This window comes from Homo sapiens, chromosome 17, assembly GCF_000001405.40.
Source record: "Homo sapiens chromosome 17, GRCh38.p14 Primary Assembly".
Lineage (NCBI taxonomy): Eukaryota > Metazoa > Chordata > Mammalia > Primates > Hominidae > Homo > Homo sapiens.
In genome coordinates, this window is record NC_000017.11 from 51,348,296 (window position 1) to 52,388,420 (window position 1,040,125).

Below are 1,040,125 nucleotides of genomic sequence, written 5' to 3' on the forward strand. Positions count from 1 at the left end.
CTTACTAGTTGTATCAGCTGTTTACTACCGTATGACAATTGACCACAAGCATAGTAGCTGAAAACAATGCACTTTCGTTATATTACAGTTTCCATGGGTCTGGAATCCAGTAGAGCTGAGCTGAGTCATTGCTTCAGTGTCTCTCATGAGGCTTCAGTCAAGGTGCAGGCCAGGATTGGGCTCTCATCTGAAGTCTCTGCTGGGGAAGGATCTGCTTCCAAACCCATGGGACTGTTGGCAGGACTCAGTTCCCTATGGGCTATTGGCTGGAGATGTGGGCCTTTCCAGCATAACATTCTGCTTCATTAAAGCCAGTGAAGAAGAGAGTGTGCTAGCAAGATGGAAGGCACAATCTCCTGTAGTCTAATCATGGAAGTAACAGCCTGTCTCCTTTGCTATATTCTGTTGGTTAGAAGCAGTCACTAGGCCAGCCTACACTCAAGGAGAGAGACTATGTGGTGGTGTGGATACCCGAAGGTGGGGTCTTCAGAGACCATCTGAGAGCCTGCCTGTCCCACTAGTTGTGTGACTTTGGGCAATTACTGAATTCTTCTCATTTGTAACATTGGTATGATAATAATATCTTTATAAAGTTGTTGTGATTAAATGAGCATATATAAAACAGTGTTTGGCAAATAATAGGCCCTATATAAATATTTGCTTTTATAGTTACCTAGACCGGTGTCTGGCACATAGAGAAAGCACAGTAAACATTGGTTGAATCAATGCAATTGTAGTTCCATTGCAGTTACATGGAACATGCTTTGGGAAGGCTGCCCTACTTAAGAATGCTGCAAGGATTAGATGTGATCAGCTATGTGAAGCATCTAGCACAGTCCCAGGCACATGCTAGGTCCCCAGTCAATGTTAGTTTCCCCTCCTACTTCCAGGTTTGGATGTAGAGCTGAGATTCAAAGCTTAAGAGAGGTCAGGTTCCAGCTTCTCCTTCTGTTCACCTCCTCCTTCTTTCCCTCCTTCTCTCTTTCCTTCTCTTCCTCCTTCCCTCCTACACCAATAGTAATTTTCTCGGTACAGTGCCTGGTTGGTGCCATCAGCAGTTAAATGCTTCATAGTGGCTCTGGATGAGGCTGGCAATGACAATTAAGTGTACTTCAGGGGCCTGGGTGGAGATGGAAATGAGGTGAATGGGGGAAAAGAGAATAAACGGCTAAGAAAGTGGAAAAAAAGACACAGAAAGGACCACTTTGAAGAGCAATGTTATTTTTTCTCTATGTACCTAAGAGTTCTGAGATGCTTTAATAATCACTGTTAGAATCTTAAAAACACTTTTCCACGTTTTTCTTCCTTCTTAGCTTCCCTTAATCACTATATTCAAAGCAGATATTTCTTCCCAGTGTTCTCCTCTGCAAATTGTTGCCTCATGTCTACTTTTAAGTGAATCAAAACTGACCCGATGAGTTAATAAAAACAACTGACATCAGCCTGGTGCTCTGCATTTGCAACTCGCTTTCACATACATTGCATTTGAAACTTGCAACAACCCAGGGAGGTGGGTATTGGAATATTGCTGTTTTCTTCATTTTATGGTGGACAGAAAGCTTGGGGATGCTGAAGTGAAGTGATCTTGAACAGATGTCAGCATCAGGACCTGTACCTCAGCATCTAACACCAAGCCAAGGCATTCTTCCCACTCTATCATTCATAGGCAGTTCATATTAATGGCAGCTTATTAATAAATTGTGAGAAACAAACCCAGGCCATTATATAGCAACATTATTTGTTGGCTGTCAGTTGGGGAACAATGAACATCTTTAGTTTTGAGAAACAGTTATCAAACTCTTCCTACTTAGCCTCCCTGAGTCTTACAAGACACTCTCATATTTTAACTTGTCTTCTTTCAACCAGCAAAGGAATGATTGGAAGCAAGGCTAGGTAAGGGGAGTGGCTGCCTAGAATGACTTGGCTTATCAGGAAGGCTCTTTGGTGTCTTTTGGCTCTATCCCTTATGCTGGCTGTCCTCTATGGAGCAGGCTGGGCACTTGGCTGTGATGCCAGTGACTGGGCACTCAGACCCCTCTTGTTCCATCAGTGCCCAGAAAGGGGCCAACAGCAACAACTTCTGGATGCATTCTTCTTTGCTCTCTTGGAGAGGCCAGTCTTGAGCACAGTTTTCTCTTGGCGATGGGCTGGATCCAAAGACTTGGTTGGCTCCTTCTCCCATGTCCATATTGCTTTTGTCCTGTGGTTCCCAATTAGGCATGATTTTGCTCGTACTTCCTACCTCCTGGGGACATTTGGCAATGTCTGGAGACAGTTTGGATGGTCACAACTGGGTGGGGAGGAGGGAGTTATTGGTATTTGGGGTGGAGGCCAGGGCTGCAGCTAAACTTCCCAAAATGCACAGGACTGCCCCCCACAACAAAGAATTACCCAAGCAAAATGTCAGCAGTGCTGAGGTTGAGAAATCCTACTTAGCCCTATTCTTTTAGGAGGTCCAGTAGGTCTGGAGGTTGAGGCAGAAGAAGAAGGAAACTGGGTGTTTGTCTTTTTACATCTCAGAGTACTCTGTAGGGATGGGCTCAGGCTGCTAAGGAGGTACTTGTCTTCAGGGCACCCCATCACTGCCCCCCACAACCCCTACTTATCTAGCCCTCCTTTATCTGTGTTAATTCTGTTTTAAACCAGTACTGTTTGACAGGCAGAAGCATCTTCCCCCGAGTTCCTATGCCCGGCCTGCTTTTGGCCGTGGCCTTGATGGCTCCGGTTGGGAATCCATGTGTTACTGTTTGGAGAGAGTCATATTTTTTACAGCAACATAACCCATTTTACCTTTATGGTAATTGTTTTGGAATAAGAAGTAATCATCCAGGACTGACCAACTTGCTTTTCTAAGTGCTCCTTTCTCACTCCTGGCAAATTGCTTTGAGAATTGAACAAAGCCCGGCTCAATCATGCAGGATATCCATTCCAAAGGATGCCGGTGAAGTAAATCTCTGTTAAGCCAGCTCAAGCCATGCCTCCTCCTCCCTTTTCCCAGAGATCAAATAGTGAGCGTGTGCTTCATTCCACATGCCCCTTGTCTTGGGGATGGGTGCTTTAAGCCTGGGGCTTGACCAGGGCACTTGCGATGCTCACGGGACTGCATAGGAAACTTGGTGCAATAGACTGTGGTATTAAAGAGCTTTTGGTCCTTGGGGCTGAGGTCGGAGTTAGCACTTTCCACGTGGCTGTTGAAGTTAATTTATGGAAGGCTTTCCTTGACGTATATCCTATGGAATGTTAAATAGGTATTGATTGAAGAAGTAGTCAAATGGGTTGGAGAAACTCATGTTCTTTGCTGCAGGACTTCTCAAGGTCTTTAAATGGTTAATGAGCTGTATGACTTGTCAAGAGGAGGATATAGCTATGTGGTTATTTCCCAAATTTATTTGGTCTTAGAACTCTGTTTTTAATGGAGCATCTCCCAAGGTGAGTGATCTGCTGAAAAGGATGTTATCATATTGGAAAGGGGAAGAATTCGATCTCCTCCACTCTCCCCTCCTCCCCTTCCCTGCCCCTTCCTTCCTTTCCCGTGATATGATACAAGATTTTTGTTCTGGGGGATGTCCTCTTTTCATTCATAAAATGAGGTTTTGTGAGGCAGCGTGGTCTGATGGAAAAATCATAAGCGCTCCCACCTCAAGGATGTTGAAAGTGCTCCTCCCTCTCCCTGTAGGAGCTTCCATCTCATCCCCTTCCCCAAGCTAACTCCTGCTTATTCATTTTCCTGGGCTCAGCTTAAACATCACATTCTTGAAAAAGCTTTTCCTTGGCCTTGGCTCAGGGAATATCTGGGACCGCAGCCCAGTTCAGCTGCTTACTAGCTGCCTGAACTCACTGGTTCAGTTGTCAACATAAGATTGCAAGAGAACTCATGCATATATTTTTGTGTATTCCTGGTGCTTGTATTTGAAGTCCAAGAAGAGGATTTTGATTATTTGTTACTTGTGGGATGATGGCAAGGTTAGGAGTGTTGAAAAAACCAGTTTGTAAGAAGAGCTCTTGCCTGGGTGTGGTGGCTCAAGCCTGTAATCCCAGCACTTTGGGAGGCCAAGGTGGGAGTATTGCTTGAGCCCAGGAGTTTGAGACCAGCCTGGGCAACATAGCTAGACCTCATCTCTACTAAAAATAAAAAAATTAGCCAGGCATATTGGTGCACACCTGTAGTCCCAGCTACTTGGGAGGCTGAGGTGGGAGGATTGCTTGAGCCCAGGGATTTGAGGCTACGGTGAGCCAAGATTGCACCACTGCACTCCAGCCTGGGTGATAGAGTGAGATGCTGCCTCAAAAAAAAAAAAAAAAAAAAAAAAAAAGAGTTCTTGGCCTGAGTGTAGATGGGGTCTTCACTGAGTCCGGTGCTGTATGTAGCTCTGCCTGTACGGCAGCCTCTGCTGCGCTCTGTGGTGGAGGAAAGGAGCACCAAAATGCGAGTTGGGAGCCCAGGGTTCCAGGCTAAATTTCGATTCTACTCCCAAGGCCTGAGGTATGCAGTTATACAAGTGATTGTGCTGTAACATGCTGATCTCTAGAAGTAATTTATTTCTATTTGTGTCATCTCCCCACAAATGCTATTGTGAGAACTGCTGCCATCTTGGTTGTTAATATGTGACTGGGAGTCAAAATGAACAGGTACAACACCAGTGACCATCCCTGCAGCACCAGAAGGCTTATGAATCATGTCTCAGAGCAGCTCTGTGGGCTCGTTGTCTCAGGAGATGCCAAACCACAGCCCTTCTATTCATTCTCTCATTAGTTCAACAGACACTGATTGAGCCTGACCCTGAGCCAGCCTCCATCAGTGCAGGGTGTGGGGGATATAGAATGAATAAGACAGTGTCCTTAACTCAAAGGGATCATCCTCAGTTTCTCCAAACCAGAGGTGCCAACCTTCCCACTGCTGTGTCTCTAGTCTGCAGTCAGGTACAATCCAACTTCTTGAATCCATTCACTTTGCATAGTGGCAGCCATTCCTCTCATTCATCAGTGTTGCCTCTTGCTTCAGGGGTCCAGCCTTTTAGTTTACAGGTCAAGAATTTTAGGGGGATCTTTCTCCTCCTCTCTGCCGACCCCCACCTTGGCCCATGGGGGTGAGAACTTCTGCTTTTACATCTCCCCGCTCAGGGAAGGACTGCCGTGTAAGCTCTGTTCCTCTCTCTGCCCTCCTGTTTCTCTTCATTAGAGGACTGGTTGAGTCATGTTTTGCTGCTGGGCAGGGTTTCTGGTGCCTCAGCAGTGGGAAAGAGGCTCCACTTTATCTTTCTGAGCTGTTTGCCCCAGGACTCAAAGACCTTTGTTCTCACTCCAAGCCTGGCCAGGTGGGGCATCCTCATGGTCTGGTGGGTTCCAAGGTCTAGACCTGGGGCAGGAGTCAGAGGCGTCCACTTTGGCCTGAGTCTAATCTGTGTTTGCCATTCCAGCTTTGTCAGAGGGCTCTACTTTGGGTGGTTTGGGGGTATAAAACTGGCCATTAATAAATCTGAAACTCTAATTCCCCTTGTTGTCTTTGTTAGCTGGTCAGCGAGAGGGGAAGAAGGGTTGGTGCCCGCGTTCTGGCTCCAGCCCTATCCCAGACCTCTAAACTTCAAAGCAGAGATGGTGAGGGACATGCTCAAGGTCCTGAGGACTCTTGGAAGATGTGGGACTTGAATTCATGTCTCCTGACTCTTGGCGCAGTGCTCTTCTCCCGTATCTGTCTCTCCTCAAATGGACAGAACTCACCAGTTGGCTCTCTGCTTGTTGAAAAGAGGGTATGGCTGTGTAGATGCCATGATAAAAATATGGAATCTGGACCCAGAGAAAATTGGGTTTCAACATTTTACATTTTCCCCTACATCTTAATTCCCTCATCTGGAAACAGGGTTAATAAGGGTATTTTCCTCAGTGTTATGACAAGCATGAAAGAATCCACATACCATGCACAACACGGTGTCTGAAACCGAGCAATTGCTCCATAAATGTTAACTATTTTCATGTCATATCAAATGAAACTTCCAGCTAGAAAAATTTTTCCCAAGAAGAGGAAAACAGTATCCAGCCAATGTAAAGTAGCAGGGCGTTTTCTTAATGAACAGTGTATCAGCTAAGTTTTTGAGGAGCAGTAATTCCTGTCTGGAATTTACCTGGGTATTGTAACTCTTCCCTACTGGCCATGTAGCCCAGGCTGAATGCTCTCAGTATATACATCTAGAACACCACAGGCGCCAATATCTATAAATAGGGAGGAAGCCATAAATGAGAGCTCATTAAGTTCTTACTGACTGCTGAAAAGTAAATTAGAAAAAATAAACAGAGCTGAACATTTGTGTAAACCTCAATCTTTTTGATGTTTTTCAATTAGCAGAGCCATTTTTCATGTGAAAAATTAATGGCTGTCATGTGCCACCTGGCTTATAGAATCAAGTGACAATTTGTTTTAATGACCATTTTCTACCTCTGGATTCAGGTGGACATGACCAGTTACAGGCCATTGGCGATGGGAGGAGGCAAAGGGGAGTGGGCCTTTAGGGAGCACTGCCCCCATGCCAGGCACAGTGCCAGGCTTGCAATGCACGTCCTTCCCTGAATTTCCTCCATGGCCCAATGAGGCTGTTGTTATCCTCATTTTATACATGTGGTTCTGAGAGGTGAAGAAATTGCCCAAGGTCACACATAGATGTTCAGGGCAGTCTGATTCTATAATTTGTGTCTATTCCACCAAATCACATTCTGCAGAGGGAGAAAGATTTGGCAGGAAGGAGGGAGGTGCCTGCTGATCTCTGGCAGGCAGCCTGCAACAAGGGTGGGACTGAACCAAGTGGTGGGGGTTGACATGGGCAGAGTCCAGCAACAGGGATCCTGGTGTGGGAGATGCTTAGGGTTCTGTCAGCGCAGAGGTCTCTCTTTGAATAGCAAAGCATTTGTCATCAGACTAGGGCTCAGAGTAGAAGTCCAGTCTCTGGGAGGGAGACTGAGAGTAAGGCAGGAGCCAGGCAGGATGTCTGTTTCAGAAGGGACCCGAGTTAGCAGTTGCTCAGTAAGACCACTGCATAGTTGATGAGGCCAAGAAACTAGAGGCAGACACCACGTCAAAGGCCACCTGTAATGCTGGAGCCACCTCATTAGAGTTGGCACAGTAGCAAGGAAGACTGAGGCAGAGCTGACACATTCTGTCTGGAGCTGCCTTTTGGAGGGAAGTGAGGGGAAGAAACTGCATGTGGAGTCAGAAGCCTCAGCTGTGGGCAGGGCTGGAGCAGCGGAGCAGGCCTGAGAGCCAGGCAGGGGCTGATGACCGTGATGACAGCTTTCACGGATTGTGGGATGGGCCCTTTTATGCATAATCTTTAATCCTGAAATAACTTCAGGGGATAGGCACTACTATCTCTTTTTGTATATGGGGAAGTGGAAGTTCAGAGAGACAGAGGGGTGAGGTCCTTTGCTTACAGGCACACAGTGGCCATCTGGCAAAGCAGAAATGAAAACCCAAAGATCTGTGCATGTTCCTCCCGCTCCCATACTGCCTCCCTGCCATCCCTAATTCAAAACAGATGATTACTTTCTCCATCCACTGCTTCTTCCCTGCCCTGCCTGTAACTGACCAGCGCCAGTCTGCAGAAACAGCAGCAGCCTTGGATTTAATTTTCTGGGCATTATAACCGACACTGCGGAGAACATCTCGGCTCTAGGGACAAATCTGTCTGATGACAGTGCACACGTGAGCTCCTTCCTAGACTGAGGGTGGAGCCGCTGGACCTGACAGTTGCAGCTTATTCTCCCTTTTGGTAATAATGCACGACTAGGCAAGAGAGGAAAAAACCTGCCGAGTAATTCTTTAATTTTAAAGAGTATTTCTCCAAGGCGCAGGAATCAATCAGCCCTTGGGATCCGAGCTTCTGTTCCAGGGGAGGGCGACTTAGGAACAGCTCTGCCTCCCTCAGGCAGGGTAGGGACTCAGTGACCTCAGAAAGATTTCTCGCAGCCGCAGGCTCCTCTTAGGAGTTTTGCTGATTGGTTTGGACTTTACTTTGAACGTGGCAGTAGATAGAAGTGTTAAGATTTTTCATAAGTCTGTCTTTCCATTTTCTTTCCTCTTCTAATTCCTGAGGTTCATAATTATTCTGTTCACCCTTTTGTAGTTGGATAACTGATTTTTGTTGTTGCTGTTGTTGTTGTTGCTATTTCTTTGGGCAGTTTGAATATTCTTCAATGTACATTCCTAGAAGCCTTCCAGAAGCCACGTTCTTCTTCTGGGCAATTCTAGGGAGATGGTGTTTGTTCCAGCCCTGGCCTTGCTGATTGACTGTTTAAAATTTACTCTCCCTGTCTCTGTTCCTCTCTCTTTACAGCATTATTTATCTACCAGTTCATCTACCCACCAATAGTCAATTTATCTATGTAACTATCCATTTGTTCCTCCATGCATGTCATGGTCCTGAATTAGCAAAGATTATGATGCTCGGCTAAGGGACAGCCCTTATAGACTACTCACACTTTCCTATAGCCATAGAAAGCAAAGAGAGTTAAATAAAAAATGAAAAATGCAATTAATCTCAAACCTTGTTGGAATTTATCATTTTTCTAAATGCCCTAAAAGGTTCTCTTCTTTTCTGTGTTGCAGACAGAACAGAAAGAAAATCAGACTTATGTCGATGGGGGTTTTAGACCTTATATCCACAGGTCAGATTTGTAAGGTTGAAGAAAGGAGGTGGGCACCCAAGGGTGAGGACAGCTGCTCACTGATCTCTCCTGATTGCCCACAGGGTAGGTCTTGCACTCTAGATCCCAGGTGAGGGTTTGGGAATCATTGCTTGTCCTTGATCACTTTGTTCTACAGCATCACCCCGAGACATCCATTCACAACTCTGAGATAAGTAACCTTGGAATGGGGAAGTTCTGGTACCTCTTCCAGATGCCTATCTGCTTTCCTTTTATTTTTTCAGAATTAATCCACTTTAATTTTTAAACTTTTTTTTTTTTTTTTTTTTAGGTAGAGTCTCACTCTGTCTCCCAGGTTGGAGTGCAGTGGCGTGATCTCGGCTCACTGCAACCTCTGCCTCCCAGGTTCAAGCCATTCTCCTGCCTCAGCCTCCCGAGTAGCTTAGACTACAGGTGCGCACCACCGTGCCCAGCTAATTTTTGTATTTTTAGTAGAGACAGGGTTTCACTATGTTGGCCAGGCTGGTCTTGAACTCCTGACCTTCAGTGATCCTCCCACCTTAGCCTCCCAAAGAGCTGGGATTACAGGCGTGAGCCACCATGCCTGGCTAATTTGTAAACTTTTAATTGATGAATAATAATCATATATATTTATGGGGTACAATGTGATGTTTCCATACATGTAGGCATTGTAGAATTGATCAAATCAGGCTAATGAACATATCCATCACCTCAATACTTATCTTTTTTTTTGTGATGAGGACTTCTAAAATCTACTCTATGAGTTCAGCTTTTGAAGATTCCATACATGACTGGGCGTGGTGGGTCATGCCTGTAATCCCAGCACTTTGGGAGGCCGAGGCGGGTGGATCACTTGAGGTCAGGAGTTCGAGACCAGCCTGACCAATATGGTGAAACCCCATCTCTACTAAAAATACAAAAATTAGCTGGGTGTGGTGGCAGGTGCCTGTAGTCTCAGCTACCTGGGAGGCTGAGACAGAAGAACTGCTTGAACCCGGGAGTTGGAGGTTGCAATGAGCCGAGATCACGCCACTGCACTCCAGCCTGGGTGACAGAGTGAGACTCCATCTCAAAGAAAAAAAAAAAAGATTCCATATATATGTGAGATCATGTGTAGTATTTGTCTTTCTGAGCCTGGCTTATATCACTGAGCATAGTGTCCTCTAGATTCATCCATGTTGTTGCAAGTGACAGAATTTTCTTCTTTTTCAAGGCTGAATATATTCTGTTGTATATATAGACACCACATTTAAAAAATCAATTTATTCATTGACAGGCACTTAGGTTGTTTCCAGATCTTGGCTATTGTGAATGATGTGGCAATGAACATGGGATGCAGACATCTCCTTGACATACTGATCTCAATTCCTTTGAATAGAAACCCGGAAGTGGGATTGGTGGATCATATGGTAGTTCTGTTTTCAATTTTGTGAGGAACTGCCATATTGTTTTCCACAATGGCTGTGCTCATTTCCATTCCCACCAATGATGTATAGGAATTCCCCTCTCTTCAAATCTTTGGCAGCATTTGTTATCTTTTGATAATAGCCATTCTAACTGGGGTGAAGTGATATCTTATTGTGGCCTTGATTTGCATGTCCCTAATGACTGGCGATGTTGGGCATTTTTTCATCTATCTGTTGGCCATTTATACAGCCTCTCAAGAAATGGCTATTCAGGTCTTTTGCCAATTTTAAAATAGAGTGGGCCAGGTGTGGTGGCTCATGCCTGTTATCCCTGCACTTTGGGAGGCCGAGGTGGCTGGATTGCTTGAGCCCAGGAGTTTGAGACCAGCCTGGGCAAACTGATGAAGTCCTATCTTTATCAAAAACAAAAACAAAAAATTAGCTGAGTATGGTGGCATGCACCTGTCCCTGCTTAAGATTAAGTAGTCCCAGCTACTCAGGAGGCTGAGGTGGGAGGATCGCTTGAGCCCGGGAGGTGGATGTTGCAGTGAGCCAAGATCATGCCACTGCACTCCATCCTGGGCAACAGAGTGAGAGCTTGTCTCAAAAATGAAACAAACAAAAAAAGAATTATTCGTTTTCCTGTTACTGAGTAGTTTGAGTTTCTTATGTATTTTGGGTATTAGCGCCTTATCTGATGCATGATTTGCAAATATTTTCTCCCAATCTGTAGGTTGTCTCTTCACCTGTTGTTTCCTTTGCTGTGCAGAAGCGTTTTAGTTTGATGCAATCCCGTTAGTCTATTTTTGCTTTTGTTGCCAGTGTTTGTGAGGTGAATGATATCCACGGAATACTTTCCCAGACCAATGGGGTAGAGCTTTTCCTGTTTTCTTCTAGTAGTTTTACAGTTCCTTATTCACCTTTCTTCACGGCCATTCACAAAAAAGCCAGGACAAGCTGCTGGTGCTCCAAGGCTATAGTTTCTCTGCTTCTCTTTGTTCTCCTAGGATATTCTGAGTTGAATAACATAGTGTTACTTCATCCTTCTATTTCCATCAACATGTGAGACTAGCTTTTATACAATGGCTATTTTAAAAACTTCTTAGATATTTGAACTCTATTTCAAGCAGTTCTGCTGAATTTAGAGTCCCATATTGACAATTTTTTGATAGTATAATATCAAAAAATGAAGCTTTATCTTGCCATTTTCTGCAGCAAAAAGAAAAAGTATATATCTTTTGTAAATATACTGTCTAAAGTTGTAAACTGTCCTTTCTTGAAAGGGATCATTTTAAGAGTGAGGATCCTGACGTCAGATCCCTTGGGTTCAAATCCTGGCTCCACCACTGATTTTCTGTGTTACCTTAGGCAAATTACTGAACCTTTCCATGCCTCATTTTCCTTATCGGTAAGACATAGAAATGACACTAGTAATTACTACAGATTGGCTAGCAATGCTGTGGATTGGCTTGCTCAATCTCCATTCCACTCTCCTTTTAGGCTGCCTTCCTGTACTATGGAGCCTGGAAAGCAACAATCTCCATTTTCCAGATGCTTTGCAGCTAGGGCTTAGAATAGAATGTAGGGTCTAATTGTAATTAGAACACTTGCCCCGTATTTGGAAGGCCAAGTGAGGCCACGCACAGGCCTTCTTCCTAACCCTTCTGCTGGCAAGCAAGGGAGTGAGAGTAAAAGGTTTTATTGCAGTGTTCTAGTAGTGGTTACAGAGACAGTATTTGGGGGCAGAGAATTCCTCATTCTGGTTTCTGACCTCTGGCTCATAGCACTGGGGCCATGTCATGGACATAGTAGTCTAGTGTCAGCCTTAGAGATAGCATCTCCCCAAATTGACCAGTGCTTATTGTTCTGGAAATCAGTCCTGGCACCTAGGCCAGAGCCTACTCCTCCAGCTCTTCCAGTGATTTTGTAGTGCCTAATTTCTTTTATTAAATCTCTTTCGGCTTAAAATACCCAGAGTTGTCCCAGTTTCTTTCTTTCTCTCTCTCTCTCTTTTTTTTTTAGGTGGAGTCTTGCTCTGTCACCCAGGCTGGAGTGAAATAATGCAATCTCAACTCACTGCAACCTCCACCTCCCAGGTTCAAGTGATTCTCCCGCTTCAGCCTCCTCAGTAGCTGGGATTACAGGTGCATGCCACCATGCCTGACTAATTTTTGTAGTTTTAGTAGTGATGGGGTTTCACTATGTTGGCCAGGCTGGTCTCTAACTCCTGACCTTGTGATCCCCCCACCTTGACCTCCCAAAGTGCTGAGATTACAGGCATGAGCCACCGCCCCTTGTTTCTTGTACTAAACCCCAATTGATACAAGTACCTCCCAAGGTTGTCATGAGTATTCAAGGAGGTCATGAAAGTACTATGCAGCAGTACCTGACACATGGCTAGCACGATCACTGTTTAACAAGCATCTGTTTTTGTCACCATCCATTGCTATTCTCATTATTCCATTCCAAATGTGTCCTTCCTTTCTGGGCCTGGCTTTTGGTGTGAAATGAGGTGGTTTGACCAGAATGCTCCTAAGGCCCCCTCTGGCTGAGTGATTCTAGGATTTTAAGGATGTCTTATTCTGTTCAAGCTGCTATAACAAAATACTGTTACCAGTGGAAGCTATCCCAGTTACCGGCAGTGAATCCATACGGGTCTAGAGCAACCTCAATTCTTGCCTCCTCAGAAGAAAGAATTTGACTGAGGGGCATAAGGCAGAAAAAGAGATGGAGGTGAGTTTCAGAGCAGGAGTGGAAGTTTATTTAAATTGGCTTTAGAACAAGAAAGAAAGAAAAGTATGCTTGGAAGAAACCCAAGTGGGCACCTGAAGGTCAAGTGCGGAGTTTAACTGTGATCCTAGGGCTTTATAGGCTGACCCTTTCCCATGATTCTTCCCTTAGGATGGGCTGCCCATGTGTGCAGTGCCCTTCTTATGCCTGGGAAGTGAGAACATGCAGTGTGCTTAGGAAGCTGTATGCATGCCCATCTGAGGCTCTTCTTCCCTTTTCCAGTGGAGTGCCCCCGGAAAGTCATACTCCACCATTTTGTCTCTTAATGCAGATGCCTAGGAAGTGGCTTCTTCCCAGGCATCTGCATTCAATTAACACTTTATTTTTTATTTTTTGAGACGGAGTTTTGCTCTTTTTGCCCAGGCTGGAGTGCAATGACATGATCTTGGCTCACAGCAACCTCCGCCTCCCGGGTTCAAATCATTCTCCTGCCTCAGCCTCCCGAGTAGCTGAGATTACAGGCATGCACCACCATGCCCAGCTAATTTTGTATTTTTAGTAGAGACAGGGTTTCTCCATGTCAGTCAGGCTGGTCTCAAACTCCCGACCTCAGGTGATCCACCCACTTCGGCCTCCTAAAGTACTGGGATTACAGGCGTGAGCCACCTGCCCTGCTGCAATTAACACTTTAGTGCAACAGGTGTGGCCCTTGAGGAAATGGCCTCTCCCTGGCGCCAGCTGCCAATTTATCACTTTTATTTTATTTTATATTTTTTTGAGACAGGGTCTCCCTTTGTCACCCAGGCTGGAGTGCAGTGGTGCGATCTCGGCTCACCGCAACCTCAGCTTCCCAGGTTCAAGGGATTCTCCTGCCTTAGCCTCCTGAGTAGCCATGATTACAGGCATGCGCTACCATAGCCCCAGCTAAATTTTGTATTTTTAGTAGAGATGGAGTTTTACCATTTTGGTCAGGATGGTCTCAAACTCCCTACCTCAGGTGAACCACCTACCTTGGCCTCCCAAAGTGCTGGGATTATAGACGTGAGCCACGGTGCCCAGCCTTAATTTATCACTTTTAGAGAGGCAATGTCATAACTGCCGAACCATCACCCAGCATTCTTAGTGGGTGTCTAAGTACCGCTCATGCCTGTCCAGCTCCCTGTAACATTACCATAGACGGGTGGCTTAAACAGCAGACATTTATTTCTCACCGCTCTGGAGGCTGGAATTCCAAGATCAAGGTGCCAACATGGTTGAGTTCTGGTGAGGACCCTCCTCCTGGCTTTTGGATGGCCTCCATCTCACAGTAGCCTCCTTCTCACTGTATCCTCACGTGGCAGAGAGAGGGCTCTGGTCTCCTCTTGTTAGGACATGAATCCCATCGTAGGGGCTCCACCCGCATGACCTTATCTAAACCTAATTACCTCCCAAAGGCCCCACCTCCTAATACCATCACATTAGGTGTTAGGGATTTAACGTATGAATTTTGGTGGGGACACCAACATTCGGTCCATGACAAAGGGTCAGGATACAATGTAAGGTGAGGGGAGCCCAGCAGGTTCTCTGTCTGTGCAGCAAAGACACCAGGGCAAAGTCTACAAGTGTGTTTAGGGGAGCACTGTCCAGAGTGGCTGCCTGGCAGGGTTTCTGGGTCTGATTTTTTATGACAAAACGAAACTTTTCTCTTTGTATTGACTTCAATGGAAGGATCCCTGCTGCCACACTCTCGGGTTTCTTTCACATGCTCATAGCTCTATGGCTTGAGAGAACCTCTCACAATCAACCAGCTTGGACTCAATAACCCTGTACAGACAAACGAATGAGGCATCCTCCCAGGAATTCTAGAGTTGGAAAGAGCACCAGGCTGGGAGTCAGAAGTCTCAGGTCCTAGCTCTGTTTTACCTGTGTAACCTTGGACAACCCTTCCTGTCTTTGGGCCTCAGTTCCCTATCTGTAAAATGATTCAGGGTGAGCTCATCGCCCTCTCAGCAGGGGGGATGGGAGATGCTTTCTAAGGCCCCTTTTGCAGGAATGTCTTATAATTCTTCATTCATTCTAAGAGCCATTCTTTGCTTTTCATATTCAAATAGGCTTGTCCTTGCATCTCTTTTCTCTTTTACCCCATCCAGTTGGCATCACTCAAAGTTCCTTTTAAGATTTTATGACTTTTCTGAAATAATTTTCCAAGTCTGAGTAGTTATTTGATCCATCCTTTGAATTTTTTCTTTGGGGTGTGGGTAGAGGAAGCAGTGGGTCACTTAGGGAGAAGCCTTCCTTCTGGGCTGCTGACAGCTGCTGGGGCCACGCGGGGGGGTCACTGCTTCTGTGGACTTGGCACAGGCAGAGTTAGGTTTTGATCCCACTGCTCTGCTCTGAGAGCTGCTGTCTGGCTGCTTATGGTGCAAGGACTGAGTATCTTCGTGTGTCACCCTGCAAAGAATTTTCCCTGCCGCTTTACTCTGGACCCAAAGCTCCTTGAAGGAGTGGTCAGCTGTAGTGCTGTCATGTTGAATGCCGACAAAGGACTGGAAAATCAGAAAATGGGGTACAGGAGATGGGAACCATCTTTGTTGATACCTTGTATTTGTAGGATCTCCCAAATATTAACTCCCTAATCCATGACCCTCACTGGTATTTGCTTCCCAGCATTGCCATAGCAAAGCACCACAAACTGGGTGGCTTCAAACAACAGAAACTGACTGTCAGTTCTGGAGGTTAGATGTCTGAAATCAAGGTGTCGGCAGGGTCACACTCCCTCTGAAACCTGGAGCAGGGAGAGTGCTTCCTTGCTTCTTCTTTGCTTCTGGTGGTGGTGGCAATTCTTGGTGTTCCTTGGCTTGCACCTATGGCATTTCAGTCCCTGCCTCTGTTGTCCCAAAACATTCTCCCCTTGTGTATATGTGTGTTTTTTAATGAGACCAGTTATTTTGGATCAAGGGCCCACCCTATTCCAGGATGACCTTATTTTAACTAATTACATCTGCAATGATCTTATTTCCCAATAAGGTAACATTTTCTGGTACTGGGGTTTAGGAGTCTATCATTTCTTTTTGGGGGACACAATACAAGCCATAACATCACTGTAAGTGAGATGTCGTCATCCTGATTTTTGTAGGTGATAAAACAGACTCAGAGATGTTTGTGACTCCTGAATTTCACATAGATAGCAAGTGGCAGAGTCAGAATTTAGGGTGTAATTCACCTGATTCCAATACCTCTGTGCTTTCGCGATAACAGCTTTTCCATTCACAGCTTCTGGAGCACCTGGGGCAGAAGCACCTGGGGTGGGGAGTGTGTGTTAAACACACCTGAGCCTGGGTATCTGTATTTTAAATGAGCTGCCCAGATGCTTCTGAGGCATGCTAAAACTTGGGAACCCTTGCATTACATCTTGATTCCTGTCTCAGGCTAAGGGAGGTGGGGAGTGGAACAGCTGCTGATTGTTCAGATGGAAAGTGGTGGTGGGTGGGTAGTAAGAGTCTAAACTGGCATCTCTCAAACTTTACTGTGCACATGAATCATCTGGGGATCTTGTTAAAATGCAGATTCCGAGTCTAGGGGACTGAGGAGGGAGCTGTGATTCTGCATTTCTAACAAGTTCCCAGGCGATGTTGAGGCGGAGGCTGTGTGGACCACACTTAGAGTGCAGGTGTCCTCGATAGGACATGATGGGTGACAAATCGAGGATGGATCCTCAATTCTACCTGCACATGAAGACCACCTGGTGGCTTTTTGACACTTGAATCTCCAAGTCCCATCCCTAGAGACGATTGGTATTTTTAAAAATCTCCTCGAGTAATTCCACTGTATGGCCAAGATTAGGAACAACTATTTTTAAGCAAGGTGAGGGATGTCGGGATGCATATGCAGACAGGGTGTCAGCTTTTTTGTAGTCCTGCACTTCTTCCTTTGGAAAGTCTCCGTCCTGCCCCACTGACTTGTTGCTGCTTATCTGGAGGCTGAATTCAGAGCCAAAGAATGAGGTCTGGTTCACTTGGCTGGAGGGGATGGGGCAAGGGCTGTTCCTGTGCCCCACTGTCGTTTATGCCAGAGCCCTGAGTGCTGAGTTTTCCCAGGGGCTCTGAAAATCAGAGTGGGTTGTTGTTTTCTAACTGGGGTTCAGGCCTCCAATTTCCTCCTTTAAAGCGCCGCCTGCCTCGCCCAACAACTTCCTGACTCAAGTCTGCCAGCTCACTTCCTCTACTTATCTACTCCAGCCTTGGGATGGCTTCTCTGATGAGTCCTGCCGCACCCATTGTCAAGTTCATGACTACGCCAAAGGTCATGGTGAGGTCCAGAGGGAGCGGGTGGATGAGCAGAAAGAACACTTGGGGGGTCGTAGGCAGGTGAATTATTTTATTCAGCAGCAGCTCTTACCAACAGCTTTCTCACACTGTCCACCCTGTCTCAGCTGCTTGGTCCGGCGGCCCCCGCACACAGCTGCATGGCCTGCTCTCTCTTGCCTTCAGGGTCAGCAAATTAACCCTTTCTCTCTCTGGGCACCAGCATGAGCTGTGCCGCGGCTCCCCTCTGTCCATCTTGCAGATGGACAGCTTTGGCTCTTTCTCTCTTTCTCTGGGTGCCAGTGCACCTGTGCAGTGTCAACAGGGCAATTATACCTTTTATAGACAATAGTGGTGTAGAGCCAAGCGATGGCCTTCCCATCTAGTGATGGCTACATGGCTATGATAACAAGTGGAGTTTTACACCTGTGCTCTGAACTCGCTGAGACACACAGGGATGTAAACATCTTACCTCGGCCTATCCTTGACCAAAGCACAGCCATGTTCCTTACACCCATGCAGTTCCCATTGGGTAGAAACAGCTCCAATGTGCAGTATGTGGACTGTGCTTATTTAACCCTCCTCCCCAACAGCCCCTCTCCCCACCCCCACATGTTTTACTGGATTTGGCCCCAAAGTTTCTGATTTTAACCATCGTACTGATACAGAGGGCTGGGCTCCCAGCTAAACCCCATTCTTAAGCCTGGAACTGCCCCTTAAGTGAAAACAGCTGACCCCATTTTTCCGTCCAACTGTTGCCTTTTTGGCCTGCCTCACCCATATCCTGTGCCCATAAAAACTTTAGCTGGCAGAACAACACAGGCGGCTGAGCATCGAGGATACAAGTGGCTGAGGAGTGAGCAGAGAAGCAACTGAGCATCAGAGACTATGGATAGGTGTGGCTGACTTCAGACAGTGTGGCTTCAGAGAGGGGCCCGGCCGGAGATGGCTGAACTTCAGGGAAAGATCACCTTCCCATCCCCTTTCCAGCCTTCCTTTCCACTGAGAGCCACCCACTACTCAATAAAGTCTTCCGCACTCATCACCTTTCAAACAGTCCATGTGACCTGATTCTTCTTGGACGCTGGACAAGAACCTGGGTGCTGAGAGGGCAGAGGCTGCCACCCTGACCCCTGAGCTGGTTGGCACTTGGCTGATCCTGATGGCAGAGCTGAAAGAGCGCTGGTTGTAACACGCTTGGACGCTGCTGTGGGGCCCACACAGAGCCTGCTCCCACCAGAGAGGAGTGACCAGCCAGTTCCAGTTCCAGTGTTCGTTCGCTCAGGTTCCTGCATTCGCTCACTCACACTCTCCCTCCTGCGAGGAGTGGCCAGTGGTGGGCTGAGTGAAACGAGACACTCCAGTTCCTGCCCGCAAAGGGGGTCAAGTGAACTATCCCCTCTCAGCATTTTACCAAAACTGTTTATGAGACCCTGTGGTGGTAGTAGTTTAGAGCAGCAGTGGTTGTGGGGGACATTTTACACCTGTGTTTTAGTTTTCTTACCTGTAAAATGGAGCTAATGGTAGCATCTGTCTCATAGCACTGTGAGTGTGTGGGATGAATTGAATGGGATGATTTTTGCAAAGCATTTTCGGGCAGTGCCTGCACGTGAAATGTGTCTTCAAGGCACCGGCCAGCCACAACCTGGGTGAGATGGAGCTTCAGGGCCATCTGCTGCCCAGAACTCAGGACACTGCTTTTCTACATCTGTCCCTAGAAAGGGACAAAATAGACAGGTTGGTAAAGGGGCCTTTGGGTCAACTCATTCCTCACCAAGATCTATCTTTTTCTTTCCATTCTTCTTCCTTCTCTGAGTTTAATTTTTTTAAAGCCAAACTTCTGGAGTAAATTAAATTGTTTAATGAGATAATATGATGTAGTGGTTAGAAGCATGGACTCTGGAATCCACTGACTGGCTGTGCCATTTAGAAGGTGTGCCATCTTGGGCAAATACTTAACCTCTCTGTCTCAGCTTCCTTATCTATAAAACAGGGATCACAATAGTACCTGTCTCCTAGTGGTGTTGAGATAGTGCAGATACAGTGCATAGGGCAGAGCCTGGTGCTTAGAAAGCACTCAGTTTCTATCACCTATTACTGACTGCAAGCCTGGCAGCATCCCTATATTATAGGATTTCACATCTCCTTTAATCCCACAACTGGAAGAGGTATCACCTCTGCTTCACAGTTGAGGAAATGGGGGCTCAGAGGCTTGGAAAATGGGTTAAGATTATATAACTAGTAAGTAGTGGAGCTGAGATTTGAACCTTAGAATTTTAACTAAGAAGCCTGAGGTCTTTCTTTCTTTCCTTTTTTTTTTTTTTTTTTTTTCAAATTATACTTTAAATTCTGGGATACATGTGCAGAATGTGCAGGTTTGTTGCATAGGTATACATGTGCCATGGTGTTTTGCTGCACCCATCAACCCGTCATCTACATTAGGTATTTCTCCTAATGCTATCCCTCCCCTCGCCCCCAACCCCCTGACAAGCCCCAGTGTGTGATGTTCCCCTCCCTGTGTCCATGTGTTCTTATTGTTCAACTCCCACTTATGAGTGAGAACATGCAGTGTTTGGTTTTCTGTTCTTGTGTTAGTTTGCTCAGAATGATGGTTTCCAGCTTCATCCATGTCCCTGCAAAGGAAATGAACTCATCCTTTTTTATGGCTGCATAGTATTCCATGGTGTATATGTGCCACATTTTCTTTATCCAGTCTATCATTGATGGACATTTGGGTTGGTTCCAAGTCTTTGCTATTGTGAATAGTGCTGCAATAAACATATGTGTGCATGAGTCTTTAAAGTAGAATGATTTATGATCTTTTGGGTATATACCCAGTAATGGGATTGCTGGGTCAAATGGTATTTCTGGTTCTAGATCCTTGAGGAATTGCCACACTGTCTTCCACAATGGTTGAACTAATTTACACTCCCACCAACAGTGTAAAAGCATTCCTATTACTCTATGTCCTCTCCAGCATCTGTTCTTTACTGACTTTTTAATGATTGCCATTCTAACTGGCGTGAGATAGTATCTTGTTGTGGTTTTGATTTGCATTTCTCTAATGACCAGTGATGATGAGCTTTTTTTCATATGTTTGTTGGCCGCATAAATGTCTTCTTTTGAGAAGTGTCTGTTCATATCCTTCGCCCACTTTTCGACGGGGTTGTTTTTTACTTGTAAATTTGTTTAAGTTCTTTGTAGATTCTGGATATTAGCCCTTTGTCAGATGGATAGATTGCAAAAATTTTCTCCCATTCTGCAGGTTGCCTGTTCACTCTGATGATAGTTTCTTTTGCTGTGCAGAAGCTCTTTAGTTTAATTAGATCTCATGTGTCAATTTTTAAAAGCCTGAGGTCTTTCTTTTCCAGGGACTCTTAATCTGGGGTCCCTTAACACCTAGTAGATTATTTGTGAGTTTCATTGAGTTTGGGAATCCTTTGAAATTGTTTCAAGAACAGGCGTTTATGTTTTTGGGAAGTCAGGGTCAAGATCACAGTCCATTGTTTTCTTTAGATCCACAGAGTAAGCCACTGCATTATTCCAACTTTCTTATAAGATAGAACAATTATTTAATGAACTCCAAATGTATGAAACTTCCATTGTTGAGATTATGTAAATAATTGGGCTGTAATGCAGCTGGATTCCTAGAATTAATAATTTCCATGTTCATACTCTGTGCTTACCACTCTAGTGCCCCTAATGTCATTTCAGCCCCTGTGTTTCTGGGCAGTCTCAATCAGAAGGATAGCATGCTTCAGAAAGCTTGCAATCACTCTGCAGAGGTAGACTCAGAGTCCTGGGTTTCACTGCTAGCAATGCTTCTAACTCTCGGAGCTTTATCTTCTTTGCGTGTAAAATGTGAGGATTGCCCAGCTGCACTCTGAGTCTCTCTGATGTCTTTCTGATGTGAAATCAAGGTGGAGATCAGGAGTTGCCTTCCTTAAACAAGGGCAGGCATGTTTTGGGTAGACAGAAAAGTGGAAACATAACCAGTCAGTCATTCATCTGCTGCATCTGGGGATGGACCTAAGCTGAGCAGGAGCCTCCCCTATCAGTCCTCTTCTCCTTTCTCCATGCTACGGCCACTACTGAGGACTGTAGAGTCAGAGTTGGAGGAGGCCAAGGAGGCATCTCTTAATTTACCCTGTCATGCTACTGAGCAAACCGAGGCCCAGAGATGGGGAATGCCTTACATAAGGTCACATGGCTAGTGCCTGGATTGGGACTTGAGCCCAAGTTTCCAGAATCCAAATCTGATGTCTACTTACAAAGCCAGCTAGTACACGAAGAGATCTAGAGGCCTTCTCAGGACTACTCAAATGTGACAAATATGTGGTCTGGCAGAATCCTGGGACACATTTCTGGGAATGCTGTTCTCTCTTTCCCAGTGCCTCGTCATGGACATGCCTTTCTGTGGGACGTTCTTACCTGTCCAGGCCTCCATTCACTGCAGGAGGGGAGGGGAGGACAAAAGGAGAATAGCAGCCCCAGGGTGTGTGCCTCTGTCCTGGGCAAGAGGGAGTGTCCATGCCCTTGCTACTTGGCATTCTCCCAAAGGCTGGCTGTTTCTGTGAGCACATTCCCAGCCTGCCAGCCTCTTTTTTTCCCTACAGGTGTATGGGATTCCTAAGGGGAATTGGACATAGCCTTTTATGCCCCATTCTTATGTGGCAGGAACTTTCCTTCCGTCCCTGTGACTCTTCTCAGGGCTCCTTTGACTGCTTTGGGAAACTCTGGGTTTACTCTTCAAATCCTGGATGGGGAAGCCAGAGGGCTGGAAAGCAGGCTGGCCCTGGTGATGGCCAGCTCTGCATCACTTGGCCATCTCACCCACAGTTTGGAGTGGAAAGAGGTCCAGTCACCTGACTGTGGGTTCTGGGGAGTCAGAGCCAGGGCAGGTCCGTGTTCTGCTAGGGGCTGGGAGAAGGCCTGCATCATACACAGTTAGTGGGCAGTACATGAAGGCAGTGAGGAGGTGTGGTATGCCCGCTGCCTTTCACAACTGCAGAAATGGTCACTGATTTCTTTCATCCTCCTCAGTGGCCTTGAAGCCCCTGGACAGAGCAATGCATCGGTGCTGGCTCTCAGAGATTTGTGCCAGCAGCAGGATGGGTTTTCTCTCCTGATTCCGTTTCTCCCTGGTTGGTTATTAGCACACCTTTTTCCTCCTGATTGAGAACAGCTCAAGTGGGAACTGCTACAGCTAGGGGCAGCATCTCTGGTGGCATGCTGGTGGCAGGGGGAAACCAGATGGGGAGGAAGAGCCAGTCAGGAGACATGTGGCTAATCACCTGTGGACCCAGGAGGATTCAGCTACTCAGTTCCTAGCCTCTCCAATTATGGATTCCCTATCCTGTTCTTTTCACAGTTCATACTTTTTTCTTTAAAGTAAAAAGTAACATGCATCACCATCTGTGAAAAGAAGGGGAAAAATAAAACTGAAAAAAGAAGGTAACATGCGACATTAAACATCCTTCTCCTAAAAGTATATCTCGCTATCTGCCCGTTCATCCATCCATCATTAACAGTGGCTGACATGTGAATGTTTACCAAGTGCCAGGCACTGTGCTCTGAGGTTTGCAGAGGAAGTCCCTATAGCCATTCTGTAAGAGATGCCACTGTTGTCCCTGTTTTTAAGGTGAGAACATAAGATACATGGAGGTTAAGGAATTTGCCTAAGGTCACAAATTAGGAAGTGGCAAAGCCAACCAGGAACCCCGGCAGCCGGGCACCAGAGCCCAAGCTCTGAACCGCTACTGGGCCATCTGCTTCTCTGCTTGTCAGTGGCATGGAGAGATGGCTGCAGGGACTTGCCCCGTATACTAATGCTGGTAGTTCAGAGTGGCTGCATTTGGGGTGACTTTTGACTTTAGTCTTTAAATTCTTCAGTCATGTTTCAATTTTTTTTTTTTTTTTTTTTGAGACAGAGTCTGGCTCTGTCGCCCAGGCTGGAGTGCAGTGGCTCAATCTCAGCTCACTGCAACCTCCGCCTCCTGGGTTCAAGCGATTCTCCTGCCTCAGCCTCCTGAGTAGCTGGGACTACATGTGCGCGCCACAACGCCTGGCTAATTTTTTGTATTTTAGTAGAGACGGGGTTTCACCATTTTGGCCAGGATGGTCTCGATCTCCTGACCTTGTGATCCGCCCACCTTGGCCTCCCAAAGTGCTGGGATTACAGGCATGAGCCACTGCACCCGGCCTAAATTTGTAAATGATGGGCATGTATCATTTTTATAATAGCTAAATAAAAAAACCAGTTGCAGAGAATCCCCAAAGCATATGATTTGGGGAATGGTAAACAGAGAGCAGGACGCTTTTTTTTTTTGGTGGTGGGTGGTGGGGGCAGACAAAGGAACTCTGATTTTGACCATCATCTCGTGGTGCTCTTGGGAGGCTCATCATTGGTTGGGTCCTCCCCCATTGCCTTGTTGTCTCTCTGCCACAAGATGGCAATCACAGCACAAGGATGGATGGGCTTGCAGCCTCCAGGAAGGAACACTAAGCGTCTGTCTTCCAGCTACAGAGAAGTCTCCCTAATGCATAGTTGGGGGAAGGGGCTTTTAGAGAGGGATTGAAAAGCTGACATCCCCTGCTGACCCAAACTCCAGGCAGTCCGGCAGTCATAGTCAGACGCTTCCATTTGCAGTAACCCATAGCTCTTCCCAGAACAGAGCTACATTGTGCATTTTGCTTTCTGATGAAAGAGACATAGAGACAAAATGACACAGAGGTTTCCGGGCATAGAATGAGGCCAGTGAGCCTGGAGAATGGGTTATTTGTAATCTGTGGGGTTATTTATTCTGTGATGTGTATAGATTCTTTTTGTTCCTTGAGTAGAAATTGGTGCTGGTCTTCTAGATGCAGAGGCTACAAAACAAATCCCAGGGTAGGCAGCCAGTGGCTTTCTCTGGGGTCTTCCCAGGTGGATATCTGGGTAGGGCAGCTTCCACTGAGGCTCAGCTTTTGGGATGATTCCTAGGAGGAAGACTATCAGGAGAAAGACTGGGGGCTTGGTTCCTGTGGATAGGTGCATACACGAATGGAGAGGAAACTTTGAGTGGGGACCATGGCATTTCTACCACCTGAGATGCCCAGCTGGGCATACCTGGATTGGACTCAGGCAGGGGAAGTGAAGGCAGGACTCCTGTATTAGTTAACACTAGTGGCTATAACAGATAAAACTTAAAATCTCAGTGGCTTACCACAATAGAAGTTCATTTCCTGCTTGTGTAATGTTCAAAATGGCTGATCCCTGATCAGCTAGTGGGTAATTCTTCCTCAAATGGTGATAGAAGCACCCAACCTCCTTCCAACTTGGGACTCTTCCATTTTCAACACGTGGCTTCTACAGATTCTTACAAGAAGTAGAAAGAACATGGAGGAGCACACACGGGAGGCATTCCAGCCAGGCCCAGTGGGGATGGAAACATCACTTCCGCCTTCATTCCATTGGCCAGAAATGAGTCATGTGGCCATCCCTAACTACAAAAGAGGCTGGGAAATGTAGTCTAGCCTGTGCCCGGGAGAATGAGGAAGTAGGTTTTGTGTATAACCAGCCAATTTCTGTCCCAGACTCATTCTTTATATGGATGATAGAGTTTATCCCAAATAAATAATCAGGTTTGCACACACAGATATTCATGCACAAAGATGTTCATTGCTCTGTTATTATAAAAGTAAATGTTTAGAATCAATGTAAATGTTTATCTATAACGTGTTAAAGAACTTATAGTCTATTCACACAAAAGTGTCACACAGAAGTGTTGGAGGCAGACCCCAAAATCATGTGGTAGAAGAACATGTTGGCCCTTCAGACATCACAGTGCTTTGTTAAGTAGCAATCCCAGGAAGCCTCGGGGTTCACGTGAGGCACAAATAAATTCAAATAGGCAATACCTATTTTCATTTAAATGTTCTACGACTTAGAGTCATACACAAAATATTTACTTTAAATATAACCCTTTAAAATATTCTCTCTGTATTTCTAAGAACATATTTCCTCGAAAGCAAAATGTACAATTGAATTATATTGCAGACTTTGTAGGAGACTATTTAATTCACTTTTTATCTCCCTGGTTCAGTCTCTGACTCCCACCTTGAACCACAGCATCACAGGGCAGAGACTGTGTCAGGCTTGTTTACTGCTCCGCACACAGTGAGGCGCCTATAGCAGACATTTGGTAAATATTTATTGACTAAAGTTGAGTTGAATGGGATGATGTCAAATGAAAAAACAGCTGGAGTAAAAACAAGGGAAAACCATGAATGTATGGTATGATGCCAGCTATGTAAATAGAAGTTCATATATGCATATGAAAAGACTGCAAGAGAGCATTTCAGCACAATAGGATTGCCTCTTGTTCTCTCTTTCACTTAGGGTTTCCTTTATTTTCCATTTCTTTTACAGTGAACCATTTGCATAATCATTTACAGCTATCATTTACATAGTCAAGATTAAAATTTAAAAATGTTGCTGTAGGGACCACAAATGTACTTCGGGGAAGGTGTCACAGGGTGAGGGATACAATACTTCCTGGAGGTGATGGACAGGTAGGTGTAGGAGCTACTTACATCATGTATGCTTAGACCCTTGGTCTGGGAACTGGGCCAGAGCCCAGGCTGGATGCAGGGAGCTGGGAGCACTTCTTTGTCGCATCTTCATCCTGACCCCCCTTGACTCTCCCTTTCAAATGTGAGCCTGTCCTTCATCTGTGCTGATGGTAGTGTAGGTTTCACCTTGGGGGAGAGGTGTGGGTAGGCTGTCATCACAGCTTGGGTAGGTGGTTTTGTATCCCTTCTGGAAGGCTCCCCACCCTCCTAGGTTTGCCAGTAAAATACAGGACAAAGGTTGAATTTGAATTTCAGATAAACAATGAACAATATTTTAGTATAAATATGTCCTAAATATTGCACTCTTTGTATAACATCACCAAACTAAAGAGCCTTGTTTTGGTGAAATGCCTGCTTTGTAAACAATGGAGAAATTGCACAAGCCTTGTCGGTGGGTACCCGATGCCCAGTAACGTCAGCTTCTTGACTTCCTCTGCACACTTCCCTTCCCTCTTCTCAGTCTCTACCTTCTTCCCACAGGACTGCCAGCAGCAGCATCTGAACCGAAGGCTGCATTGCCTGTCTCAGGGTATGTGACTTTGGGATGTTTTTCCTGGAGAAGCCCACCTGGGGTGAATCAGGCCCTGAAAACTCCTATGGGTAGCTTTTGAGGGTTCATCCCTTCCTGGACAGCTCCTTTTTTCTGGCCAATTGTGCCCCTTATTGGGTTGCCATCTCCTAGGCCTCTCTTTCCCCAGGTCCTCCTCAATAAGGTTGCAAGTTTCCCAGCTTCTCCTGGAGTCTCTTTTCTCTGAAAGCAGCATCCTGCCTTATTGAAGTTTTCTCAAGACAGCCCACATTTTTAGGGGAATAGACCTGGATAAAAATGACAAACATTTCCATTGTAATACATTTCTGAGACATTTAAAAACATTCACGAAAGCCATCCTGTGGTGTGCTGGCATTGAATGGGGAGTAGGGGGGAAAGAGGGTTTGGGAGGGGGTGTACGGTAAGGAAAAGACACCTTGCAGTAGGAGAAGCCAGGAGTGGAATTGCAGGCTGAGCTCGGAGTCCTGGAAGACTTCACGCTTGCTGGGAAGCAGAGGAAGTGCTAGAGTCCACGAAGGGGAAACAGAAGCAGAGAACAAGATCATCTTGCCAGCAAATGAGGCACATAGGGGTTCCGAGCAGAATATGCAGGGTCTGGCTTTGTTTCAGCAGATGAAGCCTTTGATAGGCGGCTGTGATCCCTCCTGCTGGAGCTGCCGGGGACTGGGCATGATTGAGAGCACGGCCCACTCTTCCTCGGGCCCTTACTTCTCATACTCATCAACTGAAAGCCAAATCAGTCCTTTGTGTTGCTTGTTGGTTTTGAAAAGTAAACTTTCGGAGGAGGGTTGTGAATACATCATCCATGAATATGGAATTTTCCATTTTTCAAAACATTAGTTTGAACCAAACAACATTTCCAAGGCCTAGCTGCTTTGGTCTTAGAAAAACAGCAATTTTAGGTCAGGCATGGTGGCTCACACCTGTAATCCCAGCACTTTGGGTGGCCGAGGTGGGAGGATCACTTGAGGTCAGGAGTTCAAGACCAGCCTGGCCAACATGGCGAAACCGCATTTCTACTAAAAATCCAAAAATTAGCCAAGCATGGTTGTGAGTTCCTGTAATCCCAGTTACTCAGGAGGCTGAGGCACGAGAATCACTTGAAGCCTAGGGGACAGAAGTTGCAGTGAGCCTAGACTGTGCCACTGTACTTCAGCCTGGGCGATAGAGTGAGACTCCATCTCAAAAAAAAAAAAAAAACAAAAAACAACCAGAAACAAAGCAAAACAGCAATTTTATATACCACAATCATAAAACTACACACACACACACACACAGACACACACATGCACATAAACACATATCATCGTGTAAGATAAACTCTTGCTGCCAGAGCTTGGTAACCGGGCTCTGAATGGCCAGCCTTGTCACAGACAACTGCTGTGGCTGACATTGTGACACAAGGTCTCCTGGAGTTTTTTCTCATAATTTTAAATGGAATTGAACAGTTTGCACAACCTCCTCTGCTTAATCAGCACCTTCTTCTGGAGACACTGCTTTGCTTCTGGTTTCTCTGGAAGTTCCCCCTGCCTTGGTGAACTGAGCTCGCTGGCCCACCCCAGGGAGCCAGGGCAGAGTCCTGTTAGGGTTAAGTTCTTTTTGCCATAAATGTCAAATTAGTTTTGGAAACATCAGCCATATCCTGAATTACTTTGTGTATCCCTATTGTTTACCTGTGTATTAGCTATAACTGACAGGCACCTAAACCTTCAGGTTGTCAAAAGACCTCCTGGATTTGGTGTTTTCCAACCATTGTCCTATGCCTGTGACCCTGTGACCTCCTGAGATGTCTGTGATGGGTGAAAAGCAAAACACCCAGCTAGTAAGAGACTAGATGTCCCCAGGAATGTGGGCAGGATGTGGAAACTGCATCCTGGAAGGTAAAGCAGGATCAGGTCCCTTGCCAGTTAAGATAGCAAGAGTCACAGAGTTTCAATGAGACTGATGACAGAATCAACTGGCAAAGCCCAGAAACCAGGGTGGGAGAGTGTTCAGTCTATGAGTAATCATGTGGACAGCAGTCTGTTGAGATGGGTGATTTCTTCTTTAATTGTCCCATCCTGGTTCCTTTATTGAGCCTCAGTTTCCTCATCAGTACATTGAAGGGAGTAATTCCTACCTCGTAGGGTGGCGGTGAGTATCTGAGGAAGCAAGGTGAGTGGAAGCATGTTATAAATGGTGAAGCTGTATGTAAATGTCATGTGTGATGAATAGTGAGAACTTCCTTCCTGGGGGGGCAGTTAAGGGAGGAGGGAGGTAGGAGACTTTGAGAATCTGACCATCAGGGAGTAATTCTAGTAACCTAGTGAAGAAGAATGGACTGCAATTCTGGGTGGGTGGACAGGAATGGAGCAGGGTTGCTAGGAAACCAGCCTCAGTCCTGCTGGAATGAAGGATGTAATGAAGGATGCTAAATGTTCATGATCAATTCAGGCTCTTCTGAGCTTCCAGAGACTGAGGGTTACCCCTGCACTGCTACTGCCATTGTGTGGCTTTGGCCAGCTATTTCCTCAGGGATTTGGAAACACAGAGGCCCCAGGAATGGCTCCCTTACCGACTGTTCTCCAAGGGCTCAGAGATGGTATGTTGTGGTGTCATGTTTCCCAAGCAGTAGTGGTCATAAAACATTTAATTAATTAATAATTAATTTTTTGAAATAGGGTCTCGTTCTGTCACCCAGGCTGGAGTGCAGTGGCATGATCATAGCTCACTGCAGATTCAAACTCCTAGGCTCAAGGGATCCTCCCACCTTAGCCTCCTGAGTAGTTAGGACTACAGGCATGCACCACCATGCCTGGCTAATTTTTAAAATTTTTTTTGTAGAGATGGGGTCTCACTATGTTGCCCAGGCTGGTCTTGAACTCCTGACCTCAAGCGATCCCCCTGCCTTAGCCTCCTAAAGTGTTGGGATTACGGGCATCAGCCACTGTGCTTGGTCTCATAAAGCATTTTGGAAATCATAGTGAAGTGATGTATAGCAACAGCAGTTTGAGTATAAATGTTCACTAATCAATCAATGTTGAAATCCTATATATATATGTAAATTATAGGAAAAAGCACTTCATATAACCTGTGCTCTAATAGATGTGCCTGTTGTGAGCTTCCACGATATCAAGTAAGTCCCCTGTCCTCCTTGCAATGAAAAAAAATCTTAAATACAAGTGATTAAACACAACTCAAACTAGCTTAACACAAAAGCAAGATAATTTCTTGGCTTCATCACTGGAAATGTGAAATATCACTGGACAGCTAATTGTAGGGCTCTGGGTCCCTCTCTCTTTCTCTCTACTTCTTGGACCAGTTGTCTCCACATGATGGGCAAGACGGCCCCAGCATCTCATGCTTAGCAACATCAGTGGAAAGAAGAGTCTTTCTGAATACCAATGGTAGAAAAGTTCCAGGGATATTCTCATTGGTTCACCTTTGGTCAAGTGTCCATTTCCAAACCAATCATTGTGGCCAGGAGGATGGGTCCATTTCCGGACCAATCATTGTGGCTGACTGACCTCTTGGAAAGGGTGGGTAGAACCAGCCTCCTTTATGTATCACAGAGAGAGAATACATTATTTGTTGAAAAGGAGAGTTCTGTTGCTGGAAGAAAGGGAAGAATGTGTGCTGGAGGACAAAAACAAGTACTTTAATGTTACAGCTTGCTAATTGTCCACTCTTGCTCTCCAAGGCAAGGATTCATGTCTATCTTGGCCACCACAGTAATCCCAGCACAGTGCTTGGCAAGTGGCCAATACTATGTATCTATGTTCTCATTAATGAATAAATGGACAAATGAATTAGGTACTTCAGCAAGTTAGTTGGCAAAATGTGCATCTTTATTGGGCCTTCCTGATAGTCATAGGTAGAACAAGCTTTTTTTTTTTTTTTAAGGAAAATCGAGGTGAAATTTACCGAATGTAAAAGTAACCATCTAAAAGTATACAACTCAGTGGTGTTCAGTGCATTCACAATTTTGTACAACCAGCAGTTATATCAAGTTCTAAAAAATTTTCATCACCCCGAAAGAAAACCCCATGCCTATTAAACAGTCACGCCCTACTTCCCCCTGGCAACCGACAATCTGTTTCTATCTCTGTGGACTTACCTATTCTGGATATTTTGTATAACATATTGTTCCTTTCTTTGGTTGTTTTTCTTTTTTTTTTTTTTGAGACGGAGTCTCATTCTGTCACCTCTGGGACCACAGGCGCATGCCACCACACCTGGCTAATTTTTTGTATTTTTAGTAAAGACGGGGTTTCACCGTGTTAGCCAGAATGGTCTCGATCTCCTGACCTCATGATTTGCCCACCTAGGACTCCCAAAGTGCTGGGATTACAGGCGTGAGCCACCGCACCTGGCCCTGTTTCTTAATGAAAACAACTGAGGCCGGGCACAGTGGCTCATTCCCGTAATCCCAGCACTTTGGGAAGCTGAGGTGGGTGGATCACCTGAGGTCAGGAGTTCAAGATCAGCCTGGCTAACGTGGTGAAACATCTATATTCCCAGCTACTCAGGAGGCTGAGGCAGGAGAACCACTTGAACCTGGGAGGTGGAGGTTGCAGTGAGCCGAGATGGTGTCATTGCACTCCAGCCTGGGCAACAGAGCGAGACTCCATCTCAAAGAAAGAAAAAAAAGAAAACATCTGAATGCATTTATGGGGTATTATTCTTACATTTACCAAACTGAAGAAAAATAATATTTCTAATATTTGGTTGCAAACAGCACACACCAGCTTGGGCCGGCTTAACTGAGAGAGTTCCTTCTGGAAGCCATGCCTAGTCAGGGGGTCTGGGGCCAGGGTCTGAAGACTTGCCAGAGTCTTGCACTGTCTTTTGTTTCTGTTTCTTTTTATCTATCAGTTTCTTCTTTTTCTGTTCAGACAGGTTTCCCTTGCTTTTTAGAACACATGGTAGAAGATGCCCTTTCCCCAGCTACCATTTTAATGTCCCTTCTGTTCCAGCCACATTCAGAGGCTATCTGGCTCAGGATCCCACTTCTCAATTTCTAGGAGAGGGAATCAATTGGTCCAGTGTGGACCAGTGTCCCCCCTTGTCCCAAACTGTGGGTCTTGGGGCAGGGCTATCCAGTCAGGTGACAAAGGAGCTTTATAGAGAGCAGAGGGTGACATGAGTCCAAGGCAGCAGAGAGAAGACCAGCAGCCACTCAAAGGCTAGGTTTCTCATCTGGAGACCTGCCTCTTGCTCAAAGCCAAAGGGCTGCTCTGGCCTCCCTCAGCATGGTTGTAATTGATTTTGCTTTAGTAGATTCCAGGACCCTTCTTGAGATAATAAAAAGGACTAACATAAAATTCTCCCAAACAAAATCAATTGCTTTCCTTTTTGCACCAGCATACAGAGGCGGTCTGCCATTCCTCTCACTGAGCAGACTCCAGAAGCATGGAGCCCAGGGCCCAGGGGAGGCGGGCTGCCTGGTGTGGAGGGCATTTGTGCCAGTGCGAGGCAGGTTTCAGGTGGCAGTCTGAATCACATGGGTCTGAGTCTCATGTCCGTCTTAGACCTTCGCCCCATTTCTTGGTGCAGGAGCTTTTCTACTCTCCTGACAGAAGTCTTTGCAGTTGACTGGCTTCCCAGTGCCAGAGGAAAGGGGCTAAGTAATGGTGGTGGCAGGTTAGAGGTAGAGATTCCCAGCTACTCTGTTCACAAAAGGCACCTTCTGGGCATTCAGGAGAATGGCTTCCACATCTTCAGGTGGTCTGTAAGCATCTGGCTGCTGCAGGCTCCCCTGACAGCTAAGCAGAAAGGGTTCTTTTCTGGGAGAGCAAGGACCAGGTGCTCAGCAGCATACCTGGAACTGTACTTCCAAATTCCAGGTGAGTGCCCGCCTCCAGAACAACCCAGCTGAGGTCTCTGTATACTCCACAGGTTGAGGAAGGAGAATGAACATATTTGGGAGCTAAGCCAAACTATATTTGGATTCCGGTTCTGTTGCTTCTTTGTTGTGTGGCCTTGGACAACTCCATCTCAGCGTCCTCATCTATAAAATGAGACTAATCATGTGTGTCTTTTGTTCTATTGATGCAAGGATCATATCAGGCCCAGAGCTTAGCTTGGTGGCACAAAAGAGTTATGCTTACCCTAAAGAAAGAAAAGCGATTGAATATATTATTGCATGGGGAATTAGGAGAAACACGTGCTGCTTTGGTTCATTTAGTGTGTCTCTTTAACAACATCTAAGCTCATATCTTAAATTGCTGATTGTCTCTGGGCAAGGGCCTTCAACTCTTTTGGCCTCAGTTTTCTCATCTGTAAAACGAGGCTATAAGATAAAACCATCCCTGAGGTCCCTCCTGGCAGAAAAGATCAGGTACATGGAGTCCTCCAGGACAGGAGCAAGAGCCTCCCAAATCCTAGCCAAGGCTGACCACTTATAAGACTATTAGACACTGAGGGTGCCTGGCTCTGACTCTAGCAGTCTGGAAAGACATAAATAAGCAGGGAGGGAGTGGTCCTGAAGAGCTGTTTTTTCAATGTATGTGAAGAGAAGAGGCTGCCCTGCCATTAGACTTTCCAGATTTTGTGCTTGGCTAATGTAGCTCAATGTTGCCAGTCCAAGACTTGTAAATTACAAAGTTTTTTTCCATACCAAATGCCAGTTGAATATGATATCAAAGGTGACTTGTTCATCTTGGCAACTTACAATGAGCGTAGAGAATTATCATTTCTATAATGACTTTTCCATGCGGTTTCAGAACAGAAAATCCAATATTGTGGAAGATAGTTGACCAGAGGAGCCCAGAGCAGCAGTATCACCATGATATGGCCATTTCTATGGACATCCATGAACTCTCATTTGTAATATTCAAGAAAAGGTTTGAGTGTGATGCAAGAGCCAATTTATTTGCTCCAAGGACAGCCCTGGCTTTATTTTATTATAGACGACATCCTTCATAAAGCCCAGCCCAGGGCAGTCATTTCCCCTGGGACCACAGGCTTCCTACAGGCCTCCTGGAGTAGACTGTGACATGGTTATAAACTCCTGTGTATGCCAGGTGACTGGTGGGCACTGCTAGGTGCTGAGTGAGGAGGTGGCACAGTGTAGAAAGAGAACATTGGAGCTCCCAGTATTAGTCCTGGCACATCTCTTTGCTGTGTGGTTTTGGGTTTCATCTCTCTGAGCTCTTCTTGGCCTATAACATAGGGAAGTAGCCCTGTGCTCCCTCCATCAAGAGACTGTCAGGAGAAAGATGTGAGATAATGTATGCTGAAAATGCTTTGTAGACTGTATATATATGAGTGGTATTCTGCTTATTGCAACCACGGTTGCTAGCTGATTATTATAGTTACTTGACAGTGGGGATACCAGCAGGCTTTGGGACAAAGAAGGGGATTCTGGGAGGAGTTGTGGGGCACTAGGGAAAGGCTGTTTACTTAGCTACACATTTTATCCGTGGTCACCCAGCTAGGAAGTGGTAGGGTCAGGTCTTAACCTTGCCTACACCCATGCAATCTCAAATTCCCTAGTTGTTTTTTAACTCTGTTCTGTGCAACCCTAGATTGTTCATGGGGACTTCAGGGAGATTCTGCAACTATCTGATTATCACTGTTTTAGGTGCTGGGGGACATAGCAGTGGTATTGTTACTTAATGGTCCCATGACAGGTCATGTACTAACAGGTAGAATTGGAACCCACATCCACCTCTGGCCCAGTGATATCCTTGGTTACTTTAGTTATTCCCAAATACGAACATGTAAAAGTGTCCAAAAATCTCATGCTCAGGGAAAGCCTCCAGACATTTCTGATGATGTAAGGTTCTTCTTCCTTCTCCCTTTTCTGGGGTTTGGTGATCTCCTGAAGAGCACATGTTCAAACATACTGGCTATAACTTCCTTTGGCAATGTGGGAGACCGCTGATTGAGAGCAGAATGCTTGTCCTTGCAAAGTTCAGGAGTAATTAACATGGTGAGAAGGGGAGGAGAGCAATTTGGATTTCATTGCTTGGCAGCTTTGCCCCTTGAGAATACTTTGTGGCTGGAGAAATGACCCTTTAGGCTCACTGTAGCATTTTTCTTTGAATAAATGACAAACATCCATCATGTAATACATCCCTTGCAACATTTCAGCCTGTCACTAATGACCTTATTGTAAAGAACATTTGATTTAAGATTTAAACCTTTCACGACACCCTCTCTTAGCTTGAATACATACATTTGAAATAAAATTAATATGGTTTTAGCCTGCGGTCAAGTAGTAAATTCATGACTTTTCTTGGCTTAAGAATCAGCAGTCTCCTCCCTACCTGCTTCTCCAATTCTTTAAAACAAATGTGCTTAAATCAACCCTTGCTGAGTTCTGGAAATATATTTAGATGGCTTCATCCATTTTTGACCAACTGATGGAATATTCTCTGAGGTGTCAAAGGAATTATTATCTTATTTTAGGAGTCAAGTTTGGAGCAGCAAGTGTCTGTTATTCTCTCTGATAGCTGCACATCAGATTCTAAACTGATGGTCCTGTGGCTGAGGAAAAATGATTTAACTCAGGAGAAAAGACAATGAATATTGTCGTGGTATCTGACAGTGTCTGTAAAGCTGAAGAAATGTTGTTGCTTCTATTAGAAACTTTACTTTTTTTTTGAGATGGAGTCTTGCTCTGTCACCCAGGCTGGAGTGCAGTCGCATGATATCGGCTCACTGCAACCTCCACCTCCTGGGTTCAAGCAATTCTCATGCCTCAACCTCCCTAGTAGCTGTGATTACAGGTGCCCACCACCATGCCCAGCTAATTTTTGTATTTTTAGTAAAGACGGGGTTTCGCCATGTTGGTCAGGCTGGTCTCGAACTCCTGACCTCAGGTGATCCACTTGCCTCGGCCTCCCAAAGTGATTGCAGGCATGAGGCACCACGCCGGGCCTAGAAGCTTTACTTTTCTATACATCCATCTGCAACAACTTAGTCCCTGCATTTTTAACCTATGATGGGAGAGATGTGGCTCTGACCTTGGTATCCTTTGCTTAGGATGTTCTAGTGTGTGTTGTAGTTGCTTCCTAACTAGGCCAGTTTCAGGGTTGCAGGCACATGCATGCAGCTTTCCTTTGCTTTTATTCCTGCCTGCAGAACTGTAGTCACTGAAACTTCTCCTGAGTTCCTGCCAGCTCCTTGAGGAGGTCTTCGGCACTGGATGTCAGTGGGTAGTGCAGGTGTCTTCCCTAGGAAGGAACTTTGTTCCTCACTGAAATGGGGAAAGTGTCTACACTTGCATCATGACTTTCCAAGTCCTGTGCCAGGCACTGTTGCAGGTGCTGGGCATACAACAGCAAACAAGACGGATGTGGCCTGTGGGCTCATAATGGTTCCGTCCAGCAGAGAGGTGGGTAAGCCGACAGGCAAGTGCTAGAGAAAGTTGATAAATGCTGAGAGGGAAGCACAGGATCCTGTGGGAACATACGGCAAGGAGAATTTACCTAGTGTGGGTTACTGGGAGGTCCTCTGGAGGAGGTGGCATTTATGCTGTGTGTGTCACACTGGAGCATGGAACATAAGCTGCAAAGCAAGGGTCTGGCTTCTGCTCACACCACCTTGCAGAGATTGTCATGGGGCTCTTATTCCAGCCAACTCCTCTTTCTGGGACTGTGGTCAGAATCACCCTACCTTCACCAACCTTTCCAGAAACATTCTCTTTCCAAAAGTTTATATATCACATTTTCTCTTAAGTTGACATCCCTACATCCCAGGAGGCCCCTGTTTCCTTTTTGCACACAGAACACTGATTCCTTAGATTTCCCAGATATGCCTAAACTGGCATCCTCTTAGTTGAGCCACTCAGATGGGAACCCCCTACCCCAGATGGAGAAAAGGGTACACACCTGGGAGCTCAGACCGGTTCAACGGTCAGGTTATGGGAAGGAGAAAAGACCAACACAAGCTCATCCGGGTCTAGGGAGGCGCCGAGTGAAGCCTCGGGCAGTGTTAGGGGTCATGGCCGTGCCCATGGACTGGCTGGATCTGAGAGACATGGCCATGACCATGCTGCCCCAGAGCACCAGCTCCTTCAGAGTGTGGACGCTGACCACGTGGTCCCAGGTAGGGAGGCTTTTGCGGAGTTTGGGGTGCGGCGCCTTTTCTGTGTAAAGGAAAACAGCCCAGCCTTTTAGAGTTTACATTTCACCAGAGTTAAATGTTTCCCTTGAGGTGGTTTTAGGGGCTCTGTTTCAGCCCAGAGCTCCTTCATAGACAGGCCATAAAAGGCCCCTGCCTGTGTGCCACTGGCCCGGGGAGTCTTCCCGAGGAGCCTCTTGAAGGGGCTCTCTGCCCGTGGCCTCCTCAGCCTTCCATCCTGCCTGGGGTCTGTTCTTGCTCCCCTCCCTCCGTTGCGGACTCTGGGATGTTGTCTCTTCCCTGGACTTCCAGCTACATTTTCATCCTGGAAACGCAGCCCTCGCTCTGAATCCAGCCCACTCCCATGCCCAGCCCCTTAACCCTGAGCCCCCAGCCCTGTCCTAAGCGTGGGGGTCTTTGCTCTGGAAAACACAGGACAGGCTTCTGGGGGGTGGGGTGTCGAGGAGATGGGGCCTGGAGAGACATTCATTGGTGACAAGAACTCCAGGTGAAAGTAAGGACCTGCGGTGAAAACCCAGATTGGAGTGAGATGGGTATGTGGGGTGGGGAAAGGGGGCTGGGCCACCAGAGAGTGCTGCTGCTGCGTAGTAAGCTGGACAGGGGCTCAGGCTCTGGAGCATCCAACGGGAGCTGAAGGGACGACCCCTGCATCCCTCGTGCCTTCCAAGATTGGGTGGAGAACAGATCCCCAGATCCGAGAAGCTGCAGCGCTGACCCAGATCCGAGAAGCTGCAGCGCTGACCCAGATCACTGGCGGGATCCATCCGCCATCCTTCCCCTCACATGGGCTCCTCTAGGCCCGCTCCCGCATCCCTTTCTGTCCCCTCCCACAACCACAGCGACTCTTCCCATAAACAACCGTGACCTGGTCATGCCGCCTCAGCCGCCTCCAGCATGGCCCGAGTCACCGTCACTCGCCCCTAGAGCTGGGGCAGTCCCCTGCAAATCTTCACCCGTTCACTCTGCCTTCTTCACGTCATTCTCCACACAACTGGAGTTTAATTCACGTTTCTTCTTCTTTTTTTTTTTTTTGAGACTGAGTTTCACTCTTGTCGCCCAGGCTGGAGTGCAGTGCTGCGATCTCGGCTTACGACAACCTCCACCTCCCGGGTTCAAGCGATTCTCCTGCCTCAGCCTCCCGAGTAGCTGGGATTACAGGCGCCTGCCACCACGCCTGGCTAATTTTTATATTTTTAGTGGAGACGGCGTTTCCCCATGTTGGTCAGGCTGGTCTTGAACTCCTGACCTCAGGTGATCCGCCCGCCTTGGCCTTCCAAAGTGCTGGGATTACAGGTGTGAGCTCCTGCACCCAGCCTAATTCCCATTTTAAAATGGAAATCTGCTTGTGCCACTGACAGTAGAATATAAACTCCCAGGCTGGCCAAGAGGCCCTGACAATGTGGTTTTGCCCACCTGCGCAGCCTCATCTCCTGGTCCTTGTCTTCCCTCAAGCCTGGGCCTGCAGATACCCTGGCCTCGGGTCCCACCGTTGTTTCCTGGCTTTGTTGCTGCCCCCTTTTCCTGAGAGGACTTCTCCATCTGAATGAGGAGCCACAGTGATGCTCTCCCTTACCAGCCTGTCTGTCCTTCATGGTACCATGCATGGGAACCATGAGTGTCTGTGTCACCCACTTAGCCCCATACTCTGTGAGGAAAGGGACTAGGCATGACTTATTCAATCTCCTTGAACAGGGCCTCACCCCAGTAGGCCCCCACATTTGTTGAACGACAGACTGATGTAATGGGAGACACTCTATTGCGCTGTCCATTATGGCAGCCGCTAGCCTCACGTGGTTATTGACATTTAAATTCACTAAAATTAAGTGAAGTTAAAAATTCAGGACCTCAGTCACACTATCCATATTTTAAGGGCTCAATAGCCACATGTGTCTAGTGGCTACTACACTGGATAGTGCAGAACATTTCCACCATTCCAGAAAGTTCTACCGGGCTGTGTTGCTAACAGGTGCGAATATCAGTCCGTTTACTTTGGTGGTTAAGAACTGTAACTTCAAGTTCTATGACTGAATTTAATATTTATTGCAAGCCCTTATCGGGCTGGGTGAAGGACACTTAATGAATGGTCTTTTTGGGGTCCTTCTCCCATTTCCTGTGGGGGATGGATTCTGGGATCTCACATAATGCCAAGGTCTTGGTGGTGTCTCCGCTGTCGTTCCCAAGGTGTCCTCCCCTCATCCCAGCATCAGTCCATGAAGGACAAATTGTGCTAAAATTCTTTTAATAAAAACGAGAAACCCTGACCTGCCTATCTCCCACTTCCACTCCTTCTCATTCCCCAGAGGCAACCCTTTCCATTTTAAAAAAAATCTATTTCTCCAGCTTTGTAAATAATATGTGTATAGGGCTTTCTCTTCATTTGCCCACTTTAGACATTCTCTACTTAATTCCTATTATGGTAGAAGAGAATATTTTACCTTTGTTCACCCTCTTCAATGCTCTCATCCCTCTAATCTAGTTGTATTGCAGGTTTTTGTGCATACAAAGTGTTTCATTATTATAACTACACTACTGTTTTTCACTATGGAACAGGCTTTGATCCTATGTCCTTTCTTGAACAACTCTTTTAAAACATTAATAATTGTGACATTTTATTTGCTTTCTTGTTTTTTTTTTGCATTTCTGGCTAAGCCTCCTCCCATCTTCCAATAATTCTATGAAGTAGTCTTTGATACAAATGTCCACGTGGTCAAAACTATTCCCCCTACCTTGGAGTCATCTCTCTTGGAGTCCTCTGTCCTGCTGCCCCAGGCTGTCCTGGGTGCCTCAACCTGCTGCGTACACATCACCCTGGGGTGCCCGTTACTTCTCTCCTGTGTTGGACATTCTGCTTCCTCAATCCCATAGCTCTGTTTATTATGATTTAGTCCTTCATGTGGGTGGAGCAGAGCTGCTGGCAGTTTCCTGAGACAAGGGTGCACTGAGGTATTCTTTTTGAGTCCATGAGCATTTGAAAGTATCTTTTCTTGCATCACACTTGACTGATAATTTGGTGAGGGCAAGAATTTTAGGCTGAAAATAATTTTCAGTCAGAATTTTAAGGTGTTGCTTCATTATCTTCTAGCTTTCAGTGTTGCAGTTGAGAAGTCCTGTACTAGTCCATAGAGCTAGTGACGAGATAGGGAGAGACAGGCAGAGAGAGAAAGAGAGAAGGAGTAAGGTGGAGTGGAGTGTATGAGTCAGGGTTCTCTAGAGGGACAGAACTAGTAGGATAAATGTATACATGACAGGGAGTTTATTAAGGAGAATTGACTCACACGATCACAAGGTAAAGTCCCATGATAGACCGTCTGCAAGTTGAGGAGCAAGGAAGCCAGTAGTGGGTCAGTCCAAGTCCCAAAACCTCAAAAGCAGGGAAGCCGACAGTGCAGCCTTCAGTCTGTGGCCAAAGGCCTGATAGCCCCTGGCAAGCCACTGGTCTAAGTTCAGGACTCCAAAGATGAAGAACTTGGAGTCTGCTGTTTGAGGGCAGGAAAAAATGAGCGCAAGAGAAAGATGAAGACTCAGCAAATCTGCTCCTTCCACCTTCTTCTGCCTGCTTTATTCTAGCAGTGCTGGCAGCTGATTTGATTGTGGCCACCCAGATTGAGGGTGGGTCTGCCTCTCCCAGTCCACTGACTCAAATGTTAATCTCCTTTGGCAACACCCTCACAGACACACCCAGGAACCATACTTTACATCCTTCAATCCAATCAAGATGACACTAGTAACCATAAGAGGAGAGAGAGAGAGAAAGAGAGACAGAGAGACCGAGACCCAGGTGGAAACTGCAGTGTCTTTTATAACCTAATCTTGGAAATGACTTACTGTTGTTTCTGCTGTGGTCACACAAACTGACCCTGGTACAATGTGCAGGAAATAATGCAAATGTGTGAATACCAGAAGATGGGGATTGTTGTGGGTCATCCTAAAGACTGGCCATCACAGGATCTATTGTTTCTTTATGGAGACTCTCAAGAAGCCCCCTGTTTTTAGTGCCCCGCCTTTCAAGCTGTCTGTTGCCTCCAGTCTTTCTGCCTCTCTGAGGGTCTGAGGGGTGAACTGGTTTTCTTCTCGCTGATGATCTCTTCCTCTGGATGCTCAGTTTTGACTTTTCTCTGCCATGCCCTTTTCCATTCCTCCATCCTTCTCTATTTCTATATGTCATGGTTTGATTTTACGGATATTTTGTAGCCTCATTAATTTGGATTTCTGGTATCTTTTTCCCCTTGTTATTTTGAGATAATTTTTTAGAAGGAAAGGGGGTGGAAGGAGTTTTATGTTACCATTTTGGAACCAGAAGTCTTTCCAGGAAATCTCCAGCTAGTCCAGCTTTGCTCTTCTTCATGTTTCTTCTATGCCCCAAACCCACTCAGATTTTAAGATTTTCAGTCAAAAAGCCAAGAATGACTCACTTTTTCTCTCTGTATTTTGCTATGTGATTTCTTCCTTGAAATGGTAACTATAGAATGAATGCTCATATTCATGGATAAAGAAGAGCAAAGTATAAAGGAAATGCATGGAGGTGGGAAATCCTGGTAATTTATCAAAATGTTATTTTATGACTACAGTTAAATATTGAAAAAATTAAAGCTGGGTGCCGATTGCTCATGCCTGTAATCCCAGCACTTTGGCAGGCTGAGGCGGTTGGATGACTTGGGCCTGGGAGTTTGAGACCAGCCTGGGCAACACAGGGAGACCCCATCTCTACAAAAAATAAAAAAAATTAGCTGGTCATGATGGTACATGTCTGTAGACCCAGCTACTTGGAGGCGGAGGTAGGAGGATTGTCTGAGCCTGGGAAGTTGAGGCTGTAGTGAGCCGTGATCGCACCACTGCACTCCAGCCTGGGTGACAGAGTGAGAAAAAAAAATTAAAGATCAGGAAAACTGAAAACATCAGAGAGGAGTTGGGAACCAAGTTATGAGGTATGCTTTCAAATTTAAAATAGCAACAATAAGAAACTTCAACCTGAATGTTGAAAACAAGAAAGAGACCGTGGTAGGTTAACTAGGGAATCTCTAAGAAATCTTGGCATTCCAACAAATTTCTGACTCAGGGAAAACCTAGTTAAAGAGATCACCAGGCAGACCACTCACTTTACAAATGGGGAAACTGAGGCCAGAGAGGAGAAGGCCAGAGACCAAAGTCACCCAGCCAGTTAATAGCAGAGATGGAATCTGAACTTTGGTTTTAACTTTGGTGTTTTTATCTTTACACCATGAAGCTGTCTACATTTTTATAACATCCCTCCTTTTTCATAATTTGGTAAATGTTTTGACAATTATTTCTTCATCTCTTTATTTCTGAAGAGCAAGAACATAATTTTTACTGATATCCAGATGGCCTTCTCTCTGCCATCATTCTTGATCATGGCAGCTCTGTGCAGAGAATAGATAAAGAACTTCAGGAAACACAGTTTGAAGGCAAGAAGTGATCTTCACTGCAGGACTTCACAGAGCCTTTACCTGGTTAGTACACACTGTGTCTCTTCATGGAGACGTTATGGTCAGTGTCCTGGTCAGATCAGCTGCATAAGGTGGTACCACACACTGAGTGGCTTGAGAAATGGGAATTTATTTTCTCACAGTTCTGGAGGCTGAAAGTCTGAGATCAAGGTGTTGGCAGGTTTGGTTTCTCCCAAGGTAATTGCTCCTTAGCTTGCAGATGGCCCTCTTCTCGCTGTGTCCTCACATGATCTTTTCTCTGCATGTACACCTCCTGAATCTCCCAGTCAGATCCCTAAAGGGCTCCTTTTAACTTAATCACCTCTTTAAGGCCTTATTTACAAATACAGTCACACTCTGAGATACTGGGAGTTAGGACATCAATGAATGAATTTAGGAGGGGCACAATTGAGCCCATAACGGGGTTTCCCCATCTTAGTGGATGGTGGAATCCTTTGCCGTGTTGAGGAATTTGTATTTTAGGAAACAGTCTTTGTGGAAAGGTGTTCCAGGGAAGCAAAATAAACAGGCCACAGCTGTGAAGGGCCATGGAGCTGCAGTGATGTCCATGGACTGGTATGAGTGATGTCATGACAGAAATCAGGAGCGTGTGATAGAACGGAGTCTCTGTCTGTCAGTTTCTCTCTCACCGCTATTTCTTTCTGCTGGATTTCATTAAGTTTCATTCCCTTTTCCTTCAGGGGAGCGTTCTCCATGACCCCCAAAGCAAGAGAGTATTCCCTGTCAGCTCCAGTGTAAAAAGACTGTAATGGCCTCAGCTTGGGTCACGTTTGTTGAGGGATATTTGGTTCTTTTATTGGCCCCAGGTTGGGTATAATCCAGGAATGGGAATGAAAGGGCATGGGATGAATAAAGATAACATCCACCGCAGAGAAGATAGAAAATGCCTTTTCATTGCAGCGAGACCAAAGGAGGGACACAGCAGTCCAATCCCAGGGGATGCAGAGCAGATGGAGAAGAAAAGGGTCTTCTAGCATTTATGTTGTGTCAGCCAAGATTTGTCCTGTGTTTTTAATGTAATGGTCAGTTAGGTGTGGCCACGAGAGGAGACACAGGAGAGCCTCAGGAAAACAAAGCTGACTGTACTCTCAGGTCCTAGAAAGGGGAGGCACAGCCTATGGGCTAGTTTAAATAATTTTAGTGGACTACAAGCTTAAGGGTGGAGTTGCTAAGAATGAACTTTGTGTGTGTGCACCAATGGCCCTCAGTTGCCTGGTACCAGTTCTGGGATGATGAAGGCAGAGGAATATTGTCTCCTGGGGATCACAAGCCAGATAGAAGAGGTGCGGCTCTATATTGATTGGTTTGCGTATCTAAGGCACATCCTGGCTGATCCCTTTGCTCTCTGTAAGAATTGGCTAGCTCAGGGAGGGGCAGTCTCTTCCCACTTAGAAATGTTATTAAGATATCTAAACATGGCTGGACATGGTGGCTCATGCCTATAATCCCAGCGCTTTGGATGGCCAAGGCAGACAGATCATTTGAAGTCAGGAGTCGAGACCAGTCTGGCCAACATGGTGAAACCCCATCTCTACTAAAAATATAAAAATTAGCTGGTCGTGGTGGCAGGCACCTGTAATCCCAGCTACTTGGAAGGCTGAGGCTAGAGAATCTCTTGAACCCGGGAGGTGGAGGTTGCAGTGAGCTGAGATTGCACCACTGTGCTCCAACCTGGGTGACAGAGCAAGACTCTGACACACACACACACACACACACACCCCAAAACATCATAACATACAGAAAAAAAAAAGACAATACAAGATTCAATCAGAGAAACGGAACCCTGGGAGATATACACATAGTTACGAGTTTACTCTGTTCTCAATTGTGCAAGTTGGTTAAACAGTCTCTATTAGGCTTTTGTCTTATGCTGAAGCTTGAAGTTCTCGGGGCAGGCAGTCAGGAAGGGAGGATGGATTTCAAGTGGGGGAGAGTAAAGACAAGCTGGAACCCATGAGCATGAGTGAGAACCCACGAGGACAGACTAGAACCTGCAGCATTCTCACTGTCTCCAGCCTGGATGATGTGATCATACTGTGGTGGAGGTAGGAGTCCTTCATCACAGAGCTAAATGCACGCCTGGCCCACGAGTCAGAGAGGGCTAAGGAGGCTCCAGGGGAAAGTGGGACAGTTGCAGACCTGACGCTGCCCCCGTGCCAATGAGGTGAGTCATCAGATAAGTGACAACCTGTGAGCTACAAAAACAGCGATGATTCTGCCCCAACCTGTGGTCAAACCTAATGGGAAGCCACGGGGAAGGAAATTTTGGGAAATCATGTTCAGCCTAGATAAACTGACAGATCACAGAGCCACCTCATTTGTTCAGCTGGAGCATTGGATGGTAGGAGGTGCTAAGAATGAACCGTGTGTGTGTGTGTGTGTGTTTGTGTGTGTGTATTGTGAGTGTGTGTATATCTGGAGCAGGGCAGTGGCTGTGGAGAGAATGGGTAGACAGTGCAGGCAGAAGAGCTGGCAACCACCATCACAAGGTGGAGGGAGCTTGTCCTGAGGCTGACCTGTGGGAGACTCTTGTTCCCTCTGTTCACCCTCCCTGCTGGCCACTGTGAGCTGCCCTTGCCATTGGTTCTGTGGAGTGAAGAGACAGTGGAAAGCAGCATTCTTTACTATTTATTTATTTATTTTTTTACTTTAGACGTTCAAATTCTCCCAAGGGGCTGTGGGCTGGAGGTCCAGAACACTGGGCCGAGGCTGGAGACACTCAAAGACGTTGAGGTACACCGTTTGGGGAAAGGAAGATGACACGTGGACACTCACCAGTGTACAGCCATTTTTCAGGGTAAGGCCAGTCAAGAATCAGCATTTTCAAACACATTTTATCAGCAGCAGTGGTTGTTTTGTGGTTGGTGTATTTGGCCGTAGTCAATTTGGGCACACAGTCTTGAGTTTAAGGGTAAGAGCAAGCCAGTAAGAGGGAAAATAAAGAAGACTACAGATTTCTGGGTATCAGGTCAAAAACATTTTAGGTGCCAAAGCGTGGCTCGTGATGGAGTATTTGCGGCTGAGCTGGGGAGCGCAACAGTATTTTCATCTTTAGGAATTCTGAAGGAATTCCTGCCTTAAGAATTTTCCTGGACACTGTTATACTCAATAGTTCCTGATTTAGAGAACATCGATGGCTGTCTTTCTTTGTGTCTGAGAGTAGAGGGCCTCCACCATTCATCATAGCATACAGAAAAAAAAAAAGACAATACTAGGTTCAATCAGAGAAACGGAACCCTGGGAGATATACACACAGTTACAAGTTTACTCTGTTCTCAATTGTGCAAGTTGGTTAAACAGTCTCTATTAGGCTTTTGTCTTATGCTGAAGCTTGATGTTCTCCAGGTAGGCAGTCAGGAAGGGAGGATGGATTTCAAGTGGGGGAGAGTAAAGATAAGCTGGAACTCATGAGCATGAGTGAGAATCCACAAGGACAGACCAGAGAGATGATTTTCTGAGAGATGATTATGTCTCAGGTTCTATTCTGTGTGAGATCCTGGGATATAGTCCTGAACCTTGGGGGGCTCATGGGCACAGGTTTTGAGTGTGGGGAGGAGGTAGAATCAGCTGGGAAGACAACATATTAAGTTACAGCATGATAAAAGGTGCATAGGGTCAGGTGTGACAAAGCCTAGTGGTTTTGGTCAATGGGGTGTAGATTATTAGCTTCCCTCCTGCTTCCGTGGTCCTTTTCAGACCATTACTCATCCGTCCTCACAAAAAACCCTTTCTCTTCTGAGGTTATCCTCATTCGGCCAATAAAACCAATAGGCTTTAAAGAGAAGGTGTCAATTTGTCTGAGCTCAAAGGATGGGAAGTTCTTCCAGCTGAAAAAGATGAGGGGAGAGGCTAAAGAAGGGTATTAGAAGCAGAGCAAAGAGTAGATCCAATATATCTTTCTCATTTTTTTTTTTTTTTTGAGATGGAGTCTTGCTTTGTTGCCCAGGCTGGAGTGCAGTGGTGCAGTCTCGGCTCACCACAACCTCCGCCTCCTAGGCTCAAGTAATTATCCTGCCTCAGCCTCCTGAGCAGCTGGGACTAGAGGCATGTGCCACTATGCCTGGCTGATTTTTGTATTTTTAGTAGAGACGGGGTTTCACTATGTTGGCCAGGCTGGTTTCGAACTCCTGAACTTGCGATCCGCCCTCTCATTTTAGGCTTCTGGGCACGGCTTTCAGTCTCCCTCAGTTTCCAGTGAGATTACCCTCCTGGCTCCAGAACAGTGCCTTGTTGCCCATCACGTGGGAGAATCTACTATTCTCAGTGTTTTCAATCTACCTTCTAGAGTTAATTCTCCTAGTAACTCTGTTTCTAGGAAATCTCGTCCTTGAAAGCAACAGAGAAAGAAATCAATGAACTGCAAGGCGCCCATTTAGCATTGAGACTGATTTAAAGTAGGAAAGGTACAAAGATAAATGTCTGTGTGCAAATTGGGGTTCTTTTCTACAATTATGTTTGCATAAGTGGCTCATGGCCAAAGATTTCCCCTCGTAGAAGGTTGAGTTTTTTTTTCTTTACCAAGCCCAGAAGTTTAATTGACATGTAGTTTGTAGGCTCACTAAATAATTCAATCCATTTGCCAAACTAGACCTTAAATTAAAAACAAAACAAAACATGGTTTCATACTTTTCCAGCTTTATGGTTGTTGATCATCCATAATTTCAGAAACACTGATATGGTATGCAAAGGAAGAAGCCTTTGATTAGATTTAAACAGACATCTTGAATAGAGCCTGAAATGGGGAAAGAAAGCTGCACTGCCCTTTGATTCTGCAAAAATAAAACCAATTTGCCTTAAAAAAAACTTGTCTCAATTTTTTTCTTTCTTCATATTTGCAAGTTAAATAGGATTAAATCCCAATCAGCCATTCATTATACACTTGCTAAATATGTAGACTTAGACTTGGTTAAGAGTCCAAGTTGAATGTCAGGTGCTTTGATTTACAGGAAACTTCTGGAGTTGCTTGTGGTATCATCTTTTCCTACTCAAAAAATGTATCTTGTCCAGGCACAGTGGCTCACACCTGTAATCCTAGCACTTTGGGAGGCTGAGGCAGGCGGAATGCTTGAGATCAGGAATTCAAAACCAGCCTGGGCAACATGGTGCACCCTTGTCTCTACAAAAAATACAAAAATTAGCTAAGCATCGTGGTGCACACCTGCAGGGCTGAGGTGGGAGGGTCCCTTGAGCCTGGGAGGTGGAGTTTGCAGTTTGCCGAGATCATGCCACTGCACTCCAGCCTGGGCGACAGAGCCAGACCCTATCTCAAAAAAAAAAAAAAAAGTATCTCTTTGTTTTTTTCATAATTTAGAACTCAACCTTCACATCTATAGACAACATATAACTTTTGAAAATCCTGAGCATGGCCAAAGATATTGGAATGCATAACATTAAGGCTGCGTAAAAGAAATCCATACATTCAAAATATCTAAAAATCAATGGCTACTCATAAAGTTCTAATGTTTTATTTTTTGATATTCATTTTAACTTCGATTTCAATTTTGAGGCCCCATAGAATGAGTATTTGGTTTCTTTTTGCCACCATGGAGAAGATATTTTGAAAATGAAGAATCTGTTTTCGTGGAGGCCAAACATCAGTGATAAACGAAGTTCTTTCCGAACATGGTCACCTGGGGACTGAGATGTCAAACCAGATCACTGTTCAAGAGAGGAAATGAGGTTTCATCAGCTACCTGGCTGCCTCCAGAGCATGGTCAGAAGGTGTTTATTGGATGGAAATAAAAATGCCTCTTTTTTTTTTGGCACAAGAATTTCGGCTAAAATAAGACCAGCAGGACCTCTATGCTGAGGCCTTGGTAAAGGGACACACAGGATAAATATATGTACATAGCTGGCTCACCATGCCGGGAACTCTGTATTCATAACCTGTGACTGTCCTAAAGGGACAGATTAAAATTCAAAGCATGCGGATCCTTGGCTGTTTGATTTCAGACACAAAATTGGAAACGGGCTGATAAACATACACAGCATGAATCTCACTCCCATTCCCTGTGTTCCGTTATGCTGGGCTCGGCAGTGAGGCAGAACCCCGCCAACTCTGGCCTAGAAGGATTCCCGTCTCCCCCCATGGGCAGGAGTACCACCGTTTCAATGAAGAGTCTTCTAAACTACCTCCATTTCTCCAGTGTGTTTGAAACAGACGAGGTCTAAGGGGTCCAGATGGGTGCAAGCTCATGCTGATTTGGCTACGTTTCCGTGGACTAGGGGGATGAGAGGAGGCTCACCTACGCAGGGATGTCCTCACATCCTTTTTGGGAGAACAGCCAATGAGGTCCACAAGATCTTAGTTACAAACGACACCAATGATACTTCCAGGGCATGGTGACTCCATCTCCCATTATTGTTGGGTGTGGGCAAGTTGTGGTCTGATCAATGGATCAGATTCTATCTCTTTCTCTGTCTGCCTTCTAATTCTTGGCTTTTTGGAATCAAGACTCAACTCTGTATTTCCTTAAATGGGCAATTTTTGCATTAATCATTGAAAGCTCAGACAGCAGGGCTGGCTTTTCTTGCTGAACAATTGTCTTAGGTCTAACGATAGAGAAAGACATTTCTAAAGTTCCCAAATTAGGCACTGTCATGTATGTTTTGGGCTTTCTGTAGCCTTGGAGGAAATGGACATCTTTGCTTCTAGGGGCAGAGCAGCTGGCAGCATTAGACCCTGGGCCCATTTGGTGCCTTTTACTACACTAGGCTGCCAGCTTCCAGGGCAAGGAAGTGGGAATTTGTGATTAGATATTCATGGAGTTCTCATTCTTAATCATTAGGCAGTTTGTTATTAATGATTCTTGGGTATTCCAAGCACTAATAAAACTAATGGTTGCTTTTGAATATGAGCAGAGTTCTGGATCCCTTTTAGAGATTGGGTGGTTTGTCGGCCATGCATGGTGTCTCACGCCTATAATCCCAGAACTTTGGGAGGCCAAGTTGGGTGGATCACCTGAGGTCAGCAGTTCAAGACTAGCCTGGCCAACATGGCAAAACCCGTCTCTACTAAAAATACAAAAAAAAAAAAAAAAAAAAAAAACAATTAGCTGGGCATGGTGGTACGCTCCTGTAGTCCCAGCTACTCAGGAGGCTGAGGCAGGAGAATCACTTGAACCCAGGAGGCAGAGGTTGCAGTGAGCTGAGATCATGCCACTGCACTCCAGCCTGGGTGACAGAGTGATACTCTGTCTCAAAAAAAAAAAAAAAAAAAAAAGATGGTTGTCAAATATCTGTGCTTTGGAGTGAGTGTCGGCCCAGATTGCCTTTTTTGGAGATTGCTCTCTCTCTCCCAGGTGTGGAGAGAGATATGAGTCTGGGTCTGTCCTCTGCCATCTCAGCCCCTTAACCATAGAGCTGATTGAGCTGGGGCAGACACCTAAGTCAGGGGTATCACCAATGCATTAAGCCAACCAATCTCTATTGATCAACAGAATGAAAGGGTATAGAGACTGACTGGATGGGATGGTGTTGGGCAAGGGACGTTCATGCAATGTTGGGGCCAGAGTTGGAGCCAGGGCCAGCGAGACCCATTGGCAAACTGAAGGTATTAGGGGAGACTCTAGAGCCTTGCCCCAAAGCTGGTCTTTTGAGAGGATTAAGTGGAGAGAAGCAGAGATGTGCCAAGGTCCAGACGGAGAGTTGCAGGAGTTTCCCAGTCCTTTGCGACCCAGTTTCCTGTCTCTGGATGCTTGATTGCTTATTGTAGCCCTACAATGACTCAATCTAGCCCAAGAGAGTTTCTTTTCCTTGAAAGCAAACAACCCCTGACCAGAAGAATGTCACAGATGACGAGAGGTGCCTCATCACAGAATCAGGAACAGTCAGAATCTCAGTGGGAAGCTATGCAGCTTCCAAGTGCAGCTTGATGAGTCAGCTGTGAAGACAGGGTATGGTAAGTATGGCATGAAAGGCAAGGCGCACCTATGCAATGATCCCTCCAGGCACAAGTGTCCCCTGGGGGTCCAGGGGGAGTAGGAAAGGAGGGAAGGTTACCAACGGCCTGTCGGGTTCCAGGCATAGTGTTAGGTGCTTTACATATCTTGTTTTGTTCTTTGGTAATATTGTTGGGTTGAATAATGACCCCTACAAATATGTCCACATCCTAATCCCAGAATCTGTGAGTGATACCTTACACGGCAAAAGGGACTTTGCAGACAGAAGTTAATGATCTTAAGACTGGGCTTATCCTGGATTATCCACATGAGCCTGGTATAATCACAAGGGCCCTTCCTTGTAAGAAGGAGCCGAAAGGGTCAGAGTCAGAGAAGGCAACGTGATAAAGCAGCAGTTGGAGTGATGTACTTTAAAGACGGAGGAAAGGGCCACGAACCAAGAAGCACAAGTGGCTGTTAGAAGCTGAAAAAGCAGGGAAATGAATTCTCCTCTCAGATGCTCTGGAAGGAACCAGCCCTGCTGATATCTTGACTTTAGCCCAGTGAATCTGAATTCAGACTTATGAGCTCTAGAACTGTAAGAGAATAAATCTGTGTTGTGTTAAGCTACTAAGTTTGCAGTGTTTATTATAGCAGCAATAGGAAACTAATACGGTTGTATTTTTATAATCCTCATTTTTACAAATGAGGAAGCTCAGTCAGGTTGAGGAACTTGCCCAAAGACACACAGCTAGCAAGAGATGGAACAAAGGTTTGGTCCTGAACTAGGCTGTCAGACTCAGAGCCTCTGCTTTTCCCACTATCTGATTTTGCTGCCTGAGCAATCTGCTTTCCTGAGCACGTCTGCACACATCAAAGGCTCTGTCTATGTCTGCTGGATGAGTGCACGGTGTTCTGGAGTCAGAAGGATAGGTGGCATGACCTGTCAATAGTCTTCCTTTCAACAACTGTGCAGAAATGCATGCAACCTTCTATGGCCCCAGCAGCTGGGCCCTCCCAGCTAGATCTGGCATCCGCGTCTCTTAGGTGCCTGCTTCTTTCAGGATACAGGAGTGGGTCTGATTTATTATGGTGCATTCCCCAATTTCATGCCAAATGATTCAATTACAGTCACCCTCAGCACTCAGGAGAGGCTTCCTGCTGGCTCACAAAGATGAGACCAGAGGTGGCCCGGAGCATGTAGAAAAATTTCACCTTATTATTTATTGGAGGGGGAAGTGGCATTTCTCCCACTTTGGAGTAGGTTTGTTAATCACAATGTATGAGAGAAGAGGGAGGAAAAATCTTCTCATTTTCAAAGCGAAGTCAGGTTTTAATGAGGAAATATGGTAATGTTTTTACTTTATTTTCCCTGGCTGCCTGTGTCTGTCAGCTCAGGGTTACTCCTGGTCTGTTGAAAGGAACAACTGTTTATTGACTTCCCACTCTCATGCAAACAATGGCTCCCATTTATTAAGTATGTACTGTGTGCCAGGTACTGTGCTGGGCAATTTACAAGTAATCCTTAAACTGAGCCCGGAAAGTGAATGTTAGTATGCTTATCTTCCAAATCAGGAAACAGAGGCTCACATAAATGAAGGAATTTGCCCAGTAACACCCAACTGGTAAGCTATGATTTACACCTAGGCTTTTCTGAATCAGGAGCTTTTATTCTCTCCAGAAGTGATAGCAGGATTCTTTTTCTTTTTTCTTTTTTTTTTTTTTTGAGATGGAGTCTCGCCTTGCCGTCCAGGCTGGAGTGCAGTGGCATGATCTCGGCTCACTGCAACCTCTGCCTCCCAGTTCAAGTGATTCTTTTGCTTCAGCCTCCCAAGTAGCTGGGAATACAGGCGTATGCCACTACGCCCAGCTAATTTTTGTATTTTTAGTAGAGACGGAGTTTCACCACGTTGGCCAGGCTGGATTTGAACTCCTGACCTCAAGTGATCCGCCTGCCTCGGCCTCCCAAAATGTTGGGATTAAAGGTGTGAGCCACCATGCCCAGCTGATAGCAGGATTCTTATTTGGGTATTTTATTGGCCACTCTATACATCCTGCAGGTCTTAGCTAGGATGTGAATTCCTAGCTTCATGTGGCCTCTTATTCCACAAATCTAGGCCTTCCTTAGTGCTGGGTACTCACCCCACTCAGTGCCTCGTGGCCATATTGTAATTGTCTGCTCTTTCTGTGTGTCCCTGCTATGCCGTAGATCCTTGAAGAAAAAACACAGCATGCTGTGTCCAGCACAGAGCAGGCACTGAATAATCGCTTGTGGAATATATAAAAGAATGAATGGCATCCATATTTACACAAATACTGTCACTGAAAATTATCATGAACTTTAGATACCATTTAGGGAAGACACCATAATTTGCAAAGTGCATTCAAATATCCCTTTTAAAAAATACGGAATTCATGAAGAGTGATCCGAATGACTGATTATTATGAGATTTTTGGAACAATTTATTGGTGTTTAGCTAAACCTTAAAGGACTTATTGTACCACGTGCAAGAGAGTTCCCTAAAGTGATCAAATTGGTTTTCTTAATGCTGACATTCCCTGCAGATTGACACAGAAGGGCTGTGAAAACATTGCTTTGCTTCCAGATTGTATTTGGAATTTTATTTTCAAAGCATCTCTTCGGATGGGTCCATCCTATCTCTCCTTTTCTTGCTCAAAATTTATTCCTCTGGGCCCATTTGAATGCAAGCACGTTAAGGGCAGGACTGTGTCTTGTTCACTCCCCTATGCCCCTGGCACCTAGGACAGTTCCTAGCCCATGGGAGCTTCTCAATTAATATGTGTTGATTCATTAGTGGGCTCTTCCTATTTGATATAGTGAAAGGATCAGAGAGGGCAAAAAGGTCTCATGCAGGAGTAGTCGATGGAGATGCAGAACCTGTCAGTATCTCACTCTCTAATGTGCTGCTTATCTGGTACATCCACCACTCCTGGCCCATCAAGCCGGGTGAGACCATCCACACGCATTGCCCCATACCTCTTTGCACCCCCAAACAAGTCCTGAATGCTAGAGGATGTTCTAGGCACTCATGAGGTCTTCCCTTATGACTCATGTTTGTCCCTGACATCCTCTCCCATTTATCTTGTTTATCTCCTTGTTCCAAACTCCTTGACATGGCCTCAAGCTCTATTCCTCAGCGCTGATCCTGGCCCACGGCCTTTCCTTGAAACCAGACCGCCTGGATTTGAATCCCAGCTTCATCCACTGCCTAGCTGTGTGGCCTTGTGCAATTCCTTAACCTCTCTGCTCCTCAGTTTCCTCGTCTATAAAATGGGGATATGAGCTATGCTTGTAAGAGGGCTGTGGAGAAAACTAGATAAATTAATATGCATACAGTGCTTGGACCAGCACCTGATAGGCAGTAAACTCCAAATCCTTATTTGCTGTTACTCTTATTATGTGGTCCTTCTTGGGCTCTCAGTGTGCCACCAGAAAAAGATAGGCAGAGTCTTGGTGTAGGACAAAGCCCTTGGTAATGTCCATGACATCTGGTGGGGTGTGGTTATGTGGACTATTGCCAGAATGAAAGTCTTACCCTCACTCGACCAAGAAAAACACACAAAGTCCAGAGGGTATAAGCCATTTCCTTCCTGCTTCGTTTGACCAACTTTCTGTCCATATCGAACTCCCATTACTAGATGCCTGGGAGGCTGTTTTCTCTCTGACCCCCTTCCTTCTTGTCCGCTTCCCACCCTGGGATCGTCTTGGTCTTTTCAGGCTCTTGCTTCTCCCCACAGAGTCGCAGCTCCACCTTGAAGGGCTTCCGTAGGCCCAACCCTGGGCACTGCAGGTCTTGCCAAGTCTTCTGAGTGAAACCTCCATATGACCAAAAACCCTTGCTTTGTCATTATCTACAGCCTCTTAAAGGAGAACCTGGGGGTGACATTATCCTAACAAAGTGCCTCTTTTTCAGCCTTACCAAAGACCTTGACTCAGGAAGAAGTGAGTGTGGGAAGAAGAGAATGAGGGAGCAGGGAAGGAACCCCATTCTGTTTCATAGAGCTCAGGAAGATCACCTTCTCCCATGGTGGGTCGGGTGGGGTGGGGTGGGTGGTGGTGATGTTGTCAGCCTAGAAGGAGTGAATTGCTTGGGATCTAGCTGCACACCGGGGTATAATTTCAAACCATGCAGCCGGAGCCTGATTCTGCTACTAAAAACCACCTGCTCTCATCAGCATGCAGACCCTGATGGAAAGAGACACTAATTTACAAGAAGGGTGCCAAGTAGCAGACATGTGTCAATACAGGACTTTCAACTCAGGCGAGGAAATAAATCTCCTTTTGGAATTAATGTCATGATTGACTTCAGAGCATATGAACTTGTTATGCAATTGATCTCTGAGTAAAGTGAGCATATGACCAACAGGTACAGCATGTGTCTCCCTCCTATTTTGTTCACTGCCTCCTCTTCCCCATTTCACCGTCCTCTTCTTCCTCTCTGCTGGGGAAGTCTGGCTGAACCAGGGAGATCCAATCTGTTTTTCTTTTTAATGATACCCTGGAGGAAAGATACGCTAAAACAACTTTGACTTCTCAGCCACTGTTTTAACTGTTGTTGTAGTCATAAGGTTATGTCGTAGGTCTGACTTGCATCCCTCATGCTGTACTCTGGGCCTGTTTCTATTAGCTCAGATCACTGTGGAGAGGAACGGCAACAGGCTCTGAAAAGTAAAGACTGTATGGTCTGTGCATCCTCAGATAGCTCCACTGCCAGTTACATCATCCCCACACGCCTCCTACTTGTGCCTTTCTTTGCTTCCACCACGATACTTTCCACTTCCCTTCTTTTTCTTTTTTTCCCTTTTTTTTTTAAAGAGATGGGGTCTTGCTCTGCTGCCCAGGCTGGAGTACAATGGTGCAATCATAGCTCACAGCAGCCTGGAACTCCTGGGCTCAACTGATCCTCCTGCCTCAGCCTCCTGAGTAGCTAGGGTTAGAAGTGCCTACTCCCACACCCAGCCTCCCTTCCTAATTAGACCTGCAAGTGGTGACAGGTTGTGGAAACCTAGGCCCTGGGACCCTGCTGATGGAAAAAGGGTGGAAGCTGAAATGACAAGCACACTGCTAAGTTTTAGGAGGCTGCATGCTCTGGCTTTGAAGCTTGGTCTGATTTATTTATGGGCCGGCCTCTGTCATCCAGAGTAGAGCATTATATCAGCCAGTGTGCTGAAGGTGCCCCCAGTGGTTTATGGCTGTGATAATGGAGTTGTTATGGGCCTTAGTGAGCTGGAATTTATCAAGGCTCAGGTTCTTCTCTGTGTAGCTGGCTCTGAGATGTCACTTAACCTTTGTTAACAACAGCAGCAATAACAATAATAATAATAATAAAAATAGCTCATGCCTGCTAAGCCTTTACCAGGTGCTGGGCACATATGTTAACACTTAATATATGTTATTTCATGCTTCTCAAATAGTCTTGTAAGGTAGACATTATTTTGTCACCAATCTACAAAGGCACAGTGTACAGCTGTGTTGAAGTTAAGCAGTGTTCCCAAGGCCATGTAGTTGGTAGGATTTGAGCTGGGAATTCAAACCCAGAGAGTCTGAATCCAGAGCTCAGATGCTCATTGCTCTCTCAGCAGCCACAGGAAGAAGGGGACTCTCTCACTCTGACATTGACATTGAGGAGCTTCATATTCTTGGCAGACTCTGACGTGTGTGTGTGTGTGTGTGTGTGTGTGTGTGTGTGTGTGTTTGCATGAGTGATTGTAGTCAGTACAGGAGCACCGTGAGCTGTCCCAGTTGATGGCGCTGGGCACTGATGCACCTTGGCCTTTGCCTGCCCAGTCCCACTCCCTTGTTCTCTAGTGTGCGTTTCTGGAGTTCCTTGGAGGGAGAGGCCAGGGATAGAAAACCCAAGGTAATTCCCCGACCCCACTCCATGGTACCTTCTTCCCTGGTGCTAATCCCATCCTCCTGTCGGTTTCTCATATGCAGGCTCAATCAGCGCTTCCCTGGGGACCATGCTTTACAGCACACAGAGGGCTTTAATGTGCACACCTTATTTAGACCCCAGAGCATGCTGTGAGGAAGAATGGCTCAGATAGGAGAGGCAGAGAGCATGACTAATAAAAATAAGGCAAGGGATTAAGAGACTTGAAGGTTCCCAGGACAAGCTATTGTCAAATTGGTGAATATTAATGCAGCTAAAGGAAGAAGGAGTCCAACAGAAGGGGAACTGGGAAAATGAATTATGGCACATACTTGTAATGGGCTATCATGCAACCATTAAATTAATGATCAAGAAGGCAAGATGGCAGCATTAGAAGTTGTTTACCAGCTGGGTGCGGTGCTTCATGCCTGTAATCCCAGCACTTTGGGAGGCTGAGGTGGGTGGATCACTTGAGGTCAGGAGTTCGAGGCCAGCCCGGCCAACATGGTGAAACCCCATCTTTACTATAAATACAAAAATTAGCTGGGTGTGTTTGTGCAGGTCTATAATCCCAGCTACTCAGGAGGCTGAGGCAGGAGAATTGCTTGAACCTAGAAAGCGGAGGCTGCAGTGAGCCGAGATCGTGCCACTGTAATCCAGCCTGGGCAACAGAGTAAGACTCTGTCTCAAAAAAAAAAAAAAAAAGAAAGAAAGAAATTGTTTGCCACATATTATTTAGTGAAGAAAAAAGTGACCAGGAAGCATATACAACACAGTGCCAGTCTTATGAAAGCATATATGTGTATGTGTGTGTGTGTGTGTGTGTGTGTGTGTATATATATATATATATATGCATATATGTACATACTTATGTGTATATATACTACCATGTATAGAAAAAAGGTTGAATGTCTGTATTCCAAAATATTGACCAAGTCTTCAGTCAATTATGTTGAGGTGGTGGATTATGGCTGATTTATAATAATTTTCTTTAGTGTAGTTTTGAAGTTTCCTAAAATGAACTTGTATTTGGAATAAGATAAACACTTATTAAAGAAAGAAAGAATGAGCCATTAAAAGGGAGGTGTTTAGCCATCAAGTTATGCCCTGGGTCTGACTTGCATCTCTCATGCTGCACTCTGGGCCTGTCTCTATTAGTCCAGATCTCTGTGGAGAGGAACAGCAACAGGTCTGAAAAGAAGAGACTGTATGTCTGTCCATCTTCAGATACCTCCACCACCAATGACCAACTTTCCTTCCTGGGAAAATGGGGAGCCAGAGAGAGAACAGAAAGGTGCAGTAGACAGCAATGTCCTGGTCATTGAGACCTGAATTTGGGGCCATGAGGATTCCAGGCCCTGTTATGTCCAGAGATGGAACATGAGCTGGGCCTCACCTTGGCTTCCCATTTCCCCTGGCTGATTCCACACCCACTGGGATTTTAATTTGACCTTTGTGTGTCCTGATATTGGGAAGGGGTGTGCACTGATTTAGGGACTGGAACATTCTAGTTACAAAAAAAGAAGAATGGGATCCACCATGAGAAACAGACACTTTGGCATTCTGATTTATAAAAAGTCTTTTATGAGCTTGGTTAATGGGAGTTTGTCCAAGAGAGACAGGTCAATTAACTCTTCACCTTGCAAGCTGAGGACCAGACCTGGGGAAGTGATGATGACGTTGATGGCCTCTCTGGCCAGAGCTGGTCAGCTAGCTTTTCCCTGGCAGTAGCTCTCTTTGGGGAACAGTATGATATACTGGAAGGGGGTTGAACTTGGAACTAGGTGGATCCACAGTAAAATCCTAGCTCTATCTTTTATTATTATTATTATTTTATTTATTTTTTTTTAGCAATGTGACATTGATATGGTTTGGCTCTGTGTCCCCACCCAAATCTCACCTTGAATTGTAACAATCCTCATGTATCGTGGGAGGGACGTGGTGGGAGGTAATTGAATCATGGGGGCAGGTTTCTCTCCTGCTGTTCTGGTGATAGTGAATAGGTCTCATGAGGTCTGATGGTTTTATAGAGGGAGGTTCCCCTGGACACGCTCTTGCCTGCAGCCATCTAAGACATGCCTCTGCTCTTCCTTTGTCTTCCGTAGTGATTGTGACACCTCCCCAGCCATGTGGAGGGTTAAACCTCTTTTCTTTATAAATTACCCAGTCTTGGGTATGTCTTTATTAGCAGTGTGAGAACAGACTAATACAGACATTGTTTACTTAACCTCTCTGAAACCTGCCTTTCTCATCTGAAAAGTGGATGTGATAATACATCATGGGGTTCCTCTGGGGATTAGATGAAATATGGAGTAGAAAGTCCCTGGCACATGGTTGGCATGTAACAGTAGTCAGTTTTGTCTGCAATATCAGGGATGGCAGGAATAACTGATAACAATATCCCTATTATCCCTGAACTTGGGTCCAGGGAGATTCTATAGTCTTTGCTCATGGTGACACAGTAAAAGCAGACCAGGGATTGGGTCTTCTCCTTGCTGGCTGTGGTTTCCACTCCAATATGGCTTTGGGTCTGTCTAGGGCAGGGTTGGCCAACTGTGGCCCACAGGCTGAATCTGGCCCACTGCCTGTTTTTGTAAGTAAAGTTTTATTGGGAAACAGCCATGCTCATTCATTTACATGTTATCTATGGCTTAACAACAGAACTGAGGAGTTGTGGCAGTCTGCATGGCCCACAAAGCCTAAAATATCTAATCTCTTGACCTTTACAGAAAAAGTTTATTGATTCCTGACATAGAACATCATTGACTTCTAAGGTGGGAGGAATTTCAAAATGAGGAATCATAGAATCAGAAAAGTGAGGAACCCCCAAAAGATTAAGGCAGAGAATTTGTGAGAAAACACTACTTCCCAGGGAAAGGAGCAAGGGGGAATGAAGGGAGAATATAGACCTTCCACAGACCTGGCAATAGCAGCCAGGACATATTGGGAAATGGATACATCTGCTTCTTTTAATTCCTCTGTCTCTGTGGGGGATGCAAAGCCTTTTGCAGAGATTGTAGGAAAATATGTCTTGAAAGGCAAAAGGCCAGCTCTCGAGATGGTCCTTCTGAAAATCTGGCTCATGACAGGGCTCTCCTCTACTATTTATCTTCCCTGGCTCTAGGCTTGGACTTCAAGACTCAGAACTTGATGTTTCTTGGAAATTCATCATCTCTACAGCCAATGGGTCCCCAAGCCTTGTCTACTCAGACTCCTTAAATACATCTCCAGTCTGTCCCTTATTCTCTATCCCCACCGCCACCATTCTAGTTCATGCCTCATCATCTCTCACTAGGATTTCTGTAATAACATCTGCCCGTCCACCCATCCATCTCCAACCACCCACCTGCACTGAGGACCTGCACTGGGCTAAGTCCTGGGACAATGCTGGGCATGATACACTCTTTGCCTTCAAGGCCTCACTAACTAATGGTCTTTAATAACTGAATTTCCACTTTCAGCCCCACTTCCACCCAGGTTTTCCTTCCTCCCTGTTGCAGGGTGATCTTTCAAAAGCACACCTTTGATTTTGCTATTGCCCTAGTCAAAACCTTTAATAACTTCCCATTGATTGTAGGATAAGGCCCAAAGTCCTTAGTGAGGCATTTATGCTCCTTTGCAAATTGATTCCCAAATACCTTTCCAGCCTTTTCTCATACGAATCTAAATTTTAGTGAGCAACTCCTAGTTATTGTTTAAGCTCAAGATAAGGTTTTATATTGTATTAAGGTAAGTAATGCTAGGCTCTGCTGAGGTAACAGATACACTCTGAAATCTCAGTGCCTTAACACAATAAAACTTTATATACTGCTTTTCCTCAGTCTAATGTGACATTCCCGGTTTGGCAGCTTTCCTGGGCAGCTCTCCTCCAAGCAATAACTCAGGGATCCAGGCTTCTTTCATCTCTACAAGTGATTTTAAGTTCACCCTGGAGCCATCCAGCCAGGAGATGAGAGGATAAAGTGTATGGATGAGGCCAGGCGCAGTGACTCATGCTTGTAATCCCAGCACTTTGGGAGGCTGAGGTACACAGATCATTTGAGGCCAGGAGTTTGAGATTGGCCTGGGCAACATGGCAAAACTCCGTCTTTACTAAAAATATAAGAATTAGCCGGGCATGGCGGCACACACCTGAAATCCCAGGTACTCAGGTGGGTGAAGCACAAGAATCGCTTGAACCTGGGAGGCAGAAGTTGCAGTGAGCTGAGCTTGCACCACTGGACTCCATCCTGGGTGGCCGAGGGAGACTGTCAAAAACAAAACAAAACAAAACAAAACAAAACAAACAAACAAAAAAAACATGTATAGGTGGATTCTTAGGAAGTTTTAGGAGCCAGATCTTATATCACTCTGTTCCAATTTTATTGGCTAGAACTCAATTGTGTGGCCCTGATAACTGCATAGGAGGCTGGGAAATGTAGTTGAGTTGTGTGCCCAGGAGGACAAAGAAATGGGTTTGATGGACAAATAGCATTATTTCTGTAGCTCAAATCTTTTTTTTTTTTTTTTTTTTTTTTTGAGATGGAGTCTCATTCTGTAGCCCAAGCTGAAGTGCAGTGGTGTGATCTCGGTTCACTGCAACCTCCACCTCTGGGGCTCAAGCGATTCTCATGCCTCAGCCTCCTGAGTAGCTGGGACTACAGGCATGTGCCACCACTCCTGGCTAATTTTGTGTTTTTTAGTACAGATGGGGTTTCATCATTTTGGTCAGGCTGGTCTCGAACTCCCGACCTCAGGTGATCCTCCCTCCTCAGCTTCCCAAAGTGCTGGGATTATAGGCGCGAGCCACAGCACCTGGCATAGCTCAAATCTTAATGCGTTTGTCTTTGCTATTTCCTCTAAACTCTTCTTCCCTAAACAAAACTCTGAAAGTTTAAGTCTAAATTCTTCTTATCCTGTTTCTCTGGGTGGGTGAACATTTCCTTATCCTTCCAGGCCCAGGCTAAACATCACCAATCCCAGGAAGCCTTTCCTAGCTCTGCATGAGCACCTGTCCCCATGTTTGCTTCCACAGAACTTTGTGCATTGTCAACAGGAATCAGACTTTTCTAGGTGCCAGACCCTGTTCTGGGCTGTTTATTTTAATTTTTTAAATTGTCCATTTCTTTATTATCCTTCAAAGTCTAAAACTTCCTCAATGATAAAACGAATAGCCACTGATTTCTGCCGCTTCGTTTATTGGAACTTCTAGTCTGATGGCAAACATTTTTTTTACATTTGTTTTATTATTAAAGATTCAGAGTCACAATAAATACAATCAGTAACCTCCTCCATCCCCCAAAGCCCCCACAAATACCCTGCACAAGTGTTAACCATCTATTACACTTTCTTTGTTAAGGATTATGAAATTACTGGCTATAAACAGCTCAGTCCAAGTTCTTCAGGCTAACATCATCTGTGGCATAACTCGGCGTCAAAGAGAAACCCTAGGGCAGAGCAGCAAGGACCATCCTTTCCCTTACAGGCACCCCTGCGATGAGACTATTTCTACAGAAAACTCCCCCTGTGGACCAGGCGCGGTGGCTCACGCCTGTAATCCTAGCACTTTGGGAAGCGAGGCGGGCGGATCACGAGGTCAGGAGATAGAGACCATCCTGGCTAACATGGTGAAACCCCGTCTCTACTAAAAATACAAAAAATTAGCCGGGTGTGGTGGTGGGCGCCTGTAATCCCAGCTACTCGGGAGGCTGAGGCAGGAGAATTGCTTGAATCCAGGAGGCAGAGGTTGCAGTGAGCCGCGATTGCGCCACTGCACTCCAGCCTGGGCAACAGAGCAAGACTCCATCTCAAACAAACAAGCAAACAAAAAAAACAACCAAACCAAACCAAACCAAAACAAAACTCCCCCTGTGTCTTCCTGTCCATCTGAGCTCCCTAAATGCGTAACTCTTATGATCCTCACACAAACCCTATAGAGGTAGATACTATTATTATCCCCAGTGCAAATGTGAGGAACCTGAGGCTTATGCAATAAATAAGCTCAAATCTTTTTTTTTTTGTCCAGGGGTTTTATTATTCCATCACAGTCCAATTGTACAGATTTGTTTTCTGGTCTGTTATTCCTATGGAACTATGACATCCTCACAGGCAGGAGCCTGGTTTTATTCATTGTCTATGCCCCCAATGTGGCATGTCTTCAGGAACTATTATTATATGAAGAAATGTTGCCATTCACTATGCCAATGTGCTTATTAATCAGTGAATTTATTCTATACTAATATGTAACCGGGTACACTCAACAAATATTTATTCCATGGTTGATTTAAGGGCTGAATCATCAGCCAGTGATGGATGGCTGTTTTTTGTTTTTTTTTTTTTTTTTGAGGTAGGTTCTTGCTCTGTTACCCAGGCTGGATTGCAGTGGTGCGATCTCAACTCACTGCAACCTCTGCCTTCTGGGTCCAAGCAGTCCTCCCACCTCAGCCCCCCCAAGTAGCTGGGACCCACAGCCATGCACCATCATGCCTGGCTAATTTTTGTATTTTTTTGTAGAGACGGGTTTTTGTTATGTTGCCCAGGATGGTCTCAAGCTCCTGAGCTCAAGTGATTCACCCGCCTTGACCTCCCAAAGTGCTGGGATTACAGGTGTAAGCCACTGCGCCTGGCCTGGATGGCTCATTCTTTTAGAAGGGGTGCATGACCAACTGGACACCACAGTGGTGTCTGCAGGTGCTACAGCAGAAATCTGCTTTTGATGCAGCACTTGCCTTACGAGCTGTTCTTTCTTGCTCATTGAGGGCTTTGTGTGCTGCTCTTCACACAGCTGGGCTCCATTGTGATCTGTCATGTACCAAGTTCAGACATATTTGCTCCTGATCCCAAGACTCAAGACAGATCAGATGTCATAGGCCTTTAGTGTGACCTACAGGAAAGCTTTCATTCCAGCATTTAGTAGGGTGGCCAATAATACTTTTTTGGCTCAGGGAACTAGCAGTGCAGTTCAACAGATCCAAATGAACTGAGCTTGAGTGAGGTGTTGATGGTGTGGAACAGAAGGAGGCATGGAGGGCTCACGCATTGTAAATGCTCATCATCTAGGGCTGGAGGAGGAGAATGAAGGGTCAATAATGCCTACCTGATAAGGTTGCTGTGAGGAGAAAATGAGATAATGTGGGTGAAGCACATAGCATAGTGATGGGCACATTAGTAAGTGCTCAATTAGTATTAGCTGTTATATTATTATGAATGCAGTACAGTATGATGAGTGTTATCTTGGTGACATGAACAAAATAATATAGGAGCCCAGAGTGTCCCATCGTACTTGGAGGATTCAGGGAGATATTCATAGAGGATGTGAGATTTGAACAAGACTTCAATGGATAAGTAGGAATGCTCTGGATAGGTAAGACAATGGTGAGGCTGGGAATGGGTATTAGAGATAGAGGAAAGTAGAGGTATGAACAATTTTCTCTCTGAGAATAACAGGTGGCTTCGGTGAAAAGTGTATAGGGTATTATGGAAGAAAGGTATGGAAATGTAAAAGGTGGTGTGGTAGGCAGAATATGCTTCCTGCCCTCCAAATGTCCACATCCTAATCCCTGGTACCTGTGAAGATGCTACCTTACACGCGAAGAGGAATTAACTTTGTAGATGGGATTAAGGTTGCCAATAAGGTGATCTTAAAATAGGGAGATTATCCTGGATTATCCAGGGGGCCTCAATGTAGTCACAAATGTCCCTGAAAGTAGAAGGATGCAGAGGAAGGAGTCAGAGTAATGCAAGGTGAGAAAGACGCAACTCACTCTGAACTCAACTGGCTTTGAAGATGGAGAAAGAAGTCATAAGCCAAGAAGAGTGGGTGACCTCCAGAAACACTAGAGGCAAGGCAAGGCAGGGCAAGGGATTCTCCCACAGAGCCTTCAGAAAGGAGCATGATCCTGCTGACATCTTGATTTTAGTTCAGTGAGACTTGTGCTGGACTTCCAACCTCTAGAACTGTAAGAGAATACATTTGTGTTGTTGAAGCCATCAAGGTTGTGGTCATTTGTTGAAGCAGCAATAGAAACCTAATACAGACTGGGGAGAGAGGATGTGGGGAAGGAGTCTGAAAAGTAGGCAGAGCCAGGCTATGAAAAGATTTGTAGGTTACATTCTTTTTTCCTACAGGGCAGAGATTCTAAAAAAGTGTTCTGTCCTTTGATATATTCTGCAGAAATAGGGTTTAAAGATGAAATCACTTTGGGTATCACTGAATACTCTTGCCCCCATTTGAAGATTCATAAGGAACATTAATAATTCAAAAACCCCAAGAAATCATGCAGCAAAGAGACCTGTTTAACTTTGTCTGTCAAGTATTTCCTCAATTTATTTGATTATCAGTTTCCTTTTTGTTTTTCTTCACTCAAGACCGGTTAACATCTCAAAGCACTTTAGAAAATTCTGCTATAGGTGATGGGAATGCATCAGAGTTTTAATTTTAAAAAATAAGTTTATTTTTTCAGTTGAAAAGGTAGTTTAACCTCATTATGAAAAATAGACAAAAGAGAAAAATCCATGGTGAATTTTATCACCTCAATCCAACTACTAGTTGGTGTATTTTTATGTCTATCTTTTACACATATCTATTCTTTTGCATATTTTTAGCGTATCTATATATCTTCTATGCCTTTTACTTTTTATATCATAGAATTTTGGAAACTGTAAGTAGTATTTATAGTCATCATAAATGTAATTCTTTAGTCAAGGAAGGAAGATAATGTGATCAGATTGTGATAATATCACCACGAAGATGGAGTGAGGAGGATGGGGAAGATGAGTTAGGGAGCTGTTGATAGAATCCAGACAAGATAAAAAGAAGATCTGAATCAAGGGAATAGCAGTTGTGATAGATAGGAAGAATTGACAAAGACACCTCATGGGTGGAGGGAATGTCGAAGTCAAGGGTAGTGTGACTTCTAGCTTGAACGACTTTGGTAATTGACATGCTATCACCACAGACAGAGGACAAAGGACAAAGAGCAAGTTTTTAACAACTGTGGGTAGATGGAATAAGTTTCATTTTAGATGTAGTCAGCTTGGGGTGCTAGTGGGACTCAGGCGGGTCTGTGAATGGCATTTGTGTGAGAGCCTGGGCTGCTGATATGGGTTAGGCATCATGAATATTTGGATGGATAAGTTTGAATGGGCATTAATTGATACCAAGAAGTGATTTTGAGAGGCCAGGAAGAGAGCATGACAGAAAGTGAAGAACTGGATCCTGGGGAATGCGTTTATTTAAGGCTTGGATAGAGGAAATGGAGTTAGTGAAAAGATGGAGGAGAAATAACCAGAGAAATAGAATAACCAGAGGTGGAGGAGGTAGAGAGAGCTGTCGCAAAAACCAAGGGAGCACAGAATTTTAACAAGGCATTAGTGGCTAATATTAACAAATGCTACAACGATGTCAATTTGGATGAATGCTGGAATGAGGAAGCCACTAGATATGATATGTGGTTGCCAGTGACTTTTGTGAGAATAGTTATAATGGAGTGAGGAGGTCAGACCCAGGCTACATTGGGCTGAAGCATCAATGGGCTGATGGTACAGCAAACAAAATACTATGAAAGGCCTTCATGCTAAATACAATCAACTATAATTTTTAATAATTTTTTTTGAGATAGGGTCTTACTCTGTCACCCAGGCTGGATGACAGAGTGGCAGGATCACGGCTCATTGCAACCTCAGCTTCCTAGGCTCAAGCAATCCTCCCACCTTAGCTTCCTGAGTAGCCGGGACCACAGATGCATGCCATCATGCCTGGCTAATTTTTTGTGCTTTTGGTAGGGGTTGGGTTTGCCATGTTGCCCAAGCTGGTCTCAAACTCCTGAGCTCAGGTGATCCACCCACCTCAGCCTCCCAAAGTGCTGGGATTACAGAATTGAGCCACCATGCCTAGCCTTAATTTTTAATAATTAATTAACATCTTACTTTTGAAAATAAGAGAAATCACCAAGAGGAAGAACAAAACCAAATAAAAATTGTGCATAAATCAGGGAGTTAAACACAGATCAGGAAGGAGGGAGCTGTGAGCAATAAGCAAACTCAAACAGGTGGACTTCTTGGCAGGCAAATATAATATCAGCTCTGCAAATGAGAGATTAGATCTTGGAACCTTGGCAAACGAGAGGAGGTGAAAGGGTCAAGACCCAGTCAGTAGGGTCCCTTGAATCTGACAGGAGTAAACATGTCCTGCCTAGAGGAAAATATTTCCAGTTTAGGCCCTCAGAATTCCCAAGATTAAGTTCTATAAAATATAAGCCTACAGTAAAAACATTACGAAACATACAAGGAAACAAACCACTATGCATGGGAATTAGTAGAATAGAAACAAGAGATTTAGATCTCCAAGGACTTCAAATATTGTAAATATTGGATATAGAATATAAGGCAACTAAGTGTGAAATGCCTACAGATACGAAAGATGAAATGAACTATGAGCAAGAAATAAGAAGTCATAAAAATGTCAGGCAGACTTTAAAAGGTAGAAAATAGACATTTTAGAAATAAAATATAATAGTTGAAATTAAAACCTCAGTGGATGTGTTAAACAATAGACAAGAGGAAGATGAAGACAGAATTAGTGAACTGGAAGATAGGTCTAAAAAACTATAAAGAATGAAGCCTGAAGAGATAAAGATTGAGAAATAGTAAAGAGAGACAAGAGACATTGAGAATCACATGATAATGTGTGACATATGTCTTATCAGGTTCACAAAAGGAGATAACAAAGAAAATGGGAGAGAGGAAATATTTGAAGAAATAATTTCTGTAATTGATAAAAGTTATTCTTAATCAGGAAGCAAAACAAATCTCATCCAGGATAAATAAAAAGAAATCTATTCCTAGGTATATTATAATGAAATTGCAGAGCCCTCAAATGAAGATAAAATCTTGAAAGCAGCTAGAGAAAAAGGACAGATCATGAACAAAGAAGCAGCTATTAGATTGATGGTGGACTTTCTAACAACAGCAAAAGATAGAAGACAATGGAATAATATCTTCAAAGTGCCAAAGGAAAATTACCACCAATTTAGAATTATCTATACAGTAGTGAGACTACAAAATAAAATTTCAGTTTAACAAAAACCAAGAATTTATCACCAGCAGACTTTCACTAAGGAAGCTTCTAAAGGATTGGACTTCAAAAGGAAAATGATCCAGGAAAAAATATCTGAGATGTAAGAAGGAATGGTGAGTGAATAAATCAGAAAACATGTCGGTAAATGTAAATAAGCATTGTCTGTTTATAATGATGAATGGTGATGAAGTTGATGGTGACAATGTCAAATTCGTGAGATAACAAAAAGGACAGAACTAAAATGCTGGATGATAAGAACACATATATTGAGAGGCAGTGATTGAAAATGAAGTATTCTAAGACCCTTGTCTTATTGAAGGGTGGATAGATTTAAGATACTGAATAATTTAGACTTTGTTATGCTAAGTATTTCTGGTAAAATTTTAAGGGTAGCCACTAAAAGAGTAAAAACATATTGTGTGTGTGTATATATATATATATATATATATATATATATATATATATATATATATATAATATATATATATATATATATATATATATATATAATATATATATATATATATTTTTTTTTTTTTTTTGAGATGGAGTCTCCTCTGTCACCCAGGCTGGAGTGCAGTGGTGCGATCTTGGCTCACTGCAACCTCTAACTCTTGGTTCAAGTGATCCTCCCACCTCAGCCTCCCAAGTTGCTTGGATTACAGGTGTGCACCACAATGCCTGGCAAATTTTTTGTATTTTTAGTAGAGACCGAGTTTCACCATTTGGCCATGCTGGTCTTGAACTCTTGACCTCAAGTGATCTGCCTGTCTTGGCCTCCCAAAGTGCTGGGGTTATAGATGTGAACCACTGCACCTGGCCTAAATTTTAAACGAATCGAGGAGAAATGAAACATATTGTGAAATGTTAGAAAATTAGAGGTCTGCCAGCTTTGCTATAATGAATAGAAAAGAAAGATTTGCAATTAACGTAATGTTCGTAATTGGTGCTCCTGAAAAAGTTGGTTTTAAATTATTTGGACAGCATGTGGTAAAATTCTCACTTTTCCTACTCAGTATTCATTCTCTCTTTTTCTAATAACAAAAACACAATCTCCCTCAGTTCCTGACAGTGTAGTGTACAAGAAAAGGAGGAAGCAAAGAAAAAGTAAATTAAAATAAATAGAAAACACAAAGTAAGATGGCAGAAACCCAGTCCACTTATATCAACAACAGTAAATGTGAACGAATTAAACTCACCAGCTATTGATAGTTTGCCAGATTGAATGAAAAAGAGTGAACAGCATGTGAGGAAGTGACAGATAGTAACATCATTTTTTAGGAAATTTGGCTGTGGATGGGACAATCAACACAGAATAGTTCCATGGGTCAGAAACAGCTTTGAGGGAGACATTATTAGAATTAGCAATATTTGAATATCAAGTACTTCCAAAGTCATGTGATGCATAAAGAGTGAGGGGAAGGCTTTATTTGACTGCCCCAAAGGGTGAGAACTGCCTTCCAGAGCTTAGTGTATAATTTCTAGAATTTAAAAATCACTTGATAGTGAGATTGAGATGGAAAAATGGGATGGTTATAAAAGGGTCTTTGCTTTTTTTTTTTTTTTTCTGAGGCAAGAGTCTCACTCTGTCACCCAGGCTGGTGTGCAGTGGCATGATCTCAGCTCACTGCAACCTCTGCCTCCTGGGCTCAAGCGATTCTTGTGCCTCAGCCTCTCGAGTAGCTGGGATTACAGGTGCACATCACCACATTCAGCTAATTTTTGTATTTTTAGTAGAGAGGGGGATTCACCATGTTGGCCAGGCTGGTCTCAAACTTCTAACTTCAAGTGATCCGCCCACCTCAGCCTCCCAAAGTGCTGGGATTACAGGTGTGAGCCACTGTGCCTGGCGGTGAAAGGATCTCTCTGAAACAGAGAGGACAGATCTAGGGAGATTTTGCAGAAGTACATTACCTACTTAGGATGCATTAACCACCCAATGGCATTACTACATATTGTTATTCTGCTGTGGAGGTGAAAGTATTATGTATCTTACAGATATAATAAATGATTTGAAGGCAGCATGGTGTAGTGGAAAAACTTCTGAATTTGTATTAGAACCTCGTTCTGGATCCTAGCTCCATGACTGTGTGGCTGTGAAGTTAGACACTTCTTTTTTTCCAGCTATTTGGCACTTACAATTCTTTGCTGAGAAACAAGAGCATTAGATATAATCTCTACAGTACTTCCTACTTTTCACCTTTTCTGAGAGACTGGGTTCCCTCAGAAGTCTCAGGGAAATGAGGTCATCCTGATTAAATGGGGTCTATTCTTTCCTCTACCCTAACTCCATAGCTTGCCCTGGAAATAGAATGAAGTGTTGGATCCTAAGACAATGTGTTGGAATATCTGGCACATTAGTTGTGCAAATGTCAAGATCGAATAGTTTTTTAAGCAGCATTTACTAAAATATATTTCAGAGGACACTAGTCCTTTGAGACAGTCTGTCAAGTAAGTTTGGGAATGCATTCCCTATTTCCTTTTAGTGATGTCCAGTGTACAGCAGCAAGTCAGAAACTGGTGACCTGGATCAAACAGGGTTATAATTGATTAGCACAAATCCTCAGGAATGAAGTGAACATTCGTGGAGTCACTCATGAGGGACCTCCAAACCCACGTTGTGGGCAAGGGGAGAGGGAAAGTTCATTCTTTACTTTTGCCCCTAAGTGTAGCCATTGCTCTCTAGAGGTAAGGTCCTTGTGAGTATTTTCCAGAAATTAAAAATCATTTGGTAGTGAGGATAGGGTCAGGAGATAGAATGATGGCAAACTGTGAGATGAATAAGAACCTCACCCAGCATAAGACTATCTGGTTTACTAAGGGGGTTGGGCAAAATCCTCTTTCTCAGTTGCAGTGGTTATTGAATTTTTTGGAGCCAAACTTCTGCTAGATGCATTTTGTGTGTGTGTGTGTGTGGCTGGAAAAATACCAAAGTTTAGGTTGAGTAGAAACATTGTCTGATTGAGGAGGGGCTGGGGCAAGTGTATCATCTCTTGGCCAACTTGCTCTTGTGGATTCAAGGAAGTGTTATCTGAAAAGTCTTCCCCTGCTGTGGCCTCATCCAACCATCAGCACACTGCCGACAGTGTACCACTGTAACTGCATGCCCCGATAACTGCTCACATTGTGCCAAGCTCTGTGCTAGCTCTTGTGGAAGTCAAGTGATGAGTAAGACACAGACTTGCTACAAGGACCTCAGAATCCAGGAATTCTAAAAAATCCAGGAAACAGCATAAGAGCTTTGCCTAACATGTACCTTAGCTATTAGAAGGATGAGGTGGGGGCATGTAACATAACCTGGGAGTGTTGCGGAAGGTTTCTTGGGGGAGGTGATGCCTGAGCTGAGTTTTAAAGGTTGTGTAGGCATCAGCCAGATGAAGAGTGTTGGTGGATGAGCAAGGAGAGCCTTATGGGACAGCTGAGGACAACAACATTGGGGGCAAAACAGCAAGTGGGGGACAAGAAGCTGTTCTGTGTTGCTGGAAGGAAATGTGTGAGGTGCGGAGAGGTGCAAGGTAAGCCTGGAGAAGTAAGTAAGCACCAGGTTATAAAGAATCTGATGGCCATGCTAAGGAACTAGGGCTTCTTTAGCCTAAGATTAGTGTTTTGCAAAGTTTGATCCCCATAGTCTTTGCATTAGCACATCCAAAATGCTTGTTAAAAACAAATCAGGGTTTGCACAATCAGAGTCTTTGAAGGAGGGACCCAGAAATCTGCATTTTAAAGAAGCTCCCAGGTGATTCTGGTGTACCCTGAAGTTGAGAACTATTGTGGAAATAGACAAGAGTCATTGAAGAGTTTTAAGTGGTAATGCTGCTGAATCTGTGGTTTAGATAACTCTCTCTGGAGTTAAGTGTAGGGTAGAGCAGAGCAAGGCAGGGAGACCACTTAGGAGTCTCTTGAAATAATCCTGGTGAGAGTTTAGTACGATCTGACCACAGTAGGGGTAGCCAGGATGCAGAGACGCTGATGTGGCCACAGAAGCAAGAGTACCCGAGTAAGCACTGTGATGGCAGTGTCTGAGAATCACTAGCTAGAGGAAGCATGTGCACACGATACCTACTATACGCACAGGTGCACAAAGGGAGCAAAGGCCATTATCTTCAGGTATAAAAGCAAAGATGTTCAATGTTTGTGCAAAAGGCCAGAGACTTCTCTGGGCCTCTGGGTAATTTTTTAAGATCTCAAATTTCCCACGTGCAGAATGGGGGAAAATCAGAATGAACTTAACACAATTGAAAGTGGTGGGATCTGAGTTTTCTTCCCTTGACCCCAAACCCAGTCTTCAGGACTCTGCCATTAATAGTTAGGTGTTTAACATTCCCGATCTTTTTCTACACATGTACACACACACACACACACACACACACACACACACACAAAATATATATATATATATGTAGCAATAGAAATACATAGTTTTATTTTGCATGCTCTTGTGTGTTCTTTTACATGCATGGAATACTGTAGATAAGTTGCAACTGGCTTTTTTTTCTTTTAACAATCTGTTTTGGAGATTCTTCCATGTTAGTTTTTGCAAACTGGAATCATTCTTTCAAGCTACTTTATTGTTTTCCTGGTAGACAGGTGGCACTTTTCTGTTTCACTCTCGAGCTTTCTAAATCCAAATGCAGAACTGCTTCCCTTGCAGCAGGTGTGGACTCTGGGCACCTTTATCCTTCACTCCCCACATCTCTCACTGACGCCAAAGTCAGGGTTTCTCTTCTTGTTCCTCAGCAACTTCATCTCACTGCAGTGAAATCTCTTCCTCTGGCAGCCAGCCAAGCCACATCTTGGAGAGGCTACCTGGCTGTATCTGGTGGGAACAGGAAAGCAGGCTACCTGTGGCCCTGAAGAAAGCCTTCATAGGGAAAGATGTAGGAACCCTACCTGGTACACATTGACTTGTGGAGTGCCCCCCACCAGGCATAGGACTTTCCTTATATAGATTATATTTTGTACATTCTCAACCAAGCTGAGGATTCCTATTTCCATTTATTTATTGTTCACCCCTTTTTATAAGTTCAAGAGTCTGCCAATAGAAGACACTGGAGAAACACTGGAAGAAAAGAAATTACTTGATAAAGAATTTCATGATTCGAAAAACATTTGTAATTTCAACACTTGTAAGAGATGTGAAGGTTATAGCAGATTTGTCCCAACCACATCTCTTCATGCAGACATTGGCACAGGTTACTCATAACAAGGCCAGCCAAGGAGATGTTATTGGCTGAAAATAATTGGATGGTCTAAGTGAACCATGGAGCGAGGGTCGCTGAGACATTGCCGGCTTCTCCACCCACATGCTAATGGAAGAGTTGTGTGGAGTTTATTTAATTGAAGCAGTCAGAGTGAAAACTACTGAAAACCTGCTGCTTCTATTTATTCTCTGGGTTTCTATGGAGAGATGAGTTCCAAGTAATGATACTTTTAAAGAGAAATATATGAGGCAAACAGTGCCCTAGTGGTCAGGGACGGGCATGAGCTTGGTTGAAGTAGGTGACTGTATTGGAGGGGTGATTTGGGGGGTGCTGTATGGTTATTGGAAGGGGAAAAATGGGACTTATGTCCCCTCAAGTTTTATTAATAGTAATTGATATGGTTTGGCTGTGTCCCCACCCAAATCTCATCCTGAATTGTAGCTCCTATAATTCCCATGTGTTGTGGGAGGGGCCCAGTGGGAGGTAATTGAATCATCGGTCTTTCCTGTACTGTTCTCATGATAGTGAATAAGTCTCACGAGATCCAATGATTTTATAAAGAGGAGTTCCCCCGGCCACGCTCTTGCCTGCCGTGATGTAAGATGTGACTTTGCTCCTCATTTGCCTTCCACCATGATTGTGAGGCCTCCCAGCCATGTGGAACTGTGAGTCAATTAAATCTCTTTCCTTTATAAATTACCCAGTCTTAGTATGTCTTTATTAGCAGCGTGAGACCAGACCAATACAGTAATGATAATGGTAAAATAGTAATAGTTCACACACATCTTTTTCGAGCACCTACTGTGTTCTACTCACTGTCTCATTTAATCTGCAGGCATCTATGAGCTGGGTAGAGCAGAATGGTTATCCTTATTTTACCATTGAGGTTCAGAGAGGTTAAATGAATTGCCTGAGGTCACGCAGCTGATAAGGGACAGTGCCTACATTTGAATATAGGTCATGTGATCCTACAATTTTTGCTTTTCACATCTAAATTGTATGGCCACAGATATTGATATCCAAATTGAGGGAGGAGAAAGTGCAGAAGGGCAACAAATTGGCAAGAGAGGAATCAGATTTAATTGATTACAAGATTATCAGCCATTGTTTTAGACTCTAAGACACTGATGGATACGTGTGCCAGAGTCTCACGATCGAAGAGTTCTTTCTAGGGGCTTGCCGTATCACATTCTCTCCCCGCATTTGATATCGTGACCACCCTGGAAGATAATTGATGTGTTGTTCTCAGGGGCCGTGGCTCAGGATTCTTCAGAGTTGTGCACTCTTTCTGAAAGGTCAGGAGGACACCAGAACCAACAGCATCTTGAAAGGGAGTATTTGCCCTTCCTGGATCAGAGGGAGGCCCTCTGTCATGTGGTCTGAGACAGCGCAGCCAGGGCAAGACTTAACTGTGCAGGAGTGGAGACAAGGTCCTACCTGGAAGGCTCAAGTCTGAAGACGGAAGACACCCAGAGTAATGAGGTCACAAGGCTTTGTGATTTGCAGCAGGCTGGGATGTGGGGTAGTGGAACGGGCAGTTTGGAAGTTAGATAGTGGATGTGAAGCATCTGCCTTTGGTAGTACTGGCTGCCGGGCATGGAGGCTGGGATTGCAGTCTTACAGGGCTGAGCAGGTGGGACAGGGCCCAGCACATTCCTTAAACATGGCATTAATTATGGCTGCTATTTGCATGGTGCTTTTCAATTTACAAAATTCTTCCACTTTAGCATGCAATATATTTGCTGCATTAAATGGAATAAAAGGGGATGTCTGTTACAACTTATTTCTTGGAAGTTCACACATATCCATGCATATTATGATAATTTTGAAAGAAGTCACCAAGTCTGATGAGGTTTGGCATATGCCTCAACTTCAGCTTTTGGGTTAGTTTATTACTTTGAAATGAAGTGGCAGCAGGCATATTCCTGTGAGTATTCTGGGAGAAGTCTATGGTCCAGAGAATCATGGAGGAATATACAAAGGTGTCTCACCCTCTTGGTGAGAGATAGTGAGCATGTTAGGCTGAGAATAACCTTTGAAGTAAAAGGGGGCCATGAACGTTCTGGCATAATCAACAGAGGGACAATCTCTGTTACTGGTGGCTCCTCTCATCCCTCTATCTCCACCTGGTTCTTTCTTTTGTGATGCACTGAAGTGAAGTTCCTTGTTTTGGGGCAACCCAGGCCCATTCCTCCTTCTTTTGGTGACAGCACCTAGAATTTCCTTTGGGCTACTCCTTCCTCATGCTTAAGGCCACAGGTGTTAGATCAAGATGGCTCCATTGCTGGCTTTGGGGGTGGATCCTATGGCCACACCTGGCATGTCAGACCACTGAATTTCTCGAGCCACAGTGATTGGTTCAGGGGTGGGCAGGTGACCAGAATTCAGTGGATGCTACAGGAAAGAGAGATAGTCTCTTTCCACTGCCTGGGATCTTGACAGCTCGAGGCTGGGAGGCTCTATTCAGCAGTAGCCACCCTGTTGCCACGAGGGGAGACCTTGCCTGAGCATTGAGCCAATGGGTGTAGCAGAACCTAGAGAAGAAACCAGTTCTTGATGTCATCAGTTGGGGCTCTGCATCAAACTTATGTCAGATTCTCAGCAGGAAACAGATGGAATACTTAAAAGGGCATAACTGAAGAAAGGCTAATGCCAGGGGTATTTGCAGAGGTGTGGAGGAGGATTAGGGGAATGAGAAAGCACAGTGAATCACTCAGGGACTAGCAACAGTGGGAAGCTGTTAGTACCCGTAGTCCTGAAGGCGTGAGGGGAGGGAACAGTGTTACCAGAGCCTGATAGGAGCTGAGCCATGGAAGGGGGGATGGTGGTGGCAGAGGAATGCAGCCATTGGCAGACTGTGATGAGGCAGGGAGGAAGTGGGAATGGGCTGGGGGAGACAAATGCTCTGACGATACCCTCCTGGAGCCTTCTCATCTTCTGCTGGCCCTGCATCGATTGGACACAATCAAAGCCAGAGATTAAGGTCAGCCTTCCAGACACAGAACACAGCAGAGAAGGGCAGAGAATGGATCTGGGTTCGGGGAGGTAAGTGGAAAAAACCAGCACAAAGCTAATGTCTGTTAGATTTGTCAGTTAGGAAAACCAATAATCCTTCTTTTTGCATAAGCCAGTTTTGGGTGCCTGTTCTATCATTTGTACTGTAAGAGTCCTAGGTGATTTATAAACCTTATCAACTAGCTCTTATTGTAGTTATTGGTTATGTCTCATCTTCCCTCCTATATGTGAGCTCTTTGAGGATCAGGACTGACTTTTATGTTTCTGTATTTTCAGTACAGTGTCCAGCGCATAGTAGGTGCTCAATAAATGCTTGCTAAAGTGCATTGAGCTGACTTGGGAATGGCTCACACAAAGACAAAAGGCATGTTCTACCATGGCACTTAGCTGCAAGGTGGGGAGCTGCATATGTACATCCTGAGCTGCTTTGCCACTGCTGTGAAAGCAGAGAAGGGTTGAGTCCCTGGAAAAGGAATTTGGGTAAGTGCATGGGAGGATGGGAGGAAGCAGAGAGATGCCCGTGAGTGTTCCAGGCTGTGGACTTTGATGGGCAGCCAAGATGAGACTTTTCAGGGGCAATGAGACATTTGTTCAGCAAACAAACCTGGGGCAGAACCTCAATGTTAAAAGCTCTGTTAGAAATCATCTGATAGAATTCCCAACATGTGACATCATAGTGTGGGGTTGAGGTGGGAGGGCAGGACGGATGACTGTAAAGCACCAACATAAAGCTGGTGATCCAGTATAACATGCTAATACCTCAGGGGAAAGATAAATTGCAAGACAGGGTGAAAAAATTCAGGGAAGGGCTCTGATTGGCCTGGCTGAGTCCAGTGCCTATCCCTTCTACCAATCACAGGCCAGAGGGTCTCTTGCTTCTTCCTGTACCAGTTACTAGAAGAGGTGGCGGAAAGGTTGCTGGGAAGACAGAAACTATGTGTTTTGATATTTCTAACCATTCCTGTTAGTCTGGAGCCAGTATCTGAATCTTGTTTTTCACAGATGGCATTGCAAAGACAGCATACCTGAGGGATAGTTGAGGGTTCTCAGGGGCCATAAAATGCTACAGGCAAGAAAGATGTGGGCTTTCTTAAACGATTGTCTGAAAAAACAGAGGGAACACAGGGAATGCACAGAATGCATTCTGGGCTTTCTAGCTATTATGCCTTAAGGCAGTGGTTCTCAAAGCATGTTCTGGGGAGCCCTGGGAGATTCTGAGATTTCTTTCAGAGGGTCCTCAAGGTCAAAACTATTTTCATAATAATATTTGCTTATGTTATTTGCTTATGTTACTGTCATTGACTCACCGGTGTACGGTGGAGGAGAATGAAATGTTCCAGGGGATGCCTGGCATGTGACGATGCTACAGATTGAATGCAGAAGCAGGCACGAGAACCCAAGTCTTCTTCGAAGCTAGTCATCAAAGAAGTCTGCAAGAATGGAAAACAGTGCCACTCTTCTCACTATTTTTTTTGGAAAATAGTTATTTTATGTAAAAATAGATATTTATGTTAATATGCAATGAGTTTATTAGTTACTTTAAAGATGAATTAGTGTGTACACTTGTAGAGATTTCTCAATTTTAATTTCTGATATGGCAAGTATTGACAGATGTTACCTACATAAACAAGAGCTCTTTGGGGTCCTCACTCATTTTTAAGACCGTGAAGTCATCCCGGGATTAAACGTTTGAGAATCACTCACTGCCTTAGGGTAATGTTAAGTCCCTGGCAATGAACGGGGGAAGGGAATTTACCTTTTTTCTGCTTGCATCTTCGTTTTAATACTGAAGTTATATTGAATGAATGATAGTACTTCTCATCCTGTGGAGATAGCCCCATGGAGACAGGAGAATGTGCAGCGAATAGTGGAAAGATCATGCATGAAATTTAGTCAGACAGTCCTGTCTTTAACTTAAAGTTCCTCTGGGCAAGTGATTGTGATCAAATTACTTGCTATTTCTGAACTGCAATTTCTCATTGGTAAAATGTAGATGGTAACAGCTACCCAACTCACTGAAATTTTGTGGAGATTAAATGATGTGTTTGCGAAACCATCAAACCTGTTGCCAGGTACGTAACAGGTGCTCCATAAATATTAGCCTCCCTTCCTCCCTCTCAGGGTGCTCCAAGCGCAGTCCTTTTAGAGTCACCAATAGGAATTCTTGTCTGAAGTGGTTCACAAACATAGTTCAACCTGGTCTCTGGCCTATTTATTTATTTATTTATTTATTATTTATTTTGAGATGGAGTCTCTCTCTGTCGCCCAGGCTGGAGTGCAGTGGCTGCGATCTCGGCTCACTGCAGGCTCCGCCTCCCAGGTTCACGCCATTCTCCTGCCTCAGCCTCCTGAGTAGCTGGGACTACAGGCACCTGCCACCACGCCCGGCTAATTTTTGTATTTTTAGTAGAGACAGGATTTCACCGTGTTTGCCAGGATGGTCTCGATCTCCTGACCTCGTGATCTGCCCGCCTCAGCCTCCCAAAGTGCTGGGATTACAGGCGTGAGCCACCATGCCTGGCCCAAGTCTCTGGCCTTTTCTTGTCCCATACGTCTTTTGTTCCTAAAGAATCAGTTCTCTGGCTCATGGATCCCCTTTTTTGCAACATCAGAGCCACTGAATTCCATTTCCTGGGTTTACTTACTCTTGGTGGATATAATGAAAGCACAGGGGAATTTTGTAGATAGATATACCATCAGTGGATTTTTTTTTTTTTTTTTTTTTTTTTACAAACACACTCTTCTTTTCTTTTGGGATCAGAAATGGTTTGAAGGGGAGAGGAAAAGGCCCCAGTCAGAGAGTTACCTAGCAACTGTTGGAACTCAGGTGAAATCTGCTAATTAGATTGATGTGGAGTGTGGTCCGAGAGGAGTTGCCTAGCAACCAGCAGTCTCCTGGACCTCACTGCAGATTTTGGTGGACAGCATCCATACTCCCTTGAGAAGGGCTTCCCCAAAGTTGCTTTCCACATGGAAATTTCCACCCAAATTTATCCAACCTGCTCTTTCTCTCTCTCTTTTTCTCCTCTGCCCCTCTTTGCCCTTTTTCTTTGGATCAATCAATAAACCAGGCAGCTAAAAGAAAGTTGAACTTTTTGGGGACACCACTAGGTCTAGTGGAAAGACCATGAGTTCTGGAGTCAAATAAATCTGGGTTTCAAACCCGTTCTGTCACTTATTGGCTCTATCAGATAAGTTACCTCATCTAAGAGTCAGTTTGTTCATCTATGAAATGGGAGATAATAGAGCCAAGGTCAGAAGGCTATTGTGAGGTTTAAATTAGATAAGACCCAGAGTGCCTGACATATAGCAATACTCATTAAACATTACTTCCTTCTATCCACTCTCTTTGCATATTAGGTATTACAGACTGTAAGGAATCAATCAGAAGGATTAGTATATTAGAAATGGATGCCTAAAACATAAATGTTACAGAGGAATATACTGTAGTTGTTAGTATATAATATCATATTTTATATAAATATATATAAACCACTTTTACTAGTTCTTCAAAACTAGACATTTAGACAATGGAAAAAGAGAATGAAATATGTTTGAATATTGGTGAAGTTTTGTTTTCATCTTGCCCATAGAAGATGCTGTCAGATCGTGAGTGTTTTTACATCAGAAACATAAGGATGCTGTGGTAGACCAAACAGTGGCTCCTCAAAGATGTTCACGTCCCAATTTCCAGAACCTGTGAACATGTTGCTTTACATGGCAGAGGGATTTTGCAGCCTTGATTAAATTAAGGGTCATGAGATGAGATTATTCTGGGTCCTTATTATAGGGTCCTTCTAAGGAAAAAAAGGGGACAGGAGAGGCAGGAGGAGATGTCAGAAGCATGAGATCCAAGAAGAGGGAGATTTGAAGATGTTACACTGTGGGTTCTGAAGAAGAAAGGGGTCACAAGTTAAGGAACACAGGTGGCCTCTGGAAGCTGGGATGGCAAGGGAGCCAATCACTCTTAGAGCCTCCAGAATGAACACAGCCCGGCCAACACCTTGATGTGTTAGCCCAGTGAGATCCATTTTGGACTTCTGATCTCTAGAACTATAAGATAATAAATGCATGTTGTTTTTAAGTTACTAAATTTGTGACAATCCAGGAGTTTGAGACCAGCTTGCCCAACATGGTGAAACCCCATTTCTACTAAAAATACAAAAATCAGCCAGGTGAGGTGGCACGTGCCTGTAATCCCAGCTGCTTGGGAGGCTGAGGCAGGAGAATCACTTGAACCTGGAAGGCAGAGATTGCAGTGAGGTGAGATTGCGTCACTGCACTCCAGCCTGGGCAACGGAGCAAGACTCAAACAAAAACAAAAACAAAACAAAACAAAACAAAAAACCCTCCAAAAATAGTGACAATCTCTCACAGCAGCAACAGGAAACGAATACAGATGACTTTGAGTGTTTTGGTGGGGGCTCAGACGTCTGGAAACTTGACCCCACTGTGCTCCTATTATGCCCTTGACTAGTTGAGGCAATGTTTTTCCACCTGTTCACTGAAGGGATTGGATTAAACTGGCATCTCTGTTGGGCCCCTTCCAGTATAGCCCTCGTATGTTCTATGCTCCAGGACCGCCCAGTGGAGACAGTTGGAGTGAGTAATGAAACAGTGTTGCTAGGTTCTTTGGAGGGCTTGTGTTCATTCAACAAACTGGTACTTAATAGGAACCAGGTGCTGTGCTAATCGCTGGGAATATAAAGACAAATAAGCTGCTTTTGCCCTTGCAGAAATCAGAGTCCAGTGGGAGAGGGAGTGAGAGGGGGTAACGCACTAGTGCCAGGCCAGGGTTTCCAGGGTGGTGGGGGCAGGACTAAGGCTCCTGACTGGTGTGAAGGTGAAACTCCCCAGAAGTAAAGAATAGACAATGTTTAGCAGGAAGGGAGATGAGTGAAGGTGATTTCCCAGGCAGAGCCCGCGCAAAGGCAGGGAGGCACAGGATGTGGGGTGTCTGGGTTACAGCAAAGAGGAAATCAGGCTGATTGAGTGGGGGCGGGAGTAGTGAGTGCAGGCTGGGAGCCAGAACCTGGGGGGGCCTTATCAGCCACTCTGAGGGCAGTGGGGAGCCCCTGAAAGGTTCTCCTTGGGGCATGGCAAGATGCCTTCATGTGCTGTGATTATTTTTCACTTTGATATTTAAAAGCTAGAGAGGCTTTGGGATATAGAGCCTTGCCAGCAAATTACTTACTATTATACTGGCGATATTAAATAATGCAAAGACCTAGAGAAAAATTTGTCAGAGTATTAACTCTGGAGTTAAACTACCTGGCCTTAAATCTTGGTTCTATCACTGGCTAGCTGTACGACCTTGGGCAAACTGCTCAGCCCCTTTAGGTGCCTCAGTTTCCTCATCTATAAAATGAGGATGATTGTAGAATTACCTCAGAGAATTAAATGAATATAATAAAGTGCTTAGAGCACTGCCTAGAACACAGTAAATGTTCTGTAAGTCTTTGCTGTTATAATTTCTGATAAGACCACAAACATTAGGATTTTTTTCTGACATGAGCCTCAGTAGCACACTGTTTGGTGTGACGGAGGTGGTTCTCTTAGACTATGTCCAAGGGGGCTTGTTACTGCATGTGGCCAGGTCACCAAGGTGAACCTTGTTAAAACTCCAATTCTCGTTCAACTCTGGCAGCAAAGACTCCAAGGAGACCATTAAGGTGACACTCTGGGGTATTTCAGGAATGTTCTCTGTATCTTGATGTCCCAGCTGAATAGGCCTGGCAGGTTGCCCATAGCAAAACTTGCACGGAGGCCGAACTTCATCTTTGATTTCCTCTGCTCTCCCTTGACAGGTTCTGCCAGGCTGTTTGACCTTAGGCAAGTCACTCTGCCTTTTGGAGGCTTAGCTTTCTTGCCCATGAACAGGGGCCAATGATAATACCAGTCTTTATCTAACTCAAGGAAGTGTTCACTCACTATATTAGTGGCCTATGGTTGCGTTATTACACCAAAATGTAGTGGCTTAAAACAACAAACATTTTATTATCTCTCAGTTCTGTTGGTCAGGAATCTGGGCACAGCTTAGCTGGGTACTTCTGGCTTTGGGTCTCTCATGAGATTGTAATCAAGCCGTGGGCCAAGACTGCAGTCATCTTAAGGCTCAACTTCAAGTTCACTCGCATACCCTTGGTTCCTGTCTGCTGGGGCTGTAACAAAATACCACAGACTGGGTGGCTTACACCACAGGAATTGATTTTCTCACAGTTCTGGAGCCTGGAAGTCCAAGATTAAGGGGCTGGCTGGGTTGGTCTCTCCTGAGGCCTCTATCCTTGGCTTGCAGATGGCCGCCTTCTTGCTGTGTCCTCACGTGGCCTTTTCTCTGTGCCTGTGCATCCCTGGGATCTCTTCCCATTCTTATAAGGACACCAGTTCTACTGGATTAGACCCCACCCTCATGTTCTCAGTTAACCTTAATTACCTCTTTGAAGGCCCTATCTCCAAATGTAGTCACACTGGGGCCTAGGGCTTCAATGTATGAATTTTGGGGGAACACAACTCGGGCCATAGTAGTTTTTCACCACACAGGCCTCTCTATGAACTGCCTGAGTGTTCTCATGACAGAGGAGCTGGTGATCCATGGGAGAATCTGAAAGCACTCCCAAAAGTCCTTGTATAACCGAATCTTGGAAATGACCTTTATCACGTTGGCTTCCATCACTTCTGCTGTATTCTATTTGTAAGAACAGAGTCACTCAGTTCAGCTTGTACTCAAGGAGGGGAAATACCATAAGGGGATGGGTTCCATAAGGAGAGATCATTGGGGGCCATCCTAGAGGTTGCCTATCACAGCCATTCATTCACACAATGCAAATTTACTGAGTGCCTACTATGTACCCCTGGTGATACAACAGCAAGTAAGGCAGACACAATTCTGTATCTCCCAGAGCTTGCATTCTGGTAGGGGAGATAGGCTACATACATACTGACAGAGCAGGAGCACCGTCATCTCAGATAAACACTGCCACTTTAAGTTCCAGCTCCCTTTCTAGCCTCATGCATTTCAAGGAAATCACTTCTCTTCTAACAACAAGCAACCAGAAAGAGCAGACAGTAAAACACAGATAAGACAGCTCGGGCACAGAGGGAGGTGGGGAGAAAGTCTCTTGGGTAACTGCCAAACTTCACCCTCATACAATGGACCCGAGTAAAACAGTGGGCCTTAATAAGCACATTCCTTTCCCTTCAGGATGCCCTAAGATAGAGAAGCTAAAAGCAGACTCAGGGGTATGCTGCAGCTGCAGAAAGATGTATGAGAACAGACACAACTCTCCTTCCCAGAGAAGCACAACAAAGAGACACAGAAGCAGTCCAAGCCTCTGACAAACTCTCCCACCCTGAATCCTTAGAATCTCTTAGTCTGTAAGAGAGTGTGCTCTGACCTAACTCGGCCAGAAGCCACTCTCAGGTTTGCTTTCTCTAAAATATACCTCTCCTTGACTGTTGAGCCACCTTTCATGTTTCTTTCCTTTTTATTTAATTCTTAACACGTACTGGGTGCTAGATTTATCTAGATAAATAAAAAAAGATATAAATATAGATCTGTGTGTATTTAGGTTCAGGTAGTGATCAGTGCTCTGGACGGATACAGAGCAGGATGGAGGATGGCGTAATGGAGAGAAAGTTGTGTCTATTCAAACAGCCACTGACAGCTTCTCTGATGGGGCCACAGAACCCTGCAGTAAGGGAGGGGAGGGCAGATACCTGGAGGGAAGAAGAGCTTGTGCTGCTTTGTTGTTAGAACAAATCAAAATCACATGCTTGAAAATGCCTTGTATATGGACAAGTGTTATGCAACTGTAAGGTGGTGTTGTTATTGTTGACAGTTTTCGTTGCCCGCCCATCCCATACACCCTTATCCAGCCTGCCTCATCAAGGGATTAGCTGATCAATGCTTAGAAGGTTATTTGTCCAGAGTAATTGTGTTTTTTTCCCCCAAGTAGAGGGAATATCTTTGTTGATTCTTCTGATTATATAGTGATACATGCTCATTGTAAGCAAAATTCAAACAATACAGGCAATTAAAATTTCAAAGGAGATGCTTGCAACTGAGAAAGATCTGACTAAACAAGAGAATTAAAATGTATCACAAGCCATGTCCTGGGGGCTGCTTTGGGTGAAATATCTCAGGTGCCTGTCATCCTCTTGGTTATCCCAGTGGGGGAGGTGGTGCAGGGACTGGCCCAGGCCACAGTGCTGGAATTCAGACCCGGTGGACTCCACCCAAGTACCTGCTGCTTTCTCTACATCGTGCTGCCCTCCATGGATGGATATTCACAGATAAGGGCATGGGCGAAATGTTTTCAGCTTGCAGATAAGCAAGGGACTTGTCAGTGCCCCTCAGCATTGATCTTCTGCCTTCAGCTGGTCCCTGCATTTTGGGAAAGGAGATTGGAGGAAATGGCAATAGGACATTTAGGTTTTACACCTGTTTTCTGGCTCAGATGGCCTAGTGGGTATCATCCCTGTTAAGATGTTTTCTGTTACTGTTCATAGAAAAAGACAGAAGTAAAGTCTCCTAGTGAGGTTGGGGTGCTCACACTACTTGATAAGTGATCTCATCATTAAAGTACAAGACCTTCTAATAGGGAACGAGAGCTTAACTTTACCAAATCACCTGGAGTATAAGCCACAGACTCCTTTCTTTTGAAATAATAATGACTATTAGTTATTGACCCTATACTGTGTACCAGGCCCCATTCTAAACACTTTAAAATAATTAATTAAATCACAAAAACTTAGAAGTAAAATTTCAACCTTATAGGGTAGATGTACATTTAACTTATTAAGAAACTGCCAAACAGTTCTCCAAAGTTGGTTACAACCATTTTACATTCTTACCAATAAGTACGAGAGTTCTGGTTACTCAACATCCTCTTCAATGGTGTCTATCTTTTCCATTACATGATGTCTTTTTCATTTTATCAATTTAAGCAGGTATGTAGTGGTATTTTATCATGGTTTAAATTTCTCTGAAGATTAATGATGTTGAATATTTTCTCATGTGCTCATTATTTACGTAATTTGTTTTAAAATCTTTCTGATAGTTATTAATAAATAATTTAAGACTGAATTTTCCTCTAAGTATGGGTTTAGCCATATCCCAAAGAGTTTGAAAAGAAGTGATCTAATTTTTTTTAGCCCTAAATAATTTTATCTTTCTTGTTTTTTTTCTTTTTAGAGACCAAGGTCTTGCTCTTTTACTTAGGCTGGAGTGCAGTAGTGTGATTATAGCTCACTGCAGCCTTGAACTTCTAGGCTTAAGCTATCCTTACACCTCAATCTACCGAGCACTTGGGACTACAGGCATGCACCACTACATCTGGCTAATTTTTTAATTTTTATTTTTTTAGAGATGGGATCTTACTTTGTTGCCCAGGCTGATCTAAAACTCCTGAGCCCAAGTGATCCTCCTACCTTATCCTCCCAAGTAGCTGGGATTACAGGCTTGAGCCACTGTACCCGGCAATTTTGTCATTTTATTTCTAATAATTAAAAAAATTCCCGAGTTATTTAAAGGATAATTTTCAGGTTTCCCCAATGATTAAAATTTTTTGTTTGCTTATCTGTTAATTATTAGCTTCTGAATTTGCATAATTATAGTCAATTAGCATGACCTGTAAAATACTAACTTTTTAGAAAATAACATATGTGGTTAAGTACATGGTCCCTATTTTTAAGTCTTCTATGGGAATAAAGAATATATTTTATGGGACCTGGCATGGTGGCTCATGCCTGTAATCCCAGCACTTTGGGAGGCCGAGGCAGGGGATAACAAGGTCAGGAGATCGAGACCATCCTGGCTAACATGGTGAAACCCCGTCTCTACTAAAAATACAAAAAAATTAGCTGGGCGTGGTGTGGTGGCAGGCGCCTGTAGTCCCAGTTACTCTGGAGGCTGAGGCAGAAGAATGGCATGAACCTGGGAGGCAGAGCTTGCAGTGAGCCAAGATCGTGCCACTGCACTCCAGCCTGGGCAACAGAGCAAGACTATCTCAAAAAAAAGAAAAAAAAGAATATATTTTCCTTTTTAGTGTACATGGTTCTCTTTCTACATATCTATTAAATCAGGATTGATAATTATGTTGCCAAAATGATGTCTATACTTCTTTTGTCTGTTTAATCTACAAAATTTGAAGAGTGATGTTTTGGATTCTCACTGTGCTTTTTTTTTTTTTTTTTTAAATTGAATTTGCCTTGCATTTCTAAGAGCCTTTGCCTTGTAGATTGTTCACTGCATACATTTCATGACTATAGCTACTTCTTCATGGAGTGCCCTTTTATCATTAAGAATATCCTTTCTTTAAACTGTTTAAATTTTTGGCCTAACATTCTATTCTTAGCCCTTAATATCTCTATCCATGTTTCTTTTTGTTTGCTTTTGTCTGATACATGTTTGCTTATCCAATTGTTTTCACCTTCCCTGTATCATTTTGTTTTAGGTCCATCTCTTATAAATTGCATATAATTGGATTTTTGTTTTTCCAACCCATCCCCAAGGACCTTTATCATTTCACAGTGGAATTTAACCCTCTCACATGAATTTGGCATCCAGGAGGTTTGGTCTCACTCCTGCCATTTAATTTTATGCTTTCTGTTTATTACACTTTCTATTGGTTCCCTCATTTCTGCTTTACTTATTTTTGTTAGGTTGATAAAGTTTATTCCTTTTTCTTCCTCTCCAGTGAATTAGAAGTTCTAATATGAATTCATATTCTACTGTGTTTACATTTAATATACATAGTTAAATATATCTCTCCAACAATTACACAAGTGAAATAGTGATCTTGTCCCTCCAGTTTTGCCAGAATAATTTGGAATTTTAATTGCATGTTAACTTTTTTCTTAGAGCATGCCTCTTATAGTTTAAGAATCCATTTAAACTTCCATTGCAATTTCATGTCCCACTTCTATCATTTAGATTTAATTATTAATAAATGTTTATTCGATTGAATTATATGTGGGCATTTTTGGTCTCTTTGTTTATCTGTTTGAGGACAGGGACCATTAAAAAAAAGTTGTCTATATTCTCCCATAGCCTTACACATGGTAAGCAATTCACTACTATGATGTTGAGGACACAATTTTGACCCTCAAGTTTGACCTATTTTTGCCCCAACTTTGCCCCTTGTTAGTCACCTGAGCTTAACTAACATTACTGACCATCGGCTTCCTTAACTCTGAGATGGGTATTATAACGTTTTGGTGCCACAAAAGAAATAGCACTTGAATGTAAAATTTTCTTTTTAATTCTCAGCAAGGCAACGTATTTCTATAGAAAGGTGAGTCCTTACAGATGGAGCAACGGTGAGCACACACCTGGACAAGGGAGGGAAAGGGCTGTGGCCACTGCTGCTGTGTTGTTCCCCTATTGGCTAGGATTAGACTGCACAGGCTAAATTAATTCTGATTGGCTAATTTAAAGAGCGTGACAGGGCGAGTGGTTTGGTGGGAAAACGTGGTTATGCAGTGAGGAGGATGAGTCAGGGCAGAACAGGTGGCAGATAATTGGAATGTCAGGGTGGAGCAGTAATCGGAATGAGTCAGGGTGGAGCAGGTGATTGAAATGAGGGTGGAGCAGGTAATACAAAAAGGTTGCTTTATGATGAAGTTTAAAAGTAGAAGGCAAAGAATTGAATATACTGACATATTGATTCTTTGAAAAGAAATTTAGAACTCATATCTAATGGCATAACTTGGCAGGCTAGTTAATGAAGTTAAGATCAAATCTGCAAGAATTCTGAGAATCAGCTTGTGCAGCTGAAACTGCTGTTGCAAAATAATGACTGAGACAGTGAAAGAGATCTAACTTAACTGACTCCATCTTGCGTCTAACCTTTAAGCTGCGGTGTTCCTTCTTGGGTGTAGGCTGAACTAACTTAGGGAGGAACTTAGTTTCTAGTTTAAAACAAAGACGATGGCAGCCCTTTCCCAAAACAAACCTCCTTCTTGCCTGGGCACCAGACTGCCTTTGTAAGACTAATAAATTACATAAGATTATAAATTATGGTTTAGGAATCATGTGGCTGGAGGCTACAAGATTCTGAGCCTCCCTAAACTGTTACTAAGATCACTGCTTGAGATATTTTGCAGACCCTGCACTTGATGGATCAGCTGACACCACCCAGATTGATAAACTGGTTCATCTGATCTTGTGGCCGCCACCCAGGAACTGACTCAGCACAAGAGGACAGCTTCAGCTTCCTAAAATTTCATCTCCAACCTAACCAATCAGCACTCCTGGCTCACTGGCTTACCCCCACCCACCAAGTTGTCCTTAAAAACTCTGATCCTTTGAGTAATAATAAAACTCCGGTCTCCCACACAGCAGGCTCTGCAGTGAATTACTCTTTCTCTATTGTAATTCCCCTGTCTTGATATATCAGCTGTGTCTAGGCAGCGGGCAAGGTGAACCCATTGGGCAGTTACGCAGCTGCTGGATGAACAAATAAATGTGTGGAAAATGAAGAAAAACCGAGAGTCAAAGCTTACAGACTCTGCGATGTGTCCTGGATGCAAAGGCCACCTCCTGGAGTTTTTGCTACCTTTGCTTTTCAGCTGAAAGTATTTTGGGTGAGCTCAGCCAAGAGGTGGCTGCAGATTGTAGGTGGAGATGCTGGGGAGTGTGTGGGGTTTTGCGATTTTCCAAGCTCTAGATGTACAGCCAGGGGAGCCCCTATGCAAGACTCAGCCTACTCACCACGTGGGGCGCTGTGCAGTCATGATATTTACCAGCAGTCAATCCGGTAGGGAGCCTCAGAATGGTGAGTTGGACTTGGCAAGGGCATGCTTGGCTTTCAGGGAGTTTGTTTGCACAGTCAGATTGATTTCTGCTCTCCTGTGACCAGAGGACACCGGTGCTTATCTTGGTCCCCTCTCCACCCTTTGTTTGCCTGACCCCTTGGCTCCCTTTTTAATACTTTAAAATTTTAAGGTTTTCCTTTACTAAATATCACAGAATTTTTTTTATTTTTTCTTCTTTTTTTAAATCTGGGAGCTTACCACCCAAGCTGGCCCAGCCTGATGTTTTTTTTTGCTTTGTATTTTCACAAGGATGAGATAAGTCCCCATGATCTCTCCTGGGTTTTTTGCTGGTGCTGCTTGTTAACTCGAGTAACTCTCGGCATTTTCTTTGCTTCCTTTCTCTGGCATTTCTGCCAAAGTGTTTCTGAACGTTCAAGGCCTGAGTGAGGTTGAGCTAGATTGTCTCTTAGATGTGCCTCATCCAAGGCTTCCCTTCACACCCATGCTGGGCTTAGTACCAAGGGGTGGTCCATCCTTTGCCCTATCTGAGATCTCTTCCCCACTTTAATTAACTTTTTAGTTTGAATTTTCAGGAAAGTTGTAAAGATAGTGCAGAATTCCCAAATGTCCTTCATCCAGCTTGCTTTGCTGTTCACCTTTTTTGGTACAATACTATTAATTACAGACTTCAGAATTCACCAGCTTTTCCACGAATGTCTTTTTTTCTGTTCCAGGAACCAATCTGGGATCCCATGTTGTGTGTAGTTGTCAGAGGTCCTTAGCTTCCTCCCATCTGTGACAGTGTCTCAGTGTTTTATTGCTTGTGATGATCTTGAAAATTTTGAAGAGTGCCCCATTTTAATATATGGGAACACAAGCTTTACTGCATTTGGAAAGGAGGAAGAGCAATGTATTAATTCCTTTCTGCCTTCTCAGAGAAAGTCTGCTCTTGTCTAAGCCATTGTTCTGGTAGCAGCATCAACACTCTCAGAAGCGTTTTTGTTTTTCTTTTTTTTTTTTGAGACAGTCTCGCTCTGTTGCCCAGGCTGGAGTGCAGTGGCACGATCTTAGCTCACTGCAAGCTCCGCCTCCTGGGTTCACACCATTCTCCTGCCTCAGCCTCCCGAGTAGCTGGGACTACAGGCGTGCACCACCACTCCTGGCTAATTTTTTTCTTTTTTTTTTTGTATTTTTAGCAGAGTTGGGGTTTTGCCATGTTGGCCTGGCTGGTCTTGAACTCCTGACCTCAGTTGATCCACCTGCCTTGGCCTCCCACAGTACTGGGATTACAGGTATGAGCCACCGTGCCTGGCCTCAGAAGCTTTTTATAAAGCGTTTGGAGCAATGAATTTTCTTCCCCATCCAGAAGTTTGACTAGGTGATATGTAATTTTTTTTTAAATGTTTTATTTCCATAGGTTATTGGGGGAACGGGTGGTGTTTGGTTACATGAGTAAGTTCTTTAGGGGTGATTCGTGAGATTTTGATGCACCCATCACCTGGGCAGTATACACTGCACCCTATTTTGTAGACTTTTATCTGCGTGACCCTGACTTAGTATATAAACAAGGAATGCATGGAGTCGACAGGTTAATGATGCCCCTGGGTAATGTCATATATGGTTGTGCCCACATTCCTTATAGGTACATAGCTGAGCTAGAATTTGCAAAAACTAGCATTTATTAATTTTTTTGGCAGGGGCCACCCCTTTAGCACCTGGGAGCACATATTCCGCCCCACCCGCCACTCCCCTGCTCGCCTCTGTGGGGATGCAAATTCTAAATTAGAGCACTAGCAATGGCAGTCCAGATGTCACAACTCAAAACACCAAGAACAGACAGAGCCATCTTTATCTAAGTGTGACACCTGGATGTGTCTCAGCCGAAAGAACCCCCAGACTCCCCCACATCAGAATACTGGGAAGTCTGGTTACAGTGAATGATGAGGACCCCTTCAGGGATGGGAGGATACAGCAAAGGATCACAGGAGCCTGGGAGGGAGATGGAGAAGGGGAAAGGCACGAGCAACAACTCTTCTCCCTATTCAGAGCCAATGTGTGTGGACAGGTGTCTCGAGGTTGGCTGAACTACCCCTTTCTCTGGTTCTCTGCTTCCCCTAAAGGCATCTCTGGCTGGCTGCTCAGGAAAGGGAGGCTCTAGAGTAGATGACTGACCTGATTTTCCAGACCCCAGAAAGATCTCTGGGACTGCACGGTGGCCTGACTTGGTGTTTGGAATGGGTGGCAACGCTTCTGGATAGGGGGAGATCATTAGTATTTTAGTGGAAGAGGTGCTGATGGGCTGCAGAATCCTTTGTTTGTCCTGGCTCTACCACCAACATGTGGTGCGGCTCTGGTAACCCACCATTTTTAATTTCCTTGTCTGTAAAAAAAAGGGAAGGGGGGAGGCTAGATGAGATAATTCCAAGATTCCTTCAAACTCTAGCACATTAGGATTCTTGTTTAGCTCTGTCACACCCAAGGTAACTTGACTCACCCCCTATTAGAGGACTCACTCTTTTCCTCGTGTGCCGTGATGTGAAAACTCTTGGAAGCCTCGTGGTGCCGGCAAGCATGCCTTGGGGCCCTCTGGCATCCATGTCTCATTCCTAACAGCGCCTTGGTATCCTTTGGGATAATTACCTTTTGTCCAGTGTCTTTAGTCTGGAAGATCTCTGACTTCCAATAAACATGAAGGGGACATGTGACCCAAACCCTGCCAAAGAGATGCTTTTTTCCCTAGAATTTGAACCTTGAGCAAATGCGAGAAGGTTGCAAACGTCATCCATTGGTGATGCCTGGACCTGCCACTCCTGCGGTAGGACCATTTCTGTTCTTCCTGTCTCCAGGAACTGTCTGTGCCCCCTAGCAGCATCCAGGCCTGGGTCCCAGCCTTCCAGTGGATTCCCAGAGCCTCTCCTTCCCTGGTATCCCTTTTTGCTTAAGTTAGGCAAAATCACTTTCTGTTGTTTGCAACCCCATTGTGGCAAGAAATGTGCTCTGTGTTTCAGAAATTTCTGGAAGTGCTGGGAAATGCAGGCCATGCCACCCAGTGACATTCAGGCTCTGGAGTGAAGAGACCTAAGCCAAATTGGATGTGACATCTAGTGGCTCCTTTGCTTATTGGTGTCCTTGGATAGGTCTCCCAAACTCCCTAAGCCTGTTTTCTTTTCTATAAAATGGAGATAATATTGAGCCACACAGAATGGCCATAGAGAATGAAGAAACATACACACAGTCAGTTCTCAATCATCATTGGCTTTGATTGTGATTACAATAATGAAAGCTTGGATAATAGTGCTGTGTTGGATCTCATCTGTCTCTGGGGTCCCCAAATAAGGAGCAGAGACTGAGGATAATAATAATGATGATGACAACAAAAACATGGCACTCTTGTATAGTAGTAAGTATATCCCGGGTACTGTCCTAAGTGCTTTATGTATTAACTCACTCAATCCTCACAACCTCCTTATGTGGTAATGTACTCTTACTACCTCTGCTTAACAAATAGGGCATTGAGGCATAGAGTAGCTAACTTGTTCAAGGCCTCCAGAAGTTATTGGTCTGCTCTGATGTTTTCTATCTGACAGAGAGAAGGCTGAGCAGACAGGCCAACATCACACACACACTGCAGAATTCATGTGCTTATGTGCTTTCTCTGCATGCCTTTCCTGGTCTTGGGGAGGGCCTCATTGCTGCAGTGGGGAAGGGAGATGCTTCATCAGTAGGCATGACTCATAGCCGAGCCTGTGCTCCTGGATTTGTTCTGAAGTGAGATTCTATTGTGTTTATTGCAAACAGACAGGCAGCTCCGTTTCCTGTTGGTTCTGTTTCCTTCCTATTAAATTACTGAACTGTGAGGACTGGGGAGGGCGGGTAGGAAGGGAGATGAAGCAGGGTTAAGAGGATTCTGTTTTCAGCAAGTAGTGAATTCCCCAGAAGCTTTTCCCACTTAGTCCGGATGCATCCATACGATGTGAAGTTGGGCTTAATTGCTTCGTGTTGGTGGCAGAGCTCTGAAGATGAGGACTGGCTTTCCTACTGGAGAGCTGGCCCGTGGACCAGGCATCTATTGCTGAGGCCAGATGAAAATGGGCCAGGGCCTCTGGCCACACGCTGCCACAGCCAAGAGAGATGGAGCAAAGCCATGCAGTGTCAACTTAGGTTTGAGAAAGGGGTCAGGTCAAAGTGCTGGAAGGACTCCCCATCACTGAGTTCCTTGCCATCAACACAACTGCAGAGCAGAGCAGAAGTGACCACACATCCAGAGGCCACTGTGGAGGAAACACAGCATCAGGCCCTTTCAACACTTAGTTAATCCTCATGTTGGCCCCATGGAATTATTTTATTTTCCTACTTTATACACAGGAAGTCGAAGCTTGGAGAGATTCTGTGAATTGGTGAAGGACACAGAGCAAAGCCAGGATTCAGATTCAGACCTGCTTGACTCCAAGATCATTCCAGAAATCTCCCTTTTCCTTTGGACCCTGTGACGTGACAGCTGGGTTCTTTCTGCTCTGATTTCCATGCCTGACAACCATTTAAATGGAATACAAGAATGCAGGTAACTGAAGAAACCCATGGAGAGAGGTGAATGCCTTTGTTTTGGGTGTGGTTGTTAAAGAGGAGGTGGTGGTTGATATGAGGGGGCATTTGTCTCAAGCAAAGGAAGCCTGTACTGAAGGCAGAGTGCCTGGGCTGGAGAAGTCCAAGCAGGTTGGAAGCCCTAAAGAATCAGCTAGGTTAGTTGTTCTCAACTGCGGGGGATTTGGTAATGTCTGGAAATATTTTTGGTTGTCATGGTGGGCGTGGGTGTGTGCTACTAGCCTCTGGTGGGTCGAGGCCAGACTCTAAATATGCATAGAATAGCTTCCTACAATATGGAATCATCTAACCTGAAAGTCAATGGTGCTGAGATTGAGAACGTCTGATCTTGGAAATCCCTTATTTGCAGATATGGAAACAGGGTTCCTAAGAGTTGGATGCCCACCCCTAAGTCACACAGCTCAAGTGAGGCAGAGATGACACCAGAGTGGAGGTTTGCAGCACCCCAGGTGTCTTAGTCTGTTTTCTGTTGCTTACAACAGAATACCTGAAGCTGAGTAACTTGTAAAGAAAAGGAATTTATTTATTACAGTTATGGAGGCTGATAAGTGTAAGGTCAAGGGCTACATCTGGTGAGGGCCTTCTTGCTGGTGGTGACTTTCTGTGGAGTCCTGAGGTAACACAAGGCATTATATGGTGAGGGGGATGAGCGTGCTAACTCAGCTCTCTCTTCCTCTTCTTATAAAGCCACCAGTCCCACTCCCATGTTAACTATGACTCCAGGAATTCACTCATCCATTCATGAGAGCAGAGCCCTCAGGACCCAAGCACCTCTTAAAAGCCCCATCTCTCAATACTGCCACCCTGGGGATTAAGTTTCAACTTATGTTTTAGAGGGGACAAAGATTCAAACCATCGCACCAGCTGAGTGATATTTACCCCATGCAGAGTGGCCTCAGTCAAGTAATGCAGGAATGGGTTTTCTGATAGACGGGCGTTGGTCCAGGGCAGCTCAGCTCAAGTTGCCCAGGCTGGGAAAGGGCCAGACCTCTCTCCTTGATGAAGAGGTGGTTCTGGTCTGCTGATGTGTGCATGGGGCCCAGGGCCCAGAGGAGGAAGGGGCACTGTGGGGACTCCTTGGAGCCAGCATGAGCTGTGAGCTGAGAGACACAGGCAGGAGGTCTCGGCCACTCTTCTCTCCTAACCCTGAGCTTCTACTTCTGCTGCTGGGCCTGCCATGGCCTTCCTGCCCATCCAGTGGGAAGCATAGGAACAATAGCTCCTGACTCCTGAATAACACTTGATAGCACTGTTTTATAGTCTGTCTCTTCATTGACTGTGTGAGCTTCTCTACAACTTGATGAGGTTAGTTAGGTGGGCAGTGGGGATGTGGCTATTCCCATTTTAAAGACCATGGAATGAGGCTGAGGAGGTTAACCACCTGACCACACGTTGCACCAGAGGCCCAGGTGAACCAGCAGCCCTGCCCTCTGATCCACGTCTGGCATTCTTTCATCTACTCTTCCAAATGAGAGTGAGAGCTCTTTTGGTTTGAGTACTGTGCTAGGTGTTGCCTCTTTTGAATCACTTCTCTGTATTCCTGCCATGTGCCATGTTTCTTAAGGGTGTGAATATCTCAGTTTTTACTTTCCAACTAACATATGTGTTCTGTGTTTAATTTTCGCTTAGATAACTGAACCTGCCACTGTGAGGCATGATGCCATAGCAGGGATATGGTGTGGACTGGGGCATAGTACTTCGTCTCTCCATGCTCAGTATAGTAGGAATGGGAGATAGAAAAGACAATGATTGAAGAGTAAACATAGGGTGCCATTGACATACCCCATTCAGGTCTCAGAGAGCTTCTGAACCTGTGTAAACCACTGACCTCACTTTACTGCTTTATAATTTGCATTGTGTAACTCTGTCTCCAGGAGACCTCAGGCTTCTTTAGAGCAGAGGGCATTTCTTTTCGCTTTTGTCTCTCCCGCCCTTAGAAGGTGCTTGGCACATTCTTGGCTCTTTCCTGGATCTGTCACATTCTCTTTGCTAAGCACCAAGAGGCAATTTGTGCTGATAGAGGCAATCTCTATCAGTAGGATAGCTGACCCCATCTTCATCAGTAGGATAGCTGCCTCCAAGTAGGTCTCTACTGGAAACTCTCTGACAGAGGTGGGGGCTGTCCCACTCCCCAGAACCTTGAGTGTCAGAGGCAGAATCCCAAAGGCCTGGTCATGCCACCTTGGGACAGTCTGGGGTGGGCCTCTCTCTGGGAGCCAGCTCACAGTTCCCATGCTGTCTCCAGCAACTGTTCTTTGACACACATATGAGGACAACATTTCTCCTATCTGTTGGAACACAGTCAACATTTAGTGTCTGAGTCCCCGTTTCCCTCTGCATTTCTAGCTACCTGTTTGAATGTTGTTAGGTAGGCAGCCAGCCACAGGGACCGAGGCATTTGAAGCTCCAAGGCAGTTGCTGACTTCTGAAGCAGGGAGTGGGAGACTGACTATCAGTTCCCGCTCCTCTGCTTCAGGGCCCTGCCAGTATTGTAATAACATCTCCAGAACATGTCTAACTACACGTTACAATTATCCTCTCCAGGTCCTGCATTGCATTTCCTTAGAATCTCCCCCGAGCCTGATAGCATGCAGCTTCTACCAGGGAGTCCATTGTACCCCTAATTTCTTTCTTTGCTGCGTCAGCCAGTCTCCTTGGGCTTCTGCCTCAGCAGGTGGGCTGGGTGAGGATTTTCCATCAGTCCAAGCATATCTTTCAACAAAGACTTCAACTTTAAAGAAATCCTGTGTCTCTAGGTGCTGATTCTTCTGAGCAATTTTCAGAGGCCTCCTTTGCCTGCTTTCACCCAAGGGAAATTTCTGGCCCTCAGACCACGCGTACTTGGCTCTCTGACAGTGTACCTGCACCCACCACCCTCATGGTGAGGTTCATCTCAAATGAGTTTTAGAACTTCCTTCTGACTCTTGGGAGATCTTCCTAAGGGGATTTTCCAAACTGTAAGGAGAAAAGGGAGGTGGGTAAACAGTGAGTCTGAGCATGGGAGAGGGATGCATGATACCGTTGAAGATAGGGACATGCCATAGGGACATCCCTCCCAATCCCCCCACGATATAAGCTAACTATGGGGCTCCTGGAATTGGTTGACTAAGCTGAGGCTTCTGGGCACTGAAATAACATTATTTAATGACAGTGTTAGGAAGAAGCTCTTCTGAAGGCAGTGAAACAGGATGGATGTCTCGACAGGAAGAGTTAGAAATTCACCCTTTATTTATTATTTTCTTCCTTTTATTTTTTAAAAATCAGTTTTCTTAGGTTGAAAGAAATTCACCCTTTATCAAGAATTATTTATAGTTCCTCTGGAGTGAGAGAGGAAGACATTACCCACGCAGTGCTCTGTGGAATCATCTGAGCCACCACTTCTGCCTTGGGGACATCATCTGGGGAAGTATCTAGATCCTTTGGCTGAACAACGTGTTTTGAGGTCTTTAATATGTCACCTTAAGGATGAGGCCTAGAGAACATGGCCTTTTGTTGAACAGTTTGTAAGCTCTCAAATGTGAGTAAATGTGAGGAGGGTCTTGAGAGATATAGGAAGCTCAAGAAACCTAGCTAGAGTCTCTAGACTGTTGAGAAAAGTGGTGAGAAGAAATTCCCATTGTGGGGGATGGGAGTGGTGGTTCAGGAGGATTTTTGAGAATGGGGATAGAGAGCCTAGAAATAAGGCCACACACCCATGGCCATCTGATCTTCGACAAAGCAAGCAATGAGTAATGGACTCCTTGTTCAATAAATGGTGCCGGGTTGACTGATTAGCCATATGCAGAAGATTGAAACTGGACTCCTTCCTCACACCATATACAGAAATCAACTCAAGATGGATTAAAGACTTAAATGTAAAACCCAGAACTATAAAAACTCTGGAAGACAACCTAGGCAATACCACCCTGGATATAGGAACGGGCAAAGATTTCATGATGAAGACACTAAAAGCAATTGCAGCAAAAGCAAAAATTGACAAATGTGATCTGATTAAACCTAAGAGCTTCTGCACAGCAAAAGAAATTATCAACAGAGTAAACAGAGTAAACAACCTATAGAATAGGAGAAAATATTTGCAGACTAAGTATCCAACAAAGGTCTCATATCCAGCATCTATAAGGAACTTAAACAAATTTATAAGAAATAACTAACAATTCCAACAAAAAGTGGGCAAAGTATATGAACAGACACTTTGCTAAAGTAGACATATATGTGGCCAACAAGCAAATGAAAAAAAGCTCAATATCATGATCATTAGAGAAATGCAAATCAAAGCCACAATAAGATATATCATCTCACACCAGTCAGAATGGCTATTATTAAAAAGTCAAAAAATAACCGATGGCTGGTAAAGTTGCAGAGAAAAGGAAATACTTATACACTGTTAGTTGGAGTTTAAATTAGTTCAACCATTATGGAAAGCAGTGTGGTGATTCCTCAAAGAGCTAAAAACAGGACTACCATTTGACCCAGCAAACCTATTACTGGGTATATGCCCAGAGGAATAGAAATCATTCTACCATAAAAACATGTGCAACAAATGTTCATTGTAGCACTATCCAAAATAGCAAAGACATGGAATCAACCTAAATGTCCATCAATGACAGATTGGATAAAAAATGTAGTACATAGGTCCCATGGAATACTATGCAACCATAAGAAAGAACAAGATCATGTCTTTTGCAGGAACATGATGGAGCTGGAGGCCATTATCCTTAGCAAACTAATGCAGAAACAGAAAACTAAATAGTGCATGCTCTTACTCATAAGAGGGAGCTAAATGAGGAGACATCATGAATACAAAGAGGGGAACAACAGACACTGGGACCTCTTTGAGGGTGGAGGGTAGGAGGAGGGAGAGGAGCAGAAAAACATTAATCTTGTTGTACAGATTATTTTGTCACCCAGGTACTAAATGTGGTACTATTGGGTACCCTACCACTGTTTTATCAAACAAGTTTCTGTAATAGTATAAATCCTTTGTTGTCATTACAACAATGTTCATGGCATCTTCACCAGGAGTAAATCTCATCTCAAGAAACCACTTTTTTTGCTTATCCATAAGAAGCAACTCCTCATCTATTCAAATTTGATCATGAGATTGCAGCAATCTGGTCACATCTTCAGGTTCACTCTAATTCAAGTTCTCTTGCTGTTTCTACCACATCCACAGTTACTTCCTTCACTGAAATTTTGAACCTGTCAAAATTTGGTACCTTACTGTTGTGTACCAGGTTTAGTACCTGGGTGACAAAATAATCTGTACAACAGACCCCCCGTGATACCAGTTAACCTAGGTAACAAACCTGCACATGTACTCCTGAACCTGAAATAAAAAAAAAAAAAATGGGAATTTTTAGGTTACAAGTTCTTTTTCTGTGAAATAAGTCCCCAGCCATTGCATCAAATACTCAGTAAATCCTTCTAGCAATATGGGAGTGATTTGGGCAAAATCAGAAGAAACCCACAAAAACTCTGTTGCACATCATTGTGCTGAACCTCTATTAATCTCAGTAGGGAAGACACCAGGCTCAAGAGGCCAAAGAAGACACTCAGAGCCAGTAAATGAGACATGGGGTCTTATTAGGGGCTTCCACACAAGGGAGACAGTGCAGCGACAGCGGGCTGGACAAGATAACCACAGGGCCCAGTAGCTGCGGGCTGGAGAGGAAAACCACAACTGCCTGCAAATGTCATGCAGTTTATGTAGCATTTCCACTTACTCCCCTCCCTCCAACAACCTTCACCTGGCAACCTTCATTTAACCCAAAACTCAGGGCCTCAATCCCCTGTACAGCCTGTGTTTCACCAGATGGGCCAGGGACTCAGATGTTTATTGTAGATAAGGAATGAATCTCCAGGTTGGCCACTCCCGGATTCTCTAGCTCAGAACACACATTCAGGTGCATCTGCCATACAGGGTTGTTCTAAGGGTGTGCTTCAATGATGCTATCAGGTGTGTTTACTGTACACACATTAGGATCAGTGAATGCAGAGGAAAGAAGAGGTGGGGAAGGGAATTCAGAAACAAGACCGAATTTGGTAAGACTAGGGATTCAAAGCCCGTGGAGGTCACAAAAATGTATGTCTTTGGGGATTCATAGAAATCTTAGGAAGAGCCTTTGTCTTCTAGGAGGTTGTGGAAGCAATGTTGCCAATTTTATTTGAATCGGAAAGCTTATAAAAACCTTATACAGGGGGATTCCCAGGCCAGATGGCCGAATAGGAACAGCTTCAGTCTGCAGCTCCCAGTGAGACCAACGCAGAAGGTGGGTGATTTCTGCATTTCCAACTGAGGTACCCAGTTCATCTCACTGGGACTGATTAGACAGTGGGTGCAGCCCATGGAGGGTGAGCCAAAGCAGGGTGGAGTGTTGCCTCACCTGGGAAGTGCAAGGGGTCGGGGAACTCCCTCTCCTAGCCAAGGGAAGCCATGAGGGATTGTGCCATGAGGGTTGGTGCATTCTAGCACAAACACTATGCTTTTCCCATGGTCTTCCCAACCTGCAGACCAGGAGATTACCTCCGGTGCCTATGCCACCAGGGCCCTGGGTTTCAAGCACAAAGCTGGGCGGCTGGTTGGGCAGACACCAAGCTAGCCACAGGAGTTTTTTTTAGTACCCCAGTGGCGCCTGGAATGCCAGCGAGACAGAACCATTCACTCCCCTGGAAAGGGGGCTGAAGCCAGGAAGCCAAGTGCTCATGCTCAGCGGATCCCACCCCGATGGAGCCCAACAAGCTAAGATCCACTGGCTTGAAACTCTCACTGCCAGCACAGCAGTCTGGAGTTGACCTGGGATGCTCAAGCTTGGTGGGGGGAGGGGTGTCCACCATTTCTGAGGCTTGAGTAGGCAGTTTTCCCCTCACAGTGTAAACAAAGCCGCTAGAAAGTTTGAACTGGGTGGAACCCACCACAGCACCGCAAAGCCACCATAGCCAGACTGCCTTTCTAGATGCCTACTCTCTGGATGCCTCCTCTCTGGGCAGGGTATCTCTGAAAGAAATGCAGCAGCCCCAGTCAGGGGCTTATAGATAAAACTCCCATCTCCCTGGGGCAGAGCACCTGGGGGAAGGGGTGGCTGTGGGCACAGCTTCAGCAGACTTAAATGTTCCTGCCTGCCAGCTCTGAAGAGAGCAGTGGACCTCCCAGCACAGCACTCAAGCTCTGCTAAGGGACAGACTGCCTCCTCAAGTAGGTCCCTGACCCCCGTGTCTCCTGATGGGGAGACACCTCCCAGCAGGGGTTGACAGACACCTCATAGAGGAGAGCTCCAGCTGGCATCTGGCAGTTGCCCCTTTGGGATGAAGCTTCCAGAGGAAGAAGCAGGCAACAATCTTTGCTGTTCTGCAGCCTCCGCTGGTGATAGGCAAACAGGGTCTGGAGTGGAACTCCAGCAAATGCCAGCAGACCTGCAGCAGGGGAACCTGACAGTTAGAAGGAAAACTAACAAACAGGAAGCAGTAGCATCAACATCAACAAAAAGGATGACCACTCAAAAACCCCATCCAAAAGTCACCAACATCAAAGACCAAAGGTAGACAAATCCATGAAGATGAGGAAAAACCAGTGCAAAAATGCTGAGACTTCCAAAAACCAGAAAGCCTCTTCTCCTCCATAGGATCACAACTCCTCGCCAGCAAGGGAACAAAACTGGATGGAGAATGAGTTTGATGAATTGACAGAAGTAGGCTTCAGAAGGTGGGTAATAACAAACTCCTCCAAGCTAAAGAAGCATGTTGTAACCCAATGCAAGGAAGCTAAGAACTTTGATAAAAGGTTACAGGAACTGCTAACTAGAATAACTAGTTTAGAGAAGAACATAAATGACCTGATGGAGCTGAAAAACACAGCATGAGAACTTTGTGAAGCATAGACAAATATCAATAGCTGAATTGATCAAGCGGAGGAAAGGATAGCAAAGACTGAAGATCAACTTAATGAAATAAAGTGTGAAGACAAGATAAGAGAAAAAAGAATGAAAAGGAACAAACAAAGCCTCCAAGAAATATGGGACTATGTGAAGAGACCAAACCAACATTTGATTGGTGTACCTGAAAGTGATGGGGAGAATGGAAACAAACTGGAAAACACACTTCAGGATATTATCCAGGATCACTTCCCCAACCTAGCAAGACAGGCCAACATTCAAATTCAGGAAATACAGAGAATACTGCAAAGATACTCCTTGAGAAGAGCAACCTCAAGACACATAATCATCAAATTCACCAAGGTAGAAATGAAAGAAAAAATGTTAAGGACAGCCAGCCAGAGAGAAAGGTCGGGTTACCCACATAGGGAAGCCCATCAGACTAACAGCATATCTCTCTGCAGAAACCCCACAAGCCAGAAGAGAGTGGGGGCCAATATTTAACATTCTTAAAGAAAAGAATTTTCAACCCACAGTTTCACATCCAGCCAAACTAAGCTTCATAAGTGAAGGAGAAATAAAACCCTTTGCAGACGAGCAAATGCTAAGGGAATTTGTCACCACCAGGCCTGCCTTACAAGAGCTCCTGAAGGAAGCACTAAATATGGAAAGGTAAAACCAGTACCAGCCACTGCAAAAACATACCAAAATGTAAAGACCATCAACACTATGAAGAAACTGCATCAACGAATGGGCAAAATAACCAGCTAGCATCATAATGACAGGATCAAATTCAAACATAACAATATTAACCTTAAATATAAATAGGCAAACATGCCCCAATTAAAAGATATGGACTGGCAAATTGGATAAAGAGTCAAGATCCATTGGTGTGCTGTATTCAGGAGACCTATCTCGTGGAAAGACACACATAAGCTCAAAATAAAGGGATGGAGGAATATTTACCAAGCAAGTGGAAAGCAAAAACAACAACAACAACAACAACAACAACAACAAAACAAAAACCAGGGGTTGCAAACTTAGTCTCTGATAAAACAGACTTTAAACCAAAAAAGATAAAAAATACAAAGAAGGGCATTACATAATGATAAAGGGATCAATGCAACAAGAAGAGCTAACTACCCTAAATATATATGCACCCAATACAGGAGCACCCAGATTCGTAAAGCAAGTTCTTACAGAACTACAAAGTGACAGACTCCCACACAATAATAGTGGGAGACTTTAACATTCCACTGTCAATATTAGATCAACGAGACAGAAAATTAACAAGGATATTCAGGACTTGAACTCACTAATAGACATCTACAGAACTCTCCATCCCAAATCAACAGAATATACATTCTTCTCTGCACCACATAGCACTTATTCTAAAATTGACCACATAATTGGAAGTAAAACACTCCTCAGCAAATGCAAAAGAACGGAAATCATAACAGTCTCTCAGACCACAGTGCAATCAAATTAGAACTCAGGATTAAGAAACTCACTCAAGACTGCACAATTACATGGAAACTGAACAACCTGCTACTGAATGACTGCTGGGTGAATAATGAAGGCAGAAATAAATAAGTTCTTTGAAACCAGTGAGAACAAAGACACAATGTACCAGAATCTCTGGGATACAGCTAAAGCAGTGTTTAGAGGGAAATTTACAGCACTTAATGCCCACAGGAGAAAGTGGGAAAGATCTAAAATCAACACCCTAACATCACAATTAAAAGAACCAGAGAAGCAAGAGCAAACAAATTCAAATGCTAGCAGAAGACAAGAAGTAACTAAGATTAAAGCAGAACTGAAGGAGATAGAGACATGAAATCCTTTCCAAAAATCAATGAATCCACGTTCTGGTTTTTGAAAGTTTAACAAAATAGACCACTAGCCAGACTAATAAAGAAGAAAAGAGAAGAATCAAATAGACACAATAAAAGATGATAAAGGGGATATCACCACTGATCCCACAGAAATACAAACTAACATCAGAGAATACTATAAACACCTCTATGCAAATAAACTAGAAAACCTAGAAGAAATGGATAAATTCCTGGACACATACACCCTCCCAAGACTAAACCAGGAAGAAGTTGTATCCCTTAATAGACCAATAACAAATTCTGAAATTGAGGCAGTAATTAATAGCCTATCAACCAAGAAAAGCCCAGGAACAGAAGGATTCACAGACGAATTCTACCAGAGGTACAAAGAGAAGGTGGTACCATTCCTTCTGAAACTATTCCAATCAATAGAAAAAAGGTACTTCTCCCTAACTAATTTTATGAGGCCAGCATCATCCTGATACCAAAATCTGGCAGAAACACAAAAACAACAACAACAACAACAAAAAAGAAAATTTCAGGCCAATATCCCTGATGAATACCGATGCAAAAATCCTCAATAAAATACTGGCAAACTGAATCCAGCAGCACATCAAAAAGCTTATGCACTATGATCAAGTTGGCTTCATCTCTGAGATGCAAGGCTGGTTCAACACATGCAAATCAATAAACGTAATCCATTACATAAACAGAACTAATGACAAAAACCACATGATTATCTCAACAGATGCAGAAAAGGCCTTTGACAAAATTCAACACTGCTTCATGCTAAAAACTCTCAATAAACTAGGTATTGATGGAATGTTTCTTAAAATAATAAGAGCTATTTATTGACAAACCCACAGCCAATATCATACTGAATGGGCAAAAGCTGGAAGCATTCCCTTTGAAAACTGGCACAAGACAGGGATGCCTTCTCTTACCACTCCTATTCAACATAGTTATTGGAAGTTCTGGCCAGGGCAATCAGGCAAGAGAAAGAAATAAAGAGTATTCAAATAGGAAGAGAGGAAGTCAAATCATCTCTGTTTGCAGATGACATGATTGTATATTTAGAAAACCCCATTGTCTCAGCCCAAAATCTCCTTAAGCTGATCAGCAACTTCAGCAAAGTCTCAGGAAACAAAATCAATGTGCAAAATCACAAGCATCCTATAAACCAAGAACAGACAGAGTCAAATCATGAGTGAACTCCCATTCACAATTGCTACAAAGAGAATAAAATACCTAGGAATACAACTTACAAAGGATGTGAATGACCTCTTCAATGAGAACTACAAACCACTGCTCAAGGAAATAAGAGCAGGCACAAACACACTGAAAAACATTCCATGCTCATGGATAGGAAGAATCAATATTGTGAAAATGGCCATACTGCCCAAAGTAATTTATAGATTCAATGCTATTCCCATCAAGCTACCATTGACTTTCTTCACAGAATTAGAAAAAACTACTTTAAATTTCATATGGAACCAAAAAAGAGCCTGTATAGCCAAGACAATCCTAAACAAAAAGAATAAAGCTAGAGGCATCAAGCTACCTGACTTCAAACTATACTACAAGGCTACAGTAACCAAAACAGCCTGGTACTGGTACCAAAACAGATATAGACTAATGGAACAGAACAGAGGCCTCAAAAATAACACCACACATCTACACCCATCTGATCTTTGACAAACCTGACAAAAACAAGCAATGAGGAAAGGAGTCCCTATCTAATAAATGGTGTTGGGAAAACTGGCTAGCCATATGCAGAAAACTGAAACTGTACCCCCTTCCTTATATCTTATACAAAAATTAAGATGGATTAAAGATTTAAAGATAAGACTTAAAACTATAAAAACCCTAGAAGAAAACCTAGGCAGTACCATTCAGGACATAGGCATGGGCAAAGACTTCATGACTAAAACACCAAAAGCAATTGCAACAAATGCCAAAATTGACAAACGGGATCTAATTAAACGAAAGAGCTTCTGCACCGCAAAAGAAACTATCATCAGAGTGAACAGGCAACCTACAGAATTGGAGAAAATGTTTGGAATCTACCCATCTAACAAAGGGCTAATATTCAGAATCTACAAGGAAGTTTAACAAATTTACAAGAAAAGACAACCCCATCAAAAAGTGGGTGAAGGATATGAACAGACACTTTTCAAAAGAAGACATTTATGTGACCAAAAAAAATATGAAGAAAAGCTCATCATCACTGGTCATTAGAGAAATGCATATCAAAACCACAATGAGATATCATCTCACACCAGTTAGAATGGCAATCATTCAAAAGTCAGGAAACAACAGATACGGGAGAGGATGTGGAGAAACAGCAATGCTTTTACACTGTTGGTGGGAGTGTCAATTAGTTCAACCATTGTGGAAGGCAGTGTGGCAATTCCTCAAGGATCTAGAACCAGAAATACCATTTGACCCAGTGATCCCATTACTAGGTATATAACCAAAAGATTATAAATCATTCTACTATAAAGATACATGCACACTTATGTTTATTGCAGCACTATTCACAACAGCCAAGACTTGGAACCAACCCAAATGCCCATCAATAATAGACTGGATAAAGAAAATGTGGCACATATACACCATGGAATACTATGCAGCCGTAAAAAAGAATGAGTTCATGTCCTTTGCAGGGATATAGATGAAGCTGGAAACCATCATTCTCAGCAAACTAACACAACAACTATCCCAGATACAGAAAACCAAACACTGCATGTTCTCTCTCATAAGTGGGAGTTGAACAATGAGAACATATGGACACAGGGAGGGGAACATCACACACTGGAGCCTGTCAGGGGGTGTGGGTGAAGGGGAGGGATAGCATTAGGAGAAATACCTAATGTAGATGACGGGTAGATGAGTGCAGCAAACCACCATGGCACATGTATACCTATGCAACAAATCTGCACATTCTGCACATGTATCCCAGAACTTAAGTATAATTAAAAAAAAAAAAAAAAACCACAAGCTGCAGGGCACCAGTTCCCCAAGACCAAAGAAAACCTCAAAAGTTGTATTAGCAATTACCAACAAATATGTATTGATCACCTACTGCATCTGCATACCAGACCAGACACTGCCAACTCTCAGGGCCTGGCATACAGTAGGAGTTCAACCTCTGCAAAGCTAGACTCATGAAGAGGGCAAACCTAAAGTGTAAATTTTCACTGAAATTACCATAAGCAGCAAATGGCCAGGCAGAGTCTATACCTTTGAGGCCTTTTTTTTTTTTTTTTAAGTCAGTCTCTCTTTCTCCTCTCTATCTTTCTTGTACTTGCTTTTGGGCATTTCAAAAAAAAAAAAAAAAACAAACCTTATACAACATTCAAGTATGTTTGAATGCACACAGACACAAAAAAAGGAAAAAAAAGAAAAGTTTAGGAAGTTCACACCTCAAACTGTTTAGCTGCATGTGGGGAATACTACTTGGTGTGAGTTATCAGGAGGTTGAGGGGACTGTTTCCTTTTTTCAGTACATATACTTCAGTATTATTTCAATCAAAAGCACATTAATAAATATATCATTTTATAATTTAAAGACAAAAAGAGATGCAAATGCCCATAATCTCACTGCCCAGATGTAATAACTTTTAACATTTAATATGCATTCTTTCTGATTTTTTCTCTAATTTTAAATTTATTTTTAAATTAACATCTTTCTGACGTTTTTATCCATATGTAAATACATATACATGTATGTGCAAAAAATATCAAAGTATACTGTGGTGTAGCCTGCTTTTAAAGCTTAATGATATATCTTAGACGTCTTTTCATTTTCTCAAAATACGGATATGTAGCATTTTTTTTGAGACAAGTCTTGCTCTGTCACCCAGGCTGGAGGGTGACTGCAAGCCTTGAACTCTTGGACTCAAACGATCCTCCCACCTCAGCCTCCCGAGTAACTGTGACTACAGGTGCATGCCACCGTGCCTGGCTAATTTTTAAAACTTTTTTTTTTAGAGATGGTGGGGGGATCTCACTATATTGCCCAGGCTGGTTTTGAACTCCTGGCCTCAAGCAATCCTCCCACCTTGGCCTCCCAAAGTGCTGGGATTACAGATGTGAGCCACCATACCTGGCCCTATCATCTTTTAATAGCTGCATGATATTCCATTGTATATGTGTCTCATGGTTTATGTAACCGATTCTCTATTAACGGACATTAAGGCTGTTTCTATTTTCTTTGCTACTATAAGCAGCATTGCAATTAGTATCCTTATAGATGCATCTTTTCGCATTTTTTACTTACGTCCATAGAAAACATTCTAAGAGTTGGAATTACTGGATCAAAGGAGAGTTGTGTTAAAAATTTTGATACATAATGTCCTCCAGAAACAACCAATTTCCCCTTCTACCACCAGCTATCAGCGCTCACATATTTTTTGAATGCCTACTGTGTTCTAGACAAATAAGACATTATTTTTGCCCTGAGGGGGTTTACATGCTTGTTAGTTGGTTTGTTAACACATACTCAGACTCCCTATTTATTTAACAAGCTCTTACACAATGCTTAGTACCATGTGCCAGATACTATTCTAAGGAGCTTAAAATATTAAGTCATTTAATCCTCATGACAATCTTATAAGATGGTACTATTATTATTTCCACTTTACAAATGGAGGAGCTAAGCAAAGGAGTTAAGCAACTTGCTCAGGTTCACACAGGTGACAAGTGGTAGAGCTAGTAGTAAAATCTAAGAAATATCCTGGCTCCAGAATTTGTTCTTAATCCTGTGCTGTGGCTCCTCTTGGCACAACAGGTAATGACACTCTCAGCACTGAGATAATAGATTCAGTGACTTGGAAAACCTCCTTTCTATGATGAAAGTGAATAGGGAGATGGGCTTTCAATTGGCCAAGCCCATCCTTTCAGGGCTAGGAGGGAAAGACATGATTTTGTGATTTTCAGCTTGAGCACTTAGGAATCTGCCCTTTCCCTTAACTGAAATGGGTAACCCACAAGGGAGATAGGTTGAGGGTGGGGATGAAAGACAGAGACTTCTGTTTTGGATTTGTTGATTCAAAATGTTGTGAGCTATCCAGATGAAAGGGCCAGACAGCAGAGGGAAATCCATATTTGGTGCTTGGGAGAGGAGACAGGTCCAGAGGAGAGTCCTGAGAGTCACCAGCCTAGGGGAAGACAGTGAGGCCCTGAGAGGGATGTGATCCCACAGGGAGGCCACACAGATGAGGAAGAGCAGAGGTCCAAAGGCTGGGCCTTGAGAAATGCCTCCATTTAAGGGAATGGTGCTCAACCTTGGCTGCATGTTGGGGTCACTTAGAGGTTATAAAAGCTCCTGATGCCTGGGTCTCACCTCCAGATATTCTGATTTCATTGGCCTGAAAGGCAATCTGGCTATCAGAATGGGGTGTGTGTGTGTGTGTGTGTGTGTGTGTGTGTGTATGCTTTAAAAATTATTATTTATTTTTGGTATCTGACTTTTTAAGGCTTCCCAGGTAATAATACTGTGTAGCTGAAGTGAACAGCAATCAGTTAAAGGGGATGACAGAAGAGAAATTCAAGAAGCCATCTCACAGGGCCAGAGAGAGGGTAGAAGTGTTTTCATTTGTTCCATAACATGCATTGAGTACCTAATAATAATAGCTACCACCTAGTGAAGGCTGTGGCCAGGCCCTGTGCTGAGTCATTTGCACACATTATCTCATCTAATGCTCACACCACACAACATTATGAGATATTCTTACCCCCTTTTGCAGATGGAGAAACTAAGAATCAGAGAAGTCAAATAACTTGGCTAAAGTCATACTTCTAAAACTTAGTGGGAGAGTCAGGATTCCAATGTGGTGTAGGATATCTTCCAAACCCTTGGAGTTAATCACTGTGCTATGCTGCCCATCACCTGCCAGATTTTCTGCTTGGAACTGTCAAGGGGCTTGCGGTCTTGTGGGTATAGAAGAGTTACACATAATGAGGTAAGTGCTGCGGTGGAGGAAGGTAAAATATCCCGGTGGAGAAAGCTCATAATAGCCTGGAGGACTCAAGAAAAGCTTTGCCTATGAGCTAATGCCTCGGGAAATATTTTCTATTTATTCCTGCACCCAGAAACAGGCTCCACCTCTTGATAGGAGGGGAACACATGTCTGTAGGGAGAAAAGAGTTGATGGTGGCCATCTTGAAGGTAAACGACTACAGTCTTGATCCTGGGCACTTCTGAGAGAGGCCTGGTAGCTGTTAACTTTCCTTTCAGACCCTTTGGGTTTATGAAGATGACAAAATCTCTCAAGCGAATGGCAGCCAGATTGGTTTCTATCTACTTTCATTTATTTATTTACCTTTATTTTAATTTGAGAGACAGGGTCTTGGTCTGTTGCCCAGGCTGGAGTGCAGTGGCACAATCATAGCTCACTGCTGCCTGAACCTCCTGGGCTCGGGTGATCCTCCACTTCAGCCTCCCAAGCAGCTGGGACTACAGTGCACACCACCACACCTGGCTAAGTTTTAAAATTTTTTGTAGAGACAGGGTTTTGCCATGTTGCCCAGGCCATTCTTCAACTCCTGGCCTCCAGTGATTCTTTCAGCCTCCTAAAGTGCTGGGATTACAGGTGTCAGCCACTGTGCCCGGCCATCTGTCTAGTTTTAAACTACCCTATAGTAAGATCCACAACTACTGGGAAGGGGCTCCTAGCCTTAGTCACACTCTGAAGAATTCTTCAGGAGCGGAGCAGCCAACTGGGCCAGTGATAGTACCCACTGCCTTCAAGAGAAATGCCCTTACATAAAGTTTGATATCTTATTTGGAAAGGTGTCTTCTAAGTCAATGTGAATTTACTGCATTTGGAGGGAGAAAGGGCACATTTCAACTTTCAGAAATGGGAAGCTAAAAGTGGGCATCAGTCAGGGTTGTCATCACCTTATATATCATAACTGAATTTGTGCTGATGTCATCCTTGACTACATGAGTCAGAACATAATAAACTTTAAAATTGCCAGAAGAAAGGCTGCTGCTCATGCTTGTGATTTATGACACAAATCCAAAGCTGCTACATTTTCTGCACTTACCATTTATATTTGCATGAAGTTCAAAGGGGGAACAAGAAGCTTAACTCTTTCTCTGACGTGGTCAACAAGACTGTAGTCTCAGAAGGAACCAGATTTGCTTTGTGCATTTTAACATAGGGTTCTTAGTGTCTGTTTTTGATTGAGAGAGACACCTTTGCATTAACCACACAACTTCACTCTCTGTTCCATCCCTGAGGCTGCTCAAGGGAACCAGCTTATTATAAACAGGTTTAATTGAGGTTCCTTAAAAGTCAGGGAGTTGAGAACTCTTTTATTTGAATGCAATAGCTGTATCAATTTGAGATGCAATTAGTGGCCAAATATATAATTTTATACAAGTGGTCCTCACCAATTTGCAGACTTTTAAAAATTAAATTTACTATTAATGAAATTATTCAGGGGTAAGACATTCAACATTAGGATGGTTAAAAATGGCAAGGAATGTTTATATTGCTTCAGGCTGCTTTAACAAAATACTTTAGACTTTTGGTGGTTTATAAACAACACTTATTTCTCACAGTTCTGGAGGCTAGGAACTCCAAGATCAAGTTGCCAGCAGATTTGGTGTCTGGTGAGGGCCCATTCCTTATAGACAGTGCCTTCTTGAGGTGTCCTCACAGGATGGAAGGTGCCAAAGAGTTCCCTTATAAAAAGACATGAAGGTCGGGTACAGTGGCTCATGCCTGTAGTCCCAGCACTTTGGGAGGCTGAGGCGGGCAGATCACCTGAGGTCAGAAGTTCAAGACCAGCCTGGCCGACACGGTGAAATCTTGTCTCTATAAAAATGCACAAATTAGCCAGGCATGGTGGCAGGCACCTGTAATCCCAGTTTCTCTGGAGGCTGAGGCAGGAGTATCACTTGAACCCGGGAGGCGGAGGTTGCAGTGAGCCAAGATCATGCCACTGCCACTGCACTCCAGCCTGGGCAACAGAGTGAGGCTCAGTCTCAAAACAAAACAAAACAAAACAAAACAAAACAACAACGACAACAAAAACAGACATGTGAGGGCATGCTTTCTTTCCCCCTCTGCTCTTTGCCATGTAAGAGTACAATGAGAAGATGGCCATCTGCAAACCAGGCATCAGCCATCAACCAGACACTGGATCTACTAGCACCTTGATCTTGGACTTCTCAGCTTCCAAAACTGCGAAATAAATTTCTGTTGTTTACACCACCCAGTCTATGGTATTTTGTTACAGCAGCTCAAACTGACTAAGACAGAGGGAAGGATGAAAGAGACTTGAAGACTTGAATGTATTTAAATGTGTAGACGTGAAGGAGGCAAGGTGGGGGTGGGGGGCAGGAGAGAGAGAGAGAGAGAATGAGAATGAAAGAAAGATATTGATTGATTGATTTTAGGTCCAGAGGAGGATGAGAATCATCAACAGGTGGAAGGGACAGCATCCAGTTGATAGGTGAAGAGGTTTGTTAGCAGGATGTTGTTGGTTGCAACCCACCCAGTTGCTTCAAGTAATGGAGTTTATTGACAGTTTGCTGTATGCATGGAAACCCAGGAAAAGTTGAATGGCCAGACTTAGGAAGAGCATGGCCCTAGCAGTGCTGGGTTGCAGATTTTCACCCCAGAGCACCCATTTACAAGATTCAGTAACTCTTGGCTGGGCGTGGTGGCTCATGCCTGTAATCCCAGCACTTTGGGAGGCCGAGGCGGGTGGATCACAAGGTCAGGAGTTCAAGACCAGCCTGGCCAAGATGATGAAACCCCGTCTCTACTAAAAAAATACAAAAATATAAAAATTAGCTGGGCATGGTGGCGGGCACCTGTAATCCCAGCTACACGGGAGGCTGAGGCAGAGAATTGCTTGAACCCAGGAGATGGAGGTTGCAGTGAGCTGAGATCACACCACTGCACTCCAGCTTGGGTGACAGAGGGAGACTCCATCTCAAAAAAAAAAAAAAGAAAAAAAAAAGATTGAGTAACTCCTTTGCCAGCTCTGAGCATAGCAGCTGGTATCTTTTTTTCAGTGCCTCCAGTTCATGTCTTGGGGAAAAATATCTGATTGGCCTAGCCCATTGTTTTCTTTCAGGCCACATCATAGACTACTGGCCAGTCCATGAACTGGTTGTGCTTAAGTCAAGAGGTTCACTTTTGATCCAACCAGTGGCTACCTTTCCTTTTCCTTCCAAAGAACAGATAGATGATTGCTTCCATGGAGAGGAGAAGGCTATATGGGTCAGGGAGGCTTAGTAGAAAGGGGAGTTAGGTCCAGCAAATCTTCCTCTCCCATTTTTCCTTCATTTTAAAAACTATAAAGTAAATAGACACTTACAGATAAACTTGAGTCACCTTTGTTCCTAAACTCACTTTTATTTCCTTTTCTCTCTCTGTCCTTTCCATTCTTTTTCAGAGAGGCAGTCACTGTCATAAACTTACGGATTGCTTTGGAAAAAACAATCTATGTGGAATTGAGTCTTCCTATTTATGAACATGGCATATCTCTGTCTTTAGGTGTTCTTTAGAATTTCCAATAATGTTCTGTAATTTCATTATAAAGTTCTTACACATCTTATTTATTCAGAGGTATATAGAATGCTGCAACAAGGGGTACTTTTTTCCTATTATAATTTCTTACTAATTATTATTGGTATAAAGGAACTCCACTGATTTTAAAATTTTGTTTTTGCAATTGGCAATCCTGATGAATTCTCTTATTCTTATAATTTTTAGATATCTTGAATTTTCTATGTCAGCAATCTGCAAGTCTTTATTTCGAATTCTTATGCATTTTATTTATTTTTATTATGTAAATTCATTGATTAGGGCCTGCTTTACAATGTTGAATAAAAAAGGTGACAGTGAGCAACTAATTCTTGACTTCAATATGCGTACTTCTAAAGTTTTGGTAGCAGCTATAATGTTTGTTGCAGGTTTTTGGTTAAAAAAATCCTTTATCAGGTTAAGAAAGTTTTCTTCTGTTCCTAGATTGTAAAAAAGTTGTAATTTTGAATGTAATGAATTCCATGAGGACATGGGTTTTTATCTCTTTTGTCCCCAGTGGCTAGATTAGTGCCTGTAGGCCATGAGTAAATTATTTATTGAAAGAGCAAATGAATTGATTAATTGGAGCTTATAAAATATTTTACTTTTGACATGCCTATTGATATAATTATATACTTTTCCTTTTTTAAATCATTAATGTGTCTTTTTGCTCATTGACCAATTGCAGCTCATCACATACACATGGGACTCACAACTGGATTTCTCCTTCCCTTGTAGATGTTAAAAAAACTACAAAATTACGGCCATGATTCTTTCATTCATTTATTCATTTGATGCATGTTTATTGAGCATCTACTATGGATCAAGTATTGTGGTAGCTGTTAGAAAGCCAAAGCTAAAGAAGAACCAATCAATTTCATAATTCAGTAATGAATTCATGACATCATATTGTTGGAAGAGATCTTGGATTAGATCTGATCCAACCTTCTTATTTTGCTGAGGAGGAAATGGAAGCTCCACAGGCAGATATGATTAGCTTATGATCTGTCCAATCTGTTTAATTCAGAGGATTCAAGTGACTCTGAGACACGATATGTCAGGAGGGTCTACTCCAGGACAACTATTGAGAAGAAAGAAAGAAGAATCATAAAAATATTAACATCAGTTGTTCATGTATTTTAGGGGAGTAGTATAATTTTCCTTAAGGGAAAAATATTGTTTTATTTAAGAAAGCCTGATAATGGATGTTTGCTTATGAAAAGAGAGACTCAAGGCTAATTCTGGATTTGAGAAGTTGAGACAATGGACTTGAATTTGCTGTAGATAACAAATCAGCAGGACTTTTCAGCTAGCCCTTGTGGATTTGGGGCCTGGAACTCAAAGAAGTGAGAGAATAGGAAAACAGAGCATACGAATATGATGGCAGATCAAGCCTTAAGGACAGAGTCCATAAAGACAGACTATCTGATAAACTTTATCAACACTAATATCTAATATTCAGTTTTGAGCTGTATACCGTTCTGCATGATAATTTTCCTTGGTAATGCCTAAACCTTCCATAAAGTTGTACTGGTGGTGCCATAAAGAATTGACATGAAGGTGTGGACAGACTTAAAGTGACATTAGGTCTTGCTTACACCACGCTCTTCTTGAGGTCAGTCTTGTAGTAGGGCAGCAGCATTGCACCTAAGGAGTTCCAGAGTTCTAGATGGTGACCAATAGCAAAGTAAGTTGGGGAACCCTTGGATCTCATGGTTCAAAACCATGTTATGAGGGAGGGACAGGGCACAGAAAGAAGAGAATCCCCTTTAATCCTAAAATACTAGAGGAAGATTGGTGGTTGTTCACTGTTGTTTGCATATACAGTCTGGTCCCTCATAGGGACTGACCATTTGTGCCAGGTATTGCTACTGCCAAGCTATTGTTTCTTGGATCTAAACCCCCACATCCATACTGTATACTTGGGATCTTGGGGCTGGGACTGTGAACAGTTTTCTTGTTTGCCGGCTGGCCCTGTTAGGCTCTGCCAGTAGGTGGTGCTAGAGAGAGAGAGAGAGACTGCCAGGCTGGAGCTGGGAGAAGGGATGGCTGCCTTCCCGCGGGCTTCCGGTCTGTCTCTGAGCATCACTATAGCGATTCACCCTGGCGGCAGCAGTGCCTCTCTGTAGCAGCCGCTGAATCTACTGTGCAGTTTTTCCAGCACCACAGAACCAGCTGTCTCCTGTATCCCTAGAGACACCGGCACCAACTGGCTGGCATCCCGCCCTCACGGATCTGAGTTTCACCTCCATGGAACACCTCCTGATTCGAGCTTCAACTGTTAATAATTACAATCTCTCTCCTTTATTCCCCCAGCCTTAAGGGATTAGGGGCTCTTCCCTCAGTCGCTACTTCCATGATACCCTAGAATTCTCTTTTGGCATTTCCAGTTACCTAGTGAGCAGTTCTTTACATTCTTTCTTGTTCAAATAACTGGCGTGGTTTCTGTCTCCTGACTGGACCGCACCGGATACACTAGCAATCTCTTTAGGGGAACTTCGGGCTTGATTCTGGCTGTAGCTGGGATCCTCTTGGGCTAGGGCAGGCTGGCCTTCAAGTCTTCCACTCCAGGGTCACTTTGCTGCTTGCCATAGAAATGCCTGGTCAAGCATGCCCACCAAGACTGTCGCCTTCCGTGTATCTCCCTCTCCACTGAGCACGGATACCTTCTGGGTCTTCTCTGTGTCAGGTGCAAGCTGCTAGGGGGGCTTCTGCCCTCTCTTGTCTGGAAATGCTTGCTGCCATCTCTTTATTGTCCTGCCCATGTCTTGTACTATGCATGGCATTGGTAGGACTCTCAATTTCTAATGTTAATCAAGAAAGAGCACAGTAGGGAGCTTGGTGCAGTGGCTCATGCATGTAGTCCCGGTTACTTGGGAAGCTGAGTGGGGAGGATTGCTTGAGTCCAGGAGTTCAAGGCTGCAGTGAGGTATCATCGCACCACTGCGTTCCAACCTGGGCTGGCCTGACTCTTAAGAAAAAGAAATAGCATGTTAGTCCACACATTTACAGATACACCTAAATTTCCAGAGGATTCTCTCATATTTTTCTTTCACTTTCCCTGTTTTTTCCTTGTTACTTGGAGGACCTTGAGCTACTATGCCCTCCCTACATTGCTTTACCTTCCACCATCTCATCTCCTATTTCCAGGCCTTTTTATCTTGCCTTAGGGCAGAGGGAAGAAAAATAAGTTCTCCCAATTCACACATGCCCTCCAGGGATTTTTCTCTCCTGGCCTGTTGTCCACTGTACCTGGCAGTTTGGAACTCACCTTCTTCCACGCCCTCCCCTCCCCGCCTCGCTTTTAAAAGCTTCATTGTAGGAATTTTTCAGAAACATGTAATTTGAGGTCTCATATTGCCGTCTGGCTAAAAGTGAACATGCCATTGATCAATCTGCTTTTATTATATTATGTTCCTAATGGTGGCAAGCAAGACAAGAAGTAGAAAGAAAGATGGTGTAAGCTCAAGAACCCACTAAATCTATCCTATGGCCTGGGTTCACCCAGCCTGCTTTGTGGATTTTGTCTCACTATAACAGAGCTCCCAAGGAGACTGCAGAGTCAGCTCCCTTAAGCACTGTAACTAAAGCCTAACTCTTCCGTTCCACCCAACAATGTCCCCAGCTCATCCTCTTTCCCGAAGTCCCCTTTCTGCCCCAGATGCGAATTGCATTTAACTAATCCTCAAGTGAAATGTCCACACAGAATTCCATTTTAATTAGCATACCATAGTTTTTGTGCAAATTTGCTTTCAGAGGACTCCCATTGCAGCTGCTCAGAGACGCTAATGGCAGGGCCTCTTGATGCTTTCCCGATAGCTTTCAGCTGCAATAGCTCTTAGGCAGAATGCCATGAGCGTCCTGCCCAACTGTATTACTGGGGAACACCTGATTGGCTAGAAGTTGATCCTCCTGTAACTTTTCTGAGTTCTTTACATTTACTCGTGAAACCCAAATATGCCACTTCTTATCAGGATGCCATGAAACGTAAGTGTCTAGGATGAAAAGAAGAATTAGGCTCGAGACTATTTTCTTCCTTCTGTACCATGAAATTTAACTACTAAGATGGATTTTAAAATTGTTTTGTCCAGCTGGCTCATTTTATAACTGGGAAAAGTATGTTTCCCCCCTACTTTTTTTTCTTTTGGCTTGAATTGGTGCTAGAATCTCCAGCTAGTAGTTCTTAATGCTGGATGCACATTAGAATCACTTGGGAACTTAAAAAAAAATACCAATGCCAGGCCCCAACAAGACCAATTCTGGGACTTCAGAATTGCTATTTTTTCAAAGCTGTGTATGGGCTGTATTGTGTCCCCCTCATCTATACGTTGAAGTTAGAATCCCCAGTACTTTAGAATGTGACCGTTTTTGGAGATAGCCCTTTTAAAGATGTAACTGGTCGGGCATGGTGGCTCATGCCTGTAATCCCAGCACTTTGGGAGGCCGAGGCGGGCGGATCACAAGGTCAGGAGATTGAGACCATCCTGGCTAACACGGTGAAACCCCGTCTCTATTAAAAATACAAAAAATTAGCCGGGCATGGTGCTGGGCGCCTGTAGTCCCAGCTACTTGGGAGGCTGAGGCAGGACAATGGTGTGAACCCAGGAGGCGGAGCTTGCAGTGAGCTGAGATTGCGCCACTGCACTCCAGCCTGGGAGACAGAGCAAGACTCTGTCTCAAAAAAAAAAAAAAAAAAAAAAAAGATGTAACTAAGGTAAACTGAGGTTATTTGGGTGGTCCGTAATCCAAAATAACTGATGTCCTTATAAGAAGAGGTGATGGTGGCTGGGCGTGGTGGCTCGTGCCTGTAATCCCAGCACTTTGGGAGGCTGAGGGGGGTGGATCACTTGAGGCCAGGAGTTTGAGACCAGACTGGCCAACATGGCAAAACCCCTACTCTACTAAAAATACAAAAATTAGCCAGGTGTGGTGGCACGTGACTGTAATCCTAGCTACTCAGGAGGCTGAGGCATGAGAATCGCTTGAACCTAGGAGGTGGAGGCTGCAGTGAGCTGAGATCACACCACTGCACTCCCTTCTGGACAACAGAGTGAGACCCTATCTCAAAAAAAAAAAAAAGGTGACAAGGACACGGATGTATACGGGGGAAGACCATGTGAGCACACTGGAAGAATATGGCCATCTACATGTCAAGGAGAACGGCCTCAGAAGACACTAACCCTGTCAACACCTTGATTTCAGACTTTTAGTCTCCAGAACTGTGAGAAAACACATTTCTGTTGTTTAAGCCACCTAGTTTGTGGTACTTTGCTATGTACCTGAGCTGAGCAATACACTGTCATGCCAGACTCCTATTAACTTCAACAGGGATGGCACCATGTTCAAGAGGCTGATGAAGAGACCCAGAGCCAGTGAATGAGACATAGGGTTTATGGAGGAGACTTACATACAGTGTGGTCCAGCAGTGGTGGGCTGGACAGGAGAACCACAACTGCTTACAAAAGCATGCAGTTTATATAGCATTTTCACTTAGCGCCCTCCCCTTAACAACCTCCACCTGGCAAGCTTCATTTAAACCCAAATAAAGGGCCTCAATCCCCCGTATGACCTGTGTTCCATGGGCTGGGTCAGGGCTTCAGATGTTCCTCACAGATAAGGAATGAATCTCTAGGTTGACCACTGCTGGATGCCTTGCCGCGGAACTCTGAGCACACGTTCTTCTTCTGAAGTTTAGCTATTGCTATCACATGTGTCTGACATATATATACTTCCCATGTAATTCTAATGTGTAGCCAAGACTGATTGCCAGTGGGCTAGAACGGAGGCTGGAACTTAGCAGGAGCTGCAGAATCAGATTTTTTGAATAAAGGACTGAGTTTTCTAATTCTTTCTAGTGTTCATGCCACAATACCAAGTCCACAAATATCCAAATCTACTGGAAGAATCTACAAATAGTAATAATTTCCTAGTATGATACCTACTCTCTTCCTGAATTCTCTGCTGAAGCCAAACTGGTTTTCTCACCGTTCCTGAACACTGACCAAGTTTTCGTGCCTCTGGGCATCTTCTCTTTTTCTGATTGGTATGTTCTCTTGGTTTCTCACCTGCTTCTAATGCTAGCCATCCTTCAAGCTTCTCCTATGACCCTAGTCAGAAGCTATGCTTTTCCTCTTCTGGGCTCCTGTAGCCATCCTTGATTGTGAGAGCAACTTGGCATTTATATATGCACACTCCTGATATTTACTCTATTGTCCTCTAGGAAGACCACCAGCTTCCATGACATCTGGAGGCAGGTAGACCAAGCTTTTGCCTTGGCTTTGCCCCTAGCCAGGTAGCTAATTTTGGGTCAGTCACATTCTCTGTCGGGATCTCTTTTCCCTCGCCTGTTACAAAGCTGGGCTGGATGAGTTCCTGTCTAGTTCAAACATCCCCTGGCCTGTGGGTCAATAGTATCCACAGCTCCTCTCTCAGCTTTGTTGGCCACTGCCTGCCACAGAGCTTGGCATTCAGGGGATGCTTAATAAATATGTAATGAATAAATGATTGAATGAATTTGTACGTGTGTCAGATCTGAAAGAGACATAGCATCAGGGCTTGGCAAATAGTGAAAGCTAAAAAAAATCTGAGCAGCTGAATGAGTGAATGAATGAAGGAGGGGAAGTTACAGATCAGTTGGTCCAATCAATTCATTTTATAGATGAGAAAACTAAGATATAAAACATTCTCAGAGGGGAGTTTATGGCTCATCTTTTCATCTGAGTGAATAAACAGAGCCCATTAACACCCCAAACTGAATATGAAGTGCAAACGCTATAAGGCAAAACATCAATTAGCACACATGTTGTCCTTTCATTGAAAAGCTTCTTGAATGCACACATTTGAGGAAGAACTCCCTTAATAGCCCTCTTTGGAGAGTGGAAAGATTGCTGGACCCTGTGAAAGAAGATGTGGCCTCTGCTTATGGCTCTTGAGCCTTCTCTCACATTGATTTATCTTCCTTCTTAAAAACAAAAACAAAACCTGGAAAGTACAGTGGATGATTTAACAAACACTCATAATCTAACAGTCCAGAATTAAAAATGGTTTTGTCCTATTTGCTTTTCATAGGAGATAGAAACTCTTATAAGTAAAGATAAGCCTCATTTTCAGCCCCGTGCACTGACCCAGTCCTTCTCTCCCTACAGGCAGTTACTACCCTCAATTTTATATCCTTCTGCTCCTTTTTTCCTCCTCTTGTTTTTGAATACAGCTTTGTATTTTGTCTCTTTGAATTTTCATATTAATAATGTTTTATTAAGGTACAATTTATATACAGTAAAAGATAAAATCTTAAGTGTACTTAACATACATTTGACATCAAGACAGAACCTATTTCAGCTGGGTGTGGTGGCTCATGTCTGTAATCCCAGTACTTTGGGAGGCTGAGGTAGGCAAATCGTTGAGCTCAGGAGTTCGAGACCAGCCTGGGCAACATGAAGAAACCCTGTCTCTACAAAAAATTACAAAAATTAGTCTGGTGTAGTGGTGTGCACCTGTAGTCCCAGCTACTTGGGAGACTGAGGTGAGAGGATCGCTTGAACCTGGGAAGTCAAGGCTGCAGCGAGCTGTGATTGCTCCACTGTATTCCATCCTGGGCAACAGAGTGAGACCCTGTCTCAAAAAAATAAAAAAATGAAAACTATTTCTCTCACTCCAGAATTTTTCCTTGGGTCCCTTTATTGATAGTATGATCTCCCCTAAGAGTTAGCCTAATTTTTATTACAATAGATAGTTTTGCCTGTTCTTGAACATGGTGTAAATGCAGTCCCATAATATACACTCTTTTGTGTGGCTTCTTTTGTTCAACATCATGATTTTGCAAGTCATCCATATTGATACTTGTCTCAGTAATTTATACCCTTTTATTGATGGATACTATTTCATTGTATGAATATAGGACAATTTGTTTATCCCATAACTATGTATTTTTATATATTTAAAAATATCATTGTAGGACTGTTTTCTGGGCAGTCTAGGACCAACCGAGTTTCCAACCTCATTTCAGTCTTTTGCTTGTAGTTCTCAAGAATAACTGCAGAAGGTGCTGGGAATTCAACATCCTGAGATAAGGAGAAACTGGCCAGAAGAGCCTGGGCTCCTCCAGTCCCTGCTAGAAACAGGATGTCCTTTAGCACTTCAGCGCAATGATCCTGTGACTTCTGGGGTATAGAACCCAGGGTGGGCTGCTTTCTAGGGTGCCCAGCTGTGGTGTAAGCGGGGCATGAGAAGATGAGATGAGACTCCATCTGCATGAGCAGCTTTCCTGAGCCTCGGGGGAACCAGCTTGTCATGAATCCTAGTCTTCTGTTGTCGCTTGCTGTCTGTCTGTAAATAATAAGCCTGCTTCATGTCAGTTGCATGTGTGAGTGTTCCGTCTTCTCACTGAACTCACACAAGTAGCAAAAGTGCAGCCCCAGATGCAGGGGGTTGAACCTGCCTCCTAAGCATGTCCAGCATGTCTGCTTTTATAGTGGAAGTGGGGATTATGTATGTGAACTTTCCTGATTTTCTTTTTCCTTTTCTTTTTTTCTTTTTGAGATGGAGTCTCACTCTCTCCCCAGGATGGGGTGCAGTGGCACGATCTCGGCTCACTGCAACCTCCACTTCCTGAGTTCAAGTGATTCTCCTGCCTCAGCCTCTGGAGTAGCTGGGACTACAGGCACGTGCCACCAAGCCCAGCTAATTTTTGTATATTTAGTAGAGACGGGGTTTCACCATGTTGGCCAGGATGGTCTCGATTTCCTGATCTCGTGATCCACCCGCCTTGGCCTTCCAAAGTGCTGGGATTACAAGCGTGAGCCCGGCCCTTCCTGACGTTCTTAACTCTTAGAAGCATTTGTTTCTTTCTCTGTGAAATGATTTTGCTGAATAAATGTGCCCTGTGAGACATTTCTCGAAAGAAAACATACCAGCAGCCAACACACTTATGGAAACATGCTCAACATCACTAATCATTGGAGAGATGAAAATCAAGGGCCTGGCGCAGTGGCTCACGCCTGTAATCCCAGCACTTTGGGAGGCCAAGGCGGGCGGATCATGAGGTCAGGAGATCGAGACCATGCTGGCTAACACGGTGAAACCCCGTCTCTACTAAAAAAATAGAAAAATTAGCCAGGCATGGTGGCGGGCGCCTGTAGTCCCAGCTACTAGGGAGGCTGAGGTGGGAGAATGGCGTGAACCCGGGAGGCGGAGCTTGCAGTGAGCCGAGATGGCGCCACTGCACTCCAGCCTGGGCGACAGAATGAGACTCCTTCTCAAAAACAAAAGACAAGAAAAGAAAAAACCACAATGAGATACCATCTCACACCAGTCGTAATGGCTACTATTAAAAAGTCAAAAGACAGTGGATGCTGGTGGGAATGTAAATTTGTTCTGCCACTGTGGAAAGCAGTTTGGAGATTTCTCAACAACTTAGAACAGAACTACCATCTGACTCAGCAATCCCATTACCAGTTATATACCCAAAATAAAATAAATTGTTCTACCAAAAACACATATGCGCTTATATGTTCATTGTAGCACTGTTCACAATAGTAAAGACATGGAATCAACCTAGGTGCCCATCAGTGGAGGACTGGATAAAGAAAATATGGTAAATATACACTATGGAATACTATGAAGCCATAAAAAAGAACAGAATAATGTCCTATGCAGCAACATGGATTCAGCTGGAACCTGTTATCCTAAGCAAATTAATGCAGGAAGAGAAAACCAAATACCCCATATTCTCACTAATAAATGGAAGCTAAACATTGGGTACATATGGACATAAAGTTGGGAACAATAAACACTGAGGACAGCTAAAGAGGGAGGGGGGTCAAGGGCTGAAAGACACCTATTGTGTGCCATGTGCACTATCTGGTTGATGGGACCAGTCATACCCAAACTTCAGCATCCTGCAATATGCCCCTTTAACAAACCTGCACATGTACCCCCGAATCTAAAATAAGAGTTGAAATTATGTATTAAAAAATTAAAGTTAGGCCTGTTCCTGTCCCCACTAAATAGATATTAAATAAATATTTAAAGAATATCTACTTGAGGTCAGGTGTGGTGGCTCATGCCTATCATTCTGGCACTTTGGGAGGCCAAGGTGGGTGCATCGCCTGAGTCCAGGAGTTCGAGACCAGCCTGGGCAACATGGTGAAATTCTCTACAAAAAATGAATGAAATTAGCCTGGTATGGTGGCACATACCTACTACTCGAGAGGCTGAGGTGGGAGAATCACCTGAGCCTGGGAAGTCGAGGCTGCAGTGAGCTGTGATCATGCCATTGTACTCCAGCCTGGATGTCGAAGTAAGACCTTGTCTCAAAAAACAAAACAAAACAAAACAACAACCACCTTCCTCCCCCCACCCCCCAAAAAACTACTTGAAATGGCAATAAACTATTAGTCTGTGCAATGTAGTCTCACGTTCCAGGCAGATTCTGTGTAATCCTTGACTAAGCATGTCCAAGCCTCTGAACTAGCATAGCAGCTATAGTTGGAAATGATATAGACATTTAAAATCAATAAAATACTAAGACCCTGAAAAAAATTATGCCCTGTGAAGGGACCATTCCCAGACTGATTCTGGAATAACCTGGAGCCATGTTTTCTGGCCTTCAGAAACGCCCGGGGGGGCTTAAAAGTCATCCTTAAGATTCAGAGTCAGCGGGTTTGGGATGGAGTTCAGGCGTTTTTTTTTTTCAAGTTACACGTGGTTAAAAATTACTGTCTGAAAGTCTCCAATAATTTTAATAGCTCTTGTGAAATTTCAAAAGAAGTACTCAAAGAATTTCCTCTACTGGGGAGGGTGAGGTAGGAGGAGCTCTTGAGCCCAGGAGTTTGAGGGGGCAGTGAGCTATGATCGCCACTGCACTCCAGCTTGGGTGACAGAGTGAGACCCTGTCTCTTAAGAAAAAAAAGCCCCAACAATGCAAGACCTATGGCAAGCAAATAGGTAATAAAGTGGCAGGTATTACCAATCACTAGGAGGAGGAGGGGATGTTTTAAAATCAAACCAAGCTCTTTAGGATGTGTTGGAAAAGTCCCTGGCCTGGCTCTGGGAGATCTGGGTTCTGGCTCCAGCTGTGTGACTTTGGGCAAGTTGCTTACTATCTCTGGGCCTCAGATTCTCCCATTAGAATAAGAAGAGCTGGGGCTAGAAAGTTCCTGAGATTCTCTCCAGCCCCTTTTCTCAGTGCTTCTCAGATACAAGAGGAGGCCTGCATGAAGGAATTTGGCCCAGCACTCATCCTTATTGTGGATAATACCCATGGGAGGGGTGCCTCCTTCCTGCTAGATTAATTTTATTTGTGACAGGCCTATGAAGCAAGGTAAATCCTTTGATTCACATGGATCCTTTGCAAGAAAAAACATGTAGTTTGGAGCAGTGAGAAATATAAAAACACTGCTAAGTCTGTGAGAGGGATTTGCACGCTACTGCAACATTGGTTCATGCCTCTGTACGTGCAAGGGAACAGCTTATGATTTGCCTGCAGGAATCAGAATTGCCCATCCACAGCATGTAACTGCACCGACATGTGTGCCTCATCTAGAATTATAGTCTGCAGAAACTAGCATGGTGTCAGGCACATAGCTGGTGCTCAATAAATACCTGATAACTAAACAATCTATTTGGAGGTACTTTGAGGACTCTCCTTCTTCAGTCTGGGGAGAGACAGTCGTTGATCCCCCTGCTGTCACCACACAATTTATATTTGAGTAATGGACTTCACTGCTTGCTGCTGCTTTACACCCACAGAGGGAGGGTTTGAGGAAATAGGTATGTTTGGGGTGGGTGTAGAGAGTCGGGGGCAGAATTCATACACAAGTTTTCTTGGATCCAAATTACCCTCAATCTGAGAAAGGGGGTGGACATTATGAGAATCCTTTTTGAAAAGCAGCCTCTTCCCCAAAGATATCTAGAGCAAGCAGTTTCATTTAAAAAGGCTTTCTTGATTTTTCTGGTCCTCCCCCGCCTTTGCTTTTGTAGTTAACATTTACATACTAATAAAGTGTGAATATATTGGTACAACAAACACTTGGCATTTGAGAAAACAAAGGTCAGCAGATATTAATCTAAAACAAATACTAGCTAATGGTTTTTTAAACCATTTTTTAAACAGATAAGGAAATTTGGGCAAAAGAGAAAAGAAGTGTCTTCTCATCTAACTACCTGCCAATTGTATGGAGAAAAACCTCAGTCTCCTATAGGAAAAAAAATCGTCTGAATCAATAATGACTGAGGAATAACCATAACTGATTAGAAAGCTTGTGGGTCTCCTTTCATCTTTAAAAAAATTGTGGTAAAAAATCATGTAACATAGGTAGGGTATGGTGGCTCATGCCTGTAATCCCAGTACTTTGTGGCTAAGAGGGGAGGATTGCTTGAGCCTAGGAGTTCGAGATCAGCCTGGGCAACATAGGGGGACCCCATCTCTACAAAAAAATAAAAAAATTAGACTGCCATGGTGGCACCTGCCTGTAGTCCCAGCTACTCGGGAAGCTGAGGTGGGAGGATTGCTTGAGCCCCGGAGGTCAAAGCTGCAGTGAGCCATCATGGTGCCACTGCACTCCAGCCTGGGCGACAGAGTGAGACCCCATCTCTTAAAAAAAAATGGAACAAAAAGTTCTCCATTCCAACCACGATTAAGTGCACAGTTCAGTAGCATTCTGTATTCATGTTGTCATGCAATAGATCTCCAGAACTTTTTCATCTTGTAAAGCAAACTCTGTACTTCTCTTTAACTTTTGAATGCTGGAAAAAAGCAAGATAAACATGTTCTGAAAGGGATGAGTTATGTCTGCATGTTGTGAGAATCTGGCTTTACTCAAGGGATGGAAAGGAGAAAATTAACTAAATTAATATTTATTGAACACTTGCTAGCTAGGTGCCAGTCCCTGTCAGATAACATACTCTGCTCCTCTGCAGTTCTGAGATCCCACATGTCTTGTTTTTGTTGATCTTGTTCACATGAAGATGTTACAGGAGGGTGTAATTCTCCCAAATTTTTTTTTTTTTTTGCTAAACCCTGACTATGCATATGATACATAGAATCTGGAGCACTTGACAGGTTTTTCCAGGACTCTGAGCATCAGTTTTGCTCACCAGTCCTGCTCACCAGACCCACAGAGGAGCCTGGGGCTGGTGGAGGTGGGGCAGGACTCATTGCCTAGTAGCTGTGCTGACATAGGCAGAAGAATTGCTACCGTACTCAGGTCCTGGTTGTGTGGCTTTTCAACTTCTTTATTCCTTGCTCTATTTCAACCAAGCTTGTGGTTGTGGGTTGAGAAACAAATACTACTCAACCATTTAAAGAACTGATAAGGACATTTGAGCGAAGGGGAAGAGAAGGTAGAACATTAGAGTGAAGCTGTGTTTGCCACACAGTCTCTACCCAGCTTTCTGATTCTGGAGATCTAAGTCTAGTTTCTTCTTAAGAGGAGCACCTACTATGTGAGATTTAAATACTCTGAGCTTCAGTTCTCCATTTATAACATGAGAGCTGTTAATTTTTATTTTATTTCTTTTTAGACACAGGGTCTTGCTCTGTCGCCCAGGCCAGAGTGCAGTGGTGTGATCAAGGCTTGCTGCATCCTCAACCTCCTGGGCTCAAGTAATTCTCCTGCCTCAGCCTCCCAAGTAGCTGGGACTACAGGCATGAGCCATCATTTTGGGCTAGAAGGGGACTGTTAAAAGATAAACTTTTACATTCCAATTTTTCTGTATGTAAAAAAATGATGATAAACTTTGGCACATGGAAATTTTAAACAGTTTTTTTAAGCAGACAGTGATTCATGAAACAGGCAAACTAGAAGTGGGTAAGGGCTCTCCCTAAGAGGCATGAGGAGAAGGCTTTTGTAGGGTAACTGCAGAAACACAGCGAAGAAATTATTTGCTTGGTTAAAGTTTGAGCAGTTTCTCTATTTGGACTATCCTGGTGGGAAGTTCAAGACAATATAACTAATCCCAGTTGGCTGTTTGTAAGTTTGCTAGCCTGTTTTGCTTTCTTTTAAATTCTGAGTTTGGTTTTGGTTTGCTTATGTAGGAAGACAGGGTGTCAGAGTACGCAGTCCAGTGGTTTCCCATTTAATTATTTTTAATAGAACCAAACTCTTTACCTCCAAGGGTCATGAGAATTACATTAGAAAGCACTATATAAATAAATTATTGTTATCATAACAGAGATTCCTTTTTTCAACCCAGCTCAGTCAGCATCTGCTAAAAATGAATTATATAGACGAAATTTTTAAGCAAGTGGGCACATTTGCAGCAGTAGGCAATTTCCTTAGCCTTTTTGAATTGTGGATGTTTTTTTCCATCAAGTCATTACAGAATGATCTGCAGAACAGAATTTACAATGTTTTGACAAACTACACACACACAAAAAAACCCCTGAGAGTTAGTTCTAAATATCCAGGTCTCCAGGTATCACTCTTTCAATATTTCCTGAAATTTTTAATGGAAGTTCTCTACATGGTTAGGTAGGGAAGTTTGTGCTTCAGTGGAAATTTATGCATTGTTTAGAGCATACTCTTTCAGGTTATTTTATTCTGATTATATGGGAGCTTTGCACCTGTTATAAATGGAATTCTGTCCCCCCGGAAGTAATATGTTGAAGTCTTAACTCCCAGTATCTCAGAGTATGACCTTGTTTGGAATTAGGGTCTTTGCAGATATAAGATGAGGTTATACTGGAATAGGGTGTTCCCCTAATTCAATATGACTGGTGTTGCTATAAAAAGGGGAATTTGGATGTGAACACACACAAGGAGAATGCTGTCATGTGAAGATGAAGGCACAGATCTGGGTGATGCCTCTATAGCCCAAGGAATATAGCAGATTGCCTGCAAACCAACAGAACTTAGATGGGAGGTATGGAATGGATTCTTTCTCACAGACCTATTGACACCTTGATAGTGGACGCTCAACCTTTAGAACTGTGAGGCAATACATTTCTGCTTTTCAAGCTTCCCCATTTGTGGTACTTTGTTAAGGCAGCCCTAGTAAAGGAATACATTGCCTTTGAGTTATTTTAACCTCAAAATTGTAGGTAACTATTAGCAATGCAAAATAATTATTGTCTATAGACATGCAAATTTTGTCCTCTCCACGTAGAGACTTAACTGGCTTCTTTCCCCTACTGTGAAAGAAGACAGTTTTGCTTTCATTTGCATGTTCATTTCGATATTCTTCATCTATAAACGTGTCTGCTCTTTGGTTTGTCCTTTGAGTTGGTTGTTAACATCTTAGTTGTTCCCTCATTTGGTCATGAATCAAATAAAATCTTGAACACAAGTTTAGTTTATATCTATATGAGTCTCATGATTTTACATTTTTTTGGGGGAAAATTATCTTTTAACAGTTCCTTATTATCGCAGAGTTCTTCCATGTGTTTATTTTATATACTTATTTATTAAAAAAATTTTTCTTTTTCTGTTTTTGATAATAGTGTTCCAATGAGTCAGAGACAGATGCATCTATGCTATATTGATGAAGGGTCATCTGTGGGACACAATAGCTCTCATTATACTTGAAGCTGCTATTATCACTTGAAGGAGGAAGCAGTCATTCCACGTTTCTTCTAGCAGCTGTCAGTTACAGAGAGACAGAATTTGGTTCAACAAGAAGATAAACTTGCTGATCGTCAGAGCTAAGACAAAATTAACTGTCTTGGAAGTGAAAAGTTTTTGTGATTGGGTGGTGCAGGGGGGTTGTCTGCCCTTTTGGTGGGCTGTCGTATCAACGTTTAAAGATCAAAGTGTCGGCTGGAAGTTTTAGGTCCCTCCTGGGCATGAGAATCAATAATCTGAAGATATAAAGACAGACGTTAACATCCTCTCCTCTGCCTCTTCTCTTACTTCCATATCTAGCACTCTCTTGCCTTTGCTAAACAATTCCAAGTCCTTTCTCCCCGATTCTGTAGTCCTGTAACCTCTCAGCCAATCTCTCATTTTCTCTTCAATCTTGAGACATCTTTGGTTTTTTTTTTGGAGGAGGGTACTGCTTTCTCATCATTAGCTTGAGTTCACCAGACTGCCTTCCAGACTGAGTCAGGATGGAACATTTGGAGCCTGTCCTCTGAGCCTGGGCCTGGGGGCTTCTAGTGCAGCAGGTTGTCCGTGACAAAGATGTCACTGATAAGTGGCTAAGAGACACGGTGAATGGGGTGTTACTGCCTGACACACTGTCTGGGGCTGCGATCTAGCAAAAACTTGGAAGGTATAATTAATGCCATACGTGTGTTGTGTAATGCCATAATAAATCTGCCTGTGATGGCTTCTCATGGGCGTTTTCTAACTCTTGGTGTTAAGCTTCATGAGTTCCCATCACTGCTTTCCAGGCATGTCATCATTTCCAGCTTATAATTTGCAAAATGAGAGAGACACCTATTAGCAGGGAGCCAGTTAAGGTTACATCAGTGACTTCATTATACACCACACCTCTTGCAGGTTTATAATTATGCAGTTAAAAAATGAAAAAAAATTGCCAAAGGCAGTTGCTTGACATAAATATATAGATCCAGTCCACAAGAATTATTGATATAATTTTGTTTTGCCTTCTTTTATTAAAAAAAGTAGATTAAAAAAAGCAGTGAGCATCTTTATCTGTGTGCACGGAAATTCCAACGTAGTTTCAATGCATGAAGTTTATGGGTGTAACACGGGTTTTATCTTGGATCTTTTAAAAAACTTAATTTGGGGACGGGTGCAGTGGCTCACGCCTGTAATCCCAGCACTTTGGGAGGCCGAGGCAGGCGGATCACCTGAGGTCAGGAGTTCGACACCAGCCTGGCCAACAAGTGAAACCCCTTATCTACTGAAAATACAAAAATTAGCCGGGTGTGGTGACACGCACTTGTAATCCCAGCTACCCTGGAGGCTGCGGCAGAATTGCTTGAACCCAAGAGGTGGAGGTTGCAGTGAACCGAGATTGTGCCACTGCACTCCAGCCTGGGCAACAGAGCGAGACTCGGTCTCTTAAAAACAAAAAACAAGAAACAAAAACAAAAAACTTAATTTAGCTTTGGCAGGCAGCAAGTCACTCTTGCTGTAATGGAAGGTGAACCCTCTGTCCATTTATTGTTGAGGATCATTATTCTTCCAGGATGCTGCTATTAAAGATTGCGTTGCAGATTCAAAGGGTGATGGTGAGACACAGATTTGACCAAGGGCAGGCAGCTGGTTCTGAGTCCTTACTAGGGGCAAGTATAGGGGCCCTGTTACCTAAACAATGATCTGTAAGCTTGAGTCAAGTAGCATAATGCTGTGATATGCTAGCATGACATCAAATCAACCAGAAAGACAGTAATTCAGCAAGTCCACAGGCAGCTGGCCATCTTTCTTCATCCACGGAGAAGCTCCTTTCCCTTTATTCCCATCTAATGTGAACCCTCACCTCATTAGCCAGAGGTCCACAGTCAGTGCTAGCCATGCAGAGCTCAGTGACCACTGGGGAGTCTGCAGTATTGAGCTCTCAGAGCCAGAGTTCCCTCCTTCCCTCTTTCTGCTGACTCTTTACTGGGAAACTCATGTCTATCAGGTCCAAGTCCTTGGATATCCTCCCTCAATTTACTGGTTATTCCATCATGTCTCATTACACCTCCATTACAATGAGAAGAGTTGCTTAGGGGTTTCTTCTCCTAGGAGAAACGTATTACATCTCTTCATGGGATTTCTGGCTAATCCATTAACTCAAGAAAATTGCTGGCTCCAAGGGTATTCACACTGTAAAACATCTCTTTTTCTTTTCAAATAAGTGTTTAACTTCATAAATCATGTATCCCAAAGAGAATCATTTTCACACCTTATGAAGATCACCAAAGAGAAAATATTATGTCTCCTTTTATTTTTCTTTGCAATTTGAGAATGTATTTATCTCTTTAGGAGTCATGATTATGAAAAACTCAAGGTAAATGGAGTTCTTATAACCTATGTCTTATTTCACCACTAGTTTACATGATCATCTCTGAGCTTAATTTCAGGTTAATTTCTCTCTGATGGTCATTTAGTGAGAGCTCCCAGTGATCTGCTTCCAGGTTTTACAGTCAAGTTGTTAATGATCCATAAACCAGCCCTTTAATTTACTGAAGACTTGGTATTTTTCATGTAAAGACATTTCAAGGCAAAAAGAGTTCTGGAATGCAACGGATCATACCTAGTTTCTATTTTATAAAATCAGATGCATGTCTATTAGTTGTTGTGTAATGGCATGTGGGAAAAACTGGGCGTCAGGAAACCTGGGTTTTAGACCTGACTTTGCTGCTAATATGGAATAGAATCAGTGTCTGACGATATTTGACATAATCCTGATACTCCCATCTTTGTCTATGGCAGACATTGCTAATCAATCAAGATAAGATTTCAAGTGGAGCCCAGAGACAGCCTCAGAATTCTTCTCAAAGTGGCTCTCTAGGCTGCTCCTGCTGATTGATTAGGATTACTAGAGATGAAAACTACTTGCCACTTTAGGGCAAAGCAATTCTCTTTTGTCCAAAATTCTATTGTTGTGTATACATATAATCAATGTTCTTTCTGGGGGAAAAAGATAAATTAATAGAAGAATACTTATTTTTTTTCTACCCGAAGAACTTTGGATTTTCAAAGGTCAGAACTTTGATGGGGTCTTCATGAGATGTGCTGGAAGCTCAGGAACTTGGCTCCTTGGGAGGTGCAGGAGGTCAGGGCTCAGACAGAGGCTGAGGACACTCACCCAGCTGCACTGAATAGATTTGATAAGAGTGGCTTGGAGATACAATAGCCAATGTGGAAATCAAATAGATTTGATAAGAATGGCTTAGAGATCCAATAGCCAATGTTGAAATCAAACAGAGTTGATAAGGGTGTCTTAGAGATCCAATATTCAATGTTGAAATCCCTATTTAAGCTTGTGTTAGCAGGTGTTGGAATTCAGGGAGCCCAGTTTTGGGCAGGAAAGTGGGCATGTAAGCAGAAGATGATAGAGCTTCAAGAGGGTGAGGTGTCCATTTTCACATCTACACATAGCAAGTTCATAACTTGTTTACAGGGGTACAAACAGCAGTGTTCAGCTTCCAGAGAGAGATGGGGGCTGGCAGATCCAAGGCAGGTGTCCAAGTCCTAGCCAAGAGGGTATGCTTGAGTGAGGGCTAGAGTTGAGATGGGGAGCTTGCAAGGAAAAGCTGCTTTATTCAGGGTTTACCCCCAGCACACTCAATACCAGTTTCAGGGCAGAGATGTTATTTACACCTGCCATTAGACCTCAAAGGGAGAGTCTGAGGAAAGCTGGGGTCATTACCGATATTGGCAAGTGTTTAGATTTCACAGCACTCACGTGCTGGGACTTTGTGCACAAATAACCAAGGATCTGTCTGACTTGCAAACAGGTCCTACACTGATGCCAACTCTCTCAGAGTCAGACTTAATAAAAAAGTGTCTGGAGTTCAGGGCGCGGGTGTCTTCCATAGGCTATTTCAGAGCTGCTGGAGGCTGAGGACACATAACTCTTATAAAGCTTATGGGAAAATTTTTTGATTGAATTGGATCTGGAGACTGAGTCCAGTGAGAAGTTTTGATGGCGGGTTTCTTTTCCCAGTTGTCTCTTGATGTGCTGTGGGAACTGAGCTTAATTAAAGACCTCATGCTGGAGATGGAGCTGTCCAGGAAACCTAAGTAGCCTCACATGCTCTTTCATAGTCATTGCCACTTAACACAGAGGAAAATCTGCCCCCACCCCCCACCCCCACCCCTTGGCCTGGATTGGGAATAGGACTCTTTTTCCTTTTTTTTTGCACCCAATTATGTGCTGCCTGCTTTGGGTCTGTTTGTAGTAAGATCTGGATCAGATCAGGTTGCGGCTCCGCTGTGCTCATTTGCTTAGTGCAGGGAATCTCAGTCCTGGCTGCATGTTAGAATCACCAGAGGAGCTTCAGACGGCAATCCTACGCCTGGACCCACCACAAAGATTTTGATTTAATTGGTCTGTGGGCCTGGGTGTTTTTTGTTTGTTTGTTTGTTTGTTTGTTTTTTTAAGTGTCCCAGATTAGTGTAATTCGTATGAGGGTTGAGAGCCTTAGTGAGAATCTCTGGGATAGTAACTAGGCTCTGAAAACAGTGGCTAGTTCAGAAAATGGCTGGAGTTAATTAAACGAGAAAAAGAAGGTTTTAAAAGGGGACATTTAAAAGGGGACAATGCCAGACACAGTGGCTGACACCTGTAATCCTAACACTTTGGGAGGCAGAGCAGGAGGATCGCTTGAGGCCAGGAGTACAAGACCAGCCTGGGCACTATAGCAAGACCCTGACTCTATCAAAAAAAATTTATAAAAAATAAATTAAATACATTATAAAAAGGGGGGCCTACAGTCTGACCATCCTACAGTCTGACCTTACAGTCTGACCACCCTAATGTGCTAAGGGAGTCATTTGAAACAGCCAAACTCATTAGAAAATACAGTTTTATTTGTTCTCCCACCAGTAGGCTGAGTGGTGGGAGAAGAGTTTATGTGTGGCAAAGCCATCTTAGGCCACTCTATAGAGGAGTCCACTTTGATATAGCTAATTTATTCCCAGGTCTCTCTTTCCTGTTCCAAACCAACATTTAATGCTGGTACTGTATTTTTACAGTACTTTATTGAGGAAAAATTTACATACCAAAATGCATACATCTTGAGTGTACAGCTAGGATGAATTTTTATCATGCGGCCACCACCCATATGAAGATTTAGTTATAGAAATAGTTGCCTTGTGCCCCTTTCTAGTTGATAACCTGGCCAGCGTTAACCTCTCCTCTGATAAGAAATTCACTGTCATTTGTCTTGGCTTTCATAGACAAGGTATTGTTTTCTCTGGTTGTTTCAAGGTTTTTTCGTTCTCTTTAGTTTTCACAAGTTTAATTATGATGCATCTTGGAGCAGATTTCTTTGGGTTTATCCTGTTTGAGATATGCTAAGGTTTCTGAATCTGTAGTTTATGTTTCTTGCAAAATCTGGGAAGTTTTCAGCCATTACATTTTCGAGTGCTTTTCCAGCCCCGCCTTCTTTTTCTACTCTTTTCAGGACTCCCATGACATGCAAGTGGGGTCTTTTGTTACAGTCCGATGTCCCCGAGTTTCTGTTCATTTCTTTTTTCAGCCTAGTTTTTCTTTGTTGAGGTTATGTAATTTCTACCTTCTTGTTCACCGATTCTTTTCTCTGTTCTCTCCATTCTGCCATTGAGGCCATCGACTGAGCTTTTTATTTCCGTTATTGTATTCTTCAGTTTTAAAATGTCCCTTTGGGTCTTTTTTATATCTTCTATTTTTTTGCTGAGACTTTCTATTTCTCTGTTAAGACTTTCAACTTTTTTCATTTGTTTCAAGAGTGGATGTAAATGCTTCACTGAAGCACTTTTAAAACCATTTTTATTAAAACAATAAAAAACAAAAGAGATGAAGTCTTGCTATGTTGCCCAGGCTGGTCTCAAACTCCTCCCACCTCCCAAATGTTGGGATTACAGTTATGAGCCATCATATCTGGCTTGTTGAAGTACTTTTTAAAAAATCACGGTTGCATTAAGATCTTTGTTAGATTATTTTAACATCTCTGTTATTTTGGCATTGGAATCTATTGTCTTTTTTTCACATTCAGTTTGAGATGTTCTTGATTCTTAGCATGGAGAGTGATTTTCTATTGAGACCTGATTTTCATATTATATCTTAAAACTCTAGATCCTTTTTAAAACTTCTGTTTTAGTTGGCTTTCTCTGACATTGCTCTGGCTGGGGAAAGGGAAACACCAGCTCATCCTGACAGCTGAAGTTATAATTCTAGTTTCCCTGCTTAACCTCTGTGGACTGCCAGGGTGTGTGGGTGGTTTCTTGTTACCTCTGAGTAGGAGTGCAAGTGTAGGCTCCCTGTGTGGTCTACACTGATCCTGTGGTCAGAGGAGGCTCATTGCGAGTTGTCAGGGATGAAAGTCGTGGTTTCTTGCTTGTCCTTCTCTGACCCTAACCTACCCTGGCAGGGGCATTGGAGTGTTTTGTTGTAGTAAGAGTGGAAGCCCAGACTTTTCATTTGGACTTTACTGATGTGGGTGGAGTATGCTCACAGGTTTTTTTTTTATGGTGTTTGATCGAAGCAAAGTCATTTTTGTCTTTAAGTTTTCTGTCTGCTAGGATGCCCCTTTTCTGCTTTTTTGGCTGCAGCGGTCAGGCTCTTGCCAAGGCTTTTGTTTTTTGTGCCTGTTGGCATTTCTGGATTGCTAGCTTTTTTTGGCTCCAAGTCAGATATAGGAGGCAAAAAGAAAAGCCACAGAACTCACCACTAACTCACTCCTTGGATCCTGGGGTCCTTAGCCAGTCTGCCTTTTATTCATCTTTCTGAATCTTTTTATATTTTACTTATATATAATGTTCAGTGTTTTTAGTTGTACTTAGCAGAAAAAATAGAAAAATGCTGGAGGTGGGAGTTTTATTTTTCCTTTATTTTTGAAGCATACTTTTGCTGGGTATAGAATTTAATGTTGACAGTTTTTTTCCTTTCAAGCATTTAAAATATATAATTCTATTGTTCTCTGGCTTCCACTGTTTCTAAACAGAAGTCACTCATTGTTCTTATTATTCCCCTGAATGCAATATGTGTTTTTTTCTTCTGGCTGCTTTTAAGATTTTCTCTTTATCTTTGCTTTTCAACATTTGGCTGTGATATACTAGGTTTCTTTTTTTTTTTTTTTTTTTTTTTTGCAGTTTTATTTTATTTAATTTATTTATTTTATTTTTTATTTTATTTTTTATTTTTTTTAAGTTTTATTATTATTATTATTTTTTACATTTATTATTATTATTATTATTTTTATTATACTTTAAGTTTTAGGGTACATGTGCACATTGTGCAGGTTAGTTACATATGTATACATGTGCCATGCTGGTGCGCTGCACCCACTAACTCATCATCTAGCATTAGGTATATCTCCCAATGCTATCCCTCCCCACTCCCCCCACCCCACCACAGTCCCCAGAGTGTGATATTCTCCTTCCTGTGTCCTTGTGATCTCATTGTTCAATTCCCACCTATGAGTGAGAATATGCAATGTTTGGTTTTTTGTTCTTGCGATAGTTTACTGAGAATGATGATTTCCAATTTCATCCATGTCCCTACAAAGGACATGAACTCATCATTTTTTATGGCTGCATAGTATTCCATGGTGTATATGTGCCACATTTTCTTAATCCAGTCTATCATTGTTGGACATTTGGGTTGGTTCCAAGTCTTTGCTATTGTGAATAATGCCGCAATAAACATACGTGTGCATGTGTCTTTATAGCAGCATGATTTATAGTCATTCGGGTATATACCCAGTAATGGGATGGCTGGGTCAAATGGTATTTCTAGTTCTAGATCCCTGAGGAATCGCCACACTGACTTCCACAATGGTTGAACTAGTTTACAGTCCCACCAACAGTGTAAAAGTGTTCCTATTTCTCCACATCCTCTCCAGCACCTGTTGTTTCCTGTCTTTTTAATGATTGCCATTCTAACTGGTGTGAGATGGTATCTCATTGTGGTTTTGATTTGCATTTCTCTGATGGCCAGTGATGATGAGCATTTTTTCATGTGTTTTTTGGCTGCATAAATGTCTTCTTTTGAGAAGTGTCTGTTCATGTCCTTCGCCCACTTTTTGATGGGGTTGTTTGTTTTTTTCTTGTAAATTTGTTTGAGTTCATTGTAGATTCTGGATATTAGCCCTTTGTCAGATGAGTAGGTTGCGAAAATTTTCTCCCATTTTGTAGGTTGCCTGTTCACTCTGATGGTAGTTTCTTTTGCTGTGCAGAAGCTCTTTAGTTTAATTAGATCCCATTTGTCAATTTTGTCTTTTGTTGCCATTGCTTTTGGTGTTTTGGACATGAAGTCCTTGCCCATGCCTATGTCCTGAATGGTATTGCCTAGGTTTTCTTCTAGGGTTTTTATGGTTTTAGGTCTAACATTTAAATCTTTAATCCATCTTGAATTGATTTTTGCATAAGGTGTAAGGAAGGGATCCAGTTTCAGCTTTCTCCATATGGCTAGCCAGTTTTCCCAGCACCATTTATTAAATAGGGAATCCTTTCCCCATTGCTTGTTTTTCTCAGGTTTGTCAAAGATCAGATAGTTGTAGATATGCGGTGTTATTTCTGAGGGCTCTGTTCTGTTCCATTGATCTATATCTCTGTTTTGGTACCAGTACCATGCTGTTTTGGTTACTGTAGCCTTGTAGTATAGTTTGAAGTCAGGTAGTGTGATGCCTCCAGCTTTGTTCTTTTGGCTTAGGATTGACTTGGTGATGCGGGCTCTTTTTTGGTTCCATATGAACTTTAAAGTAGTTTTTTCCAATTCTGTGAAGAAAGTCATTGGTAGCTTTATGGGGATGGCATTGAATCTGTAAATTACCTTGGGCATTATGGCCATTTTCATGATATTGATTCTTCCTACCCATGAGCATGGAATGTTTTTCCATTTGTTTGTATCCTCTTTTATTTCCTTGAGCAGTGGTTTGTAGTTCTCCTTGAAGAGGTCGTTCACATCCCTTGTAAGTTGGATTCCTAGGTATTTTATTCTCTTTGAAGCAATTGTGAATGGGAGTTCACTCATGATTTGGCTCTCTGTTTGTCTGTTGTTGGTGTATAAGAATGCTTGTGATTTTTGTACATTGATTTTGTATCCTGAGACTTTGCTGAAGTTGCTTATCAGCTTAAGGAGATTTTGGGCTGAGACAATGGGGTTTTCTAGACATACAATCATGTCGTCTGCAAACAGGGACAATTTGACTTCCTCTTTTCCTAATTGAATACCCTTTATTTCCTTCTCCTGCCTAATTGCCCTGGCCAGAACTTCCAACACTATGTTGAATAGGAGTGGTGAGAGAGGGCATCCCTGTCTTGTGCCAGTTTTCAAAGGGAATGCTTCCAGTTTTTGCCCATTCAGTATGATATTGGCTGTGGGTTTGTCATAGACAGCTCTTATTATTTTGAAATACATCCCATCAATACCTAATTTATTGAGAGTTTTTAGCATGAAGGGTTGTTGAATTTTGTCAAAGGCTTTTTCTGCATCTGTTGAGATAATCATGTGGTTTTTGTCTTTGGCTCTGTTTATATGCTGGATTACATTTATTGATTTGCGTATATTGAACCAGCCTTGCATCCCAGGGATGAAGCCCACTTGATCATGGTGCATAAGCTTTTTGATGTGCTGCTGGATTTGTTTTGCCAGTATTTTATTGAGGATTTTTGCATCAATTCCCTTGTTCTGCATAGAGTTTGTAGAGCCTCCTGAATCTGGAGGTTGATAATTTTAATCACTTTTGGAAAATTCTTGGCTATCATTCAAACATTTCAAACATGAATTGGGACTCCAACTATACATTGGATATTGTCCCAGAGGTCTCTGATGCTTTTTTCTTTGCTTCCCCTATATTACTTTTTTCTCTCTATGCTTCAGTTTGGATAACTTCTACTAACCTGTCTTCAAGTTTATTAATCATTTCTTCTTTTTCTTTTTCTTTTCTCTTTTTTGAGACAGAGTCTTGCTCTGTTGTCCAGGCTGGAGTGCAGTGGTGCAATCTTGGCTCACTGCAACCTCCACCTCCCAGGTTCAAGCGATTCTCATGCCTCAGGCTTCTGAGTGGAGTAGCTAGGATTAGAGGCATGTGCCACCATGCCCAACTAATTTTTGTAATTTTAGTAGAGACAGGTTTCACCATGTTGGCCAGGCTGGTTTTGAACTCCTGACCTCAAGTGATCCTCCCACCTCGGCCTCCCAAAGTGCTGGCATTATACATGTGAGCCACCACACCTGGACAATCATTTCTTCTGATATGTCCAGTCTGTTGTTAAGGCTATCCAGTGATTTCTTCAATTCAGATATTTTATTTTTCAGTTGGTTTTTTCTTGGTTTCCGTTTATCTGTGGAAATTCTCCATCTTTTCACCCAATTTATTGATAGTGTCCTCTAGTTTATTTATCATATGAATAATAATTACTTTAAATATATTTTCTGTGTATTCTAACATCTTGATCATCTGTGAGACTACTTACTTGTGTTAACTACTTTTTCTTCTGGTTACGAGTCACATTATACGTAATAGAATAATAGAGTCTGAAGTAGATACTATTTTCCCCTAAAAGAGATTGTTCTTTCCACCATCAGGTAGCTAGGGCAAGGATTGGTTTCCTTTATCTACTTAGAAGTTGAGCTGGTTTGGGGCTTATTTGTTGCTTAATTTGCTAAAGCACCCCTAGTTTTAAACATCTTGATAGTAATCAAGTCCCTCCCTGTGGCAGAGCTTTGGAATATAAATACTGACATACCTCATAGATATTGCAAGTTTGGTTCCAGACTACTGCAATAAAGTGAATATCACGGAACTGTAATAAGTAGATATTCATCATAAGTGGTTTGAAACACTTTCTTCATTTTCTATTTACGGTAACATTAAGAATCGGAATTTAACAGCAGTGCCTTCTCAACACTCTATGGGTGAGATCTCTCTCCTTGAACTGTTTCCAAGACCCACACAGACCTGGAGAGCAGCCTAGTTCCAGTTCCTTTTATGAGGTGCACACAGAAGAGGGCGAGTCCACCATCAGGCTCTGCCATTGCTGCTGCTTCTTCATGTAACCTGCCTGTTTTATATCTGGTTGGTTGGCAATGATGTCATCCAATTACAGCCTTTCTGTTCTCCTTTTGGGTACCGAGAGTTGGTATGTCTAGATTCTCTAACAGAGACTTTACAAATAAACAAGTTCACAATAGAAAGATTATAGAACTCACAGGCATCCATTGACTTCCCTTTTGTAATTGGTGTGAATTAACAGGTTTTTTGGTCTTCTAGAGAATCTTTACCAAGTCCACAAAGGGTAGAAGTATTGTCATATGGCAGAGAGCCAAGGCTTCATCAAAAGCTCCTGTATTGTGATTAACTAAGTGTTGTCTCGATTCTAACTAGACTTAAATTCCTTGAAGGCAGGGACTGTGTTTAGTTCCCTCTTATATTCCCTGTGCTTGGCCCAGAACAGGGACTCAGTAAATATTTATTAAGTGAATTGGGAAGAGGCTAATTTTACTTTCTAGGAATAGCAATGCATATGAAATACAGGTACCAACAGTTTTGTAAAACACATAAAGTGAAAGGCCCAGACTGAGAGAGCAGCTAAAGGAATGGACCAAGAGGCTTATGCATCCCGCAAGAATTATTGTGCATGGAGATTATTGTGCATGGATTTTCTGACTTGAGGAACTAATTCTATGCACAGACATATTTCAAAAAAGATAAAACTGCCAAGATAATGACTGGTACATTATGGAGACATTTTCTAAGCCATTATATGTTTCTAGGAAATTATCTATAGTAACTAGAGAACCAGACATGAATCTGCACTAATTTGGCCAAAAAGCAGGAAATATCGAGGACACCGTGTTATCCTGGGAGAAATCTTGAGTGTCTGTTTACTAAAATAGTTTTGAATGTATTAGATGCTCTGGATGAAACCAAAAGGCTAAGTGGGATAAATATGTGAAGGCCTAAATTCCTCCTTAAAATGGAATCAAGAATGATACAGCCAGAGAGAGTGTGTTATGGTCTTAACAAGGCAGCTGCTGACTTCATTGCCCCTTTGCAGATGTTGTCAGCCCTGGGTGCACGCCGACTGGGGAGGGGAGTATAGGTGATTACAAAGCTTTAAGCTATTCATTTTTTTCCTGTTTTGTGCTGTAATATTTATTTTATTCATTATTATTTTATTTTATTTTAGATTCAAGGGGTACATGGGCATGTTTGTTACATGGGTATATTGCATAATGTTGGGGATTGGTCATCTAAGTTACCCATATTATTTTTACTTTACTGACATTATTTTATACATAAAAGATTCAATAGAAGAAACTTATTGCTCTCTGAATTTCCCAAGAAATTATTATTTATTTTATTTTATGATTATTACCAAAATAATTCTGTTATAGAGGAGGGGGGTATTATAAAATAATTTGTCCCAGGTGTCAAATATGCTAAGCACGCCCCCTATCAGAGGCCATGGAATTTCTGCCCAAGTTGTGAGAAAATGGTGAAAAGGAGGGCTATTTCTCCGAAGAGAGATGAGAACTTTTGCAGTTCGGTGCGTCTCTGGTAGTTAAGGTTAAGTCCATCACGTTAGAAGATTTTATCTTCCCCAGGTAATAATGTGTGTGTGTGTGTGTACTCAGATGGTTGATGGCCAATATCACAAAAAGGTGTGGTCTTCAAGATGATGAAGAGTTGTGCTGTTTATTTTTTAAGGGTATAACACAAAAAGGAAAAATGAGTAAGTGAATAAATAAAATGACTGAACAGTCACTGTGAATTCTGGGAGCTCTTCAGCGTTGTAAGCCGGGTTGTGTCACCATATGACTCTCTCTGCCTCAAGAGGGAGCTATTTTCAGAGTTCAGTCCAGGCAGGAAGCGAGTCCACCCACGAAGGCACCACCCTGTCACCTGAGTACGTGGAAGGCAATCACGGGCAAGAGTCATTGTCAGCACTGAGTCCTCATGTTAGAGAGACGGAGGGCGGCAACATCACAGACACGGCCGCCGTGTAGCACAGGGGGCTGCGGAAAGCAAAACCTTTTGCAACTGCCGGTGAATAAAAACCTAATACAAGTGATGGTCGAGATGTGTCTTTGCTAGTTAACGTATGTCTCAAGAGCAACAGGAATCCCCACCATTCTAGCAATTACTTTTCCTTGTGAGTATAACTGAAAAATTTAAGTGACTCTTACAAAAATGACTTACTGCTCACCCAATGAGCAATTTTTATTTTACACTGGCTATAAAATGTCCTGAAGCCATTTTACAAATTGCCTTTATTGTTATTATATAGAATGCATAGTGGAGTCTATTAGATTATAGATGCCAAATGTGACATTCCACCCTGAAATGTTTAATTCTCTGATAAGAACCATTACTTTCTGAGACATCTTCACTTTTTCTTCATTTTTATCATCAGCACCAGCAGCTGATTTTCTTTTTGGGAGCCACTTTGCACACAGAAACGAAATTTCAGTTACTTCATAAAACTTATGGTGTACATGGCAACAAGGAGAGAATGACCGATTCATGTCGAAATGCAGATTTGGGAATCCAAGCAGGTTTACTCACTAGTTAAGTTGATAACTTGGCTCAGACCACTGATCTTGTAGAATATAGGATTGAAATTTGTGCCTCAAAAAACAAAACAAAACAAACTGCAAAATAGTAGATGCCCTAGGCCTTCAGTGCCATTCAAGCGTGGTCAAAACTATAAGTGTTAAACCCAAAAGGGCTTGCAGTTTGACAAGTCTTCTGGAACTTAAAAATTGTATGTTGAATGGCTGCAAAGGCAGAGGATAAGTCAAAAGTAGCATTTGCTAAGAGCAACCTAACTATAAACAAAAGGATTTAGGACAGATAAGAACACTTGTGAGTGTGCTGGTGGGGAGTCACCAGGTTTGTACGGTGTGGGAAATGGGTGACTCAGGACGAGAATCCCCCACACATTCTCTGTTGTTTGTTGTGTATTGACAAGCAGAGTAATCCAGATGGTGTCCTTACCATGGAGAAGGAAGGTTGTTGACATTCTTAAGGAATTATTTTGTTGCCTTCATAAAGTTTCAAGGTTACAGAATGTTGGTCAAAAGTACAAAGTTTCGGTTAGGAGGAATAAGTTCTATTGCATGGCATGGGAACTATAGTTAGCAATAATGTATTCTCAGAACGTAAAGTAAAATTTAAAAAAAATATATTTTAAAATTGCTTAAAAAGTAGATTTTAAATGTTTGCGCCAGACCAAAAAAATGTGAAGTGGTAGATATGTTAATTAGCTTGATTTAATCTTTCCACAATGTATATATATATATATATCAAAACATTGCATTGTTCCCCATAGATATATACAATTATTATTTGTCAGTTAAAAATAACATTTAAAAAAGAATGTCTTTAGGTATTCTATGCGGATAGCCAAACTGGATGAATCTGAAATAATTGTTATGGCCAATATTCTGATCCATATCAGGAGCAAGTAAGAGGGTCCTCCTCTTTTTGCAGAATTTGGCTTCAGGGAGGTTTTGTTTTTCCTTTCCTCTCTGGGAGGCCTACCTATTACATACACCCTCCCAGCGGCATGTAGGGTGGAAACACTGAGAATAAGTTCTATTTGCGTACTTGTTTGACTTGCTTCAAGAAATTAAAATATCTGGGGATCTAAAGTTACACTGCAGCTCAGAGATTATTTATATAACAACAGGTTCCTTTAAAAATCATCACTCAGTGTACTTAAATAAGTTTGGGGCCAGGTGCGGTGGCTCACGCCTGTATCCCCAGCGCTTTGGGAGGCAAAAATAGGAGGATTGCTTGAGCCAAGGAGTTTGAGACCAGCCTGGGAAACATGGTGAGACCTCTGTCTCTACAAAAATTAAAAAAAAAAAAATTAGCTGGGCATGGTGGCACATGCCTGCAGTCCCAGCTACTCGGGAGGTTGAGGTCAGAGGATCGCTTGAGCCCAGGAGGCTGAGGTTAGAGTGAGCTATGATGGCGTCACTGCACTTCAGCCTGGTTGAGAGAGTGAGACTCTGTCTCTAAAAAAAAAGTTTTGGCTTATGAAAAATCAATTTTTGAACATCTTTGCAGTGGCCAACGTTGCTTGTAGGGTCTAGCACATGTTTACTCAATGCCTTTCTCTTGCCTGGAATCCTAGGCTGCTGCTCTCTGTCCTCGTTGTGTTCCACATGGGATTAGGCCCTCCATCAACCCTGATGACAGTGATGCCAGCTGCCTCCTCAGTGACTCTTTCCCCCACAGTCTGGTATGGCTCAGGATCCTCAATTTCCCCCTCGCTCTTCAAGAATGAAACCTCATGTGCTCTGTGAACATTTTCCTCCTCCGTGCCCTGGTACCCAGGGAACCACTCTGGGCACTGCTTTCTGCACCTATCTGCTGCATCTGTCCTGCATTTGGGTAGAACCTCTAGACTCGATTTTGTTCTGTCTTCTCTGCCTGCTTTCTTAGACCTGATGATTCAGAAGGTTCCTTGCTTCTGAATGCTCTTTGTCTTTGCACATGCTAGGCTCTGAATGTTTGTGTCTCCCACCAAATTCATACGTTATTAGCCCCCAGTGTGATGGAATTAGGAGGTGAATTAGGACATGAGGATGGAATTAGGTCATGAGGGTGGAGTCCTCATGAATGGGGTTAGTGCCCTTATAAAAGAGGGCCCAGATGGCTGGGCGTGGTGGCTCACGCCTGTAATCCCAGGACTTTGGGAGACCGAGGTGGGGTGTATCACCTGAAGTCAGGAGTTTGAGACCAGCCTGGCCAACAAGTGAAACTCCATCTCTACTAAAAATACAAAAAGTAGCCAGACGTGGAGGCACACACCTGTAATCCGAGCTACTTGGGAAGCTGAGGCGGGAGAATCGCTTGAATCAAGAGGAAGAGGTAGATGTTGCAGTAAGCCGAGATTGAACCATTGCACTCCAGCCTGGGCAACAGAGTGAGACTCTGTCTCAAAAAAAAAAAAAAAAAAAGTGCCCAAAGAAGTCCCTTGCCCCTTCTTCCATGTGAGGACACAGCAGGAAAACAGCTGTCCATGAACTAGTAAGCAGGCCCTCACCAGACACTGAATTTGCTTGCCCTTGGACCTCTCAGCCTCCAGAACTGTGAGGAATACATTTCTGTGGTTTATAAGCCACCCGGTCCGTGGCGTTTTGTTATAGCAGCCCGAATGGACTAAGATGGTACAGTTTTCCATTTCCTTGTGCTATCCATTTCACCATGTGGATCTGCCTTACCGTCACACCCACTTGGCATGCTCCTGAAATCCAGCCTGGGTGGAGCCCCCACTCATCTGGGAGGGAGCTTAGAGACCCTAAGTGGCCCTCCAGATATTTGTGGTTTCCAGTTACATTGACACTCCCCTGGGGTGGGGCCAGGACCATGCAAGAGCACACGGTTGAGGGAAGCAATGCAGCGGCTGCTCGCCTGAATTCTCAGGAGCACTGGCCAGACCCCCGGCAGCACACACCTCACTCTCATTTCCAAATGTGGACACTGCTGGAAACATTAGCATGAGTGGAATTCTGCACCAGGGAGGGACATCCATTCTCATTTCATTCACATACTTAGATATTAGTTGTAAGTAAGTCTTGGTACAATGTCAGCTTCTCAAATTGGGAGTAAGAGAATCTACTACCTATTGTATAGAGTGTGTGTTTGCTTGTGTGTGTATGTGTGTGTGTGCACGTGTATATGTATTCTGGAGTTTTCCTTTTCACATCAGCGATTTCAGATTTGAAGACCATAATGGAATCTGATCTTCTTGGCTGTTAGGGGGCTTTGGAAGGCTCCTGAGAGCAGAGATTGGTGTTTTCTGAGTTGATGGCTAACAGGCTGTGGAAGATCGTCAATTAGAGACTGAGTTGGCCTGCCACGCTGATTACCCTTTAGACTTCATTTCAGGTGAGGTGAAAGGCAAGCCATGCTGTCCTCAGGCCAGTAGAATTCGACCGCTTTTAATTCAGCTATGTTTTGGAACAGGGAGCTGCTAAAAAGACTTTGCTTCCTTTGAATATCAGTTGATACAGAAACTAAAAAGGAAAAAATAGCTTCACTTGAGATCCAACACCCTCAATCTAGTCAAGGGAAACAGTTAATAACTGAATAAATTAGTAAATTGTATAGTGAGCTAGATGGCACTGAGTGTTATGACAGAAAAATAAGCAGAGGTTTGGGGAGTGCTTGGGAAGGGTGAGATATAAAATAGGGTGGTCAGAGCAAGCCACATTTAAGTCTTTGGAAAAAGAGAATGGTGAGCCATGTGGCTATCTGGGGAAAGGTGTTCTGGAGAGAGGGCCCTGCCAGTGCAAAGGCCCTTAGGTGGGAGCATGTCTGGATTTGGGGAACAGCAAAAACAGTGGCTGGGGCATAAGGAGTGAAGGGGGTAGGACATAAGGTCAGAAACTTAATGTTGGGGAGGGACTCATTGAATAAGATGGGCAATCCATTGGAGGGTTTGAGCAGAGGAGTGCAACACCCAGGAGAAGCTGAATGTGACACATGGATTTCCGTTCAGGCCTTTGACTACTCTGGACTTTGCCTCCTAGACACATCAGTTTGGGGGATAGAACTAAGATCATCATTTAGCAATAATGAAACTATATTTCTCTGGTTCTGTCCTGATGTGCTTTGTCAGAATTCCAGCCCATCCTAAAAGGTATTGCAACGAGTTCAGGAAGACTACGGCATCTTCAAGTGTTCACTTACCCAGCCCTCTGAGCTATCATGTTCTGCTGTTTTCCTTTCTGCCTGCTCTGGTTGCTACAAGGGAGTTTCCTCTGGATCTTGACATTTCAATGTTCTCTTGTCCTCTCATAAATCTCCATTCCAGGTTATGCTGGTCTGGCTCACTGTATCAGTCATGGTTCATAGTTGAAAGTAATGAAACCTACCCTAGTTAATTTAAGCAGAAAAGGAATTTGTTAAAGGATACCAGGTTGTTTAAAGAATCATAGAAGAGATCAGAGAATCAGGCTTTGAGCAACACAGCTAGAAACAAAACCCAACTACATGGGCTGACTGCTCACTTCTCCTGCTGTGTAGGGGCAGTGTGGCTCATGATGCCAATGCTGGGCCTGGCACGCTGACTGCTAAGACCTTTGCCATTGCTGCCTTTGAGGGCCAGCTGTAGCCCTGCCATGCTTTCCCATTCTGCCAGAAGGGCTCCCATATGGTGCCTCCTTCTTCACGTCACTTCTCTTCATACTGAAGCCTGTGCTCCATGCCCTGGCTGCAAAGAAGACTGGGGAAGCAAGAATCTGACTTGAGGAGAAAGTAGTACTCTAGTGGAAACTTTCCTAAACTCAGGAAGGCTATTCACACAGTTCTGGATACCAGAAATTATGAAAAACCTCCTTGGTACTCACTGTTCAGGCTGTTGGGCCTGTTCTGTGCTTCAACAATGGCTTTGAAATGGAGATGATGCCTTTCACCCCTCATTAACGTGTTAGGCTCCCATCTTCTTACATAGATTTATTATTGTAATTTTAAAAATTACTAGATGGAGGAAAAAGAGCCTACAAAGAAGTCCTACTCTTTAGAAGAGTATTTTTATTTTTGTTGAAGAAGTACATGCCCGTAATTTAAAAAAGTCAAGTAGTGCTAAAATACTTATTTAAAAAATACCCAGCTTTCCCCCGCTTAACAGCCTTCCTCCATCTTTCCAGAAGTAGTCACTTTTAGCTTTTAATCTTTTTTCTTGTGATATTTACCCTGATATTTCTAACTAATACAGACATGCTGCTCTCTCTTCATTAATCACTTCTAGACAGTGTTTATTATGGGGAGATGAGACTTTCAAATCTCTATTACCACTTGATATCTCCCACCCTCCCAATATAATTAGAAGACTACATAACCATAGTAAAGTCCATATTTACTGTTCTTAGCATATTGTTTGATCTTACTTATTCTGGCTAAGAGTATATTATTTTACTTCCTTCTTGAACAACTTATTTTTCCAAAAATTGATAAGTATCTCATTTATTTTTACTTTTATTTTCTGGAATCTTGGGCTAAATCTTTCCATATCTTGCCACAGTTCTATAAAATTCCACTCAATTCAATTTTCTACATGTGTTACAGGACCAACACCTTTATATGCGTGCTATACAGTAACAGACCAATACGCTGAGACAGCAGGGTTTGAAGCAGAGAGTTTAGTGATTTCAGGGTGTCAAGTGAGGAGATGGTAGGAGACCCTCAAATCCATTTGTCCAAGGAATTCTGGGCTGGGGCTTTTAAGGGGATTATGGAAGGTGAGGGGTTGGAAAATCAGTGTCATTGATTTGTTGGGGTAAAGGGAATGAAATCATCAGGATGTGGAAACTACACTCTTTTGGGTGAGTCAGCTTCTCATGGGGTCCTTCAGACCAGCTGATGTCAGTAATTTCACTGATACACAGGACATGAAAGAATATCTCAAGTGGAAAAATTATCATTTTATAATGTTTAAGTTGTTATCTATAGAGTAGTTCATGGGTACTATAATCTTTTTTTAAATTATTATACTTTAAGTTCTGAGATACAAGTGCAGAACATGCAGGTTTGTTACATAGGTATACACGTGCCATGGTGGTTTGCTGCACCCATCAACCCGTCATCTACGTTAGGTATTTCTCCTAATGGTATCCCTCCCCTAACCCCCCACTCCCTGACAGGCCCCGGTGTGTGATGTTCCGCTTCCTGAGTCCATGTGTTCTCATTGTTCAACTCCCACTTATGAGTGAGAACATGTGGTGTTTGGTTTTCTGTCATTGGAACTATAATCTTGCAACAGGTTCTGAAGCTATAGCAGTGATTCTGAAGCAACAGGCACCAAAAAGACTATGAGAAAGCAGATCAAAGAGCAAGCTGACCTAATGATTAATGCTGAATGTGCTGCAAGCCTGGTTTATTTTAGTGTCTCTTCCTATCCTTCCCTGATGAATTTTATAAAGTTTATAGGGGTAATTTCTTATGTACCTGCCAGACAATGTTAAAATCATTTAACATTTTAACCTTTCTTAGAGGCTAACTTCTCCTAGAGCCTTTCTTCCCTTGCTTCAGTCACAAAGAGTTGTTCCCTGAATGGCTTCCCTGATGTCATCCTGGGTATTCCTTCTGCCTTTCTCCTATCTTGAATCTCCTATTTCCTGGATGCAATGTACTCTTTTTTTTTTTTTCTTGTTTAACTCCATCATTTTAGTGGAGCCCATTTCCTGTAGTTTTCTGAGAAATGGAAGTATGACAGATATATTTTATATTTTATAAGATTCTATCCTTTTTGTTCTACTTTAAAAATTGATTGATTGTTTAAATGGGTATAGAATTTTATGTTGGAAACTATTTTTCTCAGAGTGTGTAAGGTGTTACTCTACCTTCTTCTAGCTTCCGATATTGCTTTTTAAAAATCTGATGCTATTCTCATTCTTCATTTTTTTTGTGACTTGTTTTTTTTCTGGAAACTTTTAAGATCTTTTGAAATCTTTTTATCCATAATGTTCTGAAATTTCACAAATGATGTGCTTTTATTCATTCAGTATGTTACATACTTGGTGTGCTCTTTCAATGTGAATAGTTGTTCAAATGGAAAATTTTCTTTATGGTATTTCTTTGATAACTTTCTTTTCTTTTCTTCTTTTAAGAGACAGGATCTCACTCTGTTGCCCAGGCTGGAGTGGGGTGGTGCAATTATAGCTCATGTAACCTTGCATTCTTGGGCTCAAACAAGCCTCCTGCCTCAGCTTCCTGAATAGCTAGGACTACAGGCATGTGCCACCACACCCAGCTAATTTAATTTTTTTTTGGTAGAATGAGATCTTACTATGTTGCCCAAGCTGGTCTCAAACTTTTCTACTCAAGTTATCCTCCCACATGACCCTCCTAAAGTGCTGGGATTGCAGCCATGTGCCACCCACTCTGCTGAGCCCCATGTTTTTTCTGTTTTTGGAATTCCTATGAGGCAGATATTGTCCACTTGGATTGATTCTCCGTTTCCCTCAGTTTTCCTCTCCTAATGTCCACCTGTATCTTTTTGTTCAATAATTTAAAAAATGTGGATATAATATGTAAATTTCTAAGAGCTTATTCATATTCTCTGACTGTTTTCTTTAGGAAGATAGTAGCCTATCTTTCTTCATCCTCTAAAGTCGTTGGTTATCATTAATTATAATTTTCTTAACATTTTCTCTTGCTTCTTATCTTGTCTCTGTTCTCCCCCCTGTTCTTTTTATCCTGTTTGTTTTAGCCTCTGTCTTTCAAGTTGACAGCTGCCCCCAAAGCCTGGTGCCTATTCATATCTAAGAATGAGGCACTAAAAAACTGATTAGACTTGAGCTGGTCTTGTTTACTTACAGAGTTTCAAGTAGGAAAATTTGTTGGCTAGCCAGATTGCCTCAAATGTCATTATTTATAGGTTTTCCTTTCAATCCTCCACCCTCAGGGTGTTTTATTTTTTAAAATCTTCTTGGAGAATGGAAGGCTAAATGATAATGTTCTGAAGCTGGAACTGTGAAAATAATTGGAGTCTCACATTTCAGGATACAGTATTCAGTTAATTCTCTCTGGTTTGAGTGTGATTCACACGCCCTCCTCTGGGCCTGGTGTCCCTGAGGTGAGGCAAATCTGGTTCAACTCATGTAGAGAATCTGTATCACATCTCCTGATGGGATGTTGAGGGGATAATTTCTTTATAGCATACAGTGATGGTTCTACTCTTGCCTCCTAGGTACCTGGTGACTCCAGTTCCTTAGTTTTTCTTGGATTCTTTAGGGTACGTTAGCCCTCTTCTCTCTGTTAAGGCCCTCTAAAGACACTTCAGTGTTAGTTCAGTCTGCCCTGCTGAGCCATTTACTATTCTTCTATTTGCTTTCTGGATTCATCTCATGTGCTTCTGGGTTACAGATGTCACCTAGTCTTATATGAAAATGGAATTTGTGTTCCTTTTTCTTGTTCTCTTTGTTTTGTAGTAGGAGGCTCCTTTTATGAACACAAGGACATTATATGTTAGAAAAAGAGCGTGTGACTTACCTAGATTTATCCCCAAAATGCCCCTCAGAACCAAGGTGACCATACAACTTCTAGAACACTTCAGAAATAAGCTGGAAGAGGGAACAGGGTTACCTGCTGAGACAACAGGTACAAACTGGGAGTGTCCTGGGAGAACTGGGATATATGATCACTCTGCATAGATCTCAAACTTTCTTTCAATTTATATAGTACCAACTGAATAATATATAATTTTTTTCAAAAAAATAAAGCTCTGTCTTTTAAAAATTATTTTTAATGCAGTGTCCTTTATCTTGGATTCTGGCACACATCCACAGGGACTAGACTAGACAATGAACTGAAAGATGGACATTATGCTATACTCAAAGTTGCCCCTCCCTTCCTGGCCCTCTATTCTGTTTGGTTCAAACTTTCCCCTTCAACTCTTTTTTCCCCTGGGATGGATTATTTCCTAGGGGTCTCCTTAGTGCCTCATGCAAACTGATCCTTGGAAGGCCTGCACCACCAGCCTTCCACTCATGCCCAGATGTGTTTGAATTATAATGAATACAGCTTAGGCTTTAAGTCTGGACCTCTGTGAGTGAATGTGGTCATGCCTGTACTCCTTCCTTGGGGTTTGCAGGAAAACAGGGATTGCAACAAGTTGAATTCAGAAGTCCTCTTGGGAAGTTTATACCAGGCAAGAGACACAAGCTGCAACTCCACCACCATTCCTGCTGCTCCCTGCTCCCTGCTTCCCCAGGTCTTTATCTTGAGACCTTGGAGCTTCTCTTCCACTTTTTGCTTGCAAGCCCTTTTCTCTGTCCCTTAATTTACTACAGTTCAATTTATTTCACCAAAAATACATTGGTGCCTACTGCATGTCAGACACTGGATGAGTCCTGAAGGCAAGGCATCCTTGCTATTAAGGATCTTATAGCCTAGGTGTGCCTAGGCATAAGAGGGTCAATATTTTTGAAAGGTCTTCCTTAGAGGTGATTTTCTTTCATATAGGAATAGGAGGAAGGAATCCCTTCTGGTATGGGGAGAAAGAACTGGGAGTAGAGAGGAGAATCAAAGGGTGGTGGAAGCATCTGGGGAGGTTGGTAGGGGAAAACCCAGTGGCAGGGAACTTCATATTTCTTAAGCCGTAGACTAAGAAAATTTCAAGGCCTTGGGAGATGCTCCAGTTTCACGATGGTGTCTGATATTACAGTGGTTGAGGCCGGATGTAGATTAGACATGGCTGAGGGAAGTTTCCATGAAGCTGGGCCTGAGAGAGTTCTCCAGTGCCTCAGGGTCCATGAACAATGTCCAGGGAGTGAGAGGCTCCCTAGAGCCTCAGTGAGGGCTGTGCACGTGCTAGAGAGGCAAGGAGCTGAGGAGGCCTCATGTTGGAACAGAAAGGCCATAGAGGGTAGGGAATCATAATGAGAGGCCTTGGCTGGGAATACACTCTTATCTGGGAGTCCTTTTTCTTTAATGCTTCCTTCAGTCTAATCTATTACTGTTTGCAGCCTTAAAATAGTAGGATTTTACAATCCTTAGAGGCCCCCGACTCAATCTCTGTTTCTCTCTCTTCCTCCCTCTTCCTTCTTATTAAGAGGAGAAAAAAAATTTGAGCTTTTCTTCAACTTCTTTTCTAGAGCTACAGCCTCAATTGGCACATGCTGTGGCTTCCAAGTTATGCCAGGTGACAAGTGTAATGTTTTGCCATGAAATATCGTAGGTCTCCATCTTTCCACTCTGAGAACAGTTTCCTCTCTGCCTGCCACCTGAGTGCTAAGCCAATGCTGTGTTTAGTTTTTATTATGTCAGTATTCCTCTTCAAGTTACCAACTTCTGTATTAAATAGAATGTCAGCTGTTATAACAATAATCCCCCAAGTCGTAGTGGCTTCTCACAGTAGGAATTGTTTCCCCATGTGAAGTGCAAATGTGTTTTCCTGATCATCAGGCAGTTGTCCCACAGGCAAAGATTCAGGGACCCAGAGAGTCATTCCACTCAGATCCTCCTGCATTTAGCCAGAAAATGAAGAAAGACTATGGGTGGTCATGCCTAGGAGGTGTCTATGGACCAGCCCTGAAAGTGGCACTAATATTTCTGTTCATATGTTATTGGCTGGAAGAGAAAATGGGTTTGGTGAAGAGTGAGCCAGTCTTTGCCAAGCATCTTTATTTAACTGCCATGTGCATATGCTTTAATAGTGTGACATACCCTAGATCCTTTTGGAAACAGGCATGTAAAAAATTAATTTTAAAAGACACATAATTTGCCTCTCTTCTTCCAGAATTTTTCTTCTATAAAATGTAAGGCAGGGAATGATTATTTAATGGTCTGCTCTCAGTTTGAGAAGCCCAGGAATATGGAAGGACACTTGTGGTCCTTTCCTGCCTGTGAGTTGGGTCCCTGCCATTGGTAATGGTCAGACCACAAGAGCCTCCTGAGTACCTAATTCCAGTTTAGAGATTTTCTCCAGCATAAACTTTCTTCTTCGTTTTTAAATGGCCTCATTCTTCTGAGTTTCCCTCATCACTGACCAACCTTTCATCTAGCTTGGTTTGGACTCACGGGTGAGGCTTTGGTTTGTATACTTTTATGATTCAGCACTGGTTTTAAATCTTGTGTTTTTTTTTTTTTTTGTAATTGTAATTTCTTTTTCGACTCACAAGTCACACCTGGTTAGCACTGTTCCTCTGCCCCAACTGGTCCAGGGTAGGAGATTTTAAAGGCCCTGGAGCTCCAAGATGACCTCTCTGGGGCATTGCCCTTGGCAGGTTGAGGACTCTGGGAGGATTGTGGACAGTGAGATCTTTGTTCTTGGCTTGTGTTCTCATTCCACCCCACACCCTGGGCCCCTCCTGGCCTGTCCTCTCCCTTGGCCTGGCTGCCCTTGCAGCAAGCAGGGAGTACCCAACTGCCTCCTGATGGGCCATCTGTAGGCACATTTGCTTTCTGGCAAATTTCTTTGCATAAGCAGCTTTTAAGTGTGATTTGTGTGACCCGTCCAGGTTTCTGATTTTCAAATCACATCCTGAATATTTACTGTACCTCTTTGGCTCACTATTTTCTGCAAAATTGGAACCCTTTCCCTCTCTGCCAATATACTCTTTTGAGCCTTTTACATAATAAAAGGCTTGAGTTTCAGCATTAATCATTGTGATTAATGTGATTCCACTAATAACCTTTTTCTACTTGGGAAGGCTCCAATTATGGCTATATTTTGTGTCTGGCCTTGGGCCAGCTTCTAACCCAATGATCCAGGTTTTTATCAGCTTCATGATTCCTCAGCATGGACATTAACCTCTCCTGTATCCACTTTCTCCTACAGATTTCAGGCAGAGCTAATCCTCCAAACCTTCTGCTGACCCACCCTTGAATAAAATAAGGCTGGCTTCCTGGGGAGGGAAGGTCTGCCTCTCTCTCTCTGTATGCTTGGGCACAAGCCTATTCAGGGATTCTTGATGGTTTCCCCAAAGGTGATGTCAAACCACATCCAGGCTTCATAATTCTTTGGCTTACCACTCACCCTTATAATTAATAATGGAAACTTGCCAGGAACTTTTTTTCTTAAGACCGTTTTTCAAGGAGAACATTCAAAGGACTCTTTGGCTTAAACTGTTCACAAGCTCTGGACTCCCTTCTTTCAGACACAGTAGAGGAAATAGGCTGGCTCTCCAAAGAGGTAATATGAGATAAGGAGAATTACGTGGTCTTTGAGATCAGACAGCATTAGTTGTGTGACCTTGATAAAATTATGTAACTTCTATGAGTCTCCATTTCCTCATTTGTGAAATGGGAGTATGATTATCTATCTTGCATGGTTGGGATGAGGATTAAATGGAGTGGTGCATCTAATGTAACTGCTGGTTCCATTTCCACTAAGATAGGAGTCTAAGTAGTCTGAAAACCTTCCTACTAGAAAATACCTAGAAATGTTCAATAGAATGTAATGAACTTCCTTTTATTTTTTCACCAATAGATTTTATTCTTGCTTTTTACATCTATTCTCATTCATACTGATATGGAAAAAAGACTGTTCAATAGTCACACATTATAGGTAAATTCAAATGTACATTATAACACACTGAGCAACTATGACATAAGATGTTTAGTTGTTTTATACCAACAGAGGCTCACTAGTAGTTTTCAGAAAGGATTAGTTTCCCAATGTTTATTCATAAACATTAGAAATTGTCATAAGTGATAACAAAATTTAACCTGAACAAACATCTTTTCAACTGCCTAGAACCAGAGGGAGCTGAAGACTAGGGCTGATAGTCATGCAGTCTCAGAGGGGCCAGAGTTTATTGTTGCTGGTAAATAATGGACTTGGATTTTTTTTTTTGGCTGAGTATCGTTTTATTTTATTTTAAAAATAGTTTTAGATTCAAGGGATATGTGTGCAGGTTTGTTACATGGATATTTTGCGTAATAGTGAAGTTTGGGCTCTAGTGTACCCATTACCCAAATAGTGAACATTGTACCCAATAGGCCATTTTAAAATATTTTTCTGTATTTTTTTGAGACAGGGTCTCACTCTGTTGCCCAGGCTGGAGTACAATGGTGTGATCATGGCTGACTGCAGCCTCGACCTCCTGTGCTCAAGTGATCCTCCTACCTCAGCCTCCTGTGTAGCTGGTACTACAGGCATGCACCACCAAGCCCAGCTAATTTTTGTATTTTTTGTAGAGATGTGGTTTCACCATGTTTCCCAGGATGGTCTCAAACTCTTGGGCTAAAGTGGGAGTTGAGCTCAAGAAGGCTCAATCTTCCTGCCTTGGCCTCCCAAAATGCTAGGATTACAGATGTGAGCCTCTGTGCCCAGCCCAATAGGTAATTTTTAAAACCCTTACCCTCCTCCCATCCCTCCCCGTTTTGGAGTCCTCAGTGTCTATTATTTCCATCTTTATGTCTGTGAGTTTAGCTCTTACTTATAAGTCAAAACATGCAGTATTTGATTTTCTGTTTCTGAGTTATTTCATTTAGGATAATGGCCTCCAACTCTATCTATGATGCTGAAAAGAACATTATTTCATTCTTTTTTGTGGCTGCATATATTCCATGGTGTGTATATCCCATATTTTCTTTATCTGATCATCTGCTGATGGACACTTAGGTTGATTCCATGACGTAGCTATTGTGAATAGTGCTGTGATAAACATGAGTGCAGGCATCTTTTTTTTTTTTTCCATTTGAGAGCAGGTACTGTTTGTTAACCAACCAGCTTAGAAAAATAATCATGGTAGACACCTTAGTTCAGTCTTCTAGTAAGCCTGTTGATCTGGTCCTCCCTGTTGCCAGCATCTCCACTTCTACAAAATGGGTGGTTTTTTTCTTCATTCTGCCTTGTGGAGAAGATAATTTGAAGGGCCACAGGAAGTTATTTGCTTCTTTGAAGCATTTTCCAACAGTATAGATCTCATGAATAAGATCCTCCATGCAGTTGATGCTATATTTACCAAGAGATCGAGCAATCAAAGTGTTATCTGTCGAAGCAACTCCCTTCTTATTGATTTTGCCATAACCACGCTTGTAAATTAGTTCATTTACTGACTTCAGATTTGGGCACCCCCATGCAATGTATGGCTCTACAATCCTCAGCATGTTAATTGAAGCCTTGTTGAGCTTCACAAAGGTTTCATTGAAGATTTGACAAAGGCGAAGAAGCTGCAACACCTTTCGGATCTTTGGGCTTACACCATTGACACCTCTGATCCTGATGACAAACGCCAATTTGGGTTTTGCAGGTACATAGAAGTTGCCAGCTTTTCTTGCTATCCTTGGCATTTGAATTTCAGTTCTGTACAACTGCCTATATTCCTTGTGATAGTGCTTTGCTTTTTCATAGATAAGCTTCCTCCTTGCCTTTTGAAGCATCTTTTGGGCAAACTTCTTTCTCAGGTGCTTGATCTTCGGCTCTGCGAAATTCCTTCTCTTTTTCTTAAGGGTTTCTGGCACAGCAGGAACCTTCTTCTTCTTCTCTTCTACACCCTCCATGGTTCTAGCCTGAAAAAGAGTGGTATCTTTTTAATATAATAATTTCTTTTCCTTTGGGTAGATGCTCAGTATTGAGATTGCTGGGTCAAATGGTAATTCTATTTTTAGTTCTTCAAGAAATCTCCATACAGTTTTTCATAGAGGTTGTACTAATTTACTTTCCCACCAACAATGTATAAGGCTTCTGGATTTTAAAGCTCAAATGGATATGGGAGATGAGGTCTTGAGCCCTTGAGTGGCAGGAAATTGGAATGGAGATCACTGAAAAAATCTGGGGCGTTGAAAATCTACACCTTTGGAGAAATGGTTAGATAGAAAAAAGCCCACTCACTGGCAGATATACTATAGTGAGATTTATCTGTCTTCTCTTGAGTTCCGAGTGGGGAATAAATTTCCCCTTGAGAATGCATAACAATATTCATTCACAACATACTTTTTTGCACAAGTTTGAGATTCTAATTTATTCTACTTGCAAGATCTTGGGAGCCATTAAGCTGAAAAATGAATATGGCACTGGTTCTAGGCAAGTGATATCCTTGGAATGGCCACAGAAGCAAATACAAAACTACCCTGGAGAGCTGGATAGACCCTTAACTCAGGCTGCTTGGTATTTGCACAGATAGACCTCTACTAGAATTGAACTCAAAAACCAAAATTACAAAACGCACAAGGAAACCAGCTGCCATATCTAAGTGCCACTAGACAAAAGAGACAGCAGGATTGGAGCCCCAAGAGCTTCCAGTAACAGAGCTATTAGTGGAGACCATGAAATGAGTATACTAAGAAAATCATCAAGGTTGTAATAGAAGAAAGTGATAATATTGGGAAAAAATGAAGCAGGAGAGCCAAAGGGACCTTGAAATGAAAAATGCTGTCGTTGAAATTAAAGCTCAGTGGGCAGAGTAAAGAGTGAATTGGCCACAGTGGTGAGAACAGGACTGAACAGAAATGCTTGCAATCAGTAGATGCTCCCAAATTTCTAGCAATCTCTCTTTGGGAAACATTGAGGTGTTAGTTTCTTGGGAGGTGAAGAGGGTTTAGAAGCATCTATGTTCATTTTTAGGTCAGCAAATACATTTTTAAAAAATAATTGACTTTATTTTTTAGAGCAGTTTTGAGTTCACAGGAAAATTGAGGGAAATATACAGAGGGTTTCCATATCCCTCTATCCCTACACATGCACAACCTCTCGCACTATGGACTTGTGGCACCAGAGTGGTACATTTGTTACAATTGATGAACCTACATGGACACATCATTATCACTTAAAATCTACAGTTTACATTAGGATTCACTTTTGATGTTGTACATTATGTGGGTTTTGACAAATACATAATGACGTGTATCCATTAGGGTATCCTACAGATTAGTCTTATTGCCCTAAAAATCCTCTGTGTTCTGTTTATTCATCCTTCTCCTCCCTTAACTCCTGGCAACCATTGATCTTTTTACTGTCTTCATAGTTTTGCCATTTTCAAATGTCATATTTTTGGAATCAAAAATTTTCTGATCGGCTTCTTTCACTTAGAAATATTTAAGCTTCCTCCATGTCTGCCATAGCTTGATAGCTCATTTCTTTCTTTTTTTAAATTTTACTTTAAGTTCCAGGATACATGTGCAGAACTTGCAGGTTTGTTACATAAGTGTATGTGTGCCATGGTGGTTTACTGCACCTGTCTACCCGTCGAAGGTCCCTCAGACTCTTTGGTAATCTTGTTCTAGACTGTGCAATTTACATGGGAAAAGGGCACTTTCTATTCTTCTATTTGCTGTACTCCTTTGTGGATTATTTCCAACAGAGGTCAGGGTTTTCTATTATTAAATATCTAAAGAGCTTAATGGGTGATATAAAGTCATAGAAGCATTCCAAAGCCCAATTTATCAGCTAACCAGAGGCAGCTAATGGAAATCTCCATCCACCAGTAAATTTGATGCAGTGAGAAGGTGGTAGGTGGAGCTGAAAGAGAGAGGAAGAGGGTAAAATTTATTTGGCTTGAACAGGGCTCACCTACAACGGTGTAACTAGTAAGACAGGTTCCCCGATGCAAAGCATAATTGGTCCCTCTTTCATGTAACCAATAGAGCAACCCTCCTTTTCTAGCTGGGACAGTGGGTTTAGCTAAGAAAGGATGAAGTTTCTGGATGGAGGGAGTGGGAAGAAAGTGAATTTTTATTTTTTGGTGGTGTAAATTTGCCAAAGAAAACACTATAGACCTCACAGTGTTATAGATCTGAGCAAGGTTACCTGTATTACCCTAAGATTTTCTTACCTCCCTCTCCTCCCTACTTCCTCCCCTTTTCCCATCCCACTTCCAGCTGTTTTCCTGGCAGTCTGTGTGCAGTGGTGGTGGCAAGTGTTGCTACTGTCTGGAGACATCTGCTGAATGTCTCACCTTTGATGGATCTTCTTATCTTTGACTTCCACAGATGACCTCTTGCCTTGGACACAGGTGTGCTGGTCACACACAGCCCAGGAACCTTGCCGAAGTGGATCATGTACATTATCTTAGAACCACCATTGCCCTTCAACATTCTCTTTATAGGGGATAGAAGAAACTGTTTTTATTTCTTCAAGGCAACATGGTTCCTGAAGCAATACTGCTCTTAGGTTCTGGATAGACTGCTATAGCAGTGTTTCCTTGTCTACCAGGAAAAAAGGGTGGGGCACAGGGTCCAGGAGAGGAGCATAAGAAAACTTTGATATCTACCAGGTAAGGCTCTACAATCAAAGCATAGGGTTTCAGGATTTTTACAATGGCTGCTTTAAGTTCTCTCATTTTACAGATTAGAAATGAAAGTAAATGACTTAGTTGTTCAAGGTCACGGAGCTACTGGCAGAGCCAGAACCCGATCACAGGTCTTTTGATGGGAACTCCTTTGTTTTAATGATAGAGCATGTATGACTTGCCTCTTGAAACCCTAGATTCAATGCTGCATGATGGCTGCCAGAAAAATGCCAGTCCTTCTGGGTGAGTTGAATAGAGAGGGGAGATGGTAACCACTCACCCAATATCTATTTTCTCTTCTTTATTATTAACAAAACTCCAGCTAAAAGATGATGATGCATCCACTAAGAAACTACATTTACCAGTTTTTTGTTTTGTTTTGTTTTGTTTTTTTCAGATGGGATGACCATGTGACACAGTTCTGGGTAATGAGATGTAGGTGACGTTACTGGGTGGAATTGATGAGAAGGTTCCCTTACAGCAGGGAAGAACCAGCTAATATGCTATTTCTCTTTAACCCTCTTCTTTTTGCCTAGAATTTGGATGACATATTAGAGGTAGAATAATCTTCCAGTCACCATTAGGTTAAGAGAATTGCAAGGGTTTGGCTTGAGCTTGAGCCAAAGCTCACACAATTCTCTTAGTCTAATGGTGACTGGAAGACAAAATTGTACTCAGAGCTGCTGAACTAATATCAGCAACTGCCTACTTTCTGAGTTGATTAAGCTACTATAAATTGAGCTCCCTATTGTTTGTCAAACATATTCCTCTCATAGAGCAAAAAAAGTGTGTACATATACTTTGTTCCCCCCATAGCCTTTTACATTATTAAGTAATATTATTTGTGTTAGTAAACTGATTATTAGAGAGTGAGCTTGTTTACATTACCAGAGGATTTTTCCTATTACCAAAAGATTACAGGGATCGCACAAAAGATCTTTCAGTTGCATCTTTTTAAGTGTTTGTTTATTGATCATTTCATATTAACAGAGAAAAAACTAAAAGCGGAGTTGTTTCATGCTATTGCTCATTAAGAATCAATCAGAAACAACAATAAAACAAATCTGAAAGTATAAAGATCAAAAGAAGACATTCATGTTACTAGTTAATTTTTTTTTAAAAACCAGGCAGAAAACTCAAATGTTATGTGCCCTGGTTCAATGCCAGACACCGGACTACCCTAGTACAGTAGACTTGAATACATTTATTTCTCAACATACGTCATTCTTTCTATGAAACCTACTCCAAGAATTTTCTCCCCATTTCTATTAAAAGCTCCTTTATCCTCCTGGACATCCAACTTGAAATTGTCATTGTCCTTTCTCCCCCCTTGGCAATATTCAATCAGTTTCCAAATCTTGGGTGGGTTGGGAACATGGAGAAAAGGATCCAAAAATGGATTTATCCAGTTATTCTCTGTAACCTCAATTTCATATGCTCTTTGGTGTTACCACTCATTAGCTGCTTGCATGGGAAATATAAATTTGTATGATGGTGACATTTGAGGCTTATGTGATTGCTTTGATCTATTAGTTTTGGAGACCAAACACCCCAATTACAGCCAACAGAACACTTTTAATTGGGACACAGAGGTAAAAGGACTTTCTGTTGCCATAGTTTCAGAGGCACATATGTGGTCAGCTGCCTAATGCTGGATTTATTTTCAGACATAAGACATGATTGACGGTGAGCTCTGGTGACTCAGGGACATCTGCTGTTCTGATAGGAGTAGAGTGTGGCCCTGAAGCTCAGCTAAAACCAATCTTAGGCAGAGCACATTCTGTAATGGTGCTGTTTTCAATGCATTTAGTTTTCTATCCTTAGGTTCACTTCTGAAGAGGAAATATTAACCTACCCACTAATGAGGACTTTGCCAATAGACCGTTGTTCTGAGTGGCAGGGAAAAAAAGAAAAGAAAAAAGGCCAGTGGGAATTTCTAAGGAAGTTAGTGACTTCAGCACTGGGATCTAGTTCCTATCATTGCAGAATCTCATGGAAATGGCCAAGGGTATAAAGGAAGGAGAAATCTGCATAGGACGTGAGAGAAGTTTACAGACACATATGCCAGAAACCATAGCCTTTCTGCTAAATATGGATCTAAAGAAGGACTGATTGGATTCATGACTTCTTTTACACTTAAAACCAGTGTGTCTGGGAGGTGAGCAGGAGATATTTTGCCAGAATTCAGACATCTTTCCATTCTGAGGGATGCCAGCTGGAGGCAAGAGTGGGCAGCAGCCAGTCAGAGAGAATTGTCTGGATCTTGCAAGAAGCCCGTTAAGTGTTCTATGCCTGTGTGGTACCTACTTAGACTGTACTTGGCACTGATGTTTCTGCCAGGCGACACATGGGGGCACTCCCCGGCTGACTCTTGACTGCCACTCTAGCATGGCAAATAAATTTGTAAACACAGAGATTAAACCTCTGCAGTAGTGTCATATAGCTTCAGCTTCCTCCCTCGGGCTGCTGGATCTCTGCAATTCTGCAGTTAATTTAAACTGTTCTCTTTCCCCTTCATCAAAATTACACAGGTCACATTCTTTAACTATAATGCTATTAATAAATAAAAGTAGAAATAAAACTGCTACCACTTGAAAATGAAAAACAAAACAAATGCAGAACATTCACCTAAACAATTCTTAGGTCAAGGAGTAATTAAGAAGTACGCTTGGACTTTGGGAGGCCGAGGCAGGGGGATTGCTCAAGGCCAGGAGTTCGAGACCAGCCTGGCCAACATGGTGAAACCCTGTCTCTACTAAAAATACAAAAATTAGTGGGGTGTGGTGGTGCACACCTGTAATCCCAGCTACTTGGAAGGCTGAGGCATGAGAATTGCTTGAACCCGGGAGGTGGAGGTTGTAGTGAGCCGAGATCATGCCACTGCACTTCAGCCTGGATGACAGAGCAAGACTCTGTCTTAGAAAAAAAAAGGTACACTTGGAGTCTAGTTAGACAATAATGGCACTGAGGATGCTAGATATCCAGCGTTATAGGATATGACCAAAATTGGACTCAGGGAAAATGCATGACCTTAAATACCTTTATTTTTAAACAAGGCATAAACTGCATACAAAAATTTAATTCAGTAATTAGAAAAACAAATATGCTTAATGTAAAGCAAATAAAGATTATACAACAGCTTAAAAAATAAAAGAAAGTAATATAATAGACCAGGTGCTAGCAATTCAAATCAAGCAATTCAAATCAAATCAATTGAGAGAAAACATAAGCACACAACATGAGGAATTAGAAAGAGGATATAACAATAGATATTTAAGGGAAGGATAAAATTCTACTACATGATAACAAATTTGAAAATATCAAAGGAATGGATGATTTTCTGAGAGAATATAAATGATCATAATTGATTCAAGAAGTGGAAAGTATGAATAGCCCAGTAACTGGGGAAGGAAATTTAAAAGTCTGTGGTATAGATACAAGGCTTCAGCTCAGCTATTTCAGAGATATCTGGGTTTCAAAGAAGCCTTTTAAAATGTTGTGTTACTAGAAATTCATGGGTAATCTATTGTATGCTTTCATTTGCTGGACATGTGCAGCCAAATGGAACAGTGTTTTCCTTTGTGTCAACTGTTCACTTATTCCCCTGTTTTCCATTTATTCCAAATTGCCGGTGGTGTGCTGGTTGCAAGATACCCCAAACACTCCAGAGATAGAATTGTGGAGTAGGATCTCATGAGTAAGAGAAAATGATGCCACTCTGAAAAGCTGAGTTCTTTTGATTGGCAAAAGATCAACTCATCAAGCCCCCTGCCTCTGCACAAAGACTGTGAATAATCAGATCTCAGTTCTTTAGGATTTTCAGTCATGCTAATTGGAAGAGGGTACAATGGGGGGCCAGGTCAGCATCTCATACCTGTAACCCCAGCACTTTGGGAGGCTGAGGCAGGAGGATCACCTGAGCCCAGGAGTTTGAGACCAGGGCATCACAATGAAATCCTGTCTCTACAAAAATAAAAATAATTAGTTGGGCATGATGGACCCAGCTACTTGGGAAGCTGAGGTGGGAGGATTGGATGAACCCAGGAGTTTGAGGTTACAAGAAGTTATGATTGTGCCATTGCACTCCAGCCTGGGCAACATAGCAAGATCCTGTCTCAAGAAAGAAAGAAAGAAAGAAAGAAAGAAAGAAAGAAAGAAAGAAAGAAAGAAAAGAAAGAAAGAAAGAAAGAAAGAAAGAAAGAAAGAAAGAAAGAAAGAAAGAGAAAAGAAAGAAAGAAAAATGGGAGCAGTGGAGAGGGTGACTCAGGGTATGATGTGAAAGCTCTGATTGGACCTGGGCCCAACTTCTTGGTCCTATAGGGGAGGGTCCCTTAACACCTTGTCCTGCCTCCATCCCCTGCTGTGCACCATGAGTCCAGGTTTGCCTGTCAGGCATTGCCAATGAAAGTCTCTGAGTCCTGTGATGTTTATACACCAACCCACGTACCCCACCTCACAGTGGAAGTGAAACTGGATAAACTCTTAGGTGCTTGGGTCCTGGGAGACTTAAAGTTGAAAGTAGAGTCCTCTAGATAACTAAAAAAGGAGGAAAGAGGGAAACTTACAAGTAGTGAGATTCTTCATCGTGAGAAGGAATAGGCCTGTGTGTAATAATTCTGAATGACAGGGGCTACATTTTAGCCCTTTCCTCACCTGTTTCTTCAAGATCTTGAGCAAGTTGTTGGGCCTGTCTAAGCCTTAGTTTTATTTGCAAAACAAGAATCTCCTGTACCCTGTGACATTTTCTGATTTTTCTGCAAGTTCTGAAGACAAGGACCCTTGCCTACTGTTGACAGGCGAGAGTTGGTGCTCTGTTGTTACATAAAGGCATCTATTTTCCTCTCTGGTTGGTTCTTAGTTCTGGTCTCCTTTCCCTGCTGATGGATTTCTTGTCTCTCTGCTGGAATCCCCTCCTATTAAGTTCCAAACGTACTTTCCTGAAATTTCTACTCTGTCAATACTACCTAGTTTCAATGAAAAGAGAAAGGTTACAAATTTTATATATAAAAGTGGGTATTGAAAAATTCCTCTGGTCAACTCCAGGTCAGCATCCAATTCACAGCACTTTATGAGAGTGATTCTTTCAGAGAGAGACTTTTTTTTTTCAGCCCATGAAGTGACTTTCACGAGCTATGGGGCCAGCTGGGATGACAGCATGAAAACTCTTCTTTGTATAAAAAGCTGATGGGGGTGAGAAGAGGCAGCCAGGTCTGCCTGCGTCTGGCTGGGTTTGGAGGGAGGAAGAGGCTGGTAGTGCTGTGGTCCTATGGACACTCAGGTAGGGACTGCCAGATGCCTGGAGGGAATCCACTTGCTATTCCCTCCTGCGTTCTCTTTAAATGCCAGAAGACAACAAGCCTTCATGAAATCCCTCCTAGCTAATGGTCATACAAACTTCATTTCATTTCATTCATCCAATAACTGTTGAGTATATACTACAAGCCAGGTGAAGGGCACACAGTGGGGATTCGTCTGTGTCGGGAAGCTTAATTTTTTTTTTAATTTTATTTTTCCATAAGTTATTGGGGTACAGGTGGTATTTGGTTATATGAGTAAGTTCTTTAGTGGAGATTTGTGAGAACCGGGTACACCCGTCACCTGAGCAGTATAAACTGCACCATATTTGTTGTCTTTTATCCCTCACCCCCTCCCACTCTTCCCCGCAAGTCTCCAAAGTCCATTGTATCATTCTTACGCCTTTAGGAAGCTTAATTTTTACAACAACCGTATGTTAAATATTATTATCTCTAAGACTTGGATTGTTTCCTTGTTGCAAAGCTTATGAGAACTTGACTTCTGGAGTAAGATGTGCTAGTCTGGGTCCTTCGAGAAGCAAACACCAAGATGAATTAGGCATGCAAGAATTCATCGGGAAAGATGAATTTCCTGATGAGGGAAAATGGGAAGGGAGACAGAGAAGGCTGGGAGAGGCATCAGACTATGCTGCAGGTTTGGCCCCTGAGAGAGAGAGAGATGGAAGGAGGCCATGTAGACAGGAAAGCAGGCAGGAAGGAAAGAAAGAAGAAATGAATGAGGGAAGAACTGCAGAATAGCTTTAAGGAGCCACGCTGTTGGAGAATCTAGAGCCAAATTCATCCGTGAGAAGAGTCTCACATCTCCCCAGAACAGCACCCCTGCTGTGCTCTGTCATTGGCCCAGGGCAGCCCCTGGGACATGTGGCTTTATGTGAGAGCAGCAGTGGATTTCAGAGTGCATCAGGGCTGTGGGCCTGTTATCCTCCCAGCATGGAGGACCTGAGAGGCACTGCCACAGTGCCAATCTCTGTTTCACTGAGGCAGGAGAATAGGGTTTGGAGGCAGAAACATAAGACCGATTCATGCTGATTTCCTAGAACTAAACTGAAAGGAAAACCCCAACTTTCCACACTTCAGTAACAAAAGGATGAGGCTACTCCCTTTGCAAACCACCCCCTTTTCTGTGCGGCAGATGGAAAATTGAAAGTACCTCTGACTGGTTGCTTTCCACAGCCAGACTGGTTGGAGGCCAAGTCTTCCTTTGCATAGGAGTGCAACTTTGTAACTTCACTTTAGCCTCTAATTGTTTGCTTTCCATAACCAATTAGACATTTGCATAGGAGTGTAACCTTTGTAGCTTCACTTCAGCCTCTGATTGCAGGCCACCACTTCATTTGCATGGGGTGTATACCAAGTTGCCAGTGGGAAACCTCTAGTGGGTATTTGGACCCCAGAAGATTCTTTAACTGGAGCCCTTGAGCTGCCACTCGGCCCGCTTCCACCCTGTGGAATGCACTTTCATTTTCAATAAATCTCTGCTTTCTTTGTTTCAGTCTTTCCTTGCACTGTGGTCTGTTTTGTCCAATTCTTTGTTCAAAATGCCAGGAACCCGGACAACTTGCAGTCAAGACCCTCTACAGTAACATTGACATTCACTATCCAGGTGATTGTGGCAAGTTAAGTAATTTCTCTTAGTCTCATTTCCCTCATCTTTAAGATAATTCATCTCTTAATCATGAAATTCAATGAAGGAATGAATGAGATAATGCATCTGAGAAAGATTTGTCCAGTGCTTGGCAATAGTAAGCTCTTGATATATGCTAATTATTACTAGGTTTTGTTATATTGATGGTTCAAGCTTTAATTTGTTCAAATGAAATGTTTCTTAGATCTAAATATAGAAAACAGGTTAGAGTGGAGCTTTCTAGTTGAATGGCAGTGGAAAGCCCTGTCCACTGGGCCTCTCCTGCGCTGCTACCCTAGCCCTTGGGGCATCTCTGAGGAAACCTGGGAATTGGAGAAACATAAGGAGGAATCACATCATACACACATTTAGTGTAGGTGTATTTTTGAATTTTTAGGTTGATGGATTATTTAAAATGAATAGTTTTATTTTATAATAATGCTTTTTTAAAATTATACCTTAAGTTCTGGGATACATGTATAGAACGTGCAGGTTTGTTACATAGGTATACACGTGCCATGGTGGTTTGCTGCACCCATCAACCCATCATCTACATTAGGTATTTCTCCTAATGCTATCCCTCCCCAAGCCCCCCACCCCCTGACAGGCCCTGGTGTGTGATGTTCCCCTTCCTGTGTCCATGTGTTCTCATTGTTCAACTCCCACTTGTGAGTGAGAACATGTGGTGGTTGGTTTTCTGTTGCTGTGTTAGTTTGCTGAGAATGATGGTTTCCAGCTTCATCCATGTCCCTGCAAAGGACATGAACTCATCCTTTTTTATGACTGCATAGTATTCCATGGTGTAAATGTGCCACATTTTCTTTATCCATTCTATCATTGATGGGCATTTGGGTTGGTTCCAAGTCTTTGCTATTGTGAATAGTGCTGCAATAAATAAACATCTGCATGTGTTTTTATAGTAGAATGATTTATAATCATTTGGGTATATACCCAACAATGGGATTGCGGGGTCAAATGGGTATCTCTGGTTCTAGATCCTTGAGGAGTCACCACACTGTCTTCCACAATGGTTGAACTCATTTACACTCTCATCAACGGTGTAAAAGTGTTCATATTTCTCCACCTTCTCTCCATTTTTGCTTTTTAACTTTTATTAAAATTATTAAAAAACAATATAGACTAAAATTGGCTTTTTGAGAGTGCACAGTTCTATGAGTTTTGACATATGCATAGATTTGTTTAACCACCACAACCATGGAAATACAAAAGAGATTCCTCCGTTACCCCTTTTTCATTACACCCTCCCCAACTCTTAACCTCTGGTAAGTACTTCTCTTTTCTCCATCACTATAATTTGTCTTTCTGAGAATGTCCACGAGAAGGAATCATTCAGCCTTTTGGGACTGGCCTCTTTCATTCAGCACAATGCCTTTGAGATCCATCTAAGTTGTGTGTATCAATAGTTGGTTCCCTTTATCCCTGAGTAATATTCCAATGTACGGGTGTACCACAGTGTGCTTATCCATTTTCCTGCTAAATAAACTTTGGGTTGTTTCCAGTTTAAACAATACCTGGCACATAGTTGGGGGCGATCAATAAATGGGAGCTGGTATTATGGAGGCTAAGAATGAAAGCCCACATTTCAGCACCCTCTATGGGGTTCTTCTATGTCTTCTTTCTTTTTAAACCCCACGGTTTGGTTTTCTACTGCAATTATTTTCCTGCTTATAAGTCACTGAATGGAATGAGTCAAAATTCATTTCCTTTGGGCATCAGTGGCTAAGGCAGGGAGGCAGCTACCAGTTAATGTCTTTTCTTTGTCGGTTTCTCGCTCTCTGTCTCTCCCCAAGGTCAGATTCCACCCCTGCCCCACCCACCCCAGGTGATAAGCAATGGCTTCAGGACTAAAGTGTATCATTGATTGTGACTAAATGCACACTTAGCACTGTAGCTTGATTCACTTAACTTTCTCTTCCAGGCTCTTCTACTTTATATTCTTAAGCCACTCATGGACAGCATGCCCTTTTATCCATCCCAGCTGATATTTTTCAAGCATTTTAGCAACTCTGACCTCATTCTTTATTTAGCAACTTCATTATTTCAGTCCCAAGCTGTTAAACATTCATCTTCACTAATATCAACATTATTAGGATTTGTTTGAGTAACGAAGACACAATGCTATTTAAATTGCAACTGGAGTCTGAGGAAAGTAGAGCTGGTTAAATTGAAGACCTTCCATTCTGTCGAGCCTTCCAGGGGTTTGGTCTGGCTATTCAAAGGCAGTCTGGAGCTGGAGAGAGCAGAAAGACTTTGCCTAACTGAGGGAGATGAATTTAGAATTTCCAGGGAGCAATTCAAGAGGGCAAGAGTCAGGAGGAATAAAGGAAGGCAAAGCATGAAAGAAGAGCCTACAGGATGGCACTAGGCTTGGAACCGCATGACTAGGTAGCCAGTGAAACATCCCCATAGGTGGATTTTCTCTACTTTCCTGTGATACAGTATTCACACATTATTATGAGGTTAATGATGTGAACTATCAATTAACCACCTTTCCTTCCCTTGGGCTCTAACTGGTTGAGACTAGATACTTGGATTCAAATGTGATAAGGTCGTTCTCCTAAGAACAAGGCTGTCTGATGTTCAATTTGAAACTGTCCATAGAGTCCTTTTCTATCCCTTCCATCCCTGGACTTCTTAATAATATCAAATACACACCCAAATGGCACCTGAGAATGATTTCATCCTGGAAAACACAAGATCTCTTTCTCATTTCTATGTCTACAGGAAGTGGGGGAGAGAGAGAATCTATGTTGGATGGAGGGAAGATGAATACAATGACTTAATTTTACGAAAGCTGGAGTTTGGAGCCAGAGAGGGGCACTTCTCTACTTGCTCCCACCATTTCTCCACCAAGAACCCACCTCAAGTTGGGAAAGCTTTATGCTCTGTGGGAGATGGGATAAAGGGTGTTATGGGATGAATTCTGTCCTTTCAAAATTTATATGTTGAAGTTCTAACTCCCACTACCTTAGACAAAGCCATTAGAGAGGTATTTAAGGTTAAACAGGGTCATAGTGGTGGGGCTATACTCCAGTAACCCTGGTGTCCTTATAAGAAGAAAAAGAGATGCCTGGATGCACGTACACAGAGAAAAGTCCACGTGAGGACACAGCGAGAAGACAGATGTCTGCAAGTCTAGGGGAGAGGCCTCAGGAGAAACCAACCCTGCTGGCACCTTGGTCTTGGACTTCCAGTCTCCAGAACTGTGAGAAATAAATTTCTGTTGGTTAAGCCAACAAGTCTGTGGTATTTTGTTTTGTTTCTAGGCAGCCCTAGAAAATTAGTACCAGGGATTAGGTGATCTAATCTACATCTCGAGAGGCAGGGAGATCTCAGCTGATGTGTGGGATATCTTTGGTAAGAAATGATGTCTGTGGAAGCAACCTAAATGCCTATCACTGATAGACTGGATAAAGAAAATGTGGTACATATACACCATGGAATACTATGCAGGCATAAAAAGAATGAGATCATGTCCTTTGGAGGGACATGGATGGAGCTGGAAGCTGTTATCCTCAGCAAACTAACACAGGAACAGATAACTGAACACCGCATGTTCTCACTTATAAGTGGGAACTGAATGATGAGAACACATGGACGCATGGGAGGGAACAACACACACTGGGGCCTGTTGGGGTTGGCAAGGGTGGAGGGAGGGAGAGCATCAGGAGGAATAGCTAATGAATGCTGGGCTTAGTACCTAGGCGATGGGATGATCTGTGCAATAAATTACCATGGCACACATTTACTGATGTAACAAACGTGCACATCCTGCACATGTATCCCTGAACTTAAAATAAAAGTTGAAAGAAAAAAAACCACAAAAGCCCCCAAAACAACACACTACCATCTAAATAAAAAAAATGATGTCTGCATCCCATCTTATACAGAGCATGACACAGAGGCAGCTGAAGTATAGGGGCAAAGCATCGAGATATAGAGACAGAAGACCTGGCTACTTCTGGGACAGATAGGTGACAGCAAAAACAAACAAACAAGACAACAAATAATAACAAACCAACCAAAAACAACAAAAAACCCACAAAACCCAAAAAAACCCCAAGACCAAAAACCAACCAACCAAACAAAAAAATGCTGTGTTTGGATTCTCGCCAGCCTGTGACCTTGGACAATGATCTCTGTGAGCCCCACTTTCTTCCAGCAGCAATAGGATACTTGTGAAAATTGTCACAACTGCTTTACTGGCTTTGTAGACACAAAGAGAGTACACAAAAGGTCTTTATTACTTGGAAAGCATGACTGGCTTTTCTTGCCTCATTTGTCTTTTACCCAGGATCTAGTGGAACCATTTGGTTGTTGAACCAGGAATAGTGAAAAGCAAATGACGATTGTTATAAAGATGACGAACTTTAGAAGTACCTCTGTCATCTCTTACAGAAGAAAAAAAAAAGACATCTCCTGAGTGAAGAATGAAAAGCAGAAATCCCTTTTACTTCTAAAATGTGTCAGAAGATACACTGCGTTGTCACTAATAGAGAAAATTCAGTGTTTTTTCTGCTTTCATAAATAACTATGGCTTCTATTGGCAAAAGCTTTTGCAAAAAGAAATTTGGAAAAATGTATCAAGATTCTTAAAAATATATTCATAATCTTTGACACAGTAGCTCCATTGATAATAATTTATCTTAAGGAAATAATTTAAAATGTAGAAAGCCATATGGTTAAGAGATTTCCTATAACTTTATTTACTATGATATAAATTTGGAAATATCCTAAATATTTAAAGTTAGGAGAATAGCTAAATAAGTCATACATCCACACAATGGAAGATAATGTAATCATTAAAAAATACATAAATGTGTATATTTTTAAATGAGAAAGGAAGAAGACAAAATTGGAAGGAAATACAACAAAATGATAGCTGTGTGGTTGGTAGTAGAATTATTTATTTTTATTTAATGCTTTATACTTCTGTTGATACACTTCCATAGTGAAACTGCATTAGTTTTATAATCAGAAAAAAATAAAATATGAAGTGAAGTTCAAATAGAAAGATAAGAGCCAGGCATGGTGGCTCATGCCTGTAATCCCAGCACTTTGGGAGGCCGAGGCGGGTGGATCACTTGAGGTCAGGAGTTGAAGACCAGCCTGGTCAACACAATGAAACCCCGTCTCTACTAAAAATACAAAAATTAGCTAGGTATGGTTGTGTGCACCTGTAGTCCCGGCTAATTGGGAGGCTGAAGCAGGAGAATTGCTTGAATCTGGAAGCAGAGGTTACAGTGAGCTGAGATGGCACCACTGCTCTCCAGCCTGGGTGACAGAGCGAGACTCTGTCTCAAAAAAAGAAAAAAAAAAAAGAAAGAAAAGGGTGACAGTGTATAAATACTCTCCTCCCCTGTGACATAGAGATAATTCTGCCTACCCGAATATCACACATGAAGTGTGAAGTTCAAGTGAAGTATTATATGGAAACATTTGTTCTCATATTCCTCCTTAGCCCGTAAGAGAACAAATGATGCTTTTGCCCAGCCAGCAGGGAAGAAGTGAAAAGAGACCCTCTAGTTCTCCTTCCACCCATTCATTCTTCACCTCTTTCTAATGGAGGGGCAGCGCTAGCCTGACTGGTGAAGCAGGGAAGCTATTGACATCATTAGCCTAGTTTATCTATTGGTGGGTTCGTGTTTCCTTCTGGCCGCTTAGACTCAATTGGAGATTCCTAGCCCTGGCTTCACATTAGAATCAGCTGGAGAACTTTAAAAAAAATTGATGCCTAGGCCCTACCTCCAGATTTCATTGGTCTCAGGTAAGCCCTGGGCAGCAGTGTTTTTTAAAGCTCCCAGGTGATTTTAGTGTGTAGTCATGGCTGAGAATTCTTCCTGGATTGATGGAAGCAGACACTTTGCATGGCTGGTCTTCAGAGAGTACACATACCAGGTAGGACCTGCCTCCTGCTTAACCAGCCGGGTCTTGGCTTTTTCTATTTATTTATTTATTTGTATTTTTATTTTTTTGAGATGGAATTTCACTTTTGTTGCCCAGGCTGGAGTGCAATGGCACAATCTCGGCTCACTGCAACCTCTGCCTCCTGGGTTCAAGCGATTTTCCTGCCTCAGCCTCCCGAGTAGCTGGGATTGCAGGCATGTGCCATCACGCCTGGCTACTTTTGTATTTTTAGTAGAGATGGGGGTTTTTCCATGTTGGTCAGGCTGGTCTCGAACTCCTGACCTCAGGTGATCTGCCCACCTTGGCCTCCCAAAGTGCTGGGATTGCAGGCGTGAGCCACCGCGCCCGACACAGGTCTTGGCTCTTTCTGTTCCAGCTTCTTAGCCTGTGAATGCAGGAGGGGGAGCAGGCCAGCTCTTTCTTAGGGGCTAATTCTCTGCAGCTTGTAAGGCAGAGAGCAGAAAGCACATTTAGGACTTCATTCAAACCGTGTTCTCCAATCTAGTTTTATCATTAATGAGGCTGATTTTATTCTGAGCCTCATTTGATTCCATTCTCTACCAGTTAGAGCCCAGAGGACAGAAGCGGGAGTTAATTGACAGTTTCTATCTCCAACACCATAATAAAGTGTGACTACTGTATCACTGAGAAAATAGAAAAAGTAGTACAAAGCTCTGCATGGGGAAGCAAGTGAAGGATTAGCAAGCTTGGCTGCGGATGGAGCATATAAGTCTACTAGGTCCAGAAGGTAAAGGAGGGAGGATATTTCAGATAGAGATTAATAGACATAAGAAAAACCGAAGACCAAAGTGTTTATTTTTCTATTCCCTCTCACATACTACTCAACACAACATTTCTGACACCAGATTCATGGGGGAGGTTTCCTCACACACCAAGCAAGCAATTTTTCAGTGGACACCAGCTGGGTATCCTCTATTTCAATTCAATTCTGACACTACCTGGAGAGAGTGTCAGATCCCACAGGTTGAGGGCTCAGTCCTGCAAGACTCCTGCCTCCCACCCCAACGTCAGATGCTAATTGCAAACTCAGGGTGTGACCTGTGCTTCTGACCCACGTGCTATAAATTGTGGTTTCTATGACCCCCCTCCTTAGGCTTGATTAAGTTGCCAGGGCAGCTCACAGAACTCAGGGAATGCTTTACTTATACTAAGTCATTTTTTATAAGGGATATGACAAAGATTACAGATGAGTAGCCATATGGGGCAAGTCATGTGGGAAGGGCTGAGGAACTTCCACAGCCTCTCCACCCTCTTAGAACCTCAATATGTTCAGCCATCCAGAAGCTTCCTTAACCTAGTCCGTTTACTTTTTTTTTTTTTTTTTTTTTTAGTACTTTAAGTTCTAGGTTATATGTGCACAACGTACAGGTTTGTTACACAGGTATACATGTGCCACGTTGGTTTGCTGCACCCATCAACTAGACATTTACATTAGGAATTTCTCCTAATGTTATCCCTCCCCCAGCACCCCACCCCCTGACAGGCCTCGGTGTGTAATGTTCCCTGCCCTGTGTCCATGTGTTCTCATTGTTCAACCCTTTTACGTTTTAATGGAGGATTCATTACATAGGCAAAACTGATCAGATCATTGGCCACTGGTGATCAACTCAACCTTCAACCCCTCTTTCCTCCTTGGAGGCTGGGTGTTGGCTGAACGTTACAAACCTCTAATCACATGGTTGGTTCCCAGCTCCCATCTTGGGCTACCCAGGAGCCCCCCAAGAGTCACCTCATTAGAACAAAAGAGGCTCCTATCACCTAGGAAAACCCAAGGGATTTAGGAGCTCTGTGTCATACACTCCTATCACTCAAGCTATTACAAGGGTTTTAGGAGCTCTGTGCCAAGAAGCAGGGATGAAGACCAAATATATAGCTCTGATTTTAAGTTATAATGTCACAGAGAGAAAGTGTGGAGATATAAAAATCCTTAGTGTCCTGAGTTCAGCAGTAAGTCTTGTGATTGAAAGACACAGAGAACGTTTGGGGAATGTCACATGAGACTAGAAATGTATATTGGGGTCTGGAGTGCCATGCTAATGAGTCTGAATTCTGTCCTGAAGAAACTTTATAGCCATGAGAAAAAACCTATGCATAGTCATATCTATAGTTCAGTGGCCAATGTTCGATGTGGGTTTTAAACCTGTTTGCTGTGTGAACCCCAGGTGGGACTGGAACTAGTGTTTTTCATGCGGGATGTCTACTTGAAAATTCTCTTTCATCTCTTAGCCTCTTTCTTCCCTATGTTTTTTTCTGCAGCAATTTGAGAAGTAAATGAGCCATCACAAGCAGAGTTTCTTGCAAGGCTGGCTCCAGGCAAACCTGTTAAGTGGACGTTTCTGGTGGCACCTTCAGTTTTCTCCAGCCTCGTCACACCTGGTGGGCTCCTTCCACTCCTTCATGCAGACACTGCTGTCCCCCTCCATCAACACCTTCCTTCAGGGAAGGAGCTGGATCTCATCTTCACTGGGACAATGGCTGGGTAACAGCTGATAGCCTTGCTGCTTTCTGCTGAATATGTTTTTTTTTTCAAAAGACCAAAAAGAAAAAAAAAAAAGGACTAAACCCCTTAAGGTGGGTAAGTGAAGGCCAGGCATTAGTCATTAGCCAGTAGTAAAGGAAGTGTTATTCAGGCAGGAAGACACTACCACTGTCCCTGAGGCTGCTGTCTATACTGCTGATGGTTGCGTAGTCCCCTCTTAAGGACGTGGGGAGGCAGGTGTATATGTACCTGTAAGTGCACACCTGTCCATCAGCACTGCTTCGAGTCAGAGAACTCTTGTTGAATACAAGGTTTATCTGCCCACAGTGGGCTCGTGAGTTTGTGGTGGTGTTTCAGAACTGCTGAAGAATCATGAGTGAGGAGTCCAAGGGAATTCACTTCCTCCCCTTTTTTTTCTTGACTGGGCAAAGTTTCTTTAAACTGTCACATATGAAGCAAGCACTCTGTAGAAGAGAAGCTTCAACACAAAGTGCCTTTTGCAGTCTTGTTTTAGAAACACATTCTTATAGCTGCTCCTCATGCATAATTCCATTTTGCTGTCAACCCTTACGACTTCAACAAAAACTAGGATGTGTGGAGCACCTACTAAGTTCTGAGAAATGTGCCACGTGCTGAGGATACAAAGGTGAATAATCTTTACACAATTCCTGTCCTCAAGGTGATCTCAGTGTAGTGGAAGAGATAGACACATTAAAGGTTAAATGCATTACTGAGAGATCTAGCACAGGCCCAGGAACATAGAGAAAGGGCATCTTTCAAAAGTCCACGCTTTTGGCAGTCTGGAGGTCATTGGTGACCCAGGAGGAGCAAATTCAATAGGGTGGTTGCAGGAGGCAAAAGCCAGATGTTAGTGGGTTGAAAAAAAAATGGAAAGAGAAAAAGTGTGGAAAGCAACTATAAATTACTATTTTGGGAAATTCGGATGAGCAAGTGAGGAGAAACTGGATATCAGCCGGAGGGTCACATGATAAATGAAGGATTTTTAGGGTTCATTTTTATTCATTAAAAATTTATTGACTCCCTGCTATGTCCCAGACATCCTTGTGCTAAGTACTGATGCAATAATGAACATGGCAGACACCGTTCTTGCTTCCAGGGAACTTATAATCTAATGAGTGACAAAAACAAGTAATGGTCAGGGAAGGAGAGCAGGGAAATGAGGAGACAACTTCAAGGCAAAGAGGGCGATGGGAGAAAAGTGTGTAGAGAAAAAAGCATATAGCAGATGTGCACTTTTATAATTAACTAAAGTCCATACTTGATTCAGATTTTCTTAGTTTTTAATCAGTTCCCTTTTTCTCTTCCAGGTTCCCATCCAGGATCCCACACTACATTTAACTGTCACACCTCCTTAGGCTCCTCTTGGCTGTGACAGTTTCTCAGGCTTTCCTAAGTTTGGATGACCTTAACAGTTTTGAGGAGTCCTGGTCATGCATTTTGTAGAATGTCCCTCTTGGGATTTGTCTGACATTTTTCGCTTATTAAACTGGGGTTATGAGATGTTGAAAGGAAGCCCCAAAGGTCAAGTGCCATTCTCATCACATCATGTCAAGGGGACCTGCTGTCAACATGCCTTATTACTGTTGATGTTGACCTTGATCAACTGGCTTGAAGTAGTGTGTATCAGGTTTCCCTGCTGCAAAGTTATTCCCTTCCCCTCCCCATTTCCATGTTGTATTTTTTGGAAGGAAGTCCACTCTGTTCTACCCACACTCAAGGAGTGGAGAGTTATGCTTTATTTACTTTAAGGTGGGGTGTTTGGTACATAAGTTATTTGGAATTCTTCTATGTAGGAGATTTGCCTATTCTCCCTAATTAATTCATTTGTTCAATGTTTTATTTATATCCATTTGGACTCATAGATAATTATTTTGTACTTTGGGTTATAATCCAATACTACTTTATTTTGTTGTTCAAATTATTCCAGTTTTGGCCATCGGGAGCTCTTTCAGCTGGCTCCTGTGTCCCTTTGACATATCCTTATCATTGTGGTTTTTTAAAAAAAATATTGTTTTCAAAACTTCTTTGCTTTCTTGTACCATAAGCTGTTTCAGGCTCATCTCATTTATTCTCTGCTCCATTCCTAGATGCATCCATTTCTCTAAGGAGCCCTGGTTTATTTTATTATAGAATGGTATTGGAAGCCAAGATATGGGTGCTAGGTATGATCATTGATAATGGAAGGCTGTTGCTTGTAGACCCTTTTAGCCATCAGAGTAAGGAAATACATGTGTGTATACTAACCTGTGTATACATACATGTCTATATTATTGTATGTATTCATCTGTGTGTATATTTAACCAAATATGAGCTTATGCTGATTTCTCTCACATTCATGTAGTATCACATGGATCATTCTAGCTTCCTTTCCTATCTGTAACTTACTGCTAAATAGTGAGAACCTAGCTTCCATCATCTTCCATGTGTTCTATTAATGGTTCAATTCTGTTGTTCATGCATAGTGGTTTCTTTGCCTCTGTGGTACATGACTTTCATCAGAGTACAATGCTTATATGCAATTATTTTGCCTTTAGTCTTACAGATAACACTGATTTCTAAATGTCTTAGTCTGTTTTCTGCTGCATCACAGAATACCACAGATTGAGTAATTTATAAAGGCAAGAAGTTTATTGGCTTATGATTCTGGAGGCTGGGAAGTCTAAGATCAAGGGGCTGCCTCTTGTGAGGGCCTTCTTGCTGTGTCATAACATAGTGGAAGGCAAGGAGGGCAAAAGAGGGTGAGAGCATAGAGCATATGAGACACAGAGAGAATAACGGAGCTGAACTCCCATAACTAACCCATTCCCATGATAACAGCATTAATCCACTCATGAGACAAGCCCTCATGACCTAATCAGTTATTAAAGTTTCTATCTCTTAATATCATCAAAATGGTAATTAAATTTCAACATGAGTTGTGGACAGGATGTCCAAACCATAGCAACAAAGTAATATAGGTCAGCATAGTTCTCTGCACCTCCTTCAGAAAGGTTATTTTATACATTTATAATATAGTCAGATTATTTTGTCACAGTCTGCATTCCACTGTGAAATCTCCTGACCACCCAAATGAATTTTTAAAATGTGCAGATATTAAGGTTTACTTTGTGTTGTAAGGCTCTATAGATTTTGACAAATGCAAAATGCTGTGTATCCACCATTATATTATCATATAGAATAGTTTTACCACCCTAAAAAAACCCTCCTCTCTTCCAACCCCCGATCTGTTTACTGACTTTCTAGTTCTGCTTTTTCCAGAATGTCATATGAGTGAAATTTTTTCAGACTGGCTTCTTTCACTAAGCAATATTCATGAAAGATTCATTCATGACTTTGAGTGGCTTGATAGGTCATTCCTTTTTATGACTGAATAGTATTCCACTGGATGGATATACCACAGTTTATTTACTTATTACCTGTTGCAGGACAACAATCTTGGTTGCTTCTAGTTATTGATGATTATAAACAAAGCTGCTATAAACATTCATGAATAAGTTTTGTCAAAGGAAATTGCACTGGGCAAGTTAAATAGGCAAGGGGGACCTTATTCCAGACTATTAAAGCAGGAGAGAGAGATTGAAATTAACTCCACTGAAAAAAAAAAGAGCTTTTAAGTGTTGGGGTGAGCTAGTGAAAAAGTACTGGAGGATATTAAGGTGAAGCTTGGCTAATGTGATCAGGGCATTTTTGATTACTATTAGCACTTTTGAAGTTAGACTCCTTCCACAGAGTCTGGGAGATAGGGGCACTATATTTATTGATGTTTACATTTCAAAGGGACAGCTCCCAGGTGCTTGAGACATCCCTGGGTGGCAAAACTGGCAAGGGGCTGGAAGAAGATTTCCATCATAAAGGGGCAGAGAAATAATTCACAATTGCAATTTTTCTAAAGTAAATGATCTAAGAAAAGGGAGGTTTAGGGACCTATGGTCAGGGAGAAACCTGTCTAAAGTGTAGACAAGGTGAGGAGAATGTTAGGGCCATTCTTGGTCCATTTTTGTATGGACTTAAGTTTTCAAATCATTTGAGCAAATACCAAAGAGCATGATGGCTGGATTGTATGGCGAGACTATGTTGAACTTCATAAGAAACTGCCAAACTATCTTCCAAAGTGATGCACTATTTTTCCTTCCCACCAGCAATGATGAGAGCTCCTCTTCCTCCACATTCAGCAACTGGCATCATCTATTTTTTAGGTTTTGGCTATTTAAATAGGTGTGCAGTAGGTATTCTTTTAAACAGACACACTCCCTCAGGTCACCAGCTTACCAAGACTTGTGGACATCCCTCTGTCAGCCTTCCTTCTCCACATATGCTACTTTCTTCCAGTTGTCTGGTCTTCCCAGGCTCCACTTCATGGATTCTTTCTCCAACACTCTGCTGTTCTTGAGTCTTGTAACCCACTCCTTCTCTAAGCCCAAGCCCAAGACTAGGTTATTGAATACGTCATTTATATGGAGACTGAAATCTCCTGCTGGGGTAAAGCAGAAAACCGTGAGTAGGTTTCAACATCTTCAGGGAATGAGAGGAAGTTCTAAGAGGTTGCTGGATGGTCAGATGCATAGAGGTTAAGGGCGGATAGAGCCCAGTGGTGTGAGCCCCAGCAGAAGATGAAAAAGATAAGGTCTAGAAAGTGGCAATGGGGATCCAGTTAAGGTCCAACTCAAATTTGGTATAAAGTGGGGTAAAAGTTATCCTCACGTGAGGATCAGATTCCCATTAAGCCTGGGAGTGAGAAAAAGTTCGACAAAGAGGCCAAAGATACAGAATTTTTAACATTAACAATGGAATGAGTTTTTCAGTGGACAGAGCTACAAGATTTTTTTTTTTTTTTTTGCTTCTTTGATTTTTTTTTTGTTTGTTTTAGTAGGCAGGCTCTATTCTGGACTCAAGACTGAAGAAGTGCAAAGCAGCAGTCAGCTAGAATACAAGAGTGATGAGATGGGGAAAAGTCCTTGCCTTTCATTGGGTGACTGAGGATGAGAACTCTGGTAGCAAATGACTTGCCTCAAAGTACTTAATTTTGGCCAAAAGTAGCAGGATATTTGATCCCAGAAATGGCTGAGGGTTCACAAAATATATATTGCTTGGTCTTGAAAAAGTGGTGAGAGCTGCTATGTGGCTTATAGGCAGAGATGGAAAGAATCCAGTTCTGGGTGGACATCATCTCATGGTTTGAGGTGTGTTGGCAAATGCCCAGTTTGGGAAAAGGCTCCCATAAAGATAGAACTGCATGTCTACAGAATGGCCCTTGGAAGGTATGGCAGTAGCAGAAGTATGCCACTCAGACCTCTTTTGAGAGGACCTGCAGCAGGGAGAATAGTTGAGTGACAGTTCCCAGCTGTTGTTCCATGGATTGCAAGGCCACATTCTCCAGGTTGCTTCCAACCAATGCTGGGTGCAGCTGGCTTACTAGCACAGCCCTATTTCTGCCCAGTGCTGGATTTCCCTAATGGGCAACTTTTGCTTGGAGACTCTGTATTGGCCAGGTGAAAATTTTCTCAGAACTGTGTTGCAGTCTGAGGCTCTTCCTACACAATTCTTCCTTCCTTCTCTCCTTTTTCACATGTAAGACTTGCACATACTCCTCTTGCCTATCCCATTCCTTCATCCTTCATCCTTCATGGCCATTTCCCTGATAAATCTTTTGCACATTTAATTCTGTCTTGAGGGCTGCTGCTCAGAGGACCTGAACTGATACAGTATGGGAGTGTCAGAGGACTTTATTCTATGCAGAGCCTATGTCAGTGAGTTCAAAGGGTCTTATTTTTGTTCATCCATTCGTTTTTGTCATCCCCTGACCTCTCATATTTGATACTTGTCATTGCTCCTTTAGCTATGATGGTGACCCCTCTGACTGTATACATTACTTTGGGCAAACCCCTCCTACTGCAACCTGGCGCTGGAATCCTCCTCCTAGTTCAGCATCTTATTTATTGGAGGAGCTCCTTCTAACACATTCCAGCTCATAAGTAGGAATCAGGTGATTTTACTAAATGTGTGTAACTCTTGTAGGCTGAGGATTAAAGTATTCCTATACTAGCTGGAATGTAAACCGGTCCTACAACACACTTCAGGTAGTCCTAGAGCCTGGACCTGTTAGAAGATAGCCACACCTTGGAAGGTGACAGTAAGCTCTCAGGAATAGGCTGGGATTTTTTTTTTTTTTCTCGTTCTTGAATCTTGCGGTTAGGTAGACATACAGACAGTGTCTGCAGCATTCCCAGGAGGGCCCAGGAGGTATAAAACCCCATTGAGAATGGCAAAGAAAGTTTCCCAAAGAATCTCATGGAATGATTATTCCCCCATTCCTATTTCCCCTCCTCTCCTCTCCCCACAGCACTCACAAAAGGCCTGTGGTCTGATACCCCTACGGCAAGAGCAGTTTCCACTGTGAGGTCTGAGGAATAAGATAGGGTCACTGACAAGAAATGAGTCACTAATTCAGAAACCAGGGGTGTTAGGAACAGTGGTGAATGGGGTGGTTCATGTGCAGTTGACCACAGGGGTCTTGAACCTTGTGAAAGTGCCAACGTCTGGTTTTATTGGCTGCCGGCTGCACGGTGTGGTGATGGGCCTGCTGGACGAAAGACTCAGGAAAGGGCAGTTGCTGTGAGGATCAGTGGAGTTGATGGACATTCAGGCACTTTGTAAATGAAAAGGTCATATAGCACTGAGGGCCATAGGTCCTGGCCTGGGTGCTCGTCGGAGTAGGACCTCTTATGAGTCGTGGCATCTCTCTGCTTTGTTTTCCAATCTAAAATCCTGGCCACCCCCGCCCCCCACCTCTCCTTGCAGATTGGCTGAAGGGAGTCAGTGAGGGAGCAGACAGGAACACATTTTTCCTCTGCTCTATCCTGCAAACACAAACTCTGTGCAGATGAGGCGTCTGTTACAGAAACTGTTAAGGCTCGTCAAACAAATCAAGCTATATACGATGTGGCACCTTCCTCCCTGGGCGAGCAGGTGCAGTGTCCAGCATCTCTGGCCCCCGTGGCCTCCCAGAAGGAAGGGAGGGAGCCTTGGCAGTGTGAGCAGAAGAGCAGGCCATGCCATGCTTTGGGGAAGAGAAAAGGGAAAGACATGTGTGTCTGGTGTTTGTTCCCTGCCAACACTTCCTGCTCCTTTGTTCTTCTTTGTCCAGTCATTGTTATTTTTAAAAAAAATTAGACAAAAATAACTATATTATGTTTTCTAAAAATTATGGATTCTAAGCATTGCTGCTGAAAAATTATCAGAATTGATATTGATTGAGCTCATAATCTGTGCCAGGTACTGGGCTAAGCACTTTACATGCACGAGCAACAAGAGAAGGAAGGAACTATTGCTATGCCCATTTTACAGATGAGCAAAGTGTGGCTGAGAAAAGTTAGGTAATTTGCTCAAGACATAAACTAGTATTGTAGGGGATGGAATGGAGGCTTTGCTTTAAAGTCTCTGTCCTCATCAAAATACCTTAATGCCTTTCCATAGGTAGAAATACAGGCTGCTATAAAGAAGAAAGCAATAAAAGCATTCATAATCCTGTCCACCAAATAAAACTGTCGTTAATATTTTGGCATATAACCTTCTGGATATTTTCTAGGCTATTTTACATTTTTTTTGCAATTTTTTTCAATAATGTCCTATGGACATCTTTCCATATCAATAAATATCATTCCAAAGAATGAATTTTTAAATAAATTACTGCATACTGTTTAATTATATGAATGCACCATAATTTTTTAAACCAATCTCTATTTCTTGGGTATTGCCAGTATTTTGCTTTCATAAACAATGCTGTGGTGAACATCCTTGTTAATGCATCTTTGAACACTTGTCCAACATACTCCACAGCATACATTGCTAGAAGTGGAATTGAAGAGTTAAAGTAGCTGTAAACATTTTAAACATGGCACATATTGACAGATTACCTTCCAGAGGGGATACACGGATTCACATTCCCACTGCTAGGATTCTTTCTGAGATAAGTTTGAGAAGTACCATTTAGAATAATCTCTCTCTTTTTTTTTCCTGTCACTCACTAGTACTCACTTTGATGTCTGTCCCTCTTAATTTTTGGATTTACTTCCTGTTTTTGGCTCTTATGGTTTGGAGGCTCTCCAAATGTTCTCCTCATGTTGTTTTAGTTGTTTAAAAATTATTTTATTGATGTAAATTTGGCATATCATATAATTTACCCTTTTGAAATACACAATTCAATGATTTTTTATTAAATTTACCAAGTGGTGCATCCATCACCATAAATCAGATTAGAGTATTCTTATCATCTCGGCTTCTGCACAGCAAAAAAATCAGCAGAGTAAACAGACAATCCATAGAGTGGGAAAAATATTCACAAGCTATGCATCCACCAAAGGACTAACATCCATAATCTACAAGGAAGTCAGACAAATCAGCAAGGAAAAAGCAAATAATCTCATCAAAAAGTGGGCTGAGGACATGAATAGACAATTCTGAAAAGAAGATATACAAATGGCCAACAAACATGAAAACATGCTCAACATCACTAATGATCAGGGAAATGCAAATCAAAACCACAATGTGATACCACCTCACTCTTGCAAGAATGGCCATAATCAAGAAATCAATAAATAATAGATGTTGGTGTGGATGTGGTGAAAAGGGAGCACGTTTACCCTGCTGGTGGGAATGTAAACGAGTACAACCACTAACAGTATGGAGATTCCTTAAAGAACTAAAAGTAGAAATAGCACTCGATCCAGCAATCCCACTCCTGGGTATTTACCCAGAGGAAAAGGAGTAATTATATGAAAAAGACACTTGTACATGCATGTTTATAGCGGTGAAATTTGCAGTTACAAAAATATGGAACCAGCCTAAATGCTCATTAACCAATGAGTGGATAAAGATAATGTGGCATATATACACCATGGAATACTACTCTCCCATCAAAAGGAATGAAACAATAGCATTTGCAGCAACCTGATTGGAGCTGAAGACCATTATTCTAAGTGAAGTAACTCAGGAATGGAGAACCAAACATCGTATGTTCTCATTTATGAGCAGGAGTTAAGCTATGAAGACACAAAGGCAAAAGAATGATATAATGGACTTTGGAGACTCAGGGGGAAGGATGAGAGGAGGGTGAGGGATAAAAGACCACACACTGGGTACAGTGTACACTGCTCGGGTGATGGGTGCACCAGAATCTCAGAAATCACCACTAAAGAACTTTTGCATGCAACTAAACACCACCTATTCCCCCAAAAATATTGAAATAAAAATAAAAAGGAATATTCTTATCATCTTAATATCTCTCAAGCAAGCATATTTACTGCTAATATACATCTTTCCCTCTTCTCTGTTCTTTCCCCAAGTAACCAGTAATCTACCTTCTGTCTCTATAGCTTTGTCATTTCTGAATACTTCATGTACATGGAATCATGCAATATGTGGTCTCTTGTCCCATCATGTTTTTGAGGTTTATCCATGTCATAGCATGTATTGGTCATGCCGACTAGTTTATGTTGTATGTGTGTGTGCCGTATTTGGTCTAGTCATTCATTCACCAGTTGATGGACATTTGGGTTGTTTCCAATTTTTTGATATTACGAACAACACTGCTAAGAATGTCCACGTGCATGTCTGTGTGCAAATATGTTTTCATTTTTCTTGAGTAGGTACCTAAGACTGAAATTGCTGGATCATAAGGAAAACTCATGTTTCACTTTTTAAGAAATTGCCAAACTGTTTTCCAAAGTAGCTGTGCCTTTTTATATTGCTACCAGCAATAAATGAGGGTTTCTGGTTTTCCACATCCTCACCAACATCTATTATTGCCTGTCTTTTTTATTGTAGCCATTAGTGGGTATGAAATGGTATCTCATTGTGGCTTTAATTTGCATTTCCCTAATGACTAATGATATTGGGCATTTTTATGTGCCTTAAATTTTTTTAAATTAAAGATATCCACTGTACAAAATTAAAAATATGCAGAAAAGTCAAAGAAAAATATAAAAATCCCTTGTATTTCCACAATCTAGATATAACCATTGTTACTATTTGAAATGTTTTTTTTTCAGTCGTGTGTGTGTGTGTGTGTGTGTGTGTGTGTGTGTGTGTGTGTGTCTTGTTTACAAATAGGGGTCCTACTATGAATACTGCTTGGAAAATTGTTCTTTCCTTTCATAGTTCCTCATATCATTAGAGATTCTTCCACAACTTTGGTTATAACCTCTTCTTCCTCAATATACTCATTCTAATCAGTCTTACAAATGAAATCTTTTGTGGAATCCCAATAAACAAAATGGAAAGCAGAGCTTCTCTAAATAGAGATTGAATAGTGTGGGTCATGCTAGATCCCTTGGCCTTTTTGTGGCTTCTGAGAGCCAGTTTTTAAGCCTCTCTTGTATATTATTTTTAATGGCTGCAACTAATTCTCTATATTGAACATTGAGATTACATAATGGCTAAGCAGATAGGAACCAGCCTGCTGGGATTTGAATCTCAGCTCTGCCATTTACTAGCAATGTATTCAATGGTGCCCTTGGCCTTGGTTTCCTTGTTTATAAACTGGGAATAGTAATATCACTCACTGCCATAGGAGAGCTATGTGGGCATACATGCAATGATTACAACAATTTTGCCTACCTCAGTGTGAGTTACTTAATTTCACATTTGTATAACATAAAATTTAAAATTAACAGTTTTAAAAAATGTATGTGACAGGCTAACAATCATTGCCTTGGTAGGTCACATGAACTGGTCAATGGAGTATTTCAGAGAGAGGAAGTCAGTTTATACTCTAATTCGCAGTATACAGATATAATAAGAGGTCTTGAAAATTTACCTTTTGTATTGTCACAATTTCTACAAGGTCATTTTTTGGTGATTTTGTGAAATGAGAGATTGCAAGAAAAGGCATTACATTTAAATTTATAAAAGATGTAACTGTTAACTATTGTGTTCAAAATATAAGATTCTGAGGATAATCTGCCCCAGAACACCCTGATGCTTCAGCATTGTTTGCTCAAAAAAGCTTTTCAAGAAAAGGGTTTTCTCCTAAAGAAGATTTCTAATGCCAACGTCTATGGCTTGTTTTGAAGGAGATAGCTTCTACGGTGTTTGCTCATCCTGTTTTACAATATGTATTAATATTTAAACCATATATACACTTTAAATTGCTTCCCTTTTATTTTCCCTAAGGCCTTGATCTTTCAACTAAGGGTCTGTTGACTAAATGAATGACTGATTGTCTCTTATTTAAATCTGCTTGTATGTCCCATAGTAACAATTTATTGCTTATATCATATAAAGCCTGCATGTTTGCTGTATTGCTAGACATTATGCAATTTTTGGTTATCATTACAAAGGAATATTTCCCTCCATTTTCCCATTACATTTCCAACTGGTTATTATTGATATGGTTGATAGGCAAATAAAGCTGAACTGCCACATTTCAGCTGTGGTTTCACAACTGACACAGATTTCAGCAGTGTCACATTTAGCAGAACACAAGGCTGATATTTAAAAGAATTGAAAAACAATTAAAATCTTTCCTGAAGACTCACTAAAGGGTGCAAGGGGAGCATTACATTGCATGGTGCACAGCAAAGCAGGCTAGATGCCTCATCATTGGTCACCCATCCTACCAGCTGTGTATCTCTCTCTCTCTCTCCATTCACCTCTTCCAGATCTATTCTGCTCTTCCTTGGGTAGCACCAAGCTCCTTTAAATGTCACCCCAAACTAGTATTTCTAGGATTATTCCAACTCTGCCTGTCTATCCATTACTGTGATCAGCACCGCCCAAGCTGAGATCCTTGGTCACTTGAGCAACAAAACATTCTCTATTAGTTATTTGTTGCTACATGACAAATTACTGCAACCTTAGCATCTTAAAGCAACATTTATTATCTCACAGTTTCTCTGAGTCAGGAATCTGGGAGCAGCTTAGCTGCATGGTTCTGGTGCAAGATCTCTCATGAGGCTGTGGTCATTTCAAGATTCAATTAGTGGGAGGAGCTGCTTCCAAGCTGCTGGTAAGCCTTAGTTTCTTGCGGCTATGGTTTGAACATTTTGTCCCCTCCACATTCATGTATTGAAGGCTTAATCCCCAATGCAACAGCATTGGGAGGTGGGGCCTAATGGGAGTTGTTTGGGTTACCAGGGCTCTGCCCTCAGGAATGCATTAATGCCACTGTAACAAGGCTTGCAAGGGGCTGGGTGAGTTGGCTGACGTCTGTAATTCCAGCACTTTAGGAGGATCACCTGAGGTCAGGAGTTCGAGACCAGCCTGACCAACATGGAGAAACCCTGTCTCTACTAAAAATACAAAATTACAGGGGCGTGGCGGCGCATGCCTGTAATGCTAGCTACTTGGGAGGCTGAGGCAGGAGAATTGCTTGAACCCGGGAGGCAGAGGTTGCAGTGGGCCAAGATTGCACCATTGTACTCCAGCCTGGGCAACAAGAGCAAAACTCCATCTTGGGGGGTGGTGGGAGAGAAAAAAAAGGCTTGCAGGAGTGGGTTTGCTCTCCTCCTCTTCTGTTACATAAGGATGCATGTTTCTCTCCTCCAGAGGATGTAGCATTCAAGGCACCATCTTGGAAGCAGAGAGATTGGGCCCTAATCTGCCAGCACCTTGATCTTGCACTTTCCAGCTGCCAGAACTGTGAGAAATAAATGTGTGTTCTCTATGCATGACCTAATCTGTGGTATTCTGTTACAGCAGCACAAAATGAACTAAAACACTTGCCATGCGGGGATCTACATAGGCCGAGTGTCTTCATGATATGTTAGCTAGCTTTCCCCAGAAAACACACAGAGAGAAAGTGATGAGAGAGAGACAGAGAGCGAGAGAGAGAGAGAACCCAAGTCAGAAGACTGGGGGAGTGAAATGAAGCCTCACTTCTTGAGAGACATATTAAAGAATTGTGAACATATCTTTAAAACCCTCATGGATTACTTTTTATAGTGAGTTGGGAAAGAGTGTAAATTATTAGGCTTTTTTTTTTAGACTTGGCCTGCATAAAAATGCTATTGATTTCTGTGTTTGCATTTTTTAATTGGCCAGCTTACCAAACTGTTATTAGATCAAAAGTCTTCAGTTAATCCTTTTTGGGTTTCCAGGTAATCACATTTTTCCTTTCCTCCAATATTTATATTGTTTTTTTTCTCTCTCCTTTTCCCAATCACTGGTTAGAATTACCTGAATAACAACAATAAATGATAAAGATAAGTAATGGTGGTGATGATGGACATCCCTGTTTCATTTCTCAGAATGTCTTTAGTATTTCATTGATAAAAATGATGCTGCTGCTCTTGGTTTATTATGTTAAGGAAGCACCTTTTATTGTGCTAATTTACTAAAAATTTTCAACTCGTTCTGGTTTTTGGAAGTTGGTTTTGTTGTAAGGTTTTAAGAACTGCCCATTCTTGGATTTCCTAAAGCTTCAAATGAAGAATTTTAGGCTTTCAGAATCCTAGCATGTGACCAGGCCAGAGCTCATGTCCAAAGGGTTGGACAGGAAGATTCTGACATTTATCTTGAACTTACTACTCCCAAGTTCTTTTCTGTCCCTCCTTTGCAGTCTCCACCAAAGAACTCTTTGTTACATTCCATTTTCTGTCCCCAGAAAGCATATTTTTAAGGGAGGAAGAGAATTATCTGGGCAAAGCTGGGCACAGTGGCTCACACCTGTAATACCAGCACTTTGGGAGGCTGAGGTGGGTGGATCACTTGAGGTCAGGAATTCGAGATCAGCCTGGCCAACATGGTGAAACCTCGTCTCTACTAAAAAAAAATACAAAAGTTAGCCAGGCATGGTGGTGGGCGCCTGTAATTCCAGCTACTCAGAAGGCGGAGGCAGGAGAATCGCTTGAACCCAGGAGACGGAGGGTGCAGTGAGCCAAAATCGTGCCACTGCACTCCAGCCTGGGTGACAGAGCGAGACTCCATCTCAAACAAGCAAACAAGAATTATCTGGGCAAAGGATTGCTCTTACATCGACTGACACAGGAAGATCAGGGTCATCTATGGCTGGGCTCCACCCACCCCTGCCCTTCTCTCGCCCCTGGAGGGAGTCAGGTGATTCTTGTCATCCGTGGAGAGCCTCCAGACCAATGGCTGATTTGTGGTCCTCAGGGTTAATGGTGCGGTACACAGGAGAACCTGTGCAGGTAGCTTTTTCTGCAAATAATTTCTCTAGGAGATTGAATGGTGGGCAACCTGTCAGTATCCTCCCCACTCCATGGACCTTGTTTATAAGTTCCACCCTTGCATTATGGTGATCTCGTATTTTTTGACTCAGGGGAAAACTAGTTTGCTATAACAGTTGGATAAAATAACCCTTGTGACTGGCCCCATTAAAGGATGATGTTTAGCTTTGCTTCTCAAAGTGCCAGTGAGCAACATCAGTGTTCCCTGGGGGCCTGTTAGGAATGCAGACTCTCAGGCCCTATGCAGACCTGCAGAATCAGAAACTGCAGTTTCACAAACCCACAGGTGATTTTCATGCACATTACAGTTTTAGAAGTGCTAAAGCACTTTGGCTGCACATTGAATCATCCGGAGGGCTTTAAAAAACCTACAGTGCTCAGGCCACACCCTAGACTAGTGGGTTTCAACCATGTGGATTTTGCCCTACACTTCCTAATATTTGCCAATGTTTGGAGGTAGTTTTGGTTGTTATAACTGGGTTGCAGGTACTACTGCCATCTAGTGGGTAGAGATCAGGGATGCTAAGCTTCCTTCAGTGTAGAGGACAGCCCTTCAAAAAATTGTTCGGCTCAAAATGTCAATAATATCAAGGTTGAGAAACCCTGCCCAGGATTTCTGAGGGAGGGACCAGGCATCATCAATTTCCCAGTTTTAATTCTCAGACCCCTAGGGGCTGAGTGTGGTGGCTCACACCTGTAATCCCAGCACTTTGGGAGGCCAAGGCAGGAGGATGGTTTGATACCAGCCTGGGTGACATAGTGAGAAGTTGTCTCTACAAAAACTAATTTTTAAAAATTGGCTGAGTGTGGTGGCATGTGCCTGTAGTCTCAGCTACTCAGGAGGCTGAGGCAGGAGAATCACTTGAGACCAGGAGTTCAAGACTGTAGCGAGCGATGATTGAGCCACTGCAATCCAGCCTCAACAATAGAGTAAGACTCTGATCTGTCAAAACAAACAAATAACAAACAACAAAAAACAAAACAAAAAAATTCCCCCCCAACCAACCAACCGAACAAAACAGAATCCCCTGGGGCTGATTATACAGCTCCCCGGACCCTTCTACAGGTGATTCTCAATTAATGGGTCTGGAATGGGGCTGGAATTCACAATTATAACAAGTACCCAGGTGATGCTTATCATCAGGGAAGTTTGGAAACACTAACCCAGGGGCAGGGAACGCATAGAAGCCAGGTGATACGATTTGCATTTGTGTCCCCACCTAAATCTCATGTCTAATTGTCATCCCCAGTGTTGGAGGAGGGGCCTGGTGGGAGGTGATTGGATCATGGGGATGGACAGCCCCCTTGCTATTCTCGCGATAGTGAGTGAGTTCTCATGAGATCTGGTTGTTTAAAGTGTGTAGCACCTACCCCTTTGCTGTCTTCCTCCTGCTCCAGTCATGTAGGACGTGTCTGATTCCCCTTTGCCTTCTGCCATGATTGTGAGTTTCCTGAGGACTTCCCAGCCAGGCTTCCCGTACAGCCTGCAGAACCGTGAGCCAATTAAACCTCTTCTTTATAAGTTACCTGGTCTCAGGTAGTTCTTTATAGCAATGTGAGAATGGACTAATATACCGGGTTATAAGTTAGCTTAGGATATCTATTCCTAAAGATGTGCTGAAGTTGAGTCAGGATGCAGGTATGAGTTGGCACCTAGCGGCACTTTCTCAAAAGCCAGGGTTTGGGAGCCCTGCACACAATGAGTCAGTCCTACTGAACAGCTGCCCTTATCCTGTATACCAGCTCCATCCCAATCTCCACTCTGTGTGTCCCTCAGGCCGAAAGGGAGATGCTGTTATTCTGTCCACTTGAACTAAGGTACCTGCCACAGATTCGCCTTGAAATGGATTCAGAGGCAATGGGTGTGTGACAGAGGAACAAGTAATACAGTGTCTAAGTGCTCATAGCGTTGCCCTCTCCATTGTTTTCTGGGGGGATCCTCAAATCACCTGCGTAGCTCCTGGGCCTTGCTGTGTTGCTTAGGATAAAGAATGGGGAGGATCAAAGAGAAGCTAAAGAATAGTTACTGATTTACCAAGAAAGGGTAGTAGTGAGAGACATAGCGATCAGCAAAATAAAGACTTATTTTTCAGTGTGTGCATCTTTTGAATCTCAGTTTGGAAGTTTCTGGGAATGTAACATTGTAAAATGGCCATGAGGTGGTCTTGTTATACTCACAAGTTAGATGGTTTTGTGAACCAAAACCGGGTCCATTTGGCCTTCTTTTTTTTTTTTGAGACAGAGTCTCACTCTGTTGCCCAGGCTGGAGCACAGTGATGTGATCTTGGCTCACTGCAACCTCTGCCTCCCAGGTTCAAGTGATTCTCCTGTCTCAGCCTCCTGAGTAGCTGGGATTACAGGTGTGTGCCACCATGCTCGGCTAATTTTTGTATTTTTAGTAGAGACAGGGCTTCACCATGTTGGCCAGGCTGGTCTTGAACTCCTGACTTCGTGATCCACCCACCTCGGCCTCCCAAAGTGCTGGGATTACAGGACTGAGCCACTGCGCCCAGCCTGACCTTCTTTCTTTTGGCTCTCTTTCTGCCCTTTGTAATTTTCCTGACCTACATCCTGTTCCCTCTTCCTTTGGCAAGGTATGTGTCATTTCAATTTGCAATTTCAACATGGGATGAGAAATTTTCAAGTAAATCTGGGTTTAGTGAAACAAATTAAAATCCAATTAAGGAAATAAAATAGTGAACGGTGAAGTGTCTATGAGAGTTGTTGAAGGCTGGGGTGGGGATTCGTTTGAGCTCACAAAACAGCTGAAAATTACCCGCAGGGGATGAACTCCACAGTGAAAGCTTAGGCGGCAAAGCTGAAAATAGGGGGTAATTACAGGCAAGAGTCTGTGACCTGCCAGATAGAGATGTGAGGAACAGGTTGCAAGGGAAATGTATTTGATTAAAAAGCAGCTTAACCTCTCCAAGAAGCCTGGATTGAAGAAAAGGAAGAAGAAAATTATAAAACTGGATAAAACTTCACGTGAGGCAAATGAGAGGGTGTGGAAGTAAATATACTTGTTTATATTTCTCGCAGGGACTCTTAGAGGGATTAAAGTGAGTTTGGCAACACTGCTTGAGACCCTGCCCTATTGTAGGTGCTGTGCTAGGGGCCCAGGATACAGACACCAAGGAAGCAGCACAGAGCCTTTCTGTAAGTGCTTGCAGGCTGGTGGGAGAGATGGGCAGGAGCATAGGGAGAGAGACTGTTTTTGCCAGTTCAGGCTGCTGCAGCAAAGCACCATAGACTGGGTGGCTTATAAAAAACAGAAATTTACTTCTTACAGCTCTGGAGGCTGGAAGTCCAAGATCAGGGTGCCAGCATGGTGTAATTCTGATGAGCTTCCTCTTCTAGGTTGCACATGGCTGCCTTCTCATTGTATTTTCACATGGGGTGGGGTAGACATGAGGGAGAGGGAGAGAGGGTCGGGGAGAGGGGGAGAGAGAAAGAAAGCTCTTATGAGGGCACTAATCCTGTTCATGAGGGCTCCACTCTCATGACCTAATCACCTCTTGATACAGTTTAGCTGTGTCCCCACCCAAATCTCATCTTGAATTGTAGCTCCCGTAATCCCCACGTGCCATGGGAGGGACCTGGTGGGAGATAATTGAAATATGGGGGTGGGTCTTTCCCATGCTGTTCTTGTGACAGTGAATAAGTCTCATGAGATCTGCTGGTTTTATAAAGGGGAGTTCCCCTGCACATGTTCTCTGGCCTGCTGCCATGATTGTGAGGCCTCCCCAGCCATGTGGAACTGTGAGTCCATTAAACCTCTTCCTTTATAAATTACCCAGTCTCAGGTATGTCTTTATTAGCAGTGTGAGAACAGACTAATACACCTCCCAAGTCCCCACCTCCTAGTACTTTTACATGGAAAGTTAGAATGTCCACATATGAATTTGTTGTGGTTAGGTACACAAACGTTCAGTTCCTAACAGATGCCCCCACTCCCCTGGTCTCAAAGGTATGAGCCTGGGATGATTGATACTGCTCTCTCTTTGACGACCAGGTGGGTCCTTAATTATCTGTTGGGAGGCATTGCTGCAGGTCTAAGTCGCTGCAGGCTGCTGAGGGTAGAGGGAATGAAATGGAGAAGTAAAGCCTGGACTGAGGTGAGGTGAGTAAGGCACTTGTCTCAGGCCCAAACTTAAAGGGGTGCCCAAGAACTCAGTAATTATATTGTAATGCAGTGGAAAAACAGTTGAAATGCAAATATGAATACAACATATCACAACGAACAAAACATCAACATTTCAAATGAATAAAGGGTCAAGAACAGTGTCATGCCAAGCCATCTTTAAGCCTGAGGCAAAAGGACAATTCAGTAACACTGATCCTATTTTTATTTCAAGTTATGATGTTTTGTTCATCTCGGGATTCTTTGCATTCATTTTGATTTTTAAAAAATGTTGCATTAAAATATTCTTTATCTTGATTGTGAAGTTTTTTGGCACCCCTTTAAAATTGTGCCCAAGGCAAGTCCCAGCCCTGTGAAGAAGAGAGATGGTGTTGTCTCTAGGGTGGCCCCGTGGACCCACTCTGAGCCTTCTGGAATCAGAGAGCTGTCAGTTTGTGGGAAAGGGACTGTTTGCACTAGGATCTCATGGGATTTGGGAAGCAGAGTGGCATCAGGCCTGGTGACAACCTAAGACAGAGCCTTGGGCAAGGGGCATTCTCCTCGTCTCTGAAAGAACCTGGGGTGACTCCGTGCGGTAGGAATTGAAGGGAACACAACATTATGCGGGCCCCAGAGGGTTTGATGGCTGTAGGGTGCCGCCTCCTGGAAGCACGTCCCTTGCACAGTGTGTGCAGTTTGTCTTTGTAGTCCTAGTTCTTAAAACACAGTAGGCACTCTGTGTCCATTGATGAAAGCATGAATGCAATTGGTGACTTGTGCCATCTTGTGGTTAGACTTCCTGGAACCCCAGAAGGAGATGAAAAGATCTAACTGCAAAAATGTTGTATTTCCTGGCCCCTAGAGAACCAAGAATACTTCCCTACTTGAAAAATTGTGATTAAAATACACATAACATTAACCATTTTAACCATTTTTTAAACATTCAGTGGCATTAAGGACATTCACATTGTTGTGCAACTATCACCACCATCCAACTCCAAAAATTTTTCATCTCCATGAACAGAAGCTCCGTAAACAATAACTTCTTATTTCCTCTCCTCCCAGCCCTTGGTAAAGCACTATTCTATTTCCTATCAATCTGATTACTCTAGATAACTCATATAAGTAAAATAATATAATTTCTTTTTTGTAACAAGCTCACATTACTTAGCATAATATCTTAGGTCAATCCATGTTATAGCATACGACAGGATTTCCTTTTTTTTTTTTTTTTTTTTTTTTTTTGAGCTGTAGTCTTGCTCTGTCACCCAGGCTGGAGTGCAGTGGTGCCATCTCTGTGCACCGCAACTTCTACCTCCAGGGTTCAAGTTATTCTTTTGCCTCAGCCTCCTGAGTAGCTGGGATTACAGGCATACGCCACAACACCTGGCTAATTTTTGTATTTTTGGTAGAGATGGGGTTTCATCATGTTGGCCAGGCTGGTCTCAAACTCCTGACCTCAAGTGATCCTCTTGCCTCGGCCTCTCAAAGTGTTGGGAGTACAGGCGTGAGCCCCCATGCCTGGCCAGGGTTTCCTTCCTTTTGAATGTTGCATTGTACATATATAACTACATTTTGTTTATCCATTTGTCCATCAACAGAAACTGGGTTGTGTTCATCCTTTGGCTGTTGTGAGTAATGCTACAAAGAACACATTCTCCTGCCTCTTACTCTAGGAGAGATACAAAGGAGAGGGCCCTGAAGGGCAGTTCCCATTTTGATTCTATTTTACCCTCCATTGTGGGCTCGGCCTCCTGGACAGAGTCAGTGACGTCACTCTAGACCCTCTGAAGACTCATTGTTTTCTTGGCACTGGGTTTGATGTTGCAGATCCAAAATCAACTCAGATGTGCCCTTCCCCTCAAATAGCTCAGTTTAGCATGGGAGGAGGGGGTTCAGGGAGACTGTTGGAGCCGATACATCAGCAAATGATTCTATTTGGGTGTAGGTTTGGTCAGGGAAGCAATTGCTTCTCTTTAATATTTAGATCTTAGTGTAAGCGGGGAACTCCTGCAAGAGGAGAAGATTTTGCGAAAGTGGGTATGATAAGAAATGTGGACTTGATGGAAATTTTGAAGTCTTGATCAATATCCCCTTTTGAATGTACAGACTATTCAAGTTAGGTGGGTACTTTCAATTCTGAGACTAGATAATTCTTGTGTGACCACTGAGCACTTGCTGTTGGGGGGTTTCTGAGCCTGAGCCAGGGAGACAAAGGGGCTGCTGAGGAGGGAACTCCATGCATTACACCCCGTTCTCACTCATAAACACACACACCTGTGTCCTGAACAGAGTCAGGCTTCAGAAAGTCTTTGAAACCAAGAGTCCATTGGGCTGATTTCACAGGAATGCTTCATGGCTGAGAGAGAACCATCCAGCCTATTAAGAGTCATATACCCTCTTTAATGTGGATGATAAAACTTTAATTAAAGTGGTGATTAGAAACAGAATAATAATGACCACTAATAAAGTAGTTTATAGAAATCGACAGCTTTACAAAGAGCAGTTGCTGGTGGCTTGCTGTAGGCAGCCCTGGAGCATGGGCTCTGGGCAGGGCAAAAGGATTAGGGGAAGGGTTTACTGGAATAGAGAGATAACATAAAAGGCAATTTATAATGTGTGACTTCGAGCAATGAGCTAGAGAAAAATGGAAAGCTGTGATGTGGATGGAATTCATTGTACCTTTGCATTATGAATGAACTTTACAAGATTGCAGGCTACAGCCAGGATTTGGTTACTTGTGTACAAATGAGCATTATCTACATTGTTTTTCTTCTGTGTTGTGGTCTGTGTATCTTAGGATGAAGAGGCAGGACAAATGAAACCATGTCTGAGAAAGCCTTTAGCAATTGATGCCTCATTAACAGTAATAATAAAGGCCAAAGTAGTAGTAATAGCAATAATATAATAACACCTACTAAGTGCCTACCACTTTCATGTTTTATTACCTTCCAGGTATATAGTATCTCTTTTTGTTAGATGATGCAGAAGATGTAAACTGAGAAACAGGATTGGAAAGGGAATTCAGGGAAGATTTCCCAGAGGATAAATTTTAAATGTAGGATTAGAAAGGGAGTGAGAGGCTTGCTCCAGCAGGGGGAAGAGGAAGAGGGAATTTTATAGTGGGAAGAATTTCAGGAAGGTTCCATTCACCTTCTCCCATGTCTCCCCACACACTACCTCCCCTTAGAAATGCACCTACAACTACATAATAGATTTTTGTCATCAATATGATCTTAGCATCTTTTTTTATATTATTATACTTTAAGTTCTGGGATACATGTGCAGAATGTGCAGGTTTGTTACATAGGTATACATGTGCCATGGTGGTTTGCTGAAAAAAAATAGAATGTTTTATAATTTTTTTATTGAGAATGCCCAGTTATGCCAAGCATAATAAATAAAGGTCAGTAGCATTTATAAAAGAAATGCAATGTGGGATATTGGAAAATACCTGATAGCTGATATCTGGAATCAGGCAGATGTGAGGTTAGACACCAGCTCTGAGGCTCACTGGCTACTTGACCCTGGAGGAAGCATTTAGGTGCTTTTTTTTTTTTTTTTTTTTTTTTTTTTTGAGACAGTCCTGGTCCATCGCCCAGGCTGAGTTTAGTGGCACGATCTCAGCTCACTACAAGCTCTGCCCCCTGGGTTCAAGCAATTCTTCTGCCTCAGCCTCCCAAGTAGCTGGGATTACAGGCACCTGCCACCATACCCAGCTAATTTTTTGTATTTTTGGTAGAAATGGGGTTTCACCATGTTGGCCAGGCTGGTCTCGAACTCCTGATCTCAGGTGATCCACCTGCCTTGGCTTCCCAAAGTGCTGGGATTACAGGTGTGAGCCATCGCACCTGGCCCACTTAGGCTTTTTAAGTCAGTATTGTCATCAGGAAAATAGGGCTAATATTTACTGCATGGGGTTCTTGTGAGGATTAAACTAGAATTTAATAAGAGAATACTTACAAAGCATCTAGCCGATACAACATGCTTGAGGAATATTGGTTTTGCAAACTATTTTCCACCTTGGCTCCAGCTTCTGTCACCAAGCACTGTGAACAAGGCCAGGGCCACTGGGCTGTGGTGACTGAGGCCTTTATGGCTGGAAGTAGCCTATTTCCTGTTCTGTCACTCCTTGTCATGTCAATGTTTTATTTCTTCATAACACTACTCCTAGAAATTTTCCTAGTTCTATATTTGCATCTTTGTTTATTGTCTGTAACCCTTCTCCACATATTAAGCCTTAGGAATGACCTTGTCATTTGGGGCAGTGTTGACTTAGACTGATAAGTCTTCTTGGTTCCTGTATCCTATCCCTCTCTTGCTTCCTCCAGGACTCTGCTCCAGTGATTATCTCCTTTTCTCTAATAACTGATTTTTCTCTGTGGGCTTGCATCCACTGCACACAGACCATTGTCATTCATCTTTAAAACAAAACAAGATCCGCATCCTCTCTTGACCCCTGTATCTCCCTCCAGCTATTACCTAATTCCTCTGCTTCTCTTCGTAAGAAAACAAGATTGTCTACACTCACTCTCCCCAGTTCCTCACCTCCCATTTTCTTCTAATGGCTCCTCTGTTGGGTGGTCACTCCCACCTGTTCAAGGAAACTCCTCTTAATAAAGGTCATCTGTGACCACATTCGGCTAAAACCAGTGGTCAATCCCAGAAACTGCTTGATTGGCGCTCTCAGCAGCATTTGACAGGGCTAACCTCTCTCTAGGCCTCTGGGAGACCCCTCTCCTGGTTTTCCTCTCCCTTCTCTTTTTCCCTCCCAGACCCCTCAGCTGGCTCCCCTGCCCCAACCAGGCTCTCCAGGCCTGGGACTCTGATCTCAGTGGCCTTCCTCTTCATTTACACTTGGTCTCTAGTGACCTGACCACGCCTCATCCTCCACATGCTGAGGCCTCATCACACACCTCTCCCCAGGCACCAGCCTTCGCTATCCAAGAGCCACTTCCTCCCATCTTCACTTGGATGTTCCATTGTTATGTCAAACAAAATGTGGCCAAATGCAGCATTTGATTTTCTTCCAGCTCCAGCCCTCACTCCACTCTCTCCATCTTTGCAAAGAGTACCCCCATCCACCTCATCCCTCGGGGCCAAAGCCTGAACTTTTTTATTTCCTCTTTCTACACACTCCTAAACGCAATCTGTTAATACAGCCTATGGACTTTGTTTCCAAATTTTTCTGTTACTGCTCCTATCCAGTACAAGGCATTATTTCTTGCTTGACGCTTGCGACAGCTTCCTAATTGATCTCTCTGGCTCTGTTTCTGCCTCCACTCCCCCATCTCCCAGTCTATCTTCCATAGAGCAGCCAGAATGATCTTCCTAAAGTAGAAATCAGATCAGGACACTTTACTGCTTAAGGAATGGTTTCCATTTCATTTAGGAAAACGCCCCCCAACCCTCACAAATCTTGTTCCATGACCTGCAAGGCCCTATAAGTCCCTGGTTACCTCTCTAGTCTTATCTGTCTCTGGCCTTCTTTCTGACCCTCAAACATGCCAAGTTCTTCCCTTCCTTTGTTTATTTATACTCGCTATGCCTCCTCTGGAATACTCTTTCCTCAGAGCTTCTCACAAACTGTTTCTCATTGTTCAGCTCTTAATTCAAATGTCATCTCCATAGAGATGGCTTTCCCATCAACCCTGGCTAACCACCTTGATATGGTTTGGGTTTGTGTCCTTGCTCAAATCTCAAGTCGAATTGTCATCCCCAGTGTTGGAGGAGGGGCCTGGGTGGGAGGTGATAGGGTCATGGGGTCTGACTTTCCCCTTGCTGTTCTTGTGATAGTGAGTTCTCACGAGATCTGGTCTTTTAAAAGTGTGTAGCACCTCCCTGCTGTGCTCTCTCCTCCTTTATCTCTGGCTATGTAAGATGTGCCTGCTCCCCTTTGCCTTCTGCCATGATTGGTAAGTTTCCTGAGGCCTCTTTAACCATGCTTCCTGTACAACCTACAGAACTGTGAGTCAATTAAATGTCTTTTCGTTATAAATTACCCAGTCTCAGGTAGTTCTTTATAGCAATGCAGGAAGGGACTAATACTTAACCCCTCTTTCTCCATCTACTCTTAATCTGATTGCCCCATCTTGTTTTCTTGATTGAACTTTGCACCTGGAAGTATTTCATGTATTCATTTCCACCTGTTTGGCCTCCTTCACTAAAATATGTACTTTTGAGATACTGTATCTCCAGGTTCTGGAATAATTAATACTTTGCACATAGTAGGGGCTTGGTAAATGTTTGTGGAATGAATGAACAAAAGGCTGAAGAGCTTGTTTACCCAGTGAAGCAATATAAAATTCTGATTCCCCTCTAGCTACTCCCCTTCACTCCCCAAGTCTTTCCTCCCTGCTTTTTATTCATTGAATACAAATTTCATAAGGATTTGGACCACAACACAGAAAGACCTGGGAGGAAACACTGCATAATCCAGTGATTTTAAGAGTCCCCAAGTTCTAATTAGTATGGTGCACAGCAATGATGCTAAATGAACTGTTATAGTCTTACCAGGTCAAAACCCAGCTTTGTAGGGCAGCCCAAAATAGAGGCTGTGCTCTTTTTGCCTTTAGCAGGGCAATCTGTGGAGTCTCCAAAGGTGTATTAAGGTTTAATAGACAAATAATGTACTTGGTGGAATTGTGCAAGAGGAGAGAAGCTAGCAAACTCCCTGGGGTGTGGCTTCCGGATATTGAAGTTTCCTGCAGGGGCACTTGGGGCCTGGATGGATGGTTTCAATTAGAATTCAATTAGCGTCAATCAAGGCAAACTCCAGGGGCAGCCAATTCATCCCAAGTGCCCCTACCCCAACTCCCTTCCAAGTTTTCCCTCTTTCAGGGCAGTTCTGAAACCTCTGCATAGGCAAAGGCAAGAGAAGGAATTGCTCTCGACCGAGTTCAGTGTGGAACTAGGAACCTTTAACTATCATGTTCAAACTCACTTGTGGACCAGCTGACCCTGGCCACCCTATCTGACCCCTGACTGGCCCTTTAGGTGGTTGGGTTTGTCCCAGGTTACACAGAGCATATGAAAGTGAACTTCTAGCACTTTCTCACCATTCACAGCATTAGTTCTGAACCACTTGTGACAACACATCATATAACTTGCCGTCAGTCCTCCTGGCCTCTGACTTGAACATTGTCACATTCCTAGCTTGGGCTCAGAAATTGCCTGTTGCTACTTTTGTGACTTAATGCTTCTAGGTTTTTCTTTACGTAATTAACTACAAGTATATATATGTGTGTATACTGTATGAGTGCCATGTGGTTTTGAGAGACAAGCTGAATCCATTTGCTGGAGTGGGAAATTTGGCTCAGTGGTATGTGTTGCCAGGAATACTATTTACCTGGGAATTTCATGGACCTCTTGGGATATTAGAGGGAGAGTATTTTGAAACTGATGGTTAAATTTTGGGAAACCAAAATTAAGTCTCTCGGCTGGGTGCAGTGGCTCACACCTCTAATCCCAGCACTTTGAGAGGCCAAGGCAGATGGATCACTTGAGGTCAGGAGTTTGAGACCAGCCTGGCCAACATGGTGAAACCCCATCTTTACCAAAAATACAAAAATTAGCCAGGTGTGGTAGCGGACACCTGTAATCCCAGCTACTCAGGAGGCTGAGGCAAAAGAATTGCTTGAACCCTGGAGGTAGAAGTTGCAGTGCACCGAGATGACACCACTGCATTCCAGCCTGGGCGACAGAGCGAGACTCTCTCAAAAAAATAAAAAAAAAAAAGTATCCCCAGCTAAGAAAGGAGGATAAACCCTATTACCCACCTCTGCGGGGAAGTTCTTGGCATAGGTTAGAATTTTCCCTTGACGTTGAGTTTCCTTCTGTTTTGAGACACAAATTGATTATTACCAAGGAAAGAGACTTTGGTTATGTCATAGTGACACTGAAATGTTCTCTAAACCAGTTTCAGAGGGGAACGTGTCTTGAAATTGTTAGTGAAGAACAGGCACTCTTTCACTACAAAGGCCCCTTCTTGGGAATATAGTAAAGTAGCCCTAATCCTTAATCCTCCCTCCTCCATCTCCAAGGGAGCACAGGCATCCAGGGTCAACAACCTGGGGAGTCAAGGGATTTCCTGGTGTAAGTACCATCAACAGCAGTTGATTAAAATACCGTTCAGCAGAACACAGAGGGGACACCCCTGGCACAAGGCAGAAAATGTCAGTTGCCAGGAGGGGATGCTATTTTCCTGAAACCTACTAGATGAAAGCATCCTAGAGACTGTACAAGGTGAGGACTTAAGGCCCCACTGAATGACTTTTTTTCCCCCTCTTAATCATAGCTTCTATAGATTTCTTATGTAGGTTTGCATCACTAACTTAAGTTAGTGATATGTTTCTGCCTTCCCCTTGGTTGGGAAACCATGGGTCTACCACAATGCCTGCAAAATTGCTTGTGCATAGAAAGCATCAAAAATGCTTGTTAAACACGATGGATTTAGGCATGAGCTTTCTCCCATTAAATATGGCTTGAGAAAACTCTTGGCATATTAGAATTCAGAGGACCCCCACACGACAGCTCTATGGCTTGAAAAGATGAGTCAGCTTCTCAAAGAGGTAAAAAGCAAGGATTGGCAATTAAAGAGGAAATGTCAAGCCGGGCAGGGCAGCCCCGAGGCATTCTGTGCTCTTAGCAGGTGTAACTGTCCAGATTGGAGCCCTTGCTGCCGGCCTGGCCCAACCATCAGGTGGTGAGGAACAGTGCTCTTGACCTTTCAGCTTTGCAGCAGAGCCCTTTCCCCAAGGAGCTGGCAGACATAATCTGTTCCATGAACTGAAGCAGCAGCAGGCACCTTTGGGGACTGGAATTTCTTTCTCCATGGTGTGAGTACAGCTCACCTTGTGGATGTGTGTTTTCCCTTCTGAAGCCACCCGTGCCTGCAGCCCCAGGGCAGGAGAGTACTGACCTCACTGGGGAGACTTTACACCCCAACCCAGTGCCAAGGGAGTATTTAGTGAGCTCCAGAAGTTTCACTTACTTTGTATCTTTTTTTGTTCTATTTTATTTTATTTTTTGCTTTTTTGAGACAGAGTCTTGCTCTGTCACCCAGGCTGGAGTGCAGTGGTGCAATCTCTGCTCACTGCAACCTCTGCCTCCCGGGTTCAAGCGATTCTCCTGCTTCAGCCTCTCAGTAGTAGCTGGGATTACAGGCGTCCGCCACCACGCCCAGCTGATTTTTGTATTTTTAGTAGAGATGGAGTTTCACCATATTGGTCAGGCTGGTCTCAACTCCTGACCTAGTGATCCACCCGCCTGGGCCTCCCAAAGTGCTGGGATTACAGGCGTGAGCCATCACGCCCAGCCAAAAAAACTTTTAAGTTCAGGGGTGCATGTGAAGGTTTGTTACATAGGTAAACATGTATCACAAGGGTTTGATTATTTCTTCACCCAGATATTAAGCCCAGTATTCAATAGTTATCTTCTCTGTTCCTCTCCCTCCTTCTACCATTAACCCTCAGTAGACCCCAGTGTCTGTTTCCTTCTTTGTGTTCATAAGTTCTTATTTAGCTCCCACTTATAAGTGAGAGCATGCACTGTTTGGTTTTCTGTTCCTGTGTTAGTTTGCTAAGGATAATAGCCTCCAGCTCCATTCATGTTCCTGAAAAAGACTTGATTTCATTCTTTTTTATGGCTGCGTAGTATTTCGTGGTGTAGCTGTACCACATTTTCTTTATCCAATCTGGCATTGATGGTCATTTAGGTTGATTCCATGTCTTTGCTATTGTGACTAGTGCTGCAATGAACATTCGTGTTCGTGTGTCTTTATGGTAGAATTATTTACATTTCTCTGGGTATATACCCAGTAATGGGATTGCTGGGTCGACTCTTATTGGATGACAGCCCAGTGTGTGGTAAGAGCACCAGCTCAAGAGTCAGAGGCTTGGATTTGAATTTTGACTTGTCATAGCTAGATGACTTAGGCACATAAGCACTCTGAGATTCCATTTCCTCCCTTGTAAAAGGGGACAACAGTGTCTGCTGTGAAGTTAGAAAGTGTATCCATCATAGTGGGCGGGGAGGAAGTGTTGTTCCTTTTTCCATCTTATGTGGTTTCCTTATCGTTAACAGAGTAGACTCTTGACCAAATGGCGAGGCTGCCCTCTTGGGAGGCCTCTGCCTCCTTGTTGATAGGTGTTCTCTAGTCTGTTGTTTTCTGCCTATACAGATACCTTCTCTGGCCCTTGGCCTCTTGTCTGGAGTTTTTCTGTCCATTAAACCCTATCAAAGCTAACCCATCATACTGTGCATTCTCTCAGGCCCTTGCTCAAAACAGAAAATTGTCATCTTATATGTCTTATTACATTTTCCTGTAGGGGGCAAGGCCTTCAATCTTTAGGCTAATAGATAAGTGTCATCCATTTAAGACTATTGACTTATGTATGGCTCTGAGCCCACTGACCACTAGGATTTCCTGAGGGACTAGGGATTCATGGCACTGAAAGGGACAACTTTTCCCTAGTCTCAGTGTTACTGCTCATTCTTCATAGCTGTTTCTGCTTGGGATCCCTGTCCATTTCTGTTGTCACACACTGGGGCTGGAGTCTGGTTGTGAATCCGTGTTCTTTAATGGAGACCCTGATCCCCTTCTGGGTCTTGCCAACCTTCCTTCTGGAAGTTGGATTTTCAATCATTCGTAGCCATCAGATGAGACTCGTTGCTTGGCTCTGCATATGGCTGCTGCCTTGTTCCTCCTGCAACCACGTCCCATACTCTAAGTTGGGGTCCTTTGCATTGCAGCTCCAGCCCAGTCAAACCTGAGACCACCACATCCTGCTGGATGATGGGTTTTGGACTGCTGGTTTCCCATTTAGGGACTAGTTCTGATGCTGAGTCATTTCTCTTAGTTTTCGTCCCTTTGATCCTGGCTCTTCCCCTTACTTCTGCTCCCAGGGGGCTAAGGGCCCAGAATTCCTTCTGCTTATGCCTCATGATTAAGCTCAGGAGCTTAATCCTACCAATAGCATTGGTTTAGGACTTGTATTCACTCCCTTTCACACATACTTTCAAAAGTATTTCAGGCAGCTTTTAATAAACAATACTTAAAGTTGGCCTAGACAAACACTGAATCACTAAAGGGAGGAAGGGGGTTAGAGGGACAATGAAAGCCCAGGTTAAGTATATTCTTGTCCTTGAACACTAGGTTTTCAATTGAGTTTTCTAACAGCCAAAGCAAACAAAAACATCAGCTGCATGGCTCCCTTTTCTAGTGAATTGTGGCATACTGAAATCCTGCTGAATGTTACTTAATTTTATACCTTTAGGTTAACGTAGTGCGTTGTTTCAATTAAAAATTTTTTTTTTTTCTTTTGAGACGGAGTCTCACTGTCACCCAGGCCGGAGTGCAGTGGCATGATCTTGGCTCACTGCAACCTCTGCTTCCCAGATTCAAGTGATTCTCCTGCCTCAGCCTCCTGAGTAGCTGGGACTGCAGGCACCCACCTCCACCAGGCCTGGCTAATTTTTGTATTTTTAGTGGAAACGGGATTTCACCATGTTGGTCAGGCTGGTCTTGAACTCCTGACTGCAAGTGATCTGCCCATCTTGGCCTCCCAAAGTGCTGAGACTACAGGCATGAGCCACCACATCCAGCCTAAAATTTCTTGAGTGTGCTTAAGGAAGAAATTGGATAAAAAACACTTTAAGCATCATGATCAATTCAACTCAACCAACATTGGTTTATCTTTTTAATTAAACAAGCATACCAAGTACCTGGTCTGTTAATGTGAAACACTGTTGCATATGCTATGGGAGATAGATACCAAACCTTTCCATGAGTAGTTCACATTGTAGAAAGGGAGAGACACATCATATATCTGAGAAATAAGGTAGGAAGTAGTAAGAGCTATACAAGTGGCACAGACACCATGTTGGGAGAGTCCAGAAGAGGGATCAGGGATCCAAGGGCTCATGAAGCGATGTGATTGAGACAAGTAGGGTCTATGCAAGCAGAGTGGAGAGGACAAGAAAGAAAGGTCTTTTAAAGTTGAAGGAACAATGTGACCCCCAGGCACAGATGTAAACATTGTAGGCTGTGTTTGGGAAAAAGTTGGTGTCAGGGGGTCAATGGCTGGTTGACTAGATTCTAGCACACCTTCTTGAAATATAGGAGAAGTCAAGGAGTATGAAGGCAGTGTGATAGGTTGAGGCACAGAGAGTCTGGAATGCCGTGCCTAGAAGTCAGAGAGCTAATGAGAGTAAGACAGGGAGCTTAGGATCTATGTTTCCTGAACTTGGCTTTGTATCCTGCAACCAAGAGAAGCCAGTAGAAGGTCTTGGGCCAGAAAGGGATATATCCAGAATTGGGCTTGATGAAAATTATTTTGTCAGATGAATGGTGGAAAAATTGAAGCTGGAGATACTTGAGACCAGGGTTGATGCTGCTGCACTAGCTCAGGTAAGAGGTGAAGACAGAATGAGCTGGAGCCTGGGCAGTTAGGATGGAGAGGAGTGGATGGAGGCAAGAGACATCATTGCTCAGTGTCTTTCCCTGGATTCTGAGCTTTTATGCACCCTCATTGCCTTGGCTATGCATGAAGCAGTGTAATTAAGAAGCTGAGTGGGAGTTGGAGTCAGACAGACATGGGTTCAAATCCTACTCCACTTACCTACCACCTACATGATTTTGAACAAATCATTTTCTTTAGCATCTTACTCCTAATGTGAGGGTAAGAATATCACAAGGCCATGTGAAGATTAAATGAGAGAATCAATGTGAAGTGTTTCCTGTGGTGCTTGGCCCAGAAGGTCTCTGCTGCCCAGATGTTCTTCTGAATCCTGGGCCATGGTCAGCTTTGGTGCTTGCCCAGGTGCCTGTAACTTACCTACCTCCTTGACCTTGGACTTTACCTTTTCTGTGTGATATTGTCTACCTCGTCCAGGATCTGCTCTATTTGCTTGACTCTGACCTTTGATAGGGGATTCATTTTTTGCCGGAGACCTGTGCTCTAAATCTACGTGGTAGCTACTAGATACATGGGGCTACTGAGCACTTGAAATATGAGAGATAAGTATAAAATATACAATGGATTTCAAAGATTCAGTATGAAAAACATAAAAAAGCTAATATATTGATGACATATTAACATAATATTCTATTTTGATGATATGGAATTAAATAAAATTTTACTTTAATGCTTCTCTTTTTGAGAGGGTAACAATGAAGCTAAGTTTATTGAGGACTTACTGTGTACTCAGCGCTGTTCTAGATACTTCAGGTGATTTGGGTCATTTAGTCATCACAGGAATGCTATGAGTAACTTTTCTTAGCCTTCTTTTTAGAGTTACTATGAGCCTGATACTTAGAGAGTTTAGGATGATTCCTCAATCACCTGTTTCTTTATGCTTTTTAAAGTGGCTATCAGAAAATTTTAAGTTACATACGTGGCTCACATCATATTTCTATTGGATGGTGCTGTTATAGACCAGAAGTAGGCAAATATACTCCTGTGCCAAATCTGGCCCTCTGCCTGTTTTTGCGTGGCCCACCAGCTAAGAATGGGTTTTACATTTTTATTTTTCAATTTTCAGAGACAGGGTCTCATTCTGTTGCCCAGGCTGGGAGTGCAGTGGTGTGATCATAGCTCACTGCGGCTTCAAACTCCTAGGCTTAACCAATTCTCCCACCCTCAGCCTCCCAGATTAAGACTACAGGCATGCACCATTATGCCTGGCTAGTTTTGGCTTTGGTTTTGGTTTTGGTTTTGGTCTTTTTAAATTTTATTTTATTTTATTTTATTTTTTTGTAGGTATGGAGTCTTGCTATGTTGCCCGGGCTGGTCTCAAACTCCTGGCCTCAAGTGATCCTCTTGCCTTGGCCTCCCAAAGTGCTGAAATTAGGGGAGTGAGGCACCATGCCTGACCTACGTTTTTAAATAGTTGAAGAAAACATCAAGACGAATCTTTCGCGAGAGTTACATGAAATTTGAATTCCAGTGTCTCTAAATAGAGCTTTATTGGGGCACGGCATGCTCATTCACTTATGACTTGCGTGTGGCTGCTTTCATGTCACAGCAGCAGAATTGTGCAGTCACAACAAGGATCTTATAGCCCACAAAGCCTAAAATACTGACTATTTGGCCTTTTACAGAAAGTTTGTTGACTTCTGCTGTAAACATTCTCCTGATTTTGGACCCCTGGATCACTATCTCCTTTTCTGAATTAGTGTCACTTGTCTATTCTAGATTTCTAGACTTACCCAGGAGCCTATAACACGGCTTCTTGGTTCTGTACCCATAACCTGCCTCCTCATATAACTCCCTATGGAAAGGGTGCCATTTCCTTTCTCACTTGTAGCTGCCACACGAGGCTCCCATGGAGGTGACGTATATGTGATTATTGAGCGAGCCGTTCTGCTGGGGCTTGTGTCCTTGATGTTGCATCCTGGTGTTTTGCTTTGTGTGGGTTGGGATTTGCCATAAACCAAGCACAAATGCACTGAAAACACCAGCTTCTGAGGCTCACAAATTGCTACAGGAGACAGACAGACGGCAATGCTGCCACCACGATGGGAATGGCCATCTGCTGTTATCAGTGTGCAGGATGTCACTCAGGGAGTGGAACTCATGGAGTGGAATGAAAACATCTGTTTCCAAGCCTGGATATGATGTCTCCAAAGAACACAAGACAGTGACAGCCGACAAGAGAAGAGGCTCTGGGTCCCAAGACAAACTTTGCAAGAAGTCCCTCCGTCACTCTTATAGCCCACAACCACCACCACCACAAACCCCTCTTTTTTTTTTTTTTTTTTTTTTTTGGAGATGGAGTCTTGCTCTGTCACCAGGCTAGAGTGCAGGGATGCAATCTCGGCTCACTGCAACCTCCGCCTACCGGGTTCAAGTGATTCTCCTGCCTCAGCCTCCCAAGTAGCTGGGGCTACAGGCATGTGCCACCACGCCCAGCTAATCACTTTCTTTGAGAAAATCTTATGATTATTTTTACCATAAAAGAAAGACATATTCACCGTTAAAAAAAAAAATGACATGATTTGGGCAGGGAGGGTCCTGGAACTTGAGTTGTATTTGCAAACAGATCATACTGACTCTCAAATTGTCTCTCTTTTGCAATAATTTAAGGATCCATTCCCAGTACTGACTTTTCTTCCTGGCTCTATTTCTGTAGGAAGAATTCTTTCTCAGGAGGTTTTTTTGGATTCTAATTTAAAAAGCCTTCAGGTGGGTCTTTCCGGCCAGTTCACTTAACTTGTCTGGGCTTATCCGAATCCCAGTGGTAGGCACAATTTAGGTTCAAGATTCTGACAGTCTCGGCTGTGTGCAACTTGAGGTCAGAAACTGTACAGTTTTCAACTTAGTACCCTGCTGCCTAATACAGTGCCTGTCTGTATGGAAGCACCCGTATAGATCTATGTGGTAGCCACTAGATACATAAAGCTATTGAGCACTTGAAATATGAGATATACATATAAAATATACAATGGACTTCAAAGATTCTGCATGAAAAATATGAAATAGCTACTTAATATATAGACTACATATTGAAATAATAGTATTCTATGTTGGTTATACTGAAGTAAATAAATAGGTCTTTCCCCCTCTAGACCTGTTAATCCCCAACCAATAGCCTAGAATTGCCCACATCAGCTTTGCTGTACCTTCCCTAGATTCCTTTCTCCCTTTCTACATTCTTTCCACTCTAATTGTTCATAGCCTTATGTTCTCCTTCCTTCAGGGCGCTCCACTTAAGCACTCCACTGGTACTCAGACCAGTTCCTTTAACTCTTATGCAAATAAACTTACCTCCCCCTTGTCACATTTGTTCAGGGTCAAGGTCTTGGTGAAGGAAATTAAAAAAACTATCAAGAACTAAATTGCTGGTAGCCAAGAAAAGTTACAATGGACACATGTAGCTTCTGATAGGTATCTATCTTCTAGCTTCTGATAGGTAGAATATCTAGGAAAATATCTCCTAGCTTCTGATAGGTAGAAAATAGTCATGGTTCCTATCTCAATGAATCCTTAGATTTCTATTTGACTGTTGTTCATATGTTTAGAACAAACTCCCCTTTACTGGAGCTATTTAAAATGGGTTTGTTCCTTGACACTCAACGTGCCTTGAGCAGAACAACCAACCATTCTTTCAAATAACACACAGTTAATTTCAAAGGTTCCTCTTGTTTTTAGGAGGTTTCATGGGAGTCTATTTCTTTTGGTATGAGGAGCAAATGGTCTTGTTGCTACTACTGTCCAGGTCAAAGAGAAGTCATCTAATGTTTGTGGTATCATCTTTTTAACTCATAGCAAGCACAGGAAACTCCTGTTTCTTCCTTGGAAAAGCATTTTTTTTTCTGTATGACTTTCTGATTATTTCAATTGTTCAGTCATTCAATTAATATCCTCTGATATTATTATGTATAGGAAGATATGACGGGACTAGTGATACCCTGTCAAAAAGGTGCCAATTCACTTGGACATTCTGGTGAATGATGACATGTAATAAGCCACAAGAAAAATATAAGGTAGAAATAAGGCAATACAGAGAATCAAAACAGAGTGATGTAGTTAATAAATGGCTATTTTAGATTATGTCTTTCAGGGAAGGCTACTCTAAGAAGCTGGTGTTTAAGCCAATATCTGAATGTCAAGGAGGAGTCAGCTATTTGGAAGTCGGGGAGTACAAAGGCCCTAAGATGGGATCAAGCATAGTGTGCACAGAGGATGCTTATGCTGAATGGAGAAGTGGAAGATAATAAGAACAGAAATGTGAGTAAGGGGCATGTCACAATAGGGCTTTGTAAGTCAGGGGAGGAAGAGTATTCAAAGTATTATGGATACTCTTGGAGGCCCCCTGTTTAAAAAGTGAGGTATAATCCCAGCACTTTGGGAGGCCAAGGCAGGCGGATCATCTGAGGTCAGGAGTTTGAGACAAGATGGCCAACATGGCAAAACCGAGTCTCTTCTAAAAATACAAAAACAAAAAAAAAATTAGCCAGGTGTGGTGGTGAGCACCTGTAATCCCAGCTACTTGGGAGACTGAGGCAGGAGAATTGCTTCAATCTGGGAAGCAGAGGTTGCAGTGAGCCAAGATTGCATCATTGTACTCCAGCCTGGGTGACAGAGCAAGACTCCATCTCAAAAAAAAAAAAAAAAAAAAATCATAAAATTCACCTATTCAAGTATACAATTAAATGATTTTTAGTAAATTTGCAGAAGTATGTAACAATCACTACAGTTCAGTTTTAGATCATTTTCATCCTCCTCCCCCAAATTCCTCCTGCTCCTTTGCAGTCATTCCTTATTCCCACCCTCAGCTCTTGGCAACTGTTCATCTACTCTGTCTTTGATTACTTCCTATAAAGGAATCATATAATATGTAGTGTTTTGCATTTGACTCCTTTCATGAGGTTTTGAGACTCGTCCATGTTGTGGCCCATGCTTTGTTTCGTTCTTCTGTCTTTTAATGCTGCGTAGCAGTTCATGGCATGGATAGCCCATGTTTTGCTTATTCACCCACCCGTTGATGGCCACAAGGGTTTGTTTCCAGATTTTGGTTATTATAAATAATAACAGCCCTGGAAGGTTTTAAGCAGCAAAATAACTGACATGATCTGACTGTCAGGAAGATTATGGTGGCTAATCTTGAGGGTGTGGAGGGTGGAATGAAGAGATGCAGCGGTGGAAGCAGGAAGAGCAGTTAAACTGTTGCGTTTCCCTAGACAAGTATGATAGTACTTGGAACAGAGGGATAAAGTAGTAGAGATGGAGGGGAGTGTGAGGACTTGGGGTATGTTTTGGAAGAGAGTAAGAAGTGTCCACTGATGGATTAGACATGGTACGAGAAAAGTTTGGTAGATGAGGAACAAACAATTTGAGGCTCTAATCATTTGGAATCATCATTTGATTAGAGCCCTGAGGTTTAGACTTCTCTACAGCCACATGTAATGCTAGAAGACAGTGGAGAAGTATCTATGGAGTCTCTGGAAAAGATGGTTGATCCAGGAATTTATACTCGGCCATGATGTTTTTCAGATATAAAGGCCATAGACACAAGGCAACATATATACATGTTTCAAAGCCTGTGAAAACTCAGATGACAGAGCACTCTCTGTATACCTTTTTAAAAAAGTTTAATTATTTTAACTAAAGATAGTATATATAGCATAGCCTTGTTCTTATTTATCTATTTACCTATTATCTCCTTAGCTGTCTTTCTCTCTGCCTATCCATCCATACTTTTACCTGTATGGGAAATGGGAATTATCATAAATGATAGTCACCAAATAACATTAGTTATTTCTGGTTAATTGGGTTTGGAATAATTTTTAAGCCTTGTTTTTTAATTTCTTTGTATCATTTACATTTTAAAAATAACAAATTGTATTTTTTAATTAAAAAAATATAAGCATTAAGTGCAGCTAAGTTGTGAGCATAAGGAAAGAAACACCAAGTGCAGTGGAGCCATAAGCTGGAATGGGCTTGCATCCTTACTGGCTTTCTTTAGAAGCTGTACCAACCCTAGTCAATTCCCTGTGGACTGCTTGTTACACGAAAGCAATAGACTCTTGGACTGAAACATTAATGTCAGGTCCCTGTTAAATGCAGCTGTTGGCAATACTAACAATATGTAGTTTTATCGGGTATGTTAATTAAACTAATTTTGTGTTTTCCTCTTTTTCTTGCATTGGTTTGGGAGTCCAATTGGATGACTGGTTTCATATTGGCTTTGGGGTGATCAGGTGATAAACTTTGAACTACCTGGAATTGGAGGGAGTGATTGCTGGCAATTTATTCAGGTCACAACTTTTAGTATGTTCAAATTTGTTTTTTCATTGTCTTTGTTACCATATTTCTGTTGTCAAATTGTCAGTGATAATCTATATCCTGTGCTAGCAGGATACCCAAGAGAGTTTGGAACTAGCCCCACTACAGCCTTGTACATTGATGAAGAGTCGTGAGTGTGCAATTAGTATGTTAGCAGGACTCTGGTAATTAGAGGTGGCCTGACAACTCTGCTACTAAGACTTGGTTATTCTTATATGTTTAATTAATGATAAAACTTAGAATCCAACCTCATTACATTACTATGAATCATGAGAACAGAATGAGAAAAAAATGACTTTGGAAGATTTAGGTGGAAAAAAAATTTTAAGAATGTTTAGAAGATCTTGTAAAATCTCCTCAGGCATATTTAAAAAGATGATGACCTGTTACTATTATTATTATTATTATTATTTTTTGCAGTGACTAATTGTTCTTTTGGATAGTGGGGGACATCAAGATGCCCTGTCCCTATCCCTCTGGCCCTGTGTGTGTGGTATATTGGCTCTGACGTGTTAAGAAACAAAATTTTTCAAAGTGGCAAATCAGATTCTTTGCAGAATTCTTGCTCAGGAGCAGCCATTTCTCAGTGAGTTTCTTGGGATCTGAAGCTTTGAATGCAAGCATGCCCATTTCTTATCTCCAGCTGTAGGCACAGGTCAATAGAAAATGCAGGGCTGAAAGCCACGACAGGGGTCAGGGGCTAGCAGAGGGCCAAGAAAAGTGAATATAGAATCAAGTCAAGCTTAACATTAGGGGAAATGGGGTGATATGCGATCTCTCTGTACTATCTTTGCAACTCTTCCATGAATCTAAAATTATTTCAAAATAAAAAGTTTAAAAATGTCAAAGAGGAAGGTAGAAACTGGAAGAGCATGTGATGGGAGCTTCTGGGGAGCAGGTCTTCTGTTTCTTGATCTGTGTGCTGATTACACAGTATGTTCATGTTGCAAGATTTCATCTGGCTGTACGCTTTTGATTAGTGCACTTTTCTGTGTATGTGTTGTACTTGAAAACCAAGTTTACTTAAAAAATGTTGTATCAGCCACAGCAGCCAGGATATGCTTTGAAGCCTTTAAAATTGAGGCAAAACCTGCTTCGAGTTATTTTTTAAATTTGTGAACTCAGTTCATCGCTGGGGTCATGGACCAATCCTGGAGCCCAAGTTTACCCTCTCTCCTGTCAGTTAGGGCAAAGGCTAGGAATGTATTAATGACCACCGCACCATCACTTGGTAGTTCTTGGAATTTTACATTTTCTACGTTGAAGTTCAGTGATACACCTGGAATGCTTCTGAGTCACAGCATTGCCTACTCTGTTAGCCCCAGACTAGACTCTGGCTTATTGACTGCCTGGCTCTCCAGGAACACACTTAAATTTGGCTGTTGTAGGCCTCTTCTGACCTTTAGGACAGTCTCACATGTCTACCAGTTAATGAAGGTGAGCCATGGTTTCTTCAGGGCTGTTTATTGCAATTGGCTTGCACTTTCCCTGCTTGTTCCTGCTTTGGTGCTGTCCCTGCCGAACTCTGAACCCTTGGCACTGCCCCCACAACGTTATTCCTCTGGGCCTTTGACTTCTATATTTGCATTGGTCTCTTTGGCATTGGATTCATGATTCTCTCTAATGGACTTTGGCTTGTAACCTGTCTCAATCTGAACTGCCCTCACTATGCATGACCCTTTGGAAACCAATCTCCGATGATTTCTTCTTGGCTGATGTCCTCCCTCATTGGGTTCCCCAGAGAGGTGGTCAGGAGTGGTATTCCAGTAGCTACGACCTTGATGGTGGATTGAATCATGCTCCTCATTCCCCCAGCCACTAGCTAGGGTCCAATAATGAATAAGTTGATCACTTGAATAATGCAAACCCTTCCCTTGGCTTCATGTAATCTCCACTCTTGAGTTTTGCTATTGTGCTCTTCTGTCAGATTGGACTTGTCAGCGTTGATACTCACCCAGACCAGGCTTGAGCTAACTATACCCTTTGGACATGATATCTTGAATTGATGGGTCCTCTCTGAAGAAGAACCAGCTTCTATAGCCTGGTAAGCTCCTTACCTCACTGATGTCCTCTCAACAACAGCTGGTATTGCTGGCTCCTAGCACATTTTGACCTTGATTCCAGCCATGTTCTTTCCAAGCAGGTTAAAGGCAAGAGTATGTGCTGAGTAGGTAAATTATGTGGTGACTTCTGGAGTGCAGGTGTCTTCTCCTTTCTGTCCCATTTAATAAGCATGGTTCCCTTATCAATGCTTGAAAAACCTGCTCTGGCATTTGTAGATTCTATTTCCAAACCTCCTGTAGGCCCCCTCCCAATCTCCCATTCCACTGCTTCTTGCTCATGGCTTTCTCATGGCTCTGTCTTCCCTTATTTTGATTCTAATTCCCAGTTCTTTTTCCACACCTTGCTTGGCTCCTGGTTTCAGCCACTCTTTTGGCTTTGTCATTGATACCTTTCAAGGAAATGATCTTGATGTTGGTCATCCTGCCCCATGTACGGGGGCTGAGGGTAAGAGGCATCCTGACTGTGTGCCCTACCTTCTTACTAATGGGACTGACCTTACAGCAATGTTTTTCTTGACCTTTGCCTTCCTTGTTCCTTCCTTTCCTTGTTAGGGTAAGTAATTTTATTCATAGATACACTTTGGGGTCTGACTGTTGGAGATATTTTCTACTTTCCCTGAATTTTCTGGGAGAACTTCATAATCAGCACAGGCTTAGTAGATGAGTAGTTTTACCATTCTGCTAAGATGCTTCATTTTGGTAGCCTTTTCTCCTCTAGATAAGGGAGAAATAGGGTGATAATTTGGGAAATTTTAAATGTGGAGGCTGTGTAAGACTTTATTGTTTGGCTAATCCAGTACACACTCCTGTTTTGTTCACCTGCTCTGTAGGGGCTAGAAAAGCTAAATGCTCATTACTCAGCCTTCCTTTCTCCTGGGAATGGTTCCCCCAGTAAAGAGATGAACACAGCTGACATCATCTCAACTTTTTTCCTCCTGAGAACACGTGGATCAAATACCTGGAGGTGAAGCATCCAATTTAGAACTGCATGGGAAAGGCTAAGAAGATTACCAAGAAATTGACCATGCAATCATTGAGCTATCAGTTGTTTACTTTCAGGCTTCTTAGGGGAAAAAGTCTTATTTGTTTAAACTAAATAAAAATCCTTAATTTGCTTAAATTAGTTTAAACAGAAGTGAGTTTTTTTTAAAATTATTTTTCAGCCAAAATCATTCCCATTTGATAGAGATCTGGCTAATAACAAAGGTAACACAGTGAACTGACCTAGAGTGGACACAGATCTGTGCTGCTGTCCTGACATATAAACTACGAGGGGGAAAATTAGGCTTCTTTGCCCAGAACTTTAGGGGAGAGTTCATGATCATCGTGAGAATGTGGGCTGCAGAGCTAAGCAGCTGCCTAACATGCTGCAGATTGATTTATCTTAGACTAATAGGGAAGACAATCTGAGGCAAGTATGATGAGGTCACATTAGCCTCTATTCTCTTAAACCATATAGACTCGTGGAGCTCTGTTAGCATGAGCTTGGGGCATATCACTCTTAATGGTGGTAAAAGCTATCAGCTGTCAGCTTTTTGATCCAATTTAGCAATTTACTGTCTTCTTTCTCATTTACCTGGCCCAAAAAGTGTAACTGTCTCTCTGAAAAAGAGAGACCCTGTGCTTACATCTTGGGTCAGTAGTTCTCAGTGGGGGAAGGTGACATTTCCTCTCCCCACCCAGGGAATATTTGGCAATGTCTGGAGACATTTTTGTTTGTCACAACTTGGAGAGGATGCTCTTGGTTTCTAGTAAGTAGAGGGCAGAGTTGGAACTAAACATCCTCCTGTCCACAGGACGGTCCCCTACAACAGCAGTCCCCAACCTTTTTGGTACCAGGGACCGGTTTTGTAAAAGACAGTTTTTCCATGGACCGGTTTGGAGGTGGGGGTGGGGGAGACGGTTTTGGGATGATTCAAGCACATTACATTTATTGTGTACTTTTATTACATTGTAATATATAATGAAAAGATCATACAATTCACCATAGGTAGAATCAGTGGGAGCCCTGAGCTTGTTTTCCTGCAACTAGATGATCCCATCTGGGGGTGATGGAAGACAGTGACAGATCATCAACCATTAGATTCTCATAGAGCACATGACCTAGATCCCTTGCATGCATAGTTCACAGTAGGGTTTGTGCTCCTATGAGAGTCTAATGCTCCTGCTGATCTGACAGGTGGCGGAGCTCAGGCACTAATGTGAGTGATGGAAAGTGGCTATAAACACAGATGAAGCTTCCCTGGCTTGCCCGCTGCTCACCTCCTGCTGTGTGGCCAAGTTCCTAGCAGGCCATGGACTGGTACCTACAACAATTGGGCCCCTACCCTACAACAACAATTATGCAACCAAGGATATCACTAGTGCTGGATTTAGCTCTGTTTTAGACCCATAAATCAGTTGCATGATTTGGGTTTAAATCCTTGGCTATCTCTTAGCTTCTGTTCAACCTCTCTTCATAGTAACTGTTGACTTTGAGGAATCCCATTGAATCTGTCCCCAGGACTCTGTTTGGTCATTGCCCCCACTAGGTCAGACCTCAAGCCCTGAAAAAGAGATGCAGATAGGAGCGGAGTGTGCCAGAGCAGCACTGTCTTGTTTTCCTAGCAAGGTCTGGGAGAAAGAAGGTAAGACAGAAGCTGTTAGGATAAAGTGTAGGATAGTTTTTTCTGAGCAGTAGAGGTGAAATGGGATCTTGTCTGTGTCGGATAAAACTAAGAGGTCCATTACATGAAGGAATTGGAAGCAGGTGAATGGCTGCTAAAGCTGAACAAGAAAGGGCAATTGATGCAAAGTAGCATGCAAAGAAATCATGTAGGGTGGATTTACAGGAAGCTAAATTAAACTGACATTGCTCAAGATACAACACTGCACAGAAAGTGGAAGGCAGGGCAGAAGGGAGAGCCAAGGAGACTGGGAGAGTCACAGTAGTGGATGGAGCTACCTGTACCCTAAAGCAAGAGGGCTTTGAAATGGACAAAATGTCTGCCCCAGACAGCCTCTCACACTCTACTAGGGTAAGAGAATAATCACTGGCAGTTCAGGGCCTAATTAGTCTCTGATTTAGCTGTAAAGGCTTCTGTCAGGTAGCACTTGGCTGCACCTGCAAGACCAGTAGTTCTTAATAGGATGAAAGGAATTTCTTCTCACCCACCCAGGTCTGCTCTATCATCATCTTAGGGAAATTTTCTGATACACTGCATGTCCCAGAAATCAATTTTTTGGTTAATTGGACACTTTAGTTAATGCAGAATTAACATGAGGCTGTGGAATGGTGGCAAGAGTCCTGGGCTTAGATCAAAGGCATAGCTCTGTTGCTTTCTAGTGAATTACATCAATTATCCAAGCTTCAGGCTTTGAATCTTCTAACTGGGTATCATACGCCTGTCCTGTCTGTTAGTGATAATGCAGGAATCAAATGAGGTGATGTATGTAGGAGTGTTTTGAACATTCTATATTGAAATATACATATTGAAGATATTATATTACATGCTAAGCATGAATTGCTATCTTCAAAGAATGAGAATAAAAGTACACATAAAGTTCAAATTATGCAGAATAGATTTTATTCTCTTATATGATACAGAATATTTTTCAGTATCAGAGGAGATGGCAGAGAAAAAAATGTAGACATTTCAAAGTCGCTGTCCAGAGTTCTGGCCTCTAAAGTGAAAAACATGAAGTTGATCCTTTATTTAGTGAAATACATTAAGATGTTTCAGATTATCCAAAGGAAGACTAGGAGTACAGGTTCTAGAGGTAAACTTGAGAAGAGTTGAGTTTCAGAAGGAGCCAGAGAGTAAAGGGAGCCTAGAAACCGAGGGACAGAGGGTGCTGAGCGCTGTTGTGCTATAAAACTCCTAACTGCTCAGATCTTCAGACACCTGCTACTTCCTCAAATGACTTGAGAGAGTAGTGTCCACTTTAGGGAAGACGGCAAGTGTCACCACAGAAAAGGGGCTGAGTTCCAGATTGGTGAGGGGCAGAGAAAAAAAAGATGCTGTAGGTGTTGGGTGTGAAACCAGAGTAACCAGGACTCAGAACTATAACACAGGGTAACTCTTAAGGACTCCTAGTTTTGGCACTGAAACTTTATATCTCAGGAAACTCCTTAGTCCTAGGCAAATGGGAAGAGTTGGTCACCCTCTAAGTGTGATGCTGGGATGGGAAAAGTCAGAATTTCCAGATATCTTTGGAAAGCCAACGGACCCTCTCACCAGGCATGAATAGAGAAATGAGACAATTAAAAAAAAATCCCTAAGAACAGGATGACATCTTGTTTGATATGTGTACTAGAATATTTAGGTTAATAAAGACATTTGGTTGACATAGAGGTAGAAGAGAGCACAAGTCTTGCTGTTTTCATTGGTTTACATTAGTTTTCCCTAATGCTGGGCTATTGTTTCTTTAATTCACCTTAAAAGAAGAATGTATTCAAGGTTCTTGTATGTGAAATTCAGGGTAAATGAAGCAACATGACTCTACTCATGAATACAAGTAAAAAGCAAAAGCCAAAAAAATCCTCATTTTATTAGAAAATAGACTTTCAGAAAAGCTGCAAGAAATAGTATATAGTTCAAAGACCACCAATATACTTTTTTCCAGATGAGCTATTGTTAACATTTTTAGCCCATTTGCTTTGATTTTTCTTTCTCTACACACACACACACACACACAGACACAGAAACATAGAAATTTTCTGAACCTTTTGATATAAGTTTGTATGCATCATGCTCCTTTATCCCCAAATACTTTAAATATGTATTTCCTAAGAATAGGAATATTCTTATACGTCAACTTCAGTAATTTAACACTAATATGATGCTTTAATCTACCATGCATATTCCAATTTTGTCAATTAACTCAATAATGTCCATTATAGCATTTCTTTTTATCCTTCCAGTACAGAAATAAATGTAGGCTCAAGTATTTAGTTGTCACGTCTCTTTAGTCTCCTTTAATTTGGAGCTTTTTGCGACATTTATCATTTGACATTGATATTTTTGAAGCTACAATCCTGTTTTTGTGTTTAACAGAAAGTTCCTTGTTTTCGGATTTATCTGATGTTTCCTTGTGGTTAGATTCAGGTTATGCATCTTTGCTTGAATGCTGTATAAGCAATTCTATGTCCTTCTCAAGGTATCACATCTGAAGGTGCCCATCTCCATCTGTCCCTCACTGATGTTAATTTTGACCATCCAGTCAAGGAGTTTGTCTGATTATGCACTGTTGAGTTACTGTTTTTCCTCATATTCATTCTTTTTTTCTGTGTTATGTTTTAAGTATATTTTTTCATACATCCTTAATAAATTCTAAATACAGATATTAGCATCTCACCTGATTTCAGACCTGTACTTTGCAACCATGGGCAGGTAAAAAGTGTGACATGTTTTTGTTTCTATTTGCACTACAAGAGAAAGTTGTATTTAAATTTTATATTTTATTTCTGGAACTGAACCAGCCTTGAAGATTGCTTTGTACTTGAGCAGAGAAGTGAAAAATAAAACGAAAAACCAAAAAAAAGAAAAGAAAAAAGGAAACAAATAGCCCAGAATAAAGCAACCCTACCCTAGTTGTTCTGTCTCCTCCACTAGAGGAGATGATTGGGTTTCACGGAGCTAACCATTCTAAGAGCAGATTTCATTTGCTGCCTCTTGATGAGAATTTGACTGGAAGATCCCTGGAAAAATGAGCGGAAACTGGGCTAACACCTTAGTGGTAAAACAACAGAGGAAAAAATAAATTTATCCTAGTTATGAGTTCGTATGACTTGTATCATATTGACACTGATAAGCAGTGATTTCAAGCAAAAAGTGTTGGCCTAATGTTACTTCAAGGGCTAATATAGACCTAGAACATTCTTGCTGGTGTTCAGCATCATAGACTGAGATGTAGAACTGTTCCACTTTTCTACAACTTGTGGCCTTCCTGCTATCTGCATTTTCTATTGTCAAATTTCTCTTCTACCTAATACCTTCACCTACAGTGCCCCGTGGTCACCCTTGGCTTTGATTCCTGGTGTCTTTTTGCGATTGCTTCCTTGTGGTATGCAGTTTTCATGTGAACTGATCACTGGGAATAAGCCCCTTGTTTGGTATAGGCATAAGTTGTTTGATACTTGTGTATTACCCTTATGGGCAGCTCAGCCTGGCCCCATGGGCACCAGATGAAGAAGGGCATGAACTGACAATGCCGGGAGAACTACATTAGATCCTAACTCCTGACACAGTTGACCTTGTGCAGTTCTTCTCTCCCAGTGTGGACGAAGGCAGGAAGGAGACCCCCTACTTAGCCCCCGCATGGGGATCAGGTAGCAGAGAAGCAAATTTGTGCCCCCAAAGTGTGGAGATCCAACAGATCTTAAGTGGGGTAGTTAATGAGAGGACACCAATCTTAGGACCAAGATTTGGAATCAAATGGGGGTCAGAACATGAAGGAAGATTAAAAACAGGTAGAAGCAGGGTAGAATTAGTGAGCAGGATTGTTGCTTGGGCTAATTCTGGAGGTGGGGATCTTAGGTTAAATTTCAGTTTTAGAAAGTCAGACATGTTGGGAAGATCGGGCTGGGTTCATTTAAAGGGACCAGCATGCAATAGACAAGCTATGTGGAGCTACACTGATGTTTTGGCAGTTGTCTAGCGAATTTGAGCAGAGAAGCTCTACATCCAAGGAACAATGTAAAATCAAACTCAGTGGTGAGCTTTACGAGCAAGGTGACTATTTTAAGTGTCTCGCTGATTTTAAGATTTCTCACTTAAGGCCAGGAATGGTGGCTCATGCCTGTAATCCCAGAACTTTGGGAGGCAGTGGTGGGAGGATCACTTCAGGCCAGGAGTTCTAGACCAGCCTGGGCAACATAGGGAGACCTTATCTCTACTAAAACTAAAAAAAATTAGATGGGTGTGGCGGTGCATGCCTATAGTCCCAGCTAATCAGGAGGCTGAGGGTGGGAGGATCACTTGAGCCAAGAAGTTCAAGGTTGTAGTGAGCTATGATTGTGTCACTGCACTCCAGCCTGGGTGACAGAGCAAGACTCTGTCTCAAAAAAAAAAAAAAAAAAAATTCTCACTTAGAATCTTGGAATGTTGGAAAATTGAGAAAGCAAATGCTAGGGAGGAACGTCGTCTAGGTTTTCTCCATACATAGTTGGGAAAGAGACATTTGGAGATATTGGGGCAACAACTTATGAATAAAAATCTACAGGATTTTCCTGGTCGGAGCTGGGAATTTTGATTGTTCTATATACTTTCAGCAGCTCAGGTTACGAGCAGCTATAGTTATATTATTTTGGCACCAGCTTGTGCTATTTTCCTGAGCTTAGTTCTCACAATCCTATGAAATAGGTACTTTTGTTTTCCTCTATTTAAAAATGAGAACATAAGAGACATGAAGTTAAGAAATTTGCTCAAGTGGCCAAGCTGAGGCTTAAATGTAGGGCTGTTAGTCCTGTGTTCTCCTGCAGTGCTTCTTAATCCATCTGAGATCAGGAATCCTTACAGTATAATATGTAAGCTGTGGATGCTGTTTCCAGAAAATTGTACTGTGAGCATTTTATCTACAGCTTCAGGGGGATCAAGACCATCTGGGATTCTTTTGATGGACCTAAAGTTAAGAACTTCTGAATATATATATATATATGTGTGTGTATATACATCTACAAATTTTTTAAAGAAAAAGATATGTGTATATATATACATATATAAATAACTTTTTAGTTTTTACAAAAAAGTATTCTGAGTTTAAAATTGTTCATATAATGTTCATATAAACGTTTAGAATACAACACATTTCTTTTTTTTTTAAATTATACTTTAAGTTTTAGGGTACATGTGTACAATGTGCAGGTTTGTTACATATGTACACATGTGCCATGTTGGTGTGCTGCACCCATTAACTTGTCATTTAACATTAAGTATATCTCCTAATGCTGTCCCTCCCCCATCCCCCCACCCCACAACAGGCCCCGGTGTGTGATGTTCCCCTTCCTGTGTCCATGTGTTCTCATTGTTCAATTCCCACCTATGAGTGAGAACATGTGTTGTTTGGTTTTTTGTCCTTGCAATAGTTTGCTGAGAATGATGGTTTCCAGTTTCATCCATGTCCCTACAAAGGGCATGAACTCATCATTTTTTATGGCTGCATAGTATTCAGTGGTGTATATGTGCCACATTTTCTTAATCCAGTCTATCATTGTTGGACATTTGGGTTGGTTCCAAGTCTTTGCTCTTGTGAATAGTGCAACAATAAACATACATGTGCATGTGTCTTTATAGCAGCATGATTTATAATCCTTTGGGCATATACCCAGTAATGGGATGGCTGGGTCAAATGGTATTTCTAGTTCTAGATCCCTGAGGAATCACTACACTGACTTCCACAATCGTTGAACTAGTTTACAGTCCCACCAACAGTGTAAAAGTGTTCCTATTTCTCCACATCCTCCCCAGCACTTGTTGTTTCCTGACTTTTTAATGATTGCCATTCTAACTGGTGTAAGATGGTATCTCATTGTGGTTTTGATTTGCATTTCTCTGATGAGTGATGATGAGCATTTTTTCATGTGTCTTTTGGCTGCGTAAATGTCTTCTTTCGAGAAGTGTCTGTTCATATCCTTCGCCCACTTTTTGATGGGGTTGTTTTTTTCTTGTAAATTTGTTTGAGTTCATTGTAGATTCTAGATATTAGCCCTTTGTCAGATGAGTAGATTGCAAAAATTTTCTCCCATTCTGTAGGTTTCCTGTTCACTCTGATGGTAGTTTCTTTTGCTGTGCAGAAGCTCTTTAGTTTAATTAGATCCCATTTGTCAATTTTGGCTTTTGTTGCCATTGCTTTTGGTGTTTTAGACATGAAGTCCTTGCCCATGCCTATGTCCTGAATGGTATTGCCTAGGTTTTCTTCTGGGTTTTTATGGTTTTAGGTCTAACGTTTAAGTCCTTAATCCATCTTGAATTAATTTTTGTATAAGGTGTAAGGAAGGGATCCAGTTTCAGCTTTCTACATAAGGCTAGCCAGTTTTCCCAGCACCATTTATTAAATAGGGAATCCTTTCCCTATTCTTTTTTTTGTCAGGTTTGTCAAAGATCAGATAGTTGTAGATATGTGACATTATTTCTGAGGGCTCTGTTCTGTTCCATTGATCTACTGTTTTGGTCCCAGTACCATGCTGTTTTGGTTACTGTAGCCTTGTAGTATAGTTTGAAGTCAGGTAGCATGATGCCTCCAGCTTTGTTCTTTTGGCTTAGGATTGACTTGGCAATGTGGGCTATTTTTGGTACCATATGAACTTTAAAGTAGTTTTTTCCAATTCTGTGAATAAAGTCATTGGTAGCTTGATGTGGATGGCATTGAATCTATAAATTACCTTGGGCATTATGGCCATTTTCACGACATTGATTCTTCCTACCCATGAGCATGGAATGTTCTTCCATTTGTTTGTATCCTCTTTTATTTCATTGTGCAGTGGTTTGTAGTTCTCCTTGAAGGGCAAACTGAATCCAGCAGCACATCAAAAAACTTATCCACCATGAGCAAGTGGGCTTCATCCCTGGGATGCAAAGCTGGTTCAATGTTCGCAAATCAATAAACGTAATCCAGCATATAAACAGAACCAATGACAAAAATCACGTGATTGTCTCAATAGATGCAGAAAAGGCCTTTGACAAAATTCAACAACTCTTCATGCTAAAAACTCTCAATAAATTAGGTATTGATGGGATGTATCTCAAAATAATAAGAGCTATCTATGACAAACCCACAGCCAATATCATACTGAATAGACAAAAACTGGAAGCATTCCCTTTGTAAACCGGCACAAGACAGGGATGCCCTCTCTCATCACTCCTATTCAACATAGTGTTGGAAGTTCTGGCCAGGGCGATCAGGCAGGAGAAGGAAATAAAGGGTATTCAATTAGGAAAAGAGGAAGTCAAATTGTCCCTGTTTGCAGATGACATGATTGTATATCTAGAAAACCCCATCGTCTCAGCCCAAAATCTCCTTAAGCTGATAAGCAACTTCAGCAACGTCTCAGGATACAAAATCAATGTGCAAAAATCACAAGCATTCTTATATACCAATAACAGATAAACAGCCAAATCATGAGTAGAATACAACACATTTCTGAGTTGAGGTTTGCTGGTGTAAAGTTTTGAAGCAAATACTATCCATGCCTCACCTGCATTTTTTTTGGTACTTGTTGTTCTAGCATATTCTGATTAGCCCTACTGTAAGCTCTTAAAATCCTACACTTGAGGGTTTTCTAAATCTGCAGTTGGGGCGACCATAAGTGTTGGGGGTTTAATGATCCTGGGAATAGCAACTGGCCAATGAAATGTGGGAACTGGAGGGTAAATAACCCGGCTTCCTCACCCCTTGAGAGGGACAACTCTGTGGTGGGTTCTGCCTTGCCTCTCAATGTTTCCCAGGTGGATTGAGCTTCGGATTCCACAAGTGGAAACCTCGTTGATAACATACTCTTTATTGATGTTCTTCCCATCTCCATCTCACTTTTTCACTTCCCTAACCATGTTTCTTGGGACCACATTCCAAACAAATTACCTGTACTCAAATCCTTGTCTCAGAGTCTGTTTCTGGGGGAACGTGGCCTCAGGTAAGACTGCATATGGTGACAATTTTTAAATAACACCCTATGCAACACGATGTTAATTTAAGACACTCATAAAATGACAAAGTCTAGCTCTGAATGCTTTTGTCATTATGGTAAAGCCTGGTCTAACCTATTGGAGGATGAGAAATCATATGGAAAAGAATGTTGCCCTCCCAGTCAGTACTTGCAATCAACTGCCAGATGTCAGACAGTGGCCATTGGAAACTATCTGGCCCAGCAAACTACCACTTGACCATAAAAACACAAATGAACTCAGCTGACACCACATGGGGTAAAAAGGAGCCATCCCAGCTGAGCCCTGCCCAAGTTACCAGCCCACAGAATGTCTTTGAATGAAGAGGAGCTGTACCCAAACAACCTTGACTGGAATAGAACATGCTACAGATCATGAAATCATGACTTTGAGCCTAATAGAGTGATTAAAAGAGAACTTGGAAATCTTGGGAGAAGGTGAGTGTATTTCATGTATTTCACATGAATCACTGGGGCCAGAGGGAGGACAGTGGTAGTTTGTTGGAATACTGGCCCCCAATAAATGATGCCTCCTTGTCTTCTCCCTTTGCAATGTGACTTTGTTTTTCCCTTCATCCACACATGGAGTCTATTTCCCTACTTCCTGAATCTGTGCTGCCCTTGTGACTTTCACTAATAGAATGCTACAGAAGTGACATCTGAGACTTCTGAAGCTCAGCCTTAAGAGGCCTGTAATCCCAGCACTTTGGGAGGCTGAGGCAGGCAGATCATGAGGTCAGGAGATCGAGACCATCCTGGCTAACATGGTGAAACCCCGTCTCTGCTAAAAAAAATACAAAAAATTAGCCGGGTGTGGTGGCAGGCACCTGTAGTCCCAGGTACTTGGGAGGCTGAGGCAGGAGAATGGCGTGAACCCGGGAGGCAGAGCTTGTAGTGAGCCAAGATCACACCACTGCACTCCAGCTTGGGTGACAGAGCAAGACTCCGTCTCCAAAAAAAAAAAAAAAAAAAAAAACCTTGCAACTGCTACTGTCATCTTCATGGAATGCCCCTGTCATCATGGAAAAAGCCTGGTCTAATTACTGGAGAAGATGAGTCTTTCAAAGGAGAGGCATGACATACTGGCTGAAAGCCCCAGGTAACTGACAAACATGTGACTGAGTCCATTTGGGTCAGCCAGCCACCAGCTGACCTGAAAACTGACCATAGATGCATGAGTCAGCCCAGCTGTTACCATGTGGAACAGAGATGAGCCATCCTAGCTGAGCCCTACCAAATTGACAACCCAAAGAATTGCTAGAGGGTGAAAAGATAATGTCTACACATAGTTCTTAGTCTTGCTGAGTTTTTATCTTCATGGCCTCTTGACACCAAGCCAGAGAAATAAAGATGGCTCCAACATGAAGGCTGAAGACCCTGCCTTGGCCACTGCCAAGATTACTTTCTCAGGTCCGAACAGTCTCTTCTTGCTTCATATACCTATGACACAGGAGCTGAGGGTCCTTTGAATTAGTTACAATGAAGGACCATTGGGCCTGTCCAATTTTCCCTGGGGTTGAACCAACCACTGAGCTAAAAGAGGTTATGTAAAGCAAACTGACACTGATAAAGGAAAACCCTGAGTAGGACTCAGGATTTTTCATGGATCTGTAAATCTTGGCATCTCCTTGTAAAACTCAGAGTATGTAAGTGAATCATGGCCCTGTTGTACTTTTTTCCTTTGCTTTTCATATTAAACGTCATGGAAAATACTTTATCTTAACTGAGAAGAAAATACAAATGAGAGAAACAGAAGCAAGTGTTCATCAGAAACAGGCAAAAAATGTACCAGTCTCCAAGTAGCAGTGATAATTTAACTTGAAATAGTTTTTTTTTAGGGACACTTAAAGAAAGGTGGTTTTGACATATTTTTCTCCATCCTCTTCTTCTATGTCCATCATGAGATGTTTATATTGGAGCTTCAGGTAGAAGAGCACGTTTTGGGACAGCTGTCCTTACTTTCTGAACATTTATCCTCCTTTTGTGGAGAGGGATTAAAATACTTTGTACATGTGTAATTTCAGATTTCCTGTTCTTCTCACTTTGTTTTCTTCACTTGCCCCCTTTGAGGGTAGAAAATGCTAGAGAAAAATGTTGATTTCAGATGAAAATAATGCAATTATTGATTTTCTAAGCTGTCTCTGAAACTATTCAACTACTGATCAATTTAAGCATATTGTATAGTTCCTCTAAAAATAGTTTTTCAGACTTCAAAAATACAAGTTCATGGAGGTTGTTATGTTAAGTCAAATCAGCCAGGCACAGAAAGACAAATGTTCCATGTTCTCTCTTAGGAGCTAAAAAGTTGATCTCATGGAGGTAGAGAATAGAATGATATGTACCAGAGGCTGGGGAGGGTGTTCAATGGGAGTGGGGGAGGAAGACAGATTGGTTAATGGGTATAAATATACAGTTACATAAAAAGGATAAGTTCTAATGTTCAACAGCAGAGTAGAGCAATTATAGTTAACCACAATGTATTATACGTTTCAAAATAGTCAGAAGAGAGTACTTGAAATATTCCCAACACATAAAAATGACAAATACTCAAGGTGATGGATACCCTAAATGCCCTGATTCGATGATCACACATTCTATGCATGTAGCAAAATATGCGTACTCCCAAAATATGTACAAATATTACGTATCAATAAAAATACAAGGTCATTATATCCTATTACTACATTTAAATTAGAGGAAACTCTGCATTGCTAAAAGTTCTTCTACAAAGTGTGTGTATACTTGAATACTCTTCTGTTTGGTACAGTCCTTCTAGCCTGTTGATCCCAGGCAGCCCTATGGTTAAAAGGGCAGGGACTATATCCAGGGACTATAATGTACACATAAGATCACAGGAAATATAGTGCAGATAGAAAGTCACACTTTAGCCTTCCCATACTTGATAATGAACCAATATAATGGTTAACTAGGAAGTTTTTGCTTATTCATACACCCAAAATCTGTTTCTTTTTTCTGTAGTTATACTTGTGGCAGGCAAGACAAATTATGATTCTATTAGTATCTTTGTAGAATCTTTTCCACTCCAAACCTCTGCTAGGTAAACTTCTGGGTTTTCTGTTTGACTTTTTACCGTCCTTTCATCTGCATTCTTCCCCCTATCCAGCTAAGATTACTTGAGAGAAAAAATAACAATGGCAGGTGGTGAGAAGGAGGAAGGGAAAGGAAGAGTGCAAGGGGTGTTGAGGCAGGCAAGGCTGTTTGTTAGAACCTCCTTGGGAGTGTTTTTAAAATGCCAATGCAAGGACTCCTGGGCAAGATGGCTGAATAGGAACAGCTCCGGTCTGCAGCTCCCAGCAAGATCAATGCGGAAGGCAGTGATTTCTGCATTTCCAACTGCGGGTACCCAGTTCATCTCATTGGGACTGATTAGACAGTGAATGTAGCCCATGGAGGGCCAGCAGAAGCAGAGTGGGGCATTGCCTCACCCACAAAGTGCTAGGGATCTGGGAACTCCCTCATTTAGCCAAAGGAAGCTGTGAGGGACTGTGCCATGAAGGACGGTGCTATCTGGCCCAGATACTATGCTTTTCCCATGGTCTTTGCAACCCGTAGACCAGTAGATTCCCTCAGGTGCCTACATCACCAGGGCCCTGGGTTTCAAGTGCAAAACGGAGTAGCCACTTGGGCAGACACCAAGCTAGATGCAGGAGTTTTTTCTTCATACCACAGTGGCACCTAGAACACCAGTGAGACAGAACTGTTCACTCCACTGGAAAGGGGGCTGAAGCTAGGGAGCCAAGTGGTCTAGCTCAGTGGATCCCACCTCAGTGGAGTCCAACAAGCTAAGATCCACTGGCTTGAAATTTTTGCTGCCAGCACAGCAGTCTGAACTCTACCTGGGATGCTCAAGCTTGGTGGCGGGAGGGGCTCCGCCATCACTGAAGCTTGAGTAGGCAGTTTTCCCTTCACAGAGTAAGCAAAGCCATGGGGAAGCTCAGACTGGGTGGAGCCCACCACAGCACCGCAAACCTGCTGTAGCCAGATTGCCTCTCTAGATTCCTCCTCTCTGGGCAGGACATCTCTGAAAGAAAGGCAGCAGCCCTAGTCAAGGGCTTATAGATAAAACTCCCATCTCCCTGGGAGAGAGCACCTGAGGGAAGGGGCTGCTGTGAGCACAGCCTCATCAGACTTAAACTTTCCTGCCTGCTGGCTCAGAAGAGAGCAGTGAATCTCCCAGCACAGCACAGGAGCTCTGCTAAGGGACAGACTGCCTCCTCAAGTGGATCCCTGACCCCAGTGCCTCCTGATAAGGAGACACCTCCCAGCAGGAGTGGACAGACACCTCATATAGGAGAGTTCCAGCTGGCATCTGGCAGGTGCCCCTCTGGGACAAAGCTTCCAGAGGAAGGAGCAGGCAGCAATCTTTGCTGTTCTGCAGCCTCCGCTGGTGATACCTAGGCAAACAGGGTCTGGAGTGGACCTCTAGCAAACTCCAACAGACCTGCAGAAGAGGGGCCTGTTAGAAGGAAAACTAACAAACAGCAATAGCATCAACATCAAAAAGGACAATCGTGCAAAAATCCCATCCGAAGGTAACCAACATCAAAGACCAAAGGTAGATAAATCCATGAAAATGAGAAAAAAACAGTGCAAAAATGCTGAGACTTCCAAAAACTGGAATGCCTCTTCTCCTGCAAAGGATCACAACTCCTTGCCAGCAAGGGAAAAAAACTGGACAGAGAATGAGTTTGACAAATTGACAGAAGTAGGCTTCAGAAGGTGGGTAATAACAAACTCCTCTGAGCTAAAGGAGCAAGTTCTAACCCAAAGCAAGGAAGCTAAGAACCTTGATAAAAGGTTACAGGAACTGCTAACTAGAATAACCAGTTTAGAGAAGAACATAAATGACCTAACGGAGCTGAAAAACACAGCACGAGTACTTTGTGAAGCATATATAAGTATCAATAGCCAAATCAATCAAGTGGAAGAAAGGATATCAGAGATTGAAGATCAACATAAGGAAATAAAGCCGGAAGACAAGATTAGAGAAAAAAGAATGAAAAGGAATGAACAAACCTCCAAGAAATATGGGACTGTGTGAAAAGACCAAATCTATGTTTGATTGGTGTACCTGGAAGTAAAGGAGAGAATGGAACCAAGTTGGAAGACACACTTCAGGATATCGTCCAGGAGAACTTCCCAAACCTTGCAAGACAGGCCAACATTCAAATTCAGGAAATACACAGAACACCACAAGGATACTCCTCAAGAAGAGCAACCCCAAGACATGTAATTATCAGATTCACCAAGGTTGAAATGAGGGAAAAAATGTTAAAGGCAGCCAGAGAGAAAGGTCGGGTTACCCACAAAGGGAAGCCCATCAGACTAACAGTAGATCTCTCAACAGAAACCCTACCAGCCAGAATAGAGTGGGGGCCAATATTCAACATTCTTAAAGAAAATAATTTTCAACCCAGAGTTTCACATCCAGCCAAACTAAGCTTCATAAGTGAAGGAGAAATAAAATCTTTTACAGACAAGCAAATGCTGAGGGATTTTGTCACCGCCAGGCCTGCCTTACAAGAGCTCCTGAAGAAAGCGCTAAATATGGAAAGGAAAAACTGGTACCAGCCCCTGGAAAAATATACCAAAATATAAAGACCATCGACACTATGAAGAAACTGCATCAACTAATGGGCAAAATAACCAGCTAGCATCATAATGACAGGATCAAATTCATGTATAACTATATTAACCTTAAATGTAAATGGGCTATATGCCCCAATTAAGACAGACTGGCAAATTGGGTAAAGAGTCAAGACCCATCAGTGTGCTGTATTCAGGAGACACATCTCACGTGGAAAGACACACATAGGCTCAAAATAAAGGGATAGAGGAAGATTTACCAAGTAAGTGGAAAGCAAAAAAAAAAAAAAAAAAAAAAAAAGTTGCAATCCTAGTCTCTGATAAAGCAGACTTTAAACCAACAAAGACCAAAAAAGACAAAGAAGGGCATTACATAATGGTAAAGGGATCAATGCAGCAAGAAGAGTGAACTATCCCAAATATATATGCACCCAATACAGGAGCACCCAGATCCATAAAGCAAGTTCTTAAAGACCTATGAAGAGACTTAGACTCCCACACAATAATAGTGGGAGACTTTAACACCCCACTGCCAATATTAGATCAATGAGACAGAAAATTAACAAGAATATTCAGGACTTGAACTCAGCTCTGCATCAAGTGGACCTAATAGACATCTACATACTCTCCACCCCAAATCAACAGAATATACATTCTTCTCAGCACCACATAGCACTTACTCTAAAACTGACCACATAATTGGAAGTAAAACACTCCTCAGCAAATGCAAAAGAATGGAAATCATAACAGTCTCTCAGACCACAGTGCAATCATATTAGAACTCAGGACTAAGAAACTCACTCAAAACTGCACAACTACATGGAAACTGAACAACCTGCTCCTGAATGACTGCTGGGTAAATAATGAAATTAAGGCAGAAATAAGTTCATTGAAACCGATGAGAACAAAGACACAACATACCAGAATCTCTAGGACACAGCTAAAGCAGTGTTTAGAGGGAAATTTATAGCACTAAATGCCCACAAGAGATAGCAGGAAAGATCTAAAATTGACACCCTAACATCACAATGAAAATAACTAGAGAAGCAAGAGCAAAAGCTAGCAGAAGGCAAGAAATAACTAAGATTAGAGCAGAACTGAAGGAGATAGAGACACAAAAAACCCTTCAAAAAACCAATGAATTGTGGAGCTGGTTTTTTGAAAAGATTAACAAAATAGACCGCTAGCCAGACTAATAAAGAAGAAAAGAGAGAAGAATCAAATAGACACAATAAAAATGATAAAGGGGATATCACCACTGATCCCACAGAAATACACACTACCATCAGAGAATATTATAAACATGTCTATGCAAATAAACTAGAAGATGTAGAAGAAATGGATAAATGCCTGGACACATACACCCTCTCAAGTCTAAATCAGGAAGCTGAATCCCTGAATTGACCAATAACAGGTTCTGAAATTGAGGCAGTAATTAATAGTCTACCAACCAAAAAAAGTCCAGGACCAGACGGAATCACAGCCGAATTCTACCAGAGGAACAAAGAGGAGCTGGTACCATTTCTTCTGAAACTATTCCAAACAATAGAAAAAGGGGGACTCCTCCCTAGCTCATTTTATGAGGCCAGCATCATCTTGATACCAAAACCTGGCAGAGACACAACAACAAAAAGAAAATTTCAGGCCAATATCCCTGATGAACATCGATGTGAAAATTCTCAATAAAATACTGGCAAATTGAATCCAGCAGCACTTTAAAAAGCTTATTCATCACAATCAAGTCAGCTTCATCCCTGGGATGCAAGACTGGTTCAACATACGCAAATTAATAAACATACTCCATCACATAAACAGAACCAATGACAAAGACCACATGATTATCTCAATAGATGCAGAAAAGGCCTTCTATAAAATTCAACACCCCTTCATGTTAAAAACTCTCAATAAACTAGGTATTGATGGAATGTATCTCAAAATAATAGCTATTTATGACAAACCCACAGCCAGTATCATACTGAATGGGCAAAAGCTGAAAGCATTCCCTTTGAAAAATGGCACAAGACAAGAATGTCCTCTCTCTCCACTCCTAATCAACATAGTATTGGAAGTTCTGGCCAGGGCAATCAGGCAAGAGAAATGAAGCATATTCAAATAGGAAGAGAGGAAGTCAAATTATCTCTGTTTGCAGATGACATGATTGTATATTTAGAAAACCCCATTGTCTCAGCCCAAAAACTCTTTAAGCTGATAAGCAACTTCGGCAAAATCTCAGGATACAAAATCAATGTGCAAAAATCACAAGCATTCCTGTACACCAATAGTAGCCAAATCGTGAGTGAACTCCCATTCACAATTGCTACAAAGAATAAAATACCTAGGAATACAACTTACAAGGGATGTGAAGGACCTCTTCAGGGAGAATTGTAAACCACTGCTTAAGGAAACAAGAGGTTACCAACAAATGGAAAAAGATTCCATGCTCATGGATAGGAAGAATCAATATCATGAAAATGGCCATACTGCTCAAAGTAATTTATAGATTCAATGCCATTCTCCTCAAACTACCATTGAATTTCTTCACAGAATTAGAAAAAACTACTTTAAATTTCATGTGGAACCAAAAAATAGCCTGTATAGCCAAGACAATCCTAAGCAAAAAGAACAAAGCTGGGGGCATCATGTTACTTGACTTCAAACTATACTACAAGGCTACAGTAACCAAAACAGCATGGTACTGGTACCAAAACAGAGAGATAGACCAACGGAACAGAACAGAGGCCTCAGAAATAACACCACACATCTACAACCACCTGATCTTTGACAAACCTGACACACATAAGTAATGGGGAAAAAAGTCCCTATCTAATAAATGGTGTTGGGAAAACAGGCTAGCCATATGCAGAAAGCTGAGACTGGACCCCTTCCTTACCCCTTATACAAAAATTAACTCAAGATGGATTAAAGACTTAAACATAATACCTAAAACCATAAAAACCCTAGAAGAAAACCTAGGCAATACCATTCAAGACATAGGCATGGGCAAAGACTTGATGACTAAAACACCAAAAGCAACAGCAACAAAAGCCAAAATTGACAAATGAGATCTAATTTAAATTAAAGAGCTTCTGCAAGCAAAAGAAACTATCATCAGAGCGAGTAGGCAACCTACAGAATTGGAGAAAATTTTTGCAATCTACCCATCTAACAAAGGGCTAATATCCAGAATCTACAAAGAACTTTAACAAATTTTCAAGAAAAAAAACCCATCAAAAAGTGGGTGAAGGATATGAACAGACACTTTTCAAAAGAAGACATTTATGCAGCCAACAAACATGAAAAAAAGCTCATCACTGGTCATTAGAGAAATGCAGATCAAAACCACAATGAGATATTATCTCATACCATTAGAATGGTGGTCATTCAAAAGTCAGGAAACAACAGATGCTGGAGAGGATGTAGAGAAATAGGAACACTTTTACACTGTTGGTGAGAGTGTAAATTAGTTCAACCATTGTGGAAGACAGTGTGGCCATTCCTCAAGGATCTAGAACTAGAAATATCATTTGACCCAGCAATCCCATTACTGGGTATATACCCAAAGAATTATAAATCATTCTCAATAAAGACACATGCACACGTATGTTTATTGCAGCACTATTCACAATAGCAAAGACTTAGAACCAACCCAAATGCCCATCAATGATAGACTGGAAAAAGAAAATGTGGCACATATATACCATGGAATACTATGCAGCCGTAAAAAATGAGTTCATATCTTTTGCAGGGATATGGATGAAGCTGGAAACCATCATTCTCAGCAAAATAACACAGGAACAGAAAACCAAACACTGCATGTTCCCACTCATAAGTGGGAGTTGAACAATGAGAACATATGAGCACAGGGAGGGGAACATTACACACCAGGGCCTGTTGGTGGGATGGGAAGCAAGGGGAGGGAAAGCATTAGAAGAAATACATAATTATTTATGTATGTAGATGATGCGTTGATGGGTGCAGCAAACCACCATGGCACATTATACCTATGTAAGAAACCTACACATTCTGCACATGTATCCTAAAACTTAAAGTATAATAATAATAATAATAATAATAATAATAAATGCCAATGCATGGGCCTCTGATTTAACTCATCTAGGGATTGGCATTTTAATAAAACTGCCTTGGTGATTCAACTGAGCATCCGGGGTATAGGGCCATTGAGGTTGAAATTTGATTGGTGAGGGCTTAGAAAGGAGGCAGTTCCAGTGTAGCTTTGGCTTCTGAGAAGACTGGAAACCAAGATGATTAGGAAGAGGATTTGAGGAAGTGTTAAGTAGTAGTGCTGTGGGCGCACTTGGTTTTTCAAGTCGCCTGCTTGGCCCTCTTCCAAGTTGTACTTTCCTTCTTTCCCTTCCTTCCTTTTTTTTTTTTTTTTTTTTTTTTTTTTACTGTTCTAAAGCTTTTTAATAAACTTTCACTCCTGCTCTGAAAAAAAAAGTAGTGCTGTAGATTATAAATTGGATCTTTAATATTTTTTTCTGAGAGATGCATATAGAAATTAAAGTTGCCTTGGTTGCTAATCTGTAGTCTTTGATGACAACATCATGATATTATGGCGAGACTTTTCCTCTTCTGGATTCACCAGTCCTCTTTATAGGATTTAAAATGAGGGGATCTACAGAGCTCTCCATGAATCTGTTAAGACCCCATGGTTCTTACCCTTCAACACCCTATATACAAACTCCCTGCCTCCCCTGACTAAACTGTCCAAGAGACCAGTTCCAAGAAGGACATAACCAGATCTGATTATCCACCTCCTCGTAAGCCAGTGTTTTCCAAATTATAGAGTAGTGGAATCAATTCCATGTCTTGTGACCTGCGTGTTGTCCTTCTAATGAAAACAAAATAAATAGATAAGGAAATAAACAGATTTTAAAAACAAGCTGTGTGACAGATAGTAAAGACAGGTATCATTTGTTAAAATCTTTGTTTCATCATATGTACATTAATGCAGCATTTCTTATATTTTTATGTTTCTTAGTATTTTTAAAATTTAAATTGACAAAAATTTTATATATTTACATTATTTGCTACGGTTTGAATATTTGTGTCTCTCCAACATTCATATGTTGAAATCTAGTTCTCAATATATTGGTATTAAGAGGTGGTGCTTTTGGGAGGTAATTAGTTCATGATGGCAGAGCCCACGTGAATAGGATTAGTGCCCTTATAAAAGAGGTTTGAGGGAATTCTTTTGCCCATCTGCCATGTAATGACTCAGCAACAGGGCACCGTCTATGAAGCGGAGATCTTTCACCAGACATTGAATCTGCTGTTGCCCTGACCTTGAACTTCCCAGCCTCCAGAACTGTTGTTTATAAATTACATGGTCTAAGATATTTTGTTATGGCAGCCCAGATAGACTAAGACAGTATACAACATGGTGTACAATGATTGTATGCACGTGGTGTACAACAGGGTGTGTGTGTGTATATAGACAATATAACAATATATTGTATACTTGAAAATTGCTAGGAGAGTAGATTCTAAATGTTCTCACCACAAAAGAAATGTTAAGTATGTAAGGTAATGGATATATTAATTAGCTTGATATAGCTATTTCATAGCTAAATTATACATTGTAAATGTGTGTGTGTGTATGTGTGTGTGTGTGTGTGTGTAAGTTCAAGATCAGGGCACTGGCAGATTCAGTGTCTGGTGAAAGCTCTCTGCTTCATAGATACTGCCGTGTTGCTGAGTCTTCACTTGGCAGACAGACAAAGGAACTCCCTCAAACCTCAAACCTATATATATGTGTGTGTGTGGGTGGGTGGGTGGGTGGGGGTATACATATCATGTCTAATGTATAACTTAGCTATGAAATAGCTAAATTAAGCTAATTAATATATCTATTACCTTACATACTTAACATTTCCTTTGTGGTGAGAACATTTAGAATCTACTCCCCAAGCAATTTTCAAGTATACAATATATTGTTATTAACTATAGTCAGTAGGTTGTACAATAGATCTCTTGAACTTATTCCTTCTGTGTAACTGAAATTTGGTATATTTTGATCAACATTTCCCACAAACCCCTCACTCTCAGTCTCTGGTAACCACCATTCTACTTTCTGATTTCGAGTTGGACTTTTTCAGATTCCACATATAAGTGAGATCATGTAGTAATTGTCTTTCTGTGCTTGGCTTATTTTACTTAGCATAATGGCCTCCAAGTTTATCCATGTTTTTGAAAATAAGAGGATTTCCTTATTTTTTTTTTTAAGGCTGAACAGTATTCCATTGTGTATATATGCCACATTTAAAAAAAATCCATTGATGGGCACTCAGGTTGATTTCATGGTGGGTTAGTGAATAACACTACATTGAACATGGGAGTTCAGTTATTTCTTTGACATACAGATTTTATTTCTTTTGCATACATACCTAGAAGAGGGATTGCTGGATCATATGGTAGTTCTATTTTGATTTTTTTTTTTTTTTTTTTTGAGACAGAGTCTCACTCTGTTGCCCAGGCTGGAGTGCAGTGGCACCATCTTGGCTCACTGCAACCTCCGCCTCCTGGGTTCAAGCAATTCTCCTGCCTCAGCCTCCCAAGAAGCTGGGACTACAGGCGCCTGCCACCATGTCCAGCTAATTTTTGTATTTTTAGTAGAGATGGAGTTTTGCCATATTGGCTAGGCTGGTCTCGAACTCCTGACCTTGTGATCTGCCCGCCTCAGCCTCCCAAAGTGATGGGATTACAGGTGTGAGCCACCATGCCTGGCCTATTTTAATTTTTTTGAGGAATCTCCACGTTGTTTTACATGATGTCTGTACTTAGTGTTGCTATGAGGTATTTCTTTTGCTGAATTTCAGTCAGAAGTGATTGAAAGCCACTGCCCTAAGTGACCACAAGGACCAGTTGCATCATACCCTTATGTGTGTTACCCCACTTACCAAGACTTTCAAGCTTCTCATTTGACCCATTTTCACCTGGACTGTCATCTACTTAAGGGTCTGTACATCCCCCAGTTTGACCCAATATATCACCCCTTTAACTTCTCAGACCTTTCCACTCTGCCCTTTGGAACTCATTGGTCTGTTAATAGCAAAATTCCCAGCATTCTCAAACTCTCTTTGTAACATTACTTCTTTTTCTTGCTCTATATGAAAACTGACTCTCCCCTGAAGCCACTGATTCCCCTATATCCTCTCATGTGGCTTTTCCTTCCCCCACTTCCTGCCAACTACTGGTCCTGAAGGTACTGTCTGTTCCTCATGCTGACTTCCAGACCATTGTTTCTTCTGCATCCTTAAAGAACCCAGCTCCTTCAGACCATACCATCCACTGCCCGTCATTGTTGCAGTCTTCTTCAGTTCTGATGGTTAAACTTATCCATTGAAAATTAGACCAACTGGCCGGGCGCGGTGGCTCACGCCTGTAATCCCAGCACTTTGGGAGGTCGAGGCGGGCGGATCACAAGGTCAGGAGATTGAGACCATCCTGGCTAACATGGTGAAACCCCGTCTCTACTAAAAATACAAAAATATTAGCCAGGCATGGTGGTGGGTGCCTGTAGTCCCAGCTACTCAGGGGGCTGAGGCAGGAGAATGGTGTGAACCTGAGAGGCGGAGGCTGCAGTGAGCTGAGATCGCGCCACTGCGCTCCAGCCTGGGTGAAAGAGCAAGACTCCATCTCAAAAAATAAAAATAAAAATAAAAAAGAGCAACTGTTTTTGCTTCTTTCTTTCCATACCTAGTCCTACCGTCATTCTTGGTATTTTCAAAATCCACATGGATCACCCATCCAATGTCCTGGCTTCTCAGTTCCTTGGCTACCTCAATTCCAATGATTGTGTCCTTCACCACACTCAGTCAGACATTGTCATGGTCATACACTAGACCTGAGCTGCTCAATACAACAGTAACTACCCACATACAGCTTTCTAAATTTGAAATTAATAAAATACAATAAAGATTAGTCCTTCAGTAGCACCAGCCACATTACGAGTGACCAATTGCCATGTGTGGTTAGTGGCTACCATATTGAACAGCATAGATATAGAATATTTCCATCACTGTAGAAAGCTCCATAGAACAGTGCTGCACTGAGACCTTGTCATTACAGTTTCAAGTATTGTACTTAGACTACCATCTCACATCATTGCAGTTAACTCCCTCACATACCTCACCCTAATAACTCTTTGACTCCACTCAGACCTTCAATCCACTAATCTCAACACTTTCCATTGTCCATTATCTTTCTCATGCCCCCACTTTCCCTGTTACCCAACTTAAATTTCGAGGCCCATATTTGTAGCCCTTTGCATAAAGCTTTTGTTATGGAGCAACTCTCTTGCTCCTATTTCCCCCTGTCTTACTCAGTAAGACAAACACTATCCCAGGTTAACTCTCTCCTCCTACACTGTATCTGCACTCAAGAAGCTGAATGTAGCTGAAGAAAAATTGTAACTGTAATGACTGACCTGAAATTCATGACCACAAAACAAAAATACCAAACACCTAGAAATAAATCTAAAAGACTTTGACAAAACTTGTACCTAGAAGATGAAAAAAATTAAGAAAAAAATGTAAAAACAAATAGATTTAATATGTTCATGCAAGGAAAAACTCAAGATTGTGAAAAGTCAACACTCCCCAAATTGATTATATAAGCAATGCAGTCTCAATACAAGTTAAAACTTTGTTCTTTTCAAATTGACAAGCTGGTTCCAGTGTTCATTTGGAACTGCAAAAGGCCAGGAATAGCCAAGGTGCTTTTGAATAAGAAGAAGGTGGAGGCTTTGTTCAAGACTTAATTTAAAGGATTTAAAAACTCATTCTAGAGCTAAATAATTTACAGTGTTATTATACTAGTTACCAATTTATGACTTTTAGCTCCAAATGCACCGTTCTTTGCTCTGCTTTGTGATAGTAGAGCTGGACCCTGGAAACATTTCAATGCCAGGTGGCGGAATGTTAGCCTTTGTCGGTAGAGGGCACTGGAGGGATACTGCAAGGCATAGCAGGAGGAGGAAGAGGGTGTTTCTTTAGGTTCTAGGATGCTTTTCTTCCTCTGATCGTGTGGCTCTCAGCAGCTTGCAGAAGACTCAGTAGTGCCCACCTTCCAGCTTGTTCTGCCAGCCTCCCACTGGGTACCTTCCAGCTTGCCAGCATTGGACTGTAGCACCATGGCCAGTCACTACTCCCTACTTTTACTATTTCTGTCTTCCTTAGAGTGTTCTTTAAATTCTGTTAGCACAAAACTACCTTTCACTAGTTAATAATTCTTTTTAAAAAACTTTTAATTTCAGGGGTACATAAGCAGGATGTGCAGGTTTGTTACACATGTAAATGTGTATCATGGGGGTTTGTTGTACAGACTTATTTCATCACCCAGGCATTAAGCCTAATATCCATTAGTTATTTTTCCTGATCCTCTCACCCCTTCACCCTCCACCGTCTGATAGGCCCCAGTGTGTGTCGTTCCCCTTGGTGTCTACGTGTTCTCATTTAGTTCCTACTTATAAGTAAGAACATGTGATATTTGGTTGTCTGTTCCTGTGTAAGTTTGCCAAAGATAATGGTCTCTAGTTTCATCCATGTCCCTGCAAACGACATGATCTCATTCTTTTTTATGGATGCATAGTATTCCATGGTGTATATGTACCAGATTTTCTTTATCTAGTCTATCATTGATAGGCATTTAGGTTGATTCCATCACTTTGCTATTGTGAATAGTGCTGCAATGAACTATGAACTTATACATGCATGTGTCTTTATAATAGAATGACTTATATTCCTTTGGGTATATACCCAGTAGTAGGATTACTGGGTTAAATGATATTTCTGTCATTAGGTCTTTGAGGAATTGCCACACTGTTTTTCACAATGGTTGAACTAATTTACACTCCCACCAACAGTGTCTAAGTATTCCTTTTTCTCTACAACCTCACCAGCGTCTGTTGTTTTTTGACTTTTTAGTAATATCCATTCTAACTGGTGTGAGATGTTATCTCATTGTGGTTTTGATTTGCATTTCTCTAATAAGGAGTGATGTTGAGCAGGAGAATGGCGTGAACCCAGGAGGTGGAGCTTGCAGTGAGCTGAGATCGCGCCACTGCACTCCAGCCTGGGGGACAGAGTGAGACTCTGTCTCAGGAAAAAAAAAAAAAAAAAAGAAAGAAAATTAGAGCAACTGTTTTTGCTTCTTTCTTTCCATCCCTAGTCCTGCCATCATTCTTGGTGTTTTCAAAATCCACATGGATGACCCATTCATATGCTTGTTGGCCACATGTATGTCTTCTTTTGAGAAGTGTCTGTTCATGTCATTTGCCCATTTTTTGATAGGGTGGTTAGTTTTTTCTTGTAAATTTGTTTAAGTTTCTTATAGATGCTAGATGTTAGACGTTTGTCAGATTCATAGTCTGTAAAATTTTTTTCCCCATTCTGTAGTTTGTTTACACTGTGTATAGTTTCTTCTGCTGTGCAGAAGCTCTTTAGTTTGATTAGATGCCATTTTTCATTTTTTGCTTTTGTTGCAATGGCAGAGCCTGCCTGGCCTCTGCTGTTTGTTGGACACAGCAAACATGCCTCTGCCTCAGAACTTCTGTGATTGCTTATTCCTTGCTTGGAATGTTCTGTCCCTGGATAGCCGCATGGCTTATTTAGTTCTATGCTCAAATCGCCATTCCTTAAAGGGACTTTCCCTCTAAAAAGAGGAAAATCAAAAATATTATTTCCAGGTGTTCTTTAGCACCTTACATTATTTTATATTTCTTCATAGTACTAATCTTTAAATATTTGTGTGTTTGCTATTGGTTATTTCCCTCTTAAAATGGAAAATCCATCAGGAGACACATTTTGTTTTATTTAATGCTCTATGTCCAGCACTTAGTTTTCAATAAATATTTGTTGAATGAATAAGTAAATGAATGCATGAATGATACTGACACTGAGTCACGTGGGCCCTAGGACTTATCTGGGTTACATGCACATATTCACATATTCTCTAAGCTACTGTTTTAGACTCACTGTAGGGGAAGCTCTGCTGCTTACTGGCATTGGGCTTTTCCTCTAAGGACACCTATTTTAGAGACTGACTTCCATTATATTGAAGATTTTAAAACTTGATAATGAAAATGTAAGTCAGATTATTTCACTTCCATGCTTAACGTCTCAAATAATTTCCAAGTATGGAATAAAATTCAAACTCCTTTCTCTGGCCTAATAGACTTGACCCTATCTGTCCTCTTCCAATCACTTTTCTGACCTCTTCTCCTTGTAATCTTCCTCTCGCTCCTTCTCCTTTAACCACACTTGGTTTCCTCTTCTTTGAACACCAAACTGGCTCATTCCATATTGTCTTTAAACTTATCTTTCCTTCCGTTTAGAACACTATTCCCAGATTTTCATTTGCTTAATCCTTTGTCATTCAGTGCAAACATCACCTTGCCAGAGAGATCTTTATTACCAAGGTAGCTCTCTCCTTTGTACCATCTTGCTTTATTTTTCCAAGGAGCACTTGTCACTCCATAAAAATTATCTGGCTTTTAAAATTGTTGATTCTGTCTTCCGTCTTGGGCAGAACCTTGTTTTGTTTTATTTGCTAGTATATTCCCAGTGCCTAGATAAACAGTGTGTGATACTTAATAGGTGTGCAATAAATATTAGCTGAATAAATACAGATACTCCTTGACTTACAATGGGATTACAACCTAATAAGACTATTGCAAGTCAAAATATCTTAAGTAAAAAATGCAGTTAATACACCTAACCTACTGATCATCATAGCTTAGCCTAGCCTACCTTAAATGTACCCAGAACACTTACATTAGCCTATAGTAGAACAAAATAATAAAATACAAGTTTATTTTATAATAAAGTGTTGAATATCTTATGTAATCTGTTGAATACTGAAAGGGAAAAGCAGAGTGGTTGTTTGGGTACTCTAAGTACGATTTCTACTGAATGCATATTGCATTCACATCACTGTAATGTCAAAGAATCAAAGTTGAACCATTGCAAGCTGGGGACCATCTGTAAATGCTTCATCAGTATCATTCAAGGGATGAAATGCTAGCCTTAGGTGAAACGTAGATGCCCTTAGAAATAATGTGAGCACTTTGGGGAACTTCCTGTTTGCAATAACTTAAAATAAATTGACTTCACACTCGCTCATACTTTCCTACAAAAGCCTTTCTTGGTTAAGAAAGAAGACATTAATTTCTAGTTGCTGATTATAAATAAGGTATGTTTTGTCACTCATATTCTTCCTTTGAAAACTGTTTTTACTATGATCTGCTGCTTATCTGAGTCTTCCCCTTTTGTGATTGCATGTAGGCTAGTATTTGCCTCTCGTCTACAGGGTCTTTGCACTTGGCTTCTGGTTTATCAGAGGCAGGCAGTCCCTGCTGCTGTTAGGAAGAAAACGATTAATCTTATTTATTTATTTTATGTATTATTTATGTCCCACCTGCTTCAAAAGTGAATTTGAGGCGGCTAACTTCTTAATTACTTTTGCCCTTGTCCTTTGAAACTTCTAGGCCCCGTAAGGTTTCTTAGCAGTGCCACTGGGTCTTTGATTTCTTCTTGAAAAGTACAATGTTGGGTGTGTGGATTTGGATAATCTCTGGGATCTTTTATAGTTGTGACATTTTGAACCTCCCTTCACAAAAGAAAGGGAGTTAATGACCAGTCACCTAGGGAGGCTGCATAACTCACCCACTTTTTCTCCTTTTTGGTTACGTCTTTACCACTTTCAGTTATACTTCTTAGGATACTAAGTTTGAAAGGTAATGTGTATATATATTTCCTTTTTTTTTTGAAATTAAAATGTGAACTTTTAAGTTGTTATATGTGAAGCTTATAACACCATTTATTGAGCACCTGCTATTTTCCAGGCAATACTAGTTTTCTTATTTAAGTTATATCATTTAATTTGTACAAAATTCCTATTATGTAGATATTAGTAACCCCCATTCTGCAGAATAGAACAACTAAGGATCAGAAGAGTTAAGTAACTTATGTAAGATAAAATAATATGGGGCAGGACCATGATTTGAATTTGGCTCTAACCAGTCCATAAATCAGATACTCTGAGGCTGGCCTCTGCAGATGTATATACTCCTCTGGGTGTAAATCGTAGAAGGAGAGAAATTCAATCTTAGCATTGGGTTTGGGATGACTAAGGGAAGCAAAACAGCTGTGGATAGAAACACTGCCTTTTTGTTGCCTTTTCTGCTTCTGGGTTATACATATTTGTGAAAATACATATATGATACAACTGTTATGGCAACAATAGGTGGATGGATGGTTAGATGGGATCACATTTGACTGGGGGTCTTAAAGGTTTCAAAAGGACTAGCTCAGTCAACAGAGTGGAGGTTGAGGTAAAGAATTTGCTTTCCAGACAGAACAAATAGCATGTGTGAATCCCTTAAGATGAAGTGCACTTGGAAACGATGACAAGTTTGGTAGAACCAGAGTGTAGACTCTGACTGGCTGCACATTTGAGAAAGGCTTGGAAATGAGCCTGGAAAGATCAGCAGAGGCCAGGTTATGAAGAGCCTTTTGTACTTCACTAAGTATCTTGGCATGGGTCCCATAAGTGGTGGAGGATCATTGAATAATTGAAGAGGAGTGATGTGATCTGGCTTCGCTTTAGAAAGCTGGCTTTCCTTGAGTGTTGTCTCTATCTCTTAGGACCTGACTAGCTATTGTTGGCCAGTTATGAGTATTCCCTTTGGAGAATACCTCATTTTCTTGTGGGCCAGGATTCTCACTGTGTTACCCAGGGCCTGTGTATGGAAGGCGATACATCAAGGACAAGCAATGTCAGAGCCTGAATGGGAATCTGTGGATGGAAGGCCCCAAAACTCAGTCTTGAAAGGCATTTTTCTATTGCTCTTACGATTATAAGGGAGGCTATCTTTGCCTTAAATGTTAAGGTATTCTGTGAGTAAATTTTCTGCTAGACGTGAATCAATGCCAATTTGAATTCATACAATAAACTCTGGAAAACAGAATTCAATTATGGTTCTCTTTCCCTGCATAGCTAAAAGGAGCTGAATACTTTGCCTCATGTTCAGACACCTGGAGGGAAGAGTGGACAGCTTCTGGAGTGAAAAAGAAGGGAACAGAAAAGGGACGGAGACCTTGAGGCAGAGGTTTTGTCTGTAGTTCCTCAATACCCAGACAGGATTCTAACACCAAGCTCAACACTCCCCAGGCAATGCTTTTAAAATGAAAGTGTAACCAACATTTGTTAACTGCTTGTCAATTGGGAAAACATTTTCTAAATACATAGCTTAAGGTGCCTTGCACAGTGCTTGTTGATTATCGGATACTAGAAAGTACGGTTAAAAAATTCTTAAAAAGTTACAAGTTGAGAGTTAAAAAAAATTAATCTTATTTTTCATTTTACGAACTCATTTTAGATTAAAACTGTGAAGTTACTGAATAATAAATTTTTTTTAAGACTCTTTCCCCAGTCTGACAAAACATGCCAATTCTGTTGTAAAAGCTATATGTGACGGGGAGGACGATAGCCCAGTGATTTATGGGCTTTGGAATCAGACAAACATAATTTAGAATTCACCTGAAACTTGAGTGTCAGCTGGGTGTGGTGGCTTATGCCTGTAATCTCAGTGACTTGGGAGGCTGAGGCAGGAGGATTGCTTGAGCCCAGGAGTTTGAGACCAGCCTGGGCAACATAGCAAGACCTCATCTCTACAAAAAATTAAAAAAGATTTACCAGGTCATGGTGGCACCTGCCTGTAGTCTTAGCTACTTGGGAGGCTTAGGTGGGTGGATCGCTTGAGCCCAGGAGTTCGAGGCTGCAGTGAGCTATGACAGCATCACTTCACTCCAGCCTGGGCAACAAAGTGAGACCAAGTCTGGGAAAAAAAAAAAAAACAACCGAAAACAAACCCAAACAGAACCCAAACCCCCAAAACAAAAAAACTTGAGTGTCCTTGGGTCAATCATTTCATCTCTGTAAGTTTTAGTTTCCCATCTAGTCCGTCCCCACTTCTGATACATACTTCTAGTTCTGACACTGACTTGCTCGACCAGAGCTCTCAACATTTATCTTGGACTCCTGATACTTCCATTTTCAGTTTATCTTTCTACCTTGACATTAGTGCTTGTAGACGACTGGTAATAACCCTTTCTCCTTCCATCATCTCCCAACTACCTCCTGCTCTGGCAGGGCCTAAGACCTCCTTCCTTGGAAACTGCCTGTGATTGACAGAATAATGTCCTCCCTTCCTCCCCACAAAGATGTTCATGCTGTCATTTTCAGAAGCTGAGTATCTTATGTTATACGATAAAGGGGAATTAAGGTTGCAAATGGAATTTAGGCTGCCAATCAGCTGACCTTGAATGGGGAGTTTATCCTGGATTATCTGGGTAAGTCCAGTATAATCACAAGTGTCTGTACTAGGGAAAAGGGGGATCAGGGGAGTCAGGGTCAGAGTAATGTATGTGAGAGACTTGAATGGCCAATGCTGGTATTGAAGATAAAAGGGGCTATGGCCCGGAATGTGGGGAACCCACCTCTAGAAGCGGGGAAGGGCAAGAGGACAGAGTCTTCCTGAGCCTCCTGGAAAAACTATTCTGCCAACACTTGGATTTTTGCAGAGTGAGACTCTGTTTAGACCTCTGGCACTGTAAGATAATACATTTCTGTTGTTTCAAACCACTAAATTTGTGGTAATGTGTTAGAGCGGCGATAGGAAACCAACACTCTGCTCTTTTGGGTAGACCATGTGCCTTCTGGTAGATCAGCTCAGACTTAAGAAGACAAGTTAATATGGATTTCAGAATATTTCCAAAAAGACCTGATACACAGGCAATTTAGGACAAATAATACCAATCCAATGCTCACCCCAGCTATCCAGTCCCATTTTGAAGTGGAGAGCAAAAAACCCTTTATGGCTTTTTATTATTCTCTGCTAAATACTTGGGTTAATCTTCCATATTTTGCCTGCTGCTTTTCTCTTTCTCTCTCTTCTTTTTTCTTTCTTTCTCTCTTCCTCTTTTTCTGTTTTTTTCTCTCTCTTTTTCTCTTTCTTTCTCTCTCTGCTTTAGCATTTTACCATAAGCACTACATTTTTATCTTACAAAAATATTTTTAAATGATTTAAAAAAGGATCATGTTATGAAGCATAGAATGCTAAGGGAGGTTTTTAAACTTTTAATCTTCTTAAGTAATGGTCCACTTTATCAACTGAAATGTGATGTGACTACATAATATATATAACAGATGATGGGAAATGGTTCAGGTAGAAATGGATTGATGATGGGGAGGGGAGAAGGTCCCCAGTGTTCAGCCTCATTGTCTGTGGTCCCTGAAGCATCTTGTTGGAGCTCCAGAGAAACTGTTGTTCTAGATCTGAGCTTTCATTTGACAGCTGGGAACACAGTCAGTGCAAGAGCCCATGACCAGGTAATGCCAGGATGGAGTCTTGAACCTGGGCCTCTAGGCCTGGCTCTCAGACTGTGTTCTTTCCACTAAAATACATTAGCCTAAAACCAAATTCTTGCTTTGTTTGATTTTTTTTTTTCCTCACTGATATGGTGAGAGACACAGGTGTTTTCTGGTGGGTAGATGGCAGGGTATTTTTCATCCAGGAAGTTCAGGCTTCATCATGTATCAGCTACTAAAATAATTTCTGAATTCTGCTACAACCATTCTATAGATGAGGAAACTGAGATTCAGAAAGCTGAAGTGACATACCTCCCATCCATTTCCAGCTCAGATCTCAATCAGAAAGTGTCTCTGCTCATTAGAGGTGATGAAAACCCTCCTCTGTCACAGTGGAAGGCTGTGCCACCTCCCTGAGCACTCTGGTTAAAAAAGAAAAAGAGAGAAATATGAGTATTTCTTCCTGATAGGAATGCACACAGCCAATATTTTGTGCTTGTTGGATTACATTAGAGGAAAATGTTGCCTTCTGCGGAAATCAATGAAAAATGACTGAATCCTTAAGGATTTCTCTTTGAGCATGTGGAATTAGTTATGAAGGCCTATAGCAAGAAGCCAACGTGGGAAACAGGTGATCCTCAACATCGAAAGGAAGAAGGATCCATCCTAGGCCAGCACTGAGAGTTATCATCACCTCTTCCTGAAGAGTAAGCATAGACTAGGGTCAGGACTCATGTCTTTTTCTAGTCCACTTAATACACATTCACGTTGTAAGTAGTTTTATTCCAGACTAAGGCTCTAATCACTCTGCACAAATCCACCCTAGGCATTGCTGTGTCTCATATCAGGGCTCATGCTCGCTTAGTACACACCTCTATGCCTTACCAGTAGGCATCTACTCTGACTGGCCAGGGCTGATGCCATAACTGTCATTAGAGATTCTGAATATTATCCATGATGTAAATACCGGGATCAGTCAAGTTTCTAGTACCTATAGCGAGCCGAGCTAGGTAAGCAGGGTCACTTAGAGAATTCCTTCTCAGTAAAATTTATTTTGATGTGGGTGAACTATTAAGCGATGGATCCCGAATTCCAACCCCTTTCTAACCGGCTTCCACGGCCGTACACTTTTCAGCACATAGTACTGCTGCATTTCAGGTGATGAAAAGCATTTTTCAATTTGATGGTTTTCATCTGCATTTTATTAGTCTATTTCTGGAAAACACACTATTTGTACATCACTTTGCTTGCAGACTTGTCTTTATTATTCCTTTCCCCACCTCACGTGGTGGGCCCAGGATCTGATTTTCTCTCAGCTCTTGGCCTATTTCTCATTCTCTCTCGGAGCAATTTACCCTCTGTGACAGTCCATCTGTCTCTCCTGCCCCCACTTATGAATACTCTGCCTTTTCCAATTTTCCTTATTTCCTCTTTAATATCATCTGTGTAGTCTTCCCTGACCTTTTCCAGCTCTTCAGATGGCCCATTTATTCCTTATCGATGCTGTTTGACTGGCGGAATCTTGCAGATTATGTTGACAGTGTTTCTCTCATATCTTGCCCTGTCGTCACTCTTTGTTAACTGTCTTATTGACCTTTTGTAGGGGTTTGTGTTTTTCTCTTATTAAAAATAAAAAAAAAGGAAAATGGCAAACATTAAATGTGCAGCCGTGATCTGAGTGTTACCATTTGAGAGCTCATCTGAGTGTCTGTGTTATCTGCTTCTGGGCTGTGTGCCTGCTGAAGTTAATAGAAGGGACTGTGTGGACTTACGCCCTTCAGTGGCCACCTCTGAAGATTGTGGGGGATTGTTTGATGGTCCTTGTTGATGAGTGTCACCAAAAAGGGAAGTAGATGGTTAAAAAAATCCTTAGCCAAATGAAATTTAATAGTTTAATTGAGCAAAGAACGATTCATGAATCAGGCAGCCTCCTAAGCCAGAGTAGGCTCAGAGAGACTGCAGCACAGCCTTGTGGTAGAAGATTTATAGAAGGAAAAGGAAAGTGATGTATAGAAAATGGAAGGAAGGTATGGAAACAGCTTTATGGGTTACAGCTTGACTTTTGCCTTATTTGGACACAGTTTGAACAGTTGGTCCCCTTTGAATGGAGAAAACCTGGCGATTGGCACCAGTGTGGGTTACAGTCTGTTTACACCTCCATTTAGGTTATTGTTCACTATGTACAGAGAAATCTTTAGGATGAACTTAAAATACGTAAGGAAGGCTGAGGCAGGTGGATTGCTTGAGCCCAGGAGTTTGAGACCAGCCTGGGAAACATGGCAAAACCCTCTTGCTACAAAAAATATAAAAATTAGCTTGGCGTGGTGGTGCATGCCTATAGGCCCAGCTACTTGGGAGGCTGAAGTGGGAGGATTGCTTGAGCCCAGGAGGTTGGGGCTGCAGTGATCTGTGATTGCACCACTGTATTCCAGCCTTGGTGACAGAGTGAGATCCTGTCTTTTTTTTTTTTTTGAGACAGAGTCTCACTCTGTCACCCAGGCTGGAGTGCAGTGGTGTGATCTCAGCTCACTGCAACCTCCACCTCCCGGGTTCAAGTGATTCTCCTTCCTCAGCCTCCTGAGTAGCTGGAATTACAGGCACACGCCACCATGCCTGGCTAATTTTTGTATTTTTTTTTAGTAGAGGTGGGGTTTCACCATGTTGGTCAGGCTGGGACCCTGCCTTTAAAAAAAAAAAAAGGCAGCTTTAGGCTAAACTTCATTTAACAACGTTTACTCGTTTGCATTATGGATCAGCAAACCCTTTCTGTAAAGGGCCTGATGGGAAAGATTTTCAGCTTCTCAGGCTATACAGTTTGTGTTGCTATAGCACAAAAGCAGTCTAAGACAACGTGTAAAGGAATGGGCATGACTGTGTTTCAATACAACTATTCACACAAACAGGCAGTGGGCCAGATTTGGTTGAGGGACCTTTGTTTGGCCTCTGTTTTCATTTTTATTTTATAGCTTTTACTTTTTCTTGGCTATATGTGCTTTTGCCTTTGCTGTATTTAAAAGTGCTTTCTCAGCAATAAGTTAGCATTCCATCCTGGGATACTTTCAGAGGTCACCGTGAGAGGGAGAGAGCAGCAGGGAAAAGGGAGTTTAGTGCAAGGAGATACCACGTGCTGTTTTTGGCATTGACAGAGGGTCCCTCATTCAGGCCCACTGGAAGAAGTCAGATGCGTTGTAAGTTGGAGATAACCTGAGTTGGGAGAGGAATTTTTTTGTTAATTATTATATTTAAGTTCTGAGGTACATGTGCAGAACTTGCAGTTTTGTTTAATAGGTATACACATGCCATGGTGGTTTGCTGCACCCATCAATCCATCACCTACATTAGGTATTTCTCCTAATGCTATCCCTCCCCCTAGCCCCCCCACTCCCTGACAGGCCCCAGTGTGTGATGTTCCCTTCCCTGTGTCCATGTGTTCTCATTGTTCAGCTCCCATTTATGAGTGAGAACATGCGGTATTTTTATTTGGCTGTGATCCTGAATGTCTTGCTCAGGAGCTTAGTAAACTTGAGTAAGTCACTTCATGTTTTTGGATTTTACTGATCTTATTTGTAAAATGGGGTCATTATTATTAATTGTTAAATGTAATATTCTATACTGTTTTATTTCACATCTCTAATTATCAGTTGCTGGCTGGCACAAGGACTTATATCTTGAGAGCATTGTTGTCTTCTAATATCTCAAGGATAATGTGTATGAACTTAATTGAAATATTAGACATTAGAAAATACAGACAAATTTGAAGATAAAAAATGCACAAGACCCATGATAATTGTAATATCACAGTGTATATTTTCTTCTATATTTTTCTGTAATTATATATCGTATATAATGGTGCATATTTTGAAAATGGCTGTTTTTCACTTATTATAAATTTATTATCAATGAATATTCATCTTATCATTTCTAATAGCTAAGATATCCTATTTTTATATACAGAATATTTTATATACTGCATGTGTATTCATTCCTTTTGCTCCATAAAGACAATGACATTGTCTTGCCTACCTGTGAACCAGACTTCAGTTGGAGGCTGTATAGAGTAATAATTTAGAGTAGTGGGCTTTGAATTCAGATAGATCTTGGCATTATTTCTGGATTTACCACTTATAAGTGTTAACCTCATGAAATGGAGAATGATGAAGTTCATTAATTTGGAAAGGAGAGCTTTACTTCTCATAAACGGTTGTAGCTTGCAGGGTGGCCATTCTAACAGGCTGGGAAGCATAGCTTTGGGCTAGAAGCCAGTAACAGGCACTTTGAGGGAGGGGCAAAGGGAATGTGAATTTATGCTGAATGAAGTGGCCAAATATACATATTTAATAAGCTGCAGGAGGAATTATGAATGTTTATGAAATGAGAAACACGTGCACGCACACTGAGCTTCATGTCACTCTCTGGGTCCCACGTGCAAAAATGGGCAGCGTTAGCATGACCTGAGGGTGGAGTTTTCATCCCTCTGACATCAAAGAGTAAAGCAGAGGACACAAGAACCCTTGCTGCATGTCCTCTGTAGACTGGCAAGAATCACTCCATGGTCAGTGGTCTCTTATTAGGAAGGAGTGCTGGTTGGTTGTGTGGAAACCCCAAAATGGTTGGGTAGCATTAGGTTGTTGGTTGATATCAGTGGTGGAGTCTTTCAAAAGAGTCGATTTCTGTTTAACCCTTAGGGAAGAAAGCCTAATGGTGGTTAGCCAGGGAGGAGGTATAACAAGGCATGTCTGATCTCTCATCCTGTTGTGGCTGGGCATTCAACTTCCAAGGTTTCTCTGGGATTGCCTTTATTTTTATTTATCAATTTATACAGTTTGGATATTTGTCCCCACCCAAATATCATGTTGAATTGTAGTCTTCAGTGCTAGAGGTGGGGCCTGGTGGGAGGTCTTTGAATCATGGGGGTGATCCTCATGGCTTGGTGCTGTCTTTGTGATAGTGAGTTCTTGTGAGATCTGGTCATTTAAAAGTCTGTGGCACCTCCACTCCAACTCTCTCTCTCACTTGCTCCTGCTTTTGCTACATGATGTGCCTGCTACTCTTACGTTCTTCCATAATAGTAAACTTCCTAAGGCCTCCCCAGAAGCTGAGCAGATACCAGCACCATGCTTCCTGTAAAGCCCACAGAACCATGAGCCAATTAAACCTTTTTTCCTTATAAATTACCCAGTCTCGGCTATTTCTTTATAGCAATGCAAGAATTGCTGAACACAGAAAATTGGTACTAAAGAGTGAGGCATTCCTCTAAAGATGTCTGAAAATGTGGAAGCAACTTTGGAACTGGGTAACAGGCAGAGGTTGGAAGAGTTTAGAGGGCTCAGAAGAAGTCAGGAAGATGAGGAAAATTTGCAACTTCTTAGAGAACGGGTTAAATGGTTGTGAACAAAATGCTGATAGTGATATAGATGGTGAACTCCAGGCTGATGAGATCTCAGTCAGCAGTGAGGAACTTATTGGAAACTGCAGCAAAGGTCACACATGTTATACCTTAGCAAATAACTTGGCTGCATTCTGTTCATGCCCTAGGGATCTGTAGAAGTTTGAACTAAAGAGTGATAATGTAGGGTATCTGCTGTAAGAAATTTCTAAGCAGCAAAGTGTTCAAGATATGACCTGGCTGCTTCCAACAACCTATGCTAAAATGTGGGACCTATGCTAAAATGTGGGAGCAAGGAAAAGACCTAAAGATGGAACTTACAGTTAAAAGGGGAGCAGAATGAGTTTGGAAAATTTGCAGCCTGACCACATGGCAGAGAAAGAAAACACCTTTTAGGGAGAGGAATTCGAGGAGGTTGAAAGCAACCACTTGCTGGAGAAATTTGCATAACTAAAAAGGAGCCAAGTGTTAATAGCCAAGACAATTGGAAAAAGACCTCAAAGACATTTCAGAGACTTTTGTGGCAGCTCTGCCATTAGAGGCCTAGGAGGGAAGAATGGTTTTGTGGGCCAGGGCCAGAACCCCACTGCCATGTACAGCCTTGGGACATTGCTCCTCACAATCAGCTGCTCTGGCTCCAGTTGTGGCTCAAAAGGGCCCAGGTACAGCTCAGGTTTCTACTTTGGAGAACGCAAGCTGTAAGCCTTGGTGGCTTTCATGTGATGTTAAGCTTACAGGTGCATAGAATGCAAGAGTGAAGAGTGCTTGGCAGCCTCTGCCTAGATCTCACAGAATGTATGAGAAAACCTAAGTGCCCAGGTAGAAACCTGCTGCAAGGGTAGAGTCAAACAGAAATGTGGAGTTGGGGGCCCCACAAAGAGTCCCCAGTGGGGCATTGCCTAGTGGAGTTATGAGAAGGGGGCCACCATTCTCCAGACCCCAGAATGGTAGATCCACTGGCAGCTTGCTCCCTGTCCCTGGAAAAGCCACAGGAACTAAATAACCTGTGACAGCAGGCTTGGAGGCTGAACCCTCCAAAGCCACAAAAATGGAGCTGCTCAAAGCTATGGGAGTCACCCCCTTCCACCAGTGTGTCCTGGACGTAGGACACAGATCCAAAGGAGATTATTTTGAAGCTTTAAGATTTAATGACTGTTCTGCTGGGTTTTGAACTTGCATGGGGCCTGTAGTCCCTTTCTTTTGGCCAACTTCTCCCTTTTGGAATGTAGAAGTTTACCCAATGCCTATACCTCCATTGTTTCTTGGAAGAAGTAACCAACTTGTTTTGGATTTTACAAGTTGTTAAGTGGAAGGGATTTGCCTTGTCTCAGATGAGACTTTGGACTTTTGAATTAATGCTGAAAGGTGTGAAGACTTTGAAGGACTATTGGGAAGGCATGATTGTATTTTGCAATGTGAGAAAGATATGAGATTTGGGAGGAGCTCCTGGCATAATTGTATTTTGCAACATGATATAAAATTCTAAGCACCCCTAACCATCTGAATAGATCCCTGCTGTTGGGCAAGGGCATCCAAAGTTAACTTGAAAAAACAATTTCAGGTCATGATGAGAAGGGGGAGCCAGACATGCATCATTGTACCCACTTTCCTTTTGGAATTACTGATTGAACAGACTCTTTACGCCTGATAAGAAACATTTACGATCTATTCTCTCTGAAGCTTGCTACCTGGAGGCTTCATCTGAATGATAAAACCTTGGTCTCCATAACCCTTATTGTAACTGAGACATTACTTCCTATTGATAATAATTCTTTTAACCAATTGCCAATCAGAAAATCTTTGAACTTATCTACGACTTGGAAGTTCCCACTTTCTGTTGTCCCTTTCCGGACCAAACCAATGTATATCATACATGTGTTGATTAGTGCTTTATGTCTCCCTAAAATGTATAAAACCAAATTGTGACCCAACCACCTTGGGCACATGTTTTCAAGATCTCCTGAGGGCTGTGTCATGGGCCATTAGTCACTGATATTTTGCTCAGAATAAATCTCTTCTAATATTTTAGAGTTTGACTCTTCACCAACAGTGAGAGGACATGAGATTTGGGAGGGACTAGGGGCAGATATCCAAAATAGTTTGGATATTTGTCCCCGCCCAAATATCGTGTTGAATTGTAATCCCCCATGCTGGTGATGGGGCCTGGTGGGAGGTGTTTTGATCATGGGGACAGATACATCATGGTTTGGTGCTGTCCTCATGATAGCGAGTTCTTAGAGGTCTGGTCATTTAAAAGTGTGTGGCACCCACCCTGTCTCCTTCTTGCTTACTCCTGCTTTCATCCTTTGCCTTCTGCTGCAATCAAAAGCTTCCTGGGCCTCCCCAGAAGCTGAGCAGATGCCAGCACCCTGCTTCCTGGAAAGTTTGCAGAACCATGAGCCAATTAAACCTCCTTTCCTTATAAATTACCCAGTCACAGGAATTTCTTTATAGTGATGTTAAGAATGGCCTATACATCAACCTAAATAAAAAGAGAGAGGTTCTCTAAAAGTACATGATATTTATTTGGGAGTAGGGTATTGCAATGTGAATATACATGCCCTAGTATTCAGGGAAGTAAAAGAAGACAAAGGGTTTTAAAGAAAACATGAGGAGAATTACATAACTGTTTTGAGATAATTATCCTTGGCTACAAGGATTAATAACAAGAGTGACACCAGTCTGAGATTGGACAGTCTGTTACTGGGCAGATGTCCTTGCAGAAGTATTTTTTTGTGTAAAGTTACGGCCTTTGTGCAAGGTTGTGTTTTTTTGCAGGCTTTGTGACAGTTTTTGTTATCAGCCATTTATGCATGAGAATTCTCTTTTCATGGCCTTCCACATTTCTATTTGTCAGGGCTATTTGACACAAATGAATGCATTTTTATTCTGACAACTTTCATATAAGCTATATGATTTTAGAGAATTTACTTACTCCCAGTTTCACCAGCTATATAATATATAATAACTCCAACTTCATAGTGTTGTGAGAATTAAATTATAAAGTATGTAATGTTCTTAGTATAGGGCTCAAACACAGAATAGTTCTGCCTTCACTGGTAAGTATAATGACCATTCATTTATTACTGCAATAACATTTACTGAATAGCTATAGAGTTTCAGTCACTATGACAAATTCATACGCTGAAAAATTCGAATATGGCCTCATCCCTACCTTGAAGAAGCTCTAGATAATTAAAAACACAGTTATAGAACAAGGAGATAAGAGCAGCAAAGTTGAGGGATGCACAGGGAGTGGGGAAGGAGATGGTGCATAGCCTTCCTAGGTGACGTGTCATATCAGGGACACAAGTATCATGCACTTTTAGGCTTGTCTTTACTTCCTCTTTTCCTCATGCAGCAGAAATGTAGTATAACAAAAAACACATTTGGTCTTTGTTCCTGGTTCTGGGAAGAGAGCTTCTAAATCTTTGGAATTTTCTGAGTGGTAAGAGTGTCTTTTGTTACTCATAACAAGCACTTTTTGATTATACTTCAGTTTATGCTAATGAGTGATTTCGGGTGGTGAATCCTAAACAGCCTCTGGATAGGTCTGGCTACCAGAAAGACCAGATGGTTAGAGAGTAGACACTTTCGGCTCCACCCACCAACTTTCAGGAAGGAGAATAGAGCTGGAAATAAAGCTTTATAAAAACTCTTGAATGACAAGCTCTGATGAGTTTCCAGGTTGGTGAACACATGGAGGTGACGGGAGGGTGGGTGATGTGCCCAAAGAAGGCATTGAAGGAAGCCCCATGCACCCCTCCACCTCCATACTTTGCCCCATGCATCTCCCATCTGGCTGTTCCTGAGCTGTATCCTTTATAACAAACCTGTAAAAATAAGTATAAAATGTTTCCTTGGGTTTTGTGAACCATTCTAACAAATAATTGAACCCAAGGAGGGGATGGTAGGAAGCCCCAGTTTATAGTCAGTTGGTCGGAAGTATAGGAGGTCAGGACTTACAACTGGCGTCTGAAGTTGGGGCAGTCTTGTGGAGTGAGCCTTCAGCTTGCAGGATCTGATGCTAACTTAAGGTAGTGTCAAAATTAATTAAATTATTGGACGCCCAGTTGGTATCCAGAGAGTTGGAGAATTTCTTGGTATACATTTGGTGTCTGAAGTGTTGTGTGAATGGAGGAAAAACTTTTTACAGAAGAGGAAATCAATTTCTTCTAGCACCACTGGTAAGGATGCCTGTGTCAGCTTCACAAGCATGTCTCCTATGTGGGTGCTCTGTGACTTGGAGTATACCTCCTCTATCCCTAATTTTTATCTGCTGGAGACACATTGTTCAAGGCCAAGAGATTCAGCCTTATGAAACCTGGGCCAGCCCAGGTTGGCCAATGGGCCATGAATGACCTGACACAACAGTGTTCATCAGATAGAAACTTCAGGTTGAGTATCCCTTATCCAAAAGGCATGAAACCAGAAGTGTTTCAGATTTCAGATTTTGGAATATTTGCATGTACATACTGAGATATCATGGGGATGGGACACAAGTCTAAAAATATAATTCAGTTATGTTTCATATATATTTATATATACAAAGGGTAATTTTATATAATATTTTAAATAATTTTGTGCATGAAACAAAGTCTGTATACATTGAAGCATAAGAAAGCAAAGGACTCTATCACATCACCCATGTGGATGATCTGTGGTTGTTTGACATCATTGTCATTCCTGACTGAATTTATATGCTACCATAAACAATAATTTTCTTACATTTACTCACCCGTAAGTACTTAACATTAGAAAACATGACATGCTATTAATAGGGTGAAAAAATAATGTGTTCAGGATAACTAAGCAGCACAGTAGCATTGCCATAATACCTGCATCTACTGTTAGGCATCAGCAGCAGCTGACAAGAGCAGGCTTTCAGTCTCCACCTTCGATGTTGTGTTTTGACTTAAGTTATTGTGCATTGTATTTCATTTTTCTTTGCTGAGAAGAAACATCAGAAGCAGTTGAGGGACCAGGACGTGGGTCACTTGGGATGAGGAGGCATTCTGCTGGATGGGATTTAAAGCTGTTTCCTCCAGAATCACTTGCTTCATGAACAATGGTTTTTATCTTAGAAGACTCTCTTTAGCTTAAACTGACATGCCTCTGTTATGAACACATGCTGCTCTAGTCCTTCAATAAGCCCAGTACATATTTTCTCCATGTTGTCTATGGGCACTTTTTCTGCAGTGTTAACAACGTCATCTTTGTCACTGTTATCTCAATCACCTTGATTTACAATCACTTTTGCTATTTCACCATCGGTCAATGAATGAACAACTGTAACCTTATTATTAATGTTAAAAACTTCTTTGATATCCATTTCTTCCGGCTTACTGATGGACTCCGAAGGTATGTTTTTTGCATATGTAAGGAGGTTAGACATCATGTTTTCCTCACTTGACATACAGAATCCTTCAAAGTCACCACCTTGTTCATCATCATCACTGAATGTAGTTGCAGGCCAGAGCTTGTGCCAGGCGTGCTCAACTGTGTCTTTAGTCACTGTGTTCCAAGTATTCCAAGTATTGGCAACAGCATATATGGCATCCTTCATGCTAAACTCCTTTTGAAAACCTGTCACACCCATGCCTCTCTTCACTGCTGTTAGCGTGCTGTTCAAGAAAGTGTTTTAATATTTACTCTTCATTGATTTAAGTATAACCTGATCACATGGCTGAAGTAATGGAGTCACATTTGGAGGAAAATACATAGCATAAACGTATTTTTGATGGGACTTTCAGCTGGAGGATGAGCATAACAGTTGACAAGAAAGAACAAAATCTTGCAGTCATCATCCAGTCTGGCTTCCCAGTAGTGAGTGTAACAGTAAGAAATCAAACATAACTGACTCCATCTTGTGTCTGACCTCACAGGCTAACTGCCTTTGCTCATTCCTGCATGTAAGCCAAGCCAGCTCTGGGAGGAACTTAGTTTACAGTTTAACTTTAAAAATAAGGATGATAACACACCCTTCCCAAAAATAACTCCCGAGGAGATAAGAGGGTGCGTACACAAGTAACAATGTTATTTTAAACATTTATAAGAGCATTGTGACCTGGCCAAGGACAGAGAAGTTTTGTAAGCCCCTGGAATATTAATCTATAAATTAAGGACTGAGGGATGATGCTTCTTTGGACAGGACCATTCTTAAACATACACCATGTATGTTTTATAGCTGATGTGGCAGAAAGATTTACTCTACTGGGCCAATTTTGGTTTATTCATGTTAGCTACCTGGAGCACTGCATTGACACAGATTCAAGGGCTATGTTCAGGCTCAGTGGGACAGAATGTCACAATTGCTCAGTGAGTCTGTCACAGGCACAGAAAGGGGCAATGCTTGCACCTATTAAAGGATGAGTACAATAAGTAGAGAAGTGTTTGTAGGGATTATATATTATAAAAAATCTTGTATCAGATTTTTTCTCATTCAAGCCCTCTGCTTAAAAAGCAAAAGGGGTGACCAATTAACATATTTAATAGACAAAGGATTATTCCTATTAGTATATAAATAACTCATACAAATCAGTAAGAAAGACAACCTAACCAACCTAACAGAAAAATGGTCAAAGAGTTACAGATAATTTACAGTAGAAAAGAGTGCCAATAAATATTTGAAAAATTGCATACTCCAGTAACCAAGAAAATAAAAATTTAAGTGACAACGAATGAGATGTTTTTTAAACCTATCAGATCAGCAAAAAATTGAAAAGTGAGAAAGTCCAAGATTGGATGGGATTGTGAGAAAATAGGAACAGTCATACACTGTAGATAGATGTACCAATCAGTAGAGTCTTTATCGAGGGTGTTTTGGCTGTACCTATTGAAATTCTAAATGAACGTGCTTTCACCCAGGAATTCCAATTCCAGATTTGTGTTCTACAGAAATACTTATTCATGTGCACAAATATGTACAAGGATACTCATTACAGAATTGTTTGCAATTGTGAAAAATAGTTAACCTAAATGTCCATCAAGTGGAAGTTGATTAAATAATTATATATATGTATATATACATACATACATACACACACACATACACTGTGGAAATTGACAACAGTTTAGAATAATGAGAGATACACATGCCCAGACATGGGAAGATCTCTGAGATATAAAGTAAAAAATTATTTTGCATATTATATATATATATAGCATATAATAAATATAAATATATATGATCTTATTTATTTTAAAAATCCAAACAATACATTAATATGCACACTCTAAATGTGAAAATGCATTTTTAAAAAGTCTACATAGATAGAACCTAAAATGTTATGTGGTTACCTCTAGGGAGGAGGATGATGTTGGGGGTGAGAGATGGAAGACAAAGAGGAACTTTTTTTTCACTCGATGTATTTTTTTATTGTTTAAAATTTTATTCCTGAGAATGTGTTCCCAATTATTTTATAAGAATAAGTCAAGATGTGGGAGCATGTGTCATTCCAGAAAAGTACAGTTGGGGACACATGCTGGGGCCAGATGATGCGAGCCCTGAGTCTCAGGGTCAAGGTTGAACCCACCCTGCAGACAGTGGGGAGCTAGTGAAGGGTCTAAGAAGAGAAGAAAAGGATCAAGCCTACATTTCTGTTGGCCGCCCCTGGCAGTAGCTAGAGAATGGTGGATGCAACAGGGCCACTATGTGTTTATCGAACAGATAGATGGGTAAATGACTGATTGCATATGAGAAAGCCTAAGTGTAAAATCACAAGTGTCACCTCTGGGATGATTTTTCTCTCTTTCCAAATCAATTCAGAGAATGCATTAGCAGCTTTAAAGTCAGCTTGAAAAATGAGGGCCTTGGATTGAGTACAAGTTGTGAGCCATCATCATCTGCTTAGTATGATTATTCTCAATAGCTGGGTCTTGACTCTTTGAAGTTTGTCATAACCAATTTGTTGGTAGTAATGAAGTAACAGTGTTTGCAAATGGTGTACTTAGGAAAAGTGGGAGCAGCCTCGAGATTATGTTTATAAAAGTATTATCCCCCACGTGTGGCATTCTGATATGTTTTCTTCAGTGGAGGGGAAGGGATGGGCACCAGGCAGGGTGCTGGAGGAAATCAGACTTAATGTGTCTTTCCTGTGACATGTATTCGACTGGGAGAAAATTTTAAGAGCCCCTGTTTTGAGGAAAGGATAGTGGCCCCCCTTATATCTGAAGTACTATAGAATTGAGTATGTTGTTTAAAACAGCTTTCCATTCATTCTATTCCCAGGTGAATTTCTAATCGCTGACCCTGATGCTCTGATCGCTACCAAGTTGTTCACTTTGCCATTGGTGTGCTGGTAGACCAGCTCTCCAGGAAGAAGAAAAAAAGCCTGGTTTGTAGTGTTTGCCAATTTCCATGGTGTAAATGCTCCCACCGTGGCTGATTTCAAACCACCAATGGTTTAACAACTAGCATGCAAAATTCTTGAATGTTTTACTGTCAGCTTTCTGTGAGCTGGCATGAGTTGCCACAGTATACCATTGCTCCTTGACCTGAAACTTCATTGCAGTTGAAAACAAAACAAAACAAAATCCTGTGTTCTGGTCTAACTTAGGGAATGGCTTGCCTTTGGTGAAGAGGTATTATTAACCTACATCTCTCCTATCTCTCCTCTACTTTGTCGGGAACTCTTTCTTGAGAGCACAATAACTTAAGGGTTAATAACCCCATTTTATGGAGGAGAAAGCCGAAATTCAGAAAGAAATAACTTGCTCGAGACTCTATTTGTCAGTATACCTGGTTGTAAATTCCCTCCAGAAGAATGGGTCTCCCCCAAGGTCCAATGCGTCAACTCCTGGGCGGCAGACCCTTAGGATCAAATAAGGCAGCTCAGGCATAGTCCTCCGTAGTTACAAGGAAAAGAGCATGACCTAAGTGTTTCTACAGAGATTTAATTCTCACAACACTTTTATCGTTTATGAAAACACTAAGTGGAAAGTGATTTGTTAATTGTAAAGTGTGAGAGAAATACTAGTTAATAACTACTTGTTAGTATTGACAATAATCTCATTAATGCTCACAATGGCCCTATGTCATAGGCAAGATTATCAACAGGCTGGAAGTGAAGATGCCAAGGGTCTGAGGGGTTAATTCAATTACTTGGGGCCTGATAGCCTGTGAGGGGTCAAGCCAAAGGGCCAGATCTGCAACCCATATCTTCCAAAGCCCAGCATGTTCTATCACGTTGCTTCTTTGTACATAATCTTTTCTCCTCTACTGGGTTATGACCCCGTGAGGGCCAAGATTCTCCTTTGTCTTTGATGTCTTTGTTGTTCACCAGCCAAAATGAGTTTTGATTTCCAGGAGGTAGTTTTTGGCCTAGTCTAGGTAACAGGGTTAGCTAATGCAGTCATTCAGCTGATTCTCATACAAATTCCTTAGCTCTCTAAGGGAGAAATCCAGATAGACCTTTTACATCAGGTAAGGCACTTGGGAATTTGCAATTAAGTAAGAAGATGTTGTTGACTGAGTTCTCGCTATCTGTGCAACTGAAAAAGCAGCCCAAGTTTCCTATAAAAAGTGGAGCTGAAGCATCAGCTTTATAAAGAGGGCTGCACATCTGTCTGTTTCTGCCTGGCACTTCTGAGTTCCCAGTCTACCCACAAAGGGTTCACAGCCTCCGTTCCCAACCACTCAGCCGGACCTGCAAACACTTTGCTTTCTTGACTGAATCCAGTTGTTTTGATTTCCTGGCTTCTCCCTCCAAGACTTATTTTCTGCCTTGTGGTCAGTCTTTAATAACCTGCTGGGAAACAGAAGGAAGGCCAGAGTGTAATGAAGGATGGGTAGGGTTGCGGGAGGTGAGCCTGAAGCGAGATATACGGCAATATGCAGTGTGTACTGACTTGCGTTCAGAAACTTTTTCTGGTATGTCAGTCTTTGCAACAGTAGGTTACATTCCTTGCGGACAGGAGCTAATTCCTGTTCCTCAGAGTAAATAGCACAGTGAAAAAGTAAATATTTATTGAGTGAAAACCAGTGAGGAGAGCTAGTGTGGCCTTGGGCAGATCACTTTACTTATCTGTACATCACTTGGATAATCTTAAAGGTAGGAATAAAAACTCTCCAAAGTAGCAAGGTATAAAAAAAGCGATCAGCAAACTGTTCCTATAAAGTTTTAGAGAGCAAATATTTTAGGCTTTTCAGGCCGTATGGTCTCTGTGGGATACTCAACCCTACTATTGTACCACAAAAGCAGGCACAGAACAGTGAGCACAGCTGTGTTCCAATGAAACTTTATTTACACAAACAGGCAGTGGGCTGATGCTGCTGTAGCGGGAAGGGTTTGAGAAATGAGATTAGACCCATGGGGGCTTGACTCCTACCTTGGACACTAACAATTTGACTTTAGGCAAGTTAATTAATCTTTCTGATCCTGAGATTGTTCGGCCATAAAAACCATGATGACTGCAGGGAGGGTTGTGAGAACTGGATGAACATATATGGAGTACATATCCTGGGGCCTGGCACATGTAGTCATTGCTGCTTTCATTATTATTTTCATTATTCCAGCTCTACTATTCAAGGAGTCTCTGAGTCTCAGAATCCTGCTGGTATTTTTAGTTTAGGCTTCTCTGAGACGTAGGCTGACAGCTCCTAGGTGACATTTCCTTTGAGAAACAATAAACAATTTGAGCAGATTCCTTATCCAGGCTTGTGCCCTGGGGATAGATAAAGACAAGCTTTAGGTATAGCATTCTAGGTGGGCTGGTGGAACTTTACTTTTTAAAATGTCAGCCTGGATCAGGCACAGTGGCTCACACCTATAATCCTAGCACTTGGGGAGGTCAAAGCGGGAGGACCACTTGAGGCCAGAAGTTTAAGACCAGCCTGGGCAACATAGCAAGACCCTGTTTCTACCAGAAAAAAAAAAAAATGCCAGCCTGGGCCCCACCTTCTGGCATGTTTTTTCCAGGCAGCCTGTGCCCTTCTGTCCTGAGCTTCAGGGAGGCCCACTTAGGTCTCCTTCATGTGTTATCCTGGCCTTTGCTCCCATTCCTTCCCAAGGCCTTCATCAGAGGATCTCGAATCTGGCCTCCTGGGTCACAGGAAACACAGACCTTCAGGTCAAGTGCAGGGCATTGACTGTCAGGGTTCAGGTGGCATTGTGTAATTCAAGACAAGTATAAGAAATGGAGCCAGGTCTTCGGAGACCTGGGGAGTGGTGAAGAACTGATGACAGTATCCCCAAGTTGGGAGGCTATCGCGTAGGGGTTGAGCAGGCGGCCCTGATGTCAAATTTCCCAGGTGTGAATCCTGGCTCACCACTTGTTACCTTGGGACCCTGGGCAAGTGTTGGTTACCTAATGTGTAAAATGAAGACTATAATTGTACCTATGACATAAGAGTGCAGAAAGGGTTAACTATGGCTCTTTCTTCCATCTAAGTAGCAGCTTGCTGTCCAGCTGCTGAGGGGCTGCTCTGTTCCCTCTCTCCAGAGTGCATACTCATCGGCTTGCACAGGACCCCAAGTGCTGACTTCAGCTCTGGAGTTTACATGACTGTGGCGTTATGTGAATGCATGGTTTGATTTCTTGGTAGCTTTTCTTAGCATTCATTTAGTTATTTCTTTCATTCATTCTTTAAGTTATTTATTTACGTATCTATTCATTCCACATTAATTGGGCATCTACTATGTGCCAGGCATTATGCTTCCTGCTCAGATTACAAATAAGACATAATGCTTGCCTCCAGGGAGTTGCTCATCTAACGGGTAATAGATAAGCAAACAATTAGAGTACAGTACAAAAGTGTCTGCAATACAGATGCATACATAGAGAAAGGGCAGATGGCGAAGTCAGAGGAGGTTCTGGCAGGAAGTGGTACTTAGAATGCTTTTACTATGCAGGTGAGAGGGGTTGGGGAAGGATGTTTCAAGTAGAAAAAGCATATACCAAGGCTTGAAGTACTGTGATTTGTTCGAGGCCTTGCCAGTAATTCGTGTGATGAGAACACAGGGTATAGGACAGAGAGTCTGAGGTCTCAGAGCAGTGGGGAAAGGTGGGGGTCAGATAATAAAAGGCCTTATGGACACTACTAAGTGGATTGAATTTCATTTTTATTCCAAGGGCAATGGGGGAACCTTGAGAGATATAAGCAGGAAGTGAGAGGTCAGATGAGCCCCGGGGGCTGCAGGGGAGCCTTCTGGAGACTTTCTCAACAAATCGGCTCTGTTACCACCGCAGTCAGAGGCCCACAGTGTACAGCAATGTTGTTTTTTCCTTTTTGCATTTTATTTTGGACAAAACCACAAGAAAATGTCATTTACACTCTGAAGAGTGTTTTGCCCAGGGCAGAATTGGATGTCAGGCCCAACCTGCTGAACGGTGACAGGTTGCTGTAGGAAATGAGGTACTTAGTTTGAATAGGTAATGGTCCCAACTATTCTATAGAAAACTCCGAACTTCAGACTTGAACTCCTTCAGGATGCGTTTCCCATCTCCCAGTCCCGGGTAATTGCTCCCTGCACTGTGTGCCCTTTGTGTTCTGTTCAAGTTTTTGGCTGACCTCCACCTGTTTCAGATGCAGGGACTGATAATCCGTCTCCTTTGTCAGAGTCCTAACCTCTCTGGAAGAAGGCATGGGGCTTACATACTCTTGTGTCCTCCATAGCATGCTGTAGAGTTGCTTGCCCATGGTAGATGTTTAATTAAGATGTGTTATTTTAAATCTGATTTTAAAGTCCCCTCCTTTACTGCATGGGTGAGGAATTTAAGAGGGAGGGAGGAAGGGAACAAAGAAGGAAGGGAAGGATAGAAGGAAAGAATGAAGAAAAGAAGGAAGGAAAGAAAAAAATTTCTTTTTTCTGATATTTTTTCTTCTTTTACTGAAGGCTCCCCTCTGGCTGGCACCGCACCTATATTGTTCATTGAGTCCTCAGGAAAGGGATAGTTTCACCCTATTTTCATAGATAAGAAAAATGAGGCTCAGAGAGACTAAATAACCTGCCCATATTTGTGAAACAAATTATTGCCCCGTCTGGGCCTAGACTCGTCTCTTTCTAGCGCATCCCACATCTTCCTGGGACTGAGACTGCAGTGAGGGCCCATGCTGCACTCGATCTATCAGCCTTGGGATCTAGATCCTCCGAAACTTTGACACGTGATGTAGCTGCTCTCTTGGGAAGGCCACCAGGTACCCAGACACACACAGCATAAATGCCTTAGCCAAGGGAACACAGTGGAGACTCGCATCATGGGTAAATGAAACCCGTGGGGCAGAGGGAGGAAGCAGCTGCTCTCTGAGGCCTGTAGCTACAGGAAGGGCCGGTCCCTGGAGCTGTGGCCTTTCACAGACAATCCAGACACTGTCAGCCTGCTGCCTGGGGGAGAGAGCTGTGGGAATAAATACCTCCCCCTCACTCTCTCCCCATCCTCTAGTCTCTTGCTTGTCACAGGACTATTACTGGTCCCAAATGGGAATGAGAGCCAGGGAGCTTGCTAGTGGGTGCCAAGGTCAGTCTCCTGGGGTGCAGAGCAGGATACAGACAAGTGGAAAATGGGTCTGGAAGGGGAAAGGAGACGCTATAGCACCCTGGGGAAATGAGGAAGCTCTGTCCTGGGACTTGTGGATGGAGAGGGCCCAGGACTCAGGTGTCTAAGTGTTTGTGTTTCTGCAGCAACATTCACTTTCACAGGTGGCCCTCCCCTTGTGAGGTGAGTCAAGTCTCCCTCTCCCAGAGTTGCACAGGTAGAAGGGCAGATCAACCAGCTACTGAGTGAAATTGTTACCTCCTGCCTAGGAGGCCCTGCCTTCTCCCAGGACAGACCCCATTGGACCAAGAGCAGCAAATCTTCTCCAGAGCAAGGTGGGCCCTGGCTGGGCTGAGGTACCAGGAGATGGAGTGACTGTGTTTCTTAAGGCAGCAGCGGAGAGGGTAGCACTCCTCCCTGTACTGCCTGTACAGGCCTGTATTGAAAAAAAACAGTGTCTGTATTGCAGACACTTTTGTACTGTACTCTAATTGTTTGCTTATCTATTACCTGCTAGATGAGCAACTCCCTGGAGGCAAGCATTATGTCTTATTTGTAATCTGAGGAGGAAGCATAATGCCTGGCACATAGGAGATGCCCAATTAATGTGGAATGAATAGATAAGTAAATGAATAAATTAAAGAATGAATGAAACAAGTAAATGAATGGTAAGAGGAGCTGCTGAGAAATCAAATCATGCATTCATTCAATGCCACAGTCATGTAAAATCCAGGGCTGAGGCCAGACCGTGTTGGGGGCAATGCCGCATTCTCATAAAATGATTTTGTCTCCATTCTAGTCACACAGGAAGACTACATTTCCAGTTTCTTTTGGATTTAGAGTGGGCCATGTGATAGGATCCTGGCCAATAAGATGTGGCCATAAATGACAGATGACACTTCCCAGTCTGGCCATTAGACCTCATGAGTCATTGTCCACAAACTCGCTGGTTTTTCCTTTTGTGTCACTAGAAGCAAAGGACTCTCTTCTTCAAAATTGATGGTGGTGTCTGTGATGGTTAATTTTAGGGTCCACTTGACTGAATTAAGATATACATAGAGAACTGGTAAAGCATTACTTTTGGGTGTGTCTGCATGGGTGTTTTCAGAGAAGAATGTTGTGTGAATTGATGGACTGAGTGGGGAAGATTAGCCCTCAAGGTGGATAGGCCCACAGCCAATTGGATGGTGCTTGCTAACACTGAGGGCTAATCTTCCCTACTCAGTCCATCTCTCTCTGTCTCTCTTACCCTATCTCCCTTTCTCTCCCTCTTTCTCTCCCCCTCTCCTCCTCTCTCCTTCCCCTTCTCCCGTCCCCCTCCTCTTCTCCCCCCTCTCCCTCATCCCCCCTCTCCCTCTCCCCACTCTCCCCCTCTACTCCTCTACAGACCCCCTCCCTCTCCCCACCTCTCCCTCTCTCCCTCTCTCCCTCCCTCTACCCCCTCTCCCTCCCCCCTCCCTTGCCCCCTCTCCCTCCCCCTCTCCCTCCCCCTCCCTCACCCCCCTCTGCCCCTCTCTCTCCCCTCTCTGCCCCCCTCCCCCTCTCTCCCCCCTCTGTCCCCCTCTCTCTCCCCCTCTCTCTCCTTCTCTCTCCCCCACCCTTTCCCTCTCCCCCTCTCTCTTTCCCTCTCCCCCTCTCTTTCCTTCTCCCTCTCTCTCTTTCCCTCCCCACCACCCTCCTTATCCTATTGGTTCTGTCCCTCTGGAGAATCCTGACTTACACAGTGGCTGTGTTTAATACAGCAGTATCCTAAGTGGGAAAAAGAACTTGGATCCCTGAGTCACCCCCTGCTTGGAGGACAGCTACCGAAGAGAGTTGACATTGATATTGGACTGTAATGTAAGAGAAATAGAAATCTTTATTATGTTAAACTTTTGGGGTTGTTATAGCAGTTAGCTTTAATTAACTTCATTCATTAATATACTCTTCTCTTCCTAGTCTTTAGCTGGACACTGCCTAATTGAGGCTACCTCAAACGTGTGCTTGATGTGCTAAGCCTTTAAATGGAAATATTCAGGGGAAACGTTTCTAGGATGTGGGAGAAAATACCACCTCTATTTTGGCATTTTACTCTTAGATAAAAATGACACTTATCTGATCATCACTCTGTGGCTAATGCTATGCTAGGCACTTAAACAATATGCCAGGCATGTTCACACATGTTAACTCAGTGAATCCTCTCAAACAATCGTGAGAGATTATTTATTATTCATTATCTCTGCTTTGCATAAGAAGAAACTGTGGCTCAAAAAAAATTAAATAACTTTCAATCATTGCACAGCTGGGGAGCCATCAAGTTACTAATAATCCAGAAGGAAGAAGGGACCTTCAGATGAAACAATACAAGAAAGACTTTCAAAAAGGCACGTGAAGAACAAGACATCTGTAATGCAGAAGGTACCAGAGTAAATGAGCTGTCAGAATTCAGAAAGCTTCACCAAGTATTGTGTAAAACACGTACGTGTGTTCTCAGTGAAAAAAGAAAAAGAGAATAGAAAGCAACGCCCTACCCATTTATGTGAGAAAACTGAGGGTCATAGAGGGAAAGTGCCTCATCCATGCCGCCTGGCTAGTAAGACAAAACCCTGGGACTGGAACCCATGTTTAAACCCCACTCTTTTTTTCTTCTATTGGTAATCAGACTTCTCCTAGAAAGTGGCCATTCTCTAATCACAGCTTCCAGAACTGTTCCTACTCAATTTAAAAGTAACCCACCGTGTAGCCACATTTCAACACCAGGGGAACCAAGCTTGGGTGATGGGCCAGTACCTCTGGTGGGTGGGAGCAGCTGGCACATAAAAAGATTCCAGCTTTGGCAAATTTCTTCACCCAAATCAAAGTCTTACCTTTACTTTGCTTCTGCTAATATATATGTACTTTTCGTTATGAATCTAAAAACTATCAATATCAACCTTGACTTTAACTCTATTATTTTCAAAAGTCGTCAATTTTATAGAATGTGCTCAAGGAGAGCCCAACTACCTCTGTCTTTGATCTCAAATGTGGGCCGAAGTGTGGGGGTTTCTTGAGGTTGTAGAGTAGTTACTTCCTGAGGTTTCTGGCACCTAGGGTCACCAAATTTCTCATCTCTTTTTATTAAATTATGCTCTCCTACTAAGCTTTCCTTGGTGTCATCAATTCTTCCCAACTCTGGCTTTTCTGGGAAGCCCGGGTTGTATGCCACTTGAGTGAGGGTTAAGCAGTCTGAATTCCTGGAATTGGGCCACTTGTACCACTTCCTCTTGTCAGTGTCCAGTCTCCTCTTGAAAATATTTATTATCCATTTTTCATTCTCTGCTTCCCTTGGGTGTTTGACAGATCCGTAGTTATTTCCAGATTTGAAGACTGCAGGAAGGAGTCTGGGTTCTCTCTGATGCTGGGTTTCTCTCTATAATTGGTTTGCGTTTTTATCATGCAAACTTCCCTTCTGAATAATTCTGTAACAAGGGTCTAGAAGATGGCCTCAATGGTTTGACAGTTGTTTTAATTCACTGGAAATGAAACAATTGCTCTAAGCCACACTGACTACTTGTCTACCTCTGAATCGGGGAAAAAAATCGGAAGCCGCATGGCCAAGCTGCATGCTATTAGTTAAACTCTGGCAGGCAGGTAACTCCATTGCATGCTGCTGGTGGAAGGGTGAGCTCACTTCTCTTTGCCCAAAGGATGGTAAATAGCTGAGGTGAAAGTGTTGCTGGATGTCTAAGTAGTGATCTCCCTAGTCCCAGAGTAACCCAGGTATGAGGAAGGATTCTGAAGTTTCAGGGACAGAGGAATAGTATAGTAAGGTGTAGTGTTGAACAATCTGAGACACAAGGGCTTGAATCCTGGTTCTGCCACTTTACTAAGATTAGGCTATTGAGCAAGTCCCTTCAACGCTCTGAACCTTTGTTAGGCTCACTGTGCTTAGGGACAACAAGTTTTTTTTTAAATTACAGAATACTATTAAAGGATCAGATAAAATAATGCTGGTAAAGTGCTTAGCATAATGTCTGGCACATGGAAGGTATTCAGTGACTAGCAGGCATTGCTCTTCGCTGTATTTTCCCACCAACCAAGTGATGCAACAAAGTTCAGTTTAAGCAAGGCTGTGTGGGGGGCATGGGCCAGAGGCTGTTTGCAGATTCTATGCCTCCCTGTAATTTCCTCCCCTGTCGAGCAGGTGCTTTCCTCCCTAGCATTGCCTATCCTGGGCTTTGGTTACTTATTATTTTTTAAAAAACTGAGGCAAGGCCAGGCATGGTGGCTCATGCCTGTAATCCCAGCGCTTTGGGAGGCTGAGGTGGGTGGATCACCTGAGGTCAGGAGTTTGAGACCAGCCTGGCCAATGTGGTAAAACCCTGACTCTACTAAAAATACAAAAATTAGCCAGGCATGGTGGCGCACACCTGTAGTCCCAGCTACTCAGGAGGCTGAGGTAGGAGACTCGCTTGAACCTGGGAGACAGAGGTTGCAGTGAGCCAAGATCGTGCCACTGTACTCTAGCCTGGGCAACAGAGCAAGATTCATCTAAAAAATAATAATAAAATTAAAATTGAGGTGACATTCACATAGCGTAAGGTTAACCATTTAGAAGTGAACAATTCAGTGGTATTTAGTACCTTAACAATGTTGTACTACTGCTATCTCTATCTACTTCCAAAACATTTTCATTACCCCAATAGAAAACCACATACCAATTGAGCAGTTGCTCCCTCTTCCCCTCTCTTTCCAACCCCCTGTGACCACCAATCTATCTCTACGGATCTACCTGTTATGGATATTTCACAGAAATGAAAGCATGCAGCATGTGGTCTTTCAGGTCTAGCTGCTTTCACGTAGCATAATGTGCTCAGGTTCATCCGTATTGTGGTGTGTATCAGTACTTCATTCTTTTTTATGGATGAATAATAGTCATTGTAGCATATTTTGCTTATTCATTCATCCATCCATGGGTGTTTGGGCTGTTTCCACCTCTTGGCTATTGTGAGTTGTGCTGCTGTAAACATGCTTGATGTGTACTTGTTTGCATACCTGTTTTCAGTTCCTTGGGGTGTATTCTGGCTACTTATTTTAATTAATCTCTGCTGTGTTTTTTGCCACCACATTTTCTGAGAGGCACCATGACAGCATGATGAGGCATGAGGACTCTGATACCTGGCTCTCTTCTTTGCTACTTACTGGTTGAACCATATTGGTCAAGGGGCTTGGCCTCTCCATACCTCTGTGTTCCCCTCTGTAAAATGGCGTTCATAATGACAGCCCCTATAGGAGGATTGTAATGATCAGATGAATTGATACCTGTAAAGCACATAGTCTGTGTGTAATGAACGTTAGCAATCACTGCTATCCTCTCTTTTCAGTACTTATTTTCTGCAGTCTCCTTTTGGACCCCCGTTTGTATTAGGATCTTTCATCTTTCAAATATCCAGAGCAGCTCTTTCATCAGCTGGTGACTGAAATTTCTTCCTGGGCAAGGCGGTTGAGCCACTGTGTTGTCCCTTTAACATGGGGAGTCCTGGGAACCTGGGGAGTCAGCTCCTCGGGAACAGAAAGAAGACACCCACCAAGTTTAGAGGAGTGGGACTTTGAGCTTATTCCAACCTGACCAGTAGGGATCTAAAGCTGCCTTCTTCCTCCCCTCCACAGGTTCTCTGGATCTATGTCTCAGATATTTTCCCAGATCCCATATGGCTATGCCATATTCTTTCTCATGGCTTGCAATGGCTTCCTATTGTTTGTTATATTAACAAAACCTCTCTGAAACCCCATGAAGTAGGTAGCTCTCTCCCCATTTCATTTTTGTGTATTTTCTTGCAAAGGGGGCAAGGGAGATTCTTCTACTTTCTATGGATGAGGAATATTCAACTGAGAGGTATAACATAATTGTCAAACTTCGTCAGTGTGTGAATTGCAGAGCCCGGACTAGAAGACACGGGCAGACCCAGGAGCACCTGCTACTTCTGGTTTGCACGCTGCCTTCCTTCTCTGACCCCCTGTATCAAGCCCAGCTGAGTTTTCCTTAGTCTACTTTCAACTGATCTGTACTAAGCCAGTGAATTCTCTTCATGCCCAGAACACCTGCCAGGCTCATTCTAGCTTCAGATCTTAGCCCCAGCTGTTCTGTTTGTCTGGATTACCATCCTGCCTCCCACCAATTCCAATCCTGCCACCTGGCAGGCATAATTCAAATCCCTCTTTCTTCACTAAAGCTTCCTACTGAGCTTTTCAATCAAGACCTTGTTCTTCATTTCTGAATTTCCTATCATTTTTCAAGTTGGTGCTCTTTGGCCTTCAGCTAGCACAAGCAGTGTCTTTGTGTGAATTAGAAGAAGGCATTCATTGACCCTAGGCTGATGAATTGTAAAAGGATGTCCTTAGTCGTCTTCTCAGCTGGGCACTTTTGGGCAGTGTGCTGACTGGACAACCATACTTAGCCAACTTGGCTATCTGACAGTTTCAAAATAATTGCTTTCTGAGTGTTAAATGTTACTAAGTCACATAGATTGCAAGAGTTCCACACTCATTTGTTGTGTCCTCCCAATTAGATTTTAAGCTTCTTGAGGGCAATGACCATTACTTGTCCTTCAGTTTTCCCCACTGTGCCTGGTCCAAAGCCAAGTGCTAAGTCTCTAGTGTCCAGCAAATGAAGTGACTTAGAGGAAGTGTGTCAGCCTTGGCTCTGAAGGGACTCAGCAAAACTCTTGCAGGAAAGAGCTGACTGACACCCACAGATGATCTTAGCCACACTGACTGCTTCACTATTTTGGGGGCACACCCACCAACGGCTGTTCCTTCATTTTGAGCTTTATCAGCTGAAATGGCATTCATTAGGGAAGGCTTCTTTCTCAGAAGCCTCTGTTAGAATCAATTTCTTCCTCCTATAATTTCCAAGGTGGCCTTTCTCTTCTAACCCACAATTCTCAGCTCCCAAAAGTATTTCTTAAGATGCAGCTCAAATTTTTACCTTTAAAATCTCTATCAGGGAGGTATATCCCAAAATCCACTGGGGCCACATCTCCCCTTCTACACTAAGTTCTTTTGTGGACAAGGCTTGTGCCTGGCACATAGTAGGCCTTCACTCAATGGCTGTTGAATCTCTGTCCACCAGGTTCCCTGGCTGTGTACATTTTCCAGCAATGCATCTTCATTCACTGCAGCAAAAGTATTTGCATCCCTTCTATTAGCACTATTTGACATTTGTTTAACACTTTCCCCAAGCTTTTTCTCATCTCTTTTCTGGTTTTGTTTTCACAACCTGTTAGGTTATGAGAAAAGAAATTATATCCATTTCTCTCATGAGGCACCTTAACTCCAGGAAGCAGAAGCATCTTATCTCATTGTCTGGTGACAGGGGTGAGGCTGCCACTCACTCAGGTGACCACTCCGGCACAGTGACAGTTTGGCTCTTGTTTCCTCCTCTTAACTCTTGTCTGAAGTTAACCATTCAATATCCTTAAAATTCCCAGAGTCTGACCCCGGAAGTAAAGAGGCCAACTTGGGTGGGAGGGGTGAGTATCCTCATCAACTCTAGAAATCCTACTACAGGTTGAGTATCCCAGATCCAAAAATCTGAAATCCAAGATGCTCTAAAATCCAAAACTTTTTTGAGTGTTGACATGGTGCTCAAAGGAAAGGCTCATTGGAGCATTTTGAATTTTGGATTTTCAGATTTGGGATGCTCAAAAGTAGTATTTATTCTGCAACTATTTCAAAACCTGAAAAAATCAGAAACACTTCGGCATTTCAGATAAGGGATAATCAACCTGTAGTACATCTCACTGAATTCATGTGTCAGAACCTAGCATCCTGGGCCCGTAAAGGAATTGTTCTTTTCTTTCATCCACTCTCCATCCTACCATTCTATCTGAGCATCTGTTCCAGGGCCAGGTAACCTATATGTATTTGGAACTGTTAGGCAAATATCTTTTTTTCCCTTGGAAACTATTTTCTAGAGGAAAGCAAATGTCTCGATATATTTGCAGATAGAAGAATAGAATCACCTGTGACTTAAAAAAAAAACATTAAAAAATCTATTGATGGCATGGACTCAAAAGTCAGAGACTGATTTAATTGGTCTGGGGTTGGGAGCCATTGGCAGAGTTCCTATGCCTTGGGTCCTGTCTTAGTCCATTTTGGCTGTTTAAACAAAATACGGTAAACTGGCTGCATTATAGAAACAGAAATTTATTTCTCACAGTTCTGAAGGCTGGGAAGTCCAAGATTAAGGCAGATTTAGTGTCTGGTGAGGGCCCACTTTCTGTCTTATAGATGGTGCCTTCCTGCTGTGTCCTCACATGGTAAAAGGGGTGAGGCATCTCTCTCAAGCCTCTTTTATAAAGACACTAATCCCGTTCATGAGAGCTCCACCCTTATGACCTAATCACCTCCCAAAAGTCCTACCTCCTAATACATTTGCCTTGGGGGTTAAAATTTCAACATACGAATTTTAGGGAGACAGACATTCAGATTAGGCCAGGCATGGTGGCTCACACCTGTAATTTCAGCACTTTGGGATGCTGAGGCAGGAGGATCACTTGAGCCCAGGAGTTCAAGACCAGCCTGTGCAATATAATGAGACCTTGTTTCTACTAAAAATAATAAAAATTAGCCAGGTGTGGTGACGAACACCTGCAGTCCAGCTACTTGGGAGGGTGGGGTGGGAGGATGGCTTGAGCCCAGGAGATAGAGGCTGCAGTGAGCTATGATTTTGCTACTATACTCCAGCCTGGGAGACAGAGTGAGAACCTGTCTCAGAAACAAAAGCAAAAAAAATTCAGACCGTAACAGATCCAGTATAAAGAATAAGACTAGATGACTGCAGTCCCAAAGAGAAGCACTGTTCCATTCCGGCATCAGCTAAGACATGTTCACCCAAGGCTTCTCTAGCATCAGCTTTTGCTGTAACTTTCTGTTTCCAGTACACACCAGCTATATGATCCTGAGTGTGTATGGATGTCTTTGATAACTTCCTTATCTATAAAATAAGGTCAAGAACTACTTGGCAGAACTGCTAGGAGCACCAAATAAAATAAAGAATGTATGTAAAATAATATGTAAAATAAGCCAGCACTCTGCCTGATACATATTTGATACATAGGTCAACAACTCTGAATTGAAAAGAATCAAATACTATCCTCCATCCCATAGGAAAATTCTATGTAGCAATTTTTTTTTGAATATCTCCTATTCTGCAAAGTATTATATGATTTCTTTCTATTCCTCTTTCTGTGCATAGAAGGGAGAGATACAAAGATGAAAGAAGAGATCATCTCTGTCTTCAGGGAACTTCTAATTGGCATGTGCAGACAGGAAAATATAGAACCACATGAAGTTCTTTGTATATTACATACACATATTTCAAACATAGAACCGAGTGAAGTAAATGTTAATTAGAGATATAATCAATATGCTGTGTGAGCTCAGAGGATGGAAGAAATCATTTCCCCTGAGGAGATGAAAACAGCATTTTAAGCTGAGTGATGACATGGACTATGGTTAGGAGGCTGGAAAGTGTGAGCGGGTGTCTGAATGTCAGCAAAGGGTCTAGGGTAGCTGGCCCCCCAACGTTCATCAGGAGGGCTGAGACATGAATTTTTGGACCTCTGCTGAGAATCCATTAAGAAAGGCTTTGCAAAAGAATTTGATCCTTTAACCTTGAAACAACTGGGAACCATTGAAAGCTTGAGTGTTGGGAGATATGCTCTGGTTGGAAGTTTTCGTTCATTCATCCTAGTGATGAGATGGGAGTGGGCTGGCAAAGTCCAGGTCAGAATATGACTCTCTAACCCTTCCTCCCTACCTGGGCCATGGCTAAGACCTCAGATACCCTGTGAAGAGCAGCTCAGGCAATTCTCCTGAGTCCTGATTCCTATGTCCATTCCAGGTCTGGCATCCAGGTGCTGCCCTCTTGTATTGTGCCTGAAATCTGTTTCTCTACCAAATCAATTTGGAATGCTGCCCTGCTGGATTTTCTGTGTAGCTTTTGGTCTCCTCTCTGGAAAGTGTCTCAGATTGTTTTCTACCTACTCCTCAGCCCAGCCTAAATTTCCTTCAACATTTATTCAGGATGAACTCAGCTTCCCTTTATATGAGAACAGTGTTTGGGTATTTTTACACTCTTGACCCACGGTCTCTCACTTTTCTGGAGACTGGAGGCAGAAGGACCTTCTGGGTAGATATTGTTGTAGTCCAGGCCAAAGAGGATGACGGCTGGGACTAGGCCTTGTCACAGGGCTGAAGGGTTGGGGGAGGGAATGTGGCATGGAAGAGACACTTTGGAGTTAGAACTGTTGGGGCCACAGCTGGCTTATAACTTTTCGTGATGGACCCAGCTTGTTTCTGAACTTCTGGTATCCTGACTCACAGTTTGTTTTCATTGTTTGTAATAGTTTGAGGTCTTGGAAACTTTGCAATCTGAGTTATTAGAAGTGATGACTTGGAGTGGATTTTAGAAGGCTGGTGCCGAGCCAGTATTTCAAATAGCAATGTTTTGAGAGAGAGATTTGTTATTCAAACTCTGGACCTGTTAATTGAAGGAGAAAATTGGGATGGGAAACATTCTGAGACCATCGAAAGTAGTTAACATGCATAGGAATCTGGACCTGATTCTGAAAAGGGAATGGCCATTAGATAACTCTGGTCTCTGGGCTCCGATGGATGCCCGTCAGAGGCGAACCCTCCACTGAGAAGGTCCTTTAGGTAGAGGTGTGATCCCCAAAGTTTGCTGCATGTTGGAATCATCTGCAGATCTTTATAATACACTGAAGCCTGGCTGCTGCTCCCAGACATCCTGATTTAAGTGATATGCAGTACAACTTGGGCACTGGGATTTTTCAAACTTTCTAGGAAATTCTTTTTTAAATTATTACTATATTTTTTATTGAGTTATATTTTTATGATTGACATACAAAATGAATGAATGACATCTATATAATTATGTTTTTATGATTGACATATAAAACTGTTGTATATATTTAATGTATATACATCTTGATGAGTTTGAAGATAAGTATACACCCTTGAAGCCATCACCATAAACAATGCATAAATGTAACCATTATCCTTAAAAGTTTCCTCGTCTTTTGTCATAAGAACACTTAGCATAAGATCTACCCTATTATTTTTATATATACATTTTTAAAATATAAAAGATAGCATTGTTAACTACAGGTATTATGCTCTACAGTAGATCTTTAGGACTTACTCATCCTGAATAACTAAAACGATTTGACTTTTTACCAACACCTCCCTGATTTCTCCTCCCCCAACCTCCTGATAACCACCACCGTACTCTCTGCTTCTATGAGTTTGACTATTTCAGATTCCTAATATAAATGGGGTCATGTAGTATTTGTTCCTCTGAGTCTGGCTTATTTCATTTAGTACTGCCACAACTCAATAGAAAAAAACCCAAATAATCTGATTAAAAAATGGGTAAAAGACCTGAATAGTCATTTCTCCAAAGAAGGACATACAAGTGGCCAATAGGTATATGAAAAGGTGTTCAACATCACTAATCATCAGGGAAATGCAAATCAAAATTACAATGAGATACCACCTCACACCTGTTATGGCTATTATCAAGCAAACCAAAGATAACAATTGTTGGCAAAGATGTGGGGAAAAGGGAACCTTTGTACACTGTTGATGGGAATGTCAATTGGTACAGACTATGGAAAACAGTATGGAGATTCCACAAAAAATTAAATAGACCTACTGTATGATCCGACAATCCCACTTCTGCGTATACACCCAAAAGAATTGAAACCAGGATTGCAAAGAGATATCTGTACTCCCAAGTTCATTGCAACATTACTTACAATAACAAAGACATGGAAGATGTTCTTTGAAACCAACGAGAACAAAGACACAACATACCAGAATGTCTGGGACACATTCAAAGCAGTGTGTAGAGGGAAATTTATAGCACTAAATGACCACAAGAGAAAGCAGGAAAGATCCAAATCTGACACCCTAACATCACAATTAAAAGGACTATAAAAGCAAGAGCAAACACATTCAAAAGCTAGCAGAAGGCAAGAAATAACTAAAATCAGAGCAGAACTGAAGGAAATAGAGACACAAAAAACCCTTCAAAAAATTAATGAATCCAGGAGCTGGTTTTTTGAAAGGATCAACAAAATTGATAGACCACTAGCAAGACTAATAAAGAAGAAAAGAGAGAAGAATCAAATAGATGCAATAAAAAATGATAAAGGGGATATCACCACCGATCCTACAGAAATGCAAACTACCATCAGAGAATACTACGAACACCTCTATGCAAATAAACTAGAAAATCTAGAAGAAATGGATAACTTCCTTGACACATACACCCTCCCAAGACTAAACAAGGAAGAAGTTGAATCTCTGAATAGACCAATAACAGGAGCTGAAATTGTGGCAATAATCAATAGCTTACCAACCAAAAAGAGTCCAGGACCAGATGGATTCACAGCCGAATTCTACCAGAGGTACAAGGAGGAACTGATACCATTCCTTCTGAAACTATTCCAATCAATAGAAAAAGAGGGAATCCTCCCTAACTCATGAGGCCAGCATCATCCTGATACCAAAGCCGGGCAGAGACACAACCAAAAAAGAGAATTTTAGACCAATATCCTTGATGAACATTGATGCAAAAATCCTCAATAAAATACTGGCAAACTGAATCCAGCAGCACATCAAAAAGCTTATCCACCATGATCAAGTGGGCTTCATCCCTGGGATGCAAGGCTGGTTCAATATATGCAAATCAATAAATGTAATCCAGCATATAAACAGAACCAAAGACAAAAACCACATGATTATCTCAATAGATACAGAAAAGGCCTTTGACAAAATTCAACAACCCTTCATGCTAAAAACTCTCAATAAATTAGGTATTGATGGGACGTATCTCAAAATAATAAGAGCTATCTATGACAAACCCACAGCCAATATCATACTGAATGGGCAAAAACTGGAGGCATTCCCTTTGAAAACTGGCACAAGACAGGGATGCCCTCTCTCACCACTCCTATTCAACATAGTGTTGGAAGTTCTGGCCAGGGCAATTAGGCAGGAGAAGGAAATAAAGGGTATTCAATTAGGAAAAGAGGAAGTCAAATTGTCCCTGTTTGCAGATGACATGATTGTATATCTAGAAAACCCCATTGTCTCAGCCCAAAATCTCCTTAAGCTGATAAGCAACTTCAGCAAAGTCTCAGGATACAAAATCAATGTACAAACATCACAAGCATTCTTATACACCAACAACAGACAAACAGAGAGCCAAATCATGAGTGAACTCCCATTCACAATTGCTTCAAAGAGAATAAAATACCTAGGAATCCAACTTACAAGGGATGTGAAGGACCTCTTCAAGGAGAACTATAAACCACTGCTCAATGAAATAAAAGAGGATACAAAGAAATTGAAGAACATTCCATGCTCATGGGTAGGAAGAATCAATATCGTGAAAATGGCCATACTGCCCAAGGTAATTTATAGATTCAATGTCATCCCCATCAAGCTACCAATGACTTTCTTCACAGAATTGGAAAAAACTACTTTAAAGTTCATATGGCACCAAAAAAGAGCCCACATCGCCAAGTCAATCCTAAGCCAAAAGAACAAAGCTGGAAGCATCATGCTACCTGACTTCAAACTATGCTACAAGGCTACAGTAACCAAAACAGCATGGTACTGGTATCAAAACAGTAGATCAATGGAACAGAACAGAGCCCTCAGAAATAATGCCGCATATCTACAACTATCTGATCTTTGACAAACCTGAGAAAAACAAGCAATGGGGAAAGGATTCCCTGTTTAATAAATGGTGCTGGGAAAACTGGCTAGCCATATGGAGAAAGCTGAAACTGGATCCCTTCCTTACACCTTATACAAAAATTAATTCAAGATGGATTAAAGACTTAAACGTTAGACCTAAAACCATAAAAACCCTAGAAGAAAACCTAGGCATTACCATTCAGGACATAGGCATGGACAAGGACTTCATGTCTAAAACACCAAAAGCAATGGCAACAAAAGCCAAAATTGACAAATGGGATCTAATGAAACTAAAGAGCTTCTGCACAGCAAAAGAAACTACCATCGGAGTGAACAGGCAACCCACAAAATGGGAGAAAATTTTCGCAACCTACTCATCTGACAAAGGGCTAATATCCAGAATCTACAATGAACTCAAACAAATTTACAAGAAAACAAACAACCCTATGAAAAAGTGGGCGAAGGACATGAACACACACCTCTCAAAAGAAGACATTTATGCAGCCAGAAAACACATGAAAAAATGCTCACCATCACTGGCCATCAGAGAAATGCAAATCAAAACCACAATGAGATACCATCTCACACCAGTTAGAATGGCAATCATCAAAAAGACAGGAAACAACAGGTGCTGGAGAGGATGTGGAGAAATAGGAACACTTTTACACTGTTGGTGGGACTGTAAACTAGTTCAAGCATTGTGGAAGTCAGTGTGGCGATTCCTCAGGGATCTAGAACTAGAAATACCATTTGACCCAGCCATCCCATTACTGGGTATATACCCAAAGGACTATAAATCATGCTGCTATAAAGACACATGCACACGTATGTTTATTGCAGCGCTATTCACAATAGCAAAGACTTGGAACCAACCCAAATGTCCAACAATGATAGACTGGATTAAGAAAATGTGGCACATATACACCATGGAATAATATGCAGCCATAAAAAATGATGAGTTCATGTCCTTTGTAGGGACATGGATGAAATTGGAAATCATCATTCTCAGTAAACTATCGCAAGAACAAAAAACCAAACACCTCATGTTCTCACTCATAGGTGGGAATTGAACAATGAGAACACATGGACACAGGAAGGGGAGCATCACACTCTGGGGACTGTTGTGGGGTGGGGGGAGGTGGGAGGGATAGCATTAGGAGATATACCTAATGCTAAATGACGAGTTAATGGGTGCAGCACACCAGCATGGCACATGTATACATATGTAACTAACTTGTACATTGTGCACATGTACCCTAAAACTTAAAGTATAATAATAATAATAAAAAGACATGGATAAAAGCTAAATTGTTCACTGACAGATGAACAGGTAAAGAAAATGTGGCATAGACGTACAATGGAATATTAGCCTTAAAAAGAAGGAAATCTTGACATTTGCCACAACGTGGGTGAACTTGGAGGACATTATGCTAAAGAGGTTCTAATATGTAGTAAAGTTTGGGAACCTCTAGAGTAGGAAGTAGTAGGGATGAATATTTGATTTACGGTGATTCTCACGTTGAGTGTGCATCAGAATCATCTAGGGGGCTTGTTAAAACAGATGGCTGGGGCTCACCCTCTGAGTGTCAATCGGTCTGCAGTGGGATCTAAAAATGTGCATATCTAACCAGCTCCTAAGTGATGCTGTTGGCTGGGGCCATGCTTTGAGAACCACTGGCTTAGAAGAGTTGAGTCTGGCATTTCCACCTATGAGCTATGTGATCCTGAGGCTATCACCTGGTCTATAAGAAGTCAATTTCTGCATTTACAACCCAGGGACAGCAGTGGTGATTACTTTGTGGGTCACTGTGTGGGTAAAATGAGATGATATTTGTAAACTGCTTGGCACAGCGCCTGGACCACAGAAAATATGCAACCTATGGCAGACCTTATCAATAATAGTATGTTTTTTTCATCTGGAGTCTTGGCAGATCTTTCCTTATGTTCAGTTGTGCCAGTTGGTGAATAATATTACAGTAAGTTTCTGCTCCTAGGGGTCCTACTTTTAGGATTTCTGGAACAGGAAAATTGAGATACTCTTATGAACTGCAGGTGTTCTGGATTCCAGCAGGACGGGTCCACCCTGGGGGTATGGGCATATGCTAATTGACCCTTGTCAATCATCTTCTTTGGCCTGATGTGTGTGTTATGGGCTGTGGTCAAGGACTGCTTTCCTGTCCAGATTCCATGTGATTCTCTCACTGTCTTGTACCACATTCCAGACACATTTAGTGCAGTGAGTTGTGGTTGTCCTGATGTCACCATGGAAACTTAACTGCTACAGAGGGAGATTGGAACAAGGCTCTAAATGGTCTGGGAAACCATAAAATGTGTCCCCAAGAAGGGGCTAGGGCTGTGGATTTCCACATGATTTTTTTTTTTTTGAGACAGAGTCTTAGTCTGTCACTCAGGCTGGAGTGCAGTGGAGTGATGGATCTTGGCTCACGGCAACCTCCACCTTCTGGGTTCAAGTGATTCTCCTGCCACAGCCTCCCGAGTAATTGGGATTACAGGCATGTGCCACCATGCCCGGCTAATTTTTGTATTTTTAGTGGAGACACGGTTTCACCATACTGACCAGGCTGTTCTCAAACTTCTGACCTCAGGTGATCCACTCACCTCAATGTGTTCTTTTTTTCATTCAATTTGTCCAGATCTCTCTTGGGTGTATATTTACCTCCCTCCCCCATTTCGCAGAGGAGGGAACTGAGGCTTAGCATGTGTTTCCTTGCAGGTTGTAGACTACTTCTCCAAAAGGGAAGGGGTGCCCCTGTCAGCCTGGGCTCCAACAGGCAAAGCTGGCCGATCGGCACACACTGTGGAGCACAGAGACACCACTCCCCTGGAACTTCCTGAGCACCCATGGACTGCAAAATTGATTAATGTATTTTTGTTCCTTGATGTCTTCAACAGGTATGAGGTGGTATCTCATTGTAGTTTTGATTTGCATTTCCCTGATGATTAGTGATGTTGAAGAGATCAAGACCCAGATGAGACCAAAGTCCTAGATGAAGACACCAAAGAACAAGAATACATCAATAGATTTTACAGCCCATGGGTGCTCAGGAAGTCCAGGGGCTCTTTGGTACTTTAAAAACTACCACCTTTTTTTTTTTTTTGAGAGGTACTAATCTAGCTAGTCTTTTTATTACTCCTACATATTGTGAGGGCAAAGTGACTATGTTTTCTTTTTCTAGTTTGGGAAACCTAGTGAGTATGGAGAAAGGGGCATTTAGGACTGGCCCAGAAAGTCAGAGACAGGAGCCAGTTTGCCCCATTTTGAGTCCTGTTTGGTCAAGGTGAAAGTCTGCCTATGCCTAGGGGCCCTAGGGGTGAGAGACTGGGTTTTTCTTTGTTCTCACTGGACTAAAGAACTGAATGAGAGGCACAGTTGGGGAATTAAGAGTGGAAAGGCCAGGGGAGGTCATCTTGTCCAAATCATTTGTCGATAAGGACTCAGCCCCAGGGAGGGGAGTTGACTTGCCCAGTGTCAGAGAGGATGCTGTGATGGGGTGGGGCCTAGAAACCCAGTTGCCTGCCTGCCTTCCTTGCTCATGCTTCTCCTTCTCTTCCTCAACACATCGTAGGCATTTATCTATGTGCAGTCTGCTGGGTATCTATTGCTTTCGTTTGCTGTCACTCTGGTGTCCTTGTTGTGATTGATGCTACCACCACCCTGTAAAGGAAGGCATGGTATGACTCAGATAAACTTTTAATAGGCAGGTCGTACAAATGCTCTACTATTGGTACCATTTATAGAAAGGTCATTGCAGGTATTGTGCAGGCTGCTTTAAGTAACTACATAGTGTTTAAGCCTCATAACTCATGGAGGCAATTATTAACCTCCCCAATGTACAGATAGAGAAGTAAAGCAACTTGCCTAGGGTCACGCAGCAGGCAAGAGGCAGAGTAAAGTTGATTTACCATCCATATTCTTCAGCTGTTATACTATATCGCTGCCTGCCATTGCAGGTTAAGGAAGATTCTACCTCAGAAGCAGCAGCAAGCCATGTAAAGATTGCCACCTGCTTACCCTAAACCTTTGTGAATATTTGGTTCTCTGGAAAAATAAGGTTGCTCAGAAATAGGTCTAGATGCCATCATAGCTAAGGCTGCCGTGTGTCTGACATTGATGCAAAAAGTAAAGTAAAAGATAAAATCCAGTTAAGTATATTATTTTGAATATGAAATAACTGGGTGTTTTGAATTTTTCATTGTCAATCCATCTAGTCACTAGGCTGAAGTTTTTCATATGCTTGGGAATGTTCTCATTTGCACAGACTCTCCTTGCCTGTGCTCTCCCCCTTCCAGGAGAGTGTGACAGAAAGGAGAGATGAAAGTTATTTTTAATTTGGCCACTGAACAAACATCCAAGTGTTCTCTTCCAGGAGCTAAGCCTATATGTTTTCTCAACAGGGTATTAATTACCTGGCTCTGGGAATGGCTAGACAGGCTGTTCTGGATGCCCTGCCAGCCCCGTATGCAATTGCTCCTGCACCCAGCAGGACTCAGAGACTTCAGCAGGGAGCATCCTCTTTCTCAATAAAGTCAGACATGGGTACTGGGTAACTTGTTAAACACATTTATTGATTTCTTGACAGTAACCAAACACAGTGAGTGACCATTATAAACAAGAAAAGAAAGGCATTCGTTTTGTACTTTGTGAGATCTGGCTGCACCTGGAGAGAAAACATACCCCTTTCCCAGGAACTTACAAGGCAAAGTGCATTCCTTCACGGGAGCATCACAGGGGGGCATGGCAGTTTTGAAACGCAAGAAGTCTGTCGCCTGCTATCTCAGGCTGAAGCTCACCTCATGTGAATGATTGAGCCATGGAGTGGAATTAAAGTCATACTTGCTTAGCAAATGCATTCCTGATTGCCACAAACTCAGTAAAAACTGGCTGCAAATGAACAAAACATGTAGATGAAGGAACAAGTGAAATCAAAGAATGCAGTTGCATGGAGCCAGGGCTTAGCCTGTAAGGAAGGAGAACAGACCAAAGCCAGAAAAATGAAATTAACTCGTTAAACACATTTATTGAGCTGGTAACAATAACCAAACACAATGTATGACCTTTGGAAAACAAGAAACAGCAAATGGATCATTTCTGATCTTGGCAAATCCTACTACAGATATGTGACAAAGAGGGAAATAATTCCATTTCCTTATAGTCTGTGGTGATATATATACAATGTGTAGCTCTTCAATGTCTGTCCTTTTTTTCTTTGTAAATTGTTGAGTAAACAGAAGAATCATAATCTAGAAATAAGTGTCCTTGGTCAACTTTGTCCTGCTCACCTGCTACCAGCACCCTCAAAGGATCCTAGGACACTATCTGAAATTACTTGATGCAAAGTCCGTTTGATGCCATCAGAGCTGTATTTTCTCCTCTCTCTTTTGGAAGAATTTTGTATGTACAAAGGCTGAAAAGTCTCATTGGGTAGATTTATTAGTTCAGGAAAACGGTATCAAAATTGAAATCAGGTTAACTGGTTATTTTCTTCTAAGACCTCTTATGAATGAGACTTTTGTTTCTGAAACTTGACTTCCCATGATGGAGGTTGTAAGAGTGTGTGTGTGTGTAGGTATGTTTGCATGTGTTTGTATGTATGTGCAAGTGCTTGTGTGTGTGTTTGTGAGTATGTGTGAGAGATGTATTCCTCTGCCATGGTTTTGCAGACACTTTTCATGAAGAAAGGGCCAATCCCAAGAATGAATGAGGCTTGGGGGAAAGAAGGAGAGAGAAGCAAGAAGGGGGACATTCTAGGTTACGTCAATTCACAGTTGTAGCATTTCACTGAGGTGGGATTCTTCTTGGCTTTGTTCCCTACTTGAGGAGCCATTCATTTACTGCAAAGAGAGAGAAAGAAAAAAAAAATCACACATACAACATAAAACGAGGCATACTCAATTAATTTGCACACAGTTTTAGAGAATTCCTCCAGAGGGGAAGGGACTGTTTTGTAAATGCCTGCTTACTTATATGCATTCCAACTACTCCCTTCCAATTCTCCATGACCTTCTAGGCCTATACTGACCAATATGGTGGCCACTAGCTGCCATATGTGGCTACTATGAATTTAAATTAATTAAAATAAAAAATTAGTTGCATCATTGTACTAGTCACCCATCCAATGTTCAATAGCCACATATGGCTAGTAGCTGCTGTATTGGGCAGTGCAGGATAGTCATCAACCTATCATGAAAACATTCCCATTACCACAGAAAGTTCTAGTGGATGACACTGCTCTAGGCTAGGGATGGAAAAACAACAGTCCACAGATCTAATCCAGCACAATACCTGTTTTTATAAATAAAGTTTTATTGGAACACAGCCATACCCATTCATTTAGATATTATCAATGGCTGATTTCATACTACAATGTCAGAGTGCCATAGAGATTTTATGGCTTCAAAACTTAACATATTTACTCTCTGTCCTTTATAGAAAAAGTGTGTAGACTCCTGTTGTAGACCATATGCTCTGTTTGGATAGGTGTCTTATCTGTCACCCATCACCCAGCTAACTGACACATGGTAGGAACACAATACAGGGGTTTTGACTAAAGAGAAGAAGCAATGAATGAGTTAGGTATTTACTTTTCTGGTAGTTCCGGCTGGAAGGGTGTGGAAAATATGTAGTTTGGGCATGCAAGTGTATCTGAGAGAGAAAAAAGAAGGGAACAAGGGGGAAGTAGGAGGAATGAAGTGGAGGATCAAGGAGTAGTGGTGGAGGCTGCTTCTAAAAGCTGTCTGGTAATAACCACAGCCCTCCTATTTGGGGAGCATGTTATTGCTACAAAGGGCTTCCCTATCCAGGCTCTTGTTTGCTTCCTTTAACAAACTGTGAAGTAGATGGCATAGGAACTGTCACGAAGAAGCCAGGTCTAGGGGGTAAACAATGTGGCTGGGTTTGCACAGCTTGTTAGAACTAGGCCCAGAACTTGGGTGTCCTGATTTCCAGTCCAGGGCTCTCCAAGACCCCATCCTTCCTCCATCTTTCTTTCCACACTGAGTGTTTACCACAATGATTAACAGATGTTTAGTAGTAAGCAGAAGGGAAGAGAGAGAGGGCTGGGTGTGCACCACAGAGTTACAGGAGGCAGATGTCAACTTAAATGTCCCCTTTAGTGGGAATAATAACCATTTCTAGGGACATAGCACTGGGCAAAGATACACTCACAAATTACCCCATTGGATTCTAATGGCCTGCCCTTTAGAGTATTTGTTCATCTTCTAGGGGAAAGCAGGTCTTTCTTCCATATACTTAAAAGCTCTAATGCTTTTCACTGTCCTGTTCTAACAGATAACCTTGGGAACATCAGCCTTTCTGGGCTCTTTTGAAAAATGGCAATAAAAAGCTGTCTTGCCTGATCTACAGGGGTTTTAAAGGTTTGATATATGTGTTTAAAGGTTACATATATATATATCTCACATATATCAAACCTCTACACCTTGCCATCTACCTACCGTCCATCCATCCATCCATCCACTTACTTACCTACCTACCAACCTACCTAGATGCATTCATACAGGTATCTGTATCACATATATCAAAACTTTAGACCTTCATCACCATGCAAATGGAGTGTGATGGCTATTGTCATTTACAGTCATCATTCCTATAATGGAAGATAATGCCAGGCCTTTAAGAACAGGTCTAAGCAGAAAGACTGAGCTCTAGCCTAGATCCTCCACTCTCTGAGCCACCAAACCCACCTCTATACTGAAGCTTCTGGGCTCGGTTGTTTGGACAGTCCTTCCCCTGTAAACTGAAGTTGATATTGGTGCGGATGCAGCGGTTGTTGAGTGGCTGGACAGGCCTGAAGTTGTCACTCATGCTCAGAAAGATCTGAGATGGCTGGTTCTGGCTGAGCAGGCGCAAGGAATGCATCTGAGGAGAGAGAAGTGGCCGTGAGATCCAACCATCCTCTTAAATGCACTAGGGAAGAAATAAGACCACAGAGACTCTGGCCAAGCTAGGTGGTATTGGCTGTATGAGGAAAGGGCTGTATAAGCCCCACAGAGTCCCTTTTTTCCATGGGTTCAGTTGAGCTGAAGGCCCATTATACCTCCACACATGAAGCCAGCCTTTCTTCTAGCTTACTAGCTTGTGTATGCCTCTGAACAAGTCACTTGCGCTCTCTCACCCTCAAATGCAGCATCCAAAAAAGGAGCAAATCTGGTTAGGTTTCTCTAAGGTTCTTTCTTTCTTTGATACTCTTTGGTTCAATAATTCCATGACTCCCACATGGTATTACGTGGATCATAGTGATTGGTCCATGGGTCAGAGCTAAACTAAGCTGGACCAGTTTGGTTTCTTTTCTGTGAGACTATGAGGGCCAGGTGGCTGGACTGTTTGCAGCCATGTTCTGCCACAGGACTGTGAGGCAAAAGAAGACGGTCTCTAGCAGGAGAGAAGAATGAAGTGAATGTGTGGTGAGAAGAGGACAACAGAGAGAAAGCACTTCTGGGGTTCCCATTTCAGTGAATTTCTGATGTCAATTTCTGATTTTAAATTCTCTAAGATGCCCTCGTAGCTCTCAAATAAATGCTTTTTCTAAGCTTAAGTGGGGAGTTACTGTTGCCTGTCACCCAGTGGGTCCCATTCAATACAGATAGGTTAAGGAACTTCAAATTGTTCAAATGGTGGTCAGGTGGGAACACATATCCCGTCAAGGATATTGGCTTCTGCTTCCTTTGCTCATCTCTCCTTTAATTTGTTATAGACTCCCACAGTCGTAGAATGTCAGAGCTGGAGCAAACTCATGTAATTTATCCCCCTCTCAATAAAGAAGAGGAGTGTTCATTTCATAGAGGTGGGTGACAGGCCTGAAGAGCACAATAAGCCGTGTAGCCAAGCTCACACAGGAGGACCCATCTGCCTCCCATCCAGTTCTGATGAGTACTAACTCTGTGAGATGATCCAAAAAAAACACTGCACATTCAAATATGTGTGCAAAATACTACATATCATACCACTTCCTCTTGAAGACTGACACATATATTAGCATTTAAGAAGGACCCCAGAAATCCTTCAACAATGGAATCTATTTAACTTTTTAAAACCCAACTTTTTCAAATGCATAATGACATCTTCCATTTTGCTTGCTTGCTTTCTGAACACTGTAGTTGTAGAATACACTCTGGGAATTAATGGCTATCTTTTCCCACTGAGACAGTTGAGATGCTTCTATAATTAGCTCAGGCTAAGCCTTTTGGATGCTGGCTCTTTAAACCCAGGCATATGGGTTGAATCGTGTACCCCTGAAATTCATAAGCTGAAGGTACTGGTAACCCCTAGTTGCTCAGAATGTGACCTTATTTGGAAATAGTCATTGCAGATGGAATGAGCTAAGACAAGCTTATTGGGGTTAGGCTTTAATGGAATACAGAAGGTGCCTTTATAAAAAGGGGAAATTTGGACACAGAGCCTCAGACACAGGGAGAACACCTTATAAAGATGGAGGTAGAGGCTGGGTGTGGTGGCTCACGCCTGTAATCCCAGCACTTTGGGAGGTCGAGGCAAATGGATTACCTGAGGTCAGGAGTTCAAGACCAGCCTGGCCAACATGATGAAACCCCATCTCTACTAAAAGTATAAAAATTAGCCGGGCGTGGTGGCACGTGTCTGTAATCCCAGCTACTCAGGAGGCTGAGGCACAAGAATCGCTTGAACCCAGGAGGTGGAAGTTGCAGTGAGCCAAGATCACGCCACTGCACTCCAGCCTGGGTGACAAGAGCGAGACTCCATCTCAAAAAAGAAAAAAAAAAAGATGGAGGTAGAGCTTGGGGTGGTGCTTTTAAATGCCAAAGCACGTCAAAGATTGTCAGCAAACCACTAGAAGCTAGGGGAGAGGCATGGAACAGATTCTTCCTCACATTCCGCTGAAGGAAGCAACGCTGCTGACACCTTGATCTTGGACTTCTAGTCTCCAGAACTGTGAGGCGATAAGTTTGTGTTAGTTTAAACTACCCAGTTTGTGGGACTTTGTTATAGTGGTCCTAGTAAACTATTATAATAGGCACTCCACATTTCAGTGATTTTTTTTTAACATCATTCTTCTCCATTAGCTAAATGACCAGAGAGAAACTCACCTGCATCCTGGTTATATAGACAGGTTTGTTCATTATGATCCAACTTGCTGTCTCATAGCAGGGTGGGATAGTCATCGACCCATCGTAAGTGATGAAACTAGAGGTCTCTGGATATAGTTCCTCTATATTAAGCCCCTGTAGTAAATATGCATCATCTAGAGAAGGAAAGAAGACTTAAAAATTAGGTTTCTTGAGAAAGGGATGGTATTGCTGACATACATACATACATACATACATATACATATACATATACATACATATATACACACACAGATATATATGTATTTCTTTTGGAATTCCAGAAGACTCTATCTGTCAGAACAGGCTGCAGTAACAAGCAGTTGTCCCCCAGATCTCGGTTGTTTTAAGCAATAAGAATGTATTTCTTGCTCACACACATGATCATTCCAGGTTGGCTGAGGCTTCCCTCCATGTCATTGTCCATGCTTTGGGACCTAGACTCTTAGAGCAGTAAACACCTGGACCTGTGCGGATCACAGTGACAGAAGCGAAAGCATGGCGAATGTGTGTTGGTTCTTAAAACTTCCATCCCAGAAGTGGCACACATCACTTGTGCTCATGTTTTGGTAGCCAAAGAAGTCACATGGTTAAGGCTGATGTTGGGGATGCGAGGAAGCACATTCCTTCCACAGGATGGGGCCCTGAGCATTGGTGAGCTGTAAGCAATGCGTTCTACCACAGGGATTGTTTGAGGAGTCCTTGATTCTAGTCCCTGAGATCTGGACTCCTAGGCATTACAGGTATCATGAGATGGACAATTAAAGCTTCTAGACCTGTTGAAATTCACCTGGTGACCATTCTCACTTAAAACAACAATAAGAAAATATTTTTGGATAGAAAAGTAAATCAGGCCAAATCCTACCATGAGATTCTATGGTTAAGCTCAACAACTGATTATTTTGTGTGTGTGTGTGTGTGTGTGTGTGTGTGTGTGTGTATTTTTCTCTCTCTCAGGTCTATGCAGATAGCCTTTTCTCTTACACCAATTTGAGGTATTCATACCCATATATCTTCTATTACTAAATACAGTAATTCAATGGTAAAAATGACATAAGTACATCACAGACTATATGGAAAAAAGAAAAAACAATTTCAGTCATCTAAAACTGTTACTATTAGCATTTTGGTGTGTTTCCTGTTAATTTTTTTAGTCAATGTATTGGTTGTATTTTTGATAAAATTGTGTGTATTGGAGTTTTAAAATATCAGTTAATTGCAATGTATCTCTCCTCTTCTCCCCTCTTCATGATCCTTCTTCCTTTCTTTTAGCACGTGATTGTTCTCTTCTGCTGGCTTCAAAAATACCATACTTAGTATTCCCATTTTTCTGGCCATTCTCTCTCAGGTTTTGTTGCTGTCTCCTGATCTTCTACCTGCTTCTCTCAATGATGCAATTCCCCAAAGATCAGTCCAAGGCTCCCTTCTTTTCTTACTCTATCCTCTCATCTGAGAGTAGCTCATCTACATCCATGGCTTCACTTGCCTTCTGCATCCCAGTGATTCCAGATCTATATCTCTAGAGGTATCACATCCCCAGGCATACCATGAGCACCCATCACTGTGGCCAGTCCAGGAGACCTGGAGAACACATGGCAGGGTCCCAAAGCCTGGCTGGCCGAGGGATGAGACTGACTCTCCAGCCCCATGGATGCACACATGTTCTCTCGTCCATGTGTCTAACTCCCAGTGGGAAAGTACTCATTCTTCAGGGGTTGAGGGAACCTCTTCAGTTTAGTATTGTGCACATATATGGTAAAGGAAGACTTTCACATATGGCTGGAACCTCACATTGACTCAATAAAATGAGTCAGGCAGATAGTAACATCCTCCACTGACAAGAAACTAAAGATCAGGGAGGCAAAGTGGGCTGCCCAAGGTCACAGGGCTAGCTGGTGACTGCAAAGTGGAAATTAGAACTCAGCTCTTCCGACCTCCAGACCAAGGTCATTTTTTCATTCAACGATTATTCACTAGAACCTCTTTGTGCTAGGCACAGTGTTAAGCTCTGGGGACAGAGCAATTAACAAGATAGATGCAGTCCTTGACCTTATTCTAGTTGGAGAGATAGATAACAAATGGCAAAATAAAAATAAGTAGGCTATAATGTCACAGTAATAAGTGCACCTTGACCTGCCTGTACTTACCTACTGATTAATGCTGCTAATTTATTTTCCTTGGCAAAGATGCCCTCTCCTCCATTTCTTCCTCTAGAAATTGCTCGTTCAGCCTTCTCCAATAAGAAAGAGTTACCTTTGCCAAGGGAACTTGAATTTCAGTGTTGCTTTGTCAATTAAATTGTGAACAAATCAATGGAGCCAATCGTTTGGAATGATATAAATACAATCACAATTTGCCTACTCCATTCAAAGCTGCCCTTCCTGGCCTCCTACTCCCTTGATGGGGTAAGGGAACCCCTCCAGGGTTCCATCCACCAAAGTCTCTGAGGAAGATAGCTTCACCAAGCTGGATTTGGAGACCAACCCTAGGAGGAAGGACTTTCTTTCACTTTTCATTTAAATGTTTCTACCTTTCCGTCAAAACACCAAGGAACGAGGACATGCTCGAGAGAGACACAGTGATTGGAATATGGCCAGCCTGGGTCTGCACTATGGCCTGTTTGGGCAGATGCTTCCATAACAAAGCCACAGTGCCCAGGGCACACACGACGTGAGGGACCTTGGGGGTTACATCAGGGGCCAACCCAATAAGTTAACATTGGATATCAGCATTTGTCTCTGACTGCCTCTTAAGTCCCTAAGATGTGTCAGGCACTAAGCCAGGTATAGATGAGTAGGAAATAATTAAGTGAATGCAGAAGGCATGACAGAGACAATGACATAAATCTGCATTGGGCCCAGAGAGAGGCTGTGAGTTCTGTCTGGGGCGAGGGTGCGGGGTACTCAGGAAGGAATGAATCGAGGAGTTGACTTGAACTGCATCTTTAACAGCAGGAGGTGATCAGTTTGTAGCTGGGAATCGGGTAGGGTGTCAAGGCCACTGTAGACAGAGCAATGCTAGAAAAAGAGTCAAGGAAGGAGTGGTGTGTACTTGGGGACAGATGGAGTGTGAGGTGCAGGGCGATGTGGAGATGGAAGGGGAGGGAGGGCTGCTGTGAGAAATGTGGCTGGTGGGGTCAGCACAGACCACACCAGAAGGTCTTCCCAGCACTACTGGGAGTTTGGACTTCATCCGGAGGCAATGCGGAACCACCGAAGGGATTGAAGCCAAGGAGTAGCATGATCACATTTGCACTTAATGAGGCTTGCTCTGATGGTGGTTTGGCCTGAAGATTAACATATTGAATAAGAGAAGGAAGCATTCAGCACATTTTTGTTAAAGGTCAATGTGATTTGTTTAACCAAGCTTGCACGAGGAACACATTGGGTACTCTAGCATGCTGTTATTATTGCATTTTATTTTATTCGGGGCGGTGGGGAGGAGTGAAGGGGGAAGTAGAAAGAGAGGCATTCCAGGCATGACTGGAGTAAAGAAAAGGAACATGTTTTGTTTCTTTGAGACTGTAACCAGCCTTTGTGCTGCAGCTATATTTGTGGAAAAGATTGGGGGCCGAGGTATAGTGTAGGCTAGGAGCAAGAGTCAAAGGTTATGCTCAGGGATTTATCACACACAGCAGGTTTCCAAAACACCGTAGTGCTGATACCCCAGACTCCATCCACTGAGGTCCTGCCAGGAGATCCCTCTTTGTCCACTCCCTCTCCAAGATGCAACAGTCATCAGAGGACATAGGCAGCTTCTGCTCTCCTGACATTTTCACTCCCCACTGTGTTCCTTCTGCAAATCTTGTTAATACTTATACTCTACCTTTTGCCCTTTTTATATCCTCACACAGCAGAACTTGGAAAGACCCAGAGTGGAGAGTGTGAGTTTTAGACTCACATCGCAGTTGGAGTGCTGACTTTGCTGCTCACTCTCCGTGTGTCCTTGGACCCACAGGTAACCCTCTGAGCCTCAGTTTCTACATTTGCAATAAGCAGATGGTTGGAGTACTTTGCTCACGGGGTTGTTTGAGGAATAAACAGGATCATGCTTTTCAAGCACCTAGCATAAGGTGTGGTCCAGGTTTGTCACATCCTCCTACCCTGCCCTGGAATAACTACTGCTCCTCTCCTCAAGGACTCCCTGGCTTCCCCAGCTGGGCCAGTGCCCTCCTTTTTTGCTGTATTTACTGAATTAGCTTGTCAATCATTATTTGCCTATTTGACTGTCCCTGCTAAGCTGTGAGCCTTCAGGGGAAGGGTTTGCATCTTGTATCTCTAAGCCCCCAAATGCCAGCATGAGTCCACCACATACTGGGTGTTTAGTAAACACTGCTCGAATGAACAAATGAAATGGTTTCTGCTCAGCAGCTCTACCTGCTGGCAGTGTTGGGCAAAAGCAAGGGAGGAAGAGACGACATCATTTATCAGATGAGGGGAAGCATCTCTGAGGCTCCAGTCAGCATCCTTAGCTTAAATACATGCTGCCTACCATCTCCCCCCTATGTCTCACACCCTAAGACATCAGGGTGAGATTGCCTGCCCTGTTTCCATCTCCATATGCTATTACCATGTTTCCATACCAAAGACTCCTCTACCTTCATATTTACATTGCTGAGTCAGTGCGCATTTAACGTGTAATGTTTGTTTTCATGACTCATCATGCTGCCTCAGAGGCTGCCATTAAATCAGTGTCTATCTTTTAGGTATTGGGATTTGAAAGCCACTGGCTAACTTTCTGCATCTTCTTTTCTCTCTGTTGAAGCTTGCTTTGTATGTTTGATAGGACAGAAGCAGAGGGACCCAAGAAAAGAACATGAGTAAAACAGAAGTTTTCAGCCCTAATGTCAAGGCACACTGGGGTGTTTTCAGGGCTAACTAGGCCAGGAACTAGCTTTTAGTCACAAACTATCTTGTCCTTGCAGCATCCAGCAGAAAACCATTGTTTGGTTCTTGTCAGCGTTATCGTCTGGGCATTATAGACAGAAAGTAGACTGAGGACCAATATACCAGAAGGGAGATTCTCCTCTCTAAACTTCCAAGGCTCTATTCATGAGTAAGGATGGCAAAGATCTAGAGGAGGTCAGAGTTGTTTGTGAACAAAGATGCAAATTTGGGGTGAAGCTCAGAGGCCAGTGGGGGAGTGTTCATGCATGTCTCTGCTTGCTTTAAGGATGTTTATTGGTGGAAGTGAGGACAGATGTTCAAATAAAGTTTCATGAATAGTTTTGCAGAGAGGTTTCTCTACCTATCCCCTCTTTCTCTCTCTCTCTCTCTCAGCTCTCTCTCTCTCTCCTCTCTCTCTCTCTCATATCTCTATCACCTACTTACCTGTCATATGAGAAAATAGCTTATAAAGGGCAAATCCTAGATGTCAAGTCAAGAGTCTTAATTCAAGTCTGAGTTCTAGTGGTAGCTTTGCCAGCAACTCATTCTTCCTTCATGGAAAAGAATGTAACCTCTTACTTGAGGATACCAAACAGTCCTGGAAAATTGCATCTTCAGGTATTAAACATTCTATGGATCCGAAACCATCTTTCAACATAAGCAAGCTTGTTAGCCAAATTTATCTTAGGTAGGTCAAATTTTTATATGAGAGTGTTGTAATTTTGTATGTGTTGGCTGTATCTTTATAGTAAAGGAGGACCCCTTGGATCTTGAATAATCAATAAGTGTAGAATATATGTGTGTATTTTATCACCCAATTTTATTATTTCAAATGACTGCAGAAGTTGACAGCTGAACCTTTGGTTTTTTGACATGTTCTTGATGAACCTGTGATTTATCTTATACTGAGTTCTTAGTCGTGGTTACAACTCCCAAGCTGACTTTTTCTTTTTGTAGGAGACGTACACTATGATAAAATGCCTAGGACCACTTGGGGGAGTCGGGGGAAACTTTCCCTCAGTCTGAACTTTTTTTTTTCAGTCTGCATTTAACAGGCAGCCTCTGTTAAATGCATTGTGCTTACTCATGTGGACCACTGATGAGATTTAATATTGCCCGGCTTCCTGCTTATGAAGTTCCCATTTGAAGAGAACTATTCCAATGAGAACAAGGCACGGTAGTTTCAGAGATCAATACTGGACTTGTTCCTGATCAATATGGAACTATTTGGCAATTTTCTCATATAGAATGACATTTCCTCTTGTAATCTGAGGCAAATTCAACTGAAATGAAAAAAGGCAATTACTAAAGAATGAAGTAATATGATATTTTGTTTTACACAAACAATAAATGATAAAAGGGACCTCTGAGAATTGGATTCGTGGAGGTAAGCTGCTCCTGTTCTGTTCCTTGCTGACGTGAGTAACTACTTAGATTGCAACATGGAAAGTGGTGTGCTGCGTTTTGCATTCTGTGAAAGCATTTCCAAAGCCGTTCCTTTGAAATGAAAGTACAAGTTCAATTAAGCATAGAGAAAGGCACCAGGAGCAATATGCTTAAACTCCTTGGTGATATTTCGTCACATTTAACACCACGTCCCTCTGAGGAGCGGCGCATAAAACACTTCCCAAAGAACTGAGAAGTATAAGGCAGTTCCAAGTTGATCTGTCCTTGCCTACACATGCATCTTTTAGCTGAATAGAAGATCTGGGGGTTGGGGGAAGTAAAGCAAAGTTATAAACAGGTAAGACTGAAAAAGATGCTTTAAAGGGCTTGTGCCACGTGTCAAAGCGCTGAATCTGAAAGCTCTCCTCCAGATGCCTTCAGTGGTGTGGTTTTATTTCCTTAGAGGAAATACATTAGGACAATAGCCATATCTTTTTTTTTCCTTATTTTTTATTTGAGATGGAGTCTTGCTCTGTCGCCCAGGCTGGAGTGCAGTGGCATGATCTTGGCTCACTGTAACCTCCGCCTCCCAAGTTTCAGTGATTGTCCTGCCTCAGCCTCCCGAGTAGCTGGGATTATAGGTGCCCACCACCATGCCCAGCTAATTTTTGTATTTTTGGTACAGACAGGGTTTCACCATGGTGGCCAGGCTCGTCTTGAACTCCTGACTTCAGGTGATCTGCCCATCTCAGCCTCCCAAAGTGCTGGGATTATAAGTGTGAGTCAACACGCCCAGCCACCATACCTTTTTAAATTTGAAATTTGTGATCGTTTGGATTCTTATTGGACTAAATGAATGGGGGCATGCGACACTGAAGGAGAATGAAGCTACCAAAATAATACTGTCCTAAGATGTTAGAGGAAAGTGTTTTATATGCAGTGTTCTAATAACTGTTCCCTCTTACCCACTTAAGAAGCCTCTTTGCACTTCATTGGTCACTAGTTTAGCCACTTGAAAACAGCATAAAATCTCTTTTTAAAAAATAATGCTGGCTTAATGAAATTGGGTAGATAATAAAATAAGAATACTACTTTTTATTTAATTGGGATTCTGTTAATTAATGCCAATTAATTAACACAAGAAAAATGGAGGGATATTAGCCTTATTCCAATACACTACGTTAAAAAATTAAAATACTTCAAGTAAATTACCAATATCTCCTCCAGAAAATCCATTCGGAAAATCTATTTTTCAATGTCATGATTTTAGTCTTAACCCCCAGTCTGTTGAAGGGGAATTTGACTTTAATAAAATGGGTTTTCTTTAGAAGACTTTCTAAATTCAGCCCGAATTTAGTTCAGGCTAGTTTTTTTCATTGTCAGTCCCAGTTAGAGTGTTTTATAAGTTTCACTCAGACATATGAAATCTAAGCTTGCAAGGAAAGTAAAGTAGTAGAATCTCATTAAATCATCACCATCCACTGCATGGATTCAAGCACAGGAGCGGTATTTCATTTAAAACAAGCAAATTCTGTTGACTCTGTGTCCTGTATTGCATTTACCTTCAACATAATTTTTATTTGGCATCATAGCAACCTGCCTCCTCCCCTGAGGGAAGCTGGATTTGATAGCCAGGTACCTTAAGACAACTTAGAAATACACGTTCATTTTACACCTAGTTTATACCACTCATTGTTCAGGCATTTGACTCATTACCTTGTTTGATTCTCATGCCAACCATCTCAACGTCAGCATTAATATCTTCCTCTTACAGATCGGGGAGGTGTTTAGAAGCTTGCTTAAAGTCAGGCAACAAAAGGAAGTGGTAGAGCCAGGATAGGAGCCCAGATCTCTCTTCACTAGAACACACTGCCTCCCATGGGTGTGGTGCCTTTACCAGCATGGCATTTAGCCTCCAAAATTCCCAATCCTCTTGGCGAGATTCTCCCTCTTTCCTCCTTGTATGAATTTCCTGGCATTGATTTTTTTTGTAACTGGCTCAAAAGAATGATTTTGCACAGTTCCCCCCCTTTTTTTTTTTCCTGGTCATTCATTCTGTGCCCAATCCTACAAACCGGGCAAATGGACTGTGTCTCTTCCAGCTGCCATGTTGTGATTTCACCCCGCTGCCTCCATGTGTGCAGCAGCTCCCTGCACCACCTCAGTTTGCTGATGAGGCAGCCACACGGGAGCCTCTTCCAGGGTGGGATTTTAAAGATATCTTTAGAAGTGATTTTCAATCCTAAGTCATGGAGATTTGAGTTGCTCTTTCAAAAGTGAGGACATGTCCCGCCTCTCTTCTCTATTTATTCTTACTCTCAGGATTTCACCAACGTTTAAACGCCATCTGGATGCCAACGTCTTCCACATTTATATCTTCAGTTCTCCCTCCTGAAATCCAGACTCATATATCCAACTGCCTACTCCACACCTCTTCTTGGGTACCTTATAAACATCTCAAGCTGAACATGTTCAAAATTTCTGATTTCCTTCCCACCCACGGATACGCTTCATCCACAGTCTCCCCATCTCAGTGGATGAAAATGTCTTCTTTCCAGTTGCTCAGGCTAAAAGTCTTACAGTCATCCCTCACTCCCCTCTTTCTCTCACATAAAACATCAGATATATTATCAGATATATCAGTACATTTCTTGGCTTTTTTTTTTTTTTTTTTGACAGAATCTTGCTTTGTTGCCCAGGCTGGAGTGCAATGGTACGATCTCAGCTCACTGCCACCTCCGCCTCCCGGGTTCAAGTGATTCTCCTGCCTCAGCCTCCCAAGTAGCTGGAATTACAGGCGCGCGCCACAATCCCAGCTAATTTTTGTATTTTTAGTGGAGATGGGGTCTCACCATGTTGGTCAGGCTGGTCTCGAACTCCTGACCTCGTGATCCACCTGCCTCGGCCTCCCAAAGTGCTGGGATTACAGGTGTGAGCCACTGTGCCCGGCCTCTTGGCTTTTTCTTTAAAATATATCCAATTATTTCTCACCATCTCCCTGCCAATCCCCATCAGCCCGGTCATGGTCAGTGCCATCGTCTCATTATTTGGGTTGCTGCAATCCTCTTCTATTGTGGACTCTGCCCCTTGTAGTCTATTCTCAACCAAGCAATGAGGCGATCCTTTTGTCAACAGATGATGTCACTCTGCTTAAATTCCTAGATTGACTTTTTGTTACAATGACCTTCAAGGGGCAGATTTTCAGAAGACTGACCCCCTCTAGAATTAATCTCTGTGCCTTCTCTGGTGACTATATATGTCAGTAATGGCAATGTCACTGTGTCCCTCTGAATGACTGATTTCCACTGGAGGTACCATGTTCAGGGCCAGGCAGGAGTTGGAGAGAGCTTAGGTCAGGATGTACTTGAACTGCCAAAGTTCCCATCAGTTCTGTGGTTAGTATATGTCCCTTTCAAGTGGAGGCACATGCAAATAGCAAAAAGATGCTTCTTCAAACTGAACCAAAGTTGGAATTAAGAGAAAAACATGCTGACAAGTTTCATGGAATGTGAAAACATCTTCACTGCAATTAGTTTTAAGACCCTGGAGCTAAGCTTTCCTTCCTCCTTAGGGAGAAAGCATGATAGGAAGGAAAAGCAGAGGAAACAGTACCCAGGAAGACCTGTATTTGGATACTTGCTCTTCTACTATGGAAGAATATTTTTCAGGAAATGTTCACTTCTTCCTCATCTTCATCTCCTTGGCAGGATTTTCATGTTGAGCTTGGCCATATGGCTTGCTTTGGCTTGTGGAAGTGGACAGAGTGAGTGTGTGAGTTTCATGACTAGGCCTTAAGTCACATCACTTATTTCTTCCCTCTACCATGAGAACTACTTGCCCTGGATATCATCTTGATCCTAGAACAATGAGAGTCACGTGGAGCTGAGCTGCTTCAGCTCACTTGCAGACCTGTAGCTGGAAGCAGAGCCACCCCTACCAACCCAAGGAGGGAGCAATAAGAAATCAATGCTTATCATTGAATGCTTGTTTATTACGCAGAAGTTGCTGACTGATACAGCCATTAAATGTGTGTCATTGGTCAAATGACTTCACCTCTTGAAGCCTTGATTTTTCCCATCTGTAAACTGGGGATGGCAATCATACCGCTCTGAAGGACTTCGTGAGCACTAGGTAAGGAGCCTGTATGTAAAGCATAGACCTTGGTGTGTGGAAAGTGCTCAGTAAGCATCATCTCCATATTCCTGGGGCTCAGCACGTTGCAGAGTGGATACTGCATCTAAATGAGCAGAGCAAATTGAAGCTATGCTGGGGTGCAGTTCTGGGTAGCAACAGTAGAATGGGCAGGGGTGGAGGTTAGGTGTCCCTCAGTAGCATGGTAGAAATGGTGGGGTGGGGGGTTGATTTCTGTCTCTCGAACATTTAGAAGGACAGAAGCAGGATACCCTGATAGGGCCCCCTGAGTTTTCTTCATCTTAACCTGAATTTATGGGCCAGTGCTGGCCTAACCTGCTGCCTGTTGGAAAGCCTCGGGAGGGACTTCCAGTCTTATGTTTCCCACCCACTGGCTGTGTTCTAGTGAATGACTCCTACTCCAGACTCCCCTGCCTGCCACTGGGCTAACCTTCTGGCTGCCCTAGGGACAAAAGAGAGCTGTGGTTTTCTGCTGCGCAAATCAATTCATTTCTGCCGCAGTGTCCTGGGCAAAGCAGTGTCAGGGTCATTCTCATGAATCGGCCATCATTATTCCTGCAGTGCTGCTCCCTTCAGGTATGTGACAAAGGTCACTACAGAGGACACCTCAATTACTCCCTGCTGAATTATAGGAGCACAAAATTCCTGTTATTAGGGGGCCTAAATCAGCTATCTTTCCCCATGCAGGCCAGGATCTCTTTATCTTGCTTTGGCTCCCCTTTCTTTTCCCTGGGCCCTGAGAGGTGTAGAGTATGGGGGTCAGAAGGAGAGGGTGCTCCTGCTGTCTTCTATTTGCATTTCTAGGAATGTGTCTTCAGAGGTGAAAAGGGTGTTTAAATGTCTGCCTGCCTTCTGCATAAACACCTTAACATGGCTCAAGATCCGGCTCCAGAACATCTTTCTTGCCACTCCCTCTGCCCCGTCACAGCTCCTGAAAGAGGCCATTCATCCTTCTATTCACCCAGGCCATCACCAATGCTTATTGGGCGTGCCTCGTCTTAGGCACTGAGACGAAGAGCTGATGAAGACAGAGTTCCTCCCTCTGAACTCTTCACCGGCCTTCAGTGCTCTCCAGGTTTTGTGCATGTGGCTCCCCACACTTGGAATGCTTTTCCTTCCCTCCCTCCCTTTCTTCCTTTCCTCCCTTCCATCTGTCTTTTCCTTCTTCCCTGCCTCCCCTTCCTCTCCCTCCCCTCTCTTGCTCCTCCCTTGGTGGCACAAGCCACATCACTTAATATTAATCAGACCAGTGCTGGGGGATGGGTGGTGGGGTGGGGAGGAAAGTCCCTCTAATGATTGACTCTGCAACTGGTAATCTGTTAGACTGTGTGTTGGGGCTTAATGTGTGATTTCATGCATTTTCACGGTCTCTAAATTGCAAATCCAAGATTATTTGAAAACATTTTATTTAATTTTCATGCTTTTTTCATCAAAAAAGTTAAAAGAATAATAATCTTTTATGGGCAGTTATAAATGTGCTATTTACACACAAGACAGAAATATCTCCCTTAGCTGAGCAATCTAAGTGTGTGCTTAGAGAGGACTCCATAAGAATACTAATGAGAAAAGGCAGAATATGCTTGGAGACAACCTAATTCATTCTTCTGGGCAATGTCTCTCTAGGTGGAGCGGGATTCTCCAGGTTCATTCCTCAGCCCTACCAGTCTCCCAGCCTCTGCAGATGGGAGGGACTTGGCAGTGAGCACGTGGTAGTTGTAGGGCTGCTGTCTGGGCCATCTTTACATCCCTGGAGCTTCGCTTGGTGCCTGTCATGGGGCAGGCATGCAGGAAATGTTTGTCGAATAAGTGAGTAAACGGCTGAGTGAAGCATTCTCCATACTCTCCCTTGGCAGTCCAATGTGAGAGCTGTACACATTCATTTTTTTTTCTTCACATCACCATTGGAGAGAGAAGCAGCAGACACAGCTGAGCTCCTGGCTTGGTGAAGGGCATGCCAAGGGGATGTGGGTGCTTGGATGTTTGCCAACTGTTTTTCACTTTTGTGAGAATCATTATTTACCTATTGCTTGATTCAGAATCCCAGACCTAGAAGGACTTTAGAAACTTGAAGTTCAACTTTTTTACTTTATAAGATGAATGACAGAGTCAAAGTGAGGAAACTCCTTGATGAAGGACAAAGCCAGGACTTGAATCCCAGTATCCTACTCGCTCCTAATTAGGTAAAGACAATCTTTTTTCCTCATATTATTTCTTTCATCTATGGGTGTGTGCTGTCTCACCCAACTTTTCCCAAATCCTGCACCTTCTGGGATTGCTGGAGATGACAGCAGCATCTTTTTCCTTCCTCCTTCAACTTTGCACTGTTCTCTCTTTTCTGCATAATGAGTCTGGGGATAAAACACTCTGGAAACCCAAGGAAACTGGACAGAGTCCTCTACATCCATGGGCCACACATGTGGCTGAAGAGAGATGCTATCCTGTCTCTGCCTGGAAAGGAGACCCAGCCACACACAGAGAAATGGTCTAGCCGAGGGCTTCTGTAAATGTTGCGATTGGATCCATAGTACCTGATGAGGGCTTTCTCAATCCCGTAATTGGCAAAGCCCCAACTGTGACCAGCTGACACGGTGGAGCGTGTCAGCCAGCAGAGTCCCCTGGCTCATTACCAATCTATGGGATAACGATGACCACCATAGTCATAATCATTATCACCTTAGGCATGGATGACAAAGGCACCCTAGGGACTTCTGCTTGAAATGAGCTGCTTCTTAGCCAAACCCTAATCTCCAGAGTGACTTTCTACAGAACTGCAGGATCATGAAACTGAAAAGGGCCCATGGAGATCATCAGTTCTGGCTTCCCGCCTTCAGGCAGGTCTAACCTTTATAGAATAGTTGCTGTGGAGGAAATTGAACCAAACTTACTTTTATATGTTATTCTTGTGATAGTATCTCTGTTGAGCATTCGATTAAGAAATGGGTTTGATGAATCAGAAACCTGGAGGAGAAAAGAAAATATTAATGACTGGGCATCACTCTTGCAGGACAAACATCTCCCCGTGACATTCACTTATTCATTCATAGTTACTGAGTATCTACCATGAGCCAAACACAATGACAGCTGCAAATTCAGAGAGCAAAGCCAGAGTCCCTATTCTCAAGGACAGCCCAGTCTAGAGAGGAAGACAGGTAAGTGAACAAACTGTTCTCATATAGTGTGAAGAGTGCTATGATTGAGTCATTGGTGTAATGATGTTGGAGGAAGACCAGCCACCACCTGAGAATCTAAGTCATGAGTCTGAGAGGATGGGTAGAAGTTAACAAAGCGTTCTGGTGATAGAGTGTGAAAAGGGATGAAAGGCAAGGAAAAGCATTTCATACAGAAAATCTTTACATACACGGACATGGGGAAGTGAGAACCAGGCATGCTCATGCAAAGACTTCAGTGTACTTGGAGCTGAGGGTATGGGGAAGGATAGGAAGTGAGCCTAGAAAGATTGGCAGGGGCCAGATCATGTCAGGCTTTTAAGCAAGGTAGGGACTGACATGTTAGGAAGGGGAAATTCATCTACGTAGAGGGTGAGACATAAAGAGTACCCAGAATAGAGGTATAAGGAAATGGAAAAAAAAAAAAACTGAAAAGTATCACTGCTCATTATTGCATGAATTGAGTATATCATAAGCCATGTAATTCAATCAACCAACCATCCATCCATCCAGCCAGCCAGTCAGCCAGCCAGCCAGCCAGCCACCCACCCAACAAATAAATATTTGCAGAGGGTCTATTATGGGCCAAACATTGTACCAGATGTTCAGGGATCAGTTCCCATTTTATGCCTATGCCCTTATAGCTTCAAATTCCTCTGTTGGGAGAAGAAACCAGGTTTCCAGGGGCTTCAGCAGGGAACCATCATTGATGAGACTGTGATGTGGCCCTACATAAGAAAAGGGTTTTCTTAAAAACACCTGTTTACTCAGCCTTTTCTGGGGTACCATTGTTCATCCTAGTCATTTCTCTCCTACCTTGCTTAGCTCTGCTCTGTAATTTATGTCTCAGTGGCTAATCGGATGTTGTGACACATCAACATTTTAAATCTGATTTATCTGAGGGTTGGAAAAATTGCAGCAGATGATTATTATTATTAGATAAGCAACAGGTAATTTTAGCTTGGAGAAAGCACAGACTGTTTATTTTCCCTCCATCTGTCTCCCTTTTTGCGGTTTCCTGGCTGTGTTGTGGTGAGACACACACCAAAGGGAGCTTGGTGAGTGACAATGCCCAGTGGAGGTAAAAGTCCATCCCTAAATAGAAAAAGTCCCAAATTGAATACTGCTGCTCCCCTCAGTGCTATATTCAACATCTACTTTGACATCCTCTTCAGCCATTTAAAAGATAGCTTGAAGCCTGCTCCTGGTGCTGATGCACCCCATGAAAGAAAGATGGCTAGGAATATATTGTCGTGGCAGGTAAGGAATCTGTTATGTACCTTACTTCCTGGGTGCCTTGAGCTCCTGGTACCTGGTGAGTCTGGTCAGCCCTTGCGTTGGGAGCAGACCATTTTGAGCTGATTAAAAATAATTGAAAAATTTCCAAAGTGCACACAGATGATTTGTGGGCTCTAGTGTGTTGGCTGCGTGGGTGAGAGGATAAAATATGTACTTGGTATAAGTGAGCTTAAGTGGGAAGTTAATGGTGTGTGATTGAGCAGCAATTACAGCCAAATCTCAGTTCCCTGTGGTCACAGCAAGGGTGGGGGATTTGTGGAGGACAGAGATAAATAAAACTCATAGATAAGCAAGTATCTCCTTTTAGAGAGTAACTCCAGCTTTTCTACGGCTCAGCTTTTAGCCAGGGTGATAACTCTAGGACTAAACTACCAGGATGTGGGGCTTGTCATATCCCACTCCTGCCCACCCTGCTGGGAAGGGAAGGCAGAGAGTTCAGAAGGAGGGGAGGACAACTACAAGAGGCTGTGCACCCTTAGGGACCAAGAGCTTTGTTCATCTTACTTCTGGATACCAGTGCCTAGCAGAGGGCTGGCCTGTAGTACCTCATGCTCCATCAGAGTTTTGAGATGAGTGAATGGTCAGTCACAGCTTAAATAACTCATGGTGGAGTTGATTTTCTGGGAGTTGATTATATGGAGGGAAGACAGAAATGTTGTGGCTTATTTTGAGATCTAGCAAGAAAGTTTCAGGTCTGCTCAGGGAAAGAATGGCTTCATCCCTAGGAGCTAAACTGACCTGAGAAGATGCAGGAGCTAGTTATTATCCCTTCACTGACCTCAGGGTCTACAGCCTAAGTTTCTTTCAACAGCCTGTGGGCAAGCAACTAGGACTTGCAAACCCCAGCTGCTAGTCACCAGCTCGGTAGGAATGAACATTTCTGTAGGAGCTTGTGAAACACACCAGTAATTTGTTGTTGGCTTCCCAGTGTATCCGTCACTCTGTCAGCTGTCATGTGCCTGTGCCTCCAGAATGACAGTCACTGACTCAAGTTTTCAGACACATGAGGTAAAGTCAGGACCAAGGCCGAGACACTCTCCAAAGGACAGGAATTGCTGGGGCAGGCAGGATTTGTGCTGGGAAAGTCATAGGGGGAAGTGAGCTCCTGGACACACATGACAATATTGTGACCTATCTACGGCTTCACAGTGAGTGCAGCCTAGGTTGAATGTACAAATTGGTTATCAATGCCATAATCAGGGCTTGATTAAGAGATACAGGAATTTGCCCTGTGCTTATGAGTAGCATGGGGTTGTGGGGAGTGTGGGAAGAATGTTTTAAAATGTCATGTACTCCCTTCTTGCCCTCACTTGCTCTCTCCCAGCTCTATTGGAGAGGCATAGAATGAGTAAGCCATTCTTTCATGAGTATTAAAGTCAGGGAAGACTTGGATCCTCTCCTGGCTGGGCTGTTATAAGCGACATGAACTTGGGTGAAATCCCAAAGGTTCTCTGAATAATTTTACTCATCTGTAAGATACAACACGAATGTTCAACCTCTGAGTTTATTACTAAACAACAAAATAGATGTAAAATACATATCATAGTGTCTGGCATTCAGAAATCTACTGTTTATTATTCCAGGGTTTGTGATGATGCCAGGAGATACCATTAGAATCTGTGCTGGGACCAGTTTCCTTTGAGATGTCATGTCAAGTATCACAAAGGCATGAAAGCCTAAAAATATGCTTCCCTGGCCAAATGTCCCTTCCTCTCTTTGTTAATGACAAACCAGAGGAGGTTGAGGTTAGTGGCCAGGGATAGCAACATGCCATGGATGCCCCATCCAGCCCCTGCCCAGTGCATAGGTCTGCCCTGATCTGACCAAGGGGAGGGTGAGGAAGTTAGGAGGGGGCATGGCATGGATGACCAGGGAGGGTGAAGTGCCTATGGCACGGGGTAATTCTTTTGTGGGGGCGGGGAGAGGGATCAGTGCCCCAGGTGCCCATTCTTCTGAGTAATAATGATGTCATCATGACAGCCCTGTTAAAATTCCCTGGTGGCAGTTTTGATCTATTGATCATCTCCATCAGATTCCCAATTCCGATTGGGGCACTTTCTCTAATGATCTGGCCAAAACATCCCCAGGGGCTAGCATGGTGACTGCTAATGTTTGGAACTGCCACACATTGCTTTTTTTTAATTTTTATTTTTCTAATTAGAAAAGCAATTTCTTTTTTTATTAAAAAATTTGCATACCTGCTTCTCTCTACATCTGCTAAAATGTTAAAGGTAATTAGTATTTTTTTTTAAACAAATTAGAATGTGATTGGTTGGAGATTTTATGTTGTCGTTGTTGACTGTTAGGGAGATGTGGAGTTTCCTCAAAATGTCATAAAGTCAGTGTGGGTAATCTTATTACCAGGGAGGCTTATGAAGGAACGGGAGAGCGAGAGAGAAAGATGATGCTCAGAGCAATTGTGAGGAAGCTGGAAGGAGCTATTTAGTGCAGTGCCTGGAGGGGAGAGACATCTCACTTCTTCCTATGTTTACAAGGGGCAGCTGAATGGTGAACAGGACTTTAATCCTGTGGGGCATTAGTGAGCCACCCACCCTTCTAGTATTATATCCTTCTGATTTCACTGCATTAGGTGGGTCCTAAAGCCTGTCCCTGGATCTAGCCCCCTTTTTCTTTCTAGGACAGAAGCTGCTTGAATCCTCAGGCCCAGATGCTCTGAAATGGAGATTATCATTTTTGCATCTCACTGCAGGGGGCCTCATTTTTCATAAATCTCATGTATATAAAAGGCACCATCCCATAGTTTTCTTAGGCATGGATAGCACCCCTTTTAATATTTCTAACTCCAACAGAGACCGTAAATTGGTATTCTGATTGAGGTGGGGATGGTGAGAAGAATGAAGGAATGCAAGAGACTTACTTTTATAAATATAGAAACTACCACCAATCCATTTGGACTCTTTGCAGCTTCTGTGACATTCGTATATAGCTCATGGTTATAGTGGATGAGCTGCACCTGGCAGGAGGGAAAAACAAGAATCAGAACAATAATCCAACATTAAAAGGTATGAGGCATAGCACCTGCCCCTACATAAGGGTGAACTGCAAAGTATATTGAGGAACAATTTGGAAGACAATTTTAATTGAAGGGATTTCAGAGGGATGTGTGTGCATATGTGTGTAAAATGCATGTACACGCACACAAAAATACCCATACATATTTGCAAATGTTTTCTGGTAACAAGCATGCTTTTCATAAGCTCAGAGCCCATCTGGCTCTGGCTCCATCCCAGGACATTTCCCCTAAAGCGTGTGTAAAGTGAATTTTCCTTATTAGGAACGGAACTGCCCTGTAGGGGTGGATGTTGTGTCCCTGCTGCACCACCAACAGCTGCCACTGGCAGCCAGTAAATCTTCCTTGCAGCCTCGGAGCAAACAGGGAGCTGTTAGGTCCTGAGTCAGCCATGACTGGGATGAAACTGGCCAGCCTGCAAGATGCAGTAGTAGCTGATGGATCAGGCTTCTGATGCACCAGCCTGTCCCGGTCATCTGGTTGTGTAGGACTTTATTTCCTCCTCATTCAATAAGGATCAGTCCACCTGTTGAGCCTTTTTCCTGTTACTTAATTTTTTTAAATTCATTTTTAAAAATCGTGTATAAACATACATATATGTTCAAACAGATGCTCCAGCAATTTTTAGCCACATGATCAAGTTACCCCACATCACTGGGATCAATTGTTTCCTCTGAAAAATGGATATGATGATCTTTCCTTAAAATTCATCATCTCAGGGCTGTGATTTTAAAACAGTTTTTTCTTAACAGTATGGAAGCCTAATTTTTTTTTTTTTTTTAAGTTGGAGTCTCGCTCTGTCACCCAGGCTGGAGTGCAGTGGCGCGATTTCAGCTCACTGCAACCTCCGCCTCCCAGGTTCAAGTGATTGTCCTGCCTCAGCCTTCCAAGTAGCTAGGACTACAGGCGCATGTCACCACGCCAGGCTAATTTTTTGTATTTTTAGTAGAGACGGGGTTTCACCATGTTACCCAGGATGGTCTCCATCTCCTGACCTCGTGATCCACCCGCCTTGGCCTCCCAAAGTGCTGGGATTACAGGTGTGAGCCACTGCGCCCGGCCAGAAGCATAATTTTTTAACAAATTAAAATATAGAAGTAAAAAACGTGATGCCCCCCCCACCACCTCTTTCTAATTCTAGTCCATGCTATACATACAACTATTAACAGTTTAGTGTACATCCTTGTGGTTACTTGTTTTGTGCTTATAAGTCACACAAACACACATAGCGTATAAAAAATAATAAATTCCCTAGTCCACAGTAACTGTTAAAAAAACAGAAAGGGATGATTAATAATTATGATTCTGAACTTGATTTTTTAAAATTTAAAAGTAGTTTGTAGCTATCTTTCTAAGCCAATGCATATAGATCTCCCCAAGTCTTCCAAATAACTATAGAATTCTCAGTTGCACAAACACCCATAACATATTTAACCATCTTCTCGCTGGCTTTCGTGTTGTTTCCATTTTTTTGTCTCTTATAAACAATGTCACAGCAAGCACATCATATATCTTTCTGTAATGGTGTTAGCATTTTCCACAGGCTGATTTGAGAATCCAATAAGATAGTGCATGTAGAAGTGATTTGTGACTCTGAAAGTGTAAGAGAGTACTCATTATTGCCAATATCTTGAATTGCATTAAAAAAGGTGAAGTTTTAGAAGTTGAGAAATGTGATGATCAAAAAAGATGCTTTTCCTTGAACTTTGAGAAAAAGAAACCATATCTAACCCAGTGGTTTGCTACCTTCACTGTGCATCCAGATCACCTGGGTGCTTTTAAAGCCCACCTGTGCCTGTCTATGCCTTCTCACATTCTGATTTAATTGATTTGGGATGATACTTGTATTCATCAAAAGCTTACCAGCTAGAGGGAAGTTGGACTTCAGAACAAGTGGAACATAATCAATGAACATTAATATCCCATCAATGCCTAGTCAGATGGACAGTACCTTGAATCTGAGAATATCCTGAGCCTCCTGAGGTGTAGAGGAACTTCTCATGAAGAGAGCACATGTTACTGCTGCTCTTGAAATATCCTATTTGCTTATTGCTTTTTCACCTATGAGTTTTGCCAGTGGAGATGGATGACTCTATAGTAGCTACTCTGCCATCAGAAAGGCAACCGCAGGCCAGGCGTTGCTCTGCCTCCGCAGGACTTTTAATCCCCCCTCCCTTGTACCCCCACACAACCAGGACTTTCTGCAGGTGGAGAAATGTTGCCAGGTGGTGGAAGAACCAGGGACTGGGGGGTTCTCACACACTCAGCACACCTCCCTTCCAGTGCTGAGTAAGCTTCTAATGAGAACAAAACACACCCTGCCATCTGCTAACTTCTTCCCACTGATACAGGTGACCAACAAAACTGCCAGGGGATGTGCCAGTGCTTCCAGACATGCCTTGAAGTTAAAGCATGTTCTGAACAGAGGAGGGACATGAAAGGCAATCCAGTGGAGTGATCCTTCTGTCCAGCTTGCAAGGCAGAAAAAGGCAGGAAGAAGTCTCCTGGGCCATGGGCTGCCTCTCAGGGTGGGGTTCTTTTGGGAGCCAGGAACTGTAAGAAAGGAGCTGGCAAGTACAGGGCTGAGGCTGTGCTTTAAGCTTGAGTTAACACATTTAAAACTTTGATCTGAAGTCATGCCTCCTCTCTGTTCCAAGGTGAGTTGGCTAGGATTCTGATATCAGGAGCTTTGGTTTCTATTAGTAGTTGTTGATGGACTGTCTATTGTGTTAGGTTGAACCACATGAAATTGATCTTTTGCTTTACAAAACTGGTGAATTTATAGTTAATACATTCTAGAAATAAAGCTATTTTGAATATGAGTTTTGAGCATTTTCTTTCTGACCCCCAGTCAGATGTTAATAAGATGACAGTGTGCGCTCTAGGGATCAGCAGCAGCCACAGCATCTAGGAGCTTGTTAGAAATGCAGAATCGGGAGCCCCATCCCAGGTCTCCTGAATCAAGATCTGCATTTTCTCAAATTCCTAGTGATTTGGATGCACGCTAAAGTTTCAGAAGTGCTGCTATAGCAGATACTGTTGGCTGGTGAGCAGAGTCCTGTTTTGTCTGGCTGTTTACCCCTTCTCCACTTCAATTTGGGTGGGTTAAGGAGCACATGCATCACCTATGTTGGAAAACAGGCTGAGTCCAGATCATAGGACCCCTGGAATGTCAGCAATAGAAAGGCTTTGAGCAGGGGAATGAGATAATCAGCATGGACTGTAAGAGGGTAGATTGGAGCCAGGAGAAAATAGAGGTGGAGGTTGGGGGGTATTTAATTTCAGATGATGGTTATTAAGGCAGAGATGTGCTCTATAGGCCTTTGCAGTTTACAGAATGTGTATGTTTGTGTGCTGAAGAGGCACCAGGAGATTTCCCCAGGCAACAGAACATCTAGGAGCAACAGAAGAGCACAGGAGACAGCTTGACAGTCACCAGGCTTTTTGTTCTCAGCTGTAAGAACACAGTTTGGGCATCAAAGATAACCTGGGACCTGTATCAGTTCATGCATGAACAGCAGGTCTTAACCATGAAAAAGTGCTGCTTCCTTTCTACTGCCTTCCAGGTCTTTGTTGGTGGTGATCACAGTTCCTGCAGCTGTTGCCTTTGCTCTTCCCTAGCCAGGCACAATAATGCTAACCCAATACCCACTAACCACTCACAATATGCATGGGTCCAGGTGGGTCTGGAGAAAAGCAGGGTTCACTGCTTCTCCTACCATGACTTTGGGCTTGGGGAGCAGCAATGTGCAAACCACATCCTGCTAGGGACAGAGTATCAGATTGGCAGATGGGTTCTGAAAGTGATGCCTGTGGATGGATTTCTTTTTGCCATGTATAGGTAACACTTTTAAATCTCAACCATATAAAGTCTGAATTTTGAATAATTTAGATGGGCCCTAAGCTATACCTTAACTGAGCCCCAACTTTAAGGCTTATGCAGAGTAATCACAGTGTCTGATGTGAAACAGATGATCAATAAGTGATTGTTCAACTGTCTGAGCAAGTGCATGATTTGACTAAGACTGCAGGGACAATGAGAGCAAACTCTTCGGGGGCTAATGATGACATGCTAATTAAACACCAAGTTCAAGTTCAAGAATTTAAGCTATTCATTAAAGAGATGCCTTGAGGGCTTCTGCTAGTTTAGTTGGCATTACCATGTGAAAGGGTTAAACCTGGATTCCTGGAAATTATTTAATAATCTTGATTTTTTAAATTAGTTTTAGGCGAGTATCCTCCTAGAGAAGCTTCCTGGAAATGCAAGACTGAGAAATGGCAGGCAGTCTTCCAGGGAGAATACTACCAGTCTTGTCATGATGCTCCCACATGGCTGGTGCCATGATGCAGTGCATTCTCTATATCTAAGAAGTCCTCCATGATCTGATGTGACTTGACTTCTCATTTCAGAAAGGCCACCTCACCTCAATCCTTTACATGGGCCTGGAATTCATTTGTTCAAAAAATCTTTGAGGGCCAACTATGTGCTGAGGTCAATTGGAATAAGACTGAGAAGGTCTTTGTCCTCCTAGAGATAGTTTCAGATGGTGGCAAAGATAGCTTTGAAGGAAACAAAACAAGATTTTGACTTACTTACAGATTGAAAGGTAGTAGTGGAAAGAATGGGGGCGAGGATGCAGAAGTGGGGGCAACATTCTGTAGTATGGTTGGTGAAAAGTCTTTGGGTAGGCTAACATTTGAGCTGAATCCTGATGACCAGGAGCCAGGTATGGGAAGATCAGAGGGAAGCATATCACTTGTAGAGAACACGGCCAATGCAAAGAGCCTGAGATAGGGACAAGCGGCTAGGAATGGCTGGGAAAGGATGAAGGTGGCTCAAGATGGGACCAGTTCATGCAAGGCTTTGTAGACCATGGTGAGGAGCTTTGATTTTATTCCAAACACAATAGGAAGTCACAGGTGTTAAATAAGAAACCAATTGATCTGATGTGCATTTTTGAAAGATCTCTCTGGTGTGGAGGAGGGCAAAGTGGGGACTGAGGAAGCCTTGCCTACCCTTCTTTACCTCATAGTTCAGCTGGGATTGTGCCCAATTCCTGCGACTATTTGAGTTCACATTCAAGCACATGCTATTTTGCAACTATTCTCTTTGTGTCTTACCTTCTCCAGGACACCTTCCATGAAACACTGTCTCTGAACACCAAGTGCAGCTCCCTTCTGCTCTCATGATGCTCTCACCCAGGAGGCAAATTTGTGATGGTTAATTTTATATGGCAACTTGACTGGGCAAAGGGATGCCCAGACAGCAGGAAAAACATTATTTCTGGGTGTGCCTGTGAGGGTGCTTCTAGAAGATATTAGCATTTGAATCAGTAGGCTGAGTAAAGAAGATCTGGCCTTATCAGCGAGGGTGGGCAACATCCAATCTATTGCAGGTATGAATAGAATAAAAAGGTGGAGGATTCTCTCTTCCTTCAGCTGGGGCATCCCTCTTTCTTTGCCCCTGGACATCAGAGCTCCTGGTTCTTGGGCCTTCAGATTTTAGACTCTGGGACTTACACTAGCGACCACCTCTCTCCCTGTGGTTTGGGATTGGGGATTACACCATCAGCACCTCCTGGTTCTCCAGCTTGCAGACTGCACATTGTGGGACTTCTTGGCTTCCATAATTGTGAGCCAATTCCCACAATAAATCTCCTCTTATATATCTATGTATATAGCCTACTGATTCTGTTTGTCTGGAGAACCCTGACTAATCAAAATTCAAAATACTTTGCAACCAAAATGGGATGGGTACCGGGTGATCAGAACAGATGTAAACCATAGACGCCCAGTACAGTCACATGAGTGCTGAATATCATTGTTAAAGTTAGTCATCATCACCACTTTGGATGATCATTACCAACATTTGTCGAACACCTCTTTGTGTGAGAGACGATGCCAGCAGAAACAACTCATTTAATTCTTGAAAACTTCTATGAGTTAGTGCCATTATTTCCATTTGAGTCATGGGGACACCAAGCCTCTGAGAGATAGTGGCAGAGGTGGGATTGTGCCCAGTTCCTGTGACTATTTGAGTTCATACTCAAGCACATGCTATTTTGAAACTATTCTCTTTGAGTCTGTGTCTACTTTTGGGTAAACATCTCAAGGGCATGGATATCCATCATCACATCCCTGGTGATGGGATTTGGCTCAGAGGAGATGTTGGCAAGCATTTGCTGAATGAATACCAATTCTGCATCTCATAGAATCTTAGAAGGGGTCTTAGAGAAAATCAAGGTCTTAGTTCTCAGCCCATGACTTTTAAAAATGAAGAAAATGAGGATCAAAGAGGAGCTATGTCTTGCCCATGATTATACAGTCATTCATAGATCCAATCATTCAACATGTGTTTATTGAACAACTCCTAAGTAAGGGAGGGTGATATGAGGAGAAATTGTATTGGAAGGCAGGAGAAGACCATGGAGAGCTTGGCAGGCCAAGGTAGGGGGTCTTGATTCCATCCTAAGGGTAACGAAGAATTTCACTTATGTCCTAGAATTTTCTTAGGACCAGAGGCAAAGTTTCTCCTATGCACTTAATTGAAGTGGAAGCCTGAAAACCATTGGCCTTTGGTGACCGGTAACTCAGCTTTCAAGCTAACAGACAAGTACTCCTCTGTGTTAAATAAGCAGACCTGCTGCAAGCAGGCTTCCAAGTTGACACAAGCCACACTTGTCATAGGTTAAGCTGGGAGCAGCTTCAGTTGCACAGGTCTCAGAGTTTTCATTTTGTGGTAGCAAGGTGATGCACTAGTGCATGCCGGGGGCTGCTCACTCACCCCTCATGCCTCAGGAGGGCAACAGGCTGTGTTCTCAGACCTTAGATCACCTTTCTCAGCGTGATGCTCCATTAGCAGAAGCCCTTTTGTGAGCGCAAAAGAGCAGCCTTGGAACAGAAGACCACACGTGGCGTTCACAGTGACAATGCTATCACCTTACCCCTGCTTAAACACCTCAGTGGCTTCCCCTTGCCTGTAACATAAAGATGCACATCTGGGGCCCCTGGCTTTTCTAACCATGTGTCCTTGTTTTCTGTGCTCTGCTCAGTGTCTTTCTTTCAGCCTCCCTTATATACTGGGCTTCCTCCTTTCCTAGAACACATGCTTATTCTGTTTCTTATGCTTCCCTTCCCTTAAACAGAGAAGGGAGGGAATAAACTTCCCTCCCTTCACTGTTTGACTCCTACTTATGAACTCCTTTGTATCTCAGCTCAAGGGTCACCTGTTGAGGGAGATCCCCATGATCCACTGTCATGGCACTCTGTACTTTTCAAAATACATATCACAGTTTTAGCTTGACATTCGTTGTGTGACTGATGAATGCTCACCTCTTTCCCTAGACTGACTTTAGGCTTCATCCAGGCATGGGCTCTATCTTATTGGCCCCTGTGACATCTCCTATACCTGGTACATATTAACTGTATCAAGGCAGAAATAAATAATTGTTAATGAATGAAGCAATGCAGGCTGTCTATTGTACAATGAAGTGTGATGTCCCAAGGGACAGAGAGAACAAGGCGCTTGGCTGAACTGGTTAAAGAACAGTCTGGAATTCCAAAGGTTATCTCTAATGGGAACCAAGACACTGAGTATCACATTGGGCTGCGTGGGTTGCAAAGCCTGGTTTCACCCTTGGGTCCCCTTACATGAGCAAGTCTCTCATCTATAAGAGGGATAGTAATAATTCATAACTAATACTCATAGCACTGTGTGATGATTCTATAAAACCGAATATAAAAAAGCACTTAGCCCAAGGCCTGGCATGCAGTAACCATTCCATAGTAAGCTACTATTGTTGTTGTTATGCAATATTTATTATGCAAGCAATAGATAATACAGCCTTCAGCTTCTGCAGAAATAGGGGTTAGGTATGTGCAGGTCTCCTTTGTGGATCCGACATTGAGTCTGTTCTCCCAAGGAAACTTGAGGAAGGTGTCACCTATTGGGGAGCACCCACTGTGTTCCAGACACTGAATGAGGCGAGAACTTTTAAAGAGAAATGCATTCCGAATGGCTCATACTGTAATTCAGGGGTCAGCAGACTTTTTCCTGTAAAGATTCAGATAGTAAATATATTTTTCTATGCCAACTGTATAGTACCTGTCACAACTACTCAATTCTGCTTTTATAATATGAAAGCAGTCATGGACAAAATATAAAAGAATGGGCGTGGCTGGGTTCCAGTAAAGCTACAGAAACACAGCGTAGGCTAGATTTGGTCTGTGACTGTAGTTTTCTGACCGCTGCTAGTTTAAATTTGGGAGATGAATAAAGAACTTCCAGTCATATATTTTCCAGTAAGTGTTCTATACAGATAGGAAAATACATGTTGAGAGAACCTAAGCATTAAGCTCTCCCTTTCCTTTAAATGATGATGATTACTATTGTTACCTTTATATAGTCCTTTAAACTTTTCAAGGCATATTCAACTCAAATGAGCTGAATTCTAGTCAACGTATAGGTCCCAAATGCCCACCCTATGCCAGATCCCAGAAGTCCAGAGATGAATGCTGTATATTCCATAGCCTAAAACAGCTCACCCATATTACCACATTTGTTCCTAAAATAAATAGGTGAAGTGAAGACATTAAGGCACAGAGAGGTTAAGCACCTCTTCTGAGGTCACACAGACAAAAAGTGACAGTGACTATTCATTTCACATTAGCATATGCAAATAGTTTCTTTCTACAGGAAAGTAAAGAGAAAAGGAAAGGTGTTCTGTATTTGAGGGGAGATCACATTTCAGCAGCTTTTGCTGGAACAACTATAAGCTAGAACTTATTTATAGAAAGTCATTAACAAGTTTGTCTTCATGCATAAGAGCACACACAGTCTGCAGAGAAGAACACAGTTTGATGTTTACCAGCCACCACATTCTCACCCTAAGGTTTGGTAACTATCATGGGTCTGTCCGGTGATGAGATTTTCTGCATTGTAGGCTATGGAATGCAATTATGGCTAAAAATAAAAATAATTTTCCATAGTTTCATTGACAGAAGATCCCCAAATGTGGTCTGGCTATCATACCAACCTAGAAAACCAGCATGGAATGTAATTATTTTCCCCCAAAAGATAACACAACTTGGATTTTAAAGCATGTTTTTCATCAAGTTGTATGGGAGTTTGCACAAATGTAGAGTGATATATTTGGGTGCAGGATCATGCTGGAAAATGCAAGACCTTGAGCCTAGTCAGATACCTCTTCTGTCCAAGTAATGTGGGGCTACTTATCCCCTCTGATTATTTCTTTATGCATAATATAGGGATGCATCTATCTAAGAATTGTCATGAGAGTGAAACAAGATAATGACACAGTCTTTCAGGAACTTGGCAGGGTATAAGTAAACAAGATAAACAGATGAGATAAAACACATAAAGAATCAGGGAAGTTCCGTGATGCTTTTTTTTTTTCCCGGAACTTGGAATGCGTTTCGAGACCACTTTTTCTCGATTCCTTCCCCAGGCCTTCGCATCCTTCAACTTCTTATAAAGGAGCTGCTGAAAGCCAGAGTGGGATGAGCCTCCTGCACGACGTCTAGATCCTCCCAGAAGTGACTTGTAGGCAGTGGCTGCCACCATCCAAGAATGAGAGATGAGGTCTGCAGGTCCTTTTGAAACTTCTGCTGATTTTAGTTAAGCCTATTTCTTCCCCATGCTCCTGCAACCTCAAACTCATCCCAACACAGGGCATGGATGAGGAGAGTTAGGCTCTGGCTCCAAGTCCTGGGTCTTCTGGTCTTCTTTGAACTTCAATTTCTTCACAGGCAAAACTGTGATGACAACATAACCACTCAAATAATCGTGCTGATTAAATGAACCAAAACATGTAAATGAGCTCAGGTGTACATGGGATAAAGGAGGCTTCAAATGCAGTGCCTGGCACAAAGTAAGCCCTCATTAAATGGGAGTTGCAGTGATTATTATTAGAAATGTCTGGCTGCTGGGGCTCTGATAAAGGGAGAGGCCCTAGAATGATGAAGTGACGTGTTAAGTTCCATAGATAACAACAAAGTCAGGCCATTCACACTTTGGGACTGTATTTCTTGACAGTCCATATATCATTCACATTTGCATCTTACTTTATCTTATTGTCAGATGACTACCAAGAAGATTTTGCCAGTCTTTTCTTTCTGTAGCTCGTATTCTTGTATTATGAAAATAGATATACTGAACATGTCTCATACCAAATACCTTTTCTCTTTTAGGATTGTTGCTATTTCTGTGGAAGAGTTTGTCCCATGAGAACCACTGTACTGGTATGTGTAGGGCATTTTTGTTAAATATTAAGTCATTCCAGAGCCCACATAAATAGTATTAATAAAGGCTCGCTTTGTTTTAATTATTGTAGAGATTTAATGTTATGTAGTTCATTTGAGTTAAGGCAAGAATTATTTTTGGTCATCTCCTACGCAAAAAAAAGCGTTGGTCTAGATGGGTTTATAAGTATATTCCAGCAGATATTTGAGGGGAAAATAGGCCAATATCTTTTACGATCATATATGCAAAAAGCCAAAATTAATACTAGCTAGTGGAAAACAGCATTAAAAATAATTTATTACAATCAAGTAGGGCTCATATCAGGAGTTAAGGGTAAATCAATGCTGGAGAAATCTTCCAATGTGATCTAGCACATCAATTGAATGAAGCAGAAAAAAAGGGACATGAACATCTCAATATGGAGTACCTGTATTTAGATAGAGCTAACCAAATTAACATCCATTTTAGTGGAATTACTTCTCACTTAAATGGATGAAGTATACAAAAAAAAAAAAAAAATAGAATCTAATGCTTCAACCTGATGCCTGGGATGTCTTTTGCCTGAGGTCTGAGCTCTGGAGTGAACAAGGAAGACAGCTTCTAGATGATCATGAGACAATTCAGGCCAAAGCATGTCTCTGTGATGCTGAGAAAGGCTCTGAAAGCTTCAGCAATGTGGTGTCCAGAGGGCAATGTGATTGAATGATATTTCGGGAGACCACAATGCGAAGTTTTATCCTCTTATAGTTATTCATAAAAGTTTATAGCTTCACTGGTATAGATATAACTAAATTGGAGAGGAATGTGATTTTTCAAATATCCAGGGGCAATGACTCTCAGTACCTGCAGTAGATGCACACCAAGGGGTTGACGGAGAAGACTTTTCTAGCTCACTTCACAGTTAGTCCCCATCCTGGAGGAAGGAAAGACTGAATCCTCACACACTGCTTGCCAAAGCCATCTTATTCACTCAGGGTTAATTCAGAAGAGTCACTTTAGGTGGCTACTGTCCTAACTGATATATTCATGGAAAATTAGACACATAACATCTATTAGATAACAGAGGAGGGTTTTCTCTCCTCTCATAAATGAAGCTGCGCAGCGATTTGGATAAACTGTTCACAAAACTAGGCTTGGTTTTGTACACATTAATTGCATAAAGTATGATACTTAATAAGCAGAAACACACACTGGTTTATTTCAAAGCCATTAAACCCGCAGTGGATTGACTGTAGGGGATGAATATTAGAAAGAGCACAGGGCTGGGAGTCAAAGGGGCTGAGTTTGAATGACAGCTCTGTCATTCAGTAGGTAGGTGTGCTCGGTGAGTCACTGCTCCCTTTTAGACCTCAGGGTCTTTATCTGGAAAACATGGAGATTTTAAGGACAGGGTTTTGTCATTCTTCTAAAACACTGATGGGAAATATAGGATGTTGCCTCTTGAGTTTCCATCAAAGTCAATTAAGTTATAGTCACATGTTGCTTAAAAACCAGGATGCATTCTGAGAAATGTGTTATTAGGTGATTTTGTCATTGTGTGAACATCATAGAGTGTACTTATATAAACCCAGATGGTATATGGTATAGCCTATTGCTCCTAGGCTACAAATCTGCACAGCATGTTACCGTACTGAATACCATAGGCAATTGTATTGCACACAGTGGTAAGTATTTGTGTATCTAAACGTAGAAAAGGCTCAATCAAAATACGATATTGTAGTCTTAGGGGACCACTGTCACATAGGCAGCCTGTCATTGAAGGAAATCTTGTTAGGTGGTATGTGACTGTATGTAGAATTGAAACCAAATATTTAAACCAAAGTTTCAGTAGGCAGCATGTTTATGCCTGGGGTTGCAAATGGATGACTATGGGACCAGGCTGCTTGTCTCAACAGAGGAGAAGGCTAGGCAAAGGCCATGGCCAAAAAATATGAATGTGCAGCTTAGTCCCAGGGTCTCCTGGCAGCCACTTTGTGACTCCTGGTTTCTTCATTTGATCGTGCTTAGGTCAAATCAAACCAAATCCAAACAAAACAAAATATCTCAAACCTTCACTCATTGATTCTTCCAACAAACCCGTATGTGTTTCCCATGTGCCAGGCACTGTGCTGGGCATGAGGAGATGAAAAGAGGGAAGACCTTAGAGGCAGTAGGAGGCACATATGCAAGTGTCCTGTAGCATCATGGAAGACCATGTGTAAGAGGAAGAGGCTGGAGCCCAGAAGGGAAGGGGAATGAGGTAGGCTGACCCAGGAGAAAAAGGTAAGGACAGACCACATTCATGCTTGGAGACCCTGGTAAGAATATTGTCTATCCTCAGAACAGTGGAAAGTCATCCAAAGTTTGAAGATGGAGAAGGGGGTTGTACGTGCAGGGGTAGGGAATGTTGATGACAGCAGGTTTGTTTCTGACACTCGATTGAAAACTCTAGAGGGAAGTGACCCTTTACTGTAGCGCCTTTTCTCAATGTGGTGTCTGATTCTTCCAGAAATCACATTACCAACTGCCTGCCAACTTTCCCCTATTCCTGCCCTTCCAGAGCCTGCCCAGGTTCTTGGTGAGCCAGGTATTCCTAATCCTGGAATCATATCACTCAAATTTAATAACCTCTCTCATGTGCCAGTACTTGACAAGTTAAAAGTAATTTGAATATCTGAGTATTAATATTTTAACTATACAAGGCACCACAAATTATTTAGTGATTTTTTAAAATAAAAAAGCAAATAAGAAAATGATGTATCAATTCAGATTGCAGGGAATAGGAGATCCCAACACAGGCTTCTGAAAAATTGGGAAAAGCACCCAAGAAGATTATAAAAGATGACTAATGAGCACAAAACAACTTTTGGCAAGCACAGGAAAGTATTAGCTTATTCCAAGAAACAAGACACATTTCATCCAATTATTGGAAAATAAATGGCAAGAAAAACCAAATACCAAGAAAGTACCCACATTTATGTGGAAAAGTATAAAAGCAATGATTCAGGAACTAATTTGAACAATCCAGGGATAGTCATATTGATTCCAGCCCATTGCTGCAATTTGAAATGAAGCCAAATGCCAGAGGACAATGAGATCTGTTTTATGGGCTCTTACATGCCACATAGGAGGGAGGGAGCCACAGGAATGCACCACATTGAAAAAGGAATTGTGACTTCTGATGGGAGGGCTTTTGGGCCAAGTTAAATCTCAGAATCCAGCTCTCCCCCTGCTCCCCAGACAGTGTTGCTAGAGGTCAATGGACAGTGGGGTCTGAGCAAGTCTTCATTGTGTGTGATTGCCCCTTGCTTGCAGGGCCTTTAGAACCTTTGCACCACTCCCACTAACTGCTTGCAGTACTTCCATCATGATGTCAATCCCAAATACCTCCTACCCAGTTTAAAACAGCCCTTGTGGTATATATGTGTGTGTACTGCCCAGATGGAGGGCTGTGGCTAGGAAAGTCAGTTTCCCTATCCGTAAATTGGAAGAATGATTGATAGCTCCTTGTGCTACATATTTCTGCTGAGCAAGCAAAAAAAAAAAAAATGACCTTGGGTTAGAACATCCTTCCTGCTGCACTCTGTGTGGTCATTGAATGTCACTTCTGTGCAGGATGCAGCTGATTCTTTTCTCTCCTAGTGGATTTTGTTTTACAGAGGGATCTTTGGTCCTGTGACTGAAAGGTGAGTTGGGGGTGACAGTGGGGAAAGGAGACAGAAGGAGGGAGAGCCAAATTACTCTCACTGTACTGCAGGGAAGTCCAGATGGTGCCCTTGTCCTAAGCTTCCAAAATATGCTCTGGGAGGGAAACAGAGACAGCATTTTGCTGACAGCACTTGGGAACAGGCGTGTGGGCACTCTATATTAAGACTTCAATATCCATTCCAAGTGTATCTGTGTGTATGTGAGAGCACTGTGGCTTTACTTGGAAACCACCGGTCCCAATCTCTCTGGGGCAGATTCCATTTTTCATTCTTTCCTCCCTATCCTTGTAACCCAGGCCCAACCATTCAGCAAAGGGTCTACCCCCAAATACCATGGCTCCCTCTGGGGCCTCTGTCTTTTGCCAGGGCAAAGGTTGTTTCCAGTAGAACTGGGTCAGCTAGAGGGAAAGGTCTTTATCCCTTGGGTAGCCGGAGTCTGAGGCATTCCCAAGGGCGAGTGGGTACAGTGTGGTTCCCATCCACAGAGTGGTGGCATGCATGCCATGCCAGCTACTGTACCAGGGAGGGGCGATTTCAAGAAGAGACTCAGTCTTGGCCTCAAGCATTTCTCAGTCCAGAGAGAGAGAGAGAAACCCAGCTCTTGCAGGCAGAGCTTTATAAATTACAATGCATCTTCCTGCCCACTTCCTTTCTGAACCCAAACAATAGCCCTTCTGTGAATTAGGCCAGGATGCTTTGAAACTGTCTTTCAGACAGGAGGAGCTGAGGACCCAAAGTCACTCGGTTGTTTATCAACAGATCTAGACTTAAATTCAGGTCTCTGATTCTCAAACACAGTCTAATTTCGATCTGTAGACTTGGTCAAGCTGCTGTTTTGTCCGGTGTACTGTCCTGATATTGAGAGGTGACAATGTGCTAGCAACCCTTGCTCGCTCTCGGGACCTCCTCGGCCTCTGCATCCACTCTGGCCACACTTGAGGAGCCCTTCAGCCCGCTGCTGCACTGTGGGAGCCCCTCTCTGGGCTGGCTGAGGCCAGAGCCAGCTCCCTCTGCTTGTGGGGAGGGGTGGAGAGAGAGGCGCAGGTGTGAACCAGGGCTGTGCCTGCACTCGTGGGCCAGCGCGAGTTCTGGGTGGGCGTGGGCTCAGCGCGCCCACACTTGGAGCGGCCGGCCGGCATCACAGGCCCTGGGCAGTGAGGGGCTTAGCACCTGGGCCAGCAGCTGTGGAGGGGGCGCCAGGTCCCCCAGCACTGCTGGCCTGCCTGCACCAAGCTCGAATTCTCGCTGGGCCTCAGCCACTTCCCTGTGGGGCAGGGCTGGGGACCTGCAGCTTGCCATGCCCAAGACCCTGCAACCTCATCCCCGCCGTGGGCTCCCGCATGGCCTTGTGGTGCCCGGTCCCATCAACTGCCCAAGGGCTGAGGAGTGCAGGCGCGGGACCAGATGGCAGCTCTGCCGGGCGGCCCAGTGTGGGATCCACTAGGCAAAGCCAGCTGGGCTCCTGAGTCGGGTGGGGACTTGGAGAACTTTTATGTCTAGCTGGAGGATTGTATATGTACCAATCAGCACTCTGTGTCTAGCTTGGGGTTTGTGGATGCACCAATCAGTGCTCAGTGTCTAGCTAATCTAGTGGGGACTTGGAGAACTTTTGTGTCCAGCTAAAGGATTGTAAATGCACCAATCAGCACTCTGTCAAAACGGACCAATCAGCAGGATGTGGGTGGGGTCAGATAAGGGAATAGAAGCAGGCCGCCCCAGCCAGCAGTGGCAACCCTCTCGGGTCCCCTTCCACACTGTGGAAGCTTTGTTCTTTCGCTCTTCGTACTAAATCTTGCTGCTGCTCACTCTTTGGGTCCATGCCACTTTTATGAGCTGTAACACTCACCGCGAAGGTCTGCAGCTTCACTCCTGAAGCCAGCGAGACCATGAACCCACCAGGAGGGATGAACAACTCCAGATGCACCACCTTTAAGAACTGTAACACTCACTGCAAAGGCCTGCAGCTTCACTCCTGAAGCCAGTAAGACCACGAACCCACCAGAAGGAAGAAACTCTGGACACCCCATCTTTGAAAACTGTAACACTCACCGTGAGGGTCTGTGGCTTCATTCTTGAAGTCAGCAAGACCAAGAACCCGCCAATTTTGGACACAATATGGTTTGGCTGTGTCCCCACCCAAATCTTATCTTGAATTTTAGCTCCCATAATTCCCACATGTGGGAGGAACCTGGTGGGAGATAATTGAATCACAGGGTGGTTTCCCCCATACTGTTCTCATGGTAGTGAATAAGTCTCATGAGTTCTGATGGTTTTATCAGGGGAAACCCCTTTCACTTGGTTCTCATGCCAGCTGCCATGTAAGATGTTCCCTTTGCTCTTCTTTCATCTTCCACCATGATTGTGAGGCTCCCCTAGCCACGTGGAACTGCGAGTCAATTAAACCTCTTTTCTTTATAAATTACCCAGTCTCAGCAGCATGAAAATGGACCCTTGCCTGACCTTCAATTTAAAAGAATTATAGTAGCTACCATTTAAGGAGAGTTTCCCATGTGCCAGCAGGGTCCTCAATGCCCTACAGAGGTCATCTCATTCAGTTCTTACAACAGGTGTACAGGCAGGGATTACTGTCCCCATTTACCAGATGGGGAAACTGAAGTGGGGGAGGTGAAATAACTTGCTTGAATTCACTCAGTCAGTAAAAGGCAGAGCCACATGTTAGACCTGGTTTGTGGGCTTTCTCACCAAGGATTGTGGGGAGCTTCCCTGATTGATTGGGTCCGCATTCCTTTTTTTTTTTTCCCCCTGGAATCTCTGGGACACCAACTCATGCGTGAATCTGGGGAATTAATCTTCTCTTGTTGGGCCCTGGCTGAGGGGTTCAGTGATCCCTGAGCTCCATTCCAGCTCTTTCTCTGGATTTATCTGTAGCATCCATACTTCCCCAAGTTTCCAGGTGCTTGTCTCTTATATCCACAATGAGTAACACCACCACTAGTGAATTCTAGTGAACATTATTGGGCTATAATGTGAGCCAGGGCTGTGTTAGCCTGTTCTGATGCATTATCTCATTTGATCCTTGCAAAAATCGACGTATGAGAACCTTATCACCTCCAATTTAGAGTTAAGGAAACTGAGCCTTAGAGATGCTAAGTAATGTATCCAGGTCACACAGTTTTTAATAGAACAAGAGCTTGTGTCTGATGCCAAAAACAAAATGTTAAGCACTAAGTTATCTGGCCTCTAATAGACGGAAGTGCTCTGGGACTTGGGATTGTCAATCAGACTTAGGGGGTGGCTAAATAAATGAACCCCTGTGGAATGAAGTCCCCTTGCACTCCTATAGTTAGTGTTTTACTTCATGTCAGCTGTGGAGAAATAGGCACAGCTGGCTTGGTGTATCTGTCAGCTGTTAAGTCTCAGGTTCTGTCTTCTAGGTAGGAGCTACCCCAGGCACAGCACTAACCCTTTCCTGCAGGTTCTGATTGGGGGCCGGCCTTTGGCTCTTCCCGGCTGCTAATGCTATCTCCTTCCCACCTTCAAGGCTCCCTGCCCTGAGCTGTCCCTCAGGGTTCTCCATAGTCCAATCCTGACTTTTCCAGCCTTCTCTCACCTCCTCCTTTACAACATACACCTACTGCTGAAGGGGCTTTTTGATGCCCCCTGAACATGACTCACAGTTTCACACATTTGGGTCATTTTTTTTGTTTTTGTTTTTGTTTTTGAGATGGAATCTCGCTCTGTTGCCCAGGCTGGAGTGCAGTGGTGCGATCTTGGCTCACTGCAAGCTCCACCTCCCGGGTTCACGCCGTTCTCCTGCCTCAGCCTCCTGAGTAGCTGGGACTATAGGTGCCCGCCACCACGCCTGGCTAATTTTTTGTATTTTTAGTAAAGACGTGATTTCACCGTGTTAGCCAGGATGGTGTCGATCTCCTGACTTCATGATCCGCCTGCCTCGGCCTCCAAAAGTGCTGGGATTACAGGCATGAGCCACCACGCCCGGCCACATTTGGGTCTTTATCCATGCGGTTTGTCTCTACCAGGAATGGCCATTGTTTTGGCTGTAATTTCTGTTAGTGGAACGCCCCTCCTAAATTGCTATCTCCTCCATGCTGGCCTTCTGGATTTTCCTGTATGAATTTGCTGTCTTCCTCCTTTTGAAATCTTGTAACATTAAAGTAACATTAAAATATGGGCTTGACTGTGCTTTCAATGATAGCTTCTCTGCTTGTAGCAGTTCCTCCATAGCCTGTAAGTAGTAAGAAGAGTTACAAATCTAACCCTAGCCTTGCCACTTCATAACTGTGACTTAGGGCATTGAGTTAACCTGTCTGAACTTCATCTTTAGGGTAGAGATAATACTGTTTATTTCCCCAGTTGTTGTAAGAATTACATAAGTTAGTGCATGTAAAACACCTAGTATCCACCAGACATGCAATAGGCACTCAAGAATCTTAAGTTACCCATATTCCCACATTTCTTATTACCTCTTCCCCCAAATACACACAGATCGTCACACACAAACAATACTACTGCTGCTACCACCACCACGATGATGGCTCAATGCCCAGTGTGTACAGGATCACAGCATGCTAGCGCTATAAAGTTCCCTAGCAGCCCATGGTTTTAGTCACTGTTTTGCAAACGAGTAACTAGCACCTGGGTTGGGATCAGCTGCCCTAAGTGAGTACAGTATTGCAGCTAACATTTACTGGGTACAACACCAAGGCATTGTACTTGGTGTTTTATAAGCATTATCTTATTTGAGCCTCCCAATGAATCCCCTGTGGGGTTAGGTAATAACATTTTCATCACCCCTATTTTGCAGAGTGGTGGGGGGCCGGGGGACCAAAACTTAGAGGTTAAGTAGTTTACCCAATATCTCACTTTTCTAATAAGTTGAAGAGCTAGAATTTGGACCCCAGGAGCCCAATATCAGATCCTGGCTCTTAACCAGAAGCCAGAATGAAAGTGAACTCCAGATAGCCTGCATTATTTTAAGAGTCCTCTCCAGTGTCTCAGAAAGGGCTTCAGAAATTCAGAAAAAGCTCATTTCTTGATTCCCATGCCAGGGCTATCTGCCCAGGGGAGCTGAATTGAACATAAATGAATTCTACCAGCCCAGATCCCTCACCCTGCCAGTCTCAGTCTTCTCCCGGAAAAGTTAAAATGAGTTCCCTGAGCTCTGGCTGCTTTCTAGTGGGGAGGGAGTTCCAGTGGCTTTGCAGGAGGGGAGACTTGGAAGAACTCCACCAACTTAGTTTATTCCAAGGCATGCCCAAGAAATGGATTTTCTTGACTCTGTCTTGGCTGAGACAAAACACACACCTCTCTTGTTGGTCTTTCTGAGTTGAACAGTCTTGTGGCCTTAATGCCTATCACATTGGATGGTTTCAGGAAAGGGCCATTCTTTGCTTTCTTGGTCCATGAATTCAGAGCTGGGTTGAGCAGTGATGAGAAAATGAACCCCCTAGCCCCAGCCAGCCCTGGATCCTCTCTTGAGTTCATTCTCCTTTGGCATTTGGTAAGCAGGAACCTTGATGTCCCAGATGGTAGAGCCAAGGGATGGCCCCAGGCAATTCATGCAGATACCTCAGCTGGTTGTAGTGAATCATTGTGTCTATGCAAGAAGGACTTATGAGCACTCAGTGGGAATTCTGTACTTCAAATAGCCTATTCCAAGTCAAGCTCATTATCCTGCCACCCTGAACTCTACTCCAAATCTCCTCCTCTTCCTTCATCCCCTCTAACATGGCCATCATCCTCCCAGTGCTATATTTATAGACTTGGGCGCCTACTGAGACTCTTTTGTCTTCCTTATTCATGAGAGCTCATTAGTCATGAAGTTCTGTGAATTTTTGTAATACACTTCATGGTTCTTGCAACTATTGCTGTCCTCTTTATACCCAGTGCTACTGCTTCAGATCAGGGCCTCAAGTACTCTCACCTTATTATTGCATCACTTCCTAACTGGTCTTGCTGCTTCCAACCTTATGTCTCTCGAAGCCAGTCTCTCCATAGCCATTGTGATGGCTCTAGGTCTAAACATTTCACTTCCCTGCAAACGAAATCCTTCAGTGGCACCTTAGTTCCCTATGGGAAATGTCCAGGCTCTTTTATCCGGCCTGAAAGGCCCACCATGACCTCCAGCTTCACCATTCACCTCCCTGCCCAGCCCACATAAGCCGGCCATGCCAAGCCACTGCATGGACCTGACTGTTTGCACATCTGTATCTGTAAACACACCTTCCCCTCCTCCTAGAATGTCCTTCCCCCCCAGGTTCATCTGGAAAACTCTTACTCATCCTTCAAAACCCTGCTCAGGCTTCACCCTCCAGGTAGAGATGCTCATGCATGCCTCTCTGCTACCATCATGCCCACAACATACCTCTATTAAGGCCTCTACTGCTTCATATTGCAATGATTTGTGTACAGCGCATCTCCCAGGTAAAATGAGAGCTGCTTGAGGGCCAGACAGTGGTTTATAGAAATTATTTCCCCAGGACCTAGCACAGCTTCTGACACACCATAAGCACTAAATATACTTTGTTGATATAGATGATTTTTCTGAATTGATCCAACTGATTCCTTTCACAAGCACAACCACTGCAGGGAAGAAAAATAGTCTTCTTACTTAGGAAAAAAATTACTTGACATGTCTTAACTGTAAAACCCTTGAACAAGCACTTTATCCTTCTTCTGTGGTTACTTTTTCTTTTTTATTGTGTCGCTGTGGTCTGGATAAAGTTGTCTGAGTTTTATTCATTTCTTAACTCTGATTGCTATCTTGCAAGGGGGATGGGATGAAATAGCAAACAATATATTCTAGCTTTTTTCTTTCCCAGAGGCATATATAGAACAGCCTCTGAAGAAGTATTAATATTGGAAAAGATGCTATTATCTGCATTATACTAATTAATCCATACATCTACCTGTCATTCTTTCTTTTCTATGGCTTTTCTCACCGCAGTGGTGTGCTCTTCCGCTGCTGGTAAATTGGCACAATAAATCTGGGGGGACCACCTCTATTTCCAGCAGTTCACTTAACATTTTATCACGTGGCCGTGGACTCAGGATTGAAGTCAGTTAAAAAGATTAATACCATTTAATACCACCCAGAAGGAAGATGCCAGAAGTCTGTTTAAGGTCCTGTTATTCATGTCTTCATTTCCTTTGTGCGTGTATTGTGATAAGCATAGCCATCCTTTTTAGGCTGCTGCTAATAACTACTTAAAATGATTAAGGTAACTAGTTATTTCCTGTAAGAAAATTGCGCTGCTGTCATTAACACGAAATTAACATGGCTCCCATTTCATCTTCAGCACACAGCCTGTTGCCCCCCGTTGCCTTAAACAAACAGAACTGTCTCCAGAAGGCTGTGCGCTCCTTTGTAAGAGGCAAGGAGGTAAGAAAGCGTAGTTTTGCAGAGGATGCTGCCCATGGAGGCAGCCGGAGGAGGGAAAAGCATAGTCCCCCAAACTGCCATGAGGTTTGGAGGAGTAATTAGCATAATTGTCATTATTCTGTATGGCCTGAGCAATGTGAATGGGATCCGTGCCCTTTAAAATTCCCAGTTCTCAGTCGGGCATGGTGGCTCATGCCTATAATCCTAGCACTTTGGGAGGCCAAGGCGGGTGGATCACCTGAGGTCAGGAGTTTGAGACCAGCCTGGCCAATATGGCAAAACCCCATCTCTACTAAAAATACAAAAATTAGCTGGGCATGGTGCTGGGTGCCTGTAGTCCCAGCTACTCAGGGGAGAATGGCTTGAACCCAGGAGGCAGAGGTTGCAGTGAGCTGAGATTGCGCCACCGCACTCCAGCCTGGGTGACAGAGTAAGACTCCATCTCAAAAAAAAAAAAAAAAAATTAGCCAGGTGTGGTGGCAGGCACCTGTAATCCCAGCTACTCAGGAGACTGAGGCAGGAGAATTGCTTGAACCCTGGGGGCGGAGGTTGCAGTGAGCCTAGATTGCGCCACTGTACTCCAGCCTGGGCGAAAGAGCAAGGCTGCGTCTCAAAAAAAAAAACAAAAACAAAAAACACACAACAACTCCCAATTCTCTCAATCAGTAGTTCTCTTAGGTTGGTGCAAAAGTACTTGTGGTTTTTGCCATTAGTTTTAAGTTTTAAGAACAAGGACCGCAATTACTTTTGTACCCAACGAATAAGATTTTCTCTTACTTGACACATGCAAGACATTTGCATGTGAGAGACACTCCCATCGGAACACTCTGCTTTTGAGAAGGATCTACACATATCTTGTAGGGACATGAAGCACCGTGATGCTTGTAAGGTCCTAAGTATTAATGGTAAGTCAGCAATGGCTGCTTATTGGGAGTCTTGGCACAAATAAGATTGGCTAGTGCTACTTAAGTGGAGTCTGTGAACATGTGTGTACAAGTTTTAGTTTGAGTACGTGTTTTCAGTTATTTTGGGTATATACCTATGACCGGCATTGCTGGACTCTGTACTTTTATGTTCAACTTTTTGAGGAACCACCAAACTGTTTTCCTATATTTTAAAGTTGAGCACTTATGTGTGCCAGGCCCCGAGTTGAAGAGTTCACGAGATAGTGTACTTGGAGGGTGAACATCTAGAGCCAGGAGGAGACCAGAGGGCCAAAGTAGTTCAAGTCATCTTTGGGAATCTGTCACAGTTGTCCCTCTTGCTCACTTGCTCTTACTCCTCTACCCCACTCTGATTGTCTGCTGTGAGTGGCACCATCAGCACAGCCATCACCTGAGAGCATATTAGACATGCAGAATCTGGGGCCCCACCCAGACCTACTGCACCAGCATTTCTGGGGGTGAGGCCCAGGAATCTGTTTTTAAGAAGCCCTCTAGGTGTTTCTGATGATTACTCAAGACTGAGAAGCTCCGAGATAGATGTAGGTGCAGTGTTACCCTTGTTGCTCTTACATCAGAAACCCTATTGGCTGCAAAGTGAGCGTCAGATACTGCTTTTAGAGATAGCTTTTAGTCTTCTCTAACTTAAATACAGTGAATCATATGCAACACTCCCCACTTTTAGCAGGTTATGTGCACCCACTTCACTTACAACTGCAAAACCCTACCATTCCAGGCAGAGTCACCTCGGTTCCATATCATGTCAGGGGCTCTTAACTTGTCACAGTAGAAATAACCCAGGGTTATCTTAGTAATCCTGAGACTGTGCTCTTCTTTACCACCCAGGCCAGCCTGCAAATGTGATGATGGGTCTACCACAGAGTCCATGGCCACAGAGTAGCCCTCTGTGGCTTCCTGACAGCCAAGAGCAGCCTCGATTTGATATCTGGTGTTTGTTTTAAGCCTTTCCTTTTTCTGCTGTCAGGAAGTGGTAATGTAGTAGTGTGTTGAAAGAGCATACATTTTGTTGTCAAACAGACCAGGGTTTGAATTCTGATTCTGCTACTTGAGCCTGCAAAATGGGTTAATAATATCTACTATGTGGAATAATATTTGTTCAATAAATGGTGGTGATATGGTTTGGGTCTGTGTCCCCACCCAAATCTCATGTTCAATTGTAATACTCAGCGTTGGAGGTGAGGCCTGGTGGGAGGTTACTGGATCATGTGGGCGGAGTTCTCATGAATGGTTTAGCACCATCCACTGTGGGCCGTTCTTGTGATAGTGAGTGAGTTATCATGAGATGTGGTTGTTTAAAAGTGTGTAGTACCTCCTCCCTTGTGCTCTTCCTCCTGCTCCAGCCATATGAAGAGGCACCTGCTCCTGCCATCATTGTAAGTTTCCTGAGGCCCCCCCAGAAGCAGATGCTGCCATGCTTCCTGTACAGCCTGCAGAACCATGAACCAATGAAACCTCTTTTCTTATAATGTACCCAGTCTCAGGCATTTCTTTATAGCAATGCGAGAATGAACTAATAGAAGTGGTTACTGCTGTTATTAATCATTGCTGATAATTAAAAAAAACCAAATATGTACATAAAAAGAGGGAGACAGGGTGGAGTAGAGAGAGAGAGAGAACTGTCATAAATTCCTAAAGACTTTTTGAACTACTGTGGCCCTCTGTCTCCTCTTGGCTCTAGATGTTTGTCATCCAAGTGAACTATTTTGTGAACTCTTCAACTCAGTGCTTGGTACGGGGTAAGCACTCAAAACAATTTGGTACCTCAAAAAGTTAAACATACAATTACCATATAACCCAACAATGCCACTCCTAGGTATACACCCCCCCCCCCACCGGCTGCCAATTGAAAATAGGTACCCAAACTGAAAACTGTACACCCATGTTCACAGCAGCACTATTCACAATACCAAAAGGTAGAAACAACCCAAATGTCCATCAATGAATGAATGGGCAATTTGTGGTATACCCACAAAATGGAATATTATCCTGCCATGAAAAGGAAGAAATGACAATACATGCTACAATGTGGATGAACCTTGGAAACATGCTATGTGAAAGAAAGCAGACCAAAAACTCACATATTGTATAATAATATGTAAAATCTAGAACAGGTAAATCCATAGAGACAGGTTGCCAGAAGCTGGGGAAGGGAGAAATGGGAGTGACTTTAATAGATAATGGGGTTTCCTTTTGGAATGGTGAAAGTGTTTTGGAACTAGATAAATGTGGTTGCATAACATTTTGACTGTGCTAAGTGCCATTAAATTGTTCACTTTAAAATGGTTACTTTTATACTGTTAAAATTAATTAAAAATATATATGTATATATGTTTATAGAACAATAAAGGATGAAAGGCTGAGCCTGAATAACTGATTTACTTATTCGGAAAAGCAAAGCCGTTTAAAAAATATTTTACTTCTGTTGCTTCTGGCTATAACTGAAAATCCCTCAGTCCATGTGGGGAACACAGATGACGAATACGCAGCCCTCCAGCATGTGTATGTGGTCATTAACTTGGCCTTGCTGGTCCAGGGATTTCAGGTAAAAATCAGGAACTATGAAAGTTATTAATAACTCAGTTGCTTCTAAGACAGGTGAACATCTAAGACAGGGCCATAGGAATGGTGTAATGCAGTCAAGAGAAAAATGTGAAGGAGAAGGATGCAGGCAAGTTCTCCTGAGAGACAGATCCAGGAGCATAAAATTGGCATTTTTTCTCCATTAAACAATTTGGGATGATCTGAAGTCTCCTCCAAGTTTCTGTCTCTCTCTTTATCTTAATTAGCAAAGAAAGTCTTAGGTACAGTAAGCCCTCTCCTTCCCTAATGGATTAGCCAGCAAATAGGAAACTAAGCTTTGGGAGAGACTAATAATAGAATGAAGGGAAAGAAGGACAAGGATTGACTGTAGACTTAAGCTTTCTCCGTTCATTCATTCCTTCATGTTCCAAAGCAATTGCATTTCTTATTTGTATGCTACAGTCATTCTCCACCCTCAAAGAGTTTACCATTTATTGGTGGGGGTGGGGGACATGGACACAAACAAGTATACAGTAAACCACAGCATCATATGTCAGACTGTACTGTGCATATGAATCCTTTGGCAATCTTGTTAAAATGCAGATTCTGATTCATTATGTCTGGGGCAGATTCTGATTCATTATGTCTGGGGCAGGGTCTGAGACTGTTTTTCTTTCTCTTTTTTTTTTTTTGGGATGGAGTCTCGCTCTGTCACCCAGGCTGGAGTGCAGTGGCGTGATCTCTGCTCACTGCAAGCTCCGCCTCCCGGGTTCACACCATTCTCCTGCCTCAGCCTCCCTAGTAGCTGGGACTACAAGTGCCCACCACCACGCCCAGCTAATTCCTTTTTTATTTTTAGTAGAGATGGGGTTTCACCGTGTTAGCCAGGATGGTCTTGATCTCCTGACCTCGTGATCTGCCCGCCTTGGCCTCCCAAAGTGCTGGGATTACAGGCATGAGCCACCGTGCCTGGCCTATTTTTTTTTTTTTTTTAAGACAGAGTCTTGCTTTGTCACCAGGCTGGAGTGCAGTGGCGCAATCTCAGCTCACTGCAACCTCCAACCCCTGGGTTGAAGCGATTCTCCTGCCTCAGCCTCCCAAATGGAGACTCCGTATTTCTAAGAGCACAGAGGTGAAGCCTGTGTTCCTGGTCTGAGGGGCTAGAGTGTGATAACCACAATAAAAAGGAGATGCCGTACAGCAGATTCAGCAAACAGCCTGCAGGCCATATCCTATTTTTGTATGGCCCATGAACTAAGGATGGTTATACATTTTTAAATGGTTGGGAAAAAACTCAAACCAAAACAATTGAAGAAGGCTGTTTCACGACAACTGAAAATTATATAAAATTCAACTTTCAGCATCTGTAAACAATGTTTCATTGGAACAGTCACCCCTATTTGTTTGCATATTGTCTGTGACTGCTTTCCCACTACAAAGGCAGAGTTGAGTAGTTGCAACTGAGACCATATGGCCCACGAAGCCTAACATGTTTACTATCTGGCCCTTCACTGGAAAAAAAAATTGTCTATCCCTGGTATAAAGTAATATGGGATTTCAAGAGAGAGGGAAAGATCATTTCCAGTTGTATTCATCAGGGAAGACTTCATGGAGGAAGAGTATATGAGTAGCTTGACCAGTGAGTAGGATCTGAGTGGCAGCCGTTGGGGAGGAAGGAAATCTAGTAAATGCATAGGCTTGGAAATAAGGAAAGCAGGTGGCATGACTACAGATCTCAGTGTCGAAAGCCTTAAGCCAGGTTGCTGTCCAGACTGCCAGCTTCCTTCTGAATGGGAAAGAGAAATGCTCTGACACAAAGAAACTCTGGTTCCCAGCTCTGGAAGATTAAACCAATTGGGCAAGTGTATGGTGGACTACATGTGTATCCGTGAGCAATAATGAAGGCCAGGTATAACAGTGGATTTCTGGGTGAGCATTTGGAAGCCAGTGGTTCTCAAAGTTGGGGAGTGACACTCCCGCACCCTGTTCCCCAGGGAGTGTTTGGAAACATCTCTTTTGGGTTGTCATACTAATTAGGGGACATCTCCTGATACTTACTCCCCAGGAGTCAAGAATGCTAAAGGATTTACAGTGGGATGCAGAAGACTATAGTTCTGGGCAAGGTCACATGTCCTCCCCTGAATGTCAACAGCACCCTCAATAACATGCTCAGTCTGAGGACTCTTCTGTGGTGTAGAATGACCATAGGTTGAGAAATTAAAAGACTTGGATGAAGGGAATGGAACCCACTTGGATAGTGATGAATGGAGACCAAGCAAGAGGGCAGATTGATGCTATTGCTTGGCAGTGAGACCAAAAGACTTCCATTTCCCCCCCAACATTCCCAGAGAGCCAGAATGCCAGGGTAGAGTACAAATCCAAAGAGAATCTATATTGTAGGGAATATTTATGGTGCCTATGAAAGATAAGATTTGCATGATGGGTGAAGGTCAATGACAATTATTTATTCACAACCAGTCTTCCAGCCTTAATCTGCACAGTGGTTAGGTGGCTAGCTTTGCAATCAGAAAGAGCTGGGTATGATTTCAGCTTTGTCTCTTCCTAGCTGGGAAACCTGGATAAGTTATTTTAAATTTTCTTGTTTTCTGATCTGCAAAATGGGTATGGTAATAGATTGTTTTAAGTATTGATTGAGATAATCCGTGGGGCAGGCTTAGCACAATATTGGGGCCCTCAGGGGTGCCCTGTAAATGAGTTTCCATCTCTCTTTGCTTCAATGAACACGAACTGATTTTCTGATGCCATCAGTGCTGCTGTTGGCATCAGAATAGCAGGTGGGAAAATTAGAGGGGAACCAATTTTAGCCATGCATAGCATTGGTTGATATAAGGGATGGCTTCTCAATCTTGGCACTGTTCATATATTGGGCTGGATAGTTCTTTGTTGTGGGGGCTACCTTGTACATTGTAGGATGTCTAGTAGTATCCCTGGCCTCTACCCACTAGAGACGCCAGTAGCACCCCCAGTCATGACAACCCTAACTGTCTCTAGACATTGCCAAATGTCCCCTGAAAGGCAATATGGTCCTCGATCGAGACCACTGGTTTAAGGTAAGAGAAAAATAAGTCGTGGCTGTTTATCTTTTTATACAAATGTAAGGGGTACAATTGCAGTTTTGTCACATGGCTATATTGTGTAGTAGTAAAATATGGGCTTTTAGTGTAACCATCACCCAAATAACATACATTGTAGCCATCAGGTAATTTCTCATCCCTCCCCCTGCCACCCTTCTGCGTCTCCAGTGTCTATAAGTCCATACTCTAGGTCCATGGGTACATATTATTAAGCTTCACTTAGACGTGGGAACATGGGGTATTTGATTTTCTGATCTGTGGCTGTTTGGGGTGAAGGGAGAAATGCAGGATTGCTTTGATTTTTGTCTTAGCAAAAAATCTGACCATAAATCTCCAAGCTCTATGGTCTGTAAATTCAACAACATACCATGTTTTCCCCTAATGCCAGGCACTGCATTCGATCCTGGGGACAGATAGAAATAAGACATGGTCCCTGTTCTCTAGGTAGGGACCACCTTTTTTTGCAGAGCCCCAGCTGAGGAAGAAGACTCTTGAAAACTCTGGCCATGAAGTGGCCATTTGTTTTCCGGGCAGAGTCTGCCATCGGGTTTCTAAAAAACGTGGTTGGGCAGCCACACTGATAAGATGGGAGGCCAGGTGGATTTATGTGGGTGTTTATTCTGAGAGTTGGGCCAAGGCACAAGCTGAAACCGCTGGCAAAATGAAACTTCCCCTGGCCACTGTGAGGAGGCTGAATTTATCTCAGGGGATGTGGTTTGGTTGACAAGACTGATTATATGGGGTTTATTGTTTACATGAGTATAATATACTCAGGGCTCAAGGCAGAAGGTGGGTTTTATAAATCAGCAGGTAAGTAAAATAAATGCGTTGGGCTAGATACTCCTGCTCCCTGGATAAAGGTGAAAGGGGATGGTGAATTACAGTTAACACAGAAAATGAAGAGAATTCAAAAAACCCAGCGGATTCCTTCTTAAGCGACCATTTACTGCCACCACCCAAAGGCTTCATCCCATTTACCCCACCTACCCATGGCCATATATTCTATGAGAACATTCTGAAATTTTGTATATACATTGGAAACAGAAGCTTGTCTCCTTACCATTAATAACCAAATGTAAGGAAATGGAAAGACGGAACACGCCCTGATAAACGTGGGGCAAAGAAGGGAAACCTGACGTTGATGAAGGGCTCCTCTGTAGCAGGCACAGTGGCGGGTGCTTGATACATACATCATTCCATTTAATTCACACAAAAATCCTGTGGGTGGTTATTTCCCAAATTTGCCTGCTTATAAGAACCACCAGGCATGCTTATTATAAATCCAGAGGTCTTTGTCCCTCCCTTGGACCTACTGAATCCTACTGTCTGGGGAAACATGAAAATCTGTATTTTTAACCATCACTTCAGGGGTTTCTAATGATCGGCTAGATTGGAAAACACTTCATTAAACTGTAATTCATCATCCCCAAGTTATATGGATGTGGAAAGTAGCTTTGCCTGACCCTTAATTCTAAACCCTTTTCATGGCTTCATGGTGCCTCCTTAGAAATGACAGGTCCAATTAAGACACAGACAAGATGGGTTTAAAATTTGCCTCTGCTTTGCATATCAGTTCCTTAGAGCTTTGAGAGTCAGTGTGGTGGAGAGGACATGACCGCTGTAACTGGAGTCCAAGGACTGAGTTACAGCTCTGTAATTTATTAGCTCTGTGACCTTAGACAAGTTAGTAAAGCTCTCCTGGTCACAGTTTTTTCTTCTGTAAAATGGTGATTAAAAAAATCTCACTTGCTCCGACTGCTTCCAGATCCATTGTGTGGACCAAATGAGATAATCGACGGGAAAACGTTTTGCAAATGGTAAAGCCGCCTGTGAGGTCTTAATATTATCCATTCCTGATGGAGTTGATACCCCAATTATCTGTGTAACCAGTTTCTTTTTTGTGCAATACGTAAAGCTTTGAACTTTTCTTCTCACTTTTGGGTGACTTCAGACAGCGTGGATGATGTGAAAATAAGGAATTCGCGTTTATTGACAGATGAAATAAAGGATGAAAGGTGCTCTCTGGCAAAGGCTGCTACTAAATGCAAGAAACCCCGGGACAAGCCACCCACTGAAGGCATGTGCACATGTGTTCTCTGAAACTCATGATATGTGGCAGCCAGTGCTCCACTGGATTAACATGGATAAATGAATATTAATAGGACCACCACTCTAGGAAGGATAATTGGGGGTTGCCTAGATCACTCTCTAGTGACTGAGACTGTCAGAGAACCTTCAGACTCCTAAGCCTGGTCCCACCCTGCGGCAGGCTGAATAAATAGGTCTTTAAAGATGTTCATGTTCTAATCCCCAGAACCTGTGAAAATGTTGCCTTACATGGAAAAATAACTTTGCAGATGTGATTAAGTTAAGGGTCTTGAGAAGAAGGGGGAGATTATCCTGGATTATCTAAGTGAGCACAACATAATCACAAGGATCCTTCCAAGTGAATAGTGGAGCAGGGAGAGCACAGAAGATGTAATGTGGGACCAGAGATTGGAGTGTGATGAGTGTGAGAAGGCGTCAACTGGCCATTGCTGGCTTTGAAGATGGATTCTGCCCTACAGCCTCCAGAAAGAATGAAGCCCTACCAACACGTTGATCTTAGCTCAGTGAAACCCACTTTGGGCTTCTGACCTCCAGAACTATAAGATAATAAATGTGTGTGGTTTTGAGCCACTACGTTTGTGGTAGTGTTAGAGTAGCCATAGGAAACCAGTGCACCCCCACCGTTCCCAGTGTTTATCAGTGGGGTGCTATTGTCATGTGAGTGGAGGCTGGTTTCTAGCATAGCAGGGCACCTAGCATCTGATTAAGTACTAAGTGCCAGCCTCCCAAATCATTTAACTACCCAAAACGTGCCATGCCCTGGTTGAAAGGCATAGCTTACATCGCTGACACATCTGGGGACTAAAAGAACATGTGGGAATGGGCTTCAGAGGAGCAGAATTTTAAAAATACATTTAAAGCTTAATGGTTCTCTTTAGTATTAATTTGCTCACTATGAGATTGGAAACTTCTTTATGCCTACATGACCTCTGTACATCCGGATCCACCACCTGGCCCAGAGTTGGTGCTCTCAAAGTGATTGTGAAGAAAATAAATGGATTCTTTGATTATATCTCACTCCTCCAAAGAGAATTTATAATGCCTTAAAATATTAAAAAGTGTAAGCTGAAAATAATGAAATCAAATGCCATTAAAAGAAGCAGAGAAAGAGATACCTAGATGCCTGGGGTGGGTGGTTTGTTTCTTAGCTCCACATTTGGCCTTGAATTCCTGACTGCAAAAATTAGACAGGCATTACCCACTTGAACACCTTCTTAGGTCTCACATGTGGGTCAAAGGCAAATTGTAGGATGTTAGGAGGGACATATGGTTTACCAGATATAGCCATCTGAGGACTCTCATGCTAAAAATACAAATATATGTTTGATCTCCAGAAATATCCCTTACAATTAGGCTAGGGATGGTTGAAAAATACACCCAGCTTGATTAGAGATAGCCAGAGGCATGCTGCTGTGAACGGTTTATTATTGAGATTTTTGGAGGCTATGAATGATGGGGAAGATGGCATGAAGACCCAGATTTGCCGTCTGTAAATCATTTGAGACTCTCTCTGTGTCATCATCAGGACTGGAAGGGAAGTCCCATAGGCTGGGAGTGGGAGATGGGAGGGCTAGAGTGTCTTTGTGTCCTCTGGTAAAGAAAACAAACCCATCTCCAGCCCCTTGTGTCTCCTCCTACCTCTGCAAAGCTGCCAGGTACAACTGCTCTGTGTTATTGATGCTAATGACCCACGTAATGGCCCTGCAAGAAGGATTTCAAATCTGCAAATGATGGCTTTTGCAGGCACCACAAATCACTGAGCCTTGCAATCAAATGCAGAGGGACCCAGATCACTGAAGGACTTGGGATAATGAATGATAAAATGCAGTTTAATGTGGACAAATGTAAAATAATATGTCTTGGAACAAACAATCAGAAGGAGGAACAGCTGCTAAATGAATTGGTTTGCATTACACTGACCAGGGAATAGAAATGGGCCTGAGTGGCAGCCAAACAATCAACAGAGGTGAAGGTTGAAGAGGCTGGTCCCTGTTGTAGGAAAATAACCCCAGAAAAGTCAGAGGGAGGAAAATGATCAAGTTAATTCCTGCCTCACAGGCACCTGATACGCCACAAAGAGGAATACAAATGGCCTGACACCCATTCTGAGCTCAATGCTGGCTGTTGCTGCTTAAGCTCCTTGCCAGCTCCTCTGCTCAACCTCCAAACCTGGGGTGCCCCAGGGATTGGGGGGCTAACACGGTTTGGCTGTGTCCCCACCCAAATCTCACCTTGAATTGTAATAATCCCCATGGGTCAAGGGCAGGGCCAGGTGGAGATAATTGAATCATGGGTCGGGGGGGGCGTCTGTTTCCCCCATACTGTTCTTGTGGTAGTGAATAAGTCTCATGAGATCTGATGGTTTTATAAATGGGAGTAACCCTGCACAAGCTCTCTTGCTTGTCACCGTGTAAGACGTGACTTTGCTCCTCATTCACCTGCCATGATTGTGAGGCCTTCCCAGCTATGTGGACCTGTGAGTCAATTAAACCTCTTTCCTTTATAAATTACCCAGTTACAGGTACATCTTTATTAGCAGCATAAGAACAGACTAATACAGGTGCCCTAGGACTTGGGCCTTGGCTTTCTCTTCTTCAGCCTCACTATCTCACCAAAGTATCTCAATCAGTCCTGTGGCTTTTAAGAATCATCTATACCCTGAAGATACTCAAAGTTACACCTTCAATTGACCTCTCCCTAGCTTAGATCTCTTAGTCAGTGGTCTCAAAGTTTTCTATGTATTAGAATCACCTTGAGGATATTAAAAAAAATCTTAATGTCTACACCCTAGATGAATGAAGTCAAGATCTCTAGGAGTGGGCCCAGGCATTAGTTTTAACTCTACAGGTAATTCCAAGATGCAGTTAAGTTTGAGATTAAGTTGCCCACTTAATCTCTCCACTTGGATGTATACTTAGTGTCTCAAATGTAATATGACCAAATAAACTTCATTATTATCCCTATTTCACACTTGATCATCTCACACTTGATCAGTGGATGGCTTCCCCATCCACTGATCTCTCAAGCCCCAAAAGTAAGCTTGATACTAGTTGTTTATTTTCTCTCACTACCTACAGCTACTCCACCAGCAAAGTCTTCAGTTCCAACTTGAAAACATCCAACGTCATTCTACCATCAAGTCCAACCTGTACCACTGCAAGTTTTAATTAATCTGCTTACTTTTGGCTCTTCTCTACTCACTTCTCCCTCTTGTATCCAAAGTAATCTTAAAACCAGGTCATGTCACACCCCTATTTAAAAACCTCCAGTGGCTTCTATCCCATGTCGTATAAAATCCAAGCTCATTGTCCTGACTTTTGAAACCCTCAATGACTTTCTACATCTTACCTTTATGATCTCATTTTGTATCATTCATCCCTTATCCACCAGGCTCATTCCCATGTTTGAAATTTTGCACCATTTCATTTGTGTAAAATATACTTCCTTTGATCTTCACAGGGCTCACTGGGTCTTGTCATTTAGATGACACCATAAAAATGTCTCCTTCTTAGATCATTCTTAGTCATTCAATATCAATTAGTCATTTATCACCATGTAGTATTTTCTTGTTTGTTACCTACAAGCCCTCACCAGAATGTAAATTCCACGAAACAGGGACCTAGTCTATTTTGTTCACTGCTAAATTCTCAATGCCTAATATAGAGCCTGGCACATACTAGGTGCTCAATAAATATATGTTGAATGAATGAATGAATGAATGAATTCTATCAATGAAAGAAAGCAAGGCCCAGAGAAACTAGCTTAAGATTTTATAGCTTATAGTGGCCATGCTCTATGGTTTGTACCAGTGGTTTCCGGGTCAAGTTTTTGTCAATCCATAGTGAAATGAGAACAAAGACATCACTGTGGTTCTATCAAATAGAAACAACTTGCTTATATTTTGAGATTATTTACTTATTGCTTTTTTGATATTAAAATGTCCTTGCTCTTATAAAATGCTATTGATAATATATGACAAGTTATTTGGGAGTTTATTTTAACTTCCTCAACAAAATAAAAACTGTGATAACCCAATAAAGTTTCTAGTTTTCTAAAAAAGTTATAATTGTGGTATCCAGCCTTCAAGAATACTCCTTAATGATTCTTGCCACCTGATATTCATGCTCCTGTGTGGTTCCCTCTCATGTTGCGTAGAGTTGAACTGTGAAACCAACAGGATATTAAGTAAATGACAGTGTGCGACTTCCAGGGCCACATCATAAAACACCACAGCTTCCTTCTTATGCTCCCTTGGATCACCTGCTTTGGGGGGAGATGGCTGCAATGTCATGTGAACACTCAAGCAGCCCTATGGGAAATGTGTGTGGTGAGGAACTGAGGCCTCCAGCCATCAGCCAGCACTGATTCACCACCCATATGAGTAAGCCACCTTGGAAGTGAATCTTCTACCCCAGTCAAGCCTTCAGATGACTTCTGCCTTGGGTGACATCAGACTACAACCTCTCGGAAGACCCCTAGCCAGAACTACCCAGCTAAGCCACTCCCAGATTCCTGAAACAGTGAGGTAATGTTTTTTAAGTCATTACATTTTGGGATAATGAATTATGCAGCAATGGATAACTAATACATTGATTAATAACATTCCAAAAATCTGGAGACCTGCATTGCTGTAATCTTTTTTGAATTACGGTTTGCACGACTGGCTAGTTTAACCACTAAACATCTCTAAGCTTTAGCTTTCTTGTCTATAACATAGAAATAGTATTCATCCCTACTTCTTAGGTTGCTGTGAGGATTAAGTGAGATGATGTCTGTGTTTGGAACTAATATTATTGAATGTTATTTTTATCATTATTCTTGTTTTATATTATTATGGACTATTTCATGCCTAAATGATTTGCAGTACCATCTTCTATGCCTGAATTGTATCCCTTTCCCCATCTGCCTGCAGAATTACACTTTATTCCAGACCTAGTACAAGTATTTATACTCTTTGATGCCCTTCTTGACCTTAGAAGAGCTGATCCTTTCCTCTTTGTCCCTGTATTCTTTTCTCTATTATAGCACTTATCATGTGTATTACAATTAGTTACTGACATGTCCATCTCTTCTACCATATACAATCCTACCAAGCACTTATTTGGCTGTTATTACAGGCCAGGTGTTGTCCTAACACTTGTATATATTGACTCATGTAATTGTTACAATAACCCTAAGAGGCAAGTTCTATTTTTATCTCTATTTTATATAAGGGGTAACGGAGGCACAGATTTAAGCACGCAGTAGAGCCAAGATTAAAACCTGGGCGTTTCAGCTCCCAATGTGGTGCTCTCAACCATATCATCCCTCAGAGAAAGGGAGCACCCTATGGACAGAGACCTTGGCTCACTTATGTTGGCCTCCCTAGTACCCACTAGAGTTTTTGGAATATGGGAAGCTTGTAATAAAAATAACAGCAATTATTATCTGCTATATAAAATACTATGCTGAGAACTTTACAAAGCAGAGATTTTAAAAATGGCCATTTACAAATGAGAATCCTAAGGCTTAGCGAGGCTAAATAACTTCATGTAAAGCTCCTAGAGGTGGCATAGCAGTCAGGATTCCAGCCCAGGGCCATTTGATTCCAAGGGCCATTCTTTTTTCATGGCATCAAACACGCCCAATGATTTTGAATGAATGAATGATTACATGAATATGTGATGGAATATCATTTGTCATAAATTGGCAAAGGAGAAAGTGAATGATCCGTGTGTACTTATTTCTACTTTGAGATAAATATAATTTGAAATAATAATGGGGTTATTGAGATATAAGGAAATGATGCCACAGAAGGAAGAACATTGATTTTGTGCTGGACAGCTTTCTATTTTATGTGGCCTGCTGATTGCCAGTGACAATTTCCAGTATAGAGACTGACATCCTTTACAATTTGAGCTGTCCCCAGCCTCCATGTGCCCTGTGGTGCAGGCAACATGCCTTTTCTTTCTCTTTTTTCCCTCCCTTTCTTCCTTCCTTTAGCATTTTAAAATTTATTTATATTTTTAACTGACAAATGAAAATTCAATATGTTTATTGTGTGCAATGTGATAATGTTTTGAAATATGTATACATTGTGGATTGACTAAATCTGGCTAATTAACATATGCATTACTTTGTATACTTGTTTGTGGTGAGAACACTTAAAATCTACTCTTACCGATTTTTTTTTTTTTGAGATGGAGTCTCACTCTTTCAGCCAGGCTGGAGTGCAGTGGCATGATCTTGGCTCACTGCAACCACCACCTCCCAGGTTCAAGTGATTCTCCTGCCTCAGTCTCCCAAGTAGCTGGGATTACAGGAACACACCAACACACCCAGCTAATTTTTGTATTTTTAGTAGACATGGGGTTTTACCATGTTGGCCAGGCTGATCTTGAACTCCTGACCTCAGGTGATCCGCCTGCCTTGGCCTCCCAAAGTGCTGGGATTACAGGCGTGAGCCACCATGCCTCGGCCCCTCTCTTAGCAATTTTTAATACCACAATACATTGCTATTAACTATAGTCATCATGTACAGTAGGGCTATTGAAATTATTCTAACTACAATTTTGTATATTTTGACTGACATCTCTCTAATCCCCCAACCTTCCTCCAGCCTCTGGTAGCCAACATTCTTCTCTTCACTTCTATGAGTTTAACTTTTTAAGATTCCATGTGTGATATGGTTTGGCTATGTCCCCACCCAAATCTCATCTTGAATTATCGCTCCCCTATTCCCCATGTGTCATGGGAGAGGCCTGGTGGGAGGTAATCGAATCATGGGGATGGGTATTCCCATGCTGTTCTTGTGATAGTGAATAAGTCTCATGAGATCTGATGGTTTTACAAAGGGCAGTTCCCCTGCACATGCTCTCTTGCCTGCTGCCATGTAAGACATGCCTTTGCTTCTCTTTCACCTTCTACCATGATTGTGAGGCCTTCCCAGCCATATGGAACTGTGAGTCTATTAAACCTCTTTTTCTTTATAAATTACCCAGTCTTGGGTATTTCTTCATAGCAGTATGAAAATGGACTAATACAACATGTAAGTGAGATCTTGTGGTATTTGTGCCTGGCTTATTTCACTTAGCATGTCTTCCAGATTCATCTAGGTTGTCTCAAATGACAGAATTTCCTTCCTTTTTTTTTAAGGCTGAGTAGTATTCCATTGTGTATATCCACTACATTTTCTTTACCATTGCTCCACTGATGGACACTTAGGTTAATTTCATATCTTAGCTATTAGAAATAATGCTGCAACAAATATGGGATGCAGATATCATTTCAATATACTGATTCCATATCCTTTGGGCATATATACAGTACAGGGATTCCTGGATCATATGGTGGTTTTACTTTTTTGAAGAATCTTCATACTGTTTCCGTAATGGCTGTGCTAATTTGCATTCCCATCAACAGTGTTTCAGGGTTCCCTTTTCTTCACATCCTTTGCACATATTCTCCAACACTTGTTATGTTTCATCTTTTTGATAATAGATATTCTAAGTTGTGAGGTAATATCTCACTGTGATTTTCATTTGCATTTGATGATTAGGGATGTTGAACATTTTTTCATATACCTATTGGTCATCGGTATGTCATTTTGAGAACTGTCTGTTCCAATCCTTTGCCCATTTTTAAATCAGGTGTTTTTACTACTATTGAGTTGCTTGAGCTCCTATACATTTTGGATATCAACTTCTTATCAGGTGTATGCTTTACAAATATTAATACTTTCCTTCTGTAGGTTGTCTCTACACTCTGTTGATAATTTCCTTGGCTGCATAAAAGGTTTTCAGTTTGATGTAGTCCCATTTGCTTTTGTTGCTTGTGCTTTTGTGTTCATATATAAAAAAAATCATTGCCTAAACTAATGTCATAGACCAATGTTGCCTTATGTTTTCTTCTAGTAGTTTCATAGTTTCAGGTCTTACATTTAAGTCTTTAATCCACTTTTAGTTGGCTATTGTGGTGCATGGTGTGAGTTAAGGGTCTAATTTCATTCTTTTACATGTGACTATCCAGTTTTCCCAACACCATTTATTGAAGAGACTGTCCTTTCCCCAGTGTGTGTTCTTGACACCTTTGTCACCCTTGCTATCATATTGGCCTGAGTCACTTTCAGATGTTGCTGAGAAAAAAATCCCAACCCATGGGATACTTAAAACATGGCTCTTAAAACTTGATCTAAAAGTGCTTTAGCTAATTGAGATGTATTGTGATTCCATATGAATTTTAGGAATTTTTTCTATTTCTATGAACAATGTCATTGGTATTTTGATAGGGATTGCTTGAATCAGTAGACCATTCTGGGTAGTTCAGATGTTTAACAATATTAATTCTTCCAGCTCATGAGCATGGGATATCTCACTACAGTTTTTTGTTCCTCTTCAATTTCTTTTCTTAGTGTTTTATAGGTTTCCTTGTAGATAGCTTTTACTTCTTTGGTTAATTTATTCTTAGGGTTTTTTTTTTTTTTTTGGTAGCTATTGTAAATGGGATTGATTTCTTGATTCCTTTTTCAGATTGATCACTGTTAACATATAGTAATGCTACAGTTTGTTTTCTATCTACCTACCTATCTACCTATCCATCCTATCTATCTATCTATCTATCTATCTATCTATCTATCTATCTATCTATCTATCTATCTATTTTACCATTTACCATGGGAATGATAGGTTTTTTTAAAACCTAAGATTATCTCATTTGCAGACAAGGATAATTTGATTTCTTCCTTTCCAACTTGGATAATCATTTTCTTTCTTTCTCTTGCTTAATTGCTCATGACCACTCCAGTACTATGTTGCATAAATGCAGTGAAAGTGAACATCCTTGTCTTGTTCCAGCTCTCATTTCTGTTTATCAATGAATAGTATTTCATTGTGTAGATGCACCATGGTTAATCCATTAATTATTGGCCTATTGAAGGGCATGTTGGTGTTTCTAAGTTTTCACAATTATGAATAAAGCTCCTATAAATATTTGTATGCAGGTTTTCATGTGGAAATAAGTTTTTTATTAATTTAAATGAACACCAAGGAGTGTTATTATGAATTGACCAGTTTCAACTGGCCGTGACTGGCTTTGACTGGTTTTGAGCAGCCATCACTGGTTTTGGCTGTCCACGACCAGCTTCAACTTGTTTCCACTGGTTTTGAATGGTCTTGGCTGGTGTTGGCCGGTTTCAACAGGTCTTAGTCAGTTGGTTTCAGCCAGTTTCAGCCAGTTTCATTTGGTTTTGACTGGTTTCAACTAGCTTCTGCGAATTTCCATGGGTTATAACAGATTTTTACTAGTTATAGCCAATTTGGACTAGTTTCAGCCAATTTGGACTAGTTTCAGCAGGGCTCAACTGGTTCCAGCTGGTTTTGACTGGTTTTAGCCAGCTTCAGCCAATGTTGACTGGTTTCATTCAGCTTTGACCAGTTTCAGTTGGCTTCAGCCATCTGTTTTGACTAGTTTCAGCTGGCTTCAACTGGTTTAAAGCAGTGGTAGCCAGTTTTAGCTGGTTTTGGCTGGTTTAGAACAGTTTAGACTCCTCTGGGTAATTATATCTTTTTCTCTTTAAAAAAAAATAATTTTAACATTTTTGACTTGGGGTTATATGTGCAGGTTACCTGGGTATATTGCATGATGCTGAGTTTGGGGTATGATTGTTCCCATCACCAAGGTACTGAGCATAGCACCCAATAGTTTTTCAGCTTTTCACCCCCTATCCACCCCCGACCATCTAGCAGTCCCCAGTGTTTGTGTTTGTCATCTTTATGTCCATGAGTACCCAATGTTTACCTCCTATTTATAAGTGAGAACATGCAGTATTTGGTTTTCTGTTTCTACATTAATTTGCTTAGGATAATGGCCTCCAGCTGCATCCATATTCCTGCAAAAATCATGATTTCATTCTTTTTTTATTTCTGTGTAGCATTTCATGGTGTATATGTACCATATTTTCTTTATTTGATTCACTGCTAATGGGGGGCCCCTAGGTTGATCCACGTCTTTGTTATTGTAAATACTAATGTGATGAATAGAGGAGTGCATGTGTCTTTTTGGTAGAACAATTTATTTTCTTTTGGATATATACCCCATAATGGGATTGTGAGGTTGAATGGTAGTTCTGTTCTAAGTTCTTTAAGAAATTCACCCCCGGCTGGACACAGTGGCTCACACCTGTAATTCCAGCACTTTGGGAGACTAAGGTGAGTGGATCACCTGAGGTTGAGAGTTCGAGACCAGCCTGACCAACATGGAGAAATCCTGTCTCTACTGAAAATACAAAATTAGCTAGGCGTGGTGGTGCATGCCTGCAATCCTGGCTACTTGGGAGGCTGAGGCAGGAGAATCGCTTGAACCCGGGAGGCAGAGGTTGCAGTGAGCTGAGATCATGCCATTGCACTCCAGCCTGGGCAACAAGAGCGAAACTCCGTCTCGGAAAAAAAAAAAAAAGAAATCTCCAAATTGCTTTCCAAGTGGCAGAACTAATTTACATTCCCACCAATAATGTATAAGTGTTTCCTTTTTCTCCACAGCTTGCCAGTATCTGTTGTTTTTTGACTTTTTAATAATAGCCATTCTGACTTGTGTGAGATGGTATCTCTTTGTGGTTTTGATTTGCATTCCTCTGATGATTAGTGATGTGGAACATTTTGTTGTTGTTGTTCACTTGTATATTTTCTTTTGAGAAGTGGCTGTTCATGTCTTTTGCACACTTTTTAATGGGGTTTTTTTTTTTTTTTGCTTCTTCGGTTGTTAAAATTTCTTGTAGGTTCTGGATATCAGAGCTTTGTTGGATGCATAGTTTGTGAATATTTTCTCTAATTCTGTGGGTGGTCTGTTTACTCTGTTGATAGCTTCTTTTGCTGTGTAGAAGATCTTTAGTTTAATTCGGTCCCACTTGTCAATTTTTGTTTTTGTTGCAATTGCTTTTGAGGACTTATTCATAAACTATATCCCAAGGCTAACATCCAGAATGGTGTTTCCTAGGTTTTCTTCTGGGATTCTTGCAGTTTGAGGTCTTACATTTACATCATTAATATATCTTGAGTGAGTTGACTTTTGTATAGGTGAAAGGTAGGGGTCCAGTTTCATTCTTCCGCATATGGCTAGCTGGCTTTTCCAGCACCATTTATTGAATAGGAAGTCCTTTTCTCATTGCTTATTTATTCCCACTTTGTTGCATATCAGTTAGCCATGGGTGTATGGCTTATTTCTAAGTTCTCTATTCTGTCCCATTGTTCTATGTGTCTGTTTTTGTACCAGTACCATACTGTTTTGGTTACTGTGGCCTTATAGCATAGTTTGAAGTTGGGTAATATGATTCCTCCAGCTTTGTTCTTTTTGCTTAGGATTGCTTTGGCTACTCATGTTCTTTTTTGGTTCCATATGAATTTTAGAATAGTTTTTTCTATTTTTGTGAAAAATGATGGTAGCTTGATAAGAATAGCATTGAATCTACAGATTGCTTTGGGCAGTATGGCCATTTTAACAATATTGATTCTTCCAATCCATGAGCATGGAATATTTTTCCATTTGTTTCCTGTATGATTTCTTTCACAGTTTTTGTTTTGTTTTGTTTTTGTTTTTGTAATTCTCCTTGTAGAGATCTTTCTCCTCTTTGGTTAGATGTATTACTATATATGTGGGTGTTTGTGTGTGGCTATTGTAAGAGGGATTGTGTTCTTGATTTGACTCTCAGCTTGAATGTTATCGGTGTATAGAAATGCTATATTTTTGTACATTGATTTTGTATCCTGAAACCTCACTGAAGTCATTTATCAGTGCCAGGAGCTTTTTGACAGAGTCCTTAGGGTTTTCTAGGTATCATATCATCAGCAAAGAGAGATAGTTTGACTCCTTCTTTTCCTATTTGGATGCCTTTTATTTCTTTTTCTTGCCAGATTGCTCTGGCAAGGACTTCCAGTACTGTGTTGAATAGAAGTAGTGAGAATGAGCATCCTTCACTTTTTCCAGTTGTCAAAGGGAATGCTTCCAGCTTTTGCCTATTCAGTATAATGTTGGCTGTGGTTTTGTCATAGATGGCTCCTATTATTTTGAGGTATGTTTCTTTGATGTCTTGTTTCTTGAGGGTTTTTATCACTTAGGGATGTTGGATTTTATTAAAATCTTTTTCTATATCTATTGAGATGATCATATGGTTTTTGTTTTTAATTCTGTTTATGTGGTGAATCACATCTATTGATTCATATATATTGAACCAACCTTGCATCCCAGGAAGGAAGCCTATTTGATCATGGTGAATTAACTTTTTAATGTGCTGCTGGATTTGGTTTGCTAGTATTTCGTTGCAGATTTTTACATCTATGTTCATCAGGGATATTGACCTTTAGTTTTCTTTTTTGTTGTTGTATCTTTGCCAGGGTTTGGTGTCAGGGTGATGCTGGCTTTGTAGAAAGAGTTAGGGAGGAGTCCCGCCTCCTTGATTTTTTGGAATAGTTTCAATAGAGTTGGTACCAGCTATCCTTTGTTTATATGGTAGAATTTGGCTGTGAATCCACCTGATTTGGCCTTTTTTTGGTTATAGGTTTTAAATTACTGATTCAATTTTGGAACTTAATATTGGTCTGTTCAGGGTTTCCGTTTAATCTTGGGAGGTTGCGTGTTTTCAGAAATTTATGTATTTCTGTGGGATTGTTGTAATGTTACCTTCGCAGTTTCTGATTGTGCTTACTTGGATCTTCTCTCTTTTCCTTTGGTAATCTAGCTAGTGGTCTATTGATTTTTATCTTTTCAAAAAGCCACCTTCTAGATTTTTTGATTCTTTGTATGGATTTTTGGGTTGCCAATTTCATTCAGTTCTGCTCAATTTTAGTTATTTCTTCTCTTTTGCTAGCTTTGAGGTTAGTTCGTTCTTGTTTTTCTAGTTCCTCTAGGTGTGATGTTAGATTGTTAATCTGAGATCTTTCTATGTTTTTGAGGCTGGTGTTTAGCACTATAAACTGTCCCCTTAACATAACTTTTGCTGTATCCCACAGATTTTGGCATGTTCTGTCTCTGTGTTTATTTATTTCAATGAATTGTTGGACCTCTTGGATAGAACCACAAAAGCATAGGCAGCAAAAAACAAACATATAGTTGCATCAAACTAAAACGAGTTTGATGCAACTGTATTCTTCTGCACAGCAAAGAAAACAATAGAGTGAAGAGACATCCCATAGATTGATATGTATATACATCTGTGTCTATGTGTTTTGGCTTTGGGAAATCAGTAAACCACAGGACTTTGATTTTAATTTATGTACACAGGTAGGTATCTCCCAGGGGCCTCTTAAGAGGTAATAATGCAACGTAATGAAAAAAAAAAAAAGCACCGTGTTAGAGCTGAACTGTACTAGTACCATCACCTATGTACTATCTCCATGTGGGCAAATTACTTAAACTCTCTGTACCTTTGCCTTCCTATCAGTAAAATGGGAACAGTAACATGTATTTTAGCTTCATGGTGAGGATTAAACATAAAGCTCTACCTGACTTGGGCTTCCCATTCATCTCTGAGCTTATAGCCTAAGATACTCCCCCTACAGCACATTTCTTTCCAGCTACCTTAGTTTCTTAGTCATTCCTCAAATTCACTGGGCAAGTGCCTGCCTCAGGGCCTTTGTACCAGCTCTTCCCTTTGCTCAAACATTTTCTTCTCAGATCCCCAAATGGCTCACCACATCAAGTCTTGGCTCTCATGTCCCCTCCTCCATGAGGCTTGTCCTGACTCTTCTGATTAGTTCTGTATCCTCCTCCTGCCACTCTCAAGACCCTTTGCTTTGCTTTCTCTTCTTTCCATAGCAGTTAACATCTCCTTGTAGATGAGACGTTGTATTTATTAATTAGTATCTATCTCCAACTGCTAGAATGTAAGCCATATGAGGGCCAGGGTCTTCGTGTTTTACACTGGTTTATCCCCAGCAACTAGAACACAGCCTGGCACATAGAAGGCACCCCATAAATATTCACTGAATGAATAAACAAATGAATGCATGAATGAAATCACTCAGTACAGTGCCTGGCATATTGTACACATCTAAGGAATGTAGCTATTATTGTTGTTACCTGGATTTCCCCAGGATACTTCATCCTGGAACTGTGAATAATTTTAATGCCCAATTTCACTACTTGCCAAACCTGCACATCTGCAGGTGTCACCCTCCTTTTTGACTACTACCCTGATGTCTCCTCCAGTCATTTATAATTGGGGCCCAGGTGGCCATCTGATTTTGTTCTTTAGCTCTGGACTTGTGGTGGCATCATGTACTTGAAGTCCTATGGGGGTGGCCCCTCTCTGTCCAGCAGCTGCTGCCCTCTGTGGGATGCTGCTTTCCTGCCTCCCTGCTGGGTCCTGCTGCTTCCTCATCACCTTGCCAGACACAGCAGATGCTGCTGCTGCTACTGTTGCTGCTTCCCATCCTTTCTGATTGCTGTCGCTATGTTCTCCCTAGAAACTCAGAAAATGCTCTGCTCCCTCACCTTCCGTCTGGCTGGCTCATCTGGACCCTGAAGTGAAGCAGCGTGTGCTCCAAGCCTTTCAAGGTCACTGGACGAAACAAGTCTTCTTCAGTTTTCACTTAGGACCAGTATCTGACAAAGAGATGCCATCGTGCCCTTAATGTTCTTGTCTCCCTTCTGTTTTTCTTCCTGCTTTACTGAGGTATAATTGATAGAAGGCAATTGTATATATTTAAGGTATACAGAATGACTTTTTAATATTTGTAGACATTGTGAAATAATCAGTCAAATTAATTAACATATCCATCACCTCACATAGTTACCTTTTCTCTTTTTTCTTTGATAGGAACACTTAAGATCTACCCTCATACAAATTTCAAATACACAATACGGTATTGTTAACTGTTGTCACTTATAGTGCATTAAATCTCCAGAATTTATTAATTTTGTATACTGATACTGTACCCTTTGCCCAGATCTCCTCATTTGCCTCTCCTTCCAACCCCTGGTAACCACCACCTACTCTCTGCTTCTGTGAGCTTGACTATTTTAGATTCCATATATAAGACATCACATAGTATTTGCTTTTCTGTGCCTGGCTTATATCACTTAGCCTAATGTCTTCCAGGTTCATCCATGTTGCAAATGGCAGGATTTCCTTTGTTTTTAAGGCTGGATGATATTCCATTTTCATTACCCATTCATCTGTTCATGAACATTATGTTGTTTCTATATATTGGTTATTATGAATAAGGCTGCAGTGAACACGAGAGTGCCAATATCTGTTCAGGATAAAAATTTTATTTCCTGGGCCGAGTGTGGTGACTCACGCCTGTAATCCCAGCACTTTGGGAGGCCAAGGTGGGTGGATCACCTGAGGTCAGGTGTTTGAGACCAGCCTGGGCAACATGGTGAAACCCCGTCTCTACTAAAAATACAAAAAAATTACCCAGGTATGGTGGCGGGCACTTGTAATCCCAGCTACTTGGGAGGCTGAGGCAGGAGAATCGCTTGAACCCAGGAGGTGGACCTTGCAGTGAGCCGAGATCATGCCATTGCATGCCAGCCTGGGTGACAAGAGCGAAACTCCATCTCAAAAAAAAAAAAAAAATTATTTCCTTTGGGTATATACCCAGAAGTGGGGTTGCTGGATAGTAAGGTGGTTTGAGGAGTCTCCATAGTGCTTTCTAGCTTTCTTTGAACTAACCTCCTCCCCTTCTTGCAACCGGAGACACACACAGCCCCCAGGCCTACTAATTCCTGCAAATGCTTGTCTGCCAGCAGGTGGCTACTGGTCCCTCATGTTCAGTTTTTGCTTAGCTTCAGCGAAGACATCCCTCGAGAGCATAAGAAAAAACAGTCATCATTTTTAAAAATACAGAAAAAATCTATTGCTTTATTGCATGTTGGTAGACTGCTGTTCCCTTTGACAGTCCAGTTCTGCATGACAAGTCTACTTGCATGTCCCGACAGATGGCCCATGGTAACGGGGCATTGCTGATCTTGTTACAATGAAATCTATTCAATGAAAAATTCTCCCCAGCAGATGTGTATACCAGCTTCATCCCCATGTGGGTATCAATCTCTTTATGAGACATTGTTTTGGTGGTATTTATAAGCAGACAGTTGTAGGATAAAGAGAGAGAGGTGACTGCTATTAGTATTAATTATGATCTCTTGCATTTAGTGCTTCATGCTTTTTCAAAAATGTTTCCACAGCTGTTCCTTTATTTGATTCTTGCAACATCCCCATGGGGTAGACATCAGAGATGAAGGGAGAAGGCATGCAAAGTACTTTCCTTCCTTCCTTTCAAGATGTTAGAATAAGTTTGCACCATGGTTGTGGCCATCAGGTGGTAGGCTGCACGATGCTGCAGAGAGAACTAGACTGGGAATCCCAGCTCTGCCTTTGAAATAGGAGAGCATCCTTGGAGAACTGGTGAATGTCCCGGTCAGTGAAGTAGTCTTAGCCGGGTTGCTGCAGTGGCCGCCTAACAGGTCTCACTGCTGTCTTTGTCTTGCTTCCATCTGTCCTCAGTGCAGCAGCCAGAGGGGATGTTTTAAGTCATACTTCAGATAATATCGCTGCACTGCTCACAGACCCTCCCAAAGCTCTCCACCCCACTCAGAGCAAGAGCAGAATCCTGGCAATGGCTGACAAGACCCCTGGGTTTTGTCCGACATCTTCTCTGGCCCCTTCTCCCACCTCCGTTTGCTCATGCTCTGGCCACATTGGCCTCCTTGGTGCTCCTTGAACATGGCACAGTTCCATGGGCCTCCACGGCACCTGCTTCCTCTGCTGCCACATTGTTCCCCACCTGTGCTTGGCTCACCCCCTCATGGCCTTCCATCTGCTCGTCTCACCTTCACGTCTCCGTGAAGCCTGTCCCAATGACTGTATGCTTCCCTTGCCTGCCTAACCTCTCCTTCCTAATCCTTCTCACCTGTTCTCTGGATTGCTTTTCACGACAGCACTTACCGTCGCCTAACATTCCGTAAGTGGTCACGTTCCTGGGCTGTCGGAACACCACAAACTGAGGGACATAGATGGAGCTGGAAGCCATTATCCTTAGCAAACTAACACAGGAACAGAAAACCAAACACTGTATGTTCTCACTCATAAGTGGGAGCTGAACAATGAGAACACATGGACACAGGGAGGGAAACCACACACCCCGGGGCCTATGGGGGTAGGAGTGGAGGGAGCAGGGAGGGAGAGCATCAGGATTAATAGCTAATACATGTGGGGCTTAATACCTAGGTGATGGATGGATAGGTGCAGCAAATCACCATGGCACACGTATACCTATGAAACAACCCTGTATGCCCTGCACATGTATCCCAGAACTTAAAATTTAAAAAAACAATTTTTTTTTCAAAAGTCTGATATCAAGGTGCTGGCAGGGTTGGTTCCTTCTGGAGGCTGGGAAGGGGATCTGTGCTATGCTCTCTCCCAGGTTCTTGTGGTTGCTGGCAATCCTTGGTGTTCCTCGGCGGGCGGCACCATCACTCCGGCCTCTGCCTCTGTTTTCACATGGTTGTCTTCTGTCTGTGTCCCAATTTCCCTCTTCTCATAAGGACACCAGTTGTTGGATCAGGGCCCACCTTAATTCAGTATGACTTAGTCTTAACTTGATTAAGTACATCTGCAAAGACCCTGGCTCCAAATAAGGTCACGTTCAGAGGTTCTGGGGGTTAGGACTGCAACATAGCTTTTTGGAGACTCAGTTCAACCCATAACACTCTCATTTATTTATTTATTTTTTTTATGTTTCTTGTTTGTTTACCTCTGCTCAATAAATTCTGCGAAGATTGGGGCCTTTAATATATGAGCTGGTAGGATCCCATGATACTCACAAATGTCAGCTTCCTTCCCTCAAGTTCTTAATCCTTTTAAATATTATTTATATCCCCAAATGAAAGTCTCATAATAGTTAACTCTCAATTATTCACCCATGTTTGGTAACAGGCCAAGAAAACAATTTCACAGTCATTTGTAATGTATTGCCAGAAAAATCCTATTTTGACAAATTAGACATTCTATCAAACTTTCTAGCTTGCATTCACATTCCATTTACCTAGAGGCTGCCACAGTTCTACAAAAGGTTTTACGACTAGAGACAGAGTTCTGAGACACATTGTCTCCACTCAGAACCTCTTTCTGTGGACCTTGTAGTCACCATGTGTACCTCCGGCCACCCCATCCTGCCCTGGGTCTTGTCCTCAGGTTGGCACCTTACCCAGATGTCACAAATGCTTCTCAGAACCTGCCAACCAGACTACAGAATCAGACCCCTACCATGTGAGAGTCAGAAGGGATCCTAAAAATCATTCATTTGTTCACTTTACAATATATTTCTTGAGTCAGAAGGGATCCTAAAAATCATTCATTTGTTCACTTTACAATATATTTCTTGAGCACCTATTATGTGCCAGGCATTGTGAGTTTCCTATTCTATTCCCTTTGAACCTCACAGCACTGTGCAAGATAGATATTATGGTCTCTGCATTCCAGATGAGAGCACAGAGGCCCAGAGCAGTTGGGAGACTTGCTGTGACTACTCAGCTAGCTGGCGGTAGACCCAGATTCAGATCCAGCATTGCCTGGATCTGGAGCCCTTTATATGACCTTGCCTTGAACTACTGGGCCTCTGCTTTTCAATCACTCTCATCCTTGGTGGCACACAAGATAGCCAATAGAAGGCTGGTGACAGGTCATTCTTATTCTCAGGCTTGTAGAAAATTTTGTATACTAGTTGACATTTTCTCTTTTACAGAGAATCTTTACCTTTATAAATCACTTTCATGAAGGCAGAGGAGGTGCTGTGTGATGGTGGCTTCCACCTGGACCCCAGACTCCCTCTCCGCCTTTCTCTGCCTGGGGAGACCCACTGTGTGCATGGCACTCACTGACTCCCATACCTCTGGCTATCAAAGGTTTCTGCCATGGCCACCCTGGAAGGAAACCAGAGGGAGGTAGACAGGGAGATCAGGTCCCTTCTACTCTGGTTCCTGCTCTGTGAAATTGTCTCAGGCTGGCTGTGTCCAGAGGGTCCCTGGTTCTCTCAGGGATGCCAAATCTACAAGAATCTCTCCTCTTCCAGTTCCTATAACCTCTCCTTCCTTTTGTCTCTTTAGACCTTGGAGTAGTAGCAGCCAGGTTCTTTCTATCTCTGGGTTAGTGCATTATCTCTGGTGGCTCCCTTACCCAGGACTTTGGGAATGGTCTTTTTGTAATACATTCTCCTCAAATAATTCAATTTTGAGTGTTCTGTATGTATCCTGCTGGGAGGTTGTTATATACAAATCACTGTGCCCGTTTAGCAGAGAAGGAGACTGAAGCTCAGGGAGGTTAAGTGTCTTTCTCTAGGTCGTATTGTGGAGAAAGTGGCTGACTGGGGACTTGAATGAGGTCCCTAGTTTCATGCTCGGAGGGCAAAGAGGAATGTCCAATTGGCCTGAGATAAGCCTCTGGTAAAATGTACTGTACATAATAGGTAATCAATAAATGTTGGCTGATGACAAACATGTTTTCTTTGTTCATTAGTTATAGTGATTATGTTCTAAATAACTCCAACAAGGAAGTCAGCACATTTGGAATATCATTATCTTTCCATGATAATATCTTTCCATGGAAAGATAATGATATTCCAAACTGGGAGTGTCCCTAGCAGATCTGAGTCTGTGTATTGGCCCTGGGGTGGGCCAGCCCCTTAGACTCTATGGTCTCATTCTCTTTGTTTACAAAATTGAGATAAGGCCTTATTCTCTCCCCACCCCACCCATCCATATTGTTTTGAGAATAAAATGAGAGGATGTGTGTCAAGGGTGTATTTTGGCAATAGTCTCTGAGCCATTTTCTGAGCACCTCCATACTGTTGACACTCAAGTAATATTTCATCAGCATTCCATTCAGGGTCCTCCCTTAATGAGGTGTGCGATGTACAAGAGTCGTGAGGTGGCAAAGGATGGGCTCCTGAGGAAACACTTAGGAAACTGGGCTTTCTGCCATTAAAAGAGACAAACCTTTGTGGTGACCTAATTAAAGTTTTTAAAATTCAATTTGGAAAGTTAGCAAGCTAGGCTCCTTTCCAGGAAAAATAAGGAGTCAGTGCATGACCTAACCGGTCCCGGGCTGCTTGCCATTCCAAACAACTGCAGTAAGTTTATCACCTTCTTTCAGGGACTGAGGTTTCCAGGCACAGACTTGGATAAGAAGGATGTCCTATGGGGTCACATTGATGCTGTGGCCCAAGAGAGGTTGCCATGACTCGAGAAAGGTTATGAAGTATGGTTTTCACTAAAGGAAAACTGATCTCTTTCGATTGTTTCTATGGAAGCTTGTGGATTATAAAACAGTATCCTTTCAAATCCATCCATCCATGTACTAACCCATCTATCCGTCCATCCATTCATCCATCCATCAATGCATGCATGCATCTATCATTCATTCATTCATCCATCCATCTATCCACCTATTCTTCCGGCCATTTATTTATCCATCCAACATATACTGAGTTGCTACTCCCACCAAACACTGGAGATTCTATACTAAATATGACATAACCAATACTTTGAAAGAGCCCAGGCTTCATGTAAAAGCACACAATTGAAACAATGGTTACAAGCACAAGGCGTTAAGTCAAAAGACCTTGGTTTGAGAGTTGACTTTGTAATTTAAGTGGCCCTGTGGTCTTGGGCAAGTGTTTCTCTCTAGGCCACATTTTTCATCCGTAAAATAATGTAGCTGAACTCAAGGAATGCTCTCTAAGATCTCTTCATGGTCAGATATGCTAAGATTCTCTGTCCAGGCAAATTCAGGGCAAGATGAGATCATCATGTGAGTGCAGACAGTGCAATAATCTAGTCAGTGGTCTCCTCTGTCCACCTTGCCCATCCACTCTATCTTCTACAGTGTAGGCAGAGTCATCTTTTCAAAAGAAAATCTATCACAGCTGGGTGTGATGGCTCACGCCTGTAATCCCAGCACTTTGGGAGGCGACAGTGGTGGATCACCTAAGGTCAGGAGTTCAAGACCAGCCTGGCCAACATGGCAAAACCCCATCTCTGCTAAAAATACAAAAATTAGCCGGGTGTGATGGCATGCACCTGTAATCCCAGCTATCAGGGAGGCTGAGGCAGGAGAATCGCTTGAAGCTGGGAGGTGGAGGTGGAGGTTGCAGTGAGCCAGGATCACGCCATTCCACTCCAGCCTGGGTGACAGAGCGACTCTGTCTAAAAAAAAAAAAAAGAAAAAGAAAAAAGAAAAGAAAATCTATCACATCTTTTTTTTCATTCATCCCTGCAGTGGTGGATTCTATTCCTCTTCGGCTAAAGATCAACATTCTTAAGGAAGGTCTTCGCAGCTCTTCCCAGTTCTCCAGCTCATTTTGTATTAAGCCTTGACTTGCTATCTTTGCTCCTTAAACTTGCTATGTTCCCTCTTATTACAAGGCTTCCGTGTGGCCCACTTGTACCTTTCCCCATCTTCTATCCTGGGAGAACTGCTCATCCTTCAGATAGCAGCCTACTCACCATTTCTTCAGGGACACTTTCTCTCACCTCCCAGGTGAGGCCTGGCTTCTATATATACACATAGATCAATGTTTCTTCCTTTTAGAGCACAAACCCCAACCCTGAACCATAGCAGAGGGGATCCTTAGTTTAACATCTGGCTGCCCCACCAGCTTACCACCCTCTTGGGAGAAGGAACTGGGTCTAGTTTGCTCACTACTGCACTCCCTAAAACAGTGCTTGGCACATACAGGGCCCCCAGCAAGCATTCGTCTGAACAAACATGGAGAATATGGTGAGTGCCCTAGGCTGACAAATATAAATTCCTCATACCCGGAGATGAGGACAGGAAATAGCATCCTTATTGGGGTAATTCACTTGAAAAAAAAAATGCCTCAAAAGAAATCCACCCATATGTTGTAAACTCACTGCTCATAAGAGCAAGGTGCTCTCTAAACCCCATCAGGTAGCCCACAGTGTCTCTCAAACCTTAAGGGGGAGGACCCTTTTGAACCAAAATGGATGCAACAATAGCTGTGAAGCCACTGCTGAGCTGCTGACGGAGGGTAGAGGTGACAGGTAGAGATGGAAAAAACAAAAGGCCAGAGAGACAGAATTTGACCAGGGGTCTCTGCCACTGTGCAAGGTAGGGGTAGTTTTTTTCAGTCTAGAATATTGGTTAAGTAGTTGAAAAAGCCCTAGAGGAAAAAGAACAATCCATAATTGTTCCTGAGTGTGGTTAAAAAGCATTTTGAGTAGGAATCTGTGTAGCGCAGTGGTTGAGGGAATGTCAGACAGGTCTGGTTGAAGTCATAGTTCCAGCACCGAGTAGCTGCGCAGTGCTGGGCAAATCACTTTGCTCTGAGCCTCAATTTCCTTATTTATGGGGATAATGGTATGTTTACCATTGGGCTGTTGGAAGAAGAAACGGAGGATGTAAGCTCATGCTTAACACAAGGCCTGGCCTACACTCAGTGCTCTTAAGTGAAAGCTGTTGTCAGTGAGATGAATTACTTTGTCATAATTCTCTGCTCACCTAACTGTCCATCTGGTCTGCATTTGATTCCTGAGTAAAGCCATTTGCCAGAAATGAGCTCTCATGGAAACTGTACATTTCTGTGGCTCTAAACCTTGACTCCTCTCTTTTTCTCCATAGCATACCAAGTCTAGCAGTAATTTGTGTTGGCTCTCCTTTCAAAATGCATGCAGAATCCAGTTGCTTCTCTCTCCTTTTGCTGCCACTGCCCTGGTTCAAGCTATCAGCATCTCTTTCCCAGAGGACTGTAGTGGCCTCCTAATAGGCCTGCCTGCCGGGGCCTTTGCCCCCTATGGTCTTCTCTTGGCTAACAGCCAGAAAAAACCTGCTAAAAGCTAAATCAGATCATACCACTCCCCTGCTTGAAGATGTCTGATGGCCCCATCACACTTAGAAGAAAATCCATATCCAGATCCAGTCCCCCAAAACCTTCAGGATTCCACATTAGCCAACTTTTTTGATCCTATGCACTCTCTCCTAACACATAGGTTCCAGCTACAGTGGTCTTGCCACACACCAGGCACACTCCTGCCTGAGGGCCGGAAACCTCTCTACCTAGAAACTTGCAAGCTGGCCTTTCCATCTCCTTTAGGTCTTTGTTCATATGTCACATTCTAGCTGAGGCCTTCCCTGACTGCCTTATTTAACACTGCAATCCCCACCCCACACTGGACGCCTTTTCCTATAACTCATCCCCTACTTTATTTTACCCACAGCGCTTGTCACTATTTGATCCTTATATATTTTACATATTTGTCTATTATCTGTCTCTCCCACTAAGTTCCATTACAAAAGAGTTTTTGTTCTTTTTTTGTTCCCTGTTGTTCCTCGGTGCCTAGATTCTCATAGAAGCAATGTGCTAGGTGCTTAATAAATATTTATCATGTGAATGAATGGTCAGCCCACTTCTTGGGGTGAAGCCTTATGTGTATGCTCAGAAACTGTCCTGGCTTATAAGGTTAGTGTGGGCCAGGCTCCCCGAGCATTCTTTTTATAGAGATTCTGCTAAAATCAAATTTCTGAATCCTCTGGACTGCAGAGTCAGTCTGGCACCTTAGATGTCCCTGATACCCAGCCTAAGCTTTAGGCACTGTGACACATACTTTTAAAGGTGGAGAATGAGTCAGAATCTGATAAGGTATAAATATTTGGTTACTCACCTCCTGAAGGTGAATTAGCTCTCACAGGTTGCCAGAAATATCTCTCGGTTCCCTGAAGCTGAAACACACTTGCTGATGTGCATTAATAGCCAAAATGGTAGGAAATGGCAGAGTCTGCCATTATTCATCCACTTACCAGGGGAGGAAAGAAGATAAATTTATTGTATATGAATGAATTAACACAGGCATTGTGCCTGTTGAGCAGGTGTGCAGGGAAGGAAAGTGGATGAATATGTGTGTGTGTGTGTGTGTGTGTGTGTGTGTGTTTCTCATGTTCCTATCCTTAATCAAGAAAATGGAATCCCTTCTGGAAGACCTCATGACCACATTTGAAGCTCTACCATTTTTCTGTTTTGGAGAATAGTGGTTTGGGTTTTATAGAAAAACTGGAGGCAGCTCTGAGTAAGAGAAACATGGTGGTGGTGATTTCCCAGAACTCATCGGGCTTCTCCAAGTTGGGACACATGTTGGTCAAAGGATGAGCTGCTGGCAATTCATGATGAAGACACTGGAGTGGATAAGACACTCATGGAGACACTTAAAGCAGGACACCAACCTAGGAAGGATCTGGAAGTAGAAGTGAGTGGAAGATGGCACTAAAAGTGGAAGAAAATCATGAAAGACGTGATCTGTCCTTGCTGCTTCAGTGATTACAAGTGGGCTCCAGCAGTCCTTCCAATCAGATTCTATTATTGAAGACCAGTGTATTATTTAAATGCTTCTCTCAGGAGCTTCGAAAGGAGGCAGAGCGAATAGAGAGGGAAAGAAAAGAGCTCTCATGCCTCCACTGTGGCTTGGCACTGGGTGGGTAGGGCACAGGTGCTGGATGGCAAAGCATTGGCTTGCTGCTCTGATGGCCATGCTGATGGGACACAGGGAAGGAGAGGCACTGAACACTTAGACTTTCACAGAATTTTCAATATCAATATGCAACTTGTGATAGGTTGTAGTTAAATAAATTTGTTGTTGTTTATTAAAACTTTTTGCATCCTCATGTTGAGGAACTCAAAGTAGAAAATAATGTCTGTAGAGAAAGTATACTTTTCCCCAGGTGTGCTGAGTGGCAGCTCTTATCCAGTGACGTATACTATCAAAAATACCAACTTGGACTCTGTGATGGTTAATGTTGAGTGTCAACTTGATTGCATGGAAGGATGCAAAGTATTTTTCCTGGGCATGGCTGTGAGGGTGTTGCCAAAGGAGATTAACATTTGAGCCAGTGGGAGAAGGAGACCCACCCTCAATATGAGTGGGCTCCATCTAATCAGCTGCCAGTGCAGGTAGAATAAAGCAGGCAGAAGAACGTGGAAGGACTAGACTTGCTGAGTCTTCCGATCCTCATCCTTCTCCTGGGCTAGATGCTTCCTGCCCTTGAACGGCAGACTCCAAGTTCTTCAGCTTTTGGACTCTTGGACCTATACCAGTGGTTTGCCAGGGGCCCTTGGGCCTTCAGCCACAGACTGAAAGCTGCACTCTGTCATCTTCCCAACTTCTGAGATTTGGGGACTGGGACTGGCTTCCCTGCTCCTCAGGTTGCAGACGGTCTATTGTGGGACTTCACCTTGTGATTGTGTGAGTCAGTACTCCTTAATAAACTCTCCTTCATATATACACCTATCCTATTAGTTCTGTCCCTTCAGAGAACCCTGACTAATACAGATTCTGAGGGCAGAAACTCATTCATTCATCTATTCATTCATATATCCATCTATTCATTTACTTGCTCATCTAGCAAATATATTTTGAGCACTTACTATGTATCGGGCAGATGTCCTGATACAGAAGTCAACAAGATGAACAAATCCCTCTCTTGAAGCTTGAATTACAGTGGGGAAGACAATAAATAAAAAATAGAAAAGATAACTTCAGAGAGTGAAGAGTACTGTAGAGATAATAAAATCAGTGAGTGATGTAGAGAGCTCTGGGGGCTTAGAGTTCAGGCTACTTCAGATAAGATGATTAGGGAATGCTTCTCTGGGAAGGGATCTTGGTGCTGAGACCTGAACAATGGGAGGACCCAGCCACATGAAGATTTAAAGTGATGACTCACAACCTTTGAAGTGCATTCATATCACCTGGGAGTTTTTAAAAATAGATGGTGGACCCCACCTCCAGAGGTGGAAATTTAATTGACCTCAAGGTAAGGCTTAAAATTATTCTAATGTGCAGCCAGGGTTGCAAAGCAACCTAGACTAGAAGTGGAACTTACTAGACAGAATAGCATATGCAAATGTCCTCAGGTAGGGAATGGCTTGGAGTGTTCCCCAGGCAGAAAGAAGGTAGGTATGACTGAATTAGATGGAGGTAAGAAACAAATTTGGGGAGGGAGTCAGGGATTATATTCGCTTAGGTGAGCTGGTGAGCATGTCACAGATCTAGAGCTGGGCCCCACAGTACACAGAAGTACACAGAAAACAAGAGCTCCTTGCTGCGTGCAGTGGCATTGTCTTGTGAGGAGCCAGGGAGTTGGAATGGGTGGTAGGGAGAAACCCCATACATTTCACTTCTTCAGTGTCATCACACAGCAAACTAATCTGAACTGCAGAATTTCTCTGGTGATCAGCTGCCTGTTTTCCTGGGGTGATCCATCTATGAAAAGTTTCCAAATTGTGTTAAAACTGCCAGTTTCTCGACAAACAGCACGGAGTGTACTTTCCAGGGAGAAAAGTTCAATAATTAAAATGAGTCAGCACTGAAGAACTGGAGGGCGGTTTGATCTAGTTTAGCAGCCGACGTTTTCTTAGCAGAAAAATGCAATATCCATAATACATAATTTTGTGCTGAACAGAAGTCAACTAGAACAGAATTGTCTCAGGAGGGACCAAAGTCAGCTTGCCAGAAAATCTTTTTGAAGGCAGCAGAAAACCTGGTCTTCAAAAGCTGAAGTTGGGGAGTGGCTGAGGGGCCATGTCTCAGGTGCCTACAGGCTGGAGGAGCTCCCTGAGCTGTTTTGACAGGGACTCCCCTCTTGCTCTCTCCAGAGCAATTTTAAAGGGCAGATAAACACAACACCCAGGTTGTCTGAACACCTGGAGTTCAGAAGCCTGACTTCTCACCACCAGCAGAAAGACCTACTTAATATTGGGCAGCTCTTATTCTAGGGACTAAGTTTGCCTTTGCCTGGGGTGTTACCACAGGAGGTGGGAGTTTGGGGGTAATTTTTTGTTTTTCTGAGAAAAGAAGAGTGATTAAAGGAGAAAATCATTTCCTCTGGGTGGTAAGGGTCCCTGCAAAACATCCCCCGACTGAGCTTCCAGGAAGAGTGAAAACTGCCAAACCTGAAAGTGGTTTGGCTTGGAGTCTAAGTCCCCACCAGAGGTTGCAAGTCCTCCCTGTGCCTGCAGCACAGTCTCTTCCTGGGGCTGGCTCCGCGATTTCAAAAACATAGACAAATTGGCTCTCTTCTGGCCTCCTGAAGTTCATGCAATCATGGGACCAACTAAATTTGTGTTAGATTATGCCAAAGACTGAACAACATTTTGCTTTTTTTTTTTTTTTTTTTTTTTGCTTCACTGACAATAGTCCAAGAGAGGAAGCCTTCAATTAGAGTAGCAGAAAATGCTGATTAGAATCAATCAACACCTCTAGAAGTTTAAACACTTAAGTTAATTAAATGGTTCAGTAAACTTGAAGCGAAACTTGCAAACAGAAAACGCGACGTATAAAAGGATGCTTAGATTTTTAAAAAACAGATAATTATCCAACAAGCTCAACATCAACCTCACCAAAGGCTCTGTGAAAATGATTAGGCAGGCAGCGCATTAATTTTCAATGCAACTCACACTTAGGTTCATATCACTACTCAAAAGCAAAAACTCATGACTCCTATCAGCGGGTGTGTTGTTCTGGTTTCGAGATATACTATTAGGAAACTGGCAATGCACCTGTTGTATTTTAGTAGTCCTGAATATTTTAAGAGATCACTGTTTCCTTACCCTCAGTACAAACAAAATCCTGCAAAGACAGATCTTTCCTGCAAAGCAAAATCTTGCTGGTTTTGTTTAATTTTAGGAGAAGGCCCAATCTGAATGAGTGAAAACATGAAACACAGATTTTTTTTCAGACACTAAAAATTTGTAACTCTTCTGCTGCAAAATAAAGTCAAACTAGATGTCTTCTGTTGGGTTCCTTTAGACACAGCCTGCGATGGAGAGTCTAGTTCAAGTGTTTTCCTGAGGATATGGTCCCCAGAAAAGGGGAAGGAGGAAAGCGGGACAGAGCTGAAACAAATATCTAAGCAAAGCTTTTGATTTGCCTGCAGATTGTTTCAGTCTGAGCCCATAGGAGGGCGCTGGAGTATGAATCTCACAACAAAATTAGTTCCACCTGAGACAAGAAGATCAGCCTCTGATGCCCCTTGGCATGTATCTATTAGTCATGGGCCGTGGGCTTCTGCTGGGGGTGAGGTGGGAATGTGGTAGCCTGTTGAGCAGTTAGCAGAGGGCAGTCCCCCAGGAAAAGCGGTGGCTGTGAGGTGTAATCAGACAAAGTCACAGCTGCTGGGGGAGAGGGGCAGCGGCTACCGATGGGATCTGGGCAGGAGGTCTACATGACTGGACCAAGGAACTTCTGCCTCATAGAGATTGTTGAGTGATCTTAGGCAAGACAAAAGTTGTCTTTGATAAACAAGCCTATTCTAAAGTGAGAGCTACCCCAGGCTCCAGACACTATCTTGTTCACCTCTGAACATAATGGGTCATCAACAAATGTGTGTTAAGTGAATAGCAAACAGATCACTTGCAGTGTCCACTGAATATGATGCAGCTTCCATGCCCTTTCTACGCATTTCACAAACACCCACTGAAGATGAAGCAATAACTTGCTACTTGAGGTTCAGTCCCATCAGAAGACATGGGTTGAGCCCTTGTGTAGTTTTTCATTAGTAATGATGCCTTGTACCTCAGTTGTCCAATCTTTAAAATAGGGAAAAATCACAACATGACAGGGCTTTTGTGAGGATTAGGAGAAATAGCACATGAATATACTTAGTAATTTAGCTTTTTCTCATAAAATGTTTTTCTTTGGAAAAATTTCAGAAAAGCTGAAGTGCAGGAATAGAGACATTTAAAGCTAAAGGATTAGAAGCCTCTGATAATAAAAATTTGCTCTGTAAAGATAAAGCAATACTAGAACTGTGCTGTAAAGTCAATAGGCACCGGGGATTGATATTGATCTACAGAATACACTTGTAGGAATGAAGCTACTCCATAAAGCCAGGCACATTGAGAATGAGCATCTCATTGTTTTATCTCCCAATATAGTGTGCAGGTCAGGCTCTGAACTCTTCTTAACTAGAAAGATAGTGAGTTGCAAATAAAACAGGTGTTGGCCATTAATGAGGTCTCTACGCACAACACTTACTATACTACCTCTCAGACTATGTGGAGTGGTTTCTTCTTTTGGGGGTTTGCCAAAAACAAAGTAACATTGCCTACGACCTTCCTTCCATAAAGGCAGGAGGAGGGTGAGTGTCTTTGTCTGCACAGGACACACAGCTGCAAGAACTCTGTGACTTGGTGTTCCCACTGTCTGATTATCTGTTGTGTCCTCCACAGATCCTCTTTTCTTGCCCCTGCTGGGAAGCTATCTCTGGTTCTAGAGCAGAAGGCCATCACAGAAACTCAGCCAAACAGTAAATTGGAGGTGAGGTTTTCACCAGGACCATGAAGACTTCACTTCTTCAATCGGGTAACTTCCCAAAGAAGTATTTTCCTACTTTAGAGATGTGGAAGGATTGGGAGCTGCTACTCAAGATGATCTTACACATGCACTGAATGGTTTGAGCATCATTCTTATCATTGATTAAGGGGCTGGATCAACGGCTGGACTTCAGGCATGGTCAGAAGGAAAAAGGAGCCTATAATTGGCCATTTCTTGGCTGGGTCATGACCACAGCAAGGGCATAGATGTTTAATAGGCAGTGTAAGGTTACAATTCCAAATATGCATTAACTGAACCCATCAATGATATCTAGCGGGGACAACGGGAGGACTTGAGGACAATTGATGATGGTAAGTCATTTGACAAAAATAGGGCCTGAAAAAATACAAATTTTGGTTCTATATCTTTTGAAAAATATCACTCCTTAGTTGTCACTTAAGCCTAGGACCAAAGGCTAGCTAGCTTCCCTAATCACTAGGCTTACTTACTAGAGCAAAGGGTAGAGTGTGGGTACAGGCATCTGTTGTTATCTTGCCCAGCATATATTTATTTATCCCTCTTCCCTTGGTAACAGCACCCTTCCTTTCCTTTGAATAACTGTGCCTACTGCATTTCCATATGGCCCTGGGGGGCACCAATCCTGGTACCCTGTTCCTGGGTAGGTTCATGACCTTACAGGTTGGCCAGACTCAGTCTCCCAGGAATCTGAATTATAGGTGGAGTGAAATATGAATGGAAGGTGAATGAAGACAAGTCAATTTGATGGCAGTTCTCAGAAAGAATGAATCGGAGATCCCTGGTACTGACCTGATGTTCCTGACCTTCTTGTGGTCCTTGATTCTATGAGTTACTTAGTGTTCTCTCAAATAAACTAATCCTTAAATTAACTAGAGTGGCTTTTCCGTTTCTTATAGTCAAAGAACACTGAGTGCTCCCTGCCATGGTGCCCCTAAGGAGAGAAAGGCCAGTCTCTCTTTCTTTTGCTCTGTCTGTATATGTGTGCATTTGTGCTGGTATAAGCACTGACACCAGTTCCTGAGGCCTCCATAAAAGGTACTTCAGGCCCCTTTTCAATTTGAGAGGCAGGGTGTGATATTATTATATGTTACCATCCATCTCTTTCTTAAAGAGGCAAAGTCTCATAGGGGAACAAGCATAGATTTTGCAATCCAGAAAAAATTGAGTTTGACTGAAAAAACTGAGTTCCGTCATTTGCAATTTATGTAATCTTGGGCAAATTCTGTATCCTTTCACCTTTGTCACCTGTAAAATGGGTACAATAATACCTGTCTTCTCACAGGGGTTTGTGAGATTTAAGGCAGTGTATAAAAAGGGCCAAGTATTGTGACTTGCCCTAGAAAAATAATTTCCTTCCTCCCTCTGGAGCTCTTTGGGAGGTGGGCTGGGGTCCTCATCACTATGGTTATTTTACAAGGTTGGACCTTCTCTAGATACCTGATGAGGCCACATTCAGGTGGGTGGGTAGAGACACACTGGTTTCAAACATGGGAGATATGACTGAGAAGGCGATGATTGCTCTTGCTAAGACAATGGACTTCGGTGGTGATGGGAGAAGCTTAGTTTAGATGCAAGCAAGAATGTGCTCAGATGGAGAGAGAAGAAGGAATTACAGACAAAAGAAATCTGCAGAACACCAATTTTTAAATCTACACCTATGAGGGATGATTTCAGTTTGTGGCCTGAGGAGAGAGTGGGCAGGGAGGAATTGGAAATTACGGCTCTTCCTTCACATTCGTGATTCGGCTAAATGGGTGCTCATTATTCAGAGAATGAAAAAAATAGCAGAGCCTGGTAACACAAGAGCCCTTTTCTCAAATTATCAGTACTTTATAAGAATTCTAGCTTTTCAATAATCATAGTTCTTATAGCTTTATGTTCTCACATTCTAAGTTTGTTGTGGTGAAAAGAACAAAATAAGGGAGGATGATGAGTTCATGTCTTTGTAGGGACACGGATGAAACTGGAAACCATCATTCTCAGCAAACTATTGCAAGGACAAAAAACCAAACACCTCATGTTCTCACTCATAGGTGGGAATTGAACAATGAGAACACATGGACACAGGAAGCGGAACATCACACACCAGGGACTGTTGTGGGGTGGGGGGTGGAGGGAGGGATAGCATTAGGAGATATACCTAATGCTAAATGACGAGTTAATGGGTGCAGCACACCAACATGGCACACGTATACATATGTAAGAAACCTGCACATGTACCCTAAAACTTAAAATATAATAATAATAAAATTTAAAAAAAACCAAAAAACATATTTGGGGAGAAGCTTCCAAGTAATTAAAAAAATTTTTCCTTTTTAAAAATTTTTGTGGGTACATAATGCTTGTATATATTTTTGGGCTACATGAGATGTGTTGATACAGGCATGCAATGTGAAATAATCACAAAACAGGGAATGAGGTATCCATCCCCTCAAGTATTTACCCTTTGTGTTACAAACAATCCAATTACACTCTTTCGGTTATTTTAAAATGTACAATTAAGTTATTTTAAAATGTGCAATTTATTATTGACTACAGTCATCCTATTGTGTGATCAGAGAGTAGTCTTGTTCATTCATTCTTTTTTTTTTCAGACGGAGTCTCGCTCTGTTACCCAGGCTGGAGTACACTGGCTCAATCTCAGCTCACTGCAAACTCTGCCTCCTAGGCTCAAGCAATTCTCCTGCCACAGCCTCTGAGTAGCTGGGATTACAGGCATGTGCCACCACGCCTGGCTAACTTTTGTATTTTTAGTAGAGACGGGGTTTCACCATGTTGGCCAGGCTGGTCTCGAACTCCTGACCTCAGGTGATCCGCCCACCTCGGCCTCCCAAAGTATTGGGATTACAGGCATAAGCCACCGTGCCCGGCCCTCATTCTTTCTAATTATTATTTTTTGAACCCATTAACAATTCCCACCTCCCCTCCAGCCCCCTACTACCCTTCCCAGACTCTGGTAATCATCCTCCAGGTAATTTGATTCAGAATTTTGTGTTTGTTTTCCTAAATCAATAACTACTATACAAAACGCTGTGAAAATGGCTACTATTTTCTTTCTTTTGCTCCCCACCTGGGGACGGTCCCCTGGGTCACCTTACTCAGCAGTTCTCCCTCTAGATTTGATCCAGCAAATGAGATCGAGTGATATATTATAGACTCTTTAATCATTTTCAGGGGAATTGGGTTGGGATGGAAGAGCCCTGGGCCTGGACGTGACTAATCTGAGGGAACTGGATCAGTATTTTTGGGAGAAGCACACCTGAGGCAAGAAACTACCCCCAAATAAAAGGATGTCTAAAATGCTCATGGTTCTCTCCCCTTTTTTGGCCTCGAAAAATGATATTTATTCAGAGAAAAAAAGAAGAGAAAAAATGCCAAGAAGTTCACCCATTGGCTAACTTCTCTGTCCCCTCCTGGTTCTTGCCAGCCCCCCAGGGTTGAGCTCTGGTTGGAGTGGGTAGCAGGGCTGCCCCTAAGGTGATGTCAGTGACATGGTTCAAATACTGTCTCACCACTTACCAAGGTATGAACTTGGGGTTCATTAAGCTGCAGTTCCCTCCATAGCATCTTGTAGGGGAATTATTTAAGCATGTGCCGTGTACCCTAGTGAATTACAGGCCTCAATAAATGTTGAATTAGGTATAAAATCCTTTCCTTTATGCACCCTTCAATCTTAAGACCTATTACTGAACAATGATAGGAAATTGGTTTTTCATTCAACAGAAAGCCCAAGGTTGGTCAAGGTCATGGTAGGGCCAGCATTTGTTCATCAAGTTTATAGTCTTCTGAGCTTTGAAAATGTTGGCAGGGAGATCTTAACTGGGATGAGACACAGAGAGATGAATTATAGTGTTACTTGAGTAATCTATGCAATAGGTTGCTGCCATCTTTGGAACCCTCACTTGTGAAATAATAAGAAATATACATATTGTTCTCTGTCCCCAGTCCCTGGCACAGAGCTCCTAAAACCCTTGTAATTTCCTGAGTGATAGGAGTGCTAGGGGAATTTTTTTGTTCTAATGCTTGGCTTCTGCTGAAGTTCCTGAGAGAGAGCTCCGAATACCCCTGTAGACAGAGGTGCTAGAATTTTTTAGCATTTGGTCCTTGACCCCAATTTTCTGACACAGAGCTCCTAAATCCCTTGGAATTTCCTGGGTGATAGGAGCATCTTTTGTTCTAATGAGATGACTCTTGGTGGGCACCTGGCTAGCCCAACATTGGCCTGTTGGCCAGGAAAATGAACCATGTGATTAAAAGTAGTACTACTATTTGATCCAGCAATCCAGAGGAAAAGAAGTCGTTATTCGAAAAAGATACTTGTGCACGCATATTTCTAGCAGCACAGTTCACAATCGCAAAATCGTGGAACCAACCCAAATGCCCGTCAATCAACAAGTGGATAAAGAAACTGGTATATATATATATATATATATATATATATATAATATTACATAAATATATAAAAATATATATTTGTGTATATATATACATGTATACATGTATATATGCACATATATGCATGTATATATACATATATACGTATATATACATGTATATATGTATATATGTATACATATATGCATGTATATATACATATATACGTATATATACATATATACGTATATATACATGTATATATACGTATATATGTATACATATATGCATGTATATATGTATATGTGTATATATATACACGTATATATATGTGTGTGTATATATATATATATATATATATATATATATATATATATACAGGATAGAATACTCACTCAGCCATAAAAAGGAATGAATTAACAGGATTTGCGACTTGGATGAGATTGGAGACTATTATTTTAAGTGAAGTAACTCAGGAATGGAAAATCATTGTATGTTCTCACGGATATGTGGGAGCTAAGCTCTGAAGACGTAAAGGCATAAGAATGATACAATGGACTTTGGGGACTTGGGGGGAAGAGGAGGAGGGGGACGAGGGACAAAAGACATACAAATATGGTGCAGTGTATACTGCTCAGGTGATGGGAGCACCAAAATCTCACAAATCACCACTAAGGAACTTAGTCATGTAACCAAATACCACCTGTACCCCAATAATTTATGAAAAAAAGATTTAAAATGAAAAAAAGATTTAAAATGAAATAAAAGCCAAAGCAGCTTACAGTAAAAATAAATAGATAAATAAATAAAAATAAAGTATTGGAACTTTCAGCTCCACCTCAACCTCCAGGAAGAAGAGAGAGGCCGAAGGTTGAGCTAATCACCAATGACCAATGACTTAATCAATTGTGCCTAGGTAAGGAAGCCTCCAATAAACACTCAAAAGCACTGAGTTCTAGAGGTTCCTGGAAGGCAGTGGGCTTGGAGAGGGCACAGAAGCTCCTCAACCCTTCCCCATACCTTGCCCTATACAGTTATTCCCCCCGGCTCTTCATTTTTATCTTTTGTAATACCCTTTGTAGTAAACTGGTAAATGTTTCTCTGATTTCTGTGAGCTGCTCTAGCAAATTAATTGAACCCAAAAAAGTGGTCATGGGAACATGGGTTACAACCTGTGCTTATTATTTGGCCTCTGAAGTGGGGGGAAAACTAAGCCCTCCATCTGTGGGGTCTGTTGCTATCTCCAAGTAGATAGTGTCAGAATTGAATTGAATAAGAGAATACCCAGCTGGTGTCTGCTGCAGAATTGATTGCTTGGTTGACCGTGGGAAGAAATCCTCACGTGTTTTGGCAACCAGAGGTCACAGAAGTGTTGATTGTTGAATGAGAGGATAGAAAAAAACACTTTGTTTTTTCTTTTCTCCATATCTCATACTACTGCCCTGAGGATGTCTTCTATACCTCTACTTATAGCACAGCATCACACATGGGAAGCATGGCCAGGTCCAAAATTGGTCACACTTTCCTCTGACCTCACTCCAGCTCTTTATTCCCTTCTGAGAGCTCATCTGAGCATACCACACATCAGCATGTGTGCAAAACTACATTACGGAGAAGAGGGATTTGATGAATCATAAAATCTCACACAGTACTGGAAAAAGTCCAGGATAAATGGGCTTTGAATAAAATAAATGCCACCAGAACCCCCACATAAATGATGCATGACATCGCCTGCAAATTGAGGCATGAAGGCATGAAATTTTAAACTCCCAGATGGCTCCTCCTTGTTCTTTTCAACTTGTCCTCACAAAACTTGTGCAATAGCTACACCTCTCACCACTGAACCTAGGTGACACCTGAGGTTCGCTTGTTGCTGAAAAGTAGACTAGAAAGTTGAGTCATTGGGGAATTGAAGGGAAGATCCATGGTGTATTTCCCCCGTAGCCCAGCATCTAATACAAATTTGGGACACAGCAGGTCTCAGAAAATGTTTTTGGCATGTTTACAAATAGGAAGAAGAGCTGCCTCTGTTCAAGAGAAGTTAAGACCCATCAGATATCTTTCATTCATGATATCCCAGTCTTATGTTGGGGTGATTTAAAAGGTTAAGTATTGGCTGGGTGTGGTGGCTTTGCTTGAAATCCCAGCACTTTGAGAGGCTGAGGTGGGAGAATTACTTGAGGCCAGGAGTTTGAGACAATCCTGGGCAGCATAGTGAGATCGTATCTTTACAAAAAGTAAAAAAAAGTTAGCCAGGCATGGTGGCATGAGCCTGTAATCCCAGCTACTCAGGAAGTTGAGGTGGGGGGTGTATCACAAGCCCAGGAGTTCAAGGCTGGAGTGAGCTGTAATCCCACAACTGCAGCCTGGGTGGCAGAGCCAGGGCCTGTCACAAAAAAACAAAACAAAACAAAAAACTTTTGCAGCCTTTTAAGGAGGCAATGAAGTGGGCTTTGATCCAGATAGGCTGGAGTTTGGTGCTCAACTCTAGAACATAATAGGCATAAAATCTCTGAACCCTGGTTTTCCAGCACTGAAAGGATGATAATAATACTAAGAGTAATAATAATTGTGGTATAATAAGAAATATTATTTGGTTTTTGTCTGTGGTTCTTGCCACAGAATTTCTAAAACTCTTGGGATTTCTGGCCTGGAATATGTAGGCAGGAGGAATCTTAAGTAGGATGGGACATCTAGAATGAATTATTCTATTGAGTAATCTATGCAATAGGTTCCTGCCATCTTTGGAAACCTACTGCAGTGAGGAAGTCTTCTGCACTTCCTTTTATAGCACAGTATTATATACTGGAAGCAGTGGACATGCCTGAATAAGAGTATCTTTTGTTATTCATAATGAACACTTTTAATCATATCTGAGTTTATGCTAATGAGGTGACTTAAGGTGGGGACCCTAGATAGCCTCAGGAAGAGGCTGGTCACCAGAACCAACTCAGTAGAGGGTTGAAACTTCAGTCCCATCCACCAGTCTGAAAACTGGAGATATAAGCTCTATAAAAAGTCTTGAACAACAAATGTCCATCAACACATAAAGAAAATATGGTATATATACACAATGGAATACTATACAGCCTTAAAAAGGAAGGAAATTATGTGTTTTGCAACAACATGGATGGAACTGGAGGACATTATGCTAACTGAAATAAGCCAGGCACAGAATGATGAATACCAACTGATCTCACCTATATGTACAATCTAAAAAGTCAGTGTCATAGAAACAGAGTAGAAAGGTAGTTACCAGAGGTTGGTGGAGAGAGGGAAGGAGAAAGGGTAGAAAATTTCAGGTAGACTGAAGGAATAGGTTTTAGTGATCTATTATGCTCTGCTCTATGGTGACCACAGTTAATAATAATGTATGTATACTTTAAAATTGCTAATAGATTGTTAACATTCTCACCATAAAAAAATGATGTGAGGTGATGGATATGTCAATTAGCTTGATTTACTCTTTCTACAATGTATGCCTAGATCAAAACATCACATTGTATCCCACATATATACACAATTATTATTTGTCAGTTAAACATAAACTTTATTAGGCTGGGCGTGGTGGCTCATGCCTGTAATCCCAGCACTTTGGGAGGCTGAGGTGGACGGATCACCTAAGGTCAGGAGTTTGAGACCAGCCTGGCCAACATGGCGAAACCCCGTCTCTACTAAAAATACAAAAAAATTAGCCTGGCATGGTGGCGCGAGCCTGTGATCCCAGCTACTGGGGAGGCTGAGGCTGGAGAATCACTTGAACCTGGGAGGTGGAGGTTGCGGTGAACTGAGATCATGCCATTGCACTGCAGCCTGGGGGCCAGAGTGAGACTTCATCTCAAAAATAAATAAACTTTATTTTATTTATTTTTGAGACAGAATCTCGTTCTGTCACTCAGGCTAGAGTGCAGTGGCTCACTGCAACCTCTACCTCCTAGGTTCAGGTGATTCTCCTGCCTCAACCTTCCAAGTAACTGGGATTACACAGGCGCCTGCCACCACACCTAGCTAATTTTTCTATTTTTAGTAGAGATGGGTTTCACTTGCTGGCCAGGCTATTCTCGAACTCCTGAGCTCAAGTGATCTGCCCACTTTGGCTTCCCAAAGTGTTGGGATTACAAGCGTGAGCCACCGCACCTGGCCAGTTGAAAATAAACTTTAAGATGTATGAATTAAAAAAAAAAATCCTATCCATCTGGTGAGGGGTCATAATTATTTTTAAAAAAAGTCTTCGCGAGATTTGATGAGCTTCCCGATTGGTGAACATATTGAGGTGCTGAGACGGTGGTGCACCCAAAGAAGGCCTAGAAGCTTCATGCATATTCTGCATATTCCTCGCCCCTGCCCTAGTCCTGCTGCAACCTTACACTGTGTACCTGTTCCATGTCGCTGCTCCTGAGTTGTATCCTTTATAATAAACCAGAGTTATTATGTTTCCTTGAGTTCTGTGAGTCATTCTAGCAAATTATCAAACATGAAGAGGGGTTGTAGGATTTATAGTTGCTTAGTCAGTTTGAGGCCTAGACTTATGATTGGCCTCTGAAGTAGGAGGAGTCTGATGTAACTAAACACTTTAACTCTTGCGATCTGATGTTAACTTTAGGTAGATAAATCTTAGAATTGAATTAAATTGTAGAACCGTCAGCTGGTGTTTGGAGAACTGGAGAATTTGCTGGTGTTAAAAAACATATAATAATAATAATAATGAATTATGCTTTTACAGCATGATTTCAGAGACAGCTGAATTGTCTAATGCACCGAGAGTGACTAGAAGGCAATAGCACTGTATGAATGCTTATTCTCCCTCATGCCTCCCCAGCCACTTCAATGATCTGGCCTAATTCCAGTGGCCCACCTCCTTGCTCCAACATTAAGGTCCATTGCAAATTTGTAGGTGTGTGTGACATTTTACCCTTAAGAAGCATCTTTTCAACAGGACTGATATGGGTATCCTGTAATCTGGTTCTATTTCATGTGTTTTCTAAGTTTTCTTTAATTGAAGAAATGAGAAAGAGGGATATATTTTTGCAGTCACAGCTCATGTAAGTAACTCTGCTAAACAGTAGGTTGTGTGATGGCCTCAGGGCCCCCTGTCCCCTTGCTCCTTTACCAAAATTAACAGTGTGCCATGGACTTTCATACAGTTTCTTATTTGACACTCACATTAGCCTTGGGAGGACATTTCAACTAGACATATTATCACTATTTTCCAAATGAGAGAATGGAATCTCAGAAAGACAGACTACAGTAAAAGAATCAAAGCATATTAAACCTGGAGGGCATTTGGGAGATCATGTGGCAAAATCCCTCCATTTTATGAAGGGAAAATGAAGCCTGGATCAGGAAGTGATTTGCCCAAAGCCACATGGTCACTGGTAGAACTGGGTTAAAAACCCATTTGTCTTCTTACTTTGGTACTTTCTCCTTTGGTTATATCATCTAGGCCCCCAGTGCAGATTTTCTTCATAGCAAATCTAGGGTTTACCATCCCCCGTCCCTGCCAATACCACTGTCTGTAAAATATAGACTCCTCCTCAAGTTAGTTTCCCTCCTGTTGAGGCAAAGATTGGAAAAGTGTAATTAGACCAACAACACTCAGCTTTATTAATGAGCCTTTCAAGATGCTGCCTGCTTCCCATGTGTGGGACTGGACCAAATGGGACAGTTGCCCAATAAGAGCCCAAGGAAAGAAGAATGTGAGGGATGAGTCAATCCTGGGCATGTGCTTACTCAACCTAGACTAGCACATGTAGTTGGTGGGAGAACTTGAACTGTGACAGGGAGGATCAAGGTTACAGCTAAAAATTAGCGCTGAATGTCAAGTTCAAAAGGTGAGGCTAGGGATGAAATTGGAGGATGAATCATGAAGTTGAAGCCAAAAGGTTCAAGAAAAGGATGGATTCCGTATGAGAAACGTGGTTCAGAACCTAGGATGTGAACACTTGGTAAGTGCTACTGGTGCCTGGGATTGGTGCCTGGGATGTGGTGATGGGTACCATGCAGGACAAGACGGCATCTACTGAGTGCTCCCGCAGATATCATCTATGGGAAAGACACACACTTTAGGGAAATAACATTGTATAATATCAAGGAATGACATACATATGGTCTCTGGGGAAGCTTTTTGAAACTCAGTTCATCTTTCCTTTGATGGGGAAAAAGCAGAATTAGACTGAAATCTTTTTTAGCCTACTTGTCATTCAGATAGCATGCTTGCTGACCCTTTTATCTTTGCCGAAATCAGAATCCTTCATGTCTGCTGCATGCGCTGTGCAATGCTATCTGGACTTCAGTGTGAAGCTGTTTTTCCCCTCTGCCCTCTTTTCCATCTGTCCTCACATTTCTGAGTACAGATTAAAAGCCTTGCACTCATTAGCTGGGGCACCACTGCAGCCAGCCAGCCCATGTTTACTGGGTGCCCATGGGGTACCTGGCATTGCCCTGGGCACCTGCGAGAGAAGCCAAGGGCTCTGACATCCCTTGCCCTGGGTTCTGGCTCCCAACGGTGCTGCAGGGCAGATGAACAGGCCTGACAAATAGTAATCAGGAGGATGAGGGGGGACTGGAAGTTTGGAATTTTGAGGGGGCTGGAGAGGAATGAGGTTTTGGATAGAATTAGAAAGTGTGAGATTCAGTAAACAGTTATTTTAAATGAAAGAAAGAACTTCCAGCAAGTGCAGTTTCTATTACTGTCCTTGCAGAGTGGCAGACACACCCATTCTCATGAATTCTGTAATGGATGGAATATGAAATATTGCCAAAATAAGTGACATTCCTTGGTTGGGAGATGTATTGAGGCTATTTGGTTCTGCCTGCTTATTTCCTGCTTAAGGAAACTTTTCCATATATGTGCTTAGGAGGGTCTAGTTGGGATATGCACTTTCAAATAACCTGAATGTTCAGAATGGGCTCACTATAAACACCGGCAGTTGCCAACAAAAGTATAAGATGGGCTAGAATTTCCATGCTTTGGATGAGGTAAAAGAGGCCCAACCACTTCTGAATGAAAAGTTATTCCTCACTCTGTCTTTGCTTAATAAAACTGCACTCACTCTGAACTTCAGAAATCAAAAGCAGCTTTGATTTGTTGGGGTGGAAAACGGTGGGTAAATTTTTCCTTTTTTTAAATTTTGTTTTCTCAGAATATCATTATGATATCTGTGCAATGTGGAAAAACAATTATCTGCTCTCTAAAGAGATGAAGGTTTGCAACTGAAAATACAATGTAAAAGAGAGTATTTCTCTTCCTGACTTGAGAATGAAACTAAACCATGCCTATCCCTGAAGACCCAGGGAAAATTCCATTCCTTCCATGCAATTCCCCTCTTAAATATCTTTGTGCTTCCCCAGGGCGCAGCACATTGGTGTGAGTCTACTGGCCGCTCAGTAAATACCTGAAGATAAAGGGCATAGTAATAGCTAATGTAGTCATAACAGTTTTCACTGTTGAGTGCCTACAAGGAGCCAGCTCTGGTAGGAGCAGTTTTATGGTCCTCAACAGTCACCATATGCATTCCTTATAATGAGCCAGCAAAAAAGGAATTATATCCAATTTCACAAATAGTCAGCCTGAGACTCGAAGAGGTGAAGTCTAAGGCCACACAATCAGTAAATGACAGGACTGTAATCTGATTCCAAAGCCCCTGCTCCATGTAGATATCTCAGTGGCTTCTGCACAGGACAGGACACAAGTTGCTGTGACCAGCTGGTGTGCTTCTCTTTATTTGCACCTGGACAGGCCAAGGATTGATGAGTGGGCCGGAGCCCCTTTGAAAATAGCTTTTGAATAACCCATATGAGAAAGGACCAGTAAGTTGGCTTGGTTTCTTGGTTTTCTCATTGCTGTCGGCTTGAACTTTAATAGAATGCACACCTTCCTCTTTTTTAGTTTCACTAAATGTCAAGGTTACATCAGCGTGAGCCACTTACTTTTCAGGGAGGGAAGTGTGTACCACTAGTGGCCCAGCATATCAACAAGGCAAGGAAAGCTTTCCCAGTAACCCTCTCTGTGGCAGGGCCAGCAGTGCAGCCCTCTTGGGTGTCTCCACACATCCCTAGGATGTGGGAGAGGGCAAAGGGAGGTACCCAGTGGCCACTTGCTGGCTGATTGATAAAGAATGATTTTTGGTTTCTCTCTCCTTCTCCAGCATCCTGGGGGGGTGTGTCAGCTCACTGAGAGAGACCCTTTTTCTCTTGAGATTTCTCTGCCCTTTCTCTGCACCCATCCCACATGCTTGTTTCTCAGGCTTGAGTAGAAGGCAGATGTTCACAGTCAGCTGTAATGGGCCCTGGGCTTGCTCTTTATACATATATGTGTGCACTTGTGCATTCATTATTTATTGAGTGCCTACTCTATGCTGGACACTGTGTTCTAAGCGAGACAGGAACCCTGAACTGTCTTGGGGGTGGGAAGACCCTCTAGGTACAAAAAAATGTGAAGTGTAATGAGAACACACTTACACATTCTGCCAGAGCCCCAAAGAGTCATTCACCTGTCGGGGAGTGAAAGTAGTGATGCTGGTGGGGTTGGAGAAGTCTTCATAGCTCAGGTGCACATTTAAACTGAATCTTGAAAGAGAAGTAGGATTTGATAGGCAAACAGGGCAGGAGGATGGAGCGTTCTGGGCAGATGAATGCCTATGCAAAGGCCTGGATAAACGTGGTTTTCAGAGAAGAAACTGGGAAATACTCATTCTCTGTTTATGTAAATGTGATGCCTCCTTTAAGTCCAGCACGAGTCCCACTTTCTCTGAGAGGCTGATCTACACTATTCCAGGTAACCCCTTGCTCTCCTTTTAAAATAATCCTGATGTTGGTCAAAGGATTCAAAATTTCAGTTTAGATAGGAGGAATAAGTTCAAGAGATCTATTGTATAACACAGTGACTGTAGTTAATAACAACATACTGCACTGTATACTTCAAAGTTGCTGAGCGAGTAGATTTTTAAGTATTCTCACCACAAGAAAACGATAAGTGTGCAAGATGATGTACGTGTTAATTAGACTGATTTAACCCATCCACAAAATAAGCATATTTCAAAACATGTTATACACCAAAAATAAATACATTTTAAATTTGCCAGTTGAAAATTTTTAAAATATATATAAAAAAATCTGTAGCATTATCTGTCTATACTTAATCAACTAGGCCTTGTGTTGTTACTTAACTCTCCAATGGATATCTATTTTTTCCCCTTAACTATACTGGTAGCCTTTGGAAAGCACAGAGCATATTCTATATATATTCTGTTCCCCTACTATGACAAGCATAGAACAGAGTACTTAAAAATATTTAACATGTATCTAGAATGAGCCAGAAAAAGACTTTAGAGATTTTTCAGAGAACTGCCCTCATTTGACAAACAAGAGGCTCAGAAAGGGGAAATGAACTTTAATGAAATCATTTGGTGGCACAGGTGGGATCAGAACTCAGGTCTTCTGATTCTCAGTTAGTGGCCTGCTGGTTTCATCAGCTGCTTCCCTGTTTGTTGTAGGCAGCTGGATAGATGGACATCATGGGTGTGTGATGCATGTCAATTGCAGCCTTGTCTCAATGCCACCCACTCTTCAGCTATTTGCTAAACCTCTTCATCTCTCTCCCTGTTGCCTCCACACCATCTTGGGGGAGGCAAGTTTGTATTTTCAAAAGTGGAGACTCCTCAGCAATGGACTATCTCCTACCAGAGCCTTCTGAGGACACCTTTCACAGAGCAGTTGGCATTTGTCGGGGGTGAGGAGGAAGGGAGTGGAGAGGATGTAATCTCCTGCTTTCACTTTTAATTCTTCAGGAGGAAAGGTCTTCCCCCCATCTCTGATGAGTGTTTTCAGAGTAATAATCACCTGTGGAGTAGGAGGGGTATCCCACACATTTTTAATGAACCCAGATTAATGAGATGTCACCAAGACGATTTTTTTTTTTACTTTAAAATGAAGTTTCTTTTGTCTCAGAGCCTTTGATTCAGAAGATCTTTATGAACAGAGATGGCTCCATGTGAGTGATGCCCAGAAATGCCTTGATCACATACAGTGGCTCATGTGGGTCCTGGGCTAAGCTGTCACTTTTTACAGCTATGCCTCAGGAAGTGGGCAGTCCTTCTCCTATTCTAAAAATCAAAATAGGATAATAATGATATTTCCTTACATTTGTAAATAGCAACTTGCAAAGTACTTTGAGTTTGATAAAGCACTTTAAATGCTTCATTAATTTTTTTAAAGATGCTATCACTGATTTTACTTCATGTCCATCCTATTTATTTATCAAATATTTATTGAGTGCCTATTATGATTCTAAACATTAGGAACACAGCAGTGAAAAAAGACAGACGATGCCCCTGTTATTGCAGAACTTTCTTTTTTAAAAATAAAAGACTTTTGCAGAACTTTTTTTTTTTAAAGACTTAAAAAAATTTTTTTAAGGACGGGGTCTCACTGTCACCTATGCTGGAATGCAGTGGCATGATCATAGTTCACTGCAGCCTTGAACACTTGGGCTCAAGCAATCTTCCCACCTCAGTCCCTTGAGTAGCTGAGACTACAGGTGCATGCCACCACACCCAGCTAATTTTTTGTTGTTGTTGTTTGGTAGAGACAAGGTCTTGCTATGTTACCTAGGCTGGTCTTGAACTCCTGGGCTCAAGTGATCCCTGCCTTAGCCTCCAAAATTTCTGGGATTATAGGTGTAAGCCACTGTGCCAGACCTTTAAATACTTTTTATTTTGAAATAATTTTGATCTGTAGAAGAGTTAAGATAGTACAGGAAGTTTGCATATAACTTTCATCCATCTTCCCTTAACTTTTTTTTTTTATTGAAACTAAGAAGTTAACATTGGCACAACACTATGAACTAAATTAGAGACTATGTTCAGTTTCTACTACTTTTTCTACTACTGTCCTTTTTCTGTTGCAGGATATAATCCAGGATCTCACATACAATTAGTTGTCATCTCTATTCAGTCTCCTCCAATCTGTGATAGATCCTCAGTCTTTCCTTGCTTTTCACGATCTTCACACTTTTGACGGGTACTTATCAGATATTTTGTAGAATGTCCCTCAGTTTATGTTTGTCTGATGCTCTCTTACAATTATTCTGGGCTTATGGATTTTTGGATACATATCACAGGGGAAAGTGCCCTTCTCTTCGCATCAGAGGTACCCAATATCCACAAGACGTCCCTGGTGCAGTTAGCTTTGATCACTTGGCCCAGGTGGTGTCTGCCAGGTTCCTTCTCTGTGAAGATATTATTTTCCATTTGCTTTTCTTTGGAAGGAAGTTACTAAGTCCTGCCCACCACACTGAAGAGGAGGGGAATTAGCAGAGCTTGCTTTTAAGTAAAAGGAGATAGAAAATAATGGAGTAAATAAACATGAAAAATTATCAATGAATGATCAGTTTTGAGCAGAGAATCAAAACTAAGTGATGTGATTGTGAGTGACTGGGTGGTTAGGGACAGTTTCAGCTGATATCCAAATAATAAGGAGTTGGCCATGAAAAGACCAGGGGGAGGAGCATGCTAGAGAGAGGGAACAGCTTCCAGTGCAGGAGCAAACTTGGCATGATCAGACCATGCCTCTCCCCTTTTCAAAACCCTCCAGTGACTCCCGTTCCACCAGAGGGAAAGCCACAGTCCCAACACTGGCCCACACAATCTGCACAATCTGTCCCCCATTTGACCTCTAGCCCCACCCTACACCTTGCTATTCCTCAAACACACCAAGCACACTCCACACTTAGGCCTTGGTGCTGGCAGCTCCTTATGGAGAAACTGTTCTCCTTTTTACGCTCATGGTCATCTCCCTCACTTCTCTAAGGTTTTATTCAATGTCATCTTTTCAGATGCTTAAACTTTTTTGTGTGTGTGTGTGTATCACCACACACACATGCACACACACAAACAAACACACAGTGAGTGAGTAGGTGCCCCAGTCCCTAGAAGTATTGGCACGTGGGTTAGAGGGAAGCCCACTGCATATGGACTTTTCATATGGGCTTGGAAACTTTCTTAAGCTAACTGGGCATGCTTGAAAAGCCAATAGGCAACTGTGACTCTTTAGCACCCATCTCCTTAAGGTTGTTTTTTTCTGACAGTTATCACTGCCAAGTTGACAAGCAATCAATTCCTTTGCTCCACGCTTTAGACACTGCCTAAATTTCAGGTATTAGCAAATTCTTCTGCTCCCTCTTCATTTGCTGGTGACTAAAGAGGCATATGCATCATGCCTCCTACCAGCTGGCATGAGTTATATGATATCATATAGTTTCTACTAAACCTCATACATCTCTGCTTTCTCTAATGAGGTGGATGTGGATATTGAGGTTGCATTTCTTTTCAGAGAAAATAAAAGGCAAGTCAATCCATGTGGTCAGATAAAGGGAAATAAGTCTTGAATAGGAATCTCTCCTAAATGGCCAATGAATCAGCATAGAAAATGCATCAGTGAGGCCTAAGTTAGTACCACAATAATTCTCATTTTACAGATGAGTAAACTGAGGCAGGGAGTGGTAAATAACTTTCCTAAGGCTAGTACCAGGAGCAGAGCCAAGAGTCAAGTCTAAGCAATCTGGATGTACCCACAATCCTCTAGCAGTGGCTCCAGTGTGGAGGACTCCTATTGTAGACAGTGCCTTCTCCTAGCACAACATCAGCAAAGAAAGACTGTAAATATCTCCTTACTAGAATGGAAGCTCCCTGAGGGCAAGAATTATGAATTACTCATAATTGAACCTAGAGATTGGCAAAATAATTCACACAGTAGGAACTCAAATAGGTATCTGTGAGGAATTAATATTATTCATTATACAGAGTTTTGGATTATTCATTATTTTGGATTAGTCATTCTTCTGTTTCTTTGATGAGGAAGGCATCAGAGACACTGGTCAGACTGTAATGTAGGAATCTATTTTCCTTAGTTGGATTCCTTTTCTACACTTTTTGGGCATTATTTCCTCATAGAAATGTTTTGTAAATGTGGCCAGAAAATCAACAGGGACTTAAGGGAGGTTAAAGGAATTAACATGTGTTTGCAATAAAGCGAGTCATGCTATAGCTAAGAAAGTAGTGGTTTTGTAAATTAAACCCTGACCCCAGCTCTGAACTCAAGCAAACATTCTTTTTCCTTTAGAAAAGAAATCAAATACATGCCAGTATGAAAAAAATGCATCTTCCATATTAAAGGTCCACTGTAACTAAACTTTTAATTAAAATGAGCACAAAAATTAAATAATATAACCTGCAATGTTGATGAAGCTTAGCCTCTGTGCAAGAAAGCTATGTGTTTCTAACCTGTTGACATTTTTCAAAACATTAATAATGGGAAAACTATCCCAGTGGGGATATCTCAGACTTAAATATTCAAAAGGTTTTTGGAAAGTGTCCTACATCTGGGACTGTTAAAAAGATAAGTCAACACAGGGATAAAAAAAAAAAAAAGTGCTTGGGTTGTTTTAGTACCTTGGAAAGGACCGATACTAAATAGAGTTGTTATAGACCAATCTCCTTTGCCCGGATAAGACGGTCCCTGACTGGGTGTGGATGACAGGGAGCTAGAAAGATTGGCTGAACATGATGGTGCACACCTAACAGGCTCCATATCAAGAAAGGGAAATGGGGCCAGGCACAGTGGCTTATGCCTGTAATCCCAGCACTTTGGGAGGCCAAGGTGGGTAGATCATGAGGTCAAGAGATGGAGACCATCGTGGCCAACATGGTGAAACCCCATCTCTACTAAAAATACAAAAATTAGCTGGGCATGGTGGCATGTGCCTGTAGTTTCAGCTACTCTGGAGGCTGAGGCAGGAGAATCACTTGAACCCGGGAGGTGGAGGTTGCAGTGAGCCGAGATTGTACCACTGCACTCCAGCCTGGCGACAGGACGAGACTCCGTCTCAAGAAAAAAAGAAAGGGAAATGGATTCTGGTCAATGAGTAATCTGGAACAATATAAACAATTCTTTTTGCTCTGAGTTCTAGAAACTGACAGGGAGACAAGAGATGTGGACATATCTGATGGACAATTATGTTAGAAAACTTCCTTTGGTGGTGGGGGGAGTCCTTGTTTTAACTATTCTGTCCCTATGTTAGACCACATACCTAAAGTCCGCATTTTTAAAATCTATGACATCTCATCAGCCTACTACTGGAAAAGACACAGAGGAAAGGGGCTGGTAAAAAAAAAAAAAAAAAAAAGATTTATTTATTTATTTATTTTGAGACAGGGTCTCACTCTGTTGCCGAGGCTGGAGTATGGTGGCAAGATCTTGGCTTGTTACAACCTCCACCTCCTGGATTCAAGCAATTCTTGTGCCTCAGCCTCCCGAGTAGCTGGGATTACAGACACCCACCACCACACCGGGCTAATTGTATTTTTAGTAGAGACAGGGTTTCAACATGTTGGCCAGGCTGGTCTCGAACTCCTGGCCTCAAGTGATTTGCCTGCCTCAGCCTCCCAAAGTGCTAGCACTCTGTGCCAGATCCAGTGCTAAGGTTATCTCATACTAACTCATTTTATCCCAACAACAGCCCTTTGAGGTTGACATCATTATTATTATTATTACCATTCTTCTCACTCAGGAAGAGCCTAGATAACTTATCAGAAGGCACACAGTAGGTGGTAGAGCTGTCATTCAAATGTGCTTGCTTGAAGCTAATGTTAACGCCTGAGCAACTCATCTGAGCCCACCCTGTGATTTTTACATTGACTGGCAGAAACGAAGGAGAGGGAGAACAATGTTAGCAGCCAGGAAGATGAGTCACATGGCTGTGATGTGCCACTGAGTCCCTGTGATGAGGAAGACTGTTGTGACACTCAATTACAAGATGCTAAATTCTTTGAGTGTACATTATGGATTGCTTATAGTTATTCTTTCTATTAATGGGTGACACTCCTGTTTGTCTGGGATGCTTTTATCCTATTTCAGTTATGTTCATGCTTCTCTTTCAAGATCCGGCTTATGTCAGAAAGCCTTCTCCATCCCCCTAATTTGAGTCGGATGTGTCAACAGCACTTGAGCTTGTGAATTTTGTCAGGCTGATCTGAATAGAACTGTCTATCTTCCCACTGTGGCAGACATCTTTTAGGGTGTCTGCATAACCGACAGTGTCTGCCTTCACCAGATAACTGTTCTCCCCACCATACAGGCAGGTAACCAAGACCTATTTATCTACCTCATCCCACATGGATAGCTGATTGGGTCAGAGAGGACATCAGATCCTCTCGGGGAAAACCAAATTTCTTCTTTGGAGAATGTGGAATTGGGATAAAGAGCCAGACAGCTAGTCAGTACAAGAAGGTCTTGCGCCAAAGGAACATAAACTTGGGAGCTGAAGTGGGACCATTTCTGCCCTCTATATACACAGAAAATAAAAAATAAAAAAAAGACAGCTCATGGGGAGAATTGAGAATAAGGCCGTCATGCAGAGATGGGCAATGGAGTAGGAGTGAGTCCCTGGCTTATAACCTTGTTTCAGTTTTGGCTTCCAGTTCCTTCATTTGTCCAGTTACCCTTGAGTTCTATGACATATCCCAAAGGTATTCTAGTAAATCCCCCTTTTAGTTTAACCCCATTTGAGTGCGTTTCTGTTACTTGCCCCCCAAAGCACTTTACCTAAGATGCCGTCAGGAACTAGAGCCCCCAGAGGACAGTGGCAGGATTTGTTCTTGGGTGCAGCCCTAAGGTAGCACAGTTCCTGGCTTAGTTATATGAATTTTTGTTGAATTTTACTAACTTAATATAGCTTTTCTATGAGATAGCAATAACACTACCTGGTCCTCCCCAAATTGCCACACGCTCCAGGGAATTAGATGAATTAAAGCCAAGGGCTGGCTGGCTCCATTGAAAGCCACGCTTCGCCTCACTGTTGTTCCGTCTCGTTTCCAGTTTGAGAAGGCAGGGAGGCTGGGAAGCTGAAAAGCACTCAGAAGACAGGGAACAGCAGGAGAAAGTGACAAGCGAGACAGGATTTGAAAGGGGCTTGTTTTGAGTGCTTTGGAATCAACTTGTTCTTTAATTAAGGGGGAAATATCACCCTCCAGCTAGTAAAGACACCCCTAAGAAAATTAAAATAATGTAAATCAAGCTAAATGAATACTCCAGAAGCGGCACTAGAGCTTTGTAGGATTGAGTGTTTGGATGCCCCTGAGGTTTTAAAAGCAAAGCTTGCAACTGCTTTTTGGAGCAGAAACATTCTCTCTTTTGTTTGATGGCAAAGGAGGCTAAATGCCGACACCAATAGGATTCACGGAGGAGTTGGAGGTGACAGAATCTTCTTACTGTTTCGGCTCTCTAAAGACCAGAATTGAAACAAAACCTAAGTAGATGATGCTGATAAATTCCTGGGGTTGCTTCCTAGGGGTGTTCAATGCAAAGAAATCATTTAACTTGTAATTAATTCTACAAAGCAAAATGGTTCAAGGGGAACCTAGAGTTTCTAGTAAAATACCTTATTAATCACAGGGGCGTTTTACCTGGGAGGTGCAAAATGACTGAGGTGTGATGGGGTTTGTGTGTGTGAAAGCTACTAGTATGGTAGTGGCAGGAGCAGGAGGTTCAATATTGCGACAAGAAAAGGTCGCAGATCCAAGTGAGCAGAACAATCTGAGCTTTACTTTTTCATCAAATGTCTTAATTTCCCAAGATTTTACCTTAAAGGAGGTATGAGGATGGTTACAAAGTGTGTACTCAATCTTTGGTTGGGGGGGGGGGGTTCCAATGTAACACAAATAATTTATTACACATCAATGTTTCTGACTCTCAAGATAGCATCATGACTCCTTAATCAATGGTTTATACGTGATGGCAAACTTGTGCAAGAAGATTTTACTTCCATAGGCCTCTTGGTGCTGGAAGAGCTACTCTAGTCCTTTCATTTCTGGATGAAGGAAAAGAGATCTAGAGAGATTAAGTGGCTTGCCAAAGGTCACCTAGTCGTAGGGTGAGCATATGATTCATTGTGCAAACTGGAGGACTTTTGAAGGTGAAAGGATGTACTATAATATTACAGTTATACCAGGACTTAACTGGTGTCAGACTGGACTGTTCGGGCAAGGCAGGGCAGGTGATCATCCTATTTAGACAGCTCAGGGCTTTGCTTCAAACTCACAAGGAATGAGGAATATTCTATTTGCGGGTCTTCTTTGCAATAATAAACTGCCATCTGGGGGCAGGGAAGGGCACCACCTGGAGGCCAGGAATGGGAGGGCGATTCCTTGCAGGACCTCAGGCTGATGGGTTTTCTCCACAATTAAGTGTGGTTAGTAGGGGCTTGACTGTCTTCTGCAGGCCTGAGTGAATGTCTTAGTCCATTCATCAGAATATCTGAGATGGGGTAATTTATAAAGAGCAGAAATTTATTTTTCACCGTTCTGGAGGATGGGGAGTCCAAGATCAACACACCAGCAGGCTCAGTTCTCTGGTGGAGGCTGCATCCTCTGGAGGGGAGGAATGCTGTGTCATCCCATGGCGGAAGGCAAAAGGGAAAGAAGGAGGAGGCTTTTTCTCCTGGCAGCCTTACAGCAGGATGCCTTGACACTGATAAGAAAACAGCATTAGAAGGGCCCTTAACCCATCTTCTTAGAATAAGGGTTTCAGGAACCAACTCACAACTGCTCATGTAATTTTTAAGAATTTCACCTTCTGCATGGGTGCTACTCTGGATTCTTGTTAGATATGGATGGAGGATAGAAATGCTGACCCTGTATATATGCAATGTGGAATATTACACAGCCATAAAAAAGAACAGAATCATGTCTTTTGCAGTAACATGGATGCAGCTGGAGGCCATTATCCTAAGTGAATTAATGTAGGAACAGAAAATCAAATACTGCCTGTTCTCACTCATAAGTGGGAGCTAAACGTTGGGTACTCAATGGCACCGACAGACACTGAGGACTACTGGAGGGGCAGGGAGAGAGGGAAGCAAGCGTTGAAGAACTGACTGATGGGTACTATGCTCAGTACCTGGGTGATGGGATCATCTGTATCCCAAACCTCAGCATCGCGAGATATACCCAAGCAACAAACACGAACATGTACCCCCCACCCCGAATCTAAAATAAAAGTTGAAATTATTTGGAAAAAAATGTGAACCACAGATGATGCAGCTTGAAGAAGCATGTCATTGCTAATAAAAACAACCATTTTTGAGCACTCATTCTGTGCAAACAACTATTCTGAGCACTTTTTATACATTGATCCCCTTAATCCATAAAACTACTCTGCAAAGTGAAACTGTTCTGTCTCCTGATTGTGCTGATGGTCATCCAAATCTATATACCTGTTAAACTTCAGAGAACTTTATGCCAAAATAAAAAAGTTAATTCTACTGTATAACTTAAAAAACAAAGTAAAAAAAAAAAGACTATATACTGTATAAGTCCACGGATTGAAATCCAGGAAAGGCAAAACTCTAGTGATTGCAAATCAGTGATTGCCGGGGCTAGGGTAGGAGGGAAGGACTACAGAAGAACACAGAAACTTTTTGGGTTGATGGAAGCGTTCTAGACCATTTTGGTCATGGTTACACAACTATGTATTTGTGAAAAAGCATCATATTGTACAGTTTAAATTCTTAAATTTTTTTTGTATGCAAACCATACCTCAACAAAACTGGGGGAAACCACCCTGTAGAATGGACATCACTCATATTTGTCCCATTAATGAGGAAATTGGGGCACAAGGAGGTTGAATAAATTGCCTAGGGTCACAGCTGATAGAGCCAGGATTCAAACACAGGAATGAATAATTCCATCAATTTTCACTTCCACAATTAACAGCTGCTCATGCAAGTAGGTCATGGCCCTTAACCTGGGTCATGGGAACACATTAGCCCTAGAGAGGCAGCTGCAACAGGTAGAAAATGCTTGACCCCCACAGAGGACTTTACAGAAACAGCAGCTGTTCCGGGATGACCATTTGAGTCCACACACAATTAGTCTTTCCCAAAGCAGACACAATTACTTGATTTGAAAAACTGGTGCCAGGATGCTAAGTCCTGATGCAGATATCTGGTGGCCCCTGGGCCTTCCCCTTTTTCCTGGCTGGGAGTGTGATTTAAAACCTCCTGGCTAAGCTCATTTTGCCAAATAGCTCCTGCAGGATTCATTTCCAAGGCTGAGTCCAGAAATTTCTAGCTCAGCAAATAGATCCAAAGCAAGATGACGAATTCACCCAAGCTACCTCTGAGACTAAGGAATATGGTTTCTTGTGCTTTGCAGAGGCAAACAGATGTGTTTATACACAAATTTACACACATAAAATGCCTTGCTTGTTATAAAGAAGAGAGAAAAAATGTAACTGTACATCTGCATGTACAGTAGCTTCCATCTGGGAACTGTAACTTCCCAGTAGCTGTCCATCTGGGAGGAGAAGGTGAATGAAGGAATGAAGGTCCTCCGCAGGAACACAGAATGATGCTGTGTCATATTTCACACCGCTGCTGTACTACTTGGAGAAATAGGCTCCTGTCTCACTTTACAGCTAGAAACAGTGCAGACTGTTCTTAAGGCTGATGCAGAATTGAGAGGAACTGGAAGATCATCTCAGGTAACACAATCAGGCACTTATGATTAGAAGAATGGACTTACCCAGGATCAAGCAGCTACTTAGTGGCAGAGCCAGAGAGGTAAGGTGACTGTCTAAGGTCACTCAGTGCATAGCTGGAGTCAGAGACCTGGGTTCTCTTCCCTGGACCAACCATGCAACTGAAAGCAGGTTCTTTAACCTCTCGAGGTTTCTGTTCCTTGAATATAAAATGGTGCTAATAAGTGCTAGCTCAAAAGCTTATTGTGAGGACTGGGTGTGATAAGGCCCTAAGCACAATGCCTGAGACACAGTACATGCTCAATAAATTACAGCTGATGGTAGAAGTCATTTTAGTTCACCGTGGTTATGCTAATGTATCTTATCTTCAGTTTGGGCTAGATGAGTTCTAAGGTGAACCTTAGAACTTAGTTATTGGCTAGCCAATAACTAACTGACTTGTACAGCACTTTATGGCTTAAAAAGCCCTATCACAGAAGAGTTTTCTTTGCATTGCACAATTACCCTATAATATATATATAGAACCAGCACAATTAGCTCCATCTCCCAGTTTAAGAGACTCAAAAAGCCAAAGCAGTTTACTGAATTCTGCCTTTTCCAAGATCACACAGCCAATAAGTGGCAGAGAGGAGTGCTGAAGTCAGATCTTCTAAGTCAAAATGTTGCCTTCTGTCTGGTGGCCCAAGTGTCCAACTCTTAGGCCATTGTCCTTCCCTTAGTGTGTTTGTCCCTGCTTCCCTACAGCCCCCCTTCCAGGCCAAGCCAACCATTGCTCTTGGAGTGTGCCTCTCACCAGCAGATCCAATGAATAATCATGACAGTAACCCTACTGTTGCCCTTTTACTGCAGAGATGGGGATAGATTTATAGAGGCTGACTGTGGCTGGTATTTGGGAATGGATAATCACCTTCACTTACTATATCCTAGGCTGCTTCGGCTAAATATTTACTGCCCAGAATTCTGCCCTTTCCAACCAATTCTGAATATGAGCATGGCACAGGCAACTAAGTGGCATAATTCATTTGGGGCAACCATAAATCTAAGGCTTCCACCAGAAATGATGCAAAAAATTAATGGAACATGAAATCAAGTAAATGGAATTGAGTACAGTAATTAGTTCATATTTTAATCCTCAGGTCTGTTTATTATCTGTCAACTGGCGAGCAATTAAGTTGGCACCATTGAAATGATTAGCTTTGTTTCAGCAAAAGTTTATCGATATGTCAGTGCAAATGGATCCGGTGGTTTTAAATGGCCTTATTTTGAATTGTAGAGCAGCACATCCATGGAGCAGCTAGACATCGAATGATTTAATTTAGCAATATTATCTGGATTACTTATATTTAATATTACTGAACTGTTCTGGAGGGTTATGGGGGAATGTGGGCGGGGGAGATTTAAACTGCACAAAAGCATTGCTTCTGTTCTTAGGTTCTTAATGCAATAGTATGATTGCCTTTTCATATTGAGACCAAGGAAGAACATTTAAGACACTATATTTTAGTCTTCCAATCTTTAATTCTCACATTTATCTCAATCAGGCACTATTATGGCTCGCTCTCACATTGGTGGTCTTTTCTCAGGGGTGATTTGGTGATTTCTAGATCCACTTCCTTGTGGATGCTCATCATGGCTTATGTTTTGTGAAATAATCTCCCAATGTCTTTGCTGTTTTGAGGCTGACTCTATAGATGCCCTTGCGATGGGGCTGTGCTCACAAATGCAGGAAATGTGATTCTCAGGCTCTATTTGCTCTATGAGGTGACTAAACCAGGTGACCTAAGAAGGTTTTTTGAATCTTGGGATTTGACAGAATTCTAAATTTTATTTAAAAAGTTAAAAATCCCCAATTAAGAGTCAGGAAACTTGGGTTCTGGTCCTAATTCTGCCGCTAAATCTCTGTGACCTTGGGCAGGTCTCTTGCCCTTTCTGGCATTTGATTTTTCCTTTGTACACACAGGGGGTATGCTGGAAGAGATGGCCTCAAAAGTTCCTCCTCTGACACTGTCACTTTAGATGGACACTTGGAGTAGACTTGTCCTTTCCAAGTCCAGGTCTATGTCTGGAAGTGAGAGATGTGACCTTTCGTGGAACCTCTACAAATTTTCATTGGCCACTGATAGTATCAGAGTCCCAACGAATATAGGTCATTCTTATTTAACACCTCTTTTTCAAATTGATTTTATTCCTGCAGCGTTGGAAATGAGTTAAAAAACACAGCTAGTTCACGGAAATGTTGTGAGCGGTACTCATGCCTGTAACTGCAGTGTCACTGGTTACTAAATAAACGAAGGCCTCATTCAACACTTGTAAAATGATAATAGCCATGGTCTCCATGGTGACAGGTCTGAGGCAGAACCCTGATCAAATTCCAGTTAATGCCTGTCTTTAATATTGTCTTTTGTAATGTAACACCTTCCTCCTTTCTTCCGATGAAGCATCAGCAGGGAGATCAGAGTCAAGTGGAGGAGGATGGTGGCTGTCATATGCCATCCTGGGGGTCCAGGCCAGAGTTATGATGCAGATTAGGCTGGAGTCAATGGGATAATGAGTTGACCGCAGGAGGCTGTCTTCTAATGCAATGCCCTCTCTCTTAGGCTGCACTAGTGACTATCCAATACTGGCAATTCAGGAACTGCTGACTTGATTGGGCTGTGCTTTCCCAGAAGTAATTATAAAAATGTCCAGAGGGAGAACTTCCTCTCCTTAGATCAGAGTCATCATATGCTTGCTGGTATTGCTGTAATGTGCCCTACCACCATCTGAGCTTCTGCCTCTGCTTTGCTTCTCGAAGGCCAGTTTGCTCACTCTGGTGGGACTGGCTCTTAGAATCTAGAAATTTGATGTCTAGCATTGGCAAAGCTCCTTAGTCTGATCCTAGGAGTAATTCCAGGGCTGAAATGAGGAATCTAAATGAATTTTTCTGGTACACAGGTTCTCAATTGTTCCATTATTTCTCCCAGGTACTCCGAATTTACTTACCTTGTATTTGTGAATAATTTAACATAAAAAATTCTAGAACCTCTGTTAATATTGACAACTTTATTAGGTTTGCCATTATGACTATACAATTTAATTCATGATCTATTGGGTATAATCTAGGTACTTTGAAAGCTACATTCTTAAATTATCTTCATTTACTCATTTAATCTCTACTCAGCAATACGTACCCTGTGCCCATTATGTGTATGGGGAGATATTTAAAAACTACAACATACTCTGTGACTGTAGGGAGTTAACAGTCTGATTGGAAAGACAGGATCCTCTACTATACTGTAGGCTCCTTACAGGTAGGCACTATGGCCTATCAGTCTTTGAATTTCCCTACCAAGCTAGGGCCCAGAGCAGATGCGTAATCATTCGTATTGGGTTTATGGATAAATTGTGGGCTATATTAGGCAGTGTTATGAATCAGAAGACCCGAACTAAGTCCAATCTTGGTTATTTATTGCCTGGATGGTCTTGGGCCTTTGTTTCCCCAAGAAGGTGGTAACATTGAGAGCAACCGCCTTGAGGTTTATGATCAAATGGGAGAATTTCTGTCTCTGTGCTTTGGAATTTATTCAGAGTAAAAACCAAAGTCCATACAAAGTGCACATAGAGAGGACCCACGTGGTCTGCAGCAGCCTCTGGCCCTGCTCTGACCTCTCCGACCTCCTTCCCCATCACTCACACATGTGCTCATGCTGCTTCCGCTCTTCCTTGCATGCTCACAGCTCCCTCCCACTTCAAAATCATGGTACTGGCGATTGCCTCTGCCTGGAATGTCCTTCCCCAGACATCTCCCTGGCAACCTCACAAATGTCATCTTCTCACTGAGGCCTATACTGGCCACACTATTTAAACTTGTAGCTCACTCCTTCCACTCCTCATTCTCTGATCTCTCTTGTTTTGCTCTAGTTCTCTCTCCATAGCATTTATCATATTCTAAATTTACATGTAAATTTACTCATTTATTATGTTTATTATTTATTATCTGTCTCCCCCCGCTAGACTATAAGCACCTTACAGGTAGACATTTTTATTTGTTTTATTCACTGTAGCACATAATAGACAATCAATATTTGTTAACTGGATGAATGAATGAAGGTAAACCACAAAGCATGTGAACAGTGGCCAAGTGTTGGCAGTGAGATTCTGCAGCCACCTATGGGCATGACTGGGTGAGCTCTAGATTGTGCTGCACAGTAACTAACTCAAGTCTGTGCCTTGTCCTTCCAGTGGCTCTTAAATCCCTCCAGGGTAGCGCTTAATTGTTCAATCCTTTTGTGTCCTTTACCACATTTGGGATAGGGCTAGGTGGGGTGCCTTCTAAATACATTTTGAATTTCTGAAAGCATATTTCTTTCCCAGAGAAATTCCAGAACATGTCTTAGTAGTAACTGCAAACTGAACCACTCTTCCTCTTTTACAGTTTCTAATGGAATTTAATGCTTTGGGTAGCCTTCATATAAACACTCCATCTTCAAGTTAAATGGGGCTGTATATTTCTGTATAGTGAATGGAGGCAACATACTTTAGAATTTCAGGGAAAAAAATGCCTATAAGATTTTTGTTCCTGGGACACAAATGGTTGACTGAGTTGTTGATTCAGTGGTTTAATGACTCATTCCACAAACACCACTTAAGCACTGACTGTATGTCAGGCACTGTGCTAGGTGCATGGCATGCAAAGATGAATAGGTCTTGTCCTTAAGAGGTTTACCAAGGTCATTTATTCCCTCATTCAGTAAATATTTATTGACTATCCTCAAGTCCAGACAATGTATGAGGTGTTGGGAACACAGCAATGATCAATATAAAATTCCCATCAACAAAGGACTATGGTTCCAATAGAAGTGAGATTAAACAGTTACAAAACCCACAGTGATGGGCAACATAATAGATTGGGGTCAGCTAAAAAGGCCAGGTAGTAAATATTTTGGCTTCTGCAAGCTGCATGTGGTCGGTCAGTTTCTCTCTTTTTAATAGCATCCTTTAAAAATGTAAACCATTCTTAGCTCCTAGGCTGGACTTGGTCCACAGGGTATGGTTTGTAAACCCCTGTAATAGATGAATACACAGGATCCTCTGGAAGTCAAAAGGAGGCAGCACCTTCCTGTCTGGGAGGAGAGAAAGGGGCTTGGGAAGCTATGATGGGGAACTGTGGTGGATGGGGGAAGGGAGATGGGGCTGGCATTCAGAGTAGAGGGAGCAGCTTCACCATGGCATATAAGTAGCACTTCCATATGTATTGTCCATGTACCTGTCCTTATACATCCCAATCCTCATTTCCTCTCAATCTCCAATTGTGTCAATGGAGCATCTCTACCAGGAGGTCGTGGCAGAGCAGCAAAGTGCTAATTACATTGCCTGAGCACTCCTCACAAGCCATTCATTGCCTAATGGGGCCCTGGCTCTCAAGGATGTTCTCCTCAGCACTTTTCATACCCTAGCACACTTCAGGACAATTTGATGTTAGTTGCTTATTCCTACAAATTTGTGTTGCTTTAGTGAAACCAGCCTCTCAAGGATGCAAATAATTGATTCCTGGAAGAGGACAAGGCCTGCATTTTCTGTTGTTTTGTTTCAGTTGTTGGTTCTGAGATAATTGTTTTCTCTTTTCTGATTCAGAGCCACTGAGAGAGAGAGAGAAAGCAAGAGAGAAAGCCCCATATTTTACATATGACTTTAATTCTCCCCTTTTAATGAAACACATCCTATCTATATCACCATAGCAACAGCTATGGACTTTTCCCTCTCTCAGATGTGTTTTGAGCAGGATCAGAGATTCCAGAGGCTGAGAGCTAGCAAGGTCAAGGTGTTTCTATCTTGCTGTCAGAGGGAGCAGCAAGTGGGTCAGGTTGCACAGCTGCTCACCCATTCTTTGCTTAATGCTATCTAGTGAGAGCTATTTCATAATCCCCTTCTGGAATAAGCTTCAAATATAATCCACATTATGTGGTATTATCAATATACATCCCTCAATAGACTTTACACATCTGTGGGCAGAAGCTGCACTCTGGCCCATGCCTAGCTCGGAGCCCACCACATGGCAGAAGCACAAGAGCATGTGAAGAGTGGATGAAATTAACAGGAGGAACTGGCTATAGATCTTGCATGAAGTGGCTGGTACAATTCTCCGTGTACCCTTCTGCCCCCTTGAAAAGAAGAACTTAAGGAAGGATTTTTAAATGAACTTGTCTAATGTATCCCAAATCAGGAAGATTCTTCTTGTCCAGCCCCCACTACTGCAATGGAATCTAAGGCATGTTTCTTTTCAAATATTATTTTTTCCCTGGCTAATGTATTTTCTTCTTTTCATAAATATCCTACTTTATACTGGACATTAATCTAACCATTTAGACATGATTAGCAAGCTAAGGGTCTTACTTATTAAAAACAGTTCATTTTTCCTTCTTAAAGAAATGGAGACATTTGAATCCCTGAATGTGCTCATTTATCACCAATCCCCAACAAGGAATCCAGGAGTTCTCTGTGTAGGACATGAGTAATTTTTATAAAAATGCAGTTGCTGACTATGTCATACATCCATGCAGCTTTATAAAACAAAGCAAATGATTACCATCAATTACAATAACCTCACTAGACAAGACTGCAATTAATCTATAGCTCTTCAGATAACGACTGTTGCACTGTGCCAAGGAAAATGCCTGGCATTAATTGACTTATCACGATCAGCAGTGATAGATAGGGCAGATGGCAATGTGATCATTCACTGTCAACAAAATAAACACATGCTTTCTTGCTAGAAGTGTCTACTTGGGTCCTCTCAAAGGATAGCCAAAAATAGAGGCCAAAGGTGGCTTTGAAGGTAGCACAAAATAAAAATTAAGTTAACCAGATTCGCGCAATCTACCCACATAACAAACCTGCATGTGTACACTTTAATCTATAATAAAAGTTGAAATTCATTTTTTAAAAAGTTAACCTTCAGGGTGAGATATGTTGACTTTTACTGAGGCTAATCCTCAGTAGAATACAATTGAAGGAAATTTCTATAAGAAAATCATGGATTGGTGCAGTGGCTCACGCCTGTAATCTCAGCACTTCGGGAGGCCGAGGTGGGCAGATCACTTGAGGTCAGGAATTCAAGACCAGCCTGGCCAACATAGTGAAACCTCACCTGTACTGAAAAAAATTAGCCAGGTGTGGTGGTGCACACCTGTAATCCCAGCTACTAGAGAGGCTGAGGTAGGAGAATCGCTTGAACCCAGGAGGTGGAGGTTGCAGTGAACCGAGATCATGGCACTGCACTTCAGCCTGGGTGACACAGCGAGACTCCATCTCAAAAAAAAAAAAAAAATTATGGATTGTATAGAATTTCAGCATCAGAAGATACATTAAAACTGACAGTTTCCCCTGCTCATTCGAATGTGAGTCACCTTTATGGAGTCACCAAATTCTGTTCAGTGCTTAATAACTCCAGTAATGGGGCTGAGTGCAGTGGATCACACCTATAATCCTAGCACTTTGTGGGGGGGCCAAGACAAAAGAATTGATTGAGCCCAGGAGTTAGAGGTTACAGTGAACTGTGATGGTGCTACCACTGTACTTCAGCCTGGGTAACAGAGTAAGACCCTTTCTCTCTAAATAAATAAATAAATAAATAAAATAATTCCAGTAATATGAAGTCACAATTTTCAGAGGCAAACTCATTTCATCACTGTATCGTTTTCATCGTTAGAACACATATGCAGCTGAATTCCATCTTTTTGTAGCTACCACCCATTGGCCATAGGTGTCTTCCCTTATGCTACACAGAAGATGCCAAACTCTTCTTGCTTGCTGAAATCCGTAAATGGGATCTCAAAAGTCAACTGCTTATCGCACTACTTTGCATATAGCATTGTTTCGGGGACTCTGAAATTCTGGTCTCTTGCACCTAAACCCATACCAGTTCGTCTATAGACCCCTGACATTGAGAGGCTTGGAAAGAAATGTGATACGATGACTGCATCTACCCAGGGCAAGGTAGATTATACCTATGCTGAGGCCAGTGCTCAAGCCTACATTGGAGCAGTGGATGTGTGTGTGTGACCACCCTACTTGGGAAGCTGTTCTCCAAGTCTCATTAGTCTAGATAGCATCCCAGCCTTGCCATTTCCAGGGGACAATTACCAATGTGTGTGCCTTCCCCCCTTTTTAGCAGTGTGATTTTGTTGATTAAGTCCCCTTTGTTTAGAAAACTGGGATAATTCAGGCGGAGTTTCACCTAAAATTGTCACAGTGGTCGCTAACCAAAATCTCTTGGGGAAAGTTTTACAAATGTACAAACCTGGATCCTATATCCTGAGACTGATTCAGTTGGTTTTGGGAAGGACTGAGAGGAAAATATTTTGACAAGGCTTCCCAGTTCATTGTGATTTGCAACCCTGCTTACATGCTTTCTTCACTCATTGCTTTCTTCACTGGGAACACATAATAATGTACCATTGTGGAAGTGCTTCACAAACCTAATCGTCAGACTCTCCTGGGAACTTTTAAAATGCAAATTCTTTGGTGCACCTGATACCTGTGGTCTGGTGTAGGTCTAGGAAAATTCATACACTAAGAGATCAAATTACTATATGTTTCCCTTAAGGATTTTGGAAGCACTCATTTACTCTAAAATTGTGGTTCACGTATAAGTTACAAAGCACCCTTATCATATACTGAAGAAACAAGTGTCACTAAAGAATAATACAATGTAAAGATTTTAGCCTAGTAAACATCTACATTTTATCAATTATTCATTTAACAAATATTTCTACTCTGAAGCAGTGTTGTGATAGGTGCTGGAATATGACAGAATATGGGGGAGAAAAAGAAATAACAGCAAACAAAAAAATGAGCAAGTAAGTCAACAGATAAAATAATTACAAACCTTAAAATAACTTAAGAGGAAGAATTCATCTAATTTTGAATATTCTCTAATTCAGACCGGCAGTACCCAGTTATGCTCAAATTGTGACTTTCTGTCCTGCTTTCATTACATTTCTTGTTGTACTCTAGTTCAGAATCTGCAACTTGGGAGCCTGGCATTACAATGCCTTTGGCAGACATCCCTAATCAATCCTAGTATTTTTTTTCCCTACAGATCCAGGAGGGAGACCCATACTACAGCTCAACCCTATTGTTTATAGAGTCATGATTAACAGATCACAGATAAAATGCTAGATGAAATCATGCAGCTTCTCTAGCACACACTGCCCTGACATGCCTCGGGGCTTTTGCTCGCACTAGCCCTCATTTCCTGCTTTGTCATTGTTGTTTATCAATCATTGAGTACTTTCAGTGTTTTTACATCTGGAATCCCACTTAATTTTTAAAATGGAGGTGTCTAAACTGTGCCTTAGAAGGCTCAAGTAACATCCCAAGATCACACAGTGTGTATCAAAGCAAGACTACAAAACTCAGGTCACTGGACTCCAAAGCTGATGGTCTTAAAATTGTTCATCATTGCCTCTCTTTACAGCCCAGTTCAAGGGGCACCTTCTCTGTGAAGCTTCTCCTGACCCCTTCAAGCAAAATTTACCACTTCTTCCTTTGAGTTTGCCAGGGCCTTTGTACATCCCCATTACAGCATGACATTATACTTTAATGACTTGAATGTAGCACTCTTTGAGCTCCTCTGTGGTAGGAGCCCTTTTTTTAAATCTCTGTATCCCTGGTAACTAGCTGAGTGCCTAGGCAGGCTCTTAGTGACACATTTTGGATGCACATTAAAATCTGGCTGCTGGACTCATTAAGATTGTGGGTCTGTTTCTTAGTGCTTGGCCTTAACACACTAAAAATAAGGCCAGATTTATACATGATCTTTAAAAAAATAAAAACACCACATGCAATACATATTTTTGTAATTTCAAAGCCTTCCTAACATCAGTTATTGAGGACTCTTAAGCAGAAACCTAGTCACAGGGCATTTAGCCTGTAAGGACCCCTGATCTCTAGTTCATAAACACCCTCCAGTATAACGGGGGTAAAACAGATCAAATTACCTACACCCTACTTGTGAAGTGTCACACCACAGATGACAACTGTTTAAACTGTAGCTCTTGTCCTATAAATGAAACTGTGGTTGGGCTCTCTGCTGTGGCCTGAGTTCTGTCTGGGTTGATGGTGGCACACAGTGACGTTTCCATTTTGCAGAAACTCAGGAAAACTATTGAGTTGCCTGACACTTATTTCACAGTATGTTATAGTTTTATGCAAATATGACTCATTATATTCAAAAGAAAAGTTATGGAATCTGTGCTATCATATGTGACACGTGAGAGGCTGATCGCCCAGATAGGTGTAAGTAAAGATGTATTATATATATAAGGTGAGGATTTGGGGTTGAAATAATGCTCTAGAAATATCACTGGACATGAGTCTCAAGAGAGCTGCAACATTGTCTCAGAAGGAAAGAGCTAGTTTCATTGTAGCCTTCCCTGGAAAATACTAGAAGCTTGTTATTGACTTCGATGTCAATTTGCAAAAGACAGATGGAGAAAGAAGGCATGGGCCTTCTCATTTCATAGATTAGAGCGAATCCCTTTGTTATGTTATCCCATCTTGGACACAAACAGGCACCCAATCTTATAAGTTGACATTTAACCTTAGTACTTTGACAGACTAACATACCTCCCCAGAGAAGGCCTGTCCATTGAGGAGGTGCTCCGACCCTTGGCTGTCCTCACTCCCAAAGTGTAGTCGGATCTCCTCCAGCCGGTGGCTGTATGTCATGGGCCCTCCAGATATGTTGACCAAGTGCTCCTTGTCCAGGCGAAGGGATACGTGTCTTCCAGTGTTGTACATGGTCCCACTGACCTGCAAGGCAATTAGCAACAGGTCAAGCAAGGCCCTCCTTCTTCTATGCCTCCCCAAACCCAGCATGGTGCTTGGATCAACACCTTTTGCTTCCTCTTGATGGGAAGATGGGCTAAATCCACATGTGGAGTAGGGCGTGGCAGCTGCCCCAGAGGGTATATGTGGGATCTATGGTAATTTCTGTGAGGCATAAACCACATGATGGCTTAGGAATTTGAGGTAAGAACTTGAAGGAGACTTTTCATCATTTGTGATTAATATTTTGTGCATTGTATTTTATAAAAAATGAATTTGTCCTTCTTACTATAAGGATTTGGAATGGAAAGATACTGCAAGAGTTCTAAATCTCAGCTGTGAGAAATTGGAGAAAGCAGTTAGCAAGGGGTGAGATATTAAGAAGGCCAAATGAGACAGGGAAGAGAAAATGAGTGACTAGAAGCAGACGCTCATGGGAGATGGAAAGCCTAGGTCTGAATTCTCAAGCGTCCTATCTGGTGTGTCCTGCCCTGCAACCAGACATTGCACAGAATCCTCATAGCTTGTGGGCCTCAAGTGGTAAACTAAAGGGATTCACTCAAACTTCCAATTTCATAGATTCCTAGACTTACTCCTTATTCCTGATTCCATCTTGCTCCAGCCCCTTCAAACTGCTAACATGACTGCTTGGCATTCCTTTTCCTTCTTTTCTTGCTGGGACTTGATGTTCAGCTTCATTTTCCTGACTGTGACCTCAACAACAATTGATTCTAGAACACTCATTCCCATCTGAAACTCTACTTTCTTACTCTCTTGGGTTGACTTAGCTCTGGGAGTAGGATCTAGAGCTTAGGGAGACTTTGAATGAGTCTGGAAGGAGTGTTTCTGGGTTACAGGAGGCTGAACTATTTGGATTTTCTTCCTGCTTACTCTGACTTTGGGCCAAGCCTTCAGCCCTAGTGATTCCTGAAGGGCTTCCTGTACCTTCTGACACCTTCATTAGATGTGGTTTTCATATATGTGCTCTATAGCACTATCTTTTACCTGCCTCTTTTCCACCTTTCTGACACTGGTGTTGTGAATGATTAGCTCTTGAGTTGTTCACTGTGGCAGAGACCATAATGCTCACCAAATATTCCAGTGACTCATTTTGTTTCCTGCCACCTTACTGTAGAATGGAGCCCATGTGACTGATAGGGGCCATGGGTTGGGAGGGGTCATGACAAGTGTCACTTCCAGGTTGAAATAGTGGATTCCCCAGACTCACCTTTCCCTGGTACATCGACCAATGGCATTATATGGAAATGGCAATGTGGTGCAGCGACTGCATGGAGCTCATGTCAGCCTAGGCCCCTAGAGATTATGTGCAGTTTACAAAAATGACAGGAATTCTTCCCCTCCCTATAACTACACTCCCAACAATGTAATTTTGTAACTGCTGTCATCTAGATAAGAGGCTATTTCTCTACGTCGAGTCTGGGCTGGCCTTGTCACTTACTTTGGCCAACAGCATGTGCTGCACACAACATGCTAGTCCTGAGAGTAGACCTTGAGGGCATGCGTGTTTTCTTCACTTCTTCGTGGAGCCGTGAAACTACCATGCAAATGAGCCTGGGCTAGCCTGCTGGAGGATGGGGCCACAGTGAGGAGAGCCATCCCAGGAGAGGCCGTCTAGACGGGCTACTCTGTGGCTGATCCACTAGCTGACTGGCCCAGCTGAGATCAGCTTAGCCTGGCCCAGGTCAGAAATGTCCACTGACCCATAGGCTTGGAGCTAAATGATTATTTAAGTCTCTAAATTTTGGGGTGGTTTGTTATGCAGCAAAAGGGAACTGATAGACACTAAGTCAGTCATCTTCTTTCTCCTGTGAAATCTGGAACTATCAACAGAAACTCTCCGTTGAGTTCCTGAACTGCAAGGTCGCCTGAGTGCCAACCATACTGTTAAGCAGAGAAAGTCAGATCAGAGAGAGAGGACTGAGGCAGATGTCCCAACATTGACAGAGGAGACCACACACTGGGGAACGGGGGAGGGAATGGGGAGAATAACTACTTCGCTTCAGATATCTTTGTGTCTCTTCGTTCTAGTTCCTTCAAGAGGCCTGAACTGTACTTTCTAATATTCTACACCTTACCAATACATTTTTAAACCTCAAGTTATCTATTCCTTGCAACCAAATGATCCATGCCAATGACTTCACTCCTGTTCTCCAGCCTCAAATAAATGTATATTTAGTTAGTGTGAGATAATCAGAACTTTTCATTTCCCATAACTTCCTTTTCAGTACAATAGCTCAAGACAGATTTGTGTTAGACGTGACTTCCATCTCTAAATATAACCTATTTTTTCTAATTATTAAGATAATACATAGGCATTATTATATGGTTCGAAAGATATGGGACAGCAAATCGACCACAATTTCACAATTAAACAGGAATCACCACTAATATTTTGGCATATATATAATTTTCACACTCATACTTATAGACCCATAATTTAATGAGATTTTATATATGTGCATTATAAATATATAATATAGACTTTTCACTTGCATATATGTATATTATATATGACTTTTTATGTTATTCTAACATATAGATATTTCCATGTCATTAACTATTCTTTAGCAATATCACTTTGAAATATCTACATCATATTTCCTTGTAAAAATGTTTAGCTGATTGTTGAATCTTTACAGCCCTTTCACTTTTTCATTATTGTAAAAAAAATCTGTAATAAACATCCTCATGGATAAATCTTTTCACGAATCCAGAGATATTTCATTATGCAAATTCCAGGTCAAATAGTGTACACATTATTACAGCATTTACTATGTATTGCTGCATCCATCTGCTATGGGGAGTAGATCCCACAGAGCAGGGCTGGATCTCTGTAATTCCCTTCAAATGACATTAAGCACAGAACCATGGGATTCAATCTAGTGACATTCTGTGGTATAAAAGGCAACAAAAAACATTGCTCCAAGTTCCTATGACATGCATGCTTTGTGCCATTGGGCAAGTATCTTGGGCTTCCTAACACTTCTAGAAATCCTTTCATCTATGTCTGTCTAATGTTCTCAAGAAAATTATTGCCCATTGAATCAAGGCACTGACTACATTTTATGCTTGTGTGAATTTTCCCAGTACTTGGGAAACACACTGGCACAAGTAGGTGGAAAAATCAGGGGCCCTGGAGTCAAAAGATTCTCAGTCTGCCTCTTGCGACCTAGGGTAGTTTACTGAATTTCTTGAAGCTTCAGTTTTCTTAACCATAGAGGTAACAGAATTTCCTCCATGAAAATGGCAGACAAAAAAGCTATAAGGCATATTGAAACAAATAGCAAAATGACAAAGTCCCTTCTTATCAGTAATTACTTTAAATGTAAATGGATTCCACTTGTATGCTATATCTAAAGTAGCCAAAATCATAGAAACAGAAAGTAGAATCGTGATTGCCAGGGACTGAGGGAGGGAGGAAGAGAGAGTTAGTATTTAATGAGTATAAAGTTTCAGTTTTGCAAAATAAAAAGAGTTCTGGAAACAGATGGTGGTGATGGTTGTACAACAATATGAATGTACTTAACACCATTGAATTGTACACTTAAAATGGTTAAGATGGTAAATTGTATGTCATATGTATTTTACAACAATAAAAAGTTGGTAAAAATTGCCCTCACGAGGTTGTGATAATTAACTAATATATGTGATGGTCACACGTGTTCATTCTCTTCCTTCCCTTACTCTTGGCTATTATGGCATGGGTGCCTAGGTGATATTGAAGGATTCTCGTTGATCTTTCTTCCCCATGTCTTCCCCAATTCCCAGAGCCTGGTGGAATATAATGTTGCTTGCTAAATGTCATAATGAAGAACTGGAGCTAACTTCTGCCTTGTGATGATTCACTGGCCTCTCATTTTGGATTTTAAGGTGCTAGACATGAGGAGAATGCAAGATCATATTGAAGGCCATGAAGCAAACCCCAAACCAGAAGCAGGAATACACCAATGTGCCTTCTAGTTCTTCGATCTCACTTCCAGACCCCTTCTGCATACATGGCTCTGTCTTCATTCATTCATTCGCTTGGCCATTTACTCAGAACAAAACATTCAATGCACCTAACAGTGTGCTAGGAGCTGGGGACAGTATGACTTTGAACAAAGCCAGTCCCTCTCCCTGCCATCATGGAGCTCACACTCCATTATGGAGAGACCTGAATGGGGGCACAAAGTTATGGGCAATCCATAACTGCTATCATTTTCCTATGTGTTCTTACAACGAGATGCAACACCCCCTTTTCCCCACTCTTCCCATAGATACCGAAATAACATTAATTTGTATTAATCAAAAAAAGCTGTGTAGCCAGGGCATGGTTTGTTGCACTTTAATTTAAAAATAAAGGCTTGACAACGTTATGTATGATATCTGAGGGTACATCTGCACCGCAGTAATTAACATTGCAGCAGTGCCATTTTATCTCGAATGCTAATTACTGTGTTTTCAATGAACTATTTGGGTGCGCAGCATGTTGGAAAAAGTTATATTATACAGACCAGGAAACAAAACAGAATGGAGAAGTTGAAGCTGCAGGGGATATCCAGGTTGCCTCTGGCTGCCTCACAGTTCTTTTTGTTTTACCTTAATTCACTGCAAAATAAGGTGTGAGATGGGTGTGATGTCCATTTTACCAGCAAAGGAAGTAAGCGGGGGCTGGTGAAGGTTCAGTAACTTATCCAGAATCACACAGTGGCAGGTGGCAAACCCAGGTCTTCTGATTCCAAGACTAATGATCTCGATGTAAGCAAATGCAAGTGTCCTTGCTCATTTCAGATTAAAAAAAAATACTTTGGGGGGCCAGGTACTTTGGCTCATGCCTGTAATCCTAACATTTTGGGAGGTCGAGGCAGGCGGATCACCTGAGGTCAGGGGCTTGAGACCAGCCTGGCCAACATGGCGAAACCCCGTCTCTACTAAAAATACAATTAGCGGGGTGTGGTAGCAGGCACCTGCAGCTACTCGGAAGGCTGAGGCAGGAGAATCACTTGAACCCAGGAGGCAGAGGTTGCAGTGGCTGAGATCGCGCCACTGCACTGCAGCCTGGGTGACAGAGTGAGACTGCATCTCAAAAATAAATAAATAAATAAATAAAATAAAAAACAAGTAAATAAAAAATATGTTGGGGATTTTCATTTCTTCTCCAGTCTCTATTTGCAGATCTTAGGCAGTTCCAGAAAAAGTGGGATCTTTTTCAGGAAAAGAGAGGACTATAATTGGATGCTAGCCTGCTGAAGTTCATCCCAGGAGGAGGCTTCGAGAAACCTGAAGGTCAAGGAAGTCCCTCAATTTCCTCACCTGCGGAATTCATACTGGTTTGAGACTGGTTGGAGCTACGTATATTGAGGGAAGCAGGTAATAGGTGCTCCACAGATGTGCCTGTCCAGGTTGTATGTCAATCAATATTATCTTGATAACTTGAGACCATCTAGAAGCACTATGTTCTTTTGCAAAGCAAAAATTGTATGCCTGGTGTATTTATTTTGCAAAATTAGATGTCTTTGCATAGCAAACACAGTGCTTTGCAGCAGTCAGTGATTTGGGGCCTCTAATAAATGGGGTCATCTTTTTTCATTCTGGTGACACTATCATGTTTAGAGGGAAATAAATTTGGTCAATGCATTTTTAAGGTAGGAAAAATTTTCATTCTTTGAAATTCAGCCACAATCCTGTTCATAAAGATGGCATCTTGGTTAGAACTTTACTGGGTGCCACAGGGGGTGGCGGTAAATTCTGAACCTGAATTTTCTCTGTTAATCATCACAATTTCTCCCTCACCAAACCCAGCACCATTTGCTTATTCTCAGTGGGAAGATATTAGGCTAAACCCATATGTGGAGGGAAGGCCTCCCACAGGGCATACCTGTCTTACCTGGTTTCTATGGCACTTTCCATAGAAGCAAACTGCCATCAGTCGGGGGCCAGAACTTGACCTCAGCTATCTTTGGCTCTAAAGCCTGTGCTTTTAACCACTGGAAATTATTAGGTTGTGCAGTTTTTGTTTCTGTTTTTTGATACGGAGTCTCACTCTGTCGCCCAGGCTGGAGTGCAGTGGCGTGATCTTGGCTCACTGCAACCTCCACCTCCCGGGTTCAAGTGATTCTCCCTCCACAGCCTCCCAAGTAGCTGGGATTACAGGTACCTGCCATCACGCCCAGCTAATTTTTATATTTTTAGTAGAGACGGGGTTTCACCATGTTGGCCAGGCTGGTCTCGAACTCCTGACCTCAGGTGATCCACCTGCCTCGGCCTCCCAAAGTGCTGGGATTACAGGCATGAGTCACCACTCCCAGCCACAGCTGGTTATTTAACAATGTAATATTACAGCATTTTCTTCAAGAGGTGGGTTGAGAGTGTAGGAGCCTCACAGTAGTTTGGAGCTCAGGATGTTTAGGATTACTTACTGTTTACTCAGGGTTCTCTAGAGAAACAGAATAGTGTGTGTGTGTGTGTGTGTGTGTGTGTGTGTGTGTACATATATATGTATAAAGACGGGTAAAATAAAGAGACAACACATGCGCACACACACATACATACTACTGTGTGTGTGTGATATATATATATATATATATATATATATATATATATATATATATATATCACGTAAAATAAAGAGATTTTAAGAAATTGTCTCATCTAATTATGGACATTGGCAAGTCCAAAAGCCTGCAGGCTGGAGGCAAGAGCTGATGCTGTAGTTTACCTCTGAAGGTACCCTGCAGAATTCCTTTTCATTCAGGGAGGTCAGTCTTTTTGATCTCTTGAGGCCTTCCACTGATTGGATGAGGCCCATCAACCTTATGCAGGGCAATCTGCTTTACTCAAATTCCACTGATTTAAATGTTTATCTCATCCATAGACATTCTCACAGAAATATCCCAATTAATGTTTGACCAAATATTTGAGTGCCATGGCCCAGCCAAGTTAACACATCAATTAACCACTACACTTATTTTCAAATTCTATTTGCCTTCTTTATTACATCAGTTCAAATAGCTCTTAACCAAATAGTTGTTCTGATACCACACATAAAGGGTTATATATATAATACAAATATGCGTGTGTGTATATATACATGCATATATTATATAGCTACATTATCTATATCTGTATATATTATATATACACATATGTATATTATATATGATACAAACACATATGCATTTTATCTATATATTTCCTACATCACATAATTTTAAAAGTCAGCTACACAAAGACTGTTTTCCAAATGTCAGTCACATAGAAGGAGAACCAGTTTGAAAAGATGTACATCTGAATGATAGAACAATTATAAAGAAATAATTTAACTTTTCTTGTTAAAGAACAAGGCAGGTTTATCCTTGAGTATAGATGGGACCATGGAGATTATTTTGATGTAAATCCCCTATTGTTTTGGGTCTTAGATGTTGTATAAACTCATATTTTGAGATAACAAAGAGGAAGAGGTATATCTTTTTATAAAGACCAATTCACAAAATACACATGTCAAAGGTCTTTTGGTTTAATGGAGATAGCGCTTGTAGGGTGGATGTTTACTGCAGAAAGCTAAGCTAGAGGAAATCTTACCTTCAGAAATTCCAAAAGATTCAATAAGTAGCTACTTGCTTGATGTGACACAAAGATTATGTGAGGTTTCCGATATGTTCTCTCTCAAGGCAGTCTGACTCAGATCTCCTCTAATATAGTAAAAAATAATTCTCTACAGCTTAAATGGAAATATAACACTAAAAATGGAGTAGCTGAGAGGAAATAGAATTTCAGTCATGCAGAAGGAAGAGATGGCCTATCTGACGTGTACAGGAGCTACTTGCATTCTTAACCCAGTTAGTTAGGAAAGGAAGGGTGGAGGACACCTACTAATTGGAGGATTTACTATGTGTCAGATGTTGTACCACTTTTTAGATTAGAAAACCAGGTACAGGTCGGCTAAGAATTCTACTCAAAGATACAAAAGGAATAAGTGAGGGGACTAGAATTCAAGTCTTCATGACCCAAGCTCATGCTCTTCCCAGGGTCTCAAGGAGTAGCTTCAAAGTCACTGTAGAGAGGGTGCACTCCCATTTCTCAGTGACCATGTACATTTCAGAAATTTCATAATGTCCTTTTTATTTATTTACTATTCTATATGGAATTGGCACCTGGGCCCTGTTCACTGGTAACATAGAAGAGCCGGCATTCTTGCCTTTGAGATTTGGGATACAGTCTTCTTCAGCAGATTTTTTTTTTTTTTAACCAACAAGAATGAGCTTGAATCAACAGATTTTCTTTTACTATAACTATAAAAATACATAACTATAAACACGCTGGGAGCTGATAGACCACAACATCCACAACAGCGGCTTGACTGTGGTGTACTCTGGGCTGTGTACTCAGTCCCTTTCCATCATCATCTCATTTCACCCTTATGCTGCCCAGGTGAGGAAGGCATTATCCATATTCTGCATATGAGGAGACAGAAGCTCAAAGGGGTTAAAGGATTTTTACTTAAAGCACCACAGTTAGAAATTGGCAGTCCCAGAATTCTAGCCCAGGCCTATTTGACTGCACATTCTATAGCTCTTTAAAAGAGAAGAAGTCAGAAGTTGGTAGGAAGAGTGCTGAGTGCTGGGGAAATGAGGTAGTTGTTTTTTTTTTTTTTTTTGAGTCTTTGCTCTGTCGCCCAGGATGGAGTGCAGTGGCGCCATCTCGGCTCACTGCTGCAAGCTCCGCCTCCCGGGTTCACGCCATTCTCCTGCTTCAGCCTCCGGAGTAGCTGGGACTACAGGCGCCCGCCACCATGCCTGGCTAACTTTTTTTTTTTGTATTTTTTAGTAGAGACGGGGTTTCACCGTGTTAGCCAGGATGGTCTTGATTTCCTGACCTCATGATCCGCCCGTCTTGGCCTCCCAAAGTGTTGGGATTACAGGTGTGAGCCACTGTGCCCAGCCATGAGATGAGGTAGTTTTTAAAAAGCTTCTGGGGTTAGGGATCAATTCTTAATTAAAATATGATGTCTGCATGGATATGCCAGGTTGGGTTTAATGTATCCAGACCTGGTCTAGACCCAGGGTGGCAGGGCAGTTCCAGTCCCCGCTTGCTGGGAGTTGAGAGATGGGTCATACCTGCCTCTCCTAGTGTTGGCTGAGCAACTGGGTGGCTGAGCCCAAAATGTTGGGAGGCCACTCAGTGAAGAAGATTCAACGGCCGTGTCATGAATTAGGTGACCTTTCTTTGCAACCGAAGTTTCCTGTTATATGTCTCTGGCCACTCTGCTGAGGTGTGTAATAGGCTTTCTTTGCAATGTAATTAGTGAGTCTGAGATTTAAGAACACCACTTAGTCTAGTTTTCTGCAAAGTAGCTCAAGAGATCAAAGGGCTGATTTGTAAAGAGTGAATACAAAAAGCCAGTGTGCTGCCTGCTCACATGGGCACTCTGGAAGCATCGACGCAAGAAAAAAAAATTAGTACCAAAAACTGGAGTCAAATCATTGGCTTCAGTGCAGCATAGCAGACACACAGATTAGCAAACTTAGGGGCGTATGGATTCTAAAGCTAAAGGACTTCAGAGATCATCAAGCTCTTATTCAATAAACCAGGAAACTGAGACACAGAGTGGTTGAGTGAGTTGTCCAGGATTATGCAAACAAGTAGCAAACCCAAGATTAGAAATCAACCCACTGAGTGTTTCTTGCTTTATGTAGCACTCTTCCCCCTCCTCTTATTCTCTTGCTTTTCCTTTAAATTATCTTATGCTGAGGGTACCTAAGAATACTGACTCAAAGTTAGAAATGCTAGAGTACTATAATAAGTGTGTGTATACACAACTACCATAGCCTATAGAAAAACAGAAACAATTCAAGTTGACATCTGGACCTGCCATTTACATGACATGTATCTAGATACTGGGCTCTTCTCACTGTTTGTCCAGATGTTTTATGCTATGTAGCTTTCATAGTATTGATTAGAAATGGAAAAGATTAGAGGCTAGATAAGAGCATGGTGGCAGAGGGTGTGGAGCTTTAGGAGTAGGCCTTTTTTTTTTCTTTTGCAATGCATCTTTGAAAGAAAGCAGAAGGGAAATATTTGGAGCTCGTAGGCTGGGGCTGTTAGGAAAAGAGTGGCTTAGATGTAGGTAAATAAGAAAATGGAACCAGACTGGAGCGATCTGCTTCGAGTTACCATTGGTGGGATTGGGTAGGAGAGTTGATGTACTTCTGAGATCTCACCCACTACTCTTAACCCTGCAGGGAAAATAGTGGGTTTTTTTCCCTTAGTAATGCTAAGTTTACGCTGATCTTTCTCTTACCTATCCATCTGAGTCAGCCTGTGTTTCCTCTGTAAAAAGGATAGGATTTTGGCATCTACACTGAAAAACTAGATGAAATGATCACATGCACTGCTTATTATATTAAATCATATTATTATTAAAAGCATTGAATCTGTTTTTGATAATATTGACTCTTCAAATAATACATGATTTATTTGCACACTCTGCAGGGATGCTAGGTAGCACCATTGCAGTGAAGCATCTCTTCAACTTGATTGATCTTGGTAATGACAAAAGACACAGAGAACAGGTGTGAAAGATATTGCTTGGTTCACTAAGGCGTGGGCTAAATCAAGAGAATGCTCCCTTTCCTCCATCCAACCCAAGGATACCATGGGCTCATGGCTGGCATTAGGCTGAACATGTTCTTGCCACACGTAGTCATTGGCGCTGAAGCCCTTCACCTATTTCAGGCTGCCCAGCCTCTGACCAGGAAGGCACACTTCAGAGAGTGGTATCTGGAATGAGTTTTTCCCTCACAATCCTGGTATGTAGGTTTCCGGGGGGTGAGTCCCATGTATTTCTTTCCTACTGAACCACCACTGCCAACCAATGGTTTTATTAGTTTAATATTGTTATTTTAATAATTTAGTATTATAAACAAAATTTAAATTTGTTAATTTGTCTTCTGTGTCTGCTTAGCTGCCTTATGAACATTAAAAATCCTGACACAAAACCTTCGAGGTCAGCATGAGCTTCCCATTTTCCAGTAAGAGGGTGGTGCCACATGCTCAGCTCATATGGCCAGTGGGTTCAAGAGCCAGACTGTGAATGCAAGACTGTCCGATTTCAAAGTCAATCTCCTTATGCTTCACTGTGCTTCTCTTAAGTGTCAACAAGCAGGCCTAATCCGTATGACCCCAGTTCAGTGTGGGTTTCTGGTTTAGTTCTCCAATTCCTTTACCTGGGTTAAAATTCGGCTTTAAACCTTAGCCCACTAGCATGTGGAGAGCCTGGAGAGTTCTTGTCAAGCCCCTCATTGTTGGTTGTCTGGATCAATTTTTTTTTCTTACTTCTTAGTGAGTGGCTGGAGTCTTATGCCAACTGGATAAAGTTATTGGAACCAAGATGGTACCAGCTGATTGATTAGCAGTATGCCCCCAATGGAATTGCCTGTGCTGCTGCTCCTTTCATGAGTTGGGGGCTCACCTTGGCTATCTATGCCAGCCGAAATCAAGATTGGGTTGAGTACACTTCTTTGCTCTGTGTGTGTGTGTGTGTGTGTGTGTGTGTGTGCTTAAAATATATTTTAATATATCAAATATATTTAATATATGTAAATATGTAATATATAAAATATTTAATATTTTATTATATATAATAATCTATATTTAATATATTTATTTTTTTTGGTAAGGATAATATAGGCATGATTGGATGTCTATTTACCAGTCTTGATTCCTGCCATATCTCAGCACCTGAACAATGTTTGGTTTCCATTTGTTGGATGAAAATGGATAAGGTTTTGCTTTGAGCATCATCTGGGTACCTGGTCCAAGCTCCACCCCCCATTCTGCCTCAGTAGGTCTGAGGTGGGACTCAGGAATCTGATGTCTTCCTCTCCTGAGCTTCCTTTGATGTTCATTTGAGCTGAGTCTGACAGTTCTTCAGTGCAGTGGGGAAGGGGTACAGTAATATAGAGTGACTTTTTTTTTATCCTTTCTCCATCCTCCCTTCGTGCCTTAAGGAATTGCTTTGATAATTATAAAGATATAGCACTAAAGCTCTTTCTAAATATATGTAGTGGGTTATACATTGATTCATCTTCAGGCCACTGTTTTTCCCTAAACTACGAAAATTCAAGGTTAGGCTGCTTTAATTAACATACTAAAACTTGCCTTAGAAAGCTTATTTCTAGTTTAATGTCATTTAATTCAATCCCTGATTCACAGGGCTTCAGGCAAATAACTCCCGATCTCCAGTTATTTTATCTCCAAAGAGGAAAATGCCTTTTAAGGGGTGCCTGTGGAACACAGTGGCACACAGGACACTGGCAGGGTCCATAGATCCTTCTTAACATTCCCCGTGTGGTCATCACTGGTCAGATGTCAGAATCCTTGATGCCAGTTTTTCAAAGTAGAAATAGCAAATGTTTGGGGGATAATTAGATAGTAAGTCTTTGCTCATTCGTCATTTCATTGTATGCAAGTTAAGTATGTAACATTTATTTCCCATGGTGTCCTTGCCCCTATAGGCTCTCTCTCACTATGACTGCTGTGCTCTAGGACACACTGAAGACAGCCACAGTGGTCAGCAGACAGGGTAAATCAGTGAGACAGGCCAGGTGTGTGACAGCAGGGAGCGGTGGAGATGGTGGCGGTATGGAGGAGCATCATCTCTCATCTCTTGGATGTCTTTGGGGCAGTATTCAGGACACTGGGAGATGGCCTCTGGAGGAGGAACAGAGAGAAATGCAGGAAAAGGAGGGGATGGGATGCGAGACTTACTTTTCATTTTGTGCTCTTTCATATTGTTTGAATTTTAAAAATAAACAGAATCATTTTTAAAATGAAATGAAAGACTCTGTAGACAATCACATCTGATGGTATAACCTGGGATGTGTGCTACAAGAGTCCTGTCCAATACAGCAGCTATCCAAAAGAAACAGAAGGCAAGCTACATCTGTAATTTTTAAATTTTCTAGTAGCCACATTAATGAAACAAAACAGTGAGATTAACATTAGGAGTTTATTTCATGTAACCCAATATATCCAAAATATTATTTCAACATGTAATCGATATAATAATTATGAATGAGGTGTTTTATATTCATTTTTCATAAATCTTGGAAATTTAATATGTATTTTATACTCAAAACACATTACAATTCGAACTCACCACATTTCAATCGCGGCATGTGGCTAGTGGCTGCCATACTGGAAGTGCAGCCTGGTCGGGTCAGTCTTCCTTCCCAAGCTGCCCTCCCTTATGCGAACACAGCTATATTAAGGAGTGGCCGGCTGGGCAGCTGCTGAGGATACCAGGCTCTGAGGAGGCTTAAACACTCCATGAATAAATTAGGCATCTAATGCCAGTAACTTATATTTGTTTCCTACCCCCAAAACAGACAGATAGCCCTCTATCTGTTGAGGTTTTTTTCTTTTTGAGTGTGTGATTCATATTGCAAGTTTTATGGGCCAACCACCCTGGGAGCAGCCAAGTGACAGTTGCCTGGGTTGGCAGTTAGAATCTATTGATGTTGAAACTCAGTAGTGCATAGCTTAGTGCTATTTACTAGGAATACATAATGTGTCCCATTATCTAAATTATAAACCTCTTAATATCTCTCCTAAGAATTTGGTTGAATCTGAAAATCATTTAAAAAAACTGAAAAGATAAATGACATAAAAGTGGGAAACCTTTTGTTCACAGGTATATTTGTTGGGAGATGATGGAAGAATTCCCAGGGGCTTTCATTTCACTGCTTCTTCCTCCTCCCAAGATTACCTAATCCTTGCTCCCATCTTGAAGGTCAATCATTTATTCTATTCATCAAAGCTCCTAGTTTTGTCAGTTAATGACTATGCATTTGGTATTTCACATTGCTGTCCAGTTTTCAAGTATTTGCATTTCTCAGTGGCTCTGCAAGTGTAATGAACATTTGCTGTGCCGTGGAAGCAAGGCGTAGGGTCCTAAACTGATATATAGACATCATCCACAACCAAAATCCAAACAGGTCTCTACCCTTCAGGCACTTATTATTGGATTTACCACTGATGCTATTTACAACTGAAGCCCTTAACAAGTGAGGTGTGACCATAGAAAAAGACACCAGTTTCTAGAAACTGCATGCATCCTTTCTAGAAGCAAGCAACCAAGGAGACTGCATTTTCTAACTAGAGATCATATCTAGATATACTAATAATAATAATCCATCAATATCACTACCATCTACAGAGCTCTATATGGCTGCAACTATGCATGCATTAGCAACTTGATCCTTGCCACTACCTCATGAAGTGGATATTTTTATTATCACCATTTGATGAAGAAACTGAGGCTCAGTGAGGGTAAATAGGCCACAGATCTGTAAGTGTAATAGATAATACATGTGAAAGAGCCCATGCCTGGTGAGCTGCTGTATTGGCTGTAAGGAGGAGAGATGATTTTTGTCCATGGGTACTGGGGCATTTCCTGGAGGAGTAGGCATTTGAAATGGGTGTTGGAGCATGGGTTATTGGCTCTAAGGAGGAGAGATGATTTGTGTCCAGGGGTACAACAGGCATTTCCCAGAGGAGTGGGCATTTGAAATGTGTCTTTGAGCACGGGTAGGATGTAGGCATCTGGAGATGCCTAGAATAGGGAATAAAATCAGTGAAGACTTGGGAATGGGCAAATATAAGGCACACAAAGGGAGTGGCAATTGTCATGAGTCCAGTGTTCCCAGAGTGATTGGAACAGGAGCAGCTGCGGGGAGGGGTTTGCACAGAAGATCGGTGACAGTAGGTGCCAAACACCCACTGTGTGACAGATTCTTTGCTAGGGCTTCACATAGTTCTATTATTTACTTTCCACCAAAATCTGTATGGTAGGAAGTATTACTATCTCTGAGTCACAAATAAGGAACACCAGACTCTGAGGGGTTAAATAACTTGCTCAGGTCATACACTAGCAAGAAAAGGAGGGAGAATTTGAATGCACATCTGTCCAACCCTTTCCACTGCAAAATGAAACAAATCATGTTTTAAAAAGACACTTTTCCGAGGAAATAATGTCCTGCTTTTATGCTCTGCCCTGTGACACCAATTCTCCAGAGTTGCTACATTTCTATATCGAGGCAAGCCCCCACTCTTGGTGCCTCCTCTGTGATGTGCATCCCCACCTCCACTCCCACCGCACCTCTTTCAATGGTCTTCTCCCTCTTGCCTGGTCTTTGCCTAATAGGAATAAAACATAAAAATCAAAACCCAAGAAAAGCCCAATGTCATGATTATCAAGTAGCTCACAGCACCAGCTAGGATTTTACCTTAGGGGTGAGAAGATTTATATTGCAATAATCAATATCTCAGAAATATGTGGCTCACTTTCTGCAACTGACATTCCATTTCATGGCTTCAAAGCAATGGTTACATCAGCCAGTTTGCGTCTTTAATATAGTGAAATGCCTACTGAGGGAAGTCGGTGGAGCATGTGCTGTGGGGGTGGGGAGTCTTTATTGCCATCTAATGACCCTAAAATCAGCTCTCTGGTTATCCAGCACGGGAAAGCAAATGGAACCTTCCATCTCATCCATGACAAAAGTATTGAGTGGTTCTGAAGTTATTTGTACAATTGATCCAGCTAATATCAGGAAAGCATGTTCACCAGATGAATTAGAGACAATTAAATGCAATTCTGTGCTCCTGTTTTCTATACACAGAAGACAATCATAAACCCAGAGGGTCCAAATGAAATCATCTGACCCATTTTAACACCCTTTCCGTCCCACATTCACCATTCTAGTCCACTGAAAAGCCTCTCAGATTTCCACTCGATGAGGTGATTTCATGGTGCATTTCTGCTATGCAATCCCCCTACCTCTTTTACTGTCAATGAACTTAAATGCTCACAGCAAAACTTATTTTCATGAGTTCCTTTCAGTTGCTTATATACACACACACACTTAGCAGAGTAACCTTTCCTTCTTCTCCTTCTTCACCTCTGACATACACTCATTCAACAATTTAAAGAAATTCCACCTCCTAAAAACCCTCTGTAATCTGCCCATTCTCTCTGTCTCTGCTAATGTATCTTATTCTATCCCTCATCTTATTCTGACCCCTCCTCTCTGTCCCCCAGACATGGCCCAACTTAAGCCCTTATTTTACCATATTTCCTGAAATATGCCATAGGTTGTGAAATATATCCTGATTTTATGAACCACCATGAAAGTAAAAAAAAAAAAACTCTACAAATAAAATAAAATAAAATAAAATATGCCATTGTTTGTAGGAGGCCTCCTAAAGAGATGTTGAAACATGAAAAAAATGTGCATCTTAAATGGATGATACACAGTATCTCTATGAAACTCTTATCATTGTCTCCTGACTGCTCATGCCAACAATCTTGTAGTGGCACAACAGGCCCTTCACAATCAGGCTCTGAGCTGCATCTCCTTTTCCTAGGCTTGCAAAGCCCCTTCTCATTTGTCAAGACCACCTCCTCAAAGTCCTTTGAAACCCCACAGGCTTGGTGATGATGCTTCCCTGAGTTCCTATGACTTCCTTAACTTAAGCGTAATAACACATAAACATAGCTTTGTAATTATCTGCCCCCATGTCCCACTATGAGAAATCCTTGGAGAAAAGGCTATGTGTCTCCTTCACCTCCATATCCCCAGTCCCTGACACAGGACAGGGCAGGTCCTCCTTGAATTGCTGAATGCAATGGACTGTGTGATACATGTAGCTTCTGAACCTAGTCACTAGAGGGCAGTGTGGAACCATCCCATTGCCCACAACTGCGGTTCCCCAAGAATCTAGGTTGCAGAGGTTGTAGGAAGCTGGCCTATGGCTGAGAGCCTAGGAGGCTACATGACTCCAAGGGCCCAGTACCATTCTGCAGAATCGACCCTGAGGATGCTCCTAGCATCTCCGTATTTCTTGCCAGCCTGCCCACTAGGTGCTTTCAAGTGGCTGCCTCAGCACATTTCTTGATTAAGAACCAAATGCTCTTCCTAGCTCTCCACCTATAGGGATGGGGGCAGAGGCCACAGAGAGGGAAATAAACGTCTCCTTAACATCCCCATTCTCATTTCTAATAAAGGCAGGCTTACTGTGAAGGGCCTGCAATATAACTGCTCCACTTTGAAGAACAACAGGTAGCAGCATCAATATTTGATTTTTAAAAGGTTGTGTGAACAGTTTTAAATATTAAAGATAAAGGCAAAGACTTAGATCATCTTTTTATCTCAGCAGTTGAAGATTTTAAATGAAAAATGGTGCTAATGAGCAGAATAAGACTGTTCACCCATCAAATGGTATCTGGTTGCAATAAAGCAAAATCATTTTGGGGTTGGGGGGAGAAGGGGTGGGAAGCAATATCTGTACCAGAGAAGTTTTCTGTTCATTATCTCTGTAATGAGAGAAAAATAAAGCCACTCTGCTGGAGTAACTTTCTTCTATCTCATCGTGGGCTGTTTAGCTCCCTCAATGAGTGGTCTGGGACAGGCTCCGAGAAACCTCATAAATTAACTATCCAACTTCCTGGCTAATGAGCCCAATATGTCAATTTCTAGTGATCAAAATGATGCAATTCAATACAGCACAGTTCATTTTGTAAGGAAATATACTCTTAATAGAGAGAACTGCAGGGTCACCGTCTTCCCAAGATAATTATGGGCCAGAGAATTAGAGGCGTGGAGCTGTACTTACTGTCTGGAGATATCCCATGGGGTTTGTGTGGCAGATATTGTCTTTCAGGGACAATAAATTCCTTCATTATATTTCCATTACTGCATTAATGCAGCGATCTCCATTTTAGTTGTAACCAAGAAGGCTGGTTATTCCTGAAACTTGGCATTTAATGCTAATGAGAGCTTGCAAGGCAGGCAGCTCCCTGTGTGTGTGTGTGTGTGTGTGTGTGTGTGTGTATGTGTGTGTGCATGCATGTGTTTAGGGGGGGTTGGGTATAGACAATCCAGCAGAAATGTCAAGAACTAGAAGGTACCAGGGAGAGTCTGGAGGGCTGAGATGGCTCTGACCAGACAGACAGATGGATATCTGGAAGAGTCAGGGGTAAGTAGTCTGAGAGCCAAGAGTAAATTACAGCTGAAGAGAGAAGCTGAGATCACTACGAGGTAAGCAGTGCCAAGTGTGAAATCCAGCCTGAGAAAGCAGGTGGTCCTGAAGGTGAAACAAACAGATGCAATTCAAAAACAGGAATGCCGGGCAGCAAAAGGGTTCAGGAATGCTCGGAAGTAAGCAATGGTGCTGTAAACTCATCCTAATTCAGGGTTGCCTACGAGGTATGAGAAAAAACCAGGCACTTGGTGGTGGAGCCAAAGGCAGCCCTAGCCAATGATATCTCTTTAAAAGGCTCCAGCTCAAGGTAGACCCTCTAAGAGCAAGGACTCCATGTTCAGGCTTGCTGGAATTGCTTGATTCTATAATCTGCACCCCAAAATAAGGTACTTATTTGGTTTTAAAGTTAGAAGTGGATGAAAATGAATTCCACAAGTCTCCATGTGAGAGCTGATGAAGCTCCAGCATGCTATCTAACCATGCTGGAAGGCTCTGATCTGGCAGGGAGAACCAGGTGGGAAATACTGGTTTCACTAGCATTTTTCAACTTGATTCCAGTGGAGTGGACAGGCAACATAGTAGGAGAAAGGACAGCTCCTGGGGTCAGGTTCAAGTTCTGGCTCCTTTGCTCTTAGCTTCATGGTGTTGGGCAGGTTGCTTAACTTCTCTGAGCTGTGGTTTCCTTAGCTGACATTTAATTTGCTGGGCAATCTATCTATTTGCAGGGAAGTGGGGAGATAAATGAATATGTCAGTTTGCTTATTTTTGCTTATTTTTATTTCTCCAACACCAAAGATAAGAAAAAATAAGTTATAAACAGAATCAGGATTCTTTCCCTTGAAGCAATTCTTATCTAAAATGGACTTTAGTCAGGAAAGTAAGGTTGCTGTTAACTCAAGTAACTTGGGAAAATAATTGTGAAAAGAAAAATTTTCCATGAATCAGAGAGCTCAAAATTATAATATGTTAATTAGGAAGTGTTTACTTAAGGTGAGAAGTGGATTGTGCTAAGTTCAACATCCTGCCAGAGGTCCTCGATAGGCAATGACTGGCAATGCCCGTTAGCTTGCTCCATCCTTGCAATAAAACTCATTGTCCAGAAGTCTTGGGAGGTGCCTTGGTAGAGATCAGTTGCTATTTAAAAAATCTCTAACTGTTGACTTTTACCTTGTCTTGGCCATTGACTAAATCCAACTATTGTGCACTGAGTGTTTACTAACTGCAAGTTCATTTTAAATGTTCTCTCATTTGATCTTTATAATAATTGCATGAGGAGGATTTAATTATGCCTGTATTTAGAGATGAGAAAACTGAGGCTCAGGGAGTTTAGCTTAATCACATGGTTAGCTACTAATAGAAGAAGAGGGGAGTTTCACACTCATACTTCATTCATCATTAGGTGGATTTCATATCTCACATTATTTTTAGTACTCATCCTCAGTGACTCTGGCTTTGAGCCTCTTAAATTTGTAAAACAAACTTGATATTTTGGAATAATTTCAGTAGGTCTGCAGAAAAGTTGCAAAGATAGTACACAGATTTCCATATATCCCTCACCCAGCTTCCCCTAATGTTGACATCTTATGTAATCATTGTACATTTGTTACAACTAATAAGGTAATATTGTTTCACCACTATCAACTAAACCAGTGATCCCCCACCTTTTTGGCATCAGGGACTGGTTTTGTGGAAGACTATTTTTCTAGGGATCTAGGGGTGGGGGGACAGCTTTGGGATGATCGAAGCACATTACATTTATTGTGCACTTTATTTCTATTATTATTACATTGTAACATATAATGAAACAATTACACAACTCATCATAATGTAAAAGCAGTGGGAGCCCCGAGCTTTTTTTTTTTGCAACTAGATGGTCCCATCTGGGGGTGATGGGAGACAGTGACAGATCATCAGTCATTAGATTCTCATAAGGTGGACACAACTCAAATCTCTCACATGCTTAGTTAATAATAGGGTTCATGCTCTTAAGAGAATCTAATGCTGCCACTGATCTGACAGGAGGTAGAGCTCAGGCAGTAATGTGAGCATTGGGGAGTGGTCCATGGCCTGGGGGTTGGGGAGCGCTGAACTAAACTACAGACTTTATTTGGATCTTACCAGTTTTTTCACTTATGTCTGGTTTCTATTCCAGAATCCAAGCCGGGATACTACATTGCATTTAGTGACTCTCAGTTTTAACCTGATTATTTGCCACAATTTCCTTCGGGAAAAGTTCGGGGTAGGGATAAAGGCTAACATTTTTTGTAGCCTGGATCCACATAAAGATGTGCTTTTTTTTTTTTTTTCTTGTTTATCTTTTATTTTGCTTCTGGTAGCAGCAGTTCTTAAAACTCATGGCACACGACACTTTCATTTTGGCCTGGGATCTTGGCCTGCTTGTACAATAGCTGCAAAGGTTTGGGATTGAGATTCAGCTTTCAAAAGCGACTCTCCATCACTGTCTTCTTTCAAGGACAGGAAATTTCAAATCAACTTTGGGCTTTACCATTCAGTGTGCCAAACATTCCTGAAGTTTCTACGATTGCCAATAAATAAGACATTCCATCATCTTTAAGACATCAAATCTTCTGATAAATTGAATTTCATAAAATATTGCTCTATTGATCTTAGTGCTCAACTTTCAATAAGGCAAGCCAGCAAGAGTTGCTGGCTGGTACTTTTTCTGCAATGAGGATGTCATCTGCTTACATGGGGAGAGACATTTATGAGGCCAGGGTTCCTGACTTTAAATTTCAGTTCCTGGCACTATATCAAGTCCACAGTGATGACAGTTACCTTCTCTCCATTGCTGCTGCTTTAACTTTATAGAAAACTTTGCTTATGCTTATTAAACAATGTGGCACAAACCCTGTGAGGCTACACTGCAAGTCATGTAAGCTAGTACTTGGCACATAGTGGGTATGTGATCTCTGTTAAAGCTCTCTTTCCAGCTAGGACAAAGGAAAATCAAACTTGTCTCAAAACTCAATTTTGAGAGTTCATCTCGTTTTCAGAAAGGAAAGGGCCAATGATGAAAACTGATGACATGGCAAGACTGAGAAGAAAAAAACACAGTATTTCTTCTCCACACGGTTTTTCCAGGGCTGCTCTTGAAATTGTCTGCAATGATGTGCATGTATTTTTTTTAATTTTAAAAACAAATAACATTTTTATACTTTTATAATGACAACATGTCTTGAATGCCATCTGTTCTTGCCATTTGTTAAGGCAACTCAATGAGAAAACAGCATTCGGATGACTAATATTTAGCCTGCTCATAGTTTTTAAAATGGATGGACAGATTCCCTTGAGATTACACCCCAGGATCCATGGCAAGCTGGTGGGGTGGGAGAGCTGAAGGTGGAGTTTTTGCCACTACTGGGCACACTGGGTCACTCACCCAGCATTTCTTAAGCAATCACAAGGTGCCAGGCAGTGTGCTAGAACTAGAAATATAATACAAAGATAAAAGAGAGACTCATCTCTCTTGTGGGGACTGAGGAGTAAATACACAATTCTGTACAAAATGGTAAGTGCTAAGACAGAGGTTTGCAAAGGGACGTAGTGAAATATGTAGAGGAAGTTAATGACTCACACCGTGTGTGTGTATTTGGGGGTGATGGGGAGTGGGTTAAAGGGTACTCAGAAACATTTCTGGGAAGGAAATAAAACCCTGACATCAGTCTAGCAGAATTGGTAGACATCAGCTATATGTAAAAGGGGGTGGATTCAGGCTCACATAAATCCTATGAGACCAGCACAGTGCATCAAAGATATATTTCCAGTCATCCTTCTGTTTGAACTAGACCAGAGAAAAAGTGTATTCAATATAGCTAGTGAGTTAAACACTACTTCCTGGGCACTCACCAGTGCATCCTAAAACGGTTGATCAACATGAATTGATTGTTCAGCCCCAGACCAGGTAAAGAGGGGATATAAGAGAAGCCAACGTGGTTGATGATGGGAGGGCAGCCGCAATTCAGCCACAGGCAATGATCAAATAGCAATGTGGGGCAGTGTGTAAATATGGGGGTCCATTTATGCTCAAGAAATGGGTGCATCCTCTGTTACTCTGAGGCCATAAAGTTGCTACTCTGAGTCTTTTTTAGGCCAGTTGCTGGAGGATCTGGTGTAGAAAGGCTAGACAGGAAGGAGATCTAGGAGGCTTCCTCCCAAATCTAAGATTCTATATCTCTGTTGCTCTTTTATAGGACTGAGGTTAAACCTTTTAAAAATAGCCTCTGTAGTTTTTTTTTTTTCCCTAGAGCTATTTGGGTGTGCCTGTCTGTTTTTAATTCATAAGAATGCACAGTAGCTGCACATTGTAAAATGCATTCCTGACACCCTCCCCGCCCCGCCCAGAAATAAAAAGCTTTCCAGGCATGACTTCTACGTTATTCTCTAAATCATAGTTATCTGTGGTGACCAGCAAGTTACCAAATATGGCTATAATATCCTATGTTTTCTCCATATGCTATGGAGAAACAAAGAACCCCTAAACAATGAAAACTAAGGAGACACAAACCCTCCCCCGAGACCCTAGGCTTGGAGGGGCACGAAATAATACCACCATTAATACTAATATTTGCTAAACTGTATTGTGCAAATTTGCTCAACTGTTTCCTCTGTTTCCTATGTGCAAGACCCTGTGCTGAGCACAGTATCTCACTGAGTCATCACAGTAATCCTGTGAGCTGGTACTGATTGTATTAGGCTGTTCTTGCATTGCTATACACAAATACCTGAGGCTGGGTAATTTATAAAGAAAAGAGGTTTAGTTGGCTCATGGTTCTGCAGCTTGCAGAGGAAGTGTAGCACTGTCATCAGCTTGGATTCTGGGGAGGCCTCAGGGGGCCTTTATTCATGGTGGAGGGCAAAGAGGGAGCAGGCATCTCACATGGCCAAGTGGGAGCAAGAGAGAGATAGTGGTGGGGGAGGTGCCACACACTTTTACAAAGACCAGATCTCAGCCGGGCGCAGTGGCTCACGCCTGTATTCACAGCACTTTGGGAGGCTGAGGCAGGCAGATCACGAGGTCAAGAGATCGAGACCATCCTGGCCAACATGGTGAAACCCCATCTCTACTAAAAATACAAAAATTAGCCTGGCGTGGTGGTGCATGTCTGTAGTCCCAGCTACTCAGGAGGCTGAGGCAGGAGAATCGCTTGAACCCAGGAAGCGGAGGTTGCAGTGAGCTGAGATCGTACCACTGCTCTCCAGTCTGGCGACAGAGTAAGACTCCGTCTCAAAAAAAAAAAAAAAAAAAAAAAAAAGACCAGATCTCCTGTGAACCCAGAGTGAGAGCTCACTCTTCACCAAGCCATTCATGAGGGATCCACCCCTATGATCCAAACACCTCCCACTAGGCTCCATCTCCAATACTGGAGATTATATTTCAACGTGAGATTTGGACTGGGACAAATATCCAAACTATATCACTAATGTTACACTTGTTTTATAGATGTGAAAAGGTGCTCCTTATAATGGAGGATGATTGACCTGTCCAAAATCACAGAGCAAGATGGTGATAAAATCAGGTCACCAAGCCAGGCTTGCCCAGTGCTAAGACTTCTCCCTATTATATCACCTCCCAGAATTAAGACAATGGAGTTTTCCCATGCCACACCCAGCATTGCCTACTCTCTGTAATGGCTATGTTGGGTCTGGAGACTCCGATTTTCCATGAAACTCAGTAGTCATACACTTGGAAATCTCAAGTTCTGCCTTTCCCCCTTTTGGCATGGGTGGCTGTCCCACTATGTCTCAGCCTTGCCACTTCTTCCTAAATCTGAGAAAGTGAATGTTAGCCAGCCCTGACTCTTTCCTGTTGACTTAGCAAGCACTGATTGAACTTGTACTTGGAACAATGGTTTCCTAGGTTCTGAGTGGCAGAATGGGGCAGGAGGGGAGGAGACCAGTGAGGCGAGGCTTGACCAATACCAAGCTGGCTAACATCAATATGGCTCTTTACCATTTTACAGAGAGTGTTCACACACTCATTCTCCTATGGTTCCCACACAGGAATCTCTGAAGTAGGAGCAGGCATCCCATCTCACAGGTGAGGACAAAGCCTCTCACAGAGTGTATGTGCCTCATCTGTGGCCACGTGCTCTGCAGAATCAGGGTTCAATTACCATCCCTGTGATGCCTCGTGGAGTGCTCTGCATTGCTGCTGGAATCCTATGTCTCCTCCTACTTACTTTCCTCTATTTCATTCTCATACATAGCTGAACCTCTCTGTGCCTCACTTTCCTCATCTGTATATGGGGAGAACAATAGTGGCTACTGTTTTGTTGTGAAGATTAAATAAGGTAATACATGTAAAGATAGTTGAAAGAGTACATAACACATAATAATTACTTAACAAACATTAGGTACTCATAGTTACTATTAACAATTACTAGTATTACCATTACTGCTGATACTATGATGCACACACAAGTAACAATTATAAAGATATATGCAAATAAATGCAAATGAGTATATGCACTTGCTTATTATTTTACAATGAAAGTGCTGAATGATACGAAGCAAAAAAAAGTGATATAAAATAAGATTTCCTAAACTTGGCTGTTTTTGATATATATATATCCCTAACATTTCATGTTTCAGTAATTAAGGCCATGAAGAGAACTAAAATATTGACTAAATCCTGGAGGAATTTCCAAATGGGAATGATGGAAAGACAGACACAGAGACAGGCCAGCCACCACAGCCACCAGGTTAAAATGAGGGAAGGCCTACAATTGCCATGGGAACAGAGAAGACAAGGAGAGGGAAAAGAGAGAAGCATTTTTTTTTTTTTGAACTAGGCCAGCTAACACAGTTATGTAACTTAATTGTCATAACTGTCATGTGAGATACATGGTATTAGCCTCATTTTACAAATGTGGAAATTGAGACTCAAGTTCAAGTACCTTGTTGAAGTCACAAAATGAAATGGAATTTTAACAGACTTTTACTCTAAAACCCATGCTTTCTCTACCTCTCTACCACCAACAGAAGCTTCTGGGGAGCACCTCGGGAGACAGCCTTTTGATGTCTCCCTTCTCTGGGCTCTTAGAGCACTTAGCATCTCTGTAATTCATGCACACAACACTCACACACAGCATGCATTGCTTTATGTGCACACCAGCAAGTGATCCCTACCACCAGGCCATAAGCTCCTTCAAGACAGAGTCAGCATCTTAGTTGCTTTTCTATTTCCTACCTGACTAACATATTGACTTGTACATGGTAAGTATCTGTTGAGTAACCTAGTAGAGAAGAGAGATTCTATGATATAAAAGACTGAGGAGAATGCAAAAGCTTTCATAATCAAAGGTTGCTCAGTGTGTAGAACATTCTGGAAGCCAGGTTGGAGTGATACATTCCCAACCCTGGTTATAGAGGACTGACTCAAGTATGGATCCTTTACTGCAGCTGAGCTGCTCAGATAATTGTCTTTCTTATTTGGGACTAGGACTAGGGAGATTACATCTGGGGTAGTCTCTTAGAGACAGGGGATGTAAACTGAGGCTTTGTGGGCTAGTCATCTCCTGTCTGAGAAGCAGAGAGAAGGATGAAGTAGACATTCAGTAGGAAGACACCCTCAGAGCCTGGTGGAGAAGTTGCTAGATTTCTGCAGGATTATCATCATGGAAAGGATCTCACTGGGCCTTTGAAGCCAGATTGCTCAGGTCTAAATCTTGGTTCTGCTCCTTATAATCAGTGTGACCACGGGAAAACTGTTTAACCAGCCCATGCCTCAGTTTACCCCTCTGTGAAATAAAGATGAGAATACCTTCCTCAGGGTGCCATGTCATGTGCTTCAGCACAGTGCTGGATGCATAATACAACTTCGATGAACTGTAGCTATCATTTTAATGTTGGGCCTCCATTTGATTCTTTTGTGCTTTCCATCTGAATGTTTCAGGCATCTTGTATACTTTTTCCTTCCTGCTTTCAGAACTCTCAGAAGTCCAATTGCTACTTGCAACACAAAGCAAATCAAGTTGGCTCGGTTGCTGGTAGACAGACCTGTCTCTTCGGTGGTTTCTGCCTGAGCATATTTATCAGCTACTAGCCAGAAACACACACCTGTATTATTATAAGTGGCACCCCAGGTCCCAGCACATTTCAAAGCACAGACTCTTCTCTCCTTCTAAGGAGAAGGGCCTCTGCTTCTTTGTTCTCTTTGATTCTCAGGGCTTCTTATTAATTTGGTATAGGGCTGGGGATATTAATGTCCTCTTGTTGTCAAGAACATTCTCCAAAGTCATGAATAATCACGTTGTCATGCCTGTGTGACTTAAAATACAAAAGGTGCAATTTATGCAAGTTTTAAAGTTACTTTTTCAAAAGAGTTCAACCCATGAAGCTGTCAGGCTGTCAGAATGTAAGCACCAAACTAGAACCTTAGCACTTACTTATGAATTTTCAAAGGACTTTAGCACATTTTTAATTAGCTTCTCCCCCTGCCCGCAAGCCTGCAAAACAATCTGTTTGGCTATTATATTCTGTGAGTGGGGTAGCAATATAATGCTAGATTGGTGGGAGGGGTGAGTGGAAACCTTGCTTCATTTAAGGTCTTTTTTTTTTTTGAGGTGGAGTCTCGCTCTGTTGCCCAAGGTGGAGTGCAGCGGTGCGATCTCAGCTCACTGCAACCTCCACTTCCCAGGTTCAAGCAATTCTCCTGCCTCAGCCTCCCTAGTAGCTGGGACTACAGGCGCACACCACCACATCCGGCTAATTTTTTTTTGTATTTTTAGTAGAGACGGGGTTTCACCGTGTTGCCTAGGCTGGTCTCGAACTCCTGAGATCAGGGAATCCACCTGCCTTGGCCTCCTGAAGTACTGGGATTACAGGCGTGAGCTACTGTGCCCAGCCCACTCAAGGTCATCTTCTAGGCTTCAAGGCCATGGGCCAGAAACCAGTTTTTTCAAGTAATTTTTATTTTTATTAAAAGATAGTTGAGGAAAGAAAGCAGGATGCCAGCCAGCCAGCCAAGATACATGCAGAGGTTTTTAATACATACATCCTATAGTTACGCACCATTTCTCCAAGCACTTATAAGTACCCCAATTCACCTGACCCTCCCAACAGTGCCATTTATTCCCCTCCTCTTACAGATGGGTAAGCAGGTTCCCAGGCCTTGGGAGACCATTGTTCCCCATACCTCCTGACTCATGACAAGGGACTGTTCCCAGAGAAACACTTCTGGACTCTCTGCCCCATTCTCACTCCTCTAAAGGGGGAGGGGCATACTTCTGAGACTGGTGACTTGAGTGAAAGGACTGGGCCTGTGAAGCTCAGTGCCATGCTATCTGCTCTGAAAGGCCTGCTCACAGAGAGGGCACAGTCTGGTTTACTCTCTTGGCTGTGCTGGGACTTCAGTGGTAAAGACCTGTCCTCACTGAGGTCAGCCTGATGGTTTAGGGTAAGTTTAATTTGGGGTGATGGTGTGGACAATGCTCTCAAATTCACTTTGCAGCATATGTTAGCTGGATCCCCTACACAGTTTTCATCATCCATAAAGCTAACGTTTTGGCTTTCACCTGACTCCTGGGTCTTTCTCTTAATTTAAGCCATGCAGGGTACAAGGGGGGTGGGTAGGGAATGTTATTTACTATAGCCATCTCCAACACAAGTAAGAATCTATTGTAAATAGCAAAGCTGTTCTTTTATTTATTCCACACATATTTATTGTGTATCTACTATGTGTCAGGGCCCAGGTTTTAAATAAGAGTCCTCATCAAGTATGTATTTTAGTGGTGGAGAAAGGCATTTAACAATGAAATGCACAATTACATGGCAATAAGGACAAAGCAAAGAAGCGTGGGATGCTGGGAGAATGTCTAACAGGGAGCACGACATAGTCTTGTCTGGAAGTTGAAGGTTGTTTTCTCTGAGCAAGTAATATTTAAACAGGACTCAGGGATTAGCAGGAAGAGGCCAAGCAGAGTATGTATGTGGGGAAGAATGAGGGATGATCTCTTCACGTGGTACTTGGGAACCTGAAGGGAGGCAGGTGTGGCTGAAACAGAGAAACAGAAGGGGAATGGGACATATGGCAAGATGCAGCTGGTAAGGTAGGCCAATTGTGCAGGATCTTGTGGGTCAGATTGAGAATACCCTAGGTGTTTTCTAAGGTCTAGAGAAGATCTTAGAAATGAGAAGCCATTGAAAGCCTTAAAGCAAGAGTGAGATACACTGAGATTTGGCTTTCACAAAGGTCACCCTAGCTGTTGTGTAAAGAATGGATTAGAGCTGAGGCAGGCAGATCACCTGAGGTCAGGAGTTTGATACCAGCCTGACCAACGTGGCAAAAGCCTGTCTCTACTAAAAATACAAAAATTTAGCTGGGCATAGTGGTGCATGAGCCTGACCTGGTGTGAGTAGCCCCAGCTACTCGGGAGGCTGAGGCAGGAGAATCGCTTGAACCTGGGAGATGGAGATTGTAGTGGGTTGAGAATGCGCCACTGCACCCCAGCCTCAGCAACGAGGTGAGACTCTAAGAAAAGATAAATAAATATAAAAAATAAAATTTTATAGTAGCCACATTAACAAAAGAATAAAACAGGTAAAATCAGTTTTAAGAATATAGACCATTTAGCTCAATCTATCCCAAAGATGATCATTTCAACAGGTAGTCAAAATAAAAATTATTAATATTTTACATGCATTTTTAATACAAAGTCTCCAAAATCCAGCACATCTCAACTTGAGTACCAGATTTTCTTATTAGTACTTGATCTGTGTTTAAATTTCATAAAACTTGTAGTTGAAAAAAATATTCATACACTTAGGTCATACTAACAAATTTGAAAGCTTTCCAGTAACTGAACTGAGTATCTGTTTTTCAATTTAAATTAGTCCACATTAAGTAAAGTTAAAATGTCAGTTGTTTGCACTAGCCCCATTTCAAGACCTCAGTAGTCACATGTAGCTAGTACCTACACGTATTGGACAATTCAGTCCTGGAGAATCTCATCTGTGTAGCGGGGCGTGGGAGTCAGGTTTTTCAGACACCAAGGGCCAAGAACCGTTCCTGGCACTCCAGGCCTGCCTGCGATTGGGCAGAGCAGACTCTCACAGCCAGAGGAAGCCAGAGGCAGTTGGTAGTTAGGTAGCCATAGAACCCTGATGAAAATAAAACCCAAAGGGAATAGGGAAGGGATGAATCCACTGCAAGAGAATTCATGTTGGAAACAGTTTATAGACTGAACAAAATGAGAGGAAAAAAGAGAGAGAAATCAAATATGATTTGTAGGTTTCTGGCTTACAATTGTGTGAATAGTAGTAGCATTTACTGCGATAGGAAGGATGGGAGGAGGCCTTGGTTTGGAAATAAGGCCATTGGTTTGATTCTGGACATTTGAGTTTAGAGTTCCTGTGAAAGATCCAAGTGGTGATATTGAGTTGGCTTTGAGATGGGCCAGCTGAGAGATCAAGAAATATTTCAGGACAGTTTAGAGCTTGACTAATAAAAACAACGTATTTCACTTGTACACAGATTTTCTTTAACCAAATGCAGATCAAAAATACAGTATTTGAGGGATATAAAACCCACATATATGGAGGGCCGATTTTTTTGTACAAGAGTTCTGCTGAGCCCACTACAGGACTTGAGTATGAGCAGATTTGGATAGACTTAGAAGTCCTGGAACCAATCCCCTGTGTATACTGAGGGACAACTATAAAGGGAATGATCAGATATGTGTATAGTCATCTTAAATATTATAGCATAGCTCCCAGGCTGGGCACAAGATGAAACAATGGCCAAATTGCAGATATTAATATTTATAGGCCAGGCGCAGGGGTTCACGCCTGTAATCCCAGCACTTCGGGTGGACTGCTTGAGCCTAAGAGCTCAAGACCAGCTTGGGCAACATGGCAAGATCTTGTCTTTACAAAAAGCAAAAATATTTAGCCAGGCGTGGTGGTATGTACCTGTGGTCCCTGCTACTCTGGAGGCTGAGGTGGAAGGATTGCTTGAGCCTGGGAGGTTGAGGCTGTAGTGAGCCATAATTGTGCCACTGCACTCTAGCCTGGGCAACAGAGCAAGACCCTGTCTCTCACTGTCCATAAATATTATATATAGATACAAATAATGTGGTTATTGATGGAGCCTCATCTGTTGTGAGGCAGGATTGGCTCACAGCACTCCCCTCAGTTTAGATAGAAAAGATCCTTCAGGAATGTATGTTCCCCTTTGCTCTCCGAGTCCAAGTACCTTTTGTTGACAAATGATAGTAAAGAGAGCTGTCTTGGGTAAAGGACATAGTCTTCAGAAAGTGCACTCTCATTCTAAATAATAGCAGCCTTCAGATTTATGCTGTCTTCTTCTGGGTGTTTGTTTACCTTGGGTTAGTCTTTTTGGGACCCATCAACTCTGAAGGTCCTGTTTCATGGGACAAAGCCGCTATTGGGCACATGAAAAGCTCTCCCCAGACTCAACTGATGGACTGGAGAAGCACCAGAGGCACAGCTCACAGCCCTTCAGACCCAGCATGCTGTGGAAGTCAAGCTTGGTCAGCTGGCCTTGCCTGTAAGCTTGCTCAGGGGCATAGATCGCTATATGAGTACTCTTCAGATAGCTTTCTAAGGATAAGGCCACCGAATAGGTGATCCAGATGATGAGGTCTTACAGGATTTAACACTTTGCTAGTAGGTTTTGTTCCATTAACTTAGATGGGATTGCAGAAAACACACCTTGACCACATGGTAATAGTCCTGATGGCTGTAAAATCACATCTAACACCTTTACGCAGAGGAAATAATTCAGTGTCAATCATTTGTTCAACTCAAACTGGTAAAGTGCCTACATTTTCCCAGGCCTTGTGCGAGGCATGGGACTCAGAGATGAGCAGGGCACTTTCTGTTTCCGAAACAATCAGAGGAGAGTATGCTAGAAGGTACAACAAATGCAGGGGATCCCAGAAATGGGGCCTCTAGCTCAGGCTGCTCAGGGAGGAGAGGGGTGTTTCCTGGAGAAATAAACTGCTTAGCGGAAACTGCTGAGGAAATAGAAACACTGGAGCCTCGTGTTCTTGGGTCAGAGTTGGACCCAGGAACTCAGGCTTCTACCTCCTGGAAGGTGCTGACCTCCATCAGCCAGCTGAATTAGCACCATTTTATCTACAGCAAGATCAAGAGAGAGTCTGTGGCAGGAAGTACAGAGCCTGGGGACTGCGAAGAAACAGAAAACTATAATAATACTGAAGCCCTCAGAACCAGAGAAGGGGACTTCCAGGGTGCAACAGAACAGGTGTTTGGGAGTTGGCAGGTTATAGGCACTGTTTTCCCTTTCCAAAAATGGGAGAAAGGTAAGTGCCTCGAGAGCCCTGTGGAGGGGCCTGGTGTCTCGGGGCTCCCTGTTTGTTACCCCTGCTCTGCCCTACATCTTCCCAGATGGAATTCTGGCCACAAGTTATCAGGTTGCAGATGAATAGTGAATACTTTTTTTGAATTTCATCATTCTTCCCCCTAGAATGACTCATTACAAATTCTGCGTCCATGTGATGCATTAATATTGATTAAGAAACAGGTGCTCTCAGATTCAATTAGCAAAACTGCAATGATTCACACAGGGTTACGCTGGAAAATTGGGGGAAAATATGCAGGTGTGCAAATGAGCCTAATCTGAAGGTGCTGCAGCAGGTCTTGAAAAATGCATCCCCTCCAGCAAATGCTTTCCTGGAATTACCCTTTGTTTGGGTGACAAATGGACTTGCCATTTCAACCAAACAGTGACCCCAAACCTCTGTGGCTTAGGATCCAGTGGAACTTCACATTTGGAGTCAGACTTCTATGTCGGGATTCCCAAGCTTTCCTGTTGAACCACTGCAGCTGTTTGTGAAACACACAGCTTCCTTGGCCCCAATCTAGGTGATTCAAATTCATGGATTTAGGTGAGGAACCTGAAAATCTGTACCTTGGAAAGTAATTCATGTGCCTCTTGTCATAGACAAGTTAGGGAATGTGCCTCAGGAGAAGGCTGGAAACTTGGGGCTGGGAAGTGCTGCCTGCGGTTGGATGATGGTGGGCACCTCAGCGACATCAGCCACCCCTTTCTGGCTTGGCTTTGCCATATGTAGTATCCAGAGGCTATATCTCTCCCTGTGGATGCTGAGTGAGTAGTGTTCTGATCTAACACACATAAAACAGGAAGGAACATCACGATTTGGCAATTAATACTTTTTAACAGAAAAAAAACTTTAAATAGATTCTAGAGTGTAATCATAGACATTCAACCTGGACTTCTAGAACATTCTTGGGCTTCTTTCTAGCAAAACCTCCTTTGACAACAAAAGAGAGTTTGTGACTTAGATGTCTTCCTGACTGTATTTTAGAGTGCTAAACTTCAGTCATAGACATCAGAGTCTCATAGAATTTTTAGGGCAGGGAGGGACATTTGAGATAATCTAGTTCAATCCTTTCATGGTGCAGAGGAAGGCATGCAGGCTCATCAAGGTGGAGAGACTTGCTCAGTGCTACTTGGGAGGTAAGATGAGAGAACTAAAGATGAGACAGCACATTTTCCGAGTCTTGGCTTCCAGCTCCCAGTGCCTCTTTCTGGCCACCACACTGTTTCTGAGATCCCCTCATTATTTGACCACAGTATGCTAAGAAGCAGGGAAATCAGCAAGGACTTCATTTTCTTTCCATACATATTAAGTGAGAGCCCAATATATTCAAGGAATTGAGTGGCATGATGAGGGGTAAGGATGCAAGGTCACATGGACACCTAAATGAACAACTGCAATAAAATATGACAAATGCAAGAGTAGAAGTACACACGGAGCAGTGGCAACTCAAGAGAGAAAGTGACTAACTCCTCGAAAAATTAGGGACGTCTTCTCAGAGGGTATTGAGTCAAAAGTCAAATCTTATTATGTCCTGGTGAAAGAAATGGCACACCTGGCAGAAAGAACAGTGTGAGCAAGAGCCTGGAGGTTTCGAATTCTAAAGCAAGTGTCAGCAAACATTTTCCGTGAAGAGCAAGGAAGCAAAGATCTTAGGATTTGTGGTCATATGGCTTCAACTCTGTTGTGGTAGCATGACAACATGTAAGTAAATGGGCATGGCAGTGGGCTAATAAAACTATTTACAAAAGGAGGCAGAGAGCCATATTTGGCCAGTGGGCTGCAGTTTGTTGACACTCTCTTCTAAATATGTGTCTATCATAAGTAGTTCAGGATGGTTGGAGCATAGAGCTTGGGGAGGAAGAACTGGGAGGGAAGGCGTGACAAGATGAATCTGATCAGCTTAGTAAGGACGAGATCAAGAAGGGACTCCAATGGTAAAGACATGCTTGGACAAGTCATTTATCATCTCTGAGCCTTACCTTTCTCATCTGTAAAATGGGAATAAAAATAATTCCTGAGAAGGACTGTTGTGGATATTATTATAATATCTGAGATAAATCCAGCACAGTTCTTGACATTTACTGAGTGTTGTAAAATGTTGGCTGCTATTCATGGCACTTTCTCCATAATTGGGATGCATTTGAAGATGGAGATGTGGGATTGTCATGAGTTCGGAAATAGGCTCTAGAAGCAAGGTGTTTTGTTTTTTCCAGCAGGTTAAATAAGGAAAAGAGATGCTATTTGGCCATGAGTCCAGAGGGGAAGTCTTCAATGGAGGCTCTAGATCAAATGGCCTCTTATTATCTGAACTCACTTGCATTAATAATGATGAAAATCTACTTGTTCATTTCCTCCACTGGACTTTGAGTTCCTTGAAAGTGGACCAATTCATTTGTCATCTACAGAACCAGAAACACAATAGGACTCAATGAATGGCTAATAAAGATGTCTTTGTATCTGTTTCTCTGTCTGCATGTGACACCTCCCTTTTCTTTTCCCCTTTAAGTCCCACCTTTATCCCTATGCCATATAGACTTTGCTGTTAGAACAATCATGACATGTAACAGTTTTTGAATTCTTACTATGTGCTAGGCATAATCCTTAACAATATATGTATACCATTTTATGTCTTATATAATGAGGTAGGTATTAGATAACATTGAGATAGGTATTGTTATTATTCCTATTTTGTAGATGAGGAAACAGGGCTCAGAAGATTTGCTCCAAATCTTAACAGCCAGTAAGTGGCAGGACTGGGATTTGACTTATCTGACTCTCAAGCCTGAGTTTGTGCACTGTCTTCCGATGTTCTAATTCATTCCATGTACATTAGTCTCTTTCCCCAATCAGACTGTTTGCTGAATATTTTATTTCTTTCAGTACCCAACCTAATGTGGAAAAGCAGACATTTATTAAATACTCAGAGACTTAATTTGAAAAGACTTTTGCCCCGTGGTCATCTGAATACTCCAAAGAATGTACTACTAACTTGTTCTCACCTTTGGGAATCACCAATCTTTTGTCATATGGGAAAAATGAAAATATTTTTATCTGTTTATATGCTAAGCAGCATTATAACAGCTGCCTGAAAATCTAGGCTTCCCATCCATCACACAAGCACCTGGATGCTGTAATCACAGATGACAAACCAGCTCATCAGTGAGGTCTCTTTGCAGAACAGGTTTGATACTAGGGATCTTCATGGAGAAAACATTTTCTCCATCAAAATGAAATGAAGGCCCACTGGACTAGAATCTTCCTTTTAACAATGGCAGATGGTATCCAGCATTGGTTCATTTCTTTCTGATAAGAAAAGGCCAAGCTTGCTTCTTTCATCTCTTCATTCTCCATGGAGCCAGGAAAACAGAAAGAAAAGTATGATAGATGTGTGTCCATTTTCTGATTGTCCAGCGTCCAACCCCCTTGACCAAGAGGGATGCTGTCTCTCCTCCAGTGTGTATGATCTTGGCAGGAAAGCAATTCTCAATGCCTGTCCTCCACTCTGGAAACTTGGAGCTTAGATCCTTCCAATATTCCTGGTTCAGCAGGGAGGCAGGATGTTGCATCCTGAGTATGTGATAGCAAATGGTGGCTTGGCAGACATCAGCTTGACCCAGCAGTGGTAGAGCAGTGATGGTAGCAGTGACGTATCAGTGTCACTGACAGCCTCCTGACCAGCATGTGGTTGTCTCTGATGCTTGACTTCCCTTGCTCCAAGTCTGCTCTTCTAATTTCCCACCAATCTCCTTCCAGAAAAATCTCCATTTTGCATAAGACAGCCAGAGTTGATTTCTGTTGCTTGCAACCATGAATGCTGAGTGACATAATATGGGAAGTAGACTTTTTATCTACAATCACCCAGCTGACTGTTGTCTAAATAGTCATCTCTTTTCCCTGGAGTTGTTTTACTGGCTGAAGAGAAATGATTTTTTTTTCTTTCCTTCCCATATTTCAGGGACAATGATAAGCAGGGTAATGCCCCCAAAGCAGGAACTACATTGAAAATGAATACTTATTGAATGGCCCATTAGAGAAGTATGAAAGCTCATGTTGCTTTTACTCATTGCTCTATTCTCAAAATGTAGAACAGTGTTTCACACACCCTGGGTACTCTGATTAATGAATTAATTACATGGTACTTATTAATGGCTAAATAAAAACTCAGATTTTCACATTTAGTCTTCACAACAAATATACAAACTAGCAACCACTGTCTACATTATACACATAAAGAAACCAAACCCCAGCAAGGTCAAGTCGCTTTCCCATTATTGCTGATTAATGTTGGAGTTGGAATTCTCAGTAAGGACCACCTAACTCCAATCCAGGCTTTTTCTATTCCCTATACTGAGGCAGGCAAGGAGAATAAGAAAGAAGAAGGAAAAAAAGAACTGAAAAGAAAGAAATAGAGAAAAGAAAAGGAGACAAGAAAAGAAAAGGCAGTGAGGTGAGGTGAAGGTCTGGTTGGTTTAAAGGGGGGTCCTTTTCCTTGGATAAATGAGAATTTCCAGAGTCAGTTCTTTCTCAGATACAAATGGCAGAAGAGGGTGGGCTCTGTTAGGTGCTGAGGTTCTGCAGTGGGACCAGGAGGCTGAGGTTCTGAGGTTCATCCTGGCCCAGAGAGAGCAGGTGTGAGGGGGCCGCTGAGCAGACAGCACAGCAGTTCCCATACACAGCTGTGTAGGAGCAAGGCTGGAGAGCTGGCCTGCTCTCCATCTTTAGAATCTGCCTACTGGGCTCCTTGAAAGAGGAGGGGCCTGCCAGGGAAGTGGAGTGCAGCGGGGATGGTACAGGGAGGGAACTGCTTCACCTAGCAGGCAGCACTGTGTATATGGTACCTGACCCCCCTTCTCTACCTCTCCTTGTCTAGGGGTTAAATATTATTATTCCCATTCTTCAGGCAGGGAAGCAAACCAGACAGCTTCAGTTACCCAAGGCCAAGTGCCCATTGTGAACTCTGGGAGTTCTCAGAGGAGCTGGCTGGACCCCATGGAGCTGGCAAACCCATGTATGTGGAGGTGACATTTATCTTCTCAGCCAGGAAGGAGCACGCCATCCAGCTGCTGCCCAGAGCCCAGGAGAACCCTGCAGCACTGTGATTCTCATTAGCCTCTGAAAGGTGTGAGGGAAACATGGAAGGCAGTTATGCCTGGTTTTGGAAATTAGGGAGGTTTAATTTAAAATATGTCAGTTTAAAACAGCTCTCATCAAAACCTACTATGGAACACTAGGACTTATTCTGTCTGAATGGATTTTTTATCCACTAACCGACCTCTGTTTATCTCTGTCTTCCGCCCCTTCCCAGCCTCTGGTAATTACCATTAGACACTCAACCTCCATGAGAACAACTTTTTCTAGCTCCCACACATTAGTGAGAACATGCCATATTTGTCTTTTAATATAATTTTTTATTTTTAGGTTTTGTGGGTACACAGTAGGTGTATGTATTTATGCAGTACAAGAGATGTTTTGTTACAGGCATGCAATGCATAACAATCACATCATGGAGAACGGAGTATCCATCCCCTCAAGCACTTATCTTTTGTGTTACAAATGATCCAATTATACTCTTTATTTAAAAATGTATACTTCAATTATTATTGACTATGGTCACCCTGTTGTGCTATCAAATACTAGGTCTTATTCTTTCATTCTAGTTTTTTTGTATCCCTTAACCATCTGGACCACCCCGAAGTCCCCCACTATGCTTCCCAGCTTTGGAAAATGATCCTTCTATTCTCTATCTCCATGAATTCAATTGTTTTGATTTTTAGATCCCACAAATAAGTGAGAACATGCAATGTTTGTCTTTCCATGCCTGGCTTATTTCACTTAACATAATGATCTCCAGTTCCACCTGTGTTGTTGCCAGTGACATGATCTCATTCTTTTTTTATGGCTGAATAGCACTCCATTGTGTATATGTACCACATTTTTTATCCATTCATCTGCTGATGGACACTTAGGTTGCTTCCAAATCTTGGCTATTGTGAACAGAGCTGTTACAAACATGAGAGTGTAGATGTCTCTTCGATATACTGATTTCGTGGTTATTAATCCCTTGTCAGAATATATAAAGAGTTCAAATAACTCTATAGGAAAAAATGTAATCCAACTTAAAAATGAGCAAAATATTTGAATAGACATTTCTCAAAAGAAGACATACAAATAGTAAATAGAAATATAAAGAGTTGCTCAACATCACTGATCATCAGAGAAATGCAAATCAAAACTACAGTGAGATATCATCTCACCCCAGTTAAAAATTGCTTATATCCAAAATACAGGCAATAACAAACGCCAGTGAAGATGTAGAGAAAAGGGAACCCTGGTACACTGTTGGGAATGTAAATTAGTACAACTACTATGGAGAACAGTTTGGAGGTTCCTCAATAAAAACCAAAAATAGAGTACCCTTTGTTCTGTTCAACTGGCCTATGTGTCTGTTTTTATGCCAGTACCATGCTGTTTTGGTTACTAGAGCTCAGTAGTATAATTTGATGTTAGGTATTGTGATTCCTCCAGTTTTCTTCTTTTTGCTCAGGAGAGATTTGGCTATTTTGGGTCTTTTATGGTTCCATATAAATTTAAGGATTATTTTTTCTATTTCTGTAAAGAATGCCATTGGTATTTTAATAGGGATCACATTGAATCTGTAGATTGCCTTGGGCAGTATGGACATTGTAACAATATGGAGTCTTCCAATCCATGAACATGGAATATCTTTCCACTTTCCATTTTTTTGGTGTCCTCTTCAGTTTCTTTCATCAGTGTTTTATTGTTTTCGTTATAGAGATCTTTCACTTATTTGGTATTTAAATTCCTAGGTATTTAATTTTATTTGTGGCTATTGTAAATAAGATTACTTTTTTGATTTCTTTTTCAGATTGTTCATTGTTGGCATATAGAAATGCTACTGATTTTTGTATGTTGATTTTGTATCCTTCTACTTTACTGATTTTTTAATGCGTTCTAACATCTTTGTGTGTCTGTGTGTGTGTGTGTGTGTGTGTGTGGTCTTTAGGCTTTTCCAAATATAAGGTCAGGGAGGACGCATTGGCTCGTGGCTGTAATCCCAGCACTTTGGGAGGCTGAGGCAGGCAGATCACTTGAGCTTAGGAGTTCAAGGCCAGCCTAGGCAACACAGTGAAACACTGTCTCTATGAAAAATACAAAAATTAGACAGGCATGGTGATGTTTGACTTTAATCCCAGCTATTTGGGAGGCTGAAGTACAAGAATCACTTGAGTCCGGGAGGCAGAGGTTTTAGTGAGCTGAGATTGTGCCACTGCACTGCAGCCTGCGTGACAGAGTGAGACTCTGTCTCAAAACAACCAACAAACCAAAGATCATATCATCTGCAAACAAGGATAATTTGACTTCTTCCTTTCCAATTTGGATGCCCTTTATATCTTTCTCTTGCCTGATTGCTCTTGCTAGGAATTCCAGTAATATGTTGAGTAAAAACATTGAGTACTAACATATTACTCAACATATTACTGAAAAGTGGGCATTCTTGTTATGTTCCAGTTCTTGGAGGAAGGGCTTTCAGATTTTCCCCATTCAGTATGATACTAGATGTGGGTCTGTCATATATAGCTTTTATTATGGTGAGGTACGTTCTTTCTATACCTAGTTTTTTGAGGATTTTTATCATGAAGGAATGTTGAATTTTATAAAATGTTTTTTCAGCATTTTTGGAAATAATCATATTGTTTTTGTCCTTCATTCTGTTGACATGATGTATTATACTGATTGATTTGGTAGGTTGAACCATCTTTGCATCCCAGGGATAATCTCACTTGGCCATGATGTATGATCTTTCTAATATACTGTTGAATTTGGTTTGCTAATATTTTGTTGAGGATTTTTGCATCAATATTCATTAGGGATATCGGCCTGCAGTTGTCTTTCTTTGATGTGTCTTTGTCTGGTTTTGGTATCAGGGTAATACTGGCCTCATAGAATGAACTTGGAAGTATTCCCTTCTCCATTTTTTGGAATTATTTGAGTAGGATTCAGCAGTGAAGCCAATCAGGTTCCAGGCTTTTACTGGGAGACTTTCAACTATGGCTTTTATCTTATTACTTGTTATTTGTCTTTTCAGCCTTTGAATTTCTTCATGATTCAATGTTGGTAGGTTGTATGTGTTTAGGGATTTTTCCATTTCTCCTAGATTATCCAACTTATTAGCATATAGTTGCTCATAGTAGCTAGTAATAATCCTTTGAATTTCACTGATATCATGGTTTTTTCTATTTTTCTTTTTTTTCCTTTTTTTTTTTGAGACACCCTCCTCTCTGTCACCCAGGCTTGAGTGCAGTGGTACAATCTCAGCTCACTGCAACCTCCACTTCCCAGGCTCAAGTGATTCTCCTGCCTCAGCCTCCCGAGTAGATTGGACTACAGGTGCACACCACCATGCCTGGCTATATTTGTGTGTGTGTATTTTTAGTAGAGATGGGGTTTCACCATGTTGGTCAGGCTGGTCTCGAACTCCTGACCTCAAGTGATCCACCTCTGCCTTCCAAAGTGCTAGGATTACAGGCGTAAGCCACTCCCCCTGGCCTCAGTGGTATCAGTTTTAACGTCTCCTTTTTCATTTCTGATTTTATTCGGATTTTCTTTTTTTCTTAGTCTGCCTAGAAGTTTGTCTATTTTGTTTAACTTTTCAAAAATCCAACTTTTTGTTTCATTGATATTTTGTATTGTTTTCATTTCAATTTCATTTATTTCTGCTCTGTTATTTATTATTTCTTTTCTTCTACTAATTTTAGGGTTGGTTTGCTCTTGCTTTTCTAGTTCTTTAAGATACATGGTTAGGTTGCTTATTTGAAATTTTTCTTCTTTTTTGATGCAGGCACTTGGAGCCATAAACTTCCCTGTTAGTACTCCTTTTGCTGCTTTTGGGTATGTTGTGTTTCCATTATCATTTGCTCCAATATTTTTTTCAATTTCCTTCTGAATTTCTTTATTGATCCTCTGGTCATTCAGAAGCAGATTGTTTAATTTCCATGTATTTGTTTAGTTTCTGAAATTCCTCTTGTTGTTGATTTCTAGTTTTATTCTATTATGACCAGAGAAGATGCTTGATAGTATTTCAAGTTTTTTGAATGTTTTAAGACTTGTTTTGTGTCATAACATATGGTCTACCATTGACAATGGTCCAAGTGCTGAGGAAACAAATGTGTATTCTGCAGCCACTGGGTGAAATGTTCTGTAAATATCTACCATATTTGTCTTTCTGTGCCTAGCTTATTTCATTTAACATGATGACCTCCATCTAAATGTTTGAGGGGGTGGATATCCTAATTACCCTGATTCGATCATTACACATTGGATGCATGTATCAAAATATCACATACACTCCATAAATACGTGCAATTATTATGTATCAGCAAAAATAATCTTTAAAAAACAAACAAACCTACTGTAGAGCATTTCCACAGAGTCCCATATCTCCTCCTTTAGGATGATTTCCCTTGAACACTTCAATGGTTCTTAGAAGGCAAAAGCAGCAGCTTTGGAAGTGAATAGACACAGATTAAAGTCCTGATTCTACACAGAATTATCTGTGATTCTGGGCAAAGTAATTTACTCTTCTGCCTCCCACAAGCCTCAGTTTCCTCCCCTGAAAGATTGGGATAAAAACCTACCTCAATACCTCTAGATAGAATGTACACCTACAGAATAACTAAATAAATCCACTCTTTCTTTCTTCCTTTCCTCTAACATTCAATGGCATGTATAGTGTTTGTCATACAATTTAATTTTCAATTACAGTTTTCTTTCTTTCTTTTTTTGAGATAGAGTCTCTCTCAATCACCCAGGCTGGAGTGCAGTGGCGCGATCTCAGCTTGGATCACTGCAGCCTCTGCCTCCTGGGTTCAAGCAATTCTCCTGCCTCAGCCTCCTGAGTAGCTGGGAACTACAAGCGTGCGCCACCACACCTGGCTAATTTTTGTACTTTTAGTAGAGAGGGGGTTTCACCACGTTGGTCAGGCTGGTCTCGAACTTATGACCTCAGGAGATCCACCCACGCTGGCCTCCCACAGTGCTGGGATTACAGGCGTGAGCCACCGTGCCCGGCCCAATTACAGTTTTCTAATAAGAGACATTTACATCATGGTAATGCTTTGATGCTATATTTATTTGTAATTTATTGTGTACTAACAGATTATAGCTGCAGCTTATAGATGAAAGCTTAGTATTTCATCATGAGTTTCTTCTATGTTCCATCAACAAATCCTGGCAAGTAGCAGCTTCTCCAAGGCCACCTCCTTTGCATGCAACACTCTAGCACATGCTGCATGGTTTACAGCTCCCTGAGCTCACCACCTGCTGCCTCTGAGTGTGTGCTCATGATACTCCCTCAGTTTTGAAGCCTGTTTCTCTGCCCACTCTTGCCTCCACTCCACCTGACTAACATATCCTCCCTTCCTTGGGGAAGCCTTCTCTGACCTCATCCTGTAATGGTTCCCTAAGCCTGTTTCACATGCCAAGTGCTCATACACAGGTGCTCATGACACTCACACTTAGAAACTCATTTTCCATTTTCCATGCATAGGATAGTAGGTCCACCTCACCTTTACCCTTGTAAGGGGCCTGTGAAACCCAGCAAATGACTCTGGTTCTTAGCCTTAGGAGATATTGTGGAGATGGCTCACTAAGGGATGAAGATCGGTGATGTCCCTAGACCTCTTCTCTGTATGAGTCACATTATCTTACATCCCATTACCCTAAGGGCCCTCCCGGGAGTCCACAGGTTGTGCCAGCAGCAGCCAGCTCCAGCCTTGCTCTGCTGGGTGAAGCTGGGTCAGTGTCTAACTTAGTGGCCTCCTTGGTTGCTGGAAATGGGAGGAGCCATCGTGCATCAGATGCTTGGACTAACCAAGTGGGGAGCCAGGACTCACTCTGAGTGGTAGCTTTCTAAATCTGCAAAAACTAGAGTTTCCAGAGCCAGGGACCCTGGTTTAATGTGCTGCTTTGCTGGAGCCCGAGCCTCTGATTTCCCTTGTTCAGCTGGGCCCATGATAACTTGCCTCAATGATGCGAAGAGAAGGGAACTCAGCAGATCTAATGTGCCTGCTGCTGGAACCTGGCTCCTGCGTGAAACAGGATGACATGCCTGTTGTAGCAACTGTCCTCTGAGTTGCAGTTAATAAATCTCTGGCTGAATGGATACGTGGTTGGGATTATACCTCTTGCATTTGGCAAATCCATAATGATTCACCCTCCTGACCTGTCACTTTCCCAGTTCTAGTGAGCATTCTTTTCTCTCTGCTATTTGTCTACCTTGAACACATTTCTTTTCATGAATTCACCAAAAATGAACTGCAATTTATTTGCCTGCAAATGCAAGCAGCTGTGAGTACCTTGAGGGCAGAGATTCCGTCTACTCATCTTTACACTGGGAAAAACAATGGAATAAAAAATATATTGGTGGCCTTAAGTGTGTGTCCAGATAAACTTAGTCTCAAATTCATTCTGTTACCATGACAAGGTAAGATGAGTAGGTGGATCAATTTTAAAGGTTCTACCATCTGTGCATCTCATTCATATTAACATTTGTTAACAATGAACTAAATGCCACTTTAAAGTAATGACCAACATCTGTATAGTGTTTTGCAGTACATCACCACCTTCAATATTATCTCTGTTTTGGGGGCATGGAAACTTATTCAGGAGCCAACTTGCATGGAAGCAGCACAGTATACTGCTTAAGAGGATGCACTTTGAAGTGAGACAGACTGAGGTTTAATTCCAGGCTTCCCCAGCTACATGACATGTGATTTGGGACAAGTTACTTGACTTGATTTAGCCTTAGTTTCTGCATTTGTAAAATGAGAACGAAGATACATACCTCAAAGCACTTTTGGAAAGATAAGTGAGTTTATGTAAGTACCCAGAATATAGTTTGTTCTCTGTGCATGGTAATGGTAATGGTACTCTTGCCACATACCTCCTAGTAAATAGAAGAGCTAGACTAAGGTCTAGGCATTCCAAATTTCATGACTCATCTATTGTACCAGTTTAATATTACCTAATAGAACAGTTCCCCATTTTAAATTTCTATTCAAAACCAATTCATGCAATCAAATGATAATATAACAAGGAATGCTCATATTTCTATCTTCATTTACAAAGTTAAAATTAATATTCCATCTGTATATTCATTTTGATTGGAATGCAGAGTGCCTGGTGCACAGTGGGTGTTCAACTAATGTTTGTTAAATAAAATTCCCTGTGAATTCTCCCCTTGCAAGTGCTAGACTTGGTAACTGATTATAACAGGAGAATATCAACATAATTTTTTTGGATTGCCTGAATCAATTCCATTCTTTCTGGCCCACTTTAGGGAAACTGTCAATGACGAAGACCCTAAGGAAACTCATCTGTGGTCCATAAGGAGATGAATCCCCATGTCTGGGGCATCATGTTCACTGTGGCGCCACCAACTCAGATGACCAGACACAAATGAATTTCTCATGGTACTGTGGTGGAATCAGCTGTTTTGAGTTAACTACCTAAGTGAATGTTCTATTTTTCCCACTTACTATTCATAGAATTCTTTCTTTTAATAGCTTTTGAAGACCCTGTAAATCTTTTCAAATTTTTGGGATTAATCCACTTCCACTGTGTTTCCATGGAACTTTGCTTGAACCTTTATTTTAGAACCTATGTAATTCTGATTTGTATTAAAATTCTTTATGCGTATTTCTGTTCTATTAGATGTTAAGCTCTTGACAATAGACACTTATATAATCTTTGCACAGAGAAACATGCATGATGGGTGGGGCTGGGAAGGAAGGAGACAACAAGTGAGAGAGAAATAAATAAAGAGATGCTATATTGTGTCTACTCCAAGTTCAGGTATTATGCCAGATGCTTTATAGCTATCACAGGTAATTCTCATAGAAGAGAAGGATATTACTTTCTCGGTTTTACCAAAGAGAAAACAGGCATACAGAGGCTAAGCAACTTCCTCCAAGCAATGAAGACAGCAAATGGTGGAGCTAGAAATAGAGACCAATTCTGTTTAGTTTCAAAATCCCTGTTGCTTCTCCATCTCCATCTCAATGTTTTGCACAAGACAGAGGCTCAGTAAGCATTGAAACAAGACCTGATAAACTCACTTGCAAATAGGAGGTATGTGATCATAGCTAAGCATAATCAAATCATTTAACAGCTTCAAAGTACTTGAGCAATAGAAGATTGGTGGCAGCATATGTTTGTCTGAATACCTACATTATGAAAAGGCAATTCAGTTAGATAGAAAGCAAAGACAAAATTAATGAATTAAGCTTCATGTAGAAGCCTAGCCTTAGTTGCTAGATTTGTGCAAAACAATCATCCTAGCATGCTGTTAATTGTTTTAAAAAATAAATGAACCGGTAGCTATTAATTACGCTTTCATACATCTGAAAAAGAAAAGAAAGGAAAATAAGCACCAAGATCAACACAACCAGTAGAGAGGCTGGTCTGCATTATACAGTGAGGAGTCATAAATCATGTGTGAGTAAACTTTAGAGACGATCAATATCTTGTTTAACTCTTATGACAACTATATAGCAATAGAGCAATATTGTTTATACAGCTCTTTGTCATCTTAACATTATCTCAAATTCGCATAAATTTGTATTCTCCAAAAGACTATACGGTATATATTATTGCCTGCATTTCACTGGAGAGGAAGCAGAGGTTCAAGGGTGTAAGCAACTTGCCCAAGGTTGGCCATATTTAATGCAAGAGCAAAGAAGAGAAATGCAGACCGTTAAGGAACTGCTTTTCTTCTAAGAATTTTGATGGTTGTGGTGAGGTCCATGGAGAAAAGTTGATTACTCCAGTCACATTATCCCTGTCTATGCTGTTCCATCTTTCTTCTCTCTCTATGGCCAATGCAGAGGACCCAGGATGCCTCACATGTGAATTCAAGAAATGGAAAATTTCGCTTTATGGTTTAACATAAACTTGGGGTGGAGGGGAATGGGGAGAATGCTGGGCTATGAACTTCTTGCACTGCCTGAATGTCCTGACAACTTCCTTTGTATGAATGGCCATTGGGGGAAAAAATCAAGGAAACAAAAAATAATATGTTATGGAAACCATGTGGTTGCAGTTTCACATGATGGGGGTGGGTTTAGGGTTATTTGCTTGCCCCTATCAGTTAGCCACATGTTGAAAAGGAGGAAGGACCACAGACTGCAACAAACTGAATCAAGACTGGAATGATAATCCCTGACAATCTTTAATTTGCTAAAAACTTATTACATTATCACCCAAGAGGCTGGATACCCCACAGAAACCAGGTTTTGTCCTGTGTTGAAACTGTTGGCTCAGATGGAGGGATAAAACAAAAAGTTTGTTTGGTTAGAGGTTGAGTGCAGAGACATTTGCTGTAGCTTGGTAATAAACTTGTCTCCTGCACAATGGACAGTAGAATCGCTGAACAGCTGTTGATTGGTAAATTAGTATAGAGACCCACATGGTATCTGTAGAGGAGAGACAATTTCTTTTCCCTTGTGTCTTTCAGACAGATGTTTGGTGTTCCTTGTGCTTTCTTTCCTTACCATCTCATTTCTGACCTTTCTTTGTCAACTGTGCATTCAGTGTGGGGTTATCATTTACCTACCTGCTGTGCCTCCATCTGCCTTCCAATGCCTGAGCATGCTCAGATTCTGGACATCCAATGCAGTCTGATGAGGATTTGCTTTTCAGAGTCCTTTTCTCTTTGTACACAACACATCAAATGGCAAATGGTGACTGTGGGACCCACCTCTGCAAAGTCAACAGATGCCAGGTAGGTGTTCGGAAAAAAGCTGAATTGAACTAGGCAGGACAGATATTTGCAAATTAAAACAACTGCTTTCCTGCCAGGGTTTTCGTTGGGTCTCGAAAGGCCCATGGAGAGAAGTTAATTACACCAGTCACCTTGAATTTCTTGAATATCACAAGAGGGAAAGGTGTGTTTTTAGTTGGTTTCTGGTTCCATTGTGAACAACAAAAATGAGCCTGTTAACAGGGCATTATGCTGCCTGCATGCTCCCATGTATAGACAGGGGTGTAAGAACTGGAAAGAAAGCTGCTGGAAGTGCCCCTTCTTCATTCTACCAGTAGAAAACTGAGGTCAGAGAGGCTACATGCTTGGTTGAAGGTCATATAGCTAATTGTGGTTGAGGTGGATGCGGAGACTACGTCATTTTACCCCTGGGTTGGCAGGTGTCACCCCACTATATTGTATTAATTTTAATTTCTCTGTATTGGGCTGTAAGACTCCTCCTCCTAGTCAACTAGGGTTCTATTTTTATTTAAAATTTAATCATATGATATTTACTAAATAACACCAAAGACATAAAACCATATAAGTATCATGTGTTATATATCTATATATACACTACATATAACATTCAACATCATCAATTTCCTTATTCTTTCAACAAATATTTATTTTGGGCCTGTGTGCAAAGCACTGGAATAGAGATTGTCAGAGTTTCAAAGGTAAATATAATAAATCTACAGTGGGGTGAAAAAGTTGAGAAATTAAAAACTAAAGAGTACAACCCAGGAAATGTAGTAATTGCAGTTTAACCAAAGGCATTTCCATGTCTGTAAGGCAAGATACTTGAGGATTTTCAAACATGTGAAATCCTCACTTTAAATAGGGTTTATTGTAAAATCTTAGTTAACTAGAGGGAATTATCTGGGACTCTCAGTTGATCAGAACTGTTTTTGCTAGTTCTGCTTTGGGAGAAAGAGACCACAAAGAATGCAGGATGGCATCAGGAAAGAGGCTGGGTTCACTTCCAGATTTTCCAGAAGTTTTAACTTCTCTATGGCTCAGTTTCATTTACTGAAAAAGGCCAATGTGAAGCTTCATTGTGTGGGTGGGAGGATAAAATGTGTGTAAAGTACCCGGCCCAGAGTCTGACATACAGCCCCTGCTTAGTAAATGCTTATTTTCTTAGATCTCATTTCTAAAAATGCACTTCCTGAGGACCTTCCTGGGCTTGATCCATACTCAAAGCTGTCTCTGGTGCCATCTACACCATAAGATAAAACAGTGAGGACCAACATTCGAAATGATGGCAGCAAGGCCCCAGGAACTGTAGCCATCTAAACACAATTCTGTTCTCACTAATGTGTTCTGATTACCAAAGAGGAGCAATGGAGTTACACATTTTGGAAGAGCTTTTTAGCCAGAGAAAAGGAAACACATTTTTGGAAGGGCTTTTTAGCCAGAGAAAAGGAAACACATTTTTGGAAGGGCTTTTGGCCAGAGAAAAGGAAAAAGTATTTGCCACATAGTCAACCAGAAGATTTAATGACTCAGAATACAGTGGCTACAAGAATTGTGGGTGACTGAGGTTTTGTTTTATATTAACAGAACAAAGGTGCCTTTGGTGCAGGTCTGTGTTTCTTGGCATCACTTCCTCCAGGAGGTAAAGGACCCAAGTGCCTTTACTAAAAATAATTTCTCACAGATCTGTCCAGTGCTGACAGAGCTCAGGGCTGACCCCAGGGAGGCACAAGGTGACCTCTGCATGGCCTTCATCCTCACTCGTGGTGGTCACAGGGCATCAGTGTCCTGGGCAGTTGTAGGAAGGAATAGGTGTGAGTGTCCACATACTAATGCTTCCAAATGTGTCAAATCTCCCTGCTTTCCAAAAATAGATTTTGTGGGTAGATTGAAGTGAGAGAGAATTCAAAGCACAAGAAAATCATGGCATAAAAAAGGCACAGAAAGCAGAGCTATTGATCAGGAGCTTTATTTTATAGAACGGGGCTTGCAGTCTGGAATGAGACAGAGGTTTCTAGTAAATAGCAGCAGTGAGACTGGAACCTGGGGGTGCTGATTTTTCATCCAGTGTTTTTGCTGACATCTCTGTGATGACCTGGTCCTTCACCTTCTTTCCTAACGCCACCCGAGGACCCCTAACATGGAGTTAGATGTTACCGATGGAAAGCATTGTACAGAGTCTGTGTTCCAATCCTGTTCTTTTTTTTTAGAGGCGACCACTGAGGCCCAGAAAAGGGGAAGTGCCTTGTCTGCGATCTCATGGAAGTTAATGAGAAAGCCTGACCTAGATCACCTGCCCTATCATAGACCCAGTGCCATTTCTACTGCAGTGTGCAAAGACTTCAAAGAAGGCCAGTGTGCTCCCCTCACCCCCAGGGATTGCAAGTTCAAGTGTCCTGTCTGCACTGTCCTGAGGCCATTCTAGGCCATTGTGCAGAGAAATCTATATTCTATGGGGTGGGGGAGATAGGGAAGAGATTGAGTCAACAAAACAGATTAGTAGACCTATTACTCCCTAGTCTTAGTACTTTTTTAGGTAATTTGAGTAAAACTCATGAATCCTAGAGCACTTTAACTTTGGGTTAAATGTAAGTCCACAACAATAGTCACAAAATTGTATTGCTCTGGGCTTCTCTACCTATAGTTAGGGTGTCTGGAACTCTTCAAATGAGGGAAGTCATTCTCCTAACTTTAATGTAACATCTGTCATTTCATCCTCTTCCTCTCCAACTCCCTGTAGTCTTGTCCATTGCTAAGCCCGCTTGCATCCATGCAAGGAGCCCTCTACTTTCACACAGACCACCCACAAGGCCTGGAGAGGTCACAGCAAAGCCAGCTCCCACAGCAATTAGAGACATTGGCATTTTCTTCTATAAACTATAGAATAGGTGTCTTTAAAGATGAGGATAATTGTTAGGGTGACCTCCCTAACAATTATTCAGTCATTATTCTCATCTTTAAAGGCCTCCTTTTTACTGCCAGAAGCATCTCATACACACTTAGATTTCTAGCCACAGACCATCTGCCAGCTGTTTCTGCCAGAACAGCTGCCCATCAGAAGGAAGATGGACCAAGAGAGCCTTTGCACAGCTCCAGAGTGCATCTCCAGCATCAGAGAGGCAGGCAGCCTTGTCATGGGTAGCTCCAGCGGTTGGTGGATGACACAGCCAACTTGGACATGAAATAGGCACTGAGGGCATTAAAGCAGCATGAAAAAGGATATCCAGTTGTCCACACAGTACAGTGTGCTGCTGTTTCTGTGGACTTCCCACGGTCAGGCTTCAAACTCTATCTTGTTCTAAATCATAGCACGCAGGCGCATGCGCGCGCACGCACGCGTGCACGCACACACGCACACCCCGCCCTCCACTAACTCATGAGGTGACCTGACCTGAGGATCATTGAATCCAGTCGTTCTTAAACTTGACTATGCCTACTGACCATCTTGGGGGCATTTAGAAATCACAGACTCCCAGGCCCCACCACCCCTGGCATACTGAATCAGAATTATCAAGAGGTAAACCCCTCCACTCCCTTAAAAAGAAAGGAAGAGGCCAGGCGCAGTGGCTCACACCTGTAATCCCAGCACTTTGGGAAGCTGAGGCAGGCGGATCACGAGGTCAGGATTTCGAGACCAGCCTGACCAACATGGTGAAACCCCATCTCTATTAAAAATACAAAAATTAGCCGGGCATGGTGGCATGCGCCTGTAATCCCAGCTACTCAGGCTGAGGCAGGAGAATTACTTGAACCTAGGAGGCAGAGGTTGCAGTGAGCGGAGATTGCGCCACTGCACACCTGCCTGGGTGACAGAGCAAGGCTCCATCTCAAAAAAAAAAAAAAAAAAAAAAAAAGAACGAAATCTATATTTGACAAGAGTAGCTAATCTACCACACATCCACGACTAGCATCTAGGGGCTACTGATCACAGTTCAAATATCCACCCCTCCCTGTAGTTTTTATTGAAGAGGACACAGTGGCTCTGGGAGAGGAAGTGACTTGCCTTAAGCAAAGCCCTGACAGAAATGGGACTACGAGACTAGAAATAAATGCCTTCACCTCTTTTGTTTTGCTCCTTCGCACAATGCACATGCCCTGTCCCTTAATGATGGCCACAGCTTCCTTCCTATTTTTCTATATTCATAATACAACACATGGACATTTGGCTGGGCAAGCACATTTATTGATCAAAAATATGTAATCCTCCTTCCTTATAGAAGCTCAGGTTCCTTCTACGTTATTTAGGTGGGCACCTCAAGGCGCTAGGAAGACCCTAAAGCTTTAGAGATCAGCCTCTGAAAATGTATGAATACTGTTGTGCATGTGCATCTGTGTCTGTTTCAGGCAAGAAATTCTGTAACTTTCATACATGCCCAATGGCATTTATCTACATCCCTAAAATGGCTAAAACTTCTGGTTTACAATATCCCTAATAAGAGGCTACTGGTTTGAAGGAGATGGTTTAGAACACACACAAAAAAAATACAAAAATAATTTTACTTGAGAGATGCAGCTTAAGTTACTCCTTTTTGGCACATCTAACTGTGCCAGGCATAGTGAAAATGATTGATAAAATGTCAAGATAGAAAACACGATCATAAAAGCTAATGCAGCTTGAGAATTTTTTTAAATTGGTTTAAAGTTGCATTGTCACTAGTGGGAAGCACAAGTATGGCCAACCCAAAAGGCCTCAAGGAAAAGGCAAGAGAAGTCAGAGAAGGCTGAAGACGCAGACTTGGAGGGATAATAAAACATTTTATCAGGGCAGGACTTGAGAGGAATATAAAGCAGTAAGTTTTAATTAAAGTTATGCTAGTACACTAATTTGGGCAACCAAGATTCATAATTAAAATTTTATGCCAACTCTGCGCATCACCAAACATTTTTAATGGCTCCAGGAAGAACATGATGTGGGTACAGGATACATTGCAGTGAACATCAAGGGGAGCCAGTCAAATGCACAGGGTGGGGAAACAGTGGGGAGTAGCTAGGAAGTTTTGTCCCACAAACTCTGAAAGCTTTCTTCTGAAAAATGGGCAGTCATAGCTACTTGGTCAAAGGAGTGTCCAAATGTCTTTTGCAACACAGCAAAGTACCACTTGCTGGTACTTTTCTGCTTTCCCCAATTCAATATGGTTCTTGGAAGGCATGAATCACTTCTTTCATCTTTTTATCCTCAGTATTTAAGACACTGTCTTATATCAGTTATTTAGTTCCTTAACAATGCTGCAAAATAAATAACCATAAACCCCCAGTGGCAGATAACAATTTATTTAGTTTATAAGTCTTTGAGGTTCTGGTGATTTTAGCTGGATTTGCTCATGTTTCTGTGGTTATCTGTAAGTCATCTAGGCAGCTCTGCTAAACTCACTTTGTTTGCTCATCTATCTGGGGATTTACTGGCTGTTGGCTGATCTAGCATGGTCTTTGTTGGGATGATGGGGCAACTTGGCTCTCCACCATGAATCTCATCCTCCAACAGACTCCCCTGGGTACAATATCCTAACATTTCCTTGGCCACAGCAAGTCATGTGGCTAAGTTCAGGGTCAAAAGGAGAGAGTGCTACCAAATTATGTGGCAAAGAGTATGAAAATAGAATACAGTAAATAATTAGGGCCTTTGATGAAATAAGTCTCTTACATGACTAGACTAGGGTAAAGGCTCAATAAAAGTTTGTTGCAAAAACTGAGTATATTATCCAAAGAAGATATACAAATGTCTCATAGGCACATAAAAAGAATGGTCACATTAATAATGATCAGGGTAAAGCAAGTTAAACCCACAGTGAGATGCCATTTCATTCCCACTAGGGTGGTTGAAATAAAAAAGTCAGATGATGACAAGTGTTGATGAGGATGCGGAGAAACTGGAAGCCTCATAGACTGCTTGGAGAAATGTATGTTGGTGCAGCCACTTTAGAAAACAGTTTGGAAGTTCCTCAAAAAGTTAAGCATAGAGTTACCTTTTGATACAACACTTCCACTCCTAGGTATATGCCCAAGAGAAATAAAAATGTATGTCCACACAAATGTTCATAACATCATTAGTCATAATAGCCAAAGGGTGAAAACAACCTGGATGTTCATCAACTGATTAGTAGAAAATAAAATGTAGTAGACTCATATAATGAAATATTATTCAGACACAGAAAGGAATGAAGTACCGGTACATGCTACAACATGAATGAACCTTGAAAACATTACGTTAAATGCAGGAAAACAGACACAAACGGCTACGTATGATTCCATTTATGTAAAATGTCTATAATAGGCAATCTATAGAGCTAGAAAGTAGATTAGTGGTTGTCTAAGTCTGGGTGGGTCAGAGGGAAATGGGGGTGACTTCTAATGCATTTCTTAATGGAGTGATTAAAATGTTTGAAAATTGATCATGGTGGTGGTTGCACAACTCTGTGGATGTACAAAAAAAACATTAAATTATACACCTGAAATGGAAGAATTTTATGGTGTCTCAATAAACCTTCTATAAAAAAACAAGAACCAAATGAGATAATTCCTTTAAAGTTACTCAGCACAGTACCTTACAACCTTGGCTAAGTTAACCATACTTCATAAAATCTATGATGCTATAGATTGTAAGAGACACCATTATTTAATATACAACAAGAAAAACATTACCAAGTTAACTATGACAGATCATCAATTATAAGACATATCTTAATTTTGAAGATGTTAAAATATGGAAAATGTATATTAGAATCAATGAATTATGGCATGTGTTGAAGAAATAGCATCTGAAGTTAAATCTATTCAACTGAGTAGATCTTTCTGTCTTCAGATTCCATTTTTAGGCTCAGATATCTTTCCTAGATTAATGGATTTTGGGGGTATCCACCTTTGACTCCCAGCCTTCATCAAATTCGGCAGGTGGGCCCAGAAGAAGTACTTGCCCTCTCTGGTCCTACCTGGTGCTCTGTCATTCCCCTTACAGCTCTATCCTAGGAGTGCCTGGTCTGCCTGAGAATCTCTTGTGTTTTTGTAGGCATGGATCTCTGAGTGTGGAATGGACCTGCCTTTCCCTCAGGGACTGGAGGTCACTTCTGCCTCCCAAACCCTTCAAGCATCTTCTCTCTCTCCTATGATGGGATGTGATGAGGATAAACAAGGAAAGTGCTTTGTCGTGGCAAGAGACATCTGGTCCCCAGTGGCAGCTTCCACAGAGAAGAGAGTGTAAAACCACACACATGTTCACTTTCGTTTGGGTGAGGAGTAGTCAGAGCTGTTGACTAACGGACAATAGGATGCATGAAAGGTCCACCCATCCAACTTGTGGTCGTCAGTAAATCTCCAGTCGCCCTTGGGGACTGGGGAGAATTATTTTCTCCCTCTTGCAATTTACAAGTATCATCTAGGAAAGATAAGACAGTAGCTTCATTGTTGGCAGGCTGTCATGGGCTTTCTTAACAGCGTGAGTGTGCTTTCTAATTTTCACACTAGAGGAAAAAAATTAAAAAAAAACAGGCTCTTCAGTTTTGTCTTCCATATACGTGAATCTTATATGGGCTGTAGAATTGTTCTGTGGGGACAGACAATGAAAAAAAAAAGTGTGATCAGATACCTTCCTCAGAAACGAAATCTAGAAAGAAGAGTAAGCAGTGTGGTAGATGCTGTGTCTACATCACTACAGTTCTCTTCCGCTGGCATTTTGTTCTGGATGATTCCAGGTGTAGAGCAGAACTTCATGAAAATTATAGTGCAGTAAGAAGAAGGCATTCTAGTGCCAGACAACCCATGTTTTATGATAGGGATCTAACCCAGTGACACCAGGAAGTCTTTGATCATGGTGCGTAAGTTGTGTAATTCCCATAGTGGTTCTTGTATTTGACACATGTAAGATTTTCTTTTTGAAGTCTCAATTTCATTACCGAAGACACTGCTCAGAGAACAATTACTGATAGACCCCAACTGAAGAAGCTTCCTGGGAAGGAGGTGCAGGGTGTGGTCTAGATGCCTACAGTTGGGTATCATGACTGAGAGACGGCAAATAGCATTATTCTTCATCTGGGTTCCAAGTGGTGGAAAGTGACTGCTTGGCATACCCTGTGAATGATTCTGAGGCTGCTTTAGAACTTCAGGTGGAAAGCCAACTATTACTGATCATGCCTATCTATGGATTTAGCTAGGGCTTGGGGTAGAGTTGAGTTCTGCCTGTTACACTATGTCTCATTAATTTCCTCTCAGGGAGACAGTATCCTAGCAGGGAATGATTTGGAATCAGGCACACCTGGTTTCCATCCTGGTTCTGTTTTTCATCACATGATAGTGGAGCAATTTATGTAATCTCCCTGAACTTCCATTTTCTCATTTGCCAAGTGGGAAAGAGCTCACTCTGCCATGCACTCTCCAAAAAGGCTTTGTCTAACTCATGTGATCTTCATAAATGCCTGGCAGAGTCAATACCTGGAATCTGTAGAAGAAAGACACTTTTCACATGGGGAAATTCTTTCCCCTCAGGCTAGTGCCTTCAGACCGAGTCTAATGTACTCTGCAGGCTCTGCTTGGATCATTTGTGCCTGATGTCTGAAAAAAAAAAAAAAAAAAAAAAACAACCAGAAGCACTCCCTACATTTGAGAAAAAGGACATCTGGGAATTAATCCTGAAGTTGGGAGGAAGGTTGCTGAGTCTGGATTCAGCCTGAGGGGCAGATGGCTAGGGATGTCCCCAGAGTGTCCCCACCTCCACTTCATGTGCAGATGACACTGACAGCTGTGGTGAGGAAGGGCCTTGCCATGTCCATGCCATACTCATTAAGCCATGATATCTAACAGCCAACAGCTCTGCAACCTGTACCTACTTCCAAGGAGTCAAGCTCTATCTGCTTCCAGGCTCTGCTGAATCTGCCTGTATTTAAGTGCCCCATTTCTTTCCCAGAAGTAATAAAACAGTCATCTCGTTGACATTAAGTGCGGAGTAGCAGACAGCAAGACTCATATTCCAAAATCTCAGGACCCTGCCAGTTATGACAAGACACTCTTCTGGCTACAGAATTAACATGCTACTCCGGGTTTAAATGGGGGGATTAGGCTAACACAGAGCAAACCAGTTTCTTCCTTATTTTCCCTGACATCACTTGAGATCTCCCAGAAAATGGATAGTTTTCAACTCTCTGATTTGTGCGCAACTAGGATCATCTTGCAGGAAGGCTGTTCAAGGAGATGGGTTTGGGGTTTCTGCCTTGAGAAGCTGATAAGGATGGGGTTTTCTGCCTAGCGATTACTGTAGCAGAAGTGGCCCTACCTTCCATCCTCCTGCGATGGGGCCTCCTTTTCCTGAGCCTTTACTGTCCCAAAGTAGCAGCAGGACTGGACAGCTCTGCCCACAGCATCTCCCGCTCCTGCATTCCTACATTCCAGGCCTCAGCTGGAGACTACACTTTCTCCTTACTCCCTCTTCTCTCCAAATCCCGGCTTCTCAGTCTCTCTCCTAGACTTGCAATCTAATATAGCCACCAAAAAAATGTCTGCCTATTTTGAAATCATGGAAAACTGTTGGTTTATTTCTACCTTTTTTGGGTGGTGTGAAGGAATAAGCAAAGAAACACTACATTTTAGGAAAAGGAGAAATGTGTACAATGCTGATTTTTAAGTTCCAGCTTTAGTCAGTTTAGGAGCATAAGGCTATCCTCTACGACTCAGTTTGCTAATTAAGTGGTGATTGGAATATTAAATTTTAAAGTATAATTTAGTCAGACAATAATTACCAGCGAACTAATTAAATTTACTTTTCAATGGTTTTCACTTTCACCGCAGTGAACCTGTAAGTTACTGAGCTGCAAGGAATCGAGCATCTTTCCTTTTGTCAGAGAAGAAAAAGCAGGCAAAGCAATGATAATCAAAGAGTCTTTCTTCTACGTTGTATTTCGTATGAATTGTGTAGTAGTTAAGTGCATAGGCCCAGGAGCTGAGCTATTTGGTTCATGGTATGACTTGGATACTCACTGGCCGTGTGATCTTGACCAAGTTGCTAAACCTCTCTATCCCCCAGTTTCTTCATATTAATTAGTGTCCATCTCATAGAGTCACTGTGCATAATAAATTATTTATTATACAGTTTATAGAATGGTGCCTGGCACATATTTAAATGGTAAATTAGTCCTATCTATGATGATTTTTAACAATCTTTGTGCTTTCTAAACTTATCTCCTTCAATGTCAAGCCTATTAAAAAATACAAATTTCTATAAATTAATCTGGAGGAAAAAAGAGAACAAGAAAAGAAAGTCATTGATAACACCTGCCACACAAAATTAGCCAATCATTCATAAATTTTGACCTATCACTGTCCGCATTTGTTTCCAATGCTTCTCTTTCATCCTCTTCACAGAATGCTGCTCGCTTACTGAGCTCTGAGCAAGTTCCATCCCATCTTGCTTACCTTGCTCTCCCCACAAGATCCTCTCAGACTAGACTCTCCTTTTATTTATTGGGTCTTCTCTTTTGAAACTGCTCCCTGTATCTCATTCATGGTCAACTTTTGACTTCAGGTCAGACATTTTGTTTTCCCCTTATTGAAATAAGTCTCTGTTTCTATTAATATAGACTCCCAGTCTTCACTAAGACTCTGCCTTAGTTTCCATTTTCACTCTTGCAGCTTGAATAGAGCACCAAAGAGAACAAATGAATGTGCTTTTCCAGGAGAAATAAAGTTACACACATCCCACTGAAAATGGAGGAGGGGGCCTGAAAACTTTCTAGCTCATTTTTACTAATTAAATACGTATGTGATGCTATTTATATTTTATTATTTAGTAACTTGTCTTTGTTTTATTACCTTAGAGAATGCAAAATCAACCATAAGGGTTTTAAAGCATAGATTTATAGCACTTTCTTTAACCCTCTTTTTGCCAGAAGGTCTTAAGTTCCTTAATTGCAAATTTTCCCACTTTGAGGGTGGAGAACTAGGGAAGGGAGAGACAGTACTTTTCCTGAACTTTCCATTCCATATTGCTGGGCTCCTCTGTGGGGCACCTGCATTTCCTGAGTCTGAGGTCTTTCCACATTGCCTTGCAGGGTTATGTGACTGTCTTGCTGGGACGCCTGGTCTCAGCGGTCCCTTTCAGCACTGTCTGCATGATTTTCACAGAAACATCTTAGTTCCAGCTACGTTTGCCACTCTGGGCAGTTGTTTGGCAAGCATGCCATGTTAACATGCCATGTTCTTTCATGTTTCTGTGCCTTAGTGAGGGCTTTCCTTCCATCTTCCACTATTCTATTCATTAACTTAATAAACATATTATGCAGCTACTGTGTGCTAGCGATTGGGGATTCAAAGGTGATTGAGTAAAAGTCTCTCCCTTAAGGGAGATTTTATTATAATTCCTGAGAAGGACAAATACTGAGTAAACAATTGAGTAACGAAGACAATTACAGTGCTGTGAAGGCAATAACCAGGGTGACAAGATAAGGCAGTGGTTCTCAGCTGTGGCTATACATCAGAATCCTTTGGAGAACTTCCAAACTTATGGGTGCCTGGGCCCCATTCTCAGATCAATCAAATCAGAATTTCTGGGAATGAGGTCCAAGTTCTAGTATTTTAAAAACTCCCCAAGAACATTTTTAAAAACAGTTTTATTGAAGAATAATTTACATACCATAAAATTCACCCACTGTAAGTGTACAATTCGACAGTTTTTAGTAAATTGCAGAATTGTGCAACCATCTCCATAGTTCAGTTTTAGAACATTTCCATCACCCAAAAAGCTTCCTCCCACCCATTTACAGTAACTCCCCACTCCCACCCCTGGGCAACCACTGATCTTCTTTCTATAGATTTGCCTTTTCTAGACAATTCATTCCCCAGGGAGTTTTTGGTGTAGTCTGGATTGAGGACCTTTATGACTGAGCAAATGAGGAAGACAGTGGTGAAGTTAGATCTGAAGGATGAGAACAAACCAGCTGTGCAAACAGTGTGTAGAAGAGCCCTCTGGCAGAGGGCATAGCAAAGGCTAGGGCTTGGAGGAAGGAAAGAGCTTGGCCCAGGAGCAGAAAGGAGGCCGCTGCACTTAATGAGCAAGGGTGAGAGTAGAGCAAGAGTCAGGGTCCAGAACCTTCAGAGCTTTGTGGTATGGTGAGGAGCTTGAGTTTTCTCCCAGGAGCATTGGGAGATCACTAAGGGGTTTTACATAGCAGTGTGACATACCTCAATCCTCATTTAAAGAATTGAGCAGTTTTGTAGAGACTATATTAGAGGGAGGAGAAAGAGGGAAGCAGGAAGGTCAGTTAGAAGACTAGTTCTATGTGGCTGAATTCAGTTCATTCTTTAAGGCCTGATTAAATGTGACCCATTTTGGGAGGCTTTCTCAGTGTTCCTACTTTTGCTTCCATAGAGCTCAATTTACACTTTCATTAAACCAACAATTATATGCAATCGTTAATAATCTGTTTACATGTCTATCATAGGCTATCAACTCGTTTGGTGGATTGCATGGGGAAAAACATCTCACTGAACAAGTAAATTAATGGGAAATACAATAAACAAATAAAAATGAGAAAGAAAAAAGAATTATATGTTGTTTTTCCTTCTATTTCTAGCACTTGGCACTATGCCTGGTACAGTAACAGGTGTTCAGGAAATAAATGTTTGTTGAATTGAATGATGCATCTCTTCAAGGATCAAGACCATGCTTTATGTTTTGAATCCCCACAACAAGAAGCATAATTTAATGTACAAAATAGGCAATGCATAATTTCATGTTGCATACATGAATCTACCTTGAGACTGAATTCCATCAGCACAAGGAATATAATGTGTGATAATAATGTATAGTATTCAAAGCACTTTCCTTCATTGGGGAAATTGTTGCTGAGCACCTATAAGATAACAGGCATTATGTTATGTGGTGCTGGCTAGTACCTGGTTTAACAAGATAGTAAGAGTTCCCTTGAGAGTGACTGTGGTCTTGTTGAAGGAAGCTAAGGAGCAGGGGATCATGTAACAGGCTTGAAGGGAAGAAAGTCAAATTTCATTATCCCCATTTTACAGATGAGAAAACCAAGGCAGATTAAAGTGCATGTCTAAGGTATTAGTTGAGATGCAAACCTGTGCCTTCTGCTTCCAAGTTCTTTTGTTGGCTAGTGGCTCTTGGAAAGAAATGCCACGTCTGGGACACTTGGGCATTTCCCTGTAGAAAGCAATGGTTGTCTCTAGGAGGCACACCATGGTGAACGCTTCTGAAGCATGGAATTTGCAGCTGGAGGAGACCCTGGAGAGCATTTGCTTTCGCTGCTTTATTTTATAGATAATGAAACTGAGGCCCACAGAAATGAAAGGACTTTCTTTCAGGTTACACAGGTATTTAGTCAGAAGGCCATGCATTCTCAGAGTGAAAAGCCCTTATTCATTTTATTGTTAAGGAAATTTAGAACCAGTGACATGAAATGATTTGTCTAAAATCACACAACTAGGAAATGGCAGAACTCCAACAAGAACTTAGGTCCTCTAGCTCTTAGATCTGTTTTCTCACCACTAATTTGTAGAACACTTAAATGCTTATATCTGTTGTCCACCAAAAGACATAAAAATGTTCATGCCACCTTTTTTAATAATAGCGCAAAATAGAAATAACAAAAACCTTCCTAAGTGGTAGAATGAGTGCTTACATTGCGGTATGGTGACAACATGGAATATTACACAGCAGTGAAAAAGAATGAACTACTGCTTCACAAAACAAACATGGGTAAATCTTAACAGATACAATGATGTGCAAAAGAAGTCAGACAAAAAAAGAGTCCAGACTACATGATTTCACTTATGTGAAATTCAAGAACAGGCAAAATAGTGATTGAGGTCTTAATAGTGCCAGCGGCTATGGCTGATGGGGAACATTAGTGGAACCTTGCAGGGTGCTGGGAATGTTCTGTGTCTGGATCTGGTGGAGGTAACATAGGGGTATCAACATGGATAAAAATCTGCCAATATATCCTCTTAAGATCTGTGTGCATTTCTAAATGCAAGTTATACCTCAATAGATGTAATGAATGAAAAATAAAGTTTCCACTGTCATATCCCATTGTTCTCACTACAGATCTGAGAGGTAAGACCAGGTTTAAGAATATTAGGCTTAGGGAATTTGCTGACCAATCTCACAGCCCAGGGAACATGTCAGCCTAGCCATAAGCTCTGCTTGAAAAAGCTGCTGGTTTTCAGTCAATTGAAGAAAGGTTTTAAAGTTTCTTAGAGAGTTTATAAATGTGTTAATTACAGTCATCAAGATTTTGTATTGCAATAAATGTTTATCTAATGGGTTTAAATTAGGCAATTTACTCAATTTGCTTGTTATTTCCTAATTAACTTCTGAAATCCTCTTTCTCTGACTTTTCAACCTATACCAATAGAGTTTGGATCTAAGAAATTTTATTTTCCTTTTAGCAGTACGTATAGCTTTTTTTCCTTTTTCTTGTTTACCCATCCAAAAGTTCTACAGGCAATTTCAAATGTACATCTGCATCTCTGTTTCTTGAACTTTTGATTTTGTTTTGTTTTAGGGCAAGACTCCTTGTCCCTAGAAAAGCTTACTGCTATTATTTACAATAGAAGCTAATAGAAAGCAAATAAATGACCAATGACAGGAAAGGCTCAAGTGAACTATAATGCATCTGCTAGATGGAATATAATGCAGCCATTAAAATACAACAATAGCTTGGAAAGTGCCTATAATATTGTAAGTGGAAAAAGCGAGCAAAATTGTCCATATAGCATGTCTCAACTAAGCAAAATTACACATGTCTAAAAGTAAAGTATACTAAATGTCAACAATGATTACGTTTAGGTAGGAGAACTAGAGTATATTGTTATTTTCCTACTTTTCTGTATTTCCCAAATTTACTTTAAAGAATATGCACTATATTTATAATTTCAAAAATGACATCTTTGAAGACAAACAAAATTCATTTTCAATATCTTTAAGGCTTCCTTTCTAAATGTATTCTGTTTTTCAAAGCTATTGAGTTTCTCATATTACTAATAACTTTATAGCTTTAAATCAGTAAACTGAAGTTTATTAAGCCCTGACTTGGCATCTAGATCTTCTCATAGCACTATGAGACCTAAATAAAAAAAAAAAATACAATGATGCAAATAAAAGGAACAAAAGTGATAGGGAAAAAATAGAGGCTAATGTAAGAATGAAAACAGTTTATTTTGACCTATTGCTTATTAGACCCTTGAAATCAGTTTTCTCATAAACACTCCCTGATGAAGGTAGATGTGATCATTCCCATTCATTTATTCCACAGACATTTCTAAACACCTATTATGTGTCAGGCACTGTGTTCAATGCTGGGGTTACAAAGATAAGTAACATACCAACATTGTGGCTATATGTCATTTATACCAAAATTATTATACCTAAGAAAAGTATAGCCCTTTATCTCAAGGAAGCTTGCCCACAGAAGAGATGCAAAAAACAGATTCAGAAAGGTTAAATGACTTGTCTCTGTCCCACAGAAGGACAGTGCTAGAGCCAGGATTTAAATTAAGATCTCTTGGGCTTTACTAACATGCTCTTTGTAGCACATCCAGCAGCTTCTCTGCAACATCCTGGTATCGAGGACCATCATATGATACAGACGACGGATGCTGCAGGACTGACAAACTCCTCAGTAGCTGGCAAAGCTTTCCTGAACAATGGAGGACCTCACTGGGCTTTATAGTGGGTAAGATTTAGATATGTGGACATATCGGGGAAGATATTAACAGCAGGCAGGTGAGAATGACCCCATGATCATGGTGCTGGGGTGCAGAAGGGAAGGATGTGCTGGGTTGAGGTTGGGGGTGATTTTCCTTCAGTGAATCACAACTGAGTCCAGTGAATTATGTCAAATATAATGCAGGGGCTGCAATAAGGAATGACAAAGAGCTGGCCTTTGATTCCTCAGATATTCATTAAACATCTATATTTGGTTGGGGGCAAGGAATGAAGTGATACATATAAGCCATCATCCATCTTGGAAGGGAAATGGGTCCATAATCAGATCATGAGGCCAAAACATGGGACAGAATGCTGTCATTTAGCTTTCAGCCTCAAATTGTCACCTCTGCAGAAAGACCCGGTCTGTAGTAGTCATCCAGTCATTTCCCATAGACCCCAATCTTAAATCTATACAGAATATTGATCAACATTGGTTATGTTTCTCAGTTTGTCACTTTTAAACAAAAGTGATTGCTTATCTCTTTTCATTAGAATATAAAATCCAAGAAAGCAGGAACCATGTCTGTCTGATTTCTAGCTGAATTCTTAGATCCTCAAACAAAGCTTGAAAAAGAAAACATTCACTAAATATTTATTGAGTTAATTAAGTGATTTTTTTGGAGCACCAAGAAGGGTTTCTAGCCTGGACAGGAATGGGGCATGGATGTCAGAGAAGGCTTCCTGCAGAAGGTGGCAGTGAGATGGGCCTTAAAGTATGAGCAAGTTCTGTATGGAATCAGGGCAAGAGCGAGAGGGCTGAGGGAAGAGAGGAAGGGCATTCCAAGGCACAGGCAGACAATGGTGGTGAAACGTGCTATGCAGAGGAGCTGGGAAGTGTCAGGCAGGACTTGCCTAAAGATGCAGCTCAAGAAGAAGCCCCGGAAGCTTCCATTTTATTTGAAGGACAAAGGAGATCAATTGGAGAGTTTGTAAGTGGAGATATGACATGATCAAATCAGCATTTAAAAAAATTCAGCAGTATGGAAAGACACATTAGGGTGACACAAGATTGGGGATGAGGTTCCCTGTTGAGAAAAAGTGGCCCCTTACCCTCCAGGAGCTGGGCTGGGACTATCAGCCAGGACTTGATGCTTGCTTGATCAAAATAAATATTTTCTCCAACCACACCAGACAAGGCCACTGCAATTCCAATGGGTCAAGTCAAAAAACAAGATCACCCTATAATAATTTCTGAACACAGGTTGGGCACAGTGGCTTACGCCTGTAATCCCAGCATGGCAGATTACCTGAGGTCAGGAGTTTGAGACCAGCCTGGCCAACATGGCGAAACCACGTCTGTACTGAAAATACAAAAATTAGCCGGGCATGGTGGTGGGTGCCTGTAATCCCAGCTAGTCGGGAGGCTGAGGTCGGAGAATCGCTGGAACCCAGGAGGGAGAGGTTGCAGTGAGCCAAGGTTGTGCCACTGCACTCCAGCCTGGATGACAGACTCCATCTCGAAAAAAAAAAAAAAAAAATTCTGAATGCAAACAAAAAGCATGAACATCATCCACACTATAAAAATGACCAAACAGTCCCCTTTCTTGGCTAATATGAGTGGCTGATTTTTTTATTATACTTTAAGTTCTAGGGTACATGTGCACAACGTGCAGGTTTGATACATAGGTATACATGTGTCATGTTGGTTTGCTGTACCCATCAACTCATCATTTACATTAGGTATTTCTCCTAATGCTATCCCTACTCCAGCCCCCTCCCGACAGGCCCCAGTGTGTGATGTTCCCCACCCTGTGTCCAAGTAATCTCATTGTTCAGTTTCCACCTATGAGTGAGAACATGTGGTGTTTAGTTCTCTGTCCTTGTGATAGCTTGCTGAGAATGATGGTTTCCAGCTTCATTCATGTCCCTGAAAAGGACATGAACTCATCCTTTTGTATGGCTGCATAGTATTCCATGGTGTATATGTGCCACATTTTCTTAATCCAGTCTATCATTGATGGACATTTGGGTTGGTTCCAAGTCTTTGCTATTGTGAATAGTGCCGCAATAAACATATGTGTGCATGTGTCTTTATAGTAGCATGATTTACTATGATTTATTAGTAATGGTTTACTAATTACAGTTTTAACCCTGCTGCATTCTTCCAGCTGTGTAGATAAGATTTACTAGGATATGCAATCTTAGAACTAGCCCCATTTCCTGACAGCACACAGTCCAGAGTGAAGCCCTGCTTCCTTGAACTGTCCTCCAAAGTATCTAAATCTGAATCCTGTAAGTCCCTCCTAGCACCTCTTGCTGATATGCCTCATGATATCTCACACTATGCATTGTCCCTCATAGAAACAGCAATACACTCAACCTGTTCAACAGCAGATGTGTTCCTGCCTTTGTCTGGAAGGCAATGGCACCGCTAAAAGGTTGCTGCAGTCACTAATATGCGGAAGCCCACCTGTACCAGCTCATGCTGATTGCCAAATTTTTAGGAATTTTGCAAGCCAAGTATTAAACCTAGCACTACTACAAATTAAGTTATATAAACTTATAATTGAAGACATTTAAAGATATTAAAAACAACGGTAATACGTTTACTAATTCTTTTCATAATTTTACGTTTTTTTCTGGAGTACATTAGCATTGGTTGCATCTATATGGTAGAGATAGCATAAAATGGTGTCCTACTGTGCATCTGTTTCCAATCCCATGTTTAGTGTCATCATGTTGCTGTGAAATTCACCATAGTGAAAATATTTACACCACTGAAATTGGCAAACACTACAAACCAAGGCTTCTGCTGTGCTTTCTCCAGTTGATTGGTAAACATTTACTAGCACCCCACTGGCTACACTAATCCATGGATGTTGAGGCCTTGAAGAAGATATTGAGAGCAAAGCTGGAGATCTCTGGATGGATTCAAGAAATGTTTAGGTGATAAGGTAATTGATGGAGAAGGAAATTAATTATCTAAACTCTTCTCCTGCCCTCTGGTATAAAAAGTATAAGCATCAGATTTTCTTTGTCTAAGGAGTCCTATCTTTGGGCACTGAGATATCCTTTTGTAATGCTGTCCTGAGTCCCACCTGCTCTCAGGCTGATTGCCTGTCTATGGCTTGAGTACAAGGAAAGGCAAGAAATAGCTCAGGGGAGGATTGCTGACAGCACTCTTGGAGTACTGATGAGAGCCATCAGGATGAGGGGACCTGCTTAACCATCTCCCAAATAGCTCCCCATTTTCAACTAAGAGAACAGTCACAATAGGTGAGCCTTCCTTTTATGTCAGGGTCTGTTTAGAAATACACATGATCAGGTTATTTATTTACTTTAAAAAGTTCAATTGGCATTAAAATTTCACTTGGACTAAATCGGATAATAGAAGAAGCACAGAGTGAACAGAAAAAGCACAAGGTGAATAGAAAAGAGGGTCATAGATAACAGATTAAAAATTATACCACCAGGAGAGGAACAAAAGCACTGTGCTCTGAAGGAAGCAGCTTCCTCTAGTGATGGTATCTGGCACATTAATAGTCCAGGTAATTAATGGTTGTAAAACACTTCAAAAGCATAAAGCACTGCATCAATGCTGAGACATAATTGTGCCATTATATCAGAACGTGGAGCTTCAGTACTGCACACCTACGGTGCAGGTTTTTAAATTGCTGCAGTCTTGGCATAAATCCGTTGGCTTCCATCAGGCGCTGGCCTGCCCCATTCACCCAGGCTGCTGTAAGGGGCCACGCCTGTGCTTACATGTGAAATAAGAAGTGGTCAGCACATGCCCCTCCTCCCCCATGGAGCACTTTCAGATGATCAGGACCTGTTCAGAACTCCAGTAACTCACTCTCAGGTGACCCTAAGGTCAGTGTTATTTTCCATGGTTGTTTGCATGTTTCACCTGAAGGTCTAGGATCATTCCACCTGCTTCTCTTGCCTTCTGTGAAGGGACCTGCCCATGAGAGAGAGCTGGAGCTTTAGTGGATTCTCGATAAAGCTGTGTGCAATTACACAGTGAGGGTGAAAGCTTTCCCCTCCGAATGGCTCCACTCCCACACTAGAATCCTAATGTCCCATAGGATATACCGGCTTTTCCAACCACTCATGGGAAGCAGGTATTATAAAAAAAATTCCTACTTTGTAGATAGGAGAATAAAGGCTCAAAAGGTCAAGTCAAATGCAGAGGGCTCAAGCCTAGCTCTGACCCTAAATCTAGCACTCTTTCTTCAATGTTTCCAAGCTCTCAGGTGGCTTATGCCACTGTTTAATTTTCTACTGCCTTGTTTCCTGCTACAGTCAAAATCATAACCATGCCAAGGACAGAACCCACTGACATTGCAGAGAGTGCTTTTCCAGAGCTCAGAGTGCTTTGGTATTTGTCATTTTAATTAATCTGGTCTGTGACTTCATTTCTAGCTGCATGATCTTCGGCAAGACCTTAACCTCTTGGGGCCTCAGTTACTTCAATTGTCACATTCATTAACTCAACATTGAAGTAAGGTGGGCAAAATTTTATTAGTATTAAATTATTAATAAATATGCATTAATAATGACCTCTTAAACTTTTATAACTCTTCAGAGTTTACAAAGCACTTTCTCAAGTGTCTTCTTAATCTCTTCTTCCAACAGCTCTGGAAGGTCGCTAAGGCAAATGTTACTACTCCAGTGGGAGTGTGAAGAAATTGAGGCCTAGAGGCTCCAGAGGCATTTTATATAAAATGTGTTTTGGGAAAATATTAGTCCCTCAAGATACTCTATGAAGAAATGTACGAGTGGGAAATGCTATGTTGCCTACTTAGAAAAAAGGGCAAGGCAAATTAAAGGCTGTTGTAAGTCCTGCGGTAAGGAAACCTGCTTAATTTTGTTTAAATATGTTTGCTGAAACATATAACCATGAAAGAGAAACTGCTTTCTCTGAACACCTATTAATATTTCATAAAACTAGGTTTTCTGGTGCTCCTGTTCCATGGAACCCTTAGTATAATCAAGACTAAGCAATTTGATCAAGGTCATGTGCCTGGCAAAACCAGTTCTTCTGTTTCTGAGTCAATGTGAAACATTTTACAGCCCTCTGTCCATAACAAATTTAACAACCTTTTTTGTTCAGTTTCCTAGCTGTTTTTGCTCAGTGGAGCTGGGCAACCACTCCAACCCCCATTAAATTCCACTTGTTGCCAATGAAATGCTAAGTTACCTGTACTGAGCAAATTTCACATCACTGTGTAGCTGGCCCAGATTCTCTCTTGTCTCTCTTAAACATCCGGCCAAAGGTACAGGGGTGGGAGTTCAGGGAAAGGTGTAGTGAAATTTCTGGTGTCTTGTTGGCTTTTCTTTCTGAGTTGCGTTGAACATTCCAGAGACAGTACTAAACACCAACAATTAGGTAAAGAGACTAAAACAGCAGTGCTCATCTAGAAGCAGCTCCACCCCCGCCTCCTGCCTGGGGACGTTTGAAAGTATCTGGGGACATTTTTGGCTGTCACCCCAGGTGGGTGCTACTGGCATCTAGTAAGCAGAGGCCAGGGATGATGATGAATGCCCTATGGTACAAGGGAAAGCCTTCTACAACAAAGAATTATCCTGCACAATTATCAAAAGTGCTGATGTGAAGAAACCCTGGACTAAAGGAAGTGAGATGGTTTGGGTTGCGTGTCCAATTATTGAGGCAGCTTGGATTACTGAAGACAGCATTGTTCCGTTGCCTGAGAGTCAGTGTTCAAGCCCTGCTTCACCAGAGTGAGAAAGACTTCTGGGGCTCACTGCCACATAGTTCTCCTCTAATTCCTGGTACAGATAAAATTCATACAGTGAACTCCTCCCTGCCTCTTACCATGGATTGGTAGAGTCCTGTCACTTAGTGCCTGGCAGTGAGCTGCAGGTGAAATGATCAGGCCCCTAAGCCATCCATGAGACCTTCCATCCATGCTCCTTTTTACCATCTGCCGGTAAAATCCAGGGGAGAATTCTGAAATCTGACTGAGATAATGAATCAGGAGTTCTTAAACTTAAGTCCCTAGATCCCCAAGAGGTCAGTGGATACTGGAATTTGAGAGAGAAAAAATGTCCTCTTTAAAAATTTATTTTTAAGTTTTGCAGGTACACAGTGTGTGTGTGTGTGTGTGTATAAAAATATATAAATATAATGGGATACACGAGATGTTTTGATACAGGCTTGCAATGTGAAATAAGCACATCATGGAGAATGGCGTATCCACCTCCTCAAACATTTATCCTTTGTGTTACAAACAACCCAACTACACTCTTGTAGTTATTTTAATGTATACAATTAAATTTTTATTGACCAAAGTTACCCTGTTGTGCTATCAAATAGTAGATCTTGTTCATTCTTTCTAATTTTTTTGTACCCATTAACCATCTCCACCTCCCCCCGGCCCCCTGCTACCCTTTCCAGCTTCTGGTAATCACTCTTTTACTCTCTGAGTTTAATTGTTTTGACTTTTAGATCACACAAATAAGTGAGGACATGCAATGTTTGTCTGTGCCTGACTTATTTCACCTCACATAATGATCTTCCATTCCATCCATGTTGGTGCAATTGACAGGACTGCATTATTTTTCATGGCTGAATAGTACTACACTATGTATGTGTGCCACATTTTCTTTATCCAGTCATCTGCTGATGGACACTTAGGTTGCTCCAAATCTTAGCTATTGTGAACAGTGCTGCAATAGATATGGGAGTCCAGATATTTCTTCAATATACTGACTTCCTTTCTTTTGGGTATATACCCAGCAGTGGGATTGCTGGATCATATGGTAGCTCTGTTTTTAGTTTTTTGGAGGAACCTCCAAACTGCTTTCCATGAAAAATGGCCTCTTTATTGTCACTAACCTCTAATTGAAAGCATTTTTTTCATTATGAATGTAAGCACCAACTATTGTAGTGTTATTGGTATCCACAACTAATTTTCTAATACAAATCAGAAATACTTATTACATCAACTATCTCAAAATATTATTTTTACTCATCACTACTTTGTAATTATAGCAGTTATTGGAGCAGCTGAAAGATCTTGTTTTATAATGCATTGATACAGAAGCACACATATTACCATATTACAAATTTGTTGTATATTTTATTCAATTACAAACATTATTCAGAGAAGGGTCCATAGCCACACCAGACTGTCAAAGAGGACCACGGCACAAAAATATTGAGTTGCTGCTCTTGGTGGAAGGAGCTTGGTTCCTGGATGACTGCATGGAGCAGAGTCCTCCCTTCCACCAAAGTCCTGTCATCCCACATTGGGCTATAGTATAAGCAAGGAATAAGCCTTTCTTGTGTTATCTACTGAGATATTGGAGATGTTTGTTAAAGCCATTAGCCCATCCTGACTGGCTGTAATTAACCTTGCCAAACCCTTTAATTGTTCTGAGCTTTGGCTTCCAAACTTGCTCTTAGAAAGAATCTTATCCACACAGGATGGCTGGGAGGAGTAAATGGGAGAACTGGTATGGAAATGCACAACAGATGAAGGGTTTTTTATGGATCATCAAGTGGGGCTGCTTTTTCCCCAAGCCAGAGGTCAACAAACTACCATCCACATGTTTTTGTAAATAAAGTTTCACTGGAATGCAGCCACACCCATTGGTTTACATATTGTCTGTGCCTGCTTTCATAGCAGAGTTGAGTAGTTGAGACAGAGATCCTATGATCTGCAAGTCTAAAATATTTGTCTCTTTAAGAGAAAGTTTGCCAACCTCTGCCCTAGGCCTTACTTTTCTCCTGTAAGTGATGGTGGGGAGGGATGCATGGCAGACTCTTTATGCAGATAAAAAGCCTGGGAGGATGCTACCCTCCTCAGGCTCAGTGGGATGCCTGAAGCTGGGCACAAGGGAACACACAGCATGCCTGCCACCTACGAACACTGGGCCAACTGAATTTAAAGCCAGAACCTGTAGCCCCTTTGTCACTTGCTTGAACTAGTTAACTGTATCGATGCATACATGGGTTTGTTTCCTTTGATGAGGTAGGCCGACATCCTCAGATCTAGAAGGCATGCATGGGGCAGAAGACCAAAGCTGGTTTGTCCCATATCTTTGCAGTGGTACATCCCTTCATATCGGTAGGTAGCAGTGCAGAAGATATGCTCACGCCCAGTCTACAGATAAGGAAACTGAGTCACAGAGGGGTTAAGGGAATATAGGAAGGAAACTACCATATAAAGACAAGCATAGTCAAAGAATTTGCCCACCGTGGTGTAATTAGTAAGTGGCAGAGCTGGAATTGTAACCTAGCTTGATTCCATGTCCAGCAGTCTATACAACCCAACATTGCTTTCTCCATCATTTTCACTGCTGTTAGTATCATCATCTGACTGCCTTTGTGTAGTGTATGTGTTTGCCAAGTATAGCTGTGACAAGGCTGCTGCCAGAATGGTCTTTCAAGTGATACAAGTCAACCCTTGTTTATCTCTGCTGTTGAATTGCTGTGTGATCCTAAGTAAGTCACTTAACCTCTCTGAGCCTCACTCCATTCAACTGTCACGACAGAATTGTAATCCTTATCTTACCTCACTTTGTAATTGGGAACTCATTTAAATAAGAAAGGAAATAAGTTAGCTGAGTAAATCTTTCTTTTTTAAGTCTGCACTAAAAGAAAGTTATTTTTCTTTGCAATATTCACAAAACTGACAGCTGCCAAAATTAGCATCTGACTCTTTTTATTTAAGTATATCTTATTTGCTTGTATTACCGCAGCACATCGTAGAATGATGTCCTAAATGCCCTTCCAACGCTGGCATTACATCTTTCTAAACCAACCCTTCTTTTAGCTGTTGAAGAAACAAGCATCTAGGGAGGCAAAAGGATTTGCTTTGTGCCTCCTAGGAAGTATGAGCTGAGACTAGAACTCTGATCCTTGGTTCCTAGGGCCCTGTGTTCTCCACACTACTTCACTGACTCCTGAAGGAGGGATCGCTTTCGTGATGATGGTTCTCTGAGTGCAGAAGTCACACCTAATGTGTTCCTTTTCTTTCAGGGTAGATGTGCAACATTAAATTCACCAGCTTTGGCTTCAGAAAGACCTGGGTTTCCATGGTGCCTCTGCCACTGACAAACCATGGGATATTGGGCTCTTTTATTTCCCTCCTGCAGATTCTTAGCTTCTCCATGTGTAAAACAAGAATAATAATAGCCCTTACCTCACGGGTGTCAAGAGGTTAAGTAAGATGATGTGGATAAAGCATGTAATGAAGTCCCTGGCATGTAGTAACACTATAAATGCAGCTGTTATCATAGTTACTGTTTTAGCTGCCCAACATAAGGCTCCCACATCAAAAGCCTCCTTTGTACAATTTACTCATGGGGCAGGAAAGAGGCTGTGATGTATCATCCTGAGGTCCATAAAAAGGATGCTAAAAAAACAAGTCATAAGCAACCATGGCTATCTGCCCAGTTTTATAATTGAGAAAAACAGCATCTTAGAAAATCACTGCTAGTTTAGGTCTCTTGCTTGGAATTACTAAATGTGAATTTAAATATGTATTTATTTTGTGTGCTGGTGTCAGCAAGTGTGGGTACTGAGGAAACCATCCATATACACTTTAAACTTCCTGAGTTAGATCTCTTGTGGATGCCTTCTTTCTGGTCAAGCGTTGGTATTGGCCACTTGATTTAATCTGCACTTGGGGCAGCCTCCTTCCTGGCCACAGAGCTGATCCTCACCTTGGTGGCTCCCGAGATCCATGGCACCACAAACCCTTACTATGAGATGTCTTGAAGCATTAAGCTTTGATGAAATTATGCCCAGGAAACAGGCCTCTTAGCCACTGACAGAGGTCACAGGCTCGCTGGCTTACACAAAACCAAGCTCTTGGCAGAGCCCTGCAGGGATGGGAGCTGTTTGGGGCTAATTAGCCTCATTAAGAAACTGCTGATGAGCTAATGGAACTGAAATGTGGTCACCTTCTGAAGTCACCTAGCAGATTTGCAGCCTAAAAATAAAGTAACTTTCCAGCAGTTTCCCAAGGCCCCAAAGCCTGTGCTCATATTTCTTCTAAGAGGAAGTAGTGCAGGTGGGATTCTCTTTCCAGCTGGGCCAGAGCCTAGAACACGGAGGGGCTTCCAGTCCAGTGAATAACTCTCCCCTCTCTTCCTGTTGCCTCCAGACTCAGCCTCCAGAGCTCTACTCAAATCCTGCTCCCTACTGGGAAATGTATGCTCTCTGTCTCTGTCTTTCTCTCCCTCTGTTTCTCGATTTCTCTGTCTCTGTCTGCCTGTTCCTCTTTGTTTATCCCCCTCTCTGTCTCTCCCTTTGTCTCTGTCTCTGTCTGTCCTTGTTTGAGGGTTTACTCTGTGCTGAGTTCCCATATACATTTTCTCACTTAATCATTATAAGAACCTGATGAGGCTGTTACTGCCATTGTTCCTGTAATGTAGATGAGGCACAGAGAGGTTAAATGACTTGTCCCAAGTTCCACAGCTTGCAAGTTGCCAGAATTTGAACCCAAGAAGTCTGACTCCAGAACATGAACCTGAGCGCCGCCCCCCCCCCCCCAGGTAATACCCCCTTCAACTGTGAGTTCTTAGAATGTTGTTTGCACCTACACAATTTCCCACTCCAATGCGTTCTTTTCTTGTGCATGTACAGTGAACCTCCCCAACTGACACACAGTGGGTATTCAGTCAATGTTTGTCGGATGACTCATGGGGTATAATCTTCTGAAGGCAATGAACTTGTTTTATAAACCTGGGGATTCCCCTACCCCCCCCCCCCCGCCCGCCGATTTTCCTGTACAAAGTTAAGCTCCTAGTTTGAACCTGTTCTCTCTTTCTATCAGATAGTCTTTTTATTGAGAAAGTTCTTTCTCATGTCTAGATGAAATCTCTGACGCACAAACCCATTTCCTGTATTCTGAATCATATTTGAAAATTTCCACTTATACCTGAAGACTACTTAATACCAAGCTACTTTAATAGGGCAGAAAAGCACAGAGCTTAGAGTCAGAAGACCTAAGTTTGACTCCCGATTCTGTTATCTATTGGCTGTGACCTTTGGCAATTGGCTCTAGATTCTTGAGCTTCAATTTTCTCATTTGTAAAATGGGCATACTAGTATCTACTCATTTAGAGCACGTCCCAGAATTAGTGTGAGGGTTATGTTAGATAATACATTGCATCTAACTTGTACATCAGTTATTATTCTTACCACAAACTGGATGCAGAAGTGTTTCTTTTTGGTAGAATAACTGAGCAGTGATTTATTTTGGATAGCAAATCCAGTAGAAATCTTGAGGATTGTTACCCCAGGTGGAACTCCTTAGTAGAAGAGCTGTAGCTGATTAATTTCTTCAAAGATCCATGCTCCCTCCCTCCCTTAATTCCTCCCTCCCTCCCTCCCTCCCTCCCTCCCTCCCTCCCTCTCTCCCTTCCTTCCTCCCTCCCTCCCTCCCTTCCTTCCTTCCTTCCTTTCCTTCCTCCCTTCCCTCCCTCCCTCCCTCCCAATATTTATTGTGCAATGCCAGGTACTAGATGCTAAGTGCTGGATATTCAGGTGCTAGATGCTGGGTAGATGAAACCAAATGAAAAAGCTCCTTCCCTTCATGGGAGCCCACAGTTAAAAAGGAAATAGAGACAGGTGAATCCCTAACCACCTTGAAGTAGGCCAAGTGCCATGGACAGGTGGAAAGAGGGAAAGTCAATATTGAACGACCATCCACTAAACCTTGGAATCATCACTGACTCCTCAGTTTCTCTTATATCTTGCAGTCCATCTATCTGCAAATCATGCCAGCTTTACTCTCAAATACATCATGAATCTGATCATTTGTCGTCTCCCCGCAGCTGCTCCCTTGGTCCAAATGATTACCAGCTCTCCCCAGAACTAATTTGAATAGCCTCCTAATTGGCTTTCCTGCTTTTACATTCACTCCCATCCAGTCTAGTCTACATCCAGGGGTCAGGAAGAACTTGTAAAAACTGAAGTCAGAACATGTCACTCCTCTGCTCAGAGCTCCTCAGTGGCTTCTCATTTCACTCAGTGTAAAATCTGAAGTCCTCACAAGGTTCTGGATAATCTGGTCCTGGATACTCTCTGCTCTCTACCTTCCACTTATACCTGAAGACTACTTAATACCAAGCTACTTTAATAGGGCAGAAAAGCACAGAGCTTAGAGTCAGAAGACCTAAGTTTGACTCCCGATTCTGTTATCTATTGGCTGTGACCTTTGGCAATTGGCTCTAGATTCTTGAGCTTCAATTTTCTCATTTGTAAAATGGGCATACTAGTATGACCTGTGGTCACCCCTTTCCAGCCCAGCCCACACACATCAGCCTCCTTGCTTGGCCCTGATGACTTCCAGCACACACTCACCTGAGAGTTTTTACAGAGACTTTGACACCAATCCTGGCCTAGACTATCCTTTCTACAGATATACACATAGATCATCCCTCACTTTCTTTAGGCCTTTGCTCATATCTCATATTAAAAACCCCATCCTTGGCCAGGTGTGGTGGCTCACACCTGTAATCCAAGCAGTTTGGGAGGCTGAGGCAGGCAGATCACCTGAGGTCACCACAACTAGCCTGGCCAACATTGAAAACTCTGTCTCTACTAATAATACAAAAATTAGCTGGGTGTGGTGGCGTGTGCCTGTAATCCCAGCTACTCAGGAGGCTGAGACACGAGAATAGCTCGAACTGGGAGGGAGAGGTTGCATGAGCCAGGATCCACCACTGCACTCCAGCCTGGGTGACAGAGCAAGACTTTGTCTCAAAAAAACAAAACAAAAACAAAAACAAAAACAAAAAAACAAACAAAAAACAAAAAAACCATCCTTGACCACACTCACTCATTATTACTACCTGCATTCTCCCATTATTACTACTCTCCTGCTTAATTTTTCTGGACATATATAAATTGTTTAGGTGTTTACTGTCCTTCACTCCATTAGAATGGAATCTGGTTTGGTTCAGTATTTCTAGTAACTGTAACAGTGTCTGGCACATAGTAGGTACTCAATAAATGTAAGTAGGAAGAATGTGTAGCATGGTGCACTAGAGACACATAAAAGGGGGCATCTAACTGGACTTGGTCATGGGTCCCTCTTGGAAATCTGCTCTAGGTTTTGAAGAATTGAAAGGTGTTAGGCAGGCAGAAAAGGAGGGAAGAAGGTATTTGATGGGGGGTCCAAATATCATGTGAGAAGACTCAAACGAATGAAAGGTCATGATTCATTTGTGAAATTTTTGGTGCTTCTAGATGGAATGACAGCCAGAATCCTTCTACAATGGCCTAAGGAGGAGACACAGCCTTACTCAACTGCCCTCCCCCACCCACTTTTGCTGCTTAATAATCCACTAGAGGTTTTATCAACAGAGAGATTTTAAACATTTCCCCAAGCCCTGCCTTTTCTAACCTGGGCAGCGCTTTATTTATTTACTTATTTTACTTTTGTTTTCCTTTTTGTGTTTTCTCTGATTTTTAACAGACATCGAAAGTCCAGATGAAGAAGAGGGATCTTTCCTTTCTTTACATGTTGCTGTGCTGAAAGCCAACAGCCAGGAAAGGAGTTAGCGAAATGCCCAGGCGGTCACATCAGAACCTCAGCAAAGGGCCACATGGCTGGGCCAGGACAGATCAGCAGACTCCAGGAAGCCACGGTGGGTGTATGCACTCAAGTCACTGCAGTTCAGAGTAAGGAGCAGCCCTCCAGTTCCAGCCAAGGGCGACGGCTTTGCTGGTGTCCTCTACTCGTGGTTGGACGCTGCTTTGGAAAGGAATCATGTTCACTTTGGATACCAACTGCCAAGGGGCTGCTTTCCAGTTCTGCCCATCATTTTTACTCTCTTCTGCATATCTGGGTTCTCCTCTGTTCTCTCGGGAAGGAACAGGATGAAGCCTAGTTGTGCTCACTGTAGAGGGAGAACAGGGTGGAACTTTTCTGATTACTCCATTTTCCAGGTCTCAGAGCCAGAGACCTTCATGCTCCCACAGCTGAACCAGTGGATGATGACAACTCTTAAGACTTGAACACTGTGTCTGTGCAGTTAGTGCTCTTAGTGGTAGAATTGTTAGAACTGCCCAGAGTTCTGGAGTTTCAGCTTCATAGGTAGCAGCATAGCCATGTCTGTGGGTCCCAACCTGTCATTCCAAACTTTTCTTTTTCTAGCTAGAGCAACATAAATCATTTATTAAGTAATTAGGCTATGTTAGGCATTGTGACACATTAGACATAACTGTCTCACTTATTCCTCTTTATAACCTTTCTCAAAGCTTGTCCTTCTTTCTTACCCCTCTCTGCTGCCATCACTGTCACTCCACCCTGGTTTATTTTTCTTCTAAGCATTTACCATAACTAGGCTACATGATATTTCATATTATTTTTACTGATCATTGCTCTCTCAAACTAAGATGAAAACATCATAACAATAGAGATGTTTTGTTTTGTTAACTTATATTGCCTATGCCTCAATAACATAATAGGTGCTCAATAAATATTTGTTGGTAGATGAATGAACATATGAGTTAGGTTTCATGGCTCTTTTACTGAGAAATAAACCAAACGTTTAAAAAGGAGATAAATTACCCATGGTAACGTATTCAGGATGTGGCTGGGATCAGATCTGAGCCAGGATTTAAGCTTGTGCCAGATGAGTTCAAAGATCTCATTTAATACATCCCTTCAGGTAGTTTACACTCTAGCAGGGCCAGGGATTGGCTGGTGTGGGGAAGAGAGGCACCCATCTCCCTGCACAATTTCAAAAGGCACCAACATTCAATAATCAAAATAAATAACATTGTAATGTACTTAAAATAAATAACTTGCAACGTGCTTAAAATAACTTGTAATGTACTTAAAAATTCAGAAGTTTTAATGCCAAAAACCCTAGGATGAACAAAACTTTAAAACTTTAAATAAAGGCAAGATCAGTCTTATTGATTTTTCCCTTTTGCCTCAGACTTCAATATGGCTCAGACCAGCACTGATCTCATCCTTGTTTAAAACGATAACACCCTGACCCCAGCCCTGCACTCTAATCATAGTTATGCGTTGAATCTTTTATTCTTTGGGCATTTCCTCCCTCCAGGCCTTTGGGCAACTGCTCCTAGACTTTGGGATATCGGCCTCTTGAAATATGTGCACGTTTGTGTGTTTTATCTATATTCTTAAACTATGGTGGACTGATCATATACCACTGTGTGACATCTCTCACTGTTGCTTCATAAATTCTGACTTCCTCACTTTACTAAGCAATGGCCATTTGCAGGCGTGGCCTTGGCAGCGGTGCTGGCTAGCCGCTGGTTCGGTTTGTTAGTACCACTGTCTATACTGCCTGCTGTTTAACTTTCGGATCATTTTGTTGCATTTTCTTTATTATTTAGTGATCATGAGTGGAAAACAAAAATGAAAGAGCTGAATCTAGCAAGAGGAAGCGTAAGTCTGCCAATCTAATCTAATAGGAACAAAAATGGAAATCATTAGCCATGTCAAAACAATGCTTTCTCAGCTCAATCAGAGCCTCGCTGCATTTTCCTGTTGACTGTGTGTCCACATGTGTAAGAAAAGAAGAGGATTAAAGAATGCATAAAACTGCTGAAGGTATATTATCGAAAACTGTGTCAAAAGCTGAAGTTAAATTAGGCTTTGATGCTTTTTTCCTTCTTTTTTTTTTAACTCTGCTGGGACCATCTTTGTAACATTATTAAAATTATTAATGTAGAATATACTCTTTACCAGGCCCTCTTCTCAGCACTGCTCATGAATTAACTTATGTAATCCCATAAGAACCCTATGGGGTGTGAACCTTGTCTGTTTTATATGTGCTGCCTATTATAGATGAAAAAGCAGGCACAGAGAGGTTAAGTAACTTGCCCAAGGTCACACAGCTAGTGAGCATCAGAGCACGGACTTAACCCAGTTAGTCTGACTTCAGAATTCCATCTTTTGAACCAGGAACACCAAACCTGTTACACAACATGTACATCAACTGGACTTCACATATTTCACTTTTGCACGTTTCTGTTTTCAATTGCATACTCATTACATACAAACATAGTGTCTTGCCTATGACTCTCTCCCATTTTTGCTCATCCTAACCTTTGCCTTTTCTAAGGCTCAGATAAAAGCTACCTCTTCCATGATAAAGGAAACACAACAAAATGATTCGAACGTTGCACAACAGGCAGTATAGACGGTGGCTCGGACAGACTGAACCAGTTGCCTTCCCTGATACTCCAAGATAGGACTTCTGTATCAATCTTAGCATGCCCATATGCCCATAGCACTTAATTTCTCAATTTTCTCAGCGTACTTTATTGTTCTTTCACTCTACGCACTTATAATCTGTCTTAATACATTGTGTGTATTTCATCTTTGCATTGTGCAAAATAGCAATGGTAATAACTACTTGCTGAAGTGGGTACAGAGGAATGGGGCCTGCCCAGTAGAATGGCCTTTCAGCTCCTGGGAGGCCTGAGGTTTCTGTGGATTTTCTATGACCTTTTTATACTGCGGATGGAAATTATAAAGTGCTATATACACGTGGAAGAACTGAAGTGTACTATCTACTGGAAAGTGAAGCAGCAAGTGACTAATGACAACGTCCTTTCATGGAGATGACCCTTCTGGGACACCGTCAGCAAAGTTCATCATTGACATGGTGGAAATTGCACCAGGTTGGTTCCGGGAAATTCTGCCTTCAGGTTCCAACGTGACCTTTCCAGCTCCAACGTGAGGAAAGCAGCTTCTTCTTGTGTAAAATATGGATAATTACTCCTGCTCTGTGTACCTCACGGGCTGTTGTGACAGCAAATGAAAGATGATATGAAAGGACTTCATAAGCTATGAAGCAATGAGGCAGTTGGAAGGTGACCAGATTTTCCCTGGGTGGATTTAATCATGCTTAATTCATTTTCCATGCATCCTTCAGAGCCCTGCTTGTGTGGACATTCAGAGTTACCCCTAGCTCCTGCCTCCACTCTTTCCCACCTGTTTCTCCTCTGGGAGGCCGGCCTTTAGGGTCAGCAGTGGCTCCCTTACTCTCAGGCTGCTAGTTGGGTTTGGCCAATGAGGGGCCCTGGCAGGAGACTGGAGTGAGGAAGGAATAAGAAGCCAGGGTATTTATTCTATTGTCCTCTCCCTACTCAGGGTCTCATTGGTCTGGCTATGTCCCTCAACTGAGGTCACTGCTGCCCTCAAGGCAGCCCTCTCTACCTAGCCCTCTCATTCAAATAGCTAAAGGCAGTGACAGCCAGTGCTGGACACTGCATTCTCCCTGTGGTTTCTCTACACCCTGCACACACGTTTGCAAACAGTCCCTCTACCAAACTCGCCTCAAGTTCTCCTAATAAGTGCTATCATTTCCTACTGGGACCCTCATGATTCATCTCCTCAAGGTTTTACTTTCTTTATGAGGCCTTCCTAGCAAACCTGGACCCAGCAGACAGCTACTCCACCTGGCACTGAACTCAAAGCTCTCACCGTTTTTACCAGTTTTGGCAAAGTGAATACCATGGAACATTCAATCTAATGGATAGTAGTGACATAAAAATTATTTTCCAATACCTTTGGGAGACACAAAGTTAAACAGACTATATCACTACCACCCCCTTTTATTTTCAATCTGCAGGACTTCTCAGAGCATTTCATTTGCTTTTGTGCATACTATGCACCACTAGGAGAGAAACACGCACACACACACACACACACACATACACACACACATACACACACACACAATTAAACTGTAAGAAGCCTATTATAAAATGTATCACTAAAGATGTTAAAATGTGAAAAAATGTTGGTCTTAGAATTGATGGAATATGATAACATGTAGACATTACAAGCTTTCTTACTTGAGGAACACTTTTTGGAAAGAAAATCTCACAGAACTAGAGCTTTAGGGACATATTTTGGCAAACTCTTACACCTTTTACTAGCTAACAGCATACACAGTGTCTATATATTTATTTCATGATTGCATTAAAGTAGCTATAGATGATTAATCTCTTGCTGGCAGGTAATCGTTACTAGTCCCATCTTTAGACATAGAGTTAACACATCCTATGGGCTCTGTGAGTACTTGGTGGTTGAGGAGGCTCTGTGGCACAGACTGGCTAGCTCTTTACCAAGCCTGGTTCTGTTTCCTCCTGTACACAAAATGAACTGCATCTCCCAGCTTTCCTTAAACTTAGGTTTGGCCATGGGAGTTCTGGCTAACAGAATGTAGTCAGAAATAATGTGGACCACCTTCAAGCCTGGCCCATAAAACTCTCCCCTTTTTGTTCTCTTCTCTCATATGCTGGCAGGATGTCAACACCCAGGACAAACTTGGAAACCTTGCATTGAAGATGGCAGCCACTTCTTCAGCCTCCATCTCTGAATACATGAACTTCCACTACACCCCTCTTCCCATTGCCACTGTTTGGACTTAGAGTGAGCAAGAAATAAATTTCTACTGTACAAAGTCACTGAGATTGTAGAATTCATCTGTTACTGTGTCTGGTGTTGTACAAACTAACACAGCCTCTTGTGACTAGGGAGTTAGGAGGTCTAAGGGGGTGGCCTATGGCTGGGCACTGCAGACAGTGGTTTTCGTGGAGGTTATATACAGCCTTGGCCTCTTCAAACTCAGAACATCTATCTGCACCCAGTCTTCTCTCTGAAGTCTCCCACATGTCCTAGCTAGTCTGGATATTCTCTTGCCCATTCTTCCTGCTCCTGTGCACATAACTGTATGCAAGCATTTGTTAAATTGCTTTCATTTCTCTGCATACATGTTGATCTTCCTCCTCTGACCATGAGTTTCATGGGGTCAGAGACCTTAATGTATTATTGTCCCTACTCTTAATGTTTTATGTGGGGCTTGGCATTGGGTAGATACTAAAAAAAAAATTTACTGAATGAACGAATTCCTAGGACTTATTATAGCCAAAATAAGGCATCCCAAACTTTTACTTTCCCACATATTTAGACTACCTCCCAGTAAATTCCACCATTGAAACAAATATAAAAACTAACTCAAGACACTCCAAGAGGAATCAAAGCTTCAAGAACAACAAACATGGAAAACAAAACAATTTTTATGCTCAAACTTTCCAGTAGGGTGCTGTCATAGCTAAATGCATTTTGTTCATGGAATAAATCTTTCAAAGATTTACTGGTAAACATTTATGTTGAGTTGCTTCATCTTTTTTGTCTTTTTCTCATTAATAATATGTGAATAATAAAAATACCTCATTGATATGAAGAGTTATGTTAAAATAGTGCATGGCACATAGCCAGGGCTCACTAAATGTTAGCTATTTTCATTACATCACAGGTGAAGAGTTTCATTCCGTGATTTTATTAAGATGTCTGGTTGTTACTTAAGTCAGTAAACCACCCCCCAAGGTCAGTTCCAGCTCATAGCCTGTGTTTGTATGGCCCTGCAAGCTGAGAATGGTTGTCATATTTTTAAGGGATAAAACAAAAAAACAAAGGAGAGCAAAAAAAGAGCATGCCTAAAATATGTACTGTTTGGTTGTTTACAGAAAAACGTTTGCCAATCCTTGCCTAAGGGTAACAGCTCAAAGACTGCCCCCATGGATGTGTCTGGAATCCTCTAAGCAGCCCATTGCAGCTTCCCTGCAGTTTCCTCCTTTAATTTTTAAAATGTTTGAAATCTTTACCAAGTCCGTAGCTTTGGTGGCTGTAAAGATTCATTATACGTATGGATTGTCCAAGCTGTTACAGAAACTGAACAGTGAGGTGCTGAGGCTGTGTTCCATGGGGGTTCAAAAGATTACCCCTGTGACATCTTGCAAAGACAGTGCCATGCAAATGAAGGCAGCCATGAGGAGCTACGTTGAAAAGCTTCATGCTAATACTTAGGAAAAGGAGTCATGAGGGACGTATGCAATTGACAATCAGTACAGCCCTCTAAGCAGAAAGACCACAAAGGGAAAGAGAAGGGAAAGTAGCATTTACTTAGGTACCTAGTATATGCCAGGCATGTGCTAGATGCCTTCTTTAGCATAGCAGCATTTTAATTCTCATACAGTCCAGTGAGGTGCTTATAATTATCACCCCAGTTTTTCAAACAAGGAAACTGGTTTGAGCAAGTTGTTTGCTCAATCAAGGACTCATTCAAACAGGATTGGAGTCCAGGCTAGGCTGATTTATAAGCCCTTGTTCTTTCCTAGAACATAAGGTGTTTCAAACTTTGTTATGAAGTTTAGAAGTAGCCCAACCCACAGAAAGAAAGGGGTCAATATAGACATAAATAGCTCAAAAGGCCGGGCGCGGTGGCTCACGCCTGTAATCCTAGCACTATGGGAGACTGAGGTAGGCAGATCACGAGGTTAAGAGATCGAGACCATTCTGGCCAATATGGTGAAACCCCATCTCTACTAAAAATACAAAAATTAGCCGGGTGTGTTGGCGCATGCCTGTCATCCCAGCTACTTGGGAGGCTGATGCAGGAGAATCGCTTGAACCCGGGAGGCAGAGGTTGCAGTGAGCTGAGATTGCGCCACTGTACTCCAGGCTGGCAACAGAGCAAGACTCCATCTCAAAAAAAAAAAAAAAAAAAAAGAAAAAGAAAAAAAAGAAAAAAGTCAAGAGAGTATTTACACATAGGTGACTGAGCATGAAGAGTGCACTGGGATCCCAGAAAAGTCTCTGAATGTAGGAATGGATAAGATTCCTGCACAGTAGACCAGGGATGCCTTTTTGTTCTCTCTCTCAATCTCTTTTTCTCTCTCTCTCAGATGTACCTGATTTAGAAAAAGTATTGGACTTAAAAAAAAAACAAACAATTTCTGAGATCCATTCCAGCCTTACAATTCTATGCTTCCATGTTTTGTAGTTTCTATTGTTTTTATTCATGAAGAGTTTATGATCAGTTGATGCCAGAAAGTTGCAACTCTTGAATGACTTTAGGAATTCACCTCATTAAATGGCTCTGTCACAACCCTGAGCTTGCAGGGTCAGGGCCCAAGTGTTCCAGGGATAGAAAGCTGGCATTTCTGCTTCAGCAAAGAGGCCAACATGCAGCCTCTCTGCTTACTTAACACCTGACAGAGGGGAGAGAGAGACACGAAACAGAATACTTGACTGACACTGGCTTAAGGAATGATGATGTGTTTGTGTCATCTAGTAGATATTTGCCATTTGTGGCTGCTCCATATCTTCCCCATATTTTAGTTAAATCTCATATTACAAGTCCTCCCTGCTCAAAAACAGGAGACTAGAAAACTGGTATTTTCAGACTCCTTCACAGCTAGACCACAGGCCTGAACTTGGGTTCTATTTTTGCCATTGAAAGTAATGGCAAAAACTGCAGTTACTTTTGCACCAACCTATATCAATCGAATATACCCATGTAAGACTTGGATTCATGAGTGAGCAATGTGAGGGGGTGGCCATGTGTGGGCACTCACTATTCTGAGATTCATCACGGAAGAGGCTGCTACTTCTTCCAAGGAGCCAAGCAGAGCTTCCAGCATTCCAGCACGTGCAGAACTGGAGCTGAGAGCAATAGCTCTGATGGTAATGCTTGCATTGAAACAGTTCCCATGGCATGGTTGGACATTGTTCTTGTCTCTGTAGTTTTAAAGCTTGGCTCTCTCTGGCCCTCATGGAGAGTCTGCAAGTCCCCTAACATCCTTTTAAATTATTGTTTTTTAAAATTTGAACTAGCCACAGTGGAAGCTGTTTGCAGTTCAGATTCCTGACTACAGTGGATGCTGTTGTTTGCAATTCAGATTCTTGTCATGTGACAAGAAGTATGGGGCAGGAATAGGTGATTTCAGGGTTGCTGTGGTGGCTCAAAGTATCAGTAAGGATTCAGCCTCTATCTTCCCATGTTTTGTGAGTTTACTTTTTATCTTAAAGTTGGTTGTCTAAAGGTCACTGTCAATGACCAATAAGACTATCAATGGCTCCAAGTAGCACATCTTTTCAATTTATTTTTCCAAGAAGAAAAGGAAAACAAAAAAGAGGAAGGCATCTTCAAAATGGATTGTTCCAAGGAGAAAAGAAAAAGCAGCAGCAGCAGCAGCAGCAGCAGCAGCAGCAGCAGCAGCAGCAGCAGCAGCAGCAGCAGCAGAAAAAGACCTTCCTTCCACCTTATTTTTCACTGACTGGACAGGGTTATAAGGTCACCGCTAGTTGCAAAAGGATCTGACAAGGAAGAATGTGATAGTCATGGTTAGCTTAGACCAACCATGCTTTATTACAGGGGGCAAAGACATTCAGATTCTACTATTAAGAAAGAAGGGAGGGAAGGGGTTGCTAGATAGGCAACTGATGCCTACCAAAATCCCACTCCAAGCTTGCTCCCTCGTTGACAAGATCTGGCAATGGGACTCCGCTCCTAGAAGAGGGAGATTTCCTAGAAGATTCCCATTCCTGTTTTCCCCAGGCCAACTTCTAGGTGCTTCAGGGCCTTCAGTTGAACCCATTGTCAGAGAGACCTGGGTTTGAATCTGGCTCTTCCACACCCCCAGTGCCACCTGGGCAAGGGTTTCCTCACTTCTCTTTCTTCATCTGTAATGTGGGGATAGCAATAGCCCTGCCTCATGGATTGTTGTGAAGACTGAATGCTATAGTAACACTCAATTCCTGAACATGATAAGCAATAACTATTTTAGAAGGAGGAGGAGGAGGACTAGTGTGGAGTATTCTGATACATAGTCCTTCTAGGGAGGGTGACTGACAACACATGTATATAACCCGGTAATTTTAGAATAGAGGTAGTTGATACCATGTGTAAGGTGAGGGTTTCCTCAGACATGTGCTTACAGGTGTGTTGCAAAACAATGTTATGTGCATCAGCTTATTTAATCTCACATAACACCTTTATACAGGTGATGACTCAAAGGCTTAAAGATGCTCATGATGGATCTGAAGGAAGAATCTGGTAAGTGTTGGGCAGAATCACTCATCCAGTTATACCTGGGCTCTTTGCATTCAACCTCAGTACCTGGAAACTGAACAGGAATGTCAGTAGCAGATTGCCTGATGACCATCGAGGATTTATCTGGAGAAAAACCAGGAGCTTTAAGGTGATTTTCTTTAAGTATCAGCAGCACTGGCTTGTGAAGCAGCAATTTCACATATATGTTTAGTCTCCAGAGATTGAAGATAAGGATCACATTACTGGAGATAAATTTTGAACAACACAAGAAAGGACATGGGGTATAAGCTACGCAACAGTGAAATGAGTGGCCTTGGGGAGAAGTGAGTTTCCTATCACTGGAGGTAATCAAGCAGCACATCACCTATAGAGGTGATCCATGCTTCAAATGGAGGCAGGGAAGTATGGGTGGAGGCTTCTGAGGTTCTTTTCAGTTCTAAGATCCAAAATTCTATGAGAGCTACAGGCAGGTCAGCACCAGCCACACAGGAGTTTCTGGAATGGATGGAGAGGCCCTTCCAGCTGAGAGGGGTGCTGAATTTAAAGAGGCCCTCTGGAACCAAACACAGGTGTAGATTCCTCTGCTCTTCCCTTAGTGCCTCTGCTGGGAGAATGACGATGAAGTCCTCCAGGTATCCAGGCTTCTCCCTTGAGCATTAGTGAGAGTAGCTTGTTCTGAAAGGGGAGCCGGCTGGCCATTCTCACTGATGGATCTCAGGAATGTCACCACCCTGGAGGCCAGGATAAACCAATGCATCCTGTCCTCTTGTCAACATTCTTTCCCTCCAACATGACACAGATTAAGAGCTTATTTTCCAACAGCCTTTGATGCATTTTTAAACATTTACCCTCAGGATTATTCCTCTTGTTCTCCCAACTTCTAGCCAGCTGATTAAAATTCTAGCTCAATTGAAATACTCTTTCAAAGTGGGCCATTCAGAATTAAGCAAAAAGCACTGAACTTACTAGAGGTCTAGCACTTTTGATTAATCTTTAATTAATACTTCACTTTAATTTTCAATGCTACCTTTAAAACACAGAGCTGTGTTCAAACCACAAACTCATTATCTTATCATTTTGAAAGGCAGGACTGTCTGTCAGAGTATAAGAAAAGGGTACTGTGTAGTAGTCTTTTCCTGGAAGTCAGTTTTGTAAAATTTTCATTGATAGACAGTAGTTCTGAAATATGTATATATATATTAGAAAGCAACCATCTTCCAAAAGATCTAAAGAATCAGCTGGGAGAAAATTATGGTAACACAGGGTAAAATAATATTGTGCTGTGTTGACATAAATTCATCTTTGTTATTTATCCTGATGATTTTATCTTTTTATTGGTGTATCACATTGCTGAAAATATGGTTTATAATTTAATTTCCACTGCCAAGTACGGAGAAGCCACTGGAGGCACTGTAATGAGGAAAGAATAGTCATGGTACGACCATGGAAAAGGATGCGAAGATGATTTATGTAACTTTCTTTTCCTATTTACAGTTTATTAAGTCACTGTCTTTTTGCAATGGCCAAGTGAAAATTAAAGCACTTCAGAGAAGAACTTGGGGTTCAGCATCATTAGGGGAAGAGGAATGGATGCCTTGATGAACTTGACTATAGAAATCTATAGAGCACAACTTAATCAGCCTTCAAATTGATCTTGGATGCTCAAAAGCAGGTTTAAGACTGAACAAATCTTTAATGCATATCCTTTCCCTTTGAAAAGCAACATATGATGCATGCATGAGAATGATTTAGAGATTTTTCCCAGACTTCAATTCATAAAGTAACTGCATGTAGCACTTTTTGGGATTTCATGGGAAAACAGGAAAAGAATGGACACTCTTCATGGACCTGCCTCCTTCCTCAGATTCTCTGTTCATGCCCCTGAAAGACATCATCTGTACAATGGCAATTACTTAGAAGAAAGGGAAGTCGCTTGTTGTCCAAATGATCATAATAAAATCGAGCCACTAATGTTCCACTTTCTCTTTAACTGCAGGTTCAGAGATGCCAGCAGACTCCATGCTCCTGGGCTGGCAAGGAGCTGTGAGGATCATGTAGCACATGATCTCCCTTCCCCATGAGGAGCAGAAGCTTCCACATGAGGCAGGTGACAAAGTAATAAGGCTTTAGTGTCACACAAATGTGACTTTGAACCCATACTTCTCCACTTACTGTGAGTCCTTGAGCACGTTGTTGAAATTAGTTGAGCTCCAGATTCCTCAACTGCTAAAAGGTGCCAATTAAACTTACTTTATATGGTTGTCGAGGGAATTAAAGATACTCATTAGTGGGGACTAGAGGTAATGGCAACCATCCTAGTGTCATGCAAAAGCAGACTTTATTGGGCAAATTTATGGGCAGAGGATCAGTATGACAATTCTATTCGGTCCTCTGACAGACAACGGTTCCCAGGAGCTGAGTTGGCCAGATATAGTGTGAGGTTGTGCTCTGGGAATGGGACCAACCCTTCCCTGCTACTCTAGCTGTATATAGGAAGAATATGAGAGAATTCTCAAAAAAGCAGCAAAAGCAATCTGACCTTGTGCCCCGGCTGCTCAATGGTGTTGTAGATAAACATCTTGCAACTGGACATCAGCTTCTCAGGGAGGTATTTATTCCTAGACTGATGTCAGCCCCCATTTGCAGGTAGTCTAAGCCCCTCCCACTGGAAGAGTTAAGAGTTAACCACAGAGAGCGATACATGCTGGGTACACAAGGTGGGGCAGATGCTTTCAGCAGCAGGCAGCAAGGTTGGCATTTTAGTAGAGGCTATGCCTTGGAGTATACGGTTGAGAAGAGAGACCACTTTCCCTTGACCCATATATTTTGTGAGTCAAGATTTACTTTGTGGCACTTCAGCGGTGGAACTGTGGCCTGCTGACAACACAGCTGTACTTCTTAAACATCCCAGCTATCTATGGCTTGCCACTGCCATTCAGCAATCAGGCTTTCCTCCTCTGCTACATGGTGAGTTCAGTATAGGCACTGAAAGCAAACTAGCAGAAGGCAAAATGAAATTAGGTTTCTAAGAAAGGCGTTGTTATCTTTCGATTCAACAAAATAAACATTCACATTGTACCTCCTTGGTGCCAAGAAATGGAGCAATGGGAGGGGGTTTAATACCAGCAACAATAATTCCTAACAGTTATTGAGTTTGTCTGCCTCCAGGCAGTGCTCTAAGTACTTTATGTGTTTTATAAAAAAATAACATATAACACCTGCCTTTGATTTAAGTGGGAAGTCAGCTACTTAACCAACCTAATAGGCAGTGCTAGTGCTCAGTGCCATAAGAGTGTAATAGACAAAATGCTACTGCAGCAGAGAAGGGTTGCAAGGAAGGTCAGAGAAGATGACATTTGAGCTAGAAGGGTAAGAATTAGCCACATAGAAGAGGAATGGAAGGAAGAACATGAATAAAGGCATGAGATGGAATAAAGCCATGATAATGGTGTTGATGATGATGGTGATTAAGACCCAAGGGCAAGGAGAGGAAAGAGAAGGAGGAACAGAAAAAAAAATTAAATAGGATGTAACAGATTTATACTCTCAGCCATCATCAATATACCTGTCAGTGCAGGTTTATGTTTCCATACACACTTTTCATTCATGGACTGGGAAGGGACTGAGAAGCAAACACAAATAGGACTACAACAGTCTTTGTTGACTTGGCCAAAAAGCAAGGCATCCTGTCTATAGGCTAAAGGTTGGTTCTCCATTTCTCACTGCCATTTTAGGTAAACACACTCTTAAGAAAAACTGTCATTACTCCTCTTGTGATCTTTCTTCCAAAGACCCCATGAATCCTTTGTAAATTTGGTGAGGTGCTCTATGTAAAAGCACTTTGAGAAAGGTAGCAGGACCCAACGTGGAGGCAAAGGCAGTCTGGTAAAGAAGTCAGGTTTCTCCTTTGCAGTGAGCTCACAGGATGGAGGCAGCCATGGCCAAGCTGTCTAAGGGCAGAGGTACCACAGCACAGGCACGGGGCACTTGGGTAACCCAGGTCTTTCCCCCACTCGCCTGTGGGGAGCCCCCACCCTTCCCCACCAGGTAGTAAAGGCTCTGAGAGAAGAAAAAGACATGGGTTCATGCATTCGCAAATGCTTAACATTTGTGAAGTGCCGAGGCCAAGTGATTTGGACACCTTTGTTAAGGATCTCTCAGTGTATGAGGAAAAGAGACTTGTAAAAAAATAACCGCATATAACATGTTGAATGTTATAAAACTGTGATGGCACAAAGGAGGGAGGCAATTGATGGGGAGGGGTTTGATAGGGAGGGTGTGGGTACAGTAAATACTCCCCAAAGAGGAATATACTTGAGTATAAGAGAGAGAAAGGAGCTTGTTATGCGTTTTAATTCTTAGTGTATATACTTACCTCTTTCCATTGGAAGGTTTTACTTGGCAGGGCATAAGGAGTAATGAAGGAGGGAAAGGGGGTGTAAGGCTGGGGAGAAAGAAGGATGTGGGAGTGAAATATTGTATGAGCATTTATAATGCCATAAGAAACAATATGTATACATTGATTTGAGTTCAGACAACACACACACACACACACACACACAAACACACATGCACACACATACACACAACTTGGGAAGGTCAGTGAAAAGATTGAGGTTAGTGCTATGTAAGCTCCAAGCCTTCAGGAAGATCCTCCAAGGAAGAGATCCTGAAGGCAAAACTGAGTTAGCGGGCCTTTGCACAGCTTTCCTTTGCAAGTCCGGTGTCCAGAAAATATGAACCTCCTCTTTTAGCATTATCCTGGTACCTGTTATAAAAGTAGGACCTTCTTCTACCAATTACAGTGGGGATGACGTGAGGGCTGACATTTCTGAAGGTCTACCTTTTGGCAAATTAGATGGATGGATTAAGTACATAAAATTTCATGTGATTCTCATGACCACATTACGATATTGGGTATGAAAGGCTAGACCCATTTCACTGATGTCTGGAAATTATGGCTTAGAGTTACGAAATAATTATCTGAAATGACATTGGTGGTACAAGTCAGGATTGGAAACCAGGCCTCCTTTATTCCAAAGCATTTGTCTTTCCCACTATGCAATGTTTCCCTGAAAGCATTAGCTGGAACCACTGCTTCATCAGAGAGTGCCTTTTGTTTGTGCATGATCAAATGTGAAAATGTAAAATATTTTATATATGCCAAGTATACCTATATGAGGGATTATTATAGTTATTTGTCATTATTTCAGTGCTACTGAAAGCTTTCCATTATTTTTAACTTTTAAATTTTATTTTTGAGTCAGGTCCATGGGAGGCTAGATATTTGGAGTTTCAAATCAGTTAATTACCTAATAAAAATGCAATATAACATCTGCTCTTCAAGTTAACATTTCTCCTGGTCAAGGGCAAATTTGGATGATGAAAGCATTTGTACATTCTCAGACTCTGAAATCCTTACAGTGATATTTATCACCACTGATTTAAAAATTGGAGGGCAAGTGTCTTGAAGCCTTTTATCTTTCCAACGTGTAATTAATTACCTTGTTTAAAACTCTTATGAAGTAGGTGGTGCAGGTATTATGATCCTCATCTTACATTCTTCCACTAATTCATTCATTTTACAAATATACATTAACAGATTTAAAAAATCTAAGCCCCAGGGAGATAGCTGATTTACCTCTAAGTCAACAGAAGAAGCAAATGACAGACTGAAATCAAGATTCCTGGCTCTGCGTTCTGAATTTAGGGCATTTCTACTAAACCATCTTGCCTGAGTCTCAGCATTAACCTATGTCTTTTGTATATCTATCCTTGATATCTTAATGTTCTGGCATATTTCATATTTCTATTGTAGAAAAGATCCTGATGGAACCAGTAGCTTCTAAATCAACACACATTTGCCTCCAACCCCCCACCTCCATGAAAATGTGGTTCTTAGGACTGCTGTAGCTTCAGCAATCCTGAGAAATAAATGTATGAAGTGGCTTGTGCACTAACTCAACTACAGGGGATGGGACTGCTTTAATTGCCATGAGGCGCTGAATGCAGTTAACACTCAGAGGAAAAGAGCCTTGTTTCTTGGTTTCTTTGAAGACTGACAATTATTTTATGGAACGACTTCATGCATTATCAAAACTTCCATAGAAATTCAATGAGACACTGCATAGTAAAGCAAGAGCCCTTCCCCTTTACATAGCAAATATCTCTATATACATACCCTGTACTTCTCAAACACAAAGAAGATCGTTGGAAAACACACAGTTATGCTCAAGGGAGCCTGCAGATTAGTTCTCCAGCACCTCCCATGACCCTGCTCCTGCCCTTCTCATCTCCACTTCTCCTATCAAAGATTGAATCACTCCTACTCATCTACCATCATTGTGCCCTTTATAGACTCTATGAATAATAAAGCTATTTTGTTTTCATTTTTTATTTTCTTTCCTACAAAATCGTGTGCTTACCACCAAAGTCAGAGATTGATTTTGTTTTATTTTCATTTGTAGTCTTGATGTCTAACACAGTACCTAGCACAAGGCAGGCACTACACAAAATGTTTGCTGGAAGAGACACAAATGCATAAAATCATGGTTTCCATCCTTAGTCAATTGCATGTTCATTGTTAAGCAAAAGAAGCAACAGGCTTTGAACATATCCAGTGCTTCCCTACCATGTGCAGAATGTTGTGATTAAGAAGGCACTACCTTGGCCGGGCACGGTGGCTCATGCCTGTAATCCCAGCACTTTGGGAGTCCAAGGTGGGCGGATCACGAGGTCAGGAGATCGAGACCTTCCTGGCTAACACGGTGAAACCCCGTCTCTACTTAAAATACAAAAAAATTAGCCGGGCGTGGTGGCATGAGCCTGTAGTCCCAGCTGCTGGGGAGGCTGAGGCAGGAGAATGGCATGAACCTGGGAGGCGGAGCTTGCAGTGAGCCCAGATCGCACCACTGCACTCCAGCCTGGGTGACAGAGCAACAGAGCAAGACTCCTTCTCAAAAAAAAAAAAAAAAAAAAAAAAAAAAAGGAACTACTTTGTAGAAGAGGCAGTTAAAAACAGAAATGAAGTAAAAAATTCATTGATTGATTCCTCAGATATTAGGTAAGTACTCATTCTGCTCCAGGTATGAACTGATAACTAGACATATAAAGTAATGACAGGGGACCCTGGAGGGGCTTATAGCTTGGTAGAGAGATTGGCCTATAATCGACTAACTAAAATAAACCAAAATCCTAAATGGAAAGAAGACTGAAATATAAAATTAGAAAACTTTGGAAGAGATGCAAATATAGCTCTGGCAGAGGAATCCACATGAAAATCAATTCCAGGAATCAGCAACACACTGCTAGTCAATGAGCAATGGGTCTCTAACATTTAGATAAAGTGTTACTCGGTGTCAGACATTGTTGCAAGTTTCTTCCTTCTATTGTATCATTTATTCCTTACACTTACGCTAGAAAGTAAATACTCAACTCCTTTTACAGATAAAAACTCGGGCTCATGTGCATAAAGTAAATAGAGTATAGTGTTTAAGTATACCTGTTTTGGAGTCTAGCATAACTAGATTTGAATATTGGGTCCATAACTTAACTGTGTGACCTTGAACTAATCATGTTACGCCTCAGGATTTTCACCTGGGAAAGTGGATAATGATAGTGCCCACCTCACTGGTGAGGCAGGTGAAGTATTTAATACGGACCCCACTAAGTGCTATTTCTTTAGTTTGAGAGCACACTGCTAGCAAGGATCAAGATAGGGTTTCACACTCAGGCTTTACCACAGAGCTCATGCTGTTTTTACTGAGTTTGTTGCCTTTCTGGGCAAACTGGATAATTGACATGCATTCATTAGATATCTGATGTGGACAAAAAGGCAGAATGCAGTACTTCTGATTGCATTATATTAGGGCATTTCTGTCCCAACAATAGATTTTTGTAATGTACTTGAACTCTGAACTCAATCCCAACCTTTAATACACACACACACACACACACACACACACACACACACACGTACTATAGTTTCTTATATCTATAATAACACAGAGTTGGTAGGTGATAGATAGAGGGAGGGAGAAATTAAGACTCTTTCCTGTGTTTTTGACTCTGGAGAGTAGGTCTTAGCTTGAGGATGGGAAGGATGATGATTTCAGTTTTGAATATATTGAGTCTGAGATTCCCATGGATCATACAAGTACAGAGGAAAGTACAAATGGAGAAGCTATCATCTCTAGGAAACTGACTATGAGCGGAAGGCCAAGAAGTTTTGAGTATGAAAATACGATATCAAAACCACAGTGAAAAAAAGTGTGGCTGTGGCTACAGATATCTTAAACAAAACAGACCAGCATTGAAACCAAAGCAGTAACAGAGGCAGACTTCAGGGAGAACAAACTCACAGTTTATCATTTAAGAAACAGAAAGCAAACCAGAGCTGAGTCCCTTTCATGAGACCCATGTGCTTGCTCAGAAGCAGAGCTGAAGTAATATTCTGGAAGGCTAAGTGATGGGAGTAGGGAGAGATGGTAACGGCCTTCAGTTTTATCAACCAGGTAATCAGGATCCTGCTTTCCTGGAGAGAACCAGTTTCTTATATGCCAAGTCCCTTTTGTTTACCCATAAGAAAGACTAGCTCTTTTGGTTCCTTCCATTCCCTTTCCTACAGCAGTATGTCCAGACCTCACCCTCCCACACCACCCTTAAGCCTTCATTCATAGTTGCCATCTTCAGTCCGCATGTCATTCACAGTTGCCATCTTATGTGACTGTGTGTAGATACATACTGATAGTTAATTTTCATAGTCCCCTTTCCTGGTTTCATGGCCTCCACACACAGCTATGACACTAGTATTGTCTCTAACTCTGGCAGCATCTTCCCCAGTAAACCAGTGTGCAAAAGAGTGCATCTTCTTTGCTAGTGACATTTTACTGACTGGTGCTCATGGCAGTGTTTCTGGTGCACATCTGGCTCCTCCACAGGGGAATTTCCAAGGTAAGTGTGGGAAGACAAACCTGCAAATAAACTCCAATAAATAGGATAAATAGCAGGATGTATGTACAAGGTTTCAAGAGAAATTGGACTAGAGTTCATTTCACTTCAAAGAAACCTTGGTTAGTCTTCAAAATCACCAAGTAAACATGGGCAGAAACTCCCTCCAAGCAAAGCACACAGTATGGGTTGATTTATTATTTTGGCTACTTTTTCAAACCGCTTTGGCAAAAAGAGCAGAAAACCTGGACTTAACCAGCTTAAATTTATGATTTATTGTCTCCCAGAGCAAGGTGTCCACAGGTCAGGAAAGCTCCAGGGAGGGTATATTAGGACCCTGACTCCACTTCACTGTGACCCTGTCTTCCTTTCCAAGTTTTGCTTCATCAGCAGTTCCATGCATCATATCCAGGCATGCCAATGACAAGAGGAAGAGAAGGGGCTGTCTTTTCCTTCTGCCTCTTTTTAAGACCAAGGAACTATTTCCCATAAATGCTCTGACACTTTCTCATTTCACTGGTCTGAACAAGGTCTGTGTGCATAGCTCTAAACCCAGTCACTTATAAGCAGTATGGGATTCCTGTGATAGTCTGAGACTATTTGGAATTTGTCCCCCAAGAGGGATAGGGTCATGTTTTCTGAGAGGGCCTACCTGAACAAAATCAGTACTTCATCAATGAAGAAGAGAAGGTCAGATTTTAAGTATATAGCCAACAGGGTCAGCTACAGTTACTATCTACATATAACACTTATTTTTTTTAAAGAGAAAAAACAAAAACAATCACAAAGGATGCTGTTAGAATAGGATCAGGCTCAAGAAGATACACTGATTCTGGGACAAGGAACTCTGCTTATGGATGGCGTGACACAATTATAGAGAAAATCTGAAGATCTAAAGAACTGGCTGCCTGTGAGCAACAGCTGCAGAAATGTAAAAATATATCCTGTTTATCCATTAAACACTACCGAGATTGAGTTGAGCACTGCACCATGTCAGATAACTCTGTGTTCACTATCAGAATGTGTGCAGTTTTAGAGTGAGCAGTCATTATATGTTACATCATGCGCAGTTTTGAAAAGTCACGGTCACTAGGTTTACTTGTTGGAAACATATCCTTGTAAAAGATAAGGCATCGTTGGCATGAAACTCTCTTTCACATATACACTTACACAGAGAAATATGTATAACTGATCATTTATTTTTCTTTCATATTAAACCTTTTTTTTTTGCTTTTAGTAAGAGTCATATCAATGAAAATGGCAACATTTAGTCTGAGAAAGTTAACAGTATATGGTATGGAACAACACAACCTGACCCCATATCTTCAGCTGGCTTTCAGTTTTCATAAATGAACTTCTGAGAGACAACTAAAAATTCATTTCTGGTGCAGAAAAATGTGCAGAATGGGAACTATGCAGAATGGGTTAATTCCAGAAGTTGAACAAGGGGAATGCACATATGCAGGCTTATTAAGTTATGTGCAAATGATAAGTACAGTGACCATCTCCATTGCTAAAAATTCATTGTGAATGTGTTGAAGTTGGGATTGATGGAGATACTGAAGTGATAGCCAAAATTCACCCAGAAACAAGCTAAAGTGAAGGTTAAAGAAAAACAGCTGCAGAAGAAACAAACTGTGGAGACATCTCCAGCAGTGGAAGCAATCTGTTTTTGAAGACAGCGAGGAACTCCAGGCATCTAGCACATTCTGAATGGGTAAAGTCGGACTGGAGTGGGTTGCTGTGGGAAGGAGCCATTCTCTAAAGAAAGGTAGACAGCTTCTCACGGCTGGGCCTCTAATGTTAGGCTCAGAAAACTTACTAAGTTGACAACTCTCTAATTACACAGCCTTTGAATAAACCGTGACATTTATAAGAAAAGACATCCTGTCATTTATTTTTGTTACACTGGTTTTTGCCTTGCACACTGGTTTAAGACTTCATGGGACTTTTGAAGAACAAATTTTAGACCTCTGCTACAGGGCAGGTTAAAATGGAATCATCCAGTTGCTGGTTGATTTTTTTTCCCCCACGTGAAGTCTCCCTTGGAATCAAGGTACCAGATCTTCTCTTGGTTATCTGAAATGATGTGTGCTCATCTTCAGTGAAGAAGTTCATGACTCAAATAGATCCTAGTAATAGTGTCTAATTATATATGCCAACCTTTCCCTACAGCAATATACTTCCCTTCAAAGTAATTCTAATATTATTACTTTTTTTGGTATTGCATTAAAGAAGATAGAAAGATTTTAATGCTATCTTTAGGAGGATAGAAGCGTAGCTGTAGAAAGAAGAGAAAAATTCAGGGAGTTCTTATTACCTGGTTTTCATGATTAGAGTCTCCACAGTTGCAAAGTTTTACAGAAAAGTAAATTCACAATAGCATGAAAATAGTCATCACTGAATTGACCCCTTAAAAAATCAGTCCCCATTCAAAATCAGTCTCGACTTACCACTGGAATCTTAGTCAACATCATAACTGATCTCTCACCAATTTTTATAAAATAGTCTTATAAAAATGCTCTGTAAATTGATTATAAGGTAAATTTTTAAATTTCCCCCAGAAATGGGAGATTCATGAAGTTTAAAAAAGTGATGTTGAAGAACTGCTGGAATCACACGCAGAATTATTGATATGATGATGTGACAGAAACATTACTAGATCTTATTTGAAGAAGAGGAAATTTTTAAGGATAATGATAGTTTAGGCTTCCAGAAGAGAATGCCATGAATCCCAATAGAATTAGGGAATATTGATAAAATACTTGAAATTTGTAAAATAACCCTTTTTGTGATGTTGAGAAAGTCAAAATTAAGTAAAGAATATGTTGTGAAATCATGTAATTTTTATTAGAAAAATTGTAACAAAAGTTGAAACATGACAATTTATCCTTCAAGAATTAGTGAATAGTTATATTTATTACCTGAAATATTTTTCAAATTTAAGTAAAATATACTAATTTTTAAATAAATTTTCAATGTAAAATCCAAGTCAAAATATTTTCACTCATCTTTAAATGAATTTTGGTTTTCATTTTAAGATAACTCACTTAAAATAGCGTTTTCTAGGTATCCATTGTCATTAAATAACATGGAATGTCTGTAAATATTCTTATCTCTTTTCACTGAGCCATACAACCTCACATGAGACTAGAAAGTCCCAGCATAACAGGTTTCTGGAATGGAAGTGTAACACTGTGCTTGAGGTAGTTTCAAAATATGTCCACAAAAGAGGCAGAGCCTAATTCCCCTCTTCTTGAGTGTGGCCTGGACTTACGACTTAGTGCTAATTAATAAAACAAAACAGAAATGATGGTGGGTAGAGTGGATTGCATAGAAACACCCACACCCACCGCACAAATTTGATGTCCATCAGAACCTCAGAATGTGACCTTATTAAGAAATAGGGTCTTTGCAGATATAATTAGTTAAGATGAGGTCATTATGGCTGGCCCTAATCCAATGACTGGTGCTCTCAGACAAAGAGATACACCGACAGAAGACAGCCATGTGAAGATGGAGGCAGATATTGGAATGATGCATTTACAAGCCAAGGAATGCCAAGGATTGATGGTGGCCACCAGGAATGAGGAAGATGCAAGGAAGGATTCCTCCCCTAGAACCTTCAGAGGGAGCACAGCTCTGCTGACATCTTGATTTTGAATGTTTCACCTCCAGATGTGACAGGGAATACTTTTTTATTGTTTTAAGCCACCAGTTTGTGTCACTTTGCTATGGCAGCCCTAGAACATCAGCACAGGAGATCACTTCAAAGACTGTGATATAAAGGCACTGCGGCTTTCTCTGTGCTCACTCTCTCTTGGATCTCTCACTCCAGTGGAAGTTGGCTGTCAAGTCGTGAAGATATTCTAGCAGCCTGCAGAGAGGCCCCATGGTGAGGAACTGAGCCTTCTGCCATGGCCATGTGAGTGAGCCATCTTGAAAGTAGACCTTACTTTTGTGGAACCTTGAGCCAGAACCCCAGTGAAGCTGCTTCCAAATTCCTGATCCACAGAAACTGTGTGAAACTAAATATTGTTTTAAACCACTGAGCATTGACGTAATTTTTATGCATCAATAAACAACTAGTACAGTCCCCTTTGTTCCCTCAGATCCAATTTCCCCAACTCAAAAGTATACTCAAAATGCACTCAGCATTGAACAGATCCTTCTTCTCCTAAGGCTCTGATAACTTTTTATAACTTTATTTCCACTCCTTGTCCACCTCTTTTCCTGACAGGATAAAAAGTGGGCTTCTTTCTTGCACAGAACGCTCTGTCATATAGGCCCATCATCTCTGATATGTGAAGATTCTAAATAAAGGGCGACTGGCTTCTGTGAATGAGTTTTATTAGTTTTATTACCTTAGATATTTCAAACGTGATCTGAAGTTTCTCATATTCCCTTGAGAAATGCTCATGGACATGAATGCTAACATTGGCATTCTACCCAGTAAGCTTTAGAGGACATTCAAGGGAATTCACATATCTATGTGAACAGCTGGTCTCTGGTCTCCCTGATCCCTCGAGAGCCCAGTGAGGGCAGCTTGCTGCTTTAACAATTTTTCCAGTGAGGAAGGGAGAGGATACCTCACCATGGAGCAGAGAAAATGGAAGCACTTACAGACATACCACAGGTCTGCAAAGGAGGCATTGGCCTTTTGCCTGATTTTACCCAAACTTATCAAGTGCCTGCCATGCACTGGGCACAATAAGTTAAAGGCCCATCATTATCAATCAGGAACCACCTTCCAGGTGACAACTGCATCCATCCAATGTTGAAGAAGGAAAGGTCAGAGCAGGAGAGGAGAAGCAAATCCATTTATACAGCAGCCTCAGAACTGCAGGATCACACCCCTTGGGTGAATAGACAAGCTCTGATGACTGTCTGAGTGTGGAAACCCTGAGCTGGGGCTGCCTATGGTCAGAAATGCCAGCCAATCTTATGTGCCCCTTGTTGCACAATGATCTAAGTGCTTTACAGGTATTAGCCCTGGAAATCCTCATAACAATCTTAACAGGTAGCAACTGTTATTATCCTCATTTCACAAGTGAAGACACTGAGGCATAGTAAGAGGCAAAGCTGAGTTTAAAGCTGGGCAGTCTGGCTTCAGGCCATGCCCCTCCATATTAATCTCTCCATAGTCTTTTGAATGCCAGCAAAAAGGATGTTTTACTCTTTACTACATCTGATTTGGAATTTTGATAAAAATGACATGAGGCAGAATTTCAAGCCTTTTAAGCAAATCATGCAAGTCTAATGCTGTCGCGCTTGCTCTACCGCTGTGGGCTGATTTGTGTCTGTGCTGGGTAGATATGTTTTAGAAAAGTACATGATGGGAGGCAGGCTCAGCTGTTTTGCGATCATGCCCTAAAATGGTTAGGAAGCCAGTGGCTGACAGGGATCAATGTAGCACTGTGAACAAGTCTAAATAAATGTTAATGTAATATTTTGGGATGAAATTAATTAGGTGTGCTGATAGTTGCCTGATGAGGTAGGCAGATCAGTATGATGTGGAATAATATGGACAGTTTAGTGTTATATAATAAACCCAAAACCATCCTATGACGCCCTGGATGACAGCTAGGGAATCTCTGGAGCTCAACATAGATTTTCTTTAAATAGAGGCTGGTAACTAAAAGAGATTCTGAGTCTCACATCAGCTGCACTGCATCAGCCCTCTTTCCTTAATCTGTGGTTCCAAATAATTTTGTAAGTAGATAAAATTCTGAACCCACCCAATAATAATATAACCAGACAACTAATACTGCAATCTTCCCTCTTGCAGGGAAATCGCTCCAGAAGGCAAATGAAGTAGTCTCCTTTTTAAGCATCCTCTGCTTTTCTGTTAAAGTTTGTCTCATTGCAGGAATCACAGCAGCTTTTGACAGCCTGGGGGTGGTGAATGGACTTCTGGATATTTGGAGAATGCCAAAATCCTGTTATGTCTGTTATTGCAGTGTACCCTTGAGTACAGTCTCCCCAACTTTTTTCAATATCATGGTCACTTGGGATATGATAATAACGCATATCATCTAATTCCAAAATGCACTTCTTTGCATGATAAAATCTCTTAAGTTGGGATATATCTTACAATTGTGAGCACCTTACAATTGCTGTCATCTTGGCAGCAGGAACATGGTACATAAAATCATCCTGCTTCTTATAATGGCAGGAATCAGTGGGATATGGTATTTGTGCAGCATGCTGGGGTAAATGCATTAGGCTTCATCTGGTTGGAGGCAGCCTTCCATGGGTCTCTGTAACCAAAGCTTCTAGACAGCACCCCTTGGGGACTGAGAAGCTCAATCTCTCAGGTGCCTCTGTGATTCATCTGTAACAACTCAGGAGTGTGTCCTGAGACTTGTCTCCTCAAGTCTGAGCCACCCTATCTGTGAAACAGAGATCAGAACAGCACTTTCCAGACGAGACCTTTTGGGGACCTTCTGCAACTTTATGTGCACAAAGTACCTTTCATATAATCTGACATCAAGGAATTTCAGTTACTGCTATTGGCTTTACAGAGCCAGGGCTAGGTTAAGGCAATTGAGGCATTCACCTTGGGCACAAAATTTAAGAGGTGCCAAAATCTCAGTGATTGAGATAAGTAATATTTTCATGCAATATTTTTAAAAGCCAAAATCAATGCAAGAAAGGATGAAAAAATAAAAATTTTAAACAGAGACAGGATCCAGCTCTTCATTTGGTTGATGCATCTCATTGACTTATCCTGGTCTTAGTCCATTCAGATTCTGTCTTGAATACTTCAAATATTGCATTAAAATGCTATTTATCTTGATTACTAAGTTTTTTTGGTGTCCCCTTAAATTTTGCACCTGAGGCTTGTGCCTCACTCCTCTCACACTCATGACTCTGGTGATATTTCTGATGCATCTGATGATTGTTTCTAATTGTGCCTAAATTGGTCTGATATTAACTATCTGTTGACTCATATACTCATTCAGCAAGCCTCCAATCTGTTCCAGGTGCTGTGGCAGGCAATGGAGATACACAGCACTGGCCTGTGGAGAATGCACATAAGCAAACAAACATGTGCCATATATTCTTTAGGGCTGTCGTGAATGCATCTATTCATTGATTCACTCCAAAATGTTCAGCAAGCACCTCCTCTGAGTGTGCCCAATATGAGCCTGGGACAACTGGAGTCACAGGAAGAAAATAGTCACTATGTGAGTCAGTGTTTCCTTACAAAACATTTATAGTGGCCGGAGGCAGTCGTGAGAAATCCTTTTGAAACTAAAAAATTGCTGTGGGCAGGGCATGGTGGCTCATGCCTGCAATCCCAGTACTTTGGGAGGGCAAGGCAGGAGAATCACTTGAGTCCAGGAGTTCTTGACCAGCCAGGGCAAAATCGCGAGACCCTGTTTCTAAAATAATAATACAAATAGCTAGACATGGTGGTGCATGCCTGTGGTCTCAGCTACTCAGGACACTGAAGCAGGGGGACTTCTTGAGCCCAGGAGGCCGAGGATGCAGTGAGCTGTGTTTGTACCACTGCATTCCAGCCTGGGTGACAGAATGAGACTGACTGACTGTCTATCTCTGTCTCTCTTTATATGTATTTATGTATATATGTGTATATTTATGTATATATATGTGTGTGTATATATATAAATATAAAAACTTAGTTTTTTATATATATACATATATGTATATATATATACATATATGTATATATATATATACATATATGTATATATATATATACATATATGTGTGTGTATATATATATATATATATATATATATATATAAAACTAAGTTTTTTGGAGTCCTTTTAAATATATGTAGTTGTAGCTAGCTCACATGCATCACCTACCACAGTGCCTAGCACATAAGATACACTTAATAAAATGTTTGTTGAATGACCATTCAAATAAATGGCTTCCTATAAGTAAGATGGAGATGACAAGGTTACACTATGCCCACCTAGAACCCCTTTGAGTGCCTTGGATGCTGGAGGGCTTGGTGCAACGGAAAGATCTGTGATCAGTAGATCTGAACTTGAAACCTGGCTTCACCATTCATTAGCTGTGACGACCTTGGTCAATGTATTTAATCTTTCTGCAACTATTTCCTTTAATAAGGTCAATACTACCAAATGTGCAGGTCTTTAGTGAGATTATAGATCTGCAAAGTGCTTCATAAAGAGTCTGCCTCATAGAAGAAACTTGGTGGATGTGCATTTCTTTCTTTTCTATTTTGTTTCAGAACTTGATGGAAGGAAGTACAGGTCAGAAAGGCTGAGTTAACCCCAGGCAAAAACCACTCGGGAAATGGGCAATGAGATATCACAGCCGCTGTCATGCCGAGGGCTGTGACCACACCAAGAATGAGACCACTCTCTTTCTTTGCATGAATACCCCATAAGCAAGTTGAATATGGGATGTGAATAATTCAAGTCCATTTCCACAAGACAGTCACAGAAGGATTGGCTTCTTCAGGAAAGATGCCAAACTGGGGTCTTTAGAACTAGCTTCCCGAAGACATGCTTCAAGGACAGGGAAATACACATGCTGTAAGCAGGGAAGTCCTGAATGCTATGGCAGAGATGCAAATTGGGGCTGTGTCATGAAAACAAAAGTTAAACCATAAAATGTCACTTTACATGCAGTTTAAGAGAGATCTATGAGAAATAAACTTTAGCAAACTGCTCACATATATCAGTGTATTACAGGTGCCTGGAAAAGCATTTCTATGAAAATATGCAGCATGGCATATGTATAAATCTGTCCTGAGTTTTATGGTTTCATATACAGAATCATAATGTATATAAAGTAGAGGAACACGGAGATCCAGTTTACTGCTTTAACCCATGCTAGTCAAATGGTCTTGGAATAATCCACCGAACTTACAAAGCAGCAAACAAGTACACTCGCCACCTAGAGGAAAGCCAGCAGCAAAGGCAGGTCTGTCTGCAAGCATTTTGTAGAGTGGCAAGTGGGTGGAGAACAGAATGAGATTTCTTGACCACTTGCAAGGGGTGAGGTCTCTGTAATAGGTGAGGTCTCTGCTAAGCACATTACATTCATTCTCTCACTTCAGCCTCCCCATAACTTTATGAGGCAGGTACTACTGTCTCCATTTCACGGATGGGAGGACCGACAGGCAAGCGTTTGAGTTACATGTGGAAGGGCACATAGGCAGCAGATATTGCACTGAAATAGAAGCCTCATGAAAGCAAGGGCCTTGCACACCACTGTATCCTCAGCTCTTAGAACAGCGCCCAACACTTAGTAAGTTCTTGGTGCATGTGTTGAGCAAGTGAGTGAAGTTGGCAAACCTGGATTCAGCTGACTTTTTGTCTGGTTTCTTCCCATAGAATCTTTGCAGTGATGACAGGAATGAAGCAGCTTATTTGTGCAGAAGAGTGAATTCATGGGAGTGCAGGGACAGCTGCAGCCTCTGAGAGGGCAGGTTATGGAGATCCTTTGGGAATTCACAGTTTAAAGGGCAAGCTGCCCCTTCTTCCCAGTGCCTGCCCTGACCATTTCTGCAGACCGCGCTGCCATACTAAATTATCCCTGTGCTCACATAGTAGCTTCTGAGGAGCAAAGCTGCCTAGCATGGAGTCTAGAAAGACCAAGATGCATGGGGGTGGCAGACCCAGTTCCAAGCCTCAGCACTGTCACTTATTAGCTATGTGACTTTGGAGGTATCACCTAACCCTATGAAATGAGTACATTAATGCCCATCTTAATATCTTCTAGGCTGGACAAGCTTCATAGGCTAGATAGTACTCAACTCCACAGCCTGTAACCTACGATGCAAACGGTGGCCCCTGAAGTTGTTCAACACAGCGGCCCTGCTCCTGGATGAGGACATGGGTACAGAGGAGAAAGAAGGCACAAACAGAGCCAGCCAAACCTGCATTCAAACCTCAGCTCTGCCATTCTCAAGCTGTGCCATCTTGCCTCAGTTTCCTCACCCATAAGTGGGAATAAAAGAAATATGTACCTCACGGGTTGTTTTGAGGATGAAATTAATTAATACATGTAAAGCATTTGGAAGGCATGTAGCAGGTGAATGAGAAATATTTTATTGTTATTTTAAATTTATGATATAATTTTACTATTTTTAAAATTCTGTATTGAAGCAACTTATTTTAGGGTCTTTTCCTGAACAGATTTGAAGCTTCTGGAAGTCAAGGGTTGTATCCACTTATCCACATATCACCCTTTGTCTAGTGATGGGCAAATACATGGTCCTTGATAAATATTTGTTGAACTAATCTGAACCATCTGTTGTCAGATAAAATCCCTAGTCTCTTTGGCCATGTTTCCTCATGAATTACTTTCTCCTGCTTCAAACATTGGGAAATTTGAGCCAAACACTTAACTTGTTTTAGTTAAAAGGTTTAGATTTCACTGAACTTCAGATTTTGCTAAACTTTCCTTCCCCACTTTTAGTTCCATCTTAAATCCTCATATTTTGAAAGAAATTAGGAAAAGCTCTCTATGTGGCTGTTAGCCAGAAGTCCACACATAATAAAGACTTCTAGTTGAAAGGGCTTAAAAAAAATCTGCTGCTCTTCTCCTTTGGGTCATACAATTAAGTAGAAGAAATACAAAGGCAACACCTTCCACCCAGGACCCAGCCAGCATCATGCAGCCTTTAAACCTTCCAGGGCCAGTGTTAGAATCAGGGCAGAAGCACCCGGTTTGTCACTTGCAACATTCATTTGTTTGCAAGACAGTATCAGGGTGGATGGACACTCAGTCATGACCACAGCCCAGTTCCGTTCAAAGAGATTTCAGCTGCACCGAGTCAGAGGCGAGGAGATTGGGCTTGTCTGTGTTCTCCACACTATAATGATAAGTGGAGGTGATCAATTGCCAGAGAAACTGCAGACAAAAAAGCCCCCATTAATTTTCTGAAATATTTAGGAATTTGGGTAATAATTCTTGAGTAGTTAATATGTGTCACATATAGTACTATTATAGTACTACTAGGCACTTGCTTATATGTTAAATTTAGTCATCATGGCAGTTAAGGTAGGCATGATGAACCTTCAGATTACAGACTCAGAGAGGTAAAGTAATTTTCCCAAAGTCACACAGCTGAAATTTAAATCCAGGTCTGAATCTAAATGTCCTATGCTGAGTTAAACACTTGGGCTGTGGAATCAGAAGGATCTAGATGTAAATTCTAGGTCTGCCTCTTAAGAGCTGTATTGTTTGGAGGAACCTATTAAACTTTACCAATATCATTTCTACCACATGGTAAAATGAGAATAAGAACTCCACTCACAGTGTTGTTGTCAAGGTTAAGTAACATTTGGCACCTGAGTCTCTCAGCACAATGTTTGCCACAAAGTAAACAATTAATCATGTTCAGATTACTTATTACTACTTTTTAAATTTACTACTCCTACATCATGCTACTTACATAATTCAGATCTCTCCCATTCTCTTAATTCTTAAGAGAAAAATGGCTTTAGAAATGTTTAATTTAGAAACCCTAATTTGTCTAAGCTGTTTTATTTAAATGAAAATGCATTCTATTTAGAAATAGGGGGGCTTTATCATATGTCCTTGGAAAAACTGAAAGGAGACAAGCGGATAGCTAAATAGAGCTTGAGTCCACTGAGAGACATTAAACTGAATGCTAATATATTATTATATATTTGCTAATAAATTATATTTGTTGTTTAATAAAAGAGAGAATATTTTTAAAGTCCCAATGATGATATTTAACTGCATAATAAACCCCACAGAAACTGCTAATCAGGAGTGGGGTGATTAAATACTGCAGTGATCTAATGCTGAAAGCCTTGGCATTGCCACCCGGTGTCCCTGATCCTCAGGCTGTTCTGCATAAGGCTGGACAAGGGCTGGTCTGTGGGGCATGGCCTGGAGCTTGTCTGCTGTCCCTGTGCTGGTCAGGGGCCTTGCTCCATGTGCAGGGAGTTCTGGGTAATTAGAATGTCTGTCCCAGTGATTCCTTTAAGCAGATATGGCCTGCCCATATTGGGAATGCCCCAAACCCCAACAGAGGCACTTGCCCATGATGTTGGACTTAGCCCAGGTCACCTCTTGGTGCATTTACTCCAATCTGTGCTTCTTTCTGCTCTTGGTTCCTCAGTTCTTCAGACTCGTTAGCTCTTTCTGTCCACTGTAGGATGCCCTGGTGATATGGCTTGGCTCTGTGTCCCCACCCAAATCTCATCTCAAATTGTAATCTCCACGTGTCGCGGGAGGGAGGTGAATGGATCATGGGGGCGGTTTCCCCCATGCTGTTCTTGTAATAGTGAGTTCTCATGAGATCTGATGGTTTTATAAGTGTTTGACTGTTCCTCCTTCACATGCTTGCTCTTCTGCTGCCTTGCGAAGAAGGTGTCTGCTTCCCCTTCTGCCATGATTGTAAGTTTCCTAAGGCCTCCCCAGCCATGTGGAACTGTGAGTCAATTAAACCTCTTTCCTTTATAAATTACCCAGTCTCAGGGAAGTTTTTTATAGCAGTGTGAAAACGAATGAATACATCTGGCCTTGGTGACCTGTTATACAGGCATGCTTTATGACTCAGTCTCTGCACCTGCTCTCAGATACACTTCAGATGTTTACCTTCTGGTCCTACACTTGGCCACGGATGAGAGGCACCTTCATCTCGCCAAGATTCTCAGGGAATGATCAGCCAGTTGGCTTGCTCTACGGTTTTCTTTCTCCACCTTCCTCACGAGATTACTCTGGCCAATGAGTGGTCCCTGGTGAGAAACTGAGGCCAAGTCAATAGGTTCACAGGGCAGGGGTGGCAGCAGCTTCACCCCTGCTGGACATTGTTAATGTTCAGTGAGGTCAGGCAGTCTTTGGTCATACAGGAGACCTAGGATTAGGTCTAGGCATTGGGAAGCAATGGCAGAGTTGTGGCTGGGAAATATTTCTCCAGGGAAGAGTGAAATGCATGTCCATGCAATTTGTAAGTTAACAGCAGGCACTCAATCTCTTGACTCTATTACTAGTGGCATGAGTAGTTTTCAGGGACTAGTTTTGTGGGTAGCTCCCCTTTAGTCTGGGAACTTGGATGAAGAGATGAGATGGCCGAGGAGTCACTTCCTAATGAAAGCAGCATCTGAGGAAGGTGAGTTCTGCACAAGTCATCATGCCAGGACTGTGGAGGGTCCCTGGAAGGCAGAGGCATCAAGTCTTGGTTCCCCTTTCTCTCTCCTAGAAGAGGGTATATGGTACAAGGCACTCTAAAGGCTTCTGGCCACGTGGCTTATGACCTAACAGAAGGAACTGGAGCATATTCAAAGCTTACTGTGGTGTCCACAGGGGATTAAGCAAACCAGGGAATAATGTGATCATTCATCTTTCCTTAGCATTTGGTGTGTGTTGGGTCTGGGTCCCAGTGCTTTATCCAGCTCAGCTCGCTTAAACCTCGCAACTACCTTATGCTCTTTTTACCCCAATTTCACAGAGGAGAAAATGGAGGCACAGGGAGATTGAGTAACTGGCTCCAGGTAACTCCAGAGTCAGTGCTCTGATGCTGCCCCTCTTACCATCCATTTGGTTCTGGGGAAGGTTGAGTGCAAAACCTGATAGGAAGAGAGGTGGAAAGAGCACCAGTTTTGGATTTAAATCACCCCGGGTGTGCCTATGGCTCTGTGTCTTTCTGCTTTGTTACACTGGCAAAATTACTTTACTTTGGTTTTCTTATCTATAAAATGGAGGATAACGCCAGCTTGAAGAGTTATGAGGAAGAGGTAAAATAGTTACTGTCTCCCACCAAGCCCACAGTGCCTGGTCCACAATGAGCATTTGATATATGTTGGTTCTTATTACTATACAGAAAAGCACTTTGTAAAATGTGAACTATAATAGACCTTTAAAACTCACAATAGCAAGATTGTAATATGCACCATCCTTTTAAGAAATAAAGTTGAGAATTAAACTATCACACACCATTGACTATAAGACCCATCTCAACTTCAATGATGCTAAATGCAAAATATAGTATAGTCGACCTAGGTGCAAAAAACTCAAAAAGCATTTGAGATCCCCTTCCACCCTAACTCCAGCAAGAAAGGAAAGAAATGCAAAGAAACAAAGACAGAACCAGTTTCTTGAGGAGCACAGTGCCTGAACCATAAAGAAAATGAAAAGCTACACACAGATGTTCATCCAGGCCAGCTTTCTGCTGGTAGGTAATGCATGAAGGCAATTAGGTGCTGGCTCGTCTCTTCAACATTCATGGAGCTGCAGAGTTTAATAACGTTGAAATCTGGTGCTACCTCAAAGTAAAAAGAGGTAATGATGAAAGTTGCAATTAATTCCTTAAATGAATTCTTAAAATGTCAAAATTTGAACTACACAAGTAATCAGTGTACAGAAAGTGGCCACAAGGTATAGAGGAGGAAAGAGTGGGGGACTTGGAGCCTGAAGACTTTTGTCATGGTCTTTGCTTTCCTCCCTAATTGCCAACAGGATCTGAACTGGCTGATTCACCTTTGGACTCAATTACCTTATCTGTCAATGGGGGGCTGAAGGAGCAAACAGTAAGGCTCTTTCAGCTCTGAGCAGGCATGCACCTGTGCCCCGCGCAAATGTGCAAGCCTTAAGCTGAAGAGGGTATTAGGAAAGTGAACTTTCTAATGTTTCTAGCATTCCCGACCTGTCCCCTGGACAATCCTGTCTCTTTGCTGCCAGTGCTTTCTATTTGCAGAAGGACTGACATGCTTGATTAAAATGTCTCAAGCATATCCAATCCTAATGTATTAGATCTTTCTTTCCTCCCATGCAATAGCAGTGGCAGAAACTCTGCATTGCAAACTCATAGTTTGTTTCCCGATGTTAATTCTGGTTATTTAAGGGGTCATCCACATGAAAACTGGTGAGGGAGACATTTCAGTAAAACAACAACAACAACAACAACAACAACAACAACTCCCCTGGTCTCCAAATGCTTTACATGAGACCACAAGGAGTCTAGAAACAATATAAAAGGACAGATAGTTGTAAAGTAAGTGGCCGCCAAGGAGCATAAAAATAATGACAAGGCACGCAAATCACAGATAAACAAGCAGAAAATACAGAGCAGTGACAGGAGTAGCATAAACACCAAACTTCTGCACAAACCAGCGTTTACTTATTTATTTGGTCCACAACGAGGAGGAATACAGAGCTGAATATGCCACAATTCCCATTTCCAGTTGATTCTCACATTCTCATGGGGCAGAAAGACAGCTTCAAGATCCCTTTACTACAAGCTGCTTGTGCAGAGTCCTAGGATGGAGGTATGATGAAAGGTTATCTGGAGGTCTGAGGAACCCCAAGTTGAATCAGGGGGCTTATGAAAGGCTCCAAAGCGGGGGAGGTCAGATGGGGCTCAACAGGCTGATAAAATGGTTCTACATGTAGAGAAAGAAGGAATTGGTATTCTAAATGACTGACATAACATAAAGTCCATGGTTCAGGATAATAGTCCAGAGTGAACGGTGGCTGAATTATGGATTTTACAGATGTCTGTGTGTACATGTGTTACAGGAGACAAACAGGGAGGTTGATCTTATCTTATATGCAGTGCAGAGCAATTCATTTGTTTTGAGGAGGAAAGTGATACCACAATTACATAAATCAAGGATTTAAAACATTATCATCATCCAAACAAATGGAAACCATTGTTTTTTATTTACCAAAGCATATATTCCATGATAATATTTAGTGCCATTTACAAAGTATCTAACATCTCCAGGCATTTTACAATTGTGATGTCCTTGCCAAAACCCTCCTAAATATGTATTATTATCCCGTTTTACAGATGAGGACACTGAGGTTCTGAGAAGTGACATAATCTGCATATCATGGCAGAGCGAAGACTAGAGAAAAGGCTATCCGATTCAAAAGGCTGCTTTACTCCCACCTGCAGTATACGCCTACCACCACATGCTACTGATTTTGGCAGCCAAGAGCATGACTCTGTATTTTAACAGGAAAAGCCAGAGATGAAAAGTACTGTCATTAGCATAGCTCCTCAAGGTTACTCTTAGGAATCCTAAGCACCATACCATGCAGCACTATACAAAAATCTGGTTCAGATAATGATGCTGGCCCAATTTATCTGTCATGATACGGCTGAGACACACACGGCTTCATGCATCAACTTACTATCGCAACAAACTATTAGCAAAAAACTATTATTGGGTTTGGGGAAAGAGCAGCAGTCCTAATGTTCTATTCCCACAGCCATTCTCATAGGAAAGGGTTGGAAATAGAACAGAGTCTATCTTTACGATCTGAATGACATAAGAGACAGTGGATGACACAAGCACAATATTCTGCTTTCATAATTTTATGATTTCCTGTCTAGTCTGCAGGAACAAGTAAAACAACAACCTCTCTGGTTCTGTGATAGCATCTGTCCTTAGAAAACACTCATTTTTAGCACAGTCAGGGTTGAAATTGGATGAGAAATTCAGGGGTTTCTCCTTAGCCTCAGTTGTTCAATCTTCAGAGGCCCACTGTCTGAAATTCAGGGGAAAAGGGGCTCAGTCAACTTCATATTAACTTTTTCTTAATATTTATAACTGTGACATGCAACTATAACTATATTATTATGTAAATTGAGAAACGGAAAGGAGAGAAATGACTCATTATATATCTCTCTGGGAACTTCCATCAAAAATGTAAATCATGTAAGTTTCAGAATTCTAGGTGGGCACCTGGAATCTTCCACTTGTAGTTTTCTTTGGAGAAGATTAAAAATAAAGAAAACCATATGTTCCACTTTAGTGAGCAAGAGTGAAGGGACATCGGTATTAAAAGCAGAAGCAAAATAGGCAGATGAGAGCTTCATTTTATACTGAGAAGGCATGGGTGCAATTTACCTGCAGGCCATTTTCACTGGGACAACGAGGAAAATGTGCCCGTGCAGAGACAAGGAGTCCCCACAGTCTACCCCTTCCACCAATTTTCAGTGTTTTCCTGAACAGATTTCAAGCAACAAAACAGTCAGCTGCTGGGTAATAGCTCCGGTTACAGCTGAAAATGTTAGTCATTTCATTATACACACTCCAAAAGGGGTATATAAAAGTTGTTTACAAGGGCAAAGCCGTAGTTCTGAAAGCTGGCTTTAAGAGCTCCTTCTACCTTGCCATATTTTAATTCTTTGAACGTGCACCAACAATTACATTTTTATAACTGCTAGCACAGGAAGTTATTAAAACACTTGGCTCCTATGTGTCTTGGTCCTTGCCTCTGCTGGAACATTGTAAATTGTTATGGCTAGCACATTTGTGCAAACCTACTGAGAGAAACATCATATGGAAATAATTTCAGTGGCTAGTGAAGGGTAGTTAAGGACAACCTTAACATCTAGGCCATATGATGCAGTGATTAAGAGGAAAGGTGCTAGAGTCAGAGGGACTAAGCTTGAATCCTAGATCTGCCTATTAATCCCTATGGGAGCAGGTCACTTAGCCTATCAAAGTCTCGGTGTTCCCATTTGCAAAATGGGAACAATAAGGGTACCTCCCTATATAGGATGTGGTGGGAATTAAATGAGATATACAAAGCATCTAGTAAGTGCCCAATGTTAGTTAATTATTAATTAATTGTTAGTTAATAATTAACATAAGCTAGTTAATTATAATTAGTTAATAATTAACATTAAATGTTAGTTAATTGTTGGGGTGATATCTTTTTCTCTTCTACATCAGGGCAGAGTTCTTCAATCTGTGGCAGAATGAAATTTCATGACCAAATCCATACAAGAAAGTGTTGTAATCACTTTCTTAAGAGTACTGAAAGTGAACAATGACAAAACTCTACCTTGTGCCTCCTTCAACAAGGGGTTTCAGCCCACAGCAAGATTGACACTGCTGCCTGGCCATGTCTGTAAGTGAGTGACAGCAGGTAAACAATTGTCAGCATCCCAAACTAGTATGTTAATGTCTCCCCAGTGGCCACGTTTGTTATCCTGTTCCCTCATATTGGAATTACTTGGCTCAGGAGATCTGCCAATAATATACTTTTGGCTGGGTTTTGAAATCACCTTGGGATACCCAGTCACACAGTGAGGCTTTGTGGTACATGGTTCTCTGTGCCACGTTTCACACAGGCCACTGAAGGGCTGTCAATATTGGCATCAGGAGAGCTGAGTTCAAGTCCTGGATCTACCTCCTATTGATGATGTGATTTTGGGCACATTATATGAACTCTGAGCCTCTGTTTCCTCATATAAAAAATGAAGAATGGGGATAATATTATTTATTTCACAGGGTTTTTGTGAAGACTAAAAGACGTGATGCAAAAGGGCATTGTAAAGTATAAAGAGCCACATAGATGTTATTATAACTTTTGGTAAACAGGATCATCATTGTTGGATCAGTTGCTTATATTAAGAATTCTGAGGGTTTCTGTGGCTGAAGATTGCCATGATACACATAAGAATAAATGTTATATTTCTTATTTAAAGGTCAGAGTGGTGAGATTGGATAAGGATAAGGTACAATGGTGAGAGGTGAGTGGCTGTTTGTACAGGGCTGTGCCAGGCTACAGGGATGCAGAAAAAGAAGTGTGCAAAGACAGAGCAAGATTTACTTATTCCTGATTTATTAGAACTGAATTTCTTTACATTTTTCTTCCTTCCTTACAGGCATATCCCATTTCATCCTTATGTTCTTTCCAAATCTCATTCCTGGAAACCCTTTCTCCCCTAGTCTCTTGAGACACTTTGGACTTAGCACTCATGAAGCATTAATTTTTAAATGGCATATGCTTTTACAGGATCCAGTGCTGACCCCATGAAATTAGCCCTCCCTATTTAGAACCACCCAATTATGTAGAGACTCAAGCACAATGAGATCTGCAATTCTCTTTGCCTCATAAGTCTTAAGGCTTTATTTTCAGCATTGTCTTGTTTTCTTTCTCCAAAACATCCAGGAAACTGAATGGCTGGAAGTCTGACTGCAAAACAATGGTTAGGATAGTGGCCAAATATGTGATGTTTCTGAATATGGAGGAGGTGGGCCTGACATTCCATGCTGCAGATATGCAAGAATAACTGGAGGAAAGAACCAACTGGTGGGGCATAGTTGGCCCCTGTCCACATTCACTTTTCCTAGACAGTCTTGGAGGATGGATGCTTTTTCCTTAAGTTAGGTTTTCTCCTCCCCTTAGGCTTTTACCTATATAACAGAAACAGACTTCTAATGATATATTTATATATGCCAGTAACATATAATATATAGAGATGATATAGCTGTGTATTAATAGTTGCTCTGCTATGTGTCTATAATAAACACTACATAGCAGTTATTGATTTATCTCTCCCACTAAAATACCTTTAGGGGTATTCAGAATAGACGCCCCTCCAGCAGCCATCTTGATACACTAAGATTTGGGGAAGCAAACAAAAATAGACTGAGAATGGGACAAAGATATTACACTAAGTATTTGACTTAATCCTACTCCCCACAACCTGTGGGCTGTATTGCGCTGACCTCCTATGAAGCCAAGGACAGAAACTGTACTCTCTGAAATCTTAACATAAAATACCTTCCATGCCATTTATGAAGCCACTGTCCCTCAGCTTCAAATCTAACTTTCTGTACTTTGCTTTGAGGTGCTGGGACTAAGGACTAGCAACCTGCGTTTCTGCTTTGCCAGCTGATCCTTGTTAGGTTCTGCCAGTAGGGGGTGCTAAAGGAGACTGCGAGGCCAGAGGACACGGGAGAGATCTGATACTCCTAGTAGTGTCAGCTTAGTGTTTGCTTCAAGCAAAGTGTTGCTGGCCTCGCTTTTTCATTCTGGCAGCAGCAGTTCCTCCCTCTAACAGAAATCTAATTCAGTTTGCAGTTTCTCCAACGTTGCAGAACCAGCCTCATTGTGGAGATTTTCTAAATGCATGAGTTAAAATGGCAAAAGTGGAAAAATAAGGATGAGAGAGAGAGAGAAAAAAGATGTACATACAGCAAGTATAGGATTAGAAAGGCATTAGGAAAAGCTTTACCTGTGAAAAACCCCTTTCCCCCTATTATATTTTAAACCTGCTGAGTTTGATAAAATGAGAACTAGGTCACTATTGCAGATGTGTGTTTTTTTTTTTTTTAATGAGATGATTTGGGTCAACTTTCTATATACCAACTTTATATATAGTTGTTTCAAAGGAGACTCAGCATAGCAAAGAGAGAGCATAGTAAAAAATTCATGGGAAAAAAGCTGCAATCAATGTAGAATGAGTCTTTGAAAATTAGCCAATTAATCTGGCTTTGCTTTGTTTCCCTCATGTCTAGGGACTTGATTTACATAAAATAAATCCAGTGTGAACAATGAATACATACACAGAAAATAAGAGTTGAATAAAAGATTACTTATGTATATGACTAGACACTTCAAAGGCTTATAGTGAAAGATGAATCACCAAAGGCTATATCTGAAAAGAACTCCAGACCCATGATTTTCTTAAAATGAACTATAATGGATTCTGTAAGGCTAGAAAGGGTTCAAGACAGAACTGTAAGACTTCTCATATGGTCCACTATATACAACAGCCACCTGCTTGCTATTGCCATTAATTTCTGCCTTAATTCTCTTACAGATAGAACCAGATACAACAGCCACCCTCTTGCTAATGCCATTAATGTTTGCCTTAATTTTCTCACAGATAAAGTCAAGACCAATTAGTGGAAAACACACAGTGGTAAATTTCAACTCCTTGAAGAAAGTTTCTAATGATCTCATCTGTATGATGAAGGATCAGCTACCTAGGAAGGTAGTTAATTTGCTCCAACTAGTATTAGTGAAGCTTAAGTTGGAGGACTGCTTGAATCTAGAATCAGACGGGAGAGTCCCTTTTGCACTGAGATTCTCAGGATTCTTTAGCAGCCAGTAACAAGAATATGTTACAACAGAAATTAACAGCTCTATTCATTTAGATAAGAGAGGATTTGAGACAGAACCAGCCTTTAACTGGAGTCTTTTTTTTTTTTGGCTTCAACCTTAGCACCTTCTCCCACCTCAAGGTGTGCATTATACTCTAGAGGAGACAGGATGCCTTACAGTAATCATATTTTTCAGAGGCTAAGTTGCTCTTCCCAAAGGAAATACAGTGCCATAATCATGTATAAGAGTTCTGGGTTCAGAAACTATCTTTGCTTGGATCGCCATAACAAAATACCATAGACTGAGTGGTTTAAACAACAGAAATTTATTTCTGTACAGTTATGGAGTCTGGAACTCCAAGATTATAGGGTGCCATTGTGGTTGAGTTCTGGTGAGGGTGCTTTTCCTCTGTTCACATGGCCTTTTTTTTTCTCTGTGTGTTTGTGTGTATGTGTATGGGGCGGGGACGGGGGAAGTTGGGGAGAGAAGAGAACAAACTATCTGATGTCTCTTCTTAAAAGGGCACTAATCCCATCATGAGAGTCCTATCCTCACAACCTCATCTAACCCTAATTATCTACCAAAAGCCCCATATCCAAATATCAATACTCTAGACATTAAGGCTTCAATACATGAATGTGGAGGGGAGGCACAAATATTCACTCTATAACATAAACCAAAGTGTGAAGCAAAGGTGTGGCAACTTACTAGTTGGATGGCTTTGGGTAAATTGTATACACCCTCTAAATCTCATTTACTTCACTGGAAAATATGAACCACAATAACTTCTCGATGAGGTTTTGGGGTACTGCATAAGTCAACAAACAGTAAGCATGTTTCACATAAAAAATAGTCCAAGTAAATGTAGCCACTACTACTGTTGTTGTTATCATCATCGATTCCGATAGGACAAGGATGAATCTGGAAGTTATTCCATACGCTGCTCTTTCTGTCTCCATTACCTAGCCCCTGCCTTGCTTTGCTAATTAGTAGTTATGCTTAAATCCAGCTCAAGTTTTACTTTGTCTAGAAGGCCACCTTTGATTATCCCCATGAGTTAGATGGCACGGACCTTGCTCTTTCATGACATACTAGGATGCATTTGCATGCAAATAGCCTTACCATTGCTGGGTGAATGTGATTTTCTTTCTTTGATTTTGCTAGCTAGACTCTGAGATACTTGAAGAACCACCTGGAGTTAGTCCCAGCTTCACAGTTAAGGGCATAGTTTTCCACAAACTCCTCTCACTTAAGATGCCAGTCACAAGTTTGGAGGTCTCTTGGGCCACTGTCACTTTTGATGAGCTGGATACAAATTCACTGGTCCCCACGGACACCCTCAGGTTTGGTAATTCAATAGAACTCCTCCCAGAACTCAGGATCATGCTATACTTGTGATTAGAATACAAACAGGGACCAACCAAAGTAAGAGATGCATAGAAAGAAGTCTGGGAGGATTCTAAATGTGAAACTCCCACCATCCTCAAGGATATCTTACCCTCTTAGCACATCAATATATGACAATACTTATAGGACTGCCAACCGGGAAAGCTCACCTGAGCTTTGGTGTCCAGAGTTTTTATTGAGGCTTAATTGTGTCCACTGATTGACTGAATCATTGGCCATGATTCACTGGCCATCAATAACCAGTCCCTTTCCTTTCCCCATGGGTTAATATTAGGCAGCTCAAAGCCCCAGCCTTCTAATCACACAGTTGGTCTTTCTAATGCAGCCAGCTCCCATCTTGACTCACCTTATTAGCATAATCTATCTGGGAGCCCACCATGAGTCACCTCATTAGCAAAAACTATCAGGTGTATGTTCCAAGGGGTCCACCATGGAAAACAGAGACATTCCTATCACTTGGGAAATTACAAAAGTTTAGTGGTTACCTCCCAGGAACCGGGGAAAAAGGAAAGCCAATTTTTTTTTATGACATAGGGATAATGATTATGCACCCTAAGTTGCTTAGTAGATCACCCAAAACATGGTAAGTGGTCCATAAATATTTGCTAAATGAATAACAGAGTGAATAATAAAAGTCAAGACAAGGCCATTGTTTTAACCTTATGAAAGGAGAGTTGGCCAATTATCTTTATTTTTCTGGATAGATTTACTTCTGGCATTTGAAGCCCTCACATCTCTTGTTCTATTTCCTTCTCTACTTTCTCCTATTTTCATTGAGTTCATCCCACTATCACCATTTCTTACTACTGTGAAACAGACTTTGAATTTCTACTTAAAACCCTGCTTTTGCCTTTCACACCTTTTCAATGGGATTTTACAGTTCTGAGAGCTGAGGAAGTGAAACAGAAAACACTGTGTAAGAAAATCAAATTCTTCTCTCAGTAACAAAGGTGCCTTGATGCAGGACAGCATTTCAATTATGGTGTTCATTTCCTTCCACATTAATGTCATTTGAGTTGCCACTCCATTACTTATTATTAGTCAAATCAATAAACAACATGCAGGCTCACAACTCACTGCATGTCAAACTGAGGCGTGCAGGTGGAGCTGTTAATGCAAACTGATATTTCAGGTGTCAAAGGGCACATTGGCTCCTGAGCAAGGTTTGAGGAGTGCAGTTTGGTTCAACAAACAATTATTGAGTGCCTTGTATGTGTCAGATGTTGTGCTGGGTGCCAAGAATACCAGTACTAAGAAGGGGCAGCATCTTCCTGAGGAACCTAGTGTCTTAGGGAGAGTGGGGATGGGGACAGGCAGAATGGACTTTCCCTCTGAGGTCCTTTAATTCAAAAAAATTCTTCAGGGTCTCTTCATCACCTTCTGAAGTATGACTGGTATACATCAAATTGCATTTATTCTACTGCACCCTGACACTCCTCATCTCACTTTCCTGCTTTATTTTTCTCCATGGTACTCACCAACCTCTGACACACTATGTAATTTGCCTATTGGTTTATTTGCTTGTCTCTCCCCCAGCTAGAATGTAAGCTCCATGAAGGCAAGTGTTTTTGTCTAGTCATTCATAGCTGCATGTCTAGTTTTAAAATCTGGGTCTGGAACATGGTAGGTGTTCAATAAAAATGTGCTGAATTAATGAACGAATCTACTAAACAGGGGGTTCCTCCTGCTGCCCAAATGTCTAAGACTCCTCTTGGGTAGTGAAAAAGTTGAAAAGACATTTATAGTGCAATGATCCTCCAGAGTGGGCTGGACATGTTCCTTAAGCTGCCAGGCCGCAGGGCAGTGTCCATGGCCTCAGGGAGCCGGTGGGGGGGAACCAATATGCAGTCAAAACCAGACAATATAATGTGTGTTGTCTCATTCAACCCTTGATGTATCCCTGTGAGATAGAAGTTATTCTTCCAATTTCAGAAATGAGAAGATGGGTGGTGAAATAGCTTGCCTACAGCCCCACAGCTCATCAGTGCTAGAGCTAAGCTTTAAATCCATGCCTGAGAGATGCCATGGTTCATGCTTTCCTCATCTATGATGTTAGGCTGCCTCTATATCATATCTTAGTGAATGTGAAAAGTAAGCAAGATGCATTTGCTCCACTAGAAGCACCCACAGCCTAAGCTAGACAAATATTCACAGAGGAAACCACGTTGATTCTGTAAGATGGGACCATGCACCCCTTTGCACCATTCAAAGAAGGCTGAACAGGGCAGATATAAAAATGATGCAGTGAATGAGCTGTTGGCTTCCCTCATCTCCCTATTAACTGTGCCCTGGTGACTTACTCTTAAGAGACATCAAATGAGGAAATAAATGGCTATTGCCAAATAAACAAAGGCAATGTTTTAAAAGTCTCTGTCATGTCCTGATAGTTCCTGACGATGCCACTAAGCCCATTTCAACTGTCATTAATCCTAGTCTGACTCATTCTGGTTAAGGACTACTGCTCCCATGTCTGAGCCAACAATGCCCCAGGAAGGTACTAGGTTAGGAAATATTCCATCCCTTGAGCAGGAAGAAGACTCTGAAAATAGTATATTGTCTCCATGCCTTGCTTAAAGGTGGACTGGAGTTCACATAACAGCTTCTTTAAGTAACCATGCCCTCTGCACTCCCCCTAAACCTCCTTGCCACTTTGTGGCTATTTTTCTTGGCAGCTAGTTTTTACTCCTTTCTTTCCTGTGCTCTTCTCATCTCACTTTTATCAGTGTTTCCCCAAAAGCAGACCATGCTTCCAGTGACTCCTCAGCCATGACAGTAGATTTCTCTGTATCTACAGCTTAAGCAACTAGCTGATGCTAAGACCTCTGCCTCTTAATTGCCCTTGCTCCTTCTGCACCCTGGACATCATTGCTGACCTTCATTGAACTAACACTCAAGATACCCGCTCGACTTTATAATTCCTGGCTTCTCCTTTGGAGGTGACAGGGCTTCCTTACCCTTCATTATACCACTTTTAGGGTGGTTGGCTAGTCAACCACTGAATCAATCCAGATGTCTTCTAACATAGTCACATGGTTTATGATGTTTTATTTTGTAAAGCTTAGCAGAAATGTAGCTCCATATAGTGGTTTTCAAACCCTATAAAATAATACTGAATATTTTAATGCAAGTTAGATAATTATCAATATAAAAATTAAAGGGAAATTTCAAAATAATGGTAAGAACAGTTTCTCAGAAATAGTCTCCTTAATTCAGAAGTTAAAACTCAGAAGTACCTGGATCACACTGAGCTTATGGATCCCCGGTATGAGGAATGAACACAATGGTTTATTTCTGTTTGATTGGCAATGAGATTGACATATTTCTTTGGCTCCCCTGTGCTATTAAAAAAAAAAGAGCCTCTAAATTGAGACTACTGCCCATTTCAGTAAGAAATGAGGCCACATGTCAATAGAATATAGGTAACTACACATTTATAACACTGGGCAGTGATGCAGAATTGATTAGCAAGTGTAATTGCAGTAAGTAAGATGCTTTCTGCTCCTGGTACTGATGACTCGTGGCATATTGAAAGGAAAAAGCATGATTTTCAAGGAAATGAGATTCTCAATATTAAGATGGGGTCTAAAAGTGCCTAAATAGAATTGGAAATAACCTAAGTATTGAATGAGACTGTAGAGTGTAATGGTTAAGAGCATGGGCTTTAGGGGAAGACAGATCTGAATGCAAATATCTGTTTTAACATGTATTAGCTTTGAAGTGCAGCAAGTTCTTTAAATTCTTTAAGTCTCAGTCTCCTCTATAATGAGACGAGATGCTCACAGTGTTTATTCTCTAGGTGGTTGTGAGAATTAAAGCGATGTTGCAGGTAAAGCACAGACTGCACTTGTCACACAGCCAGTGCTAAAACAGACAAACCAACCAACCCCAAGCAAAAAACTATCTATATTGTTTTCATAGTTCACCAGCAATTCCAGTTCCTGGAAGGCAACCAGTCAGTGATCTACTGAAGCTAAGTCAGTCTACGGATGAGGTGCATGTCTGTAATTGATCAGATTCAGACCTAGAGGGAATTGGTAATCTGGTCCCCTCAGGACAGAATGTGGAGTTCTGCCTCATGAACTCAATCTGTAAGTATCAGGAAAAATCTTCCCAGAATGGGAAATGTAAAAAGAAAGTTCCAAACATGCCTAATTATTTCTAACAGATTCTAAAAACCTCTCAAAATGAATTCTGCATAAAATGTAAATCTAAACAGTTTGATGATGATCCACTGTTTCTACATTATTCAGTCTTTAAACATAAATAAGCCTAGGTTTTCTTTAAACAATTCTATCACAGAGTTCAAATAAAGCAGGTGTAACACACACACACACACACACACACACACACACACACACAAAGATATTCTACTTTAGCTCTCTCGTATCTGGAAATCATTCATCTTATCTGCTGCTCGCTCTCCCTCTTTCTTTTTAAGTAAACATTAATCCCCACAGATGGTGAACCACGGTAATCTCTGCTACCAGCTGCAGAGAAGAATTTTTAATGAAATGGGAATTTAAAGGGTTTTACACAAAGCACCAGAATCTATTCCGCTCCTTCTCATAATGCTCAAATTATTTTTACTGCCATGGGTTATAAATGCATGTTTGTATTACTGCTTCTGAGAGAAACTGACCTATTGCTTAGAAGGTGCTTACTGCTTTAAGCGTGCCGTCTCCTGCCTCACCCAGTATAAGGGTGTCAAGTCCCCAGTAAAAGGCACTCAGTGGTTAAGATTACAAGATTTATCCCAGAACTGACCTTATTTTACACTACCAACCCTGCCCAATCTCCACCTGACTTTTGTTGATATGTCTCCTGATCTTCTGGCCTCCCTTTTAATAAACTCCACAGAGTTGTGGCTTTGATTTAGCTACATCTCTAACTGAAAGATTTGATTCCTGTTTTTTTCTCTCCCTAGTCCAGCACTGCTCAGACTAACCACCTGGTATTCTGACATCTCCTGCTTGGCCTTATGACCTTCCTTTACAAATAACACTTATGAGCAGCTCTGTTGGACACCACTCAGTGTTTATAGTCACCAGCTCTCCTCGATTCTTGCCCAAGAGTGTTGATATAGAACACTCATGATCATTCTCAAATCTTTTAAGAAAGAAATTCAAGTTAGCTATGAAGCCAAAAGTTTTTTTGTTTTTTTTTTTTTACAAAAGATGTTATAAAAGGTGACATGCACACACAAGTATAAAAAATGGAAAATCAAGATAATGTCTAATTTAAGTTAAGCTAATTACTTTTGATGAAAACGTATTACTTTAAAAAAGATTTATACACCTCTAAAGCCGTTCAAAATATATCAGCATAGAAAGATTTTGATGCTCATAATAATTTTTATATATAAATTATCAGGGGGGAAAAGTCAAACTCCAATAGAAAAAGGACTATTTTCACAAATTAAGGGTACACATACAAGAAGAAAATATTAATAAGATTAAGAAGTTCATCTCTATTGATGTTATGAAAATTTCAGCCTTGAACACTAACTTATGGCCACAAATCCAATCATAAACCATTTCAAATGGACCAGGAAAAGACCCCAATGTCATGGAAAGAGTAGCTGCTTGAAGGTCAGAAAGCCTAAGAGCTGGTCTTCCTGGTCCTGCCATCAACTCACTTTGTGCTGGGGGCTGAGTTGCTAGGCCTCTTCTAGACTCAGTTTCCTGACGTGAAAGTTTACTCCTGAGGCCTCCCAGGTCTGTTTAATATGGGATCACCAGGAAACAACATAAAACACAGCAGTAAACTTAACAGGAGTCTCCCTGTCAGATCCTTGAACTGATTTCACATGAAGAACATTTAGAAGGCAGGTTTCAGAACCCTGGACAGAGCCATTTTGACTCAGAATGAGGCACGGAGTGAAAGCCATTTAGGCTGGGTATAGTGGCTCATGCTTGTGATCCCAGAACTTTGGGAGGCTGAGGGGAGAGGATCACTTGAGGTCAAGAGCTTGAGACTAGCCTGGGCAATAGAGCAAACCCCCTGTCTCTACAAAAAATAGTAATATAAAAAAGCAGTTTGTCTGCCAGAGTAGGAAAAAAATCAAAGGACAAGAAAATGTCTGAATGTCAATTTTTAGGAAGACTGTCCTCAACTACCCAAAGTGGTGTTTCTTACTACATTATTTGTGCTCCTAAAGCACTGTATAAAGATGTCTATTAGAACCCATGTTAACATCCCTGGCAATATCATGAACTTCTTAAAGCAGGGCTTCTCAAGTTTTAGTGCTTGTCCGAGTCATCACAGCCAATCCTCAGACCTTCCTGCCCAAACCACTCTTTAATTAGTATTTACTAAGGCCAATCTATTGCTGCATGAACTTTTAGGATTCAAGAATCTGACATACAGTTATGATACTCTGTCTTAGCCTCTCCTTATAAGGATGTTGACAGCCAGAAGAATCACATTGAATCAAAGCCAGTGATAGAATTCTGTCAATGACTGATTATACTTATACAGTTAGCAGCCCCTCCTAGGAGATTGCCCTGTTGATCCAAGAATCACCAAGAGCTTTTCCTGAGCCATAGCTTTATAGGGCATGCTATGCTATTTTGCCCATCATGAAAGAGCTGGCAGTCCACAAATAACCTGAGGGCAGGATCACACTCTAAAGTGACTTGAGCAAATGATTTGTGTAAGCTAATGTGAACCTCCTATGGCTGTGCTGTCATCAAAACACTGGGTCAAATCAAATAAGTCCATCAAGGTGCTATAAAATATGCATGCAAAGAGAATGGATGTGATGTTGTTGAGAATAATAAAACAGTCCATAAAAGCTATGAAATAAATCAACTGTTCTTTCAGGCATGGAATACAAAACACCACATACATCCATATATATTATATATGCTGTAAGCACACATTTATTATATATGAGCACTTATTGACATGCTAGAGAAAACAAAGTGATTAAGGTGTTTGCTTCGTGGAAGCAATCGCCATCAAGGAAGCATTGGCACAGGGACTGAAACAATCCTTTGCCCTCTGATCAATGGCTTTGCCAAGGATAATCTCACTGGTGAACACTTCTTGTGGGGAACATGTGTATCCCTAGAAAGGATGAATTACAAATAAGAAATACAGGGGGTGGTGGGATTATTCTTATGCCATGACTCAGGCAGCTAGCTCTAAGATGTTCTAAAGAGATTCTTCGCTTTCCTCTAAAAACATGTTTTTAATATCAGATCATGGGGTGAAAATGTACCCTCACCCTTCAGACAAAACATTGAATGGTAGAGATTTCTTCTCTTTTTCCACCCCTCCCTCCTTCCTTCTTTACTTTCTTCCCACTTTACTTTTTTTTTTTTTTTTTTTTTTTTTTGAGACAGAGTCTTGCTCTGTCACTCAGGGTGGAGTGGAGTGGCATGATCTTGGCTCACTGCAACCTCTGCTTCCTGGGTTCAAGCAATTCTCCTGTCTCAGCCTCCTGAGTAGCTGGGACTACAGGTGTGCCCAACCATGCCTGGCTTGCTTATTTATTTATTTATTTATTTAAGATGGAGTTTCGCTCTTGTTGCCCAGGCTGGAGTGCAATGGCATGATCTCAGCTCACTGCAACCTTCGCCTCCCAGGTTCAAGCGATTCTCCTGCCTCAGCCTCCCGAATAGCTGGGATTACAGGTGCCCACCACCAGGCCTAATTTTTTTTTTTTTTTTTTTTTTTTTAGTAGAGACGGGGCTTCACCATGTTGGCCAGGCTGGTCACGAACTCCTGACCTCAGGTGATCCACCTGCCTTGGCCTCCCAAAGTGTTGGGATTACAGATGTGAGCCATCGCGCCCAGCCACACCTGGGTAATTTTTGTATTTTTAGTTGAGATGGGGTTACGCCATGTTGGTCAGCCTGGTCTTGAACTCCTGACCTCAGGTGATCCACCTGCCTCAGCCTCCCAAAGTGCTGGGATTACAGGTGTGAGCCACCATGCCAGCCCTTCCTTCTTCTTTAAACTTTTTTTTTTTGAGTGTACTTTAATACCAGTTGCTTCTCTACTTGCTATATAAGCAATGTCAGCATTACTTACTGAGCATGTGTATGCGACAGCCCTTTTCTATGTACCAGAGGGTCAGAACCACAGACACAAATGAACTACCACCACTACCCTGAGAGAGTTCATCATGTACCTTCAAAGACTCATGTGTAGGCAACTAATGCAAATGCCAAGAAGAATGAAACATGTACCTTAAAAGATAATATAACCAAAGGAAGAATTACTAATCCCAACTGCAGAGATTTTGGGAAAGGGTCCCAGTGTCCTGTACAAGATGGCATTTGAATTTTGACTGAGGAATAGGATTTTTTTTATTGGTAAAGAAATGGGAAAAGCATACCCAGGTAAGAAACAGCACGTTAAAGACAGAGAGCAGAAAGGCAGTGGCTACACTTGGTCTTTTCTATGGAGAATTTCTGCAGTGCCTGTGCTCCCATAAGTCTCTGGCTAGAATGGAAATACATTTCCTTCCTTTTGATAGCACAAAGAATAGGGTTTATTCCACAGAGTGACTTGGAACCTTAGTCATAGTGTTTTTTCAGCTTTATTACTCACCTACCTGTGATAAGGGCCTCTCCCAGCAAAGTGTCTTGAATCACTAAAAGTTTGTCTCTCCTTCGTAGGGCTCATAGTTGACACAGGGGCCAGAGACCAAGCAAGTTCAAGAGTAGCACCCCAAACCATTGTTTCTTCAGAAATTATCAGCCCCATCCCACCAGATTTATGACAAACCTACGGTGTTCTTCCCCCTTCAGAGACCTCTTTGTATCTCTCTGCTATCTGCCTTCTGTCAAGAGATTTCCAGTGTTTAGACATCTCAATACATGTCAGAACTCCAAATGTAGAAAGGATTCAAGTCTCCTTGTAAGGGTATACTAGGTCCTGAACAAATAGAGACCATTTACAGAGCTGTCTGGAGCTGGCTCATACTAGCTTGCAAGAGCCAATTGTTAAATTTTCAGGAATTTTGCAAACTGGTTAATACCATATTGGTAGCTTGAAATTGGCCATGGTTGGAGAATTTATATCACAGAGACTGGTAAAGGCTACAAATTAGGACTCTTATTTCCAGGGAGCTTATTGTTAGGTTCTTGCCAGTACTGCACCAAGTATGTAACTCTAAATAGCCCTCAAACCTTCCACACCAGTTAGCCAAAAGCACCTAAGTGGCTTTCAGAGGATTACCATCTTACTCCATATGCATGGAATGTTGGTGTCTCAGGGAGTGTTGAGAGATATATATCAACAATGGTGCTGATCAAACACCCACTGTCAAGAGTTCAATGTGCTGTAGGAGAAGAAGAGAAGTGCTGGAGTTTAGTTTCTAAGCATGCTGGCTCTAATCTTTACTAACTGTGGGATTTGAGGGAAGTTATTTAAGTCTCTGCATTGTTTTTTTTCCCTCACCTGCAAAGTGGGGACCATAATACTTATGTAACAGCGTTAAAGATTAAATAAAATAATATTTGAAGGTACTTAGAACAAGGTACAGAACAGAGTAAGTACCCAATAAATGATGACAATGAGGATAGACAACTAGGTTCAAATGCTGGCACTGCTACTTTTCAGTTTGTACCATCTTGTTAAACTTATTTCACTTCTCTGAGCCTCGGTATTTTTCCTATAAAGAATTGGAAAAACATAAACTCCTTCACAGAGTGCAGTGCATTAGGTAGTTGGCACTCAGCAATCGTTCTATCATCCTGATCTCAGTATTACAGGACCTGGGAGGCAAAAAACTACATCTCCCACACTCCCTTGGAGCTAGCATTCATAAGCAAATTAGGTTCCACCAATACAACGTACTTGTTTGAAATGTAGATGCAAGAGAGAGGCCAATTTTTTGCTTTTTGGCTTTCTTTATTGGCAAGCATGGCTGTGGAGATGTTGGGCTTCACTGCAGCACAATTCTAGTGTCCATGACTGGCCATGGGTGTGCTGAGAGGCAATTGTGCTGGCTGGGGTGGGCCTTTGGTTCTGCTCCTTTTGACTGTGGCAGTAGAAGCAGCTCTCCTGGTTTCCACAGTGTTGTTCTGGGAGTCACTCTGAGTGTCCAGCCTAGTGTTTTTCTTCAGCCCACCCAATGATGTAAATACACATTTCACTGCCTAAAATGACCAAAAACGTGTTTGTGTTCTGCAACTAGACCCTGATTGATAAGCAGTGTTTGGGAGGATTACACAAGCACATAGGATAGTGCACCAGACCTGCAACACTTACTATTGTGCCTGGCTTCTATTGTGTGTTCTTAATAAATCTGAGTTCCTTTTCTTCCCAGACTTGTCAACCCTCCTTTGTCAATGGAAGAAAAAGACCCAGTTAACTATGGCTTTTAATCAGCATGACTTGTTTTATGAACTTCCTGTGTAGAGTGTAGGGGAAATGTATATATTTGCTTCCTGAAGAATCCAGACCAATGCTCTAAGTCCATTTTTGTACATATAAATACTTGAAGGATACCAAACAATATTACAAGACTGTGGCTTTCATGGCCAGGACTATGTGGTATATTTTCCTTGAGAGTTAAGAATCAGGTTTGGGTTCATTTATGCCCATTCTTAGTGGAGGTTTTGTCCAACCCCTAATATCATCTTATTAATTCCATTAAAAATTTCTCATCTGAGCATCTACTCTTGGAGTAATTATTAAAAAAAAAAAAAAAAAACAAAAACTGAAAACTCAGCTCTCCTTTATCTGCTCTTTTATTCAAGTCATTTTCAAATTTGTTTCCCAGGCAATAGTAATTGTTTCAGTAATTAAAATGTCAGGAGGCGGGCAGAGTTGATTAGAATAGCCTCTGACCACATGCACCAGGAAAGGCATATGAGAGAGCACCAGGTGACCTCATTATTAACGTGGTCTATTATATTAACCTTGTTACACATGTAAAATGTACTGAAAACATTGATACTCAGCTCTTCCTTGTTTTGTTTCTGATACCTCAAGCAATAGCCCACTATTAGAATTAACCACTGCAAGATTATTACAAAATGAAGGACAGAAAAATGAAATGTAGATATGAGTTGAAATAACTCTAACACCAAATTCAGCATCTATTTCTATTACTCATATAGAGTGTCTGTTTTACCCAAGGCTATTGCAACTTAAACTGGGTCTTTCCTCCTGTTGACATGTCTCCACGCTTACCCTTGGGCATCCTGTATAGGGTAGGGTGAGGGGTAGTGAGTAAGGAAGATGTTTTTCTTCTGTTTTTTTTTCTTTTTTTTCTTTTCTTTTCTTTTCTTTTCTTTTCTTTTCTTAGGGTCTTTCTTTGTTGCCCAGGCTGGAGTGGTTTGATCATGGTTCACTGCAGGCTTGACCTCCTGGGCTCAAGCCATCCTCCCACCTCAACCTCCCAAGTAGCTGGGACTACAGGTGTAAGACACCACCCCCAGCTAATTTCTAAATGTTTTTTAGAGATAGGGTCTCCCTATATTTCCCAGGAACCAGGAGAGCTGCTTATACTCTTATACTGCCCAAGTTAGTCTTGAACTCCTGGGTTCAAGCAATCCTCCCATACTGGCCTTCCAAAGTGCTGGGATTATGGGTATGAGGCACTGTGCCCAGCCTAGAAAGGCAGTTTTGACCTGGATCTAGATCTGTGTTCCTAGACTGATGGAGAACCATGGTATTATTAGAAGGTTACCAAGTCACCGTGATACACTTAACACTTTCAAGAGTCAACACAATGGAACGACAAATACTTTTGAACTTAAAAGTCATTTAAGCTCTGTTTACAGCTCACAGTCCTTCTTCATGTGGAGGCAGCTTTATGCAATGGGGAAGAAGGCTGTTTCTGCAGTCATTCTAATCTGGGTTCTATTCTTTATACTGCACCCCAATCTCTGGGACAGAGACAAGTCTCTCAGCCCTGTTCTTTTGTGTTTTTACTTATTTTTAATTTTTTCAACTTAAAAAGTTATTTATATTACTAAAGTTTATTTTTTGGGGGGGGTATATAGTTAAATGAGTTTTAGTACATGTGGATTATTGTAGCCACTGCCAAAATCAGGATACAGAACAATTCCAACACCCCCAACATTTCCCTCAAGCAGTTTCTTTTAACTTAACTCCCCTTCACCACCCTCTGACACTTCTTACTCCTGGAGACCGCTGATTGTTATCTATTCCTATTTCTTTTTTCCAGAATGTTCTATAAATGGAATAATATAAAACTTTTTGGAGTCAGTTTCCTTGACTTAGCACAATGCCTTTGAGATTCATATATGCTATTGCATTTATCAATAGTTCATTTCTTTTTATTGCTGAGTAGTATCCCATTGCATGGGGACCATGGTTTATCTGTTTAACTATGGAAAGACATGAGAGTTGTCTCCAGTTGTCAGTGATATAGATAATGCAGCTATAAACATTCATGTGTAGGTTTTATGTGAAGATAAAATTTTATTTCTTCTCTCGTTTTTTTTTTTTTTTTTTTTTTTTTGAACAAGGTCTCACCCTGTCACCCAGGCTGGAGTACAGTGGCATGATCTCAGCTCACTGCAGCCTGGACCTCTCAGGCTCAAGCAATCCTCCCACCTCGGCCTCTTGAGTAGCTGGGACTACAGGTGCATGCCACCACACCCAGCTACTTTTTTTTCATCTTTTTTTTTTTTTTTTTGGTAGAGATGAGGTCTCTCTATGTTGCCCAGGCTGGTCTCAAACTCCTGAGCTCAAGTGATCCTCCTGCCTTGGCCTCTCAGAGTGCTGGGATTACAGCATGAGTCAGTGCACCTGGCAGTTTTTATTTCTTTAGTGCAAAATGTCTCCACCTTGAATTTAAAGTGGAATAACCCTTTGTTGTGGGGAATGTCCTGTGCATTGCAGGATGTTTGGCAGCATCCTTGGATCTATCCATTAGGTACCCGTAACAGCCTCTGAACCAGTTGTGAAAACCAAAATGTCTCCTCACATTACCAAATGTTGGGGGGCAAAATTGACTTCAGTGAAGACTTCAGTGAAGAATTCAGTGACTTACTGAAGACTTCAGTAAAAACTCATAAGCAAGATCCTGGTCCATATGGTAGTATATGTTTCACTTTAAATGAAGCTGCCAAGCTATTTTTCAGGGCATCTGTACCATTTTGCATTCCCCCAGCTATGCCTGAGAGCTCCAATTGTTCTGTATCTTTGTGAGTACTTGATATTAGCAGGTTTCTTAAATTTTTTGCCATTCTGTAATTAGGGAGTCCCTTGATTTTAAAATCAGGAACGACACCGTGGCAAATATTAGTGCATGCAGCTCACTAATATTTCTAGTTCTGAAATTCTCCTCACTTGAGAAAGTTTCATTTCCTGCTCCTTTTAGGTTGCATGTGACTATATGAATTGGCTTGGCTAGAGTGAAAGTGGGGTGGGTCACTTCATGGTGGACATGTGTAGGAGCTGTTGCACACTGCTCCATCTTCCCTCCCCCAAGCTTTAGCAACCACCTACAGTCCAGATGGTGGAGATGTCATCAGCCAATGTTGCTGAGTAGAAATGACATGGAAGAGAGTACCCTGCCAAACCTCAAATGGACATGAGGTATGTGTGAGAAATAAAACTTTGTTTAAATCCACTGGTATTTTGAGATTGTTTGCTAGCTTATTTTGACTAAATCAAATTACTATGTGATAGACTCATTGTGAGCATTTATGTGACAAATGTGGGTAATGCATTTAACACAATTCTTGGCTCAAAAGGAGTTCAGAGTGAATGATTGCTACTATTATAACTATTTACTCTTCCCTGACCATCCCGCATCATGATGATTCTCTCTTTGATAAACTCACAGCTTTTACTCTCTGTAATGCATTAGCAGAACTACTTTAGCTTCTTCAATGCACCTTGGCAATAAATCAAATTCAAAGATATGAAGTTAAGTACCCATTTCATTGACCACCTGATCATCAGGTGTGCTGGTACACCATCTAAGGTTCAAGGGGGTAGCATCACTGTATTGGTGCAAACATCTCTAAATGACAATTAGTATTACTAAGTCATTTTAAAACCTGTCTTCTATAGGTCAGTGTATAGAAGGTCTTTCATTAACCAGCAACTTTTTCACATTTTTTGTCTATTTGTCCATTTCCTAAGAATATAAAGAGAGGTAAAGAGGTATAAAAACACAGTGATTCTCGGCTGGGTGTGGTGACTCACACCTGTAATCCCAGCACTTTGGGAGGCCGAGGCAGACGGATCACAAGGTCAGGAGATTGAGACCATCCTGGCTAACATGGTGAAACCCCAACTCTACTAAAAATACAAAAAATTAGCCAGGCATGGTGGCACACGTATGTAGTCCCAGCTACTCGGGAGGCTGAGGCAGGAGAATTGCTTGAACCCAGAAGGCGGAGGTTACAGTGAGCCAAGATCGCACCACTGCACTCCAGCCTGGGTGACAGAGCATGACTCCGTCTCAAAAAAAAAAAAAAAAAAAAAAAAGAAAAAGGAAAAAAGAAAAAAACACAATGATTCACAAAGCTGATAGTGCATCAGAATTACCTCCAGAAAGTTGGGAATTCTGGTTCTAAGATTTAACCACACTGAGGCCTAAGACTTAACATATTTTTTAAAGTTCTCCATATAATTCTGATAAGTAGACAAGTTCAGAAGCCCCTGCATTAGTTGTAGAAATGTAGGAAGTATGACCCTAAGAAACTTGGCAAGACGCAGAAAAACTCCTGCAATTACCCCAGCTATTTAGAGATGTGAAGAGTTTCTATTACCTACCTGGCAGAATCACAATCTGTCATAGGATATTTTTCACATTATTGTTCAAGATTGAAATGTATCCCTGGCTCTGATCTAACTGGCAGACAGACCTGAGGAAGAGAACTCAACTCTGTAGGCACCAGGGTTCATATCTGCAAATTGTGTGAGTTGGGCTTCCACCTATAAAAATCTTTGATCCATTATCTTCTGTGATCCAGGTATTCATTTTAATTACTCAATCAGATTATTGCATGTATTGAGGAATCTTCTACATTTTCCAGGATTTTAATACATAATATGAGCCAAAGAAATGTTTTTCAAGCTTATAACTATTCATTCACTGACAAACAGGGTGCTCTTCCAAGGAACTCTTTTTCAATTTTTTCATGTTCATATATATATATATATATATATATATATATATATATATATATATATATATATATATATATATGGGTGTGTGTGTGTGTGTGTGTATGTGTGTATGTGTGTTTGTGTATATATATATATAATGAACAAATATAACAATAAAATTCTATAATTCCCAAATCTCAAAATAACCACTTTTGGCATTTTAGATTATTGTTTTCATTTTTAAATAAAAACATATACTATATAACTTTGTGACTTTCCTTTTTATTTTCCATTATAACATGAGAATTTCCCCATGATTCAATTTATTCAAAATGGAACTTAAACAACTGAATAGTTTCTTATCAGTTGGTTATCACACTTGTGTAGCCATTTATCTACTGTCAGATATTTCAGGTGGTTTCTAATTATTGTCCACTGAACATGGTGTTACAGTGAATTTTTTCATGTGTAGCTCTATTTCTTTAGGATAAACTACCAGAATTGGAATTACTGGGGAGACAAATACTACAAATAGCTGCATAAGCCTTTAAAATGTCCTATTTTAATTATTTTCTTCTTCTACTCATCTTTCTTACTGCTCCCAAGATTATCTATCTAACCCAGAGATTCTACTCTCTATTCTACTTCATTAAATCTACTATGGGATCCCCATTCAAGACAGTGGAGCTGAGCACACTTATTTGATAACTCCAGACTTCTCAATATTATTAAGATGAACAAAAAGGTCTAAAATAAAGACCTACATCAACGAAAACTCTAGAAAACAGGAGTAGATAGAAACGTTGAGAAACTTCTGAATGATAAAGAGCAAGTAAGATAGGCTTGGCTGAAGTGAGGACCAGAGAACAGAGTGTCCCAAAGCTGACCAATGAAAAGCTCACTGCAGAGAGGTCATTGCTCCCAACAGAATCCTGGAGAAACTGTGAGCATGAGGAGCAGAAATGAAATGCAAAAAGTCCCCTATTAAATTCTTCTTATCCACATTAGGGAGGAGAATTCTTCTAAAAAGAAAAGGAAGTGACATGTGTCCGTGAGTGAACTTCACTGACCAATGGCACTCCTTGAGTGAAGGTGTATTAATCATGTCTTCTATTTTCTGTATGCTTTGATATCTGGGGCCTAGGTGACTCAGGAGGAAGTGCCCCTCCAAGGGTTAGCCAATTCCTAGACATAATGAACAATTTGCCTCTAAGCATGCCTTTCATATGCAAACTGGCCAATCCAGAATCCACACCTCAACTATCTTCTTTATAGGGCTCTCATACTCCAGGCCACTAACCACCTGCTCTAATCACCCCAGAGCCTGCTGAAACTAATAAGCCAGTCCTAACCCTGCTTTCCTTGCCTTACCTCTTCCAGCAGAAACCGTAATAAGGCTCTTCCCCATAGTTCCCTCCTCCCTTTATTCCTCCTGACCAACCCTGGTATGTCCCCGTGTGGTACTGAGTAGATTGGCATGCCCCTTCCTCTTGGGAACTGTCAGCAAAAAAATATTTTTTTTTCTTTTTTTTTGAGGCAGGGTCTTGCTCTGTCACCCAGGCTGGAGTGCAGTGGCATGATCTTGCCTCACTGCAACCCCATTTCCAGGGCTCAAGTGATCCTTCCTCCTCAGCCTAACAAGTAGATGGGACGGCATGTGCCAATGCACCCAGCTAATTTTTGTATCTTTTGTAGAGATGGTGTCTTGCCATGTTGCCCAGGCTTGTCTTGAACTCCTGGGCTCAAGCGATCCTCCTGCCTCAGCCTTTCAAAGTGCTGGGAGTATAGGTGTGAGACATTGTGCCCTGCCACAAAATGTCTTTTCCGTGGCAATTATTTTCTAATCTGTTGGGCTCACTGCACCTCACATTTTTAATACCTTCCCAACTTAACTGTTGACTCCCTGCCAATCTCCTATAGGAAATCTTATTTATTGGCATATCTGGTAAGTTTCAGTAATAAAAAAAAATAAGTAATGAAAGACTTACGTGGAAGCATGAAAAAAACCAATGTTCATAGTGCATTGATAGATGAAGAAAGAAACTAAAAGAGGGAGCACAGAACTTATTTCTACAAATATATGTAGAAATGTAGTTGTATTTCAAATTAGTGGTGATTAGACAATTTATTTAATATATTGAGTAATTAGAAAAAAGTTTTATCGGCCGGGCGCGGGTGGCTCACGCCTGTAATCCCAGCACTTTGGGAGGCCGAGACAGGCGGATCATGAGGTCAGGAGATCGAGACCATCCTGGCTAATACGGTGAAACCCTGTCTCTACTAAAAATTAAAAAAAAAATTAGCCAGGCATGGTGGCTGGCGCCTGTAGTCCCAGCTACTCGGGAGGCTGAGGCAGAAGAATGGCGTGAACCTGGGAGGCGGAGCTTGAAATGAGCCGAGATCACGCCACTGCACTCCAGCCTGGGCGACAGAGCGAGACTCCGTCTCAAGAAAAAAAAAAAAAAAAAAAGTTTTATCCTTTTATCATACAATGAACTCAAAATAATTTTGAGATAGATTACGGATATAAAAAACCATAATGATTAAATTAATAGCATAATGTTTTTATAATCTTATGCTAAAGAAGGATTTATCAATAAAGGACGAAACCCAGGATTCACAAAGATTCATGTATTTTGTATTTTAAAAATGGAAGCTTTGGTACACCAGCAAAAGTCACTATAAACACATTCAAAAGACAAATGATAAAAAAGAAAAAATTTGCAACACCTAAAACATAAGAATGGTTAATATTCATAAAGTATAAAAACATAAAAATCAATATAAAAAAGACAGCCTATCTGATAGAAAAAAAGAACGGGGATATGTATAGGCAATTTACAAACAAATACAAAAGGCAAACATATGAAAAGGTGATGAACCTCACTAACAAGGAGACACAAATTCAGTCAATAATGAGAGGGCATTTTTCCCATATTAAGTTGTCAAAAATTATAAAGACTGGTAATATCCAGGTTTGGCAAAGCTGTGTGGGAGGTGGGTAGGAACGGAACATCTTTCACTGTTAATGACAGGAGAACAGCTTTGGAGAAGACAAATAGGCAGAACCCATCTAAACTACAAGTTAGTGAGTTTTTGGTTTGGCAATTTCACTTCTAGGCACATATCCTATTGGAATGCTTGCTCACATGCATAAAGACACATGCGCAAAATGTTAGAAGCTATATGATTTGTAATAGTAAAAAAGTGGAGGAATGCTAATGGTTCATCAATAGCCCACAGTTGAATATTGTGGAAAACTTCGCAGTGGCAACAAAAAAAAAAAAAAAGAAAAGAAAAGAATAGAGTTACACGGCCTGACTTTAAAATAGATGCGTATGTTATGCTGTTGGCTAAAAAGAAAGAAAAGTTGCAAAATGATATAACATGTACAGTATTCGCTATGTATATATGTGTTTATAAAAATATTTTATAAAAGATAGCTATTTATATATACAAAATATAAGTAATTGATGAAAAACTGTTTCATAAAATTATCGTGTTATATTATCATATCCTTTTTCATTTTTCCCAGTTAATCATTTGAATTCCCATAAGCCTTAGTACAAGAAAATCCAGGATCTCCCACTTGAGATTGCCTATCCCCAGAATTGTCCCAAAACCTCAGCACCTCATTAATGCCAATTGTAAATTGTGTGTGTGTATGGGTGTTGGGGGAGGATGGCAATCCATCTTCCAGATTCAAAAGATGGAACTAAATGGGGCTGGCTTTCTCCAGGTATCACCTGACTACATCGACCTGGCATAGTCAAGTCTATGATGGTAACACTTGACTGTGATAATGCCGCCTGATTTAGGATGTCAAGTACTTGGTACTCATAGGGTGATGCTCCCTATGGCTTTTGGGCTGAGTTCAGCTGTGAGTGTGGCTCTCTGTGCTCAGCTCTCTTGTTCCTACACAAACAACTTCACGGGTCTCTGCCAGCCAGAGCACCGAGTCAAGACTGGAATTTGTCAGCTTACAGACCTAACCTTGCCATCCTCCTTCCCTCTCTAGGGAGCCTACAAAGAGGTCCAGGAAGGTTTTCTTTTTAAAATGTCAGAAGTTGCTATTTGTTCTCCTTTCTCAGAATAGAGTAATAGTTTGGCACTTCTCTCTTGAAAAAAGTTGTGCTCCCAACAGATATAATCCTGGCTGGGTACATCTTGGGTAAGGTACTGGTGGAAAATTTTGTTTGTATGATAGATTTTATGTGTACAGTGCAGGTCTAGAAGAATTCACACTAAACTATTAGTGGTGGGTCATCTCCTTTTGGGAAGGCAGGAAGTAATGGGAGTGAAACTAAGTAACTACTGTCAGTCACATTTACTCCTTAGCACTTTGGAGTAAACTGTGGTTTGATTTTATTTTGACAGGGTTAACAAACTTGGACATACACACACATACATAAACACTCATGCAAATCAACTTAAAAATAATACAATAAATTTTCTTTCTCTCTTCTAATTTTTCGTTTTCTGTTGGATCATTCTTCTCTGTGTATACTCAATGTTCTGTTATTCTTCCCAACTTAAAAAAAATCCCCTCCTGATCACTCTTCCCACTTGTGCTTTTATTACTCCATTTCTTTGAGCTTTTTACATTAAAAGTCCTCAAGAGTTATCCATATTCATTTGTAAATCCTTTCCTCCCATTTTCTCATGAATATATGCTAATGATCCCCCATCCCACTCACTTCTACTGCTCTTGTTAAGGCCACTAATGAATGGCCTCCAAGTTGTTGACTCCGTGGTCATTTTCAGTCTTTACCATACTTGACCCATGAACAGCTCCTTCTGCCTGAGAACCCTTTCTTCTTTCATCTTCCAGGATACCACACTCTTCCAGTTTCCCAGCTCCCTCCCTGGCAGCTCCATCTTAAGTTCCCTTCCTGATTCCACCTCAGCTCCTCCCCATCTTAATGTTAGGTGCTCCAGGGCTCAGTCCTTAAGCCTTTTGTCTAACATGATTTCATTAGCCATGGCTTTAAATATCATCTATGTTAAATACACCTCAAAATTTTTCTTTTAGCTTAACCCTGTCCAGGATTCTAGGTTTATACACTCTACCTCCTATTTGGGGTCTCCACTTGGATGTTTGACAAATATGTCAAACTTGGCATACTCAAAACTGGCTCATCTCATGGTATTCTCTCCCAAATCTGCTTTTCTTATATTTTTCTGCAAAATGATAAAGGATAACTTCAATCCCTTCATGCTCAAGAGAAACCCTTGTAGTCATCCTTGACCCTTCTTTTTTCTTTGCATTCCATATTTAACCTATCAGCAAAATTTGTTGACTCTACCTTCAAATTATATCCAGATTCTGAATACTTCTCACTAGCTCTTCTGTTGCCTCCTTGGGTCAAGACACAGCCACCCTTTCCCTGGATTGTTGTAATGGCCTTTTCACTGGACACCTGGACTCAGTCTTTGAGAACCTTCAGTAATTTTCAACACAGAGTGATGCTGTAAAACTCTAAAACAGATGGCCACTTTGCTCGCAGCCCTACATAAGTTCCTCATTGTACTCAAATTGAAAGCAAAATCCTTGCAATCCCTCTCACCTCATTGCCCTCTACTCCTCCACTCTCCCTCTCCAGCCTCCAAGCTTTCTCTAGAACGGGTTGTCTTGAGATCTTTGCATCTGCTCTTCTCCCTGCTTGGGCTATTCTCCCCTGCAAACACCCAATGGCTTGCAAATTTAACTCATCCAGGTCTTTGACTTTATGTTCTATTCTCATTGAGGCTTTCCATGACTATGGTATTTAAAATAGCACACAGCTTCTCCTACCCTCTCTGTATTTCCGAACCTTTTCAGCATTTTCTTCTTCATAGCACTTAGTACAAAATGATTAGTGTCCTAGTGCTGTGTTACAAATTAGCACAAACTGGGAGGCTTAGCGCAAACTGGGAGGCTTAGCACGACAGAAAAGTATTGCCCCATGAACTGTGAAATCAAGGTGCTGGCATGGTTGGTTCTTTCTGGAGGTTCTGAGGGAGAATCTGTGCTGTGCCTCTGTCCTAGCTTATGGTAGTCACCAGCAATCCTAGGAGTTCCTTTGTTTGTAGACACATCATTCCAATCCCTTTCCTCCATCATCACCTGGCTTTCTTCCTTATTTGTCTGTATTCTTGTATCTTCACATGCCCTTTCTCTATGAGGATATCAGTCATTGAAATTAGTGCCCACCCTAATCCAGTATGACCTCATCTTAGTTCGACTGTATCTGCAGACTATTTCCAAATGAAATCACATTCACAAGTATCAGGGATTAGGGGTTCAACATATATTATTGGGAGAGACAATTCAACCCCTAGCACCATATGACATACAACATATTTTTACTTCATTTTTTGTCTTTCTCTTTATACAAGAATGCAAGCTCTAAGAAAGCCCAGAGTTTTGTCTGATTTTTTTTTCACTGCTATACCTGGGTGGGATGCAACCCATAAAGACTTGTTGAATGACTAAATCCCTCTGCTAGCTCCTCATGACCAAGAGGACGAAGGTCCAAACAATGGATACAGCATTCATGCTGTTAGACAAACTGGGCCTCACTGAAGTTTTCACCCTTAGCTTTCATCACTTCCCTCAGTATCTCCTGTTTCTACTAAGGTGAACTCCTGGATCTTACTCAAACACGTTCACAACTCTCCTTATTTGCTCTTTCTCTCCCCTTCACCCCCATCTACTCCTCTTTTCCTCTACAACACATATTTCTCTGTTAAAATCTTACACATTCTCCTAAGACCAGCTCAGTTCTCACTCTGAAACCTTCCATATGAACAGTTAACAACCTCTTTTTCTGGGTCCCTTTCAGTTAGTTATTATTTTTCTCACTAGAAATTTTATCATCTTAGCACATGAGTGCATTGGTGTAGAATCATGACAACACAAATCTTCTCCATTCAACTGGGAGATCTTTCAGACAGGGGCCAATGCCTTCCTTATCTCTTCATTTTTCCTTCAGTCCAACCCCCAGCATCTATCCAGTGCTTGGACTGTAACAGCTGCATGCTAAACACCTGTTGACCAAATGAAAGAAGTAGGGTAGATTTGCCTTCTTAAGCTTTGAAGTAACAGCAAATATAATTTTGGCCACTGGGCCCCAGGATATATGTACTACATAGTTAGCCAATAAGTAGGTGGGAAAGATGAGGTTTCTAACTAAGGCATTTTGGAAGTTACAATAAACAAAAGCCTTCGAGAAAAGGCCTTAGTCATGGTCAGAGAGTGCAGAGAGATTAGCAAAGGAGAACACAAAATAGACTACTCAGGAGGACAAAAAACTGGACTTAAGCTGTCTAATAGCTAATGCCCATCCAGTAAGTGAAGGGCAGAATCCTCCCACAGCCACCTGCATTATTTTCTAAAGACCATCCCTTAGAGCTGTTTTTAGAGGTATTTTGAGCATTGTGGGTGAATGTGGCAGTGTAGTCTTAGATATAGATGAGAAGGAGTGGCTATAAAAACTGCACCTTCCAACTATAAAAACTTCCTGGAGTAACAATTCCCTCCCACAATGTAATTGAAAAGTGCAATTGATCTTATCTTTAAAGAGTGTTCTACAAAATCTTAGAGTCATTCTGTTAGAATAACTTGAATGCTTTTAAAAAACCTAATTCCTGGGTCTCATCTAAGATGCCCTGGAATCAGATCTTTGCAGTAGTGTACTAGAATTTGCACTGGCAATAAGCTCCCAGGAAAATATGAGAATACTAATATTTAAGGATTCCTACATTAAGGAAATCCATCCCTAAATCCATGTATATGATTTATCATGGTCAGCCATTGTGTTGGTTAATTTTATGTGTCAACATGACTGCACTAACGGATGCCCAGATAACAGGTAAAACATTATTTTTGGGTGTCTGTGTAGGTGTTTCTGGAAGAGATTAGCATTTGAATCAGTAGAACTAGTAAAGAATATTGTCCTCACAGAATGGGCCAGAATTATCCAATCTGTTGAAAGCTCAAATAGAACAAAAAGGCAAAGGAAGAGTGAATTTGTTCTCTGTTTGAGCTTGGATATCCATCTTCTCTCACCCTGGGATTTTGGTACTTCTTGTTCTTGGGCCTTCAAACTAGAACCTGGACTTATGCCATTAGCTCCCCGTGTGCACCCTGCTCCATTCTCACGCCTTACTTATGCCATCAGCTCCCCCTGTGCACCCTGCTCTATTCTCATGCCTTTGGACTTGGGACTGAATCACACCACTGTCTTTCCAGGTTCTCCAGCTTGCATATAGCAGATAATGAAAATTCTTGGCATCCCTAATAATGTAAACCAATTCCTATAATAAACCTCCTCATATATATATCCTATAAGTCTGTTTCAGTAGAGAACTTCGGCTAATACAATCTTATTCTTGAAAATCTGGAAAGGAAAAAAATGAAAAAAAAAAACCCACAAGTCTTTGTATAGATTTGTCTTCAAGTTAGGGTCTTCTTAAATACCCCCTCCAATAGAACTGCTCTTAAAGAATAGACACGCAGAAAGAAGCCTCTAGGCTGAGGCAAGCAGGCCCACAAGGCTGAAACACAGAATGGAGGAGAGCAGCAGTTCTTGAGAGCTTGTTAGCAATCAAACCTGAAGGCAGGCGGGGACTCTGAGATGAGTAGAAACTCTGGGCAGCCATTCAGTATACTTTTCAGCAACCCAGAACTAAATGTAGGCTTCAGATACAGAGTTATATTATGGGAACAGCAAAGTCTTTGGACTAACAAATAACATGGTTGGGATCCTTGCTCTGCCAATTACTTTTGGTTCAGCGAATCTGGGTAAGTTATTTACCTCAGCCTCAGTTTCCACATCTGCACAATGCGAACAACATCACCACTTGGCTGGCTTATTGTGAAGATAAAATAAAATAAAAGTGTGTGTTGGCTGGGCGCAGTGGCTCACACTTGTAACCCCAGCACTTTGGGAGGCTAGCTTGTAATCCCAGCACTTTGGGAGGCCAAGGCAGGTGGATCATGAGGTCAGCAGTTCAAGACCAGCCTGGCCAAGATGGTGAAACCCCTAAACCCCTTCTCTACTAAAAATACAAAAAAAAAAAGAAAAAAAAAAAAGAAAAAAAATTAGTCGGGTGTGGTGGCAGGTGCCTGTAATCCCAGCTACTCAGTAGGCTGAGGCAAAGAATTGCTTGAACCCAGGAGGCAGAGGTTGCAGTAAGCCGAGATTGCGCCACTGCACTCCAGTCTGGGAGACAGAATGAGACTCCATCTCAAGAAAACAAAAACAAAAACAAAACAAAACAAAAAAAACTGTGTGTGATCACTTCACATGATAGTTGAAACTTGGTAAGTCCCTGAAATATGACATCTTCTAGATTTCTTTTCCTTGTCTCCAGTAAGAGATAATCAGAAGGTGGTATTGATTTTTAAAAAAAAGGAGAAGAAAGGAAAGAAGGAAGGGAGAGAGGAAGTAACAAAAGGAGGAAGGAAAAAGAAATAGAAAAAAAGAAAAGATACACAAATAGAAGAAAATTAGCTTGGTTCAGAGTTTTCCAGACAAAATAAGCTACTTTCAAATATCATCTTTTACTGAACATTTACATTAAAATCTTTAAGCGGTACACCATGCCATTGTAGATTTCTCCAAACTAAATAAAAATGGTAACTAAATAGTAGAATAAGGATTACTTTCTATAGCTGAGAATGAAATAATTTGAAGGTAAACATTGGAAAGCTCTTAAAGCATCCTAAATTGTCTTTTCTTCCTTCAAATGTCAAAATACCTATCTCAATAGATATTTTTAAATTGCATTCCTCTTTCAAGATCCTTCTATCCCTTGTGTCTCTTGCTTAGGAATGAAATAAATAACTTAGTTGGAAATGACATAATCTCTGGTAGGATGGGAGAGGAGTTTAAATAAATTCCAATTTGACCGTCTTCTAGATCTTGGTAGATACTGATAATGCTTTGCCACTGAGATTTGTGGAAACTGGAGAGAAAAATAATCTTTGTAGTGTGTTCTGCTGTTCCCATTACCTATTGCTACATAATAAATCATCTTCAAAATTCAGTGGCTTAAAATAGTTATTTATTATTATAACTCATGGTTCCATGGATTGACTGGGATCAGCTGGGTGACTCTCACTTGGGGATCTTTAATATGGTTGTCGTCTGGAGATACATTATGTGAAGGTTCTCTGGGATGGCTGTCTAAGATGGCTCACTTTCAAGGCTGACAGTTGCTCTTAGAAGTTGGCCGGGAGCTCAGCTGGTGCTGCCAATCAGAATAACAACACATGGCCTCTCTAGGCTTTGTCTTCTTGGGCATGGTGGCTGAATTCTGTGAGGGAGAGTCCCACAAGTGGGCATTTCAAGAGACCCAGGTGGAGATTGCAAGGCTTCTTATGACCTAGATGTGGAAGTCATGCAGTGTCACCTCTACCACATTCTGTTACTTATACAGGGCTAGTCAAGAATCAAGCAGGTGGGCAGGTATGGTGGCTCATGCATGTCATCCTAACACTTTGGGAGGCTGGAGAAGGCAGATTGCTTGAGCCCAGGAGCTCAACACTAGCCTGGGCAATGTGGTGAAATCCTGTCTCTACGAAAAATACAAAAAAATTAGCTAGGTGTTGGGGTGAACACCCATAGTCCCAGCTAACCAGGAGGCTGAGGTGGGAGGATCACCCAAACCTGGGAGGTCGAGGCTGCAGTGAACCATGATTGCGCCACTGTGCTCCAGCCTAGATGACAGTGAGGCCCTGTCTCAAAAATAAAATAAAACCAAACCAAACCAAACCAAACAAAACAAAATAAAATAAAAAAGAATCAAGTGCACAAGTACTTGAGTACACAAGGACATCACTACTGGGAAGCATGGTTCATTGGGGGCCACCTTTGGAGACTAGCTGCTAGGCTTGCCTACATTATAATTAAACTTTCCTACCCATAGGAGCATTTCTATCTTTGTCAGATCAATAGTAGCATCACTTACCATTTAACTACAAATTTCTAATGGAAGTTTCACCTGCATGTATGAAAACAAGGTTTCCATCAAAGGTAACAAAACAAATGACCAAAAGTGTTTTTGCTAAAGAATTTGTGAAAGCTTTTTCATTAGCTGAACACCCACTGGAGACATCATGCTTTGAGACTTTCTGACCTCAATCCCTAGACAGAAAAAGAGTTGGTGTCTCCCAGTTTGCAAGCAGTCCTGGGGAAGTAGGTTGGCACCGATGAACCCTTTACATTGATTATCTTAGGCAGCTCAATTCACTTAGTTTTCTTCAGTTGAAGAAAAGGGGGTAGCAACACCGGATAAATTTTAGGGGCACTTCTCTCCTGACATTCCATTAATGTGCCAATGGCTTAGTGTTTTGCAAGGAACTTCACAGAATAGAACAGTTCGGTTAACTTCTGGTTGTTGTAACGCATTTTTACTTAATAATCTCTCTTGTCTGTGTTTCAGGTCATTCATGGGGATAGAGTAGGCAGGGTGTGTAGAATCTTCTTCCATCACAGCATGAAACTGAGTGAAGACTTCAGACCATGACATCTGCAGATGTTGGGCTTCAGTTGTGGGTTCGTAAATTCTCGAGTTTAAGACTTGTTGCCATTTGCTCAATATTTTTGATCCTTGGCTTCCTCATTTGTAAAAAATACCAAACCCATAATTTTGTTGGAAGGAACAAAGGAGCTGAACTTTAAGACCCTACCCTAGGTCTCCCTACTACTGGGCTATTTTGTTGTTTGTTTGTTTTTTTTGCCTTTTAAACCTCGCTTGAATGATTTAATAGTTATGGTGTACCTGTAGCTTTTAGTTACCACACATCTCTTTGAGAAGTAGTCAGGGTATGAATAATACACATAAATAAAAAATGAGTGAACAGTATATTAAAGCAAAGTAAGCCTGTTTGAAAATTTGGACTCAAACCATAGTTTCAAACCCGTAAAAAATATTTATTGGGTCACTAGTATATATAGTGCACTGTGCTAGGCTCTGTAGAGGACTGAATTCATAAAAGCAAAAGCTGCCTTTATTCTACTTATCCAGAGGTTACTGAATTTGGAGCTAGTTGACAGTTATGCCAGGAGAACACACCAGTCTGCCTGCCTGTCAAGGAGAGAATTAAAAACTTGTTTCTGCTCAGTGCACAGCAGACAGCCCGGAAAGAGTCTTATGAACCAAGCACTGCAAACAAGGCCATATCTCCTCCTTTCCAGATTTTTATAAGTAGGTCAACAATAGTTCAGGAAAGATGGAATTCCAGATCTAAGAAAATAATTTTGATTGAAAAAGATGCAAAAGGCAGTAGAGACAAATAAGAGATTCCAATGATTATCAGTGGTATTTAAAACAAAACGAAATAGCCCAAAACAATCACATCTACTACTACGCATTCATTACCACGGAGACACTAAGGATCCACCGGGCCAAGGTGCCATGTGGGGACTGAGGTGGTGTGTGTGATTGGGAGGGGTTGTTGGTAGTGAATAATAGGGCTTTTAGTAATGCACAAAGGGAGAGATGAGACAGATACCCAAATAACTGTAATTCAAGAGAGAAAGTGCTAAGTATTAAAGAAGACTGAAGTTCTAAGGAACGAGAAATAGCACCACTCAGGCAACATGAGGAAAACCTGTTGAATGGGGAAGTCAGACTTCAGCCTGGCCTTGAAACAGAGGTGGTAATAGTTAGCGATTTGGTTTGGATGAATAATAGAGTTTGTGAATGGAAGAAGTGGAAGAAAAGTCTGGAAAGAAGGTTGAGACCAGACTCTAGAGCATCTTCAAGATTGATGTACAGGGTTTACGTTTTACTTGGAAAGTGTTATCACGTAAGAATGCAGCCAGCTGCAATTGATGGAAAAATAGACAGTGGTTTACATGAGAAAGCAGTTGGTTTACTCTATGGAAGAAGAAGTCAGGAGGCAGGCAGGTGAGGGTTGGTATGGTGGCTCAGGAGGCCATGGAAGACTTAGGCTCTTTCCTTTTGCCCCGCCCTGTCATTCTGCACAGGTAGCTTTCACTCTCACGATGGGAATATGACTGCTCCTCTTCCAGCCCCATGTCTGCACTATAAGCAGGAAGAAGGTTTAAGGGTAAAGGGAGGGCCAATCCCCTCCCAAGACTGTCACCTACATCTCACCGGTGAGGAATGTATCATGCCATCCCTACCTACATGGGGGGCTGAGAAATTGAGTATTTTCTATTTTCTGAGTCTTTGGCAAAGAAAGCCCAGGGAAAAGGTAACTATGAGTCCCTTTTGAGTAGCTAGTTCATGGCATTCGCCAGAGAACTATTATGGTTTTTGAGCAGGGGAATAAAACACTGCTTGATGATTAATTTGGCTGTAATGCATGGCTGGACTTGGAGAGAATAGTTACAAAGAGAAAGATGAGAACTCAAGGTGCAGAGACATGAAGTGCCGGATTCATGGTCCTGTATGAGTAAGTGGTGGAACTGGGATTTGAATCCAGGCTAGTTGTTCCCAGCCTTTTTCCACCTATCTCTCAAAGCTACTCAGTAAGGACTTTAACAGAACTATCTCTTATATAGAGCCATCTGCATAAACAACAATGCTAGGAAGCCATTAATTCATTTATTCCTTCAATTCTGCTTTAATTATGTATACTGTTGTTTTATAAACAATCCTGGGAGATAGTATAATAAAAGGAAATAATGAGAATTCAGAGAAAGGTAGAGATAAGTTCAAGTCCAGCCATTTCTCTTGCCAATGGTGTGATTTTGCATGAGTCACATAAATTCTCTGGCTTTCAATATCCTTAGAGGAATAACAATGGCAGAAATGTATAAAATGAGATAATCTTGTTATGGCAAACATATGGCCAATATGGGTTAGTTGGCCCAGCCTCCGTTCCAAATTTATTCTCCCTAGCCAATTCCGGCTAAGGCAGTTGGTGTGTTACTATTCTGGCCAATCAGACATAGGTGGGATCAGCTATAGTCTCAATGATATTTTTACTTTTCTGATTCAGGTTCCTCCATTTTATACTCCTTTCTTCCTGCTGGTGGGCATGATGGCTGGAGTTGATGCAGTCATTTTAGCACAATGGGGAAAAGACCACGTGAGTACTAGAGGCTTCATTATGAATAACATTGAACAACTGGAACAACGCTAGCAGCTGCAAATCCTCAAACTTCTCATTATGTGTCAAAAATAAACTACTTGTATTAGACACTATGGCTTTATTTTTCATTACTTCCAGTTAAAAACACTTAAAATTGATAGTTTATAAAAGCACTTGGTACCTACTTTATGCTTAATAAGTGATGTTTATTATTATTCTTGTCATCATCAGTATTATTGTTATTGTTTTTATAAGTTGCATAATATCAAGTTACAGGCTAACAGATAAAAAGACTATAATCAAAATACATAAACAAATATGTGATATCCTAACGAAAAAATAAAAATAAAGCCACCATGAAGGATTGAGAGTAACATGAAACCACACTGGTTCTGCGTGGGTGGAAATTGTCTGTACGGATGTTGGAAAAATCCACGCTCTAAGTCCGAAGCCAGGGTTATAGTAAAGGGCAATCTTTCCAGATGCAGAAACATAGCAACCATGGCAGGGGATACGGGAAGGGAAGCATTTCTACTGGGGTATTTTGAGTGATGACTGTAAAATTAGTGCTTGGACTATACAAGAGGGATTTTGTCTCTTTGACTTAAATACAGTGTTCAGTGTTTATGGGGATAAAAAGTAGTCAAACTACCAAAGAGAGTCTGGTTTCTGGTAAAGAATTTAGAAATAGGAAAAGCTAAGGTCCATGGAAATGAATTCTCTGACCTTCAGACTTCTCTAGCCAACTACTGAGTGAGATAAACTGATAATCTATAATGTATGCTAAATTTTCAGAATGAAACTAAAGTGCAAAATTGAATTGTACGAACAATAGACACCATGAAGAATTAAAAGGCTTATTTTTTAAAAGTAACTCCAGTGAATAACATAGCCCAGGCATAGATATGCTTGCCAAACAAGCAATTGACCCAGTAAACAACATGGTTATTCAGACAAAATCAGAGATCCTGTATTTGTGAGGTCAATAGATCAAAATTTTTATCAACTTATCTATTGTCTCTATATATTCACGTATACATTTTTGAAAAATATTTGTTACAATTTACAAAAACACATATATGGCAATAGAATAAACAATAAAAAATTTAGAATTCAAGATAGTTGACTATGCATGTCTCCAACCTCATATCCCATTAAATGACATAAGATATTCACAAAGAGGACAAAATTATAACACCACTAGAAAAGTATAGGGAGCTTGTGTTTGGCAGATCTGAATACTGAGGAATTTCTGAAAGCTGTAAGGCAGATAGCAACACATTGACTGAGAATATCAAAAAGCTAAACAATTCATAACACAAAATGGAAGAAAGAAGAGGCTTTCTCAGCAAAATTCTGGGGGACTCCAAGATCAGGGGGCAGAGAAAGGTGAGGGATGACTGAATAAAGAGACCTGAAAGAGCTGTCCCGTTCAAAAGGCTGACCCCACGTTTGTCCCCCAAGCAAAGCTGAAAGAATAGCTTCCTGAATAAACTGGTGAATCATCTGTGAGAGGTTTCCAGAGTGGGCACTAGCATTAAAAAAATTGCAGCACTGAACTCCCAAGTAACTTTGATTACCATAATGGGCTACTAAAGGATAAAGTGTCATACCTCCTAAAGAAAAGACTTCCCAGTGCCCCAATCCCTGAAAGGAGCCAGGGCTTCTGTCTTAAGAATTTATACCCATTGTTGGAGATACAATTTTTTTCATGTAAGGAGAATTACATTTCAGGAACCAATTCTATTTTCTTAGATCCTGATTTATAAATGTAAATAAGTAATTTTATTCCTCCAAAGGAATGCCACCCTGTTGACATCTTGATTTTAGCCCTATGAAATCCATTTCAGATTCTGACCTCTAAAAAATTAAAATAATGAATTTGTGTTGTTTGTAGTCACTAAGTTTGTGGTACTTTGTTACAGCAGCAATAGGAAACTAATACACATGGAGAACAGACTCAATAGACCCAATAACTCTGTAGTGAGAAATCACAAGGAAAGAAAGAGATACAGATGGAGGGTATGATGTAATCAAATAAATAATAGAAAGACTGACTTGAAGCTGGAAAGGGACTTGAGTTTTCAGAGAAGAAAAGGCCAACTGAGTCCCTTATGGCAAAATTGTAAAAAAATTGGAATCCCTAAGGATAAAGAAAAATCTTACAAGCTCCCATTAAAAAATACATTTTTTGGTATAAATGAATTATTATTCTCATCACTGAGCCCATTATTTATTTGAGCTAAGTATTTTACTTTAATCTTCACCACACCAGGACCCTATACCACACTCTTATCTACTTGCATGCGGATATGGAAAAAGAGGATCCCTGAGGTTATGCAGTTCTACAGTTAGTAAGTGGTAGAAATGGAATTAAAAGTCAAGTTCAGAAACATGGGATTCTGAAGACAATTACATTATTTGCTAGCATCAAACTTCTCATTTACAATACAGAAAACAGGAAAACAACAGACCAATGCCTGTAAAAAGTTAAAGAAGTACGTTTTCAAGCTCAAGTCCTATCATTAAAGTATGGGGCAGAGGGGAATGACATTTTTAGACATACAAGAACATAGAAGGCTTACCACCCACATAACCTTTTCTGAAAACAAAGCAACAACAAAATCTTCAGGTTGTACTTCAGCAAGATAAAGTTGAAAAACAGAAATACATAACATACCAATAAAATGAGCAATGATATCAGTAAAACTTATAGTTAATACTAAGTAATGGTTGAAAATATGGCAGTGAAATTTAATGGAATTGTTAAGTAGGTAGTCATAAAACAGAAGAGGCACAAAGTAAAAAATTAACAATCTGGAACCAAAATTCAAGATAATTTTTAACAATATGAAAGAGGTAGTAAGGAAGAAACAAAGGGAAGTTATAAAATACCAATGATACAACCTGTATTTTGTTTAAGCGAGATTGTTGTAGACACTGCTTTATTTTTATTTGGACAGGAAAACAATTTCTGATTTCGGCAAGTTTAAGGATGTTCACTAGCAGAACAAAAATGTAAGGTGAAAATTTCAAACTACTATGAGGTAAACTGTAAATAAAAAATAAGAAATTAAAGAATAAAAACATAAAATAAGAATATATGAGACAATATAATGAATATCAGTTGAATTTTTCTAAACTATTCTAGAAATAGGCAATGTTCCATGTTATTTTTTTAAAAAAATCAACTTCATCAAGGTATTATTTGCATACAATAAAATGCACAGATTTTTATTTATTTATTCTAAGCTTTTATATTGGGTTCAGGGGTACATGTGCAGGTTTGGTATATAGGTAAATTGCATGTCATGGGAGTTTGGTGTACAAATTATTTAATCAGCCAGGTAATAAGCATAGTACCCGGCAGGTAGTTTTCCAGTCCTCATCTTCCTGTCCCCCTCTACCCTCAAGGAGGCCCCAGTGTCTGTTGTTCCCTTCTTTGTGTCCACATATGCTCAATGTTTAGCTGTCACTCATCAGTGAAAACATGTGGTATTTCGTTTTCTATGCCTGAATTAGTTTACTGAGGATAATGAGTTCAGCTCTATCCATGTTACTGCAAAGGACATGATCTCATTCCTTTTATGGCTGTGAACCAAGGTGTATAAGTACCACATTTTCTTTCTCCAGTCTAATGTTGATGGACATTTAGGTTGATTCCATGTCTTTGCTATTGTGAACAGTGCTGTGATGAAGATACGCATGCAAGTGTCTTTATGGCAGCACAATTTATATATCTTTGGTTATATACCCAACAATGGGATTGCTGGGTCAAATGGTAGTTCTGTTTTAAGTTCTCTGAGAAACTGTCAAACTGTTTCCACAGTGGCTGAACTAATTTACACTCCCACCAGCAGTGTATAAGCATTCCCTTTTCTCTGTAACCTCCCCAGCATCTGTTACTTTTTGACTTTTTAATAATAGCCATTCTGACTGATATGAGGTGGTATCTCATTGTGGTTTTGATTTGCATTTCTCTAATGATTAGTGATGTTGAGCATTTTTTCACATGCTTGTTGGCCATGTGTATGTCTTCTTTTGAAAAGTGTCTGTCCATGTCCTTTGCCCACTTTTAAATTTTTTTTTTAATTTGTTTAAGTTGCTTGTAGATGCTGGGAATTAGACCTTTGTCAGATGCATAGTTTGCAAATATTTTCTCCTATTCTGTAGGTTCTCTGTTTACTCTGTTGATAGTTTCTTTTGCTGTTTAGAAGCCCTTTAGTTTAATTATATCTGACTTGTCAATTTTGTTGCTGTTGCAATTACTTTTAGTGTTTTCATCATGAAATTTTTGCCAGAGCCTATGTCCAGAATGGTATTTTGTAGGTTATCTTCTAGGGTTTTTGTGGTTTTAGGTTTTACATTTAAGTCTTTAATCCACCTTGAATTGATTTGATTTTTGTATATAAGTGAGGGGCCCAGTTTCAATCTTCTGCATATGGCTAGCCAGTTATCCCAACACCATTTATTGAATAGAGAGTCCTTTCTCCATTGTTTTTCTCAACTTTGTAGGAGATCAGATGGTTGTAGGTGTGAAGCTTTATTTTGATCTGTCTATTCTGTTCCATTGTTCTGTGTGCCTGTTTTTGTACTTGCACCATGCTGTTTTGGTTACTGTAGCCTTGTAGTATAATTTGAAGTCAGGTAATGTAATGCCTGCAGCTTTGTTCTTTTTGGTTGTGATTGCTTTGCATATTCAGGCTCTTTATTGGTTACATATTAATTTTAAAATGGTTTTTTCTAATTCTGGGAAGAATGTCATTGGTAATTTGACAGGAGTAGCATTGAATCTATAAATTGCTCTGGGCATTATGGCCATTTTAACAAGATGGATTCATCTATACATGAGCATATAATGTGTTCCCATTTGTTTTTGTCATCTCTGATTTCCTTGAGAAGTGTTTTGTAATTCTCATTGTAGAGATCTTTTACCTCCCTGGTTAGCTGTATTCCTAGGTATTTTATTCTTTTTTGTGGCTGTTGTGAATAAGATCATGTTCTAGATTTGACTGTCAGCTTGGATGTTATTGATGTATAGAAATGCTATTGATTTTTGTACATTGATTTTGTATCATGAAACTCTGCTGAAGTTGTTTATCAGATCTAGGAGCTTTTGGGCAAAGTCTATGGGGTTTTCTAGGTATAGAATCATATTGTCTGCAAACAGAGATAGTTGGACTTATGCTCTTCCTATTTGGGTGTCTTTTCTTTCTTTCTCATTCCTGATTGCTCTAGCTGGGACTTCCAGTACTATGTTGAATAGAAGTGGTGAGGCTGGACATCCTTGTCTTGTTCTGCTTCTCAAGGGGAATTCTTCCAGCTTTTGCATTTTCAGTACGATGTTGGCTGTGGGTTTGTCATAAGTGGCTCTTATTATTTTAAAATATGTTTTCACAGTGTCTGGTTTGTTGTTTTTTTAAAATGTTGAATTTTATTGAAAGCCTTTTCTGAATCTATTGAGATGATCATGTAGTTTTTTAGTTCTGCTTATGTGATAAATAACATTTATTGATTTGCCTATGTTGAACCAAACTTGCATCCCAGGGGTAAAACCTACTTTATCATGATGAATTAGTTTTTTGATGTGCTGCTGGGTTTGGTTTGCCAGTATTTTGTTGACGATTTTTGCATCTATTTTCTTCAAGGAGAGTGGCCTGAGGTTTTCCTTTTTTGTTGTGCCTCTTCCTGTTTGTTTGGTCAGAATGATGCTTGCCTCGCAGAATGAGTTAGAGACAAGTCCCTTCTCCTCAGCTTTTAGGAAAAGTTTCAGTAGGAATGGTGCCAGCTCTTTAACACATCTGGTAGAATTTGGCTGTGAATTCATCTGGTCCTGGGCTTTGTCTGGTTGATAGGCTTTTTATTATTGATTCAATTTCAGAACTCATTCTTGGTCTGTTCAGGTATTCAGTTTCTTTCTGGTTCATTCTTAGGAGATTGTACATTTCCAGAAATGTATCCATTTCTTCTAGGTTTTATAGTATGTGTGCATAGAGGTATTCATAGTAGTCTCTGAGGTTTTTTTTAATATTTCTGTGGGGTCAGTGGTAACGTCCCCTTTGCCATTTCTGGTTGTGTTTATTTAGATCTTCTTTTTTTTCTTTATTAGTCTAGCTAGCAGTCTGTCAATCTTATTTGTTCTTTCAAAAAAACCTCCTGGATTTATCTTTTGTATGGTTTTCCCATCTTAATTTCATTTAGTTTAGCTCTGATTTTGTTTTTTTCTTGTCTTCTGCTAGCTTTGGGGTTGGCTGGCTCTTGTTTTTCTTGTTCCTCTAGTTGAGATGTTAGGTTGTTAATTTGAGACCTTTCTAAAGTTTTGATGTGGGCATTTAGCACTATGAATATTTTTCTTAAGTTGGAACTGCTTTAGCTGTATTCCAGAGATTCTGGTATGGTATATCTTTGTTCTCGTTAGTTCAAAGAAAATTTTCAAAGAATTTTTTACCTTGATTTTGTTGTTTAACAAAAGTCATTCATTCAGGAGCAGGTTGTTTAACTTCCATGTAATTGTATGGTTTTATGTAATCTTCTTAGTATTGATTCTTATTTGATTGCACTGGGGTATGAGAGTGTGGTTGGTAACATATATTTTTTTGAATTTGATGATGATATTTTAATGTCAATTTTGTGGTTGATTTTAGAGTGCCATGTGTAGATGAGAAAAATGTATATACTGTTGTTTTTGGGTGGAGTGTTCTGTAGGTCTCTATTATGCCCATTTGGTCAAGTGTCTAGCTCAGGTCCCAAACATATTTGTTAGTTTTCTGCCTCAACGATCTGTCTAATACTGTCAGTGGCATGTTGAAGTCTCCTACTATTGTTGTATGGTAATCTAAGTCTCTTTTAGGTCTCTAAGAACTTGTTTTATGAATCTGGGTGCTTCTATGTTGGGTGCATATATATTCAGGTTAGGTCTTCTTGTTGAATTCAACCCTTAGCCATTATATAATGCCCTTCTTTGTATTTTTTGATTGTTGTTGGTTTAAAGTCTACTTTGTCTGAAATTAATATCAACTCCTGATTTGTTTTCCATTTGCTTGGTAGATTTTTCTACATCCCTTTACTTTGAGACTATGGGTGTCACTGCATGTGAGATGGGTCTCTTGAAGATAGCATATAGTTGGGTTTTACTTCTTTATCCAACTTGCCGCTCTGTGCCTTTTAATTGGAACATTTAGCCTGTTTACATTCAATTTTGATATGTGTAGATTTAATCCTGGCTTTGTGTCACTAGCTAGTTGTTATGCAGACTTGATTGTATAGTGGCTTTATAGTGTCAATATTCTACACATTTGTGTGTTCCTGTGGTGGCCCATAATGGTCTTTCCTTTCCATATTTAGCATTCCCTTAAGGACCTCTTATAAGGCAGGTCTGGAAGTAACAAATTCCCTTAGCATTTACTTGTCTAAAAAGATTCTTATGTTTCCTTTGCTTATGAAGCTTAGTTTGGCAGGATATCAAATTCTTGGTTAGAATTTCCTGTCTTTAAGAATGCTGAATATAGGCCCCCAATCTCTTCTGGGCTAGGGTTCTTGCTGACAGAGCCACTGTTAGCCTGATGGGGTTCTCTTTGTAGGTGACCTGCCCCTTCTCTCTAGCTTACTTTAACATTTGTTTCTTTCATTTCAACCTTGGAGAATCAGATGACTATTTGTCTTGGGGATGGTCATCTTGTATAGTATCTCACAGAGGTTCTCTGTATTTCTCAAATTTGAATGTTGGCCTAACAAGGTTGGAGAAATTTTCATGAACCATATCTTCAAGTATATTTTCCAAGTTCCTTGCCTTCTCGCTCTCTCTTTCAGGGATGCCAGTAAGTAGCAGATTTTATTTCTTTACGTAATTCTATATCCCTTGGTGGTTTTGTTCATTTTTTTCTTTATTTTTGTCTAAGTTATTTTGGAAAAGCAGTGTTCGAGCTCTGCAATTCTTTCCTCAGCTTGGTCAATTCTGCTGTTAATACTTGCAATTGTATTATAAAATTCTCGAAGTCATTTTTCAGCTCTATCAGATCAATTTGATTATTTCTTAAAATATTCATTTTGTCTTTCAGCTCCTGAATCATTTTGTTATATTCCTTAGATTCCTTGGATTGGGTCTCAACTTTCTCCTGTATCTCAATGATCTTTATTCTTATCCATATTCTGAATTTAATGTCTGTCATTTCGGCCATTTCAGCCTGGTTAAAAACCACTGCTGGAGAACCAGTGCAGTTGTTTGGAGCTAAGAAGACATCTTGGCTTTTTGATTTGCCAGAGTTCTTATCCTGGTTCTTTCTTATCTGTATGGGCTGATGTTCCTTTTTATATTTGATGTTACTGTCCTTTGGATGGATTTCATTGCTTTTTTTTCCCTTTGATGCCTGTGGGTGTTTGATTGCGGTATAAAGTGGGTTCAGTCAACTGGCTTCATTTCTGGAATATTTTAGGGGGCAAAGGCTCAGCTTAGTATTTCTGGGCTGTATGCTCTAACTCTGGGGGCCTGGTACCCAGCCCCCAGCTTTGTTCTCTGGTCCCTTGAGGTTAGAAAGCTGCTGTACAAGAGGGGCTGAGGTATTCCCTAGCCACAATACTCCAATAGGGGGTGCCAGCCAAAGTGTTTTGTTGGGGCAGTGGCCATGGGATCTGTGCTCACTCACACATGCCAGCAACTGCAGCAGCATCATGGGGTACACGTGTTGGCTAAAGAAAGGTACCAGTGGGAGTAGGGTGTCAGTGTTCCTGCATGTACTTGCACTGGCAGTGGTGGTGGTGTGGCAGGGATGGGGTACTAGTCTGAATTTTTTAATTTAAAGGACTCTCAGTCTGGAGCTGAGATTGCGCCACTGCACTCTAGTCTGGGTGACAGAGTGAGACTCCATCTCAAAAGAAAACATTAGGTACACCATGGTAATTTTAATAATGATGACAATGTTGTTGTTGATGATAGCAGCAGCTAACATTTATTGATTCCTCATTAGAAATCATTAGGAACAGATTCACCCTCTCATTTTGTCCTCACAACAATCTTACAAAGCTAAGTTATAAAGTTAGTATAAGATAATGTTACCAAGAGTTTAAAATAAAGTGGAGAAATGGAAAAAGCAAGACAGAAAATTTTATCTTTTATAAGGGAAAACAACTTACTGAAAAACCTGGAAAGAAATACAGTATAGTACTAATAGCTGCTGGTTCTCAAAGGTAAAACTATGTGTAGTTTTTCCTTTCATCTTTTCTGTCTTATTTTTCTCTTATAAGCCCTTGTTACAAGGGGAAAATACAAGAAAATGTATTTAAAATAAACAGACGATGTGCAATTTCATTTCTGGAGATGACTAGGCAATGTTTTTTCTCAAAGGATCTTTTGGGGCCTCGAGAAAACCTAGGTTAGATTTTGCTATTCATCAGGTAAAAATGTATTTCCTACCATTCTCTGTTGGAGGCACCATAGCAGAATTCAGCAAAAGAGAAACATGGTTATAGATTGCTCAGAGATAGAAAGATGTCTCTGATGAGTGATAATGTAAAGAAATAAGTCACCTCAGGTGTCATGATGATTTATGCTTTTCTCAGTAAATTTAATTTTATCTTTTTTTCCCCATTTGTGCCTTACAAGAGCCCTGAGAGACTAGGACACCAGGCATTATCAATGCCCATGTTACAGAAAATGAGGGGCAGTGAGCATAGTTACCTGCCAAGGCCACACAATGAGCTAGTAAAAACCTGAACACAGAACACAATCTTAACTCTTAACTCAGTGCTTTCTTCCATGACAACAGCTTATCTGGGAGCCCTGATTCCTCTTGGCAGGAAAGACAAGCCTATCAATATATCAGCTATCTAAGATATTTATGGATGAAGATTCTGTGTAATGTCTGCTGTAAATTCAGTTTACTACAACTCTCAGCAAAATCAAAGGAATACCAGTTGTATCCCACCTTTTACTCTGCCATTCATGCAACACTCATTGATTGCATGCAGAGAACTATGAAAGTGTTAGGCATTCAGTGATGCTTGTCTTCGGGTAGCTTATAGTGGGGAAGCAGTTAATCAAATCTAGAAGTATAACACAATGGAATCAGTAACGTGAAGGAGACATAATGAAGTGTCGTGGCTCTCAGAAGAGGGACACGCTGCTCATCATTCATTGACTCATTCATTCAACAAATAAAAACTGCCTTCTTGTTGCCATGCTTTGTGTTGAATTCCGGGGATGCACAGTTAATACAGACACATGATATTTATCCTCAAGGATTATCATCTAGTGGGAAACTTAAGATTGACCAAATGATTATACAGACGTACATTAAATCAGAAGTGATAAATATGGCAAAGGATAGTTAGTGGTGTAAGAAGCATGTGATCTAGGGTGAGTTTCTTCTGATTCAAGGGTGAGTTTCTTTACAGCCCTCTACTAGAACATGAGAAATTTTGTATTTCCTCCAAGGCTTGGCTATTCAAAGGAGAGTTTGCAGGTGCTGATTGGAAGTGGCTTACTTAATATTGCTTATATCCTTTATTGTAATAATCTGATAGGCTATTTCTTACCACACTGCCGCTTCCTTTTCCTCCTTCACAGCCCTGCATATAGTAGATGGTAATCTTCCTGTTCTCAGTTTATATATGGAGTGTAATGTTGGACTGTTCCTCTTTGCCCAATGAGCCAGGCAAACACTAATGGAGAGAAAACTGCAATCATATCCACAGTGTTCATAGTAAAACATTAGATCCCAACCTGAAGCATCCTCTGCTGAGGGTAGCAGATGGCATCAGGGTGCCTATGTTAGAAGTAATGCAAACCTGATTATACTCTTTCTAATTTTTTCCCCTCCTACATGAAGCATGCTGTAGCCACCTCACAGAATATGGTGATGTGTCAAAACTTAATTAGCCAACACTTGTACCCCATCTACATTATGTCAAAAACTACACTTTCAAGAACAAGAGAAGAGAGCTCCAAAATATTCTGGCAGGCAGAGAATTCTTAGAACACAAAGAAAGAGAATAAGGTAGTAAGCTATTTTCTATTATCAAGGCCTTAATTCTTTCTTGGATAATCAGAAATGGGAGAAAATTTTCTGGGTTCCCTGGATGTACCAGGGTTGCCATATCTTCTATACAAAAATGGAAAAATCTATGACCTGACATGTATGTGGGAAACGTATGGTCTGGTGTGCATGTATGTGGGACTAGAAGCAGGCATGTTTGAAGTAAATACAGTTTCTGTTTATCTGGTATGCATCACAGGGTGACCAACCCACCCTGTTTGCTCAGGATGGAGGGGCTTTCTAGGATGCAAGAATTTCAGTGTTAAAACTGAGAAAGCCCCAGGCAATCTGAGATAACCCTTGATGTATGTAATGTATGGCTCTTAAAAAAAAAAAACTCTTATTATATTCTTAGAAGGTCATGTTGACCAGTACAGTGCTGTCGCCTTTGTTCTCTCCTTTGACCAATGTGGAGGAATGAGGCTGCCTGCTTACAGGAATATCAGAGATCTTTCTAATTCCTAAACTGGCTCATCTATCCAAACCCCTCACCCCTCTCCCACCATTTTTCTTTTCCTCAGGCCCAGCTCCTTGCCTCTTAATGGTCATGCTCACAGCTTTGGGGCTGAATACTCAATTAGCCACTGCAGCGCAAGAAGAGTCCCCCAGCTTCATCCATCCTTTATCCATGAAGAAGGCCCAGAGCTCCTTTTATATTTGCTAGGGATTTTTCACCAGAGTATAGAAAAAAAGTCACGTGATACACTTTTAAGTCATAAAAAGGACAAAAAACTCACAATAAAAATATGCATTTGGAAATCTTATATGCATAAGGAGCAAGTTCTAGCTCAGTTTGTTTATATATTAAGTTCATGCCCAAGAGGGTCAATGCCTTCTCTAATCTATCCCTAAGCCCCTTTACCTCTATTATTTGCAGGCTTGGTGAGGGAGCCTCTATCCTACGCTGCTTCTGCTTCTCATGCCTATCGGAGGCAATGCATGTAATACAAACCCTATGGAATTGGGACCTCTCCAGCTTGTTCAGAGCTGGTTGAAGCTCCTTGCTCTGCCACTTTTTAGTTCAGTATACTTAGATGAATTATTTAATCCTCTAAATCTCAGTTCACTTGTTACATTTTCACAGAGACCTAGAAACATTAAAAAATACTATTTACATGTTCCCAACCTCCTAAGGTGGCTGCTTCGTTTGCTCTCACATTCAGCACGATAGATAATTGTAAGGCATACAAGAATTTCAACCATCAAAGGTGTAAGTAAATTCTCTATATTCTCTTCATGATGACAAAATAAGCAGTTGAATATTTGCCCTAAGATTGGAAATCAAAAAGTTTATCCATCAGTGCTCCATAAATTGCAGTTGACGCTTCCCTGTGGCACTAAGACAGCTGTCAAGGTGGAAAATGGGGCTTAGGCTTGGAGATAGGAGTCTTTGCGCAAAAGGTTTGCACTGCCTCAGGTGGAGTTAATTCTCCCTGACCTCATAGGCCCATTGTAAAGATTAATTGAGAAGTGATCTAAAAGTGTATGACACACAGAGTAAGCTCTTGACTGTTGGTTAAGTTGGGCACACTTCTTTTCTCCTGTTGGCACAAGGCATAGAAGTGCCACATGCTAGTAAGTGGAATTTCTATCATTTTCTGGCTCTCCTCCTTACCTGCTTAGAGTTTATGGCCCATCATCCCTATCAGTCCTTTTTTTTTTTTTTTTTTTTTTTTTACAACTCTACCCTTTGCTGCTGTCTTTCATCAAACAAACTCACCTGTCATTCCTTATAGCTGGTTGGACCTAGCTCTCTGCCTTCTCTGTTCTTATCCCCAGGCTATTTAATGAATCTGGATAAAGATATACAGTTATCATTTCATCTGTAACCATAAATCTCAAGTGTGTTTCACCATTCTCCCACATTACTCTAGTCAACTCACGCTCCCACATTCAGGGCTAGCTATTTTATTATCTGCCTTCCCCATCACCCAAATTTCCAATTCCCGCTCCTCACTCTCAGTTGATGACCTTGATTCTCATTTGAGAATATAAAGCAGGGCTACTTTATCCTCCCACAACCAAACCTACTTCCCCAGCTGTACCCACACAGAAACCCTCCTCTGTCCCTCCAGTTATGGGGGTAAGCTGTCCCTTCACCTGCTGGTGGCCAGCACCTCCTTTCTTGGATAGGATCCTACATTATCTTGCGTGGAGGAGGACTTGACACCTACAGAGACTCTGTCTTTCCTTAGCATCACCAGTGAATTGGATTATTCCCATCAGTACAAGTATATCCTAATATGTCCTGGATTAAAATATATCCTTATTTTGATCCCTATTTCTCTCTAGCTAGCCTACCCCCATTTTGTGCTCCCTTTTATGTCAAAAAATTTTTAAATAGTTTTTTATACTGTCTTCGCTATCTCATTCTATATTCATTTATCAACCTTCCAAGCAGGTTTTTCCCCCCGGTATTCCACTGAAACTGCTCCCATCAATGATTTCTGTCTTGCTAAATCAAATGATCAGCTAATTGCTCTCTCCAGGAAAAAACTTTGTTCTTCTTTTGGCTTTTATGGCACCACACTTTCTGGATGTCCCTCCTTTCTCACCGGATGTGCCATCTCGGTCTCCATTGCTGGTGCCTTCCCTGCCTGCCAATCTCTAAACGTCAGGATACCATAGCACTCAATTCTTAGCCCTCTTTTCTAACTACATTCACTCCCTGGATAGTCTAATGTATGCCCATGGCTTTAAATATTTGTTATATGCCATGGACCAACAAATTTATATCTTCAGCCCCACTTTCTTAGTTTCCAGACATGTATTTTGCCTATTTGACATTTCTATTTGCATGTTTAAAAGGCACCTCAAACTCAGTAACTCCAGATTAGAATTCCTGATCTCCCATCCCTGCCAAAGTCCACTCCTTCCTCAGTCTTCTCTATCTCAATATATCAAAGGGCCATTCACTCAATGACTACTCTCCTTCTCTCACAACCAATGTCCAATCCATCTGCATGTCCTGCTTGCCCTACGTTTGAAACAGATATTGCACTACATCACTTATCTGCACCTTGCATCAACCATGTCTTATGTCTCTTCCAGATGACACAGTGGTTTCCTAGTGTTTTGTTTCCATCCTTACCTTGTACAGTCAGCTTCACACAGCACACAGCAGTTGGAGTGATCTTTCAATAACCTGTACCAAGTCTTTCCAATATCTATTGAAAGCTTTCTAGTGGTTCCCTGTAACATCAGCATTAAAACCAAACTCCTTTCCATAGCCTATGTGGCTCTTGACAATCAGACTTTTGACCATTTTTCTGTAACCTGAATTCGCCCTCTGCTCACTGTCCTCTGTTCATAGTGACCTTCTTCCTGTTTATGGAATGTGCCAAGTCTGTACCACCTGATGGTCTTTGAGCAGCTGTTCTCTTTGGCTCAATAATCAACTTCCTGCTGTTCACTTGCTTACTCCACTTAGGTTGGCTCAAATGTTGGCCATTTGAGGAAGAGGAAGGAAGAGGTTGGCTCCTCTTCCTTCAGTGGGGCCTTCCCGGCTGCCCCATCTAAAATAGCAACCCTGGCCTTTTTTCATTCTGTTTTATTTATTAACTTACCACATTAAAAATATTTTACATATATATGTATATATGTGTGTATATATATCTACGTACTTTATTGGTTTAATATCTGTTCCTGACCAGATCCCTCTTCGAGGCTGAAGGACTTATTCCCCCAACTGCTGGGAGTTCTCAGTGGCCATCTCTTTCCCAGGATTGTCTTTAGCTGATAAGAGCCCCTGTGCAAGATCGCACCTCATTCCCAGTGAGCCCACAGTCAATGACTGACCTATACACCTGTCTAAAGATGAGGGTTCCCTCGCCACAATGGGGGACCATTTTGAAGGGTCATCCCAGTTTCAGAGCTTTCCACGAGGTCAGCTTCAGCCTTTGTTGAGCCTGCTTCACGGTCCATTCCTTCTTTCTTCCTTTTCCCCGCAGGACTTAAGCCCAAGAGCCCTTTCCAATGAACTTCCTGTGCACAATGTCCATGTCAGAGGATGTTTCCTGGGGAACCTGATCTGTAAAACCTTCATGAAAACATAAGGTTCACCAGTGCTTAGACCTCATCTGTCTAATTTTCAGTTATCTTCCCAGAGCCTAAAACAGTGCCTGGCACATAGCAGGTGTTCAATAAATAGTGAGTAAATGAATGAATAAAGTAGAAGGGCTGGGATCAGACCCAGTCCTGTGTGATCTCAAAGGCACTGTGTTCTCTGACCCACAAACACTACCATCCAGGCAATTCCAACTTACAATTAGAAATTCAGTTCCATTTGAAATTCTGCCCTTGCTTCTGCATGCACCTGGTACCAGATGAAACTTGCAGTTAGTTAAGGCACACAGATTAATTGAAAGAACTCATTCCCACAAATGGTGACCCTGGGAGAGCTCATGCATGGCAGTGTAATTACTTTGGTCATATTGACACATCAGGAGAGCCCAGAGTCAGGCTCAGCCTGAGGTTTCCATCTGAACTTTGCATTTCCGTAGGCCTCTCTCCCTTGAAGTCAAATGACATAATTTTAACAAATTTTGAGTGTGTGAATAATTTCTTCTTTTCTTCTGCCCTGGTATGTATACTGATATTAAAGACTAGAATATTTATCATGTTGGCAGTTCCTGCCTGCTAGATTTGATTTTGTTAAGAAGCCGAGTTTTCCTCTGACAGCATTCAACTCCACATCTTCTTATTCTTGACTTCCACTTTAGACACTTTGGTATTAGCTAGCTCTACACCAAAATAAAATGGGAGGGAGCCAATAGGAATAGCTAAGTATACTGACCACATTCATTCCTGACTACTGGGGAAACACAAATCCAGTTACTAAATAAAAAGCCAGTTCAGATAAGGAATGATGCTATATCTTCCAAATGACTCCTGTCGCATTCACTGGATTAAAACCCAGAGCGTCACCACTTATATTCCAGTGATGTATTTAGTACCCTACTTTACCAAATCACTAGGAAAGCCATGGACTGTAACATCTGTCCAAATGCAGAGAGAATCAAACTCTGATTATGCTAATCTGATATCGACACAAAGACATTAGTAAAATAGGCCACTCTCACTGAATAAAATGTCCTTGGCTTTCATAACTGATTTTTTGACGTCATCTGGTTTTCTGCAAAAGCCAGAGATAGAGCTGCTTACATTTCAGGGAAGACTGTACCTCCAGTGAAAACATGCTCCAGCGCACATGATATTTCAAAGCAGCCGTGCTATCTTTCCATAGCCACTATAAATGTGCAGGCACTTCCTCGTCACAGGTGAGATAGAAGGTGAAAGGTGTACTGAGATATCTCTTTCCTAGCCTCTGTTAAAGACAAAAAAACTCATTTTTTCCAGCTAAAGCAATACCAAAGATGACTGGATGTCATCCCTGGTTCTGTAGAATTACACTGAAGGGGGAGCTCAGAGTTCTTTGGAACTGGAGGTCAGGCTTGCAGAATTAGTCACTATTTATCTGAAGACCGAGAATCCAGCTTGTTACCATGATTTCAAGGAACTGAAAGCCACACAAGTCAGGTGAAATTCAGAGGTAAATGCTACAAATTTGAAAAGGGGAAGCTCAGTGTCCTCTGCTCTTTTTTCGAGCTATTTTGAGACATGGGAAGACACTAAAGAAACATGGCAAGTATTAGAAATAAAAAGCAATCCTTTATAAGAACAAAATTACAGTGTTGAGATGAAACGGAACCTGTCAATTTCCAATCATCTATTCAGAGGACAAAGACCCCATTTCAGGGAATCTTCTACAGATGTTCTTTTGATAGCTTTTTATTTAATAGTCAACTGGAGGCTCAGCTTTTTATAATTTAGTTTCCCAGAAAAAGCATCCTATTCTCTTAGATCATTTAGTACCTCTGAGATTTGCAGTATTCACTCTTCCGCAATATTTGCATCTCATCGATGTTAACTGCAGAAAGTAACAAGAATGTCGAGAAAGACTCCTTTCTTCAACAGCCTGCCTGCCATCCCATAACCACCTTCTCTATTTTCACTGCACTGGCTCTTTTAAACTACTGCAAGTTCTTCCACTCTGTAATTGGAAAAATTTTTCGCTTCAATTTTAAAAATTATAGACATGTAATAAAATGTTGCCCTGCACTGCTTGCTTAATCTATCTGCTCCTCCTCTTATCGTCATCGTTTCTTTTCACATCCTGGTGACTGAAGCTGTTTAAACCAGATGCACCATGAGAAGCAGGGTAATAGGAATGAATAACAGAAGGGGAGGCTCATGTCCTTTTGTGGGTTCATCCTGGAAGGTGGGGGGAGGAGAGGCTTAGAGAGGGGCATGGTGAGAGGGCAGCATTAGAGACAATGTACTCAATCCCCCTTGATCCTGCCCTTAAGCTCTTTCAGAAAACTTAATCTCCAAAGATTTAGTTTAATTTTGATTATAAACAAAATATCCTTCTACCAATGGTAACTGATAACAACGAAAGAGCAGGGAAACACACCAGCTGATGTCCCTCTTCTGAATCAGCTGTTCCTGATGGTGCACAGCTTCACTTAATTGTTTTGTTCTTCCTTCTACCCTGCCTCATTCCACAAGAGTTGTTATGGCTTACAGGATAAGAAAAACATATTGTATCTAACATTACGTTTAACAACAAAAACAACAACAAAAATCGAAGCAGATTAAAGACAAATTCAGATAGAATGGCAGGATCTAGAGTAATTCACCAGTTTATAAAGTTCCTCTAACTTTATTACAAGTGAAAATTTGGTTCTGAAGGCCTTGACACTCAAAGGGAAATGGACAACGTAGTTACGCCGTTCTTGCAGAGAGGAAAAATAAAACACATCGATTGTTCAAAGGAAGCAAGGTTTTTCCTAGCAATTAGGGTTAAAGAAATTTCTCATCTGGGGCTTCCTTCAGGAAGACCCAATGACACAATGTCCTTTACAAAATGCCAACAGCAATTCCCCCAAACTGCTCATAAAATTAAGTTTTGCAAAGCAAAATGAATCTTAAATGTGTTTGTCATTGCAGGGAGGGGACACATTTGGTCTGTAAGTTATCGCCTTTCAATTTATCACTTTTGTCAAGTCTGAACTGTTCTATGTTAAATTTTCAAGTAAAAGCCAGTCTCTGCAGTGAAAAGAATGTGGGTGGAAGACATAGGTGATAATGCACCTTGGCTAGTGGAAGAAAAGTGGAGACGGCTGTGGGCCGATTTTGAACCTAAAGCATTATGTGACATTACGTGGTTCCACTTGCCCCTCCAGGCGCTTTTAATCTCAGTCAAGAGGCCATGCTCTAGGTAGCTGCTGCCTCTTCACCCTGGGCCATAGAATACATCTGACCTTGACTTGAAGCTTGAATCAGACCTCCCCCAGCAGACCTGAAGACTCATGAGCAAGAAATACACGCTGATGTTTTATACCACTGAGATTTTTGTGGTGGATAGATAGCGTTATTGCGGCAATAACTTACTAACACCCTGCCTTGACGACTTCATGAAGTTGTGCAGACTAAGTGAGAGAATGCTCTTGGATATTATTCGCATATCCAAATTGAATGAGCAAATGAAGAGTTAGAGAAAATGATTCATTCTGCATAGCATTACCAGATCCATTAGTTGACATGTTATATGGATGCTTCTGTATTGCAATAGGCCCTGGTTGTATTTGGTCTGCCAAGCAGGAATGAAACACTGAGTTGAGACTGCTGGTTGGAATGATACAAAAAGGACAATCGAGAAGTGCAAAAGAATGAGACAGAATAGTAATGAGCTACAGAAGGAGTCTGAAAACCAAAATGGAAGTCTAGTTGGTCTATAATTAGGCACTAATCATCTGATATGATGGAGATACCTCTGCAGAATCTGTAGAATTTTGAATTATCTACTTGTCATTTTCTGGGGAACATCATAGAAGTGATAATGAAATCACTCAAATTTCTGGATATTCTTCAACCTAGCTTGGCCATCCTAGTCCAAAAAAATATAATAAGCATTTATCAAGCACCGACAAACAATTTCAGTGCATATTAATTGGGCACCTACTATGTGCCAAATAATTTGCAGCCTCAGAGATAAGCAAACAGACCATTAGACATGGTTAAATGTATGACAAATTATAATTACATGAGCAATTACTTTAGTAATTCATGTAAATTACTACACTTCATGAAGACTAACAAGTACAGATATCACATTCTATAAAGCCCACAAATCTAGCACCTATTTCACCATGTTATATGTAGCACCGTTACCTCTTTTGTGGACTAAGTAGTATAGCAAACTTGATGGAATAAATAACACCGACTTCAAATCACAAGGGTATTACATGAGTAGCCTCTACTGACATAATTTCAAGGGTCAGCTATTTCTCTGTAAAATTAAAATTAAATTCTGAAAACACTATGTGCTAGGCACAGTAATGGGAGCATTCCAATAAGCTGTAATCCTTACCACCATTTTAAAATATTAGCTCCAGTCTACAAGTCAGGAAGGAGGCTCAAGGAGGTAAAGTAACTTGCTTAGGGACCCCTGGAGTCCAAGTGCATTCCTTGTTTTCATGCATCCTGCCAACTTCATAGTTTATTTACTGTGCTCCATATGGTGCAGTCACTACCAAGCAAATGGCAATGAAAAAGAAAAAAAGAAAAAAACTTGCCTGCCATTTCTCTTCTTCATAGCTAGTGAAAGAGTTTACTAACATCAGTGTCAATGATCATAAAGCTAAAACGTCCTAAGCCTTAAATTTGCTTTTCAAATACCAGTATTTCAGAGGCAGATTACCTGACTCCAATAATATGCCTCAAACCTTGCACTGTGTGTGCAATGAAAGGGAATATTTTCATCCATTATAAGAGGCTGTCAGAGGAAAACATTTTCCTGATATCATACCCAAGAGAACAGCATGTGAAGCAACACTATCATATTCTACCGAACTTTCATATACTCCATGCAGTACAATGTATATTTTATCTTTTGAAAAGCCTTGGTAACAAAAGGATAAAATATCCATCTAAAACTCAAAGTACATTCTAATAATGCTGCATTCACATTAATAGCATTCAAAGAATCTCATAGCCTTCTGCAGGCAGTTCACTTGTCTGTGCTAAGAATCTATCCTTCAGTTACAGGAGGAAAAGCTCAACCCAGTGGCTTTGCCCACTCTTTATAGCTGGGGAAGAGGCAGAAGCTAAGGGGCAGTGTGGAAGGCATCCATTAACTAAGTCTTCCTCCTGAATGGCAGGCTAGTGGGAGGAATTTCTTTCCCGTGCACAGGGAGTTAAGTCGGAGCTGAATTTGCATATCTCTTTAGAATCACAAGGGTATTGATTCTAGCCTCTAAGACATTTACATAAAGGTTTCAGGACACTCTCAGGAAATAGCAAAGGAAACTTTGGAACTGAGAGTGAGAATCCCCAGAAAAGCAGGGGGGAGGAAATGCACCAATTTTTGGCAGTTGAAGAACTGAAGGCAGGGTGAGTCTAAAGACATATATGCCTAGGAGAGACATCTTTGTGTTGGTGACTCAGTCTCTGAGTCTCACCTGGTGCAGTTCACTCAAATGGTATCCTAGCAAGTCTTCAGGGATCCTGTTTTAAATTGTTTGTCTGAGATTTTTGTGAAATTTGGGAAAGCCATGCCATCTTCTGGGAAACTCGAAAGAAGACTAAAGTCCCTTCAAGGTCAGACCTTTCAGGCTTGGGAACAATTTATTTGCTTTGGAGAAATACCACTGTCATGATGGGAGTAGCTGTGTCATGTTTCAGCAGTGCTTGCAAGAGTGGAGTGTTAGAGAAGTCCGAATGACCGCACCTCCCCAAGCACCAGCCTCCAAGGAAACATATGTCTCCCAGGACTGTGCAGAAGGGATGACCCTGGGAGGCTGGGGTAAGCTGGCAGCAACAGTGTTTGGTGGGGATGCTGAGCCAAATACCATTGCAATCAAAGCCTTTGATCATCCTCTTGTTGGTGTGACTTGGGAACTGAGGGTCACCCTTGAATTCCTTTCAGTCTTAACACTGAACTAGGAGAAGCACAAATCTTAAATTTCCATCTATTACCATTATTATTATCCACAGAGAACTGAGGGCAGCCTGAGAAATGAATGGCAGAGATGTGTCAGCTTTGCCCCTGTTAAATTATGCACATCATATGAAATGACTTAAAGGATGACTGCCTAGGAGAAACAGAGACAGGCCATTTACACTGGCCAGTCCTTTGAGGCTCATGACTTTAAAAGTTATTCCTGATCCACTCTGAGCCCTGAGGAACTTGGAAATGTGCCTATTACGGTTTCCAAAGTGCAATCATGCTTTTGGGGTGAACACCCCAGCTGCAAAAACAGTAAGGTCTGTCCTCATTTCACAGTAAGAGACAGAGCCAGGAAGAGAGGCTGCAGAGGAGACAGAGAGAGCACCATTGCCATTTTTTACAGAGAAAAAGCATACATATCGTGACCTAGAAATTAAAACTATGTGTTTTCCCCTGACTCTATGGCTGCCAGAACTGCTTCAGTGATGACAACTATCTTGGGCATTTTATGTGCCATTTTTTTGATGGAACGTGTAAAAAAATTAACTACCCATTCAGAAATGAAATTCACTATGTGATTTGCCACCTTGCCAGGGAAGAGAGCAATGGTCAGATAACAAAACAGACATGTAACACCACTCCTAAGGATAAAATACGTATAGTGCTAGAGCCAAAACAAACAGGCTGCAGAGATGCAATTAATAGGCTGAAATATGGTGGTATCAGAGCACCCACCATCCCTCATGCTCTCAAAACATGGCAAAGAGAAGGAAATTGGCTGAAGGTCAGGGCTCTTCTGACCCATGCTGCCTTCTTCCTAAGCCCTTGATATAGATGGAATGTATTTCTCCCCTGTCTTCAGTTTCAGTGCAATGTTCTGTAAAGGAAACCAGTTTTGGAGTCAGACAACCTAAGATTGAAACTCAGCTCTGTTTCTTGTCATCTCTGTAACTCTGGGTAAATTATTTAACAACTGCACATTTCAGTTTCCTGGTTTGTAAAACTGGCCATCTGAGGTCATTTGGGGAACTAAATGAGATAAAATATGTATGTATAAATGGCAGTAGTAAGTACTCAATATATTTAGTTCCTTTCCCTTTTTTCATCTATATGTAATTCCAGGATCTGGGGTATTTTAGAATTCATCTATTTATTATTTCATTCAATAAACATTTATTGACTGCTTTCTGTATATTACATACTTTGCTGCTAACCAGATGCTGACACAGCCATAAAAATTAGTGGGCCAAAAGGAACCCAGACTGTAGATTGAAAGGGGTCATCTTTATGCACATCTTATGCCTCATATCTGTTGATGTCTCAAGCATCCTACAGGGATGTTACACCATCCACGTAGGAAATACCAGATCTCACGGTAATCGGCAAGGACAATTTGTTCGTCAAAACAGATTTTGTTGCTCCCACTTGAATGCCTCCTTTAGAAGTCTCTGTTATTAATTCACCTCTGAAAGGTGATCAACAAACTCTTACATTCTTCCCTTTGGTTAATAGATTGATTCCGATCTATTAAAAGTCAAATTAAAGTTCTCACCAAGTGTGTAATCCTGGGAGTTTGTGTAACATTCAGCTTTCCCATGTCTTCACAATTCTTTTAATTTTATATTTCTAATCACAGAGGCCAACAACACAGAACAGTTTGACTATATTAATAAAATTACTTATTTATATATTATCTGTGACCACTTCCTTTCCCCCATTACATTCCTCCAAGTGGATAACTTACAGTTATTAACTTTCAGGAGGCCCCTATATATCATAGCATCATACCATTAAGCCTTTTGGAAATTCATCACAAATCAGTATACAGATGACATTGATGTCTTATTGCTATTCATTCCTCCCGGGCCGTTTTTAGCAGTTCATTTTTTATATCCCTGCAGTGCAGAAATATGGCTCACTCCAGTATCTGTCCTTTTTGTAATCGCAAAAGGAAAGCTTGGCAGTTGTCATATATTACACTCTTGAGGAAAATGCTAGTAATACGTCGAATTGATTGAACAGCATGGACCCAAACTGCTTGGCATAGGGCTATTTCCTCACTGCTATTAAGATTTTGGTTAAAAAAAAAAAAACCTTACCTTTTAGATTCAGAAACTGTGAATCATTAAAAGGCAATTTGTAGAATAAAGATCACATACTTGAAGAAGCCTAAAAGCTCCCCTCTATTTCCTCTCTTTAGATTTTGAACGTATTTCCAGCATGCATTCACATTGTTGCATGCTACGCTGCTGGAAACAGTGTCATTGGCCAGAAGCTGGTTGCCACCTGGGTTGTGAAATAGCCCAGGACTTCCCAGGCTCTGGAGGGGTAGAAGCTTAAACTGGTAAAGAAGTTGAGAACATTGTGACTGCAAAGGCATTAGGCAAAAGCCATACCTATATGCCATCCTTATCATTGCAAAGGTGCCACTAGAAGGACTATGGTCTTGGAGGAGGCAAGCAAAGAAAGAAGATTGATATGGTTTGGCTTTGTCCCCACCCAAATCTCACCTGGAATTGTAGCTCCCACAATTCCCATGTGTCATGAGACGGATCTGGTGGGAGGTAATTGAATCACGGGAATGGGTCTTTCCCATGGTATTCTTGTGAGAGTAAGTTTCATGAGATCTGATGGTTTTATAAAAGGGAGTTTCCCTGCACAAATTCTCTTGTCTGCTGCCGTGTGAGACATGCCTTTGACCTTCCACCATGATTGTGAGGCCTCCCCAGCCATGTGGAACTGTAGGTCCATTGAACCTCTTTTCCCTTATAAATTACCCAGCCTTGGGTATATCTTTATCAGCAGTATGAAAGCAGACTAATACAAAGTTGTATTAAAAGAGGAATTAAGATGAAAGTAAGAAAAGTCATAGCTCCATATAATCAAGCCTATGCTCTCCCCTGCCCCTCATCTTTGGAATGAGGTAGTGCCAACTGGGCCTGGGGGACCTGAAATACAGGGCACAGGCAGTTCCGTTGGAATCATTCTTCAGGAGGCCAAACCATGGCCACCGGAGTCCTTTCCGATATGAATATTTGTAACTAATCTGAGGCTTTCTTTCCAACACCAGCTACAATAGTTGGTGATCCACCTGGGTTTACTTTTTAAGGCCACTAGACATGTCCCCCAGTTTCTATTAATTTTGACTGCAATCAACTCACCTTTCTTCTGGGAATTGCCCTTGACCTCTAAGAACAGTGGTGTGCTGTGTGCTGATAAATCTCTATCATCCAGCTCTCCAGATAAAAAAGGGGGCTTATATGTAGCATTTGCAGATTTCTGTGGTGTTAACACCCCTACCATGGTGGATTTCAAGTCACCACCTTGATGGCACCCAATGTGGAGGTGGGAATAGATACACATGATGGGCTCTGAAAGGCAGGATAAGCCAGCTCCTTAAGGATACCACTGTACAGGAGACACCTTGCCTGGGAATACCAGGGAAGAGATGTGCCTTTCAGAAGGTACTGAAGGCTGCCTCCCTAGACCCTAGGAGTGCATGGCAGGATGAGAGCACTTTGGTGTTATTCACGCTTAGGAGGTCCCTGTGTATGTTAAGCTGTTCTTGCATTGTTATACAGAAATAGCCAAGGCTGGGTAATTTATAACGAAAAGAGGTTTAAGTGGCTTACAGTTCTGTAGGCTATATAAGCATGGCACTGGCATCTGCTTAGCTTCTGGGGAAGCCTCGGGGAGTTTTTACTCATGGCAGAAAAAGTGTCAGCAGACAAGTCACATGGCAAAAGCAGGAACAAGAGCCAGTAAGGAAGAAGATGCCACACATTTTTAAACAACTGGACCTAGTGAGAACTCACTCACGAGTACAGCACCAAGAGGATGGCACTCAACCATTCATGGGAAATCCACCCCCATGGTCCAATTACCTCCTGCCAGGCCCTACCTTCAATATTGGGGATTATAATTCAACATGAGATTTGGAGGGCACAATATCCCAACTATATTACTGTGGGATCAGGCTATGGTTGGACTCCAGTTAAACTATCATCTTTGCTGAACTTCTCCCCAGGCCTACTTCCCCCATTCCCTGGCAGCTTTCACGTGAGAAACTTCTTCAGAAAATTATTTGCATAAGAATTCTCATCTCAAGCTCTAAACCTATGCTTAGACAGCATCAGACTCTGGAAGGGTGACACAACACTTATTTTGAACAGATAATTTTGTGAAACTCTTATTCTATTTGAATTTGACAAGCTCAGAATAAATGACGTGAGAGTCAACAAACACTGAATTGATTTCTGTATTCAAACCTACCTAGCAACGATGCATTAAATAGCAACATACTAAGTATAATGTGTATTCATTTTCTCCATCATAGTGCAAGTAATGCATTTTGCTTATACTGAGAATAGTGAAAATAGCTACTTGGCTTAAAAGGAAGCAAGAGTGGCTTTTCCTTAACTTAAAAAAAATAGTTTCTGAATATTTCAGAGGAAAATGCAAATTGAGAAAAATCTCTGCTCCTTAGATGAGATGTGAAAAATATTCTTGATAGGAAGGTGGCAGAAAATATTTTTAGGCAGATGAGATGCTGCTAGTTTGATAGGTTTCTATTAGATATAACGTACCAAACTGTGTGCGTGTATACATTTTCACCCACTGGTAAAAATGAAATCATGTACCTTCATCTTATGATATTGTATGTAAATGTTTCATGTGGGTTAGAGCATGCATGTTTCAGAGCTAAGGGCCAGAATGGACTAACATCCTATCAAGTGTTACATCTGATGAAGATCTGAGTAAAAACACAACACTAATCTGTTCAGAACATCAGGTGGGCAAAGATAACATTAACAAAATAAAACTCTCGCCTTACTGAATAGACACTGGGTTTGCTCTATGAGAAAAACAGATATTAGGCTGAATGGCTTATTTTCACATTATTTGCAGTTTGGATTTTGGCCCTAGCATACTACAGAGCAAGGAACTAAAACATCTAACTTTTTAAAACGTTAAGAATATGAGATACTGGAAAGAGATGGATTATTTTAGTTATTCTTAATCTTTCGTGCAACATTAATAAAGTTGTATCTATATGACATTAAATCTTCATCAGAAAAATTAAGTCTGGGAGCTGCTCAGATGTTCAACTGCCTACGCTGCATAGACTCCTCAAATTGCATTATTTATTCCAGTTTTTCAGTTTTAATTTGGTTCTTTTGTTTCAGAAACCAAGCTTAGAAGAAAATGAGCATTTTCTTAAGTCCTTCAAAAAGAATCTACTATATTTCTTTTCTTTTCTGAGGTAGTAGATATATTATTATTTATTTTTATTTTAATTTTCCAACCAAAGATACCTGGTTTATAGGCAATAATATCCCTTTAATAGGATTCAAAGTGTCTGAGGTTTACATAGAACAACTTTGTGGGTTTATTCAAATGGTCAGGCTTACAAGGAGTAGATCGACCAATTTCAGAGCCTTCTTGGAGAGAATGTACAACTGATACCAGCTTTTTAAGATCAGCATCAAAAGCTTATCTTGGGTGTGTGTGACTGTTTCTGCCGCTGTCCAGGAGATCTACCAGTCTTACCTTTTTAACTAATGTAAAACCATTTGTCTCAGGCTGCTTGACAGGTGGAGCTAGTCTGTAAAACTTAGCTCATGTTTTTTTCTTTTCTCTCCCATGTTTAGATGGATGGTAAGAGAGCTGAGCTGCAAGCAGTATTATGTGAATAACACATTTTGTTGCCTATGTTTAAGAGGCTGGTTGTTTTGTAAAATGCCTGTTAGTTGTTCTCTTTGTTTGATTGTTCGTTTGTTTTTGAGATGGAGTCTCACTTTGTCGCCCAGGTTGGAGTGCAGTGGCACGATCTCTGCTCACTGCAACCTCCACCTCCCTGGTTCAAGCAATTCTCCTGCCTCAGCCTCCCGAGTAGCTGGGACTACAGGTGCGCACCACCACACCTGGCTAATTTTTGTAATTTTTTAGTAGAGACGGGGTTTCACCATATTGGCCAGGCTGGTCTTGAACTCCTGACCCCATGATCTGCCTGCCTTGGCCTGCTAAAGTGCTGGGATTACAGGCGTGAGCCACTGCTCCTGGCCAAATGCCTGTTAGTTTTATCTGTGGGATTATGTAACCAGAAAACTAAAGTGGTATGATGTGATGGCTACTGAACTCATGAGATTCCTGGAAAACATTCTCTCTTGTAGGAATTCATCTGCCTATAAATTAATTAAACATCTCAAGCTAGTCCTTCTATAATTTTTAATAAAAATTATACTCAGTTCTGGGATAACTTGAATTTTCTCTCATTTAAGTACCGTCACTAAAATTGTACAACTGTCAATCTTTCTGTGTTTAGTTAAAATGTTCCATGAAAGTGGAGAACCAATTTCACTCATACAGAAAAGAGAAGGCACATGTTCCTTGGTCATATGTATACAGAACCAGGAGAAAAGAGGAAGTGAAAGGACAGGGAAAGAAGGACAGGGAAAGAGACACAGGGAAATGATGAAAGGGAGGGAGGAGGTTGGAGATAAAGACTGGAGAGAAAAGAAAAGGCTAAGAGAGTAAAAGAGATGAAAAAATGAGAAAAAATGAGAAGAAGTATAGAGAAATAAAGGAACATGATGCAGGAAAGAAGAGTAAAGTCCTTTCTAATACCCACAGGAGGAGTAAAGAATGAGAGAGAATTAGAGACACTTATGAAATACTAAAGCCAACAACCAGGTGTTTCCTTGGGAGATTTGCCTAATGACTCTGCATTGATTTTCTGGATGATGTCAAGAGGTAAACATTACAAAGAACTGCCAAGACAGTGAGCGGCAATCCTCAGCCAAGATCTAAACTCAGCAATGGTGCATGAGAACCTGATACCCACAACAGAATGCTTCTGCACTGAATCCATTTCCCAACTTAAAATACAGCATCTTAGACTTTCACATTTTGCTTATCTTTCATCACTTTTCACTGCTATGCACTGAAATCTTCCGCTCCCTGCAAAAAGCTCTGCTCTGAGTATAAACACAACTACCTTGATCTCATTTTAAAATCTGTAATCAAAATCCTCTTTTATAACATTCATTTTGCTCTGAATCCTTCATTCCAGCTACTCAGAGTACAATATACCAAAGGAGAGAGCCTGTATCCAAAACTTTGAGGAATAATTTTGATAGTGGTTAATAAGAGGACAATGCAAGTTTCTTCCAATGTTAGTGCTTTAAAGGGTGTTTTCCTTTAGGAGGATTTACATCCTAGTTAAATCTTCATTCCAGGATGGCTGCAAGCAAATATATTCCACACGTCCCATCTAACCACTGCTCATACAGAATCAAAGTACATCAAGGTTGGAAGGGGATTCACAGGTCAAGTCAAAGCTCTCATCTGATGCCTCATTGTGTTCTACAATTTCAAGTACCCCTCAGTGCCCATCAGAACTCTTTCTGTGCCACGGGTCTCCATGAAACAGAAGGTCATTCAATTTTCACATAGCTTGAATTCTTATTTTGAATTGAAGTCTGGCCAAAGTTACTTTCAAACAGCAGAGCTAGTTCTCCCCTATGTCTGAGCCTGCACAGAAAAGGTACATTTAAAATCAGCTGTAATGACTTCTTAAAATATTTTCCTTTCCAATAGATGCATAGACAGAGAAAACTGAATATAAAACATTTTGATTTTTCATTACTTTCTTCCTCTTCTTCTGTACTTTACTGTGTCAATGTGTTTTCTATTAGTTAACCTTACTGTCAGCACTAGGGGAACTGATGCTAACATTCCAGATACTGTCTTCTCAGTGAAGGGTATTGCATGACAATGGCCTCACTTGTCATGGATGTAGAACCTCAGGTACTGTGTAATTAGACTGAATTCATCTCTTGGCATTTCCCCTGTGCTATTTACTCAACTGAGCATATTATTCATTAACTTCCTGTACTTTTTCACATGTAGTGTTCTTACAGAATATGTTGCTCGGCCTGAATCTGTGACATTTTATGTAAATATAGTTTGAGAGGAAAGTTTTATCTTTATGCCTTTTGGGTTTGGGGTACTAGCGAGGTGGCTCTGAATTCTTCTTCTGTCTTCCATAGAGTTGAAATCACTTCACCTCTCTCTACATATGCTATGAATTCTAATGCAAACATTAGTTTCTCTGACAAAGAAATTCAACTGGGAGTTATGTTTTCTTGCTGAAAACAAAAACACCTGTGATGGTAGCTAACAGCATGTTCTTCTCTGCCAGTCATTGGCTTGATAACTTGCATTATTACCTGCCTACTAAGTGCATTTTTTCATATAATTCTCTCCACCACCACCCTGCAAGGAAGGTAGAATGATGATGCTCCTTTTACAAATGAGGAAACTGAAGCTTAGAGAAGTTAAGCCAAATAAACCCTTTGTTTAGTAATCAAAGATAATCTTGGTTCATTTTGAATCAACCAGCACCTTCTCACATTTATCTACGATAGTGCTGGCTAGACAGTAGCAATCTAAAATTCAAACTCAGTTCTCACATCTGGTCATCCATGGCCATGTATTCTCTCCCAAATGGAGGTATACATTGTCTTGCTTATCCTGCTTTCCTCTAACCACAACTTTTTAAAGTGCTCCTCATTTTCTGGAAACTTCAACTTGTCCTGGGCTTGATTCTCTGTGAAACCATTGACAAATGATTTCTCCTCTGGTCCTCCTTGGCTCTAAGCCCTTTCTCCTGCATCTCTACATGCCATTTAACAATATTATTTCTCATAAAATTCCCCGTGCTGCCACTTCGATATCTTTAGCTCCTGCCAGTTCCTTTTTCGGTACTATCGTTTGTGATTCTATCACCATAATCTTATTTTTAAGAGCTTCCCAATCCACTAGAGCCATCTTCCATGAAGCAATGAGATCACATCAATTTTAATCATGATATTTTAAAAATCTGCCTTTTGAAGTTTTCATATCCATGTCTGACAATGCCTAGCTTTTTTTCTTTTTTTAACCTTGCTACCATTATTTCTAAGATAACACACCTACTTTTTCCTAGAGTTACTGTCCACTCCACATCACTAAGCCTTTCCTTGTTGGTTAGAATTAAATAACCAGACCCCTATCACTTTCTCCTGGAAAGGATATAATTGATATGTCAATAAAGGAATTTGTCTAACCACAAAATACAGATGAGTAAGAATTGCATCCACTTCTTCAGCAGCTCTTAAAGATCTGCTGTATCCCACAAACATACATAAAATTATACATACCATTTTCATATCAGAGTTTCAGTGTAAAAAGACCTTTGGTGCTTAAAGACAGCTATTGAGTTTTAAATGGGTAAGGATACTTATCCAGGAAAATTTAACATCAGTTATCCAATAAAAACCAGCACCACGGCAACACATTTAGATGACAAAATTGATCGACCTTTTTGTTTTCTTTCCACCTTCTGCATATAGAGTAAGATCATCTGACATTTAAGATCCTCCTGCAAGTTACATTTCTTTCTATCTCCCTTTTCATGCTAGCTCATATCCTACCTCTTCCATAAAGTCTTGTTTGACAAACCCAACTTCTCACTCTATTAAAACATTAATGCCAAGATGATTGATTTGCTAATTAATCATTTCTTAATATCTATACCGCTATTATCTCAAATAGTTATTTAAATCAGTTACTGCCATTTAGCTTCTGTGTGTCTATATTTTCTCCCCAAATATATCGTAAATTTTTTGAAGGAACATAAAAGCCTCAAACATAAGAGGTTTCAGAACATAGCAATGTGGACATGCCGTGAATGGCAATGATTAAATTTTGCAATCAGGTTCAGAGGAAAATTTTAAAATAGAGAAGTGATAAGATTTTAAATACCAAACCAATTCACATTTCTTATTTTTTCAACTTATTTTAATAGTCATAAAAAACATAACTGAAAATTAGTTTTAGTAACAGATTCTGTGGATAGCAAAGTTCTTTTCCCCATGGGCCTTCTCACATTCCCCCCACCTTGGATCGTAGCAACTTTTGGTGAATTCCACCTAAACGCATTTCTTGGTAAGCAAGGGTACTCTTGGTTCCATTCAAATCAGTCAGCGCTGTCATGGATAACCCCAAGGATATAAAATGAAAATATGAAAGCATGTTTATCATAAGGAGCTCTTAATCTAAGGGCTAATATCTATAGTATATTTGTCTTACTATTCCTTACAAGGAAAGCGATATTAATATTACAGGCCAAGGTTCAGATCCTAAAATAAATATAAGTAAGGTGCTTAAGAAGCCAAATAAAGAGAGATTTCACAGTTAGCTAAAGAGATCAAGAGGAATTTAAGAGATAGTATTGGAGCCACAGAGGTTAAAAGCAGGGGTTCGGACTCCTTAGGCAAGTGGGGTGAAGGGTATATTGTGGCCAAAGCACAGATCCCAGGAAAAGGAGAGATGCATTCACTTTGTTTGTTTTGTTTGTTTGTTTTTTAAAGTTTACACTCTCACTGGGAACAAAAGGTATGTACGAAGTATAATGCAAATGTCTGTGGAAAGGAGATTTGGTGCTGTATTACAAGGGCTGTGAATGCCAGGCTGAAGCATTTATACCTGATTTATAAGCAATTAAGAGTTTTATTAGCTCGTATTTATTTCATGGGAAATGTGGAAACTTCCATGTAGATACACCTATAGCTTTGTGTTGGATGTCTTCCGATCGTCCATTTGGATCCATCTTTACCTTGCTTAGGGGCTTGGAGGCTGGCTTGCATGGACTGATTCAACAAGCTCCTTTGGCTTCTGCCTTCTTTCCATAAGAGGGGAGGAAAGGAGTGCAGTCAGAGCCTTGTTCCCCAGCTCCACCCTTAGGGGTTGCCCTGAGCTGGTTGCTTCCCTCACTGAAGGTCAGGTGTTCCTCTCCATGGTTGGTTCATTTGGTCTCCAGGTTCTGGTCCTCACTCCCTCTCCTCACCCCTTCCAGACCTGGGGTGGTTATAAACGGTCCCTCTATGAGGGATCCTCATGACTCAACATGTTCCATGTCTCTTGCTGAGACTCTCCCTGATATAATCCCCAGGTATCCAGAAATCAAAAGGAAATTGGCGACAACAGTAGTTTTAGCCTTTGCTGGGCAAAATTTCAAACAAAAAACCTGAAGATATGGGGAAAAATCAGCTTCTTTGAGATAACCAATGTAGGTCTTCAGTCTGCTGATGGCCAGCTTCTTCTCTTTTTTGCTTCTCTCTCTTTCTCTGTCTCTCTTTTTAAAGATGGGGTCTTATTATGTTGCTCAGGCTGGTCTTGAACTCCTGGCTTCAAGTGATCCTCTTGCTTTAAGCCTTCTGGGGAGCTGGGATTGCAGGTGCAAGCCACTGCACCCTGCTTCTTTTTACTTCTTATATTCCTGACTGTGCCATTAGGCTAAGGTCAATTATTTCTACAACCTATCTCCTTCTCAGAGGTTTCAAGATCTTCTACCCTCTGTATCAGGAACAGGTTGTATTCCAAAAACTTGTACTGGATGTCTGTGAAAGTCTGCCAATTCATTAGGGAAATGTAAATCAAAATCACAGTGAGAGATCACTTCACAACCATTAGGATGGCTATTTCAAAATAAATAACAAAAAAAAAAAAACAACAAGTTTCTGTGAGGATATGGAAAGATTGGAATCCTTGTGTGTTGCTGATGAGAATGTAAAATAGTATAGCCACTGTGTAAAAAAGTGTGACAAACCTCAAAAAGTTAAACATAGATATGCCCCAGTAATTCCACTCCTTGCCATACACCCAGAAAAACTGGAAGCAGGGACTCAAACAGTTCATTGTATACCAATTTTCATTGCAGCCTTATTCACAATAATCAAAAGCTGGATGCAACCCAAATGTCTATCGACAGAAGAACAGACAAACAAAATGTGGTATATACATACAATGGAGTATTATTCAGCCTTAAAAATGAATTAAATTTTGATACATGCTCCAACATGGATGGACCTTGAAAACATTATGCTCAGTGAAATAAGCCAGACATAAAAAAGATAAATATTATGTAATTCTACTTATATGAGGTACCTAGAGCAGGCAAATTCATAGAAACAGAACGTAGGACAGAGGTTACCAGGGGCTGAGGGGGATGGAAAATGGGGAGTTCTTGTTTACTGGGTACAGAGTTTCAAGTTGGGATGATAAAAAAGTTACAAAAATGCATAGTTGTGATGACTGCACAATAGCCTGAATGTACTCAATGTCACTGAACCATCCACTTTAAAATGGTTAAAGAAAAAATGGCTGTCAAATATTCTGCAGCAGAGACCAAACACAGGACCCATATGAAGAACTATCGGTAGTTAAGAACTCCTAGAAATGACAAGATGATACTGAGAGTGGAGAGGAACTTAGACCCCACAGCATTGGACTGGAAGTGTCAGGAGCTGGCTTCCAAAGGTGCTCTCACAAATCTAAGCTGCTATGAATCTGTGATTAGATTCATTTTTATTGTTTCCCTGTTGTACAGGAAAAAGGCTGTTTCTGACTATAATTTTACAAAAATGCCAAAAAGTTTTAAAAATAATTTGTTGATTTGTGGTTAGTAAACCAGTATAATCTTTATGTTCACATCTATTATTTTAGATTCCTTTTGGCACTGCAACAAATTACCCCATAATTAGTGGCTCAAGTGAACTCAAATTTATTATCTTATATTTGGGGAGTTAGAAATCTGAAATCAGTTTTGCTGGGCTAAAATTAAAGTGTCAGTAGGGCTGTATTCCTTCTGGAAGCTCCAAGGAAGAATCTGTTTCTTTGCGCTTTGCAGCTTCCAGAGGCCTCCTTGGCTCATGGCCCTGTGTCACTCCGACCTCTGCTTCCATCCTCACGTCTCTGTTCTGATTCGGACTCTCCTGCTTCTGTCTTTTCCTTTTAAGGACTCTATGGTTACAAGGGGTTTGCCTGGATAGTCCAGGGTAACCTTCCAGTTTTAAAATCCTATATTTAATCATATCTTCAAGATACCTTCTGCTATGTAAAGTGACACATTTAGAAGTCCTGTGGATTAAGATGTGGACATTTTTGGAAGGGGACATTATTCTGTCTACCACATTTATCAACTCCAAATATATTTTCAAATGAAATGGAAAGAGAGGTTAGAACATACGTATTTTTCAGATTACCAAATTAATGCAAGTCTGTTTTAGCAAATCTAGAAACTTTAGAAAAGAAAAAATAAAACAGTATTATCCTTCATCCCAGTCTCTTTTTTAGATCCTACCTTCTATACTTAACATATGATAAGGATTTGTCGTGTCATCAACTACCTTTTATACTTAGATCCTACTTCTTATACTTAACATATGATCCTACCTTTTATACTTAATATATGATAATTATGTTTAGATCCTACCTTTTATACCTAACATATGACAGATCCTACTTTTTATACTTAACATATGATAAGCAATTGTCATGTCCTTAACTACTGAGGTGTCTATTTTATTAAATGAGTTAAAAGATGAGAAAAGATGACGGAACTGAGTTTTGGTTAAAATGATAGAATCGGCAAGTGGGTTTTAGTCTCAGTTTTAATATGTTTTTTCTCCTTTTAGATATTTTAGATCAGCAGATAGGTTTCTATGTGCCATATTTCCTTCCTGAAAGCTAAACTCACGACCTTTCAATACCCACCTATATCAAATCCTCAAAGCAAATATCTATATTCCAAAATAATTGATTGAAGTTATCCATATTTTACTCTGCGGTAACCTTCTCATCCTGTATTTCATTTTCAAATTACCAAGAATCTCACTTATGTGACTATACACTAAAATTAAAACACAAACACACTGCGTACACTCACTTTGGTCTGAGCAAAAAGACATGAAAGGTGAACATTTTTGTGAAATTTTACAAGTTCAATGGCTAACAAGGGTCTCAATCTTTAAAACAGTCAGTGAGGCTTAACTCAGTGTAAAACATCATTTATATCATAATCAAACTTCTTCATATATGGAAACTTTAAGCAACCTGAAACCACAAAGAATTATCTCCCCAACCTCCTCTTTTTGATTAAGTTAATTTAGTAGCTTTAACTAGAATGGATTAATTAGCTCCAAACAATGTAGCAATTGGATGTTAAATTTAACAGGGTCAAAGGGTGGAGATTGGTTCCAAGGTAGGAGTCTTATATCTACATACAACCCAGCCTTAAGGGCGTGCCATTTGTAAAAATACAATTACAGATTTAATATTCATTATGCAAAATGTTTGGGATCATAAGTGCTTCAAATTTTACTAATTTTGGATACTTGCATATATCTAATGAGATTTATTGGGGATGGGATCCAAGTCGAAACAAAAAATTCATGTATGTTTCATATACATTATGTCTTATGTAGATAGCCTGAAGGTAATTATATACAATATTTTAAATAACTTTTTGCATGAAACACAGTTTGAACTGCATTTTGACTGCAACCTGTCACATGAGGCTAAAAGGTGAAATAAATCTCATTTTTAAATAAAAATGAATATTTTCTATTACACTCAAGGCACAGTGCATAGGATGAGAAGGAATAACTATTATTCCTTGCTATTCTTGTACTGAGGTTGAATTTTAGCCTTAAACTATGGTAAGGAAAGCCCTTGTTCCTTCATTTGAGCCCAATGTCAGGTCAAATATGTTAAAATAAACATAGTAACGCAAGTCAGGGGCTTCCAGAGAGCTGCATCACAGTTTTGTGCATAAGATACACTTGAACACCAGAAAGAATAATGCTTGTGGATAAAAATGCGACACAAAACATGTAGTTACTAGGCTGCATTTCACGTACTGACACCCAGCTTGGCTCAGACTTCAAAATGTGACATCTTGCCCAAATTCAACAAAACTTCCCAGTCTTACAGGGTGATTTTCAAATCGATTAAGTTGGGTATTTCTTTAAGGGAAAACAAAAATCAGAGCAGTGATTTGAATTCTCACTTTCAAAACAAGTTTCCAACTCATTAAACATCACCTTCAAAATGTGATACAAACATGATTTACCTATTGCCTAGCAAATTAAGGCATTTCATTACCAATTAGTTTATCACGACCAACTATATTTTATTTTCTACCTTTCACAAATGCAAAAGGAACCATCAGACAGTTCTCAGCTCTTCAAACCACTGACAACAAAAATTGTGCCAGATATAAATATTTACATCATGAAAAGTAAATGTTGCCAAGATTCCAAACTCCAATGCATTTGAAAATTGGTTTGGATCAGGTATACTTTCCTGAATTGGAAAGATACAAAATCATCTGTTCAAAAAATATCTCTAAAACAAAAAAAAACCCAAGTCATAACATGTGAGTGATTTTTAACACTAGACTATCTCCCAATCTCTTCTTTCCCAATAAATTTTAGGGAGAAGCTGTGTTGACATTTTTTTCTTTCACATCAACATTTTTCCTTTAAGACATTCTGATGGAAAGTAAAAATTATATATCCATTGTTTGTGTTAGTTTGACACATTTTCCATCTCAATCCCAATCTGTACTTTATCTAAAACCCCTTCAAATGCTTGCCATAACTCGTAGGCGAAGGATTCAGCTCCCGAACACTGCCTCAGGACCTGCCCTCTGCTGTCCTCTCTAGCCTACCATCTTGCAAGCCTCTCTTCGCTCCCTGTGTTCAGCCTTGCTGGCTACCTTTCAGCTGCATTCTGGAACTCAGGCACCAAACCCCATTCTGTATCTTGGGCTTTTCCACCCCCTGCTTTTCCTTTTGCCTAGAATGCAATTATCCCCTACATCACCCTCTCCAAGAAAGAAAGAATGACTGAATATTTAATCATAACTACAACTTTTCCTTCTTAAATACTGACCAGCGAACTCACACGTGTTCACGACTTTAAATAAATAATTCACCTTTTTAAAGAGAAATGTACTTAGAAGCCATGACAAGCTCCTTGCAGAATTTATAAAAATAAAACTATAAATGGAACAATAATTAGGATAGCATCGTTTTATATGGAATCAGAGCAATAAACTAAATGACCTATATATGACCTTTCCACAAAAATGCTTCTCAAGTCATATTTAAAACAGTACACAAATACTGCATAACTAAATGGTGTCGACCACATGCAATGTCTTTTAAAACCTGCTTTGTGACCTGAGTCAAAGTCACTTACAGCTTTTTGATGAGTCATTAGGGGTGTGTGTATCTGTGACAGTTACATGGTACAAGAAAATATATTTCAATACATCAGAAGGGGAAAAAGTTAACTTACAAACTTCATGGTATTTATGGTGAACAGACTGCACAAAGGAAGAGAGAACAGAGCCCAATGACCCAAACCCTGAAGAATCAGCCGCTGGTATTATCAAAAGTTGTCAATAATTTTAACCTCAATTTTTTGCACACAAATTATTTTCCATTTCTCTTAACAATAGCTAAATTACCTTTGAACACAATTTTCTGCATGTGCATTTTTTTTTTACCTTTAACAACCTACTCAACAGTAAAAGATAGCCAAGTAGACATGAACCAGCAAGAGAAGTGCTAAGATTCCAGTGATGAGAAGACCCAATGGGCACTTGTGCCCTTCCACAAATTAAAGAGGAGCTCGTTATGGGGGGAGGAGAGTGAAGGAGGGATTTAGGTGTGAGAATCACAAAGCCCAGCTCAGCATTTCTGTGCAGGAGCTAGGATTCTTAGCAAGCAAGATGCCCCTAGGAAGATTAATTATTGATTTTCTTATAAATCATCTAAGGTGATTTTTGTCTGTTTTTTTCCTCCCAAGATGATGAACGTCTGATTTTATTTTTGTTAATTGGTTTTCTCACTTCACTGAGGTTAAAAGAAGGCCTAGTAAAGCAGTTTCTTAGAGGAAAGATTTTCCCAGCATGATAGGCAGGGGTGGCCACTATGCTTTCTGTCCTTTATGGGGGTACCAAGGTTGTCTGATAAGACTTCAGGCAACCTCCAGGAGGTACAGAGTAATCAGAAGCACAAAAGTTTGACTAGTTAGGGAGAAAAAGCACAATTTAGACATATTTCTATCTAATGGCGGCAGGTCTGAAGTCTGTGGTATTCCTAGGTGGGAGGACAAACTCATCACAGAGACTGAAGCCTTGAGGATTAGCTTTCAGAATCAAGATGGCCCCATCTTCAACTTTACCATGGAAGCAATATGGTGGCTTACCTTCCTGCCCCCCGTGTTGATGCGAAGAGGTGTCAGAAAGGGGTCGAAGATCATGTGACTGGTCTCTATGTTGACTGGCGACTGCCGTTTCCCCACAGAGCAAAGATTCCAAGCTGAGTTCACCAATCCCCAGAAAGAAGGAACTAGAAACAAAAAGAAATTATAGAATTAGGCTGAGTAGCAGGTTGGGGAAACAACATAAATAAACAGAGCTATGTACAAACGTGGTAAAATGGAAGAGAACCACCAAATGTTCCCACCCATGGAGATCCTTGGGGGTTGCTATGGTATTTTCCTGGTCTGAATCTTGGTCCACTTCTCTAAGTCTTACCTGCATGGTCTCTTGTCATCAGATTTTCTTGTTTGAGGCCCACTCATCCTGCAGTTTCTTTGTTGACTGCAGTCATCATTAACACTTTAATGCTAACATCATTGTTCAGGTCTCATCATCTTTGCAATATGCCTGGGGTAGCACAAATATTTAGCAATTCCCTGGAGTTGATGCTGTGCTTTTCCTATCTGGCAAGAACGATGTGAAAATCAACCTTATCCTATTTGGAAGTTTTTCAAGGAAAGTGTCATTCAGTGTACACAAAGTTTTTCTTTGGGTTGTCAAGACTAAACTGAGGGAGTGACTTATTTTATGAGCCCCCTAATCAATGCCAGACAAGAGCTTAGCAACTTGACTTCATCTTTGTTTAGTTCAACACTGTGTCATTAACCTAATGTACTTGTAGATAAAGAATTGGTGTTCATTTGATAGGCAGAAAAATGACATTAAGAGCTGAGCACAAATACCCAAAGGAAACCGTCCACTCATTTTCAGTGTCACATGAAAACTTCTATTAGAATGTATTTCTGTGGCAATTTCCAGTTCGATTTCTCTCTATTTAAGAAAGTTTTCAGGGCAAGGGTGGGGAGCCAACCTACTAATTTTATATCAGTGAAGATCAAAACTATACTTTCAGCCTTTCCCTGCCCCTTTCAGTACTTCCATCGAGTCTCTGGATCCATGTGTCCTTCAGATTCCCCTGAGATTATATGGCCATTCATTCATCCACCCATAGTACATGCAGTGAACTCCTATTTGGCATCACGCACTGGGTTAGGCTGAATCTCGAGGAAGGCAGGTAAGCACAAGAACAACTAACACACTGGGGAGGCTCACTAGTGTGAGGTCGAGTATGTTATGAGACTCCGGATGAGGGGAAGCCAATCCTGCCATGGTAGAGGGGAGGCAGGGAGTGACTCCTGGAGAAGATGAGCCTAACAATCACATTAGCCTTCTTAAATGGACCTGTCCTCTCAGAAACTCAAGTTTAATTAAACTTAAATTGAATAAAGGCTTTAACTTACAGTAGCCATCATTCTTGCCTATAGCATAGATGGAGAAAACTAAGGCAAAAGAGGAGTTTGGAGACACTTGCCAAAGATACTCAAATTCTTTGACTCTCTTATTTGTTATAGGCAACTGTAACAGACATGGGAGGAGAACTAAAAATAAGTTCCTTGGCCTAGACAAACACTTCAACATCAAAATAAGATGGGTCTCATTTTAAAATATGACAAATATCTAATTTGGTTTCATCCATGCCAATAAGCCTCTGGTAGACCATTTCCTTTAGTTTAAGGAGTTTGAATTGGCTTTTTAGTCATTAATGACTTTCAAAATGGTAGCAATGGCCTGAGTTACAGAGGGAGAAAGAGGAGGAGGAGGAAGAGGAGAAACATTGACACATGTGCATGGGCTTCCTCGGCCCTCTCATTTCTTATCATTTCTTAAAATATGTTATCACTACAAGTTACTCCACCTTTAGAAGGTACCACGTCCTAGCAAGACTACAATATTTAAGAAAGTTCTTGCATTATGAATGCACTTATATTATAAATATAAACTTGTCTTTTCTAAACTACTTTTTTTTAAAAAAAACACTGACTTGATCTTATATTTATTTATCCCTCAATCATCTCAAATTATGAAAATAAAGCCTTCATTAGGGCATCCTCCTAGCAGTCTTTGTCCGTAACGCACACACAAGTGGCAAATGTGAGCATGCCAGGGATATAGTCATGGCACCTCCACAAGTGAACTGAGTGGCCCTTGGTAAGTCATGTGTCCCTTGGACCTTCTTCATGGTTCCTGTGGTAGGCCGAATGGCTCTCCACCAATGATGTTTACTATCCTAATCCTCAGAACATGTGAATATGCTATCTTAGATGGTAAAGGGTATTTTGCAGATGTAATTAAGTTAATCGTTTTGGGATGGAGAGATTATCTAGGATTATCTGGGTGGGCCCAATGTAATCACAGAAGTCTTTATAAGAGAAATGTAGGAGGGTCAGAGATATAAAGATATACAGATGGAAACAGAGGTCAGCCAGGAGAGAAGATAATACTCTGCTGGCTTTGAAGATGGAGGAAGGGGACATGAACCAAGGAATGCAGGTGGCCTCTAGAAGCTGGAAGAGGCAAGACAATGGATTCTCCACCTAGAGCTTCCTGCTGTAAGGAATATAGGCCTGCTGATACCATGATGTTTAACCCCTTGAGAATATATTTGACCTCCAGAAACGTAGGATAATAAATTTCTGCTGTTTTAAGCCATGCAGTTGTGATCATTTGTTATGGCAGTAACGGAAAAGTAATACAGCACCCCTTTACCTTTAAAACTCTGTGAGACAATAACCTCTTTGACAATGAAGACATCTATGATGCTTGCAGGGCTCTCCCTAGAAGGCAGCTGCATGATTAAAGTAGTTACAGCTGGTGCACATTGCATTTCATCTACTCCCATGAAAAGCATTAACAAAAATAATTCCAAGCCCATAAATGGATTATAAGACTGCTATTATGTGGCAACATGGGTGGGCAGCTGCTGCTGTACTTCACTAATAAACGTCATGCCCAAAAAGTACCCCCGCAAAAACACAAACAGGAAAAACTTTATGCGAACATCTGCCTTCTCTTTTATTGGGCATGGAATTCTTTATGACGAACAGTTTCGGGGTTTTATATCCCCACTTCACGATCAAAGCCTGCGTCTCTGATGCTAATCACCTGCTCAGCCAATCGAGGAAGAAGTGAGAAACCTCTCTCCTGCTCAGCTGTGTCCCTCATTGGCTCCAGCCCTGAACTGCTATCTAAGTTTATTTACCCCTGGATGGCTGATTTTAAATCAGCTATGAATTAATAGCTTTTCAGAAATAGAAGCCACCTTAGAGATCGTCTGACTTAAATTCATTACATGGATTTAAGGCCATAGAGGCAGGGAGTAAAGTCCTCCACTCTAGGTCACACAGCCAGGTAGAGGCGAGGAAGGACAGAGTAAAGAACATTACTCAAGATTTCCAGTGCTACTGAGCCTCTGCTGCTCTAAACCCCTTCCTCTCCAGCAGGCTCTATACATGAGCAGATCATTTTAGGAAATTTCAGTTAATTGCTGCCAAGACCCCTGTAAGACTTTTGCTATCATTTCTCTTTTGGTAAATCAAGAATAACATTAGTGCCAATTTTCCAGTTAAAATAAATTTCAAGTGCAAAGGTTTGAATCAAACTGCTTTGAAAGTCAACTATTCTAAATAAACTTAGGATTTTAAAGGAGCCATACAACCATGGAGTAACATACATAGAAGGGCCTGGGTGTGAAAAGACTTCAGTTCAGGCGATGTGTTTGGGTCCCATCTGCAGGCCTCTGAGGAGACCTGATGGGGATGATTGCACACAAAGAGCTGCTCCAGGGATAGTTCCTGGGGTCAGCTGCACCGGGCAAGGTTTTAGTGCAGATAAAAATGAGAAGTCAGTGCTGTTAGGAGCGGTGTTAAGTGTTGGGACAATAATTAAGATATTGAAGCTAGTCTAGGGAACTCAAGTGCCGAATGGACCAGACTAGGTCTGCAAATGTGGTGTAATCTAGATTCTAGGGAAATGGTTTAGGACGAAGGCTGTGAAAACAGGCGTCCATGAAGTGCCTGTGCCTACTGGGGCATGGGAGTCAGATGGCCCACTTTACATGCAGAGCAAGGATGGGCGTATGAATGAAAGCTTCAAGATTTAGAGTGAGAAACTTGCCCTGTGGGTTTGTGCAGAACTGTCAGTTATATCCAAGGTTCTGATACTTAACTACCCTTCATCTACCCTTCATAGTGTTATCTTTCAGGTTTATAGACACCCGTGTCACCTTTTGGAGCAAAAGTGGGTTATATAATGCTGTGGCAGGCACTGCCTCTATTTCCAAGGTAAGAGAAATATTGTTGAATTTTTTTCTCTTAGTTTCCATGGCTATCCTCCAAAATCAGATGTTTAAACTTTTATTTTTAAAGCATCCATTATTATGGCTTATTAGCTAATGCTGTGTCTTTACTTGATCAATACAACTTACTGTTGAGAGAAAATGTAAATAAAGCAAAATAGAGTAAGAATCACTCTAATTAATGGACAACCAGTCTGACGATGTTTGAATTCCATCATCCTTGGCATCCTTTTTGTACAATCTTCTAATTTACATATAAACTAGAACACAAAACAGACCCAAATATTTTTGCAAATTAATTTTCACACAGCCTAAACCATGGAACTTAACTGCTGCATCACAGCGATGTGTTATCTTGCCAAAGTATTTCCCAATGGCACTACTGCCATTCTTACCATAAATTACAAATCCCAAACGTTCTCTTGGCTCTGGGTCCAGTGAGTTTTGAAAGATGCTCAGTGACTCTGTGATTTCAACTGCTTAAATCATGAGCCTTGGCAAACCCAAAGCAAAACTTATCAGCTGCTTGTTCAGACCCATGAAATAAAAAAGCTCCAGCTGTTTAATAACACACCTTGGCAACGTCTGGACAAAAACAACAAAGTTTTCACCAAAAACAAATAGGTCAGAAGAGCAAGGAACCAGAGGAATCAAGTCCGATAAGGAGAGTTAAAACTGGCCTTGACTTCTTTGTCCTAGAGAAGGTGTTCCGAAGTTAGATTGTGCTTTTAGGCATCTTCCTTATTCATTTGTCCTAAGCCAGCAGAATTTGCTGCTGTGGGCAGGATATTAGGCACTTGGAATAAGTTTATACAGCTTATGTGAATTTGCTAAGTCCTATGGCAACAAGATAAATTCAATTCAAAAGCATTTACTGACAGCCTCTGATGTGCCAGGCATTAGGGTTGGCACTGAAAGTTGATGCAACAAATCTTTACTGAGGACCTACTATGTGTCAGGCACTGCCATCAGTTCTGGGAAGTCAATTATGAATGAGAGATATGGTTCCTATTCTCATGAATCTTGCAGGCTAGTGGGAAATATGGGAGATAAACAAGTTTCTATATGTCTATCTGTGTAAAGTTTTTGGTAAGCATGTTGTAGAGACAAGACGGTAATGGATCATAGCTTAAAGCATGTATGGGAGAGAAAACCTAGGTAGCATGGTCAAGGGTGGTCTCTCTGGAAGGGTCAGCTGGTAGACTCTGGAAGGACTGGGAAAGTTGCTTCTAAACAGTGGCAGGAGAAAGGATGTCCAAGGCAGAGCGAAAGTGAGCAGTCTTGGCAGAGAAGAGCTGGATGTGTTCAGGAACAGAGAGGAAGTCAGTCGACTTGAGCCTGATGGACCAGATGAGGAGAAGAGCGAAATGAGATGGGGGCTGGCTGGGTAGACCAGGAACAGATGGCTCAGTGCTCTGCAGGCCACACTAAGGAGTTTGCATTTTACTCCAAGTTAATAGAAAGCCACTGAGAGTTTAGCAGGGAAATACCATGGTCTGATTTTTTAATTAAAGGCAGGTATCTGCCTCAGATGGAACACAGCCAAGAGCAAGCTCGACTATCCTTGAAGTAGTTTGAATGGGAAAAGAATTGGTTCCCAAGCAACAGTTGGGGACATAGGTTTTTAAGTGAATTTAATCCTATTGCTTTTGGTGTGTTTAAATTCTATTTCAAAGGCAGAACTAATTGAATGTTTTAAAATTATTCTCTTCAAAATATGTGCCAATAAAATCGTGTTTTCCTAGGAACTAGTGCTTTACAAGCCATTCTTTGAAGCAAGGAATATTTTCATGAAGACACTCAGCTAAAGCAATCTTTTCTCGTTTTCAAGCAATAAACTAAGTCCCCTACTTTTTGGTCAAGGGAAAGCAAATGAAAGTTGGGAAAATGAACGCTGGCATAAAACATATCTCTAGTGAATTCAATCCTACAGATAAAGCCTTCCACTTCAATATAGCAATCTCTACTTTGGGGTTATAAAGCATATGAATACATTTTAAATAAGAACTCATATCTTTCCCTTGCTCTTTTCCTCACCAATCCTGATTTACTGTCTCTTCCTCTCTTCTCAACTGTAATAAATCTCCACTTTGAGCCATTATTAATGAGCAAGTTTAAAATACCCACTGCTGCAGGCTTTTGGTCTGTTTCTGATTTGATTTATTTCATAGATGGAATTGGCCTTAAAGTTAACCCCTTTGCTGATGATTTCTTCCTCCATTGCAGGGCCTCTGACTCATAGCACATGGAGGGTCTTTAACTAGGGCTGCCCATTGTTAAAGGTAAGTTCTCCCATTGAGAACTAGGGCTGTCACTTGGGAACCTCTAAGGAATTGCATATATCCTATTTAACCCATAATCATTAATTTGTGCATTCATCTAAAAAATTAATGGACTGTATCTGATGAACCAGGGATAGAAAGATAAATCAAAATGCTCCCACTCTTCAGGACACTCAGTATGGTGGGAAGATAGACAAGCTAACAAATAGTTATAACAAAATATGATAGATGTTATAATAAGGGTATGTGTATATTAAGGCTTAAATTAATTCAGAGCAAGAAGCAAGCTGACCTGGCCCTTTTCTCAAGTGCTAAGGTAAGCCTTACTCATAGAGAGTGCATTATTTTAATCCTATTGCTTTAGGTGTGTTTTTAGTCTTGTAACTAGTTAAAACATTGAATCATCTCCTCAAACAGAGATATACTAGTCCTAACAACTAAGATGGATTATCACCGGAATGCCAACTATTATACAGGGAAAATTTAAGCCACTGCATCTTCCATCTTCTCACTTCTCCAATATTTCTCCCATACAGCTATTATTCCATGGGGAAAAGATCATTAGTACCATGTCCTTACCACAGAACCATCAGAAGGTGGCTAAATTACTAGGTGGCTTCATTTCTCTAGCTGTAAAAATGGGGGTGACAGCTACTTCACAGAGCTGTTGGGAAGATTGTGAGAATGTATTTATAAATGGTCTAGCATAATGTTGGCTCTATAATAAGGATTTAAAACATTGGAGAAGGGGTTGAGTGAGGAGGGGGAACAGCATGAACCACAGTGTGATTCCAACACTGTAGCATTCTCAGGGCAGAAACAGTCGAGGGTGAAGGATCCAGGCAGAAGGGTACAGGGAGGCAACTTTCAGATGCCCACCCAACCCAGCCTGGTTTCAGAACAGGGCACTCTGATGGGAGTCTAGGTCAAGGGATTAATTGCTTAATTCCATACTTTCAATGAGCCATGTGCATTTATTTCTTGGATCCATAGGTCTCAATGTCTGGATAAATGAAGGCAGTGAGCAGTGATATGGGTCATCCAATAGGGTTTTTAACTCCAAAGAAAAATCATTTTAATGTAGCTTTTGGGAGTTGTCAGATTACTTATTTGTGCAGCAGCAGCTTCGTCCTTCTTCCTGTTTGTACTTGGTTCCAAGTGGTGACTGGCTGGATCCCCAAAAGCACATCACTAAAGGTAAAGAGAAAGGAGGAAGAGGGAATTCTCTTTTGCTGATCACCCCCTGTTTAACAAGCTCTGTGCTAGGAACTTGACACATCTTATCTTGCTCAATCCTCCTCATTATTATTATTTTACAGGTGAGGAAAATAATACTCAAAGAGGTTAAATGACTTTCTAAGGTCACCTGGCCAGTAGGTTAGGGAACTAGAATTTGAGATCAGTTTCTTTCTTTAAAACAAACAAAGAAAAAAACCAAAGGAAGTAATGTATGTATGGTAACAGGTCAAATGATCCACAGGTGTATAAAGCAAGAGGTAATCATCTCTTCCTCCTTCCAGTAACATCCTGAGGAAACCAGTGTGAAAGTGTATTAGGCATCATTCAACATCTTTCAGTATACTCCTACAAACATACATACAAATATATACACATGTATATATATATTTGAGAGGTTCTTTTCTAAAAAAGAAGTATTTTTATAAAAAGTAACATTATGCCATGGATGTCCCTCCATGTCCATACTAATAGAGCTTCTCTTTCTTGTGTAAAGCTACAGAACTTCTACAGTTTGAATGCACTTCACTTTTCTCAATCATTCCCTAGATGAAAGACATTACAGTTATTTCCATCTTACTTTACCATGAAAATCAATGCTGCAATAAATAGCCTCAGAGATATTCTTTTTCATACTGGTGCTTTCATTTCAGTAGAAAAGATTCCTAAAGGTAGTATTGTTCAGTCAAGGTAGGCACATGCTTTATTTTAATAGATGCTGTCAAATTAGTTTCAAAGATACTGGTAGTGACTATGATGAACATTTACTCTCCTATCGGCAATGTGTGATGCATCCATTTCCCCAAAATCTCCATAGTATTGGATGTTATTTATTATTTATTTTTAGCAATCTACAGGAAGAAATGGTATCTCACTGATTGAATTTGCATTTTCTAGCTACTAGAAATATTTCTAGTATATTCTCATATGCTCATTGATTATTTGCATTTCTCTTCTGATCGTATTCTTCACATATTTTTCTCTGGGTTATTTATGTTTTTCATTTCAACTTCAGCTGTCATGTGAATTATGGAGATATTAACCTTTTGTGACATGGTATAAATATTTTCTTATAGCCTCTTATCTAGCTTTTAAACCTTGTTTTTGATATTTTGCTATATAAGGATTTTACCATTTTGTATGGTTGGATTTGTTGATAATTTTCTTTATAAGGTTTCTGGGTTTTCTCTCTCATTTAAGATGGCCTTTCCAACTACAGGTTATATACGTGTTTTTCTTACATTTTTATAAAATATTTTTATTGTTATACTTTTTACAACTTGATTATTTAAAAATATACCAGTGATTAATATTTGTATATGCTATGAGACAGGGGTCTAATATTTTTTCCCTGATAAAAAGTGAATAATGCCAGCATTATTTATTAAACAAACCATCTTTCACCATCAAACTGAACGCCCCTTTGATCACAGATTAAGTTTCCATATGTATTGGATTTGCTTCTGGTCTTTCTAGATTGTTTCACCTATTTGTGTATTCTTGTGTAAGTGTCATACTGTTTTGAGTGTAGTAACATTTATGGTAATTTATACGACAAAACTTCCTTCCTGATCAAAAAGATGCTGCTCTTCCCCTGCTACCACTACGGGACCGTAAACACCCAAGCTCCACGGAAATCTGGAGTTAGGACTAGTGATCCTAGGAACCCTTAAGCTGTTGGACCATTCTTGGGGGCACAAGACTGTCAGAGGTTATCTGGCTCCTCCTCATGTCTTCAGGTAGTTAGGTACTTCAGTCATACTTGATAGAGGACAGTGTCTGCCCCTTTCCTCAAAAAGCCCTCAAGGGGAAATTTGCTCTTTTAATCACCTTGGAAGTAGACTTTATTATCGCCCTGATTCTCACCAGTCTTAATGGAATCTGAGACATAGAGACGTCAAACTAACTTGTTCAAGATAAACAAAAAAAAAAAAAACACCCTGGCAAGTGGTGAGGTCAAAATTCAAAACTCAGGTTGTTCTGGCTCCAGATTCCTTGTGTTCTTATAACTCCTGTGCTATACTTCCTCCCTAACCTGGTGCCCTGACTTAAGCCAAACATGTTTTCTTCTGAGCCTCAGTCTCCTCCTTTGTAAAATCAGGGTCATAAGAGGACACACTTTGCTGAATATCTTTGTCCACCAAAGTGATAGTGAAAAATCAAAACAATAAAATTAGCAATGATCATCATAGCCAATTCTTTTTATTCACCAAGTCATGGAGTATGCCATTGGTGGGAAATCAGAAAGAAGGTAGATTTACATCAAATTCTACATAATTGCAGTCCCCAAAGATGGGTACTAGTTTTCCCATTTTACAGATAGGAAACTGAGGCTCAAAGAGTTGAGTAATTTATCCAAGGTTATTCAGCCAGTGCACAGCTGAGCTGGTGATTTGAACCCAGGTCTAAAATTCCCACTCTTATTCTGCTCTCATTCATCCCTCAGACCTAGCACAGAATTAAGATGAATTAAGCTGCCATTATGGTTTCCTCCTCAATATTTTGCTTTCTGAGAATTAAGCCTCCTGAATCAGGTGACTCATTCTTGCGAGAATCCACAGGAAGGCATAAAAGACAGTCTGGTTGACGTAGGCATTAAGCTCTTGTGTGCCTGTATCAGGTTTAAGATTTAGTCTAACAGTTGTATTAAGCATTATCAGGTTACATTTGGCTAGCAATTTTTCTTGCCCCATGTAATTACAGGTGCTTCAGATAAAATCTGAAATTAGTTGATAGAAACTGGGAATTAAAACCACAAAGAGAGGAATGTCTCAATGCATGTCAATAAACCAGCCCATTAATTATTTCTACCTACTCAACTCTGAAGAAAACGACCAGGCTGATGCCTCTGGATAATCACATGACCTACTTGATGTTTATACAAAAGCTGAATCTTCTTGGCTTTCAGAAGCAAATACCAGTAATGTTGAAACCAGCAGGGACACAAGAATTAAATGCCAGAAAAAAATAATATGACCACTGAAAATAGGTGATCTTCTTCAGCCTTTGTAAATTCTGAAAGTTCACCAAAACAGTATCAGGTGATGATTTCCCACAAATTCAAACATCTGGTGAAGCACTTCTAAAATCCTGCAAAACATCTGGATATCATGGAATACATATGTATGTATGTATATGTTTAGTATGTAAACATCTCACTGTCCCTCTATCCCTTTAACACTCACTCTCTCTGTACGTACATGCAAAATTATACCCTTACACACATGGCAAAAGTAGGTGAATAATGAAGGGTACAGTAGAATTGCAAACCCTACCACATATTAATAACTGTATATGGAGATCAGTTGAACTTAGCCTTACAGCCCATTGCAGCAGTGGATACCTCAGTTTTTGCAATTTCTCATTGTCTTCACATTTGTGTAATTCTATAGAAACCTCCAGCTGTTCCAGTCTGTCTTGAGGTTTATGTGTATGTAGGGTATTTTCTTTATTATTTACACAAATAACAGGGCTTAGTTATCTTCATGAGACATCAGGAGAAATAATCTTCATGCTGCCACTGAGTCTTGGAACCCAAACACAACACAACTGGTCACCAAAGATGGAACGAAACCACATATATAATCCGTTGGTGTTTTAATGATTTTGCACTAGGATTCATTGTCCAATAAATGTGCAATGTATTTTTTATCGAGGTGCTAGATTTTGCTTCTATGATATAGTGTCTTGACCAACACATTTCACTTGTCCTCTTAACTTTCCTGTTAGACTTTTGTATAATTACACTTCCTATTAGCCAGGAAGGAAATCTTGCAGGCATTATATATATATATATATCTGTCATCTCCCAAATCTTACCATGATCAAATCTGGGTGATAGCTTTGAATGCTTTGAATATTGAACCTAGCTACTAGTAGCCTAATGCAGGTTCCCACTGCCAGGTGCCTTAGTTTTTACTACAGTATCTTACTAAAGTTCCCTTTTACAAATGACATGAGAGCTTGGCAGACAAGGAAGAACCAGGACTAAAAATTGGGCTAGGTCCATGGTCCACAACAGAATTTAGTGCACAGCAATGTAAGGATGATGTTACTCTAGACCTGTGTTCCCTTGCAGCCCTGGAGTTCTGATTTGATGCTACCACCATGTTGCCAGTTTCCATTCCAATACTTGACACAATGTAGATACTCAACAACTACTTATTGAGTGGGTGGATGGATGCATGGATGGATGCATGAGAGAGGGCAGGACCAAGTGTCTGCTTTGCATACCATTTTCTCTCCCGTCCTTGTCATACTATGATCTTACAATATAATTTGTAGAATGAGTGGAGAATTATTCTACTTCATTTCAATACCCCCAATAACACAATATGCTCATGCTTACTTTTGTGCTTTTGCTTTAATTATTCTTTCCACTTTCTACACCCCATAGTCAAATTCTATACCTCTTAGCACCCCTAATTTAAATACTAATCCCTCCATTAAGTCATCCTTTACTATTGAAATCATCACTCTGGATTTCTAGAGAAGCTGGTTAGGTGCTAGAGGATTCCTACTTAATTATGCATGGCTATATTGTTCATTGTCTTAAAAATGCATTTCCTAAATAGATGCAAGTTCTTCAAGATCAGGAACTCTGATATGGCACAAGACCTAATTACAGGGCCTGGGCCTATAAAAGGTGACTGACCAAAAGTAAATATCTCTAAAGGGTTTTTAAAGAAAATCTCTTGTATTCAAAATGACTCTAGCAGGAAAATAGATTTAGTGAATTTCTGGCACTCCTCAACACCTTGTACCCAAATGTATGCCCAGCCTTTCGGGGCTCCTGGCAGTTCCACCAACAAGCCTTTGCCTGCAGTGGCTGCACTGCCTGGAGCATCCTTCCTTACTTTCCTATGCATGGAGTGCTTGTTGCAAGCATGATCTGGGACTCAAACCAGAGACTCTGATTAAATAAGTCTATGGCGGGATCCAGAGATTTGCATTATTTAACAAGCAGCCCAGCTACTTCCCATGCAATTGTCCATAGGTCATGATAATAGGAGAAACCAGCTGATGAAATTAACATTTATTGGAAGAAAGCAGGTTTTTCTCAGCTTTACAAGGTCAGCAACATGACCTTAACAATGACAGGCCTAAAGGGAAAAACACATCGACTAAAGGGTCAATAAGAAAGTATGGAACAGAGAAACAAACATTCAAATGTTGCCTCCTGCCCTGCCCCTTGAGAGAGTTACAGAACAGTATCTCCTGGTGGGGTTAGTAAAATTTCACTGGGACCCACCATTGCTCTCAATTTTCTCCACCTTTTGTTCTAATTCTTCGTCCACCAAACAACCTTTGGATAGAGGTTACCAAGTGTTCTAATCCCAAGAAAGAAAAAGAATGTCTTAGATGGCAGACATGAATAGTTCTGTTATAGAAAGGGGATTTCCCAATTCCCACATTTTAAAATGAACGGTCATAATGGCTTATTCACCATCCTGTGCTATTTTAATGATCACCAGTCAGGCCTAAGGTCCAAATCAGTGAATATACCAGGACTATCCTGTTTCTGGAATTAAGAATATGTTTATCAGACATGGGGCCATGAAGTTTTAACCGGTATGTGGCCTCCAACAGGCACTGCCAGCAACCAGACCCTGCCCCTCAATGGCCTACCTCTGCAGGCTACCCTCACCTTATGGGAAGAGAGTCTGCAACTTATCATCACGTAAGAAACAATAAGCTGCATTTAAAAACCAAAAATGATTTGTGCACAAAGACATTAACAAGAACATAATTTATCATAATGAAACACTGAAAACAATCTAAATGTGCAACAATAATAGGGGAACGGTTTAGTAAATTAGGTATACTCACATAAAGAATATTGGTGCCATCATTAACATAAATTTTAACAATACAGCAAATTTTTATATATAGTCTCAAATATATAAAACAATGTGCACTGGAGGGACAAAAAAATAACCAAAATGTGGATAGATGTTATCTCTGGATAGTGAAATTACAGGTGAATATTAACATACATGTATATTCCAAGCTATTTACAATGAGGAGGTAGTACTTTCAGAGTTAAAACATTTGAAAAATAAGACTGCTTATTTGGGCCAGATTTTAACACTACAGAGAATTATATTCTGTTAAACTGATTAATTTTCTTATCACATCTCTTTTCATTAGCAAGGAAATGATAAAGAGACTCTACTTCTCTGCACCCACTTTCCGAATTTCTGGGTCAACTGGGATGATCCGGGTAGACCCAGGAATAACATGCAGGTGGTACACCCTCCCCTTGTAGGAAAGGAGAGAAAGGGCAGTCACACTTAGCAGTTGTCAGAAAGAAGACCTGGGAGACTTCTCTATATCAAGCAAGAATTCCTCCTTTTCATCCCTGCCCTTGGACAAGAGAAGCTAATAGGGATTTAGTTAATTGGCTGGTTTTCATCCTAATTGGCTGATGAATCCATTCCAATCTCAAGAAAAATTGCAGAGGAAGAAACAAATGAGGGCTCAGCTGCCAATTGATGTTTTAGAGACGGCATTTTATGTGTCATGAGGTCTGAGGTCCTGGAGCTCAGAGTATTAGCTTTCCGGGAGACTGGGGCTCCATCAAGGGTGGGGTAAATATCCTTGCTGGGAGACCACAGGCTTTCCTGTCTCATTGAAGAAAAACCGAAAACGATGGCACACATTCGATTTTGTCATCTAATGCTAAATTCAGATTAAATCAACACGGACTCGTTCTGGGGTAGGGACAGAAAACTCCAGGGGGCTGAGGCTCTTGCATTATGTGGGCCTTCTGAAGGTGCCAGGTAAGCCGATGTCAGCTGAGTTTGCTCCTACTTTTCCCACATCAGTCAGTTCTACCACTTAACAGGGGGATTAGTAATCTCATTTCTTGGGACTGTCATCAAAGTATCAGAATAAAACCACTTAGTAGAGCTAGCCTTCTGCAAAATGTTGAGGTGGGCTAAATTGGTCTTCCACACCTTGTCACCTGCCTTTTAAGCCTCCTTCCCCTCGACTCCCTTATCAGGTAGGCTATTTCCATTTCTCACTCCCTTTCAGTCTAGCTCTCCTGCTCCCCATGCAAGATTACACCTCTCACAGTCACACAGTCTGAACTGCTCATTGGTACTTACGATCAGATATAAACAAAAACACACTTAGGAAAGGTGGGAATGATGATAGAAATTTGTGCTAGCTAAGAAATTCAGGCCAGATGAGGGCTATGACCAAACCATCCTAAAAAGATCACAGGAAATCTTGTCATTTGGGACAACATGGATGAACCTGGGGGGCGGCTTATTAACTAAGCCAGGCCCCGAAAACAAATACTGCATTATCTCACTTACACGTGGATTCTAAAATAGTTGAACTCACAGAAGCAGAGAACAGAATGGTAGTTACCAGGGCTGGGACAAGAGGAGCAATTGGGGAGATGTTAGTCAAAGGATATAAAATTTCAGTTAAGTGGAATAAGTTCCAGAAATCTATTTTATTAACATGGTAATTACAGTTAAAAACAATGCATTGTCTACTTGGAAAGTGCTAAGAACAGATTTTAAGTGTTTTCACCACAAAAAAATAAGTGTGTGAGGTAAGACGTATGTTAATTAACTTGATTTAGTTTAACTACTTCAATCTACTGATCAGATGCTTGTAGTATCTCTGGGGATTAAGAACACTCAATGGCTCCTCATTGCCACTGGTGCACTGAACCTCCTTTAGTCTGGCTTTGACTGCCCTTTGCTGTCTGGCAGCAATCCATCCCGTGGGACCTGTTTTCTGTGGCTCCTCATCTTGGCCTCTGGCTGGATGAGAGTCTGACATTTCCAGTGTGTCCTGGTGCTTTCCTTTCTCCATCACACCATGTCCCTCACCTGGCATGCCTACTCATTCAAATCTTACTCATTTTCCAAGGCTGGACTCAAGTATTGCTTCCTTTGAGGATTTTCCTCAATGCTCCTTACATTAAGTGATACTTTCTTCTTCCTCTAAAATTCTGTTTTATCCAATGTCTCTGCCATTTGTAACATGTCTTATAACAATAGCAGAAAGCATGTTTTTGCGTCTTAATAATCCTTGTAGCTTATAGTATGATAATGAAATATACGTTGTTTGATGAATGAATGAGGAGTGAATTTTTAAGGTATCCTGGGCATAAATTCTGAGTGAATGCTACCACACCACACAGCTGGACCTTTCTCTTATTCTTGTTTACTTGCTCTGGCTCTCATATATTCGCACATTTCTGTCAGCACAATTAGGGTATCTAAATTGAAAAATAAAATATTGATAAGCAGAGAGAAAAACAGTAAAAACAAAAATATGATGAATGCTTCCATTGTCTCAGAAATGACAGACCTTTTTCTACTTGGCCTTTATAATGTAATTATTTAAGTATTTCTGTATGTAGAATCCACCTTGCTCTTTAGAGGCCCTCAGGCACTTTTTACAATGCAACATCTTGATTTTGGAATGCATCTTCATGTGCAAAAAAAAAAAAAAAAAAAAAAAGCCAAAAACCTTGTCTAGACTTTGAGTCACCTTTATTTGTGTACTGTAAAAGACCGGTAGGAGCAGCCCAAATGGCTACAGTGAATGGGAGAGCCTCATAAAATCCGACAAAGGTTCACATACCTGAGGTTTGTAAACACAGCATATGTTCTTGTCAGTGTAGATGTGACCTTGCCGGTCTCTTTGCAGACTATATTAGTGCTGTGCAAATATTTCTACTCAATTGTAAAGGCACATTATACTCAGGGAAATTATTCTCCCAGCAAACAGACAGATGTTTAGCTTCACTTTAATATGACACTATAATCTGAATTCTTAATGTGAGACAGAGGTCCTGTTGGAGCTAGGGTGAAACTACACATGCAAAGTTTTAACAATGCAGCACTTTGTAGCATAGATTAAGTCACTACCTCTTTCTGACTAAAACTTTCTGCTCTTTCTTTCAAGCCCCTCTTGTAGCACCATGTGCAGGGGCCATGGTGCACTTAGCACACCTTGACAATCCTGAGATGATGCAGGAGGTGGCTGTGAGGATATTTATCAGTCTCTCTGAGCACTATCAAACACTTCTGCTTGCAAAGCCCTATAGAATAACATGGAGCAACATATGTCCAGTTGTGAGGTTCCCCTCTTAGGAGAATATGAAACATGCCTATCCTAGAGATATCAGCAAGGCTCAAAAAATTCAAGGAAAAAGAAAAAGTAGCTGGGGATAGACCAAACCCACATATCTAGATTCATTCTTGGGGGCTTTGGCATTCAACAAACAGATCCATCTTCAACTTGCTAGTTGTTGTCAAGGTTAATTATCCTTTAGGACTTCAAGTAAAGGAGGCCAAGGAAACTGAGCTCAACTCAAGTTTAGACACAGTGAAATTTCTTTTACTGCTGGGACTCAGCAACAAGACTGCCACCCCTGTGAGGTTCTCTCCATTTTCAATCCACTTTTCTACACTCCGCCTGTATTGCTGGGGCAGGGGCTCAATAAGCCATATTTCTGCTTTGTCAGCTCATTCCTGCAGGCTCTGCCCATAGGAAATCTAGAGAGACACTGGAAGGCTGGAGCTCTTCCTGTTTGCCTCCTGTTCCGGTTGGCATTATTCCAGCGATGGGTCATTGCCCTGGCACTTGGTTCCACTCTTCAGATTTACCCTCCCATATTCCTAGAACAAGACTCATCATAACCCCTTGGACACACCAACACCAACCAGCTGCAACGCTCCCCAGAGGACTGGGTTCCAGTTCTGCAAGGGCCTCCTCCAAGCTCCAGAGTCCTCAACAGCAGGTGGAGAAAGCCCTGCTATGAGTCTCCAGTTCTGTGCTCTCCGATGCTCAGCTTCTAAATTCTTTTCCCAGTCCCTTCTCCTTATTCTGCCGTCCCTGAAGTGGTAGTTGGTTCCTTTTATTATGACTTTTTTGTGGTGCACCAGGGTCTTTTATGTGTGTGCCTTTCCAGCCCTCTAATATCCAATTAAACAATTATTTTATATGAAATTATCACAGTTGAGATAATTGCATGGTTTCTATTTTCTTCACTGGGCCCTAATTGACATAACTTATTACTTGTAACAGAGTTACACAGATGTTTGCTAAATTGCTGATATTATATATTTTTGAAGGTATATTTACATGCTAAAAATGTATGATTAATCTGCATCTATTAAAAAGAACATGATAGATCACTATTACTGTCCAGAAAGATGTCCATAATATATTGAGTGATAACAGCAGTGATTTTTTATTAGTAAGCATTTGTTTCATATATAAGAAAAATAAATAAAATTATGAAGAAGTTAAAAATAACGGATACTATGATCTCTATGAGAATACTTTGTTATTCCTATTTAAATAACTTTGAGAATATCTTTAGCATAAGTAATTGGGGCAGCAGGATTTTTCTTCTGCCCAATATTTAGTTGGGATTGCAATAACTATCAAACAATTAAGATGCAATTTATGTCTTTGTCACAATTTGAAACCCAAAACATTTATATAATATGTGTAATTCAAAGGCACACATGCTACTGCATCTAAAATTTAACTTTTTAACTAAATATAACTAAAACCAACTCACAGAAAAGTCTACAGCTGGGAAGAAGAATTAGTAAAAACTTTAATTGTGGTCTCATTTACACTTCTATTTTCAAACTCATTCATGAATTAATTTTAACTCTGTGCCTCTGCCTTCAATCAAGCCATAAGTACCTGTCAGAAAATGACAGTGTTTGAATATCTGCACATATGTTGGAAATTTCTACACTTTGATTCCTTTGTCAAAATTTCCACTTAGAGCTGTGTGGGTGAGGCTCTAAGGCACAGGCAAGGAGGTTAGTCTCTCACTGTGGCCAAGATTCCACGCCAAAGAATGTTCATTTAGCGTGTAAGCCAACGCAGAACTCCTTATTAAGACAGTTGGCCCTCAGAGTCTTATAAAGCAGGAGGGGAGTATGATGTATGGAAGCAAATGTTGAGCAGGAACTACAGAAGGTTAGCCTTAAGGGTGATGTTCCATAGAGGAACCTTGGGCTAATCTTAATCTGTGAAGATGGACATTGGACTATAGAGCTTTGTGGCCCCTGTGCAGCCTGCCATTATACAAGATCACTTAACTACAATGTCTTAAAGCAACTCAGTCTAAGGCAGTAGTTGCAAAAATTTTGGATAGTATATCCCTGTTGGGGAAAAAAATTTGCGTGCAATGCCACCATGTGAATATTTATTCATAAATTACATATGGATGCTGTTATACTAATTATTAGTACAATTAGGAACAATTAGTATTGGGTACCCTCCAAGACACTGAATATCAGCCAGCACCCTCTCATTCAGTTGTAGTCACACTGACCTTCTTACTGATCATTAGCCTTGCTAAACATGCCCTGTCTCACCATCCCTGCACTGGATGCCTCTCTGTCCACTAGCCACTTGGTTCATATTCTCACCTACTTCAGGGCTGCTCAAAGGTCAATCTCAGAAGGGCTTCTCTGACTTCCTGTGTTACCTCTGACCCTCTGTCTCCTCTTTACTCTAGAACACTTGTGCTGGGTTCCTCTGTTTACCTTGCAGACACTGCTTTCCCCTTCTCTGTCCTTTTCTGTGCCCTGGGAGGCTGATTTGCATGGATTACATTCAACTGGGCTCCCCTGAATTATGGCTTCTCTTTGGGTTTGGCCAATAGGAGGCACTCGCAGGGAACTGGAGGGTGAGAAGAGAGATGCCTGGACGTTTATTCCATCAGCAACCACCCTTGCAGGGCTATGGATGGGAAATGGCTGTTTTCCTCTCCCAAGGTCACACCTCCTATTGGGTGTCCTTCTCCTACCACCAATCACTGCTTCCTCTTCATTTGGGCCACCGCTTCTTGCCCTGGAGGAGATAGTTCCCTATTATTAGAAGGCCCTAGACGACTTCACCATTCCTTGTTAGTTTCTCTTAAACTCTGCCTAGCTTTCTATAAATAGCTTTTCGTGCACTCTCCTCAGACATTTACTTTGAGCATGCCATCTGTTTCTTCCCAAGACCCTGAATGATACAGCACTTATCACCAATAAATATAGCATATATTTATATTGATAGTCTGATTCCTCCCATTTGAATGGAAAATAGCCGAGCGCAGAGATTTTTCACCTGTTGTTGTTTTCTGCTATGTGCTTAGCTCCTAGGATAGTGCACAGCATTTAGTAGGCACCCAGGTACCTGCCAAATACATAGATGAATAATATTTTCCTCCTAGGTCCCAATGGATTGTCTTGCACATTCCATTTTGGAAATCACCAACTTAAGGAACAAATATATATTATTCTTCACCAGGTTTTACTAAGTGTTGGACTAACCTAGCTTAATTCCTACATAATACATATCCCTGATTATTTTCAAAGCACATGAAATGTAATGTAGCAGGAAACTCTCCTGAAAGTTCTCAGGTTCCTCCTCCAAGATTCTCATAATGAAAGCTCCAACAGATATTGAGCCAATCATGAGAAGGACCTTATTAGTTCACCTTTTCAAGTTGTCTTTAACAGATTTTCTTTCTCCCTCCTGATTTCCGTTTTAAGAACATTTCTTCTTTTCTTTCAATAAGGACCATAAAAACTGCCCAAGGAAGCAAAGCCTTGGCTCACTCACTTTGTCCCTACTTGCAACAGGAGAAAAATCATCAAAATCCTGTTCCCCGGCTCAGTTACTTAATTTGCATATGATGCTCCATTACTTAATTATCTTATAACTCTTAGGGCTTAGTTGCCCAAATCAGACTTAACAATCATCTTTGGTAACAACATCCCTTACAGCAAAGAGCTAACTCAAAAGAAAATGATTTTTTAAAAAAATGACAAACACATACAAATACCTTTTTGTCCTCCATGCAAAAATTTGGGTGATGGATTCTTTATGAATTGCTCTATGCCTATTAAACATGCCCATTACTTTACTATTGGAAAAACCAGATTATTTTTCACATGCCTGAGTTTCCTTTCTTTGTACTAATCAATAACTGCAGATGTACTCTAAGAGTTGCTACCATACTGAACAAAATCTGATCTTCAAGACAACCTCGTGGAACCTGCTGAGGTTGCCTTGGGAGGGAGAACCTAAGTGGTGAGAAACTGCTGAATCCTGTATCCAGGAGGAAACATTCTGTACACACAATAACTTCTATGTGCATGTGGCTACAATTTTTAATGCTGTGCTCATCTCTGGCTATATATAGTGGCATGAGTAAGAGTTTTCTCGTGTGGTTTTGAGTTTCTTGAGCTGTAAATCAAAACATTGTGATGTTCAAACAGTCTTTGGGAAGAAGAGAAAATTAACTGCCAAAATTATTAAAATGGAACTCTACTTTCTATTAGAACCAGAATAGAACAGCTTGCATGAATAGGTAAGTGCAAAGTAAGATATAATTTTCTTTCACTTGAATGGCGTTTGTATTTCCCTCTGCCAGCAGTGGTATGACTCTCCAATGTTGTATTACTTTGCTAAAGCTGCTATAACAAGTATCACACACTGGGTGGTGAAACAACAGAACTTTACTGTCTCACAGTTCTGGAGAGAGTTCTCATTTAACTTGAATAATTATATTTGCAACAACCCTTTTTCCAAGTGAGGTTATATTCTGAGGTACCGGGGGTTAGGACTGCAACTTGTACATTTGGGAAAGGGGATGTAACTGCACACTGGCTCATGCTCAGCTATTTGAGAGGCTGAGGTGGGAAGATCACTTGAGCCCAGGAGTTCAAGCGTTCAAGGCTGCAATAAGCCAGTATCATGCCACTGCATTCCAGCCTGGGTGACAGAGAGGGACCCTGTCTCAAAAAAAAAAAATTAAAACTAAAAGAAGATCAATAAATTTGGGGGAGCACAATTTAACCACAACAAATGGTAAAAATAAAAAATGTTAGGTCTTAAGAAAATACTAAGAAACACTTGGTCCAGCTCTTTTGTTTTTTAGTGATAAATAGAAAGGGAAAATGTCTTATCCAGGGTTACCTGTCAGCAATAGCAACATAGACTCAGAGCACGAGGCACAAGGCTCTGCTCTGGTGCTTTCCAAAGCACACACTGCCTTTATTTCATTCTTCCCAAAGCTGAGACTCACATGCATTTGTGGAGGGGAAGTAGCAGCAGTGACTCATCCTATATGAAAACCCATCCAGAGACTTATGTGACATATCTACAGCAACTTGCTTTGTGGAGGTCATTCAAAATAGGAGAATTAAAAAAGGACTAGGCTGGTCTTGAACTCCTGGCCTCAAGAGATACTCCTGCCTCAGTCTCCTAAAGTATTAGAATTATAGGTGTGAGTCACTGCATGCAGCCTAGATTCAAAGTCTTATACAAACTTTCCTCGTTTAAATCACTGTGTGGTTTGTCTCCTGATTGGACTCAGACTGATGCAGTCTGTTCTAGTACCAGTTTGTTTTTACATTGAAATATTTGCTCCATCAGGAGTTTATCTTGGTATAAGCTGTGAGTATGGATCTAGCTTTATTTTTCACAGATGGCTATCTGGTTGATCCAAACATTTATTGAAAAACTTTTTTCCTAACTCATTTTAAATACCATCTTTATTATATACTCAATTCCCACATGTATTTGGGTTTATTCCAGACTTTAAATTGTATTCCATTACACTCTGTCTTTTCCATCTCCACTACCACATTGTTTGAATATCTGTTTAATATCTGATAGGAATAGTCCCTGGATATTTTTGTTTTTTTTTTTTAATTTGAACTTTGTTATCAGAATGTCTAGATTTCCTGCTGGAAATTTTATTGGGAATTGCAATACGTTTGTAGATTAGGGATATTTGACATCTGAGTCTTCTCAAGAACTAGCCACTTTTTATTAGTTCAAGTCTCTTTTGGTGTTTCTCAACAGTATTAAACATTTTTTAATTCACAAAAGGAGCACTGTGTATATTTATAGTGTACAATATATTTGATATAAATATACCAATAGCATTTTAATTCATATAAATCTTGCATATTATTACTTTTATTCCTAAATATTTGATCATTTTGGTTATTGTGATGGCATCTTTTCTTCCATTATAACTTTTTAACTTGTTGCTCTTAGATATATAAAGGGTACAAATATCAAACATAAAAAGGGAAAGCAAGGTTTCAAAACTGAATTACAAAACTTCAGTGCCAGACACTGTACCTGGCAATTGCTCAGTGCTCCAAGAAAGTTAAACCAACAAATAAAACCAATTTTAATAGTGATAAGTATTACTCTGTTGTGATTAGAGCTTCCACCATAAAGTATTTTCAAGTCCATTATCATTTGTTTTCTGCAAACTCTGAGAGACAAACATTATTCTCATTTGACAGAAAGGAAAACTGAGGTTCAAAGATAAATGACTTTTTAAACTAAAGTGTTACAATTTGACAGAAAGGAAAACTGAGGTTCAAAGATAAGTGACTTTTTAAACTAAAGTGTTACAAGCCAGTTTGACAAAGCTTGTATGCTATTATAATTTCAGATTCAAATTCCAATGCTCCCTCTCCTAAATTTTTATTGTTTTGAGGAAAATTAAACTAAACATTAAAAAAGTTCATTTACTTCCATTTTTATGCCTCCCTTGAAATGCAAATTTAGCACAAGCCAACCATCTCTCTCTAAGCATTTCCAAGCACTTGAGGCATCCACTTCTTTGCACTCAGCAGATGGTCATAAAATATGAACAAATGAAGACAGTTCATCTTTAGACTCTAGGGAGTCACGGAGTCACATAAGCTTAGGATTTGAATGGGCTTAGAGGATTTCTAAATAATGCTCTCTGGTTTATAAATAAAAAAGCTAAGGCACTACGTCCTAGAGCTAGTAAAAAAAACCAGATATCCTCACTCCCAAACCAGTGTTCTGATGCTTGTAAAATCTGGCACTGGTTTAATCAGAGAGTGACCAGCTGGAATAAAGTCCTGATCAGATTGCTTTTATTCTGCTTTCTCTGAAGCCAAGAAAGGTCATCAAAGATGCACAGGAGAGACTGCAAATGAGTACAATACTGTGCAACAGTGATATTCAGAATTATTAAATTGGAAGCCCTGGTGCCCTTTGCAGGCACAAAGCAGCTCCTCTGTAAGGAAATGAAAAGAGGTTGCGTGTCGAGGGATGAGGCTTCTTTCTATAGAGACCCCATTACAGCTCCAGAGGAAAGAACATCAGTTCCTTCCAGGGAGTCTGTGTAACAGATAATGTATGCTTCTTTTCAGGCTGTCAAGATTCACAAAAGAGATAGGAAGTTTGAGGCTCTATTACTGGTGACCTTCCCACAGAATACACTGCATCTCATTTTTAAAAATAGCCCGGCTCTTGGGTGGAGTATTTGATGGCCTTCATAAAGGAACTGAAAACTTTGGGAGAAGTACTGAAAGGAATAGAGTGAAAAAGAGAAAGAAGAAAGCAAGAGGCAAAAAAGAAGAGAAAAACTGGTTTCCTACTGCTCCTTCATCTTTCTGCATCTCGAAGTGGTCACCTTTTTTTATCTCAGAGCCTCATTACCTCTGAGAGGTTTCCTGATGGCCTCAACTCATCTCTACCATCCTTCAGAATGCTAAACAGGTTGGACTTTGTCACCACCCATAGAAACCTTGGTTATTTCCACATTGTAAAGTCCGCATTCCTTAGCATAGCAAGCCAGGTGCTTTTTGGAAATTCAGCTTCCACTCCAGCTTCATTTTCTGCTCCACTTCTCCAGGTAACTCATGCTTTGGCCACCGTGGCAACTTGCCACTCCTCAAACATGCCACTGGCTGCCCACTCTCTTGGGCATGCTTTTACTTTTTTCCCCTTTCTTTCATCAATCAATATTCTCCCTAAGAATCAAGACTCAGATCAGAGGCTCCTGTTTCTGAGAAACCTTCCAGCCAAAATGAATCACTCCCCCACCTAAGCTTTTTCTCTGGTCTCAAAGCCTTCTACTCTAAGCTCTGGTTCTTTTGATTAGACCTAAAGACAAAGCCATTTGTAAACCAATAACAGATCTGATAACTTTTTGGTTCTCACTTATAAGTGGGAGTTGAACAATGAGAACACATGGACAGAGGGAGGGGAACCTCACACACCGGGGCCTATCAGGGGGTAGGGGGAAAGGGGAGGGAGAGCATTAGGACAAATACCTAATGCATGCGGGGCTTAAAACCTAGATGACGGATTGACGGATGCAGCAAACCACCATGGCACGTGTATACCTATGTAACAAACCTGCACATTCTGCACATGTGTCCCAGAACTTAAAATAACAAAAAATCTGGACTAATTTTAGATTTCCAAAAATGTTGCAGAGATAGTATAGACAGTTCCCCACCTAATAATTTTTAGAAGAAATATTTTATAGAAAAGCATAAAGAATGATATTAAAAACACATGTATACTCATTTTCCATCTTTATCAAATCTCAACATTCTGCCATTTGATTCAGATTTTTTTTTAAAGATATAAAACAATACTTGGTTCTCCATGTAAGTCTCCTTGATTCTAAGGAGACTTGATTCTAATTCTTCCTACTCAGAATTAAGCACTCTCCTGATTTGGCATTTATGGTTAATTGGCCTGCTTTTATATATTCACTACACATGTATGTATCCCAGAAGTTATATTTGATTGCCTTGTATGTTGTTGTACACATATGACCTCATTCTATATATAGATCAGCTGTACATATTTTGATTTTCACTCAACAATACATTTGTGATTTTTGCAGATGTAGTTCACTTATTGAATGTTCTATATAGTATTTTATTGTGTGGATACACAAAAATAATTGTCTTCAACAGATAGAAATTTTAGCTTCTCATTTGTTTTTTAATGTAGAGTAAGAGAAACATACAACAGTGCACATTGCAGCACTGCTTGTATTAGCAAAAACAGGAAGTGGATCTGGATTGATCCATTAACTATGAATCTTACCCATCCTTAAACATCATTTAAGCCCTTAGGGTAGAAAAGAAATTATGGGGAAATCAAAATGATACATTTGGCAGTGGTGAGAGGCTTCCTGTTCCTTTTGGTTCAGCAAAAAACTTTTTATTCTTTAGACCTACAAAAAAGCAGAGGCTTTTTTTTTGACCCACACCCAAAGCAGAGGGAAATCAGTCAGCATTTTTAAGGGAACTACACATGCTACAGGGGCCCTTTAGCGTCTGCCAAGCTCTTCCCAGTCTCAAGAATGGAGGTAGGAGATGCTGTTCATGCTATTATACAGAATGGCAGAATTAAGTCCAAATGGCACCTGGAGTCTTACCTCTTTATATCCTAGTTTTCTGTATTCAGTACTGGCCCAGATTGCTTTTATTTTCTGTTGAAATAATAAACTCTTTTACAAAAAATATGATTGTTTTTCCTCAGTTTTAAAATATGCCTATAAATATTCTACAGGAATAGAGGGTAATAGATGAGCTCAAGTATTTTGCGAGTTAATTAAAGTAGAACTTGGATTTATTTCGTAACGATTTTATACAAATTGAAAGGAAAGTAAGAAACGTTATTCCAAGGTGTTCAAGGCAGGCCTTGTACCATCTCACTTCCCACTGGTTCTACTGAAACATTTACATTTATCACTTTTTTTCCTTCTGTTTATTATGAGAGTATCTAATTTCATAGGCATGGTGGTAGAACATTGGGGTGAATAAGATGATGTCTGCTCTTAAGAAGTTACTTGCTACTCCCTGAATATATGAAAACTTTTTTTTTTTTTGTAAAGAGAGAGTGATGGTATGGTTCACTAAGGAAGGCAGGAGATTGAGTAGTTCTGGAGAGTCACATAGGAAGCATGTTCCACATAGAGGGTGGATGCAAGTGAAGGCCAAGTTGTAACCATCTATCACTGCCTCCAAGGAGCACCTGCAATAGCACATCTACTTGGAGTCCAAGTCCTGGTTTTCATAGTTTGGCCAATTCCATCACTGCCCAAACCATGAAGTAAGAAAAATAATACAACTTAGTTCAAGAGAATAAAAACAAAATGGAGTGTGCCACACACCAGCTATATTCAACTATTTTCTGCTCTCCTAGAGTGCCATGCATTTGCAAGCCTCCAAGCCTTTGCAGATACTCCTGCTTTGAATGACATTCCCTGTATTCTGTACTTATCCACTGTGTAATGCAACCTTAAAGCTAATTTTAAGCATTGTCTTTCTAGGAAACCTTTCTCACTCCCCCCGAGAGGGGTGAATCATCCCTCCCTTGTGTATATTCCCAGAGAAGGCTGTTTCTGCCTCTGTAAAATACAGCACTCAGCACAGTCTGACAAATAGTCTCGTAAATTGTGCATGCCTCTGTGTCCTTTACTCTTAGAAGGCAGGGACTCATCTAATTCATCTTTGTCGTGCCTTCAATCTGTGGCACAGTGCTAACATATAGTAAGTGTTCAATGTGAAGTTCATTAAATGACGTATGTAGCTGCAAAGAAAAAAACACGTAGCATTAGGAATTAGAGTAGTCAACAGATAGTGGTAGTAGAATTGCCTCAAATTCCATGTAAGTATGATTCTACTGAAAATAACTGAGTTTTTTTTTTTTTTTTGATAATTGGCATTAATTCCCTTGGCTCTACCAAGAGATCTTAGGTTCAATTCCCTGGGCAAGCAAGCAAATTGTGTATGTTTGAGTGGGTAAGTGAGGCTATTCCACATGAATCTCATTTAGAAATTATGTTCAAAGCAGGCCATTTGCTACTGGATTCATTACCTTTCCTAGATAGCACAGGGTGAAATGTTTGCTTTTATTAAAGTAAATAAATAGCTCATAATTGTGCCTAGGAAGGGAAACTTAAAGGCAAGAAGAAAAACACTAGACAGGGAATATAAAAGTGTATTATTTTTTCCTCAATATTGCGGTTCATTATATTTTTGAAACAGTTGTGAATGGCTTTTCCTTAAGTAATATCTGGGCTCTTTTCTCTAGATAATTTACAGGAAAAGAGAAATATACCTTAGCAAGGCAGGCTAAGGAAAATTATTTTAAAACTCAAACATATCAGGCTAAAATATTCATGATGTAAAAACAAAGCAAACAAAACAAACAGATAAGCAAAAACAAAACGAGAAGAAAACATGAGAATACCAATAGAAGAAAAATATGTAATTTGGTTTGGTTCCAGCTCTGGCTGTGATTAAGCATATACCATCCTCCATTTTCCATTGATTACAAATAAATAAATATAAGGAGTCTATCTGAAAATTCAGAAAAGTAAATAATGACAGGTGAATTGGGGAATGAAATGAAATGGAAAGTAGTATCAATATGGTATTAAGCTTAAAGGTATTTTCAGTTTTCTTCTTAATCCTCCAGCTTGGACTCTAGGACAGCCCAAATCCCAGAACTGCACATCAAGCAGAGACAGGAAATGCTTCAAGGGAAACATATGTACCTGTCTGTATTCTAGAAAAGCCCCAGTCACAAAGCCTTAGACTAGTGAAAGCAGCAGCTATGCATACACCTCAAACTCTGGAAGACATTCTTTTTTTTTTTTTTTTTGAGCAGAGAAACTGGAAAACTAGGTTCCTATTGTTCTCTCTCTCGCTCTCTCTCTCTGTGTGTGTGTGTGTGTGTGTGTGTGTGTGTGTGTGTGTGTGTGAATCGTCATTAATTTTCTCTTTCCAGTCTCTCTCTGGTTGTTTTGCCCTCAAGGGAAGCAAGTCATCATGGGAAGTGTGAAATAGCATAGGGAACCTAAAGCCCTGCCATTTATGACAGAAGACCAGAGAAATAAGCCCCTGGGGACTAGAGAGTGAAGAGAAATCATGGAGGAGAAAGTGGTAGAGAAAAAGTACACCTAATTTTGTGTATGAAGTCTCAGGCTCACCACTAATTGGCGCATGCATTGAAATTAACCAAGGCAGCGTAACAACTGCTTTGATAATTAAACTATGATATAGAACAAAGCTCAGGTTGACCCCTGGGTGGTTGGTATGTGTGTGTGGAGCAGACAAACTAGCTCTACAAAGGAATTGAAAACTAAACTAACACAGAAGCCAGAGTCTAAATAGAGCAGGTTGAGGTTAGACTTATGACAAGAACCATGGGAGACTGATTACCTGCTAAGATGAAAAAAAAAAAAAAAAGGAAAGAAAAGAAAAGAAAAATCTTCTCTAGAGGATTTTAACAGGACCAGAGTCTAATATATAATACTCAAATGACCATAAGGCAATCCCAAATTACTAAAAATAAAAAAGAGCATCTCAAAAGTCAATCAACTGACATCAATCCCCAAGGTGACCCATGATGTTGAAATTATTGGACAAAGATTTTAAAGGAGTTATTGTAACTATCCTCTATGAAAAGAAAAAAATTCTTTTAAAATGGATGGAAAGAAATGTTGTAAAAAATAGAAAATATAAACACGAAGTAAATATTTTAAAAATAAAAAATAACTAAAAAATAAACTGGATGAATGCAATAGCAGAATGGAGATGCCAGAAAAAAAAGAAGAGTCATTGAATTTGAAAAGTAGATCAACAGAAATAATCCTTTATAAATAAGAGAGAAAACACAAATAAAAAAATATGAGCAGAGCCTCAGGGACCTGTGGGACATGTCTTACATTTGTGTTACTAGAATCCCAGAGGGGGCAGGTAAGAGATTGGTGCAGAAAAAAATAGCTAAAAACTTCTCAAATCTGTGGAAAGCCATAAATTTACAGATTTGGGAGGCTGAGAAACACCCCCCACCACCAAAAAAAAAATTTCATGCAAATTCTCATACTTAAAACACTAAAATCCAAAGATAAAGAAAAAATATTGAAAACAACAAGTAAAACAAACACTTTACATATAGAAAAAAATAATTCAAATGACAACGTATTTTAGTGAAAATCATAGAAGCCAGAAAGCAGTATTATAATCTATTTGAAGTATTGACAGTGAACCATTAATTCTAAATTCTATATTAACCAAAAACATTCTTCAGAAAAAAGTGAAATAAAGACCATCTGATCATAGCAAAATTAAACTAGAAATCAAAAACAGATATTTAAAAACCTCTAAATATTGGAAAATTAAATAACTCACTTTCAAATAATCAAAATATGAGAGAGGAAGTCAAAAGAAACATTAGAACATATTCTGAACTAAGTGAAAATGAAAATACCACAAGTGATGGTCAGTTCTGTATTTTCAACTTGGCTAAGAGGTAGTCCTTGTTATTTAATCAAACATGAGTCTAGGTATTCCTGTGAGGTATTTTGTAGACATGATTACTGTATAATTATTTTGCTTTAAGCAAGAAGATTCTGAGTTGAAAGGCGTTAAGAGCAGAACTGAGGCTTCCCTGAAGCAGAAGAAGACATTCTAACTATAGATTGCAGCTTCAGCTCCAACTTATGCCCAAGAGTTCCAGTTTCTAATGGCTTGCCCTATGAATGTTGAACTTGTCTAGCCAGAACCCACGATTGCATTAGCCAATTTCCTGCCCCTACTCTCTCTCTGTATGTACACACAAACACACACACACACACACACACACACACACACACACACAGAGTTTCTTTTGTGGAAACTGACTGATACACCTCATATTAAAATTTCTGTAATGCATTTAAAGCTTTAGAGAAAAAAGTTGTACATTAAATACTGAAAAGTTACAGCACTAAATACTGAATTATAAGTGAAAAATTCAAATCAATAACCTAGGTTTCCATATTAAAATATTAGAAAACAAAAACCAAATTAAGCCAAAACCAAGCAAAGAAAAAGAGAAATGTCAAAGGCAAAAGAAAAAAAATAAATGAAATTTAAAATAGAAAACAACAGATAGAGTCAATGAAATCAAAAGGTGGTTTGTTGAAAAGGTCAATAAAATTTGATAAACTTCTAAGAAGACTGACCAAAGAGAGAAGTAGCAAATTACTATTAGACATGAAAGAAGACATAATACTACAGACCTCACAGGCATTAAAATGATATTAAGAGAAAATTATAGACAACTCTATTCCCCCACATTTGACAACTCAGATTAAATGAATCATTTTATTGAAAGATAAAAACTACCAAAACTGACAAGAAATGGGAGGTAGTGGTCACCTGGATCAGCAGTCTGAGGCACTCAACCCTTACTGTGCGTAGATTCTGGTGCAGCGATGCCCTCTCTGCTCCGTGCCCAAGCAGATCTCCGGGCATTCAAAGCACCGGCTCACCCGGATTGACAGCCTGAGCTGCCTCACCTTTCCTGCACAGAAATCATGGTGCATCCAGGCCCTCTCCACTTCATGCCCAAGCAGATCTCCAGGCAGTCAAAGCACCAAGTCACCTCGATCAGCAGACTGAGCCACCCAACTCCTCCTGTGCAGAGACTGTGGTGAAGCAGGGCCCTCTCTGCCCAATGCCCAGGCATATCTCCAGGCAGTCAGAGCACAACATATTTGCATGGATTATAAGCCTGAACTGCCCCACCCTTTCTGTGCAGAAATTGTGGTGCAGTGGGGCCCTCTACACTCTATGATGAGGCAGATAACCAGGCATCTGGAGCACACACTTTCCTGAATCAGGAGTTTAGGCTGACCTTGCCACTTGTGCAGAGAACTTCAGGCAAAAAAGGTTTCCCAGCCCCTTGCCCAGTCACACCTTTGGGGGCTTGGTGGCCCTTCACTCATTTCTTCCTTGGTGCTGATGCATGTGGCTGACACTGGGGGACCTGTACATGGGCCTGCCCGGTCTGACCTCACCCATCTGGGTCCCCAAACCCCTCAGGACTGAGGAGACAGCTCAGACAACTGTGGGCTCCATGGATGAGCCCATTGCTAGAGGTAGAAGCTAGAGCTTCTACTGGTAAACAAGAATAAAATATATACCCAGGCATGTTGGCCACAACCAGCTCTTACCCATAAGTACCATCTACTGGCTTGTAAGTCAAACCACAGAACTCAATATAAATTTACCAAGAGGAAGTGCATATGGCTATAGAAGCAAAACAAAAAACCATATTCAACATTCTCTATGGTCACACCCCACAGGGAGTGGGGGGAAAGAGAAAGGGAAAGAAAAAACCCGCTAATGATATTATAGGGAAATAAAGAAAAAAGGGAAAAATCCTACACACAGTTAAATAATTATAAAAATTAGAAGTCCTATTATCTCTGGATGAGAAAAAAATGGTGCAAAAATTCTGGCACCATGAAAAATCTGAATGTAGTGATGCCACCAAAGGATCACAGTAGTTCTCCAGCAATGGTCTCCAACCAGAATGGAAATTCAGAAATGACAAAGAATCCAAAGCATGTATTGAGAGGAAGCTCAATGATATCTAAAACAAGGTTAAAAGTCAACACAAATAAACTCCTAAATAAATCAATGAAATGAAGAAAGAGACAAACATCTTAAAAAGAAATCAATCAGAGCTTCTAGAATTGAAAAACTCAAGGAATTGCAAAATATAATTGAAAGCTTTAACAATAGACTGGACTAGAAAGAAGAAATAATTTCAAAGCTTGAAGACTAGTCTTTTGAACTAACCCAGTCAGACAAAAATTAAGAAAAAAAATTTAGAAAAATGAACAAAGTCTTTGAGAAATATGAGATTGTGTAAAGTGAACAAACCAACAAATTATTGGCATTCCTGAGAGAGAAGGAGAAAACATAAGCAACCTTGGAAACATATTTGAGGGGCTAATTCAAGAAAACGTCCCTAATCTTGCTAGAGAGGTAGACATCTAGATACAAGAAATCCAGAGAACACTTGCAGTATCCCATGCAAAATGAACATCACCAAAGCAGTTACCCACCAGACTGTCCAAGATCAACACTAAGAAAAAAATCTCAGAGGTAGCTAGAGAAAAAGATCAGATCATGTACAAAAGGAACCACCTAAGGCTAACAGTGGACTTCTCAGCACAAACCTGACAAGTCAGGAGAGGCTGGGGTCTATTTTTAGCACTTTTAAAGAAAAGAAATTCCAACCAAGAATTCACAACTTGTGAAATTAAGCTTTCTAAGTGAAGGAGAAATAAAATATTTTAAAGACAAACAAGTGCTGAAGGAATTTGTTACTATTAGAACCGGCTTACAAGAGACCCTTAAGGGAATTATAAACATGGAGACAAATTAATGACACCTGCTACCATAAAAATACACCTAAGTGCATATCTCACAGGCCCTATAAAGCAACCAAACAATAGAAACTATAAAGCAACCAGCAAACAACTTCACAATAGGATAAAAATCTTGCATATCAATATTAACCTTCAATGTAAATAGTCTAAACACCCCACTTAAAAGGCATAGAGTTGCTAGTTGGATAAAAAACAAGACTCATCCATCTGTGGTCTTCAAGAGACCCATCTCAAACATAAACACACTCATAGGTTAAAGTAAAGGGCTGGAGAAGGTTCTATAACACAAATAGAAAACAAAAAAGAGCAGTGGTCAGTATTCTTAAATTGCGTAAAACAGACTTTAAACCACCAACATTAAAAAAAGGAAAAAGAGGGGCATCAAATAATGAAAAAAGGTTCAATTCAACAAGAAGCCTTTACTATCCTAAATATATATGCATCCAACATTGGAGCACACAGATACATAAAACAACTTCTAGAACTGTAGAAAAAACTTACACAGCCACACAATAATCATCAGGGACTTCAGTACCCCAATGACAGCATTAGATGGATCATCAACGCAGAAAACTAAAAGAAATTCTGAACTTAGACATTTTGACCAGTTGGACCTAATGGACATCTATATAACACTCCACACAGAAACCACAGAATATACATTCTTCTCAACTGCACATGGAACATACAACAAGATTGACCACATTCTTGGCCATAAAGCAAGTCTCAATAATTTAAAAAAAAATTGAAATTACACCAACCATACTCTCAGACCACAATGGAATAAAAATAGAAATCCACACCAAGAAAATCCCCTGCCCCCAACAGCACAATTACATGGAAATATAACAACTTGCTTCTGAATGTCTTTTGGGTAAAAAACAAATTTAATGCCAAAGTCAAAAAAAAAATCTTTGAAATAAAAGACTCCATATACCAAAGTCTCTGTGATGCAGCAAAAACAGTGCTAAAAGGAAAGTTTAAAGCACTAAATCCCTACCTCAAAAACTTAGATCTCAAATTAGTGATCTATCATTGTACCTAGAGAAACCTGAAAAACAAGAACAAACTGACCCCAAAGCTAGCAATAGAAGAGAAATAACTAAAACAAGACCAGAACTGAAAGAAATTGAGACCCCCCCAAATCCATACAAAGGGTCAACAAAAGGTTCATTGTTTGAAAGGATAAACAATTTCAATAGACCACTACTTAGATTAAAAAATAAACAGAAGAGGTCCAGATAAGCACAATCAGAAACAACAAAAGTGACATTATAACCAATACCATGGAAATGAAAAAGATCCTCAGAGAGTATAATGAACACCTCTTTGCCTGCAAACTAGAAAACCTAGAGGAAATGGATAAATTCCTGGAAATGAACAACCTCCCATGACTGAATCAGGAAGAAATTGAAACCCTGAACAAATCAATAATGAGTTCTGAAATTGAATCAGTCACATAAAAAAGCCCCAAACCAGAGAGATTCACAGCTAAATTCTACCCGACAAAGAAAAGCTAGTATCAATTTTACTGAAACTATTTCAAGAAATCAAGGAGGAAGGACTCTTCCCTGACTCATTCTATGAAACCAGCATCAGCCTAATACTAAAACCTGGTAAAGACAATTAAAAAAAACCTGCAGGCCATAGACACAAAAATCCTTAACAAAATACTAGCAAATCGAATCCAGCAGCACATCAAAAAGTTAATTCACCATGATCAAGTAGGCTTCATTTCTGAGATGCAAGGTTGGTTCAACATACACAAATCAATACATGTAATTCACCACATAAACATAATTAAACCCAAAAATCATACAATTATCTCAATAGATGCATAAAAAGCCTTTTATAAAATTCAGCATCTCTTCATAATAAAAGCCCTCAAGAGACTAAGCATCAAAGGAACATACTCCAAAATAATTAGAGCCATCTATCACAAACCCACAGCCAACATAATACCAAACAGGCAAAAGCTGAAAGCATTTGAAAATGTTTCTTAGAACTGGGATAAAACAAGGATGCCCATTCTCACCACTCCTATTTAACATAGTACTAAAAGTCCTAGCCAGAACAATCAGGCAAGAGAAAAAAATAAAAAGCATCCAAATAGGAAGAAAGGAAGTAAAACTCTTTGTCCACACTGCTGATAATGATTCTATACCTATAAAACCCTAAAGACTCTGTCAAAAGGCTCCTGGAACTGACAAACAACTTCAGTAAAGTTTCATGTTATAAAGTCAACATACAAAAATCAGTACCATTTCTATAGACCAGTAACATTCAAGCTGAGAGCCAAATCAAGAATGTAATCTAATTTGCAATAGCCATACAAAAAACACCTAAAAATATATCTAACCAAGGAGGTGAGAGATCTCTACAACAAGAACTTCAAAACACTGCTCAATGAAATCACAGATGACACAGACGGAAGAACATTCCATACTCACAAATTGGAAGGATCAATATTTTTAAAATGGCCATGCTGCCCAGTGCAATCTACAGATTCAATTTTATTCCTATTATACTACCAATGTTATTTTTCACAGAACCAGAAAAAACAATTCTAAAATTTATATGAAACTCAAAAAGAGCCCAAGTAGCCAAAGCAATTCTATGCAAAAAGCAGCAGCCAGAGGTATCACATTACCTGACTTCAAGCTATACTACAAGCCTACAGTAACCAAAACAGCATGGTACTGGTACAAAAACAGACATATTGATCAATAGAATAGAATAGAGACCCAGATATAAGCCACACACCTATGAACATCTAATTTTCAATAAAGTCAAGAAAAATAAGCAATGGGAAAGGACTCCCTATTCAATAAATAGTCCTGGGATAGCTGGTTAGCTGTATGCAGAAGAATGAAGCTGGACCCCTACCTTTCACCATATATGAACCTTAATTCAGAATGAATTAAAGATTTAAAAGTAAGACCTCCACCTATAAGAATCCCAGAAGGAAACCTAGGAAATACCATTCTGGACAGAAATAAATTCTGCCTTGGGACAGAATTTATGAATAAGTCCTTAAAAGCAACTGCAACAAAAACAAAAATTGGCAAGCAGGACCTAATTAAATAAAAGAGCTTCTGTACAGCGAAAGAAACTATCAACAGACCACACCTACAGAATGGGAGAAAATATTCAGAAACTACACATCTGACGAAGGTCTAATATCTAGAATCTCTAAGAAACTTAAACAACTCAACAAGCCAAAACCAACCCCATTAAAAAGCAGGCAAAAGACATGAACAGCCACTTCTCAAAAGAAGACAACAAACATATGAAAAAATTCTCAGCGTCACTAATCATCAGAGAAATTCAAATCAAAACCACAGAGATACCATCTGATGTGTCAGAATGGCTACTATTAAAAAGCCAAAAAACAATAGATACTGGTGAAGCTACAGAGAAAAGAGAACATTTATACACTGTTGATAGAAATGTAAATTTGTTTAGCCACTGTGAAAGCAGTTTGGAAACTTCTTGAAGAATCTTAGAACTACAATTCAGTCAACAATTCCATTACTGGAGATATATATATATATATATGAATATAAATAATTCTACCAAAAAGACACATGCACTTGTATGTTCATTGTAGCACTATTCACAACAGCAAAGACGTGAAATCAACCTAAGTGTCCCTCAATGGTGGACTGGATAAAGAAAATGTGGTACATCTATACTATGGAATACTATGCAGCTATAAAAATGACTGATATCATGTCCTCTGCAGTAACATAGATGCACCTGGAGGCCATTATCCTGAGCAAATTAATTCAGAAACAGCAATCTAAATACTGCATAGTCTCACTTATAAGTGGGGCCTAAACATTGGGTATTTATTGACATAAAGATGGGAACAATAGAAATGGGGGACTACTACAGGGGAAAGTGAGAGAAGGGGACAAAGAGTTGAAAAACTGTCAGGTCCTACCTTGGTGACAGAATCATTTACATTCTGAACATCAGCATCACGAAGTATACCCATGTAATGAAACTGTACATGTATCCCTGAATCTAAAATAAAAGTTGAAATTATAAAAAAAAAGAAAATAAGGAGATAGAATACGAAAAATGGCCTCCCAATATTTTCCAGCTTAATGCCTGGAACTGTGGGTATGATGAGATATCATTCCTGTGTGTTACCCTATATTGAAAAGGGAGATTATTGAGGTATAAGTAATCTAATCACATGATCCATTTAAAAGCCTAGTGTTGTCTCCAGTTGAGAACAGAGAGGAAAGTCAGAGACATCCCAAGTGTGGTGAGGATACGGAGCAAGAGAAACTCTAACATTGCTGGAGGGAACATAAGATAGTACAGCAACTCTAGTAAACAGTTTGATAATTTGTTATAAAGTTAAACATACATCTTTATAACCCACCTAGGCCACAGCACAGCAGTACCCTACAGAAATGAACACTATGTTAAATCAAAACCTGTATGCAGATATTTATAGCAGCATTCTTCATTATCACCCCAAACTAGAAATACCCTAAATGTCCTTCAACTGGTGAGTGGATAAAGAAACAGTGGTTTTGTTGCTGAGAAGTATTCCATGTTATAGATGAAATACTACTCAGTAATAAAAAGGAATCAATTGCTGATACATGTAACACCATGAATGAATCTCAAATACATTGCACTGAGCAAAAACAAAACAAAAACAAAACAGATTCAAAGGTTGACTATTGTATATTTCCATTTATACGACTTTCTAAAGAAACAGACACTATAGAGACAGACAGGTAGTGGCCAAAGGTTAGGAAATGGGGATTAATATTGACCACAGAGGGGTAATACTAGGGGATCTTGAGGGGTGAGTGAACTGTTCTGTATCCTGATTCTGGTAGTGGTTATGTGACTCAGAACTATACACCACAAAAGAGTGAATTTTATTGTACATAAATAAAAAATAAAAACAGTGAACTGCTTTGATTAGCTTCTACATTGTAATCTAAGATTTTAAACTCAAATTTGTATTTATGTGGCAATGAAGGGCATGATGATACTCACCAAGTAGTTTTAGGAAAAAATGATTTACTCAGTTTAAATATTTACCTTGAAAACAAACCTATAAGGTGAACACAATCTCATTTTTAACCGCATTAAATATTAGTTTTCTTTTGTTTTTAACTTGAACTACATTGAATATCTTTTTTCTAAGCTGCCTTCGTCTAATAGACATTGCTCAGGTCTTAAAGAATCATCAAAGCATGGATTTTTTTCTCTCCACCGAGCTTTGATAAGAAAGAAAACAAAAGCCCACATATATTTGGATAAAGTGCAGCAATCTGTTCCAAATATCATGTAAAATGTCTTCAAAACCTAAATAAGCATGCTTTTTGAGCTTCATCTCCTGCCTAGTTCTCCACTCAACACTCCCACCACGATGAACTAATTAACAACAGTAATATGGTTATTACAAATTATTTACCATCTTCTCTGTGACAGACACTTTGCTAGATGCTTTACATATGCCACCACATTCCAGGTAAAATAATGGTTCCTATTTTACAGACGAGAAAACACACTCATCTAGGTTAAACACTTGCCCAAGTTCACGTATCTGGTAAGTGGACAGAGCTGTAATTTCACTGTGCGTCTGAGTCCAGATGGCTATGCCCTTTCTATTACTACTACACCACACTGATAGTTTTCTTATTTTCCCTTAATAGTTTTTCAAATGTGATGCCTTTTTTCACCTTATTTCTAGCAAACCGACTGACAGTCTTAGAGGAGAACAGTGTCCCCTCTAGAACGTCTTCCCTAATCTGCTATGTTGAATAGAAGAATAGATTGGAACCGTAAGAAACAGCCCAGTTCTTATTTCAACTCAGCTACATATTCATATTTCCACACAGATGGATATTTATTGAGTACCCCCTGTGTGCGAGGGATTGTGTTAAGCAATGGAGATTAGATCAAAAATTTTATAAAAGAAATAAACCATAAGAAACTTTTGTGGGGATCTTATGAGTAGGAAATAAGCAGAAAAGTCCACTCCAGGCAGAGGCAAACAGTACTAACAAAGAAACGGAAAAAAAATAAAATAAAAATTATGCTCTGAGAAACTACCCTTTCTGCCCCTTAAATGCTCTTTGCTTCTCTTCACAGCTGTCTGACAGTGGGAATTGGATGCTCTAACTGCAGTGAAATGACCAAGGCGTATGGAGTTACTGAGTGAGCTGTTTGTAGAGTAATATAAGCTCAAAGAATAGCTAGCTCAAGGAGTGGAAAGGGGAAAGATGGAACGCACACCTCAGGCCAATGTAGATTTTTACTCCAAATAGAATTTTCATAGCCTCTTTAATTAAAAAGATACTATGCAAGGCTGGGCAAAACTTGTCCAATTCTGAGCTACCCAAGCTAAGTCTTTACTTCATTTAAATCCTATTAAAGCACAATCTTCTCAAATATCCTTTTATGACATCTAGAAAGTCTTATTCTTCAATTTAATTTTATGAGAGTGTGGATTAAAAATATATATGAAAAACAAAAGGAATTATCCAAAAAGGCATTTCCTTCAGGAAAGAAAAAAAAAGTCCTCCACAAAGTAAAAGGAATATTTTAGTTTTATTATTTTTTTGTTCCTCTTACACATGAGGAATAAAAAGAGAATGGAAAGTCTAAAAATCGGAATTAAAAGCTACTACTGCAGCGTATTTTAAATTTTATTCTATATAGCTTTCAGAGAGGAAAAGCGATTCTGTTATTACCCTGCATAATTTTTTTATAGCAGAGCATAGATGTGTTGCTAATCCAATGCTAAAATGACTATTTGGCTTATTCAGAATTATTTGAACCATTAACTCGCATGAGATAAGCATGATATGCATTAATCCTTTTGTGATCTAATTCATCAGTCTTTCCAAGTTACTAAAGCTATTCTTCACAGATTCTTTATTCTTCTATCCTGAAAATATTGTGTTTTGTTTATTCTGCTTATCACAAATCACAGAGAAGTTTCATTTGCTTTCTTACTATTTCCTTTTAAAAATAAAGTCACATTTATATTGTCAGGTAAAATACCTACACAGAGGAACCAAGAAGAATCGGCAATAATAAGTGGTTTTGAGACTGGAAAGAGAAGCAGTAGAGAAAGTGGACAAGCAGTGATGAAAATTTACTTGACTACACAATGGATTTGCATGGGAAATATTGCCCTGACCATTCCATATTTGGGTAGGTACTATTTGGTAATTGGTGTTCATTCATTAGTGGGTATGATCTAAATATGGATTTCAAAATACACTATGAAAGAAATTCCAGATCAGACTTTTGACTTGAATGGAATATTTCCATAAGCTAAAGATCTACAGCTGTTCATTAATTTCAGACCAACATTTTTGGAAAGTCTCAAACCACTCCATATTTCCATGAGGAGTGCCTAGAAATGAACCTAGAATAAAACATGCTCATTTTTACAGGCACCTCCGAGCTTACAGTTTCTTATCTGTAAAGGGCAACATTATGCTTACTATCTTCATAGGATTAAGAGCAGAAAAATCATATGGAACTTCTACCCAGAAATTTCTTTCATAAGAAGCACAAAATACTTAGTGAGATTTTGTTTAAGTCTGTCCTTGGGCATGATAAATCAAAACTACATCTGTGTATGAGACATGGATCCTGTATTATAAAGGAAATCTTCAGAAAGTCTAGGCTTTTCTTGTTGAAGGATAAAGCTTAGTTAACATTATTTGGGGATGATCTAGCTAGAGAGCAACCACTATAGAAAATTATTACTTGCTTAATCAGGACTTGTGCTATTTCAGATAACATTAATGTAGGAGTGAAAGTTAATCTTATTTACTGATTTTTTATTAGTAGGCAAACCAGAATTTTAACAAGATATTGGAAATGTTTAAAAATATTAATGCATTTTTGAGCTTTCCATTTCTACCATTTTAAAAAGAACTTGTGTTTTATAGTGTCCTGTGTTAATAAAAAGCTATTCTTACTTATACATAAAATAAAGATGCTAGAGATCTATTTTATTAGCCTAAGCTAGTATAACGTATATTTAAAATAATTTTAAATATTTTTCTTAGAAATTATAAAAGTTAAAATTGAAAATTTAATTGATTTCTTCCCAATTTATAATAATTATTCCTGTATTCTACCAACCAACATTTATTTAGTTTCTATTGATTTATCAGAGTAGTCATTTGATCACACTAGAGTGGGATTAAAAAATAAGCACAATTTTTTTAATTTCAAATATCTTGCAGCCTCGGAGGAAGAAAAAGATATGGGCATATGTAATTATATAACAAAATAGAACCAGAAATTTTAGAAAATGTGATATGTGAGTTATATAAGGGAAGCATGCCATTTGGGGAATCAAAAAAAGAACAAGATTACAGAAGAAATGTGAGATTACTCAGTTCTTTCTTTTTTCTGGTCATGGAAAGGTTCAGACTGAACACTGAAAATTTTTTGGAGACCAGCTGAAAAACCATGCCATGGTCATAATTTGTCATTTTACTTTTTATCCTCACTAATATTCATGAGTCCTCAATCTTTATTTTTAGATTCCATATCTAAAGTTAATACTCAAGATTATCGATGGTATTCTAAACTAAGTTTTGTACAATGCACTTTTCTGAACATCTAAGTTATCTGAAAACAACAGTTGTGACCTTCATTACTGTTATAGATACAGAGATTAATAAGAACTGATATAGAGGTGGGTAAAACCATTGATATAGAGATTCGTAAGACTCCTGGTCTTAGAGGAGGTCCATCCATTAAAGGAAGTGGATTCAAGAACATATAAATCTAATATACTGTAATAGCACAATGTACTGGGTGATCAAAAAGAGGCCCTTGTTTGAAAATATCACACATTTCTGAAAACCATGTCTTAAAACAAAAAGTGAAATATCTAGCATAGTGTGCTAATCTTTTCACCTCTGAAGACAATAGAAAAGATTAAATTAGTAAGTAAAGGAGAGAAGTAATAAAGAAAAAAAAAACAGAAATCTAAAACCAAAAACTTAGTAAGCAGTACTAAAAGAATGTGTCAAAACATGAAGGCCAGCTTATCAAGAGACCATCCAAATGCTACCTATATAAAAATGAGGAAAAATGCAAGCATGGCTATTGGGAATCACAAGGACAGAATTTCACTCATATCACTTCAGGCTGATGTGGTCAAATTGATTAGGAAATGCTGGAAAATGGGTCTGCAGAGTACTAGCCAATTGATGAGGCAGCATTCTACAGGGTCTCAATCTAATTTAGTATTAAATACTAATTAGCATCACCAATTTCAGTTCCTGATATAACAGAGTAATGAATACCAGATCAAACTTCCTGCCATAAACAACTATATGACTAGAAGTTAATATTTTCAGACATGGATAAGAGAGAACACAAGGCTGTGATCTGTGAAAGAAAAACACACCAAGTGAGATCCATACTGATCCTGAATTGTTGCCAGAGGGCACATTTCGAGTCTTGACATATGGAGTGGAGCCCATGCAAGGAGGAGCATTCTCAGCTGGATGAAGGAAACACATTGGACTACAGAGATTGTGAGGGGCAGGAATCTTTCAGCAGGGAAGAGGACAGGAGGACGCTCTGCAGATAAGGAGCTCCAGAAATCTGCCTACGAGTCTCCTAGACTGTAGTGAGTATTACAGTGTACATAAGCAAGGCTAGACTTTGTGAGGTCTAGCAGAGAATAACTTCTGGGGAATTGTGAGCTGAATAGAGTTTCTGAAGCCTGCATAATATGGGGAAATACTGTAGTTCTGACATTCAGAGTGGAGAGACTTTCCTAATGCCTCAAGCATTCAGCTGAAATTTCATAAAAATTGCAAATAAAGAATAGGGATACACGAGCCTTAAAGTAGTCTTTAGACCCATTCTAACAAAGCCAAATCCAAGTCTCCACAGCATAAATCTGATTCTCCAGAAAATTAACTATCCTCTGTTAGAAAGAGACAATGCTTTTTAAAGAAAGACAATAATATTTCAGCTCTAAATATGAAGTGACCACAATGTACATCAGAAAATAAAATAACTACTAGAATGTGAAGCAGGAAAATATGACACATAATTGGGAAGTATAATGTCAACAGATGTGGATAAGACTGATGCTGTAATTAGCAGATAAAGATTATAAAAGTAGCTATCATAAATATGTTCAATTTTTCTCTTCAAAAAGATAAAGTAAGCATATACTTATTTCCTTGATGAGATTATATAATCTCATTAAAGAAAAACTACAAAAAAGAATAGAAATTCTACAACTGAAAACTACAAGATAAATTTTTAAAGAAATTATAGGCTGGGCGCGGTGGCTCACGCCTGTAATCCCAGCACTTTGGGAGGTAGAGGCAGGCAGATCACGAGGTCAGGAGATCGAGACCATCCTGGCCAACATGGTGAAACTCCGTCTCTACTAAAAATACAAAAATTAACTGGGCATGGTGGTGGGAGCCTGTAATCCCAGCTACTTGGGAGGCTGAGGGAGGAGAATCGCTTGAACCCGGGAGGTGGAGGTTGCAGTGAGCCGAGATCACGTCACTGCACTCCAGCCTGGCAACAGAGTGAGACTCCATCTCATTTAAAAAAAAAAAACAAAAACAAAAGGAATTGTATAGCCTTATCAGTAGATGGACAATGCCAAAGTAATATTAGTAAACTCGCAGACAAGAATAAAAGGAGTCATACAAACTAAAACAAAACAAAAAACTGTAACAAAAAAAAAGAAAGAAAAGAGCTTCAATGATCTGTGAGACAATGTCAAATAGTCCAAATAGTCTAATGTATAATTGAAATGCTAGAAGGAGAAGAGAGAGAAAAATTTGGCAAAAATATTATTTGAAGAATTAATGATCCAGCTGCTGAAAACTTATTTTACTATTTTACCGAAAATAAAATTTTAAAAGCTGTCAGAAAAGGTACATTACATACAAGAGAAAAATGATAAGAGTTGTTGCTGACTTATCAGAAACAAGGCAAGTAAGAAGAAAAGGGGACATGATAGGGCTGAAAAAAACTCTTGTTCAGCCCAGACTTCTATACCCAACAAAATATCTTTCAAATATAAAGGTAAAATAAAGACATTTCAGTAAAAAACTAAAATGAGGAGAATTTTAAAGGCAAGAAATGTCATAATATTTTTATGTTAAAGGACGATGGAACACATATCTAGTTGAAAGAATGAATTGCACAAGAAATGGTAAAATGTATAGGTAAATAAAACTTGTGTTTCTTGGAGAGTTAATATTTTGAAGAGAGACTGCAGTAAGTTAAACATGCACATTATAATCTCTAGATTAATAAATAGTAACCTAAAAAGGCATGGCAAAAATGTCAATAAAGGAGAGGAAATAGAATACTAAAGATTATTCAGTTCACCAAAAAGGAGGTAGAAAAGGAGAAGTTGAAGTAACAGAGCAAACAGAACAAATAGAAAGCAAAAATGAAATAACAAAGAGAAAATATAGAAAAGTAGAAAATAAAATCATAGTGTGCTTAATCTAAATTGTAAATAATTACATTAAGTGTCAACAGACTAAATGGCCCACTTAAAAGGCAAAGACTGTCAGATTATATTTAAAAAGCAAGAGTCTGGCTGGGCGAAGTGACTCACGCCTGTAATCCCAGCACTTTGGGAGACCAAGGCAGGCAAATCACCTGAGGCCAGGAGTTCAAGACCAGCCTGGCTAACATGGTGAAACCCCGTCTCTACTAAAAATACAATAACGTAGACAGGCATGGTGGCGAATGCCTGTAATTCCAGCTACTCGAGAGGCTGAGGCAGGAGAATCGTCTGAACCCGGAGGCAGAGGTTGTGATGAGGCGAGATCGCCTCACTGCACTCCAGCCTGGGCGACATTGTGAGACTGTCTCAAAAACAAATGAATGAATAAATAAATAAATACAAAAATTAGCTGGGTGTGGTGGGGTATGCCCATAGTCCCAGCTACTGAGGAGGCTAAGGCACTAAAATCGCTAGATCGTTAGAACCGAGGAGGCGGAGGTTGCAGTGAGCTGAGGTCGCGCCGCTGCACTCCAGCCTGGGTGACAGAGTTAGACTCTGTCTCGGAAAAAAAAAAAAAAAAAAAAAGCAAGAGTCAACTATATGCTGTTTATAAGGAATATTCTTTAAACACAAAGACACAGGTCAAAAGGAAAGGGATGGAGAAAACATCATGAAGATGTTAATCATGTAGAAGCCAATATAGTTATATAGATACCTTACAAATTAGACTTCACCAAGTAATGCATTATCATAGATAATGATGCATATTTTATAATGTTGAAAGTGACAACTCATCAAGAAGACATAAATCTTAAATGTGCATTCATTTCACAGAAAATCTCTCAAACTCTCAAAGTTTCTAAACTAAAGGGAGAATTAGATTTGTTCACAATCGTAGTTAAAAACAGTAACACCAGTCTTTCAGTAATTGTTGGAAGAAATGAACAAAAGTCTGTAAGATATAGCAGTTTTGAATAACATTATAAATCATCTTGACCTAATTAAAACATTACACATAAGAACTGCAGGATACATATTCTTTTCAAGATAGATCATCTACTAGTTTATTTCAGACTATCAATAATCACATAGATTGCATTCTCTGGCCAAACTGTCATACATTAAAAGTTAATCATTATTTTAAGAAAATACGCACATATTTAGAAATTAAACAACACAGTTCTAAAATACTTATGTGTCAGACAAGGAAGCCCAATGGAAATTTTTAAAAATTACTGAACATAAGGAAAATACAAACACTATGTATTAAAATTTGTAGAATGCAGTTAAAGCAGTTCGTCTGGGGGAAATTTATAGTGTTACATGTCTACATTAGAAAGGAAAATAAAAGCTATAAAAGCAATGGTCTAAGATTTCATCTTAAGAAGATAAAATAAAAAACAAATTAAATTGAAAGTAAATGAAAGGGAATGTTAAAAATGAGAGTGAAAAAAAGACAAAAAAAAGGAAATCAACAAGATCAAAATTTGAAGAAAAGATTAGTAAAATTGATTAATAAAACTCATCACGATGAAAAGGTAAAACAAGAATCAGCAGTATCAGAAGCAAAAGAAGGGACCTTTCTACAGACATTATAAAGATGATAAAGAAATATTATATAATTTTATGCTAATTAGTTTTACAATATAGATTAAACGGGCAGATTCCATGAAACAAAACTTAGCAAAACTAATAGAACAGGAAATGGAAAGTGTGACCAACCCTGTATACATTTTAGAAACTTAATTTTAATTAAATAATTCTTAGGCACAAATGGCTTCACTGGTGAATACTATCAAATATTTAAGAGCTGTACAATATCCATTTAGCATATTCTTTTTCAGAGAATAGAGATGGAAATCTTCGCATTTTATTTTATGAAAATAGCATATCTTTGATACCAAATCCAGACAAAGGGGAAAAAAACCCCTCAAAATCCTGACCAATACCTCTCATGAACCCAGACACAAAAATTCTTAACAAAATATTAGTAAACAAAACCCAATAACACATTTTTTTAAAAAAAGGTTCTATATAATGACTAAATGAATTTAGTACAGGAATTCAAGCTTGGCTAAATATACAAAATTAAATTAATGGGATTTACTCCATTAAAATATTAAAGAAAAAAAGCATATAATCATTTAGATTGGCTCAAAAAATCTATTTTTAAAAACTAAACAGTCAATCATGGAAAAATTCTTAGCAAACTAGAAATGGGGGGAAGTCTTCAAACTAATACAATGTATCTGCTAAAAACTTATAGCTAATGACATAAATGATTATAAAATATTCAACACTTTTCTTCTGAGATCTAGAAAAAGACACAGATGTATATTGACAGCATTTCATTTAATATTTTACTAGAGGTCCTAGATAGTTCAGTAAAGTAATAAAAATAAATGGCATAGAGATTGTAAAGAGGTAAAGCCATTGTTGTTTATAGACACTGTGATTGTGAACACATACAGTTCTAAGAAATCCGCAGAAGAAAAATTCCTGTGAAACTAAAGTGAATTCACTAATACTGCAGAATACAATCCAATCTAGAAAAAAATTCGGATTCTATATACCGGCAATAAACATTTGAAAAATAAAAACAAAAATGTCATTCAAAATATTCAAATCATAAAACTTTTAGGGTTAAATTTAATGGGTGGTGTGCAAGAATGCTCTGCTGACACAATTAAAATATTGCTGAGAGAAATTCAAGAAAGTCCAAATAAATGGAATGATATACCATGCTTAGGGTTTGGAAGGCTCAGTATTAATAAAAAGTCTTTTATCTTTAAATAGATCTAAAAATTCAATGTAATTCTTATCAAAGTCTCAGAAGCCTTGTATTTTTAACAGAAACAAATGGATTCTAAAGTTTATATAATAATTCAAATAATCTAAAATGGCCAGAACAATCTAAAGAACAAAGTTGGATAACTTAAAAACTTACCGTAAAGCTTCAGTAATCAAAATAGTGAGGTATTCACATTAATATAAGCAAATAGATCAATGGAACAGAATTAAGAGCCCAGAAATAGATCCATGCTTACATACTCATATCTGTGTGTGTGTCTGTATGTGTGTGTGTGTGTGTGTGTGTGTGTGTGTCTGTGTGTATGCAAAGGTACCAAAGCAATACAATGGGGAAAATAAGCTCTTTCCAACAAATGGTGCTGCTGCAACTAGATATTCATATAGGAAAAAATAAGCAAACTTTAACCTCTACTTCATATCATATCATTTTCAATGAACCAGGATAACTAAAACTATAAAAAGTATACAAAAAATGTACAAAAAGATCTTTTTGGTCTTAAGGTAGGCAATAATATCTGAGGCAGAACACAATAGGCATTAACCATTAATTGAAAAATGAATAAATTATATTTCATCAAAATGAAAAATCTTCTCCTCATTAAAAGGCCTTTGCAATGTAAAGCTATTTGTTGCTCCATGGTTGCCTGAATGCCAGCACCCACCCCCACTTGTTTTGAACTTTTACCTAGTCATTGCCCATCTCTGGGTACTCATCCCTAACATGTATATTTTCAAGCAATAAGTCTCATGATGACTTCACCGTTTTACCCCTTCTTTCCTTTCCATAGTAACTCAGTTACATTCAAATTACCCATAAGAAGGCTTCCTGCATGCCACAGCTACTTCACCCATGACCCTCAGTAAAGCCACTTGCCTAGAGGTCCTTATTCTGTTTCCTCCCTGCCTGCCACAAACGTTTGGCTTTTGGGTGACTTTGCATGGCCCTCTGAGCATGTGGTGTCTCCTTCTCTAGGACCTATGAGTATAATAAATCCTTTAATTTCTTATGCCTCTCCAGATATAATTTCCGTGACCATACTGGAGTGAACCTTAAAGACCCCACAAGGGGTATTTCCTCCCCCACTTATGACACAGCCTTAATGAGAAATAAGCCTGTAACAGATAGAAAAAAGTATTTGCAAAACATATATCTGACAAAGAACTTGTACCCAGAACAAATATCTTAGTAATACAAAATAAACATCTTAATATTTTTTAAACTTTTATTTTATATTTAGGGGTACATGTGAATATTTATTATATAGGTAAATTTGTGTCATTGGGGTTTGTTGTACAGATTATTTCATCACCCAGGTATTAAACCTAGTACCCAATAGCTATCTTTTCTGCTCCTCTCCCTTCTCTTCCCCAATCAAATAGACCCCAGTGCCTGTTGTTTTCTTCTTTGTGTTCATGACTTCTCATCATTTAGCTCCCATTTATAAGTTAGAACACATGGTATTTGGTTTTCTATTCCTGCATTTCATAAGAATGAAAACAGAAATCTCACGAACGTCTCAATAAATCATCTATGTCTAGAATACCCCTTCTCTGTCTCCTGAGTTCAATAATATATTCTACTTAAATAACTGAGAATGGACGGCAGGCCTTATTTGTTTACATGGATTCCATGAAATGCAGGAGCTACATTTTCTGTTACTGCTATTGTTTGTTAGGGATTAGTACCCAGAGATGAGTACCCAGCGCCATCCGCGATCCTGCAAAAGACACGGTCCTGTTTTTTAAGACTGCATAGTATCCCATGGTATATTTGTACCTCATTTTCTTTATCCAATCTGTCATTGATGGGCATTTAGATTGATTCCAAGTCTTTGCTTCTTTGCTATTGTGAATAGTGCTGCAATGAAAGTTCACATGCATGTGTCTTTATGTTAGAATGATCTATATTCTTCTGGGTATATACCCAGTAATGGGATTGCTGGGTTGAATTCTAGTTCTGCTTTTAGCTCTTTGAGGAATCCTCATACTGCTTTCCACAATGGTTGAACTAATTTACACCCCCACCAACAGTGTATAAGTGTTTCCTTTTCTCCACACCCTCGCCAGCATCTGTTATTTTTTGACTTTTTAATAAAAGCCATTCTGACTGGTGTGAGATGGTATTTCATTGTGGTTTTCATTTGCATTTCTCCAGTGATCAGTAATGTTGATCTTTTATTCACATGATTGTTGGCTGTATGTGTGTCTTCTTTTGAAAAGTGTCCCTTCATGTCCTTTGCCCACTTTTTAATGGGGTTGCTTTTCTTTTATACATTTAAGTTCCTTATATATATTGGGTATTAAACCTTTGTCAGACACACAGTTTGCAAATATTTTCCTCCATTCTGTAGGTTGTCTATTTACTGAGAGTTTCTTTTGCTGTGCAGAAGCTCTTAAGTTTAATTAGATCCCATTTGTCAATTTTGCTTTTGTTGCAATTGATTTTGGTGTCTTTGTCACAAAATCTCTGCCTGTTCCTATGTCTAGGATGGTATTGCCTAGGTTGTCTTCCAGGGTTTTTATAGTTTTAGATTTTCAATTGAAGTCTTTAATCTATCTTGAGTTGGTTTTTGTATATGGTATAAGGAAGGGGTCCAGCTTCAATCTTCTGCACATGGCTAGCCAGTTTTCCCAGTGCCATTTATTGAATAGGGAGTCCTTTCCCCATTGCTTGTTTTTGTCAGCTTTGTTGAAGATCAGATAGTTGTAGGTGTGCAGCATCATTTCTCGACTTTCTCTTCCGTTCCATTGACCAGTTACTTCACAAACAGTTATTTACAACTAGACAACATGCACGTGAAAAACTATTCAGCATCATTAGCCATCAGGGAAAATGCACATTAAAAACACAATTGATTATCACTACACACCCAATGGAATAGATAAAATTGAAAACACTGGTGACACCAAATGCTGGTGAGGTGAAACAACTCCAATACCCATACATTGCTGTTGCAAGTATAAAATGGTACTGCCATTTTGGAAGTTCTGATAGTTTCTTAAAAGGTTACAGATATACCTACCATAAGATTCAGCCTTTTCACTGTTAAATATTTACCCAATAAATATTAAAATCTATGTTGACATAAAGACTTGCACACAAATATTCATAGTATCTTTATTGATCATAACCCCAAACTGAAACACCCCAAATGGTCATCAAAAATCAAAAGGAAAATAGATAAACTGTGATAGAATCGTACAGTGAAATGCTGTCTGGAAGTAAAAAGCAAAGATCGATTGACACATGCAACATGCGTGAATCTCAAAAACATGATGTTGAGCAAAAATGTCAAACAGAAAAAGAATACATATTAAAGGACTATATTATATGAAATTCTAGGATAGGTAGAACTGACCTATGGTGAAAGGAATCAGAGCATTGATTCTCTCTGAGAGAGTGGTTGATTGAGAAAGGATCCAAGGAAATTCCCTGGGGTAATGAAAGTGTTATATCTTGGTGGAGGTGTATTACATAGACATTTACACTTGTCAAAATTCACTGAATTTTACAGCTATGGCATATGCATTTCACTGTAAATAAATAATATTTTCATTTCTACAAGACTACCCATGTGATTAGTAATAAAACCTGATACTTGCTTCTGCCTTTCCTAGGAGAGCCATTTAATTTCTTTTCTCCCCCATTACTGGGATGTACAACAAATGATAATCAAAATAGCAGATTTTGACAGTACTGAAATTGGTCAGAACACTGGGAAGATACTGCATAAGACAAAAGAACTCACTTAAATGATAAGAAGAAATGGGCTGAATTCAGAAAACCAGCTGAATTTATTTAATATATTTTTCCCTAACATTTTCTACAGTAAGCCCAACATGATGTAATATATGAGGGTATTAAGAAGTTAAGGCACACTTGGAAAATTGCCATTCAGACTTATAGATTAAACAAATATCAGATGTGGAACTACATTCTTAATCATGAAATTTTAACTTATACTGTCAGACTATACAAATTATTTGGAACATTTCCTCCCTCTTCAAACATTTAGAACTATAGGGGCCAGGTAAACATCAAGGAGAAATTATGCATAAATAATACAGGCACTGTGCTTTCACAGAGTGTTTTTCCTGGTATTTAACATTTGCCAGTGTGTCTACTGTGTGCAACCTTCCCCCTCAGGATTTAGCTGTGGTGGCAATAAAGGCAGTGAAGTTAGGAAGACTCTCATCACTACTATCAACAGCCACATTGTGTTCAGCTTCTTGGTTGACTTAAATTGTGCAATCAGGGTCTATCCACACATTCAGCTATATTCTGTCACTTATGATGGAGCCTTTTGTGTCTATGAGTTAAAGGTGTCCAGGGAGGGAAATGTAATGCCCTGACTCATTCCAACCTTTAAAAACAAAGCATTAAGTCAAGAATATAGTAAAGAACATCCCAGTTTCACATGTTCAAACTTTGGTTGAACTAATTTGTAACTGCAAAGACCATTCCAAACTGTGTCTAGTGGTCAAGACTCCTTTATGTCTCTTTCTCTATTTGGAATGTTTTCTCTCTCTTTTTCCCTGATGGTTAAAGCCCTACTCTGCCCTACTCTTCACTCAAGACTGGCAAATACCACAACCTTTTCCCAATAAATTACATCATCAACTTTAGGTATTTTAAATATATTTGCTCATGTCTCTTTTTTACAGGACTAGGAGCTCATTGAGGGCAGGTATTTTGTAATATTAATCTTTGTCCCTGGGGTCTGGTTCACAGTACATGTCAAATAACTGTTTGATGAGGGACCAATGACCCGTAGAAAGCAGAAATTTTGAAATACCATCACTCCTAAAATTAGATTAGGTGCCAACTTTATAAAGATAATTTCAGCTTAAGATATTCAGTTATGTTTTAGATTATTTTTTCTCGAGTTTTCCTCTACAGTAATATTGCTTTTTATCTCAAGCCTAATCTACTTTCACATCTTTGAGTCTGCTTTCAATTTTTTATAGGAAATTTTTTTTTATATTTCATTTTAAACTCTTTTGTGTTTTATATTTGGTCACCCTTAATAGAGTGTGCCATTTATCCACCATGAAACTAACTCTGTCCAGATTACTCACCATTTTATGTTCCCTGTCAGCTTTCTTCACATCAGCAAACCTGAACACTTTTCAAGCTATATTCCTATCTAGGGCATTCATAACAGAGAGTGGTTTCTGTCATCATGAATAACTTTTCTTTCTTTCCTAAAAACAAATTGGGGATTATTGTACACAATCTCTCTCACATAAGGCTTTCTGATTTGTCTGATTTATTCCAGTATGATATGCAATATCAAAAGTACATTGGAAATCTTAATAAATTATCTGTACCTAGAGTACCTCTTCTGTCTCTTGAATGCAATAATATACTCTACTTAAATAACTCTGAGAATGGATGGCAGGTCTTATTTGTTTTTGTGAATCCCAGTTTACAAAAAAATAAAAAAGGTGTTTTTTTTTCCAGATGACTGCATATGTATTTCACCTTTTATTTGTTTACTTTTTATTGATTTAAAGTCATATACAAAAGCAAAACAAAATAAGACACCATGTCTGGCTGTATATCAAGCATAAAAAACACTATAATTAGGTAAAGTTTCAGCAAACAATCAGCAACAAGATGGTTTAGTTCCTGGACAACAATAATGAAACTCAATGACTTTGTTAGTCCCTCACACTGTCATGATTGGAGATAAAATTTTTAAAATCCTATGCCAACAAATCAAGGACAGTAGTGTCACTGCTTGGGTGGCAGGGGAAGCTTGCCATATAAAAAGGTGAAAGACCTTTTCAACTATTTTGGTAAGAGCACCTCACCTTGATTTCTGTTCTTTTTGGCAAATATTTCCAACACGAAGTCTCTATGCAAGAGTTGACTTTGAATAGTATAACTATCATTACTATTGTATTTGATTATCTTCCCCAAATTATTCTTATTCTAGTGTTTTTCAAGTTTTAATGAATTCTGATTCTATTAGACTACTAATGTAATGAAAGCACTCTACCCTTTCACCAAGAAATGTGCATCTATAATTCTCTATACAATCTCACAGAATAGTATGATGGGAAAAGAGATACAAAACAAACACAAATAAGAAGAAACCATGCAAATACATGGAAATTAAATAACCTGCTCCTTTTGGGTCAAAAACGAAAGCAAGATGGAAATGAAAACATTCTTTGAACTGAACAAAAATAATGACACAACCTACCAAAACCTCTGGAATACAGCAAAGGCGGTACTAAGAGGAAAGTTCATAGCCCTAAATGCCTACATTGAAAAGGCTGAAAGAGCTCAAACTGACATTCTAAGGTCACATCTCAAAAAACTAGAGAAACAAGAACAAACCAAACCCAAACCCAACAGAAAAAAGGAATAACCAAGATCACAGCAGAACTAAATAACATAGAAACAAACAGACAAAAAATACAAAAGATAAATGAAACAAAAAGCTGGTTCTTTGAAAAAATAAATAAAATTGACAGACTATTAGCAAGATTAAGCAAGAAAAGAAGAGAGAAAATCCAAATAACCTCACTAAGAAACAAAACAGTACATATTACAACTGACACCACTGAAATACAAAAGATCATTCAAGGCTACTATGAACACCTTTATGCACATAAACTAGAAAACCTAGATGAGATGAATAAGTTCCTGGAAAAATACAACCTTTCCTGCTTAAATCAGGAAGAATTAGATACCCTGAACAGACTAATAACAAGCAGAGAGATTGAAATGGTAATTTAAAAATTACCAACAAAAAGTCCAAGACCACACGGATTCACAGCAAAATTCTAAGAATTCTAAGACATTCAAAGGAGAGTTGGTACCAATCCTTCTGACACTATTCTACAAGACAGAGAAAGAAGGAAATCTCCATAATTCATTCTATGAAGCCAGCATCACCCTAATACCCAAACCAGGAAAGGACATAACCAAAAAAGAAAACTACGGACTGATATCCTTGATGAACACATATGTTAAAATCCTTAACAAAATACTAGCTAACTGAATCCAACAACATATCAAAAAAATAATCCACCATGATCAAGTGGGTTTCATACCAGGGATGGAGGGATGGTTTAAAATATGCAAGCCAATAAATGTGATACACCACATATGTATAATTAAAAACAAAGACTACATGATCATCTTAATAGATGCAGAAAAAGCATTTGACAAAATCCAGCACTCCATTATGATTAAAACTCTCAACAAAATTGGCATGCAAGGGACATAATGTAATAAAAGTCATCCATGACAAACCCACAGCTAACATAATACAGAATGGCAAAACGTTGAAAGGATTTCCTCTGAGAACTGGAACAAGACAAGGATGCCCACTCTCACCACTCCTCTTCAACATAGCACTGGGAGTCCTAGCCAGAGCAATCAGACAAGAGAAAAAATAAAGGGCATCCAAACTGGTAAAGAGGAAGTCAAACTGTCACTGTTTGCTGATGATATGATTATATACCTAGAAAACCCTAAAGACTCCTCCAAAAAGCTCTTAGAACTGACAAATTCAGCAAATTTCCAGATACAAAATTAATATACACAAATCAGTAGCTGTCCTATACACCAATAACAACCAAGCTGAGAATCAAATCAAGAACTCAACCCCTTTTACAATAGCTATAAAAAAACAAAAATACTTAGGAATATACCTAACAAAGGAGGTGAAAGACCTCTACAAGGAAAACTACAAAACACTGCTGAAAGAAATCACAGATGACCTAAACAAATGAAAACATATCCCATACTCACGGGTGGGTAGAATATTGTGAAAATGACCATACTGCCAAAAGCAATCCACAAATTCAATGCAATTACCATCAAAGTACCACCATCATTCTTTACAGAACTAGAAAAAACAATTCCCAAATTCATAGGGAAGCAAAGAAGAGCCCACATAGCCAAAGCAACACTAAGCAAAAAAGAACAAATATGGAGGCAGGTACCACATTACCTGATTTCAGACTATACTATAAGGCAACAGTCAACAAAACAACATGGTACTGATATAAAAATAGGCACATAGACCAATGGAACAGAATAGAGAACCCAGAAATAAACCCAAATACTTAAAGCCAAATGATCTTTGGCAAAGCAAACAAAAACAAAGTAAAGAAAGAACACCCTATTCAACAAATGGTGCTGAGATATTTGGCAAGCCACATGTAAGAGAATGAAACTGGATCCTCATCTCTCACCTTATACAAAAATCAACTCAAGATGGATTAAGGACTTAAATCTAAGACCTGAAACTGTAAAAATTCCAGAAGATAACATCAGAGAAATCCTTGTAGATGTTGGCTTAGGCAGGGATTTCTTGACCAAGAACCCAAAAGCAAAGGCAAGAAAAGAAAAAAACAATGATAAATAGCTGAGACTTAATTAAACTAAAAAGCTTTTGAATGGCAAAGGGAAGAGTTAGCAGAGCAGACAACCTACAGAGTGGGAGAAAATTTTCACAGTCTATACATTTGACAAAAGAACAATATCCAGAATCTACCACGAACTTCAACAAATTAGCAAGAAAAAAACAAATAATCCCATCACAAAGTCGGCTATGGACATGAGTAGACAATTCTCAAAAGAAGATACACAAATGGCCGACAAACATGAAAAAATACTTAACATGACTAATGATCAGGGAAATGCAAATCAAAACCACAATGCAATACCACCTTACTCCTGCAAGAATGGCCATAATCAAAAAATGAAAAAAAAGTAGATATCGGCATGGATGTGCTGAACAGGGAACACTTCTACACTGCTGGTGGGAATGTAAACTACTACAACCACTATGGAAAACTGTGGAGATTCCTTAAAGAACTAAAAATAGAACTACCATTTGCTCTAGCAATTTCACTACTGGATATCTACCCAGAGGAAAAAAAGTCATTATATGAAAAAGATACTTGCACATGCATGTTTATAGCAGCACAATTAGCAACTGGAGAAATGTGGAACCAACCCAAATGCCCATCAATCAATGAGTGGATAAAGAAACTGTGATACAAATATGTATATGATGGAATACTACTTATGATGGAATACTACTTAGCCATAAAAAGGAATGAATTAATGGTATTCATAGCAACCTGGATGAGATTGGAGACTATTATTCTAAGTGAAGTAACTCAGGAATGGAAAACCAAACATCATATATTCTCACTCATCAGTGGGAGCTAAGCTATGAGGATGCAAAGGCATAAGAATGACTCAGTGGACTTTGAGGACTTGGGGAAAGGGTGGGAAGGGGGCGAGGGATAAAAGACTACAAATAGGGTGCAGTGTACACTGCTCGGGTAATGGGTGCACCAAAATCTCACAAATCACCACTAAAGAACTTACTCATGTAAGCAAACACCACCTGTTCCCCAATAACTTGTGGAAATAAAAAAATTTAAAAAAATGTAGAAAAGATTTTAAAAAAGGATGAGGAAATATTTACTTAATAATCCATTCAACAAATATTTATTCAGAATATTCTATGTGCCAGATAAAAGCAGAAAATAAAAAAAAGACAGAAAAACTGCAGATCTGACTACCAAATCTGATATTTTGTTCTATGGAAAAAAGTAACAGCAATAAATAACAACTCAAAATAGATAAACTATTCACCAAGGCGATTAAGAGAGGGGTACAGTAAAAATACATGAAAATTAAAATTCAAGGGAAAAACAAAATTTGAGGGAATTTGTCATCAGCAGACTTGCCATGCAAAAAATGTGAAAATAAGTTCATCAGAAGAAGGTAAATAATATAGGTCAGAAACTCAGGTCTATATAAGAAAGGAAGAATGTTATAGAAAGAATAAATGGTAAAATAAAATCTTCTCTGCTTCTTATTCTTCAATACTCTAATAGATAAGTTTGTTCAAAATAATAATGTATCTTGTGACTATAATTTATGGGTGGGTGAAATGAATAATAGTAATGTCATAAGGGAAATGAGGGAAGAATTGGGAATATTTTAAGAAACTTGCACTACCTGTGAAGTTGTATAGTTGTATTTGAAATTGAACTTGGATTAGTTGTAAATGTATTTTGCAAACCCCAGGGCAACCACTAAGTTAAAAAAGAAAAAGAAGAAGTCTGGTTAAGAGACAGAAATCGAGTTGGGTTTTAGACACAAACTTTGAGAAACTTATTAAATATGCAAGTATAGTTGGTGGGGAAGATGAAGAGAAATAAGGTAAGAAAATGAAATGAAGCAGTCAGTAAGATAGGAGAAAAACCAAGAGAGGATGGTTTCCAGAATGCCCATGAAGAAAGATCCTCATAAAAGGAGGTTAAAAAGTACATTTAAAAGTATATTATTAGATGTTGAGTACCTATAAAACAGAATTTAAACAGTGGTTGTTTTGGTGTGGTGGTTTTTGTGGGTGATTTAATTTTTTTTCCATTCTGTTTCTACCTTTTAAAACTGTCATGCAGTAAATATGCAACACTGTTGTAATAAGAAATAAAATAAAAATCATTTTTAAAGTATTGGGTCCTTTACTCCTACCTAAGAATAAACATTCTTTATTTTTACCTTTCTACTAGTGTCAGGTTCTAAGTACAATACTTAGAGATACACATATTATAGGGAAATCTGTTGGTAAAAATGTCCTAGGGCACACTGTTCAATAGAGATACAATAGGAGATGCATATATAATTTTAAATTTTCTAGTATGCACATTGAAAAAAATGTGAAATTAATATTTTATTAACTTAGTATATCCAATGTATTATAGTTTCAAAAATATAACCAATATAAAAATATTAATGAGCTATTTCACCTTTTTTTGGATGTCTTTGAAATCCTGTGTGTACTTCACACTTATAGCACATCTCAATTCATATTTAAGTGCTTGACAGTTACATGTGGCTAGTATCTACCATATTGGACAGTGTGTTCTAGATCCTTGTTCTTCAAAATATGGTTCACAGATCAGCTGCATTGGCTTCACCCAGAAAAAAATAAATGCAGAATCTTAATCCTTATCCTGGAGCTACTATATCAGAATCTCTGTTTCTTTTTTTTTTTTTTTTAACTTTTAAGTTCAGCGGTACAAGTACAGGTGGTTTGTTACCTAGGTAAATTTGTGTCATGGCGGTTTGTTCTACAGATTATTTCATCACCCAGGTATTAAGCCTAGTATCCATTAGTTATTTTTCCTGATTCCTTTCCCTTCTCCCATGCTCCACCCTCTGAAAGGCCCCAGTGTGTGTTGTTCCCCTGTAAGTGTCCATGTGTTCTCACCTTTTAGCTTCCACTTATAAGTGAGAACATGTGGTATTTGGTTTTCTGTTCTTGTGTTAGTTTGCCAAAGATAATGGCCTCAAAGGAATATAAATTATTCTACTATAAAGGCACATGCATGAGTATGTTCATTGCAGCACTATTCATGATAGCCAAGACATGAAATCAACCTAAATGTCCATCAGTGAGAGACTGGATAAAGAAAATGTGGTACCTATAACCATAGAATACTATGCAGCTGTAAAAAAGAATGAGATCATGTCCTTTACAGGGACATGGATGGAGTTGGAGGCCATTATCCTTAGCAAACTAACACAGGAACAGAATCTGTTTCTAACAAGCACTCAAATGATACTGTTGCAGCTCGCTTCACAGACCACACTTTGAGTAGCAAGACTAATTATATCCAGCCCAATCATTTTCTAGAAGCTCTTCAGCAGTTCCTTAACCTGTTTTCTGCTGTAATCCTCTCTTCATGTCCATCATTCCTCCAAAAAGCAATTATTATGTGCTGGTTACTGCGTGCTAATGCTTTACAAGTTCTATCATCCACATTTTACAGAAGAGAAAACAGAAGCACTAATAGATTATGTAACTTGCTCAATATCACCCAGCTAGTAATTAGTGGAGTTGGGATTTGAAACCAACTAGCCTGCTTCCAGAATCCAGTGTCTTAACCAACCATTATTTGTTTATATATCTGTCTCTTCTACTTAAGATACATCTAGCTCTTCAAAGATATATAGCTTATACATCTTTTTTCTACAACTATTTAATACAGTAAATGTTTTTGTAAAGAAGGGAGGGAGGGATGGCTTCATTTGTGTTTTCCTGCTAGGACTGCCCTTCCAGGTCCAATTGCCCCAGAATTTCCAGTACTCAAGATCCCTGTTTTATAGGTGCTAGTAGACATATTATTGTGTGGAAGCCATGGTCAGAACACCTGCCAGGTGCTATCACTGTGTCTATCATTTCACATTAATATTAAGAAAACATTTATGAAATTCTATAATATCCAAACAGAATTTTTGCTAAAATGTTTTCCTAATTAAAAAAAAATTAGTATAAATGATAACCTAACAGGTCTGAGTTTTACAAGTAGAAGTTTTGCTAATCAGTGAAATGCCCATAAAGGAAGTAGGAGAGGAGACAGTACAAAACTGAGATAATTCTAAGTCCAAACAACCACTTTCTTGATATCTAGGTGGTAAATTTTATTGTACATCAATTAGTGATCCTCTTTTCAGATTCTCTTTTCATTCTAATCAATCTAATTCCATTTACATTTGCTCAGTTAACATGACTGCTTTTTGGAAAGGGTCCAATTCTTCTTCCTTTGGAAATTTCAACTCTCTATTTCTCATTTGACTGCAATAAAGTGGCTGGGATGTTCTTGAGAGTTATGGGTAGGGAAGTTCTTTGTACCCTTAGGTGGATGCACGCTTTGGCTGTCAACACCTAGTTGCTTTTCGTAGGAGGTGCTGCCAGGTCAGAAAAACCACTTGTATCATAGATGGCCCCAGTCTTTGCCTCAAATAAAACAGATACCAGAAACAGGGAGAAGAATCTGCCCTTTTCTGAGAGGTACAAAGACGACCATGGTGTGCATATACCCTCACCACTTAAGGGCTGTGTGCCCTCGGGCAAGTTACTCAGGCTCTCTGAACGTTATGTTTTTAACTGTGTCAACGTGAACTAGATAAACACTATGAATCTCAGGTTCCATCTGTAATTTGGCATTTTGACTTATCACCTAGGGTTTCTGACAGCAATGAGAAAAATGATGGAAAATGTAGTGCAGAGTCCAGCACCTGACAAATAATAATCCATTAGCATTTTCCTTCAATATATTTCCTACTGAACTACAGGAATTTTGAGGCCTCAACTTGATATTATCCCTATTTTAAACTTTCTAATGGCCAGCTGCAAACACATCCATGTCAACTCCCTCCAAAATGTTATTTGTCCTTTAGATCTATTTCAGATGTATTTCTTGCTGAATAATCTTTGTATGCAATGACCCCTGTATTTACTTACAACTACATCATCAACATCCTAGGACAGGGTCTAGGTTAGTTTCATTTCCCTTCTTGGGCATTTACTACAATGCCAGGAATAAACAGGTGCTTAATAAATGCCTTTTGTTAAGCCAAACGTGGTGGCTCACACCTGTAATCCCAGCACTTTGGGAGGCAGAGGTGGGCGGATCACCAGAGGTCGGGAGTTTGAGACAAGCCTGCCCAACATGAAGAAACCCTGTCTCTACTAAAAACACAAAATTAGCTGGGCGTGGTGGCACATGCCTGTAATCCCAGTTACTTGGGAGGCTGAGGCAGGAGAATCACTTGAACCTGGGAGGAGGAGGTTGGAGTGAGCCGAGATCACGCCACTGCACTCCAGACTGGGCAACAAGAGCGAAACTCCATTTCAAAATAAATAAATAAATGCCTTTTGTTGATGCTAGGCATTCCTAAAGTCTTTGGAAAACTTTCCATAACCACCCCTCCTCTGCCCACTCCAGCTCTGCCCTCTCACCTATCTCTGCGGCCCTCCATCACAGACCTTATTCACTTAACTGCAAATTGGGCACTGTTCCTTTGTTTTTATTACAAAACATTTCTAACATACCAAGAAGTAAAACATCCGTGATTTACTCTACCACTCAATTTTTCATGAATGTTGACATTCGTTATATTATTTTGGTTCTGGTTTTTAAAGATCTATAAATGTTTCTGATATAGCTGTGAACCTTCCAATCCTATTCTCTTCCTCCCTCCTTGGAGGCAACCACTGTCCTGTTGTGTCCATAAGTTTCATTTTTGCTTTACTATAAAAAAAAGGAGTTACAATACCCCTCTTAAAGGGTTATGAGGCTTAAGCAAAATTTATACTGTGACTGACAAAGAGTTAAAACAATAGTAGTCTCTGTCATCCTCATCATCACCATCATTGTTATCCTCACTCTTGACCTTATTATTTTTCTCTGCATATTCATATGTCTCCTCCAGTAGGTCTTTGCTTTTCTGAGATCTGGAACTATTTATTTTCTCTATATGCCTATAGCTTAGCCCAGTTCCTGATATATAGGAAGTACACAAAACTTGTAAAGTAAATACATGCTGTAAAGGCTGGACTGATTACCTTCCATTCTCTGATTTCAGGCATAATCTTAAAGCACATTAGGCATAGTTCTTCACCAGTTCTCTAAAATAGTAACTTGACCAGAATATGCAGGCTAATATCCATTCACCCTCAAAAATCCAGAGTAATGACAATCTCTTTATTCTTTCAAGGGGCCCTGATCACCTGATTGTTAGTATCACATATTCATCTCCAATACCTGACACCAGAAAAACAAAAACAACCAGGACAAAACTAAGGTTCCCAAAGTCCAGAGGCTGAACTAAAAGATAATGGATAGATGAGCACTCAGTCTTCTGGCATCCTCAATACCCTCTCAGCCTTTTAGATTGTTATAACCCAACTTGCTGTTTCCTTTTCAATTATCAAGATTTACAGAATAAAAAAAGGTGAACTTGTCTTTAAAAATTATTCGCGATAAAATTCGATTTTGTTTACTTGATGCTAAATACTGATAGGCAAGGAAGTGGCAGGCAATCTTACTCGGTTTCCCCCATACACTAATTAAACATTTTATGCAGATATCAGCATAATTAAAGAATTAGGAAACAATAAGAAGTGCTTGGGATAATTTGTAATATCAGTGCACTGATGCATTGGGTCCAGATACCAGGATTTGATTGGCAGGACTTTATTAAGTTTTGGCAGCACTTAGGTAGTCTGGGAGCTTTTTTATGAGGCTCGTGCACATTAATCCAAGCTCCTGTTGTCGTTAATACTGATGAGTGAAGGCAGTTAATTGAATTATGTATGAAGCACTGCTGATTAAATAATATTTCACTCCCCACTACAGAATTCGCTCTGCTGGATTAACATCTACTGTTGTCTCTGACACTGAATGTTATACGGACCTCTTCTGAAGCATACACTTTGATTCTTTCCCATCTGTTCAACTGATGCAGCATCTCAGTTGCCACTGGAACCAACTATCCTTCAGCTCTGACATGAGGTCACTTTGGAGAACTGATATAGTTATTTATTAGCATCCGTGTAACCATGAACAGAAATCCTCCCCAGTGCCTCAGGTGTTCTAAGGGCATTATTATTTAAATTCACGGTGGAATGTGAAGAAAAATTCTAATTATTTATCATTGTATTCTGCTTAAGGTGATAGGAAGAGAAAATAACTCAAGGTCTTCCAAATCAGCCTTAAAAATAAGTATTATTTTGAGCTGCATATGTGATTTTGCCTAAATTTATACACCTCCTCTTCTCATGTAATCTGGAGTTGAGGAAACAGAAGTCTCTCCCAGTGGAAGATGCACTCAAGTTTCTTTTTCTCTCTCTTCTACCTCCCTCCTTCCTTTGTTCTTTTATTGATAAATTACTTTTATTGATAAATTACTCTCTTCTTTTATTGATAAATTACTAAGTGCCAGATGCTGTGATGGGTGCTGGCATGCAGAGATAAGGAACCAGTAGTTACTCTTTTAGAGTAGTTCACATCTTAAAGGCAATAAAATAGGTACATATTTAATATCATGTGGCATATAATATATGGCACGTAACAGAGATACACATGGGCAGAAGGGAGAATGACTAACTCTACTTGGAGAAATGGGAAAAACTTTGAAACTGGAGGCAACAAATGGTGAATCTTAAAGAGTGAATAGATATTGTCCAGGTTCCGACTCCATCAGAAAGAAAAAGGGCACAGAGTGTATTCAATTGCATGTAGCCCCATGGTCCATTGAGGTACAAGAGTAGGGATTAGATTGATACATAATCCAAGAGTTTTTTTCCCCCTATGACTTGGATTATTTGTTGAATTGTTTCCTTAGACTTCCAAGGATAATGATGTATTAAGACCCTACATGGTATAATGAAAGGAACATAGATCTGGCAAGAGACCAAATTTGCACGTGACCTTAGTCAAGTCACGTTTCTTTTCTAGGCTTTAATTTTTTCAACTCTAATATAAGGAGTTTTGGGCAGGACACATCCGACTGAAGGTTTGCAGAAGTCCTGAGAGACAGTATGAAATGAGATTGGTCTGTCTTTAGGAGAGGTAGGCTGGAAGGCTACCTTGGTGAATTTACTATAGTTCAGTATCTGGTTTCTAATTTTGGAAGTCCAGAAACTTCTCATCAATGCTACAGAGATCTGGACTTGAGTATCTGATCTACACAGACTAAATTTAGAATAAACTATATACATATAGACCAATTTATTGATTTATAGTAAATACTCTTGTCAGCTTGCCCTAAAATTTATTAAAAATTATAGGGAAATCTACATTTTAATCAAAAGTTACTCAAGTATGGACTTCCAGCAAAAAGAATTGAATGATTTAAATATTTTATGATATTAGACCCTAAAAACACCTACCTCATTATATCCATATCCATGGTAGAGTTTTGTCTGTCAAGGAGAATGGCTTTAATAAGATGGGCCAGAAACCCTTTTCTAAAAACAGTGTTAAAGAATCACCTCTCAGACTTTATTTTCTTCTAGACTTTTACTACTCACCAATTTTCCTTTTCTATAGGTCTTTTTTTCTTTCCTATAGTTTACTACAAAAGATGCGTGAATGGAACTGAATGTGATGGCAACCCAGAGATCAACAAATAGGCGTAGCCATATAAGAAGAAAGAGAATAAAACTGATAAAATATCAAGATTATGGTTGATACACAAAGTTATCACAGAGGAGTAAAACCATGTAATATGATTTATTGCTCACATCTCAAGTTATAAAATATTTGGTACAAACAAAACAACCAAGAGAAATAAAATAAAACCCAACACCCAGCATTTGGATTATTAGAAAAATGTCATTCTTTAATTAAAATTGTTAATTGCTTTTATGTTGTGCTTCACGTACTACAAATAAGTTAAAAAAATAGGGAATAAGATGCTTGAAACACAAATGCTGAATTTTATTTATATGGGGTAGCATTTTTTAAAAAAATATGCAAACAATGATTTAACTAAATAATTGAAATTTGGTCATTAGGAGAAGACATCATTCAACCATTGAGAAAATTTTAAAAACCTCATCAGGCCACTTTAACATTTTCCTGAAAGTTATATTAAATCCTTACATTTGGTGACATTCCCTAAATAAGGGGAATTGGGTCTAACAAAAAGAGGATGTAAACAGAGAAAAGTATAGCCAAGGTTAATTCCAAAATTTCTGTAATATCTGAGAAAGTTATGTGTTCTTTGTGCAAAGGTTCTCTGACTATCCAGGCCTAAGGATGACTCAACTGAGATGGTTGGATTTTCAGAACTGAATTCCTGTGTTATTCTTGCTTTCAAACTTTTCCAGTGGCTGACTTTTAGCAGTGGAACCTAACTGGGCCAGCTTTTGTGTCTCCTCACATATTACATTTCTTCTTCCCCAAGGAGCTGTCATTTTTCTCCTTCTTGAAATAAATTCATCTAAAGAGAATTTCTCTCAATCAACTTCCCATCATTCTCTCTGGAGTCTTCAGAACTCACTATTATACTGTCAAAAGCCTGCCATCCATGCATTCACTCAAACACAACTATTGAAAGCTTAATGATAATAGTAGTTACTACTTAACTGAACTCCTCAGATATGCCTTGTCACCTGTACTGTGGGTTCAGTAATAAATAAAGCATTTTTGTCCTTGAGGAGCTCCCAGTAAACCAAGAGAGGCAAATATGTAAGTAGTTATTCATGTCAGAGGAAGAGCACCAATGAGGAAGCAGCTCATTCAAATGGTGACCCTCCCACATTCCCTATTCATGGTGTCATCATCCATCCTGTCCTCCACACTTCACAATCATACCCCTCTCCTCTTTCACCTTTTTATATTAAATGGTGTTTTCTCCTTCAGAAATAGCTCATATCTCTTCTGTAATGAACTAGGTCCTCCACATCTCTAGCCTAGACAATTACAATCACCTCTTTGCCACTAGTATCTTCCTTCCTTAAATTATTATTATTTTTAAGCGGTGCTGGTTCAAAAATTTCCATTTGGTCTGACTTATTCACAAAAACAAGTTCAATCTCCTCGACATGGCCCATGGTTTAAATCTTCCCAGTGTGGCCCTCTTATATTTCTCCAGCCTAATTTCCTATCTCATATTTCAGGATACACAAAACTTTCCTTAATTCCCTAAACATGCCCTCTTCTTTAAATTATCTGTAGCTCACAGCATGTACTTTTCTCTACTTGGTAAGAATTTCTTCCTGACTCCATCTTCTTCATAAAAATGCTTATTCAGTTGATCAGAAATCATGCCCACTTGGCCTTTTTGACACCCACCTTGTAAAGGGCTAACAGATGGCTACACCCAACCACAGCAGGGTACCCCAAATGAGAGCAAAAACTTACCTTGTAAATAACAGCTGAGGACCCCACTCCAGCCAAACACAAAACAATCACAGGTGATAAAAACGTCACCAAGAGAACTTCTGTAATATGCACAACAATTTCCCCCAGATCTAAAGATGTTAATAAATTTCTGAAAATATCTAACTTTCTCACAGCCAACAGATGTAGGCTAGGGGTTCAGAGCTTCTAGGTGACAGATATTAGATTGTACCTTAAGCTTCATGACTTTCAATCCCTCTGTCTGGTTGGTACCTGCTCAGCCTTTAAGTTTTGGCTTATGTTCAATGTCCTCAAGAGATCTTTCTAGATGTTCAATCCAGATTGATCCCCGCTATCATCTTTCTCATAGAATCTGGTTCTTTTCCTTCATAGTACTTACGCTAATTTACCATTGTAGATCTATTATTTGTTGGCTATATTTTTCTGCACTTGTTCATAAGCTTTGTAATGAGTCATTCATCCATCCATACCTAGCGCTGTTTTGTTCATCCATGCATACCTAGCACTATCCTGGCACAGAGTAAGTCTCAATAAGTATGTGTAGAATAAATATAATTCCATTTTGCATCATGCCAGGTGACATAAAAGTGTAAAAAAGTAGTAGATGGTATGTTCTTAGTTTGGTCCATGGATAATCAATTATTGATGAAAATCTACTTCTATCAGGGTAGCTAAATGGTTTCCAAGAGTTTTGTCTGTATGAGGAACCTATGGATACCTTGAGACAAAGAAGGAAAAAAGTACTTTGAAATTTGCAATCATGCTCAGCAAAGTTCTTCTCACACTCTCCAGGGGATGGAAAACTCATCTGGAGGTAGAAGAGAGTTAAGCTGTCCAAGATTCTTTCATGAAACATGTTGATTTTTGTGTGTGTGTATGTGAGGTGAAAAGAATTTTAGATGTAACACAATGTTGAGACAAATGTTATCTGACTCAAACTGGGAGAAATCATATTTAAAATAGCATGGTCTAAAAAATTAAAAGAACAGGGCAATAGTTTCAGGGATCATCAAAGAAAACTGACACCACTGAGTAAACATCGCACCAGAGTCCCAGTGAAAGAAGCACTCAGAGTAATGGAAGAAAGTCAACATAAGCTGTTGTAACAATGTCAGCCTCCTGTGATAACCCTAAGGTCACTTTCCTAGTGGGAACCAAGAGACAGAAACATATGGGGATCATGGCTATCAAGTGGCAAACTGGAAAGCAGCATATTAACTGTAGTATCTGCCAAGGTAAAAGATAGGTCGCCCTGGACCCAGCCCAGTGCAGACAGACAGAGGAAGGATTGGGATGCTAAGTTGTTCCATTAGGTGGGGACCCAGGTCAAAGCCTATGTTCTTTACAGAACCATGTCCTTTGTTCACCCACCCTAGACTGCTACATACTGGGGATCAAGGATAAAAATGACTTCTCATGGGAGTAAATGAAGGAACAATGAAAGTAGTATAATAATTTTGTGCTTAATTACACATTCAGACTGCAGGTGCTGTAGATAGCTAGTGACAAGAGAATGGCCATCCAGAAAAGAATGGGATACAAGTATTTGCCCTCCTGCAGTTCTTCATGGAGTGTAGTCAGCCAAGAATAAATTTAACTTTACTTTCTTTTAATGCCTGTCCCTGGGAATTTCTTATCCCATAAAACACCAACCTTATAAAATTAGAGCACCATCCCTTTTTCCTCGAGTGGATTTCTCTTCTCATTTTCCTTTTATTAATTAAAAGATAATGCTCTAAACTCTGGCAGTACCCCTTTTCACTGTGGGCTCCCCTGGCCCACTTTCTGCAGTATATCAACTTATTTATATTTATTTGTCCTAATACCTATGTTTTCAATTGGTTTCTATTATGCAACACACCACAGGGAAAGAGTCTAGTATTAAAATCACACTGTGTAGTTTAATTCCACTTTAATGCTAGGACTCTGGTTTTAATCAACTTATTTTGATCACAGAATAATTCTCAGTAATAATCCAGGGGTGTCAGGCAGGCCATCAGCTGAGAGTAATCAAATGAGTCTCTCCACCTCTTCTCTCTCTCTTCCATATAGAATAGTGCATTTCTTCCACTTCACATAAACTGGAGCTAAAGCCAGGTTCCAAATTAGTCTCGTGAAATTGTAACTGACTCTCTATTACCAACTTGTAATGGGAATTAATGGAGTGAATAATCTAAAATCATGGGTGGTTCTGAATTAATGATACTTGTCTTGAGTAACACAATATATGCTTTTTCCCTCCAAAAGATGTACATTTCTTATTAATGATGTTTTCTTGATCTCTAAGTAGACATCAAGAAAAAGAAGATAGTACTTTTTAGAATGCCAAGCAAGCGTTGTTTGGGGTACTTTGTAAACACTGTCTTGTGCAATCACTCCATGAGGAAGGTATTCTTCTAGTTTATGGAGTAGGAAGTTCAGAGCAGCAGAGGATTGTGGGAAAACCTCTGGGCTAAGAGTTAGGGAAAACAGTTCTAGATCATCACACAGGTATTGAAAATGAAGGATATGTGTTGCGGCAATGTAGCTAAGTTGGAATTTTGTTTTTAAAATGTTCTTTTGCTGCAGTTCCGAGTTAGTGTGGGCCACAAGAGACATTTTGTGTGGGACTGGAAGGCAGAAGTAAGGTGTCAGCCATGTTCTTTTTATGTGGGCAAGATTGGTGTTGAGTATGAGGCACTGGTGTAGTGCACAAGCCTTGTCACTTTTCTGCCAGCCTGAGTTGTGAGTGTGGGGCAGTGACTGGGCCTGCAGCACCTTCAGTTCCTGCTGGACATCCTCTGTGTGTTCATATCTGTGAAGAAGGATGCCAGCTCTTCCTGCAGATCATTCCATCATCAAAGTTGAAAGCTGGGTATGGTGAGAGACTGATGTATGTTTCAGCTGTCCTTATAGGTTCCAGCCTGTCCATTCTGTCCTTGTTTCCCTGACTTCACATCTGTCTTTTCTTCTCTACTGCTTTACATGTGGGCTTCAGGCTCTAGCACCAAGACACAGAAGCAGTAGCTTCATATAGACTGTTTATCCAGCACCCACAATTGCGTAACATCCAATCCTTGGAATAATTCTTTACTCTTTACAGCTCCTATCAGGTCTGCTTCTCGGATCAAACTCTGACAATGAGCAATCCTAGGAAATCATTCCTCTCCTCACGTAACTGTTTCTTAATCAATAATTAGTCCCTCTGGCTCTATGGTGAAAATGAAGCATGACACAGAATTGTGCTAAGGGTTTTTTCTTTCTGTTCAGATAATTCACAAAATAGGCAATTTGCATTTTAATAATCATAAGCTAAATTAACAGGTGATGCTGTTGTGAAGGTAAGAATCACTATTGGGAATTATATCTTGGACTTCATGATGTGAGCAACATTTTAAGGAAGTCCTCAAGCCCTGGGCCACTGATGTGACGAAGCCTGTGATGAAGATGAAGGTTGAGAGCAAGACCTATGGTTTCTGAATATCCTGGTTTCATGCAGGTGTAGTGAAAGCAATAAATCCACACATGAGTTTAACACCTTGTTTCTTTCAAGTGCTTTCACAGATAGTGGCCACACTTGTCAAAATGCTTGCCTTATAAACTTGCTGTGAGAAACACATTGATAATGGATCTGGAGACCTCAAGATGAAGCTAGGCACACAGTCATGAATTAATGGTAATTACTATGCTTTACTTTTGTATGTCTCTTTGACTTTCGCTAGCTCTCTTCAGTGGATCTTCAGAGTAATCTTGAAATGCTGTTAACACCCACTTAAGAGGAAATAAGCACAGAGTATAAAAATGGCTTGCTTGAAGGTCATATGGCTGGCAAGTGGTACAACAAGGACCAATAATCAAATTCACTGAAATAATGATAGAGCTGATAAGTATGGAACATATAAGCATGTGTCAGATATTGCCTATGCATATCAGTTCATTTAATCCTCACAAATAAACCTATGAGGGTAATAATAGTATCCCTTTTTTATAGATTAGGGAACTGAGGTTCAAATATTAAGAGAGGTTAAGTTATCTCTATGTTGTATCAAGTTAAACGGTAATGAGGATTAAAATCTCGACTACAGATGATCAAGTGGCTGGGGGGTGGGGGTGGGTATAGTGTTCTAAGCCTCAGCTTATTAACAATGAAACAGTACAGTACTTATCTCAAACTGTTATTCTGAGGACTAACCAAGCTAAGATAAGTAAGCTGCTGATACCATGCCTGACATGTACTGAGCACTCTTTTTGTTGTTAATTGTCTCACTAGGGCTTAGTCTACGAAGACCTGGTGCCTTTATTGCTTAACCAGGGATTAGTTCACTATGGTCCATGGGTCAAATCCAGCCTGAGGCCTGTTTCTGTGTGGCCTATGAGGTAAGAATGTTTTTAAATTTTCAAAGGATTGTAAAAAACAAAGCAGAATATGCAACAGAGGCCTGTGTGGCTTGCAAACCCTAAAATCTTCACTATCTGGTCTTTTATAGAAAAAGTTTGCCAAACCATAGACTATCCATGCTGTTTTTTCAACCTTGTGATGCAGAACTAAAAGAGACAGAAAGCCTATATTGATTTAGTCTAAAAATGCAGAGCTCAACTTAGAGATCTTGGAAGATAGAGGAGTGAATGAAAGAAGTAGAAGAAAACTGTGTTTGGTGTTTTTCAGTGAAGTGAATAAGACTACATGAGATAGTAGATATTCTCTGCCGTTGCTGTTGCACCTTTCTGTAAGCAATTAAAGTATAAGTAACTATAGGGAAGTTTTTTTTTTAATAGGGGATATTGCTCCCTGTCATGCCACGTAATCTCTTACCATTTTTAGGAGACATTCTAGTAAAGATTATTATAAATTTTTGAAAGTGGATTTGTGTTTTCTTTAGGGTGCTGCACTGTATAGAAATAGGCCATGAGGCAGCCCAACTTTATTAGGGTTAGATATGTATCTTCTCAAAACTATCCTGCCTGAAGCAGATTTTAAGTTTCTACCATTCACATCTTTCTATGATAAAAATGGGTGTTTGGGAGACAGCATTTATCTTCATGAAAAATACACATAATAATGTTACAGCGAAGTCATTGTGCTGGAGAGCTCAGGGCAGCCTTCCATTTGGCTGACCCTGAAGGCAACAGTTACCCTGAGGTTCAAGGCTACTAGCCTCCTTTCTAGGTCAAAAATAAGGAGGGGCAAGAAGCACTTAAGACAGATAACCTGATAGCCACTCTGAGATTTATCCTGGTTTTAACAAAAATATGTTAGGAAGAGAGTAAAGAGCCCACACATATTAAAGCAAACAAGTGCTTCCAAGACTCCCATGAAACTTTAATTAATGGCACATGTATACATATGTAACAAACCTGTACATTGTGCACATGTACCCTATAACTTAAAGTATAATTTAAAAAAAAGAAAAGTTATAAATGAAAAAAAAAATAAAAAACATGAATCTCCTGGAAATGTTTCTTGGTTGGCCCACTGCAGAGGTAAGGTGTGTGAGAAAGACAAGCAGTGATCTGTATCAGGGAGAGAGGGGAGGCCAGAGGGCATGTGAGCCAAGCCTACAAATTCATACAGGGCCATAAAAAGTGCAGGTGACTCTGGGACTACATACAGGAGGTGCTACTGCAAAGAAGTGACCAGCCTGGGGTCATCGAACAGAGAATGTAGAGGAGGCAAGATGGATAATTATGGAGTCAAAGAAAAAAAGTCCAATGTCTAAACCAATGGTGAGACTTCAGGGGGTTCTTTAAATGGATGCCTGCACAAAAATAAATAATGAGCATGCACTATATCTACACTTATTTATGGATTATTTTCAATGAATAATTTTATTTTATTCTTAAAATTCATGTAGGGAGAAGGAATCAAGTTCTCCATTTCAGAAATTAGAAAAGTTTCAAAAAGGGAAAGGAAGTATATCCATTAAGCTCCTCTGATGGACATTCAGGGACTCCGTAGACATTTCCACATTCCCTCATATAAGCATCGCAAGAAGCCAGTTTGCTTATTACCATGTATTTAGGTGTTATTGTTGTCTTTTAACATATGAAAAAGTTGTGACTGAGAAGTTTAGTCGAGATCCCACACAATTAGCAAGCTCTAAAGTTGGAATTTGAGCCCTATGTCTGGCTATAACCTTGACCTCTTTCCATTATACAATCCTTCCTTCTCTATGTAGGATTATCCTACCTTCAGAAATAAGGAGACAAAGGTTTGCACAGGAATGAGGTTTGCTGTCTCCAAGTCTCTTGTTCTTTCTAGAGATCAAGCTGCTTCCACTTTTTTCCTCAGGTTATACGATGGGCCTGTCAACAGATTGATCTCCTTATTGATCCCTGAATATAGTCCCATTAACCTGTGGACCACTGTACATGTTGCTCCCCTTGCCACAGATAACCTGACCTGTTATTTACATTTTTCAAGTCAAACTTGAGCATCAGCTCCTCCTGGAAGTCTTCCCTCACCCCTTTTTCACTGTGACAACCATCATGGCTCCCCACGGATGCCCTCCAGTTTATAAAGATGCCTGTCCTGTGGGTTCCCATAATACCTTATCATCTCCCTACAAGCAAATACCACAGTACATTGTAAGAGCCAGATTGCATATGTATTTCTTTTATTTTACCATATATTCTTTGAAGGCAGGGGCTGTGCTCACTGTTTCCCCGGGCTCCAGCATGGTCCCTGACTACTGGTGGTAAGTTAGTATCTGTTAAAAGAATGAGTAGATGAAAGCTTTGTTTACCTTTTTAATAATTTTTAGGCTACAATTTTGAATAGTAGATCAAAGAAATACAAACAGGAATGTTCATTATTTTATTATTTATCCAATGATACTGGAGTAGGAGAAGCTTCAGACAGAGGGATTTGATATGGAACTTGCAACTCAGGTAGGAAACAAAAGTTCACACAAAAGGGAAATGGATACACTTAGTTGCAATGACTTTAAGGAAAAGGCAGAGAAAGAGACCTCCCACCTGTCCTGTTGACTTTTATCAGCTTTTACTTTGTTTTGATACTGAGCTAATCAAATTAGTATCTATTTCCACTTCTATGTGCAAAAAAGCTTATTTCTAAGGGATTAAAACATTTCCTAAAAATATTCAGAATAGATACTTATAGTAAAAACTAAAACAAAAAAAAAAAAACCCTTAACACAACACATAATAAGTATCTGTCTCTTATGAGGACAACCACCAAAAATAACATGCACATCCCAAAGGGCTGCTTCCTCGTTACATTAATACATCAAAATATCTACTTATGATGATTGATTTGTAGATGTTGATGCTGAAAACCCATTTATCATTTGCACTGCAATTTGCCCATCTTTACAGATCATAAAAATTCATTGAATTATGCTTCTTCTTATACTATAATTTAATATCTTGTTTTCAGCACCAGAATAAATCCCCATAAGTAATAATTTCCCTATGTTACCCTTTAGCAGTCAGTCCCAATCAATGCATTTTATATACACACATGCATATGAAAAGTTAATGAAACAAGTTTCTCACTTCATAATTTCTTAACTGGAACCCAAACCAAAAGACACAGAGAGAAGTACCTACCTATTTAGGAATCAGAACAACAAAATTACCCAGTTAATAAGAAAGTCAGCTGCATATTTCTAAAATAAGTATAACATCTTGCTCATTCCACCAAAACTGTAATTTATAACCAACACTGTGGAAAAGACACATGTATGTATTTTCTTAGAAGTTCACAGTAGAGATTTTTAGTACAGCCATTCTACGCCTTAGACACTAACAAGACAATTAATAAAATGATGTAACACTGGAGATCTGGAATAAATGTATGACTTTTGCATTATTAGTACACATGACATTATCTTACCTTATTTTCACATCATTTCTACAAAATGCTCTAAGTATTTTAATAATTAATATGTACTTTTTCAATCTTTTAGAGAAAGTGAGGCATGGAGAAGTTCAGATAATGCCTCAAAAATATGAATGAGATAGTGAAAACGCAAAATGAAAATAAGATAACAGACCAATCCCATCCTCTAATGCAAAACTCTCTATTTTTATTGTAAAATTATGAAAATCCCCAATTATTTTTAGCCTCTGAAGAAATTTGCTAATTGTTCTCAGACATCCAAAGCTAGGTCAAGAACAAGACTCTTTTTCCCCCTCAAGTCATAAACTTGTCTAAAATAAAGTAAAACAAAGACTTAAGAAATAAGACCCTCAAGTACTAAAGTGCTTTTGAACTTCAATCGTATATTAGCAAGTTATTCTGAAGTATATAACCAAGATCCTGGATCTCCAAAAATCTCAAGTTGTGAATACCTCTATAGCACATCATTTCTCCCATAAAATGTAGGAAAATACAAAATAATAATTCAGTGAACCCTTTAGGACCTTAATGATTCTACAAATACATTAATAAAATCATTTAAAAATCTATAAAAATAAATTCTGCTTCCCAAATAAACACAACACCCCATTATGCTTCCACATTACTGTTGTGACATTATTGTGAAGTTACTGGAATCTTTAAAGAAACTTTTAATCTCCATTAATTATTGATCTCTAAACAATGAATAATGGATGACTTCCAAAGCTTATTGAGATGAAGAAGGTGGGCAGTCCACCTGGGCTACTCCCTGGCCAAAGAGATTGGCCAGATCACACTGTGTGTTTCCAGTCTATGCCTCAGTGGTATTATACTCATCACACAATATGACTCTTTAGGGTACTTTGTCAATAGGAAACACCATGAGTGTTGCATACTGCCTGGAAGAGCTCCCTTTAACTGGTTTGGAGAACAGCTGTCAAAGCCATTTCATGGATTGACAATTCTTTACCAGACTTTCATGGTCCAGGGGAGCTATTGGGGTTTTGTCTGCTATGTTGATGTAATGATAAACTTTTCAAAAAGATCCTTTTACATCCTCACAAATTCTGTTTCAGAGAACTTTCTCTAAAATGTATTGATCTCTTGGCTCTATTGACTTATAATAATTAGTCATATGATAAACAACCAGCGGCTGGAGAATGGTGGGCCATAAACCAGATTTGCTTTCAACATCTGGTCATGGAAGGAGAAGAGTGACACTTGAAGAGGTAAGAAAGGTGAGGGTGAGCTGACTTAAAGGTTCAAAGCAAAAAGATGAAAAAAAGACTGCCTTTATGTATAAAAATTTCCATCACACAGAGAGCGTCCTTTGTTCTTAGGGGTGATGCCATATTGCAACTTTTATCCCATGTAATTGGTAAGGTAATGAGATGGCCAAAGAGAGATGATGCTGAAGGCACATACTATAAAATCGCTGATGAACAGAGACCACAGATTTTGGTCTCTGTCTCTGTACAAGGAAGTAGCACCTGATATTATTTCTATTGACTGCTCCAGTATTACACTAGCAGTTCCTACAGAAGGAAGTATGAACTCATGATGGGCAGATTACTCTATTCTGTCCCTTTGTTCCCAACTAGCTATACTGAAAAAAGAAAATGGGGTAGAAAATTATAAAATATTTAAATAAAATTGGGGCTAAATATGGGGCTAAAATTATAAAATATCACAATAAAAATTTCATAAAATTTGGAATATTAAAATGCTAATGCCATGTGCTTCTACTCAGATTTAGCAAATGTTAACACTTACCATTCTTTCAACAAATCTCTCTTTGTGAGAAAAAGGCAAATGTAGTGGAAGATCAATTTTCATCACTTTTAAGCATTTTTTTCCCTCTTTCCCTAGAGGTAATCAAGGTCCCAAAGCTGTTTTATATCCTTTCTGATTGTTGTTTGTATATTTTTATCACCTATCTGCATCTCCACATAACACATAGCATTTGAGTTTTAAAAAGTTTTACATAAATGTAATCATATAGTATTTATGCTGCAATTTGCTTTTTCACACAAGATTGGTTGAGATTTTTCAGTGTTGATAAGGAAAAATCTAGCTCATTCAAGTTCAATAATATATTCCTGTATAAATACATCTTCTAAAAAATGTCATTGTGATTCTTGGACCCTCTTGGAATTTTAATTAGAATATTACTAAGTTGATTAATCTGAGATTAATGTCTTCATTATATTAACTTTAGCCAGTCGTGCACATTGTGATTCTTTCTCTTTCATCCAATCTTTTAGATCCTTGAATTGCACGTTATAATTTTTTGATTGTTGTTAAAGCCATTTTACACATATTATGTACATAGTTAGAGGTTCCTTGTAGTCATTATTATCAATGGAAATTTTTTTCCTATTATATTCTCTATTTTGTTATGGCTGATATGTAAAAACACTCTCAAGTTTTTATATTGATCTGATGTGCAATAAACCTTTTAAACACCCTTCTAACAGTTTGGCTGGAAATTCATTTTCAAATATCTATATAATCATATCATATTCAAATAGTGACAATTTTTTTTCTTCTTTTCCAATCAACCTATAGTTTATATTCTTCTCTTTTCTTTCCAGTAACAAATTTAAGTGCTAGCAGTAGCCTTGAATATCTTATATCTTACTAAATACCTGTCTTTAATGGAAAAATTTCTTACATTTCATCCATAAGTAAGGTGTTTGCTAGAATGTTGGTGGATACTCTTCAATAGATTAAGAGTATTTGATCCTTAGGTCGATAAGAATTTTTATTATGAATAATGCTAAAATTTAGAAATATTTTTTCCTACTTCTATTGAAGTGATTGTGTGATTGTTTTCTTTAATCAATGTACAGAATTATACTGAGAGATTTTTATGAATTTTTATGATAGTGGCCTATGGTCATATTCCTGGAAGAAAAAGACTTAAAAAATAGTTCAATGTATTTATAATACTCTGTTGGATTTAATTTGCTGATGTTTTATTTACAATTTTGTATATATGATCACACATGAGAATAGCTTATACTTTTTTTTCCTCTTCTGTTTTTATCTCCTCTTGATGTTAAGACTATATTAGCCTCATAAAATGAATTGGGTAGCATTCTTTATTTTTCTATTCTCTGAAACAGTTTGGACTATATATGTACCATCACTTACTCATAAATCCATTTATACCTATAGTTTTCTAAGAAAGACATTTTATAATAGCTACTGGTTCGTTTTGGTTTCAAACTAAGTTTTCAAGCAACTTTAATAATTTAATTTATTAAGAAAACTATCCATCTCTTAATATTTTAAATATTTGGTGTAATAAAATGACTGATCAAAATAGTACCATAGTTTTATCTTTCCACTGTATCTACAGTTGCATTATTTTTTCATTACTCATTCAGTCTCTCTTTTTTCTTAATCAGTCTTGCTAATTTATTCTTTAATACAATCAGTTTTATTTTTCAAAGGGCCAGTTTTACTTGTATTGATCATCTCTTCTTTGTTTTCTATTTCATTATTGCTTCTTTCCAGAGGATTCCTTTGCAAACAAAGTTCTAAACCATTTGAGGAAAACTATTACAAAGAAAGTCGATAAAATCAACAATTAAGATTTGACTATACTCCAAATAGAATAAAGATCATAGAGGAAACTGAAAGTAAATTTTAAGTGAGATGGTTCAGAATACATGCCTAGATAAAAACATAAGAACTATTTTTATTGAGAAGATAACGTATTAGACAACAATCACTAGGGAATGGGGTGCGTAAAGTATTTAATGTATAATTGTCTTTTGGAGGGAACAGCATAGGAAAACTAAATAATTTACATATTGGTTAAGTATGTTAATTTAATGGAGTACTCTGCTAGAGCTTTTCTAATTTCAATTTTTTGTTTTTTTCTATTACTGCTATGTGTTTGAATCAGAAGAAGGGCAATGTCATCTTGACAACTTACATATTGTAAGTTATAGATCCTCCAGTATCTTTCTTTTACTTAGGAAACTTTGAAAGATAACCTCAGTCTCAAGTGTCATGTAGATCTTAGATACATAAAGTTCTTTGAACTTGCTCAATTAAAAAAATGGAACTGAAACATGAATGTATTGGGCTTCCTATCCAAGCTTATTTTTTGATCCTGCTTTTGAATACCTTTCCCTCTTTCCAAACAGAAGAGCTGATGCTGCTCTTGAGGGCTTGGCATTTTTCTGCCTTTCTTTGTTTAAGGTTTCACCTTTCCCTCAGTTCCTCACCTAAATACTAGACCATGAGCTTCTAGAGGATAGGAAGTGCTTCTTATCTTTTTGACTTTGGTGCCTAGTACATTGCCTGGCACAGAGTACTGAAGAGTTATTTCTCTAATAGTTACAAGTGCTTCCTTTTGCCATTTATCTTAGTCTATCTCATCTCTATAGATATGAACATAGCCCTTAAAGACACTACAAGTCTAAATCTCACTCCTTCAAGAGTCAGCCTCCCTCTATTGTAAAGCTTTTCTTTATAGTGACAACTGGAAATAATTCAATTTTGAAAGTTTTTTTTTAACGTGTCTCTTTTATGCCACTTATTGTTTTCTATACCATAAGACAGTGATTTATGGACATAGATTTTCTTTTTTACAGGACTGTAAACCCTCTAAGACCAGGATCCATCTAATTTTTGTTCTATACAAAGCAAAACAATTTATAAATATTTGATGAATAAATACTTTATAACATAAAGGAAATGATCATGTTTGAATTTTTCACTTGTTTGCCTTTTAATTAATCATTATTTTCACCAGGCCAGTAAGAAGATTGCTGAACTATGGTGCTGATGTGTCACCTGGAGAGCAGATGTCCTATGGGCATGAAATGTTGCCTTACTTCCTTTTAACAAGAATCAACCCCTCAACGTTGGCTTTGTAGCAAGGCTACATAAAATTACCAGGCTTTTAGAATACCTCTAAAGCAAAGGTCAATTATAATTTGTTGGATAATTTCTCTTCTAAATTTATAATTCTGAGATGTTTAATTTTAGAGTGATAAAAATTATGATTCAAAACTCACATTTTAAATCAGAATGAGCAAATTCAACAAAAACAAAGATAAACAGATGGGACTTAATTAAACTAAAAAGCTTCTGCACAGCAAAAGAAATAAATCAGCAGAGTTAATAGACAACCCACAGAGTGGGAGAAAATCTTCACAATCTATATATCCAACAAAGGACGAGTATCCAAAATCTAAAAAGAACTCAAATCAGCAAGAAAAAATAAAGCAATCCTATCAAAAAGTGGGCTAAGGACATGAATAGACTATTCTCAAAATCAGATATATAAATGGCCAAGAAGCATATGGAAAAATGCTCCACATCACTAAATATCAGGGAAATACAAATCAAAACCACAATGCAATACCACCCCACTCCTGCTAGAATGGCCATAATAAAAAAATTAAAAAATAATAGATGTTGGCATGGATGCTGTGAAAAGGGAACACTTTTACACCGTTGGTGGGAATGTAAACTTGTACAACCACTATGGAAAACAGTGTGGCGATTACTTAAAGAACTAAAAGTAGATCTACTGTTTAATCCATCAATCCCACTTCTCGGTATCTACCTAGAGGAAAAGAGTTATTATAGAAAAAAGATACTTGTGCACACATGTTTACAGCAGCACAATTTGCAATTGCAAAAATATGGAACTAACCCAAATGCCCATCAATCAATGAGTGGATAAAGAAAATGTGCTGTGTGTGTGTATGTGTATGTACATACACATACACCATGGAATACTACTCAGCCATAAAAAGGAATTAAATAATGGCATTCACAGCAACCTGGATGGAAGTGGAGATTATCAATCTAAGGGGAGTAACCTAGGAAAGGAAAACCAAACATAGTATGTTCTCACTCATTTGTGAGAACTAACCTATGAGGACACAAAGGCATAGAAGATACATTGGACTTTGGGGACTGGGGGAAAATGTGGGGGATGGTGAGGGATAAAAGACTGCACATTGGGTACAGTTTACACTACTTGGGTGATGGGTACACCAAAATCCCAGAAATCACCACTAAATAACTTAAAGAATGCCTGGGATTTTTTATATTTTGTTCAACATGAACTTATTAATATTATTTATATTAGAAAAATGCATGTTAGTGCTGTTTCAGTTAGACTCAGAAAAGCTGATGTAATCCAATCAAAAACTTAAATCCATTCTATCAGTAGATGTATCATTAAGGTTTAAATTCAATGAGCAGGGAATGAAGTCAAGTTTCAGCAAATTTACTGTAGAAAATGATGATAAGAAGTGTGCAAAGTGGAATGCTACAAACACACAAGCAGTTGGCGGGGGCGGGGGAGGGGGCACAGAGACGGGATCCTGTCCTGAGTCAGCTAATTACCAACCTGGGGAAGTTACTTAGCCCTTCTGAGCCTTACTTTCTATGCCTAAAAACTGGGAATTGTATTGTGGATTTGAAGAATGTTTGTTAAGAATACTGAAATGTATGTACATATGCTCCTAATACCATATTTGGAGCCTATCATTTATGTTATAATTTATGATCCTTTATCATAATCATTTATTATTATGAGGATGATGATGAAAATTTTCCATAGTCAGCAATCCTGGGCTTCATAGCCCTATGATCAGACTTGCAAATTAGAACTTGAGTTTCTGCTGCGATCAGGTAAATGAAGTTTGTCCTGAGGGTCATGATCATGACAGTATGCTCTGGTGCAAATAATTAGGGCAATTTAAAAAATTACATTCTCAATGGTTTGGGCATTAATCTTTTCTAAATAATCATAATAAAGTGGAATAGTCCATCTTAAGAAGAAGTTATAGCCAAATAATTTTGTTCAATTATATTAACCAATATATAAAACATGAGATGCTTTATTAAAGCAAATGAGAAAAAAAATCTACTTTGCCAAAAGAACATTTGGATTTTTTTCTTTACTATATACCAATGCTCTGTAACATGGGAGAGCTATTTCCTACTTTATAATGAAAATGTATGTGAAATACACATGCAAGACAAGGACGGCATGTATGATAAGTGATATGACCCAGGAAGAACTACAGGAGATCATGATACAAACAAGGGTCTATGAACTGGTGGGGAAGAGAGAGTCATAAAGAAGACAGGGACCAGAAATACATGCTAATGGAGAAATGACTTCAGCATCATAGAAGAAATAAGTAAAAACTCAGAAATGAGAATTGTTTTTCCCAGGTAACTAGTCTCAAGGGTATGGTGGTGAACACAGTTGTGTTTTAATGCAATCCACAGAAAAAATGGCAGAATAGTCTGTGAAGCCAAACAGCAGTGAAGGTGAGTGCAAATCTGGGATGAATAAGGGAGGGATTAGCCAAGGAGACCTTCCACCTGGGACCCCAATATGCCATGAACTGAGCTGGTTATGGTAGCTTGCCATTTATTAGGTTTAATATTAATACTAAGCAATTTACTACAATGTCTCATAATCTTTACAATGATTTTGTAATGATTATCTTGATATTACAGATGAAGAAACTGAGGGGAAAAAGATGTTAACTTTTGCTGATTCTTTCAAAATCTCTAATTCTTACAACAACCTTAGTTCAGCATTATTAACCTTATTTTCAGGTAAGAAACTGAAATTTGGAGACACTGAGTCACTTAACAATGGCCACACAGCTGATAGGTAGGAGAATCAAAGAATGAATATGGATCTGTGAGAAAACACAGAATCACATACATGCATCTATGAGGACTTGAGGTAACACACTGTCTCCTATTATTTGAAATGGTAGAAGCTGAGTCTAGGTCACATGGTTATGGAATATCTATTATATGCAAAGGTCAAAGTTTATAGAATTTTAGAGGTGAAAGGGCCCTTAGATATCTTTTATTGCAATATGCTTACTTTATACATAAGGAAATACTCCAAGAAATGTAAATGGTTCAAAGTTAAACTATGTTCAGTACGTTCAGTGATTATTAATATAAAGAATGGAATCATACACACAGAAGATTCTGCCCCACCTACATGGGTAATTTTGTGATGCCAAATTTAACATTTTCTAATTAATTGTCTACAATTTTTCAATATCAAATAATTCTCTTTGTAAAAGTAGAAAACTGGAGAATGATAAGTTTGAACATAAAAAAGGAAATGGAAATGTGTTAATTATAAAAAAAAAAATGTCCTATTTTAAAGTTAGGTGGCTGTTAGCATTTTTTTTCTGCTCAGGCTTGACCCTGAGAGGGCTTCCTCTGCTGTAGATAGGGAGTTAGGAAAACTATTCCTATCTAAAAATGAAAATACCAATGTAGCTTACTTGCTGGCCAAGGTGTACATATAGACATCAATGTCATGTAACAAATTTTAACTTAAATCCTGCAATGAGTATAAGAAAATCCTAAATTGATAAAGCAACCATTCTCTGGGAACCAGGAAAAGCAAAAACAAAATTGCTCTATAGAAATACTTTTACAACCATCCTCACAAGGAACTTCCACAGAAAAAGAGATATCCATTGAATAACAGATTCCTAACCAAAATTAGAAACAACAGGAGGAAATAAATCAATGTAGGAGTAGTCAGAAGCTAAAATTAAATTGATAATGTATGCTGTAAGAATCAAAAATAATATATACTCTTGAAAAAGACAACATATTTATAATAAAAATGTAACAGAAGAGATAGAAATCACAATCATAATGAAAGAACAAGACCTCCTATGGGAAAAAGAAAAATCAGATTTAAAAAGAAACCAGAATAGACTGATAAAAATGAAAATTATAAGAATAAAATTAAAATGCAGTGGGTGTATTAAACAACAGCTATGATTAGCTAAAGAGGGCATTAGGGAATTGGAAAACAGATGTGAAGAAGCCACATAGAATTCAACACACAGAAACATATAGAAAAATTTAAAAGATGAAGAGATATGGAACATAGAAAGAAATAGATTACCATCCAAGAAACAACTTGTTAGAGTATATACTTGTGGCTTGTTAGTCTTCCCTTATGTCTTCGATGATGGTATTTAATTGACTTCCTGTTTTGTTTTTGTGATGTCTGAGTTACTTACATATTCAGAAGTAGATTACAGTCATCCCACATTATCCACAGGGGACTGGTTTCAGAACCCCACTCTGATACCAAAATCTGTAGTTGCTCAAGTCCTTTATATAAAATAACGTAGTATAGTTGACCCTCCATAGCCATAGTTTCCCCATTCATGGAGCGCTTACTGTGCTACACTGATCCAATTTTGATTCTGTTAATTCGTGTAAGCATAGTACAAGTTTAACTATTTATTAAGTGAATATAAATAGAACTCTAGGAAACTAGAGGAAGCAAAGATAAATCATGACAAACAAAAATATGATAGAAAGTGGTGGAAGTATGACCAAATATACCAGTAATCAGGATGAAAATTGGAATTAAACTTCCATATTAAAAATAATATCAGGTACCATTTAAAAATAACCTTATAATGAAAAATTATAAATTCATATGAATTTATGAATGAAAAATTATAAATTCTTATGAAAGAGGAAAGCACCAAGACAAGTGTAGAAATATAAGGAATGATGACTAATCATGCCAGCTGACATCAGGACCCATACAAGTATAAGTTATAGACAACTAGACCAGTGGCAGAAGGGAAAGCCTAGAATCACATGCATTATGTGCAAAGTTGGAATACGAAGAACGTGGCATTAAAATTAATATGGACTTAAGAATAGGCTATTTAACAAATTTTGGTAATTCAACTGGCTGTGGGAAATAATTGGATCCCTACTTCATATTAATACAATTCAAGAATTTCATACAGATAAAATACCAAAATGTGAAAAGAAAAGTTATAAAATTTAGAGAGAAGTATAATATTTTTATAATCTTAGCACAGAGGAGGATTAAGGAAATAAGGTACAAAATCTATCAGCTATCATGGAAAAGTTAGTTAAGTAGATAAATGTGACATATTAACATTTTAAATCGTCTGTATAAGCAAAGTTAAATGCCTGAGACTGGGAGAAGATATTTGCTGGGCACATAAGTGATATAATATTAGTATCCAGAACTCTGTCACTTTGATAAAAAAATAGGCAAATAATATAAACTAAAAACTCACAGTAGAAGATACCCAAGCAAGTAACTAGATGCTCATTTTCACTTGTGATTCAGAGAAATGCGTATTTGAAAAACAAAGATATCTATTCACATCAGCAAAATCTTGCAATTAATTGGGCAAATATGTCAAAGAAGAAAATGGATGAATAATTGTGGTACATTTATACAATATAATCCTTAAGATCAAATAAATAAACTATACCTACATATATGAACATGAATATATTTCAAAATATAATTAAAAAAGCAGTTTGCAAAGGACACATATAGTATGTGCAATAATTATGAACACATGTATGTACCAAGAGTAAAAGGTGATGTACTAACGTCAGTGTAGTGATCCCTTCTAGTGACCAAGAAAACACAGAACACAAAAAACAAACAACAAACTGGAATGAAGAAGTATATAGACGTATAATGACACTTTTTCTAAGAACAAAACCTCTGAGACAATACTTGATTATTTTTTGTTGCTGCCATTTGTCTTTGGAACTGACATCATGCCGGGGTTGGGTCATGAAGCTGATGACTTGATGTAAGTTGCATGGATGTTGTTAGTTTCCTCTTCAATTGCCTTTTAGCTCCTTAAAAGCAAATGGAATTTGTCCCCAATAGTATATTTTCAATGACTGATACAATTTATAAAATGTGAGTTGTCAACAAGGAGCATGATGAGGAGAACACTGAAAATATGAACAAATCCTAAGAAAGTTAATAGCTAGATCTTGAATGAACTTGAGAGGAAGTTATCCAAATTGAAAACTAAGGCTTAAGGAGGAAGGCAATTGCCAGAGGCCAAGTGACTGATGAGAAGTAAGGATTTACAAGCCACAGGTCTCCAGCTATTTCTTCTAAGCCTGTGGTACATAAAGTTCTTTGTGTCAGAGACTTCCTTGAGAGTCTGAAGGAAGCTTAAAGTCTCAATTTCACCATTTCTTCAAGAAATGAGCACATATTTGCAAAATTTGCATATAATTTCTGAAGCCTAAGGTCTGAAACCTTACCTAAGAACATCCACTGTTAAGAATTTCTGTGGACAAGTCCTAGGCTACATGTTGTTGGCATAGGATCTAATTGGGAATGCTGCTTTTTATTTAAACAAATCAGATATTCTTTCAGGTCAACCACGTTGGATGTGGGGAGGATCATTTTTAGAATGGGAGCTCCTCAGAGATGGTAGTTTCCAGGTGAGTGGAAGTAGACATCAGAGTTCCAGGTGAGTAGAGGTAGACATTGGAGTCTACTTCTGCTCACCTTGGAGTAGACATTGGAGAAGGGTGGGATGGATGGAAAAGGAGAATCCTTTGGGAGAGGCATTGGAGTTTGCTGCCATAGCTTGATCTAAGAGCTTTGACAGGCTGGGGCTTTCAGACACCAGGATTCAAAGCAGCTCAGAGCATCTCCATGCAAAGCATCCAGAGTGCTTTGTAGCCATCCTTTCCCATAATACAGGCAATCTTTCTGTTCTTAATTGCACAATTTGTCCTAAGAAATTAGAAGAAACAAAGAAAAGCCTTACAACTACATGAGAGAGATTAACTTTTTAAGGAAGGACCACACCCACCATTTCATTAACTCTATATTTCCAGTGCATTGCAGATTGCTGGGAATTTCAATCACCACTCGGTAAATGTATTCATTGCATTGATTGCAAAAAGCTAATTTGATTTGCTTTGGATGTTTCTCCTCCTCCAAATCTCATGTTGAAATGTGACCTCCAATGTTGGGGTCTAGTGGGAGGTGTTTGAGTCATGGGGGTGGATCCTCATAAATGTCTTGGTACTGTCCTCAAGGTAATGAGTGAGTTCTCACTCTGAGTGCATGTGAGACCTGACTGTTTAAAAGACCCTGGGGCCAGATGTGGTGGCTCAAACTTGTAATCTCAGAACTTTGAGAGGCTGAGGTGGATAGATCACTTTAGGTCAGAGGTTCAAGACTAGCCTGGCTAACATAGTGAAACCCTGTCTCTACTAAAAATACAAAAATTATCCAAGTGTGGTGGCACATGCCTGTAATCCCAGCTACTCAGGAGGCTGAGGTGGGAGACTTGCTTGAAACCAGTAGGTGGAGGTTGCAGTGAGCCGATACTGTGCCACTGCCCTCCAGCCTAGGTGATAGAATGAGGCTCCATCTCAAAATAAATAAATTAATTAAAATAAAATAACCTGGCACTTTCTTCCTTGCTCTCTTGCTCCCTTTCTCACCATTTGACCAGCTTCTCCTTTGTCTTCCAACATGATTGGAAGATTCTTGAGGCTCTCGCTAGAAGCAGATGCTGGTGAGATGCTTTCTGTACATTCCGCAGAACTGTGAGCAAAATAAACCTCTTTTCTTTATAAATTACCCAATTTCAAATATTCCTTTATAGCCATGCAAAGCAGACTACCACAGAAAATTCATACTGTGGTATGGAGCACTGCTATAAAGATACCTGAAAATGTGGAAGCAGCTTTGGGACTTGGTAACTGACAAATGTTGGAAGAGTTTGAATGTCTCAGAGGAAGGCAGGAAGAAAGATGAAGGAAAGTTTGGAAATTCCTAGAGACTTGTTAAGTGGTTGTGACCAAAATGCTGATAGAAACATTGGCAGTGAAGGCCAGGCTAATTAAGTCTCATATGAAAATGAGGAAGTTATTGGGATCTGGAATAAAGTTTACCCATGTTGTGTGCTAGCAAATAACTTAGCTGCACTGTGTCCATGTCCTAGGGATCCGTGGAAGTTTGAACTTAAGAGGGATGACTTAGGGTATCTGGTAGAAGAAAATTTCTAAGCAGTAGTATTGAAGATGTGGCATGGCTGCTTCTAACAGCCTACAGTTAATTAGACGCACATGCAAAGGCATAACTTAAAGTTTGAATTTACAATAAAAAGGACTGCAGGGTGTAAAAATCTGGAAAATTTACAGCCTGGCCACATAGTAGAGAAGGAAAGACCATTTTCAGGAGAATAGACCAAGCAGGCTGTGGAGCAACCACTTGCTAGAGACATTCACATGACTAAATGGTAGTCATGCACTCGTAGCCAAGACAACGGGATAAAGACCTCAAAGGCATTTCACAAGTTTCTGAGGCAGGTCTCCCACCACAGGCCCAGAGGCTTGGAAAGGAAGAATGGTTTCATGAGCCAGAACTGGGGCATTGCTCCCCACTTCCTGGCTGCGGCTCAAGGCATCCCAGGTACAACTCCAGCCAGATGCTTCAGATAGCACAAGTTGTAAGCCTTTTCAGCTTCCACATAGTGCAAAGCCTTTAGGCCCTCAGAACCCAAGAGTGAAGGAGGCTTGGCAGCTTCCACCCAGATTTCAGAGGATGTATGGGAAAGCCTGGGTACTCAGACAGAAGCCTGCTTCAGAGGAAGAGCCCTCAGAAAGAGCCTTTGCTAGGGCAGTATAGAGGGGAAGTGTGGGGTTGGAGCCCCCATACAAAGTCCCCACCAGCACACTGCCTAGTGGAGCTGTAGGAAGGGTCATGCTGCCCTTCAGACCAAATAATGGTAGAGCCACTGACAGCTTATGCCCTCAGTCTGAAAAAGCCACAGGCAATAGACTCCAACCTGTGAGAGCAGCCGTGGGGGCTGTACCCTGCAAAGCCATAGGGACAGGCCAGCCCAAAGTCTTAGGAGGCCATCCCTCATACCCATGTTCCCAGGATGCAAGAAGCAGAGCCAAAGGAGATTATGGTGGAGATTTAAGATTTAATGTCTGCTCTGCTGTGTTTCAGACTTGCATGGGGCTTGTTACTCCTCTCTTTTGGCCAATTTATCCCTTTTGAAATAGAAATGTTTACTCAATGCCTGTACCACCATTATATCTAGGAAATAAATAACTTATTTTTGATTTGACAATCTCGTAGGTAGAAGAAGCTTGCCTTGAGTGTCAGATGAGACTTTAGACTTTTGAGTGATGCTGGAATGAGTTAAGATTTTGGAGGACTATTGGGAAAGGATGATTGTATTTTGGAATGTGAGATGAACATGAAATTTGGAGGACCAGGGAAGAAGTAATATGGTATGGATATTTTGCCATTTCCAAATCTCATGTTCAAATGTGACTTCCAGTATTACAGGTGGACCTAGTGGGAGGTGTTTGGGTCACGGGGGTAGATCCCTCATGAATGGCTTGGTGCTGTCCCCATGATAATGAGTGAGTTCTCACTCTATGAGTTCACATGATATCTGGTTGTTTAAAAGAGACCGACACTCCTTCCTCTATCTCTTGCTTGCTCTCTCACCATGTGACATGCTTGCTCCCACTTTCCTTCCACCATGATTGGAAGCTTCTGGGGGCCATCACCACAAGGAGATTCTAATGCCATGCTTCCTGTACACCCAGCAGAGCTATGAGACAAATAAACCTCTTTTCTTTATAAATTACAAAATTCCAGGTGTTCCTTTATAGCAGCACAAAACAGACACACATAATTCTAGGTTCTTTTTACAAACACCAAGATTCAGACATTTTAGTGGTTTAAAATTAGGGTAAAGAGTCTCATTGCCATTATTCTCTTTAATGAACAAAACGTTAGTTGTGAAATTATATATTTTAATGAAATATAGTGTAGCCATTTACATTAATTTGTACATTGTAAACATGTTAATGTTTCTCTGTATTGTCTCTTCCACCAAAAATGTTATCTTTGACTGATTCACCCTCTCCGAATACTGGGAGAGAAGGGTTATTTTGGTTTGGTTTTAATTTGTCAATCCCACAAGCAGTTTTCAGCAGATAGAAGGTATTTGGAGATTTTCTTACATGAAACAATCCAAGCATACACTTTATAATTTTTTTTACTATGTTTAAATTGATGTATACAACACATGCAGAAAAGTACACAGATGATAAGTATATAATCTGATTCATTTCTACAAAGTAAATACATCTATGTGTTTGCCACCAAAAATCTAGGTCCTACACTAAAAAATAGAACATTACCAGCATCCCAGAAGCCCCAGATCAAAGTAGGCATATGCAAGAAATATTTTGTAATTTCCAATGTAATTGCTTCTTTGATCCATGGGTTATTTAGAAATACGTTGCCTAATTTTCCAACATTTGGGAATACATTTGGGAATTTCCTAGTTACATTCCTGTTATTTACTTACAGTGTAATATCACTGTGAAGAGATATATATACATATATATATGTATATGTATATATACAATCTGCTTTGTGTTTTCTGGATTAAAAAAAGTTTGTTATATCAGTTGTTGAGAATTGTTACAGTCTCCTACTATAATTATAGATTGCTCTATTCTTCACTTAGTTTTGTCAATTTTTGCTTTACTGAAATTAAGTCTATGATTTAAGGTGAATACAAATTTAGAACTGTTATATCTTTTTAGTGGATTGACCCTTTTATCATTATAAAATATCCTGTTTACCGCTGGTAATATTTTTTGCCTTAAATCTACATTACCTCATATTAAACAATTTGGATGATATATTTTCAGATATTTTTGGCATTTCCTGAACAATGCAAGCTTCTTAGAAGCTTCAAATCCAATGATACCCTCTCCATATTTTATATCATTGTTTTGGGGGGGTGGTATTTTAATTCTGCATAAATTTTAAACTCAAAACAATATTAGTAGCATCATATTTTAATATCACTTTATAGGGTCAATATTAATTTATATGTCTACTTTTTCCTCATTACTTTCTGAATTTTCTTGCTTCAATCTAGGATCATTTTTCTTTGCCTAAAGAATTCACTTGTATTTTGTTTTCTGCAAATCCGTCATTTTTTGTCTAAAAATGTCTTTATTTTGTCTTTACACTGAAAGGATAATTTTACTTGGTATAGAATTTCAAAATTGCTGTAATTTGCTTTAATTCTTAAAAAATGTCACTCCATTTATTCTGCCTTCCATAACTTTTATTCAACTTCTATTTTAGATTCAGGGGGTACATAAGTAGGTTTGTTACATGGATATATTGCATGATGCTGATGTTTGGGGCATGATTGATTCCATCACCCAGGTAGTAAACATAGTACCCAATAAATAGTTTTTCAACCCTTGCCCCATCCTTCTTTACCCCCTCCAGTGTCCCTAGTTCTATTGTTGCCATCTTTATGCCCATGTGTACCTAATGTTTAGCTACCATGTATGTGTACATGTAGTATTTGGGTTTCTGCTTTTGTGTTAGTTTGCTTAGTATAATGGCCTCCAGCATCACTCATTGTTGCTGCAAAAGACAGGATTTTGTTCTTTTTTTATTGGTGTAGAGTTTTACATGGTTTGTATGTACCACATTTTATTTATCCAGTCTACCATTGATGGGTATCGAGGTTGATTCCATATAACAAACCTACTCATGTACCCCCTGAATCTAAAATAAAAGTTGAATAAAAGTTATGGAAGGCAGAATAAATGGAATGGCATTTTTTAAGAATTAAAGCGAATCACAGAAATTTTGAAATTCTACACCAATCATGGGCATTGAGGTTGATTCCATGTCTTTGCCATTTTGAATACCACTCCAATGAACATCTGAGTATAGGTTTCTTTTTGGGAAAAATGATTTATTTTCCTTTGGAGATATACCCAGCAATGGGATTGCTTGGTTGAATAGTAGTTCCATCTTTAGTCCTTTGAGAAATCTTCAAACTGCTTTCCACAGTAGTTGAACTAATTTATATTCCCACCAACAGTGTATAAGCATTCTCTTATCTCTGCAGCCTTGCCAATATCTGTTATTTTTCTTTTTTTAATAGCCATTCTGACTTGAGATGATATCTCATTGTAACTTTGATTTGCATTTCTCTGATAATTAGTAATGTTGTATGTCTTCTTTTCAGAACTGAACAAAATAAAGATCTATACAGGAAAACCAAAGTTTATTTTTTGTAAGGATAAAAAAGATCAATAGACTACTAGCTAGATTAACAAAGGAAAAAAGGGAGAAGATTCAAATAAGCACTATCAGAAACAACAAAGATGACATTACAACCAATCCCACAGAAACACAAAAGTTACTCAGAGATTATTATGAACACCTCTATGCACACAAACAGAAAATCTAGAGAAAATGGATAAATTCCCAGGAATGCACAACCTTCAAATATTCAATCAGGAAGAAATAGAAACCCTGAACAGAACAATAACATGTGCCAGAATTGAATCAGTCATTTTAAAAGACTACCAACCAAAAAAGGCCCAGGACCAGGTGGATTCACAGCCAAATTCTACCAGACATATGAAGAAGAGCTGGTACCAATCCTTACTGAAACTATTCTAGAAAATAAAGGAGGAGGACTGCTTCTCAGCCCTTTGGCTAAGATCAAGTGAAAATCAAGGAGGAGAGACTCCTCCCTAATTCATTTGATGAAATCAGCATCAGCTCAACATTAAAGCCCAGCAAAGACATGATAAAAAAAGAAAACTACAAACTACTATCCCTGAAGAACACAGATATGAAAATCCTCAACAAATACTAGCAAGCTGAAATCCAGCATCACATCAAAGTGTTAATTCACCACAATCAAGCAGGTGTTATTCCTGGGATGCAAGGTTGGTTCAACATCCATAAATCAGTAAATGTGATTCACGACATGAACAGAATTAAAAACATAAATCATATGATCATCTTGATAGACACAGAAAGATTTCAGTAAAATCCAACATCCCTTCATGATAAAAACCCTCAACAAAGTAGGCATTGAAGGAATGTATCTCAAAATTATTGGCACCATCTGTGACAAACCCACAGCCAACACCATAATGAGTGGGTGAAAGCTAGAACAATTCCCCTATTCTCCTTAATAACTAGAACAAGACAAGGATGCCATTCTAACCACTCCTATTCTACTGAGTACTAGAACTCCTAGCCAGACAAATCAGGCAAGAGAAAGAAATAAAATGCATCCAAATAGGAAAAAAAGTCAAATTATCTTTCTTTGCTGATGACATGATTTTATATCTAGACAACCCTAAAGACTCCATTTAAAGGCTCCTAAAACTGATAAACAACTTCAATAAAGTTTCAAGATACAAAATAAAAGTACAAAAATCAGTACTATTTCTATACACTGATAATATTCAACCTGAGAGCCAAATTAAGAACAAAATCCTATTTACAATAGCAACAACAACAAAAAAATACCTAGGAATACATCTAGCCAAGGGGGTGAAAATTTTCTGCAAGGAGAACTACCAAACACTGCTGAAAGAAATCAAAGATGACACAAACAAATGGAGAAACATTCCATGCTCATATATTGGAAGAATCAATATCATTAAAATGAATATACTGCCCAAAGCAATCTACAGATTTGATGTTATTCCTTGCAAACTGCCAATGTCTTTTTTCACAGAATTGGAAATATCAATCCTAAAATTCATATGGAACTTGAAAAGAGCCCAAATGGCTAAACGATCCTAAGCAAAAATAAAAGTCAGACTTCATCACATTACCCAACTTCAAACTATATAACAAGGCTACAGTAACCAAAACAGCAATGGTACCAGTATAAAAACAGGCTCATACACCAATGGAACAAAATAGAGAGCCCAGAAATAAACCCATATCCCTACAACCAATCAACCAACCAACTGATCTTTGACAAAGTCAACAAAAATAAGCAATGAGGAAAGGACTTTCTATTCAATAAATGGTGCTGGGATAACTGGCTGTGCATATGCAGAATGAAACTAAACCTCTATCTTTCACTGTAAACAAAAATAAACTCAAGATGGATTAAAGATTTAAATGTAAGACCTAAAACTATAAAAATCCTAGAAGAAAACCTAAGAAATACCCTAATGGACATGGCCTTAGCAAAGAATTTTGACTAAGTCCTCAAGAACAATTGCAACAAAAAAACCTCCAACATTTACAAATGGGATGTGATTCAACTAATGAGTTTCTGCACAGCAAAAGAAACTGTCAACAAAGTAAACAGACAGCTTACAGAATGGCAAAAAAAAAAACTTGCAAAGTATGCATGCAACAAAGGCCTACTATCCAGAATGTAGACAGAACTTAAACAATCCAACAAGCAAAAAAAATGACCCCATTAAAAAGTGGGCAACAGACATAATTTGTGTTGAATGAAGTCTGCATTTTATGTCTTTTTCTTTAAAGGTTAAATGTCTCTTTTTTCTTCTGTCTATATTTAAAATTTTTACTTTTATCTTTTAACAGTTTTACTATGTTTTACCTATGTGTAGTTTTATTTTATTTTATTCTTGTTGGGGTTTGTCAAGTTTATTGTTTCTGTGGGTTAGTGTTTATCAGTTTTAGAAAATTCTCAACCATTATCTCAGCGAACATGACTCCTACCTTATTCTGCACTTCCCTTCTATCTGGGCTCTTGGCTGCTTAGGGCTTCATAACCTCAGTTACTCTAAAATCCCTTCTGGGATATTTTTAAATCATTTTATGCACATTATCTGGTTCTCTGCAAAAGGATCAATCTGATCTAAGCTAATCCTCCATAGCCAGAAGGAGAACATCCCCGTTTGAGGTGATACTTCTTATACTGTCATAATCCTAGCCATAGACTGAACACATAATATACTTATTTTTACTTAGACATAGTCACATATGTGAAATGTGAGCCAAATTTAAGTTATGTAAAAAGATAATAATGTTGAGCCTATTAAGTAACATTAAGATCTGCAGTCCTAGTCACCAGTTGCCCTAAGTGAGAGTACTAGGGCAATGTGACCTCACTATAAACCCGTGCATGCTTGAGGGGCTGCCAAATCACAAGCTGGAGTCAGTGGGGGGTGGGAGGGGGTAAAGCTACTGCCAGAAATCCCAAGCCAAAGGGAAGCAGAGGAAGGGAGCCAGGTGAAGGAAGTAGCAGCGTGGCATATTGTGTATTGGAAGATATCCAGAAGCACTTTGGGGCCCTCACAGGCTACTTCCTCATCCACAGATGATACCCAGGCCTCCCTCTAAAAGCAGATAACTTTTTGTGTCTAAGCTTCAGATTTCTTAAAATGATAATCATGAATAATTATATTACAGGCTGGTAATGACTGTAAATAATAAATATGCAAAGTGCTTAGAATAGTGTCTTATTCAGGGTAATTGCTTAATAAGTCAGCTATGATAATGGTGATAGTGATAATAATTATTGTGTTTAAGATATTGATGATTGTGATGATGGTCATAAAGTAAAAATGATTATCATTACCATGAAGAAAGAGGATATCATATATATAGTATATGTATATATACACTCCCCCAAAAAGTCAGCTATGACATGACAGAATGCTAGACTTCCCCTTTTACCTTGACCTTAATATACAGTAAGTATGTATGCTTGAACCATCCCAAAACCTTCCCTCCCAACCCCTGGTCCATGGAAAAAAATGTCTTAAATATACATACATACTGTATATTAAGGTCAAGGTAAAAAGGGAAGTCTGATATTTACTGCTTTTAAATATGTTTTCTACTGTAAAGTGGTCATGCTTCTGAGCCTCTATCTGATTGAACTGGCTGAGTTCTATATCAGGGCACCAGTGCCCTAAACAGGGTCTCTGTGACATAGGACATGCCTCCACCTGGGTTCTACTCCACTTTCCCTCATACAAGTAATGTCAAGGAGAGAATAAAGCTAACTTATTGTCATAGAGCTTGAAGAAGGACTTCACACTAGTTTTTATAGCTCAGAGTTTCAGGATGATTAATAAGCAAGGACTCCAAGGAGAAACAGCACATACTTCAGAAGAGACACATTCCTCATTGTGGCTCTTGCTGGAAAATATTGATAATAGAAAGCAATTTTCCCAAGGTTCATTCACATAGGACTAGATGGATTTTTTGCTTCAAGTTCACTGCATTTTTAGAAGGGAATAATTAAAAAAAAATCTAAGTGCCACTTAAACCAAATGGGTAAAGCACCTAGATAGAAAATGATAAAATCAGGACACTGCCATTTCTATTCATGAATGCCTTTTCTGTCTTCATTTAACTTAAGATATTTTTGATTGTAGAGAAGTAAAACATGCATAAAATACCAGCCTTTTCAGCAAGTGATAGGCAACTTTGTTGATACAAATGGATTTGATGATTACTTTTCAAGCTGTAGATAAAGACAGAATTGATGGTGACAGGGAAGAGATGGAACCCATATGGGAAAGGCTGAGGAAATAAACTTGTCCAGGATGTATTTCTATGCTTTTTTATGTACAAAGAAATATACAAACATAGAAATATATATATACACATAGTATATATGTATAATGTGTATATTACATATAAATATATATATCTGTGTGTACACATACATGTACACACAGAAGGAAAATATCTTTTAAATTGAGAGAAGAATAACAGTTTTCCCCTAATCTGGCTGAGGTTAAGATTCTAGCAAATATGGGCTCCCATTCATAAGTAAACTTGTCCCAGTGAAGACAGAGGAAATTGTCTAAGAAAGCCAAAGGGTCTTCCACTGAGGTGGAACAGAGTGACATGGGTTAGGGGCCCCATGCAGCTGAGGATTCTTCATCAAAGTGAGTTGTGCAATAAATGTGCACTAGAGTAAAATTACGTAAGCCTCAAAGTCTCCTCTGAACCACCACTGTCTTTCCAGACTTGAGGAATCTCACTTTCCTCTCTCATACAACTCCCATGGTTCTCTACTCAATAGCATCTACTATGTCCCTTTTTTTCTAGTTTAATCCTCCCAGAGACCTAGAGTTTTCAAAGACAGAGGCAGATGATGGGAGAAAACGTCCTAGAGCAGCGGTTCCCAACTGTATTGGTCTGTTCTCATGCTGCTAACAAAGACATACCCAGGACTGGGTAATTTATAAAGGAAAGAGGTTTCATTGAGTCATAGTTTAGCATGGCTGGGGAGGCCTCAGAAAACTAACAATCATGGCAGAAGGGGAAGCAAACAGATCCTTCTTCATGTGGTAGCAACAAGGAGAAGTGCCAAACAAGAGGGGGAAAAGCCCTTTATAAAACCCTGAGATTTCAAGAGAGCTCACTATTATGAGAACAGCAGCATGGGGGTAACGACCCCTATGATTCAATTACCTCTCATGGGCTCCTTCCCACAACATATGGGGATTATGGGAACTACAATTCAATAGGAGATTTGGGCGGGGACACAGCCAAACCATATCATCAACATTTCTGGCACGAGGAACCAGTTTTGTGGAAGACAATATTTCTGTGGACCTGGGGTGGGGGTTGGGGCAAAGGTTTCAGGATGATTCAAGTGCATCACATTTATTGTGTGCTTGATTTCTATTATTACATTGTAATATTTAAATAATTATACAACCTCACCATAATGTAGAATCAATGGGAGTCCTGAGTTTGTTTTCCTGGAACTAGATGGTCCCATCTAGGGGCGATGGGAGATAGTGACAGGTCATCAGGCATTAGATTATCATAAGGAGCATGCAACCTAGATCCCTCACATGTGCAGTTCACAATAGGGTTTGACCTCCTGTGAGAATCTAATGCAGCTACTGATCAAGAAGAGCCAGAGCTCAGGTGGTAATGTGAGTCATGGGGAGTGGCTGTAAATGCAGATGAAGCTTCCCTCACTCACCTGTTGCTGCTCACTTCCTGCTGTGCGGCCCAGTTCCTAACAGGCCTCTGACTGGTATGGGGGTAGAGGGTGGGGGTGTTGGAGACCCCTCTCCTAGAGGAAAGGAAATGCAACAGACTGGCTTTCTTCTTGGAATCCCCTCATCAGTTCTCAGTTTTCTCATCTATAATAAGAGGAGTTTGAACTATAATTATCTGAAGTCTGCCCCAGCTGGTTACTCTGGGAGTCTAGGATCTAAAATTGGGGAAAGACGACATGCACATAGAAATTACATTTTAAAAATCTATATAGTGTAGGAAAGAAGGAAGCCCTGAGGCTGAAGCAGTGACTATGCAACTCTCCTTACAGAAGCCATGTTCAGGAGACCTCATTCCCTTTTGCAGACCCTCATTCACTTTTTTCCCCTCACCCCTACTCAGAATCAGAGCTAATTTTTCTTAGGAAAGAAACTCTTTCCAGAAGTGAGGCAGATACAATGCTTTGCATTTTTCAGATGAGAAAGCTGTGAGTCACAGTTGAGTAATTTGTCCACAGTGACACAGTGTATCTAATAAGTGGTAGAGAGAAACAAGTAGGAGACAGAGACAGTCATTTGACAGAATCTCCCTTCCCTTGAACCCTTGTGTCAAGAGCTTCTGGGATCCTACTTTCAACACTGGTAGGCTGGACTGCTTTTGGCTGAGGTGAGTTCTCTCTAAAGCCATCTTGCTGACCATCACTTTATATTGGCTGACCTCTCAGTTTCCTCTCTGTAAATACAAGCAGCAATATCTGAGTCCATGCCTCCCAGGGATAGTAAGATAAATGAGATAATAAAGGTGAGAACCAAATGAGCTCCTCTTAATGATGGTGTTAAAAACCCCATGAGGTACTGTGATGTTATTAACAAAATGCAGAGGCTGCAGAGTTACATTTGGCCAAATTCTTACACCTCTCAATTTTTTAGCAAGGAGACATAGATATGAAATCAGTATTCCCAATAGTGAAACTGACTACAAGTGTGTTCTCATTTTTAAACAAACCTATTCTATGCAAATCCAATTAATAGAAAAAGTATACCAATCAAGGATCTATACATATAGCTATCTTTCACAAAACTATTCTAGTTTTCCTTATTAAAAAACTTCAAAACACTTCATGCTTTGTGGCATTTCAGTGAAATTGGAATTGTAAAATAATGATTTACTGAAAACCTTTTAAAGGTACTGATCTGGCATGAAGTGAGGTACGACTGAAGTTTCTAGACAACCATTTGAGATTTTGGCTGTGGAGCCCTCCCAAAAGAAGATTCTACCAGCCAGTTGCATCACTTGCAAATATTGGAGGCCGTTGCTCTGGAAAAGCAACTAAAAATAATACCTGGGTGTGGACAAAATAAGAAGGGAGCCATACTCAGCTATGAGCCAGTGTATTGCAAAGGGCCAGTGCTGGTCAAAAGCAGTGGGGCCATCATCTTGATTTAGACATACTGTCCACTTCTCTAATGCAAACCCACAAAATTGTTGACTCTTAGAGTGCCCACAAAGCTTCTGCTGTGACGATAGGACTTTTAGGGCCATGAAGAAGCTAACACTAACTTTTACATTTCAATTTTTACCTTTTCCCACATAGCTTACGCTAAAACTCTTCCCAACTTGTGGCCTGGAGAATGTATTTTTCTGGCATTACATTCCCTTTCCAACATTATTCCTGTCCCTCAACCTGTTCAGTAATCTTATCTAAAACTACTGGATAATTCCTTTGAGGGTGCTATCATAGCCCAAATATGTCAAGGTCTGTTTTTCACTAGTAAACAGTGAACATCTTCAGTTTTAAATGATAAGTTAATTCTACAACTTAATTGAGCCCATTTATGTTTATTCATTGCTGAAGTTCCTCTTAGATCTTGCCTTCTCTCACATCTTCTCTATAACCCAAGAAGGAACCCACCTAGATCTCCTGGACCCCCTCTTGCCTGATTTAGGTAGATCATCATAGGAGATGAAAAATTATCATCTCAAATTTAAGTTTTCAAGAGATGGTATCAAAACACGCTTTTGTCAACAAGCCCAATCATATTCCCACAACTTTTGAGTGCTCTTCCTGATTCTAGAGCAAACACACTGATTTAGATAGAGCACCATGTTTCTGAACCTTGAATAATCCTGTTCAGATTGAAGCAGGGGTGTATTAATAGAGCGCAGGTCTTGGAGTTAAACCACACCCGCCCTCACCCCCAACCCCACCACCCCACAACAGGCTTAGGAAGGTTGCTCAACCTCTCAAGGCGAAGGCGTTTGCTGTTTCTCATCTGTAAAACACCAAAGATTGCCATCCCCATCACTGTTGTGGAAGATCAGCGAGACATAAAGTGCCTGTCAGGATGTTTGGCCAATAGTGGTACCTGATTCAGTCATTCAGTGACTTTCACAGTCACCTTGAGCTTGACTCTCTCAAGAAAAGAAAAGAAATTAAGAAGCATGTGAGCCATTGAACCTTGACCACAAATATTCTAAGAAACTTATAACTCCTTAGCCATATGTTTCATTTCAAATCCAAGTATGAAAAAAGCTATGTAACTGAACTAAAAAGTGGATCTACTCTATAATTTATTGTATTATAATACATATGTATACATCTCACACACTGTGTATTTATACTTTAAGAGAGAAAGACTTTTATAAGACTTTTTACGTCAAGTGAGGGCATCTGTTCATTTCTGTAGAGCACATACTGCTTTGCTGCAGAGTGCAGAGAGAATGACTTTGCTCTTCATACCCTAAAATTGAGTCCACCAGGGATGAAACATAGGCGTGTAGTAGCAAAGGCTTCTGTCCAGCTGAGCAGTAAATCCTGGCTGCCCCTGATGATCACAGGGACTGGCTCCTGGTAATAATTTTGATGTCATTATCCTCTCCTAGAAATGCATGAATGGTTCTGGCCTTTAAAAACAGATTTAAGAGGATGCATTTATCTTGACCTTATCAGCCTTTTAAAGATCATGCCGTAGGGCCTGTTGACCTTTCTCTCTTAACGATGAGTTGCAAAACAGTGGGATAACATCAATGGATGAAAGGGAGAAAGAGTGTGTAACCAGAAGCAGCACCCATGGAGAGGAGGAGGTGGGACAGGGATGTTCAGGCTGACAAAGGAAACTTGCTTTAGTCCTGTGGGAATTGAAGAATCCCACATAAATGGAAGCACAGGAGGCACAAATGGGATTCCATTTCCATCTCTGCTCTAAATATGCAGTCCTTGGGTACTGTGATGGTTAATTTTAGGTTTCAACTTCACTGGAATAAGCAATACCTAGAAACTTGGTAAAGCATTATTTTTAGGTGTCTGTGAGGGGTTTTTCCAAGGAGATTAGCATGTGGGTCTGAGTAAAATAGGTGGGGAAGATCTGCCTTTGATATGAGGAGGCACCATTCATTCTTCCAAGTCCAGAAAAGGCAAATGTGTCAATCTATCTGCTGAAACTGGGATACACTCTTCCTCTCTTGTTCTTGGACAAAAACTTCAGGCTCCCAGCCTTTGGGCTCCAGAATTTATAGCAGCAACCCCTTTCCCCACCTGAGGCTCTCAGGTCTTTGGTCATGGAATGGGGATTGTCATAAGCTTCCTTAGATCTAAGGCCTTCAGTCTTGGACTGAGCCACACTACTGGCATCCCAGGGTATCCAGCTTGAGGATATCATGGGACTTCTCAGCCTTGATAATTACATGAGCCAATGCTTTTAATAAATCTCTTCTCATTTATCCATACATATTTTATTGATTCTGCCTCTCTGGAGAACCCTAATAGAGGTATACATCAAGGCATAAGTCAAGAAAAATAAGATATTTGGCTTATTAAGTGGTTGGCAATGACTTCAACTCTTTTTTTTTTTTTTGAGATGGAGTCTCACTCTCGTGCAGGCTGGAGTGCAGTGGCATGATCTCAGCTCACTGCTACCTCCGCCTCCTGGGTTCAAGCAATTCTCATGCCTCAGCCTCCCAAGTAGCTGAGACTACAGGCATGCACCACCATGCCTGGCGAATTTTTGTATTTTTAGTAGAGATGGGGTTTTGCATTGTTAGCCAGGCTGGTCTTAAACTCCTGACCTCAAGTGATCCACCCACCTCGGCCTCCCAAAGTGCTGGGATTACAGGTGTGAGCCACTGTGCCTGGCTGTGACTCCAACTCTCCAACGGGTAAAGCACAAACACATTTACTTAACTGCACCCAATCTTGTGAATTTTGACACTTTTAAATTATAGGTAGTGTTCACCAATTCACCACTGTATAATAGGAATAACATGGGATTCTGTGACTGTTCATGTAAAGGATTCATATAAAGCTCTATCATTTTCTAGTAGAGTTTCCCAAAATATTTTTTAAAAATATCAAGGGTTTCTAACATCTCAAGGATTAAAGACAATAATAAGTAAAGAGTTCTTCACACAGTTCTTTGGTGATGCCATGTGTTTAATTAATGCTAATATCTTCTCCCATTCCGCCAAATTTCCCTTTGCAATAAGTTGCTCAATCGATAAATCAAATGATGAAAAAAAGATACAGTTGATAAAAATTAGAAATTGAGAATGTCTGGCTTCCCTGAAAGTTTTGAGATCTAGTTACCGTGACCACATATTTAGGGCAATACAGAATTTTAACAGAGGGACCAAAATTTGAAATTGAAAGCACTCTGAAAAAATACAAGAGCTGCCATGAGCACAGTAAAGATCTCTAATACACACAAATAAAAATCGAGTAAGTTAAAAGCACCGGCTTTTCTGCCCTCTCAACCCAAGGAGGTCATATCAATGCACAAACTAAAATGCACAATTCTATGCTTACCCACTATCACTACAGCCCAGTGAATGCTTTAAATCCCAGACATGGTTAAAAATATAGCTGGTTATGTGATTTTCTATTAAACCTAATATAGTGGGATGAACCATAATACCTTACAGGAGCAGATGAACTAGTATTTCCAAGGCAACCAAAGGATATCAATATCACTTTATTATTATTATTATTATTTTCATTCTGCAAGGAATCTTCCTTGAAGAGCAATTCCTTTTATGCATTGGTCTGCTTGATAGCTTTCTGAATAACTGTAATCCATAAGGCTTTGTACCTCTTTTTGCATGCTGGAAACACTCTGACTTAATCTAATTATCTCATGAAACTTCACTCTTAAATAAAGCTTGAAGTAAAATTAGAAAGCAGCCTCTTTCTTTTCCTTTAGTTACTGTCTTCATGGTACCTTCCTCTTGGCCGGTTGCTCATAAGAAAATGGGCTATGCCTCTGCAGAGAAAGCATTCTTTACACTTCTCTCTGGCAAGGAGAAGTTGGGTTTGGGCCAAGTCGGGCCCCATGAAAAGAGAATAAAATATGACTGGAAACCTTCCTTCTGCATGACAAAGGAGTGGCTGGCTAGAAGCAAACATTTATTGAGCAAATATTGGAAGTCAGGCACGTTGAAAATATCACTGGTCTAAGAGATCTCAGATTTGCCAGGGAGAAAAATGGGCCAACATGGGATGTCAATATACTCCAATAAAGCCTATAAGGGTCAGCATTGATTCATTATCCAAACAGTGTGACATTTGAGAATGAAAGGGGAGCATCAAAAATTCTGCAAGGACAACTGACATAAACATTATCCTAATTAGGATCTAAATGTCTTGAAACACAAAGGAGAACCCTAATTGAAGTATACGTCAAGGCATGAGTCAAGAGAACTAAGATTTTTGGCTTACTAAGTGGTTGGCAATGACTCCAACTACAACATGGATTTGGAGGAAGGTGGGCCACCAGAGGTTTCAGAGAAATTTTTGCGTTGGGTCATGAAGGAAAAATAGATGTTGTTAAGTGGAGAATCAGAAGAATGTTTCATACAAAATGAAAGAGCAAGGACAAAGATATAGAGTAGTAAAATTGGATACTGTGGCTCATACCAATTTGAACCCAGAGAAAACAATTAGAAGATTTCATTTTTCCCCTTCATATTGAAAAAATACAAAAGACTGACAATGCCAAGTACTCATAAAGGCATAGGTTAATACTCCATGTATAGGTAGAACTAATTTGGAGAATATCACCGAAGTGTCTAATAAAATTGAAGATGCATATGCCCTATAATCCGGAAGTCAAATTCCTGATATAAACCCACATGTGTATCCAAGAATAAAAAAGAACATTCATTGCATATTGTTTATCATAGCGAAAAATTAGAAATAAGTTTTCATGAAGTGCAGAATGGAAAAATAAATTGTAGTAAATCCATTTAATAGGGTACTATTCAGCAGTTAAATGAACTAAAACCCAATGGATCTATCAAAATAAATAAGTCTCAACAAACATATTAAGTGGAAAAAGAAAACAAGCTACAGAAAGATATGTTCTATAAGATACCATAACAATAAAGATTAACAGCATGGAAATAGTACTACAAACTGTTTAATGTATACATTAAAAGGCTTGCATGGCTACTGTACATAATGCTGCAATGAACATGCAAGTGAAAATATCTCTTTTGATCAATTATATACAATAGGGTTTGCACTCCTAAGAGATTATTCAGCTTTTAAAAAGAAGAAAATCCTGCCATTTGCCACAACATGAATGATCCTAGAAGACATTATGCTAAGTGAAACAAGCCAGATACAAAAATACAAATATTGCGTGATATCACTTATATGTGAAATCTAAACTAGTCAAACTCATAGAAGCAGAGTGAAATGGTGGTTGACAAAAATTCAGGAAGGGGTAAGTGAGGAGGTATTAGTCAAGGGTACAAAGCACTTTATCCGCACTTGGAATATACAAGTCCTAGAAATCTACAGTACAGGATAGTGCCTATAGTTAACAGTATTGTATTGTATACTTAAATATTTGCTAAGATGGTAGATCTTATGTAAAATTTTCTTATCACACACAAAATAGTAGAAATAATAAAGAGAGCAGAAAGAAACTTCTGGAGGTGATAGGTTTATGGCATAGATTGTGGTGATGGTTTCATGAGTGTGTATTTATCTCTAAACTCATGAAGTTGTATATATTAAATATGTACAGCCTATGTCAATTATATCTCAAAGTTTTTTAAAGCTTGTGTGAGAATGCAAATATAGAGTCTTGGACAGTGGTTTGATCTAGGTAGAAAAGTAAAGAAGAGAATCAATTAAGATGTACATAGTTGCCTTTAACTGTGATTGTATCTTTATTTCTTAAAAGAGAAGAGGGAAATGTGACACAAATTGGCAGGTTTTTAGATCTGATAGAGCTGGGGGATGGTTACATAGGAGTCCCCTCTATTTTATGGGGAGATTAGTAGGGATCTGAAGCCAAGCTGTCTGAGTCCAATCCAGTCCAGCTCAACCACTTCACCAGTGCGTGACACCTTGGGAGAATGATTTTACCTCTCCAAGTGTCAACTCCTTTCCTATAAGATATGGCTAATAACAGTGCTACAATGACTAAATGAGTTAGTGTTTGAAAGCTCTTAGAGACTACAGGAATAAATAAGTGATGGTGAAATAAAAATAAACAATGTATTGCACAGCTCAAGTAGGTAGAGGACAGGAGAGCTGGGATGGGTGATGATAACCTTACTTCAATCTCATTTTTCATGACAAGGAAACTAAGGTTAGGGGAGTAGAATTAACTTTGATTACAAGGTAGAAGCAATCAGAGATATCACACTGGGCTCACAACAAAAGAACTGTATAACTGGAAGGCTCCTTGGTGATCCTACTGATAGGGACAGGAGGCAGAGAAATTCTAGCCAGAAAAGGGTGAGTCTCTGGTGAAGCCCCACCTTCAAGCTGAAAAGCCTGAAACAACAGCCCAAAGTGAGAAATTCTATCGCTGTTTTTCCACTTGAATGTTTCCTTTTCATAAACCACCCATGGCCCCACCATGCCTCATCCTGTGCCTATAAAGACCCCAGAGTCAGCCAGCAGAGAGGAGGAGCAGCTGGATGTCAGAGAGCAGCAGCTTGACTTCAGAGGGATGGCTTGATGGAGTAACTTCAGAGAATAATCTGGCCAGAGATGGCTAGACTTCAAGGGAAGATTACCTACCCTCTCATCCGTCCCCTTTTCAGCTCCCCTTCCCAGTGAGACCCACTTTCATTGGCAATAAAATCTCCTGCATTTACCATTCTTCAATTTGTGTGACCTCACTTTTCCTGGATGCTGTACAAGAGCCCAAGAGCCATGAGTGTAGATACAAAAAGCTGTCACACTGGCCCTTTGCCCTTGCTGGCAGAGGGCAGCTGCCTCACACAAAAAAACAAAAGACTCACTGAGCTGTTAACATTTAAGCCATCCACAGATGGCAGTGCTAAAAGAGCACTGTAACACATCATCTGGGGCTTCAGGGGTCACAGGCACCCCTACCTGGATGCTGCCGTGGGGCCCACATGGAGTTCACTCCTGCTGGTGCCGATGTGTCTAGTCAGTTCCAACACTCATGCACTCCAGTTCCTGCCTCGTTCGCTCATGCACTCTCTCCCATGAGGAGTTGAGGGCGGTGGGCTATGTAAATGAGGCATTCCTGTTGTGAGTCCCATGAAGGGGTCAGGGAAGTATCCTGCTTCACTAGCATTTAGTACAGAAGTTGACAAAACTTTTCCATAGAAAAACAGGCCTTGGGTAGGATTTGGCTCATGGACTCTCAGGCTGTAGTTGGCCAACACCTTGTCTAGGGGTTCTCAAATATTCTATGCATCAGAATCACCTGGAGAGCTAGTTAAACACAGATTGGTGGGCCCCACCCCCAGATTTTCTGATTCGGTAGGGGTGGGGCCTGAGAATTTGCATTTCCCACGAGTTCCCAGAGGATGTTGATGCTGCTGGGCCAGGGGCCACATGTGGGGGTGTCCACCGTTATAATGTAACTTTCTCATTTTATACTTGAATAGAATGAGGCCAAACTGGATCAATGAATAGAATTGATCCAATTTTGTTAAGTGAGATCAGACAGCAAGTAAAAGAATTTAGGCTTCATTCGAAATCTTGTTTATTTTAAAATAACATATAAAGTTACAACTGTATCCTGGGTGCTGTGCTAGGCTCTGGGTATATAAAGATAAATGTGACATGGTCCTTGCCTTCCAGAAGCTTGCAGTATAGTAGAAGAAATGAGATAATAGATGATACAGTATGTAAGACTCCTGGGAGCATAGGAAACATTGGGACCCCAGAGAATTACCTGGTTTCTTGAAGGAGGGGCCACCTGGAGTATCTTGAAGAATAAATAGTCATCCAACAGGAAAAATAGGCAGGTGAGGGGAGGAAATTCCAGGTAAAGGGAACAGATTGTGTAAGGCATAAGAGAAGCAACATGGCATCATGCTTCACAGTAGGAATTCTGGCTCTGCTACTTACTAGCCTGGGTCAGTTATTTAACCTGAAAACCTCAGTGTCTTCTTCCAAACATAGGGATAATAAAAGAACTGACCACCTAGGGTTGATGTGTGAATTACATAAGATAATGAATGTATAGTGTTTTGGCCTAGTGCCTGAAACACAATTAGTCCTTAATAAATATGGGCAATTGTTATTTGTGTTATTATTATAGCCAGTGATGTATCAGAGCATGATACATTCACAGTCATTAATGAACTAAAGTATGAGGTGCAGGTGGAGCTACTGAGGCGGGCAAGGCCAGAAAATGAAGGACTCTAGTCCCTGCCTGACTCAGGGAGGGCAGTGAGCAGAGAGTGGCAGAAGAGTGGCATTCTAAGGTCTCCATTATAATTGAAGGAGGAGAGAATGATTAAGACAAGTGATGTGGTAACCAAGAATTGGGAAAAGATTTTGAAGAAAAGATGATGAGGTCAATTTTGGAAATCAGTGGGATATCGAAATGGAAATGTCTGGAACTCAAAAGAAAGATCTTGGCTACCCAAATTCGAAATCCCTGGGTTGGCAGTTGAATAGATGGAAGTGAAATATCACCCTGCAATATTATGTAGGGAGAAGAGAGTTCACACCAATGCTTAAAAAGTCAGCATTGAGAAGTAGAAAAGAAGTAGAAAAGAAGAATCATGAGACAGCATCCAAGTAGCTAAGAGAGAATAATTTTAAGGAGGAGTTGCAGTCAACAATATAGAATACTCCAGAGATCAAGCAAGATAAAGATCAGTGAGTAACACCTGGATTTAGAACCAGGAGAGGCAACTTAGACCTCTGCTTTATACTAGGTGGAATGCATTGTGTACATTTCATAAAGAAATATATATTTGCATATAAGGTAAAAGGGGATAAGCAGAAATTAAGTCAAAGAGCAATTTTTCTCCCCATAATGAACAAAATACCCTCCTCCTAAAAACCTCAAGAATAAAGATTTGAAAGCTTTACTCTCACCCTCTCCCCAAGGACATTCCAAGCCCTCTGTGATCCCCAGATGACACTAGACCAGCCTCAACTCCTCTGACATTTTTATGAAGATTGTCTTAACTATGCAGAGTCTGTATTTTCCCAATACACACCGTGACTTTTCTAGCCTCTGTGCCTTTGGTCATCCTGCTCCCTCAGTGAAGAATTCCCTTAACTTTTCCTAAAATAAGGAAATAATTCTCTCATACCTTAAAGCTTGATTCTTGTTCCATACCAGACCCTCATTATCTTGCCCACCTACTACTATCCTCTGGCCCAAAACTCTTTATAGCATTTTTTTTTTCACAACCTACACTCCTTTTATTTACCTCCTCAATTCCTCAAGGTGAAAAACTACTCCCTCTCTGTTGGTGTGTATTCTATCCAATTGTTTCGTTGTATCCAAGTGCCTGGTATACAGAAGGCAGTCAATAAACAGTATTGAAAGGATGGAGGAAACAGGTATCATGCTTAAAATGCATTTCTAAATAATTCAGGACAAGCAAAAGAAAATTAATTAAGAAGTTATGCACATAAACTGAACAACTGAGTGGGATACAGAGAACTGAAGTTTACAGAGAGGATGTGGGAGAGGGGACGGCTTACGAAGAAGAGGAAAGTAACCAGGTATCTACTAGGCACACTTGTCAAAAGTAATTTTATCGTCACATAAACTTTAAAATACTGTTATCGTTCCCATTTCAAGAATGAGTGCACAGAAGCTTGGAGAGGCTACCAATTTTTGCCCAAATAGAGCAGCTTATGTCAGTACAAAATTGAATATGATTCTTACAATACTTCAGGATTCTGATACCATGTTGCTTTTTGGAATTAGAATACAGAAGACTAAACTGAATTAAACACTAAAGCAAGATGTAAATAGAGACTTGGCATCCATTAACTGATCTAGTAAATGGCATCTGTACTGCTGAGGCAATAACAGATACGTGTATAAAAAATGGATTTATAAAGGAGAGAAATCAGATCTGTCTCATCTACTTGCCTCATACAATTGTGATGAGAAGCAAGTAAGACAATGTATTTTGCAGGCATTTTGCAAAACTGGAACAACTCTCTGTATCTAAGAGACAATAAGTTATAGGACTCCTGACTTCCTCCCTGCTCTACACTCTTTAAACATTTCTCTTGCCAATTTTTTGCTTATCCTTTCCTTTTTGCCTTAATCATCAAAACATGATTGCAATTAAGACTTGGTGTTTCTCTGGGTCCTGTTTCGAATTATTTTAATAACATGGTATATTTCAAGAAGTATTTCAAATAGTGTCATAGAAATTTTGACTAGGGGTCAGAAGGCCTGTTATTTCTCTTGGCCTCACTTTCTTTACCTGTAAAGTGAGAGAACGGAATTAAATGATTTCTAAAATTTTTCCCAACTCATGCATTTTATAATTATTTACTCTTCTGAAATTCCTGTGATAAGGGAAGTGTAGATTAATTCTCCCCCATCTTGACAATTTGGTTCTTAGGAATCTGAGAATATCTTTATTTTCTTGTTCTTGATATGATTCCAAGAAAGCAAATACGTATTAGACAAATTTCTCTCTGAGTATTATTATTGTAGCACTGAAATCCAGGATGAGTAACTTTTTCCTCTAAATATTAGATTAAGTTCCTATTCTCACTGTTGACAGGGATTAAAAAAATACTTCCATTCCACACAGCACCTTTTGTCAGCTAGAAGCTGATAGAAAATTTCAGGGGAGAAGTGATCATCTTAAACAGCAGGCCCTGGCTTTAATTCAGGGAATGAAAGTTACATTGATTTTTTTTAAAGTGATCTGAAACCAGCAGGAATCTCTATCCAAAGCCCAGACAGATGGCTGAACCAATGGGCTCCCTGTGATCATCTCTGCTACCCATATATCATTTGGGTAGAAAATAAATGGGTTTTAAATTACCTTTAGTTCCAGATAGACCTAGAAATTAAATCTCTACACATTTGAAAAAAGCTAATACCACCTTAAGCTGCATTAATAGAAATCAATTTCTTTGTCATGGGAAGTAATTGACTCATTCACCCTATATTTAAGTTAGAATATTCATTTCTTTTAATCATATGCTAAGTGTAAAAGTAACACATTAGAGTTTGTCCAAAGAATAATGGGTAGTACATTAAGAGGGTCTGAAAGTCATGTTCTCTATAAGACAACAGAGGATTGTAATTCAGATAAAAGACGATTTAAGAGAGACCTCATAATGGTCGTCAATTATTAATATATAATACAGTACATTCTATGTTATTCAGGAGGACATAGCAGATAAACAGGAGGAAGAGATATTTGATTAAATGGTACAGAGAAGATTCCAAAGGATCAAGCAATCCTGAGTTAGAACAGGTCTTCTCAGAAGGTGACACTGACTAGACACACAATGTGTGAAGGAGTGGGCAAATGGCTATCAGTTGGAGATGATATAGCTGGGAAGTAACAAATATTCTTTATAAAATTAAGATCCCCTTTTTCCTTTCTTTTTTTTCTTTTTTTTTTTTTTGGAGTCATTCTCAAGTCACTTTCAAAATCAATAACAGAAAAACCACCATCTCCCCTGGAGGAAAGACATGGGCTCTCATCTTCATCTGTAAACATGGAACCCTGATATCAGGTTCCATAAATATCTGCTCTATTTATGAGTGCTCATGTTTGTTTTCCACTAGTGGTATCATTTTTATTACAGGTATTAGGACCCTCATATCCTTTTCTATGATAGCAATTTGCTCTCTGTTTTTCCTTGAAAGCCTTCTCTGCATTCTAGAGATGTTGAATGTAGGTCTTCAAATAGAGAATCATTAAAGAAACTTTCATTTCAGACCACCATGGAATGACAGGGATGAGATTACCCTCATGCCTTAAACAATTAGATAATTAGTATAGATACATAAAAAGTGGTTTTCAGACATTGGACAGCAGGCTATGCAGGACAATGATCCCTGAAAGAAGAGAAACAAACAAGATGACCCTTATAAATGGCCCAGAGCATCATCTGAAAAAAATGTTTCCAGATCAAAGCACAGAGAGGGAGAACCCAAACCGAATCCAGTAGCCTCACTGAGTGGAGGGGACAGAGTTCAGAGTTCGGAGAGACCAAGGCAGCTAGAAATCATGGTGCAAGTTACTGAAGAGGAAGGAACTATTCCAAGATGGACTGCCAGAAATGTGCAGATGGGTCTTTTGAGTCTTTGGCTGAGGGTGAATGTTAGCATGCTGGAGAGAAGAATACCCAAAGCCAGGGGAGAAAACTGAAAAGAGGTAATCACAACAATTTCTGAAGGTCACAAAGGGCTGGGAAGAGTTTGTATTCCCAACAGGTAAAGGGGCAATACACAGGTAAATAATACACACAACATCAGGTAGAACCCATGAAAGGGCATGGTCTTGGTAGAGGAGCTAAATTAGCCTTAGAATGATTTCTGGAACTACCCTAATGAAGCAAAGCTTCCAAGCCTACAAGAGATTCCAAGTAGCTTAACTGCATACTAGAAGAAAATCCAACACTAGAAAAGGAATATGACAAAATCCAGCAACCCAAAAAGTAAAATTCACAATATCTACCATCAATTCAAAATGGCAAGACATACAAAGAAGCAAGAAAAGATAACCTGTGCCCAGGAGAAAAACCAATCAATGGCAACAAAAGCAGAAACAACACAAATGATACAATTAGAAGACAGAAACATTGAGATTGCTATTATCATGATTTTCCATATGTTCAGGAAGTAGACAAAAGCATGAGCATGATTAGAAGATAAATGGAAGCTTTTTACTCCCCAGCTTTATTAAGGTATAATTGACAAATAAAAATTGTATATATTTAAGGCACACAACATGATGATTTGATACAGGTGTACATTGTGAAATGATTACCACCAAATTGATAAACACATCTATTATCTCACATAATTACATTTTGTGTGAATGTGTGGTGATAACACAAGATCTACTCCTTTCGTGAATTAAAGTATACAATATGATATTAAGTATAGTCACCATGCTGTACATTAGATACTCAGTACTTATTCATCTTGTAATGAAAGTCTGTACTCTTTGACGAACATCTCCCATTTTCACTGTGCTCTGCTCTTTTCCCTTCTCCAGGCTCTGACAATCACCATTTTACCCTCTGCTTCTATGAGTTCTAATTTTTTATTTCACATATAAGTGAGATCATATAGTACTTGTCTTTCTATGTCTGGCTTGTTTCATCTTATATAATGTCCTCCAGGTTCATTCATGTCGTGGCAAGTGACAGGATTTTCTTCTTTTTTACAACTAAATAATATTCCTCTGTGTGTGTCTGTGAGAAAATCACATGTTCTTTATCCATTCATCCATCAATGGACACTTAGATTGTTTCCATCTCTTGGCTATAATGGATAGTGCTCCAATGAACATGACACTGCTGGCATCTTAGAGATACTGATGTCATTTCCTTTGGGTATATACCCAGAAGTGAGACAGCAGGATCATACAGTAGTTCAATTTTAAAGTTTTTTGAGGAATATCCATACTGTTTCCATACTGGCTGTACCAATTTACATTTCCATCAACGGTGTATAAGGGTTCACTTTTCTTCTCATCCTCACCAACGTTTGTTATCTCTTGTCTTTTTCATAATAGCCATCCTAACAGGTATGAAGTGATGCCTTGTGGTTTTAATTTGCATTTCTCTTATGATTAATGATGTTAAATGCCTTTTCATGTACCTGCTGGTCAATTGTATGCCTTTTTTAAAAAAAACATTTATCTAGATCATTTGCACAATTTTAAATTAGGGGTTTTTTTGTTTGGGTTGGTTGCTATTGAATTGTATAAGTTTCTTATATATTTTAGATATTAACCATTTATCAGATGTATAATTTGCAAATATTTTCTCCCATTCTATAGTTTGCCTTTTCATCTTGATTTTTTTCTTTGTTGTTCAGAAGATTTTAGTTTTATGTAGTCCAACTTGTTTATTTTTGTTTGTGTTGCCTGTGCTTTTGATGTCATATTAAAAAAATCTTTGGCAAGACCAATATCAAGGAGCTTTCCCCCTATGTTTACTTCTAGGAGTATTAGTTTCAAATGTCACATTTAAATCTGAATTCATTTCAACTTTTTTTATGTGTATGATGTAAAACAACGGTCTAATTCCATTATTTTGCATGTGAATACCTATTTTTCCCAACATCATTTATTTAAGAAACTATCCTTTCCCTGTTGTGTATTCTTGACACCCTTATCAAAGATGCGTTGAGTGATGTGCATAGGTTTATTTCTGGTCTCTTAGTCTGTTCTATTGGTCTGTTTGTCTGTTTTTATTCTAGTACTATACTCCTTTGATTACCAGAGCTTTGTAATATAGCTTGAAATCAGGAAGTGTGATGCTTCCAGTTTTGTTATTGTAATGCAATTTTGCATTGGATATTCAGAGCTGTTTGTGGTTGTATGTGAAATCTAGGATTGTCTTTCTGCTTCTGTGAAAAAATCCACTGGAATTGTGTTGAATCTGTAGATAACTTTTCGTAGCATGAGCATTTTAACAACGTTAATCCTTCCAATTCATTAACACAGAATATCATTCTATTTATTTGTGTCTTCTTCCATCAGCATCTCACAGTTTGCACTATAGATCTTTTATCTCCTTAGTTAAATTTATTCCTAAGTATTTTATTCTTTTTGGTGCTAGTGTAAATTTGATTGTTTTCTTAATCTCTTTTTTGCATATTTTGTTGCTAATGTACAGAAACAAAATTTTTTGCACATTGATTTTATATACTGCAACTTTACTAAATTTATTAGTTCTAACAGTTTCTTGGTGGAGTTTTAGCATTTCTATAAATAAGATTATGTCATCTGCAGAGAGAGACCATTTAGCTTCTTCCTTTCCAATTTGAATCTTTTATTTCTTTTTCCTAATTGCTCTGGCTAGAACTTCCAGTACTATATTGAATAAAAGTTGTGACAGTGGGCATTCCTCTCTTATTTCTGATCTTAGAGAAAGAGCTTTCAGCTTTTCACTGTTGTGTATAATGTTAGCAGTGGGCTTGTCATACATGGCCTTTATTATGTTGAGGTACATTTCTTCTATACCTAATTTGTTGAGAATTTTTATTATGAAAGGATGTTGATTTTGTCAAATGCTTTTTCCCCATCTATTGAGATAATCATATATTTTTCATAATCCATTCTGTTATGTGGTACATCATGTTTACTGACTTCTGTATGTTAAACCATCCTTACTTTCCAGTGATAAATCCTACTTGATCAGGGTGTATGATTCTATTAATGTGCTGTTGAATTCAATTTGCTAGTATTTTGCTGAGGATTTTTGCATCTATGTTCAGCAGGGATGTTGGCCTGTAATGTTCTGTTCTCTTAGTGTTCTTATTTGGCTTTGATATGAAAATCATGCTGCCATTGTAAAATTAGTTTGGGAGAATTCTGTCCTCTTCAACTTTATCAAAGTGTTTGACAAGGACTGGTATTAATTCGTCTTTAAATGTTTGGTAGAATTCACCCATGATCCATCTGCTCCTGGGTTTGTCTTTGATAAGAGGTTTTTGATTACTGGTTTCATCTCTTTTCTCACTATTGGTCTGTTCAGATTTTCTGTTTCTTCATGGTTAGTCTTGAGAGGTTGTATGTTTCTGGGAATTTATTTTTTATTTTTATTTAAGACAGGGTCTCCCTCTGTTGCCCATGCTGGGGTACAGTTGCATGATCATTGCTCACTGCAGCTTCAACCTCCTGGGCTCAAGCAATCCTCCCACCTCAGCTTCTCAAATAGCTGGGACTATGGGTGCATGCCACCACACCTGACTAATTTTTGCATTTTTTGTAGAAATGGGGTTTTGTCATGTTGCCCAGGCTGGTCTCGGACTCCTGAGCTCAAGCCCTCCACCCACCTCGGCCTCCCAAAGTGCTGCAATTACAGGTGTGAGCCACAGCACCCAGCCTGGGAATTTCTTTAGAGAAATGGAAGCTTTCCAAAATATACAAAGGGAACTTCTAGACATAAAAAATTTAAATATCTGAAATGAAAAAATATACTTCATGAGATTAGTAGCAGATTAAATACTGCAGAAGAAAAGATCTTGAACTAGAAGAAACAGCAACAGAAACTATTAAAGTGCAAAGAGAAATAAAGAAGAAAATTGAACAGAACCTCAACAACTTGTGAAACACTATCAAGCAATCTAAGATATGTATAACTAGAATCCCAGAAGGAATTGAGATTGGAAAGTGGGTGATGGTAACAACTGTGAAGAAATCATGGCCAAATCTTTCCAAATTTTATGAAGACCTATAAATCCAAGAAGCTCAATGAACCATAAAAAATTGAACATAAATAAAACCACAATAAGATGCATCATAACAAAATAAATGAAAACCAGAACAAAGAAAAAATCTTAGAAGTGGGCAAACTAAAAAATATATTACATACAGAGATACAAAGGTAAGAATGCTAGTAAACTTACTTAAAACTACGCAAAACAAAACTAACTGATGCAATATCAAATACAGAAAACCAACCATCAACCTACTTAGATTTTATTATCTAGTAAAAACACATTTTATAAATAAAGGTTAAATAAAGCCCATTTCAGAAAAAAATATATAAAAACATTCATTGCCGAGAGCTCTGCAATATTTCAAAGAACTATTTAAGGAGGTACTAAAATCGTATAGAAAATGATAGCTTTATAGATGGAAATTTGGATCTACACAAGGGAATAAACATAAAAGTTAAATATTTGGATAAATATGAAAGATTTTTCTCATTTTTAATTTCTTCAAAAGATAAATTATGATTTAAAGTGAAAATAACAATTGTAATACAGTATATAACATGAGTAGGAATAAAATATATGACATTAATACCACAGAGCCAAGAGGAGGGCAATGGAACTATACTGTTGTAAGGTTTCCATATGCTAATAAGAGTGCTTCAAAATAAATAAAGAAAAATTGCTAGAACTGAAAGAAGAAATATGCAAATCCACAAGGATAATTGGAGATTTCAACACACCTCATTAAATAATTGACATAACTATGAAAAAATCAGTTAATGTACGGAAGACTTGAAAAACACTTTCAACCAATGGAACCTAAACGACATGTATTTTAAAACTCCACCAAATAACAGCACTATATGCATTCATTTCAAGTGCACGTGGCATGTTTTGCAATTTGATCATACTGTGAGACATAAAACAAGTCTTAAAAAGTTAAGACGTATGACAATCACAACAGAAATGAACTAGATATGAGTAATAGGAATATACCTAGGAAAATTTTAAGATATTTGGCACTCAACTAGTGTATTTTAAATAACTCATGGGTCAAAAATTACAGAGAAATAAGAAAATAGTTTGAACTGAATAAAAATTAAATCACACATACTAAGATTTGTGGGATGTTGCTAATGTAGTACCTACAGGGAAATTTCCAGCACTAAATTCTTATATTAAAAAATAATGCATGCAAGGTTTTTAGCTTTCAGCTTAAAAAACTAGAAAGAGCAGAGAAAACTGAACCTAAAATAAAGAAAAAGACATAATAAAGAAATCAATTAAATGGAAAACAAAGAAAAAAGAAAATCCATGACACCAACCAAGAACTGTTCTTTTGAGAAATTGACAAAATTGGTAAGCTTCTAGTAAAAAAAAAAAGAATTTAATAGGAAAATAATATATAAAAGGTATAAATTATCAACAGTACAAAGGGAAGGAAGGAATTTATCACTAAGATTCTACAGACACCGAAAGTATACTAAAAGGATATAATGAGTAATGTTATGCTAATAAATTTTACAACTTATATGAAAATGACAAATTCCTTGAAAATACTTTCTACCAAAGCTTACTGTAGAAGAAATAATCTGGATAGTCATATAACAATTCAAGATATTGAAGTAGTTATAAATCTTTATAAAAATTGTGTAGGCCTAGATGGTTTCATTGATGCCTTTCTACCAAACATTTAATCTTCTAGAAAATAGAAGATGATGGAACACTTTACAGCTCCTTTCAGAAACCAGACACAGAATCACCTTGACACTAAAACCAGACAAAAACATTATATAGAAAAAAAACTTTTAGACCAATATACCTCTTTAACATAAGTTCAAAAATCTTTAACAAAGTATTAGCAAATGGAATACAACAATATATTAAAGAATAATATATCATAGTCAAGTGCAGTTCATCCCAGAAATAAAAGGTTGGTCCAACATTCAAAAACAAATCATTAATTCACCATTTTAACACACTAAAAATAAAAGACCACACAGCCATTTCCATAGATGCAGCAATTCCTCTCCTAGGTATTTAATCAAGAGAAATGAAAACATATGTTCATACACGGACTTTGCAGATGAATGTTCATAAGTTTTATTTCAGATAAACAAAATCTAGAAGCAACTCAAACTGTTCATCAATATGTGATTGTGATGTATGTATAGAATAAATCACTATTCAGCAATATAAAGGAATGAACTGCTAATACAGTCAACAATATAACATGGATGAACTTTAAAAGCACCATGCTAAGGGAAAGAAATGCTACAAAAGATTATATGCATATGGTTCTCTTAATATGAACCTCTGGGAAATGTAAAATTGTATTGGTTTCCAAGGGTGAAGGGGTCAGAGGAGTTCCTCTACTACAATGAGGCACAAGGGAACATTTTGGGATCATAAAAATATTACATATCCTGCTTTTACAGCACTGTATACACTTGTGAAAACTCACAAAATTGTAAATTTGAAATTAAAGAATTTTACTATAAGTAAATAATATCTCAACAGAATAGATATTTAAAAGACTATAAGGTTTTCACAAGTCTTAAATTTTAGACTATAAACTCTCAACATCTCCCTTTTTCCTAAGTCTTTTAAAATGAAAGTTCAATTTTAAGAAAAGTTTCACACAAAAGTAATTCATGCAAATTATTTTTAAAAATAGAAAATGTAGAAATGTACAAAAAGACAATAACTATCATCCAGAGATAAATACTTATTTTTTGCAGCTTTCCTTCCAGAGTTTTTCTTCTATAGTTATGAGAGAATATAAAAAATTTAATAATACTGTATATGTGATTCAATATCTTGCTTTTATCACTAAAACTACAAAATTAAAACCTAATATATGGAATTTATTTCCCTGATTAGAAAACTCAGAATATCTAGTTCATAAGTATTGCAAAATAACTCTTTCCAACTTAAAAAATTCCAGTTAGAAAATATGTTTTATGGTGAAACAATATTATATTAGTAAAATAAAAGCCTGAAAAAGTTTCATTTGGTCTTATTTAGATGAAAACAAATGAATTTTCAAGACTTGCTTCTCATCTATACACCAATGGCTCCATCCAATCTCCCACACCCACAAAAATTAAAAAAAAAAAAAACATTTGTTTTTGGTTTTATTTTGCTGAAGCATCTGAAAGGCAGTTTGCTGAGAGCCAAACTGGGGGAAAAAATGTCTTGTTTAGAGTTCACCCTATCTGCAAAAGTCTTAACTTTGGAGTCAGTCACTTAACATTCTTGGTTTTAGTATATATTTCAGGAAAAGATGTAATAAATCACTCCAAGATACAAATGCATCTGGGAAGCAGAATCATTCCACTGGAAAGCAAGACAAAGGGGGCAGTGCTCTGCAGGTACTAATCAGATAGAAAGAAGCAGCTGAGAGCGATTTCTTGCATCTGTTTATCAAGTACATAAATACTTTAAGCACCTACTGTTAGCCAGGCACCGTGCAGGCAGTATAGCGGGTGGAAAGATACAAATTACTTGCCCTCTAGGACTTGACAGTCTGTACACACAAATTCCTATAATGTGATGTCTATCGTAAAGAGTACAAAGAAAGTTTAAGAATTCAGAATTGAATTTGATCATTTTCAGCTGAAACATCAAGGAGCCATGAAAGGGGGTAATCTAAAGCTGGCTTGTGTGGAATGAGTCAGATTTCAACAGGCAGGTATAGGAGCCCTCAGGGTGGGGTAGAGTAGGAAAATAATCTGAATATGCTGAGAGGCATGACAAAGCTGCTGAGCTGAGAATGCTGAGGACATACCCAGGGAAGAGTTAATTAGTCCAGGTTGACAGCAGTAGCTACATGCTGGGGAATTGTGACTGATGAGCTTAGAAGTTGAGGCCAAATTGCAGATGGCTTTGGCTACCAGGAGAGATGTGTAGACATTACCCTACAAGAAATGGGAGGTCATTGAAGGTTTTCGATCAAGGGTATAATAGGATGCTGTTGTGCTTTGATTAGTCTTGTTGCAATGACTAAAAAATGATTGAAGAAAATAAAAACAAGGTAGGGGTTTATCACAATATTCTGAAAGCCTGAAACCACAATGGTAGCAGAAGGCATAAAATAAAATGACATATATAAGAATTATTTTGTAGTTAAAAGCTATGAGTTTGAGCAATATTGACTTTAAGTGGTGGGCGTTAGGAAGAATCAAGATCCAGAAGGCTAAACAGGAGCAGAAGTACTTTCATTGCCATCTCACATATTCACTTATGATTGCGAGAGTCTCACTGAATCCAGGTGTGACCACAGGATGCTCAGAATAGTACCATGGCAGAGTACTCAGAATGTGAATTCTGCAGCTGGACTGCCTGGGTTTGAGTCCTGATTCTGCTACTTACTAGCTATGCGGCCTTGAGTAAGTTACTAAACCAGCACATGCCTCCTCTCATAAAATATGGCCAACAATCATAATAATTCCTTTATGTGAAAGTTAGGAGAAATAAACAAGTTAACATTTGCAAAGTGCTTGGAGTCATGCCTGGCACAAAGTAAGTGTTTTACAAGTGTTTGTTAAAACAAACAAAACCTCACTATGTTCACATAGTCCTATATTAATGTGAGTTGCCATTGTGGGTGAAACTTTTGGCATCTCTGCCCATCTCCTAAAGCGTTGTCTTTTCTTTGTTCTTAATCTTTTGTTTGAAAGCTATATTTTCTCTTTAGCCAATTTCATTCACTCAGTGGCTATAAATATCATTTGTATGTTGGCAGGAGACAAATGTGTATGTCCCCTCAGACTTCTCCTGCCAACAAGATGCCTTCTTTTGAAAGTTTCACAAGTGCATCAAAATTAGCATGACTAAAACAGAATACATTTATGTGCTGCATATAGATGTTTCAGTCAGTGGTGGACTGTATATACAACCATAATCCTATAAGATTATACTGGAATACCATATGTTTTACTGGCCCTTTTCTATGTTTAGATATATTTGGATACACAAATACTCGCCATTATGCCACAGTTGCCTACAGTATTCAGGACAGCGATATATTGTGTAGGTTTGTAGCTTAGCAGCAATAGGCTATACCACATAGCCTAGGTGTACAGTAGGCAATGTCACATAGGTTTGTGTAAGTGCACTCTATGGTGTGTTCACATGACAATGAAATAGTCTAGCACATTTCTCAGAACATATCCCCACTGATAAGTGACACATGACTATTTGAATCTCCCCACCCCAAACCTGAATCACCTATAGTTTACCAATTCAGACAATGGCACCATCATTCATGGAGGTGTTGTAAATCCAAACTTAAGATTCATCCTTCGTTGCTTTTTTTTCCCCCATTCAATACATCAGTATGTTCTGTAGACATTGTCTCCAAAACATTTCCAGAGTCAGTCAATTTATCGCTCTCTTTACTCCTGACTCTCCAAGTCTAGTCACTGTTATTTCTCAAAAGCACTTCTGTAATCGACATCTAAGCAGTTTCTCTAATTCCATGCTTGCCCTTTTCTAGTTGATTCTCCCCACAACGGCTAAACAGATTGGTAAACAATGTATATCATGCATGCCACTACTCTGGTTAACACTCTATAATCACTCACTACTGAATAAAGAATTAAACCTCAATATTCTCAAATGGCCTACAAGGCCTCTTCTTCCCAGCTTCTCATTCTCTTTTCATGTCCTTCAATCCCTTCCTTGGCTTTCTCTATCATCTTCCAACATGCCAAGCTCTTTCTCACTTCAAGGACTTCCAAGGTTTGTGCTCCACCTTGTTGCAACTTTCTAAACTTGCTGGTCCACTGAACAAATTCTACTTAACCTTCAGGGCTCCCTTCAAATGACATCTTCCCAGCAAGGCCCCCCAACTCTTATTTCCTTCATAGAATGTGCATACTTTGAAAATACGTATTTATTGTAGACTTGTTTGGTTGATATTTGCCTCATCTCCTAAATTATAAGCTGAGAGGACAAGACCATATTTGTTTTGTTCACTGCTATACACCCAGACCCTGTTTAGTGCCTGGGTTGAAATGTATGTTTTGACAAGAAAGAAAAGAAAAAAAAGGGAAGGAAGGAAGGAAGGAAGGAACGAAGGAAGGAAGGAAGGGAAGGAAAGGAAGGAGGGAGGGAGGGGAAAAATGAAGAATGGAGGAAATGAAGAGTGGGAAGGGAGGAAGGAAGGAAGAAGAAAAGAAAAGAAAAGAAAGGAAGAAATGAGGGAGGGATGAAGAGAGAGAAGAAAAGAAACAAAGGAACAAAGGCACGTAAACCCTGGAAGACAACCTAGGCAATACCATTCAGGACAGACATGGGCAAAGATTTCATGATGAAGACAGGAAAAGCAATTGTAGCAAAAACCAAAATTGACAAATGGGATCTAATTAAACTAAAGAACTTCTGCACAGCAAAAGAAACTATCAACAGAGAAACCAGACAACCTACAGAATGGGAGAAAAATTTTGCAAACTACACATCCTACAAAGGTCTAATATCCAGCATTTATAGATAACTTAAATTCACAAGAAAAAAAAAAAACTCCATGAAGAAGCGGGCAAAGGACATGAACATTTTCGACAGAAGACATATATGCAGCCAACAAGTCTACAAAAAATAGCTCAACATCATTGATCACTAAAGAAATGCAAATCAAAACCACAATGATACCATCTCACACCAATCAGAATGGCTGTTATTAAAAAGTCAAAATATAACATATGCTGACAAGGTTGTGGAGTGCCTATACATGGTTGATGGGAGTGTAAATTAGTTCTACCATTGTGGAAGACAGTGTGGCAATTCCACAAAGATCTAAAGAGAGAAATACCATTCAACTCAGCAGCCCCATTACTGAGTATATACCCAAAAGGACATAAATCATTCTATTATAAAGACACATGCATACATATGTTCACTGTAGAACTAGTCACAATAGCAAAGACACGGAATCAACCTAAATGCCCATCAATGATAGACTGGATGAAGAAAATGTGGTACATATACACCATGGAATACTAGGCGGCCATAAAAAAGAACAAGATCACGTCCTTTGCAAGGACATAAATGGAGCTAGTAGCCATTATCCTTAGCAAACTAACACAGGATCAGAAAATCACATACTTCATATTCTCACTTATAAGTGGGAGCTAAATGATGAAAACACAGGGACACATAGAGGGTAACAATACATACTGGGGCCTTTCAGAGGGTGGAGGGTGGGGGAAGGGAGGAGGGATCAGGAAAAATAAGTAATGGGTACTAGGCTTAATACCCGGGTGATTAAATAATCTGAACAACAACCCCCCATGACATAAGTTTACCTAGGTAACAAACAAACCTGCACTTGTACCCCTGAACTTAAAAGGCTTTTTTTTTTAAAAAAAAAAAAAAAAAGACAGGCATTCACCAACCCTGATGAGTAGCCATTGACTTTTGCCTCTCAGACCTGGCAAGGCATTGAAACAATGGAGTTAAGAAGGATAAACCAGTTTGGTATGAAAAGAGGACTCACTTAGTTTTGGCTTATTATCATTCAGGGCACACATATTTACTGTCTCCTCCATGCATGCTTCCCACATGTTATTACAGAAAAGATATTAGAAAAGAAATGAATACATAACAACTTCAATAAATATGAACAAGTGGTACTTGTAAGACCAGGAATTTTGAGGAGTTTTCAGAAGATATCAAGTGAATAGGATCAGATTTAATAAAATAATAAATAAATAACTAGGACTGAGAATAAGCTCCTTGTAGTATAATAGCTTTTCTTCCTAAATTCTCACTGGCTCCTTAGATAAAGGTTAAACCTGCTGACAAAAGTACTCGGAGCAGAAGCAGCTTACATAGGGCAATAACTAGAGTACAACCTATGAAAGCCTTGGCTGCTTTTCCTTCTCCTCCTTTGCATATTAATGCTAAGTTTGGATATGGCATTTGCTCCCATATTGAAACCGTGTAAAGGGCCTTCCAGTAAAGCAATACAGTGTGTATGAGTATGTGTGTGTGTGAGAGAGAGAGTGTGTGTGAGTGTGAGTGATGTGTGTGTGTGTGGTGGCTTCCTACTATGTGCCTGGGGCCAGAGAGAAGCAGACCAAACCAAGGTAACTTCAGAACCACACAGCTGACACAGAAATGAAAAAATAAGGACAATTCTTTAGAGGACTAAAATGCAACCATACATATCACTTCCTAATGTTTTCCTTACTTTAGAAATAGATTTCACCAACTTGTCTCTTTATCCTCTGCTCCTATATCTTGAAGGAAGATGGTGAAATCAGCATTGTCTCCATTTCTAACCCTCTCATTAAAAGTAGGGGGCTATCATAGGCACAGGTGTAACTGCAGAGGAAATCATACCAGCTTCCAATACCAACTGAGCTCTTTGTTTAAAACAGGAACAAATAGATAAACATAACCAGACATCTGAGGGAAATCAATAGCATGAGAGAGAAGAACCAAGATTAACAAAGAAAGGTAACATAAAAAACAAAAGAAAACTTTTAAAAAGTTCAATCAGTATACTTGCAAGAATTTAGCAAACTAATATGTCTATAAAATAAGAAAATACTCAAACGGATAAATAGAAAAAATGAAAAGTTTTTGGAAATTAAGATATAATTGTCAAAATTTAAGAAGGTAACAGAAGTCCTGTACAAAAGAATGGACATTGCTGAAAGCCAAAGAAGAAATATGGAAGATAAGAAAGGAAATCTAAAAATTAACATAAAAAGGCAGAGATAGAAATTGAGTGCACAGAAAGGATACATGTTGCGGGAAGTCAGGGACCCCGAATGGAGGGACCAGCTGAAGCCATGGCAGAAGAACATAAATTGTGAAGATTTCATGGACATTTATTAGTTCCCCAAATTAATACTTTTATAATTTCTCATGCCCATCTTTACTGCAATCTCTGAACATAAATTGTGAAGATTTCATGGACACTTATCACTTCCCCAATCAATACCCTTGTGATTTCCTATGCCTGTCTTTAATCTCTTAATCCCGTCAGCTTCATAAACTGAGGAGGATGTATGTCACCTCAGGACCCTGTGATGATTGCATTAACTGCACAAATTGTTTGTAGAGCATGTGTGTTTGAACAATATGAAATCTGGGCACCTCGAAAAAAGAACAGGATAACAGCAATGTTCAGGGAACAAGGGAGATAACCTTAAACTCTGGCTGCCTGTGAGCCAGGCGGAACAGAGTCATATTTCTCTTCTTTCAAAAGCAAATAGGAGAAATATCGCTGAATTCTTTTTCTCAGCAAGGAACATCCCTGAGAAAGAGAATGTGTCCCTAAGGGGAGGCCTCTGAAATGGCCACTTTGGGGACAGCTGTCTTTTACGGTCGTACATAAGGGATGAAATAAGCCCCAGTCTCCTGTAGCACTCCCAGGCTTATTAGGATGAGGAAATTCCCGCCTAATAAATTTTGGTAAGACTGGTTGTCTGCTTTCAAACTCTGTCTCCTGATAAGATGTTATCAATGACAATGCGTGCCCGAAACTTCATTAGCAATTTTAATTTCGCCCTGGTCCTGTGGTCCTGTGATCTCACCCTGCCTCCATTTACCTTGTGATATTTTGTTACCTTGTAAAACATGTGATCTCTGTGACCCATACCCTAATTGTACACTCCCTCCCCTTTTGAAAATCACTAACAAAAACTTGCTGGTTTTGCGGCTTGGGGGGCATCACGGAACCTGCCGACATGTGATGTCTCCCCCAGACACCCAGCTTTAAAATTTCTCTCTTTTGTACTCTTTCCCTTATTTCTCAGACTGGCCAACACTTAGGGAAAATAGAAAAGAACTTACGTGAAATATCGGGGGTGAATTTCCCCCGATAGATATGGAAATTATAAATGGAAAGAAAAAAAGGCATTAAAGACCCATGTGTTGCAAAAACTATCCAGAATGAGAGAGTAGGGGTAACAGATGGGAGAAGATAATCAAAGAAATAATAGAAGAAAATTTTTCTAGGAAGTGACTTGAATATTCATTTAGTCGATAAGATTTACTGAGCTCTTACTTTTTGCCAGGCATTGTTCTTAGCATTTACAGATCAGGAAACAAAACAGGAAAAGAAATCTCTGCCTCCCACAAATAATTAACAAACATATACACTTAGATATATCCCAGTGACATTTTTGAACTTCAGGAATAAAGATGATATCCTAAAAAAGCCAGTAAGGCCTGGTCTGGTAGGGAACATTTATCTACAAAAGCATTAGACTTATCTGAGACTCTTTGCAAGCTGGCAATAGAGTAACACCTAGGACTATCTTAAGGAAAGAAGGTAATTTTGACACTAGAATTTTATTACCAGATGAACTGTCAGTAAAGTGTGAGGGTGAAGACAAACCTTTTATTGGACACCTGAGGACTCAGAAAACTCATCACTCATATATCCTTCTGGTGAAAAAAAAAAAAAAAACAAAGCAAAACTTAAATATGGAGTTTCCAAAACTATAAAGTGAATTTAAATATATACCACAATATGTGAGAAAGAATAGAAATAATCTAGGCAGTAAAACAAATTTAGTGTGATATCTGAAAACAAGGTTAGAAAGCCATCAGTTGATATTAGAACAGCATGTTGGAGGCTCCAAGAATGTATTCAAGAAAAAGTAGTTGTCATAACACCAAATTCCTGATTAAAAATCAAGACTGTAAATGTATTGTGAAACTGATATATTATTGTGTGATATATTATAAAAAGTCCTATAATAATATATTACTGATACCGTTTCAGACAGATGAGATGAAGGGTTATTTTCTCCCAATTAGCCATAAAAAGGTAATATTTTCCTAGTAAAAATAAATGCAAGAATGGCAGTGTCTGAATATAAAACTCTTTTAAATGAGGCATAATTCTGGGCAACTGATATAGTGTTAGAAAGATCCTTCAGGGGAAACCCATCATATCTCTAAGAATAAGGCAGATAGCCTCAAATAAAGCATAAAAGTATTTATAATTGATATTAGCTACACCCTGTGAATTTCAGGTGATCACATGGGGAGGTAAAGCTGACCAAATTCTTGGAATATGAGGTTGTAACTGGGAAGTGACTGGAACTAGGGTGGGAGATTTTGTAGTAGTTCACATAAAGCAGGTGACCACTGATGGAAGCTGTGAGAAGAGGAGATGGCAGATGAAGAGGCTCTGGAAGTCTACCTTTTAGGAGGTGACATGAGGAAGAGCAGGCACAGCGGGCTGCAAAGGAACCCTCAAATCTATAAATATGCACTCTTCCAGAAAGGAAGAGGAGGTGTCCAAAATGAGACTCACTGGTGATTGGTGATTGGAAAGGCGACAAGGGCATTTGGCAGGAAGTGATGACCCAATTCTGTTCAGTGAGGGAAGAAGGCAGCTTGCAGGGCAATTTGGAATTGGAATGCAAAAATCATAAGTCACCATGGCGTCTATTCATAAGAAGTCATGAAGCGGGTTGGTGGGGAGAAAGAAGCCCCCTAACCTCAGCCATGATCATCAAAACGGGTCCTTCAACTGAGGCTGGGCTGGGAAAGAGGAGCTGGCTTGCTAGTGTTGTGAAATTTTCAAAGTAAGAGCATCCCATGCTGGATACTTGCTGCATAAAAGCCTTTGCTATATAGTTTATCTTTTTTAAGACTGTTATAGAAACTACATTTTATAAGTGTCCACAGGCATATCCCTGTCATGCTTTTGCAGTTATAAGAAGTAGAATTCCTGGTTGGGAGTTATAGTCTTCCTGTCTTTGATTTTCTTCTGCTTGACAAAAAGGAATAACCTGAGGTTAAAGCATCCTGCTGTGTATTCTGTAAACAATCCCATTATCATACAACCACCCAGTGAGCACTACTTACCCTTACAAAGTATCAACAGATAACTAAACTGCTCTTCAGTAAAGCTATATCTGATTTCAAGTACAAATAAAAGCTCTAAATAGTCACACAGAATGATATAGTTGATGTAATTCAAGCTCTGTTCTTTGTGTTTACAATCATAGTGCTATTGTTTATTTTATATGAACTGCTGAAATTCAGGAATATGTGGTACAACAGCGATTAGAGACACGACTTGGCCTACAGTAGCTCCACCAATCTGGAACCCTTTGAAATGTTCTCTTGGAACAAAACTCATGTAGCTGAATGCCTCTGTGTTGGAGGCTAACTGAATAATTAGAGTTTCCCCCATCAAATTCTATGTAAAATACAGTGCATAGTAGAGAATCAGTAACAAAAACATGCAATTGACCCTTGAACAACATGGGGTGTGAGCTACGTAGGTCGACTTATACACAGATTATTTTCAATAAGTTACACTGAGGGTGCCTGCCCATCCTGCTTCCCCATCTATCTACCTCTTCTGCCTCTGCCACCACTGAAACAGCATAACCAACCCTTCCTCTTTTCCCTCCTCCTCAGCCTACTCAACATGAAGACAAGGATGAAGATCTTTATTATGATCCACTTCCACATAATGAACAGTAAATCTATTTTCTTTTCCTTATGACTTTCTTAATAACATTTTATTTTCTCTAGCTTTGTTTATTGTAAGAATACAGTATTTAATAAATATATAAAATACGTGTTGATGAACTATTTGTTATCAGTAAGGCTTCCGGTCAACCATAGGCTCTTAGTAGTTGAGTTTTGGGGGAGTCAAAGTTATACATGGATTTTTGGCGGCATGGGGGTCAGCATCCCTAATCACCACATTGCTCAAGGGTAAATTGTATTGTTAAAACTCAACAGTAACTACAGCAATTGTTTAGAGCTTAGACCCACAAAAGGTTTTTCGAAGTGGAGTATTTTATCACTGGCATTTTTACAATTTCCAGCACCTGGGGATAATAAAAAGCAGGTCATTTGGTGGGTTTCATTATTATTATTAAATTCTCTCCAGACAATGCACGCTGTTACTGCCTGCACCCAGCATGGAACACTCCCTATGTTCCTTCCTTTGTGCACTTCTGACTGTGTAGATCCTGAAGTTCCAAAGTGTTTCTCAAGAGGTTGATTAGCTAGAACCACTTGTGTTGATTGGCCAGAAATTTCCTGGTGTGACTAGGAAAGCCATGAACCTCTGAGAAGGATTGGTACAAAAGCCTATCCAACAGGAGTACTTCATATTGGATGGCTGCAACGTGACCCAAACCCTCTCAGTGCTGAAATATATATGCAGGTTTATATACACTTACATGAGGTAGTGTCTTTAAGTACAATACGCTGTAGTTGGCACATACTGAAAAGCCTTACACGTGCCTCCCTGGATCAGATGGAACTCAGAAGGATCAGGAACTCAGTAATGGTACAATTGATCAGGTTGCTTTTATACAACTTTAAATAGCCTAAAGCAAAATTATAATAATAAAAATCGTAATATCTTTGTATACTTTCATAGTCTATGATGCAGGACTAACTCTAATACAAAATTTTATTTTTACAAAAATGTTTGAGACACATTTCTCATTGTCTTATTGTCTGTATTTTACAAATGAGTAAACTGAGGCTCTGAGACATTAGGTGATTTTCAAACATTATTGTCCATCAAATGGTTGGAACACAATGGAGTGGGATCCAAAGCATGACCTTCTAAGTCCAGTGGGCTTTCTGCCGTGCAGCTCTGAAGTGTGGTAATAATAGGGACTCTCATAAATGAAATGATAAATAGGACTGCTTACTGGTTACATGAAGTTTTCAATCTGTTATTAAGTAGCAGTTCAGATTTCACTATGTTTAATCCACCAGCAATGATCTTTTCCATCTTGCATACCTGGCAGATGCCTATTCATCTTTTAAGCCCTATGTCAAGAGAAGCCTTCATCTGCAAAGCCTTTTCTGACCCCAAAGGTAGGGTTAGTTGTTTTCTTTTTTCTGCAGCCAATCCACATGTGTGGATCCCACCACTCATGTCTCACATGCCTTATTAGGCTAAACTGTAACTCTTAATTTGCATGTCTGTCTCTAAACTCAACTGCGAGCTCTTAAGATCAGGAGCTGTCATTTATTCTGATTTGTATACCTAGTGTCTAGCAGAGTGTCTGGCACATCAGGCTCTGAGTAAATTTTACACACTATGCATCCCCATTTTTGGGGAAAAGAAATAACAAAGTATTTCTAATTGAGGGTGAGTCAGTGTAACATCACCCTCTCATACTGAGAGAATATATCCATTAAATTCTGCTTGCTTCCTCTTAGAGATGAAAAATCAGAAATCTAGAGAGAGAGACTTGCATCACTGCCTCCACTTACAAACACTGATATTGAGAACATAATAAAATTATCCTGTGGATGAAATCAATATTCTATTCCTTAATGCTGCTAACTATAACTTCCAAACCAATCTTAGCAAGCTCACAAAAAAATATCAGAGCTGGAATGGTTCTTTGGAAACCATGCAGCTCAATACCCTGATTCTATAGGTGAGGAAAACAAGCTCCTGATATGCTAAGTGACTTGCCTAAGATCTCATGTTTGGTCAGTGGAAGACACAAGCCACTGAGCATTTTCCAGAACCCGTTGCTGCATCTATTATCCAAAGGAGGAAGACAATTGATAACAAAAAGTCCGGGGGCACAAAATACTGGTGTGCTCACCCACACACACACTCCCTGCCCAAGAAAATTCAATGGCTGAATTAGAAGATCTATCAAATGTAAATGACAAGTTAACAGGTGCAGCCCACCAACATGGCACATGTATACATATGTATCAAAACTGCACATTGTGCACATGTACCCTAGAACTTAAAGTATAATAAAAAAAAAAGTGCTAAAGAAAAAAAAAAAAGAAAACTCAATGGCTGAAATATGACCTTACACAGTTAATGACTGACTACCTCCAATGGAGAGAGTTATTCAATATGCCACAGGGCTCATTAAAATGCAAGTTTTATTCTTAAGATAACTTGAAACAAAATTCTACTCTCAAACACAAAGGTTTACATACAATTTTGTAGCAAAACAATTGATGTCATAAAGTAAGACATCAGGAGGGGCTTTGGAGTACAGTCCAATTCGAGAAATACTACCTGTTAATGCAAGTGATCTGGTTCTAGGTCCAACTCCATCATTCATTTGTTCTACAACTAAAGATCAATCTCTAGCCTTGTTGAATCTTCCACATTTACTGATTGGTGATAGAAATACGTGTCTTTTTATAAGTTGTCACAAATGAGACAAACACATGTTGATATCACGTACCCTCTGATAGGATGTAATGCAAATGGAACTCTATCTCCAGGGAACCTTTCCCCAAAACTCACAATCCCAGATTAACCAAGAAAAGCATCAAACACACAGAAATTCAGGAATTTTATACAAAGTAGCTCACCAGTATTTCTCAAAACTGTCAGTCATGAAAAATCAAAAGATTCAGAAACTTTCACAGCCCAGAGGAGACGAAAGAGACATGAAGGCTAAATGTAATATGGTATCCTAAATTGGATTATGCAACAGAAACAGGACCTTAGTGGAAAAACTCGGATATTAAAAAAAAATCTGGAGTTTAGTTTACCAGTAATGTATCCAGGTTGGTTTCTTAGTTTTGACAAATGTATTGCTAATGTAAGGCATTAAATTAGGGACCTTGGATAAAGAGTATATGGAAACTCCCTGTATAACTTTTCTGTAAATCTAAAGTCATCCCAAAATAAAAAAATTATTTTGAAAGATGACACCTGGAAAGGCTTTCTAAAATGTAATAAATGATATCCAAATGCTAGATCATGTCTAGAGAGAAGATAGATTTGTGTTGAGTTTTCAGTGGATTAATCTGGCATATAGCCTTTTATTTTTGCCTGTAGTTCATTTTTTTCTAGAAGATAAGCAGAACAGTACTATTGTCTATCCAAGAAGTATCACCTGTTAATCAAATTTATACATATTTGTAGTGGAAAGAGCATTGGATTAGAAATGTGCTTATTTATAAACCTGCTTCTACGTTGACCTGCATTGGAAATTTAGATAGTAACTTTATCTAATTTGCTTTGTTTTCTCATCTGGAAAAAGGGGAGTATGAGTGCAAATTTTGTAAGGGATGAATGAAGTAACATGAGTAAACCAGTACTGACAACTATAAAATCATATGTTCATGTGATGGGTTAATTGTGCTTCCATTAGCTTTGGAGATAATGTAAGTATGAAAAAAAGAATAATGGTCTTCCCAAAATGTCCATATTCTAATCCACCAAACCTGTGAATGTGTTACCTTATATGGCAAAATATATTTTGCAGATATGATTATGTCAAGGATCTTACGATGGGGAGATCATCCTAGATTATCCAGATGGGCCAAATGCAATCACAAACATTCTGAAAAGTGGGAGGCAGAAGGGTCAGAGTTAGAGAAAGATATGTGATAACAGAAGCACAGGCTGGAGCCATGCAAGGAAGGGACCCTGCACTGAGTAATGCAGGTGGCTTCTAGAAGGTGGAGAAGGCAAGGGATTGATTTCTCCTCAGAGCCTCCATAATGCAGGCTGCCCTAGTGACACCTTGATTTTAGTGTGTCCAACTTTTAAAATGGTAAGATAATAAATCTGTTGTTTCTAGCTACTAACTTTAGGGTAATTTGTTATAAGACTGATATGGTTAGCCTTTGTATCCCCACCCAAATCTCATCTTAAATTGTAATTACCAGGTGTTGAGAGACCTAGTGGGAGGTGATTGGATCATGGGGGCAGTTTCCCCACATGTTGTTCTCATGATAGTGAGTTCTCATGAAATCTCATGGTTTTGTAAGTGTTCACTGGTTCCTCTCTTGCTGGCTTCTTCTCTCTCCTTCCTCCATGTGAAGAAGGTGTTTGCTTCCCATTCACCTTCCGCCATGATTGTGAGTTTCTTGAGGCCTCCCCAGGCATGTGGAACTGTGAGTCAATTAAACCTCCTCTGTTTATAAATTACCCAGTCTTGGGTAGTATCCTTATAGCAGTGTGAAAAAGGACTAGCACATGGAGCTATAGGAAACTAATACAATTACTTTAACTATCACTTAATTGGGATGTATTGAAGGATAAACTTACTGGCTTATCAAAGGGAGACTGAATGTGGGTCTCTTGGAAGGGGTGGTCACATACTGAATTTCTGAGGGAGAAAACCTCATAAATTCACTATATGCCGCAAAGCAAAGCTTTCAAGAAGTGGTGTGGCCACTTTTTTTTTTTTTTTTTTTTGAGATGGAGTCATGCTTTGTTGCTCAGGCTGGAGTGCAGTGGCACAATCTTGGCTCACAGCAACCTTCGCCTCCCAGGTTCAAGTGATTCTTATGCCCCAGCCTCCCAAGTAGCTGGGATTACAGGCACCCACCACCATCCCTGGCTAAGGTGTGGCTACTTTTAACAGCTTACAGTAAGATATGGCAGCAAAGGAATTACCTAAAGGTGGAATTTGTAATTAAAAGGAAAGCAGAATATAAAAACATGAAAAATTTACAGTCTAGCAATGTGACAGGAAAGGAAAGAATGTTTTCAGGAGAAAAATCCAGTGGTGCTGAGGGGTAACCACTTGTTAAAGAGATTAAAATGGATAAAAGGGAGTCAGGTGCAAAGAGTCAAAAAAATTGGAAAAAGGTTTTTCAGAAATCTTTGTAGCCCCCTCCCATCATAGGCCCACAGGCCTGGGAAAACAAAATGGTTTCAGGGAACAGGCCCGAGTTACCCCGAAGCCACTTTGATATGCTTTCTCAACATTCAAGCTGCTCCAGCTCCAGGTGAGGCACAAATAACCCCACATACTATTTCAGCTGGTGCTCCAGAGGGTGCAAGCCATAAATCTCAGCAGCATCCACTTGGTGCTAAGTCTGTAGGCTCCTAGAATGCAAGAGCAGTGGAAGCTGCCAAGCCTGTAGATTTCAGAGGATGTATTGGAAAGCCTGGGTGCCCAGGCAGAAGCCTTCTGCAGGGAAGGAGCTCCTACAGGGAGCCTCTACTAGGGCAGTGCCCAGGGGAGCTGTGGGAACAGGAGCACCACACTTCAGACACCAGAATTATATAGCCACTGGCAATGAGCCACACTAGCATGGAAATGCTGCAGGTATTAGATTCCAAACTGTAAAAGCAGCAATGTGGGCTGCACCCAGAAAAACTGTGGGGGCAGGGCTTTCCAAGGACTTGGGAGCCCACTTCTCATATCAGTATGCCCAGGATGCAGGACATGGGTCAAAGAAGATTATTTTGGAGCTTTAAGATTTAATGTCTGCCCTGCTGGGTTTTAGACTTCCATGAAGACTGCTTACCCCTTTCTTTTGGCCAATTTTTGTCTTTGTGAACGAGAATGTTTACCTAATGCCTATACAAACATTGCATATTATAAGTAGATGAATTGCTTTTGATTTCACAGGCTCATAGGTGGAAGGAACTTGCCTTGAGTCTCAGATGAGATTTTGGATTTGGGACTTTTGAGTAGATGCTAGAACAAGTTAAGACTTTCGGGACCATTGGGATAGAATGATTGTATTTTGCAATGTGAGAAGGATGTGAGGCATGGAGAGTCAAGCGTGGAATGCTACAGTTTGAATATCTGACCCTTCAAACCTCATGTTGAAATTTGATTCGCAATGTTGCAGGTGGGGTCTAATGAGAGGTGTTTGGGTCATAGAGGCAGATCCCTTATGAATGGCTTGGTACCACCTTTATAGTAATGAGCAAGTTATTGCTCTATTGGTTCCTGTAAGAGCTTGTTAAAAAGAACCTGGCAATTTCTCTGTATCTCTTGCTTCCTCTCTCACCATGTGATCTTTGTACATGCTGCCTCCCCTTCCACTTGCACTATGAGTAGAAACAGCCTGAGGCCCTCACCAGATGCAGATGCTGGTGCCATGCTTCTTGTACACCAGCCTGTAGAATCATGAGCCAAATGAATCTCTTTATCTCAAAATTCTTTATGAATTATCCAGCCTCAGGTATTCATTTACGGAAACACAAATGGAATAAGACAGCCCCCAACATTCCTACCTCATAGTGTACACACCCTCTAGTATGAGTGAGATTTCTGAGTATAATGGAATTTCACTTCCTTGAGTAGACTGCCATTTCTGGCAAAGATGAACAGATTTTGCAGATGTGAATAACGTTCTTAATCCGTTGACTTTCAGTTAATAAAAAGGCATGTTATACTGAATAGGCTTGACCTTTAAAAGAGAGTCTAGGCCTTCTCAGGATAGGGAGATTTAAAGTAAGTAAGGCACTTTCCTGCCAACCTTGAAGATGCAAACTGTGTTGTGAACTGCTTATTCAGCAGTGGCAGGCCATAGGAGACAAGGGTCTCAGCCCTACAACTGCATGGAATTGAATTCTGCCAAGGACCCACATGAGCTTGACTTCAGATGAGAATGCAGCCAGAATGACACCTTTTTCAGCCTTATGGGACTCAGTAGAGGATCCATTTAAGCCATGTCCAGACTTCTGACCCAAGGAAACTGTGAAATAACAAATGTGTGTCATTTTAAACTACTAAATAAATGGTAATTCTTAAGTAGCAACCAAAAAATCAAGGCAGGTACCACTTACTCCATGAATTAAGGAATGAAGAGCATGCACAGCCCCAGGCTGGCCATCCTGGATCAGCAAGTAACCCTCACCAACCAGCCAGATTTCTTTCCTGGGAGTACTGTGAAGAAAGAAGAGCTTACACTCCTTACCTGTTAATCATGAGACTTTTTTTTTTTTTAAAGTGGACATTTTGATAAACAATTAGACATCAGTGGTAACTTGTAGGTGGTTGGGTATAATTACCTTCCTTGTCCAATAATCTTTAGATTTTAAAACTACCCAAAAAGAAAAGGATGGAAAATAGCAAGCTGGGAGGGTTATTGACCTGGGTAAACCATTTGTACCCAATTTTAAAGAATGCAACAGATGATGCTGTCCTGAGCCAAAGTAGCCTGCTAGGTCCAATGCTGATCAGAAATGGCAGCAATGAGTTCCTCTATTAATCATTCAGAGGAATTCTGTATTATGATTTTAAGCTGCTGAATAAGTGGTGATCTAATTCCTCAGAAATTCCTGCTTCCCAGATCTCAGAGGAAGAGTAAAGTGCTTAAAACTATCTATTGTCCTTTATTTCCAGGATCTCCATCCAAATACTTTATGTGGCCCACAAGGCCCTCTATGAGCTGGCCCCTGACCACCCCAATCTCCAACCATTTTGCACTTGTCACTTTGCACTCTGGCCACAGTGACCTTTGTTCCATTTCTCATACATGTCATGCCCACGCTTGAGGCTCATGCTTCTGCCTTAAACAGCTGGTCTAAGATGACTCTGCACTAGCAACGTCCTTCCTTAGCTTAGCTTCTCCTAGATTACACAAGGAGGCTCTCCTTGATCTCCAGACTATTTCTACTAGGCTTTTTAAAACCTTGAGTACTTTCCATTTATAGCATGTACTACAGATTGTACTGATGTGTTTGTTACTATTATTATTTTATAACTCAATTTAAGGGTTGAGGAACAGCCTTTCACTCTGTCTCCCGAGTCAAGCCTTTGTCTTTTTCTTTAAGGAATATTGCTGTCTATTCTGACCCAAGTTTGTTTGGCAAACATTGAGCCCCTGGTGCATGGAAGGCCTGAGGTATATCCTCGAGGAATAGGTGGTGGGAAGAGATAAGGTCCCTAACTCTAGAAGCTGAACCATCCCTAGGCCCCTCACTGCTCCTATCTTAGCTCATATGGCCCTCTTCTCTGACTTTGAATTCTGTAAGAGTTTCAATCTCTCCTTTGATTCTTTAGGGTAAAATCCAAACTTCTAGTTCCTTTCAGGTAAAATCCAAACTCCCAGTTGGTATGGCCCTCCATAATCAGGCCCCTGCTGCTCTCCAAGGCCTTAATTCCCAGAGCTCTTCTTGCACTAGTGAACATTCTCTTCCAAGCTTCCAGGCTTTTGCCCATTGATATGGTTTGGCTGTGCCCCCAGCCAAATCTCATCTTGAATTGTAGTTCACATAATCCCCATATGTTGTAGGAGGGACCTGGTGGGACATAATTGAATCATGTGGACAGTTACTCCCATGCAGTTCTCTTGACAGTGAGTGAGTTTTCATCGCATCCAGTTGTTCCTTCACTCAGCTCTTCTCCTTCCTGCTGCCCTGTGAAGGTGACTTGCTTCCTCTTCCAACACGATTGTAAGTTTCATGAGGCCTCCCCAGCCATGCTGAACTATGAGTCAATTAAACTTGATATCTTTATAAATTAACCAGTCTCAGGCAGTTCTTTATAGCAGTATGAAAACGGACTAATAGAGTAAATTGGTATCACAGAGAATGGGGTGCTGCTCTAAAGATACCCAAAATGTGAAAGTGACTTTGGAACTGGGTAACAGGCAGAGGTTGGAATGGTTTGGAGGGCTTAGAAGAAGACAGAAAGATGTGGGAACTTCCTAGAGACTTGTTGAATGGCTTTGATCAAAATACTGATAGTGATATGGACAATGAAATACAGCAGGCTAAGGTGGTCTCAGATGGTGATACGGTTTGGCTGGGTCCCCACCCAAATCTCACCTTGAATTGTAATAATCTCCACATGTCAACGGCAGGGCCAGGTGGAGATAATTGAATCATGGGTGCAGTTTCCACCATACTGTTCTTGTAGTGAATGAGTCTCATGAGATCTGATGGTTTTATAGACGGGAGTTCCTCTGCACAAGCTCTTTTGCCTGCTGCCATGTAAGACATGACTTTGCTTCTCCTTCACCTTCAGCCATGATTATGAGACCTTCTCAGTCATGTGGAACTGTGAGTCAATTAAACCTCTTTCCTTTATAAATTACCCAGTCTTGGGTATGTCCTTATTAGCAGCATGAGAACAGATTAACACAGATGAAGATAAAAAAACTTGTTGGAAACGGGTATAAAGGTGACTCTTGCTATGCTTTAGCAAGGAGACTGGTGGCATTTTGCTCCACCCCAGAGATCTGTGGAGCTTTGAACTTAAGAGAAATGATGTAGGGTATCTGGCAGAAGAAATTTCTAAGCAGAAAACCATTCAAGATGTGACTTGGGTGCTCTTAAAAGTATTCAATTTTATACATTCATAAAGAGATGGTTTGATATTGGAACTTATGTTTAAAAGGGAAGCAGAGCATAAAAGTTTGGAAAGTTTGCAGCCTGATGATGTGATAGAAAAGAAAAACCCATTTTCTGAGGAGAAATTCAAGCTGGCTGCAGAGATTTGCATAAGGAGCCAAATTTTAATAGCCAAGACAATGGGGAAAATGTCTCCAGGGCATGTCAAAGGTCTTTACAGCAGCCCTCCCATCACATGCCCAGAGGCCTGGAAGAGAAAGTAGTTTCCTGGGCTGGGCCCAAGGCCTAGCTGCTTTGTGCAGTCTCTGGGCTTGGTGCCCTGCATTCCAGCTGTGGCCAAAAAGGGCCAACATATAGCTCATGCTGTTGCTTCAAAGGGTGCAAGCCCCAGGCCTTGGTGGCTTACATGTGGTGTTGGGCCTGTGGGTGCACAGAAGCCAAGAACTGAAGTTTAGGAACCTCTGCCCAGATTTTGGATGACGTAGGGAAACACCTGAATGTCCAGGCAGAAGTTTGCTGCAGTGGGGAGCCCTCATGGAGAAACTCTGCTAGGGCAGTGTGGAAGGGAAATGCGGGGTGCGAACTCCTACAGAGTCCCCACTGGGGCACTGCCTAGTGGAGCTGTGAGAAAAGGACCAAGATCCTCCTGACCCCAGAATGGTAGATCCACCAATAGCTTGCAACATGCACCTGGCAAAGCTGTGGACACTCAATGCCAGCCTGTGAAAGCAGCTGGGAGGTGGACTGTACCTTGCAAAGCCACAGGGGCAGAGCTACCCACCTCTTGCATCAGCATGACCTGGATGTGATACACAGAGTCAAAGGAGATCATTATGGACCTTTAAGATTTCACTGCCTTGCTGGATTTTGGACTTGCATGGGGCTTGTAGCCCATTTGTTTTGGCCAGTTTCTCCCATTTGGAATGGCTCTATTTACCCAATGCCTGTACCTGCATTGTATCCAGGAAGTAACTAAGTTGCTTTTGATTTTACAGGCTCATAGGCAGAAGGGGCTGGCCTTGTCTTAGATGAGACTTTGGACTGTGGACTTTTGAGTTAATGCTGAAATGAGTTAAGACTTTGCAGGACAGTTGGGTAGGCAGGATTGGTTTTGAAATGTCAGAGACATGAGGATTGGGAGGGACCCAAAGTGGTACGGTAGGTTTAGGCTTTGTGTCCCCACCTAAATCTCATTTTGAATTATAATCCCCATAATATCCACATTTCAAAGGAGAGACCAGGTGAAGTAATTGGATCTTGGGGTGGTTTCTCCCATGCTGTTCTCATGATAGTAAGTTCTTACAAGGTCTGATGGTTTTGTAAGGGGCTCTTCCCCCTTCACTCAGCACTTTTCCTTCCTGCAGCCTTGTAAAGAAGGTATCTTGCTTTCCCTTTGCCTTCTGCCATAATTGTAAGTTTCCTGAGGCCTCCCGGCCATACTTAACTGTGAGTCAATTAAACCTCTTTCCTTTATAAGTTACCCGGTCTCAGGCAGTTCTTTAAAGCAGTATGAAAATGGACTAATACAATCCCTCTTTGCCTGTGCTGTCAAGTATTCCTCACATTACCACCCTTCTCCACTTTGAGTACTCCTGAACCTTGTCAAGACCCAGTTCTAACTTCCTTTCTTCCTTTAGCCTTGTAGTGAGATGCCTGGCCCTGGAAGACTGCTTTAGGCTGCAAGTGACAGAAAGTCTGACTCAAAGTGGCTCAAGCAGTAAGAAGTTTGTTACGTCACTTAACACAATAAGTGGTGAGGCAGTTCCATGGTGAATTCAACCCTTAAGTGAGCCATAGAAGATATGGGTTTTTCTCAACTCTCCATTTTGCCATCTTAGTGTGTCTTTTGTACCCAAGTTTATTCAGAAGGCTTCTCCTTACATGGCATGAATAGAACTGTTTATCACATATGCATGACTATATTAATGTATTACTCTGGGTTCTCCTGAGAAAGAGAATCAACAGAATGGGGTGACAGTGAGAGATTTATTTAAGAAATTGGCTCACATGATGGCTGGCAAGGATGATGTCTACAGCGTAAGCCGATAGGCAGGAGGCCTAGGGAAATGTTGATATTGCTGCTCCTGGCCTAAGGCTTCTGGAGGCAGAACTCCCTTTTTCTTTGGGGACATTGGTCTTTTTCTCTTAAGGCCTTCAACTCATTGGATAAGGCCCACACATATTATACAGATAATCTGCTTTACTCAAAGTTTACTGATGCAAATGTTAATCTGGTCTTAAAAAGTACCTGCCCAACAACATCCAGGCATGTTTGGTCTAATATCTGGGTACGTACCTAGCCAAATGGACACATCAAATTAGCCATCACAATGTCTAAACCAATTACTGAGAAGAAAGAGACCAGAATCACCATTGTTGGTATAAATCTCAGCCAAGAGTAACCCTCTGGGGCTGGTAAGGGGCTCCTTCCCTGAGTATATGATGGTATGGAGGGCGAATGTGCAAGCATAGTCAGGGCTCTGCCTGCAAGACAGACTCTAGTTGTGGGTAAGGTCAGAGGAAGGCATAGGTTTGAGCAGGTAAACAACATCTGTTAAACACTTAGGCAGGCAGAATCCCAATACTGTGTTGCCTCCTTTACATGTATAAACCCTGTTGGAGCCCTTGTTACCCTGAGTCATGGATTTATGGCTTATCTTCCTCTTTAGACTGTAGGCTCACCTTTGAGTAAGAATCATGTGTGAGTTACCTGTTTATTAACCGCCCAAACTTGGTGCTCAGCACAAGGTAGGTACTCCATAAATGCTATTGAACTGACCAAAGTGGGGCATTTGCGTGCTGAATTAACCTTGTACTCACCATTGTTATAGAGCTCATATATTTTTATCCACCACAGCTTTGTTGAAGTCACAGATTCACAACTGTTATGCCAACTGACTATTATTTCTAGACACTTCAGTGAGGAACTTATGGGACGATAAAACTAGTTCAGTCATATCAAGTTCTCTCCTATTTCACACATCCATAACCTGAAAAAAATCTCAGTAACAAATTGAAGAACACTCTTAACTTTATAGTCAAGTAATAAGAGGTAAGGGGTCCATTGTTTGCCACAAGTACCCACTCAGATAAAGTAGGTCATCTGGAGTCAGATGTTAGAGCCCCAGGTTCAGTTGCTTAATCCACAAATTCTCATGACTCTTATCCTTTTCAACAGAGTTGGAGTTCCCAAAAGTTTAGAAAGTGGAATCATCAGATACCAATCTTCTCTACCAGAAAGACAAAAGGCTTTAGACCTGTTAAATTCAGAGGATGAGGAAGTCATCTTTTAGTTGTCCACTGTGTAGAAACCCTTGACCTTATAAATTCAAGCATCCCCCATGTTTCAGGCATCTTGAGAAACCCTTACACACATTATTACACTATCCAGTTTGTAATTGTCTCCCTCAAGCAGATACCAACAACAATTGACATATACTGACTCAACATGCACCAGACATGAACATACACACATTACCTCCATTATGCAATTTAATCCTCAGCAAACCTCACAAGGCTGATTTAGTCCTTATCTCCATTTTACAGATGAAGAACCCAGGGAGCTGAGCTGGGTAGGTAACTTGCTGACAGTCCTACCAACAAGAAACCACAGAACCCAGACTCAAGTCCCATCAACTCTGACTTCAGAGGCCATGATCACACTTGCACACGTTACTGCTTCCCATGTAGTAAGGTTTACATATATTATCTCAATTAAATTTGAGAGTGAGGAAAAGTTATTTTATATCAACATGTAAGGGGACAATAAAAATTATTTCCTGTGGTTGTCTTAGAAGCAACAACCAACTCAAAATAGGGCCTTGAACACTTTAAAGAAAGAATGTGACAACAGAGAAAAAAACATCGAAAAATGTGAGGCAGACACACAACATTTTGCAGTGACCACCCAGTTCTACCCATGGGCATGTCAATCACTACAGAGGATGTTCTCTTTACAGGTTGTACTAACTTAGCAAGACTTCTTATTACCTGGAGAGAATACCCTTTATTTCTCTAATTCCATACTCAAAAGGTACAAGAATATAATTATAAATGTAACTTCTGAGATATCTTGAATATAACAGATTTCCTAGGAAAAAAGTATGTAAACATTCTATTTCTTTAAAAGGGACATCCTCAATTGTAAGTATTGAATGCCATTTGTCAATATTGTTTCACATGAACATAGCTTGTGCCAATGAAATTGTTATATCATTAGAAACCTGGTCATTTCTAGATGAATTAATCAAGTTCGGTTTCTATGTTCACTGGGCCATAGAATAGATGTGCCATAGTAAATTTATGAAGTTAATAATATTCATTTCTGAGGCTATTTGGCAGCCAGTTGGCTTTTTCCTGGGTCACCCACTCTCCCTTACCATGCCTGCTTTCCTCCAACTGCAAAGCCTCACGAGTACTTATAATTGCCCCATCATACAAATGAGAAAAAATGATGCTCAGAGGGGTTTTGTGACTTGCTTAGCTCTGCACAGCTGGTGTAATAGACTCTACAGAAGGACAGGAAAAGAAGACATAGAAGCCAAGAATGAATGAGGTGACCTGGGACTCTGCTCTTTCTATTTGCCACCAACTACAGAGACCTCAACTGACATCTCCAGCCCTCTGCTTTCAGTGCCGGAGTAGAGATTGCACACTGGCTCCTGCTGAGAGCTTTATTTCTTATTCTCACATCTGAGCAGTTAAAAATACTTTGAAATATGTCACCTGCCTTCCCTTCTATCCTTGCCTTTTGCTTGCTTTTTCTCTTGCCTCGCTTTACTAAAGCAGCAAAAGCAAGAGGACCATTAAAAGCAAGAGGACCATAATGAGGGTAAGAGTAGTGGGAGGAGACACAGGGACCCTCCACCTTGCTTCTGAACGAAAGTCATAATATAATCCTTGCTTTAATCTGTATTCAGTTCTCTGTCCTCTGCCCGCATGCTGACAAGATCCACTTTACCTGGTATTTTTAGCTGATACTTGGCGCGATGTGCTAAGTGCTGGCCATGGATGCTGCTAAAGTGACAGCATGTGTTCCAGCAGCTCCATTGCCATGGTCAGTCTTTTCATAGTTCCTGTTTCATTAATGTTAAGAAATGGCTCTTCCTTACTTAACCAAATGTCAGCAGACACAGCTTCGGCCCTTAATCATCCATCCCCCTGCCCCTGAGGGCATCCTATAGATTGAAGGACATTGAGACTGCAGGCTCAGATGGAAAAAAAAGTAATCTAATTGCCTGTTACTTAACAAACTTTGTCTTGATGGAGTATTCATTGCACACATAAATTAGACTGCCTCACCTTTTGCAATGTAAAATCCTGGAAATAATGCTAGCCTTCATTCTAATTGTTTTTAATAAATAAATTAAAGAATTAATGTGTACTTACCTGGAACAAAGCTTCCCTGGACCACCTCCTTGTATGCCCACCAGCCTTCATGGATTTTTGGTGAATTCTGTTGAGCTAAAGGAAAAGCAAAGAAGAGAGATTAAGATGATAGCAGAGAAGCACTGTGTCCCGGCTGTCCGAGTAAGAAGGGTGAATATCCATAAAATAACCCTTTTCTACCCCAAAGTCATACTACAACAGAACCTTCCTTCTCCCTTCCCTTTTTTTTTTCAAATAGATCATTGATCGGTAAATATAAAAACATTTTTATTGAAAGTTCTCTGATATTTTAATTGATGTTAAAGAGATAGTAATTATGTATTTAAGTCCCCTGCTACCTGTCCTCATCATCTTCCCCATACACACACACACACACACACACACACACACACACACACAACACACACACAGTGCTCCTGCTGAAACTGAGGAGACAGTAGGCAGATCCCATCCATGTATGTCCATGGAACCCTTGTTTTGGGAGAGATTGAAGTTTGCTGAGGGAGCCAGTCTGGAAGGCTGAAAGGTATACCCAGCCAGCTTTCCTTAGGTCCCAGGAAAATGAAAACAAGAATATAAATAACTGTGGTGGAGGTTTTTGACATCACAGGCAAAAAGGGCAGAGGGCTCAAGATATTGGAAAATATCGTGGAGATCTGTAAGCTCATGCTGACATGACCTCAGGGAAACCCTTGAATTCATGACAGTTGACAAGTGAATTGGGGCAATGCCATTACACATGCACACAAACCCCAAAGTATACATGATACATAAATTTATGCTTATCCCTTTATTAAACTACATTCATATTTCAATTCCCAGACACATTGGAAGAAAATAAGTGAATCAATCATATTTGTAATTTGGCTACTATTAATGTTAAATCTTAACTTTTTTCTTTTCTTCTTTAAATCTGGTGGGGGTTTTTTTCCAGCCTTCCTCTTCAAAGTTCTAGGGAAAAGACTCATCATTCTGAGTTAGAAAGAATGGGTATAAGACAATGGGTTTGAATGCAAGGCTTTGTATAGAGAGAAGATTTACTAGATTTCTCTAGTTTCCAGATAAGCTTGGACTGTTTAGCTTCAAGTCTCTTCTTATAGTATAGTGAAGATACTTTTTCTTCCTATGATATTAAGAGCCCTGAGGCTTGTATCTTTGTGGTTGAAGGAGATTTTCTGACATAGGATGAGTGAAACTGAAGCCCACTCCTTCTGGAACTGACAGTGGGCTTAGGGGACTTTAAAAACAAATAAAAGAGAGACAAAGAGCTTATTTAAGACTCTGGAAAAAATAACACCTTTAAATTTGCCCAGCACAAATCTCAGGCATGGACACACAAAAGTATCCTGGATTTCCTGGTATTCTTATTGCCCCTGTGGTGTGGATAGAGTTCAGACATTTCCATAGCCCTTGAGGAAGATCCCGAGGTCAGCTGAGTTGGAAGCCAATGCATCTGCTCTGGGACAGCAGGCAAAGGAGGAAGTCACCTCAAAGCAGAAGCCAGAAAGGTTCTGTCCAACCAGGGAGTCAGGCGGAAGATTCAACTGAGACTCTGGGAATTTGCAGCACCAGGGAAAGACAAGGAGATTTGAAGTCAGCCAGGAGGTCTTTAGACCCGACCAAGCCAAGAAACCAAATCAAGGTTTGGATATGGCTGCAAAATTCCCCAAGTGGGTAGACAACATTTCTCTAGAGTTCAGAAAGGGTTCTGATTCTTCCTCTGGGTCTTGGTATTGCCTGACTCACCCTCCTTCTCCCCCAATTCGTTAGACAGTCATCATAGGAGCCAGAGGAGAATCCCAAAGGCTTAGAAACCTGTGAGATCAGATATCTAATGGCCCTCTTATGAAACAACTACTTTGTAATGCTCACCTTGAGTATAATTAAATAAAATTCACGGACAGTACAACCTACTAAAAAACAACAACAAGAAAACCAAACCCCAAACCTGATAATTCTCTAAACTTCAGCCTAGCTCTGCTAGACATGTAAAATGTCTCAAGCCTGGGAAAAATGCATGTTTCTAAGATCTTAAAAGCATTGAACTATAAACATCACCTAACAGTTTTGCATCAGAGATAAGCCAGGACTGGTTTTCCTTACAACAGGCAAAAACTTCAGAGTTTTATAAAAACTCACACCAAGTTTTATCCAGTCAGGATTACTGACTGTCATCAAACAATTTAAACCATAAATCCAGCCTTCTCTCTTTATTCTACGAGACAGTCATTGGGGAAGCTGCATTATCTTGCATGTGTTTCATTACCCCAAATAAATATACACTTAGCACTCAAATTTTGTTACATTAAGCTTTTTACCTAATTATTTTACAAAAAAATTTTTACAGTGTTTACACATCACTTTAAAAATTTAATGTAGTGCTTTAACTATAAATAAAAGAAATGTAATTTATAATAATATATATTTCAATGTGAAAATGCTTGAGTATGATACACTAGAACAGAGATTGGAAAACTTGTGCCTGCTAGCCAAATATGGCCCATTGCCTGTTTCTGTACTGCACAAGAGCTAAAAATGAATTTACATTTTTAAATGGTTGAAAAAAAAGGGTTGAAAAAAATGTTTTGACATGTTAAAATTATATTACATTCAAATTTCAGTGTCCATAATGTTTTATTGCCAAATAGCCAAACATATTTATTTACATAGTCTCTAGAGTTGCTTTCTCACTACAATGGCAGAGTGGAATAGTTATGACAGAGACCATTTGGCCCACAAAGCCTAAAATGTTTCCTCCATGGCTCTTTACTGAAAAAATTTGTTGAGTGCTAATTTACATACATAATTTCAAAAGGAAAAACAATCAATATAATCAATATAGTGCTTTAACTATAATACAAGGGGGAAATACAAGGAACATAATGTAAAACAAAATATTATATATTTCAATATGTAAATACCTGGGCATGGTGCACTAGAAGAAGATAAAATGAAGAAGTTGGATGCTTAATTAACACAGACACAAATAACAACTTCATATTATATTAGAGATTCCAGAATCCACAAGTGGCATTTCTCTCAATGGTATGTGGTTTTCCAAAATAGTGAACTCTTGGGAAAGATTAGAACACAATTAAGTACCACCTTCTCTTGATTTACATGATCTTTGCATTGCTAAAGAACCAGGTATAATAAAACTTTGTAAGACATGCTTTGTGTGTATATGCAAAATGGAGTTTGATTGGAGGGTCAAATAAATAAAACAGTTTTTCCAATCACTTGAATGTCTGTTGGGACATGGGATAATTTATCGTTGTTTCTAACTATCTAATATGTTGCAGAGCATAGCATCTCTGTCCCCCTTTAGTTGTTGCTAATTGCCACTCTTTCATTATAACAATCTTAAGTGCCCTCACCCATTTCCAAAATATTCCCCCAGAAACGGTGACATCCCTATTGACAGTCACTGACCTAAAGGTGCTATTTATAGTACTTACATGTGCTAAAAGAGGATAAAATGAAACATTATGTTGAACACTAGAGGATAGCGCTTTGTCTAAGTAGACAAAAGATACATCTTTCCCCATCTATCTGAATTGTAGTGTCATATGGAATACATTTGCCACCCCATTACCCCATTATATGTTCAAATATTTTTTCTACTCTTTCCTGCCATTTGACCATATCATTAAGAAACTTTCATTTCTACAAGGGATAAAGCAGTAAGGAAAAAAGAGAAAGCATACATGCATGTTGTCAAGACGGCAAAAAAGGGAAAGCTAACTCTAATAAAACCTGAGTAAGATGACTAGGTTCTCAGATTTTTAGATGCATTCCTAGTCCCTCTTTTTATCTCTCTTCTTACATGTGCATATCTTCCACACTCCCCTCTAAGGACAACCTATCAGTCGAACTGAAATATCAATTTAAGAAACATCTATCTAGAAGGAAGAAGAAAGAAGCCCCTGGGTAAGTAAGAGTATTGGCACTGACAAGATTATCACCAAAAGCTTCTGTTCCATCCAGAAAGTTGCAAAACACTTTGCTCTTTCTTCATCTCCAATCATTGCTTCTTTGGCTATCACATCCATTCAGAAGCAGAACTATGTAAGATTTTAGCAGGTAATAAGACAATCAGACCATCTGAATAAAGCCTATTGTAATAGTAGAACTGCAGAGCTCCTGTTAGCTGTCTTTGATGTGCATTGTGAAGAACCAAATTCACCCTCCAAAAATCAATCAGCTGGAAGAGCCCATTTGATGTCTATCAATTACAAAATTTAATGGCTGCAGACTAGAAGAAAATAAAGATGATTTATGTAATGTTTTCAAATTCCCTTGGATGCTCAGGCTGGCCTCATACTGTTTGGTAATTTAGAAAGACAGGATGGCACATTTAAAAAGGTACCTCACTTAAAGTTCTGCCACAGTACTACAAGAAGTTTATTATAGATGGATCTCCTAGAGAAATACAGGATTCTTATTTTAACGCCTCCCACCAGATCCTTGGTAGTCATCTTGTTGTTGTTTACATGTGATTTGAAGTGAGTGAAGAGCTGATTGAGAATTCCTCAGAGCAAACAGGTGAACAGAGAGCCGCCTGAGCTTTTACAGCATTCTATGCTCCTCTTTGCCTAGGTATGGATCAGAATTTTTTAATGTGCAACCAGCCCCTGGGAAAAATCCAGGTGTCTAATTAAAAAAATTGTGTTGACAATAAAAATTGTCATCACTGCCAGAGGAAAAGATATACATAGCAAGGAAAAATCTATTTCAGTTTTATTCTTGGTTTATTTTTCACTGTGGCAGTTTGAGAACTGATGATTTTCCAAAGGAAACTCTGAATCTCAGAATTTTGAGAGACAATGTTCATTGCTCCAATGGCTTCTTATACAAGTGAGCAGAATTATCTTACATAATTCTACTTCTGAATGAATGGGATAGCTGAAGAAGTCATCGTTGGGGATGAAGAAAGAGCAAAGTGTTTTGCAACTTTCTGGATGGAACAGAGGCTTTTGGTGATCCCTTCTTGCACAGAGAAGGGAACCTCACTTGTAAGAGGTTGGGGTCTTAAAACAGAGGTCAGCAAATTTTTTCCATAAAGGGCGACATAATACATGTTTTAGGCTTTGAAGCCCATACTATTTCTGTGCCAACTGCTCCACTTTGCCATTGTAGCACAAAAACAGCTGTATACAATATGCAGGGGTGTAGCTGTGTGCCAGTACAATTTTATTTATGAAAACAAAGAGCTGGATTTGATCTGTAGGCCATAGTTTGCTCAGTTCTGTCTTGGATCTAAAAGATTTTTGTTATCCAGTTCTGTTTCTTACTTAAATGTTCAGAAGTGAGCTACTTTACAAAAAAAAAAAAAAAATCAGAATGTTGAAATATATGGGTTTCTAATTACATGTGCCTGATATCTGATCAGTATGTACTGCAGAAGGTATCTATCATACTAAATCTTTTCCAGATCTGAAATTGGTCACCAGCATCTACATAAAATTGAATATTTCCCTCTCTCCACCCGATTTCCATTGGGCTAAACCACCAAAGCTGGTGGAGCTTTATATAAACAAGGCCTACAACCCATGCTGGGTTTTTCAAACCAGTCAATAAAGACCTGAACAATATCTTGATCCCCTTTTGTTCTTCCCACAAGTCCATAAACTCTCTCAAGCAAGTATGGGCCTGCCAACCAACTTAAAAAATTATGTTCATATACCCACTGACCACAAATACAGGCATCACACCAACAAGTCTTTGGATCCAGACTAAAACTTCCCAAAGATGATGTGATCTGGCCTGTGAGTAGATCCCTATCATTAACAGAGCTTACTGCTCCAAGTCAACTAATTTAACTAACTTAGGTTCAGAGAAAACATAACTGCGAAATACCTCCATTTGGAAATTACAGTGGTCTCTTGACCTGGTGGGAAACAAGACTTAAAAGCAACATCTGAGATAGCACAGTTGAGGTAGGGAAGGAAATGGTGCAATAGGGAACAGAAGAGCCCTCACAAAGGGATCCAGTTGGGGAAGGGATGTTGCTTAATAAAACTCCACCATCAGTCAAAACATACCAAACCATAAGCACATACATTGCAAAAATAAGCTTCCAAGCCCTGGGTCAGTACAATTATACCTGTGCCAAGTGGTCTACAACTAGCAAAGATGAAGCCAGATATAGAGGAGAGGCAGAGTACATACACTGCTATGGTTACTTCATTTTAATGTAATGGTAGAAGCCCTGAATGGTTGTTTCCCTCAGAAATTGCATTTCTCCACTGGAGGAGGTAATTCAAGGAGGAAGGTACCAAGTCTACTGACCAGGAAACAACATAAGTTGGAAGGTAAAAAAGTACTTCTAACATTGGATGCATATCCATGACATCACTTCTTTCCTTGCATGGCCAATTTTGTGTTCTAAGTGGGAAGCAGGAACATTGAGAAGTGCATGGATCGTCAGAAGAAACATAAATGACTGCCCCATTGAGCTGCATGGCACTCACTAGACTAACGGGGATAATGCCCTTCCTCAGGTGCTTGACTTTTACAACACCCGGAAGGTATTTTTCTTCTGTGCACTCTCTGTATTATGTGTGGTCCTACATTCTAACATTTAGATAGTGCCCCACACTATCTGTTTCCATATCATTCATTTCCACCTAACCGTAACCTTCCTGAGGTCAGAGAATATATCTTATTTTAAAATTCCATTATTTGGCCGGGTGTGGTGGCTTACTCCTGTAATCCCAGCACTCTGGGAGGCCGGGGCACGCGGATCACGAGGTCAGGAGATCGAGACCATCCTGGCTCACACGGGGAAACCCCGTCTCTACTAAAAATATAAAAAATTAGCCGGGCGCTGTGGCGGGCACCTGTAGTCCCAGCTACTCGGGAGGCCAAGACAGGAGAATGGCGTGAACCGGGGAGGCGGAGCTTGCAGTGAGCCGAGATTGCACCACTGCACTCCAGCCTGGGCGACAGAGCGAAACTCCGTCTCAAAAAACAAAAACACAAACAAAAATTAGCAGGGTGTGGTAGTACATTCCTGTAATCCCAGCTACTTGGGAGGCTGAGGCAGGAGAATCGCTTCAACCCGGGAGACGGAGGTTGTAGTGAGCAGAGATCACACCACTGCACCCCAGCCTGGGGGACAGAGCGAGACTCCGTCAAAAAAAAAAAAAAAATTCCATTATTTATGCAAAAGCTTAGTACATAATAAGTGCCAGAAAAATATTGGGTGAATGCCTGATAAACGTGGTAGTGAAGTTGTATATTATACCAACTTGCAGTCCAGCTCACACAATCCTTGGGAGGTTTTAGTCTCTATCCAAAGACTTGTGGGTGTGACGCCTATATTTGTGGTCAGTGGGAATGTGGACAAAAGTGGTTTCAAGTTGGTTGACAAGCCCACACGTGCTTGACAGATGGAAGAGTACCAGGAGCTGACACCCTGCCTAGGGAAATCAAAGCCTTAGCAAACCCACTTTTATTTAGCACAATGTGTTTCATTTAAAAGCAAAGGGGAAGATGTGTCATACCTGGAACTATTTACATCTCTGTCTTTCTTTGCTTTTCCTGAATTCGCAAGACAGGATGAAACTCATTTCTATCTCTCCATCCTATGTGAAAACCCCACTTGCCATACAAACTAGACAGGACACTCAGAACATTGAGAATTGAACTGGTTAATGGGTGACAAAGTGACTATTTCCAAAGAGAGAAGATGGGTATGACCTAGAATCACCTTGCGTGTTGGACCAGACCTAAGCAAGCTGACAAAATTATATTTGTGTTGGGAGATAAGAAAAAAATATTGATGGCGGGTAGCCCGTATTACTTTCATCTAAAATGCTTAGCATGATACTATTTTTAAGAAGTTCAAGGCCAGGCGCAGTGGCTCACGCCACTAATCCCAGCACTTTGGGAGGCCAAGGTGGGCGCATCACGAGGTCAGGGGATAGAGACCATCCTGGTTAACACGGCAAAACCCCGTCTCTACCAAAAATACAAAAAATTAGCTGGGCTTGGTGGCCGGCGCCTGTAGTCCCAGCTACTCGGGAGGCTGAGGCAGGAGAATGGCATGAACCAGGGAGGCGGAGCTTGCAGTGAGCCGAGATTGCACCACTGCACTCCAGCCTGGGTGACAGAGCGAGACTCCATCTCAAAAATAAATAAATAAATAAATAAATAAATAAATAAATAAATAAATAAATATTAAAATAAATAGAGAGAAGCTCAAAGGTAACTAGACTTGAAAATCATCAGGAGGAAAGTCCCTATTATGGCTAATTCTCAGCCTAGTATTCTAGAATTTCTGCAATTTGGGTTTACCACACATTTAATATCATTTCTCATAAAATTTACAAGAGTCATTCTTCCTGCTGTCCCCAGGTATACCACGTTTATTACTCTCTCCACACCTTCACTCTGCCCTTTTTCCCCCCGAAATTCCTTCTTTGTCTACTTTTTCTTGACCTGGTCTTACTCAATTCTCAAAGCCTCTCCAATTTACACTCCTTTCAAGAAAGGTGTACTGATCATTCCAACTCTACTGTAATCCCTAACTTCCCTGAATTTCAGAACTTTAGTGTCTATTCCTCATTTGCCATTCCTGTTAATTCAAGAAACATCTAGTGAGTACCTATGATTGTCAGTAAGTATTCTAAGCATTGAGGGTACAAAGTTCCTGTTTTCCATGAAGTTATTAGGTGGGCGCAAAAGTAATTGTGGGTTTTGCTGTTAAGTAATGGCAAAACCATTAACAGCAAAACCCACAATCACTTTTGTGTAAACCTAATACATTCTCCGGGAGGGAGACAGAGAAAAGGAAAGAACTGAATTCAAATATATAAGAAAAATTGGAGAAAAGTACTCTGTGATATAGAGGGTGAGGTAGTAAAGTGACTAGAAGAACATATGAGATTGTATGACAGTGATGGTCTCTGAAATTATGACACTTAATCAGAGATTTAAATAAAAATAATTGGCTTCATGAAGATCAGCAGTGGTAGTATTTCAGGTGGATTCAAAGACTGAAAGTTGGCAGAAATAAGTTTGGCTTCTTTAAGAAAACTAAAAGTGGCCAATAGGTGTGATAATAGTAGATACAGGGGAGAGGCAGGCTAAAAATGAGGCCGGACAATGTAAGTAGCGGCCCAAGAGAAAGGTGGTGGTGGCTTCAACTAGGGCAGTGCTGGTGAAAATAGAACATCATAAGATTTAGATGAAGCGGCCGGGCGCGGTGGCTCACGCCTGTAGTCCCAGCACTTTGGGAGGCCGAGGCGGGCGGATCACGAGGTCAGGAGATCGAGACCATCCCGGCTAAAACGGTGAAACCCCGTCTCTACTAAAAATACAAAAAATTAGCCGGGCGTAGTGGTGGGCGCCTGTAGTCCCAGCTACTTGGGAGGCTGAGGCAGGAGAATGGCGTTAACCTGGGAGGCGGAGCTTGCAGTGAGCCGAGATCCCGCCACTGCACTCCAGCCTGGGCGACAGAGCGAGACTCCGTCTCAAAAAAAAAAAAAAAAAAAAAGATTTAGATGAAGCATGGATAAGACTTGGTAATGAACTGGATGAGAGAAGTTGAAGACTTCTCTCAAGGAAAACTCCCACCCTTTTTAGTCTGAGTGACTAGATGTTGACAGTTACTGAGATGACCAGGGAGACTAAGGGAGTAATTTGGGAGCATCTTCAGTCTCCTCATGGCTGCAACACTTTCTTTGTATATTTTTAACATATATTTTGCTATTACTTCTCTCTCCCTGACTAAATTAAAGCTGTCTCAAGGGTAAAAATGTTGTGCTTTGTCTTCCATAATGCAACACATATCGTAGGTACACTGGCACAGTGTTTGACAAATATTTGCTTAATAAATCTAGGAAAGGGAGAATGACATGTGAACCTCCATTTATAAATGTTATTTACAAGTTTTATAGAAATATTCACTCTGATGACTACCCTCTATGATTTCCTTGGAATAAGTTTAATGATAAAAGGTCCTTAGAATTCAAAGAAGAGTGTAACTCAATAATAGTGGAACACAAAAGAAAAGGGACAAAAAGATTACCTCTAATCTCTGTAATTTTAAGAGGGTAACTATAATTTTGCTTCTTTCACCAAACATTACGTCTTGTTTTTTCATTCTTATTTTTAATGTACAGATACTAGTTATTTTAGTAGCTATGCCATAATTTACCAATTATTCCTTCCCTATTGGTTATCTAGTTGTTTGAATACTGCACTTAACCTTCTCAGGTACAAAGCTTCCCTCACTCATCCTCTTTTAGACCTTTCTTTAGCACAGTGAGCCAAAATCACAGTCAAGGGACAGAAGTATATATGTTGAGTTACTTTGTAAAAAATGTTATAACAATCTGCATTGCCACAAAAGTATAAATTATTATTTCTCAAAGGAAAATTCTGGTGGTACTTTCAGGATAACTACATAATAAAATAATGCTAACCATTTAAATATAATTTTGACTTCTGACAAATAGGCAACTTAAGAAGCATCATTAGTCTAATGAATGAATCTGTTCTGTCATCAGCTCATGAGATGGACATTTCATAGAAATCTATTCCATATTTTTACTATTATTTATCTGTTTGGAATCAGGTATAGATTTATTCTCTGTAAATATTGTAGCTCCTTTTTGTAGTAGAGTGTATTTATGTTTTTAAACAGATGGATGAAACTTCAGATCCCAAGAGTACAAGTCCATGCCTAGGTTCATGCAGCCTCCCATAAATCATAGCAATAAGGAAAATGTGTATGTGCTATATTCAGAATGCTAGGAGCATACTAATAACTCCATTTTTAAACTACAATTGGAAATAAACTACTGGTAATTCCTAAAATCAATGGGTCAGTCAATTGTGGGGTTAATCTCATGTCACATAAAACTTTCTATTACAGCTGAAATCTCTGAATGAGACTAAAATCTCCTTGTATCTCTCTTAAGCTTGAATTCAGCAAGGCTAAATGCAACGAAAAGAAAGAAATCCAGCAGAATTGTTGGTTTGGGAGGCAGTGTGAAATGATGGAAAATACATGGCACCCTGGGGTTAAATCACAAATTTGCTACTAATTGTGTCACTTTGGGCGAATTATTTCATCTCTTTTTAAAAAATGTTTATTTGTATAAATTTAAAAAGTACAAATGCAGTTTTTTAAATACAGATATATTGCTTAGTGGTGAAGTCTAGGCTTTTAGTGTAACCCTCACCTTAATGGGTATATTATACTCCTTAAGGAATTTCCCATCCCTCATCCCCCTCACTCTCCCACCCTTCCAAGTCTCCAATGTCTATTATTCCACTATGTCCATGTGTATACATTTATAGCTTATAGCTCTCACTTATAAGTATTTGTGATATTTGACTTTCTGTTTCTGAGTTATTTCACTTAAGCTAATGGTCTTCAGTTCCATCCATGTTGCTGCAAAAGATGTGATTTCATTCTTTTTTATGGCTGAGTAGTATTCCACGGTATGGATATACCCCATTTTCTTTACGCACTTACCCATTGATAGAGACTTATGTTGATTCCATATCTTTGCTATTGTGAACAGTACTGCTATAAACATATGAATTCAGTTATCTTTCTGATGTAATTATTTCTTTTTTAGAGTAGATACCCAATACTGTGACTGCAGATTGAATGGTAGTCTATTTTTAGTTACCAAGAAAACTCCTCTAAATTGTGAGCCAACTTGTGGAAGAAAAAAGATAGCCCTCCCTGACTGAAAAAAGACTTAAAGAGCCTCTGAGGACATTCGTGCCATTTGTGAGTCAAAGTACAGTCACTGAAGAAACTTGGGGAACAGAATATAAGACTTGCAGCAGGAAAAAAACTGATTCAGGGAACTCATGCAGGAAACATGTGGTCTTCGCTGGGACAAAGCCCAGAGAAAGCCCAATGCCCGGTAGAAAAGTAGGCAAAATGACCTATTAAGTCAATTTGCCATGGTGGGACATAAAGCCACATGCAAACCATAGGAAAAGGCCAGGGCAGATTTATTTTTTATGTATATCATAGCTCAACATAGTTTTGTCCTTCATTCTGATTCTGATCCACACAGCATTTGCTGAGCATGCACTATATGACAGGTGCTGTCACATACTTATAAGTGGTAGAGCCAGTGAATTATGACCATATCTGGGCTTTCCACAAGCCAAACTGGAGTTTCATTATATAAATAACCAAGACCAAACTAAAATTTGGAACTTGAATTGTCTGGAGAGTTGTATCTGAGGAGATTTGAGGACCATCCCTATCTCAGCTACTACTTCAATGAGGATGATTCTCAAATTTATATTCCCCACCTGGATTTTTTATTCCAGTTCCATGCAAGCTTTTCAGCAGCCTACTAATTAGAATACTGCTATTTTCCAGGACCTCATGATCACAACTGTCTTCTGCCCCTGTGGCAAAAATAGTGCTACTAAATCTCCCAATATTTATTTCCCCTTCTTCCTTAACAAGGAAAACTCTGGTTTTAGTAAGACATCACAGAATACAGACTATATTAGCCATATCTCCTTTGTAGGTAGGTGTGGACATGTGAATAAGTTCTGGTTAATGAGATGTTAGAAAATGTATAAGAGTTCCAGGAAGTGCTAAAAGAAAATGCTATGCCTCTCCTCACCTCTTCCAGCAAGCCGGGATGTGGACATCATAGCTAGACTTCAAATAGCCATCCTGAACCATCATGCAAATGCCTTATTTTCAGCATCAAGATAGAAAGAGCTGGGATCCCTGCATGGCCTACATTTATAAGATATAAATAAATCTCCATCTTATTTAGACTTATCCATCACTCATAGCTGAAACTAATCCTAGCTGATACACACTTGCCTTCAATACCCATGGAGTGAAGACATTGACTCTACTTCTGCTATAGCTCTAATCCATTCTTTCCTTCACATTTCTACTGCCTAGACACAGATCCTAGACAAAGGCCCTCAGTGATTACTTAAATGGCCAATTATAGTGGCCTAATAACTGGACTCCTATGTCCATCCATGCTCCCTGCTGTGGTCTTCACACCTCCTGCATGATTATGTTTCCTGTTTACAGCAGCACTGTGTCCATGTCGTCTTTCACTTTTGAGGGGTAGTGAAAGACATGCACAGAGTCTTCCTATGAAGCTCATTTACCAGCTATTTACACAGCCAGGTCCAAACTCATTGACCATCTTTCAAGTCTCTCTGCAAAGCCCTTCAATGACTCCCTATTGGTTACACGATAATGTGCAAGTGTTCCAATGAAACTTTCAACAAACTGTATGGTGTGGTTAACTTATCTGTTTTCCAAAACTCATCCTATCTCCTTTGGGCATCTTTTCTCTGTGCTCTCATGGCATTTATTATATACATTTACTTATAACATATATATTTTTCTTAAATAACCTCTTCATGAGATTGTCCTCCTGTCAGAATAGGTGCCCTGTAAATGTATTTGGACTGAAGTAAATTTAGACATTTGTTTCTCACTGACCAACCCTAGTCAGACTGAACTATCTGCTCTTGGTGATGTTTGCCATGTGTTCACACTATTTACTTTTACTGGAATATCATATTCTTTACTGTATATCCAAAGTAAACCAATATTTCAAGTGTTTGCTCAAACACTACCTTCTAAAAACCTTCCGTGGTTTCTCCAGATAAAAGAAAGCTCTATTATAATCTCTGAAGTTTCTTACCATATTGTATACAATTTATTTCATTTCAGTCCAATTCGATATGATTCAATTCAATCAAATCCAGAAAATATTAATATTTAGAACATACTCATTATGTTTGCATACTCATTCTAGGTCTTTATTTTGGAGTGGTTTACAGTGCAATGAGAAATAAGGGGATGTCTTTAATATATTCTAGGCTAAAGTGTATGCAATATACAAATTAAGATAATGATAGTGTTGACAATGCTAGTTTACCTGCGAGAACAGGCAAACTCTAAAATCTCAATGGCATAGTACAAGTTTATTTCTCATACATATAAATTTCCAAACTGGTTTTCCTGATTGGCATATAGCTCTCCAAGTCAGGGCCCAGGTTTCTTCTGTCCTGTGGCTCTGCTATCTGCAATACAAGACTTCAAAGGCCGCTATGCTGTGTAGGTCAAGCCAGAATGGAAAAAAGCGTGGAGGATTTTTCAAAAGTTGTTTTCCTGGCTTAAACCTAGAAATAATATTCACTACTTCTGCCCACATTTCATTGACTAGAACTTGGCCTCTTTAATACAACTAAATGTAAAAGGAGGCTAGGGAAATGTAGTCCAGCTGTGGACTACACAGTGGTGTTGGATTGGATAGAACTGAGGGAAGTCTTGTAGAATCCCTCACACACAATGACACTGAAGAGAATTTGAAAGTTTTCCACTCCCTTAAAATGGACCAAGAAGAGGAGTAAATATTTTTTGGAGAACATGCAGCCAGAGTGGTTATAACTTCTAATTTGTCTAGAATATTCTATTTGCATTTGTTGTCCCAATATTGTTATAAAATGGGGTCTCAAAGATGTCCCAGTTTAGATGATAAATTATGTGATCATCTCTACACTTAGCAGTCTTTTCCACATGCAGCTTTAGCCATTTTGAAGACTCTGTTGTAGGGCATTTAGGTTTCTACCAGATTATCCACATATTGACCCATATTTTGTCTTGTGTGTTTGTTGCCTAAATGAAATCAAGAATGTGCACCTTCTCTCAATCCTCCTACAACCTATCTCTTTCCCCTGCTTTCTTACTCACCATTTGCCAGCCAATAAGTCAATACAAACAACTCAATTGGCTACAGAAGACACAATTACTAGAAACCTGATGACCCAGATACCTTTTCTTGTAATTAATTAATTAATTAATTTTTGAGACAAAGTCTTGCTTTGTTGCCCAGGCTGGAGGGCAGTGGCCTGATGTCGTCTCACTGCAACCTCCGCCTCCTGGATTCAAGTGATTCTCTTGCCTCAGCCTCCTGAGTAGCTGGGATTATAGGCGTGTGCCACCACACCCGGCTAATTTTTCATATTTTTAGTAGAGACAGAGTTTTGCCATGTTGGCCAGACTGGTCTCAAACTCCTCACCTGAGGTGATCCTCCTGCCTTGGCCTCCCAAAGTGCTGGGGTTACAGATGTGAGCCACCGCACCTGGCCCCTTTCCTTGTATTTAAATGCTAGACAAAAAGAGGCAAATGTCAAGAAAGTAAGATTAGAGAAATTAAAGGTTCAGTGGTAGAAGGTATGGAGAATGGTTCCTTCTTCCCTGAATAACTTTTCTTCAACAGCAAATATTCAACATGACTCCCTATGCTGTCTTCAATTCTGTTCTATACAGTGAGAATAGCTGCCGGAATGAGTTGTATTACAACATATTGAATATAATAAGTTGTAATTATCTTATACAGAAATTATTTAATTACATTTAATTTTCTCCTAAATATGAAACAGCATGTTCAGAAAAATGAAAATACAACATAGAATTATACATGTGAAAGGGAGATTTAAGACAGTGTTTTATGCCCCCCTTATTTATCAGATGGGGAAACAGAGTCCTAGAGGAATAAAAACTTTCAGAAGAGTTAACGGTAGAAGCCAACACTATGAGGTCTCTGGTGACCAAATTGCTGCTCTATCAACTACATACAAAAGGATTTTAAAAGGAGCTGAAGGCCATTATCCTTAGTCATAGGACCAGAACACCAAATACCACATGTTTTCACAAGTGGGAGCTAAATGATGAGAGCACATGGACACATAGCAGGGAACAACATGCACTGGGGCCTATTGGAGGATGGAGGGTGGGGAAAAGGGAGAGGATCAGGAAAAACAACAAATGGGTTCTAGGCTTACCACCTGGGTGATGAAATAATCTGTAAAACAAGCCCTCTTGACACAAGTTTACCTATGTAACAAACCTGCACATGTACCCTTGAACTTAAAAAAAGTTTAAAAAAAAAGTCATAAAAGGAAGAATTAGTTGTCAGCTAAACAGAACATCTGAATTCAGTTATTTAGGATAATTAGTTCAGTAGTCAGCAAACTCCAAAGTTTTTAAATATCACATGCAGTCATTCTACCTAAGAAATGTGTAACAATGAGATTCTGTCTTGTTGGCTTATAGAAAAGTGACTCTAGAGGAGTATGTGCACCCTGTATAGGAAAATTGAGTGGAAGAACAGTTTGGCAAGCTCCTGGGTCACAAGTTACAGTAAGCACCTTTTGTTCTTCCATTATTCACCTCCAGCACTCTACCACATAACCTCAAGATCTACTCACTTTGTACATCAAAGACAGATTATTACAAATGAAAAGAATGAACCAATAGGAACTGCTTTCCTTGAGATCCCCCTCTAAAAGTTAATCTTTCAAGGAACAAAGGAAAATGCACTTCAAAATAGGCATTTTCCCCCTCAAACAATAGGTTTTCTCAAATTTCTGAGAATGCCAAGAACACTGTGTTTTTGTTATAAATGTTACATGCCAGCATATGATTACAAAAGCAAGAAATGAAAAGAAAAAAACCCTTACACTTTTTAAAATCACAGGTGAGGCAGATGCCATTTGTAAGAGCTACAACATCCTTAACTTTCAGAAAAGAAAAAATTACCAAGCACAAAAGTGAAAAATACACTATAGATTATATACAAATCTGTCAATAAAATGCTTTCATCATGGTGGCCAGGTTTCACAGATTATGCTTTGTTTAGAAAGTAAGCAATTCCATCATTAGGCTAATGCTCCACAGTGCTACAATTCTACTTCCTTTGGAACAGGCAGGATCATGTAATCACGAATTTCAAAAGATGGGCAAAACCAGACACAGAAAACGTTCCACATGCTGCTGATGCAAATGTTGTACTCTAATTTTCAAGGTCAAAAAGATAGGATAGGAAGATTACAGAAGTGTGCAAGAAATACACCAATATTGACCTTAACTGAGTTTTTGTGTCACTATGTGTACACTTACTATGGTGTTCAATGAAAAGATGCTGGTCTTGGTGAGTGTACAATGTGTGAAAGTGTCACCACAGGGACCAAGGGTGGGCTGGCATTAGGTCTTGGACTTGAGTTGGATTCCAAGGTTTTCTTAGCAGCCAAAAGTTAGCCAAGAGAAGAAATAAAAATAGCTAACATTTAAATAGCTTTTATAGGAAGGCACTGTTCTAAGCATTTTATATATGTATTGACTCATTAAATTCACATCAACTCTCTTTTGTGTTACAGTATTCCTGCCTTCTCTGCAGGGGATTATGTTCCAAGAACCTCAGTGGATGCCTGAAGTCTCAGATAGCTGGTGACTATTTATACTGTTTTTTTTTTCCCTCTATACGTAGACACTTATGATAAAGTTTAATTTACAAATTAGGCATTGTAAGACATTAACAACAATAGCTAGTAAACAATAGAACAGTGATAATATGAAATGTATATATATTTTATATGACATTTATAATATACATATTTTAAAACTCTCAAAACTATAAATTTTATGCATGCATGCATATGTGGTAAAGTTATAAAACCATGGATACATATTAACTTGGAGAAATTGGTTCTCTATCTTGAGAAGAAGGGAGAGATGGGGAATACAATTTGGAAAGGATACACAGATTACTAAAATTTTATTTATTTGAAAATATCAGAAACAAATATGGCAAAATGTTAATATTTGCTATTTTAGAATGATGAGTTATTAGTATTTCACGTATTCTCAGTAGTTTTTCCAGTATGCTTAAAAGAAGCCATGATTTTAAAATAGGCAAGGAAAAATAGGTATAGTTGTAAACAAACAAGTTATTAAGTAACTGTAAACGTGTTTTTAAAAATTAGCTAGAAAAAAGCAACCTCAGAAGGGAAGAGTAAGATAGATAAATCAGTAAGATAGAGATCAGTGAGAATCTTCATAGTTCAAAAGTGATAGGCCAAGTAGGCGTCAATTCTTAAATAGATGTAGTTTTAATGAAATCCTAATTCAGTAACATTAAGGGATTCTTCAGTAACTTAAAACTGTTTCCAAAATTACATGGAAGAACAAACAAGATTTTTTAAAAAGACTTACTTGCAGAGATATCAAAACTTTATAAAGTTATAATAACTAATATGATGAGGTATTGATAAGTAATTGACAGATCAATTAAACAGCATTGATGATGCTGAAATATTCCCTAGCATATTTTTGTATAAGATATAACGGTGTAAATATCAAAATCTACAGCAAAGAAGTGGACTATTTAACAATTACTAAGAAAATTGGCTAATTGTAACAAAAATTATTATATTTGTCATAATATACATCCTGGATAGATTTAAAAGTTAAATGTAAAATGAAAATTTTAAAATAGGTAAATAGAATATAACTATTTTTTTCTGTAAATACAGCATCTTTAAGTTAATGTAGGTTCCTCTTTGTCCTAAACCTAAGGGTTTTTTATGCATTCTAGGTAGACCAGCAGTCTAACTCTCACAGAACATTCAGAGAAATTAAAATAAATTCTGCCCACACCCCTACATGAGATGAACTGGAACGTGGTGTAAAACTGGGTTACAGATCTATGTAGATTATCTGATGATCTGGGCTTCTTTAAAGGAAAGATAAGTGGATACCCCAGGGAAGTTACCATGAACCAAGGAAGACAAAGATTTATGTAAATAGCTGCTGACTACACACTCTTTTTAGTAAACTTACAAATAACAGGATTTTGAACAATACAGCATTAGCTAAATATATTATGGAACACTCACACTAAGAAATATTAAATAATGTTTTTTGAAGATTATGTAAAGACAGAAAAATCCTCACCAAAAAATACTATCTGAAAAAAATCAGCATATAAAAAAGTATATAAAATATGATCCTAATTTTGAGAAGGAAAAAATATCTGGAAGGAAATACAACCAAATGTTAAGTGAGGTTATTTTCAAGTGTTATGATGATGAAGTGAAGTTAATTTTCTAACCACTATTTTCCAACTTTTTGTAATGTGTATTTTTTATGATTAGGATAAAAATGGTATAAAAATTTTTAAAAAGGCAAAACCTCCCACTGTGTGCTGAGCTTCCCCGAACCAGTGAACTAGATTTCACTGAGGACCCTAACAACTTCTCAGTGGTAAAAATAATGAGTTTTCCCAACATTAAGATTTAATTTTCAGTGGTATAGATGGGAGCAAGAAAGCCCAAAGGACATTGACCGTTTCTGAGCCTAATTTCTCACTCCCGCACATTGGCCACTGTGCTGCTGGCTAAACAATTTCCCCCCATTCTCAGTTACTCGTTTTGCTCATGCATAAAAGATACATGTTAAATCAGAGAAACCACCCTAAGGGTGATTGATGAGGAGGACAGCCTGGAGAGTTACTTCAAGCTCTAAGCTCAGGGAACTTGGTAACACTTTGGACTCAATTTTGATTTGCAGTTGTACAAGACAATGAACATTGCTGTTGGAGGGGGACCTTGCTGTATACACTAGAATTCAATTTAGCAGGAAATGGCAAACACTTTAGGGAACCCAAAGACCATCTCCATGATACAGGGTTTCCTAAGAGGACTTCCTAAGAGGGCTGCACAATGAAACGAATGTGCCCTGGAAAGACCTGCTTTCTGCATAGCCAGTGAGGTTTTATAAGCCATGGGTAAAATGGGATAAATGTTACCTTTGAAAAGTATATGCCGCCTATGCTCTTCACATAGGGCTTCTAAATCACTACACAAACTTCTACATACCGATATATCTTTCTGTGGGAGGGATGAGTTAAAACAACCTGTCTTTCTCTTTCTCTTTCTCCGCCTGTCTGTCTCTGTATTTGTCCCTGTCTCCTTCTGACTCTCTCCTTTGTCTGTTTCTCCCTCTTCGTGTGCATTTCTATGAGTGTCTGTTTGTATTTTTCTCAGTGTCTATCTCTGTCTCATTCTCTGTATAACATTCCTTCTTTCTTGTCCACAGAATTTTTTCTTAAAAGGGAAGGGGACTAATATAGCATTTACTTTTTCTGGCACTATGTTACTTTATATACACTATTTAATTCAAGCCATTCAGCAATCCTAAGAGGAGGAAAAACGTTTTTAAGAAAAAACCAAAAACTTTTCTTATAAATCAGGAAACTGAAGCTTACAGAAGAATTTTGTCCAAAGGCCACCTATTCACAGAAAATGGAAGATGGCTGTTCGGTAATGAGTCCCCGTGGACCCCGGAGTAACACCCTTCTTAGTATGTGGACATGCTTGCAGAGTGCACCTTCTCCGTGATACAAGGCTATTCTTCCTAATCCATGGGCTGGGAAATCCATGGCCTAAGATGCAAACTGACCTAACCCACAGGTATAAAGGCAGCAGAGCAACCAGCCCTCCATCCTTCCCACCTCCATTCCTTTCCTGCCAGCTCTCTTTTTCACTTCCTGCAACCTGATTTTCATTCCTGAGACAAAATAAATGTATCCTTCACAGAGTTTTCTGATGTTGAGGACCCAATGTCCTTCACTCAGTCCTTACTGTACTTGCTCTCTGAGGATTGAATACCATGGAGCTCATCTTCTTAAACTGCTTTTTCCTTAGCTTCTGTAAGATAATATGGCATTTGATTTCTATCTATTCTCTGTAAAAAATAAAAGGTAAAATAATTTGTCTATGTAAGTCCTCACTTAATGTTGTTGATAGGTTCTTAGAAACTGGAACTTTAAGCAAAACAACGTATAGTAGGTCCTTCAATAATATCATTTCCTTCAATGTAATGTTTTATCATGTTGACGAGAAAAAAAATTGGTTTTGTTTATATGTTGTTTCACTTAAAGTCAGTTTCCAAGAATCTACTGGTAATATTAGTGAGGACATACTGTTCATATATGTATATATGTGTAGATACATATGTACACATACATATATCAGGGAAGTAAAGAGGACATAGTTGGGGAAACCAAGCAACATAGAGATGGGCACATACTAGCTGCTTAATATATTAATTTATTGAATTAATGAATTAACCAACTCATAGAATTATCTCCCAATCTTCATCTAAGCAAATCTTTCACTCCAGCCAACTAGAAAAGTGCCCCCTATAAATGCAATGTGTTTTCTTGCTCACATTCATAGACCTCATCTGAGGTTTTTCCCTCTTTGTACAAATGCTATTTACATCCTGACCGAAACCATCACCAACCCATGGAAAATCTCCTTTGTTGCTGTGAATTGAAACAACTCTTCCTCTCTAAATGTTTATGACAATGTTCACCTATTTAGCAATTTATCCTTTGCTTCCCTGTGGGGTTTTTAATCATCACTTAACTTTTGTGTTGTTATTTCACTCCTCTCTTGTTGTCATTGTCTCTTCAACTAAGAGAACCATACTTTTGTGTCTTCATTGTGCCCCTCTAAGAGAAGATGCTAGTATAAATAAATGTTTAATTTATTAATATTTTGAATGCAAGAGACCAGTGCTCCTAAGTATTGCTAGCTTTTATGCAGTAGAATGGAAAAGAGGGCAATAACTAAATTTTCTGAGAGTCTCCTCTGTACTAGATGTTTTGCAAGTATATCTTGTTTCATTCTCACCAGAAATTTATTAGGTAGTTTTTACCTTATTTATACATAAAGACACTGAAGTTCAAAGTTACTTGATCAGGGTCATTCATCTGGTAAGTTGGAAAGCTGGGGCCTGAAAGCAAGATTCAGCTCTAAAGATTACATCCTTAAGATGAGTTCATGTCCTTTGCAGGGACATGGATGAAGCTGGAAACCATCATTCTCAGCAAACTATCACAAGATCAGAAAACCAAACACCGCATGTTCTCACTCATAAGTGGGAGCTGAACAATGAGAACACATGGACACAGGGAGCGGAACATCACACACTGGAGCCTGCGGGGTGTGGGGGCTGGGGGAGGAATAACATTAGGAGAAATACCTAATGTAGGTGACGAGTTGATGGGTGAAAACCACCATGGCACATGTATACCTATGTAAGAAAACTGCACATTCTGCACATGTAACCCATAACTTAAAGTATAATTTAAAAAAAACCTAAATAAATGTATAAAGCAAAAAAAAAAAAGATTATGTCCTTAAAATTGTGTCACACTAAACAATAAAGTTTCTAGAAGAATACATAGGAATGTATCGTCAGGAAACTGGAGTAAGCAAAGGCTTCGTTAGCAGGACACTAGGGGAAACAATTAATTGGACTTCTTTAAAATTAAAAACTTCTGTTCACCTAAAGATATCACAAAAGAGTGAAAATGTAATTCATGAGTTGGGAGAAGATATATACATCCAGGCAAAATTATTGAATTTAGAATATACTGTATCCAAAATATACTCATACGGTATCCAGAAATACTTTAAAACTTAATAGGGAAAAGACGAAGTCTTTTGTTCATTTATGGGCAAGAGACTTGATAGATCCTTGATAAAGGAGAATATCCAAATGGGCAGTAAGCATATATAAACTTGCTCAACACTACTCAAATTTAAACCCCAATGAAATGCCACTACCACCACCAGAATGGCTAAAATTAATACAATGGATAATAGCAAGTATTGGCAGGAATGTGGTGCAACTGGAATTCTCATATACTGCTGGTGGTAATATAAATTAGTATAGCCACTTTGAAAATGTGTTTGGCCTTATCTTCTACAGTTGATAAAAACTACAAATTTCATCTACTCTATGACAATAATTTCACTCCTAGGTATAGATGCAAAAAATATTAGTGCGCATGTCTACTAAAACACATGTACAAGAATGTTTACATCAGCTTTATTTATCATAGCCAAAGACTGAACAACCCATATGTCTACTGACACCAGAACAGAGAAACACATTTTTGTACATTCATACAATGGCCTACAAATTACACATTAAAAGAATCAACAATTCCTACCTTGAACAACATAGGTGAGTCTCAGGTTGTAGAGTGAAAGAAGCCAGACACAAAGAGTACATTCTGCATGATGTTATTTATATGAAGTTTTAAAACAGGCAAAACAAGTTCATAGTTATAAAGGTCAGAATATTTTTTTCCTCTATTGGGTGAGGGCGAAGGGTGTTGGTAATTGACTGGGAAGGGATGGGGGTGAACCTATGGAGTGATGAAAATGTTCCATATTTTGATTGGTGTGATAGTTATGTAGTATATACATGTGTAAAATTAATTCATCTGTACAATTAAGATTTGTGCATTTTATATGTTAATCTCAATTTAAAAAGCAAGTAATCAACCAAACAGCACTCTGTCATGGCAAATGGAAATATATTTGTAACTATACCAGTTTCCTGAATAAGAATTTATATGATCTATCCATTTTATATTAATAATTAAGGTCCAAGGAAAACATTTGTCTCTCCTGACACTCTGGTAAGATTCCCTTTATCAGATAATAAAACCATATATCCTGTCCTGTCTCACCTGTGTCAGGAAGCACACACGAATTCAATACTAAATTAATCATTTTAGCCTGGGTTTTGGTATATTTACTTTCATTCTCTCTTTCTGCTCCTCACTCCCCAAACTCCAGCCTCACTTCCCTTCTGATGAAAATGTTTTACGTATGCCGTTCAGTACCTCAAAACCATGTTGGATGTAGGTAAGGATATAACATGACGTGCTAAATGAACAAGGTGCTTAGCGCAGAAATTGAAAGGTGGTATAAAAGGAGAGTAATATTTGGTGTCAGAAAACTTTAGCTTGAGTCTAGATGTCCTTTTATTACCTGTGAAATCTTGGTTTCAATTTGTTGAACCTTTGCCCCCTCACCTCTAAAAACCAGGCTAGTCCTATTTACTTCCCAGGTATTGTGAATATCTCTTGGGATAATGCATGTGGGGAAAGCACCATGAGCTAGAAAGCATGGGTACTAAGGTTCACCTGGCTGCCAATATAGGGGTACATAGGCTGACATAAAGAAAGCAGCAGGCCTGAGTGTCCACTACAGCTTGATTATCTCATTGCTCTCCATCTGTTGCTTTTTCTCTGACCCACATTTCCTTTCTGGAACTTAGTGGGTGTTCTCACTAATGAACACACACCTTCTACTGTCAGGAAGAAGGAGTCTCAACAAGAAGCCTGTGAGAGTGTCTTAAAAGGCTTGGCTGGATAATGACCAAGGAACTTGAACCACTGGTCTATCTTGTTTTCCCCATCTTTAGAGAAAAAGTTCCTGGACACTCTGGTACATCCGATTACAGAAGAAAGAGATAAGAATTGGCTCTGAGGACAGAGCGAACAATCTTTTATCCCCCATCCTATCAACGGCTATGACAATTGGTATCCTTCAGTTTTTAAGAATTACTACATATCAGATTCCAAGAAGCTCAGGCAATAACATAATAGACACCAATGTCTCAAATATCCTTCTGGAAGAGCCATTGATATTTTGCTAAATGTACTAAGATTTATTTCTTGAAAAAAATAATTACAGATAGGGTTGAAGTTCTACTCTGTATGCTTTCTCTTTCTCTCCCCTCCCTTGAGGCATCTCATTTCTGAGGTTGGTCAAAGCCATTTGCAAATATGCTTTTGGTTTTCTATCCAAAGTCTTCACATAATATGCTATGAGGTATCATTAAAGTTATAGAAAATGCATCTAGCCCTATCTATCCTTTGTAACTTGCTTTTTTCATTTATCATAATGCAGATACAATTCATTCATTTTAACTGCAATGATACAATTCATTCATTTTAACTGCAATGTATAAATGATCATGGATTTGTCCATTTGCTTACAAATAAATAGCTGGATCCACCCCACTTCTGCCATTTTTAGCTATTTTAAATTATGCTGCAATGAATATCCTTGTGTAGATCTCATTGTTTATGAACTAGGATATCCCATTTTTAAAAAATCTAGAATGGATGCTGAGAAGCAGGATTGCTTAATTGTAGAGTATGCCTATCTTGGAACAAATTAGATCTCTCTAAAGTGGTTATAACAATTTAAAACACATCTTTTGGCCACAGTTGGTATAATCACATTTTTAAATGTGTGTCAATAGATGGGTTTGTAATGGTATGCTACTGCAATTTTAATTTCCCCTGAATCCCAGTGAGGCTGAACAAATTTTTCATACATTTATGGCTGTTGGAATTTACCTATAAACAGTCTTGTTTATATATTTTGTACATCAAATGGTTTATTAGACTGTTTGAATAATTCTGGTTCCAGAACATTTTACTTCTCCCAGAAAAGCTCAACCAATTTCTCTTGCACTTCTAATTTTCAGAAGTTTTTTAAAATTGAACCCAAATCTGTATTGTTGATATTTCTATCCAGTACACTGGTTTTGCACTCTGGGTTGACACGGAATAAGTCTGACCTTTCTTTCATATCACTGCCTTACATATCCATTTGTTCATTGACTTATTCATTCATTCATTCACATACTTACTCATTTATTCATTTCAGCAAACACAAATTAAGCACTCACCAAAGTCAGGAATAAAACCTGGGTCAAGTCATCAAGGAGACACAGTTTGATAGAGGAGACAGACATCAAATTAACTAATGATACAACATGGTAAGCCCAGTAATAGTGGTATGCACAAGAAACAAAGGTAGGACAGAATGAGGATGACTTTAACAGATATTCACCCTCTCACCACACCATTTATTAAAATAGACATTTCTATAAAACTTGCCTGCAATAAGTATCCACTGTCATAGTCCTCTTGTGTATCTTTCCCCCGTCACCTGGCCACTCTTCCAGCGGAGGCCCCCCAATATTTCTATATCAACTAAGGGGGTGGCAGGGTGTGGGAGATACACCAGGACCTTATGCCTGTGCTGCAGCTGGCCTGTTTTGATGGGTTGGTGCCCAGAACTGCTGTTACATATTTGACTGTCATATTTGGAAGGAGCTACTTTCACTTGTGTCCTGGTTACAGGTATTCTCACTGTCCCAATCACTCTCTGTCACATCTATCTTTATCCTTCATACATGATAGTGCTCAGAACAATACATAGGTTCATGGAAAAATAGTCTAAGCACAGTGTTTATCAAACCTCAGTGTGTGCATGAAACATCTACATTTTTTGAAAAAATTGTGGATATGACTCAGAAGGCCTGGGCTGGGGCCTGAGATTCTGTATTTCTAACAACTTGCCTGGTGATGCCAATGCTGCTAGTCTGAGGACCATATTTTGAGTAGCAAGGGTATTTGCAGCTTAAAATGTAGTTGAACCAACACCAACATAATTCTGACCCAACAATAACGACCCAGCCCAGTGTCAAATCAGTTATCTGACAACAGTGTCACACTACAGACATGTACTGACCTAAGTCCTGTACTGACCTAAGTCCTCTAAGTCTTTTTAGGAAGAGCAAAAAAGTCAATACTACTTCATCTTCTATTTATGGAGATATGTTTTTGTATACACGTATCTCTTTGCAGCTACACTAGTTTGGAGGCTAGTGACGTCGGGAGGGGCCTGTGATACCTACCTGTTCCTCTACCGGGCCAGTCCATAGAGAAGGTATACCTAGCATGCATCCAACAATGCACCTGAGCTTCTTTAGCTGTACAAGGGCCCATTGCTATATTAAAGAAATCCTCCAGGGAGCTAAGGCTCTAAGACACATCTTTACAATGTTTCATTCATTCCTTCAACAAATAGTGCGTGAGCATTCGTACCTGGTGGTCATTGCTTTAGGTACTGAGACAAAGTGCTTCCTCTCATGGAATTTATATTCTGCTGGGGTCAGATGTGCTCCAAAAATACATGAATAAATAAACAAGAAGAATTTCATATGGTGGTGTTATGCTGAAAATAATAGCAAGAGGTGAGGGTGGCAGGGTGGCTCCTATGGACTGGGCAGTCAGAATGATGTCATTTAAGCTCAGACCTGCATTATTAGCAGGAAGACGCCATGTATAGATAATAAGAAAAAAAAGGGTCACAGGCAGGAAAATAGATGGTACTAGAATTTGAAGCAGGAAAGAGCTTAATATGCTCACAGACTGGGAAGGTCAGTAAACTGCCTGGAGCATAATGAATGGGGGTTGGGATAGAACACACTGACATTGAAAAGGTAGAAAGGGGTTAGATCCTGCTGACCTACATAAGTCAGGGTCAGGAGTATAGATTTTATTCTAAGTGTGATATGTAGCCTTAGTGATCATTGAGGTTTTTGGATTTTAGAGGTAGACTCTGTAAGGCTCCAGATAGAATTACTGGGTAGCTACTTTTTCTGTTTGTTTTTGGCATCAGCAGTCAGTTGGCTGTTGGGGTCACTTACTTGGTTGGGGAAAGTTGTTGTATGGGTGATGTTTGAGGAGAGAACACAAGAGTTTCATTGGATCATGGTAAGTTTCAGATGGCTGCCAGTCATCCACATGTTGGTGGCAAGCTGACTGTTGGAAATAAGAGTCCTGAAGACTCAATGTGCTGTCGGGCAAGAGCAAAAGACCTGGCATATTCAGCAGATGGTTCTTAAGGCATATCCATAGGGAATGTCATACTAACAGATTGATCAGAGGAGGAAAGACCAGCAAAGGAATTTGAGAAGTGGCCAGTTAAGTCAGAGGAAGACTGAAGATATGGAGTCTTGTGAACTCAAAGAAGTGTTTCAAGGAGGCAGGGCCTGACTATATGTGATGCTACTGTAAGGTCATGGTAGACAAGAACAAGGGAAAACCCTCTAGATTTGGCAATACATAGATCAGTGGTGACCTTGATGATAGTGGCCCTAGTGGAGTGGTGGGGAGGAAAGTCTGATCAGATAGGTTAAGAATGTCAGAAAGGACGTAAAAATAATGATTGTAGATAATAAGCTCAAGATTTTATGTGAACGGAGTGAAGAGAGTGGTAGTTGGAAGGAAATAAGAGATCAATTTTTTAATAGGAGAACCAAGAGCGTATTTGTATAATAATGGAAATGGACTAGTTGAAAGGGATAATGTGATGATTCAGGAATAAAGGAAGATATAATTGCAGAAGCAAAGACCTTGAGAAGGTGAAAAGGACCGGGATCCAGACCAAAGCATTAGGATTGATTTCTGATAGGCACAGAGATATCATCTTCATAGAAACAGTACTGAAAGAGACAGGATAGAGATACAGATAGTTTATTTGGGCAGTGAAAAGGTATAGGAGTTTCTGTCTGCCTCAATTTTCTTCTATATTTGAGAAAAAAACATAACCCATTCTCAAGGGCAACAGGACTCTCAAAAAAAACAGACAAGCCAACACCTAGTGGGACCCCACAAACTACAAGTGAAAACAAAAACAAAAGCAAAACTCTACATGAAAGTGGGCAAGAAAGAGGTAAGCAACTTCTGAACAGAGAAATGGGGAGAGGAAATGTGATATCCTCAACAGCATAAAAATGTCTTAAAATTACGGAACTACGTCTTATCCTGTCTCAGTTCTCCCACACCATTTCTGACACTTAAAATGGTGCCATTGACAGCCTTCTCCCCATATCTGGTCTCTCATGCTGGTATGCTGAAACTCTCACTCCTCCTCCAAGGAACATCTCAAATATATCACCCCCATCAAGCCTTTCCTGATATCCATCAGTATCACCCACCATCGATCTTGCCCTACTTTGATTTCTCACAGTTTTATTACATGCTTAGTAAGGTCTTTCTTGTACTGTATTATAGCTTTGGTAGGCTTTTTGGAGGAAATAATGATATCTTCATTGTCTATGATGCCTTCTAAATATTTTTCGCTACTCTGACTTACAGTCCAGATATTAGCTAATCCTTTGCCCAGATAAGGCTTACTCTTTTTTGGTTCTAAGTCAATGTAGTTGCAAAATTCAGACCTTCACATATTCCCCCAAGAATTCTAGTCTCGACAACCCTGAGAATAATGTAAGCTGATGCCACCATTCCCTGCTGGCAGGATTTTTTTGGGTACATGTTGATGGCCTCCAGTAATGAGATGCAAGTGAGAGCTAAGTCCCCTTCTCCCAACCCAGCCACTAGGTGAGATGCTGCAATGAAAACATGTATCTGACTAATTTCTGCAACACATACATCCTTTTATTCATGAGCATGTACACAATTTTTTTTCTCATATGAGATGGCGAAGCACCATCTCTGTTAAGACACTTTCAAAAGGACCCTTGTATGAAAAGATTACTTGAGGCAAATGTGACATCATGTCAGCAGCAGAATTCAGCCAGTATTCCAGTTAAAATCAGCCAAACAAATTCTCTGTTAAGTGGCAGGTCATAAGAATTATTAAATGGATCCCTAAGCGAGGGCCACCACTAGAAAGGAGCATACAGCTTTTGGACTTGCTAGATCCTCATACCTTATTTATTCAAGGGCAGCTGTTCCTGTGTGATGCTTTTGACCAATCCACATGTCTTGAAGACCATCCATTTCACCAATAAAAAATTATAATATTTCTTATGTTAACCAACAAAGTCTCTAGGTAGAGATTTAGGTAAGGAGAGTTGATCACTTGTCTTGGCTGCCATTGAACGGTTGACTACTAATAAGTTTCTCTTCAGTGCTACCCTCTGGGGTGTGTATTCTTCTCAAGGGCACTTCAAATGTTAGCTATTCCTAGGGTATAGATAAAATCAACTTAAACATATATAGCATAGGGTTTAAATAGAAATATTCAAAGGTAAATAATGAACACCTAAATTAATAAATTTCTCCCTCCCTTTTTTCTTTCCTTCCATTTTTTTTCTCTTTCTCTTCTGTTCACTTTTTCCTTGGTCTTCCATACTGAAGAGTGATTGAGTCATTGTAAAGGATATTTTGGAGTGCATATTGTTTCCACTAAAATTTAAAATCCACAGACATTGTTGCTCTCCAAAGTCCCTCCTTAGCCACCCTGACACCAGCAGCTCTGCTTTCCTGAATCCTGTCCCCTCCACTTGTGGAATTTCAAATTACTTTCCCATGTATTCTAACTCCCTATAACACTCTCTCAGCTTTTAACTTGCCAACCTAAACACCAAGATTCTCAGGAAAACAGAGACTCCTCCAGAGAATTCTGGCCGGCCTCCTTAGAAGGCTGTTTGTGGAACATCTTTGTTTACTCAAACATGTCCTTGAGGTCTCTACCTTTTCTCATCTCCTTAGTAAACAACTTTGCTGAGCGATTATTTCAAGCAAATGCAATGTTGTTAAAATAAACTAAAATGGAGACCAGGCATGAAAAATTCTAGAGAAGACAGAGATAGGCCTTGAAAGTGACCTTAAACTTGTTTGAATCGCAACCACAAGTGGAACTTAACTTGAGCTATTTCTTATAAATGCCAACATTAAGAAACATGGAACTTTAACTGAACCAATCAAAAGCTGCCATCTAACACAGAGTTATGTAACTAGAAGCTTTCCAGTAGGACAGACAAAACGAGGCAACTACATAACCCAAACCAATCAGATATCTTCCTTGCCTTGCTTCTGTGTTCACTATAAAAGCCTCCCTCTTGGGCTTCTTCAGTGGAACCCTGAACCACTTGCTGCCTGATTCATGAGTCACTGTTTGCCCGAATAAACTCTATACAATTTTATTGTGCCTCAGTTTATCTTTTAACAGTATTCTTCTCAAGAATGTAAATAAAATTTTCCTCAACCTCATTACTAAGAATGATGTTTCATTCTTAGTGTTTAAACCTTACAAAAGGTCCAAAATTCATGTCATCCCACATATATTCTTATGTACCCTTCACCCTCTACGGAAGTCACTTACTGTTGACATGCATATACATCCTCAAGGGCTTTCATGTATTAGATTTTTTTTTTCCTGCTATGTGCACGCACTTCTCACTTCTTTTTGTTGTCCTTGGGTTTACACTTTTAGAATTGTCTCAGCCTAAGGTAATCATGAGAATAACCTGGAGATTTTGAAACTACAAAGAACGTCACTAGATCTTTTGAATCAGAGTCTGAGGGTTATACCCAGCACCTGTGTTTTGTAAAACCATCTTCCCTGGTAATTTTTGTACACAGCCCTAAGTAAGACTTCTCCACTATTTAGCGCAGGAGGATAGCGTTATTGTTTTCTTTCTTTGGGAACCACCTGTGGTTAGATAATTAAGGCTTTTCAGTGACCACAAGCTCTGGCACTTGCTCCAGGATCAACTCCCTGCCAGTCACTCTCCCAGTCGTCCACAGCACAATCCACAGTGACTTCTAAGGCCAGAGAGGCAAGTTTGCACTTGTTCACACATCATTTTTATACCATTGCTTGTCACCTGAATCTCATTCTTGCTCCCCCACAGGGAGCTGGTCAATCTTGCTGAAGAGTGAGTCTGGGTAAGCTCCCTCCTAATCAGAGCAACTCAGTAGTCTGTGCCTGTGCCCGAGACTGCTGACCCTTAAATTAGGGAAACTCAACATTTGCTAGCTTCCCTACTGGATTAGGTGGCCATGACTGTTTGATGCTGCAGCTAGGATGAACTAGGGTGATTTTGGCATTGACGTTTGTCTTTAGTCACAAAGCTGGGAACTACTGTTGGTGATTCATATACACAAAATGAAGGGTGCAGTTCATCGCATTTCTTCTTCCAAGGCTCTCATTTGTTTCAAGTTCATAGCCCAAGTTTCTCCTTACCGCAAGAGGCAGTCCCCCCAGCACTTGGGTGGTTAGGTGGATGACATGACTTCACACTGGCATGGGCGCTGCCTCACACCTTAGATGTTTCCACATGGGCAGACTGATATAGTGAAGCAAGCTCGGGCTTTGGAGCCAGACTGATCTAGGTTCAAACCCCAGCTCTGCAGAACCTAAAGTTCTGTGGCCTTGGGCCAATGACCATACTTTACTGAGATTCCATTTGCGATCCATAAAATGAGGATAATTAAAAAATTAATAATACCTGCCTCACAAGTCTAATGGACTTAAGATAATATAAGGACATCTGTTAGGCAATCAGCACCTGCTCCTTCCTCCTTTGGCTCCCATACAAAGGAGGGTGGGGTCCCTCATCACACCTCCTGCCTTTTTTTTTTTTTTCTTCTCTGAGACAGTGTCTGGTTCTGGCTCTGTCACCTAGGCTGAAGTGCAGTGGCACAATCTCTGCTCACTGCAACCTTGGCCTCCCGGGTTCAAGCCAACCCTCCTACCTCAGCCTCCCGAGTAGCTAGCTGGGACTACAGGTATGCGTCACCATGCCCAGCTAATTCTTGCATTTATTTGTGGAGACTGGCTTTCGTCATGTTGCCCAGGCTGGTCTTGAATTCCTGAGCTCAAGCAACCCGCCTGCCTCAGCTTCCCAAAATGCTGGCATTATAGGTTTGAGCCACTGTGCCTGGCCCTCCTGCCTTGTTCTTAGCTGTCTTTCTCAAACGAGGGCACAAACAACAATAACTACTGGGAGAACTTTGTCAAAGCATCCATTCTCCCACCCCTAGATCCAACCCTCTTTGAAATCTCCAACCTTACCTCCTTCTCCTCCTCTCTTGGTGCCTTCCTGGAATGTTTCCCAGGTGCTGGACTCCACGGCACAACAAGTGAAGCACTGAGGGTACTGACTTAAAGAGGCATTCACCCTCTCCCAAGTCCTAAGCACTGACTCCTTGAATTGTGGGCCCTGGGTGCCTCTCGCTAGTCTTGGCCCTGCTAGGGCTTTCCGTCGATTCATCATTTGCTGCACGGATGACAACCATTTCTTTTCTCCCAGTAGGTTAGATAAAGCTTAGATTAATTAACAGTAGAGCTTAGGCAACTTTTCTTGCTGGAGTACTTACAAAAAAATAAGGGGTTCCTGAGAGCCACCCAGACTGATGAAAGATCAGCCTAGCTGCACTTTAGACTCACCTGAAGTCTAGACGCTCAGCTTCCAGGGATTCTGGTTCCATTAGGCTGGGGTAGGGCAACATGGGTAATTTTAAAAAGCTTCTCAGGTGATTTGTAAGATGATTAGGGTCCAATCACTGGCCCGGGCTCAGGGAATCTGTATTCAAGCTCCCAGATGATTCCTACATGCATTAAAGCTTCAAAACCCACTGGCTTCCTATTAAACTCTCCAGCTCTGAAATCAGACCCAGGTTCAAATCCTCATGTTTTTTTGTTTTTTTTTTTTGAAATGGAGTCTTGGCTCTGTCGCCCAGGCTGGAGTGCAGTGGCACAATCTCGGCTCAGTGCAAGCTCCGCCTCCCGGGTTCACACAATTGTCCTGCCTCAGCTTCCCGAATAGCTGGGACTACAGGCGCCTGCCACCACACCCGGCTAATTTTTTGTATTTTTTAGTAGAGAGGGGGTTTCACCGTGTTAGCCAGGATGGTCTCAATCTCCTGACCTCGTGATCTGCCCGCCCTGGCCTCCCAAAGTGCGTGAGCCACCACACCTGGCCTCAAATCCTTATTCTTGCACTCACTACCATATTACTTTGAGCAAGGTTCTTACCCGCTTCTTCACCTACAAAATGACAATAATAACAGTACCTTCCACAGAAGTGTTCATGGGGATTAAGTAAGATGGAAATAAGTTAGCATACTGTATGACATACAGCAAGTCCCACTAAGTGATACCTTATTAACATGCTAAAGCATTTATTGAGCCCTTCCTTATTGTGGATTAGCATTTTATGTGTGTGTGTATATGAGACATAGTGACTCATCTCCAGGCCTGTGACTTTGGGCTACTTAACACCTTTGTGCATCAGGAGATTATAAACAGCATAAAAGAAGTAAGTCATGAGGATTCAATGAAATATTGCATGAAAAGTGTTTAGTAGAGCCCTAGTACATAGTAAATGCTCAGTAAATGCCAGCTGTTATAATTGCACATAATAGTCAATTTTCAATAAAAGTTGATAATTCTGGAGTATTCTTAATACATTTCCTGTCCAAGAAAATACCCAGCTTGGCTCCTAAGTAAAGCCAAAGATCTTTCTTGTGCTTATTTCTTAGATTTTGCTATAGGGGCTGGCCCGCATCACGGGTTTAAGGAAAGTTTTCTAAATGCACAAACGAATGGATTACTAGGGAATTTCCACTTGCCTTCACCCTCCACACTGATTTTGCCTGTGACTCAAGATCGTGAAAGTCTTCCTGACCACGGGGCCATTCATTCCGTTTCCAAATGCTGCAACCCGCCCATGGCTCTAATCAAGAGCAGAACTGATTTATGCTGGAAGTGGAGTGAGCCAGGGAGGTGGAATCCTCCACCGCTGATTTGTTTATTGCTGAGTCCTTGAAAATTGAATAGGGAGGAAAAGGGAGGTGTGAGAAATGAGTTAAGAGCTACTCCCCATCACATTTGATAAGAGGTTCTTTCACTCTGGAAGAGTATAGCTTTTCGTTGTTGTTAATATGAAAATGCTATAAGTGCTACAAAAACACATGTCAAGTTCCATGCCTGTCTTCCACCTGATGGCCACCAAGAGCCCTGACAATGATGGAATAGCAAGCTGCCTGGATTTCTAGGGCTTAATTAAGGAACTGTAACAGGCTATGCTACAACTCTGTAATACTCCTTGGTAAATGACTACAGTAGATAAAGAAAAATTGGTTTCCTCCATTTAGCAGATATTGATTACAGGGTTTGTTTTAAAACATTTAGACTAACTTGGTTCTTTGTTTTATTTATTCACTTCCATGCATTAATTGAAAGCCCACGGCTCAGATTGTATTAACTTGATCGCCCTCTACTGGCCACATGCTGGAGTACATGCCTGTTTTTGACCTATCCTACAAAAACTACAGCTATTTTTAGAAAGTATTGGCCTTTTCAAGTCAAACATACTTTTTCAAGGTCAATTATGAGTACGGTGGGGAGACTCCTGTATATAAAACCCCAAATTGTCTACTCTGTTTTTGAATATTCTGCTTCCTGAAAGATCTTTCGATTCCATATATTTGATAATTTAAGAAGAACCATGACCAGGAGCCAGAAGATCTGAGTTCACATGGGCCTACCCTCTCATCTATGAAAGGAGAAGGTTGAGGTAGGACAGGCACAAGGCCCCTTTTTAATCTCTCAAGCTGGGGCGGTAGGGACTGCACCCCATGTTAGAAGCCAGGTGCCCTGCGATCGAGTCCTAATTTGAGATTTAGTTCTGATTCCCTTTTACTCTTGCTATAAAGTGAATAAGGAGGGTATGAAATCTCCAGGGTTCCTTTGAATTCCAATATGTTAGGACTCAATTCATACTAACCTCGAGCACATATAAGTGACAGGGAGGAATTTTCGGAAAGATAATTCCTCTTAAAACCCCTTTAAAAGGTTATTTTTTCTTTTTTCCTATGACAATTTTCTAGAAAACATAGGATTTATTCCTCACAAAGCTCCCCATACTTGTAGCTGAAACTATTGTCTCCACATGAACAGTTTGAATAAACTGTAACATTTTTATTATCTAGAACATAGGAGAGAAAAAAATCCAACACCAGATTCTAGATGGAGATTTATTGCAGATTCTTATAATTTGGGGGGGAAAATAAAATGATGAGGCCCTTCAAGTCCAAGGGAGAAAAGCTGGCTCTGAGTCCCTAAGCAGAAACATTTTTTAAAAGCTGCTCTACTTCCCTCCACAAAGCAGATCTGCAATGTGATCGGCAACCTTTTGCTTCCATCATTTTGGTGGATTACCCAGTCCCTAGACACAGTTCAAAGAAGACATTTGCTCAGGTAGGGTGAGCACAGTGTAATCCTCCATCCTTGCAACAAACATTAAGAGCATTTAAGAAAGTCAGAGCAAGGCAATGCTGGAAGAACTTCTTTTCTACTATGAGAAAAAGCAGAAAATGCCACATACAACAATGTAAAATTGATTGACTTAGCAATAATCTGGCCTAGGGAAAATTTACCAAGTTTCAAGAAAGGAATTTGTTTTTAAAAATAAAACGTCCTTGCATTTAATTAGCCACGCACTTATTCTATTATAAGAATAAGCCAGGCACTATTCTATCAGGCACTTTGAAATGAATAATTGTATTTGCTTTTTAAAAATCAATATTAGGTGTATATATATATTTTTAATATATTTTTATATATATATTTTTTATATATATATATATATATATATATATATATAATATGTATATGATGGAATACTACCCAGCCATAAAAGGAATGAATTAACAGCACTTGCAATAACCTGGATGAGACTGGAGACTATTACTCTAAGTGAAGTAACTCAGGAATCAAAAACCAAACATTGTATGTCCTCACTGATATGTGGGAAATAAGCTGTGAGGATGCAAAGACATAAGAATGATGCCATGGGCCAGGCGCAGTGGCTCACGCCTGTAATCCCAGCACTTCGGAAGGCCAAGGCAGGCGAATCACGAGGTCAGGAGTTCGAGACCAGCCTGACCAACATGCTGAAACCCCGTCTCTACTAAAAATACAAAAAAAATTAGCTGGGCGTGGTGGTGTGTGCCTGTAATCCCAGTTACTTAGGATGCTGAGGCAGGAGAATCGCTTGAACCTGGGAGGTGGAGGTTGCAGTGAGCAAAGATTGAGCCATTGCACTCCAGCCTGGGTGACAGGGGGAGACTCCGTCTCAAAAAAAAAAAAAAAAAAAAAAAAAAAAAGAATGATGCAATGAGATTTGAGGACTTCGGGGGAAGAGTGGGAGGGCGCAAGGGATAAAAGATAACAAATATGGTGCAGTGTATACTGCTCAGTGATGGGTTCACCAAAATCTCACAAATCACCACTAAAGAACTTACCCATGTAATCAAACACCAACTGTACCCCAACAAGTTATGGAGAAATAAAATAAAATACTGAAGTACAAACTTTTTTTAAAAAAAAGTGAAAAACACAGGATCTGTATATTAAATTACAAATTGCTGATGAAAGAAATCAAAGAGACCTCAATAAATGGAGACATCCCTACTAGGTTCATGGATTGGAGGACTCAACATAATAAAGCCATCAATTCTCCCCAAATTAATCTGTAAGTTTATTACAACAGCAACAAAACCAATACTAGGAAGGGAGTCATAGGGGCATTACACTCATGTTGTAGATGATAATTAAGAAGATTATGTATCTTCCCTACAAAGACCAAATCCCACAGATAATAGTACTATTTTCTGATATTTAAAATTTTGCTCTAAGAGATTTTCGGAGAAAACATTCAAGTCCTTCTAAGGATGCTAGGGCTGTATGGATGCATACATGTGTATCTTCTTTTCCGAAGGGACAAAAAACAAAATAAACCACATATTTCCAGGGGAAAACCAAAGCAATAGAGTAGAGAGAAGAAATGTTTGAGTTTGATTCTGCACTAACTTTTCCAAAGCAAGAGTTCTATTCAGTGTGAGTACCTTCCAGAACAAGGCACTGTGTGGGAAACATCGTAGAAGGCTGTAATCTTTCCCCAGATCATTTCCTGGTTGGGGAATAAACTATTGCAGATTAATGCAGATTACATTGTGTTCTCTCTGAGGACTGTAGACAAAATAGTGGCTATTAGTTTCTAGGGACTGGAAATTAATAGAGAGGGAGTTTAATGCAAGTCACATTCAATCCCATGAGCAAGTCTTTAAAATCTATCAGGTCTAGTTCAAAAATAGGTCTCACATTCCATTATTCTCTCCATCTCCACTATTACTATCTTAGATCAGTGGTCCAAAAGATAGGAACAGGAGCATTGACAGTGTGTTTCATGACTTTCAGGCAGTCAATTTCAGAGAAGGCAATAGCAAAGAAGAATCATGTTCCTTTCTGACTTAAAGAATTTGAGACCCTGTTCCTATTATCTCTGGAATCTAGAGGCATCACATCCCATGCATCCTCTGGCATCATGATCACAGAAGTTTTATCTGCAACAGGTGTATGAGGAGCTTATATAACTGTGCATGCTCATACCCTCCTAATCTCATCCGCATGACTATTCTGCAAACACAAAGCATAAAATACCCCAGACTAGACACCGGCATGAGTCCAGCTGAAAAAATTGACAGATCAGCATGGTCTCTGTATAAGCATGTGATAAAATCTCTACAGTCATGTTTTCCAACTGAATGCTAGCTCTCCCTCCCCTGGATCCCCATAACCTTTCTTCCATTCTCTGATAATAGCTTTTCATTTGCTTTCTCTGCCTGTTAAACTGTAAGTTCCTGTGGGTAGGGAGCAGGTATGATCACGTGCCTTACTTAACTCAGACAGCAGGATAAAATGAGTCCTCTGGAGTCTCACAGACCTATCCTGGAAGGCCAACTTTACTAACTGTAGGGCTTTGGGCCCTTAACCTCTCTGAGCCTCAATTCCAATAGGAAAACAGTTATTGTAAGTATCCAATGACATTTATGCAAATGGCTTAGCCAATGCTTGCCCCTAGCAATTGATGTGATAAATAATACCACTGTATCCTAGGTTGGGCTCTCTAGAGTTAATATTTGAGATGGAGATTTGGGTGTCTGCGATTTACCTGAAGGAGAGGTCTCAGAAAGAAAGGAGTTAGGGAAGTAAGACAGAGTCGGGGGAGGAGCTAAGCTGAACTCTAGCTTCAGCCTGATCCCACAGGGAGGTCTGAAGCATAAATTGCACCAAAAGGTTGGTTCCCTCTTGGGATGGGTCCAGCCATTTCTATCCTCCCCCCATTCAAACCCTCCATATCCATTGGTTACTGGCTATAGGCTGCCTTCCTTTGTGGGCACAGAAGGACGTATCCTCCATGGCCAAGCAGCTCCCATGGCCAAGGACAGTTCCACGAAGAATAGGGCAGTTGTGAGCTGACAGTAACCTATACTCACAGCAACCATGTAAGGGAGATCTGGGAAAGGCACCAGAAACACCCACTACACTATTATTATATTTGTATCATTCTATGTCCAAATATGAGCTTTTGACATGACAGGGACTCAATAAATAGTTGAACTAAATTGAAGAATCTAAATTGCATAGACTGTGCAAAGCCAGCATGAATAGCTTTTGTCTCATCCGCATATTCAAAATCTTTGGAGACAGCTGTCACATTCCTCCCCTTCACTGGCCCTCAGAATTGCCAAGACTACACAAGGTTGTAGCACACCCCTAAATTCCCAGGCACACTGATTATGTATGACGCTCACTTAACTGTAAATTTTCTTGCTTCTCTTGTTTCAGAGATTTTCTGGTGCTAATTACACCTACGCTTACATCCAAATATTTCATTGTGATGCAGATTATACTTGTAAGTGCATGAATTATTCTTTGAAGGCAAAAGGAATTAATAATGTTTCACCATTCACTGTGACATGTTTCCAAGCATGTAAGTGACAGGTGCACTTTTAAATAATGTACTTTTTCTTCTCCTTGACAAGCAAGAACCCAGATTTAAAGAGATAGAAGATGTGAAGGATTGTCTTGTGGATCTACTGATGTCATGCTTGGGTTTCCATCTCCATCAGCAAATGAACGAATAAGTAATGTATACAGGTCCCAGTACCTGCTCAGATTAGATTGTATCAGCAGCCTTACACTCTGAAATACCATTAGGACAAATCCCCAGGCACTCAGGGATAGAAAGAGAGAGCTGGGTTGGTCATCAGTAGGAATGGAGGAAAGCTTTTTGTAAATCACAAGGTGATTTATAAAGGTCAATTATTAGTATTAATTATTCTACTATCAACTTTATGTTCAGTGCTCCTGGCTCTACCTACATCTCCTTCTGAATTAATCAGCCCCTTCCAGAGATTTCACATCTGTTCAGGTGACTAGGGACAAATAAAAAGGAGCCTAAACAGGTTGAGGAACCTGCTCTTTTCTTGTACTTTTATCTAATACTCTCTCTACTGGTAGAGACTAAATTGAATTCAGAAAACAAATCTAGCAGGTGGTTCTAGAGCCTTAATTGTGAGTGGCCAATAGATAACATATAAAAGGAAATGGGGATTTTATACATCATCATCACCCTCATGAAGTCAAGGAAATGAATGCCTAAAGACTAGTTGTTGAATTTCAGAAGATTCATGTGTGTAAAACAAGTGGACCTACTGCCCCAATTCACCAGATTTCATTTTAGTTCTATTAGGATCATGAGGTATTTGAGAAAAGAAGAAAAAGAAAAAAAAAAAACTCACAATTTGGTATGGGCAATACAAAAAGTTCTCTCTCACATGTATTAATACATCCACTTTAATGGCAAAAACAGACTTTAATTTTGGAAAGGAATATAGCTGAGCTCTAGATTAGAAGCCCATAAACTATGGACCAAATCTCTCTTCTGCCTGTCTCTGTTAGTAAAGTTTCATTACAACACAGCCATGCCCATTCATTTACATATTGCCTATGCTTCTTTTAGGATAACAACAGTGGAGCTGAATAGGTGGGAAAAAGACCACGCTGGCCACAATGCCAAAAAATAGTTATATTTGGCCCTTTATAGAAAATGTTTGCTGACTCTTGCTCTACAGCCAAACTCCTTGATATTAAATACTGGTTCTATCACTTATTAGCTGTGGTACTTTCAGAAAGTTTCTCAATGTAATCATCGTGAAGAAATGAACACTATCTACCACTTAGGGTTGATAGGAAGATTGAGTAAGTTTAAATATCCAAAGTGCCTAGACCAGCATCTAGCATATATTCAGGATTCAATAACTATTAGCCATTATTATTATAAACAGCAAGAACAAATATCCTTCTCCCCATACGCATTGTTGGCTCTCATGCCAAAAGAACCACCCAGAGGCCCTTCTGCCCTTTCTCATGGATAAGTTTGGAATGTCTCTCCAATGTTCTGAATGCACATAGATACTTTCTAGGTATTCTAGTTATTCTATAGCAGCTGCGCAGAAGGGAAGCCATTTCTTTTCTTTTCCTCTCTTTATTCTTGGAAGATGGCTTCAGTTAAAAAGCTCAAGCAGAGATTTCAAACCTCCTTCTTCTGTCTAAAATATTTAATGGCCAGCCTAACAACCCTGGCAAAACAACTGGTTTGTTTTCACAACTCACAGTGTTTTTTCATCTTTAGAATCAATTAGAGGTTCTAAAGATATTGTAGGATCAAAGATTGGCTTAGAATATAAACCTTGAATTCCTAAGAGAGCTTACAAGTTTGTCCAGATTAGATGCTCAAGATGAACAGAGGGCCCAGCCTCTGTAAGGTAGGAATGTAAAGTGGGGATAAAATTAGTAGAATTTTGAAAAACCCACCTTTTTGAGAAATACAGATGAATAAATAGATTACACTTCTTTCTCTCTCTCTTTCACTTCCTTTCCACCTTTTCCTTACGGCCAGGTTAATAATAAAAAGGTCAGTGTTCTGAGTTCTAAAAAAAAATGTATACTGATACCCATATGCATAAGGCATTGCCCTGGGCACCATGGAGAAATTCAATGTGGTAAAATTCCCATCCTAGGGAGTTAATAATCTGCTTGAGAAAGCAAGACAAGCCCATGAAAAGTTAAATAGCAATTAATGAGTTCAATGACAGTACAAGACAACAGTGGAAAAGATACTGCTATGCAATAAGTAATTAGTTGCTAAATTCAGATAGTTAATATTATAGAAATTTCAGGGGAAAATAAAATCCACATGATGTAAATTTGTTAACCAAAACACAAGAAAATGGCCATCCTACTTCCTCTTACTGAAGGAAGATAAAAACACTAAAGTTAAATATGTATTTACATTTCAAGTGAGTAATTTGAGGTGTTTTCATTTAAAATAAACATTAATTAACTAGCTTCCCAGGCTAACAATGTGTGTTAATCAGTCGCTGAACCTTGTTTTCTAACAACTTCAGCTGTAATGTGTAGGTTAGACCAAAAGATTCAGATGGAAATCAGAACACCAGGAATGGTGAAGTCTTAGAAGAAGGCATGCTCCTGTAGCAAAAACAGGAGGATGGGATGGGGTCCTGAACAGCATCAAAAGGCCCACAAGTTGACAGAACATAGCTGAATATCAGAGTAGCCTCCCCAGAGTCAGTACGAATGAACAGGCATGGCTGAATTCTAAAACATTCTAGAAAGATTAAGCTAAAACATCTACAAGTGAGTCTCCTGAATGAAGCTTCTTTATCATATTCACCAATTCACTGCATCCACCCTTATTTCCTAGATGTTTGGGGAAGAGGCTTATATCCAGATATGCCACCAAATTCAAATTTAACTACACCCTCAGATTTCTGCTCCTTTTGGACCACTAGAGTTCTTATTTTGGAGCTTGATGATCTGCTTGTATAAACTCCGTAAGCATAGCAGTAAAGAATGTGACTCCCAAACTAAACTACCTAGGTTCCAATCCCAATCCCACTGCTGTGATCTGGAGCAAATTGCTTATCCATCCACTGAGCCTCAGTTTGCCCAGTTGTAAATGGGAAGGATACTAGTATTAAACTCATACAGTTGTCATTAGGGCCAAATGTGCTAATACATGTGAAGCTTTTTGAACTATACATAGTAAATTCCTTATAAATATAAGCTGGCATACCCTGTCACTGCTAAGTAAGAGGGCAGAATTAGTAATTCTTTTAATTACTTAACATGCCAGCTATAGAGGCAACCTGCCTCCTTCTCTGGGACCAACACTGGTCCTACAAATGGAGCTATAACAAGTTGGAGTTTATCAATTTGGTAGTCTTCTTTCTGGCCTTGTGTGTATCTTACCCCACTCCTTCCACTAATACGACCTAATTATAATATTATAATTAATTCAAAAATTGTCCTTCTTCCTATCAGGTCCTGGCTCCAGACTACCTGTGTTTCTCTGGAAAGAGCTATTAGTGTTGACCAATGTCAGTGATTCTAAAAACTAAGTCATTGCATCCCAGCCATTCTCCATCCACTGGGGCCCCCTAATGCTATGCTCTGCCACTGATATATGCAGGAGGCAGATAAGGAAGGGTCCCCAGAGAATTTCTGACCTGCCCCACAAGTGTTTACACCAGATGTTTTTGTGCAGATAAGGGAACCTGCACAGGGTCTTTCCTGGGCATGCCCACATGCACTGAAGGAATGGAGTGGAGCCACCAGGAATTCACACCTTATGCAGGGGAGGAGCCTGGCCTCTTCAGCTCCTGTGTGGTGGCCTGGTATTCAATCTGCGAGGTGGGAGCCTATTGGCAGGGCCCCTTCTTTCTTTGCTGAGAGATTTATTTTCGCCTAATACAACCACTTTCCTCACCCTTCAATGTGTCTGTGTGCCTAATTTTTCCTGGTCTTGAGACAAGACCTAGATTTTAGCCAAGCTAAGGAGCAAAAAATCCTGCATCATTTTGGTGGCCCATATGGGGACCTGAGGAAGGGTGAGTAAAATACGGACCTGAATGTTTCTTTCCCTTTTGTTTTGGAGCCTTCTTGTTCTCAGATTTCTTCTAAAGGTAGAAAAAACTGAGACTTGCCTTGTCACTCTTGGGGGTCAGGAATGTTGGCCTCAGTCCAGCCCAGTTTTTTCTATGGCAATTTCCTTCTTTTTATTAGGACTGTAATGGCAGCTATCTTTTCTTTTACATATTGGGGGGTGTTCCACCCCCACCCCAATGGCCACAGGTGCATGCACAGGACAGATGGGTGAGCAGCAGCTCCCCGCCCCCCTCCCCTCTCGGTTGGGGCTGGGGCACATGGCCCAAGGGCCCTGCGTGGCTGGCTGGCCAGCATTCCCTGCCATGCACCGGGAGTCTTCCCCTCTCCTGGCCAAGGGGTCCACCTCAGTCCAACAGCAATTAAAAGTTTCTCTCAGCTGGGCACAGTGGCTCACGCCTGTAATTCCAGCACTTTGGGAGGCCGAGGCAGGCAGATCACAAGGTCAAGAGATCGAGACCATCCTGGCCAACATGATGAAACTCTGTCTCTACTAAAAATACAAAAATTATCTGGGTGTGGTGGTGCATGCCTGTAGTCTCAGCTGCTTGGGAGGCTGAGTCAGGAGAATCACTTGAACCTGGGAGGCGGAGATTGCAGTGAGCTGAGATTGGGCCACTGCACTCCAGCCTGGCAACTCAGCGAGACTCTGTCTCAAAAAAAAAAAAAAAGTTTCTCTCCCTGTTGGAGAAACCCATTTACATAAGAATAAGAGGTTATTCCCCCAGGCATCTTTCCAGTCCTGCACTTAAACTATTATTATTTTCTTCTTTTTTCACCCTATCAGGAGTTAACTTTTGTGTGAGAGATTTTTCCTTTTAGAAGGTGTTTTTACTAGGCCAGGACCCCAATTCACAAGATGCTCTTTTCTCTCCCTTGTTGGAGGGGAACTTGGTTCCACAGCTTTGCCTTAACATTCAGCTTATAAGGAGTCCATGAAACCCCATGAGACACATTTTTGCCCCAAACTCCATTCCAAGCTTTGGAACTTGAAGGCTACTGACAGCAGGCGGGACATGGAGTTCATGGGTAAGAGCAGATAATCCCTCCCTCAGGCCCCCCTATTAACATGGGTGAAAGCCACATTGACACTCATGGGCAGCACCCTGTCATGGCCACTGGGATTCGGGAATAAAAAGATGGAAGAAGGAAAAAGGATGCTTTTTCCTTCTCTCACTCATATAGCCTGGGTATTCACTAAAAAGAGAAAGGGACCAGGGGTGCCTGTTACCCCTTCTAGATGAGTAGCCATTCATCTTTAGTCTAGTTGGCTTGGAGTTGAGCTCAGGGGAAAGGAACCCAGAAGCCTGACATGCTGGCAAAAGGGTAAAAGTTTTTACCAGTTGGGCTTTTGGCTTCCCTCTCCCTGTGCACACCAGTAAGAGGAATGATAAGAATCACTGTTTATATTATCTGTGAAGTTCTGATTAATGAAAAAGGATATATGAGGTTGGTCTTAAGCTGTAGCCAATCTGGTATGCTTTGCGTGTCTTAATTGAGGTTTGTTGGTCCCACTGGTGAGGTTACTTTTGATAAAGTTCAAAAGCTAGATACATCAGCTGCTTGGCATGGCTAAAGTGAACTAATAAGGGATTTAAAAGGATTTTCTTAAAGAGAGCTCAGCTTAATTAGAAGTGTATATCCAAGTTATAGGTATATTTAAAAGGCCTTTATGTTTTTCTCTTCTTGAATCTTATTTTGCTGAAAAAAGGGTTTTCCTCAGTTGACTGAATTATTTTTCTCCATTTTGCCTTGCCACTCTTAATGCATGCATTAGAGCCCCTAAGATAATTTCTGATGGCCTGGGACTCCTTGGGAAAGACAGAAAAGACACCACGGATTCCATTTTGGGAGAAACCTCTGTTTTCCTCATGGAAGCCCAGGAATTAGAAGCGGATAAATCCCTCTCAAAATCTGTTTTTGTCTTCCAGCTATACCTGTTTATTGGGCCCTGGAAACAGCATGCTCTTAAAGGGCTCCATCCTGAGGCAAATAATCCAATTGGGATTGTTGAGATTGGGATTTTTTTTCTTTTTTCTCCACCCTGAGAATTGAGATTGACAAATGAAAAATTTTATAGCTACTGGATCTTCTTCTGTCTGTGTAGTTATATATGTGTTGTGTGTGATGTCTATAAAAAAGAGCTCTAATTAATTGGCTTAAAGAAAAATAAGCACTTAGATCAAACTTAGTCAAACTTTATTGATGCCTAGCACATAATTAAAACAACTTACCAGATTTTACATTACAGTTAAAAATTCCTAAGAGTTACCACTATAACATGTAATTGAGACCACTGAAAATGGATTTACATACAAGGTGTGTAAGAACAGTAAAATGTGTTTTTAGTAAAAGATTATAAGAGGGCATGGAAATGTAAATTTTTGCCTAGGGCTAAAGAATTTTTTAAAATTAGATAAGATAAAGCTAAAGGTTTAAACACATTGTGGAAGGTTTCTAAGAATTAATCTTGTAAAAGAAATTCTGTGTTTGCACATTGACAAAATTCAAAGGGGTATTATATGGTTTTAATTCAAAAGGGTATTATATGGTTTTTCTGCAAATGGAACATTGAAGTAAAAGCACAACAAGGTTTTCTTAAGGCACTAATCTGCTCTTTAGCAAAATTTGTAGAGGGTTATAAAAGGATTATAAGGATCTCACCTGGTGGTTAAACTGGTTAAGATAAGATAGAATTGTCTGTAAAGTTTCATTAGAAAATTGGGATAGACGTTAATAGTAAGGGTAAAATTACTATTAATGTAAGGGTAAAATTTGGCTTTCTCTCCCTTGTACAAGATTTTCACGTACTAGTAAAGGATAATGAGCGATTTTCATTTGCCTTGTGGATAGACTGCCAAGGAAAAGAAAGAGCAGACAAGAGAAAAATTTTTTGGAAAACAAAGTCTTCCCTGTTAATGAGTAAAGATTTTCTGCCTTGTTTTAAAATTCCTAAGTCATCGTTTTGGCAAAATAAATAACTTATGGTAATCTGAAATTCTATTTTATAGCATCAAGTGTTTTAAATTTTTAACATATTTAACAGGCTTCCCTGAATCAAATTTCAGCTTCAGGTTGTCTTTTCTGACCTCAGCTTTTGGATGCTACAGATGGCCCCTGGAGCACCCAAAAGAGAGGTAAACAGGATTATTTGACATGTTGAGGTACATGGGATTGCCAAAATGATGTTTAATCTTCTTCAGGTTATAATTTAGGGAATAATATTAATATATATTCCAAAATTGTATGGGATTTCTAAAATTCTAATGTTTGGGTATATGCTATCAATCATGATTAAGGTTGATATTATGTTAAGTTATTGTAAACCACAGAGATAACCAAATTTCTTTGTCAATCGTGTTTTTGACTGTAACTACCCTAGAATTTTTTTTATTCACAGGCAATTGTTGTCTTGTTTTGATCCTGTTCAAAAGATGGTTTATAATCAGCTATAGAACTTTGACAGGTACTCTCAAATGCAGATTTCTTGTAATTTTGGAGATTGTGACATTGGAATAATGAATTCATGAAGAGCTGAAATGTTCATGAATATCAAATAGAACAAGAGTTAATGGAATGGACTGAACTAATAGAAAACTGAAGTAGCCTTTTTAAATGTTTGCTTAGAACACTGCTGATCCTTGTTTTGTTTTTCAGAGTCAAGGAACCTTATGTTCAGCTATTTATGGCCTTTAATAATTGAATAAAGTACAATTCTGTGACAAAATTTGGAGCATATTTGTTTCTCTTTGCCTGGTTTCTCCAGAATTTGGAAACTAGTCATGAGTATTCATGACTTATGGCAGTATTCATGACTTATGGCAAAGTAGTTATTTGTGTCAGTGCAATAAGAATCCATTTTCTTTTGCAACAGAATGCAAGTGGAGAAACTGGTTGTTTTACCAAAGCTTTGACTGGAAGGGTATGCATCCCGTTAAGGAATCAAGCTTGACTTGCAGAGCTGATAAAAGTCCCTTGGGAAAACTGGCCTCACACCTTGTATTCACAGTCCCTGTACAGGGTTCCTGACCCATGGTAAGTAAAGAATGTTGCTTTCTAACAAGTCCAGGAATCACATGTTCTTGGACCTCAAGAAGAGAGGAGTTTATGCAACTCAGGTATTTGAGGGTACAAACTCATGGCTGGGCTCAGCTTTAAAAAAAAGAAGAAAAAGTCTTATCTCAGATTCCTTGTGGAACAGAGTTCCATCAAAGCCAATCTGAAAGGCCTATGTAAAAATAATTATTTGTGCTGTACTTTATGCAAATAATCAGGCCAAGTATAAGACTAAAGTCTATTTTTCAAACAACTCAGTCCCATCATGATTTCTTTTTGACAAGAATGAGGACTGGAGAGAGATAAATTATGTTCCAAAACTTAGACATTTGTCATTAAATTCTAGACTCATTAGCTGTTTTAATTTTTTTTCCCCCACATTATAAGTTAACTCTGATTATTCCTGTGAACCAACCAGTGATCTCCAACTGCAGCTCAGAAGAAACAAAAGAGATGAGTAATGTAAAAATCTGGATCAAATAGTCTAGTTCTGGGCAATTACCTTGCAAATCCTGGCAGGTGATAGGAGTAAATAGGGTGCCCATCACCCAGAGGTATCCTTTTTGAGAAAATAAGACCAAGGGAGCTAACCAAAGTCAAGCCCCATGCACCCAAATCTTAGCAAGCATAACTATAGCCACCAGTTATCTGTGTGTGCCAGCAGCCTTGGGATTTTTGAGCTGCCCTTACCCATCCCTTTTTGTTTCATTTTGATACATGTTTTCCAATAACCCAGTTTGTCTCTTCTGGCCTTCAGGCCATCAAACTCCAAATACTCCAAATAGTCCTGCCACCGGAGCCTTTGATGATCACCCCTTTTACCAGGGACCCTTATATAGGCCTATGAGGGAGATCTGATTGCTGATTCCCCAAAACAGCACCCCTGTCAGCAGGAAGCAGTTAATATTGGTCTTCATCCTTAACCTTATCCTTATCCTTATCCTTATCCTTATCCTTATCCTTATCCTTATCCTTATCCTTATCCTTATCTTTAACCTAAGGGCATTTAGATGTACTTCTAACCTAAGGGCATTTAGATGTACTTCTTTAGTAGGGGGAATGATAGATGCAGGAGGCAGATAAGGAAGTGTCCCTGGAGAATCTCTGACCTGCCCCACAAGTGTTTATGCCAGATGTCTTTGTGCAGCTGGGGGAACCTGCACAGGGTCTTGCCTGGGCATGCCCACAAGGGACTGGTGGCCCATGTGCACTGGGTCAATGGGGTGGAGCCACCAGGAATTCACGCCTCATGCAGGGGGAGAAGGCTAGCCTCTTCAGCTCATGTGTGGTAGCCTGGTATTCGATCTGTGAGGTGGGATCCTGTTGGCAGGACCCACTCTTTCTTTGCTGAGAGCATTCTTTTCACCTGATAAATCTACCTTTCTCACCCTTCAATGTGTCTGCATATCTAAGTTTTCCTTGTTGTGAGACAAGGACCTGGATTTTAGCTGAACTAAGGAGGAAAGAATCCTGTATCATTACCTTCTGAGAACTTGTTTATGGTAGGACTGCTCAAATGATGACTACATATTAACCTGGATACCTTCCACTGTTCTGTTGAAATCTTCACCCATCACTTCCCTGCCTCCAAGAATCTGACTGGTTTCCATGTCTTTGCCATATGTGGTTTGGTGTCTAATCTACTTAAATGCTGTCAGAGTTTTCCATATAGCAGATAGCCTCAAAAGGCTGAATCACCTCCTCTCTTGCAGACGTTATGGCAAATACGCTAAGAAATCCTTCCAAGCACTCTCAAAGGATTCACCTTCTCTGCCTCATCTCTGGTTAGTTGGTTTGACAAAATGAGAAGACGAGGGTGACATTCAGAACTCCTTGATTCTGCTATTATTGGCAAAACTGTCTCATTAGCATTAAAATAGGGAGAAGACCTAGGTTGGAAGGGATATTGCTTAAAAAAGAAAAAAAAAGACTTCTGCTTAGCATGCAAACTAAAGCCTAATACTTAGTATGTGCTGCAGAACAGAGTTGCTGAATAGTTCTGCCATAAATCATTCTACAATGCTTAGGTATGTGAAGCTGTAAACCCATTCCATAATTTTCATTAGAAAGAGACCTTCATTTCAAAAAAAAAGAATTGCAGCCCCTCAGTAGAGATCCTCTGGAAATCACATAAAATGGAAAAAAATGAGGGAATCTCTATCTATCTCTAAACACACACACACACAGATACACACACACACACACACACACACCAGGGCAAAATATTAACTTCCAATCACTGCTAGAAGGCACTAGGTCAATCACAGCTCAGAACACAGTGAAAATTGTGTTACAAAAGCAAGCCCGTCTCCCAGACAATCCTGCCCCTGCTGCACACCTGTGCTGCCTTCTCATCCAATGGCCTCCAGAAACCTGTAGGCAAGAAGCTGATCATTAGGAGCCTTGACCTACTCACTCGTCCCCAACCTCTGGTGCATCTCTCAGAATGTAGCAATTATTATCCTAGCACCAACAGCAGCAAACTAACATCTCACCCACAAATATACTTCTTACTGCCTTTCATCGTGTAGCAAATATCCTTTTATGCACACCTCAATCAGAATTACCCAAACAGCCATTAACACAGCTTGGAGAGGGAGAAGAGTAAGAAAAAGTTCTAAAACCAGACAAATCAACTGCAAAGTCAAATTTGTATTAAGAACCCACAGATGCTGGGGGCTAGTTGATGGAAGTTAGGCAGGTAAGGCAAAATTTAAGGTGCATTAAAAAGCTCAGTGACTGAGATAGATAAATTATATTCTAATGCAATACATTTTTTAAAATAGAAGTTAATACAGATAAATTCATTGTGAACCAAATATCAAAATTTTAAATAATAAAATTCAGCAGTACCATAATGAGCCATTTTAAAGCCTAAGACAAAAGAGAAAATCAGTGATGCTGATCGTGTTTTCATTAAATATTTGGATATTTCATTCATCATGGATTTTTTTTGCATGAAGTTTGATTTTTTAAAAATGTTTTATTAAAATATTACATATCTTGATTTAGGAGTTTCCTGGTGGCACCCTCTTAAATTTGCACCCAAGGCAAGCTCCTTGCTTATCCCATGCTTATCCCTGCCCTGCTCCAAATTACTGATAATTCTTGTATCACTAGAAAGAACAAGTATTGTCTTCTGATATAGCCTTCCATAATATTGCTACCCATCTTATCTTAAAAAATCAGAGGCCCCGGAATTAGTACAAGTGGAATGGAGGGCAGATCCTACTTAAGCATTCTTAAACAGCTTAAATACGCCTCTTGGGTTCAACTGCTATGGCTTTTATTCAAGAGAAACTGTAATTGGAAAGTCACAAATTTAACATTAACTTTTCCATTTCTGCTGTATGTTGGGTTTAGTTTCACAAACAAGGTCCTTTTAGATCAGTAATTCCCAGGCTTTATACCATCAAAGACTCTTTTTCTCCCCACCTGTAACCAGGGCTTGTGTTTTGAAATACTTTTTTTTTGCCAAACATTTATGAATGAATTTATGCATAAATTCTGTCCACCATTTAATAGGCCAAGATATCTGAATTTGCCAATCATATATTCTGATCAGTGGGAGATCACCTATGATTGCCAGAGGGAACCAGCACAATTGTGATCAAAGGCGGAGATACTTGACCTGCAACTCAGCCTGCCAAGCTTCATCAAGGATGCCACAATTTCATTAGATATTTTGAAATACTGAGTTCTCAAAAATAATTATAATGAAATATTAACTTAAAAGAGTGACATGAAAGAAATGGTAGGTATACCATGTTTTCACCTAGCTTTATAAAACTGTAATGTAAAAAAGTTTGGTATAGTAGTAACAGGATTACATATATATGTGTGTGTGTGTGTGTGTGTGTGTATGTGTGTATATATATGGGGTGTGTGTGTGTGTGTGTGTGTGTGACGTTTTCATTTAAAAGTTGAAAAATAATCCAGATCTCCATTACCAGCTTTCTAGTTCTTTGGGGACCTAAGGACCTCCTATGTAGGAACCATTGTTTTGTTGAAACAAATCAGCTATGGCAAACAACTGAAAGAGATCTGGTAGAGCAATGAGTTTCTGAGCAAGTATGAATGAATACAAGGCTTATAAATGTATGGAAGGAAAGCAGACCAAGGGACCCAAAGCCATTGATCGAAGCCTGACATAATTCATTAAGAAAATAACATTTCCAGAAGTTTTTCAAGATTATCTACTAGAATGTAAGCTCTCTGAGTTGCAGGAACCACCTGTGTGGCCTAATATCCTGCAGCGTTCTCCCTGGACAGACTCAATGCATATTTATTGAATAAATAAATGAATGAGGAGTTCCTTCTTTTATCACCATTGTTTTAACATCCGAATAAACTTTAAAAGGCATCAGGATTAGAAAACCATATTAAGATAGATATGGGCATCCAATAGGAGCAGACCCTTGGGACCCTGTTTAAAAAAAGCATCTTGTCAAGAACAATCATTAAGAGACATTATAAAGCACCTCATTCATTCACACCTGTTGGCTAACAAATCAATGACATGTTCCACAGATGCTTCCTCTTGGATTTGTCCCACTTGAACTCTCCAATATCTTGTTCAAGATAGTATACAACCTTAACCACACTCATTTATTCTTCATTTTCACTATGGTGCTCCATCCTGTATTTCCTGCCTCTCCAACACACTAGTTTACCCTCTCTAGTCCTGCATTTATCCTCTCTCCTTCATCCCATTTCCCACCTACAGAATTTGGTCCAGCATGGGTAATTTCTTGCACACTTTTTGAGTGATTCCTCATAACAATTCTATGAAGAAGGCAATGCAAAACTTATTATTGGTCCCATTCTATGGATGGAGAAATTGAAGGTTAGAGATTTAAGAGTGATGACCTCAGATTTCAGTAAGTGATAGATCTGGGATTCAGAACCAGGTCTCCTTTCCCCAGGATTCTGTTACATTACCAAGGACCTCAACATGGTATACAGCATGCAGTTGCTCAAAGCCTGACAAAATGAATGATATAAGTCATGTAAGAAGGTTCAGATGATACTAGAGAGCTCTATCTTCCTGTGCCTATGGAATAAAAATATAATTCTTTAGCATGATATATAAGATATTCATAATTTGGCTTGTCTGACTTTCCTGCTTTTTTCTCCATGACTGCTCATTATTCCCACAGTACCCAAACCATGCTAACCTGGCAGGATCCCTTGTCCTCCACCTTCATGCCTCTAAGCCTTTGCCTATGCTGTTTCATCCTCAATGCCTCTCCCACCTTGTTCACCTAGCAAGTTCCAACTCATCCTTCTAGAACCTGTTAAGTATGACTTAGGAATCTTTCTCACTGAATGAGGCTTGCTCTCCTCTGTGCCCACAACACTGTTACTTCAGCAGCTTCCACAGCTCTCAGGATAAGGTCCATATCTTTCTACATGGCAGTCAAGGCCCTTCATGATCTAGATCTTGCTTACATCTTCAGTGTTTTCTTCTCCTATACCTACCATGCCCTCTGATGCTATTATCTCTCCATAATGAAATACTTATGGTTTTCACATACACATCACTGTCTGTCTCTCCTCACAGCTTTTGCACACACAGCTCCCTCTGCCTCCCTCATCACTTTTGCTAGGAAAATTTCAACTTGGTGTTTGTGAGGTCTTAGCTGACGTGTCACATTCTTCTGGAAGCCCGCTGAGTCAGCGTTGGTGTCAGTCTTCCTTGCTGCCTGAGTGCTTCCGCCATCGTGGTACCTCCTTGCTAGTGTCTCATTGATAAGTACTTAGTGACTGACTTTTCCAGTGCTACTGTAGTGTGAAGGATCCCCCATCAGGTTACTTAAGGGTGTATATCCACTGCCTGCATCTTGACAGCCGGCTGGTTGGTGAGCTGAGGTCACGGTGACCAGCCAAAGAGCAGGTGTCCCTGAGAACCCAAACATCCCAGAGTATCTAAGAACCTATCAAGGAAAACAGTCCCATCATGCATGCACAGTAGGCCTAAGAGCCAGAGAATTAGCTTAAAAGCAGCTTAGAGGTGGGAAGTGGGGCGGATCTCTAGAGGTGCCTTCCTGCCTGCCATCCAGGAGTACCCTATATGTAAATCTTAACTCATCTGCTTGCCAAGCTGCACTTGTCCAAATCATTCTTCGGTCTCTTGATACCTTCCTAGTTTGGGGATGAAGGTGTTTTTCCCATAACAGTTATCCTTATAGTTTTTTTTCTTCTTTAATATATTTCCTGCCTTTCCCAGAAGAGTCTGTGATCAGTTTCTCCTTTATTTTCCTTATTGTAGATTCATTTCCATCTTTTCAGGTTCCATTCTTCACAGAGTGCTTCCATTGTTTGGGGGTGACTGATGTTTGGGGGTGACTGATTGAGGGTGACTGATGCTATTGTTTGAGGGTGACTGATGTGGTGGAAAGAATGCTGGATGGGGTGCTAGCTCAGGCTCAAGTCCTATCCATTCACTCATTCATTCATTCTTTCAACAGCTATTTACAGAATACTTTCTACCTAAGTGCTAGGTACTATTCTAGGTGATGAAGGGAATAAGCAAAGCCCCTGCCCTCAAAAGGTTTTCCAGTAAGGGAGTTAGACCAGATTAAAAAAAGATAATCACATATACAATGTAATATATACTAGTGGTAAGTGTTATGTGAAAAAACATTGCTATGATATTGCTCATCCTATCCTGGACAAACCTGTTAAAGCTCTCTGAAACTAAATGTTATAAAATAACATTCTAAAATGGTGCTAATAATATCTGCTCTAAATAACTAGCAAGGGTGGCTATGAGGCTCACATATGAAAGAATAGAAATGCATTTTTGAAAACAGATGAAGTATATGCCTTTATTGTTATTATTTTAATTTTGATGTAATGCAGTGTCTATTTGCCCTTTCCAAGAGCCAACACATGAATTTTAAAAAAATATCCATCAGTCATTTAGATGTTTGAAAATGAGCAAATGTCTGGCTGACAGCCTCGGTCTTCATCTGAATGTTTGGTTAACCTATCTGCATGGTTGGAAAAGTCATGCGTTTACTGCTGTGCCCTTGAAAGCATCAATCTCTAGGATTATTATTTTTTTCTTACACTATTGAGATAATGGTAATTTTCCTGTCTAAATATAAATTTTAAATGGGCATTTTCATGCCCACTTTGAAAAACAAGCTAAGCAGGACTGTCCATCTCACATAAATGTTATTTATATTTCTATGTAGCTCGTTTTTATTTGGGGCATATGTGAATTCCAACAATGTGTAGGAGAATATTAAATCATTACCCATGAAACTTAGGAATCAAATTTAATTTTGCAACTGTTTGCAAAATTTCAAAAAATTGCAGCATACTTTATGTAGCTTTATAAAGGATTAATACATAAAAATAAACTAAGCAATGCCTTTTCTATATTACATTTTGCTAAAGAATGTTTTGATGTCAACTTTTTTGAAAGCTGACTAGAAGTGAGGAGAGAATGTAGCAAATAGAGGAGAGCACTGGCCTCTTTACTTATATATTTGTATATTTATTTGCAATTATACAATAAGATGTGAACACATGCTCACAATAATTCAGACAGTAATTAAAAGGCTCAAGTTCCTTTTACCTATTCTGTTCCCTCATCATAACCTTACCCCAACCATGAAGTGATTACTGTTATCAATTTGGTATGTATCCTTCTAGAATTTTTAGTATGTAATCACAAACATATATATGGATTTTACATAAATAGCACGCTATACATATTGTCCAGCAAGTTTGTTTTTGACATATGTCTTGGAGACTTTACCATGTGGGGACATCGAGTTCTAGCATATTCTTTTTCACTGTGGCATAGTATTGTATTACATGGATCCACTACAGTTTACCTACCCCATTTCTGGTGGGTGGGCTTTTGGGCTGTTTCTGATGTACTATGCTGTATATGGTTCCCAGCACACATGCATGCATATTTCTCCAGGGTATACACTGAGAGGTATAATTGTGGCTTCAGAAGTATTCACTTCCTTTCCTCCATTTAAATTTAAATAGACACTGCAGACTTGCCCTCCAATAATGAAGTAACAATGTACACTTCCACCAACAGAATCCACTCCAGTTAAGCATCTCTGTGGTATTCTAGGGAGGTAGTCAGTTGGGCAGAAGAGGCTGGTGTCCTCTAGCTCTCTGAGGGTTATGAACATACATTCAGTAGGTAAATCCCAAGAGGTGAAAGGATCTCAGCTGGCAATGGTTCTCCCCTTTTCATTTCACTAGAGTGAACTCCTTTTTAATGCTTCTTTGTCCTTTCTTATTTCGGTTTTTAGCTGAAATAAGATGTGACATGCTCACAATAATTCAGACAGTACTTAAAAGGCTAGATCTTTGATAACAGATATCCTGTGAACCTGTGTTTCACCTGACCATTAAAATCGTTCTTTGGAATTAATAACAACTACCGTTGATTAACTGACACACACTTTGGATGTACTATCTCAATACATCCTCAAAATACATCCTCAGAATAACTCTGTAAGATAGGTATTGCTTTGATCTACATTTTTCAAATGAGTACACAAAGAGGTATGTAAATCTACCCAGGGACATAAGGGCTATTAAGACATAGAGCAGAAATCTGAATCTGGGCTGGGTGGTTTCCAACCCCAGTTCTGGGGCTATGAGCCACTGGGCTCTACTGCAAGCAATCATTCCCTTCTCTGCTCTCCTAAGCCTGTTTATCTCTGCCTCCCTTGCATCAGGCATTGCTTTCTACCTTTTATTAGTTATTTGTCAATAGGATTTATCTTATCTTTTAGCCTGTTAGCTTCTCAACTGAAAAATGCATGGATGAGTCACCTCTGTCTCCAAGACCATTTCAAAAAATACAGTACCTCAAACACAGTAGGAACTTGATAAATATATCTTGAAAGAAAGATGTACTTACCACTCAGCTTCACAAAACTTCTCCCTTACAATCCAAGATCACTGACTGTCCCCCTGCTGAATCTGACAATGGCCTTCATGGGTCGTCCACTGTGGCATCTTTTCAGGAGGTAATTCTCATATCAGAACTTCTAGATACGAATGGCTTCTAATCCTATCTCTACCACTGAGAACCATTTTCTTTATGGCCCATTCTCACACGACACCACTGATGCAGGATCTGATGTCTTCATGTGAGTTAATTTATCTGATACGTTAATTAGAATTAATTTGCCTTAATTGATCAATTGGAGACATTCATATCTTGCAGCCCTTCACTTCTAAACCCTGTTTTCTAACTTTCCCTCCCAGACCTCTTCTTCTAGCATTTAACCCCAGATTTTAGTCTTTTGGGCATGCCTTTATTCTGCTTTCCAGCTCAGCTGCTGAGGGAAATCCTGATTTGACTGCCTGGCTTCCATGGCAGCTAAACATCTGGATACTATCTTTTGAATCACCTTCCAATTCATGCTCTAATTCCCATGGGTGAATCACACCCTACCCATGACTAAGGCAAATCCTCACTATTTCAGTTAGACCCAGCATCTTGAGTTCCTGTTTATTCGAATGGTAACTGAAATAACATATAACAAACACTGTAACAAGGACTATCAGTGTTCTATTGAAAGAAGTGGCCCTCGTGTAAAGAAGACTAAGCCACCACTTTCTCCTCTACCTCTCTGTAGCCTACTCATCCTGAAAGCCATAGTCCATGTTGCCTTCCTCAACTGTCCCCAACAGTTATTAGGATACTTATTAACTTCTGATATTCATCAACCAAACTAGCATTTAATTATATATGGTCTTATATTGTTTTATGTGATCTATCATCTCCCTTATTAAGCAAAAAGCTTCTTGTAGCAGGGAACAAACATATTGCCATACTCTCCTTTATCATCATTGTCCTCTTCACCATTGCAAATATTTTCTTTAACTTATTGAGTGCAGAATGCTTTACATGAATTAATTCATTTAATCTTCACAAGAACACTATGAGGTAGATGCCATTGCTATCCTCGTTATGGATATGAGAAAACTGAGCACAGAGAGGATAAGTAACTTGCTTAAGATCACATGGATATACTATGTGGTGAATCAGGTATTTGAATCTTGGCAGCCTGGTTCTAGAATCTAAGAGCTTAACCAGTGAGACTTTCTTTCATGTGATCCTTTTATAGTACCAAAAACAGCTGAGAACGTACATAGTACTAAATAGTAATAAATAAGTACAAAGTAAGTACTCATTAGATGCCTAATTTACAGTTTGATGCCCATGGGCTTTTCAGTGTCCTTGAGTCCTCTCTATCATCATCTCAAGACTCAACTGCATATAGTTCAACTACTTAACATAGGCCTGGACACAGGGAAGGGGTCAGACTGGAACAAGATTTGTTGACAATTCTGCACAGAAAAGGAAACAGTCAACAGAATAAAGACAACACCAGTAGAATGGAAGAAAATATATGCAAACCAGATATTTGATAAGGGGTTAATATCCAAAATATACAAGAAACTCAATAGTAATAAAACAACTCACTTTAAAAATAGCCAAAGGACCTGAATAGACGTTTTTCAAAAGAAAGCATATAAAGAGCTAACAGGTATAAGAAAAAATGCTCAACATCACTAATCATTAGTGAAATGAAATAAAAATTTAAACCACAATGAGATATCACCTTATTCATGTTAGAATGTCTCTTAATAAAAAGATGAAAGATAACAAGTGTTGGTGAGGATATGGAGAAAAGGGATCCCTTGTGCACTGTTGGTGAGAATGCAAATTAATACAGCCATTAAGAAAAAAAGTATGGTGGTTCCTCAAAAAATTTAAAATAGTACTAACATATGACCCAGCAATCCCACTTCTAGGTGTATATCCAGAGTATATGGGATCAGAGGTTGAAGAGATATCTACATTCTCATGTTTACTGCAGCACTGTTCACAGTAGCTAAAACATGGAATCCATCTAAATGTCCATCAATTGATGAATGAATAAAGAAATGTGGTATACACACAAATAGAATACTATCCAGCCTTAAAATAGAAGGAAACTCTGTCATTTGCAACACCATGTATAAACCTAGAGAACACTACATTAATTGAAATAAGTCAGAAAAAGACAAATATCGCATTATCTCACTTATATGTGGAACGTAATAAAGTTGAACTCATAGAAGCAGAGAATAGAATGGTGGTTACTAGCGACTAGATGGTGCAGGGTTGGGGAGATGGCGGTCAAAGGATATACATGTCTTTTTTTCTTCTTTCTTTCTTTTTTTTTGAGATGGGGTCTTGCCCTGTTGCCCAGGCTGGAGTTCAGTGGCACTATCATAGTTCACTAAAGCCTCAGACTCTTGGGCTCAAGTGATCCTTCCACCTCAGCCTCCTGAGTAGCTGTGACAACAGGCACACACCACCAAAGGATATAAATTTCAGTTAGACAGCAGGAATCAGTTCAAGAGATCTATTGTACACCATGGTGACTATAGTGAATAACTATGTATTGTATACTCGAAAATTGCTAAAGGAGTAGATTCTAAGTGTTTTTTAAAAATAAGAATGTGAGGTAATACATATGTATAATTAGCTTGATTTATCTATCCCACAATGTATACATAAATCAAAACACAATATTACATATGATAAATATATACTATATTTATTTTTATTTTATTTTTTTTTAGACTATAAACATAAATATTATTGTTTGGCATTACCCCAAAGTTCCCCTTTAAAAAAACAAATAAATGGAAATAATATATATTTGAGTGTTCTGTCTCTACTTTCTTTGAACCAAGGAGGCCTCATACTTTATGAGTTTGTTCCACCCTCTTCTAATATATCTGTCAACAGAGCATGGCAACAGTGTTACAAAATTTAATGTTTTAAAATTTTGAACAAATTAAAAACATGAAATTTATATTTCTCTTACATTTTACTATTCTCTAATGAGGGAAAATGATTTAAATTTTGGACTAAATGCAACCAGCATATAAAATAATTCTCTTCTGAGTGATAGTGAAACAATTACTGAATTACAACTATATGCAGAAAGTATTTTTGCCTAACATGTTTTCCATGTGACTAACATTATAGCTCATTGCAAGTGGTTTATTTGTTTTATAATTAATAAAGAAGTCCAGGTGGAGTTTAACACAAAAACAGAAGATAGAGAGCATTTAATTTTGTAGAGAGCTTTCAGTACTAAAATAGGTAGTCAGAATTTTCTGACTTTAATGGAGTCAGAAACTGGGTAACTTTCATTCTTTTAACTTAAATCAGTTTCTGGATTTAGTTTATCAAAATAGACTATATTGTATGTGTATTGGTGAACTAGAAATAGATCAGCTCTCAAGAAAATGTGGCACATATACACCATGAAATACTATGCAGCCATAAAAAATGATGAGTTCATGTCCTTTGTAGGGATATGGATGAAATTGGAAATCATCATTCTCAGTAAACTATAGCTAGGACAAAAAACCAAACACTGCATGTTCTCACTCATAGATGGGAATTGAAAAATGAGAACACATGGACACAGGAAGGGGAACATCACATTCTGGGGACTGTTGTGGGGTGGGGGAAAGGGGGAGGGATAGCATTAGGAGATATACCTAATGCTAAATGATGAGTTAATGGGTACAGCACACCAGCATAGCACATGTATACATAGCACATGTATACATGTATACATAGGGCACATTATGTACATGTACCCTAAAACTTAAAGTATAATAATAATAAAAAAAGAAATACTATTTTTATTTTTAAATTAAAAAAATTAAAACAGCTTGTCCCCAAGAGCTGTGGAAGCAATGGAGAGGCAGACTCAGAGGAAGACGCTGCAAGAGAGATGGTTTGACTGGAGAGGCACTGAGCATGACAACAACAGGATATGGTCCAGATGTGGCAGACAGTAAAGCACATGGGGGGCTAAGAAAATGGACTTTGAAAGAGGACTGCCTAAACTGGAATCCCAGTGCCACAGAGTGCTACTCATGGAACTGTTGTGAGCTATGTGAGTCAATTCTTCTAAAGTACTAAGCACAGTAAAGGAGAAAGGTGTGCTGTACCTGTTAACTGCTATATTATTCTGAATAATTAGAATGAAGACCAATATCTGACTTCTGGGTTTCTGACTTATATGTGGGGCACAGCAACAGGGAATGAAGGCACAGTGAACATGCAGAATTCAGCATCTTTCCTCAGGCTCTGGCCATCTGAGCACACTTGGTTTTAGTGAAGTTAGCTTATAGGCAGTTCTAGAAACAAATTTAGGGAGGATTTGGGGCCCTAAGCCTAGAGATTCCAAGGTCCTTGTATAGGTTAACACAATAGAAATGCATGTACCAGGTACAGAAGAGAGGGCCCTCATCAGGACTGGGGTACAAACTGGGGACTTGGTCCAGACACAGGTGACATCTCGTGGCTCAACCGAGGCACAGGACCACAGTGAGACAACAGCAAGGGTACCTTGGAGCAGAGCCTAATATATGGGGTGGAATTACAGGGCTTAAATCAGTGCTACCTCTTCTCAGGAGTAGCGCAGAGGACCATGGGCAGGCTGAGTATGCAGATAAGGATTATATGACTCCAAAGGTAAGGAAAAGCTGGGAGTTGGGCTGGACCTAATCCATGTTGCATGGAGCTGCTTCACTGCCCTGTCTGGGCCTCACCTTCTTGGTGAGCAAGCAATCTGGTACCATGCCCTTTGGTGAAATCAGGCATGGAACAGGTGACTGACCTTGGGGAACGAAAGCCAAGCTGCCATTCATCACAGCCCATGGTGCAAACCTCTAAGGTAAGCCTTGGAGCCTCCAGCGCCCCAGCGGTGGGGCATCCGTCCTCTGGGCAGGGAGCTTCAATTCACACAGCAGGAGAGCCATAACATAGCAGGAGACACACAGAAGGCCTTTAAATGTCTATTTTTTAAAGTGGTTAGCAAAGCAGGAGAGAAACTGTCAGAGATCCGCAATGCAGAGTTTAATCTGGAAAGTCAGTGAAGAGGTGGAAGGAAACAGAAAACAGGAGACTGGAAGAAGAGGCTTCAGGATTTGGGGAGAGCAAAGCAAAAAGTGTTAACAAGAAAAAAAAAACAGTTGCATATCAGAAACTGCTCAATTCTCATGTCAACATTTACAGAACACTGTTTTCCATTTTTCCGACTGCTCTATGCATTTGACAAATTTTTACTTGTTCTTAATTCTAGCTCAAAGTTCACCTCCTTTAGACAAAGCCATACCCTCTTCTGGCCTCTGTTTTAATAGATACAATGTTTGTAATAGCATATTTCAAAATATTGTGTAATGAATTGTGACTCTGGATATTATAGCCACTCATCATTTTCTTGAGGATATTTATCCTTATATCCCCAGGACTTAGTAAAGTTCCTGGCACATATTAGCTAATGGTCAATTAATGGTCACTTAATGAATAGAAGATTAATGAATGAAGAAGGAACCAAGGAGGGAAGATGCTTTATGACTGTACAGGGTGCATGCGAGGGGAGGCAGGAAGTGAGATCTATAAAGGTGTCTTAGCATATCATGCTGGTGATGTGAGCCAAGCTAAGCATTGCAGCTTTCATCCACTGGCAAGGTAGCATAATAAAAGGCTGTAAAGCAGAATGTTTCAAAGAGCTGTTCCCCCAGTGCCATCTTCACTCTATACGTTATTAATCTCATTTCTTCCCTACTTCGAACTAATGTGCTCACATTCAAAGATTTGGCATATATAGACCCATTCAAAACAAAATGTTTCAAGTTCTCCAGAAAATAATCCTAAACCTCAACTTCTTCAAGAAATAATCCTAAAATAACCTCCCATCAGCTTCTTTGTTACTCAGTATTTTATTCTTAACTTATTGTAACCTTGTACCTATTTATTTGTCCCTTGGGAGATGATGGTTTTCTTTAAGAGTTATGAGTGTACTTTCTAGTGCCAAACTTGGGTTCAAAGCCTAGCTCATCCACCCACAAGCTTTCTGTCTTTAACTAAATTATTTAATATCACTGAGTCTCAGTCTGTTCACCTCTATAGGCATGATAAATAATGCCTACCCACATGATTTCGGTAAGAATTGAAGGCTATTGTAAAGTTTAAACATGAACTAAACAATCAATACCAGCAGCTAGTAATAGTGGTTCTGCCAATATTAGTTAAAAATAATAATAATAGTAAGTTTGTTCTTATGCCCTGGCATACTCTCTGGGAGAAAGAATCATCTTCTCTTTCTTAGGTTATTATTTCTTTTTCTCTCCCCTCCTACAACTGCACATCTGCCTCTTCCCTTCACAGTATTTTGCAATTCTCTGTGTGACTCAAAGCAGAGCTCAGGTTATGCATGACAGCTGCCTCTTCCACTGTGCCCTGGCACCATGGATGTCACTGCCATCCTCCACCCCATGCATGAGCCAGAACCCTGGGCTCCTTCTGACTCACCATTCTCCCTCACCCCCACCATACACAGTTCATCAGGCTCTGTGAATCCACATCCTGAACGGCTCCTGATGCTGGCCATTGCTCTCCATGTGTGCCATCACCTTCAACAGGTTACCTGCATCTCCAACCCAGACTGCCACCAGAGCCTCCTGACTGCCCTCCTGAGGTCGCCTGTGAGAAATAAAAATGGAATCCTAAGCCCCCCAACTGAATGGACCCTCTATTGGCCAAGGGGACCCCAGATTAACCTTAAAAATTGAGTTCTCAGCCATGACAGGATGAGAGGTCAGACATGCCTCAGTATATCCCTCCCTCGCTAACCATGTTAGGCTTTCCTCCCTAAGGGATAAACAGAAACTAGCTCTTTGGAAAGACTCCACTTTTGATACCAACAAACCACCTGATGCTGCCCCTCCTTTTTTTGCCTGAGAAAAGACCACTGACCATGCAGTGGTTCTGGCCAGTCTATGGAGAATGTGCAGTAAAGGCTTTTGTGTCCTCTGCTTCACCTTTTGACATCAGAGAGCTCAAAACTCCACCCTTGGATCATGCTAATGCTACCATTTTTTTTGTACATGGGACCCACAAATGGGCATGAAGTTCAATTGCACAGGACCACGTTTCTCCTTTCATGAATATTCATGACTCCTCCTATAGCTTATTAAATATGTATATTTGGCCACCTTGCTCAGCGCACGTTCCTATTCCCTTTACCTCTCCCTTGAAGTGTCTGTTTCTAGCTTCTGGCAAGAGGCTATGCTTCCTAGCCTGTGGGAATGGGCACCCTGCAGGCTGCAACACTTTATGAGAAATAAAGCTGTTTTCCCAAATTTATGAATCTTGTCATTCTTCAGTTGATACTTGTCTCCCTCTCTGCTTCTCATTACTGCTCAATTCTCCACTCTGTAGCTGGAGGGGTCTTCTTAAAGCATAACTACGATCATGTGAAACCCCCACCCTAAGGCCCTCTCCTGGCTTCCCCATTGCTCTTAGCATACACATCCAAGTTGTTAAACATGGCTGTTTAATAATCATGCTTATTATCTGTGCTGGAGCCACACTGACTTTATATCAGGTCCCCTCTTTGCATAGGCTGCTATTGTTTCCTCCAATAAGCTCTCCAAATAAATAAGCCTTGCATAATACTGCTTAAAACCAAAGTTAAGTCCTGAACTCTGAACTAGGAAGGTCTCTTTTTAGTTCAGGATACTGTATGTCACTGATATAAAGCACTGTGTGGAGACAAGTCTCAGAGAAAAAGACGAGGCTGGCAGAATATAAGAGAAAGTGACGGATGGAGGAACTGGATGCCTAAAAGCACTTCATTTCACTTTTCTAAATGTGCCCTGTCAAAATGAAGGGAGCAGACCCAGTAAGGCTGAAGTTAGTGGTTGCACAATAAAGTAGAATATTTATCTTCGCTCTGGAGCTGCAGACCATTAGCATTAGAAAACACCACCAAGTCTGTCTCCTAACATGCCTGGGGCCCTCGGAATGGGGAGGATCCTGATTTAATGAGCAAGTTACACCATCTGTCAACAGGACGGCTGAGAGGTAATTCAGCCAACAGCAGCTCCCAGAATTTAAGGAGCAAAACACTTGTGTGCTATTTGTGTAAGACATGGCCCCTAGCTTCACGGTCAAGGAATCCTACGCACCCTAACTACTCAAGCTGGGAGTGAGGGGTGGTATCTGTGTGTCTTGCTCACAGTCCAGCCAGCTTCAGCTTTTTTGTGTGGGTGCTTGATGAGCTTTGCAGAAGGGAGACATCCAGCTAGAAATAGGGTCCTGGAGAGTTCCCTCTGCCCCCCTTTCTGAGCCTAATAATTTCTGGCAAGAGGCTACAACACGTATTAACATAAACAATATCACTGGCCAAAGTATTCACACTGTTATGGATGGAAGGAAGGAGGTGACAGAAGAGAGTATATTTCATGTATATTCCTTGTGAGACACGATTTTGAAATGGAAATAATCTAAGAGAATAAATTTTGCACCTAGATTAGTGAAAGCAACATGGAGTTGCTTTGGAAAATACCTCAGTTGTAAAATAATGTGATCTTTTACTAAATGAACTGGTAATTAATATCAAAATGAGGAATTTTTTCCCTGTAAAAATTAGTCAACTTGGAAATCTATATAAATTCTTCTTCTGTATTTCTATAGCTCATTTTATAATACTTATTAAATTTTGAAGTTTACGGATGTGGGGATTTTTTTTTTTTCACACACACTTGTGAGTCCCTAGGCCAGAGCTTGGCACACAGGGAGGTAGGGTGGCAAAAGTGTATGGACCCAAAAGTCAAATAACAGGAAATTCAAATCCCAGCTCTCTTACCTAGCAGTATGAATTTGGTCATATTTCCTAAGCCTCAGCTTCCTCATCTGCAGAATGGGGAGAACAACTATCCATTTCTCCAGGGTTGATGTGACAATTAAATGAAATAAATAATATAAAATATTACTATTATCTGTAACACACAGGAATCACTCAATAAATATTGACTACTGTTAGATATTCAAGTGAAAATATTCATTTCAGCATAATGCTTTTATGCATAAATTGTTGTGAAATCATCTTGACATCCTAACTCCCATTGTTCAAAACAAACAATATAAATTTGGGTAGGATTTGATATGAAGAGACAACTGAAAATCAGTTAAATATAAGCCTGGTATCTATGAACTTCTTGACTGTCAGCTTTGAGTCTTACTCTCTTATTCTCCTTTGAAGCTATAATATCTTTCACAGTGCTTGGCACTCAGCTCCAGAAGCTATAATATCTTTCACAGTGCTTGGCACTCAGCTCCAGTAAATATTTATTTAATAAATGGAACATTTGTTGAATAAATCACGGGGTGAATAAAGTGGGTGAACAATCTGAACAATCACAAGCAATTTTACTTAGCTTGTTTACCCAACCTAGCTTTAGGAATCTATTAGAATGCTATCAAAAAGTAGAGAGCACTGGATGCGGGAAATATTAATAATTTTTCTAGCTTTCCTTCACCACAGCTGTGGTGGACATTTGTCATGCTCCCTGGACTGTCATCACATTCTGAATACCTATCCTATGTGCATCAGTTTCCCATTGCTGCTGTAACAAATTACTACACATTTAGTAGCTTAAAACAACACAAATGTATTATCTTACAGTTCTGGAGCTCAGAAATCTGAAATGAATCTTAAGGGGCTAAAATCAAGGTGTCAGCAGGCATGTGTTCTTTCTTGAGGCTCCAGGGAAGAATTAATTTCCTTGTCTTTTCCAGCTACTGGGGATCTTTTGCATTTCTGGTAACTCCCTTCCTTCCTCTTCAAAGCACATCAATCCAACCTCAGCTTCTGTTCTCACATCTTCTTTTTCTGACTCTGATCATTCTGCCCCTCTTTTATAATGACTTTTGTGATTACATTTGGCCCACCCAGATAATCTAGGATAATCTCCCAATCTCAAGATCTTTAATCATGAATGCTAAATCCCTTTTACCATGTAAAATAAACATATTCATAGGTTCCTGGCATTAGAATTAGGACACAAACATCTTTGGGAGGCTATTCTTCAGCCAACTCACTATATTTGGAGTATTTCCTGCCTTTTGTATCCAGTCCCACCCAGGTAGAAACCTGTACTTTACTTTGGACAGGATGCAGGCATGTGACTGAACTTAGTCATTCAGATGCCTGAGATTATGGTTCTAAAGTGAACAGCATGAGCAAGCAGGTTTGATATCAAATCCATCTTCTGGTGAGGTTGGTAGCAGCAGTGTCCAGCTTTCTGGATACCAATGGTGTATAGAGCTCAGTCCACACCAGTGATGAGATCTGGCTGTTTCTACACAGCAGTGGCAGGAGTCTTTTTTTAGAGCAATGCCATAATATACCCTTGTAAGTACAATTTCCAATTACTATTTTTTGGCCTACCCTCAGACTCTGTGAGCACCTCAAGTGCTTTAATAAAAAATTTTTTCTGCTTATAGTAGTCCTGAAGGTTTCATTATTTATAACTAAGGAACCCAGTGGACACAGCCTCCTGTGCTAGGTTGTAAGAAGCGCTTGCAGGGAGGCTGACGGAGTGCTCCTAGAAAATTGGAACAGCAGACAATCATTTGGGGCACCATTTAGGTGCCAAGTACTTAGTAAAAAAGGCCCTGAAGAAATGGAATGCAATCATTCAAACTAGGAGTTGGTAAATTGCGCTGTTCTTTATAATACCCGGTGTAGGGGGAGGAGAGAAAGAGAATATCCTATGGAGGTCTGTTCTGAGACTTTGATCTTCATCTCTTCTCAATATGACAGACCAATTCAGATAGAATTCTGTTTGTGAAGGAACAGCAAGAGAGATTTTGATTACTGATTCTGGTCAGCATGGATGCACCCCTCAGTGATTTTCAAAGCACTTTATGGCCTTTAGTTGTTTACATTAAATTAAATAGTCTTGGATATCCATTAGTTTAGAAAGCAAAATTATATCTGGCTTAAAACTGCTTTTTGCCTACTGCCTCATTCGCCTCTGCATTATCTAGAACTTGCTCACATATGGCTCTTACTTTATCCATCTGTAAGACAAGGTGATTTTTTTTTTTTTTTCGAAATAATGCATTTCCATCCCTCTCTGTTCGGTGTCTTTTGCTTGCAGTTTGGAGAGCTTGGTTCAAATCCTAACTCTAGCAGTTAGTAGCTGGGTGACTTGAACTAGTTACTTAACCTCTCTGAGCTTCCTTTTTCTACAAAATGTTGATAATATACTCCCAAACAGACTTGTAGTGAAGATTGAATAAGTATGTGATATGGTGGCTGAGCTCAGACTCTGGATTCAGACAGGTCCACATTCAAATCTTAGCTTACATCTTAACAGCTGTGTGCTCCTCAGTGTTACCTGGGTGCCTGTCTCCTCTCAATAGAATCAGAGATGGATAAGAAGTCCCTCATAGGGTTAGAGATAAAATGAGATAATAAATGGACAGCACTTTGCACAGTGCCTGTTAGGTTCTAATATTATGAACAGTTAAGTGGCTGTTTGGAGTGGGTGTTTGGAGTGAATTAAGGAATTATCAAACGAAAGAATAAAATCAACTTCATGTTTTCAAACACCCCCACCACCACCTTCTCTCAACACGGTCTCTAGTGATCTGAAATCCTTTCTAAATAATTGTTTAAAAGTTGTTACCACTAACAGAGATCAGATCTGTGGTTGCCTGCACAAGGATTGGAGAGGGACTGACTACAAAGAAACATACAGAAATTTGGGGAGTGATAAAAATGTTCCACATCTTAGTTGCGGTGGTGGTTATAGGACTGTCTTTTTTACCCCAAACTCATCAAACCATATAATTAAAATGAGTGCATTTTATGTTTAATGTACTTCAATAAAAGTTTATATTAATTAATGTATTATGCTTCTAGAGCAAGGGTTAGCAAACATTTTTCTGGGAAGGGACAGATAGAAAGTAATTTGAGCTTTGCCGGCCTTAGGCTCTGTTGCAGCTACTCAACTTTGCCCCTACGGTGTAAATGTAGCCATCGAAAATAGATACTAGACAGTACATAAATGAATGAGTGTGGTTGTTTTCAATCAAACACAATTCATGAACCAAAATTTGTTTTCATATAATTTTCATGTGTCATGAAATATATTATTTCCTCTTTTGATTTTTTTCCCCAACTATCTGAAAATGTAACAACCATTCTTAGCCCCTGGGCCTTACAAAGACAAGGCAGTAGGCTGGATTTGGTCAGTGGGCCACTGTTTGTCAGCCCCTGCTCTAGAGTTCCAAAGAGGCTTTGTTACGCAGCGTTATGAAATCTGCTTTAGGGACTTAGTGCAAATACCATGTCTAAGAGGACTGGGAGTCCAGCTCCTGTGAGCCCTGTAGGGTCTTTGCCAGAACCCACTCTCTCTGTGGCCAGCCTAAGCCGCTGCTTCTTGACTTCAATTTTGCCATCTGTGCAGAGAGGACAACAATCATCTCTCAGAGCCTGGTAAAGCTCATTCAGCTTGTTATTTGAGAGAAAATGCTCTACCAAGTGCAGAAGCTGATCATGGCCTGGGTTATGAGTCTGGCCTGTCTCAATCATCAGGGGGAAAGTTTGATTTCTCAGGTTGTCATTCCTAAAATTGCTTGTTCTCCAGGTGATGTTCTTATTTCTGAATATGGTCTGACCTTCATTCCCCAAAGAGAAGGGTTATGTTTTCAAAGAGCTGGCAGAAGAAGAGTACTCAGAAAGCTTGCTCCTTCCCTGCCGAACTGCCATCCCAGCACAAACCATGCCTTAGGGGAGGGTGACTTTCCCCCATAATGTTTACCTGGATGGGACCAGAGCTACTCTAAGCTCCTCTGAGAGCAAAGGGAGCTTTATAAATGCAAACCAGCACAAACTGAGGTTTCTTGTTTTTGGTTTCTGACAGTAGAAGGTGCTTGAAGCATTACTTTGGGGTAGTAAAATGGCCAAGGTATCCACAAAAGTCAAGACAGTTCTGAGGTTCTTGAAGCTTCCGAGCTTTTAAAAATTGACTATTACATGTAAAATTCAATCAATCCCTTACTGAAGAAAAAATCATTATTCAGGTACCCAGTTTATCCTCCTACCTGTTGGAAGCATTTGATTCAACTGTTTCTCAGAAATGTTTTTTTGTAAAGAGGCAGAGAATACATGTTTTAGGCTTTGCAGGCAGTATGGTCTCTGTTGCAACTACTCAATGCTGCTGCTGTGATGTAAAAGAAGCCCTAGACAATACATCAATGAATGAGCATGACTGTGTCCCAGTACAACTTTGTTTTCTAAGTTGTAAACAAACAGGTTGTGGGCTGGATTTAGTCCACAGGCTGTTGTTTGCTGAGCTCTGGTCTGAGTTGTGTTATATCTAGAAGGGACTTGGTGGTTTAGGGAAGAGAAAAAAACCTAAATCAGCAGAGACTACTGGTGAGAATGTGGAAAAACCTATCATTACGGATTGGAGAGTAAAACCCAACCAATGAGCATGTTGCATTAGGAGTAGGATGGGGATACCCTAGATGAATCCTGGCCATGGTGAATTTTCCTGATGAAAGTAGAAAGGCAGCCAGTGGATGGGCAGCACCGGGGACAAGAAGAGCCGATGGGGCATTATGGGGAGATACTGCTGCTGGCTGGACTGCTCATAACAGTGTTCACAAAGAAGCCTCTGGTTGAACATGTGAGAACCTATGAGTAAGCCATGTAGGATTCAGGTGGGTCAAAATAAGGTAAAAACCACAGCATGAGCAAAAGCACAGGTAAGTGTCTGCAAGGTGCCTTCACAGAATCCTGAGTTGGAAATTGGAGCAAAGTTGGAAAGGTCAGTCTATGGCACATCATGGAAGACTTTAAAACATCACTTTCAACAGTGTGAACTCTTCATTTTTAAGAGTCAGTGACAGGTACTGAAGGTTTCTGAGCTTGTAGTACCATATCCCCTACAAAGCAGCTAACTCAAATAGTCTTCCTCCTTTACAAAGAGACTATGGTTGGCTGCATCTCACATGTTATGAATTTGATGCTAATACCAGATCACATTTATTAAGCCATTATTATGTGCCTGATAATACTGTACTAAATGCTTTACTTTCATATGTCATTTAATAATGCTTATAAAAAATCACTGATGGGGTTATTTTTTTTGAAAATACTTGGAAAATGGTTTAATGATGTTTTACAACAGAAATGAACTGTACAGTTATGGTAAGTTTAATATATATATAAAATTACAGCAGACAAATGCATCTACACAAAATCTACCATTTCATTCTGATTCACTGTCACCTACACAATCTTTCCCAAGCCTACAACCCCTGCAGGCAGCCCTAGGAGGGGGAATCATCTAAAGGGCACATTGAGAGAGACAGCACCGCTCATATTCCTCACAACCTCCTCAGGCCTCAGGAGCTGATGGGGTTATTTTTATCTCCATTTTACAGATTAGAAAACTGAGATCCATAAGAAGTTAACTTACCCAAAGCCAACCAGCTTGTAAGAGGCAGAGTGTGGGTTTAAATGCAGCTCTTAATCATTCTCAACTCAAGCTATATGGCATCTCAGTGGATTTAAACATATTTCTGCATTTTAATAGTTAAATAAAATACTTTTAACATCATTTCTAAATTGTTTCTCCAGTGTTCCCTCTCCTCAAAGATCTCCAATACTATAATTACATTTGTCATCCTTTTATCTTCCTATGAATTATTTTTTAAGATCACCAGATTAATAATAAAATATTTGTAAATTTAAATTTTGTTCAAATTTAATACAATCCCAGTGCACTGCTTTAGTATTAAATCTTGATTTCCATCAATGACATATCTATCCATCTATGTATATAATTATTTTCACATTATTTGGGCTATATTTTAGGAGGATGTTGCTTTAATGAACACAAACCATATATTTATCTGACATGAATTTTTGGCCACACACAATAATGTGATATAATTTTAAATAAGTAAAAAATGCTTATATAAGTAAAAGCTTAGAAAGAAACAAACCAGAATATTAATAATAGTTGTATTATGGTTATGTGATTATAAGTGATCTGTTTTTTCTCTTTTTTCCCAATTATTTTAAATTGGATTATGTTAGTGTTAAATTTTTAAAATATAATCATGTGAAAAATGTTCTTTTTAAAAAAAGAGAGGTTATAAAATAATCCAGTGGGAACTAATCAGCAACTAATGAAATAATGCCCAAATGCAAAAAGTGATGATGTTCCATGAAGGTTCCATGTACTTAAAGCTACTGGATCTCATTAAATCACTGGGACCTAAAATCAGGCTGGCTGGGGTGGGTCTACACTCAGCTTCTCTAAGTACAATCAATTTAAGAGAAACAGGAGTAGGGGTTTAGTGGATTAGTCACAGCAGGCCATTAATCTCTGCATTCTCAGTTGTAATCCAGCCTCTACCAACGAGCTTGGAGGAAAAAAATCCCACAAAAAAACCAAACACTGGGAAAAGCTCTAAAGCAGGCTCCCTAGAGACAGACATACTCAGGTCACAGTTTGCTTGTCTTTACTTAACATCAATACAGTATTTATCATCTGTCCTATTTCTTGTTGGTTTCCCTTTTATGCCTTTTGCTGAAATGCTCAGATCAGATATATTTGAAAAGGAACCATACTGCAATCTCAGGAATAGCTCAGCATTTAATTATCATTTAAAGAAATCCTTCTCTCAAGTGAATATGAAACAAATCAAAGCTATGTTTTCATGTTGAGAATAGGTTGAAAAAAACATGGGTAAGGTTACCACAAACACAAATTAGTGCTTGGGGAAGCAGGTAAGTCTGAACAATGAAAAGGGAATAGAGTAGCCAAATTTCAGTAAAAATGAGTGACAGTTTCAAAAATTGCAGGGTAAATAGTGTATCTTTTATCATAAATGGATTAGGCCATAATAATACCTCACTTCTTTATTGCTCTGGCAAATGATCTAGAATTTACTAATGTATTAAGTGGGAAAAAATAATAAGCAAATTCCTGAGCCAGGGTTCTATTTATGCCACTACTGTCAAGGCCGAATATTTATTGGATTATATGAGACCATATGCCTACATTAGAGGTTTTGATAAATTTAAAGTGCAGTTGTAAACTAAAAATATGGGGCATTAATTTCTTAATTTTTAAAAAATTATTAAAGGAACATATGGGCAAGACCCAGTAAACTGTCTCTGAAGATGATGCTATGAAAAGACATGATTATCTCCCTTCTTATTACCTTTAAAATATTCCCCAAACATTCTAGTTTCCCCTAGTGAATCAGATTCAACCAACCTTAACTGATTATGTGCTATGTGCAGACATTGTGCTGAACACTTTCACATGCATTGGCTCATTTAATCCCCATGTTTTACATGATATTGCCAAATTCCTTCCTAATTTTGCTCAACGTGTCTTTTATTCTTTTAGCTTCAGCCATATCGAAAGCAAAAGCCACCATTTATCAAGTGCATTCTATATGCCAAACACCAGGCTCCATTTTTTTTATTTCAAGCCCGCTTAACTCCAAAAATAGGTGTTATTGCCTCCAATTTACAAATGAGGATACTGACACTTAGTTAGAGATATTAAATAACTTCCTAAAGTCACACAATAAGAAACATCAGAGTTGAGGTTAAATAGTAAGATAAGGTATAACGTATAATGTTTTCGATGAATGCTCTTCAATACATCTGTAGCAGTCAATGACGACCCCTAGACTCTTTCCCAGCGTTGCACTAGAGGGTGACAAGGTAATCATTCCACAAATGTTATTTGGGTTATTTTTCTCATAATGCCTTATCATATGATTGCCCATATAGAAAGTCATTTTCCACTTTTTGTTCACTCACAGTCGTGAAAGATCTTCCTATATTTTCATCTTGTTGCCTCAACATTTCAAAAACTGGGGAAGTTTAGCATGAACAGCAAATTTGGACAACTTTCTGTAAAAGTCTCTTAATATACTAAAGTTCCTAAGTTGGAAAGGGATCTAGAAACTACTTAGTCCAATATGCTTAAACTGTTTAAAAGGAGAAAACTGGCCCCAGAATAGTAAAATTAATTCCTCCATGCCACAGAAGTAGTAGTGGCAAAACTAACACTAAACACAACATGTCCTAACTTCCATCCTAGTAATCTCTTGAGCAAATCACCTAATTCTATCTTCCCTATAATGTATAAAAATGTGCTCCAAGAACAATACTTAAGAAGGCTTAAAATTCTAGACCTAGAAAAGGTATTTGTTTATCTTAACCACAGTTTCCTGTCTCTGATCTAACTTGTTATGCAAAATAACATCTTGAATCCCATAGCTATTTAGGTTTGTTTAATAGATTTTGAGGTAAACCATTGCTGAAAGGATGTTTGAAAGATTAGTCACTATTCTACATACTTGCTTACTCTCTCAAGGAATTCAAGCACATTACTAGAGCCTCATAAACAGGTTATACATTACTTTCAGATATAATACAGTAAAATGGTAAGGAACTTCATACTGTTTGACCCAATAATCACAATATTGAGATTATTTTTAAAAAAAATTCGATAAATATCTACTTGGATAAAAACAAATGCCAAAAAATGTCATAAACTAGAAACAACATATATGCTTAAAAACAAGGGAAAGTTAAATATAAATAATGCTATTTTACATGAATAAACTACTATGGAAATATAAGAAAAAAATAATGCATATTGAAGTAGCAGATACTAGCTAATTGTTCGCAAACCATTTTCCCTTTGCTCCTGGCTACAAGGCTAGCCTACAACTCTCTAACTGCTTTAAAATAAGATGTTAACAGGTGCAACACACCAACATGGCACATGTATACATATGTAACAAACCTGCATGTTGTGCACATGTACCCTAGAACTTAAAGTATGATAATAAAAAAAAAATAAGATGTGGCTGGCTGGGCACTTTGGTTCACGCCTGTAATCCCACCACTTTGGGAGGCCAAGGCAGGAGGATCACTTGAGGTTGGGAGTTTTAGACCAGCCTGACCAATGTGGTGAAACACCATGGTAAAAAAATAAAAATAGGCCGGGCGCGGTGGCTCACGCCTGTAATCCCAGCACTTTGGGAGGCTGAGGCGGGCGGATCATGAGGTCAGGAGATAGAGACCATCCTGGCTAACACAGTGAAACCCCGCCTCTACTAAAAATACAAAAAATCAGCCGGCCGTGGTGGCGGGCGCCTGTAGTCCCAGCTACTCGGGAGGCTGAGGCAGGAGAATGGCGTGAACCCAGGAGGCGGAGCTTGCAGTGAGCCGAGATCCCACCGACAGAGCGAGACTCCGTCTCAAAATAAATAAATAAATAAATAAATAAATATAAAAAAATAAAAATAAAAATAAGATGTGGCAATGTGACTGACCAGAAAGGATGCCCACAGCTTTTCTTCTTGGCCCACAAAAACCCCTCCCATGGTCTTCCTCTACACTTTTTTTCCCCATCTGGTGATGTTGATGCCCAGGAAAACTTTGGAAACCATAGGAGGTAGCACAGCCCCCATCAACCTTGTGACTCCCAAGTCACCACTAAATACAGAATTTTTTTTCTTTTATCTCTTTCCTCTCACCAAGCACCTACATGCCCACACACATACATTGACATCTATTGGACAATTAATGCAAAGAAGTAAGCCTCCATTGTGTTATGTCACTGAGATTGTGGGGTGTATGTGTCAGGGTCCAGGATATGCTGAACTGACACAACTAGGAAGCAACATGGAGAAATATTTAAGATATAAAGTTTCTTTTTACAGTACAAATTGGAAAAGTTACAGTTTCAAAATTTAGTAAACAAAAATTTGGTCTATGGGGAATAATTTTTTTCCTAATTTTTTTCATAATATTTTATCATATTTGGCATAAAATACACTCTGATTCCAGGCTTCACTCATGTCTGTGACACTAAAACACTTTGCATATACAGTCCCTGTCTTGCAAGGAGCACTGATCAAGAAAGAACATCTGAGTTGGATACGTAATTGGCCTAAACAACCAAGGCATAAACACAACTCTCATTCATGAAGTTGTTCAACTTGTCTTTGGATGTGGCACATTATATGCCTTTACCTGGCTTAGTCAAGCTCTAATTTAAGCAGTTCTAAAAGCAGATTTAAAAAAAAAAAAAAAGCCTGCACTAACTTATACACTTAAAATTGCATGTGGCTCTCATTCAACCAATAAAACTCAGTGCTAAAACAAACTAAAAGGCCACAAGGAACTTCACCACAGTAGAAAAACAGGAATGAAACTTGTTACAGAAATAAAACATAATGACTTCACTACTTTATATTCCACTCTACAGGGGTTTGAGTCACTGTAACTTAAGAGCCAGTATCATTATGGTGCATTACAAGACTTAGACATCAAGTGACATATTTCTATCACACCCAGGTCATACAATAGAAACTTGATACTCACCGATGTCTCACTTTAAAATCCCCAAACATCCACTGAGAAATTAACAATAGGGCCCCTTTTTTTTCTATAACCCCTTTTTATTTTTTTCTGTAATTAAGATTACAAGCAAACAACAACAAATTATCCAATTGACCATCTCCTCACAGTTGTAAAGATTAACCAGGTGATTACAGGGTGAATTCACAGCCAAGGACAGCAAATCCACTCTGTTCTTTCAATTCCTAGGCTGCCAGCTCTTCTCTGGTAAGAACTAGTCAGCTACACCACAATTCTGTTACAAAAGGCCAGAGGGGAAGTAATGTTTTCTGACACAAGACTGAAAACACCATAGAGACCACAGTAATTTCCTGTATTGCTCTGCATCAAGACTAAAAAGTGGGGTAGGCTATTCTCCCTAAAGCACTCTAGTTCAACACACTAACAAGGGAACAGTGAGCTTTCTAAAGTGTTGTTTTCTCCCAAGTAGGAACTTGGTAAGAAATAGCGTACATGTTCCAAACAATCTCCTCAAGTAGGAACAGAGATGACATGGAGAAAAGAATGACAATGTATCCACTGATCTTTAATTGTCCTAGTTCAAGCCTTTGGTATGGTGTCATAAATACAAAAGGGCCGAAATACATTTTAAACAACTATAAGTGCCCCAAATAAGGATGATTTGTCAAATGGAAATATGAGTCAGAGCAGGACTAGAAAACTATCAAACATATTGCTCATTGGGAAGGTTCCCATTCTCTGTGACTCTGCACACTCAAAAACCTACATGCAGTAGAAGCAAGACAACAGCTGGTAGAGGTGTCTTCTTCATCTCCCCTCCCTCATGGCCTCAGATCTTGTCCCTCAGTCTGCCCTGAATGCAGAAAAGCCACTCTCCATCGCTCCTTATTATTCATTTATGTATTAATTCAGTCATTCATTATTGAGCATTTTCTAAATGCCAGGCACTGGGTTGGGTAATGGGAAAAAAAACACTCACACATTTGTGTGTCACTACACACATTTTATAGGGCAAAGACCATTGCTGTTTTTTTTACTACATTTTATCTTATGCCTGGCCCAGTGCCCACCTCATAGGAGGCATTTGTTAGCATTTGTGCAATAAATTAACAAATACATTTAACACTGGGAAAAAAATCTTCCATATATATTACTTTATTGTTTATTTCAAGAATCCTCTGAGGTATTTATTATTATTCTAACCTTGTGTTGGAGGACAGGCCTATGCTCCCTCAATAATTGCAGCTATCAGAATTGTTTTCCTTGAGGCTAAAAGGTAGCTGTGTGTGTAGTGAGAGAGAGGGGAGCGGAAAGAGAATATGTTGACTCACATCCTTCAGTAAATCTGTTTATTCCAACTCTGGCATTGCTGCCAAATGTGTTGCAAAGCCAGCAAGACTTGGCTCTGGAAAACTCACCTGAAAGTCACAGGCCTCATTTCCTACTGCCAGCCCCTTCAGCCACCAGGCATGAAGTATTGGACAAAGTTAAAGATTAATTCTTCATTTACTGTGACAAAATTACCACTTCTCCCAGATCAGTAGGCAAAGGCATTTGTATGCTGTGTCCTTCATAACCTTTGATAATCTCTCCACTGCCATCCTGATGGCCCAGTAATGCAAATGTAATCAAACCCCACACTGGCTATCCCGTTACCAGCCCAATCTTGCTAATAAACAGCAATTGTGGCTTTGTTATAAAAGTGATCCTAGATCATTTGTCACCACCCAAACCTTCCCACCCCAACCCCTGACTGCTGGAAATCCTTTAAAGGTCTGTTTAAGGTTACATGAAATAAAAACTGCAAAAAAGTTACAGAAAACCTTCACTAATCAATGAGTAAGATGATAATAGATATACCGTAAAATCCATGGTCAACAGGGTCCTGGCTTTTTTTTCCTAGGGTGTAAATATGTGACAATAAACTAAGTAACAAGATGATATAAACTCTGTAATCTATATCTGGGTTATTCCAAAGCTTCTGGGAAGCCATCTGGAACCAGGGACAACAGTGGAAAATGATCAGTGGTCTGGGCCAAGTAGAGCATAGCTGAACAAGAGCCAAAGCTTTAATACTGACTGGTCTCTTCCTAATGAAGGATGCAAACTGCATACTTCCTTGGGCCTTTAAAAGATGCCTTTCATGCACAGAGGGAAAATGGGTGATTTTTACTGACATTATTATATGCAAGGGATTACTGTTATTGAAATTATATACCTTAAATACTCTTCCATCTCAACCTCATCCATCACACTACACTCTTTAGTTGTGACTATGTTCACTTTTTGACCGTCTCCTGAATTAATCATGTCCTATGTCTCATCTAATCTCCCTTCCTTTGCAAATGCTGTTTCATATGATCATCCATCTCTCATCACAACCCTCTTGGTTAAGTAGCCAAAATCTTCCACGACAACTCTTTAACATCCTTGGAGACTCACCCTAAGCATCCTCTATTAACGCTACTTACTCTCCTTCTCTACCCCTCCTACTTTCAGGATGAGTCAGATGTCCCTTCTCTCTTCTCCTCAAACACTTTCTATACCTTTTTATTACAATGCCTATCACATTCTGCTGTGACTACCAATATTTTAAAAATCAGTCTTTTACTAGATGAAGAATTTTTGGAGGAAAAGGTCACTGTCTTACTTATTCTGGTTGGATTCTGAGTACCTGATGTATAATGTATCCTCAATAAATGTTGAATGATTAAGTGGACAATGAAAACCATTTCATTTAGGTCTCTACACTCATTTTATAGTAACTGAACCATAGAGTGGGTAAAATGGATATATCATTTAGTTAACCATGGGTATATTCTGTTAAGTGAATGTGTACTCTATTGGAAATAAGAGTTGAACAGAATGTAGTAAGATAAAACTGCTACACAATGCTTTGTAGTACTTTGAGCATCTGTTTTATGTCAAATAGTGTATCTATTGCTTAACCCATAATTAATCTTCATGACACCAATGCATGTACAGATGATTCATTTCTCTTAGCCTTCATCTAATGCTAAAGACATTGTTATTATTATTCAAGTACAAAATTGAAGATATTTGTATTTGCTTAACCTGAAAATACCAAATCTCAAAGATCAGGATAAATGAGGGTCACGAGAGATTTATAAAAAATGAATTTTTAAAAAAGTGTATCACTTAGAATGTCCCATAATGGGCAAATTGATCTATTAGGTCAGGATTTTTTTTAATGTGTTTTGTGATCAAGAATAAATGTTGACAGAAAAAGAAGACAAGGAGTTGGGTTTCTAAGTAATTTCTTATTACAATCAAAGTAAAAATATTAAGTTGCACACAAACCTGATTACGTCATTTTCCTTAGCTCCCCATTAGCTAGCTCCTCATAAATAAAAGGTAAGGTCTAATCTTATTGTGGTTTACAATCCCCTTCACACTGGCCTAAGGTTATTTTTGTAACCCCTATATCCAGTCGTTTAGTCTAACCTATCCACTCCATATGCCCAATCCACCATACTTTGATATTTTGTTTTTTAAATATCTTCTTGTCTATGAACATACTATTCTTGCCACATGATATGTCTTCTTTCTCCCTGTTCTTTTGAAATCTCATGTGTTCTTCTAGGTCTAGGTCAAATGTTTTCTATAAACATTTTCCCTTCTCCACTTGTATCTACAAACGACAGAGTTAATTGCTCTTCCTTTATACTTCCAGTATACTTTATACACATTTCTATTTTACAACATGTACTCTCTTGTTAAATACTAAGGACCAAATATTGTTCATTTCTGTGATTCCAGTGCCTGGCATAGAGTTTGCTGTCGATACGTCTTTGTTGAACATAGAATAAATGATTAAATAATTAATTGGCATTTACAAAAACTGATCCAAAGTGTCAACAAGTATTGTTATTGATGTCAGTGATGATGATGATGATAATTTTATGGGAGCAACTTCAATTTACTGAATGATTAATACATGTCAGGCAGTATGGCAGATTCTTATGTACATTTTCTATACCTCACATTTTACAGATGAGGAGTTAAGGCACACAGAACTTAAATTACTTATCCAAGACCAAACAGAGAGTGAATCCCAAAGTTAGAATTCACACGTCTGCCTATCTGGGCTCCAAAACCCAGGCTTACTCTCATATGATGTGTATGCATTGGCCAATGGCTACTGTATTCCAGATACCACATTAGCCATTTTACAAATGGTGTTTTTTTATCCTTATAATTACCTTGTAGAAACAACAACCTTGAGAGGTAATTATCATCTCTGTTTTACAGATGAGCAAGCTGAGACCCTACCTCCAGCCCCCTCCAGTTCACCCCCTACGAAAAAATTCCAACTCAACTGTCTACAATCTCAAACAGGCTACAAACTATATAAAGTACAGTGCTAGTTGTAGACATGCAACAGAAATTTAAAATCCAAAGAAATGTTAGAATTTCAAACAAATTTTAACAAAGAATCCATTGAACCGTTGCAAAGATCCTTAATACAAAAACGAAAGTCACAAAGTGAATAACCATATTAGGACACTTCATATTCTCTCAATTCAATAGCTCCCTAAGTGGGCTCATCCCAACTTTCCAGTATCTCCCAAAGTGAATTTTTTGTTTCAGTTGGGACATTCTTTAGCGTACATCCTCTTGTTTCTATTCCTCCTTTTTGATGATGAGGTCCCCTCTGTCTCTTTCATCCAAACCTCCAAAATCAATCTAATATACTCCTTTTCTTTCATGTCTAAACTTCTCCCTTCTATACAATTTATGCCAATTATTAAACAATTAGACATTATTCCTATTCCTTTATATCACAATGCATTTTAGCATTACAACTTTGCATTTATAATAATATCTTAACAAATAAACATTACTCATATTACTTTATATCATTCTAAACTATGTGTATGTATCTCAACTTTGCTTCTATAACTATATCTTAAGTATGGATCATATATAGTAATGACACAGATGCTTTACACTTGCATAATGCAAAAAATATTTATTCAAGAATCACTCTCTGAAGTTTCCCTCAGCAATGCTTTGAAATAGGCAAAGCAAATATAATTTTTATTTTACAGATGAGGATTGAGATTCTGAGAGGTAAAGAAAACTGCCCAAATTTATAAAGGTAATGAAGGTAGAGTCACGTTGAAGGATAGGTCTTCTGATTTCCATACTCTTTCTATAATGGCTTGCTATCATACACATTTATGATACCTAGATCTCTTTTTGACCTTAGTCCCAAGTATGTAATGCTTAATTAAGGTGATAAACTGAGACATTAGTTACTGACTTAGGCTAGTAATCAAACCCCTCTCCCCAGCCAAGGGACTGGGTATTCACATCAACATTTATTTTTTCCCTTGGGATTTCATACAACTCCAAAAGACTTTCTTGACTCACTATCTGGAGAGTTTTATCTATGATGATGGTTATCTGTCAGTAACTGGGCTATATGACATCACATGGGAAACTGGATTTAAAGAAACCACATTGCTAATGAGATCATCAGATAAATAGTCATTGTAAGGGTGGGGCTTTTTATTTGATGGGACATTCTATTTCAAGCCATATTGAAAGCATATGTCGTTTGCCAGTGTTGAGGCACTTTAAAGTTGGGTCTATACTGCATTGTAATATACAACTGAAAGAAAAATTCGCTGATCCCCTGGGTAATAAGTACTACATGGTTTCCAGGTAGTTTAGTAAACTTTCCAAGCCTCAACTCCATATTGGACTCATAGGGATAAAGTGGGTTACAGTTATGACTATGCACCAAAGCTTAATGCTACCAGTCTCATTTGTATGAGAAGGAAAATTAAGAGACTTTTCAAAATTATTTAGCCAAGGCTTCCTGGAAAATAGGGTTTGTGCTCAATGTTATAGATGTGCTTGCTGATGATGGTTTTCTTTTTGCTTTTAAACAAGTTGATATGGAAAAAGGTAAAAGCTCTACTCCACCATGAACCAAGCCTATACAATGTCAGATTTGTAGGAAATAATGACATTATTGCATGCTTACTATGTGGTAGAAACTGTGCTGTGTGAAAATCATTGGACATAATATCTCATTTAGTTGATAGAACAAACATGTGACACGTGTACTGTTATCTCTTTTCTACACATAAGGAAACTGAAGTTATGCCATTTTAATGTTAAGATTAGGAAAACAGTGTAGGAAATATTCCTTGCTTGTAGAGATTGCTGATCCTAAGATGCTAGAGGCATTTGGGTAATAGCCTCATCTGTTTGATTGACAGGGTAATGTACAACTCAAATGCTACCTTAATTCTAGCTCTAAATTGTAATCATCTAAAACTTTTACTTCCAAATTCTCTAAGACTTCAATTCATTTAACCTAATTTATTCTTTCAGAGACATCAAAATAAAAAATATTAAATAAAAATATTTGAAAGGAATCTTGAACCAAAACATAAATGATATACTGAATTTTGACTCAGGTAGACCTGGATGTGAAACCTCTAGTCTGAAGCTCTGTGGGCTTTGGTTGCTATATCTATAAGATTATCCCACAAATTCTAAGAATAGATGAATTAAATATGTGCAATATATGTACAATGTGTGAAAATACCACATAATTCAAATGGTTATTGATGTTATTATTATGAATAAACTGACAAAGAAGTAAAGTTACATAAGGAGGAAGTAGGATGCATTGTAAAAATTAAATCAGGCAGCTCTCGTTTGACCAAGAAATTTCTCTCCTCGTGCTGCTAAGCATACATTCTTGCTGATCTGAGCTGCTTTGGTAGGAAGGGAATGGTGCTCTTGCAGTACACGGAAAAATCATTCTGGTTCTCTCTCTCTCCCTCTCTCTTTCTGTCTCTGATCTCTTCACAGACCCTGGATGCCTTACATTTTCAGAAAAGTGAGATCTGAGTTTAACGGAAAGCCAGAGGAACTCCCAAATCATGCCCTTTAGCCTAGCTATGTTGCATTAAGTAGCCAAAGCTGATGTGATCTCACAAATAAAAGACATACATGCTACTGACCCAGCATCTAGCTAAGCCTGGCCAAACAGTCTCATTTTCCAACAGTTTCATCAAAACCAAATTATTAGTGCAGAACCACCAAATATGCCAAGCCCAGGTGTCTGTACTTTAAGCAATATATCCAAATAGGCCCAAGGAGAAATTTGGGGGTGGGTTAGAGGAAGTGTTGGAACCTTTGGTTAACAAAACACTAAGCTACAAAGCGCCAATGTTTTCCTGAAAGCAAATGCCACCAAATGAAATTCAGTCAATATATCTTCCACATGACAAAGCTACTACCAACATTTTCCTTCTGTAAAGTGTTTAGACTACAGACTTTTACTAGCCTTTTCCAGCCTGGTGTTTCTCAATAATGAAGCCAACTCTATCAATGCTTCAAGTATCAATGTCTGGTAACTCTGTAAGGATTAGCACCCACTTAGTGGTCAGGAAAATTCATTCCAAGATGCTAAAGAGGTGCTTTGTTTTTAATATTTTTAATTTAAGATTTAGTAGATTCTATGATCACAGGGTTATGTTCCTTTCAATAGAGCTCAGTCATGAGTAAATTAAAACTGCAAATCATGGAGACAGAAATGAAAGATCCACTAAACTCTCTCAAAGCCACAAATATTCAACCTTAGTGCATTGCATTTCCTATACATCCTAAGGCTGCCAGATGGAAAAAGAATGGAGTCTGAGTCTCCCAAACTGTAGCAATTGTGAGTCATAATCATATTACTAATAATAATTCTCACATACATGGGCATTACTGAATGAGTGGCTCTGCTTACAGGAGGATGAGGCCACCCTGACCATGGAGAAGAAATGGCCTTTTAAAGTTTATGGATGTGTAAAATAAAGAGTATATGATGTTGCATCCCTGCCTAAATGTCTTCATAAAGTGCAAATTAATGCAGATCCTAACTAGGCATTTGGAACGCTAACCTAGTTTTCTGTGTTTAGCTAATAGCTAGCAATTTTGCTTACACTTTTATCCTCTCATTACATAGCAATAATGATTATTTAGTAAATACATATGAAAGGCCATGTACTCCATAGCACTCCTCCTGAGTTGGAAATCCCCCTCCTAATGCTTCCATTTGAATAATTTAGTTGCTGATACACCAAATCAAATATAGCTGTGACAGGTATCCCACTAATGCTTTTTTTGGAGGCTAAGATCAGACCCTTTCTCAGCCTGTTCCCCTCGGTGATTGCCTGGCGAAATTCAGGGTAAGGGCTGGGGACAGAGAGGATGCTGGAGGAAATCCAGAGCCTTAATCAATGTTAACCCTTTATAAATCTTAAAGGTACTCAGATGGCTTGTCTGATTTGAAAATTATTAATGACACTGGGGAGAAGTAAGGAAAGGCTATTTTATAACTAGTCAAATATTCTGGAACAAGAGAGAGAGTTTGAAATAGACATGTAGAAGAGAAAGATGTAAAATATGGCCTTGTGAGATGCCACCCACTTCATATCTGGACATATGACTGATATAAACCTTTACAAGTCACTTGAGAATTTTCACTCCTAGATGCAGAATGGAATAATAGAAGTCCCACTAGAGGAGTTGGGGTGACCCCAGGGCACATTTTCTTGTCTGCCAGGTACACAACACATCTCACTGATGTATCACAGAGACAAATTTCTTAATAGGGTAGCCAAGCCCCACACAGAATGATTTCGGATAAGAGTCCCATTCCTTCCCTATGAGGAGAAAATTGGAAGCCAGACTGGGATTTGGAACAGAGTCCAGGGTGAGGGCAGAACTAGGGTTGTTTTCTCCTATCCAGAATCAGGTCTGGCTTAAAGGGAGGGGATTGACAGGGCTGAAGGAAGAGGCAGGAAACATGTCTCTCCACCCCAGTGCTGCTTAAATGTGGCTGCTCAAAGGGGCAATATCCTGCTCTCCTCTTCTGATGACTTCATGGGAAGTTGGCCGAGTCCCCACTTCTGCAGAAGAATGCAGGCAGAAGGGAGCACTACAAATGGGCTTTTCCTTGGGTGCTTAAGTGGCAGGTGTGAAGGGAAATGGGGTGGGTGCCTTCAATGGGAGGAGCCACTGAACTGGGGAATACTGCTGGTCCAGGGGCTTTCCCCTTTCCCTCCCAGCTTCCTCCCAACCCCAATTCCCTGCATCAACAAAGACAGTGCTCAAAAACCAGAACTCGTCCTAACACACTCAGGCACAGGTGTCCACAAGCCCAACCTCTTTCACCTCAACACCCTGAAATCCCGTTTGCTCTTAAAAGCACAGACAGGCCCAAGTAGACTGAGAGGTCTGAGCCAGCACATCCTTGCTACTGGGAATTAAAAAACACCGTGATGTAAAGAAAGTGGTATTTGTGACACTGTAGTGCTTTAACAAGAAAATTGGGGGGGTAGAGGAGGGTGTGTCAGCAGGTTTCAAAGCATCACAATCAGTCCTGATGTGTTTGGGTAAGGCATGGAGGACATATCTCTGATCCCTGCTGGTACTCTCCAGTCCCGCATCCTCCCGCAGTCTCTTGAAAGTGGTTAGATACCCGGGCAGGGCCCCGCGTCCATTTTGCCAGCCAGGAACCACCGAGTCTGGGAACTTTGAAAGCCAGGGGATGGGGGTGGTTGTTGCCAAGGCTCGGATTTCGGCGCCAGAGTTCTCAGCCAGGAAAGCAGTTGAAAATCAACACCCATCTGCCTCTTCTTTCTCATCCCCCACCACTTTTTCCTTCACCCTTCTAGGACTGCACACAGATCCTAACCACCCCCCCCCGCAAAACACACACATTCACACACCCTTGGGCTGAGAAGATTTTTGATTCTGAAGGCGGCAAACCCGCAGAACTCAAAGGGTCTCGCCACCCCTCTCTCTGCCCCGCGGCTATATACAATAAAACCCCATACACCCCAGACATCACAACATAATCCAAATCAGCCAGTGACTTCGGCGCGTCCCGTACCTGATATGCAGACGATGAAATTGGCTTGAAGAAGAAAAAGCACCTCCCAGACTATTTCCATCCTCTGATTCTCATTCCAAGTGCATCACTCGACGGGAAAACGGGGGGAAGGGGGGAGCCCGACACGGCACACACACATACACACTCGCACACACTTCCGAGCGAGTGCACACTCGCACTCCCACCCGACAGCCGGCCAGGGACAGTCACCCCCAAGATCAATATCGCAGTTTGAATTGTTCCGGCAAATCTCCCCTCGGGCTCGACGGATGTGCGCCCCAGATGTGCTGACACATGTCCGATGCCTCGCTGCCTTGGAGGTCTCCCCGCTCGCGTGTCTCTTCTCTTCGCACCAGCGGCGGAAACCGCACTAGCAGCGGCGGCGGCGGCGGCGGCGGCAGCAGCCACCTGAAGCCACCAACACTGGGCTCTTCCAGCAAAAACGAGACCCCGATTCGTCTGGCGCCCCAAGAAGACATAGACGATAGCCCCCCGCCGGGCTGCGCCGTGCAATTCCGGGCTCCCGGGAGCGCGTAGCTCGCTGGCTAAGCCCAGGCAGTCCGCGGCAAGTTGCCCTCGAAGTCCGCCCCCCTCACCGGGGCATGGTCGGAGGGTGGCTGCTGCGCTCCGGGGCAGTTCTTCTCCTGCTTCCGGGGGGCGGGGAAGGAGCAGACACAGCAGACACACAGAGAAAGAGAGGCAGGGATTATTGCCCGAAACCGCCAGCCGCCGGCAGCCTCCGCCGACCCTCCCTGCTCCCCAGGTCCGCGCGCAGCCTGCAGCCTCTCAGCCGGGTTCCGGCAGTGCGTCCAGGGCGCCGAGGGGAAGGGCTGGGCCCCGGGGACTGGGGCGCGGTGGGGGCACACAGACTCTCCAGGTCGCGCGCGCCCTTCCTGCTCCTCTGCTATTTTCCTGAACTCCCCAGAACCCCCAGTTGCCTGGCTTCCATCGCCCGCAACTAGCGCCGCTGTCGAGATTTTCCGCAATACAACTGCAGGGGTCGTTATTTCCTCGCCTACGGATCCCTACGCTTCCCAACTCAGAGAGGAGGAGGACAGGTGGGGGCGGGAGGGGGAGGAGGAGAAGGAGGCTTGGCCAGGTGAGCGTCCTCGCCGCCGCCGGGCGTCCCAGCGTCAGCTCCGCAGCCCGGCACCCGGGGGCGGAGGCAGGAGGCCCGGGCGGGGAGGTGAGGCTGAGCGCGGCCATGAGGAGGAGGAGGAGGAGGCTGGGTGTCACAGCTTCAGGCCACCTTGGCCGCCGCCTCGGCCCCAGTCCCTGGCAGCCGCCTCCGCACTCCGCCCCGCCCTGGCTGCCTCTGTTACCCTCCAGGATTTTCGAGTTTCTCTTCTTAAAAAGAACTTCGTGCTGCGGGTTCGGCGCGGGAGACCCAGGCAGGACTCATCCTGGGAGTGCTGTGCTGTGCTCTCCCTCCGCTGCGAAATATTGGAGATTTTTTTGCATAATTCATTCCCTGCCCTCTCCATTTCGTCCCTCTCATGCCCCCCACCCTTTACCCCTTTCCGTGCCAGTGCCAGAACACTACTTACCCCAGAGTTCTTTTCTCTGCAGGTTCCTAGACCAGGTGCAACTCTTGCCTGCAAGTCCCTGCCTCCCTCCTCCCGAAAAGGGGGAACACCGCCTTTCCAAGTCCGGGTGCCAGCAGCGGCTGCTGCCAACTGCGCCTTCGCCCAACTCCAGGAGGATCCGGGACTATTGGAAACCCGGGCTTTAGAGGAACGGGCTTCCCTTCTTGTCTTTCTTTTATTCTGCTTTTCTTTAGGGAAGCTCTAGTGCTTTGGAGGCTTTTGCTGGGCTCCAGGATACTTTCCGCCAACGACACTCAGCAGCTTCCACTGAAGGAGATTTCCCCACCAAACCCGCGCGCGCACACACACACACACCCAGCGCGCGGCTCTCCAGGGCCCCAGGGGAAAGTAGGGGCGGCGCGAGCACCACCCACCCACCCAGGCCGAGGCCAGGGGCAGCCAGTCCGCAGAAGGTCTCGTGGGGAGGCGGGCTGTCTATAACCTAGGAAAGACTTGCACCCGGTTGCAGTGTGGATGCAGGGGAATTGAAGAAAACCCTGTGCTCAGAACTGCTTGCCTAAGAGGGCTGGGAACGAAAGGGGAAAGACAAAATCTCAACAGATTTGTCTGCTTCCATCGCTGCAGTGGTGGTTTGCGAAAGCTCAAACCTACCTCTTTGGGGTTATTGAAGAAGAGGAGGGAGCGTAGAGGGAATCCCTGGGAAGATCCAGGATTTCTCGGCGCGCTTGTCCCGATTGGGAACTGTGACGTTAGGAGATTTTGCACAAGCGCGGATGAACACACACATAACAAACACAAACACACACATACCCCGCGGGGATTTTTTATCCACTTTTAATATTTGATGTTTAGAAGCTATTTCAGTATAAACCTCGGTCTAAGAACTGCACAAAGGGTAGATAAGTGGAGATGGAGGAGGGGAAGGAAAGGGTGCCCGTTCATCCGCACAGAGTCAATCTAGTGAATCTTCCCGTGTTGATCCCAGCACCCAGGCTGTGCGACATCTGAGGGTGCGGAGTGGGAGCTAAAGGAGTTACATTACAGTGCTCCCAGGGTTCTTGAAGGGACTCCAACTGCCCAGGAGTCTGGCGGGTCTTTTTGCTGAGTGGCGGGGAGAAGAGGGAGGAAAAAGAGAGAACGCAGAGCAGATCAGCAGCTCTCTGAGCTGTCTGGGCTGGGCGGCTGCGGGAGCCAGAGCTACGTAGTCCCACCGACTCTAGGGATTCGAAAAAGGAACCGCCGACAGACCTGCCTACTCTTAAAGAAGGAGATGTGGCCGTGAGATCTGTTCTGTGAAACAAAGGCCAAGGACTCTAGGTGGTCAACACATTAAAAATCTAGGCCCAGATGAAATAAATCCAGCATTCTTATGTAGAGAGCTTCCAGGCTCAGCAGGGAAAAGCATGAAACTTCAGAACATTAAAAGAATTCCGGATAGTGAGAATTAGCCCATTTGGGAAATATATGGGGGCATTTGTCTCCGTGCCTTGAAAGTAGACTGCATGAAGAATTATTATTATTTTTTCTTTCTTTCTTTCTTTCTTTCTTTCTTTCTTTCTTTCTTTCTTTCTTTCTCTCTTTTTTCTTTTTTCTTTTTCTTTTTTTGAGGAGAGAGGGAGAAAGAAAAAAAAAAAAGCAGTCTGACAAAGATGAGCAGATTCCAGCCTGGTGAGAGTTCAGAACCGTGGACAGCGACCTACCATCCCTGCTTGGGTGGGGAGATAGGCTGGCAGAAGAGGTCTCTCCTCTGGAAGCAGAAGCATGGTGCCTGAATTTTTATGTCACTACCCACTCATTTACTAATGAATTCTGCAATTATTAAGTGTCTTATATGTGTCAAACACTGTGGCAAGATGCTTGGGCTTTGTAATTGAAAATGCATTATCCTTGCTTTCAAAAAAATCTGCAGACCATATATCCCTCTATATTCTGCTTTAAGAGCCAATGCCAGTAAAATAATACTTTATTTCCACCCTTTCAGTCTGCATACTCACCTCCAGCATTCCCAAAGAATATTTAATCTGTGATCTGCCACTAAGTGCTTTCAGTTTTTAAAAAAGGCAACTCACATGACAGTATTTGTTAGTTTAAAAAAAGTTTGAGTGTATTGATTGTTGTGTGTGAAGTATTATGTGTATTGATTGTTATGTGTGAAGACTATGTGTGAAGATTCTGAATCCCTTACATAAATTATCTCATTTAATCATCATAATGTGATGGTGAGATAAATGTCATTATCACTTCCCTTTTACTGACAATAAAACAATACCAGGGTAGTTATTTGCCCAAGGCTCCACAGCTGCAAATCAGTAGTGTAGAGACCATAGCTGGAAAGTCTAAACTCAGAAGTCATGTCACACCACTTCCTTATATGCTCTGTAAAATGAAAAATATCATCTTGGGGAGGTTATTTTGCACTTAAAGAGAACAGAAGTACACATATGACAGCTGGAAGTTAATCAAAGGTGGTATTAAAATTTAATGGTAGACAATGCAATTTAGAACCCAACTACATTAGTTGGGATAAGGAAAAGATCACTGGGAATCAGAAGTAATCAAAAGCGTTTCTAATGATAGAATTTTGGCACCTGCTAGATGTCAGTTCTGGTTCTGGCACTTGGAATACAGCAGTGAACACAATAGTCCCCAACATATTGATTCCATACTAGCAATTGCTAGAAGAAAGAGCCATACATTTTTGAGTCATTTCTAGGCTACTACATTTCTAGAGTAGGTTGCTATATGTTTTTCTGAGAAATTCACCATCTTAATACAGAAAATAACTCAGTAAAAAAAAATGCATTAAATAGAAGCCTTTAAATTTAAGTAAATTCTGCCTCTCTTTTTTGTTGTTTTTTTAGCCCAAAAAACAAACCAAATAAATGTGGGAAAAAAATTCCATGAAGCTAGAAAATATTCTTAGACGTTTTCATATTTTAATGTGCTTATATGTATATCTAAATAACTACAAAGAATCTCTCCACATCATACCCGCCTTTATCTTTTGTTCCTTTCCTACTCCTCTACATTTCTGCACTACAAATCAAGTGTAAGTATCTTACACATTTAACAGAGAGTCTTGGCCAAGCCCACCCAAGTGTGAGAGATACCAATTGTCCTATAGAAAGCAAGGAATTATATTTCCATTTTCCAAGAGAGAATAATATTAAATTCCTTTGGGTTCTTCCTGTACCTTCTCTTTCACTCAACGCCATAGAAGAAGGGATGACTCAACTGATGATAAACTTTTAAGAGTTTGACTTTCATTAGGGTGCATTTATCAGAGGCCAAGCACACTGTATTAGAAGACAAAGGAAATCTATACCTCTTCCCACTTCTCTATTTTCTTGGTAATGCTACCTTCAGGCACAGTGAGCTCACAATTTTAGTGTGTGTACCTATGCATATTTATTTTGTATGCCACTCTCAAAGAGCAGAGCTAGTAAGGTCTCTGCTTTCTTGCAGTACTTAGCTTTCTGGGGCCAGTCACAATCATGCATGTGGCTGGGAAAGCATATTTAGAGCCTTCTTTGTAGACCCAACCATCCTTATAAGTGATGTTCTAGTTTTGAATTTGGGGTGAATAATTGGAAAATGCCACTTCAAAACACATCAAGCTCTATTTAAGGACTGTCCCATTCCCATTTAGAAAATGTTTCTATTTTTAATTGCTTAGATGCCAGAGGGAAAGAAAAGTTAGTGATGAAGCTACCCCTAACTTCTACCAAAAAGATAAAATTACCCAAATAAATGGAAAGATATACCATGTTCATGAATGAGAAAGCTCAATATTGTTAAAATACCAATTTTCCCCAAACTGATCTATAGAGTCAATATAATCCTAATAAAAATCCCAGCAAATTTTTAAATAGAAATTGTCAAGCTGTTTCTAAAATCCATATAAAAATACTAGGGAACTAAAATAGCCAAAACACTTTGGAAAAAGATAAACAAAGCTGGAATATTTAAATTATGTAACTTCAAGGCTTATAAAGCTATAGTAATCAAGACAATGTAGTACAAGACAATGTAGTAGAATATAGACAAATCAATAGAACAGAGAGAGTCTAAAAATAGTCTGACATATATTGATTGAGTTGATTTTCAACAAAGGTGCACACTCATTTCCTTGGAGGAAGAATAGTCTTTTTAACAAATCGCCTTTTCAATATTTCGATGTCTATTTTTGAGAAAAAATAAAGATGAACTACAATCCATACCTTACACTATATAAAAAAAAGATGAACTCAAAATGGATTATAAACCTAAATGTAAAACCCAAGCCTTTAAAACTACTCAAAATAAATAAAAGAAAATCTTTGTAAGTTTGGGTTAGACAAAGATTTTCTACAGATGACACTAATATCATTATTAATTAAAAAATAATTGAACTTTGTTGGAATTAAGAACTAATATTCTTCAAAAGATAATTTTAAATAATTTTTAAAAGTCATAATCTAAGAGAAAATATTGGGAAATTATATATGGCACAAATGACTTGTAAGCAAAATAGGTAATAATTCTCAAAACTCAATTTATTAAAACAAAAATTTTAAAATGGGCAAATGATTTGAATAGACACTTTACCATAAAGATATAGTAATGGCAATTAAGAATATAGAAAAATGCTCAACGTTATTAGTCATTAGGAAAATAAAAATTAAAACTCCAATGAGATACCAGTATACATATATTAGTTTGGCTAAAACTAAAAACAAAGCAAAACAAAATAAAAAACAATACCAAGAGTTGGTGAGAATGTGGGGCAGCTGGAACTCTCATGCATTGCTGGTCAGGTAAAATTATGCAACGACTTTAGAGAAATGTTTGGCAGTTTTAAAAAATTAAATATTAATATATATAAAGCATATGACGTCGCCATTTTGCTCATAGATATTTATCCTAGAGAAAGAAAAGCTAATGTTTATATGATACTTTTACTCAAATGTTCGTAGTCCTTTATTTGTAATAGACATAACTAAAAACAACCCATACGCCCATCAACGAATCAATAGACAATTGAATTTTGAAATAATTATGCAGCAATACAAAAGTAATGAACTATTGCAACATGGAACAACATGGATTAATCTCAAAATTATTACACTGAGTGAAAGAAGTCAGATAAAATAGAGTGCATATAGTATGATTCCATTTATACGAGATTTTAGAAAGTATAGGCTAATTTACACTGACAGAAAGCAGAATAGTGGTTGCCTGGGGAGGCAGGCCAGAAAATGGGGAGGAATGGGAGGGAGAGACTGGAACAGCGTAAGGAAACTTTTTGGGTTAATGGCTATATTAATTATCTTAATTATGTTGATGGTTTATGGGTGTACACATATGTCAGAAATTATCAAAATATACATTTTAAACACATGCAGTTTGTTTTAGGTCAGTTATACCTGATAATAATCCAGCCAAATGAATGAATTAGTTTTTTGAAAATATAAGGCAGAAACTGTAATTATAAATAGATATTTTTAAAAGTGTGGCTGGACTAGGCTTAGAGAAACTCAACATTACCGAACTGTTGTTTCTCTGCACAAGATGTTACTTACTACTAAATTACTTAAACTTTGAGAAATATTAAAAGGAGTTGTATGTCTCCGCAATTTGTAAGCTCTGGTGTAAAACAAATAGCTCTGATGTTGTAGCTATATCTTTATCTGCTTTACAGGTATTGGATTATTATATTATAAAGTAATTATCCTGTTGGTACCATAGGGTAAAATTCCATTATTAACTGGGCAGATTTCCTTTGGAGACAGTGGAAAATACCCAGGTTTGCCAGACTTGGAGAGAGGCAGATCTTGGGATAGAAATAAAGACTCGAAAGATGAGCCTTAGACTGTGGCTTAGCAACAAATGCTTTGTTCATTGAGCAAGGATGATAGGTTAAAGTGTCTATGTACACTCGCGGGCATGTATAATGGTGCTGGGAAAGCTGAATACTGTGATTGGGTTGTGGGCTGTGAGCTAGTCAGGGAAGAAGGCTTTATAAGACAGAAATGTACACTGAAGTGACCTAATAAAATTGGCAATGTAACTCTGATCTGAGAGTAATCACATCTGGTAACCAGTGACAAGTTAGCCTCAATGTTATTCCTTTCTACCAGCTCTTCAGATAACTATTTATAAACATTGTAACTTATTTTGGAAAAATTCCCTGCAAACGCATGGACTAAAATGATGAGGGGAATTGCCAGAGTTCTGAAACCAATGTGGAGATGGTAGGAGAAGCGGAAACAAACCTTGGTGGTACCTCAAATCATGGAGTAGAATGGACAGCGACACAAAGGGCAGACCTGTGGCAGAACAGAGGTGGGGGATGGTGAAGACACTGGTGATAACAGGGATTATGAACAGATGAATCAACCCCGAAGGGACTCCCCAAGAGTTAGTAGGGATTCCAAACTACCTATCTGACAAGGAATTAATAACCAAAATATATAAGGAGTTCAAACAACTCAATGGAAAAAAATTTAATAATCTGATTTCAAAATGGGCATAAGATCTGAATAGATATTTCTTTAAAGAAGACATACCAGTGGCAAATGGCTATATGAGAAGATGTTCAATATCATTGTTCATCAGAGAAATGCAAATCAAAATTACAATGAGATGTCATCTCATCCCAGTTAAATGGCTTTTATCCAAAAGACAGGCAATAATGAATACTGGTGGGGATATGGAGAAAAGAGAACTTCATATCCTGTTGTTTGGAATGTAAATTGGTATAATAACTATGGAGAACAGTTTGGCGATTCCTCAAAAAATTACCATATTTTTTTTTTAGTTATGCAAGTGATTGCCATTGAAAGTAATGGCAAAACTGCAATTACTTTTGCACTGACCTAACTAGAATCCAGCAATCCCACCCTTAAGGTAATACACCCAAAAGAAAGAAAATCAGTATATAGAAGAGATATCTGCACTCCCATGTTTATAGCAACACTATTTACCATACTGAAGATTTGGAAGCAACCTAAAGGTTCATTAACATAAGAATGGATAAAGAAAGTGTGGTACATATATACAGTAAGTACTATTCAACCATAAAACATATGATAGCTTGTCATTTGACATAACATGGATAAAATCATAGGGTTTTTTTAAATGAAATAAGCCAGCACAGAAAGACAAATGTTAAATGTTCTCACTAATTTGTGGGAGCTAAAAAAGAAAACAATTGAACTTATGAAGATAGAGAGTAGAATGATAGTTGCTAGAGGCTGGGAAGGGCAGTGGGGATGGTTAATGGGCACAAAAATATAATTAGATAGAATAAATAAGATCTAATATTTGATAGCATAGCAGAGTGATTACAGTCAATAATAATTTATTGTACATTTAAAAATAACTTAAAAAGTATAATTGGAGTGTTTGTAAATGATAAATGCTTGAGGTAATGGGTACCCTATGCCCCATTTACTCTGATGTGAGTTTTACACATTGCATGCCTTTGTCAAAATACCTCATGTACTCTTTAAATATATAGACCCATTACATATCCATAAACACTAAAAATAAAAAAATTAAAAGATATTCAGTGTAGACGAAGGTCAGGTGGAAATAAAAACACTGAAGAAAGTGTATGACCATTATATTTTTAAAAAAATTAATAGGGAAATAAGAACTTCAAAAGGAGGACTAGTAATCTGCTATCCAGTGTGAAGATTGGGGCTGTCAAGCTGTGTATTAGCTTCTTATATCTGCTGCAATAAATTATTACATACTTAGTAAAATAACAAAAATGCATTTATTTATTTATTATATATTTATTTGTACTTAAATTTACTGGTTTATCATAAAACATACCAATGAAGCGGTAGATAGGACAAGGTCCAGAAGGGCCCTGAGCCCAGGAGCTTCTCCCATGGAGTTAGGATGTGCCACACTCTCAGCACATGGATGCATTCGCCAACCATAAGGCTCTAAAACAAAAAAATGTATCTTTGACTTCTGAAGGTCAGAAATCTGAAACAAATCGGCAGGGCAGATTCTTTGTGGTGGCTTTCAGGGAGAACATTTTTCCTGCCTTTGCTGTCTTCTAGATACTGTTTATGTTCCTTGGCTCATGGCTGTCTTCCAGAAATGATTTTACTCTACTTTCTGCTTTCATCCTCACCTCTTCTCCTCTGAGTTTCTCTTTTCCTTATAAGGATTCTTATGACTACATTGAACCCAACTGGATATTTCAAAATAGTCTCCATCACAAGAACCTTAATTTAATAACATCTGTCAAATCTTTTTTGCCATGTAAAGTAACACATTCTCATGCTCCAGGGATTAGGATGTTAACATCTTTAGGAGGTCATTATTCTACCTATCACAAGCAGATTGATTTGGGTCACATGAAGAGTGCCAAGTGTAGATCAATGGAGCTTCTCATAAAGTAATTGAAAAAAAAAGCTGCCACTTTTTAATCTATACAGTAATGTACCTTACATTTTTCAATAGTGAGTTCATGTGAGTTATTTGAGGAATTGGTATGAGACCTTGTTCTCTATAAATGAGTCTATCAAGAGGAAATGTTAAGGTATTTGAGTGGATACAGTTCATTTCTCTGGACAAAGAATGTGAGGATGCTGAAATGACACATACCACTAGGAGAATAGATTATTTACCTCTCTTTGATATCGGAATAGATAATAGTTTAATTACCACCAGTGCTCATTATATTTTCAAAATAGGCTTTCTTCTCACCCATACTATAATTTGTGTCCAACGTCAAAGAATTAAAATGCTATACCTTATTTACTATTTATATTTTGGCAGATGGATAAAGAATTTGATGAAATAGTTCACATTAAGATTGTGGCACTTGGGCTAAGGCTTTGGGCATCATTTTGAAAGTTAGTGAAACTCATGTTACACTTTTCTCCTTTTTATTGAATTTCTCTCATATATCCAGTCTCCTTAACTCAAGATCTTAAAAATGGAAGACTTATTTGCAATGAGTACATAGCAGGCATTCTGTAAAAGATTGCTGAAAAATTGAATAGGTTTGTTTATTTGTTTATTCAAATAAATCCACTTTTCTTCCATTTTTTGTAATGAATTTGATGATAAATGTTTCCTAATACATTGTAAGTGCACATTAATATACTTTCAGTCCTAATGTAGTCCAACCCCCTTATTTTTTATGTGGGAAGATGGAGGCTTAAGATTAGGTCAAGTGATGTGTCCGAGTTCAACAAAGGCAAAAGCAGGGGCAGGGCCAGAATTTCAGCCTTCCTAGTTAATTATTAGTTTTTATAAACCTTCCATTCCCATCATTATTTCTTTTGTGACCAAGTAACACAGTGCAACAGCTGAAACATAGATGGCAAATGTATTAGCCAAAACCAGGCATTTTAGTGGGAGACATTTTTCTTAGATTGTCTCTTTCTGTCCAATGCACTTTCAACTCTACCTGACCATTTGTGTGTGTGTATGTGTGCGGGTGTGATGGGGTGGTGTGTGTTTATTTTACATTAAGCAATTTCCAGTGAAGTTTTATACCAACAGGAATGCTTCGCTCTTCTCTGTGAGCCAACTGCCCTATCGGGTAGCAGTTATAGATCAGTATAGAATATTTTAGTTTCATAATGGTTCTTAGGTATAAAGAAAGGCTTAAATTAGCACAACAGTCTGCTTTCACTACAGCTTGCATAATTTTGGAGTTAGCAACTGACACATTAGGTTTTAAAACTATTTGCTGAGATTATTTTTTTACATTGTCTTCCCAATGATTAGCATTAAAATTACAAGTTTTAAGCTTCATTTTGCACTTGAAAGACTCTTTGTAGTTCTCTACTCAGCAATGTCTACATGCTAGATTATAGAGTTATATGTCTCATTTATTTATTAGGAAAATTAACAAATAATGGGTGTGGCAGACATATCCACTATGAAAAGTCAGAGGTATGGGACAAGAGTCTTCCCTCCCCCAAGCCCATGGCCCCTTCCCCTTCTCTTTCTGCTCCTGGCCACTGCTTCCATGGTCAAGTGATTCATGTAGGGTCTTTCATGTTTGTATGAGATATCTCAGGATCAAGTGCCTTAAGACCATGCTTTTACACACATCTCCTTAAAGGGCCATTCTTTGACCACAGGTTCAGTCCTGGGTATGCACTCACCAGCATTGCAGCCTACTTTTGGGGAAAGAGATCCTCCCAGCCCCACCCAACCACCACAAACACACACCTTAACAGTATTAAACATCAAATCCTTGGTGAAATAACATGCCACTTATTCAGAGCATTGAGGAAGTTCAGCAAGGGAGGAATACTGCAACTGGAGGGCTCTGAAAGGAATTCCATTTCCAAATCAACACAGAAGATAAGACCCTGCTACAGAGATCTAGTTAATTTTCTTCTCCTGCAAATGAGATTTCCTGAATTGTATCCAGCTTCAACAACAGATTTTTTTTTCTCATTGGTTCTATTGTGTGGATGTAATAAAGTAAGAGTTGAGTTACCATAGCAGAAAACCCTCAAATTTCTGAATCCGTTCTCTGATTGCTACTAGATAGAGAAGAAAACTAACGAAAACAAAAAGAGCCTCCTGCCCAGCAGGACAGGAGATATTGTGAGTAGCCATAATTTTATGATGGAGTTAACAACAATTGAGATCAAAGGTTGAAAGAGTAGAGTTTTTCCTACAAAAATATAAACATGCCATTGTCAGGTATTGAAAAATATCAAGGTTGTTGTAAATGTCACATAAACATATGACTAAGTAATGGTTCTTATCTCATTAGTTCAAATGCTTTCCTTAATGAATCTTTTGAGACTTGTATGAGTTAATATTACATATAAGATGATATTCCATTTTCATGTTCCATAAATTATTATTTCTTTAGGAAAATAGATTTTTAAATGAATGTGAATGAAATCTTAAATATATTTTAAATGATCAACTATTAAAGTAAAAACTTATATTGTTTTCATCTGTGTTCGCCCAACTTTTCTTATGATAAAATAGCAATTTCTGGTGGCTGTTTCTCATTTTCCTTCCCATGAAATGGGAAACAGACTGGCAACCTGCCCTTTATACTTCAGTCAATTTTTGCTGGAAATAAAATGAGCAGAATAAGCTCTATTTTCTCCTCTTGCATAAGTACATTTCAGATGAAGATGGTAGTAATTTTGGAGATGTTGCCATAATAATGTTTGAGTTATTGGATTCAGCTCAACCAATAATCACTTGAGTTAGCTTGTTGGAAAGTTCTCAATAAACAAAGATAAATAATAGGGCTTTCTATCAAGTAGAAAGTGGGCGCTACTCTAAAATTCTTCTCATTTACCATTAGACGTTTTATAAGATTTTCAAAGAAAAATTGATTTTAATATACTCTAATTACAACGGCTCTTAAGGAGGTGTAGGGGGCCTGGGCATAGTGGCTGATGCCTGCAATCCCAGAGTTTCAAGAGGCTGATGGGGGAGGATCACTTGAGACCAGGAGTTCAAGACCAGCCTGGGCAACATAGTGAGACCTCATTTCTACAAAAATGAAAATAAAAAAATTAGCCAGGTACCATGGTATGTAACTGTGTTCCAGCTACTCAAGAGGCTGAGGTGGGGGGGTTGCTTGAGCCCAGGAGTTTGAGATCACAGCGAGCTGATTGTATCACTACACTCCAGCCTGGGTGACACAGCAAGACCCTGTCTCTAAAATAAAATAAAATAAAAATAAAAAATAAATTTACAAATGAGGTATAGGGGATGAAAGTGTCACAAAATCAAATGGTAAAAAGTTTGAATAAGGGTCATTGGTATAAGGAATAGAGTCTCTATTGGTTCAGGGACTGATTTTATCCAAACAGTTTGGCAGCTGAGCTCTATCAGGATAGCCTCTTTTCACCTCCTGTCTACCAGCTGTCTATTTGCAACCAGCAGGGTGCAACCTTGAGTCAGGCTGGAGATGCTTTGTCCATATGGAAAAGCAATGGCCAAATTTAAAATAAAGGTACCTAGGGGTAAGGGAACTTAAGAATCTCAATCTAACCATTCACACTGAGGGGAAGACATTTCGGGCTACTCTGGTGGAAACCCAAACTAGATAATGCAGATCCAAAAAACCAAGCAGAGCCCTTCCAGGAACACAAACAAGTTATTTTTCAGAGAGAATTTAAAGTAGAGAATTGGTTGAACAGGAACACAAACAACAAGTTATTTTTCAGAGAGAATTTAAAGTAGAGAATTGGTTGAACAGGCATTGGAGGACTAAAAAGCCACCATGAAACACCAAGTTAATGCAGAGAGAATAACTCTAGGAAACAGCTACCACCATTATAACCAGGGAGACAACATAAACAGATTAGGATGATCAGAACCAAGAAGCCTGGAGGAGGGGTCCCTGATGATCTAGGAACTGTACCTCGCAAGAGAGGGTGCATCCCATTGGACTGGCATCTTAGAGCTCAGAGGAGGAGCTGTAACTCAGACCTCTGAGTACAGCCTCCCTCTCAGCTGACACTGAAACCTAGTGGAAGCTGGTTCTGAGACTTTTGGAAGAAACTGGAAAGTGGAAGCAACTGCTTGCTGAAGTGAAGAGCTGTTGCTGGGAGATAATTGCAAAACCAGTATGGAAAACTGAATGAATCAAGTCCTTTCTTTGCACCTCTTGTTTTCTAGGCTCCCTCTAGCACTCCCTGTTGGCAAAAACCTAATAGGGAGCAAATTGACAAAAGAGAAATGTGCTTGGTGGAGATCCAGCAATAGCATCACAGAGTATGGAGGGACTGGGAATGAAAAGAGGTTAGGCCTGGTGTGGTGGCTCACACCTGTGATCCCAGCACTTTGGGAGGCCGAGGCGGGCAGATCACCTGAGGTCAGGAGTTCAAGATCAGCCTGGCCAACATGGTGAAACCCCGTCTTTACTAAAAATACAAAAAAATTAGGTGGGCATCGTGGTGTGCACCTGTAATCCCAGTTACTTGTGGGGGCTGAGGCAGGAGAATCGCTTGAACCTGGGAGGTGGGGGTTGCAGTGAGCTGAGATCATGCCACTGCACTCCAGCCTGGGAAACAAGAATGAAACTCCTTCTCAAAAAAAAAAAAAGATTATAGGTTAATAACTGTCACACCCATTAATTCCGACCAAGACAAGACTTGAGTGACAGAAAAATTAGCCTCTAATGTTGTAGAGCTACATCGGCTGTTATAGTGCAGGGTTTTCAGGATGAAGTTTTGCTCCTCAGAAGCTTTTCACTGTGCTTGATATTGAACCAGTGCACTTCTCTCTCATTCAATAGCAGTTCTGATATCTAACCCACAATTTCATATGTATTTGGCTTTCCAAAAATCTGCTTTTGAGCTAAGCTCTTGCTACCTTATGAAACTAAGCAGCCTACCCCACAGCCTCTTTTCTACCTTCAAATTTGTCATTCCACAGCTTTGGCTTGCTGTCATCACAGTAAATGGCTGAGCCTTCCTTACAATCACAGTGGGGACTAGCCCCCAAATAGCTGATCACACCAAGGATGTTGCCTCACTTCCATGTCCCTAGAACCTACCAGAAGACAATGTTAATGATAAAATTTAAAAAAATATGTTTTCTGATTCAGAAACTTGACCCTGAGGTCATCTGAGTTACAGAAGCATTGCTGCCGATCTGCAGTTTCAGAAACCATTATAGGAACCCAGAAGAGGAATGCCCAATATCAACCATGTATTTGGGCAAATTTTGTTGAAAGAAATGAGTTGCCTTGAACTTAAAGATGTGCCAGCCTCAGGCACTGTGGAGAATACAGTGGATAAAGAGGCACTGCACCCTGAATCAGAAGGCTGATGTTTGAATCTGAAGTCTGCCATTCTCTACCTATGGGATTTTAAAAGACACTTAAGTGCTTGAGCCACAATTTCTTTTGCAAAAACAGAATAAAAACATATTTTATATAGATTGAGACAATGAAATGGAACAGTATAAATAAGAAACATTTAACACATCATAGATAATAATTATTAATTCATCTAATTCTATATGGAATTGTAATTGGAAAATGTAATGTGTGGTTTATGAAACATACCAATCAGGAATTTAAAAAGACATTATTTACCAGATGTTTAATGTATACCAAGTCATGGTTCTCATGCATCTTATTCTATATCCCTTCCCCACTCACCAATATGGCACCATGATCTTTGATTATCTGGATGGGAATGGGGTTTAGGGAAGGTAAAGTAAAATGGAATAGATTATTATTCAAGCAGACATTTCTGTGTAAAGCAAATATTTATTTGGCATTCACTTAACAAGTCTTTCTTCTTGTTCTTATCAGAGAGGAGAAACACCAGAGAGATGAGTTTCCAAGAACTGTAATAGGAATCAAAAGACATGGGTTGATGTCACTGCTCTGCAATTTAGAAGTTATCTGGGAAAGTTACTTAACCTTTTCCAGCCTCCGTCTTGGTTGTTGTTGCTTTGTTTTTTGACTTTGTAATAGGTGAATTACTATCTAACCCATGGCTGTTTAGCAGAATGAATGAGATATTACATGCAAAGTACCTAGTACAGAATAAACCCTAAAATCCCTAGTGGGAGTCATTATTGTCAGCCCCTGAGCATCTAGTGTTTGTGGACTTTGGAATCAGTGAGATAAGGACTTGGGTCTTGGCCTTGCCACTTATTGGCTGTGTGTTACTGGGTAAGTCACTTAAAATCTCCAGGTTTATTTTCCTCATCTTTGGAACAAAGAGAGTAATACTGAGTCTCCTTACCTTACAGAGTTACTCAGTGGTGGATCTGATGAAAAAAATCAGTGCGAAACACTTTATACATGTGTGCTTATGTGTATATGAGTGTACATGTGTATGCTTGTACATATATGTGTGAATTCGTATTTATATGTATATATATTCATATGCATATCTATCTATATACATACATACATATACATATACAAAGGCCTATTTCAGATAGTATCTTAGTATTAGATAATGTAGCTATTATAATCCTGGGACTGGAATTTACTGATTAAGGCAAGGAAAGGGCATCGAAATCCAGGGTCTGCTGTGACAATTGAGGGATGCAAATGTAGCCTCTCATTTGTTTCAAATAAACATTAATGTCTTTATTCCATTCATTAATAATTAATTGCTCCAGGCTCTGATTCTTGTATAATTGTACCTTATGAAAGTCCACAGCAGAGAAATATTGTGCAAAATGCAAAACACCAATTTCATCATGAGTAATAAAAATTCAATTAAGTTCAGAATAAATGTGTGAGTTAGTAACCCCAGCTTAACATAAAGCTATGGAATGTAAATAGATTTTGGAAAACAAAATAACTAGGGTGTGACAATTTATCAAGTGTACTGAAAACCCATCATTGCTTTCTACACGCTGGCAAGAAAAGGCCCACATTACAAGAGAGAATAATTTTTGACATTTTTATTGTGCTTTATAGCTGGAACATTCCAACAAGGAGGTTGAATAGAAAACTTCCTATACAGCATAGCCTAAGAAAAAATAAAAAGTAGACTTCCCAGAGTTATTTTTTCCATGTACCTTTGGTGGGGCCTGGAATTTTGCAGCATTGATTAAGGTCTTCATTCTAGAACAAAGTGATCAGGGTGAGGTGAATAATATGACCACTAACTAGAATCAAGGTTTGAGACCTGGTCTGCACTCAATTAACTATGAACTAAGTAATTCAATATGTCTTATCTTCAATTACCTATCAGCAAAATAGAGACACTAATGATGTTTATTGTTATGAAAGCGTTAAAATGAGATATTTAGTTTAATCACTTTGCATATGTTAGGGAACTTATGAATGTTATGCAAGAGATGAAATTGTAATTTAATTTGATGATTTCAGCATGTTTCTTTTTTATTCATGCAAATCAAAATTTGCAAGTTGAAATAATTTCGCTCTTCAAAGGAGGAACTTCAGAAAAGGATTTTTCCAATTTTATCATTTCTCAAAATAATATGGGAATTCCTATTTGAAAAATGAATTTTAAAAGTCATGTTAAAATGAAGTAGCCATATAACAGTCACAGTGATTTTTTTAAGTATAAAAAAGTATTATCAACAAGCCTTATCACTCACTTTCTTCAGCAATCTTGAATTTGTCAGTAATAAGTATATTCTAAAGAATGAGCCACAGACTTTGAAAGCAGCTTCTAAGAAAGTATTTCATAAATGCTCTGAATAATGATAATGTGAGTAAAATCTTTGTATCAGAGCACCTTGGGACTGGAACAGACAAATCAGACCACTTCCTGCAGCTGTCTATTTTTGTGTTAAACTACTTTCTACAGCCGTGCTTATCAACGGTTGTCCAGGTTATACTTGGACATCTTCAATAATTGTAGACCCTTGATTTCACATTGATGTCCATTCTATTTTTGGTTATTTATGGCTATTAAAGCCATTTCTTTCTTTCTTTCTTTCTTTCTTTCTTTCTTTCTTTCTTTCTTTCTTTCTTTCTTTTTTTTTTTTAAAGACAAGTCTCACACTCTTGTCCCCTAGGCTGGAGTTCAATGGCGTGATCTTGGCTCACTGCAACCTCTGCCTCCCAGGTTCAGGCAATTCTCCTGCCTCAGCCTCTCGAGTAGCTGGGATTACAGGTGCCTGCCACCATGCCTGGCTAATTTTTGTATTTTTAGTAGACACGGGGTTTCACCATGTTGGCTAGGCTGATCTCAAACTCCTGACCTTAGGTGATCCCCCCCGCCTCAGCCTCCCAAAGTGCTGGGATTACAGGCATGAGCCACTGCACCCGGCCTAAAGACCTTTCTTAAAATGAACTTAGAATCTATTTTTCTGTAACTTTTTTTTTTTTTTGATGGAATCTCACTCTGTTGCTGGGCTGGAGTGCAGTGGCACAATCTCCGCTCACTGCAACCTCTGCCTCCCAGGTTCAAGTGATTCCCCTGACTCAGCCTCCGGAGTAGCTGGGACTACAGGTGCCCACCACCATGCCCGGCTAATTTTTTTGTATTTTAGTAGAGATGGGGTTTCACCATGTTGGTCAAGATGGTCTCAATCTCCTGACCTCGTGATCCACCCGCCTCAGCCTCCCAAAGTGCTGGGATTATAGGCATGAGCCACTGTGCTCGGCCTATAACTTTTATTCCAAAATGTTCATATATTCAGGCTCTACCCATGCTCTATTTACTCCTTTTTCAGGTGGTGATATTTTGGTTTTCAAATAATTTTATACTCATTTTTTAAAAGATAAAGAGCCCCGTTAATTCAACCTATTAAAGAGGATGTAGAATTAAATGCAATATTTCTAGTGTGGTCTAACCAAAACAGATTGGATGTGTGTGTGTATGGATGTATGAGTGAGTGCGTGTATATATGCTTTTGCTTTTTCTAGAAAGTGATGTTTATTTATTTATTCAATAAATATTAATTAAGGTCTTTACTATGTGACAGACACTGCTACAGATAGTAAAACATTGGAGATGAACATAATAGACAGTTTTTTTAATTCTCATAAAACTTATATTGTAGTTGGGGAATAGTAAATGTATCATTATATGATTATATATCAGATAGCTAAATGAGAAGATTAAAGTAGAATAAGGTAACAGAGAGTGGTGGGGTGGTGGAGAGCAGGTAGCTCTTTGAGATCAAGTGATAAGAATAGATTTTGCTAAGGAGGTAACATTCAAATTGGGACCTGATCAAAGCAAGGGATGAAGTAGCAGAGTCCAAAGAGCATTTCTGGCAGAGTTAATAGCAAGTACAAAGACCCAGAAGATAGTGAACTTGGTATGAAAAACCACAAGACATTTGTGTAGCTCTCCTAGAATGAACAAGAGGAAGGGTAGTTGGAGGTGAGGTCAGAGAGGTAGACTGGAATCAGATGCTGTCAAACCTTGTAGGCTATGGTAACGTGTTGGATTCTATTCCTACAGGGCTGTAGAAGTCATTTGAGTGTTTGGCTCAAAGGATTTATTGTTTTGAGAAGATTGCTGGCTTTATCTCCAGTGTAGAGAACTGACACAGGTCACAACAAAGAGGAGGACATGGCCTGTGGAAGCAGAGAGATCATCTGAGAGAAGCTACAATTGCAGACTAGGGAAGAGATGTTGGGGTCATAGACTAGAGAAAGCGGTTGGATTTGGAATTTATTTCCAGGGTAGTGTCTACAGGATTTGTTGATGGCTATAGGGGATGGAGGAAAAAGAGGAACTAAAGATTTTATTGTGGAACAAAGACATAATGGTTTTGCAAACAGGCAGAGAATCGGCAGTTTCAAGGAAAAGTTTTATTGTAATGTGAAAAATAATATCCTGACATATCCCACTGATAGCCCAGCATAGCCACCGTGGCACTGGACTAGAACTCAGATACTTTTCTGAGCTTTGCCACTTATAATTTTGCCTTGAGTAGGAAATTTTCCATCTCTAGGTACTCCAGTTTCCTTATATGTAAAAATGAAAGAGTTAAATTAGATTCTCTCTAAAGGTCCATTTATTTCATTTGTACTATGTCTCTAAGGATCAAACAAAATCTTTGTTTGCTAATAGATATTTTGAACTCATTAGTGACATTGCAGCAAACTTTGCTTCATAGGGGCCTGTAAGGCAAATATTTCCCAAGGGGAAAGTGTATAGAATTCCATTAGGAATGTACTCAACAAATTGAAATGTCATTTAAAGCTTACAAAGAGTCCCATTTTGATGACCTGACCTAATAAAACAAAGTGAATAAACAAAAATTTGCCTCACTAATGCCTGGGCAAAGGGAAGGGACTCAATCTAGTTATTATACACTGCTATGTGTTTGACAATGTTTCGAGTTACTTCAGCCAAAAGTTTAATCTAAAAAGTCAGTAAATGTTTGTTCAGTGGGGAAAGAAACGCATGATGATTGAATTACATATTACAGCTTCATTGATTGACAACAAAAGTACTGAGCTATTTGGTCTGGTAAATTGAAACTCTGTTGCATAGGAATAAAACGAAAAGAGGAAACCTTGATTACGTAATCAGAGCATGTTAACACATTGTTATCATTTCAAATGTGTGGCGTTATTTTGTTTCCTTTTGCAAAAAATCAAAAATCAAAAAAAAGCCTTGGTTTGTTTATACAAAAGATCCTATAGGTGAGGATCATGAAGTATAAATAGGAAGGCAGTAATAGCTAAAGATGGGGTAAAGGTAGAAAATGGGAAACATTTGGGCAAAATGAGAGAAAAATCCAGGGCAGGAAAGTGGGCAAATTGAATACTATGCTACCTCTTTTTCTTCAGCTATTATGAGTTAGTAAGAGAGAGGAAATAGGAAATAATCTTTCCATAAATATTGTAAATTTCTCTTAATAACTGCTTAACTCTTCTTGCACAGAGAAAAAGTTAATTTGGAAGCTTTCTATGTAAATCATCCAAATACATAAAAAGTGAATTTATTTTAGTGATGCTTTGTCATTATTTTTTTCAGTCAGTTGTTCTCAAGCTGTAATGACTATGGGAACCACCTGTGGAGCTTGCTAAACATTCAGACGCCAGGACTTTATCCCCCAAAGACGGACTCCATGTGTCTTAGGTGGGGTCTTGCAGCTTACCTTTTAACAAACATCCCAGGTGATTCTGAAGCAGGTGGTCTACAGACTACACTTAATTATCTGTTTTTTTTAGGAGGCAACAGAGTATATAGTCTGGGTCTTCCCTTTTATTGTACCTAAGCTGAAAAGGATACTTTTTATAGTTTAGGGATATTTATCCCCCAGAGATTCTGTAGACAGAGGAAAACTGTCTCTGAAATTACATCCTCAAATTTGCTGACTGGACAGAACGCAATGTGCAATCTGAGAAATGTACCAGGACAATGAAGGCATACGTGAAATTATAATTCAAGGTAAGAAACATTAAGTGGAAAAAAAGCTGCCTTCTTTTTTTTTTTTTTTGGAGACGGAGTCTCGCTCTGCCTCCCAGGCTGGAGTGCAGTGGCGCGATCTCGGCTCACTGCAAGCTCTGCCTCCCGTGTTCACGCCATTCTCCTGCCTCAGCCTCCCAAGTAGCTGGGACTACAGGCACCGGCTAATTTTTTTTTTTTTTTTTTTTTTTTTTTTTTTTTTTTTTTTTTTTTTTTTTGTATTTTTAGTAGAGACAGGGTTTCACCGTGTTAGCCAGGATGGTCTCAATCTCCTGACCTCTTGATCCGCCGGCCTCAGCCTTCTAAAGTGCTGGGATTACAGGCGTGAGCCATCGCGCCTGGCCAAAAACTGCTTATTTTATACTACTAACAGCATAATCTGCAATAAAAGATAACAATTGTAAACATTTATGCACCAATTAATAAAATGTCAAATATATTTTTAAAATGTAACTTTTGAAAATAGAAAAAATTAAAATTGTGGGAGGTTTTAATACACCTTATCAATTGTGTAATTGGAGTACTCTAGCAGCTAATTTCATCCATTTTCTTCTGTATTTATTCTATTAAAGGCAACATAAACCTTTTATTGATTTTAGTAAAAACATAAAAAATACCTATGCTTAGTTAACTTGTATTGAAAAGCAAAGCATAGAATGTGAGCAAAACAATAATAAACTGAAATGATATTTATTTGAAACAAAAGCAAAAAGGAAAAGCCAAAGAATAGTCCAGACTTCAAGTTAATTAATGGCATGTAACAATGATTTAAAGAGAGTAGTTCTCAGCGGCTTATATGCCAGATGTAAAGAGTAGGTTCTAATTGTCTAAATGGGCTTTTGGTGTTTTTCCTTTCCCCTTCCTCCAAATGTAGTCATATTTATATTTATCCACCATAAATTCATGAAATGTGTTTATGTGTGCACTACACTAAATGGAAGAAGAAACTAATATAAATAAAAAACAATGACTAATAAAAATCATTTTTACTTGCTCCAGAAGAGGTCAGTAAGTAAAAAAGCAACATAGTCTTTGATAACTTCCTTGCTTTCTGGTCTGATGAAATGCTACAAGCTCATCTAGTACAATTCCTGTCAACAACTCTCAAAGAGTCCTGATAATTTGAGACCATATTCTGTATGATAGAGGTGTTCAATGCTCCTAGGTTGGCCAAAATTTCTAGGTCTTTACAGTACACAGAATCAGAAAGGGAAATATATCCATACATGTATGTATGTGTGTATATATGTACATGTGTGTCTGTAAACACACATAAGTGCATGTTTATGTTTGAAGATAAAACACATAAGTTTATGGTACTTCAAAATAAGCTTGCTTGGGCTACTAAGTTTTAAATTAGTTTATTTAAGCTTAGATCTATCCTTCATTCTTTCATCAAAAATCTTGGTTCCCAATGTCAGCAACATAAGTATTAATTTTTGAAATTCTAAAATTCATGTCAGTCTCAGAATAACAAGAGTACCACAAATGTAAAGATATGTTTTCCATATATGTAATAGTCTGCTGTCCTTAGCATGTATCTTACTAGAGATATTCAGTATAATAAACATGTTTTGAAAGCACATGAAATAATTCTCCTATGTATAGTGATGCCACCAACTCAATACACAGTTAGGTTCCTTGATTTCATTCTGATTTCTAGTTTTAGGTACTGCTTTTATATTTTTATTTTCTAATTATGTTAAATACATATTTTATCCCAAGATCAAAGGTATAAAACAAGATTTATTTAGACATTTCTAACTTGTAATCTCAGTCCTCTGTATTCTCTTTCTTTCTTCCTGCCCCCACAGGTTACCATTTTAATTTTTTAAATTTTTCTGTGACTCTTTGGAATAAGCAAAGCAAACACACACATCTTTGCATCCCTTTTTTCTAATATTTTTCTTCACCTTGATTTGGTTTTGTTTAATTATAAACCATACAGACCCCTCCCCTCCATAGGAGTATATAGAGGAACTATTGTATTTTTTATACTATTAAAAATTCCTACCTATAGCACAAAGCAATCTCAAAATTAATAAAGTTTTTTAAGTTAAGGACTTTGACCAAATTCCAGGCCCCTAATCTGCAATTAGTAAACAAAACAGCATTTGAGAGACTCCAGGTTTGTACTGAAATTCATACCAAGAAATCCAGTTTTACTGGCACTTCTAGAGATGGACTTTGCTGCTCAGTACATCATCTTATTCATTCATTTATTTATTTTGAACAAACAAATGTTTATTGAGCACTTCCTGCCAGTATCAGGCATGCTAAAATATGCAAGATGCTCTCTGGCTTCAATGGTTATAATGTTAGCAGAGGAAACACACCCATCAGCACCTTGGTTCATGTAATAAGGGCTTGGCATCTGGTGCTGAAGTCCCTCTTTGTCCCTTTCTCTTGGCGACGGCAAAGGGCATGGAGGCAGAGGCAAGATGGAAGACTGCACGTGGTGTCAGCTTGGTCCCTAAAAGTTAGTAAGTGCATGTCCGCAGCTGACTTAAATGTCCAAGAAGAGACAGGGGTAGACATATAATACCTATCAATATTTGTCTTCTCCCCACCCCCTCCCAGGTAATTTCCTTCCTGTAGTGCTGTTTTTCATCTTCTGGCTCACACCTTTGCTGTAACAGTCAGACTCTCTGCAGTAAGTATAACCATCTCGGACTCTCACTCCATTTCTATTAGTTTATCATTTTAAACGTCTCCTTTAAATGCCTCCCCCCTCCCACCACCTTTCCCTTCCTCTGATGCATCTCTTTTATAGCTTTCCAGTCATCCCTGCTGTTTACTCTTTTATTCTGATGTAACCAATCCGGCTCACACAAACCCAATTCATTCCAAAAGGGGACTTAATGTGCCATAAAACTAACAGGGAGATTGCTCTCAAGGTGGGCAATAAGCTGACACAGCACACAGGTAATATTTATAGGGCAATGCTACTTCCTGAAATACCAGCCACTGCACTGCTTGCAAATCACAGGGTAATTATCTGCGTTAGGTCCTTAATCACTGGAGCAAAGCCCTTTGTTAAGTAAACAAATATACTGAATGTGAGCCTGGATGCCAAAGAAAATGAGACAAGGGAAAGACACTGTGCCGGGGTGAGGTGAGAAAGGATGGAGGGGGACCCTCCCTGCAGTTTTATGGGGGCAGTAAAGTACAGTGGTCAATGTGAGGGTCTCTGAATTCAGACAGAGGTTTAAATAATGTAGTGACCTTGGGCCAGTTACTAATCCTGGATGTGCCTTGGTTCTGTTCCACAGAATATGACCCAAATACTCCCATCTCATGAATTTATTTGTTGAGGTGCTACTTAGATAAAGTGCTGACACTTAACTTCAAGGCGTTTCTTCTTCTTACCAATATCATCATCATCTTTATGTTCATCTATCACTACCAAGTTTTTCTTCTTAGAGACCTTTCTTTACTTTGGGAAGACCCAGAAGAAACCACAAATTGAACTGATTGTCACATCTGTTCCTATCCTGTTTCTGCAGAGAAGACCTAGCCACTGAGACTCACCCTTGAAGAAAAGGGTCACAGGAGGCACACTGTCAGTTTGCTGGTGTTATAGACTTACAAATGAAGATTAAGTTCTAATGTTTGGAGAGAAGGAAAAATGATACCTTCACAGAAGCTGCAGTTATGCTCCAGAGTTTACATTGCAAGCATTGGCTCTAGCCTGAATATCACTAGTACTAATGTCAAAGGATTCCTGGCACATTTCAGAGCCTGCTTAACTGTGACTCTCACACCCATCTCCCCCAGCCCCTCTTTTTTTTTTTTTTTTTTGTAGTGTAGAATCACAGGCCTTAATTTTGGATGAGATAAGTTTTTTCTGATGGATCCAAGCATTGCTTAAAATTATATACATGCTTTAAAAGCATACAGAAAAAAACAACTTTGGCTCAATTAAGTTTTATCATCACTGTTACAAGGAAAGCCTCATTGTATGTGCATTCCTGGATTCTTTTCTGCTTTAATTTCAGCTGAATATTGCCATAAGCTGGAAGATTCCAGGCATTTGAGAATAGATTCAAATTTGAGAATGGACCTTGTGACTATTTCAAGGGAGATCCTTCAGTTATTATTATTATTATTTTTAAAAGGAACCTTTGAGTCTTGTAATAATAGCTCACATTTATTAGACATTTGCTGTCTGTCAGGCTGAGCAATAAGAACTTCGTATTAACTCATTAACTCCATCTCATATACTTTCATAATAGCTATTATTATTCTTATGCTACAGATGAGGAAACAGATGCACAAGGAGATTAAGTTATCTTTCCACAGTCATACAGCTACTAAGTAGGAGTCAGGGCATTAAGCCCAGATAGTCTGGGGTAGATAGATCCTGTATATTTGACAACCACACTGTTCTGCCAATTTGCATTTTCTACTCTTCAAGACGTCAGAAAAATAATCTTTCCAAAGATGAGTTGAAAAAAGTAAAATGCAATTGCCAATAGCTAATAGCATAAATTAATATGTTTTTAAATATTAACATAGAGTTATCCCATAGGGTCCTAAATAAATTGGGATTCTCAGTGTAAATGAGATTTCAAAGAACTTTTTGGATTCAATTTCTGACGTGGTTAATCATGTAGACTTCCAGAACTCAAATGGCCTAAGAATATATTTCTACATTTTGCAACTGAGAAAACCTGTGGAGGGAAGTGGCATGGCCAAGGACACTACTGTGACTGAGTGTAGACCAGAGCCCTCCACCTCTGGTCCCTATTGCTTTTCTCTTTTCTTATTCGCTCTGTAGATGGATTTGAATTTTAATAAATCAAGGAATAATGCATCTTGCTTTGATACAGACAAAATAAAATTAAGACAACCTTAATGTGAGGATGATAGTTTCTACATTTATCTTAAGAGGCTACAGTAGACCTGCCATGTCCAGCTAAATAGAATTTGGAGATGCAGAAATGATGATATGTTAGGCAGAGGAGAATAATCTATGGTCATGTACTTCAGTGGCCCAATGTGAAAGTAATTCATTATTCCCAAACTATTGCCCTTGCTTTAAAGGGAGGAAGGACCTAGGCTGTCTCTTCTGTGTATGTCACACTGTGGACCGTAGCTGTCATTGAGAGATAAAGTAATGTGTTTTACTTGTCAGTCAATCTGGGTAGTGAGGGCTATTTTCACTTTGTGCAAATGTTACAAACAACATGCTTAGTTGATTTTTAAGATAGTTGGACTGAGTTGCTTCTTATAAGCATTCACCACTGTGTTTTCCATTTCTGAAACACATTTCCTTGAAATCCTGCTAAAATTATAGTAACAATGTGGTGGGAGGTAGAATAATGGCCTGCCAAAGATGTCCACACCTTTGTCTCTGGAATCTGTGAATAAGTTACCTTACATGGTAAAAGGGACTTTACAGTTGCGATTAAGGAAATAGATTTTGAGATGAGATTATCCTAATGATCGAGGTGGGCCCAATCTTCCATTTCCAAAAAAAAAAAAAGTGGGAGAGAAAAGCAGAAGGATTAATCAGAGATGAAGGATTTCATCAGAGATGAAAGAAGAAAGAGGAGATACTCCAAGTATTAGAGAGACTCAACTTGTCGTTGTTGGCTTTAGTAATGGAAGAAGGGGGCCATGACCAAGGAATGCAGGCAGCCTCTAGAAGCTGGGAATTACTCTCAGCTGAGAGTCAGTAAAGAAATGGAGATCTCAGTTTTATAATCACAAGGAAATGAACTTCGCCAACCACTTGAATGAATAAGGACTTGGAATCTCTCCTAGAGCTTCCAGAAGAAACACAACACTGCCAACACCTTGCTTTTAACCTGCTGAGACCAAATGTCAGATTGACCTACACAACTGAAGGATAAATTTGTGTTGTCTTAAGCCATTAAATTTATGGTTATTTGTTATAGCAGAATAGAAAGCTAATACAAATCCTTATTTGAAGAACATATTTCAACATCTTCAGTAATTTTCAGAACCAGAAGAGAACTTATTCAGACCAGTCTGCCCTCTTAACCAAGGTTTCATTTTTTTTTTCTTTTTACCCACTGTCCTCATTTCATTCCTCTGCCCAACATATATTTTACAAATAGGTATCCTTTCATTATCCACTGGTGATTTCAATGTTACAGATAGTGCCACACATTGAGCTTAATGTCAGTGTTTGTATAGAAATTGATCAGGCCAGGTGCGGTGGCTCACAACTGTAATCCCAGCATTTTGGGAGGCTGAGGTGGGCAGATTACCTGAGGGCAAGAGTTCGAGACCAGCTTGGATAACATGGTAAAACGCTGTTTTTACTAAAAAGTACCAAATTTAGCTGGGCGTGGTGGCACGTGCCTGTAATCCCAGCTACTGGGGAGGCTGAGACAGGAGAATCGCTTGAACCTGGGAGGCAGAGGTTGCAGCCGAGATCACAACATTGCACTCCAGCTTGGGCAACAAAAAATCAATTCAAGATGGATTAAAGATTTAAATGTTAGACCTAAAACCATAAAAACCCTAGAAGAAAATCTAGGCATTACCATTCAGGACACAGGCATGGGCAAGGACTTCATGTCCAAAACACCAAAAGCAATGGCAACAAAAGACAAAATTGACAAATGGGATCTAATTAAACTAAAGAGCTTCTGCACAGCAAAAGAAACTACCATCAGAGTGAACAGGCAACCTACAAAATGGGAGAAAATTTTCACAACCTACTCATCTGACAAAGGGCTAATATCCAGAATCTACAATGAACTCAAACAAATTTACAAGAAAAAAACAAACAACCCCATCAAAAAGTGGGCAAAGGACATGAACAGACACTTCTCAAAAGAAGACATTTATGCAGCCAAAAAACACATGAAAAAATGCTCATCATCACTGGCCATCAGAGAAATGCAAATCAAAACCACAATGAGATACCATCTCACACCAGTTAGAATGGCAATCATTAAAAAGACAGGAAACAGCAGGTGCTGGAGAGGATGTGGAGAAATAGGAACACTTTTACACTGTTGGTGGGACTGTAAACTAGTTCAACCATTGTGGAAGTCAGTGTGGCAATTCCTCAGGGATCTAGAACTAGAAATACCATTTGACCCAGCCATCCCATTACTGGGTATATACCCAAAGGATTATAAATCATGCTGCTATAAAGACACATGCACACGTATGTTTATTGCGGCATTATTCACAATAGCTAAGACTTGGAACCAACCCAAATGTCCAACAATGATAGACTGGATTAAGAAAATGTGGCACATATACACCATGGAATACTATGCAGCCATAAAAAATGATGAGTTCATGTCCTTTGTAGGGACATGGATGAAATTGGAAATCATCATTCTCAGTAAACTATCGCAAGAACAAAAAACCAAACACCGCATATTCTCACTCATAGGTGGGAATTGAACAATGAGATCACATGGACACAGGAAGGGGAATTTCACACTCTGGGGACTGTGGTGGGGTGGGGGGAGGGGGGAGGGATAGCATTGGGAGATATACCTAATGCTAGATGACGAGTTAGTGGGTGCAGCGCACCAGCATGGCACATGTATACATATGTAACTAACATGCATGTTGTGCATATGTACCCTAAAACTTAAAGTACAATAAAAAAAAAAAAAGAGTGAAACTCTGTGTCAAAAAAAAAAAAAGAAAGAAGGAAATTGATCAAAATAATCATAGAGCTACCAAATAAACAAAATGATCACTACCAAGTAATTTCATAGAGACAGGTACATACTCTGTTGCCTACAAAGAATTAAAAAAAAAGAGTTCATTATTCTCCCCCTCTCTCATGATAGAGTTCATCTCATTGTATCGAGGGGGTTAGGATTCATTTATTGGTTTTAGCTATTTAGGGCCCATTGAGCAGGTATGGGGTTAATCCAACCAAATCCACCAGGCTGAGAAGAAAGTGAGTTAGTTTCTCAAAGGAAATTCATGGTCTTGTCCCCAGAAGGAGGGTAAATGGATGCTGAGCTGAAAACACCAGATGTTCAAGAAAGTATATTCCTTGCTATTCAAAATATGCCCACACACCTACATTTTCATACATAAAACTCACTCAAAGGGAAAAAGTTCAAGTCCAGGATTTCTCCTTAACTGATGTGTAGCTTTCTTGGTCGCTTTGGGACGTTGCTCCTCCTCATTTTTTAATATATGCCTAAATTATAAATTTATCTACATCTAACTTAACCAATATGCTGTGGTGTACAGATGGTATAAGACTCCTCTTTGAAGAGGTAGATATTGGTGAATAGTATACAGTGGTTATATATCCATGGCAGTCGTCATATCCTGCATGTCAGAAAGCAGAAATTTTCATCTCTGATAAAGGCAGAAAGTCTTGGTTAGTCAATCTGGTGGCCCAGGTGTTCTCTAATGGATTGTTCTTTTTTCATTGCCCTCTGTGGCCAGATTTAAGAAGGCCATTTTCTGTGTATAGGTTGTACCGCTTTAGCAGCCTATGTAACACAGTGTGAGCTCAGGGACATGGGAGTTTTCTTAAGGATGAAGCGAGTGGCCCCCAACCTTTTTGGCACCAAGGACCAGTTTCATGGAAGACAATTTTTCCATAGATAGGGGCAGGGATGGTTTCTGGATGAAACTCTTCCACCTCAGATCATCAGGCATTAGATTCTCATAAGGAGCATGCAGCCTCGATCCCTCGCATTCATAGTTCACAATAGGGTTTGTGCTCCTATGAGAATCTAATGCCTCAGTAGTGATCTGACAGAAGGTGGAGACCAAGTGATAACACTTGTTTAGGCTACTCACCTCCTGCTGTGTGGCACAGTTCCTAACAGGCCATGGTACCATGGTACCGGTTAGTGGCCCAGGGTTTGGGGACACCTGGGTCAATCAATCATATAACAGTTAGACAAGCTTATGTTTTGTTTTGTTTCCTTTTTTCTTAATACAATTACCTTAAAGGTTAGTAGGTTATTTGTCTATTTGCTTCTTTCAAATCAAATCGGTTGCTGAGCTATAGTCTTTGAGTCTGGAACCTAATATAGGAATTGTGGTTTACAGCAACTGACCTCAGACAGTTTTCTTGCCACTTTTCTAGCCCTCACATTAATAGCTTCCATATTTGACTAAGCTTCTGGACAATTCAAAATAGTGGGTCAGGGAGAAAGAGTCCCCTGATATGGTCCTTGTCACAGATTATATCTCAGCTCCTTCATCACATGGAGATTCAATATGCTTCATGTTCCAGCCTCCCCCAGTGTGCATTCAGGAAACCACTTGCAAATTTCTGTCAGTCTGTCCATTTTTTCCACTTGAAGAAGTTGACCTTTACTCTTTGCCACCAACGGTAGGGGGTGGATATAATGGTGGATGTAGAAAAATCCTGTACAGAGCTTAAATGTCCTTGATTTGAAGTAAAGTGCTCATATAATTTTGAAATACTAATTAAATATGTTTTCATTAGAGCCTTTAAGACTTTAAGAGGGGAAAGGGAGTATTTGTATTCTGTTAGCAGTAAAATGAAAAAAAAAAAGTTCCATCTTCTCATTTGTGTATAATGTATGAATGCATTTATTGTTTTAAAATTCCAATCTCAAAATTTGTCTTCTACCTGATGGTTTTGGAGCACTTTACATTTATTATGACTAATTATGTAATTGGGATTATTGCTACCATCTTAGTTTGTGCTTTCTATTCACCAGGCTTCTCTTTACCTCTTTTTTACCTTCCTTTTTTACCTTCTTGAATTAATTAAGTAGTTTTCATTCCCTTTTTATTTTTCAATTGTTTTAGAAAATACAGATATGTGTATATATAATGCATATGTATATATATGTGTATAAAATGTCTGATTTTTGTGTTACTCTTAAATATAAAATATGCTTAAGTCTAAAAGTAATTAATATTTGTATTCTCCATTTAATCAATACAATAATATTAAAATGCTTTGTCATTTACTTTATATGTTGATTTTGTCCAGTATTTTAATTCCTTCCTGATTTTATACACTCAGCATTATAAATTATTATGAGTTATGTCCCGTTGGATGATTACTCAGTTCATGTTGACTCCTCAACATTTTCATTGGTGAAATGTTCTTTCATGGCCCTTCACTCTGGTCTAGACCACGTGGACTTGCTTTGGCCAATGGGATATTCATAAAGGTTGTGTGAGCGAGCAGAGACTTGATGTGTTTGCACAGTGAGGCTTGCCTTCATGGGTTCCTACCTTTCTTTTCCTTTTTCTTTTTTTTTTAATTTGAGATGTTGAGATATAGTTTATCTACCATAAAATTCATCCTTTCAAAGTGTGCAACTCAGTGGTTTTTAGTGTATTCACCAATTTGTGCAATCATTACACATTAAATTCATGACTATCTAATTTCAGAACATTTTCATCATCTCCAAAAGAAACCCCATGTTCATTAGCAGTCACTCCTCAGTCCTCCCTTCCACCAGCACCTGGAAAACACTAACTCATTTTCCATCTCTATAGATTTCTCTATTGTGGACATTTCATATAAATTATATCATAGAATATGTATGAACTTTTCTTCTGGCTTCTTTTACTTAGCAGGATGATTTCAGGTTTCGTCCATGTTGCAGCATGAACCAGTACTTCATTCGTTCATAAGGATAAATAATGTTTCATTGTATGGATATATCACGTTTTGTTTATCCATTCATAGTTGATGAATATTTTAATTCTACTTTTTGGCTAGAATGAATAATGACTAAGCATTTGTGTACACATATTTGTGTGGACACATGTTTTCAATTCTTTGGGGTATGTACCTAGAGGAAGAATTGCTATATGGTAAATCTGTGCCTAAAGCTTTGAACAACTTCTAAACAGTTTTCCAAAGTGGCTACTCCATTTTACATTCCCTCCAGTAATATACGAGGGTTATAATTTCTTCAAATCCTCACCAATACTGGTTATTTTCCATTTTTAAATTATAACTATCCTAGAGGGTAAGAAGTAATATTTCACTGTGGTATTGATGTGCATTTCCCCAGTGAATAATGCTGCAATTATATATGAATTTTAGGATCAGCTTGTCAATTTCAGCAGAAGAGTGAGCTGAGATTTTGGTAGAGATTGGACTGAACCTACAGATCAATTTGGAGAGTGTTGCAATCTTAGCAATATAAAGCTTTTCAATCCATAAACACAGATATGTTTTCATTTATTTAGCTCTTTAATTATTTCAAGGATGTTTTGTAGTTTTCAATGTGCAAGTTTTACACTTAAAGTTATTCCTGAGTATTTTATTCTTTTTAATGCTATCGTAAATGGAATTGCTTTGTTCATTTCTTTTTTGGATTTTTTTATTGCTAACATGTAGAAATAACATTGTCTTCTGGCTACTCTTGTTGTAATCTTCCTTCCACTAGTGGCCTTCTAGACCTTCTAATCGTCTTTAGTGTGCTGAAATTTTACTGCACATCTATTCATTAACTTTTCAAATTATTCATAAGACTCTGAGTTTAGAAAATCTGAGGATTGTTGTCTTTTATCAGTTGTACTAAATTCTCAGCTATTGTTTTTTCAAACGTTATATTTTCTCTATACTCTCTTTTCTTTTTCTAGTAATCCTACCAGGTATATTGTGAACCTTCCCTCTCCCCTGGTAACCTCCCTTTCATATTTTTTGTTCTTTAATTTCTTTGTTTCATAATGGATAATTTTCTTCTACGTCTTTTTCAGCTCTCTTGCATTGTGTCCAATCTGCCCTTTAACCCATTAGTTATCCTTCAATTTAGATGACAAAAAATTTTTAAAATTACTGAAGTGTTATGTGTTTCTTTCTCAAATATATCTGTTCTTTTTTCACAGATTACTTGCTTACTCTAATTCTTTCTTCGTATTGGTACTCATTTTAAATACAATTTAAATGAGTACTAATGCCTGCATGTGATCTCTTACTCGTGGTTGTTTATTTTTCATGTCTTTTATAATTTTGGATGTGAGAGTTTCCTTAGACTGGCTTTCCCTGTGAAAATCCTGGCTGGCTTAAAAGCATGTTTCTCTAAGGTGGTTTGGAATTTTCTCCTGCCTAGAACTTTCAGGTATTACAAATTGGGATCAATTTTAATATTCTCTTCTCTGTTTAGAAGTCCGTTCTCTATGCAGATGGTATAAATTTGACACCAAATCCATATGTAACATAATTGATAATTATGAATTTTTAAGGGAGGCTTGTCTCCCCAAGCAAAGGCCAAGCAAAAGCAGACAAAGTATCTTTGATATATTTGACTAATCCCACTGTCAAGGTTCTCAGCTTAATGCATGTTTCAGTTCCATATCCCTATTTCCCACTGGCCTGAGGTTTCAACTCCTGTGATAATGAATACAACAATACAAAATACAGATCATAGAGGCTGACAGTATCTCCTAGGGAAGTTGTACCTGCTGCTCACATATTTACATTTGTAGTTTTCAGTGTTCTTTTTATGTCTTGTCCCCAATAATTTCCCTTCTCAGAATTTTACCTATGAGTTTTAAGAGTGTTCAACATATTGTAGACTTCCTAAGTGTTTTAGTGCGGACATTTCCTGATTATCCAGTCTATTATTTTGGCAGAAGTAGAAGTCTGAAACATGTGTGTTGAGGGCTGAATTTTGGCTGCAGGAATAGTGTGGGATCTGGCTAGCTGTCTACAAATGTATTCCGGTTTTTCTCACATGAAAAGAAAGTTTATTGGTTTTCCATCCTTAAGGGCAAATAACTCAAGCTGAAAAACCTGCCATAGATATAGGCTATAAAATGACAATGTCTTACATAAACCCTGATTTTTGTTCTTTTCTCAATATATATCTTAAAACTATATGATAAACTGTTTGAAAATAATTGCTGAATGATTTGTTTGGTCCCTTAAGAAAAGTGAATAAAAGTTAATACAGCTGTGTTTTCTGTTAGCATGAAGGCTGAAGTTCTTGTTTTCTTTGACCACTACCAGTATTTAGGAATCCAGTGTTTCCCAAGAGAGCGTCTGTTCTCATTTATATTCTTCCTCTCCACTTTTCAACAAGCTGGTGGCAATTCTGGTTTGTAGCATCACAAGGAGAAGTCTGTTGAGATTGCTGCCCCTCACAGCTTCAACAGTTTGATTTCTGTCTTTTCACTATAGCACTAGAACTTTATCCTTTCAAATTGTAGCATTTTAGATAATCCTATGTTTATAAATTTTTATGATGTCTGAAGAATAAGAATTATATTGAATCTAGAATAATAATGAAGAAAATAAAAATACCACCTCCAAAACAGTAAAGCGGGATCTTCCACTCAAGATGTACAAATGAATTATATAGGTCTCTTGCTTCATATTTCAAACACATATAAATGCTTGGTGAAAGTGGTGAGATTACAATAACCATTACCATAATATAAATATAGCACCAAAGTAAATGTTTTAAAAGGTATTTTACAACTATTGCACTAGAATGGAAAAAGTAATCCCTGAGGTATGTGAAATGGCATGGTTCATGGGGCAATTACATGGGATATATGCCTTAGGGTTAGTGAATAAACACCTTCACAGAACCTGGCTTCAAAGCCTCAGACCTCTCTCATAGTTGAAATAGGAACTATGGTCTCTTGTTAATTCTGGGAGATAGGAAGGGAGGTCTTTTTAGATAAATTTTTCACCTCCAGTGTGCTTCAGAGAAGTAAGTCATCTCCCCAAAGGCATGGATTCAGAAAGTCAATGTGGGAAATGGAATAAAAAATATTGAGACTTATTTGTCTATGAAGCTTGAATTCATACACTATCCTTATATGCAAAAGCCCTTAGCTAGACACTAGTGTAAAATTGGTATGAAACTGCGTCCTATTAGGCCCTTACGAGGCTGATCATAAAACTACCCCTAGGAGACCCTCCACAACATAGAAACAGTTGCAACTTCCTCAGAATTATTTTCTTAGGACCACTAAAGATCATCCTACAGACAAAAATTACAAAGCACACAAGGAAATACAATGACATGAAAAATAGGCAACTGAACAAATTACAGAAATCATGGACAATGAGTTTCAGAAAATAGAGCACTCTGATATGGATGTTAAATTAACTACACTTAAATGTCCAGAGAGATAAAATAGATGGTATAGAAATTTTGAGAAATAATAGAAAACTATGAAAACAGGCATATTTTTAAAAAGAACTAAATAAAAATAATAAACAATAAAATTTATAAACAAAGAAATACACAAACCAACACCTCAGGAAACAGACCAAAGAATAGACTAAACACAGCTGAAGAGAGAATTAGCGTATTGAAAGAGGAAGATTGATGAGTAAATCTCTCAGACAGTAGAGAGACGAAGGATGAGAATTTGATACTTATGAAGGAAATAATAAAAACACCTCAACATAATTTTAATAACATTTCAAGAAACTGACCCTAGTTTAAATCCTTGGAAAGGGGCAGAACCAGAATTAAAATTTCTGTTCTCTTTAAAGTCTACACTTTTATGCCCCATGTGATATCTTTCTTGGGTGCTGAACAAGTGCGTTAAATTTGGAAAGACAGATTCTCACAGGTCTTGTCATTGTTTCGTGGGGCAAAATGTTTTGGAGATGGCTCTCAAAGAATAACAATGATGATGACAATTCACACATACGCATCTTTAAAATTTATAAAATTTGTCTTATTTTATGCTCAAAAGGACCTGGAAAATCACTTTAAAATCTATTTATCTTTATATTTTTCCCATATAAAACAGAGAGTGTAAGGAAAAAAAACTCTCAAAAGTAACCCAAGTTAATGGTACATTTTTACACCTTTATTGAGTGCTATTTACATGGTATTAATGGTATTTAATGGTCATAATCCTCATTTTACAAATATTCCAAGGCTGATAACCAAATGTTATTTGATTCCCAAAGTTACACTCTCTGAAGCATTTAATCTGGCTTGAATAAAGATCCTCTGATTCCAAATTCTAGGCTGTTTATTATACAACATATGCAATTCCACACAACCTTAACTTTGCTGCCAATTCATGACACTTCTGAAACGGAAGTTGTGATTTTAAAATAACTTTCTGGAAGCCTTGTCCTAATTGGTAGCTCTTCCAACAGATGCTGATGGTGGGATGATAAATGAGGCAATGAGTAAGTCTCAACACCTCCATGTGCTGGTTACTCTCCTGCCTCCCACTCAACTCAAGTTACCCCAGGAGCCTCAGTAATTGATCATCTCTTCATAATCTGACACTGTGGGAACCGGAGTCCATAATTAAATACCGCTTGCAGTATGTACCTGCATCATTAGACCACACTTGAATTACTAGTTAAAATAATAACTGTATTAGCAAAGAAATATTCATCAGTGCATGCACCTGGCCTTGGGAATTCACAACTGGCAACAACTATAAGTCTCCTGTTATATGAAAAAGGCAATGGCTAGATGGTAAAAGATGAGTGCAAGTACTGCTTATTGACACTTTTAAATTCTGGAACCTTTGATTGGTAAATAAATCACTAAGGTTCTGTTTCCTCTTTTATAATAGAGACATCATAATTTTTGCCTGAAATAATTGTTGTGACGGTCAAATATGTTAAGGGACATAAGCTTTGTAAACTGTATGGTGCTATCTTATGCTGTCTAATGTAGTTTTCTGTGACGTGTGCATTAGTTTTGTTTTGCCAGCAAGACTGTAAGACTTTGAGATTATATTTTAAATATGCTTTTGTTTTCACCTCCAAGAATACTGAGTTAGGCTAGGGTCTCACTAAGTACTTGCTAAAATGATAAAATTAAATATTTGTGTTCTCTTATTATTTCATTACATATGTGTTTACTGTCTATCTTTTCCATAAGAATATAAATTTTATGAGGGAGACATTTGTCTTTTTTGTTCTTTGATAAATTACAAGCTTCTAGAGCATTGCCTGATACATATAGATGGTCACTAAATATTTAATAATGAATAAATGAATAATGTTTCCTAAATGAGTAGCTTTTGGGGTGGGAAATTTAATATTATTCTTCATATTTTCAGTGCCAAAATATTTTTCTGGCCTGTTAGGCATTTACCAATTGTTGCTGGATGCATTTTAAAACCCTCACACATTATAAATATTTTGCTGCTTTCCTGTTCGCTCTCACTACCTGCACAACCTTTGTTCAGGTACAAATTACATCACATTCAAACAGTTCTTATAGTTTCTTATGTCCTGTTTTCATTCATTCTTCTGTAATTCATATTGTACTGTAATACCCTAAAAGTCTACCTAAAACACAGATTTCAATTTGTTGTTACCCAGCCTGAAAATCTTTAATGGCTTCATATAACTAAAACACAAATTCTGACATTGAAGACTCTCTACAATAAATACAGCATTTGAATTTTGGTTCCTTTCCCTTATGACTCCTTCCTGTACCTGATACCCCTATGTTGGCTAGCCTGCACACTTTTTCATGAATCTTCAATTTTCTCACTTTTGCTCCCATAATTATATTAGTTACTACATGAAATGTCCTTCCTCCATCTTGAACATGTGTATTACACCCAGTGACCTTTTATGTTTGAATGTTCTGTCTAAATCATATGACACTTATCCCAGAGACCCTTTTGGTTGAGCTTAATTTTTTTAACAAGATAATGGACGATGGCAAAGATATCTTGTAATTTATTTATGTATGTTTTTACTTATGTATTTATAATCATGTACTTTCAAAAAGGAGTTGAATTTCATCCTGAGTCTTATAGAAAGCCATTGAAGTGATTTTAGCAGAAGAGTGGCACGATCTAACTAAAGTTTTAAAGCAGGGTTTCTCAACTTCAGTACTATTGACATTTTGGATCATATAATTCTTTGTTGTGAAGGGATTTCTGTGCACTGTAGGATGTTCAGCAGCATCCATGGCTTCTGCATCTCAGATGCCAGCACCACCACAATCCCCCATTATGACAATCCAAAATGTTCCCTGGCATTGCCAAATGTCTTTTTAAAGGCAAAATCACCCCCAGTCAAGAATAATTGTTTTTAAGGATAACCCTGGCTATGTGGAGAAGAGTATATAAGGGAACAATGGAGAGAAGCAATAGTGCAAACATACCCACTTATATGGTTTGGCTCTGTGTCTCTACCCAAATCTCACCTCGAATTATAATCCCCATAATTCCCATGTGTCAAGGGTGGGACCAGGTGGAGGTAAGTGGATCATGGGAATGGTTTCCCCCATGCTGTTCTCGTGATAGTGAGAGAGCTCTCATGAGATCTGATAGTTTTATAAGTGTCTGGCATTCCCCTGCTTGCACTCACTCCATTCTGCTGCCTTGTGAAGAAGGTGCCTGTTTCTCCTTTGCCTTCTGCTATGATTGTAAGTTTCCTGAGGCCTCCTCAGCAATGTGGAACTTGAGGCAATTAAACCTCTTTCCTTTAGAAATTACCCAGTCTTGGGTATTGGCTATTTCTTCATAGCAGTGTGAGAATGAACTAATACACCCATCAGCTCTATTTTCTCTAAACCTGTATGTGAGGCAGGAAGGAGAGAGAAGAGATGTTCACTAGCCTTATGGCTGAAGCTTTACTGTAAACTGAGCAGATATAAATAATTCAACAATGATTAACTGTTCTCTGATAAACAAGAAAAATATAGCAGGTCCAGACAATATAATTGAAAACTCTCTGCTATTATGTTAGATCTAATTATATACAGATATATTATTATTTGAAAACAGAGAATATATATTTTCACAAGTACTTCTTTTCTAGTTTGAGAATTCATATTTGTCTCTCTCTGGGATCCAGCTGGGGCTTGACAAGCAGGTTTAAAAGTTTAATTCAGAGTAAAGTAACAATAATGTACATCCAAACATGTTTAAAAACCACCACTACCACTGCAATATTCAGAATTTAAAAGAGTTTATTCTTGTTTTTGAAAGATAAAGGTGCTCCCATCTTCTTGAAATCAAGTGCGAATAACAAATTCTAACTAACAGATGATAGGAACATCAGCTCTCACTTCCTGCAGCCTCTGACTGGGCCAGCTATCTCTCTTTAATTCCAGCCTGCAGCCCAGGATGTCTGGACTCCAAAACCAATCCTGGCTCCAGGCAGGGGCGCTAGAAGGAGCTCCATATCATTTACTTTTTGGCTCAGCTTTGAGTGTGTATTGCTTCCAGTTCTAACTCAACTTTGGAATTAGCTTCCCAATGATCTGGCTTCTAATTTGCTTTTTCATCTCCTCTAATGCCTGGATTTAATGAGTTGTAAACCAATTCTCCTCATCTTGTTGAAGTTGTTGCCACTCTTTTTCTGATGGTGGCTTTTGAACTAAGGTATACTTTTTATACCTTGTCCTTTCTTTTGCAATAACAAAAGAGTCTTTGAGTTATTCACTAGAAAACCATTGGATACTTGAACATTTATTACATAAGAACACTGAAAATTTTCAATTACTGGAGTTTTGGATCTGTGCAGACAGCTTCTATCTAATATATAATAATGATAAAGTATTAACATCAGTAATAACAGGAATCAGCAGCAGAAACAAAACTGTAGTAGTACATTGTTTTCTCTATTAATACTTTTCTGCCTAGTCTTATTCCTTCTGTGACTAGAGGTGTTCAGTAAGGAAAAAAAAATGGTGAAATAGAGACTGCATGTATGACAATACATTGAAGTGATGCTATGAGAATAAGTCGACACAGTGTAGAGAAGAGTTTGTTTGTGTTGAATAAGCTTGCCTCTTTAGAAGGACTTACAGTCATGACCCAGGGTGTTAAGTCTGAAAAAAGATCTGTTTCTCTTTCCCCAAGATGGAGCTCTGACCATTGCAAGAGACTAGAGGAGTAGAAAAAGAGGAAAGGATAGAAAGGAGGAGGAAAGAGACAAGAAACTCTGTTCTGTGAACTGATAGATTATTTGATGAGAAAGGTAAAGAAAGCTTTGTTCCACCTCTGGCCTCTGGGAGCTCATGATTGCCTATTAGCGGTTTTTGTATTTATGGTAATGGATTGAATTTACCCTAACTCCTACTGACTAAGAAGGAGTCACCACAACCATCGCAAAAACTAACATTTTCCTTGCCTAATTATTCTGACTAGAACTTCTAGTACTGTGTTAAATAGAAATGACAAGAATGGGCATCCTTGTCTTCTTGTTCCTGATCTCAGAGGAAAATATTTTAATTTTTCAAATAAGTATGGTATTAGCTGTGGGCTTATCATTTATTATATTGAGGTACATTTCTTCTATAGCTAGTTTATTAAGCATATTTATCTTGAAAGTGTTGAATTTTGTCTAGCTTTATTGACATCCATTGAGCTGATAATGTGATTTTCATACTTTATTATGTTAATGTAGTGTATTGAAGCAGCATAGTTGTCTGGAGTAGTATCTGAGGTTTGTTGCCTCATGCCAGGGAAATCAAGGACACAGGCACACACAAGCAGCGACTTTAAGAACAGAGGTTTAATAGGCAAAAGAAAGAGAAAGGAGACTATCTCTCTCCCTTGAGAGAGACAGGGGTCCCCGAGTGGGACTTCTGGCCTATGCCGAGTGCACAGGGTTTTATAGACAGGCTTGAGGAGGCAGTGTCTGATTTATATAAGGCCCAAAGATTGATTGGAGCAGGTGTGATATTTACATAGCTGGTGAGGAAGCTGGCCGCCCCACCCTAATCTTATTATGCAAGTGGGGTCTCTACTTGGCCTACAGCCATGTTGCTTGCTTCTTACTGTGCACATGGTTGACAAGGAAAGGGAAAGATGGAGCCGCCATTTTGAACATGCCTAGTCCCCAGGGAACCCCTTTCCCATTGGCACAGCTGCTGGCATTCACCTGTTCAAGATTCCAGCTTGCTTGTCTACGTCTGCAGCTCAATTTTACAGACGGCTCTTTGATAGAAAACAAAATGATTTGGGGGCTGCTTTTCATTAAAAGGGAAACCTTACCAAGGAACTTCCTTACCCTCACAATCTGCCTAAATAATTTATTCTTAACTTCCATATCAGCATTAGAGATTATTCCCAAAGTATTACAATTACTGATTTGCATATGGTAAACTATTTTTGTACACCAGGGATAAATTCCACTTGATCATTGTGTATGATCCTTTCGGTGTCCTGTTGAAATCAGTTTGCTAGGATTTTGTTGAGAATTTTTGCATCCAGAATGGAAACGAAGAAGTAAAATTATCTTAGTTTGCAGATGATGTGATCGTATAGGTTAAAAAAAAAAAAAAAAACCTGAAAGATTTTACAGAAAAATAACTAGAACTAATAAATAAATTCAGTAAACTTGTAGGCTACAGCATCAACACATAGCGCATTTCCATATACCAACAATGAACCATCCAAAAAGGAAATTAAGAAAACAATCCCATTTACAATAGCATAAAAAAGAATAAAATACTTTGAAATATATTTAGCCAAAGAGGTAAAAGACTTGTACACTGAAAACAAACAAATTAAAAAATTAAAAAATTAAAGGAGATATAAGACTTAACATTGTGAAAATGTCCACACTACCCAAAGCTGTATACAGATTCAGTGCCATCCTTTTCAAAATCCCATGGCATTTTTTTACAGAAAAAGCAAAAACAATCCTAAAATTCATATGGTATCACAAAGACCCAAAATAGTCGGATGATTTTGACAAAGAATAACAAAGATAAAGTCATCATGCTTCCTGATTGCAAAATATATTACAAAACTACAGTTAAAACAAAGATAGACATATAGACCAATGAAACAGAATAGAGAGCCTATAAATAAATCTATGCATATATATTCAACTGATCTTCGACAAGGGTGTCAAAAATACACAATGGGCTGGGCGCAGTGGCTCACGCCTGTAATCCCAGCACTTTAGGAGGCTGAGGTGGGCGGATCATGAGGTCAGGAGATCAAGACCATCCTGACTAACATGGTGAAACCCTGTCTGTACTAAAAATACAAAAAGTTAGCTGGGTGTGGTGGCAGGCACCTGTAGAACCAGCTACTCAGGAGGCTGAGGCAGGAGAATGGCGTGAACCCAGGAGGCAGAGCTTGCAGTGAGCCCAGATTGCGCCACTACACTCCATCCTGGGAGACAGCGAGACTCTGTCTCAAAAAAAAAAGAAAAAAAAATACACAATGGAGAAAGGAGAGTGTCTTTAATAAATGGTAGTGGGAAAACTAAGTATCTACATGCTTTACAAAAAATCAACTCAAAATGGTTTTAAAACTTAAATGTAAGACCTGAAACTATAAATGCGCTAGAAGAATACATAGACAAAACACTTTTTGATATTGGTCTCAGAAATGATGTTTTGATGATATGATGACATCCAAAGCACAAGCAACAAAAGCAAAAATAGACAAGTGGTACTACATATGACTAAAAAAAAACTGCAAATCAACAGAATGAAAAGGCAGCTTACAGAATGGGAGACAATATTTAAAAACCATATACCTGATAAGGGGTTAATGTCCAAAATATGTAAGGAACTCCTACAACTCAGTAGCTAATAATAACAATAATAACCCAGTTAAAAAATCGGCAGAGGAATTGAACAAACATTTCTCCAAAGAGGTCATACAAATAGCCAACAGGTATGAAAAGGTGCTCAATATCACTAATCATCAGTGAAATGCAAATCTAAACTACAAGGAGATATCACCCACACGTGTTAGGACAGCTATTGTTGACAAGGAAAACAAAAAGAAAAGATAACAAGTGGTGGTAAAGATGTAGAAAAATTGGAACCCTTGTATAATATTAGTGGAAATGTAAAATGGCATAGCCACTATGGCTAAACAGTATAGAAGTTTCTAAAATAATTAAACGTGAAACTACCATATGATCCAGCAATCCCATTTCTGGGTATATATCCAAAAGAATTAAAACTGGGATCTCAAAGAGATAACTGCACTCCTATGCTCATTGCAGCATCAATTATTCACAATAGCCAATGTATGGAAATAATGCAAATGAACACAGGCAGATGAATGGATAAAGAAAATGTGGTATACGCATATGATAGAATATTATTCTACCTTAAATAAGAAGGAAATCCTGCCATTTGCTACAATATGGATGAACCTGGAGCACATTATGTTAAGTAAATAGACCAGTTACAGAAGGACAGACATTGCATGATTCCACTTATTTGAGTTATCTATACAGTTGTTGCTTAGGGGATTGGTTTGAGGACCCCAGAAGATATCAAAATCTGTGGATGCTCAACTCCTTTCTATGAAATACCATAGTGTTTACATATAACTTGCATATATCCTCTGTATACTTTAAATCATCTCTAGATTATTTATAATACCTAATACAATATAGTTGTTATAGTGTACTTTTAAATTTATATTATTTAGTATTGTATTGTTTTTGTGTTTTTTTCCAAATATATATGTGTATTTCTTCCAAATACTTTTGATTTATTGTTGGTTGAATCCATAGCTGTGGAACTTGTGGATTGAATATAATAGTCAAACTCATAGAAGCAGAGAATATAAGAGTGTTTCCAGGGGATGGGCGGTGGGGGAAATGGAAATTTGTTGTTTAATGGGTATTCAGCTTCAATTATGCTAAATGAATAAGTTCTAGAGATCTAATTATACAACTTAGTGCTTACAGTTAATATGGTATTACATATATTAAGATTTGTTAAGAGGGTAGATCTCATGTTAAATGTACTTAGCAGAAAAAGTAAAATAAAATAAAATAAAATAAAATAAAATAAAACAAGAACAACAAAATAAAAACAATGGGACACTTTGGAAGGTGTTGAATTTGTCTTTTGCTTTGATTGTGCTGATGGTACCACAGGCGTTTGCATATTTCCAAAGTCATCAAACTATACACAATAAATAGGTTAAGTTATTTGTACATCCATTAAAACCCAGTGAGGCTGTTAAACATGGTTAGATGTGTGGCAGAATAGTAAGCTAAATTGTAATGTCAGCATTTCATCAAGTTGATGAGATTAGAAAAACAATTTTGGAAAAGAAAAATAAGAAATCCTTAAGATTTACTAAAGGCTTGGACATGCCACCACCTTGCTAAGGGGTTGCTAAACCAGGCCTTTCTCTGTGCTTTTACAACATCTGATTTCTTACAGGCTTCCTCCTCAGTGAATTGGAAAAACCAGTGCCAGCTGTGAGTACAGAAATACCTTGGAGGCATTGCTGCCAGGGGAGTTCATGAGCAGGGACCAAAATAGGGCAGACTATTTTTTCCTAGGAGTCTGGCTACCCAGAGGGCTGCCTGCTCTGCATTGAAGCTGCTTTGTTCATTTCTCAGTGACAAGAGCCTGGCGGCTTTCAAGACAAGATCCCTGGAAGCCCAGATCTGAATTAGAAGGCAGCTTCCCCTTTCTAGGCTCTGACTGAATTGTTGCTCTCTGAGGACTGCTCTTGGGCAAGCTCTGAGAGGGGACCACTGGGCTGTGTGATTACCTGGTCTTTGTCACAAGTGCAAAATTTCACTCTGTGGCATACCAGAGTACCGATTAGCTCTAGGGCTAATGACACCTTGAAAACCTGGGTTGCAGATGTTTTCAGCTGGCTCTGGGGGAGCTTCCTCTTCCTGAAATAGCACTGCACATAGTCCTCTTCCCACCCTCCCATCCCCCGCCCTTTACCCATCACCACTAATCACCCCCTTGAAGTGTTATGACTGTACAGTTTCTATTTGGTGAGCTGCATCTGAAGGGAAATAAATCCTCAAAGTGAAGGCAACTTGTCAGTGCAATATGAAAACAAAGTGTGGAGAAGGAACACTTCAGCAAAAGCCAAGCTCACTAACCTTTCAAAAGTAACCGTATTTAATTTGAGCTGAATCAGGAAGACCATTTGGATGTCTTGTGTATTTATAAGCATATGTGCAGGCTTCATTTTACCCCAAAGGCTGCTTGTAATTTTGTCCCCCTGCACATATGTCTTCTCAAGCTGTAAACTGAATTTTCAGTCCTCATTACTGTGTGTAGATTGAGCTCTGGTCACTGAGTTGGCAAAGTACTCAAATAGTAACTTAATCCACCTTAGGGCTATTTCTTGGATATCACTTCCTTCCTCAGTTTTTCTGCCTGTTCCTCAACCCTCACCTTCTCACCCAAAAGGAGACTGGTAGATAAATTTCAGAGATGGGATTTTTAATATAACGTCTTAACTGGTCTTCCTGTCTCCAGTTGCTGTCTCTATTGCTGAAAAGCAATATATACTCTTCTCCACATAGTTGTCAAAGTGATCTTTCAAAAATATATGCCCACAAATCTGCTCTCCCACTTGAAACTTCTATGGCTCCATATTGCCTATAGAAACAAGTCCAAACTACTTCTACTGGAATTCATGGTTGTCCTCTACTTCTACACACAGTCATGCTGTTTCATAGTTTCCATAAGTCTAATTGGAATGCTTCTTCCCCTTAATCTCATGGCTGGAGAAGTCCTATGTGCAAGATGTCATTGGATTTTCACAATAACTTGATTTTCTAGATAGCAGAGGAAGTATCATCCTTGTTTACAGATGAGGAAACTGAAGGTTCCAGAGACCAAGCAACTGGCCCAAGTTTACACAGTAAGTGGCAGCACCAGGACTTGAACTTACATTTTTCTAACTACAAGTCTGGGTACATTTTTATGTGTCTATTATGAATTCAAAGCTGCTTATTTATAATTTGTAATGAAAATTCCATAACTAAAGAATAGGAACTTTTTCTGGTAGTATTCTCCTCAGAATATATTCCCTCATGGCTAAAAACTGGAGGGGACTATATCTGTCCTTCCCTCAAACTCCACTGCTATCCTAAGAAGTGCCATTCATGAGGAGGAGCTTGAGTAGACACTGTTGGTGTCTGGTCACTGTTTCCTAAACTTTCTCACTGTTAACATCTTTGCCTCTCTGCCTAGAGCCTTCTTTGGCTATGGGAACATGCTTTAGTGCACACGCAGGGCAGGCTGGAAGTGTCAGAGAGTTTACAAGCCCAGGGCAGCTCTCATCAATGACTAACAGTTATTGGCAGATAAATATTCCAGACTCCTGTCCCTCCACTGGAAGAGGGTCAATTCTGAGGTCCGTTTGGCACTATCTCTTGGAGTTCTCCAAGGAAACGGGACCTTAATTGCCCACAACAGGAATCTACTTATTAGTGTTCCCTGCATTAACTTTCTTCTGTTCTCTGTCTCAGTTCCTTACTTCCCTGCCATACTTGCTCCCCTCCCAAATAAACTACTTGCACTAAAATTTGAATCTCTGGTCTTGCTTCCAGGGGCAACTAATTTAAGATGTTTCTTCTTAAAGTCTGAGCTTTGATCACAGGCCGATAGAGAATGTTAGAGTTCTCTTCAGTTATCAAATCAGCTTGAAATATGAAAGTAACTAATCTGCACAAACTGATTTCCCATAGACTGAGCACAGAAGAAGATGAGCATCTAATCGAGACAGGCCATTGGTCAAAAACGACTGGAGCAGTTGTAAGTAACTGCTAGATGTATGCTAATTCCAGTTTGATATTTATGTTTGTATTTGTCATCAAATACTGCAATTGCACATATTACTTTCCCACTGTTCTCAGAGGAAGAAGTATGCTTCTTTCTATTATGGCTAATTCTTCCTCCACCCATGCTATCATTTCATCCTGTTTCACCTTCTCAGGGACCCTGCTACATCACTTCTACCCTCTCTTTTGTTCTTGTAGTTACCTCTTTTCACCCTTTACCCATAGCTGAAATTTTTATTGTTCTTTTTCTATTTTCAGTAAAGCTTTTTAAAAAGGATAGACTCCTCTTACTGCCTTCTACTTCCTCACCTCCCACTCAATTCTCTGCCTACTGCAATTTGGCTTCTACACTCCCCATTTGATGGAAATGCCATTTTTTTTGAGGGTTAGATTGGTTTGTGGCAAAATCCAATTGTAAATTTTCAGCCCTTATATTACTTAACATCGTCATGATAATTATGTAACCTCTTCAGATTCACTTGTGGCAAAATCCAATTGTAAATTTTCAGCCCTTGTATTACTTAACCTCTTTATGATCATTGACAGTACAGAGATGAAAAGCAATATTGCATGTAAGTGCTCAATAGTGTCATCTATTATTACTAAGATTATTATTGCCCACTCACTAACTTCTTGAGACCTATTTGGAAGCTTTCTGGAAAGAACTTCTCTCTGTTTGCTTGCTTTTCTCCTCCCCTTCTGGTTTCTCTTACTTCATTCCATTCATTGGATCCCATGCTTTTGCTCACTCTTTAAATGTCTATGTTCCTACAGAGCTCTATTTCCTTCTTCTCTGACTCTACACATGCTCCCAGTGAGATTTTATTTACCTCCATAACTTCAGAAATTGATGTCTCCAGTCCAGAAATATTTGTTGAATTACATCTTTCATTTCTGATTCATTCTGATCTTTCATGTTCTGATAGAACATCCCTATCTGGAGGTTCTAAAAGGCTATTGGACTCAACATATGCAATGTGGAATTTATTTTCCTTTTTATGCCTCTCTACCCCTCTATACTTCTTCTCTAGTATTTTCTATTATAAATGGCACCACCACCTCCTTAGTAGCCCAAGCCAGAAACCTGCGTATAATCCTATATTTTCCTTCTCACATACCAACCACCCCTTCAACTGTGTCCAGTTGTCTACTATAGCCCATAGATTATAATATCTGAATATGTCTCCAATCTGTTTCCTCCTATGCAACCCACAGACATTACTGGAGTTTGTGGTCTCATTATATCTTGCTGGGAAGCTTGCCCCAGCATCCTACTCGCCCCCTGTCTCCAGTCTTGTCTACTTCCAGTTTATTGCCTGATGCCAAAGATGTATTCAAAAATATAATTCTATATATAACATGACCATGTTTGAAATATTTTTATTGATCTTAATCACCCACCTAAATAGAAAAACCCTAGTACCTATAAGAATCTTGATGATCTAGACATGTTTGGCTTTGAAGCCCTATAAATCACCCCACTCCAAATATATCACAGCCATACAGAACTGCTTAGTGGCATGCCCTGTTTTTGTTTCCATGGCTTCCTCCTTCATGCATTCCTCATCCCCACTCCCCCAAAGGAAGAATTAAGATTCCTGTACTGAGATAAACATCCAACCATTATCCCCACTCTATATTATAATTAGAATAACTTGTTTATATGTTTGTCTTTTTTAGTAGCCTGTGAAATCCTTAGAATTGAATTATTTCCTACTATTCCTCTTTAAAACTTCAGGGTTTATCAAAGTGCTTTAGTTCATTCCAGGCTATGAGTTCAGAAATTTCTATCCAATTCCTGTCTGTTATCTTTTAAAGACTGATTCACAGAAGTACTTCGGGGATTATGAAGAACATAATAAATAGGCAAAGTCAAGAGTTTGGTTTCCAATATGAGAAAATTATGATCAGCTGGGAACTGGAGTCAGAGGCTAAGAGTCCAAGTCCTCAATTGTGCCATGTTCTCTTTCTGTGAGTTTGAGCAAGTTACTTTAAACCCTCTGTGCTTAACTTGGCTCATCTTTAAAGCTATGTTTGTAATTCCTGCTTTACCATCCTATTGTACAGATTAAATGAGATAATATATGGCAAAACCCAACTTTGTAAATTGGGAAATGCTAAACAAATGCCAGATTTTATGATCACCACACAGAAGTAGCTTATTAGATTTTGAAAACACAACTGCTCTATCATTTGGAAGGATTTCAATGGCAAGAAACAAAAACCAGAAAAACAGCGGCTTAAACAAATAGAGGCATTTTTTTTTCATTCACTAGAAATATGGAGGCAAGTTGTTGGTTCAGCTGGCTCATTGTGCTACCAGGGCCTCAGGATCTGCTTCTAATTTTACTCCATTATCTTTTGCTTCTTGGCTTTTGTCTTTATACTTGTTGCCTCAAAGGTGGCTGCAATAGTTACAGACATTACATCTGCATCCAAAGTAGAAAGAAAGGAGACAAGGGAAGAAATGCCAGTTTACTTGTTCTTTTTATGAGGAAAGCACATGTGTTTCCAGAAGTCCCCATCAGACTTCTGCTCCTCTCTCATTGCCTGAAACTCACATGGCCATTGTGAGCTGTATGGGAGACTGGACAAGCATTTAGCCTTCTCAGCCTATAGATGAATGTAGGCAAGGAAAAAGGGGCTGGCTGGAGGATGGCTGTTGGCTTTGCCAGCTAACAGTGTTTGCCACACATATCTTCCTGAAATATCTCAGTATTCAATCAATTGATGAACAATAAAGTGTAGCATTGTGTTCTCAAATCTGCTTTCAGTGGGCCTGGGTTAATCATTAAGACTGACTGAGAGTCAGCATGTCTTTTCAGGTGTCTGGTCTTCCCATCAGATATCAATATATTTTTAAATAAAGATCATGGAATTCTGTATTTAATGGAAGAAAAATTCACCCAAGCTTTATGCTTGGACCTCAGAAAAATGCACCCATTAGAAATTGGAGAGTAAATTAAGAGAAGAGACTTCCTTGAGAATTGGCTTTCCAGCACAATTTTCAGTACCATACAGTGTAGAAAGGCAAACAAGAAAGGATTGAAGATAGGTGAAGATTTACAAACAGGAAAGAGGTGCTGGAAGAAAGCAAAAAACGAAATGAACAAACAAAATTAAAATAATTTCATTCCACTTTCTACTCAAGTCCTAACATAGCATTTAATTTATAATGAGCAACACAATTTCCCTCCCTAGTTCCACCTGCTAGCTGGAATAACTGTAGGGAAACCCAGGAATTCTTTAGGATTGCTAGCGAGTTCACTGGGGTTATTTTCATTTTCTAGTTCTGGTATGATTACAAGTAGCTTTTTTCTTTTCATTAGTTATGTCACATAGAAATAGAGGGCACCTCAAACAATATGTTGATTGAAAGCACACAAAGCCATGACTCTGTCTAAGGATCAGTTTGGTCAAGGAGTGTACCTTGTGCTGTGTCTGTTCTGCTGGACTACATGGCACTCTAGAGTAGAACAGCTCTGCAGCCCCAGCAGATGGCCACTTTCTGTTTTTAGAAGAGCCGACTTGGGATGCCTTATGCTTTTAATCTTGTTGAAAGGCGTTCTAAAAACTCAGAGCCTATCAGTTGCTCTTCATCTTTTCCATTCAAGTGAGAGCAAAAATGCATTAAAATTAATTTATTATTTAAAACCATAGGAATGGAATGTATAATGTCCTTCACAGAAATGTAGAAATTAATTCTAGCAATAAACCTGAGACCAGACTGCAAAATCACGATGAACTATTCTAACCATCTGCATTTAACATTATGTGAAAAATTACCTAGTCAAAGCAGTCTATTATGTGCTTCCTTCTAGGTCTTCCCATCCCTTCCCTTTCTTTCTTTCCTTTTTTTTTTTCCTTTCTCTCTTTCACATAGTCCTTAGCTTAGGCCACAAAGGCAGTCAGATAGGTGATTTTGTTACAGCTGTGTACCTGAAGAATTCCACAGACTTTTATTTTAAGGTCTGAAAACACTTTTATTTGCAGTACTAACATTGCAAGTGTCAACTCTTTTGTGAAGGACATGATTACATCTAGTCTCTTTTTTTTTTTTTCACATACATCATCTAATGATATTTTCACGGTTAAAACTAAGACACTGGTTCCTTAAATTGAATTATGTTGAAAATGCATTTCTAGTTGAAGACAAGAATTTGATTTATTTGCTATCTGTATCTATACATTTTCATTGGTTAACAAGGCTTCAAATAGCTTTGAGTTGTCGGCTTCAAATAGCTTTGAGTTGTCAACTTCAAATATCATAATTGCCATGCTCATAAGTTGCACACAAGTGAAGGAAGTTGACTAACTTGTTGAGATATGCAGACAGCTGGATAATTTTTTTAAAGTAAATTTAAAATTATCTTTTTTTTATGATTCCTTTGCAAAAGGTAGTGTTTAAAGTATATAAAGAGAATGACTTCTAAAGGATTGGAGAGACCCTTAAGTTTGGAGAGCTAGAAGATACTCTCAGAGTTTAATTTTTCAAGTTTAGTCCTTCCCCCACTGCTAGTCTTTACTCCCCCACGTTTTTTTTTAAGAACATTTTTCTAGATAAGTGAAAGACTTCCCAAGGTCACATGACTCACTGGCATGAGATCTCACATCTCATTTCTGATCAGTGTTTATTCTGCTAAAACTGCTTTTCAATATGAAAAGCATTTTTAAAGGATTGAACGTACATTGAAATCAGACTCAGGTTGAAGGAAAGAGCTTATGTTTAACTGGTTATATTAAAAACTTCACACAGAAAACTTACATTAAAATGAATTTAAATATTTCTCAGGGAAATGTAGTGCAAGATACACACACTTGGGAGTCAGATGTATCTGGGTTTATATCTCAGCCCTGTGTTATAACCTTGAGAAAGTTATCTACCTCTTCTGAGCATAAGGATACCTATTTTGCACTGTTTTGAAAATCAGTACTGTATTTGAAATACCTAGTGTAGTACCTGGAATATAGTAGGTACTCAAAAAATCATGGCTTTTATCAGGTAACATAAAACCCAACTTTTATATAAGTGATGGTGAGGCTTACATAATCTCAGAAATACTGGGAAAAAAATGTGTACTGTGCTGGTGTCAGTGTAAAGAAAATAGGCTGATAAAAATGAGTCTAGGTAGGTAAATACTAGATGCTCACAATGTTAGTTCCTGCTTCCCTTGACATGAGTCAGCTCAGATGTTGAAGGCATTTCAACTAAAGGTATATATACCTTGCCTAGGTTCTTAGTCAGACCTGAGCAAGGTAGGGGGCAGAGTATCAGAACCAGCCACTCCAGCTGATGGGGCCTGGAACTATTCTTTGTATAGTACAGTACACTAGCCAACTTGCTTGGGAACTCCACCTGTATGGTTTTGGCACTTGGGTTAGTTTGTTCCCATGCTGCTAATACAGACATACCCAAGACCGGGTAAATTATAAAGGAAAGAGGTTTAATGGAATCACAGTTCCACATGGCTGGGGAAGCCCCATAATTATGGCGGCAGTCAAAGGAAGAGCAAAGGGATGTCTTACATGGCAACAGGCAAAACAGTGTGTGCAGGGGAACGCCTCTTTATAAAACCATCAGATCTCATGAGATTTACTCACTATCATGAGAACAGCATGGGAAAGACCTGGCCCTCATTATTCAATTACCTCCCACTGGGCCCATCCCATGACATATGGGGATTATTATAATTCAAGGTGAGATTTGGGCGGGGACACAACAAAACCATATCACCACTTTAAAAAACAAAAACAAAAACAAAACAAAACAAAACAAAAATCATTGGTTTGTGGAGCTTTGGTTCTGAACTGCTACGTTGGTGTCTTGATTCAGATACTGATTCCTCTAGTGAAGCCTGGGACACTTTGCTGAGACACTGACATCTCACCAAGTCCTTAACACCCATCTGTTTTAGAGATAGACACTGTTAACTTATAGCCTTTGATGCTGACTGCGCTCCTGTTCCATGTAGATGTTTCATTTGTAACCAAAATGCTTCCACTGCCTGGACTTGGTATTTCATGCAGCAGGAGAGCACAGGATTAGAATAAGCTCAACCTCACCACATCCTTCTGAATATCGTGATTGTACTGTGGGTTACTGCCATCAAGTACTTATCTTCTATTTAGTTAATTCATCCACCTAGATTTTATTCCAACCCAGTTTGTTTTCTGTCTCTCACTGATGAGCTTCCATAGTTGCTTGTACCAAGTTGTCTTGAGCTAAGAATTTTCTGGAAGATCTGCAGGTAAAAGAAAAGATTAATGTAGATATCATGGTTGAAGCTAATCCGTGCAGGGCATTAATATTGTCATATAACCTGCATTTCTTTTGAGCTACAACTCTTTGAAACTCTGTGTAAAGCCACAGCTAAGTTCTCAGAGACTTATTGTGGAGTTTCAGTGCTACAACTCTCTCCTTCCTAGGAGATTTGATGGAGCATGGAGTCATGTAAATAATGCAGAGTGATTGCTGGAAATCTGCCCTTCTGTCTGATGTTGACCCATGTTTCTTGTACAAAGTTGAGGAACCCTTAACTTTCTTCCCTGTTACTCATTCCACTATACAAAGAGCTTTGCAGATAGGCTTGCAAATGTCTTAAGTGGCAGTAGATAAACTAATTAGAAGCTCCTTTAAGGAAACTTAACATAATAAAAAATAAAGGCTGGGAGTGGTGGCTCACGCCTGTAATCCCAGCACTTTGGGAGGCCGAGGCAGGCAGATCACCTGAGGTCAGGAGTTCGAGATAAGGCTGGCCAACATGGTGAAACCCCATCTCTACTAAAAACACAAAACTTAGCTGGGAGTGGTGGCATGCACCTGTAGTCCCAGCTACTAGGGAGGCTGAGGTGGGAGGATAGCTTGAACCAGGGAAGCAGAGGTTGCAGTGAACAGAGATCGTGTCACTACACTCCAGCCTGGGCAACAGAGCAAGACCCTGTCTCAAAAAAAAAATCAGTTATAATTTTGGTGTTTATTTATGCAAATGATAACAAAACCCTAAAGAGGTCTTGGGTGCAATGTTTGGTCACTGAGGGGCTCTTGTGTGAGAATGAGTGGGACAGAAGGGCTTAGGTTGCTGTGTGCCAGTGCCCTATTTAATAAGTTCTCTTTTAGAGGCAACAGCAATTGCTCTTGCCTCTGTGGAAGGTAAAAGCAGAAACTCTGATGGAGGTCCCTGAATGACAATCATGGACTGTAAATATTAACTTCCACGGATCTATAGTTGCAATTTTTCCTCAACAAGGGCTCCTGACTTTGACTTATTTCAGATTATTCTCTATTATTTTGAAATCAGAAAATGAACTTGGTAGTTCAACATGTTTTTACAATTAGGTATATACAAAGATTATATTATAGACCCAACATGGATAAAATGCATGCTTTTTATTGTTTTTCTAGGAGTAGGGATGGATTTCTGCCCAGAAACTCTTACTATTGCCCTGAGTTCCCATTATGACTAATGACATGGATTGACAGGAGCCAGGAGTATCATCTGCAATCATGAACCAGAAGAAATTATATGGGTTAAAGAACCAGAAGTGCACGAATGGGACATAGATTACTGCAGAGCCACTTGTATTTGTTAAGATTCTTTTGGTCACATGCAGCAAAAATAACCCTGAGAAGCACAGGCACACTAAAGAATATTTTATCGTAGACACAATGTGGTATCTTACAGAAATGAGGGAAGAAATGAGTAACAGCCTCACGAGGGAAAGGAATTAGGACAGCATAGACACCTCCTCGGGAGGAGTTTTGGGCCTTTTGGGGGATGAGTAACAACACATCAGCTTTAATTGTTCCCAGTTTCCAAATGTTATTATTCCAAATTTCAAAATCCCATGGGGTCTTTCAGGGTCCGGCATCTATCCTTGGATTAAACTGTCCTGGTCAGTGGGATAGGGTCACACAGAAAGGGCAAGGCTTCCAGAGCATAATCCTGTCACCTATGAGTCCATCTCAGAGAAGGAGTATTTGTTTTGAGCTAGGCAGCCACTACCAAATTGTCTGCTATACACCTCATATTCCATTATGAATTCTCACAGTTAAAAAATTCCCAAGTACAGGCTGCATGAAAAATAAAAATGAACTACACACACACACACACACACACACACACACACACACCTTGAGTATGAAAAAGGAAATAAAGCAATTTGATGCTTATAGCAAAGATGCTGAATTCTTTCTTTTTTTTTCTGACAAGAAAGTTTATTTTTCAGCTCATAAAATATTGGTTACATGTTGGATTGGGTCTCTCTAAAATTTATATGCTAAAGTCTTAACCTCCTGTACCTCAGGATGCGACCTTATTACCTTATTTGGAGACAGGTTCTGTACAGAGGTAATCAATTTAAAATAAGCAATTTGGATTGGCCCTGACACAATATGACTGGTGTCCTTATTAGAAGGGGAAATTTGGAGATAGACATACATAGCATACAGAGGTATGCTATGGGAACATGAAGGCAGAGATCTAGTGATGCATTTATAAGCCAGGAGCAGTCAAGAATGTCAGCAAACCACTAGATAGTAAATGAGAGGCATGTAACAGAGTCTTTTTCACAGTCCTTAGAAGGAACCAACCTTCTAGACACCTTGATCTCAGATTTCTAGCAACTAGAACTGTAAGGCTACAAATTGTTTTTTAAAACACCCACTTTGTGATACTTTGTTATATCAGCCTTAGAAAACTAGTACAATGTTATGATCAAAATGCAAAAGGGTATTGGTTATACATTTTAAAATGACTTAATGAGAATTTAAGTTTTCAGAGAAAAAGATACTCTCATAAAAATATTTTTATATTAAATTGTTGGGTTACTTTTTCACTGACACTAACTTTCACCTTCATTCCTGTAGTATGACATGTGACTAATTAAATTCTTGAATGTATCACAGACCAAAGAAAATTGGTTAAGTAAGCTGTGAAGTAAATGGGCTAACAGGCACATATAGAGATGTGGCCTAATATTCTTATGTTTTTAGGGAAATCTTCTGATGTTAAGAAATCCTTTCTCAATTTTGTAATAATTAGGACTTAAGCTAAGCAGTCAGTGGAAATTATAAAGGAATAGATTTCGTTGCATTTTTAGGTCAACAGTGGACTTTTTTCTTGGCGATTACTAACATTAGCTCAGCCATCTGTCCTTTTTACCAGTGAACCCGTACATTTCAAAGATTCCAGCTGAGAAAAGCTGGACTATTTCTTTTCTCTTGCAAAATATAATGATTCCCAGTAATTTATAAATGTTTGCAATAGCAAAAAATTTGCAGATACTACAATGGGTTGTGTTGAGGCCACTAACCCTCAAATTCACTGGCAAATACCATAGTTCAAAAAAAACGTAGTTCTGCTACTTAAAAAAAAATAACTCCCACACATATTTGGTGAGAAGGATAATGATGAACTAAATCTGAAATCTTTGTAACTCAGTACCAGTGAGTTCCTGAGGCTATTCAGCATGTTATTGTACAAAGATCAGTAATTATCTGTATTTATCTCTTTTATATATTTAATGTTTATCTCCCCAGTAGATTATAAACTCCATGAGGACCAGAACTACATTTGTCTTGGTCAACATTATGTCCCATAAATCTAGCATAGTACGGGAATTTTAATTCATATTTGTTGAATAAAAGGATGATTAAGTATAAAAAATCAGTGATTAATACAAGGTCTGGGCAAAGTATTACCAGTTTGATACAGAATTTAGACAACTTAGTACTTCCAGAGATCTGTTTCTTTCTTTAATGATATTTAACCTACATTTTTTTTTGTGTTTCCCAACCTGGATATGTCATATCTTTTCTTTTAAATCTTTAGTAGCTCTTCAAGTCCTGTAATACAAAGTTCAAAATCGATAGCAGAACAATTCTCTTTACAATCTAAACTTACTCAACATGCCCAGCCTTATTTCTTTCCATTTCCCCGGTCTTTACTTTCTCTTACCTTTCTCTCCCAATATGTTCTTTATGATCTAGCCACACAGCTATTCTCAAGCCCATATGTTCCACGTACTTTCAGAGCTACTTGGTGGTGTTCTTGCCTAGAATAGCTGTCTCTTTCCCCACTCTCTGTTGAAATTCTATTAATCTTGCAAGACCTACCTCACTGACTTAGTGAAAACTTCCATAAATTCACCTTTTTGTGTGTGCAAAATCAACCACTTCCTCTTCAGTTCCCTCTGAAAAAAAATCCATAGCAAATAAATTGTTTTGCCCTGATTTTCTGTATATTTCTACTGTTTGATTGAGAATCACTTCAGGAAATGCATTTATCCCTCCATCCAAAGAACATAGCTCAGTGTGTAGAACATAGTAGGTAAATAATGTCAAACAATCCTTAATTATTTTTTTCTCTCAGAATTCTTAGTTTTAAATTCACTCTTTCAAAAAAATATGTTGATATCTGGTTCCACTCTTACGTATGTACTTAACCCATCCACCAGAAGTGGCTTGCTCATTTGGCCGGAGCAGACCTAATGTTTTACAGAAGAGTGCACGACTCAGACTATTGAATCTTCAAATCCACTTTTCAGCTAGTTTTAAAATAAAGATATGTACCCCAAGTGGCTCAAAACAGCTTGGTATAGATGGCACATCTCAATGCTGTGGGACTATTCAAATTTTACATTTATTTCTTTCTATTTTTATAAAATAATCAAGTGAGTGAAATAATACAGCTTCTTGTTCCTATTATACCCTTCGTCTAATTGACTTAGATTCTCCAGAGTCAATTAAAACTGAATATGTTATCCCACCCAGTCATGGGAAATGAATGCAGTTATCTATTTTCTTTGTAGTTTTATATAATCTTCTGTGGGAAGTGCTTAAAGCATGTATATCTACAAACAGAGTCAGTTTTGAAAAGAATTTGGCTGAATTTGGGAGGTGGGACGCCTCTGGATCTGTTGGGCGACTGCCTTGCTAATGGCACTGGGAAGCTCCCAACTTGTTCCCAACAGGCTAGTTGGGAATGAACTCAGCAAACCCTTTTGGAATCATGGAGCCTCCACCCCTGGATCTGGTAGGTTCCCAGAGAGGTGTGCAATCAATGAAGAGCATACAGATGGGGAGCTGAGTTTATCTAGCACCTTGTAGCCAAATTTTTATATAGATTGAATGGTTTGGAGTTATTGATCAGGCACAATACCTTCTGTATCTTTGATGGACTCTTAATTGGGAAAATCCTATTTTAAGAATATCCTAACATAAGCAAAGTTGTTATAGGAGAGTGAGAAAAAATTCAACAGTATGGCAAATTATTAGAGCAACAGAACTATTTATTCCTTTGGTGAAACCGGTCCTTCCTCACTGAGCATCCAGAGCAACACAACATAATTTCTGGTTCTGCCAAATAGTATGTTTATAATTTTTAGGGACAATTTTATATTTTCATGTCAAATATTAGCAAATGCTTAAATTACAATAAGAATATTAGGCATTCATATATTGCAGTGCAGTTTACCAAAAGGTTTTCCTCCACATTATATTTTTAGATTCTCATTGGATCCCATGATTTGGATGGCATTTAGTCTGACATAAAAGGTTTTGAAGAATTACATAATTTATTTAAGGTCATGTAACTAGTAAGTGGGATTTCTGGTTGTCAAACCTAGGTCATCTGAGTTCCAAGCTTGTATCTTTTTATTAAATGGTGTGATATAGGGTAAGTAATATGCTGCAAGGGCACACATCCATCTCTGGCTGGGACTTGAGAGAAACTAAAAAAGGCCTATTATAAGATTTTATTTTCTAGTGGCCTTCAAGTGTCATGTACATTTTAACCAGGTAAAAGCATTATGTTATCTTTAGAAAATTCCCAGGATAAGCATCTAAAACAATATTATCAATTCAAGAGATGCTCATTGAGTATGGCCTATGTTCTAGGCACCATATTAGGCATTAGCACTATAAAGATGAATATGGCATGCTTCTTCCCTTGAGTAATTAGTACTAAAGTCAAGACACAGAGTATGCATGAAAACAAAGAAAAGTTCTGAAAAATCAACTGTCATACCAGGCTCCAAAGGAAAGGTAAGTCAACTAACATCGCACTCAAAGTAAAGATCCGAGCCCTTACAATGGCCTCCAGGTCTACATATCCCATCCCTCTAACCTCTCTGATCTCATCTCCAACCAGTCTCTTCCTCCATCATTCACTCCAAGAGCACCGTCCTCTTTATTGTTCCCTGAATTTCCCATTGGCAGTGGCTATTTCTTCTGCCCACAACTCTCTTTTTTCAGATATCAGTTGGCTAACTTTCTAACCCTCTCACTCATCCTCCTCTTTAATACTCCGGCCTACACCTCTCCCATCACCCCCTCCTGCACTCTTGATTCTCCTGTTTATACTTTTTTCCACTTTTTAAAAACATGGCACAAATCACTTATCGCATAGTGTAAACTTTGTTAATTTGTCCGTTGTTTGCTATCTGACTCAACTTTGTTATGTTCATCAATATATTCCAAGCATTCAGAGAAAGAGACCATCACTGTGCTGAGCAAATAAGATTCACAGAGTGCTTGCGTTGTGTCACCGCATTCTTACATGTATTATTTCCATTAACCTTATGTACATCTGGACTATAGCTTTTTACTCTTCATAATTCATAGGTGAAAAAAATGACACCCAAAGAGCTTACATATCCTGACATGACTCCTAAAATTGGTCTGTTGCAGATTCTTTCCAGCACACCATGGTACTTCAAGCGGGCAAGGCAAAGTGTTTGGACCATTGATGCACAAATGTAATAACTAAGTTAAAAAAATAAAGGATACAGATCAGGATAAAGAATACTCAGGTATAGACATTGCCAGTTCTTAGAGGCAGATTGGCAGGGATTGGAGGAATAGATTCAAACATTTGAATCTAGGAGACATAAATGAGGTACTAGAAAAAAGATCAGAAATATCCAAGAGCAGAGTCATGTTATGAAACTACGATGAAGACCATTCCATGTAGGAATCAGGTGGAGTAGGGCTGAAGTAGGTCTCACAGGAAGCCAGAGTAAGGTGGAAACACAGAAGTGGGTCTCAAACTGAAAGGCGAGCTCCTTAAGGCCTTCAGTAGATGAATCTTTGTGATAGTGTCCCCTCCTCACCTCAACCTGGCATGTATGCCAGGCCTTTTTTTTTTTTGTCTCGTCTCACTCTTGTTGCTCAGGCTGGAGTGGTGCAGTGGTGCAATCTTGGCTCACTGCAACCTTCACCTCCCGTGTTCAAGCGACTCTCATGCCTCAGCCTCCCAAGTAGCTGGGATTATAGGCATGTGCCACCACATCCAGCTACACACACACACACACACACACACACACACACATATGTACTTGTAGTAGTGATGGGGTTTCACCATGTTGGCCAGGCTGGTCTCAAACTTCTGGCCTCAAGTGACCAGCCCACCTCAACCTCTCAAAGTGCTGGGATTGCAGGCACGAGCCAATTCACATGACCATTTTCTTAAAATTAGTATTCATTCTGTATATTGTCTTCTTTCTAAAGCATACTTCTCTGTGTCTCTGTCTGATAATTTAATCAATCTCCCTTGCCAATTTTAATTCTTTAAAAAATTTCTCAGGAGATCGAGATCATCCTGGCTAACACGGTGAAACCCTGTCTCTACTAAAAACACAAAAACTTAGCCTTGCATGGTGGTGGGTGCCTGTAGTCCCAGCTACTTAGGAGGCTGAGACAGGAGAATGGTGTGAACCCAGGAGATGGAGCTTGCAGTGAGCCGACATCGCGCCACTGCACTCCAGCCTGGGTGATGGAGCGAGACTCCGTCTCAAAAAAAAAAAAAAAAAAAAAAATGTCTACCAGTGTGTCCTGGCAGAAACAGGCATTTGGAAGGAAGTGGTGTGGTAAAGAGATCACGCAGACTCAGGCTCATCTATTCTAAACCCTAGCCTTGTCACTTGCTGTCTAACCTGGGACAGGTTGCTTCTGTACCTTCGTCTCAGTTTCCTAACTTGAGAAATGGGTTTGATAATACTAAATTGTAGGCTGTTATGAAGATTGAATATATATAACAAATTTGCTTCAAGGGCCCTTGTGGTGGCTGGCAAATAATAAGTGCTGAACAAATGCTGGCTATTTTTTACTTTTTTTGTCGCTTAAAAGCACATTGCTGGGATTTAGCCTTCCTGTTCTATTCCAGAAATGAACTTCAGGGTAATCCAGGAAACTTAGCCACCTTGCTGGGGGCTTAAAGAGTAACCATAATTGGGAGCAGTGGGAGGGAGTGGGGGAAAAAACTCTTAAAGAAAAACTCTGCCCTTTACTTTTACCATTTACATAATCAAGATGTTTGGAATTTTAATGTTTGGAATTTAAATGAGAAAGACATTTAAAATTTGGCTACAGGTGTTCAAACTGCAATTAAAAAGATTTAGAATTCTGACCAAAGAGAAAAGAAGTACCATTAAAATGGAGACCCTTCATAACTTCAAATGAATCAGGTAGTACTCAGATTTCTACGGAGCCAAAGTAAGATGCACTTTTTCTAGTTTTATCCCCTTTATCCTAAACTACACACATTCAATGAGCCCCCAAATGGTATCTGAACAGATGGATATTTGCATAATGAAAAAAATACCGTACTAAATGTCACAGTTGACCTAGTGTTCCCTCTGGGGTCCTGTGGTCCTTAGGATAAAATGATCAAAATTAGCAGAAGAATCCTTTCCTGATTCAGGTGAAAAGTACAGGTCAGAATCAGAGGAGGAAAAAGTATAAACTGATTCCAGTTTAAGTTTTAGTTCAGGTGCTCAGAGGTAGATTTTTTAAAAGAAATTAATGTACTACACCATTCATCCATTTAACATTTACTGAGCTACTGAGCACCTGTTATGTACCAGGCACTGTGCTAGACCTTGGGGAGTCAGTAGTGAATAAGACAGGCATGACCTTGCCCTTAAAGGACTTGCAGTCTTGCTGGGGAAAGACAACTTTTTAAAAAAATCTCAGAAGTGTTGCTCATGTTCTGAGAAATGTGTGTGTAAAATAAATTTGTGACTCTATATATATGGTTTTCAATTTTCCCTGAAGATAATTGTCAGGAACAGGATTCATAGTATGAGCTTAGTTTCAAAAACTCAAGAGGTATTCCGTGTGTGGATGAAGACAAGAAGGGCATTTTGAGCAGAGGGAGATGTTTGAGCAGGATGCATTCCAATGACCTGCAGTTTACTGGATGTGAATAGAGCATAGGATTCATGTGGAGGTCCGGGAAGTGAGAGGAAAGTGATGGGGCTGTAGGAGTCGGAAGGGCAAGGTCTTGGAGGGCTTTGTGTGCCCTGCTAAAGACCAAGACCTTATCCTGGAGGCTTAGGGGCTTATGGAAGATATAAATAGCCATGTGATGCATCAGATTTCACATTCAGAGAGATGACTGGCAGATAGTGATGGTTTGGAAAGGCCTAAACCTAGTGGCAGGGAACTTTATCAGATATTCTTGGAAGAGTTGTAGGGGAGAAAAAAAAATCCCTCTACCCTTCTGAGTCTTTACCTGGGACCCCCTGTAATAAAAGATGGATTGAGGACCGGGCGTGGTGGCTCACACCTGTAATCCCAGCGCTTTGGGAGGCCAAGGCGGGCAAATCGCCTGAGGTCAGGAGTTCGAGACCAGCCTGGCCAACATGAGGAAACCCTGTCTCTACTGAAAATATAAAAATTAGCCGGGCATGTTGGCATGTGCCTGTAGTTCCAACTATTCGGGAGGCTGAGGCAGGAGAATCGCTTGAACCCGGGAGGTGGAGGTTGCAGTGAACCGAAATTGTGACACTGCACTCTTGCCTGGGTGAATAAGTGAGACTCTGTTTCAAAAAAAAAAAAAAGACAAATTGAGAAAAGAAAAAGCAAACAGGAGTTCGTTAACATTTATATCTCCTATATACAAGGGAGATACCCAGGGAATGAGTAAATCTCAAAAAGGTAGCTTATAACTTCAGCTTATATAGCTTCTTCCACAAACAAGAGCAAATTTTTAGAGAAGTGACAAGACAAAGAAAAAGGTCTCAGAGTTCCTAGGGACAGCAAACTGTGGGAAAGCAAATAAATGGTAGATAAAGGCTAGTCAGTACATCTTGCTATGCTGGTGCTGAAAAGGTCCTAAAAGTTTGTCCTTCACAGTAGAGAGCAGAGGGGCTGTTTTTGGGCAAATAAGGGGAGGGCAGAGAGCTTTTCTTGTGTCCCCTTCTCCTCAGTTACTTTTAGCTTAAAATAATCTTTATGCCAAAGTGGCATATTTGGGGGTGGCATATTCTGCCACCCTTCAGAATCCAGAAATTCAGATAACTCGGTATCAAGTATTCAGGTATTCAGATATCTAGGTATTCAGGTATTCTGAGCTAAAGCTCTTCTTTTGGAATTGTTTTTCAAAATCCTACTAGTTTTTTTTTTTTTTTTTAGATATCATCTGGCATGTGGACCACTCCCCAGCTGTCTCTACTTTCTTCTGAACAAACTACATGGAAGGTGCGTACGAAGCAGAAGATATATTTTGTCCGTGTTGCCAGAACAGAACAGTTACACAGAAACTCACTTCCAGATCCTCCAGCCCTCAGAACAAGGAATCTGAGGAAGTATGGAGAGAAGAAAGACAGTGCGATTAGGTTTCCATTAGTTGGGGTCTAGAGAAACAGCTGAGACTAGAGGTAATGTCCTATTGGTGAATCAAATGAGAAATAAGGAGCTAGAGAAGAAAGAAAGGAAAGAAAGTGCTGAGGAATCCAGACGCGTGACCCTTACAAACCTTGGCATATGAGTGAGAGTGAGACAGGAGCTGAGAGAAGAGTGGGGTTTAAAATCCTCACTTTTATTTTAGCAAAGCTAAAATGGTCTGGTGAGAGACACCAGAAAAAAAAAAAGTGCAATTGTTCTGCTGAGAAAAACAGGAACACTCAAGTAGAACAAATTTATGACCCCCACCCCCTGCCCCCTTTCTCTTTTTGGAAAAGAGATTGCAGTGAGGGCACTTACATTAGTTCTGCTGGGTGTCTGTGAAATTAAGAAAAAAATAAAAATAAAGAAGAATGAGGAAATGAGTGAAAGCAACTATATTAGAAACAATGAGAAGTCTCTGGCTCCGTGCTTATGACATTGTCACCCTGCAGAGCATGAGGAGGTCTGATGATGAGTAAAACGTCCTGGAAATAGACCTGTTCAGTTAAGTAGAGAGCCACAGAGGCATCTCCAAAGATGAAAGGATTTCATTAAAACACCTAAGGCCTGATTCCCTGTGGCTTACACAGTATGTGACTTGAGTTTCCAATTTCTTGCCCCCCATGACTCCCTCTGCACAAGTTCACATATTTTATTGAAAAGATATTATGACATGCACACTGGGTAGTGTCTAGAACAAAAGATATACTGTACAATGTGCTTGAGAGGAGAAAGCCCTAGCAGATCTTATAGATAACATGTAGCCATGGTAAATTTACTGTACTAAAAATAAACAAAATGCCGAAGTAGATTTAACAACTCACATTTTAAAAGGCAGTGTATTTCAAGTGTTTGTGTGGGGTGGATCAGTTATGATCTAGGATATTTTAAAGAGTTTTATGCTGAAGTCTTGTGATCTTACCAGTGATTTGAAGAGAATGTGAGATACTTGGTATTTAAAAGCCAATAGCACTGGGTTTTGAGTCTTTTTTATTTCCATTAACCATTAAAGGTTTTGACCCTTAATTATCTCGTTGCATTTGAAGTTGTATCTTCTCTTATAAACCTGAAAACATTAGAAGTAAAAAGACCCTTGGAGATTATCTGAGTGGTCTCTGTAAACAAGGCAACAGAGGCCTAGAGAGACATGTTTAATTTCAGGGTTTAATATCTGTCCTGGTAAGGAGAATGTATACTGAATCCAGAGTCTGTATTATCATAGGGTTGGGATTCTGGAGATGAGGAGCTGATATATTTTTCCTAGTGCCTCTTCTTAATTTGGTGACATGATAGCCCATGCAGCCCTCTAAAGCAGCAGGTTAGAAGAAAATGCTGGATTATAAAATTTTGCCTGATTATCAGAATAAGAAATGTAGCCATAAACAGCAAAACAACTGTGTAGGTTAATCGGCCTGCTCAAAACCTTGGGACAGTGTTTTCCAAGTTCAAAAAGAATGTAATCTTGCTTTCTTACACACATCCATGAAAAGTATATAAGCAGCTGATATTTTATCTCATACAGACAAAGAGGCCAGAATGGTGATACTTAAGGGATAAGACTATGTCTGTTATGATTATAGAAATTAAACAATGCAACCAAAATTCTAAACAAACAAAAAAATTAGAACGACAAGGGATGAAAATGAAATCTTTCAAGATCTCTCATGCTGTAGTTTTCACAATAAAATATGGAGGAGGATAAATTATGCAGTATTTTTGCTTTCTCCTCACTCTCTTAACATGTAGTATTACTGCTGAAATGTACCTAATTTCAGCACATGATTTTATAAAGGTAGTGAAACCATTCACATTCTAAGTTAAATTGTTCCTGCTATTGACATGCAACTTAATGAAATTCCATCTAGTCATTGATGAAACCCATTACCACCCTGATCGCCTGCTTCACTCACACTCTCAATATCATCTTCTTGCTTGCCATGTACTGATTTGGTTCTTTGCTAAAATTTTGTGAATTCTGGCTCATCTATGCAGTCTGATATTAGTAATCAGTTACATGCCTTTTACATGGATAAGGTAAGATAAAGGAGAGGCATCTTTTAAAAAAACGTACATGTTTGATCGTGTCTTGTCTGTGTCATTCACTTATTTAACAAATATTTACGGAGCCTACTGTGTGCCAGAATTACTCTCCCATTTGTTCAGACATATTATCCTCCCCTGTGCTGTCACTGGATGATACTCCAAAAGCACAAATATGTTTGTTACCAGAAAGGGGTCCCAATCTAGACCCCAAGAGAGGGTTATTGGATCTCATACAAGAAAGAACTTGAAGCAAACCCATAAAGTGAATGCAAGTTTATTAAGAAAGTAAAGGAATAAGAGAATGGCTACTCCATAGGCAGAACAGTGGCATGGGCTGCTCCGCTGAGTATACGTATGGTTATTTCTTGATTATATGCTAAACAAGGGGTGGATTATTCATGAGTTTTTCTGGAAAAGGGTTGGCAATTCCCGGAACTGAGGCTTCCTCCCCTTTTTAGACCATATAGGGTAACTTCCTGACATTGCCATGGTATTTGTAAACTGTCGTGGCACAGGTGGGAGTGTCTTTTAGCATGCGCATGCATTATAATTAGTGTATAATAAGCAGTGAGGATGACCAGAGGTCACTTTCAGCACCATCTTGCTTTTTGTGGGTTTTGATCGGTTTATTTACTATGTCCTCTTTTATCAGCAAGGTCTTTGTGACTTGTATCTTGTATTGACCTCCTCTCTCATCCTGTGACTAAGAATGCCAAACCTGCTGGAAATGCAGCCCAGCAGTTCTCAGCCTTATTTTACCGAGCTCCTATTCAAGATGGAGTTGCTTTGGTTCAAATGCCTCTGACATGTTCTTACCATTTTCTTGCTTAAAATGCCTCCATGTCTCTTCATTGCCTATAGGAAAAACAAAACAAAGCAGAAAACTCTAGAGTCCTTAGCATAGCTTACTAGGATTTGATCCCTATCTAAGTCTTCAATGTCCCTTTCTACCAATTCGACTTTGTATTTCCTGGTCTTTTATTACACCAGCATATTGGCTACTCCCACTGATTTTTCTGTCCTTGTCCATCTAGGGAATCTCATCTCATACTTGAGACCAAAATCAAAGATCTTACCTTCTATGCAGACTTTTCTTATCCACCCCATCAAAGCTGACTTTTCCTCTCATCTGAGCACAAAAAAGATATCTTTTCACTGCTGTCTCCTCAACACCTAGCCTGTAGCCTTGCCTGAAATAGATGCTTGAAAATTGTTTCCAAATGAGTATTAATTGCCTCTTACCTCTTATCACAGCTGAGATCCATGACCACATGGGCGCAAATGCTTAGTTGACTGACTGATGGTAGAAGATTTACTGTCTTCTGCTAGGGGTTTCTCCAACTGCAGCTTAAGCTGTCCAAGAGTCTGCAGTTCAGCCTCTGCAAGCACATGTGCAGTTGGTGATTGCAAGAAATTTGTATTCCTAATTTATATGTCACTGGGCCTTACACAGGCATCATAGCATGAGAAGCAGAGAAAGGCCATTATTTTGGCATTCACAAAACTCCTTGCCTTTCTCTTCCTGGAGGACTCAGAGAGAGACTCCTCTGCTCTCTGACCTTTCATTATGTGCTGCTTGTAAGCAAAGGACAGCATTATTATCACTGGCACAGTCTCCCACACCTTTTGTTCCTGGTACCTGGTAGAGAGGCCCTGGGATCCCTCCTCCTGGCTGAGATACATTTACAAAGTAAAACTGGTATTTTATCATACCTGGAAATAAGAAACTATAATCACTAATGAGATTTATAAAATTATGGCCCAAGCCGACTTCGACTTTCATAATAAAACATACCTCGCCTTAGCCTGCCCTCATCTATTGTCATAGTGAAAAACCTCTGGAGGCTGCAAGATGTCCTCTTTGAATTATGGATTGATTAAAAGGAGCACAACACATTATTTGAAGGTTGTGTGAAGGCTAAATAATCCCATCTGTGTGAGACAGGATACAATATTTTATACTGTCTGTGGAGATTCCTCCAATTATGTTTTACGGTCTGCATTCAAAAAGATTCCAGCTTCTTATCTTATTTAACTCTGCAGGCAAGTGTTCAGCAGAATATCCACTCCCTCTGGGATAGAGGAGATGGGTGAAACTGGGATCTGGAGTTTTGATTTAGCTTCAGACCTAGATTGTTTTATGGCAATGGGAGATCCATTTGAATTTTTCCACTGTACCAAACAAGAAGGAGACAGATGGCCCCAGACCCTGATCTCATCCTGGGGTTATGAAGGGAAATCCTCTCCTTATTGTGGCATAAAATACCTAATTCAGGCTCTGGTGCACAAACTTGCACAAAGGTCTGGTAGTGAGCTTTGTGGTTGATTATATCCTTCTGTTTTCAGGACCCCACGAAGTCTGGTGTCGGGTGAGGCTTTTACCTCTCAGAATTGCCTGCAATTGCCCTTCTCTCTGCCACCTGATGATTCCTTTGGCCATTATTTCCAGAGATTTCAACTCATTTATGTCCTATATTCATTAGGCTAGGATTTGGTTATTTCCTAATAGAAAGTTCACACTCATAACCTATCATCAAACACTTGAATTAAATAAGGCCTGATTTTCACAAATTTATTTTATGTCCTTGTTCAAGAAAACAAAGAAAAGATGAGGAGGGCATAGAATTGTCCTATTAGTTATCCCCAGCAAAGCACTCTTCCTTTAAGGAGCCTAAACTTTATCTATGGGAAGATAAAAAGAATGTTTCTTGATAATATGAGTTCCAAGGAGCAGAATAAATATCAGACTTTCCAAAATGCTCTAGTCAGCCTTCTGGAACAAGTGATGTTCTCTGTTTCAAATGTAACTTGTTGAATAAATAATTAAATGTGAGTTACTACTTTCTTAGATATCCTGTTCTCTGCCATAAATTAGTGGACCCAAAGTTGGGGACCTCAGCCAAGGTAGGCCAATCTGTGGGCTTCTTTTGAATTTGGGAGCACAGAGCAAATCCCAGCCACTCTTGGGAGGTGAAGTTGAGCGATGAGAAGTTAAGAATTTGTCCATGTTCAAGTTCTCCAACTTGTGGAGAAATCTGTAAAATACAGAAACCGGCCTACAATGAAAGTGAGCGAGTGAGTGACAGAGAGAGAGAGAGAGGTGATTCAACTCCCCCCTCTTTTTTTTTTTTTTTTGAGACAGAGTCTCCGTCTGTTGCCCAGGCTGTAGTGCAGTGGCGAGATCTTGGCTCACTGTAACCTCTGCCTCCCAGGTTCAAGCGATTGTCCTTCCCTTTTTCTTGACTGCCTTCTTATCCTTGACCTTTCTATGTGTGTATGAACCACAAAATCTCCTTTTGCCTAAACTTACCGGAGTCTAGTTCTGTCATTTGCAAGTCCAAACTGTCATAAACAGCATCAAAATGGAATCTTTTGCAATTCTTAGCAAAGATTCTTCCAATTGCTCATTTATAAAGCACTTCTGTAGTTTTTTATTAATCTTCCATTTCTTTGTCTGAAGTTAATAGCTGTCTTTATCTGAAGGAGGATGTCCCAAATGATTTATTTCATATCTAGAAGTAGCCACTTTTTTTTTAGTGCTTGATCTAAACCTGCTAAACACATCTTCCTAACTGTTTCCATGTAGGCAGTCATATTCAGTGGTCACTAAGACAGACTCTTATTAAAATTACCTAGGATAATTGCATCTTATTAAAATTATCTAGGATAATTACCTTTTATCATTGCTACAGGTATATGTTGAGTCCTGGGCTAAGCTTCTGAAATATAGACCCCGGAATATAGTTACTCAAGCATAATGGTGTTTTATTATTATTATTTTTTCTCTCTCTCTTTTATAACAATCCAGAGGTTTAAGGGTTGTTAGAAGGGGAACAAGTGGGTAGCTTCACTCCGTGAGAAGCCCAAATTCCTTCTCTCTTGTTTCTCTACCATTCCTTAGAGTTCTGGTTGAGTTGGTTCACCAGCAAATATGATTTCCAGGTTATGGGGAAAGGGCAGGGGATTTTTACTTAAGAGGAGTGTGAAAGCAGCCCACATTATTTCTACTCCATTGATGAGAATTAGTATATGGGATGCTGTGTAAGGGTGGCTGGGATGTGTAATATTCAGCTGTGGAAGGAACTTATTACTTAAAGGAAGAAGGAGAGAATGGGTATTGTGGGACAGTTATCAGTTTCTGCCATGGGTTTGTAGACTGATATTGTAGAGAAATAAGTGCGCTTTATCCTTGGCTAATAGGACACTCACATTTCCCATGTGCCAAATAAATAGTTTTAGTCTGCTATACCCTCAAGCTACTGCCCCCTTTTCATTTCATTTATGACCAAAGTTCTAAAAAACAGTAATTTACTCTTAGTACACAAACTTCCCTATCACACATGTACTTATTTTGTAACTCATTGCAATCTGACTTGTTTTCATAGGTCTGTTATGAAAAAGCTTGCTCATGGGTCATAACTAAGTCCCCTCTTGTCAACTCAATCACTTCACCATGTTGCCTGCATTAGTTGCTATTGAACATTTGTTTCCCTCTAGAAATGTTCTCATTAATTTCTGTGACTCAGCACTATCCTATTTCTTTTTCTAATTCTTTAACCCTGACTCTTCTTTCTTTTTCTTTGCACATCTTGTTCCTCTTATATTATAAATGTGGCATCCCCTGAAGGTATAAATTCTTCAATTCTTCTCTACCCAGCCCTTGATAGTTTCACCAGTGGCTTTAGCTAATACCTAAATTGATCTCAATTCTACCCATACTCCCTTTGCCTTATATGTACAGTTCACCTTATCACCCCAAAATAATGCTTCAAGAAGGATATTGATACAAACCTAAGCACAGTTCCCTGTTAGCTTCCAATGACAAAGTTGTGTTGGGTGACTTCTCTGTTGTATCAGAGCTCTTTTGATTCCAAGGAACAAAAGCTGCCTGTCTACTTTAAATAAAAGACGATGATTCAGTGGCATTTGGGGGAAGTATTCAAAAGTTGGCTGACATCAGCAACAGACTGAAGAGAGGGGTCAGAGCTCCTAGAAGAATCAAACACGATCATTTCTCTTGCTGCTACTATGCTTTTTCCTGTTTTTGTCTCATTTTTCTTCTGGGAGATTGAAAAATTGTGGTAGGACCTAGATATCAACAGCCTCCAAAGTTACTTTGTCTCAATTTCAGCCATCTACAGTGAGGCTTACTTTCCCTCTCCTCTGTTTCTAGAATTCGTGGAGACATTTCAAGTGGAGGTGGGAGAAAGTAAGTGCTCAGAAGAAAGAAGAGGAATGGCTTCCATAGAAGACATTTTAGGGAAGCTACCTTAAAAAGTATCTATCCCATGAAGTTAGCCATCTCATAAATGCAAGTACTCTCTCTATGAAAGCTATAACTGTGAAAAGAACATCAGACTTGGTGTTAAGAAATCTGTATGTGGCTTCCAGGCTTGCCATTGTTTTAGCTGCATGATTTGTCAAGTTTATGAGTGCCAATATTTTCATCACAGTGATCCTTATGTCCAGTCATTATTGTGATAACTGAATGACATTACACATATGAAACTGTCTAGTTTAGCACCGGTGTATGTTAGACATTCTGTAAATGTTAGCTGGATCTAGTTGGCCAAGAAGTCCCTAAGGGAAAAAAAAGAGGTTGGTCTGGTGAATTTGGGTAACCCACTTCCCTCCAGGCTAGAAAATAACACAAAAGATCCTTTTCCTGATAATCTCCATTTATAAAAGACACAGTATCAATGTGTTCTATCTGTTCTTCAGTGGGTTAGTTGGCTATGGATATTCTATGCAGTGCTTAATCAACCTTGCCAGTTCATTAGGATCTGTGGAGCAGCGTCACAGCCTTCCAAAGGAAGATGGATGGTGGCTGGCTTGCTCACACAATAGGAAGCTGCACATCAGCTGAAAAGTGTACAAAGCAAAGTTTCCCGGCTTTGCCTGGGCAGGAGGAATATTTTGGTTCAATTCAAAGCAGACTTGAAGCCTCATTGCAGTATTAGGCTGGAGATAATTCTGCGGGGGACTCTGTAAGACTGGGGGGATGCAAGAAAGATGATATCCTCAAATCTGGTGGTATTGATTATGTCTGTCTGAGAATGAATAGAATCACAACCTATTAGTTGGGAGTTTTGTTTTTTGTTTCTGAATCTTTGCATTGACAAAGGAATGGTTATTTGGACTCTTCAATTCTTAATTTCTCCTAAATACTGCCTCTAAGCCCTGTTGAAGGCTTGGTATGAATGGGAATGAAACAGATCTGACAATATGCAAGGTGGGGAGAATCAAAAAAAGACAAGCTGCATGCTTCCACAAAGCTGGTGGGAGTTTCTAGTACTCTTAGAAAAATATAAAATTCTTACAGATTCCTGGTTTGTTATGCTGAGGGGATTGCAGGCCAGGACCTGGTTAATCACTAGACTCATTAAGTGTTTCCATTTCACAGTATTTGTCAGATAAAGCAGGCTGAGACCGTCTAGCACATAGAGGTACAGGAAAATCTGGTATATTTTTCATGAGTATCTTTTTAGACCTACAGAAGAGCAAAGTCATGTACTTGAATGACACACACAGAGTCACGTATATATACACACAGACATATGCATGTGTGCATATATATACACAATATTTTTACACAAAATTAATAAAAGCATATACTTTGCTATGTAAAAAAGAAGGTATATCAGGCTCAACCAAAGAAGTATCACTAGTAAGATATATAAACTACTATACATACACATGTATCCACCAAACATACATATAAACATATGTATATCTGCCTAGGAATATTCATATAAACGTATGTATATCTGCCTAGGAAAATCCAAACTCCATATGACAGGCCATTAAGAAGCACAGGCTGGAATTCTCAGGGAGAAGCTAAAGCTGCAGTCCAGAGGCAGAATTTCTTCTTTCTTTGGTTAGTCTCAGCTCTGCTTTTAAGGGCTTGCAACTGATTGAATCAAGTACACCTAGGTTATCTAGGATACTTTCCTTTACTTAAAGTGAACTGATTGTGGACTTTTTATCACATCTACAAAATACCTTCATGAGATTAGCGTTTGATTAAATAACCAAGGACTATAGTCTAGCTAAGTTGACACATCAAACCATCACAGAAATTTAATTAGTAAATAAACTGAAAAAGAAATGTCTGTTCCACTTAATCCTATCATAACTTCATTAATATTGACATGCAATGTTCAAATTACACAGTATTTTGTTTAACAAAACAAATTATCCATATCCTAGTTGGGAAACATTTAGCCATTATGTTTATGAATATATTTAAATAATTAAAAATGATACAACTCTATCTTATGGACCAAATATTTGTCTCTTTTCAAAATCCGTATTTTGAAATTCTAACCTCTAATGTGATAGTATTTAAAAGCTGGGCCTTTTGGGAGGTAATTAGGTCATGAAGGTGGAACTGTCATAAATGGAATTAATGCTCTTATAAAAGGGATTCCAGAGCGCTCACTCTATCTTTTCTGCCATGTGAGGGTACAATAAGAAGATGGTAGTATACAACCTGGGAAAGGGCCCTCACCAGCACCCGACCATGCTGGCACCCTGATCTCAGACTTCCAGACTCCATCACTGTGAGAAATAAATTTATGTTGCTTACAAGCCACACAGTTTATGGTACTTTGTTTTAATAGCCTGAAATGACTAAGACACTATGTTATATATTTCAGACAATTTTTTTACCCTTATTCTGTTTGAATTAGCTGTGTGTATAATCCTGTATATTGTTTGGCAAGTGACTTTTTTATGAAGAAAGCAAAAATTAATAGATTTTTTGGAGGTATTATATATTATCTAATACTCACCCAAATCCTGTGAAATGAGACTTATTGTATCTATTTTGTAGTTGAAGAAATTGAAGATCGGAGAGGTTAAATTGTCTGTGATCAGGGAATAAACAAGTGGGTGTTTTCCAGATTGAAATGGGGCCCATTTCACAGTATTTGTCAGATAAAGCAGGCTGAGACCCTCTAGCACATAGAGGTACAGGAAAATCTGGTATATTTTTCATGAGGATCTTTTTAGACTTACCAAACAGCAAAGTCATGTAGTTGAATGACACACACAGAGACACATATATATACACAAGGCTTGTGTTTACCCCAATGGGCTGTCTTTGCCCGTGACCATCACCCACTGATGAACACAGGCTCTACATAACCAGGAATTGTAGCAAATGACCACATCTAACATTGATTGTTCCTCTTTGCTTTTTAATTATCCATCTAATCTAATTTTAGAATTAGACTGAGTTAATAAAACAGAATCAGCAGATGCTAAAGGAAAGTTCATCTCCCATCCCCCCGAGTCAGTTAACTGTTCTCAGGGAGGGATGGGGAGAAGGGAAGTGATTGGAAGCTAACCACAGATCAAATGCAGGGAAGGAGAGGATGGACAGTGATAATTTAGGAGCAGTTGCATGTAAGAAGACTTAGGTATTCACCCTGGGGGGCTGTTACCAAATATGCTTGTCAAATGTACTGGTATCCTAAAGGAATAGTGACTTTAAGAAGCAGAGGCCTGTGATTGTCCTATTTCTGAATTTGTTCCTGATTATTTAAGTGACATTGGGCAAATCATTTTACCTCTCATTGTTTTCATGTCTTCTCTTAAAAAATACTGTGAATTTTATGAAACTTGCTCTGAACTGTCTCCAAGGGAAGGTGTGTGGATAAAATAAACTGCGAGTTGTGAAAACGCTGCAGAAAATGTCATTTAAAGTGCTATGCAAATACAGTGATGCAGAGTGTGAATGTAGATGGAGGGCACTGCCTTCATTTCTTCTGGGTTGAATCATTTTTGGTCAAAACACCTGACTGTACTTCTTCGGTGACCCTACAGTCTGTCCATGACTTGACTTGAGTCTTGGAGCTTTCTAGTATCCTTGAGGTTAGCACAGCATCTCTTTTCGCTTGAAGCTTCTGGCTAGGGTAAATTCATCAGCAACTCCCTTGAAACTAGAGCTTGGTGCTCACTGTGTAAAATTTTTTTTATCAAACCATCTAGGACAGAACATATGCACCATGGGGATACAATATATAGTGCTTTTCTTTCCTGAAGAAGAATTGTAGTTTTCAAAAGAAATGCCTTCAGATTCCCTCTCTTCACTTCCTCCAGCCTGGTGCTCTCTGTTGCACTATTAGAATCAGCTAATCAGACAAAACATTTGATGAGCTGTACCTCCTTTCTTCCACTTGTTTATTATTCTTATAATCCTCCCAACAAGGTCAGCTTAACCTTGATCTATTTGAACCAAAGATTTTGTGCTTATATTTACTGACTCCCAATTACCTATTGAAACAAACACTTTGGACATGTGGCTTGATTCCTACTATTTCCCAGTTGCAGAAAATCCTACATTGTTGCACTTTGATTCTGAAGTGTATTCATGGATTTTTCTCTATTCAGTACTTTGTACTGATATTCAGTGTAGGATAATGCAACAAGAAGTGTTTATTCCCAAACTACACACCAGTGGTACTGTAGGGTGGATTCTTGCAACCTGAATTTTAAATGTCCCAGATTGTTGACAAGCACTAGATTACAGATTTTTCAAATTTATAATGGCTTATTGAGATCCTAGGTGAAACATATCCTAAACTGCTGACTAATGAAAGGCTCACTAACTTGAAAAACAGAAAAATAGAAAAAGGCATGAAAAGTAAAACATGTACTTGCTTGATTGAGAAGCCATGAGTCTGTGCACAGAAGGACCTACCATCAAACCAGGATTTTCACGAGAAATAATTTTCAGATATGCTTCAGCACTTGGCTGAAACTGTAGTTTTATGGATTCTTTTTGCATCTGTCTTGAAACTGTGGTTGAAGTCACTGTGTGTTGTCATTCAAAATCTCCTACAAAATACTCCAAAGAAACATATCATAGACCAAGGCTAGAATAGTTTTAGCAAGGAATTTAGCAGGAAATGGCAGTCACCCCCTATGACCTGTCATTTCATTAGTTACATATACACAATGCTAAGGTATTGAATATGAGCTATTAATTCACTTTTATCCAATTCTCTTTCCAACTTTTTGGAAAAAATTCCCTTGTTCTGCTGCACTCTGTACCATTCATTAACTGTGACCACAAAAATCCTGAGTGGAGCAAAGAATTCATGACAATGAGGCAGCCATAAAAATACATGCCTGGGCAATGAATGACTGTACATACAAGGTATCCTCAGAGTATGTAATAATAGTAAGGGCCAGAATGCCTCTTAAGACAACAGGCTGGCAGAAACTCAACCATAGCTTAAACAATGATATTACATCAAAAGAGAAATATGTGTCAAATAAGGAGGTAGAGGTTGTGATCAACTGCAAAAATACTATTGTTGAAGCTTCTATGCATCCATGACTTTTGCAGTATAACTTTAGAACTCCTCTTCAAGGTAGGAGTCCTTGAATATAAACTAAACTTTTCATCCCCTTTGGCTGATAAAATGCAATAGAATTCATGGTGTTGTTAAAAGATAAATGGAGATACATTAAAATTTTAAGGAGTATATTTCAGCAGGTAACATATTGTGAATTAGGCAGACCAAAGAGAGTTTTGGGGCTCTGCCAAAGGGCATAAGGGGAAGCTTTTATAGGGTCAACTCAGAAGCAAGGCAAAGAAAATATTTGCATGGTTAAAGTGGAGCAGTAGCTTTATTTGGATCATTCCAGGGCAAAGTCCCTAGTTAGAGACTGGTTGGCAGTTTCTTATTGGTTAAGCTTAAGTTTTGTTTTTCTATTTACACTGAGTTGGGTTTTGGCTGACTTACATAGGGAACACTGTGTCTTGAGTCTTAGGAGAGTTTGTTACGCAGCAATAGATAGTGAGACAGAGGTCATAATCTTAAAAAAACGACTTAAGAGAGATTAATATTATTGATATGAATATAACCTTGTCCAAAAATGAAATCTGGAATATAAAAACAGTCTAGTTACTTGGGCTTTCCCAGAGTTTAAGTGAGGCACCCCTGAATTCTGACTCCTCGCCAGACTGGCAATGTGAGCATTTCATGTTCCAAGAAGTTAAGATCCTATTGTTAATTTACATTTGTATTTTGGATTTCTATCCTTCAACCTAATGTGAATTTGTCTGATCATCTCAGACAGGCTGTGATGCAAATGTGAAGTTTCCCTTCACACTGAAACTTGCCTAAGAGGACATCCCTGTCTAGCATCAACATTCTCCTTGGTACCAAGCACAGGGTTCTACTAATCAATACAGACTCATCAAATGTTAGAGATATTCTGCAATGGAAATGCTTTACTTTTTAAAGTAATGGTGTGCCCATATGTCAATAGCAATGGGTATTACACCAGAAATATTTGTCCTGTGGATATTAGCTCAATACATAGAAGAACATTTAGTCTTTTAGTTCAGTATAGTGAGAAAATACAGGGCTCAATTCACTTTAACACAAATATAAATTTTGAAATAGGGAAGAGAGTTTAAACTGTGTCTTTGTAGAGTATTAAAATGCCATCTTCTATTGATGGATCATTTCTAGTTTTGGCAGTTATTAGAGTACAGATTTTGAAGAAATGGTAATAAACATTACTAGTTGGTAATAAACAGCACATGCTAAGTTCTTTGGTTTCTATGTATGAAATCAAAGACTGATGAAAGTCAAAGAAAACTATAGTCTCATGTGGCTTTGGATAGATTTGTCCATAAAGTAAAAAAGAGAATAGTAGTTTTCAGTATCACTGTGGTTATGCCTAGAAATCTTCACTACACGAAATGATGAGGTTTACATGAGCAGCTGGGGAGGAATTCCCAAATGAGTGACATTCACGTTGGTTACTGAAGTATGAATAGGAGTCTGACAGGTCCAGAAAAGAGGGAGGAGTCTCAGGAAGAGGTATCAGCATATGCCAAGAACAGAAACATACAAGATAATGCTTAATTGAACCAAAAGCTACAGTATTGTGAACACAGACTACTTTGTGCATATATTTATATAAAGAAAAAATACCAGTAGGGACAAACACAGCAGGGAAGATCAATTAGAAATTTTGTGAATCAGGATTTTGTTTAAAAAGAAAAATTAGATTACTTTAATGAAGCAAATAGACATATTAACTTTATCAGTCAGGGGCTCCAACTTCTGTGTACGGCTTTGGACAGAGCCCCCAAGCGCCCTGGGTATGGTAAATAACTAGGAGTATGAACCAAAGCACTCATTGCCAGGTATTACTTTTCACTCTCTTTAAGGAATCAGATATATTATTAGATCAGAGGGTGCTGACGCTTTATTATTAGTATTTAATGGTGTGACTTACGGGAATTTAATTCCCTCACTTTGAGTGACCATATATTATTATTCTACTTGTGATTGGGCATTCACAATCTGACCTTATTAGCTGCAAACAGATGCCAGACTCAGCTCAGTTGTGCTTCCCTGGGGAATGGCAAACAGCCCATTACAGGCCCTGCCTTACAATGGTTGAACACATGGAATCAGGCAATAGGTCTCCAGTCAGGGAAAGCCAGAAAATAGAAAGCAAACTGTTTTTCTTACTTCTCATTAAACTTCTTACTTCACACTGTCGTAAGCCTGAGTCAGACTCAGCTCTTGGTCAGGGGCCTATAATTGGCTTATTGTAATTGGCTCCCTGTTTTGCCTGCCCTAGCTGTAGACTGAAAATGACCTGAAATGCTGGCAGAGTCTTCTGGGTTTTGACATTTCCTGTGTGGGATCTCCATATATTATTGCCCATCAGTCAAGCAGGAAAAAAAGGTATGAAAGTATAGTAAAATCAGTTGAAATTCCATAACTGGTCATAGTCAGTTTCCTGTTTCCTAGGGGGAAGACTGGGTAGGGTAAGTCCAGGTAGTTTGAGTCATTTGGGGGCTACATTTGGGAGAAGGAGGGTACAAGTGTCATTTGACAAAAAGGGACAAAACCTTTAGGCATGTCAAAACGTAAACTTTAGCATTGAGTTGGAGAGGGAAGTCTAAAACTGTGTCAAAAGCCAATGGTGCTTGAAGAAAAAAACAAAGTGGGATGCAGAGATAGGAAAGAGAACAGAGTAATCGATGGGCTACATGAGGTAGAAGTTGTCTCAATATATAAACTGGTGACAAAGGCAGGATCCTGACATGCAATTCCCACATTTTTGCACACCTCAATTAATTTAAATAATAGGATAGATAGAATGTTATAAATAATAAATTAAACATTTGAATAACCCTATTATCTACTTTTTTTTTTTTTTGACAGGGTATCATTCTATCACCAAGAGTGGAGGGCAGTGCCATGATCTCGGGTCACTGCAGCCTCAACCTCCTGGGCTCAAGCAATCCTTCCAGCTCAGCCTCCCAAGTACCTGGGACTATAGGCACTCTCCATTACACCTGGCTAATTTTTTGGTATTTTTTTGTAGAGATGGGGTCTCATCACATTGCCCAGGCTGGTTCTGACCTCCTGGGCTCAAGTGATCCACCCACTTCAGCCTCCCAAAGTGCTGGGATTACAGGCGTGAGCCATCATTCTGGGCCTAAGTAACCCTATCATCTAAATATGCCTCTTAGGAAATTGCATCATAGTCTTCAAGTGGAAGAGGCACGTTATTTAGAGTATATTGACTAAGAGTGCATTTTCTGGCCTCAGGAAAAAAAAAAGGTTTAAATCCTGGTGTTATCAATGATTAGCCATGGGACCTTGTTCGAGTGCTTAGTAATTCTGAGCCTTATTTTTTTCCCATCTGTTAAGTGGGGAATAAAAATAGTATCTCCCCTATAAGTTTGTTGTATTCATTGAGATAAATTATATAAAATATTCAGCAAAGTGTCTAGCATGTTGTGAATGCTGCATATTTATTAACTGCTATTATGATTTGGTGGGTGATGATGATGTTGATAAAGAAAAATTAGTATTTTCTGGAAACAAATTAGACTGAGAGAACTTGTACAGCTAAGTTAAAGCATCCAGCTATAGTTTAAAATCCTGAGATATGAATTTACCTGGTGCTAGACCTTTAATTTCTTGTACGGCAGATTTGGTTCTCATAGCATAATTATTCTTACAAATGAGCCAGTGCTCTAGGTCTTTTTCTGTGGGTTTGAAGTCAATCAGCAAAGGCCTAAGTGGTTTGTAGTTAGAGTGTTAGTCAGAGTGTTTTCCACGGTATCTCATTAGCAGATTGTGTAACCCCAAGGCCGAGTGGAGACTGGCTCTGCTGGGCGATTGTGCCGATGCTGTGCATTTTCAGGCTCTTGTCTGTACATACAGCAGGTTGGATACACATTTCCTCTTCTTGTGCTTTAGTAGATACGTGGCCAAGTTTCAAAGACAGTTTTCTGTTCAAACATTGTCACTATTTCTTCTTAGAGAAAGAAGTTGATGTGAGGCAGATGGAGGGCAAGTAGGGAGAGACAGTGGTTCATGAATAATTCCTTGACAGCTTTGAGCATAAATGTAGGTATTTAGGAAGATGAGTATCAACTTGCAACTCTCACTTTTTGCAGACGCATTGTTCCTAAACATCCCTAATGCTGATCATAGCTCCAGGGCTAGCTCAATGCAGCTATGTTAAAAAATGAGCATTTGAACTGTTATAACATTTGCAATGTAAATTTTTTTTCTAGTTCATTTTGGTCTCAGGCTGCCTGCTAATAAGACAGGTGTATCTACTCATTTGTGTGCAAACATTTCTTTGAGGTAAACCAGGTCCTGGTGCATTCATCAAACTTCCAAATATGGCAAAGAGATCTTTGTCTCCTTATGAGCCTCGTTCCTTGAATAATGGTCCTCTGCAACAAATTGGATCTACATTGTCTTTAGTCTTTAGCTTTCTCTCTTATTCTCCCGATACACAAACCCTCTCTTTGAACCAGACTCAGTTTCCTTTGCCTGCAGCAGGTGGATTTACTGAGACTTGAGCTACAGGTTCAGGGCTGACCCATTCCTGAATGAGTCCTGACCAGGATAAAGAGAGTGTCTGGAGCCTTATCTCTGTTTACAGGTGAGTAGAGTCCAGGTGTTGTCTTGCTTCCCCAGGTTCAGAGTCTGACTATCTGCAGAGTTAGTTGGGCTCCCACATTTCATTCAGCTGTAGCCTAACCACTACCATGTTTATTTTGTCCAGACCCCAAAAGATTTTTCTTGCCTCACATGGTTAATTAGCATAATATTGTTTGAACATCCAAGTGAATTGCCAACATTTAAAACTTGGAGTCCTCAGAAAAAAAAATATGCAGATTTACAGCTGAGATCTAGCAAGGCCCTTGCCTTCATTCTTGGCAATGAAGAATATATGAGCTTATCACCCCTGAGCAGCCCTTATAATTCATATTTAGTCCACATACTGGTTCTGGACCCCTGCTCAAAACCTCAGCCTGTTTAACTGGAGCACTGGCTACTTGCTGAGCTCTTTTAGATCCTCTCCTCCCGGGCCAGGAGAGGTTTCTATCCCCTGGACCCCCAACCGCTGTTGTAGTCTGTCTCACTCTAGAAAGATAGACTGCATTGAATAATGAGAAACTGTAACCACCTGGGTCAGCAGATAGCTGTCTAAGCCCCCTTTAATTCTACTTTAAACACTGCTTAAGACTCTCTTGGATATCGATATTGTCCAAATACGTAAAACTGTCTCTGCACTCTCTCATTAGATTTTTGGACAATGCCTTCAAGACTCTATCCTACAGATTGATCAATTTCCTACCCCAGTTAAGCCCATTCCTACTTTCCTTCCCTTGTTGACTAGCCCACTACTAAAATCCCAGCATGATGACCTTGCATCAGGTGAAATGATTTTAGCTTTAACCACAAACACTCAAGTAGCTTAAACAATAATCAGATTTTCTTCTCATATGAGAAGATAAACATAGATATGATAGCCTCCAGGCTTAATACTTCAGTGATCCAGCTCCACTTTCCTGAAAATTTCTTGGCTCTGATATCTGCTTGTTGGTTTCATCCTCAGGTTGGCTGAAAGATGACTGTAGCATTCCAGACAGTAAATCCATATATCCAGATCATCTGGATGAAAAAGTAGAATGCCGGCTCTCCCCATGTGTCTCTTTCACCGGCTAATAACTTTTTCACAGGTTCTTCCCTGTGGGATGTCCTTTCACATTTTCTTGGCCAGGATTGGGTTTTCTAACCCTTCCTGCACCAATCACTGGCAGGACAGGGGAATGAATAACCTTGATTGGCTTAGAACAGGGAGCAGCACACTTTTTCTGTAAAGAGCACGAAAGTAAATGTTTTCAGGGTTGTGGCCCATAAGGCCTCTGTTGTAATCGCTTAATTTTGTTGTTGTAATGCAAAAGTAACCATAGACAATATGCTCATTTATGAGTGTGTCTGTGTCCAGTAAAATTTTATTTATAAAAACACACATTCAGTTTGACCCTCAGGCCATGGTTTGCTGATCTTTCGCTTGCACTAATTAGGACTTGCCCATGGAGAGAGGGACCATATAATTTTTAGTACACATCAGGACACTTTTGAAAGTGAAAGGGAATGCTGTTATTTATACTTAAATAATAGGCATAAATTAAAATTGTACTAGAGTCATCCTATGGATCATGTGAAGGAGGGATACAAACCTGAACAAAATTGAATTCTAACAGAAGAAGGAAATGGAGTATATTGCTGCCGAGATAACCAATAGTATGTGTAACAAATGGTAATAGTGAGACAGGAATCCTAAGACGTGGAAGCAGAGCACAGGCTGAGGGCAGATGGACGTGATGTGGAATGAGTATGCAGATAACAGAGAGAGGCCCCTGTGCTGGACTATAGTGAATGAGGAAGAAAGCATTATGAGTTCAGAGGAGGCACTCTCCAGACCACAGAGGACCTTCAGGCCATGGTAAGAAAATTAGAATTTATTCTAAGCGCAATAGGAAGCTGCTGGTTGTTTAAGTGGAGGTGTAGCATCTGTTTTATGTTAGGAAGATGCTCTTGTTGTTGTGTGGAGAATGGATTGGAAGGTGGCAAAAGTGGAGGCAGAGAGACCAGTTAGGACACAATTATAGCCCTGCAAGCAAGAGATGGCAGTGACTTGAAAAATTTAGCAGTGGAAATAGAGGAAAAGAAACTGATTAACGGAATGTTTTTTGAGGAATAGCAAAAGAACTTCTGGAAAGATTATGTGCGTGTGTGGGTGCGAGGGGGGCTGTTGTAGGTGGGCTGGGTAAGAGAAAGAAAGCAATGCAGAATAATAATATTTACACAGCATTTATTATATGCCAGTCTTTTGCATATAGGAATTCATTGGGTTGATTTAACCATTCTGTATGTTAACGATCTTCATTTTTGAAATGAAGAACTGGGACAAGGAGAGGTCAAGTAACATGTCCAAAGGCACATAGCTGATAAACGACAGAGTCATGATCTGAACTTAGGCATCTGAATCTACACTTTTATTTTTTATGCTCTTCCAACTCTTGTGGTGCTATACTGTGCTGCTTCTCACAACACTCCCGTGACCCAAGGCTGTGGGCTGGAGTTGCCAGGTAGATGGAGCTGCAATCTGCCACAGGGAGTTTCCCCTTCTTTAGAATCTATCCAGTAAATCAGAATGATGCATTTGTCAGTGTCACCGAATAATGACATTTCTTTATTCTTGTTTATCTGTGGTTATTTGCTCACAATTTAATTTATAGTTGCTTATTTTATCACATCATTTTAAGTCTTCGCTGGTTCACTGGACTGAAAGCTGACTGAGAAAAGAAACTGTATCGTCTTCATTTTGTATCACCCATATTATGTAGCTCTATTATTTGCATGCAGTAGATACTCAGTATATATTATTTCATTTGAGTTGGAAAGCCCTGGACTACTTATTTTCTAACCATCTAATTATTTAATTTAAAACTTGTTAAAATTCTCCACAATGATTTTTAATTGGAGCCCAGGGGCAAAACAGCACTGATTTGAAAGGCTTGTCTGAATGTTAGAATGCTCTTAAGAAATGTGATTTTATTTTTTCCCGGTGTTTTACTTTTTTTAACACTCAAGTTTTTAAAGTGTTTTTAAATTTTAACTTTTTATTTTGAAACAATTTTTGATTTCCGTTATACATCCCAAAAATAGTCCAAGCAAGAAATTCCCTTGTACTCCTCACCAAGACTTCCCAAAGGCTAACGTTTTACATAACCACAGTACAATTATGAAAATCAGGAAATTAACATTGATGCAGTACTGCTATTCTCATCTACAAATCTTACTACTCTTTTGGCAATTGTCCCACTAAGGTCCTTTTTCTGGCCAGGATCAATACAGGATCATATGCTGCATTTAGTTGTCATGTCTCCTTATGTCTCCTTTAGTCTGAGATGGGTCTCTAGCCTTTCTTTATCTTTTGTCTCTAGCCTTTCTTTATCTTTCTTATCCTCGACACTTGTAAAGAGGATTTGGCCAGTTATTCGGTAGACTGCCCTTGTTTGAAGTTTGTCTAATATTTCATTATGATTATATTCAGGTTGTAGATTTTTGGTAAGAATATCACAAAAGTGGCATTGTGTCCTTCTCAGCGTGCCATTTTAGGAGGCACAAGTTGTCAATATGACTGTTACTGCTTAGGTTAATGTTGATTATTTTCCATGTAAAGGTCACTGCACACTTCCTGTGATATTTCTACTTGTAACCAATATACACTGTGGGTTTTTTTTCACTCAGGTATAATATGGAGGTTCAGTGTTCTCTAATTATTGTTGCTTCTACCATCTCATTGAATATATTAATATTTTTAGTTGATGGAATAAGCCCAAGACAGAGATATTCCTCCCTATTTTACCTAAGAGAAAAGTAAAACTTTCATTTACTTTAAAAGTTCAGCTACTTGTTCCGAACTTTGTAAGAGACCTAAATTTAAATACTGGTATGGCTGATGCCAAAGTTCCCTCTTTCTGTTATACCATGTACCCTCTTTAGTTTTGTAATATAAAAAAAAAGGCACTGTTGACAAGAAATTCTTTTTAAATTTTGAAATTTTGTATTTTTCTGTCTTTAAGCATGCCTTCAAAATTCTAATAAATCTAGAAGAAATAGTGATTTAGATGGAAGGAGGCAAATGAGTGCTTTTGCTGATTAACTTGGCATGCAGGACACATTCAGCAAACAATAAATTAAGAATGGTTTTCAGCTTTTCCACATCTGCAAGTGCTTCCCAACAGTCTGTCTTTGAAGACATCTCTGTGTTGAATAATTTTTCTACATGGCAAATAGCTAAGAAAAAAACCCACAGAATGCAGAGTCATTGTCTAACGAGTGGAAAGGCTGCTGAGTTCTCTCCAAGGGACCATGGACCTACGTACAGTGTTCCAGATTCCAGACAATTACTACTTGACAATTCACCTGTGAATTTCTGTGCTCTGTCAAGTCAATACATTCTTAATATGTTCTCCATCTGCCTGATTCCCTAGGCTTCTGTTGCCCAGGGTATTCACCTAAGTTTGAGGAAAGTTTGTGTGAAGTGATTTCCTTTACAACTGTGCAAACCTGAATGGAAACGTGATGGGCCTAACAGTTATGGGTGTAAGAACACCTGGGGGATTTCTGAGAATTCATGTTAACTTCTCTGGGTCCCAGTTCCTTGTCCTGATAGATGGAGTAGATGACTGTTAAATCATACTGAATATATAGGTGTCATATATATCTAGCATATATATCATATTGAGTTCACGTACAATTAAATATCTTCACATTTTCAATTATTCTTGTTAGATGCCAACCAATTAAAACATGTTTCACCTCACTTTTATTCTAGCTTGATGCTAAAATCCTGTGACAAGCCCATTCGTGATTTGTTCATATGTGTCAGTACCCAACACCATTTTTTTCCATGAAGCAGGCATTCAAGAGGTTTGTGAAGAATGAAAGAATGGTAAGCATTCATCTCATAACTCGGTGTCTGAGTTGTCTCATTTGACAACTCAGGATGCTGCTTTGAAGTGGTCTTTTTGTGTTTGACCCTTCCATTAAAACTGCTTTATAGCTGTAAGGAAAATAATTATACAAACTTGGATACCTTCCGTGACTCTTCATTACCCATAGGAAATATTTTAAGTTAATTACCCTAGTATAAAAATGTTGTCTATTATCTCGGGTACCTTTCCCATTTCCTCTCATCACTTTTCACCACAAACTCTGCATGTGAGCAACATCAAACTGATTTTCTTTCTCTCTTCCTTCTAACCTTTACTTCACACACTCGAGGAGTGCCCTGTAACTTGGGAGTAGAGGTCTTCTTTGATGCCCATTGCTGCTTCTAAAATGTACATTTTGTCGACTTTGTAACTCACCCAAGTGTGTATTAATGTCAGTTTCTACAGTCTGCTATCTTTTCTGGTTGCTATAAAGGGATTGCCAATTACTTGCTCTCATGTGTTGTTAATGGGCATCTGACTCACTGTTTTTACTTTTTGCTTTTTAAAATTCCTGCTACTGTGACCATCCTTGGTCATAGTATAGAACAAGATACTTTTTAAAAGTATGTTACCAACAACTAGTGGGGAAAGAAATGATTAACAGTAAAATATTAGTATTTCATCAACCACAAGGATGATGCATCAACCTTGTCCTCTCAGGTCTTTAACAGCCTGTCTTTCAATATTTTCCTTCACCCTATCTCATCTGTCTTCATCAATGACTACCTACTTGAATTTTCATCACTGTTTCTGAACGACCCCTGAGCTCTTGACCTCAGGCATCTAATTCTCTCATCAAAAATTGTATCCTTTCAGCTATTTATTTCATTACTACTAATGGGATCAATTCTTAAATATCATGGAGTTGTTTCTTCCATGGGCCCTGTTATTTTCTCAGTATTAACCATTTTCTTCTTTCCTTACTCATGATATATTTTACGGTGCATCATTACATACTCCTACAGCCACCTTTCTTTCTCTCTATATCTTTTTCTCTTTTGTTGCACTTGCCTGGGAAAATTCCAAACCCGGTGAAATCCAACTTTCCACTTAGTCTGTGTGAGAACCTAAGCAGCAACTTAATGTTTGCTAGACAAACACATACACGTACATACCAGGGGTTGATTGTGTGCCCACCACCCTTTTGAAAACATACTTTTCAAGGTCAATAATATTCTTGCCAAATTGATGCTCAATTTTCTGGCCCTTCTTACCAGTTATCTCAGAAGCCTCTGACTGAGCTTATGGCTCCTTCCTCTGAAAATGCTGCTGGTATTGCGTTCATTATTTTTCACTCTTGTTTTTCCTCCTGTTTCACAGGATGCTTCTTCTCCGACTCTTTGGCAGGTTGCTTTCCTATCCTTTAGCTTCTTGAAGCTTCTCAGGGTGCCGTCCTAATTCCTCTCCTCCAGTCCCATGATACTCACTCTCTTGGTGACATCATCCAGGCTCATATTTTTAAATATAATTTATTCTGAAAAATTATAAAATTATATCTATAGTTCTGGCATCTCCTCTGAGCTCCAGGTTCCTATATCAGACCGACTACTTGCCATTTCCACCAGGTTGCCTAATAGACATCTCATACTTAATATACCCAAATAAAACACTGGAATTCTTCCCTCACAGCCCCCAAAACTCTACCTTTCCAGTATTCCCCATTGTATTAAATGACACCACCATTCGCTGTATTACTTAGGCCCTAAACCTCTGCTTAAATGTACATACTTCAAGAGATCTTTCCTGACTACCAAATTTGGATATTTAGACACCTTTATTTCAAGGTGACTAGGATATTGATGTCATGGGTAGAAGAACTTTGTTTATCTTGCCCAGTGCTTAACAAACTGCCGGCCATACAGTAGGATTGCAATAGTGTTGGGAAATGAATGGTTAATGAATAACCATGCATTTGGCAAAATGAAATTCAATAAATATTTCTTATAAATCTTAGATGGAAGATTTTTTATTTTAGCAGGTTAGCTCTGAACATAATGTCCTGAACAAATATATATATTAGTTGTAAATCATTTAAAAATGCATATGTATTTAATGTAACATATGAAACTTGCTTATTCTCTTCGATAAATATATAGCATTGATACTTTCCTAAGATGCAATGAATTGTATTATCTTAAGGTAATAAAAAAATACAGTGTTACCACAACTAATGGAAAAGCAAATGCTTAATGGTAAAACATTAGAAACTACAATGAAAAAATGATGACCACTAAAATCATTGTTATGCAACATTTTGCTGGAATTTCTTGTAAATGCAATAATACATGAAGAATTTTATATATATAATACATAAATATGTATTTTATAAATGAATATATATTTACTTGTATATTTACACATATACATTGTATATGTAAAATATAAACATATGAAGTAAATATATGTCAAAATTTTTTTTGCAAATTCTAAGTCTAGAAATATAAAAAAACTAGTTGATAAACTCATCATTAGTGAAAGAGTTCAGGTAATACATATATAGAAAATGAGAATAAATCTGTAGATTCTACACATTAATTTGTTAAATTAATGTGTAGAATCAATAGACATTTTTTATTACAGAGGACAAATAACTATACATTTTAGTAATGGTCCCTCATGAAACTGGAGTTTAAAAAATGTAATGAGGATACCAGCTAATGGCATATGCCCTGATATGGTTTAGATATGTGTCCCCACCCAAATCTCATGTTGACTTGTAATCCCCAATGTCAAAAGTAGGACCTGGTGGGAGGTGACTGGGTCATGGAGGTGTTGCTCACGAATGGTTTAGTACAATCCTCTTAGTGCTGGTCTCATGATAGTGAGGGAGTTCTCATCAGATCTGTTTTTTAAAAGTGCCTGTTACCACCCCCAGCACTCTCTTTCTCTCCAGCTGTGTGAGGTGTCTGCTCCCCCTTTGCCTTCTCCATGATTGTCAGTTTCCCAAGGCCTCCCCAGAAGCTGAGCCGATGACAGCATCATGTTTCTGTACAGCCTGCAGAACTGTGAGCCAATGAAACCATTTTTCTTTATCAATTACACACTCTCAGGTATTTCATTATAGGAGTGAAAGAATGGCCTAATACACGCTCACAAGGTAAAAGACCATGGGAGATATTTTGGAAATAGATAAGCAGATAAGAGACTGGTACCTCACTTATTACCAAACCTGAGAAATGTGATTCTAAGCTGCCAGTGGGGAAAACATAAGCAAGCTAATGTATACTGTGGGCTTATCAAAGGCTCAGGAACGAGTGGCAGTAGGTACATGAGGATGGTCAAGTAGTGGGTGATTACGGAGCTTAAAAGAGAGCGAGTGATTGACAGCCTGGCAGGGCTGTCAATGGTGGCTCACACCTGTAATCCCAGAACTTTGGGAGGCCGAGGCAGCCACCCTCACTTGAGGTCAGGAGTTCGAGACCAGCCTGGCCAACATGGTGAAGCCCATCTTTACTAAAAAGTACAAAAATTAGCTGGGCGTGGTGGCGCATGCCTGTAATCCCAGCTACTCAGGAGGCTGAGGCAGGAGAATCACTTGAACCCAGGAGGTGGAGGTTGCGGTAAGTACAGGAGGTTGCACCACGGCACTCCAGCCCGGGTGACAGAGTGGGACTCCATCTCAAAAAAAAAAAAAAGAAAAAGCCTACGTAGACTCCTAGATTCTGTCCCCAACTTCACCCATGTGAGTGACTGCCCTTTCCTATGGTGGTAGCAGAAAATCGGAGGATACTAGGGGGAAGATAACAGCAGGAACCTCCAGGCTCAGTTAAGAGTGCTAGTACTAAAAGAAGGAAATAAATACATGTTTATTCACTGACTACTGAGATCCTCAGCCTTCTTTTTTAGTGGCTCTTGGAAGGCTAAGAATCCATTTGTGCCCTTTAGTCAGGAGATCTTAAACACCTTTTCTGGTTAATGTGACCAGTCCAGGATAAATGACTAAATACTATAACACTGTATTTGTGTGTGGGGGGGCAGGAGGCAACCAAAGTATATGGTTCAGTGAGATCATTCTACTGTGCAACAGGTTCTGCTACTTTACACAGTGTTTCTAATTAACTTTTTAGTTCTTCTTTCTGAATTATGAGAAAACATGAAAGATCAAGGCCAACACAATAGACATTAATGAAACCTGGAAAAAACAGACAATTCCAAGAGATATTAAAAAAAATTAAAAACAGGAGAAAAATAAGATATGTAAAGGACAAAATAGAGGTTTAGGAAATGAAAACTACAATTTCAGTAAAGCAGAATTTAAAAGAAGTATTGACAAATGTCAGAGAGATGAAAAATAGAAGAGAAAAAAGAGAATGTTAAAGGAATTGTCTAAGAAGTACAATGGCAGAGAAGAGTTCCAGAAAAAGACGAAAGAGAAAATGTATAAAGGGACAAAATATGAAGTAATTCCAGAATGAAAAGGTTCATGAGGGACTCAGGTTTCCTGATTTGGAGGGCCCACTGAGTGCCCAGCCAAATGGATGAAAGTCAACCCACACCACCCATGCTGAGAAATTTCAGAACACATTAGAGAAAAAGAACATCCTAAAACCTTCCAGAGGGAATAAAGCAGGTACATGTAAAGGACCAACAGTCTGAATGGCAAAGTGTTTCTCAACAAAGACACTGGAAACTGGAAGCTGTTGTGGAGCTGCCTTTACACTTTTGAGTGAAAATAATTTTCATCTTAAAATTCTATACTCAGGGACATTATCAATGAAATGTGAGGGCAGAATAAAGGCATTTGTAGACATGCAAGGTATACACACAAAAAATTGCCTCCCATGCACTATTTTTAAGGGAGCTACTGAAAGATATGCTCTGCCAAAATACAGTAGTGAAGCATGAAAGGGAAGAAATGGAATCTTGTAAACCATGGATCCAACACAAGAGAAAGATTGCCAACATTAGAGAAAGCTCAAGGGAATAACTGAATTGAGGGAGACCCCACTTCAAGTAGGCCTAAAGTGTACACATCTCCATGGAAAACTCCTACAAGATGAATGTGATAGAACACTTAGTATTTTTTAATGTCTTGAGAGGATTTTGCACCACTGGGAAAGAATATGAAGATGAATTAGAGAGTAGTACATAGAAAGCTATGCCCTGCCTCCTTTCCCTCCCAAAATTCCACCCAAACAAGTACATAAAAACAAGATAATTACAATGTCAGGGAAAATAAAAAGTTCATAAGGAAAGTTAAACTACTCCTCTGCTGTCAATAATATTTACATAAAAATAATGTAAATATTGATTATTGATTAAATAAAAAATAAGATATTGGAAGGATGAGTGGGGAGACTGCAAAGTAAATCTTGGTTTGTACTTTCTACGGGAGAAAAATCAATAGATAATCCTTAAAAATGAAAGTCAATAAATAGTTATATAAGCAGATTACTTAGAAATGTGGGAGTAAATACCGAAAGGATCAGCTCAAAGTGTTGAAGGTGGTTTTGCTCCTGGAAATCAGGAAAGGTAGATGGGGTGTTGATGGTAATGGACTTCTCTTGGTTGTAAAAGCTTTGTAGAGCTATTTGATGATTTATTATCTGTATGTGTATTAAATTTTGATAAAAATACAAATTTAATAACAGAGACAAATAATTATTGAAGAGAAATAACACTTCATAGTAACAACAGAAACAAAAATACCTAGAGATAACCATGAAGAAGAATATGTTGTTGTCATGTGAAGAAAATGGCAACATTTTATGAAAAGAATAAAAATATACAAATTAATGAAGAAATATATCATCTTCCTGGATAGAAAGACTAAATATCTATTTTTAACTTTACTTATAGTTTTAAGACAGTATCAATTGAAATATTAGAAGTTTGGAGACTTTAGTGAAATGATATTAATTTATGGAAAATATAGGATAATTTTGAAAAAGTAAAATAATGGGGGAATCTGCCTTTTCAAATATTGAGTTATTCTAAAGTTCAACCAGAGTGAAATTGACACATTAACCAAGAGACAACTCAATGGAAAATAATAAATAACTGAAAAAAAATCAATTGTTTATATAAAAACTTACGTAAGTATTTAAAGCACCAAAAATAATGTTCAGAAGGTTGATGTTTGAAGTATTAGGGTAGATTGTAGGACATTTTAGAAAATATGTTCTCAAGGAATTAAAGGGTTTAAAATGTTTAAAACTGAAAATATCTTTGAAAAGATAAGCAATATTTAAATTGATTACATGGATAGGATTGATTTTTTTAACAATAAAAGCCAATGGAATGAACTCCAACACAAAGATTATTAGTAGGTTGCACTATATAAAAATAGAAATTTTTGAATGTCAAAAAAAAAAAAAAACAGACAAAAAACAACTCACCCTGTGCTTGCTCAGTCTATTGGGGCTGACTTTAGGGCATGCAGTTGGGGGCTGGCTACTTTGGTGTTGACCCCACATCCCCAACCAGTGATGTGCACTTTACTCTGGCTTATAAGACCCCCTCTCTAGGCTCACTCCTCCACCCAGAGCTAGGCTTCTCTAGCTCCCTCAATTAACACACTGAATTTCTTTAAATAGGTTTATTTCTGTTTTTGTTTGTTTGTTTGCCTGTACATCAGCACCAGACTGTCTTTTACTGTAGACAGGCATGGAGCAGGGACTAGGGGTGGCTATCAGGGGTCTTCCATGAACAGACTTAGCCTTCTCCTTCATTTCCATCATTCACCTCTTCCTCAGGATCCTTCCTGAAGGTCTCCTGGGCAGACGAGATTGTCTTCTGCTTAACTTCTCTCTTGCTTTTCTAGGCTGTGGTTTCCTCTAGTTTGTTTCAATTATCAATATGCCTCCATCTATTTTTGATATCCAAAAATCTGCTGAAGTCTCTACTCTGCTAATGCTCCCCTTGTGTTCTTTTTGTTCTGATTTTATTCCCCCTTTTACTTCTGTATCATCATTTTAATGGGAACTCACAAGAGAGGGAGAAAAACATTGTGTGCTCAGTCTATCACCTGGAGCCAGTAGTCTTTTAACCAGTATTGTGCGAATATTTGATTTAATGAAAAACTACTCTATAATATGTAATATAAAATGCCAAATAATAAAATAATCCTAACAAAATTAACATTTCATTAAGATATTTTTGATAAATCAGTATAAGAAACACTAGTGATTCACTGAACAAAAAGTAAGCTAAAGAAATTCAAATAACCAATAGCTATATGGGAATATTTTTAACTTTGCTAGTAATTAAATTAATGCAAGTACATGTAACAATAAAGTATTCTTTTTTATGTATTAAATAGACTTTTTAAAATTTTTATATTAATACTACGGTGAGTACTGTGAGGTGGCCACTCTGTAGACTTCTACTGGGCATGTGTGCTTGAAATGCTTTGAGAAGCACTTTAGCAAAATGTATCAAAGGTACCTAAATTTCTTCTTCAATACCACTTCTAGGTATCTATCTTACAAATATAATAAAAAGGGTGGATAAATTATTGCAACATTACTAGTTTAATAAAAAATGGAAACAATACAATCAACAATAACAGAATTTTAAAAATAAACCATAAGCTTACATATTAATTATTACATAGCTATTAAAATAATAGTTTAAAGAATATGTACTCTCACAAGAAAATGTGCATAAGTTAGATTTTTAAAACTTACTCCAGAATTCAAATAATATATACAATTATGGTTTTCACTTTTGGAAAAAAAATGTAGATAAACTTCCCTGTATCAATAAGATGGAATTCCCTGCCTTTATGTTTCCTTAGCTTCGTATATTTAGAGCTGGTTACATTTTTCATCATAGCATGTTTAGCTTGGTTGACCATGAGGTATTTGATAGAAGGGATACATTACATTATTCTTTATATTTGTGATTTTCATCAAGGGGCCTGGCGCATAATAGATGTTCCATAAATATTTGTTGAATTGTTAAATGAAGGGAAAAATGATTGATTGAATCAACGAATAAAAGTGAATGAATACTATACCTCTAGACATGGGGAGTTGGTCCTGGTGGGTTGTTTACTGCAGGTAGAATACAGAGGTGAAAAGAAATAGAAATGGAAGAAATACAGGTAAAGTTATTTCTTTGGCCAGAGGAGCAATGCAGTAATATTCAATTAAACAGGGTTATACAAAGAAATAAAGGGAATGAGACCAAGGAAGGATAATAAAGATTCATCATAGTACTATTGAAAATTCACTGGCTTTTACATCAGAAACATTTGGAGTTAAATCTTAGACTCTTCTTGTATTGTCTATGTGATCTTAAACATGCAGTAGAAATAGACATAACAGTTCTTTCTCAGTGGAGATGAAATGAGATAATACGAAAGTTTCTTGGTACTTGGTAGGCCAATAATGAGATAAAGTAAAAAAAAAATGGACAAACTCAAGGAGAGACAGAAAGATAAAGAAAACTAGTTTTTGATAACATGCAACATCAATGCAAAGTATTGGAAGTATAAAGTACTGTCTTAGGGGAGAGTCAGATGTGAAAGCCACTATCTTGAATAATAAGGAAGCATGCATTTTTACCACTGGTCATCTTATAATTTTCTTGCTAGCAGTGAATCTAAATTATATTAGCAAATAGGTAAAAATAACCTTAACAATGTGCCAAGTCTATTAAAAAATATTTTAATACCAGGTCCAATTGAGTGTCACAGTATTTACATGACTTATATCCCATTAGAGTTCAGCAAAAATACTAAAAATAATTATTTATGGTCTTTTTTTTTTTTTTTTTTGAGACAGGGTTCCACTTCTGTTGCCCAGGCTGGAGTACAATGGCACAATCTTGGCTTACTGCAACCTCTGCCTCCTGGGCTCAAGCCATCCTCCCACCTCAGCCTCCCAAGTAGCTGGGGCTATAGGCAAGTGCCACTAATTTTTTACTTTTTGTAGAGACAGGGTTTCACCTTGTTGCCCTGGCTTGTCTTGAACTCCTGAGCTCAAGCAATCCGCCTCCCTTGGCCTCCCAAATTGCTGGGATTACAGGCCTGACCAACTGAGTACCCAGCCTTTTTTATTGATGAGCGTAGGGAAACAGCATTTTTTCATTGGTGTGAGAGGCGGTGGAATAGAGAGGTTCACAATAGTTTTGTTTTCAAGACCCAGCCAAGTGTTAAAGAATATATTTTGGGTTCACCCACATTTTTGTCCATTAGATAATTTGGTTGAGCCTGGACTTTGAAGATAGATGGACCTGGGTTCAAATCTCAGTTTTAATACCTACAAGCTCGGTGATCTTGGAACTAACTGTTAATTAAACTGTGGGAGTCCATTGTTCTCATTTGGAAAGGAAATTAATGGAGTGATTTTCTAGGGTATTGTAACAGTTAATAATAATATATGCAATGTGCCTAATACATTTTTTGGCTTTAGTGAGAATTCAAAATTTCAAAAATTCTTTGAAAGTTGGAGTGGCTAACAGGCACTTGAACAGAAATTGCTTAAAAATGCTTATCCCTATACCATTGCAATTGATGCGTTTCTTAGATTCTGATATAGATTTTTCTAGGCAAGCCTGCAAGGGATTTTTGTCTACTCCCTCGGGGTTTTATGATGACTGTTTTGCTTGTTCTCTATTTGTGCCAGAAATGGTCAGGAAATATTTCACCAGTGTAGAAAGATGCGCCTCTAATTCTGACAACCAGCAATTCTCTTCTTGCAGCACATCTTTTGGACATAAAAGTGAAGAGTTAGAGAAGTACATATACCTCATTCATCACAGCTTCAGAGAAGCAGATGCTATCATTCTAGAATCAAAAATGAGCCTTCGACTTGAGGAGAAAGAGAGAATCAATTATACTGGTGGCATTAAAGCATCATAACAAAGAAACAGAGAAACTCAGAATGAGATCTTATATTTTCTTTAAGTTAAAGAAGTCAAGCTTCCATTCTTTATCCTTGGAAAGAACATCAATGAGATTGATTAAGAAAAGCCAGTTGAATGTTAAAATTATACAGCATTTTTGCAGCTCAGCTGTAATTCATGCACACAGTGGGCGATTACCTAGGCATTGTTCTACAGAAGAAAAAATACATTAATTGCTTCTTCCCTTCCCTCCTTCCTAAAAGCCTAATTAGTGATTTATCCTTAAACTTACTGCTATAAGTAGTTTCATTATTACTTTTTATTTTCATTTTTTTATTTTTTATTTTTTTCTAGAGAGAGTGAGATACAAATTTAAAGTTCTTATTAGTTATGGCAGCCAGTGATAAATTAGTATGACTCATACCAAAACTTTCTCTGGACAGTCTTTGGGGGTTCAGATTTTCCAGAGAGCAAACTAGTTACCTGTGTGGCCCAATATTTATAATAACAAAGAGGTAATTAGGCTTAAAATTTTTCATCTCAATTTTTATTGTTCTATAGCTGTAGCTGATATATACCCATCAAGGGAAGTTTATTTTTGCCAATACTGGAGAAAGGCTTGGCACTTTGCTTTGGCATATCTTACGGCAAACCTCTTTTGAAAGATTTTAGAAATTAACCGAACCAACAAGCATCTATTGAGAATCTATATTCAATGTACTTTTCAAAGGCTCTGTGCCAGTATGTCATGCTGGTCAAAGACTTCACTCTTTATTATAGCCCCAAGAATTTAAGCTTCTCTGTGGATAGCCCTGATCTCAACCACAGAAGAAGCAACAGAAAAATCTGAAGGATCTACCCTCAGGCAGACCCATGCTCAAATGCTGGCACATAAACTTGCTACTGTGTTATGTATTATTAGTGGAAAATAGGAAATGTATCAACTCTCTGGCAAGTATGACTTTTAATTAGAGTCTGAATTAAGTGTTCCTCCTTTGTATTCCCTTAGAAACTTATAAATTGCTTTATCATATGCACTTATGGCTTTTTAAGTTGTTAATTTACAAGTCTAGCTCCATTAAATCATGAGATCCTTGAGGTTTTGGTTTGTGCCTTATTCATCTTTGTAACCTGAGCACTTAGTGCAGGGATGTGTACCTCCTAGGCCCTGAAATGCTTTCAAAATTGAATGTCAAATGTAAATCAGGTTACTGGAATTCAGAACTAGGAAGTATTAGTGCTGGAAATGACTGGTAGTCCATTGTTGCTATGCATTTAATACAATAAAATCTTTAAATAGTTTCCGACTGGTGCATATTTATGTTTTCTGTTAAATTTTCACCATTATGGATAATACTGCATTGATTACATATGTGTTCATATTTTTGCAAACCTATGTGATCATCTCCTTAAGATACTTTTTTTTTTCCCTGGGGCAGTGTCATTTTTAGGTCTGTAGGTTTGCAGTTTAAGATGTTGCTGCATATTGCTATGCTGTCCTCCGGAAAAGTGGCACACTGTCATTAGCAGCACAGACTGTCCATTTCTCCCTGTTTTGTAATCAACATTGGATATTTTAAGTCTTTGAAAATACCTTTCCAAACTGATAAACACAAATTACCACTTTTTTCGGTTTGTATTTTCTGATAGTTAATAGGGTTGCCTAATTTTTCATATATTTATGGGCACTGACATTCCTTCATACATGTATGTCCTTTACTTAGTTTTCTTTTTAACAATTGTTATGACGCTTTATGTAACATAGTTTGTACGCCTTTACCTAAATGTTTTATGAAAATGAATATTGTATCTGACTTGAGGGTATTTCTCCTACCTAGTACTCATTTGGCTCTGATGACTGGAGGAACACCAGGGTCCTTGGTCTCCTGCTGGTTTGAATAAAACAACACAAGACACATGTGGAGTGATTTTAAGGAGTGGAGAATTTAATAGGCAAGAAAGAAGGAAGAGGCTCACCCTGTACAGAGACAGAGGAAGCGGGGCTCCAAGCTGAAAGAGGGAATCCCCAGTGTGGCAGAAAACAGCCAGTTATCTGAGGAGACTGGAGGAGGTGGTGTCTGATTTGCACAGGGCCCAGGGGATTGATTTGACCAGGTATGTCATTCAAGTAGCCCGCAGAAAAACTGGCCTCCCCACCTTAAGGGAGGAGACCACCCCTCATATTGTCTTATGCCCAATTTCTGCCTCCAAAGAAAGAAGTAAAAACTAAAAGGCAGAAATGAAATCCACAGGCAGACAGCCTGGTGCGGCACCCTGGGCCTGGTTAAAGATCGACCCCTGACCTAACTGGTTATGTTATTTATAGATTCCAGACATTGTATGGAAAGCATTGTGAAAATCCCTGTCCTGTTCTGTTCCGTTCTGATTACCGGTGCATGCAGCCCCCAGTCCTATACCCTCTGCTTGCTCAATCAATCACGACCCCCTCACGTGGACCCCCTTAAGAGTTGTAAGCCCCTTAAAAGGGACAGGAATTGCTCACTCAGGGAGCTCTGTTGTTGGAGACGTGAGTCTTGCCAAAGCTCCCGGCCGAATAAAGTCCTTCCTTCTTTAACTCAGTGTCTGAGGGGTTTTGTCTGCGGCTTGTTCTGCTACAACCCTAGGCTTTGAATATGCAAGTGCAGGACGCCATGATGTTCTACACATGTGGGGATATGTGGTGGCGGCCATGTTGCCAGGCGCACATGTGGGGACAAGAAGAAGATGAGGGGAATCGCTATGTTTGGGTGGACCCAGTCTCTAATGGCCAGCATTTGCATATTAAAGCTTGCCAGCGGGGCTTTAAGAGTCAGGGCTTTTCTGCTAGACAAGAAACATTTCTAGAGCTGCTTTAAAAGAAAAAAAAAATTACAAAAACCCCTTTTCCTATCTGCCTAAAATAATTTATTAATAACTCCTATAACAGTACTATAAAACAGAAGACATGTAAATCCACCCTTTGAGCAATATTACAATGTTAAGTGGACATGCTAAATGGGAACTAGTAAGATTGCCTGGCCCACATAGTGTAGAGTGGAAGACGGAGTGCTGGTAAGGACGAATTCTCCACTTGGTAGACCTTTATGGACCATTTACAGGGGCTTAGGTCAAAAGCCTGTGAGCACCTCACAATGACAAATACTGAGACTTTGGACAAGAGAATTTCTACTTCAGAGGTATTTACTGCCTTGCTATGTGATGTTAACTGAAGCTACCCTAATGGAAATGGGGTGCCCAAAAGAGTCCCATGTTAAAATGGAAACAGTTTATAATGGATTTGGCCTCCTGGGGAATGCAAGGAGGAGATACTTATGGCAGGAAGCCTCTTTTTTCCCTAGGACTGTTTCTGGAACTGTGTGAAGAGCTGCCGGATTCTATAGTGCCCAATAAATAGCTCTCGCCTGACTGGCAAAGAATTGAGTGGCTTGTAAATGGCAGTTCCAAGGTGAACAAACTACATTCTGTTTGGAAGACTGCAATTCTGATTGAAGATGAGTCAAGAAAAACTTTTTATTTTGAGCTATTTATATCTTACAAAAATTAAGTAAAGTATATTTTTGTGAGCAAAATTTACTATTCTCTTTACCTAAGTTCCAAAATTTGGAAACTATTTGTGAGTCTTCTTATTTTATATCAATACATTTATTTGCATAAGCTCAGCCAGAATATGTTTTCCTTTGTTACGGGACACAAGTGGAGACATTGGTTATTTTACCAAGGCTTTCACTGAAATGACATATTTTCAGATATGACCAGATTTTGTGGAGAAATTGAGGTTGACTTTATACAGCTGATAAAAAGCCCCTTGGAAAGACTGGCCTGTTACATTGTCTCAATGGTTCCCTTCAAGATTTCTGACGTGTATGTTAAGTAAAGATTATCACTTTCTAACAGGCCCTGGAGCTTCAAGATATTTGGGGACATTGAGAAGAGGGGAATTTGTACGGGTGTTATAAGCACAGTCTAATGGTGGATACTTGGGTTGGCTTCTGGCCTCAAGACTTTTAAAAGTCAAATCTCAAATTCCTTCTAAAAGTTCTAATAAAGCCACCTTAAAAGGAGCCTATATGGCTGACTACTATTCTTGCTATACCTGATGCAAATTATAATGATACTAAAATTTATTTTGCAAATAAATTGGTCCTACTATGATTTATTCTTGGTAGAAATGGGGAACCTGAAGGGAGAAAAATTTAGAATCTAGCTCTGCCCATTGTTTTGAGTTTTGATTATTTGCCCACAATTTGGGCTAACCCTGAATTATTGCTTGGCTACAGGTAGTCTCTAAAAAAGAAACAGGTTTTAATTTTCTTCATGATAATTTCAGTTGGTTCCTTAATGGAATAGGTTCTTTGTTGTTGTTGTTCTGGCATACAAATTTTCTTTTGATTGTAATCCTTGTGTACATTATTTTTCTGCTATTCAAATTGTTCATGTTATGTGACTCTCATTGTTTTACTTCTGTGAAAACCAAAGTCATGATATTGTGAAGACTAGAGATGATTCAACAGCCTGTAAATCTACTGCATTTGGAATTTCACTGGCCTGATTGGTTTTCCATTGCCAGTGCACTGCTGCTTAACCTCTACCATATCAAGCACCCTTCCTAAAGGCTCAGGGACCATCACAGAAGAGGAGGGCATGTGAGATTGAAAGAACCAAATTGGAGTGTGGGTGGAGGTGGAGCGTAGAAGCCAAAGGGACTCCAACTTGGATGCTAACCCAACAGATTGTCTTTGGATTAACCCTAGCTCTGGGAATACCTCTAAGATTTCCAGATTATCTATTATTCCTTGTGTAAGAGCACATACTTACCATAAATCCTGCCCTTAGTGCAAATTCATACCCATTCCCTCTGAAGCCCCTGTACCCCTCCTGTACAGTCTATATCTGTGGTCTGAGGGGGTAATGGTGTGAAGATCCACCATCTTGTCTTGCTGCTGATCAAGACACAGACATGGCTTCTATTCCTAAGTCCCCAGTAAATGTTTCTTTCTAAGGAAAAAAAATAAAATAAATGTTATGTTTATCTTTTTCTTACTGATTTGACATATAAATGGAATCATACAATATGTAGCATTTTTGGTTTAGCTTCTTTTACTTATCAAAATGCATTTGAGGTTCATTCATGTTGTTTTGTAAATCAACATTTTTTTTGTTTGTTTGAATTTTCAGTGGATAAGAACTACTCCTTTGTATCATAATTTGGTCATGCATTTACCAGTGGAAGGACATGGGTATTGTTTCCAAGCTTTGCTAGTGGTAATAGAGCTGCTATAATATAAACCTTTGTGTGCACATTTTGTGTGAATGTAAGTTTTCATTTATTTTGGGCAAATACCTAGGTGTGTGTTAGCTGGATCACCTGGTGAGTGTATTTAACTTTATAAGAAACTGCCAAATGTTTTTTCAGAAGGTTGTACCAATTTACATTTCTACCAGTAATGCATGAGAGTTCCAGTACCTTTGCCTAGGTATTGTCATTTTGTTTTTTAGTCATTGTAAGTGGTGTCAGTGGTATCTCAATGATGTTTTAACTTAATTTTCTCTGATGACTAATACTATTGAGTATCTTGTCCTATATATTTTGAGAATCTTTTCATATATTGTTTGCTATCTATTTGGGTAAAGTTTCTATTGACAAAATTTGCCTATTTTTAAACTTGGGCTTTTTTATTTTTTATTTTTCAGTTTTGAGAGTCCTTTATTCAGAATACAAGTTATTTGTAAGAAACAGGATTTACAAATATTTTCTTTTAGTCTGTGGCTTGTCTTCTCATTCTCTGAACTGTGTCTTTTGCCCAGCCAAAGTTACTAATTTTAATTATTGTTTTATTAATTAATGTATTTTATTTGTAAAAATTTAGTGGCTATAAGCACAGTTTTGTTACATGGCTATGTTGTGTAGTGGTGAAGTCTGAGCTTTTAATGTAAACAACACCTGAAGAGTGTACATTGTACCCATTAAGTAATTTCTCATTCCTCACCACCCCACTCTCTTACCCTTCCAAGTCTCCAGTGTCTAATATTCCACTCTCTATCTCCATGTGTACACACTATTTAACTCCCACTTACAAGTGAAAACCTGTGGTATTTGACGTTCTGTTTCTGAATAGTTTCACATAAGATAACGGCCTCCAGTTCCATCCATGTTGCTGCAAAATACATGATTTTATTATTTTCTACAAATGAATAGTATTCCATGATGTATATATATTTTAGACATATATATCATATCATATGATATATCACATCATATGATATATGAGGTTCAATTGATTCACAGTTCAGCATGGGTGGGGAGGCCTCAGGAAACTTACAATTATGGCAGAAGGTGAAAGGGAAGCAGGGCACCTTCTTCACAGGGTGGTAGGAAGAAGTGCTCCATATCATATCATATGATATATATGTCTAAAATATATATACACCATGGAATACTACATAACATAAAATATATATACACCTATAATATGTATTTTATATATTAAGCATAGTATATAAAATATATATATAATATGTGGACATAAAGATATATATTTATGTGTATATGTTAAATATACATTATATATACACATAAATAAATATTACATGTGTATATATTTACATGTGTATATATAATATATTTTATATTATATCTCATATATATTTAATATGTAATATATACTATTATATATATAATATATACTATATAATTTGTATATGTAATATGTAAATATGTATATATTTATATGTGTATATTATATATTATATACACATCTAAGATATATATGTGTATATTATATATTATATACACATCTAAGATATATATGTATATAATACATAATATATTTATATATAATTATATATAATAATACATATATACTATGTATGCATATAATATATAATACATGCATATAATATATCAAATATAATATATGCATATAATATATCAAATATATGTCATAAATATATATTTTATAATATATAAATATAAATAATATATGATATATGTGTATACATATATACCTAACATAACTCTTCTAGATACTGACTGTTTTGTAGGTATATACACACTGTGTAAAAAAAAAAAAAGTCAATATCTACAAGTGTTTTTTAGGTATGTGTTAGGTATACATACCCTGGTATATCTATTCATTCACGTTTTGTGATATGTATCCAGTCATCCCTTAATGGAGTCAGGTTCCATAGTTTTGCTATTGTGAATAGTGCTGCTATAAACACACAAATGCAGCCATCTTTTTGATGTAACGATTTCTTAATTATTTCTTTTCCTTTGTGTAGATACCCAGTAGTTAGATTGCTGGGTTGAATGTTAATTCTATGTTTAGTTCTTTGAGAAATCTCCATTCTGTTTTTCATAGATGTACAAATTTAAATTCCCATCCACAGCATAAGAGCATTCCCTTTTCTCCATATCTTCACCAACAACTCTTATTTTTGACTTTTTAAAATAGACACTTTAAGTGGTGTAATTAAAATGGTGATAGCACATTGCCGTTTTAATTTTCATTTCTCTGAATTAGTGACGTTGAGCATTTTTTATATGTTTTTTGGCCATTTGTAGGTATTATTTTAAGAAATATCTGTTTCTGCCCTTTGCCTACTTTTAAATAGGGTTGTTTCTTTTGTTTTTTGTTGTTGTTGGGTTACTTGAGTTTCTTGCAGGTTCTGGATATTAGTCCTTTGAAGGATGCATAGTTTGCAAATATTTTCTCTCATTCTGTGAGTTGTCTATTCACTCTGTTGATTATTTATTTTGCTGTGCAGAATCTTTTTAGTTTAATTAAGTCCCATTTGTCTATTTTTTATTGCATTTGCTTTTGAAGTCTTAGTCATGAATCATTTTCCTAGGTCAATATCTAGAATAGTTTGTGTATTACTCTGTCTTCATACTGCTACAAAGAACTGCCTGACATTGGGTAATTTATAAAGGAGGAGGTTTAATTGATTCACAGTTCAGCATGAGTGAGGAGATTTCAGGAAACTTATAATTATGACAGAAGGTGAAAGGGAAGCAAGGTACCTTCTTCACAGGGCGGTAGGAAGAAGTGCTGAGCAAAGGAGGAAAAATCCCTTATAAAACCATCAGATATCCTGAGAACTCACTCACTATCATGAGAACATCATGGGGGAAACCACCCCTATGATTCAATTACCTCTACCTGGTCTCTCCCTTGACACGTGTAGGGATTATGGGATTATGGGGATTACAATCCAAGATGAGATTTGGGTGCGGTTACAAAGCCTAATCATATCAGTTTGTATAGGTTTTCTTCTAATATTTTCATAATTTCAGGTTTTACATTTAAATATTTAATCTATCTTGAGTTAATTTTGTATAAGGTGAGAGATAGGAATTCAGTTTCATTTTTCTGCATATGGCAATCCAATTTTCCCAGCACCATTTATTGAATAGGTCTTTCCCCAGTGTATGTTTTTGTTGACTTTATCAAATATCAGATCCATGTAGTCAATAAGTATGTGCCTTTATTTCTGGGTTCTCTATTCTGTTCCATGCATCTATGTGTCTATTTTTATACCAGTACCATGATATTTTGGTTACTATAGCTTTGAAGTATAATTTGAAATCAGGTAATGTGATGCCTTCAGATTTGTTCTTTTTCATAGGATTGCTTTAGCTATTTACCCTCTTTTTTTGGTTCCATGTGAATAGTTGAATTGTAATTTCTAATTCTGTGAAAAAATGTCATTGGCATTTTGACAGAAATTGCATTGAATCTGTAGATTCCTTTGGGAGGTATGGTCATTTTAATAACATTAATTATTCCAATCCATGAGCATAGGTTGTTTTTCCATTTGTATGTGTTCCCTATAATTTCTTTCATCAGTGGTTTTTGTTCGTTTGTTTGTTTTTTCTTGTAGAGATTGTTCACTTCTTTGGTTAAGTTTATTCCTAGGTATTTTTTATAGCTATCGTAAATGAGATTGACTTCTTGATTTAGTTCTCAGCTTGATCGTTATTGGTGTATAACAATGCTACTGACTTTTGTACATTAATATTGTATCCTGAAACTGTGCTGAATTTATTTATCAACTCTAGGAGATTTTTGGATAAATCTTTAGGGTGTTCTAGGTATTAGATCATATAATCAGCAATGAGGGACAATTTGACTTCCCTTCCAATTTGGATACCATTTATTTTTTTTTCTCTTGCCTGATTGCTCTTGCTAGGACTTCCAGGACTATGTTGAATGAGTGTGGAAAGTAGGCATCCTTCTGTTGTTCCAGATCTTAGAGGGAATGCTTTCAGCTTTCCCCTGTAAAGTATGATGTTGGCTGGGGGTTTGTTGTATATGACTTTTATTGTTTTGAAGTATGTTGCTTCTATACATACTTTGTTGAGGGTTTCATGAAGGGATGCTGAATTTTATCAAATGCTTTTTCCATATCTATTGAGATGATCATGTGGTTTCTGCCTCTATTGAGATGATCATATGGTTTTTGTTTTTAATTCTGTTTAAATGGTGAATCACATTTATTGATTTATGTAGGTTGAACCATCCTTGCATCCTTGGGATAAAACCCACTTGATTTTGTTATATTATCTTTTTATGTACTGTTGGATTTGTTTTGCTATTTTTTTTGAGGATTTTTGCATATATGTTCATCAGGGATATTTGTCTGTAGTTTTCTTTTCTTGTTTTGTCCTTGCTTGGTATTAGGGTAATCATTTGGTGTTAGGCTGATACTGGCTTTAAGGAAAAGTTAGGAAGGATTCTCTCCTCCATTTTTTGAAAGCGTTTAAGGAGGATTGGTGCCAATTCTTTTTTGTATGTTTTGTAGAATTTAGCTGTGAATCCACCTGGTCCTGGGCTTTTGTGTGTGTGTGTGTTTGGAGATTTTTTATTACTGATTCAGTCTTGCCACTCATTGTTGGTCTGTTCAGGTTTTCCATTTCTTCCTGGTTCAGTCATGAGAGGTTGCATGTTTCCAGGAACTTATCTATTTCCTGTAGGTTTCTCATGTGTTAGTGTATAGTTATTCATAAGATCTCTGATGATATTTTGTATTTCTGTGGTATAAGTTATAATGTCTCCATTTTTATTTTTTATTTTGTTTACTTGGGTCTTGTTATTTTAGCTAGTGATTATCAATTTTGTTTATCTTTTCAAACAACCAACTTCTTGTTTTGTTGATGATTTTTATTTTTATTTTGGTTTTTATTTCACTTAGTTCTGATACAAGGTTTGTTATTTATTTTCTTGTGTCTTTTTTCTGTAGTTGGTATTCTCATTCATTGGTTTATCTATCATTGCACAAATACCTGTGTAGTTATTTTTAATTGCTCCCTTTCCTACTAGATGTTAAATTGGTAAACTCAAATTTCTTTTGCTCATTATGTCAGTATTAGCACTTAGGACAATGTCACAGAATGAAGTTAATATTTTCTAAATACATAAAGTAATTAAACCTTCGATTATAAAAATAGACACGTTTCACATTTACATTTTTGGTTTATCTTGTTATTCTCTAAGGAGCATTATCCAGCTTTACCTTTTTCTAAGTGGCTATTTGCCTTGACACCATATGCCAAATAATCTATCTTTTCCTCCAGTAATTTGAAATGTCATTGTCAATAAAAGATGGGGTATACTAAATGCCCCTTTTGTCTTGGGTCTATGTTTAGACTATATTCTCTCTATTGGTCTTTAACAGGAGAAATTTTAAATTCAAAGTAGTATAAACTGTAGAGTCTAATGTTAACATTTTTTAGCACTAAAAAATCTAAGCAACTAATACTTTCATGTTTAATGAAAAAATATAATGTGTAAATACAGAAAAATGGATTGTATTTATTTACTCTCCATTAATTGTTGGCAGAAATGATTTACTTGCAAGTTTGCAAATAACTTGTTACTATAGCCTGAAGGACTAATTAAATGAAAAACTTCAAAATCTTCAAAATGAAAAACTTCAAAATGCATCTCATTACCAAATATTAGTCTAACAACATTATTTTAAGCAAAATTATTAAATATTGTCAAAAAATAAAGTTTCAACTAAAATACTGCTATGATTTGCATAAAATTGTGAGTATTTAGCATGATATTAAAAATATTTATTGGTCTGTTTTGTGTTTATGTGCCTTTGTAAGCAGGTATAATACCTATTGTGTTTAATTTGTGTGCTTCAGGAACTAAGGGGAAAAGTATGAATGTGTAATTAGAAGACTTACATTTTAGCATCTTGTCTTAGTTTACAAATGGGTGAAATAATAAAATCTTCTCTGCCTCTTTCACAGGGTATGTGAACATGCTTGTTAAAAAGAGTCCCATTTAATTATAACCTATAGCTACTACCTGGGCATTTTGAGCTCCTGTGTCCAGCAAGAAACAAACAAGAAAACTCTCTTTTCTGTAATAAAGATACCACAGCTGGCATTGTCACTGTGATTGGAGATACTATTTGATTGCGCTTGCAGTAGTCTGTAATCGTCATTGAGATTGCATCTGGTTTCTGCAGCATCCACACTAGAGAATCAAATGGAGACATGATGGGGACCTCTGCCTCTGCCTCCTTTAGATCTTTAATGGTGGCACCAATCTTTGCCATTCTCTGCTTGCCAGGATGCTATATTGCTTTGAGTTCACTATTTTGCCTTGGGATGGTCATGTTTCAAGGTTTCCACTAGACCTCCACATGATAGTTTTTTTCCCACAGACCATGATTCCACTGTGGGGGGTATGCTAATTTTCAATGATACTAATTCCAATTTTACATACATGAACTGGTGAAATGACCACTGTAAACTGGATATTGTCTAGGACTCCATTTATTACCCGAGTCCTATGTGTCTTCACTTTAATTTTGTGGCCATGATGATGTTTCAGGTCTCAGAGTCTCAATGTCAACTCATATCCTGTGTCCAAGAATTTTTAAAATGTTTATGCATGTTGCACCATCTCTTGGGATCCTTGCCAGCTGTCAGATTCTTTATATCAGGAGAATGCTTCAAAATCAATGAACTCTCTCTTATCAAATTGCATGTTCTTAGCACCTTTGTTTAAGTATCCTGAGGATCCTGTTCCATAAGCACTTGCAAGCCAGGTTGTGCAGCTCCTTAGGCATATAGACTCTTTCCTGCCATATTAGACCCAGCATGTTTCCAGTTTGGTTATGCTATGATTTAACCTTTAGGTACAGGCCTACAGGTAGAGGAAAAGTCTGGAGGAATGCATCTGTTCCCTTGTGAGAGAGATGCCTGGCATTGTCTTCCCACTTGGAGGGATGTAGTGCCCACTCTTATTGGGGAAAGCTGAAGCACTTCTGCAAACACAGAAGACTCAGAAGAGTCTGGGCAGATAAAATTTTTAGAGGCCTCCACCATGATATTTTCATTTAGGTTTTTCTGATCTAGGTCCTGACCTTGGCATAACAGACCTGACTTAATTGTGTTTAACTTTCTTTGAAATTCAGACACTGGCCTTATTAAGTCTTAACTTAGATTTATCCATACTCCCATTGCAGATGAGAGCTCAATTGCGTGAAAACAAAGAGACCCACTGGCATTTGCCAGTGACTTTCAATTGCTTGTTATTGGCCATCATCAGTTCGTTATATTTCTGGAGCACATCAATCATGCTTCGCAATAATATTCAATATTGTTATTTTTAGAGCTCCTAATTTCTTAATGTCTTTTAATGGACAGCTAATTATATTCTTCCACAAATGCACCATTTCCATTTAGCGCTGGTGAAAATTTTAAAAATTGGACCATCACTTTGTGCTAAAGGCTGCCTGTGCTTTACCTGCTACCAGCAATGGAGGTGGGGGGGGGTCCTCATTATCAGCCAGGTGTGAGCAATTTGCCTCCAAAATCCCATCTTACCACCATTTTAGGTGGTTACTCGTAGTAATGACTGCTGTAGGTTGGGTTCAAAGGAAACAGCCACTAGAATTTTGGGTGCAAATGCTTATTATGGATTAACGCCTGTGAAAGAAAAAGTGGGGTTTGGTAGAGGGAAAAGTCAAATTGTGATGCCGGCTTGACAAAAACAAACCCAACGGGAAGCTCTAGAGTTGACATTTATACTTTTGCTTCACTCAGTCATCATATGCTGGGTTGACCCAGCAAGAATATGATCTTGGCAGGATGGCTTTCTGCAGGTAAGGCAGATCATTGAGGTGCTTACAGGTGGAAGCTGTCTGTTGACTGTACTCCCCACAGCTGTCAAACAAATTTTTCCCTGAAGGGAACTAGATGGCGCATCTCTGTGTCTCAATATGTTCACATACAAGCAGAGCAGGCCATTACTAGACAATCTCTCTAGCACATTTCATGGTCAGTATTAAAGTGACAGAACTTGGTTTTGCCAATTTTCACCTTTGGTGAAATACTCATGGTACCACTAGACCTCAGATTTTCTTTTTGTTTGATGGTTTGTATATTTGTTTGCTTTTTATCTTTAAAATGGTAGTGCTTTCTGGCCAACACATATCCTGATGAGTGACTATGATAATCAGAGGAATAAAGCTAATTTTAAACACACACACACACACACACACACACATTGTAAATGACAAAGCCCTATACCAAAGTAACATGTTAGTGCTAATGGCTGTTTTCCTTTTACTGATTTCTAGGGCTAGGTATCTAGAGCCTTTTTCTTCCCCTAACGTTCTTGTTTGATGTCTTGCTCTCTGATTTGGAACCAAAGTTAGACCTGAGAAATCAAGTTGGGCCTGACAGGGCAGATTATAAGGTCTTTATCATCCTATCAGATGGTCCTTTTCATGAACAAGAGAACATATTCCCTTGAAACTGAATATTGGGTAAAACTATTCATATTTCCCAAAATGAGATATATAGGAAGTAATGGTGGGGCCAGCCAGTCCATCTCCATAACTCAGAAACACCTGGCACAGTTAGCATAATCCATTTGTGCCAATAAAATCCAGTGTGTCCTGACACAGAATTCTTCCAGCTGTCATAAAGGGACTTGGGTACCTTTGGATACCATATGCTGGCAATAAGTCTAGCCTAATAGCCAAGTTCATGGTCCCCTCATTGCTTTTAAGTCATTCCTAAGCATCACAAGGACCCCCTCAAAACTACCATTTAGCTGTCACACATGTCAGCAGAGGCAAGCTAAGGGATGATGAATAACAGGACCACCAAAAATAACACGGGCCAATATGTTCCCTACCAACTCTTTTTCTCTGAAAATGCAGATCTTACACAGCATTAAGTGGTGAAGATAAAGGCAGTACTGCCAGTGAAATGTCACCATTAGATGTGTTTTCTTATCCAAGATACCCACCTACTTGGGTCACAAGCCCAGGGATGCTAGTCTTCCTGAAGAGGCAGGTGACAGGAAAGATTTAGGAAAGAACAGCCTGTCAGTGAGTGAAGTTAGTGAAGAGAAGCCAGACTCTCCTATACAACCCCTTACTCCTACAAGAGATTTTAAATGGCGTGATGTGGGCCTACTGCCCTTGCTGGTGGCAGTATAACATGACAGATTGGCTTGATATTCCTACTCATGTCCTACATTTAATGCAGGCGGGGGTGCTTTGTGACTTTTTTTTTTAACCTAAAATGCATTTTCTCCATTTCTTCAACCTCATGATCTCCCCAACATCCCTCTGACCACATCTTCTACCATTCAATTCCAGCCACCCTAGCCTCTTGGTTAATCCTCAAATCTACCAACCTGCTCCTCTTCCTGGGTCTTCAGTGTTATTGCTCCCTCTTGTTTAAATGCTTTTCTCCTAGATATTTGCAAGACTTGCTCTCTCCTTGGCCTGTTAATGTATCAGAAATGCTGCCTCCTCTTCCATTCCTTTCTCTGTTTTATTTTTCTCCATAGCAGTTATCGCCACTTGATTAGTATGTATTTATTATTAACTTATCTGTTCATCCCCTCTTTGTCACTAGCCCTCTGTTTGAGATGAAAGCTCCATGAGAACAGGGGTTATGTCTATTTTTGCACTGCTGTCACAGAACAACAACTCAAATATTGTTGAATATTGAAGGCTATGCAACTTCTTCCTCATGCCCAGTTAAAATGTCTTTATTTTCCCTTAAGCCATCTCTCATCTCCAACCTCTATCCTGGTCTTCTCATGTCTTTCATTGGTTCTATAATAATTTCTTAAGACATTTGACACTTCTTCCTAGATCATGTGATTGTAATAAATATCAAAGCTATTGACATTTCATCTTATTATACTATAAGCCCCTCAAAGTGTGGGCTGTTTAATGTAATTCTGAATCCTCTCTAGTACATTGATCTGTGCTTATTAAGTATTTGGAAGATAGGTGAATGTCTGTAGTGTTAATAATTTAATTCGTTTGTTCATTTACTCATTTGCTTAATAAAAGACTGGCAATCATTGCGCTAAATGCTGCTTCTGTAGTGAATGAAGCAGAAACCAAACCAAACCAAACCAAACAAGACCATCAGTAGGCCATCATGTAATAAGTACATATGTTTTACCAAGTATTTTTCATAGGTCATTGTTACATATATTTAATCCTTATGATAGTTCAAAATGATATTATTATTCCCCATTTAAAGGATGGGCAAAATAGAAACACAAAGATGTTGAGGGTTTTTTTTTTTCCTCTTGGATTTTTATCTCTATCTCTCCACTATCAAATATGTCTTAAGCAATGTGCCATGTATTCTGGCTTTGTACAAAACCTGATGTCTAAGAATAATAACCGCTTTAGGATATTTGATGATTATGTTTGCATGACACTGACACAAATCTGTTGTGGGCAGAGGATGATTGCTGATAATGGGATAAATGTCTCTGTAAACTCTCTCTCAGAGCCTGTGTAAAGAGGTCCAGCACTGTGGCTCAAAGGCAGGGGGGCTCCTTGATTGAACACTCAATGTTTGTCCCAAAACAGATCTTTCCTACTGTTTTCGGCACCTGTCTTGGCTTCTGTGGCTTTTGACGTCGATGACCTATACCAGTGGCTCCACCTTGGAGGCCACTCTCAGGCTACTGGAACCACTTTGTCCCTCAAGTATAAAAAGTGGGCAGTGCCTGGGAATTTATACCTCACCCTACTCATTTCTAAGGGTGATCCTTAGCCAATGAATACCTATGGGTGAGGAGGTTTAAAAGCCCAGCTCTTTGCCTTAGGTTGCAATAGTGCTGAGACATAATTTATACTTCCATACTTCCAGGGTCTCTCTGTTAGATCAGATTGAGTTTCAGCTCTGAAAGCTTTGTGTGAAATTGCACTGTTGCTTCCTTTTGCTTTTTGCTTTCCTTACTTACTAGTTTTTCCTCAAACTTATTTAATAAATCACTTGCATACAAATCCTTATCTCAGGGTCTCCTTTTGAGGAATCCAACTGAAGATCGTTGCCTAGTAGGAAGCATTAGTTAAAATGTTCTTCATGGGAAAGGAATTGTGCCTTCTATATGAAAGCTACTCTGCCCTTTTGGAGGAAGCTGCTTGCCTCTGGGTTAGAGCTGGTCCTTCAGGGTATTTCATGGCTATCTCTTAGACAGATAGTGGTTCTACTCTAACCTAGATTGGAAATAAAACAAATGGAAACTGTTTCTTTAGACTGTATATTGTATGTGGTTGCCCAAAACACACAGGCACACAGACATACACACACACTCATGATCAAATGAAATGAAATCAGGCTGGGCGTGGTGGCTCATGCCTGTAATCCCAGCACTGTGAGAGGCTGAGGCAGGTGGATCACAAGGTCGGGAGATCAAGACCATCCTGACTAACATGGTGAAATCCTGTCTCTACTAAAAATACAAAAATTAGCCAGGTGTGGTGCATGCCTGTAGTCTCAGCTACTCAGGAAGCTGAGGCAGGAGAATCGCTTGAACCCAGGAGATGGAGGTTGCAGTGAGCCAAGATCACGCCACCGCACTCCAGCCAGGGCAAGAGAGCAAGACTCCATCTCAAAAAATAAATAAATAAATAAATAAATAAATAAATAAATAAATAAAATCAATAAGTATAGAGAAATTTATTTGAACTCTATTCATTACTGGACATTCATCACTTTCCACGGATTCTACTAAAGACCTAGGATATAAAAGTAACATAATTTCTACCTTTGGGAAACTAACAATGTGTGGGGCAAAATAGGGACGTGATCAATAAAAACACAGGACAGCTGGGTAAGTGCTACAGTAAAGGCTGGTATCAGGTGCTGAGGGACCAGAAAAGGGAGCTATGCATTTGGGTAGGGAGAAAAAACTAGGACAGTTTCACTGAAAAGGAGATATTTGAGCTGGTTTCTGAAGGAGAGAAAAAATTACCACAAATAAAGGAGAGTATTGCCCTGATAGAATACTGAGAGTGAAGAAGCATAATTTATTGAGGAATTCATTTATATCTTATTTATGTTTTGTACCTCACCCCCCACAACAATTGTTTCTATTTCTAATAAATCAAGCAATCAATCAACCTACAGGGAAGTTGGAGGTCTGCAAACCTCCTTGGCTTGGATAATGAGCACATCAACAGAGACTAGCAGTGACCAGTATGGAGGACATTAGAGGAGTCTCTCTGAATGCTCTGCTTAACATAAAATTTTAAAGAACTGCAGGAGGAGGAGTTGGGTGGAGTGACAGCCCACAATGACTGAGTGAATTTGCCTTCAACCTGGCAACATGGGTGCAAAGTCAGATTTATTTTAATTTAAAGAGCACAAAGAAGAAGGATATTTCTTCTGTATCTGAGCTTGCGAAGTAAAATAATTATTGCTGGTCTGTTGAACGTGGGAAACTATGAGTAGTTTCCTTGCTCAAGTGTAGGATGCAAGGGGAGAGGAGAGCCGAGGCCAGGATGAGAAGCTGAGATGTGCACTGATTGAGAGCCATTAAATATCTTTAACTAGAACAATAACAGGATCATGCTGCTGCTTGGGAGGGAGTAAAGATTGAGTGGAAGGCCCCTACCTGTGGGTTGCAGTGATAGGCACTAATAATGAAGAAGGCAGCGGTCTATCCTTGCTCAAGGGTTTCCCATTCCTCTGGAGAAATGAGACTTGCTCTAAAAAAGTATTAATAGCTAGTTGCACAACTAATGCTATAGGAAAAAGTGGTTGTCAGAGGCTACTCACTTAGCTCCTGTTTTGTTTTCTACCCTTTTGTTCCACTGAGTCGGAAGATCAATTAAGATCGTCAGCCTTGACGGCTCAGACTGAGCTGTTTGGTAAGGACTTGAATAGAGTCACATTTTCCACTTCTTGATCTTTCTAGACATTTGATGGCAAAACCATTACCTGTTGAATTCCATATGCTTTTCCATTCCCTCATGATTTGCCAGAATCTATTACTGACAACCTGACCAGACAGCACAGTTGAATAAGTCATGAATAGACACTTGGCTCCCACCCAGTCACATTTCCTGCCTCCTAGGTCAGGTCAGTCCTATAGACTGGATCTTTACCTCTCCATGTCCATAGACTGTTATATTTTCTAGAGTAGTTTTCCAGTTTTCTAGAGTTGGGGTTCACAACATAACCTCCAAATACTTGGTTGGCATTCTAATGCCCACCTTAACCCCCACCTGACTGCTAGATTCTGTATTCTGTGTTCTTAGCATGTTTCCCAGTATCCTGACACAAGTGGCAAATCACTCATAAGACACACTAATCAGGATACTTGACTCCTAAATTTGTGAGGCTGCCTTGATCTTTGGACTGTCCTCTTGATATAATGTCTCAGTACTGACCTCCTCTGGCATCCTGAGACCGCCATACTGCCATACTCACTTTCCCTAGATCCATGTCCCAAAGCCTCCTCTATAACTGAGAAGACTTCTTAGACCCTGATAGTTTCAAATCTTGTTTATTGCCCCTCCAACAACTTAAGAATGTGGAAAGGATCTAAGTAGTAACTGGTGAGGTACATGACTGGGATTATGGAGAAGGAATCAAAAGAAAAAGATGGAGAGAAGAGATCACCTAGACATCACTGCACAGTTGAGATTCCCAGTCACTATTCACTGATTTTTGATTTTCATTTGATCTCAGCACATACACACAACAAGACTCTAGCCTTCCCAGGAGATGAGGTTCTGAAAGCTTTGACAAAGTTCTCTTTATGTGATAGGAGATGGCTCTGCTGTGGGACTCTCACATTTCATGGTGACAGGATGAAAAGTGGCACTTGCGAGGGTGGATGCTGAGCAAGAGAATGATTTAGAGCATCTCTGTGATGATGTTTTGCCATTTTAAAATAGTTTAATGCTGGTTCTTTAGAGCAGTAATTTTCTAACCTCTTAAAAATTCTGCATTGAACCTCTTCTGTCAAAGGAAATCTTATGTAGAAAACTAATACAGAAAACATACAAAACAGAACTGCTCAGAGTGAAGCAGTTGTGTCATGCCTGAACCCTGGCCAAAGGCTTTTATTCCCAACTCTCCAGCTATGGTGCACCCAAGGCTTGCAAAGCCTTCAGTATGATAGCCACAGAGCAGAGGAGACAAGCTGGCATCCTAAAAACTGGATCTTAAAAACATAAATGTGTGTGGTTTGGATCCTAGAACATTTTACAAAGACTGGAGTCAATATTTAATCAATGACCTAATTCATATTAAAATTTCAATTTTCTATCTTGTGTTGCATATTTTAAAGTTCATTCAATATAAAGTGTGAATTCTCATGTAATAATATTATTTCAGAAAAGAATTGCAGTATATAAGTCAGATGTGTTAGTGAGGTTCATTAGGGAAACAGAATCAACAGAATATATTGTTTGTTCTCAGATCACTTTGTTAAGATAGTGTGTATATAGATATACACATAATTTATATATAATATATTTAATTTTTATACATATATGAATAATATATTTTCATATATATTCTCTCTCTATATTACATATATGTATATATATATTATATATATATGTACAGAGAGAGAGAGAGAATATATATATAGAGAGAGAGAGAAAGAGAGAAGGGAGGAGGGAGAGACAAAGAGAGAGAGTTGCAGTTTGAGTTTGATGGCAGTCTACTGGCAGAATTCTCCCCGCCTCATCTGGGTTGGTCAGTCTTTTCTCTATTAAAGCCCTTAACAGATTGAACAAAGCCCAACCACATTATAGGGTAATCTGCTTAACTTAAAGTTTACTGACTTAAGGCTAATCTTATCTAAAACATGCCTTCACAGACATATCTAGGATAATGTTTGACTAAATATCTGAGTACCATGACCTAATCAAGTTGATACATGAAATTTACAATCACAGACAGCCATCCCTTTAATTTAGTTATTTTAAAAAGCATGTTATTGACTTAAAAAATCTCTCTTTGGTTTTTTAAGTATTGTGATAATTATAAATATACAGAAAACCTGGAAGTACAGTACAAAGAATTTTATTCTCTCTGAATGAATATAGAATAGGCTGCCAAGTTGATGTCCCATTTCTCTTAAATACTTTGGGAGGCATTTTGTGCAAACAAGGCCATTCTCCTACAGGGTCTCAACCCAACTATCAGAATCAGAAAATTATATTATCATGTTATATCCAACCCTCAGACCTCATTCACATTTGGCAAATATCTCCATTATGTTCTATATGGTAGAGGAATCCTGTTCAGAATGAGGCACTGCATTCAATTGTTGTGTCTCTTTAGTCCAGGGTCTGGAACAGTTTTTCTTACTCTTTCCTTAATTATTGTAACCTTGACACTTTTGAAGATTACAGGCAGATTATTTTATAGAATATCCCTTAATTTGGGTTTGTCCAGTGTTTCAAATGGTTAGATTTAGTTCACACATTTTTGGTAGGCTTATTCCTTTCATTGCACCCTTTAAAGTAGTGCTCAATTTTTGTTTGTCCTATTACTGTTAATGTTAAATTAGATCAGTTAGTTAAGGTAGTACCTTCTGGGCTGCTCCAATGTAAATTCACTCTTTTCCAATTTATAATTACTAAGGAGTTTATAGGGAGACACTTTGAAATTATGTAAATATCTTGTTCTTCATCGAACTTTCAACTTATTAACTATTTATAGACTTATTTCATATTTTATTAAATTGGATATAATCCAATACTATCATTATTCATTCTTACATCATCCTCTCTTAGGCCAGCTGGCCTTCATGTCCTTTTGACATGTTCCCATTACTTCTTAAACACTTCCCTGAATTTCTGGTACAAAACAATACTCTGTGTTTATCATGTACTTACTCTACTCCAGTGCTGGAATCATCTATTGTTTAAGGTGTTCTTGTTCCATTTAGAGAAGAAACCACAATCTTGAATTAGGTGTACTCACTGCTATTGAATTATCATTTTTCCCAGGCCCTGTCAGTGGATAGAGGTAGAGAATGAATAAATAAGCAACTTACACACACGTATTTCTCTATCTCTATATATTTAAAACCATGGGCAAACACCAACGTTGCCATTTATTTTTTTCATTTTTTTTTTTTTTTTTTTGAGACAGAATCTCAGTCTGTTGCCCAGGCTGTAGTGCAATAGTGCAATCTCGTCTCACTGCAACCTCCGCCTCCTGGGTTCAAGCAATTCCTGTGCCTCAGTTTTTGAGTAGCTGAGATTACAGGTGTGCGCCATCACATCTGGCTAATTGTTTTTGTATTTTTAGTAGAGACAGGGTTTCACTATGTTGGCCAGTCTGGTCTTGAACTCCTGACCTCAGGTGATCTGCCCACTTCGGCCTCCCAAAGTGCTGAGATTACAGGCATGAGCCACCACCACGCCTGGCCTAATGTCACTATTTCTAATTCACCCCCATAGGATGCATTATAGTTTGCCCATCTTTCATATTTGTACCACAACTACACCATGACTTTGAAATACTATCAAACAAACTCCACTGATGTTCAAGACAGCGTGCATTCTGCCACAGTCTCAGTGGATGTCTAGAGCTCTTTTTTTTTTTTGATCAGTAAATACAATAGTCAAAATAAGGCTTCTTTAGGGAGGTCAGGAGTAATTCCTGGGCATTAAGTTTAAGAAATGTTTAATTTGGTAGTTCCAGGTTACTATTATTGTATGAAATAAAGCAGTGACCAGCTAGTTGAAAAGAGCTCATGTTTCAAACAAATACATGTCAATACTGTCTAATGGTACTGGGAACAAAAACAATAATAATACTACATATTTTAATACACTATCTACAATGTGTCAGATACTAAGTGCTTTATAAAGATTTTCATATTTGATCCTGATAATAAACTTGAGAGAGAGATATTATTATTCCAATTTACAGAAAAGGAACTAAAAGTCAGAGGAAAGAGATAAAATATATGACTTCTATTGCATTTTATTTATCTTATTAAAAACATCCTTATTAATCTTATTAAACATATCTATTGCATTTATTATCTTATTTAATAAAATGCATAAACTGCTTCTTTGTCTACTTAAAGCTTCTAGAAAGAGTCGGTTACTCAGAGGATCTAGCACTGGGAATCAATTAACTCACAAAACATAATGGTTCCTAAAAATACCTTTGAAGACAGATACAAATGGGTTCAAAATTTGGTTTTACCACTTGTCAGCTATAAGTAGACAAGGAAGCAACTGATTATGCCACAATTAATGGCAATTCAGGAATCTGTAAAATTGACCAAGAGGAGACTGGCCTTCTCTAACCCGGATGTGTGTGTGTATGTGTTTGTGCATTTCTATCAGCCACCAGGAAAAGTGAATCAATGGGGATTCAGACATTCATTTATGACTATAGTGACCACTGAGTCAGTAGATCTCTTTTACACATCACCCACCCCATTATAAAGTTTAATTCTCTGTTAGTGACATTAAATCCTTCTTGATCTCTCTTCTCTCTTGTGGTCTCAAGGAGAAATTTTCAGTCTCTTAATCTTTTTCAATTTTGCACTCAAAAACACATGTTGCTGAGACATGATCTTTTATTTCTACTGTTTCAATATTACAATATGATATACTATATCATGGACAGAACCATCAAGGGACATTTCCTACACATATTTAGGACCTAACAATTCCTCCTTATAGCCTAGTAGTTGAGATGTGGACCCTGGAATTGGATTGCCAGGTTTTGACTTTTTCTACCCTACTTTCTAGCTTGGGCAAGTTATTAACCTGTCTATTCCTCATTTTTTTCAACTTTAAAATGGGGGAAATATCTGTCACTTAGAATTAATATGATTAATTAAATGAATTACTATTCCAAATAACTTAGAACACTCCCAGGCTCTGAATAAATGTAACTATATTATTTTTACTATTAAATCCAACAGCAACAGTAAATATCATTATTGTTTATTTCAAATAATAAAGTTCCCTCCTTGTTAGAAGTCCTCTCTGTGTTGGGATTTTAATTCTAAGAGGAAGGATTTTGTTCCAATTAAAACCATTTTTTGAAATCCTCAAGAAATTGTTCATTGGACATCTGCATTTATTTCAAATCTGTTCTATCAATATATTCTGAATAATTCATGTAATCGAATAATAAAGGCATACGTTGATTCATGTATACTAAAAATCAAGGATCAATATTTATAATTTGAACTTTTTTGGTTTGTTCCACTTTAGTTGTAGAGTTCAAATAATTTTGAGCTTTGTTACAAAATTTGTTTCCAAAGCTAGCTTCCAACATATTTAAAATATGTTTTTTGTATGCATACACATGCTCATTTCAATTGCATCCAACTGAATTAAATGGCACTAACAGTTGCATAGTGCTCACAATATATCAGGCACTGCACCAATCATTCCATATTTGTTATCTTATTTAGTCCTAGTCACAACTGAAAGAGATGTTTATAAATATCTTCATTTCGTGGATGAGGATATTGAGATTCCGAGTAGTTAAGTAACTTGCTTGATGCCATATGGCTGGTAAGAGGAGCAACGGGCATTTAAAGCTCAGTCCTCTTTACTCAGGCTTGCGCTCTTGAACCACAGCACACTAGCTCAAATCTCTAAATATGCAACTCCAGGTAGCAGCCTGTAGGTGGGAGAGTTCATTCTTGGGATGGAGAGCCATTCTCCTGACACTGAAATTGTGACATCAAAGTCTATCACCTATTTTAGTTACAGACAAAGCTTCTACCCTGACCACTTGGTGGATGAAGGAGAAAAAGAAGATTGCTATGGGGACTTTAGGAGTTTCAAAATGTGAGAAGGATAGGATGGTGAAGTTATTTATTTTCAGCTTTGATAGAAACACAGGAAGGATGATGATGGAGAGAAGAATTATGATAACACAAACTATCTTTTCCTCAAACTTGGTGGTGTCACTGATATTCATTCTTGCCATTATTTTGAAAAATAACATAATTTTAGGGAAAAAGGAAACACTGAAATATGCATATTGACTGTAACAAGCATCATGATTTCAGAAATATTAAAGTGTGAATTCTAGAATGCAGTGATTAATAAAAATCTCCCGGTTTTTCCTTAATACTTTACAAGGTCATTGGGGATAAGGATAATGATGATCAAATGAATTCACTGACTGTAGATCTGTGACATTACTAGAGGTCATTTAGCTATGCTTTTGTTAAGAACTGGTTCCCAGCCAGGCATAGTGGCTCATCCCTGTAACCCCAGCACTTTAAGGGGCTGAGGCAGATGGAACACTTGAGGTCAGGAGTTCGGGACCAGCCTGACCAACATGGAAAAACACTGTCTCTACTAAAAACACAAAAATTAGCCAGGTGTGTTGGTGCACGACTGTAATTCCAGCTACTTGGGAGGCTGAGGCACGAGAATTGCTTGAACCCAGGAAGCGGAGTTTGTAGTGAGCCAAGATCACGCCACTGCACTCCGGCCTGGGTGACAAAGTAAGACCCTGTCTCAAAAACAAAAACAAACAAAAAAACTGGTTCCCAAGTTCTGTTTGGTTGAGGATCTTATGAAAAATGCTTTTGCACTTATTTTACCATTGAATACAAAGACAACTAAGGAGATCACATCTAAGAATGTCATGGAAGTACAAATATTTGCAATCACTGAATCCGCCATTATCTCCTACACATAAAGCAATACTATATGAATTTTACTCACTGCTTAAAAATTCCTTCTCCATCAGACTCCCAAAACTATTTAGAGCAGTGTGAAAAGTTTTACAAACTGATCCATAATACATAACAGCCTCACACATTCTCCAGGAAGACAGCATGTGTGTGGAGAAAGAAGGCTTTCTTTAGATTCAGAGAGGATCACGTTTAAAATATAGCTTCTCCTCTTACTAGCCATCAACCTTTGGAACCTTCAGGGTCTTAAGTTCTCTAAGCTTCTAGGTCTAGAATAGGAGAAAAAAAAACCTCAAGGATTACTTCAAAGAATAAAGAAAATTATGTATGTAAAGCTCTTTATCTGTATTAGGTATTTAACAAAATAATAATAATAAATTATTACATACTGCTTACCATGGCAAAGACAATTTTCTAAGCACTTTACATGTTAACTTATTTGCCTTTCATAAAACGTTGTGAAGGGAAAATTGTCATTCCCATTTTAAATTCTTATATTTCTTTTTCTTTTTTTCTTTCTTTTTTCTTTTTCTTTTTTTTTTTTTTTTTTTTGAGGTACAGTCTCCGTCGCCAGGCTGGAGTGCAGTGGAGCGATCTCGGCTCACTGTGACCTCCGACTCCCTGGTTCAAGCGATTCTCCTGCCTCAGCCTCTCTAGTAGCTGGTATTACAGGCATGATCCACCACGCCCAGCTAATTTTTGTATTTTTAGTAGAAAGGGGGTTTCACCATGTTGGCCAGGATGGTCTCCATCTCCTGACCTCATGATCTGCCTGCGTCGGCCTCTCAAAGTGTTGGAATTACAGGCGTGAGCCACCGCACCCGGCCCATTCTTATGTTTCTTTAAAGCCTTTTACTTCAAAATAATTTTACATTTACAGAAAAGTGGAAAGGATAGTACATAGAATTCTCACATACCATTTACCCAGCTTCCCTCATGTTACCATCTTACATAACAATGATGCATTTATGACAACTAAGAAATTAATGTTGATACAATGCTGTTAATTAAAATGCAAACTTTATTTGGATCTTCCTAGTTGTTATGCTTATGTTCTTTTCTGTCTCAGGATTCAATTGAGGATACCACATTGCATTCTGTTTTCATGTCTCTTTAGTCTTATATTTGTGATGTGTCTTGGTCTCTCCTTGCCCTTCATGATCTTGGCACTTTCGGAGTAATGGTCAGATATTTTATTGAATGTCCCTCAATTTGAGTTCCTCTCATGTTATCTCATGATTTTGGATTGGGAGGAAGAAAATCACAGAGGCGATGTGCCTTTCCTGTTACATTGTAAATATATATCCATGCATCCTTACTTTAATAAATAAATGATTAAATGAATAAGCTACTGGGAAAGAAGTGACAAATCTTCTGTATGGAATAATTCCAATTAATAAATTTATAAGGAATGAGAGAAATAGAAGTCACCATTATAACACTACAGTAATAATTGCTGCATGTTAGATCTATTGATGCATGCTAAAATTAGTGTGCAAAGCTTTAAGGAAAAACAGAGATATTTGCATAGCCTCAAAGTATCTCCCAGATATAGTTTGAGTTTATGTCCCCACAAAATCTGAGGTTGCACTGTAATCCCCAATGTTGGAGGTGAGGCCTGAGGGGAGGAGTTTGGGTCATGGGGGAGGATCCCTCATGGATTGGTGCTGTCCTTAGTGAGTTTAGATAGTGACTTTTCACTCAGATAGTGAGTTCTCCCAAGATCTGGTTGTTGTAAAGTGTGGCACTCCTTCCCACTCTCTCTCTTGCTCCTGCTTATGCCATGTGACATGCAAGCTCCTGCTTTGCCTTCCTAAGCAAAAACTTCCTAAGGCCTCCCCAGAAACAGATGCCGGTGCTATGCCTCCTGTACAAACTGCAGAACTATGAGCCAATTAAACCTCTTGTAAATTAACCAGTCTAAGGCATTTCCTTATATCATTGCAAGGAACAGCCTAATACATGCCCCAAAATATTAATTCCTGTGATGGTTTTAATATATTCTGACAGATCATTTATAGTCTTTTTTTTTTTCTAGGGAATGGTAATTTTCCTACCTTTAAATGTGGGCTAGACTGGCGACTCTCTTCTTCTTCTTCTTTTTTTTTTTTTTTGAGATGGAGTCTCGCTCTGTCACCCAGGCTGAAGTGCAGTGGCATGATCTTGGCTCACTGCAAGCTCCCAGGTTCATGCCATTCTCCTGCCTCAGCCTCCTGAGTAGCTGGGACTACAGGTGCCCACGACCACACCCGTCTAATTTTTGGTATTTTTAGTAGAGACGGGGTTTCACCGTGTTAGCCAGGATGGCAACTCTCTTCTTATGACTAGAGTATGGAAAGGCAAAATTAGTGATTTTATAGTGAAGAAATCTTGCAGACACCACCGTAAGCAATATCACCAATGATAGTCATAGTGAGACTACATATAGTTAGTTCTGCTGTAATAAGACACAGGCATTTCTTAAAATGACCATGCTACACAAAATCACATAGTAAAAACCACAGGGCTTGCGGAAAAAATGGAATCGAGGCACAACACCCAAAAATTTCATAGGTGACACATGAAAACAAAAGCTAGGAAACTAATAAAAATCGTAGCATCATTGTTCACATGTTAAATGGTTAAGAAATGCATAAATGCTACAATAATTAGGGTACTTTCCTTAAAGAAGATCTGAAGTTTGCCCATAGAAATGGACGTTAGAAGAGCTGCAGCTCCTGAATTATTTTGAAGTGGTGGAACAAGTGTTAACTGAAATAAGACAGAAAGTTGTAAGACCAGATGTGGATGGATATGGCTCATAACACAAGATGAACTGAAGCAGGTGTAGATATTTGAGATCTGTGTGTATGTGTTTTGTGTATTTTTCCTTGGCTAGGTTCAACCAGGTGGAGGTTTCTGCCTTCACTTAATATTTGTCCCATAGAAAATCATGCATAAGCAAATATAACATTTTCAGTTTGCTTAAATTATTTCCTAATACATCATTTGCATTGGAACAAATTCATGTTTTCACAACAAGTGTTATAGCAAATCTGATTACAAGTTGAATCTGAATGAATCTGCCTTACTTTATTTTGATAATATAACATCTATTTTTCTTGATAAAGATTTGGAAAAAAGAGAATCTTAGAGTGTCACTGGAATCAGCCAAAATACTTCAAAGAGTACAATAATGTCCATCAACAGGGAAGAATCATGATATTAGTTGATATGTCCACTACCATATTTGTCTTAGCACTTTTGCTGAACATTATTCTTATCATTACTATATTTTAGACACAGGGTCTTGCTCTGTTGCTCAGGTTGGAGTGCAGTGGTGCAATCACAGCTCACTGCAGCCTTGAACTCCTAGGCTCATGCAATCCTGTCACTTCAGCCTCCCTGCCCTGAGTGGCTGGGATTATGGGTGCAGGCCATCACATGTGGGTAATTAAATTTATTTTTGTAGATGCAGGATTTCTTCATTTTGCCTAGGCATTTTATGCCCACAGTTACTCTTTCAGGGCTATCAACTGAACATGCAGAGAAATGGTAGCAGAGTAATCTTTCTCTGCAACATGGTACAGTCTGTTTGATAAATATCTACCAGGAAAAGTGAATATTTCTGCCTGAGAAAAATGAAAGAAAAGAGGAAAAATATTACTGAATTTGTACCTAAAAGAACATGCAATGTATAAATGGAGTTTTGTGAAGAATTTATGTGATAGAGTGTGTAAGATGATTCACTGTTATGTAGTTAAGAGTCATTAATACAGACACTGCAGGCTAGCACATTAATTTTCAAAACTGTCTAGAAATAGAATTTTATTAAATACAAAGGAAAGCAGTAGACATTTAACCTTTTTTAAGTTTTGATTTCTGTACCAGACCTCTGAGAGATTCCTTTCTCTCTCTTCTAGCTGATTTCAATAGTCCTGTCTTTTCTCTGGGCTTTTGACAAGTGATGAGACCCACTATTCTTGACAGTCCTCAAGCTTGGATTTTACTGAACAAAGTAAGGTTTTAGCCAAACAAGTGGATTTCATATTTAGAACTACCTCTGGTAGTGATAGAACTTTAAGGAACAGAGAGTATAATTGTGCTTCTAGCACCCTATATCCATCCCTTTAATACTTCAGAATTCCTCTGAAAACAAAAAAGGGGAAAAAAAGAAGAAAACATATTTCCTTCCAGCTTTAAGTCACAGCCCATCTTTGCATTGACTGGATAGCATTTTTTTTTTTAAAGCATGTGACTTCTCTCTTAGGGAGAGAGACAGCGAGAGTTATCAGCATCTTGGACAAAAGGTGTGATTTCAAAGAACAGGCTAAATGGAGAGAGGCACAGACCTGCTGTCTCATTCCACAATTTGAACTGTACCATGAAAAAGATCACTGGACAAGTATGCTCATTAAAACATTATTCGTTATAGAAAAAAAGTCTCATAAAATCTGGAAGCAAATGAATGTCAATTAAGAGATTATTTTTATCGAATGGAAATATGAATCAGCTTAAAATTGTGCATTTCGTTACACAGAAAGAACTTTGTAACATATTATGGAAGGAAGAAAGGGGACACAGAAGAGTCTTCAGATCAATAGGCATGTGTGTGCACGCACATGTATGTACACATAAATGCTTGAACAGTTTTTCACTAAACTATTGATGGGAGCTAATTCTGATTGGTGGTATTTCTAGTAATCTATTTTGATTTACTGTAGTATATTTTGACTTCCTTTTTAAAAGGAAATACACATATTTCTAGAATAAGAATAAAATAGAATTTTCTTAGAGGATACAAAAGACATTCATGTACTGGTCTTCATGAAAGCATACTAAATACATGATAGAAAATATATTAAGGAATAAAAGTTTATTGGCAATGATAACAAGAAGCAGCTAAAACCAGAGGTCCTAAGCTATGAAAAATAGCTGCAATACAGTGACTTTTCTCTTCAATAAGGCGGATGGCAAAAGTGTATTCAGACCTCTTCAGATTTCAAACAAGATGCATACAGCTCTGAAAGTAAAACTTTCCTGGGAGGTCAAATGGGTAAGTATCTTCTGGAAATAATGTAGGGTGCAAGCAGCCCGTGAATTTTCAAGAGTATGCCAGACACTGTTCTAGTGTTTTTTGCATATTAGTGAATTTAATCCTTGTCCAGCCCAATAAGGCTTATACTACTAGTGCACCCATTTTACAGGTGAAATAACATCTGTGAGGCACAGTAGAGTGAGACAACTTGCTCATGGGACATATGTGAAACTACAATCAACTGAGGCAGTCTGGTTCCTCATAATCATAATATGAACCTCAGATCATCATAATAAGTAGGGAATACCTTTTGGGAGGCTAAAACCACATTTCAGACTGCTGGAGAGGCAGGGTTTCACGAGGGGTTTTGTAGGATGGCACCTTTGTTTTATCAGAAGTGGATTTATTGTACAAAAGATGAGAGATGGCCATACTATTGGTAGCTCCTGAATGGTGGTAACTGAGCAGAAGTAAATAGGCATTGTAGCATTAAAAATTCTCATGAGTGGCCGGGCGCAGTGGCTCATGCCTGTAATCCCAGCACTTTGGGAGGCCGAGGCGGGCGGATCACGGGGTCAGGAGATCGAGACCATCCTGGCTTACACGGTGAAACCCAGTCTCTACTAAAAATACAAAAAAAAATTAGCCAGGTGTGGTGGCGGGAGCCTCTAGTCCCAGCTACTCGGGAGGCTAAGGCAGGAGAATGGCGTGAACCCAGGAGGCGGAGCTTGCAGTGAGCAGTGATCGCGCCTCTGCACTCCAGCCTGGGCGACAGAGCAAGACTCCGTCTCAAAAAAAAAAAAAAAAAAAAAAAAAAAAAAAAAAAAATTCTCATGAGCTACAGAAATTCACTAATTCATCTCCTCCGTGACTGATATGATGATTAAAATATCCTTTTCCTGATTGATATGATAACCCCCAAAGAAGGAATTCAACACTGAGAGGGAGTGTGCTCACACCAGAGACAGCATTTGTTTGGGTAGGGTAGTATTTTAAGACAAGAAATCAGAAATGAGGGGCTACCCGTCCTGATAAACCTTAGTGTCCCCTACTCTTGAGAAAAACTGGCAGGTCATGAATAAACTACTCTCATTCAGAAAACAAAAAATCCCAGCTTGGGATTGTACTTGGATGAGAGAAAACAAACACACCATCAAAAGCTAAATAACGTCATAAAGATGAGAACTAAAACTTAAAAGAGAAATAAAAAAATACATTTAAAAATAATTATTTAATTAATAAAATGATATTTTATTTTATTTTTTAAGAGTTGGGGCCTCACTCAGCCCAGGCTTAAGTGTAGTGGCATTATCATAGCTCACTGCAACTTCAAATTTATAGGCTCCAGCAGTCCTCCTGCCTGTCTCCCAAGTAGCTAAGACTAGAGGTGCATGCTACCACACCCAGCTAATTTTACTTATTTATTTATTTATTTTGTAGAGAAGATGTCTTACTATGTTGACCAGGCTGGGCTTGAACTCTTGGCCTCAACCAGTCTCCTGCCTTGGCCTCCCAAAGTGCCAGGATTGTAGGGGTGAGCCACTATACCTGGCTACAAAAGAATATTTTAGATAACCACTCTCTTATGCTCTCAAGCAATTAAAGGAATATAAACTTTTCAAGAATTATAAACAATCACAGAAAAGTTAATATAGCTACAGAAAGAGAATAAAAGTGAGATGACAAATGTCAGAAAAGACAGAAATGTACATATATGACAACCACACAATAATGCAGAAGGAACTTGAATAGATATTAATAAAACACGGGCGTGGTGAATTGGATTGTTAAAGTTATTCAGATCAGAGGGTAAGGATAACAGCAATTAGAGAGAAGCAGAAATATTTGGAGGCTACAAAGAATACATCCAGTATATGCATAATTGGCATCCTCTGATTAAATAGAGGAAATAACACAACACATACATTTCATATGGAACAGAAAAAATAGTCAGAAATACAACACAAGGAAATTTTCCTAAAATGAAGAAAGCCATAAATACATAGATTGAAAGAACACTACCTGAATACAAGGGAAAAACTGCTAAAGAATATATCTACCACTGCTAAAGAAGTATGTCCTTTGCAGGGACATGGATGAAGCTGGAAACCATCACTCTCAGCAAACTAACACAGCAACAGAAAGCCAAACACCACATGTTCTCACTCATAAGTGGGAGTTGAACAATGAGAACACATGGACACAGGGAGGGGAACATCACACACCGGGGCCTGTCGGGGGGTTGGGGGGCTAAGGGAGGGATAGCATTAGGAGAAATACCTAATGTAGATGACGGGTTGATGGGTGCAGCAAACCACCATGGCACGTGTATACCTATGTAACAAACCTGCCCGTTCTGCACATGTAGAATTTAAAGTATAATTTTTTTAAGAAAGAAGTATCATTGTAACATCACCCTGATGAAATTACTATAATTTCATCACATAAAAATTAACAATATTGTTATCTAGGCAGAAAAGAAATATATGAAAAAAAGCATTGATTTCCCAATTATCCTCAACAATACTGCAACAGCAGAGTACATTAGAACTGTATTTCATAATTATGAGAAGAAAGTGAATACATAAGGTTCCTACCCAGCTAAGTTATTGTTCTTATAAGATGTATAGAAAAGTAATGTCTGTAACTTCAGAACTTAGAGAAAAATTGGCCGGGCGCGGTGGCTCATGCCTGTAATCCCAGCACTTTGGGAGGCTTAGGCAAGCAGATCACGAGGTCAGGAGATCGAGACCACGGTGAAACCCGGTCTCTACTAAAAATACAAAAAATTAGCTGGGCGTGGTGGCGGGCGCCTGTAGTCCCAGCTACTTGGGAGGCTGAGGCAGGAGAATGGCATGAACCTGGAAGGCGGAGCTTGCAGTGAGCCGAGATCGCGCCACTGCACTCCAGCCTGGGGGACAGAGCCAGACTTCGTCAAAAAAAAAAAAAAAAAAAAAAAAAGAACTTAGAGAAAAATTGCACTCAAATGGATTGATTGGATAAATATTTTATTGATATCTAGCCAATTAGAAGTGGGAGAAAGAGAAAGATGTGGAGGAGATGGAAGAGGAGGAGCAGGAGAAAGAGTAAAAGAAGAAACAAAATGAAAACTCAGAAATTTCGAAGCTGAACTATAAAAGAAGTAGTAGAGGTCACTGAAAGCAAGTAAATAAAGAAATTAGAATTCAAATCTATATTAAATGGTTTATAGAATATAATGCAAATGATATAAAATTTGACAATGTAATATTACTACAACTAATCAATATCAAAGACAGAAATATATAAGGAGAAGACATTTGAAGTATAATAACGTTTTTATTTTTAGGGCAAAATATCAGTAGATGTTGAAGTTGTTAAATTCATAAATCGAATTTAGGTTTGTTATTTTGAAGTTATAAGGTGTTAAAATGTGGCCACTGGAAGGGCTTTAATTTCAATTCACAATGTTGGAATTACCAAAAGGGGGAAAAAGCAGAATACAGCAAAAAAGAAACACAGATCATAAAGCAAACATTTAAAGCCAAAGACACATAAAAAGAAAAAGTAAGTAACTGAAAATTAAATGGAAAAGTATTTTTCTCAATATGTCTTGAGGTCGAGTGAATCAAAATTTTTTTAAACATTCAGGACCTTAAATACTTACATTACCGTAATGGATTTTGTCAGTGATAGACCCAGGATTCTCCCTTCTTATTAGAAACTAACTTTTTCTCAAGTATTTACCCCTCAGACCCACAGTTCTGTTTCTCAGAACAAGCTAAAGATTGGCCTGATGGATCCAATGAAACTCTCACCTTCTTGCCAGTGACTGATTGAGGAATAGCTATTAAACTAATTTGGGCTAACAATATGGCAGGCGGAGGCATAACAGACTTCTGAGAAAGTTCTGCCTTCTTGAGTGAGCCAAAGAATACCAGTTGTGAATGAGGAAACGTGGAGCTCTAATTGCTACTGACACAGGGGAATCTCCTTAGAATATAGTCTTTGCTAGGCCGGGCGCGGTGGCTCACGCCTATAATCCCAGCACTTTGGGAGGCCGAGACGGACGGATCACGAGGTCAGGAGATGGAGACCGTCCTGGCTAACACGGTGAAACCCCGTCTCTACTAAAAAAATACAAAAAAATTAGCCAGGCGTGGTGGCAGGCGCCTGTAGTCCCAGCTACTCCGGAGACTGAGAAACGAGAATGGCGGGAACCCGGGAGGCAGAGGTTGCAGTGAGCGGAGATCGCACCACTGCACTCCAGCCTGGGCGACAGAGTGAGACTCCGTCTCAAAAAAAAAAAAAAAAGAAAAAAAAAGAATACAGCCTCTGCTAGAGATCACAGCCTGGAGATACGTGACAAACCTAGGGCCTTGAAAACATTACGGAGCTCCCAATAAATCAACCTTGACGTCCATCCTACCTATAAACTTCCTCTTAGGTGAGCTAATACAGCTTCTTTTCAATTAGTGGTGGTTTTCATTTGTTCGTTTTTACATATAGCTTTGTGCATCTGATTGATAGAATTAGTAAACGAGAAAGAATAACATACATTCATTAGGCAATTCAATCGTTCTCCAAACATTTACTGAATACTCACTATGTGCTATGCATGGAAATAGGTTAGGTTAGTAAATATGCACCAAATGTATACACGTACACATATACAAACATTTAAATGACATAAGTACACACACATACATAGAAATACAGAGGCGAGGTAAGAGACAAGAAGAAAGATAGGAAAGATTTCAAAGGAGAGATGTCAAAACGCTGACAATGTGTAACATTTCATACCGATTGAATTCTTTACAAGCATGTATTACTTTAACAACAAAATGATCTTAAAAATTTTTAAAGATTAAAAAAATCTATTTTCATTTTGGCAACAAAGAAATTCCTGCTGTCTTCAGTATGTGCCCTTACAAAAAATGTCAACATTGTGTCTTTGGCTATAATCCACTGGTGAGAAGACCTCAGCAGGAATACAGCAGATTTCTGTAGTCTTGCTGGGGTTAGATTTCCTATTTCATCATCTGAAAAAAATCATAGAACAAAATGCTTCAATAGCCCAGGCTTTCTGGAACATTCATATATGCAGAATAAAGAGACTAAGCCTTATTTTAAAAAAGAAAAAGAAAAAGCCCATCCAAAGATGCACATTCTGCCGAGCTATAGCTCTATAGGCACACACATTGTACCGGTATAAAATAAAGATCTTGCTTGTCAAGGACAACACATTTTAATGGCTTGGGAATTAAAATCTGGTTTCAGCAACCCCTTTGCCCCATTGTAGTAAATTAAATTTAATGCTGACAGGAGTAATGCACATTAGACTCCAGAGCATAAATTTAAGCACCAAATTAATGCAACTGGACTGAAATGAAGGGTCCTGGAAGAACATTAGGGGAAGAACAGACTCCTTTAATGATTGTTCTTTTCAAAATGGGGAAAGTCGGTTCTAAGAAGCAGAAAGGCAAAACTATCTGCAGTCTCAGAAGCCTCTGGGATTACTGGCGCTGGTTTGTATGTCTCTGTTGAGCTTCTATTAGCAGTATTTCATCCACTCACTCTCCTCTCATTTCATGAATATCTCATCAGTTCTTTTGGCTGTAGCAACACCATTTTAGGAGAAGAGTAAACTATTAATGAAAGGGCAGTGAGAACTTGTATTGAAAGGTTAAAGGGAAAGTGGAAGGAAAATATATCCTTAATGAAATTGAACGTATTCACTTTTGGCCGGGCGCAGTGGCTCACGCCTATAGTCCCAGCACTTTGGGAGGCCGAGGCAGGTGGATGACCTGAGGTCAAGAGTTTGAGCCTAGCCTGGCCAACGTGGTGAAATCTTGTCTCTACTAAAAATACAAAAAAAAGAGAAAAAAAAAATTAGCCTGGTGTCGTGGGGGGTGCCTATAGTCCCAGCTACTCGGGGAGGCTGAGGCAGGAGAAATGCTTGAACCCAGGAGGCGGAGGTTGCTGTGAGCTAAGATCGCGCCGCTGCTCTCCAGCCTGGGTGACAGAGGGAGAGTCTATCTCAAAAAGAAAAAAAGAAAGAAAGTACTCACTTTCTTTTTCTGTATTACAAATATAAGCAGTTTTTATAATGACTGATTTAATTTTCAGAACAAATGCAGATCCCAGATTTGTAGGAGTTAAAAACTCTACCAAAATTTTTTTTTGTTTTGAGACACAGTCTCGCTCTGTCACCCAGGCTGTAGTGCAGTGGTGCCATCTCGGCTCACTGCAACCTCCGCCTCCTGGGTTCAAGTGATTCTCCTGCCTCAGCCTCCCGAGTAGCTGGGGATACAGCCACCACGCCCAGCTAATTTTGTTTTTTTTTTTTGTTTTTTTTTTTAGTAGAGATGGGGTTTCACCATGTTGGCCAGGCTTGTCTCCATCTTTTGACCTCATGATCCACCCACCTCGGCCTCCCAAAGTGCTAGGATTACAGGCGTGAGCCACGGCTCGAAGCCTCTACAAAAACTTCTAGTTAATAATCACAGTAGTCAGAAGTGGAAATGATTTTTTCCTATCCTATTGCAAGATTGCCTCCATTTTATAGTTGATATTCTTCTGATAGCAATTTATTTCTTTTTCTTTACTAGTAGGAACCCAATTTGTTTAGGTAACTATCTCTCTTGTTTTCCGGAGTAGGTGAGCCAGTGTCTCAGAAACAACTAAACTATATTTGTGTAAGCTGATAACAATGGTCCTGTTCCCCCCAGCCAGTGATTGGTTTAGATATGAGCAGGAAACTTAATTCTGGTCAACAACTTGCAAGATGAAGTGTGCTGAAGAGCTTACGGAAAAGGTTGTCGTACTCCTTAGAAATAAACAGGAAGAAGTATCTATTGTTGAATATTGCAGCCTCTGCACATAGTGCTTAGAATTCTGGTGCCTGTCCAGGGACCATGAAGAGGAGTAGTCCAGAGTCCCTGTACTTGATAATAATGTTGGCATGCTGCTAGAACTGCTGTCCTCCAGACTCCCTGATATGAAAGATAAAACATCCCCGTGTTGTTTAAATGTTTTTAAGTTTTATTGTTTTTTCCTGATACTTGGAGCCAAAATAATCCTAATCAATAAACTGAATCATGGACCAGAGCTTTATTCAGTCACTTAGCCAACCATTTTGATTTCCTTCTATGTGTCAGCTGGTATGTTTGGTGCTAGGAATATAATAGCGCCAGGGACACAAGACGGATATGGTCTCTCCCTCACAAAGCCTATGGCTTAGTGAGGATTCAAGACTTCAAAAAAATAATCAGTTGATAGATGCACTGAAGGCCCTGACTTCACCACAATGCAATATATCAACGTAGGAAAATTGCACTTGTGTCCCATGAATATATATAAGTGGTCATTAGAGAAATGAAAATCAAAACCGCAATGAGATACATCTCACACCAGCTGGAATGGCAATCATTAAAAAGTCAGGAAACAACAGATGCTGGAGAAGATGTGGAGAAATAGGAATGCTTTTACACTGTTTTTGGGAGTGTAAATTAATTCAACCGTTGTGGAAGACAGTGTGGTGATTCCTCAAGGATCTAGAACCACAAATACCATTTGACCCAGCAATCCCATTACTGGTTATATACCCAAAGGATTATAAATCATTCTACTATGAAAACACATGCACCTATATGTTTATTGCAGCACTATTCACAATAGCAAAGACTTGGAACCAACCCAAATGCCCATCAATGATAGAATGGATAAAGAAAATGTGGCCCATATACACCATGGAATACTATGCAGCCATAAAAAAGGATGAGTTCATATCCTTTGCAGGAACACGGATGAAGATCGAAACCATCATTCTCGGCAAACTAACACAGCAACAGAAAACCAACCACCACATGTTCTCACTCATAAGTGGAGGTTGAATAATGAAAACACATGGACACAGGGAGGGGAACATCACACACCAGGGCCTGTTAGGGTGTGGGGGGCTAGGGGAGGGATAGCATTAGGAGAAATATCTAATGTAGATGACGGGTTGATGGGTGCAGCAAACCACTATGGCACGTGTATACCTGTGTAACAAACCTGCACGTTCTGCACATGTATTCCAGAACTTAAAGTATAATTTAAAAAAGGTAAAAAAAATTAGTTAAAGAGTAAGTATAAGAAATAAAAGGAAAAGCCAATGTCTCTCTCTGTATCTCTCTCTCTTTCTCTTCTTGGAGACAGAATCTCACTCTGTTGCCCAGGCTGGAGTGCAGCAGTACAACCATGGCTCACTGCAGTCTCAACCTCCTAGGCTCAAGTGATCCTCCCACCTCAGACCCCCAAGTAGCTGGAACTACAGGCATGCACCACCATTCCTGGCTAATTTAATTTTTTTTTTTTTTTTTTGTAGAGACAGGGTCTCACTGTGTTGCCCAGGTTAATCTTGAACTCCTGGGCTCAAGCAATCCTCCCACCCTGACTTCCAAAGTATATATCATTTTTAAAGTAAGTAAATATAGAATTGGTGAACAGATTAGTTATTCCCAAGGATTACAGGTAAGGTTTTGGTAGGCATAGCTATAAAGGAATAACACGGAGGAATTCTTGTGATGATGGAACAATTTTTTATGTTGATTGTGGTAAGAGTTACATGAATCTACATACATAATAAAATTACACAGAACTACACACACACACATGCATGTACACATACATACATACAAATGATAACATGCAATTCTGGGGCTATATAAGCTCTGTGGATTGTACCATGTCAAACCCCTAATATTCTTTAGCACAGGATATTGTACTAGCTATGCAAGGTGTTACCATTAAAGATAAGGGGCCAAAGGTACATGAGACCTTCCTGCACATTTTTTACAACTTCCTATGAATCCAGAATTATTTCAAAAATGAAATTTAGAAAGTTAATAATAATAATAAGGAATTTATTGTTAGAATAGCAAATTGAACAAATACATCTAATTTCTAATTTCTAATCTTCCAAAAGCCACCACTAAAACTACCGGAAAGATTATTATTATTTTTTTTTTTTGAGACACAGTCTTGCTCTTGTCACTCAGGCTGGAGTGCAGTGGCGTGATCCTGGCTCACTGCAACCTCTGTCTCCTGGGTTCAAGCAATTCTCCTACCTCAGCCTCCCGAGTAGCTGGGATTACAGGTGCCTGCCACCACACGCCACTAATTTTTGCATTTTTAGTAGAGATGGGGTTTCACCACATTGGCCAGGCTGGTCTTGAACTCCTGACCTCAGGTGATCCACCCACCTGGGCCTCCCAAAGTGCTAGGATTACAGGCATGAGCCACCGCACCCAGCCACTACTGGAAAGATTTTTATCCCCCCTTGAGACTTTAAAAAAGTACAGCAAAAACAAGAGAGAAGACACAACACATTGACGGTATTTTTGAACCTGGAAAGCAAACAAACCAGTTAAAATGGGCTAAATATACCAAAGAAAGCCAAATTCTGAGCCAGCAGTACAGCTGGGAAACAACCCAATTAATACTGCAAAGTCACTAAAAGACTTGGGTTCTGGAAATACCAGGAATTTCTAGAAGTAGGGGGAAAGGGTAAGGAAGAAAGCCAAAATATGCTTTATTGGGTGAAATATTTTTGAGCACTAGTTAGAAATCTAGATCTTCTCCCCCATTTCATGATGCTGAGTGACTATACATCTTCCTCCCTGGCAGAAAAATGGATATTTATTTTCTGGCAAGATTTATTCTCACCAGGATTGGCTGGCACACTTGAGACCACGGGTCTCATCTGAAAAGCAGGGAAGTTACCTGACTGTACACATACTGAAAGCTGAGGTCCTCTAACACTTTTTTCCAGTTAGTTCTCAGAATGCAGACTGCCATACTTTGAGTTCCAGGCAAGGGGTTTGAAATACTTCTCTCTGAGAAACCTGACAAGTCTAATGATATTGACTCAATAATCTAGTGCTCTCTAATAAACCACTGAAAAACTCAGGGGCTTAATATAACAACTTATTATTCATCATAATTCTGTATGTGGACAGAAGAGTTCTTTAGCCCCTCTTGGCATTGACTCGGGTACTGGATGGATGGAATCATGTGAAGCCTCAGCTGAGGCTGTGAGTTAAAGGTCTCAGTTCTTCTCCACGTAGCTCTGTCTGCATGACTGCCTCGGCTGCCTTACATCATGGAGACTAACTTCCAAGTAATGTTTCAATAGGCAGGAGTTCAAAAGGGAAGATCAGGACTGGCACAGTATCACTGCCACCATATTTCATTGATTAAATGAGGCAGAAGCCCAGCCCACAGTCAGTGTAAATATTCATGAATTCTGAGAGGCATAAGGCATTGGAGGTCACCAATGCAGCAGTCCACCCTGTTCACTGACATCGAGGGCTCACCGCAAAGAACCCATCACATTATCCTTAAGGAAACTCAAACTGGAAAAGCCCCATCCACATCCTTAGAGATGCCAATCAAGTTTTTATTTGCCTACTCTGAATTATGTTTAGACAAATCACAATCTACTGATATCTGAAACAACTGAGGAAATCCTCTAACACAGAAGAGACCAAAATAAGAAAAGAGAGATGGCGGGGTGGGGGGCGGGGGCATAAATTAGAGAAACTAGAAACTATTCAGAGAGTAAGAAACTTAAAATATATATATTAAACTTAAATAATATATAAATAATATCTTCAGAGAAATAAAAAACTGTATTAAAAAACATGACATATATACATGTATAGATAGATGGATAGAAAGATTCAAGAGCAATAAAAAAAGCTTTAAAACATTAAAAGTCTAATTGAAAGAGTTGGAAGATAAAGTTGGAGATGTCTCACAGAAAGTAGCGCAAAAAAACAAAATGGGAGGAAATTTAAAGAAAAAAGGTGTATACAAATTCCAGGGTATCTGAATAATAGGCATTTCAGAAGAAACAACTGAGAAAATGGAATAGAGTTGATCACTATAATAATTCTAATAAGTCTCCAGTATGGAATTTCCAGAATGAAAGGGATCAGTGAGTGCCCAGAACAACGTAGGAAAATATACCTACACGAAGGGAAAGCACTGTAAAATTTTAGAATAGTGAGCCCAGAGAGAAAGTTCTACAAGCTTTCAGAACGTGGAGGTACAAGAATTGTTACATAACAAAACAAAATGATGATTTCACACTTAAAATTTTACTTAGCCAAAATAATAATAAAAATAGCAGTTAAATTTATTGGTAGAATAATGACATATTCCAACATTTTAGTAAATAATCTTCCAATACTCTTTTCTCTGGAAACTACTGGAGAATAACTTCCACACAGGGTATAAACAATAACGAAAAAGATATCGGATATGGGAGAGTTCCAACAGGCATCACAGGATGACAGTGCAGAGAGAGTTCAAGAGGAAAACTGTGAACCAGGCATAGAGGGTGATCACTCCAGTCTAGAGAACTTGACTCAAGAGCGGAGGGCTCTTGTCACAGTCTTCTCTGTCATTGTACTATCTTTTAAACTTGAGAAATGTACTGGAAAAAGTACTCCATGAATAAAATAAAATGAATCCTAAAAGAACAACAACAAAAAAATTAATCCAGGAGACAGGGAATGAAACCCAGGAGGTAGACAAAAGAAACTCAAGAATAACAGCAGAAGGAAAACCTAGGATAACAGCTGTGCAACAGTCCTGGAGAGCGACCAGCCCAGATGGAAGAATGAATGTCTACCTGAGGGATGTCTCCAAGAAAAATAAAACTCAGCTGTTAGAGCCTCTGTCTGGATGGAGTTCATGGAAAATTATAGTGAAAGGTTATTGAAAGGGATGGAAACATTTACAAGAAGTACAAAGAAACTTAAAGTGAAAAAACCACAAGGGACCATTATTTTAAAAATAAAAAAAAAGGAAAATCTAGTCATGGTACCCAACAATGTTCAGCTGTGAAATGCTTTACTCTAGCCATAGGAATATAAACACTGCATATGCTGTAACAGAAAAGTATCATATAACTGTATCAAGATGATGAAAGGGTTGAAGAGGAAATGGCAATGGAAAAGAGTGAATTATTCATTTCTCATACTAGAAAGCTAATAGATAATAGAGAAACATAAGACTATTATTTAGAAATAACCGTCTGCTCTTATTATTTTGATAGGATAAAATTAATTTAAAATAATTGATGTTAAGAAAAAAAGTATGATGTTCTTAAGAAAAGTATGTGGTGTGTAGTTGAGCTAAAGGACCTGGGGCAGTTTTCCTAAGGAAATATTCAAGATAAGACTAAGCCAGCGAGCAGAAATTTATAAATCCAAATTGAGAAAGCAGGGAAGGGGGACAGAAATGGGGGAAGCATTCCAGGCGGTAGGATCAACAAATATAAGAAACTTCATAGGAAAAAAGCCTGGTAGCATCAAGATACTGAAGAAAACCTTTGCGGCTTAGCAGTTAAGACATGAGTGACATGCAATTAAGTTGAAGAAACAATCAGTAGCCAAAGCATATAGAGTCTTGTGGACATATGAAGCATTGTGAACTCAACCCTTAAGTCAACAGGTTTTAGGCAGAGAGGAAACTGACTTTTATTTATTTTTAATCTTATTAATTATTTAGTATTTTAGAGATAGGGTCTCATTCTGTCACTCATGCTGAAGTACAGTGGTGCCATTATAGCTTACAATGAACTTTGATCTCTGAGCTCAAGATATTTGTCAGCCCCAGTCTCCCAAGTAGCTGGGACCTCAGGTCTGTGCCACCACACCTGGCTAATTTTTAATTTTATTTTTTTAGAGACAGGGTCTCACTATGTTGCTCACGCTGGTCTCAAACTCCTGGCCTCAAGAGATCCTCCCACCTCAGTCTCCCAAAGTGCTGGGATTGTAGGCATGAGCTATCACACCCGGCCCAGGAACTGACTTTTAAAACACTAGTTTGGCAGCTCCAAAACCAGTTTTGGAGACTGGTTTGGTGGAGGCAAGGGGAATGCAGAGACAATAATTATGAAGATTGCTCAGTAGTTAAGGAAGGAGATGATGAGGAAAATAATAGCTGAAAGTCAAAACATGTAACATGCAGAGAGCCACATCTACAACCAAGACATGTGAATTGAAGTCCAGTGTTTGACCTCTACACTGCATGGCAAGATGACAGTTTAGCATTAATGTGATCATAAGAATAAAATTTTTAAAAGGTGGTTTCATTTCAATAGAAGTAAGTAGGTGGAAGTGTCTATTTTAACCTGGAAAAAGAGAAACTGTGCTTTTTAGCTCATGTCACTTCCTAGAGTTGCCCATTCATTTGTTCATCCATTCAGCAAGTATTTTTTAGCACCAGCTGTATGCCAGACACTATTCCCAGGAGCGCAGCTAAGAAGAAAAAAGGTCTCTGATGTCTTTCATCATACAGCTTTCATTCTACCTGGGTAGACAACAAAGACTATATTTATAAAAAACCCGCCACAACAAAACAAATTAGAGAGATAGAGAATGCCAGGGTGGAGAGGTAAAGTGGTCAGGGAGACTCTCTCAAAAAGTTATATTTGATAGGATGCCTGTGTGAATTGGGGGTAGCCAGTTAGTGATCTGGGAGAAGAGAATTCCTTAGAGGAGAATAACTTTCCTCTATAGCTTTCCACTTCTAGGCAGAAGTGATGGGCAAAGGTCTTGTTTTGAGAGTTGTACTTGATCTGTTAAAGATATAGCAAGCCTGGAGTGGAGAAAGCAAAAAGAATAGTAAAAGATGAGGCTGGAGAAGTAGCCAGGACAAAATAAAATAAGGCTCTGCCCATACTCAGTCTCAATAAATTAAAGATTAAAAGGTATATATCAAAGCCAGTATTTCTAAGCCTGGGCTGTGGTAATAGCCTCCTGGTTGATTTTCCTGCCTCTACTCTCTCTGTTCAGTCATCATGTACAAGATTGCCAGATAAATCTTCCTAAAGCACAGAATTTTATCACATATCTCTCCTCTCCTCAATAACTTTTACTAGCTTTGCTGGATCAAAAGGAAATTCCTCAAGCTTGACCGGTTACCTGCAAACCCTTTCCTAGCCAGCCTTTCCTTTCCTATATACACTTGTCTCTCAACATGCCCCCAAATGGGTTCCTTGTTTCAGTATTTCTGTGCCCCTCACCATTCACTACCAGCATTCTGTGATTCTTACTTCCATATCCTTCAATACTCAAGTCAATTCACCTTGGTTGTAGATGTCCAATTCCTATTTTCAGAGTGCTTAAAATAAGTAAGGAGAAGATACCAATCACTGTGATGCAATGGTAGAAATGAGATGTACTATTGAAAAGGAGCAATTTTTGCTATGGAATGTTTCAAAACAGGAGATAACTTTCAGCTGAAGTGCTCCTGGAGAACTTAGTGCCTTGACGATTTTTACTATCTTGAACTATTGGGTACCCTTATAGAATGCTTTGGATTTATTCTCTTTCTCTTGTGTGTTTGTCCTCTAGAACTAGACTCTAGCCCCTCTAGAGTGAGAGATATTGTCTTCTGTTAATTTCCAGTGGCTGTCAAGACTTCCCACAGGGTCTAGCATAGACCAGGAAGTCTCTAAATGCAGATGCAGTGAAAATTGATTGCATTTGAATCCAAATGCCATTATTGCACAATTGTACTATTACGTGATCCTGCTGAGCAACCTTTCTACGCCATAGTCACCACCCAGTGGACTAACTGGGAATAGGAGTTTACAACCTTATTAATAAAGAATATGTCAGCACCAGATATATATGGTCTTTTGGTTTGGACTGACAGCTCATCTGCAATTCTTCTATTAAATTAAAATGAATGATTTCTAATTCATTATGGTACCAGTGGTGGGTATGTTAGAGTCGAAAGGATATTTTCTGTATGAGTGATAAGACTATCAGAACACAGCTGGTGATATAGTTAGGCGTTGTGTCCTCACACAAATTTCATCTTGAATTGTAATGCCCATATGTCAAGGGAGAGACCAGGTGGAGGTAATTGAATCATGAGGGCGGTTTCCCCCAGGCTGTTCTCGTGATAAGTGAGTGAGTTCTCACGAGATCTGATGGTTTTATAAGGGGCTCTTCTCCTTCCCGCCACCGTGAAAGAAGATGCCTTGCTTCCTCTTCCACCGTGATTCTGTTTCCTGAGGCCTCCCCAGCCATGCTGAACTGTGAGTCAATTAAATCTCTTATCTTTATAAATTACCCAGTCTCAGGCAGTTCTTTATAGCAGTATGAAAACAGACTAATACAGCTGGTATGTTGGAATCGATTATGAGAACTGTGTGATGTTATGGATAACATACTAGAAATTTTGAACAACTCATGCTTTTTAAAAAACCTATTTTTGTTCTTATATTATCTAATATCAAGATAGCATATGATTTTGCCATTATGGGAGAAAATTGATAATCCATAGTCTAAATCATCCTTTAAAGATCAGGAGATTTAAGCCTGGGGAGTGAAAATCACTTATCTGAAATGACACAATTATTTAGTAAGAAATCTAGAGTTAGAGCCTGGGTCATCTGCTCTTGTCCCAGCTCTTTCTGTTTTGTGGCACAGTCTCCTCAAAGGGGCAGATCCTCAGCAAAATTCTTATTACTTTTGTTCCCAGTTGCTGCCAGTTTTCCTATCAGTGGGCACCACCAGGAAAAATAAGGCAGCAGGGCAGCCTCGTGTACAAGGTTTTTCTATTTTACCAACAGATTGCTCTCATGCTTTTGGGGAAAGAGTAACCTTAAAATGATGAATGCTTGTCCTATTAAAAGCTCTTCCAGCACAGGCATTATTGATAGTGTGCAAAAAGGACATCCATTTTAGTGCAAATGAAAATTGAAATGGAGAGAACATCATGTCTTTTTTTTCGAATATATGATGCTGGCTCACGTACAGTGTGATTGGTGTGAGCTGAAAACAGCTGTCCAGAGTCCTTACGACCTTTGCCTACCTCCCACTGGTGATAACAAGGACAGCTGATCAGTAAGAAAGCTAGTTTCCTAACATCTATATAATAAATGTACAGCCTTAGCAGGGCACTCAAGCACCCTCATGATCTAGTATCAACTTACCTCAGATTTGTTTTCCATTATTTTTTTTGTCTCAAAACCAATGTGCTAGTTATCTGAGGTTATTCTCATTATGATTTCCAGATCATTTTCTGTTTTTCTGAGCTCCTTCCTGCATAGACTGTTTCCTCTGCTTTACAATCCTTTCCCTTCTTTTCTGCAAGGCTAAATAATTCTTTTCCTTCATAGTTCAGCTCAGTTTCACCACTGGAGTCTTTTCCACCCCTTCTATTTGTCAAGTTGCCTGAACTATTGCATCATCAGGAGACCTCTAACGCCTTTGAATTTACTAAGGATATTCACGTTACATGGAATTATGGTCAGATATATGTTTGTCTTCTCATCTAGAGGGTGTGCTTCCTGAGAGCAGAGAGCTTGTGCATCTTTGCATCTCCAGTGTCTAGCACAATGCTTAGGAGATAGCACACAATTAAATATTTGGTTAAAGACGGGAACTATAAATGAGTGGTGAGTGAATGAGGAACACATGTGAGACCAGAAAGCTTCATGCTCTTGGTTACTTCTTATTTAGAAAGACTTTCTCAGCCATAGACTCAATTTTAGCCACAGTCAGTCCCAATTATCAGAAATTTGGAGAATCTGCCTGGGCAATCATCCCAGTTGCCAAGGTTTGTGTCATCTGTATATCACCTAGTAATGATTTTCCAGTGAGTAATATGGAGCTCACCTGAAAGAGGTTTGTCTATTAAAATCCATCTTTTTCAGTGACATGACAGAGCACTTGGAACCCTCCATGCTGGATAATTAACATTCATGCATTAATCTTTCTGCTTTGTCATTGGGTTTGAACCCTGTGCCAGTGATCATTATCTCATGATATGAGAATTTCAAAGTAAACTGGCAGTTAATTTAACAGCATTTAAAAGTAATGAAAGAGTAAAGATGTCAGAATGAAATACACATTTCTTTGAAAACCCAGACAACTATTGCAACTATTTTGAAATCCGGTTAAGCATACAAACCTTTAAAAGGGCAGGATAAAAGAACAGCTGAATTGTGATTTAGTTCAGACAGGGAACCATTAGGGAGGCAGTATGGAAAAATGAAAAAAGGATTAGGCTTAGAGCCAGGAGGCCTGGATTTAAAATCCTAGCTTCACCTGTTCTTCGCTGTGTCCTCTTAGCTAAATTCCTGTTTCTTTTGTCCATAAACTGCATATTAATTTCTACATTGCAGCATTACTAAAGGTAGAATGCAATAACATATATGTAAGCCCAAGATCTGACACGAAGTTGGTGCTCAAGAAATATGCCTTAATTTCTTCTTCAAAAAAAGAACATCGTGACAGAGCATGTGTTATATCTCCGTGCCCTTTGTGAACATAGAAAAAACAGCTGATTCGGAAATGGGGATTTAGTGGAATCAAATATGCATAAGGAGCTAAGATCACTCAGGAGCTTAGTACAGCACTTCAGACTTATTTCAAATTGAGAGAAATCAGCGGGCCTACTCAATCTTACTGCCCCACTGGAACAGCAGCTAAAACCTCTGGGTAGCTAAAACAAATAAGACATGTCTAATACCAAGCCTAGACTCTTAACTCATAACTGAAACTCATAATAGTAGAAAGAGCAGAAGCTTTTGGAGCCAACAAGAACTAAGTTCAAATCCTAGTTCAGCTGCTTCTAAATCCCATGGCACTAAGAGTCATGTAATTCCTGATGACTGACCCCTCTGAGTTGCAGTTATTTTGTAGGTAAAATGGGAGTAAAGTACCTCCTCCACAGGATGGTTCTGAATATTAAATTTGATAATCCATATAAGCACTAACATAGTACCTGAACACACAGTGGGTGCCTCACAATGTTAGCTTTCTTTCCAACTTGGATCTTAGTATTGGTTTTCCCTTACAGACTAACTATTAATCACAAACCATAAAGTGTGACAGCTGAACAGGTCCATGGGAATCATCTCCAGGATTTAAGGTTATATTACATGGATCCCTAGGATTTCTGAGTTGTACCCCATGCCACATGAGGAATTAAGGGGGTTAACTAGGGCAGAGTTCTCTAACCTCTTCTTTGTTTAAAAGAAATGGATGACTGTACCAACAGATCCAATATTGGCATGACAAATGCCTGCGAACCAGTGATCTATTCTCAACCCCTTATTTCATATTTGAGTAAACTTGAGCCAGTTAAGAGTAAGGACTTGCCAGAAATCATTCTGCCTGGGAAATAGGTAAAGGCACATTCAATACGTAACATAGAGTTGGGACATGTTGTTCCAATATCTACGATGTCAGGTAAGATAAATTAGTAGAAACTCTCACAAGAGAATATCATCTCCTACTTTTTGTGTGTGTTTTCCTAAAGGCCCCTCTCCCCTCCACCCAAAATAACCTCATAATTTTGCCCCAAACTAGCTCTGTTTACAAAGAAATTTGCATAAGAGATATATAACTATTTCTATTCTGTAAATAAATTTATAAAGGAAAGTGATTATGTGTCATGAATGATATATTAGAAAGGTGGGAATAGGCACTGGGATTTGGGATGAAGGTGGAGAGATAATAAACTAGAGAGCAAACTTCCCTACCTATAAAATGAGATACTTGAGCAGATATTTTGGTCATCTCTTCCAGTTCTACTACTTTTTATAGTTGAAAATTTTATCAATCTTCTCCCACCTTACATTTCTCATATGCCAAAAGCAGAGAAGTTTTGTTATAGAGGATGTCTCTTGGGTTTACTCAGCCCTACACTTTTCTCAAGTCACTTCTATTCAAGTACTTGACTCTGTTGCTGGGACACTGGTTCATTAGAGGACACTGTCGTCTGTCCCTGGTCCTGTCCCATGTGGCAATGGCAGCACTGAAGTGTGTCAATCAGACAAGAAAGATATTTCACCAAATTTGCTTTGGTCTGCACTTGGTCACTGAATGTCAGCTTCATTTCTTCCTTCTGCAGCCTTAGCTTTTGTTTTGAGATCCATCAAACTTTCTTTCCCAGGCTGAATTAAATGTTCTTATTCCTACCACCAGCCTCTGTAGCCTGCAACTCAGCAAAGCTTATTCTTGAGCACTTTGGAACATTACAAGCAAAGCAGTCCACACAAAGTCACCCATACCAGTTAGAAATGCTCAATACCATTACTGTTTCCATTATATATTTATTTGGATGATTATAAGATTAATGTTATGTTAATTTATTATCTAATGATTTTTAATTTGACATTTTGTTCAGTGCCATACACTTTAAACAATGTTTTTTGTATCTACTCTAGCTGGGATAGTGGTAAGGTAATCTGGCGTACAGTGGAGAAATAATTGCTTGGAAGAATTAGATGTTTTACACACAGGGGCAGGCTTGCATGGAATAGATACTGCTTTAGAGGCTGATAATGTATCTTAGATAATTTTTATTTACAGATGACATTTATTTTACTTCCTGTTTGTGGGAAGTGAGAAGAACATAGACAAAGGACCAACACTTTCCTGCTTTATGGATATTTAAAATTATTCATTAAAAACCTGCGAGAGATCAAATCTCATTTAAAAAATCCAGTCTAAAGATGTGGGCCACTGGATTTGCGACTTACCATTTCCTTTAACAAAGTACGCTTTGATTCCTTTAATGAGATCTGAAAGATTCTAAATTATCTGACTCTTTCTTCTTTCTGCATTGTGCCTGTAGTCTCTCTCCTCTCACACAGACTGGCTTCGTCTCTTCCAAATGAAGGTTTTTGCACAGGACATTTCGTGTCCCTGGAGTGTGTCTCTTCGCTCACCTGTGATATCTTATCTGGCCAACTTCTAACCTCAGTCTCAGCTTATGTGCTACTTTCTCAAAGAATCCTTATCCTCCCCAAATATGGGTCCACTATACCTCTTTTCCTCTCTCATATCACCATATAGCTTACCTTCATATCGCTTACCCTATAATTTTCATACAATTGTTTAAAATATATCTTACCTCTTTCAATATGATACAAACCATGATGTCAGGGGTCATGCATATTTTATCTATATTTCCCATGCCTAGAACATAATGAACACTCAACAAATGTCATGGTATGAGTGAATGTTTTTCATTCTATTCCTTGTTTCTTCAATTCTGGACTCAGCCTGATAAAACTACTGTACATCTTTGGGCCTGGTGGGTACCAAAGTTATTATAAGAAAGGCAACAGATGAAAATTTTAATTTTATAATAAACTGATCAAATTAATTTACATCAACATAATGCTCACTACTTACATTTCAGATGAATATTACTAATCCTCATTTAGGGATGATTTGGTAGTAAAAATAAGAAATTCACTCAATAATGCCAAATATAAACGTTATATTTTAGGAATACCGGAAAATTCCTTAGAACCAAATGCAGAATAAAGACTTTTACTTCATAGGACTGAAAAGTCCTCAGGCAATCTTACTTTCTTATTCTTTTTTGGAATTAAAAAGTATATATTTGCCCTTCCTGATCATGTCATGACTTTGTTTCATAACTGTTTCCTCAGTGAGCCTTTTTTTTTGAGACGGAGTCTCACTCTGTCACGCAGGCTGAAGTGCAGTGGTACCATGTCAGCTCACTGCAACCTCCGCCCTTCAGTGAGATTTTAATTACTTCCTCTCATAATTGTGACTTGCATAGGCAATGGCTTGTCATGAGCCTGACTCTGTCCCTAAGTCTGTGTGACCTTGCAACTCCAGGGCCTTGCATTTTTCACTCAATTGCCGTTTTCCTGGCTGACTTCAAACTCTTAAGAGGCAGATACTGCCATCGGTTGCTGTCTATTCAGAAGTTTGGCTAATTAGAATCTAGGTAAAGAAACTCTTTGTAAAGAACTGCAATGTGGCAACAGAGTCCAGAAACAAAGATTCATGCTCCAGATATTGCTTTGAATAAGAAAACAGCAGTAAAGAAAACAATCTAGACATAATCCTATCAAAGTATTTTATGGAATAATTTTGGTGTTGATTTTGGAATTATATGTTTATCTGGTTGTTCTTCTATGGGGAATAATTTATTACTCAATGACTATAGGGTGGTGTTGAGTCATAAGTATCATGATGATATTCTAAAACCGGGGGCAGAGGCAAGTCTCAGGTTTGACTTTGTTTCCTAAGGGCAGGGGCAGTGTCTATGAATCAATAGCTGCCATGAGTGTTTCTGTACACTCTGTAGGTGCTCAGTAAATTTTTGGGTGGCTGGCCACTCAGAGAAGTTTGGAAGCTCCTGTATTCAGTGTGGGTTGTTTGAGTGGTTCCCATAGTTCAGAATGTGGAGTGTGGGTCATGCTAATAGAAACTTAAGTATGAGGGTTTTAAAGAGTGAAGATGCTGATAAATGCTATGCTTGTTCTCTCTGAGGCCTGAATCAATTTAAATAGACAAAAGATTACCAAAGAAAAAGAAAATACTTTGGTTTTATTACTTCTTAAAGCAGAGTGGAGAACAAGATGGGCTTCCTAATACTCTCACCTCCTTCTCCTGCTCCTCCTCTGCACCTTGTTGAAGTCTAGGCCTATTGTGAAAATTGGATTAATGAAAGCACTAGCTCCAAACTGAAAACTTCAAGGAATAGGTAACTTCTATCTTACTCAAGTAGCTCTAGAGACAAACAAAAATAATGAAAAGCTATCCGACTTATTTTACGATGGTAGTATAATCTTGATACTAAAACCAGAGGAAAATGTGAGTAAAACAAATCTGCAATTTCATGTTCTAAAATAAATAATAATGTCTTAGTATTTAGCAAGCAGAATTTTGTTGTTCATACACCTGCAGAGGTGAATTTACTATGAAAATGTGACATTTAAGCCTCAGCATCCTTCAGTTAGAAGGACAGAGTCTCAGCATTCCTTCTAAGTCATATTACCATATTTGGATTTGGGATTTTTGGAATCCTTTCTTAAAGAAAGATCCCAAATTTTACCTTTCAGATTCTATAGAATGTGGTTTATCTCCTTACATTTGCATATGCACAAAAGTATACACACAAATATAAACATACCATGACCAATTAGTATTTACACAAGGAATGCAATAATCTATTAATATAATTTGCCACAATAATAGAAAAAAGATATAGAAATATATGATCATATTAAAAATGGAGGAAAAAACAGCTTTAGATAAATTTCATTACCCATTCTTGACAATGGAAAGAAGTTTACATAATCTGTTAAAGAGTTACTATGAATAACCTCCACTAATCATTGTGCTTCATTATGAAATGTTAGAAGTATTGGTTTGAAAGGACAAGAAAAGGATACCCACTCTTGCAGCTCCTATTCTGTGCAACCCTTAGGGTCATAGTCAACCCAGTAAGATAATAATAGTCAACCCAGTAAAACAATATAAACAAATAGTATAGGAGTGAAAATAAAACATAAAACAGACTTTATTTGAAGAGCTATAATTGTATATATGGAAATATTCAAAAGGATCTAATGACAAACAGAATTAATAAAAAGGATACAGCAAATTTACCTGACACAAAATTAACATGTCAAAATCAAAGATGTTCTGATGCACAAGGAAAAACCAATTAGAAAATTTAATAATAATAAAGTATTTATGAAATAAAATGTTATAAATTAATGCATACAGTACAATTGCAATTGAAATTACATTATGGATTGTGAAACTAAAAACATTCATGTGGATGAAATGAGAAGAGCCAAAACAAGAAAAATAATGAGACAGTGGTAGTCACTCTATGAGATATTATAAAGCTCTAGTAATTAAAACCATTTGATACTTGTACAAAAATAGATGAGTAGACTAATGGGACAGAATAGAAAGTCTAAACAGAGGACTACATAGATAGGAGATGTTGGTATATGAGACGTATAGCTGCATAAATCAATGAGAATATCAGGGACTGAGTGATTAAAGGTGCTGGATAATTGGGTAAATATGTGGGAAAACATGTTCAATGGCTTTCTCTCATAAGACAAAGTCAATTTCAGATAGAGTAAAAACACAAATATAAACAGCAAAACTTAAAACTTTTTGAAAAAATTATAGGAAAATTTTATTATGTCTTGAGCATGGAGAAAGATTTCATAAATCACACAAAGAATAAGACATAAAGGAAAAGATTTAAAAATCCAACAGAATCAGAATGTAGAACTTTTATACACCAAAAGACATGAAACAGTTAAAAGATGAGTCACTGCCAATAAATAGATATTTACATCACTTATAGGCAACACATGATTAGTGAATATGATGGTTAATATTGAATGTCAGCTTGATCGAATTGAAGGATGCACAGTATTGTTCCCAGGTGTGTCTGGGAGGGTGTTGCCAAAGGAGATTAACATTTGAGTCAGTGGACTGGGAGAGGCAGACCCACACTCAATCTGAGTGGGCACCATCTAATTAGCTGCCAGTGTGGATAGGATAAAGCAGGCAGAAGTTGGAAGGAGCAGACTTGCTGAGTCTTCCAGGCTTCATCTTTCTCCTGTGCTGGATTCTTCCTGCCCTTGAACATCAGACTCCAAGTTCTTCAGCTTTTGGACTCTTAGACTTACACCAGTGGTTTGCCAGGGCCCCTGGGGCCTTCAGTCACAGACTGAAGGCTGCACTGTTGGCTTCCCTACTTGAGGTTTTGGGACTCAGACTGGCTTCCTCCTTCCTCAGCTTGCAGATGGTCTATTGTGGGATTTCACCTTGTGATTGTGTGAGTCAATTCTCCTTAATAAACTTCCTTTTGTATATATACATATGTCCTATTAGTTCTGTCCCTCTAGAGCACCCTGACTAATACAGTGAGGTAGACATTAACCATGCCCGTCATGTTTTGCACACTTCCTGATATTTAGGGAATTCCCCATTGTGTGATTTCTGCTTCTTCAAGGAAGAAATCAGGTAAGGCATGGGCAGGGGCCTAGGTTTCAGTGATTGATGCATGCAGAAAAGACTTTGAACAGGAATAAAGCTCTTGGTTTTAGGGGACTGCAAAAGGTGTGTCCACCTTCAGGTTCCACTTCTGTTAGTGGTACATGAAGTATTTGGGCCCAGCTGTGAAGCAGTGAGGTCTTTGTTGGGACAATCCTGCAGTGTGATTTGGGAGAACCACAGGGCCTTGAGTCTGACTCTTTACCCCTTCTGGAGATTCTATTATATTAGCTGTCCAGTATCCTTTTAACATACAACATTTCTGCTTAAACTGGCTACAGTATATTCCTCTGCTTGCAAGAACAATGACTAATACAATTTTTACTCAGGCTATATAAAGAACCCTCACCAAATCAATAAGATAAAAGAACTTAAAAAATGAACAGGCAATTCAGAGGAGAAAACCTGAACTGAATTGCTAACTAGTATGTGAAAAGATGCTCAATAGCACTAGTAATCAGGAGAATGCAAATTAAACAACAATGAGGCAATGCTTCACACTCATCAGATAGGCCCACATTAAAAATATATTAAGATCAACTGAAGGGGAGGATGTGCTAAAAGATAAACTGTCGCTTACTGTTAGAGGAATGGTAAATTGGTTGCAACCATATGGGAAGATACACATTACATAAAGTGAAAGCTGTGCATACCTAGGACACAAGTATGAACTCCGGATAAATCTTTTCCCATATACTCAAGGCATGTACAAAGATGTTCACCAGAGTTTATTGTAATATGGAATATTTAACAAAACCCAGAAATTGTAATAGGAGGACATACATAAATAAATTACACTCTTCGTATTCAGTGAAATTCCATGTAAATATTAAAATGAATTGATAAAATAAACATGTACCAGGGATAAACATCAAAACAATGTTGAATGGCCAAAAAATCATATTGAGTATTGAACAGTGTCATACCATGTTTGTATTTTTTTCAATAAAAAGTAGTTCACAAAATACAGTTTAGGGATTTATACATATGTAGTGCAAATTTTAAAGTTATATGCATCAATAGTCTTCACCAATTTTGAGATGATGTTTAACTCTGCAGGAAAAAGGGTGGGGGTGAGATTAAAGGAGAAAGCTTCCAATTATTTCCATTGAGGGTTACTTTTAAAATATATTATTGAGGTATGTGTAATACAATGATTAAATGTTAGATTATGTGGTGAATATATGTGTGTCTTTTACATTACTCCCATTCTTACATATATATTTGAAATATTTCCTATTTATATTTATAATTGATAACTTTATGGATATTTAAGGAAAGGAAGACAAACAGAAGAATGAAATGGAGATGACTGATGTTCAAACAAGAACAGCAGTATGGTCCATGTCTTGGGAAGTTTTAGCCTAATACAGCATAAAAATGTGCAGCAACAATGCTTTTCAGCCTCTACTTACTAGTCTTTCCAGGGCATGGGTGTGAATCCCCCTTCTTAAACTCCAGATCAGTTACACTGACATTCAGTGTGGTATTTCACACAAGAAAAATGAGTTTTGCAAGTCTGTATTCCCCTGAACGAGCATATAGGAGATATTAATTAATGCTGGTTCACTGCTTAAATCAAGGAATTACTATCAAGGCCATTATCCTTAGCAAACTAAAGCAGGAACAAAAAACCAAATACTGCATGTTCTCACTTATAAGTGGGAGCCAAATGATGAGAACACATGGATATATATAGAGGGGAACAACACACACTGGAGCCTACCAAAAGGTGGAGGGTGGGAGGAGGGAGAATATCAGGAAAAATAACTAATGGGTACTAGGATTAATACCTGGTTTATGAAATAATCTGTACACAACAAACCCTCATGATACAAGTTTACCTATTTAACAAACCTGCACATGTGCCCCTGAACTTAAAAGTTAAAAAAGATAACCACAATAGTAGTAGCAAATATACTACATGGTAGGGTTGCAAACTTAAGAGTCAAAATATAAAGTGATTTTAAAGTGAAAATGAAAGGTAGCTAAAATTGCTCTTGAATATCCTGTTGCAAAACTTCAAGTTGTGGGAAGTTAGTTTCAAAGAGGTTTAATATAGCACTTCCCACCTGCCTTGGGATAATTTTTTTCAGTTAAAAAGTAGTATAAAAGTATAAAAAATAGTTGTCTTGCATTTATGGGTGAAGTTGTGCTAAAAATATAGTATCATAAGCACACACAGGGAGAAGAGAAGGCTATGCTGTCAGAAACATAAGGAACCTGGGCTTAAGAGAATGGCTCTGCCTCTCCCATGTCAAGGTTGCTTTTGGCTGCACGCTAGTGAATGGATTATCAGGTCAGATCATGTGCTAAGTCATTGTTTATTCCTCCTTTGTTATTATAGACCAAGCTGGTGCAATTGAATTTACATAAGTTAATTGAGAATATGATGTGATTCAACCTTAAATAGAATTGTTTCATTATTACCAAAATAATAATAATCAGTTAAAGCATGCCGGAAACCTGCTGTTTTACCAATGCAACATCATCCTAACATGCTCACATTAATGTTTTTGGCTAATTTGTTTATTTTGGATCAATTCACAAGAGGACAACTTCCAAAAGCTTCCCCACTATGCTTCATTTCTACAAATTGCTGTACCCGTGCCTGAAAAATTCACAGTTCATCTTAATTTTCCACTACGTGTGTGCTGGCCATGTGACATATCCCAAAATGTCAACACAGGAACAAGCATTTCTAAGACCATGATATTGGCTGTTGTCTATAGCCCTGATCTCTTCAAGAGTGGTTCCCAGTTGCTGGTAAATTTCCCTCAGGGAACATCTGGCAATATCTGAAGATATTTTTGATTGTCACAACTTGGGGATGAGACGACCACGTATCTAGTAGGTACAGGCCAAGGATGCTGCTAAACAATCTACAATGCACAAGATAGCTCTTTGTTGTCCTAACCTGTAAAGAATTAATCTAGCTTAAAATGTCAATAGTTCAGAAGTTGAGAACCCCTGGCTTGAATGAGAGAATTAAAATGTGGAGATAAAAAGGTCACAAAGGACCATTGAGAAACCAGACATGCACTGCCCTAGCAGAGGTTCTCCATGAGGGCTCCACCCCTGTAGCAAACTTTTGTCTGGGCATCCAGGCTTTCTTATACATCTTCTGAAATTCAGGTGGAGGTTCCCAAACCTCAATTCTTGACTTCTGTGCACCCACAGGCTCAATGCCATGTGGAAGCTGCCAAGGCTTGGGGCTCCCACCCTCGGAAGCCACAGCCCAAGCTCTACGTTGGCCCCTTTCATCCATGGCTGGAGTGGCTGGGACACAGGGCAGCAAGTCCCGAGGTTGCAAACAGCACGAGGACCCTGGGCCTGGCCCACAAAACCACTTTTTCCTCCTGGGCCTCCAGACCTGTGATGGGAGGGGCTGCCATGAAGGTCTCTGACATGGTCTGGAAACACTTTCTTCATAGTCTTGGGTATTAACATTAGGCTCCTTGCTATTTATGGAAATTTCTGAAGCTGGCTTGAATTTCTTCTCAAAAAATGGGTGTTTCTTTTCTCCTGAATCGTTATGCTGCACATTTTCTGAATTTTTCTGCTCTGTTTCCCTTTTAAAATGGAATTCCTTTAACGCTACCTAAGTCACCTTTTGAATGCTTCGCTGCTTAGAAATTTCTTCTGCTAGATACCCTACATCTTCTCTCTCAAGGTCAGAGTTCCACAAATCTCTAGGGCAGGGCAAAATGCCACCAGTTCTTTTGCTTAAACATAACAAGAGTCACCTTTGTTCCAGTTCCCAACAAGTTCCTCACCTCCATCTGAGACCACCTCACCCCAGACCTTATTTTTCATATCACTGTCAGCATTTTTGTCAAAGCCATTCAACAAAACTCTAGGAGGTTCCAAGCTTTCCCACATTTTGCTGTCTTCTTCTGAGCCCTCCAAACTGTTCCAACCTCAGACCTGTTACCCAGTTCCAAAGTCTTTTCCACATTTTTGGGTATCTTTTCACCAATGCACCACTCTACTGGTACCAATTTACTGTATTAGTCCATTTTCACGCTGCTGATAAAGATATACCTGAGACTGGGAAGAAAAGAAGGTTTAATTGGACTTACAGTTCACGTGGCTGAAGAGGCCTCAGAATCATGGCGAGAGGCAAAAGTCACTTCTTACATGGTGGCAGCAAAAGAAAATGAAGAAGCAACAATAGAAACCCCTGATAAACCTATCAGATCTCATGAGACTTATTCACTATCACGAGAATAGCACAGGAAAGACCAGTCCCCGTGATTCAATTGCCTCCCCCTAGGTCCATCCCACAAGGTGTGGGAATTCTGGGAGATACAATTCCAGTTGAGATTTGGGTGGGAACACAGCCAAAGCATATCATGGTTTGTTTGGGACCTTATAAGAAAACAAACATTTTGATGGGAAGAAATGAGCCCAAATCCAGGGGAGTACTATGTACTCTAATGATGCTAGTAATTTAGGCATATTAATAAGCCACAATTTGGAGATATCATACAATTGAATTTCAATGTAAATCCTTTTTGGTGAATGAATTAGTACTTCCAAATATGGCTAAAAGTATGGTGTTTCAAGTATATATTGCAGTGCAACAAACTAGCCCCAAACCTAGTTGCTTAAATTTGTTACTTTTCACAATGTTGTAGCATAGGAATTTGGATAGGGTTCTGTTGGGTGATTTTCCTGCTCCAAGTTGTGCCAGTTGAGGTCATTCACTCATTCAGTTTCATTAAGCTGACACCTGATATAGGCCAGAAGGTCTAATAAGTCTTCAATGTACCTGTCTGGTTTCTCAATGGTCTTTTATATGACCTTTTTCTCTCCATATTTTAATTCTCTTATCATTCAGGGTTTCTCAACTTCTGAACTATTGACATTTTAGGCTAGATTAATTCTTTACAGGATAGGACAACAGAGGGCTATCTTGTGCATTGTAGGATGTTTAGCAGCATCTTTGGCCTGTACCCACTAGATATGTGGTCGCCTCATCCCCAAGTTGTGATAATCAAAAATATCTTCAGATACTGCCAGATGTTTCCTGAGGGAAATTTACCACCAACTGGGAACCACTGGTATAACCCTAAACTTTTAAAGCATGGCACCTGGCTTTCCAGAGAGGGAAAGAGGAAGCTCCTAATCATCTCAAGACTGGGGCACAGAAATCCCAGGTTGTTACTTTTGCCACATTCTTGCAGTCAAAGCAAGTCATATGTCATCCCAGACTGAAGAGAAGGAAAAAATGACTCTACTTCCTAAGGGAGGAGAAGCAAAGAATTTGGTGCTGACCTTAATCCATCACATATAGCTTCTTTTTTGCTCTTATGTGAAGTCTTCTTTCCTGTTCTACAATCTCTTTTCTGTGTCCCATTCTATTTTTATGCTTTCCAAGACTGTTCTATGTAAACACAGAAAGTCCATATTGGTAAAGAGTCAGTCAATGCTCTAAGTCGGGCAGACCTGGGCTGAAATCCCAGCTCTGACATGACTGGTTGTGTGACTTTTTCAAATTTTAAAACAACTATGCATCCATTTCTTCATATTTTACCTGCATCTTCAGATTACTACCCCTTAGGGCTGTTGTGACTATTAAATGGAATAATGAATACAAAGCTCTGAACATAGTTCCTGGTGCTTAATAAATGTTCAATCAATGTTTATTATTTTTCATAGAGTAATTGAGATTTTGTCCTCAGTTTTTACCTCTGAATTTACACAAAGTTAATTTTAAGAATGGCCCTTATGAAGTGATTTCTAAGGCACCTAATGCTACTGCCAGTTATGTGTTAATCTGGAAAGGCTTCTCTCTTTGTATGTACAATTTGCTATCTCTGTTTTCCAAATGGAATGCATATGGTGTCCCAAACTGGTGTTATTTGTACTGCTGTGGTACAGAGTAATTTTGGTAGGAAAAATTACTTTCCAGTTTGAATCTAAACTGAAATCGAACATTTTCCATTGAGTATAAGTATGATAGTCATATTATTTACCCATAACATCAGTAAACATCTTGTTTTGACTGTAACAGTTTGAGATTTGACAATTTAACTACTTTGCTTCTATTGTTCTATTAAAAACATTGTAGGCAGAGCACGGTGGCTCACGCCTATAATCCCAACACTTTGGGAGGCCGAGGTGGGTGGATCATCTGAGGCCAAGAGTTCGAGACCAGCCTGGCCAACATAGTGAAAACCCCATCTCTACTAAAAATACAACAATTAGCCAGGTGTGGTGGCAGATGCCTGTATTCCCAGCTACTTTGGAGGCTGAGGTAGGAGGTGGAGTTTGCAGTAAGCCAAGATTGCACCACTGCACTCCAGCATATGTGACAACAGTGAAACTCCATCTCAAAACAAAAACAAAAGCATTGTATAAAAATTTTATGGGGGGGATTTATTCTTAAATAAAATTTAAATAAAATTAACATTTAAAGATTAATATAAAAATTAAATTACCTTAAATACAGAAATACTATTATTTTAATATGTATATATATGTATTTCTCAGTGTTTTTTCAATCATGTCAGGACTATTTAGAAATAAATGCATAGAGAAAGAATTGTATTAACTCCAAGATAAATATAATTTTATAAGGCATGAAAATTATGCAAACAAATTTAATGTCAATGATTTATAAGAGGCAGTCCTTAACACATGTGCAAGGGAGTCATTAACATTCACTTGAACTTGAACAATAAAATTCAAGTAAAATACCAAATAAGTATCCAGGTGAAATCAGGTTTCTGTTCTGTTGGAAACTCCCACCTGCACACTAGGCTTTCAGTCTCTCCTCAGATACGTGGAATAGGAACCTTGACTAAAACAAAGCAGAGAGAAGAGACAGAATTCAGTGTAGGGACTATGACAAGGTTGAAGAGCTGGCCAGAGGCCTGGAAATGTGATTTTCACAAGAATGATAAGAACAAAGACACGATTATAGCAAGTCCCTCAAAGACATCTTAGATGAGGCAAAATCTGGGATTAAAATGAATGGATTTGTTTAGCTGCATCAAGCATAAGATATCTTCCCACACAGATAAAATTGGAAGATGAAAAACAAAGTTGCCAACCTGTTCCTGGATAGATGAGAGAATATAATGACTAAAAGGCAACAAAGTCATTTTCATGTAGCGTGTGCTAAATAAATTTAACAGGAAGACAGCAGAAGTTAGAAGGTACCATGTGGGTCAATCTAAATTGGGAAGAATCAAGGTGAGTAAAACAGCAACAAAATGAAAAGGCAGCCAGCAGATTTGGAGGAAATATTTGCAAACCATATATCTTATAGGGGGTTAATACCCATAATGCATAAGGAACTTGTACAACTCAGTAAAAAAAAAAATAATAATCTGACTAAAAATGGGCAAAGGACCTGAATACACATTTTCCCAAAGAAGGCAGGTAAATGGCCAACAGTTATATGAAGAGGTGTTCAACATCAGTAATTATCAGGAAAATGCAAATTAAAGCTGCAATCAGATATCACCTCCCACCTGTTAGGATGGCTATTATCAAAACACAAGCGATCACAAGTATTGGTAATGGGGTGGAATAAAGGGAACCTCTGTACCCTGTTGGTGAGAATATAAATTGGTAGAGCCACTATGGAAAACAGTGTGGAGGTTTCTCAAAAAAAAAAAAAAAATAGAAGTACCATATGACCCAGAGATCTGTCTGCTGAGTATATACTCAACGGAAATAAAATCAAAATCTTGTAGAGGTATCTGTTCTCCCATGTTCATTGCTGCATATTCACAATAACTAAGATACAAAAACAACTTAAGTGATCATCAATAAATGAAAGGATAAGGAAATTGTGGGGTATGTGTGTGGGTGTGTTCATGATAGAATATTACTCAGCCTTAAAAAGGAGGTGAATTGTGTCATTTGTGACAACATGGATGAACCTAGAGGACATTATGCCAAGTGAAATGAGCCAGACATAGAAAAATACTGCATGATCTCATTTATGTATGGAGTCTATATATCCTAAAATATATAGAACAGAGAGTAGAAAGGTAGTTATAAAAGAAGATGAGGAAGTGGATATAGCCAGGTCAAGTGGTACAAACTAGCAGTTATGTAGAATGAATATGTCTAGTGATCTAAGGTATAGCATGAAGACTATAGTTAATAATATTTTATTGTAAATTGAAAATTTGCCAAGAGGGTAGATTTTAGGTGCCCTTACCCCCTCAACACACACATACACACTCATAATAGTTAACTTTGTGAGTTGATGCATGCATTCATTTTTCAAGCCATTTTTAATAACAGCATTTCACAAGCTAGTTATTGTGGATACAACAATAGAGACCCAATGTATGTTCACACTTAGCTCTCAGGATACACCCTTTACTTTATGTTGGAATAATAGCTTCTCAGTCTCTTAGACTTCTCTTGCATAATCATGCTTATTCCTAGGGCAGAAAAGAAAAGAAATTCCTCCCAAGATAATGATGGTTTATGAGAAGTAAAAAGACAAGTTAAGGCCAAGTTTAAAAGAATAATAACAGTAATTATTATTACTGCTAATATTTGATCTGTGTGTACTATGATTCAGGCTCTTTCCTGAGTGTTTCACATACATTGTTTGATTTAAGTAAGCTGAAGTTCAAATACTGGGTTGAATAAAGCTTTGAAAATCAGATGAAATCAAAATCAAGGTCAATAAGCCAGATCTGAAATGCCAGGGGAGATGGAATCAAGAGAAAGAAAATGAAGCAATGGTAGGGGGATTACCTCAGAAACCATCTCATACATATGAGGTAAAAGGAGCATCCTACATGAATAGGTCAGGCTTGCTTAGAGGGTGAGATGCAGATATAAACACAGTGCATGCTGTGCCCATCACACAAATGTCCTTCCCCTTCTCTTTGCTATACACAAAACTTTCAGGTTTCCCTATCCTGTTTAAACAAACTTCTTTCTCTTTCCTTTACCAATTCTCATCAATGTGACTTCAGACCCCACCTCTCAACTGAAACTATGGTCTTTACTATCACTGAGAACACATTGTTTGAAAAACCCAGTGTCCTTTCCTAATCTTCACTATCCTCAATAATTTTAAAGCACTAGATGCTGTTGATTAGCCATTGTTTCTTTAAACCACTTCCTCTCTGAAATTTTTTGTTTCGTTATCTTCGACTGTTTCTTTTTCCTATTACTTTACTGAATTTCCATCCATGCCCCGTGTTTTATGCTTTTATTTCTGTTCATTCACTCTCTCTGAAAGCTTACCCACTGCTGCTTTTTAAACTATTCCAACCAGGTAGGCAAATTCCAGTTCTCATTTTCAAAGTATAAATCTAATTATCTACATTCCAACACTGTCTATGTCTGCCAAGATGGTGCATCTATTTCAGTCAGGACAGGACAAGTTCTACTTCACAAAAAATAAGCCTGAAAAATTAGTGATAATAAAAAAAGTATTTCTACTCATGCTACACCCAATGTACAGCAACTTGTTCTCTTCCAAACTGGCTCAGGGATCCAGATGTGATGTAAACGTGGAAATGGCATATATTCTTTCCAACCACATTCTGTTGGCTGGAACCTAGCTGCATGATCCCAACTTAACTTTGAGGGAGTCTCATAAATGTAGCCTTCATAGCCTTCACGTGAACACTAGAGGGAACAAATAAAATAGAATTTGATAAACACTATTTTCCCTACATATTCCCACTCAAGCTGCTTATTAAGTCTCAAATCTACATCATAGTCTTCCTCTCCAAACTGTAATTAGCTAACTTTAACAATTTCCAATAGTCATTCATTGTTTTTTCTTGAATATCTCAAGCTTAAAAGAAATATTTTAAACAAGTATTTACACATTATTATATAAATTTGACAGTTACAACCTATTCTTTTAAAATATCACTTACGCATTTTCAGTATAGCCATATGCCATGTAACATTTCAGTCAATGTCAGACCACATATACGACGGTGGTCCCATAAAGTATTTTAACTGTGCCTTTTCTATGTTTAGATATCTTTAGATACACAACTTCTTACCATAGTGTTACAATTGCCTATTGAGTTAAATACAAAAAAAAAATATGCTGTACAGTGTTTGTAGCTAAGGAGCAATGGGCTATGTCACATAGCTTAGGTGTTTGGTGCGGCTCTACCATCTAGGTTTGTGTAAGTACACTCTACTATGTTCACACAATGCCAAAATCACCTAATAATATAGTTCTCAGAATGCACCCCATTGATAAGTGATGCATGACTACATTAATACCTTAGACTAGACATTTATAAACTACGGCCTGCGTTACTTCAAACATCTCTCATTATATTATCTTCCTTCTCAGTTTTTCTCTATCATTATTCTGAAATTATTTTTTTAAAACGATGTTTCCTTTATGGCTCTTCCCTGCTTAAGTGACTTCCTATTTTTCTCAGCATCAAGTGCAAACACTCAAAAATCTCATGGCCTTGCATATTCTGGTACCAAAACCACCCAGAAGGTTTGATACTCCATTGCTCTCTAACATGTTCCCCATTGCTTCCAGTGTTCCCTGGGACATTCCTCTCATAATCTCCTCACCATCCCCCGCTACCTTCCATACATATAGGTCAAACTATTTCATGTCTTAGTGATCAGGGATCTTTTCCTAGCCTAAAATACACAAACTCTTTTATTCATTGATCCAAATTCTATTTATTCTTTAAGACCCAACTTCAATTCCACTTCTTCTGTCAAGCTTTGTCTATTTCAAATAATGCTAATCCCTTTGTTCACTGTTCTTAGTTCAGCACTTTATTGCTTTTTTTTCCCCCCTATTTCATGTTGGATTTTTCTCCTAAGCTAGCATGTAACAATTAAGGACTCAAAGCTTTCTCATGACTGCAGAACTTAACTCTGTGTGCTCCTTTGTGGCCTATATTTCTCTTAATACAGCACCTAAGAGAGTAATAGGCATATAGTCAATTCTAAAGAAAATGAAAATGCTGCAAGGTTAAGAAAAATGCAATTATAATACACCAAGAATAATTGTTTATTTTTGTAGCACATCTTTCCATAGATATTTTCATAAATTCTACCAGGTTGTTGTTTTCTTGGTCTATTGTGAGTAGCATATAAAATTTTTATAGAACTCCAAAAAAGCTTCAATATTGTGTAAGTACTCTTGACATAAACCTATATTGATACCTTTAAGTAATACAAAATACTACATACAACATTTATTGAATATGAAGTATATGGAATACATATGTGTAGATATATGTGTGTATATGTATATATATAGAGAAACAGTATATATGTGTATGTGTATATATATGTACACATATAAATAGACAAAGAAAAAGAAAAAGATATCTGGGCAACTTCCATCTCGAAACCTACGTGCAGAATTTGAAGTTTGTGCATTAATGTTTTCCTGAAGATTTAGGTCTCCTCTGGACATACTCAGCTGTTCTTTTGGGTGTTTGTGCTTTGATCATGTTTGATTATGGGCTTTCAGGATTTGGTGACTCGTATCATGAGTGCAGGATGCTTACATGTCTTTTCTTCAACTTGCAGCCCCCTATCAATGAGTTCTTGATTTCCTAAAAGGAGTGTCAAGGATCAAGCCTACTTTGCCGAGTTACCATATTTCTCTCTTCCTTTAAATCCTCTCTGGGGAATTACTTTCGGTGTCCATCAGTTTTTCCATGAGGTCCTCTTCCCTTTGGTGCCAGCTTCCTCTTTAGTACATTCCTATAAAAAATTCTGTAATTGTCATTTCACTCTCAAATAGATACGTGACTATAAAAACTTAAATCGCCCCTGCCTATATGTATGCTCACCTAAAATTAGTTGACTCACAGCAAAATTATTCAAGATATTTACAAATGCCACCTTTCTTTGCTCTTTCAGTTTGTTCCACACCTGTTAGTTAATTCAGTGGGGTCTCTGGCTTCTCTTTTGTTGGCATTATCCTGCGTGTATCCCATGAAGCCCCAGAATGATGTGGGGACATGTAAGAGAGCCCCTTTTCTGTAAGAATATTGCTATCCTGTGAGTGTTTCAGTGGAAAAGGCACTTGAGGAAAACCCTGTTTTTACAGTCTGATTTAAATATCCGCAAGTATCTAAAGAGGCAGGAAACGAAGAATCCAGTCCCAGCTCTGCCACTGACTGCCTGCGTGACCATGGGCAAGCCAATGAATCTCTCTACAACTCAGGTTTCTCATTTGCAAAGTGACAGAGTTGGACCAGATGATTTCTGAGGCCCATTTGCAATCTTCTATGCGGTAATTTTTTTTTCATCATTGATATTCATTGTGATTTGCAAAGAGATGAGAATTTTGAGCAAAGCTTTTGATTTAAAGTCTGTGCTCAGAAGTACTGCTTACCAGGTACAGTGAATATGAATGAGGGGATTTAGATGTTTCATAGGATGAACTTCAATGGCCACCAAAACCTTCCTTCTCCTGAGCTCCACATCCAAGAATATTCTTTTTCACACCTACTGTTAATCCCTCCGGGTAAATAGGCATGACAATAATAATGAAATACTTTTTTTCTGAGAAATGTTAAACACACTATTGACCAGTCTTGCAAATACAAGCCACATATTTACCAGCCCACCAAGAATGTTTCCAACAATCTTTCTACCAGACCCTGCCTAGAAAGAACAATTAGCTTACTTGTGACTTGTCTTGAAAATAAAAAATATGGCAAGAATGACCTGAGTATCTACTAGAATATAGGAAAATCCTGTTCCTGACCCTGATAAAGTCCCACTCAAGTTCTATCATTATGAAGCCTCATTTCTGTTTCTAAGTGGGTTTCTCTATCTCTCAAGCTTCAGTGAACTTAAAAATCTCCTGAGAGATTTGTTAAAACACAAACTTTTGGCTGCCAATCTCAGCCATTCTGATTCAATATGCTAGGAGTGCCACATGATTTTTGCATAAATGTTCAGGTGATGCTGCTGCTGATCTGATGAGTATATTTTGAGTAGTCTTACTCCAAAGTATTACTGCATTATTTGTCTTAATTTTGCACACAAACGATACCCAGCAAATATTCGTTAACTTAATTAGATATGCATTAAACATAAATAAAATGTTTTCTATAATCAATGATTAATTTTTGAAGCTGATTCTCAAGTTTCTAATTTCTAAAATGATGGAAATTATAAATAATAACCACCATCTCTTGTGGTTTTTATGAGAATGGAGTGAGATAATTTATGTGCAAGCACTTTGTAAATTTAGCAGTTTTATTAAAATGTGAGATGTGGTAGTAATTTTAGCACTAATGGCAATAGAACCCACTGAGATTTGAGAGTACTGTAAATTTGACTGTTGAATTTGGAAGTGAATTCTAAATCCTGCACCAGGGCTTAGCAGGTTTCTGTAGGCTAGACTGGGAACCTAACTCCCATGTATAAATTGGGCAGTATGCTACAATTGTTTCTTTCTATGAGAAAATGCATCCCAAATTCTAAACTTAATTTTTAGAAGACACTTATTTATAAATTGGAGGGATATAATGATTAAAAACACCTTGGCTTTCACTGTCAAAGAAAGGATTTACAAATAAGAATGAGGAGAAAGCTAGAATAATCCCTTTGTTACTGGATTATAGTCAGAGATGTTCATATGAACTTGTGTTTGTAGATAAATATAGATAGATATAGATATATGTGTAAACATAGATTAGCATATATACATATATTTTGTAGATCTGTCTCCTGCAAGAGCCTAGAAGTAGTGACACTTAAATAGAAACATGCATATCTAGTATCCAGATGTTAGTTTCTAAACACCATTTTTCCATCAAAGAAGTTAGAGCTTCTTGAAGAAATGGCTGATACTAGTGCTAAGGCATGGAAAACACAGAATGAGCCTAGAGCATCTTGTACTGCTCAAAAGTTAAAAATGATATACTAAATATATATACATAGATGTGAAATATAATTCACTAGGTTTTATATACATATATGTGTGTGTGTATATATATATATGTAAAATAGATATATAGATGCATATAAAAAAAACAAAACTATCCTGAACGACCTCCTAATGTCCAAAGCTGAAACAGTGTGTAACAGAATAATGACAATATTGAGTTTCAACCCAAATAAAAAAATAAGTGAAACTGAAAATAAATTAAAAAATAAAAAAAAACTAGTTATTAATCCCCTAAGCACCTCTCCAAGACTCCAGTGAAAGGCAACTTTTAATGTTATATAAAAGATAGAGGATTTGAAGTTAGAAACTTTTATTTAAAATTTGGTTCTGATACTTATTGTATGTCTTTAGCAAGTGGTTTAACCCAAGCCTTAATTTCCCAGTTTGCTATCCTCCTTTTCTGAGTCGTTAAAAGCAACACACAAGATAATATCCTTTGAAACTATAAAGTGATAGAAAATTTAGTTATTATTTACCATCTTTATTAGCCTACTGCAGTGGTTTTCAAAGGCATGGTCTGGAGACCCCAAATTCTTTATCAAGGTATATGAAGCCAAATTATTTCCATAATAATTCTAACATGATATTTGTTCTCTTCACTCTAATTGTCTCAGGAGTATACAGTAGAGTTTTCCAGAGGCTACATGGTGTGTGATGGCACCATCATTCTAATGTACGATGAAACGCATATTGTTTTTCTTGAGTTTTAACAACTTCTCAGTTTTAATTTCTAATATGGTACATGGCAATAGACACAAACCACATAAACAAAAACTTCTGGGGACTTCAAATAGTTTTAATAATATAAAGTGCTTTTGACACAAATAAGTTTAAGAGCCACTACTTTAATTGTTTATTATATACTCTACAATGATAATTAAAGCAAATTTAAAAATCTGTAATCAGGCATTTGAGGGCAGGCTTTTCCTTAGTTAGCTGAATTATTACTAAACTACTCTAAATTTGAGAAATTTCTTCACTCAGTGAAAAGGGGATAAAGCCATATGTGTCTGGGATATTGAGATGAAAATGTGATCAGAACCTCCAACCCTGTGTCAAGTGAAGGCTTACAGAAGCACAAATGAACAGTTCTAATACAATATAGTAAATCTTGAATACATTTGTATGCAGAGGAATCCCTGAGGTAGAGATTAGAAATATTTATCAGGGCAGGAAACATTTGAAATTGAGTCTCAAGGAAGAGAAGAATGGGGAAACCAGAAATTAGGTTTTTATTCCAGAATTTCACACATTCTAGGAATCAGAAATTATGATAGCAAAGGAATGGCAGCCTGGAAGAGCAAGGCATGCTTAATAACAGCTGGAAATTTGTTATGATTTATTTTCCTACCAAATATAGGTCTCGATTGCTAGGTTTCCTATCATTTTTAAAGGGTTCCTACTGATGTTAAAACAGCAGTTTCCTGGGTGATATGTGAGTAGAAGTCAAAACAGCAAGAGTCTTTTGGGATAGAAAGAAGGATTTTTTTTTTAGGCAAGAGGAGAAAGGAAGAAATAATAAGGGGTCTTGGTTTTCATGGTAAGTACATATTATTATTATTTATTATACTAAAAGTTCTCATGGCCAGTTAAATTAGCCATGAGAACTTTTGCCTGCTTTCCTGATCTCAAATTATATGACACTGAAGCCTCAAAGCTCCTCTTCATTATTTCTCTCTTAAGAACTTCTTGAAGACTGAAGGGTTCAGTCTATTGCACAGGCACAATCTGATGTGCATTTTACATATATCATCTTGCATTGAAAGAAAGAAGTAAACTATCTTTGGTGGGCAGCTGACTGCATAAATATTTGAAAAACAATGTTTTTCTCCTTTTCACACATTGTGTAAGTGCAGTTATCTTTCTAAAAACCCCCACATTTTTGTTCTCTGGGGTTTGATCATCATTCACTGTTATCAATGGTACTTTTGACTTAAATATGCCATTGCCCTCTGGAAACCAGCTTTTATTTTGTCATTCAGGTGTTCAGATTTATAATATAAATAATAATTTTAATCCTTCAAAAATTCAACTATTTTGTAAGGCATTTTGCTTATGAATTTCAACTGTTTTAAAAGTTGTAAGTTGATAAAGAGAAAGATGACACTCAGCACTTCAGCAACTTTAATTTTCATAAATATCTGTTTTATAGATTTGGACAAATCTTATAGCATTTAATGCAGGCCAATTTGCTAGCTTTTTAAAAATATTTTATGTTCTTAGTTCCAGATTAGACTGTAACTTATGACACTATACATTTCAAATAGTAAAAATAGTTTCCAACTTATTTAGATAACTATAGACACAACCCCATACAGGGTAATGGGCAATATCAGGATCTAATTTCAGGAGTTTCAGTTTTCTTCCCTTTTCAGATTGATCATCTGCCTAAAAGCATAGTTACGGAACACAGCTCCAGTGAGAAAACCAACGACCTATATGAGATCCTTGATCCTGAAAAATGCAACTCATTAATTTACAGATTGCTGTTGACAATTCAAAAACAAATGCTTTAATAAAGCAAGTTGTTTTTGAATGTTAACATAATAACCATGATAGGCAGCTTTTTATAATCAGAGGCTAATCATTATTAATTTCTTTGACATTCAGTGCAGTGACATTAATTATAATAAGCTCTTTCAGTAAACATTAAATGCATACCAGAGCTCTATGGCAAATGTGTTGCCATTTGGAATTCATTGTTGTACAGTTACTGTGAAGTGTCGCTGTATTATCTAGTTTTCAGCAGTTATTAATCAAAATAAATACCTGACTTTTCTGTAGATTTAAAAATTCCTGAAATCCCGTGTTTGAGATGTTTCATGAGTTAGATTTTAAAAGTTTGAAATTTTGTTTGACCTTAAGAAATTATCTATTTTCCATAGCTAGATTTTCTTCCCTTAAATCTCTACATATGGTTTTTGTTTTTGTTTTTATTTCCATATGTTATTGGGGAACAGGTGGTGTTTGGTTATATGAGTAAGTTCTTTAGCGGTTATTTGTGAGATTTTGGTGCACCCATCACCTGGGTAGTATACACTTTACCTTATTCATAGTATTTTCTCCCTCACCCCCTTGCCACCCTTTCCCCTTGAGTACGCAAAGTCCATTGTGTCATTATTATGTCTTTGCATCCTCATGCAAATGGACACCAAATGCGAGCAGGAGTAGCTATTCTTATATCAGACCAAACTTTAAAGCAACAGCAATTAAAAAAGACAGAGACATTATATAATGATAAAAGGCCTTGTCCAAAAGGAAAATATCACAATCCTAAACAAATAGCACCTAACACTGTAGCTTGCACCTAACACTGTAGCTTTCAAATTTATAAAACAATTAATAATACACCTAAGAAATGAGATAGACAGCAACATGATAATAGTGGGGGACTTCAGTACTCCACTGACAGCACTAGACAGGTCATTGAGACAGAAAGTCAACAAAGAAGCAATGGATTTAAACTATATCCTAGAACAAATGGACTTAGATATATACAGAACATTTCATCCAACAGCTGCAGAATATACATTCTATTCAACAGCTCATGGAACTTTTTCCAAGATAGACCATATGAGAGGCCACAAAATGAGCCTTAATAAATTTATGAAAATACAAATTATATCAAGCACTCTCTCAGACCACAGTGGAATAAAACTGGAAATCAACTCCAAAAGGAACCTTCAAAACCATGCAAATACATGGAAATTAAATTACCTGTTACTGATCATTGGTTCAAGAATAAAATCAAAATGGAAATTAAAAATTTATTTGAACTGAATGACAATAGTGACACAACTTATCAAAACCTCTGTTACACAGCAAAGGCAGTGCTAAGAGGAAAGTTCATAGCCCTAAATACCTACATCAGAAAGTATGAAAGAGCACAAACAGACAATCTAAGATCACACCTCAAGGAACTAGAGAAACAAGAGCAAACCAAACCCAAACCCAGCAGAAGAAAGGAAATAACCAAGATCAGAGCTGTATTATTCTGTTTTCATGCTGCTGATAAAGACATACCTGAGACTGGGCAATTGATAACAGAAAGAGATTCAATGGACTCACAGTTCCATGTGGCTGGGGAGGGCTCACAATCCAGGCGGAAGGTGAAAGTCACATATCACATGGTGGCAGACAAGAGAAGAGAGATTGTGCAGAGAGACTCCTGTTTTTAAAATCATCAGATCTTGTGGACTTATTCATTACGATGATAACAGCGTTGGAAAGACCTGCCCCCATGATTCAGTTACCTCCCACTGGGTCCCTTTCATGACACGTGGGAATTAAAGTTGAGATTTGGGTGGGGACACAGCCAAACAGCATCATTCTGCCCCTGACCCTTCCCAAATCTCATGTCCTCACATTTCAAAACCAATCATGCCTTCCCAACAGTCCCCAAAAGTCTTAACTCATTTAATCATTAACTCAAAAGTCCACAGTCCGAAGTCTCATCAGAGATAAGGCAAGTCTCTTCCACCTTATCAGCCTGTAAAATCAAAAGCTAGTTAGTTGCTTCCTAGATACAATGGGAATACAGGCATTGGGTAAATACAGCCATTCCAAATGGGAAAAATTGGCCAAAACAATTGGCCATGCAAGTCTGAAATCCAGCGGGGCAGTCAAATCTTAAAGCTCTAAAATGATCTCCTTTGACTCCAGTTCTCACACCCAGGTCACACTGATGCAAGAGGTGGGCTTTCACAGCCTTGGGCAGCTCCACCCCTGTGGCTTTGCAGGGTATAGCCCCCATCCTGGCTGCTTTTATGGGCTGGCAATGAGTGTCTGCAGCTTTTCCAGGCACACAGTGCAAGCTGTCAGTGGATCTACCATTCTGGGCTCTGGAGGATGATGGCCCTCTTCTCATAGCTCCACTAGGCAGTGCCCCAGTAAGGGCCCTGTGTGGGGGCTCCAACCACACATTTCCCTTCTGCACTGCCTTATCAGAGGTTCTCCATGAGGGCCCCACCCCTGCAGCAAATATCTGCCTGGGCATCCACGTGTTTCCATCCTCTGAAATCTAGGTGGAAGTACTTAAACTCCAATTCTTGACTTCTGTGCACTTGCAGGCTCAACACCACATGGAAGCTGCCAAGGCTTGGGGCTTGCACCCTCTGAAGCAACAGCCCAAGCTGTATGTTGGCCCCTTTCAGACCCGGCTAGAGTGGCTGGGACACAGGGCACCAAATCTCTAGGCTGCACAAAGCTCAGGGACCCTGGGCCCAGCCCACCAAACCATTTTTTCTTGCTAAACCTCCAGGCCTGTGATGGGAGGGGCTGCTGCAAAGGTCTCTGACATGCTCTGGAGACATTTTCCCGATTGTCTTGGTGGTTACCATTTGGCTCCTCCTTACTTATGTAAATTTCCTCAGCTAGCTGAATTTCTCCTCAGAAAAGGGGACTTTCTTTTCTATCGCATTTTCAGGCTGCAAATTTCCCAAACTTTTATGCTCTTTTTCCTTTTTAAAACAGAATGCCTTTAACAGCACCCATGTCACCTCTTGTATTCTTTGCTGCTTATAAATTTATTTCACCAGATACCCTAAGTCATCTCTCTCAAGTTCAAAGTTCCAAAAATCTCTACAGCAGGGGCAAAATGCTGCCATTTGCTAAAATGCCGTCTCTTTGCTAAAACACAACAAGAGTCACCTTTGTTCCAGTTCCCAACAAGTTCTTCATCTCCATCCGAGACCACGTCAACCTGGATTTCATTGTTCATATCATTATCAGAATTTTGGCCAAAGCCATTCAGCAAGTCTCTAGCAGGTTCCAAACATTCCCACATTTTCCTGACTTCTTCTGAGCCCTACAAACTGTTCCAACCTCTGCCTGTTACCCAGTTCCAAAGTCACTTCCACATTTTCTGGTATCTTTTCAGCAGTGCCCCATTCTACTGCTACCAATTTACTGTATTAGTCCATTTTCATGCTGCTGATAAAGACATCTCCAAGACTGGGCAAGGTGCAAAAGAAAGAGATTTCATAGAGTCACTGTTTCATGTGGCTGGGGAGGCCTCACAATCATAGTAGAAAGTGAAAGGCACGTCTCACATGGCAGCGGAGAAAATAAGAGAGCTTTTGCAGGGAGATTCCCATTTTTAAAACCATCAGATCTTGTGAGACTTATTCACTAACATGAGAACAGCACAGGAAAGACCTGCCCCCATGATTCAAGTACCTCCCACTGGGTCCCTCCCACAACACATGGAAATTCAAAATGAGATTTGTGTGGAGACACAGTCAAACCATATGAAGAGCAATACTAAAATTGGAGCAAAAAAAAAAAAAAAAAAAGATAAATGAAACAAAAAGCTGGTTCTTTGAAAAGATAAATAAAATTGATAGACCATTAACAAGATTAACCAAGAAAAGAGAGAAAATCCAAATAAGTTTAATAAAAACAAAACAGGAGATATTACAACTGACATCACAGAAATACAAAAGATCATTCAAGGCTAGTATGAACACCTTTACGTGCATAAACTAGAAAACCTAGAAGAGATGGATAAATTCCTAGAAAGATACAACCCTCCCAGCTTAAATCAGGAAAAGTTAGATATCCTGAACAGACCAATAACAAGCAGCAAGATTGAACTGGTAATTTTAAAATTACTAACAAAAAAAAAGTCAAGTACCAGACAGATTCATGGCAGAATTCTACCAGACATTCAAAGAAGAATTGGTACCATTCCTAATGACACTATTCCACAAGATAGACAAAGAGGCAACCCTCCCTGTAAATCATTGTATGAGGCCAGTATTACCCTAATACCAAAACCAGGAAAGGACATAACCAAAAAAAACTACAGACCAATATGCCTGATGAACACAGATGCTAAAATCTTTAACAAAATACTAGCTAACCAAATCCAGCAACATATCAAAAAGATAATCCACCATGATCAAGTGGGTTTCATACCAGGGACGCAGGAATGGTTTAACATAGGAAAGTCAATAAATGTGATACACCACATAAACAGGATTAAATACATAAATCACATGATCATCTCAATAGATGCAGAAAAAGCATTCAGTGAAATCCAGCATTCCTTTTTGATTAAAACTCAGCAAAATCAGTATAAGGGGACATACCTCAATATAATAAAAGCCATCTATGACAAATTCACAGCCAACATGAAATCTCTACATTTGATTTTTGCACATTCTCTCTGTTTCTCTTATTTCCTGATTCATAAAAACTTTTTAAAAAGAAATATTACATTCATAACCTGTGTTTAATAAACTGAGTGGAGAGCAACTATTATTTCATTACCTTTGAAGTTTAATTATAGAGAAAAATAATCATCCCATGAAAATCTGAATACTCTAAATTAGTGCTAATTTATTTTGTCTAAGGCATATAGATTTTGTTACCTCACTGTGCTTTTGTTATTTTTTTAACTAATTGTTAGTAGTGTCTTTTTATTCTATCTGATCAGTTTCATCATATAGTAGTGTCATATCTTGAGGACAGTGATAGAGAAGGTGTGAAGGCTTTGGAGTCAGAGAGCTCTATTTTTACTGCATGATTCTGAGAAAAGGACTGTGTTCAATCTAATGGGAGAATGAATTTTGTAAGGCTTAGCTGTAATGTAGCTCAAAGCACATGATAGATGTTCTATTCAAGATGAGTATTCAGAGCTAGCATTTAATGGCCAATTTGTGTTAAGCAATGTGCAGCTTACAAGTGTCATTTTACCTAATCATTAGAACAACTTAGCAAGGCAAATAAACTTATTATCCTCATTTTAAAGATAAAGCAACTAAGACTCACAGATGTTTAATATTTTGCCCTAGACTGTATAACTGATACCTGATGATATAATTAGTGAATTGAGGATTTGAACTCAGAAAGTCTGATCCTTCAGCCTGTGGTTTTAATCTGTTACCTTTTCTATATTTTGTTATCTAGCTATTACTCTTATTATTAGATAATTTTATGCAAGAAAACCTAGGCTTTAGATCACAAATTCTCTTTTAATAATTCTGAAACAGGATAAAAATATTGTTCTAGGCATGTTCTCTACCTCCCAGTTTTGAGTATATTTTTGCCAGCAATAAGTTCTCTTTTAAGAATTCTGAAACAGGATAAAAATATTGTTCTAAGAATGTTCCCTACCTCCAAGTTTTCAGTAATTTTTGGCCAGAATTCTTCCAAATCCTCTGCATAAATAATTTGTATTTTTCCCCTCTTCCCCCTCTTCTTCCTCCTCCTTTTCTCCTTCTTGTCCTTGTTCTTCCTCCTCCTTTTCTCCTTCTCATCCTTGTTCTTCCTCTTTCTCTCCATCTCTCTGACTGTGTCTCATTCTCCTTATACTCTCCCTCCTTCTTCCTCACTTTCCCATTCTTGTCAGAACTATATGCCTGTCTTTAGTGTATTTAGCCACAAGCTATGATTCTAGACTGTGCAGAGCTACCTGGAGTAGAGGCATTTGTTCTTGCTGAGCTCTAGATTATGTTCATAACTACCTCCATCACTCTGATACTTCCTATTCCCCAGCATAAACAGTAGAAATATGCACATTTAATACACACACACACACACACACAAACACACACACACACGCAAGCAGAATCATGAAAGAAACAGTTCTGAGGATGAATTAGAGCCACTGATTTAAACGTGGAATTACTGAAAACAGGAGACACCCTAAGTCAGCTACTTATACAAAGCAGGGGTATTTCTAACAGGACAGTCGGTAAAAGTTGCCTTCTCCCCTTGCTCCTTTTCTTTTTGCCTTCCTCAACTTCTCCAGGTGATTTTTTTTTTTCCCTTAAAGAAGCTCAATTCTTCCCTAGAGGTTACCACACTCTATGCCATTGGTTTCCCCAGCTGGTTGATTAAAATAATCCTTTTTCAATTTCCCCAACAAAAAGAGTTAGCTCTCCTCCACCTTACCCTTGAGGTCAAAGAATAGGTGGCCGGTGCAGTTTGAAAAAGTTTCATAGCGTTTCTAAGTAATTGCAGCTCTCAATGGCCGAGCGCGGTGGCTCACGCCTGTAATCCCAGTACTTTGGGAGGCCGAGGTGGGTGGATCACAAGGTCAGGAGATCGAGACCATTCTGGCTAACACAGTGAAACCTCGTCTCTACTAAAAATACAAAAAAATTAGCCAGGTGTGGTGGCGGGCACCTGTAGTCCCAGCTACTCAGGAGGCTGAGACAGGAGAATGGCGTGAACCCGGGAGGCGGAGCTTGCAGTGAGCGGAGATCGCGCCACTGCACTCCAGCCTGGGCGACAGAGAGAGACTCTGTCTCAAAAAAAAAGAAAAAGAAAAAGAAAAAGAAATTGCAACTCTCCTTCTTGCTGCCCCAGTCACTTGAATCACAGTTATACATTTTAAAAAAGAAAACTTTTTTTCACTTTATTTCTTGATAAAAGAATCTAACATGGCACTGTCTTGAATCAGCACCCTACTAGTGATTGTACAGAAATAAATGAAGGAAGAAAATCTGTAGGGCCTTGGGAACATTCTTTGGTTCTTGGACAAAATAATTCTTGTGCAAATGGTTACACTAAAGATTTCTTCTATTTAGGATCCTAGAAAGTTAAGAGTTAGAAAAAACATGATATCATTTAGCTCGATGAATCCATTTTAGAGATTAGCAAATGAAGTTCCAGCCAAAGGAAATAACTTGTTTTACCGTGTGCCAGATATGACTGGTGACTAAGACAGGGCAAGAGTCCAGTTTTTCTAGTTCAAAAACAATTTTGTACAGGTCAGAGGAGTCTTTCTGAGAAATATGCTGGTATATCAGCAAGTTGCTAGTATCTTTCCCTGCTCACTTCTCTTTTTGAAGTGTTGGGAAGACTTATTTTGGCACTAGGGCCTGAGAGCATCATCTTCTCATCCAATATTGCTCTGTTCACCTGTAACTCAGGTTTCAGAAAATATGATCCTCATGTTTTTCCTGTACTTGTATTAACTGCATCATACTTTATATCCTAAAGTAAAATAAGTCTTCACTTTGATAATTGGTTGACTACTTGAGATATTTAATCCCAAAAGTCTCCTAAAGGTTTTTGCCTGTTCTGAATAGCAACATGCAACACCTCCTTATAATAATCCTAAGGCAATAAGAGTCCGACCAAGTACAGGAAAGAAGAGGGTGCAGTCATAGAGAGTCTGAAGACAAATTATAAGATAAAATCTTGTGCATCTCACTGTTTAGTCTCAATGTTTAGACTCCATTAAATTAATATGCAGGAACATCGAAGGGGCATCAATTGTAGATGGAAAGTTAAAGGACCAGACAAATGACTGTGTGTATGCACATGAGAATATTACAGGTTTAGTTTTGAAGCCTGGCTTTGTCCTTGGGCTGCTGTAGGACCTTGGGCAAGGATCTTAAGCTCCCCAGGTAAGAAATAAATGTTAGCACTTATTACTATAATAATAATTATTAAATAATTTGTACTCAAGAAAGACAGATTGAGAGGTTTTCTGACTTCGGTTTAAATCCTAAATCTTTACTGTTTGATGTCATTGTAGTTAAGTAGATGGTTTCCAGGTGTGTGTGTGTGTGTGCATGTGTGTGTGTGTGCATGTGTGTGTGTGTTTTAACCAAAGCTTTGCTTTGTAATGAATGACAGCGTGCTCCTTGTTTACATTGTTTAGAATGGTGCTAATATTTATTTTAGTGCCTTTAATATTATTTTGTTCAATCATTTCCTGAATTAATATTTGTTTACAAGGACTGATAATTTTATACCTTTGTTCAGAACGACAGAAATCTCAAAAGTTTTACAACATCTATACCTACAGGATGTCAGATTATCCACCCTTAGATATAAATACATACACATACCTGGGTAGGTATTTCCAGGTGTGAAAGCACAAGTGGAGCATTTTGGAAATCTAGTTGACTTGGTCAGGCTATTAGGACTGCCATTCAACCCGGAACAAAGACTCAACAATTGGTATTTAGTACACATTAAAGAATGCATGAAAAATGATCACCTTTATCTTTGATTCTCCCTTTTCACCTAAATGACTACAATACCCAACTTTATCCAGTGCTATATGTCTCTCATACAGACAAGTCTAGCCATGATTTGACACTGGATTTGGACTACAGGACCTGTGACTTTCTAGGCATTGTACAAATACTGAACTAGATTTGTACATCTACAGATTGAAAGCCAGGATGTGATAAAGTTCTGGTTACAAATTTACAGAATGGCGAAGATACAAAGAATAGAAGAAGTCAAAACAAAACAAAACGAAATGAAAAAGACCATCTATCTCCTTCAGGGATTTCAGCCTTCAGATGTAGAAATTCAAGCTTTGAACGATGAACAGGGAATGCTGGAGAAGCCTGAAAGGGCTGAGTCTTCTATTGATAAGACGGATAACTAATAAGTATAACTTTACTTGGTGGTCCACATAAGACATTCATGAAACTCACTATTCCTTACTCCAGGTGATATCAACAGCACAGCAGAAATACATTCCTATTCTTGGAGCCATAGAGGGAGAGGATGCCTTCTTATTGCTCTTTTCTGCCTACTTAGAGGTTCTTGTAGTCTTCCTGAGAATCTGACACCTTTGAGATTCTAACAGAAGCAGCTTTCCAAGGCTGTTTCCAGAGGTCAACCATAATTCAGTGCCAGCCTTTTGCTTTGCAATTATATTAAGCCTCAAAAAATGAAAGTTGGGCTATTTTACCCTCCTGTCCAGTCTTTGCAAATTCTTCCAGTGGCTCCCCTATTGTCCAACTCCTTGTATGGCTGTCAAAGCCTTTCACATCTTTCTTTTGCTCATCTCTTATATATTTGGTGGCATTCTTTATTGACCCTGCACTCAACCACTCTCAGCCTCTTGCAGTTCTGTCAACTCATGATTTCATACCTGTTTTGTGCTGTTTCTCTCTCTCTTTTTTATTTTAAGTTCTAGGGTACATGTGCACAACGTGCAGGTTTGTTACATATGTATACATGTGCCATGTTGTATTGACCCTGCACTCAACCACTCTCAGCCTCTTGCAGTTCTGTCAACTCATGATTTCATACCTGTTTTGTGCTGTTTCTTTTTTTTTTTTTTAATTTTACTTTGAGTTCTAGGGTACACGTGTACAACGTGCAGGTTTGTTATATATGTATACATGTGCCATGTTGGTGTGCTGTACCCATTAACTCATCATTTACATTAGGTATATCTCCTAATGCTATCCCTCCCCCCTCCCCTCACCCCACAACAGAACCCGGTATGTGATGTTCCCCACCTTGTGTCCAAGTGTTCTCATTGTTCAATTCCCACCTATGAGTGACAACATGCGGTGTTTGGTTTTTTGTCCTTGCGATAGTTTGCTGAGAATAATGGTTTCCAGCTTCATCCATGTCCCTACATGAACTCATCCTTTTTTATGGCTTCATAGTATTCCATGGTGTATATGTGCCACATTTTCTTAATCCGGTCTATCATTGATGGACATTTTGGTTGGTTCCAAGTCTTTGCTATTGTGAATAGTGCCACAATAAACATACGTGTGCATGTGTCTTTATAGCAGCATGATTTATAATCCTTTGGGTATATACCCAGTAATGGGATTGCTGGGTCAAATGGTATTTCTAGTTCTAGATCCTTGAGGAATCGCCACACTGTCTTCCACAGTGGTTGAGCCAGTTTACGGTGCCACCAACAGTGTAAAAGTGTTCCTATTTCTCCACATCCTCTCCAGCACCTGTTGTTTCCTGACTTTTTAATGATTGCCATTCTAACTGGTGTGAAATGGTATCTCATTGTGGTTTTGATTTGCATTTCTCTGATGGCCAGTGATGATGAGCATTTTTAAATATGTCTGTTGGCTGCATAAGTGTCTTCTTTTGAGAAGTGTCTGTTCATATCCTTCGCCCACTTGTTGATGGGGTTGTTGTTTTCTTGTAAATTTGTTTGAGTTCTTTGTAGATTCTGGATTTTAGCCATTTGCTAAATGAGTAGATTGCAAAAATTTTCTCCGATTCTGAAGATTGCCTGTTGACTCTGATGATAGTTTCTTTTGCTGTGCAGAAGCTCTTTAGTTTAATTAGATCCCATTTGTCAATTTTGGCTTTTGTTGCCATTGCTTTTGGTGTTTTAGTCATGAAGTCCTTGCCCATGCCTATGTCCTGAATGGTATTGCCTAGGTTTTCTTCTAGGGTTTTTATGGTTTTAGGTCTAACATTTAAGTCTTTAATCCATCTTGAATTAATTTTGGTATAAGGTGTAAGGAAGGGATCCAGTTTCAGCTTTCTACATATGGCTAGCCAGTTTTCCCAGCACCATTTATCAAATAGGGAATCCTTTCCCCATTTCTTGTTTTTGTCAAGTTTGTCAAAGATCAGATGGTTGCAGATGTGTGGTATTATTTCTGAGGGCTCTGTTCTGTTCCATTGGTCTATCTTTCTGTTTTGATACCAGTACCATGCTGTTTTGGTTACTGTAGCCTTGTAGTATAGTTTGAAATCAGGTAGCATGATGCCTCCAGCTTTGTTCTTTTGGCTTAGGATTGACTTGGCAATGCGGGCTCTTTTTTGGTTCCATATGAACTTTAAAGTAGTTTTTTCCAATTCTGTGAAGAAAGTCATTGGTAGCTTGATGGGGATGGCATTGAATCTATAAATTACCTTGGGCAGTATGGCCATTTTCACGATATTTATTCTTCCTATCCATGAGCATGGAATGTTCTTCCATTTGTTTGTGTCCTCTTTTATTTCGTTGAGGAAGTTCTGGCCAGGGCAATCAGGCAGGAGAAAGAAATAAAGGGTATTCAATTAGGAAAAGAGGAAGTCAAATTGTCCCTGTTTGCAGATGACATGATTGCGTATTTGGAAAACCCCATTGTCTCAGCCCAAAATCTCCTTAAGCTGATAAGCAACTTCAGCAAAGTCTCAGAATACAAAATCAATGTGCAAAAATCACAAGCATTCTTATACACCAATAACAGACAAACAGAGAGCCAAATCATGAGTGAACTCCCATTCACAATTGCTTCAAAGAGAATAAAATACCTAGGAATCCAACTTACAAGGGATGTGAAGGACCTCTTCAAGGAGAACTACAAACCACTGTTTGTGCTGTTTCTCTTTAGAAATTCTTTCCCACCCATGTTCATCAACTTCTAGTCATTTCTTACTCTCAGTGTTAGTGTGATCTTCCCCAGTAAGTCCTTCCCGCAGAAGGAAATGAGTAGTCCCTCTTTTGGTTCTCTTATGGTCCCAAAACATAGAACCATCGCAGCCCCTACAATTGTTAACCATATCATCTTTGTTTATATGTTTGTCTTCCCTACTATGCTGTACCTTTCTTGAGTGAAAGACTAAATCTATATCCTTTTATAGTAGAGTCCGCAGACAACATGAATCAAATTTCTTCAGTTCCGCCCCAAACTTATTATAAATCAAGTTATGTGGAGAGGTTGAAGAAAATCTCAGAATCTGCGTTATAACAATTACCAGATAATTTTAATGCAAACGAGTTAGAGCAACACTGAACTATATTGTTTATTTCTCTACTCAGTTTGTCTAGCATAGTGCTTGCAATACTTGTTTGAATGAATGTTAAATGAAAGAGAAGATGAATGGATAAGACATCTCAAGTATATTCATATGTAATCCCTATGTGATGTGGAGGACTCCCTGTCCCTTTGTAAAATTCCCTAATTAAAATCAGATCTAACTACAGGTTTCCTGCTCCGTAGAAGTCTAAAGACCTTGCCTGTAGTAACAATTCTTGAGGGCCTCTGCTCTTACAGTCTCTAATGATTAATTTATGTGTCAACTTGACTAGATTAAGGGACTCTTTTAGATGGTAAAGCATTATTTCTGGATGTGGCTGTGAGCATGTTTCCAGAAAAGATTGGCACTAGAGTCAGTGGACTGAGTAAAGAAGATCTGTCCTCTCCCAATGTGGACAGGTACAGTAAAGTCAGCTGAAGGCCCACATAGAACAAAACAACAGAATGAAAGGCCAGTTCTTGTTTGTTTGCTTTCTTTCTCTCTTTCTCTCTCTCTTTCTTTTTCTTTCTTTCTTTCTTTTTCTTTCTTTCTTTTTTCTTTCTTTCTTTCCTTTCTTTTTCTTTTCTTTTCCTTTCTTTCTTTCTTTCTCTTTCTTTCTTTCTTTTTCTCTCTTTCTCTTTCTTTCTCTTTCCCTCTCTCTCTCTTTCTCTTTCTCCCTCTCCCCTCTCTCTCTCCCCTCTCCCCTCTCTCTCCTGGATTTGGGTCACTGATATTCTCCTGCTCTTGGGCATCGGAACTCCAGATTCTCAGGCCTTCAGCCTCAGACTGAAAGCTACACAGTTGCCTTCCCTGGTTCTGAGGCCGAGCCATGCTATTGGCTAGGCTGGTTCTCCAGCTTGCAGACTATCACAGGACTTCTCGGCCTCCATAATTATGTGAGCCAATTCCTCTAATGAATCCCTGCTCATATATCTACATCGATGTAATGTATATCTCTATATTTGTATCTGTATCTATAGCTGCATCTATATCTATATCTATCCATATCCTATTGGCTCTGTCTCTTTAGAGACATGGTCCCTGATGCTTCCCACTCTGTTGTTGGTACAAGTACATTCTGTTTTGCTCCACATCATCTCAGACACAAAAAATCAATTATTCTATCAGTTTCTATGAGAAATACATTTACATGTAGCATTTTGTGTTTAGTAGATTTGCTGAACATTATGGATGTTATGGGAAAGGAGTCACACCATGGAAATCTTTTAATTTCTTCTCTCCTGACAAGATTTTATCCTTATTAAGCATAGCTTTTATCCTTATTAAGCATAGCTTTTAATCTCTCTTCAGTACTCACCTTGAAACATACCCAGTTAAACTCACCTAACCAATGTCAACTCTAGTTGCTCAGTAAACAACATAGGCTGTTTCATTGATCCCCCATCCTAAGGTAATTGAAAGTTCATTTTTTGTTACAGACTTAATTCTTTCTTTCACACTTCTACACCCCCTGCAGGAATGATAGAGAGAACTTTCTTTGAATCACGTGGCTTAATTTTCCATGATGCCCTAGAGTAAACAGAAGGGGTGGTTCAGCAGGTAAAGAGTTAAACTTTGCAAGATTCACATATGGAGCAGCTTAGCCAAAAGTCCAAGCTTGGGTTCTTTGTTGGTAGGAAGAATGAGGGGGAAAAAGACAGGAACATAGCAAATCCATGTCTTGTCTAACAGGATGCTGAGCCTTCTGTTCTATTTCCAACTCTCATTTCTTGCACACTCCTCAATTGAATTCTTGTCAGGTTTTCCTTGCATTTGGCTGAACCCGGAAATCCAGATATGCACATCATAAGTTGATGAGTCCAGACGTTTAGTGGAAATTAGTTTACTCGTCGCTTTGACTGACTCTGTTTAATTCACAAGGCCAGTAAGCCCTGGAGTGCCCCAGACACAGAGGTAATTTGAAACACATAAAGGAAAGCTAGCCTTGGGTTGGATTGGTTGTCATGGTGATATTGTGGGCCACTGAGATACCTGCACTTGACCATACTATAGGGAAAAACTATTTTCAAAGCTTAAAGCTAAACTTTTTATCATTCTGTATTACTGTTATTATTGTTACTTTATTCAATGAGGCATAAGAAAACACATTAGGCAGTTATACAGACTGGAGTTTAAATCCATTTCTGCTACTCACTAATCTGTGACTCTGGCAAACTAACCTACCTATGCCTCAGTTTTTGCATTTTACAAAGATGATAACAATAACATCTAGATTATTAGATTTAACGAGGGTTTAATAAGATAAATGCATAAAAAGCACATGGCGGGTTGCTAATAAATAACTGACTCCTGTTCCTCTCCATTGTCCTTGTCCTCTTTAGTTCTGAGATTATTTTATCAATTAGGCCCATCATTCATCTATGAAAGTTTATGCTCAGGCATAGAGATATCTAAGGAGGAGGAGTACACATGTATGTGTGTGTGTGTATGTACATAAACATATATACAGGAAGCAGAGGGATTACCTTTTCCTTTGTTTCAAAACATATTTGAACACAATAGAATAATGGTGGTTAGGTGGTCAGTTTTATTTATTGTACTGTGTGTTGTTTATAGTTTTCAAAATGATTTCATGGCTAGTATTTCATTGATTTTACAATAACTCTCCAAATTAGGTAATGTAGTTGTTTCTGTTTTATAGAAGGAGAACAGAGGGTCTCAATGGCTTTCCCAAGTTCATTCTTCAAGGAAGGGATAGAAAGAACTCAATGTATTTCTAACCAGTGACACTTACTCACACTTGGATGCGAGTTGTGATATTTTTTATTTAGTTTAGATTAAACCTAGTTCAGTTCTCCTTCCACCAAGGTTGGCAGGCAGTACAGCAACAGTCATCTTTCAAGGTTGCTTTCCCTTTCTTTGGATAAAACAAAGACTCCTGAGATAGGGTCATGACATTTTGCCATAGTGGTCACTAATGCCATTGCCAGTTGCCCAGGCTTCGTGATCTTGAGGGCAGGAAGCTCCCTTGGTACACCATTCCCTCCTGCATTAGTTCAGACATGGGAACTGTTTGCCTGATCTCTCGAGGCCTTTCCTCAGTGGCCACTATCACAGACTTCCACATAGGTTATCTATTGCTGTCAAACAAACTACCCCAAAACTTGCTTCTGCTGAGATGACTCAAATGGCTGGAGTTGGAACAATGGGGGGCCTGGCTGGGCCTCTCTCTCTGTCCGTCTCTTTTTTCCTGTCTCTATCTGACTTCTTCCTTACATAGCTGTATTGGGCTTTCACACAGCAGAAGCAGCTTCCAGGTAATCAGGGCTCTGGGTTCCAAATATGTTCCAAGAACAGGTGGTAGAACATGTTTCTAAAGTATGAACCTAAAATTTGAGACATCACTTTCTGTTGGTCAAAGCAGCCCCACAACTTGCCCAGATTCAAGAGAAGAAGTCATAGATCATACCACTAGGTGGGAGGAGTGTCCAAAAATTTGCATCAGTCTTTAATTTGCTATACCATGTTTCTGAGATTCTCTGACCTATAGGAAATTACATTCCACTTTGCTTAGATGTCTACTCACCATAAATGAGGTATCTTTGAAGCACATTTATCTTTGAAGAATAATGCCTTCATTTTAACACCTCATCCTTTGTCTCATGGTGAATGAGATTTAACCTCTTATTAGGAAGTAGCTGATAATCACATAGCTAGGTGTCATTTCCTAAAACTGCAAAAGGTTCTCTCACTTCTCTGTGTTGGGGCTGTCAGCAGGAGATGTTTTTATGTGTTGTGATAAGTAAAATGATTCTTCTAAATTAGGCTCCCATGCCTCAGCCCAGCAAGACTTAATCATCTGAGTTTTTATATTGTGATAATTTTTGTTTTAAATCCTCTTGTTAGATGTAAGTATTATGAGTACTGACTGAATGAATGGGTAAATGAATGAATGAGAGTAAGCAGTGCTGAAGGGATGCACATCTGTCTTTTCTAACAAGAATAGCATTAATTTACAGTGTTAGGTACTAAGTCTCTTGTCTATGTCAACATGGACCTCACCCTGTCCTCAAGCTGCTTATATTTTCATAGTTTACTAATGTAAAACACGTAAAATCAGGTGTGAGGTTCTCAATGCAGACTTCCAAGAAATGGCAGCTGGCTTTGTTTTCTCTCCTGTAATAAGACTTTAACTGCCAACTCACTGTGATAATGAAGTCATTGTTAATTCTTAGATGGTAATCCCTCAGGCAAATCTGTTTAAAGCACTAATTTCTGAGATAGCTCAAAACAGACAACAAATTCTACTTTTCATAAAAATTCAATGGAACACTGAGCCAAAGGCAGGACAGATGTTGCCCTTATGAAATGATCAGTGGAAGACTTGCTAAAAGTTCATTTATAGGTACCTTATTTTGTGTAACATGCTTGTTAGTAATGCTCGGAATGTCTCACTAATGAGCTGTTTCAGTTGTTTCTAGATCTTGAGTGGAACCGTGAAATCTGCATTCTTAACAAGCTCCTTAGAGGATTCTGTTGCACACGAATGTTTGAGACAGTATATTGAACATGCACACTCATCCACATATATATTAAATTGGTGCAAAAGTAATTGCTGTTTTGCCATCACTTTCAATGGCATCACTTTCAGTCAGGCACCAACCTAATACATATATAGTTGCACAAATAAATAGATGCCAGTGTTTTCCAAAAACATAGAAAGGGGCCAAGGGAAGGTGAAGTGGGATAGTGAAAGGCTGATGGAGGAAAGAATAATATCTAACTAACCTGATCTTCTGACTTTAATTTTATCCTCTCTCTATTCCATTTTCCTTTATGCCAGGATACTTTTTTAAACTGCAAATCTAGTCACACACTTTTGCACAGAATCTTCAATAGTGACAGTTTCTTATTACATGTGGAAGGAAGTCTAAATAACCGATCATGTTTATTTATTGGGACACTTCCCACCTTCTGAGACCCATTTTTAAAATTTTTTATTTTAATTTTTGTGGGTACATAGTAGGTACATAGTACATACATATTTTAATTTATGTGGGTACATAGTATTAAAATAAAAATTATTTTAATTTTTGTGGGTACATATATATATATGGGGTCCATGAAATGTTTTGATACAGGCATGCAATGAACAATAATCACATAATAGAAAATGGGGTAGCCATCTCCTCAAGCACTTATCCTTTATATTACAAACAATCCAATTATACTATTTTAGTTAAATGTACAATTAAGTTACCATTGACTACAGTCACCCTATTGTGCTATATAATAGTAGGTCTTATTCTTTCTACGTTTTTCGTACCCATTAACCATCCCCATCCCCACCTCCCCAGCCCCCGACTACCCTTTCCAGCCTCTAGTAACCATCCTTCTGCTCTCTATGTTCAATTGTTTTGATTTTTAGATTCCACAAATAAATGAGAGCATGTGATATTTGTCATGGTGTATTTAACTTAATGTAATGATCTCCAGTTTCATCCATGTTGTTTGCAAATGACAGGATCTCATTCTTTTTTATGGCCGAATAGTACTTCATTGTGTATGTACCACATTTTCTTTATCCATTCATCTGGTGATGGATACTTAGGTTGCTTCTAAATCTTAGCTATTGTAAACAGTGCTTCAAAGGCAGGACAAAAATAGGAGAGCACATATGTCTCTGACATACTAATTTCCTTTTTTGGGGTACATACCCAGAAGTGGGATTGCTGGATTATATGGTAGCTCTATTTTTATTTTTTTGAGGAACCTTTAAACTGTTCTCCATAGTGGTTGTACTAGCAGCTTACATTCCCACCAACAATGTACAAGGCTTCCCTTTTCTCCACATCCTTGCTAACTTTTGTTATTGCCTATCTTTTGCATGTAAGCCATTTTAACTGAGGTGAGATGATATCTCACTGTAGTTCTGATTCACTCTGATGATCAATGATGTTGAGCACCTCTTAATATGTCTGTTTACCATTTGTATGTCTTCTTTTGAGAAGTGTTTATTCAGATCTTTTGCCCGTTTTAGATCAGATTATTGTATTTTTTCCTATAGAGTTATTTGAGCTCCTTATATATTCTGGCTATTAATCCCTTGTCAGATGGGTAGTTTCAAATATGTTCTCTCATTCTATGGATTGTCACTTCACTTTGTTGATTGTTTCCTTTGCTGTGCAGAAGTTTTGGATGTGATCCAATTTGTCCATTTTTACTTTGGTCACCTGTGCTTGTGGGGTATTACTCAGGACATTTTTGCCCAGAAAAATGTCCTGCAGATTTTGTCTAATGTTTTCTTGTAGTAGTTTCAGAGTCTGTGGTCTTAGACTTAGTTATTTAATCCATTTTTTGATTTTTGTATGTGGTGAGATAAAGGAGTCTATCTGCATATGGATATCCAGTTGTCCCAGCGCCATTTATTGAAGAGACCATCCTATCCCCAGTGTATATTCATGCTACCTTTGTCAAAAGTGAGTTCACTGTAGGTGTGTGGATTTGTTTCTGGGTTCTCTATTCTGTTCCATTGGTGTATGTGTCTGTTTTTATGCCAGTACCATACTGTTTTTGTTGCCATAGCCCTGTAGTATAATTTGAAGTCAGGTAATATGATTCCTCCAGGTTTGTTCTTTTTTCTTAGCACAGCTTTGGCTATTCTGGGTCTTTTGTGGTTCCATAGAAATTTTAGGATTGCTTTTTCTATTTCTGTGAAGAATTTCATTGGTATTTTGATAGAAACTGCATAGAATCTATAGATTGCTTTGTGTAATATGAACATTTTAACAACATTGATTCTTCTAATCAATATGGGATATTTTCATATTTTTTGGTGTCCTCTTCAATTTCTTTCATGAGTGTTTTATAGTTCACATTACAGAGATCTTTCACTTATTTGAATAAAATTATTTGATATTTAATTTAATTTGTGGCTATTACAAATTAGATTACTTTTTTATTACTTTTCCAGATTGTTTATATTTTTAATACAGAAATGCTACTGATTTTTGTATGTTGATTTTTTTTTTATTTTATTATTATTATACTTTAAGTTTTAGGGTACATGTACACAATGTGCAGGTTAGGTACATATGTATACATGTGCCATGCTGGTGTGCTGCACCCATTAACTCGTCATTTAGCATTAGGTATATCTCCTAATGCTATCCCCCCTCCCCCCACCCCACAACAGTCCCCAGAGTGTGATATTCCCCTTCCTGTGTCCATGTGTTCTCACTGTTCAATTCCCACCTATGAGTGAGAACATGCGGTGTTTGGTTTTTTGTCCTTGTGGTAGTTTACTGAGAATGATGATTTCCAATTTCATCCATGTCCCTACAAAGGACATGAACTCATCATTTTTTATGGCTGCATAGTATTCCATGGTGTATGTTGATTTTGTATCCTGCAACTTTACTGAATTTGTTTGAGTTCTAATAGTTCGTCTGTATAATCTTTAGGATTTTTCAAATATAAGATCATATCATCTGTACACAAGGATAATTTGACTTCTTTTATTCTAATATGGATGCCCTTTATATCTTTCTCTTGTCTGATTGCTCTAGCCAAGACTTTAAGTACTATTTTGAATAACAGTGGTAACAGTGGGCATGTTCCAGATCTTAGAGGAAAGGCTTTCATTTCCTCCCTATACAGTATGATACTAGCTGTAGGTCTGTCATATATGGCTTTTATTATATTGAGGTATGTTCCCTCTATAACCACTTTTTTAGTATTTTTATTAGGAAGGGATATTGAATTTTACCAAATGTTTTTTCTTCATTGATTGAAATGATCACATAGTTTCTGTCCTTCATTCTGTTGATGTAATGTATCACATTGATTGATTTGCATATGTTGAAGTATCCTTGCATCTCAGGGATAAATCCCACTTTGTCACGATAAATGAGCAAATGTATTGTTGGATTCACTATTGAGGATTTTTGCATCAATAGTCTTCAGAGATATTGGCCTGTAGTTTTCTTTTTTTCTTTTTTGTTTTGATGTGTCTTTGATTTTGGTATCAGGGTAATACTGGCCTCATATAATTAGTTTGGAAGTATTCCCTCCTTCTCTATTTTTTGGAATAGTTTGAGTAGGATTTGCATTAGTTCTTATTTAAATGTTTGGTAGAATTCAGGAATGAAGCCTCTGGATCCCAGGCTTTTTTTTACAGGAAAACTTTTTATTATGGCTTCAATCTCATTACTTGTTAATGGTCAGTTCAAGATGCATCATAAGATGGTTTACTTGATGGGCACTTATAGGTATTCATTTTTTTTCTTAATTATTTTATTTTATTTTATTAAACTTTAAGTTCTGGGATACATGTGCAGAACATGTAGGTTTGTTACATACGTATACATGTGCCATGGTGGTTTGCTGCACCCATTAACCCGTCATCTACATTAGGTAGTTCTCCTAATGCTATCGCTGCCCTAGCCCCCACCCCGTGACAGGCCCAGGTGTGTGATGTTTCCCTCCCTGTGTCCATGTGTTCTCATTGTTCAACTCCCACTTATGAGTGAGAACATGCAGTGTTTGGTTGTCTGTTCTTGTGTTAGTTTGCTGAGAATGATGGTTTCCGGTTTCATCCATGTCCCTGCAAAGGACATGCAAAAGGATGAACTCATCCTTTTTTATGGCTGCATAGTATTCCATGGTGTATATGTGCCACATTTTCTTTATCCAGTCTATCATTGATGGGCATTTGGGTTGATTCCAAGTCTTTGCTATTGTGAATAGTGCTGCAGTAAACATATGTGTGCATGTGTCTTTATAGTAGTATGATTTAGAATCCTTTGGGTATATACCTAGTAATGGGATTGCTGGGTCAAATGACATTTTTGGTTGTAGATCCTTAAGGAATCGCCACACTGTCTTCCACAATGGTTGAACTAATTTACACTCCCACCAACAGTGTAAAAACATTCCTATTTCTCCACATCTTCTCCAGCATCTGTTTCCTGACTTTTGTTTGTTTGTTTTTGGTTTTTGGTTTTTTTTTTTTTTTGAGACAGAGTCTCGCTCTGTCGCCCAGGCTGGAGTGCAGTGATGCAATCTCGGTTCACTGCAACCTCTGCCTCCTGGGGTTCACGCCATTCTCCTGCCTCAGCCTCCCAAGTAGCTGGGACTACAGGCACCTGCCACCATGCCTGGCTAATTTTTTTTTTTTTTTGTATTATTAGTACAGATGGGGTTTCACCGTGTTAACCAGGATGGTCTCGATCTCCTGACCTCATGATCTGCCTGCCTTGGCCTCCCAAAGTGCTGGGATTACAGGCTTGAGCCACTGCACCTGACCGTTTCCTGACTTTTTAATGATCGCCATTCTAACTGGTGTGAGATGGTATCTCATTGTGGTTTTGATTTGCATTTCTCTAACGACCAGTGATGATGAGCCTTTTTTGTCATGTTTGTTGGCCACATAAATGTCTTCTTTTGAGAGGTGTGTGTTCATATCCTTCACCCACTTTTTGATGGGCTTGTTTTTTTTCTTGTACATTTGTTTAAGTTCTTTGTAGGTTCTGGATAATAGCCCTTTGTCCGACGAATAGATTGCAAAAATTTTCTCCCATTCTGTAGGTTCCCTTTTCACTCTGATGATAGTTTCTTTTGCTGTACAGAAGCTCTTTACCTCTTTTGCTCTATCTCACAGGTTTTGGTATGTTGTGTTTCCATTATCATTTGTTTTAAGAAATTGTTCAATTTCTTTCTTAATTTCTTCATTGACTCACTGGTCATTCAGGAATGTATTGTTTAATTTCCATGTATTTACATAGTTTCCAAAATTCCTCTTATTACTGATTTTGAGTTTTATTCCACTGTGGTCAGAGAAGGTGCTTGATATTACTTCAGTTTTTTTCATTGTTTGAAGACTTGTTTTGTGACCTAACATATGGCCTATCCATGAGAATAACTCATGTGCTGAGGAAAAGAATGTGTATTCTGCAGTTGTTAGATGAAATGCTCTGTAAATATCTAGTAGATCCATTCGGTATACAGTGCAGATTAAATCTGATTTTTTTGTTGTTGTTGATCTTTTGTTGGGAAGATCTGTCCAGTGCTGAAAGTGAGGTGCTGAAGTCTCCAACTATTATTGTATTGGGGCCTATCTCTCCCTTTAGCTCTAATAATATTTGCTTTATATATTTGGGCACAACTGTTTTGGGTGCATATATATTTAAAATTATTATATCATCTTCATTAATTGACTCATTTTTCATTACATAGTGACCTTCTTTGTCTCTTCCTATAGTTTTTGTCTTGTAATCTATTTTGTCTGATATAAATGTAGCTACTCCTGCTCCTTTTTTGATTTCTGTTGCCATGGAATATATTTTTCCATTTCTTTGTTTTCAGTCTATGTGTGTACTTACATGTGAAGTGTGTTTCTTGTAGACAACAGATCAATGGGCCTTGTTTTTTAAATCCATTCACTCAGTCTGTTTCTTTTGATTGGAGAGATTAGTCCATTTATATTCAATGTTATTGTTGGTAAGTAAGGACTTACTCTTGCCATTTCAATATTTATTTTCTGGTTGTTTTGTGGTCCCCTCTTCCTTCTTCCTTTCTTTTCTGTCTTCCTTTAGTGAATGTAATTTTCTCTGGTGATACAATTTAGTTTGCTTTTTAGTTTTTGTGTTGTATGGTTTTTGATTTGAGGTTACTACGAACCTTGCAGGTATCATCTTATAATCCATTATTTTAAGTTGATAATAAATGAACACTGTATAAACAAACACACAAAAACAAACCCAATAAAAACTCTGTCTTAACTTTGTTCCCCTGCTTTTCAACTTTTTGTTGTTTCTATTTATATCTTATGGTACTGTCTGTGTCTTAAAAAGTTGTAGATATTATTTTTGGTCCGTTCATCATTTAGCTTTTCTATTTATAAGAAGAGTAGTTTACATACCACAGTTACAGGGCTATAGTATTTTGGGTTTTTCTGTGTATCCAGCACAGTACTGGGTCTCATCCAAGGCCTGATATAACCACTCCCTATTACCAGTGAGTGTTTTACCTTCAGGTGATTACTTATTGCTCTTTAGTGTCTTTTCTTTAGCATTTCTTGTAGCACAAGTCAAGTGTTGATGAAATTCCTCAGCTTTTATCTGGGAATGTCTTTATTTCTCCTTCATGTTTGAAGGATATACAGTTCTAGGGTAAAATATTTTTCCTTCAGCACCTTAAATACGTCATGCCTCTCTCTCGGCCTGTAAGGTTTCCACTGAAAAGTCTGCTGCCAGAAGTATTGGAGTTCCATTGTATGTTATTTGTTTCTTTTCTCTTGCTGCTTTTGGGATCCTTTCTTTATTCTTGACCTTTGGTAATTTGATTATTAAATGAGTTGAGGTAGTCTTCTTTGGGTTAAATCTGCTGGCCATTCTATAACCTTCTTGTATTTGGATATCAATATCTTTCTTTAGGTTTGAAAAATTCTTTGTTATTATCTCTTTCAATAAGCTTTCTACCCCCATCTCTTTTTCTATCTCCTCTTTAAGGCCAATAACTCTTAGATTTGCCCATCTGAGGCTATTTTCTAGATGTAGGCATGCTTCATTTTTTTTTTTTTTACTCTTTTTTCATTTGTCTCCTCTGACTGTGTATTTTCAAATAGTCTGTCTTCAGGCTCACTAATTCTTTCTTGTTTGATCAATTCTGCTATTAAAATATTTTGATGCTTTACTCAATATGCCAATTGCACTTTTCAGCTCCAGAATTTCTGCTGATTTTTTAAACTTATTTCAATCTCTTTGGTAAATTTATGTGATAGAATTGTGACTTATTTCTCTGTGCTATCTTGAATTCCTTTGAGTTTCCTGAACATTACTATTTTGGATTCCTGAACATTACTATATTTGGACAATTTATTAGGGCCCTAGGGCACTTTAGCCTACAGTGGTGAGGTTTGCACAAACTCAAGCTCCAACCACTGGGATCTCAGTTTCCTGTCTGGCTAGGGCTGGCTGAAATGCTCCCTCTGTGTGCAAGGTGGGTGGGGGGTGACAGCTGAGTTTGGTCCGGTTTTCCTTTCTGCTATGACAGGACAGCACTGAGTTTAATGCTTCACTATTGCTGTGTGCGCCCTCTGCCAGCCACAGAAATTCTCCCTGCACCATGTCACCACTCCGGGGGGTCATGAGGGGTGGCATAAGTGATTCAAGATTGTATTTTTCTGCCTCTTCAGTGCCTGTTTCAGTGATATGAAGTTAATACCAGAACTGTGAGTGCTCACCAGATTTTTATTTCTTATGAAGGTCCTTGTCTTGTGTAGATAGTCTTTAAATTGGTGTCCTTGGGCAGGAGGAGGGGGAACTATCTGTGGAGACTTCTATTCCACCATCTTGCTCTGTGTTTCCAGACCCATTTATTAATTTCTCCCTTCATCTTCTACTCTGGCCATACTTGTCTGCTTGCCATTTGCTAACCAACCCTCATATTTCTACATTTCTGTGCTTTGCTTTGAGCTTTCTTCCTGGAATGCTCTTCTTTCACTCTAGATTAAGAAATATTTATACTTCAGTACTAAGCTAAATTTTGTTATTTACTGACACTACCTAACATTTTAAGAGATAAACTTAAAAAAATCTACTCACAGGTCTATATGCAGTTTTGGGGGATAAATTTTGATGCTCACTCGTTATGCTAGGAGATTACTAGAAGACAATGTCATTGGAAACTATATGGCCTAGGAGAGTTGCACTGGGATTCCTTAGCCATCAAATTTGCTCATGGTTAATATCTATTTTAAGTAAATGTAAGACAGAGCTTTTTCATTTTTGCTTTATAATATAGACTTTAAGAGCCTCAGATTGTGCATTTAAATTTTAAACAGGTAAATCTTCAATTTTTTTTTTCTGGAAACAACGTTGCTTTTCATTCACACAAACCACTTCAATGCATTTTCATTGCATTGATAATCAGGAATTTCTATTATTTTTCCTCAATATATCATTATAAAAATTGTGGAACATCTTGAAAAGTTGAAATAATTATACAGTGGACACCCATACACTTACCATGTAAATGTTACAAATGTTAACATTTTGTTACATTTGCTTTGTCTCGTATTCATCCTTCTATCTTCCCATCTGCCCATCTACTGATCCATCGTAATTTTCAAGCATCTCAAAGCAAGTTACAAATATCAGTATGCTTTAGTTCCTTTTCCTTCTTTTAAAAATAATGTATTTTTAATTAACAAATAATAATTACATATATATATGCAGCACAATGTGATGTTTTGATCTATGTATACATTGTAGAAATATTCAGTCAAGCTAATTAGTATATCCATCACCTCAACAACTTCTCCACGTCCTCACCAGCACTTGTTATCGTTTGTTTTTTTTGATGATAACTGTTCTAACAGGTGTAAAATAATATTCTGTTGTGGTCTGTATTAGTCTGTTCTCATGCTGCTAATAAAGACATACCTTACACTGGGTAATTTGTAAAGGAAAGAATTTAATTGACTCACAGTTCCACATGGCTGAGGAGGCCTAATGATCATGGTGGAAGTACAAGAGATGTCTTACATGGCAGCAGGCCAGAAAGAGCTTGTGCAGGGGTACTATGCTTTATAAAGCCATCAAATCTCATGAGACTTATTCACTATCAAAAGAACAGCACGGGAACCACCTGCCCCCATGATTCAATTACCTCCCATTGGGTCCCGCCCACAACATGTAGGAATTGTGGGAGCTACAATTCAAGATGAGATTTGGGTGGGGACAGAGCCAAACCATATTATGGTCTTAAATTTGCATTTTTCTGATGATTGGAGATGTTGAATATCTCTTGGTCATTCATATCTCTTCTGTTGAGAAATGTCTTTTCAGACCATTTGCCCAGTATTAATCTTGGTTATTTGTTTTCTTGCTTTTGAGTTGTGTGAGTTTCTTATTTGTGATATTAATCCCTTATCAGATACATGGTTTGAAAATATTTTCTTCCAACCGGTGTTCTGTCTCTTTACCCTGTTATTTATTTCCTTTACTATGCAGACACTTTTTGGTTTGATACAATCCTATACGTATATTTTTGCTTTTGTTGCCTGTGCTTTTGGAGTTCTATGCAATAAATCACATGGTAGGCAACAAAAGACTTTCCTTTCTTAAAACAGAATGTTAAGCCTTCAATCTGAAAGCTTGGCCATTTAAGCACATACATTTCTTTTCAGTATTCAAGCATGTAATATCTAAACTATAATCTTAAAGTGCACATGGTTTGTTTCCTGTCAAAAGCATGGTTAAGCCGAATAACATTTGAGTGAGCTCACCTATTTCTCTGGTTTCTCACAAAATTCTCCTATCAGGTCACATCATCAGAAAGCAAAGCATTTTTAATATTGCTAGCTTAGGTATCATAGAAATTATACAAGAAAAGTGATTTGATACTATGCCATTACTATTTATATGAGGCCAATAGAAAAAACTTTCTGGGTAACCTGTGTTTTTCAGTTTTTGTATAACAATTAAAGACAGTTTCTTTAACATGACTTATTACCCTTAACCTAAGAGTCAAGAGATGCTGTCTGGCTTGAATGAATAAGTAACTGATGCTTGGAGAGATAATTTTTAGAGTTGGAGAGTTGCTCAGTGGAGGAGTGAGAATAGTGACACAGAAGTGGAGGAAAAGAAGGTGGGGGTAAAGTATGTAAGTTGATAATACATATTAGAATGTTATTTAGCACTTTGAAATGAACAACCAGAAGCAATCAATATAAAAATAGTTAAAACATATAGGAATTTCCTGGGAGCTAGACAGGACAGGAGAGGTTTGTGGCAGGAAACTTGATTTTTACTACAAGTCTTCCTTTAATAATAGTAGTAATCATCATTTTCATCATCATCATGACACTCATAGTGCTTATTACATGCCAAGCACTATTCTAAGCTCTTTATATTTGTATTACATTTTTTCTCAAATTTTGCGTTACATTCATTTAATTTCCATTTAATCTTTTTTTTTTTTTTTGATTTTTTGGAGATGGAGTCTCGCTTTGTCGCCCGGGCTGGAATACAGTGGTGCAATCTCAGCTCACTGCAACCTCTGCCTGCCAGATTCAAGCAATTCTCCTGCCTCAGCCTCCTGAGTAGCTGGGACTACAGGTGCGTGCCACCACGCCTGGCTAATTTTTTTATTTTTTTTAATTTTTATTAGTAACTGGGTTTCACCATGTTGGTCAGGCTGGTCTTGTGCTCCTGACCTGATGATCCACCAGCCTTGGCCTCCCAAAGTGCTGGGATTACAGGTGTGAGCCGCCACACCCGGCCTATTTTCCATTTAATCTTTATAGAGGCTCTATGTGGTAGATGTTTTTACCACCATATAACAGATGTGAAAACTGAGTCTCAGAGCAAGATTGGAGTCTTTTAACTCAAGAAGTGTATTCTGAAGCTCATGCTCTTCACTGTCACATCTTGATAATTCCTTGCTAAAGGAAAAATGTTTCCATAAGATAATTTAATTTTAGTCTTTAGTGCCAGCAAAACTTTCTTCTAAAGGTTTTATAAGCTTTCTTTTATCAGACAGGAAAACTTGTGTACATTATTATGTAAAGCCCCCTTTCCTGTTTTGCTTTGGGAACCTAGGCTTCAATATATTGCTCAAATATTATAATTTTTTTTTCCCCTGAGATGGAGTCTCGCTCTGTCACCCAGGCTGGAGTGCAGTGGTGCGATCTCAGTTCACTGCAATCTCCACCTTCCAGGTTCAAGTGATTCTCCTGCCTCAGCCTCCTGAGTAGCTGGGACTACAGGCGCGAACCACCATGCCTGGCTAATTTTTGTATTTTTAGTAGAGACAGGGTTTCACTATGTTGGCCAAGCTGGTCTTGAACTCCTGACCTCGTGATCCGCCCGCCTCAGCCTCCCAAAGTGCTGGGATTACAGGCGATAGCCACCACACCTGGCCTGTAATTATTTTTCTCTTGTTTTCATTTCTGATCTTAGTTTTAGCTTTACCTTTACCTCTGTTCATGTATTCAAAATATTCAAGGTAAATAAACAAGTAAACAGACAAATGTGACAATACATTATTCCTTTGCTCACTTGTTTGCTTCTACTCTGATGATTTTATTTTAAACTCTGTACCTGTCATAATTTCTGGCATTGTTATGACTTCTGTAAGAATGCTCCCTGAGTGTTCTTAATATTCCAAATAGCTATAAAGCTATTCACTAATAAAAATTCATGTGGTGTTGAGGATGCAAAGTGAAAATCTTTTTTTTATTATACTTTAAGTTCTAGGGTACACGTGCACAACGTGCAGGTTTGTTACATAGGTATACATGTGCCATGTTGGTTTGCTGCACCCATTAACTCGTCATTTACATTAGGTGTTTCTCCTAATGCTATCCATCCCCCTGCCCGTCACCCCATGACAGGCCCCTGTGTGTGATGTTCCCTGCCCTGTGTCCAAGTGTTCTCATTGTTCAATTCCCACCTATGAGCGAGAACATGTTTGGTTTTCTGTCCTTGTGATAGTTTGCTCAGAGTGATGGTTTCCAGCTTCATCCATGTCCTGCAAAGAATATGAACTCATCCATTTTTATGGCTTCATAGTATTCCATGGTGTATATGTGCCACATTTTCTTAATCCAGTCTAGCATTGATGGACATTTAGGTTGGTTCCAAGTTTTTGCTATTGTGAATAGTGCTGCAATAAACATACGTGTGCATGTGTCTTTATTGTAGCATGATTTATAATCCTTTGGGCATATACCCAGTAATGGGATTGCTAGGTCAAATGGTATTTCTAGTTCTAGATCCTTGAGGAATCACCACACTGTCTTCCACAATTGTTGAACTAGTTTACACTCCCACCAACAGTGTAAAAGCATTCTTATTTTTCCACATCCTCTCCAGCACCTGTTGTTTCCTGACTTTTTAATGATCACCATTCTACCTGGTGTGAGATGGTATCTCATTGTGGTTTTGATTTGCATTTCTCTGATGACCAGTGATGATGAGCATTTTTTCATGTTTCTGTTGGCTGCATAAATGTCTTCTTTTGAGAAGTGTCTGTTCATATCCTTTGCCCACTTTTTGATGGGGTTGTTTGCTTTTTACTTGTAAATTTGTTTGAGTTCTTTGTAGATTCTGGATATTAGCCCTTTGTTAAATGAGTAGATTGCAAAAATTTTCTCCCATTCTGTAGGTTGCCTGTTCACTCTGATAGTAGTTTCTTTTGCTGTGCAGAAGCTCTTTAGTTTAATTAGATCCCATTTGTCAATTTTGGCTTTTGTTGCCATTGCTTTTGGTGTTTTAGTCATGAAGTCCTTGCCTATGCGTATGTCCTGAATGGTATTACCTAGGTTTTCTTCTAGGGTTTTTATGGTTTTAGGTCTAACATTTAAGTCCTTAACCCATCTTGAATTAATTTTTGTATAAGGTAAAAGGAAGGGATCCAGTTTCAGCTTTCTGCATATGGCTAGCCAGTTTTCCCAGCACCATTTATCAAATAGAGAATCCTTTCCCCATTTCTTGTTTTTGTCAGGTTTGTCAAAGTTCAGATGGTTGTAGATGTGTCATGTTATTTCTGAGGCCTCTGTTCTGTTCAATTGGTCTATCTGTCTGTTTTGATACCAGTACCATGCTGTTTTGGTTACTGTAGCCTTGTCGTATAGTTTGAAGTCAGGTAGCGTGATGCCTCCAGTTTTGTTCTTTTGGCTTAGGATTGTCCTGGCAATGTCGTCTCTTTTTTGGTTCCATATGAACTTTAAAGTAGTTTTTTCCAATTCTGTGAAGAAAGTCATAGGTAGCTTGATGGGGATGGCATTGAATCTATAAATTACCTTGGGCAGTATGGCCATTTTCACGATATTAATTCTTCCTATCCATGAGCATGGAATGTTCTTCCATTTGTTTGTGTCCTCTTTTATTTCGTTGAGCAGCGGTTTGTAGTTCTTCTTGAAGAGGTCCTTCACATCCCTTGTAAGTTGGATTCTTAGGCATTTTATTCTCTTTGAGGCAATTGTGAATGGGAGTTCACTCATGATTTGGCTCTCTGTTTGTCTGTTATTGGTATATAGGAATGCTTGTGATTTTTGCACATTGATTTTGTATCCTGAGACTTTGCTGAAGTTGCTTATCAGCTTAAGGAGATTTTGGGCTGAGACGATGGGGTTTTCTAAATATACAATCATGTCATCTGCAAACAGGGACAATTTGACTTCCTCTTTTCCTAATTGAATACCCTTTATTTCTTTCTCCTGCCTGATTGCCCTGGCCAGAACTTCCAACACTATGTTGAATAGGAGTGGTGAGAGAGGGCGTCCCTGTCTTGTGCCACTTTTCAAAGGGAATGCTGCATAAATAACTCTTATTATTTTGAGATACGTTCCATCAATACCTAATTTATTGAGAGTTTTTAGCATGAAGCGCTGTTGAATTTTGTCCAAGGCCTTTTCTGCATCTATTGAGATATCATGTGGTTTTTGTCTTTGGTTCTGTTTAGGTCACAGATTACGTTTAGTGGTTTGTGTATGTTGAACCAGACTTGCATCCCAGGGATGAAGCCGACTTGATCCTGGTGGATAAGCTTTTTGATGTGCTGCTGGATTTGGTTTGCCAGTATTTTACCGAGGATTTTCTCATTGATATTCATCAGTGATATTGGTCTAAAATTCTCTTTTTTTGTTGTGTCTCTGCCAGGCTTTGGTATCAGGATTATGCTGGCCTCATAAAATGAGTTAGGGAGGATTCCCTCTTTTTCTATTTATTGGAATACTTTCAGAAGGAATGGTACCAGCTCCTCTTTGTACCTCTAGTAGAATTTGGCTGCGAATCTGTCTGGTCCTGGACTTTTTTGTTGTTGTTAGGCTATTAATTATTGCATCAATTTCAGAGCCTGTTATTCGTCTATTCAGAGATTCAACTTCTTCCTGGTTTAGTCTTGGGAGGGTGTATGTGTCCAGGAATTTATCCATTTCTTCTAGATTTTCTAGTTTATTTGTGTAGAGGTATTTATAGTATTCTCTGATGGTAGTTTGTATTTCTGTGAGATAGGTGGTGATATTCCCTTTATCATTTTTTATTGCATCTATTTGATTCTTCTCTCTTTTCTTCTTTATTAATCTTGCTAGCAGTCTATCAATTTTGTTGATCATTTCAAAAAATCGGCTCCTGGATTCATTGATTTTTTGAAGTGTTTTTTATGTCTCTATCTCCTTCAGTTCTGCTCTGGTTTAGTTATTTCTTGCCTTCCGCTAGGTTTTGAATTTGTTTGCTCTTGCTTCTCTAGTTCTTTTAATTGTGATGTTAGGTGTCAATTTTAGATCTTTCCTGCTTTCTCTTGTGGGCATTTAGTGCTATAAATTTCCCTCTACACACTGCTTTAAATGTGTCCCAGATATTGTGGTACAGTGTGTCTTTGCTCTCATTGGTTTCAAATAACATCTTTATTTCTGCCTTCATTTCGTTATTTACCCAGTAGTCATTCAGGAGCACGTTGTTTACTTTCCATGTAGTTGTGTGGTTTTGAGTGAGTTACTTAATCCTGAGTTCTAATTTGATTGCACTGTGGTCTGACAGACAGTTTGTTGTGATTTCTGTTCTTTTATATTTGCTGAGGAGTGCTTTACTTCCAACTACGTGGTCAATTTTGGAATAAGTGCAATGTGGTGCTGAGAAGACTGTATATTCTGTTGATTTGGGGTGGAGAGTTCTGTAGATGTCTATTAGGTCCGCTTGGTGCAGAGCTGAGTTCAAGTCCTGGATATCGTTTTTAACCTTCTGTCTCATTGATCTGTGTAATATTGACAGTGGGCTGTTAAAGTCTACCATTATTACTATGTGGGAGTCTAAGTCTCTTTGTAGGTCTCTAAGGACCTGCTTTATGAATCTGGGTGCTCCTGTATTGGGTGCCTATATATTTAGGATAGTTAGCTCTTCTTGTTGAATTGATCCCTTTACTATTATGTAATGGCCTTCTTTGTCCCTTTTGATCTTTGTTGGTTTAAAATCTGTTTTATCAGAGACGAGGATTGCAACCACTGCCTTTTTTACTTTCCATTTTCTTTGTAGATCTTCCTCTATCCCTTTATTTTGAGCCTATGTGTGTCTCTGCACGTGAGATGGGTTTCCTGAATACAGCACACTGATGGGTCTTGACTCTTTATCCAATTTGCCAGTCTGTGTCTTTTAATTGGGGCATTTAGCCCATTTACATTTAAGGTTAATATTGTTATGTGTGAATTTGATCCTGTCATTATGATGTTAGCTGGTTATTTTGCCCATTAGTTGATGGAGTTTCTTCCTAGCATCGATGGTCTTTACAATTTGGCATGTTTTTGCAGTGGCTGGTACCGGTTGTTCCTTTCCATGTTTAGTGCTTCCTTCAGGAGCTCTTGTAAGGCAGGCCTGGTGGTGACAAAATCTCTCAGCATTTGCTTGTCTGTAAAGTATTTTATTTCTCCTTCACTTATGAAGCCTAGTTTGGCTGGATATGAAATTCTGGATTGAAAATTATTTTCTTTAAGAATGCTGAATATTGGTCCCCACTCTCTTCTGGCTTGTAGTGTTTCTGCTGAGAGATCTGCTGTTAGTCTGATGGGCTTCCCTTCATGGGTAACCAGACCTTTCTCTCTGGCTGCCTTTAACATTTTTTCCTTCATTTCAACCTTGGTGAATCTGACAATTATGGGTCTTGGGGTTGTTCTTCTTGAGGAGTATCTTTGTGGTGTTCTCTGTATGTCCTGAATTTGAATGTTGGCCTGCCTTGCTAGGTTGGGGAAGTTCTCCTGGATAATATCCTGAAGTGTTTTCCAGCTTGGTTCCATTCTCCCTGTCACTTTCAGGTACACCAAACAAACATAGATTTGGTCTTTTCATACAGTCCCACATTTCTTGGCAGCTTTGCTCTTTCTTTTTACTCTTTTTTCTCTAAACTTCTCTTTTCACTTTATTTCATTAATTTGATCTTTAATCACTGATACCCTTTCTTCCACTTGACTGAGTTGGCTATTGAAGCTTGTACACGCGTCACGTAGTTCTTGTGCCATGGTTTTCAGCTCCATCAGGTCATTTAAGATCTTCTCTATGCTGTTTATTCTAGTTAGCCATTCTTCTAGTCTTTTTTCAAGGTTTTTAGCTTCCTTGCGATGGGTTCGAACATCCTCCTTTAGCTCAGAGAAGTTTGTTATTACCGACCTTCTGAAGCCTACTTCTGTCAGTTTGTCAAAGTCATTCTCCATCCAGCTTTGTTTCGTTGCTAGCGAGGAGCTGTGATCTTTTGGAGGAGAAGAAGCGCTCTGGTTTTCAGAGTTTTCAGCTTTTCTGCTCTGGTTTCTCCCCATCTTTGTGGTTTTTTCTACATTTGGTCTTTGATGCTGGTGACCTACCCATGGGGTTTTGGTGTGGATGTCCTTTTTGTTGAAGTTGATGCTATTCCTTTCTTTCTGTTTGTTAGTTTTCCTTCTAAGAGTCAGGTCCCTCAGCTGCAGGTCTGTTGGAGTTTGCTGGAGTTCCACTCCAGACCCTGTTTGCCTGGGTGTCACCAGCGGAGGCTGCAGAACAGCAAATATTGCAGAACAGCAAATATTGCTGCCTGATCCTTCCTCTGGAAGCTTCGTCCCGGAGGGGCACCCACCTGTATGAGGTGTCAGTCAGCTCCTCCTGGGAGGTGTCTCCTAGTTAGGCTACACAGGGGTCAGGGACCCACTTGAGGAGGCAGTCTGTCTGTCCTCAGAGCTCAAACACTGTGCTGGGAGAACCACTGCTCTCTTCAGAGCTGTCAGACAGGGACGTTTAAGTCTGCAGAAGTTTCTGCTGCCTTTTCTTCAGCTATGCCCTGCCCCCAGGGCGTGGGGTCTACAGAGGCAGCAGGCCTTGCAGAGCTTTACAAAAAAATACAGAAGTTATCCAGGAGTGGTGGTATATGCCTGTAGGCCAGCTACTTGGAAGGCTGAGGTGGGAGGATCACTTAAGCCCTAGAGGTCAAGGCTGCAGTGAGCCACGATCATGCCACTGTACTACACCCCAGGTGACACAGTAAAACCCTGTCTCAAAAATTAAAAAAAGAAATCATTTTATTAAAAAAGGTTTTACAAATTCTTCTTAAGGAGTATATTTTGCCTTAAAGTATGGTCTCTTCCCCCTGTCCCTGAGGATTGATGAATATTTTAGTCTCTGGACAAAGGCTATGAAAATGATTATATTCAAGCCAAGAAAACCAAAAGCTGCTGAACATATAGTGCAGCCACAATTTATCTCAAACAATCAAAAGAGAAGTCTCCTGTTCTTGCTGCAGTACCAGTTCCCAGTGGAGTTGAAATATGAGATGTGAGCAACTATGCCCGATGTCATAGGGTGTTTGTACCATAGCTAGTAATATCATGCTGCTGTCTCTAGCATATTAAAAGGAAAAAACCTCAGAACTGAAAATATAAAATAAAAAAAAGTTTAAGCTGAGATTATTGTTAAAGCAATTAGTTACTTTAAGAAAGCAATGCTGGTTGGTAAAATTAACCAATTGAGCATAATTTAGGCTATAAAATTAAATGGCCATGACTAAGCTATAGAAAAGTTTAGTTTTGGCTTGTGTGTTATAAGGAGAGGGGAATAAAAGGAACTGACTTTGGTTAAATTTCTACTCCAAGTTTCTCTTTTGCAATTTATTTCCTTTTAACTTAAACACACTTTTGTAAAATATATGTTGATTATTCCCACTTTATAGTTTAAGAGACCAACAAAGAGAAGTGAAATAACTAAGTATGTTCAGAAAGGGAGTGGTAGAACCAAGATTCTATCTGAAGTGTCATTCTGAAGCCAAACATCTTCCATCTATATTAAGCATATGAGTAGGACTAGTTTAGCCCTAAAATGATTATATATAAATCTTATATAATTGGCTTGCCCAGACTAGCAATTATAAAAATAAAATACTATAAACAACCTGGTGAACATGATGTAGACATGAGATTGAAAACATTTCTATTAACTTTATAAACTTAACCAGGGAAGAAGAGAGGTAAGAATTGAAAATAAATTGCCGATTCAGCACATTCAGCAATAATCATTAGGTCAGCTTGCTCTGATTCACTTTTTCATAGCTATTTGCTGCCAATTATGTAGACCTTGTCACAAGATTATAGTTCCCCTTAACTCCTCTGTAGACAACAGCATTATGAAATGTTATGCCTTCCATCTGAGATATTCGTTCAGGTCCTGTATACTAGCAAAACTACTGATGTCAGCTGGTCTGAAGTATCCAACAAGGAGCTGACTCACTAAAGAATGAAGTTTCTATATCCTGATGATTTAATCCCTTTTACCCTGACCAATAAATGACCCGTTGTCCAGCCCCTCATCCACATTCCCCCTAAAAACGTCAGCTCTGGACTCCTCAGGTCTAAGGATATGAGGGCCTTTTCCTGTCTCTCTGCTTGGTTACCCTGAGATCATTAAACTTATTCTCTGCTGCAAACCCTGCTGTCTCAGTGTATTGGTATGTCACTGTGCAGCAGGCATATGAACCTGTTGGTTCTATAACAAGCTGCTGATTGAAGTAGTGATTATGTTGGTTTAAGCACTTGGTTTACCAACTCCAACAATGGAGAAAATGGCTATCATGTACTAACCTATGTTTTGTAGATGAAGGGCCAAGAGGCATTAGTTTTTGTGGGTTCCTATAGAATAAGAAATTTAGATTTTATTCTAAAGTCAAAGGAATTTCAGAGCCTTGGAAATTAATCAATCAATGAATTTAAGTTTATTAAGTGTTAAAATATAGAATAAATAATATTTGAGTTATATTTAAAAGAATAAAAAAGGCTCAATTTGGCTATAGTGTAGAGAAGATATAGATACGGTGGGGCAAGAATAGAAGCAGAGTGATGAGTTATGTGGTTATTGCCATAGACCAAATTTCAGGTGGTAATGGGGTACATTATGGTAGAAGGAGTAAAACTGGAGAGAAATATGTATTTTTGGTATATATTGTGGACATGTAGAATGAAAAAATGAATTAATTATAGGGGTGATGGAATGATAGCAAAAGGAAAGAGTTAGAGATTAACTTTTCTATTTTTGTTTTGCAGTTCACTGAGATGGAAAACTTGGGATTGGAACAAATTTGGGGATATAAACTGGGACTTTAATTTTGGATGCAATGAATACACTATTGATTCCCAAGTGACATATAAAAAATAACTTGAGCTAGTTAAACAAATGTAAAGGACAATAAAATTTCATTGTCTCATACATGTACAAACATGTCCAAGCCAGTGCCAGAAAATTCATGAATTAAAGTTTCCACTGAAATGTCTATGAGCAGTTCTTATGTTTTAAGTTAAATATGATGCTCTGATTAACTTTGCAAGCATCAGAAAGTGGTTACTCCTTGGAAAACTTCATGTTTCACCTTACAGTTAAGAAGAAAGCATTTTTATTAAAGTAGATTTTTAAATTTTTCATTCATTTATTATTACTTCACCCCATGGGGTCTATAAAGTGGATTTTTTTAAACATAAATAATTTTATTTGCTCCTAAAAGAAAAAATAATTCAGGAATTTCTCAATGCATGGGATATAAATTGCATCTACAATGGAACTAATTTTTCTCCACCTGTATAAAACATTATTTATTGCAGTGGCTTAAATGTATTTGTTGAATGAATGGCCATTTGCATATCAGGTCTTTTCAATTAGGCTGTAAGCTTTTGATAATAGAAACAATTCATGTCTTATGCTTCTTGAAATCCACCCAGTTACTAGGAACATGGCATAATAAAAAGAATTGAGATTTGGGATTACAGAAGATATGGATGTGAATTACAGTACTACTGCTTATTTTTGTTTGAATTTGAGCAAGGTAACCTTGATACATTTATATTTTTTTCACCTGTAAACCATAATAATACCTATTTTCATACTGTTGCCATGAGGATTAAATCACGTTTAGAAAAAGCCTAACAGTTCTTGGCATATATTGGAGTCTCCAGTAAATGTTAGTCTCCCTTCCCTAAGCATGGTTTTATGGAAAGACTCAGTAAATATTTCTCAAGTAAATGAATGACATTTTCTTTGGAATATCATTTACCATTAATTCCTAATGAATTCTGCATTTTGGGTCAAAAGGACACTCTATCAACCCATTCCTATTTGGTGTTAACAGCCATAGAGTGTCACAGATCACAAAACCATACTTAATGTTTGTTGCTATTCTCAATCAGTACAGCTGAACCCACACCTACAGAACATAATTGAGTCAGATTAATTTTAATAACTGAAATGTGAACATTAGCATTCTTGGAAATGGGAATAAAATTCTTTCCATCACAAGTTAAATTACTACTGCGTTCATAAATTTTAAAACAGCTGACCCTGAATTTCCACCAGCATCTTTTAAAATGATGTTTCTATCTTCGCATTATTCATTTAATAAATGCTTAGGCAGACTTTCATGTAAGCGTGTACTTAGAAGAATGAAGTACAATTAGAAGTCAGCTGAGAGAAAATAGTAAATAGTTCTCATAGTACTATTTACACTAATAATACTTGAATTGGAAGTGAGAAATCAGAGGAGCTCAACATCTTGTTTGCCTTAAATACTGTCTTTGACACTATTTTGTATAATTATTCTCCCCTTGAAGTACTAATTTATAGGAACCTTTGTTACTAAGTACTATAACATAATGTTCATATCATTTAAACTCTAGACAATGAGCAAGAATTTGAGAATTTTCTGTTAATAAATACATAGATTTTAAAAATTTACAACTATTGTTGAGCATTTCAAGATCTTTCTCAGTAATAAAATAAGTAAAGTATTTTAAAAATAGAAGTTTTCAATAATCAACAATTCGATCTCGTTGATATCTATAGAATGCTCTAATTAATGGAGAATGTAATAATATACATTATTTTCAAGTACTAGTCAAACCCTGACCAAGACAGGCCACATTCAAGGCCATAAAACACATCTCAATAATTACAAAAAACAGAAATAATGCATACTATGTTCTTTGATCATAATATAGCTAAAATAAAAATGAATAGAAAATTATCTGCAAAAAAATCCCAAATATTTGAAAATTTAAACAACTTCCTTTTAAATAGGTCATAGGACAACACACACACATGCACACACACATGAAAATTTAGACAATGTTTTGAATTGATAAAAAATGATAACAATATATAAAAATCTGTGGGATCCAGCTAAAATAGTGTTTAGAGAACTGTTGTATAGCATCAAATGCTTATATTAGACAAGAAAAATGGTCTTGAATAAGTGACTGAACTAGGCTTCCAATTTAAGAAACTAGAAAAAAATAAGCAAAATGAAACAAATGGTAATAATAATAAATAACATAATTCAACAAAATAGAAACCAGAAAAAGAAAATCAATAGAATCAAATGTTGCTTCTTCGAAAAATATCAACATAATTGACAGAACTTCAGCTAGATTGATGAGGAACAGAAGACAGGTATTATTTAACTATATAAAAGACAAAGGACATAACTGCAGACTCTACAGACATTAAAATAATAAAGATTTATTATAAACTTTATGCCAATAAATCAACAACTTTGAGCAACTGTAGAAATTCTGTAAAAGACAAAAATTATCAAAATGCATTAAAGAAGAGTTAGATAACCTGAAGGGGCACATGTATTTGAGAAATTGATTTTGTAGTTAAAACTTTTCTACCAAGATAATTCCAGATACAGGTGGCTTTACTGGTGAATATTAGCAAGTATTTTAGGAAGAAGGGGTCCTAGTTTTGCATGAAAATCTTCCAGAGTATAGCAGAGGAACAAACTGTAACTAACTCATTTTGTGAGTCCAGACCAGGCAAAGAATTTACAACAAAAATCACCTCTACAGAGCCCTCTTGATGACAGGTGCAAAAATCCTCCACAGAATGTTAGCACTTCAAACTTAGCAATACATATTATATTGAAAAAGAATCATCATGACCATGTGAAGTTTATCTTGGGAATGCAAGACTAATTTAATGTTTTAAAATCATTCAATATAATTCACAATATTAACAGACTAAAGAAGAAACAATACATGGTCATCTCAATAGTTACAGAAAAACATTTGATAAAAGTTGATATACATTCATGACAAAAATTCTCAGTAAACTAGAAATAGGGAAAAGTTATTCAACCTAATAAAGGGCATCTAGGTCCTATACAGTGCAATAAGGCAATTTAAAAACTCAGGGTAAGAATATGCAGTATTGGCACAAAAATATATAGATGAATGGACATGGATAGAAAATCCATTAATGGACCCAAACTAATATGGCGAGTTGATTTTCAGAAAAAAACACTAAGGCAATTGAATGTGGAAAGGATGACAGTTCAATAAATTATGTGAGCTAAATTTTTAAAACGTCAGGTTTAGACAAAGGTATCTTAAGTAGGAAACAAAAAGTGTAAACATAAATACTCAATTTTTTATCATCAAAATTAAAATCTTTGCTCTTTAAAATATTGTTAAGGAAATGAAAATACAAGCTATAGCCTGGGAGAAAATAATTTTTGAAAGCTATATTTGATTAAGAGCTTGTATCCAGGACATATGAAGAACTCTCACAATTAAATAATGAGACAAAATCCCAAATGAGGGAAAGGGTTTGAATAGGTACTTCAAAAAGAAGATACATACATAGCAAATAAGACCATAAAAATATGGTGAACAACATTAGTCATTAGGAAGATAGAAATTGAAACCACTACACATTCCCTAGAATGACTAAAATTACCAACACTGACAATCCTGTGTCTTAGTAAAGATCGAAAGCAACTGTGACTTTCATTTATTGTTGATGATAAAAATGGTGAGATGCTTTTAGGAAACCATTTGGCAATTTCTTCTAAAGGTAATTATACACTTATCATATGACCCAGCAATCCTGCTCCTGGATATTTACTACAGAGATTTAAAAACATGGCTACACAGATGATTGTACAGGAATGTTCATAGACATTTTATGAATTATAGCTAAAAACTAGGATGAATGCAAATATCTATTAACTAATGAATAGATAAAAACTGGTGGTATATTCACAATGAAAAATAATGGAATAAACCAATGATATAGCAATATAATGGAATAAACTAATGATACATGTACAACAGAAAATTTTAAAAATATTATGTTGATAAATAAAAACTTATGTTCACACAAAAATTTATGCACAAATGTTTACAACAGCTTTATTTGTAGTAGCCCCAAACTAGAAACAACCAAATGCCCTTCAATGGGTAAATGGTTAAACAAACTGTGGTAGATTGATATATGGAATATTACTCAGCAATGAATGAACTATTGATCTGTAGGTCAACTTAAATGGATTTCAAAGAAGTCTTATTGAATTTTTTAAAAAAACCCTCAAAACATTTCATACTGTATGATTTACTGTGTGACATTCTTGAAATGACATTATAGAGATGTAGAAAGGAGCAGTGGGTGCCAGAAGTTGGAGGGGAGTGGCAGGAAGGTGGTAGCTCTGGCTGTAAAAGGGTAGCATGAAGGATCTGTGGTATGGAACTATTCTGTACCTTGATGTGGCAAAGGTCATTTGAATCTATACATGTGATAAAATGCATAGAACTAGACACACACACACACACACACACACACACAAATGCACATAAACCTAGTGAAAATTGAAAATGATGGATTTTAATGGATGTTTATTTCAAGGTCATGCTATTGTACTAGAGTTATGCAAGATAGGGGGAGGTGGGTAATGGGTATATGGAATCTCTATGATTTCCTAACAGCTGCATGTGAACCTAAAATTAGATCAAAATAAAAAGTAAAATAATATGTTGAATGGAAAAAAAGCCAGACACAAAACCTCATATACTGCATGATTCAGTTTATATGAAATTCTAATAAAGGCAAACTACAGTTATAGAAAACAAATAAGTGATTTCCAGCATCCAGAGAGTGGAGGAAGGGCATTGAACACTAAGTGACAAAAGCAAATGTTCCAGATGGTGATTGTTACATGACTTTTTACATTTATCAAAACTCACCAAATTGTATACTTATAACTGGCATATTTTGTTCTGTGTAATTATGCCTCAGTGCATATTACAGAATTTTAAAAGTGGATGTCAGTAATGTAGTAAGGTATAGTGTAAGTATATTGATATTATATTTCCAAAAAAATAAAATTATTGTTAAAAGATACCATTCAGGCCGGGCGTGGTGACTCACACCTGTAATCCCAGCACTTAGGGAGGCCAAGGCCAGTGGATCATGAGGTCAGGAGATCGAGACCATCCTGGCCAACATGGTGAAACCCATCTCTACTAAAAATACAAAAACTAGCCAGGCATGGTGGCATGCGCCTGTAGTCCCAGCTACTCAGGAGGCTGAGGCAGGAGAATCGCTTGAACCTGGGAGGCAGAGGTTGCAGTGAGCCAAGATCGCACCACTGCACTCCAGCCTGGGTGACAGAGTGAGACTCTGTCTCAAAAAAAAAAAAAAAATGCCCTTCAAAGCAGTAAGATTAGAAATTATAAAAGAATAAATTTAAGAATTGCATGGAGATTATAAAGCCATAAAGACACTGAAAGAACCAAAAAAATTTAAATATATGCCTAGACATATATGTAATTCAAGGAAAAAATTCAATATTCTAACTATGTAAATTCTTCCCCAATTTCTCAGTAAACGTAGTACTAGTTATCACAATAAGATTTATTTTTATATTACTCTCCATAAAATATGAAAAACATTCCAAAATATTTAGCCAGAAAAAGAGTGTATAACACAAAAAATAAAGTGTAAGAGAGGAGGACATATTCTTCAAAGTGTTAAAAGTATATTGTCAAACTGTAGTAATTAATATATTATGAGACTGATACCAGAATAGATTAGCAGCAGATCAAGGGAAAAGAATAAAACGTTCAGAAATGGCTTGAAACACATTTTAGAAATTTGGACATAATAATAAAGCATCAGATCAGTAGGGGTAACTAGTATGGAACAAATCACTAATTATTTGAATAACATTAAATTAGATTTCTATGTTACATCTCACAAAAATAAATTTCTGACAACATACTTTTTTATATTTAGCCACTTAAAATTTTCTAAAATTTGGTTGCTTTTGTAGGGTACATTGTAGCTTCTATTTTCTGTCCCTATTCCTATTTTCTACAATAAGCTCTATTCTATTGAGTTATCTACTCGATCCCCACCTCCAGGGTGACTATTAATTAGCTGGATCCAAAGAGTACAATTAAAATACAAAACCATTTCTATTTGTTAAATTGAAAAAAGGTCAAAATTGTTGATAACATTTATTGCTCTCAGGGTTATAGGGAAATTGGCAATCATACATTTCCAATGGGTATGCATGTTGATACATTTAAATTTATCTTGTTCTTAAAAACATACAAAACAATTGGTTTTAAGAAAACAGTACACGAGCATGTCACCAAATGTAAAATTACGTACTTTAAATTCCAAAATTCATCTTCTAGACATTTATCTTAAGGAAGGGCAAAAATTTACCTTAAGGAAGGGCAAAAATATTTATCACAGTATTGATTATATAGCAAAAATATAATGGTATCTTTAATAGGATGTAAAACTAATTTGATTTACTAAGCAAAAGCATACTATAACAACACAGAAATTCTAAAACTAATAACACTTATGTAGCACTTAACAAATGCAAGTCACTCTAGCCATTGAAATAATTGTGTAGCTCTGTACTTATTGATGTAGAAATAAGTAAGTCTATTTTATATAAAACTTACATAACTATGCATCATATTTCATTTTTTCTAAATAGGTAATGTATAGTGTGTATATTCATAGAATAAATTCTGGAAGGTTTCACATCAATTGACGTTAGAGTGACCACATCAGGATTCTCCTGGAACAGTCTATTTTCCCAAAGTAACTATTACACCGCTTTCACTCTGAAAAGGTCCCAGTTTGGACAACAAATTGTACCGACATGATAGTTATGTGTGATTGTTTTAACTTTCTTAATTATTTATATCAATATTCAATTATATCTTAAAATGCACATATATAACTTGGGCAAAGAAGAAACAATCATACAGCTATTTCAATGTGGAAGAACCAAAAAGTATGTTCCAGACAGTATGTGCTTTACAGCAGGCAGAAGATATACAGTGAATTACAATGCTAATGAAAATAATCCAAATTTTGGTATTTTCTCTCCACTATTTTATAGTCATTTCCTTGTTGAGAAGAGTTGCAGGGAGGAGGAAGATGAATTACCATCTTTTTCTCAGTTTTACCTATCTGACCCTGTGATGAAACAACTGTAAACTCATTTTTAAAAAAGGTTTCTAAACAGGAAATATTTTCAATGGGAGGAGGAAAAGAACCAGTTCCTATCAACAGAAAGTAAAATGCTAAAAATCTCGGAAAGTTGAAGAGGATTTGCAAAGAGCAGTTAAATATTTCATTAAGTAATGAATTTTCCAAGCAGAAGGAAGAGAATGGAGGGGTACAAGAGACAGAAGTAGTCTTCAACAGGGATTCTTGGTTAGAGAGCCTCTTGAGAGAATCTGCCTGTATTGGTAATAACATGTGCCTTTCTTTAAATGCATGAGTTTGTCATGAAAGAGAGATTTGTAGAAAATTGGAACAAAAATTGCTTAATGGAGTGATGGGAACGGCAGGTCTTGAGGCTCCAAAGTGGTGTAGAAAGCTTACATTAATTAAGATCTAACTGGAGAGTAAACATCAGCCTCTTGATGCAGTGGAGAGGGTTGGGGTGGAGAGAGAAATTGTCTTTACTGCTTTCAATAGATGTTTGCATCAGCATAACTCAGAAGATTTCTACCCTTGAGAGTCATGATGAAGTTAAGCCAAGCCCTTTGAGAATACCAGTTATATTTAGCAGGAACAGGCATTGTTGAATTTTAAATTATAGATTGTACCAGGACCTGCTCAGATCTGAACCGCAAATGTCAGCTTGGGTGAATTTATAATATCCTAAGTAAGACTAGCTAAACCCATTCTACGATTGGTGCAGTCTAAGGCTCTCCCTATGATGTCTGTAAATTCCCAGGAGGATTCTTTTCTCAAGTTCACCTTGATCTGAGTTTCTGCCACTGCTCACCGTCCTATGCATATGCCTTTTCTCACGGAGGTCCACATGTAGAATTCTGTTCTTTTGTTTATCATACATATGAATGCACTTACATACAACTCACACACCACTCATAGAAGGCATTTGTGGGTGTAGGATACTTTACTGAAAGTTTGGGAATAAGGAAAGGTTTACAACCACACAAACAGACTTCCAATGTTGTAGCCATTTGTACAAACCTTGATCCTAGTTCTTGCCATCCGCTTAGCCCATTTCTCTCTTTTTCGCTCTGTCTCTCCTCATCTTTCCTCCTAGGCCCCTTTCTTTGCAGACATAAAAACAAATATTTCTGTATTTTTATACACAGCATTAGCTTTTTCTATTCCTTTCCCATATAGGCTTAGTGAGGGGCTCCTTTTGTGAATCTAATTACTCTGGTCTAATTAAATTCTTAGACAATGTGTATTATTTCTCCATTACCCATCTAGGTAAAGTGATTTTATTTTACAGTTTAATTGTATTTCTCAATCTCACCACCAATTCACAGGTCTTTTTCATTTCTTATGATGGGCAATTAAATAATTCATACTCTATTTTATTAAATAGCCTATTATAATAAAGAGTTATTGAAGAGAGAAGAGCATTTTTATTTTATCTCTAGCAGTTATTCAAGTTTGAAATAAATCTAAGCTTTTTGATTATATTTAAGAATTCAAAGCAATATTGTTCATCTAGGAGTATTGAGACACATTTTAGGCACTGGAGAAAGTTTAGGTAGATAACATGTTGAATTCCAGAATACTGACTAGGTTTTTTACAATATCATGTTTGTCTTTTTATTTACATGTTAGTTGGACTCATAGAAAGTGGAAATAAGTTAAAAAAATTTAAACTACATATTCTCATGAGAAGTAAACAAGCTGAATCAATGGTACAAAAGGTTGAAAAATGTCATATTGAAGTTGTATTTTGTTTTTGCCACATTTACTCATTGGAACAATAAACACACAGATTTGGAAACAATGAATGCATAGAAATCTGTATTATGAGAACAAAAGTTAGAAAGAGTGACGCGAGCCACAGAATAAAACCACAGTATTAGTTCTTTTATCTTCTATCATCTCTGTCATAGATATTCTTGCATAGGGAGTCCTCTTCACATGCGGTGGTTCCAGCCTTACTACATCCTTTCGTCTTGGCAGCACTGTCAAATATCTCCCTGAGTGTGCTTTTTTCACTGTTAACAGTGATCTTTTCACCTCTTTCAATGGTTCTTCATCTGAACGCTTTCTTATGACATTAACTGAAGTTTCTCTAGATGGGAATTTATTTGAGTAAAACAGCGGCAACTATAAATCTGCAAAATAAAACAGGAACTCAGAGAGCACATAGCCTCAGAAGATGTGAGCGATACAGAGGAACTGGGAGGCAATGTTTCCCACAGTGGCCTCATATCCTTACCCAGAATGGTGTTGTCTGGGTCTCCTTCACCGCCAGTGGAACCCTGCAACTGGTCCATGACTTTGGTGTGCATTTTTATCTGACATCACTGTGTATGTATTTTAACTTATTTAAGATGTCATCTTTTAAAAAACAATTATTGCATGTAGTTTTTTTTTTACAAATTGGAAGGTGGGTACAGTTCATTTAATTCTTCCCACTGGTCTCAGAGGTAGGACTGCTATGTTTAAAACAAATTCTTTGACTTCTCTTCAATAGTTTCATTTCCCAGACTTTGATAATTGCCTGCTCTTATCTTTCTCCAACTTTTGTCACAAGTAGATATTCCAAATAGCGTCTCTAATTAAGCAGGCGAAGGCTGAAGCTAATGCTATATATGTGTATCCATGTAATATCATGCCAGTGTGCCTTTCAAACCTCCTGTTTTGCGAACTTGCAACTGGAAGACTGTTAGTTTCCATGTGTTAATGAATGCAGAACAGCCTGATTTTGGCATGTGGTACATTTTTCCTTTTTTTATCTGTCAGTCTTTTAGTCAGCTCACTCGTTTGGGCAATGACGCACTACAGCGCATCATATATTCACATGATCTGGCTTCACTTGGTGTTGTAAGTTGGTTTCTCAGGAGCAGACTCTGAGATGCACGTTAATTAGCAGGATGCTTAGTAGGGAGAGCTCTGGGAATTTAACAGTGAGGATGGAAAGGGAGCAGGATTGGGCAGAGGCAGCTGTGATGCTGTCCTAATGAGACTCAGCTCCCCATCAGAGGGTGTTCTGGAGACTGGGATCACTGTTCAAAGTTATGCTGAGTCGAAGTAAGAGAGCCAGGACTTTTTACACCCACATAGATCAGTCTTTGGGTAAGTGCTTTTCCTAGAAGGAAGCTGACCTTGGACCAGGCCGTTTTCTTCAACTGAAGCGATCTTCAAAGATGGTGGCAGCAGCTGAGGTTCATCTTCTGGTAGCACTCTCAACAGCTGGAAGAAAAATTTCCTCATTCCTGCGGATCTGTGTGGTCCATTACAGCACCTACCACACACTTTAAACATCATTCAGTTTACCAGGTTTCTCTGAATCAATAGAATATTAACTTTAAAAAATACTTTTTTCCCGATCAATATCTTACACAAAATCTGTAAATATACATAAAATATAAAAGAGATAAAACCATCTTATTTACCAGAGTACCAAATATATGACTCCACAGATATCTCCACAGATACTCACATACTTAGGGCTTCTTGGAACACATTTGAAAACCTGCTAGATGGAAAGTTGTAGAAATTCGCTGATCATCAGTATCAACTGAAGAGCAATAGCAACAACAAACAAGAACACATACACACACATTGTTAGGGTCCATACCAGGAGACTCTACTTCAAAAGGTCTGAGTTTGAGCATCAGGATATAAATATCCATACATATTTATACGCACATATACAAATGCACAGGCACACACATATTTGTATGTATGTGTGTGTGTCTCATATGATTCTAGATTTGTGCTGTTGAATAATAGCTTTTAAATGCCGATTTGTTTTAAATTATGAGAAAAAGGCAAATATGAGTTCCTATTTATTGCCTAAAAATAAAAATGTTTCTAAAGATCATGGCATACAGATTGGGAGGTAGTCAGGGATAGGAACCCTGATACGCTACAATTCTCTTCTGTTCTTAATCTTCTGCTTCTTTTATTAGTTACATGTCATTAATTTTATGGATTTCAGTTATTACTCAGAATAACTTGGTGACTCTTTTTCTTGGAGCCAACTTTATTGGCTCATCTGGTTAGGTGCTGGGGGAAAAAGTTCTGTGATGAACTTTGACCTCCATCTTCACATTGACTTCCTTGGTATGTGCATCTTCAAATGTAATTGACAATGCCACAGTCCTCTTCAAAATGACACTATCCACCAGAAGGTTATGAACGATCCTGCCACTGTATGTAGTAATTAGCACTTGGGAGTATTTATTTATTTATTAAATATTTATTGATTAAATACTGCAGGCTAAGCACTATTCTGGGTGTTTGTGATATTTCAGTAAACAAAAGACATTCTAGCAGACTGACAATAAACAATGGACATAATAAGTACATTTTGTTGAATGTTAGACTATGATAAGTGCTGTAGAATACTGAAAAAGGAGAGTAGAATCGAGGGATCAGAAATGTTATAGAAGGAGGAATGGAGGTTCTAATTTTAGGTAGAGGGGAACAATAGACACTGTGGGCTACGAGAGAATGGCAGGGGGAGGAGTGGTACCCCTGGTACCACTCACTATCAGGTATGATGCTCACTACCTGGGTAATGGGATCTGTACTCCAAACTCAGCATCATGCAATAATCCCATGTAAAAAAAATCTGCACATGTACTCCCTGTATCTAAAATAAAAACTGAAATTAAAAAATTTAAAAAATGCCATGAAGAAGAAATTTAAGTGAATGAAAGAAGAAGTAAATAAATGAGATTCAGATAAGTTGTATTTAGAAGGCAACATTTGAAAAGATCTGAAAAGGGATGTCAGATTTCTCCCAGATAACCACAACCCAGCCTTCTGGTTATCTGGGAGAAATCTGTTCTTGCTAGAGCTGGGTTTCTCAGTGATGACACTGTGACATTTGGGGCTGAATAATTCTCTGTTGGGAGGGGTAGGGTGGGGAGCTGCACTATGCTTCGTAGAACATTCAGCAACATTCCTGACCTGTATCCACTTGACACCAATAATATCTTTCCCTTCCAGTTGTTACTCCCAAAAATGACTCCAAACATTGCCACAGTGGGCCAAAATCATCCCAATTGAGAACCACTGGTATAAACTACATCAATAATTTTGTATTTTTTTCCGGTTGCATCCTGTCTCAGCACTACCTATTATGCAGTCCAACTTCCTGCTGAATTGTAAATTGCTACCTTTGTCAAACATAAATTCCTCATATTTGTGTCAGAATTGTTCTATTACATTTCAAAGGTCAATTTAACTACCTCTGAATAAATATTCTCCTAATTACTATAACTTTATAAGCCTGATAGGGAAAATTCCTCCTGCTCATTCTTTGAAATTAACCAGTCTTGGCTGTGCACTTTTCCATATGCATTTTCAGACTAGCTTGTCACAGTCTATAAAAAACTGTGATGGGATTATGATAGAAAGTCATTAAATTTATAGATTAATTTAGAGGGAATTGACACCTTTATGAAATTGATTCTTCCCATCCATGACCAAAAGTATCTCTCTTCATTTACTTAGGGGATTTTTATGCCTTCAATAAAGATATTATTGATTTTCTCCATATAGGTCTTGGACCTTTTTTGATAGATTTATTTCTGGCTACATGATAGGTTCTATTGCTAATGTGAATGATGTTTTTGAAAACAATTATATTTTCTTAATGGCTGTAGTGCATAGGGATGTAACTAATTTTTGTATCTTCAATGCAACAACTGCCTTGCTTATTATTTCTAGCATTTTTCCTATAGATTGTATTTAATAGTCGAGGAAGACAAATATGTAATTGGTAGATTATAAATTATTTTTTCTTCCCAATGCTTTCACTTCAAATTGCTTTTTATTGTCTTGTTGCTTTAGTTGGCAGTAATAGTAGAGATTTTTCATTCTGTTCCTGATCTTAAAGTGATTGATTCTATTATTTCACCTTAAGTCCAACACTTGCTATAGCCTTTTGGTAGGCAAGTGTTATCAGGTTAAGGATGATTCCTTCCATATTTAGTCTGCTATGAATTTTATCTCTCCTGGGTATTTTATTTAATATATTTTTGGATTTATTGAAATGATCTCAGAATTTTTCTCCTTTAATCAATAAATGGGGGTAAATTACATTAACAGATTTTTCTAAAGTTAACCTTTCTGATATTACTGGAACAAACACTACTTGTTCATACTCCTTAGGAAGGAGAATGACTCCCTTCTGCAAGTAAGGAGCTATCTGCTCCATTTCTGCAGACCTCGTTCCTAGAAGAAGTTGCCTATGCAGGAAAATTCAGGTTTATTCAGTTTGGAGTCTGTCTATAAAAATAAACTCATAGAATTATGAATACAAAATATGAAATTGAGGATATATTTAAAATTGAAAAGAAACCAGAATAAATTACAAAATTTTATAAGGCTGACAAATATAATAAATATCACAAAATCTAGAAAAATAACTCAACTTTTTTATTCATGAACAACTTGATCATATGTCACCATAATACTTTTAGTTTTGACAACTTTTGACCACATACTCTTTAATAAATCACCACTTTATGGGGCAAGAATTTAAAAAGATTTTCTATGTAGAGTCTGGACAAATTATTCAGTCCTTTAGTATAAATAAACAAAAGTAGTTTTTAAAAAATTACTCATATTGGGTATTCATAACACTTGAAAATTCTCAAACATGTATTGTCTCTGTTTCATATATCTGCTACAGGTCTGCTCTCTCTAAACACCAGAATTCTGATAAATTTTATTTTGCATGATTTCCATAGAGGTGCTTGGTACATTTATCATAATAATCTGCATTATCTCATATATTCATGACAAGAAAACTTCTGTTTTGAAGAGGCATCATTAAGAAACAAATCCTCTTCTTATAATTTTATGCATGTGATATTCGGAAGAAATTTCCAGAGACTAGCTTATGGCTCCATAAAATTCAAAGCTTATTTCTCTTCGATTTTTCACATACCGCCATTATAGAGATTTGAGGCATACCTGCAGACTATGATATCACTTTGAGCCTTGTAGTTTTTCAACATGGCATAGTGTATTAGTCTGTTCTCACACTGCTATAAAGAAATACCTGAGACTGGGTAGTTTATAAATGAAAAAGGTTTAACTGGCTCACTGTTCCACAGGTTATACAGGAAACATGATGCTGGCATCTACTTGGCTTCTGGGGAGGCCTCAGGGAATGTGCAATCATGGAGGAAGGTGAAGAGGGAGCACACACATCGCATAGCTGGAGTAGGAGTGAGAGAGAGTGGGGGAGATGCTATACACTTAAACAACCACCTCTCACAAAAACTCACTATCACGAGAACACCAACAGGGAAATCCATCCTCATGATCCAATCACCTCCCACAGGTCCCACCCCCAACATAGGGGATTACAATTTGACATGAGAATTGGGCAAGGACACAGAGCCAAACCATATCACATAGTAAATCTTCACAGTTAGCAGGAAGATATTTCTGGAAGTCATTTCAACACTGAGGTGTTTGGCAATAATGTAACTATACACAGAAGGGACTCTGAAGCTCATAACTATATTTCACTAAATGCAAAATAAATGTATCTCCCAACTCCTCTTCCCCTTAAGTGGATTTCAGAAATGGCCATGACTATATCACTATCAAATGGCACTAGGGAATACCAGTTTGGGTTGAGGAAACCTGATCTTAAAGAATGCAGCAAATATATCTTACTTAACCAATTTTACAGAAACATATGACCAGATGCCATTGCTAAGGCCCCTCTTGGGGCCTTGGGAAGAATCTGTGCAAGGTAGGGGCCATGAAACTTGCATTTTATTAGCTTTAGGGTTCACACATGCCTGGTCACATTTATGCAATTAAAAACAAAGCAAAATGATACTGAATATATAACATATGGCATTAGTAAGCTTGTGTGACATATTTCACAATGTGTTCCCCTTGCAACCTTGCAAAGTGAGGACACACACTCAACTTTTCACAGAACATTTACCTCCAGACTGCTAATTAATATAAGATGCCCATAAATCATGTCTCTGATAGAGAGCTTCTGCATCAGACAAAGGCAAGGAAAATTAACTTTAAGAAAATGTCTGATAATTAAACTTTAATTTTCCTTCCCATCCCAAAAATTTGCTTGCTTTTCCTACAGATTGAGGTCAGTTATTTTTTCTCCACACTCAGATAACTCCCACTAGTATTTGATATTAATGAAATGCATACTACTAAATATTCTTATATGTGATGATTCTCCACTTACTCATAGAGGGATGATAAACAACATTTTCTAAGTGCTTTGATCTCTAAACTATTAAGTTACTTTTGTTTTTATATGGAGGTCTTTGGAAATACTGAATATATGTTCTTGAACTTGCCCTCTGTTGGAAAAGAGATCCATATAAAAAAATTAATAAATTAGCTCCATGTTTTCTCTCCAGGAAATATTCAGATTTCTGAGAATTATTAAGGAACTCAATTAGGGAAACATTCTAAGAAACTATGAAACAGATAATGTTTATCTTTCCTTTCTCAAATCTTCCCTTTCTGTGCATGTTCCCGCTTCCTTTTGTGTTCATTCTGTTAAGATACACGTAGTATTTATAGTCTTTCCTGTTCTTTTTTTTTTTTTTTTTTTTTTTGAGACGGAGTCTTGCTCTGTCGCCCAGACTGGAGTGCAGTGGCATGATCTCGGCTCACTGCAAGCTCTGCCTCCCAGGTTCAAGCAATTCTCCTGCCTCAGCCTCCTGAGTTGCTGGGACTACAGGCATGTGCCACCATGCCCGGCTAATTTTTTTTTTTTTTTTGTAGTTTTAGTAGAGCTGGAGTTTCACCACGTTAGCCAGGATGGTCTCGATCTCCTGACCTCATGATCTGCCCGCCTCGGCCTCCCAAAGTGCTGGGATTACAGGCGTGAGCCACCGCGCCCGGCCTTTCCTGTTCTTTTTAATCCAATTTTAGGGAAGCTTCTGATAGACTCCTGTGCCTCAAGTATCAATTTTTAACCAATTCATTCCTGATAGTTTGTTTTTCACTGACATTTTTGCTGGATCTGTGAAGCTCAAAACACACAACAAAATAAACTAAGAATGATTATCTGAGAAAGTGCTAAGAACAAGGAAATAAATGTTGGTTCCAAATATAACCATAAAGCTTTTAAAATGAAATAGTTTTGACTTATTAAAGGAAAGATAAACAGCGAAGAGACATCTTCGAAGATGAGTAGAAAGTAGGAAAAACAAAAACTTGAGAAAATATTGAGGTAATCACAGCTTTTCAAAAGTCAAAGGAAATTTACAGTGGCAACAGATGAATCCACTCCAATTCCCAAATTTTCAGAATGGCTAGGGTAAATAAACCTTCTCAAATAAACTTTGAAATAGCAAATACCCGAGGAGGGAAATTAGCTTTGCTCATTTTGAACCAAGATACTATAAATTCTAGTGAATGAGAGGGCAGCTACCCTCTGTCCTAAGCATAAGGTTGTATAAAATACCAGACATTTTTATTAGGCATTTCAACATTTTGTCCTGGGGATAAAAATCACTGTACCTCAGCCAGGGAAAGGGAGCACATTGAAATGGGAATATTGTTGGTACTATGGGCCCCACATGTGCCTGAGCATCAATGTTACCTGTGGAGCTTGTTAAAACCCAAATGCCAGATGCACAACCTGTACTGGGAACTACTGGCCCATTAAATGTAGATCAGAAGCAAGAGGCTGCTCTTACGGAATTTTTTTTTAAATTAAGTTGTGGTAATTGTTAAATCATACTTCCTTACTAAATATAATCCAGCCAAGCCATCCAGACAGTCATAGAGCAGGCCCCTGGATCATTGCTAAAGAGTTTTCAACTCATCTTTTTCTCAGTAAAGACTGTTCCCCTTTTTTAAACCTGACATTTTAAAACCACCCTTCTTCATGGTGGCAGGCTCACCTAAACTATGACATACATGCAATAGATGCAAGAGGCAGATAAGGGGGAAGAGTCCCAGGAGAATCTCTGACTGGCCTGTATGCTGGATGGATGGCGTGGAGCCCCTGGGCGTTCCCAACTTTTGCAGAGGGGAGGAGCCTGGCCTCTTCAGTTCCTGTGTGGTAGCCTGGTATTCAATCTGTGAGTTGGAAGCTGGCTGGCAGGACCTCCTCTCGCTTTGCTGAGAGCTTTCCCCCCACTGTCCCCCTTTTTGCCCAATGACTTCCTTTCCCCTCACCCTTCAATGTGTCTGCATGCTTAACTTTTCCTGGTCATGACACAAGAACCTGGATTTAGCTGAACTAAGGAGCAAAAAATCTGCAACATATGTGTGTGCATAGGGACTAAAAGTATGGGCCTTAAACTTGCATCAGAACTTGAATACTGATTCTGCTACTTACCAGTCCTATGACTTGAGTATATTATTTAATCTCTGAGCTTCTTTTTTCCATCTTTTAAATGAAGAGAATGATACTTAATTTATAGGAAATTTTAAGAATTCACTGTAATGATTGTACTAGAAAGTTATTTACAAGGTACTAGGCACATTTTAAATTACAAATTGCAGCTGCTTCCTGGTGACATTTAGAATAAACACCAATCTCTGTATGTGAACTATTTACAGATCATGTTGTCAGGTACCTTAATATGCTGAAATCTTCATTAGAACCACCTGACTTTATTGACCAACATTATATTATTTTCTGAACTGTATTCACTTGTCACACCTATGAGTTCCAAAATACAATGTGTATTTAGGCTTTAGGCTTTTGTAGCATTGTGGATACATAGGATATATCTTTCCAGCTTTCCCTTCTGTAGGAAATACCCTACTTTAATGTCATAATAATCCTCTTCAGCCTCCATCACCTTACTTACCAGTTATGAGCATTTCAACACAAGGAATATCGCAATTATTTCAGGTATAGGTATGCTGTACAAGCCAGACCTAGCATTTTTCCTGTACTTTCGCAGGATTTTGTTGAGAAAGATGTTCCTTAATATCCTCTAGAATCACAGGCTGCAAAGGGACAATGCAAGCTGAAATTGTTAATTGTCTTTCCCGTCACGTGGAGACAGCCTCTGTGAAAATGAAGGCAATATAAATGGAAGTACAGGCAACAAGAAAGAAACCAGTGGTGCCTGAAGTGTGAGTGCCTGGTTTCAGTCATGCCTGAAGTGAACCGTGAACATTGTATACCCTCATAGATATTCTAGTTTTATAAGCCAATATGCTTTTTTTCCAAGCTGGTTTGTACTGGATATCTACTCTACTTTCATTCAGAAGCATTCTGTCCAGTAAACATATCATGTTTTCTTTTGCCTGGAATGCCTGTATGTTTCTGTGCATCTAGGAAGTGCTATTTTATTTTTGAATTCCTCAGTAGAACTTTCCTGAACCATTTCCTTTATTGCATCCCGGCTAACTTAGTGACTCCACCCTTTGTTCATGCCCCTGCCCAATCCCAACTATGTTAGCTGTCTTAAGTATGTGATTTCCTCACAGACTATTAACTCCCCCAGGATAGGGACTGTGTCTTACTCAACTTTATAATTTCAGAATCTTGCAGAGCACCTAACACCTAGTAGGAGACTAATGATATCTATTTTACAGTTTAACTAAAGGAAACATAAGTCACTTGCAGTTTTCAAACGCAGAGTCAAAATTTTATCTTCTCCTTGGCACACCCTATACGTGAGGACTATTTGATCACAACACTCATTCATTGAATGTGAATACTGGAATCTAAGAGACAGCAGACCACATCTTCCATGATGGAGAATGGTAAGCTAATATAGTTCAAGCACTTTGCTTTCTGATAATTTGGCAACTTGGAAAATCTAGAAGAATAGATTATTTACGTAGTCCATTGGATTCATTCTCTTCTAATATCAGCTGTCTCAAATAATCCTTTAGCAGACACTGGCTTCCCATCAATTTATGATTAAATTCTCTAGCAAATGCCTGTGGTGCAGTTGGTCTCTCAAGCAGGTTTCCCCACTGGGAAGAAAGTACACTGATTGGCTACTGTGGATAGCTGGAATCTTGGCAGTCAAGATTTCTTCTTGTAACTTATTAAAGTAGCTTTCTAATACCAATAAATCCTGTGTGACTTTGATTGGTGTGAGCCCGGTTTCCTGGGGCTAAATTACTACAAGTAAGCTGTTAAGGCTGTGTACCTGGGAGATCAGTGTATGGACTCATGCCCACAGGAGACCTGCCCTGTGATAGCTGTCAGTCTTCCATTGCAGCTCCACTCCTTTAAGCCCAGGCCTGTCCTGCTGAAGGTGCACACTGAGCATATCAATATTTCATCAGTTCATGCATACCATTTGCCTTTAAATGTGGCATTTGCTAAATCCTCAGATACAGTTTGGATTGTGTCTTATGGCCACTTTTGCTTTTGAGTCTCATCTCTGAAATTCAAATATAAGGCAACAAAGAAATATAATTTGATTTTTAAAAGCATTTAATTTATATCAATTTTAAGAATAAACATCATTAAAGATTGGAGAAACAATAGACTGTGTGGTGACCAGTGGACATGGAAATCTTTTCAATTCCAGAGGCTTTTCCCCACCTTCCTTAGCTGGATTCTAGGGTTCAGATATTTTATGTACAAAGACGTTCCTCAAAAAATTTTTCAACATCCTACCTAACACTCGTGTGCCACAGGCTTTGAGAGAAAGGGTGCCATTCTTCAGTCTCAGAGTTTCTGTAAGATAAAACAATGCACACCCTTTGGCACAATTAGTAAGCAGTTGCTCCCTATGGGTGTGGACCATAGTTCGTTTTGCAAACAATTGTTCCCAGTGACCTTGGCCCATAGTTTGTTTTGCAAACATTGGGTTAAGCTCCTTCAGAGGGACTTTCAAGGCACTATGAACTCAAATAGGAATTTACTGGAGAGGGGAAGATTTAGTTCCCCAAAGAGAGGCAAAATGGGAAACACATTTATTGAACACCTGCTATGAGGTTGGTGTATCAGATATGCTTTGTTAACAAAATTCACTTAAAACTATGAGGTGCCAGCAACTATAGCAAATAAGGATTCAAAAATTTGGGCTCAAATTATAATTCTGTCCTTTACTAACTGAATAACTCTGGGCAAGTTATGTAATCAATCTGAATCCCAATTTCTTCTTTTGTAAAACAGTACTAATGAGAGAGGCAGGAGGCAGAGAAATTTAGGGAGACAGAGGTGGGACCCTAGTGGAAACCTTACCTTCAAGCCAAAAGTAGCCTGAAACCGACGGCCCAAAGTGAGAACTTCTATTCCTGTTTGTCCACTCTCTCCAGATTGGTTCTTTTTGAATAATGTCTTTTTACCAACTGCATGTTGCCTTTTCCAAAACTACCTATGGCCTGGCCCGCCTCCCATCCTGTGCCTATAAAGACCCCAGACTCAGCTGGCAGAGAGGAGAAATGGCTGGATGTCAGGGAGAGGCAACTTGACTTTGGAGAAGTAACTGGAGTTGGGGGGACATCGGGGAGAGGCGACTTCAGAGACAATGGCTGGATGTCAGAGAGAGGCAACTTGACTTTGGCGGAGAGAGGCAGAGAGGTGACTTGACTTTAGGGAAGCACGACCTGCCCTTCCTGTCCCCTTTCAAGCTCCCTTCTCCACTGAGAGTTGCTTTCATCACTCAATACGATTCTCCACATTCACCATCCTTTAATTCATCTGCGTGACCTCATTCTTCCTGAGCACCAGACAAGAATTCAGGACCCACCAAACGGGGGTACCCAAAAAGGCTGTCACACTGGCCCTTTGCCCTCACTGGCGGAGGGCAGCTGCCCCATGCGATGAGGCAAAAGGCCCACTGAGCTGATAACATTATTGTCTGTGGATGGTGGAGCTAAAAGAGCACTGTAACATGCATGGCCTGCACAGAGTTTGCTCCTACTGGTGCCAAAGAGGCCAGCCACTTCCCACACTCACTTGCCTGTGTGCTCCCATTCGCAAGGGGTGGAATGCAGTGTGCCCAAGTAAATGGACTTTGCTCCTGTCAGTGCCAAAGCGGCCAGCCAATTCCCACACTTGTTTGCTCATGTGCTCCTTCCCAAGAGGGTTTGAGCATGGTGGGCTGAGTAAACAGAGCACCACTGCTATGAGTCCTGTGATGGGATCAAGAAAATATTCTGCATCACTACTAATAGTACATACATTTATAGTTTTTAAAAGTAAGAATTAAATGAGATGTCACCTTCAAACCCTATTAATATAATGGTTTTTATTGTAGATTTATGTATATTCACGATTTAATTAAATCAGATTTTTAATTAAATCACATTAGGAAACTCAGTATGCAACAAGTTGGCCGTTTATGAATGCAGGTTGACCCCTATAACCCTATTTTTTGGTTTTGGAGGTAGAGGTGATGGGAAGAGGAGAAAGAGGTATGCATTTAAGAGGTAGGGAAGTAGGGTTAAGATTTTTGCAGAGCCTTGCAAAGCTGGATGATGATAGCAGACTCACTATTCTTTAAGTATTAGATTATGCTTCAGCTGCTCAGTTTCTCATTATTTTTTTAGAGTCTATTTTAGAGCCTTTGCCATTTTTAGGCTTGCTTACCACATGTCTCAATTTTTCTGATGTCAGAAATGGCTTTGAAAAGTTATACAACACTGCAGCAACCTTGGTCATTCATCAGCTCTCAAGCATCAAAAGTGCTGCTGCTATTGTTCAGCAACATTGAAGGAAGGGAATTTGCCCCTCGGGATTCACTTTTGATTGCTATTAGATTTTTAGTCATAGCTATTGCCCTCATAAGAAACATCCGTACCACCTGGGCTGCCCTGCAGTTTTCCATTATAGCGCCCAAGCTGTTCACTGAGATACAGTGAGAGTTTAAGCAATGTCATCCATCCCAGCCTTATTTGACTTGAGAGTAAAACCCAGTGTCTGAAATCTCTGTCTCTTGCTATCCTAAAACTGTACTCATCAATCTTTCTTCTCATCAGTTCTAGGAAAAATGACAGAAACAGACATTTTCCCCCTCGCTTTCCAGTTAAGGCAACTGAACTTAATTTTAAGCGTGTCACCTACACTGCATTACACAGCTACAACAGAGTGTTAGCTAGCTCCATGATGAATGGCAGTGCCACTCTTAACCTTGTTTTGGAAGGGCAGTTTCCTGTTTTAACACAGTCCTTAGAAAATGAAAAAAAAAAAAAAAAACCCTGAAACATCAACCACTCAAATATTGTTTCTTAGAGCCCACTTTACTCGTTTGACACTAGAGAATCTCAGAATTCTGAAAAAAGCCAAGTATGGGTGTTTGATATTTTGGCTTCAGATCCAAACTGCTGCTATAGCAATAGTAGAAAAGAACTATTTGGCTGGGCATGGTGGCTCACGCCTGTAATCCTAGCACTTTGGGGGACCGAGGCGGGCGGATCACAAGGTCAGGAGATCGCACCATCCTGGCTAACACAGTGAAACTCCATCTCTACTAAAAATACAAAAACAAAATTAGCCGGGCGTGGTGGTGGGCGCCTGTAGTCCCAGCTACTCGGGAGGCTGAGGCAGAAGAATGGCGTGAACCCAGGAGGCGGAGCTTGCAGTGAGCCGAGATCACGCCACTGCACTCCAGCCTGGGCGACAGAGCAAGACTTCATCTCAAAAAAAAAAAAAAAAAAAAAACTATTTTCCAGTTTTTGAACTTTCAATAAATATTTTCTTGCAAAGTATAGTCATTTGTTTCACATAAGCTTCGAAGGTTTTAGAATAAATGTTCCTGGTGGAATTATGACTGAGAGTTGGTTCTATTGTGTCTTTTGAATACACCGCATTTTCTATTCCCACCATAGCCAGAAAATTTTAGCATCACTGGCCAGGTAGTCAATATTGTTAGGGGACTACAGTATTAAGAATTAAGGTAGGTATTCTCTCTCAAGGAAACTGGGATCTTGCTTGGATACAAAAAAATTATAATGCTGGGTAAGAGGCCTGTCTTGAAGATGCAAGATAGGGCTTTATGAGAATGTGGTGGTATAGGGCTGAAGACAGAACTAAGTTCTTAACCATCTTAGTTCTATGGAAGCTTTTAGGGATTATACAAAATTCTCCATTACTTATGGTCAATTATGTTAGGTTTTAGGACTATTAGGGGGGTTAAAATATGAAAATGAATAATATAAATTCTGTTATGTATTAAAATATGTGGGAAATTCTAGAATTACTGCATCAGGATTTTTCAAGGTAACACACAACCCTGAGCTGCAACAGGACATGGGATGTACTGTCTATCAAGTACTGTAGTGGAACAGGGATATTGCAGAGGCTAAATGGCATCACCACTTTTCACAACAGTGAGTCTGGAAAGCTCTTATACCCTTATTATCTTACTACAAAAGGACAAAATGAAGATTTTCAATTTTCTGAAAGTCAAGTTTTGGAACTTTTCAGAATCAACCTGAAAGTCACAGGTGGTGACTGCATTGAAGCCTCAGCTCATAAATACTTTTATTCCCAAAGAGCATGAGAGGACAAATGAATAAATGAAATGTAGTATATCCGGCAGGGTGCGGCAGCTCATGCCTGTAATCCCAACACTTTGGGAGGCCAAGGCAGGTGGATCACCTGAGGCCAGGAGTTCGGAACCAGCCTGGCCAGCATGGTGAAACCTTATATCTACTAAAAATACAAAAATTAGCCAAGCATGGTGGCGCACACCTGTAATCCCAGCTACTTGGGGGGATGAGGCAGGAGAATTGCTTGAACCCAGGAGGCGGAGGCTTCAGTAAGCCAAGATTGCACCACTGCACTCCAGCCTGGGTGACAAAGTGAGACTTGATCTCAAAAATGAAATATAGTATATCCATACAATGGAACACTGTTCAGCCACAAAAAGGAATGAAATACTGATGCAGGCCACAATATGTCTGAACTTCAAAAACATTCTGCTAAGTGAAAGCAGCCAGACACGAAAGACCACAGCTTGTGTGATTCCATTTATATGAAACGTCTAGAACAGGCAAATATTCAGAGACAGAAAGTAGATTAGCAGTTGCTGAGGGCTGGGGATAGGAACGGAGAGGGACTGCACGTGGGCACAGGGTTTCTTTTTTGGGGTGATGGAACTGTTCTAAAACGAGATTGTGATAATGGTTGCAGAACCCTGTAAATATACTGAAAAAATATACCGAGTTGTTCATGTAAATTGGGTGAATTTTTATGGTATATAAATTGTATCTCAAGAGAGCTGTTTAAAAATAAATAAAAGGGCAGTAGGGGCCTTTGCAGAGAAAGAAGAGACCTCATGCACTCTGAAAGACTCCAGCATGAGTCTCATTAAGGGGAGCACTTGTTCTTGACAAGGTACCTATGACTCAGGCATCAGATTATTTACACCATCTCACTTTCAGAGGAGAAAAAGGGATTCTCCAGGCTGAGTTCACGTCACAGCCTATGGGACACAGTTCAGTTGCCACTAGAGGGCACTACTATGCCATTGCCTTTGACAGCAACACTAGAACAAGTCTTTGGCACCACTCACTGCTGCTGCTGTGTTCAGGAACTTGGAGAACACTCCTATGGTCTTCCATGTAAATGACTTACCCTGGACTTGGGCCTCCCTGTACTGGCTATTGGTCCTTTAGATTGTGCTAGAGGGTGCTAGAAGGCAGAATGATCACTGAAAGCCTCAGACATTTATCTCCACTCATAGGGCTAAGTACATTCTAGATTACGACCAAGCAGCATATTCACCCAGGGCTGCAATATTCCAGTGAGCTCCGCAACTGAAATAAGTAGGAGCTCAACGAATCTCCAGGCTTCAGGTTAGTATTCATTGAATACTAACTATTGGCCTAGAATGGGTCTTGGTGGGCCTCAGGGATGCGGGTAATTGTGAGAGTGGTCCTCAGTGTCAGACACTGAGCAAAGGGGGCTCTAACCTACTTTGCAGAGTGGAGAGGTTCCAGTTCTGCAGCTATAGAGCTTGGGACAAAGGGGAACTGGTGTCACTGACCTGGGTGAAGGTAGATGGGAAAGAAATTACATCATGATGGCAGATGGGCAGGGCTGAGCACATTGCCTGGTGTTTGGTTGACAATTAATGTGCTAAATGAAGAAAAATGCAAATATTGTCACAAGGATCAGCAGCAGACTTTCAGAAAGACCGGAAGATTCATTTGGGGAGCTGCAGTAGAAATCATCCTAGTTAAGTCAGAAAAATCAGCGGGGAGGAGTTTGCTAAGGATATGAGTTTAAGCCGAAGGCTTGGGACAGCTTTCAGCTTGGAGTCTGTATAGGCTACCATCAAGTCTTAAACTGGGAGTCAAATTCCCTTTGAATGCAGTAGAGTGAAAAAAAAAAGATTCATTTTAGATAACCCAGGAAGAGAAATTAAAAGAAATTATTACTATGATTGAGTAACTAATATGGTATCATAAAGATTTATATCTTATGGGTTAGAGTTTTTTGAAGATTCCAAATTTATGGAAAAGTAAATACTTGCCATTAACTTCTACCTTAATTTTTTCATAAACAACTGGAATTAGAATAAAATATTTAGAAACAACAGCACCAGCTCCAAAATTAAACAGGTGTTGGCGTCATTGATCAGACTTACAGAGCTCAACCACAGAGATGTCTTCATAATGTCCTTACAGCAAGCTAGCAGGGAGGTGTGCATTTTAACGATGTTGACTTTTGGTGAGAAGGTACAGAAGGTTTATATTATTCACATATTCTATTGCGCTTATAAATTGAGGTCTAACAGGTGTTATCAGTTTTGTCATCACTGCTGTTTCTCCTCGCTTCTTTGTTGGTAATTGAATTCATTTTGTCGGAAATTCACACATGAATCCAAGTCAGATAGTCTTTCTGAGCTGTATCTGAGAATTTGTAGAGAAAAATAGGAAAGGCCACACACACTTGAATCATAAGATTTTTTTCTTTTTTTGTCTCACAATGTTTTTGATTTGGGAATCAGAGGAATGCTGTCCTCATAACATGAGTTGAGAAGTATTTTCTATTTTCTGGAAGGATCTGCATGAAATTAGTTTCTTTATTGCTCTTTGGGATTTAATTCATGGGTGCTCACTCAGTATTTACATCACTGTTACTGCAGAGGGAATTTGTTTTATGAAAGGGAGCAACTTTAAGATTAAGATGGAACCACTCACTTTTTTCACCATCTCCCACCTAAAGGAAGCTTACTCCCATATTGCTGAAGTTTGAGTGCCCTTTTGGCACCTTCCTGGAGTATTATTTCATATCAGATAGACGTGGGTTCAAATTCTAACTTTGCCTCTGATTTTTCTGTAATAGGCTTTATTTTAAAAAATTAGATTTACAGATAAAATTGTGCAAATTGTGCAGAAAGTAGAGAATTCCCATACATTCCTTTTTCACCCCCACAGTTTCTACTATTATTAACATTTTGCATTAATATGGTTCACTTGTCCATAGTTGATATTAGGGTTCCCTCTTCATGCTGTACAGTTGAGTTTCAACACATGTATAATGCCATGTATTGGACCATTACAGTATCATTAGGAGTTTTACTTCCCTAAGCTTATCCTGGGATCTATCTATTCATCCAGCCCTTTCTCCCCCCGAACTCTGGTGACCATTGATCTTTTTACTGTCTCTATAGTTTTGCCTTTTGCAGAATGTCGTATAGTTGGAATCAGTATGTGGCTCTTTCAGACTGGCTTCTTTCATATGGTAATGGATGTTTAAGTTTCTTTCATGTCTTCCCATGGCTTGATAGCTCATTTATTTTTGTTGCTGAATAATATTCCCTTGCCTGGGTGTACCAAAGTTCATTCCTTTACCTACTATAGAATATTTTGGTTGCTTCTAAGTTTTGGGAATTATAAATAAACCTTTTATAAACATCTGTATGAATGTAAGTTTTTTTGTGTGTGCACATAAGTATTCAACTCACTGGGGTAAATACCTAGGAGCATGATTGCTAGACTATATGATAGGACTATGTTTACTTTTGCAGAGACTGTGTTTTCTAACACGGCATACCATTATTCGTTATTCATTCTCATCAGCAATAAATGAGAGTTTCTGTTGCTACACATCCTCTTCAGTACTTGGTGTTATTGTATTCTGGGTTTTGGCCATTCGATTAGGTGTGTAATGCTGGCTCATTTTTGTTTTAATTTGCAATTCCTTAATGAAATATCATGCTGAGCATCTTTTTATGTGTTATTTGTTGGGTTTACCTTGTTTGTTGATCTTTGGCCCAGTTTTCTGTTTTCTTTTTTTTTTTTTTTTTTTTTTTTTAGAAAGACTCTGGCTCTGTCACCCAGGCTCTAGTGCAGTGGTGGCATATCTCAGGGCTCACTGCAATGTCCACCTCTTGGGTTCGAGCGACTTTCCTGCCTCAGCTTCCCAAGTAGCTGGGATTACAGGCATGTACTACCATGTCCTGCTAATTTTTGTATTTTTAGTAAACACGGGGTTTCACCATGTTGGCCATGGTTGGTCAGACTGGTCTCGAACTTCTGACCTCAGGTGCTTCACCCACCTTGGTCTCCCAAAGTGCTGGGATTACAGGCGTGAGCCACCAAGCCTGGCCCCATTTTTTGATTAGGTGGTTTGTTTTGTTTTCTTGTTGTTGAGTTTTAAGTTTCTTTGTATATTTTAGATACACATTCTTTACTGGATATGTGTTTTACAAATATGTTTCCCTAGTCTGTGGCTCTCCTTTTTATTAACTGTGTAACCTAGGCCAAAACTCTGAATCTTTTTCAGCCTCAGTCTTCTCCTCTCAAAAATGAGAAAAATGATATCTCTTTAATAACATATTCACTTGTGGGGTTAAGAGATAGATGTGTGAGTTATGTGAAAGATTCTAGTATACTGCCTGGCTCAGTCAAAGTTAGCCTTTTGGCTTTGCCTCTTTTTCTTTCATTTCTGCAAACATATGTCCATTTAATACTTATCGTGTTTTGCATGTGGTTCTTTTCACCAGTGTTTTTCACACTTTAATGAGCACATGAAAATAACTTGTTAAATTGCAAACTCTGATTTAGTAAGTCTGGAGTGGAACCTGAGATTCTGCATTTCTAACAAACTCCCAAATTAGTTAGTGCTTCTGATTCACAGAGCACATACTGAATAGCAGAATAAATTCCTAAGCAGCAAAGCATTCAAGAAATGGTGTGGCTGCTTCTAACAACCTATGCGCAGAATTAGACCCAGAAACCTTGGGGGAAAGAATGGTTTAGGGGGCCAGGTCCAGGACCCTACTTTCCTGGGCACCCTCAGGACACTGTTCCCTGCATCCTGGCTGCTCTGGCTCCAGCCTTGGCTCAAAGCAGACAAGGTACAGCTCAGGCCACAGCCTTGCGGGGGCAGAAGCCATAAGCGTTGGTAACTTCCATGTGTTAAGTCGGCAGATACTCAGAATGCAAACATGAAGGAGGCTTGGCGGCTTCTACCTAAATTTCAGAGGATGTATGGAAAACCCTGGGTGCCCAGGCAGAAGCCTGCCACAGGGACAGAGCCCCCACGGAGATACTCTACTAGGGCAGTGCTGACAAGAAATGTGGGGCTGGAGCCCCCACACAGAGTCTCCACCAGGACACTGCCTCATGGAGCTCTGGGAAGGAGCAACAGCCCTCCAGACCCCAGAATGATAACTCCATCAGCAGCTTGCACCCTGAACCTGGAAAAACTGCAGGCACTGAAAACTGCAAACAGTGAGAGCAGCTGTGTAAGCTGTACCCAGGGAAGCCATAGGGGAGGAGCTGTCCAAGGCTTTGGGAGCCTACCCTTAGCATCAGCATGAGACATGGAGTCACACAAGATTATGTTTAAGCATTAAGATTTAATGACTTCCTCGCTGGATTTCAGACTTGCATGGTGCCTGTAGCCCATTTTTGGCCAATTTTCCCTTTTGGAATAGTAATGTTTACCCAATATATGTGTAACCATTGTATCTTGGGTGCAAATAACATGTATTTGATTTCACGGGCTCATAGGTGGAAAGAACTCATCTGCAGATGAGTCTTTGCACTTGGGACTTAGGGCTTTTGATTGAGTTGATGCTGGAATGAATTAAGACTTTGGAGAACTATTGAGTAGGGATGATTGTATTTTGCAATATGAGAAGGACATGCGATTTGGGAGTGGGGGGCCAGGGGTGGAATGATATAGTTTGGATGTTTGTCCCCTGAAAATCTC

At 40.0% G+C, this 1,040,125-nt stretch overlaps 1 protein-coding gene, 2 long non-coding RNA genes and 1 pseudogene across 5 annotated transcripts, besides 12 other annotated features; 2 read left to right on the forward strand and 2 right to left on the reverse strand.

The window, feature by feature from the left end:
- Positions 17,804-18,304: an enhancer, noted in NCBI's record as "H3K4me1 hESC enhancer chr17:49443460-49443960 (GRCh37/hg19 assembly coordinates)". NCBI's record gives its function as "activates a minimal SCP1, AML or CMV promoter by ChIP-STARR-seq in primed H9 embryonic stem cells {active_cell/tissue: H9 hESC(primed)}" and the evidence as "EXISTENCE:reporter gene assay evidence [ECO:0000049][PMID:30033119]".
- Positions 25,573-25,867: a silencer, noted in NCBI's record as "tiled region #484; HepG2 Repressive non-DNase unmatched - State 22:ReprW". NCBI's record gives its function as "represses a minimal TATA promoter and a strong SV40 promoter by Sharpr-MPRA in HepG2 cells {active_cell/tissue: HepG2}" and the evidence as "EXISTENCE:reporter gene assay evidence [ECO:0000049][PMID:27701403]".
- Positions 49,281-49,868: an enhancer, noted in NCBI's record as "OCT4-NANOG-H3K27ac hESC enhancer chr17:49474937-49475524 (GRCh37/hg19 assembly coordinates)". NCBI's record gives its function as "activates a minimal SCP1, AML or CMV promoter by ChIP-STARR-seq in naive H9 embryonic stem cells {active_cell/tissue: H9 hESC(naive)}" and the evidence as "EXISTENCE:reporter gene assay evidence [ECO:0000049][PMID:30033119]".
- Positions 79,578-79,627: an enhancer, noted in NCBI's record as "active region_12404". NCBI's record gives its function as "activates an Ori minimal core promoter by ATAC-STARR-seq in GM12878 lymphoblastoid cells {active_cell/tissue: GM12878}" and the evidence as "EXISTENCE:reporter gene assay evidence [ECO:0000049][PMID:35858748]".
- LINC02073 (long intergenic non-protein coding RNA 2073) lies at positions 87,132-97,507 on the forward strand. The gene is made up of 3 exons (NR_146897.1): positions 87,132-87,401; positions 91,938-92,133; positions 95,439-97,507. It is a non-coding gene; the product is annotated as a long intergenic non-protein coding RNA 2073 (long non-coding RNA).
- Positions 154,127-154,958, reverse strand: RPL7P48 (ribosomal protein L7 pseudogene 48; annotated as a pseudogene).
- Positions 250,308-251,055: an enhancer, noted in NCBI's record as "OCT4-NANOG hESC enhancer chr17:49675964-49676711 (GRCh37/hg19 assembly coordinates)". NCBI's record gives its function as "activates a minimal SCP1, AML or CMV promoter by ChIP-STARR-seq in naive H9 embryonic stem cells {active_cell/tissue: H9 hESC(naive)}" and the evidence as "EXISTENCE:reporter gene assay evidence [ECO:0000049][PMID:30033119]".
- On the reverse strand, positions 282,018-811,728 carry CA10 (carbonic anhydrase 10). 3 transcript variants are annotated; one of them, NM_001082533.1, is made up of 10 exons: positions 810,978-811,506; positions 809,431-810,074; positions 724,024-724,098; positions 582,695-582,837; positions 399,338-399,523; positions 305,346-305,441; positions 300,887-300,959; positions 287,560-287,714; positions 285,181-285,355; positions 282,018-283,311 (listed from the first exon to the last, which is right to left on the reverse strand). In NM_001082533.1, exons 2-10 carry the CDS (start codon positions 809,489-809,491, stop codon positions 283,289-283,291), a joined length of 987 nt encoding a protein of 328 aa, NP_001076002.1. In that variant the 5' UTR covers positions 809,492-810,074; positions 810,978-811,506; the 3' UTR covers positions 282,018-283,288. The 3 variants fall into 3 exon arrangements, with proteins under 3 accessions (NP_001076002.1, NP_001076003.1, NP_064563.1); NM_001082534.2 differs by lacking the exon at positions 810,978-811,506 and adding an exon at positions 811,629-811,728 and having other exon boundaries at positions 282,025-283,311; NM_020178.5 differs by lacking the exon at positions 810,978-811,506 and having other exon boundaries at positions 282,025-283,311; positions 809,431-810,419.
- Positions 483,373-483,437: a tandem repeat, named in NCBI's record as "carbonic anhydrase 10 repeat instability region".
- Positions 483,375-483,437: a repeat instability region, noted in NCBI's record as "repeat instability region; expansion of the (CTG)n trinucleotide repeat (CAG relative to the plus strand of the reference genome) to around 40-50 repeats results in meiotic instability of the repeat and somatic mosaicism". NCBI's record gives the evidence for it as "EXISTENCE:Southern hybridization evidence [ECO:0000078][PMID:10050972]".
- Positions 521,181-521,381: a silencer, noted in NCBI's record as "peak2891 fragment used in MPRA reporter construct". NCBI's record gives its function as "represses an SCP1 promoter by STARR-seq MPRAs in K562 erythroleukemia cells {active_cell/tissue: K562}" and the evidence as "EXISTENCE:reporter gene assay evidence [ECO:0000049][PMID:32103011]".
- Positions 679,078-680,277: an enhancer, noted in NCBI's record as "CDK7 strongly-dependent group 2 enhancer chr17:50104733-50105932 (GRCh37/hg19 assembly coordinates)". NCBI's record gives its function as "activates an origin of replication core promoter dependent on BRD2, BRD4, P300/CBP, MED14 and CDK7 cofactors, with strong dependence on CDK7, by STARR-seq in HCT116 cells {active_cell/tissue: HCT116}" and the evidence as "EXISTENCE:reporter gene assay evidence [ECO:0000049][PMID:35650434]".
- Positions 708,048-708,200: a silencer, noted in NCBI's record as "fragment chr17:50133703-50133855 (GRCh37/hg19 assembly coordinates)". NCBI's record gives its function as "represses an EF-1alpha promoter that drives an FKBP-Casp9 reporter gene in an ReSE screen in phorbol 12-myristate 13-acetate-treated (for megakaryocytic differentiation) K562 erythroleukemia cells {active_cell/tissue: K562(+PMA)}" and the evidence as "EXISTENCE:reporter gene assay evidence [ECO:0000049][PMID:32094911]".
- Positions 771,979-773,178: an enhancer, noted in NCBI's record as "MED14-independent group 3 enhancer chr17:50197634-50198833 (GRCh37/hg19 assembly coordinates)". NCBI's record gives its function as "activates an origin of replication core promoter dependent on BRD2, BRD4, P300/CBP and CDK7 cofactors, and independent of MED14, by STARR-seq in HCT116 cells {active_cell/tissue: HCT116}" and the evidence as "EXISTENCE:reporter gene assay evidence [ECO:0000049][PMID:35650434]".
- Positions 810,974-811,268: a silencer, noted in NCBI's record as "tiled region #175; K562 Repressive non-DNase unmatched - State 23:Low". NCBI's record gives its function as "represses a minimal TATA promoter and a strong SV40 promoter by Sharpr-MPRA in K562 cells {active_cell/tissue: K562}" and the evidence as "EXISTENCE:reporter gene assay evidence [ECO:0000049][PMID:27701403]".
- Positions 811,729-883,274: 71,546 nt separating the features above from the next.
- Positions 883,275-888,653, forward strand: LOC105371829 (uncharacterized). The gene is made up of 3 exons (XR_934859.2): positions 883,275-883,332; positions 887,542-887,648; positions 888,132-888,653. It is a non-coding gene; the product is annotated as an uncharacterized LOC105371829 (long non-coding RNA).
- Positions 888,654-1,040,125: the final 151,472 nt, after the last annotated feature.

What these genes read in the sequence shown, in the direction of transcription:
- CA10 (NM_001082533.1), bottom strand. Translation starts at nt 809,491, where the DNA reads ATGGAAATAGTCTGGGAGGTGCTTTTTCTTCTTCAAGCCAATTTCATC. An exon ending in TCAACACGGGGGGCAGGAAG is followed by an intron (nt 399,524 to 582,694) that starts GTAAGCCACCAT and finishes ATTGCCTTGCAG; the next exon opens with GTCAGTGGGACCATGTACAA. An exon ending in TCTATATAACCAGGATGCAG is followed by an intron (nt 285,356 to 287,559) that starts GTGAGTTTCTCT and finishes CTCTCTCCTCAG; the next exon opens with ATGCATTCCTTGCGCCTGCT.